We start from the raw sequence: 1,055,530 nt of genomic DNA on the forward strand, positions 1-1,055,530 counted from the left end.
TTTTGTAACCGAAGAAAAAATCATCTATAAATTTATTTATTTATTTTTACACATGCAAATCATCGTTGTGAAGTAAGTTGGTCAAGACGATGTACATATTCTTTTATATTCAAGTTGATCATGATTAATTAGAAAAAAACATGAAACTAAGAAAGGTTGTTGGAAAAACAATTATTAATGACTGATTAAAACAATTATATAAACAGAATTTATAACAATCTATAACACAGAATATAATATATAAACAATAAATAAAACTGACTTGAATTCGAGATAGAGGCTTGCAGATTTGATGCAATGTCCTAAAGATAATTTCACCCTTATCGGTGTTTGAAGTTTTACAGATGATCGCCTCCCGAATTCAACTATCTGTATTCTAAGTCCTAGCACTCGGACTTGGAATCTGCGAACGTTGTTTGTTTTCCTCTCAGACAATATGAAATGCTTGTAGAATGCTTTTTTCTTTTTATTGAACGTATGAGGCCTTGTTTGATTTAAATAAACTTCTGAAACCTTATCAGAATAGTCACAACTGTTAGAAAACAGTTAATAAAACTAATCCGAATTAATAAAAAATTATTAATTCGAAACCAAAAAATAATTTTAAATCTGAAAGTGCCCCATATATTTTTTTTATAACATTCAAAGCCCAAATCGTTTTTGAAGCTCAAATTGCTTCCACTTGGCCTACTTCCATTTACTAAGTGTGACACTTCCACACTTATAAGGACCTCACTCTTTCTACTTTCTACCAATGTGGGACAAAGGTTCTTGAATTTCATTCAAACTTCCAACAATACCCCACATTTGAATCGAAATTCTAGACCCCACATTTGAAATGTTATACTTTTACTGCTAAATGAATGTAATGCATTTGAGAGAAAACAGATGTTATATACATCAGGAAAAGTGTCTTTTGGACTTGAACTTACCCTAGTGAAAACATATCGGATTTACTTGATGACGCAGTGGATATAGTTGATCTTGAACTGTTCACCGTTATAGTAAACCTAGACAATATGTCTCACACATATAACATCTTAACAAACGTTAGTTCATACGTTTTTGTTCATTTTGGTCCTGAACATATCCCAAGTTTCATGAGAGCTTTAGAGAACTTAGCCTTTTATTTTCCGTTCTCATAAATGCGACCCCACATTTACTCCCATATAGGTGACACCAATTAAGAGTTTTCTGCCTAAACTCCTCTTAATAAGATATTAATGTCATTAAATGCAAAGCATAACCTTCACATCAATAGACAACACACTAATCATCATAGGAATGAGTTAAATTGTGTTTTCAACTTTTGAATCTTACCCAACCAGTTTGCCTATTGAACCTAGACCATGGGATCTCCAATCAACTAGGTTAGGTTTCCGTCAGGTTTGATTCATTGGATTGGCTTCAATCTCATTCCCCTCGATGTAAATTTGATTTGCTCTCTTGGTAGGCCTTTTGTCAAAGGATCTGCAATATTTTCCTTTGACTTTACATAGTCAATGGATATAATTCCATTTGAGAGCAATTGTCTAATTGTATTATGCCTACGCCTGATATGTCTTGACTTTCCATTGTATACAGCACTCTTGGCTCTTGCTTGTGCTGTCATACTATCACAATGTACACAAATTGCTGTCACAGGCTTAGGCCACATTGGAATGTCCTCTAGGAAGTTTCTCAGCCATTCTGCTTCTTCAGCAGCTTTATCTAAAGCTACAAACTCTGATTTCATTGTAGAGCATGCTATACATGTCTATTTAGAGGATTTCCAAGATATTGCAGCTCCACCTAATGTAAATACATATCCACTAGTTGATTTGGTTTCTGTACTGTCAGAAATCCAATTTGCATTACTATAGCTTTCTAGAACTGGTGGATATCTAATGTAGTGCAATTCATAGTCTTGGGTGTATTTCAAATATCTTAGCACCTTGATTAGTGCCTCCCAATGATCATGTCCAGGATTGCTTGTGTATCTACTAAGCCTGCTTACTGAATAAGCTAAGTCTGGCCTAGTAGAATTCATTAAATACATTAGGCTCCCAATTACTTAGGAATACTCCAATTGGGAAATTGCATCTCCACTATTTTTTTTTTTTAAACTTGCAATTTACATCAAAAGGAGTCACAGCAGGTTTGCAGTCAAATTGACCAAACTTTCTTAAAAAAAATTCTGCATAATTGGATTGAGTAAGAATATACCCATCATTATTTCCTTTGATTTGAATTCCCAGAATCACATCAGCTTGACCTAAGTCTTTCATGTCAAAACTTGAATTCAACATCTTCTTTGTAGAATTTATTGCATCCTTACTTGTTCCCATTATGAGCATGTCATCAACATATAAACATACAAGAACACAAGAATTCTTGTTGCTTTTTATGTAAACACACTTGTCACATTCATTGATCTTAAATCCGTGTAACATCATTGTATGATCAAACTTTTGATGCCATTGTTTTGGAGCTTGTTAAGTCCATATAAAGACTTAACAAGTTTACAGACTTTAGTTTCTTGACCTTTTACCACAAAACCTTCTAGTTGTTCCATGTATATTTCTTCATCTAATTCCCCATTTAAGAAAGTTGTTTTTACATCCATTTGATGTATGTCTATATTGTGTATTGCATCTATAGCAATAAACATCCTTATAGATGTAATTCTTGATACTGGAGAATAAGTGTCGAAATAATCCAACCCTTCCTTTTGCCGATACCTTTTAGCAACTAAACGTGCCTTGTATTTATCAATAGTACCATTCTTTTAAAAATCCATTTATATCCAATTGGTTTGTTACCATGTGGTAAATCAACCAATTCCCACGTATGATTCTGCATAATGGATTCTACTTCGCTATTAACAGCTTCCTTTCATAAAGGAGCCTCAGGTGAAGCCATAGCTTCCTTATAAGTTTGTGGTTCTTCTTCAGTTAGGAAACTTACAAAATCTGGTCCAAAACTTTTTGGTGTTTTAGTCCTCTTTCCTCTTCTAGGTTTCACTTCTTTTTCTTGGACACCTGAAGATGATGGTTCATCAGGATTTCCATCATGTACTTTCCTTTTGTTTGAACCGGACCTCTTTTCTTTGTAAGGAAAAATTTCATCAAAGAAATCAGCGTCAATATATTCTATAATTGTGTAAACATGTATATCAGAAATATCAAATGTAATAACTAAAAATCTATATGCAGCACTTGTATTAGCAAAACCTATGAAAACACAATCAATAGTTTTAGGTCCAAGTTTTACCATTTTTGGTAAGGGTACTTGTACTTTAGCTAGGCAACCCCACACTTTCAGTGTTTTGTATCTAGGAATCCGTCCTTTCCACATATCATAAGGAGATTGTTTACTCTTCTTATGCGGAATTCTGTTCAAGATGTGATTTGCAGTAAGTAAGGCTTCACCCCACAGATTGTGTGGAAGCCCAGAGCTATTCAACATGGAATTTATCATATCCTTCAAAGTTCTATTTTTCCTTTCTGCTACACCGTTTTGTTGCGGTGTATATGGTACAGTGGTTTGATATATAATTCCATGAGTTGCACAAAAATTAGAAAATGCAGTGGACTCATATTCTCCACCTCTATCTGATCTAAGTGCTTTCACTTTTCTATCAAGTTGATTCTAACTTCTACCTTGTATGTCTTAAACATCTGTAAGGCTTCATCCTTGCTATGTATTAAGTATACATAACAATACTTACTGCAATCATCTATAAATGTTATATAATAATTTTTCCCACCACGAGTTGGTGTAGATTTGAAGTCACAAAGGTCACTATGAATTAATCCAAGTAATTCATTTGACCTTCCTTGAACAGATTTAAAGGTTTGCCTAGAAAACTTGGATTCTGTACAAGTTTCACACTTATTATCAAAGTTAATATCAAATTTAGGTAATAAACCTAGATGCATCACTCTATGCATAGATCGATAATTTACATGACCTAATCTAGCATGCCAAATATTAGAAGACTCAGCAAAGTAAACGGAAACTTTATTTATATTATTATTAAAAGCATCATTGCCAGTTACATTGAGTTTAAACAAGCCATCAGCAAGGTAACCCTTTCCTACAAACAGCCCTCCTTTGGTTAGGATGAACTTGTCAGATTCAAATACAAGTTTGAAACCCTTCTTACTAAGACTAAGGTCAGACACTAAGTTCTTCCTAATTTCAGGAACATGCAGCACATCCAAAAGGATTAAAACCTTCCCAGAATTGAACTTTAGCAGCACATTGCCTTTGCCTTCAATGTAGATACAGAGGCATTTCCCATGTGCAGTTTCTCACCACCAAAATTCTGTTTGTAATCAGTGAACAGATTTCTGTCACCACAAATGTGCCTATTAGCACCTGTATCAACCCATCAGTCCTTAGTATCGAAATCAGATTGGTTTCGACACTACAGCCACAAAATGTTCATTGACTTCAGTCACGTTGGTTTGAGGATTGGTTGGATTTTGATCTCTTCGATGGCGGCAATCTTGTGCTTTATGCCCTATTTTTCCACATACCCAGCAAGCACCTTTGATTTTCTTGAAATCCTTGCCTTTTGGTGCATGAGTTTTGCCATAGTTCTTTGCAACTTTCTTGCCCTTGTTATTCAGGAATTTTGGCTTTGGCTTCCATGACAGGCACTTCACCCTTATCACTTTTCCTGTGATCCTCGTCAACTCGAAGCCTCAAAATCAGATCCTCCATAGACATCTCTCTGCGCTTGTGCTTCAAGTAAATTTTGAAGTCTTTCCATGATGGAGGCAGTTTCTCTATGATTGCTCAAACCTGGAAGTGTTCATTAATAGAACACCCCTTTGCACGCAAATCATAAATCAGAATTTGAAGTTCTTCAACCTGTTTAATAACAGTCTTCGAATCAACCATGGCATACTTGAGAAATTTGCCAATCACGAACTTTTTGGCACCAACATCTTCTGTTTTGTATTTTTTCTCAAGTAATTCCCAAACTTCCTTTGCAGAATTGTATGACGAATAAATGTCATACAGAGTATCATCAAGCCTGTTAAGGATGTAGTTTCTGCACAGGAAATCAGATTGTTTCCAAGCCTCAATGGTCATCATTGTTTCCTTAGACATTGAATTTTCTCCTGATTTGGGAGCTTCCTCTCTGACAACATGTGCAGATTCATGGTTGTGAGATAAAACAGCATCTTCTGTTGCCATCTCTTGAAGTCAATTCCCTTGAACTTCTCAGGCTTCTCGTCATGAGGATTCTTAGTCACCCCGTTCACAGTCATTGATGATTGTGAATCCATGACTTACTGTCTTTAGATTGTTGGAAAAACAATTATCAATGACTGATTAAAACAATTATATAAACAGAATTTATAACAATCTGTAACACATAATACAATGTATAAACAATAAATAAAATTGACTTGAATTCGAAATAGAGGCTTGCAGATTTGATGCAATGTCCTAAAGACAGTAATTTCACCCCTTATCGGTGCTTGAAGTTCTACAAGTGACTGCCTCCCAGGATTCAACTATCTGTATTCTAAGCCCTAGCACTCGGACTTAGAATCTGGCGAATGTTGTTTGTTTTCCTCTCAGACAATATGAAATGCTTGTAGAATGCTTTTTCTTTTTGTTGAGCGTATGAGGCCTTATTTGATTTAAATAAACTTCTAAAACCTTATCAGAAGAGTCACAACTGTTAGAAAATAGTTAATAAAACTAATCCGAATTAATAAAAAATTATTAATTCGAAACCAAAAAATAATTTTAAATCTAAAAGTATCCCAAGGCCCATCTTTATGATCATTAAATATTATATATTTTTTATATAATATTCAAAGCCCCAATCGTTTTTGAAGCCCAAATTGCTTCCACTGACTGCTTCCATTTACTAAGTGTGATACTTCCACACTTATAAGGACCTCACTCTTTCTATTTTCTACCAATGTGAGACAAAAGTTCTTGAATTTCATTCAAACTTCCAACAAAGATAGCCTAAAAGTCAAATGTAGCCTAAACATCATCATTATAAATTTTCTCACCTGACATTGAATCCAACCTTGCTAGAGAGTTTAGAAACCGTGATTCCCTTAAATAAAAAATAAATTTAAAAATAAATAAAAAAACTAATTATGATGGCTAATTAGAGAAATGGACTTGTCGTAGATGGCAAAAAAAGACAAAAGATGATTCAGTCAGATTATTTAGTAAAAGTTAAAAAGACAGAAATAAAATAATAAACAAGTTTAGAAATTGAAGCACGTGGGCTGTATTAAAATAATACTATTATTTGGATTTGATTAAACAGTATTAGACGTAATCGTATGTGTTAGGGTTGGAAGTAGCCTGGAAGCATGGTAATTCAAAACGTGCAGTGCAGCCTTTGAAAAATATTAAAGTAAATATTGCTGTGCAGTCCACAGTCTAAAGTCCACTTGTTTATACCCCCACATACGATGCTTCCTATCTTCATCCAGGAAACCCAAGTGAGGCCACACCTTCGCCTTAACCCCCAACTCCCCCAACTTCCCCAATTCTTCCAATCTTAATCTTCTCTTCCTCCTATACATACATATATATATATATATATACTCCATCCAAATCCACACACTACTCCATTCCACTCAACACTTCTCACTTTGAATTTCAATTTCCAACTCTCCTTGTCTAAGTTTTCTTTCTCTTTGTCTAAGATGGCAACAGAGCATGAAGAAACTTCAGCTTTAGAGCTGATCAGGCAACACCTCCTCAATGAATTCACCTCCATGGACAGCTTCATCTCTGGCCTCAACGTTTGCACCTCCCAAATCCCCCAACCCCAAAGTTCCCATTTACCATCCCAATCTAAGACAAACTCCACCCCCAGCTCTGATCAGTATTTCAGAATCTCTGATTTCTTGCTCCCAGAAATTGATCAAGACACCCAGTTCGAAACCAAGCCCCAGATTGCTCACCCAAAACCACCCAAACACTCGACTCTGAGCCACCGCAAGCCCGCCATAAACGTTGCCATACCCTCACCGCCGGTTCTGTCCGGTGATGAGCCTCAGAACCCATCAAGCTCTAACAACGTGGTGGTCGAAGCTTCTGAGACTGCAAGGCATTACAGGGGTGTGAGGAGAAGGCCATGGGGAAAGTATGCGGCTGAGATTCGGGACCCGAACAGAAGGGGTTCCCGGGTTTGGCTTGGAACCTTTGATACTGCCATCGAAGCTGCCAAAGCTTATGATCTTGCTGCTTTTAAGCTGCGTGGAAGCAAAGCCATTCTCAACTTCCCTCTGGAAGCTGGAAAAACAGCAGAAGCAGAGCAGCCTCTGCAGACAACTGTTGGTGGCAGCAGAAAGAGGAGGAGAGAGAGCAGCGAACAGAGCACAGAGAGTCAAGAGAGACAGAGCACAGATAGTCAAGAGAGACAGAGCAGCGAGGAGATTAGCAATAAAGAGATGAAGAAGGAAAATCAAGAGATGGTGTCTTCAAGTTCAAGTAACAGTGGAGTTTGTCCATTAACACCGTCGAGTTGGACGGCAGTTTGGGATATTAGCAAAGAAAATGAACAGGGGATTTTCAGTGTGCCTCCTCTGTCTCCCTTATCTCCGCACACTTCTTTCCTGGGATTTCCTCAGCTTATGGTTACATAAAATTGTTAATGATCCATGTACAAAACAGAAGAGTGATGGATGATTAGCTGGGTGGTTATTGTAAATAGTTTAGCTAAGCTAAGCTTAAGCTACCTCTGTTTCAGTTCAATTATATGATTGAAGAATTCATATTGTGTTTTATTGGATTTGTTTATTCCTTGATTTTCATATAATCAAATATATTTCTTTGCTTCAACAAATTTCGTATGGTCTTCTCTTCTGTCTTAATTTCTTGAATTTTACTCATTTTTTAAAGCAGGGTGTTGCGTATGCGCAACCTCCAATGTATATATATTGTTTCAAGTCATCGGAGACTGTTCATTGCTGTTGGTCTGTCCAAATTTCATGATATAAAATACTGCTTAGGATAATGATAATATATGTGGGGAGGCTCCACATTTGATGTGACATGTCAATCTCCATTAGGTTGCCATAAACATGTGTATTTAGCCAAAGGAATCCCTAATCAACATATTAATTAGTAACAAATATCAACATTTGTGACGACTATATATACACTAAATACAAACACAAGAATCTTACAAAACTGAAATACACTAATTACAAACACATGGATCTTATAAAACTGAATTTCCAAGTTTACTCTGTCCCTATTGAAGATTTATTGCCATCTTTGTTCGGTATATTATACATAAGATGCGAATTTCATCGTAAGCAATCGGTCCCTCATACGTTCTTATGAGCCGCATATATTATTGTGAGAGTCGGACGAAGCTGCGCATTTGGCACTGACAAGCATTGTCTTCTATGTCTATGTCGATTGGATTGAAATGTGGATTGAAATGAATTGGCACGGTTTAATTTATGTAGAAAGAGATGGGAGCTCCATGGTACAATTGTGGACCATCATTCATTTATGAACGGCTTTAAGTTAATAAGCAAGTAGTAGGGTTATACTTTTCTTGAGGTATATGTGGTGTGCATGCGGAACTGCCCCGTTTGGGAGTGCTTCTAGAATAGTTAAAAGTGCTTTCTGACAACCAAAAACGCTTCTGATAGCGTTTGTGAAATGTTTAGAAGCGCTTTTAGGCCATAAAAGCGCTTTCCGGAGAAGCACCTGTCATGTGCTTCTTCAGGAAGCACTCTCAAGTGCTTTTCCAAGAAGCACTTATGTTTCTTATGAAAATTTCAACGTCTTTATAATAAAAGTGCTTTTGGTAAAAACGCTTATAAGTAGAAGTGCTTCCTAGAGAAGCACTCCCAAACGAGGTGTTGCATGTGGAATTTGACTAAATAGTGTGTTTACTAATCAGGATTGTAATTCTCATCAGGAATTGAATTATACCTATGGAGAATTTCTGCGTTTACTTCACATCAATGAATTAAAAAAGTAAGTGGGGCCCACACAAAATTAGGAATTGAATTCATGATTTTGGAGAAATTCAATTTTTAGGTGGGAGGTGGTATTCTAATTCATAAAGAAGTAATCCATTAGAAATTCATCTTTTTTTACTCATTATATCATCACACAATTTTAAAAATTCCAAATTTGTCATCTACTTTAACCCAACAATGAGGATATTTTAGTAATAAATACAACTTATACATCGATTTGATTTAATAAACAATTTCAATAGAAATCAAGAATCTAACTCTCCTCAATCCATATGATTTATTAAACAACTTCAATAAGAATCTAGAATCTAATTATCCTCAATCGAACAACTCAATTCAATTCCTCTTGCGAATTAGTAAACATGCTAATGCATATGAATTCTGTTGATGTAATTAGCAAATTAAGTTGGAGGGATGGATAGAGGATGGAATTGACACATCATCAGTAATTGGTTAATAAATGCTATGGAGCTGTAAAATTGATCTTTGGTGTATTCATTTAATATGATATTGTACTACGTTTAGAGCAGAGAGGTCTTCTCTTTGTCTTTCAACTTATTAGAAGGAGACTAGGAGAGAGGTCAGCAGCCAGCCAACAAGTTGATGATGGGCCTGTCTGTCCTGTGGCTGTGGCTGTGGGGGATCTTTCCAACTTTTCTTCAACTTGGTGATATACAGCTTTCTGGGTTTCATTTTTTTAATTATAAATTTATAAATTTATAGCTTTGTATCTGGACACGAGACGAACGAGACATTATGAGTTCAGTTGCATCCGAGGGTCCCCTGTTTCACTGCTAGTTGCAAAACTTGTTGATGTCCTGCTGGCTGCCGCTCATGAACGGTGATGATGTCCTCCACGTGGCATTGTGCTATAAGCCATATGAATACAACCACAGCTTGCTGCTAAGTAATTAGTTTAGTTGGCTAGTTGCAAGTGGATCATCAGATAACTAACTACCTTCTCAGCTGGAAGCAGAACACAGTTTGCACTACTACTGTGGGCTGCTCTGCTCTCATTTCAATCTTAATTAAAGAAGGACTAATTGCCTTCATCTTTATAACAAATCATTAATTAGAAAAGAATGAATAAGACCGCAGGGATTTAAGAAAAAAAAGAAAAAAAAGAAGAGAGAAGAGAAAAGTTCTTTCCTATATAATATAATAAAGTTGCCACAATTTCTTCAACCCAAGTCCCAAAATGTGTATTCTAAACTAAGATAGCATAGCCAATGTCCAATATCCATATCCACTCCATCATGCATGCCAATCAACTCTCCTGCTCTCACTTCAAAATGGCAACACCAACACATGAAGAACAAGATGAATCAACTCTTGAACTCATTCGCCAGCATCTCTTAGGAGACTTCACCTTCACTGATGGCTTTTTTTCTCATCTCAATTTCCAAATCCCTGATGATGATTTCTCATATGATTTTCAACCACTTGTTGTGAAACCAGAGTGCTCCCTCTCTGAATCTGAGTCCACCTCCCCCATTTCAGATCCCCATTGCCACAACCCTCAACCCTGCAATTTTGAAACAAAACCCGAAACCATAATCTCGCCATCCATAAAGGTCGAACCTCTGAATATGAGCTCACCCACCAAGGGAAAAACAACAACTAGTGAGTGTACAACTCCCTGCTCGCCTGATGATAAGTTTCAGCAAGTGTCGGGTTCTGGTGAAGTGCTAAGGCATTATAGGGGAGTCCGGCGCAGGCCGTGGGGCAAGTATGCCGCTGAGATTCGAGACCCGGCCCGAAAAGGGACTCGGATTTGGCTAGGGACATTTGACACTGATGTGGATGCTGCCAAGGCCTATGATTGTGCTGCATTTAAGCTCAGGGGTAGGAAAGCAATACTGAATTTTCCACTGGAGGCTGGACAGTCGTCTCAACCGCCGGTGAACACGGCTCGGAAGAGGAGGAGATCAGTAAAGCAAGAGGAGGAGGAGCTGCCAGAAACTGAACTCTTGAAGCCTTGAACTCCAAGGAGCTCAACTGTCACCATTCAGGATCCTCCTCTGCTGACGTGGTGGAAAGTGATTGGATGGTGGATTTACTGATTTACTGTATGCATGCTCTATGTATTACTAGTACTAGAAGGGTCACTTATTCACTGTGTACAAATATTGAGAGTAATTAAAAATAATGCAAGGTGTAATTATTATACAGTCCCAAGCTGTTAAATTTGTTATTTTTTTTTTCAGAGAAGCTATTATTTTTATTATTAAAAGGGCATTGTTTTAATGGTAGAGATATATTTAACATTTCTTTTGGGGTTACTGACTTATAACCCCTAAAGAAATTCTTTATGTGAACTTCATACAAGACAATGTCCATACACACAGATAAAAAAAAGAAAAAGTCCATTTTGCATGTAAAACGAGGATAAATCTTCAATCCAACAGTCCAATAATAATTCTGAGCTGAATTAGACGCCTATTAAAGACCCCCTCATTATAGTAGTGCAGTTTCATACCTAGAACCGTTCTTAGTCAGAATGTTCATGTTCAGATTGTATGAAAGGTCAAACTGGTGTTGACAAATGAGATGAAAAAGATGATAAGAAAAGTCAACATTGCTATTTCGAGAAGAAAAAGAGAAAGAAAAGAAAGGAAAATCTGGTGTGGACACGTGTCGCACCTAACAAAAAGGTGAATTTGGTTCACATGATGGGCCTATTACGGGATTGCTGGGTGGGTCGGAGTTATCAACTTGGGTTTAAAAGGTGGGACCCTTGTTCGACCCAGCTGTGAAGTTGCAAACTTGTCTCCATGTTCCGTACACGTCTCCTAATTTGGCCCAGTACGCAACTCTCAGATAAACGACAGCCAGCCGAGCATGGATGCAACTTGATATTAAATTTTATTTATTTTTGGGGTCCATGATAGAAACAAACAACCTTGCAAGTTGAGAGACTAAAGATAAACAGGACAGGAGGACAAGAGATATTATGTGTCGACTTTTGTTGTTGCCGTCACCTTATCCACATGGTTTCAAATTCAATCCAAATTATGCTAAAAATAAACCAACTACATACCACAAAAAGAAAGAAATAACCACAAAGGAGGATTTTATTCTGCTTCACAAATATGAGGGTAGATGGTAATTTAGGCAGTGAAAAGATCACAAATTATTTCAAGAAGTGAAATGATGATGATGATGCCAAAGTTGAATCTATTAACAGCAAAACCAAAGTGACATTGTTTTACAAACAAATTATCATTTGTGTAACCAATATAACAAGAAATCTTTTGCAGCATAAAACCTAATCTTCCCAACGGATGATCGTCCATAAATTGATATGCAGAATACAAAGCCTAAGATATTTTCTGGGTTTTGTTTTACTGTCTAAGTTTTTATTCTAACTATTCTCCCCACCTCTTCATTTCCTCATTTCCTCACTTCTCTCATCTCTTTCTCATCCTCCATGTCCCATCTTTCTGTTTGCTTTTTTTTTTTTAAATTTCATTTTTCAAAGAGAAAAGTGTAATAAAAGCAAGCCCTAAGTCATGTCACCTTGGAAAGTGGTTGGTGTAAAACCTATTAAGAATGGTAAGACTCTGTTGGCATAATTCCAAGAAACAATGTTGTGGTGTCCACTTGAAAATAACTGCGACCTCGGCTCATAAATTTATATGGAAGTAGCTCTCATGTTGTGGTTGATCACATCAACATCCTCTTTATCAACTCTTTCATGCAGCGCATTGCCTTCCAAGAAACTAGGCTGGTTCGTCGATGCAAGAAGTCTAGCCCACATCCGATCTGTCAAGTTCACTGTGTTTTGCGTCTCTGTCACACGCTGCAATACCACATATGCCATTCATAACTATACAATTTCTATCTTATACCTCCAACTTTATCAATACAGAAAATCCACAACAATACACTAGCACACAGATTAAGAGCTAATAGCCTCAAGATTTATTAAGTTTCAACAGGCCTCAGAATTCAGATCCATTGGAGATGGGCTGTAGTCGTGTCCATGAATTTTATTTTATTTGTTTTTAACTTATAAGTTGTACCTTAAGCATTGTATAGGTTGACCTCAGTCCAAATAATCGTAGTCTGTCCGTTTCCATTTAAGAGTATCAGTTGGTTAGTTTATCTATGTACTTCTCTCCTTTCTATAGAAGGAAAAGTTTATGTCAAAAGTTTTTCTAGTTACTTTCATGATTGTTACTGTAAATTCAAGCTGGATCTAGTTCTTGTCTAAAGCTTCATCCCCTCTTAAAAGTTCCACTCAGAAATCAAATAAAGAAAATGAAAGGAATTTAGTAAAATATCCATAAATTAGAGCAAAAAACACCCAATAACAACAACAGGAGCAGGGAAAGTGCTTACAGAAATTGGAATATAAGCATGTCTACTGTTTACAGGCCCAACTGTGAAACCACTGAATCCTGCCATGGCCCCATGAACAGCACTCTGAGCAAGAAGAGTGCAGTATATATTGTCTGATGCATTACTTGGGATAGCACGAATCATATATGTTGGATCTGTTGGATAAAAAGATAAATCATTTATTTTATCAAGATGTAGCGCCCAGAAACTTTCTACAATAATCATTTGGGAATGATAAGATCTTGACTGCTTAGCACATCTACTTTAGACTTTATGCAAGCAAAGAAAAGAAACCTTAATAAAAATGTAAAAGAAGCAAAAAGGAGTGGATAAAAGTTACTTTGGATATTGAACCTTTCATTGCTTCTATAATGTTCTCTACAAAGAAGATTCAGTTACAGAAAGGGAGAAAAGTCCCCTCTGAACTTTGGCTAGAATATAAGTTTGGCTTGGCTCTTGAGGGTAACATTAGTAGAGACAAAACTCTCCATGATCAGCAACAAAATTGTATACACTATATCAAAATGTACCTATATATTTCATATTTATTGCCATCTTCTGAACTTTTGTAAAATGATCCTGTGACAGGAAAATATAAACAAAGAGCTGAATCAATATTATTTGGATAACAAAAGAAGAAACCATAGCAGAACCAAAACAAAACTTGCAGTCCATAAAATGAAAGGGAAGTGACTCAAAACTACTCAAAACATTATTGACAGTTTGGGCGACACCTTAATCTTTTCAGTCAGCCATAAGCCAACATCTAGGAGTAGCTTATTTCCTGATGCATCTTTCCCATCGACCACTTGCATTTCCTGTGCAACATATTCCTGCCCTGCTCCTTCTGCTAACACAATAACCACATGTCCATTTTCTTTAAGCCGCTCTTCAACAAATTCAAAAAGCCCACCCCGACCTTCCAAATAGAATGGAGATTCTGGAACCAAGCAACAATCCTGTTACATCCAAAAGCCTATTAAGAGATCTCACCGCAGTCAAGTTACTACTTTTTATTACTTTAGAGCAACATTTCACTTTATGGACGACAGAAGTTAAATATCATTGAAAGTGGTGCTAGTCCGAATCAAAACCAACGTGTTTCCAGATCACTGTATAGTCTCTAGACCAGGACAATGTGCACACCCCTGATTGCCAAATAGAACACAGGTTAGATGAACACGGCTTCAAATTCACTAATTTGAATTGCTGCATCATATGCAAATGCACATACAAAGTTATGATTTCCGAAACTAATTTATTTTTCAATCCTTTTCATAGTCCTTGTAATTATGCAAACCAATCTACTTATTGATTACAAAAAAATAATAATCTATTTAATTGGGGTATGAAAGTGGTTGAAAAGGTCATAAACTTTTCTGAATTCTAAGCATAGAACATATTCTTCTTTAGGAACTGCTAAAGCTTCTAAAATTTTTGGTTCTCTAGTTTCCTAAACAATCTCCAAGACACTTGAGTTGTACCATAGCATAAATCTCTATTTCTCATTCCCTAAAAGGAAGGCTGGCACGGGGGTTGAACTGATAAAGCTTCTAGAAATTTTCAGTTCTAAAGTTTTCTGAAAAGTCTTCAAGAAATATGAGTTATATCTCAGAAATATGAAAATTAGAAAATTTCTCTAATTTTTCCCTGAAAGAAAAGAAAGACGCTGAATTTCCACAGCCCAGTAATTCATTTCACCAATACCTTTATTACTATCAAATAGCAACATCAGGATATCTTTGATTGAACAACATTTTTATTTATTTAAAAAAGATGAAGATTTGAAGGAGAAGTGCGGACTTAAAAGCAAGGTCAGCCAAGCAGTTCAAAAAGAAAGGGTAGTAGAATCCGCATTCCATAAGACACATAACAGCTTCACATAAACATTACATATATTTTTCCGATAATCTCTAGAACATCCGCATACATGATATGTATGATATGATAATTTCAACTATCCTATGTTTTCTTCTGCAAATCATTAAGATCATAAGTAGTTTGACGTTCTAGGGAGAGGGGCTAAGATTCTTACCACATCTCGACTTGCCAAAGTTGCATATAAAGCAATGAAACCTACAGAAGAAAAACATATCAAGTACGGGAAGAAAGAGACCTTACAAATACATGTTCACCGTTCATCATTTGACATAAGATGATAAGCAAAAGGTGAAAAATGAAAGAGTGTTATCCATTCCATTATATGGTTCAACGCACATACCACTGTATCTGCCCATGAGTTTGACAATTCCAACTCCATTTTCCACACTTTCAACCTCCACATGTGCAGCGTTAATAGCTCTCTGAGCTTCCTCAACAGCAGTATCAAAACCAAAGGATTTGTCTATCACCTAAAGCCAAATTCCAAAAATAATACCAGTATGATTTTGGGGCAACTTTATGAATGTTGACTAACATTGAACAGCATGTCATAGACTAAATATAGCTCTTCAATATATGTGAGGAAGAAATATGTTGTCTGTTAAAATTTATAGTAGTCATATTGAGATCATGAACTTCCCAAATTCTTTAAAATGGCATCAAAATTTCATTGCATAATGCGGAAGTAACAGCATAGTAATACTAAATATTGCAAATCCATCAGGGATGATAGAACTTACAGCGATATCATTATCAATTGTCTTAGGGATCCCAGCAACTGCCACTTGAAGACCACGTTTCTCAACTTCCTTGACAAAATATGCTAATGTCACAACATGCTATGCCAAGGAAATGGATTCATCTTAGAGAGATAATGTTCACCTTGTAAATTAGAGCTGCTCCTTTTTGGGTGCCATCACCTCCAATTATGTACACCTAAAATTCATGTTAACGACTTCCTCTCATTAACTTCATTTTTTTCAGTTGGGTTTTCCATGGTGTATTAATAAGTTAAAGCAGCCCAAATATGTAGGAAACAAGAGCATATAATATTTCCACCTGATTTATTCCCCGGTCCTGTATGTTATCAACTATCTTGTTTGTATCATGACCCCCTCGTGAAGTTCGAAGAAAGGTCCCACCACGCTTGTGGATATCATTGACAACTTTTGGTGTCAACCTCAATGTATTTTTAGAATAAAAGCCTCTATATCCTCCCTGCAAGTTCTCAACAGCGGCAACGCAAGGGGATGCTTACATTTCTTGAGTTGGTCAGACAATATATGGTAAAGAATATGAGAATGAACTATTAATAGCCTTTGACTAAAAGAGTTTTACAGAGTTAGCAACAGTGTAAAATGTACTAACCTCAATTCCAAGTATATCTTCCACACCATACATGTAGTTCAAGCCACATACAATTTCTCGAATCACAGTATTGATCCCTGGGCATAAACCCCCACATGTCACTATGCAAGCACGCACTTCATCTGACTTGAAATAAACCTAACATTAGAAAAGATAATGTTATTAGAGTTTCGTTTTCACCAAGCATGTGATATATAGGTGGTGATTTAGACGAAAATGTACCTTTTCCCGAGGTCCTGCACGTCGAAAATGTACCCCTCTGGGATCATCCTTTTGAACAACAACCTAGAGCCATTGCATGATGCAGTTATTTAAAAGCAACAAAATAAAAAGTAAGACAAATTCAACAAATTCAAAGTTTGGCAGTTAACTTTCTTCTCTCTTTTTTGGAAGCGTGGAAAGGGATCACTCACTTTCTGTGCAACCACATCGTCAGTGCTTACAAAAGTTTGCCTAGCAACATAAACCCATTATTTACATATGACCCAAAAATAAAGCTTTCAAGAGAAAATTAACACGAATTTAGACAAACGTACTTGACAACAGCATAAGCTTGGCTCTGTTTCAATGGATTTGGATACGACTGAAAGAAAGGAGAAAACTTCGACTGTTAAAAAAAAAATAAACATAAATTGCGTAGGCTTTTTCTTGAGCGCACATTCAACAGGTGCTTAATTACTGTTTAGCTCACCGGTAAATTAGAGAGAAAATCAGTCAAGTGAGGAACGTCTTCGATGACAAAGCCGTCGTCCTTAGCTGGTTGTTGATTCGAACTTTGACATCGGATTGGCTGGGTTTGGCGCGAACGGAACGGAACTCCGAAGAAGCATCTGGATTTGAAGCTCGGATGCCGGAGGTTTTGAAGTGACGGGAAAGATTGAGATCTGGAGCCAAGCGATGAACGGTAAGGCGAAGGTAGCAAATGAGACGACGTGGAAAGCGGAGACGAAATGGCCGATTCCATTGGAATGTCAAAGCTTCTCGCAAATTTTGCAGAGGACGAGAGAGATGAGAAGGCAAATGAAATGTTGAAGAAAGCGTGCCAATGGCGAACTCTGGGAGGAGCTGCGTTTTGATTCTCCGTTGCGTGGTGGCGGTAACGGCCAAACGGTATTAATTGAGATGCTCGTTTAAGGGTGCAATTCGACTACAAACGGACACTTGTCAGGTCAAAGGAAGAGGTCAAGCAGCTCTTTTTGAACCCATTTTTCCTTTTGACCAATAATTAAATTTCTTTTCTCCTCTGGAAAATTATAATAAAATACCATTCCCTCCTCAGAACTCTCTGTAAATTTTGTGGTTTTTCCTAATTTTATTTACATGTCAACGTCGAGGTTTTTTCGAAAGCAGACAGTAACAGATTCCGAATGTGACGCTTGCATTTTATAATAATATACAGTGGAAACACATTTTACATTTTGTGCAAGGCATTTTCAATTATTGAGATTGAGATGAAAGATTGCCTTCAACTGCCTGAAGCAAACCCAGCAATAAAATTCAGATACATTTGCTTTTTGGCTGGTAATTTTTCAGATACAATTTAATGGTGTGCACAGATCGTGGAATTCTCAGCACTCAGCAGCAGCATTACTCATTGTAGCATCCATCACTGAAATAACCGCAGAGTCAGGCCCAGGTTGCATCGACAATTCATCTCGTGGTCATTAGGTTCTATTTGAGGAAACGATCAATCATATGACGTATGACATCTTCACCTTCTATATGTACACTTTGATCTTTGACCTGTAAAATGTTCAGTGTGTGAATTTGTTACTATAGTGCATTCAAGCATAAGGTCCGTGTGTGAGCGCTTGGACGTCAGCGTGTCTGTATGTAAGAGATAGAGAGAGAGCAAGAGAGAGATACCTGAATGACACTATGAGCAGCAAATCTATGTCTGCTGCAGTGGAAGCTAACATCTACTTTTTCCCAGCACACACGAGATAGGCCTGTCAATAGTTCCACTGCACAAAGAGTCCAATTATTATGTTGTAAAGTTGAGAAATCACTGAACTCCGGAGAAAACAAAGGTGTTCAGGCAGAAATAGTTTAGGGAGAAACAATAATATGCAAGTAACACACCACAACAATACAACAATACTCAAGTAAATGGTAACACGCAGATGCAAACGGATACAAGAGCAATGAAATGTAAACATAAGATGTAAGCAAACTTAGCAAAGTATAACCAACCAGAATAGCTACAAGCATAGACAACAAGTTCTATCTACATAGAACTCAAATGTCAAAAAATCACTACCAAAAGTTGAAAACAAATACAAAATGAAGTTGCAAACCTTCAAGCTTGTCAGAGCCATCATTTTCCACTGAAGTAGGCTCGCACTGCTCAGCATCATAGGCCTTACAATGTTCTTCATAAACAATATGTGGATATTTTTCATCAACAGTGTCCTCCCACTGATAAAGGAGAAAACTCATTACATTAAATGGCAACCAAAAGATTCCAAACTCAACCTACCATAACAAAACTATGCATATGGCAATAATACCTTTGGCAGTTCACTGTTACGTCTAATAGATGATGTTCTCCAGCCAACGATATCTTTGTAGTATTTGTTAGTGAAAACAAAAGGTTAATAAAGACTTCAAATTGGAAAATGTACAACAATAAGATCCATATTGATCACGGAAAATAGGATACGGTCATAGCCCACATTTGAATACACCACCCTACGTCTAAAACTACGCAACGCAGACCTGTCAAACAAAAAATTCTATAATTACATATTCAGATTAACTCAGAGAGGAAAGCTCATGAAACTTGAATCTCAAAGTTAAAATTGGAATTTTTATAACCTACATGAAGTAACATTCATCATAATCCTCTATCATGCGTTTAAGCAGCGGAGGCTTTCCATCGTCGTCGTCATTAAGAAAAAGATGCCTACCTGTTCTCCTAAATATCAAATGAATGACCGCACTAGCAACCTTTTCAAAGGCAGGCACACCAAAAAGAAATGGTACCTACAAAAGGTGAACTAATGCATTAAGTACAATACCAAATGCATATACCAACTAACCACTGAACAACGTAACATAAGATCAGCCTAACATTTTTTCACTCCTGCCTTAACAAAGTTTTCCATCACATAAGCAACAGAATCAGACATTTAGAAAAGCTTATCCCATGACCCCTATACAGTACACCAAAAATCATAAAACCAATGAAAGCCAAGAACTTGCTCAAGCTTGAGATGTTAAAGAACTTCTAGGAAGTCAAGTACATTCTGAATGAATAAGTGGAAAGGCAATTGTGTTACCTGCTTGTTACCTCTTGAACCAAGATGAGGTGTAGCAACAGTAATAAAGTTCATAGGCTCCAAGCCACATAGCATACTCCTTGGATCCTCTTCACTCCCATTAGGACATGAATGTTCCGAATTTTCACTTTTAGGGGGTCTATATAGCTTCCCAATTGCATATCTTGCCACTAGTCCTCCCACAGAATGTCCAATGAATGAGATCTTACGTAGATTTGGCTTTCTTTGAGTCAGTTCAACAACCTAAAATTAATAAATTTGGTTAACAAGTGATACAGAATAGGAAGTGGATGCGTTTTTTTTTTTTTTTTTTTGGATATGGAAATAGATTCAAACATTTCCACAATATATATAGGCAGCGAGCAACCTCCTCTGCCAATCGCTCCCCCATTACATCCACACCATCCAAAGTCAGCCTAGAACCATTCCGCTCACTACCTGCAGACAAATTTCAACCAACTTAATTAGACTGGACAAACTTATATTGTCCGCAAACAATATGAAATGCCATTGATCACATCAACATTTCTCTAATTCCACTTTAAAAATTTCTCTTCCAAATAAAAAGAACTAAATATATAGAAAGCAAGGGCACTAGAATCCAAAACTCAACTCCGGGAACTCAAATTAACTATAGACTAGAAAAGCCAAATATGCAAACATTGTCCAATCCTATAAGCAGCAGGATGATCATATGTATGGGCCACCTTTCTCCGGTTTAATGATTCTTTTCTTCAACCAATCTCCTCTTAAATGAGATTAGTAACATTAAGAAGAAATGAAATGAGTGACAGGTAAAAAATCAAGATAAAGTTCGGGCAAAAAAGGAACATTTTTGGCTCTTTAAACCAATAATTAAATTATACAAAAAATGGTAACCAAAAACAGAGGAAGAACTAAAAAGGATCGCAGGTATTAGAGAGCTCAACCCAACAAAGCCTTTTTCCTTAATAAGTAATCCAACAAAGCCTTATTCGAGTAAGTGTATCAGCATTAATTGAATGCATGATGCAAAAGAATGGTCCTTACAATGAACAAATATTTTGTCAGGAAGCATTTTAACAAATTGCTCCGCTCCAAACTTCCAATCTGCTGCACTGCACGAGCAAACAAAGAACAATATCGACATTCAACAAGAGTAAAACTTTCCAGCAGACGAGTTTCAAATACCCAAAATACAAAATGAAGTATTAATGGTCATGCTAAAAGATTCAATTTAACGTACACACAACCAAAGCAGACAAATTCCAATTTAAGAAAAGAAAGAAAGTTAAACAGAAAACCATATTTTTTGCCCAATATGACAAACATACATTTGTAAAGTAAGCATTTAATCAAAACGATGGACAAAAAACAAAGTTTTAGTAGATCTAGCATACATTTGGAACTTACAATTTTAACGGAACATCAAATTAATCATCAAAACCATGAAAAGGTAAACAATTTGTCGATAACATCATTTCAAATACAAAATTTTCTTTCAAAGAAAGTAAAGCCACCATTAAACCTTCTCAATCCTCCGATAATTGAAGAATTGGTCAATATCCAAAGCATAAAGAAATAAAATTTACCGTACAGAAATCAAATCTTGATGAAATCAAGTTTGTTCGAAGTAAATTAACAAACGATGAAATTGAAAAGGCCAGACCTGCCCATAATTCCATGGACCATGACAACGAGATGGTCAGCAGAAGAAGAATCGGACTCATTAGAACTCCAGACATCGTGACACCCATTCACCGACGCGGACGAGCAAACCCCGTTCTCTACGACGCCGTTTTGCATGGTTGCTGCTATCTTCTTCCCGGCTATGGGCATTGACTGAGAACACGCGATAGCCGAGTTGTAGAGAGACGATCGGCAAAGCTGTGGAAGTAAATGAAGGGAAAAAGAAGAGAGAAGATAGTTTTTATGTTCTCAGCTTCTTCCACTTCAGCTGGTTCGGTGGTTGAGGACTGTGAAATGAAACGAAAGGAAGAATCCTGACAGCGAAGGAAACTAATTTTCCTTCTAATGTTTTCCCTAAAAAGGATTTTTTTTAATAATGCATGAAAATGAATTTTTTTTTAAATTTTGTACCCGCTTTCTTAGATATAAATAAATAAATATAAAAGCAAATTCTTTTTCTTTTTGGTTGAAATTTTTTATCTTTTACACTAAAAAGAAAAAGATTATAACATCAGCAGCAGGGTAGTATTTATTTATTACAAATTACAACGCGTTCGTTAAGATTCGGAAACGCGTCGGCTTTTGCTTTGCGGGCATTAATGGTCGGGACTCGGGACAAGGGTCGGTTGTAATTTCCCCAGAAATATCCAAGACCATGGGATTTCTTCTTTTTCTTTACCGACAATTGGAAGAGATAAATTATAAAATTATATTTTAAATTATATAAATTATAAAAACAGGCATTTTCGTCTTTATCTCATATTATTACGCATGTAATTGTTTTTAATATTTAAAGTGTTTAGTAGCAATGTAGCATTCAATATTTTGATCAAAATAAATTGCATATGGTTAATTATATATATATTTTTTCGTCATTGAAGAGGGAATATTTTCACACACATTGCAATGTGGGATCGAACTAGACCGCTAAGTAATAGACACTTTCATTTATAGAACTTTATGTGGTTCAATAATATCATTAACTGGCAATGGGGTCATAGCTCAATGATAAAGTTATTGGCATGCAGGTTAAATAAATGTGCTGATTGTCGTTTAGAGAAGTGTGTTTTTGATTTTGTGTAACATGTAGATTAATTACACGCATGAAACGACAATTAATGTGATGATAACGGCGAACAAAAATCCTCTAGTTGATATATGATATTAAAATAGATGAGCTTTATGATTTTGCCTGATATTAGCAACTTAACCCTTATTAAAAAATTATATTTATTCATCAAATGTTTGGGTGATATAGGCTTCTAAGTCACTCCATATGTGAGAAATTCAGCCTTAAAGTTATTTAATAAGTTCAAATCACTCTTAAGGTACCTCAATTATCACTTAACATGTTCTAAATTAATTTTCCATTACGTAACATGTTCACGGATTGAGATTCCAGAAGAAGGCAAGCAAACTTGCCTCTAGCAAGCAGCAACAAGAGAGGAGAAGAGAAGAGAAGAGGAGAGGATAGAGGGGTGATGACAGGGCACCAATTTGGACATTGTTTGAAAAGTCAATTTGGTCCTCTATCTAGCATTGGATTTACAGAACTAAATTGGAAAACGACGTGGCTGCATCTTTGAGTGGTTGTGGTTGGTTCACCATTAAGCCCATAATTATTTGTTGCTGTATCTTTGAGTGGCAGTTGTATCATAATTATTAATCAACCACATGCGTTGGCACTAGTATATGGATTATCCATTATAAAGAATAAGGAGGCCCTACAATTTCAAGATCATTGAATTGAATTCATGTCTAGAAAACTCTCAGTTTGGTTTGGTCAACATTCTTGTTCCTTTTGTTTTGGGCCACTTTCCACTTTGGTTCTAATAATTTAAATTGTTTAATCACGTAGTTTTGTTTAATTAAGAGTATCTTCAATAATAGTAGCAAATTAAACGCTTCAAATGAAAATTTGTTGACTTATATGGCAATTTAAAAAGGTTACTTTGCTACTTGAATGATTTTTGCTCCAATAGATTCTTCAATTCAATTAATGCAATGTTATGAAAAAGAATGAAAACGTGTGAAAAATGTCTATGTGTCAAGTCTTTCAAGTTTAACTAACAATGTTAAGAAATTTTGCTGGAATTCTTTCTAACAATGTTAAGAAAATTTGCTGGAATTCTTTCGTTTTCGTATTGGGATGATTGCAACTGTTATTACGTCGAATTTCAGCTATTAATTCATCAAAATGTCAAAATCCAAAATAACATGGACCAAAGTGAAAAATGAGTCAAACTTCGATGACCAAAACGTAATTTAGCCTAAGAATAAAATTATCATCTCAAAAGCAGTAATTGTCACTTTATACAGTCCACTTCCATATTTTCTTTTTGGTGGTGGTGGGGGGGTGGGGGGGGGAGGGGGGCTACCAAATCGACCAAAGCACTTGCTGCAAATTGGTCATGCAGGCTTAGCAAGTCAAAGCCGGTCAATTTTCCAAGAGCAATAACGATGATCTAAATACAAATGGTAGAGAAAGGCCGCTATTGTAGCCAAAGCGTCTGATGTTCCAACTACAACAAATGGAACATCCCAACTACATACATATAATACACAAAGAGAGCAAGTTGAATTGCTTAGTTCTACAAGTTACTTTTCTCAATAAATATTGGTAAAGCAAGCTGCCTCAATCATCTGAGCTATATTCACTGGATTCTGGAAGTACAGCAACAGCAGCGCAGCAAAATGACTCTTTATCCTTCAGCAAAAGACAGCTTCCATCCGAATTCCATTTTAGATCAACTATGCTAAACTGCGGTAGTGGGATACTCACACAGTAAGCACCTGCAGGAGTCCACATGTACAAATGTGAGCTTCCCGTGCAAACAACGAGACGCGTGCACGTAGGGTCCCAAACTGCTGCTCGAATTGGATCTTTCTGCACCAAGATAGTGGCAAGCTCAAGATGGCGTATGTCCCAGATCCACAGAATACTTGGCATGCTATCATTCCTAGTGCAGATGTATTGGCTGTCATTGCTCCATGACATTAGACCTACAAACCTCATAGCTTTAGCGATATTTTCATATAATGAATCTCGAGCAAATTTTCAGTTAGCACTTAAGGATACATACGGCCAAAAATCAAAGAAAGTCTCAAACTAATATGCTGAAAGTGCATTTGAACTTTGAATTATTGCTTACACATATATTGATAACTCATAAGGTGAACAAGCCTTTGAATGAAGACGTCTGTCCTTACACAAAGTCAATGAATAAAAGCAGCTGACTCCACATAATGAGGTACTTAAAGTATTCAAGGTCATTGGGAAATATCCCATGCAAACATATTTGACTGCAATATCTATATCAAACTCCGATATAGGTCCAATTAGAATCAATAAACTTGACATCACAACTTGAAGTTCCTCAACTTGCAACATTTGTCCAAAAGTATGACTGGGCTCAACCATCATGGCCTCTCTCAAGGACATTGAATGTTATCTGATGGCTGGGCGGATGCATTTATGAACGCCTAAATTTCTAAGTGCATCTCCACTCTGCAAATGTAAATAGCTAGAACAAAGACCACTTTGATTGTTTTTCAGCAGATTAGGTTTAGCTTCATTTAAAGGCTATATATTGCAGGAGTGATTATAGGAGTAATTACACCAGATAATATCTTAAGACCTATCTTCATGTTTGAGCTATTGCATTGACTGGGGTCTACAAAATTTGTATTTATTTGCATAACAAAACAGTACAAAGGGAGAAAGGGCTTACCAATTCCTTGTTTGGGGTTAGGTTTGTCTGCAGGAGGCTTCTGGAAAGGCAAACTAATGGGCACTTCTGTAACCTCGTACTTAACTCTGAAATGTCCTTCAGAAGCATCTACTTGGAAAGAAAAATAAAAAAAATAAAAAAGGGGGAAAGAAGAAAAGTAAAGGGATCCAATCACAAGGCAGAAATGAAACCTGGCAAATACACACACACACACACACCAACAACAGGAAAAAAGGAACCTGATATAGAATACTAAAGTACTAAACAAGAATGTAGAAGGGTAGTGTATGCAGACAAATGATACAGCACACTACTTTCATAGTTTGCAAATGTTTTATAAGTTAAGAAAGAACAGCAATCCTCCTTTTGAGAAATGTACCAACAGTCATGCTTACCATCATTGCCTTGTGCAAAATCATCACTTATACATAACTCGGACATATCAAGCAGCAGTGGCTCATCCACTTCCTGGCGTTTTACAAATTAAGGGGGTGAGAAATCATCCAACAAACCTAAAGAACATGATATCTGGCTATCTAATATATTAACAAACAATCACCTTAAAAACAGCAGCACAACAGGGAGCACGGACAGTAGATAGATGCATAAATTCAGCAAAAGTCTTCCAAGTCAGGTGATTCAAAACCCGCAACATCTGGTCATAACTACCCACTGCTAGAAACTGGCCACAAGGAGACCATGAAACACTTTTTACGCCCAATCCACTTTCATATGCTTGATACTTATATAGGCACCTCCCATCTGGGGAGTATATTAGAACCTGTATCAAACCACACCATGATTTTTTTTATTTTTTTTCAAACTAAACTATTATTTAACAAACTTACTGCACATCATTTTGGTTTAACAAAGCCAAAAGAAACGAAGTTGCCACCTTATATTCAAGAGGCGAATCCCATATCACTATTGTACTGTCATCTGGCGACCATTCAGTATCAGACAAGTCCAATGTGTCCACAGCAAATACACCCATTATCTCCCATGTATGACAAGACAGAAGATTAATGTAGTCCTTGCAATCACGCCTTGTGCAAATTGCAGCAAATTTCCCATCCTTGGTAAAAGAAACGCCCTTGGAAGGATGCTTTGGCCATTGCACATGTACACATGCTGTGTTTAATAGTGACCAAACTGTTAAACGCAGTTGGAAGTCTGAAGTGGTAAGTATGTGACGGCTGTCTGGGCTCCATCTAGCATACGCAATACCAGCAGGACCTTCATCTATCTTGCATGTCCATTCAGGTTGGGCCAACGACCATGCCTGTATCATTGGTCTTTTATATAGACCACAAAGAATGTACTCAGAATCGAGGGCCCATTCGATATAGCTTATCTTGTCCAAGCATGAAAACAGCTGCACAACCTGCATTAGAAATTTAGAATTAATTATGTATACGATAAACTTAATTCAAGATGTACGCAATGGAGTTTAGCACATCAATTGTTAAGTCAGACAGAAGTTGTTGTACAACAGCAATGAGTGTGAGGTATGCAGAAACCAAATATAGGATGCAAAGAAAATAACTGTTTCGACCATTTAGTCATTATTGCTTATGTACAAACTTTTGAGGGTATATTTCTACCTCCAGAAAAGCCTAAACTTATAACTGCTCATGAACCCTACCATACAAACATCTCGCAATGGAGCATTATTCTTTGTACTAATGTACCTTTTATGACTCTTATGGTCTAATTGAATGGTTACGAAGAGTGCTCATATTAAGTAACAAAGAGAAACCTCAACATATTGAAATCTTCAGTCTATGTAAACACTTGTTTAAGAACAGTAAAATGCATGAACATATAGCGGCCAACATTCACTTTGAATCGCGTTAGATATCTACAAGGTGAAAAACTCTTATCATAACTAAATGTGATTAGATCCTTAAAATGGAGATCGATGTTTATAATAGTTTTTCTTCTAATTTCTCAGCAATCAAACAGATTACAGCTTATTGAAGTTACATTGGCTTTGTCAACAGCGAAATGCAAAGGGTGAGATCTACATAAATTTATCCAGCTACCATTTGGTATCCGTGCAAATGTAGAGAGGTATGAGAAACGAACAAGTTAAACATTTGCAGTTTCAATTTCCTTGCATTTTCTCGGCAACCAAACGGAGCATGAAATAAATTTATTAAGAAAAACTAAAAAACGAAAAAAAAATTGGGAAATACCTTGAAGGAAAGAGTGTCCCGAATAACGAGGCGATAATCGACGGCGACGGCAATGTAACGAGCATTGGGTGAGAAACAACAAGGACCCGTCTGCTTGTAAGCTTCTGTGAACTCCATTCACATTCAGATCAAATTTTCTGAGACGCAAGTTTCAAATTCGTTTGTTTAACAACGCCAGCTTACTGTTAAGCTGTCGGAGCACTTTTTGCTACTTATATTTCAAATTCAAACTGCAGCTATGAAATAAACGTATTGAAGTAGTGGTGGTTACTGTTGCTGGAGAGTGTTTTGGATTTGGAGTGAGATGAGATCTGTTAGAAGAGAAGAGACTGTAGGGAAGGTCTCGTTTAACTTCGCTTTGTAAAACTCGCGAACCCTTTCAACCGGCTAAATCAAATCAATTCGCTTTATTATTATTATTATTATTATTATTTTTTAATACAAACAATATTCTACTTTTTTTTTAATCTAATCTAAATTACTAGGAGAGGAATTCGAACCCAGCTTTAACCAACTTGACTAAACTTATGTCTGTAAAATTTGATTACTTGAGTTCAATTTTATACCCATAAAAGCCTCATTTTTCTCAATTTTTTTTCTTATGTCCATTCAAAATATGATTTGATGGCGGGAGTTTCACTAAAACACACAAAATAGGGGTTGAAATTATAAAAAAACTCAAATACTATTTAAACATATAAACACACCCAAAACCCATCATTACACACACTCAAAACCCATTTATAAATATACCCAAAAAGTTGACTTTGGAGTTGATTTTGGGTGTGTTTCTATGTTTAAATAGTGCTTGGATTTTTTTATAAATACATGTTTAGAATTGAGTTTATTTATAAATTTGTTCTAAAATGGATTTGAGCCTTCAAAACCCAAAATCCAAGTTACAACATGATTCGATAATATCACTTACTTTTGGAGTACATAAATACATGAGCTTAAGTCTTACATTGAAAAAGAAAAGAAAGTCTCTACTTCTTATAAGTGTGAGCCTTCCCACAAGTGCTACATGGAAGGGGGGGCTAGTGGACTCACTTTTGGAGTGGCCTTGAATTATGTATACATAATAATTAGTATTTAATAATCATAGACTAAGTGAACCTAACCTAGAACTGTCTCAACGAATTTAAAATTTATTTTGTAATGTTCAAACAACACCACTAATTTTGTATTATTATAAAAATTAGCCTTAAAATAAACGAAAGCCATTCATTTACTAAGCTTTTTAAACTTTTTGGATACCACCAACTTTTAATTTTTTTTTTTAAAGTCACCACTAGATATTGCCAAAATTTTAAATACTTTTAAAAAGTCAATAACTGAATGAGTCCTTCTATAGTGAGGGCCTTGTATATAGCCTTTATGTGATGTCATATCTCTTAACCGTTGAATTAAACTAACTAATTTGATATAACAATTAAGAGATAGAGTCTCACCTAAATGCCATATATAAGACTCCCACTACAGAATTCTTCACATACCACTAGATTTTTGTCTTTTTAAAAGTTTAAATTGAGTTACCAAAAGAAGTTTGAATTGGATAACAACCCCAACAAGGCCGACCCTAAAATCAGTCAGCCCAAATCCCCAGTATCGTACTTTGCTTCTTTGCGGGCATTGGCGCCTGGCGCCTGTGTATGCGTCGAACGACATGCCGTTTTTGACCGAGCCACCCCGGAAGGAAGAATAAAAAACAGGTTCAAATTTTTAGATGTCTATTCTGTAAAAAGAAAAAGAAAAAGAAAAAGAAAAAGAAAAAGAAGAACCCTAAACCCTCCAAAACGCCTCTGTGTCCCTCAACAAAAACCCTAAAACCTTCCGGAGCTGGTTCTCGTCTTCGTCTTCGTCTTCAAAGGAGAATTAGGGCTTAAGCTACAATAACAAGAACAACAACAGCAACAAAAGCACACACAGTTATATTCATTGTTTGAATAGTTACCAACTGCGGCAGAGAGAGAGAGAGACATGGCGACCTCGATTGCGTCTCAGTTAGAAGCCATAAAATCCGTGATACAAGCCGACACAGAGCCGTCGGTCAAGAGGCCCTTCACACGCCCTTCCATTCTCTTCGACGCTAAAGAGGCTGCTGATATCGATATCGATACCATTTTCTCTATTGCACTCCAAGGTCACTCTTCTCTTGCCATTTGTTTTTATGCAGAGAGAAACTTAGAGCTTAGTTTCTATTATTTTCTGCAAGGTATTAGAAAGGGATTAGTTGTTGAAATTGAATATATGTTTTTCTATTTTCAGGTCTGGATGTCCTTGTAAGCACCGATGAGCGATTTAGAATCTACAAGAATGACTTGTTCAGCCAAAAAAGCAGAGAATTGGATAGAGAGTTGATGGGCATAGAGGAAAATAATGGCATTAACGTTTCGATCAGTTCATACTTACGATTACTCTCAGGACACTTTGAACTCCCATCGTCAATCAAGACACTTGAGTACTTGATACGCCGATATAAGTAGGTGCTCATTTCATTTTTTGTAATTTTGTTTTATGTATATACTTTTGTTGGTTGTAATCTGGTGTATATTGGAATTTCAGGATTCATGTGTACAACTTCGAGGACTTAATTTTGTGTGCTTTGCCATACCATGACACCCACACATTTGTTCGAATAGTTCAATTAATTAGCTTGAGGTTAGTCAATTTGTAATTCTTGTATATTGTTTGTCATTTGGTGAAGTTAACATATACTGACTTGATAGTTCCTTGTGGTTTAGAAATAGTAAATGGAGATTTATGGATGGCGTAAAAGTTTCTGGTGCACCACCACCTAGAAAGGTTATTGTCCAGCAATGTATTCGTGATAAGGGGGTTTTGGAGATTTTATGCAACTATGTGAGTGTTTGCAACTCTAATTGGATGTTTGATTACTATATTGTCATGGTTCATTTTAATGACTGTTTTCCTATAGGCATCCCCGTCGAAGAAGTATAGGCCTTCAAGGCCTGTGATAAGGTTTTGCACGGCAGTTGTTATCGAGGTTTTGGGTTCCTCCACATCTGTTGACAGTGATGTTGTGCAGAGAATCCTATCACTTGTTGTTTCTGGACTTGAGGCTGGCACAAAAGGACAATCAGAAAACAAGGTGAGGTTCCACAAATTATTATTTTGGACATTTTAGCAGCTCCTCAAAGTATTTTGCATGCCTTAAACTGTACAAAGAAAAGAAGATTAAATATGCTTTTTAAGACACACATAAGGGATAGGAAAGCAGAAACTATTGAAGGATGAGTTAAATTTTGATTATTGCCTGGTTAATTTCTTCTTATCAATCTCTTGCATTGGGGTACCTCTATGGTTTTTCTCTTTTCAGCAATGAAGTGTAAAATATATGTTCTTTTTGTAGGCTGGTGCCATGATGATTGTTGGTTTGCTAGCGAGTAAAGTTACATTATCTCCCAAACTTGTCAAGAGTTTGATGAGGTCAATTGCTGAAATTGCTCGAGAGGAGGCAAAAGAGTCTGCTGATCTTCAGTTGTTTCGCTTATCGCTTATGACTTTGATCAACCTTGTTCAGGTACTGCTTTGTTCTTATATGCAGTAGGTTGTAGCATCATTCAATTATTCCTGAATTTTACTGCATCACTTCTAGTTTAATAGTGGATGATGTCTGTGTAATAGATTATCTTCTTAGTTGGGTGTTGCTCAATGTCTCTTAATCCAGCGGTATTTCTATAACCTCTACTTTAATGTATTTAAAGAAAAAAATTAACGTCCTTCATGTCAGAGTCATTTTATAATAGTTACCCAACTTCCTGAATTAATAATATTGCGTTCTGCATTTATATGTATATTTTCTTGACCTTCTTTTACTTAAAAGTTTCCATAAATTTTTCAGCTGCAAGCTGTTGATATTTTCCCAATCAAGACTTTGGAGATTTTGATGGACATTAGGTAGTTATTCACAGCATTAATTGTCTGAACAGTTTCATATCCTTCATGTGTTTGTCATTAATTTCATATTCTCTAAGGTTATTTTCCATTTCCATTTGAAGGGATTTTGCTGCTATACTTTTGGGACTGTTTAACGAGTTCAATATTGATAGATTTGTATGGGTACTTTTGGATTCTCTGGTTGACTACAGGTGAGAAACCAATTTTGGTATTCACTTATTCTGGTAGAAATATCTTAATTCCTTCTTATTTCATTCAACTTCTGATCATTTATTTGCAGTTCTTCTAATGAATCATGCCAGCTTGCTTTGATCTCAATATTAGAGACAATTCCTTCCAAGAATTTTGTTCAACATGCAGTTTCTAAGGTCCTATCATCCTGCTTGCAAAGTTCACAGAAAATAAAAAATTCAACATCATCTTTATCAGGTATTTTCGTTCTCAAAATTTTTATTTACAAATGTTATATTTTTCATATATATATAGACATTTTATTGCCACTCCCGTTGTTTGAACATTCTTGTTTAAATGGGTTGATTCTTATGACTGCAAGACTATCTTTAAGCTCTTTGTTTTGTATTTTTCATCATTCTTTTGGGTTGCCTTCTAGGAAGTTGGGCGAAGAAGATCTTAGTTGTTCTGAATGAGAAATATCAATCTGAACTACAGGGAGCGGTTCACAAATTTCTTGATGTATGTTTCCAGTCGATCTCTCTCTCTCTCTCTCTCTCTCTCTCTCTCTCTCTCTCTAATTATGTGTTCGGACCCACAGATGCCTTCCTTATTCTTGTTCAGGGTATTCTGATTGTTGATTTCTTGAACAGGAAAAGAATGTACAGTCTAAGAAAGGGGGCTCAGTACATGAAATTTTGGGTAAAATGTTGGATGGTAATTTGGACATGTCACTAGCTTTCTCAGAGTCAAAAATTTGGTTTGGGTTGCACCATCCAAAGGTATTATTTAGTGGCATTTTTTTTAAATATTTATATTTGTAAATGTGTATGCTTCAATAAGGTCTGGAATAATTTTCTATCAACATAATCTTTAGCTATCATGTTTTTGAATGTGGCTTAGGCTGATGTTCGCCGTCGCACACTGTCTGCATTAGGCACCTCGGGTGTTCTGGAAGCCAAGGCCACAAACCCACAGGTTTCTTTTGGTTACTTAATCTAGAGAAGATATGTATAAGAAATTCCATTTCTTTCAGTTTCAAATCATTCTGCTTACTTTTGTGATTTCATTTTCCTGTGAACCAGAGTCTTGTAAGCATCGAAGATGTTATACTGCGACAACTTCATGATGATGATCTTACTGTTGTTCGGGCAGCTTTGTCCTTAGACAGATTGTCCACTATAATAAGTTCTGCTGACCTTTTTGAAGCACTGGGTAATGTGCTTAAAAGATGTATTGGCATTCTGATGTCAAGTGAGTAGTTATGTTGTGGATGCTTTCCCCATTATTTTATTCTCTCATTTCCCCGGTTCAGACATGGAACTAATTATGGTTCCCTTACTCTGGCATACACATTTATCATCTTGCATTCTGTTTTTCTTGCAGGTTCATTGGAGAACACCAGTCTAGCATGTGATGTTTCTGTTTTGTGCCTGAAGAATGCTAGCTCTGGTATCGATGATAACATTGAATGTTGCAATATACTTGCTTCCATGATTTTTCCGTTACTCCTTGTTCTACCTAAGGTTCTTTTCTTTTCTGTCTGGATATTAAATTATATCAACTATACTGCAATTCTTGCACTAATTTGGTATCCAGTAAATTGTTTGTCCAGCAAGTCAAACTTTTTATTAATAGATCTATGTTTCACCGAGTACAGACACAGAGGTTAAATTTGAAAGCATTGGAATTAGCGAAGGAGGTAAAGTGGCCACTTTTTGAGAATCTTGCAGGTGCCTCCAACACAGCATTGGTAAGTTATCTCTTTGGTAGTTCCAGTATGCTCATCAATTCTTTTGTTCTTATTATCAAGAGTTGGGGAAAATGTTACTGTGAATAGACTATGGGCTCTATCTCTCTTTTGATTCTGCAGCTTTTAGTTTTTTAGTTATGCATCCTGGCATCTATATTTCATGTGCAATGAGTAACTCTGAAGTTGTGACTCTGAATTGTAGACATCGCAAGCAGGAAGCCTGTCCTCAATTAACATGGACACCATTGCAAGTTTGGCTGGCAGGTTCTCGTTGCACCCTGAAGAATTTATGCCTTGGCTTATTAAGAGTTCTAATGACTTTGAGTTGTCAAAGACACAGTTCTTCTTGGTGATGATGCAGACGCTTCTCATTCAAAAGAATAGTATGTTCTCTTTTTCATTTTGAACCAGGATTCAATCAATCAGTCATTCTCTCTCTCTCTCTCTCTCTCTCTCTCTCTCTCTCTCTTTTTCATTTTGGTGGACTTTTGAACCATCCTATTGAATTCTTTAATGACTTCTCTACTACTTTTTGTACTTCTATCCTGCTTGGCCTAATTACTGATTTGCGTTTCTTCTGTATCAATGTGTGTCTTTCTAACTTGCATGCGACTCCAGTTCTGGTGTTTCTTGTCTTCCTCTTGCTTTTTTTTTTTGGCACTTACTATAATTGATTCTTGTTCTCTTTTCTTTGTGTGTCAGAATCTGCTGGATTTTTGGCCCTTTTTGAAGTTGGTTTTCCTGCACTGAAGGCGGAATGGGAAGCATTTGAGTCAATGGGTGATAGCTCTATAGAGGAGGTATGAGAAAATTATTTGTAGATAAATGTAATTTTTTTATAAAAAGAAACCATATCCGAGATTGCTTATCTTTTAGCACTTTAGCTAGCCAGAAATTTCACTTTCGTAGTCTTACATTGATGCTGATGAGCTTTGTTGTTCCATTTTCCTTCTTGTTTCTGTAGTTCGATAAGGACGTGCTGAATTGGGATTGCAGAATATTCCTTGATAAGCTGGACTCCAATTTGAAGGCATTAAATGCAAATATTCTAATTTGCCTATTTTGGCGGTTAATGGAGGCATTTTTATCTGCGATGCCTGCTGATATCTCTATGGTTAGTAATTCCTTATGTGGTTTGTTTTATGAGAAACAATGGTCATGGATATCCTGTTATAAAACGATGGTCATGGATCTCGTAGCTGTATTTATTTGTGTTGTGTCTGTGCTAAATGTGATGTATGCTTTTTAATTGTTGCAGGATAATGATAAGAAGTGGGCTAGCTGGCTTAGGGACTTGTTTGTCTTTTTCTCAATCTCTAAGTTTAAGAAAGTCTTCAAAGAACACCGTCATTACCTTGTCACGAAGTGCAAAATCTCTGCTGTTCGCTTCCTGCCCAGGTTTTTCACAGAAGAAGGTACATGCTCCCCTTTGATATATCTCCTATAATTTTCTTTTGCTCCTGTTGGTCGCACTTTGTTTACGGAGTGTGTAGAATGGGAATTTTCCCTTTGATAACTGCATTGTATAATTTGCTTTATGAAGGTCATGTTGTACTGTATTGTACAACTTTTGATTCTTGGAAATTATCATTACTCTGTAAATCTGTTCTGGAAGATCATATTGTACTGTGCTGACTGGTGGATTACTTGTCCACCTTCTTGTACGGTTTTTATGAAATAAAACTTCTCTTTTTCAAAATAATATATTGTACTGTACTGACATGTTCGCTGTTCCACTTTACAGATGTTCCCCCTGCAGTCCAAGTTGAGAGTCTTAACTGTTTTGCATATCTCTCTCTTCAACCAGAAGTTAGATTGCCAATTCAACTTCTTGCAGAATTTCCGTCTTTTCTTGTTCCACTGGCTAGTTATAAACAGGTATCTTGGTAGTATTTTCTCTTTTTGTAATTGTCTTTGCCCATTGGCTGACTAGTTGAAATTATGTGTACTATTGTTATCTGTTTGTTTTCCTTCCAAGTGTTTTAAAATTTGTTCCGTGTTTTAGTTATGCTGTAAGTACATGAGTTAAATTGGTTTGGTGGGGATTTCTTTCAGGATATAAGACATGCTGCCATGAACTGTATTGAGGGGTTACACACACTTTGGGCTCATGTTGACTCTTCAAGCAAGAAAAATGGTATTACTTAGAATAAATATTTTTGGCCCCTTTTGGATATTGTTTTGATAATTGCATAATCTGAGCTTTTTAAATTCCAGGAAACCATGCAACTTGGATTCACCTTCTCGATAAGCTTTTGGACTTGATGGTTCAACAAAAAAGGCTCATCTTATCAGACAGAAACTTTCTTCCTTCCCTTTTGCCCTCTTTGCTCAGCCCATCCTGCCAGGGCTTCATAGCACCAAAGAATGTTGAGCTCAGGTGATCTAGTGTTGTTCTTATGGATCCTGTTTAACCACTGTTATCCTCATAATCATTTCATCTTACATTCATTTAGAATAAGTCTTGCTTTGTTACTTCTCTAGTTTCTACCTGCCCCCAAAGTTTTTTATCTTTTTGACTTCAAACCTTTTTTTTCCCTGTTTACATTTCTTAAGCTAAATATTTGCTTTGTTATGATGGTGTTGTGGTTAATTTAGTTTAGAGTTCACTGTTGAGCATGAAAAAACTACAATGGATTGTTAACTCTGTCCCGACATTTCTTTTAGGGTTGATCAATCTACAAGAAAGAAGATTCTTGCTTTCATTTTGAATTCTGCCCTGAAACTGCCTGATTATGCAAAGGTTTGTTTATTTGATCTGCTGTTACTTTCCAGAAACTGCTAGATGCTTCTGGTTATTCTTGTTACTCCTTTCATAATTAATCATCACCAACACTGTCACATACATAGGATTTCTTCAGAATTGTTAAGCAGACTTGATTGTTTCTGGCAGCTTGTGATTCTATCTTTGCTTAGAGGAATGGGCAATGCCATCATACATGATAGAGAGATGAAGTCATTTTTATCTCAGCTTTTGGGAAGACGCAGTCAAAATTACTGTGAACAGCATGTCTCCAGCCAGAATTTGTCAAAAATTGAAGTTCAGATACTATGCCTTCTACTGGAGGTAAGTCAATGATGTCCTCAATGCTTGTTGTACTTATGCATATTCCCATCTTACCTTTACTCTGTAATGAGAAATTTGGCTTCTGCCTGTCCTAGAGTTGTGCTATGCCTTCTTCACTGGATGAGCATGTTTTAGAGGATCATTTATTGGAGGCTTTGAAGGTAAGAAGCTATCTGCAACTAGATTGTTGTGCATTCTGTCTTCAATGTTCATTCTCTAACTTAATTATGTTGACATTATTTTTTGAATTATTTTCTATTCCAGTTGGATGGTTTGGCTCCAGAAGACCCTGCTGTTATACAGCCTTGTGTAACTGTTCTGCAGAAGCTTAACAGTCAAATATACAGTGGGCTGAAGACAGAAATACAGGTTAACTTTTATCTGTTTTCTAGAACTTTGTATGGTATGGTGCTTGAAAATCATATCAGTGAGGTTTTCTTGATAATAAGTTTATGTGGGCTTGCTGGCATGATGGAAAAGTAAACATTTGGGATGTATTATCAGCTAGCTATAATTTAGATGTACTAAGTAATAGCTTAGGCACTGCCTGAAAAGCTAAATGATACCGCCATTAATTTCTTTGGCATTTAATTTTGTTCTCTCTCTCTCTCTCTCTCTCTCTCTCTCTCTAAATTAAAGATGTTGACGAAGTGCATAAGGTGAAAACATGAATGGATATTTTGTTTCCTTTTTTAACTTATGTGTCAAAAGGCAAAAGGCTACGTGTGTGCAAATACTGTTGGAATAATTTAAAATGGAACAATCCAAAGTTTGCATGGTGTAATGGATGCCTTTTTATACCTTTTGGCTAATGCCTCAAGCATAAAGTGTTAATTACAAACATGTGGCACCTACTCCATATCTCATCATTACGTCTTATCTGCTGAGATAATCAACATATTTTAGACTGCTTACCTTTAAATAATCATACATTCGCACACATATTTACTGCATTTGTGCAGCTAATTAGAGGTCATATATTTTAATTGTTTTGTTTTGTATATAGAATATTGGATAAATTCCCCTGAACTTCCCTACTCTGTCGGAATACAGGCACTGAACATGGGCATCCTGTGAATTGATTTAACTGTTCTTATTTTTTACTTCACTGAAACTTATAGAATCGTCATAAACTTGGGAAGGCAGGTGGCCTAAATTTGGCATTGTTTGTGTTGTGCAGGAGCTTCTGTTTCAGGAACTTGTTTCTTTATTTCGGAATGCTAATGGTGATATACAAAAGGAGACTCGAGCGGCCTTGCTGCGGTTAAATGTTTGTTTCTCTCTCTCTCTCTCTATGATTTATAATTCGTGGTTGGATTAATTTTGTGCTTTCTATTATTGCTTTGTTTCATAACTTGTCAGACTGGTTAATTTTGTAGAATTCTTAAATAATGTGATATTTGCCAAAGATAATTATTATATATTTTTAAATCTTCATGGATTATGTTAGTGAGATTTGGTACTTTCTTTCATTAGTTGATTTCTGTTTAGTTAATTGAACCAATGTGCATACAACTCATTTGTACACCTTTGGATGTGTCAGATTACTTGCTCTACTATTGTTCAGACGCTTGATTGCATGGTAAACAACAGAAGTTGTGTAACTGATTCTGGGTATGGAAAGAAGAAAATGAAGTTAACGGGGCATCTGAAGTCAAATCTGTCCTGTGATTTGATATTTAAAGGAGAGAATGCGCTCTCTCCCCTTAGCTCCCTCTTGGATGTGTTGCTATTTAAGAAAGACATAGAGAACAGGTTGGTACTTTTTTATACTTGCCACTTTTGTGTAAAAAATGAGCCTTTGATACTTTTTTATACTAATTGTGTTAAATTTTTTGTTGTAGGGATTCTCTTTTGGGGCCATTATTTAAGCTTCTTTACAGAACATTTTCCAATGAATGGGTACATGGTGTTCTTGTCCAGGATGAAAAGCAGATTCAAGTTTCTTCTAGAAATTGTGACTCCATGTCAAGCGCAATAAGTTACATACAACAGACGCTGCTGATAATCCTGGAAGATATTAGTTCCTCTCTCACAAATTCTGTTCCACTGGCTGTATGTTCCAATATTTTGGAATTTAAATTTGTTGTTATTGGAGAAACTGACAGTTGGGTTGTTTTTTTGTTCAGCTTTTTTATCTGTGTTGCTTTAATTTTGTTCCCTTTATTTTGTGGCAGGATGACATAATAAATGAGATTGATGTCAAAATGTTGGTTGAGTGTGCCCATTCGGTGAAGGATGGAGTTACTCGCAACCATGTGTTTTCACTAATTTCTTCTATCACAAAGATTATTCCAGAAAAAGTTTTGGGGCATATACTGGATATTTTTACTCTTATAGGAGAATCAGCAGTCACACAGGTTTGTTAATATGCTTAACTTCTACTGATTTTTTCACTAGAAAAGATGTTGTGCCTTGAACTTTCAACTTCTGGCTTGAGTTCTACTCCCTCAATGTGTAAAATAGTAATTTGGTTTTTATTTTATTTTGCAGATTGACAGTCATTCGCAGCATGTGTTTGAGGATCTTATATCTACAGTTGTTCCATGTTGGTTGTCTGGGACAGGCAACAATGACAAGTTGCTCCAGGTAATTTATTCTTACTGTTTTTGGTGTTGAGTGCAGCACTGCAACTGGAGGTACATGTTTCTAACCATGTTGTGATTTCATTCTGCCCTTCAGATATTTATCAATGTATTGCCTGACATTGCTGAACATAGAAGGTTATCAATCGTTGTATACCTACTCAGGTAGTGGTGATTTAATATTTTTTTTAAAATTCTATCTTATTGCTCCTTGTGTCGGTTCTGCTTACTTTGACATGTTCATACGCAGGACTTTGGGAGAGTCAAATAGCTTGGCTTCATTACTTGTGCTTCTCTTCCGTTCATTGGTTTCACAAAAAGGATTATCGTGCTTTGATAACATGCATGCTTCAGATAGCTCCACAGCTTCATTACAGAGACAGTGGGAGTATGCCCTGGGGATCCACATATGTGAGCAATATTCATGCATGATATGGCTTCCCTCTCTGGTAATGATGCTTAAACAAATAGGAATGGGTATTCAGTCTCAAGAACTGTTTATTGAATTGTTAATTGCGATGCGGTTCACCTTACACAAATTGCAAGATCCAGAGTTTGCATTCAAGCTTGTATCAGGGGAAGATTCAGAAAAAGTTCAGGTACTGATTTTGCACAAATAAGAGTGCTTGTGGTCAAGCTTATATAAAGTTAGTTTGTCCTATTCCTTGATACTTATAAACAAATTTTTTTAGTAATTGGTATTAAGTATTGTGTTTAGTCATAACTCTTTTACCTTTTCTGGATAGGGATGGTGGCTAGTCTGAGTGTAATTTGGTTTTTAGGTCTTATGGGTTATTTTATTCATGGGAAAAAAAGAGTGCTGTCCATTATAATTCGAGATGATTAAACTGTGGCCTATTAGTTTTCCAATCCACATCTTTATACAGCTGAAAACGATAATGAAAACATGCAATGCATGGATTAAATAATAAGCAAATTGAGTTTTATGGAAAACATGTATCCCAAATTTTTATTTTTTTTACATCTTAATTGTATATTATAAAAAGAAATGATGAGATCTAGCTTATTGATAAACTATAATTGACCTTATTGTTATTGTAATTAGGAACAATTTTCCCTAGGAAATTAGTTAATATCTATGTTTTGTTATTTTGTTCTTTGATGATAATTATTCTTGCTGCTTAAATTTCCAGGCTACATTGGAAGAACTCATGGAACAGGTTGTCTCTCTCCAGCAATCTGTAGATGCAAGAAGGAAGAAAAAGGGTATCCATGTCTCTATTAGGAAAGAGTTGAAGGAGTGCATGCATGGTGTATTAAGGACTATTACTATAGCCATGATGCCTCCGACACACTTCAAAAGCATAACTAAGTTGCTTGGCCATAGAGATAGAAATGTTGCAAAGAAGGTACTTAGTGTATTCTTCTTCTATGACTTATATATGTATACTTACATGCATATGTATATTTATTAAGAACAGCTGAGTAGGATTTGTGGGTTGCTAACTATCAACTACTGTGGTTGTTTACATACCAAAATTGAAGTGTAAAATATCTTCCACAAATGAGTTAAAACGTAATACCATGAAACAACTGTTTCAGTAGCAAACCTTAACACAACAGGCAGAAAAGGAGGTTTTGTGATACTACACATGAAATACGCTGTTCTGTGTCAAGTGTAATCACATCATGATATAGATATACAGTCGACCAGTGGTTACATGGTCTATTAGTATAACCTTTTATTGCATGTGCATTGTAATAACCATTTGCATTATAATAGGTAATCCTTTTTCACATCAAGTTATATTTTTGTGCAGGCTCTTGGTCTCCTATGTGAAACAGTTAGGGATCATGACAGGGTCAGGACAAAGCATAAATATAACTCAAGTTCCAGTCATCAGTGGCAGCATCTAGACGAGAATTCTCTTGAATCATTTCACTATATGTGTTTGAAAATTGTTGATTTGGTTGATGATTCGTCAGATGATTCTGAAGCCTCCTTGAAGGTGGCAGCAGCTTTGGCTCTAGAAGTTCTGGCCCATAAGTTTCCTACTAATTATTCCATCTTCAATGAGTGTCTACCATCGGTTACAAAAAATATCAGTATGCATGACTTGGCAGTGTCCTCAAGCTGCCTTCAAGCAACTGGTGCTTTGATCAATGTGCTTGGGCCTAGGGCACTATCTGAGCTTCCTCACATAATGGAAAATTTGATTAGGATTTCTCGTGAAGCGTTTTTATCTTCAGATATAAAAACTACATCTGGGGTTGATGATGGCTTGCCTGTTGTGTTACAAATACCGAAGGAATCTCTTATTTTATCTATTCTAGTCACTTTAGAGGCTGTCGTGGTTAAGCTAGGGGGTTTCTTGAACCCATATCTAGAGGAAATTACAAGAATTATGGTGCTTCATCTTGATTATGTGTCAGGGTCTGATCAGAAGCTGACAATAAAAGCTGACTCAGTACGAAGACTCATCACTGAGAACATCCCTGTAAGAATCTTAACAATGTCTATAGTTGACTGTCAATTTGTTATTTTCCTTCATTGCTTATAGTAAAAGGTTTGTTTCCTTCATTGTTTCATTTCACTCTGTTAACTCTGGTTCTTGTTGTCCAGGTTCGACTTGCTCTACCACCCATGTTGAAAATATTCTCTAGTACGGTTGAGTCTGGTGATTCGAGTTTAACTGTTTATTTTGGAATGCTGGAAAACATGATTGGTAGAATGGATAGGTCATCTATTGGTGGTTACCATGCTAAGATTTTTGACTTGTGCTTGTTTGCTCTTGATCTACGTCGTCAACATCCTGCATCTGTTCAGAATATTGATGATGTAGAGAAAAATGTATACAATGCAATGGTTGCTCTTACTATGAAACTCACAGAGTCCATGTTCAAGCCTCTTTTCATTAGGAGTATTGATTGGGCGGAGTCAGATGTGGAAGATATTGCGTGTGCAGGAAATATACCTAGGGCAATATCTTTCTACGGCTTGGTAAATAAACTTGTGGAGAACCATCGGTGAGTCAGTTCTTCCTGTTTGTGCTTACAATTGCCAGTAGTTACCTATATTTCCATTTTCTTGAAGTGATTTGATTGCCCGTGTGTGTGTGTGTGTGTGTGTGTGTGTCTGTGTGTCTGTGTCTGTGTCTGTGTCTGTGTGGGGTATGGTATTGAGAATTAAACTACCAGTTGTTTCTCTGTGTGTGTCTGTTTTTCAAAGTGATTTATTTAGTGTGATTTCTTTATTATTGCGGGGACTGATATTTCGTGTGAATTCATGTTTATTATTATTTGTTAAATGCCATTATTTTAAACTGCAGGTCTCTTTTTGTTCCTTACTTCAAATACTTGCTCGAGGGTTGTGTACGTTACCTAACTGTTGCTGGAGATGCGAAGGCTTCCGGTTCAACACGAAAGAAGAAGGCTAAGATTCAGGAGGGGAAGGACAACAGCGTGTCGCTTGGAAACTGGCATCTCAGGGCTTTGATACTATCGTCATTACATAAATGTTTTCTCTATGATACTGGAAGCTTGAAGTTTCTTGACTCTTCAAATTTTCAGGTTAGTCCACCCTTTATATTGACTGTCCTCAGCGTTTGGCAGTACAAGTCAGGAGAGATAAGAGGAGAAAAGAAAAGGATTTCTAGTGGAGAGAACCTTTAATTGAAGATATTTTTGGAAATTAAAAATTTGAACCATTTCCCTTCTAATTTGTACACTTTGTTTAGAAAATAAGTGGGTCTTGATGTAACTTATTGATCAAAATCGTTTTATTTATTTTTCCTCGATTTCTCTCAACATAAGATAAGGGTCTCAACATTTTGACATGATGGGTGTATTTTGACAAAACTGTTTATAAAGTGATGCACAAGTGTAAACAGCCCTCCTAGTTTTGATGAGAAAACAGAAACTTGTATGTTTCTTCAGGGTTCTGTCTGCTACTATGTTAAATTTGTCTTACTAAATAAACTTCGAACTTACTCTGTATCTTCTGCCATAAGACATCTGAATGATTGGAAGCATCATTCTATACGTCTGTTTCTCCCTTCTGGACCTTTGAGTAAAATGTTGCCTTTAGAGTTAATTTTTCGGTCATTATTCATTATGTCTGTTATTTATATAAGCTGCACGTATTTTCAGGTTCTACTGAAACCCATTGTTTCACAGCTTGTCGTAGATCCACCATTGTCTCTAGAAGAGCATCCCTACATACCATCCGTGGAGGAAGTCGATAATTTATTGGTTGCTTGTATTGGCCAGATGGCTGTGACTGGAGGAAGTGACCTTTTATGGAAGCCATTGAATTACGAGGTGATATTTCTTTTCATAATACTTTATACTGATACTCACAAATATCCTCTTCAATCTTTGCCCCGGTGCACATTCATATGAAGTTGGCCTTCGCATATGTTTTTTGAACATAGTTGAATAGTTATTTGTTCTGCCTTATTTGTGCGACATTCCTGTTTTGAAGCTAATAGCATGTCTCCAAGATCTGCATATTTTCTTTTTCAGTACCCATTGCTCATATTTGGTTAACTGCATGCTAGTCTTTGTATTCTAACACTTGTATATTATGAATCTAGGTGCTGATGCAGACACGCAGTGACAAGGTTCGGTCCCGAATTTTGGGCCTGAGAGTTGTGAAATATTTGGTGGAGCATCTGAGAGAAGAATATCTGGTATTCCTGGCTGAAACCATTCCCTTCTTGGGTGAATTGCTTGAGGATGTGGAGCTCCCTGTTAAATCTCTTACACAGTCGATTCTCAAGGATATGGAGACCATGAGTGGTGAAAGCCTCAGCCAGTATCTGTGAACGTGATTCGTACGCTACTGCTGGCCCACGACGGTGTTCTTTGTATTTCGGTGAACTTGTCGCACTATCTACTAACAAAGACGGAGGATCTCTCAGCTGAAGAATGCTTGGATGCGTATTCCTAAGGGAACTATAAAAGTTTTGATCATTTTAATTGATAGAATGGTTGGACGGTAACCAAATGCCAACCTTATTTTTTGTTTGTAAAATTTGGGTCCTGGAATAATTCCATTATAGAGAGTGGCCTTGTATTTATATAGGCGCAGGCGCAGCTCGCAAGTTGGGCCTTTAATTTTGTAGTTCACCTTGCATATAATTTTGCGATTCTCTGCCACACGCAAGTGGTAAAATTTTAATGCAAAATCAGTTGGAAAACATGAATGCGCAATCAAAGTCTTATCTCTAAAATAATCATAAATCAAACAGCTATAAGTTATGTAAGTTATATAGTAAAGTGTGATTACGATTTATCAAATACATATAATTATTTTGCTGCAAAGGGATTGTGTGGTATTAAAAAAATGCAATACTTAGTCAAGTTGGATACAGTGAATATGCTGTGCACTCGAGTGAGTTCGAATTCTCCTCCTAATAATTTATATTAGATTAAAGTAGAATACATTCGAGTAAGTTTGAATTTTCCTCCTTATAATTTAGATTAGGTTAAAATAGAATAATGGTTGTATCAAGGACAAAAAATGCTATAATTTTTTTTGTCTCTTTTCCTGATAATAGAAGTGATAGTTAGGCCGTCATCTTATTTTTATTATTTTTATTTTTGATGAAGTAAGGGGTACAATAGGCCGTCATCTTATTGATGATTGGCCATTGGGCTTATTTCGTCAAATCTTTACTGGCTTTTATCAATATGGTCCTCTATATATTTCATATTCAAATAAAAAATATTCTGACGAAAAAGAAGAAAAGAAAAGAAAATACATGAGGTTTGGCATACTTCCACACCTACGTTGTCCCTGCCGTTAGATTTACCATGCACCGTCCATCATTTTCTGAAGTTTTTGCGCCATGAAGCCGTCCATTTTCTGAGCTGCGTTTGCTGGATTCACGAACGGGGTTCCTCAGTCCCGCGTTTACCACTCTACGAGAAGGTAAAGGCAAAGCATCCTCTCTCTCTCTGCGTTTTCTTCTTAATCTTTCGTTCCTGATTTTCTGTAGATTATATGACATGGGTTTTACCTGGGGTTTGATCATTTGATCCGATTCTCTTCCAGGTTAATTTCTTTCACATGAACTGTGTGTAATGCATGTGTTGTCACTATTTGCTGAAATGAATGTGCTAAGCTTTACGTGTGTAAAACACTTATACCTAAGCTCCAAATAAGGTTTTTCCTCAATATCGTAGGCAGGAAGGCTAGCTTTAGAGTTAGTGGTTTATGTTAATATTTGTGTTAAAGTATAAGCATAGCTTACCAATGGCAAACCCATTAAGGGTGAACGTCAGAAAATATCCACGAAAACTCAGATGTAGAACCTGTGGAAGATTGGTGGGCGACTCCAGATGCTCACCAACTATTCAACGAAATGCCCCAAGGAGCCTTTGAGCATCTCTGCGCCCAGGACTCCAACTTTCTTCTTGGATGCGTTTGTAAGTTGTGTGTTTCTCTCTGGCCCTCTCAATTTGCTTCGTAGATGGGGTTGATATATTGACGAAAGAGGGAGTAGAAGAACATGCATAGAGAGATATATGAGGATTTTTAATTTGGGGTCTGGCTTTATCTTTTTTTGTTTGTTTTTCCGGAGCAGGGCTGTGCAGTGCAGTGCATAGAGAGCAGCAAAGCACTATGACACTGCCCTAGCACAATCTACAACCCTCCAAACCCAGTATGGAGATATAAAAAGTTAAGGGTTTATGTTATTGTTATTCTATGCCACTAACCAAAAAAGAAAAAAGAAAAAAGTTAATGGCATTGTTATTTTATATTATGTATTTATGATGATACTGATATTGGAAACATCCAGTTGCATGGTGTATTTCATGCAATCATGTGGCAACTCATGCAACCTCTCTATAACACTGCCCATTTATAATTGTACACAACAATAAGACTAGGCTAGAGTACTATTATATAGCATCTCCCATTTCACAAGTTCCATATATAGGGCATTGGAACCTTGTTGCAATCCATTTCTCATAGTTTTGGTGTCAGTTAAATAGCTGAGTTGATTATCAATTAATCTTATCTCAGTAATTATGGTTAGTTATTTATGAAGTAGGTTACATATGTTTTTTCATGAAGTCTTGAGATAATTTTTTTTTGGGGAAGTTTGCACGTTGAACCCTCGGAATTAAAATCATGAATCCGCCACTTGTTCTTCATGAAGTAGGTGAGAGATGTTTTTTCCTATATTGATAATGAAGTCTTGAGGTAAAAATATTTTGGAAGTTTTATACATTTGCCCCTTGAGATTAAAATCATGGATCTGCCAAGCTTGCTCATCCCCTTTTTCTGATTTTGAGTATAACTTCTTGTATAATGAGTAGGGGTGGATGCGGTTCGAAAACCGCAATTTTTTTCCAACACCTACCTATTACCTTTCCAATTCTTTCACGTGTCCCTGCCTCCCTCCCACTTCTCAAGTTTTTTTTTCTTTATTAAACTTATCTTTTTTATCGGTGCAATATTTCTTGAAAATATGTTTTCAACTTTTGACAATTAGATTAGGGTCTTTCCACTCGAAACACAGAGAAGGTTCAGAAAGTGAGGTGGCGGTGAGAGCAGCAGAGAGGAGCATAGTGAGAGACTGAGAGCGAGAGCAGAGGGAGGTCGACGAGATTTCAGAGACAAGGAGAGGAGAGATAGCTTCGCGTTGAGAGTTCGAGATTGAAGTGAGAAAGCTCTACGCCGTCCCCTTTGTTTCATCTCTTTCTCGCTCGTCTTTGTTTAGGTACCATAAATGTTTATTTAAATAAATATTAAATATATTGCAGTTGGTGCGGTATCTCTCTTCTTCTTCTTCTTCATCTCTCTCTCCCAGTCCTATATTTTCTTCTTCTTCCTCCTCTCCTCTCATTTCTCTTTCCGAATCTTTCATTCCCCCTCTCTTTGGCTTCTGGCTTCAAGATTGACCAGAAACGTATCCGAAATGTTTGATACTTGTGTCAAGAACCTAGGATACGTGTATCGGTTGACTCCAATACGAATCCAACGCGTATCTGATACGGGCCTAAGTCATATTTCATTGTGAACTGATTCTCATACTCATTTGTATTTATATTCTCTTTGGTTGATGAGAAGATAATTGAAACTGAGAAAAGACACGATTCTGGATTTCTTGGTATTTGGTTCAAGCCTTTACTGTTAAGTTTGAAACTCTAATTTCCTTTTTCAAGGCATTCACTCAAATTGACAGGTTTGATCAACGTGCTTATGACAATTGTCTATATATTGATGTTGTATGATTCTCATGTATGAATTTTAAGAAATGTCTCTTTGAATTGAATAGGGAACTTAAAATGTTGCCAAGATGGAGCAGAGCTGTTACTCAGCTCTCAAGGCTGGGTTCACAGCATAACTTGAATCTCAGAAATGAATTTTATGTTATTTCTCGCCAAAGCTATGGCAGGGCTGCTGCAGCTGTGGCTCCAGATACAGCTATTACTGTAGAAAAACCTCTCCCTAGTGAGCCAGTGGTACGTTTTTTAGCTACCCATCTGCATTTATGTAAGGTACTCAGTTGTGTCTGTGTTTGGAAATCGAACTTGCTGATTTAGGTAATAGTTGGTTGTAGTTTAAATTAAGTTTGATGATTTACTTGTTAATGGGCATAGATTATCTGGAAATTAAATCATTAGCCATGAATCATTCTTGTGATCATGTATTTGTGTGTCTGTGTGTTGTTGGCCTTCGTCAAGTTGTAGCTTCTAGAATTATTTCATTGCTGAGACTTAGTGTACCAATGCTTAACAGGTAAATCTGGACAAACTGTTTTGGTCTAAGCCATGCTCATTGGCTTTGGCCCCGGACTCCCCATTAAGAATTGAAGAGCCACAATATGCGGGATTTAAACATGCAATCCTTAGGCTGATGCTGTTTTATAGCAAACAAAGCACGTCCATTCGAGGGGCAAATGTGGTATATAAGCGAATCATTTCACAAGTTGATAAACCTGCCATTTATGAAGGTCAAATTTTCTCTCTTCTTTCCTCTGTATTTTCTTTAATAATCTTGTGGATATGAGGATAATTGGCAATGTTTTTAAAGCAAGCTTAATGGCAAGCTAAACTTTTCTCACAAAATATGCAGTATTCAACTTGGAGAAAACCTTTAAGACAACATTCTCTCTACTTGTACTTCATATGTGGCTTTGCTTACGCCGGTTGAAAGAAGACGGAAAGGAAGGGGTTGAATTTGGGCAATACATATATGAGACTTACAATCACGATGTGGAACTTAGAGTATCTAAGGCTGGGGTATGTGATCAGTTCTCTTGTGTTAAGCTACATAATCCGCTTTGAACTTAATGCTTATTGACAGTTTAGTTGCTTCTTGTTAATGTTATTTTCAGATAACAAGTATAAATCAAATTGGAGGTCATCAACTGTTTTTAAAAAATAATTTTAAGTTATTTGTTTAGTATGGTTCAACAAACACAGGGAATTTTCCAGAATGAATCTGTTTCTTAGGTTTTAACTGTTGTGCTTTTGGTATAAGAGGTTATGAGAACATGGTTGCTATACTATTTGCTTGTAATTTTAGGGGGCTTACAATTAAGCATGAGGTTGCTTAGACTTTCCATGATTTATAGGACTGTTTCCGTATTATGAAGTTGGTCTATCGACATTTTGGTGCACATGATAATGCTATTGTTTCTTTCACCTTGTATATATGGGGTTTTTTTTTTCATGCACGCTAAAACCAAAATAGATGCTTTGCTTAGTCTGCTCAATTCCCAAAAACATTCGTGTATAGCTATGTCCAATTCCGTGTAACATCTTTCACGTTATGCATATTGAAGTTTCCTAATTACACAGCTCAGCCAACATATTAGGTTGTTTTTTATGCAGTATATTATAGCATAGGATTTACAGTTATGCATGCTAATTGATTTACCCTTGAAATCTCAGGTCAACTTATTACTGACTAAATGGATGAAGGATTTGGAGAAGATATTCTATGGGAATATTGTTGCTTATGATGCTGCCGTGCTTCCGGAGGCTAGGCAGGATGAGCTGCAAAATGTGATTTGGAGGTAATCTTTCCCAAGCTTGGTCTATAGTTCCCCCAACCTTAGTAATATTCTTTGTCATTGGATGGTGTTCCCATACGAGCCCCAACATAAATATGCTCAACCATTTGAACATGGAAATATTAGCCATCTGTACCTGCTTTGCAGGAATGTCTTTTCTGATGATGGTTCATCACAACCGAATGGTGATGCATCACGAGCAGTCCAGGCATGTTCTCATTCTTGATCTTGTGTTATCTAATTACATTTCACTTTGTTGTTGATACACTGGAGAATGTGTAGTTCTCCAGGTTTGGAATTACTAGAAGTGTTCTTTTCTCAGGGTTGCTAGAACTGTTGCTTTTGTAGCTAAGCCACGACACCTCCACCCTGACTTTATAAGTACTCTCTTCTACACCGAAGAAAAAGTGAATATATTAGCTGGTGATAAGTGAGAAAAATGTGTAATATTTGAGTTAGCCCATGGACACAAATGCCATATATGATACCCAGCTTCATGTCTGTAGATTAATTCTCTCTATAAGATGTTGCCTCATTTACCTGCCTTTTAAATCAAAATTCTCTCTGGTTTTTATTTTTCGAGGGAGGAGGGGTAGTAGTGCTTAACTTTCTTATGTCTTTTAAGTTTTTAGATCTATATGATGCGAACAATTGCAATGAACGTTTGTGTATATGCAGGCAATGGCAAGATATATTCGCCGGGAAGTTAGTTGCCTGTCCTTGACAGGTATTCATTGCTTGTTCTTTCTGTTTCCTGGTGGGAATTTGGTATTTATGATAATTTAATGAGTTCCTATCAAGTTAAAGATTGCACATAAACTTACAATCTCTTCACCAGATATAATATATGATGCCTACAAGTTCAGTCCGACAAAGTTGTGCAATTTGATTGTGCAGATAAAGCAGCTATGTTCTCTGGTAATTTCATGTTTACTTCATTGAAGGGCGAGAAACCAAAATCAGAGGCATCCATATAAGAATCCATGTAGTCATGTGCGAGTTTCCGTAGTTCGGAAGAAAATTAGAAAATTTTCATTCAACAACAAATCATAAAGGCTTGTAAAACACGACCACAAATAAAACTTTTGTATAATTATCAAAAGCAAGTCCGTTATTTTTTCAATTGCCAGTCTTGATGGTTTTAGCTTATGTAATTATGCGTTGGTTGTGAATGATTATCAAGATATTTGGTAGTTCGTTCCATTTAGATGGGGTATGTCGCTCTCTTTTTTCATTATCCTTGAAAATGCTTTTGCTTTGTTATGTTAGTTCTTGCACTCTGAATTTGTTCAGTATTCTTTCCGATCATATAAATTGCTTTCTTTTCCACATAGTACATGCATCAGAGATCAGATGAAGCAACTAAGCAAATTATCATATTTATATAGACTAAAAGAGAAAAGTGACAAAAAGGAAACGTTAGTTATCAGCTTCAAATGGATGCTATAATTCATTGTATGAGACATAAGTTTTGGATCAAAGGATTGCAAGCTTTTATTTAAAACAAATAGACCCATCAGATCATTGCAATGAGGAATTATATTGAGGGGGTCCTTAAATAGTCATCCGATCAATTGCAAAGGGGTTCTTAGGGCCAGTTTGACATTGTTGTGTTATGAAAATAATCGCTGTCAGATTTGTTGTGAGAAAAATCAGTTGTGAGAGAAATTAGTTTGGCGTTTGATAAAATTTTTGTTAAAAGTGTTGGTATTAATTTTACACATAATCAGAAAATGATTGCCCCATAATCATTAAACCCAGCGCCTCTTCGGATTCTGTATAATTAGAAAATGAAAACATCTCATTAGCTACTTTCCCTTATAGCTTTCTTTCACAGCAATTTTTAAGTGATTTTCTCTTAGTTTACCAAACGGGGGGATTCTCAAATTTTTTTTAAAATCAAATATCATTATAAATAAACAATGCCAAACTGGCACTGAACAACACGATTCCCTCAACACACTCAACCCCTCATTAAGAAGCTTCCCCTCACAGGACAAGGCGACTCGGCCTTGTTTGTATTGGGTTTGGGCTTAGTTACTTATGTCACAGGCTTGTGGACTTGGATCTTCTTGGGGCCTTATGGTGAGGAGGCGCGTCCAATTTTTATTCCTCCATTTCCTGCGTAGGTAAAGGGAATGTCAATATCCCAACAGCAATAGGAAGGAAGTTAACGAAAAAGAGTTGATTTGTCTATATTTGTAGACCGAGGGTGGGTCCTACACTCCCACAACATCTGAAGGTCGTCCTATAAGTATACATGCCGCCGTGCATCTTCCCTCCATCTCTCCAAGCAAGCTCTTCAACTGTACAACAACCTGTAAACCAACTTGCAAATCCTCTCTCTCTCTCTCTCTGTATTTACTTCACTCGCACGCCACTCTCTTCAAGTTCTCCTCTTTAAAACCCAAAACCCAAACACAGAGGTTACTGTTCATATATGGGTTTCTCATTCCCACACCAAGAAACGTATTTCCTTATTTGACCCCCCGTTTTGCTTTTCTTCAGATTTTACTTTTCCACAGATTCCCCTCCATAAATTCCCATTGTTTTTTCAGGTACCCACAAAATCTTCTTTATTCACGCCGTACCCAGAATTTGATTCCCCCAAATTCAGAGTCTTTCTTTCTTTCCCAACCACCATGACTTTCTTGAAGATTTTCCTTCTTTTTCCTTTACTTTCCCTCGCGTTTTCTCAGGAAACTTTCACTTCCCACCTCCTGCCGAGGCCTTTGATCATCGAATACCCCGAAAACACGGAGACAAATTTCAGAGAATTAGAGGAAGAGTTTAAATTGCACTGTACCAGCTGGAGATTTTCTGTGGAGGCTAACAACATCAACCCCTGGAAAACAATCCCACAGGAATGTGCAGAGTATGTGAAAGATTACGTGACTGGTCGGGCTTATGGGTTTGATCTCGAAAGGGTGTCTAAGGAGGCTGGAGTTTATGCCAAGGCTATTGAATTGAGTGGTGATGGGAAAGATGCGTGGATTTTTGACATTGATGACACTCTGCTTTCCAATCTTCCGTATTATGCTGACCATGGTTATGGGTATGATTCTTGAACTTCCTTTGAGAATTTTCTTTGGGTTTATGGAATAGTGTAGAGGAAAACAAAAATATAGTAATTTGGTAAAGATGCGTGAAATTTTGACATTGATTGACTAGAATGTTTTCTAAAATTAACATAAATAGAATCATGTTGGGAATTTTAGAGTGTTTCATTTGTTTGGAACTTGATAATACCAGAAAACCAATAAATTGAATGAGATTCTTGTTATGAAATTTTGAATTAAGAATTATAGAAACCTTGGAATATTGGAAGTAAATTGTTCATCTTTATGACCTTATGATATCTCGAAATTTATCAACTAGAACCTGCTACAACCAATTTGTTTAGTTAAGGCGAGGTTCTGTTGTAAAATGACCTCACCACAATTCTATTTTTCTATTTTTTCATTGAATCTTATCATGATTTATTGTGTGGTGTATTTTTTTTTCTTTTTCGTAACAATGTTCTGATGTGGATAATATGTGTGCTATTGTAGCTTGGAGGTTTTTGATCATCTGGAGTTTGAAAGATGGGTTGAGAAGGCCATGGCACCCGCTATAAAGTCCAGCTTGAAACTCTATGAAGAGGTCTTGGGTTTGGGAATTAAGGTATTCTTGCTCACTGGGCGCGGTGAAGGGAAAAGAAAGGCTACTATTGAGAATCTGATCAATGCAGGATTTCGAGATTGGCATAAGCTTATTTTAAGGTGAGTATGAATGCCGCTTATGAGTTCATGTAGAATATTATCTGACTAGTATAACTATTATTATCCATATTTTAATATCATTTGATTGTCCTAGTATGGTTTTTTCCTTTGCAAATTTAAATGGAAAGTTAGGTTATGTCTTATTGCTGTATTCTAGAGCCAAATTTAGGACGTGCTAAAATTAAGGGCAATGCATGCTTACGAGTGTTAGAGAATGGGAAATTTTTATAGCATTAGCATGAATATATCATTGCTCTTCAGGCTACTGTTCCCTGGGTGGAGTAGATTTGAGGAAGTGCCATTCCTAATATATATTCTTTTTCAGTCACATTATTAAGTTTACTTTTTCATGATATATATAACATTCTGTTGTCCTTCCTCCCATCCTTTTTCCTTGGGTGGGGTACTGATCTGTTACTTTCCTTCATATTTACTTAGTTAGAAATGATTGAAGTGGATCTATGTTGATTCAATCAGATGAAAAAGATAACTCAGTTTTTAGTTATGTCCTGCGCATACCTGCATACACATTATTCACACTGAGGACCCACCTCACGTATGGTCTGAAGGTGTTACCATGTTCTACCATATAGCTGAACTCAAGTAATGTAATTTTGTTAGCTATAGGACTTGCCCACCAGATATTGATCAAAACCTACTACATTTCCACTTGATTAATTTGGATTTGTTTTCATTGTGAATTTTACTTGATTTTATTAGATCAAAGAAGGTTCTCTTTTTGTGATCTTTCATAATTGCTTTGTTAGGGGTGTTGGTGCACTATATTGATGATTTTCTGTTTCTCCAATAGATGTTTGATTTCGTCTTCCTAAATAAATAAATATCATTTCATCAGGTGTTTTTCATCTCATCTCATTACTGGTCCTTGTCAGTTGGGAATACAAATTAATGACAATGTGAAGTTAGGTTTATTTCTAAAGAAAATAAGGATGAACATGAAAAGTAAAGCTTTCAATTGGATACCCAAGTTTATCATTTATAAGAAAAGCTTATGATTAACATTTTGACATCTTCTTCTCTTCTCTCTTGTTTTTTGTTTTTAAATCATTGATTACAGAACTTGAATTTGAAGCTATCATTTTAAGACAATGTTCATTACTTAAGCTATCAGGAAGCCCTTGACTTTAGGGCATTGTGCTTTTCGTCCTTGTACCAGCTTCATAATGTTTATTTGGAATTCTGAATCATGTGTTTCACATATTGTGCAGGGCCCCGGATGAGCAAGGGAAATTAGCAACAGTTTACAAGTCCGAAAAGAGGAATGAGATGGAGAAAGAGGGATACAGAATTCTTGGCAACTCTGGAGACCAGTGGAGTGACATATTAGGTACCTCAATGTCCATCCGCTCATTCAAGCTTCCGAATCCAATGTATTATATTCCATGATAGGGCAAGCATCATCATTCATTTCAAATAATCACGTTGCATTGTACAGGCAGCCATTGTTTGTTTCCACCATTAAAGGGAAATCAAGATGTCATATAATCGTTGTACTGATATAACTTATGATGATGCCATAGACACTCAGTACAGTACAATCAATTGTTAATATAAAACAGAACCATACCATACACTTTGTGGTCTCTACATGTAAAATGCAGATTCCTATACTTTATTATCAGATAGGATTGGAGGACCACTTTGAGTTGCACAAATTTTATCTCAGTACTTTGTCTCTTTCAGTTGAATTGGTCCCAAACTTCTTGTTGGTAAGGAGCAAAGTGCTGTGACCAATTGCTTTCTTTACAGCACCAGTCATTGTCTTACTGGATTAGAGGGGGGGTGGGGGTGTGGGGATCGTGGTGGTGTTTTTCATATGTAATGCAGTCTACATTTGACTTCAATTTCAGTTGGAGAATGTTATCTCTTCACTGGGAGGACCATCTTTTGGGTATTATATAGTAATTTAGGTCGAGTTGAGGGACTGTGTTGCCAAAACAACACTCATCATCAACAATCTCTCACGCGACTCTCACGTGTGAAATCATAAAAGTCAAAAATGGCCTTACTGTTTTTCAGTATAGTAGGGTAAAAATGGCACTATATATTTTACCTTTTCACGAATTCACCCCAAGGACCTGTTATCTTCTTGGAAACTATTCGCAAATTGCAAAGTGGTCCTTTTGCAGCTGAGGAAATATTTGGTTTAATTAAGCTTTTAGATGCTGCCGCGTGTACGGTCTGAGGGCCTGACACTTTGTTTGACAAAGCATCATGCCTCACGTGGTGGGGCGGTCCCACCCGTCTTATTTTGATCAATACTTTGATGGTGGGTGCCCTCAAACAACAACTCATCAATCCCCGCCGTTAATTAACATATTGTCTCAACCACCACTTAGCCTTCATAATCACAACTTGAGCTTCAAGTTTCTTTTATATAATTACAACTTAAGCAAAATCTCTATTTAAATATGTTTCATCATGTTAATTACAGGATTTTATTTTTTTTTCAAGTTGGAATATTAATCTGGACATCGTAGAAAATTTATATATAAAAAAAGTAGATATAATGACATATTGATCTGAAATTATGATCTTCAGTTTCTCATTCTCTCCAATTTTTTTAATCAAATGACAAAAACCTTCGCTTTTTTTTTTTCTCGTTAAATATGAACAAAATGTCAAAAATCGTTTCTAAAGTAAAGGAAGATAAAATAACGCGTATTTGTGACAACTTTGCATCTAAAATAATTGTCTAAAGTCATCTGCCCTCTTAAATTTATAATAGAAATGACAGTAACTCCATAGCTTGTAGTTGATGTGACATCTCTCCTTCCTTGACCCCTTTACTTTATTTATTACTTTTTATATATATATATATATTTTAAGGATATTTTTTTTATTGAGATGAACGATAATATACTAAATTCACACACACTACACAGAGATATTAGGATTTAAACTCAAGATCCTGCTTAAGGGAGTAATTACTCCAAACCACAACACCAATGAGTCATTTGCGACCCTTCTACTTTTTAAATGAACAAATCCAAAATCATTGCTTTTTAAAAAAAAATAATAATAAAAAGGAGAAGAAATACCATTTTATTATTATTATTATAACAACAATGTCTCCACCATCTTCTAAATCTCACTATTCTTTTGCATTAGCATATCAATCAGAAAATGACATGCTAAGGTGCATGCAAAAATGATATTGAGGAATATTTGGTGGCAAAAGGGAAATTTCACAGAGAGTCAAAAGCAGATGCAACATCACATTCACATGGCATAGATCTGTCTTACAAGTTTTGAGCCGAGTATATGTGCTCATCCTCTGATCTCTCTTCAACTCCATAACTTCTTTGTGCACAAGTCTCTCTCTGAGAGTCCATTTTCCTAGTAGATAAAAGGATTAATTTTGATCCCCTTAAAATTCCCAAAAATCTTGGGTTCCACACACACCCTCTCCTCCCAAAAGTACCATCCCATCTCAATCTTCTTGTCTTCTACTCCTGCTTGTATGGAAAGAAATCTGTTCTACATGAAAACTAGCCATATCTGCATTATGTTTAACACTTTCTCAATCCTTCACGTCAAAACCAGATCCTAATCTTTTGTTACTTCTCACTTTCGTAGTCCAAGTTTTCAATGTTTGATGTGAAGGAGTTGCATTTTTGACAGAATGAAGAACACCCACCTGCTTAATTTGATTCTTGTACTGACCTCAACTGGAGTTTTGGTATCTTTTGTATTTTTGATATACTTCTACTGCAAAAGAAGTGCAAAACATGAGCAACAAGATGTGGAAAACTCAGAGCAGAAGCATGAAGATGATGTGGAGGTAGAGGACTTGGTGACTTTCCAGGATGGCCAAGACCTCACAATTTGCGACATACTAGATGCTCCAGGGGAGGTGATTGGAAAGTCGAATTATGGAACACTGTACAAGGCTTTGTTGCAGAGTAGCAACTCAGTGAGGTTGCTGAGGTTTTTGAGGCCTGTGTGCACTGCAAAGGTTGAAGATTTGGGTGAAGTGGTTCAGTTGTTGGGGTGTATAAGGCATCCTAATTTGGTGCCTCTTCTGGGATTTTATGCAGGGCCAAGGGGTGAGAAGCTTTTGATTCATCCGTTTTATTGGCGTGGCAATCTGGCTCAGTTTGTAAGAGGTGATTCTCTTGCCTTCTTGATCTATCTTCTTTCTGTTTGTTTATGTTTGGTTGCCAAGAAAATGCATAGAATGAAAAAGAAAGATTGATCTCTTTTTCTTTTGTTTGGTACATGAGGATACTGAGTCTTCACTCAATTGGGCTTAAGAGGCTTACACAAAAGAATATCTGCTATCATCGTGTTTCAAAACAATCAAATTCATAACCTTTTTTTTGTTTTGGTAAGTGAATAATATATGACCAAAAAAGAGGCAAATTCAGAACTTTTGGATATTGGCTGCGAACAAAATTAAATGATCAGAGAGAAACCAGGGCTTCAAAAAAATTCTTTTCTTTTTTACCTGGGTTTGGATTGCTCATTCATTTCAAATTTGCAAACTTTGTGTTGTGGAACAGGAAGTTTAACTTCTGGCAGGTCTTTTATCACTACCACTTATAAAATTCTGTATTGTTCTAATTTCCAATTTCCCTGTTCTGCTTTTGACTTATCTGTTTTTGTCTGCATAGTTTTGATCTCTTTTTCTGCACGTTATACAACACTATTTGGATTCTTTCCTTCATAAATTATCTGTCACCTGTCAGCACCTAACATTGTCAGTTTCTCCTCCCATGTTCCCTTGAGATAAGGATGACTATGCCTTAGCAAAATTAAACATCTGTGTTTGTCATTACCAAATTTAGAGCTCTTCTCTGATTAAAATTCTTTATGTATGTATATTTTTAGCTCCCAACTTCCCATAACTTAGAATTGATAGATAAACTTTGCTTCCAATGACAGAAAGCAATCCTGACTCTCACAAATGGGCCATAATCTATAGAATCTCAGTTGGTATAGCAAAAGGTTTGGATCATCTTCACACTGGGTTGGAGAAGCCCATAATTCATGGCAATCTCAAGTTGAAAAACGTACTTTTGGATCGCCATTACCAACCATTCATCTCAGATTTCAGCCGACATCTTCTGTTGAATCCTACTGCTGGCCAAGAAATGCTTGAACTTTCAGCATCTCAAGGCTACAAAGCCCCTGAGCTGATCAAAATGAGGGATGCAAATGAAGAGACTGATATATACAGCCTTGGGGTTATCTTACTTGAATTACTCACAGGGAAGGAACCAATCAATCAAAACCCAACAACACCTGATGAGGATTATAGTTTGCCAGATTTTATGAGAAATGCAGTCCTTGGACATAGAATCCATGACTTGTTCCATCCAGATTTACTTCTCAATAGCAGCATTGACGACAAAGTCCCGGTTACTAAAGAACATATTCTCAAGTTCTTTCAGCTTGCTATGACATGCTGTTCTCCTTCTCCATCACTTAGACCAAACACCAAGCAAGTTCTATGGAAGCTTGAAGAGATTGGCAACTGAACACTCTACTTGAGCACTGTTTGGTAGGTCATAGTGCCTTGATTGAGAATATTTCTGTTTAACAAAATCAGCATGATTGATGGCCATGACAAAAACAATGACCATGATGACTTTGACATGTATAGTAAAAATATAGATGGTTATATATACTCTTTGAAGCCAAAAAGCTGAAAACTTCAGCTTATGGTTACACACTTTGAGCAAAAGTTTCAGATTTCAGCCATCCGACAAAGATCGAAAAGTAGGTGATTTAGTTTGTCAGATTGTAGATTTCTTTATTGCTAAGTATAAGCAGCTTGAGACTATGAATTCCACATGGTCCCAGCTAGCTTTCACAAAATCTTTAAGGGAAGGTATCACTCAGCAAAAAAGAAAAAGAAGGTACCTTTAATCAACAGTGAGCAATGAAATTATGCTTTTTTGTTCTAGACCCAAGGTTGTCTGCAACTTTGTAGTAAGAATTTAAGCTTCAAGTTCTCACAGCAGATTAAACACAATCTTGGTCAACTAGTTTCATATGAATTTGAAGACTAACAAGGCATAAAAGAACTTGGTTCCAAAATAATCTGTTTCATCTAAAATCCAAAATTCAATTGGATTGTCACTCTCTCTTAATGATCTCTAGCTGCCACATAAGAACATGGTGGGTGGTGGGTGGGTTTATGTTGGTCTGGGTCCAACCACCATGAGAGATCGCTATCTTAGCTTAGCTGCGGTGTGGAGGGATGACATTATTATGATTAAAAAGCACCATTGCACTACTTGATGAAACTTGTCACTTTTTTGGTCAAAATCTCCTTCTACACCTTTTTCTCAATCAAACAAATATATAATTTGTTTACGTACATGGCATGACACGTGGCATATTGGTATAAAATAAGAGAGGACCACATGCAATTATTCCAACACTCTTGCCTCAGTTTTGGTCTTCATGTTTTCTGAATAAATACTTTATTGGCCTTCAATTCTTGAATTTTTTTTTTTTACTTCTTTTGCACAACAGAGATTAGAAATCCTTTTCTTTACTCCTACAACAAAACCAGTGACAAATTCAACTCTAAAACGCTACCCTATGCCTCACTATGCTTTACAGCAAGAGCAAGGGGTCAAATAAACTAACCCATCATTGTTAACCTTAATAATAACAATCAACAAAAGTAGATGCTATTGTCCCCTGGACTTCCACTCCATAATGGCAGAAAGAAGAGTATAATTTGGGATTAGATTCTTATTTGGCAATGGCAAATTCGTCATTGGCGACTTATCGTTCTCTTGAATCCATGTCTCTATTGATTTGCGATCATAAGTGTAACCATCCGCAGCCACACAAGGTTCCTGCATTACATCCTGTGACAAAAGAAAATAGCAATTATATGGGATTTACAATGACATGAAGAATAATTGAAGCCACCAACATTTGGTCAAAATTATAAATTATACCACAACAACAATCCCTTAGAAATTTAGGAAATGTGGATAAAATACAATTGTCCGACTGCGACTGACTAATGTGAAGCTTTAAGGATATTGAGTAGGATCTCTCCTTAAGCTGTCATTGAGTTAAAACCCCATTCCAAATTCTAAGGCTTTCAGGTTAAACAATACTATAAATATAGGTACTAAAGATTATGTGTACCTTAAGAATTGGACAGAGGAAGTGGTTAGGAGGTAGGCGGCACTGAACTGTGGAAGCTGAATCTCTTGCTTTATCAGCAACCATTTTCAGTCTCTCCAGCAGAGGAACTACTTGCTCTTTCAAGTCAGGTCTGTCTCTGCGTCGAAGCTCTGCACAACTCAATCCCAATTCAGCCAACTGCCTCGTCTCTTCCATTGGCCAAACCCCAGCTTTAGGATCCAAAACATCCATTAAATTTCTATCACTAATAGCTGTTTCCACCAGATGGGTTAAAGCTCTTGCTGGTTTTGCAGTCAGCAACTGCAAGATCACCATTCCAAAAGCATAAACATCAGATTGTGGAGAGATTATCCCAGTCCTTTGATACTCCGGGTCTATGTAAGAGAGAGTCCCAACAGGCCCTGTGTCATTGTATATGCTGGACATAGAAGGGTCTAAGTTAAGCATTGTAGAAAGGCCAACGTCACCAATCTTGCTCACAAGGTTATGATCAAGCAAGATGTTTGCTGGTTTCAGATCACGATGGATGATTGGTTTTGGCTTTGAGCTGTGAAGAAAGATGAGAGTTGAGGCTACTTCCCAAGCAATTCGGAACCTCTCAAACCAAGGAATAGGAGGTGTACTGTTTTTCTGGAGCAACCTGTCCTCCAGGCTACCGTTCTCCATGTACTCATACACTAGGCAACTGTGTTCAGGACATGCACCAAGAAGGAGAAGCAAGTGGGGATGGCGGATTTTGCTCAGGATCTCAAGCTGCAAGCCAGTAGAAAATGTAAATCAGTGTTCAGTTGGGTATCACAGGTTCCCAATTTTACAGTTTCTTCTATGCGATGCGTAGTACCAACACAGCACAAGATGAGAATGGTTGCATGCATTATTAAAAGCAGAGACTCTAAAGAGCACATACTTATTTTCTTTTTTAGTTCGGACTAAAGAGCAGAGACTGGGAAACTTAACTACACCTAAATAGATAAATTACCTACTGAACTCCTAAGGAGCTCTTGATTATACAACAGGCGATTTCTTCAACAAATATTTTGATATGCCATTTTGTTTGGTTCAATACCACCTTTAGTTTCAATGTGAACAACACTAATGCAGGAAGGATAGTTCAACATCTATATGAGCTACCATCCAGATTTAGTCATGCATGTTACATACCTCTTGCTGGAATTGCTTAGTTTGGCGATTCTCTTTAGAGTGAAGAACTTTCACTGCTGCAGTTGTATGATGAAAACTACACTTATAGACAGTTCCGTACGCGCCCATTCCAATCCGAAGATCCTCAGAGAAAGATGAGGTGGCAGTAACAATCTCATCCCACATGAACTTCTGGTATTGCTGCACAGGACCTACAAGTACACTTTCAAGCTTTTCTTTCTCCTCGGCATCATGCATGGCTTTCATCTCTGCTTCTCTCCTTTGCGAAACTTCTCTTTCAACACATTCTCTCATATACTCAGCCTCTATCTTAGCAGCTTCATACTTCTCCTTCTCTTGTGTTGCAAATACTTTGGCTTTCTCCTCCATTGAATTTATCTCCTTGAGCCTTATTGCTTCCTCTGATCGGCGTTTATTTAAATTGTTTATCTGATTATCAAAGAGAAATATTTCTTACTATTCGAATCGAAGATCTTAAGAGATCTTGCTAACTATTACAGAAGCTAAACTGGATGGGGAATTAAAGAAACAAAAAGTATTTACTGCTGTCAACAAGGATAAGAATACCTACCTTCCTAGAAGCATCAATAGTCTCACTTTGAGCCATTGCATACATTCCTTTGACATGTCTGAGTTCAATTCTCAGCTTTTCTAGCTCCAAGTTGATATTTGCCTGCAAGAAGTGCAAATTGAACAACTCCATTACTTCTTTAATACATACAGCTCCCCTTATTGACCTGACCAAGGGACGTGTTTCCATATATGTAATAATTAAGAGTTTTAATTCAAAAAAAATGCGGTATGGGTTGAGAAAAGGTCTCCCACACTTTTCAATCATCTTCTCATAGACTTAACATGTTAAGATGGTTTAAGTATAAACTTTTCAGCAATTTGAAACACATGAGACCATGAATTCTGCAGGCAAGTACTTTCAACTGAATAAAAATAGCATAGGAAGGATGTTTAGAAATCAAAGAGCGCTACATACTATGTAATTCATAGACCACATCTCATGTATGCAATTCCTAATATGTATTTTTCTGCATAATTCATTGGAAAGCGCCATTTAACCATGTCAAAAGAAGTCAGAAAGTGCTACCTGGCTCTCAGATGAATAATCTGTAACCACGTCTGAGGTGGACGCTTGATCAGAAGTCCATGACCGATTATCTGTTAGGAAGCTTCCACTACTAGAGGGCTGACTCGGTGTATGCACAACATCTGAGTTGCTGGGACAAGAACTCATACCATCCTTCCCTTCCCCAAGATCCTGAGATTGGCATCTAGAATGAATGGTTTCATTGGAATTTGTCTTTGTACTAAGAAGGGTCTGGTTGATAGTTGTAAGAGCTTGAAATCGCTGCATTGGAAGGGAAGGAGAACGGAAATGGGAGTATGAACCAACCGAGCCACGATCTGTGCCTTGAAAACAGAAGAACTGAGTTAAATATTTCAGCTGCTTACATAGTTAGCATCATTGATATTGTACATTATCATTTATTGCTATGGTTGCAAGAGCCCCCATTCTCTAAAGAATGTATATGTTGCACATTACATGATATCAAGATGTCACTCAACCTCAGTCATGTGCATTACCTGTCTGTGAGCCGGACGCATAACTTGAAGAACTGTTGATAGAACATGTGTCACTATTGTCATCTCTAATGCTTGCAACTGATTCAGAATCAGATGCGCGTACTGATGACAATTTTCCTTTTGAAACAGCATATACGGTGCAAAATCTTGGGCTGCAAGCTGAGATTTTTGAGGACAGTCCCTTCTGTTTCCTAGGAGCATTAAATTGGTAACATGATCAACCACAAGGCAATTTTGAGAAATAATTTTTCACAAAATACGAGGATTACATGGATGGTTCTCTATGTTCTGTAGAAATATATTGATAAGACAAATGACAAAGGTTTCTTTCATTTCTCTTTCAACATGCACAAACTCTCTTTTGTGCTTGTTTGTGTGTGTGTGCAAGTGCACACATGCCTACGTGAATATTTTGTTCACCCTTTCTGTTCACCGGAAGCTCAATTTGAACCTATCTAGAACCTGTTAAATGATTTACCAGATGACAAGCAGGGATTCTGTATCCAAAATTATATCCTCTCGCAATTGGATTTTGTATGCAAATAATCAAAATACAAAAGGCTGCCAAACTCTGGAAATTTCCATCCCCTTTCCCCACACAAACCACAGTCATCAAAGTATCCATTTGAACAACTACATGCCAACAAAATACCTTCTAAACATGCCACGAGATGGGGCACCTAAAACAAGATTGCTTATAGCAGACTTAGCAATCTCCTCAGCTATTGCATTTGCCACGTCGTCTGATTCAATTACTACAACATCTACTTGCACCTACATTCAAAACAGTGAGGTTTACACTTTTGCTACCTTGGATTTTCTCAATATCAAACTTCAACAAATAAGAAAGTTGTACCTTCTTTTGAGCACACATTTTCTTGTATGGAAGAAGCAACTCACTTGCCTGCCACTCAATTTCCTTTCTATATGCAGCTACTACGTCTTCTCGTACTTGTGACAATGGAATCAGATTTCCCACTATACTCACAACAAAAACAAGAATTTGTAAACATAACAGTAATTTAAAAAAATAAATTTGAATACCAAATGAATGAATTCATGAGCTAAACCCAGTTTATGAATGTCTCAAATTTATACTCATGTTTATACTTACTTGGTGTTGGAACTCCAGTAATCCTTGGGCGCACATGTATCAACTTGAAGAAAACATTTCCCTCTGGAACAAACTTCTCCAGAGCCCATCTAACAATGTATTTGCTCTTTCTATTCCCATTGATAGCAATGGCAACAATTGAAAGAGGGGAAGGTGCCGCCTCCAATGCGACACTGCCATGTGCTTCAATAATTTCACTCCCATCCATTACTCTGCCACTCCTCTGTTACACTGAATGTTATACTGAATCCTCTGTAACATGTAACATGTAGAAGCAAAGCACAAGAGCACAATTACTACTCGCAACAGACCAGATAAATCAAATAAATCAGAATTTTATTATAAAAATGTTAAGGATTTAAAATAACAACTTCACGTAGGTATATCTTGAAGAGAATGAACCTTCTTCAATTCAAATTACACAGCAATACATAAATCTTACGACAAGCAGGCAGGAGAGAGAGAGAGAGAGAGATAAATTGGCAGACTCAGAAATGAATTATCATGAAATAAGCCTCAAACTACCAAAAAGAACCAAAATTTTGAATACACAAAGACATGCTCGCAAACACATATGCAAAGTGCCATTCAAAACCAAAAACAGGCTCACAAATTTCAAAAACCCAGAAAGTACACAGACGCCAACTTACAAGAAAAACCACACAACACAACAAGAAGATAAGAACGTACCAGTTTTTTAAGGGTCAAGACTCAAACTTTGAGCTCTTCTTCAAATCCTCTTGAGAAGAGAACAAAAATTCATAGATATCTCCCTCTGCAAAACCATTTTGAATATTCAACCACCATTTCCAGAGTTGGAATAGTATAGCTGCCACCAAAGCTTATTTTGCCTCTTAAAAATTAAGAGCCAACTTTTCCGTGAGGCATTGCCCTGTATCTGAAAGCTACGTCAGTTTTCTTTTTGGGTTCTTCTGGGGATTAAAATCAACAACTTGCAACTTGATTAACTATATTAAAGAGAACAATTTGTTCAGTCTCTGGTATGACTTTTCAATCTCTGTTCGTTTTCAACGAGACTGCAACTTGATTTTTTATCTACAGCTCAATCAGTTGCATTAATTTACAAATTTTAATTTAAATGAGGAGCATAGCATATTCAAAGAAGGTGTCAAATACCAACATCAAATTTAAATTTGATGGCTGATGTGGCAATTTGGTATCTTACACAGCTTTCTACACTCCACTCGATATGTCAAATTAAATTATTATTTTATTACATTTTAGTGTTGATTCGTTTTTAATTAAAAAGAAAATAAAATAAAAAAATAATACAATATTCATTTGACATCTTGCTTTTAGGATGTCAAAAATAACATTTCAACTTTCAATCTTCATTCCACATCAGCTTTGACATATTTAGTTGTTAAATATTTATGTGGCACGTTTAACACATCGGTTAATTTTTATTTTTTTACAGTTCTTTTGAACTCTAATTTATCTCAGCAAGAAACAAAGTTGCAATCTTTGATTATATATATATATATATATATATTTAATTTTGGGATTATGGTACTGGGTAAACTACCACGAATCTTCTCCTGATTTGGTTTGGGACATTGGTTGTTGGGCTATATAAAAAACACGAGGGAATTAGATAGGCAATGCCAAAATTGCAAAGAAGATTACTTCACTTCCTTATAGTTTGACTTGACTGATTGGCTGCCTGCCTCATAGAAACTTGACTTCATTTCCATATGTCCTATAGATTAATGTGGACGAGATTTCAAAGATACTTTGTAATCCCAGAGTGGTTATAGTTTTCAAGAAGATGACATAGTTTTTATATTTTCACTCCATGTTTTCAAGAAGATGACTTTTATCTCAAAGGTTCCTATGACAGGGGTTCACTTTGCTTCTTCTTTTTTTCTTTCTAGTTCTCTTAAAAGTATTAATAGTCAAACTTAAATCTACAATATCTTTTTTTTTAATTATGGAAGGTGATTCTTAAGTTTTGATAATTATTACAAATTTAAATAGAAAATACGTCCTCTTAACGTACGTCTTTGATATTATTTTCAAGACATATCTAAGTTACCATGAATCTAATTTGATAGCTGATGAGCTGTTAATATATATATAGGGCTGTCAATTTTCCTTTCTTGTTTTTCATAAAAAGGAAGGGTATTAATAATAAAACTGTCACAGAAATTAGAGCAAAATTATGTACAAATAAAATGTTAACAACCAAACACTAACACGAACATCTCATATGACCAAATAAAGAAAAACTTGAAACACATTGATGACGAGGACCTACAAGTACAATGGACTCTGCAATGCCTAAATCAAATAAACGCGTTCTTATTAAAGAAAAGGATTTCAACCTCACATCATATGATTCATAAAGTCGCGTATACAGTAGAGTTGAAAAAGGGACAACAACATTTATTAAGTCAATGTGGACAAGTTGACTTGGTAGCTCAACCTTTTCAATGCATGTCGTCGATTAGCTTAGCTGTGGCCAACATAGGAATAGTCATTTTCCATTTGTTTCATTTTTGTTGGTAGTTCTTGTCGTCGTGGGTCAACGCATTCGGATTTCACATGCCCCCAGTCTTTTGAACATAGCTTTGTTTGTAAATTGTAACCATGCATGTATACCGAATAGAAAAGGGTTCGTATGTGCAAAGGTACGTACACAACGTTGATTAGAAAATACATGATATATCATATGCGAGTAGGCGCTGGCTAGATGATTAGGTAATTAACGACCGTTGAGGCGCTGGCTTCTTCCACGGAATGCTACTCCACCAGCTGCTGCCTGCTGCTGATTATTAAAAGGTTCCTGAGTTGATTGTGGTGGAGTGGTTGTTCGACCATTGAGTCGGAAGCTTCTTCCCCGGAACGCAACTCCGGCGTGAGGATTGCGTTCCACCGGGGAATTGATTTGGATTCCCTCACCCCAGAAGGATACCAATTTGTGCCTGCAAATTATTCATCATTAAGGTCTACAATTATGCATATATATTTATTAATGTCCACTGAATCTTCATTACTAATGAAATCAAATATTGTTGATCCATAAAAGGATACACCCAGAGAGGAGTCTTGAGCATTAATTTTCCACCAGCAAGAGGATGAAGTACGGTTAGAAAGTAATAGAGATGTCCTGCAACCATCCCTAGAATGTCTGGCTTCAAAGGATCTCCAAAAATCAAATCCAGACCCAGCAGTGCCCAAGGCAGATAAAATCCCTGTATGTACCCCACAACATGTGTTATATGATTTCCAAAATGAGATTGCTAAACTTAAAATTGAAGAGAGAGAGAGAGAGAGAGAGAGAGAGAGAGAGAGAGAGAGCACCTTCAAGGACACAAGCCCATATATGTTGATACGTGCATTTGGGAACTCACGGGACCATACATACACGATCATGAAAACCACAGAAGGTCCCATAAACGGAGACAACAAATATGGAACAACAGCCATCACCTATAAATAATCCATGTATATATATACATGTGTCATTATTTTAATAATTTGCAACATGAATGTCTACGGAACCCAAAAATAAAAATAAAAATAGTAGTGCAGGCCGGCACAGCAAGGTTTGGGAATAAAATAGATATATAGAATGCTTTGGCAATGTTGGTCCAATTAGAATCAGAGAGAAACAAATAGTAAATTAAATAGTTTTGCTTACCAGAAGTGAAATGGCACCAAATACCAACATCCAAACATAGTCTGCCGTTCTCTTGTCAAACGGTCCTCTCTCCAATCCCACACCATATCTTGCTCTAGGCAAATTGGAAACAAATAGGGCATGGATAATGCGACAAGTTATTGTATCATTCAAATTAATGATGTTATCTTAATGCCATGGAAAAGTCATATACATATGTTTCTCACATTATTATAAGACGAAAAGCAAACGGGAATGAAAAGGGCCCCAGGAAGAAGAAACTGGTAATAAGCCTCCAAACCTTCATTAATCATCATTAGTAAAAGAAAAAGAAAAGCACAAAGCATGATCAGAAGCACAACAATTTGAATGAAGAAAGAAGAAATTCCGGCCTTGAATAATCAATAATTAGAGAAGATTTTTGAGATTTTAATTTTACCTGGAAACGTTTTATGACGAGGCCATAATCAAGCGCAATGTTCCATGGATTATAAAGTTGCAAGTACAAGGCAGCTGCAGTCATAAAGCAGGCAACTCCATAGGTCTTGCTCACTGGTGGGAGCGATCGATAGTATCTGTAAATTCATAGGCGCAGAGACGAGGTTCTTTAATTTCCATGGAAAATTAAAAAAAACTTACATGCATCCATGAAAGGATAAAAATGATTGTAATTTATGACATAATTTGGCAAAGTGAATTAGGAAAAGCATAATTTAGCATATTGTTTTATTTATTATTGACTGGGAGAATGTTGATCAAATCCTTAATTGATTGGTGTAGTGGTTTTTAATGCTTATTACAGTTGTATGATAAAGTAAATAAACAAGTTAATCAAAACTTTCAACCATGTTGTTCTTTGATTCCTATGATAAGATCATCCAAAACCAAATTGATTACAAAGATGATTTGAATTCTAAAAGAGAGAGAGAGAGAGAGAGAGAGAGAGAGAGGTTGCTTACTCCGCTGGTGTAGACATTGCAATGAAAGAAGAGGAGCTAGAAACTAAGTGAGCAACCAATTAATACAGCTTTATATGTAATATGTATTCTCTCGGTCATTTGTTTAGCCTTAAGGGGACGTATTGAAAACTCCAAAGAAGAGACTTTGGGGTCGTCTCAATAACCCAACGAAAGGGTCATGGAAGAAACTACATTGGTTTCAACCAAGTCTTTCTTCCACTACCACTCACCGTTGACCACGTATACAAGTTCTATTATTTATTTAATTGTTTTTCTTTGAGACCTCAACTACCCTAGTAGAAAACTTGTCTATGCATTTAATTGTTTTTGTTTGAGACCGCAACCAAGGCCGGTCCTGAGTTTTCAAAGGCCCAGGGCGAAAATCTAAAGTGTGCTCTACACACATTAATCATTAACACTAGTATACTCATTGTTTTATCAACTAAGCATTGGTTTTTTTTTTAGTAAGTATTTATTCCAAAATATTTTTAGACTTTGAGCAGTGGAATTCAAGAAGAGATTTTCTATTTAAATCCCACACTTCTCTTAGTTCACCCCATGTTCTAAGTTCACCTCAACTTTTAATTTAAATTTTCACAATTTCTAAGAAAACCCCACTATCTTCCCAACCTACCCTTAAATACACCCCACTCTCTTCATGCGTATTAATCATTGTCTCTATCACCTGTCACCAAAAAAAAAAAAAGTGTCATAAAAAATAAAATATAAAAGAAAGAAAGAAAACTACCTCTTGCATCAGCATATAATCTTGAGCTCTTGCACTATTTAGCTCTTCCATTTGGATGGACTTCTCCTTGAATCTTGAGCTATTACTGTTGGTTCTTCATATCTCTCTCTGCTATGTTATTTTCTTTCTACTTAATTCTTTTGTCTCGCATTTTTCTCTCATCTTCTACTTTCTCTCTCCCTATTGCTCTCCTCGGCTCTGTTCAATTATGTCATCTCTCGCTCGCTAGCAAATACATGTTAGTTCTTCATCTCTCTCTGCTACGTTTTTTTTTTTTTTGCTCAATTGTTCTATCTTACATTTCTCTCTGTGCTACGTTATTTTCTTTCTACTTAGTTCTTCTGTCTCACATTTTACTCTCTTCAGCTACTCTCTCTCTCTCTCTCTCTCTCCAGTGCTCTCCTAGATTATGAATATTAAGGAGCTCTTTATGTAACAACTCAAACCTAAAATTAATATTTAATTATTAATTTATTGGAGAAAAAGACTAAAATGCCCTTAGAATATTTTATTGAGGAAAAGGTTGACCTTTTGACCGAGAAAGAATTTGACCGTTTCACTTACACCGTTGCGTAGAGCGCGACGAAACGAATCTGTAGACACGTATTAGGCTCGAATCGGAATAATAACGAAGAAAATACGGTCAAAATATGCTCAAGGGCAAAATGGTAATTTTGGGAAATCAGGATTTTTTAAAAACCCTCAGCTTCTCTCTCTCCCGTCGCGATCTCCCCCCCTGTTTTAGTCCGATCCGTCCTTTCCTCCCAGCCACCGTCACAGGCGACCCCGACCCACCGGACCGGACCCAGAACCACCGGCGTCACTCGCCGACCTAGCGGTCATCTTCCGCCGCCTGCCGCCTCGAACCGTCGGAAAAACCATGGTTTCCGATCGGTTTTTGACAGAACTTTGGCCAGCGGTTTCTCCCTCCTCCGGCCACCAATCCGGTCGTGTGAGGTATGAATTTCTAGCTATTTTTCATGATCTAGCTGATGGTTGAGTAGGATTTGAGGAATTTCTAGCGTGAGAAGGTTAATTTCGAACCTAGGGTTCGGCCAGTTTTGAGATCACGGTTTCAGCCACTTCCGACCACTTTTTGGGGTAGGTCCCAGAACAAAAGTGGCTCCAAATAGGGTATTATACCTAAGATAGGAGTCTTGAGCCTAGTTGTTGAGTTTTTTTTTTGGGCGAGGCGTTATCGCTTAGGACACCCATGCCGACGCGTGTGGCGGCGCGTGGGCAGGCCGTAGACACATCACAAGGAAATTTAGAATATTCGAATTGAATTTCAAAGTGCCTGAGTGGGTCGAGAAAAAGACTTTAAGTGATGCTACTCTTTTTTTGGGAGATAACTCTTCAATATGCGTCTTGGCTTCAAAGTTGGGGTGTCTTTACTTCAATCATGATAATATTCTAATGGGATTTGAGTTCAAATTGTATGGACCTTATGATTATGGTGTGTACAACGTGGAAGACGAGAGCATTTTGAAACCTTACACCGAAGATGCGAAGATCTTACTAACGAAGAGCAGACTACCTTCAATTTGGGTTGTACCAACTTGTGTTATATAAAATACTTTTTACAAGATTTCTTGTTTTTCCTTGCTCACAATTTAATGTTTGGTATTTATGTTTTTGTAACTCTGTTTATGGGTCAACTTGCATTTTGGTTGGCCTCTTGGATTATTAGTTTGTTTTGTGATGAAATTTATGAGTACCATTCAAGAAATTTCAGGTTTCATTGTTTAAAAAAATTACCCTCATATCCAAAAGATTATTAAAGGTTTATCGACTTCCTTTCTTTAAAGCCCCCATATAATATTGTGGCTGGCTCCTCAATTCTTAATGCGGAGTGCGGGCCGAAGCCAATGAGAATGAGCATGGCTTAGATCAAAACGATTGTCCAGATTTACCTGTCGAGCATTGGTCACAAGAAAACAGATTAATTCACAACTAATTATTTAATTTCCAGATAATCTATGCCCATTAACAAGTAAATCATCAAACAAGTTCATGATCATGCACATCCATGTTATCCAACTTATTGATTTTGCATCAAAATTTTACCACTCACAAAGAAGAGAAACACTTGTGTATTTTGCTATTTCCGGTCAATCACAGCATCTCACATGTGATAAATTTTTCATATAGCAGTTTGTGATTGTTTGAGGATAGCAAAACAGTGATATATTCATTTCATATAAGTTTTTTTGGACAAAGAGAGCTCACCACCCCCACCCTGAAGTTATTTATACCCTTCAAAACAATTAAACCATGAATAGGTGCAGTTTGGCTATTGTTGTGAGTTTGAGGTGCATTTGAAATAGGTGTACATCCAAAAACAATTAAACCATGAATTTGAATAACCATTCTTAAACCGTGCTTATATTTTTGGAAATTTCATACCTACTGGGTTTTGTATATAGTTAAGTTGAAGACAATATTGGTATTGCTAGTAGTAGACTCATTCATCATTTGTTGAATTTTTATTTGTCAAATTTTTTATGTAGGACTTTATATTCTTCAACATGCCCCCTCACGTAGGACCATCACATAGTTGGTCACACGTGGAGTCAAGTCTATATCAGAGTCAAGCATTCAAGCCAAACACGTGAACACCACGAATTGAGTTAGGAGTAAGGGTAAGCGTTCAAGTGAACACCACATATTAGGTAAGGGATAAGAGTAAAAGGCCTAGTAAGTTAGCCCAATCAATCATCCCATCCTATGTCAGACATAGTGTATGAGAATTTTCATATATTTCTAGATATGTATTCTTTTCTAATATGGAATATGGAGGTATTTATAAATAAATAAAAGTACAAAGGAAACAAATCTCAATTACAATAGGACTATAAAAACGAATAATAAAAAAAATTCTAACTAAATAAGGACTTGCCAACTAAATAGATTTAGTTAGATCTTTCGAGATGGTTTTGCTAACTAATCAAGATGCTCATCCAGTCTAGAAAAAAGAACTTTTATTCAAAACCGTACTTGCAATGCATCATATTTTTGGGCTTTTCTTTTTTCTTTTTTCGCACGAGCTAATAAGGAAGAGAGATTAAAGAAGAACAATCTTTGTACTCCTGGAATGGAGGTGCCAGATGCCAGACCATAACTATATTAATTAATTAGTCCCCTTAATTATATCTTAATTTAATTTGTGACTCTTGAGATATTGTACTTAATGATTAAGTAACTAATTTTCTATTCTAATTTTTTTTACTGCCCCCGCCTCCATCTAGTACAGTATAATTATTTCTATAAATAAATAAATCAATCAATCAACCCATTGGCTTTAACCCTAATATTTGATCGAAACAAACAGCCGTCCTCTAAATTCATGCTAGCTAGTAGCTGCTTGCTGCCCCAATATATTAGATGGGTGGGGGCAGTTCCCGTTCCCGATGTTAGTAAACTGAGAATTATGTTTATCCTCTTAACTTTATCCTCATGTGCCTGCTACGTGCATTAACATTGCTGTTTTTTTCTCTAATTTATAGGATGCAAAGATGGCTTGTTTCTGCTTTATTTTCAACATATCTCAAGCAAAGGTTTATATTACAAATTTTTATCTTAATTACACAAGAAAAGCATGCATTCAATTATAATTAATGTTTGTCTTCTCTTGCCCAACAAGTAACTAAGATTTTTTTAGGATTTCAATTTGGACTTATTTTAATTTTTAGAAAATGATGAAATCTCATGAATGATGCTTGATCAAAAGTTTGAAGTACTACTATTTTCATTCACCTTTCCTGTTTTTCGGCCCCGATTTTGATATTTTGTAAGTTTAGAGTGCTACGATTTATTTATTTGGGGTTTCTTTTGGCAGTTAATGCGTTTGCAGCCCGATTGTGTTGGTCGAGATGGCTTTAAATCTGATCCGGATTGCGACGAGTATAATCAGTGGATAAGGACACTAAACAATGCTTGTGGCGTTCATGTGTTGGAAAAAGAAGGTTCGACTTCCCCTAGTTCGGCTCAACCTTGAAGATGGGGAAGAATTGGCTGGCTTGGCTTGGCATGAAGGTGTAGCATTTAGTAGACAATTCGATAATTAAGTATATAAATTATGTGGTAGACTATGAGTTCATTATTTTATGGACGTCGTAAAATGCCCTTAATTATAAAATTGGCGAGGTCTCTTCGGCCTGCATAATATCAATCAATGATGTTGATCTTGTGATTCTTGCTTCCTTCCTTTCCTTCCCTTGTAGTTTTTGCATAACCTTGACCTTCAAGTTTCTCTCTGTGTTTGTTGATTGGGCCGACTAGCTAGTTACTACTAGTTTGTTTCACACGATTTCATTTGGTTGGGTGGGGAGGGGAAATACGCTCAATTCACTAATTTGAGTTTGAAAAATGCAAATATTGGATTTATTCCTTCCAAATTAATATTAGGGTACAAAACTCGAACATGGAATAAATAAATAAACAAATGTTGTACACATTATAGGCATAGTGGAAAATTATCTGGAGTAGCATTAGTCTTGTATCAAACTTCTGGACCGGATGCAAACAAGCTGACAAGGCCTCGAAATACTTGTGCTGATAGTTGGTGTGCTTGAAAGAGCTCACCGTCCAAATTCCACACGCTCTCGTTGCCAGAAGAAGTAAATGTAAATGCAGTGGTCTGCAGTGCACCCAAGAGATATGAAACAATTAAAGGCAATATGAGTTTTGTCAAGACAAGAGTGATGAACACATGATGAGAAACACTTACCTTGTGATGTTCGACGAATTTGAAATCAAAGGGGTTTCCTCCTTTCCTTGCAAGCTGGGTAAGATGCCTGCGTGTATCAATTAATCATATGCATAAGCAACTTTTTATGGTCTTCATGGATAAAGCAGTGAAAAACTATCAACCTATGAAACTGGATGCCAATCAGCAATAAAATCTTCAGAACTTTGCATCAAAACCTCTCTTTAAGCAACTCACAACTCGTCAATATGACTTGAAGGCACAAGAAGTCAAGATAAATCCTTAAGCTGGCGAAGGGAGTTATAGAAGGGTAAATCCTTAGGAACTTGGCATCGAAAACCTCTATAAGAAACTCCTAACTCGTTGGCATTGCAAGCACAACAAACTCAAATTTTTCTATGTGCACTACATAGAAAAACACTTGAGAATTTTCAAAAGAAACAGATGATTCTGAACTACCATGTTACTTAGGATGTAAGCCTTTCAAACTTATCATAAAAAGTCCTTTTGCCATCAAGATCTTGGATAGGTCATCAAAAGATTGCTGCAGCATCAAATGTGCCCACCCTAACAGTTTATAGCCCAATTATTTTAAATTTAAATGTGGAAAACTATGTCAGGGGAGAAGACATGAAGGTGCGTTGAGATAAGGGCCAGATATTATTACCATAAATAGAGAGCATGAGAGCAGTCTTTGATTAATATGAGATGCATCAAACCATCTGAAAGGTGTGCATCAACCACCAAACCGTCAGGTGCTCTATCATTTCTACAAGCAATTACTGCAGCACCAATGCTAAGAAAACTTCCCTTGGACCTGGACCATTTTCTTTCTCCTGGATGTGAGCAAGGTGTGGTGGTGTTACAGACTTTGCAGTTAACACGGCATACCACCTTTTCAGATTTCTTTGGGTTCCAAAACGGTCGCTTGCGACCCCCAAAATTTCCTCTTTCAGGAATTGATTTTGCTTCTTCTGATTTGACTTCTAAATATGCTATTTCTGCCTGATATGACCTGAATGATGCAACATATATAAATTAGCTACTACAAAGTTGAGCACATCTGAAAAAGTGAAGTAAAGGATCATTATCTAGTCACAATTCATTGGTAGCTAATGAAAATAATCTGCATGCATGGTGAATGTATAACCAATAACGAATCACAGACATGTTTATGATTTGAGCCCCAACATTCATTACTTTAGCGACTTACTTGTGCTTCAAAAACACCCTCGTTCCTGCATAATCATATCGGTTAGGGCCCATCCAGCGGTATTTTTCACTCTCAGTAATGACATCTCCATAAAATCCATACCTACAAATATTGAACATATGAATTTTGGAGAAAATTGCTGATGAGAAAGTCAAAATGAGAACCAAATTAGATAATTTTTCATTTCATCACCAGTCATTTATTTAGACATTGTAATGAAAAATACCCGGCAAAAGACGCTGCATAGCGCACAAAAGGTTCAACCTTCGATGTAGATTTTATTTTCCACCTTACAACTTGGGCTACATCAAGGCACACCCTTTTTCCAAGGACAATGTGAAATGTAGATGTTATAGGATCTCGAGTCCCAGTTGTGCTGACAAAAATAGAAGTGAGCACCTTACATTAGGCCAAAGAGAACAATATATGAGTAGGGTATGGTAAAATGGTCAATTTCTGTTCAAGTTTAACGTCAACTTGGACAATATTTTTGGTAGCAGTAAAAATGCAGAGAAGTACCACATCACAATGGCATCAGTTGAGCCAGCAGGAATAATTCCAAATCTAAAATGCTCATTGGGGAGGGAAAACTCAGAATCTTGATCTGTTGTGTTTTGAAAAGAAGAAAAAAATTATTCAAGTAATAGGCATTGGTAAATATAAACACAATATACTATTATAAAGTAATATCATGGTTTGTTAAATACAAAATAAATCAGCAAACAGGAGAAGAAATATCTCAATTCCTGTGATTTTCTACCTCCAGTGATATGTATGAAAACAACCTGTTACAAATATAAATCAAATTTAAACCTGACTCGTATGGAAATAAATTATTACGGTACATACTGATATTTGGGACGCCAGAGCTATCATAACTTGTGCTTGGGAGGAAAGGAGACTGCTGCTCATTGTTCTCAGAAGAAGTTCCAATAACTGTTGCATTTGGATCACGAAAACAGAAATTGTCATCACATGTAGCAGACTGAAGAAAACCCGAAGGAGTTGGTGGGTATGGAGCTTTATGCCTTGATAAAAGAAATCCATTAAGAATTTCATTGAAAAAACCATCACCACCCTGGAACCGAATCAATTAGCAAGTAATCAGTAATCAGGAACAAGATGCAAAAAGTTCAAAAATCTTTAAAAGGGAAAATGTGATACGTTAACATGTATTAACATTTTATGTAATACAGTATAAAGCTCAATGAACAACCAATTCCCTAAATCTTTTTATGTTACAGAGATTAAAGTGAGTCAAGGGAAGTTATAACTTACAACAGCTATAACTCCGTCATATGAAATAAGCTCCTTGATGCCTATAGATGCCATCACATCAAATGCGTGTCCTGCCCTTTGGGTCACAATCACCTGATGAAGGGATGGAAAACAATATTTAAGAAGGATCAATTAGCGCATTAAATATAATTGCATGTGATCTAGTGGTATCACTTCAAGGGAATTTTATAATCAAGGATTAGAGCAATCTAGAACTCTACCTTTGTTTTCACTTTAGCCCGGGAGAATATAGAAGCCACAGAACCCCAAGTTTTGCAGCCATTTCCCTTCCCACTCCTTGGATGAACAAAAACCTAGTCAATCAGAAAAAAAAAAATTCTGGAAAAGAATTATAATACCACTTTATGTCAATTTTGATCAGCCAACTAAAGAATTCAAGATCCAAACATGATCAACGATATAGTGATTAAAAAAAACTACCAAACATACCAGAAGATTCTTTGGTCTCCCCTGTTCTAGGGCCAGAGAAGCATTAATTTGATTAACCCACATCTGACATGTTTGGAGATCCTGATGACCGAATGTATATGCAACCAGGACCCGAAGAGAAGGGAGAGTCTTTGACCTCTGGAAACCATGCACTGTAAAGCGGTAAATCTGCATGTATGTAAACACAAAAACACATCATTATCTTATGGGGGAGTGAAAGCACACAACCAAGAACAGGAATTGAACAAACCTCCGAGTCATGACCCGAAAGGCATTTTCTAGCATTTGAAATGTTTGATCCATGAATCAAGCCATAGTCGATCAACTCAATAGCATACACATCAGAAAATTTGATCTCGGTTGCAACCTTTGATTTGATGCCCAAACAAGTTGAGTCATCCTGATAAATTAGACAAAGAGAAAAAAATTCAAATGTTCATACTTCAACCTTATTACCAACTCATCATTTAACAATTATAAATGCTTTTTCGACCTATGATGCAGTATCCCAAATAAAGAAAATAACAAAAGTGATCATAAACTACTATTTCAATACAAAATGATCATAAACTACTATCAGACAAAAAAAAAAAAAAAATCCTAAACTTCTATCGGAAATAAACAAATAAATAAATAAATAATTCAATCTGATCTAATATACACAATTAAGAACATATTTCAATCTAGAGTTGATAAAGACGAACCTTAAGTATCAAAGAAATCATTTTTAAGATAAAAGAAGAGAAGAGAAAGTAAAATTACATTATCCAGTGGCTCAACCAATTTCCAAGACAACCCATCTGAGTTGAAGGTAAGAGCGACTTCCCCAACGTGGTCCAAGGAAAGGGTGTAGCTCAAAGACGATGCCTGGCCATCGAACTGTGCGGGTGGGAGAGATTGCTCTGTTTGCATACAATCATCTACATCTCGTTCCATTCACGAGGTTTGATAATAATTAAAGATGATATTCAAGGCCAAAAAACTGAAGATTTTTTCAGATGGAATTCAAAAAACCGGTGATCGGGTTATGGGCTTTGGAGGAAATGCGTGAAAGTCGCTTGTTTTTCTTCTTTTCAATCCGAATTCCCCCAGCGAGGTGGAATTCGCGCTTTTATTGACCAAAAGTAGCCAGAGATATTTTGAGTTTGACCCAAAAATAAAAGCAAGAGATTATCAAATTCTAACTTTTAATGACTTTTAATTAATTTAAAACTTTAAAGGTATTTAATTGTGACTTTTAAATAGTCTTTAAAAGTTTAGTTTTATTCAATTGTGAGTTTTAAAGAGTATTTAAAAATTTTGAGGTATTCAAAATGTTAATGACTTTTAAAAACTTAGTTAAATAGATGACTTTTCATCTATATATAATCTATATATAAAGCAAAATGCAGAGAATAATGAAACATTCAAAATACTAGAAAATGCCCTTGATTAATTCAAACATTAAGAATTGAAATTATTAATTAAATAAGGATAATGTGATAAATTCATTTTTTTATTTAAAAAATAAAAAATAAAAATAAAATCAGATAATATGTCCTACTTTTATGGAACATAACTATCGATGTTATTTTTTTTATATTCTAAAAATAAAATAAAAGAGAAAAAAGAAAACCAATTCGCATGTGCCAAGGGGCTAGTTACTTTTAAAGCTAATTCTTACTACCAAAAGTCTTGCTAATTTACACCAAACTTTATGAAAGTATTGGGAAGCTAAGAAGATAGAAACGAAACGTCACCAATTTTTTCTTCCCTCATTATATCAAGCAGAGAGATCTTTTTTTCTTCATGATTAGGGCTCCACTTTGGTATCCCATCTTGTCATCCACTTCCTTCAGGTTAGTAAAAAATCTTGAATGTTTTTCTTCTCTTCTCATCAACAATAATGAGCATTGGAATTTCAAAAGGAATTTGTATTATGGTTTATTCACCGTCATTGAAATGAATCATGGCTAAGCTCACTATAAAAATAAAGAATCATGGCTAGCTGAACTGCAATTATTTTCTTGTGGTACATTTTCAAATGTACTTTGTCATTTTTATCATTTTCTAATGTTAAGGAGAACTATTCTTTGCTTTTACGTAATTATATTCAATTGTTTTTTTTTCTTTCTAATTTTTTGTTCCATGTATGCCGACTAGTTAATTCAACATATTAAGATATATGCTATTCGTAAAATAAATATAAAAATAAGTATTTAAAAGTCTATAAAACTCAATGACAAAAGTGTATGAAAGTTTGTCACTTAACTTTATAAAGTATGTAAAAGTCATTAAGAATCTATCAACTTTAGGAAAGTCACTCACTTAAAAAATAGTCTTTAAAAGTTAGAATTGGATACACCCCCTAATGTATTTCTATTTTTTCTGGTTTTTTTTTTTTTTTTGGGTGGCCAATTTTCTTTATGGTTTGATGCCCAAAATCTAGTAATATAAAATAAAATTCATGAAAAGAAATCAAATAATAAAATATTTTAAAAATTGGAATTGCAAGTTGAACGGAAGGAGGTGAGGTCAATGAGATACTCAAATCGTTGACCTTCATAGAAACGACATGTCGTTATTTACAAGGAAAGGAGAGATTGTAGTCTGTTTAGGTATGTCCTGCTAAGACTCATTCAACAGAAAAACAGCCACAAAGTCCTCAGATATAAAAGTCTCCTCACAAGTTCAACAAAAGTTAATCAAAAGATGTTCTCATTTTGACGATAAGTTGAACCTCTCATCCAAGATTACACAGTTCAAAAAAAATATAATTCATTCACTACAAAAACTCTGTGGTGGAGAAAAGCATTGCAATGATGACAGACAGTTGCTTTGTCAGGGCACCACGGTGTAAACCTTTACATCATCCATTTCCGGGCCTCTTACTGAGTACTGAAACGTCCATCCATGGCAAGCACCAGCATGCACGCCCTTCTTATTGATGGCAAACACAGCTCCTACAAAATCAGGGAATTTTCTCGCAATTCGTGATATTGCATCCTTCGTGGCAAGATTAGGTTCCATCCCCAATCTCATACTCTCCACAACTTGATAACTGCAGTTCAATCATTTAAAGTACATAGCTCGATTCATTAAATGGAAGTGAAAGACTCAATAGAGGTGCATCTACATAAGTTTGACAAGGAATCTATTTCAATCATGGCCGCCAGCCAGAAAATTTAGGACTAAATGCACAAGGGAAAGTACAAAACAAAGCCTCCTTACACATACACAACATATTCATTATAGGTGAATGAACCTGCATAGGAACTACCCAAGTAGTTTTCAAACCAAGTAAACCAGAACTAAAAATGTGATGGTTCAGATTGGCTTGCTATGTTCGTAACTAAAGCCTCCGTGCCAGCTTACAATGCTTAACAAGCCTCCTACAGGTATGTTTTGTTCAAGAAGAGTATTTACTTTATGTTTAGGAAAAATTATAACACTGGATTGACTTCAACCTGTTCTGCAGATTAGAGTTTCACCCTGACCCCATAATGATTAATGCTATGAGAATATGCAAGTCATAGCCCATGATTCATCAAAATCTTAATGGAAAAATTCTGAACATAAATAATTGTTGATTTCATTAGGAGGAAAGCCTAATCATCTAAAATACTAGGATTTGCTGACCCAAATTGATATCCTTTAGCAATTTGCTCCATAAGAAAAGAACCCAACTAGGACCAAGACAAAAAATAACCAATAATTTAGTAAAATATATTTTTTCCATTACCATGGAAGGAAACGCATCATGATGTCACCATCTCCAGTTGCACCACAAGCACCAACTTCGTCATCAGCATATGCAGAAGATCCTGCAATTGGTCCATCACCCACCCTGCAGTCAAGAAAGCAATGCCTCTAGTAAATTGAAACTACAGATGGCATGATAAATTTCTCATTTCATCATTATTTGATTATTTTTTATGGGATTAATTCCTTCATAATTAATAGCAACAAATAGAGATGGATGAGAAGCTCACCCAATGTTGTCGAACAGCTTTATGACTTTGTTTGTACAGTATTTTACAAAAGCATAACCAATTTTCGCAAATAAGTACAAACGGTACTAGCATATAAATTTTTTATTAGAAAAGAACAGGGATTCAGCTAAGCAAAAACTTACCAATAAGACTAGAATAGTATCAACTAGTAGTATGCCTGAGTACAACTTACCTCCCTGGGATCTTAAATGTGGCTCCATTTGTTGAGGTACCAACAGCGATGTTCCCCATCTAGACCAAGAAAAGAAGGTAATTAGTGAAATCAAAGCATTTTAAGGAACCTTGCTAAGGTTATCAACTTACTTTATCAAAAACTGCCATTGATATGGTGTCATGGTTGTGACGACCAACATGAGATGATCTTGATTTAATATTTTCCATCAGAGTGGTTTTGGAACATGTCCCATTAGAAGAGCCCAGGAAGTCCTTTGCATGATAAGGGCCACACCTATCTACAGGTACAACATCTTTCCAAAAATTAGGCTGGCAGTGGTTTTCTTTCCATTTGGTCCACTTATCCATAGACTCCGATGAACTAAGGTTTGTTGGTCCTGGAAGACCCATAGAAATAGCAAAAGCTGCGGCTTGCTCTCCGACAAGCAAAGTGTGTTCAGTATATTGCATCACTAACCTAGCAGCTTTGATTCCATCCTTTATATACCTCATGGCAGCAACAGCTCCAACCTCCATTGTCACCTATGCATGTCCTTAGCAAACACATAATAGATAGTGATTTTTTGAGCAAGCAATAGAAAGTGGTGCAGTAACAAGAAAAATAATTGCGACAAAAGGAAAAATGCAAATACTACCTACCCCATCCATGACCAGAGCATCGATTGTAGTTTCTCCGTTCTCATCTGGACTCCCACCAGGGCCAACTGTCCCAATAATAGCACATATTATAATTTCTTAAAGTAATTATCAATCCCATCAACATGCTTAGCAGTATTCCATTTGAGAAATCACAAAATCAGTTACATAATTGAAGAGAAGATTTTAGTATGCTAAGAAAACAGAACTTACTTATGTTCGGTTATGATTTAATTTTTAAGAACTCACTCGATACTATAGACACATTCTAATATGATTTAAAGCTCCATTTTCATAAGAAGTGACATTGAAATAAGCTACATGATAGTATTGTTGTCAGCGAGATAATATTCATCCTGGTTTTCCAAGCACATCCAAGATAATAAAAATTAAACCGGGGTTTGTAGCTCATTAATTAGTAGCTAAAATGAACTTCACAATAAAGTAAAGACGCAACAAGTTCTCTGTCACCTTCATCTTCTATATCATGAGTTTTAGACAGACAAACAATTCTCTCCCTCCCTCCCTCCCTCCCTTCCTCTATAATGCTAATGCGCATAAATGATTAACCCAATGAAGCAGATAAAGTATCAAAAATCAGCATTTACAACTAAATACTGAAAATAATCAAATAATGCACCAATTCCTAATAACAGTTTTCTTCCATGAATAACTCAACCAAATCTAAGAATTCAGGCACCCACCTGTACCATCACATCTGAGTTCCTCGCAAGCTGAACAACCCTCAACAACGGCATCCACCGCAGAGAACCCATTATCAACAACCCTCCAAGCTGCTCTGACAGCCTCTAAGAATGGCCATGTGCTCACCACCACAGGGTATTGCCCGGAATTCGAAGCTTCGTGTCCCATGACCTATTAACCCATTCAAAATTTGATCTTCAATTAATAATTCTATCCAATCATATGTGTAATGAAAGAACCAAAATATAAGTGTTTGATTTCTGAGAAATTGCAATCTTGGACTTTTCCTCTGTTTTCTTAGCAATGAGATATGAAATAATCGAACAGGGTTAATAAGAAAAACTTAAAAGCAGATATCTTCGACTTTTCCTCTGTTTTCTTAGCAATCAAACAAGGAGAAATTGCAAAAGATAGTGTGATCAAATCAAATATGATTAAATTACCATGAAGAGTAATGCAAATGTAAGGAGAAAGATAGATGCGGAGTTCAGATTGGTGGCAGCCATCGAGTGGGGCAGCAAAGAGTGAAGGTCTTTCATCTTTCAAAAGCTCAGCTGCTGCTCTGTTATCTGTGCTGCTGGTCCTTCTCCAGGAAGAAGAACGAGTTTGACTTGCAGGTGATTCGGCTTGTCCACTTGAAGGTGGGTCAACTCAATTATGACTCGCTCAGTTAAATGTGCTTCGAGTGAGAATTACTTGGGCTTGGGCCATCTTTCAAACCCAAATAGATATTTTTGGGTCTTTTTAAACCCAAATAAATTTATTTTTTTGTGTAACCCATTCGAATAGGAAACCTCTACTTTCGATCTGTAGTCCAAGAGATCGGGACTGTCAGATTGTGATAGAAAGTTTGCTATTTCTTGAGTAGGTTTCCTAATTCTTCTTCTTCTTCTTTCTTTCTTATATTTTTTTCCTTGTGTTGAAAGGTTTCCTGATTCGAATGGGTTTGGGTTATATGAATGTTGTATACTTATATATAAAGGCCATCATAGGGTGTCTTCCATCCGTAGTGTGCAAAAAATTGTAAGGGAAATTAGTGAAGATAGAGAAAGAGAAGTACGGATATAGAGGCTATTGTTCTTCCATCTCTCGTGTTCATATGTGCGTGATTTTTATTAAAACAATCCATCTTCATCTGGTAACATAAATTTAACAAATACTTTGAACTCCTCACAGTTTTCCTTGTGCTGACAATTTGTAAATTTATTGCACGCATGCAGGTTTTTGAATATTAGCCATGGAAATTTCCGAAGATATACTTCAATATGTTTTCTCATGGTTACCAGCAAAACCTATTTATAGATTCAAAGCTGTCTGCAAATCTTCTTCTGAATTCTCAACAAACAAGTTATTTGCGTGGACCCAAGCACGTAACTTGCACGTCAAGGATGACTCAGGGTTCTTTATTCAACCTAGTATCTCCACCGGGTCCAAGCATCGTGACAAAGTAGAATATCACTCACTACCTGGTGAACAACTCTTCTCAGGTGTGCCCCAAAAATCTCTCCAGTTTCTCGAAAACACCAGATCAAAGGTCAATTGGCATCAAGTAATGGCTTGATACTTTGTCAAAACACCAAAACCTCAGATCATCATAACTTATTTCTTTGCAATCCCACAACACAAACTTGGCTAACCATTCCAACCCCACAAGGTTTAGGAGGAGTAAATTGGCCCAAAGGAGTTGTGCCTGATCATCAAGACTATATGCCACTAATCATTCAGCCACCAAGAGATTGGTTACCCCACTATGAGCGCAAAATTTACTCGCCAAAAGAGGGCAGATGGAAGGAAAAAAAAGTTCATGAATTCAGTCGTATAACACTTCGTCTTGATATGCCTGTTTATCACAATGGTGCTGTCCATTTTGTTTCAGATTGTGGAGATCCTTTGGTGCGCAGAGGAAGTGTATACTATAGGCCATATATTGTGGCATATGATATTAACAATGATACCACAAGAAAACTAAGACTGCCTAATGATGCAAGGAAGGGGTGGGATGATACTTTACACAATAGCAATTTGGGGATTTTCAAGTGGGGAAGTAGGAATAGTTCATCTGAGTCAATCTGTTTGGTAAGGCTGAAGAAGTATGTGTTCACTGCATGGGTTTTGAGAGACTACGACTCGGTTTCATGGATTCGGATTATGAAAAGTAGGGTTAGAGCAATGGGGTTGATGGAGCCTAACCCTAATTATATTGCAGGGTTTACAGTCATGAATGGGAAGACTTTGCTATTTGCAACTAGAAAGAAAGTCTATAGTTATAATATGATGGGTCGAAGTCAACAGATTGAACAAGTTTGTGAGCATCAGTGTCAATGTGATAATCATTGGCACGTTTGTTTCACCTCCTATTCTAACACCCTTCATCCACTTGGAATTGGTGCTGCAGCATTGCCCGACATCTAGAAAGCTTTCCCATGATTATTGTTTGTTTGTAGTGTTTTTTTAAGGATGGGGTTATGAGATTTTTTGTTTTCTTTGTGGAAGGGATATTCTATTGCTTTGATTTTATTTCTTGCTCAAATACAATATTGGTGATTGATGATATTATCAAAAGATATAACGGGGATAGAAACGTAATTTTATCGTCTATTTTGAGCAAAGAAGAAAAGGCGGGGTCGTGGGTGTTGCCACTAACCGTCCAAACTGCCACTTTCCCGATAGTGGCATAAAAGTTCCAGTGTTTCTCATTTACAATTAGAGGATCAATTAACAAGGAGATCATTAAATCAGGCTCCTCTAATTTCATCATCTTTGAGGCTTGACGGTCCCACTCAATCCTAATCCTAATAAATTGATCATCTAACGGCTGACCTTAATTCATTGGTAACACTAGCATCCATGAGATGAGCCATGCAAACCCAAGTATATATGCTACATATCAAAAACTCAAATTCAAAATATCCTTCTCAATAATTTCATTTTTGCAAGAAACCCAAATGAATTTTCGTAAGAAAATCGATGGAAAAGTATATGTTATGGAGAATTTGGAGTGAAGAAAATTACTGATCTCCAAAAAAAAAAAGACTTTGTTCAAAAATGGAGAGGCCAAATGCATACGTTAAGAAGGGGCCATGGACTGCTGAAGAAGATGAGGTACTGATAAGTCATGTGAAGAAATGTGGTCCAAGAGATTGGAGCTCCATTCGATCCAAGGGCCTTTTGCCACGAACTGGAAAATCATGTCGTCTCAGATGGGTTAACAAGCTTAGACCCAACTTGAAGACGTAAGCCCTCATAATTTATATTAGCAAACACTAATTTTTATTTATGTGTTTACATGCAACATGCAGTTTTGGTTTCTATTTTATTTTAGCATGTTTTCTTTGTTGGTTCTTGGTGGGTTTTGGACAATTTTTTTTGTTGTGTTTCTGTAACATTCCTGCTTAAGATTGATGCTAACGATACGAAAAATGTGAACTTTACTACGAAGTGGAAGCAAGTTTTCAGCAGAGGAAGAGAGGATGGTGATACAACTGCAAGCACAATTCGGGAACAAGTGGGCGAAAATCGCAACGTATTTGCCAGGGAGAACCGACAATGATGTAAAAAATTTCTGGAGCACGAGACGGAAGCGGTTCGAGAGGATTTTGCATAAATCAACATCACTACAGTCCCAGAACAACAAAGGAAAGAGCCCTCTTGTCCGTCATGAATTACCAGAGCTTAAGGTAGCAATTAATGTTGTCAAACTTTCTAGACAGAATGTTTATCGGGTGTGTTCCATTTACAATTTTTTGATTTTCAGGTTCCTTCTTATCCATGCAGTTCTGCTATTGAGGAGGGCACATCATGCTGCAACTATGAAACCCACAATTGCTTTTCAAATTCTCAAGAGTTCAGAATGGTGCCCCTGCCAGATTTGGTAAAACCAAACCTGCAAAATGTGGAAGCAGAGCAGCCAATATTTGAGGCCACGCCCCTTCATATGATCTCGCCGATTGATTCCCCACCACACTACTCTCTGTCTCAGCTCCCTCAGCCCCAACTGGACCTTCCATTTTTGTCAGAATGCAAGGAACTTGACCAAGACCCTATGGCTCCCGACCTGTTGGACATGTTTGGGCTTACTGAATGTGAAAGTGGCCAGAAGTTCTTTAAGGAGAATACTGCAAGTACCAAGCTAGGAGAAGTAAAAGACATTTCGATCCCCAACATTGTTTTCGATGATTTCCCACCGGAGATGCTTGATTATCTTGAAACACTTACAAGCTCGTCGGAGTTATAAGTTCTTGGGAGCTTGTCTTATGTAACTACTATTTGGTATGTTGGTGACTTTGCTTTAAGAAAGGGAACTATTGCTGATTTACGGGGACACAAATACCCAACAGACATGCAGATCCTTTTTCTTCAATAAATATATATATTTTTTAATTGTTGAATATCCGAAAAAGTTACTTCTTTGTACAATGCGCTAGTCGAATAAAGACCTAGTCTATACTGCCAGCTAAAACCACCGTAAACTCAGTATAAACTGATATTATTAATAAAGACCTAGTATAAACTGATGCACTAACACCTCCTAAAGTAAAAAATAATGCAAAAACCAATCACAAGTCCAATTTGTATTAAATCCAAGCTTTTAACAGCTGCACACTAAACACACAATAGCTTCTCCCCTAGCAAGCAATTCATGGTTGACGGTACTCCAAATAGAAATAACGTTTGAACCTTCTCACGGTTGGAAAAGATCCAAACATCTTCTACTTTGTAATCGTCATGTCAACCAGACCTGATTTCATTCTGGAAACATTAACAGTTGGACAGTCCAACTCAATTATCCCATGCTGTATGAGGAAATAAGCAATTTGTGTCATCTCCAAATTGTTTCGTTTGCATCTGTGAAAATGGCATTGTGATGTCCCATGAGGCACTGGACAACCTCAATAGCGCCGAAGTCAATGGGCACGCCATCATCCAAGGGAATGGAATCATCTACAGCATCATCTTCATCTGAATCCACAACAAAGATGTAAAGCAAAGGAACAAAGATGTAAAGCAAAGGAACAAAGAAAAAAAAACAGAATAACTTCTTTCAAAAAACCAACAATATAAAACCTATTTGTTTCCTATAATTTGTCTAACACAGGAATAATTTGCTAATGAAAAAACAAATAGTGCTACTTTCTTTCTTTCTACAATTCAGTTCTTCTTCAAACAATCAGCCGATGTATTTTGACCTACTGATATGATTTACACATTCATATGGTTAGAGGGAGTAATAGAAAACTTTATATGCTTTAGCTTTAGGCTTTTCGTTTTTCAATGAAACTTTGGCATTGTTAAACTTCAACTAAAAAGAACGAATAAATATGACTACTTTCACCAGTCAAATGTAGAAACAACAAAGATCTCACTGTTCTATTTCTTCGCCTTTTTTTCTCTCTCACATATAACATTTGAAAAAGTGTTGTTAAAAGACGTCAAAGGCATCCAATTCAGCATAAGTATATTGAGATTCATTCCAATCTCATTCTACAAGTGTTATAAGTATGCATTATGCATAAACTGCTCCTATTCGAAACAATATACATTGCAATATTTCTATCATCTCTGCATTTGAATAGAGTCCAATTGAATCTGGTATTTATGAGAATGAACCACTCACCAGAAAGCATGTCCCAAGCACTATAAGTTGGCTCTGGATCCAAGTTCTTCTTGGAAGGACCTTTTGATGGTTCAGTCCAATATTTCCTATATAGGTCTGGTGTCCTGCCCTTCTGCCAAATTAGAACAGGGGCCATCTCCATTGCAAGGCTTTGGGTGTCCATCTGTATAAAGTTATCAACTATTTAGCATGCTTATCAAATATCTGGCTATGAATAACCAATCCATGTCTATAACAGGGAGAGAGAGTGTGTGTGTCCTGCCTTGTTAAGAACCGACTTCTGGCTAACGCGGAGCAGTAGTGCAGTAATAAATTCTAGGGTTGTGTAGTTTACAGTTGGAAGCCTCCTCAGCATGTTTCTCATCGCATGTATGCTGGAACGAGCACCTTTGATCTCATTATAAAGCTCAAATGTGGTTAGTGGCTCGGGAAGGGTAGCTAGGTAACATTTGATTAGAGCTGCTATGTCAATTGGATTTATTCCCTCTGGTAATGATGCATTTGAATCTGACATATGCAATATTACAACATTAGATTAATGTCGTCCAAATTGAACAACTCAGAAAACTTTGTTCAAAAGACAGAAATAAAAAGAAAACACAAACACACAGATATGTCAGATACCTTGGTTGTACAGTGAAACCAATTGTTGAATGACTTTTTTATCTCCCTCCCCTTTAAATAGGTATGGTGTGTTTAGTCCTAGAAGCCACAAACAATCAAGAACAAGTTAATTGTGCCTGAAATAAACGTATACAGATCAGAGAAGTGTAGGTTCTTAGATTGCAGTACCTGATAATATGAGATAATCTGCACATTTGACCAAAATATGAGGAATGGGCCTGCTAGATTGCTGCCGTTGCACAGTAACTTCAATTGGAACTCCAAAAACTGAAAATAAACGTTTAAATTAGCGCAAATGAAAATTAAACTTGGGATCACTATCCATTCCAGGATTAAAAGCGACCACCATCCTAGTATACAGAGCTTGATCATTAACGCACAAACCAAACGGAGATGTAGAGGATCCACATTTTCACCATTCTTCAAACAATGGGAACTAATGAAGTTTATGATTATACAAAATCCACCTTACAGCTATGCATATGTACAAAGTCTAGAAGGAACCCCGTGTGACTTACCATCAGTGCTTGCAACACCCTGAAAATGAAAAAACAAGAATAAGAATTTTTAAATGTCTATAGGAAAAGAAGAAAAGAATGGTAACAATTTTCTCAAAATTACATACCTTCTGCCATCTTTCAATGTCACTCAAAATAGTTTTGCTCTTTTGGGCAGTCATCTTTGCCACCTGAAAGAAAAGTCACCATTTCAAGTGTTTCAGTTATCATCTCAACTTAAGAATCATGCCATTTTATGGATGATGCAAGCTCATATTGTCAAGCTCTAGACAAAATCCAAATCAGCATTTACAGAAGTAAGAATTTATTGTCAAAACCATTCAACGTTAGCATGAGAGCTTGTAGGTTTTAACTTTCATAATAACTGGAAATCTGTACAAGCCTTAAGTTGGATATAAATCACTTTCACCTATTAAAGTTCTAGCAAATCTACCTCTTCAACTTTTATCTTCCCAACAGAAACCTTGTCTTTTGTCTCTGATAAGCCCTTCCTAAACAATGTCCCGGTCGTAGCAGCAGCAGTTATAAGGCGTTCCTGCACAGCATGTCTTGTCGATGGTTGCTGAAGAAGCGCCCAACGACTTTTGAACATTGACCCTACACGTTCTGCCATATCAGTTACATTAACTTTTGCATCCTTAGTGACCTCTTCAACAAATGTTCCAGCAGATTGTCCAGCTTCTTTAAGCTTCACCCCTTCATTAAGACTTAGCTATAGTTAAACAACAATTTTAAAATAAAATAAAAAATAAAAGATAAAAAGAGTAAACAAGAGAAACTGTGTAATCAAAAAGTACCCGAGGTAGAAAAGAAACCACTAGCCTTCTCTTGCCACCGGGGTGACGTTGCAGAAGGCATTGAAGCAGTTGAACTAACCAGAATTAAATTAGCCTGTTTTAAAGGAAAAGCAGTATAAAAAATGTCAAAGAAGGCTGAAAACTACTAGTTTGTGGAGGTTCTGCTAATTTAAGGAAAAAAAAATTACAATAAGCTCAGCATGTTTTCTCACTTTGGTTACAAAAAAAAACTAAGAAAAGGAACCAGCTTTGGATGCTAAGGAAATGAAAGAAGATCAAATCCCCTCCCAAAAAAAAAAAACAATCAAGGTCTTTCTCTTCTTGTTACTAAAAAGTAAAAAATTTAAGCTCTACTAAGTCATTCAGCTTCAATCAATTATATTTCATTGTCACCGGATAAAGATTTAGGTCCTCTTTCTTTTGGTAAATAGATTTAATTCCTCTTTCAACAACAGTCCAATCCTCAAACCCTACTTCCTTTTGGGTACAAATACAAATAGCCCAAATCAATATCAATCGCAGCCTGATCAAACATAGAACTAGACAAAAAGAAACGAACAGTACTAATACCGTAATACTTGAAGATAAGTTAGTTTCCAATATTCAAAGACAAACGAAACCCTAATTTTAAACTAATAACGAATTCATAAAAAAAGATTACCTCTTTTGAGATAGCTGATCAAGGAAGCTGGAAGCGAAAGGCAAAACAAGCTGAAACATGAAAATTGAAATTGAAAAATAAAAATCCCTTTTTTAAAAAGAGATACAGACTACAGAGAGAGAGAGAGATAAAGAAAGTCATCCAATTTAGGAAATTCAAAATAAGGCGCTTCTCTGCGATTGGCTGGGCTGTCAGTCGGGTAAACCCGCCAATAGTGTCCCGCCACGTCGGCGCTCACTTGAAATAACGCGGACCAGGATTCTGGAGGGTACTTCAACTGAACATAACCGTTGTGTGCGTAGACTGAGATTAACATCTTTCTTTTGTTTATAGTAGACTGCAGTGTCCCTATCACTGTTTTATTTTTATTTTCATGAAACGGTTGCTGCTGTGCCTATTTTGAAGGTCCCACGTTTTGACATTTTGTGTTTTATTGGGTCTCCTACTTGCAAATATAAAATCAATGGAACCAAATCTATTAATATTATCAAGTCGTGATTGAATGTGTTATCTTATGGACGTGACATAAATTTACAAAATTCAACTCCGTGGTCAGCCAAAAAAAGGATAATATTACTATTTGTCAACTATATAATAGGCGCGAGGAACTTGATTAAGAGTATTCATTTCTTACACTTGAGGTTCTAAGGTTTTATTATTCTTTCACTTAATATCGCTTGTGTATAAATAAAAATAAACTATGTAATACATAATTTGCTCACTCTTTTTGTACTGGTTGTATTTTATTATTTATATTTTTTTTTCTTTTTTGTTTGTAAGAACCCTCCTCTAGAGCAGTGTTCTTTATGTGTAATCTTGTAATTGCCTTTCATATGAATGAATCTACCCTGTTCTATAATTTTAAAAAAAAACTATGTAATACGTAAATTTTTTATTTATTTAATTGGAGACTATGAATGTACTTTATTTACCTTGATGAATTATGATGAAAATGTTTTGGTATTATTATAGTTTGAAAATGTGTCATGTCTCAAAAGGTACGGGGCCAGAGCTAGCCCAATAGATCCAAATAGCTTAAACAGGAGCCCAACATCAAAATGACATTAGAACCTCAAAACGAAAACAGAAAGGGCCTTACTTCTTTTTTTTTTTTTTTTTTTTTGTGGTCAATAGAAGCTTTCATTCAAACCGAAAGAAAGACAACAAAGGGGAGAAAGAGACTAACCAAAGACAGAAAGAAAAGGAAACAACAGCAACAGCAGCGAAAAAACACGCAACAGCTAGAATAACAAAGGCTAGAGACCGGTAACTATGAAAGGGCCTTACTTCTATATCTATACATTTGAGTCATTACAATTTACAATACAACTGCATCAAGGCGCTTCTATCTTAGCGTCCTTGCTAAAATCCCCCACAATTCTCCTCCAAAACCAGTGCTCCACCCACACCATCTCCATCTTCTCAATAGGTACATTCTTCGTCTCCGGCAAAAACAAGTAGACGAACACGGTCATCACCGACACCCAACCCCCAAAAAAGAAGAAAATCCCTGACTTGAAGTGGCAAAGCATTGCTAGAAAAGTTTGAGCAACAATGAAAGTGAACAAAAAATTCACAACCACATTGATGCTTTGCCCGGCTGATCGAATTTCCAAAGGGAAAATCTCACTAGGCACCAGCCATCCAAGAGGCCCCCATGACCACCCAAATCCTGCTACATATATGCATATCAAAACCAGCACTAAATATGCATACCCTTTGCTCACTCCACCATGATCACCAAGCTGAGCTGCCATCACACCCCCAATCATAATTTGTGACACCAACATTTGAATTCCCCCTACCATGAACAAAGCTCTTCTCCCAAATTTGTCCACTATGAGCATAGATATGAAGGTTGAGATTGTACCAACTACGCCAGTCATGACAGCAGACAAAAGCGATGCGCTTTCTCCCAAACCAATTGTTCGAAAAAGAATTGGGGCATAAAAGGCTATGACATTGATCCCTGTCACTTGCTGGAAAAATGGTATGGCTATTGCCATGACAAGTTGAGGCCTATACTTTCTCTCTAAGATTTTCTTGAAAGGGTGTTCGATAGTTTTCGATACGTTGTTTGCTTTGATGAGATCTTCAAGCTCTGCTTCTACATCATTGACCCCTCTGATGCGCTGTAACATTTGCTTGGCCCTTTGGTGGTCTGTGCTGCGTTGAATGAGACTGTTTGGTGTTTCAGGAAGGAAAAATGCACCAAGTGTTAGCATTGAGGCAGGGACTGCCGCCATGGCTAGGGAGATTCGCCAACCCCAACCGGCTTTGATCTTTTCAGTGCCGTAGTTGATGAGGTTAGCTGACAGAGCACCAATGCCAACACTAAATTGGAAGCCATTGTTAATTGCTCCTCTGTGTTTTGCTGGTGCCATTTCCGAAAGATACAAAGGAACAGCCTGCACAAAACAAATAGATTATGCAACTAAGTAACAAGAAAAAACCTGCATTTGGTTTAGGGGCAAAAATACTACCTGATTAGCAAAACCAACGCCAACACCAAGCAAGATGCGACCGAGGATTAGCATGTAGATGTTCAAAGCTGCACCGTTTAAAGCCGAACCAGCAAGAAATGCAGCACCCCCAGCAAGGATTGAAGGCTTGCGGCCATAAGCTCTCGTGACCAAACTGGCAAAAAGGGAAGCTAAAAGGCCAGCTATGTAGAGTGAGGATGTGAAGGAGGTCAACAATTCGCTATCAAATTTGCAATAGTTGCTGATTTTCTTGTCGGATTTCATCCTGGTGTACACTTCTGGGAAGAACTTTTTGAGAAATGGCTCCATTGATGTCACTCCACCTTCACATATAGCAGTTTACTTGCATAAAGTTTGCCGACTTTAACATTATATAGTTCTGCAAATTTAAATGAACTTATTTGAGTATGAAATTTAGACCTGAAATTCCAATGTCATAGCCAAAAATAACTCCTCCTGTGGCTGCCACCATGCAAGAGAGGAGCACAAATGGTGTCATCTTGCCATTATATCGCCCTCCTGCACTTGATATTGCCAACCCAACTGCCATGGCTAGCTTCTTCCAAGCTCACCCACAAGAGAGCACAGAGAGAGGGGAAGAGAGAATTCAAAGATGTAACTTGTACAAAGAGAACTGCAAATGTAGAGCAGTCTTACTTGACTGGTTGAGATCAAACAAATCTTTTTGGACCGGTTGCAATCACAATCTCTATCAGACACGTCATGTTACAAAATTCAATATTCAAGCAGGACCATTCAACTTACCAATCTTTGGGACAGAAGAGTACTTCTACGCGACAATGTGAATTATTGGAATTATTGGAAGTTTGGAACAGAATCTTTTATTTTTCCACACAAATAAATTAAAATATTAGGGAAGGAAGAAAATACAATAAAAGAACTAAAAAAATAGCCATATCCATGCTTGACCAGCAATGTTTAGCTTAGAAGCTGCCAAAAACTGGTGCTTAAGAAAAACCTGAGCTTTCCTTGGTTTTGCCAAGTGTCCTTGATATGGGCAAATTACTAGTCATTTATCAGAATGCATGAATATTGGGCATTTAGCATAAACTAAGCCTGTTAGCTTAAATTAAGGTCTAATTCATTGGTTTAAGATATGATTTCTTTATATTCAGACACGCCGAGTAAGGGCAAACCGTCATCGGACTCTCTCATGTGATTTGTTTTTTTAGTAAACTTCTACATATGGTCCCAAATTACAGCACGCCAATAATCCAATTAACCTCTTAACCTTTTTGGTTAGATGGGTTAACAATAAATTTACCACATCATTAATTACAGCTTAATTAATTACTATCCTCCCTCACTTATCGCACAAATCTGTTCCAAAACCAATGCTCTCTCCACACCCTATCCATCTTCTCAATAGGAATATTTGCAGTCTCAGGCAACAAGAGGTACACAAAACCAGTCATCACCATAACCCAACCTCCAAAAAAGAAGAAAATACCAGACTTGAAGTGACAAAGCATGGACAGAAATGATTGAGCAATAACAAAAGTCGACACAAAGTTTACTGCCACTGTAACACTTTGCCCAGCTGATCTTATCTCCAGTGGGAAAATCTCACTTGGGATCAGCCACCCTAGTGGGCCCCATGACCAAGCAAACGCAGCTACATACACACACACAAAGATCAGCACCACATATGCATACCCTTTGTTCATTCCTCCAATGTCACCTAGCTCAGCTGCCATTATGCTCCCTACTATAACTTGTGACACAAACATTTGAATTCCCCCTATTGCAAACAGAGCTCTTCTGCCTAGTTTGTCCACCATAAGCATTGATATAAACGTCGCGCTGGTACCCGCAGCGCCCGTGCTCATCACAGCTGACAAGAGTGACATGCTTTCACTTAAACCAAGTGTTCTAAAAAGTATCGGGGCATAAAATGAGAAGACATTGATCCCAGTCACTTGTGTAAAAAATGGCATGGCAATTGCCATAACAAGTTGAGGCCTATATTTTCTTTGCATCAATTTCTTAAAAGGGTATTTGATGGTTTTTGAATTTTCACTTGCTTTGATGAGATCATCCAGTTCTGCTTGGACATCTTCGCATCCTCGTGTTCGTTGTAGCATTGACTTGGCTTTTTGGTGGTCGTTGGTGCTTTGGATAAAGCTGTTGGGTGTTTCTGGCAGGAAAAGAGCACCTAGAGTTAGTATTGAAGCTGGGACTGCTGCCAAGGATAGGGAGATTCGCCAGCCAGAGCTGCCCGTGATCTTTTCGGTGCCAAAGTTGATGAGGTTAGCTGATAATACCCCAATGCCAACACATAATTGGAAGCCAATGTTGAAAGCTCCTCTGTGTCTAGGTAGTGCCATTTCTGAGAGATAAAGTGGGACTGACTGCAAGGATATGTTTGATTGTGTGGAACCAAATGTTATAGCACATAATATTATTGAAATGTATATAAAATAAACTACGGAAAGTTTTGTCTGCCATGGCATCCGATGTTGCAAGAATTTTGTTTAAAAATAGCAAGTCATATTTATGGCAATAGTGTGAGAATGCGAAGGTGAAAATGTTTCACATTGGTAAGTTAGAAAACCTTGCAAGGACTTGTAAGGCTATTTCCCCCATTGCCAATTGGTTTTAAAGTGGAACCTCAACTTGGTTTGTCCACGTGTGGCCATTGAGCGTGTGAGAATGTGAAGGTGAAAATGCCCCACATTGGAAAATTAAAAAACCTTGCAAGACATTAAAAGGCGTTGTGCTACTTTTTCCATTGCCAATTGGTTTTTAGGTGGAATCTCAACTTCCTTCAAATACAACATTACCTTATAAACTAATCTTAAGTTAAAAAAGGGGAACCAAAAAAAGAGCAATCAAATATGGAGCATAATACCTGGTTTGCAAAGCCAACCCCAACACCAAGCAAGATGCGACCAGATATTAGCATGACGACATTAGTAGCTGCACCGCCCAGGGCCAAACCAGAAAGGAATAAGGCACCAGCTACAAGGATTGAAGGCTTTCGGCCGAATGCTCTGGTGACTGAAGAGGCAAAGAAGGAAGCTACAAGGCCAGCTATATAGAGTGAGGATGTAAATGTTGTCAAAAGTTGGCTATCAAATTTGCAGTAGTTGCTGGTTTTGGTGTCTTCTTTCATTTTTGTGTACACTTCTGGGAAGAATTTCTTGAGAAATGGCTCCATTGAAGTCACTCCACCTCCATGAATTAATCAGGATTAGTACTTGCATAATAAGTTAATGAATTGTTTATTTTTTATATTTATTTTTGGCAAGTATTACAAGAACTAATTCAATATATATGTGTTACTAGAGAAGCTGACTGACCTGAAATCCCAATATCATAGCCATAAATTATGCCTCCCATGGCAGCAACCATACAAGATATCACCACAAGCAGGGTGATCTTGCCATTATAATCCTCATCTTCGCTTGTTATAATTGCTAACTCAGCTGCCATGGCTTCTTTTCTTTCAAGCTAATGCACCAGACACAAAAAAATATAGATATTGGTAAGAAAAGAGTTTGTAAGCGTATAGATTAAGACTATGAACAGAAGTCTTCCTTGGCTGCCATACATCATCATTATCAGTAGGCCTCAGCGTGGAATGTTCAAACCGAAAAATCACTTAATTTTGGACTTCACTGGAGCATAAAAAATAGTCCAAGAATATTAAAAGCAACTTGACATTAAGAAAGAAAAAAAATAGTCCAAGAATTTTTAGGGGTTCTGTTGGGTGCAAGGGGATGGTTCGCCTAAAAGCAAGGCAAAAGATAAAGAAATGCAGAATTGGAAATAGGAAATGTATATTCTTCTCTACCTCACTACTATGAGGCCAGGTTCCTTTAATACATCAAGGATGGAAAAGTTGATAAGGTGGGAAAAAGTAAGAAGAGCCTAACAAAGGAGAAATACACATATTGGGCCAAAGCCATGAAAGACATTGTATTGGGAGTGTAGGGTGGTCTCATCAGGTTATAGACAGAAACCCTAGCCGCTTGAGTCCTAAAGGAAAATTCCATAGAGGGGGAGGAGGAAGAAGCGTCACTGCCCCTTCTCTCTTCTCGTCTTTTCCTTTTTTTAGGTTAGTGTATAAGTTGATGTAGAACAAATGGCGGAAGCAATTGAAGAGGAGCTGGAGCGCGCACACAAAGGCAAATCGGGTAAGCTGCAGATTTGGGCAAATTGGGTGAAATTATAATAATAACCAAAACGAAAAATTGCTTCGGATAAAAAAAATGAAAAATTGCTAAAAACTGCAATTATATAGACCACAAGTGTCGTGTTTTTTTTTTTTTTTGCAGCGCATATCAATACCCAACTGCCGTGGCTAGCTTCTTCCAAGCTCAACCGACAAGAGAGCACAGAGATAGAGCAGTCTTACTTGACTGGTTGAGATCAAACAAATCGTTTTGGACTGGTTGCAAATTGCAATCACAATCTCTATCAGACGCGACATGTTACAAAATTAATATTCAAGTAAGACCATTCAACTCACCAAAATTCAATATTCAAGCAGTACCATTCAACTTATCATAATGCATGATTATTAGGCATTTAGCATAAACTGAGTCTGTTAGCTCTAATTGATTGGTTTCAGGTGAGGTTTGGCTTCACACCTGTGAACCTCTAAAACAGAGCAAACCGCTATAGCTCTCTCTAATGTGATATGTTTTTCAGTAAACTTCTACAAATGGTCTCAAATTGCAAAAGGCCAATAACCCTAAAGTGGTACAATCCAATTAACCTCTAACCTTTCTGGTTAGATGGGTTAACAATCAATTTACCACATCATTAATTACAGCTTAATTAATCACTATCCTCCCTCACTTGTCCCACATATCTGTTCCAAAACCAATGCCCCATCCACACCCTATCCATCTTCTCAATAGGAATATTTGCAGTCTCAGGCAACAAGAGGTACACAAAACCAGTCATCACCATAACCCAACCTCCAAAAAAGAAGAAAATCCCAGACTTGAAGTGACAAAGCATGGAGAGAAATGATTGAGCAATACCAAAAGTCGACACAAAGTTTACTGCCACTGTAACACTTTGCCCAGCTGATCTTATCTCCATGGGAAAATCTCACTTGGGATCAGCCACCCTAGTGGGCCCCATGACCAAGCAAACCCAGCTACATACACAGACACAAAGATGATCAGCAAATATGCATACCCTTTGCTTATTCCACCAATGTCACCTAGCTCAGCAGCCATTATGCTCCCTACTATAACTTGTGACACAAACATTTGAATGCCCCCAATTGCAAACAGAGTTCTTCTGCCTAGTTTGTCCACCATAAGCATTGATACAAATGTTGCGCAGGTGCCAACCATGCCGGCGCTCATCACAGCTGACAAGAGTGACATACTTTCACTTAGACCAAGTGTTCTAAATAGTACTGGCGCATAAAATGAGATGACATTGATCCCAGTCACTTGTGTAAAGAATGGCATGGCAATTGCCATGACAAGTTGAGGCCTATACTTTCTTTGCATCAATTTCTTAAAAGGATGTTTGATGGTTTTTGAATTTTCACTTGCTTTGATGAGATCATTCAGTTCTGCTTGGACATCTTCGCATCCTCGTGTTCGTTGTAGCATTGACTCTGCTTTTTGGTGGTCGTTGGAGCGTTGGATTAAGCTGTTGGGTGTTTCTGGCAGTAAAAGAGCACCTAGAGTTAGTATTGAGGCTGGGACCGCTGCCAAGGATAGGGAGATTCGCCACCCCCAGCCGCCTGTGATCTTTTCGGCACCAAAGTTGATGAGGTTAGCTGATAATACTCCAATGGCAACACATAATTGGAAGCCAATGTTGAAAGCTCCTCTGTGTCTAGGTAGTGCCATTTCTGAGAGATAAAGTGGGACTGACTGCAAGGATGTTTGATTGTGTGGAACCAAATGTTATCACACATAACATTATTAAAATGTATATCAATGGAAAATTTTGTCTGCCAGGGCATCCTATGTTGCAAGAATTTTGTTTAACAAAATAACAAGTCGTGTATGATAGTAGAACATTACCCTATAGACTAATCTTAAGTAAAAAAAGGAAAAAAAAAAGTTCAAATATGGAGCATAATACCTGGTTTGCAAAGCCAACCCCAACACCAAGCAAGATACGACCAGATATTAGCATGTAGACATTAGTAGCTGCACCGCATAAGGCCGAACCAGCAAGGAATGAGGCACCAGCTACAAGGATTGAAGGCTTTCGGCCGAAGGTTCTGGTGACTGAAGAGGCAAAGAAGGAAGCTACAAGGCCAGCTATATAGAGTGAGGATGTAAATGCTGTTAAAAGTTGGCTATCAAATTTGCAGTAGTTGCTGGTTTTGGTATCTTCTTTCATCTTAGCGTGCACTTCTGGGAAAAATTTCTTGAGAAACGGCTCCATTGAAGTCACTCCACCTTCATGAATTAATCAGGATTAGTACTTGCATAGTAATGTTTGGCAAGTATTACAAGAACTAATTCAATATATATGTGTTACTAACTTACTAGAGAAGCTGACTGACCTGAAATCCCAATATCATAGCCATAAATAATGCCTCCCATGGCAGCAACCATACAAGATAGCACAACAAGCAGGGTCATCTTGCCATTGTAATGCTCATTTTTGCTTGTTAGTATTCCTAACTCAGCTGCTGCCATGGCTTTTCTCCTTTCAAGCTAATGCACCAGTGTGGAAAAAAGAGAGAGTAGATCTTGGTAAGATAGAGTTTGTAAGGATATAGATTGACAATATGAACAGCAGTCTTCCTTGACTGCTAGACATCATTATCAGTATGCCTCAGAGTGGAATGTTCAAACCAAAATTTCGCTTAATTTTGGACTTCATTGATTGAAGCATAAAGCAAAATACAATCCAAGAAGAATAAAAACAAAATAACATTAAGAAAAACAAAATAGTCCAAGACTAACAACTCACAAATCATTTAGCCTTTGTTGGTCTCCATTGGGCCGACTAGTTGATATTTTGGGATTTGTTTGAATTAAGGCCTGATATTCACAAATCATTGAGCATGGAATGGTTGCTATTTTTTTATTTTTTTATTTTTTTTAAAAAGGATAATCTAAATGAGAGCAAAATTGGAAAGTCCGGAAAATATTTTAGGATTTGGGTGTGGTGATAGATTTATGGGTGTCACCTTGACACGAACAGTGGAACTGGAAGCAAACTGACCTCTCCAACTAGCAACTAGTCGGCCCAATGGAGACCAACAAAGGCTAAAAGATAAATATAGCCCAACAGAAAGACTACAACACAAACCCCAAGCCCAATAAAACGCCGAAACAACCCAAGAGAAACAAAACAGAAACCACCAAACAAACGGAAATGACGGCCACAAACAAGCACGTATGAAACACAAAGGAAGCAGAAATCACAGTCAACACTATTTGTACTAGTAACCTGTTTGTGGATGAGTGTTCTTGGAGTAGTCCGTCTGGCCCTGAACCTACGTGCCTATGCCTTCGTTTTTTAGGAAATTCGTGCAGTGGAAGACCCTGAATTTGAGACTTTCTACACTAAAAATATTCTCTTAAACAAAGATATTCGTGTTTGGATCACGGGGGGATATTAACTTGGGGGACTTAACAAAATCAAAGGCTTCACTGACCCAACTAACTTGAATAAATATTTTTTTTTTTCAAAAAGTTTTAGCATGCAGAAGTTTATATAATAAAGTAGGACTATCTGTCTCCATGAAAAAAAAAATTCTACATAAAACCCAAATTGATAGATTCGGTAGTTGAGATTTCTTGCTCAATGGGATTTTAAAACAAGCATCCATCATTATATATTCACTAGGTTGTGTGCATAATTACAAAATTATTTCATCCATAAGCTAATCAATTACCGTTAAAATAATAATGTCCGCCACCATATAAAACCACACCCAATTATCATTATATAATAACGTCCATAATCTACAAATTAGTATATAATAGGTGGCCCTGATGCTGTTGAAATTATAGCCATTCGATCTTTATTTTTTTATTATTTTTGTTTTGAAAATGGCATCCCAGAAAATTGCAAGGGCCTGGAGATATATATATATATATATATATATATATATATATAATAACGACCGTTAACCGCCATCAACGGCTGAATCCATGGAAACCTTTTGTGCATGATGCAACACAAAATGTTAAAATCCAAGATCAAGGACGGCCCTACTCCACCGACAGACTTCTTTTCGTTTAGATTATTTAGGCTGAGCCATAATATTGTTATAATTAGCCATGCAAATTAGTCAAAAACCTACTGCTTGAGTTGATTGTCTCGTCTCGTCTTGAAATCCTCCCTTGAAGATTTGCAAGCAAAACCATGTTTTCATTGGCTTATCTGCAGAACTTGAGCCTGCAAATTCAAACTACATGTGTAGATTAGTCTGTGATTATTTTCCTGTCAATAAAAGATACGGTAATTCAAAAAAGTGTCCTCTAGTTTGTGTCAAATTAAGGCGACCTATAGAAAACGCCATGTTACTTCACTTCACTCCATTAATAATACCAATTTTAAAAAAATAATTGGACTTGGATTGATAGCAACAGGCACATGATATTTTCCTCTATAAAAACCAGTAGGCTTTTAACACTAAAAACCACACTCTAAACTAGTCATATCAACTTAAGTGCAGGGCACCTTAGCCATGGCCACTCTTAATAAGCTATCCTTGGCTGGTTTAAAACCCCTTTGGTACTTAATCACTGTATTTTGCTACTTTAAGCTGTGTTTTGCAGTTAATCGCAAGCACTTAAACTTGTCGACCGCTGCCACCAATTGGTACCCTGCCGGAGCTACTTGGTATGGCAGCCCTGACGGTGCGGGAAGTGACGGTAATTAATGCATGATTAATATGTGCACGTTTAATAATTTTGCTTAAGAAATAATGATGTTGTTTAGTTAACAAAATATTGTAAATGCAGGCGGGTCTTGTGGGTATGGAAATTTGGTGTCACAGCCTCCATTCTCTTCTATGGTTACTGGGATAGGCCCTTCTCTGTACAAATCAGGCAAGGAATGCGGAGCTTGTTATCAGGTATAAAGTATTTCCTCTCCTTTCTTATTTTTTCTAGGTGGTAATTACACGCACCCCTTATGATAAATTTCCCTTCTTTTTATATTTTTTTTTTATGGCATGTACAACCACCAATATATTTCCCTTCCTAATTGGCTTACGTCACTCTTCTATTCTTTATAATAGCTGACATTCACAAAACTTTAGTGTTTGGACGTATATATAATAATATATTACTTCTCTCCAAATATATATATATATATATTAATTTGTCCAATTTTAATTAACTTCAGGTAAAATGTACCAAACATGCATCTTGTTCCGGCAGACCAGTGAGGGTGGTCATCACGGACTTTTGCCCCGGAGGACCTTGTGCATCGGAGCCGGCACATTTCGACCTGAGTGGAACTGCGTTTGGTGCCATGGCAAGTCCTGGCCAACAAGAGAAACTACGCGATACCGGAGTGTTACAAGTTCAGTTTGCACGGTACATGAAACCCAATTTTACTTTTGCAAAATTTGGTAGATTATTTATTATACATTTTGGACTAGATTAATTTGTGTTTTTTTTTTCCATCGCCATTTGCCAGTGTGGCATGTGACTATTCAGGAAAAACCATTGCATTCCACGTAGACCAGGGCTCAAACCCAAACTATTTTGCTGCTGTGATTGAATTTGAGGAGGGAGATGGTGATCTTGCTGGTGTTGAGTTGAAGGAGGCTTCCTCATCGGACGGGGGTGATGAATGGCGTGCCATGCAACAATCATGGGGTGCAGTGTGGAAACTTGATGCAGGCTCAGAACTGCATCCTCCATTGTCAATAAGGTTGACATCTCAGTATTCAGCCCAAACTTTGCTGGCCAAAGATGTAATTCCAGTTGGGTGGAAACCTGGTGGTACCTATAGATCCTTGGTCAATTATCTATGACCAAGTCTCTACCCTATAATAATAATAATAGGATATATATGAGCCAGGAAATATGTATTAGTAGAATAAAACCAGGAAATTGTGACCAAATTCTGCAATTATAATTGAAAGTCCAGCTTGGTGCACATGGTAAATCTCCAATCGCCTACTTAATCGTAACATCCTGTAAAGAAAAACAAAACGTTACAAGAATTATCAAAAGGGCATCCGTCTTGGCATCAAGGAAAAGGGAGAGACTGTCAGAATCAATAGAAATGAATGGCATGGGAGAGAACTCCTATTATGTCACCTCCTCAATTTTCTTGAAGTAGATGAAGAGAAATTATTAGGAACACTCCCAGTCACTCATCTCCATTGGCCTCTGAGAAATTTTCCGAGTGTTAGGATTCACGGACTCACACTATGGAGAAAAGTGTGTGTATCATGAGTGTGCATTCACTTTGTCTTTGTCTTTCTCATCACATTATGTTAGTTATATGAGCACCCTTGCATGCTCTCCACGTTCTCTTTATCTCTCTCTCTCTCATATATGACATTATGTTTTCCATGTCAGTCTGATTATATGGACATCTTTTTGCATGCCTTCCTTCCACCTCCTAGAATTAGGTGACTCAATATCAAGAAAAACGTATGTATCATGAGTATAATGTGATGAGAGATATACAAAGTAGAATGTGTACATTACCTGAATTTTACTTCACAGTTAGGGAAAAGAATCTAAGATGTTGATGGCTGCAGTTGGAGACGTCCATTTCATTGGCATAGTATTTTCACACACAGACCACATAGCCTGTAAACGGTTAATGACATAGAACTGGCCTGATTTGGAGCAATTTGGTCTGGAATAGAGTCTCGGGCTGGTTGGGCTCATTTGCACATTTTACAGCCCAATATATTTTCCAACAATATTTCCAACATATTTCTTATAAGTTATAAGCAAGCACATTCAAAAAGGCAAATACTTGCGTCTGGTTATGTATGTCAACAACACTGGCACTGCAGTTGTTGAGCTAAGTCTGCTCATATAAATCAGCAACGTTTTATGTTCATGGAAATTAATTAGGGTATATTACATTGCCAATTCGGAACAAATTCTCTTTCTACTCTTTTAAGCCTTGATATCATTATCCTCCTTGTTATAATACACCACTTTCACTATTATACAAAGAAAAAGAAAATTTTTACTCGCAATATATTACAATAAATTCAAGATAAAACTTAGAAATCAGCAAGATGGAAAAAGTCCAGTTTTTCTTGTTTTTATTGCTAGCTTAACAAAGTCTCTTGATGACTGCAGTCTGAGACATCCACATCATTTGGCACAGCATCTATCCTGAACATGAAGGCAAACGTTCCTTATTCATTTTCACACACACCACATAGCCTTTAAAATGTACAGACCAAACTCATATTTGCCTTAGGGGATAAGCACAACAGATCCGGATGTTTTCCTATTCTCAAGGTCTTCGTGTGCCCGTGCTGCTTGAGACAATGGATAGGTGTGATTTACTCGAACCCGCAATACACCTGATTGAACATTACCAAATACCTCTCCTGCCATCTCTAGCAATTCGTCTCGAGTTACAGCGTAATGAAAGAGGCTAGGCCTAGTCAAGAACAGTGACTTCACTGCAATGGCCGACAATGGAACCGGATCTGGCGCACCTGATGACTGCCCAAAACTCACCATGTATCCACGAGTCTTCAAGCATGCCAGTGATCCCTGAATACAACAATAACTCCCAATTAAGGATTCTCAGTCCAAAACACAAATTAACAAAAGACTGCCTACCCATAACTCATTATCTACCAGATTATGTTGATCTGGGAGACCAGTTGGGCTTGCAACATTTGAATAAATCACGACACAACACACTTATTTGAGAGTGTCTTTTCTTCTTCTCTTTTAATTACTGATTACCAACCGTTTGCACTACCACAATCACAATGTAACTAACTTTAGGGTCTATTAGGGAAGAGTGATTTCAGGTCTAAGAATTTAGTAAATAAAATATAGCTAGATTGACGGATCCGACATAAAAGTTTTTTGTCAAAATCCAACTCCTAACTTTAAAACATTCCATCTAAATGAACCCCCTCATCTTTTAAAAAATTCATGAACCTGGCTCAAATTCAAAAACAAACTGGTTTCATAGGCCTGGTCTAGCAATGAAAAACTTCTGCACCATGTTAAGGGGAAGCCTACTCAAATGTACTCATGCAGAATTTCAACATGGTATGATCTCTCCCTAAACTCCCCTGATTGCATTTTTGTTCATTTGTAGAAGAAAGAAAGAAGAAAAGTATAGCTTACCTCAAAAGTATCCTTCCCTACAGAATCATAAACAACCTCGACCCCATTGTCAGATGTTATTTCTTTCACTCGAGCAACAAAGTCCTCTTCCTTATAGATTATGACATGGTGGCATCCATCCTCCTTGGCTTGAGCTGCCTTCTCTTTAGTAGATACAGTTCCAATGACAGTGGCACCAAGGGAATTAGCCCACTGGCATAAAAGGGATCCAACTCCCCCAGCTGCTGCATGGACAAGGACCGTGTGTCCAGGTTCAACCTGTATAACAACACTCAAGTCAGACCCAATAACAAAAGCAACATAAGTTTCAAATTTTTGAAACATATATAACATTAGGAAAGAGGATGGGCTATGTTAAGCACGCAATTGTAGAATGAACCCAAATTAAGATTGAAGCACTTAGTTGATTACACGTTGCTGGTTTACAATTAAGCTTGTTTTTTAGGGTGTACTATCTTGATGGTTTGGACGTTTTACTCATTGAATTCATATTTAGTTGTTATGTTTTTTTTTTCCCACAGATTGTCCGGTGGAACAGAATCAACAAGTGCGCCACAAATGAAAAAGTGAAAGAGAACAAGAATGGTAGTTTTATCTTACATCAGATAATGATAGGGCATGTTTTTAAAATTTATAGTCTCAAAAGAACAAATATAAATAGGGAGGGAGAGAGAGAGCTCCTCAACTCCCATGAGTGCTCATGATTAACAAATGAAAAAGACTAACTCAAACACAACTGAGCATACTTTGTCAAAACAGGGGCAATTCTGCCCAAAAAGTTTTACAATGACCACAAAAATATCAAAACAGTATTAACAGTAATGAATATTCTCCTTGACAGGAAAACTCATAGGTGCATGCTAATAGATCTATAAAAATGTTTTGCAATGCCACACGCATATTCAATGAATACTAAAACTAGCATGGCCTAAAATATCACAACCAGGATGTCGTTATCTTGTGTTTTGTAATTCAAACTATCTTCATTTACAGACTTAATGAGTGGATAATGACTTCCTGAAATTCCAGATGCTGCTGCATAAATATAAAGCTACCTTGAAACAGCTGCGTAGTAGAAACTGAGCTGTCATACCCTTGAGCAAGAGGGATGCAGCAACAGTAGGATCAATGGAAGGAGGAACAGGCACAACTCTGTTTGCAGGAAGGATCTGCTCTTCAGCATATGAGCCCATTGGCTGACCAGCATAGGCTACAAGATCTCCAACTTGCCTGCCTGTGAGTCCTGGTCCCACAGCTGTCACAACTCCACAAGCCTCAACACCTGAAATCAGTTTTGATTTGTAAATAAATTGTGTAAATCCATTATCAAAGCCCAACCAAGTTTTATATGTAAATATATACAACAAATCTAACAATGGAAATCGTTATCTGATGTCATGCTCTGCATTCTTGTATTAGGTTGTATTGGGTTCAAAAAATATACTCTCATGGTGAAGGTTTTTTCGAGAAAACTGTGAAGAAAAACCAAAGTATTTTAAAATAACATGAAGTCAAAAATTGGCTACAAATCAATCTTGGTTGAACTGTATCTTCATAATCTTAGAAACGCAGCAAAACCTGGGGTGTAGGGAACCGTAGCAGCCTTATAAACGCCTTTGCGGAAGTATACATCAATGAAATTAAGCCCAATGGCCTTGTTCTTCACACGAACCTCTCCCTCCTTTGGCTCTCCTACTTCCACATCTTCCCATTTCAAGACCTAATACCATCAAATGACAAAAATAAGTAAAATGACGATGAAAGTAAAGGAATAATGGCATTTAGCTGACAAAGATGGGAGGTCAAAGACAAATTACAACAAAGATAAATTTTCTTTAAGCAAACTAGACATAAACTGATACTGCCTTACCCACAAAAAAGTAATGGATACTGAATAATCAGTGTCAAAAACTATATATTGTTTACTGATCTACTGGCCGACTTATGTTAAGGATTATTTATGAAGACACTTGATACACTATATACAAACTGTGAATTGAATTCACCAATCTCAAAATACTTCAACACTAACAGAAATAAAGACAAGTAACCAGTAATTATACACAAGTGAGTTTTGATCATCTGATAAAAATAAAAAGCACAACCCAATAGCCGGCCAATTCAAACATAAAAGCATATGTATGGAAACTGAGAGAGAGAGAGAGAGAGAGAGAGAGACCTCAGGTCCACCAAGCTCATGGACTCGAATGGCTTTGACCATCTTTGCTGCTGGTGGTGATGCTGATTCAGTAGCAAGTGCTCTAACTACTGATTTATGGGTCCTAAGTGTAAAGGGTAAACACTTGCTCAAATTCTTATTGTTGCTCAAAATCTGTGAAAAATGTCTTGAATTTGGAATGCAGTGGTATGAAGCACACAGCAATTGTGTTGAACAATGGTTCTGGAATCTTAATCTGATTGGAAGTAAACCCATTTACCTCACTGATTTGATCCTTGATTTGTCCGACATTGGAATTGTACGAGGCTGGAAATGAGGCTAGGTGAAGAAAAAGAGACTCAAAGGCCCACATCACAGTAATAAAAGACTTCCTTAATCATATGGTCCTTTCTTGGGCCTATTGGGCTCATTTCATACATTTTGAAGCCCATAAATGATGATTTTGGGCCCAAATATAGCCCACATTGATGATATGCTTCAAATAACCCAAAAAAAATAAAATGTACCCAACACTAAAACTAACACAAATGTTTCTCTTTCGTCCCCAAAAAAAAAAACAAACACACAATTGGCTTACGTCACTCTTCTATTCTTTATAATAGCTGACATTCATAAAACTTTAGTGTTTGGACGTATGTATAATAATATATTACTTCTCTCTAAAAATATACATATTAATTTGTCCAATTTTAATTAACGTCAGGTAAAATGTATCAAACATGCATCTTGTTCCGGCAGACCAGTGAGGGTGGTCATCACGGACTTTTGCCCCTGGGGACCTTGTGCATCCAGTTTTTCTTGTTTTTATTGCTAGCTTAACAAAGTCTCTTGATGACTGTAGCCTGAGACATCCATTTCATTTGGCACAGCAGCTATCCTGAACATGAAGGCAAACGTTCCTTATTCATTTTCACACACACACCACGTAGCCTTTAAAATGAACAGACCAAACTCATATTTGCATTAGGGGATAAGCACAACAGATCCGGATGTTTTCCTATTCTCAAGGTCTTCGTGTGCCTGTGCTGCTTGAGACAATGGGTAGGTGTGATTTACTCGAACCCGCAATACACCGGATTGAACATTACCAAATACCTCTCCCGCCATCCCTAGCAATTCATCTCGAGTTACAGCGTAATTAAAGAGTCTAGGCCTAGTCAAGAACAGTGACTTCACTGCAATGGCTGACAATGGAACCGGATCTGGCGCACCTGATGACTGCCCAAAACTCACCATGTATCCACGAGTCTTCAAGCAAGCCAGTGATCCCTGAATACAACAATAACTCCCAATTAAGGATTCTTTGTCCAAAATACAAATTAGCAAAAGACTGCCTACCCAGAACTCATTTTCTACCAGATTATGTTGATCTGGGAGACCAGTTGGGCTTGCAACATTTGAATAAATCATGCCACAACACACTTATTTGAGGGTGTCTTTTCTTCTTCTCTTTTAATTACTGATTACCAACCATTTGCACTACCACAATCACAATGTAACTAACTTTAGGGTCTATTAAGGAAGAGTGATTTCAGGTCTAAGAATTTAGTAAATAAAATATAACTAGATTGACTGATCCGACATAAAAGCCTTTTGTCAAAATCCAACTCCTAACTTTAAAGCATTCCGTCTAAATGGAACCCCTCATCTGTTAAAAAATTCATAAACCTGGCTCAAATTCAAAAACAACTGGTTTCATAGGTCTGGTCTAGCATTGAGAAACTTCTGCACCATGTTAAGGGGAAGCCACTCATGCAGAATTTGAACAGTGTATGATCTCTCCCTAAACACCCTTCATTGTGTTTTTGTTCATTTGTAGAAAAAAGGGAGAAGAAAAGTATAGCTTACCTCAAAAGTATCCTTCCCTACAGAATCATAAACGACCTCGACCCCATTGTCAGATGTTATTTCTTTCACTCGAGCAACAAAGTCCTCTTCCTTATAGATTATGACATGGTGACATCCATCCTCCTTGGCTTGAGCTGCCTTCTCTTTAGTAGATACAGTTCCAATGACAGTGGCACCAAGGGCATTAGCCCACTGGCATAAAAGGGATCCAACTCCACCAGCTGCTGCATGGACAAGGACTGTGTGTCCAGGTTCAACCTGGATAACAACACTCAAAGTCAGACCTAAAAACAAAAGCAACATAAGTTTCAAATTTTTGAAACATATATAACATTAGGAAAGAGGATGGGCTATGTTAAGCATGCAATTGTAGAATGAACCGAAATTAAGATTGAAGCACTTAGTTGATTACACGTTGCTGGTTTACAATAGAGCTTGTTTTTTAAGGTGTACTATCTTGATGGTTCGGACATTTTACTCATTGAATTCATACTTGGTGGTTATGTTTTTTTTTCTTTCCACAGATTGTCCGGTGGAACGGAATCAAGAAGTGCACCACAAATGAAAAAGTGAAAGAGAACAGGAATGGTAGTTTTATCTTACATCAGATAATGATAGGACATGTTTTAAAATTTATAGTCTCAAAGGAACAAAAATAAATAGGGAGGGAGAGAGAGAGCTCCTCAACTCCCATGAGTGCTCATGATTAATAAATGATAAAGACTAACTCAAACACAACTGAGCATACTTTGTTAAAACAGGGGCAAATCTGCCCAAAAAGTTTTACAATGACAACAATAAAGATCAAAACAGTATTAACAGTAATGAAAATTCTCCTTGACAGGAAAAGTCATAGGTGCATGCTAATAGCTCTAAAAAAATGTTTTGCAATGCCACACGCATATTCAAGGAATATTAAAACTAGCATGGGCTAAAATATCACAACCAGGATGTGGTTATCTCGTGTTTTGTAATTCAAACTATCTTCATTTACAGACTTAATGTGTGGTTAATGACTTCCTGAAATTCCAGATGCTGCTGCATAAATATAAAGCTACCTTGAAACAACTGCGTAGTAGAAACTGAGCTGTCATACCCTTGAGCAAGAGGGATGCAGCAACAGTAGGATCAATGGAAGGAGGAACAGGCACAATTCTGTTTGCAGGAAGGATCTGCTCTTCCGCATATGATCCCATTGGCTGACCAGCATAGGCTACAAGATCTCCAACTTGCCTGCCTGTGAGTCCTGGTCCCACAGCTGTCACAACTCCACAAGCCTCAACACCTGAAATCAGTTTTGATTTGTAAATAAATTGTGTAAATCCATTATCAAAGCCCAAAAAAGTTTTATATGTAAATATATACAACAAATCTAACAATGGAAATCGTTATCTGATGTCATGCTCTGCATTCTTGTATTAGGTTGTATTAGGTTCACCCCAATCGTTCCTAACCATATTTCAAAAAATATACTCTCATGGTAAAGGTTTATTAGAAAAACCAAAGTTTTTAAAAAGAACATGAAGTCAAAAATTGAATAGAAGTCAATCTTGGTTGAACTGTATCTTCATAATCTTATATGGTAAAGGTGCTGTCTTAAGATAAGTTTACTTAAGTTGTGCTTTAGCTTCTAACGTATCTTTGGTTGGAGTAGTTTTAGATGAATCTTTCTGCTTATAATGAGCAGGTTCTCTCTTTGTTGTATAATCGAGGATAGCTTTTCCTCTTGATTATCAATACAAATGTTTCTATTCAAATAATAATAATAATAACAATCTTAGAAATGCAGCAAAACCTGGGGTGTAGGGGACCGTAGCAGCCTTATAAATGCCTTTCCGGAAGTATACATCAACGAAATTAAGCCCAATGGCCTTGTTCTTCACACGAACCTCTCCCTCCTTTGGCTCTCCTACTTCCACATCTTCCCATTTCAAGACCTAACACCATCACATGACAAAAATAAGTAAAATGACGATGAAAGTAAAGGAATAATGGCATTTAGCTGAAAAATATGGGAGGTCAAAGATAAATTTTCTTTAAGCAAAACTAGACATAAACTGATACTGCCTTACCCACAAAAAAGTAATGGATACTGAATAATCAGTGTCAAAAACTATATATTGTTTTCTGATCTACTGGCCAACTTATGTGAAGGATTATTTATGAAGACAGTTGATACACTATACACAAACTGCGAATTGAATTCAGCAATCTCAAATACTTTTAACACTGGTAGAAATAAAGACAAGTAACCAGTAATTATACACAAGTGAGTTTTGATAATCTGATAAAAATAAAAAGCACAATCCAATAGCCGGCCAATTCAAACATAAAAGCATATGTATGGAAACACAGAGAGAGAGAGAGAGAGAGAGAGAGAGAGAGAGACCTCAGGTCCACCAAGCTCATGGACTCGAATGGCTCTGACCATCTTTGCTACTGATGGTGATGCTGATTCAGTGGCAAGTGCTCTAAGTACTGGTCCTAAGTGTAAAGGGTAAACACTTGCTCAAATTCTTATTGTTGCTCAAAATCTGTGAAAAATGTCTTGCAGTGGTATGAAGCACACAGCAATTGTGTTGAATTTGGAGTGCAGTGGTTCTGGAATCTTATTCTGATTGGAAGTAAAGCCATTTACCGTACTGATTTGTCCGACATTGGAACTGTACGAGGCTGGAAATGAGGCTGGGTGAAGAAACAGAGACTCAAAGGCCCACATCACATGTAAAAAAAGACTTCCTTAATCATATGGTCCTGTCTTGGGCTCATTTCATACATTTTGAAGCCCATAAGTGATGATTTTTGGCCCAAATATAGCCCACATTGATCATATGCTTCAAATAACCCAAAAATAATAAAATGTACCTAACACCAAAAACTAACACAATTGTTTCTTAAGCTTTGTTACAAACAACATAGTAAATGTGACAACTTTTTACACATACATATTAGAAACAAAGTGTGGACATTTGGATATCATTATGAATTGCTCCTCAAATAGAATTTAAAAACCAAACACGACATAGTTGATAGCTACATCAATTAACCCACAAGATTACCAATAAATTCTAAAGCCAGTATGCATATAAAATGTTATGTTCGCCACCAAGTTATGTGACATATTGATCAATTGGGCAGCTCCTGCATTTTTATGTGCAACAGAAAGTTAATTTGCTGATAAAAACAAAACAAAATTAACCAACTCTCTCTCCTGCCTCTAGGGTGGGAGTAGAGTAGAGTAGGGGACCACTCCAATATGAAAAGGAGCACGTGACCTCCAAGTTATTTCCTTCCCACGCCACAATTTTCGCTCCATCTCTCTCTCTCTCTCTCTACACATTTTTCTAATTTCACTCTCAAAAAAAAGTAAAGCTTTTTAAAAAGACCAACTATTAAATGCTAGAATATTATTGTTCCCTACGCTCGACCAAAATGCGCGTCCGACCATGCAGAATCGGCATGTACCAGCTGAAGGGCAAAATGGTCCTGAGTAATTTTGTAATAAAAAATTTTAAAATGCGATTTTTTAAAAATGAACAAAAATGCGAGAAAACATATATATATTCCTATCCGGGCAAAATAATATTTTGTTATTTTCTGTTATGCCGTTTTGGTCTATATATAGTGCCTGCGGTGAATAGTGTGTGTTGTGTGTGTTTTGGTTGGAGAGAGGGAGGGAGAGGGTGATGACTGATGAGTGTACGTGGGTTTATATGTAAGTGGTGACTCTGGGTCTTTCTCATTTCTCAGAAGATGATGAAGTACTTGGAAAAGAAGCAAGAGCAAAATAAGGCACCAAGCCCTTGTTTGCCCAGACATGCTCTGCCCACAACTGCCACTCCATCGCCCATCTGTTTGCTACTAGGTACACCACCTTTTTTATCTTCTTCTTCTTCTTCCCTGCTTCTGATTCGTTTTTGGACCATTATCTGCAACTGTTTGATTCATTTTGTGCATTTTTATTGGTTTTGCAGAGGCTATAGATCACATTAAAGTGGGCTCTTACTATGAAATCGACCGCTCTAAGCTCCCTCCCAGAACCACCCCAGAACAGCTCAAGGCGGTTCGGGTCGTCATGGTACTCGCCTTCACCAAAACCCACAAATAGTTTCCACTATTCTTGTTTCTTTTTCAGATTTGATTTTGATTTCATATGGGTTTTGAGTTTTGGGTCCATTTGTGTATGCAGGTGAGTGAGAAGGGTGCGCTCAAAGTGGCTTTGAGGTTCCCAAGCATTCACTCTCTCCACACTCACATCACCGAAGGAGGCTACGCAAAACCATTGGCCAAGCAGATTCCAGCGCTTAACGAGAAGTACGTGATGCCAGCAGAAATGGCTTCAGAGGTGCTTTACCGGAGAATCCCACCTCAGGAAATTGCAGATCGGAGCAACATTTGGAGCTTCTGGGCTGCTACACCCTCTGCGACAAATTACCAGAGAATAAGCTCTTCACCGAGCCCAGCAGTCAGCGGTGAGGTCATGAACAGGAATGTGGTTTCCAAAAAGGGTCCATGCTGGTCGGAGCTAAAGTTCACTGGGATGGTGACGTGGGGTAAGCGCCGGCAGGTTCGGTACCTGCGCAGGCACGAGCCTTCACCGAGCTCTAGTACTGACGAAGAAGAAGAGAAGGGGAAGGAGCTAACAGAGCTAGAGGAAAATGGTGATGATTTCTATGTGGATGATGAGAAAGCAATAACTGTGATAGAGGAAGATGATGATATTGAAGAAGAAGAAGAAGATGTGAAAACAGAGGACGAGGCTCCTCCTGTTGTGCCCTGGAAGATGAACCTTAGGAGTAGGAAGAGGAAGCGCCAAGATCACCATAGAAGGCCCAAGAAAACCACAAAGAAATCAAAATCTATAACAAAAAGTCAAAAGCAGAATCAAGTTGTAGCAGTTCCCGATCGGAGTAACAAGAAATTGGTAAAACACACAGTGGCAAGATGGTCTGCAGGGAGGTGAGGACTCTGTTCTTAATTAGTTATATTAGTGATTATGATCTTTGTTTAAGAAGTCGGGTTTTGTTAATATGTGTTCATGCTTTGATTTGGGTTTAAGGTACAAGGCTGCAGAAGAAAACATGCTGAGGGTGATGAAGGCCAAGGGTGCTAAATTTGGGAGCCCAATACTGAGGCCAGCGCTGAGGTCTGAGGCAAGGAAGCTGATTGGGGATACGGGTTTGTTGGACCATTTGCTCAAACACATGGCGGGCAAGGTCGCGCCAGGTGGAGCCGAGAGGTTTAGGCGGCGCCACAATGCAGATGGAGCCATGGAGTATTGGCTGGAGAGTGCTGATCTGTTTGATATCAGAAAACAAGCTGGGGTTCAAGACCCTTATTGGACCCCACCACCTGGGTGGGAGCCTGGTCATGATCCCACTCGAGACCCCATTTGTGTAAAAGAGATTCATGAGCTTAAGGAAGAGATAACCAAGATAAAAAGGTGAACAATAAACCCAGTTAATGTTATTCATCTTTGATGTCCTCTGTGTTTAATGTATAATGTGTATGTGAGTCCCTTAATCTAGCTCTCTGCTTTTCTTCTTTTTCTTTTGGCAAATTAATCTAGCTCCTGTTTAAGTTGGTGGTTGTATGTGTTTGTGATATTTCTTGCTGTATATACAGGGTGGTTCATGTGTCCAAGAATAAAGAGGATAATCTAGCTTTGGTGACCACGTCAAATTCTTGTTTGACAAGTCTTGACTGGGAACATGATGGTTCATTGATCCACCAAAAGGTGAACCAACAAGTTTGGACATTTCAATTTAGTTTGTTCATGTTGATTATGGCTGCTTTAATTAACTGCTACTAATTGTTCGATGTGATTTTGCAGGAGTATGCAGTACTGCTAACAATGCAGCAAAATAAGATTAGAGAACAACTTATGGAAATGTCTCAATCTCTGTCTCGAATGGAGGTACACCAGATCATGATATTAATTAATTATCCCTTTATATCTCTAATCGCACACTTAATGTAATCTAAACATATAATTAATTACTTTCTTACTGCCTTCAGTATATTGGTCACTTTCAATTATTCATCAACTTTGGCTGCTTTAAATATAATATTATGTTCAAAAAGTTTGGACCTTTTAATTTTTATTAACTTGTTTCATGGTTCAACTTGATTATGGCTGCTTTAAATAATATTAAGTGCTACTAATTGTCGTTTGTTGGGATTTTGCAGGAGGAGCATACAGAGCAAATCCTTAAGAAAACTAAGATGGAAGAACAACTAATGGATGTTTCTCAATCTTTGTCTGAAATGAAGGTAGGATGATATAAATTGCCCCCCCTGGTTATCTTAACTTGATATGTCTTAAGTTCATTAAATGTGATATGAATATATAATTAATCACTTCTTACTGCCTTCCAGTATAATGATCAATTTTATTCATTTACACAATAAAATTGGTCTCTTTCATGTTAATTAAGTATGTAGTAGAAGCATGTATGCATATTATAGCATTTGATGGATATGGAGGTTAAAATATTAATGCAGGAACAAATTGGGATCCTGAAATCAAGCAGGGAAGAACCACTAAGTATCTCAGATGCAGCACGGCCATCAGACACTGATCAAAGAGCAGCGACAATATCAAAGGGTGGGGAGCAAGAAGAAGAAGAAGATAAGCTTGAAGGAGGAGACAATAATGCAGCAGCCACAGCAACTCACGAGGACAAGGCAGCCAAAATACAGAGACTGAGGAGTGGTTTCAGGATATGCAGGCCACAAGGGTCCTTTCTGTGGCCAAACATGGGCATCTCTACCCCACCCTCAGCCTCCTCATCCTCAGCCACCCACTTCATCCCTATGCCTCCTCAGCCCCAGTCTGGGTCTCCTGTCAAGCCTGTAGCTGAGAGGCGCCCAGTCAACACCGCCACTTTATGCAAAGTGAGCTATAAACCCTCTGCCTCTTCTCCTATTTTTCTTCCACCTGGGCCCCCCTCCAAGAGAAGTGTCACCGTCACCAACACCCTCCTCATCAACCTTAATGAGCTCCCCAACTCTAACCCTAATAACGTCCAAAACGCCTCTGAAACTAGCACTGCATTGTCTAGGACCCTCACCTACCAGAGAAGACACCATCATCATCAATATCCACGTGTGAGTACTAAGATGTCTCAGCCCTTGTTGTGAATTATTAATTTCCTCTGTTTTTTTTTCAATTTTTTATTTATATATAGTGCTAATGATTAAGAAGAAAATTAATTACCCCCTTTTCATTTAATGCGTGTGTCTACAAACAGACGTTGAAGGCTAAGACAGAGGACGGGGAAGATGGAAATGCAAACAATGAGTCTTCTAAGCAGCAGCAGCATGATGAGCCGACAAGGTGGTGCTCTTCTTCATCTCCTTCCACTACTGCCAGTGCCACGTGGATGGGACAGAAATGGTGGCTTGATATGGCAACTCCTAGCCCTTCTGTGGACAACTCTACCAAGGGTTGATTCAACTTGGTCGTTTCATTAATCTTCAGTGGAATGGAAGCTCTATATATATAGATATTATAATAATAGGAAAATATCATTAGGAACTTTACATCAATATTGGGGGGGTTTTTTTATTCACCAAATATATATATATATATATTCGGGGGGTTTACTGGCTTTTTGTCTAAAATAGCCATTTTTGTACTGGGGCACACACGTGTGGTTATTGTGAGAAAGAAAATATTAATATATCCTATTTTATATATAAGGAAATGATATATCATATGGACTTTAATTTGGTGAATTTTGGTCGTGCATGTTGGTGGTGTTGCATATGGTAATACGTTTATTTGATTGATATCATGCAGACATAACATGAAGTATAAAGACAAATAAATTGCGTCCATCCATATGTTAACATCCTTTTAAATTAATGACTAGTAGTGACCAAAAAGGCCCGGGGACCCCACTCTCTAAAAGTTTTGTCTTTTGGTCATATTCTCTCTAAAGTTTAGGAATTGAAAACTTGTTCCTCTCTCTCTAAAAGTTTTGCTCTTTGGCGAGTTTGATTTATAAAGGAAATAGGCTCAGGAAAGATTGAAAACTTGTTCTTTTCTTTATGAAACAACAAAAGTGTAGGACTTCAACATAAAAGAAAAAGACAGAAAAAACAGGTGTAAAGGAGCTTTATAAAGGCACAGCCGGCCCACATACATCCTAAACGATGTTCAATTCTTATTACAGTGTATGTGTTTTGGTAATCTCATTATCCGTACACTCATGAACTATGGAATCTAAAACAAATCAAATCCTAAAGCCTTGCATATCCACCATTTGAGCCGTCGATGCCAATTTCTTGGAAATTGACACAAAGGGAAAGTGCGGCTGTGAACCTCTGAATATCGTCTCTTGTGTGCGTTGCGCTCAATGTCACGCGTAGCCTATTTGAAAAGTATCAAGAAAAAGATGTAAAGTACTCAATGAAACAACAATAATTTCAACACATCCATTGTGGAGGGGAACTAATGTATAGACCCACATTTTTCCCAAGTGTAACAAGTAAGATTTCAATTTCCAAACTTTGTTACATGCATTTTGGACTTATTTTCACTACGACCAATCATTTTTTTATATAATAGGTCGTGTCAATTAACCTTTCGACCTCATGAATACAAGCTAGATGGTAGATTTAACTCAACAGGACTGAATCAGGTCAAATAGCAAAGCATCATAATACAAAATGAACAAGATGAGCACAACCCAAACTTGTAAATATACTGTAGCAGAAATGAAGACTTGTCACATACCTGCATGAGTTGGGTGGCACTGTTGGGGGTCTAATTGCAGTCACATGGAAACCAGATTTCAACAAACTCCTGTTCATTGATGATAAACAAAGTTAGATACAGTTGTAGAATGATCTCCAAATCACACAAACAGATAGAGAGGGAAACAAAACTGGCTTGCTTGCAGAGCCTTCTCTTCGCTCCCTACAATAAGAGATATTATGGGACTATTTATGGGGATTCCAGTGAGAGCACGAAAGTCTTGCACCCGATTCCAAATTTCCCTTCTACGCCATGTTTCCTTTCTTGCCACAATAAGAGCAGCTGCATAGTTACATTTGTATTGTTAACAAAGGGAATAACTTCAATAAAGATAAGAAAATAAATGCTATAATCATGGCATGTGAATACTGCAAGATAAATTACATTCACAGTAATGTAGAAGACTGCTCAATATTATGATATTGTTCCATTCCGTTATGTGAACAATCATACATGGGGCTTACAATACAAGCTTGAGGCAAGCTCGAGCCGGCTCCTGAACTTGGCTCATTCGAGTGATTATTATATATGTTGGCTCTAAAAACCCATACTTTGATATCACATTCAGAACTGGGCTTCTCTCCTAAACCATGAATTCATCTGATACTTACTACGAGATCTACACTCTTTCCTATTACCACTCAGCCAGACTGCCAGTCCTTGCATACCAACCATTTATAATAAATAAAGCACCGGAATCAATGTAAAAGAAGCTTCTGTATTAAAAAGTATCACATATTTAAAAGGGATTATATTCAACTAAAGCACCTGTAACAAACACAATTATATATTACCATGGGCAGCAGCAGCAATTGGTATCGGCGTAGCAGTTGAAAATATAAAAGACCGACCCCTTGATTGTATGAGTTGCTTCCACCTTTTGCTGTTTATATGGAAAGAACCCATTACAAAGAAAGAAATGGAACACAAAAGAACCCATTACTTCAACACCTAAAGTATTAAGTTTTAAAACCAACAGCCACAGTTTCCCTCCTTATTTAGCATAGTTCAGAGAAATTTAGTAATTCAGGAATAGTGCACAGCGTTTTCATTTCATATTTGCTACAACTACTATAAACTGAACATTTACAAATTACAATATCTGTTATCGTTACTAAGCAAAAAGATGGCATGAATACTTGCCTGCATGCTATGAATCCGCCATGGCAACCTGCAGCCTTACTCAAAGTCCCAACACATATGTCAACATCTCTTTCACAACTGTATTGCTCTGCCACTCCGCCACCATTTTTGCCACAAACAAATGTTCCATGAGCCTGAGTCAAAGAGAATATTTTCTTTTTATGACTAAAACCTTACGCCTACATCAAAAGAAAACGAAAAAAATAGACCAACTTTTTCCTGTACGATAGACATATTTAATCAACAAGGACAAGTTGATTTTTGTGTGTAACTGGAGAATTCATTCATAATATAATTAAGACAATCATTGATGCGTGTACAAGATTAACCTTAAAAAGGTTTCACAAGTTCTTACTGTGGAATAACCCAAGAGGACTTACATCATCAATAACTAACAGAAAGCCATGCTCTTTGCGTAGCTTCACAAGCTCAATCATTGGTGCAAAGTCTCCGTCCATGCTAAACAAGCTGTAGTGAAAGACAAAAACAATTCATAAGAAGTATAACAAATAAAATCAATAGGAACACTTTATATGAATGTGAATTTGATCCCAATTGAAATGATGGTACAGAAAGTAGCACTTGCCTATCAGTCACGACGACTTTCTTCCTCATTGTGCAACTTGATCTGCCACAACACAAAATGCATTTCTAAGCTATGGACAGAAGGAAGTACATATCCAATAAGAAGAGGCACACAAATTCAAAACAAAAGTTTAAGACCTACAACAATGCATTAAGGTGAGTCATGTCGCAATGTCTATAGATGAATATCTCTACAGATTTTTGTCGTTCAGCAAGACGAATACCATCGATTATTGACGCATGGTTCAGTGCATCAGAAAAAATGGCAATTTTTTCATTAGTTAAAGGAGTTTTTCCAGCAGCCAAGAGAGAGCCAACATTTCCCAAAGCTACCATCAAGGCCATATTGGCTGCAAATCCTGTGGGACAAAGAAGGCAATCCTAGGGGATAAATTTGAAACAAGATTGCATCAGTTTTCACTTTTGAGCTAAAAAGCCTAAAGAAGTATTTCAATAAACCAGACATAAAGTTAAAAACAACAGAATCAAAGGCTTTAGACCTCCAAAAAAAAACACAATTAAACTTCGTCTAGAAATGAAAAAGGAAATGATGTTCATTGACTGGGAAAGCATGTGTATGTTTCTGACAGTTAAAGCGAGCATAGTCTAAATACAAGTTTCTACCAAATGACCCTTGACACCATGGGCCATGGCCAGTAAACAGGAAGAAGAGAATGGATGACAAAGTTCACATAAAGAAGTTAAATCAGCACAGTATAATGTATAAACAGAGCAGCTCATACCTCTTTCTTCTTTAAGTCTGCAATGCATGACTCGAGTCGCCTATGGTAATCGGTATATCCGCATATTAAAGCAGAGCCCCTGGGGCCCATCCCATGTTCTAGGGCTGCCTGATTGAATAAAAATCCTTATTATTACATGGTAACTTAAAGATGCAATCTTTACAAAAGTTATGCAAAAAAGACAACCTTGGAAGCAGCTTTTCCAATGGTAGGATGTGAGCTCAGGCCCAAATAGTCATTCCCAGAGAATAGTAACAGCTTTCTGAACTTATGGGTACCTTCCTCATCTCCTATGAATTCCATAAACGTAATGTAAGTTCAAAACAGAGAAAATTCCACAAAAAGCAAATTGGAAAATAGTTGTTGAATTGAAACGTACCGGAACTGGGAATGTCGTGGAGCCATTTCTGGAACGTGGGTTCAGGAATGTGGACCTCCACAGAGGATCGGTCCCACGGCTGCATTTCATCGAACACATGGAATTCATCATCGACGGGGTTTTGGGCTTCTTGGGTTGGTCCATTTTGGAGGTAAATGGGTCTGAGAGAACGAAGGAGTTGAAGGTGTTCAAGTTTCTGAAGAGCCTCTTCAACCCCATTATCCCACGACCTCAACATCTCAATGCAGCTCAACTTCTGCAATTTGCATAGCAGAGAGAGAAGAAGCCGGCGGCGGGGGTAGTTGGACTGTTGGAGCGTAACGCCTTGAGCAGAGTTAAAAATTCGGAAGAAGCACGGTTAACCACGTATGTCCTCAACTGCAAAAGGACCAATTGGCCATTTTGGAATAGTTTCGAATGAGAAAAGACAAGACACATTGGGGTCAATTCGTGAATAAAGATAAATATGCAATGCCTTTTGTACCCTGCTAGATTACAAAACCATTAAGGCCATTATTGATTTTTCACATCTCGTTTGTGTTTTTTTTCCCTTTATTTTAATTTTTCATGTTTGCAATATATATATTTTTTTTTTCTTACAAATATTCATAAACGATCTGAAAATACAAATTTCACAGCAATCACCCTTAGACTCTACATATACAAATTTTATCACTCATTTGCATTGATATAATGATATATATATATATATATGCTTACAAAGGTTCATAAACAATATTTAAAGACTGATTTGACAACGATCACCCTAGGACAGAAAATAAATAAAATAATATTATATTTAGTTGATGTTTCTAGTATTATTATTCTTAATGGTCGTTTGATACTGCATAATGTTATGGATATGATTAAATCTTAGAACTGTCTTGGATTAGTTAGGATTGACTTAAGTTCGAATTAAGATCGACTTACGTTTGGTCTGACTAAGAAACTGGATTATAAAAATAATGAAGACCTATGTTTGGTGTTTAGTGCTGTGTCAGACTTTAAAAAAAATTTATATTTAAATTTAATTAAAAAATTTAACCTATAAATAAATAAAAAATTTTTTTTTTTTTGTCAATTCATCATTTCATTAAACCCACTGGAAAGAGGGGACTAAATTTTAATATTTAATTAGTGAAGCGTTTTCTTCTTCTTTTCTTTCTCTCCTCTCTCAATTCTTCATCTCTCTTCACCATCTCTTTTCTTTTCTTCCTCTCTCTTCGCCACACCTGAAAACCCCATAATCAAACTAATGTACACCAATAACTAACAGAAGAAGATTTGGCATTCCATGGATTTAGTATCACAAGACTTGATTTTGACGTGGCCCTTGCAATGGCAGATACAAATGTGCTACAATATATTGGGGCTGAGACTCAAAATTCAAATTTCATTTAGCTGATGGCTAGAACCAAATACTTACCCAAGAAACCTCCTTTCAATCTCTACGGCGATGGCAGAGCCTGAAGCGACCCAAAAGATATAGTTGTCGCTGAAAGGCCCTAACCCAATAATACATTTTGGTTCACCTCTTTCTCTATCTCTCTGCAACTGCAAGCCCTACCTCAATTGTAATGCAAAGGGAGAGACCAGAAAAACTTACCTGATTATAGCTTGGAAGAAGAGCAGGAGTCTATGTTGAACGAAACGAGAGAGAGGCGTTGAAGGTTGTCGGTGTCGGAGGACTCGCGTTTTCCAATTAGCGAACTCGCTATTTTGGGAAGCACGTTTCAGCCTCACTAAATTGGAAGAGCGAGTGAGGTTTTTTTTTTTTTACTGTTGGGACTCTATAATCTCATTTAAGTTAGTCATTTTTCTTATTAAACATGGTTTTCAAGTGTTATTTAACTTAGTCCAATCCAGTGAGCCCTACCAAACATACCCTTAGGATACATTAATTGAATCTTATTAGAGTTATCAACTTTTGGTATCCAAACCAATCAAATCCTAAAGCCTTGCACAACCATTTGAGCCATGGATGCGAATTTCTTGGAAATTCACACAACGAGATAGTGCAACAGTGATTCTCTCAATGTTGTCCCTTGTGTGCGTTGCGCGCTCAGTGTCACTCGTAGCCTACATGGCAAAAAAAATTACAAATAAAAATGTAAGAATGTACACAAACAAACAACATATTACTATATTGTATATGGACCTTCATTTTCCTAAGTTTAATGAGTTAGCTAGGTTTCATCTTCCTAAGTTTAATGAGTTAGGTTTCAATTTCTCAAGGTACAATCCAAACTTGTAAACAGAAAGGGGAATTGCGAGGAAAGATTGGAGACAAAAACCTGCATGAGTTGTGTGGCACTACAAGGGGTATGATACCAATTACATGGAAACCAGATTTCAACAAACTCCTGTTCATTGATGGTAAACAAAGTTAGATGCTGTTGTATAAATCATCTCCAAATCACACACAAACAAATAGAGAACGAAACCAAACTGAGTGGCTTGTTCAGCCTTCACTTCGCTGCCTACGATGAGAGATATTATGTGACTGTTTATGGGGATTCCGATGAGAGCACGAAAGTCTTGCACCCAATTCCAAATTGCCCTTCTACGCCATGTTTCCTTTCTTGCCACAATTAGAGCTGCTGCAAAGTTTATATTTGTATTGTGAACATCATGAACCATTCCAATAAAGAGAAAAAACAATCATACCCTGTGAGGGAATGTAGAATGGATGTTAATGTTCCATCAACCATAAGCACCCTAACCAAACAAAATTATACAAATTACCATGGGCAGCAGCAGCAATTGGTACGGCATAGCAGTTGAAAATATAAAAGAGCGACCTCTTGATTGTATGAGTTGCTTCCACTTTTTGCTGTTTACATGGCAAAAAGAAAACGCTCAACTTCCACATGCAAAGAGATCAACATGCGATAATTCAATATCTCAACACCTCAAGTGTTAAGCTTTAAGAGGACTGGTGCATATCATTTTCATTGTGTATATGTTACAACTATAAACTCAAAACTCAAAATAATTTAAAATTTATATTCTTGTTACAACGGGAAAAGAAAGCATGAATATTTGCCTGCAAGCAATGAATCCACCATGGCAACCTGCAGCTTTACTCAAGGTGCCAACACTTTTTCGCAATGGTATTCCTCAGCCACTCCGCCACCATTTTTCCCACAAACGAATGTCCCATGAGCCTGAATCAAATAGTAGACTTGTTTTGTATCACTAAAACTATACTTACGCCACACAAAAATTGAAAACAAGAGCCAAACCTTTCCTTTCATAGAGACAAATTCAATCAAACAGGACTAGTTGCTTTCCCATGGTAACTGGACAATCATTAGTTAGTAATTTAACGACAATCAGTAAGAAGAGGACTTACATCATCAATAACTTAACAGAAAGTCATGCTCCTTGCGTAGCTTCACCAGCTCAATCATTGGTGCAAAGTTTCCATCCATACTAAACAAGCTGTGGTGTGAAAGACAACAGATAAAATCAAAATAGAAACACTTCATACAAAGATGAAATTTATATAGACTGGAATGGCATTATAGGAACTAGTATTCCAAAACAGCATCGCTTACCTATCAGTCACAACGGCTTTCTTCCTCGTTGTGCAACTTGATCTGGCAAGCCACAAATGTAACGGTAAGCTATGGACACAATACTAATGAAGAACATCTCTAATAAGAAGAGGCACACAAAGATTGGACATACAATAACTCATTAAGGTGAGTCATGTCACAATGTCTATAGATAAAAATCTGTACAGATTTTTGTCGTTGGGGGTTCAGTGCGTCAGAACAAAATGGCAACCTTTTCATGAGTTAAAAGGTGTTTTGCCAGCAGCCAAAAGAGAGCCAACACTTCCCAAAGCTACCATCAAGGCCACGTTGGCTGCAAATCCCGTGGGACAAAGGAGGCAATCCTAGAGGGATAAATTTAAAACAAGCTTGCATCAGTTTTCAGTTAAAACACCTAAAAGTAGCTAAAGAAATCAGAAATAAAACTTAACTTCTGTAATCAAACAGAGCAGTTCATGCATACCTCCTTTCCTTATTCTTTAAGTCTGCCAGGCCTGACTCTAGTCGTCTATGGCAATCGGTATATCCACAGATTAAACCAGAACCCCTGGGGCCCATTCCATGCTCTAAGGCTGCCGGGTTGAATATAACTTCTTGTTATGCATGGTTTTATACACATGGTCAATTAAAGATCCAATCTTTAGAAAAGCAGAGTGATAAAGTGACAACCTTAGAAGCAGCTTTTCCAATAGTAGGATGTGAACCCAAACCCAAATAGTTATTTCCAGATAATAATAGCGGCCTTTTGAACTTCTTGGTTCCTTCCTCGTCTCCTGTAAATTCCATAAACGTAACTGTAAGTTCAAAACTGGGAAATTTCCAAAAATACAGTTGGAAATGGTTGTTAATCACCTAAAACGGGAATGCCATGGGGCCGTTCTAGGAACTTGGGTTCAGAATTGTGAACCTCCAGAGGACCGGTCCCACGGCTGCATTTCATCGAACACGTCGAGTTCATCTTCTATGGGTTTCTTCTGGGCTTCCTGGGTTGCTCCGTGATGGAGGTAAATGGGTCTCATGGACACGAGGAGCTGCAGATGCTCGAGTTGCTGAAGAGCCTCTTCGACCCAATGATCCCACTAACTCATCATCGTTTTCCTTCTCAAGCTCTGCAATTTGCAGAGCAGATAGAAGCAGGCGGGTACTTATAAAATCGGCAGTTGCCATTTGAATCAATGCACCAATGGGGCAGTTAGTTTCACCGTTGCACAATAATCATATGCCCCAATATGTTGACTTTTGTTGGCAATTTTCCAATAATTTCGATACGTTGGTGTCACTGGTCATTAAGTAGATAATGTCGTTTAGATTACTAAAAAGCAAGGGTAATATTGTCTTTTTACGTTTCAATGCCATTAATTATATAAAATAAAATAAAAATCCAGAACAAGCACAGCGCGCTCACGCCAAAAGTACTGGTACTAGGCGACGCCGTTTGAGGATATGAGGAAAGAAGCCAAGACAAACCAAGGAAAGAAAAGACACAAAAATATGGGTTTATTATGTAACAAAACAGAGGAGAAAGAGACAACACCACCAAAGAGGAACTTAATTACAAGTGTAAGAACAATTAGCCACACAGCTGAACTCAAGTTTTATTACATAATTTACCAATTCAGTACAAAAACATAAACATAAACATTGCTGTTAACTGTATCACAGCTTTTGCTATAACAGTACATTAACCTTAACAAGTTTGAATATACAAGAATGGAAGTTCATTGCTGGATGTTTTCTGATCTTCTCTCCAATTGGTAAGAAATTTATGGTCTCATTCACATGTGAGAAAACTTTCTGCCACTGAACAAGTGAGTGCACAACACATGATCCAAATTGTTCCGGCACGAATCTATGCAGAACGCAATCCACTTTTGTTTGTCTGAACCTGGTGAAAAATGGAAGTGTTAGAAAGTTTGTTCATTAATCTGACTTATAAGTCCACTGCAAAAAGATGAAAGATGAAGATGAACCTGGTGCCTGCAAATTAGACCATTATGACTTTACGATAGAAGGAACATGCTGGACTTTGTGAGAGTCTTCTCCTTGCAGCCTATCCAGGAAATTTCCTGGCATCTCTTTGAACACTAACTCACGGAGAGTAGTTACATACTTTATCTCTTCCGGGAGCATCTGTAATCGCCTGCAGCCGACAATTTGTAAACTCCTAATCTTTGGCATTGCACTTTCTTCAACTTCTAACGCTTCCAAAAATTCCAAAAATTCAAGCTCTAGAAACTCAAGTTGAGGAAAGCCATTGGCTGAAAATTTCAGTTTCTTTCCAAGGAAAGAAGAACTTTTTAGTCTGAGAACAAATAGATAAGGCAGCTTCTCAAGTATCTCCATAGGATTTTTGTCAAGACGGGAATGATACAAGGTTAACTGGTTGAGATTTGGTGGGAATTCATGTGGCTCAGGCAGCTTTATTATCCCACCGCTCAGATGCAACTTAATGACATAGCGAAGAGAAGAGAGTTGAGAGAGTGATGGAAACACAACATCAGCAGACTTCAACGACAAGGAGTGGAGGCTTACAAGCTTGGCTAAGGAATCGAAAATTCTTACTCTGTTTGCAGTGAAGCTTCCTTTCAATCCCAACTTTCGGAGACTGATTAAATTGGCGGGGCTGGTTTCATTCCAACTACCAATATGCATGTCTGATAGAGTCTGGAGATTTTGGAGGGTGTCAATTCGCAACTTGCCAGCAAGAAGCCGTGCACGCATGTAAAAGTGGCGTAGGCTTTTCATCTTCCATAACACATCAGGGATCGTCTGAAGACTGAAATTTTCGGCAATATCAAGAGTCTGCAGGTTAGACAAACAACCTATTTCTTCTGGAAGCTCCTCTATGGAGCTATGCTTCAATCCCAAGTACCTCAAATGGATCATTTCTCCAATTTGCCTTGGAATATAACTCACCCTCAATTCTTCTAATTCCAGGACTCTAAGGAGTTTAAAACGTGTACATATATCATAACTGGAAATTTGACATTTGATCTGATCAACTTTAAAGAAGAGGAGCGACCGGAGGTTGGGACTTGACTCTTCTAGGGAGAAAGAACCATTAGAGTAGATAGCATGGTGGCGGGCTCGAGAGAGAGCATGATAACTGGCTGGAGCTACTGTATCTAGATTCCCATGAATATATAGAAATTCCTCTGCCTTTGCCTTCGAAATGGAGAGATCTCGCATTAAGTCATGTAATTGGCAATGTTTCACTCTTTCATTTGCACTCCACCTTGCTACTTGAACCATATTTCTATCAATCAGCTCATTCAGATATTCCTCCGCAACGTCCTCCATCTTTCCGCCATGTTGTGGGATCAAGCCCTCTGCAATCCACATCCTAAAAAGTTTACGCGCAGAGAATAAGTAGTCCTCTGGAAATAACCCCAAGTAGAGAAAACAAAATTTAAGGTAATACGGCAAGTCATAATAGCTTAAAGCTAGTATTGCTGATACACCATTGGGATCACGGGCTAAGAGTAAGCGGATGGTGTGTAGAACCCTTTGCCACTCACTCAGCCTTCTTTTCCTTGAAAGCATCCCCCCCACCACAATGATGGCTAGTGGTAGACCAGAACATTTCGCCGCAATTTCCTGCCCAATTTCCTCCAGTTGTGGAGGACATACTCTATCAATACTTTCGGTGAATGCTTTTCTGCATAACAACTTCCAACTGTCCTCTTGGCTTCGAAATCGCAGTTCATGGGGAAGGCTTTGGGCATCTGCCTTCTGAGCAACATAGTTGTTGCGAGTTGTAAGCAATAATTTATTGCCACTGCCATCACTTGGGAAGGCCTTCGCAAGACTTTCAAAAGCGGTGGTGCTCCATATATCATCTAAAACAACCAAATAGCGTCTCCCTTGCAAAAGTTTATAGAGCATTTCCTCCAACTCTTCTTCTAACAACTTCGTCATGTCTTTTGTTCTTGTTGCAACTTGTTTTATAATGCTCTGCAGTATGTCTCTTGTTCTAAACTGTTGGGATACGTAAACCCAAGCACGGCAATCAAAAAAAGTTTGAACATCACCATGGTTATAGACTTCTTTAGCACAAGTGGTCTTACCGATACCACCCATGCCTACTATTGAAATTGCTCGCCATTGATCCTCCAGGACAAGGCGTGCCACCAGAGTAGCTATGTCTTCCTCCAGACCAACAATATCCTTATCCTGACCACGAGGAGTTGATCGCCGCAGCTTCAGTAGCCTTTCATTGGCAATGGCATGACTGGTTCCGTCTCCGATACTTCTTATGCCATATGCTTCATGGCTGATGGCAATGTCAGAGATTCTTGTGCGGATAGCTGCAAGGTCCTTCCCAATTTTGGTACGCGCTTTGAGAGTGGAAGCATATCTGTATAAAAAGTTCCGCTTCTTGTACTTGAAGGATTCAATTTTTAAGATATATGTGTCAATGAGGTCTTCAGCATCATAAGCAAGATTTCTGACGTCAGAAACCCAATTATGTACCTGTAAATCGCTTTCTTGCTTTGCATCCGCATCTTTTAAAAAACACTGCATCCGCTTCAGTTCATCTCTCAGCCGCTGCATTTCTGGACGGACATCCTTGGGAAAATGGATTTCAGCCAGTACATCAGCAACCCTTTCTAAAACAAAAATAACAGCAGCTTCTGCCATGTTGTGTTCGACAGAAAAACAAATAAGCTAATTAGACCTTGTTCGAAATTACAGAGGAACGGAATGGGGAAAAATGTGTTTGTTTGGTTTTGGCTCCTTGTTTAGTGCAGCGTATTTGAATGATTTGGCTGAGCCACTCCTAGACCTGGAGTGGCCCTGGCCCCCCTATATTTTTACCACTCTTCTATTATATTATATATAATATATAAAATTTGTAATAAACAACTTAGAATTTAAATTAAAATGTCTTCTAAAACAAATTAGATATGACTTAATTAGAAATATTTAGCTCTAAACATGTAAGTATTGAATATTTAAGTGTTTTATATACTTATATTTTCTATTTCGACCCCCTCAACTTTACAATTCTAGCTCCGCCCCTGGCTGCAACCCAGTTTCCTTGAAGTTGTTGGCATTGCAACTTCCCACTTCATTGTTTAGTATTTTTCCACGAAACTTAAGAGAAGCTCGGTACAGTGTATATTATTGTCAACTCGGTACTCCATTTCACAACGCGGACATGAAGACTTAATTGCTTGCACGAGCCTTCTTCTTTCCTTTGTCAACATCATAAGAAAAGCCAAGGAAATAACTTCAGCGGGTTCTTCATTCTAGTGGATGAGCAATGCGCGTGCAGCTACCGACAATCGGACTTGCTAGTCAAGATAGTAAAGACAGAAAAAACTGTTGCAAAAGTTTCAATGAAAACTGATAAAGAATTAACTCAAACAAGAGGAAAAAGAAAAGCAGTCCACTTAAATTTTATCTCTCTGCTCTGCATGATCTTATTGAGAACCGGCCAGAAAAAATACTCCGAAGATGTGAAAATTTGTTAAAAATTAAAATTAAATTACGCCCATGTTTTTCTTTAGAAAATAAAGACCTTTCGTCACAAATTCACAAAAGCAAATACCTGGACTAAATAAAGTAATTAAAAAAGAGAAATCAAGATTATGCTACTTAAAAGGTATAGCCGTGCGGCTAAACTCTTAAAATTATTCTATTTAAAGACTATAGCCGTACGGCTATACTTTTCTTTTTGAAGAGTATAGCCGCGCGGCTATAGGTTTAAAATATCAGGGAAGGGAAATGGATGGACATAGAACCATGTGCTGAAACTCTTGTCGTTAACATTGGGGACTTGATGCAAGCATGGAGCAATGGAAAGTTAAGGTCATCTGAGCACAGGGTTGTTTTAAAGCAATGCGTTGCATGAAGTGGTAAGAGAAGGGAATCTAAGGGTCTATAAGCCATTTATTTGTGCAGATTATTTGAAGTTCAGAGAAAGCAATGAGGAAGGCAAGTTTGAGAAAGTTGGCTTCACTGTAAAAGAGTTTGCTGGAAATACGTTTAAAATTAGTGTAGACGAATAAAACTGATGAAATTACTGTTAGATGAAATCATAGAGCCAGTGTGATTTATGCTTAGCACAACCAACAGTCAAACATTTAAAAAATCATGAACAGGATGCTGATGCTCTCTGTTGGTGCACGTTTGGGAGGCACCTAACGCCTGCACAAGTCAACACCTTTCTGTAAGCATCAAAGCACCTGCAACTTTATTTACATTTCAATTTTCAACCAAAATAAATATAGAAATATATAGATATCCTCTCCTCTCCTCTGTTTCGTTTATGCAAACATAACATTTATTAAAAAGAAAATAATAATAACTTGCGAGATCTTCCAAATTGGAGCCATTTAAAGCATAAGCGAAATCTAAGAAGTCAATAATACCCTCTCTCTTTTTAACCATAGTACCACTACTATACATACATACTTTCATATATATAGGTACACTTCCACTTCTTTGTTCTCAGTCTCACATCCTCAAGTTTATGCATCTAATTAAGAAGTTGGAGACAAAAATGTCGAGCCACCGCGTCACATTACCCCTGATCATGATCACTCTCTTCCTCTCTACAGCATCTGGTGATTCTCATGTGAGTATAATCAATTATCCCGCATATTCAGCTAATGGTTTTTGTTAACCCCTCTAATCTTCGGTAGAAACTCCTCCATATCTTAATTCTCAAACCACATCATTATTAATCATTTATGTATTATGGCATGTTTACTTACAAGTAATATGAATATATACGAACATATGTTATCACATTTTATGTTATTTTCGATTTGAATATGTTATATATAAGTATATATATATATATTTATATATATCAACAGCATATGATTTTTTATTGAATCTTGATATGCAGGACAAATGTGTGTACACCATTTACATAAAAACAGGGTCACTCATGAAGGCTGGTACAGACTCTAAGATAAGCCTGAGCCTTGGAGACTTCTCGGGCAGCTCAGTATGGGTGCCGGATCTTGAGTCATGGGGCCTAATGAGCCCATACTATGATTACTTTGAGCGTGGCAATCTAGACGTATTTAGTGTACGTGGTCCATGCATGGATGGACCCGTTTGCCGGCTCAGCCTCACATGCGATGGGTCCGGTGCTCACCCGGGCTGGTACTGCGACCACGTGGAGGTCGCCGCCACGGGACCTGACACTGGATGTTCGAAATCCATGTTTTATGTTCAACAATGGTTGTCTAGTGATGTTCCTCCGTTTGAGCTCACTGCTAGTGTTGATGCGTGTAATCCCTGGAATATTAATGCTGTTGCGGATGAGCAGGGGAAATATGGGAAGTTTGTTGCGGTCAATCCCTCAAGATATGAATAATTATATGACCATTTCAATGAGGAGAGAGGGAGGGAGGGTTGAGAAATATTTGGTGCTTTGTTTTGTTGGGAATTAATTCGATGTTATGGATCCGTTAATGTTTTTGTTCCTAACTTGTATTGCTGGGCTCTTTTGCTCCTAAGTTATTTCATGAAATTATGTTACCAATCACTAACAAGTTTTTGTTAGGACCAAGACATGAAATGAGAATAAAGAGCCTCAATCATATTTTTAGTGTAGCCATCAGATCAACAATTCATTTTTAGCATTATATCACTCACCAGATTAAGAACTAACTACTAATTACTTTGTAATTGTATTATAAACTTTTTAGTTTAATGTTTTTCTTGATCATACGTATAATTTAAGGTCTACTTGATGAGCTACTACAATAAGCTCGATACATTTGTTTCAATTATTTCGTTGATTGAATCATTGGCACAAAGTGAAATTTTGTACAATGTATTAGGGTATCCTATTACATCTACCACATGGCGCGAATTCAACGGATTTTGATACTATGCTAACGTATTTTATATGTAAATGCAAAACCAGGAAAAAAGGATTTTCTATTTATGGATATTTGGAAAAAATCTAACCGTCGTTTAAAGACAGAATATAAACTCGATGTCAAATTCTAATTGTCGTTTAAAGACGGAAAACTCGATCTTGCCTTTGCAGTTCTGTACTTATTGGGCCGGGCCTTGGTTGTTAGTTTTATTTCTCCCGTTTCACAATTGGATCTGTCCTTCTATAAATACTTGGATACGCGTCGTCCCGCTCTTGTTTACCAAACCAAAATTTTCGTCTTTTGAGCGCATTCACATCTGGACTCTCTCTGGCACTCGAAACTCGAAGCTTCTCCAATCTCAAGCCATGGAGACTCTCCAATCAAACCCTAACCCTCCTCCAATCGAAGCCCTAGATCCTCAACCCCCTACTTTCTCTAATCTGTCTTCTGAAACCGTACCCTCCTACGATCTCAAACCTCCTCCTCCTCCGGAAACCCTAGTCTCAGATTATAAGGACCCATCTCCACCCCCTCCCTCTGAAACCCTAGCTTCCAATGCTCAAAACCCCGGCCAAATTCCCCAGACTGGTACTGAGAATGGTAATTCAAACGACGGCAGCAAGACGCTTGCTCTCAGGCCCGATATCCAAAAGCCGCTGCTGTCGGAGAATGGATTGACCAACACCCATAGTGGCACCGGACAGAGATGGCTCCGGCGGGGAGGAGGAGACGACGAGCAGGCGTCGCCGCCGCAGCCGGTGGGACCCTCAGCCCGAGTCAGACAACCAGAGTGGTGGCGGCGAGTCGGGTAGCGGCCCGAGGAAGAGGAAGTCGCGGTGGGCGGATGAGGAGCCGAAGCCGGTGATTCAGCTACCAGATTTCATGGGAGGTATTGAGTTTGATCCAGAAATTCAAGCTTTGAATAGTAGGCTTCTTGAGATTAGTCGAATGCTGTCTTCGGGTTTGCCTTTGGATGATCGTCCCGAAGGTGCCCGGTCTCCTTCACCGGAACCTATATATGATAATATGGGAATTAGGATTAATACTAGAGAGTTCCGTGCCCGTGAGAGGTTGAACAAAGAGAGACAGGAAATTATTGCTCAGATTATTAAGAGGAACCCTGCGTTTAAGCCTCCAGCTGATTACAGGCCGCCTAAGCTTCAGAAGAAGCTTTACATACCAATGAAAGAATATCCGGGCTATAATTTTATTGGTCTTATCATTGGCCCGAGGGGTAATACCCAGAAGAGGATGGAGAAAGAAACTGGTGCAAAAATTGTCATTAGGGGTAAAGGGTCGGTGAAAGAGGGTCGGCTGCAACAGAAGAGAGATTTAAAACCTGACCCTTCTGAGAATGAGGACTTGCATGTTTTGGTTGAGGCGGATACGCAAGACGCACTTGATGCTGCGGCTGGGATGGTGGAGAAGCTCTTGCAGCCTGTGGATGAGGTGTTGAATGAGCATAAGAGGCAACAACTTAGGGAACTTGCGGCCTTGAATGGGACAATAAGGGATGAGGAGTATTGTAGGTTGTGTGGTGAACCGGGGCACCGTCAATATGCATGTCCATCACGGACTTCGACCTTTAAGAGTGATGTTCTTTGTAAGATATGTGGTGATGGTGGGCATCCAACCATTGATTGTCCAGTGAAGGGTACAACTGGGAAGAAAATGGACGATGAGTATCAGAACTTTTTGGCTGAGTTAGGTGGGACAGTTCCTGAATCTGCAACTAAGCAGACCAGTACATTGGCTCTTGGCCCAGGCAATAGTTCAGTAAGCAATCCTCCTTGGGTTAACAGTGCTGGGAGTGCTAGCAGTGCATCATCACATCCAGGCTTGGGATCAGTTGGAATCAAGCCTACCAAGGAATACGATGACACAAATTTGTACATCGGATACTTGCCACCCACTCTTGATGATGATGGTTTGATCCGATTGTTTTCACCTTTTGGTGATATTGTGATGGCCAAAGTTATTAGGGACCGGATTACTGGATTGAGTAAAGGTTATGGTTTTGTGAAGTATGCAGACGTTCAAATGGCTAATAATGCTATTGCAAGCATGAACGGTTTTCGCCTGGATCAGCGAACCATTGCTGTCAGAGTTGCTGGCAAGCCTCCACAGCCTGCTGTGCCTCCTGGACCTCCAGCATCGACAATGCCCACATACCCTGTCTCTCTCCAGCCTGTTGGTGCCTATCCATCCCAGCAATTTACCCCAGGTGGTCCTCTTGGGAATGCACCACCTACTAGTTATGCGGGTACTCCTGTTCCATGGGGACCCCCAGTTCCTCCTCCTTATGCTCCGTATGCTCCTCCTCCTCCTCCTCCCGGTTCAACCATGTATCCTCCTCCCATGCAGGGTGCTTACGGTGCACGATATCCTCCTCCCCCCGGAGCACCATCTCAACCGGTGACCTCTAGTGAATCACAACAGAATTATCCTCCTCCGGGAGTTCAATCTGAAAACAGTACCTCTATGCAATCTGTACCAACTAATATTTACGGGGGCTCAGCAATGCCACCAAATGGCCAACATTCTTATCCTCCATCTTCGTATGGTTACTCATCTTACTACAATGCAGTTCCACCACCTCCTCCTCCCCCTGCCCCTGTACCTGGTTCAACTGCAGACCAATCACAGAGCATTGGTAATGTGCCATGGGCCACAAATCCTCCGGTTCCTCCTCCAGCTTCTTCTACAGATAAGACAGCCTATGGTGCAGATGCAGAGTATGAGAAGTTCATGGCGGAAATGAAATGATGTGGTCCCTCGGTATTACTCCGAGTTGATAGGTATGCACTGCACATTTTTGTTTCACTATTGGTTATAGAAATTATTTTTGGTATCCTTTGGATGATTAATTTTTGCTTTGCCCATACGTTCATCCACTTGAACTAGTTGGGACATCCATTTCTACAAAAAATTGAACCGGTACAAAAAAAAGCCCCTCAACTATAGAGACTTTTATATCTGGGACTCAGAAGGAGTTTATTACTTCCTCAGTCTCTCCCTTGCTCCCTCCTGCTTATGTGAGTGGGTGGGTGAAGGAGGTGTATTGTCTTTTGATTTACTTTATAGTTTTTGATTTTTTTGATTTTTGTTTTACAACGGGACTTTCACTTGGTCTTTTCTATATATGAAGGTTGTTTACGGAAAACAGATGATCATGCCATCATTGTAAGTATGTGATTCCCCAGGATAGTTCTGGATATCTATCCCTGGCTCTTGCACAATTGTGGTTCTCATTTTGTTAAGTAATGTCACCGAATTTATTCTAATGTGTGACAGAAGCTAACATGCGCCCCCCTTCGCCTCCCCTCTGGCTGGAAAGGAAGAAATATTTGATAACGAATACGTTTCTTAGTGCTGTTTCTTTTTTGTTTTGTTGTATCACCCTAAAAGGCCTTGTTATGCAGGGATGTCTTAAAGACTCATGGATAGGATTACATTTATAGTTTCCATTCATATTCTGGGAGGAGTTACATATTTATATTTTATCTACTGTCAATTCGCACTTACATGAAGTCACTGCATAATTCATTTATATGTTGCTTTTACAGTACTTGACACTTCTCCATTGCCATTATGTAAAATTTTGACAGGACTGATGTTTCTTGGAGCTCTTGTGAACCTGATTTCTTACCTCTTGCCATGACTTTGTTGAAGTTTGGGACTCACATCTTTAACCTTGCTGTAATGTTATGACCTTTGCAGAGACTTGGGCTGGAACTTCGGTTGATCGGTTTCATGTTGGAAAAGTCATTTTTAAACAATATGATTCGTTTTATTTCAGGGAGCTTATGTTGCACGTATTTTTTTTTATTTTGCTGGTTTCTTACTAATGTCTCCATGTTTCCAAGTTCAGTCTGAACGCCCACTATTTGGCACTGATGGTTTATGATGTTATGTTGATTTTGTGGGTTGCATAACTAGTTTGCTGTTTGCCCTAACTGTTTTGTCTCTTTAGTTTTTATTGTAATTCAATTTTTACCTTGAGGACCCTAAGTTTTTCCAACTGCCATGGTGCTGAAGCTGCTCCAATGATGCAGTTATCATTCCATTTTAGAAGGTAATCATGCCTTACAACTTGACATTCTCGGTAGGTGGAAGATGTGCCGTCTTATGTTTTTCTTATATTAACTGCATTTCCATATGATACAATGGGATTTGATGTCCTTTTCCAGTTTTTCTTTCGCAGGTAAAAGAAACCATTCCTAATTGGTTATAGCTTATTTTTTAATGTCCAGAATTTTGGTGATGTCTATGGTTTGGCTTCATTAATTTTTACAATTATATTGGCATCTTAAAAAACCTAACTCCTGATTATAGCCTATATTGTGAAGCTTTGAGTGTTGCTATGTTTTGTTGAGGTAGAAGAGGTCCATGTCTGTGTGTTTGAAATAGTCCATATCGGTGTATTCGAAATGATCCATGTTGTTGCAATTAGAAGAGAGGCTTAGGCTACAATGGATTTTTGTTGGTTTTGGGATGAACAATGGCTGATGAAATAGTTTATTGCAGTAAATTTTTTCTGACAACAGTATTTGATATCCTGCAACTATGCTGATGAGGATTGGGGCAAGGAGTTGGGTTGTAGCATTTTGACAGACTAGTTGTTAGATTTAAGTTTCTGATTATAACAGTGCCCTGGGGCTGGAGATTTTAAGTAGAACATTTTCCAATTAAGGCTCTTGGACTCATATTAGCCTCTTTGCCATGCATCTAAGGTCCTTTTCTCTTTGTCCCAATAGTTTTGTAATCCAGTTGAGTGGGTGATTTGTGATTGATTGGTTACTGTTTTCAAGGGTTGGACAACAAAATAGCTGACTGGTTGGGATGGTGGGTTTAAGTTCCTTTTGTTTGCATTTTTGGTCAGCAGTTTAAAGCATGAGTCAAAACTCAGTGCTTGGCTTTGGTTGCTATTTTTTCTAATCTGGTTTCCTCCCTGATTTAAATGAAGAGAGGAGTTACATTTCAACTTTTCTCTTCTTTTTATTTTTCTTTTACTTTGTTATTCTTTTATGTTTCTTTTTACTCTCTTCTTGTCACTTAAATGGAAATTTATACTGTTCTACGTTCTCTTTGGCAATTGCTGTCTAAATGAATCCAGCTTAGGAAGTCAAAACCAGCAATGGACTGGTTTTTTCAAATCCTATGAGATGATTGTTTTTGTGAGGTTTTCTTACACCAATCATATGATCATCATGGTCCTTCCACTAATTAGCAACTATGAATACCTTTGCATCTATATCGATTAGTTTGACTTGTGATTTGTGTATGTGTACAGTAAGAGTGTGTTTGTATAGGAATTTACATCTTAATTGTGTCTTGAACATTTGAACAAACTGACGGCCTACAGAATTTTTGTTTTAATCCCTGACATGCGTGGCCTCCATCAATGGTGAAGTACTGACCCTGTCTGCAGATGAGAGCATTCACATGACTCGGACTTAGTTAATTTTTCAGGTTAAGTGATGTATCGAAGTTGAGTTGATCAACCACTGAATGTGATGTTCACAATGCTAATGCAAATGTGTATATATATACTAGGCAGTGAGCATTTACTTTTACAGGGTATTTCATTATCAAATTTATGCAAGGCGGATGCTGTTTCTAGCTTTGCGGATCCTCATGGATGAAGCCACTAGATAAGATACATCACCATTATAGTGCACTTTCGAGTTAAAATCACAGCCCAAAATGGCCTTCTTAGAATCATGTTTCTCTTCTTGCCAGGCTCAGGGCTGTCAATGGGCTGGCAAATTGTGAATCTTGTAGGCTGCTCTTGTACAATCACAGCAATATTAACCAGTTTTCTAAAAGTTCTGGCTTCATGCTCAGCATTTACTTGAACGTTCAAACCCTATTTTGTTATTTCAACTGGCCAGCCTTGTATTCGTAGGAAATGAAATGGTATGGCAGCCTATTCTGAGTTGTATTGCGTCTATCATGCGTGGTTTATAGTAGAATGAGAGTTTGGATCCTACCCTTAATTTGAATTGAACTTGGAATTTACCACCCTGAACTATTAAAAGGCTGGGGTGGAGTTGAAATGATGACACTTTCAAATAGGTAGAGATTCGCTATTGTTTCAACAGTTTCTATTGCTTTGTTAAATAATACAAGCGTGAAATAAGTCATCCGTAGTCAATCAAGCGTTTAACCCTGACGGGTTTTAACTTCACCACCTTTTCATTTCCATGCAGTTGTATTGCTATATAACTATGCAAGTTGAGGATGTTGCAGAGAATCGTAGCTGCACCATGGTAGATTTCTAGTGACAAGAAAGAGCTGCAAAACAAAAACAAAAACAGAACAAACAAAAAAGGGGCTCCACATGAATTCACTGATGGAGCTGCCAAGAAAATCATTTTCTAGTAGTGAACCCTAATTCTTTCACCATGAATATTTGAAACTACTAGAACGGCTTGTTATGGTGATGACTGAGGGCCTAGTGAAACCACTCGAGATGCTCACCTTCCTCGTTAATCTTTTGGGTGCCATTTAGTTCGCGAAAAAAATTTGATGAGAAATAAGAGTATTTTCATATATTTGCCATGGCAAAGGACAAAGCAAGACAAGGGATGTTATTATTCCTGTGAATAGTGGCAAAAAAACTGTTGTGTTTCCACCCATTGCACATAACAACTCAATGACAACCACTATTCACATGAAGATATGAGAAAATGAATTTGTATATAGTTAATAGTGTGAGAAGTGAAGAATATGGTTAGGTATTTATTTAAAAAAATTCTGAAAAATTTTGGTAATTTTTTTGTATTTTTTAACAAATTTGTTGCTAACTTCAGTAGCCCCCAAGCACGAACTTGGGCAAGGCTCGTTTTTCCTTGGGCTTGCCCAATACCTCCTCCTCGGGCTGCTGAAGCCCACTGGAAGCGCAACATGGGGCTTGAGCCCCCTCCTGCCCATGCCAAACTGCACCAGAGGAAGTGCCTAATATCCCATGTTTTTTTCCCCTTAAGCTTTTCTTTTCCCCAATCAAGTTACAATAGGAATTTTTTTTTTTTTTTCCCCCGAAAGGAATTTGGGAAGTTCGAGTACCTAGTTTGCCGAAAGGAATATGGGCTTCATTAATGTCAATTCATCTGTTGACACGTGGCGCCACTTGTTATTCAAGAAAATTCTCACGGTTAAATATTGAAATTTAAGGGCTTCTATCAAACAACAATTAACAGCGTCGTTGTAAAGTCTTTCGTTTCTCTCATCGCCAAGGTTCGAACCTCGCCGGTTTCCCCTTTTTTTTTTTTTCCTTCCCCATTTTCATTTTTCTCCTTCTTCTTCGTCCAGAAAAGCCATGGATAAGGATAACGACGGGTCATCTGGTCGTCCGAGAACGGTAACAACCAGCTCTCTCTATAATCAATTTTCTTCTTCAATTTCACTACAATTCCATCTTCGATCTGAATTCTTGCCCTGATTTTTTCTTGGTTCTTTTTATTTTCAGCATAAGTTTATACCGAAAGGTCGCAAAAAGACCAGAGCACCTGTGCCCGCACCGTATTTCTCAAAAACCCTTCCTTCAAATCCCATTTTATTTCATTTTTTGGAAATATTTAACATGAATTTTTCTTTTAACGTTTTGTGCTGTGAATCAATGCAGTGAGGTTGGTGATAATGACGATGGTGAAGAAGCCAGAAAGGCCGAGGCTCTGTTTCGTCAGTTCAATGTAAGCTTGTCTTTTCTTTCTTTAACTAAACATTTTCTGTCCGTAATGATTTTTGATGCTCAACAATTTCTTGGTGTGTGTTTTGATGGAGTTAACTTATTCATTTTTTATTTGATGTTTTTTTGGGGCTGTTTAATAAATAATGGTGATGTAAAATGTAAATTTTCCTTTTTGTCTTCTTTTTTAAATTATTATTTAATTTTTTTAATAAAAAAATTAGCTTTGGGATTGATTAAAATTAACTAAATACAAAAGGCTCTGTTTGGTTGCTCAGAAAGGGTTGGCGGTGTGAAATCTACAATTTGGGTCGTATGGTGTGTTTGGTTGCGTTATCAAGATAAGACAATATGGATATTTTCGGGTTGTTCTATATTTTCGGGATACTTTTGGATATCTAAACAGAAGAGAAGGAAAGAAAACAAAAGATTTTCCTTTAGGATTGGCAGAAAAGATAAAATGAAAAGACCAACTTGATGTTGGAGATGGAATGACAAATTTTCTTTTCTTCGTTCCTTGTTAAAAATGGAGGGCAATCTTGTTTGGTGAAAAATGCAAGTTTTGATTGATTGTCAAGGCTCTTGCAAGATGGGCTGTAACTCACTTCCAATAACCCATTTGTAGCATTTTGAAAGGAAAAAGAATTCACCTTCCATGCATGTTCACTTGTTCAATTGATCTCAGTAGATCAGTAGCCAGCCTCCTTCCCCAGTTTTGCCAATATGTGCAGCTGAATGTGATTGTGAACTTTATAACCTTGAGTTACTCTTACTTTTCATGATATCTATTTTGCATTGGAAATTGTCAGTAGAATGTGATATTGGATAATTCGGTTTTATCATCTTTCAGTAATGTATATATACTGAACAGATAATTGATTTTTATCCTTGCATTTACAGGAGAATTCCCAAAGACGGGGGCCTAAAGTCGAAAAGAAATGTAATTTCTCATTAACTCTGCTTTCATATTATAAACTTGACATATTATCTGTCGAGTTGCTTATAATTATTAGATTTTCTTTAATATTATAAGTAGTTGTTCTCTGCTTGTTAAATTTCATAGGAATAGGAAAGCATGTTCTTGATGGCTGAGTAGCTGAATAGAACGGATATTACCAATCCATATATCCAGATGGAGAGGAGTCTGAACTAGGTTAATTACTTCTTAAGATTATATTGTTTCTGGTTTCGATTGACGTTTGCTGTTCAAACTGCAGCTTCAGTGAGAGTTGCATTTGGTCCTGGAGCAGATACATCCTCAACATCTATTAGAACTTATGGAACTGCAAAGGATGGTTATACTGGCAAAAGCAGCAGCTCAGTACTCGAAGACTCTGATGATGATCAAAGTCTACCAACTTTGCCCGAAGTTGGAAAAGATGTGTCCATGGAAGATGCTACTGATGTAGCACCTCTTCAGACTGTGAAGCAAAGATATACAGAATTTTGGGTAAGAACACAAACCACCACCACCCCCACCACCAAAATGTAACCCTCTCTACATCTCTCTCTCTCTTTGTATCTTCTCTCTCTCACCAAGTCTGGTGCTTTTACAGGATTCTGAGACTACATACTATCCTACTACTCTCCCTCTCAGGAAGCCCAACTCTGGAGACCCAGGTGGTCTTTTTAGTGGCACTTTTAATCATCTTAATCTTGTCATTCATAGATCTTATGATTTTTGCATTAGCAAAAATGTAATGATGATTTTCATTCTCATTCCACTCTAAGTGTTTACCATTTGCTTGTTTTTCTTTTAGAAGTCCTTAATGTGAATGAATTTGGGGAGGATGCTGAAAAAGAGTATGATGAGAGCACTATAAACCATGCTGCAGAACTTGGGCTGCTGGTGGGTATTAGATTAGTAGTATTAATGATAAACATATCCTCTCTGATATCATAATGTTAACCCTTAACAGAGTGATTTATTTGATGGGTTGTTACTAAAATTTGTTGACAGGAGGAAAAAGTGGAAGCAAGGATGTTGTTTGTTCAACTTCCTACCATTTTGCCACTGACCAAGCGATCAGCTACTGCAAAGGGAAAAGAGAAAGTTGGAAGCTCAACATCACTGGAGAGCACAGGTGCTCCAAAGAAGGGGTGTAGTTTGGAGGAACTGCCTGGCGGATATATGGGTAAAATGCTAGTCTACAAGAGTGGAGCAATCAAGTTGAAGCTCGGAAATACCCTCTGTGATGTGAGTCATAGCCATTCGCCTTAAGCTAAAAGAAAACCATGATTATCAGTATAAATTTTTTTATCATCGTTTTTTTTAGTCATGTATATGTTCGTTACGAGCTACATTGGAGATGTTATGAAAATATTCTCTCGTTTGTGTTTATGGTATATGCAGGTTTCACCTGGTTCAGATTGTATATGTGATGAAGATGTTGCGGTAATCAACACTGAGGAGAAGACATGTTGTGTTCTTGGAGGGATCAGCCACCGAGCTGTAGTAACTCCTAATGTAGATTCCCTCCTAAATGTGATTAGTTTGGACTAAGTGCAGCGATTTTAGTTACCCGAATTCGAATTATGTGCAAATTGAGATGTAAAATGGGGGGAATTAAGCACATGAGAAACATGGTAATGGTAGATCTGTAAAGGGAAAAGCTTAGTCTGAACATATTGCTAGAATTGCTGACGGTTCTAACTGATTAAATGTGAACGGTTGTGGTAGGTGCAGCTAGTAGGTGATATTGGATCGATTTTAACCTTGACAAAATTTCTAGTAAAAAGACCAGGATATTATTCTCTTTCAATGATCTTCTCTTTTTCATTGTAAAATTCTAATTTTTACGAAAAGATCCAGGTGGTACATTTTACAGGTAAACCCTAATATGATCAGAGCGAGGATCCATTATTATGCATCCACCTAATCTATTGCAAACCATGGAGATCATAGTTAAAACTTTAGGACCACCACCCAATAACCCTGTTTTAAGGGCTTGAGAATGCAAGTAAAACCTACGACTCACTTTCTTGGCAATGAACAAAAAGTTAATGATCATTCATCAGCATATTCAACAAAACATAGCTAAATATCCCACAAATCCCCATATTGCAGGCAACCTGCTAACTCCCATATGCCAGCTCTGGACGTTCATAACAAAGCATTTGAAATATAAAATGCGTAACAGTGCAAAGGAGTGGAAAACTTCAACAGCAAGTCATCCATCCAATGGGGATATACTATCTGTGATGTCGTCGGATTAGGCTCAAGCCTTGTGGCTTCGAGTAACCACCACAACCAAGAGGACCACAACGGAGAGCATGAACGATGTTCTCAGCTTCTCCTCAAAGCGATTGCTAGCTCCTGCATTCACCTTCTTACTGGCTGGAGGATGAATTAAGTCACCCAGGACCTTCGTAATTTTCTCAATTACTTCCATGACTTTCACCATGGTGTTTTGGAAGATCCACTTCACAATGTTTGTTGCTTTATTTTTATCATCGGCGTCCTCATCGGGACTCTGGGAGCTATTGTCTTCAGCTGCATATATGCAAACCAGCATTAGTCATGTGTGCATTCATTGAACTTGTGAGCATTGAGAAGGTTTTCATCTCCCAGTTCCCAATTATTACATGATTTTCAGCTTAGTTAAATTAGAAGTCTAAAATTCATCAAACCCTCCCTATGTATTTTCAATGGAAGAATTGTCCCGGCAACGAGCAAAACCTGATTTCAAGTTTATTGCTCTAAGCTACAAAATTCATCTTAATCTCAACATGGAACATACATTAACAAGAAAAACAGGTAACTAAAGCCAGGAAAACAACACCTAAAAGAGGCATCAACATATAAGATATAACAGAAGCTTAAAGATAAAAAAACTATTATAGTCCTTAGTGAAATTCATATCATACCAACCTGCATAGAAAGATTCCCTGAGCTCCCGCACCACCTCATTGCTCATCACAGCATCCCAAACTGCTCTATCAGATGACAATGAGATCACCATTCTCTACACAAGAAAATCAAAATACCCTTATCATAATTGTGCAAAGTTCATATGATGAGATTAGACAACACAAAAACAGGATACAGTATATTTCACCCTCTGCAAGGCTGCAAGGCAGGAAGCCAAAAAACAGCAATCATCTTTTGGAGTGGTTTGCAAAACAAATAATTAATTCTACAGAGTCAATGGTCTAAATTGTTAAATTTATTTCTACTATGCAAACAACTATTCAGAAAATGAATAAATAAATAACTCTAATCTCATATAGTTTCTTTCTAGTAATATAAGGGTCAACAGAGATAGGGACCTGCACGGATGACTCAGTCTGCAATAAATGGAAAGCATCATAAACTCTCTCAGAAGCATGAGGCTGCAACATCTTTGGATTACATAGATACGCAGAAGGCTCCATCCAATCTAACTCTGACCCAACTGAGGACACTCTGTCCACCAAACCAGCTGAGGCACTTGTGATTTTATCAGCCACATCCCTCTCCAACTCAGAAGCATATTTATCCCTGACGAACTGGGCATGAGAAGAAGGACTGAAAACCCTACCAATTTCATGAAACAAGGCATTATTAGTAGTATAAAATAACAGAAAAACAAAAAACCAAAAAGGATTGTACATTGTATCAAAAACAAGGGTATGAGTTGTTTACTGTTGAAGGGCAGAGACAGCGTTTTGAACTTCATCCCTGGAAGGAACAGGCCCAAGAACAAAATCCTCAAGAAATCCATGTCTTCTCTCATCATCTTCTTCACTGCTCCCATTATCCACAGTCACCCAATCAATGTCATCAAAATGAGGAGAAGAAGGCCAGCTGGGTACGCCAGAATTGGCAGGCAGAGGAAGGTTGTATGAAGCAAAAGGTGAAGTGGGTGAAGAGAGAGAGAGGTTATTGGAGGAACTAGGTTTTTGGGTGTGCCTAGAAGTTGAAGTAGTTGCAGTAGTGGTGGTGTTAGTAGCAGAAGAATTAGAATTAGAAGACGAAAGGGGTTCTTGAATTGGTGGGCCACCAGCAACACTTCTTGTGACTGCTGCTCTGCTCACAGCCCTGAACATGCTTCCTCCTCCTCCTCCTCCTCCACCACCTCCCATGCTTTTTCCCCCAAACATCATCTTCAGAGTTTCTTTTCTTATCTTTTTTCTTCACATACCTTCTCTCAGACTCACCCTGGATCTCTTGTCTTCTTCCTTTTCTATGCAATTGTCATCTAATCTAGAGGCAGAGTTTGTGGGATCCCTTTATTTGTCTCTCTGACTCCTGCTTTGTTTGATATTCTCGAGGACATGAATGGATAGGTTTATTTTAAAATGGAATGGTACAAAAGTTCCATTGGCGTCACACTTCTTATTTCTTGAATTGAAACTGTTATATGAAAATAAGTAAGGTTCTCTCTGTCCGTCTGTCCAATTTTTGGTTCTGAGTGGAGGTGGCTCTCTCCTATGAGGTGGCTCTCTCCGATGTCTTCTTGATTATTATTTTGCTTGGATATACATGTCGTCTGTTGTTGTCATGTTCATAACTTTACTCTTAACAAAAATGCTTCCCAAAAAAAACAAAACAAAAAAATGCGTTGAAATATTTATTTTCTTTGCCAGGAAATGCGTCGAAATATTTAATATTAGCTTTATTATGCTGCGTGTAATTATGGTCCAATTTATTGTTGTTGGTTAATAGTTATGATGAGGCACCTTACTCCGATCCTCAATCAAGTTTAGCGTCTTAATTTGTCTCTCCATCGTTCGTTAAGTCGGTTACTAACTCCATAGAAATCGATATGACCTCTCTTTTTTTGTTCTTTTTTTTTGTTATGTAGGAGTCACAACATCGATTTTTACAAGTTTTTATGGCACTTGACGGTAAAGATAAAGTAAGACAGAAAATATAAGGAACATGCTTAACATGCTTTCAAGAGCACTACAATGATTTAATCCTTTATATTTTGTTGTAAATGCATCTAAAATAAAACCATTAATTTTTAAAATAAAATAATAAAAAAGTATTTTTTCCAAGGAAATTCCATTGTCCCCCAACCCAACCCAACCCAATACAAAAATTCTTACACAAGTTTACGGGCTGCAAAGTCTAGGCAGGCCCAACTTGGCCAACCCTAAATTAGCCCTAACAAAGTCCTCGCAGGGTACTTTGGTCATTTGAAAAACCAACACTTAAAATACTCTAAAACCCTGGACCCAGAACCTATATATAACAGAACCTCTGCTTCAATGTCGTAAACTGCAGGCGGAGGAAGAGAAAGCGGTGGCTGTATACTCTGTAGCAAAGCAATGGGTACGTTATTTTCTGCACACATCTTTTAATCCTTCTGTCTGTATCTTTTTCAATGCACGCAATCATAACTTGTTGCGTATTGCAGAGAGCCTCTCTGCATCAATTCAAAGATTAGTAACATCACTGAACAGTTTACCATGTACAAATAAAAAAAATAGCTAAGATTTATTGAAAGATGAAAACCAAATATAGGATTTGAGAAACTGACCCCCTTATTTTGGTTTGCAAAATGTTCATTTCATGAGTTCTTTTAGGCGTAAATTAACAATGGAGAAACCAACTTAAAGGAAATTTTGTACAATGTTGAATTATTCTTCACTATTATTGCACTCATGACTGCAATTTGGATGAGTTTTCAAATAAAAAATGTGAACATCTTTGAGCTGTTACGGGCTAGAAAGAGTACGAATTATGTATGATTTGGATTGAGATTAGGTTGGATCAAATATGAATATCTTGCAATTTAGAATGAAAAAGTAGAGTTTTTATTTTGCCGTTTGTTATCTCTTTTAATTTCTGTTTTCCTGGGATTATTGTTTTGAATGTGATGTACATTTTGTGGTTTTGATATTATTAGGATATTACAAGTACACCTCTGAGTTAGGGAGGAAGAAACAATCGGATGTTATGAGGGCTCTGCAGAGGTTGAGAGCCTTCGAGTACCGCCACCAACCTTCCATTGTGCGTGTCACTCATCCCACCTGCCCCGACAAGGCTCACCGCTTAGGTTACAAGGCCAAGCAGGTCACTACATCATGCTCTTCATCTCTGGCATTCATCCATTACAATAACTCTTCTACTTGCTGCTGGCACTTGTTATTTTTGTGACTAAAGTTGTCCTCTTTACAGGGCTATGTTGTTTATCGGGTGCGCGTGAAGCGTGGTGGGCGTAAGAGACCAGTTGCTAAGGGCATTGTCTATGGTAAACCCACCAACCAGGGTGTTTCCCAATTGAAATTCCAGCGTAGCAAGCGCTCTGTTGCTGAGGAGCGTGCTGGCCGCAAACTTGCTGGTCTCAAGGTTCTCAACTCTTACTGGGTTAATGAGGTACTATGCACAAGGTGCTTTTAGCTTGATTGTATTGTATTCTTACATTAATTATAGAAAACTAGAAATATTTAGTGATTTGAATTGCACATTGAAAATGTTATAATATATCTTTTGATTCTGTTTCTTGCAGGATTCGACATACAAATACTTTGAGGTGATCTTGGTTGATGCTGCTCACAATGCCATCCGCAATGACCCCAGGATCAATTGGATCTGCAACCCTGTCCACAAGCACAGGGAGCTTCGTGGGCTCACTTCTGCTGGAAAGAAGAACAGAGGTCTATGTGGCAAGGGACACTTGCACCACAAGGCACGACCCTCCAGGAGGGCAAACTGGAAGAGCAACAACACCCTTTCTCTTCCTCGCTATCGTTGATTGTTTCTGACTTCAAATTTGCTTGTGCTTTTTTTAATTGCCCTAGTTTCATCTTCTTCGGCTTTTAGGGATTGCAAGAGACCAATTTTCTTTTAAATTGAATTTATATGGTTGCGTTGAACATGGGTAATAATAATATGATGCTTGCGTTTAAGCTGTTAAGTTTCTTTCTTGTTAGACTGCTTCCAATTTTCTTTTCTTTCACCTATGGTTGCTCTCGCTATGTTATGAATTGTGAGTTGGTTTTCTTTGTTTGGGTATTGGCATGGGTTTTTAAACCAAATGGTTTGGGATTGGCCTTCGCTTGGGTTTTTTAACCAAATATGATAATGGGGCAAACCAAAGCTCAGACCAAAAGAAACAAGTAGTGTACGTACAAGTTGAACTGCTTTTATTTTTGTTTTGTTGTGTTTCTTGGTGGGTTGCTTTTGCTTTATTTTCTTTTAGATATAAGAATTCTGCAGGGAAAGAAATTGCATAGTTGGATTGGATCCACCATCTGCAAGGCAATCATTTCCTTGAGCTCCTCCACCACGTTGGCACTGCTACTTGGTGGGAAAGCATCAGCATAGTGGGTTTGCTTTCCCTCAAGTCTTCACCCTGTCTATCTTTTGAGTCTTCAACAGTACTAAAATGTCAAATACCAAAAGACTTTTTGCTGCATTTGGCATTTGAGAATTTGAGAAACAAAACAAACCCCTTGATGCAAAAACCAAAAGCTATTGAAGATCAATTCAATAAGCTAGGGCTGTGTCATGAGCAAAAAGGTTATCCTTACGCGTTTAACAATCATGAAATGTAACGACTTAAATAATGTTTTTTGGACACCATGTGAAGGCAAAGAAGCATGAAATTAATTGAAAAGCAAATATCTAGGTTGACGAGTGATGAGTTAGAGGAGCCTGCCTTGCCTTAGAGAGAGAGAGAGGGAGAGAGAGAAGCAAAGAAAGAAGAAATCAATTGTGATGATTCATAGGACATCCACGGGTATGTTGGTTGTCCTCCAATGTCTCTAGAAATGACCGGCAATGGTAATTATAAGCTTTGAAAGGCTTGGCCAGAAAAAGTAGAGTAAAAAAGAGAAAGATGAAACTTATGATTAAGATGTAGACTAGGGTTTTAGACAAGTATCCAACAAAAACACATGAATATATTAAAGTGAACTTCTCATCTTCCAAAAGGAAATGATGGCTATTTTTGAGTTTTTCCTCCTTAGGAGGTTGAATTTCTTGCCAGTTTTCATGGCGTTGAGTCTTTTCATTTGATTCAAAGGGCAGGAAAGCAAATATAAAATATAAAATACAATGCATTTTAAGGGGGAATATAAGAAACACTAGGATCATCACATTGTATTTTTGGCGCATGAATTATCTAAAACTTGGTGCAACACACATGGAATAAAAGGAAATGCTAGCTCTCACCTAGGCTAGACCGGAAAATGTTATCGAACTCGACATTTTACTTATATTTTTCTAGCTCTCTCACGCAGTGTGAGTTCTACATGGTTCCACTTCATCTTTCACAGTCGAAACAAAAAGACAAGAATTGGGTTTAAAAGCATTTTAAATTAAAATAGCCAATGCAATCGTTTGACAAACAAACCCCATAAGAATGTGACTGATGAATTAGAGAGAGAGAAAAAAAATATCCAAAAAGGAAAAGTTAATGCAGAAAGTATATATGCCCAGATGTTTCTTCTTCCGCTGAGCCTGAGGGGTCCCTGCCTAGCTGGCTGATTCTTGGTTTTCTGAGGGTTAATATCAAACTGAGTTGCCTTATGGCTGAATTAATATCTCTGCTAAACTCATGCTGATGTTCTTGAGTTGGACATATTCTAGTCCTTTAAGCAAAGTTTTGTTTATCGTGCATGAAAACGAAGTGGATAAACATCTGAAATCACAAATCTAAACACCAATTGGCAAAATATATGTATATGACTGTGAAGTTTGCTTTATCATCCTCTCTTTACCTAGAACTGAAATTGGGCAGCTTCCCAAAACCGTCCCCCCACCCACACAGAGTTTTCCTACCTTTTTTTTATCCCTTTGCTTTGGAAGGTCTAAATCATTTGCTTGTCTATTTCATTCCTACACATACTCTCAACCTCAAAACCTATCTTCATTTTAAAGCATCTTTTTTTTTTTTCAAAACCCTTCTAAGTTCTAACCACACCCCAAACGATAGAGCATGGCATGTACATGCAATGATAATATGGGACCCTTTTTCTTTGGAATGTTGTTCAAATTCACTTCGACCACAAAGATTCACCGCTATATGTAAAAAGGTTTTCAAATGGGTGATTATGATAAAAGCTCATCGATCACATGGATCCCTCTTAATTATCTTAACTTTCTAAACCAACCCCAAAAAAAAATATATCTGTTTTCAAGCCAAACGACAAAATTATGCTCCATGTTACAACTAGCTAACCCTTTTTACCCTTTTGTTAATTATATAACTTGCATTGTGATCAAAGTCAATTGACGACCTATATCAATTTCTCAACTTCTTATATCAAAAAGGTAACCATAGTTCTAATGAGACAACATAAGTCCCGTCCCCCACCCCAAAGGTAATATTTATTTACCCTCATCTTGACGGATGTGAGATTCTCGTTTGAGACTGCTTCTCTAGAAAGTACTTATGCTCATAAGCGTTTCTAACAAAAGCACTTTTGTTATAAAAATCTTGAATTTTTTCATTAAAAAATATCCAATTGATTCTTGGAAAAGTACTTGGAATGCTTCCTAAATAAACACATAACAGTTGCTTCTCCATGAACCGCTTCTATGACCCAGAAGCGCTTCTACAGTATTGTAAGCAAAGCAAACAAGCAACTTCTTGACGGAATTAACGTCGGTGGAGTTTTACCAATATATATCAAATCCTACAGCCAAAAGTGTGATGCTATTGCTACATAGAGAGGATTGGGAAAGTTAACAAGACATGGGATAAAAAAAGGCATGTGCCTTACTTACTATTTAGCACCAAGGGGATCTGCTCCTTAATGCATCTAAAAAGGCATAAAGGAAACTTAATAAGCGTTAAGTGGTCAAATTAGCCATCACAAAACGTCACTTAATTAGACACCAACGAGTAGAGAAGGGATAGATAAGGGTAATGGGTTTGAAGTAGTTGTTCTAGTCCTATTGTTTTCCCTCCTAAAAGATGAACCACTTTTGAGACGCATCATTTACAACTTAATGATATTTGGGATTGGTTGCGTATATATGTCTCATTCTTCAGAATTTGGGAAAGGTTTGGTAACAATATATATATATACTAATTAAGAAATTGAAATTAGAGTGCCCTCTAATTTTTGTTTAAGGGAATATTTTATACCAAATGTGTCCTTCTAATCAAGCATATACCTCTGTATTTACATCTTAATTGAGTGGTGAACCAAGTTATTGTATTTTGTACATGATTGATACGTGTCCTCCACTTTATAAATTGTATTAGTTATGGACTATATGTTGTTGAAAGAGATATATATTAGCCTTTAGGTCCAAATCTTTGACTTAGACACATGCTGATATCACACACTCACCTTCAAACCCTAATAATTCTGTTCTCCACTAATCAGAAAGTGTATGCTATTATAACTTATATGAAGAAAAAAAGGGCATACGAGAAAAGTTTATATTCACCAAGTTAGAAAATAAAAGAGAAGATATAAATTAGGCAGATTGGCCAGGATAATTTAGGCAGATTGGCAGGGACAATTTTTTCACCAAGTTAGCAAATAAAAGAGAAGATATAAATTAGGCAGATTAGCTGAGACAATTTTTTCCTTTTATTTGGTGAGTTTGATTATAACTAAAAATGATTAATTTAGAATAATATATTCACAAAATTACAAAGAGCAAGCAAATGACTAAAAATGAATAGAGAGGGGGAGGTGAGGTGACTGAATGAGTTGTAGGACTGCAAGATCTGTGTTTTTTGCCCCTGCAGAAAGAATGAAAGTGGGGTCATTGTTTTACTCTCATTTACTCTTTATTCTCGAGTATGTTTTCAATTTTTCAATCATTATGTCATTGGAGCCCACTCGGTAACAAAATTTAATCTAGACTCTCTCCCCTCTCCCCTAGTTAGACCGCTGTCTGCTTTGGTTTGGGCCATGCTGGCTTCTAGTATTTGTACATCGGCCACGGACGTTTCATTTTTGGGCCCTTTGCCATGTGCACAGACCTCACTATTTCTGTTGTTTCTTTATTTACATAAAGAAATTGAATGGAACTTTTCAAAGTTGACCATGCTACTATTGAATGTGGTCCTCCCAGTCCTAACCCTGCATCTGCCCAGTGCTTAGCCACACCCTACTTAGAGAGATTAGAATAAGGGGTTACAGTGAGGGGGTCTTTAATAACCGTTCGATTCGGTGCAGGGTTATCATTGAACTATTGGATTGTAATCCCTCAACACCACGTCTCATTATAGAAGCTCCCCACACTACCATATAAACCAAAGCAACACATGCATGAACTCATTAACAACAAAGTTTTTTGTGCTTACATTTAATTTAGGATAAAAGGGTTTTCTTTTTCTTCTTTTTTTTAAAAAAACAGAAAATGAATTCATGAAAAGCAACCCATTTAATCTGACAATACAAAAAAGCAAACTGAATCTTTGTTTGTTCTTTTGCATTTGTGTGGCAATTGCTGCATGGGGCTCTGGCATCGGCCTTAAAATTTGGCACTAAGGGCCAACAGAAAACGCCACTGCCAGATTCCAGATTACAACGTTTTGGTAGTTTGTTTATTTCGAAACTCGTTAAGCTTGCATGTTTGTACAACTCCCAGAATTCGATTCATCCAAAGTACAGCACACAACAGTCACGTTGAACTTGCATAAATTGACAAAACTCTGAAAACCACCTGTTGATGGTTACTGTTCAATTTCTCGAATACAACAAAACCCACCCTTCTTTTTTTTTCCCCTCCCGGTTAAAAATAAATACAAATTTTATTTCCCAAAAATATGAAAATAAAAAGTAAGGTCATGTCATGTATACATACTCACTCTGTTTGTTTTTGTTTGGGAAAAGATTTGGTAATATTCTTTGTTAGAGTTGGAGGAGAACGATAAATTATTGTATGATTACGTGATATAATTTATCTACAAGTTTTAATATAAGCGAACAACATAAAAATATTAGTCAATTGTAGCATTCTGTAAGTAACTAATGACTAATAGACATGTCATCAATTAACATTTGACCAAACGATCAACTTAACAAAATGCTTAAATTAGTCAGATTTGGAAATTATTGAAGTGTAAATTGATGAAATTGAAACTCCCCAAACTTTGAGAGAGTCTTTTGAGGTTAGACCTGTATTATAACACGTAGACAAATTATTTACTGGAGAAGGGGAATGGACAGAAGCGTCAGGAAAAAGAAAGTGGGGAGCAACCGTTAGGGCGGAAATTGAGATGAAATCACGCGCTGGCGTGGAGGCAAAGTGGACCTAGCTCATCATGCCTCATGCTTCTTATGCCGAAGTGGTAGGGCCACTCCCCTCACACGCCTCTCACCCAGGGCATGCTCTCGCACGTGCCTTTTTCCATATTAACCATCCATTTTCAATTGCTTAATTTTATTATCTTCTTTATACTAACTCCACGAAGAAAGACAAGGCTGTTCACTTACATAAACCCACTACGACGACTCCCTCCCTATGAGACAAGACGACAAGTGAAGGGTATGAAGGAGACAAAGTGATTCTGGGCCCCACTTTAGCACTCTCACACTCTCTCTTCCCTATTGGGCCCCACCTGGGCACCCCCACCGTTTCCATGGGCCCCATGGCCTGGCCTGCTCTTTTTTTCCTCTACGGGCCAAGGTTATACGTGTTTCTTCTAATTTTCTAAAGGGTGTAATAGTAAATTCGAGATTGAGAAGAAAAAACTAAATCCAATAATTAATGCATGGAAAGAATAAGAATAACATTCCATGTCCCTTTCAAATTTCTCCTCTTTTCTTTGACGTTGATCCGGTGAGGTAAATAATTTGTTGTTTACCTTTTTTATTTAACGGAAATGAAAAGAAAAGAAAAAAAAAACTTACTTGGGTCTGTGGCTCTCTTAGCACGCGCTGTTATAAAGGCATGCATGCATAAAGCAAGGTTGCGCTTAGAATTTGAATGTCCCAAACTACCCTCAAAGAAGGCGACTATACATATGTACGTTTTTCCTCCTAGCACACTTTATTTTATTTTATTTTCCTTTTACTTTATTTCTTTTATTTTTCTCTTTTGGGCAAACATTTCTGGTTGATTGTTTATTTGTTTCCCATTATTTAATATGCGTTCAGTTTGGAATTTGGAAAAGAGATCTTATTTCCTTCCATATTGGCTACAAAGAGAGGGGAATCAGCTTACGAAAGCTTAACTCGTAGTTCTTGAACTTCAAAACTCTGCGTATTCCTCTCACTTTAGGTAACTAAACTAAAATTATATTTTGATCTGAAAGAGAGAGGTAATTTGTTTTGTGTGATATGGACACGCATAGTTATTGGTTTTTTTTTTACGCATCGGCTTTTTCATGAGTCATTTGATCATATTTTACGTTAAAGATTAGATATGGAAGATTCTTCAACAAGTATTTTATGTTAAAAATCTCGAACATGTATGTATGATGCATATTAAATCAACCAACACATCTAATGAATGTAATCCAACAACTAAAATTAAAAATATGTAACTAACTAATGCTTAACTTCAATACTTATTGAAGAATCTCCCTAATAAACATTACCTATCCACAAAATGTTGTATTATAAAAGAAAAAGAATGTGCTTAAACTTGGACAATATTTTAACCTACTTTTTACCCCTTCCAAAGTTCCAATAATATCATCGATAATCGCGTAAGTAATCAAGAAAAAAGCTGTTTAGTGTAAGTATTAGCATAACCGGGATTTGAGAAGATGATTGTGTTTGAAGCTTTATTCTTATCGTAATATATACTTTAACAAGATTAATGATACAAAGTAAATAATTTGCCATCATCATGCCAAAACTTTATCCAAGTCAAAATGAGTAGAAAAGCAACCCAAGTAACCAGTATATGCGGTATAATATTTTAATGCACATTAATCTCAGAGATCTTGCTTCAATTTATTTAATTACCATCCTATAATTTATTCCTAGAAATCTTAGTGGATCGACCGTCTCTGCCAAAAAACAAAAAGGAAAAAGAAAAACCCAAGTGGGATTTTTGTGTGTGGACATTTTCTTGAATTTCAAACATCCGCGCCAACTTGTTTCATACTCGGTTATTTTGTAAAGCACAATCATAGAGTGACAGCAGCATGTCATGTAAATTATGACAACCCACTTATGATGTGCCATGTCCTGCATAGAACTCCTATTACAGGGAGCAATATTCACGCTCAAATTTACTCTCTTTTTTGGGTCAATACCATACTTTTGTATGAAGGTATAAAAAACATTATCATTGTAGCAATATCATCTCTACACAACATGTAATGCTTTATATCTTATAGAATTACAAAAATTTAATCCGAATATGTAACGTTACAATTTGTTTATGTTTGGAATCGCTTAAAACTTCGTTTATATTTAGCAATTAGAAACTTTGTAAGTTAATTATTTGAATCATGTGTACCATAAAATTTATCTCAATAGTATCTCCAATGGAACAAAGAAAACAATCTGAGTCATGAAAGTCTAGAAATATGGGTAAGGCTCTAAATTGAGTTAAAACTCAAACTCCTCTGTAATATTTGAACCTGAAATGAAAATGTTAGGAAGGGAAAAGAAAAAGGAAAGAAAAAAGAAAAGAGAAAAGGAATGAGAAATTGTTTAAAAAATGGTAGGAGAATATGGTGGGAAATTGGAATGACTTTCTTGGATCCTGTGAGAGACATTTGTCACTACTAAACATAACAATATTTGCCAATTTGTTAGACACAAAGATAAAGGAAACCAAGGAATGATGAAAAGTAGAAGCAAAAGAAAAGGAAAAAGAAATCCCAATAAAACCAAAAGTATAGGTGAATATCAGACAAGGGTAGAATACTACTGAGCTGAGAGAGAGAGAGAGAGAGAGAGCAACAGCCATTGAGAACCAAGATTATTAGCTTACATTGGTACTTTGTAGCAGTAGAAGTAGAACTAAAGAATAAGGAAGGAGAAGGAGTAGTTTTGCTTCTCTCTCTCTCTCTCTCTCTCTCTCATTCAAGTTTCAATCTTATTATTAGCCCACCAAGAAAACCCACTGAAGCAATCATCATCATGATGAAACACCCTCTGCACCCAGCAGCACTCCTGAAAAGCATTTCTCTCTGCCATCAAAACCTTTCTTCCCTTAAATTTACCAACACTCTCCCAGTCTCACCCAGCACACCCACACCCCCAAAACCATGAAAAAACTTTCTTCTTCTTCTCTCTCTCTCTTTCCCTTCATCACATTCTTCTTCTTCTTCTTTCTCCAAACCTCCACAGTCCTCTGTTCTCCTCCACCTCAGTCTTTCCAACTCAGTGCTCTGATTTCACTCAAATCCTCCCTCAAAGACCCTCTCTCCACCTTCCATGACTGGGTGGTTCCCAGTACTTCCCACCCAAACGACGCCGTTTGGTGTTCATGGTCTGGCGTCAAATGCCAACCCAACACCTCCCAAATCGTCACCCTTGACCTCTCTCAACGCAACCTCTCCGGCCTAATCCCACCACAAATTCGCTACTTGTCTTCCCTAATTCACCTCAATTTCAGCAGAAACAAGTTCAGCGGGCCTCTGCAACCCGCCATTTTCCAACTCAGCAACCTCAGAATCCTCGACATAAGCCACAACGACTTCAACTCAACTTTCCCACCTGGGATTTCAAAGCTCACCTTCTTGAGAATCTTCACTGCTTACAGCAACAGCTTCACCGGCCCCTTGCCCCCAGAGTTCATCAAACTCCGATTCTTGGAGCAGCTCAACCTCGGCGGAAGCTATTTCGACGGCGAAATCCCAGAAGGCTATGGAACTTTCCCGAGACTTCAGTTCCTCTACCTCGCCGGAAATGTTCTTAAGGGCCCAATTCCACCGCAACTGGGCCTTCTGTCGGAGCTGACCCGAATGGAGATCGGGTACAATCAGCTTTCAGGTGAAGTTCCTGTAGAATTGGTTCTGTTGTCGAATCTCACGTACTTGGACATCTCCAATAACTTTCTCTCCGGATCGCTCCCGCCGGAGCTCGGCAACTTAACCAGGCTCGACACATTGTTACTCTTCAAGAATCGATTTTCAGGCACAATCCCGCAAAGTCTCGGGCTTTTACAAAGTCTCAAGTCGCTCGATTTGTCCGATAATCAGCTCACCGGCTCAATCCCACCAGGAATTGCTACGTTGAAGGAGCTTACAATGATAAGTTTAATGGACAACCTTCTGGTTGGTGAAATCCCAGACAAAATCGGAGAGCTACCCAACTTGGAACACTTGCTTCTTTGGAACAATTCATTGACAGGCGTCCTTCCCCAGAGCTTAGGCTTCAGTGAGAAGCTTGTGAGGGTCGATGTCTCGTCCAACTCTCTCACCGGTCCAATCCCTCCAAATCTCTGCAGAGGCAACAAGCTCGTCAAGCTCCTACTCTTCTCAAACAGTTTCATCAACCCCCTCCCAAACACCTTAACCAACTGCACTTCCCTGTTACGCTTCCGAATCCAAAACAATCAAATCAACGGGTCGATTCCGACGGGTTTTGGGTTCTTGCCCAATTTGACTTATGTTGACCTCAGCAGCAACAACTTCACCGGTACCATCCCTGAAGATCTCGGCAATGCCGAAAACCTCGCGTATTTGAACATTTCCCAGAACCCACTTCACACAGTCCTTCCATCAAACATATGGAAAGCAAAAAACCTCCAGATCTTCTCCGCCAGCTCGAGCAAGCTCACAGGTAAAATCCCAGACTTCATTGGCTGCAGAAACTTCTATAGGATCGAGCTTCAACGTAACGATTTTAACGGCACAATTCCCTGGGACATTGGCCACTGCGAGAAGCTTCTCTACTTGAACCTGAGCCGTAATTCGCTGACCGGCATTATACCATGGGAAATCTCCGCTTTGCCCTCCATCACCGACCTCGATCTCTCGCATAATTTTCTCTCCGGTACGATCCCTTCCAACTTTGAGAACTGCAGTACGTTGGAGACTTTCAACGTTTCGTTTAATTTGTTAACCGGTCCGATACCCGCGTCCGGTTCGATTTTCCCGAATCTCCACCCGACGTCGTTTACGGGGAATGAGGGCCTATGCGGCGGCGTTTTGGCGAAGCCCTGTGCGGCTGACACGTTGTCGGCTGGAGCCGTGGAGGTTCGCGGTCACGAGCAGCCGAAGAAGACGGCTGGCGCGATAGTTTGGATCATGGCGGCCGCGTTTGGTATCGGGCTTTTTGTTCTCGTCGCTGGGACCCGCTGCTTTCACGCGAACTACAGCCGTCAGATGGACGAGAGTCAGCAGATCGGACCGTGGAAACTGACTGCTTTCCAGCGGTTGAATTTTACCGCGGATGATGTGCTGGAATGTTTGGAGATGAGCGATAAGATTATAGGGATGGGATCCACTGGGACGGTGTATAGAGCGGAGATGCCAGGTGGCGAGATCATAGCAGTGAAGAAGCTGTGGGGGAAGCAGAAGGAGAACAGCAGCATCCTGATTAGACGGAGGAGAGGGGTGTTGGCGGAGGTGGAGGTGTTGGGGAACGTGAGGCACAGGAACATAGTGAGATTGTTAGGGTGCTGCTGCAACAGGGACTGCACCATGCTGCTCTACGAGTACATGCCTAATGGGAACTTGGACGATTTGTTGCATGGGAAAAATAAGGCGCAAAATTTGGTGGCGGATTGGGTTACGAGGTACAAGATAGCGCTGGGTGTGGCTCAGGGGATTTGTTATCTTCACCACGACTGCGACCCGGTGATCGTGCACCGCGATCTAAAGCCGAGCAATATTTTGTTGGACGGTGAAATGGAGGCCAGAGTGGCGGATTTTGGGGTGGCCAAGCTGATCCAGAGCGATGAGTCCATGTCCGTCATCGCCGGCTCCTATGGCTACATTGCGCCAGGTGCGTTTATTGTTAATTATTTATTTATTTAATAATTTGTTGGATTAGATTATGGTATGTTGCTACTGTGCGCCGGGGGGGAAGGGGTTGACCTGTGGCGTACGTTTGTGAGGTAGTACTTGTTTTTGTTCGTTATTAGGTTTTGGATTTGTTTGGGTAAAGTTCATCTTGTAGGGTGACGAAATCTGAATTATCTAACGTGTTAGGTGGATGAGGGCAGGGAATTAACACATAAATCTTCTTCTTTATCTATATCTAAAAAGCACCGGTCACTTACCAAATTCCAAATTGTAATTAATACACAATCCAAATGGCAATATTGGTCGGTCGGTCGGTCCAATCTCCAATTGGTCAAAAGCGTAACATTTTTTGTTCTCTTTCGGTCCCCTGTATATATATATATTTATTTATTTAAAAAAATCACTATTACTTCCATTACAATACAAAGCAAAAAGTTAAAATAAAATTTAAAAAAAAAAGTAAAAAAGATAAGGGAGAGGTTGACATAGATGTCCACAAATCACTTTTGGGCCATGCAATTTCCATTTCAAATGTGGTTAATTAAATTAACATTGTTGTGTTTTGCTTTTGCAGAATATGCTTATACCCTACAAGTGGATGAAAAGAGTGATATATACAGCTATGGGGTGGTTTTGATGGAGATTTTAAGCGGCAAGAGATCAGTGGACGCAGAGTTTGGAGATGGAAACAGCATTGTGGATTGGGTTAGGTCCAAGATCAAGACCAAAGACGGGATCAATGACGTGCTCGACAAGAATGCCGGGGCGGGTTGTGCGCCCGTGAGGGAGGAGATGATGCAAATGCTCAGAATTGCGCTGCTTTGCACCAGCAGGAACCCGGCGGACCGGCCGTCGATGAGGGACGTGGTATTGATGCTGCTTGAAGCCAAGCCCAAGAGGAAGTTGCTGGCTAGTGTTGGTGGCCGTGATCATAATGGGGTTGGTGGGGGTGGAGCTGATGATATTCCTTTGCCACAAAAGCCATCGGCTGAATGTTAATAGGATTCACTTTTAAGCCTTGAGGGGTTTTAATTTCTTCTCTCTTTTTTTCTTCTTTCTTTTTTTTTGGGTTTTTCCTTATTTTTGTTAATTTTCAAATGGTGGGGGGATTGGTATAGGAGAAGCATTTTCTTGTTTTACTTTATTTCAATGGAATTTTCTCAAAGTGTTACGTACTGTTTTACTCTTATGGTTTTCGTTGTTGACGTACGTGTATAAATATAAGTGAGTATTTCCATGGTGGTAGAGTTTAAAGAAGAACTAAGCATGAAAAAATCACAAGTTTTAATTAGTATGTTAGATATAGTTAAAGTAGCGATTAAGTAAATGAGTTGGACAAAATGCTCGAAACAATTGTGAATTCAGATTGCATGTCAAACAGTTGTAGCCGTTAGATAAACGAGTTTGGATTCAATGAGTAGATGAACCAATCATCAAGAGCTTGCACATGTCCTCTGAACCTCGCTAAGACACAACTAAACAATAATGTTTGAAGGTAAAAGAAAATTATGCCGCGAAGAAGTTTACATTGGATTTGGAGTAAGTGAAGATGGCATTGTGTGATTTCTGTAAGTAAAATTAGTATTGTTTATTTGGATTTTATATGTCGATGGTATGTTGGCCTCAGCTCCATGACTCTCTAGTTGGATAAGATGTGCTCTTACACTTGACTCCTCCTCCTGTTCAGAAAAATAAGATCAATTTGAAAATTTTCAAAACATTATTCAACTGTCCAAAAGTGTAGTTAATTTTTATACGAGTGATATTCTACTCTAAACTATGAGAAGTGGGATTTGAACTTGGGTGCAGAAGCGCATATCTGCTCGAGCCAATTTAAGTTCATGTTTGAGAAGAAATTTTTTAAAATATCACTTGAGATTTTAATTCGAAACTTTAAATGGGCCTTGGTCTAGCCCATTCAAAATTAAGTTACCATTGTTTTACTCTCTGACCCAATAGAAAAAGCAAGCATGCATTAGACTTGGGCTTTCCTCAGTTTTGATAAATGTTTCAATTCGGGCTTTCTTGTGATGTAAACATTTTACCAAGAAACAAACACAATTTTGTCTTCGATCGACAAATTCAACCCCTTAACTAACTATTTATGTAAAGTTTATAAAATAAAATAAAAATAGCCCCTTGTGAAACCCTTTAATTTTCTACAATAACATATATTTGTTTTCTCTGGAAAAATGGCATGAGCTTGACGGCAATAAATTATGACTCACCACAAGTGCAGCAACCATAGTTATGTTCTCCTCCAAGTCTCTCTGTTGTTTCTGCGCAATTAGGAGCTCCGTCACCAGGTAAAGTACCTTTTCGAGCTGATCAAACCATCCAAAAATTATATTAATCAACTGTTAATTACTACTTAATACAATGATTAATAAGCTTAATTTTTTTTTTTCTGCGTTCAACAGTATAAATTGAGAGCTCTAATTAACCTGCGGGAGCAACTTAGTGACCATTGCTTCAAGCCCTTCCATGACAAGCATGGCCGTGGTCATGGCTTCGTATACAGAAGCCACGTCAGCCTGGGATCCACCAGAGGAAAATGAATTAGTACTTTGTGGAATTAAGCTACCCTTTTTTATATATGAAACAAAAATATGTGATGAATTGTATGTACCTTAGCATCATGGACCAAAGGGAGGGTGTTTGAAATTCCAGGCAATTTTCTGACCAACCTGCTCACAGATTCTTGATTTTTTCTATCCAATTTCCCCCATTCATTAAGTAGGAAAATTTGTGGGTTCAGAATCTGGTACACCTTTATCTCATGCTTGAGCTTTTGCATTTGCATTCGCTTCTCTAGGATGAAGTTTCTCACTTTCAATGTTCTAAGCCACACGCTAAATATTTTAGCCTGAAAACAATAAGACACAATTCATATACAAAACACACGTAATTAACTCACTAATTTGCTTAATTTGGTATATAAATACCTGTGAAACTCTCTTTGCGACGAGCAGGGAAGCCTCAGCTCTGGCGTTGGCAAATCTCCACTGAAGCAGCCTATTATGCAGAAGACGAAACCGGTGGAAGTCCTCCTCTTGTATAGGTGACACTTTCTTCTGCAGCCTAAAATACTTCAAAACCCCACTCACACCACTGCCGCTGCCGCCGCCACCGCCACTACCACAAGATTTAACCCTCGCTGCTTTTGTTGAAACAGCTGGTGACTCCGGTGCCACCTTGCACGGCGAATATCGTCCCGGAGATAATGCCCACGCGGACGGAGAACGTGGAGGTGGCACCGACAATATTCTAGGGCGGGGACTAGGACTAGTACTCCCACGAGGCAACAACTTACCAAAACTACTAGTAGTTACATTTAAATTAGTACCTTGTTGTCTAATAGCATTTTCTTGACCCTTGTTTTGCGTTAGAACTAAAACTCTCTCTTCCGCGTGATTCTTACTGGTGGTTCGTGATTTGGTGGTGGATTTTGAGCGGGGGGTGGTGAATCTTTGGCTCTTGTTTGGTGGCAATGCTATGGTCGGAATAATTGTTCCACTTCTGCTTCGTAGAAGGCGAGGACTAGATTGCTGCTTGCTGCCTGCGTGTGAGTGTGTTTTCCATACTTGTGGGCTTGAGCTCAATTAATTTGTTGGAGATAATGGCTTAATTTATATATGTAAGGGGCATGCATGTATAATATATGAGGTGTTTTGTTTGATGATAATTAATTAATATTAAAGAAAGCATAGACGTCGAGGGAAGTCGATAGCACGTTGGGATTGTGGAGCATGACGAAAACTAGGGTTGAATTCATCATGTCAGTCAGTATGTGTAATGTATGTACTCACCACCAACCCAACAACTAGTTTCTCTCTTTGTCAACGGCCCCCACGAAATATAAAACAAAAAACTATGTATATGGATCCAACTTCTTATCAATCTTGAATTTCTAATTACAATTTACAATTCATTAATTTAATGATACTTATCTTTTTAATGTTAGAAGAGAAGAGATCTAGAGTTTCAATCCTATATATGCCATTAATTAATAAAGATTACGATTTGCAAAGGGGGTATGATCCGGATCCTCTGCTTGGATTTTCTATTCCATGATCTGCTTGAGTTTTCTTCTATGCACGTCATCTCATTAAAATTCCATTTCAAGGACTCTATTAATGTTGACACATCATACACAAAACCTAAATGCCTCACAATTTTTGTTTTGAAAAAAATTTTACCAAACATAACGTGAGTGTTAGTGTGCAGTCGTTTTCTCTTCTTCTTTTTTTTCCTTTTCAATTTCTCTTTCTTCCAAAGACACATTATCTTTTTCATGCCTCTATCTTAGTCCTCTTCTACTCATAGAAACAAGCACAAGTCCAATGACTACAATTGCTTTTCACAAAATAAGAACCACAACACAAATATTCTCACCGAATGGGCTACCACCAAAGAAAGATGAGTCAAATGAGTCGTACGTGGCCACCATAGCCATATCAATCATGATTTTCAGACTTAACCTGTATCAAAATTGAACTGAATCAGAATATAAACCTACACTTCTTTCTCCCCCCCAAAAAAAAAACATAACTAGAATCAGAAAATCAAGAAATTCTGTGTAGAAAATTAAAATAATGGATCTATACATAAGTAAAGATTGCTCTAGGAAGGCCATTCGTTTTGCAGGAAAAAATAGATGCAGCCAATTATGCTCACTATTTGTTATTTTGGTTTAGATGTTTTGATTCATGTTTCATAATTGAGATATGGGGTTTAGGATATGAAAGTAGTGCCACAGTTGCATGATGAAATTTTGAGCATTTGGGTTTTTTGTGTGATGTGTCAACATTAGAGTCCTTTAGATGAAATTTAATGAGGTGAAGAGCAAAGAAGAAAAGTCAAGCATATCATAACAAAGAAAATCCAAACAGAGAATCCAGATCCTTGCTAATCAGCACCATTGCCGCACGCATCTCGCTATTATATCTGCATGCAATTAAGGGAATAAATCCACAGAGAGTTAATTAATCTCGTAATAAAGTCTTTCCAGTTAACCTACAAATGTACAACTTAACTGCAGCATGCAGTATGCAGTAATGCAAATTTACCAATTTACAAGAAGTTGAATAGGTTTTCATTCTACAATATTAAGTTTTAACTCATCTAATAGGCGTCAGGTAAAAAATAAAAGTCCCCATTATACGTAAGGCCACTATTAACCTTGATTAGTAAATTTAAAGTACAATTAGAAGTTAATTGGATGTGGCTAAACTCCTCTCTCTCTCTCTCTCTCTCTCTCTGTGGTTTGGTGCACTGAACATGTTGACTAGAGAGAATATTAAAATAGCCTGAAACAACCAATTCAGCAGAGCTTCTGTCTGTCAAGACTCAAGTTTCAACTAACCTCAGCAGCAGCAAACAGACCTCTCATGATTTGGTTGCCTTGCATTGGCATATTTCCAAAGAAACCCATTGTTACTAAGAAAACATAAACATGCATGAAGTTATAAATAAATAAAACTAAAATAAGCTTAGGTCAATATTTCATTTTTGACCCTTTGCTTCCTTGAATAGAAATGTTAATGACATTTCGCCTCCATCAACGTGCATATTGTGAAATTAAACTTATTTATTACGATATCTGATATGACACTTCAATTTTGGTTATTATTAACTTGACTTTCTTGCAAAATTGATAATTAATGGCTACTAGGACACCTCTCTACTCTTATCTTGAATTTTGGATCTCCGTATTGATAAGTTTTTCAAATAAAATAAAATAAATAAATAAATGTTGGATCCGCTATAAACACTCACAAAATACAATATACAAATATAATACTATAAAATTTAAAAAATGAAAAATGAAAAATTAAGGGCCCATTTGATAACCATTTCAATTTTAACTTTTTCATTTTCATTTTTCATTTTTTGTGCTAGAGTATAGAGGAAAATGAGATTGAGAGAGAGAGGATGAGATTGTGCTAAAATTAACTAACCTCTACAAATTTATATATATACAAATGAAATTGTTCAAGTGTGCCGACGTCTACACTATAAGAGAGAGACCAACAATATTTATTGCCGGTTGACAAGCTTCCAAATAATATCCGTGTGTTAGGTTAGTTGATAAAAATAATGTATTCGTCCGCTTCCACCTGAGTTGAATCACCTCCTACATATGGTTTAGCAATTGTTGAAAACGAATTTAACTTAGCAATTGAAGTAAAAGTACGCTATTGGCACCCTCCAATTATACTCTATCCATCCACTCTCTTGTAATTTTTAATCCATAAGCACCATGGATTTTAAGTTAAAGTTGTGTGTTAAAAACGTTTTGGTAATATTAACTGGACAACCAATAAAACCCTATGCGCATCAACAATATTAGCGACAAAACACGATTTTAAGACAAAAAGAAGGTGCGATCCGATCCCGAAGGAACTAAAACTCACCAGTTTGATTGTATCAGAAGAAGAAAAAAACAATATTAATCGTAAAAATAGCCAATTTTTCGAATTAAACGACTAGATAAATGCAGATTTTGGTTTAAATAAATGGGTTTATCCAAATTATGAATTCTGCCAAAATCAATCAAGCAGATATGCACTTATCCCCAGAAATTCAAAATCTAGTATCATGAGTTTATTAATTTGAAAGATTTTCTCTTTATTTCTTGGAAAACAGTTTTTTTCTTTTTCTTCTTCTTGGAAAAGAGTTTTGAAAGGATTGAACTTGAGGGAGGAAGAGTCCATTTGGGAAAACATGTGGGCTATGTATGGGTAGGTTGGAGGTCTTGGCTTGGCTGAAGACCATATTGGCATCACATATTAATTGCAAAAATGGTATTATGTGACTGGTTATGTCATGCTTGACTATGCATGGCTTCACCACACAGAGTTACGGCTACTGCTATAGTAGAGAGAAACCAGAAGATAAGGAGGAGAGCTGGCTGCTCTGCGGGGCTCTCTCTCTTGACTTCTTCACCAACTGTGCAAACTATAAAGGAGGAGATGACAGGCAGAAGCTAATCTTTATATCCGAACGAAAGAAAAAGACACAAAATACAAAAAAACTTGGTGAACTTTCTCTCTCCAAACCTGTATTTTGTCCTTGTATATTTCACTTTCTTTTCTTGTCAGGAAAATGAGGAAAACAGTTTTGATTAGCTAAAAACCACTGGATGGATGCAGGGAGCAAAAACAAGGGCAGCTTCATTGTAACTCATTAATTTATACATGACAGTGCAAACAAAGCAAATTAACCTTTTAAAGAAGATTAATTGAAGGTGAAGCAGAAAAGTTACTGCCTTATCTCCACTACCTAATCAGGCAGGGAAGAGGTCTGAGAAAGAAATTGTAAAGTCATGGAGTGAGATAATCCATTTCATGCAGCAGCACCAAGCAAAAAAAAAATCTATAAATTAAGCAAAAAGAAAACCTATTGAAATCTCCAACAGAAAATTCACTGTATACCATTCTCAGATGGGAAATGAGAAATTTCTAGTTCATCTGTATCTACAAAAAAAAAAACATGTTTGTAATGAAAACTTTTACCCCTAATTTCTAGTTCATCAATCAGAAACTGTTGAAAACTCAAGCTGGCTAAGCTCTCCATCTTCCTCCTCTGGTGCTGGGAGATTGAGATCTATCACCAAATTGTCTACAAAATTAGTAGAAGATGATGACACATTCCTAGCATTGTGAGTCAAATTGTTGTAATAGTGAACTTTCTTGTGCCCACCAAGTGCTTGACCAGAATCAAACTGTTTGAAACAAAATGAACACTCAAATGTTCTCTGCTGATCAACAACCAAATTACCACTATTGCCATTGTTACCAATGACATCATCATCATCATCTTCTTCTTCTTCAAAATCATCATCATCATCATCTTCAACATCAAACACTTGGGTCTTGATTATTTTCTTGTGACTTGCTCTGTGGCCCCCAAGTGCCTGATAAGATCGAAACGCCTTGTTACAAGTCTCACACTTGTACTTCCCCTGAGTCAGGGCTCCGGTTTGAGCCCGAAAGGCCGACTCGTCCTCGTCCTTGTCCTCATCCTCATCCTCATCTACAGATTCATCTACTTCTTTTTTTAGTTTAGCTTTTTCCCATTTTCCCCATTTATCCATTGAAAGCATTATGAGACACCTGGCAACATCTTCAGTTGAAAAAGCATCAGAAACAGAACTCACCTGCTCTGCCTCTAGGGCCGCCTCAGCCGCTTTCCCAATCACTTTACGGCGCCGTTTGGATCTTCTCCGAGTTGGGTTCCTCGGGTGTGACTCGGTGTCGCTATCGCCGTCATGGATGGCTGAATCCAGAGATGGAGAAGAATGCATGGCCCTGTTTGTTGATGAAAGTGGAGGAGATGACTCGGGCGAGTTGCTGAGTTGTTGTTGCTGTTGCTGCTGCTGCTGCTGCGGCGACTGCGGCTTTGCAGGGAGAGGAAGCTTGGCCAGATGAGATCTCATGTGACCACCCATGGCTTTGCCATTGGCGAATCTCTTGTTGCAGATCTTGCAGATTCTATGCTTTTCCATGGAGGAGGATGAAGAAGATCTCTATTTTTACTCTGTTTTCTCTTCTTCCTCTCTTGGTGTTTGGTTTTTGTGAAGAAGAGAAAGAGAGAGTACGAAACTTAATAGGTCACCAGAAATGAGTAGGTGACAAGCATTTCTATCGCAAAAAGAACAAAACCAGAAAGGTCAGAGTGGATATGGGAAATTTTAAGGTGTCCTTCGGAGGCTGTGGCCAAATGGTGCATGTTATATAGCTTTATATTTTCATATGATGCCATTATGATCATATCTGACTAATAAAGTATCAAATTCAAATGTACTCTAAAATAAATAACAATAAAAATCAAGTTTTTTTAATAAATATTTTTAAAATCATACTAATTTGCCACAAAATCCCTTCTTCAAATTCTCTCCATTATTACTAGTTCAAATCAATCAATAAATTAACCCTAAATATGAGTTTAGCTGACTGGTCACCACTCATAATTAAAATCAAAACAACATTCCCAAATAGGAGGATATACTTTATAGATTCATAACTCCACATCTTTTGTACTTAATACGTGGACATCTCTTAGTGCATCCAAGTTTTATGCATCAATCATAGCTCGCCTTGTGTATCCACGTCGACTATTACGCGACACGTCGTTTATATCGATCTTTTTCTTTTCATATGGTATTGCATCATTTAGCACAATTTATTTATATTTTTTAACATTGACATCACAAAAAATTTATGAAAAAAACTAAAGATGTCAGAAGTCATTCAAAAACGCACCCCCAACAATGTATATACTGCCCACTAGTTTGTGTGGAAAATTATGAATTTATAATGTGACTATAATACATATTTTATGTGTATAATTCTACAAGTATTAAAATTCGCAGAAAAAATTGTTGATTATAATATTGGAACCACTCTCGTAATAGAACAATCTTTAATTTATATGAATGGATAGATAACATTTCGAGAATTGAAGGTAGCTTGGACTCTTTAACATAAAAAAGAAAAGTTTTAAGTTGAATTGAATTGAGACTTGTATTGGGCTAGGCTGACTTGAGATGGGCCTATACTCATGGTCGGCCGCTTTTTAATTATCTTTGGCGGAAGATGAATTGAATTTCGAACCTTTTCTATTTATGAAAGAAAAATACCATTAAATTACAAGGTAGTTAATTGTTCTCCGTCAGTTTTACTTACTTTGTTGTTTGGCCGCATTGCTTAGTTAGTTACTATATTGAGCAACATGTTTTCTCATTTTGCCATTAAAATGTTACTTCTATAAATAAATGAAAGAAACAATACAATCCTACTCTAATTAGGCTCCTAAATAGCTAGATCCAACTCCATCTTTCCTCTGCCGATGTGCTACTTTACAATCTAAACCATTGACAATGCGCATTGTATGCACATATCGAGTTGTTATAGGTTGAATAAGTGACTATATAAAACTCCTATTCTTTTTATAATTCACGTATATTCAATTGTAAATGACTTTTAATAATCCATCAAGTGTCTTGAAAACAATTTATGTTAAATTATGAAAGGAAAAGCATACGAAGGAAAGTTGTTTTGGAGAAGAAAAAATACATAGATAAAAAGATAATTATACAAATGTTTATCCTTACTTTTTCTTAATTTAACTTTTAATTAAAAATATTCGTCAAATTTTTTTATTCGTTGGTTAAATTTATCGTCAAATTTTTGATACACACATATATTTTTTTGAATAAAAATGTAATATAAACTACAAAAGAGAGGGGTTTTTTGACAAACACTATCAAAGTGCCATAAAGATTTGAATATAAGACCATTAATATACAAATCAAAATTATTTTTTACCGAGCTAGAACCCAGTTGGCAATTTATCGTCAAATTTGACCTTACCATATAATATACTTTCCCATAATTTACCGTGCTATTGACTCTACTTCCAAAAATGCCCTTACTGCAATTAAAACCTTTATCGAGCAAACAAACGCCCCAGTCACACGCAGTAGTTGCCTCTTCCCGCCAAACGCACTCCCTCACTTACTCCCTCTCTCTACAGTCCCATAATCGATTCTTCGTCCTTCCCTAAATTCACTGTCAGTCTCGTATATTTAGGGCTTTCTTTGTGTCCTTTGCAAGAAAACCCTAGTTCTCAGACCCAACCATGGAAGACCCCATCTCTGGCTTCCGTCAGCGTTCCGGGTCAGGCATCGTCAAGAGAGTCCGATTGGAGAACTTCATGTGCCACAGTAGCTTGCAGATTGAGCTCGGCGACTGGGTCAATTTCATTACCGGCCAAAATGGAAGTAAGCCCTCTTCTTTCTCCCGCTATGTAGATGTGTGTGCTTCAATTGGGTTTGTAAAATTTATGCATAATGAATCGAATTCCCTTTCGTATGTGGATTATTTGGTCCATAAGTAGTGTTTTGTAAATTCGGTTTTTGAAATTTGTGTGAATATCAGCTGATTTTGGTTTTTTGGTTTTTGTAGGTGGTAAAAGTGCAATACTTACTGCTTTGTGTATTGCATTTGGTTGTCGAGCTAAAGGCACTCAAAGAGCGTCTACATTGAAGGATTTTATAAAAACTGGTTGCAGGTTAGTGGGGTTTGCCTTTTTCCAATTTTTTTAAATTTCCTTGCTACTGGTTTGCTTTGTGTTTGCGGTATGACAAAGCAACTCTTAGCTTCTCTGCTGGTTACCCTTGGATGTGAAATATTTGTTATAGTAGCGAACTGATTGCTTAACTAAACAAGTGCTAAATTTGCACCTTTCTTGCTGTGTTAAAGCTCTAAATGAGCGGTGTAAAATTCATCTGCTGCCAACTTTCTTCCAAAAATCACTCATGGAAATAGTAATATTTTGAGTGTTGTGCTCCACATTTTGAATTCTTCTATGTATTCTGTTCAAGGATGATGAAATTGTTGGTAGTTTGATGCCTTCAATTTCAAGTGGCTTAATGCATGTTAGGAACATCAGATAAGTGAACACCTTAAGTGGTGCCATTTGCCTTTGAGACACTTCAAAAATTTATCCAGTTTTGAAGTATCTGTCTTAAACTACACACACGCACACATATATTTTACTGTCTCATAGTGTTATCTGCTATTTTTCATTGCAGTTATGCTGTTGTCCACGTGGAGTTAAAAAATCAAGGGGAGGATGCTTTTAAGCCTGAAATATATGGTGATGTCATAGTTATAGAGCGCAGGATTTCTGGAACTGCAACCACCACTGTTTTGAAAGACCAACAAGGTTTAAACTTTACATTCTTTGCTTACATATTTTCTTTCTCTCGCTCTCGCTCTCTCTGTATCTCACCCTCCTCTCTCTCTCTCTCTCTCTCTCTCTCTCTCTCTCTCTCTCTGTATCCCTGCACATAATTTTCAAAACCTAACCACTTCATTAAACTGGTTTCCATTGTGTTCTTTGGTCCTGTCATGTGTTTTCGATTGAGAAACTCTTCATTGGACTCATATTAGCAATCATGTTCATAAATGGAAATCTCTGGTTGGACCTACTTATATTTTGGAAGATTTGGGATTTGGTTACTTAAACAAGGAGTGTATAGAATTTTACAGCATTAACTTTCAGATACTGGGTGGATAAATTTTTCAGAGTATTTGTTTGTTTGGATTTCTACCTGCACAAAAGTTTGGCTCAATGGCTTTCCATACTGACTTCAAATGGGATAATTTTTTTCATATTGTTTGTAACATTTTTTTTTTGGTGTCGATCAGCTAGAAATATTGTTGGTGTGGCATATTTGTTGGCCTTTTGGCAATTTGATTCTTTTGTGCTTTCATGTGAGGCATCTGGCACCACAAGCTTGTCTGTGTATTAAAAATTGTGAAGAAACATGATTGTTATTTTCTGTATCCATCTTCTTTTACTAAACATTTATAAATTTCTTTTAAAGAAAGTTCCTCTGACATAAGATAATATTTCATGTAGACATAATGAATGGACTTACATCCCTTGTTAACCTGATTCTCCATTATTGTTCCCCCATCTTGCTTAAACCATAGAAGTAATGATCAGCTAGAAATATTGTTGGTGTGGCATATTTGTTGGCCTTTTGGCAATTTGATTCTTTTGTGCTTTCATGTGAGGCATCTGGCACCACAAGCTTGTCTGTGTATTAAAAATTGTGAAGAAACATGATTGTTATTTTCTGTATCCATCTATCTTTTACTAAACATTTATAAATTTCTTTTAAAGAAAGTTCCTCTGACATAAGATAATGTTTCATGTAGACATAATGAATGGACTTACATCCCTTGTTAACCTGATTCTCCATTATTGTTCCCCCATCTTGCTTAAACCATAGAAGTAATGAGAGCCTTGTGGAAGCATTGTTTGTTTATTTTTCTTTTTCTGATGATATTATATGATATTGTTAAAAAACATAATATGTTGTGCTGTATTCTAGTGCCACAACATTGATTCATGAGGTTGTGGTTTTCATTTGACCTTGTTCTCCATCTGAGGTGTTTGGCAGGAAAAAAGGTTGCTAGTCGGAAAGAGGACCTTCGAGAACTAGTTGAACATTTTAATGTGAGTGTTCGTCATAGTACTTCTTGGTCACCTTTGCATCAGCTGTTTATTGATTGTTCATGTATATGGTTCTTATTAGGTATTGAAATCAGCATGTTCTCATTAAATTTAAGACACAGTCTGGTTCCTTTAAATTAGCATGATAGGCTGAGATTAACAAGGTTTGCTCTCTGTTATCGTTTTTTGTTTTGTTTCATGATGATGGAATGTCTAAATTGAATGATAAATCCATTATTCACACCATTTAGGAATTTTGTTTTAAAACAGAAAAATTACAGGTTTGCATTATTTGCATGTCAACCCTTCTCTTCTTGAAATTTTGTTACTTGCTTTCATGGCTTTGTGCTTTATGGCAGATTGATGTTGAGAATCCATGTGTAATAATGAGTCAAGACAAAAGCAGAGAGTTTTTGCATTCTGGCAATGACAAAGATAAATTTAAGGTGATGTTATGTGTTGCATGTTCTCTGAGCACAGAGTTCAATAGGTGTACTATACTGACATTTGATTGCTCAGTTCTTTTTCAAGGCCACACTTCTTCAGCAAGTTGAAGATCTGTTGCAAAACATTGAAAAACAGTTGGAGAAGGCAAATGTTGTTGTTGCTGAGTTAGAGGGCTCAATAAGACCCATAGAAAGGGAACTTAATGAGTTGCAAGAAAAAATTAAAAACATGGAGCACGTTGAAGAAATATCTCAACAAGCAAAGCAGTTAAAAAAGAAGCTCGCTTGGGCATGGGTATATGATGTAGACAAGCAGCTCGTGGAACAGAATGCAAGAATTGGAAAGCTGAAAGATCGCGTACCTCTATGTCAAGCTAAAATTGATCGACAAATAGTGAGTACAAACTGTTCGCATTGTCATAGATGTCTTTTTATATTTTCAACATGGACTGTTGTCTTTTAGGTTTAGAGGTATCACCTCATATTGTATTGTATTTATTCATCCCCATCTAATCTGTTGAAAGCAGTTATTCATGCAGAGTGCTTTAAGTTTAAGGCACAGCTAGAAATCTCTCTTTGGGGACAAGACATTTTTGTGTTTTTTCTTAAGAATGATTGTTGGATACTTTGCACAGGGATGAATAACTCTATCCAAATTCCCTACCACTATGAGTTGCCAAGTTCCAGAAAACATTTCTTGTTAAGAATGATTTTAATTCTGAAGAAATATTTTCTTCTGAACTATTATATTACCTATATGTGGCGTTTATTGTATTGCCAAATGTTTGACAAAATTGGTTAACTTATTTGTCAAACATTTGGCAATATAAATGGTGATTAAACTTATTTGTCAAACATCTGGCAAACATTTGTCAAACATTTGGCAAACATTTGTCAAACATTTGGCAAACATTTGTCAAATATCCTATGCTTTATCTGGACATTTAATATAAATAGTTCACTCATGATTTAGTTGAAAGTCATTGATAGAAATTGGGCAAGCAATATTATGGGGAATCAAGTCCCCAGCTTTGAAAGGAATTGATTGAACACACAGAAGAAAATGTTAGAAGGAAAACAGATGTCATTTATTTTGTTTTATCTGTTTTGCAGGGTCAAGTGGCGAAACTAAGAGAATGCTTTGCCTTGAAGAAATCTGAAATTGAACACATGATGAAAAAGACATCAGAGATTAGGAGAATGAAGGACGAATTGCAACAGACACTAGCATTGGTATGTTGAAAGTTTGTTCTTTTAAAAAAGCATCTGAGGTGTAGGATACATTTTTTTATTTCCCCCTTTTTCCCTCTTTTTCTCTCTCTTAAAGGTGAAAAAATAATAATTTAATGACACTTGAAGCCTAGAACTGCTTTGTTTCAGAGAAAATATGTTCTCTGAGATTTCTTTTCACTAGCAAGTCATCTAAAAAAGACATACAACTGCATTTTGGTTTAAATGAAATTGCTGAAAAACTTTATGATGTTGCAATTGTTGCAAGTATGCGTTATCTCTCTGAATGTCTTTTTGTGTTTGAGTTATTAGCTGTGTAATTCCTGTTCCCTTTCTATTGCTTCTATCTGGTGCCCTTTTATTGTTCATGTAAATATTATGTCCTTTCTAGTTTCTACATTTTATGGATCCCAAATTCTTTTCTCAGGCTACAAAAGAGAAACTTAAGCTAGAAGAAGAATATGGCCGCAAATTTAACCAAATCCAGAAGATGATGAACTATGTTAGGTCTCTTCAGCAACAGGTTCAAGATACCCAGGAGCAGCATGCCAAAAATACACAGGTTTTTCTGTTTGGTGTTTATTTTCCTTTTGATTTTTTCTGTTTGCGGGTGTGTGCCGCTTATTCATGGGGATTAACTGTTCAAGAGCAACTAACTGTATGGGAGTTTTTCCTCTCTTCATTCTGTTTTTCCTTGGCATAACTTACTATGTTATACCATTTTTTCTTGAAAATATGCCTCTATTGATGTGAATATTAGATGATTTTGCATGAAAATCTCTAGAATAGTGATTTGGTATGGTTTGAAACGATTTAGCTCAATTAGTAACCCTTGAAAAAATCAGGGTTTGTTAAATAGAAAATCTTGACACAAGATTAGTAATGAAAAATAGCAATGCAATAGAAAATCTAACACACAAATGCATTTGCCAATGGTTGAACCCCAAGACTCACCTTCTTAGCGACTCAAATTTTTTAAAGTATCCAGAAATTCATTTCCGTACCCAATTTGTAATGACTTTTTTTTTTAACGGTAATTATTCCCTATTCAAAATTATGACAAAATCCTTTAATTTCTGCATGACACTGTTGTAACCAGTTTGATATGCCAAGATAGAATGACATGCGGTGTTCATATACAAAAAACATAGCAGGCATGTGAATACATAGGTGACTGTTTCCAAGCATCTTTAAATTATCAGTTTTTAGATCACTGATTTTGACACTGTTGCAGGCAGAAGAATCTGAAATAGAGGAAAAACTTAAAGAACTCCAAAATGAGGTTGCTAGCATTGAATCAATGCTTGCAAGGTTTAAAGTCATTAATTTCATAAGTTTATATTTTGCATTGCTGTCAAGGGAGATTTAACCTAATCCCCATTGATCTTCTGATATGATATTTCAGGTTGAAGGAAGAAGAGAATGCCTTATCAGAATGCGTGCAACAGACAAATGGTGAAATCAAAGAGATAAATGAAATGGTGTGAAATGTTTGATTTGATTTAATGACTTGAAATTGTTTATCGCAACTTTTTCTCATCCTTTTATTTTGTTGATTAATAAGTTAAAATTGTGTTGTGCAACTTGTTGTCATCCTTTTTCTTGGGTCTCTCTCTTAGTTGCTCTGTTTTTTCCTCATTTATTTTGTCGGTTTTCTTCTCTGGAATCAATTTTTCACAATTTTATGTGGACAATGGTATTGGATATGGCGACTGGCCAAAATATATGATTGTGTCATAGCTATTTGCTGTTTGTTGCATATATACTATTCTGAAACTATTTTGAAAAACCCAAGGTGTCTTGCCATACATTCTTTTCAACCCTGAATCTCCTGGTTTTTTGTTTTTTTATTTTTTTGTTGTAAGTTAACTGCATTTAAGCACAAGCTCTACTTCTGTAAAAGCCTAAGTTATTTTAGATCCTTTGTCCCAACTCATCTATTTCGATAAGGGATATGTTAAGTGCTTGTAGGAATTTAGAAGAACCATAAATAATAATTTGGAAGGTATCTTAGGAATATGTTCCTTAACAGATTCCAAATAACTTTGGTTTTCTTTTTAATAGTAAAGGTGGCTACTTCTAGAAAGAGTCAAATAAGAGAATAACATTGGTAAATTTTGGTTTTAAATTGACGAGTTTTGGCGTGCATATTCACATAATGGGGATAAATGTCCTACTATTGTAGCTAAGTCCTATTTTAGATGGGAATGACGTTAAGCAAAACATATTGAGCTGTCATGATTCAGAAGTAGGAAGACACAACTGCTGATGCAGAGTGTACTCTCAGGAGTTTTATATGTTGCTTCATAAAAGGGACAGGGTTCTCTGTTTTGTCATGGTAGGTATATGTTTAAGTGGTTGAGAGAAAATTGGGATAATAGAAAGGGTTTAAAGAACCTGAAAGAAAAGAAAAAGCGAAGCTAAGTATAAGGCAGAAAAAAAAAAAAAAACAGTGCTTGGTAAGACCTTCATGTCTAGCCTTTTAATTTATAACCTAACTGTGTTGTCAATATAAGTTGCCTCCATTTATATATATATATATATATATATATATATATAATATTAACTATGTTATCGATATTACATAATTTGTTTGTCAGACTTAAATAGCTATGTTTGTTGAATGTATTTGTAATCACATGTTGGTCTTCTAGATTCAAAATTATGACAAGAAGCACCGGGAGATCTCAAATACCATCCGGGAGATTCAGCGAAATCAAACCAACAAGGTCTGGCACTAATGATCTTGTGGTCTTAGATTCTTGAGAAAACGGCGGACTCTGTACTGTGTCACTTATGCATATGTAGCCCATGTGTGTTATATCTCAGGCTGCCATTTTACCAAAAACACTATAGTGCTTAAGGAAAATGTTTTGTTTAAACAGGTTACAGCTTTTGGTGGAGATAGAGTGATAAGCCTTCTACGCACAATTGAGAGATATCATCAGAGATTCCAAAGCCCTCCAATTGGTCCAATTGGTGCTCATTTGGTAAGTGTGGAACATCTGCATTATATCTACAAGTTTAGTAAACTTCTACTGTGTAATGTTGTTTTGCACTTTTATATTTTACTGTTACCAAAGTAAATGGTTTTGAATGACCGGTGTTTATTACACGGTAAAGGAGAACAAACATGTCAGTGGGCTTCCATAAGTTCTGATGGCATGTTCTGTTCCTTAGCAGGCATATCGCTTCATGTTTTTCCCCTGTTTTACAATATCTATAAATTACATGATAATAATAAATAATTTTACTTTTTACTTGTTTCTAATTTACGCTTCTATCACTTATTGTTCTTTCTAGCAAGCTTCTATTTTTGTGGATAGGAGTCAATTTCATTGCTACTTGCAACTACATGCTAAGTGATCAATCTTAATACAATGATTGTTTCTGCAGACTTTGAATAATGGCGATGTCTGGGCTCTTGCTGTTGAACATGCCATTGGAAGGTTGCTCAATGCTTTCATTGTGACAAATCATAAAGACTCGCTTCTTCTGAGAACATGTGCAAGGGAAGCAAACTACAGTGACCTTCAGATTATTATATATGACTTTTCATTACCAAGGTAGATCTTTAGTTCTTCAGATTGCTGTCTCATTCAGTGCATGGTGATTCTTTCTGTGACTGAACAATCCATTGTACTTTCTGATGTAGGTTAAATATACCGCCTCACATGCTTCCACAAACAAGGCACCCAACTACTCTTTCTCTTCTTCATTCTGAAATTCATACTGTTTTAAACGTGTTGGTAGATATGGTAAGTTTACGGGCTTCTTCTGTTCGTGTCCGTGATTAATTGTTACCTCTATTAGTTATTGATCTTGCCTGACTTCACATTTATTTATTTTTGTGTGCTCAACTATGGTTAATTTTCCAGGGAAATGTTGAAAGGCAAGTTCTCGTGAGAGATTATGATGCGGGAAAAGCAATTGTATTTGACCAGAGGGTTTCAAATTTGAAGGAGGTTTACACCTTAGATGGCAGTAGGATGTAAGCTAGAGATCCATGCCTTGTTCCTTTATGCATTTAATTTTCACAAAGTTTGCTTTGCTTTAAATACCATAAATCTACGTACTGCAGTTTTGTCCAATCTTCTAATTTGATTTTCTATTACTTGTGAAATATAATTTTGACTGAGTGCTAGGATTTTATACTGTTGAACATGAGTTTGGACCCTGAGTATTGTCATTTATCATATTCATTTGGTTCAGACACATTTTGTGTTGCACAAATAAGTATTTATTTATTGCTTCTTTCTAGGTTTTCTCGTGGTTCTGTCCAGACAGTTCTTCCTCCCAATAAGCGACTTAGAACTGGTCGTCTCTGTAGTTCTTATGATGATCAAATTAATGAGCTTAAAAGACAAGTATTAAGTGTACAAGAAGAAGCTCAGCAGTGCAGAAGGAGGAAAAGGATGTAGAGGAAAAACTTCAGGATCTTCAAGAGAATCTCCGAAATGTGAAGGTAATGGATAGCTTACTTTTTCTTCTTTATTATGAGCCTATGCTTCTTAAAAGAAAATTTAATATAGTTGTCCAATTATAATTAAGTTTGACCTGGTTGTACTGTAAAGATTTTTCTTTTGCAATATTGTTTGTATGGTTGGTTTCCTGCCAAATGTCACTTGCATACTTTTTCGTGGGCTATTTAAATAACTAATGCTGTATGTTAATCAACTGTTACTTCTTTTATTTTGTGTAGAGGAGATGTGCAAATGTGGACCGTGATTTGACATCTAAGAGACTAGCAATTCAAGATTTTGACAATGCATATGCTGCTGAAGCTGGTACATCACCTGCATCAACTGTTGATGAGCTGTATCAAGAAATTTCGGTCTGTTCCATTAAACTTTATGTTACCATTGACTCTATTATGTATATTTTCAAAGAAAACACTATCCTATTTTGAGTGATTATCAGAAAGTCCAAGTGGAGATTCAAGAAAGGAAAATGTCACTGGAAATGTTTCAAGTCAGAATTGGTGAAGCTGGGGCAAAGACCAATGATCTTAAAGCATCATTTGAGAATCTATCTGGTATGGTAACGCTGTTCAACTTTCATATTAGGTTCCACAGCACATTCTTCCCATCTTTCTTGATCTTTGCGTCCAATAAACCAACAGAGTCAGCAAAAGGTGACATTGATGCCTTTGAGGAAGCGGAGAGAGAAATGATGGAGATTGAACAAAATCTATGTTCTGCAGAAGAGGTCCCTTCCGTTCCCGAAACTTACACGCACATGTTTTTAGTGCTTTTCTATGGCCGTAACTCTATTTGTTCTCTGTCTTTGATATCTAATAACTGCCTGTTTATCTCAGGAGAAAGCTCATTATGAAGGTGTAATGAAGAACAGGGTACTTAAGGATATCCATGATGCAGAAAAACACCATCAGGAGCTTGAGCATCTCCGCGAGGTATCATTTTTAGTCTATGGTTGCATTCTGCATTAAATCCTTGGAGGCAACAGCTTCATGAAGTTCTGCTTGTTGCTTGTTGCTCTTGCATTTCCTATACAACTGTAAATTTCCAGGCACCTTATTGTGCAGGATAATATACTTAAATCAGAACCCTGGTTTTGCTGCCCTTTCTTTTATGGTTTTATGGTGGTTTTTACACAAGTACAAACTTGTGCCTGAATTGTTATTGATTATTTTGGAATTTTATATATGAAGGATCTCGCTTTAGTATCTACTAGTTGCTGAAGTTATGCATTGGCTGAAATTGCAGGAGAGTTCTAGAAAGGCTTCTATCCTTTGTCCAGAGAGTGAAATTATAGCATTAGGTGATTGGGATGGTAGCACTCCTGAACAACTCAGTGCTCAAGTAACCAGGCTGAATCAGAGGTTTGAGCGAGAGAGTCAGAGGTATTCTCATGATCGTCTGTCTTCACTGCATTTTTGGGACAATAGCCAAGCTTCAGCATAAAGAAGATTTAAACTTTTTTTTTTTTTCCCGGTTGCAGATATACCGAATCAATTGATGAGCTCCGAATGTCATATGAGAAAAAGGAACGTAAGATTTTAAGCAAACAAAAAAGAAACAGAGCTTTTCGAGAAAAGTTAAATGTAAGTTCCAGCCCATATAATGCTTTTTTGGTGCTATAACTGTAATTTTTGGACAGTCATAGACCACACTTGTTATGAGCTTCTCCTTAATCTGGTTATGCAATCAACTTATTTCTTATTGGAACAATTTGTTGCTTCATAGCAAAAGATAGTTGAACGGAGAAATTTAGGGTGTGCATCTAGTTTCCCTTTGTGCCCCTTTTTTCTACGGAAATTGTATCTGCTATATAAATTTATAATTAGAGATTCAATTCCTTCGCTTGAATCTGGTATTTAATTTAGCACTTTTAATATGTGAAGTTTGTGGAAGTAGACTGTTGAAAAAAATACTTCCTGGTTCATGTTTTGCTTAAAGGAGCCTTTTTGCTTAGGCATTGCTCAAGAAAGGTTACTTCATAGCTGTGATTTCAGAAATACTCTGTGGGTAGTGTATATATTTCTGGGCTGTACAAGGCTCTTTCCGTATTAGATATGTCTACTGATACCCTACCTCCAATGTTTTTTATTTTCCAAGACCCAACCTCCAATGTTAACTCTGTACCTTTTGATTGAGCCCTTCCTGCCAAATGGATAATCTTGCTGCTCAGAGTTTCTCATGTATGTGTTTGTTTTCTCAATTATTAAATTGCAGTCATGCTGCAAAGCCCTTGATTTGCGACGGAGCAAGTTTCAAAGAAATGCAGATTATTTAAAGCGCCAGCTGACCTGGCAGTATGTCGTCTCTTCACAATAACTAGAGTCACATTCATCATAGTGTTTGCTTTTCTCCATATTTATTTTTTCAATACAAGGTACCTTTTTATTTTTGATCTGTTCTAAATTGATTATTAATTGCCATTAGATTCAATACCCATCTGAGAAAGAAAGGGATTAGCGGACAGATTAAAGTGAGTGACGAGGAGAAGACCCTATCTGTTGAGGTAAGCAAGTTCTTTGTTTTTTTATACTCATTTTATTCTTCCTTTAGTAGTTTAGAATATAGATGAGCTATGTATATCTTGCTTGTGGATGGCTGGACAGGTTAGTGTTTCTTTTGTAAGTCCCCTTTTCTCTTTCCAAGACTTGATGCTGTGTGCCCCTTTTTTAGGTAAAGATGCCCCAGGATGCAACAAGCAGCACTGTTCGTGACACTAGAGGGCTTTCAGGTTTACTTCTTGAATATTCTGATGAAATGTTTCTTTATTTGTGCTTTTGCAAAATTAATTCATCATAGATCAATGATTTCATTGTTTGGAGTTGGTTAATTTGACTGGTTGGGCTTTCGCTCAAGAGTAATACGGGACTTTTCATATTTTCATAATCAGGATTTAGAATATGGCATAAATAAGCATTTATGTACAATTTAATTGTTAATCAGGTGGGGAACGCTCTTTTTCAACATTGTGCTTTGCATTGGCTCTTCATGACATGACCGAAGCTCCATTTAGAGCAATGGATGAGTTCGATGTTTTTATGGTACAGATTTAAGCAAGTTCTTTGTTCCAGGATTGAAGATTGTGTTCGTACATGTCTAGGTTGTTTTGTTTAAGACACAAAAAATGGTTCTTATGAACAAATTTTATGCATTTAACTTATTCTTCAGGATGCTGTAAGTCGGAAAATCAGCTTAGACACTCTTGTTGATTTTGCATTGGCACAAGGATCCCAATGGATACTTATCACTCCTCATGATATCAGGTAATGTTGTAAGAAAGAATGTGGATGCGTTCTGTCCTCAGCTTTCTTTGAATGTCTGGTTTTTGCATGAAACCTTATTTCTTTTTCTTCCGCGGAAAGCAAACATAATAGAAAACAATGCACTTGAGAAATGACATGGTAAATTGAATTTGGTTCTTTGGATGCAGTATGGTGAAGAACGGGAATAGGATAAAGAAGCAGCAGATGGCGGCTCCTCGTTCTTGATTTGCCATGTATGATTGTGTCCTGTAGTCATGCCAATACCTGGTACTGCTTGAAGTTGAACAGATGATGATGTATTTATTTACTCATATGTAAATTACCATTGTAAGGCAAACCCTAGGGTCTAGAGACCTTCCCCATGGTTTCTTTTCGGAATTAATATGAACCTTTTTTGCTTTGAATTGTATCCCTTAAATCATATTATCTTACATATCCGGACGATTCTTATAAAGTAATACTGTATGAATGGCGACCGTTATTCATATTATATATATTATTATGTACGAAATTAGCCCAATGAATTTAGACTTTTTTTTTTATTTCTCCCTTCTACTTTACTCTTTCCTGTGTCGTAGATTATTCCCAGTTTTTTTAGATCCCAAATAACATATTAAATTAAAAGAAGGGAGATTCACTATTATACCTAATATAGTGGCCAAAATTATATATAAAAAAAACCTCTATGAAATGGACTTTAGAAATCCACTCAAGGTCTATTTACAACATAACAAAAAGGCTTTTAACTTCTTATAAATTACAAAATTGCCATTGATTTCTTAAAACAAACTTAACCCGAAAACCTTAATAAAAAAACTCAAAACACTCAATAGGGCATCAAAGTAATTTAATAATTAAAATTAAATTCAATAGGACAAGCTGTCATTTTTTGGGTTTGTTTATAGAAATTAAATGGTGTAGAATTTATCTATATTATTAGTATTAAAAATGAGTATATGACTAAATATCTCTTAAAAGAATGTGTGTTGCGTGAGTATGACATATCAAATTCATGTAAATGGAATGCCACTTGACCAAAAACACTCAAGGAATGCCAGAGGACAAATAAATCCATTTTCTATTGCTAAACCTTTACAATTAAATTTCATAGTTATATCAGAAAGTACAAAAGTGGAAAAACAAAATCCTTTTATCAGAAAATGATAAAGTAGTTACCAAAAAACACGAAAAAGGAAAATATAATCCAATCCACGTCTTTTATGCGCTGAATTATAAAACGATGGTCTATCATCTTTGTTTCCTTGGCCATGGTTTGGTTTCTGTCCCCACATTCGAAAACGAAATTTGAATTATAAACGGCTATCTAACGGTCATATTGATGGGACAGCCAAATGGGGTAAAATCCTTTTTGTAAACCTTTGGACCGGGGAAATTCTTTTACATAAACAAGTTTTACGGTGTCAAGCCCACAGAGAACTTGGGTTATAACCAAATGAATATTTTATTCAAAGGACTTGTAAGTCAGATGACTTGACTGTATATAAATAGGTGCTTCTGGAGATTTTAAAAAAAGAAGTTTAAATTTTTACAAATGACTTTTTCAAAGACTCGATAAAAGTCCTAGATTCAAAATCTTGGAAGTAAAAACAAAAAGCGCCACACACTCAGAACCTCCTCAAATCTCCTTCACCCGGAAAAGTGTATAGATGGAAACACAGACAAGTTTTAGAGAGAGAAAATCTAGCGGTTGTTAGTGACAAAATCTAGAGAGAGAGAGAGAAATGTGATCTAGAGAGAGAGAGAGAGAGAGAGAGAGAGCTGAACAGAGAAGACAAGATGGGATACAGAGAAGTTGCAGAGAAAGACCATCACGCTCGAACGATGTCGTTGGGGGCAGAGAAACCAAACACAAAGACCAGCCCTTTACCACCATCGAAGAAGAGGACGTCGAGCTGGTCAGACATCTGGCTTAAGAACACTACGCCCCTCAAGAACGTCATCTTCGCTATGCAACTTGCTTCGCCCAAAGACTCCAAATTCAAACCCACCCACAAAACCCTAATCCCCAATTGGGCAAACATTGACCGTACCTCCCTATTATCCGACGAAATCCTCCTCAAAATCCTCGCCAAGCTGCCCGAGTCGCAGCGCAAGCCTAACTCGCTCGTCTGCAAGCGCTGGCTCAACCTCCAAGGCCGCCTTGTACGGTCGCTCAAGGTCTTGGACTGGAGCTTTCTCCAATCGGGTCGGTTGATCTCGAGGTTCCCCAACCTGAATCAGGTTGATATGCTATATGGGTCGTTTATTTCGGACCAAAATTCGGGCATTTTGTTGAGTTATAGAATGTTTTCGTTCCATACCGGTTCCGAGTTCTCGCCGAAGCAGAGAGTTTCCGAGTCAAATTTCAAATTGCTTCCACCTGTGGTTGTTGACAGAGGGCTTGATGCGTTGGCGAGTGGGTGCCCCAACTTGCGGAAGCTTGTGGTGATTGGTGCGAGTGAAATGGGGTTGCTGAGTGTAGCAGAGGAGTGCCCTACACTCCAAGAATTGGAATTGCACAAGTGCAGTGACAATGTGCTGCGTGGGATTGCGGCATGTGAGAATTTGCAAGTGTTGAAATTGGTTGCATATGTAGAGGGACTTTATAGTTCAGTGGTTTCGGATATTGGGCTTACGATTTTAGCTCAAGGGTGCACGAGATTGGTAAAGCTTGAGCTTTGTGGATGTGAGGGAAGCTTTGATGGGATTAAGGCAATTGGGCAGTGTTGCCAAATGTTGGAGGAATTGACTTTCTGTGATCATAGGATGGATGGTGGGTGGTTGGCTGCACTTTCATATTGTGAAAATTTGAAGACTTTGAGGTTTCAGTCGTGTAAGAGGATTGAAACTATTCCGGGGCCCGAAGAGTATTTGGGTGCTTGCCCTGCTCTGGAGCGGTTGCATTTGCAGAAGTGTCAATTGAGGGATAAGAAGAGTGTGAGAGCTTTGTTTATGGTGTGTGGAGCGGCCAGGGAGATTGTTTTTCAGGACTGTTGGGGATTGGACAATGATATGTTCAGGCTAGCAAGTACTTGCAGGTAGTTGATTCTTTTTGCTATATTATGTCTTTAGTTGCCTGAGATTGATATTGGCATGTTAAGATTCTGAAGAAGATAATAATAGGGATGAAATTTTGGTATAAAACTAATGTATTTAAATGTATAGAATTCACCCTGTACTAAGATTAGTTATCTGGTATCAATTTACAAAAGTTATGAACTTTATGAGTAGATCTGCAGAAATATAAGCTAAAACCTTTTCTGCGATCGTTGTTGTAAGACTGGACAGTTGTAATATGATTATAGTTAACTGTTAGAGTTGCTGAGGTCCTAAAGCAAATTTGAAGGGGTGAAAACACTTCTGGTTTTAGATTTTTGGTCATTGAATTATCATTTGGAATATCCTTGCTTTGCTATTTTAATGGGATATAATGTTCTAACAGGAGGGTGAAGTTCCTATCTCTAGAAGGATGCTCAGTGTTAACAACAGAGGGTCTGGAGTCAGTAATTCTTCCCTGGAAGGAGCTTGAATGCCTTAGAGTAGTGTCGTGCAAGAATATAAGGGACAAGGAGATATCTCCTGCCCTCTCAACCTTATTTTCTACTCTCAAAGAGTTGCAATGGAGACCAGATACCAAATCTCTTCTTCCATCAAGCGTTTTCGGAACCAGCATAGGAAAGAAAGGCAGTAGATTCTTTCGGAAGACTCGAGATTTGAAGATGCTATTTGATGATCAGAATCTGCTCCTTGATTTTATACACAGATGATTCAGATTGAAGCTGTTTTTACTCTTGCTGTGAAGACTGTATCAGTATACTATAGTTACTGTACTCATGCTGTTGTCCCTTTTGGATGCTTAACACAGAAGTTGACAGAGGAAGAAGGTTGTTGTTAGTTTTATTCTTCCACAGTCAGGCAACAGCCAAGGATGTATAATTATAAGGGTAATATTTGCCCGACCCACTTCTCCCTTAGTGCATGTTGGGCAACCTTTTTCGCCGTAATATCTTAATTTTATGGTACAGATGGTTTAATTCGGCATTCTTGTTTGGTCTGTACTTCTGTTTCTACTACGCTTCTAATATCTTCAGCAAAACAAACATATAATAATCAGATTATTGAACAAACTCAAACTGCTATAGAGGAAAGAAATGTTAGTGCTTGGGATAATAAATGGATAATCAAATCTCAGTTAAACTAATCTAAAGCAAATACTAATGTTTTCAAAACGTGAGACACTACTAGAATTATCTCAATTCATTCACAGCAAACAATGACGTAAGAAAAAGACAGAGAGAAAGAATAGAATTGCAGAGGGAGAGATGAGAGAAACCAGCCACCACATACCCAGCTCAACCACCATCACCACCCAATCTAACCACCACAACCATTAATTAGTGGAACCGGAGAGATATGGGATTCATGAAAACAAAAGGAACGGGTCTGAAGAAAAGAGGAAGAATAGAGGAAAAAGAAATAAAAAGATAGTTTTATCTTTTAAAAAACAATCAAAATTATAGAGATAATTCAGTGGATTATATTTTTAATTAAAAATTTATAACTTTATTTATGTTTTAATTGCACGCAAATCAAAACTGGAAATTTCCCGTAATCACCCACACAAAAAAAAGGAGGGGGGGGGGGGAATTTCTTTGGATGGGTGTGCTGATCAATTGTTGGGTGTATTTATTTAGAAACTAAAAAAACCTCCACCTACTAGGCTACTACATCGACCAGGATGACGTGGCAAAAACCTAGAGGGGAGGGAAAAAGAAGAAAAAGAGCAGGAAATAAACGAGATGATGTTGACAGCGCTGACGCGTGAAAATTTGTCTGCTTGATTCTCCACTGAGATCATCACTCAACTCTTAAACTAAAACTCCAACTTCGAACTAATGGGTTTACAGACAGATAAAGAGACGATGAAGAAAGGCAAGGAAGTTGTGGTTTCAAGCCCTAACACCAACGACGATGACGACAACCTTAATATCAGCGAAGAAGACTTAGACGACGTCAATAATCATAACAGAGGAAGTGGCGTCTCTTTTACTTCCGTTAGATTCTCTTCTCGCAACACTTCCTCCAAATACGACTTTGTCAAGGTTCTTCATTTTATTGTTACCCAAAGAACAAAGGTTCTTAATTTCCTACTCTATTTCTGTTTGGTTTCGGAGAAATAAATCAGAATCGAATGTCTTTTTGTGCTGAAAAACAAACAGGTGAAGGTGTGGTTGGGCGATAATGCAGATCACTACTACGTGCTTTCCAGATTTTTGCTCAGCCGAATGTTAACTGTCACTAAGGTCTCAATTCCATTCAACCCAATTCAGTATTTTGATTCTTGTTATTAGTTTCCAATATCTGTGTATGTAAGTGTGTGTGTGTGTGTGTGTGTGTGTGTGTGTGCCTCAATTAAACTATTTGTTTCTTTTGGTAATTTCTAATCATCAGTTGTAGTGTGTGTGTGTGTGTGTGTGTGTGTGTGTGTGTTTGCCTCAATTAAACTATTTGTTTCTTTTGGTAATTTCTATTCATCAGTTGTATTGTTAATTTATTATGAATTTATGGAGGTGATTGCAGATCCCAAATTATGTAGCTATTAAAATTGCTTTGGAGCTCAAGAAGCTGCTAATAGACAACAGCCTTCTAGATGTGTATGCTGTGTCCTCACTCATTTATTCTTCATTTATTTTGCTTTTTCTTGTTTTCTGATAGGATTCTTATAAATGGTTTCACTTTGTGTTTCTGTGATGTGTTGCAGCTCGCAGTCTGATTTGGAAGCCAATTTGTTTAAGGTAATGTCATGTGTGTGTGCTTGTCCAACAAGTAGTGCGCTTTTTGAAATTTTGTAGGTGTTGAATTTAGTCAATCTCTGTATGCGCAGCTTATGGAACGAAGGGGTTATGGGGAGGAGTACATAAACCGGTACAAGATGATGACAAGGTCAGTCTAAAATCTATATTGCTTTTAGGAAATTCCTAGAAACTGAATAAGGGAAAGATGGTAAATTTGCTGAACTCTATGGTAATACCTTTTTTCTTGTTCTGTGTGGGGCCAAATTCTTTCAGATTTCACCATCAAAGAGTGCCATTAGTTATTCTTGTATGTGGAACTGCCTGTGTTGGAAAGTCCACCATTGCTACCCAACTTGCACAAAGGCTAAATTTGCCTAATGTCTTGCAGGTTTGTTTTTTTTTTTTTTTTTGGTATCTGTCATGTTCTCTCTCTCTCTCTCCCTCCCTCCCATGTACCGACTGTTTTGAGTTGCAAAGAGATGTCATTGACATTTATTTTGTCCTTTTACTGATTGTTACAGACAGATATGGTATATGAATTGCTGCGCACATCAACAGAGTATGTCCCTGTTTTATTTATTTCCTGACTTTTAAATTTTGAATGTCCGGTTCCTATGCTAAGCTGATTAATTAATGTTGCTTATGTTAAGCTTTTTGTTTTGATGAACAATATTAGAGTGTTTATTGTGTCATTTTTTTTCTAATTCAGTGCACCGTTGACATCTACTCCTGTATGGGCACGAGACTTCAGCTCCTCTGAGGAGTTAATTACTGAATTTTGTAGGGAATGCAGGATTGTTCGTAAAGGTAGTCTCTTTATTAATACATCTGCTGAGATGAGTCAGATGACTACTTTTGAACTTTAGACAACCAGAATGGTTTTATGTCTGAGAGCACGCCAGTAGTTTCTCTCTCTGTAATAACAACTTTTCTATGCCTTTATGCTAGTCTATTGATTAATAATCTCTGTTCTGGAACACGTGCTTCGCAGGATTGGCTGGTGATTTGAAGAAAGCTATGAAAGATGGAAAGCCAATAATAATAGAGGTGTGGTTAAATTCCAAGCCATGGTGGATGTAAATGACATCGTAATTCAATTTTGTCTTAATTTTTTTTCTCTCTTTCTATCTCTTCCTTTGTCTTTCTTTTTTCTTATGAAAAGATCTATGACCTGTGTCAAATATTTTGCCTGAAAAACCTCATATATGTCTAACGAATTCATCACTCAGTGCTCTATTTTGTGTTATAAAAGATTCTGCCCAAGTCTCAATTATCTTTTTGTTTGCCTGAACCTTTTCTTGAAGTGAAGATGAAAAAAATTGAGTATTTGTCTTAGATTGGTAAGTTACCTTTTCCTTGATCAATGGGGTGAATTCCTCACAGATGGTCTGTGCATGGTAGGGCTTAAATATTGACGAGCCTTGCTGAAATGCATGCTGCAGAAGGAACTTTCTTGTTTTCAAGAGAGAGTGCTAATCTTGCCACTGTGTTGAATTTTGTGATGCTGAACAATAGAGAGGGACTGTTATTAGGTCGTATATGCGAATTATTTGGCTAAGAAATTTACGATGGCAATATGATGAGCATTAGCAAGCTTCTTGTCTGCTTAGTTTTTCTCACTCTCAGCTTGGACAATTTTGTTTTCTGTTGATGGTAATTGCAGGGAATACATTTGGATCCAAGCATTTATTTAATGGAAGATGAAAATAAAACACAAGCTCATCTGCAAGAGAAAATTCAAGAGGCAGAGTCCCTTGCAGCAGATGGTTCCAAAACACACATGGAAAACGATTCTCCAAGTATAAATGGAAATCCTTCTGAAGTTAGCAACAGTACTGCGCATGTCAGCTCTGATGAAGGGACACTGGTTAACAAGGTGAACGAAGTCTCAGATTGCCTGGAAGCTTTTGACCTAGCGGGAAGTGTTTCTGAGAATAAAGGTTAACCCCCATTGTGGATATTGCTCAGAATGTTTATGTTCTGTTCAACCACTCATATTTTTGTTTAGAAACATACTTCATCAAAAGACATGCTGATGTCAGTTGCAACTGACATCTGCCAACAAGACACACAATATTTGTTGAAGTGAATAGTGGAGTTGAACCATTAAGATGTCGGTTCTCTAACTACTTTTGTAGTGCTGCAGGTGGAAGTCTTACTGGTCCAGAGATGGATAAAAGTACTTCTGTTAAGAAAGAGAAGGCTGGTCCCGAACCAGTAATTATACCTCTAGTTTTGAAGATGGCTGAATTTGATCATAAGGTGTTGTCACGTTCTCTTTCATGTGTATAGTTTTTGGTAGAAATTATCTTTTTCCCTGTCCTTCTTTTTGTGCAAATGCATTGTGTTAAAGGCTTTGTCCTTATTCCTTTTCGTAAGTAACTTGGCATTTTTGCCTACAAGTAGTTGTGACAGCTATAGTTGTGTATGCACATCAATTAGCGTAGTGCCAATTTAAATGCACAATGAATGGTGGTGGCAAAAATCGGCAATACTAGTGCTGTTCCTGCTCTCCTCTCTGCATCACAGGCCTCTAAATCCTGAATTAGTTTCGTTAAGACGCTTTATAAGACACGGTTTTGCGGGGAAAATAATGTATACGTTCTCATACTTTTCCCCTTGTGGCTTTGTAAAGAATTTCTTGAGTTTTTTCATGTTTTCGATTTAACTGCAAGATTATTGCTTTACGTTTACCGTTTATATGCTCAGATTTTCCCTCATCGTTTGTGTTATATTCTCAATCTTGACTTATTTTGTAATTTGTATACCTATACTCTCATTTGCAGGCATTACTAGAGGAGGGGATCTCGACTCGTACATTTAGTGATAAATGTATAGTCCAGGTATTCTGAGCTTCTTTCCTTCTCTTCTCATTTCCATAAGATCTTGAGAGTTTGTTACTTGATGAGGTTTTCAATTAGACTTGCTTTCTTCACTTCTTTTGTAATTAATTTACAAGTTACTTTTTTTCATTTCCAGGATAAAGATAAGCTAATAAGAAACTTAAAGACCATCCAGGACTATCTATGCTCATTCAATTCGCAGGTAAGTGCCTTCATGTCATTTGAATTTCATTTTATCTTTGAATTGGCTCATGGTTTATCATTGGTTAGTTATCTGTCATTTTTATTCCAACAGGGTTTGACAGTTGTCAATATATCAGCAACCACATTCCCACAAACATTGGATTGGCTGCATGGATATCTTCTTGAGGTACTTCTGATGGATTTTTTTTAGTTTGTGTTGTCCTGGCATCCTTACTGCTGGTTAAACCTAGAAAATTTTGATGTTTATGGCCCAACTGATGGGTCCCAAGTGATATTACTTTACTATGTATTTATTCCATAAAATCTAGTAGCCAGTGTGGCTGGAACAAGAGACAGCTCCCATGATCCTACGTCATGTTCGTAGTGGTTTTACTCACAGTTCCCTGTTGCATGACCCTCCCTTTATCCTACACTGTGTTCTTAGTGATCTTACTCACCAGCCCATATAGCTATTTTGTCTATTTCCCTGATAATGAAGTTCTTTATACAGTGCATTGAACGTGGCATTTCATCAGTATCCAATGAAAATAATAGGCGGCCTGTGGAAAAGTAGATTGCATTCAGATGCTAGATGAAGGAAGGTATGAGTTGGACTTCCATAATTTGATTTCTCTTTGACACATTATGGAACATAGATCACTCTTTATTATTTTTGGTTAATCTAAACATCACAAGGTAAAAGCACATGAAAGGTTTAGGTTGATTCAACTTTACATCATATCAATCATGTTTTGGACTGTTGCATCCTATTTTCAATCAATGCGATTCTCCAATTTGACTTGTGATATATGAATATCTTAAAGGGGGAAGATATGATAACATACGTAAAATAAAGAATCAAATTATTATGCTCAACACCAACTTTACATTCAATTTTTATTTCTCTGAAAAATACTTTACATTCATTTGGTTCGTGCTTGATTTCATTCTTTTTATGAAATTTTCTGCTGTTTTTCTGAGGTTTGGTTTTTAGATGAATAACCCTTTGTTATGGTTCTCATAGAGCTGAAGAAAAGAACCAGTTAGGGTTATGAAAGCAGCAACCGGCTTGATGTTAAGATCAGATGTGGGAAAACAAAATGGAGAACAAATACTTAGAAGAACCTTGCAGCAGCAGCAGCTTGTGAAACAAAGTTTTTACTTACATGGCATAATTTACAAAATTCGATCCCATTGGATTCCGCCGACTAATATCCGGCCTCATGTATTGCACCCAACACTTCTCCAAAATTCAGCCCTTCGATACGAGATACCAAATTATGGGGCACAGGAGAAACTTGCTGGCATGCAAACTCATTTAATAAATTGTTGTCTTCATAGTGTTCGTTTGTGTAACTTAAGAGAGCCCATCTAGGGTTTGTTCAAAATAAGATCATGATGTCCTTAACCACTTTTTGGATGTTCATCATAGAGTATAGGACCGCTTCAATTGTACGTGCACCTCCTTCATCTTTTCTGTATATATGAACAAGGGAGACGCAATAATATTTCTTGTCGATACTGTTGCTGCTGTTCATGAAATCCCACTAGAGTTCTCATCAAACTTTCTGTTGCTGCACTCAAAACATTTTTCCTCACGAATATTATTAATGATCGTGGTTATATTTTTTACCACATGTTGCCTCAGTAGAGGCCAAGCTCCGAAACCATAGCAGGCAAATAAAAATAAAAATCTAAACTAAAAACATTTATGTCTACATGTTCCAATGCCCACGTTCCTGCCACATCCCATTACAAATTAATGCCAACGAAATTTTGTACGGACATTCTGAATGGTTGGCATGAGTTTGTCATTTCAGGAATAATATATTAACAAGGCTGCATGGATCCTTGAAATCCTAGGTCATCAAGTTCTATATGTTTTTCCTCCGTTGAAATGCTCATCATTATCTTTTACGTAAAAGAGGTGGCCGATGCAAAGAGATGCTGATGGTAGATGTACATGCACTTAGCATTGAGTGATTGCAAGGAAATATGGGTCGTAGAATCATCAACGCTTCCTCCAAATACGACTTTGTCAAGGTTCTTCATTTTCTTCCCATTTCTCCTCTGTTTGGTTCCCGAGAAAATCAGACTCGTAAATTCTTTGTTCTGTAAACAGGTGAAGGTGTGGTTGGGTGATCATGCCGAGCACTACTACGTTTTTTCCCGGTTTTTGCTCAGCCGAATGTTAACCGTCACTAAGGTCTCAATCCCACACAAACAAATTCAGCATTTTGATTCTTCCTGTATTAAGTGTCTGCCTCAATTCAATCTGTATTTCCTAATTACGTCATCGTATAATAATTTTTTTTTTTTCAATTATGTTTTTCTTTATTTAATGAATTTTTGTGGTGGTGGTTCAGATCCCAAATCATGCAGCTGTCAAAATCGCTCTTGAGCTCAAGAAGTTGCTCGTAGACAACAGCCTTCTAGATGTGTATGCCGTCTCTTTTAGTCTAGCTACTTTTTTATTTTGGGATTTATTTTGTATATTGTTGTTTTTTGGGTTTCAGTTTCGTTTAGATTTTTATCAATGGTTTCACTTTGCATTGTTGTTGTGTTGCAGCTCGCAGTCTGATTTGGAAGCTAATATGTTTAAGGTAATGTCATGCTTCTGTCTGTACGTAGTTGTTGTTCTTGTACCACAAAAGAGGTGCACTTAGCAAACTTTCAAGATGCTGAAGAATTTATTTATTTTGTTACACATCTCTGTATTTGCAGCTTATGGAGCAAAGGGGTTATGGGGAAGAGTACGTAAATCATTACAAGATGATGACTAGGTCAGTCCAAATTCCTTGTAGGTAGTACCTAGAAATTGAATAGAATGAAGAACATGGTAACCTTTTTTGCTGCATTTTATGGTAATACCTTACTTTCATTTTTCCTTCACTTTTCTGTTGGGGGTTCCCTAATTTCTTTCAGATTTCACCATCAAAGAGTGCCACTAATTATTCTTTTATGTGGAACTGCCTGCGTCGGAAAGTCCACCATAGCTACCCAAATTTCACAAAGGCTGAATTTGCCTAATGTCATGCAGGTCCTTTTTCTTCAATATCTGTCATGAAAATGCTATCTGCTTCCCTCCCTCTCCATGAAGTTTTATTTTATACAATTTGTGTTCTTTTAATGACTGTTGCAGACAGATGTAGTATATGAATTGCTGCGCACATCCACAGAGTATGTCTCTCAATTTTATTTATTTCCTCAATTTTACATTTGAATATATGCTAAAAACATTGGTTCTTCTCTCCTTTTATCCAATTCAGTGCACCATTGGCATCTACTCCTGTGTGGGCACGAGACTTCAGCTCCTCCGAAGAGTTGATTACTGAATTTTGTAGGGAATGCAGGATTGTTCGTAAAGGTAGTCTCCTTCCTTGTTAATACATCTCTTCAGATGACAACTTTTGAAGATAACCGTTAGAGAATCAGAACATAGTTTTGAGGCCCGTGAGCATGTCCAGCAGTTTCTCTCTCTGCAAGAACAAAGTTTTGTCTGAATTTTTCCTGTTGATTTATGATCTCTGTCCTGTAACATGTGTTCCCCAGGATTGGCTGGTGACTTGAAGAAAGCACTCAAGGATGGAAAACCAATAATAATAGAGGTATTAGCAAGCATGTCATAGTTGAGTTATTTGGCTAAAAAATGTAGGTAGCATTAGCAAGCTCTCTGTGCACTCAGTTCTCACTGCCAACTAGGATGATTTCCAATATTGTCTTTTAATGATAATCACAGGGAATGCATTTGGATCCGAACATTTATTTAATGGATTATGAAAATAAATCATCATCTCCTGTGGAAGAGAAAACTCTGGAGGCAAATGAGTGTGCCTGCACGGAAGAAGGGACAACAGCTAACAAGGTTAACAAAGTTTCAGACTACCTGGAAGCCATTGGCCTAGCAGGAAGTGTTTCTGAGATTAAAAACGGTTAGCAGCTAAAGATATTTCTCAGAAAGTTTATTTTATGTTTAACCAATATCAAACACATGGCAGTTGTGCAACTACTTTTTATGGTGGTTCTAGTAAAATTCTTTAAGGTCCATACAACCACTGGCACATTCACATAATGTTTGTTGAAGTGAAAGAGTTGAACCTCTAAGATATCACTTCGCTAACTAATTTTGTGGCAATGCAGGTGCAAGTCCTAAAGGTCCAGAGGAGCTTAAAAGTACTTCTGTTGAGAAAGAGAAGTCTGGTCCTGGACCAATAATTATACCTCTAGTTCTGAAGATGGCTGAATTTGATCATAATGTGCGATCACGTCCTCTATCACTTATATAAATTTTTGTACAAATTCTATTTTTCCCTGTCCTTGTTTTGCATGTGTGAGTTCGTTGGCTTTGGTCTTGGTTGCTTTAGGTTCCTTTTTGTTCTGCATCGTAGGCTTCCAAATCATTAAGATACACTTGATAACATACAGTTTTCATGAAAACATGAATACAACTTCTCACACTTTTCCTCATGGCTCTTGGTAAAGCAATTCTCGAGTTTTCTGGTGTTGCTGATGCAACTGCAAGATGATTGCTTTACTTTTATGGTTCTTATGTTCAGCCTTTCCCTCATTGTTTGTGCTGTCTTCTCAATTTTGCATCACTTTGTCTAACTACACTTCTTGTCTACAGACGTTACTAGAGGAGTGGTTCTCAACTTATACATTTAGCGATAAACTTCTAGGCCAGGTATTTACGATTGTATATTCTCTTGACTTGGGTATAGGCTTATTTTTGCTTCTTCTTCTCATTTTAATAACATCCCAAGTGTTTGTTAACTGAGATAAGTTTTTAAAGTTAGAAACAATCCCCCCAACCTTCTTGTTTCCTTTTCTAGGACAGAGATAAGCTGATAAGCAACTTAAACACCATTCAGGACTATCTTTGCTCATTCAACTCCAAGGTATGCATGTGTCTTCATGTAATTTCCGGTTCCTTTTAATCTCTGAATTGGCCTTTGGTTTATCCTTGGTTATTTATTCTGCCATTTTCATTCCAACAGGGCTCGACAGTTCTCAATCTATCAGCAACTACATTCAACCCAACATTGGATTGGCTGCATGGCTATCTTCTTGAGGTACCTTTGATGAACATTTGAAAATTCATGCATTCCTTCCAAACTTTCTGCTTCTTAAACCTGGAAAACTTGGATGTTTATATGGTCAAATTAATCAGTCCCAAGCCAACCCAAACTGTGACAGCTACATAACTCAGTTCCAGGTTCCCTTGATCCTACAACATGTTCTTAGTGGTTTTATTCCACCGGCTCATATTGTTATCGTATCTCTTTCCAGCATATCGAGCAAGGCATTTCGCCGCTGTCCAATGACAATGTCAGGCGGCTTGTGGAAAATTAGACTGCATTCCATTCAGATGTTAGCCAGCTCAAAGCAGGCATGAGTATGATATCTTTTTTTTTTCTTCCTTGGTTTTTTCTTGTAACAATGTATGTAACATAGGATAGCTGTGTATGTAATTAAGTTTCATTAATCCAATAATTACACAGAAGTGGAGAAAAGAGCCAATTTTGAAGGTTTCTCATTCAAAGCAGCAAATCGGTTTGGAGTTGGACGATAAAGATCAAAATGTATGCCAGAAAACAAAATGGAGAAGAACAAATCTTCAAAGGCTATTTCATATCCAGCATCTTGTAATGCAACCAACACTTGTCCAAAATCCAGTTCTTCAATTATGCTTATGAGAAGACCAAATGGCAGGATTTGGATTTGGATTTGGAGAAACTGGGTGGCATTCAAAATCTGTAGGATAAATTGTGCTTAAAATCAGTCTTTGCATGCTTTGTATTTAAAATTTTATATGGATTTTCATTTTTGTATTTAAAGTGGGACACCCACAACCATTTTCTATCTTGTTATATTCTGCTCTTTATTTTGTTTATGGAAGACCAAATGGCAGGATCATGATTTGGAGAAAAGTAGCTGGCATTCAAAATCTACTGGATAAATTCTACTTAAAATTAGTCTTGGCACAATTTGTATTTAAAATTATAATATTTCATTGCAGATGAAACTTGATTGATTGCATACAATTATACAAGAATGTAATGTAAAATGAATGAACTAAATCTCATCATCCCATAAGTCTTCAAGTGTCCTGTATGGGCTCGTGGTTTCATTCACAAGAGACTCTCCCCTCATGATCTTCCTTTCTTCCAATCTGTCTATCTCCATGAGATCCCCGTCGTCCAATTTCAGATCAACGGCCAAAATGTTCTCCTTCATCCTTTCTGGATTAAAGCTTTTCACAATCACACTTGATCCCTTTGATAATCCCCATCTTAGGGCAACCTATAATATTAAGTAAAAAATCCAGTAAAAATTTGATTTGATTTTTTTTAATTTTACATTTTAAAAATAAATGTAAAAACAAAAAAACTTTGGGTTTGCTATTTGATTGGATTTTATACCTGGGCTGGGGTTGCTTTGCGCTGGAGGGCAATGGACTTGATGATTGGGCTGTTCACCACAAGTGTTGATCCCCATGAATTCCCGGGCCCACCGAGTGGTGAATAAGCACTTACATGGATATTGTGGTCCCCACATACCCTCGAAGTTTTGTTTGCCTCCACATTGGGTGCATTTCCACCTGTACATATTATGATTGATTGTGATGAGATGACTGATAAGGAGGACAATAATATCCACAGTTGCCTTTGAAGAAATGCATTAACATTGTTTCAATTGACTTTTCTTTTTTTTTTTTTTTCAATAACAATTCATTCATGCCCCAAAGTTATACAGAGGAAAAAAACAGAGATTACAAGAGTTGAAAAAGCCAAGATAAAAACAAAGAACAAGAAGCATATGAGAGTTCAAACTAAAAACTATTAGTCTATAGATATGTGAGTTGCAATCAAAACCCAACACGAAGAATAATAAAATAGTAAAGGAATGGCCCATTACCCATAGGGGGTTGGAAAAATTTTCATGCATTTTCAAACCTAACCTCATGAATTTGTAATTATTTTGACTAAAGCTGTTGGGATTGCAGAATCCCTGATAAATTTTACCTGATTGACTGCTGGAGGCACAGAAGCAAAATCCAAAAGCTGCTCAATCTTTCTGGAGGAGAAGTTGCTTACACCAATGCACCTACACAGCCCCAAATCCAGGCACTTCTCCATGCCAGCCCAGGTGGTTTCCAAGTCCAAATCTTCAAACTCATCTTCATTTGGAATGGGATTGCAAGCCCATGGCTTCAATTTCACTGGCCAGTGCACTAGGTACATGTCCAAGTGTTCCATGCCCATGCTCCTGCAACAATCAAATCAAATCAAATATTTTTATTATTCACACTTAGACTTACACTTAGATATTTGTTTATTTCTTCTACAAAAGATACAGTATTTATCCATCTATCAACTTGCATGGATTTATTCTCAAAATCCTAGGCCATGGATTTTGTCTTCATTTAAATCCTCATCATCATTATCTTATCTTTTAGCTAAAAGAGGTGAGATCTCATCAAGAGAAGGGAGAAGAGATCCTGCTGATGTAAGAAGATCAAACCAGATTGTATTCGAATTCACACGCACTTTGAGTGATTGAAGGACATATGATATGGTATGGGTCCAAATTGAGTTGAATGTAACAAATATAAGTATATTATATATACATATATAGTTAATAATGGCCGCAATGGTTGCTTTGCTTACTTGAGAGTCTGCTTCAGTCCTGAAACAGGGTCATGGTGATCACTTCCCCATAACTTTGATGTAACAAAAATGTCTTCTCTTTCGACTTTCCCATCGAGAATGGCCTCTGTCAAAGCTCTTCCTAAGGCTGGTTCAGAACCGTATATCTTTGCAGTGTCAAAATGCCTATAGCCCATCTGCATTACAAAATCATGCACTTTTAGAATATGCTCTCATTCATTTAGTACTTGATAAAAAGTTTGTAAAAGTTCTTTTTTTTTTAAAGAATTGTACGGAGTGTACCTTGAGGGCCATATGGACGGCTTGTTGTGTTGTTTTCCTGTCGTTTTGGAAGGAATATGTGCCCAACCCAATGACAGGCATTGTTATTCCACAATTCAAGCGAACCTGATTGCTCTTCATCTCTCTCTCTCTCTCTCTCTCTCTCTCTCTCTCTCTCTCTCTCTCTCTGTTTAGCCGCAATGCAATGTAATGCATATCAAAAATGGCACTCTGGTGCAGGTATATATATACAGAGAAGAACGTCCGTCACCAAAATGTCAACATTGTTAACTGTTTTCTTAAGACACTTCAACCCCATTCAATATTTAAAACAAAAATAAAGATTTAAAATTTATATAATTAACTTGTTTCTAATAAGTGATGATATGAAGACATTGAAATAGAATTATTGATTTGAAACAAACAAATCAAGTCATGGGATTTTCCATGTCTCTAGGGATTTCATGAAATGGCCCAATACCCAATAGACAAGTATCTTAGAGCATCATTTTGGAACAAGATTTAGCTGTACATATAAAATATAATTAGAAACAAATTATTTTTTGGAAGTATTTATACAAAAGTCAACTAGTCTCTGCCTCTGTGTCACCATCAAAGCAACCGTTGCTTCTCAGAACTACAGGTGTTACCTCCTCCTACCTTCTCTCTCGAGCAAGAATTGAAGACAGGCAAAATGCTTGAGCGTGCAAAATAATTATATTTTTTTTAAAGGGTTTGTTGACTCCTAAACAATAAATAATGAATTTAAGTAACTGGGTATTTGACATGCAAATTTGTCAACGGAAATTGAAATTTTAACTTATTTATTTATTTATATAAGCATTGTTCTTCCTTAGTCTCCCCTGCTCTTAGTTGACATAGCTCCAAAGTCAAATGGAGGCACATTTGGACGGCTTTATTTTATTTAGTTATCAGTTCGTTGTTTAATATTGTAGTTTATGCAGTCTAATCTTTAAGCAACGAACCTGAATATAATTTTCTTCGCTTTGACAATTTTTTCCTATTTCACTTTCTTCACCCTTCAACATCAACTCTATTTTTAGAATTTACTACTCGAAGTAGCAGTACCAACCAACTACCAAGTTGATTTATTATATAATATATTTCAAATCCTTTTTTCTGGGCAAATCAAAATCGTATGGAGCGAGGTGATTACAGGTATATTCAATCCCATCCTTCCCTTCCCAAGATATGCATTTTGTTATAATAACTTCAGATTCTGGAGACATTCACTACAAGACATGTTGCATATTTTTGGAGCACCGCACCGCCACAACAAAGACGCGTAAGGATCCTAAAAATCCTGTCATGTGAAGCTCGGATTTTCTCATGTTCCTCTGTGATCTTGTAAAAGCCGCAACTCATTTTGTTTGTTTTTCTACGAGCATATAAATATAATCACAAATTAGTATTTTACAAATCTAAAAAGTAGGCAGCAATTACATTTACACTTTTTACATACATGAAGGCTGGAAATTGTTTTTACATAATTAGCATTACAAAAACAGAAAAACAAGATGTTTTCCCCTGCACATTTTTCACATAAATAAGCTTCACCAGAAAGGTACATGTTGTAAACATCTGAAACAAAACAGAAAAGTTAGCAAGTTATGAGTCAAAGTACATAGAAAAGCCATAAGACTACCAAAACGCAACCTTACTTTTTTTATAGGAGCTACCAAAATAAAAATGAACATGAAAAAAGATGGTGGAAAGAATATATGGTAAGGAGGCTGGAGAGGTACCGAATTCGCATGATTCTCCAAAAATAACCAAAATCACTATTTCTGCTTAGTTGCAACAGTCCTCTGAACAGTTGAAACTCCATCCACAAATTTGGTCCGGAAAAGAACATTAGCATTGTTGAACATGCCTTCTTTCAGTGAAACCACAATAAACTGCAAAATGTGATGAGAACAAGGGAAGAGATGAAGACAGCTTGATTATAATTTATAAGACATCATTCATTCTTACTTAAACCCCATGCATAAAGCACCATTCTTATTTAAGCCCCATGTAGGAACTATGTTTCCCATAAAATGATTACAGCCAAAGTTTCCCTTTTAACGGTTCAAAATTCTTCAGAGGTTTCAATCAAAGTTTATCATGAAAAGAAACAAAAAATGCCTATGCAAATGAGAGAATCCACCAGACCTGGGAGTGTGGGAAATGAGTTTTGATCATTCTTCCAATATTCTGTGTGTGGCTTAGATCAAGAGCCGCATCAACCTGCAAATGAAGAGAATGTCATGCCGACAAAAATTACGTCTAAACAAATAGAGAGCAACATATGCCCTTAGAAACTCTATTGCAAGTACTATAAGCAGCCTACTACATTACTCCAAACGAAAAAGAACATAAAAGGAATTTAGTAATATGGAGTAGCTGGATTTATCATAAAGTAAGCACATCATAAAGTAAAAGTTAAGCGGACCTCATCCAGTATATAAAGCGGAGCTGGTTTGAAGAGAAGCAATGCCAAGATGAGAGAAAGTGCAAGGAGCGATCGTTGACCCCCACTCAGTTCTGACAAGGACTGTTTCCAAACACCACCAAATGCAACACGAACCTCAAGTCCATCTAGGAAGCTGCACCCTTCAGGAGGTTCAAGCTTTCCCATTGTGCCGGGCAAAAGTGTAGAAAAGATAGATCCAAAGTCACTGAAGGAAGAAAAATTTGGAAGTTGTGATGGAAGAAAGAACCAAGAGCATCATAAAAATAGAGAACTAAGTAGATGAATATAAAGTCAACTAAATTTCAAAGCAAGTGATGACATAAAAGAAGACTTACTTGTTAACTTTTACCCAAGTAACTTTCAGTGTTTCCTTCTTTTTCTCATCCAGCTCTTCTATCACCTTCTTGATCTTAGACTTATCATTCTAGGAAAGGCAAACCTAGGGTAAGAAAAAAAAGGCTAAAATGGTATTTGGACAGATCAAGGGTAACCAACCTCAATGATGTTCTTCTTAGACATGAGATCGTTGTACTCATCTTCTGCTTTCTCGAACATTGCCATAACTTTCTTATTCACTCTTTTCTCAAGACTACAAACGAAGGGGGAAAGTCATCTTTGCATCATGGAAGATACTAATAGCATAACTTTAAAAGTTTAGATAATCTCAAAGTGAAAATACTTCAGTCTTAGAAGCAGACGATTAAAAACAAAAAAGATGAAAAAGAAAATTCCAAGTCACAAACCCAGACTGTTGTGCCTGCAGTTTCTCAAGTTCTTCTCTTGCATTACGAGGATCTCGCAAGCCAAAATCATAATCAGTCCCAGTTTTACCAAATAGTTGTTTCTCGGATGCAATCCAGGCATGCTTCTCCATCAATTTGTCTACTTTCGTAGAGCAATCTTTCTGTTCCATTTCCATTCGTTTTACCTAGAAAAGAAAATCGAAAAGGAGGTTGGTTAGCATATAATGTTCTGGAGAACATATATAGAGGAAAATAGAAAATTACCTCATTTTCCATTTTCTTCCGTTCAAGATTTGTCTCGCTAAGTTTATGTTGGAGTTTTTGCTGCTCCTTAAGAATGCCACTAATTTGGGAATCACAGTCCTTCATCTTCATCCGAATCGAATTAAGCTCAGATTGTGCCTGATCATGCATATTTCTTGTGGAAGCTACCTGAAAACGAGATGCATGCACCATTGAAAATTGTACACAAGAGAACTAGTCAAATCAAATATCAGTCTTTACCTTTTCTCTCTGCTCTTCTACTTCTGAAGTTAGGTTGTCAATTTGCGTTCTCAAAGAAGCTAACTGAGTCTCCAAAGATGCAAGTTCTTTTATAATAGCTTCCTTTTCCAAAATAAGCTTCTCTTTTTCATTTTCATGCCCCTAGCAGTGAGTAAAACCATGCCAAACAAAAGTTAAAGAGCTACTGCGGAATCAGGCAGATATTTTTACAAACTCAGCAACTAAAATAATCTGAGCAGTTGTCTATAAAAATTAGCTACAAGATCACTTCTGAATAACATGAACATCCTACAGAACTCCCAGGCTTACATGACATTCCTCCTGTTTTTATGTGGTTTCAAGTTTTAACATTGACAGACCCTGCCTCTCAAGTTTATATAATGGAAAGAGAATGAAAGATAATGGTCATATCACGAAGTAAACTAAAAATAAACTACAATGAATTAGCTTGAAACCTCAAGGGAGGAGTAATATAGTTAGAAAACCTCGTGTGGACAATCCTTATATTACAAGTCAGCAATATCAAAATCTACCTTGAGATTCTTTGAAGCTGATTGCATTTGAGCTTTTGTTTCTTTAATCTTCTTTTCAAAATCTTTGAGCCTTCCCTCCCGGCTATTATCATTATCTTTGATTGATTTCTCAAGCACTAACACTTTATTCACACAATCTTCATAAAGAAGCTGCTTTTCTTTAGCTGCAGATTGCGCTTCCTGAAGCTCCTGCTCAATCCTTTTTACTAATTCACCAAGCTAGGTAGCACCAAAAAATAATTATACATCAAATGATTGCATGAACCAATAAAGGAAATTGCAGAATAAATATGTGCTCCGTATGCCCAGAAAAAGAGAGAACTGGAAACCTTATGATGCTCATTTTGCTCAGCCCTGCCCTGAAATAACGAAAGGTCATACGATTTAAGTTCTAACTGTGCTTTAAGGTCCATGAACTTCTTCTGAAGAGGCAGAAGCTCTGTAATCTGCAATTTAAGAATCGACAAAAATATAAATGAAATATGTAACAAGATCAACTCATGTACAAATGCTTCCAATTCCCAAGGAAATGCAGAAACAGCCACAAAAACACAGTATTAATGTATTGAGTTGCAATTAAGAAGGGCCTGACTATCACAAAAGTTCATCTATTCTTATGCAGAGAAAGAAAAAAAATATGTTCATGGTCAACCTTAGCTTCGATTTCAGTCAATCTTCTCTGGTGTACAGAAAGTTTTTGTTCAGTCTCAGCCAGCTCGTGAAGTTGCCTTAACAGATCACCCCCACCCCTGTGACAGTAAATTGTTGCTTTAAAAGGCTGACTAAATAGATATAGACATAATCACTTGAAAGCGTCTTTTAGTTTTTCTAAAAGAAATGTTAGCTTTTAGTTACTCAGTGGAGCATTAAAAATGATTAAGAAGACAATGATAAATTTGGAGCATTAGTCAGGAAAATGTTAACAATAGCAATGTTTTGAGAGAAAGAGGAATGAAGCATAAAATATATCCATGTATAGACCAATTTGAACTAAGGAGGAAAAACCAACACTGACTTACTTGCGGCTTCCACCAGTCAAAAGGCCACTAGGCTGAAAGATGTCACCTTCAAGAGTGACACTTGGGGTGCGAATTTCCCTGTTAAAAGCAACCTAGAAAACATTCAAGAAGATGCAGAATGTGTCATGCACCCTTCTAAATATAGATTTGAAGGGTTTAGAAGTACATATTATAGAATCAGACTACATCAAATCAAACTTCTGCATGCCAAAAGATTCAGCATAAACAGGCAAAACTTCAGAATAAGCCATCTTCAAAGCAGGCACAAAAGCCACAACTTGAATTGCTCTGTTCTAGAAATGTTACATGAACAAATTAGCAAAGTTGGTCCTACCTCCTTTGCGGCATCAATGGTTTTGCAAACAAAGGTTGAACCAAAAACGAATTCCATAGCACTCTGCAATAAACATTGAATTTAGTTAAAAAGTGCAATATAAATTCCAAAAGTCTGTTGCTTGTGTCTGCACAATATCCCAAAAGACAAAGAAAGAAGCCTACAACAAATTCCAAGCACCCACAATTGTCTAAGTACAGAGAAATCGGATGAAAGAACTCTACACTCCCTAATATATGTATTAAAAAATAAAATCAGGTTTAAATTTTATATGGGCCTGCTCGATGCATACTCTTAACTCCTCATCATAACCAACCAAAGAAAGTGCCAGTTCTGCATTCTCCTTGCCAACCTGAAATTGAAATCAAGGTTTTCAGCAAATGCTCTACACGGCACGGAAAAGAGGGTGGGGTGTATTGGTAGAGAAACTAACCAATTTAACAGCAGCATGTTGAACCCTAGGATGAACAGTATAAGGTTGTATTTTGTTCAAAGGTATAATTGTTACTCTTCTTCGAAGGTTTCCATTCTGAAGAAGTTGTTTTCCAGTACTCTCTGTGTCTACAACAACATTAAACAGCTTTCCACCAGCAGTAACCTGCAAATTGTATTAATGTAAGAGTTGATACATGACCTAATTCATGAAATGAAATTATGTGTAATAATTCACCCCTGACCTCTAAGGCAGTCATCGTGGAGCAATCCTTCACTTTGATAAGTCTTGCAACTACACCCTTGACCTTGGACCTATCAAAATTCTTCTCAGGATCCCGATATGTGAAGTCAACATTTGCTAATTGACCAGAAAGATTTCGCATTTCATCCTTCAACTTCTGCACCTGCTCCAACTCAGATGCACGATCCTGAAGAAATATACATTTACAGAAATAAGAGCCAAATTGAGATGACAAACTATTTAGGTGCAGAGCGAATGATCGAACAGAAACCATGCTAACCTTTTGTAATGCTTCCATCTGGCCCTCCTTATATGGAAGAGACTCCTGTGCCATTTTAACATTTACCAGATCTTCTTTTCTAGCAGTAAGCTCCCTCTCTACGGCAACAGCTTCTTCACGCTTTGACATTAGCTGATTATTTTTCTCTTTCAACTCCCTTTGACAGTGGCTTATTTTTGTTTTCAACTGTTTCAACTCTGTTTCAGCACTCCCAACAGCTATTTTGGCATCACACAATTGATCTTCAAGGCATTTCTCATCATTTCCACTACTCTTTCCAGCTAGTATGCCCTAAACATAGATTTCTTGAATTAATCACCCTAATCACAGTGACAAATACTTTGGTTTGCAGACAACTGTATTCATTAACATTGGCAATATTAAGTAGAAAACCAACATAGAATACAAATCTTACCTGGTACTCCTTTTCATACTCATTCAGACTCTGAGAAAGTTCCCCTGCTCTCTTTTTCAAATCAGCCGCACCTTCATCAGCTTTTTTTATCGCGAAGTCCGTCTCTTTTGCAGACTGCTTCATGTCTTCAATATTGCTGACAATCTGCCAACATCAAGATGCAAATGCTATAATCATTCAATTGTTAAGCCAAGGAATATACGAATAACCATATAGCAAACTTGAAGAGCTCAATAGAATAAGAAGAATGCAGTGAATCATAGAATATAACCATTTACCTTTTCAGCATTTTCCTTTTCAGTCCCCAGAGTGTCCTCTTTATTATTCAGTACAGACACTTCCCTCACAAGATTTTGAGAAAGCGCATCTACTTTGTCAGACAAAGTTTTTACTTCTCCACCCATTCTAGCCTCCTTTTCAGCTGTTAACTTAGACACTTGTGCTTCCATTTCTTGTATTTCTGCCTGCGTCTTTCTCGTATCATCGTCGACCTCAGAAATTCTGGCCTTCACCTGCTCCACCTCACACACTGCACTGTCTCTAATCCTCTCCGCTTGAACATATTCATATGCAATGCAAAACCTTTTAAGCCGATCCAAGTCAGCATTTCCATTAGCCCATTGCATGTACTGTGTCCTTTCTCTCCTCAACTTGTCCAAGGCAGGCAGTATCTCCTGGTCAAGAAGCTTATTGATCTCATCGACTTTGCTCTGTTTCTTCTCAAGTGTCTTCAAAGCCGCCTCTTTCTTGGTCTCATACATTCTTGTCCCAGCAGCCTCTTCAAGCATGGACAGAATCTCGGGGGGTTTCATATTTAAAACCTTGGTAATGCGCCCTTGCATTATAAGAAAATGCGGGTTGTTAACATTGAGCTGCACCGAATGAAAAAGGTTCTGGACCTGACTAGGCTGCGCAAGTTTGCCATTGATCAAGTACTTGTTCCTTCCACCAACCACAATCTATAAAGCAAAGCAATAGTTTCTTATCACATACTTAGCAATTAACTCCATTTTGAACCAAAAAATAAAAATTCGGATACAATTCGATAAATACAAAGGCCATTATAATCACTCGAGCAAATTATCTTAAATCCAACACTAATGACAGTCAAGGAAAGAAATTTTTACGCAAGAAAACCCAAAATTGAACACCAAAAAGAGACCCAATTACCGAAACCCGGCAAATGACTTACCTGACGGGTGACTGTGATTTCGGGATGGGCCTCGTAGCCCAGGGGACTGCGGGAGCGGTCGGAATTGTCGAAGACGATGGAGACGGTGGCCTTTGTAATGCCGGCCTGGCCTTGCTTGTAGACGAGCTCTTGGAGATTGGCAGCCCGGACTTGCTGCAAATTTGTGATGCCCAAGACGAAGCAGATGGAGTCGAGGATGTTGGATTTGCCCGACCCGTTGAGACCCGTTATGGCGTTGAAAAACGGGTCGAACCCGGGCACCACCGTCCTCGTCGCGTACGACTTGAACCCCTCTAAGCATACCTCCTTGATGTACATTGCTGAGCTTTTCCAATTTCAAAGGAGAGTGTACGTACAGTGAGAGAGATTGAAAACCCTAGAGGAGGAGCTTCTGCTTCTCTTCCTTTCCTCTCCTCTGAAACACTCTGAACTCGAAAGTTTCGAATTTCAACACGCGGCACGTGCAAGGCGGGAAAACTACTTCGGCTTCGATTCAAGAGAACTCAAAAGGATATTGGGCCTTTATTTTAGCTCTTGGGCTATACCAAAACGGCGTCGTCCCTGGAATTAGAAACTACAGAACATGGGCAAAAGCCCAACTGAGAAGTAAATTATTGATCCATTTTGTGATTGTTTTTTTTGGTCGAAATGTTTTTGTGCTCTATTATCACTTTACAGAACCAATCCTCGCATTTGTTGTCGTCATTTTCATTTTCACATTCTATATATGAAAATTTACCTTTGTTCAATTTTACAACAAAAATTGATTGCATATATATACATGTCAATTGTCATAGACATGAAAAATCACAAGCATCAAAAATGCCATTTTGGTCTTACTTCCTCTTCCTTCTCAGTCAACTCCCTATACTGATACCATTCTGCTCCAGACTTACCCACTGGCAATGGGGGCCTAACAAATATTTCGACTGGCTTCGGGACATGCACGGCTAAATGCAGTTCTCCTGCAGTTGCTTCCGTTCTGGAATCGGAACTTGTCAATGATTTGCAAAGGGGTTCAACAGTGATCCATCCTAAACCTGATATGGCCACGTCACAGGCTGGCCTGCGTGAACAGAGAAGAGAAGAAATTTTCATATTGGCTGACCAAAATAATCATGCGTGAATTCGGCATTTACATGGGACCAAAATCAAATAACAAATGTTGAAAGAGGTAATGTTAAGAGCATGAACAATGCACCTCTCCACATCTTCAATTTTTATTTGCAACTGACGCTCAGTTTCAAGTCCTCTCCATTCATCTGCTCTTTGTTTTCCAGTTGGAGGTGTTAACAGAACTCCAAGTTCTTTCTGCAACATGTCAAAAAAATCCCACGTCATTCATATAGAATGTATCATATATGTAAGAGAAAAATGCATACACTGTCCAAGAAGGTAGCTTTCAAAATATTTCGAATGCCTGCTTTACTTATAAAAATATTACAAAATATGATTAATCTCAAGTGAGACCATGGTTTACCTGGTAAAACTCATCTGCCTTGTCAGAAGGTACCACATGAATCTGAAGACTCTTTGGCCCATAAAATGTCAATCGTGTTTGAGGGAGAACCTGAAATTATCGACAGCTTGATCGGTCAGGAAAGACCATCCATAATGAGATTGATAAAGTCAATATATGTGAAACTACTCAAAACCTTCAAGACATCTACTCTGACAAGACCTCCCCAGAATATTGAATAGCCATTCAAACCATTGGAATTGTCATTCCCTGCTGTTACATTTCCAGAGGACACCTGAGAATTCTGGTTAAGAATAACCAAAAGTCACTAACTAGAAGATACCAACAGATAAACTACTAAAAGGAAACAAATACAGGGTAAGAATGACCCCCTAAGCTGACTAAACATACAGGAAAAGATTGACCCCTTAGCCGACTTTGAGGAGCAAGGGCAGGTAGATCTTCTGAATGAACCACTGCTGCTTGCCTATGGTGGAGATGAACTCCAGGTGTGTCATATAATTTCTGCATGAAATAGAAGATTATTATGCTAGATTTGAAAAGTTCTTGATAAATAAAGATACTGTGGCATACCCCTCCTCCTAGGAAAGCATTAATTTGAATTGGACCTAAGGTAGTTCCTGGAACTGCAGATTGTATTGGTTTGTACTTTTGCGCTGATGCAGCAACTGGATCGTTTTCTGCCATCATTTCTGGTATCACACAAATAATAAAAAGTCAAGTAAAAGGAAGAACAACTCGTTTAGTAAATGAAACACTGGTTAATTATCTTTCTGAAATAGAACTGTATCTAACTTTAATCTTGAATAAGCTACATTACACTGGTTAATTATCTTTCTGAAATAGAACTGTATCTAACTTTAATCTTGAATAAGCTACATGCCTACCAAAGGCAACAAACACAGAATGAATGTCATTAACTTACTCAGCAAAGCACTGATGAATGCTGATTTCCCTACATTTGCTGAGCCCTATAGAAAAAAGTGTAATGTGAACTATCAAATATGAAAAGATAAATATACATGCATATATTTCTCAAATACTGAAAAATATTATTTTTGATAAATTAGAGCAGAGTAAAAGAACAACAACTGTTTTCCCTCTTGTTACATGTATTATGTACACAATTGTTCAGGTTTCAAAATGCTTTAGAATCACTTGACAACAGCACATACTGAGTACTAGATGCATTAAGTAAACTTCTAGTTAAGAGACTAACCAGAACATAAACGTCCCGCCCCTGCACCAAAAAACAGCCAATGAATTCAGGTTGAAATAAATTTAAATGATACACATTTATATTTTGTTTCATAGAATAGCAAGTAAAAAATAGGTCATCCTATTTACTCAGCTAGCTTTAATTTCTTATATCAATTAGTCCGATTAATGAACTTCACACATGCACATGCACATGCGCACAAGCACAAAAAGAGAAGTAAAGAACCTTCTTCTCCTTTTGGATCTCTGATGCAACTCCAGTTACTCCAACCAAAGACTTCGAACTTGTAAGATGAATGCTTATAACACTGCAAATAATAGAGTCTTAGAAGTATAATTCAAGCTTCAATTTTAGCAACCACCATTTCAAATAACTCAAACTAAATAGAGCCCTAATCCCAACTAAACGAGACCAGTTTGCATGAATTCCTTTCTCATCAAGAATTCCAGGAAACTCTTTAGATTGATAATATTATCCATAAATAAAAGCATAGCCAAGGAAACCAATCTTACTTAAGCTTCTTCTTTGCAGTGGCCTCTACAACCCAATCACCAATACAATTAAAATCAGTCCCTTTGGGAAGTAAATCAACCTGATATTAGAAAGTATAATCAATAGAAAAGTCACTTATATCAATATCACATTAAATAAGCACCAACAGGCAGTTTAATACCTTAGTAATCACTAATATTATAGGATTTGCACCAGCCAAATCACGCACACGAGCCAAAAAGCTACCATTGAAATCCACAACATCAACCTATACATGAGTAACCGATTAAGACATAGATTTTAACATTCCTCAAGGCAACTCACTTACTTCATAGCAAGCAAAGTTAGAAAGTAGTTTACCAATTTAACTATCAATGCTCTCTCATGGCGCAGGTGTGCCAGCTTCTCCCGAAGCTGTTCAGCCATAATGAACTGTTTCCCGCCAGAATATCCCCCATTCCCACCAACAGCAGTTATCATGTGCCCATGAGACAGAAGCTTGCACCTTCCGCATATAACGGTTTTAAGCTGGTGGTGTTTCTTCTTCTGCGCATTTACATTTGGTAAACAAAAGCAAAATATGAGCATCTGGAACTCAAGTAAACATCAGTAAAAGCATTTTGGAATCGGAAGTGCTTTTCTTGCTTTGAAATGCAATAACTAAAATTTAACTTAAATACCAACAGCAAAATTACACCCCAATTCAGTAAAAGCACTTTGGACCTGGAAGTGCTTTTCTTTCTTTGAAATGCAATAACTAAACTTTAACTTAAAACACCGACAGCAAAATTACAACCCAATTCAGTAGCCAAAAAAATTAAAATCCCATTGTCAAAACAAATGAAATTAAAGTCCTACATGAATAATTTATACCAATGCGTAGGTCTCGGGGTCCGAATAACCCGGAGCATCAGGCTCCGAAGTCTGTAACGGAGCTCCACACCCATAACAACAAGCGACGTTCGTAGAAACCTTCACGGGCTTCTCTTTCTTCTTCTTCTTTTTCTCTTTGAGTAGGACCTTCGCAGCCTCAAAGGAACGGTGTCGTTCGAGGAACCGGTCGCCTGGGGTCGGTGCGGCCGCTCCGGTGCCGTCGGGTTCGGGTGGGGGATTCAATGATTGGGTCTCTGAAACGGTTGCTTTCTGATGAGTCTTTTGTGGCTGTGAAAATCTGCAGAGTATGAGAGTGGATTTCGAGTGAAGATTGAGAAGCTTGGTACTTGGGATCGTGAGGTGGTAGGGTAGAGTGAAAGGTGAGAGGAAAGATGAGAGGGTTTTAGGCGCCATTGCTGTGAATGTGGAATTGGACTTGTTTTGATAATATTTGTGTTTTTTGTACGTTTAGATTGCACATGAGAGCAATCGTCGCCGTTCATTTTCTAATTTCTGTTATTAGCCGTTAAATTATACATATGTAACAAAAATCAAATGAATTAATCGAAAAAGAGACAAGTTTCTTGTGAGATTAATCTAATAGGACTTTATTATTCTAATAAGATGTAGCTTATTTTGGACCGATTAATGGAAACTTTATTATGTTAATTTTGAAAATTGCAACGAGTTTGTAATTCAAGTAGTAAAACAAGGTGTTTTTATTTCTACATGCTCTAGATCACGTTTGTCGTTTGAAAAAGAAAAATTAAGATTTCCGAAAAAACTAATAAAAAATTTAAGTCTTGCATAACAAACAAACTACAAATGTCACAGAAGAAACAAGAATTAATGACTAATGCTAATAACAAGAGACATTATCATACTAGAATCTGCCCTAATGGTTTAATTTCAGAAGACCCCAACTCCCTCTGTAACTCCTGTAAGAGAATCTGGAACTTGGGCAGGGAACACCACATTGTCATACAGAAGTCCAGCAACTGCAGCACCAATCAAAGGTCCTACCCAGTACACAGCTTGGTTCTTGAAGCTACCGGCAACGACTGCAGACCCAAATGCACAAGCCGGGTTCATGGATCCACCAGAAAATGGCCCAGTTGCCAGGACATTGGCTCCTGCCATCAACCCAATTGCCAGGGGCCCAATGCCCCCAACCGCACCATTTCTAGGATCACTAGCAGCATAAACTGTGTAAACCAACCCAAATGTAAGCACACCTTCCAAAACTGATGCCCCAAAACCTGTTATTTCTTCTGTAATTGCATATGCTGGAACATGCTGCATAATCCCCACAACCCCAAAAAGGAAAATTGTTTAAGTTAAAACTTGTTAAGATCCTGCATTTATAAAAACCCAATAGACTAAAACATACTAGAATTGTAGCTATGTGAAAGAAAAAAAGTACCTGCCCAACGACAGTCACTTTCAATAAAAGGCAAGCCATGACAGAGGCCACCATTTGAGAAATCCAATAGCAGATGGCATTGGGGACACTAATGTGTCCCCCCACGGCCATGCCAAAGGTGACAGCCGGATTCACATGGCCGCCGGAGGCGTTGGCTGAGATGTACACAGCCGAGGCCAATGCAAAGGCATTGGCGATGGCAACCACCACCAGACTAGCTGGGTCTGATGCAGCATCTGGCATCAACTTTCCTGCCAGTGCCATACGACAAAAGCAAACATATTAATGGGTACAAATTAAAGTAACAACAACAGTAGCAACATTTCCCATCAAACTGTTAAAAATTAAGAGACTGGTACGTCCAAATTTCATGCTTCCATTAATGCTTCTAGTGTAACAGACCAAACAATATGATATATGCCTCAAGTTACAAGTTAGAACACAATAAATTGAAAATCCTCCGTTAAAAACTGACAGAACAAAACTCTTTAGAAAGAGAGAAAAGAGAATGACTCACTGGAGGACATCATAGAGCCCACAACAGCAAACACAAAGAAGAAGGTTGAGATAAACTCTGCAAGATAAGATCGAAGAGCATTGGGAGTAATTGCTTGCTGAAATCGAGCGGTTAGTGCAATCCTAGCCATTTTGCCAGAAAATCAGTCAAATCAAATGTTATAGAGAAACAATGGATTTCACTTTCAGGGTTGATTTTGAGTAAACGAAACTAAAAACAGAAATGAATGAAAGCAAGCAGTTAATGCAAATTTGCTCTGTGTAGGAGGAGTTATTTATATATTCCACCAAGAAATGCAACGTTTTGGTGAAGGGTTGTGTTGTGAAGGTTATACAATTCAAAAAGAAAAAAGGAAAAAAAGGGTTAACCGCCAAGCCACGTAGGTAGGTCATGTCTATGTGTGTGATTGGGAAGACATGGGTGAATTGCGGTTTATATCGTTGTACACTTTCGTAAAGGTCATTATCTGTTTTCTTTTCTTCTCTATTTTTTGGGTGGAAATTATCTTCTTAATTTGTTTATCTATACTGAGCTATTTACTTAATTTTGTTCGTTTGTTTTGCACAATTTATATACTAGCCTTTCCGTCACGCTTGCTTTTTAATAACGCTGTGCGACTTAAAATACTTTCATTTTTTTTGCAATTGCTAATAACCAAAATTTTAAAAGACATGAAAACATGAGTCTTATTGCACTTAAACTCGATCAACGACATTTACAAAGATAAAAAGAATCAAAATGAAGGCTCTCAAGATCTTAAAATCGAAAGCAGCACACAATCTTCAAGAACTCCAAACACTCAGCAAACGAGGCCTGCCTCTTAGGTCTCTTTCTGCTACACCTCAATTCCATTTCCCTCCTCGTGTACTGCTCTAGCACATCTTCTCTATACATAAATTCCTCCATGTCATATTTCCCGAAAAGGAAATCTCCCATCCCATTCTTCAGTGGCACTGCTGCGTCACTAGAAGAAGCAGGCACCACCAAAGACACAGAAGAAAGATGAGAAGGTGGTGGGTTTTCCATTATGGCTTGCTCTGTGCACCCATCACATAAAGAAACTTGCCTAGCCATAGAAGAAACAGATTGATTTGGAATGGTATAAATAGATTGATTTGCTTGTATGTAAAGGTAATTTGTATTTTAATTACCATAGGAGTCTGAAATTGCCAGCTAGAAGAGAGATCAATAAAACGCGGCGAAACCCGTTAATTAGTATTAATTTGTGATTATCCACTTTATGATGACATGGCGAGTTGCTTTTAGCAGAGATACGATACAATAATTACCACTAGGAAACAAGTGGGAAACTTCCGCGTAAATTATACCAAAGTAAAAACAAACAAGAAGAAGATGAATTAGAAGAGAACCCAAGAAACAGAGCCCTCTTTCAACTTTCTCACTGGATTGATTCATTTGTGGTTCTGCTATTGGGCGGGGTAGTACAGGGTAGTACGGCCCGTTTAGTTCACGGAATATATTTGAGGGGAAATCATTTCCATGTTATTTTTAAAGGTATGAGAAATGAAAATTCATTTCTCACGTTTGGTAATGTCGGGAAAATAACCGGAAGATTTCACTTTATTTCTTTTTTCATGTTTGTTTTTAGTATGAATTGAAAACTAATTTTCTAATAATTTTTCTATTTAAACCTCACACTTCTCTTTGTTCACATAAACTTTTAATTCAAATTTTTACAATTTCTAAGAAAACCTCACTATATTCCCAAACTACACTCAAATTAAGTATAATTTACACACACCCCACTTAACCCCCGGATTGATCCAATAATTTATTAAGTTCTCATTTCGTCAGTTTTCTAGTTTGCCTAATTCAATTGCAAAAGAACCCACTTTTACAAACCCCACAATTTCTGAGAAATTTGGAAAAAGGCGTTGGAATCCACTTCCCATACCCCACAGAACAATTCCGGAATCCAAAGGGTACAGCCAAGAAGGTAATAGCGAGATGGGCAGTAGGCTTTTTGAGGAGATGTCAAGGAATCAAGTAAATGCTAATATCGTGACTTATAATGCATTGATATTGGGACTCTGCAAGGAGGGTCGAACAAAGAAAGCTGCATATCTTGTTAAGGAACTTTATAGAAAGCGCTTTGTCCCATATGCCTCAACCTTTTCTGCCCTTATCGAGGGAGCAATGTGCGAAAAAGAACTCGAACCATGCATTTGTTAATTATTTTGATTTAACTCCCGTTCCCTTGAGCCGTGCACTTGAGCTTGTTCCTAGTGAAGTGTGTGGAGATGTATGTATAGATGTACTGGAGTTAAGTATTAAGTTGAATGACTTTTTTGTTTTTTTACATAATAATAAACTTAACAGCTTTATGATTTAAGTATTGAGGTGAACAAAGAGAAGTGTATAATTTAAATAGAAAAACTATTTTCCAATTATATCTATATTAAATCAAATAGAAAAAGAATGTATTTAATGATACACTGTAATTCTAAATTGTTCATGAAGAGAATAAAATGATCATGAAAAATATGCATTGAATGTTAACTCATTTTCCCAAACTTTCTCATGATGAGGGAAAACAAAACTCAAATTCAGAAGAGGGCTTTACTTACCCCTTTGCTTTCTCATGTGCTAAACAACTATTTCTCATGCCCGGATTTACCAAACATAAAAAAACAATTGATTTTCCATCCACAAACCTCGTTTTCCATTAACCTGAGACCTACATGTCATGGACATTTAAAAAAAGAAAAGAAAAAAAAACCTCATCGTGGGCTTCTTGTAGCTAGTGCATCATCTTCTGGAAATCAAAAACTTCGAAAAGGTCAAAAGGAGACGGCAAAAATATTTCATCAGCTGTATACTGAAGCAATAAGCTGTAAAACTGGAAAGGGAGAGCTTTTTAAAATTGCATGTCTCCAGTACGCGCTGCAATGAAACCGGGAGATCAAACTCTATATAGACTGAGGTTTATATAGTTTAATGACTTATCGTGTATGTGATTCAACCATTTTACAACAATGACGAGCTCACACACATAAAGCCCCTGGATGCTTAAATTTTACAATGCCTGCATTTCCATATTGGTATGCCCGTTGTTGTCAGCAGAGGACGGTGCAGCAGAGTCCTGGTCGTTGTCATCAGCAGGCTTCATTTGTTGAACAGGGGGAGGGTTGACGACGGTCATTGGCATCACAGCGTTGTCCGATAGGCGGCCCTTCCTCTCCCTGTGCTCCTGGCACAAGGCACACCAGTGTAAGCAGCAGTGGGTCAAGCACGGGTCACACGGCGAGTTCTGCAGTCAACAAGACAGCTTAGCATTGAGCATCATTCGGTTAAGAAACATATCTTCCATAGGACATCAATTAGAGAAATGGAGAAGAAATAAGATTACCTTCAGATGATATTTTTTCTGTAAGGATTGGCGAACAAGTCCTGTGTATACCCCACACATCCACCAAGAAAATAACAGACCCTCACAAATAAGAAACGAAGTCTTTGGGTCAACCCCATAGAAGATTGCAGTTCCTGCTGCCAGAGCCATGCCACCTTCAATAAAAATGGCATGACAAATGCATGGTCTCGTCCAAGGGATATCGTCTCTTAAGCTTTCAACATTATGCCCAAACAGAACACATGGACAAAAGAGCCCTGACAAGCCTGAAGATGTGAAGAAACACAAAATTATCAGTAGACTATTTTCGTGTTGCAGTAAAACCAATTATTGGAACCAGTCTTAATAAGGAGTAGTAAGAGCAAGGGAGTTCGTGCTTATCCATCACAAGGACATGGTCAATTAATTGAATGGGCATAAACATCCTACTTGATAAAATGTAATAAGAGAATGTGGAACGGTGCATTGCTAGAGTTATAGAGTAACATATTTCAAAGTTTAACAAATAAGTGAAAACCCCCTATTGTGTGGGCTTGCTTATGTTTCTAAGCCACGCTTGAGAGACACGAAATCCCTATAAAGAGAAGGTATCTAAAAATAATAAAAAATCAAAGATAAGCATAAGCTTCATGTACAAGAGATGAAAAGCAAGTTCCCATATCGACTTACAACTTTCTCTATCCTCGGCACAGCCAAAAATTCCAGTTGTCCAAGGTTCATCTGCAGGGGGCTGATAGCTTTCAGGTAAAGGTTGTCCACATTCGTTACACCTGTGAACATTCAACTGCCCCATAATACACCGGATTAGTTGGTGTTTACATCCTTATCCAAGACTAACCTCCAATGTAGAGAAAGTCACATGTAAAATTTAGAAACTCATTAGCATCTACCCCATAAATCTGCAATATAAATGTAATTTGTAACCATATTCAAGTTGTAGCCAGAACCATATAGTCGCCTTTTTATTTGGAAGTCACACGCATCCTCGATCTATATAGGCAAGCAGGTTAAAGAATGCAATATGATAAACTTATAAGTTAACAGAATTTCAGATCCGGCCAGTTATTTAACGTACCAAAGATTGACAATGATACAAAGGTTTTAACTATGATTTCAAAAATCTGATTTGCAAAGTTCCCCACAAAACGTAGAAAGGGCATTAGAAACATATCAGGTCACTGAAAAAATACGAAAATCCCAAAAATTATTTACTATAAGAAACAACACAAATCAGCTAATTTTTTCTTTAAATTTATAAGGCATATCCTAAGTTTTAACGAAAATGCAATTCATATATAGGAAAATAAATTCATATCAGTAACAGAGATTTCAGAGCAAACCTATATATATAATTAGCAAAAATTATGAAAAATCAGACAAGAGAAAGCGCGAGAAACCTGAGGAACTTCGATGGGCTGATTGAGCTCCCCAGGCTTAATGTCATCCACAGGCGCTTGATCTTTCGTCAGCTTCACATAACGCGAGTGCCCAGTTCCATCCGCCATCTGATCTGATCTCTGACACCGCTCTCTCTCTGTTTGGTTGCTGAGAAAATGCAAGGAAAGTGTGCTCGGAAGCGGGGAAAATTGGCTATATAAACTCTCCCTAGTTTATCATATTACGCGAGTCAACTTTATCTTTGAGTCTGTCTTGACGCTTTAAAGAACTTCTTTCTTACGTTAGTAATTTCCGCTTTAGACGGTTAATTTACACGTGGATCACCGCCATGTATATCAACGCTTTTCTCCGTCGTTTAGATAGTACGACTTGTCGTTTTCCACCGACAGCCTTGGTTACATACGACATGTCGTTTTTGTAGCCATCATATGAGACATGTAGCTTGAGAGTAATGCGCTCCATCGTTACTAGACCAATCCCAAACATTTCCTTATTATCTCAACGTAAAATCAAATTTGAGTCATGCAAAGCATCATTTAATAATGTTTCTTCATTACATTATAATTTAAATGAAGGGTTAGTGATGATCTTAGATAGAAAGTAGATGATATAAAAGGTCGATTTGGTTCAAGGTTTAGAAGTTTATAATGATATGAATCTAATTTACATAAAAGCAAATTCAAACTTGGTTGCAAGTGGACGAACTTATTACTATGACCAATTGGTAACCTTGTTTTACACATTCTCTCTCTTATAGGCAACTTCAACAAAACCAAAATCCAAACCCATGATATGGAAGTGCCATGTTTTTAGACAATTCCTTGGTAAATTTCTCCAAAGGCCAATAATATGGAAAGAGAAACAAACAATGCTAATCATATACCTTCAATAATGTTTCATAATCAGAGCAAACCGTAGGCATAGCAATTGTAATAGTCAGTCCTACTTTGATATATATTTGAACGACGGGGAGGCCCAAATGGACAAACTTGACTTGAATGAAAATTAGCCAGGGCATGAAGAAAGCTTTGTTGATAAATTGAAACATCTAAAACCATTCATAGACATAATTAAACTCGTGTAACTAGTAATGATGCACATAAGCACGTCTTAAGCCAATGAGATTTATTACTTCATCAACATGGGTTTTCTTGAAACCTCATGAGGGCCAGTTTCTGTACCAACCAGCCCAAGCAGAGACTAGCCCACTGATCCCAAGAGTCACAGTGTGGTTGCAGAAGGGGTTAGGCTCAATATCCGCCACTGCAATGAACAAGTCTGCAACATTAGCTGCAACTGCCATTAACCTCATCACTCTATCACTCCTAATCTTTCTCAAACTCTCAATCTTCTTGTCTCTGGACTTGTTATCCTCCAAAGCACCAAGCTTTCTCTCTGCCTCTAGCCCCTCCTTCAATGCAATGAAATCAGATATGATGAAGAAGATATATCCAAACGACTCACCAAAGGCTGATATAAAACTCATCTTCCTGGCCAAATTTGGGTTCAGGGTTCCAATTCTAGAGAGCCAAAGAAAGTGGTCAAAAAAGAAGTAGACCATTTCTCCTGCATTAGCAAGAACAGCAAGGAACCGAAGGGTAGGCGTGGAGCCAGGGCTTCTTCTCAATGCATTGAATCCTGTGAGAAACCGGCCGGTTCGAAAAGCCTTCCGGCTTAGGCCAGAGGCAACTTCCCACTGCTTTGCTCTTTGAGCAATTTCTGGGTTTTTAGCCTCAACATGCCAGTGGACAAGCTTAGAGACATATTGGAAGGTCTTAACAAGCTTGTCAATGCCATCTCGCTTTGCTAGGAAGATGACCAGTTTGTCCACTGTATCATTATTCATGATTGAAAATTGTGAGAAGAGAGGGTTTGGTTGTGGTTGATGAAGAAGTAAGAATTGTCGTTGGTTGATCAGAGAATTTGGGTTAGATTACTAGAACAAACAAAACCAAGGAGCACCACAAAATTAGTTGCAGGATTTTGGATAATAGCACATATATGCTTGTGGCTGGACCTTGCTATGCACCTTGCTGCCAGTAGTTTTTGTGTCATCTGTTCTGGTTTTTTTGTATAATTTTCCAACTCTAGGCCTTCTTGTCTTTAGCAGAGTCAACAGTCCAGTCCTTGTCACCTCAACACAAGACTCCAAGATTAGTCTCCACCTTTACATTTCCATAATTTTCTCTCCTCGTCTGATGCATCAGAATTGTGTACCCATAATTGTTCCTCAAGTCCCATACACTCTCCATGATTTTATGTCCCTCTGCAGAATTTTAGCAAAGGGGTTCTGATTTCTTAGTTGAATAATGTAATGAAAACATAACCCTAAATCTTGTTTTTAAAATTTGGCTCAAGTGATATGGGATGTGTAGCAACTAGCTTCACAACTTATAAATGTGTTGATATGTTTTTCAATTATTTATATCTTAATATAGGCTATTATTTCAGTGCAAGTATTAACTAAAATAAATGTGTTATAAGATGAATTAACTGTAACGGCCCATGTCACGGTCACAGTGAAGAACCAAGTTATTACCAGTAGTACCCTCCACATATACCACCACCACCACCTCCAAACTTACCCCTTTCTCCTCTCTCTCTCTCTCTCTGTCTTTCTCAGATTGTTCTAGTCCTTCCTTGGTGAGCAAAACCCTAGATGGCCTAAAAGCAATAGGACCAATTTCACTGCCCAGTCCTCACCACCCTCACTGATTCCTCTGGTGCAAACCCTTCTGAATTTATTCTCTCCAACCCAAACCAGTCTAATTCTTATCTTTCTTAATTTCAAATCACCACTTCGCCATAGTCATGGACGCACAGAGAGCTCTGCTAGATGAACTTATGGGCGCAGGTATTTCCTATAAACCCTAGTTAATCGTTGCTTTGCTACCAACCTATTTGTTTTTGTTTCCTCGGGCAATTGGATGTTATGATTTGGTAAATTTGGATTTGTTTGAAAAAGATAACTGTTCTAATGGGGTTTGATTATTTGATTTGATATTTTTTTTGTTAGTATTGCTTTAAATTAACTTTTATTGATTTTGAGTACTGGTTTCTGGTGAATTCCAGCTCGGAACTTGACGGAGGAAGAGAGAAAGGGGTACAAGGAAATTACTTGGGATGATAAGGAGGTCTGTGGAGCCTATATGGTTCGATTTTGTCCTCACGATCTGTTCATAAATACCCGAAGTGATCTAGGTGAGTTGCAATTAAAATTCTTGTTCAAATTGACTTGTTTTAAACTGTGTTTTTTTTTTTGCTGAGGAAGTACGGGAAAGAAAATAAGACCCAATGCTTAAATGATGATTAGAAATCTCAATTTCTTTTGAATCATATACTTCATTTGTGTTTGCACAGTGCATGGATTCACTTACTGTAATTTTTTGTTTTTGAATCAGGCCCCTGCCCTAAAATTCATGACCCAAAGTTGAAAGAAAGGTGATTAAGTGAACATTTAATACAGTGTATAATTTTTCATTCCGGAAATGTTATTGAGGTTTCACATTGTGCTTTCTACAGTGTTTTTGTGTGCATTCAGTTTTGATGCAATCAAAAGGGGGTCATTTGTGTTTGTTCGTTAAATGTTTTGTCATGATTTTATTGAAAGCTACACGTCATTTTGTAAAGTTGAGCATGCTTAACTCGCAATACTTACAACTGATGATCATTTTTCTGCTTCTGTTGTAAGATTGTTGCTTATCTTGTCTTCGTATGAATAAGTTAGCTGCTTTATATGTGTGATGTAGGGTGTAGGATGAAACTTTGATATGCCTTACATGGTATGCTAAGCGGTTGCTGGTTTTTTCTTTTTGAGGTAACTGATTTAAACATTTTGATAAGATCTTTCCGAGAAGGGAAGAGGAATCTATCAATTTCCAAGTCAGAAATTACTAAGTAGTAGGACAGGATATAGAGTGATATGTTTGATTAGTGATGATCTGCTGGATTAGATCATTCATATGCTTGGACCATTAGATCATTCATATATGCTTATTGCCATAATTATTGATTTTGGGAGACAATTATGACATGCTTGACAGTTCAGCTAAAAGCAGTCAGTGATGATCTACTTTTTTCCCCCCAAGGGGTTCTGTTCCTAGTGATTGGACCTTTTGTCAGCTGATTTCTTTCGTTTTTATTACCTCTATACTGTTGGCAAATAGATATTTTTGCATGAATTATCGGAGGAAAGGGTATATAATTGCTAACTTTACGAGTCTAAGAAGAATGTCTAGATGGTTTTGGCGAAACTCGAACTTCTATTTTCGACCTTAGGTGATGGTCAGGGGTCATTTAATGCATTCTCCCTTTTCTTTAGTTTAAGAACTTACTGCATTTCAGGTATATCATAATTTTAATATCAAAATTCAAGGCACCAGAAGACTACAGATTGTCCAGTTTTTTTTCACTCCTCTGATCATGTCCTCCAGCTCAAAACCTGTTGCTTTTTACTTTTGTTTACAACCTTTTCTTTTTTCTTTTCCCTCCCGCTTTCAGGATGTGACTATACATTCTATTTTAATTCTTCATGTCATTGATTTTAGTTTTGAGGAGTCCCCAAGGCATGATGCATATGTGCCCAAGTTTGAAGCTGAACTAGCTCAGTTTTGTGAGAAATTGGTATGTTACACATCTCCTGTTGGTCTTCATGATCTCAATTTTTTTTTTCACCTATATTTATTGGTCATATACTACTTGCATTGCAGGTGATGGATTTAGATAGAAGAGTAAAGCGTGGGCGAGAACGCCTTGCTCAGGAGGTTGAACCTGCACCGGCACCTCCACTGTCAGCGGAAAAGTCTGAACAGTTATCTGTTCTGGAGGAAAAGATAAAGAACTTGCTGGAACAAGTTGAGACCCTTGGTGAAGCTGGAAAGGTGGATGAAGCTGAAGCACTCATGAGAAAGGTGCTGCTATTATCCTGAGTTTTTCTAGTTTCCTATATTGCAAATGATTTTTCCAGAAAGTTTACACACTGCCCACAATGTTTATTATTGTGCATACCTTTTATTGGATTCTCTATCATACAATTACAGGTACATGAAAGTTGACTTTGATTTATTTAAAATTTCTTTTGACAGGTGGATATGCTTAATTCTGAGAAGACAGCCTTGGCTCAACACCCTCAGAATGATAAAGTGTTAATGCTTGCACAGGAGAAAAAAATGGCACTCTGCGAGATATGTGGTTCATTTCTTGTGGCCAATGATGCTTTAGAGAGGACTCAGTCTCATGTTACAGGGAAGCAGCATATTGGTTATGGCATGGTCCGAGATTTTATCGCTGAGTACAAGGTGAGTCTCCCTTTGAATGGTGAAATACCGAAGCTAAGGGAAAAAGTCATTTCTTTCTCAGAGATTTCAATACATGGACTTTATTTTCAGGAAACTAAGGAGAAGGCAAGAGAAGAAGAAAGGTTAGCAAGGGAGAAAGAAGCAGAAGAACGGAGGAAACAGAGGGAGAAGGAAAATGAGAGTAGAAGGAGAAGTAATTCAAGTGATAGGGACAGGTATCGTGATAGGGATCGTGACAGGGAGCGGGACAGATATCGAGAACGTGATTCAGATCGTGAAAGGTCTAGAGAGTGGAATGGCAGAGGTAGTCGGGATGGAGGGAGAGGGGCGGATTGGAGGTCCAGGAATGGAAGAGATGGGGGCAGGGATAGGTACCGTGATCGAAGCAGGTCACGTTCCCCTGTTAGACATAGTCACAGGAGGTCACCTAGAAGTCCAGTTCGCCCATATTAATGAATTGTGTAGATAGATGTCTGAGCTTTGAAATTTTTTGAGGTAGATTTTCATATCTCTAAGGTTTTATGAACATGTTCATTTGGAGTCTTAATTAAATTTTCATCATGGGAGAAACTCTTTTGCTATCTCACAGCTTTGTTGAGACTATACCATCAATATTATAAGCGGAGAAAAGGGTTGAGGTAGGTATTATTCTAATATTGTAACTCATTTTAAAATTCATTTTAGACTTGAATGAGGTAAATTTAATTTCTGTATGAAACTTTTCTGAGACAATTGTTTTCAGAGTCTCACATCCCCATTTGTTGGGAAGTCATTGTTGGCTACTTTCTGTGTTGTCACATATTTAAGACATCAGACCCGAAAATGAATGCATGATTGTTCCACCGCAGCTGGAGATGATGGTTTTTAATCATTTTTGAGGTAACATATTTATCATCTATATATCATCGCCAACCGATACAATATTTCCTCCCTTTCTTTCCTCCGTCTTCTATCTGGTTTTCAGTTTTAACCACTCTATTGCAAGTGGTGCTTGTTTGCTATGTGTTTAACTGGGGAGGGAGAAGATACCAATCATGAGATGTGGATAATGTGCTACATGTTGCTCTCGAGGTATTTTTTAGGGGACTCTCCATACTTACTAGAAAATGGTCTGATTTTTCACCCTTGTAATGGTTTCTAATTTTCAAAAGGCTCATTAGTTTTCCCTCATTTCACCCTTCCCCTTTTAGTTTAGCATATCGAAATTTAATATTAGAACTGGTGCAAGCATTACTTTTTAATAATTGGCAGTGAGAGCAAAACTGCCAATCATTTTTAAGTCGTGGTAAATCTGTAAATTACATTATCATGTGAAATAGGTAGCTTTGGAATCTACTACAGTGGACTGGGATGCAAGGTGTTCCCTTCTTTTGCAATATAAGATTGCAGTTAATCGGTCGATGGAGGTAACTGCCAATCATAATCCGCAGATTAGTGTATTTCTTTTTATAGTTTGCAGGAAGGAAAGGGGGCATATTAATTTGGTGAAGCATGACGCTTCGATATGCGGGCGGTCAATATTTTCTCATGGCAAGCAATGGTTTGTGCAGGGCAACCTTATATTCATCTTGCCGAACTACTTTAAGAGTGGACAAATTGAATTCCCTTCGCTGACGGGCATCTCATATGTTCTTTATCACCTTTGACTCGTTGTAATCTTTACGATATTATTTTAATGACAATCATCAAGGAGTAGTGTTTATGGTGCACATATGACATGCTTTTCTGATAATAAGATTATTATGGCGTGGTTTGACCTAAAATGAAAAGGTAGTTTCACTAAAACACCCAAAATGAGGGTCGAAATTATAAAAAAACTCAACATCCAAAACACTTTATAAACATACTCAAAACTCATCATTACACACACTCAAAATCCATTTATAAATACACCCAAAAATCCATTTATAAATACACCCAAAAAATATACAACTTGTTGATTTTGGGTGTGTTTCTATGTTTAAATAGTGTTTTGAGTTTTTTTATAAATACATATCTATGATTGTGTTTATTTATAAATTTGTAAAATGAAAAAGCCCTTTCAGTGATCAAGAAAATACTTGAAGAGATTTTGCAATGAAGAAAGAATTTTTTTATTCTGATTTCTCAACGTGAACGGACAGAATGTCGTTGTGTGAAAACAGGCTCTTTAATGGTACGCAAACTACAAAATATATACATATATATTGCAAAATGTTGAAAACCCAGAATGATGGATGCTTTAATTATCACTTCTGATGCTAAAAACATAAATTCAAATTATTTCTACTAGATAAGGTAAAATTTCCATGGCATGTGAAAGTATCCCACTTTTTTTTTCACCATGGCGTATAGTTTTTGTGAAGGACAAAGGAGTATAATAGGTACAAAATGAAAGAAATAAAAAAAAATTCCGAGACAAAGATGACTATTCTAGATTCAAACGCCGCATCTTACATACAAGGTTTGCAGTTGGAAGATCAAGCTGATTTCCTGAATCTGACTTGAGAAGATCTTTGAGCTGGTCTCTTGGGGTTGAAAGGCAGGTGTGAAATGTGGCAAGGACCGGAGGAATTGGCATTGACAAGGCAGAAAGAACATTACTTAGATACTCAATGTCAACAGATAACTGTTGCGATCCTCGATCCGTGATGTACTGAATCCCTCGCAGTTGCTCCATGTAAAGAGCAGTGGCACCTTCTGCGACCTTCATACAGAGAGAGCATTATTATAAATTAGAGCATGGGATTAAAACTTTGATAAAAGAATGCCACTAAGATTAAAATTTCCAAACATCTATGAACTTCTTGAGCACTTCTTTTAACCATAACAGAGGATCTCCAAGAGAAGGAAAACCTTATTGACTACCAGATCATTTCACAAATGGGATGCCCGAAACTCCGACAAATTCTATCTATTATTTGGATTTACTACAAAATATTGTAGATGGAGGTTGGTACCTTGAACATCCATTCTGTTGCAAAAAACTGGGCTTCATCATTGTTAGCATCACTGTTGGAGATACCCTCCGCAAGAGGCTCCAACTGCTGTGGTAAAGTAAGAAGATATTCACCAATGCTAGTTACATAGGCCTGAGGGTAAGCACTGAAGGTTGGGAGATGGTAAGCACTTTGTTCTTCAACTGAGGACCATATTGGCAACCGAGAAACATCACTGAGGCGTTGTCGTACTTTAGAGATAAGAACATCATATACAAGTTCATTAACTGTGTCAGCAAATGCGGCAACTCTCTGAGACGCAAGTGGAAGTGCATGAAACCGGGGATCTTTAGACTGCAACGAAAGGAAATGTCAATATTATTACAGACCCAAAAGAAACAATGCTCCATTTTCTTAAATTAAATGGCGAGGGAGAGAACAAGAAGACTGAAATGTTAAATCTAATCACACCTGATTTAAAAGGTTAAAGAGTTTTCGAGCCTTCTCAGGAACATCAATGAGCCGCACAGCTGCCACATCCAAGGCAGCCCTTCCACCCAAAGAAGGTTCCCCATTTCCGTCATCAGTAGGAACATGTGACAGGTTTTGGTCCACACTTGAACCAAAAACTGAAACAGAGAGAGTTGTGCTTAATCTAGCAAGAGTAGCTCTCAGTGAAGCTTCAAATACAGAGGATCTGCTAGTTAGACAATCTGCAACTGTGAGGATTTGCAGAGCACCTTGCACAATGGACCACTCCTCCTCATTTGAAATCGAATCAACTCTACGTGCACTTTGGCCATCCTTCTTATCCAATCCCACCTCCTTCTTTGAACCAAGACCATCACTACCATGATCCACTCCACAGACAACTCTTAATGATTTCAGGGTTTCTTGCAAGGTAGAAATATACTGTAACATTATATCATCAATTGCAAGAATGAGCTCATCTGCCTCAGAACCTCCAGTCAAGCTGATGCATCTCTCAACGGCTGCTTCAAGAAGTACAATTACTTGGGGAATGGATTCCTCCATTCTGCGAACTGTTTCACTAAGTTCAATTCCCTGAGCTCCCACACCACGAGTAACAGCACCCCTTAGATCCACCCCAGCAATCTCAGCAGAAAGTATAGCTCGCTCCATCTGTCCATACCTAAAATATATGTTTCATCATTGATCAACTAATAAGAAAAACCCACAATTTAAAATACAACAGCATATCCAGTATTTTGGAAAGACAGAAATCAAATGCTGATCCAAATTAAAACAAATGCAAGTAAGAAAGAAAACCAGCTTCTCTTGCTCCCAAGGCAACTCTAAACAAAAATGGGATGCCAGGCCTGAATGACCGCTTCAAATTTGGATCTTTCTTACCTCTGTTTAAATGATTCATATGGAAGATACACTGCCTTTAGTGTATCCATTAAAACACGGAGATCAGATTCTGAAAACAAGTGCTGAATATTCCTTGCAAAGGTCTGGGTCATGTTGTGTAATTCAATCAAAGCCGCCAGATGCTTTGTCTGGATCTTGATACCCTTTGGCATATCACCAGAGAGAATATCTAATATACCTGCCGATATAAAGTAAGGAATGTGAGATATGATAATCAAGAATTAATCCACACACAGAGAGAGAGAGAGAGAGAGAGAGAGAGAATGAGTACAAGTTTTGAGTGAAGAAAAGTTGGTAACGGAACAACATGGAAATGAAATTCCAAGTTACCCATTCTCATACACAACAAACAAATGGAATGATCAAGCAGAATAAGTCTCTGATCATATCATGTAAAACAACACATCTAATACTAACAAAAAATAAAGTCAAATGCAAACCTTTTGCTAATGATTTTGTTTCAGGAATAACATCTCCGGTCGCAAGGTTGATACGAGAAACAAAACTGGCCCCGACAGCTGCCATTGTCTCAACTAGCAGCTTTGGAACAAGAGATTTATAATCCTCAGGAAAGGCAACCGTGCACCTGTACACAGCAGTTAAAGCTACTTTTGTATTCCATGGCTGAAAAATAAAATTCTATAACATCATCATAAATCCATCCTCAATTTTCCTTTTTGTGCTTTACAAGGATACAAATATCAAACTTTTATTAACATACTGTAAAGGTCACAATAGGGAACATGAATATGCAGAAGCCTAGAAAATGTGCCTTGTCACCAATCATGTGACAGTTTGCACTGAGAATTATATATGAATTCAATTTCTCATCATAAAACATTAATAATTTTTTATTATGTAAGCACTTCCACAACAAACAGGATAACAAAACCATTTTTATTATAATGATCAGATGAAGTATCAAAACTTTAATTGGAACATATATCAGATGAAGTATCATCATCGAATTCATCAACTTGGGAAATATGAAGTTACTGTTTTTAACCCTGAACAAAAGACTCTCCGAATCTAAAGTCTGGGAATCAAAGAGTGAGAAGAGTACCACTTCCATTCTTGTTCAAGATAAAGTAGCAGCTCATCATAGAAATTTGGAAGCCAGCTGGAGAATAGAATTGCGGGAGCAGTTGATTGAGATTCACTAGTAGTGGATAGCCTTTCAACTTGAGATTTCTCAGTAGCAAGCTTATTAGGCGGTGGTTGTTTTGAGTCAAAATCTTCCCAGAGCTGCTTTATGGGCTTTAGGTGAACTTTTGTATAATGTAATTCCATGGACTTGAATCTCCCAATACGAATGAGAATTCCACGCAAATCTTGAGCAATGTCAACCTGCAAATACATGTACCAATTATCGTGTTCATCACGAGTCTAGATGAAAAAGGATATTTGTTGGGAAATAATAGAAAGCAAACAATTGATTCAGAAAAAGTTGTGAATTGTGACCTTGCGATTGGATATTGCATCTGTTAGACGTGGTTGCACCATTGAATCAAGCTTATCCTCTAAGACCTCAAGTTGCTTCCTTATGTTAGCAAATTCAGCAACCTAAAATCATGGGTTTTATTATTGAAATCTTTCAATTCCACCAAATCTATCAAATTTGCAAACCAAGGTGGTATTGAATTAACTATAAAAACCAAATCTTTCAAAACATAATAAGCATCACCTCCCCAACAGCAGATAAACAATGCCTCATGCTGGCTAAATGTTCGGCAGCGAGAGGAAGATCACCACTTGCAAACACGTCCTCCACGGTTGCACTCAGTTGAGTTAACCCAGCAGCATCCTGCAATGTCTTATATGCAGCTTCCATCCTCTGCTTCACTATATCAACTTTCGCAAGCGCTGCTATAGACTCAGCTGAGGATCCCTCTGCCTGCACAATGCACATGATTGATCATTCAATTTCCAAACCGCCGTCCAATTTTCCCACGTTTTTCAGCAACCAAACAGAACTGAACACAAAAGTGGTTGGTGTCTACCTTCTTGAGCTTGTCGAGGATGGAGGAGACGGCCGAGCGGAGTGTGACGGCGTCGTCCCGGAGGCGAACGACGTCACGTGTGGCACGTGGGACGCGGAGGAGGGAGGAGGCGCTCTGCTCCTCGAGCGAAGCTGCGATCTCCTCCGACACCATCTGGAGCTTCATCTCGAGATCCACCAGGTGCTTGTCGACTGAGTCCTGTGGGTGCCGACTTTGACACGCCGAGTTCACCCACTTCTTCGGGTCGAAGTTCGGGTCTGAGAACGGACCCAGATCCAGCATCATGCTTGCCCAGTTCACTGAATCGGGTCCGGATCGGACTGGTCGAATCGGTTTCAAGTCTCGGCTCCAAAATGCCAACTGCCAATTTCAAGCTCGGAAGTTACTTCATGCGATGTCTACTGATCGAATCCTAGAGCTGAAGAAGATGAACGAAGAAGAAAATCGGAACGAGACTAGCATTTTCGTCTTTGTGGCATTTAAGGACAAATTAGTATTTTCGTGGGCAGTGAGGAGGACAAGGGGTTGTGGCGGGTGAGGGCTATTCTTTTAATGTTTAGTTTTTATTTTTTTGGACACATGTCAAAAAATTATACAAGGAACACAGAGGGACATGGAAAATGGGGACAGCAGATCCCATCCCGTATCCTGATCCTGATGCAGAACTGAATCCTCGCAATCATCGGAATCGTATTGTTTTTGGGAGTAGAAAAGCTTGTGTATAAATAGGGGTAGGGGTGGTGTGAGCTCTCTTGTAATCAAATCAAAGCCCAACGAAACGAGCATCCAACTTGGATTTCTTCTGGTTTTTACTTATAAAACAAAAAACCAAAAGTGTTGTTGCGGATTCGGATCTATGAATTCAGGTATGTTGTGTCACTGAGAAATTATTGGATTTATGTATTCATATTTTTAGGGTTAAATTATTTCTCTAAACTGATTTGTTTGTGTACATTCCCAACACAGATTTTTCACTCCATTCTTCTCCTCTGCTACCAGCTCTCTCCATTATCAAGAATCAAGGTGTTTCTTTTATGCTCTCCGTGATTTACTTTTTCTATATGTACAAGTTATCATTTTCGAACTCTCATTTTTGTACGTATCTGATTTTGCTCTCTGTTATCAATTCTCTCCCATCTTCATCTATTCTTCATCTATGGTTGAAGTACTCTGTTTAGTTTCCTTGATCTATTTTCTCATTTTGTTGTAAAATGGTCCCGGTCTTTCGTTTTTCAACTTTTAAGGAACTCCTACTTGAGCACCTCAGCTAACTCTGGTTCTTTCGAAGACGACCTTGATTTGAAAATGTAAGACTTCCCCTTCCAGGGTGACCCCATTTGCCCGAGCCCTAATTGAGGAATGGCAATCTTGTTTCGGCCTGGCCTTGTCTATTCTCTCTGATTATCATTTTGTTTTTCTCTCTTTTTTCTGCAGCTTTCTTTTTAAGCTTTGTTTGATTTGATTTTTCTATATATTTCTTGATTATTCTTTTGATTTTGTTTTCTTGAGTGCTGTCTTCATATATAACTTCATTACTTAGTTTAGTTTATATTAAAATTTGGCAAAATAGTTCAACTCCAAATTGGGGGCAAAAGCTCAAGAATCAAGATGGGAAATTAAAAAAAAGAAGAGCACATCTTTTGTATAGCAGAAAACTAAAATGGTTGTCAGTTTTACATTAGATTAACATTTACTTGAATTAATACTTAATTATTGTGTCTGATTTTTGCTAATCAATTACCATTAGAGTGACTGACTGTTCATTTGTTTTTCACAGAGAAAATGAGCAACAAGAACAAGTGTGACACGTGTGGGGACTTGGAGAGCCTCTCTTTCGAGATTATAGAATTGGCCAAACACTTTTGACAAGTTCATAGGAAGTTCCTATGCAATATCTGCTGCACGGGATATGAGAACTATAAGGGGTTAAAATCCCATTATGGATCTTTTCATCTTTTAATCTTCCCGTGCAGCAGATATTACAAAGGAACTTCTAACCCATTATGGATCTTTTCATCTTTTAATCTTCCCGTGCAGCAGATATTGCATAGGAACTTCCTATGAACTTGTCGAAAGTGTTTGATCAGTTCTATAATCTCGAAATAGAGGCTCTCCGAGTCCCCACACGTGTCACACTTGTTCTTGTTACTCATTTTCTCTGTGAAAAACAAATGAACAGTCAATCACTCTAATGGTAATTGATTAGCAAAAATCAGACACAATAATTAAGTATTAATTCAAGTAAATGTTAATCTAATGTAAAACTGACAACCATTTTAGTTTTCTGCTATACAAAAGATGTGCTCTTCTTCTTTTAATCTTCCCCATCTTGATTCTTGAGCTTTTGCCCCCAATTTGGAGTTGAACTATTTTGCCAAATTTTAATATAAACTAAACTAAGTAATGAAGTTATATACGAAGACAGCACTCAAGAAAACAAAATCAAAAGAATAATCAAGAAATATATAGAAAAATCAAATCAAACAGAGCTTAATAAGAAAGCTGCAGAAAAAAGAGAGAAAAATAAAATGATAATCAGAGAGAATAAACAAGGCCAGGCCAAAACAAGATTGCCATTCCTCGATTAGGGCTCGGGCAAATGGGATCACCCTGGAAGGGGAAGTCTTACATTTTCAAATCAAGGTTGTCTTCGAAAGAACCAGAGTTAGTGAGGAGCTCGAGTAGGAGTTCCTTAAAAGTTGAAAAACGAAAGACCGGGGCCATTTTACAACAAAATGAGAAAATAGATCAAGGAAACTAAACAGAGTACTTCAACCATAGATGAAGAGGGGAGAGAATTGACAACAGAGAGCAAAATCAGATATGTACAAAAATGAGAGTTCGAAAATGATAACTTCTACATCTAGAAAAAGTAAATCATGGAGAGCATAAAAGAAACACCTTGATTCTTGATAATGGAGATGGAAGAGAACTGGTAGCAAAGGAGAAGAATGGAGTGAAAACTGCTAGCTATGCATAAATATACTTATTATTTTAATATTTGTGTTGGAATGTATACATATAACTTAGACCATGATTATTGAAAAAAACACCATAACTTGTTGATGTGAAAACTGATCACTTTGGGGGATTTGGTAGCTTAGCTTAATTCTGGTGGTTTAATTTCTTTTTTCTTTTGACTGCAACATTCAATTGCTCAGTATTTGATTACATGGTCAGAAATTATACTAAAATTAAAAAATAGATGGTGTTGTTCATTGTATTTGTAAACAATTTTTTCTTAATTTTTTTCTTTTGGGTGAAGAACATCTCCATTAGGTCAGTTTTTTTTCCTGGGTGGAGGCGAATCTCCTTGATCCTAGCAAACTAATTTCTAGTTGCAACCCCAACACCTTTCTTAGCAACTGTTTTTTGTTTTTTATTCAAGGAATGAAATTCTTCACTTGCGAAACACGTGAGTATTGGACTGCCCAGAATCCAGGCAAAGGCCCAAGGGCAAAGATGGAAACATAATAAAAAAATAAACAGGGGAAACCTTTTGATCAACTTCTCTTGCCTCCCACACTATTCCCGTTCACATCTTCCAATACAACCTCCAATCCGAATATGACACGTTAGTAGTCACACTCACACAAAAGCTCTTTCTCTCAGACCTCTAATTTCCTTCCTTGCTCTCCAAGCTAAACCTTCTAATCAACTTCCATGGCTTCCTCACTTGCCCTCTTCCGTCTCCTCTCCTAAAACCTCGTCCCCAAGTCCCTCTCCGTCTCCATCTTTCGCTCAATCACCTCAATAACCTCCTATGCTTCAGGCTCTTCAACACCAACACCCTTCGCCGTCTCATCTCCTAAGTAAAAAATTAAAAAACCAGCCGATGCAAAGGAGACCAAAATGTACTAGGACGAACACTCACATTAAAATGTTCAACTAGTTCTCGAAGGTCCTCTTTCCGACTAGCAATCTTTTTTCCTGCCAAACACCTGAGATGGAGAAGAAGGTCAAATGAAAACCACAATCTAATGAATCAATGTTGTGGCACTAGATCGTAGAGCATAACATATTATGCGGAAATTAACAACCATGTTAATTTCTTCACGATTTTTAATACATAGACAACCTTATGGTGCCAGATGCCTCACATGAAACCACAAAAGAATAATATTTCTAGCTGATCCGCACCCAGAAAATAAAGTTACAAAAAATATGTGTGCGTAGTTTAAGACAGATACTTCAAAACTGGATAACTTTTTTAAGGTGTTCGCTTCTCTGGTGTTCCTAACATGCATTAGGCCACTTTGAAAATCTTAGCTCAAATCGTTAAGTCCATTAATTTGCAATTTGAAAATTTGGATGCGACGTGGTAACGTATCATCTTGACATGAGATGCCCACATGTCAGATTTTCTCATATTGTATGAGTTTATTAGTTAGCCTTAAACTAAGATTAGCAAACTACAAGCTGAAATTGTAAAAACTAACACTATATGGAGAAAATGGAATTGGCTCAAATTAAAGGATTTAAAGTGATGCTTAACCAAATTGAGGCAAGCAGCTGAGGCATGTTCAGTTTAACGAGTTTCTTTGGATGTATGGCCAAATGACTTTGAACCTTAGATTTGTAACAACAACCTTGGAAAAATATTGTTCCAAAATTAAAGATGTACGTAACACTAAACCAATAAGTAACAATATTACCGGTCAAAATCTTGCAAGCAAAAAAGCACATAAAGATTTTTATTTTTTATTTTTTATTTTTATTTTTTGCAAAAGTGAAGAATATTTAAACACCAAAGCCATGTTCAAAACCGTATATAAGGTAAAACATAGGAATCCAACCAAAAACATTACAAAATATGTACATGATAGTGAAATTTGTCCAAAAACCTAGTCTTGTTGCGGATTCGGATCTATGAATTCAGGTATGTTGTCTCACTGAGAAACTATTGGATTTATGTATTCATCTTTTTAGGGTTCTTAATTATACATGCAAAATCAATTTTTAGGATTAAATTCTCTCTTAACTGGTTTGTTTGTGTTTTGAGATCTGCCAATTTGTTCCTTAATAACTGTTTAAGTTTTATATTCATAATTTACATATTTGTTAGTAAAAGCCAAAACCATGGTGGAGATTGAAGAATAGGGCTTCAGTTGACTTCTGTTTTTCTTCCTTCTTCTCAGATTGGGCAAATTTGCCTATGGAGCTTCTAGATTTAGTTCTAGAGAGATTGGAGTCACCATTAGGATTTAGCCTTGTTTGTAAGCCATGGCGTTGTGCTGCAAAGGATACACTAAGCCAATATGCTAAGATGATAGCTCCAATGCTCATGAATTGTGAACAAAAGAGAGATATATGGAATTTATACGATGTGGCGCACAACAAGCTTGTTAATTTTCAATTAAGATTGCCGAATAAGCGCTTTTGTGGATCTTCAAAAGGATGGTTAATAGTTGTGGATGAAAGTTTTAGGGTGAACTTAATAAATCCCTTCTATATGGTTAAAGGTAGAGAGATAGCAAATTCAACCATTCGTCTTCCTCCACTGCACCCTCCTAATATTAGGAGAGAAATATTTAGTAATCGTTGTGATTATTTTGTTTACAAGGCTACAATTTCAGCAGATCCAGTATTAAATGCTAACGATTGCGTTGTTGCGGTCATATACGAGGATTATTGTCAATTAGCATTTATCAGACTCAATAAGGACACAAAATGGACGTATGCTGATCAAAGTATTGACAAGCGTTGGCGCTTAATTCGTGAAGTTGCTTTCGTTGAAGATAAACTTTATTTTATTAATAATGAGAGTAGACTTTTTTCATTTGATATTACTACTCTGTCTTTCTCCAATCTGAGTTTGGTTCAACACCATTTTGGACCAAATAACCTATGTCTCAAGGGATATCTCGTGGATTCAAATAAGAAAGAATTATTACTGGTTCATAAGTACTTTACTAAAGAAGGTGGCAGACGCGTGACGAAGAAATTTAGAGTATTCGGATTCAGTTTCAATCAGTGTGATTGGATTGAGAAAACCAACTTAGGTGATGCTGCAATTTTTGTGGGTGATAACTCTTCATTATATGCGTTAGCGTCAAAGTCTTTTGGATGCAAGCCGAATTGTATATATTTCAACCATGATCAAGATCGTGTCAATGCCATTGGACGTGATGGAGTGTATGATTTGGGTGTGTATAACCTCGAAGATCATAGTATTTTACAACCTTACACCACAGATGTTAAGGCCCTATTAAGGAAGGCTAGACGACCATCAATGTGGGTTTCCCCAAGATTTCCGTTATAAAGAGTTTATCTTTTTTAGTTTTGGGGCTTAATAAGTGAGGTCTTTAGTTTATTTTATTTCCTTAAGAGTTGTATTTTGGATCTTTTCATTATGATTTTCTCTTTTAATCTTGTAAGTAGGATAACTCATTTAATATTGATATTTTTTTTTATATTATATAAATTTATGAAAGAGAGCTCACCCTGAACCCCCTGATTTATACACAAACACAAACACAAACACAAACAAACTTTTTGTTTTGTACGATCCCTAAATCAATAGGATTCCGAATCCTATGCATGCAGCTATGCTTACGATCGAGTTCTTTCAGACTTGGCCTAGGCCCAGGCCCACTACTCTCAGTCTGTTTTAGTTCACAATTCCTTCCTTTTAGAAGCATTATTATCCCAACTTAGCAACTCCAAAACTTGAAGTTGGCTATAATCAGTCTTACAACAACCATTGCATGTACCCACGCCCAAGCGAGCTTCTTTTTAACTGCTTTGCTTGTTGAGATATTTCTTCTACGTACGGTGCTCCATGTATTTGACTTTTCCCTGCAACTCATTATATGGGTCTTATGCTGAAAACACCTCAGATGATGGAGAAGAAGGTCAAATGAGAACCACAATCTCATGAATAAATGTTGTGACAGCTTGTGGTGCCAGATGCCTCACATGAAAGCACAAAAGGCTAGCAAACATGGCACACCAGCAATATATTCTAGCTGATCCACACCCAAAAAGCATGGAAAAGTATAATATTATCCCATTTGAAGTCGGTATGGAAAGCCACTGGCCCAAACTTTTGCGCAGGTCGAAATCCAAGAAACAAATACCATGAAAACTTTCGGGTTTCTGTCTAAATTTGGTAACTGGGTTTATAAGAAAACAGATTTATTTTTCTTTCTAATGTTGTGTATGTTACAATAGGTTCTAATAGCTTCAACCATCGTTTTTATTACCCAAAATCAACGGTTGTATTGTAGACAACAAAACAACTTACGAAACTTCCCAAAATGTAAAAAGATCGAACGGAATCAATTAATAATATGAGGCCCAAATAAATAAATAGTAACATCCAAAACAGCCCCGAAAACGTCGAATCGAAACAAAAAAACACGAAGTTTCTTCCTAATTTCTGTCTCCTTCAAGGTCGTACTGGATTGTCCTGATCCTGATGCAGACCTGCGTTCTACACAGGGCCAAGCATGATTTGCCACGAGTCGCCAAGAGAGTGCGTCATTTAAGTGCTTAAACGGCATCCACTGACCATCCGCCTCGCCACGTCATTGGCACGTGTTTTACTTACATGGCACTGTAGGCCTTGAATTTGGCGGGGGAAGGGGATAATTCCGTTTGGATATGCGGATAATTTCGTTTGGATATGCGGATATTCCTTTCCATGATCCGCCCCGCAGCATCTCTCCATTCGTAAGGTGGTGGGCCCGGTGGGATTGACGATTGCTGCCACCCGGATGGGTTAGTAGAATTACGAACTTGCCACGCTATTTGAGGTGGTGATTTTTTATTCATTTAACCAAATTGCCCTTTTTGAACTAAGATAAGATGTGCCTCGCTGCCTGTGTATGGGAAAGGTTGAACGACCAGTTTGACCAACACAAAACGGTGTCGTCTCATGCCCTGCTTCTCTTGACACCTGTAATTACATGTGTACATGTGTCGTTTGTTGTTGTTGTAAATTTAGGGGCTTTGGAACGCTGAATATCCAGAAAGCCAATTAAAAAGTCATCCTACTTTATGGCGTTGATTTCAATGGGCAATGCAGAATGCTTACTGCCGTTGTTTGGTAATAGTAACACTACCACCACCAGCTTGGATCTCACGAAAAACATTGCAAAAACGACACATCACTTCCCATAAGGGTATTTTCGTCCACTCAGATTCCGACGTCAGTTACCAAAGCTGAGAATCCGAATCCAGCGAAAGAGGACAAACCGGGGGCGATGTGGGGATTTCGCTATCATAAAATATAATTACCCTCCCGCATCGGAAGCTCACGTTGGTTTGTGCATTCTCTTTAAAGAGCTCCAACCAACGCAGTTGTTTGTTGAGCAACTTACATCGAAAATCCAGAGGATTTTGAGGCCAGAAACCTCGCGACTCGCGACAGAATATAGTAGAAAGCATTACACTCAAGCTCAGCTAAGCTAAATAGGTATATGTTCCTCACCCTGTATGTATAAATATCCTTGTAATTTTCAGCTGGATATGTTTCTTTTTTCAAACTTTTTGACCGTTTGTAGTTCTCTTTTGATTGTTTGTTTATTTGGATTTTTTTCAATTTGTTGTCTGTTTCAGAACGTTGCTTCTCTATAAGCAAGAAAGATTCTCGTGTTTCTCTTTTGATTGTTTCCAATTTGCTTGGGCAAACGATAATATTCTTGTATTTTCCTTTGATCGTTTTATTTATTTTTTGTTTGTGCCGACAACGTGGATGGTTTTTGTTTTTGTGTTTCTTTTTCCAGGAGATTTTTATAAATGGGTTTTTTTTGCCTCGAAGTTTCATGCTTTATTCTGGTTAGGTGAGTCACAGTTTCAGTTCTGATTGTTAAAAATGTTCCTTCTTCCTGTCTCAAGGCTTTTCCCCCTGTAATTCTGGGTAGTTTGAGATGCGGATGGCTTTAGTTCAGCTGCATGATCTTCAAGTTAGATTGATTTGGATTCTTTTGAAATTTATCAGGATTATAAATCTGGTTTCTTTTTCTGTTCCAATCTTTTGAATTTCTACTGGAATTATGGATAATGCTGAAAACTTCGATTGGGAATTTCCTAGTGAATTGACATTCAGGCTATTTACTTTCTCTTGAATACCTGAACCAGCCTCTTGACTTTGGCAAGAATGTTTGGAAGTTGGGAATCAGGGAATTGATAGTGAAGTATGTTTATATTTGATTAGTAGTTCTGAACTGGTATTAAAGAAGTCAAATTGAGCTTGTTCCCCCACTCAAGATAATTGAACTGTGAGATATTTAGTATGAAATTGTAGTTCAAAGAATATTAGGAATTGGTAGTTTCATTGGTTAATTCCATTCTTGTTGTTTGTGGGATTGCCATCTTGTATGTTACTGACTCACTCTTTCTTTGGCTTGAAGGTTTTGCTGGATAAGAGGAGGTAGAGCTTCTTCTTCCCCTTAATATTGGAGTGAAAATCAATACATGATTTCAATGTCAGAGCCAGCATCAGAGAGAAATTACAGCAAGCCCCCAGGGATTCGGTTATTAGAGTACATAAAGAAATCCCCACTTTCCTACAAAACCCACCAAGCCATTGTTCTGATTGTTACTTTTTTAGCATATGCTAGCTACCATGCCGCTCGAAAAACAACGAGCGTGGTCAAGAGTACCCTTGATCCCGAATCTTCAGATGTGAGCTTGAAGTTTTTCCCATGGAGGATGACTTACTTAAGTGAACCAGCTGAAGGCAGAAGGTTGTCTCGGATTCTTGGAGATGGTTGGGCCCCGTTTAATGGATCAGATGGCACAGCCTTGCTTGGTGAAGTTGACCTAGGTTTCTTGGCTGTATATGCTATAGGAATGTATTTCTCTGGACATTTGGGTGATAGAACGAACTTAAGGATCTTTCTAACCATCGGTATGGTGGGAGCCGGGGTCTTTACTTCATTATTTGGAATTGGATATTGGGCAAATATTCACACTTTCTATTACTTCCTTGGGGTTCAAATGCTTGCTGGTTTGTTCCAATCGACTGGATGGCCTTCAGTAGTCGCAGTTGTTGGTAATTGGTTTGGGAAGAAGAAAAGAGGGCTGATTATGGGTATATGGAATGCTCATACTTCTGTTGGGAACATTACAGGGTCTTTGGTTGCTTCCGCTCTATTGACATACGGGTGGGGTTGGTCCTTTGTAGTCCCTGGTCTCATAATTGCTACCGTTGGTGTGCTGGTTTTTCTATTCTTGCCTGTTAGTCCTGACTCTGTTGGAGCCGAAGAAGATGAATTGGACTCTCCCAAGAAATGTGGGGCAGCAGGAGTAACAGAACCATTATTGGAACCAGAGGTTAAGGTGAAGGAGAGTGCTGTGGGGTTCCTAGAAGCTTGGAAAATTCCTGGAGTTGCTCCTTTTGCTTTATGCCTTTTCTTTTCCAAGTTGGTGGCTTATACATTTCTCTATTGGCTTCCTTTCTACATTAGTCATACAGGTAATTCAACTTCCTTGCTGTTTCAAATTTGTAGTTATGTTAAGAGCATTTCTTGATGTGCTTTTTTATGGGGGCATGTTATTACTAAAAGATGATAAGGGCATTGCTAGAGAAGTTAAAGAAACTGAACTTTCACTGAAAATTTTCTCCCATTACATGTGTTGTGTCGGTGTCTAGTCTTTGGAGGGAGTCCTCTTTAACTGGCTAGTAGCATATTTCCGTTTGTCAACAATTCAAAATTCAGTCATTGTGAACATTTTAACACATTTTCTTGGCTCACATTACATTTTAACACGGCATACTCTTGTGATTGGCTTACTTACATTTTAACACGTGTTGCAGCTATTGATGGAAAGTACTTATCCAGTGAGGCATCTGGTAACTTATCCACATTGTTCGATGTTGGAGGGGTTCTTGGAGGAATCCTTGCTGGCCATATTTCTGATCGCTTAGATGCCAGAGCCATCACAGCTGCAAGTTTCATGTACTGTGCTATCCCTGCTCTCTTTTTCTACCGAAGCTATGGCCATGTATCCATGGCTGTGAACATTGCACTTATGTTCGTCACCGGCATGTTTGTCAATGGGCCATATGCTCTAATAACAACAGCTGTGTCCGCAGACCTGGGAACACATAGCTCATTGCGCGGGAATTCGAGGGCATTGGCAACGGTAACAGCAATTATAGATGGAACAGGCTCTGTTGGGGCTGCTATTGGTCCATTATTAACTGGCTATATTTCAGCCAAAAGCTGGAGTGGAGTTTTCACAATGTTAATGGTAGCAGCTCTAATTGCAGGGCTGCTTCTGACTAGGCTTGTCGTGGCCGAAGTGGGTGCAAAGATTGAAGAGTCGAGATCGCGGTCTGCATCAAGGTCTCAACCCACAGTAATTGATGTGTGATAATTAAGAGGATGTTCTTAGGGTTTTTACAACCTTTGTTATGAGTGGTATCATCGGGGGTGTCCACAAGCTCTGCTTCAGACTTGCTGCTTATTCAATGAAGAGGAGAAGGATCCTCTGTTATGGTCCTAGGAAGGAGAGGATTTTTTTTAAACTTTCTCCCTAGTATACGTAACACATTGAAGGGAAAGTTGAAGGGAAGAAAAGAAAAGGGATTGGAGTATATTGTAACTTTGTACTGTATCATATATGTGTGTACATTATTTTGTGCCGTTTAATGAAATTAATCACAGAAGGATGACAAATTCATCCTAAACTGCTATTTTGTGTTTGGAAAATCTGGTTGCCATCAACCAAACACTATGCAGGGTGACAAAAGAGAAAACCAGGAATTTGCTTCTTTTAGGTTTGAAGAGGATCCTCCTCTCATTTTCGTGGAAAAGTATTCAAAAAGTTGTCCACCACCATAACTAAAGTTGCCACAAATAGTTGCGTCTGTGATAAAGCGTGTTCAAATTTTGTTTTTTTGTCACTGTCGGGGTAACGATGACCAAACAAAATAGTACGGCAAAGAGCTTTTGATCCTCTCATCTAGCAAGGCTCTGTGACAAGAACAACTTGCCTCCCTTTTTGTTTGTGCGTTTTCGCAGCTGAGGACCACACAAAGCCTCTGTGTCTGTGTGGGACCAAAGGAGTGGAACTCGAGTTCAGTCTGGCCAAAACCTTTTGCATAGCTAAATCCTCTCCACAAAAAACGTTGAACCATTTTGAGCATCAAAGAAAGTGGTAGGCAGCTAATTCATGGCCACGCCACCGCATCTTCAAAGCAAGGAAGGTTTGGTGGGAAACTATTTATGGTTGTCTCACAAAAACGAGATAATTGGTGGCAGCAATGACAACGACTGTGAAGAAGAAGATGGAGCCTTTTATCATGAACTTTGGGTCAATGAAACATGGAAGCTTGAAGACCCCACCTATACATTTGTTTGAGGGTAAAGGTTCCTAAAGCCAATAATGGCCCTTTGAATATTAGAGTGGCTGGCTACTGTGAAGGCATTTAGTTTTCCATAATGCACAAAGCGTGTTTAAGGGTTTGATTAAGAAAGAAAGGTAAAAGGAGTTGTTGCCATTTCTTTTTATTTACTAAGGACATAATACTATGAAGGGAGTCATCCCAATAACAATATGATAACTACGGGTAAAACTTCTCGCGTGACTTAAGTTAGCCGAAAAGCTAAAATGATCTTGAGAGAATCACACTCGAGTCGACTCAACAGTAACTTTTAATTTGCCATTTTCTTTTTATAATTAGAAAGTTTGGTGCATTATTACATGGCAATAAAGAACAACATTGCTGGGGACAGAATCTAAAGCGATGGTGGCGTTTGTGGTTTTATAGCAATTGCAAGAATATTTAGTGTGGGATGGTGTCGTGTTTCGCTACGTTTTCTGTGGCATATTGCCTTCCCTTTATCCAATCAGCAAAAACGACTGAGATAAACAATTCCAATTCTTGTCCACCACAAATGAGATACTGCCTGCTCCGCATGATTCACTTAATAATTGAAGCACTGTGATTAAACTAATCACCTCTTTAAGTATTTGCTAATCAGATTCCAGCATATGAAAACCACAAATAATATACTGCTAACCGATTATTTTTATAAGAGTTTTTAACCTAACCTTGTCCGCCACATTAGACCTTTTTTCATTGTGACTCTTTCTCTATATGATATGACAGAGAGGTGAATGGTGCCTTCACCTGATGACCTTTGCCCATTATTTACACGTTTCCAGTAGTTTAGCAGCCAAACGAACTGTCTTTGCTGGGCTGGGCTAGGGTCATCTCTCACTCGCAAAGGCATGAACTTAGGTTCAGAACAACAGGTCTCAATATCTTATTTAAATGTTATCCAGCCCATTTAGAATATACAACACAATGAAGTGCTGTCTTTTTTTATTTTCTTTTTTCGGGTGTTGGGGTGGGGTGTTGTGGGGTGGGGTGGTGGGGAGAGGGAAGGAGGATAGAATAGGGGCTATCAAACTAAAACAAGCATAAAGAAAGACTCTAAACAAGCAGGGACCAACCAAACAAATTTGTACCAGCAGCAAGAAAAGACAGAAGCAGAAATGGAGGCAACCAAACTTTCATCAGATACCCCATTCCAGAGGAACATCTCTGCAAGGAGGAAATTAACATAAGAAACTCATCTGTTCCTGACTCCTGACTGTATTGATGAAAGAATTCAACAACATTTAAGAGAGGAAGGGGGAGAAGATTCATTCCCAAAGATTCTATTATCTCTCTCATTCCAAGTTGAGCCTACCAAGCAGACCTTCCTGACAGTAGTAGCCAGCTTCTTGCCCCTCAACTGTGTCAATCCACACATTGTGCCCACTCTACCGAAAGTTCTCCAACCCTCATATCCAAGGCTGATAGTCCCACTCTGCGCGTATTGATACTCTGTTTGGCCTCTTTGCCAATGGCCTTCCAGATTTCTATCCAAACTTTTGGACCTTGGACTCCTTAGCCTGCTTTGCAGGAATATTCCCCCTTTAAAAGTGCCAAATTCAGGGACCTATCTAATCGTCTCTACGCAAAATTTATCTACATTTCTTAGAGGGTTTGAGGTTTTCATGCATAATATCTAATATCATTCATTAATACTATATGTGTAATACATACACATATGTCTCTAAACCATTACCCACTAAAATAAGCTGCTAAAAGGGCTGAACTCTAAGAGCTGACTACTTTCACTCACTATGTGAACCTGCACACTCTCACTTGACACTCAAGAATAAGTGTGTACAATCAAGCAAAACTTTGATTCTCTACTAAAAAATCATCACGATCCATAAGGCATCTTCGCTCAACAGCTGACTACTTTCACTATGTGAAAGTGCACACTCTCACTTGACACTCGAGAATAAGTGTGTACAATCAAGCAAAACTTTGATTTTCCACTAAAAGCATCATGATCCATAAGGCATCTTTGCTCAACAGCTACTATTGACTCAAAAGCTTCATATGTAGATATGTTTACACAAATGCAGACACAGCAGCAATAAATTGTACAAAGTATAGAACTCCTTCACAACTTTTCAATAGCAATGAAAAAGAATATACATTTTTCATTTGAAGGTTAAAATTGAAGTCTGAAAGAAACAAGTTCATTACAAATAATCTATAACACTTTCTTCAGTAAATTTTTCCTCATCGTATACCGATCCCAAAAAAACAAGAACAAATATTTAAAAAAAGGAATTTCCCAAAACGATAACCTGGGTTCGAAACGGCGTCGCAGAACAACCAATGATCCTATTCGTCGTCTCGCTTCTTGGGCTTGCGGTACTTCTCCTCGTATTGCTTGGCAATGAAGACGGCAGTATCGGCGAGCTTCCTAATGTTAGGAACGGCGTAGTTTTGGGCGATGTAGACCCCTGCAACCGTGCCCATAATGAAGGAGAAGCTGCTCTTAATTATCCCCATCCCAATCGCCACAACAAAATCCCCTGCGATTTCTAGGGTTTTGGATTTGAATACGCGGGTTTTTATGGGGAAAAATTGGGCTCTCAAATTCTGGAATTCTCCGTTTTCGCCTTTTTTTTTTAATAGTTATACTTGTGCCCAGTCATCCATGTACAACTGTCAAATGCGCCAATTTTTCCAATTATTTTTTTCAGTCATTATCCGGGCTAGTTGTAAAGCCCAAGCACGACATGAACCCAAAAAAATTTGTTTCTTTACAAAGAATAAACAAATATATTTTTGCAACGAGGTAATACACACAACAATCTCACTATAACAAATATTATTAGTTATTATCGTAAATATTGTATAATGTATTGGAATTAATTTTTTTTTTCTATAGCATTTTAGGAATTTCGAATTTGAGACTTCTTTCAATATTTGAACGAAAAACAATTAGACCAAACGTAAATTAGTATAATTGAAAATCCTATATCCTTATATGATTGAATTCATCAATCTTATTTAGCTAATTATCCTGACTAAATTAACCGCGACAATAGAAAATATTATTGAATTAGGCAGTTCTAATAAGACCCATTTTTCATAAATGCATAGTAGGATCTACGCATATTTTGTGGGTTCAAAGTTCAAACTTATGTAAGAAGAAAAATCACTATATTGAGATTGAATTGTTCCATAAAAGATCCAAGAAAAAGTAGGGAGGAAAATCTTTTCGGTTCTAGGTATAGTAATTAGCAACACTTTCTCTTAATGGGAGAAGACTTAAATTTCTAATACAAAAATGTAATAATATTCAGCAAAACGTTTTTTTTTCTTTTTTCCTCCCAATAAAAAGTTTAAAAAACGAATTAAAAAAACCCAATAACAAGCGTCGTATGTCAGGGAAGGTGCCTATCGCTTTTGCTTTCCACTTCGCGCAAAAATTGACCCAGCGTATTCTCTTCAACAGTCAAAATATAAAATTAAAGAAAATAAAATCTCTCTCTTTCTCTCTCTCTCTTCTGCGAAAAAAATCTCGACGCGGGTGAAAATTGCAGAATCCCCCAACCAACGCTAGCAGAGCGTAAGCGTCGTCTCAGCTCGAATCAGGTCCGTGATTCGCTCGATCTTTGCTTATTTCTCGTTTAATTAATACCAAACGCGGAAGATTCATGCCTGATTTCGCCTAATCAGCTTTGATTTTAAAGTTTTTACGCATGTTTTCATGACTTTGGATTATAGCGCTTCGCAATCTTATGTTTTGGCAGTTCATAATAGCAATTAGAAGAAAATATTGATCCTCTGATTGAGTTTATATTTTTTTGGGTATATATGCAACTCGATCGTTTAGGGGACTTCAATTTCGTCACATTTTGTTGCCGATTCTGGTTTCGATTTCCACGAATGTAATTAATTAATTTATTTTTAAAGTGTTGTTAATTTTCTAGTTTTAAAAGCTAATTTTTTGTTTAATTAAATCTCTCATAGTTACACATTTTTTAGCATCCTAACAGCACGTTCTAGTTATTATTGTGGTCTCAATGTTATTTATTGTTTCATTCAAGAAAATGAACATTATTGTAGCTTTTGCTCAGCAGGTTATCTGGTAACCTTGGAATTTACCATGGTATGTTAACGTTAACGCTTGGTGGTGTGTGAAGCTAACTCAATGGCAATCTATGGTCAAAGTCAGCAAGGGATCATGCTGATTCGGTGGTGATGAAAATTTTGGAGTTGGTTATTAGTAAAGAGGTTGAATTTGTCACACATGGGTTTGCGGTATATAGCCATCTCTGCAGTATGTACGGCGATAAGCTTTGCGGGTCTCCAATTGTGGACAGAAACTTCTTTAGTTAAACTAAAATCAGATGGACTAATTGGAGATAATTTGATTCCTGCGGCCAATTTTGGACATGTAGTTGATCTGCTTTTGGGTTCTTACGCCACTGTTGGACTGCTGGCAAATTTTGTACTCAATGCATTTGTTTTACTCGTTCTATTTCTCAAGGTGATTTTCTACCTCGTTTTGAAACTTCTGTTGTGACACAATTGTTAGTTTGATGGATGCGTGAACTGAGGTGAATACTTAACTAGGGAATGAGCATTGAATATTTTGTGCAGTGGGTTTATTAGTTTATTGGTCCTAGTGCAAAGCTCTTTGTATGTGAGGTATTGTGTTGGTACAAGTTCTGGTGTTTGCCCATGTTATTGTATTTAATTTCTTTTCTTGTGTCACTTTGATGAAGGTAATGATAAGAAACAAGTTTTCTACATGGTGTCTTCTAGAGGTGGTCAGTTTGATTTAAGACACCAGATGCAATTAGGGTTGAAATGCAATATCCATGGTTACTATTCAAACAAGCAAAAAGAATGTTGGAGCTACTAAACTACTCCATTGCCTCCGTTTGCCTTGGATGAAATTGAAATTTTTATCTGCAAGGTTGGTTAGCTTATTCTGATTTCTGTTTCTGATTTGCAGACTATATTCTTTGTGGAGTTGTATCCTTCTGAAACTCGCAAATTGGTCGAACGCCTTATCAATTATGTTATTTACAAGGTAAGTGCTTTAACTTGTGGTCAGTTACTTATAAATGGGAGAAGGAAGCATGATTCCTTCTTATGAGGAGAGAATCACTGTTTCAACTTGATAAATTTTCAGTTTTAATTGTTTTATAATAATGTTTAATAACTCCTCCTTTATCCAATATGTATTGTTCAATAATATCTTTATGCACGTCAATAAATATCAAACAGGGCACGTTTCTACCACTGGTTATTCCTCCTACGATATATCATGCGGGCCTGTGGTCGGTCTGGTTGATTGTTCTTTGTTCTCTAAAGGTATATGACATGATACTTATGAAGAACATGGTGTTTATGGATTCAGTATATAACTGCACAACTTACTTCTAAGTCTAACCTATCTTTTGCATGTTGTACTTGTACAGATGTTTCAAGCTTTGGCTAGAGATCGACTTGAACGATTGAATGCATCTCCTTCTGCCACACCATTGTCATATTTTCGTGTGTATTCAGTGTTATTGTTGGTTCTCACTGTTGATGTTTTCTGGTATGTTTTACCCCCTTTGTTGTTGCATAAGTCCATATTACTTAGAATGTCCTTTGTTGTTGCATAAGTCCGTATTACTTAGAATGCCTCGTATTATCTTGTTCGGTGCTTGCAGGATAAGGCTGTGTGTGGTGATATATAAAACTCTGGGCTTATCCATGTTTCTCTTGTTATTATTTGAGCCTTTCAGTATTGCGTTTGAAACACTGCAGGTAATGTCATGGCAACTTTGTTGATGAATAGATTTTATAACTTCATCATTCTTTCTATGAAATTTTAGAACTCTAGTTGAGAGGGTTGGTTGACTTGTCACAATGTTTTTGTAGGCTATTTTGGTGCATGGATTTCAGTTACTTGATATATGGATCCATCATTCAGCATGGAACAGTGAAAATTGCGAGAGGTCCAAATTATTTGATACATCAGCTGCCGGTAGTTCTCCAAATTTACATTTCTTTTCTCACATTGCAAATGGGATTTTTGGGTGTTCTTATGTTATATAGTACAGTGTTCTTTCCCCTCCTGTTAATGGGGTAAAAGATTACTGGACCTGTAGGATGTAAATCGGGGTTATATGTGTTTAATAAAATAGTCACTGTTTTCGTGTCGCTGTCTGAACGCAGGTTTATTGTTGGAATGGAAAGGCAGTCTTACTCGGAATTTGGGCTTTGTCCTAGACATGGCAACATTGTTAATGGCACTTGGTCACTATGTGCATATTTGGTGGCTTCATGGCATGGCATTCCATCTAGTGGATGCAATCCTTTTTCTAAACATACGTGTAAATATTTGTGTAAATATTTCATTCTACTTTCTATTTGAACATTTATTTTCTTTTGTACTTGATGACCCAATATCATCTTCTTCCTAATTATGTATTCATTATTGGGCAGGCCTTGCTAAGTGCAATTGTAAAACGTATAAAAGGGTTCGTCAAACTAAGAAAAGCCTTAGGCGCTCTTCATGCAGCACTTCCAGATGCAACATCTGAAGAACTACGAACATATGATGATGAATGCGCAATTTGTAGGGTATGCTTTTTTTTCTCCTCTAATTGTTTACCATTCAGTTTTCTCTTGGTTCCCTGACTTTCTCGGAAAATATCAGGAACCTATGGCTAAGGCTAAAAAACTACACTGTAGTCACCTTTTTCATCTTGCGTGCTTGAGATCCTGGTATGGTTCGTGTTATTTATTAAACCCTGGCATTTCCTTTATTTTTATTTTAGAGCATGTGACGCCTTATAGAAAATAATGAAAATTATTAATAATTGCAGGTTGGACCAAGGTTTGAATGAGATATATTCATGTCCAACTTGTCGCAAGCCACTTTTTGTAGGCAGAACTGAAAATGAAGTACATCCCCGCAATGAAGAAACTTCAAGTGATGAGCAGCTTGCTCGTCAAATAAGTTCAGGGCTTGATCGACAAAATAGTTCTGGACATACAATACCTACTGGTGCGTTCCCCAATCAGGCTCAGAATCTTACAGAAGGTGGTCCATGGAGGTATGCTTCCTTACCTAGGATTACTGTAGTTTATGCTTAAAGAAAACTTCTGTTAACTTGTTACTGAGGCTAGAGATGGTGCTATAAATTATAATTTGTTGAAAGACAAAAACCCCAATTTGGGTTCCGACAGCCACCAACTGTACAATCAGACCAGCTATCATCTACATATTCAAGTTAGATTGGAAATTTTTTATTCAGGTTTGCATGCTGTTCTAAATTTCATTTGGTGACTAGATTCCAGCACATACAGAAAAAGGTACAATACTCTGGTTGGTTGCATAATCCTTGAAAGTTTATGTATAACCAGACCACTCCTCCTAGCTTCTCCCTTAAACTATTTGATTGGGAGTGATAGAAAGCGACCAATTTTTTCTGTTGCTGTTGTTCTTGAATCTGCTAGGTGCTGTACAAGAAAAGAAATATATGAGAGAATATATGCAGCATGTAAATTGGCTGTCATTTTCAGAAAGAAAAAAATTAAAATATTATACACAAAACATATCATGCTTTTCTTTGTGCCGCATAGGGGTGCAGGACTGGATTCAAATTGGTTGCATAATTGGCCAAGTGAGGGAGTTGATGGGGCAGGTCCTTCTACTGCTATCGGATCTGTTGGACTGGGGAGAGTTCAGATGATGATGAGGCATCTTGCATCTGTCGGAGAAACTTATGCCCAGACAGCCCTTGAAGATGGTACTTGGAGCCTATGGCCTGTGAGTCCCTCTCAGGTTGCTGCAACTGGTCCATCTAATCCTCCTGCTGATGATGGAAGATACCATGGAGGAGCACGGAGCTTGCATATTAGAACTCCCACACGTACTGTGAATGACAACCTAGCAAACATACTTGCTATGGCTGAGACAGTGAGGGAAGTTCTGCCTCATATGCCGGATGACCTAATTTTCCAGGTACAGTTTGTTTTTTAACGACACAATTGTGTCTTTTTATTATTTTAATAAGAGTATATTGCCAAATGTCAATCTATAAACATTGCATTTGAAGCCTTGTTCTTCTCCTTTGGGTTTCTACTCTCATTTTATGTTCTGTAATGTATTGAATTTTGCAGGATTTGCAGCGAACAAATTCTGTTACGGTTACTGTGAATAATCTTCTCCAAATGTGACAAGGCGTTGTATCTTCTTTTGTTGTAATGTGTTGAAAACTACTCAAGAAGTAGTTGAGGTTGTCTAAATACCTACAGATCTTTCTCTGTATCCCCCCCAGTGTACATAAAGGCAGCTCACCGAATCACTTTTACTAAGAGGAAGAAGGAATGAGGCACAAGTATAGATACTTTTTTTGTAATTCCCTGTGAAAAATAAATTTTCAGTGTTGATGTATGGTTACAGATGGATAGGTTGTTATTTTCCTATGTGGTTCTGAATTTACCATTCAGTTGGTTCGGCCGCACAAGTTTTAGTGCTTAGACAAAATCTCCTTTGTGCTCTCTTTCGATAATCAATTGTGTATTTGTTTTCTTCATCAACAAGTGTGGTGGTGTTTTACAGCGTTAGTAGTATAAAGTTGCTCTGTTGTGTAAAGATTATGAAGTAGAAGTTAACGACAGGACGTAAAAGTAGTCAAACGGCGAAACGCCGGCTAAACGACGTCGGCGCTGAGGCGACCAAGAATGTTGGGTTTGTAGAGGACAGGAGGTGGGTTGTTTCGTCAAAGCACAAAAGCCGAGGGTTGGTTTGTCTAAGCCGTGAACAAAACAACAAAAGGAGTAGTTCTTCAAAAAGTCAACGTCAATAAGCCATGGTCCGCGCTTGTCCAGCTCTGATTAAACCAACCCAATTTTTGATTTTCTTCTGATTTGACTTTTCTATCTATTAATATTCTCGAGAAACCAATATATCCTTGAAGTGCCAATTTTGAATCATGTGCAGGAGTCAGTGATGGCTTTATGTGCAATCGACTTTGGCTAACACCATATTAGTTTTGGTTAAAATCTATTAATTAAGAAAGAAAAAAATATCTACCCAAAGCAAATTCGTCTTGGTAGTCACATTTTCTCAAACCCTTGAATATCCAATGCAATGACATTTCATCAACATATTACTCTCACTCATCTGGATTAGGGTTGGTACAGTCTGGTTCGATTTTGAAACTGTATGACGTTTTTCTTAGTCAAAATTAAATTGAATTAGTCATTACGGTTTTGAATCGACGTGTTTAGTTGGTTCCGTTGGATTAATACACATCCTAATCTTGATTCCCAACTAATTAATCTATATTCTAACTTTGTCCTTTTGTGATCTCACTCTCACCTGAATTCTTTGATATGGTTTCCAATGACACTAACCTGATTGAGTGTCATTGTCAATGGGGTTGTTAACGCTGTCTATGTTGTTATTGACAATTGCAGCCATTTTTAGTGTGAGGAGGGCCTCCCATTCTATGTGGTTCTTCTTCATTTTACCAAATGTCCCTACGCCCCTGTTTTTCTACTCAAAACAGTGTCTTCTGTCTGTTCCATATGTGCAGGTAATTAAATAACACATTCAATTTCCATGAAGTTACAGTTTAGATGATTTAAATTTAACTAACCCTCTGTTTTTGTGCAGAGCAAGGTGGGCAAGAGAAGAGCAAATGCATGCAAGTTGCAACAGACACGGAGCGACAAGCATGAGAAATCTGACTGAAAGAATTGAGGAGGTTTTCGATTCAAACAAATCAACAGCTTCTCTCTCTAACTTCGTCATTCTACCTCCTATCCGACATCTCCTCCATGTGTACTTTCTTTTGTGCCTTTTGGTCTTTTCTATATTATAAACCCTACCGACAATGATGCTTCGAAGTTCGAATTTACAACGACATAGCTCCAAAACTTGTGTTATATATTTTACTGATCACATACTTTTACTCTGAGATTTTGAGATTGTTCGTTTCAGATCAGAGAACATTGCTGTCTAAAAGATTGTACTGATTAGTTGGGACCATAAAAACTTTTCCTTGACCGGAAAGCAACGTCTTAATTCGATGCGAATTGGAGTGAAGCATGAAGAGCACAAGATAGATATAGGGATAGGTGTTATATTTGTGTATAATAATGTTCTATAAATCATATAAAAATGCAAAAAATTACTATATTTATTTGATTAATGATATGGTCACAGTGCAAATTTTAAGTTCAGAACATAGGAATTGATTAATAGTAATATCCCAGCTGCAACAAACCTACTTTTCTCTGTTGGACACGAAGTACTATGTCGTACTGTTGATTGATTCATGAGAAGTTGGAAACATAAAGACTTTACAAATCATGTTCCGCAACTGAAGGAAGAATGCATGCGTCCTGTTTGATTATTTGTTTTATTTCTGTGTATGGTCATAATCCTGATTAAATTAACTCACTTTTGCTTAAACCGATTAATAAGTTGAGGCTTAATTTTCTCATATATGTCCGGCCCCTACAAACATATATATATGTTTCTCTCTCAAAGCATTTAAGTATCCAGCTACTCTGTGGGTGGTCTCTGTTTTGGTGGCCCCTGTTTTAATTTCTTGTAGTGGACAAGCTAAGTGATGCAAGCCTCTAAGACCTTCGTTTTTCTTTCTGCATAAGTCTCTTCACTCACTATCAGCGACATCTTCTCTTGGCAACCCTTGCTTGCTAGCTCCATACTTTTTTTTTAAAACAAAGCTTGAAACAGACTAGTTTCTTTCTAGCTGCTCCTTCTCAATCTTGAAATTTAGAATAATTTCAATCTCATAATCATCATCATGTCTTCTCTTTTCTTGATCTTTCTTCTGTGTCTGTCCATGCATGCATGTGAGGCTCGCTATATTGGGCTTGGCCATAAGGGTTTTGGTGCGTCACTCCAGCAGTCTGGCAAGGTTTGTTATTTTATATTCCAGGGTTTTCAAATTCACAACCTTCCTCCAGTTTCATCTGACAATTAGTTTCATGTATAAAATTAGTTCAAAAACTTATCCATACCTTTTCAATGTTAAACTTCAGGGTGTGTTGCTGGTTGTGGAAAAGTTTAGGCTTGGAATGGATTCAACAGAAGGCTCAGTTAAGAAGGAAGATGGTGCAGCTGAAAAGGGTCATGGTGCAATCATTCAAGACTCGATGACTAGAGCTACAAAGAGACTGAAGTTCACAAGCAGAGCACAAAAATCAGGTGTTCCTCCAGTTAATAAGCCTCTTGTTTCAGTTTCCTGGCCTGTGCCGAGCAAGATTAATCGCGACAAGAACCACGGTGACAAAACTACTAGTCCTGGGATTTACTCGGATTATTCAAGACCAAGAACACGTCCTCCATCCCATAACTGAACTTGATTCATTATTTTTCTGGTCTATCTATTTTCCTTCTCTTTCAAAATATGAGCCAGAGTAATGTCTCACGGCTTTTGTGAGTATATGCAGAAACTAAGAGCTTAAAATAGGCTTGGAATCTGATGTATCTCCCAGGACTCTCTGTGTATCTAAAAGTGCTACAACTTAACATATACTTGTTTGTTCCATGCTGATATACCCAGTTTTGTACACCTAGATGTTAATTTATCAACGTACTTATTTACGATCGAAAGATCTTCTTATGGTTGTGATTTGATTGAATAGGGATGGAAAAGGCCGGAGGTGATCAGATTGTAGAGTCTTCTGGTCATCACATGGGTTTGCTTAATGCAACAAGTACTACTACCACTAACAAGGTAAATCATTATGCAAGGCTTTTTGGAGGTACTTTAATTGGTTTGGACTAGCTTAGCTAGATGTGGTAGCAAGCACAGAGATTATGGGACCTCCTCATCAGGAACTATCTCTTTCATAATGTCTCTGGAGAGCGACAATAGGGTAATTTGCCTTCGTGCACGTTACAATTAAATAATTGCATTACAGGGACTGGTCATATCACACACACACACACACACACATATATATATATATATATAAGTATATATATGCATGAAATCCATGAGGGGAATCTGGCTGGTGCTGGATTTGGATGCCTGATGAGATCATATACCTCAAAAGCACAGATCTTATCAGGCATCATAGAAGTTAGCCATGAACACTTAAAATTAGAAAGAAAGAGAAGAATAAAAAAAAGGACATGTTAACATGTTTGGTATGCATATGTTTATGTTGTATGTAGGAAGAAGGAAGGAGGAGATCGGTGCTGCTATCTGTTAATAAAGAAGCCGTAGATTCCAAGAGTAATAACAAAGTAGAAAACAATGTGGTGTTTACAGATTATAACCCACCACATCAGACACCGCCCATTCACAACAAAAGAACTTAAAATTACATCTTCAGATCACATCATCATTTGGTCTTCAATTGGTTTGCTTCTCTTACTAAACTAGAAAGGAACATATATTATGTATAAATATTTGAAAGATATATACAGTACTAACTAGTAGCTTAGTACTGTTGCTGTTGTTGTGGAACTCAACGTCCTATATTGATCTATCCCCAAAATTCCCATAAGGCGTATGAGAGTCGAAGCGAATTGACCCCCTACAAAATCACATGCATTTTGCCACAATCTTCTCCACACATTCCAGATATGACTAATCCCCCATGAAAATCTGCATATACTTATTCTAATGACACCTTAATTAGCATACGACAACTCGAAAAACAAGTGTGTTAGCAAGCCTCTAACTATCTTACTTGTTAAATAATCCTAATCTATAAACGCTTATCAAATTAAATGCATAACTTCACAAGTTTTAAACAATCAATTCATTGAATTATTAAGTAACCTTGCATTGCGAGCACAACAAAAGAACCCAAAAACGTTATCGTTTTAAGTAATATCCAGGAGTACATGTACATATTGCATGTACTATTCAATAAACAGAAAGAAAAAGAAAAAGGAAAGTTAAGTAGGAATAAGAAAATTTCCATATTGGTGATCTCCTCCTCCACATGGAAAGAGGAAACCTGCAGAAGACAACATCACCAGTCCCATGGAAACCATCCCCAGCATCCACCCTGTCACCATTGCCCCGCACGTCATCCCAACCCCACTACTCCCTCTCTTCCTCTCTACTTCTTCTTCTGATATTCTATTTGATGATGATCTCTTCATCACCTCTACCACATCATCTCTCTCCTCATCTTCAGTCACCTTCTCCTTCATCTCCTCCTCACCTTCATCGTGTTCAAAAACAGAATTATTAAACACCACCATCGGCATTTCCTTGTTATTTTCTTCAACTTCAGAGCCTCCTTCTGCCGCCTCTTCGTCACGCTCCAACGGCGAGCCAATGAGGCTATCATTGGCCGATGTCTTGCAGTCGTCGTCGTCGAGGCAGGACTCGGTGCAAGAACATGTCGAACGGCCGTCATCGCCATCACCGTTACCATCATTATCCGCATGATACTGATCAAGTTCCGCGGAGGTCAACGTGAAACTGTTCCAGTCATGAAAGATTTTCTCGAGTTCCCCGAGTCTCCAAGCCATGTGCTTCAAGTGGTGGGGCTTCGACGGATGGGACGCCATCTCAGCGCACAGCAGAGTCTTCACGAAGGCGAGCCTCTGCTCCATGTCATAACGCTGAAGTTGGTGGCTGCATGGGGTCGTCGAAGGATCTTCTGGCGGAAGAGAGAGGACATGGTTGAGTTGGGCTTCCACTTCGTTCAGTTTCTTCTGCAAAATTAAGGATCTCTTCGCCATCGTTCGTGTGTCTGACTGAGTGAGAAAGATTATGGGAAGAGGGTAGCGGTTACTTTGAAGCGTTTTGATAGGCCTCTACTTTTATATTAGTGGGAAGTGGCGGTTGATGATTGGGTAGTGGGCCTAGTACTCCTATTCCCACCAAGGACACGTCGGTGTTTTTTTCCCTTAAAATGACAATTACACCCTTTCCTAATTTTATCAGAAAGGGCTTATGCATGCATGCTTACTTACCTGGAATTATTAGAGGGTTATTACTCGATTTCGTACCCTTTCCTTTCCTCCCATGCTGCTGACTTACTCGATTAGTCGATTCTTCGATTCGTTGCTTCTCCCATTCCAAGTAAATAAACATGTCATTAATATGACCTCTAATACTTTCCAATTTCTTTGAAATTGTTGTACATATTCAAACACGAGGTAACAAACTATTACTAGGTAACAACCACACAAATTTCAATAAAGACGAATTGTACAACTAAATGAAATTGCACAATTATTGGATATCTTAATCACTTGAGTTACAGTCTTCTCCGCATCATTGGGTGTTTTTTAAATTGTTGAAACAAATGTGAGTTTCGGCCTAATTCTAATTTAATTTGTACTTTGTGTTTAAATAACTTTAAATTTAAAATGGGAGCCCAAAGAAATCAGGTTTCCACAGTACAAGTAGATAAGGCCCAGCCAGCCCAGAGTTAGACCGAGTCCAGTGGACTAGGACTAACATAACATAAAGATGTTCGGCGCCGAAAGCCTCAAGTGGGGTCAGAAAAATCACAGACTCCACATGCCCACCACCATTATTCGCACACTACTGCGATCGCCCAGTCAGAGATTCTCATGTCGCTGTAAATTCGACATCCCCTTGGGGCCATTTCCGTCCATGCACCCACCTTAATTACGCGGCGAATCTCATCTTCGACGCCGATCCGAGTCATCAACCTACTACACCAGCTCCTTTCACAGGTCGAATTTCCAATTCTACCCTTGACATTATCCTCATCCTTTTCGACGCTCCTCGTACCTTTCACAAATTTGTCGCCTTTCTCTTTCGTAACTCGTTTTAACCTCAGCTTTCAACATCTTCAATAATCCCATCGATATCGCATCACAGAGAAGAAGGCCTACCCGCGTGACCAATCATTTTAACTCGTTCAGTTTGACTCACTGAGTTATCACCGTGTTCGCTCAGCTGCGCCATGAGCTGGCTCAGGAGGATCGAGCTCGTCGAGCCCTACTACAGCCCTCCCCTTCTTCTCCGAGAAACAACCTCCATTTTCGCTCCTAAAGCTCTACCTTTCCCTTCATTTTTCGAAGATGTTGAGGAGGATTACGAGCTCGGCTACGCTCTGGACTTCTTCAGTCCTCCCAGCCCCATCAAAACGCCGTCGCTTCTGTCGTACAAGCTGATTCAGCGAGTTGAGAGGCTCGGAAGTGAGATCTTGTTGCAGAGCCTGAGCGACCGAGTCAGTGAACTGGAGTCGCGGTTTGATCGGCTGGCCAAGGTCAAATCGGGTGGGGATCGGAAATACACTTGGACGGCGGAGATCAAGGGCCCAGAGAAGCACTGCCTTGAACGGAAGTACAAATGGACGACGGAGATCAAAGAGGGAAAGCATAAGAAAAAGGCGGAGAAGGAAGAGGCGACTGACAAGAAGTACAGATGGACGGCTGAGATTGATGGGAAGGGAGAGATCTCGCGCAAGTACACGTTCACAGCATCGAATGGTGATTATGCAAGTGACAACAGCGAAACGAAGGAGAAGGAGAAGGAGAAGAAAAAGAAGAAGGATAAGAGGGAAAAGAAGGAAGGGAGGGACACGCGTCTGGTGGAGATTGAAGAGCTTGTTGATCATGGGGCTGTCGTCCTAAGACAGGTAATGTGAGGTTACATTTTAAGCCTGTATTAGTTATTGAGCTGAATCTCATCTGACTTAAAATTGTTAGACTAGTGAGTTTAGCCAAAAAAGAATGTTGGTTTGATAGGATTTGATTCTTTCTTACTTATGTAAAAACAAAAAAACAAAATGTAATTATAAATTTGATTAGTTTATGTTGGGTCAGTGTGAACATTTCACTTTAGTAATATAGATTTTTGATGATGGAGTTAGGCTTTTGCAAAGAGAGCTGGAGCTACTGGAAAGGCTAAGGGTAAGAGGAAGGAGCTGTCTCCCCAAGATGCAGCAATGATGATACAGATGACTTTCAGAGCTTATCTGATCCGCAGATCGCAGGCTCTCCGGGCCCTTAGAGATCTGGCAGTTGCCAAGTCCAAGTTGAAGGAGATCAGAGCATTGTTCAATAACTTCTCCTACCGCCGCCGTGTAGCTCATGATGCAGCAGAGCGTCAGAGGTTCACTGAAAGAATCATTGTTCTGCTCCTCACTGTTGATGCCATTGAGGTAACTTGAGTGATATCTGTCATTGGCATTTAATTGGAGGACAATGTTGCTGTTTTAAACAATATATGTTGTTGTAGGATTCCCATAATTTGAATGTGCAGTTGCTAGGCAATGTGGATGTGTGTTCTGCTCAGACAAAATTCTCATCATTTTACATCATAAGATTAATCTGATTCCTTATTTAAATTAATGAAAACGACATCATCTCTGGTTACGATACTTGTTTGATGATTATTAGTACCACTTCTGTTAGAACCTTGTTGAATAATTGACGTCGTCTTTTTATTAATTTTTGTTTCTTCAGCATGTATTGAACTTTTATTTGGTCAAAAGATGTGTGAATTAGTGGTTGGTTCTTAATACTAAACGCTACCCTGTGAAAATCAAAGAAGACATTACCTAACATAAAACTGAATTCTGCAATATGTTCTTGAAAGTATGTCAACTGTTTACTCCAAATATGAGATCAAAGTGTTATCAACCAACCCTTGACTTTATATTGTTGACAACAATGTCTCATTCAAATATGCACGCTTGCGCACAATTTGGTATTTCTAAATATGCACGCTTGTGCACACTTGTTAGGTTCCTTGTTTCACACTGTTTTACTCCGTGTCAAAGCAATGATTAAGTTACTGAATGTAATGGGGTTTTGCCGTTTTGCGTTGGATATATTAGGGCGCTGATGTAATGGTGCGAGCTGCGAAGAGGTCGATGGTGGATGAGCTGGAAGCAATGCTCGATGCGGTTGACCCCCAGCCTGCCGGAAAATCACTCTCCATGAGGAGGAGGACCTTTGATATGCCAGATGGGGTCATTCAGAGGGAAATTGCTGAAGGTGTGGCGCAGGTTGTCCAAATGCTGGAGCGTGATGAGAACAGTTCCAATACCTTCGAGGCATGCTTGTAAGTGCACGGGAATGTGACCGATGACCTCCATTCGGAGGTGTCTCTTGTTGTAGCTGTTACTAGAGAGATGTAGCCTAGCTGAGGAATTTAAAACTAGATGTTGTTCTCCTACTAGCAAGATGTACCCCTGGTTTCCCTCGTTGTGCTTAAGACTTGTATGATCTTTGAAGTGCTGCGTTTATATATTTGGTTTTCTAAATCTAGCAAATCCTTTGTTGTGAACTACCTTGAATAACATGCGTCGCGGAGCTTTAGCATCCATGTCTCAAGTTGTTCATCTGCTCCACTTGTATTTGGGCTTCTCTTAGAGGGAGGCCCATCCAAATTATTGCATTTTTAACTTAATTTATTTGGCTCCTTAAGGGATGATCATAATAGCCGGTCAACTAGTGAGCCAGGCTCTTAGTCTTAGTTGGGTGGGGGACCTCTGGCCCCGACCTCATTTTATTTGTCTTCTGTATTTATTATTTTCGGTATGGAATTAAATTTGGGTTTGAATTATCTTGTGAGAGAAACGTGCGCTGTCCGCTGTTTTTGGTTCCGGTTGCCTCGTCCAAGTTTGAGCCTCTAGCTTTGAGCCAACACCGAAACTTTCAAATAATAATAAAACCTTGGAATTAATACTGGTAGCCCATCCTCGCATTTTGACCCACAAATCAATTTTATAGGTTACTTTATGCAACCCAAATAAATTACTTGCAAGTCAGTCAAAAAGCCCATACTTACATATTGTTTTCGAGTCAATTTTACACACGCACACGCACACGCACACGCACACATCACTGCGAAATGCAATATATTTCAAAATTATGCATTCAGCCAATCAGGGGAAATGAATGTAGACAGATTATTTTTCTAAATAAATCTATTTTTTCTAGCACTTTATTTTTGTGCAGTAAAAATAAAAGTAGTAGGTCACAAGTGGTGTCATTGACTCATTGCCCAACGGAAGGGATCATCTTTTAATATTCCTGCATATAGAACACATAAACAACTAGTCTTAGTCAACACAAAACGCTATTACTTGGGAATTAAGAAAACTTTGTGCCTTATAATTAATTATATTAAGTTAACCAATAAAAAACTATAAACACATACAGTTAAGATGGTAGTTGAGGAGGCTGCAACTTTTTCTGCGAACGGAACTTTTCATCGACCTTTCGTGTTATGCAATGCGCAATCGCACCGAACACTCTTCAATCATTTGACAACACAACACAAGAGAAAAAGCCTGGAGGATTCTATAATTCAATTAGGTCACGCCTTATGTTATATATTTAATGTGACTTTTATTGGACTTTATGGCTTTTTATTATTATTTACTATTAGGGTTTCCATTTTGTCAAAGTCGATGAGCACACGTTTTCATTGTTTCAACCAATTTCCAGGAAAACTCACAATCTTTTAATCTATTATTCATTGGCATAGACTTGTGAAAACAGCAACACAAATAGGAAAGGGAAATGTAGCAATAAAAGAAGCTACGAAATTGTTCTTCTTCTTATAATTATTTTTTGGTTTTGTAGTACAACAAAAAGTCGCCAAGTCTACTAGAACTCAATTTGTTTCTTTAAACTAATATGAGTAGTTTCTTTTTGGAATTCATGTCGATCGATTCACTATAAAAAAAAATAAAAATTTTAAAAAAAAAGTCAACAAAACTCAAATCTGAATCTTCTTCGCTATATTCTTAAGACCATATGTATATTCAAGCACGAAATAACAATTCATGGTCATTAAAAACACAGGATCCAATAAAAATTACATTAAGTTCATCGACTTATCATCATATTTTGAAAGTCCAAGTTAAATATATAACATAAGGCGAGACCTAATTGAATTATAGAATCTTCCAGGCTTTTTCTCTTGTGTTGTGTTGTCAAATGATTGAAGAGTGTTCGGTGCGATTGCGCATTGCATAACACGAAAGGTCGATGAGCACACGTTTTCATTGTTTCAACCAATTTCCAGGAAAACTCACAATCTTTTAATCTATTATTCATTGGCATAGACTTGTGAAAACAGCAACACAAATAGGAAAGGAAAATGTAGCAATAAAAGAAGCTACGAAATTGTTCTTCTTCTTATAATTATTTTTTGGTTTTGTAGTACAACAAAAAGTCGCCAAGTCTACTAGAACTCGATTTGTTTCTTTAAACTAATATGAGTAGTGTCTTTTTGGAATTTATGTTGATCGATTCACTATTTAAATTATATATTAAAAAAAAGTCAACAAAACTCAAATCTGAATCTTCTTCGCTATATTCTTAAGACCATATGTATATTCAAGCATGAAATAACAATTCATGGTCATTAAAAACACAGGATCCAATAAAAATTACATTAAGTTTTTCGACTTATCATTATATTTTGAAAGTCCAAGTTCTCAACCAAGTTAATAAAATAACGTAATTCTCTATCGCAAGCAGAAAAATAAATAAATAAAATTCACTAAATTTAACAATGTCTTTTGTTTCTAGCCGCGGCTAACAGACGTGCAAGGTTCATTGTAAAGTTTTAAAATAGCAAATTGAAGGGGGAAAAAATGGCTAAAAATAGTAACATCTAGAAAAATCCCGAGTCTTACTATTTAAACCGCATCTCACGGCGTTGAAAATGAGATTCCGTCGTCGCTTGTACGAGACCACCAAGTGCTAACTGCCACTTGGCCCCACCCCGCCCTTTTAATAAAATCAGTCATAAATTACCTACATAGAAAATAGTTAGTCAAACCTCTAGAAAGGGCAACATTCACTTCTTTTTAAAATACGATTATTAAAAAAGTTAAATTAAATTTCTAACAATCTTCCTCGTAGTTTCCATTTCCTGTTTTGGTTCTCTGCTGTCACTGTCTTTGACTGGTGAAAAAAAAGATGTGTCGCCAGCTCGGACGGGCCCCGCCCGATCCCACACGTGTGCCCAACCAAGTCATTCATGGTACAACTTGTCGCTTCCATTCCGAGTGGACATTAGAAATGAGACTAGACGAGTGTGGTCTTGTATCTTGTATTGTAAAACTATGGACTTAATGGTATTCTATTCGACAACTCAATTGATAAAAATTATTTTCCAACATGCATATCATGGTATTAGTAAAAATTGTGTTTACTATTGGTGCATTGATTGTATATGACGTATAATTCAATATTATCAGTTAGGATCGATGTGATATATAATATATGGTGCATGCATTAGAGCCTATGCTAAGGTTATCTTTTTTTTTTTTTTTTTACACGACTAATATTTAAGTTAATTTATAAGTTTATATTAATTTATTGGAATAATATGAAAAATAAAAAGCAAGCATAATAAAACGTAACAAATGAAAACCCATGAAGACAATACATCTTATTTGGGTAAATTCATGGACGAGGCTCCGAAAATTTCTTCATAGTTAATTAGATATTATGATAAGTAAATTGCATGGTTCATCAATTTGCTAATTGTGCTTTGAAAATGAGCTTTCGGTCAATCAAGTCAATTGAGGTAGATGAGAAGAGGTAAAACAAGTGCCCAAATCTTTGTTTGAAGCCAAAAAAAAAAAGAAAAAGAAAAAAAGGCCAGAGTTTCCCTCTGAAGCACTTGCAGATACACATCAAGCAATGTCGTTTTGCTATACATATCATCCACGTCTTTCTCGCTCACTGGTCCACAGATGCCACGCAATTCAATCGTGTGGCCAATGAAAGACGTGTAGGCCAGCCATCTCCCTCTCAGCGCCACGTGGGACCAACCTCTTTTGGGTATATTATTGTCAACAAGAGAGACAGACCCACCGCCACCGACGACCACCAACTTGCCCCCTGAAAGCGACGACACGTTCCATACACCTCCAGCACTTAAGTGGCGGGCCCCGCTCTACAACGTGGCCACGTCAACTCCGACTCGATCACAAGTGTCCTCACACGCTTTGCCACGAAACTCCCGCCGTACGTGTCCTCCTTGGATCCTCTGGCCCCCACTAACTCCCTCTCTTTTTTCTAGTATTTTATTTTTCCTTTTTCAGTTACAAACCGAAGCTATTATTTTATTAAACCCCGCCACCAAAATCCACTCTCCGCAAGCCTCAAGCCAAATCCCACGCGCGCCCTCCATAGCCGCGTCTGCTACACGAGCGGAGCTGCGACGGCGTCTCGGGTCTTTTTCGGGTTTGTGCCGGGTTGGATTGTGGAGCACGTTTCTCGTGGGTGACCCGAAACGCTATAAATACAAGACTCTAAATTTGAGGGCTTTCTTTCTTTTCTCTCTCTTTCTTGTCTCGCTCATTGCCTTTCCATTGATTTCTGGTTGTATACGTTTTTGCCCTTTTTATTAGTTTCTTTTCTAATTGGGCGCTTGATTCCCGATTCTCCACCAAAAAAAATTTCTATTATTTTCGATTTTCTGCGCAGCTCGTTGGTTGCGGATTAAGGTGAATGTTTACAATCGTTGTTGTTATTGTCATTTTCTTTTAAAGCGCCGACCTTTCTAAGGCACCTGTTTGGCCGCCGAGAAAATAATACCTTTTCTTATTTTTTTCAAAGCTGAGGCTGTGTCATTTGTTTTAAGGGGCTGCTGGTGAAGAATGCTTCTTTCTTTCTTGCTTTCCCCTTTCGTTTTCCTCTGTTTTCTTGGCTGCCAAACAGAGCATTTTGGATTTTTCCATCCGCCTCACCAGTTGTTATTATTGGCTCCTGCTTAATTTGATAATTTGGTTTTGAAGGTTTCTGCATCCGCCCCGGCATTTCGAAGACTGCCTAGCATTTCGGATAGAAATTCCTCAAACTGGGTACGTCGTCGTTTCCTCATCTTATTCTTCTCTTCTTTATGTTGAGCTTTCTCACGTAATGTTATTTGAAAATGAATTCAAAACTTTCAGCTCTTAAGAGTTTATTAGAAAGGCGGAACCTTTCAGCTCTTAAGAGCTCATTAGTTAATAAAGTTTTGATTTTTATCACTCATGAGAATTGGGTTCTCTTAATAATTCAGATTTACGAATATGAAACTAATATCCCAGTTCCCTGTGTTAGTTAATTCAGATTTTATTTCCTAGTTAAGTTTTTCTAACCGTCAAAACGGATTATGTCAACATTGTCTCCCATTGAGTTGTTTTCTGTCGAGCTGATGTGATATCGTTCTTTGTTTTCGTCTTTGATTTTTTTTACTCCAATTCCATTTTATTTTCTATTTTCTTTGCTTCTATGCAAATCATTGGTCAAATGTCGATTCATGTCGTAATCGCGTAAACTATTCTAAAGCGAGGGAAATTAAAAAAGAAAGAAAAGTCATAATCGTTGAAGTCGTAATGTTTTCTCGGGCAATCTCTACTCTTGGGTTTGGTCTTGGTGGTATTTTCAAGAATGCCCAGAAACAGAAAGTAACCATATAACCTCTACCCTTGTATGCTTGAAAAGTATATAATCTTTTCCTATTGGTGGTCCATTTTTCTGTCTATTTCAAAGCTTAAAGATTCCTTGTTTCATGTAGGCCCTTTTTTTTTTGTGGTTGTACATGATATGTTCCCCTCTCCCAACTATGTGGGACATGGGAGCTTCTTATAATATGCAGCTACCGATCACATATTTTTCTCTAACCAAATATCAGCTGTACCAAACACTTCTAAATATTCTGTGTCATATCCATTGCTGAAGAATCTGCAATATTTTTTTGTGTTCCTCTGTGTCTGCCTATAATAATGTAGGTGATTTATGCATTAACACAGTTGCTTCGTTCTACAATTTGATCAAGTTCAATCATACACTGATTGAAACCTCTGATCCATGTCATGCTGGACGTTTCTATGCTTTTTAATACAATAGCACTAGTACAAGTAGTTTGGAAAGCCTTCAAGTTCTAGTTTTTCCCCTTGAGCCAATTGATGAGTTCCCTATTTGTCTGGTTCGATATAGGAAACTGAGAAGAGAACTGAATCTGGATCCGATGGACCTGAAATCAAATCATGCTGCTCCTGTTCTCACTGATCCTACACCCTTGAGCAAGTCAAGACTTGGTGTACCTTCCAGCCTGTTACAATATTCACCTCCTGGAGCAGCTTTTTCTGCAGGTCTATTCCTAACAATCCCTAGGAGAAAGGCTGGATTACTTGATGATGTCCGCTCTAACTCTTGGCTTGATGCTATGAAATCTTCTTCGCCTCCTCACAGAAAGATAACAAAGGATGTTAACAACGAGCCTGTGGCAAATGAGGCTGATATTGCTTATCACACTTGGATGGTAATAATTTTTTTCTACCTGTGTGTTTCAACCCTGATCGGTTTTGACAAATTTCTTAGTTATTTATGCAGTACTCCACATCTTTCTGTCTAATCTTGCAGGTTAAGTATCCATCAGCACTTACATACTTTGAACAAATCACCAATTATGCCAAGGGCAAGAGAATAGCATTATTTCTGGATTATGATGGGACTCTTTCACCAATTGTAGATAACCCTGACTGTGCCTTTATGTCGGATGCTGTAAGAATATCTAAATAGTGTATAATTTTCGTCTAAAACTTAACCCTCGTTTTTTTTCTTCGCTGTACTTGCTCATCAAAGATGTATTAATCTTTGCAGATGCGCGCAGCTGTAAGAAGGGTTGCAAAACATTTCCCAACAGCAATTATTAGTGGAAGAAGCCATGACAAGGTGATTTTTAGGTTGTGTCTTAAATGATGTCATGACATATTCTTTGGCAATCATCTGTTTGTTTATCTTTCAACCATCTTTAAGGGTGCTTTCTGAATTTGACCACTCCATGTCCTATGCCTTATTCTTTCAGGTATATGAGTTTGTAGGACTAAAAGAACTCTATTATGCGGGTAGTCATGGGATGGACATAATGGGCCCTGTTAGACAATCTACCGCTGATGACCACAGAAATGGTTTTAGGACTACTGACAAACAGGTAATTGACTACAAGCTCTATCTCTCTCTCATGCTCTCTCACACACGCACACACAAAATATACATTTGGTTGTGTTTTTTTATTTTTCTGTCCTTTTTTCATTTTTGTTTGGTGAATGCAGGGTAAGGATGTTAATTTGTTCCAGCCTGCAGCTGAATTTTTACCTATGATTGGCGAGGTTAGTAAATTTCCTCTCTGCATTAGCGTGCATCCGTGCAATAACCTACAAGTTTCCTTTTCTTCTCTGTAGAAAATGACAAGATAGCGTTCTTGTTTTTATTCTTGACCAGGTTTATGAATCCCTTGTTGAAAGTACCAAAGACATTGAAGGGGCTAAAGTTGAGAATAATAAGTTCTGTGTCTCTGTACATTACCGCAATGTAGATGAGAAGGTAGTCTTTTTTAAGAGTAGTAACTTGATTAATTATGACTTTGAGGTTTTTCTTTTTTATATGAAAAATAAACTTAGCAGAGGGAGCCTTTTCTTTTGTTATTCATTTTATTTTCGTTTTATGTTTACTTATTTTTTACTTTCTCATCAGAGTTGGCCTGCAGTTGCACAGTGTGTCCATGACGTTCTTAAAGACTACCCACGTCTCCGTTTGACTCATGGGCGGAAGGTATTCTTTAAAGCCAAAATGCAAGCTGATCTATCTTAGTTTCGGCTTTCATATTAATCTGTTTATGCTATGGTAATTCTCATTCAATCTATTTTTGTTCTGTTTCTGTGTTTGTAGGTTTTAGAGGTACGACCTATAATAAACTGGGACAAAGGGAAGGCCGTCACATTTTTACTTGAATCTCTTGGTGAGTATTTCATTTCTTTTGGTATTTCATATCTCTTGCTCTTATTAAAGTATTACGCGGAGGAAATCATTGAACTCCATCTTATTCTGTGCTACAATGAAAATTTTGTATTAGGGTTAAGCGATTGCGAAGATGTGCTCCCAATATATATTGGAGATGACCGCACTGATGAAGATGCGTTCAAGGTAAAATCTGGATGTGTCATTAGGAGGTGTTTTGATGGACTTCTACCAAGTCAATTGAACTAACTTAATGGGACTGTAACAGGTCTTGAGGGAAGGAAACAGAGGTTATGGCATTTTAGTCTCTGCTGTGCCCAAGGAAAGCAATGCATTTTACTCTCTCAGGGAACCCTCAGAGGTATAGCTCCCTTATAGACAGAATTTCTGAGTAGTTTTGAAGTTAAAGTAAACACACAGCCCCAAACTTTGATTAATTTGTGTAATTTTATGCAGGTGATGGAGTTTCTCAAGTCACTGGTGATGTGGAGAAAGTCAAGTGCTCTATAAAATACTGCATAGATTTTACATAGAAGAGATAATCTTGACATGCTTATACGATGAAAGCAACCTACTTATTTTAAGTTGTCTAGAAAGAAAAAAAGTATACCAACAGGAGGTTTGGGGAGCAGGCTTTGCTTGGAAGAAGACCTCGCTTTAGCCTGCGTGCTCATAGCTTCTTGCCTTTTTTGGTTGTGAAAAGCTTTGTGCCTCAATTGTAAATTCCTCTTGCTTAATTTATCTTCTGGTTTTTACTGAGGGAGGTGCCTTCATTCTTTTCTTCTTTCTTTCTGAAATGTATTAATTATTCATTCCTTCTTTTTATTTTTATTTTTCTCCACTCTTGGATTTTGGTTAAAGTATACTATATCCCTCATGGGGTCATTACTTGTTGGACTTGTTGTAAAATGGGTTATTTGATTCTATGATGAGGCCCAACCAGAAAGTTTGTTTTTCTCCATAGAACTTGTGTCAGGGATGGATGAGGGTGAAGAAGCACTTGTAATCAGAAGCATGAATTGGATGGGTAGGTTTTAACGATAATGCATTATTAGGCATGAAGATGTTTCTTTAAGCACGTTGGGAATTCATACAAGATGTTTCTTTAACAACCATGATCAATCTCTAATTGCTGCTGTTGCCCTTGATCATGCTTTTTGCACCTAATTTTGTGGTTAAATGAAACCGAATCCGTCGACGCATCCCTCAAAAACCTTTTACACGACGAGAGGAATAGAGACGGGGGGCATTGCAAACAGGTACAGGGGTGGGAAAAGTCCTTCCCCTCATGCACACCGTCACAACTCTTGGAACTTCAAGGTAAAAACAAGTTGAGGATACTGCAGAGAATCGTAATAGCTGAGCTTGAGCTAGCGCCATATTCTTTTTGGACCTACCGTTCCTTCCTTCCTCATGCAATTTTCAACACTACCAGAAATCAAACAAACAACGACTCTGAATGTTAGCTAAAGGGTTTTGTGAGATCTGGAACAAAAAGGGTTGGTTAAACACATGATCAAGATCCGATGATTGATAGATGGATAGATATATACTGTTATATATTTACGTGAGATTTGGGGCAAATCAGACAGGTCCACATGTTCCCCATGCACATACCCAACATTAACTGCAATAATCCACTAGCTAATGTTTTTTGTGTGTATAATCTGTTTATTTGCTTCATCTAAAAATTTTGAGCTCACCGTCCATTTCCGCACTTTGAACTCCCACCGCGCATTACACATAATATTATATTTGCAATTTGTTCCGTTTCCTTTAATTTTTGTCTTTGGCCCTTTGAATTATTATCTGGGTTTTTTGGCCTTGTAATTGTTATCAAGTCATCCATCATAATTTATTGGTATGTAACATGTTCATCATCTATCCGGTATCCTAAACTGTGTGATGCTCTGGCAGCCACGTTTTTTGATGTGGACCCTTCGACAACCCTCTCGTGTATGACTGTTTCCACCTTTTCTTTATTTTTCATCAATTTCCTTTTTGTTTTTCTATTGCATTATTCTCTTTTATAAAATTGGAGCATGTTTTTTGAGTTCAAATTCCATAAAGTTTTGTTGACATCATTATCATCATCATGCTTAAGCTGAAACAAATCACTCACGTTTTTATTTTCTTAATTTTCTGGTCCGCATCACATTCTGGTTTGAACTTATAACCCAAATTAGATGGGCACCATGTCATGTGATTACATGACTTGGGCACCGTGTCATGTGATCTCCATGTGCACGTCTCTTTTATACAAAAAAGGATTGTCACAATTTGCTGTCGTATTTGTGAAATGTACGACACCAAGTCAAGACTCAAGACTCAATATATTATTACAATAATATTTTGCTTTACGAACAATTTTCATCTTCGAATATCTTGGCCATGTCATTATTATAGATCGAATGCATTATTTGTACTATTTTAAAAATAAATAAAAAGTCGATCGAATGTCTTTTCATGAGCAAAAAACAAAAGTAAAAAAAAACAAGTGCCCAACCAAATTACTATCTTCTTTTTTACCATGGCTAACCTAATGAAGGATTAACCAGCATACTGTGTGATGTGATCTCCAACATCTTAAATCTCCTGTTTAGCATGACTAACCTAACTAATTAGGAAGTTTGGGACGACACCTTTTTTGAAAGCCCAACTAATCGTTTTAATTTTCACATGCCCAACTAATTTGTCAAAGTCCACATCTTGAGGGGCAAACCGTCCCCGCTCTTGTAAAGAGGCTAAGAATGACGTGCCAAAATTGACTCCTCTTGCTATAGGGATTAAAAACAAGTTAATTTCGGTGACACAAGAATCATTAAACCCTTTTTTAGGTTAATTGAACAAATCTTACTAACTTGATTGTCAAAGGATTCTTGACCAACACCACATTGATACCTCGTTATTTTAAGGACTTGCTTTGTTTGAAATTTTGTTACTTCATTTGGTGTTTCCACGCAAATTATTTATAAGATAATAAAATTTCTTTATTTTCACTTTCAAAAAAAATGTTTCAAGTTTGAATCCTACTCAAAAAAAGGTTGGATGATTAGCGTATATATAAATGGAGAATACAACCCATTAACACTTGTATTGTACCTGCATTAATAAAGTACTCTCTCTCTCTCTCTCTCTCTCTCTCAATTGGACAACCACCAATCTCCATGCTTATATCTCAATACCAATAACCCATATACTACAAAGCCTACAAGCCTTTGCTGAGATCTACAACTTAGATGGGCTTCTGATTCTCCCTCATTCTCTATTTAAACCCCATTGAATTTAATTATCAACACACTCTTCTCTCTCAAACCCCACTTGCAGAGAGACCGCAATGGACACCAACACTACTTCCTACACTCCCTTGCCCTCCGGACCTCCGGCGACTCCCCGGAGACCCTTGAAGGGTTTTGCCGTGATATTTGCCTCCGTCATTTTTCTCATGTCCTTGGTCGCATTAATCATCAATCAAGGCCCACCCCAACAAGATGGTCACCACCATAAAAAACAGTCAGCTTCTACTGCTTCATCAGAGACGACGTCGTATTCAAGACTGCCTAGAGGAATAGCACAAGGAGTCTCAGCCAAATCTAACCCATCTTTTTCCGACGAAGCTTCTTATAATTGGACCAATGCTATGTTTTCTTGGCAAAGAACAGCCTTCCATTTTCAACCAGAACGTAATTGGATGAATGGTAGGTACACTCACAGCTTTTAATTTCTTTCTTATTTTTCTTTTTCTTTTTCTAGCACAAGGTCTCAATTAAGTACTAAGTTCAATGATTTATTTCATATTTTTTAATTTCTTTTGACTAATATAATCAATGGTAGGTTAGATATGTCTCCATGATTAACTTTCCGAATTTGACATCATTCCAAATATGCTTTTGGATTTGTTTCTTCTATGTTCCTTATTATTGTTTTATATGAGACTAATCAAATTTCTTTTCATCTTCCAACGTTGTTCTTTCTTTGGCTGCTGCTTTCTCCTACTTCAGATCCTGATGGTAAGTTCTTGTGAAAACTCATTATTTACTTCTTCTTCTTCTTTTTATATTTACAGCACTTGACTTTTGTGTTACTTTTTTTTGGCTTGGTAATTCTGAATTAAACCATCTTCTAAATTCGTTAACGAGACTTGCATATCAGAGTTCTCAAATTTGAACCCACATGACATTTTGGTTGTGTGTGTGAAAACCTCATCCCGTGTAGTTTGCTCCTTTTTATTCCTACTTTATATCAAAATATTAACTAATGCAAATTGCATGCCTCATGTGTTCTATTGCTGTCCATTAGGTTGCCCTTAGGTTGCCCTTTTTATTTATCTTTTCGCATTGCCAAAAATTTGTGATGCATACAGCTTATATATAATAAATTTCTTTTTGCATGACAAACTAAAAACTAAATATCATTTTCGTAAGAGGTAGAAGCTAGAAAAATTTACTATTATACCCAATATACGTGACACGCCAAAAAACAATCAGAGGTAAAAACTAAGCATTAATAATGGGAGAATGGTCACGCCGAAAACAATGGAATCCCATCCAAACACTGTTGCTTTATGAGTTGTGGCCATTGGACTTCACATTCAGGGGCCTACCTTTACCCACTTAATCCCCAATCAAACATCGCCACTTGGCACACATAAGGGCCACAATGATTTTAGACAGATGTGGCTCTTTTCTAGATGTGATTTAAAAAAAATACAAAACAGTTGGTCTTTTTTTCGGTTTTGATAGATGTGATTTGTCCAATAAATTTAGCAATCTGCCCCCGTCTAAGTGGAACATACGGTACACCAACCATTCAAAGCATGGATGATTGGAGTTTAGTGCTTGTTGTGGGTCCATATGTTTGCTGACATCATCTATCTTGTGCTCTTCCTTCAGTATTGATCTTATTATAATTTAATTACAATCAATTAATCATTTGTGTAGGTCCAATGTTTTACAAGGGATGGTATCACCTGTTCTACCAGTACAACCCGGACTCCGCTGTGTGGGGCAACATCACGTGGGGCCACGCCGTGTCAATAGACCTGATCCACTGGCTCTACCTCCCGATCGCGATGGTCCCCGATCGATGGTTCGATGCGAACGGCGTGTGGACCGGGTCTTCGACCATCCTGCCCGATGGCCAAATCGTAATGCTATACACTGGCAGCACCAATGAGTCTGTGCAAGTACAAAATCTTGCCTACCCTGCCAACCTATCTGATCCTCTCCTCCTCCATTGGGTCAAGTACTCGGGTAACCCGGTCCTAACTCCCCCACCCGGAATTGGATCTACGGATTTCCGTGACCCGACAACCGCGTGGATTGGGCCCGATGGCCTATGGCGAATTACCATCGGGTCAAAGGTCAATAAAACTGGCATTTCAATTGTCTACACCACCGCTAATTTTATAGACTACGAGCTATTGGAGGGGGTTTTGCATGCTGTCCCGGGTACGGGTATGTGGGAGTGCGTGGACTTTTACCCGGTTTCTATAAACGGGTCCAAGGGTTTGGAGACGTCCGTGAATGGCCCGGGAGTTAAGCACGTGCTGAAGGCCAGTTTGGATGATAAGAAAATGGATTACTACGCAATTGGGACTTACTTTGTGGAGAACAATACGTGGATACCTGATGACCCGAAAATAGATGTGGGTATCGGGTTGAAGTATGACTATGGGAGATACTATGCATCAAAGACATTTTATGACCAGAACAAGGAGAGAAGGATCCTGCTTGGTTGGATCAATGAAACTGATACTGAAACTGACGACTTGGAAAAAGGCTGGTCCTCCCTTCAGGTATATTACATGAACCATTCTCAAAACCAATATTCTTCTTGGGCCTCACATTAAAAAAATAAAAAAGAAGCAAAATTGAATCAAACCCACATTGATTACTTTGTTTGCAGACCATTCCAAGGTCTGTGCTGTTCGACAATGCAACTGGAACCCATTTGCTTCAATGGCCAGTGGAAGAGATTGAAGACTTGAGATTAAACAGTACAGAGTTTAGCGATGTCTTGGTTGAGCAGGGACGGTTGTGCCCTTGATATTGGAACAGCTACACAGGTTTGTCTAAGAATATGTAATCTTTGTTATATACATAATAATAATCATATTTTTTTTCCTAATTTCTAACGTATCTTTTTCTTGGTTGCAAATATGGACAGCTGGACATATTCGTCGTCTTTGAAATAGAAGAATTGGAAACAGAGAGTGTAAATGGCAGTGTAGGTTGCGGTGATGGGGCTACAGATAGGAGCACATTGGGACCATTTGGCATTTTGGTCCTTGCAGATGAGACTCTTTCTGAGCTAACCCCTGTTTATTTCCGAGTTTCCAACTCCACCGATGGGGATGTCACGACTTATTTCTGCGCCGACGAAACAAGGTTTGCATCTTTAATCAATGTTAAGATTGCCCATCAAATAATTTTCACTATGAAATTAATCTTACGAACAATAACATGTTGGCTTTTGATGCAGATCTTCTAAGGCTCCTGAAGTCTACAAAACAGTTTATGGAGGCCAAGTTCCTGTGTTGGATGGTGAAACATATTCTGCCAGAGTATTGGTAACAATTTCTCTGCTTACCAAGTTTGTATTTGTTGAAAATCAAAAGGGGTTGTTGAAATTGTGATCATGTTCTAAATTTTGGTGTTGAATGTTGCAGGTTGATCATTCAATTGTGGAAAGCTTTGCACAAGGAGGTAGGACGGTGATTGCGTCGCGGGTTTATCCAACGGAAGCAATCTATGGAGCAGCAAGGCTATTTTTGTTCAACAATGCAACTGGAGTGAATGTCAAGGCCACCCTCAAGATTTGGCAACTCAATTCAGCCTTCATTCATCCTTTCCCATTAGACCAGATTTGATCAGTGACATTAAATTAAGGAATTCTTGCTGCAGAGCAAAGCCAGTTGATTGATCAAATCTATTGCCGCAAATCTCCTTCGGTAGGATCATAAATTTTGTGGCAAGCAAATGCCAAGTGAGCGTCATTGTTATTTAAACCTTTTTCTTTTTCCTTGTTTGGGTTGTACCTTTCAGTTTGTATTTAGGCATGCCCTTCAGCCTTATCTTTTGATTCGAGTTCCAATAGTAACAAATTAATGAAGTGAAAATTTTGCTCATTGAACTGAAATTCCTCTTGATTTTCCATGTCTTGCAAAATTAGGATGGCCAGAGTCTGAATACGCATAAGGGCAAAAGAAATCATTCCAACTTGTTATCAATGTACATTATTTGTTCTTTCAAGTGTCCATAACAAGTACTTGTTACAGAAATACTGTGTCTGATTTCGAAGTGTGTAGATATATATTGTGAGTCCCATCTAGTAATGGTATTCAAATACATCAACGGCTATGAATGAATCACGTACCTAAGTCCTGACTGACCCTAGCATCTTCCGTCGTAATACTAACAAATTGTGGGCCATGATAGCCAGATTGGGCCAATGCCTGTTGTATTGGACTATAATCAATTTGGGTTTCGTTTTGGACTGAGGAACCATCCAAACAAACCACATGTGCTGGTGCTTAATTTAATTCAATTTTACTACTCCTACACATACATGACTAGCCATTCGACCGTTGGTCCTATTTTTTTTTTAAAGACTCCTAATGTATAGTTTTAAAATTGTGAAGCACATTTGACTTTTATTTCCAATGCTGCATCTTTTTGGCCGCATCAATGCAGCCAAATACTCATCCCTGAAAAAGAAAGATGCAGCAGTTTCTGCTTAATTTATGGATCATGGCTAATTCTAAAGTATCATTAATTAATCTTTTAGGTTTTTGAATGGAAGCCAGCCCCTATGTATAAATTTGTTAATATAATGCCCTGTCTTCTACGTTTGTCATTGCATTCTTATCCATAAGCTTTTATCTTTTTTTCTTATATAGTTTTGTATTGGTTCCATGTTCTTATTTTACCAAGAGTTTTGTTCCGGAGTAGAATTTCGATGTCCATATGGAAGATAGACATTTAATTAGGAATGTACTTTTGAACTACCACAAATTTGAATCAAGCAACCGGCTTCATATGCCAATAGAGTCTTAAAAGATTTCGTAGAATCTCGGAGTATAAAAGAAGATGTATAAAAAGTTTGTGAAGTTTACACAACTACAATGTAGTTTAACGATCGTAACTGTTTATATATATAATGCTTCAAGAATCTTTCTTTCAAGATATGCATCGTTTAAACTCGAAGTTGTTTAGTCATCGATTATGTGCAGAACACATATATGATATACTAATTCAATTGCAAAATTTTGTAGAGTCGTCTACTTGTAAAAGCTGAAAGACATGTCCCTTTTACTTGGTTAAATAAGACTAGGTCGTTTTTGATTGAAAGATTGAGCTCATCTTTATTATAGTTGTTATTTGTCCTTATAGCTTGTACTATCTTTTATTCAAAATGTCCCAGGACTTTGTGTTAATGTCATTTTATTCTCTGCGTGTATGCAGGCTTCTTTTGCTTTTCATTATTATTATTTTGTTGCAAGCCATGTGCAAGTTAGTTGCTTCCTGCCAACGCCCAGGATATAAAATTAAGCAAAGGACAAGTTTTCCTCTTCTTTATATTATCTTAGGCAATACATTCCATTTGTTTTTGTTTAATCGCAATTCAAATCGCTAATTTTTTATTTTTTATTTATAAAAAAATTTAATTCAAAAAAAGGAGAGAATTGAATTAGTATTGTCCCAGTTGCTTATTTTGTGTGTCCATGCACATGGTTTAGTAAGACTTTGATCACAAATTATTAGTGGCACACCAAACTCATCGACACTCTCATTCAATTGGACCAATTGACGGGCATATCACTTTCCCAACAACAACCTCATTATCGACTTAATTACATCACAACTTTGGCAAATTCTCATTAATCATTATTGTCTTCAGACCCATATTTGTCCACTTACGTTTGCCGCCACTTTCAGTTCCTCCTTCGTTGGTTGACGATAATTCATTTCTGAAATGAAAAATGAAAGAATTTTATAGTATAATCAAATTGTGTGACATTTTAAAGTCAAATAAAACAAATGCGCATGGAACAAGCGGCTCTCCATATCAATTTTGGATTCTATTGCCACATCCTCATGCTGCTGCCACAAAACCTTAACCCTCACGAAAACTCCACCAAACAAACCTCTATTTTTCAAAACATATAAATATTTAATATATGCAAATATAGACTTAGCCAAGTTGTATGATTAGAGCGGATATGCTCTTCACTCTGTACTCGAATTCGAATCTCCATCGTAATTTAGATTACATTAAAATATAATATCGTTTATATTAATAAAAAAATTAATATATACAAATACATTGTTTGAAATTTACTAATAAAGTATAGAATTTATATGAAACAAATGTGACTTGAAAATCAAGTTTAAGCATATGCACATTACTGCTCCATTTGAATATGTTAATAAACCCCTTAATTAATACATGCAATGTATCTTATATAAAAGGATTTGGATCATTTACTCTGATTTTATCTGTCATGATATGTTTGACTTTTATTATATATTTGTCACCTCAGTAAAATTTAATTTAAGGAATACAAAATGAACACAAAACATAACAAAAGGAAAATAGTACAATCAGGATTTTTGATTGAGGTCAGACTATTTTTCTCAAAAAAGAAGGAAGATTATAATTGTTGTAAATTAAAAAACATTGATGACCCCGTTAATGGCACGGAGAATAAATTGCCATATCAACCAGATCATGCCACCTCAGCAACGAGTGGACCATCCCAATAATGTTTTTGGCTTTTAAGAAAATCATTCAAATGAAGGAAAACAACGGTGGAATGGAATAGTAAACCGTGTAATCTGCGTGTTCTGCCTTCAGTGGGGACGTGGACAACCAATAACAATATACGAGAATCAAAAAGAAAAGATTATGAATAAAATAAAAGTTTCACAGTCAGCAAATTAGGGTGGGCCCTGAAGCCGTGCATGTTGTGGCTTTTTCAGAGATGAGAACGTTAGAAAATCTGAGCGAGCGCGAGACGCCGAAAATTGTGCCTTTGTGTTAGTGGGCCAGCTGCTCTGTGGACTCTCCTTCGCTGTCAACTATTTTGATTCGCCATCCCGCTTGTCACCGCCAACACCCGGTAAATCAGACAATATATTGTGTGTCTATATATATATATATATGTAAATTTTGTTTTTTATGCTTACACATTTTCTTCAAAATCAAATAATATTCGGTTGTGATTCTGTTTTCCCAAAGGAAAAAAAATCAAATCAATCTTAGGAATGAATTAGCCTTTTCTCATCATCATGTTAATTTTTTTTTTGTTAATTAAATATATTCTAAAGGAATGCCCTCGTGTCCCTTAAGGGCATTCAAATGATTTGGAGTTATATATATATATATACACACACATATATATCGAATACAAGCGATAGTCTAAATTATAAGAGAATTTAGATTCCAAGTCATGTGAAGAAGATCGCATTTTATAATCTAATAAAAAAATGATTGTTACATAACCTTTTGTTATATGCTAACTCTTGTATTTTATAACCAAAAAATGTCACTACCATGTCAAATTATTGGTTAAATTCAAAGGTTATGGTAAATCCAAAAATATTTTTATTTATGGTATATTTTAGCAGGAAAGATTTTGTTTTTATGGTCTGAAAAAAATAAAATTCAATTGATAAATAAATAGAAACTGAACCAGTTGAGGCAGTCACCTGTCACCGTCCTAAATATATGCGCGTTAGACCAAAATTTTCGATGAACGGAGTGGTTGTAGCATGATACAGTGCGTGACTCATAGCCTTCTCCATTCTTCTCTTACAGACTAAGAAGAAGAAAAAACTTCCTTCCGTTTTCACACTCAACCTTCGTTTTTCCTCACTCTATTTCTCTCTCCTGCTTTGATAATGTAAAAGAAGTTCTCCAAATCCCAGAAAAATCGTCTTTGATATCATAGAAGCTTACACTCATACATATAGTTTTCTGTTTCAGACGCTCATGGCTCTGTTTGGGCTCTCTCTGTTCACTCTGTTTTCTTTGACCCACATTGCTCTGCTTTCAACTCTCTGTTCCGCTGCAGACCCCACCGTCTCCTATGACTTCCGAGTCTCTTACATCACCGCCTCCCCGCTCGGCGTTCCTCAGCGGGTACGCTTCTCATAGCGCTCTCTTTTATTTCATTTGGGTTTACTTTGTTTTTACTGCTGTGTGAGAAAGCGGGCGATTATTGGTTTACATTTTGGCTTGGGATCTATTGGAAATGCCATTATAATTTTTTTTTTCTTTATGGGTTTTGTATTTTTATGTAATTTTTTTTTTCAGTAAATCCATGGTTTATGTTGTGTGTGGTATTCTATCAGAGTCGAGGGTTTATGTTGGGGTTTTTCATAAGGGTGCTTATAACTCATTTTCTATGTGGGGTTTGGGTTTTTCAACGATTTTGTGTTAATTTTCAGTACATTTTGAAGGATATATTTAGTCCTAATGAGGAAAATTGGTTGTTCCAAACCCTTCTACGCAAGGGTTTTCCACCCCATTTTGTAATCATTCATATATTTTTGGCTACGTTTGGACGAGTGATATAGTTTTTAGGCTTTGTCTTGTATCTTACATGATTAGGAGTTTTGAGTCTTTTGAAGTAGATCAAAATTTAACTTGCATTACTTGTTATTGTTGGAATTTTTGACTGCAGGTTATAGCAGTTAATGAGAAGTTTCCTGGTCCTCCTATCAATGCTACTACAAATAACAATGTTATTGTTAATGTACAGAATGAATTGGACGAAGATCTCCTCCTTACTTGGTAGGCTTCACCACAACATTCATTTTATTTCATGAAATGGAGCGTTTTTGAGATGCTTGAGATGATTGTCTATGACAGGTCTGGGATCCAAATGCGGCGCAATTCATGGCAGGATGGTGTTCTTGGCACAAATTGTCCAATCCCTCCTAAATGGAATTGGACTTATCAGTTTCAAGTTAAGGATCAGATCGGGAGCTTCTTCTACTTCCCATCTTTAAATTTTCAGAGAGCAGCAGGGGGTTTTGGTTCCTTTCATATTAATAACAGGGAAATTATTGCAATTCCTTTTAATAAGCCTGATGGGGATATCTTCATTACTATTGGTGACTGGTATACACGAAACCATACGGTCAGTATTTGTTGCTGTTTTGGTTTTTTCATGTGAACAATGAAGGTACAGAAATGACTCCCCCAACCCCCTTTGTCTTTTTCTAGGCACTGAGAACTGCTCTTGATGCTGGAAAAGACCTCGGGATGCCAGATGGAGTTCTTATCAATGGGAAGGGGCCTTATCAATATAACAATACCCTAGTACCTGATGGGATTCAGTTTGAAACCATCAACGTTGATCCAGGTATTTTTTTCAGCCTCCTTTTTAATATTCACTTTGTTTTCACAGGTTTTCTAGTTTCTGATTTGTATGATATCATTATAAGTATGATTATTTGTTAATAACTCCATTCTACTATCATGGAGCTTAATTATTTCACTTGATTTGGTTCAGAATGCCCCAAGTAATTTCAGTTTCCATAGCTGTGCCTATGAAGCAAATTTCTGCGCCTCTAAATAACACTAAATTCAAATTAGGATTGTGCCAGGACATCTCGTACCTGTGGTGCAATATTCTTATCTGTTATGTGTGTGGCATTTCTCTTGGAAAATTGTTTCACATGACATTCTACTTTGCAGGAAAGACTTATCGATTACGTGTGCACAATGTTGGTATTTCAACAAGTTTGAACTTCAGAATTCAGAGTCACAATCTGCTTCTAGCTGAAACAGAGGGTCATTATACAATGCAACAAAACTATACAAACTTTGATATTCATGTCGGACAGTCATATTCATTTCTTATTACCACGGATCAGAATGCCAGTAGTGACTACTACATTGTTGCAAGTGCAAGGTTTGTAAATGAGTCACTTTGGCAAAGGGTTACTGGTGTTGCTGTCTTACACTATTCCAACTCTAAAGGTCCAGCAAGTGGTGCTCTCCCTGACCCTCCCAATGATGTTTATGACAAGACATGGTCGATGAACCAGGCATTGAGTATCAGGTTTGTTTGTTTTTTTTTTTCTCAGATTATGCTCATTCAAGAGGTTGATTTATTGTAAGATTTCTTGTGGTATTGAGATGTTAACAGTTTGCTTATGAGGAGTCATCAGTTCTCTTATATAGAAAAGAATAGAACAGAGATATCGACTTAAACCATTTTCGTGCATGCATATATTGGATTTCCACTTTAAGCTTCCTCATCCTTTCCCCTATTTTGTTCAGCTTTAGGCGAATCTGAGAATATTTGTTACTAGTGCACTTCACTCGAGAGTATTTGTTACTAGTTCACTTCTCTCAAGTCTTTGGCTTTGTTATTGTCAGGCAAAATGGATCTGCAAGTGGAGCTCGCCCTAATCCTCAAGGATCATTTCACTACGGTTCAATTAATATCACCGATACATACGTGTTAAAGACAGTGCCACCACAGATAATCAATGGGAAACTGCGAGCTACACTAAATGGCATCTCATTTTCCAATCTTACTACACCAATCAGGCTTGCTGATCAGCATAAAGTTAGGGGAGCCTATAAGCTTGATTTCCCCAATAAGCCACTAAATAGATCCCTCCGAAATGATATATCTGTTATCAATGCTACATATAAGGGTTTTATTGAAATCATTTTCCAGAACAATGACACCACAGTGCAGAGTTTTCATTTGGATGGATATTCCTTTTTTTTGGTTGGGTAAGTTTTATTTTATTTTAAATTGCTTTATATCATTCACTTTAAAAACATGGGAGTTTAGAGAATCTGATTTGTTGTGTACAGGATGGATTATGGTGAGTGGACTGAAGACAGCAGAAATAGATACAATAAGTGGGACGGAATCTCTCGCTGCACTGCACAGGTTTGTCTTCTTATTGGAGCATCTGTTTTTCTTACCCCCAAAAGGGAAAAAAATTTCTGTGGAATAAGCCTATATGAATGTGATGTTGTGTTACAACTTACAATATGGATGCTTAGATGTTGATTGAGGTTGCTATTGTTTCTCTTGTGACAGTTTTAGATTGTGATTTTTTTGAAACAAATGGCCACATATCTATTGTCCTGGATCGTCTTATTGTTCATGCATTGGTGTTATGAAGTTATGAGGATGACTTGCAACGCTTGTTTTTTATATATCTTGCATTAAGTGCTTCTCTTTTGCGAATGTGTAGGTTTTCCCTGGTGCATGGACGGCAGTGCTCGTCTCACTTGACAACCCCGGGGCATGGAATCTTAGATCACAAAACCTTGATAGATGGTATCTGGGCCAAGAGACATATTTGAGAATTGTGAATCCAGAGGAGAATGGTGAAACAGAGTTTGGTGCGCCCGATAATGTTCTGTATTGTGGTGCCCTAGCCTACTTGCAGAAGTATGCTAACAATGCCATTAACTCATTCTCCCCCCCTCTCTCTAGATGAATGTTTTCATTCTAACATTTCCTTCTTTGGCATCTTCAGGGAACAGAAGCACTCTTCTGCAACATCAATTTCCGGAGGAAATATCAAGCTCTTCTCTCTGCTAATGGCATTCTTCACTTTGGTTTGTACTTTTAGATGATGAATTTATTGGTGGCTGTTGAGAGGTCCTATTGTTCCAAGCAGCGGCAGCATTTTCCTGCTGAGTTGCTGGGGGGTTCCAATACATATCTTAGAGTTTAGGTGTGCAAATCCAGTCAATCGTGGTACATTTTTTTTTTCGTGGTTTTAGTGACATTTGCTTCTTTTTTGGAATTTTGTGGAAGCAATACACATACAATACCGTGTAATTGGTCTTTTCCTGATCCAACATTCTTTTGTGCGTTTATGTGTAATCATGATGATGATTATTAACCCGTTCTCAATCAATCAATCCGATACCATTTGTCTTCCTTTAAACTCAACTTGGCATGCGTTTGATGTCGATTTCTTATCATTATTTTTAGGTATTTAGATAAGTGCAAGAATTCTATAGTGTGGGCCTTATATATGACCCTTAGGTGAGACCCTATCTCTTAACCGTTGGATCAAATTGGATAGTTGTTTGTTCAAATTCGTTATCCTGATCTAACGATTAAGAGATAGGACCTCACTTAAGAACATCTACAATCGTGTTCTCTATTTTCTAGTTAAAATTTAGCTAAAAACATATAAAAGTTATTTTAGGAGCTCCTTATAAAATTTAAACTTCAATTGTGCTCTCTAGTTTAGGGAGTCATAAATGCTATAACCTCTTTTTAATTTGTCAATTTGTATTTAAAATAATATAAAAAGTAGTTAGCATTAATTAAAAGTTTGAAATACTCATTAAATAAAGCAGAATTAAATTATGGGGAGCTATTAGGAGTTTTTTTTTCCTCTCCTTATATTAAGGAGCTCCTAGAGGTCTCCCTTATTTTAGGAGGTGGATAAGGAGCATGATTGGAGTTGTATTTTTCCAATTCCTCTTTAAAATTTGTCTAAGGATGTAGTTTAGAAGCCAATTGTGGATGCTATGAGGGCCATATATAAGGCCCTAACTATAGAATGAACTCTAGATAAGTGTTTCTTCAAATTTTGCAATGATTAGAGCGTCCCTAGAGTTTCATGAAGCTTTTAGGCCCGTTGGTGGCCCATATACAATCAAAATTTGCACCCTCAATAACAGGGGCTTATTCAGACCCAAAATTAAACAAGGGCTTACTAATGAGTCCTTAATACTCATCTAATCAATGAAAATGTTATTTGTAGACTGCTAGATTGAATCCCTCACTACTATAACTCCTCATTATAGAAGTTTGCCTCCACCTATGATCCATAAATTTGATGAGACGCAGATCAAATAAATTTTACAATATGATCAAGGACACCTGCAAAAGCATGTCTTGGGTGGGCACCGATTATAGAAAGGGTTGAATTTGTGGGTTTGATTGAAGAACATGATAGCACGAGTCACATGGTGTGCTTGTTTATTATTATGCGTACTTATGATTACATTGATATCTTCCTTCTTCCGCAAACAACAATTTGAGATAAATTAATGCATTAAACCTTAATTATCAATCATAATTACCTCTCTAAAATACCATTTTGTTCATGTCATGCCTATGGCAACATTCTATTCTCGGTCATAATTTTTTTTTTTCCATCTCTAGCCTCTACATATAGCTATCGTGCATTTACCTGCATTTCGCTACATCCAAACCATCCTAATAATCTAACATGCCACATCATCAAGCTTGAGTTTTTTTAAACTCACGTTTTATGCCTTCAGTTTTGAGGGTCTTGCTTGGTTTGGGTGTGTTTCTTCTGATTATTCATTGTATGACTTTCTCATTTCTTTGCACATATTTTTTTCTTCTTCTTTTGATTGAAAGACATCAACACAAGGTTTTGCTTATCAGTGGAGGAAGAAGGTAGCTAATTGAAGTTCAAACTCAAGGAATCATATAAACTTCCATTGGCATCGCTCTTTCTTCCCAAAGGCGAAGGAAAAAAAAACTAATTTTACTTGATTGGTTGGGAATTGAAATTTTTTGCAAACATGGGAGTTTTTCCATTGCATGACAAAGCAGGAACTCAACCCAAGTGAAGACGCTCAAGGCACGAAGGCAGAACAAAAAATATTTAGAGCATTAGCGTTAGTTCAACTTCAATTTAGAAAGGAAAAAAAACCTCAAAGCTTGATGATGTCGCATTTTTTAAGCATTTAGATTATTAGGATGATTTGAATGTAATGAAATGTGGGTAAATGCACAATAACTAAATGCAAAGTCTCGTCATCTTAATTAACTTCTCCCGAGTTTGCTGCTTTCTTGGACCATGAGCATGCCTAATGAATATGTCGCTGGCTCCATAACTTTAATTGATTGCTTGAAATGGAAAGGGACTTTGAATTAAGCTTGACTTGTCAACAAGCAAATCCACATATTCTATAATTTGTATTTATCCCACTTATTATATATAGCAAGTCAATGTTCTCAATTGAATTTCACTTCCAACCTTTTATTGGTTTCTCTCCAAAATTCAAAGTTGGTGCTGATTGCCTTCACCATATCCCTCACTGCAACTTCAACTGCAACATCTCCATCTTGGAAACTCGGAGCACGTTCATGTGTTTGGTAGTTACCATACCTTATATTCAGCTTCATCATGATTGAGTGCCGCCGCCATAGGTTAGTAATTATTCTATTTATTTTTTTCAACAAATTCAGCATGACATTCTGCTACTATCAATCTAGCTAGAGTTGGTGTCGGTAGCGTGTTTTTGGTTTTCAAGTTGGAAATAGATTTTTTTTTTTAACGCTTCATGGTGCCAATATATAACAGAAGGTGTATAAAAATATTGCTCAACTTTTCTTTGCTAATAGCTTTAGATTGAAACTTAGCCTATTTAAATGGTTGACAGTGAAATTGTCACTTGGTTTCCTCAACTATCTATATCATCAGGCCACGTCTTTACGTCGATCTGTCCTAATTTTTTTTTTCACTCTGACTGAGAACAAATCTAAGCATACTCTGCCAGCACATAAAACTTACTTTCTAGTTGGTGCCAAAAATATATGTATGGGACTCTTTGCTGATTGAAGTATACCATATACTTGCCTTCCACGCGTTGAAAAGATTAATGATATGCATAACTGCATTTGCCAAGCTTTGCAGCAAAGCAATATTCATGATGCTGATATAGGTCGGCTTAATCACATCATTCTCTCTTCTTTAGTTAGGAGATTAAAGAAGAAGAACCATTCTATATAGATAGGCAGAAACTGTGAAACATATTATTGAAAAGGATAAGATAAAACTATCGTAATCTTCTATGTAATGTAACATTTCAATCAGCTGACATACAAACATTTCTACAAATCGATATCCACCACCTGGTTGAGTTCTTTAATTAGCCGCCTACATGGCATGCAATAATCAATGCTTCAACTTCATTTCTTCCAGCAAACTCAGCTCCACAGTCCACCTGTTAATCCATCTTACAAGAAGCTGACTAGAGTGTTGGTGGACTTAACTTACTACATACTAGAACAGACAAGAAAGTTGAGGGCTTAATTAAGTTACAATCATGATGTCGTTTTATTATGTACAGGGAATTTTTGAGTTCAACAACCTCCTCCACCTTCCCTTTTAAATATGGACTTAAAACCTATGATCAGTATATACTACTAAAATAATTAATTTCAAGGTGTCACTTCCATACTTCGATTCGATTAGACAACTACTGGTTGTCGTTTACTTGTATCTGAATGTCATTATATATATAGACATTATCAATAGGGCATATATATAATCTCATGAGTAGCTATTTCCCTTATTAGAAGCATCATCCTGGCTGAGCTGTGAAGCTACAAACTTGTCAAGCATTCGCCAATCGGTCAGTTGATCTACGGCTTGCGAATGATCATCATTACTGTTATTACCGTAGACTGTTCCATGAAAGTTTTGATCTTGATCCGACGGCTGAAAAGTGCAAGCGTGGTTGATGTCAATACTATATGCATGAGCTGCCATGGAGTTGGAGCTGCTTACACCTGTGGCTGAAGATTGGAGTAGTTTTGGGCTCCCCAGAAGAGGGAGCTGGAATAAGTGCTCATGGGGAACCTGGAAAGCTGGCAAGTGATCCAGCTCTTTCTTGCAAGGGTAAGGAAGGTGGTGGTATGGTGCCATATTAATGTTGGAGTTTGAGTTTTGGTTTGGTGAGTCCAAGTCCGGCATGAAGGAGACTTGGTCATCATACCAACATGGTGACTCATGTTCACTCATTTTAATTCCCATGCTTGCAATTTTCTTCTTGAAAACCCTACACACAACCCAGCCTTCTTCCTGCTTCAATTGCAAAAGAAATCGAGTTTGAATGCAATGTAATAAGAAGAATCAAACTATTTGTTCTATCTCAACCGACACGCTCTATGATCAGTTGAAATGGTACAAATAACAGCCTCTACATAATGCAAGAAAGTCGTAATATCGGTTAATTAAGTTCTTACCTGTGGAGTTCCATTTTCATCGGTTTCAAGACGGTATTCGTGCATAATCCAATCTGACTTTTGCCCATTTGGGGCTCGCCCTTTATAGAATACTAAGGTCTTCCTCATGCCAATTAAGTCATGCTTTGAGTAAATGGCCTTGTCTCTACCTGTGGCTTTCCAGAAGCCTGCAGCGGTGGCTCTATTTGTTCGAGTTCCAGTGGGATACTTCTTGTCTTTATGGCTAAAAAAGTACCATTCGTTTTGCTCTTCTGTCCCTATTCTGCATAATTCTGTATGTCCAAATTCATGTAAGTCATATTAGTATGCATTCTTGTGAACTGACTCCAATATACTGGTTGTGAGATTATACATACCTTGAAGATCCCATGGCTCAATTTTATAGAGGTCTACATCTTTGATGACATCAAGGTCAATCCTTCTTGAACTAACCTTTTTCCTGAGGTAGTAATCAACAAGTTCTTCATCCGTCGGATGGAATCGGAAACCAGGAGGAACATGTGAAAAAGTGTTCATATTATCCAGCTTAGCTTCTTGTTCTTCAGTCCTGATTATATAGAGGAATGCGTGTAAGGGTTCACTCAAGTGGAATTGTTTAACACAACTCTTCATCAACATATGTAATCACCTCAATTTGATTTTAGTTAAGTTCAACTCTAACCAAATGTGAATGTCTGTCAAACCTCTCTCTAGCTTCAAAGTTCAATGTCATACAAGGAAAGAACTTACGTTCAGACTAATATGCACATTATATGATTGAACTTTTCTTATACACACCACAATTAAATCTTTCGCATTTGTAAAATTGGAAAAAGGTGAAGAAAAACGTTTTGACATTATACTAATCTGTACTTCATATTGCACTCAAAGGCCTTTATGTAATTGGAGAAGGAGCCTGTAAAGTTCAAAACTTTCATATTGCATGCACTACACAAATTTATTTTGCATGAGATGAGTAATTAATGAATGATGACTGATTCTGTCTGGTTTTATAAACAAAATGAGCTCTGATAACTGAGATTGTTTCATGTTCCTGAAACTTAATTCATTTTTTAAATTAATTAAAAGACTATTTGCCCTAATTAATGTGGGAAAATATCCATTGTGAAGGTGATAATGAAAAGTAGCATTTAATCATGAATATTCAATGAGTTGAACGAACTCGGGAAGAAAAAGGGGTTCTTTTTGGGGAGTTCTATACCACAGAACAAATTTCACAATACATAACATGTGGGAGAAAACTTTTCCTGGATGATGATTAATATTATTATGTTTGTGATATGATCAATCTTTCTACAGTCTCACGATGATATCAAAACCAGCATTCGATTACTACCATTAATACATGAAAATTACAAATTAATGATCTCCAATTATGATCAGATGCCACTTGTATACTTCTCATATGATTTTTTATCACTGGAATTATAGAACATCATTAAAAAGAAACCAAAAAGACAAGAGCTGATCTTTTCCCTTAAATTGTACGTTGATATCTTTGATAGGTTTACAAGGTCAATGAGAAGTCCTGATTATGTACAACGGAAAGTAAAATCTTTTGAGATGGTTGATGAAGAACATGCTCAACTTCAAGATCCATATAATATTGAAAAATATATATATCCCACAACAAGTATTCAACGGATGAACACATCGAAGAGCAACGAAGCAGAATTTCAGAAAGCGAAGAATATTAAGAGAGAGAGAGAGAGAGAGAGAGAGAGAGAGAGAGAGAGAGAGAGAGAGAGAGAGAGAGCTTACAGATAAGCAACAAAATCTCGAGCTTTGCAATCCCACACAGATCTGATCGGTTATATTTCAGGCAAGCTAACTTCACTTGTTTGCTATATGATGTGCTTCTCAAACCCTCACAACGCCAAAGTATGAGACAAGGAAACAAATTCAAACAGCAAGACAGAACTTGTAAACACAGTGACACATATATATAAGAATATGAGCACTGCAGCCCTCGGGAGTTGAACACCAACTTGTTCTCCAGTCCCCAAAAACTGCTGTGTCGAGTTGTCGGGACTGGATCCTAAGAAACGATGAAAGACAGGCCAAGACGGACGAAAAAGTTGAGGAATGGAAGAATAGAGGCCAAGTTGGTTTAAATAAGAAGCTGCAAAACCCTAGAAGTTATAAAAAAGAGAAAAAAATGACGAAGCAAAAGTTAAGTAGCGTCTTGAGAATGTCTTAAGCACTCTATGTCTTGTCACTCATTGTCGACATAAGCTAGATTGCTGGGAAAGATTATAGGCGGGAAAAAAGGGTAGCGCAAAATTGGCTCAAGGAGAGGCAGCAAAGCTCTCTCTGTCTCTACTGCCACCTCTACCCGCAACTGATAGTGATAGAGACCCACCCTATTCAAATATTCAATATTTCTCTTTCTGAGCTAGCCAGGTCTCTCTCTGCCACAGGCAAAGAGAACTAGTCTAAGAGAGAGAGAGAGATGAGGAAGATGAAGAAGAAGAAGAATAAAAATATCTGAGCTTTATTGGTTGGGATATATTGGTGACGTAATGGAACAGCCAACAGCCAAAAAGTTTCACAAATGTGGCATGGTGGCCCTAGCTTCAGCTTCAACTCTATTCCTAGTCCCTACCCCCATGGCCCCTTCCTTGTTCAACTCTCTTAACTGCAAGGACTATTGAGGATATCATATGTGATGATGTTTGCTGTGTTCCATGTGAGTCTGTCCTATGGTTTTCATGGATGTTCCATCAAATTCTCCCGGGGCAACGACGCGTGGAATTCTGATGGATGATCAGACATTGTACTAGGGGGTTATTGTGAATTTGTGATGGCAGTGTTTGTTTGCACACAATTTATAATTAGGTTAATATGTGCAGTAAGTAACATAAACAGGTGGGTTCAGTTGTATTAATAATTAGTCCCATAATTAAAGTAGAAATGAAATGGGTCTAAATTCAGTTTGCAACAATTATGCACGATTCAAGTGTTTTTGAAGAAAATACTAATTTGGTTCTCTCGCACAAACCCAATAACCATGATGTTTTTTGTGATTATTATCCAACATTAAGAACCCAACAAACATACATTATGCTTCTCTATTATTAACATGTACTCGTTGGCTGCTGATCAACTTAGTTTAACCAAAAGTTTAAGGAATTGGTGGTTAAATTAGCAAAAATTACAGCCCTAATGATCCTATAGGTATAAAATAATATTAATATTATATTTGAATGCGCTCAACTCAGCAGACTTGCTCGTGACAAATACGTTTCCATTGTCATCATGATACGCGGTTTTCAAAAATATATCTTCCTTCTTCTTCATCAGCTGAGTCGACCGTTACGGAGCTCAAGCCCCCGTTCTAACGGCTAACGGGTTTCCACGCCCCATCGTTTGAAAGGCCGTCACACGTGGCATCGTCCTAGTAATTAACGCTGTATCTATGGTCTTTATTATCCTTCGCCGCGAGTTAGTTAGCTTTGCGCGAGTGGTTCGCGCGAAAAGTGTGGGCCCAGTAACCGACGTTTAACGTCCCAAAAGAGACACCACTCCAAATTGGCTTGATTGACCGAGAGGCTTGAGCCCAGCCGCGTCTCAGCCGATCAGGGAGTGTTGAGGAAGATTTGTTCGGATCACTAAAGCACCGCAACCGCAAGTGTGGTGTGGTGGTGGAATGCGGGACCCACACGAGAGGCTATGATGGCCCGGACGGCTTGCGATGGATCCGGCGTGGGCTAGCGACTATCATTGAGCTCGCAAGTTTAGGAAGGAAGGGAGGGAGAGACGAGAGAGGGGAGGGTCTTTTGCTGGTTTGTATCTGTGGGTCCCCACCTGTGGTCCCTTGTTGGGCCCGCCAGAATGTCCCAAAACAGGGCCGACTAGGCCCTACAAGCAGGTTTTAGAATGAGCCCACTTCTTCTCACTCGGACTCAGCAGTCAGTATCTGCTCCCGTCGGCAGGCAGCCCAAAAGCATGGAATTTTTGACTGCAGGTTATAGCAGTTAATGAGAAGTTTCCTGGTCCTCCTATCTAATGCTACTACAAATAACAATGTTATTGTTAATGTACAGAATGAATTGGACGAAGATCTCCTCCTTACTTGGTAGGCTTCACCACAACATTCATTTTATTTCATGAAATGGAGCGTTTTTGAGATGCTTGAGATGATTGTCTATGACAGGTCTGGGATCCAAATGCGGCGCAATTCATGGCAGGATGGTGTTCTTGGCACAAATTGTCCAATCCCTCCTAAATGGAATTGGACTTATCAGTTTCAAGTTAAGGATCAGATCGGGAGCTTCTTCTACTTCCCATCTTTAAATTTTCAGAGAGCAGCAGGGGGTTTTGGTTCCTTTCATATTAATAACAGGGAAATTATTGCAATTCCTTTTAATAAGCCTGATGGGGATATCTTCATTACTATTGGTGACTGGTATACACGAAACCATACGGTCAGTATTTGTTGCTGTTTTGGTTTTTTCATGTGAACAATGAAGGTACAGAAATGACTCCCCCAACCCCCTTTCTCTTTTTCTAGGCACTGAGAACTGCTCTTGATGCTGGAAAAGACCTCGGGATGCCAGATGGAGTTCTTATCAATGGGAAGGGGCCTTATCAATATAACAATACCCTAGTACCTGATGGGATTCAGTTTGAAACCATCAACGTTGATCCATGGTATTTTTTTCAGCCTCCTTTTTAATATTCACTTTGTTTTCACAGGTTTTCTAGTTTCTGATCATTTGAGTAGATAAATGTTGATTCCTTTGTTGTTATAGCTTTGTTTCCTCTCTGTATGATATCATTATAAGTATGATTATTTGTTAATAACTCCATTCTACTATCATGGAGCTTAATTATTTCACTTGATTTGGTTCAGAATGCCCCAAGTAATTTCAGTTTCCATAGCTGTGCCTATGAAGCAAATTTCTGCGCCTCTAAATAACACTAAATTCAAATTAGGATTGTGCTAGGACATCTCATACCTGTGGTGCAATATTCTTATATCTGTTATGTGTGTGGCATTTCTCTTGGAAAATTGTTTCACATGACATTCTACTTTGCAGGAAAGACTTATCGATTACGTGTGCACAATGTTGGTATTTCAACAAGTTTGAACTTCAGAATTCAGAGTCACAATCTGCTTCTAGCTGAAACAGAGGGTCATTATACAATGCAACAAAACTATACAAACTTTGATATTCATGTAGGACAGTCATATTCATTTCTTATTACCACGGATCAGAATGCCAGTAGTGACTACTACATTGTTGCAAGTGCAAGGTTTGTAAATGAGTCAATTTGGCAAAGGGTTACTGGTGTTGCTGTCTTACACTATTCCAACTCTAAAGGTCCAGCAAGTGGTGCTCTCCCTGACCCTCCCAGGCTCCCAATGATGTTTATGACAAGACATGGTCGATGAACCAGGCATTGAGTATCAGGTTTGTTTTTTTTTTTCAGATTATGCTCATTCAAGAGGTTGACATTTACTTGTAACATTTCTTGTGGTAGTTGAGATGTTAACAGTTTGCTTATGAGGAGTCATCAGTTCTCTTTTATTGAAAAGAATAGAACAGAAATATCGACTTAAACCGTTTTCGTGCATGCATATATTGGATTTCCACTTTAAGCTTCCTCATCCTTTCCCCTATTTTGTTCAGCTTTAGGCGAATCTGAGAATATTTGTTACTAGTGCACTTCACTCGAGAGTATTTGTTACTAGTTCACTTCTCTCAAGTCTTTGGCTTTGTTATTGTCAGGCAAAATGGATCTGCAAGTGGAGCTCGCCCTAATCCTCAAGGATCATTTCACTACGGTTCAATTAATATCACCGATACATACGTGTTAAAGACAATGCCACCACAGATAATCAATGGGAAACTGCGAGCTACACTAAATGGCATCTCATTTTCCAATCTTACTACACCAATCAGGCTTGCTGATCAGCATAAAGTTAGAGGAGCCTATAAGCTTGATTTCCCCAATAAGCCACTAAATAGATCCCTCCGAAACGACATATCTGTTATCAATGCTACATATAAGGGTTTTATTGAAATCATTTTCCAGAACAATGACACCACAGTGCAGAGTTTTCATTTGGATGGATATTCCTTTTTTTTTTTTGATTGGGTAAGTTTTATTTTATTTTAAATTGCTTTATATCATTCACTTTAAAAACATGGGTGTTTAGAGAATCTGATTTGTTGTGTGCAGGATGGATTATGGTGAGTGGACTGAAGACAGCAGAAATAGATACAATAAGTGGGACGGAATCTCTCGCTGCACTGCACAGGTTTGTCTTCTTATTGGAGCATCTGTTTCTCTTACCCCAAAAAGGGAAAAAAAATTCTGTGGAATAAGCCTACATGAATGTGATGTTGTGTTACAACTTACAATATGGATGCTTAGATGTTGATTGAGGTTGCTATTGTTTCTCTTGTGACAGTTTTAGACTGTGATTTTTTGAAACGAATGGCCACATATCTATTATCCTGGATCGTCTTATTGTTCATGCATTGGTGTTATGAAGTTATGAGGATGACTTTGCAATGCTTGTTTTTTATATGTCTTGCATTAAGTGCTTCTCTTTTGCGAATGTGTAGTTTTTCCCGGTGCATGGACGGCAGTGCTTGTCTCGCTTGACAACCCTGGGGCATGGAATCTTAGATCACAAAACCTTGATAGATCGTATCTGGGCGAAGAGACATATTTGAGAATTGTGAATCCAGAGGAGAATGGTGAAACAGAGTTTGGTGTGCCCGATAATGTTCTGTATTGTGGTGCCCTAGCCTACTTGCAGAAGTATGCTAACAATGCCATTAACTCATTCTCCCCCCCTCTCTCTCTAGATGAATGTTTTCATTCTAACATTTCCTTCTTTGGCATCTTCAGGGAACAGAAGCACTCTTCTGCAACATCAATTTCCGGAGGAAATATCAAGCTCTTCTCCCTGCTAATGGCATTCTTCACTTTGGTTTTGTACTTTTAGATGATGAATTTATTGGTGGCTATGAGTTTTTCTCTCTCCTCATTTTAAGGAGCTTCTAGAGGTCTCCATATTTTAGGATGGATAAGCAGCATGGTTGGAGTTGTATTTTTCCAATTCCTTCTTAAAATTTGTCTGGAGGTAGTTTAAGCCTATTGTGGATCTCTAAGGGTCAGTATATAAGGCCCTTACTATAGAATGACTCTAGATAAGTGTTTCTTTAAATTTTGCTATGATTAGACCGGCCCTAGAGTTTCATGAAGCTTTTAGGCCCGTTGGTGGCCCATATATCATCAAAATTTGCACCCTCAATAACAGGGCTCATTCAGACCCAAAATTTAACAAGGGCTTACAAGAGAGTCCTTAATACTCATCTAATCAATGAAAATCATATTAGTAGACGGCTAGATTGAATCCCTCACTACTATAACTCCTCATTATAGAAGTTTGTCTCCACCTATGATCCATAAATTTGTTGAGACTCAGATCAAATAAAGTTTACAATATGATCAAGGACAGCTGCAAAAGCATGTCTAGGGTGGGCACCGAATATAGAAAGGGTTGGATTTGTGGGTTTGATTGAAGAACATAATAGCGCGAGTCACATGGTGTGCTTGTTTATTATTATGCACACTTATGATTACATTAATATCTTCCTTCTTCCGCAAACAACAATTTGAGATAAATTAATGCATTAAACCTTAATTATCAATCATAATTACCTCTCTAAAATACCATTTTGTTCATGTCATGGCAACATTCTCTTCTTGGTCATAAATTTTTTTTCCATCCCAAGCCTCTACATATAGCTATGGTGCGTTTACCTGCATTTCGCTACATCCAAACCATCCTAATAATCTAACTGCTTAAAACATGCCACATCATCAAGCTTGAGTTTTTTTTAAAAAAAAATAAAAAATTTAAACTCACATTTTATGCCTTGCCTGGTTTGAGTGTATTTCTTTTGATTGTTCATCGTACGACTTGCTCCTTTCTTTATAATTAAGTGAATTAATATTGCCCATTATTGGGAGAGTTTCATTTCCAATAAGGCAAAAGTAGTTTTTCTATTCTTTTTTCTTTTTTTCTTTGCACATATTTTTTTTACAAATTTATAAATAAATCCAATCCTAGACATGTATTTATAAAAAAACTCAAACACTATTTAAACATAGAAACACGCCCAAAATTAACCATAAAGTCAACAATTGTATATTTTTTGGGTGTGTTTATAAATGAGTTTTGAGTGTGTGTAATGATGGGTTTTGGGAGTGTTTATAAAGTGTTTTGGGAGTGTTTATAAAGTGTTTTGGGTGTTGGGTTTTTTTATAATTTCAGCTTCCATTTTGGGTGTTTTAGTGAAACGCCTATTTTTTTCCTTCCTCTTTTGATTGAATGATATCAACACAAGGTTTTGCTTATCAGTGGAGGAAGAAGAAGGTAGCTAATTGAAGTTCAAACTCAAGGAATCATATAAACTTCCATTGGCATCGCTCTTTCTTCCCAAAAGGCAAAGGAAAAAAATATGTGAACTGGAAGAAGAAAAAAAAAACAGAAAACTAATTTTACTTGATTGGTTGGGAATTAAATTTTTGCAAACATGGGAGTTTTTCCATTACATGACAGAGCAAGAACTCAACCCAGGTGAAGACGCTCAAGGCACGAAGGCAGAAAAAAAAAATTATTTAGAGCATTAACGTTAGTTCAACGTCAATTTAGAAAGAAAAAAAACTCAAAGCTTGATGGTGTGGCATCTATTAAGCATTTATTATTAGGATGACTTGAATGTAATGAAATGTGGGTAAATGCACAATAGCTAAATGCAAAGGCTCGACCTCAGAGTGTTGATGGACTCAACTCACTACATACTAGAACAGAAAAGAAAGTTGAGGGCTTAATTAAGTTACAATCATGATGTCGTTTTATTATGTACAGGGAATTTTTGAGTTCAACAACCTCCTCCACCTTCCCTTTTATATATGGACTTAAAACCTATGATCAGTATATACTACTAAAATAATTAATTTCAAGGTGTCACTTCCATACTTCGATTCGATTAGACAACTACTGGTTGTCGTTTACTTGTATCTGAATGTCATTATATATATATAGACACTATCAATAGGGCATATATATAATCTCATGAGTAGCTATTTCCCTTATTAGAAGCATCATCCTGGCTGAGCTGTGAAGCTACAAACTTGTCAAGCATTCGCCAATCTGTTAGTTGATCTACGGCTTGCGGATGATCATCATTACTGTTATTACCATAGACTGCTCCATGAAAGTTTTGATCTTGATCCGACGGCTGAAAAGTGCAAGCGTGGTTGATGTCAATACTATATGCATGAGCTGCCATGGAGTTGGAGCTGCTTACACCTGTGGCTGAAGATTGGAGTAGTTTTGGGCTCCCCAGAAAGGGGAGCTGGAAGAAGTGCTCATGGGGAAACTGGAAAGCTGGCAAGTGATCCAGCTCTTTCTTGCAAGGGTAAGGAAGGTGGTGGTATGGTGCCATATTAATGTTGGAGTTTGAGTTTTGGTTTGGTGAGTCCAAGTCCGGCATGAAGGAGACTTGGTCATCATACCAACATGGTGACTCATGTTCATTCATTTTAATTCTCAGGCTTGCAATTTTCTTCTTGAAAACCCTACACACAACCCAGCCTTCTTCCTGCTTCAATTGCAAAAGATATCGAGTTTGAATGCAATGTAATAAGAAGAATCAAATTATTTGTTCTATCTCAACCGACACGCTCTATGATCAGTTGAAATGGTACAAATAACAGCCTCTACATAATGCAAGAAAGTCGTAATATCAGTGAATTAATTTCTTACCTGTGGAGTTCCATTTTCATCGGTTTCAAGACGGTATTCGTGCATAATCCAATCTGACTTTTGCCCATTTGGGGCTCGCCCTTTATAGAATACTAAGGTCTTCCTCATGCCAATTAAGTCATGCTTTGAGTAAATGGCCTTGTCTCTACCTGTGGCTTTCCAGAAGCCTGCAGCGGTGGCTCTATTTGTTCGAGTTCCAGTGGGATACTTCTTGTCTTTATGGCTAAAAAAGTACCATTCGTTTTGCTCTTCTGTCCCTATTCTGCATAATTCTGTATGTCCAAATTCATGTAAGTCATATTAGTATGCATTCTTGTGAACTGACTCCAATATACTGGTTGTGAGAGTATACATACCTTGAAGATCCCATGGCTCAATTTTATAGAGGTCTACATCTTTGATGACATCAAGGTCAATCCTTCTTGAACTAACCTTTTTCCTGAGGTAGTAATCAACAAGTTCTTCATCCGTCGGATGGAATCGGAAACCAGGAGGAACATGTGAAAAAGTGTTCATATTATCCAGCTTAGCTTCTTTTTCTTCAGTCCTGATTATATAGAGGAATGCGTGTTAAGGGTTCAATCAAGTGGAATTGTTTAACACAACTCTTCATCAACATATGTAATCACGTCCATTTGATTATAGTTAAGTTCAACTCTAACCAAATGTGAATGTCTGTCAAACCTCTCTCTAGCTTCAAAGTTCAATGTCATACAAGGAAAGAACATACGTTCAGACTAATATGCACATTATATGATTGAACTTTTCTTATACACACCACAATTAAATCTTTCGCATTTGTAAAATTGGAAAAAGGTGAAGAAGAAAAACGTTTTGACATTATACTAATCTGTACTTCATATTGCACTCAAAGGCCTTTATGTAATTGGAGAAGAAGCCTGTAAAGTTCAAAACTTTCATATTTCATGCACTACGTACACAAATTTATTTTGCATGAGATGAGTAATTAATGAATGATGACTGATTCTGTCTGGTTTTATAAACAAAATGAGCTCTGATAACTGAGATTGTTTCATGTTCCTGAAACTTAATTCATTTTTTAAATTAATTAAAAGACTATTTGCCCTAATTACTGTGGGAAAATATCCATTGTGAAGGTGATAATGAAAAGTAGCATTTAATCATGAATATTCAATGAGTTGAACGAACTCGGGAAGAAAAAGGGGTTCTTTTTGGGTAGTTCTATACCACAGAACAAATTTCACAATACATAACATGTGGGAGAAAACTTTTCCTGAATGATGATTAATATTATTATGTTTGTGATATGATCAATCTTTCTACAGTCTCACGATGATATCAAAACCAGCATTCGATTACTACCATTAATACATGAAAATTACAAATTAATGATCTCCAATTATGATCAGATGCCACTTGTATACTTCTCATATGATTTTTATCACTGGAATTATAGAACATCATTAAAAGAAACCAAAAAGACAAGAGCTGATCTTTTCCCTTAAATTGTACGTTAGTGTTGATATCTTTGATAGGTTTACAAGGTCAATGAGAAGTCCAGATTATGTATAAGGGAAAGTAAAATCTTTTGAGATGGTTGATGAAGAACAAGCTCCTACGCTTAGCTAACCCACCCTCTAACTTCAAAATCGATATAATATTGAAAAGATATATCCCACAAAGTATTCAACCCATGAACACATCAAAATCGATATAATATTGAAAAGAATTTCATGAAGCGAAAAAAATTAAAAGAGGAGAGAGAGAGAGAGAGAGAGAGAGAGAGAGCTTACAGATAAGCAACAAAATCTTGCGCTTTGCAATCCCACACAGATCTGATCGGTTATATTTCAGGCAAGCTAACTTCACTTGTTTGCTATATGATGTGCTTCTCAAACCCTCACTACGCCAAAGCATGAGACAAGGAAACAAATTCAAACAGCAAGACAGAACATGTAAACACAGTGACACATATATATAAGAATATGAGCACTGCAGCCCTCGGGAGTTGAACACCTACTTGGTCTCCAGTCCCCAAAAACTGCTGTGTCGAGTTGTCGGGACTGGATCCTAAGAAATGATGAAAGACAGGCCAAGGCGGACGAAAAAGTTGAGGAATGGAAGAATAGAGGCCAAGTTGGTTTAAATAAGAAGCTGCAAAACCCTAGAAGTTATAAAAAAGGGAAAAAAATGACGAAGCAAAAGTTAAGTAGCGTCTTGAGAATGTCTTAAGCACTCGTTGTCTTGTCACTCATTGTCGACATAAGCTAGATTGCTGGGAAAGATTATAGGCGGGAAAAAAGGGTGGCGCAAAATTGGCTCAAGGAGAGGAAGCAAAGCTCTCTCTGTCTCTACTGCCACCTCTACCCGCAACTGATAGTGATAGAGACCCACCCTATTCAAATATTCAATAGTTCTCTTTCTGAGCCAGCCAGGTCTCTCTCTGCCACAGGCAAAGAGAACTAGTCTGAGAGAGAGAGAGAGAGAGAGAGAGAGAGAGAGATGAAGTAGAAGAATTAAATTAGCAAAAATTACAGCCCTAATGATCCCATAGGTATAAAATAATATTAATATTATATTTGAATGCGCTCAACTCAGCAGACTTGCTCGTGACAAATACGTTTCCATTGTCATCATGATACGCTGTTTTCAAATATATCTACCTTCTTCTTCATCAGCTGAGTCGACCGTTACGGGGCTCAAGCCCCCGTTCTAACGGCTAACGGGTTTCCACCCCCATCGTTTGAAAGGCCGCCACACGTGGCATCGTCCTAGTAATTAACGTTGTATCTATAGTCTTTATTATCCTTCGCTGCGAGTTAGTTAGCTTTGCACGAGTGGTTCGCGCGAAAAGTGTGGGCCCAGTAACCGACGTTTAGCATCCCAAAAGAGACACTCCTCCAAATTGGCTTGATTGACCACAGAGGCTTGAGCCCAGCCGCGTCTCAGCCGATCAGGGAGTGTTGAGGAAGATTTGTTCGGATCACTAAAGCACCGCAAGTGTGGTGTGGTGGTGGAATGCGGGACCCACACGAGAGGGAATGATTGCCCGGACGGCTTGCGATGGATCCGGCGTGGGCTAGCCACTATCATTGAGCTCGCATGTTGAGGAAGGAAGGGAGGGAGAGAGGGGAGGGGAGGTGTCTTTTGCTGGGCTGTGTCTGTGGGTCCCTCACCTGCGGTCCCTTGTTGGGCCCGCCAGAATGTCCCAAAACAGGGCCGACTAGGGCCTACAAGCAGGTTTTAGGAATGAGCCCACTTCTTCTCACACGGACTCAGCAGTCCGTATCTGCTCCCGTCGACAGGCAGCCCAAAAGCATGGGAAAATTAAGATCAACCACGTGCGTCCATTAGCTCTGCTCAGGTTAGCGTGTGAGAAATTATCGTATGATACTCTAATATTGTCCCAATTTTAGGATATAACTTCAATAAATATTCACTTGGATTATAATACGTATGCGAATTATACCACATCGTGGACCTTGCTCTAGTGACCTACTCGGGTGTAGTGACCTAGAAACTGGTGTACGATTTTGGTCTTTACGAAAAACAAAAGACAATGTGTAGGTGTTTAATTTATGCATGTACATATGTATTGTAGGTCCTATAATTTTCATGATGACGGATATGAAACATCATTGTTCCCGTCCGAACGTTTTGGGTGGGTGGACGGTAGGACTCCGTTGTTGCATTGACGTGTCGTCATTTGGGTGGATCCACTTTACCGCAACCAATAAGGATGCGGCTTCCCTAATACTCATTGGGCCCCACCCAAATGTCACTGTTCTTTATCTAATCATATATTTGGTGTCCCTACTTCTACGCACCTCTTCTAGGTCCACACCTCGTAATCGTATCATCTACAGATTTGGAGGATGATTTTTTTTTTTTTCTTTATCGTTTCTCTTGGGTCCATGGGGTGGTTCTGTTTCCTAAACTAATTTGTAAAGATAATATTGCCAAAAGACCTCTTTTTTCTCTAAATAAATAAAATAAAAAAACCATTCCAATGTCAACTAAATTAACTTCTTCATTAAGCGTTTAATCCTATTTTGCAAAGGACCCGTTAGTGTAGTGGTTGGAGCAATTACTTCTAGAAAAAGCCCTTCGAGCCTTAACATCCGTACCTATTTCACTTGACTTTTTAGTGCAAGGAAATGCCATTTAATTGTTTAAGACAATATCACATCCAAATTTCATGTAATTGTTGTGAGGTTACTTTCTCCGCAAAAATGCACATCATATTGGTATTTGGCTGCAACGTGCGGTCCATATATTTGATCCGATATGCTGTGTCTGTCAAAGTTTACTAAAATATCTGTAATCAATCCTAATTAAAACGCATTATGAGGCCCAAAAATCAGCAAGAAAAACGGAAGATGAGGGCAGAAAGTTGTCAAGGTGACGCACGGTTGACAATTTGTGCGCACGAAGACACAAAAGTACTTGACTATTAAGTGGTTTATGATTATAATAATTGTGTTTTTAGTGTTTAGTTGTCACTTCAAATGTAAAAATGCAATGCAAAAGTCTTACCTAAACTTGGATAATTACAAAACAGGAGAATGATTGCATTCTTCGGTTTATATGTCACCTCGAAAATTGTGATAACTATTATTACCATGATCATGGTGAATAAGATATCAGAACAAATAAAGCTGGAAATAGTGAAACCCTAAATAATTAGGAGACTATAATCACTTCCAGTCCCTTTTAATAATATTCACAATGACTAATAACGACGTCACGAATTTAAAGATTCGGGTGTCTTGACCAGATTTTAGGGTGCACCGTGCACCACACAATCCCCTTTATATCCAACAGTGGCTTTCAATGAGTCGGGTGTGTTGATCAGATTTTAGGTGCATCAACAATCCTCCTTAAATCTTAAAAGGGTTTTGGGCCTCTCGAATCCCCGTTTTTGGGTACTGAAATTCTCTCAACTACACCGTAATTTTGCAAGAATAAAAAGTCTTTATTTCCATTTAAAAGAATTTTCAATACAATAATGAAAGAACAAATTGAACAATTGTTTTCAAACAAGTTGACACATGATTGTATATAACAATGGCAGAATGCAATATATTAAAATGATCAGAGCCCAGCAGTAAATGGCACGTTTGTAGCAGGCAACCATGAGCTTCCAGCTATGAAATTACCCACAGTAAATTTCGATGCCTCTGACGAACTAGTTATCACATGATAGCCACCCCAATTAACCCGGCCTCTCGTAGATGAACCCGGTCCAGTGTTCTTGTACTCTCCATAGTACAAAGTCTTGAGGGCAAAATTGCCATCCCACTCAAGCCACCCAGCTGAGTCAACCAAAGTGTCCAGGTAACTTTGCAAAAAAACCGTGCGTGAATACTCCTTCCACGGTCTACCCAAGTATGTCTTGACCGAACTGAGGACCGGTTTGAGGTCCGACCCTGCCATGACACGGGAATCGTGGATCGAAATGCCTGTATTTTGATTCGGGTCGGTCCTGCCTTGTGCCGTGATTGTGTTCTTTTGACCGTTCATGGGCCTTCTTGCGTAGATCATGCAGTTTTGGAGGACGACAGCGGCGTTGCCAAAAATGAAGTCGACGGTGCCGTACACGTAGCACTCTTTGTAGAACTGTCGTTGAGAGTGGACGTAGAGGGTGTCTTGGTAGCCTTCGAAGCCACAACGGAAGAAAACTGAGAGGTCAGCGCCTGATCGGAGGGCTACGGCTTGATGGTTTTCTGGACCAGCTGTGTTGCGGAATGTGATGCCACGAGCAATGAAGCCATCTCCAGTTACCGCTGTAATTAATTAATTACACAAGTAGAAACAAAATTGAATAATTAATATTATGAAATTTTAATAAGGGGAACTATCGTGTCGTGTAGTAGTTAAACATTAAGTTGATATGTCATCAACTCATGATTTATTATTTTTCAACTCTTTGTATTATAATCTCAAAACTTACTTTTGAAAACCAACAATTCTCCCTCACTTTTTCTCTATCGAGACATTTTCAATATATATGGCACACACATTTTGACATTTCATACAGCACAAGTGACCTGTGTGAGAGAAAGATAAGAGAGAGAGACTTACCAACAGTTGCAGAATTGAAAGTTGTAGAACCACCTACAACACTACGGCTACCGGTGATAATAGTATACCTCAGACCGTCACCAAGCAGCATAATGTTCTTCAATGTAATCTCAAGGTTCTCCTTATAAACCCCACGCTTCACATGTATCACAAACCTCTTGCTCCCACTCCTCTTCGCCGCGGCAGCCAACGCCTCTTTGATCGTCTTGTAGTTACCTGACCCGTCTTGGGCAACAACTACGTCCGCAGCAGGCAACGACTGGAGCAGTTTCCTGTCTCCGGGAGAAACCCAAGTAGGGAAACCCTCCTTGTACCTATTTGTCACAGCCGGAACATTTGAGCCATTGCCAATGGACAAAGTGTTACTTATGAGCTTGGACACATTGTTGGACATAAGAGGCAGCACAAAGTCCGAGACCCCGAGCTCCACAAACCCCGCCCGGCACGTGTCGAGGTTGGTGAGAGCAGTGCTGAGCCAAGTCTGTGCGTCATAGTCGGTGCATTTGGTGGCAGGGTCTATGGTCTGGTTGAGAAGCATGATGGTGTCTTGGTAGAGGCTCAAGCAATCGGCCCATGCAGCCTTTTCAATCTTGTTTCTGCACTTGGGGCCTAGCCACTTGTTGTGGCTTTGGGCTTTGAGTGCCTGCTGCATTGTGACTTGCACCGCAAGTTTCTTGAAATCGGACATGCGTGTCGGGACAGAGTATTTTTGGGCATGGGTCAAGGTGTATTTGCAGGTTTCAGGGTAGGGGGTTTTGCTGCACCAAGAGTTGATGCCAGTGTTGAGTATGTTAGATAGGGCTGGCGAGAATAGTAAGGCGAAGGAGAAGCATAGAAGGAATGAACTCATTTTGGTCCCCATGGATAGGCTTCTTGTTGATTGGCTTGTGGTTTTGGGACTGTGAGGGTTTTGTGTTAGTGATCAGAAGTTCGCTTATATAGGGAAAAATTTGAGGGATGAGAAATGGGGTACGGTGGTGACAGCTGGTTCGGCTTATAGTTTGACCATGGAGGGGTGATGGAGGCAGTAAGATAATTATAAAAAAATGCAGAATAATTGCAGAGATTCTCAATCGATCCTTGTCTTATCATTCATTAGAATATATATATATATATATATATATATATATATATATATGTTAGTCTTTACGTAGCCAATGATGAAATGATGTAAAGCATGTACATCATATATTCCAAGGAGGTGGTGTACTATCTTGATCACAGAAGAACATGTCAAGCAATTGACTGCATGTCATATATATCATTAGAGAATTGCGGGCCTGCAATATTCTCTTCGCTTTGTTTTGATAACTCCGTGTGATATTCTCTTCAACCAAGCACACAGATTATTATAGAGAGTGAAAAGAAATTGGTATTGGCTAGCTCATGCCCTCTCTTCAACCAAACAAATTGAGTCAAACATGAATTATGGAATAAACTTAAACGCGTTACCCACGCCTACCACTTTTTGTTTTTGTTTTTGTTTTTTTTGGTGCTTGTTTGATGGTTTCAACGGTTTTGATTTGTTATACAAAAGGAATGAAGAAATTGAAGAAAAGCAAATAAAATTGCAGTGCACAGTGCACAGCCACCCACTATTACATTAGCTGGACAAAATAATTGAACAGTTGGGGTACCCTCACCAAGACATAGTTTTCATCCTCAACAAACAAATATGCTTTGCTTGCGACATTTTCTTAATCTGTATTTTGTCCAAATTCGTAAACAAAGACTTGCATATGTCAACTGATCTTATTCAATATATATAAACCTAATGATTATGGAAGGTTTCATGCCTCTGTACTATCCGGTGGATTTTAGAGTACTTGTATTGTATTGATTTTAGTCTTTCTTGTAGGTTTCATGCCTCTGCCTCTGGTATGGCTTATCTATTTTGGACAAAATGGACAATCCACCTTTTTATAGGACGACCACAAAGACTACGAGGGTGTCTTATTTCGAAACACTTGGAAAACATATTCAATTAGTTGAAAATTTTATAATAAGTATTTTATGTTAATAATTAGTTACGTATTTTTTATTTCGACTGTTGAATTGCATGTACGTTGCATGTTAAATACACATCTAATGAATGCAATCCAACAACCGAGATTATAACGGGATATTTACGCAACTTTATTCTTCTTCTTATTGTTTACAAGTTTATGAATAATTATTGGGTGTAGTTAGTTGTTGACTACGTCCGCTAGCGGTTTGGGTGGAGAAAATTGCCCTTTGCTACAACCCTCACCCTGCTTACAAATTAATTTAATCGGTATGACCATAAATCAAGCTATTTGTTCTTAATTAACTATCTTTTCTAGTCTACAATTTCGGCATGCAAATCAACTATGAATGAATAAATATATTAAGGTTCACATGAATTCGGTGGCCAAACATTCTGGCTTAATTGTAAGAGCTAATTATGAGGTTGGTCGAATACATAGTTATTAACATGTAATCCAAATTATATATGTAAAGTAAAGTGGAAAATTAAGTTCCCTTCTGCTCCTAAATTTGTCCTTAACTACATTATTAAGAAATAATTAATCATATTCATTCCTTGTGAAAAATGTACCATATATTGTCAGTATAATGTACACACACAAAATCCAACACCAACAACATCCACTAGGCGTAAATAAATAAATATTTTTTCTTCTCCCAAATAAACAAATAAAATACAATCAATTCACAATCATAACATACAGGTCCTGATCATAACCCCGAAGTGTATGGAACCCCGGTGGCTGGCAACCAGGACCGACCGGCGATAAGGCTGCTGACGGTGAACTTTGACGCCACATTTGCACTGGTGATGACATGAAAACCAGGCCACTTCACTCTGTACCTGGTAGACGAAGCAGGACCAAAATTCTTATACTCCGCATAATACAAAGTGCTAAGCGCAAAATTACTTCTTTGCCACTCCAACCAGCCCACTGGGTTGACCAAGCTGTCCAGATAACATTTCATGAAAACAACCCTAGAGTATTGCATCCAGGGCCGGCCCAAGTAGGTTTTGAAAGCAGTGACCACGGGCTTGAGATCTGCAGCGGCCCGAACTTGAGAATTATGGATTGAAATTGCAGTGTTTTGATATGGGTCGTTTCGGGCTTGGGCTGTGATGACGTTGACTTGGCCCTTCAAGGGCCTTCTCACATAAATAATGCAACTTTGGAAAACCGCAGCTGCGTTGCCAAAGATGAAGTCTATGGTGCCATATATGTAACATTCTCTGTAGAATTGGCGCTGAGAGTGCACCATGAGGGTGTCTTGGTAGCCTTGGAAAGCACACCGGTAGAAGACCGAGAGGTCTGAGGCCGACCGCAGAGCCACGGCTTGGCCCTTTAGTGGGCCGGCCGTGTTGCTAAATGTGATGCCACGAGCAATGAAGCCTGGACCGTCTATGCCTATAATAATCACATTTTGTAAGCAACCACAAAAGAAAACGTTAATTACTCAAGTTTTGAAATTAAATCAAATTAGGGAAACAATTAGAGATGGAGAGAGAAGTTATGTATATGTACCAGCAGTTGCGGAATTATAGGTTGTGGAACCTCCATTGACACTTCGGCTAGCTGTGATTATTGTATATCTCATGCTAGCACCAATCAGCATGATGTTATTATTAGTGTTGCTAACTTCAATGTTCTCTCTATAAACACCTTTCTTCACATAGATAATAAACCTACTAGTTATTTTCCTCTTAGCCGCTGCATCTATGGCCGCTTGAACCGTCCGAAAATGCCCCGATCCATCTTTGGCAACCACAAGATTTGCCTTGATTTTTGAAGCTTGCAACAGCCTCCGCTCGTGCTTCGAAACCCAATTCGGATACTCTTCATCTGCGTAATTTTCTTCCGTGCCTAAAAGTTGTGAACCAATTGCCAAACCGTTGCTAATTAGCTCAGACACATTGTTATTGGAGGTGTATATAGGGGCTATGAAATCCGAAACGTTCAGCTCCATAGACCCAACTTGGCACGTGTGAATGTTGGTGAGGGCAGCGCTGAGCCAAGTCTGTGCATCAAAGTTGGAGCAATTGCGTTTGGTGCCTAAGCCTTCAAGGGTAATGTTGAGCTGGTGGACGGTGTCCTCGAAAAGTTTCAAGCAATCGGCCCATGCGGCTTTTTGTTGATTGTTTTGACAGTTTTGGCCAAATTGGGAGGCGTATGATTTTGCATTGAGAGCCCTCTCCAAGGCCACTTGCACCATCATTTTTCGAAATTCGGAGGTGTGTTTCGGCACGAGACGGTGACGGCTATGTGACATGCAGTAGTTGCATGGCTCGGGGTGGGGGGTTTTCTGGCACCACGTGCGTATACGGTTAGAGTGGTGATGGCTTCTTGAGAGAGCTGTTTGGAAGATGAAAGAGAAAATGAGTATGGAGAGAAGTAGGCTTGGTTTCATGGGCATGTTTGATGAGCTTTGAAATGATTGTGTTTTGGGTTTTGAGGGTCATATCTTGAGGGATTATTTCTCTTTTATGCGGGTAGGAGAAGGAAGATGTGGGGGGTAGATAGATAGGCTGGCTTGTTTGACATATAAAAGATGGCAGGCAAGATGTGTGTAAATGCATGATGAGTAAGATTGCAACACAAGATATACCATGTTGGCTTTACGTAGAATTGTGTGCAAATGATAATATTATAATTTCTTTTAAATACTTCACGGATGATGCAACATGCATGTTAACTACATATTTCGAATCTTAGTATTGAGAGCTGAGGACGATATTGAATTATTGCGCTGAGTAAGTCTTACTGTTATTTTCCTTATTGTTTTGTTATCATAACATCTTCGTTTAGTGATATTTATCTTTTCAATATTGAAAGGGCTCTCAACGTCCGACCCAAATGAATAGTCGAACAACATATATTATGTACTGTGATATATTTGTGTGGACCAAAAACATACTCACTCTCTTTGTTGTGCTTGTGGTAATTAAAAAGAAATCGGCAGTCATGATTGATTGAATTTCTCAACAACTTATTAACGGTTTCGGACCAAGAAAATCAAATGTAGGTATATATGATTGTGAGATGAGATATATGCATGTGCCTCTCTGTCGACATGTAATTGGTCAATCCCTGTGACTTTATACAGGCTGCATTTAATTAAAGAAATGCCTAATTGAAAAACATATAACATGCTCCGTACTGCATGTTACAATGCAGTACGAAATTAATATAAGAATGGGAATTTGATCATGTACTTTGAAAGTAAGAGTTTCTTGAACGAAATGAGTGCTGTTCTTGTATTACTAGGCACTCAATGTCCATATCCTGCCCTAAAGTTTAGGGTTACCCCATGTGCCACTTGATTAGTTTGTAAGCTAAGCAAAACCATCTCCTCTTCTTTCTTCAAAATCAACGATGAATTAAGTAGAAAGAGGCTTACCCTAAAGACTAATTCAACTTTTGCCCAATTGATGATCTATATTCTATTGGATGAAATACACAAGTAAAGAAATGAGACTCTATATTCTCATGCAATTTGATCTATATTCTCATGCAATGGCTTGGGTTGGTGCCAAACAAAACAAAAGAGGTGCGTGTTTCCAAGCCCAATTTCAACTAACTCGTGGATGATTTTAAAAAGTTGGCCCATGCCCATGAGGACAGAAAATAAATTGTGCAGCAGAACCCACACCAAACTCACGTCGCATGTTGATTTCGAACGACACACAAATTTCAAGTTTTCAACTCCATCCATACCAGAACAGATGAAAAGAGTCTTCCTAAAACAATCACATTCTATTTTATCCAAATATGTCCTCCTCCATCCACCAGCCTTTGCACAAGTCTGGTTTTTCCTACAAGTAGAACAACTTGAGCCTTATTCAAAGTTCCCACTCTCATATTTGCAAACACCATGCCTTCAATTGAAAGTTAAAACAAAAGAAAGCTGGTATGATTGTAAATCAAAAGTGTCCACTTGACACGGGGTTGGGGTTGGGGTTGGCATGTTCTCAAATTCAAATTCAAATCCATGAAGGAGAAACAAAACACAAGCCTACAAACAAACCACTCTTGACTGGGTAAGTAAAGCTAAGCCAAAGACAGACAGCAGCTCAGCAGCTCAGCATCAGCAATTCAACTAAGAAACATCTGCTTCATTCATTTCATGCAACCTGCAAGAATAATATATAAGGAAGTTGGAACAACAACAATGCTTCATATTTGATAATTTGTCAATACCAACACACACAACACACAGAGACGAGACCGAAACAAAATACAATTAATTTCTTCTTAATAAGCATTCTTCTTTGCCTTAAAATTCAAACCCACAAAACAAAAACCAGAATCAGCTTTTTTACTTCTTAATCAATATGATAAGAAGATGTATTCTACTCCAATAATAGTTAGGTTGGCAAGGTAAATATGTTTGTTGTTTAAGCTGCCCCCTAATGTGGAAAAATATCATACGAAAACTACTAAGATGGAACAAAAATACAGGATTTATACTAACTAGAGTACAAATGATACTGAAACAAGCAAACACACCATACCATATCAGATAACATTTGTTTTCATCAAGGCCATTTGTTCAGACTAAATTTTCAAACCAGGCTGTTGTTTATTTACACAATCCCCTTTTATTTCATCCTAACATGTCCTCCATCCACCACCCTTGCAGAACAAGGCAACTCTGTTTTTCCTACAGGATGAAGAACTTGAGCCTTACTCAAAGTTCCCACTGTCTCTTATTTGCCACCTTCTTCTGTGCTCACATTACATAAATTGGGAATGTTTTCATCATCAATGGTCTTCAATTAAATGAAAAGAACGCTTGTATGATCGAAATTCAGAAGTCTACAATGGACAAGAGGTTTGTTGTCATGTTCTCAAATTCAAATAAATGAAGGCACGGACATTTGAAACATCAGAGGAATATCACAATGTTTTTACCATCCATCAGCAATTCAACTTACAAAAATCTGCTTCATGCAAGATTGATGACAGGAACAACAACAATACTTCATATTTGATCCTCTTGGCAACTTAAGTCAATACAACAAACACAAAACATACACGTGACAGAAACAAAACAAACAAAAGGACAGACAATAATATAACTGGTCCATCCCCATTACCAGAGTTTAGGCATCAAAATCCAAATTACCCGAGTTTAGGTACCGAAAACAGAGTTTCATTGTATGCAATCACGTTGTACACAGGTCCATCCCCATCATTAACGTTAAATGGGGTACTGCAAACCGGCTCCGCTTCTCTGCGGCATTCAATCCTTACCAACCTGTCCCTAAACCTCAACCTGAATACAACTGTACCACCTTCGGTAACGAAAATGGCTTCATAACCGTGCAAATTCCCACCCACCGCTTCAGATACATGATCCGTGTTAAATTTGAAGAGCATAGTCCAAGATTCACGCACCCCATATTCTCTCATAACCCAGAATTCCATGAAATTAACACCACCACGTCTCCTAGCAATCGAAACACAGAGGCATTCTCCTCCTCCTCTTGAAACTACTTGAACCCCCATGTAATGAACATCAACGTCATCGGCATCACCATCAAAAGTGGGGAATGGAACTTCCCTGAACTCCTCCTTTGCCAGATCAAAAGCAAGGATCGTTGGCTCCTCCTCACCGACTTTGCGGTAGAACCAATGCAGTGCTTCATTTAAAAGGGCCCCCATGCTAGAGGTGGTGGGGCTTCTGAAAGCGCACGGTGGGTCGTGCTCACGGACTTGAATGGGTTTCCAAGAGTTCAATCTGGATGAGTAAATCTCCATAAACGTCTGGAGAGGTTTAGAATAAACATCAGCATCTATGAAGATTTTGTAGTCGTCAGTGGATGACACATAACCCAGGCCAGAACGGCCAATATCAGATTCAGCGAAACGAGACACGTTTTTCACTGCACATGCAAAATCTGAGTCGGGCAATTTGCGTTTGAATCCGGTTGATGGGTTCCAGAGAGACAAGTCATGTTTTTCATAACCATCAACATCTACACATACCAAACCATTACAGCAGCCCACTAGGTTGCTAAAGTGGGCGAAGGTGAGATTATTGAGCGAAGAATTGTTGTCTGCGAACGACGGCGTTTCCGGGTCCAAGGATCGGATTTGATAGTCGGTGGAAATGAGGAGTCTCTGGGTGAGGGTTTTGCGATCGGAGGCTAGCTTGAAGTGGGATTGGGCAAACTGTGGGTCCTTAATTATGAGATAACGCCACCGTTTCGAAACGGAACTGAATCGAATCAGAGGTTTCATCGGCAACCGGCACAATATTTGGACTATAATTTCTTCAGGGAGGTAGCGGTTGTGGTGGAGCTTCTTCGTCGACATTGGAACCTTGGAAACGAATAGCCCACAGCCACAGCCAGTGGAAGGGTTTTGGGAAACTGATTTTCCGTTTTCAGAGCATTTCTCACAACACAACAAAGGCATGAGCTTGACCCCTTTTGACTTGAGATTTTCCTTCATTTTCTGTTTCCAAATTCATAAAATGACGACCGTACATATGCTCAAGACCGTAGATGCAGTGGTGCTGAACCTGTACGGAGAATCGCTGAGGCCAACACGTGGAATTAGATTTGGCGGGTCTTCATTGCCGATTGGAATAAAAAACAAGAAAAGAAAAGAAAAGGAATTTGCTTTGGGTGTCCAGAGACTAAAATTGAGTGTCCGTAGAATCAGGGAAAAGGAATTATTTTCTGTTTCTCAGTCACTGTCATTTGATTTAATATGCCTCATTCTTTTTGTCATGAAAATCAGAAGAGGAGACTTGAAGGATTAATTTTCTATTATTTATTATGTTTCCTTGTTTTCTGTTTATGATGATGTTAATTATTTTATGTTTCTGTGTTACTATTGCCACACCGCTTTCCACAGATGCATGGAGGTTAGTAGAAAGAAAGAAATAAAAAACAAGGGCGCTGTTAATTTAACACTAAAATGAACTGAGTACACTTATTACCAATTTACTATTTATAAGTATTTCTGTCAAGCTCTCCGTTAATCCATGATGTGGCAGTCAATGAGCTTGGAATTAATGACGTGGCATGACTTTGACCCACTGGATTTGCGCCACATGGACAAACAATTAAATAAATAATAATTTATTTTAACAAATATAAAATATAACTAAATTAAAAAACTGGTAAATCAAAGCTTCAATTCTTTCCTTTTCTTTTTGGCCAAGCAGTTGTTGATACATACGAGTTTGCTATTCACAATAAGCAACACAGAAATCAAACTCTCTCTCTAAAGCCATCCACGAGTTTGGAAATAGAGAAGCACGTGAATAGCAAATCTCATATATATGAATATTTGGGAAACATTGTTTGTGTCCTATTTCTTGAAGGTCAAGTATGTATTCAATAGGTTTCCTAATCATACATTGACTAGTCTACACACCCTATAAAATCCTAACTTCTGTGCCGTTTTGACAACACTATTTGCTTTCTTGCATTGTATTCTCGTTCAATCTTTCAATCTCTCAAGTGGACGAGCACAAAGAAGAAGAAGATCAAATGGGGTGGCATTCGAGCAGTGACAGCGACTTTGATGGCATGTTCAATCGCAAGTTGACTAATATGGGTTGGTTGCTTGAGATTGTTAGGTTTGATACTGAGAAATATATGCAGCAGAGAGAGAATTGTCCAGCAGCAGAGAGAGAATCTGAAATTGCTGAGGCCGCACACCCAGTTGCCCCATCCATGGTGTCGTCTAGGTCCAAGGGAGAACGTTTGATGAAGGAAAAGGCACTCAAGAAGCCTGCACTAATAGAGCCAAAGAAACAAAGATCATCTGATGGACCAAAGCTTATGCACTCTGCTATTGCTTCTGCGAGAAAGACTAATTCTTTGAAAAGAAAATTCCAGAGCAGAGATGATGATGATGATGATAGTACTAATTGGGCGCCTGTTGAATGCAAGAAGCAAAGGATGATGATGATGTTGAAGAAGAAAAATGCCAATAAAGGCACCAGCTCGATCAACAAGATCACTCCGAAGAGAGAAGAACTAAGTAGTCTTTCCTCATCAGCTCATCATGACTTGCCTGAAGCATTTAAGAGAAAAATTGACAGTTTGGGTGGGACTAAAGTGGCTTTGGTGATACAGAAAAAACTGAGGAAAACTGATCTAAGTAAAAGTGGTAACAGGATGTCAATGCCTCTGAACCAAATCTCGTCGACTGATTTCTTGGAAGACGATGAGAGAGGTAGGCTTGAGAAAGAGGAGACAATGAAGGTTCAACTGATAGAGCCTGGTCTTGTTCAAGGAGATATAAACTTGAGACGGTGGAACATGAAAAAGAAGAATGGAAAAAGCAGCAAAATGTATGTGTTGAGAACTCAGTGGAATGATGTTGCTAAGCGAAACCATCTGAAAGAAAAAGATCTTGTTCAAGTTTGGTCGTTTCGAGTTAACGGAGCTCTTTACTTGGCTCTTGTTTTGGTTAACGAGAGTTGTGGTGGTGGTCAAAAGGAGAGCGATGATGGTGCGTATAAGAGTAGTGTTGTTGATGGTGAAATTAGTAGTGGTGGTAGTCACGGTGGTGCAGAGGTAATTGAAGAAAGGAGAGATGGGAATAATATTGGGGAAAGTAGTGTGACCAATGGGTCTAATCATACAAGTCCAAGCCATAGTGAAAGTGGCAGCAAGCATAAACAAGCTGCACACATGGAAGATAGAAGATGAAAGGTTTTTTAAAGGCTCTAACTTTTTCTTTTTATCAGTTTAAAGGCTCTAACTTTAAATCTTCTTTTTGTTTGTAAATATCAATCTAATTGAGTTTTCATCAAGGTTTGATTTTTAATACCTAAGAGGTTGTTTTGCCTAAACTCAATGTTGAAAATCATAATATATATGTTAGTCAAAAAAACAAATGGTTGAAATTTAATTCAGTCCCAAAGAAAAACAGAAAATCTTTGAACTTTAATTACTATGAATGAATATATCTAAGGTTTTTATTATCACAAAATGTCCATCAAGTTCACGAAATTATCAAGTTGCGTCATTTATGGTTTTTTTGTGTCACTACCTGTCTCCTACCACAACAATCCGTTTGACACCCATTAAGAAACCTACGATCACCACCCCCAACCCAAAAACATTTATCATGACACCCATTCACCGCATCCGATCATGGGATGCATTGTCATTTTGATTTTCAGGTGGGGATCAGTTTCAAAGGTACCAATATTTGCCAAAGTGACAAGTTCGCAAAAGAAGGGCATCTCAAAGGCTTAGTATCAGTTTCAATTGCTGAGACTTGAAATTTGTAGATGAGATATGCTCTAGTGATGACACAAACAAATTAACTCTAACTACAATGAAATCACAGCATTTACAGACTTCCAAACAGAACTCCTTGGCTTGGGTGACTACAGTGGCTTTGGTGGCTAGGTTGGTGGGGTGTGGGAGGTGGCTGGGTAAGTCGGGGGAAGGGGGCTGGGAGGAGAGAGTAAGAAATCTTTTTTTCTTTTTTTAAATATTTAATTCTACTTGAAAAACAAAGATTTTTTTATTTTTTACTACTAATTTTTATTTTTCTGTCCACATGGGCACTGTGTTATTGGATATATAATCTCCACATCAGCAAACTAAGCTCATGGCAGGGACCCCTTGTGAGCACGAGTGTTAATCTTGACAACTGTTAGTGACAAAAAACACATAAAGAACACAACTTGATAATTTCGTGACGTGATAAAAAACCCTAAACGTAAAAAAATTCGGAGGGAGTGAGCATTTATGTCCAGTCCCAAGTAGTATGGTAAGTTCCTAAATGTGACTGGCAGTGAAGTGAAGTCTGCTGTTACCAAAGTGTTAGTTCCTATTATTTCTGACCTCAACAAAGCAAGAAGTAAGGATCACTCGTGCGTACATCTCATCTTTCCTTTATGATAATTTGTTGTCACCCTCCCTCCCATATAAACTAAACAAAAAGCAGAAAATGTAAAATTGAATGGCATAGACTTTAAAGAATAGCAGGATTAAAAACGTAAGTCATTAAAGGCAGCAATCAACAGCAAAGCAAATGTGGCTCATTTGATAGCAGCATGCTACCCCAGCATTAACATATCAGGAAAACTCTGCGCAGAGATTTCATGTGGATTTACTACTACTCTTTCTAGACCAGCTAGGAGGACTAAATTGAAAATGATTCATTTTGAGGGGCAGTTTGAGAGATCAGAAAGTAATGCTAGTTGTTGTGTGGTGCATTGATGCAGTACCAGTTCATCAAGCTCATCAGCTGCTGAGGAAGTTGGGTTTCTCAAATTCAAATCCAAATGAGAGGCGCATTCAATCTCCTTTGACTGCATGGGGTGAAATGAAATCATTAGAATTGGTCACAGACAGGCAGGCATGAAAAATTGATCTCACAGGTTCCTTTCCTGTTTGCTTAAGGTGCAAGGGTATGTCTTAACAAACATGCAGTGCGTATAATATTCATGGACTGAGAAATTTCATAACATAGAATATGAACAAGTTAATCTTGTGGTGAAGCATGCTGGACTGAGAAATGCTCAAGGCATATTCCATCATCAGTTCATCTAGTGTTGTGAAGCCAACATCTTTGTGAAGACGCCATTGCACTAGTGCAGGGACTACAAAGATTGCAATGGTAAAACAAGTGTTTTTTTTTTTTTTTTCAAATTCAAATCCAATTGACAAAGATGTCCAATTGCAATGGTATGATTGCAGATCAAAAGCTGGTAAAACAAAAGAAAGGAAACCTTGTATGACTGTAAATCAAAAGTGTCCATTTGAAACAATTTTTGCCCTGCATGTCTGGTGGGTGTCCGTGAGATGTTTGAATTAAGTGCAGAAGAACATTACAATGCTTTCAGCATCAGCAATTCAACTAAGAAATATCTGCCTCATGCAAGATTGATGACAGGAACAACAACAATACTTCATAGTTGATAATTTTTGGCAACTCCAACAGTCAATACCAACAAACACAAAACATAGAGTCGAGACAGAAACAAAATACAAGGACAATAATAAACTCTCCAAATCAAGCATCAAAATCCAAATTATACAATTTGAAGTCCATAACAGAAATAATCAAAGCAGTTGGTTTTTTATTTACTGGCCTGTGATTTGAGGCTATGGTGTTACTGCCCTCTTAATCTTTCCCAATCTGCCACCTCAAGTAAAGGTGTGTTTCTATAGGGTAACTTCACATTTATTCTTGGCATTAAAATAATTTCCAGGTTCATGCTTTTGGTTTTAGGGAAGAAGAAGAATCAATTAATTCCTTCTTAATCAGCATTCTTCTTGGTCTTTCCCTTAAAATTCAAACCCACAAAACAAAAACCTTAATAAGCTTTTATACTTCTTAATCAATATGATAATAACATGTGTTCTCTCTAAAAAAATATGTATTTGCATGCATGGCCTTAGTCAAGTCGGCTAGAGCGGATATGCTCCCCACTCTACATCCGAGTTCGAATCCCCATCCCCATAGTTTAGATTAGATTAAAGTTGAATATCGCTTGTATATAAAAAAAACATGTATTCACTCCAACAACATGTGTTCACATTGACTTTGTTATGACTATGAAAGAGGTTGCCATTCCTTTATTGCAAGCCTGTTTATAAGCCTAGTTTATAAGCCTAGTTCTTGGCTTCAAAATCATTTCCATGTTCATGCATTTGGTTTTTTGGGGAGAAGAATCAATTAATTTCTTCTTAATAAGTCTTATTCTTTCCCTATCAGACCCACCAAACAAAAACCAGAATCAGTTTTTCACTTCTTAATCTTGTTTTTGGGTCTGATTTTTTACTTATTAATCAATATGATAATAACAAGTATTGTACTCCAATAATAGTTGGGTTGGGTTGGGTTTCCTTAAAAAATTGATGTCTCACATTCATTTTGTTATCATTGAGGTTGCCATTCATATTGCAATTTCAACTTGGCCTGCTTCCGAGCAAAAGAGATGCCATTTTCATTCTCCTTTAAACTTCGGTTTCTGTTTTTGCTTTGGTTATTATAAGAGATATCTTCGGTTAAATTTATTTAAATCCTAGTGTGTGACCTTCTTTTATACTTCTAGGTTGGAACGTAATTAAATTACTCCAATAATAATTTGGTTTCCTTAAGCAAATTATGGATCACACTTATAATTGTTCTTGTTCCTAATGAAATTGTGATTCATATGTTTCTTTTTCTTTCTCAAACAGTTTGTACTTGACATAAGTTACAACACACTCTTCACCTCAACTAAAAATGTTCATTGTTTAAGCTGGCCCTAATGTAGAAAAAAAAATATCAAAACAAAACTACTAAGATGGAACAAAAATAAAGGATTTATACTAAGCAGAGTACATATGATACTGAAACAAGCAGACACACCATACTATATCAGATAACATTTGTTTTCATCAAGGCCATTTGTTCAGACTAAATTTTCAAACCAGGCTGTTGTTTATTAACACAATCACCTTCTATTTCATCCTAAAATGTCCTACATCCACCACCCTTGCAGAACAAGGCAACTCTGTTTTTTTCCTACAGGATGAAGAACTTGAGCCTTACACAAAGTTCCCACCCTCTCTTATTTGCCACCTTCTTCTGTGCTCACATAACATGAATTGGGAATATTTTCATCATCAATGGCCTTCAATTAAAAGAAAAGAAAGCTTGTATGATCAAAATTCAGAAATGTAAAATCGACAAGGGGTCTGTCGGCATGTTCTCAAATTCAAATACATGATGAAGGCAGGAACACCATTAGAAACATCACAGGAATATCACAATGCTTTTACCATCCATCAGCAATTCAACTAAGAAAAATCTGCTTCATGCAAGATTGATGACAGGAACAACAACAACACTTCATATTTGAACATTTTGGCAACTCAATACAAGCAAACACAGTGTATAGAGATGTGACAGAAACAAAACAAACATAAGGGCAGACAATAATAAGCTCTCCAAATTAAGCATCAAAATCCAAATTACCAGAGTCCTCTCCATGGTTAGTTAGGTACTGAAAGCAGAGTCTCATTGTATTTAATCACGTCATACACTGCCCCATCCCCATCATTGACGTTAAATGGGGTACTGCAAACCGGCTCCGCTTTTCCGTGGCATTCAATCCTCACCACTATGTCCCTATCCCACCTCAGTCTGAATATAACTGTACCACCTTCAGTAACGAAACAGGCTTCATAACCGTGCAAATTCCCACCCAACGATTTAGATATATCATTCGTGTTAAATTTAAAGAGCACATTCCAAGATTCACGAACCCCATATTCTCTCATAACCCAGAATTCCATCAAATTAACACCACCACGTATCCTAGTAAGCGAAACACAGAGGCATTCTCCTTCTCCTTCTCCTCCTCCTCCTCTTGAAACTACTTGAACCCCCATCTGATTAACATCAATGTCATCGGCATCACCATCAAAAGTGGGGAATGGAACTTCCCTGAATTCCTCCTTTGCCAGATCAAAAGCAAGGATCGTTGGCTCCTCCTCATCGACTTTGGGGTAGTAGAACCAATGCAGTGCTTCATTTGTAAGGGCCCCCAAGCTAGCGGTGGTGGGGCTTCTGAAAGAGCACGGTGGGTCGTGCCCACAGACTTGAATGCGTTTCTAAGAGTTCAATCTGGATGAGAAAATCTCCACAAACGTCTGGAAAGGTGAAGAATAAACATAAGCATCTATGAAGATTTTGTAGTCGTCAGTGGATGACACATAACCCAGGCCAGTACGGTTAAATTTTGATCTAACCTTTTCTGTATTCGCCACAGACACAAAATATGGGTCAGGCAATTCGCGTTGGAATCTGGTTGATGGGTTCCAGAGAGACAAGCTATGATTTTCATAACCATCAACATCTACAAATACCAAACCATTACAGGAGCCCAGTAGGTTGGTATAGGTGTGGAAGGTGATATTACTGAGCGAAGAATCGTTGTCTGCGAACGACGGCGTTTCCGGGTCCAAGGATCGGAGTTGATAGTTGGTGGAGATGAGGAGTCTCTGGGTGAGGGTTTGCGATCGGAGGCTAGCTTGAAGTGGGATTGGGCAAACTGTGGGTCCTCAATTATGAGAGATTGCCACCGTTCCGAAACGGAACTGAATCGAATCAGAGGTTTTATCGGCAACCGGCAAAAAATTTGGACTATAATTTCTTCAGGAAGGTGGCGGTTGTGGTGGAGCTTCTTCGTCGACATTGGAACCTTGGAAACGAATAGCCCACAGACACAGCCAGTGGAAGGGTTTTGGGAAGCTGATTTTCCGTTTTCAGAGCATTTCTCACAAGTTCACAACAAAGGCATGAGCTTGACCGCTTTTGACTTGAGCTTTTCGTTCATTTTCTTTTTCCAAATGCATAAAATGACGACTGTACATGTGGTCATGACCGTAGATGCAGTTGGTGCTGAACCTGTACGGAGAATCGCTGACGCAAACACGTGGAATTAGATTTGGCGGGTCCCAAGGGGTTGGTTTTGGGTTGGCCCCGCCTTATATGAAATCGGGGATCAATGCTGATTGAATTTGGGCTTTGAAAAACAAAATGGTTGGGTGTCCAGAGACTAAAACTGAGTGTCCACAGAATCACTAAACAGACAAGATATTCGTTGGCCTTTTCATTTTTTAAATTCAATAAACCGCATAAAATTTCAACTCCTATACATAAAAATTAAAAAAAAAAAATTTCTTTTGTGATTTCTACAAATTATTTGTGGATAGCAATCTTGGAGGCTATAGTGTAACTGCCCTCTTAATCTTTCCCAATCTGCCACCTCAAGTAAAGGTGTGTTTCTATATGGTGACTTCACCTTTATTTTTGGCTTCAAATTCATTTGCAGGTTCATGCTTTTGGCTTTTTGGGGAGAAGAATCAATTAACTCCCTCTTAATAAGCGTTATTCATATCTGTCGTGTTGCTAATTGAGATGACTCTCTCTGTATTTTTTTCAATTGATTTAATAAAGTATTATTGCTTTTTTGGTCAAAATAAGCGATTATTCTTTCCCTAAATTCAAACACACAGAAACAAAAACCCTAATCTGCTGTTTTACTTCTTAATCAATATGATAAGAACATATGTTTACTCCAATAATAATTGGGTTTCCTTAAACAATTTATGTCACACACTGGCTTTGCTATTAATTAATGAGGTTGCCATTCATACTTTTAAGGCGTTTGAGTGTGCTTGAAATGAAGTGAAAATGTATGAGAAACATTCCACATTATCCCCCACTTGGTTAGGGATAACATATAAAAAAACTATCAAAGAATTCAAAATAGTTGGTCAAAGAAGTTACAAGTATAATCCAATCCAAGTGGGTAGTTTTGCACACAAGAGCCGTCAATATGTAACCCAAACATGTATACAAGATTCATTCACCGCCTCACTCGGAGGCCCCGGAAATGCCTCCCTTCGTGAAGACTTGGTTTGTGTCAATTGTCAACAAACTCTCTCTCTCTCTCTTCCCTTTCATTTCTTGGTAAAGGCAACTCACGCTTCCATCCTTAAGTGATCAGCAGCCATCCGTACTATTACTCTTGCTTTTCTTCATTTCTCTTTTTTCACTATCAATAATATTTTTAGGCCCCTATACACACACACACACACAAATAGAGAGAGAGGGTCACAAGTTACAAGTTGTGTCAAATAGGTGGTGGGTTTTGAGAGAGACAGAGAGAGAATGTGCGCAGTTCAGAGGATAGTAGGTTTAGTGGTGGCGGTTATGGCGGCAATGGTGATGAGGGTGGTTTGTTCACAGTCACATGACTATGGAGATGCTTTGAGCAAGAGCATATTGTTCTTTGAAGGCCAGAGGTCGGGGAAGTTACCCTCTTCTCAGAGAATGACTTGGAGGAAGGATTCTGCACTTCGTGATGGCTATGAGATTGGTGTAAGTCTCTCTTTCTCTCTTGCTTATGTGGGTTCGTTCTTGAATTTTACAGATTCTTATTATTACACAAATCATTTGGGACGTTTTAGGATCTTCATTATCATCAACAAAAACCAAACATAAACTTTTCAAGTCGCTTTCAGATGGTGTCATTTGGGATGGGAAAGATTTTACATAAAAATCTCATAATTTAGATGTGACAACATTAGCTCATCGGATTTCTTTTTGCCTTTTCTTGGGTTAAAGAATGAAACTTTGGGCAAGATTTCAATCTATTCATTTCAGAAAAACACAGAGGAGGAGGAGCACTCTCAGATGAAAAAAAAACAGAGGAGCTCTCAATGTTATTTTATTTAGCAAAAAGTTGAAACCGCTACTTTGTTGCTTAGGATAGAGAAAGAGCATTCGATAAATGTGACTTACCTTTGCTTCTTTTATAAACGAGTTTATTTTTTCTTTCTTTTAAGTACTCGCAAAACATGTGAAGCCATTTGCATTGATTGTAATCAATGGGATTTTTAGTTAGTCATTAGTGGGATTCAATTGAGGGTTATGGACCAACCATCAATGTGTTTTTGTGTGACCAGGTTGATTTGGTAGGGGGCTACTACGACGCCGGCGACAACGTTAAGTTCAACTTTCCGATGGCATTCTCAACAACAATGCTGGCATGGAGCGTTTTAGAGTTTGGCAAAGGCATGAGCTCAGACTTGCAACATGCACTGGACGCCATCCGATGGGCCACTGACTACTTTTTCAAAGCCACAAGCATTCCTGGCTTTGTCTTTGTCCAAGTTGGCGACCCTTACGGCGACCACAATTGCTGGGAGAGGCCTGAGGACATGGACACCCCTAGGACACCCTTTGCCGTGAGCAAACAGTTCCCGGGCTCCGAAGTTTCAGCTGAGATAGCAGCAGCACTTGCAGCTTCTGCCATGGTGTTTAGACCAATTGATTTAAAATACTCTGCCAGGCTTCTCAAAAGAGCTAGAATGGTACTAATTAACTGACACATTAATGAGATTAAGTAATTATTTCAAACTATACATAGAGCTACATTATGCTCATTTCGTGCAATGGACTAGGTGTTTGATTTTGCAGATAAATACCAGGGATCCTATAATGACAGCCTTGGACCATGGGTTTGTCCATTTTATTGTGATTTCAGTGGCTATGAGGTAAAGTACACATAAAATGCTCATACTACCAATTTCTAAAACAAGATGTCTGATAGAATATGTAGTGTTTGTTATGTGACAATTTCTGCTATGCAGGACGAATTGGTTTGGGGAGCAGCCTGGTTATTTAAGGCAACTAAGCAACCTATCTACTGGAACTATGTGTTACAAAACATAAACAAGTTGGAAAGTTCTGCTACTGTGAAATATATAAACGGCGTCTCATATCTTGGTGGCAGCTTTGCAGAATTTGGATGGGATTCCAAGCATGCAGGCATCAACGTACTCGTTTCGAAGGTAAGTGTACTACTTACATTTCCTTAATTCTGATTAAGCACATTAATCTGCTTCTAAGTAATACAATCGATTCCATTTGCCTAATACGAAGATCGATTTGATCAGTTGGGTGTTTTTGTAACAGTTGATCATGTCAATGGCTGGTACTGGTTCTACCCCTTTCATTTCAAATGCAGACAAGTTCATATGCACCTTGTTGCCTGAATCTCCAACCGTATCAGTCTCTTATTCTCCAGGTAGCTACCTCTCTAATGACTGAATAATAATCACCATTAGTACGATGAGTGCGGTAATATAATGTTAATTAATTAAAATGAACAGGTGGGCTTTTATTTAAACCTGGAGGAAGCAATATGCAGCATGCAACAACTCTGTCATTTCTTCTAGTTGTTTATGCTCGTTATTTGAAACTATCCAGTAGAGTTGTCCATTGTGGCAATGTTGTTGCCAGTCCTGCTAGACTTGTAAAACTTGCAAAAGGCCAGGTAAGTTATACTTTTATAGCATGTTTACTTATCGGAAATGAATATCATAAAATTATGTGAATACTCATTAATTAATATAAATTTGGACCGACGGGTCGATGCAGGTAGATTACATTCTAGGAAGTAACCCACTGGGCATGTCGTATATGGTGGGATATGGTAAAAAATTTCCTCAGAGAATTCACCACCGTGGGTCATCTTTACCGTCAGTTGGTCAACATCCGAAACAGATTGACTGCAAAGGTGGAACCGATTATTATAACAGCAAGAACCCAAACCCAAATTTGCTAACTGGGGCTGTTGTTGGAGGACCAGATATCAAAGACTCGTATGCTGATTCTCGAGAGGATTTTGTGCAGTCTGAACCAACAACATACATCAATGCACCTTTAGTGGGGGTCTTGGCGTACTTCAATTCTCGTTCATCCTAGCTAGTTAGCTTGTTGATAAATTCTTCATCTCTCTTTCAATTTATCTTTTGTTTATAACTTGCAATTGCAAAGTAAAAAAAAAGGAAAAAAAAAAGGTAAAGGGTTGATTTATTTTATTTTATTTTTATAAAAGCGATATTATGAATGATAAATTAAACCTAAAACTTCAAATGTATATTACGTAAAAAGTCGGACAGGTGAGCACAATTGTAGGTATATTAAATCAATGTCAAAAAAAAATCTTCAAATTGAGGAAAGAAATTTTAGTCAACGTTATTAAGGTTAGTGGCAAATTTTTTAGTAGAAATATTAGGGATTAAAAAAATTTCTTAAACTAGAAACCACTTCCCCCATCTTGAGGAAAATTAGCCCGGCTTTGCCCCACCCCTCTGTAAGCCACCTCCAGAAAGAATTTACCCCTATAAGGAACCCTCGCCGGAGCATACAGGGAGATGTCAGAGACAAGTGTGTGACAGGTAAGGGGACTCTCTCCTATGAAGCACTGGAACCAGAGCAAACCCTAGAGAGAATAGATATATCGTCCTTTTAAGAATCAAACACTTTTAGGGCATGTTTACGTATCAATAATTGGTATGAGAGGAAATAGAATGATTTTCATTCCTGACTTTCTCTGCGTTTACTTGCAATCAGGAATGAAAAAAAAGTCGACTCCATCTCAAAATCCATAATCACATCCCCTCAAAACCAGGATTGGTTTAATGTAAATGATTGATTTAAGATTTTTCTAGTGCCACAGTTTTAACCCCGGAGCAAGCACAATTAAATTTGCCACTAACCTAATAGGAAATCCATGAAAACGAACAATCCACGGAAAAGGAAATAAACAAAATTAATTAATACCGGAAAAGGAAAGAAAACAAATCCCTATTTGTTCTTGGAATAAACTACCAGGCACAATGATATCTACCCCAAGTTTAGGCAATTCTGGAATGTCTTAAATGTGATTCATTCCTAATAAAGTTTTATTACGTTATTGCCATAATCTGAATATGCCGCCTATAGGAACCTAGAACACGGATTCTTAAGACGTTCTTTGGGCCTTTGTTTCCTTGTTACGGTTGAGCAAAAAATAACCCTAAGGGACATTGCATGACCACTATATATAAGTGGTGATCTTGGACACAAGACAAAAGCATGCATAATCCTGATTAAACATATTATAATTAGTATTATCTGTCTAATTAGCTAGAGAGAATGAGGAACATAATCATGTGTAGTATCAATATGTCCCTTTTGATATTAGCAGCAGCAGGGATTTCGGTAATGGCAACAGCCGGTACAACAGCTGCTTCTTCAAGTTTTGACTACGCCGATGCCTTGTCGAAGAGCATCTTGTTCTTTGAAGGGCAGAGATCTGGAAGATTACCACCTTCCCAACGTATGACTTGGAGGAAAAGTTCTGCCCTACGTGATGGCTTTGATGTTCATGTGAGTCACACACACACACACACTCTCTCTCTCTCTCTCATTAACATATAATTTGTCTTGGGATTTGACTTCTTCTTTTCATGATAACTCGTAATTTTAACTTCTTTCTACCGTGAAACTTTGTATCGCAATTTTGACTAAGTTCTCAAACATTTTTGTTTGAAATTGTAATGCCGTCACAGAGTGTTACTATCCTCATGTACAATCTAATAAATCAACCCTCCTTGTCCTAGACCGAACTTTTTCCTCCATTCTTGCCACATGGACTAAACCCTAAGACTTGCTTAATTTTACATTACTTTTCACTTGTAACGGCCCCATCATGCATAATAATGTACATATCTTTTTATATATACATAAAAGAGCGATAGTAAATAATGTCCATATCTTAAAACTGGATTTGCACCCTATAAGTGATAATTAATTAATAAGATTCATCAATTATACTAGTTTAATGTTCAAGCAAATACCATTATGAAAAACCAAATGTTACATAGACCACACTTTATAGACTGGATATTGTATAACATTGACAAGTATTTCTCCTCAGAGGGATCTGGTAGGGGGATATTATGACGCAGGTGACAATGTGAAGTTCAACTTTCCTATGGCCTTCACAACAACAATGCTGTCGTGGAGCGTTATCGAGTTCGGCCAATTAATGGGGCCGGAGCTTCAACATGCTCTGGAAGCCATAAGATGGGGGACTGATTATTTGCTTAAAGCCACCAGAGTTCCTGATTCTGTTGTTGGTGCAGTTGGTGACCCAAATGCCGATCACAGTTGTTGGCAAAGGCCTGAAGACATGGACACCCCTCGCACCTCTTATGTAGTCAGTAAACAAAAGCCCGGTTCAGAAGTTTCGGCCGAAATTGCAGCTGCACTTGCAGCTTCTTCCATGGTGTTTAGACACTCAGACAGGGCATACGCTGCTGTACTTCTAAGAAGAGCTATGCAGGTGTGTGTATATATATTTTATTTCTTTTCATATATTTAACTTTTGGGCTAATGGGTTTTTCTTTGTTGGATGTTGAGGTGTTTGAATTTGCAGATAAGTACAGGGGATCTTACAATGATAGTATTGCGGCAGGAGTCTGCCCTTTCTATTGTGATTTCAATGGATACATGGTATGTTATGTGTCGCATAAGTTGATATCGAAAAATTAAGATAAAAATTGGCTTTCTGGTAGCATCACTAACCTTAATTTCGGTTCCCGAGTTTAATATATATGTTTTTTTTTTTGGGTGTGTTTCAGGATGAATTGATTTGGGGAGCTTCATGGTTATACAAGGCAACTAAGGCCCCTAATTATTGGAACTACGTCAAAAACAACATAAACTATTTGGAGTCCAATAATATTGTTGTAAGAAATGTGAATGGGAACCCTGTTCCATCATCTCATGGTGGTAGCATCTCTGAATTTGGATGGGATGCAAAGCATGCCGGTATTAACATACTTGTTTCTCAAGTAAGCCTCTTTTTCTAATTAACATTCTTGTACTCAACCTCAATTATGCTCCACCTAATTAAATTAAGCTTTCAATTGTTTGCAGTGGGTAATGAAAGATCCCCACAATTCTAATCCCTTCATTCCCAAAGCCGATCAATTCATATGCTCCATTTTGCCCGAATCACCTGCCCCAAAATCTGTCTCGTACTCACGAGGTAGTTATTCTTTGAACATAATATTTAGACATACGATGAATCTAGATTGCATGTTTACACAAAAACTCTTTTTTTTTTTTTTCGGTTTTAATTATTAGGTGGGCTGTTGTTTAAACCTGGAGGAAGTAACTTGCAACATGCAACGTCCATATCATTTCTTCTTCTAGTTTATGGTCGGTACATGAAACTTGCCAACAAGGTTGTCGATTGTGGCAACAATGTTCATGTCACTCCAGCTAGGCTAGTGAGTTTCACCAGAGGACAGGTACATATATTCAAATATTAATTATACATTTTAATTAAATGGGTGGATTAAATTACAATGAAAACCGGTTGTTTAAATTTAATCAGTAATTAATGTAAATGCAGGTCGATTATATACTAGGAAGCAACCCATTGGGCATGTCATACATGGTGGGATTTGGGCGAAAGTTTCCTCAGAACGTACATCATCGTGGTTCCGTGTTGCCTAGCGTGGCTAAGCACCCACAGCACATCGACTGCCACGTGGGATACTCCTACTTCAACGGCCACGATCCTAACCAAAACGTGCTCACTGGCGCTATCGTGGGAGGGCCTGCTGAGGATGATACCTTCAAAGACTCTCGATTTGATGCTCCCCAATCAGAGCCGACCACGTACATCAATGCGCCTTTTGTTGGTGTATTGGCTTTCTTCAAAGCTCTACGTCACTAATTTTTTTGATAAAAAGAATTGTTCATGTATTTAATTTCAACCTTATTATTAGATCAAAGTGATTAGTATTTAGTTGAAGGATAAGCGATTTTAGTGGAAACTTCCAAAATTGCATTAAGTCCTGAATAATATCGGGAATGACTCCATAGCACGAAGGGATATGCCTCACTTAAAGATAAAACAAAATAAGCTAGTTTATAAACCACAACATTAACTTCACGAAACACAAAACAAATAAGTTTGTGGACAAATAACATTAGACCAGCATCAATCTGAACATCAAAATAAAGCAAATCATCAAAGTTCTATCACTTGTTGAATATTATTGAAATCTAAATAAAGTTGTATTACCCCTCTATTTACTTTTTTGTTGTTGTTGCTAAATTCCTTAATCAATGTTCCTTAAAACAACTTATGTGCTTTGAAAATAATCATTTGTACGAGTAAAGCAGTTTCATGTTTGGTAAATAATATTTTTAAAGTGATGTTAGTAGAAAAAGTAGTGTCAAAATAGTTTCGTAAATTTTAATATAAAATTATTGTAACTGTGGATAATGACTAAAATGAACATAATGTTGAAACTATCATGTGCTAATCATGTGGCGGTTGTGGTGATGATGAAGGTGGAGGTGGAGATGGAGGAGGATGAGGTGGTGGTGGTGGTGGTGGTTGTTGTGGAGATGGAGGTGGGGTAGAGATAGAGGTGAAGGTGGTGGTGGTGGAGATGAAGGGTGGTGTCAGTGGAAGTGGTGGTGGTGGAGGTATAGATGAAGGTGGAGGTGGTGGTAGGGGTAGAGGTGGAGATAAAAGTGGTGGTGGTGGTGATGATGATGGAGGCGGAGGTGATGGTGGTAGTGGTAGACAATATCATTTTTAAAAATTAATGATGATATTATGGGAATTGAAAAAATTCATTAAAGGCTCATCTAGCCTTTTTTTGAAAGCAACTTTGAAAAGCTTTTAAAAGCTGTTGTCAAAAGGCTATTGCTTTTAAAAGAATCAGGATATTTTATTTTTACCAAATACCTAAGTGAAACAAATTTTTGGCACCTTAAAAAAAAAAAGCAATCCCAAACCAGGTTGTAATTAGTGTAAAATTATTTATCCTCTAGCGAATGATGTTTTTCTTTTTTCTTTTTATTGAATAAAGGTAAATGTGGTATTTTTCCAATGAAAGCAAGACAATGATGAAAGATGTGTAAAGTCCTTATTATATATATATATATATATATATATTTATAAAAGTTTAAGCCATTTTATTAACCTAGTCTTATTCATATGCAAAGTTTTTATTCGCTTATTAATAATTGGAGAACTAGAAAAGAAAACATTGTCAATGAGTTTTGTTTCAATTTTGGTAAGGACAAACCCTCTCATAATTTCAAGAAGGTTTTATATCACAAAACATCTAGGTTCACGAAAATTATTAAATTGTGTCCTTATTTTGTTTTTTGTTTTTGGGTCATTTGTGATCCTCAAAGTTAATATATGTACTCAAAGTTAAATTGTGTCCCTGTTGTCAAAAATTTTGTTAGTTTGCCGATATGGCGTCTAAAAATAATTTAAAATTTAAAATTCATAAAAATTAAAAATTAAAAAACCAAAAGAAAAGTTGTATTTTAAAAATTAAATTATTTAAAATATATAATGTATGACACTATATTATTGGATATGTGGACTCCACATATATTCCACATCAACAAATTAACGAAGTTTTTGATGAAACTTGACGGTAAAGACTATTTGTGAGTAAGCATATCAACTTTGAGAACCACAAATGACAAAGAAAAAAAAAAAAAAAAAAAAGAAAAAGAAAGAAGAAAAAAGACGCAATTTGATAGTTTCGTAGATCTCATGAACTTTTGTGATAAAAAAACCTTTCAAGAATGAAAATTAGATGTAATTTAAAAAAAAATGAAAATTAGAAGTAACAAAAAGGATATTAGAAAAATAAGAGTGGGCCCTTCATCTTTCCAAAGGTTTTAACATCGAAATTTCAAAACCTCTCCATTTCAAGATCGAAGAAGAAGAAGATGCAGCAGAGAAGATCAGCGTCAGGGAGGCCTACTGGAACGGATGGCTCAGATTTCAACTACCGCATGGTTGTTGACTCTCGTAAGCTTCTATCATCTACACCTCTAAAATCAGATTATCTTCCCCTCTGTTTTCTTTTTTCCTTTTTTTTTACTTTTGGTTTCTATCATTTTCTCTGCAACCAAACAGATCTCTAGGTCCCTGAACTCCTTATACTGGGTATTTTAAAGTTTGTTTTGGGGTTATCGAATTTCAGGTTACCAGAAGGTAGCTAAAGGAAAATCCCGTTTCTCCGCGCTTATTCTCACTCAGGTACTCATTGTCTCTCTCAATTGAATCTGGCTCTGTAATTTCCGGATGTAAAGTTTGGATTTTTCTCACTGAATTTGCATTACTTTATCTAAATGGGATTTTGCATTTAACTGGGCTACCCCCATAGCGTAGGCTGGTAATAGTATTGTGCATGAATTTTTCAAGCAACTAATTATAGAACTTTTTTCTTTTGTGTAAAAAACCTAATTCGTTTATTGGGTCAAGTAGCCTCTTATTTGGATTGTGTTAGATAGGGAAAATCTGTATTTGGTGACTCACAACAGATACCTTGGAAAATTGGGTTGAATTCAAACCACACTCAAACCATTTTGAGTAAATTTTTTGTGAGTTACCTGGCAGGTGGATGGTTCAGTATGACTAAACTTGTCTTGGTGATCTAAGTTAACATTTACATTTAAAGCCAATTGGACGAATTCTGCATTGTTAAAGGTTTTGAACAAATTATATACGGCAGTAATAAGGGAACATATTTTTATGAGACGGTAGAGGTTGGCGCTATAGTATATTACAATCGAACTATCATATGTAGTTGTTGTTGACATATCAATTTATTCATGAAGTCTAATTTTCAATCCATCAGTTTCAAAAGGTTCCTCTTTTGATAGCATTTGCTCTCTTGCTCTGCAGGCTGTCATTCAGTTGATAGGAGTCCTACTCACATTTCTATTTATATCAAATGGGGAAGGTCCCAATGTGATTGCTATTTCATCTGTTGCTATTGGTTCTATTTCTTTGATCATTGGGGAGTTAGGTAAGCTGTTACGAATCTGCATTTTTCTTTCAAGTCACTTCAGTTTTTGCATCTGTAGTTATACAACTTTTTATTGTGCCAAAGGTCGAAGGCGCAGCAGAGTGAGTTTGTTGAAAGTTTACATTGTTGCATCATCTATTGGAATACTTCTCTCCATTGCTTGTGTTGCTACAGGAAATTTAACATTAGAGGTAAGATAGTTCTTTATTACAACTGTTGATTATCACTTAGAAATTTGAATCATTTGTCCTTTCTTGTTTTTGTCGGAATTTTCTGATTGTTGTCTTGTATGAAATTACTGAGTAGGTTTTCCATAATCCAAGTAACTGGGAAACAAAGAAGTTCGAACTTCTTGAGGCCACCCGCACTGCAGTTGGTGAGTATCTGTACTTTCTTGATGTGATGCTAGTACAACCAAAGTTGGTAAAGAGTCTAATATTTATGTTTCAAATTTCACAGCGTTCCTGGTACAAATATTTACCATCAGCACAACTACTTCTCTCATCAGTAACATGTCTCCTCCAAAAAGGGCCTCTTAGCTGCTTCCTCTAGCCACAATCATGTCAATGATCGAATAGAATTTTCGTTTTCAATTTCTTCCGGGGGTCCCAATTTTGTAATTCGAGGAAGATAGTTCGATTCCTCTCTAGTTTAAGGCCTATTTTGACAGGACACACACCCCTAGTGAACTTTTACATGTTTTAGAAACAAAACAGTGATGGTAGGCATGTAATTTGATCCATTAATACAAATTGGATGTTTGATGAAGTTGTTTCAGTGCTTGACCGTTGATGAACCAAGTTTCAGTGCTTGACCGTTGATGAACCAAGTTTCAGGCTGAACTTTAAAAGCAAACATCAGCCGCATGAACTTTGAAGAACATTAGACAAACCAAGTGAACCGCCATTACCCATCACTTTGGACCCTTGTCCTACACCATATTTAAATATACAAGAAACCAAAAATGTTACATTTAGGTTCTTCCTCTCTTTTAAAAAGTGAGTTTATTAAGATCAATCTCACGGCCAAAACCCCCATCTTGAATTTTGGGTATGTAGAGATTGTGAGATGAACGACATTTGATCTGACTACTGGCATCTCTAAAAAGGTTGCTAATTTGTTTTCTTAGTATGAAAATATTGGTATCTGAATACTCAAAACATCTTTTTTTTTTTAATATTCCCAATCAAAATAGTTGTGGTCTTTGCACCATGAGTAGCAAGCAGTGTATTTTTTTGTTAGGCAGTGTAGTGATTCGAAATGTATATTAAACAAAGAGTGTAAACTAGACGACATGTTTATTGTTCTGCTAAAGGAATACATATGATCCACCGAGGCGGAGTGATCCTTCTGCCTGTCCTGTTTCCATATAAATCTTGCAAGGTTTGTCTGGTTTTCTGTCATTTTCTTCCGTAATTTCCCCTTATACTGCTATGTCTTTCAATTAAAAAAAGTCCTCAAAAAATTAAACAAAAACAAAACCCCAAAAACAGGTATAGCCGTGCGGCTATCCTGTTTACATATATTTATATTTAAAGAGGTATAGCCGAGTTAAATTGAATATTTTTACAGTATAGTATAGCCGTGCGGCTATCTCTATAAATATTCTATTTAACTAGTATAGCCGCGCGAATGTACTCTTTAAATAGAATATGAAACGTATTTATGTTTTAATTATTATTTACTTAGTAAATAATAATTAGTATTTAAATATTTTATTAAATAAAATATAATTTATGAAGTTAATTAAAACATAGCAATACTAATTATTCACTAAAAAAATTATAATTAAAACATAATTACTAATTAAAGTAATTAAATAAGGCTAAGATATTATTTAATTAATAAAAAGAAACAATAGCTTTACTCATGAAAAAACAAAAACAAACCCAGTAAACCAGACCGGCTGTACAGTTTTTTTAAAAAAGAAAAAAAAAGCAGTATAGCCGACCGGCTATACTATTTATGAAGAAGAAAAAAAGCAGCCGCATAAACGGTATAGCCGGCTATACTTAAAGACCCCGTCCAGCGATTAGGCGACCACGTGTCAAAACAAGCATAGCCGCCAGGCCATACTATTTTTAAAAAATATAAAAACCGAGTATAGCCGGTCGGCTATACTGTTTAAAAAAAATTGAGGGTTCCCTAGCGATTAGGTGCCCATGTGTCAAAACGGTATAGCCAACCCGCTATACTACTTTTAAAAAAAAAAAATTTCGTAGTACAGCAAGTGTTTTATATGAAAAAAATTCCTAGTATCGGCTATACTACGAATTGATATAATGAGATGCAGTTAAACTGACTCTTTAGATAAGGCTGAAGAGTGGCCACAAACTGGGAAGCTGGTGCACAAAGTGTTGGATCCACAACACAGAATGCGTGCAAAGCCAGCATATATGAAACCGTCCGCCTCTCTCAACATCAGATTTAAATATCAACCAAATTGTTTTGGTAAGTCAAGAAGATGGGGGGAAAAATACCTGCAATATCCTTTCCAGTAAGCACTTGCACATTAACTCACAGCGCTTGCGTACAGATGCAAGTGAGACAGGGTTTATCCCAATCACCGTGTTTGTTCAGCATATTATTATTATTATATTCTACTTGTGTAGATGAAATTATGAGGAAATCCAGAATCCTTGCAACCATGTGAGAGCTGAGCTGCCTATTGGCCAAGTTGATGAACCCGACTTGTGAATTCTCCATTAAACTTGTCTGCAATCAACTAAATTGTCAAAATAGAGATGTTATTATATAATAAATCAGGGAGTAAATGAAAAGGCTTACTAACCAGAAGCAAATGAAGAATCTTATCCAACCCTCTGGAAAAAGAGTTTTTTTGTCCCAATGCTAAAGTAATCTTCTTGACTGAATCCCTTGTCAATAATGAAAAAACAGTCCCAGAATCCAGCACTACTTCTTTTGATTTCAGTCTAGCAAGATAGTACATGAACTTCTGCTGTGATTTTGGATCATCCTTGTACCACAACAAGAGATGAAACCTGTACAACATGCATAGATTTACGATGGAAACAATGGAACCACAAAGTTAAGAAGGGATGAGGTTCAATGCAGGAGATGGAACAAAATCAAGTGAAATGGCCTAAGATTACATGCACCCTATTAGTTAGTATTGCAGTACAAGATCATCAGCCTAAGAAGGTTGATTCACTAGTGACCTGCCACATGGCTCTGAAAACAGTGTAATCCTAATTCCACGCCAACCAAAAGCTCATTATCTTTCAATTTCGAACTAACTTAAGTCAGTTCCGGTACACCAAGAGGTACCCTTCCAGGATGTGGCATCCAGGGTTAGGCGCCAGGGAGCTAGGCGGCGTCTGGGCGCCCTCCTAGGCGGCTCTAGGCTGACCTAGGCGGCCCTAGGGGGCTCTAGGCGGCCTAGGCGGCTCTAGGAAGGTCTAGGCGGCTCTAGGAGGGCGTTTTGCCATTGAGGTGTGGACGAAGGGCGGTTGAAATGCGCAGGATCTGCTGCTTGTTAGGAAGAAAGAGGAGAGAGAGAGAGAGAGAGAGAGAGAGAGAGAGAGAGAGACAGAGAGAGGAAGGAGAAGGCGACGCTGGGAAGAAGAAGAAATCTGGCCTAATTCGTATATTTGAGAATTATAGCCGCTCGGCTATACCATTAATTTGAAGGAAAAAAAAGGGGAGTATAAAGGCCTGGCCATACTATTTACATTTGAACAGTATAGCCACCCGGCTATACTACTCATTGGAATAAAAAAAAATTAAAAAGGAAGCGGCGATACTATTAATTACAGGAAAAAAATAAAATAAAAATTGGAGTATAACCGCGCGGCTGTACTCTTTTAATATGAGCATCACCGCCCGGCTGTACCCAATCCAATTCATTCAGCCAATTAATATTGCAAAACAAAGGATACGTCATCCATATTCAAAAACAAACATTCCAAAAGAAGCTTCAAAACGTCAACTTGAAATGCTGCTTAAAGGAACACATTCGTCATAACTGCATTTGGCTGCAACGATACCTTTCAACAATTTCTTCCTCCCTCTCTTTCCTGATTATTCCCATTATTACTTTGACCATTTATCACTCCCCAAAACTGTTCCCATTGCTCTCTCCAGTCTCCATTACTACCTAATGAAATTTATACATAATAAGTAGTCCCCTCCAAATGCTCAGATGCTTAATACATTCTCTATACTGATAAACAATTTTTTTTTGTCCATAATTATTTTATCTCCCTAATGTTTCTGCCCAAATCTGGTGATAAATAGGAAAACATAGGGTCAGACAAACAGTGACTGAGATAACAAGACCATTATAAGATGAAATTTAAAACAATCAATACATTGCAAGGCAACTCAGTAACATCATTACTAGCATGGAGATTCTAAAGGCAGACCCAAAAAAAAAAAAAAATGTGAGATCACGCTTGACACAGAGAGAGAGAGAGAGAGAGTTCTAAAACCCAATAACAACCTTGAATTGCAGTCTGATCTGGTCCGACTGACGACATAACGACATCACTATCTTTTTTCTTGGCTTTTGGTTTTCTAGAAGATGGTGTAGATACGTCCTGCAATTTCATCTTCTAGATTAGGAAAAAAGGAAGGGGGAAAATGATTATCAACTGCCAAATAGATCCATACATACATTAGGAGGAATATCATTGTGCTGATTATGATTAGTTGCACCATACTATCTTTGATCATGTCTGGGTATAGCCATAGTGAGAAAGATGAATAAAAACTGCGTATAGCCGGGCGGCTGTACTATTTATTTCGATTAGGCACCAACGTGTCAAAACGGCTATACTATTTTAAAAAAATAAAAATAAAAAAAACCGAGTATAGCCAACGGCTACAGTTTTTATTAAATTTTTTTTTTTTTTTTAAAGTACAGCCGAAGGTGTATATTCCAAAAAAACTTTAAAAAATGACGTATAGCCGATCGGCTATACTATTTATGAAAATAAAAAAAAAGAGCCGCATAACGGCTAGTTGAATGTGTCAAAAGCGTATAGCCGTGCGGCTATACAATTTATTATTTTAAAAAAAGGAACGGTCTAGGGATTGCCCACGTGTCAAATAAGTATAGCCGCCGGCTATACTGTTTTATTTTTAAAAACCGAGTATAGCCGCTCGGCTGTCCTATTTTTTATAAAAAGGGAGGACTCCGTAGCGATTAGATGCCAACGTGTCAAAACCAGTGTAGCCGTGCCAGTATCGCCGTCCGGCTATACCTTTTAAATATATTATATTTAAAGGGTACAGCCGTGGGGGTATACAATATAAATATAATATTTAAATAGTATAGCCGTTAAAGAAGGCAGTTAGAGACCAGCATAATCCTCCTCCTTCTGTACACAGCAAAGTCCAAAACACATCATGTCAGGATTTGAAGAACACAGCAAACTAAAGACTCGTCAGGGAAAATAAAGGTCAACAATCCTGATTGGAATTAATATGGACCCAGCTATTCAAAATCCTTATTTGAAAACTCTATCTTCTTTTTTTTAATTTACTTAGGAAAGATGACATCAAGGAAAATATTTTGAAGCATTTTCAAATGGAACTTTTTCCATTTACCTCAACTCTTTTTATATAACTTGGTTTCGGTTTTGATGATTTGCTAGCAGTATTAGACGCTACCATCCAATCAAAATTCACTTCTAATTGGGGATTTTTAATGTAAATGGAGACATTAATAGACTTTTCAAGGGGCACCTACTGCAGCTGGCCCAAAATAATAGCAAATAAGGTCTGGTTCCATATAGCAAGTGATTCAGCAACTTCGAAGATAAAAAGTGCATAAGCAAAAGCATGTTTAAAAGCAAGAGATGGAACAAAATCAAGTGAAGGTTGCATGCACCCTGTTAGTTAGTATTTCAGTACAAGATCATCAGACTAGGAAGGTTGATTCACTAGTGACCTGCCACATGACTGAAAACAGTGTAATCCTAATTCCACACCAACCAGAAGCTCATTATCTTTCAATTTCGAACTAACTTAAGTAAGTTCCGGTACACCAAGAGGTACCCTTCCAGGATGTGGCATCCAGGGGTAGGTGACAGGGAGCTAGGAGGCGTCTGGGCGCCCGCCTAGGCGGCTCTAGGAAGGTCTAGGCGGGTCTAGGCGGCCCTAGGAGGGTCTGGGCGGGCGTTTTGCCGTTGAGTAGTGGACGAAGGGCAGTTGAAGTGCGCAGGATCCGCTGCTTGTTAGGAAGAAAGATGGAGAGAGAGGAAGGAGAAGGCGACGCTGGGAAGAAGAAGATATTTGACCTAGAGTACAGCCGCGCGGCTATATTTTTCATTTAAAGAAAAAAACCGGAGTATAAAGGCGAGGCCGTACTATTTATATATATATGTTAGTATAGCCGCGCGGCTGTACTATTCATGGGAATAAAAAATTTAAAAACGGATTATAGCCGACCGGCTATACTATTAATTTCAGGAAAAAAATATATATTAAAAAATGGAGTATAACCGATCGGCTGTACTCTTTTAATATGGATTATCGGAGATAGGGCGAATGCCATGGATATTGTGAAAAAAAAGCCATGTGTGTGGTGGTGGTGGTGGTAATTTCAACCCTCGGTAGTCGGTATAGATATGCAATTATGAAGATCAGCTTGTTGATTTTGATTGGTGTGGGTAGTTTTGGGTCTGTGTATAAAGGAGTTCTTGATTTTGATGGAGCTCAGCTTGTTGCCATCAAGGTGTTTAACATGTTAAATCATGGAGCATCTAAGAGTTTCTTGGCCGAATGTGTGGCGTTAAGAAATATCAGGCATCGAAATCTCGTCAAGATTATAACGGCATGTTCAACTGTTGATTATCAAGGTAATGATTTCAAGGCTCTCGTGTATGAGTTAATGGACAATGGGAGCTTAGAAGAGTGGTTGCATTCGACTATTGAAACGAATGAGGAAACAGATGCACCCCAGAATTTAAATCTTTTCAGAGGCTAAACATCACCATTGACATTGCTTGTGCACTTGATCATCTTCATAACGATTGCGAAACACCAATAGTCCATTGTGATCTCAAGCCAAGCAATGTTCTCTTGGGCGCAGAGTTGACTGGACATGTTTCTGACTTTGGACTTGCAAGATTCCTTGCAAAATTAGCCGATAAGGCTTCAGCAAATCAAGCAAGTTCCATTGGCATAAAGGGATCGGTTGGCTATGCTGCTCCAGGTAAATATTCCCATATGCTTCACTGTTGCCTTTCTTTATCTTTTAACTTGGTTCTAATTACAATTAATTGATCATTTGCATCGACAGTTCATGTTCCATGCCCTCATTTCCACTCACATAATCAGTTACTCTTACTTTGTTGCATAATTCAAGAGAGCCATTTTATTTAGAATTGTGGTGACAATATTTTCTGATACTTCAACTGCAGAGTTTGGTATGGGAAGTGAAGTGTCGAAAAGTGGAGATGTCTACAGCTTTGGCATTCTCTCGTTAGAGATGTTTACGGGAAGGAGACCCACTGACCACATGTCTAGTGATGGCTTGAACCTTCATAATTCTGTGAAGACGGCTTTTCCCGATCGAGTCACAGAGATTGCAGATTTACTTCTTCAAGAAGGCAGCATCGAATCTCCCGAACAATACAGCGTTAAGGCTCAAAGAGTGGAGGAGTGCTTGAGTTTGATATTTAAACTTGGAATTGCATGTTCTGTTGAATCCCCCGCGAACCGAAAGGATATCAGTGATGTTGCATCTGAATTACATTCCATCAGGGATATGCTTCTTGGTTAGAAACTTTTCCTACTTTCCTACTCTATATATCAAGGAAAGAATCATTGGCGCCGGCTGCTTAAGGTTTGGTCATCTTTTTTGTTTTTTCTTCTGTTTTTTTTGCTGTTTGTTCTTACAGTTTCTTGTGAGGGATTTCACTGTGTTTGTTCAGCATATTATTATTATTATATTCTACTTGTGTAGATGAAATTATGAGGAAATCCAGAATCCTTGCAACCATGTGAGAGCTGAGCTGCCTATTGGCCAAGTTGATGAACCCGGCTTGTGAATTCTCCGTTAAACTTGTCTGCAATCAACTAAATTGTCAAAATAGAGATTTTATTATATAATAAATCAGGGAGTAAATGAAAAGGCTTACTAACCAGAAGTAAATGAAGAATCTTATCCAACCCTCTGGAAAAAGAGTTTTTTTGTTTGTTGTCCCAATGCTAAAGTAATCTTCTTGACTGAATCCCTTGTCAATAATGAAAAAACAGTCCCAGATCCAGCACTACTTCTTTTGATTTCAGTCTAGCAAGATAGTACATGAACTTCTGCTGTGATTTTGGATCATCCTTGTACCACAACAAGAGATGAAACCTGTACAACATGCATAGCTTTACGATGGAAACAATGGAACCACAAAGTTAGGAAGGGATGAGGTTCAATGGAGGAGATGGAACAAAATCAAGTGAAATGGCCTAAGGTTGCATGCACCCTATTAGTTAGTATTTCAGTACAAGATCATCAGCCTAAGAAGGTTGATTCACTAGTGACCTGCCACATGACTGTGAAAACAGTGTAATCCTAATTCCACGCCAACCAAAAGCTCATTATCTTTCAATTTCGAACTAACTTATGTCAGTTGCGGTACACCAAGAGGTACCCTTCCAAGATGTGGCATCCAGGGGTAGGCGCCAGGGAGCTAGGCGGCGTCTGGGCACCCTCCTAGGAAGCTCTAGGCTGACCTAGGCGGCCCTAGCGGGCTCTAGGCGGCCTAGGCGGCTGTAGGAAGGTCTAGGCGGCTCTAGGCGGGTCTGGGAGGGCGTTTTGCCATTGAGGCGTGGACGAAGGGCGGTTGAAGTGCGCAGGATCTGCTGCTTGTTAGGAAGAAAGACGCAGAGAGAGAGAGAGAGAGAGAGAGAGAGAAGGAGAAGGCGACTCTGGGAAGAAGAAGATATCTGACCTAATTTGTATATTTGAAACGTATAGCCGCGCGGCTATACTATTAATTTCAAGGAAAAAAAGGGGAGTATAAAGGCCCGGCCATACTATTTATATTTGAACCGTATAGCCGCCCGGCTATACTACTCATTGGAATAAATAAAAATTAAGAAGGAAGCGGCGATACTATTAATTTCAGGAAAAAAATAAAATAAAAAATGGAGTATAACCGCTCGGCTGTACTATTTTAATATGAGTATAACCGCCCGGCTGTACCCAATCCAATTCATTCAGCCAATTAATATTGCAAAACAAAGGATACGTCATCCATATTCAAAAACAAACATTCCAAAAGAAGCTTCAAAACGTCAACTTGAAATGCTGCTTAAAGGAACACATTCGTCATAACTGCATTTGACTGCAACGCTACCTTTCAACAATTTCTTCCTCCCTCTCTTTCCTGATTATTCCCATTATTACTTTGACCATTTATCACTCCCCAAAACTGTTCCCATTGCTCTCTCCAGTCTCCATTACTACCTAATGAAATTTATACATAATAAGTAGTCCCCTCCAAATGCTCAGATGCTTAATACATTCTCTATACTGATAAACATTTTTTTTTTGTCCATAATTATTTTATCTCCCTAATGTTTCTGCCCAAATCTGGTGATAAATAGGAAAACATAGGGTCAGACAAACAGTGATTCAGATAACAAGACCATTATAAGATGAAATTTAAAACAATCAATACATTGCAAGGCAACTCAGTAACATCATTACTAGCATGGAGATTCTAAAGGCAGACCCCCAAAAAAAAAACAGGTGAGATCACGCTTGAGAGAGAGAGAGAGAGAGAGAGAGAGAGAGAGAAAGTTCTAAAACCCAATAACAACCTTGAATTGCAGTCTGATCTGGTCCGACTGATGACATAACGACATCACTATCTTTTTTCTTGGCTTTTGGTTTTCTAGAAGATGGTGTAGATACGTCCTGCAATTTCATCTTCTAGATTAGGAAAAAAGGAAGGGGGAAAATGATTATCAACTGCCAAATAGATCCATACATACATTAGGAGGAATATCATTGAGCTGATTATGGTTAGTTGCACCATAGTATCTTTGATCATGTCTGGGTATAGCCATGGTGAGAAACATGAATAAAACCCGCGTATAGCCGCGCGGCTGTACTATTTATTTAAATAGAAGTCTATCGATTAGGCACCAACGTGTCAAAACGGCTATACTATTTTTTATAAAATTTAAAAAACCAAGTATAGCCGACCGGCTACAGTTTTTTAAAACTTTTTTTAAAGTACAGCCGAAGGGATATATTCCAAAAAAACTTTAAAATGACGTATAGCCGATCGGCTATACTATTTATGAAAAGAAAAAAAGAAGAGCCGCATTCCAAGTGTCAAAAGAGTATAGCCGTGCGGCTATACTATTTATTATTTTTTAAAAGGAACCGTCTAGGGATTGCCCACGTGTCAAATAAGTATAGCCACCGGCTATACTGTTTTATTTTTAAAAACCGAGTGCAGTCATCCAGCTATACCTTTTAAATATATTATATTTAAAGGGTTCAGCCGTGGGGGTATACAATATAAATATAATATTTAAATAGTATAGCCGCCCGGCTATACGATTTATTAAAGAAAAAATCGCTGCCTGGCTCGCTTCACTGAATCACGCTTCCCATCAAAATCTTCAAGTTGAAGGCCAAAAAAGGGGTGGGAATTCCTTATTGGAGCTCTCATGGCGCCTCCCAAGATATCAAAGAAAATCAAGAAAGATAGGAAATTCAAGAAAAACTTAAGCTGAAGAGTGACCACAAACTGGGAAGGGTCAGAACTGAGTTTGTGAACCAGTAGGTTTCTCAAACCAGAACTCATAAAATGTCTTGCAAACAATATCCTATGGAAGAGGAAAAGAATAAAAACTGCGACCTAGCCAAGGACAAACAAATGTTTATACTTATATTTTACATGTCGTCAATCCTTAATCCAATTCCAACACATTCATTGCTTCAGAATTACCTTTATACTTGATTCATCGTCACCAATACGGGAGATGATAGCAATGCAAGCTTTTGTAAATTCGGAGAAGTTTGCATTTGAAACGCACACATCTCATATGATTTTGATAGATCGTTTTCGAACACTTACTCCGATTCTCTCAGCAACCTACTCAAAATACTAAAAGAAAATGTGGAGAAGATGAAGCAAAATGCGTTAATAGAGAATCTACAAAGAACTTAGTAGGTTTAGATATCAATTGAGCACACCTTCAAACCAACATCAGGATGAGAAGCAATATGCCTCCCTACAAGTTCCAGTGCTGCTTCTCTGACAGAAATTACGGAATCACAAAACCTTCCTTCAACAGCCGATTGAACGCGTTTGTCTCCTAGCATCTGCGGATCAGCTTCTACAATTATACTGACCTGCTCAACATGTTAAGATATTAAGACATTAAATTCTGCCAACATAGCCATAAAATGAATTCTCAATTTCCATTTCAAGGATTAAAAGTCCAAAAATATATTTTTTCGCTTACCGCTCGTAAAGCCTTGGCCCTAATTACAGGTGAATTCTCCATTAAACTTGCCTGCAATCAACTAAATTGTCAAAATAGAGATTTTATTATATAATAAATCAGGGAGTAAATGGAAAGGCTTACTATCCAGAAGCAAATGAAGAATCTTGTCAAACCCTCTGGAAAAAGAGTTTTTTTGGTCCCAATGCTAAAGTAATCTTCTTGACTGAATCCCTTGTCAATAAAGAAAAAAGACACAAAGAACCTGCAAATAAATCGACTTCAAAATGGGAGCTGAAGCGGGATATTCAGGTAAATTCAATGTTGTCAGCAGAACAGTAACAAGATTCTCCATCATTACTTTCAACTCCGAAGCTTCCTGAGTCTTCGCACTAGGAAACCGTTGAAGTACACGAGTCCAAAAGTGGCAAGGAGGCCTAGGCGGCTCTAGGAGGCCCTAGGCGGCTCTAGGCGGCTCTAGGAAGGTCTAGGCGGGTCTAGGCGGCCCTAGGAGGGTCTGGGCGGGCGTTTTGCCGTTGAGGCGTGGACGAAGGGCAGGATCCGCTGCTTGTTAGGAAGAAAGACGAGAGAGAGAGAGAGAGAGATCGAGACAGAGAGAGGAAGGAGAAGGCGACGCTGGGAAGAAGAGGATATCTGCCTAATTTTTATACTCGAAACGTATAGCCGCTCGGCTATACTATTTGAAGGAAAAAACAAGGAATATAAATGCCCATACTATTTTTATATATTATATGTATATCTGAACAGTATATCCGCCCGGCTATACTATTCATTGGAATACATTTTTTTAAAAGGGGATTATCGCCGACCGGCCATACTATTAATTTCAGGAAAAAAATAAAATAAAAAATGGAGTATAACCGCGCGGCTGTACTCTTTTAATATGGATTATCGGAGATAGGGTTCAGCCGACCGCTCAGCTATACCTTTTAAATATATTATATTTAAAGGGTTCAGCCGTGGGGGTATACAATATAAATATAATATTTAAATAGTATAGCCAATATAATATTTAAATAGTATAGCCGTGCGGCTATACAATTTATTAAAGAAAAAAGGGTCAAAAAAGGCTATACAAACTTTACATTTCCTTCACTGCCTGGCTCGCTTCACTCAATCACGCTTCCCATCAAAATCTTCAAGTTGAAGGCCAAAAAAGGGGTGGGAATTCCTTATTGGAGCTCTCATGGCGCCTCCCAAGATATCAAAGAAAAGCAAGAAAGATAGGAAATTCAAGAAAAACTTAAGCTTGGTTCCGGTCGAGCCTAAAGCCGCAGACTCTGACTGGTGGGATAGTTTCTTCAACCCAAGGTTTTTCTTTTCACTAAGCTCGAGTCTCCAATTACTCGCTTCCTTTTTAATGGAACGCATTCTGATTACTTGTAGTTTTAACTAAATTATCTTTATATTTTGTTTATTTTGGAAAATCTATGATGCATAGACATCTAGAACAGGTGGCGGATTTTGTTCTGTAATGTTAAATTCAGTAATGATGTTCATAATTAGAGCTCAAACCTTATAAACTGTGCTTTTGTTGGTTAAATAGTTGGAAAAATGGAAACTACGCGCTAGGCGACCTTTTTATTTTCTTTTTTTCTTGACTTTAGCTAAATTATGAACTCGCTTCAATTTTTTATGGCTGCTATAAGAAAACTGGCGTTTGATTATGTGTTTTGCATCCTGAAAACTCAAAGATGTGGTCGAAAAGTTATTGTTATAGAGAGCAATAGAGATTTTAGTCTACAAAAGTAGTATGTAATTTATAAAAGCTTTTTGTATTTTGTATTTTGGTTTTTACCTATAATGACAATTTTTTTTTAATTAATGCCTGAATTTTCTGGTGGTTATATATTGTCATATAGGAAAGCTGAAGAAGGGGCTTAATCCAATGTCCTTTGGAGACCTTGTGTTTGTGTCTCCTTATCTGACAACAACTTTCAAAACTGGAGTTTAGCTCTCGCTGTAAGTAATTAACATAATTCTTTAGTTACTAATGTTGTTTAGGCCAGTTGATCACGAGAAAGAACATGTTGTATTGCAAACTGTTCTTAATTATAACAATTATTGGATTGTGGGTTTTCCTAATTGCTATGTGCAGGAAGGAATAGCAGTAGGGAGAAGCTTTTCCATGTTCAAGAATTACCACATTGATGGGAACAAAGAAATGATTGCCATTGGGATGATGAACATTGCTGGTTCTTGCACTTCTTGCTACCTCACCACAGGTTAATCACTCATCGTACACATTTAATACTAATTAAATTAAGGGGTTTAATCTTAATTAGATTCATTTCATGTTGCTAATTAAGCGAAATTTTTCATCAATTTTCAGGGCCGTTTTCCAGATCAGCTTAACTACAATGCAGGGATGCAAGACGGCAACGTCAAACGTTGTCATGGCAATTGCGGTTATGTTCACATTGTTGTTCCTCACTCCTCTATTCCATTACACTGCCTTGATTGTGCTGTCTGCTAATATAATAGCCGCCATGCTCGGCCTCATAAACTATGAAGCCACAATTCACCTCTGGAAGGTTGACACGTTTGACTTTGTTGTTTGCATGAGTGCACAATATATCAGTGTCGTTTTGGCAGCGTTGAAATCGGCCTAGTCTTAGCGGTATGTACGACTATATGTCACACCAGTAAAAAATTATTGTGTGTGACAATAACACCATATCAACAACTTAACATCACTTCTTAGAACTAATATTTCTTTTTTCTTGCGTGTAGGTTGCAATATCTGTTACCTGACCACAGGTTAATCACTCATCGTACACATTAATACTAATTAAATTAAAGGGTTAATTAGATTCATTTCATGTTGCTAATTAAGCGAAAAAAAAAATCATCAATTTTAGGGCCGTTTTCCAGATCAGCAGTTAACTACAATGCAGGATGCAAGACAGCAATGTCAAACATTGTCATGGCAATTGCGGTTATGTTCACGTTGTTGTTCCTCACTCCTTTGTTCCATTACACTGCCCTGGTTGTGCTGTCTGCTATTATAATAGCCGCCTTGCTTGGCCTCATGGACTATGAAGTCGCAATTGACCTCTGGAAGGTTGACACATTTGACTTTGTTGTCTACATGAGTGCCTGTATTGGCGTCTTTTTTTGGCAGCATTGAAATCAGCCTAGTCTTAGCAGTACGTACAACTATATGTCACACCAATAAAAAATTATTGTGTGACAATAACACCATATCAACAACTTAACATTACTTATTAGAACTAATATTTCTTCTTTCTTGTGTGTAGGTTCCAATATCTGTGATCAGGGTACTTTTGTTTGTGGCAAGGCCAAGGACTTTTGTTCAAGGAAACCTGAATTCCATGGTTTACAGAAATGTTGAGCAGTATCCCAATGCAAGCAATGTTCCTGGAATTCTCATACTGGAGATTGATGCTCCCATTTACTTTGCAAATACCAACTACTTAAGAAAAAGGTACTAAATTTAAAAATAACAATTTGGAAGTTGACCCAAAGTCCTACTTGTTTTCAGGATTACAAGGTGGATAAATGATGAGGAAGATAGGATCAAATCTGCAGGGGAAAGTAGCTTACAATATGTGATATTGGATATGACTGGTGATTAAGGGAAACAAATAGTGCATATATATATAAAGAAAATTAATGTGACATTTTTTACCCTGAAATTAATTTGTTTTCTGGTTTAATTTGCAGCTGTTGGAAACATGGACACAAGTGGGATAAGCATGTTTGAAGAGGTCAAAAAGCTTGTTGACAGAAGGGGGCTCCAGGTTCAAAAATCTGCAACAGTCTCTTTCAATTTGTCAAGTTTAGCTTGTACTGGCAAACCCGGGAAGCGAGGTGATGAAGAAGATGAACAAGTCAGAGTTGATTGAGAAAACATGTCAAGAATGGATTTATCTCACAGTTGCAGAGGCTGTTGCAGCATGCAACTTCATGCTTCACTCCACCAAGCCCAACCCTGGAAAATATCAAGAACCAGCTGCATGGAACAGCGTTTGATGGCTTTGGCCGGCTACAATGTGAATTTATGTATCAGAAAGCAATATCCACATAATTATGAAGACTCATTTGAATTAGGGAGAAATGATTGTTTCGATGGCGGATGAGTTTTCTTCAACCTTCATCAGTACAAAATTGGCTTCCTTATTTGTTCTGGATCAACGATAAAGCTGAATGATTGTTGCGATGGCGGATGAGTTTTCTTGAGATATAATGAATGAAACCAATAGAATCAATGGACCAAAGTTTACATGATCCAAAGTAATAGAATAGAAATCCCAATCCACAAACCAAAATGAAACCCCAAAAGTTCAATGTCGCTAGAGGACCAAAGTTGAAAAGTTTGTGCGGTTTCTTTCCAAGGAAGACATTGGTAAGAGCGGTATTTGACTCCAACGATGCCTTCACCAACTTCAAACCCTACAAGAGAGAGACATACACGTAAGACATTTAGCACTCTAAATAGATCACCAAGCCACTGATAAAGGGAGAGAAATGTATAGGACATGAAACCTCTTGCATGCCAAGATCAACCTCCTTAACTTGAAGAGCATCAATCCCTTTCACATTGAACTTTTGAAGCACTGCAACACTTGATTCGGTGGTCATTGGCTTCACATCCAAATTATCCATTATCATGTAAATAACACCACCCTTGACATAGCCTGCCTTAATATTGCTGGAGGTTGCTCCAGTAGGAGCAGATGGAGAAACATAAGACACCGGGGTGGAAATGTTACATGATCTGCACTGTGGACAAGGGATTCCATGGGTCTCAGAAATACGGTTACTGCACCTCACACAAATGTAGAACAATTTAGAAAGATTCGAGTCATTGTTGGTTGGCAATGGCAATTGAAGGATATTGGCAGCAGAAATTGTTGTTTTGGGTTTGAGCAGGGTGTCCTTAAGCTTGAGTGGCAAGTATGAGTTGACACTAAGACTTTCGGCACTCTGGTAAAGGTTGCCTAAGCAACCAACCATGACATCAGTTGAGAGGAGCCTAGTAACAGTTGCAACATGCAAAGACAGAAAACTGAAAAGGAAATCAACAACTTCCTTGCTTGCTTCAGCAAACAGAACTTTGTGGCTTGTTGTGTCAATCAGAAGCTTCAAACTCACGCTAGTGCTGTTGGTGGTAGCCATTGAGGGGATATTAAGGACAGAGAAGAAGGAGCATGTGCTTAAGCCTTCAAAAAGACCTATTTATAAGCTTCACAAAAAAGTATGTATCCTAAATTCAAAATTATTCAAAATGGCAATGGTGAATGGATCAAGAAGGTGGAGGGTCACCTTGGAGTCTGCATCAACAGTCGACCACAAAGCAACTCTACATATACAAATCTGTCATTACCTATCCTATACATAGGGAATATAATCTACAGATGAGTGAATAAATATGTATTTATTTCCACTAGTTTGCATTCATTAACTAAACCAACAGCCAGATTTACAATTAGTTTTTTTTTTTTTTGTGTTTGCCTTTTCATATTAATTGTATTGTATCTTCAGACTTCACTAGTTTAGAGGCAAAAGACAGAGAAAAAGCCAACTAACAGGTCCATGCTCCCTTCAGCAAACAGAATTTTGTGGCTTTTTTACATGGACTAGGAGTTTCACCTTATTTTTGGTGATTGCCATTGATGACGTCAAGAAGACTGATCCATAATTACATGGACGAGTTTATTCTTTGGAATGGATGATGAACTTCATAGATCAAGTAAGAGGAGAGAAATGTGATAGATAAAGAGAGAGAAGATAGTAGATCACTAGAACATGTAATTTTGTCACACGTACGCGTGAGTATGGATTAATCTGGTGTGAAAAATAGGAGGAGCTGTAATGCAAGGCATCAAAAAGCTTTTATAAGCCTGCAAACTGCCACTTTAGAAACAGAACTACATTTGATGTGTTTAGAAATTGAAGTAAGAATTTGTGTGACATGACAAGGGTTTGAGTTGCAAGGTGTCCGTGTTAGTTAACCATAGGTTTCATGCAAATGTTAACCACCAATATGCAAAGACAGAAGAGTGAAAAGAAAATCAACAACTTATTTGCTTGCTTGTAACTCTTTGTGCAAAGAGGACAGAGAACTGCCCAAATGGAAAAAAAACAGAGAACTGTTATAAAAGTTGGTCTCCTGCCAACTGGTTTGAGATTTGATCATGCCGAAAAGAAACTAAGAAATGGAGGCACAAAACATAAAATCAACAGAAAAACCAAAAACAAAACAGTGCAAATGCCTTAGAGAATCAGTGCTTCATAAAGTCCACATTTATCCCTGCGGAGCAGTGTAGATGAGCAAGTTTACTTCAGCCGCACGATCGGTTCTCCTTGTTCATTTTTGTATCAACGACAGTGCAAAAGGATCATTGGGAAAGCAGATTGGTTTCCTTGGACTTGTTGGGTCGTTTTTACCATATCTTGCGGTATAATATTTGTTACCAATAAGATCAGAGGGCCAACGTTGAAATAATCCAATGTAAGCCAATACAGTCAATGTCAATCCACAAACTAAAATGAACCTCCAAAAGCTCAATTTCTTTAGAGGACCAAAGTTGAAACCTTCACACACTTTATTACCGAGGAAAACATTTGTAAGAGCGGTTTTTGACTCCAATGATGCCTTCACCAACTTCAAACCCTAAGAAGCAAAAGCAAAAACAAAATATGTAGTATCAATCAATAGACACAGATAGAGAACATTATTTATTGTAAACAAAAAAAATTTCACAAAAGATATCAAACCTCTTCAATGTCAAGATCAACCACCTTCTCTTCAAAAGCATCAACCGTCTTAAAGTTCAACGCTTTAAGCAATGTGATACTTGATACAGTAGACATAGGCTTCACTTCCAAATCATCCATTATCATGTACATAATGTAGCTCTTGACGTATCCGCTCTTAATATTGCCAGACATCACTCCAGTAGGTTCGGTGGAGGAGCAACATAAAACACTGGTGGATATTTTGAGTGAAATGCACGTTGGACAAGTTGTTACAGGACTATCGAAATATGGCGTTTGCAATTTGCAGAGGTAGAACCATTTAGGGGCATTCGAGTCATTGTTGGCTGGCAAATGAAGGATGTTAGCCCCAGAAATTGTTGTCTTGGGTTTGGTAGTCTTTGTTAAGATTGGGTTGCATGTATGTGTCACTGAGATTTTCGAGGCTCTCATAAAGTTTGCCTAAGCAACCAACCATGCCACCATTAGAGAGGAGGAGCCTAGTCACAGTTGCAACATGCAAGGACAGAAGAGCGAAGAGAAAATCCACAACTTCCTTGCTTGCTTCAGCAAACAGAACTTTGTTGCTTTTTGTGTCAATCAGGATAGCTTCAAACTCACAGTAGCGCTGTTGGTGGTAGCCATTCAGGCAATATTGAGGACAGAGAAGGGCAGCATATGCTTATTAAGCGTTTAAATAAAAGACCCATTTATAGGCTTGGATGGAATGGTGAATGGATCATGAAGTAGGAGGGTCACCTTGGACCCTGCATTAGTCGACCACAAAGCTGTTGGTTTTGGTATATTAAAAGCTTTATGCAGAAGAGAGAAGAAAAACCAGAGAGAATGAGAAAATGTTCTGTATTTTTCTATATACAGGTCTGAGCAAAAACCTGCTCTCATATACATGACATAAGATGCCAAAATCAGGATCCTATATTTTAGGATACAAGGACTCATCTTCTACCATTCATAATGATTGGAGGCTACGATTCTTACACCTAGGCTAGAGTCATAACATAGTACGGCTAAGAAACAGACAAAAAAACCAGTGTAGAAATTATCCCAAAATAGCTAGAGTAGCTACTGGCTACTTCCCAAAGGAAAGTTCTTCAATTCTTCATTCTTCTCAAGAACAATCTGCAGGATTGTCATCTGCATTTCTTATTAAGCTCGTTGAGTAGCTTAATTCTCAACAGCCTCTCCTAAGCTGCCTTCATGGCTTAACTCCAAGTTTCAACCTTAGTTGATTAAATCTGTCTTTAGGCAAAGATTGCCTTTGTAAAAATATCTGCAAGTTGTTCTTCACTACTGCAGAATTTCATGTCAATCACTTCCTCTTGTAGAGCCTTCCTTATGAAATGATACCTCCTGTTTATGTGTCTAGTCCTTTGATGAAAAACTGGATTCTTGGCCATAGAAATTGCTGACATATTGTCACAGAAAAGAGGTGTTGCCTCAGTTTGCATTTCACCAAAATCATCAAGGACAAACCTTAACCAAATAGCCTGTGCTATTGCCTCGATCTTGAGACATACTCAGCTTCAGCTGATAGTGCCACTGTATTTTGTTTCACAGAGGCCCAAGAGAATGCTCCACTTCCAAAGCTGAATGCATAGCCAGAAGTGCTCCTGCTATCATCCTCACTACCTGCCCAATCTGCATCACAGAATCCAATGAGAATTGCAGACTTATCCTTCACATACTCAATGCCATAGTTGAGAGTTCCTTGCACATATCTTAGGACCCTTCTTGCAACTCCCATATGCTTCTTTGTAGGACTAGTCATAAACCTTGACAGCAAACTGGCAGCATACATCAAATCTGGTCTAGTTGCTGTTAAGTATAGTAGACTTCCTACTATCTTTCCAGTAGAGTCCTTCATCAGCTAAGTCACTTCCATCCACTTTCTTGAGTCTCTCACCAGTAGGCAATGGAATGGATACTGGTTTGCAATCTTCAAGCCCAAACTTCACAAGCAAGGATTTGGCATACTTGCTTTGATGAATGAAAACCCCTTGATCAGTTTGTAGTATTCCCATGCCCAAGAAGTGATGAAGGAGTCCAAGGTCTGACATTTCATATCTCTGCATCATCTCCCTTTTAAACTCAGCAAGCATCCTCTCACTGTTTCCAGTATAAACAATGTCATCAACATAGATTGAGACAATGATTAAACCTCCTTCATTATCAGATCTAGTGTACAGAGTAGCTTCACTAATGCTTCTTTTGAACTTGCACATAGATAAATATGCATCAATCTCACTGTACCAGGCTCTAGGAGCCTGCTTAAGTCCATACAAGGCTTTTTTCAGCTTGTAAACCTTGTGACTTGCATTTTTCAGTTCAAAACCCTCAGGCTGCTCTACATATACTTCCTCATCAAGCACACCATTTAGGAATGCTGACTTGACATCTAACTGAAACAACTTCCATCCTTTTTGTGCTGCAAGAGCAATGAGAGTTCGAATTGTGTCTAACCTTGCAACTGGTGCAAAGGTTTCATTGTAGTCAATTCCAGGTTTCTGTGCATACCCTTTTGCTACAAGTCTGGCCTTATGTTTTTGAACTGTTCCATCCAAATTAAGCTTGGTTTTAAACACCCACTTCACACCTATAACAGGTTTATCTGCTGGTCTCTCAACCAATTCCCAGGTATTGTTCTTCTCTATCATTTCCAACTCAGCATTCATAGCTTCTTGCCAAGCTAAATCACCAGCTGCTTCTTGATAGTTCTCTGGTTCAATGATACACATGTGGCATCTTGCATATATGTCTTCCAGAGTTCTCAACTTCACTGGAGTAGAGCTAGGTGTAGAAGCTTGACTGTTATTTCCTAAAACACCAATTGTGTTTGAGTGAGAGCTGCCACCATTATCAAACTGAGTTGTTTCAGTTTGTTCTTCACCAAATTCAGTTTCTATTTCATTTCCTCCAAGGTTGAATGGTATTGAACAGATTCCTCTTGATCACTCTTCCAATTCCATGCCTTGTCCTCATTGAAAATTACACTCCTTGAGAGCACAATTTTTTTAGATTGCAAGTCATACACTCTATAACCATTTTCACAGCTTCCATATCCCATAAAAACTCCCTTTCTAGCCTTGTCATCAAACTTCTGCCTCAAGGGTGATGGAACATGAGTATAACAGATACAACCAAACACTTTCAGATGCTTGATTCCTGGCTTTCTTCCTGTGAATGCTTCAAATGGTGTTTTACTTAGCACAGATGTTGTAAAACATCATTTTGAAACACAACTTACAGCTTCTGCCCAAAAAATCACAGGGATTCCTTTCTCTGTCATCATGGATCTTGCCATCTCACATATTGTTCTATTTCTCCTCTCAGCAACTCCATTTTGCTGAGGAGAGTAGGCAATGGTTAATTGCCTCTCCATTCCCATGCTTGTACAGAATTCTTGAAACTCATGTGAGGTATATTCACCACCTCTATCACTCCTTAGTTTTTTCAAACTAAATCCACTTTGCAATTCAACAAAGGCTTTGAATTTCTTGAACACATTAAAGGTATCAGATTTGTTTCTGAGAAAGTATACCCAGCACATTCTTGAAAAATCATCAATGAATGTGATGAAGTACCTATTTCCACCAATTGACTCATTTTGCATTGGTCCACACAAGTCTGTGTGCACTAATTCCAGTGGACAACTTGCTCTCCATGCTCCCTCTTTGTCAAACTTCTCTCTGTGATGTTTTCCTGAAACACAACCTTCACACACATCCTTCATTTCGGTTAACACAGGTAGTCCAGCCACCATTTCCATCTGCTGCATTTTTTTCATGCTAACAAAATTCAAATGTCTAAGTCTTCTATGCCAGATCCAAGAATCTTCAATCACTGATGCTTTTCTAGCTGCAGCTGTCATAGATTCTAGTGAGAGAGGGAAGCATCTATTTCCTCCCATGACCACTTTAGCTACAACATTGTTGAGGCTGCCATCATCAAAAATAACAGCCATGTTACCCCCAAATAGGATATAGTAACCATGCTCCATCATTTGGCCTACACTCAATAGATTCTCATCCAAGCCCGGAACAAGCAACACTTCATGTATATACCTTCTCCCATGTTGAGTTTCAACTACTAGAGTGCCTTTCCAGATGCTTGTACAAGATCTCCAGTGCCCATTTTAACTTTGCAAGTCACAGTCCTGTCAATGTTTATTAACACAGACTCTTGAGAAGTCATGTGGTTGCTGCAGGCGCTGTCCACAAACCATACACTTCCATTTTTCACACTTGCAGAGTGGCAAGCATAGAACATGGTGCCTGTGATTACCTCTTCCTCCTTTGCACAGTTAGCCACCTGCTTGTTGCCTTCACAGTCTTTTGCAGTATGACCAAACCTATTACATTTTCCACATCTAGGTTTGCCTTTGTGCCTGCACACACCAAAATGATACTTTTGACAGACTTGGCATTGTGGTTTCACACTTCCTTGACTGCTGCTACCTTGCTTGTTCTGAGAATTAAAACTATTGTTCCAATTTCCTCCAGCATTGTTATTCCAGCTTGAGCCATTGTTATTTTGAGACCAATTTGATCCCTTTTTGTCTTGTCCCTGCCACTTTTGATTTGGTCTACTCTGTGAGCCCTTATTAGAGCCATGAACTTGGTTATTTCCAACCTTGAGACTACTAAAAGCTCTCTCAGTTCCAGCCACTTTATCTCTTTCATCATGCAGGTCTTCCCTTTTATCATAAACCTTGACAGATGCAATAACTTCTTCAACTCTAAGAACATCAAGATCTCGAGTTTCTTCAATGATAGACACAATGGACTTATATTTTCTACTTAGACTCATCAAAAGTTTTTGCACAATTCTTGTTTCAGTCACATCTTCACCAAGAGATTTCAGATTATTCACAGTTCCAAAAAATCTAGCCAAATAGCTATCTAAGCTTTCACCATCAGTCATTCTCATATACTCAAAATCTGCTCTAACAGCTTGAAGTTTTACAGCTCTTACCTTTTATCTCCTCTGAACTCTCTCCTCAAGACATCCCAAGCTCCTTTTGCAGTCTTTTCATTTCTGATGCGAGGGAAGAGCTCATCTTAAGGCTCCTTGAATGAGACTCTGTGCCTTGGCATTTTGATTCTGTCTTCTCTGGAGATAGTAGGTGCTTCACTGAATTTGCTCAGCTTCACTTCCTTCACCTCCAGAGTCTTCTTCCTCCTCAATAACTGGCTGAGGTTGTACTCCGACCTCAACTACATCCCATAGATCATGTGCTATGAGGATGGTCTCCATTTTGACAGCCCAAAAATCATAGTTTGCACCATCAAACTGTGGAGTTCGTAGATCTCCACCTGAAGAACCTGATCCCACCATTTTCCTAGTGAGTCTTAGTGAACCAAACAATAAAAGAGCAACCTTTATCCCTTTTGGGAATTTTTCAGAAAGCTCTCTCTCTCACAGCTCACGCCCCTCTCGATTCAGACCGAGCTCGATACCATGTTGGTTTTTGGTATATTAAAAACGTTTATGTAAGAGAGAAGAAAAACCAGAGAGAATGAGAAAATGTTCTGTATTTTTCTATATACAGGTCTGAGCAAAAACCTGCTCTCATATACATGACATAAGATGCCAAAATCAGGATCCTATATTTTAGGATACAAGGACTCATCTCCTACCATTCATAATGATTGGAGGCTACGATTCTTACACCTAGGCTAGAGTCTGTTAACATAGTACAGCTAAGAAACAGACAAAAAAACCAGCTGTAGAAATTATCCCAAAATAGCTAGAGTAGCTAACGGCTACTTCCCAAAAGGGAAAGTTCTTCAATTCTTCATTCTTCTCAGGAACAATCTGCAGGATTGTCATCTGCAGTTTCTTATTAAGCTCAGTGAGTAGCTTAATTCTCAACAAAAGCCAACTCTACAGGTACAAATCTGTCATTACCTATATATAGGGAATATAGTTTACAGATGGGTGAATAAATGTGTCTTTGTTACCAATATAACATTTCCATCAACTAGGCTACATTTCCAATTTCTTTTTGTCATCTCAAGGGTCGCCTTATAGTTCTGGTGAAGCAATATACATCTTGAGGGACTATAGTTCCTCTGCAGCGTGGACAAATAGCTTAGGGTTGTCTCGAGACATATCAGCAGGTCGCTGTAACTTCGGCGGGCCTTTGGATCATCGTTGGTCAAAATCAAGTACATTAGCTCCAGCAGAAAGTGTCGTAGGTTTCAGCAAGGCCTCGTCCTTGTTAGTAGCAGGTTGTAGTATGTGTCACTGAGATTTTCAATGCTCTATTGTAAAGTTTGACTAAGCTTCCACCCATGTCATCCACGAGTTTAGTGGCAATGCCTAGAGGCAAAAGACAAGACTAAAAGCAAATCCCCAAAGTGCTTTCCCCCTTCAGAAAGAGAACTTTGTGGCCTTTTACAAGTACTTAATTTTGACAATTGCCATTGATGCCGTCAAGAAGACTGATCAATAATTTTATTTGAAAAGCCTGAAGTGAGGTCATGAGTGCGGTTGATGGATAATATATTTACCCCACAACTAGGATTGTTGTTTTTATCTCATTAATTATCATCCTCTGGTTCAGGATTTATCTTCAATAATTACATGATTAATAGATCATTATAAGGCTGCTTTTGAAGATGAGAATTCCTTATTTCACAAATGATAATCCGTATAGACGAGAACAAATTGGCTTATAAGATTTATTTCATTCATATGACTGGGATTTTGATCTTGGACTGACTAAACATGGATCTTAATAGCTCAATTTAATTATAAATTGTATTGATCAAATCCATTCAAGCATCCAAAACCAGACAAAATTGATGAATCAAATATTCTCCCTGATTTTGATGAGAGTGCTCAATGCAATCAAATTGTTACAACTTACAACCATTTTCACTTATCATTCTTTTTAAGTTGGGAATGCTATTGAAATCTAAGCCCTCGTACATTGTGTGAGAGAGAGAGAGAGAGAGAGAGCGAGAAAAATCTGATTATGAGTTACCAGGTGTTACAAAGACTGTACAACCATTGATTAGCAACAAACAAGGCGTTAGAGACCAGCATCATCCTCCTCCTCCTACACAGCAAAGTCCAAAACACATTATGTCGGATTTGAAGAACACAGCAAACTAAAGACTCGTCAGGGAAAATAAAGGTCAACAATCCTGATTGGAATTAATATGGACCCACTATTCAAAATCCTTATTTGAAAACTCTATCTTTTTTTTTTTTTTAATTTACTTAGGAAAGATGACATCAAGGAAAATATTTTGAAGCATTTTCCAATGGAACTTTTTCCATTTACCTCAACTCTTTTTATATTACTTGGTTTCGGTTTTGATGATTTGCTAGCAGTATTAGACACTACCATCCAATCAAAATTCACTTCTAATTGGGGATTTTTAATATAAATGGAGACATTAATAGACTTTTCAAGGGGCACCTACTGCAGCTGGCCCAAAATAATAGCAAATAAGGTCTGGTTCTGTTGATGCTCAAAATGGTTAGGCCAAGATTGAGTCCAACTTAGTGATAAGGTGTGATGGATGATGGATGAAGGTGAGGACCTTAAGCATGTGTGTAAATACTTGGGCAAGCGATAAATGTAAAGAAGACAAGATATACGTGGTTCACCCTTAATGAATGGGCTACATCCACGGAGAAGTATTCTCATTATAATAGTGTATGATTACATTTGTATGTGGGGTTGAACCCGAATATAAAGATGACAAGTGAGATGCCCAAGCCAGGGATCTAGAAGAGAGTCCCCAGCCCTAGGGTCTAGCTCTAAGACCCGAATCCTCTTCTAAGTGGAGAGAGGAAGTCCCTTTTTCACATGGATACTACTCCCTATTTATAGGGAGGTGAAAGTGGGAGGTTTGTGTAAATTTCCAATGTGGGACTTTGTGTAAGTCGCTGTGGTGGTGACACGTGTCTTGTAGAGTAGGTTTGGCAATTTGGGAGCTTCGGCAATTGGGAGCTTGTCTTCCTTCGGCATGGAAGAAGGCGTGTGTGCCTTTGGTGCTAGTCGCTTTGAGGCTGGATATGCTCGGTTGATTATGGTGTAAACAGTAGTCCCCCAAGTTCGCGGTCAAGAAGTGACTTGGGTTGGGAACTTGTTAGGTTTTTGTGTAATCGTGACCGAGCATTCCAGTTGATGGGAGCTGTAGGGTAGTCCCTAGTCCCCCAAGTTGGCAAGCTAGAAGTTGCGTTAACACTTGAAAGGTATAATAAAAGCTGTGTGAGCCTTGGACCTGTTGGTAGTTGGGTACTGGACTTTTGGCAAGGAGGCGGATGAACCCTGTGGGGCGTCGAGAGGTCGTGGCCTTGAAGTTTTGGCAAGGGGGCCTTGGGAGCAAAATTTTGAAGAGCAAGGAGCTGGGCCATTGGAGTATACTTAGGTTCCTGGCAAAGACCTGGGATAAAAAAGGCTGGGCCTTAATAGAGATTTCGACAAAATTCCCCTTGGAGCTAGGCTTTGGCAAGGGACTCAAGTGGTTTGGGCTTAAACGATTTGCAAGGGCGAGGCCCTAGGTGGGTTTCACAAGGAGGCTAAGACATTCTCAACCCCACCCTTTTTTTTTTTTTTTTTTTTTTTAAGGCAAGGGATTGGGTAATTGAGGTTGGGCCATTGAGGTTTCTAAAATTAGGGTCTGCCATGGTAAAAGTGGCCCAAGGTGAGCTGGGGCTTCAAAAAAAAAAAGAAAAAGAAAAGGTAACAAGGGGCTGGGCCCGTGAGTTTAGTTGTGAGGTCTTGGCTATAGTAAGGTGCTAGGTTTAGATGAGGATTGGTGTGCCTCCTTTTTATTTGTTTTACAGAACCTGCGTTCGGCAAGTTCTTCAATTTGAGCACAACTTAGCCGCAAAGGGTCAAAATATAGGCCGGGTATATCGCTTAGCTCAGCAACCAGACAGACTTGATCCGTCACTTGGCGTTGCTCTGCATCCTCAAGCTCCAGCAAGGTCCTTGCCGTTCGGCAAGGACACGGGAAGGTTTTGGTTGTGAGCTTCCACTTCGCAGTTCGACTGCATTCGTTGAGTTTCATCCCCATTCTTCTTCCACCCACCCCTTTCTTGAACTGGAGGTTGCTGGACCCTCCAAATTTGGTGTTGTTGTGGTTGAAGCTTGGCAGGAGTGGGTGAAGCTTCGGCAGGAGTGGGTGAAGCTAGAACTTGGGTGGGTAGGCTGAGTTTGGGCTAGGAAGTTCTCGGTGGTTGAGCATTTGCAGCTTTTCCGCCTTTGACAGTCCTTTTATCTTGTTACGACCCTTGCGGTTCGGCAAGGGATTTGCGATTGGTGAGCTCGGAGCTGGGGCCTTGGCTGTCGAGAAGACGTGAGGTCTCACAAGCGTGGCAGATCCGGTTGATACGTGTTGAAACCGTGGTGAGCTTAGTCACCGAGCTACGTCTTCGGCCGAGAGCTGGGCTGTTTGGTTGGTGGGTGTCCTGGTCATTTTTGGTTGTGAACCAGGGTGTCTTGAGCATTTGGAGCTGGGTTCGTGTGATTTGTTCTTCAAGGGCGTGGCGCGCTCGGCAAGGGGTGAGAGCAGGGCACGGTCTTGAGACAAGCCGAGCCGAGTCCGTGGCATCGTCACCATTTGTTCGTGGAGGGTTTCCTTCAACCTCTGCACAACCCTTGCCGTTCGCAAGGGTGGGTTGGGATTTTTCTCGCAGTCTTGTGGGTTCGGTGGCTGTGAGCCTCCTTCATCCATTCGACGGCCCTTGCCGTTCGGCAGGGTGGATTGCTTGGGCATGGGCTGGTATCGGCAAGACTTGGGGGCTAAATGGTTTGCTCGAATGGAGCTAGGCCTTCGGCAAGTGCCTAGGTAGGTTCCTTTCGAATCCACCGCTTGATTTGCTCATGGTTTGAGTGTAATTTTGTAGTGGCCCTCATTTTTGTAAGTGGGTGCAAAGTTGCCGATGAGTTTGGCAAGGTGCGAAGGTATCTTGGAGCTCTAGACCGTGATGGGTGTCTTGAGCAAATATCTTGGTGTTTTGGCAGAGACTTGAGGGTGGCCACCGAGCCGAGGGTTAGTGTCGTGTTGCCGGGTCGTGTGAAATTTCATGGAGCTGGGCTCGGGAGGTTGGGTGCCTTGATCAAAATTTTTGGTGTGCTCGTAGAGGCAGGTTCGTGGGCCACCTTGGATTTTTCGGCAAGAAGTGAGAGCCTAGAGCGACCTTCGGTAGGTGTCTAAAAGGGTTTGGCAAACATTGGAGCTGGTCCCGTTTTGGCTAGGAGTTAGCTAGGATTTGGAGCTGGGCTCCGTGAGGTTTGGTTGTTTTTGACTTGGGACCGTGAGCTGGGCCTTGGATAATCGACAAGGGCATAAGCTTTTGGCAACCTCCGTAGCCGGGCTTGCCTTAGAGTTAGGCCTCCTTTTGCGGCAGCGTCGGTATGAGTGGGCTTTGTGAATTTTCACTAGCCGGGCCATTGTAGACTCGGGAGCTTTGAAGCTAGGCCCTTTGTTGTTGCAAGGGAGCTGGGCTTTGGGCTTGGGTGAGAACCGGGTGTGGGCAAGGGTCTCTCCAGAACGTGGGCCCCAATCTCCTTGGTGTTTCAGCTCGGGATGACTGAGAGCTAGGTTTGCGTTAGGGCGGGCCTGTTTGGAGCGGGCCTTCCGACTTGGTGATTTTGGCAAGGGACTGAGTCCTTGAGCTTTTGGTCAAACTTTGGAGCCGGCTCAGTCAATTTTTCTCAAGGGCTTGGGTTTGTCAAGGTTTGGAGTTGGGTCAGCAAAGCTTTGGGCAAGGTGAGACTGCTTTGTTGTATTCTGAGCATGGGGTGCTGTTTGGTTTTTCTCCAATATGATGTCGATATGGAAGCAGATTTGCAGTTGGTGATGTCTGAGTAGGTGCCAATATGGAATTGCCAAGGGTGTCTTGATGAGATCTTCGACAGCTCCTTGGGTGCTTTAGGGAATTTCTTAGCACCTCCAATTTGTGACTTATAGTTGCCACATGTAATCAAGAATGGTTGACAATAATTGAGAACAGTGCCTGGGAGGCAAATGGAATTTTTATTGACTTAATTGTTGCCAATAATCCAATAAAGAACTTAAATTAATAAAATAGAAAATATAAGGAGACTTATCCTTTTGAAAGTGACGACCGTGAGAGATGACTCTTGGATTGAATATTTTCCAACACCATATGGTGATATGCTTTTTCCCATCCTTTTCTTGCTCTAAACCATATGATATGGGTTCTGCATGTTATTACAGAAGCAAAGAGGAGTTGGTGGTGGGAGGCTTTCATTCGGTGTCCTGAGAAAGTTTCCAAGTGTCCTTGGGTTAGGACTTGGAGCCGTGATTTTGTTGAGCCTTGTGTGCACGGGTTGGACCTTTCCATGTTGGTAATGGTGAAGTTGCTGGGCCTTGGGCGTGAGCAATTGACTTTGGAAAAGTTTGTGGGCCTTATTGCTTATGACCCGGGTCCTGCCGTTCGGTAACCAAGTGATGGTTTTTAGGAAGGAGGGACTTGGGTCCAAAATTTGCGGCGGGCCCTGGCTTAGCTTGGAGGAGGAGAAGACCAAGGAGTTGGTATGGCCCTTGAAGTCCAGGGCTAATCATGAGAAGGTTTGTGAGGCTTTCAGCCTTTGTGCATTGTCGAAGGCACAGAGTTGCATGTCGCTGGGTGGTGTGGCTGGGCACAAGGGTGTCGACGGCGACACAAGATGTGGCTAGGCACGGGGGTGCCGGAGGTGACACAAAGCTTGCATGTCACCAGGCGATGTGGCTAGGCACGGGGGTGCCGAAGGCAACACAAAGCTAGCATGTCACAAGACGATGTGGCTAGGCACGGGGGTGCCGAAGGTAACACAAAGCTAGCATGTCGCAAGGCGATGTGGCTAGGCACGGGGGTGCCGAAGGCAACACAAAGCTAGCATGTCGCCAGGCGATGTGACTAGGCAAGGGGGGTGCTAAAGGCAACACAAAGCTCGCATGTCGCAAGACGATGTGGCTAGGCGCGGGGGTGCCGAAGGCAACACAAAGCTAGCATGTTGAAAGGCGATGCGACTAGGCACGAGGGTGCCGGAGGCAACACAAAGCTCGCATGTCACAAGGCAATGTGGCTAGGCACAAGGGTACCGAAGGCAACACAAAGCTAGCATGTTGCAAGGCGATGTGGCTAGGCACGAGGGTGCCGGAGGCAACACAAAGCTCGCATGTCACAAGGCGATGTGGCTAGGCACGAGGGTGCCGGAGGCAACACAAAGCTCACATGTTGCAAGGCGATGTGGCTAGGCACGAGGGTGCCGGAGGCAACACAAAGCTCGCATGTCACAAGGCAATGTGGCTAGGCACGAAGGTACCGAAGGCAACACAAAGCTAGCATGTTGTAAGGCGATGTGGCTAAGCTAGCATGTTGTAAGGCGATGTGGCTAGGCACGAGGGTGCCGGAGGCAACACAAAGCTCGCATGTTGCAAGGCGATGTGGCTAGGCACGAGGGTGCCGGAGGCAACACAAAGCTCGCATGTTGCAAGGCGATGTGGCTAGGCACGAGGGTGTCGGAGGCAACACAAAGCTCGCATATTGCAAGGCGATGTGGCTAGGCACGAGGGTGCGGAGGCAACACAAAGCTCGCATGTTGCAAGGCGATGTGGCTAGGCACGGGGGTGCGAAGGTAACACAAAGCTAGCATGTCGCAAGGCGATGTGGCTAGGCACGGGGGCGCCGGAGGCGACACAAAGCTAGCATGTCGCAAGGCGATGTGGCTAGGCATGAGCAGCATCGCCGGTTGATGGCTGGGTGCCTAAGGCATCGCTTGCGCCAGTTGATGGCTGGGTGCTGAAGGCATCGCACAAGTTATATGATGAAGATTATATGGGTGCCGAAGGGCACTGAGGAAGAGGAGAACGACATAAGCCTTTTGTATCAATTCCCACAGACGGCGCCAAACTGTTGATGCTCAAAATGGTTAGGCCAAGATTGAGTCCAACTTAGTGATAAGGTGTGATGGATGATGGATGAAGGTGAGGACCTTAAGCATGTGTGTAAATACTTGGGCAAGCGATAAATGTAAAGAAGACAAGATATACGTGGTTCACCCTTAATGAATGGGCTACATCCACGGAGAAGTATTCTCATTATAATAGTGTATGATTACATTTGTATGTGGGGTTGAACCCGAATATAAAGATGACAAGTGAGATGCCCAAGCCAGGGATCTAGAAGAGAGTCCTCAGCCCTAGGGTCTAGCTCTAAGACCCGAATCCTCTTCTAAGTGGAGAGAGGAAGTCCCTTTTTCACATGGATACTACTCCCTATTTATAGGGAGGTGAAAGTGGGAGGTTTGTGTAGATTTCCAATGTGGGACTTTGTGTAAGTCGCTGTGGTGGTGACACGTGTCTTGTAGAGTAGGTTTGGCAATTTGGGAGCTTCGGCAATTGGGAGCTTGTCTTCCTTCGGCATGGAAGAAGGCGTGTGTGCCTTTGGTGCTAGTCGCTTTGAGGCTGGATATGCTCGGTTGATTATGGTGTAAACAGGTTCCATATAGCAAGTGATTCAGCAACTTCGAAGATAAAAAGTGCATAAGCAAAAACATGTTTAAAAGCAGGAGATGGAACAAAATCAAGTGAAGGTTGCATGCACCCTATTAGTTAGTATTTCAGTACAAGATCATCAGACTAGGAAGGTTGATTCACTAGTGACCTGCCACATGACTGAAAACAGTGGGAGCTTAGAAGAGTGGTTGCATTCGACTATTGAAACGAATGAGGAAACAGATGCACCCCAGAATTTAAATCTTCTTCAGAGGCTAAACATCACCATTGACATTGCTTGTGCACTTGATCATCTTCATAACGATTGCGAAACACCAATAGTCCATTGTGATCTCAAGCCAAGCAATGTTCTCTTGGACGCAGAGTTGACTGGACATGTTTCTGACTTTGGACTTGCAAGATTCCTTGCAAAATTAGCCGATAAGGCTTCAGCAAATCAAGCAAGTTCCATTGGCATAAAGGGATCGGTTGGCTATGCTGCTCCAGGTAAATATTCCCATATGCTTCACTGTTGCCTTTCTTTATCTTTTAACTTGGTTCTAATTACAATTAATTGATCATTTGCATCGACAGTTCATGTTCCATGCCCTCATTTCCACTCACATAATCAGTTACTCTTACTTTGTTGCATAATTCAAGAGAGCCATTTTATTTAGAATTGTGGTGACAATATTTTCTGATACTTCAACTGCAGAGTATGGTATGGGAAGTGAAGTGTCGAAAAGTGGAGATGTCTACAGCTTTGGCATTCTCTCGTTAGAGATGTTTACGGGAAGGAGACCCACTGACCACATGTTTAGTGATGGCTTGAACCTTCATAATTCTGTGAAGACGGCTTTTCCCGATCGAGTCACAGAGATTGCAGATTTACTTCTTCAAGAAGGCAGCATCGAATCTCCCGAACAATACAGCATTAAGGCTCAAATAGTGGAGGAGTGCTTGAGTTTGATATTTAAACTTGGAATTGCATGTTCTGTTGAATCCCCGCGAACCGAAAGGATATGAGTGATGTTGCATCTGAATTACATTCCATCAGGGATATGCGTCTTGGTTAGAAACTTTTCCTACTTTCCTACTCTACATATCAAGGAAAGAATCATTGGCGCCGGCTGCTTAAGGTTTGGTCATCTTTTTTGGTTTTTCTTCTGTTTTTTTTGCTGTTTGTTCTTACAGTTTCTTGTGAGGGATTTCACTGTGTTTGTTCAGCATATTATTATTATTATATTCTACTTGTGTAGATGAAATTATGAGGAAATCCAGAATCCTTGCAACCATGTGAGAGCTGAGCTGCCTATTGGCCAAGTTGATGAACCCGGCTTGTGAATTCTCCGTTAAACTTGTCTGCAATCAACTAAATTGTCAAAATAGAGATTTTATTATATAATAAATCAGGGAGTAAATGAAAAGGCTTACTAACCAGAAGTAAATGAAGAATCTTATCCAACCCTCTGGAAAAAGAGTTTATTTGTGTTAGTTTTAGGGAGAAGAGAGGCTTAGGAAAATGGTTGATATTGTTTTCGACAATAGCTTGATAATGAATAGAAAACTTTCTTAAAAGAGTAACAAGATAAACTTATTTTATTGATTGAAATAAGAAGGGTACAAGGCTTTAGAGTTGATTGGATACAAGAGGTGACTGATGTGAGTTTAGAGTACAGCTGGTGGTTTTTCAGCTTTCTTAACTTGAATACATTAGTGGGCTGTTATAGCTATATATAGAGTTGCTGAACCGACTATCTAAGTTGGCTTTTTGCTTAGTTAAGTCGGTTTGCACAGTAACCGACTTTGTCTAAGTAATTTCAGCCATATATTGTAGTTTTCTACTAGAGCTTTCTACTAGCTTCATTAACTAGTGTTTAGGGAATACAACCACCGACTTTTCATTCTATATTATTCTAGAAAATTCTGCTGTCTTGTAGAAATCTCTCTCAAATGTGCATTAATGTTTAACACTCCTCCTTAATGCACATTTGTGTAATTCCGAGCATGTTACGTAGCATTTCGAATCTTGGTCTAGGGAGTGCCTTAGTAAAAATGTCTGCAATTTGCTCTTCTGTCTTGCAATACTTGAGTTCAACCTCTTTGTTTGCTGAGACTTCTTGTAAGAAGTGATGCTTGATGGCGATATGCTTTGTCCTGCTGTGGAATACAGGATTCTTCGCCATTGCTATAGCAGACTTGTTGTCGCAAAATATTTCAGTAGTTTCTGTTTGGCACTCTCCCATGTCTTCAAATATTCTTTTGAGCCAAATAGCTTGACATGCTGAACTTGCTGCTGCTACATACTCGGCTTCTGCTGATGATAGAGCCACAGTCTCTTGTTTCTTTGATGACCATGAAAATATTCCTGATCCAATTGTAAATGCATAGCCTGATGTGCTTTTCATGTCATCTACTGATCCAGCCCAATCACTGTCTGTGTAGCCAAATAGTCTTGGATTTGTAGTGGGCTTATACCATATGCCATAGTCAATTGTGCCTTGCAAGTATCTTAATATTCTCTTTGCTGCTCCATAGTGTATTTGACTTGGATTTTGCATAAATCTTGACAATAAGCTTGTCGAGTACATGATGTCAGGTCTTGTTGTTGTTAAGTATAGTAAGCTCCCAATAAGACTTCTATAAACTGATTCATTAGCTTTACTTGATCCATCTTCTTTTCTTAATTTCTCATTGGTAATAAGTGGAGTAGCTACAGTCTTGCACCTGTACATTTTGAACTTTTTCAAAAGATTCTCAGTGTACTTTTTCTGGCATATGAAGATTCCATCTTCTTCTTGGTTTATTTCAATGCCCAAAAAATAGTGCATCAACCCAAGGTCACTCATCTCAAATGTTTTCATCATATCTTTTTTGAACTCTTGAATTATATTTTCATTGTTTCCAGTGCAGATGAGGTCGTCCACATATAGAGAGACAATCAAGATATCAGACTTACCTTGAGTTTTAGTGTAGAGAGTAGGCTCGCATTTTCTCCTCCTGAAGCCTGCGTTGATGAAGTACTTGTCGATGCGGCTGTTCCATGCTCGTGGTGCTTGCTTAAGTCCGTATAAGGCTTTCTTTAGCTTGAGTGCTTTATTTTCTCCTCCTTGCTCAATAAATCCTTGTGGTTGCTCCACATATATTTCTTCTTCGAGCTCTCCATTTAGAAATGCAGACTTTACGTCTAGCTGATAAATTTTCCATTTCTTTTGAGCGGCTAATGCTACCAGTGCTCTTATAGTATCAAGTCTAGCAACTGGTGCAAAAGTCTCGTTGAAGTCTATGCCCGGCTGCTGCGAATAGCCTTTAGCTACTAGCCTTGCCTTATGCTTTTGTATTGATCCATCAGGATTAAATTTGGTCTTATAGACCCATTTAACCCCAATGATTTCTTTGTCTTTTGGGCAATCAACGAGTTCCCATGTTTTGTTTTTCTCAATTGTTTTAATTTCTTCTTCCATAGCTTTCCTCCAAATTTCTTCTTTTACTGCAACTTCAAAACTTTCTGGTTCTATAGTTATGAAGTTGCAAGTTTCATATATATCTTGGAGTGATCTAGTTCTTGGTTCTGGTTCTGGAGAGCCTTCATGTTGTATAGCTGGAGGAGTTGTAGGTTGAGGAATCGTACAGTTTCTTCATTTTCCTCTCTGCACGGTTGTGTTATAGTTACACTTTTCTTTTCAACTTTTTCTTCCTCCCAGTTCCATGAAGCCGATTCATCAAACTCAACATCTCGGCTTATCATGAACTTCTTAGTTTTGGGATTGTAGATTCGATAGCCTTTAGATTGAGAACTGTATCCCAGAAATATACCAACTTCAGATTTTTCTTCTAGCTTGTGTCTTTTCTCTTTAGGGATGTGCACATAGCAAATGCATCCAAATACTTTGAGATGCTTTGCTGATGGCTTTATATTGCTCCAAGCCTCAATAGGAGTCTTATTTTGTAAGGCTTTTGTTGGGCATCTATTTAGCAAGTATACTGCTGTATACACAGCTTCTGCCCAAAATGTGTTTGGCAAGCCTTTTTCAAATATCATGGATCTTGCCATCTCCATGATAGTTCTATTTTTTCTTTCTGAGACTCCATTTTGTTCAGGAGCATAGCCAACTGTTAGTTGATGCTCTACCCCTTCATCTTCACAAAATTTGTTGAATTCTTTAGAGGTATATTCTTTTCCTCTATCACTTCTTAGAGCTTTAATATAGTGGCCACTTTGTTTTTCAACATGGGTTTTGAATTTTTTAAAGATATTAAACACTTCTGATCTTTCTCGCAGAAAATAAACCCACGTCATTCTAGTATAATCATCTATGAACAGGATAAAGTACCTATTATTATCAAGAGATGGAATCCTCATGGGTCCACAAACGTCTGTGTGAACAAGCTCCAACAAGGCCTTAGCTCTCCAAGCCTTTCCAGATGGAAATGCTTGTCGATGTTGTTTGCCAAGTTGGCAACCTTCACAGACATCATGGATCTCTTTTATGTTTGGAAGGTCTCTTATCATATTCTTTTGATAAAGAGTTTTTAGTGCATAAAAATTAAAGTGGCCAAATCTTTTATGCCATAACCATGAATCTTCTACTTCTGCTTTCATGGCTGTGGCTTTTACAAGTTGCCATTGGATAGGAAAATTTCTATTTTCCATCTTTACTTTTGTTATTATATGATTTTTATTTCTTTTATCGAATATTGTGCAGGAGTCTCTAGAAAAGTGCAGAGAGTATCCATTTTCAATCATTTGTCCAACACTTAATAGATTATGCTCCAGGCTAGGTACCAGTAGAACATCTTTTATATATTTAGTTCCTTTATTAGTTTGGATGGAGATTGTACCTTTTCCTTTTGTCTCCACCAGTGTTCCATTTCCTAGTTTTACTTGTGATTTTACGGACTTATCTATGTTGGAAAAGATACTTTCATCTCCAGTCATGTGATTACTACAGCCGCTGTCAATATACCATTTTTTGTTGGTTCCTTCTGATGTGGCTTGATGAGCATAGAACACATGCTCATTCTTTTCACTTTTTTCTGAGTAATTGGCTTGATAGTTCTTGGATCGACAGTCTTTTTCTATGTGCCCAAATTTTTTACAATTTCGACATTTGGGCTTGCCACGGAACCAACAATCTTTTTCTAGGTGGTTTGTATTTTTACACACCCCGCAGGGAGGATAGTTTTTTCTTCCCTTTATTTCTTTTTTATTTCCCCAATTCTTATTGGATTTATAATTTTCTTTTCTAGAACTTTCTCCAATTTTCCTTTCCCCTTCTTTAGTTTTCTGAGACCTCAAATTTAGTTTTGACTGAAAGGCGCTTTCAACTGAATTTTCATTTCGCCTACTCAGCCTTTTCTCATAAGCTTCAAGAGAGCCAATTAGTTCACACAGACTAGTTAAATCTTTTGTCTGTTCAATGGCAGTAACAAGAGGATCATACTTATCAGGAAGACTAATAAGTATTTTTTCTACAATTCTTGAGTCATTAATATTTTCTCCATAGGCTCTCAATTGATTAATTATTATTTTTATTTTAGCATAATAGTCTTGTGTGGTCTCAGAATCCTTCATTTTAATATTTTCAAACTCTCTTCTCAAAGTTTGTAGTTTAACTGCACGTACCTTGGCATTGCCTTGAAATTCCTCCTTTAAGGTATTCCATGCTTCCCTTGCAGTTGTGGCTCCCATGATTCTTGGAAAAATCGTATCATGCAAGGCTTGTTGCAGGGCATATAAGGCCTTCGCATCTTTTTGTTGATCTTTCTTCAGTTGCCTCAACTGTTCTACAGTTGGGTTTTCTGGATTATTGAAGCCACTATCAACTATGTCCCATAAATCTTGAGACATAAAGTAGGTCTTCATTTTAATACTCCAGAAGTCGTAGTTTTCCCACACGAAAATAGGAAGAGGGTCAGAGTTTTGGCTAGTGGTAGACATGATGAAGGAGTAGTGAACCAACGCCCAAAGTTGATCGGAACAAGCTCTGATACCACTGTTAGTTTTAGGGAGAAGAGAGGCTTAGGAAAATGGTTGATATTGTTTTGGACAATAGCTTGATAATGAATAGAAAACTTTCTTAAAAGAGTAACAAGATAAACTTATTTTATTGATTGAAATAAGAAGGGTACAAGGCTTTAGAGTTGATTGGATACAAGAGGTGACTGATGTGAGTTTAGACAGCTGGTGGTTTTTCAGCTTTCTTAACTTGAATACATTAGTGGGCTGTTATAGCTATATATAGAGTTGCTGAACCGACTATCTAAGTTGGCTTTTTGCTTAGTTAAGTCGGTTTGCACAGTAACCGACTTTGTCTAAGTAATTTCAGCCATATATTGTAGTTTTCTACTAGAGCTTTCTACTAGCTTCATTAACTAGTGTTTAGGGAATACAACCACCGACTTTTCATTCTATATTATTCTAGAAAATTCTGCTGTCTTGTAGAAATCTCTCTCAAATGTGCATTAATGTTTTAACAATTTGTTTGTTGTCCCAATGCTAAAGTAATCTTCTTGACTGAATCCCTTGTCAATAATGAAAAAACAGTCCCAGAATCCAGCACTACTTCTTTTGATTTCAGTCTAGCAAGATAGTACATGAACTTCTGCTGTGATTTTGGATCATCCTTGTACCACAACAAGAGATGAAACCTGTACAACATGCATAGCTTTACGATGGAAACAATGGAACCACAAAGTTAGGAAGGGATGAGGTTCAATGGAGGAGATGGAACAAAATCAAGTGAAATGGCCTAAGGTTGCATGCACCCTATTAGTTAGTATTTCAGTACAAGATCATCAGCCTAAGAAGGTTGATTCACTAGTGACCTGCCACATGACTGTGAAAACAGTGTAATCCTAATTCCACGCCAACCAAAAGCTCATTATCTTTCAATTTCGAACTAACTTATGTCAGTTGCGGTACACCAAGAGGTACCCTTCCAGGATGTGGCATCCAGGGGTAGGCGCCAGGGAGCTAGGCGGCCTCTGGGCACCCTCCTAGGAAGCTCTAGGCTGACCTAGGCGGCCCTAGCGGGCTCTAGGCGGCCTAGGCGGCTGTAGGAAGGTCTAGGCGGCTCTAGGCGGGTCTGGGAGGGCGTTTTGCCATTGAGGCGTGGACGAAGGGCGGTTGAAGTGCGCAGGATCTGCTGCTTGTTAGGAAGAAAGACGCAGAGAGAGAGAGAGAGAGAGAGGAAGGAGAAGGCGACTCTGGGAAGAAGAAGATATCTGACCTAATTTGTATATTTGAAACGTATAGCCGCGCGGCTATACTATTAATTTCAAGGAAAAAAAGGGGAGTATAAAGGCCCGGCCATACTATTTATATTTGAACCGTATAGCCGCCCGGCTATACTACTCATTGGAAAAAAATAAAATAAAAAATGGAGTATAACCGTTCGGCTGTACTCTTTTAATATGAGTATAACCGCCCGGCTGTACCCAATCCAATTCATTCAGCCAATTAATATTGCAAAACAAAGGATACGTCATCCATATTCAAAAACAAACATTCCAAAAGAAGCTTCAAAATGTCAACTTGAAATGCTGCTCAAAGGAACACATTCGTCATAATGCATTTGATGTAACGATACCTTTCAACAATTTCAAACCCTAACAGGGAAATTAAACAAAAAAGCTCTTCATCTGGTCATGAGCCATTACTGCTAAAGCTGCATGAATGGACTCTAGTGCACAATTTATTGATGAAACCACATCTCAATTTGACTGACATATTGAAGATAAAGTAATAAATGAAAGTGATCATGAATACCTATTATAATAAAAACTCCACATATATATAAGAAGTTTATAAATTAAACTAGTGTTATAACCACTGCCAAATGAGTGAAACTATTTCTCTAAATTTCTTCCTCCCTCTCTTTCCTGATTATTCCCATTATTACTTCGACCATTTATCACTCCCCAAAACTGTTCCCATTGCTCTCTCCAGTCTCCATTACTACCTAATGAAATTTATACATAATAAGCAGTCTCCTCCAAATGCTCAGATGCTTAATACATTCTCTATACTTATAAACATTTTTTTTTTGTCCATAATTATTTTATCTCCCTAATGTTTCTGCCCAAATCTGGTGATAAATAGGAAAACATAGGGTCAGACAAACAGTGATTCAGATAACAAGACCTTTATAAGATGAAATTTAAAACAATCAATACATTGCAAGGCAACTCAGTAACATCATTACTAGCATGGAGATTCTAAAGGCAGACCCCAAAAAAAAAAAAGGTGAGATCACGCTTGAGAGAGAGAGAGAGAGAGAGAGTTCTAAAACCCAATAACAACCTTGAATTGCAGTCTGATCTGGTCCGACTGATGACATAACGACATCACTATCTTTTTTCTTGGCTTTTGGTTTTCTAGAAGATGGTGTAGATACGTCCTGCAATTTCATCTTCTAGATTAGGAAAAAAGGAAGGGGGAAAATGATTATCAACTGCCAAATAGATCCATACATACATTAGGAGGAATATCATTGAGCTGATTATGGTTAGTTGCACCATAGGATCTTTGATCATGTCTGGGTATAGCCATAGTGAGAAACATGAATAAAAACCAAGTATAGCCGCGCGGCTATACTATTTATTTAAATAAAAGGACTTGTCTAGCTCTTAGGTGCCCACGTGTCAAAATAGGTATAGCCGTCCGGCTATACTATTTTTTAAAAAACATTAAAAAACCGAGTATAGCCGGAAGGCTGCACAGTTTTTTTTTTTTAAAGTGAGGGCTCCCTAGCGTTTAGCCGCCTATGTGTGAAAACAAGTGTAGCCGTGCGACTGCAGTATTTATTTTTTTTAAATCGTACAGCCGTACGGTTATACTATATTCTCCAAAAAAACTTTTAAAATAGAGTATAGCCGAGCGGCTATACTAAAAGGGCAAAAAAGCCACATAGCACGTAGTTGCACGTGCCAAAAGCATATCGCCGCACGGCTATACTATTGTTAGATACATGAATAAAACCGAGTATAGCCGGCCGGCTATACGATTTATTTTTTGAAAAAAAGGAACCCGTCTAGCGATTGTGCACGTGTCAAATAAGTATAGCCGGCCGGCTATTCTATTTTTCCAAAAGAATATTAAAAAAAACCACGCATAGCAGCCCTGCTGCCCTATTTTTATTATTAAAAAAAAGGTAGGGCTCCATAGCGATTAGGTGCCAACGTGTCAAAACCAGTGTAGCCTTTTTTAAAAATTTTTAAAATGGAGTCTAGCCGCCCGGCTATACGATTTATGAAGAAATAAAAAAGCCACATAACTCCTGGGTGCCCACTCGTCAAAATAAGTATAGTCGCGCGGCTATACGCGTCTTTTTATTTAAAAAAAAATCGTAGTATAGCCCGTGATTAGGTGCCACACGTGTGAAAGTGCTTGAGTTTGATATTTAAACTTGGAATTGCAGTTTCTGTTGACGACTCCCTTGTGATTAGGTGCAACCATGTGAGAGCTGAGCTGCCCATTTCAATTCATGAAAATAACATTATGATTGGCAGCCAATAGTGGTTTTTTCATGTCGATCCTAATCTTTGTAAATTATTGGGATTTTGTTTTCTGGCAATCAAAGGTTTTTGATGATATCATCTTGGCACAGTTTAGGTATTCCTGTTCCCTATCTTTTCACCATGTTTGAAAATGTGCTCTTTCTAGCAAATATGACAACCGAGAGTTGGGGGCATTGACCACACCCATCCTCAATTTTTTATAAACAACTAAGTAGTAAGTAGCATGTCACCATCTCATAAAAGTTTTTGGTTTCACACCATCTTCTCTCCCTTTCACTCCTTAGTTACCAGTTACCTGTTGGGTTCTACAATGTAACTAGATTTTATTTCTTATAGCTTTAGGTGGTGATCAAAGTTTTGATAATATTAATATCACAAGTCAAGAAAGGGAGCGGGCCTAATGCGGTTTTGTTTAGAGGTATTTACTTTGACGTACGTTTCAGTGCACTGATTTAATTGGTACCAGCCTAGTGGGGCTGTTCTACTTCCACTCAGCTTCTGGTGAAGCACTCACTTCGCTGTCTTAGCTGCCCAGAAACTTCTCCTACCCACAACAGTTGTGACCAATTGGAAAACAAGTCCACTGTGATGATCATCATTTACTTGGGACTTTTTTCTCATATTTTACTAATTTTCCACAACCACTAGATGTGATGTAGCTTCTTCCATTCCTGTCCTAATAAATTAATTTGCCATGTCTCAAATGGAACTTAGCAATTTCACAACCCAATTCTTCTTCTTCTTCTTCTTCTTCTTCTTCTTCTTCTTCTCTCTCTCTCTCTCTCTCTCTCTCTCTCTTTGTTCATCACCCAAATCAAAATGGTTGTGAAATTGATCTTAGCACACTCACTATTTACTGCAATGTTCATTTGTTGTTGGAGCTCCATGCATTTGAACTATCCAATAACCACAAACCGGTACAGATTGGGACTCGGAGGAAATGAGACGGATAGGCTGGCACTGCTAGCCATCAAAGCTCAAATAAAGCAGGATCCTCATCAACTCCTGAGCTCCTGGAATGAATCCATCCACTTTTGTCTATGGCACGGTGTCACTTGCAGTCTTAGACAGCATCAGAGGGTCTCTATGCTAGACCTACAGTCCCAAAACTTTGCAGGGTCCATATCCCCACAAATAGGAAATCTGAGCTTCCTAAGGGAACTATACCTCCAAAACAATAGCTTTACTCATGAAATCCCTTCAGAAATTGGGCATTTGCATAGGTTAAAGATTTTACGTCTAGACCAAAACTTACTTAGTGGCCCTGTTCCTGCCAAAATATCCAATTGCATCAACCTCATCTTTATCCATTTTGGTGATAACAGGTTGGTGGGTAAGATTCCTTCAGAAATCAGCACCTTGTCAAAGCTTCAAAAACTTGTTTTACAATCCAATAATTTCACAGGAGAAATCCCTCCTTCCTTGGGGAACCTTTCGTCTCTCGAGACACTCGGTGCTACTTATAATAACTTGTTGGGAAGCATCCCTACCTCTCTAGGCCAGTTGAAAAAATTAACACGGTTTGCAATGGATTCAAATAACTTGTCAGGTACTATCCCTCCTTCCTTCTATAACCTCTCTTTTCTCGTTATTTTTGGCCCTAGCAATAAACCAATTTCAAGGGACTATTCCTTCGGACTTGGCTAAAACTCTTCCTAATCTTCAAACATTTGAATTTCACACGAACCATTTTACCGGATCAATTCCTTCATCAATATCCAATGCCACAAGTCTAGTGGCATTTGAAGTTTCAAATAATAAACTGACCGGACAGGTTCCAAATTTGGAAAGGCTTCATAACCTTGTGAATTTTAACATCCAATTTAATCATCTTGGAAGCGGTCAACAGGGTGACTTGAGATTTGTCTCAGACTTGTGCAATGCCACAAGGTTATGGAGGTTGATAATAAGCTCTAACAATTTTGGCGGGACATTACCCGCTTCAATAGCCAACCTCTCAACCACTCTTGAAGTTCTTATTGTTCAAAGAAACAAGCTACATGGAAGCATACCAGCTGGGATAGGGAATCTGGTCAACTTGGAATTGTTGGCTCTGGGGGAAAACTCCTTCACAGGTAGCATCCCCACAGATTTTGGGAAGCTTTCAATGGTTGAGGAAATAGATCTTCAAGTCAACCAGTTATCAGGAACCATTCCATCCTCTGTTGGAAACTTAACCAAGTTAACCGCACTGGGAATGCAAGGGAATAATCTTCAGGGAAGCATCCGGGTGCTAGGGGGATGCCTTGGACTGCAAGAATTGTATGCTTCTCAAAATAACTTTAGTGGCCCAATACCTCAACAACTTCTTGGCCTCCCTTCCTTATCAATCTATTTGGACTTGTCTAAAAACCACTTTACTGGTTCCCTTCCCATGGAGGTTGGGAAGTTGAACAATCTAGGTTCCTTGGATGTTTCTGATAACTTGTTATCAGGAGAACTTCCCAATAGCCTTGGTAGTTGTATACATCTAGAAGTCCTACACTTGCAGGGTAACTTCTTCAAGGGGCTCATTCCTTCATCTATGATTTCGGTTAAAGGGATTCAAGATTTAGACATTTCTCGTAACAATTTTTCGGGTGAAATTCCACGATTTTTAGAGAGCTTTACCTTGTTGAAGAATCTGAACCTATCTTTCAATCAGTTTTGGGGAGCAGTACCAACTGGAGGCGTTTTTAAAAATGCAAGTGCTACTTCAATTGTTGGAAACACCGGGCTCTGCGGCGGTGTTCCTAATCTCCAACTGGCCAAGTGCAAGTCTAAAGAGTCCAAGGGAGGCGGATTGTCTCGTGGCCTGAAAATACTTATCTCTATAGTTGTTGGGTTTGCTCTTCTAGGAATAGCTGTGGTGTTGTATTTTCTGTTTCTTCGATCGCCAAGAAAGGAAAACAGGGAAACTGCATTGAGCACTTCAATGAACTCTGTTTTGCAAGTGTCATATAGTACTCTTCTCAAAGCTACAAATCGGTTCTCTTCAGCTAATTTGATTGGTGTGGGTAGTTTTGGGTCTGTGTATAAAGGAGTTCTTGATTTTGATGGAGTTCATCTTGTTGCCATCAAGGTGTTTAACATGTTACATCATGGAGCATCTAAGAGTTTCTTGGCCGAATGTGAGGCGTTAAGAAATATCAGGCATCGAAATCTCGTCAAGATTATAACTGCATGTTCAACTGTTGATTATCAAGGTAATGATTTCAAGGCTCTCGTGTATGAGTTGATGGACAACGGGAGCTTAGAAGAGTGGTTGCATTCGACTATTGAAACGAAAGAGGAAACAGATGTACCCAAGAATTTAAATCTTCTTCAGAGGCTAAACATCACCATTGACATTGCTTGTGCACTTGATTATCTTCATAACGGTTGCGAAACACCAATAGTCCATTGTGATCTCAAGCCAAGCAATGTTCTCTTGGACGCAGAGTTGACTGGACATGTTTCTGACTTTGGACTTGCAAGATTCCTTGCAAAATTAGCCGATAAGGCTTCACCAAATCAAGCAAGTTCCATTGGCATAAAGGGATCGGTTGGTTATGCTGCTCCAGGTAAATATTCCCATATGCTTCACTGTTGCCTTTCTTTATCTTTTAACTTGGTTCTAATGACAATTAATTGATCATTTGCATAGACAGTTCATGTTCCATGCCCTCATTTCCACCCACATAATCAGTTACTCTTACTTTGTTGCATAATTCAAGAGAGCCATTTTATTTAGAATAGTGGTGACAGTATCTTCTGATACTTCAACTGCAGAGTATGGTATGGGAAGTGAAGTGTCGAAAAGTGGAGATGTCTACAGCTTTGGCATTCTCTTGTTAGAGATGTTTACGGGAAGGAGACCCACTGACCACATGTTTAGTGATGGCTTGAACCTTCATAATTTTGTGAAGACAGCTTTTCCCGATCGAGTCACAGGGATTGCAGATTTACTTCTTCAAGAAGGCAGCATCGAATCTCCCGAACAATACAGCATCAAGGCTCAAAGAGTGGAGGAGTGCTTGAGTTTGATATTTAAACTTGGAATTGCATGTTCTGTTGAATCCCCCGCTAACCGAAAGGATATCAGTGATGTTGCATCTGAATTACATTCCATCAGGGATATGCTTCTTGGTTAGAAACTTTTCCTACTTTCCTACTCTACATATCAAGGAAAGAATCAGTGGCGCCTGCTGCTTAAGGCTTGGTCTGTTTTTTATGCCGTTTGTTCAGCATATTATTATTATTATTATTATTATTATATTCTACTTGTGTAGATAAAATTATGAGAAAATCCAGAATCCTTGCAACCATGTGAGAGCTGAGCTGCATATTGGCCAAGTTGATGAACCCGACTTGTGTTAGTTTGGACCACATTTCAATTCATGAAAATAACATTATGATTGGCAGCCAATAGTGGTTTTTTCATGTCGATCCTAATCTTTGTAAATTATTGGGATTTTGTTTTCTTGCAATCAAAGGTTTTTGATGATATCATCTTGGCACAAATTAGATATTCTTGTTCCCTATATTTTCACCATGATGGAAAATGTGCTCTTTCTAGCAAATAAGACAACCGAGAGTTGGGGACCTTGACCATACACATTCTCTAAGTTTTTTCTTAGACAACTAGGCAGCATGTCACCATCTCATAAAAGTTTTTTGGTTTCACACCATCTTCTCTCCCTTTCACTCCTTAGTTACCAGTTACCTGTTGGGTTCAATCTATATCTTCCATTATAAGATACCGAGAAACTGTTACGTTATGTGTGACTAACAGTAGCATTTTTCGATTCGTGCATACAACATAAATATGCAAAGGCTAAAACCACCTAAAATGCAGGCAGATGGTTACAAGTTACTTTTTGGGTTTAATTTATATATTCGAGCTACCATACAACATATACAAAGGCCAACAAACACCATCTAAGTTTGAAAACCAATAGATTCGTAGATCAAGCATTTAAAATGTACAATTACAACAAGACCACCCTCACAACACTATATATATGTAATACAATCTGAGTATCTAAGAACCACACATCAAAATTATAAAACAATTGCAAGCATCTTCCTCGTAATTATCTTAACAGAGCAGAGTAAATCGATTTAACCATGAACAGAGGCGTATCGGTTGATCAAAGCCAAGGCATTGCTAGTCAATTGTGCTATATTTACAATCCGGCCTCTCACAGCAGTCTTCAAATTCCCATTCATCCCATTTCCACCAAACCCCTCAGAACATGTGTTCTCATCTGTCAAAGCAGCACTAACCCAAGTTTGGACATCACTTATCATGAGCTGAAAATCATAGCTTTTGAAGTTACCCATCTCAGCTATAGATCTCTGGAGCTCGTCCACCGAGTCACTTAACTCTTCGAGGCAGTCTCTCATGGCACCAACTTCTTTAGGCTTCAAGCCATGGCTTTGGGAGAGTTTTAGCATCGTGGCAGAGGTGGATTTGGCAGAGGAAAGTGTCACATTAAGGGCTGCACCAGCCATGAGCTTAGGACTTGTTTGGATTGTGCTTGCATGGCTTGAGAGAGAGGTGCGGCAGAGTTTAGGGTAGGTTGTTGCACGGCAAGATGTTTTGATGAATTCAGTGTTGGTTTTTGGTGCAAGGTCTCTGGCTGCTGAGGTTGAGGAGATTATGCAGAAACTAATGGAAAGTGCTGTGAGAAAACATGTGGCAAAATGTGTAGAAGATGAAGAAGATTCCATCTTGATATTTTTGTGTCTCTGAATATTGGAGGCAGTGGAGGGAGTGATGAGAGTAGGGAGGTAAGTGTGCCAATTTATAGAACCCGAGTTCGAAAAAAACAACAAAATCCCTAAAATAAAATAATATTGATGATAATAATAATAAAAAATTCTAGCAGCCTCAAAAGGAATATGGAAAAATCTTGTTTGGGGGGCCAAAAGCCGAGATACATCTACTCTTTAACATAAGTTGGTTTCTTTGGTTTCTCAACTTGCTGCAACAAGTTGGTCGATTTGGGTCCAAGTCTAAAAGCAAAAGCAATGTGAAACAAAAGAGCCTTGCTCTCGTACTCATCTAACCTTCATAATCAAATCAATCGCACCCAAAGTCGATGGGTGAGCCAGTCGACTGCTGTGTGTATTTGTATTTTAGGTTTTTTAGGTTTAGACATAAAAAAAATTTCACTTGGAAAAGCAAAGCTTTTCAAAAAGAAAAAAGCACTCAACTTTCAAATCAAAGGCAAATCGAAATCTAAAAATAAATAAATTTTGTCATTTTGCTTCTTTTAAAATTTTTCTCTCTCGCTTTTTCCAAAATATCCCTTGTATTTTTGCAACTTGAGCGTTTTTGGTCGACATGTATAACAATAAAAATCTCTCCCCTTAAAAGCACTCCAAAGGGATTTAATGCATGCAAGAGTCCAAAGGGCCAATCAAGATCAAGTGGAGATTGATTGGAGTGGAGTGGAAGGCTCCAAATGGGCAAATACTATTTTATATTTGAAAATATTTTTAGCCAGTCATTTTTAATACTTGACACGTGTTTATAGACACAACAATTGTTAACTTTTTACTTTGTATTTACAGGCACAACAATTGTTAACTTTTAACTTTGTATTTACTATGCTCATTCGCCTAATTATCAACAACAGCAAAGCAAGCCATGTGCAGACTGCAAACTAGAAAAGAAAATAACTTTAAAAAACAGCAATATTGCACAAGTCAAAAGATGGCATTTTGTAATTAAAATAATGAACGAATTAAACTATTGAGTTCCATTTTCTCAATAATTGAATGTTATCTACTGATTCACGACAAATCATGGTCATGTGAAGTGGGAATATTAAGAGGAGGATAAGTTTTTTTGGGGGGTTACATAACTTGTTATTGTTCTCGGAAAAAAAAAATACGAAGCACAATTTGTTTCATCAATAGTCTATCGTTCGGTATTTAATTATGTCTAGCTTTTTTGCATTAGTGTAAGTTTTCTGAATACAAGAGATAGTATAAACTAAAATAGAGAGAATGGTTTCTCACATAACACTACCACTAGGCTAGACCCCGTTGGTTGCAATAGTTAAATTTTTGTAACTGAATTGGCCTAAATATTTTGGGAAATTTGGATGAACCGTTACATTATTTTACTACACGTTTTCAAGAAATTAATGGGAAAACGTAGTCCCTGCTTTCTTCCATAAATTATGGGATTTGGAAGTTGGGTACGTAGTGTAGCCGTCTTGATCACTCGCACGTTGAGGTGTAAGATTCTTATTCAATTATTTTCCTTTAATTAGCAAATAATGCAACATACACGTGGCAAATGACACGTGGCCAGACGCCTGTGATTGTAGCAATGTTGGAGTTGGCAGAGTCGTAGAGGATCAAGACCGTAGGCAAGTCCACATCTCTCTCAACCGCAGAAACACCGCCTATCGTCCAGCAGCGTTTCACGCTACACTTACAATGCATGCGGACATGCGCTATGCCCGCACGTTCTTGTTCGGTTTTGACTTTTGAAACGTGCCCATGCTGCCGTATATCCTCACTTCCTGTAAACAAGCAAACGACTATATCCGTAATATTCAATACACTTTCTTTTCCGTATATCCTCACGTATTTCATCTTCTTTTTTCCTTGCAATTACATTAACCTCAAATGCTTCTGTGATAGCTTTTTTTTAATATAAGCGCTATTTTATTTTAATTTTATGAAAAAGGGGATTCGAACTCTGATACAGAGTGAGAATACATCCATTCTAGTCAATTCGGCTAAATTCATGTCTACACTTATTTGATAGTTAAATCAATTTTAAACATTAACAATATTAAAATTGAAGCAAAGTCTCGTCAAATGTATACCAATTAAGTATTCTAAGCCGGCAGAGTGAGAATGAATTTTTTTCTATTTTTGTCAATGATTTAATTTTGATTTCAAAAGTGCAAAGGTGGCTATTGTTGTGAGCCTTTGAATTAAGTATGTTTTGACAAGAATTACCAAATTAGCACCCGTTTATGCATATAGGTTATTTGGTCCTTTGGGATCATTCTCCAAGATATTCTTCCTTGTTTTTGTTCAAATGTTTTTATCTACATTATTAGCTCTTATAATTTAATTATTTTTTATCTGTCGGGTCTAGTGCAAGATCCAAAACGTACACTCAAGCTAGCAAATGAACATGCGCAATATAATCTATTGTTTATACTTTATTTATTTTATTTTATTTTATTTTTAAAAAAGGAGGGGTCATTATGATTATAATTTGGATTTATAAAATGGCTAGCTTCGACTTTATTTATCTTTATTTTTAATACGCTTTGAGTTTCAAAGTCACCTGAGAGTTGCCTATAAATTGGCAATTGGCATCCCATCATACACAAACACACCCATCAATTCAAGAAAATACAAAATGGGAGCTCAAACTTTCACAACCCCAACCTCAAATTCACACAATGCTCTCACATTTCTCCTCCCAATTCTCCTATTGATCTTCATGCCAAATATGCACACAACCTTGGCAACTTCTTCTTCTTCTCAGACCTACAAAAGCTACGTCAAAACTGCCTGCAACACAACCACATACCCACTCATTTGCTACAAATCTCTCTCCTCATACGCCTCCAAAGTCAAATCCGATCCTCATAAGCTTTGTACCTATGCCCTCTCCGTTACCCTAAAAGCAGCAAAAAACGCCTCTTCCGTAGTTTCAAAGCTTTATAAAAATACAGGATTAACCCCATCCGAGAAAGGGGTGGTCAAGGATTGTATAGACAATATTAAGGACTCCATCGATGAGCTCAAACAGTCAGTGAGTTCCATGAGCAATTTGGGGGTTTCGGGTTCCGACGTGCAATTACAATTGGATGATATAAAGACTTGGGTTAGCGCCGTCATCACGGATGACGCTACTTGCACGGATGGATTTGATGGGGTGAAGGTAAGCACCGCGGTTAAGACCGCCATCAAGAACAGCATTGTGAATGCTGCTAGGTTGGCTAGCAATGCTCTTTCTCTCATAGACAGCCTCATTTACTAGTTCAACCTATACCCTTTGTATTTCCTTGACGTTTTTATTTTATATTTTATTTTACTTTGGTTGATAGAAAGTTAATAGATTTTATAATTTATTATGTGTGTGTTTAATGTAATTAAAAGTTGTGTGAAATGGTTTTGTGACAGTTGGAAGAGTGGTTTGTATACTACTAGTACTACTACTATATGTAATGTTGTACAACAGAGGGAGTTTTGAGCAATTTTATAACAAATAAGCAAGCCCCTTAGCCCCCCCATGTTGATCAAAGATCCCATCTATAGTAATTGGCCATCGACAGAACTTCTATTCTATACTTGTCTTTTAATATTTTTGTTTCCGGTGTATAAGAGCTTCCTTTCCTATGCGTGTATTCTCAAAAACAATGAGAAAAAAACAAATGAAGATCTTCCCATTCCCATGTGAGTTCACATTGATGCATATATGAATGATTCCAAAACCCTGTTTATAATAATCCAACCCCGCATCTTTCAGTGTAAAATGCAAATGCTAAACTATTATTGCCTAATTTAATTATTTGCCAAACGTTCAGTGAAATTTAATCGTTTGTTGGGGAGGATTAGGCTAGACTAGACTAGTAAAGTGGCTATATTTCATGTGCAGTCAATACATAATATGGATATTGTTGTCTAACTTGGAGGATGAAATTGAATGATGACTAAAACTTATCCCTTATAATCTCATCATTTTCAAGGGGATTAGGGGGATAAGTTTGTAGTCATCAACCTCTTATAGATAGTCCTCATTCTTCCTTCAAGTTTGGCAATATATCCATATTATGCCTTGAATGCACATGAAATGTAGGCATTTTGCCAATCTAGTCCTCCCTATCACACAAGTGAACAATTTATTATTGGAAGCGATGCACGGTTTTAATTTTTTTTGTTTAATTAGATTATAATTATTTTAAATTAATGAGAGTTACACTTGAAGCATGTGCTGTCATAGAAGTAATAGTGAACTAAAGCAATGGTTAATCTTGCATAATTTAGTGTTTTTTCTTTTCGAAAAAAGCAGCTATATATATGCAAACGTAAGAAATGAAATGAACATGTTGTAACTGTAAGTACAGTAGTTTTATGCACAGTCGTTAGTTTTTCTTGTTGGCAAACAGTTTGTAATTGATAAAATTCCCACACGGCATCTCGGGTTTGTGATGTGTGTTTTCTCCAAGCGCAAGTGTTTACAAGTCAAATTTTAAATTGATATATTCTTGCATTAATTCAGGCATGGGAATGGGGATGATCACATGGAGAATACCTGATGATTCGATATCTTTTTCAGTCCTTTCGAACTTGTTCTCTTATTATTAATTGAAATTAGAATATCTAGAAATTTTAATTAAAATATGTGGCACTACCCAACCATCCATCACAATTACACAAACGTCCTTGGAAACCATGTGTTAAGGTTCAACTCACTACTACCAATATCGATACTATCTCTAATTTAACTATCATATAATGGCATGCATATGTGTAAGATTTTATGCAAAATGTCTCGTGAAACTTTATATTCTTCAACACCATAAAGAGCTAAATATCATGAATATCTTATATATCTTGAAATATTCAAATAATATATTGTGAAAGGAAAGGTAAGTCTAAGTCATCATAAGTGATGGATGGGTGCCCATGCCATTGCGATTTGCCTACCTACGTACATCATGAATTGAAAACTTTATTGTTCTTTTAGGTATAAACTAAATTCCAGAGCTGCGGCTGTGGATAAGACACGATTCTTAACTTATATTAATTGAAATATATCTAAACTTTTTGCACCACCCATTATTTACCAATTTCTGTGTTTTTAACATGAAGGGCATGAAAGGAACAAGATGATATGTCGTCTTGCTTTTTCATTTTTCTTTCTTTTTGGTTAAGAGAGAGAGAGAGAGAGATATATATATATATATATATATATAAATATCCTCTTGCTTTTTGATTCATATGCTAAAAGGAAAAGCTCAAGGACTGGATAAAGACGGAAACTTCGTTGCGGTGTCCCAAACCCAATTCCCAATCTTCAATCCCATCCATTTGATATTTGTTGGGCAAACCAAATGCATGGGAAGTCACCTTGTAGTACATAGATTGTTGAGTTTTGTTTTCACGTGGTCTCTTCATCTTCATCTTCAAAGCCTCACTCTCACGTGGTCATCGTCACTACGCAACTTCCCACAAACGTCTCTCTTTGTCCGCTCCCAACAGTTTCACCTTTCACGCTCTCCAATTTTCTTGTCACACTAGTTTAGTTATTGCTTTTCATCACTAGTATTAATTGTCTACACGCACAAACTATTCTAAATTATTGATGTGTAAAAATATGTAATTTTGAATCGTTGATGCATTAGAATTTCGTATAATTAAGAGTTATGATTGCGGATACAATGCATTAACGATTTACAATCGCACACGTACAACTAAGACTAACAATTGCACACACGATGCATCAACGTCTCACAGTTGTGCACAAGTCCTCGCGTGCGTTCTAGCATAATTTGAAAATAATTATAGCCAAAGTTCAACTGTTATTTTACCAAAAGAACAAGAAAGTAGTTGTACGGACATATGGTTCCTTATCACTTGAAATAGTCTTAAATTGATATTTTGCGCCTTCAATCAAGGATCTCATCATGAATATTTAAGCTCTAAAACAGTTCAAAAGTTCCAAAATCCAGATACCAAAACAAGCAGCCTTCATAGCTTCACACATACAGACAGAGGATTCAGAACATTTAAGCATATTTTACATCCCTTCTATATCACATACTGACTGAACTATACATATCAAAACCAAACCACATCAAAATAGTTCTTACATAAGAAAAAACAAAACAAAAACAAAAACTCAGATTCAGGATCTGCAGCTGTCATCAGTGCTTGGAGGCAAACCTGTTGCACAAGGCCAGAGCATTGCTAGTGCACTGTGCAACATTAAGCACCTGAGCTCTGATTGAGGCCTTGATTTTGCCATCCAAGGCCTTGCCAGAGAACCCATCAAGGCAAGTATTGTCATCAGTCAAAGCAGCACTAACCCAAGTCTCGACATTGCTCATGTGCCACACGAAATCCTGGCCCTTGGATTTGCCCATGTTCTTTAGCTCCTGGACTGATTTGCTGAGCCTGTCCACGGTATCACCCATCTCCTCCAAGCAGTCCTTGAGAGCTCCATACTCCCTAGCCTTCAGCCCCTTAAATTTGGCCAACTTGGTCACAAATGTCTTGGCCTTTTGAGCCCTGGTTAGGCTCACGGACAGGGCAGCCTGGGCCAGCTGCCGAGGGCTTTGCTGGATTGAAGTGGCGTAGGAAGAGAGGGATTGGATGCAGACTTGTGGGTAGGTGGTGGCGCTGCATGAGCTCTTTATGAAATTTGTATCACTTGTTGTGGCTGTAGAGTTGGCTGTGCCAACAAAGTAGAAAATGGGAAGAAGTAGGAAAAAAACAGAGGCTCTAGCCATTGAAGAAAAGCTTCAAACTTTGGACTGGGATTTGAGAGTGGGATTGGATTTGGGAAGGTTAAGATTTGAGAGTGAGAGAAGAGAGAGTGAGGAGATTGTATATTTATAGAGGGTTTTATGCTGAATTTATGTACACCGTGTACCAATCCGTGTATTGGGTTTAATTTTTCTTTCACTTTGTTTTAAAATTAAAAATCAAAATCAAAATCAAAATCTTCCTTTGCGTCTTCGAAAGCGGAAAGGGAGTATGATAGATAAAGGCTTTGGTAGAAATAAATAAATAAATAAAGAGCCACTAAAATCCTTGTCAACTAAATGAAAACTTTGGCACATGCCACTCTCTATTTTTCAACCTTAAGTTAGTAAATCAATTACCTAACTCTTTGCCACCGACGTGACTTTATTTACATTTTATGGGCAGAAAATTGAAATCAATGAGCTTTGCTAGTAATGTGGGATCCACGTATTGGGAGGCTATTGATTGGGGACAAAAAACTTGGCCTGGAAATTTATGTCCCCTCATGTGATGTGATGATGAAACAAATCTGAACACAAATCACGGATAATGGAAAAGATTATGTTAGAATTCCTTTAATTATGCAACAAGATTTAGGGAGGGAGTCTGTATAAAACATAAGCTGCCAAAGTGACACTGTCTCCTCAACCAGTGCCTGTTAACTTGCAAACAATTTGGGTTCAATTTGACCTAATTCAAAGTCCTCCATGGGAAAGCAATGTGAAGGGAGGGGTCAAAACAACTAGTTTTTTATACAAGCGATGTTGAGAAATGGGGAATCGACTCAACCAAAACGACAAAGTTTAGCTGAGGAGAAATGATGAAAGGTAGCAAAACCCTATAAGACACTAAAAAGGAGATGTGAAATCCATAATTTAAAAACTGTCCAAAGTAATGTGAAAGGAACATAAACTGCAAGGAATGCTTTCTGTTTTTGTTTCACCTTTGAATTAAATTTCATCAACCACCAAAGAGAAATAAAAGGTTACCAGCCAGTTCATACTCAACAAGGTCAGTTGAAGGAAGACAAAGTCCCATGCAGCTCTGCCCCACCCCTTCTCTCTATTATTTTTGGCCTCTGCTTCTGCTCTCAAATCCCTTGCCGACATGATATTTTTCAGTCACTGGATTATCAGAAGGCCAGAAACTAAGATTTACTTCATCTATTATGAACCCTATTTGTTAACATTAATATTACTACATAAAACTAGTGGTTTTGTTTCTACATGTCCATTCTGAAGCACTGCGGAGATTAAAATTAAAATAAAAAAGAGAAGAGAACGGGACTAAATAAGCGAACTCTGCTTTTGGTTGCTTCTGTCACTCCATAAGGACCCACCAAACTGCATTATTGGCATAATTAATTACTCATGCGACCAACATGAGATATGAACGTAGACATTTCAAGCCTCTTCACAGCACGAGATATGACAATTTGCAGCCGACATGTGCCTATTGAAGTTCTGGCCGGCTGAAAAACCTGGCATAGGTTTTAATTGTACGTACATATAAACGAATGATATATTTTTCGTTTTATAAGATATTTAAACTTATTTTTTAGATTTATTTTTTTGCTTGTCCTATTTCGAGGGTTAAAAAGAAACACAAAATTTGCAGCTAAATAGAAGATGTAATAAGCATATGTGTGTTAATGCGGACTTAAATCTGTAATAATAATCATTTGAGCTGAAACCTACAATGTCCCTATCAATAAAGCAAACTATTGTCTTGTAAAGGAACCAATAGTGTAGTGGTTTGGAGCAATTTCTGCTTCCCTATGTAAGGTCATGTGTTCGAATCCTAAAATTCGTGTAATGTATGTGAGTTTATTATGTTATCATCTCTCTCAATAGGAAATGTCCTCAAAAAGCAAGCTATTGCCATGTTTACGAACAATTTATTGGATTAACATTGTAATTCCAGCTTTAATTAGCATGGTTATGACAAAGAGAAGAGAATGTCTTTGATTGATCATGAACAACGAGGACCAATTGTTTGTTGGGATGTACGATTTGTTGTGAATCATTGGACTCAATAATGCAAGGTAATAATGAAGGTAGCTGAAAATAAATAAGGGAGTTTCACTAAAACACCCAAAATGGGGTTGAAATTATAAAAAAACTCAAACACTATTTAAACATATAAACACACCCAAAACTCATCATTACACACACTCAAAACCTATTTATAAACACACCCAAAAAGTTGACTTTGGGGTTGATTTTGGGTGTGTTTCTATATTTAAATAATGCTTGAGTTTTTTTTATAAATACATGTCTAGGATTGGGTTTATTTATAAATTTGTAAATAAATAATAGTGAAGCATCTTGTGGAAAAAGATACTCGAATGATACCTAAGGGGGTTTATGATATAAATTTACCAGGTAGATTTGAATCAGCACATGTGCAATTATAGTATATTATACAGCAAATGAATTGAAATATTATTGCATGGTAGCTGGGATTTTGGGTTAACATTAACCTAATTAATCATCTGTCCTTTTACATGCACTGCTGGCTGGAGCTTGTGGACCAATACCATGGTTTCTTCAGTTAAGAAAAATGAATGATTTTATTTTTTTCTTATGTTGGAAATTTACAAGTTATACACTTTATCTACTGAACAATAATCTTAATCACATTTCCTCTGAAGCCTTTTTGCAGATAAATTCATGTGTCTTCTCTGTCATAACGATGGCAAGAAACAGATGAACAGGTGAGGTGGGGTTTTGCAGCCACGAGCGGCCACATTCACTTGTCTGCAGGAAGGACCCAAGGCCATTTAGGATCCATGTTGAGCCAAGAAGGAAGGACCCAAGGCCAGCTAGAACTAGGGGCAAGCCAACCAGGATATTTTAATTTTGTGGAATTAAACCTCAACACTACAGAGATGGGACTATTAGTCCAATCCTCTCTCCGCCATCATCAATCTCACTCTCTCCACATCTTCCAATCTACCCACATTGCCATAAATCTTCATTAAAAGCTCAAAATTGTATTCATTATCGGGCTCCAGCTCAAAAAGCCTTTCAGCTGCAACCTCTCCAATATCTACATTGCCATGAAGGTAGCAAGCATACAGTAATGCACCCCACACAGTTGGACCAGCCTCGAACTCCATTCCATCCACTATGATACCATAAGCTTCTCTGATTCGACCTGCCCTTCCGTAAAGATTCACCATACAAGCATAATGTTCCATAATTGGGCTAATTCTATATCTATTTTTCATGACAGAATATAATCTCTCACCATCCTTCACCAAACCTAAATGGGCACAAGCCGATAATATTGACACGAATGTGATGCTGTCTGGCAAGGCACCAGAACTCTCCATCTGCTCAAAAAACAGCAAGGCTTCCGGGCTTTTAGAACGAGCTGAAATCATAGTATTCCATGTTATGACATCCCTCTCAGGCATATGACAAAACAACCACCTTGCTCGATTCAACTTGCGATGATTTGAATACGCTGCAATCAAGGCATTGGCAATAGACAAGTTCCACTCAACTCCTTGCCGAATTACCCATCCATGGATTTGAATTACAAGCTCCAATGATGATTCTGCAGCTGCGAGGATAGTGGATATGGCAACAGAGTCTGCCTGGTGCCCTTCATGAAGCATTTCATGAAAGATGTCCAAAGCCTGCAACAGAAGCCCATGACGCATATAACTCGTGAGCATGGTGTTCCAAGAGACGTGGTCTCGACTAGTAATCTTATCAAACACTTTCCGAGCCTTCACAATGTCACCACATTTGGCATACATGTCCACCAATGCATTCAGCACAAACCTATCATTCAATAAACCCAATCGCACTATATGGCGATGCACAGCCTCACCTATTTGAATGAACCCTATTCCCCCACAAGCTTTCAAAACACGAGGGAACGTAAACCGGTCCGGTTCAACTCCCTCTTCCTCCATTTGGAAGTATAGCGCCATAGCATCCTCATACAAACCCAGTTCTGCATACCCCGAGATAAGTGAATTCCAGGCGAAAGCAGACACGTCCCTCTTAGGCATTTCATCAAACACCTGGTGAGCCTCCTCGATATAGCCATGCGAAGCATAGAGCCGAAGAAGCTTCGACGAGATGCCTACATTTCTACGTAAAACACTTCTTGGGATAAGACGGTGAACTCGGAGACCGTAGTCCATGGCTTGAAATTGATAGCATGTTTCTAACAGGGAAGCAAAAGTTTCGGTATCGACGTTTATGCCTTTACCAATGGCTGCTTCAAGGTCATTGACGACGGCGTCGAGGGCTTGGAGCTTGGTCTGGGAATGGGGTTTATGGTAGATAATGAGGGGGTTTGGGATTGTTTTCGGGAAAGAGAGGGAATTATTGCTTTGATTTTGGTTAACTTGTTTTTGCTTCTTGTTTTTCTTGCTCTTGGAAGAGCAGATGCTCAGTTTTGCTGTGTGGAAACTTAGCGGTTGTAAAGTGGTCACCATTTGTGAAAGGATTGTTGGACCAACCAGATGATGGTCATGGAAAACAAACTAAAAACAAATTTTTATGAGTTGCTTGCTTGCTGGTAGTATGGGCCTTACGAAAACTAGCCCAATTGCATATATTGAACTAATAAAATGATGATCTTTTATCTTTCTTTCTTTTTTCTGTGGATGCCACAAAATATTTTTTTTTTTCTGTGCATAATTCAAGATCTATCCTACATTGAAATTAGCCCATTTAGGATTTAGCTTTCTCGTTACAACAAAGTGACAATATTTTTCAATACGCGATATATTTTACGTAATGAGATCTCAGTTTAAGATTAGTTTTGAAATTCTTCAACGAGAGATCCGTTCATCCTTTAAATATAAAATTAACTTTAGAATCAACAGTAATGAGAACAATAAAGCCCAAAGATATGTATCTTACATCATCATTACAATGTACAAAGCAGTCTCTGCATTCATCTCGGCTTATCATCTAATTAATCATATTCATACCCAAATCAGAACTCACGTAGCAATTGACCTATGCATTACACCATCAATCAAACCCAAACTCTATTCTGCATCAAAGAAAACGGTCCCAAAAATAAAAGAAGAAAAAAGAACTCAAAATTAAAGATGGTATATTGATCTCCTTTAAAATTGGATTGCATTTCGTGGTCAAAAGTGATGTTGCTTTGCTTTGCTTTGCTGCCCCAACACTCAAAGTTTATTATGACTAATACAAAACAGTTGATTGGTTATTAGCAGCAAACAACTCTACCAGACCAACCAACACCTTTGAAAACTTACAACGCACATTGAATTAACGGAGAAAAGTTGCAACTCCAATTTTGTTTTTGTTTTTTTTGTTTTTTTGTTTTTTCTTTTTGGCAGTTTAATTGATTATGATTGGTAATAGCTTAATGACGGCAGATAAACTCACGCATTACATCACTAATTTAGAAAATGATTTCGTAAGGTTTAGAATACAAAAACAAGTTATGGTTCCCTTTTCTAGGTTTTATTATTATTTTCTGTTTGGTGGGTCTTCACACTAAGGGTTTCAGATTTTCCAAAGCTGCAAAAAACAAGTGCGGATCGTTTGGTTGTAAGTAGTTATAAAACTGCACACATATTTCACTGTCAACATTGCATTTGTATACTAGCATGTGATTTACAAGGGAAAAATAAAAGAAAAAAAATGTTTTCTCACCTCTATCTATTCACAAGGCCTCGTACAGTGATTTGGCTTGAACATAATCGAAATTAAGTTCGAGCCAATTCTTATGAACTAATACTTAAAATTCACTAAATAACGATATGAATGTTAGTTAATTCAATTTAAATAAAATAATTCAGTAAGACGGAGCCGCTAGCCGTGAAAATTTAAAAAAATCCAACTTGTAAAATGAAAAAAAGCACACAAATAAGACGGGCAAAACCAGAAACACACACGAAATTTTCAGTGGTGTGTGGTGACGATATGGGTGATGAAATGCTTGAGTAAGAGTGAGACGAAGATAGAAGGAAAGGTGGAGAAATTGCAGTGCAATTTGAAAAAGGAAAGAGATGGAAAGGCAATTGGCCGATGCTTAGGTGTAGCTTTATGATTGGCTGCAGAATTTGCCAACTGAAATCCCCCACATGGATGAGGACAAGTTTGGAATATAATCAATCGATATCATGCGCTCCTATATTAATACTTGGCCTCACTCTTATATCAAGCGACTGCATTCACGCGTCTGTAAAATTAATTAACCCTAAATTATTTATTTCCTTTTATAATTTTATATTAGAATTCTTGGATAGGACTGAGGCAGGCATGTACTTGTTCAAAGTCATTTTCTGGTCATGAATTTATTATCACCACATCCACAATGCAACTGGAATGATACCCTTGGAAAGGACCTTTTGCTTGGGCTATGCATGCGCCATTGGGACCAAAATTGCACAAATCAAATAATTTCTTCACTAATTTCTTATGAGAATTTATTCATATAAGAGACAGCACCAAAGAGTTTTCTTTTCTTTTGACACTCTCAAAATTCTTATGTGGCGGTGCATGCTTATGAAAAGTTTGATAAAGGCACTCCCTTTTTGTGTAAACATTGCAAATTCCAAAAGGGTTTCTTTAGTTTCAACAACAAAAAAAAGGGGGGGTTATCTCTACTTCTTTTTTGGTTAAGGATGGCAAAAGGTAAAAAAGTAGGTTTGGTAAATGCAATATTTTTCTCAACCAAAAGCAAGGGAAGGAAGAGGAGGAACATGAAGTTATGGGCATGCCCAATGCCCCATGTGTGAGACGAAAAGTTTTGGTTGGTGGTGTAGAAGGATTAGAGCTTTGCCAAGTTGGTACCCAGGTCATAAAAAAAGAAGGCTAAATGCCATGTAAAGTGTCAATTTATATTTGGTCCAAAATTTAGTTGTGACATCCACGCATATAAGTCAAGAGCGTGAGACTTGGTGTACATTTTTTTTTTTTTCCTTCTTATTGATTTCCCCTGAAAGCAAGGCAGCCACTACTCACAGTTAGTATATAAAGGAAGGTGAGTGGGGCTTTGGCGTAGCAAGTACTACACACTACACTTAGCAGCACAAACAAAGTGATGGGAAGGCAACCTTGTTGTGACAAGCTTGGTGTGAAGAAAGGGCCATGGACTGCTGAGGAGGACAAGAAATTGGTGAATTTTCTCCTCGCACATGGCCAATGCTGTTGGCGTGCAGTCCCCAAGCTCGCTGGCCTCAGGCGCTGCGGCAAGAGCTGCCGCCTCCGGTGGACTAACTACCTCCGGCCTGACTTGAAAAGAGGCCTCCTTAATGAAGCTGAGGAGCAACTTGTCATTGACCTCCACTCCCGTCTTGGCAATAGGTTCGCTTTTGTTCTTTCTTTGCTATACTTTTCTACTGCTTTTGTCACCAACCATTCTCTAGTTTCTTCGGCTTTTAGGACCCATAAATCATATATAACATTATAATGATCAAACTTTTTTTGACATCACACTGATTAAAGAGCTTAAAGCTATAACAACTTGAGCTGTGCAAAACAGCACTTGCTATGCTTATTCTAGTACAAATATCACTTCTTTTAGGTAAGCTTTTTTGTTTTGTTTTACTTGACATGTAATTAGCATAATTTGAGCTGTGATTTTGCCTCCAGGTGGTCTAAAATTGCAGCAGGATTGCCTGGAAGAACTGACAATGAGATCAAGAACCACTGGAACACACACATAAAGAAGAAGCTTATCAAGATGGGCATTGATCCAATCACCCATGAACCTCTCCGCAAGCAAGTCACTCCACCAGAAATGCCTTGTAAACCAAACAATCCACCTGCAGATTTAGACATGAATCAGCAGAACGTGAATATCCCAGAACATGGAATCTCTTCTGCAGCTGAAAGTTCCTCAAGCAATGAATCCCAGCCATTGGAGCCTAACCTAAAGAGTGAAGATGACCCGTTGATGAGCTACATATTATCCGATACATTCCTGGAAGATTTGACATGGGATTTTTCAGCCTCATCAGAAGATAGCTCACCAGCTGATAATCCGGCGGAGGATAATAGCTTAGCATGGTTCTTGGACTGTAAGGATTTTGGAGTTGAAGATTTCGAGCTCGGGTGTATCAACTAGTGACTGACACACGGTCATATATTTTCAGTACCAGAAACCACAAAAAAGTTACCAACCAAAGCGCTCTCTCCCTCTCTCTCTCTCTCTCTCTCTCTCTCTCTCTCTCTCTCTCTCTCTATAAGAAGTACACAGCCAAACAAAGTAACCAATAAAAAAGAAAAAGGAAAAAAGAAGACGACTTTGTATGTTGGAGACTTAATCATTCTATCTGAAAAATGATGAGGCAAAGGAACGAAAAGACCAACAACTTGTTTAAGAGATCTGTTTATTCTCTTTAGCATTTTCATTGATTCCCACTAAACACTATTTAGTGGAATATCTGTAATTTAAAAATGTAGACAAGTTTATTAAACTAGTAGCCAGCCAGTGGCCAATGACATCAAAATATGGGTTGGTAGGTAGGGTGTCCTTTTGCAACAAAAACTACCACACACCAATTTGAAAAAGAATTAGATGTCATATAACTTTTAAATAGCTAAAAATAAGTACAACTCTGTGGATGGAAACCCTCAAATTCACGTAATTGCATATGAAGTTCTCTCTTTTGATGTCCTAAATCCAATGATTTTTCTGGAGAGTGATATTTCGTTCTCGTTTTCCTGTCTTTTTGGCTATAAATAAATAAGCATAGATCGTCAAACATTCTTTAGTTTTAACTATTCTGCGGATTGAATAGTGGGGTATTTTATTTTATTTGGCATTATATGATAAGTAAAGAAATGAAATGTGAAATGAGACACATCATCATCACGCACCAGAAGCTAGAGCACCATTGTTATTATGACAATTTCTTGCCTTCCAAACACGTACTTTTGGCTATTATAAACACCAAATTATTGTATATCTTCCAAAGGGAGAAGGTGTTTTAAGTGTGGACTCAAAAAGATGAAACCCTAATTTAAAATCCACATTCTTTTACATAAGATAAAAAAATCCAGCATCATTCCAATATCCACTATTAGATTTAGATGTGGCACTGCCGTTATATTGTCTGACATATGCATATCCACTATTAGGTTTATAGATTAAACTAGTTTGGCTACAATTTATAAGCAAACGGTTTCAGGCTTTCATCCCAGTCCTGTTTCTAGAAGAAAATTTCTTCAAAGCAAACACCGGATTCGCCGCTTATAACATAAATGGAGCTCACCATCCTTTAATTGCTGCCAAATCTCCTATATTTTGTAGAATTTTTTTACTTGTGCCTTCCTAATCCAAAGTGAAAAGAACAACATGATTATGTTTAATCTAACTTTCCAACTAGCCAGTTGCTCTTGAAGACAATAAGGTTACATTACATCCAACTATATCCAAGAGACCATGAATATATTACCTAAGTCTAATTTTTACCCCGCAGATTTTAAACAGCTCACTAAAATTATAAAGGGACCAAAATTTTCTACTGAAAATATATATACAAGAAACTCATCGCGTAATCAAGACCAAAAGATCTCAACAAGGCCTTTTGCAGTGATAATAATCCATTTTTAGAATGGAAAATTAGTGAAACAGTCGAGTGAGATTAACTAGACCAGCTTCAGTAGCAGCCTACCTTTGCCCTTCAGGAAGAACAACTGCTATCACTGAATTGATGAGGCACTTCCTGAACTATTCATGTTGATGACTTTTCTCCAACGAACTGCATTTAAAGGGATAGTAAGCTGGGAGCACTAGGTCTAGGTCAGAGCATAGATTTGTTAAAGGCTTAAAGCAGCAATCTCTACTGTCATGGAACGGATGACTTCAGGCATCTGGGGACTCCTTGGTGGCACTCTTCACGAGAAGATCATAATTGATAGAAGCTAGCTGCGACAAGTTCTGAGAACAGAAATAACACATGAATGATGCTAAATCCCTAGAGCAAGAACCACCACCATTCATTTTTCATCTAGCATCTAAAGTCCCTTCCAATGGAGAAAATATGTTCAGGTTCACAGGACTTACCTTAAATGAAAAATTACTAAATGAGTACTGCACATCAAGGGTTGGAGCACTAAATTCCGCCAAACTGCCAAATTCATCCCCCTGAATCACAGACATATAATGGTCAGGTGGCTCAAATAATAGTCCCACTAGAATGCACCAGGGTCAACAAATTTATGAATTCAAAGTATAATTGTTAACGGATTTCAAGCACACTTCGAAATCAGATCTTCAGTACATCCTTGTAGTCCATATACTTCCATATCAACTTGGATGCAGTAAGAGCTATGGTCTGGCCTTTAACAGCTCTATGTGCATAGAGACTGGAAAAAAAGAAAAAAGAAAAAAAGAGATCATATGTAGGAGGATGCATACATCTTCGTCTTGTATATTGCTACATGAACCGCTGCTGCATGTTTCAGTCATTTCATCAAAATCGCTGGCACCATTAACATGCTCATCTTCTGGATTCCATATGTACCGGCTCATGAAATAACTTGTATCATGTAGATCTGTTGATGGTATGAACATTGCCTGCAGCCAATATGGATACTCTTGACTATCACAGATATGCCAACAATCATGGTAAAACTTGAATAAATATAACTTGAAATGACCTTCTGCCTCGCAAGTGTATCCCAGTTAATATCCTTGAAGAAAATATGTTGCTTCACCTGCCAGAAAAGACACAAAACTTAATTCTATCTTCATTCCGACTTACAAATGAATTTTCATCGGTAGTCAATAAATTACCTCCCTGGAACCTGTTGCTCCAAGTCTTTGAACTGGGTTTTCAGTCATCAATCTGACAGGAGGGCAAAGGAAATGTAAGTAAGATGAAGGCATGCTGTCTTCAAATGAGAGGACTTTAGATATCTTAGTCTGACAGACCTCTCTTGAAAAATAGAGGCACATTAGAAATCTACATAAGCAGTCACAATAAAATTGTAATTAATACATCCAGAAACATATCTCTTGTAATCTTTCTTACTTGTCAATCAAATCGTATGCTTCGTAGCTCATCTCCTCAGGTACCTTAGGCCAGGGAATATCTCTGTTTATTATATTGTTGAAAATTTGCTGCAATAAGTAGGATCTATAAGTAACAATGTCAAATTTTTCACCCAAGACTCTCAAATGATCTGACATTAAAAGATGTTACAATTCCCGGTTATAAGGATCAGAAAAAATCATTCAGATGTTTAGGATGCTATAAAAGACTTGGAGCAATGTTAAGTAGAAATAAGAGCAATAGAGAAATACCATAGTGCAGAAAATATACAACGAAATGTAAAACCAGTAAATGATAAATTCAATAAAATTTTGGTGAAGAGTTGAACGAACAGGCTGTAAGAACCACCAGAAAAAGAACTTAATCCTTCATGAACAGTCCAAAAAGAACCACCAGAAAATTTTTAGGAACAAAATATTAGAAGAACAAACTGTTGTGCCAATGAAAATGAGGAGAAAGATTAATGCTCATAAGATATTCACGAGTTCACTAAAGAGTGTATATAGAATTTATGCATATATATACACAAAATCCTCTCTTAAGTTCCTTAAGTAAGGACCTGTTTTTTATAACAGAAGATGATTACATTCAATAAAGAGGGAAAAGAAGAAAACGAAAAGAAAAAAAAAATTACGCCCAGCAGTCCAAAAACAATTTAAATTAATGCCCACCATAGTTAGACTGCATACCTGTGGATGTTCTGCATTGAATGGTGGAAGACCAACAAGCAGCTCAAAAAGAATAGCGCCCACAGACCACCAATCAGCAGTTGCACTATGCCCCATGCCAAGAAGTATTTCAGGTGCCAAATAATCAGGGGTGCCAACAACTGAATGTTTCTGGCGCTGTGTCCTTTCTGATGAAGGCAGAGTTTTTGGTTCATCATCTCGAAGAAAACCAGTATCACTAACTGATGGACCTGATAAGTCATCAGTGCTACTGATTAGACCAACCTTGGAGAGCCCAAAATCTGTCAACTGTAACATAAGGGATTAGATATTTGTGAGAAGTGACAAGTAAACACTTTATGGCAGAACGTATGCAGATGATACCCAAAAAAAACAGATGCATGATATAATACCAGAATGCTTTTACTATGGCCAAACTTATCTCCAACTATATAAAAGAGGGGGGAATTATGTAAAAGAACTAAGACTGCAAAATATTGACCTTGATGTGACCATCTTGACCAATCAACAGGTTGTCTGGCTTCAAGTCTCTATGGACAACATTTAATGAATGCAAATACTCCAAAGCAAGAACCTTTAAAAAGAAAAGAGAAAACAAAAGATTACTTGTACTGTTATACCATCTATGAGAAAAAATTTAGAGAGATAGATATGAAAAGGTGAATCTGGAGAGGAAAATGGAACAAAAGATACTAGTATTCCCTTACAACTTCTGCAATATATACTTTGGCCATATCTTCATCTAAGCAGCCTAGATTTCGTAGTAAAGAGTACAGATCTCCACCATTTAAGTATTCCATGACCAGATACAGGTTTTCCCTGCATGTGAACGAATAGAAAAATCGGACCTGCTCATCATCAGAAGTACATATTAGAAATTATTTCCAAATGCAATGCATTCTTAAAGTGAACTGTACATTTTGGGGGCCCACTCACCACAAAAGGATTGCGAACCAATATAAGGATGTTACGCTCCTCCAAAATACTTTCAACGGCATTTTTACGAATCATATCAGCCTTCTTTAATACCTTCAGAAATGTACCACCAGAATCAGTTCTGAAACCAGACTTATCTTGAAACATTTACTTGCAATTAAAAGATGGAAGCATTTTCCATGGCTGAAAACACATAGAAATAAACAGACCTTTATAGCAAATGAGTCACCAGTCGCTCTTTTTCTGGCAAGAAAAACTCGCCCAAATGCACCCCTGCTTATTGGTTTTATTATTTCAAAATCTTCAATAGATGTTCGATCCTTTGAACACGGATTGATGGGGCTGGCACGCAGACTACGAACTGCTTCATCTTCAACTGAACTTTCTTCGTCAGCCATACCATTTGATGAATCCACTTTCTCATCTTCTATCTGCCCACAAAGATGTACATATTTTTCCCTGTAAATTTCAGAATTATCATTATAATCAGAGATGCTTTTACTGGACTTCAAATAATTAACCAATCATTTGAAGAAATATGAAAAATATAATGACGACAGAAGATAAAAATGAGACAATTTTGTTAATGCTTGAATCAATAAAATCTTTTGAGGGGATTCACAATTGTACAAACCACAAGAGACATGCAGTAATAGATTATGGCTTCCACTCACTGCAATAATTTTTCTATACGCCTTCCAAAAGTCTCCACAACAAGGGCATCGACCTTCCTATCCTGGATGGCATATTTTAGGTCTTCTAGTCGTTCAAGCATGTACTCCAATGCACTGTATTCACAATTGCTAACATTTGCGATGGAACGGGCGATATCCAGTAGCTTATGAATCTGTCAATCCATGCTCTAATCAAAATATGAACATGAAGGGAGCAGAGTGTCTATAGCAACCAAGATGAACCAAAAATGCATTCAACAAGACTTTCAGTTGCAGAGCAATAATACAAACTTAAAACATAGTATACTGACTTCATCTTTGAGAGAAAAATAAGTAACAGCAGAATTCTGGTCAGAAGGAAAATAGAAGTGGGTCACCTGCTGATAACTCTCAAGTTCTGGTATTGCTCTCCATCCACTCAACAGCATTTCAATCTGACTGGTTCTTGGTGTTAATAGTGGTGATCTTGGTGTCGAGCTTCCTGCCGACGAGGTTCTGGTGCCTTGTTCAGGTGTCAAAGAAGAACGCATGTCACATGGCATGTCAGGCAAAACATTCAGATCTTCCATGACAAAAGAATTGTCAGCATCAGGAACGCAATCAAGAATGCCTTCAGAGAAACGAGGAGACAAGTCATTTCGTTTTGGTGGTGACAACTCATCTAAATCTTCATGCATCCTTGTTGTATATTCTCCTGAAACATCAAAACTTCCTCGAGTATCAGTGCCTTTTAGTGTCCAAGATTCCATTATCCTTTCAAGAGCTTCAGCAACTCTTTCAAGTCGATCATTCACAGTTAAACCCTTCAAGTCACACCTGTCAGCAATCGTACATATTCGGGAGTGCTCCTCTACATGTACAGTTGGTATTTCAACCTCACATATGCGACAGATCATCAAATTCTCGTATGAAATATTCTGCTGGTCCATCCATAATCCCCAAGAGATTCTTTGTGCACTTGCAGACACCTCTGGGGGTTCAGGTCGGCATGATGGAGTATCAACATTGTCACTACTATAGTCCCCACAAGTTTTTGTGTCATCTTTGGCATGCAAACGGTCTGATTTGTCGTTTGGTGGTGTATCAGCAGCATCATGGCCTTTCTGATTCTTCTCAGCAGCAGATGGAAGTTTTTTCCAAGATGACATCCTATAGCTGCCTGTAGATTCAACGCTTTTGGCAGTGTCAACCTCCACATCATCAGCAGCACTAACTTTTTCCTGCTCATGGGACTTATTCATGTGCTTCTCATTTGCATCCTTACCACCCAGTTGGCCACTAAAGCTCTGCTGTGCAGCCTCCAAAATTTGTTCAGGGTAAACACCAAGATCACTGAGCTGGTGAAGACTGAGAATGTGCTCTTCCTCATAACCACTCTCTTTTTGGAACTGCACAAGCCGTGTGCACCGAGTGAGAATAAAAAGAAGACGGGTGTGGGCTTGTTTGAGGGCCCCCATTGGTAGCTCTTGACGCCGGTCATCCAATTTCTGAACAATGGCTTCGCACTTCACCCAAAATTCACCAGGCGGCATCTTTGCACACCGCCGGGCAACAACCAACAAATCCTCAAAATTCTCTTTCCATTCAGGGTGAGACTCCGAAGACTTTTCAAGTATTCCCACCAAATCACCAGCAAATGCACCTAAATCAAAGTCAACATCTTCCTTTAATCTCTCAAATCTTGCCCTGACCGCCACCATAATCTCCTAAACAATTTTACAACAGCGACACAGTTTAATGAGATCGGGCAAAGAATAAAATAAAATACTGTAAGGCATAAAAATTTATATGATATAAATATAAATTTACCTCCATATGTCCAAATGCGCGAGACTTCCACACGGGAAATGGTCGAACTCCTTTAGAGTTGAGCTCATGAGAGAAACTTTTAATGTCAGGTGTTCTCTTCTTTCGCCCACTCGTAACACGCAGTATTGCCTGAAAACGCGGCGACTGCATTTCCTTTGAAAAGGCTGCATGGTTACCCTACCAATATATACAATTACATACAAACCACATCATTGTCAAGCTCGTGAGCTACCTACATTTCTCCAACCAACTATATATATATATATACATAAGGCAATTCATTGGCAATTTCTTTACCTCCGAGACTGGATTGAGTAGTGAAGGATTTCTGAGCGATTTTGATTGATTCCAGTGCACAGGTTTCACTATAAAGAAATTGAAAATTAGAAATTAACAAAAAATAAATTAAACTCACAAATACCTGATGATCGAATTCATTATTAGACGGAAAAGAACGAATTATAATCCAATAAAATAAGAATATTAAAACGTTACCACATTAAAGTTACGTAAACACCTGGTTGTATGGGCGTAAATTTGGGTTTTGGCTTGACCGTGTACTTGACCTTATTCGACTCGTCACCGAAATTCGAAGGCGTGCAGACCGACGAAGAGAATCGAAGCGGCGACGGAGCCGATCGAGTCCGAATGTGATTGAGGCCGAGCGACGATGCCAACACGATAGGCGCATCATCTGTTTTACGTTCCGTACGAACCTGGTCCTCATACTCTTCGTCGTCGTCGTCATCGTCGTCGTCATCTTCTTCTTCGAATTCTTCAAATTCTTCGTCTTCGTGGATCGTGTGTCTGGGGCTTCGTCGAATCGGGATGGGGGGGATTTTGAGGAGTTTAGCTCTGGAGGGAGAGGGTTGAGTTGGAGAGGACACGGACGACGTCGTTGCGGAGTCTAATTTGCCGTCGGGGTCGGAAATCAGGGGTGGCTTTGAAGAAGGTGGAGGGGAGCTCGACATGGGGGAAAAAACAGTTCGGGTTTAGATTCGGATTCGGATTCGTCATGGGATTGAGAGAGAGAGAGAGAGAGAGAGGGGGGGGGTTGCTGGGGGAGATTATCTCGCGGGAAAAGAGAGCGTCAGAGAGTGACACGAATTTATGTGTTTTTTCGGTTGTGGGTTTGAAACGGGCTTCCCGCTAAGCATGTAATTGGCGCCGTTCCCCTGCAGACGGGACTACCGTAAGTTCAAACGAAAAGTCAATTGTACTTATTTAGCCTTATTCATCAACTGACCGAAATCACTTTTGTTTTGTGGGCCGTCGTTTTGTTTGACTATTTTCTTTTGGGCCTTGAATGTAAAAGACAAAACTCTTGCAATTCCTCCTATTCTTATTAGGAATTAGGAGGACTTGTATATAAATAAGGGGTTCTTTTCTTTCTATAGTCTATTGCTTTACATTCAAAGCCAGCAAAAAGATCTCGTCTGTGTTTTGAATCAATGGAATCAGGTATGTTTTCTTCAACAAAACTTACTTTGTAAATTTGTTTGTTTGCAAGTTGTTATCATGCTATATTTAGTATTGTAAATATGCGAGCCTTTTATATTGTATCTTGCTATTGCAAATATTTCTAGATAATTCATGTATCCTATCCTATAAATTTGATGAATATTTGGTAAAATAAAACAAAAAATTATATCCGAATTAAGGAAAATAAAGAAAAGGAGAAAAGCATGACTCTAATCTAATACTCAGTTTAGTTGAATTTTTGGCTAGACATGTTATAGAATCCTATCATACAATATTCGTGGGGAATCCTTCCGTGTTTGTCAACTAATGAATGACACGTTTTTTTTTTTTAAGGACCTTTCCTATTGAGAATGCTAATAATATATTAAACTTGTTACCTTACTTGAGGGAGCAATTACTCTAAATCACTGCACTAATGGGTCATTTGCATGACATCCCTTAAAAACCCTAAGCGGCCATCTTAATTAGTTTTTAGGATGTTGTTTATTTATATATATTGTTTTATATCACTGTGTGTGTAAGGTTACATCCCTCTAGATTTGTCTTTAGATTTTTTGTTCTCCGTTTGCTTCTGTAATTTGATTGTTTTTTAGTTATAACATTCCTATCTTCTAATAAAAGAAAAACAGGAATTAATGCACCTTTTAGTTTAAATTTTTTTTTTACTGGTTTTCTTTTTTTTAATTTATATCTTTGTATTGTTCCATCAATTTTTACTTTCTATGTTTCAAATCATACGGCTATTTTTATAAAGCTATGGCCAAGATTAATTACACATCTACTTCTTCTTCATTGCATCTCTAATTGATTTTTTTTTTTCTTTTTTCTTTCAGATTGGGAAAGTTTGCCTGAGGAGCTTTTAGATTTAGTTTTCAAGAGACTAGTCTTACATTTAGATTCTTTACGATTCGCTGCTGTTTGCAAGTCATGGTATTGGGTATCAAAGAATAAGCAAATCGACAGTGTTCCAATGCTCTTGATTCCTGATAGACAAAAAGATACATGGAATTTATGTGATGTGACAAATGATAAGGTCCTCAAAATGCAGTTAAGATGGATGAAGAAGCGATTTTGTGGGTCTTCAAAAGGATGGTTAATAGTTTGCGATGAAAATTTTGTGGTAACCTTAATAAATCCATCATTCATGGTTAAGGGGAGAAAAGAGAAAGAAAATTTTATCATTCGTCTGCCTCCACTAAATCCTCCAGGTCAATACCGCAGAAGTGCTCATGCTAAACATTGTGAATATTTTGTTTACAAGGCGACGATTTCAGCAGATCCAATATCAAATGCAAATGATTGCATTGTTGCGATAATATATGAGCCAAGGTGTGAATTGGCTTTTATTAGACTTGGAGACAATAAATGGACATACTTTGATCGAACTGGTTATGAAATATGGTCCCTTTATGAAGATATTGCTCAAATTGGAGACACAAGTTATGTTGTTTCATCTTCTAAGAGCCAGCTTATTACTTTTGAATATACTACTCAGCGCATCTTAAATATAAATCAGGTGGCACCTCGTTCTGAAACAGAAAGATATATGAAGGCATACCTTGTGGGTTCAAATGAAGAAGAGTTATTGTTGGTTCACCGCTATAGTACTTATACATATCATTGTCGTGTGACAAGTGGATTTAGAATTTTCAAACTGAATTATGATAAGCATGAGTGGATTGAGAAAAACGACTTAGGTGATTTTGCTTTGTTTGTGGGTGATAACTCTTCAATATCTGTCATGGCTTCAAAAATTCAAGGATGTGAGTCGAATTGCATATACTTCTACGCTGATTGTGATCGTGTGGTAAGATATTGTCCGTTTACAGATTTTGGGGTGTATAATGTCAAAAGTCAAAAGATTTTAAAGTCTGCACATGTTAAGACCCTGATGAAGAAGTTGAAGCAACCTCCAATTTGGTTTTTGCCATCAGTTTATCTATAAAAATTTGTCACATTTCTTCTTATTCCCAAACATTTTAAGATATTTTTTTAGGTTCTGTTTTAAAGATGTAGCTTCAGTATTAAATCTTTGATATTTGATACATTTTTTATTTATCGCAACTTGATTATGGATTTTTATTAGTGCACTAATTGAAAAACATAGAGAAAGATAACAAGGTCAATTACATTATTGAAATATGTTATCCGAGCAGATAATTTTTATTTTATTTTATTTTTCGGAAAGGAAATTATAATAGAATTACTAATCACCAACTTGATGCCTTTAAAATAAGGACTGAACGTATAATTTGATGTGTAAGTTTGTTGGTTGTTTTGATTGATGATATGATGGATAAGTAAGTGTTACATGACTTTTGAGTTGGGTATGATTTAATTAGATGATAATATTGATTAATCAATATGTGGAAATTATCTTAAAAGCATGTAACATTTCTTTTACTACAGTGAAAATTGTCAAAATATAAGTCTCTTTTATCGTTATTCTAAATTTGACATCCACGGCCCAACCAGTTGGATTTCTGGTCCGTCGAACACATACTGAACATAAAAAACCTCCGCAGACCTACCTCACTACGGCGCCACCGGAAAAACAATGCTCAGCCTCCTCCGCCGGTCTTTCCCAAAGCTCCGGTTCAAACCCGGTTATATATTCGGCTATCCAGGCCCTATTACGACCCGTCGCCAGTACGCCTTCTCCACCGCCACCGGTCTCTATGGCTTCGACCACTTAAAAACCCCCAAAGGCTTTCGACGTTTCGTCGACGATGCTATCGAAAGGTCCAAACTTTGAAAATCCCAATATTCATGGCATTTTGATTTCCATCAGTCTCCCCATGTTCATTCGTTTTGTTTTTGTTTTTAGGTCCGGAGAGCTGGTTGCATACATTTCAGGGAGGCCTCAGCGGAAATAATAAGAGCCATGGATGAGATTTCTAACACAGTAAGGTCTCACAGTTTGTCTAATTCTCTTTTTTTAAGAGTTGTTGGACTAATTCTTTGTTATACTCTCTAATTGCATAGGTCTGTTCTGTCATTGACTCCGCGGAGCTTTGTAGACAAACTCATCCTGACAGGTTATTATTCTCTGAATTTTTTGACTTTTTTTGTTGTTGTAGTTTTTGATGTTTCGGTATTTCATTGTCGATTTTCACTTGATTGTTTATTAGGGAATTTGTTGAGGAGGCGATCAAAGCTTCAATAAGAGTTAATGAATATCTACATGTGAGGTGACGGTGAATCGTCTTTGCAAGTGTTATTAACTTTTTACTCACGGTTTTGTTATGTATATAAATTGTATTTTAGTCATGAGCCATTGCCAGTATCTGATTTGAAAATTTTCATCATTGTCTTACAGTATCTAAATACAAATCATACTTTATATAATGCCGTGATTAAAGCTGAGCAGGAGGGCAACTTGCTCACCAACGAAGCTCATAGGGTCGCGCATTACCTCCACCTTGACTTTGAGAGGAGTGGAATTCATCTTTCTGCTGGTACTTGCTCTCTTCTTGTCATTTTATGCTGCTGTTACAGCAGGGATTTTGTTGCAGCTAAATAACTCCTCACTTTTGCTTTGCAGAGAATGTAGATAGAGTGAACCGGCTGAGTATAGAAATTTCCCAATTGTGCAGACAGTAAGTACACTAATTTATTTAAATTATATTCAAATTTGTTTTTAAGTGACACTCATTCTACTAATCTTATTGTTTTTTCTCTTTTCTTTTTTGGGCGTTCCTCTGTGCCAATTGTTAACTGCAAATTAGAACTTTTAGGCCTGCTACCAGGTTTAGGAAAATAAGTTATTTTCTACTGGTTTGTTTGACTAATGCTGCCACACAATTATTGTGCTTGTAAGATTTGAACCAGAGACACAGCTTAGGCCCACACTGCCCATTTTCCATTAGAGCCTAGGGCCAAAAGTATCTTATTCAAGTTTTGCAATGTTGTGGAGATATAATTTTAATACAAATTTATAAATAAACCCAATCCTAGACATGTATTTATAAAAAAACCCAAGCACTATTTAAACATAGAAACACACCCAAAATCAACCCCAAAGTCAACTTTTTGGGTGTGTTTATAAATGGGTTTTGAGTGTGTGTAATGATGGGTTTTGGGTGTGTTTATATGTTTAAATAGTGCTTGGGTTTTTTTATAATTTCAACCCCCATTTTGGGTGTTTTAGTGAAACTCCCTAATTTTAACTGCTTGCTGATGCTGTACCATGCTTTTCATTTTTGCTTTTAAATCAAGAGCTTGACTAATTGACTTTACTTTTGCTTCAAATGCATTTGTTTTTGGTTTAGGTTCAATCAAAATATCGTCAATGACCCGGGTACTGTGGACATTTTCCCAGCGTCACATATGCCTCGAAATTTGCACCATCTTCTTAAGCCCATCTATCGTTCAACATCTGTAGTTTCAAAGGACTCGTGGAGGCCCAGGGGTACCATGAACGAGAAGGGGTTTCGTATAACAACAGACCCGCACACTCTATCTTGTGTTCTGCAAGGGGCACCAGATGATGAGGTAACTTGATTGTTGTTTGGTGAAACTCGACTTTCTTGTTTTCTGAATCTTTTCTGGGGTAGGGAGTTAGGGCAGTAAGTTCTAGATGCCAGAATATGGAAACTAAGTTTGCACTATGGATGCACTTTTTTTATTTTTTCTCATTTGCTTTACTTTGCAAATGAAATTGGGCTTTGTTACATTGCATGTCACTTAAATTTCTTTCTCATTTGCATTTATTGTGTTTTATGCTTGTCTTTTTGTTAATTAACTAAAATTTAGTTTCAGGTCCGGAAAATGACATATATCAAAGGAAATTCTGTTCCTCATGCAAACCTTGGTGTTCTTGATCAACTTATAGCTTCCTGCCATGAGTTTGCTTAGGTTTCTCTATCTCTCTCTCTCTCTCTCTCTCTCTCTGTGTAGTATTATAAGATGTTGAGAAGGCTTTCCAAACCTGTGTGGAATCAGGTTAAAGTTACTGCTCACAAGAACATTTTCCCATCTAGACTTGTATGTCATTTGAGGAGTTACTTTAATGCAGATCTCTTGTGATCTTTTGTAGACATCTATAGTTTGTAGGAATTGTCTGATTTGAAACGTAGTGGATATGGATTGATGTAGGGTTTTTTTAAGCACAACTTATTATGGTGAATGGCGCAGAAGAATATCTTGGAATAACATTCCCACCACTGTTGATAAGAACAACATTTTTGGCCAAAGGCGAGCGACAATTGCAATAATATAACTTGGATGTAGAAAATAGTACTTATAAGATTGAAAATAGATACGTTCTTGTTTTTCAAAGATTGCCTCTGGAGAGTAACAGCATATTCTAATCTCTATACCTAAACTCCCAGCATATTCTAATCTCTTACTCCTCCTAGTTCTCCTTCCACCCTCCCATTCCCATACATAAATTGCACGATACTATTCTATACCTAAACTCCCAGCATATTCTAATCTCTTACTCCTCCTGGTTCTTTTTCTTTTTCTTTTTCTTCTTGATCTCATTCTTGCTGATCCTTGAAACCCCAGATGGGATACAAATATGTATCTCATGCTTAGGGTAGACGGGCTCATTGCAAAGTAATTTCTCACCACATAGCTTGTGAGTCTTGTCATGAATCGTATCAAAGTGCTCAGACAAGCTTTTCCTGTTGTCAAATGAGCTGTTACCTTTGCAATGAACCTTTTGATCAGAAATATCCATAGTAAACACTCAAAAATCCACAGGAGATAAGCCTACTTTTTCCTATATCTGCATATATCAGTGTAAAAGCATCTCTTAGTTGTTGCAAATTGCTCCAATGCTTTGCTAATTTATATATGCCCGCTATTATTGAAAGTTGAAGCCCCATATCAACTCTTCTCATAAACAATTTGAGCTTTTCTAGTGAGGCTTATCTTCTGTGGATTTTTGAGTGTTTTCTATGGATGTTTCTTATCAAAAGATTCATTGCAAAGGTAACAGCTCATTTGACAACAGGAAAAGCTTGTCTGAGCACTTTGATACGATTCATGACAAGACTCACAAGCTATGTGGTGAGAAATTACTTTGCAATGAGCCCGTCTACCCTAAACATGAGATACATATTTGTATCCCATTTGGGGTTTCAAGGATCAACAAGAATGAGCTCAAGAAGAAAGAGAAGAAGAAGAAGAACCAGGAGGAGTAAGAGATTAGAATATGTTGGGAGTTTAGGTATGGAATAGTATCGTGCAATTTATGTAAGGGAATGGGAGGGTGGAATGAGAACTAGGAGGAGTAAGAGATTAGAATATGCTGGGAGTTTAGGTATATAGATTAGAATATGTTGTTACTCTCCAGAGGCAATCTTTGAAAAACAAGAATGTATCTATTTTCAATCTTATAAGTACTATTTTATATATCCAAGTTATATTATTGCAATTGTTGCTCGTCTTTGGCCAAATATGTTGTTCTTATCAACAATGGTGGGAATGTTATTCCAAGATATTCTTCTGCGCCATTCACCATAGTAAGTTTGATTAAAACTGTGCAAGACCCCTTTCTTTCATATGTAAGACAGCCTCATATTATAGTTTTCTGTTTCAGGAGAGATTCTGGTGTTTCATGGCTAGGTGCTAAATTACTCAAGGACATAGTGAAGAATTGTTTTACTTAAGGTTTATTCGAATCAAATGGCTTCATTAATTATTCAGCGTATGCTACAAAATTCACATGGATGGGTAAGAATAACAGTATATCCATCAGAAAATGAATAAAAATTGCTACTCCACATTTGCCTCGCCAACTCCAGAATGAAATCTCTGCAGCTGTCAGCCCACGTTTGACATTTGCGTCCTACATTGCCTCCGACAAGAGCCGTGCCATAGTTTTGCCTCTTCGCTCACCTTCTTCTTTTCTTCAGACCCCTCCATTTCATTCCTTCCTTTGCTATTTAGTTGACTAGTTCTTGTTAACTCAAATGGAACACAACAATGTCTGTTCTCTATACCTTTTCCAACTTCATTTCATTACAAAGACAGGAAATATCAGGAACCATTCCTCCATTAAAATTCCTTAGGATCCCATCTCCTACAAGACCACTTAACAAATGGGAAGGTTCTTTAGCTCCCCCATGCTGTAAGAATTTTGTTCTTAGTGCAGTTCCCGTAGTTAATGATAGTGGATCCTCCTGGCACAGTTTCTGCCATATTGTTGCGGCAAAACATTTGGCATACAAGTAGCTATAATAACCTGCAAGACAAGTGCATTTTATCAGCCATGAAAACGAAATTGTACACAAAAGGGATATTATTAATAATAATGTTTCAAAATTTCACATTTGAGATACTTCTGAAGCTCAAAGAGGTTCAAGTTTGTGGATGAGGCTGATAATTTTGAAGTTACCTGCACCATAATTTAGGAGGTGATTGAATCGGGCCTCCCAGTGTGTGCCATCCACGTGCTTCCAACTAGTATATTGTCTTTTCAGATCTGCCACAATAGAACTTGTTGGTGGAGTTGGCTGTTCCCCAAAGAATGTTTGGTCAATAACAGCATAAAAAATCTGATAACAGGAAACAAGCAAGCAAACATTGGTCAGTATTCCTTCTTTGTGGTTTTCTCGTCTTCTCTTCTGAACACTTAAAGTGATCATTATTGTTTTATCCACGAAGGTCCTTGGACAATAACCTGACGTTGCAATTCAGTTGCAGCAAACATCTTTCTGGCACCCTGCATTGACTCTACCAGTTTCTCAGGGATGCTTTCACCAGTTGAATAATGTTTGGCAAATGTCTTCAAAACTCGGTAATCCCATGAATAGTACCTTGCCATATCAACAGAAAACATTTTCTCATCAATATCCCAAAAATAGACTCTGATAATTCTGACAGTTGCGACAATTAAGAAGTATCATGCCAAACATATTCATTCAACTACATTGTCTTTCATATATTTCTACAAAGATTTTCATCAGATGAAAGAATGATGGAATAATAATCATAGCATTCAACTCACTCAAAAAGGTTTGAAGGTGCTTCCGCTAAATCAAGAGCCACCCTGGTACCTGAAAAGTGTTGGTAAACCTACAAGAAAATATGAAAAATGTATTATGAATTTGTCGCAAGGAAGAGGAGGTGATATAGCTTGTCTTCCGAGTCATAAGGTATTTCTAGAATACCGTTCTTGAAAGCAAAGAATGAAGAGCATGTCCAAACTCATGAAACAGAGTTTCCAATTCCCAATGATTCAGCCTTGCAGTTGATGAATTATGTGAAGCAGAAAAATTGCAGACAAGAGCAACAACCTGCGCACCAAACCAGAAAGTCATTGAATGAGTATCTAACCTTTTGGTAATATAGTACCCAAGTCAAGACATTTTCTCACAAAGAAGATTCCGAAATACTATGTTCTGATATTTAATTAGAGAGTTTCTCCAACAAAAATGCAAACCCATCGGAGTGTCAAAGGTTTTTAGTGTCCAAAAGAAGTATTTGCAAGCCCTAATTCGCTTTTCGTTCCATTTTGAAGAATCCAACTAGCTAAGAATTATAAAGTATACTCTTTAAAAATGCGTAAATGTGCAACATAAAATTTGACAGGAGAAAAAATGTCTATTTACATACAGGAAGTTGATATTCTGTTTCAGAAACCATGCGGCCACCTTTAATTGCAAAATGAGCACAACCAGGATACTTGCCCTTCCTTGAGTACAAATCAAGGTAGAGATACCCCAAATCACCCTGTAACAAGTGCATAGATTCTAATCAATATACGTGAAAATCACAGAAGACAAAATCAGTACAATCATGCACGAATTTAATTACACATGTAATTGAAGCATTCCCAATGCTGCAAGGAATTCTCTTAGACTGTATAACACAGACTGAAGACATTCACACGTATTATCATCCATGTAAATACCTCTTCGGGGTGATGAAGTGACATTTTAAGCACATCTGGGTGCCATGATTCACCTGGTGCTAGGGGGATGCTATGAAACGTGGCACCAAACAATGACTCCACCAGCACTTTCAAACCCTTAATGCATTGAGGCAGAGGAAAATACGATGCTACAACCTGCATGAGAGAGACAGAGAGTCAAGAAAACTTCCCTTGCCATCAATATGATGCATTAACAAGTAAATCAAAGAGATGGTATTCCACAAGCATCGTAGTAAGTAAACATTGCAGTTATCAGTTCTTTACTTCAAAAGCAAACATGGGAGCATAGCATACCGAAGAGTCCAAGTCATGGGCAGAAGACTTCATCATTGCGGTGTAATATGCCTCATCCCATGGCTCTAAATCTCCATATTGCTGACCACATTTTTCTCTTTTAAAATCCCTAATTTTTTTAAACTCCTGAAGTAAAAGTAACATCATTAACAGATAAAACCTGCAGTGTGATCTATAGTCAAAATGAAAGAGTAGCAATACTTTTAAACACTACAAATAACATATTACCTCATCAGCGCTGGGTTTGACCATCTTGCTCATCTCTAGCAAAAAAGACATCACAACTTCTGGTGACGAAGCCATATTAGGCTTAACAGTGAATTCAGCATAAGATCTATAACCCATTATCTGCATTCAACAATAAGAACAAAGCATACCCATAAGTACAAATACAACAGAAAAAGACCCTACATCAAGCCATATCCACTACGTTTCAAATCAGACAATTCCTACAAACTATAGATGTCTACAAAAGATCACAAGAGATCTGCATTAAAGTAACTCCTCAAATGACATACAAGTCTAGAAGGGAAAATGTTCTTGTGAGCAGTAACTTTAACCTGATTCCACACAGGTTTGGAAAGCCTTCTCAACATCTTATAATACTACACACAGAGAGAGAGAGAGAGAGAGAGAGAGACCTGAGCAAGCTCATGGCGGGAAGCTATAAGTTGATCAAGAACACCAAGGTTTGCATGAGGAACAGAATTTCCTTTGATATATGCCATTTTCCGGACCTGAAACTAAATTTTAGTTAATTAACAAAAAGACAAGCATAAAACACAATAAATGCAAATGAGAAATAAATTTAAGTGACATGCAATATAACAAAGCCCAATTTCATTTGCAAAGTAAAGCAAATGAGAAAAAACAAAGAAAGTGCATCCATAGTGTAAACTTAGTTTCCATATTCTGGCATCTAGAACTTACTGCACTAACTCCCTACACCAGAAAAGATTCAGAAAACAGGAAAGTCGAGTTTCACCAAACAACAATCAAGTTACCTCATCATTTGGTGCCCCTTGCAGAACACAAGATAGAGTGTGCGGGTCTGTTGTTATACGAAACCCCTTCTCGTTCATGGTACCCCTGGGCCTCCACGAGTCCTTTGAAATTACAGATGTTGAACGATAGATGGGCTTAAGAAGATGGTGCAAATTTCGAGGCATATGTGACACTGGGAAAATATCCACCGTACCCGGGTCATTAACAATATTTTGATTGAACCTAAACCAAAAACAAATGCATTTGAAGCAAAAGTAAAGTCAATTAGTCAAGCTCTTGATTTAAAAGCAAAAATGAAAAGCATGGTACAGCATCAGCAAGCAGTTAAAATTATATCTCCACAACATTGCAAAACTTGAATAAGATACTTTTGGCCCTAGGCTCTAATGGAAAATGGGCAGTGTGGGCCTAAGCTCTGTCTTTGGTTCAAATCTTACAAGCACAATAATTGTGTGGCAGCATTAGTCAAACAAACCAGTAGAAAATAACTTATTTTCCTAAACCTGGTAGCAGGCCTAAAAGTTCTAACTTGCAGTTAACAATTGGCACAGAGGAACGCCCAAAAAAGAAAAGAAAAAAAACAATAAGATTAGTAGAATGAGTGTCACTTTAAAAAAAAAAAAAAATTTAAATAAATTAGTACTTACTGTCTGCACAATTGGGAAATTTCTATACTCAGCCGGTTCACTCTATCTACTTTCTCTGCAAAACAAAAGTGAGGAGTTATTTAGCTGCAACAAAATCCCTGCTGTAACAGCAGCATAAAATGACAAGAAGAGAGCAAGTACCAGCAGAAAGATGAATCCCACTCCTCTCAAAGTCAAGGCGGAGGTAATGCGCGACCCTATGAGCTTCGTCGGTGAGCAAGTTGCCCTCTTGCTCGGCTTTAATCACGGCATTATATAAAGTATGATTTGTATTTAGATACTGTAAGACAATGATGAAAATTTTCAAATCAGATACTGGCAATGGCTCATGACTACAATACAATTTATATACATAACAAAAACGTGAGCAAAAATTTAATAACACTTGCAAAGACGATTCACCGTCACCTCACATGTAGATATTCATTAACTCTTATTGAAGCTTTGATCGCCTCCTCAACAAATTCCCTAATGCACAATCAAGTGAAAATCGACAATGAAATACCGAAACATCAAAAACTACAACAACAAAAAAAGTCAAAAAATTCAGAGAATAATAACCTGTCAGGATGAGTTTGTCTACAAAGCTCCGCGGAGTCAATGACAGAACAGACCTATGCAATTAGAGAGTATAACAAAGAATTAGTCCAACAACTCTTAAAAAAAGAGAATTAGACAAACTGTGAGACCTTACTGTGTTAGAAATCTCATCCATGGCTCTTATTATTTCCGCTGAGGAAGGCATACCTGAAATGTATGCAACCAGCTCTCCGGACCTAAAAACAAAAACAAAAACAAAACGAATGAAAATGGGGAGACTGATGGAAATCAAAATGCCATGAATATTGGGATTTTCAAAGTTTGGACCTTTCGATAGCATCGTCGACGAAACGTCGAAAGCCTTTGGGGGTCTTTAAGTGGTCGAAGCCGTAGAGACCGGTGGCGGTGGAGAAGGCGGACTGGCGACCGGTCGTAATAGGGCCCGGATAGCCGAATATATAACCGGGTTTGAACCGGAGCTTTGGGCAAGACCGGCGGAGGAGGCTGAGCATTGTTTTTCCGGTGGCGCCGTAGTGAGGTAGGTCTGCGGAGGTTTTTGATGTTCGGTATGGGTACGACGGACCAGAAATCCAACTGGTTGGGCCGTGGATGTCAAATTTAGAATAACGGTAAAAGAGACTTATATTTTGACAGTTTTCACTGTAGTAAAACAACTGTTACTACATTGATTAATCAACATTATCATCTAATTAAATCATACCAACTCAAAAGTCACATAACACTCGCTTATCCATCATATCATCAATCAAAATAACCAACAAACTTACACACCAAATCATAACGTTGAGTCCTTATTGTAATTGTCCTTGTATCTTTCTCTACGGTTTTCAATTAGTGCACTAACAAAAATCCATGACCGAGATGCAATAAATAAAAAAATTATCAAATACCAAAGATTTAATACTGAATCTACATCTTTAAAACATAACCTAAAAAAATATCTTAAAATGTTTGGGGATAAGAAGAAATGTGACAAATTTTTATAGATAAATTGATGGCAAAAACGAAATTGGAGGTTGCTTCAACTTCTTCATCAGGATCTTAGCATGTGCAAGCTTTAAAATTCTTTGACTTTTGACATTTTACACCCCAAAATCTGTAAACGAACAATATCTTACTCTCCAATCACAATCAGCGTAGAAGTATATGCAATTCGACTCACATCCTTGAATTTTTGAAGCCATGACAGATATTGAAGAGTTATCACCCATAAACAAAGCAAAATAACCTAAGTCGTTTTTCTCAATCCACTCATGCTCATCATAATTCAGTTTGAAAATTCTAAATTCATTTGTCACACGACAATGATATGTATAAGTACTATAGCAGTGAACCAATAATAACTCTTCCTCATTTGAACCCACAAGGTACGCCTTCATATATCTTTCTGTTTTAGAATGAGGTTCTACCTGATTTATATTTAAGATGCGTTGAGTAGTATATTCAAAAGTAAGAAGTTGGCTCTTAGAGGATGTAAGAGCATCCACAATGGGCTCCCTAAACCATCTCCTTAGACAAATTTTAGGGAGGAATGGTAAAAATGCAACTCAAACCACGCTCCCTATCCACCTCATAAAATAGAGAGTTCTCTAGGAGCTCCTAAATCTGAGGAGAGATAAAGGACTCCTAGTGGCTCCCTATAATTTAATGTTGCTTTATTTAATGAGTATTTCAAACTTTTATTTAATGCTAACTATTTTTTATTTTATTTATTAATAGAGATGGGCCAATTAAAATAGAGTTATAGCATTTATGACTCTCCAAATTATGGAGTATGGTTGGAGTTGAAATTTTTTAGAGAGCTCCTAAAATAGCTTTCTTATATTCTTAGCCAAATTTTAACTAAAAAATAGAGAGCATCATTGTGGATGCTCTAACAACATAACTTTTATCTCCAATTTGAGCAATATCTTCATAAAGGGACCATATTTCATAACCAGTTCGATCAAAGTATGCCCATCTATTGTCTCCAAGTCTAATAAAAGCCAATTGACACCTTGGCTCATATATTATCACAACAATGCAATCATTTGCATTTGATATTGGATGTGCTGAAATCATTGCCTTGTAGACAAAATATTCACGATGTTTAGCATGAGCACTTCTGCGGTATTGACCTAGAGGATTTAGTGGAGACAAACGAATGATTGAATTTTCTTTCTCTTTTCTCCCATTAACCTTGAATGATGGATTTATTAAGGTTACCACAAAAAGATACATGGAGTTAAGATGATAATACGTGTGAATGGTCTGTGTTATACAGTCTAAGAGAATTCCTTGCAGCATTGGGAATGCTTCAATTACATGCGTAATTAAACTATTGTGCATAATTGTACTGATTTTGACTTATGTGATTTTCACGTATATTGATTAGAATCCATGCACTTGTTACAGGGTGATTTGGGGTATCTCTGCCTTGATTTGTACTCAAGGAAGGGCAAGTATCTTGGTTGTGCTCATTTTGCAATTAAAGGTGGCCGCATGGTTTCTGAAACAGAATATCAACTTCCTGTATGTAAATAGACATTTCTTCTCCTGTCAATAAATGGACATACTTTGATCGAATTGGTTATGAAATATGGTCCCTTTATGAAGATATTGCTCAAATGGAGATAAAAGTTATGTTGTTTCATTTTCTAAGAGCCAACTTCTTACTTTTGAATATACTACTCAGTGCATCTTCAATATAAATCAGATGGCACCTTGTTCTGAAACTAAAAGACATATGAAGGCATACCTTGTGGGTTCAAATGAGGAAGAGTTATTGTTGGTTCACCGCTATAGTACTTATACAAATCATTGTCGTGTGACAAATGGATTTAGAATTTTCAAACTGAATTATGATAAGCATGAGTGGATTGAGAAAAACGACTTAGGTGATTTTGCTTTGTTTGTGGGTGATAACTTTTCAATATCTTTCGTGGCTTCAAAAATTCAAGGATGTGAGTCGAATTGCATATACTTCTATGCTGATCGTGATCATGTGGCAATATATTGTCCGTTTACAGATTTTGAAGTGTATAATGTCAAAAGTCAAAGGATTTTAAAACCTACATATGCTAAGACCCTGATGAAGAAGTTGAAGCAACCTCCAATTTGGTTTTTGCCATAGGTATATCTGTAAAAAATTGTCACATTTCTTCCTATCCCCAAACATTTTAAGCTATTTTTTTGAGGTTCTATTTTAAAGATGTAGCTTCAGTATTGAATATTTGATATTTGATACATTTTATTCGCAACTTGGTCATGGATTTTTGTTAGTGCACTAATTGAAAACCGTAGAGAAAGATACAAGGACAATAACATTATTGAAATATGTTACCCGAGCAGACAATTTTTATTTTATTTTTTTATCGAAAGGAAATTATAACGGAATTACAAATCACCAATTTGATGACTTAAAAATAAGGACTCAACGTTATGATTTGGTGTGTAAGTTTGTTGGTTATTTTGATTGTAACGACCTGGTCCTAAATAAATTGGTGAATATTAATTTATTCAAATAAAAGGACCATTTTGCCCCTAGAATATTTTATTAGGTTTAAGGTTGACTTTTGACCGGGAAGGAAATTGGGAATTTTGATTGTACCGTTGCGTAGAGCACGGCGAGATGAGTCCGTAGACACGTAGTGGGCTCGAATCGGAGTTGTAACAAGAGAGTTAAGATCAAATGAAACTCTGTGGCACAATCGTAATTATTTCAAAAAAGGATTTTTCTCCCGCGAGCGCAGCCCTCTCCCCCGATCGGTTTTTGTGCAACCACTGGTTCCGGCCACCACAGGCCGCGGCATCGGTACCAAACTGACCGGCCGTGCCCCACCGTCAAACCCCGGCAAGTTTCATTGTCGCCACGCCAACCGCCGGAATCTGCAGAAAAACGAGCCGGTTTTCACAGATTTTTCAACCGCTCGTTCTCCCTCATTTCTTCTCCAAATTTGACGAGTGAGGTATGATTTTCTACCTATTTTTCATGCTCTAGCTGATGGTTGGGTAGAATTGCATCAATTTTGAGTGTGGGCAGCTTGATTTTCGAATTAGGGTTCGGCCGAATTTCGAGATGAGATTTCGGCCACTTCTGGTCAGTTTTTGGGGTATGCCCAAGAACAAAAGTGGCTCCAAATAGGGTGTTACACCTAGGGTAGGAGTCTTGAGCCAAGATTTTGAGATTTTTCGGACAAGCTTAATCGCTTTGGACACCCACGCGCTACCAACTCGTGTGGCGGCGCGTGAGCACTGTAGCTGAAGGGCATTTTTATCCCAATGCGATCCCCTTGATGTCACGAGCGCGTAGGTGTGCTCGGATTTGAATGTGGATACCGTTAGAGTCCCGAACGGATATCGCATTTTGCACGTTATCCAGGTTCGCTAGGTTTGGACCGTTGGATGGTCATGAGTTTAAATTATGTTGATCTAGGCATTCCTAGGATCATGTAGGATGTCACGGATCGTGGATCGAAGCCCCAGATGTTCCGATTTATAGTGTTTTAAGGATTATGTGAGTATAGTATATTCAATTGTTGAACTTGTCGTTTTATAATATTGTGATAAGGGTTACGAACTCCACCATCATACGTACCTTCCCTGGTTACTACACACACGTGCCGTGTATCGGGAGTGTGGGCTTTCTTGGTCACGGATCCTGGAACTATGGGATGCCGGAAAATTATGACATGGTTTCGATATGTTGGAACTCGGACGCCCTTGCAAGGGGTTCGTGGACCCTGAGGGGTGGTAGTCTGCGCGCGTAGGGTGGTTTTCAGCGCACGAGCTTTGAGGGTCTCGGCTACGTGCTGGTGAGAGTTAGTCCCCCAGTTGGCACAGCTCGTTCCCTAGCCACATGGTTGTTGAGGACTCCTCCATGTGGTCTAGTCAAACGATCTCTGAATTGGATTGTTTTCCCCTGGTACATGATGATGGTGAGAGGTGGGTGTGGTTATTTGTATATATTTATATATATATTTGGACACGTATATTACATAGGTATATGTGGATTTGTTTCCGGATTGAGATCTGTGAGGTTGTGCTTTGTGATTACCCTGCATTGGTATGAATGTCTGAGCCCCGGATTAGGGAGTGATGTTTGGCAACATACGCCTTGGATAGGGTATGGTTGCGCGGAAAGAATTGATAAAAGAAAGGAAATCATAAAGTGTTTAGGAGTTGCCTTGTTGAATTTGATATAATAAGGAGTCTAAAGTCCTTCATGAGTTTTAATTAAAGGAAAAAGATTAGATATTGTTGGAGTGTTGAATGTTGAATTTAGAACTACGTGTGGCTTGATCCCTCAGTATGAGTACGTAGGTAGCCTAGGGTCTTACCTAGGTGCAGCCGCAGACTAAATGTTACTTATGCTGTTTTATTAAGTTTGGTTCTGACCTTGTCGTTGGTCCTGAAACTCGATTGAAACCGAGGTATGATTAGTTAATTGTTCATACTCCCGGTTGTCTAAGAGAGGGTTGTGTAAATGTGTTATGGTCAAAACAGGGGTAAAACCCGTTTGGATTGCTGTATGATTTGGGCTGAGGCCTTAAACTACTTGCATTTGTGTTAGGATGTTAAACTTCACGTGTTGGAATTTGGGAGGTTATTTTATGTTGATTATAGTGGGCCTTCATAAAATTGTTTGAATCCATTATTTGTATTGCTTGATTTATTATTTGACTTAAGGGCTTTGTTAATGGTTTTGCTTGGGATTATTTGAAGGCCGGAGGCCGTTTATGTGAAGTGCATGTTATTACATTGTGCATGCTGCCGGTTGGGATATTAAATGTATTTTTATGCAGGTTGGAATTTTGGAGAAAGTCCGATTTACAGGGGAGAATATGCAGAATTTTCATTGAAAGTCTCGTGCCTTACTCCTTTTGAAAAAGGAGGCTATCTTTGTAGGGAGTGACCGGCATGGGTGTGATGCCGAGGTCTCCACAGGATTCGTCTCGGATTCCCGGAAATTCGAGGCGGGTCCTGTCATTGATTGATGATATGATGGATAAGCCAAGTGTTACGTGACTATTGAGTTTTGTATGATTTAATTAGATGATAATGTTGATTAATCAATATGTGGACCGGTTCGACATATAACATTTCTTTTACTACAGTGAAAACTGTCAAAATATAAGTCTCTTTTACCGTTATTCTAAATTTGACATCCACGGCCCAAATCTCAAGCGCGGGCTAACAGCTGCAGAGATTTCACTCTGGAGTTGGCGAGGCAAACGTGGAGTAGCAATTTTTATTCATTTTCTGACGGATATTAATAAGTTTCCTTGAACTGTTATAAAATCCTCCCCTTGTACTACTTAAAGCTGCCAACCGGAAGTTTGCTGCTCAGAGACACTATCCATTCACGAATAATAGAATTCACTTCAACAGGCAGTTCGTCGTGGGGGCAATGACCTGGATTTTAAAAAAACATTGAAAATAAGTAAACTTCCATGAAACTTTTGAGTCTAAATGGAGCAGGATTATGCAAGTATTTTACCCACCGGCATCCAATTCCTTGATTATGAACCCAGCGCAATGTTCTTTAAGCATAGCCACTTTTGACTTGGAATCAGATATTGGATCTCTCATTCCCTACATGACAGAACTTGATTAAGGGACCAAAAAAGAAGAAGAAGATGATCAAATGATGGAAGAGAGAGAGAGAGAGAGAGAGAGAGAGATTATATCTGCTTATTAAGATGTTACCTGTATAATCAAAACCCTGTTCTCGAATCCATCCAAGAGATAATTTAGAGGGACTGAGAGATTGAAGCTAAAAACGCTTTCTAGGACCACTGCCACCCCAGGATCATATGACTTTCAAGTTATGTTAAGGAGATAATTTCTGACAAATTACACATGTTCTGGTGGCTCCAAAGAAAAATCAGCAGTGACTACTAGTTCCTAGAGAAACAATAAATATACTTGACATGAAAGAGGATACTGCTCTTAGCATTTCATCAATAAGCCAATTGTCGACTCGCTCTGTTTTCTGCAGAGCAAAGGTAGTAAAAACACAAATCAATACTATGAACGTGAACCATATTCAAAATATAGAGCAATAGAGATACTTACAGCTGGATAACAATTCTTCACTATGTCCTTGAGAGTCAACCTTAAGTAAAACAAAAGGAATTTAGCACCTAGCCATGAAGCACCAGAAGTTCTTCTCTCCTGAAACAGAAAACTATAATATGAGGCTGTCTTACATATGAAAGATAGGGGTCTTGCACAGTTTTAATCAAACTTACTTTGGTGAATGGCGCAGAGGAATATCCTGGAATAACATTCCCACCACTGTTGATAAGAACAACAGATTTGGCCAAAGCAGGCCAAAGACGAGCGACAATTGCAATAATATAACCTGGATATAGAAAATAGTACTGATAAGATTGAAAATACATAAGTTTTTGTTTTTCAAAGATTGCCTCTGGAGAGTAACAGTTGAAAAATGAAGTAGATAAGCCACCTAGAGAAAAGAATGTAAGAGGTTGTTTAGGTAAGTTGCTCATCTCGTTTCTAGTTTAAAACATACCACCAATTGAGTTCCCAACAAGATGCACTGGTTCACCCACAACTTCAATAATGAAATCTCTAAGCATTTCAGCCCACACGAGTTCAGTGTATACAACATTTGGCTTTTCTGATTTGCCAAATCCTAAAATTGTTATGGCCCAAACTCTGTTTCCACCTTCAGCAATGCTACATATGTTGTCACGGTAATGCTCCAAGAAGGCTCCAAAACCATGAACAAGAAGAGTAGCAGGACCTTCATGACCAACAACTGTATACTGACAAAAGGATAATATCATAGGGAAAGAGTATATACGCAAATTTAAAACCTAACCCAGCTAAGTATTTCTTTCAGATTAGAAGCCATGGAAAGTCTTTGAACGAGCAGAAGATCAGTTTTGAACAGAATACCTGAATTAGATAGCCTTTCCATCTCCAAATACGAATATGATATCTTCTGTCATCATTTTTCTGACTTTTTAGAGCCACAAGCGAATACCACTGCCGCAAAAAACAACTCAGTTGCTTAACAAATATACTATGCAAAAATAATGATTTTAAAAAAGCTAGCAACCTCACAAGGTGAGTCTCCAAAGAACCACTTCAATCAGAACATAAATATAATTAGTGCATAACTGGTATAGAACCTCCATTGAGCACACTGAATCAACAGTTGTAGCAACCGTAGCGGATGAATATCCAAAAGAAGACAGAAATCCAGAATCTCGTTCTTTCTCATACTTGAGAGCTTCAAAATGTACTCTCCTTCTGGATAGGATGCCAAGAGAAAGGGCAGGACCAAAGAGTGTAGTAAATGAAGCCCCATTCCGACTTTCAGCATATGGCATCCTTTCATGTACCCTGCAACAAAATAATCCCAAAATACCCTCTCTTTGTTTGTTAATGCAGATACAAAGAGAAAGGAATACATGATTATTTAAGGTTTTTTTCTTTCTCTAAATAACATTATAAAATATGACTACATACTCCTTCCAGTAGTGATCCCGTTCTGTTCCCTCTAAATATCGCAAGTATGCAGCCAAAGCTTTCAATACGTTGCTTGTCCCCCCTCCCACAGAATGTCCTTTCACAAAGACAGAATTCTCGTGTCTCTTTGATTGGACCTGGACATGTCTAAAACTCGAATTGATTGTATTTCTTCCTCCGGGCTTCAAAATTTCCTTCATGAGAATTGTTTCAGTCAACATCTCCTTCGTTGAAGCCCAACTCTCTTCCACTTTGCATGTATTTGCCTCCACGAACGCCATCAAATCATCAAATGTGGGGATAGCACCTAAAATCACAGTACAGTTATCCTTGTCACTAGTACGCATATTAAAAGATAGAACTTTGCTAAATTTTAGTACCAAAACAAATCAAGTACAAGTATAAGCAGAAACATGAACAATCTTGGAACTTTACCCCAGTCCAATTCCATTTCACCACCAGTTAATGTTGCCGGAGGAAGTGGCAAAGTTATCGGTAATCGAAGCTTGGTAAAATCATTGTACGAATCAGGAATATCTTTCAAACTCTACACATTATACAAATTCATACAATAATTAAAATAACTACAACCACTCAATTATAAACTAACTTGATGAACAACCAGAATGCTCAAACATAAATCGAAAAACTAGTCAAGAAAAACAAAACTACCTTCACATCATAAAATGGAGTCCGCCACAGCACAAAGTTGGGCTCAGAAGGCATTGCTTCCAAGGTGCCCTTGACACTACCAGTCATCTGCCTAAATCCATACTCCACCTCCTCCTCAGCATAGACAGTGGTGACAAGCTGAACCTGTTCCAATCCTTCTGTGATGATGAGTAGTTCAACTAGTCTCTCATACACAGTAAGCAAAGCTAATATATTTATCTAACAACCTCTTTTACAAGCTCTTGTAGCGCACTCTCAGCACTTCCCAGCCTGATCATCAAGTTCGAACCTTTATCTCTCAACGAGCTTCTCAAATCTTGTAAAGCAAGCACAAGCATTTCTATCATTTTCTCGGAAAAACCTGCACATTTTAATCCCATCAGTTCATCTATGTGTATTATTGTACATCAGTGTATATATACGTCAGACTTACGGGAGATGATGCGATGATCGAAGATGTAGAGAGGAACTACAGCGTTGTGGTTAGAGGCGGCGAGGAGGGCTGGGTGATCGTCGATTCGAAGGTCGTGCTTTAACCAAACGACGGCTACGCCGGCCTTCTCTGAATCGGTGACCGCAATTTGAGCTTTGAAACGGCACCGTTTGGGTGAGAAGCGGAGAGTGTTTAGGGAGAAGGAAAGCGAGGGAAAGTGTAGGAAAGTGACGAGTGAGGCCATGTGGGAGAGGAAGAGTAGACTGTGGAATGTGGATGTGGATGTTCATGTCCATCTAAGGAAAGTAGAGAGCAAAGTTGTTATTGAGGATAAATCAGAGGACTTTGAGAGTTTGACATTGTTTGAAAATGCAGAAAACTATTTTTGTGGTGCAGAAAATTGAATCACCTGAAAATTGAAATTGGGATTTTGTGGAGGAGAAGAACCCAATGCACCACACTCTCTCTCCGTCGAGTCTCTCAGTGTTTCGTTAGAGGGGTAAACGACATGTCGTTCTCCTACAGGCCAAAAAACATAAAAAAGGAGCCGAAGAAGGAAATTTCTACTAACCAACTAAACTGAAAATGGCGCTACAAATCCACAGTCCCTCATCCTTCACCAGCAAACCCTATCATCATCTTCCTCACACTCCTCTGCTCCACTTTTCAGTCAGAACCCAATTCACAGTCAAGTCACAGACACCATCAGAGCCGTCCAAGCCCGAAGCTGAGACCACCCAGGCCCCACCCAAGAAACCCACCTCAGCTGGGCTCGGCTTTGGGTCATCTCCTTCTTCTCCAACCACGCAGAATGTGACTTCTGTCCCTAATAAGAAGAAAAGGGTAATTCGGAGGTCACCAGTGGAAAAGCCGCTACTTTATTCTGAAGAAGATGAGGCTAAGGCCAAAGAGATGGGCACAAATGAGAGCGCTTTTGTTCTTGCTTGGTTGGGGCTTGGCGGTGTCATTCTAGCTCAAGGACTTCTTCTCGCTGCATCGGGTATGATTACTCATCCCTCCATGAATTGTGATTGCACTGGTGTGAATCACAATACCCAATAAATGAAATTTTTATTGGGTATTGTCTAAAGAATAGATTTTTGTTCAGCATTTGGTTGAATTATAGGAGTTAATAGGTTTGAATCATTTGAATGTGACTGAGAGTTAAGTTAACCAGTATAGTTGTGGGATTGTTTGCTTTGACGGCTGTCAAATTGTGTTGTCAGTTATCTAATCTTGGCTTGCTAGATCTTATTGATGGAAGGAGAATTGTTTATCCAAAAATGTTTTGTGTTGCAGTAACAAACGCTTTGACAATAAAGAAAAGACCAAGCCCGTTGGCCCAAATCTGCCATTGAGACTGTTTTGGTCCAAAGAGAAATGAGGTTTAGTAAAGGGTTTTACTCATAGGTTACATCTTTGCTTATCTCAGTCCGGCATGTTAGCCAGTTAGGACTCAAAGTTCATCATTTAGAATCCAATTCAGTATCTTGTGCTCATCTGCGGTCATTCTTTTAGTCTAATCCATATAGAAAACCCTTGTTGGTCCCGAACATTCCTGTCCCTTTTTCGTGCCCAGACATATCTACCATGATACTGCACAAAATGGTTCAAGTTCTAGAACATTTGTCCAAACAAGCGGCTCAATTTGAACTGAATAATGTTCCACTCTCACTGACCGTCCTATGACTTAATTCGAAAAATCAACACAGAAACACCATTTTGATCTTCTTCCTGGAAGCGCAACACCAACTATCAAACATTGTTCACATTCAGCTCACAAACCATTCCATTTAAGAGCCTAACATATTCAGCTGACCCCCCTGATTATTGGAGTATTTCTTCACATATCTGAAAAGGCAGTACATTGTCCATAATGATTGATTACTTTAATGTAAAGAAAAAGTTTTATGCGATAAGTCATGGAAGTTATTTCTATAATCGATTTGATAAGTTACGCTTTACATTCTCTTCATGTTGCAGATGATTAGTTAATTTTCATTTCAGGCTTCCTTCCAGAAGAATGGGACAAGTTCTTTGTGAAGTATTTATATCCATCTTTTACACCAACAGTCGGCTTGTTTGTTGCTGGAAGTGTTGTGTACGGAGTTTTGAAGTATCTGCAGAATGAGGAACTTAAAGGTAAGAAATGATATTTATTTGTATAGATAGTACATGTGGAGCCAATTCAGTAGTTTTTCAAGCTGTACTTGTAGTGCTTTCATGCTTGATAGAAAGATGAATCAGCTGAGAAATTGCAAACCACCTCCATTGGATCCGTTAAGCACAATGTGCCATCCCTTGATTAATTTCTACAAGCTATACTGGAAGCCATTTTATTTTTAAAAGTCACATGGCAAAAGTTCAGTAACAGGCAGACCGTTGGATCTCACATGTCTCCCAGGCCCCATTGAGGAGAACCCTCATGTTCTAATGGTCTATCCTGTCACTGGACTATCCAGGTCAAGAGAGAATCCATACACAATTGTATGCTACACTGTTTTTGCCCTGTGCTCTTGGCCTTCATCCTTTTACTTATATTGCTTTATACCATAGTATTGCACCCATCAGTCATTGTTAGAATTAGAAAGGAGTAGATTATCTCGTGCAACATTCATCCTGTCATCCTTAATTGTTAGCGATGTACTATAACAAGCTTGTCATGATTGGATTACTTGTTTGTGTTCTGCTTTGAATTTTTTCTTTTCTATACTTCCATTTTTTCTTCTCTATTGCAGTCCAGTTGCTGTCACCTATCTCTTGCCCGCTTCTTAGATATTATTAAGTTGGTTCTGGCCTCGTGACTGAAAAGTGCACTTTTCTCACCATTGAACTGTTGTGCTTATTACGTCAACTTAATCCACCTCTCTCACCATGAGATCTGTGATCACATCAACTTATTTTATTTTATTTTATTAACCCTTGAACAGACACCCTACATTATTTTCTATTTCTAGGTTTGGAACCTGTGAAGGTGGTCTGCATCTTTTTTTACAAGTTATAACCAATCAGTCAATCACTTAAGGGAGAAACTTCATTAATTTCTTATTGCATCCCTATCCCGATGTAAGGTTAGATAAAGATAAGAAACCCTTAAAGATTCCACAATGTCCACTGCTGCATAAACGATTGAAAAGGATGAGAAAGTCTTGGCTTGGGTGAGGCGGTCAGACCACATCGCCTGTGCAGCCACCCTTACAAGCAAGCAAGGGGAACCCTTGTGTTGGGACCCTACCCAGCCCCACAATGGTCCTACCCCGAATGCAGGGGGTTCCACTTGCTTGTGAGTGTGATCGTAAGGATGACGTGGTCCGACTGCCTCATCCAAGATCTTCTCGAAAAGGAAAAGGAGAGGCATATTTGTACTGACTGAATTTAATTACAATGGTTGCTGGTATAATCTCTAGAAGGAGGAGGGCTTGCAGTCGTTGTTCTAACATTAAGTCCATCTTTCCTTCATTTATTTAACCATGAGTGCTACAGTTGGTGTATTTGGCCAGAGGATCCTAACAATTGGCACCAGAAACACTTATAACTTCTGATAAATCAATCAGAAGATCCTAACAGATGGCTTCTCTTGCAATTCACAAAACCCGACCCGTCCGGCCCGACTTGTTTAAAGTTGAAACCAGAAACCAAACAAACACTAAAGTTAAAATTTTGCGACATGCAACTTGTTATATGAGCTTTCAAATGAAGTACTTGTGCATTGGGACCCAGAAAGCTAGAATATTATTCATCTAGTAACCTCTTACGATACATGTCAAGGAAAACAAAACAAAAGCATACGTAAAAGTGTGACACCTATCCAATTTTATATACACAAAAACACTTGAAACTTTGTCAAAGTCCCGAGCTTCAGGCGCCGCTGCCACTTTTATAATTATGTTTTCAACACTGATTAGATTAAAATAATCAGAGTGCTAAACATTTGAGTGACACTCCTACTACTAGTACTAGCCATGTCATTCTTCCTCCATTTTCAGGTCAAAACTGATGTCCTAAATAGTTTGGATTTTCAATTTGCAAGTTGATGGAGTGAGAGCCAGCTGGGTTTTCCGCTTGAATGTGTAATGCATTTTGACCGCTAAAACTTGAAATTGTCTTTTAATACTTTCGATGGGGTAACCCAAATTGGGCCATACCATTGAACTAAACAACAAAATTCTTGAACATGAAGTCTTTCTATGGATCTGCATGATTATGAGTTTGTTATTTAGTCAATGAGCTCTTATTATTGTTACTTTTTCACACAAACAAACGATATTGAGAGGAGGGAGTCAAACCTGTGACCTTAAATTTAAGAGAAATAATATTGGAGAGGAGGAATTCAAACACGTGACCTTGAATTCAAGGGTAACTGCTCTTATTATTGTTGGTTCGTGTAAAGCAAGTCATTAAAACATACCCAACACAAGAGAAACAAATATATCGGAGCCCCCGGTGAACTTGGAGCCCCCTGTGCTGGCCAAGTTATTACTGTGGAAACACAAAAGACAGTAGGTTGTGCTTTTCGGCAGGGTTGTCAAACAGCAGGCAACTTGGTTGGTGCCTCTTTTCATAAAAAGTAAAACTGAAAAAGCATTCAAGATTTTATTTTTTTTAAAAGATAACACAAAATAAAATAAAAGTTGTAGTATCTCGGAAGCCTCACGGCCCAAATCCCGATAAAGTTAACCTAAGAAATTTGAGAGGAGAAAGGGAAATGAAAAAATGAAAAGAAAAAAAAAAGGAACAAGTGGGGCACAAGGTACCGAAGGAGATTTGATGAAATGCACACACAGGTCGTCTGAAATTGACACTTGATCCAGTGTGCTAATGGCATATAATAAAACATTATGATACAACCGAATTTTCATTTCATTTACCAAAAGAATCAATTGGAGTCTCGCGGTGGATGGCGATGAAATCTTACCAGTCAGTTTTGAAGGGACTCATCTTACAAGTACGTTTTGTTGGTATATGATATTAGGTGGAAACTTTCAATATTTGGCCAAACCCACACAACTGTGAGACTATGGTGAAAACTAATTGTTAGAGTTTAGGTGGCCAATCGGTATTGTCGAAAACTTAAATCATCATTGTAAACTTTATTGATGAACATGATATACGTGAGATCATTATATTTCGATTTATAATTTTTAGAGTGATTTGTCACAAGAATGAGCAGTGCTAAGTATAGACTTGAGGTTATCATGGACAAACAAATGTACCGCTCTAACTCTGTCATTGAGTACAAGGCGTGTCCATGATCGGACAACTAAAGCAAAGGAATAGTAAAGGTTTCTCTTTGTAAATGAATGTCTACATAGGAAAAATCATGAAGGTAGGACCTATAATCCCATCTTTTTCACGTTGTGAAATCACCAAGGCTATGATGATATGGGAAAACAAGTTTAACCTCTTTAATAATCAAAGTGGAATTAAAAGAGACATATGATTAAAAAAATAATAATTTGGAAGGAAAAAGAAAAAGAAAAAGAATGAGATGAACAATTTCTCCTATTCTAATCTTCTGTTGTGGACTAGTTAAATCACAATGACCTTCACGACAAGAGCCATTGAAATTGGAAGTAAAATCATGGACCACACAGAAAAGCAAACCCTAATAACAACAAGAATCAGATGCTTATCAATCTTTCGCCATTCGCCATATCAAATCAAATTATAATAAGATTGAATTTCGGAAACAAATCATAATAATATAAGGAACACGAGCACATTTTGTTCATGCTAGACTAGAGGAATTGATAAGGAACACGAGCACACTTGTAGCCAAGAGCAAAAGGTCGGTACAGTCCAGGTCCACCAAACGTAACAGTCTCGAGTAAATGAGCACTAAATTCTTCAAGCGCGTACAGATAGATAGCCATAGTGCCATTCCTTTATTCATCACTGCTGCACTCTATCATTGCTCGCCAAAGATACATATATCTAATTTAGGGTAATTTCTAATATTAAGATACATTATGAACATATTCTAAACACGGGAGGGGAGGGTGTTCGAAGTCGAGTGCAATGAAGCGGATACATGGACTTAACCAATTAGTCTGACCCGCATTTACAAATACATTAAATAGCTCCACCTGCTCCTAATCCTTGAGAACTCTCACACTACAAATAAGGCGGGAAAGACAGCTATTTGTATACAGAACCAGTATACAATAAACATATATCATTATTACAATAATTAACAAGCTTAACTACCTTAACTAATCATGCACTTAACAAACGGACAAGCTTCGCAACGGCCCAGACCCGAAGACCCAAAACCACCACACACCAAAAAAAAAGCCCGAAAACAGAAAAAGAAGAAGCAAAATAACCCAGAAATAGAGACAAAAGATAAAAGTAATAAACATCCGAAAATTTTACTGGTCAAGTGCATTCGGTCCGGTACAGTAATTTAAAATGTGGCTCCAAACCCACTGAACCAAGAACTTCCGTCGGATCCCATTCATATTGTACGTGGCACCATCGTGGTCGTCCAACAGCTGACCCGTGTACGACCCGCCGCCTCCGGTACCGTAGATGCCCTCGCATAGATCGGCAATCTCAACAGGGAAACTCGGGTCCTGACCCGCATACCAGGCGTTTACTAAAGGGTTGCTTGCCAGCTCAGCAATCTCGTGTGCGATAACGCTTATCATCCCCTCCACTCCTACGTCACCGTTCGGTGATTTTAACGGTTTCAACCCGGGCATATAATCGGGTACGGCGAATGGGTATGCGCACACACCCGGGCACAGTTTGGCTGAGTTGCCAATCCAAGCGTACGGCAACGTGTATCCGACGATGGACGGGAAAGTGAAGTAGTGGAACCCACAGACCTGTCTGCAGAAATCCTGAACGTACACGTCATCAGATGTGAGTAGGAGGTAGAGCCCATTCTGGGGGCTGATAGGCAACGGCCGTGTTCTGGCTGTGACGGCGCTTTTGATCACAGACTGTATGGATAACCGGGTCAGGGTTTTGCCGTGGGAGTAAAAGCGGTCGTTTTTCTCTGCACCGAGGCGCACCGTACGGGAAATGTTCGCGCCGGTCTGGTCAGTGTACAGCTGTACAGTTTTCCACCATCCGGCGACGGAGGGGCGTTTGGAACCGGCGGCGGAGATTGAGTTGATGAACTCGCGGATGATCTTCTTCTGGGCCGGCTGCCACGTGCCGTACCAGATTGTGTGGACGGTTATATTGGCCGTTAGGACCGGGCCCATATGGTATTTCAAGTGGACGAACTCAGATGAGCCCTCGAATTTTTTGTTGTCTCCGAGTTGGAGATCGGTGGCGTTGGATTTAAGGTGGGGCCAGGGGCGCCATCCAACCACTGGCGCGGTGGAGAGGAGCACGGTAAGTGCGATGAGGAGGAGGAGCACCGGAGCCGGTGGCTGAGAAAACCGACCGGTACAGCCCTGGCGCATTTTAAATTTTCTGGGAAGTGGGTGAGTAAGTGTGAAGTGGGAAGAAGTCACAAGTGTCTGATATTTTTCGCGATGAGGGGTATATATAGAATAAATAAATAATTAGTTAGTTTATTTTTCTTTAGTTTGGGAATCGAAAAAAAAGAAAAAAAAATGTTGGGAGGGGGAGGCATTGGTTTGCGGGTAATGGAGGACAGGTAGATTCTTAAAGCCAAGTGTTGTGAGGGACGGTGGTGGGGCCGCTAAGTCAGACGTGGCAGCAGCGTCATCATGATCATCATGGTCTAATGTCGTCATCTGATCAGATTTGATCTCAGCCCTTTATGTGTGCGTGTGTTCTTTTATTTATTTATTTTTTATTTTGCCGAGCGCGGGAAAATAGGCCTAAATGGAGAAGTACAAATAACAAATGTCAGGAGGTCACGCCCATTGTTTATCGCCTCTCTAATTGTATTTAATAAAGTTTATTTCTATTATTATTGGGATTTTTTTTTTAATTCGAAAAATAATACGTAAAATCTGAATTTTTAAATAATTTATATATATTTTCCATACATGTTTGAAGATATTTTTGGTGGAAATGAATTATTCTGAATTCGACAAGTTATGTTGAAAATATATAGGAAAATTAGAATGGATAAAAATGTGTACGGTTGTTCCGGACGTGCAAGGCAGACGTCAATGGTGGTCCTCGTACATATTGTTGTTGGTATATATTCTTTTTCTTTCTAAGTGTAAAAATAATAATAATACAACATTGGTTGGTCAGAAATAGTTCTGAACAAAGTAAAAGTCTTGCTTTGATAGTTTTTCCCAAACATCTCAACACGCGGGCTTATATAGTATATGAATGTGATAGTATTATTCAACCAACCCAGACTGCTTTTGGTAGATTTTGGTCCATACCCTTGTAACTTTCTTCCATGTCAAGTCCCTATCGACAGAAGCTACAGCTCTTCATGTTAGAGTTTCACTGTTTGAATTTTATTAATTCCTACTCAATATTCATCTGATAAGCCCATCAAATCCTCACAGGTGGATTAGGCCTGTTGTTCAAGTCGATGTGTCCGTCCCTTTGCATCTTCGAGTTTGAGACCCCCTTCATTTACCGTAGAGTAGCATCGTTTTGTTAAAAATAGAAGAAAAAAAATCATTGAATTCTTCCACAATCTGAAAAATATGAAACTATGAGCTATTAATCTGATATTCACGATCAGTGAGGACCACGGGACAAGAAGCAGCCATCAAATATGAAACAACGGCCATTATCCTTTACAAAATCTGTACTCAAACCACTCTGGCTTTTTACCAAAGGACAATCCTTTCGATTGGCTTTTTCATCTAAATTTACCACAATAACCTTTCTTGGCCTATTAATATACACTACTAAAGTCCGAGTCTCTGGACCCCCCCGCCCTTTCCTTGATTCTCTTCTTTTAGCAGCATGATATTTGTAACCAGGCCATTCTCGAATTCACTGGAGGCAAAGATAAATATCATTATCTTTTCATGCTCTGTTGAAATAATGACAAATCAAGCACACGAATAAACTTGTATATACATCTTATGATTACTGCATGGTGTTTGCATAATATATTTAGAATGTGGGACCTTTGGTATATAAACATATTTACCGTATCATCTAGCATAATTAAATTCTCACATTTTGAATGTCAATTATGGTAAGTTCATATTTATTTTAGCTTAACCTATGTTTATTTTTATGATAACGATGTTTCTTGTATATTGAGATATTGTTAGTTGGGTGGGCTAGTTTTGATATTCAATATATGTCGAACGCACAATAAATCGACATTCATTTCACATTACGTAAGTTCTTCATGTAATAATGCATGGTTAGCGATATATATTTAAAATTACTATAATGTATGGAGAGCGAGTTTGAATTCAAGTGTCAGAAAAGGACATAGTGACCCATATATTTTTTTTCTTTCTTCTTTCTAATAATTAAATAAAACAAAAACAAAATTGACCGATAATTTGAAGGTACTATGGTATATGTCTAGCATAAGTTTAAGAAACAACTCAAAAGTATACAATCACACACTACACAAGTTGGGTGTTGCAATTTGCAAATCACGGAGTAAATTGCGCGGCTTCCTAATGATGAGTCAGACTAAATTGTACAGCTGAGATTGAGAGCGATGGAAGGGTGGGGCCCAGGAGTAGGTGGGCCTCAGAGCTCTAATCACTAATCAATCAATCACACAAACTGTGAGGAAGGAGGGAGACGAGTGGGCCCCACCGTTGAATGTGATGTGACGCTCTGCTCAAGAGCCAAGCCGAGCAAACACCGAACCGAAGCAGCGCATGCACCGAGAGTGTGTGTCTCAGTTTCTCTCTGCGTTCCACCAGGCGCGTACTATGTACCGTCAAGACAGAGTTGCGGAAACTTTGGGGTATATGGCGGGAAGACTGGTAACAGTCTCAGTCTGCATGCAGAGTTTTACTTTCGTGTGCCCGCGTTTAGTGAACGCGCGTTTCTACTGGCGGAAAGGTTGGTTTTCGCCTTTCAAGGTGGATGTTGGTCCAATCCCATAGGGCCGATAGTATAGTAAACTGTATAGCACGCATTGATTGGACCTACTAATCCATTCCATCCCTTTCCCTCCATCTTTTTCACCAGCCTCTTTTGTATTTGCCACTTGTGAACATTCGACTCATCTCATTTTATTTTAACTTCGCTGCATATTTCTTTTTTGTTTTTGGGTATTTAAATAAAGTGTATTTCATGATAATGATATAAGGTAATTCTAGCTAATCCCACTTATAAGCTAAATCATATTGTGTTGTGCCGATGATTATGAACCGTTAATTGAATAGACTTAAGTATAATATGAAGCTCGTGTCATTAAATTAAGATTGTGAATATTATTCATAGGGCAATGATTTCCCAGCCTCTTTTGTATTTGCCACTTGTGAACGAAACGACAGTTTCTTTGTTACATTCATCTCATCTCATTTTATTTTAACTTCACTGCATATATATATATTTTTTGGGGGTATTGAGATAAAGTGTATTTCATGATAATGATATAAGGTAATTCTAGCTAATCCCACTTATAAGCAAAATCATATTGTGTTGTGCCGATGATTATGAACCATTAATTGAATAGACTTAAGTATAATATGAAGCTCGTGTCATTAAATTAAGATTGTGAATATTATTCTTATACAAGTCGAAAAAGTATAATCTTTCTTCCTTCAATAGATTACGTAATTGAACTTTAGTTATAATGGAATCCGTCCGATGTAGTAAATATATGCGTCTATGTATGTATGTATGTATCATGGAGGGGCCATGAAATTGAAGACATTTAACGTACAATAGACACTAGTAGTCTGTCACATCGTCGATGTATGATTGAGTACATGCACATCAAGTACGAAGCCAGGCCATAGACTGCAGAGAGCATGCATGCATGGCAATGCCATGTTTCAGGTATTAGCATATTCAAGTCCAAAGTTTATAGGTGAGAAAAATTATGAAGGGGAAAGGGAAGCTTTTATGCTGTCACCAAAAACGATGGGCTTGGCCTTGGCCTCTGAGAAGGACATGAGAGATGAGAATTGGTTTATAATTTGCCTAGGGTGGCATTCGCATGCTCTCATCAACTGCTTGATATGAAGAAGAGGTTTGGAAGTTTATGTGATTTTGATATATATTGGTTGGTTTTGGTTGTATAGCTTGTATTTTCTGCACCTCCTTCCCGACAACTTCTGGATAGACATTATACCTCTTTTTGTACCTTTCTTGGTAAAAGTAAGTAACTTATAAGTTACAGACTACAGTAGCATATTTTGCTTGCTCAATCCTCAATTTTCTTTTTTGGGTTAGGAATTTAGGAGAACCCAAAATACAGAATCATTGAAAAAATTCATTAGCTAGTTAATTACTTAACTATATGTGCTTGTTCTTGTTTTAAATTGTGCTTTTTTTCCTTCCCCGTAATCAAAGTGCATATGTAGTAGGTGAATAACTTATACTCAATGAATTTTAAACAGACTTTGGTTTTGGTCTTGATGCGGACATCGAGAGAGGAAATCAATTGAATTTGATTTTGAAACATCGAACACAAAATCAACTGAAAATGAATTAAGAGATTCGCGAGTCACGATACATGCGTACTGTAAATAAAAGGACTGAAGGAAGAGTGCTTCACTATACTTGCATTATTGGAAATTAAGATATGTACACACACATTCCTGGTGCATATATACGCATGCCTATAGCTAGCTAGCTAGGCTTTATCTTGGTGGTTGATAGATTGAATGAAATAGGCCAAAGGAAAACTAATGATGTGAAAGAAGAGAGGTGAGTGAAATGTAAATTCAGGAATTTAATATGTACCTTGCTCTGGTGGTTGAAGTCTCTTATTTATTTTGTCAAGTACTGAGAGAAGAAGAAGAACATGCAGCATGAGTTTCTCTCTTTTCACCTAACCAGATTGACAGTATATAATATTGCGCTTTCATGATCCATCCATGCATGTGTATGCAAATTAAATTGCTCTATCGCCACATTGCATATGAAAATTATTAAGGCCACCTTCCATGCCTTCCATGGTGGCTGGCTAGCTCGTTCAAGATATGTAAAATTGTAACAACAATGAGTCACGTCATAGTTCCATTAGGGGGAACAAGTTATGGAAAAGCTTAAATTGATTTTATGATATGATTTTACAAAAAGCTTGCGCCCCGCAGAAATGATGGTGGTGTGTGTGGGTGGGCACAGCAAATGACTAAAGTTTTTATGAATGAATAAAGATTCAAAGAACCGAAAGAAGCCACACAGGTGATGATGAAATGAAAATGGTGCTGGTGTTGCTGCGGGTAATAAAACAAAAGCATGCACAGAAATGAATGATTGCTAAAGATCAGAGTGTTGAAAAAAATGAGCAAAATATATGAAATCTATGTTCATATATGTATGTGATTGCAAATGATTTCAACTAATCAATGAATTTCAATGCATGTTTTTCGATGCTTAATGAGGTAAAGGAGCCGAAAGCTTACCAACAATATTCGTCTTTTTCGTTTTCGTTTTCGTTTTGGTTTTGGTTTTCTCTTTTTCAAAAGAAAAAATAGAAGTGACTGAAGAGACCGTGTAAGAAGGAGAGGCCTGTTAATATTAATTAACCATGATTGTATAGATTTGACAGAAGCAAGCAGCTTTTGTTTCTTGATTTGTTCGAAAAATTCCTCTAATCAGACATATCAGTGTTCAATGTTTAATGGGTGAATTTATACTTTGGTTAAAGTCAAGTGATATGACCTCCTCTTTGTCTCCTTTCCCCCATCCCATAATCAGCTCACCAAAAATATCTTCAACAGTTGGGAAATTGAGATTCAAGTCCACTGTGGTGCTCCTCGGTTGATTTATTTTTGGTCTGGTGCTCATTAGTTGATTGGGGAAGAGAGGGAAAAAGTGAATTACCGTATCTTCTGAAAATGAAAACGTTGGAAACGAAAACAATCCACCGAACGGGTATTTGTCGAAAAACAGGAAACAGAAAACAGAAACGGGCTGTAAAAACAATACCAAACAGGCCCTTATTTTTCTTTGCGGAAGATGTTTTCAGGCTTTAAGATTCATGTTACTCAGAACTGGGCTGGCTTTTCTGTTTGGGGAGTAGGAATATGAAAGAAAAGCCCAATATTCAGGGTCAGGGCCCATATGTGAAATAATAAGACGTATTTATTTGTGAAAGCAATCCCTTTCCTTTCAAAATTCTATTTGTTTAAACTCCTTTGCAAACTTTCAGACCAAAAAAAAAAAACTCCTTTGCAAACTTTGCTTCCCTCCCCTATCCAGTTTTCCTTCGTTCTCTCTCTCTCTCTCTCTCTCTCTCTGGTGCACACAAAAAAAAAAAAGATAACTACACCAACCTACAAGCAAATAGTAACCAAACAACACAGAAATTAAGTTACACTTGGACCATCAAGGGAGATGAGGACAAGCCCAATCCCTGTGTCACCCAAAAACCCAACTTTGATTTTTGACTTCAAAGTCTTCAATTCACATGCAAACTCCTTCACATCACAAACTTCATAAATCCCCATTAACACAAACTCTTCCCATTTAAAAACCAATGGCAAAAGATTAAAAGCCCAGAACAAAAAAAAAGCCGAAGAGAAATTTTCCCGGGAAAATTTCTTCAATGGACAAACCCATACACAATCATCGGTTTCGCTACCGCTGCTCCATAACCAAGCTCATCTTCTGCTGGTTCACCATCCTGCTCGCCTTCTTCTTCTTCTTCCTCCTCAAAACCCCATCTTCCAATGCCAACCGCCGAGTCCTCCCAAGCCTATCCACATGGGAAAACGTCGTCGTCCAATCCGCCAAGCCACGTGATAATTCCACCGGCCACTCGGTTCTCGTCACCGGCGCCGCCGGTTTCGTCGGAACCCACGTCTCGCTCGCGCTCAAAGAACGCGGAGACGGCGTCGTCGGAATAGACAACTTCAACAAGTACTACGACCCGTCGCTGAAACGCCGTCGTTCGGATCTGCTACAGCGCAATGGGGTCTTCGTACTGGAAGCAGACATCAACGACTCTGAGAAACTCGCCAAGCTTTTCCGGCTGGTGAAGTTTACCCATGTCGTCCACTTGGCTGCTCAGGCCGGCGTTCGCTACGCTCTGAAAAACCCAGCTTCTTATGTCCACAGCAACATCGCTGGGCTCGTCAATGTCTTCGAGGTCTGTAAATCAGCGAACCCACAACCTTCGATTGTTTGGGCTTCGTCTAGCTCTGTGTATGGTCTCAATTCTAAGGTACCCTTTTCGGAAGAAGACCGTGCGGACCAACCAGCAAGCTTGTACGCTGCAACGAAGAAAGCTGGGGAAGAAATAGCACACGCTTATAACCATATCCATGGGCTGTCCATTACTGGGTTGAGGTTTTTCACTGTGTATGGGCCTTGGGGCAGGCCTGATATGATGTACTTTTCCTTTACTAAGAACATGTTGAGAGGGAAGCCTATTGTGGTTTTTGAAGGCCCAGATCATGGCTCTGTTGCCAGGGACTTTACGTACATTGATGATGTTGTGAAGGGTTGCTTGGCTGCGTTGGACACGGCTGAGAAGAGCACCGGGAGTGGCGGCAGGGTTGAGGGGCCAGCGCAGTTGAGGGTTTTTAATCTCGGGAACACTTCGCCGGTGCCAGTGAGTGAGGTGGTGAGTATTATGGAGAGGTTGCTGAGGGTGAAGGCTAAGAAGGTTGTGGTGCCAATGCCGAGGAATGGGGATGTTTTGTTTACTCATGCTAACATAAGCTTGGCGCGGAGGGAGCTTGGTTATATGCCCACAACAGATTTGAAGACAGGGTTGAGGAAGTTTTTAAATTGGTATCTTGATTATTATTCGGAATCAAAAAGGGAGAGTGTTTGATAAATGAAATCATGTTTCTTTATGGTGTTCATAAATTATGTAGGTCAATCTTAATAGTGTTTAATTTCTTGTTTCAATTTGATGCGCGTATAGCATCTCAGTTTGGTGTTCATTGACAATTTTGTTCAGAACAGTGAATTTTTTTCTTAATCAACAGGACAATGTATCAAGAAGAGAGCTTATTTTTTTAAAGAAATTTGGCAGTGTTGTCAAGTTCATTAGCAGTATGCAATCAGCAGCTGAATTATTCCTAGGATCTAAAACATTCTACTTCAAAGAAAACATCGTAAACATTCATCGTGACCAAGAGGCATGCACATAAGAAACAAAAATTATGAAACAGGTTTAGGTTTTTTTGGGTTCAACGACAACAATCAGAAACTCAATCCAACCAGAATAACCAGAATAAAGTATAACAGGAGAACATTTCTCCGTTCCACAGTGAGCATCAATGGGAAGGAAACAACGCTAAAGTACTTCTATTTAACATCAAAACATGGGAGTGCATATTCATATCAAAACAACAGCTCAAGAAAATTGGAAACGACACTACCAAGTCTTTAAATTGAAGATTAGAACACAACAAACAAGCTCATTTTAAAGTAGGAAGGCTACACTGAAAACGGGTCCAGTTTAAGAGTCTGCGATTGTAACCTCCACTTCCACACCAGGTTCAATTGTAATGGAAGTAATTTGCTTGACGACATCAGGAGAACTGAAGAGGTCAATCACCCTCTTGTGGACACGCAACTCAAATCTGTCCCATGTGTTGGTACCTGTAAATCACAAACACAATTTTAAAGATACATACATAACCCTTTAAAATGCAAATGCGGAGACACTGTACTTCAATAACTGGTCAGTTATGAATAAACTACAGTAAGCAACAAATTTTACTTATGTAACTTGGCACAAACAAGGGAGCTCCAAACTCTGAGTAAATGGCCATAAAAGCCATAAGCCTTGTCCACAAGGCCATAAGTTCACAACAAGAACATTTCACAATGAAACATACCTTCACCACAAGGAGACTTCCTGGTGGTAATGTGCAGAACCTTGGTTGGCATTCTCACGGGTCCCTTAACCCGGAGCCTCTTGTCCTTTGCACCACGAACCAGATCAGTGCAAACTATCAATATAACAGATGTCAATCCAGCAGGCTAAAGAAATATTCAAACAAGAAAATTCTTAATTCTTAATAATCTAAACAAACTTTAAAACTTTACGTAGAGAAAGTGGTGGATATAACCCATTTTAACCACGTCACACAGCAATTAAGTAAAACTGAAATTGAACACAATGAAGCTCATAAAAACCAGAACAATCATGCAGATTAAGAAGACAATTCGGGTATAACAAACCAAATTTATTGAAAATTTCTTGCAGTGGTTTCATGTTATATGCACAAACATTTCTTCAAAGATCAATATACACTAACAGATATCCTCCAGCTATCAAATGGGTCTTAGTCTTTAGACAACTGAAAATTGGAACATGGTAAAACTACTACACAAACGCGTCCCTAGCTAAGAAAAAGTAATTTGTTCCAATTAAAAATAAATAAAAATAAATAAATGGGCAAAAATTAAATAAGACCGATGATAAGCAAAAGGAGAGACCTTTCTCGAGGTTCTTGACGTTCTTGGAGGAGAGAGTGATCCTGATCTTGTGGATCTGCTCCTGAGGCTCCTCCAGACCTGCCTTGCTTGGTTTCATCCCTGCATAAGCCATTTTCTTCAACCAAGCTACTCGTTCGCTTTCCTATACATCAACATAGCAATACAACGATTAATCACAGATATCATATCTAATCTATCATAAATAAGACAAAAGATTACTCTGTTTCACTCAGTTTTGCTAGAAATTATTAAAATAAGCATAATCTAAACTCTGAGAGAGACGAAGAAGAACACAGACCTGGGTGAGGGTTTAGAGCAAGGGATTTATCCAAATGAAGCAAAATATCTATTTTAACAACCAGTTGACCCGAAAAAACGAAAAAGAAAACCTAAGTGACATTGTGAAAGTTATGGACGGGTCGGGTCGAGTCGGGTTGTCACCATGTGTGCCAGGTGTGTGAAAGTTATGGACGTGTCGGGTTGAAGATTTTTTAAGTTGGGTTTAATTTATGAGTCTAGCCCAAATAATAATCGGGTTAGTTGGGCTTCTTCAGAGTTCAGACAAATTACACCGATATTGCCTTTTCTTTTACATATTTTATCTTTCGTCAAGCGGTGAGGCACACTGTCATGATCAATTGGCCTAACCCATATTTTCGAGTTTACTTTTAATTATTAATGATGATAATATAGTTCATTTTGTTGCCAAATTTACTTTTGGATTTGGAAAATGTTCTTATAAATTTTTGGTCGACATGCTTTTGAAATGAGGTTAGTTCCCACTTGTTTAATCGCCATTTACTACAAAAATTAAAGCCACATAATTACTTATTTATTTTTGGTGAAGTAGGGTTGAAGGGGTTGAACCACAAACAATGCTTAAGAACATACAATGACCTTGATAATTGGTGGTATTAGATTCTTTGGAGATGATGATTGGCAAGCATCGTAAATATCCATGGTTCACGTGACCAAGAGGCAAGATCATAAGAAACAACAAAATATGTTAGCTTGTATGGTTAACTTCGTGACCATTTTAGCTATAGGTTTAGGTTTGGGGGTGCAGGCACATCCCTGCTTAGGGAATGCAAATGTTTCACGAGGCAATCCAAGACAACGATCAAAAACTCAATTGACACTGAATGATGTAGAAGAACACGTAGAAGATTACCAGGAAGAAAACATTTGTACGCCCCACGGAGGCCATCAACACCAAAACTCAATTTAAGAATTTCAAATTGTCTTAATTATCTGTCACGATGTCCCTGACATATATAGGATATCATCAATGCAACGGAAACCAAGCTAAAGCATTTGGCAAAGCGTACTTCTATTCAATATCAAAATATGCACTGACGTACATATCCATATCAAAACATCAGGGTCAAGAAATTGCAAACGACACTACTCCATCTTTAAATTCAAAATTAGAACAGAAAAAACAAGCTCATTGTCCAACTAATTGGGAAGGCTATGCGGAAAACTGGTCCAGTTTAAGAGTCGGCAATTGTGACCTCCACTTCCACACCAGGTTCAATTGTAATGGATGTAATTTGCTTGACCACATCAGGAGAGCTAAAGAGGTCAATAACCCTCTTGTGGACGCGCAACTCAAATCTGTCCCATGTGTTGGTACCTGTAAATCACAAACAAAATTTTAAAGATACATACATAACCCTTTAAAATGCAAATGCAGACAATGCATTTCTGTAACTGGTCAGGTATGAACAGGCCACAGTAAGTTACAAAATTTACTTATGTAACCTAGCACAGACAAGGGTGACCCTAAACCAACTCTAAGAATGACCAAGAGCAAGGACATTTCACACAGAAACATACCTTCACCACAAGGAGCCTTCCTGGTGGTAATGTGCAGAACCTTGGTTGGCATTCTCACGGGTCCCTTAACCCTGAGCCTCTTGTCCTTTGCACCACGAACAAGATCAGTGCACACTATCAATAAAACAGATGTCAATCCAACAGGCTAAAGAATTATCCAAACAAGAAAACGTGAATTCTTGTAATCTAAACAAGGGTGGATAAACCAATTTGGACCACGTCACAAAGCAATTAAAGAAAAATAAGATTGAATAACAGTTAGACAATCAAGCTCATAAAAACCAGCAAAATCTAAGAGAATAAGAGGATAATTCAGGTATGACAAACCAATCTTATTGAAAAGGCATTGCACTGGTTTCATGTGATATGTACAAAATATTATACTGCAAGCACAAAGTTTTCTCCAAAGTTCAATTCGCACTAACAAATATGCAGCTACTGAACAGGTGTTACGACAATAGAAAATGGGAAGATGGAAAAACTATTAAACAAACGCGACCCTAAGAGATACTAATTACTAATACAAACGTCCATTTCAAATGAAAAATAAAGAATCAGGATGTATTACAAGCAATGCGAATCGGGCAAAACTAAAATAAATATAACAAGCAAAAGCAGAGACCTTTCTCGAGGTTCTTCACGTTCTTGGAAGAGAGAGTGATCCTGATCTTATGGATCTGCTCCTGAGGCTCCTCCAGCCCTGGCTTGTTTGTTTTCATCGCTGCGTAAGCCATTGTGTTCAAGCTACTTGTTCGCTTTCCTACATGTTGAGATCAAAACAAAACGATTAATCACATATATCATATTCAATCTATAAACAATCAGAAACGAAATGAACTTGGTTTCAGTCTGGGAAAATCACAGACCTGGGTGCGGGTGTGGAGGGGAGGAAGGAGGGCTGGAGCTGCGGCTTCTTCAATACCTCTTTTCTCAAAGCGATGTAAGGAGCAGCCAAGTCTTGTGAGTTTATATATCATGGGTTATTAGGGTTTTGCCACCATGTGCGCGAAAGTTAAGGCCGGGTCGGGTTGGCGATTTTTGAACGTGGGTGACTGTGGCCCAAATACTCTGGGTTGGTTGTGCTTCATCCAGATAAATTATATTTTTTTACTTTCTGTGTTTCCCAACTATTTGTTATTAATCATGATAAAGGGTTCTTTCGACCATAAAAAAAAGTGATAATAGGGTTCATTTGTTGCCAATTTTGGTTTTGGGGAATCTTCTTAGAAATTTTTGGTAAACATATTTATGGTTCCCATTTTGTTCCAAAAACAAAATTATAGACATAATTATTTATTTTTTGTCTGCCAGTGCCGCCCTCAAATTAACAGGACATCTAATGACCTTGATTATTGGTGGTATACAAACCCAAAACTAAAAGTAGTTTCGTACTCAGAACACTGAAAAGAGGCGTAGCATTCTGTAACACCATTCTCCTTTTTATGATATTTTCTTATTTTGTTAGAAAAACAGTGAACAACGCTCAAAATTCTTACCAAAAGAATCCTTCATCTTTCCATAAAAGATAGCAGTAAACCAATAAATCGAAAGAAAGGCCTAAAGGTACTCCTCACAAAGTTACCAATCCTTGTGTCCTGAGACTAATGACTAACGGACAATTTGTTCACATATACAGCAAGATCCAGAGCATAACAAGAAAGGGTCATGGGTTAAAACGCAACACTTGAAAGAGATGAAACATTGAAAGGAGAAAGAATTTCAATGGCGGCCACCATCATTCTCATGCTCCATTTCTTCAGCATCCTCAAAGCGTTGATCATTGATTTGAAGCTGCCAGGAAGATAAAAAAATGTGATCAATATCATATGCTGCTCTCAATTAAAGAAACAAAAAGCTCATACAAAGGCACCAACTCCATAGCAGCATTTAATGGATATTCACACCCTACCTCAAGCACGGTACGAGCTAGGTCATGATCCCCATTAGATTGACCAATTGAAGGATTTTCAGAAACATGCCACTCAGAATCTTCCCCTGAAAATACCGTCATATTCAAAACAAAGATATCAGACAACAATAGATTTTTTATCACACAAATTGACACAAAACTGGTACAAATTGTTACATGGTGCATCCCATACCTGTTGCGTCATCTTCCAACTGATCAGCACTAAAAATCCAATTATGCTCTTCTTCCGCTTCTAGAAAAAGATAAAAACAATTGTGTGATACTAGGATGCAACTCATGAAGCAAACATAACACATTAGCATTCAAAAAGAGAAAATAAGAAATAAAATAAACCCTGGCATTAAGAGAAAATCTACTAACCTTCAATCAGTTCAGGATTAAGCTCAGCACACTCGCAAAATACCTCAAACAGAGAATCCACTGCCACATAGAAATTAATATGCCAGTTACACTTCTCCAGGAAAATACTAAGAAAAATCAACACTTTTCCAGGAAAATACTAAGAAAAATCAAGACAGTATGACCTTATTATAGCCACAATTGAGAGAGAGAGAGAGAGAGAGAGAGAGAGAGAGTACATTGGTTAGGATCTGAAGGAACAAGCCTCATTTCTGTGATCTTGGACAAATCTAAGACACCATTGCATTCTGAATCTGAGCCATCAGACTCATGCTCGTCATCCCCAGTTTCAATCTATAAATATTAAAACATTAATCAGAAAAGCAACGCACAAAACTTGAAATTAGACATTGTAGTTAATGATCAGTCAGGAGACTCAGGACCAACAATCCTAAACCCAGCACAGCATACAGTAAAGACACAAACCTTGAATACAAAATAAGTAAACAAGTGATTCTTGTGTACAGTAGATAAATAGTAAAAAGATCTGAATTTCAATGAGATACAGTTCCACACACAGAAATATCTTATTCGCACAATGGGTCACTTTTCTCTTTAATGTTTGCAGAATTAATATAAGAACACGATTCTAAAGCTCACAAAAACAACAAAGACTTTTCAACTTATTAAGAGTTCATATAGCACAAGCAACAAGAACTGACAAAAAAAAAATTGAAAGAACGAAGAAAGGGGTTACAGATTCAGTGAATCAAATAAAATTGCCATACAACTTTGACACCAAACAATTGGAAGAACTGTTTTGAGACCAGGTATATTTCAGACAAGATAAAGATAAAATCCTATATTACTGCTGGAGTGCCTTGATGAATATGAAAGCAAATACCTGAGTGTATATACAAGGAGAGGTGTAGGCCTCTGGGTCCCTGGATACAGCATGCAGTGATATAGACAAGAAGTCCACAGCATAACCTTTCGCCCTGTCAACATCACTCAACCAGACCACTTTCCTGCAAAATCCCAGCTAACTGTTTGAATGGATGCCATTTTGGTAGAAGGAAAAAGAAAAAAAAAAGTTTTCCCATCCCTTCAGATATGTTTTCTTTACTCTATCCCCTTAATTTTCACCTAAACAAAAACATATAAAATCATGAGAGCTATAATGGCGTACTTGGTGGAGATGTGGAGAGTGCCAGGGGACTCAGGAGGGCGATTACCAAGGACGATAGAAACACAAGGCTGAACGTGCATCAGCTCCTCACCATTCTCTGCATCCAGAACTGGTTCGTCAACACCATTTCTTTCAACTCTTGCAGTGAACTCTCTAAGCCCTGCCACCATTTTGCTCGCTGACTCAGGCTTCTTCCTTTTCTTTGACAAAAGAAAAAAGGATAGTTACGGACGGTGGACAGCCCATGATCACTAGATTGCTCCAATGAACTTACTGAACAAACTAATTTGCAAACTATGAGTATATTTGAAGTTAACAAATAAAATGGGAGGGCCTAGCCTCAAATTTGATGAGGAAACAGCCCTAATAAAATTTGATATTTTTTTGTAAGTGATAGCCAGTGATGAGCACTCTCTCCCATTTTGATAAAGAAAGAAGGGCGATTAATAAACTATTTAAACAATACAACATTTTCTCAGAAAACAAACAGTCCTCTAAGCTGAAAAGAATCGATAACGTTATCAAAGCCCAACGGTTGAAGAATGATCAAATTTATCAAAACCATGAACTGGATAAAATGAACCAACAGCAATATATACCATTCAAAGAAAACAAATACAGACAAATTAATCCGGAAACACATTCAAAGAAAAAAAGAAAAAGAAATCGGCGTTTATGATTTCATACCTCGATTCTGATGTTGGAGCCAAGTATGCGATCGATACCACTCTTTCCTTTTCTTCTATCTATTGCAAAACATGCAAGAGCTAGGAAGAGCTCTCGTAGTCCACACAGAAGACACTGACTTTGATTTCTGTGGCTTTCTAGGGTTTTACCAATCCTTGCTTTTTGGGGTTTAAAGCGCCATTTTCCTTTTTCTCAGACCCCAAAAAAGAACCGCCAATTTGTTTTTTATTTTGCGACGTGGGCTTCTACGTTTAAGTTGGACAGTTAAGGGCTGGCTCAGTCAAAATAACCATGGCGGCCCAAATTATTTTTTAAATTATTTTTAGTACGGTCCAACTTTATTTAACAATTTAACAATAATAGTTGAGATTTGATTTGAATTTTTATTTTTAATATTAGCAAAATATTTTTTTGCCTGTGATAAGGTCTCAACTATCAAGATATAATATATATATATATAGAGCCACGGATTAAAATTTGGACTAGTGATAATTAATTTACAATAAGAATAGTTAATTGATAAGGCATCCATAAAAATGCTTGTTAAAAATAATCAAAATGACAATAAAATAGGTTTATAATTTCATAAGTGAACAAGCCTCTTTAGACCCAAAAAACACACAGCTGCTTTCAATCAATCCATTATTTTCAATAAATACCATGTTTTTTAGGGTCAAGTGGTGAGTTTCCAAAACATGGCATCGCAACGTTAATAATTCGAAATTTTAAACATCTGATTAATGCAAAAAGTTGATACAAAATCAGATTTCCTTAAGTAACATCCACAACAAGAAATACTTGAATTGCTGAAAGAAAACATCCAAGACACACAGTGAGTAGTACGATTAATGCAAAAGTTGATACAAAATCTGAAGACCACAAAAGCGAGCAACTATAATCTTTAGGTTCTCTTCTCTGTCCTTCCATGTAAATAATACCAAAACCTTCCACCTTGCTTTCCTAACCTAAGCAACCAGAGTGCTGGCAGTGGTTGACTCGCTGTAAAACAAAGCAGAATTCACAACATTATTAGACGGAAACAGAAAACAAATCTGTAAGGAATGAATCTAAACATTGGCGGCACACACACATAAATAAATGAGACTAAACATCTGCTTAATTAGATGCTCTACATCATTAAGATAAAGCCCTTTTTGAATTGCTGAACAAATATACAAACTGAGAAGATTCATATGCTTATGCTATTGTGTGATATATACAGATTTCAGCCCCACAAACAAATTAGAAAAGCATACAAATTCATATGCTTAAAATATTAAAACACAATGATTTTATTTATATGAGGGTAAAGGAGTAAAACAATAGTCAATTAAAATAATTTAAAAAAGAAATAAAAAAGTAGAAGAGTAATTAAGAAGAAAAGAGTAAGAACATCAGTTAAAATTATTTTTTTACAATCATTCTGGTTCCCATCTTCAAAGACATAATGTTCAAATTTCTCAATTTCATTTGGATCCATGGATTCTTTTTTTATCTGCGAATGCTTTATTTCTTATTAATGATTATAATGTATGATATAATGGAATGTTGTGTTTTCATGTAATTTCCTAAGTGATCGGTAGTACATGCATGAGGGCGGTGAGCACTCAAGTTCGAACTCACTTCTCCGTAAATTAGATGATTTTCCCCAGCTTTTCTTAATAACAAGATGATCTCGCGATTCAGCAATGATCATTCCCCTCAATGGTTCAATTTGGATCTTATTGGTTTATCAAATTTTAATTAAGAAAACATTGGATCGGGATAGAAATAATTGATGGCTCTGATATTTGTATGACTTGTCGTTGAGATGATGCATATTTATTACTCTCTCTCTCTCTTTTTTCCCCGTATATGCACCATTATGATATTGATGATAATGCTTAATCTCCTACAATCCTTTCCTTGTTTGTAAGATTTTGATGGATATGATTTAAGGCTTAATCTCCTACTATCCCTTTCCGACATCTGACTTTGGCAAAAAGTAAAATAAAATAAACTATCAAAATGGCTAAATTTAAAACACATGACAAATTACATCTAAGGAGTGATTAAAAAAAGTTATTTATTTTGCTTGTCTATTAAGAAAGGTTTTTGTTTTTGTTTTTTTAATTTATATCTATATATATAAAGCAAAAGGCAGAGTTTGTATAAAGGCAGAAGGCCTTAAAAGTGAAATTTTCAACAGTCCCGAAAATACCATTGGTGAAGTAAAATATTAAAACACAATGATTTTATGTATATGAGGGTAAAGCAGTAAAACAATAGTCAATTAAAATAATTTTAAAAAAAAGTATAAGAGTAATTAAGAAGAAGACGTGCTGAATAAGAACATCAATTAAAAAATTAAGAAAGGTAATTTTGCGGAATTCTTATAAAAGGATTCCTGTCTACCCCATTACCCATATATTTGAATCACCTATTCGAACCCTAGATCTATCATCTCCTTGTCGCCTCTTCCTCTTAACCCATTCCTATAATTCCCCCAACTTGCTGCAACGCAAATCTTAAACCTCTACACACCCAATAGTTGTGATGGCATTGGCAGCCCAGCGTAGGAACCTGCAGATTGAGAATGTTGTTTTGAACCTTCCTAGGACCATTTATTGCATCGAGTGTAGGAATACCATGGCCAAAGACACCAAGATTAATTCCCGCAAAGAAAGACCCTCCCGCAACTTGGTACGTACTTTGGTTGTTATTAATTCTTTAATCTTAATAATCTCGTTTGGGTTTTGAAGCTTTAATTGCCCAGTTCGTATCTCGTTTTTTCTTTCTCTTTCTTCTAGTTCTAGGGTTTGTTTATTTTTGTTGATGTTGGGTGCTCATATGCTCGCTCACTCTAGTTTTTGAAAGCTTTGATGTTGTCTATTTCTTTCTTATTTACAGGAGTTTTTGGGGTTTAAAAACATCAGATTTCACTTCAATTGTACCCAGTGCTCGGCTGGGATCGTCTTAAACACGAACCCACAATTGTCACGCGTTCTTTGTGAGGCCGGTGCTACGCAATTTTGTGATGATAGACATCCCAGGCGTATTCTGCATAGGCTTGAGGAGGTAAAAGAAAGGAACTAAATACATACATATACATATATATATATATATATATGTGCATATATCTATGCATGCATCATGTTTTTCTGTTTTTAGATTGCCTTTTACTGTTATCACATTGCTTAATTAATGATTACTCAGGAGTCAAACTGGCATGAGAACAGACACGAGATCTTCGCCCAACGGATTTCCATGGTAGATGCCTTACCTTAAATTTGCACTTTGTTATATATATCAGGTTTTAGATTCCCTTGTACTCAATTCATATATTTATACTTATATTTCCATTCCAGCTCCGGCAAGAAAAACATAACATGGATCAGAAGAGGAAGATGGAAGAAGTAGGGAATGCCATGAAATCTTTGGATTTGGAAAGAGAAATTTAGCAGTTTTCCCTGAAGGTATAGATTCCTGTCCGTGTATTTGTAATCATAAACTAAAGCATTTTGTTACATGTGTATTATATATTTATATATATCTAATTAAGATGATTTTGCAGATGAAGAGAGAAAGGGGACGCAGATTTTCACGGTTGTTTTGGTCGTTCAGCAGTAGAAAGATGAATTCAAAGGCAGAGATTTCTAAGGTGGTCGTGATTGCTCGGTTCAAAAGTTTACTTCTTTTATTTTTAGAGAGAGATAGACTTGGATAGTGGCTACTATATGTTATGTTCTATTTCTGTGTCAGAGGTTCTTTTTTGCCTCACGAACGTCAAAATTAAATAATTTCATCAACAAGTCATTGTTCTTCTTATCAGGGATTTGAGATTTAAATTGTCTAAATGATCTATTACTCTCATCATCGTATGATATGATTCACAATGCCTAATCTTCTTTATGTCCTCACTAATACATTTCTCTATGAAAATTTGACGATTCTCTCAATATTTGCCTCTTCGTCTTTATATCCTTTGCTTCTTTGAGGAAACTTGATGGCTAGGCTGAACGAGTCCTATTTTGTTCGTAGTAATATGCTTCTTCATGATCCTTTGCCGACTTTCAATCGTGCCTACTCCTTACTCTTACAAGATGAATGTGAACGTTCTCTTCACCTCGTAATTAATCACAACATCTCTTGATCAATCTGCCATGGCAGCCAATCGATCGCAGGCAAAACGATATGTTTTGCACATTAGCAAAATATCTTAATTATAAAAAATGAGGAAAAAAATTTGTTTTCAAGAATTCAACCAAACAAGTTTTCAAATTTTAAAGATTTAAAACAATTTTCAAGTTGCATACCAAACAACTTTTTGAATAAAAAAAGGGATTTGAGAACTCCTTATTTTTAAGAAAAATAACAGTTTTTGAATTCCCTACTTGGATAGGATACCAAACAAGCCCTTAGTTTTTGAATTCTCAGAAAACAAATAGTCTTCTGAGCTGAAAAGAATCGATAACGTTATCAAAGATTGAAGAATTGTCAAATTTATCAAAACCATGAACTGGATAAAACGAACCAACAGCAATATATACCATTTTTTTCATTACAAATACAGAAAAATTAATCCAATCAGAAGACACTGACTTTGATTTCTGTGGTTTTCTAGGGTTTTACCAATCTTGCTTTTTGGGGTTTAAAGCGCCATTTTCCTTTTCTCAGACCCCAAAAATGAACCGCCAATTTGGTTTTATTTAGCGACGTGGGCTTCTACGTTTAAGTTGGACAGTGAAGGGCTGGCTCAGGCAAAATAACCATCGCGGCCCAAATTTGTTTAAATTGTTTTTTGTACGGTCCAACTTTATTTAAAATAGTTGAGATTTGATTTGAATTTTTATTTTTAATATTAGCAAAATATTTTTTTGCCTGTGAATCTGTGATAAGGTCTCACCTATCAAGATATTAAAAATATATATAGAGCCACGGATTAAAATTTGGACTAGTGATAATTAATTAACAATAAAAATAGTTAATTTTTAAGGCACCTATCGAAGATGCTTGTTAAAAATAATCAAAATGACAATAAAATAGGTTTATAATTTCATAAGCGAACAAGCCTTTTAGACCCAAAATACACACAGCCTCTTTCAATCAATCCATTCTTTCCAAGAAATACCATGTTCATCTATCTTAGTTGCTAGGATGTATTTTTGTTCTTTTTTTCCGTCAAGTGGTGAGCTTCCAAAACATGGTATCGCAACATTAATAAATCGAAATTTTAAACATCTGATTAATGCAAAAAGTTGATACAATATCGGATTTCCTTGAGTAACATCCACAACAAAAATACTTGAATTGATGAAAGAAAACATCCAAGACACACAGAGTAGTACGATTAATGCAAAAGTTGATACAAAATCTGAAGACCACAAAAGCGAGCAACTATAATCTCTAGGCTTCTCTGTCCTTCCATACCAAAACCTTCCACCTTGCTTTCCTAACCTAAGCAACCAGAGTGCTGGCAGTGGTTGACTCGCTGTAATACAAAGCAGAATTCACAACATTATTATGCGGAAACACAGAACAAATCTGTAAGCAATGGATCTAAACATTGGCGGCACATAACACATAAGTAAATGAGACTAGTCATCTGCTTAATTAGATGCTCTACATCATTAAGATAAAGCCCTTTTTGAATTGCTGACCAAATATACAAACTGAGAAGATTCATATGCTTATGCTATTGTGTGATATACAGATTTCAACCCCACAAACAAATTAGAAAAGCATATTGCCCACCCATCAGATTAAGATACAACTCGGCAGTCGATAAGCAAAGAACCCTATTTGTTCTACTTCCTTACACATGCAAAGCAACAAGGCAAGCAACATGCCCCGAACAGCAATGCCAGAACCATAACAATGGTGAAGTTGATAAGCAAAGAACCCTATTTGTTCTACTTCCTTAAACATGCAAAGCAACAAGGCAAGCAACATGCCCCTAACAGCAATGCCAGAACCATAACAATGGTGAAGTTGGAAAAGAAATGATAAAGAATACTTACTATTTCCAGACAGGAGGAAGCTTCTTTGTTTTCTTGTAGTAACGAGAGAGCCTGTGGATCCTGCTCTCAACCAAAATCAACCGAAACTTTGAATCCTTATCCTTCCTATTCCTCTCCAAATGCTTCCTAATTGACACTGCCTTCTTGATAAGATGGTACAGATCCTCAGGAATTTCGGGAGCAAGACCTAGCCAACAACAAATGGAAATTATAAATTTTTTCCATACACTTTTTTAAGGAAAACAAAAACAAAAGGTAGGCTGTCATTTGGTTTGAAGGAAACTAAAAACGACAACGCCAGAGACTTGTTTGAGATCAAAACCAAACTCTTAATCTTCTTTACGTTTTCAGAGAAGAAGAAATGTACAAAATGAAGACATAATGGTCATCTTATCGAGCTAGCCTAATCATACAATCAATTAGTGCTTAAATATATTATCTTCACCTCAGTAATCGAGATCAATGGAGAAATGGGTTTCAATCCCACAAGTCCCACTGAACATCCAAACCTTCATAATTTTTATAGCAACTAAAAAGTGCAATAAAATTCATATAGAAAAATATTATTAAAAGAAAGGCATACCATGAGCTTTAAGAATACGCAAGATCTTGCTTCCAGTCACGCTCTTAACCTGAGCAATGCCATGCGAGTCACGAAGAATCACACCGATCTGAGATGGAGTCATACCCTTCTTTGCAAACTTGCAGATGTTCTCTTCAACCTTAATCAAAGATAAAGCCCACTCAAATTAACATCAACAATTACATACTTAAAAATAAATCTAGGGTTTTTCATTTACTTACATCTGGAGCAGTGACCTTCAACCAGCTAGGCGAACTTCTCTTGTATGGCAGAGCTGAGGCTGACATGCCCTTTCTAAAGGCCCCCAGATAAAATTAAAAAGATAAATAAATAAAAATCGAAAACTGGTGGTATGAACAGAAATACATAGAGAGAGAGAGAGAGAGAGAGAGAGAGAGAGAGAAGCAGTACCCATGGCTGTGCATACGACCCATGATGGGAGAGATGGAAGCGGAGGTTGTCCCTGTCCTTGGGTTCTCTGAGACGAGCCGCAAATGGTTTTCCTCTCCTTTCTTAGTTCAGGTTTTCTAACTAGGGTTTATATGTACAGGCCAATTTGGGTTTGAGAAGCCCATTTTGGTGGGTTGGATCAGAGTTCGGCTATTGCCCAGTAGGCAGGACCAAATGGTCATAACTAGCAATAACTTTGATTTTGGGTACAATGGGCCAAAGGCCCAATAAAATAAGACAATAGCCACGTTTTTTGTGGATTGGATGAAGCGGAGAGAGGGTACAATGGGCCAAAGGCCCAATAAAATAAGACAATAGGCACGTTTTTTGTGGATTGGATGAAGCGGGGAGAGAGAGAGAGAGAGAGAGAGAGTCATTTTTAAATGGCTTAAGAGCATGTCCACCGCTGCACTAAACCTGGGCAAAAGGCCCCCCTAGCAACCCATTCCTGCCTCCAGCGCGCAATAATGAGCCCGGGCAAGGCTTGGGTCCCACCAGCTTGGGCAAGCCCACATGCTAATTCTGCTTGGGTTGTTGCCCTCGGACTGCTGACGTCAGCAGCTGATTTTCATTTTTTGTAGACTGTTGAACCACCAGCCCACATTGCCCAATGGTTACAAGTCATGTGGCTTCTCCTGGAGCCTCTTATCAAAAAATCTTGCACAATCCAACGGTTGTCCAATGTTTGGCTTAAAAAAATTGAAAAAATATCAATAAAATTTTTTTAAAAAAATTCAAAAAATTCATGAAATTTTTTCTATACATACCTACCAATATTATTCACTTTCCACACCAATTTAATTTCAAAATTTTATTCGAAAATGTTATCTTGATTTTTAGGTGAGGATTTTACGATAAAATTTAACACTTGGGAATTGAAAATCTTATCAGAAAAACTTATCAAAATCAATGGTTTAAGTATAAAAAATAAAAAATAAATTTAAGTGAATAGTAATTGCTTTAGACTTGCCCCTCATGGGTGGAACCCCAAATGGCAAGGCTGACACTATTCACATGAATAGTGGCAGCCCTTGCTTGCCCTTACCCTAAACTTAGCCTTTGTGGGTGGAGATGCTCTAAAGGGAAAAATATGTGCCGACAAAATTTTTGTATCCCAACGAAGTTTGATGGGATAGATTTGTCCCTATGAATTTGTGCCACAATAGATCTTTCTCAATGAAATTTTATCGGGATTCTAACTTCAAATCACTTGTTAAAATCTACCTCAAGGCATAGTTAACTAACTAGGGTTATGTTTATGTCGTATGAATCGTATATTGAGATCGAAACTCTAATCGTAAAACCCTAGGTCGAGTTATGTGAGTATCCAAGCTTAATCGAGTCATAAGTGCCATAAAGTAGGCTTATGGTTAGGATTTGAGGCTTCATAAAGGTTTTGGAACAAGTTTAAAAACTAGACTTTTTGGTTCGAGACTTCTAGGTAGGGTTTGGAGGCTCAAATCTATTTTTGGAATACTAAAATAATTTTCTAAGATTTTTAAAATATATTTGGAAATTAAAAATAATTTTAAAGTCCACAAAATTATTTACGATAAGTAAATATAACTAATTAGTATTTATTAAGTAATTTAAGAAATTAATTAAAATACTTAAATACTAATTATTCCATAAATAAATAATAATTAAAAGATAATTACTATTTAATATAATTAAATAAAGCTAAGATATTACTTAATTGCAAATATTAAAGTTAACAAACTAAATGCATATATTCCTATCGCTTATCATAAATAAAAAATAAAAAAAGAGTAAAGAAACTAATTTTATATTTAAAATGTAAAAAATAAAAAGTAAAATCGGCCTAGGCGCTAGGCGCCCGCCTAGGCGGCCTGTTGTTTTTTTTCCCCGACTTTAAAGAAAACACGCTGCCTCCTCTGAGCCCGGTCCTCCTCTCTCTCACGACAGACCACAACCACCAGGCCTCCACCCGCGACGACCACCACAAGGCTGCGACCCTCGACCCCCGACCCTCGAACTCCGTAAAGAATTTGGGTTGTCCTCTTCGGCTGAAACAAGTGCATTTGCTGAAGACATCTTCGCAAGAGTGCCCCGTACATAGAATCTGGTTCGAATGTGAGTTGTTATTCCAAACTTAGGATTTTAGCCTCCAGTCTTATCTGTCACGTCGTGTCTTTCCTGCTTGTTACTCGTGTATATCAGCTATATCAGAAACAAGAGAGGGAAGCTGCGATGTTAGTGAAGAAGCAGAAGACATATTCTCTCTTGGATGCAGATGACGATGATGGAGATAGATCTTCTGCCCAGATCGTTTCTGAGTCCAGGAAAGCTGATTCCCATAAGAAACGATTCAGGAAGAAGGTCTTGAGTTAAGAAGATGAAGATGATGAGGTTAATTCTTTTTAACTTTTGAAAGGTAATATTCTGTATTTGTTTCTCATGGTTACTGTTGTTTTAACTGAGTGCAATGCTGCAGGTGATTGCACAAGAGGACGAAGAGAGACGAGTTAAAAGACGAATTCCCCAGATGACGATGATGGTTCAGAGGTTTTCTTCTTTTATTTTTATATATATTTTAAAATTTATCCTAGGTAGTGCTTCAATACTTGGCTAAGCTTTCACTTTGTGGTCGCATTGGTTAATTATCTTGTTATCTGATGATAGAATCTATATATGGTTCACTAATCATACCATTATGTTCATTATAGTTATTATTATTATTTTTTTGCTATGTCTCGTATATACATTGAAGAACATGTTTGCATTCATTTTCTGTTATACGTTTTGCTATGTCTCATATATGTTATAGGAAAGAGCGGATTCTCGTTGTACTGCTGCCAGTACCTGGAAAGGAATTCTGCAGAGGTAATTAGAAGGATTTCCAATAAGTGGATAAATATATTATACCACCTATTTCCTCTATGGGGGAGATATGACGTTGGATACCGCCCTAGAATGTCGATGTCAACAAAAACATATTCAAATGTTATGGGAATGATTACCTTTTTATTATCATACTTCTTCTGGATTGTTACTTTTTCCCGCTTGTATTATTTGTTTATTCTGAAAGTTCTTCTTCATAACAGTTTCTCTTAAGCATGCATCTACATGTGAGCAAGTTAGCTTATATTTGACGTCTAGTGTTTGTGTAGGAGGTGATTTATATTGCAGCTTGAGTTTGACTTTCAAGCACTTCCTCTTAAGTGGTAATTGAAATCGTACATAAACGAGTAGGTTGAAGAGGATGATATTGAAGAATTCTCAAGTAGCTTACAGGTAATTTCTAGTTTATTTAAATATATCTCTCTTCCACCGTTTTGGAGATGGATATATATAATTTGCAATTCCTTGAAGATGGCACAGATGGGTTGGTGCTTTGGGTGCTGATCACTGGAAATTGGCATGTAAAGCCAGATGATAATGATTTGTTTCAAGATGTCATTTCCAAGTTGAAACTGTGATTGATATATATTTGCTAGAGTAACGTATGTATGATCCTCCCATGCATGAGATACACCAATCATTGCATAATGCATGCAGTGCTCTAACAAAATACCATTTCCCTTACTTTCGTTATTTTTACTGGAAGTAAACCTTAATTGTTGCTCTTGGTAGCCGTTGATGGTGATGGCAAACATTCATATGGAAAAGGCTGAGTTTTTTAGTATATGCGTTGTGCAGGACACTGATCTTAGTGCTGAGGATTGGGCTGCTTGAGATGGTAACGACACAGAGCGCACAGAATTAGAGATGCACCCGTGTCAAGCAAAGTGATGTGATATTACTCCCCTGTGCAAGGCCCAAGGGATGATGATGATGATGAGAGTGTTGATGAGCTTGCTCGCTGCTTAGTGTTATAAGAAGAGCTCCTCAAAAATTGACACATTGCCGGCCTGCCGCACACTGTAATCTTCACTTTCGTATTATTGGCAGGCATATAGATTGTTTTCATGAATGTTTTAAGATGACATATCCGCCCTCTTGTTCCTCTTTCTTCGTTATTGATGTTTTTATCCGAAACTAAATAAATAGAGCATTTGACATCTTAAATTTTAATTTGGACAAGGTATAGCCATGGTGCTGACTGTTTGAGTTGAGATGCTACAAAGCCCTTGAGGCTTGAAATCTGGATGCGATTCAATTTAGTTTCTGAGTATATTTATAAGCTAATTATCTTCGTTTACTCGAATATATTTAAACAGTATAGCCGCGCAGCTATACTATTTGATGATAAGAATATTTATAAACCGTATAGCCGCGCAGCTATACTATTTAAATATTCATATATATATATCAGGGGTATCGCCGTGCGGCTATACTATTTGAATATCAGAATATATAAAGCGTATAGCCGGACGGCTATACTATTTAAATGCATCGAGTGTATACAAAGACTATCGCCGCACGGCTATATTTAAATATTCGAATATATGTATAGCCGCGCGGCTATACTATTAAAAATTCAAATATAAAAAAGAGTATAGCCACCCGGCTATACGATTTAAATATTCTATAAACAGTATAGCCGCTCGGCTATACAATTTTTTTTGGCCCCAAAAAAAATCAAGAGTGTCTCAATCCGATGCCACAAAACCCTACAAATCAATATCAAATGCGGCAATAGAAATGTTGCAATCAAATAATAGTCGAACGAATAGACAGAGAAAAAGAGAAAAATCTGGTGGAATCAAAATAGAATAAAGTTTTCCAAATTGGTGATCGTAATCTGCCAAAGTCATTAGGTAGTTGTCCTGCGTATAATCTCACAGTTTTCTACTACTAATTGTGTGGCTTTCACTAGAAGTGAAAAATGATTAAGTGGGCATAGGCATCAAAGATAAGCCCCGCCACTCAAACTGTATTTTCTAGACTCTGAACGCTCTCGTGCAAATAACCCAAGAGATGAAAATGATGCAGTTTGTTCTGTTATGCAGTAAAAAAGGCTCAGCATCTTCTTGGCATCTTGTTGGCCATTAATTATCAACAAAGCCAAAGGTATTGATATAAAACAACTCCAAAAGCAAAGCTAAAGGCCAATTATGGTGGGCGAAAAAGCCACCCACGAAACCAAACTTTTGGTGGAAATTTCTTGGAAAATTGCCATTTCGGTGATTCATGTTTTTCATGTTTTGTTGGGTTGGGACAAATGTGACCTATATGCCATAATCATTTACATTTAGGTTGTCTTGCATGGCATGAGTACAGAGACGACTAATGCAATGCAAAAGAAGAAGTTGTGCTGAAAACTCATTATTTTTGTGTCTCTTCTTGAACAAAGTGAATTATGAGTGATGAGTGGCTTGGTTTGATTAGCTTACAACTCAATCATCTTTCTGTATAGCCTTCATGGTCAAGGGGGTTTTCATTTTAATTATCTCTCAAACTTTAAATATATAGCTGGCTGGGCCATGGGCATCATACACAACTTTATACTCCAAAGGCAGCTTTTTAAAGCTTGACGGTGAGCTGGTCTTTAAGCTTTTGGCATGTCCTACAACAAAAAACAGATGCTCATGATTTTGATGTTGACCTTAACCATCTACAAGGAGCCTGATTTCTTTAAGTAACGTCCATACAAAGAAATACTTGAGTTGATGAAGAAAACATCCACGACACACAGACTGAACATCCAAGACAAATTAGATCTTGCAATGAATGCAAACACTCAAATTAAACAGATAGAGCTAAAATGGAATTTAAGAATAAATATTCAAGAAGAAGAAGAAGAAGAAGATGCTTGGGTTGGGTTGGGTGGACAAAAAACACACAACCCCATACTCTTTTGAGGGCAGTGAGGCTAGTGCCATCGTTTCTGAGAAAACTTGTCTCTTCCAGGTCAGACACACAAGATTGAATTTGCTTTCCGATAATTCAGTTTTCATATTTTCCATAAACCATTCATCTTTACAGAATTCATAACATGAATTTAATTTAGGCACATATAATTTAAGGAAGATGGCTAAGCTGCATGCAGCAAAATTGGAGAACTGCTACAAGTCAAAAACAAAAAGAGATGCCTTGTCCCTCTGCAAAGGAACTTGGAAAAGTTCATATGGATGAAGAATCTATCTTCAAAAACAGATATACATAAAAAAATCAATTCTTCCATTCATGCTTTCTATCCCTTTCACATGGTCAAGAAATCAATAAATTCCACGGCCCCAACACCACACCACTACACCAAGATTAATACCTCAAAAGCAGCACAGTAGAATATTAAAAATCTATATACTCTGTGACAAACCTTCCTTCCTTTTTTGGTGACCGTGGTGAGATTTTTTATCCAGTTGATCAAATGAAAGACGAAGTTAAACAGAGGCTTTTCTTAATTAACATAGATATATATATATATATATAATATGTTGTGGGTTTACAGCTACGTTAATTGTGCAGTTCTAGATATTCCAATCTCAAGAAGACCACTTTATTATTATATATGAAATGAAAGGTCCTGTTCCTGCTGCAACTCTTGTTAGATTATGTTGGGGCTTTCAACAGGGATTGGTTTGTATTAAGCTAGTGTGGTCCTGTTCTCGCCAACACCAAACTCATCAGTTGCTTTCATCAAATTACAAGCAAAAAATACAACAATATATACACATTACATAGTACATACATACCATCTTTCATTTCTGTCAGCTTATTCACAAGTTCAAAACATGACTTCTCTTCAGAGCCTGTTTGGTTTGGTGGGGTGTAGCTTTTCCACCGTTATTAGAATAGAAAAGTCTTTTTCTTCAGAGCAAAAGCATTTTTTTTATGCGTTTTTCCAAGCTGTATAAAAGAAAGTGCTTTTCGAATATTTGGCACAAGTTGAAAGACAACTTTTAACCAAGTTTCTTTTCTGTAAACTAAACTATCATCTATGCACTTCCGTTCAATGAATACCTACCGCCTGAACGAGCAGCAGCACAATACATATGATCCTTATTCCTCTCATTTTACTTGGCTTTTTTTTTTTTACCGAAAGGAGGCAGTCAAAGAGTAACAAGACTTGTACAAATTTTGAAATGCATGCCATCTTTTGCAATCAGAAATGGTCCAACTGCATGGGCTGGCAAATCCCTCAAGAATAGGGAGGAGAGAGAAAACAAAGAAACTACTATCACTCAATGAAGAGGGCAAATGATGTTATTCAATACCTCTCTCTCTACATTTGGGACCAATACCCCATCATATATTAGACCTTGGACCATCTTATTATCTCTCTATTATTTTCTCTGGTGAGTCAAAATTATAAAAATCTCAACTTTTGAATGTTATGAGTATTGGGTAGATCAAATGGAAACAAATAAGAAGAGACCAAATGAATAAAGAATAGAATAGTGAGAGAGAGCTAGGACAATGACTAATGGACAGTGAGGGCGGTGGTGGTGTCAGAGTTTCTGGCATGGCATTGGCAGGCACAAGCAAAGAGAGAGAGAGAGACAACGGTTGAAAAGAGAAGCACAAAGTACTCTTACCAAGAAACACTATCTCTCAACCAATCCAAAGCCAAGTTAGTAAATGTCCATTTTATTTGTTAGTGGATTTCTGGGGTTAGTATGAGATTGCATGCAGAGGATCCTTGCAATTTGAATTCGAACTGCGTATTTATGCGAGGGAATCTCCGTTTCGGGGAGGACAGTACCTCAACCCCACCGTAGCTCCCATCTGTGGTTGACCACGCGGCAAACGCAAGTCCACGAACATAGACCCACTTCTATAATAATTTCTTTCTGACTCGAAATAAATTTGAATTGATGCCATCGATTTTTAAGCAAGACCTTGTCAAGTGACTGTAAATCATGAATCATTTTCTAATTGAATAGTGGAGAAATGAGAATGAAATATATGATCTCGGATACATGAATATATACTTTTGGTCACTTAATTGGTTAAGTTAATCATGAATCTTTATTGCATAATCACTTTAAAATCATTAAAGTGCTTCTAAAAAAAGTTTTACTTTATCTCTATTTCAGCAAAAATGCTATGAAAGACGTCTTGAGTTGTATGAAAGTTGCTTTGAATGGAACATATTCAACATCTAGATTATTTTGTAGCTAGCTTCAAGGATATCAAAATAAACCAATGTTAATGGGAGCTAATCTACAAAACCCATTTTAACCAAAATAAAAATAAAAATGCTTTCCAGTAAGTTTTTGGATTCTTGTTCTCTAAAATCCATTGGCCTAAGTTAAAGCTTGGATTTTTCGTCATTTAGATACAAGAAGAAAAAGGCAGGAAAGCTTTGTTTATTCTTTGTTTGCAGTTACTGGTTTACGAACCAAAACAAGGAATGTGGAGTTACTGGGGTAGCTCAGTTTGCAATCACACTTCCTATGGCAAGAACTTCAAAATACTAACATGCAACTGCACCCACACCTGGTATTGTACTAGAATCTAGATCAATCAATAGTCAACCAATCCAACGGTCAAAACTCCAAAGCCCTTCTCTTTTTCTTTTCCTCTGTTTCTGATTACACTTCATAGCTGTGGTACACACGTCCACTGTAGAAAGTTAGGCACACCTTCTGTGACTTTGTCTCTTTCTTCTCACAGTCACCACCTTGTGTTTGCTCAAGAGAGAGAGAGTGAGAACTACCGTGGTTCTCTGCAGGGCTTAAAACAGGGAAGAAAATTCCAGTTACAAATATAACAGTCAGAGATTGAGTCTCAGAGAGAAAAAATTAACCAACTTCTACCATTTTGAGCACAAACCAAAACATGGGTGTCACATTTTTTATTTTCTCCTTCCTAATTTTCTTCACAAACCCGTTATGGGTTTGTGGAAATGCAGAGCTCAGAGCACTTTTGGACATGAGAGCCGTTTTAGACCCGGAAAGCTTGTACCTTTCTTCATGGACCGTCAATGGAGACCCATGTGACGGGTCGTTTGAAGGTATCGGGTGCAACGAAGCCGGTCAAGTTGCTAATATTTCGTTGCAAGGAAAGGGGCTCTCTGGGAAGCTCTCTCCCGCCATTGCAGGGCTCAAGCATTTGACTGGTCTTTACATGCATTATAACTCTCTGTACGGGGAGATACCCAGAGAAATTGCCAACTTGACTGAGCTCAGTGACTTGTATTTGAATGTAAATAATCTCTCTGGAGAAATTCCTCCTGAGATCGGAAGCATGGGCAGCTTACAAGGTCAGCTAAAGATTTTTGTTCTGTAGAACTTCTAGTCTCTTGATTCTTTATTTTATTTAAGTATATTATATAGATTGGTTTGCTTTCTTTCTGTAATATTGCTAGCTTTGGTTGTTGGTTCTATTCTCCCTCCGAATTCCTACTCCCTATTTGGATATGATGAACAGCTGGTTGAGCGAGTAGACTACCAAGTCTAGGAAGCCACTCACGGCTCTTAGCATGCTGTTTTCTTACTCGACTCGATAGTGGTGGGAATACAAAGACATCCTAAACCAGCTTCCCGGTAGACCCTATTTCCATTTCGTCGAGAAAGAACTATTCTATGACAGCTCAAGTGAAGAAGGTGTAGGAGCAGAAGTAGCTCGATCATAGGCCTCAAGTCAAGTGGTTATAGATCGGATTAGAAAGATGTGAACTTTGAGCACCTTGATTGGGAATGTGTGTGTGTCCGTTTGGGATTATTACTAGTTTGTTAAGTTTAGTGGTGGGTTTGTTGAAAGATTTGAACTTTCTTTGTGCATGTTTTGTTTCTAGATTTCCATACTCAACGATCAATAAGAAAAAGAAAACGATTTCCTTCACTCTCTGCCTTCCGCATGGGTTTTTATTTTCAACAATGAAAATCTCTATTTCATGTGTTTTGATTGATGTATGTAAACTTTCGGTTTTTGTTTCTCAGAAAACTAATCCATCATTCTCTATTTATGTAAGCATTTTCTTATTTCGTGTGGCTTGCACTGATTCCGCATGTGGTAGTTGCGAAATCTAGATGAAAAAGCACTTAAATTGTTGGCTGATTTATGCGTTTCTTGCCTTTTCCTAATTTGTGTCAAGGCTCCACTTATCTTGTTCTGTTTTGGCTTTTCAGTTTTGCAGCTTTGCTACAACCAGCTCACTGGAAGCATACCCACGCAGCTGGGGTCTTTGAAAAACCTTACAGTTCTTGCTCTGCAATCTAATCGCTTAACTGGCGCAATACCGGCAAGTTTAGGAGACTTAGAAATGTTAATGAGACTGGATTTGAGTGTCAATCATCTTTTCGGTTCTATTCCCACCAAACTAGCTGATGCGCCTGTGCTTGAAGTTCTAGACGTTCGGAATAATACTCTTTCCGGCAATGTACCTCTTGGTAAGAGTAGTCTTAACACCTAAATTTTATCTTTAAAATAAGAATTTGCATAAGTTATTACTCATGTTAAATTGTTGAAAAAAATATTTAAACCTCTGATTGATTTCATGTTTATTGATTTGGTGAAGCTTTGAAGAGGCTTAATGAAGGATTCTCTTATGAAAACAATCTGGGATTATGTGGGTCTGGATTTATGTCCTTAACAGCCTGCAGTGCTTCTGGTCATCTCAACGCAAGTAGACCCGAACCCTTTGGAGCTGCTGCACCAACAAGAGACATTCCCGAGACTGCAAATGTGCCTTTGCCCTGCAATCAAACTCATTGCTCAAATTTGTCAAAATCCCATCAAGCATCTGTTGCTGTTGTTGTTGGTGTCCTTGTAGTAACTATTGCATTATCAGCTATAGGAGTTCTATTCTTCATCCAACGCCGTCGCCGGAAACAGAAGCTTGGGAGCTCATTTGATATTTGTGATGGCCGTCTAAGTACTGATGAGGCCAAGGGCAAGGGAGTTTACAGGAAAAATGGATCTCCTCTCATCAGCCTTGAGTATTCAAACGGGTGGGACCCTTTAGCTGATGGGCGGAATTTAAGTTTGTTTGCTCAAGAAGTGTTCCATAGCTTTAGGTTCAACTTAGAAGAGGTGGAGACAGCTACTCAGTACTTCTCCGAGATGAATTTATTGGATAAGAGTAACTTCTCTGCAACTTATAAAGGAATATTACGAGATGGGTCTGTTGTGGCCGTTAAGAGCATTGGTAAATCATGCTGCAAGACAGAGGAAGCTGAGTTCTTGAAGGGATTGAACATGCTAACCTCATTGAGGCATGAGAATTTAGTGAGATTGAGAGGATTTTGTTGTTCAAAGGGCCGGGGAGAATGCTTTCTCATTTATGATTTTGTTCCAAATGGAAACTTGCTGCGGTATCTTGATGTCAAGGACGGTGACAGCCATGTTCTTGAATGGACAACTAGAGTTTCTATTGTGAAGGGCATTGCTAAAGGTCAGTATATGTTTCATGTCTTTATAATCTTGCATTAAACTTATTCCATTTCTAAGGACAAGGTTTGCTTGTTAAAGCTTATGTTACTAAAAATCCAATTGAAAACTGTTCTTGTTCAGTTCTGAATGCTTATGTCTTTGAGAGATGCATAACCAACCATCAATGTGTGAATTCAAGGGGAGTTAGTTTATGATTTATCTATACTGAGCTTTGTTCTTTTTAACCAGGTCTATCTTATTTGCACGGCTACAAGCCAAACAAACCTGCTCTTGTTCACCAAAACATCTCAGCTGAAAAGGTGCTGATTGACCAGAGATACAACCCCTTGCTCTCAGATTCTGGCCTGCACAAGCTTCTTACCAATGACGTTGTCTTCTCAGCACTCAAGGCCAGTGCAGCCATGGGCTACCTAGCGCCTGAATACACCACTACAGGACGGTTCACAGAGAAAAGTGACGTCTATGCATTCGGGGTGCTTGTTTTCCAAGTCCTATCAGGGAAGCGGAAAGTCACTAGTTCAATGTGTCTTGGTGCGGAGTCAGTCACATTCCAAGACTTTATTGACCAAAACCTCAACGGCAGGTTCTTCGAATACGAAGCATCCAAGCTTGCAAAGACTGCTTTGCTTTGCACCCGTGAGTCTCCAATTGAGAGACCATCCATGGAAGAAGTTGTTCAGGAGTTAAGTAATTGTAATAGTTGTGTCTGATGCCTAAGTGCTCGCTTTTTTCGCCAACAATCACCTAAAAACTACTCAAATAGGTGGATGGGCAAATGGTTAGACAATGACACTAACTGCTAACTTCGGATGTAATTCTAGGACTTTTTTATGTTGTAATTTTCTGTGTCCTTTTCCTGAGGACATATTTCTAGACTAATGTGTTAGGTGAATATTTGCTATCTCAAGGTGACTTTCCCTGGGTTGAATGACTCAGTGATTTATGTTGACCTTCAATGTTTATACCTCCTTTTACCTTTTTGCTTTCATACATTATCATTTTCTTTGCTCTGTTATATTTCATGTTCAAATAAATGGTTATCATTTTGAAAGATTCTGTCTCCTAATCATAGAGAAAGTTGGTAATGAATTTGGAAGAATTTAAGACTAATATTTCTTTTTACCTTCTACTTACCCACTTTCACATGCAAGAACCTAATCATACAGAGACATTATTATGTCAACAAATTAATCTAGCTACGAGGGTTGGCATTACTACTCTAGGTCACTAGGATTAGGCATGACCAAGTAGTTCATACTCTAAGCTTTGGATTCTCTTTCCTTAATTTTTGTTTTTGCCAAAGTTAGGAAGGGGAGGGGATTTTCACACACCGTCAAGATGCTATGGAGATTCGAATTTGAGACCACCACTCTGTAAGTCAAGGCTTCTTTTCACTGAGCCCCACTGTAGCATCTACACCTAGTTAATATTTCTATATTGTAGAAGTGGAAATGTTTAATAGGAATCAGACCCAATCAGAGTTGCTATCGACTCATTACGATACCATTTTGGGCCAGTAAGTAGGAAGGAGAATCGAAAAGTATTATTGAGCTTTCAGCATAAGAAGCCTCCTCCAAATTTATCAGCTTTAGGCCGAAGGTAGCTGCAGCCCAACTGAAAATCAAAGCTGAGAGAGAAATAGAGAAATAGTTATCAAAAAGGGCTTATGGAGCAGAGTGTTTCACAGAGTTTAAGTTTTTATCGTAGCCTGTGTGCTCTTATCTCAAAATAACTTGGAATAGAAGCTTGGACTGGATTCGTGATGTTGACCTTCTAACTGGCTTGCGAGCATATGCAGCAGATCCTGACCTTCAACAAGAATGGATGATGGTACTCTCTAGGCTTGATATTTGACAGCTGCTTAGGAACCAAAAATATATTATGCTTTTGGCTTCTTTTGTATTATTATTATTTAAATATACTGTATATATGCTCATTGTAGGTTAAGAAGATTAACAAAATGAGGGTCGCTGAGTACATTGAAGCGATGAGTGGTGTGAAGGTTTGGTCATAAGTTCTTAGGACTTCTATCATGTTCATCTTTTCTCCTTTGTCTAGAAGGTATGTCTAATAGATTACACTGAAATTTATCACTTTCAACTGCATGTTAGTTTAGATGCAATGTTTGATGTCCAGACAAAGATGAACAGGATAGAAGAAAGAAAGAAAGGATTCTGACTATTTCAAGATTTTAGATTGGTATATACTTTGTTTGTAGTTAAGCATAAAACCTAAGTTCTCTTAAGGTCAGGGAAAAAAAATTATTATAAAAAAAAAAGGGACCCAACCCGCCTAAGCAGTGAAGTATAAGTCAAATACATACAGTATCGCCGGGTGGCTATACTCATTTTTTCGAATATATTTAAATGGTATCGCTATACTAATTTTTTAAAATAGTATCGCCGCACGCTGTACTATTTAAAAAGTATAGAGCGAGGATATACTAAATTTTAAAAAAATAGTGTAGCCGGACGGCAGTACTATTTAAATATTTGAAAATATTTAATGCATATAGCCTCACGGCTATACTAATTTGTTCGAATATATTTAAAATAGTCTAGCCGAGCGGCTATACCAATTTTTCCGAATATATTTCGCAGATATGGCCGCCCGGCTGGACTATTTTAATATTCTAATATATTCAAACTGTATAGCCGAACAGCTATACTATTTTTTAATAGTATAGCCGCGCGGCGGTACGATTTAAATATTTGAATATATTTAAACGGTATACACGGCGGTATTAATTTTATTAATATATTCAAAAGGTATAGCCGCTCGGCGATATGAATTTTTCGGAATTTATTTAATTGGCAGCCGGATGGCTGTTTTATTTAAAACGTATAGCCGCCCGGCGATTCTATTTTTGGGAATATATTTAAAAGGTATAACGGAGAGGTTGGTATAGCCGTGCGGCTGTACGATTTAAATATTCGAATATATTAAAAGTATAGCGGCGCGGTGATACTATATATATATATGCGTGTAAAATTTTAATAGGATTCAGACCCGGAATAGTTGAATTATCGACCCATTTACGATTCCATTTTGGGGCCAATAAGTAGGAAGGAGAATCCAGAATTACTAAGAAGCCTCCTAGCCTTTGACAAGCGAAAGGTTTTCCTCTTCCCCAAACTTCATCTGCTTTTTAGGCTGAAGGTAGCTGCAGCCCAACTGAAAAGCAAAACGAGAGAAGAAAGAAATAGAGAAAAAGATCTCATGATCCACTACTTTTTTCTCTATCAGGGAATTTACTAATTTGAAAACATAAATTGAAGAAGCCAATAATGAAGAAGAAAAAAAGAAAGACGGCCAGAAATAGAGTTAGAAAATCAAAGTCTAAACTCTTATAATAAGAATTCAATGACGAGATATGGGTCCTGTGACCTGTTTTTGTCCTCAGAAACCCAACAGAAATATATGTAAGATCCGATCAAACACAACATCTATTCTATCATAACAAACAACTTTTTCTTTTCAATTTTCTCATAAATGTGATCGGATTCTAAGAAACTATAAGATAATAAGGGGAACGTGCGGGTGAGAAGGTGATGAGAAATGAGGTTCAAAGCAATCATAGATATATAATATTTTAGAGGGGACAGGGTCTGCATGGACCAACTGGTCTTCTCAAACTATGTATGATCTATGCATGTGTTTTCTTGTGCAATAGGAGGCGTATGCTGGTTGAGCAGAGAACTGATCTGCAGATTCTGCACGACCTTTTAAATCTTTTCATTCATCAAAAATTGCTCTTCAGCCCTGTTCTTCAAACAAACTAAGCCATTCATTATAAATAGACTTAATATAACTGTTACATGTACATCACTTGCTATATACATTTTCCCAAAAAGGAACTAATAATATCTATCTAATGCTAATGCTTCATTTTTCTTCTGAGAGAAGAAACACAAGGGAAAATTTAAGTCTTCTCTCTTAAAACAAAACCAATTGATATTTGGAGCAAGTAATTCAATTAAAGTTTAAGCTTAGGCTGCGATCCCCTTCCCTTGTGGAAATGATGATCTGACCCTAAACACATGCTCTTCACCTGTGCACTTATCTACCTTGACAACCCAATGGCTCTTCTTTCCACTACCATTGATCCCAACCATTTTGCTGCTTTCATTCTTTGGTGCTGCAATTCTTGTCACCAACAATCCACCTCCTATAGGCAGCAACTGAGTTCTCGATCCACCGGACCGCCACGACCCTTTGCCAAAAGCGTTATGCCCCGCAACAATAGCTCCATTTTGCTTCTTCCCCATCTGCACTGCTCTAAGAATGGCCTCATGGTTCTTAAGGTTGCAATCAATGAGCACAAAATCAGCCTCCTTGTAGTAGTTTAGAAGAAGATTTTGGGCCTCCCCAATCACAAATTCAATGTGACATACGTTGATGCCAAGGATTTTCTCAGATAACTGCATCTCTTCGTTCCCACGAAGGATGCAGACCACTCTGCCGCCTGTTTGCTGAGCAGCAGCAACAAGGGCTAGAATGGTGGAGTCAGCAGCGCCAGCACAAGCCACAACCATTTGCTGTGCATTGTTCCCGGCTGCTAGAGCTGAAATGAACTCAACCACATCTGGCTCGTTTGCCTTCTGGCCCTGAATTAAGATCACAATAAAAACCAAGTTAGAAATGATTGATAATTTGATATGGGAATTAGGAAAAAAGTGCAAAAAAATCCTTTGATGTTTTTGGAAAATAAAAGGAGACTCACCATTTTTAATGTTTTGAGGTAGGCTTTTGTGGCATTCTCAGCAGACCAGCAAGCCATTTGTGTGTTCTATGTGTTTTTAGCTAGCTCTCTCTTCTTCTTCTTTTTTCTCTTTTTTTTAGTTTCTCAAATCTCAATATGAAGCTTCAACTTTGGCTTTGGATAGAACCTAGAAGCACTCACATATATATAAGGGGCACTCGACCCGGTTGCTTTTAAATTCATAGACACTGCAATATCCAACTGGCCATGTTAGAAAATGAGATAAAGAAAACTAACAAGTACCAACTAGGATAAATAATTATGGTCCTTTAGTACTAGTTTGTCTGCCCAAATTATTGGCTCTAAATCATGGTAGTTAAAGAAATCCCGTGCGTGCATTCACTCATTCTATTATCAAATTGTAAATTAGCTATTTTTAAAGGCGATGGTTTATAGCTACAACTAAGCGCGCCTACTTTTACGTACAACAAGAGTTTGGTTCTCGCTTTTATCCATTAGCATAAAAAACACAAAAAACAAAAAAAAACCAACAAACCTCTTAATTATAAGGAAAAATAGGAAATTATGAATAAAGGAGTAGATAGGAAGGATCATAGGAATCGGATTCTTAATCTCACCCTTGACACAAATTAAAAGAACTAAAGAGATCATTAGCTTCCGGGAGGCAACTCATTAACATTTAATTAAATATTTTAATACATGATACAATATATAAGATTCTACTTGCACGACGCTAATTATTCGGCTCTTGAAATATTTTCCAAATCTCCATTGATTAGCTGTGATGTCCTATATGCAAAGACAGCATAAGGTGGATTATAAGCGCCCATGTTATCTGAGGCAAAAACCAGCAAACTTATATTTAAATAAAAACTCTATAGATCATCTCATGAGCAATACACACATGCAGTCCTCTTGTGTACGGGCTGTACGTACAAACCTCTTGACCAAAACTTGTCCAATTACTGAAAATATTTTTCCGTTAAAAAGAGGGTTAGTCTTAATATATGTTTATCGACCCTAAACCCTATTTATATATACAACAAATATGTGGGTTAAGTATAAATATATTGCAAGAGGGTCTCATCCTTGCCCCCAGAAAGGCCAACAGAGATCTTAGATCCGATCGAGTGGTTTCCCTAACAAAACCTATTCATAACAGAGCAACACAAAACATAAATTTTCATGTCTCATGGTCTATCTCTTGCAGTGTAAGATTCCCCATCCTCTGTCCAATCCTGCTAGAGAGATCAGATGACAGAGATGATGACTGAACGAATGCTTCTGTGTGGTCGAATCAAATTGACTTGATTTTTTTATTTTTTGTTGTCTGTATTTTCCAGAGTTTATTTTCCTTTCCATGATTGGCTTTCCAGGAAACTTTCTCGTGAAGAAGTTAAAGGAGCATGGAAGAAGCACTGAGACAGTGATGATAAATGGGGAGTGGGTTCTGCATTGTGTAGACAAACAAGTTGTGGGTCTGTAGGGTTCTTGGTTGGATGCTACGCATCCTTGGAAGGGGACATGGTATGTGTGGCGTGGTAACTTCAACATTGTACCATGTCTTCTTTGTCTCGCTTTCTAGTCTAAAAAGTTCGAATAAGAAAAATGACAAGAATCTATAATGTTTTGTGCATGCATGTATTCATAAGCGGCTAGAAAATGTGGAGTATGGAGTGGTTTTGTGCCCATATATTGTTCTCCTCTTTGATGAGAGTCGTTACACTTTCTTCCTTCCACACATCATGAACCACGTTGTAAACCATATCTTTATTATCAGTGAGATGCATATCGGGTGTCTATAAAGTACCCTTAGGTCTCGTTCGGTGGTTTGACTTGGACTAGATTGGAGTTAAGTTCAAACAAGTCGTTACGAGTTTCATTTATCTAGATTGTTGGTCGTTTTAATAAGTTCAGCCCAGTATACCAAACAACGGCCATAACACTCCTAGCAGTTAGAAGTTTTTTAGTAAAGTAGAAATTGTAGTCCAAAGGTTCCTCTTATATTTCTGAGAATTAAAGCCCACCAAGATTTTGGATAAGAAACCGGAAGCCCAAATTAAACTTGAAAGGTTGGGCTTAACTCCCAACTGAGCCCAATCTCAAGCTGGATAACATTTAGAATTGGGACTATAATTGTACTATTCACTTTGGACTACAATTGGATAACAGAATACTGTACTATTCATTTTGGACTACGATGACATAGGACTTTCTTATCAAAAAGCCCAATCGTGCAAAAGTCGGTCTATCTTCCCGTAGCGTATAAACTGTCGTCGTCGGTCGTGAACTTCTGTTAGCATTTCGTCTACAGTTTCCAAATTCTCAGCAAATACCTAACCAAAATCTAGTTCCAGATGGGCAATTCTTGCTTTGGCCTTTTTACCTGCATAGACCAAGCAAGCGTAGGCGTCTTGGAGAGGTGGGGTCGGTTCGAGAAGCTGGCCGAACCCGGTTTCCATCTCCTGAACCCGTGCGCTGGTCAATGGGTCGCCGGTGTCCTCTCCACCAGGATTTCCTCTCTCGATGTCCGCATCGAGACCAAAACCAAGGTCTGTTTCAAATTCATAAAGAAAATGCAAGAATTGGAGTAATTATATATATATATATATATGTATTTTATTGGTGTTTGAATGTTTGTACAATTTGGCAGGATAACGTGTTTGTGCAATTAGTGTGTTCCATTCAATACCGGGTGGTGAGACAGAATGCTGATGATGCTTTTTATGAGTTGCAAAACCCCAAAGAGCAGATTCAAGCTTATGTCTTTGATGGTAAGTCGTAATAACAATTTTGTTTTATTAGTTTTTAATTTTTATTTAGTTACATATGATGAGGAGGGATGGTGTGTTGGCTTGTTTTTTGTGTAGTGGTTAGAGCTCTGGTGCCGAGAATGACATTGGATGACCTCTTTGAACAGAAGGGTGAGGTTGCTAAAGCTGTCTTGGAGGAACTTGAGAAGGTAACCAGATTCTTGGATGTCTTTTGTATTTTTAGGGTTCTTAAAAATATTGGTTTCTCAGGCCTGTGCATTGGTTTATCATAACATATGACATTATGAGATGAAGTGATTACTGTATGATTATTACTATCTTATCATCGCAATGGTCAATGAGTTGTTCTTGAATTAGGTTAGGTTATTGTGGTTGCTTCTTACTCGTTTGTTTCAGACAAAATTTTGTTGATCTATTCTTTAGTTCCTTACGAATTTTTTCATTCTATATGGTTTATTAAATCTTATGCTGAAATTGCTGATCAGGTTATGAGAGAATATGGATACAGCATAGAGCACATACTGATGGTTGACATTATACCGGATGCCTCTGTGCGCAAGGCAATGAATGAGATTAATGCAGGTAATTTGTTTGTTTGTTTGTTTTTTTTTTTTTTTTGGTAATCTTACATGTGGACGTTGTTTCAATTTGTATCTGCAGTAGGAAGACACATTTGGGGACTCGTTATATTGTAGGACAAAAAGGTTTTTATTAGCCCCAAGTCTTGTAAACAAGCTTTTGGGAATGTGTTATAGATAGGCGAGATAACCTTTTAGAGAAATCAAGGGTTTGAATGACTGTTATAAAGTAATCGTCCTCACTTCCCAAAAGAAAAACAAAACTATGACAGCAACAATAGTACTAACTCCTGATTGCACATAATACTGAGAAATCTCTCACTCTACTTGAAGAAGTCTGTTAAGGAACGGCAACTAGCCACTAGGCCCTTGCATTTGCGATAAACAATTAGATTTTATCCTATGTGCTATGGTTTACTCAGTTATGTCTCGTCTGTTTTCCTATTTGTTATTAACAGTTATTTTGTCAATCCAGGAGTTTATATGTTCTTGACAAGTTATTCTTGATGACATCTAGCTCATAATGCTTAGTTTCTGTTGTTATGCTAAGCTATAAATCAACTTTGGGCTTGATTCATTATACTTCTGTATATGTTCAAGTGGCCAAACTATGTTTTATTATCTGATTGAATAAAAAATGTAAAGATATAACGTTGCTTCTCTTAACTTTGGACCATTATAAACCACGACTCAATGTCATCTTAAAAACTCTACCTATTTGTTATATATCTCCACTTATTTCCAAAAGTCAATGAATTGCTGCAGTCTTTATATTTGTTAAGGGCTGGTAATCAAAGGAGTCTAGCCTATATGCTTGTGTTTGTTACTGAAAAATCAAGCATCTGTACTGCAGCTCAAAGGCTCCAGCTTGCTAATGTATACAAAGGAGAGGCAGAGAAGGTGCTTCAGGTGAAAAGGGCAGAAGCTGAAGCTGAGGCCAAGTACCTTGGAGGAGTTGGTGTTGCCAGGCAGAGGCAGGCAATCACTGATGGGTTAAGAGAGAACATCTTGAATTTCTCAGGCAAGGTGGAAGGAACCTCAGCGAAGGAGGTGATGGATCTGATCATGATCACTCAGTACTTTGACACAATTAAAGACCTTGGCAACAACTCAAAGAACACTACTGTTTTTATACCCCATGGTCCTGGTCACGTCAGAGACATTGGTGATCAGATACGCAATGGACAACTGGAGGCAGCTAGTGCTCAAGTAAATGGCGAGTAAATATACCCCGTTGTTTATACGATCCTGATCTCAATACTTTTTTGTTGAATTCAAAATGACACGAACAGGTTAGGGTCTTTATATAGAACATAGTTATGCAATCCCGTTTTAGTGCATTTGTTTTTTTACATGTAGAGCATGGTGTGCTTACACCATGCACATGATGTATCGATGTAAAGAAATAGTAATGCAGCCCAATATACACAGGTCTGGTCTGAATAAAAGTTTTTACTATTGATCAAGGATGTTGTGTTTGAGTTATGAATTGTTTAAATTCTGGCCCATTAGAAAGCTTTGCCTCCCAGGGGTCCAATGGATATTATGGACTTGCCTGGGTCAGGGTTAGGGCACCCAAAGGCCCAAATTGGATATTGGTCGTATAGGCGAATAGAGCAATGTTGATGGGGTGCGTTGAGGGATTCAATCCAGCCATTCAATAATAGCTCTGCAATTAATCGAATGTCTTGGTCAATTAATTGGATGAAATTGTGTTGGAAAAACGGGTGGCATTTACCAATAGGACCGTCTATGACTAGTCTAGATTGTAGACTTTACTTAGTTAAAACCTAATAGTTTTGGATTCAAATGTTGTGCTCAATGTGGATGCTTACCCCTCCCTAGCCCACAAACAAAGAAAAAAGCAAACCTAACGGTTATAATCATTCAACCTACTGATTTTAGAAGCCTTGGCTTTAAACGTGGACCAATGTGAAAAACCTGTCTGCCCAAAAATAAAGTACAATAATACGTTTTTGGTGGCCAACTTTAAAGTCGTACAAAAATGTAATCATAAAATTGGAGGAGGAATATTGGAGGAGAGTGTATAAAGGGGGTTTTGGTAATGATCATAAATCATGACTATTTTATGAGATAATTGGAGATTTGATGGCTGCACTAATTTGTTTTCTTCGTTTGGGTGGTATTTACTGAATCACAAGAATTATAATGACTCTTACGGGTGAGGCTGGTCAGATGGATTATTCTAACTTTATGGCTGGATGAATCACAATCCAGTTCTATTTATTGGGAAGGCAAAAAACAAATCCGTCTTAATAAGATACAGAACCGGTGGTTTTAGTATGATTTTATTTTAAACAATATTGGCAAGCCGAATAGATTTTTTTTTTTTTTTTTTTTTTGGTTCGAGTTATTTTTTCTAATTCATGGGAGATGAGAGATTCGAATTTGAGTGAGATTTTGTCCATCATTGAAAAGAGAAATATCATGAGACGAAGCTTATCAATGGGTTATTTTAGGTTTTGCCTTTGATACAAATTTTTGTTGATATTTTGGTTTTCCAAACGACAAGAAAAAGTTTTCATTCTCTATGGGGGCCGCTTTCATGAGTTACCAATTTAGTCACGGATTGGGAGGAAAAAAACTACATCGATAGGCCTTTTGTTAAAAAAGTCATTTGAAAAGGGGCCAAAATGCACCCGAACAAACTAGAATACCATGTGAAAAAAATAGTAATACAATTCAAGGAGACTAGCTAGCAAGACAAGTCTAGGACTGCGTTCTGAAGCACATCCAAGCTGAGTAATGCTAGCATCAATTGCCCAAGCGCTATGTATAAATCACTCAAAGTTAGAGCCTAGCATTTCTCTTATCTTCTGGTACATGTCTTTGCAGGTCATGAATTACATGACCATAAATTTCACCTCAGGTCAATTTTAAGTATTGGATTATATGGGCAGCATAATTTTAGTCAGAGTCTATTCAATTGGTTAGACTTGTGATAAAGTGGATAGCTCAGTCATTATAATCAAAACTCAAGGACCACAACTTTTAGGTGCTTGCTGGCTCAGTGGTTAGAGATACTACAATTTGTGAATCAAAATTGATTAGAGTACTATCATTGTCATAATAACAAATCATATATATGGTTGAAGTTCATGTGGTTGAAATCATAGGGAGACACTGTATTTATATACCAAATAAAAAAAACACCAAGGCTGGTACATATAATCCTTCCCCTACCCCACCATCAATGGCCAATTTAACCTTTTACTTTCACCAAGCCATGTGCAAAACCCACAACATTTTTCAATTATCAACTACAAAAAAGACTACTTGGATTAAGAAATGATCTGTATCTCTGCACAAATCGAAATTCAATGATCAGTATTATATTATGATGACCAAGTTTCTCACTTTCCTGTGTGAGCTTTCTCAATTATTGATGAACAACAACAAAATGTAACACAAACAAAGAAAGAAAACTCTTCTTGTTTCCTGATGAAAGTAAGGTACCAAAAATACAATAAATACAAGGCAAAGAAGGGCCACAATCAATAAATACCTACCAAAATTCATATCAACTCACCTCACGTACACGGATTGGATCATATGGGGTTCAAAAATTCAAAAACAATCAAGAGCGGTATTAAGTGGAAAGATAAAAAGAGAGGGGAGATGAGATATAAAGAAAGCTAATTATGGAGGAGCATTGAAAGTGTGAAGATTCTTGTAGAAAAGAGTGTTGTCCTATACTAATCATTCTATCTACTTTACCTTTAACAAAAACATGAGTGGAGTGAACAATGAATCCCATACTATACAAGTGAAAAAAGTGCTTCCCTTTCCCTTCTAGTTGGTGAGCAGTCAGTATTGCCTGGCCTTGCCGACAGGATCCGCTAAATTGAGTAGCAAACCAAAATCAATGGTAAAATTAGCAGAAACTACTCCTCCACTAACTACACTCAACCATAAAGTGAAAACCCTGCTTCATTTACATACCAACTTGGTATTTTCCACATTTTTCTGCTCATTCAAACTACTTTTTGGAAAAAACTCAACTAAGTTTACAATTTGAAACTGCATCATCAAGTGTAATACTTCTCCAAAACTTGGAACACTTCTGTTTTTGTATATCTCCCATGTATCATTATTTCCTATAATTCACGAAAAGCATGAGTAATTAAATTTGAATGTATCACCTGCCAGAGCCAAGAACCAGGTTGCCTGTACCCACTTTGCAGAATTCTGCAAACAAATATATTAATGCGTATATGTATGTACATAGTGAATAGAATAGAATGTACATGTTCTCTCACTTTCAAGCTATTACGACAAGGCTAGGCTCTTTCTCACCAGTTCAACCACTAATAAAATACATGTGTATATACACACAGCTCATATCAGTTCCCTGCAGAAAGAAAGATCTTGTATTAGGTTAACAGCTAGAGTAAATCTTTCAGCAGAAACTCAAATATGATTTGTTTTTTAAAGTTGGCTGTTTTCATAAAATATGGGCCCTGGTGGAGCCATTGTTAAAAGGGGATGGGGATTAAGTGTACAAGTAACAAGTGAAATAATAATGTAAAATATAACATCACCACCAGTAGAACCACCAACCTATTTTTTGTAGTCAACATTACTAGCCGAGATTTACATGCAAATTCAGTTCAAGTTCGTTGCAATATCCCTTTCAGCCATCTTATGCACCTCCTCTTGGCGACAACCCTCCTTGCTTCCATTTTGCTCAAGACTTTTTAGCAATCATGGCAGGCCTAACTGATAACTGTGCAAAACTTAAATCTTCAACGTTGAGAAATGAAGTTTGTAAGGGCCCAGTTGGAGACTAAGAATTGGAATGTTTAAAAGTTTAAACTACAAGTTACCGAAGATGATGGGAAATAACTGAGTACAAAATTCAAAACATATCAATGAATGCACACAGAGAGAGAAAAACAAAGATAGAGACACACAGACATACAGCAAGAGAGAGAGAGAGAAATGATGGGAAATAAGGCCCCTTATACCTTACTTTTCGTTGACCATGACAACTAAAGCACTGAGATGGATTCCCACTTCTCATGGTGGGCTCTTCAATTTCAGAAACTGATATACCAGCAGATATGCCTAGTTTAATCCGTGAGAAGTGCGTCTTTGGCTACAAAGATTCGCTTTCATGTTCTTACAAGGTTGACCCATGTGATGACTCAAGCCTGGTTTGCCATCCACACAACCGGTTCAAGCAACCCCATTCTGCAGCAGAAAGGAAGTGTCAAAGATCTCAAACAAATGCCACTTTTGTGTCCTTTAGGAATATCTTTCTCAAGCAAACACAAGTTCTATACTAAACCAGGCATGTATGGTGGCACTCATCTCAAACATTAAGTTTTGCTACATAGTTCCACAGTTCTAGTATATAAGTATTATTCGGAAAACAACCTGAGTGCATACGATAGTTATACATTTCAGGGTTAAGGGAAAAACACAAACAGACTACCTTAAGCAGTTAAAAGATTGAAAACACTAGATTTGAGCTGAAGTCAGACTCTGAATATTTTTCTAAAAATGTTAGGATTGTCAAATCAAAACAACTAGAAGATGCACGTTGCCACTTTCTTAACAGTCACGCACAAGAGATTAAATCATGGCAAGACACTGAGGCCACAGCAGTGCTAATTTGGACAGGTTGTACAGCAACATACTTAATCTTGCTCATCAGAACCAATTCTATGTTATTAAGCACAGGCTTGCTATCTTATATGGGTGCTTGTCTATATGTGAAACTTATCTGATTCTGAGATCTTAGGACACCAGAAATGGAACTTCCTACGTATCAAATTGTCTTTATAATATAGTTTTCAGCATGGTACTTCACTTGTCTTCAAACGCATCTAGCATAGAAGCCAAAATTGGCATCTCTTTGTGAAAACTTAACTCTACCTCATCAGGAAGGCCAATTAAGTCAGAATTTGACTGCAAGTTCAGCACATACACAAGCCTTCCTTTTTCCTAAAAGCAGAGAAAACTAACAATTGTACATGAAAGTTTAATGATGGGCACTTCAACCAATGTTAGACTTTGGGTACTCATTGTTAAGTTGAACTTGTGTGACGAAAAATAACTAAAACAAACATTGAAAGTCGAAAAATTGAGGAACAGAAAGGGCTGGATGTAATGAGCCATCAAAAGGCCAAAAATTGGTTTGGCATTCATTTCTCACAGATTCATAACATTATTTATTATGGTAACTCTAATCCACATTATTACTGCAACATCTAGGCATCACTTCAACAATGGTGATCCCATCCCACGTCGATTTTCTACTATACTTTCATATACTTCTTTCATTTCCCCCATCTTCTGAGTCAGACAAACTAGCATGTATATATGTCCATTTCACTGTCAAATTTGTTTTGATGTAATTATGTTGGGCATCCTGCAACATTGTTTTAACACTAAAACCACTATAGACATCATTAATGCATAAACTGTCAAGAAGAGAAAAAGTAAATTTGCACCCTAGTCCATATACAGCCAAATATTTTTTTTCCGAAAACTCATCTAATTCTCTAAATATTAGATTAGGAGCTAAACTAGGAGCAATAAAATAGAAGGTGTTAAATAGGAGGACTAATTCAAATTTACAATCGAGCTTCTTACCAAAAGAAAATTACAATCAAGCCAACAAGGGAAACATCTCATACACAAGGAGGAGAACAACAACCAACAATTAATATTAACAATGGAAAAAGCTTTCCATTTTCTTTTTTTATGATTATAATGAAGAAAGTTTTGGATTTTGATGGACACCATATTAAACAAAGAGTGATATATATATATATATATCTCAAATCACTCTTAAAAGACGTTACAACATATATTCTTCAAAGATGTTACAACATATATTCAATCATTTTCCTGGACCACTTTTATGATTATAAAGATGAAAGGGCTTCTTCTTTACAAAGTACAAACCCAAGAAACCCACAATCATATTATGGCAAGAGATTGACTATTTCAGTAGAATCATGAAGATATGCCAGTTCCAGTAATACAATGTTCAAAATTCCTCCACATTATCCTTCCCACCCAGCAATATCGCTGAAATTTTTTTAACTAGACATGAAGTATAAAAAGACGAAAAAAGAAAGAGGAAAGAATTCAATAAATCCTACAATTACAGAATCCTAGAGGAGTCAAAAAGAAAAACATTACACTGTGGGTGCATCCGAAAAGACCTCAGTCAGCATGTCATCCTCAACGTCTGCAGTTGCAAACAGCTCTGCTTCTTTTTCTTCCTCATTAGAGAGATCCCTTGTTTCAAGTTTGGCATGAGCTGCAATGAATATCATCTTCTGTACCCTTTCCAGGCCTACCCTTGAGTGCCTATGTACACACATCCATTTCATGAAAGACCAATTGCACTTAAATCCACATGAGGTTGCATGGAGGAAGATAAGTCTCACTGCAACTCTCCCCAGTGTCTTTAACTCACTTAGACAAGTTTCCCACACAAGTCTACTGCTCTGCGGGTTTGCCATTTTCATCTTTCCAGTTACAGGATCTCGCTGTTTAACCTGAACAGCCTGAGCATAAAGCGGGTCCATTCCTTCTGTTCTCCATTTCATGAGCTCCATTAATGCAACATGAGCTTCTTCCCTGGAAACCAACCTGGTAATGAGCTTATCTACATCTTTCTCCTGCTCATGCGTCAAGAACTTGAATGGTGGAAGGTACTTTCCACTAGTGTCCCTCATCAAGTATTGTGGGTCAAGTATAAATGCAGCTGACCATGCTGGGTGGTAGTTCTTTCTGAATCGTTTTTCAACTACTTTCTCAATTGGTCCTTCAGCAATGCTGAACTTGGCACACCAATCCTTTACTTTTGTTCTCAACTCTTCCCAAAGGGGTAGGCATCGCCCAATTAATGGCCTCTCAGCCTCAATCTCCTGAGCCATCCCTCTGATTAGCTTAACTAGTGAATAAACTGCCTCTAATTCATTCCAAAATCCTTCACTTTGAATCATCCCTCCAACTTCCTTGGCAATTGGATCTTCCACACATATAACCTTATAGCAATCATCCAGGACGACCATTTGGAGTATGCGGGCACAGCTCAATATATCCTCCAGCATTGCATAAACAGGTGCAAAGTTCTTTGAAGTATCACATTTGGGTGAAGGAACTTGGAGCAACCCAGCATACTCAAGTTCCTGCATCTTGTACTTCTCAAAAGCATGCCTAACCTCAGAGGTGCTATTTACAAAATTCGCTACCTTTAAACAGTTTTCAGTGACAACCCTGAAGAGTGGAAGCTCTTTGTTAAAATCCTTAATCAAAGTAATGAACCCCTGAAGCTGACAGGATACGTTCACCATCCAATGATTCTGAATCTCCAAGTTCCTCAATGCCTTGGCCTTATACTTGTCTGCAACTATCCCTGCGCAACGCTGCACAGCATTCCCACACATACCAGTAACTGAGTCCCACAATACCTCCTCTGCATATTTTGACGAAACTGACCCACCAGTAAACACTGCCTTTTGGAAAACACTAATCCCATTGGGAAGATTAACCATGAACTTAACCATGTTTTCTTCCCCACAAGGATTCTTGCTTTTCCACCCATCAGAAGCAACTTGAAAAAACATTGCATCTCTGATCCTAGCTTCTGACTCAGCTTTGACCTCATCAAACTTTGCATCAAGCCTAGCACCCGAGAGCTCACGCTGTAACAGTGCAGGCAAGCCCACCTGGTTAAGGAAAGCCCTGAACTTGGGATGCTCGAGGCTCGAAAACGAAACCGACCCACATGACTCGTAGAACCACTCAGACAGTAATTCAAGTGCAGAATCAATCTGCTCCTTACTAAGCGTGGCACCAGGAGACGTTTTGGGGCTCTTAAGTTTCTTCACACTATTTTCTAGCATTGCCAAAGCACCCAAATCATGTTTCCCACCCGATAACCCCACATGCTGCTGATTTGGCCCCGTACTAGTAGCAATCCCAACTGGGTTTGGAGATTGTGAGTAATTATGTTCACCGCAATAGCGGGAAGACTCGATCATAGCTAAAGAATGAACCTGTATCGAAGTAGAACTGGTATGATGAGGAGCATGAGAAATAGGACAAGCAACAGTACCCATTTGAGAGCTTCGCTTTCTGTGATTGTGCGAAGACGGAGAAGGCAAGGAAGATATCGGAACCGGTGAAACCGATGAATTGGGTCTCAAAACAGAGGCGAAATTCGGACAAGTACCCCGTTTGAGATGCTCAGAGGCGGTTCTGGACGGGTTTGAAGCGGAGAAAACGGCGTCGCAGAGCGAGCACTTTAGCTTGACAGCCTTGGGGAGGTTGGTGTTGGGGTTGCGAATGAGAATGGGTTCCAAATGAGCCCAGTACCAAGCTCCTTTGCCCTTTATGGCCTTTGTTCGAACAGTGACCAGACTGTCGTAGCGCTTGTTGAGGGCCCTGGCGGCTATGTCGTCTTGGGAGAGAGATGGGTCTGTTGGGGTTGAGTTTGTGGAGGCCATTGACTCAAAAGAGTGGAAATTGGAGAGTGAGAGTGAGTGAGTGAGAGAGAGTGAAATGATGGGTTTTCAGTGAAAGAAGCAAGAGGGTGAAACTGAAGCAGTGTGGGGTTGGTGAGGTTGGCCTATCATGGTGGTGGGTTTGGGGCATTTAGCGGGAAAGTGAGGGCGAAGGTGAAATGGGTTTTGGGTTTGGATTGAAACAGAGTTCCATGGCGATCTTGGTGAGTGAAAAAATATGAGAGCTTGAAGTTTGAAATGGGTTCTGAAGGGTGTGATGTGAGGTTTGTGAAATTCTCTGCAACTCACCTGCACAACTGCTCAACTGCACGTTCAACACAGAACACACACAACAGAAATGAGGGAGTAACGGAGACATACATATAGTGCAGACTCTGCATACTCCACACAGAGAGAGAGAGAGAGAGAGAGAGGAATTTTATTCGACATAATCAAAATATGAGTTTTTTCCTATTTTATTCTTCTGACCAACAATTTTTCCTTTTTTGTTTTTTTTTTTTCCAATCCCTCCTCTCTATGATCATTTTTGTTCAAGTCTGTCAAATGTCAACAGTGTTCAGTATTTTCACCTCCAACTTTTTGTTGCCTAATTTTTCACCTTCTGTTCAACTTTCTCACATCTGTTAATCGGAGTGGTCTATTTTTTGGTCATCGTTTAAAGATTATCTCTATAAAAAATAAATCAAATTAAAAGTCGTTTAGTTATTTAAATGTTAATTACCACGTTATTAATCAAATGATTATGCAATTTGTAATTTGAATTTTTTTTTTGCATAAATAATCCTTGAACGATCTCGAAACTAAAATGTTCTAATCATCGTACCTTCTATAATGGAGAGAAGAAAGTATAATGCTTAAGAGGAATGTAGTTATAGCATTCATCTTCTTGGTGTTTGACAAAAATGGAACAAAACGTTTTTGCGGAATTACAAAAATTTGTATGACTGCAAATCTTTATCACATACATTTAATGCGTTTTGATTTGTGTTTTTTTAAAGTGAAATGGAGAATCTCTTGACTTTTTAATGTGATTCTTTTTTTAACTTCTAAAATATCGTTGTTAATTGAAACTTACAAGTTTAGTGGCACAACACTTATCTTCACATTTCTAATTCAACAATCTATCCTTTTCGACGACAAATATTATACAATAAATATGAGATTGAAATGGTTCAAATAAAGTATTTATCCTTGGTGTTGAATCGTATTTCTCTTATATTCATCAGCATAAAACAAAATAATCAAACGCAAGTCCTACATAATTAGGATGTTGTTTGCCTAATTGTGTCACAAATACAAAGTAGTGTTTGTATTTTTTGTTTTACATGTCAGATTGTAGATAAGTTTAAATTTCCCTCTCTTTTTTTTTTCTACCTTCAAATAATAAATTTGTTGCTCTAAAAAGCACGATTTTTTTAAGTATAATCAAACTAGGTAGTTTATGATTGCTCCAGTTCATTTTGAAGTATGAGCTCATTTCCATTTGTACGAAGATTCATGTACTAAATAGTATATATAGTATCTTTATAGACCAGATGCATAATATATATCTTGTATACAAATCGATAGGTGCAAATGTAGATTAGGTTAATTGACCAAGACAGTTTGCTCGTCTCCTTGCACCGAGTTTGAATCTCCTTCATGCAGTTTATAATAGTTTTGAATTTTTGTCAAATAGTACATAAATAAATATGTTGTTTAATGTGTCTTTTTTCTTCATTTTGTCATATTTTTTGTCTTCTACCTTTCATCAAATGTCATACTATAATTTTGTTTATACAGTGGACTACACGTCGTACATGATTTCAATAAGCTCTTGTCTTTAAGGTAGTTGAAAATCAAATCGTATCAATAATAAACATAATCTCACAGTATTCTGTATGTTTATTTTTATATATCCACATTAACCATTTAAATAATGCGATTGAAATTTACCGCTCGATTAGCTAAAAGAATCATCAGCTTTTTTTTTGTTTTAAACTCAAATACATTAAAAGTTAGATCTCCTATGAATCTTAAGACCATACAAATTAAAATAAACTCTATCGAGGGAAATGATTAAACCAAACACATGAGTTGTTATAACTGTGTCTTTTATTTTTCCTTTTCTTTTTTTATATGCCAACTAGTCCGCAACCATATTAGCCTCTCTGTAGATATGAGTAATAGTGATTTGGTTAAATTTCCCATGAAGCTGCCAAATATCTTTTGCAATTGGTCTTAACCCCCACTGTGAATTTGCTCGTTTCGTAATAATTTGTATAAATATTTTAAAATCGTCCTCAATTTTCATCTTCAACATCTTCAAACGATTGACCCATATAGAAATTTGTTTGATCATCATCTTTTGTTATGGTAATATGTAACAAAATTATTAGTTATCCGAACTTATGAAATTTGTAAAACTAATATATAAGGATCGATGCCGGAACCAAAATCCTTGTGTTTTTTATTTTTATTTTGTAATTAAGCTAGTTTTAACTGCATCAAAATCATACTCCAACCAAGTTAACTATTCGATGATCATGCTTAGGAGTTGGGTGGAGTGGTTACAAGTGTGACCCATAAGGTTTCGTTATTTTAGGTTTAATTTACATTTGATGTTTTCCAACAAAAGGAGAATGAATTGCAGAACAAGTAATTTATGTCCCAAAGATATTTAAAAAAAAAGAAGAGAAGTTGATGAAGAAAAAAAAGAGAGAGAAAAGATACAAGTATGACTGCAGATAGCAGGTATGTGGTGGATGTGTGGAAAAGTCAACAAAGTAGCCCTAATAGCATTTTCACCTAAAGCATATGGTGCTGTCCAACCTAAAGCTTTACACAATTTTAAGATCTAGGGTCTATTTCAAATTTCCAAAATAGAAAGGTTTTGGAAAATATAGAATTTGAAGCTTGGATTGGATCCATCATCCACCCATAGACCATTAAATCATTAAAAATATGAAATTTCCATTTTCAGCCACAGAATCTGAACCATTGAACCAAACCATATAAAAACCAAACAATCATCTCAATCCTGGTCTGGCTTGGCTTGGGCTAGCAGGCTGCTTTTCTTTTCAAGTGTTGCATTGCATTGCATGAATATTTTGGGCCAAAAAATAAATTGAAAAGATGCATATTATTATTATATCTATTGAGACGTATCATCCGCATAATAATTTTCCCACTGGCATTATTTTTGACTCATTATTTTGCACACGTGTTTCATATGTCATTAGTGGAACCCAACCGTATGGAATAATAATAAACTTTTAATAAGTGGAATACCTTTTACTCTACGTTATCGGCCTCGTTTATTTTCATTTTAACACAAAAAAATAAAGTGGATTATTATGTCTTCAAAATTCTGTTGGATCATTTGATAAACAATTGTTTTATTTATGGGCCACTTACAATAAAGTCCATGAATGGCTCAGAGGGAGCCCACTCAGAAAGCCTTTGGACCAACTGGCCCATTTTTCAACTCATTACACTGCTTCCTTTCATGGTCCACTTGCAAAATTTTACACCTCACGATTTTTATTTTATTTTTTGGTGTGTAAAAATCTCCCTAAAAATTAACAAGTCTAAATAACTTCTCCAATCTATCTAATATTGATTTAGAAATCAGATTGGTTTTCAATGTTTGCAAAAATAATAATAATTCCCTTGCAACCGGGCTTTTAGTTTCGATTCTCTCATCTTTCAATATCGCTTGACTTATCTAACCTGATCGGCGTCAGCGTTCAAATAAACATTTCGCGCGTCTAGTCTCCTTATGACACGTGTCTGAGCCAAAGGGGCATCAAACGGCCCGGGAAACATTAATAACGAGGCGCTACGTGCGCTTACATAACACGGTTGCATATAATGGCCGTGTTTCCGTGAGTGACCTAAACTCGAGGGGAGGATTAGGGTTTTAAGAGCCGAAGCGAGAACCCTTGTCCAGGGTTTTACACAAAGTTCCGAACATCGCTGTGCTGTGTGAGCCAACCATACAGTAGCAATGGGATTTTGGGGTCAGTCTTCTTTAATTTTGTTTCATTATTGAATTCTCATCATGTTTTTAATGTTAGCATGTTAATGTTCTATGAGTTTCTTAATATTTCTTGAAATCGTAAGAAAATAAAATGGAAATTCTTCGATTTCTCAGAAACTGAAAATTTTGATAATATGGGTAACTCTAGTCCCTGTTTGGCTTGTGAGAAATCGTAGGCAAAAAATTGAAAGGTAGAATCTGGGGTTCGGATAGAATGGGGGATGCGTGATACTAAGTTCTACTTGCATAAACTCTGTTCCTTTAGCTATCGAATGCAGCATCACATATGTATAATTTTTGGGTTGAATTTGAACTATAGGAATTGAAGTAAAACCGGGCGAACCATATGGTTATCAATCCGATGAATTTAAAGGAAGGCTTCACATTACTCAGGTACTTTGATTTTTTATTTATTTTTAAATTGCGAATTTTCAAACTTTTGGTTGTTGCGAGCACTCTAATAATTTTTGGAAATCATCGTGAATTGGGTGTGGTATAATGGTCAATTTGCTTGTTAACTCTGTGTTGATATATCAGGCGACTTTAGGCCTTGGTGAATCAAAGGAGAGGAGCATAGTTCAGTGCTCCATGGGATATAAGAGTCCAATCTTTTTGTGTTCCTTGTTACCAAATAAGAACGAATCATGTCCGTTGGATCTTGAATTTGAGGGTGTTGATGGTTTGATAGACTTCTCGGTGATTGGCAAGCGGAGTGTCCATCTCTCTGGTTACTTTGTGGATGATGACAGAGATGCCAGAGATGACTATGAATCGTATGTACTTACTTTTCTACCGATAAATTTTTCTATGTAGGGTTTTCCTCATTTTTAACGGTTATTTTTATCTCTCTTACAACATTTTCAGGGATTCTTTTGGGGAGGATATTGCTGAAACTGAGTCGGAGTCATCAGAATATGACAGTGACGATGCTTATGATGATGGATTTATTGACGATGAAGATCTGGACATTTACCCGCCTTCACCTGTTCCCAATAGCGGAGGTACATTGGCCTATTGGATTCCATTTTCTATTTCACTAGCATAGGATTCTAAGGTTCATTTTCTCCTTTTGTTTTCGTCACAGCTACGTCTGTCAGTTGGAAGTGCAGGCTCTTTTAAATATGTTTTGAATGACTTGGCATAGCTTTTTTTTATGACTTTCACCACTGGTTTGCATATTGGATCTGATATGAGAAATCATAAATAATAAAAAATTATTTGTCAAAAGTTTGATTATTCTCAATATGTTAAACTTAAGCTAGATCTTTCACTAGCATTTTTGTGTTTGATATTATTACCACACTATGTTATCCTTCAAAATCTGGTCTTTTTGTTTAAAAAGTAGTATTGCGCTGCTGGTATAGTGTGTATCTGTGCTTTATTCATGGTTGTCACTTATTCAGTGCACCAGACTGTTGGATCTGATGTCAGGTCAGTATGATGATGTAAGATAATGCTTGACTCGGGTTTTATTTTGCTTAAATTTTAGTTGTAATTGAGGAGATAGAGGATGATGAGAAACCTACGAATGGAAACAGCCAGTCCAAACGACTACTAAAAAAGAATAAATCAAGTTGCTTGGAGGACAAAAACTCTCAACATCAAATTGTTTCCAAGAGAAATGCTGGCGTCCCTGTTCTGGAGAGTGAAGATGAAGATGGCTTTCCAATATCCACCAAGCAGAAAAGCAACTTCCATATTGAGAAGCCTGAAGCAGCAACAGAACAGGAAGAAAACAAAATATCTGAGAAAAGGAAGAAAAAGAAAGTGAAAGATGGTGATGATACTGCTGGGTTAAAAAGGAAAGTTGAAGATGTTGACCAAGATGGTCAGCCAGAAAGGTGGGTAATTCAATTTATCCATTTCACGTGCTAGATGTTTGTTGGGGGTAAGCATGGAAGTCGACAATTAACAATGATTCAAGAACTTTGTTTTTGTTTTATTTTTCCTGAGGAGCTCACCAAATTCTCAGTTTTTTTAAAGTATTTCCTTAAATGATGTCAGGCGAACGAAAAATAAGAAGAAGAAGAAGCTGAGAGAGCAAGCTAAAGAGGGAAATGCAGATGAAGTCAATGCTTGCACTGACAATGAAAAGCAACCTGAGATCTACAAGAGCCAAGACATTAACCAGGCTTTGCCAGTTAAGAAGTGAGTTTTGCTACATCATCTTTTTTGGTTTCAAAGTTGCATTTATATTTTAATTTCATTGAGCCAGGAATTGAAATTACCCATCCCCTCTAATATATTGATTCTTTAGATTTGAATGTCAACTTGTTTAAGGAATGAGGCTTAGAACAATCAGACATTGGCTTTATGCTTCTTTTTCTATCCATAACTTGGGCTTTTATTAATTTTTATTTTTTCTTCTTTTTAATAATATCTTGAATGTCCAACTCACTATATCCTTTACTAAGAAGTCCAGTCAATTTCTACCAGAGAGATTGAATGCTTGGATAATACCCTTACTAATGGCTTAGAGTTGCTATCCACTATTATTTCTCTTGTGCATGCGCACATTTGCTTTCTTGTTCCTACATTGAACAATAAGTATATTGTCTGTTTGCATGGACAGGAGCTCTGACATCAACATGGATTCTTTTCCCAGTGAAAATCACACAGAGGAGAAAAAGAAGAAGAAAAAGAAGAAGAAAGCCCAGGAGAGTGGAACAAAAGTGGATCAAACTGTTGCTAACACAGAAGATCCAAATGAACCTACTTGGGAGAAAACCAATGGCAAGCCATCTAAAGTGAGAACCTTTGGAAATGGATTTGTTATCGAGGACCTATCTATGGGCCAACCAGATGGCAAAAGAGCTTCTCCAGGACAAAAGGTAAGTTTTAGCCCTTAGGCATGTTTACATGTACCTTTTAATGGATTTATGACACAAATATTTATTGGTTTACAGGTCAGTGTTCACTACATCGGCAAGCTAAAGAATGGAAAAATATTTGAGTCACGGGTGGGACGATCACCCGTCAAATTCCGTTTAGGTACCCTTAATTCCATTTGATAGATATCAAGAAAGAACTCGACTTCAGTATGTGTGTTACCTTATTGTTTTTTGGTTGTGCAGGTATAGGTCAAGTTATATCGGGCTGGGATGTTGGGGTTAATGGTAATTCTCTAAGATGTCAAAATCTTTACTTAAATCTGATTTTTGGTTTTAACTAAGCAGTTAATTGTTGCATCTTTTAATGCATATCTACCGCCCTCCAGGTATGCGTGTTGGGGACAAAAGAAGACTCACTATTCCACCAGAAATGGGGTATGTCATGATCATAATTTTGTCTGTTGAGCTTGTTGTCCACTTTTCCATTTCTGCCAAACTTATTTACATGTTTCTTTTTTATGCAGTTATGGACATAAACGTAATGGAAAAATACCACCAAACTCATGGCTTGTGTTTGATGTTGAGTTGGTTGCTGTTAATTGATTCAGCTGTGGAGATGTTCGTTCCCCATCCAATTTTGAATATCTTGTTGTCCTGCTGGGAAAACCGGTCTTGAAAACTACAATATACTCTGTTTCTTCCGTCTTAGAGAGTTGCATCTCTCTAGGCCTCGGTTTCCAACTTAGCCGTAGCATATTTAAGTATTTGTCGATTTTGGAATTGTTTATAAGAGCAGTTGATGCGGCTAAGAACATTTCATGATTTCCATGTTTATACTTTGCCCTTCTAGTTTTCCTCCATGGTTTTAATCATAAATTATTATTATTGGAAATGCTTTTAAAATATTTCGAAGGATGCCCAATTCAGCATTTTGACTTTAGCGGGCAAGGAAAGCTTTCCAAATCAGAAGTATTTGCTGGCAAGTTTTTATTTTATTTTTTCTCCCTTCATATTTTGACAAGAATAAAATTAATACGTCTTTGGTGACTATTCCTATTTTTATTTAAACGAAGGGGAGTCAATTCAATTGATACTGGCAAACTTCACTAGAATATGTTAGAAATATTTACATTTTTTTTTTGGTCAATAGAAATATTTACAGTTGGACTTACAAAAATATTTATGGTAACAAAATTCCCTCTTTAACTTAAAACGAAAATAAAAAAGAAACTATAAGAAGGAATCAGAAGAAATAAATTATCAAATTATCTTTTTGCTGGCCCAATAAGAGCATCTCCAACCGACATGTTAAACGTGCTATATAGACATTTAACATAAAAATGACATCTTACATCACTTCAACTGATATGTTAAAGCTGATGTGGAATGAAGGCTGGAGGTTGAGATGTTGTTTTTGACATCCCAAAAGCAATATGTCAAATGAATATTTTATTATTTTTTATATTATTTTTTTTAAATTAAAAATGAATCAACACTAAAATGTAATAAAATAATAATTTAATTTGACATATCGGGTGAAGTGTAAAACTGTGTAAGATGTCAAATCACTTCAGCCATCAAATTTAAATTTGATATTTGATATTTGACATCTCCCTTGGAGATGCTCGAAAATGACTTTTGTATGGTCTTTTGGGATGAACGCGAGAGAGAGAGAGTTGAGAAAGAGGATTGGATTGGATTGGATTCGACTGGACTGATGCTTCGGAAGAAAATAATCAAAGTGTATTCTTTAACAACATTTCAAGATTTTGTCTTAACCCATAAAGACTCGAGCAATATGGAGAAGACTCAACATTGCATCGCATCACCAAGAAAGCTGAAATAGAAACAAACCTAGATAACACATTCATTAATAGTTGCTGATTTCCTCACCAAGATCCTATAGTAACTAGCAGTAAGGACAACGGCTATTTAAAATTACATGCTTGGTTGGTAATACCAAAAACCAGAAAGGCTTATTTAACAAGTAGGGTTTTAAGATTCCAGCACTCCTATCAGTATGGTTCCACTGGTACTCTGAATTTCGATCCGGCATAGACTGCTGCAGATCCAAGCTCCTCTTCTATCCTAAGAAGCTGCAAAACACCCAACAAGAAAAGCAGAAAATAGTTAGAGAGAACTTAGAAGCAAGTTAACAAGAAGATGGGCGCACAAAGTTTTACCTGGTTGTATTTAGCAAGCCGCTCTGATCTGCAAGGAGCTCCAGTCTTAATTTGGCCCTGTTTGATCAAACAAGGATGCATAGGCCAAATCAGTTTAAGTAACAGCCTAGTCCAAAGCTTGGACGACAATATCCCAATACAATTCTAACACTAAATTATAAAGTACAAGGTCAGACTTATATAGCATCCAGGTAAGACCCTAGCACTTACCGTCGACAGCCCAACAGAAAGGTCAGCAATGAAAGTATCCTCAGTTTCACCACTGTAAAAGTAAACAGATAAACCAAATTAGCAGAAGATTATGTGTACCAAGAGATAAATGAAAATAACGAAAAATGGGATACCTTCGGTGACTTGCCATGACACCCCAGCCAGCACGTTTTGACATCTTCACGGCTTCAATACTTTCAGTTACTGAACCAATTTGATTCACCTACACAAACAAAAAATAAAGAGATGAGTGTCATCACTGGTCAATAGTCATCCACAGAAATCCATAAACTATTAATAACCTGGACAAAAGACGAAAGTACCAGCATTAGCCACCTATAAATCATGAAATATTGGATCCAAAATCAAGGAAAGAAAGGGGCCGAAATTACTACCTTCAAAAGAAGAGCATTGCAGGTCTTCTCCTTGATTGCTTTCTCCACTCGCTGCAGCAAGCACAATGAACAAAGAAATGTCAAGACCACCTTTTCTATGATTCATCACACATAATGTGATACATGTAGCGGTATAATAATAAAATCTACTTGCCTTTGGATTTGTGACAAGGAGATCATCGCCAACAATTTGCACTTGCTCACCAATTTCAGCAGTCATCTTTGCATAGTGTTCCCAATCATCCTGATCAAAGGGATCTTCAATCGACACAATTGGATATTCAGTAACAAATGACTTGTAAACATTCTTCAGACTGTCTCCTGATATTTTTTGTGATCCATCATTTTTCTGCAGCATAAAACTAAGTAGTTCAGCCAGCTAACCCAACATAAGAGATAATAAATCCATATAATTAGTATATAGAAAAGATAATGATCCATGTGTAGCCAAATATGTTGTAATTTAGTTACCTCTTCCTTGAAATTCAAGTCATAAGTCTTATCCTTGTTATCATAGAATTCTGAAGCAGCAACATCCATTCCAATGACAACCTTTCCAGTATATCCAGCTTTAGCTATGGCTGTCTTCAGCAGCTCAAGACCCTCTTTGTTTTCCTGTAAAGGGAAACATCAAAAGAATGAATTATTCCACTGTCCAGCCAAAATTCAATAAGGAAAAAAACAATTGTCATTTTCTACATAAGCAGAAGTTAATCTGTTATACGAAGACATGTACTCTGGAAACTTAGTAAATTAAATTACCACCATTCAAATAATTAAGCCAGTAAAGAACACAAAAACAAAAAGCCACTCTAAGTTGTCTTGTTTTGTTAATATTTTTACATACCTGAATATTAGGTGCAAAGCCGCCTTCATCCCCAACATTTGTGGCATCTTGTCCATACTTCTTCTTAATTACAGCCTGGAAGAGAAACCAAGTGGAAACTTGATGAGGCCTGCAAAGGAGGTAATTCTATTATGCAAAAGCTGCAAAATAAAATAGTAATACCTTCAGGTGATGATATACTTCTACACCCATCTTCATGGCTTCCTTGAAAGAAGATGCTCCAACAGGGAGAATCATGAATTCCTGTCACAGAAGAAATAATAAGAATAAAAATTGCAAGGGGCACTAATTTCTCATAACATAAGAGAAAATACTAACAGATTATTCAAGAACTAAAAGAGAAACACGAAATCAACATTAACCTGCATTGCTAGTTTATTGCCTGCATGAGAACCTCCATTAATGACATTAAATGCAGGTACAGGTAGCACCAAGGTCTTGTTTCCAGCAAGATTGGCAATGTGCTGCAATGTAAAAAGAAAAAGCACTATTAAGAGTGAACCTGAGACATGCCTTTAACTAAATGAAATGGCAGGGTACTACTCTCCCTGGAAACAAACCTTGTAAAGAGGGATCTTGTTCACAATGGCACCCGCTTTGCAGACAGCAAGAGACACTGCCAGTATAGCATTTGCTCCAAGCTAAAATAATAGAAGTGAGAAGAAACCAGAATTAGCATGCAACAAATTGGACCGAAGTGCGGCAATAAGAGAGGAAGAAGAAGCAAGAAGAAAAAAACATTAATATACCTTCTGTTTGCACCAACCCCATTCGTTAACAGTTCCATCAAGCTGTTGTACCATATAATTGTCAATTTTGGTCTGCTCTGTTGGGTCCTGTGATGCACACAACAAGCAAGAAGAAAATTAATAACCAATTGCCTTTCATTGGAATAGGAATAGAATACAATCTAAAAATCTCTATGGTACCTTTCCAATCAAAGCAGGTCCAATGATCGAATTCACATTCTCCACAGCCTAAACACAAGATTAAATTGCAATGATCAACTTTGCTCCATTTAAACGAAAAACGAAATCAAAATGATATAGAGTAACATTATACAGACATCGCAGAGTCAAAATCTAATACTGAACAATAACCACATACTTTAAGGACACCTTTCCCAAGATAATCCGATCCACCATCTCTCAACTCCAGGGCTTCATAGATACCTTTTCAATCATATAATATAACAATAAAATATTAGCGAGAAAGAACTACAACTAGAACCATGATCATAGGCACTCAAATAAGTTCAAACTAAACCTACTTTACAGCATAAATAGAAAAATGTAAAGAAATGAAGTGCAAACACCTCACTAATGAAGTGCGAAAACACAGACATAAAGGAATATATAAAGATATATAGTTCCTAAAACCTAACTCTCCAACATAACCAGCAAACTCAGGAACAATCAGAACATAAGACTAAAACAAATGAAGAGGAAGGGGAACACTCTATGGTTTTCACCTGTGGAAGCTCCACTTGGAACGGCTGCTCTTGCGTAGGTTCCATCGAAGAGTGTAACATCAACCTTAAATATACACACATTCAGTCATCATCAGTCTTACATTTGAATCCAAGGGAAAAAAGAAAAAGAAAAAAACATGTTTGGTTGCTCAGAAATCCAGCCTCTTACTAAAATTTAATTTTGTTTTCTCACATTTTCTCATAGACCAAACAGACAGTGCTGACCAAAAAAAAAAAGAGACAGTGAAGAGGGAAAAAAAAGAAAAAAGAAAACAGATAACTTAAAATGAGATGGAAAATAAGCAAATCGGATGGCGGAGAATGAAAGAAACTCACTTCGACGGTGGGATTTCCACGGCTGTCAAAGATTTGCCGGGCTTTAACAAGCTTGATCGTCGTGGCCATTGTAACTTCAACTTCAACTGCAACTGCAACTCTCTGTCTTTTTCACTCTTCGTATTTATCGAAGGCTTTCTAAAGAAAGTGATGAGATGTGGTAAATATAGAGGTGGGATCACGTGGGCGTTAAGTGCGGTCAATGAAATCGCTGCCGTTGATCGTTCAAAAAGTGCAAGCGATGTGGACGGTAGGTGATTTCTTTCTTGCGAATCACGGACTGCCTACTTAGTCTCTGTGGCCCCGGAGTGGCATATGAAAAGGAATATGCGGTTGCCCACAGCCCCTTGCCCAAGGTTTGATAAAAAAGAAGGGTAAATTTGGAATTTGAGGGTGGCTTTTTGTCAAAAGGTTTGATTTGGGCGCACCCAGATTTCATAAACCGGGGCCAGTTAGATGGGTTTTCCAAAATTTGGTTCCTCAAAGTTCCACATTAATCATTCTTAAAAAAAACATAAATAAAATAATAATAATAAATCCACATTAACACATGAGTAACAGAGGTGACCGTAAATTGGACTGTTTGGAAGTGTAAAATCACCACATATATGGCTCTCATGCACCAATTTTTTGAGTTAGTGACGAAATAAAGTCATTATTCTTAAACTGCAATAATTATTAAACTCCAACATTTCAATCGTGATAACTAAAACTACATGGACTAAAGTCGAACTTTGACCGAATTATAGACCAAAATCTTAATTTAGTTTTAGTTTTTGGTTAAGTGGAAGCCCTAAGCCCAAACACGTTAAGAAGATGAGGGCAAGGTACTAGCCCAAATGCTCAGTGTGGGTTAAGATACCACTAAGCCTGTGTGTCTTAATTTTTTCAATGGTTAAGCCCACCTAGTTTTAGCCCAAAGCTAAGCCCCTATAAGCCGAAGGTCCTGAAAACGCTTCTTTGTGTAGTTCACAGCTCGACGTAAACCCTAAACCAAAGCAATTGGAAATAGGGTTTTATCAAGGGTTCAGAGGCCACAGCAGAAAGGTAAGCATTTTTCATGGCCAGTCTCCTAAGTTTCAATGTTGAAGCAAACTGATTTAAGCTCTATACAACCGTAGTCTTTTAATTTAGGCGTAAGATGTAATTCTTCGTTTCTTCCTTTTTCCCTTTGCTGCTTGGCTGCCGAGAAAATTGATGTATAAGAGGATGGAAAGATATCGCATTTTCGTAATTTTTAAAATTTTTATGAAATCCCAACTGTAGTTTTTTGTGTGTATGAATCTGTTCATAGGCTGTGGTGTGTTATTCTGATATTTCAACTTTGATTGATTTGAGCTGGAAATAAAAGAAATATATTGGAATTTGTGAATGATTCTGTGTTTATTAAGATTAAGATATGTGATATTGTTAGGTAGGTTATAAATTTTAGTCGTGCAGCATAGATTTATTTCTATTTTGTTTCCTGAATGCATTAATCTGTTTTTGGTACAAATCTTTTCAAATGTGTGAACGGATATGAAGTGATTTATCCTGTTCATTAGTCTAAACAACTTGCTATTTTCCTAATAGATTTACTAAATGGGTGTATCCAATAAAGAGTCCAGACGGTTTAATGAGGATTCCATGGAAGAGGATGATTTGGAAGATGTGTCTGAGCCAGAATCCGAACCAGAATCAGAACCAGAATCTGAAGATGAGGAAGATGTGAAATTGACTGAACCATCAAAGAAAGCCATATTCAACAGAGATGGTCTCCTTGATAAACTCGGAGATATTAGCTGGCCGGAGAATGCTGGATGGGTGCACAAACTTTCTGTTGATATTGATCAAGAGCAACAGGTGGACGTGAATGATGACCTAACTCGGGAGCTCGCATTTTATACCCAGGCTCTAGAGGGAACAAGAAAGGCATTCGAGAAGCTTCAGTCAATGGGGCTTCCTTTTCTCAGGCCTGAGGACTACTATGCGGAAATGGTGAAGACAGATTCCCACATGGAGAGAGTGAAAAGCCGGCTTTTGGTAGAGAAGAAGAAGATTGAGGAAGCCGATGAGAGAAGGAAAGCTAGAGAGGCCAAGAAATTATCTAAAGAGATTCAGACTCAGAAGTTGAAAGAGAGAGCTAAGCAGAAGAAGGAGGACATAGAGTCTGTGAAGAAGTGGAGGAAGCAGAGGCAGCAGAGTGGGTTTGCTGGGGGTGACAAAGGCAGTGAGTTGGATTTGGCATTCGAAGATGGGAAACCATTTGAGAAGTCAAGTAATAAGAGGCCAGGTGTAGCTCCAGGAGATCGGTCGGGAGGGAAGGCAAGACAAGGTGTGAAGGTGGGAAAGAAACCGAAGAAGAGGGATATCAAGGATTCCAAGTTTGGATATGGAGGGAGGAAAGGTTCCAAGAAGCAAAATATGGCTGAAACAACCAATGATTTGAGAGGCTTCAATAAAGATTCTCTCTCAGGAAATAAGAAAAGGAAGAGGTGATACCATCTTAGGATTTTGTTTTTGTACTAGTCTTTCTTTCTGGTAAGGGCTTGCCTGTTTAGCCTATTAATTTTTGCTGGTGACTTTAATACATGTGAACTTTTAAGTGTGTTAATCCTTGCACCAACACTACTGACCTTGAAAGTGGTGGTTGTGCTTCTTGGTGGATGATCATAGTTTGAAGTAATATTTTTATTGATGCAAAGTTTTAGTTGGTCCTGATGAAGCCAAACACTACAACCAATTTGTAGCTTTCTTCATATGAAAAATTATGATTTACAAACAAATATCTTATATATGTCTACATCCATTCTATTTCATGAACTGTAGCTTCCAACTACAAAGAATTTTGTGGTGTTCATATGCTTCTGGTTTCACCTTGCTTTTAATAAATAAATGTGCAATCAGATCCATTCAAATGCATTTCAATATCCATCTGCTTCGCCTATAAACTGTCCCGGAAAGCCGATAACATTACGTTTTTAAAGCTACACTTGTTAATCAGTTCTGTGCTCTACCAATGCAAAGGCCCTTCAACATAGATGCCAGATTTATTTATTTATTGATAAAAAAGCGATATAATTTTATTAGATAGAAAAAGAGTATAAAGGATATCATTAGCAGGTCTTTTATATATATATATATATATATATATATATATATATTCCTGGTAACAAAGACATTGAAATTTTGATTGAAGACAGATTGGACTTTTCTTTGGTACAAAATAAAAAAGTCTGGGATTTGCTCAACAAATAGTCAAAAATAAAATTTGTGGTCCTATGATGTCAACTTTTGATGCCAAGAAACGAAGAAAGTTCCATGTGAGGTTCTTGGCAGGTACGTTTGGACTTTTTTGACTAAACAAAAGAGAGAAGACCCACTAAACAATGAGTCATTTGGGAAGTTTCATCTCAACTACAGTTGATTTATATCTCAATCATTAAACAAAATCACATAATTTATGTCATTTTCTATGTAGCTTTCACACCACACACCTCACCATCTACTCGTTAACATGATCTCCTTCAAAAAGCTTCTCGCCTACACTTCTTTCAATCCACTGTACCAGTAGTTATAAATAGCTTCTTCTCGTTCTTCTCCTAACACCCCAGCCCTACTCCTCCTTGCTTTTGTTCATCAAAATATATCCTATCCACTCCAATCCAATCCAATCTGCTCAACCATGTTGGCTTCTACAGTGGACTTGCTCACTCAGGCTGCTTCCAATTCTCTGCTTGTTTTCTGCTTCTGCAATTTGATTATTGTCATGATCGTCATGGGGTCGAAACCGGGCTCTTACTTTGATCAAGAAAGTGAAATTCCAGTCTCAATGGTCACCAGCAGCTACAAGTACAACAGAAACAACGCAAATTGTAAACAAGTTGATGATGCTAAATGTAAGCAGGAGGAGGGTACTACGGTCAATCCATCAGATACTGTTTTCAGCCAAGTTTCATCAAATGCCAAGAAAGAACTTGCCACTGCCGGTGATGAAAAGGACAGCATCATCAGCCATCACAATGACAGCAAGAAGTGCGACAATGATGATGAGCTGAGAAGAAGAGCGGAAGAGTTTATTGAAAAAATGAACAAAGGATGGAGGGCAGAGTTGTCGAGAACTTCACATTTAATCTAAAGGGCCTTGCATAATAAATTTGTATTAGCTTGGTTTTTGGTCATCATCAAGCTTAAAATTTTGCACATTAATTGAAACTCCGATGTGGTTTACTGAGGAAAATTTAATTTTAATCATTAGAAATAGAAATGTTCTTAGAATTGTCGGTCCCCGGAAATGAAGTCTGCAACTGCAAATCTTCTGTGAAATTCTTGATACTGTCCTGTATGTTTTGGAGGGTAACTTTGTTCAAACTTATAGATTAACAAAACGTAAGCAAAAGCCTCATATCATATGCCTTGATTCTGGTCTCACATGGATAAAGAGGGAAAGTGTTTGAAAAGTTACAAAAGGGCATGTTCATTTGGTAATGTAAGCTGCATGAACTTTTCTTATCTTCTTTTGTATTTTGGTCCATCGTTCAACTTTTTATCACTTCCCCTGCTTGAGAGAATAATTTATATATATATATATATATATATGGTTTTAATAATAAAGAACCTCATATCAGTTGCTGAAGGACAGTGATTGGTTTTCAATTATAAGCTATGCCACCAATTTCAGGAAAGCCAACGTTTTGCCTAACTCATACGTGTTGTGTTGGTCTGATGTCAATTTCGAAATAAGTTGGTGAGTCAAGATCTTTTAATATAAATAAACCCATTTTCAAATAATTTTCTTTAATTTAAGCTATCCTTAGTCTCCTTCGCATAATTACCTGACTAATAGTTTTCTAATATCTTGCAAGCAAACCAGTTTTAGTCAAATTTAATGAGATGATCAGGTGCATGTTCTGTTCTGTTTGCAAAAGAAAAAAAGAGACAAGAAACAAAGTACCATGAAAACGGGCTTGGTTAGTGGGTGATGTTTTTGTGATGACGCAGACGGAAGGAGAGGCTGAGAAGGAACCATGTGAGATTCTTGTTTGGTACAATGGCCTTTTAATTAAAAAAATGAAAAAGAGGCCCCATCATCCCCATAATTTTAGTTGGGAATAAGCTTTCCATTCCAATGCATGATAAATAAAAACTTTTTAAATTTTTTTTTTATGCCATTTATCATTAGCTTTCACAATACAGAACATCTTCTTCTCCTTAAAGCTTCCCATCCACTCTTTCCTTCATCCATTCAAGCTTTCAAGTGGGCTAACCTCTTTTCTCTCTCTCTCTCTCTCTCTCACACACACACACACACACATTTTGTTAACAAAGTTTACCCTTCCAATGTACACAACTATGCTTGATTCTACACTAGATTTAATCACTCAGGCTGCTTCCAACTCTCTATTCATCTTCTGTTTCTGCAACTTGATCATAGTCATTATCCTCGTGGGCTCGAAACCCATCTCCAACAACAATGAAGAAAGAGCAATTCACCTCACAATGCCCACCAGCAAGCATGTGGATGATGAACAAGGCACAAGGGCTAAACAAGTGTGCAAGAGGAACAATGCCTTGATGGAAGCCAGTCAAGTGTCAAATGCCCAGACTGCAATATCTGATAACAGTAAAGTCAGCAGTGCCAATAGTGACAATGGTGAACCTGAGGGTGATGATGAGCTGAGGACAAGAGCAGAAGAATTTATAGAAAGGTTAATAAAGCATGGAAAGCAGAATTACTAAGAAATTCACGTTTATTTTAGGCAGGCATGGTCTAAAAGCCAGCAATTTTTTGTTGCAGTGATGAGGCTTTGCTGTAGCTATGTTGATAACATCTTTAAAAGGAATGTGCTTAAATTGCCTTCTATTATTCCTTTTAACTTTATGACTTTTTTTCTCTCTGTTTTTGGAGTTGTGGACTTAAATGTTCTGTCATATGGATAAAGAGAACCGATTTGGGAGAATGAAAGATAGATATGCAATTTTGTGAACTTTTTAAACACTCATAAGTTCATAACCAAGAGAGCATTCACTCAAATTCCAACTTTCAGATACAAAGAAGTTTATGGGACAAATCACTAATCATGTTTCATACATCTAAAAATGCTACACCATAGAACACTAGAAATACATGAATACAACAGCCACACGATAAGCCTCGTGCTCGAGAGACCGACCTAAAACCTAATAAGAACGACTACAATCCTGGGTTAAAACCAACATGAGGTACGTTAAGCCTAGTTTGTCCTTCACAAAAGAGCCAATGAGTTTGCATATTGGTGTCAGACAAGGTTGAGTGAGCCTAGATGTCACTGATTCTGGAGAAAATAATTAAGATACAACCATCACACAGGGAGCAAACGTGATCAATAAGAAACTTCACAGTTTGGTTGACCAGGGCCTTTAGATTCCTCTTCCGACAACGATTTACTCTCGGGTGCTGAGTTCTTAAAGCTGTTCATGGGGTTTACAGAAGTTGAATTGTTTCCATGGAAGGAAGGAGAAGTCAGAATGGGCTTTACTCCACCACAGACCTTCATTTCTTCACCAGACACGGCATTGACAACAATAGGGACAATTGACGATGATACAGGCTCGAGTCTCTGTTTCTTGGGCTTCTGTTCCTGCTGGTGACCTGGTAGAAAACTCCCCACCACAACCTGATGTAGTTAAAACAGTTCAAAGGAAAACATTAACTGCATAACTCTTGATATATACAGGTGGAACATGCAAAAAAGAAGTATTCACTGTTATAAAGTAAGCTACAATACATTACAATAATGAACTTATAATATAATAACAAAATATTGGATTATTTGATAAAGAAATAGTAAAATTAACATTTTAAACGTGTCAGAAATTAATCAATTATATAATGACTGACTATTAATCTTCTTTTACTTCATCTTTTGTTCTCTCTTCCTAGGAAATGATGTTACCTGCACAGGGCCAGCAGCTATCAACATACCAGCAAGCCCTCCCCCAACCACTCTACCATCTGGACCTGCCAAAGCGACACTCATGCCACCAGATCTGCTCTTTGTTCCTGCGTTCTCAATTGCAATATATGATCCAGACAAGGAAAGTATCTCAAAACGGCCCTGTAAAATTTAAAAGAAAAAAAAAACACTGTCAAATTTTCTCCCGATCAACAACGTCAGGAAACTGGGTATGATAACAGTTTAACTACATCATGTCGGCCAAGTTACAAACTTGAAACTTTTTGGGTCAGCATAAAGATAAGAACTTATACAAGTCATTTACTAAAACAGTTATAGAGTTGATCAATCTTCCACATTAATGTTGTCTTCTGCAGGAACATATGGAGTCAATAATTGCTGTATTTTCTTTTGATTTAATGTGTTGTTCACTAGCTATAGTAGCAGAACAAATAACAAAAATACTGAAAGGTTATACTCTTAAATATAGAGCATTTAAAAATAAATAACATATGATATACACAACACCAAGTATGTAAATAGCTTGCAACTAAGAAGTTACATTGTATAGTAGTAACACACAATTTGAAAGGAGGACGAAAGGCCATACCTCATATGTTAAAGTACCCCCAGAAGAACTGGGCTGCCGAAGTGTAACATTTGAAATGGTACCATTTGCAGAAAGTATGCAAATAGCTCGAGACCCTTGTTGAGAGAATGACATGATCTTCATCGTAACATCCTACGACAACCAGAAGAAATATCAGAAATCAGGTCAAGAACAACATAGATCAAAGCACTAAGTCTTGGACATGCAAACTCATCCTTAACAAATCTTGAGATGAAAACTTCTATTATCGATTAGGAATAGTTGGCATGAGATTGCTGTAGTGACGTGAAAATTTGTTTCACATAATTTTTCAATGCATACCTCGCCAGCATGGACAGTGAGGACATGAGGTGTAAAGTTTGCACCAACAGAGTATGCAATTTTCTCACCTACAAAAGAATTAATAACCTTCAGCGAATCGAAAATAAAACAAACAAATAAATTCTCATCTAATGTATATAATACCCATAACCATGAAAATGACAATGCATGGAGATATTAGATCATTATTGATTAGAATAGATGGAAAAATGAACAAAGCCTGGAAATTGTTGCCTAGTTCACCACCAGAAAGAGGCAACCCTAGATAATTTGATGAACTTGAGAAGGAAATAAATAAAAAGGGAATGAATAACTACTAATGATTTAAAATTTGTAGAAACGAACCCCATTAATTTTATAATAAAGGTCATAGTTTATGCCTTAGGGCCGCTCAAAAACCATTCCGTGACTAGACTGCCCATAATCCTCAGGAGACAGTAGCTCTTGAACCAAATATGAGGTTTCTTTCTACAGTGGTTAAGGTCAAAACTTGCCCAGAAAATATTAATCATAACCCGAACCGTATAAACCCAGTGTTTGTGTGCATAATTCTCGTGCCCAGATGGAGTTTAAACTCTTGCAAGCCAACCCATAGCATTTTCTTCCACCACATTTTCTGCTTGTGCTGCCTTTATTTTTCTCTTTCTTCCTTATCTTGTGCAGCTTAGCCAGGTCTTTCCACAGAACCCCACCAGAGCCAGCAGGTTTTTAAGAGATAATCACGTAATTAGACAAAGTCCAATCCAGGCACGTCACCCCATTAGTGGACTCTACCTATTGAACAAGCTGGCACCTTCAATCATTCTCATCCTGTTTCCTCGTAAGCTTTAGCTATCTTCCCTCACAAAAAGGCAAAGGACTAGTATAATATAATTGTAGGCAGCCAGCAGAAAAACTCCACATCTTCACCACATATACCATTTGCTTCCAGATCTGACAGGGAATCTGATACAAAAAGGGTCCACTCCCACACCAAATCCAACAAACATTCCCTCAAAATCGTACTCTAAAAACGCAAATCCAATTTCAAAATTCAATCTTTTCACCGCCGGCACAAGCCGTCAACGATTTTGTACCAAAGTTTACTCACAGCAATAAACACAAGCCCTTCAAAGCTACCATAACAGATCATGATCATCCCAAATGTAACAGTAAAAACGGTAACCAACAATAACTGAAAGTCAAAATTTTCAAAGCTTATAAATTTTAAAAAGGTCTTAGATCCTAGAACACTACATATGAGAGTCGTTTTATTACCTGAGCTCTCAAAAACGTCATACTTGTGAGACTTCTTGACTGAGTCAACGGGCCGCCCTCTGCCCCTTTTCCAGGCCGAGAACTCTCCTGTGAGCGGAATCGAAGACGAAATCGGCATCGGCGACAATGCCGACGAGACGGTCTTGTCAGGTCCGTACTTCCTAGGCCTGCCCCTCTTCTTCTTCACTTCCGTACCGGTCAAGGCCAAGCTCATCGGCGAGGACGTTGGAGCCGCTGCCATTGTGGGACCCCCAGATGGGCTGGGGTTTTCATTTCTCGGGGCAATTCTGTAGGTATCTGGAGCTTCTTCACCGCTCACTGCTACCCCAGAAACCAAGTTGTCTTTCTCCTCCATATTTGTATGTAACTTTCAGACAACAAAACCCTAGTAAGCTTAAACCCTACAAACTCTTACAAATTTAGAACCTACCCATTAAAGCCCTCAACTTTAGGAAGCAAGAATACCTAGAAAATGTGATCTCTAAGGACAAAAAAAGTTGATTGAAATACAACACAAGAACCCAGAAGATTTTCTGTGAAACTGAGCTAGAAAAGTCCAACTTTTCAAGGAAAATTTGGAACTCTATAAACCAAAATTCGTCTTTAAATGCTGAAAGCTAGAGAACCCAGCGCTGCAACTCCTCCAGCTCTGAGGTTTGTCTCCACCATTGTAGAGAAAGCACAGAGCTTCAATGGCAAGAAACTGAATTTTAGTAAAAAAAAATTGTAAACAACTTCCCAGAATTACAAGGAACTAGAAGCACAAATTCTTCTTGTGATTTCAGAAATACTTCGAAGAAATGTAAATTTAGGGTTTTGCAGGAAAAGGAGGAGAAATAAATAAACTATTAAAATTGGAAAATTATAATTAAAAAATAAATTGTATATTTAAATATTAATGAATTTGATTAAAATTTAATATTCTAATTGCAAATTCAAAGTATAAATTTTAGTTAAGAAATTGGTTCGCGTCCGTCTCGGAAATTTAATAAAGGCGATTTAATAAATGGACAATGATACTGAATTTGAATATTTAAAAAAACAATCAAGTTTAGTTTGAGAAAAGAAAAGGGCTTTTCTATTTTATATTATCTTTTATTTATTTAAAGTTGTATAAAGAAATATATATCAAAGCTGTAAAGCTAACGTTAGAGCCATGCCAATTTTCCAACTACTGACAACTCCTTTGTCTTTTCAGAAAATTAAAGTTGACTAGAACATTTTAATTTGAACTAAACGCCCTTTTAGTTTCAGGTATCTACTGTTAATGCCACTGTAAAATAACATGCCCTTCAAAAAATTAAATATGAAAAAGGAAGGCTTATGAATTTGCTAGTGATAGATTACCAGAAAAATAATCCACCACTACAAGAAAGGAGATTGTTTACCCAGAAAAGGAAAAAACAAAACAAACACAAAACTTGTGCTTGCTGCTTGTATTGTTCAGCATTTTATGATTGGAAAGAGATCACGCTTCTAGCCAGAGAAATCTGTCTGAAGAAAGCTAACGGATCCAATATTTGGTTGATATGTAAACAATGCAGATGATCTCAGAGAAAGCTCATGAAATCTAAAGAGCATGGGCAAAGCAACAAGTAAACCTTGTTCACAGCAAACCACATCATGCAGACAGTCTTCTTCAACCAATCAATCAATTTCCATAGATAATGGAACAAAGGAGCACAGAAAACTTAATGATGATCACATTGATTAATCAAGAGGGAACAGGTTCGGACACCTTAGTCCACGTTCACTGGTCGTAGACTATGTACACCAGATCGGGGAAGCCAATTACAATTGACTTAAAAATCAGAAAACCAAAACACAAGAGGAAAAAAGAAATGCTAAAACAACACTTAATTCAAGTTCACCAGAAATTAACTAATCTATCAAACTTGTATCATGGACTTGATATGTGCTTTTGGGAGCACAAAACCAGCTCTTCTTTCCTCAAAAGAGTATTCAATCTCTTCAGGGATTTCTTCGACTACATTGGCAGCAAAAGGAATTGGTGGATGAGCCGGGGTCATAGCTGTCTGCATTGGTACTGACACCGTTGATGGCGTCGTTGGTGCAAAAATTGGCATCACCTTGGGAGTCTTATTCTCTTCATCTGCAAGATTGGTAGACTTCAAAGGAGTAGTCATTGCACCATTTTCAGTTGGAATAGAAATGGGTGAGAAGGGTTTCCGCATTGTGGGTGTCTCTACTTCAGAAGCATTTGTGGCACCAAAAGAGTGCTTTTTAACAGGAAGACCAGCAACATCCAAGCCTCTCCTGCCTGCATAAAAAGAGAAAAAGATAAAGATATATAATTTTATTGTTTAAAAAAGTTTTGTATTGTGTCTGGATGGCAATGTTCACTAGACAGCAACAGAGATGGTGTTCCAGTGTCATGCCTCATTTTTTGTTTAAAATGAAATCACTGTGTTTAAGTTTTGGGTACAGCAACAGATGCTTCTGGAACACCGACCAACGAAGAATAAAACAAACATGTTTCTAGGTACTACTAGCAGAGTCCTCCCCTGCAAGGAAATAGAGGGTGAATAACCTTCGAGATTTGTTCACCTGAGGACAAACACAAATGAGAACAATTGAAGTAAGAGATTTACCTGAGGACAAAGCTGAAAAGCCATCATCCAGATAATTACTTAATTGCTCATTCTGGTGGATTCGGTCAGCCTTCCTTGGGGTTGGACGTGAATGAGGAGTAGCTTTGATCGAGTGAAGTGGATCAGGTTTCGGAGCTTGCATAGAAAGTCTTCTATTGCTTGCACCTCCAGTTGACATTCTGGGAGCTTTCTTTACACTCTGAGGTTTGGAAGGACTTGGTTTTGACCCATAAAGTGCCTCTTGTTCAGCTATGAGCTGACCCTGAATTTTTTTCTGGTCCTGAAATGGAGATTTAATTGTTAAAAAGATTATCTTACTCGATCTTATTCAATAAGAAAGAACCACGATATGGATGCATGGTCAAACGAAGTCCATCTGTGAGTAAAATGAAGATGTTCAAGTGAAACTACAGAACCATACCCGCTGCCTTCGGCGTTCTTGCTCCTTCTCCTCGCGTAAAATAGTATACTCTTCAAGCATGGAAAGAAGACGGATCTGAACAGAAGTAGATAACAAGAAAAATTGTGAATTTGCATATATGAAAACAAACAAAATAAACTTAAGCTGGAATACCTCCTAGAGAATTCAGAAATACAAGGAAAGTAACTTACACCATCGTATGTGAAATCAATGCCTCTCTCCTTCTCCCATGCTATGGTTTTTGAAGCCAATGCATCCACCATTGCTGTATAAACACATATGGGAAGCAAACCATAAGGAGGAGGGGGGGATGAAGAAGAAGAACTTGTGAACAAAAACAGCAGAAAAAATAACTGAGACCAGCAGACATAAAAAAAAACTTCTACTACTGGAGAAACTCAAGCACTTCAAAAGGATCAGTTAAATTCCAACTAGCCAATGTAACTGAGACCAGCATGCATATAAATCAAAATTATATTCTTGAATTTTAAGGGGTTCTGTAGCAGTCAGCATTAACCAAGGGTGCCATTCTACAAAATGTGGTCTGTACCTGGAAGTTTATTAACCAGAGCACGTGCTTTCTCAGCACGTTTAAGAGTAAGATGAGCTCCTCTTCCAGCATTGTATCGGTTTTCGTCCTAAATGACCACAGAATAAGACAAGTAAGCAAAGGGATATGAATGTGATGGAATAATCAACATGTAAAATTATGGAAACAACTAACCCTGTTATACTCCTCGAGCCAGCACTCCTCATCACATGCAAACAACCATTTGTCAACTTTTTCAAGTATTTCTTTCCGGCTAAAAGCTTCCTCCTTAACCTTTGCAACCTGAAGCTCAATTTGATCGAGGACACAAGCAGGGTCCACATCTCCTGCAAACGTAAGAATGAGGCAGACATTCAAAGACAAATACGTAGGTATTTATTTTCTGTTACACTGTGATATGCTATTAAGAATTTAAAATGCACCTGAATCTATAGCTTCAATGACGTAATCAATTGCGCTATCTGCTTCTAGGACCATATGTGTCTTTCTACAGATTTCCTCTAGCTCAGACCTCTTCTTAAGAACAAGCTCTTTCATTTTACTTGATTTCAACTCTTCCAACCGAGATACTTCTGCCTCAACCTGCACAATACATTTAGTCTACGTGAGTCCTTGAGAAACATGCTGATCCAAAATTTGAAAAATACAGAATTATTGTCAAAGACTCACGTAATTGATGAAGTCCACAGAGAGTGTATTCGGTTCAGTTATCTCATGTTCTGAAGCAGCAATATTACAGGTTATATTCTGAAACATCTGTTGCTCGTCAATTGGCGTATCCATCAAGTTCCATAGCTCTAACATGGTAGATGCAAGATCTTGAAGCTGTCAAAGATTAGAAGTTCACTAAGATCATTAAGTTAAATGCATAAAACTTTGACTAGAAACTAAAAATTGACTGACAACATTCTTTACCCTCTGCATTCTCTGTAGTTTAACCTCCCGTAATTTTTGTATTGCAGCAGCCAGCCGCTCAATTGTATCATTACTTATATTCTTGCATCCTTCTGAATCATCTAAACTGGGATGAACCTCACTACTTGTCTGCTTGAAATCCATACCCAGAACTAAGCAAAGTGAGTTCAATGTACACAGGTGGTCCTGTATCTGCTTCAGCCGATCACTCTGCAAAAGAAGAAAGAACAGATAAATGAGGAAGGGCATCTAAGAATACGACATTAGATTATGATGACATGCAGACAGAGGAAAAAAAAAAAAACACTCAACCTTCTCAGTTTGGAGTGCATGCAGCTGTCTGTGCAATTCTTCAAGCCTTCTTAATGACAAATCAGTTTCATCAACAACCGTCTTAGAAGAACTATACTCTGTGCTCCCATTAATCTCACTTGAAATAATTTGTATCTCCTCTAGAACTTCCAGAAATTTATTTTTTCTGTCCAATTTTCTTTTCTTCATCTCCTCCAGCTGTGGAACTATTTTGCTGAGCTCTTCCTTCAAGCTTCCAGCATTTTGATCAGACTGGAATGACAAAGAAAATCGTAAATAATGCTGAGATTTGAATTAGATGTCTACTAAACAATCACACCTTTTTTATTTAAACATTGAAATTGTGCATATATCTCAGTTCAATTTAGGGTAACAACATTTAGTTATTCATCTTTTCAAAGGTCACCATTCAGTTCAAAGTTTTAACATCAAATTCTAATTCTATTGCACATTGTTTATTGCCATTTGGAAAGAAATCGATGCCACAATGGCCCCTGACCTGTCTAATATGTACTGGTCGCTCCCCCATTGCAGAACAGATTGCTGCTAGTTCTGCTTCAGAATCAGCAATTGCTTGCCTTAGCTGTGCCCTACACCTATTTGCCTGATCTACCTTTCTTCTGTATACTTCTAGACACTCCTGCTCAAGCTCAAGCAACATCTTATCCCTGTCTTTGTCAGACTCCCCAACTTCGTTCCAAATTATCTACATTGTTAGAAACAAGAAAGAAAATGAGTTTAGTAATTTTGTGTACTTCAACTTATCATATACAGGAAGCTAGACAAATTTCCTTTTATACTCACAGATTCGTGAGATACCTGAAGTTCATATAAAAGTGATCCACATGTTGTTTCCATTTGCAGAAGCTGCTCACTTTGGAGATTAGACATATTGAAGAAGTTATACCTGCCACAAACAATTTCCACATTTAAACCCTAATTATATGCATTGCGTAAATCGACCATCAAATACTAAAAGTTATCTTCCTGTTCTGTGATTTATCAAATAAAAATACAAAATTTTCTGTTCAAACCTTGTTACTCTCAGCTCTTTCTCATTCCCAATATGGTTTACCATCTAAGCCAATTAAATTCAACTCAAATACTCAGACATTTCAGGAAAATGAAATATGGAAAGCTCTAAATGGCAACTAAACCCTAGATTCCTCAAAGCCCAACCACAAATTTTAGAATTTCAGGTTTCTCACCAAAACTTTGGAGAAATTCCATATCCGGTCGGAATCACCCCAAATTCTGACTTCGAAAGGAAAATTATATTTTCAAAAAATATTTCCCATGCAATTTAGCTCAAAGAAATTGAATTGAAAACATCATTCAGATCACAAGCCGGAAATCAACTAGAAGCATTCTGTTAGGCAGTAAAGAAAGCTGATGAAAAAATTTCAACAATAAAATATTTTATCATTCAGAATATCGATACCCTCCCCAAGGAAATTTTTTTTTTTTTGTTGGTCCAAAAAGGAAACAGAAAATTCAAAAACTATAAACTTGGATGTTTCTGTTACTTCCGTGTTTCTTTCTTGAGAACCAGACGGGGGAATTGGGAAAAAAAAAAGGGAAGAAAATAATGAAAATGGGACGAAGAAGATCCAGAGGCAAACCTGAGAGAGCGAATTAACGAACGTTAATGATTTGCTGTACGGATTTTCTTGCTACAGCAGACGCTGGTGATTTTGAGATTTTCCTGAGAAAGAGAAAACGTGGGCTTCGCTTTTCTTTTCTCGGAAAGCTTAGGAAAAAAAGTAGGAATTGGGGTTTGAATTTTGATGGAGAAATATGGATGGATCCTGGAGATGTATTGTGTAACTGAAATGTGAAATCTTTAGAGAGAGAGAGAAGTAGTAGCCGTTTGAAGGAAAAAAGAGGACCGTTGAAGAGGGAGAGCGCTCGTAAAGGATTTGTTTTTTAATGATATCCAGGAAGCAGCAGGTACGCACCAACGGCATTTGAATTTCAAATCCTCACAAGATGAGTTGGATTTGCTGCAGTGGATTTATGGTTGCTCTCATCTATGCATCCAATAGTATTTCGCCATGTCAGCAGAAAAGTCAACTTCTGTGCCCACTTGTTTTCTAATTTGCAACGATTGCATGGAAATGAAATTTAATTTCTCACCAAAAAAGAAAAAGAAAAGTATAGTATTATTTGAGATCTATCAAGTTCTGAACTTCTGATATTTCCAAAATATTCTAAACTCTCCATCTTGTTACAAATTTGGAATTATTTTTATTTTAATGTTTATTGAATCAATGGAATAGATCAATATGCCAATAAATGTAGAATTAAATATTTGTATTACATATTTTATTTTAATTCCTCCATGAAAAAAAAATTATAGCTACATAATTAGGGCGCACAAATTTTTTTTTCCCATGATGAAAACCATATTTTGACAAATGTGAGTTAAACTAGTTGGCCGGGATGGTGACCACGAAATTGTTGGTGGAGAAGACAGAGCATAAATCTACATGATTCAAAGCTTAAACGCATAAAGAAACACATATATAGAGCTTATCAAAACTCTGCTCAGGTTGAGACTTAAAAGTTGCCAAAACCATCTTATGTTCCCACACAACAGTTGTATTTTACAACACAGATAAGGAATTTCTAAACGCATAAAGAAAAACATGTAGAGAGCTTATCAAAACTCTGCTCAGGTTGAGACTTAAAAGTTGCCAAAACCATCTTATGTTCCACACAACAGTTGTATTTTACAACACAAATAAGGAATTTCTAGAGTACATAACCATTTTCATAACTATACTAAAATTCTCTTAAAGTACATATTTAGCCGCTAATCCTCCCATTTGTTACAATAGATAACATCTACAAGCTATTTAAAAGAATAAAAAAAAATGTTATATGTAAGCTTGGCCCCAATCCGGACATAAGATAAATATCACTGACCATTTACCTTTCCACTTTGAGAACACAAGGCACATTATATATCTCATGTGGAAGAGTTGTTGCTGCCCTCATATTCTCTCCTTATGATTTCGAGCACAAATTCGTTCCATGTATCAACCGGACCTGGCATGCACCAGTGTAAGCAATCCTGCGGTGGAGGCCTTCCATCAGGGCTACGTTGTGTTTTCTTATTCGGGTCCGGGCTTCTGTAAGGGCCTGGATGCCCGTCATGGCGGTACTCAAAAGGTTTAGTGATATCCATCAATTTCAACTTCGATTTGTTTGTCACTCCTTTCTCAATTGCGCGGTTAAAACCCATAATCTGTTTTTGGTGCATTATATTTGTGAAGCCATTTTCCACTACTTCACCAATTGCAAGAGGCCTTACCTTCCCCGTGCATGATCCGCCTGTATTCCAAGCCCCACCCTCATAATGGTCAGGTGAATAGGAACGAACAATGGCAATCCCTGTATAGTTTGGATGTGTTGCAACAGCCCTGAGAATTGTCTCAACGGATATTCCAAATGCATCAATATTGTTGATCTTCATAGGCCTGGATTTGTCTGGCCACCACAACTGCCCTCCCACAATCTCATTGTTTAAGACATAGACAGACTGCTTGGCAAACCAATGGCCAGAAGAGAAAATAATCACATCAAACTGTGGGATGAGATCCATGAAGCGGTCATCAGGGGCATCAAGGTGGAGCTTCGCCACACCCTCTGGAGCAAAATCAAATGCCTCAGATGTTTGCTTGACAAGCCACGAGGACCAAATCCGGACTACAAACGTAGATGTCAACTTGAAGAAAAATCGTTGCATTCTCTTGTTGCCCCGATTTTTTGGAACTTCTACCTGAAAGCACCACACCAAGATGTAAGAACCACCATTAAGTTACGTAAAGATATATAATACTAGCAGGGTTAGCAATCATGAGTTGTGAACAAGTCAGCCAAGTCAAGGTCAGGCATGGACTAAGCTACTAAATTAGGGACATGCAAATACAAACATGAAAACAGTCTTACTATAAGAGAAGTCGAGCTGAAAAGCCTGTGTTTCAAAGCGCAAAGAAGAAGGGAAAAAAATTGAGAATTCCATTAAAACAAGAATAATGAGAACAGACTGAAATATTGGATCAACAAAGGAGAAGGACAAAATGATCAAGGCCACAAAATCTTGACCCTAAAAGGAAAGGAGCAAAAATTTCCAACAACCACTTGTTGGCAAAACCAAAGAAATACCTTGTCAATTATACTGACAAGTACAAGCGTTCTACAAGATGTTCAATCCCTAATCAGGACATGATTGGCCATAAAATTTAATTTGAGTTTGTAGTTTAATGAGAAAAAGGTGTAGATAATTGCCTGCCAGAGAATGCACAACAATGATTCCATATGGTTTCGAGCAACTGAATCACCAATGAAAGCTATTGTCTTCCCCCTCATCAACTCTAGAAATTTCCTGGCATCAAAACGTGGCAGGTCACACTCAAGGGGCTTCCATCGCCAATTCTCATACTCCTTGTCAGGTCTCCCATTTCCCTGGCAATTTTGCATCTGTGTCAGGACAGGGCATGTATTGTTCGTGTACAATGGTCCTGATGAATCATAAATCCAACTTCCACTGTATAGATCACAGCCTACATAATACCAACAAAATGTAAGTCAAAATCTTAGAAAGAAGTACTGAGAACAAAAATTCCACTTGAAATGGAATATATTAACTCAAGCCATGGAATTTGGCATTCGTTTTATAAATACAGGATCTGGAACTAACTAGAGTACTGGGACTTAAAAAAAAAAACGTTCTTTGAGATATTTCAAGCCAAAGTTTATAAAAAAAAATTCTATCACAACTGCAAACGGCTAAAAGATTAAAGGAACAAGTCAAATGTCAGCCAACATGAAAACATAATGAACGAACACGAAAGCTACCTGAATCAACCGAACCACCAGTTCTTGCATTGCTGGGCAGAGGAGAATAAGCTGGCATGCTTCCAGATTTGGAATCAGAAGGATCTGAAACAGAATCATTTGGCTCGATCTGTAAGAAGTTTGAGTTGTTGAAAAGAGCTACAGAAACAGGTTTTCCAGTTTCATCAATTTCTGTAACATTGGACGAACCAGAAACAACCTTGGCCCCATCTTCTTGCATTGAGCTATTAGACGGTCCAAGAGCAGGTTCTGCTATATCCTTTGTCTCCTTGGTTTCTGAAACTATTGATGGACCAACCGAACTTGAGGACAGCTGGGGATTGGACTCATAAGACAAATTCTTATCAGTTATTTTCATATTGTCATCAATTGAAGAGCCTGTTGAACCGGCAGGCACTGATGGACCAGCTGATTCTACTGATGCAACATTTTCGATAACTGATGGACCAGGTAAATTCGCCTGCAGAGCTGCTAGATCTTTGATATCTTTAGTTTCTGAAACAACCACTGAACCAAGGGAACTCGTGGGAACTTGTGAATTGGAATCAGAGGGTAAATCCTTATCAACCAGTTTTGTATGTGCACCATCTGAACTCTCGGGAACTTCTATATTAGACTCAGATTTCACATTCTTATTGAAATTATCTACATTGTTAGGAAGGGGAGAATCGTAAGAAGTTTGACTGCCCATAGAGCTCGAATAATCCAATTTCTGCAAACTATCAACACCATAGAAATACCAGCTAACCGTGGAACCAATTGGGTAAGTCACTAAAACCCAGGAAGCAAAAAGTAGGAACAAAGCCAATCCCACCACCGAAACTACAATCCATGAAAGAGCTTTCGGATAGTGAGTCATTGAAATGGAAGCTTTGGGCGAAGCCCAAGTCATGGCTTTCCAAATCAAGTAAGTCGTGTGGAAAAAAACTACCTAAACTAGATTAGCTACCAAGGCAACCCAAAATCATGCGTAGAAATGGCTAAAGGAACTACCCAAGTTTGAATTTTCTTTCCAAATTAAGACAAAAGCCAATAACCGAAGCTTGTCATAGCGGTTATTGGTGATCGAGCTCAGCCTCCTCCAGCAACCCTGAAAAATATATAAAACAAGAATTCAAGATTTGAAATGTAATTCAGGTACCATAATGGCAAAGATGGAACTTTATAATCTAAGTAATTTCCATTACTAACAAATAACAATGCAATTCTTGTTTCCAAAGGGGGTTTGAAGATCTAAAGAATATACCTTGATCGACACTCGAGCAACCCAAGATCTAGGAGCACCGAAAAGCACCGAAACTGATTGATTTCCAAGAAGGAAACAACAAAATGAAACCTGAAGGACTTGTTTTTCAGGTGAAATGAGATTCTGAAAGACGAATGCTTTTATGTACGGAACGTGGAAATGAAAGCAGTGCGTGAAGATCTAGGATCAGGGACTTGTAACTAAAGAATAATTATGAGAATATCAAAGAAAGAGGGATTGACATGGGAAATGTATCTTCTTTTATTTGAGTGATTTGCGGCAGATTAAGCGACTTTCCATTCTTCTTCTTCTTTTCTGGACTTGTTTATAGTTGGGAGAGAGAGTCATTAATGGAAGTCTGTAGTTACCATAATGCCCCTGGTTCGGCCATGAGGAATATTATGCCTTGAGGCCGACCTCATTGTTTTGGTGTGGCGTGGGTGTGGGTGGCTGAGGACGTGACAGCTTCACAGCGTTGGATGCATAAGAAGTACGATCCTCAATTTTCTCATTGATTATGAAATGTTAAACAAAATGAGAAACGATGATACGTACTGGTTTTGAATAAACTCAATCAAATTCGACAATTAATTGGGAAATGCCAACTCATTTTCGTATTACAATTTGATGGAACGCCCCATTAAATGAGATCGTTATGGCCAAATATAGAACTTGAAGGCTTATTACTTGAATTTTTTTAAAGGAAAGTCTTTATTAGTTTATATCACTGTAACTATGAAGTCCCAAGATGGCAACATGATAATTTTTATTAAGTTAGGGCCAAATCAATGTTTTCCTCTTTCACAAAATAAATAAATAAATCTTTATTTGGGTACTACAACTAAATTTCTAGGATTTTTATTAAAATATTTAATACTAATTATTCACTAAAGAAATAATAATTAAAACATAATTACTAATGAAAGTATCTAAATAAGGATAAGATAATATTTACTTAATAAAAAACAAAATTTAAAAAAGGATATTTTTAGCGTATAGCCGTTCGGCTATACTTTTCTGTTTAAAAGGTATAACCGCGCGGCTGTACACTGCCGGCCATGCTCTATAAATAGTATTTTTTTTAACGGTATCGCCGAACGGCTATACTCTTCAAATAGAATAAATGTATAGCCGGCCGGCTATACTCTACGAAAAGAATATTTTAAACGTACAGCCTCACGGCTATACCATTTAAATAGCATCATCTTATTTTTCTTTTTTAAATACTTTATTTAGTAGTTATGTTTTAATTACTATTTACATAGTGAATAATTAGTATAGCCGGACGGCTATACGCTTCAAATAGAATATTTTGAAGATATAGCCGCCCGGCTATACGCTATGAATAGAATATTTTAAAGGTACAGCCTCGCGGCTATACCCTTTAAATAGTATTATCTTGATTTCTCCTTTTTAATTACTTTATTTAGTAGTTATGTTTTAATTATTATTTACATAGTGAATAACTAGGCTCTCCGCATGTGCTTTCAGGCATATGAGACCTTTTTTCAATAAAAAATTAAATTTATTTTAGAATTAAAAAATAATAATAGATAGTTGTGCTCTATAAAAATAGGATCCATTATCTGATTTTTCTTTTTAATTAGTTTATTTTATTCGGGTACTATACTAAATTTCTAGGATTTTATAAAAAAATATTTAAGACTAATGATTCACTAAAGAAATAATAATTAAAACGTAATTACTAATGAAAGTATTTAAATAAGGATAAGATATTATTTACTTAATAAAAAAAGATATTTTAAGAGTACAGCCGCCCCAATGTACTGTTCTGTTTAAAAAGTATAGCCGCACGGCTATACACTATAAATAGAATATTTTAGAAGTATAGCCGCCCGGCTAGCAATCCAAACTGGCCCTCTCTTCTCTCAAACGTTTCACTTTATGGTCGTAAATCTTCATTTTTATTGGGATCCAACGTCCTCCCGCCAAACGCAGATTTATCCCAAAAAGTTTAAGCTCCCACTCTCAGGACACTCACTCCATGCCGCTCTAAAACCCTAAACCTCCCTCCAGAGCTCCTCATAGTCTTTCTCCTCTCTCGCTCTAGAATTCAAAACCTTAGGGTTCTCACACACCAGCCTTCTCCGAAAATGAGCTTCGCGGCATACAAGATGATGCACTGGCCGACGGGCATTGAGAACTGTGCATCAGGGTTCATCTCTCACTCACGCTCCGACTTCGTGCCTCGAATTCTTCCGATTCAGACGGAGGACCTCGAGTCTGAATGGCCCACCTCGCGCCGAGAAATCGGCCCCATTCCAGACCTCGTCGTCACCGCCGGGAATGTCCTTGAAGTGTACGTCGTCAGAGTTCAAGAGGAAGATGGCACCAGAGGCCCTAGGGCTTCAGGAGAACCCAAACGTGGTGGTCTCATGGACGGCGTCTCTGGGGCTTCGCTTGAGCTCGTTTGCCATTACAGGTCTGTTGCCCTAATTAAACCTCGCTTTACTGTTTCTTCCACTGTCTTGGCATTTTTCCTGGAACTTCTTAATTAGTTATTCGTAATACGTATTCAAATTAATTACACAATTCCATGTTTATTTGCATGTAATTGCATTGCAGATTGCACGGTAATGTGGTAACAATGGCGGTATTATCTAGTGGAGGTGGAGATGGTTCCAGAAGAAGAGATTCTATTATTTTAACCTTTGAAGATGCAAAAATTTCAGTTCTAGAGTTTGATGATTCAATTCATGGACTTCGTACTAGGTGCGTTGTTATTTTTTGTTTACTGTTCTTGGTATCTTGGTCAATGTTATGTCAATTATGCCTTAATTTAATTCCAAATTGGAACATACCCGACTGTTTTGTGAAGTATTATAATTGTTGAATATTTGTTAGTCGCGAAAATTAAACCCTGAATACCTCTGAGATTTAAATGAGTTTTATGAACTTGCAAACTGGATACTTGATCTCATCTAGCAGGCTTCTGTGCGGCAACTGCTTTAACTTGAATTTGGTTGTGTAATTTAGTGATTGAAGGGCGTTAAAGTCCGTAATATGTAGTATGTACCATGATTCACCAGTTGTACCCATTATTACTTTAGTTGTATTGGAATTTGGGTTTGTATTTGGCTGAAAATGATTTTTGAATGTATGAAAACACTCATGGTCTATGAAAATACTTCCAATACTTGCAATTATAAGAACAATATATTTTTCATCGTTTGTTTAACTGTGTTGCAAGGTGATACTTATTCATTGATGTTGACCTTCTTTCAGCTCTATGCACTGTTTTGAGGGCCCAGAGTGGCTTCATTTGAGAAGAGGTAGAGAGTCATTTGCAAGAGGCCCATTGGTTAAGGTTGATCCTCAAGGAAGGTGTGGAAGCATTCTTGTTTATGGTCTGCAAATGATAATACTTAAAGCTTCTCAGGTCTCTTCTCCTCCTAAAATTTGTATTTTAGTCATTGTGGTACTGGAACTCTCATGGCATCTTGTGTTGAAACGATATGATACAAAAAGTTAATTTTGAATCCTACTATATGTTCTATAGGATTTCGAGGGAAATATGTTGGCTTAGCAACAGTTTTAAGTATTGGCTTGTATGTCTCTATTAGGAGCATATTCAAGTTGGTCTAGGTCATTGTGTCAACAATGTATTGGCTCTCATAATCAACAAGGTATTGCTTGAAGTAATGGCTCTCGTGGCATCTTATGCCAAATAATATAATACAAGAAGTTAATTTAGATTCATGCTTTATGAATTGTAGGATTTGGAGGGAAAAAAAGGAAACCTTGTTGGCTTAGTAACAGGTCTAAGTATTGGCTTGTATGCAGTGTTAGCACATTCAAGTATTGGTCCTGGTCATTGCGCCTCAAGGTCCTAAAGTAGAGGTTTGCTTTAAAAAATGGGTCCTCCAATACAATTATACAATTTTAGATGACATCATGAACTCTCAAAAGCAAACACAATAGACTTTCTTTTACAAACATTTCAATTTTCCCTCTATGTTTTAATTTGAATTTTTTTGTTTCAGGGTGGCTCTGGTTTGGTTGGAGATGATGATAGTTTTGGTTCTGGAGGTGCAATTTCTGCTCGTATTGAGTCATCTTACATTGTTAATCTACGAGACATGGACATGAAGCATGTAAAGGATTTTACATTTTTACATGGTGAGTTTTAATGATTAGTGTAAATTACTTAACGAGACTTTAGAAATATTAAAGATTCTATGATAATTGTAATAGGCTGAATTTCAATTATGTAAGATAAATGCATTATTTTAAATTTTCTCCATAATAGTATTTAAACCTATTTTGTTTCGTATGACAAAATAGGTTCTTTCTAATAAATTTTGGTTTATACCTCTAAAGATTGACACAATATATATTGTATAGGTTATATCGAGCCTGTGATGGTTATCCTTCATGAGCAGGAGCTTACTTGGGCTGGGCGTGTCTCATGGAAGCACCACACTTGTATGATTTCTGCACTTAGTATCAGCACAACTTTGAAGCAGCATCCTCTCATATGGTCAGCTGTTGTAAGTTCTAGAACAAAATTGAAACTACCCACTGAAAAGTTCTGTGTTTTTCTCCAACTTTGTTATTTAGCATATGTAGTTTAGAATCATTGTGATCTAAGAAATTAATGTTTCAGCATTCAGCTGAATGTGAAAATATGAACAAATATTTCTTCAAGCTCTTGCATCCTTTTGCTATACTAGAGAATGCGTACACTCATACAATTCAGGTGACCCGAAAGATTAGCTCTCTTGCATTCACTGTATTTCTTCATCTATTCCTGCCAGAATCTCCCACATGATGCCTACAAGCTACTTGCTGTACCATCTCCAATTGGTGGTGTTCTTGTGATTAGTGCAAATTCTATTCATTACCATAGCCAGGTAATTTTATTTCTAGAGTCGAATTCTAATAGCTGGCTGAAGCAAAATTTTATAGGCTTTTTTCCTACTTCATGCAGTCAGCCTCATGTGCATTGGCATTGAACAGTTACGCTGTTTCTGCTGATAACAGGTCCCAACTCTCTCTCTCTCTCTCTCTCTCACACACACACACACACACACTCCTCACACCCCTGTCCTCCCTCCCTCTCATCGCATTGGCTGCTTTCTCTCGTCCAAACTTTGTGTTTAAATGACTATTGACTTCAGCTGGCATATCATCCCTTTCATCCCCATATTTTTCTTTCCATAACTTAATTTATTTTTCTGTTTCATTCAGTCAAGAGGTGCCAAGATCTAGTTTCCCCGTGGAGCTTGATGCTGCCAATGCAACTTGGTTATTGAACGATGTAGCCTTGCTGTCTACAAAAACTGGAGAGCTACTATTGCTTACCCTTGTTTATGACGGACGGTCAGTAATTGCAATTCAATTTATTCTATGTTTTTACTTATTTTGATTTTCTTTGAGCCTAGGATGATTCTCGAGCAGTTTATTTTTTCCTCTGCCCACATTTATAGGACATGCATATGCATTCGTCTGCTTAAAGTATTTTGCTAGGTAATAACATATTTTTACAATCTGCAGGGTTGTGCAGAGACTTGACCTTTCAAAGTCTAAAGCTTCAGTACTTACGTCGGTTAGTTAAATTTTGATTTTCTTTTGCTCTATTTTATTTTTAGATATTCATGTAACAGATCTTCAGTTCCATGCATGTAATTAATTGGCGTTTGTGAAAAATATGCTAAATTTTTCTGTAGGGTATTACGAAAGTTGGAAATTCGTTATTTTTTCTGGGCAGTCGGTTGGGGGACAGTTTGCTTGTGCAGTTCACTTGTGGTGTAGGGGGCTCAGTGTTGTCATCTGATATGAAGGATGAGGTTTGTGTTGGATGTCGTTAATTTTCCACTTAGTTGCACTTTGTGAAAAATTGATCTCTGTGTTTTTTTTTTGAAATGGTTATTCTCCTTTATAACTTTTTTCTTTAATGAGATTTTGAATTCAGCTCTCATATTTTGATGTTTACTCAATCTTAAGAGTCTTGTAATCTTTTTCAACATTATCTTGATAGTCCTGTTGCTTAAATTTTACAGGTAGGAGATATTGAAGGTGATGCCCCATCAGCAAAGCGATTGCGAATGTCATCTTCTGATGCATTGCAAGATATGGTTAGTGGTGAGGAGCTCTCTTTGTATGGGTCAGCTCCAAATAATGCAGAATCAGCTCAGGTTGGTTAACTATCTGGGAATGCATTTCTGTTTCCATTTTTAACCTGCTTAATTTGTTCAATATGTGGAGTGAGGGGATCCCTCCCCATAGTAGGAAGAGAAGTTGAAAACAGGGAAAAATAGTCTCAACCTTAATTTATGTCATTTTATCGGGTTATGCTTTAGGCTTTGTAATCACCGTAGTTACAACCTTGACTTTTCTAGTAGTTCCATAGTTTAATTACAGTGGTTTCCTTATTTTGTTTGTCTAGTTATTATAATGATTTGTGTGCTGATATTTGCTTGTGTAGTTGGTGGGAGAAATTGATTGTTCAATATTGCAAATGAGTTTACATCGTAAAATATCTGGATGTTTATTTGACTTATGAATTTTAACATTGTTTTCCTTGCTCATCATATTATTATTTTTCCTTTTATGCAATTTAATGACCTTTCTTTTCTTTCTTTGGGTGCATGCAGAAGTCTTTTTCATTTGCTGTAAGGGACTCTTTGATTAATGTTGGTCCTTTGAAGGACTTCTCCTATGGTTTAAGGATTAATGCGGATGCAAATGCTACTGGAATTGCTAAACAGAGTAATTACGAACTGGTTAGTCTGATGATTACTTTTTCTCCTTTCTATAGTATTCGTCCTCTTCTTTTTTTGCTTAATCATATTTTACTTTAGGATATTGTGGAATTTTTTTTGGTTATTTGAAAATCGGGGGATTTTATGTTATTACTGTTTTTATAAAATGATCTCTATATTCTCTCGGATAATTTTTAGGTGTGCTGTTCGGGTCATGGAAAGAATGGTGCTCTCTGTGTTCTTCGTCAATCAATTCGTCCAGAAATGATTACTGAGGTCGGTGGTAGTCTATTTTTCTGTTGAATGCTTTAGGTCCCCTAACTTCATATGTCCTGCTGCTGTTTTAATATCTTTTCACATAGTGTTACATACCTATACCCTTGGGGTTTTAAATTGATTTTTCTTGCTATAATGCATTGTCCTGTAGCCAAGATTAGTTAAAATGACCCAACTTCTCCCCCTCCTCCCATTTTTGACGTAGCAGGTTGAACTACCAGGCTGCAAGGGAATTTGGACTGTTTACCACAAGAATGCACGTGGTCATAATGCTGACTCTTCTAAAATTGCTGCTTCTGATGACGAGTATCATGCATATTTAATTATAAGTCTGGAGGCTCGTACAATGGTAAGTCGTCTACTTTCTCGTGTTAGATTATAGTTGGAAGTATCTTTCAAGACTTAATTATTTGTAAATTATTTTCTTGTTTATAGAGCTACTTGCTTTTCATAATGAAATCATTCCTTGCGACATGCAATGCTAGAAATGTGTGCAACGTTTTTTAAATCATACCAAAATTAGCTACTTGCAAAGCCAATTTACATTGTACAAAATCAGCCTGTGGTGGAGAGGGAATATGGTTTGAGCCTTCTAGCAGATGATTTGTGGCTTGTGGATTACTAATCAGTTGCCGCCTTTAATGATTCTCTCCTTCCCTTCTCTGTCTGCCAACCTCCTGAATCTCCTTCTTTGTCCCTCCGCTGGATACTGCATCTAGGATTTCTTTGTTCAAATGGTTCAATATCTTCTGCTGATCTGAGTGAGAATCGCTTCTTTCATAATCTTTAGTTTTCATGAGAGTCTGCATGTTACATTTTATATTAATTCAACGTGATTATCATTTGTCAGGTCATATGAGTGAGTGTCTATATGACTGCAAATGTGTCAAGTAGCTGGTTTTTGGGATAGATGCTGTCTCAGTCTGATAACTGTTCTGGAACTAAATATTTCAACATTAGGAAGATAAAAAAAGAAGCGACTTTCTGTTTTAATGTGTTGGCAATCCATATAAGCAAGTGTGTTGTCTTTTTATTTTGATATTTTCAATTGGTATCAGAATTTTTTTCCAATTATTTTGACCCCTCCTCAAAACCAAAATGATGGCTAGGTACTTGAAACAGCTGATCTTCTGAGTGAAGTCACAGAAAGTGTTGACTATTTCGTGCAAGGGAGAACAATTGCTGCAGGGAATTTGTTTGGAAGGTAAACTTGTATCTTTTATAGATTTATTTGTTTCTCCTTGCCCGGACTTGGCATATCTTCTTCATGGGTAGTTTAACTCTCTTTAAGATTCTCTCCTACCTTTGTTTTTTGTAAATAGCTTCATGTTTCTTCATCAATATGCATTTACAATTACATAGTTTGTTTTGAGTGTTCTGAATCTTTTCCATAATAATTTTTTTTTTGTTTTGAAGGCGTCGAGTTGTGCAGGTTTATGAACGTGGTGCTCGAATTCTAGATGGTTCTTTTATGACTCAGGATTTAAGCTTTGGTACTTCAAACTCTGAAATGGGTACTGGTTCAGAGAGCTCCACAGTGCTATCAGTTTCTATTGTTGATCCCTATGTTTTACTGAGAATGTCTGATGGTGGTATCCGGCTCCTTGTTGGAGGTATGTTTTGTCAGAAAAATGTTGTATGTATAATTCTTAAAAGATTTTGAGTGTACCGCTGATCTTCTTGACATGTCACTTATAGTTGTTTCTCTTGTCGGAATTTTCTGTTTCATTATGATAAACTTGGATCGGCTCATTATGATTTTGATTTGCAGATCCTTCTTTATGCACTGTTTCTATAAGCATTCCAGCTGCCTTTGAGAGCTCAACGAAATCGATATCTGCCTGCACACTGTATCATGATAAAGGACCTGAGCCGTGGCTCCGGAAGACAAGTACTGATGCTTGGCTTTCCACAGGAATTGACGAGGCCATTGATGGTGCTGATGGTGTCTCGCATGATCAGGGTGATGTATATTGTGTTGTTTGTTATGAAAGCGGTTCCCTTGAAATATTTGATGTGCCCAATTTCAATTGTGTTTTCTCTGTGGATAAGTTTGTATCGGGAAATGCACACCTCGTTGATGCATTAATGCGAGACCCACCAAAAGATCCCCAAAAACTGATCAACAAAAGTTCTGAAGAAGTGAGTGGCCAGGGCCGGAAAGAAAATATACAGAATATGAAAGTTGTAGAGCTGGCTATGCAGAGATGGTCGGGACAGCATAGCCGTCCTTTTCTTTTCGGGATATTGAATGATGGGATGATTCTTTGTTACCATGCTTACTTGTTTGAAGATCCAGAGACTGCCTCTAAAACTGAGGATTCAGCTTCTGCTCAGAATACTGCTGGTGTAAGCAATCTTAATGCTTCCAGGCTCAGAAATTTGAGATTTGTTCGTGTCCCCTTGGACACATATGCTAAAAAGGACACATCAAATGAGACATCGTGCCAAAGAATGACAATTTTTAAGAACATTGCTGGCTATCAGGGGTTGTTCCTTTCCGGGTCAAGACCAGCTTGGTTTATGGTGTTCAGGGAACGTCTACGCATTCATCCACAGGTGAGAAATCTGAGTATCTTTTTAAAATGAAGGAAACAATTGAGACAACCTAAATTTATATGCATTTTAGTAACCATATAACATAATTTTCCTGAAAGGATGACTTTAAAAGATATTTTCCCCCTCTTCTGTCATGTTATTCAAGAATCTGGCTTTTCAGAATGGAAGTTATTTTCTTTGAGATTGAATTGGATGGAGTTATTTTGTATGAGATTTGATCTTATCTTCCTCAGGGTTATTATTGCCCGTATGTGCAAATTCAAAGTTTTAATGGATGCTATCTACGCAGGTGGGCTACTTATTAATATTTTTTTTTTTTTGGGCAGCTTTGTGATGGTTCAGTTGTAGCCGTCACTGTTCTTCACAATGTTAACTGTAACCATGGGCTCATATACGTTACATCGCAGGTTTGAAAACAGTATGTTTCCATTCTCTGTGTAATTGTCTCCACAACTCACAATTTTATGGCTAATCCTTTCTACTTCTATCCCTAATTTCTAGGGTATTTTGAAGATTTGCCAACTGCCGCCTATCACAAGTTATGACAATTATTGGCCAGTACAAAAGGTGGGTACTTCTGTTTAAGTCAATGTATAAGTCCAACAGGTGTATCGTGCCATCTATAATCAAAGTTAAGTTTATGCATAGTTAAAAGTTTTGGCATTAATGTTTTTTATTTTTTATGATTTGATTAGATTCCGTTGAAAGGAACTCCTCATCAGGTCACTTACTTTGCTGAGAAGAATTTATACCCGCTTATAGTTTCAGTACCCGTGAGTATATATAAACCCTCAACAGTTTTTTGGCCTAAACAGTATTATCTATTTATTAAGCTTTTCGTTTTATAAGTTGGTCTAGTATGCGTGCATCCAGATCGGCACACGTTATATATCAATAGTGCGGTATACAACACACAAATATATGTCAAGAGACATTTGCCAATGTCTTACTCAGTATATGGTTATTCCATATGCACAAATCCTTTATAATCTGAGTTTTCTGTCAACTTTTGTTCAGCTCTGTTTCTAGAATTTGTTTTCTTTCTTGTCCATACACACTATGTACTCATTTTGAGTAATGTACATCAATTACTTCAGGTTCATAAGCCACTGAATCAAGTTCTTTCATCTCTGGTTGATCAAGAAGTTGGCCATCAGGTTGAAAATCATAACTTGAGTTCTGATGAACTACACCGAACTTATAGTGTTGATGAATTTGAGATTCGGATTATGGAGCCGGACAAATCTGGTGGCCCTTGGCAAACTAAAGCTACCATTCCAATGCAAACTTCTGAAAATGCTCTAACTGTTCGAGTGGTTACACTTTTTGTAAGTTTGCTGTTTTATTCATCTGCCTAATTTTGGGTGTTAGACTATGATTTCTGTATCCTTTTGTTCCACCTTTCCTCTCTGTATTTCTGAAAGGGGTGTTAGATGGAATAAAGTATGTATCATAGAAAGTACGCTGGTGTATGCATAATCTCATTGTCTTTTGTTTTTCAAAATGGTTGACATGGTATTTCATTGCAGAATACAACCACAAAAGAGAATGAAACACTTTTAGCAATTGGGACTGCTTATGTGCAAGGGGAGGATGTTGCTGGGAGAGGACGGGTTCTTTTATTTTCAGCTGGAAAAAGTGCTGACAACACCCAGACCTTGGTATTTTTCTGGATCATTTAAATCTTTACATTCTTAACTGTCTATTATAATTACCCACAATATCTGTTGCTGTACTAAGTTTATTGGTCACTTTCAGTTTCACCTTCTGGGATTCTTTAAAGTCCACTCTATGAGATAAAGTCAGTTATTTCTGTTTTCAGGTTTCAGAGGTTTACTCCAAAGAATTGAAGGGTGCCATATCTGCATTAGCCTCACTTCAAGGTCATCTGTTGATAGCTTCTGGCCCTAAAATTATTTTACACAAGTGGAATGGTACTGAACTGAATGGTGTGGCATTTTTTGATGTTCCACCATTATATGTTGTGAGCTTAAATATTGTACGTATACTTTCTTTATTCAGCAGTCTCTTTTAATTGATTATTTTCTTTGTATGCAAACCTGGATATCAGTACTTGAATATATGAATAAATGTTGTGATGTGAAATATGAGGGTGTCTTGAAATGTATCAGAAAAGAGGAATCATAAGTTTGTTAAGTCTGCCAAAATTTGTTTTGTTTATATAGTTGTGCATTCACATGTCTGTGTATAAAGTTTGTTATGCTGAATTTATTAAGATTTACATGTTTCTGAGCAATATGTGATCATTTTCGATGACTAAATTTGTTCTTGCAGGTCAAAAATTTTATCCTCCTCGGTGACATTCACAAAAGCATTTACTTTCTCAGTTGGAAGGAGCAGGGAGCTCAACTCAGTTTATTGGCCAAGGATTTTGGCAACCTTGATTGTTTTGCAACAGAGTTTTTGATTGATGGAAGTACACTGAGCCTTGTAGTTGCAGATGAGCAAAAGAACATTCAGGTTAGTGCATTGTAGTTTGGATGCACGTTAGTCCTCTTTCGGTCTCCCTTCTAACCTTGCCCCCACACACAAACATACTGGGGGTTCACCATCTTCTTCTCAATAAAATTTTCTTTTATTGTGAAGTTACAGTTCTCTTTTTGTCGTGTATTAACAATGTTGGACAGTGTTTACTTACTTCTGTTTAAATGAATACATTTGTTATGCCAAAACAGATCTTTTACTATGCACCAAAGATGTCTGAGAGTTGGAAAGGCCAGAAGCTTCTCTCAAGGGCTGAGTTTCATGTTGGTACCCATGTGACTAAGTTCCTGCGGTTGCAGATGCTCTCTACTTCATCTGACCGAACAGGGACCAATCCGGGCTCTGATAAAACCAATCGCTATGCTCTGTTATTTGGTACCCTGGATGGGAGCATTGGCTGTATTGCACCTCTTGATGAACTGACATTTCGTAGGTTGCAGTCATTACAGAAAAAGCTTGTGGATGCTGTTCCCCATGTTGCTGGTCTGAATCCAAGAGCTTTCCGCCAGTTTCGTTCAAATGGAAAGGCTCACCGGCCTGGCCCTGACACCATAGTTGACTGTGAGCTTCTAAGCCAGTAAGTTCTGTGCTCCTTCTAACGTACTTAGATGACAGTTTTTGATGTCTTTCAAGATGCAGAAGATCTTGTCCTGGTGCTGGATATTATTTGCTTTTCTTGTTTACATCATTAGAGGTATTAGTATGCTCATATTTCCTTAGCGGAGCCTTGTCTCAAGAGAGAAATTAGTATGCTAATATGGAATGATGCACCCTAGTTACAGACTACAGTATAAAGCTCTTATTGTTATGCAACGCATTTAACAGTATTTAATGCCAGGATAATTAATACTGGGCGCTAACAACTGTAATATAATTTCCATCCTTGCAGTTATGAGATGCTTCCATTGGGGGAACAGCTTGAAATTGCAAACCAGATAGGGACGACTCGTTCACAAATTTTCTCAAACTTAAATGACCTCTCCATAGGAACGAGCTTCTTGTGACTGAGTGCTTCACATTTGAAAATGAGCTTAGAGAGAGGGTGCACATCATTATATTTGGATTGCCGCATTCCTGGTAAGTTGGTATTACCTTGTTCATTCGTGATTGTTGGTGTGATCCGCAGAATTGAGAGAAAATTCGGCGAGGGGGTAGGAGAGAATTGGGAAATGTTGTAACTCCAATGTTGTATTTATTAATTTGTGCTAAACAAATGATGACTGGTCATTACTTTTAGGTGACAAGCATCAAGAGGTGCTAGCTAACCATACTGCTAGGGTTAGAACTTTGTTCAGTTTTGCCATGACGAGTATAACAGACTAGCAACCTAAAGACTCGTTACCTCTGAAGAGTGTATTTAGTTTTATTCACATGAAATAACATATTGATGAAATCACCATGAGTTTGCATCCGTCTCAAATTCTTTTTTTTTTTTTTAAATAATTTAAAAATCTTGTTTCGGAAGAGTGTAAATGACAAACCATCATTGGCATATAGGCCATGTTTGGTGACTGGGATTGGGTTGGATTATGAGGTAGAATTGGATTGCATTGAATTAAAAATTAAAACACTAATCCAATGATGTGTTTGGTAATACACATGATTATGGGGTTAGATTAATTGAAATGTGCTATTACATGGCTTAAAGCATTTCCACTGGGAGGCACTGGCCCGGGCAAGAGGGCCCCCAGGCCGAGAAATGCAGCTCCAGCTATACAAAACAACCCAGGCAAGGCGTGGGCTCCACCAAGTCATGGTAGGCCCGAAGGCAAGAAAAATTCGAGCTGTTGCTTGAGGGCTGTGATGTCATCAACAATTTGTTTTTTTTAAGTAAAAAAAAAACTGAAAAAATACCAAAATTTTTATAAATCTTTTTATTTTTTTATAAATCACTAGCTATATTCTTCACTTCCCACACCAAAATTATATATAAATTCATATCTTCATATCTCATGTGAATAATGATTGCTCTTGAATTGTTATGGCAATGGGTAGAAAACCAACAAAAAATTACTAGGGTAGGCACTATTTATGTGAATAGTAACCATTCATGCCTCCCTTTGCCTTTTGCCGTGACAAATGAGTGTAAAAGCTCTTAGTAGAATTAGGCATACTCCAATCCAACTTAATCCCAACATTTTGGTAGGATTCATAATCCTATTACATTTGGCTTTAGTATGATTGGATATAATCCAATCCATGTTGTTTTTAGGCAACCAAACATTTTATTGGGATTTTGAATCCTATCGAACTACATAATCCAATTCACTAAATGGAGAAATGATAACATTATTTTGCTATCTCGGCCAATAGCTACGACATATGTGATAACACTTCCACATGACATAACATTATTGGCTGGGAATAGCAAAATAATACTATCCCCGTTGCAACTAAGTTTTTCACAAGGCGAGCAACATGAGATATTGATGGGCATTTCTTTAGTAATTTGATGCAAAATGCAACTTTTGTATTAATTTAGATCAAGGACTAAAATATCAATAATATCGACGAAATATCGATGATATTATCATTTTTTTGGGTCTAGGATACTTTGGAACATATCCATATACATATCATATAAGTATTGATAATATTGACGTCGATAATTTCTCTCGCACTTCAGAAACATTTGGCTAAAATATCGTTATAATATCAATAATATCAATATGATGAAGACGATGAAAATTTTGAAGAGTTATTTACATTAACACCCCCCCTGAGGTTTCTTGTGTTTTCATAAAACCCCCTCATGTCTCAAAAATTACACAAACACTCTCTAAGGTTTCAGTTTGTTTTCACCAAACCCATTTTTGTTGATTATTTGTTCAAAAATTGATGATTTCATTAAAAAAAAAAAAAACTTAAGCAAATGACAAAATTAACCTCAATGAGGTATATGCAATCTAATCTCAAAGGTCAACTTTGTCATTTAGAGAATATTTTTTTTTGGTATAAGATCATTAATCTTCATACGAAAAATCAATGAAAATAAGTTTTGTGAAAACAATTTTAAACCTCAGATTGTGGTTTTATAATTTCTAAACCTCAAGGAGATTTGTGAAAAAGCCGAAAACCTTAGGGGGTGTTAGTGTAAATAACTCAAATTTAAACCTTATAGGGAACTCAAATTTCTACACTTTCAATATTTGTTAACTCGCTATAGTCAACTTAAATTAGTTAAACTCATCATGCATTACATTTCCTTCTAATTTTTTGTGATAAAGTAATAGATAATTAACTAAATAAATATCATCCAAAGTTTCAAAAAAAAATTCCAAGTTTTTCTTACAATTTTCATCGAAATTTCCATATTTTTGAACTACCGATATTTTCAGAACCATCGATATTTTAGTCATTGATTCATCCATACACTGGGAAGAAGTGATGGACCAAAACCTTTTTGTTTGTTTGTTTTTTAAAATCTCAATCTTGGGTGATTTTTCTATGAAGTAAAACCGCAATGCAAGGCCTCGTTTCGTTATGAAAACAATTGATTAATAGAGTTCAAGCTCTAGCCAGAAAGTGATTAAGAGGGAGGGATAGTTATGCCTCATGACTCAGACTCCTCTTTTGCTTTTGTGTTGGCTCAGCAGTAAATTACTGTTGGCAAACAGTCAATAAGACTACCGTGAATATATTTTACCACTTAGATTAGATGGCAAAATTCTAGTAAATTTGAGATGTAATCATTAATCCGAAACATTTCCACGAGCCTCCTGTATGACTTCAGCTGTCCTGTTGACAAAACTACGGGGTTTAAAAAAGGTTTAAATACATTTAGTCATTGAGTTTTACACAAAATTTCAATTTGGTCATTGAGAAAATAATTTAGCCAAATTGGTCACTGTATTATCTAAAATTTACAATTTATAGATTTGCGTTTCTGTTAAGTAGATGAATTTTTTTTTCTTATTTATTTATTTATAGAAGAAGCGATATTTAATTAAAAAAACTAAAAGGTATTACACTCTTGGATCAAACTATCCAAGAGCAAAGTTGGCGGCTATATCCTCCAAACAACCACTTGATTTAACCCCAGGGCTTGGATCAACGAAACCTCATGGAAGTGAGCCAATAGTTCTCTATAAACTTCACAAAGAACCCCAAATAAAGCCAAATATGAACCCCTTTGTTCATCGTCACAGTAGTGTTGAGGGAATCAGACTCAAATTGCACCAAAGATAGCCTGAAGTCCTCTGCAAACCTACCCTCTAACGAGGCAGTGCAAGAGCGTATCATTTGCATTGTTTTTGGCTAATTTTTTTTTTTTTTTTTCTGAGTGATCAAACTCAAATTTCATATAAAACACAGTAACTAAAAGGGTATTTAACCTAACAACTTAATCGAAACTAATGAAATGTCTATACATTGTAAATTTGGGGGAATAAAGTGACTAATTTGGCTAAATTTTTTTCTCAATGACCGAATTGAAATTTCATATAAAATCCAATGACCAAAAATGTATTTAACCCTTTAAAGAGTAAATCTGCATTTAAATGCGGTGAAACGTATCTTTACTGGCTTATTTCGAGCAGTATTGTCCAGTCCAGCCCCTAGTGCATAAACTCATACGATTCCGATGTGTTAATAATACTTTTCCAAACTCCAGCTAAAGTACTCCATGCAGGAATGTTACAATTTACTAACTTAAGAATTCGTGACTGTTTGGTTAAAAACAAACCTCCTTCCCCCACAAAGGAAAAGAAAAGAGTAGGGCTAATAAAGGAATATGAAAAGGGTAATTGCACGAGGTAAAGAAAAAGGCAAATACGAGTTAATGATTTTTACTTTTTTACTTTGACACAATGCCAAATGGAGACACAACATGACCAAAATAATGAAGTGGGGTGTCCAACAACACACACACATACACACTCTCTCCCTCCCTCCCTCTCCATGATGCATTCATTCATGTACATTAGAAATTTAGAATGATGACTCACGTGCACATAATTCTATCCATCTCTTTGGGCAAAGGGAATGAATGAAAAACAAACAAGAGAGAGAGAGAGAGAGAGAGAGAGAGAGAGAGAGAGATGAGAAGAAGAAAGAAGAGCATCTAATTAAGTGTGAGGGAGGGACGGAGGTTTCTAAAGTCTAAAGTGCATGTGGTGTTTATGCATGCATGGGACCATTGGCTTCAAAGAATGTCAAGCTAAAGCACAACACAAGCCCTTCTACTGCGATGAATGAGAGAGGCCATAGAGTGTCCCCTCTCATGCGCAATACATCCACCACTTTTTTTATCTCTTTCTGTATGTTTAAACTTAATTTTTTAATTTAATTTCTTCAATTTTTTGTCACTTAATTTTTCTAGAGGTGGTGGAATCTTACCAATGCACACTAATGACTAATGTTTTGAGGTCCCTATCATCAATTGAGCTCTCTCTCTCTCTCTCTCTCTCTCAACATTATAAGTGTGTACGTCTTGTGTTTGTGTGCTTTGACAATGACCAAAGGTGAGAGGTGAGGTGAGGTTTTGGCTTTCATTCTTTCTTTTTCAAAGAGGACTTTGAATTTCTGCTCTCTACATGTACATGGGGTCCAATTCCAAAGTCCAAAAGCCATGGTGCGCTACTCTTGGTCTCTTCCCAAATCAAAACTTGGCCACCCTATCCTCATTCACTGCTTCTTGCCACAAAGACAAAACCCAAATTAGCTTTTGATTTCCCCTTTTATCTTTACCTTTTTAATTATTTTGGCCTCCTCTCTTTTACTCTCCTTCACTGTCAAAACGACAGGTCCCCCCCCCCATTGATGACGGTGAACAAAACAGCAACGGAGGGGTGTTGTTTTTGGAACCACGGGGAACATTCAAAACAGCACGGGTCATGGCATTGAGAGGAAAATGAAACAATGGTTTTACGTTGTCGTTAGGTTCATTAGCATATCATCCCTTTCCTGCCCTCGTTTTGGGGCTAAACCACAATATAATGTCGTTTGGAGCTCAAGAAATCTAACCCTCAGCTCTCTAACTTTTTGCAAGCCAAAAAAACCCTTATCCGAAATTACCCAATTAAAGTAAAAATGGATTGCATATCATTATTCCGATCGAGTTTTAGATAGAATGAGACTTGCACTAAATATTCATTCAAATCCAATCACATACAAACATATATATATATATATATATTTACATGCGTGTAATATAAGTCAAACCAATGATGCTAATTTAGAAATTATATCTCACTTTGACTCAGACAAGTGTGGCTTAGATGCTTCCATCATGCGCCCTTCAACTGGAAGGACCTTTATACTTGACAAGTGGAAGAAACTATGTATGTTAGCCTTCGGTGGTATATATCATCACCCACCACTTAGAATTAGATGGATGATGGCATCAAAACCCATTATATGTAAATTAATTAAAATGCACCCACTTAGACTTATAAGCTGCTCTGACCGTATATCCATGATGTTCATGATTTCTTTCTTGAATGATGTTTGGGTGGTTTGCGTGGCAGCGTGCAAAGCAAAGCCAGCATGCTATCTCTAGCCACACTCCCCTTTGGGGGCCTTGGAAATCAGATTAAAACTCCGCATGATGCAACACACTTGATTATCATCAAATATTTTAATATTCTCTCTCTCTCTCTCTCTCTCTCTCTCTCTCTCTCTCTCATATAATAACTAGTGTACTTGCTATAGGCTATAGCTAGCATAATGAAGCTAATTGGACCCCTGCAACCCTAAACTGTTAATCATCTTGTATTATATTATATAGATTTCAATATTAAGTTGTCTCCCATGCAGATGTAGTGCTGCCTGTTTCGGATTAAAGACTTCAAATCTACATGTACATGTTGTTTGTTACTTTAATTTCAATTATGTTAGAAATAAAGCCGATAATCGAACATCAATTTCAAACAAACTTCCTCGACGCATTTGACTAGACAGCAGCAAGTGCATGCATGTTACTATAGATTGTACGTATTTGCATGTTCCCATCTTTTTCAGCTTAGTCGGCAGCAGATAGATAGAATCTATGATCTTCTTTGAGTTTTGCAGATTGGTTCATTGAATTCATAACAAAACGACATCTGCTGCATGTCAAAAACCTTCTTCTTAATTTATTGTAGTATTATATCTGATCAATCACAATCTTGGATATTTGCAACTTGGATCACTGCTTAATTGTTTGACCAATTAATTGTAATCATTTTAACTTATAAGAACACTATCAGATTTAGGGTTACGATGGAGCTGTTTAATCTGCTTGTTGACTGGATCTAGTTTTCAACAAATTAGCCATTCACATGTTGCCAAGTGTTGGTCCTTCCATGCATGACCAAGAATATGCTGGGCTGGGAGCTAGTACTTTGGGGGGCTTCCTTTTCCAACAATTCTTGAAAAGCTAGCTTTCCATCAAAACAAAACAAGCAGTGCGTATTGCTGAGTTTTTCTGATCTTATTCATCACTGCAAATCCCGTTGCCTCTGGATTTTAGCAACGAAACAGACAAAAAGACAAGAAAAAAGGTGTTTGCCTTTAACAAATGGTGCATATATATATATATATATATGGTTCCCTCAATTTCATATCATCTTAAAACCCCCGCAGTGCATACAATAAGAATGGATAGCTCTTCACCATTCCATTCTATATATAAACTATGAAATTTATATGTATGGATATTGTCAACCCTTCTACCCAATACCCTATGAGAAAAAAAGAAGAAAAAAAAATGCAGAATGAAATAGCACACAACTTGGCAGTTGGCAATGCCCCTTTTTGATCTGTGACAGGATGGAGATTATAATAGAACAACATGCACTTGTTGTATGTATGTGTTTAGAGAGAGAGAGAGAGAGAGAGAGAGAGAGAGAGAGAGAGAGAGGCACTTTATTCGAGACATGGGGATGTAGGAAGGGGTGATAGTTTTGCCTGTTCATTTTCCGACAAGTAAACAAAGGAAATCGTCTCTGCCGTTCCATTGGTAGGCAAAAGCTAAGCCAAAGTAAAAAAGAAACATCCTTTGAACATCATGTAATATTGCAAAACCCCCTCTCTCTCTCCTCCCCCAATTCTTTGAATTTTTTTAAGTAACCCCCAACTCCACCAACCCAACAAGCCAAGAACACCACTCTTGCCGCGCGCTAACCATGTGATAGAATGAGTAACCTTAGTGTGCCTTCTTTTTTCCCTTTTTTAATTCATAATATTCTCCATTTGCTGTACTCCCAAAAATTGCATTATCTTTTTGCTACCTATAACTTATAAGCTTAGATATATGGTGCAGCTAGCATCTCCTCCACCACAAGTGCCTCTCTTCCAAGTCAACCTCAACCCTGACCCTTGATCGACTTATAAATTAAGGGCCTGCTTTCGCTGAATTCTAACTACAATAACTTTTTTTAGGGTTAAAGGGTGCACTTAGAAATATCACTACTATTATTAGCTAGCTACAATCTAATCACACCTAAAAAACAGTGTGGTTTTATGGCCAAGTTATGGGTGAAAATCCAATTTTAAGCTATGTTCTCGGAGTGCAAATGTTATGTGTACAAGATATACCACGTGTGGTCATATTATCGTAGTATTCTTTCTCCTTTGTTAGAACAATGTTTCGTGCTTCATTGAGTTTTGGATCAACATTGAGTTTGGGAGATGCTGATTACCTTTTTAAAACTGTTTCTTTTCCTTGTTAAATTGGAACTTTAACATTGGGCACGTATCTTTCTTTCGTTCTTGTGTTAAAAGTTGCAGGATCAATTAATAATACACGCCAACACAAATCAATTGGTGAGAAAGTTTCTATTCTAATCCTCGCAACAATCAAAAGGAAAAAACCAATAATGGCATGGCCCTCCTCCATTTTACAAAAACAAACAGCATCTAAGAAAAAAGTATTTTCCGCATCCAAACACCCCCCATAAACATTTTCTCTTACCGACTGCCATCACAAAAATAAATAATTAATTATATTACCAAAAAACAAACAAAAGGCTGAATTTAATTAATAAAAACGCGCGTCTGAGGCTTCGACCGGAAAAGACAACCCAATGCTTTAGCTACGAAATGAAGCACGCGTTCTCGGTGCGTTTGGGCATGACATTTTATTTTGGTTATTTATTTATTTATCATATTTTCATAATTTTATTATTATAGCTATATGTAACACCCACAACACCCCCACGAGCTTAATTTACATTTACAAAGCTTAGCTGCTCAGCTGCACTTCTACTTCTTCTTCTTCTTCTTCTTCTTCTTCCACCATTATTCCCATTATCCTTGTCCTCTCTCTCTCTCTGTCTCTCTCTGCAACTCCCACGTTTCAATTATACCTTCTTCCTCTTCTTCTTTGAATTTGAACATTTTGTTTAATTCACATGGCACTTGAGACTTTGCTACTCAAGGTAAAGACAGCCATATCCCACAGCTTCGACGCTGTGCGGACCTCAACCCACCCGCACCCAAACAAACCCATACGCAAATCAAACGTCGGCGTTCTGGCCTTCGAGATCGCCGGCCTCATGTCCAAGCTCATCCACCTCTGGCAGGCCCTCTCCGACAAGAACATGATCCGCCTCCACAACGACTCCATCTCCCTCGAAGGTGTTCGCAAAATTGTCTCAAACGACGACGCTTTCCTCCTCTCCCTCTCCTGCGCCGAGCTCGTCGAGAATCTCCGCCTCCTCGCCACCGCCATCTCCAGACTAAGCACCAAATGCCAGGACCCCAACCTTCGAGCCTTCCACCGCCTCTTCCTCGACTTCGCCGACTCGGGTCGCGATCCGTACAATTGGGTAATCGGGTTTAAGGAAATGGATACTAAAAACGTCAAGAAACTCGAGAGGTACGTCACCGTGACGTCCACTCTGTACAGAGAGATGGACGAGCTTTCTGTGCTCGAAAGCGGGCTGAGCAAAGCTTGGAAATACAATGAGTGCGAGACCAATCAATCGTCGTCTTCGATGAGCAGCAAAGAGCAGAAGATCGTCGATCTCCAGCAGAAGATCGTGTGGCAGAGGCAAGAGGTGAAGTATTTAAAGGACAGATCTTTGTGGAGCCGAAGCTTCGATACGGTCACTTGGGTTCTTGCGAGGTCCATTTTCACTGTTCTTGCAAGGACAAAGCTTGTTTTCGGCATAGGACAATGCCCGCCTTCATCTTTGCCTCGCAGTCTTTCAGCTTCCGCTACCGTCTACCCATCTGATCAGACGACGTGTCGTTTCGTGTCCGGGCCATTGAAGCCCGCAAAATCTCATCATCAACAAGAGAATGTTATTGATAATCTCAAAGATTTGGAGAATATTGGGTTTTTCGAGTCCAACTCGAAGCTCCTAAAGCCTCCACCAAGTACTTTAGGCGCGGCGGCTTTGGCGCTTCACTACGCCAACTTGATCATAGTGATGGAGAAGATGATCAAGTTTCCACAAATGGTTGGTGTGGATGCGAGGGACGATTTGTATTCGATGCTACCGAGTAGTATCCGATCGTCGTTGAGGGCTCGATTGAGAGGGGTTGGGTTTTCGGCGAGTGATCCGGTGCTGGCCGCAGAATGGAGGGAGGCTCTGGGGAGAATCTTGGGGTGGTTGTCTCCATTGGCACATAATATGATAAAGTGGCAAAGTGAGAGGAGCTTTGAGCAACAAAACTTGGTGCCTAAAACAAACGTCATGCTTCTTCAAACTCTGTTTTTTGCAAACAAGGACAAGACTGAAGCTGCCATAACTGAGCTGCTCGTGGGATTGAATTATATTTGCAGGTTTGAGAGGGAGATGACCGCTAAGGCCCTGTTTGAATGCAACAATTCCATTAATGGGTTGCTCAATTCGCAGAGTTCGAGCTAGCTAGCAAATTATTAAGCAGAAAGTACACCAGCATACTCTTTTTTCCTTTTTTGGGTTTTACGTGTAGTTTCTATTTCGGATTTCAATTTTGGTTTCTGAAAGTTTTCATCATGGTTGATTTTGAATTGAGCTGGATCTTCGGGGTTTGTTTTGTATCCAACCCTCGTTTGTATATGTGAAATAAATAGATACATGTAAATGATTTGTTTCTCGAAGAAATTTGTCCGAAACAAAAGCAGGGACTTTTGAGTTATATATATTCTGATTATAGTTCATGCATCATATATTATAATGTGAAAACATACTTTGTACCAATATAATAAAAAAAATCTCGAAATATGTATTTTTCTTTTCTTTTTTGAAGATTTTTCCTATTGAGAAGAATAATACTATACTAAACTCACACATAACACGAATACTAGGACTCGAACTCAGAAACTTGGATGGAGAGCAAATATGCAAATACTCCAAATCTCCAAATGGTTTTAGATATTGAGTTGATTGGGTTCTTTCTCTTTTAATTAATTAGCACACGGGGAATCTTGTAACACTATTTTATCATCACTATCGGCCAAGACTACGTTTTTCTACTTAAATTCAAATCAAATTTATTCAAATGAATGCTAATGGGACACTTGGGATTGGGACTAGAGAGTTTATTATTAAAAAAAACCTCCACTTAAACTGATGAATTAATAATCTAGCCTTTTTAATCTTCGATTACAGAATAATCTAGCCTTTTTACTCTTATATATATTGGCATTGGGGCCCGGCAACAACCATTAATTTGAATTGATGCAAGCAATTGAATCATGTGAATCATCTAAATCTAATGGACAACAATATGCATGTGCTATGTGAGTCAAAGACTTTATCTTTGCCTTTCGGCCGGGCCTTAGACAGTATACAACTAAAAACCAAACACACAAATTCAAATGTGAGGGAATTTAAAAGATAAAGTCTTCTTTGATCCTCCAGCACTCAAATTATTGTTTTTTTTTTTAAATAAAAAAATTTAGTGGCCGTTAACTACTGGTGCTCGCTTGTAATAAGCTAATGGCATCTTGCTTATAATGGAATATATAGTGAAATTCATAATGCAAGGCCCCACACAATAAAATATATTATAGATTCTTCGTTGACAAGCCTATGAGGATAATTTATTGGTGTTAAGTGAGTATTTTAGTATTAAAAAAAATTATTACAATGATTAAAAAGAAGAAAAAGAAAACAGATTTGTATAAATAACAAACATGGTGGGCTACTGAGGGACGTGGCCTCAAGGCTATAGGCCACTTGTTATCTAAAAGCCCATTAACTTCAGGCCCAATTGTTATTTAAAAGCCCATTAACGTCAGGTCCAATATGTTTTTAGTATTAAATACTAATTCTTTTTTTACTAGTGCTAAAATCAGATTTTAGTATTTTCAATCATCCCATCCAATTAATTGGAACAAGTTTGTTTGTCTCAAATAAAATCAAAAGGAAAATAATTACATGACATGACCGGAGTTACTGAACTAATCCATGAGGGCATGAAAATGGAGAGGGAGGGAAGGGAGCAGGTGCGCCTAATCTATTAGAAGATGGTGCAGTTAGAATGAAAATGTTAGTTGCAAGTTTCTAACCCACCAACGTATCCATCAAACCTCAATATAAAGACACGGTGCAACCGCCGAAATGGTGGACAAGAAATTGATGGCGGCAAACGCCAACAAGAAGCATCCAAGGGAACCGCCGGCAGTTCCATTTCTATGGGAAGAAAGGCCGGGAATACCTAAAAAAGACTGGAAACCACCAGTGGTTTCTTCAAATAGTTCATTTCCAGCGACCCCCATCGTCAAGCTTGTTGCCTCGGTTCCATTCAAATGGGAAGAAAAGCCAGGAACACCACTACCATCTTTCTCAGAACCAACATTGGGATCAGCATGTCCCTCCTCCTTACCACTGCAGCTTATCACTTTTCCATCACCTCCAATTAGCTCCCACCAGTATGATTATGATGGTGAGAACGAAGATTATGGTGATGATATTAGTGGAAATGGTGATGGAGAAGATGGAGCACCAAGTATGTTTAATTTGGAGCTTGAAGCATTCGATTTCGAAACAGATGATTCATTTATCTCAGCTCCTGCTCTCCTAGCAAACTGTCTTGTTCCATCAATGGCAATTTCCACTGCTGTTCCAGCCGACAAAAGCACACCAACAGAAGATAAGAGTGCTTGGCCTGAGACACCTTCCTCACCGGCCTCAGAAGCAGGCAGCAGTACAAGCAGCTATGCAACTGGAGTTTCAAGCCCGGTTGGGGCTTCGTTTTTGGAATGCCTCTTTCCATTGATTCCTGCCAATTCCGGATTTCTTGAAAAAATTGGCCAATCAGGCAACAGCTCTCTTACTCCACCAGAACCAAAGAGTGCACATTTTTATCGTGAAAGCAACGGCAGTGCCATTGTACGGAGGCCAAAAACACTTGGAGAGCTGATAATGATGAGTCGTAAGGGTAGTTACAGGTGGAAAGCTGTTCAAATGAGAAAACACAATCTATCAAAGGTAAATCTCCATTCTTGCTCCTACTTTCATTTTGTTTCCCAAAATATTTCGGTTACCAAGCTACAACAGAACAAATGATTCTACCAAACATTAGTTTGATATAGACTGAACACAGGAAAGGGAAATATTATATATATATATGAACAAAGATTTCATAAACAACTGCTACTCTTGCCTGAATGCATGAATGACAGGAACTCGTGGAGAATAGAGCTTTTGGATGCTGCATCTTTGGAACTGGCATCAAGATGATAGAAGGATTGTACAGCAAGAGGAAGAACTTGCCAACGCTTAAACTGGTCTGAAGGAAAATTGTTGCTTAATGTTGAAACTCAACTTGCATTCAGTCCTCTCCATCTAGTCTGTCCTCCAGACGATTTTAGTTTTCACTTCGGGTTTGAGCACAACAACTATAGTCCAAAATGTACCAAATATCATATTATGCAAATACCTCAAGAGAGCTACACTTGAATGTATGTTTAACTTCAATATCTAATCTGTGATTATCCACAGCATACCCCTCTTCTCGAGTGCTATAACAGCTTCTTCTTATAGAGCAAAGCCTTACGCACCCAAAAAGCTATAATGCCACAAAATTTTGTAGTATTTGAACTAACTGGACGACTTAATTGTTTCAGTAACTTTTCGGATTCGGTCTATAACTACAGGAACATCCTCTGGAGTCAAAGTAGTAAAACAACATCTGAACCATCCTGGTTCTATGCAGTGGCAGGCTGACCCAGGAGTCACATTGATCTTGGCAATGTTCAACAGCTTATCCCATAACTCGAGTTCCCCTTTCTCACCATAAGAGCGAATTAATCCACTCATATCAGCCCAACAGTATAAGCCAGCGCTGCTCTTTGCACACTTGATTCCTAATTGTTGCAAACCAGCCACAAATAATTCATATATACTTTGTATCCTCCTTTTGTTGATCTCTAGGTATTCCTGAATGAATCTTGCATCCGAGAGCATCGAAATAATAAGCCGCTGGGTCAGAGAAGAAATGGGAGAAAATCTTGTTAACCTTTTAGCAGCAGTCAAAACACTCTCATTATATGAATATAAAACCCCAATCCTAAACCCTGGAATAGATAGGTCTTTTGATAGCCCATATATTATGTGAACCCTGTTCTTGTCAAAATCTTCGGTGTCAATAATTTCTGCCATGCTTACAAACTCCTCACTTCCATACATAGACCCAGCAAATATTTCATCAGAAATGATATGGATGTTCTTCTCTTGGGCAAAGTCTAAAAGACTGCACAGTGTTTCCCGTGAAAGTAAATTACCAACGGGATTCGAAGGGTTAGAAATGAGAACTCCCTGCACTTTTACTCCTCGTTTTCTAGCCTGATTGTATGCTTGTTCAAGAACAGTTATATTTAAAGCGAAGTTGTCAGTGCTGCGACAGTGAACGGGAATCAGCTCCACTCCTGCCCGCCATCTTATATCCCTGTCAAAACTGCAGATTGTTTTTCTAATTAACTACCACAGAAGATTTGTTAACATGATTATGACAGTAAAATTGATTTTTCTCCATTAATTAGAACAATTAGTTCTAGCAATATAAAGTTTCAACATGAGAATGACAAATATTACCCAGGATAATAAGGTGTAGGAACGAGAAATGCATTTCCATGGTCTGCTAAGCAGAAGCTTAATATCTCAACTGCAGGGGTTGCACCAGATGTTAGCACTATTTGTGATGGGTCAAATGACACTGATGTTCGCATAACCTGAGACATGAAACTTGCCATAGCCTGCAAAGTCGAAACAAAACAAAAAGAAAAACAAACATTAGAAACACTGCAATTCTTCAGAAATACAAGACACAATTACAATTGCAACACAGATTGTAAATTAACCAACTGAACTTAAATCGAAAGAGAGAATATAGCGTATTATGGTTTATCATAACTAAATCATCCAAAAATGTTATAGAGATTAGAAAAAGCCATACCACTTTGAGCTCAGTCATTCCATCGGACGGCTGGTACGCCGCAATCCCACTTATGTTCAAATCACCACCGTCGTCTTCGAAAATTGATTGCGTCAAATTCTCCGTAATCCATTTCTCAATCAAATCCAAACACAGCTACAACCACACACACATACAGAAACAAAAAAACAAAAACAAAAACAAAAAAGAAACAAAATTTACATAAAAAAACTCCATTCTGAAAGCATAAATTAGTATGACAACCAAGAACACACAAGCAACCAAAACTCTCACCCTGTTTTCGGACAACCCGAGCTGAATAACCCCATTCGGATTGTCCACCCCATCGTACGGGTCCTCCAAAACCCTATCCAACCCGATATAATACGGGGAGTCGTTTGGCTTCGCAATCCAACTCGCCCGGGAGGATACCCGTACCCGCCCCATGGATCCACGGTTGGACAAGTTGGACCGCGACGAGGTTCTCTGGAGCTCGGCGATGTTCGAGGAGGAGTGGGATGGGGAAGGAGGGCTGGATGGGGGTTTGGAGGGACGGTGTCGTTTTAGGTAGAGCTGGAGGAAGTAGAAGAGAGCACAGGGGATAAGAGAGCCGAGGATAAGGCCACCTCTGCCTTGGACGACGCCTTGGAGTGGCACTATCAGTCTCATTGCGGTGGCTCCGGCGGGCTTCTTTTGGGTCGGATCGGTGTCGGGTTCGCGGGGTTGGGTCATGGGCTATGGCGTTGGCCGTTGGTTGTTGTGGTTTGGTTACTTGGAGGGAGTAAGCTGCGGGGGAAGAAGTGTGTTTTGCTTCCAGAAACTTTGGTTCGTTTATCACTGCATTGGCACCTGGCAGGTGTGTGAGTTTTACTAGAATACCCTCGTCAATTAATGATATAAAGGAATTACACATTTCATTTTTTTAGGCATGTGCAAAATTCAATTCAAATTTGATTGAATTTCAGATTAGGATGATAGCTAATTTTAGTTTCTTTCTGGTGTATTTTTATTTAATTCATGTTATATGTTGGATTGAACCGATTCGGTCTAGTTATAATTGAATTGGATTTAATCGAATTAGATTATGAATTCTAATTGAATTGAATGCAGATCCTTTAAAATAGGTTAAATTGGAATCGATGCACACCCCTAATTTTTATAGTAGAGATGTAATTTTGTGTTACTACAAAACATTTAATTTCATTAAACTAAATTCATATATACAATGCCCTACATAGTTATTGTGTGATTAATTATTGAAGGGGGTGGAATAATTTTTCAATTGGTGTTCATGGCAGCCTACCACATAAAAATGGTGGTAGTTTGTTTGTTTGTTTTGAAAGGAAGGAGAGTTGGGTAGGTGTTCATGGAAAACCAGAGGCAAACTGTTGGCTTTCTTAAGGCTAAGTCTTATCCTAGTTGGTGAAAATGGTTGGCTGGTCTTATTCGTTGACAACAAGTCTAATGAATTAATTAGTCAATGGAATGGATGAGCCAAAACGCAGCCTTATCACACCACTTTCAGTAAGCATGTTCATTCTCAAATTGAACATTATGCTATTATTTCAACAAAGCCAAAAGACAAGGTCGAAATTTTATTGGGTTAAGACTTAAAGATAGCTGGTGCAAGCCAGAAAGTCGTCTGCAACCTAACAAAAAATATGCAAAGAGAACACTGTAAACTGTTCATATAAGCCTATATAGAGCACAAATAGTACAGATAGTTTGTGCATGTCTGGTTACAGAGCAAATTCAGTTGCCGTTGGTTTTGGCATGATTTGATACTGCCCAATAAGATATGGCAGAGTCAGTTGCATGCTTTGTCATCGAGAAACTAGTTTCACTACTCATCAGCACAGAAGCAAAACTTTCTAGAGACGTCATTCCTCAAGGATGCAGATGCTAAGGCCTCAGTAGAAGGAGAGATGGATGACAGTATCAAAACTTGGGTTAGACAAGTAAGGGAGGCAGCTTTTTGCGTATGTCTGAACGGCAAAAACTATATAATAGCATGAGTCTAGAGTTAGAAAGCAATACACATCTTACAAGCCTCATGAGAATCCTATCCCTTAGCTATCATCATCTACCATATTACCTCAAATCCTGTGTCTCATAGTTGTATAAGATCAATTCAGTTGTGGATGGCTGAAGGATTAGTAAAATCGAAGAAGGGAAAAACATTAGAAGAGGTTGGAGAGGAAAACCTGACTGAGCTAATCCACAGAAGCTTGGTTCCAAGTGTCAAGAGTTTACACTGATGGGAAAGCTAGAAGCTGTCGAGTTCATGATCTGTTGCGTGAAATCCTCCTTAGAAAGGGCATGAAGTCGAGTTTCTGTCACATGTTATCTGAACATGAGTCAAATTTCACATCAGTAACTCCACGTCTCTCCATAAACAGCAGTCCCTCTGATGCCTTGAGAAGCATTGAACAATTACATATTCGTTTGGTACTTACTTACAACCAAGAAGAATGGCATAATAGTAATGGATAATGCTCTAAACTACTCTTATCGTTAAACAAAAATTGGGGAAAAAAAAACTTAAAAGAAAAACAGGATAGTATATATATGAAGAGTATGCATTTTGTAACTCACGTATAGCCGCGCGGCTATACTATTTCGGCTATACTATTTTTTTAAACAAATAAAAGCCGAGTATAGCCGAGCGGCTATACTATTCATATATTTAAAAAGGACCAGACTTGCGATTAGAAGTCCACGTGTCAAAATAAGTATAGCCGAGCGGCTATACGATAAGAAACATTAATAAAACAGTGTATAGCCAAGCGGCTATAAAATAGAGTCTAGCCGGTCGGCTATACCCTTTTTAAAAAATTAGAAAAAACCGAATATAGCCGACCGGCGATACTATTTATATATATATATAAGATGACCTTCCTTGCGATTAGGCGCCACATGTCAAAATAAGATTTTTTTAAAAAATAAAAAACAACTGAGTATAGTCGCCCGAATATACTATTTATATAAATAAATAAATAAAAACCCGATTGCAGCAAAAGGGGTATGTGGTTGTTTTTGATGACATATGGAAAGTAGATTTTTGGGGAGCTCTAGAACATGCTTTACCAGATGATAAAGCTGGAAGAATAATGATCACTACTAGGATCCAAGATGTTGCTGACTTTTGCAACATCTTGGATCCTAGTAGTGATCAGAAGATTAATTAGTAGGATTGTTCAATTAGTTGCATAAGATTAATTCGGTTGTGGATAGCTGAAGGATTCGTAAAATCGAAGAAAGGAAAAACATTAGAAGAGGTTGGAGAGGAATACCTGACTGAGCTAATCCACAGAAGCTTGGTTCAAGTGTCAAGAGTTTACATTGATGGGAAAGCTAGAAGTTGTCGAGTTCATGATCTGTTGCGCGAAGTCCTCCTTAGAAAGGGCATGGAGTCGAGTTTCTGTCACATGTTATCGGAACATGAGTCAAATTTCACACCAGTAACTCGACGTTTCTCCATAGATAGCAGTCCCCCTGATGCCTTGAGAAGCATTGAACAATCACATATTCGTTCGGTACCTACTTTCAACCAAGAAGAATGGCCCAAGTCTTTTCTGAAAACATTGAGTGGAAACTTTAAACTTCTGAAAGTATCAGATTTTGCAGATGCTCCAAAATATCAACTTCTCAAAGATTTGTATCTTTTGAAGTACTTAAGCCTGAGGAATACAAAGGTGAAGTTGCTCCCAGATTCCATAGGAAATTTGCGAAACTTAGAGACCCTGGATCTAAAACAGTGTCTAGTATATGAAATACCTGCCAAGATCAATAAGCTTCTTAAGTTGAAACGTCTTTAGGCCTACTATTGTGATAAGAGCAGAGACTTTAGCATGACTTATTACGAACGAGGAGTGAAGATACATGACGGTATTGGATGCTTACAAGCATTGCAAAAGCTATACATGTGGAGGCAAATCATGGAGGGATTAACCTAATCAAAGCATTGGGAAAGTTAAGGCAGCTGAGGAAGTTGGGCCTAAAAAACTTGAAAAGTGAAGATGGAAGGGCTCTATGTGCTTCTGTGGAAAACATGAACCACCCTGAATCTCTAGAAGTAAGTACAATAAGTGAAGATGAGGTCCTTGATCTACAATCCATTTCAACTCCACCCCAATTTATGCGGCTTCTCTACTTGAAAGGGCATCTGGAGAAGTTGCCAAGCTGGATTTCACAGCTTCAGCACCTCGTCAAGCTACGGATTTTTTGGTCAAGGCTGAGAGATTCCCCATTGAAAGCCCTTCAAAACCTTCCTCATTTGTTGGAGCTTGGGTTCTCATACAAGGCATATGATGATGTGCAGCTGCATTTTGAGGGAGGCTTTGAGAAACTCAGGGTGTTAAAACTCAAGGACTTGAAGGGTTTAAGTTCATTGATTATAGACAATGGGGTTATGCCTCTTCTCCAAGAGCTACAAATAGGGCCTTCCCCACAACTGAAGGAGCTGCCTTCTGGCATCCACCATCTGAGAAATCTAACAACTCTTAGATTTGTTGACATGCCAAAAGAATTCCCAAGACGTATGGATCCAAATAATGGCCAACATTATTGGGTTGTTGAGTATATACAAGATGTTCTGCGTGATTCCAGCTTGTGAAAATGCAACCTAATCCCAGAATATCCCACACCTCAAAAGGCTCAAATACAATCATTCATGTCTTTGTTTACATTGTCTCTGTTATCCTTTATTATTATTAACTTTTATTGTCACTTTTTAAGTACGGTGACGAATAGCGTTTTTGTTGGCTTGTGTTTTGCTCATCACCAGTTTCACTCAACTAAGTCAAATTATATCCTAAGCATCTTCACCACAGAAACAAGCATTGTGCTCCTTATCTGTTGTATGTAAGAATTTTTCGGATGAAAGGCTTCATGGCAAGCCTATCACTGCTCAGGGGTGGTTGTTTGTCAGTTTTCAAAGGAGATTTGGGCGGATCTTCATGGAAAACCAGAGGAAACCCATTGGCCTTTTCAAGGAAATTAAGCAATGCAACAAGTCAATTCTAGTTTATGAAAATGATTGGTTGGTCCTGCTGGTTACATATGATTACAAAATAGCAACTTGCCAGTTGTTGTGAAAGTCTTATGCCCCTGAAGAAGAGAAGGTCAAAATTTCCTTGGTTCAAGATAAGACAGCACCAATCAGAAATTCGTCTGCAAACTCAACCAAAAAGCATACGAAGAAAAAATTACAAACTGTTCATCTATTAAGACTCTCCTTAACAACGGTTTTTTCCAAGCTCCAAGCAAAAGATCAACACAAGCATATTTAGACCACAATTACATATAGTGTGTGCATGCAGCATGTACACAGCAAAAGATGGCAGAAGAAATTGTATGCTTTGTGATTGATAAGTTAATCTCACTGATCATTACCACAGAAGCAAAACTTTCAAGAGATGTATGGCTTCATCAAGGATGAGCAAGAGAGAATCCGATCATTCCTCAAGGATGCAGATGCCAAAGCAGTTATGCAAGGGGAGATGGTTACAGTATCAGAACTTGGGTCAAACAAGTAAGGGAAGCAGCTTATTACATAGAAGATGTAACTGATGAATATTTGCTTCGCATCACCCGGCATCATCAAGACCTTGGATTCATTCGTTTTCTTCACAAATTTGTTTGGTTTCTGAAGAAAATGGGTATAGCCGAGCGTACTATTTATATATAAAAAAAGACCATCCTTGCAATTAGGCGTCACGTTTCAAAATCGTATAGCCGCGCGGCTATAATATATAGACCCTCCTTGCGATTCCCACGTGTCAAAATATGTATAGCCGGACGGCTATACGATCAATTAAAAAAATAAAAAACCAAGTATAGCCGAACGGCTATACTATATAAAAAAATAACCCTCTTGTTCTTAGGCTCCACGTGTCAAAATAAGTATAGCCGACCGGCTATACGATTTTTAAAAACAATTTAAAAATCGAGTATAGCCGAACGGCTATAAGATTTATATTTATAAAAAGAAAAAACCGAGTATAGCCGGTCGGCTATACTATATATACACACACACACACATAAAAAGACGACCCTCCTTGCGATAAGGCCACCTCTGCCTTGGACGACGCCTTGGAGTGGCACTATCAGTCTCATTGCTCCGGCGAGCTTCTTTTGGGTCGGGTCGGCGTCGGGTTAGCGGGGTTGGGTCATGGGCTATGGCGTTGGCCGTTGGTTGGTGTGGTTTGGTTACTTGGAGGGAGTAAGCTGCGGGGGAAGAAGTGTGTTTTGCTTCCAGAAACTTTGGTTTGTTTATCATTGCATTGGCACCTGGCAGGTGTGTGAGTTTTACTAGAATACCCTCGTCAATTAATGATAAAAAGGAATTACACATTTCATTTTTTTAGGCATGTGCAAAATTAAATTCAAATTTGATTGAATTTCAAATTAGGATGATAGCTAATTTTAGTTTCTTTCTGGTGTATTTTTATTTAATTCATGTTATATGTTGGATTGAACCGATAAGGTCTAATTATAATTGAATTGGATTGAATTGGACTTACATACTTAATTAGATCGAACTAGATTACGAATTCTAATTGAATTGAATGCAGATCCTCAAAAATAGGTTGGATTGGAATCGATGCACACCCCTAATTTTTATAGTAAGAGATGTAATTTTGTGTTACTACAGAACATTTAATTTCATTAAACTATAAATTCATATATACAATGTCCTACGTGGTTATTATGTGATCAATTATTGAAGCGGGTGGAATAATTTTTCAATTGGCAGGGGTTCATGGCAGCCTACCACATATAAATGGTGGTAGTTCGTTCGTTAGTTTTGAAAGGAGAGTTGGGTAGGTGTTCATGGAAAACCAGAGGCAACATGTTGGATTTCTTAAGGCCAAGTCTTACCCTGGTTGGTGAAAATGGTTGGCTGGTCTTACTCGTTGACAACAAGTCTCGTGAATTAATTAGTCAATGGAATGGATGAGTCAATTTCAACAAAGCCAAAAGACGAGGTTGACATTTTATTGGGTTACGACTTGAAGATAGCTGGTGCAAGCCAGAAAGTCGTCTGCAACCTAACAGATATGGCAGAGTCAGTTGTATGATTTGTGATCGAGAAACTAGTTTCACTACTCATCAGCACAGAAGCAAAACTTTCGAGAGACGTACGCAAAGAAGTTGGTTGCATAAGAGATGAGCTCGAGAGCATCCGATCATTCCTCAAGGATGCAGATGCCAAAGCAGCTGTGCAAGGGGAGATGGTGGATGCCAGTATCAGAACTTGGATCAAACAAGTAAGGGAAGCAGCTTATTGCATAGAAGATGCCATTGATGAATATTTGCTTTGCATCATACGGCACCATCAAGATCGTGGTTTCCTGCATAAAATTACTTGCTTGGTGAAGAAAATGAAACCACAGGATGAGATAGCCTCCAAAATTGAGGCTATGAAAACATTAGTTAGTGAAATCAAGTCTAGACATGAAAGATATGGCTTCAATTCCAGTGAACAAGGACAAAGCAGTGGAGAAATGACTGTTCCATGGCATGACCCTAGAGTGGCTTGCCTTTTCATTGGGGAAGCACAAGTTGTTGGTGTTGAATCTGCCAGAGATGAGCTGATCAATTGGTTGGTAGAAGGAGCATCAAAACATGAACGCCGTGTGGTGATTTCGGTGCTTGGTATGGGAGGACTTGGCAAGACCACTCTTGCCAAGAAAGTTTATGACAGCCAGATTGTGATGGCACACTTTGATTGCTATGCTTGGATTACAGTTTCTCAGTCATACAAGATGGGGGATCTTCTAAGGATGATGATCAGGCAGTTCTGCAAGTCAAGGAAGGAGAACACCCCTGAGGGGATTGACAAAATGGATCAAGAGTCCCTAATTAGCAAATCAAGAGAATATTTGCAGCAAAAGAGGTATGTGGTAGTGTTTGATGATGTGTGGAAAGTAAATTTCTGGGGGGCTATAGAACACGCTTTACCGGATAATAAAGGGGGAAGAATCATGATCACTACTAGGATTAGAAATGTTGCCAATTTTTGCAAAAAGTCTTGTTTAGTTCATGTTCATCACTTGCAGCCTCTGCCTCCAAACAAGGCATGGGAATTATTTTGTAGAAAGGCATTTCAGTTTGAAATGGAGGGCAATTGTCCTCCAGAGTTGGAAGAGTTGTCTCTTAACATTGTTAAAAAAATGCGAAGGTCTGCCTTTGGCAATTGTTTCCATTGGTGGTCTTCTGTCAACCAAGGTTAAAGGTCTGTCTGAATGGCAAAAACTATATAATAGCATGAGTTCAGAGTTAGAAAGCAATCCACATCTTACAAGCCTCATGAGAATCCTATCCCTTAGCTATCATCATCTACCATATTACCTCAAATCCTGTGTCTTATACTTTGGCATATTTCCTGAGGATTATTCTATTAGTTGCATAAGATTAATTCGGTTGTGGATAGCTGAAGGCTTTGTAAAACTGAAGACAGGCAAGACATTGGAAGAGGTTGGAGAGGAATACTTGACTGAGCTAATTCATAGAAGCCTGGTTCAAGTATCAAAATTTTACATTGATGGAAAAGCTAGAAGTTGTCGAGTTCATGATCTTTTGCGCGAAGTCCTTCTTAAAAAGGGTATGGATTCGAGTTTCTGTCATGTTTTATCAGAAGATGAGTCATCTTCTAAGCAAATAACTCGACGTCTCTCGATAGACAGCAGTAGCAGTCTCAGGATTGAACACTCACATATTCGTTCCGTATTTACTTTCAACCAAGAAGAATGGTCCGAGTCTTTTCTCAATACATTGAGTGGAAACTTTAAACTTTTGAAAGTATTGGATTTCACGGATGCTCCACTAAACCATCTTCCGAAATACGTTGGGGATTTGTATCTCTTGAAGTACTTAAGCCTAAGGAATACAAAGGTGAAGTTTCTTCCAGAGTCCATAGGTAATCTGCAAAACTTAGAAACCTTGGATCTAAAACAGTCTCTGGTGTATGAAATACCAGCCAAGATCAATAAGCTCGTTAAGTTGAGACATCTTTTGGCCTACTATTGTGACTACAACATAGAGTTTAGCATGACTTTCGAGCGGGGAGTGAAGATACATGACAGTATTGGATGTTTATGTGCATTGCAAAAGCTATACCATGTGGAGGCAAATCATGGAGGGATTAACCTAAGCAAAGCATTGGGAAAGTTAAGGCAGCTGAGGAAGTTGGGCATAAAAAACTTGAGAAGTGAAGATGGAAGGGCTCTATGTGCTTCTGTGGAAAACATGAACCACCTTGAATCTCTAGAAGTAAGTACAATAAGTGAAGATGAGGTCCTTGATCTACAATCCATTTCAACTCCACCCCAATTTATGCGGCTTCTCTACTTGAAAGGGCATCTAGAGAAGTTGCCAAGCTGGATTTCGCAGCTTCAGCACCTCATCAAGCTACGGATTTTTTGGTCAAGGCTGAGAGATTCCCCACTAAAAGCCCTTCAAAATCAACCTAATCTGTTGGAGCTTGGGATCTCATACAAGGCATATGATGGTGCTCAGCTGCATTTTGAAGGAGGATTTCAGAAACTCAAGGTCCTACAACTCAGGGACTTGGAGGGACTAAAATCTTTGATTATAGACAATGGGGTTATGCCTCTTCTCAAAGAGCTGCATATAGGGCCCTCCCCACAACTTAAGGAGGTGCCCTCCAGCATCCACCATCTGAGAAATCTAACAACTCTTAGATTTATTAACATGCCAAAAGAATTCCAGAGGGATGTGGATCCAAAAAATGGCCAACATTTTTGGATTGTTGAGCACATAAGAGATGTTATCTTTAGCTACAAGTCTGGGACAAAATGTGGCGTATATGAGAATTTCTTCATAATCCCAAATTGTTGACTACAGGCTCTCTGTTCTTCTTCATTATTGTTAATTGTTGTTAATAATAATTGTTCTTCTTTATGATTAAGTGTATGAGAATGAATCAAAATGTTGATATGTTTAAGCAAGAACAACTATCAACAAAGAAAAGAAAAGGACAGTGTTTGGCTCTTCATGCAGCTGCCATCATCAATTCAATTAATTGGGAAAAGTAATAAGACTTGCCACCACAACAGTTAAATATTATAAAATCTTACCATTTTTCATCACAGAAGAGCCAAGCATTGTTCTTGTTTGTTGGACTGTTGGACAAGACCTCTTTTGAACCATTGCACTTCAAGCTGTCTAACAGTGCGGCAAAAATCCAATCTCCTCAAGTTACTGTCTTTGAATTTTTATTATTATTTTTAAATGAGAAAGTAAATATGAATTTATTAAATTTTTTAAAAAAAAGTTAGGAACTTTGAGAGACTATTTTTTTCTCTTATCAATCCAGTGGGCCAAACTCTCCCCCTCCCCCCTCAAGTGCACCCAAGTTCGATTCACGTAAGAAACAATTTTGAGACAACCCGATACAATACTCCTTCCCCTTCCCCTCCCCCTCTCTCTCCCTCCCTAACGAATGACCACCCAAAAAAAATTATATATATATATATATATAAAATACTATAAAACTTCAAGATATTTTTTTTGGTACGGAAAAATTCAAGATATTTATCTGTTGAAATAAAAGTATAGTTACTATAAATAAATAAATAAAAAGAAATACATTTTAAAAAGATTATTGAAATTGGCTTACCAGTTAGTAGGAGGCAGGCACGAAGGTTGAGGTGGGGTCCCATGACAACCAAGTAGTGGGCCTGGGCCCACAAGTTCAAAATTTTGGACCGTAGCATGTCCCAAACTTCGGCGCTAAAAAAAGGTTCGTCCTCAACCTCCTTCTGTCATCGTCTCTTTCCTTTCCTGCTGCTGAGTTTGTTTTCTTAAACCAGCCCGAAATTTTCGCACCAAAACAAAAAAGTCAAGAAATTTAATTTCTTCCTTCACAAATCACAGCAGTCAATTTGTGTTTCAAATTTCATAATCAAACATTACATATATAACCCCACCTCTCTCTCTCTCTCTCTCTCTCTCTCTCTCTCTCTCTCTCTCAATTCTGATTTCCCGGGAAATTTTTCAACCCAAACATCACAAGTCCGCTGTCTAAGTTTCTGAGAAAGGGAGAATCAGCAAAAGGAGAATAAAAATTATATCTTTGTAATATCAAAGTAATTAAATTTTACGCATGGAATTCATTGGTTCAATTGCCTGAAACGAGATTTAGAGAGAGCGAAATGGACGAAGAAATGCAGAATTTTATGAGGGAAGCTTACAAGGGAGATGAAATTGATTTGGACTACGAGTTCGACGCGCCTAAGTTCTACGATTTCACTCAGCCCGATTCCGATTTGGAGGACACGGAAGCCGAAGACTGGTTCCGATTCGCCGGAAGTTATCCGCCTTCGCGTAAGCGATTTAGAGAAACATTTCTTTGTTATTTTGCTTCATCATATTCCCAAACAATGAATTTGGATCATCTTCAATCACGACCGTTTCAAGTGACGATCGTTTTCTGCAATTTGATTCAATATCTACGTGTTTAGTTAATTTTGCATCTTAATCAATATTAATTTTGTATTGTTTTCTTTGTAACAATTTTGGATGCAAGTAGATTAATTTCTTACTTGTATTCATTGAGTGCTTTACAAAAGGCTAACACTAACTCTCTGTTTTTCTTTCTTAATTTTTTGTTATTTTTTTTAGCTTTCATTATAAAATTGTTGATGAATTGGCAAAAAGACATTCCTGTGGAACCTGTAAAAGTCTCTGCTGAATCCAAAGATGTTCAAGGCATTAGAGACAGTGATTCAAATAATTGCATGGAAGCTGAGGTCTCTGCAACAGTAGATGAGAATAACAGAGGTACATTTTAATTTTAATTTTACTAAATATCAATTTTATTCTTCCTTATGATCTCATTTCTTATGATTAACAAGGCATGATATTGTTTCTTACTGTTCTTTTGTATGTTCATGTTTCCAAATTATTAGAATTTTCTAATCACATGGCTCGAGATACTCAAAACCCTAAAACAAGCTCCCCGGCCAAGTCACCGCCTCTATCAAGGGTTTCAACTTTGATGAAACCCACAGCAAGTCAGTTGGCCAAGCAAAATCATCGTCGAGAACCTCACTTGAACCGGTTATCGAGGAGGTGCTAATTTTTTTCTCCCTCTATTGTCATCTCCATTGGCAAAATTGCCTTGCCTTTTCTTTATTTATAAATCACATTTTGCAGTATTCAAAGGTGACACTGTATCATCATGTCCTACTAAAGATTGGTAAGACAAGATTGCCATTTACCAGGTTGTACATAAAGTTGGTGAATGATTTTTCGTTTCGTTTACTGGGGACACATACTTTTTCAAATTTGATGATGTTTCTTTTGTGGATGATCTCTTATTCTTATTGATTGGTGTTTTATTTCTCTATTTCTTCCATTTTCGACTCTTGATTACACAGGTGTGGGAAGAAGCTTGAGAAAGCTGATGTTAATTCACAGAAATCTCCTTCTAGTGATACCCATTGTACTAAAAGACAGAAGTTGGAGGCTGGCTATTTACGCAAGGTGCACCAACTCTTTTTTATTTGGTAGTTTGGCATCTTTGTTGAGGTCTGGAGAGAGTACATGTAGTCTTTTTCCTCAAATTGGTTCTTTATCTTCTGTATACCAGAGGCGTATATGCATGCAATTATGATACATATGAAGTTCAATAGTGATCAATCTTCTAAATGAATTTCTGAAGGGCCCTTATAATTTTGCGAAGCAGGTTGCTGAACATAAGCATCAACCTTTTTGGTTGCACAAGGTGCCAATAAAGGTAATATACATACATACTGCATTGAGGTGTTTGCTGTTCGTAATTAAAAAAACAAGAAAGCAGAAGATTTTGTGCTTGAGATACGAAGAGATTTTGTTTTCATACCAAATAAGAAAAAAATAGTTTTTCATGGTGCAATGCAGGTTGGAGGTGATGTTATCACAGTAAATGCTAGACCTAAAGTAACCATTCCTATAGAACCGAATTTGGAAACGGCACATAGAGCACAAAGACGTAGGTACATTCACTTCTTGCTTGATTTTCATAAAATATTTGGGTTTGATACATGAAGGTCTCCCTAATGAGCTGTTGGGCCATTTTATACACTACGATTTTCAGGTATAAGGTTAATGCCAAACCAGGAGAACAAGCAAAAGCAAGTTCCTATTCCTTTGAACTCCTATTGAATAGAAAAAATAAAAGTTTGCGCTTCAAGTGAATAGTATTTGAAAGAAAAATCAATACTCTTTTGTGATCTTTCATTTCTTTGATATTGGCCTCTGCAGATTCTCAAGGCTCCTCCATTGCCAACCCCTAAAAAGAGCACGGTACCAGCAACAGAATTTCAGGTTATCATAAAACATTTTACTAAGTGACTTGAGGTATCAAATTCCTTTCATAATATTCTTAACAGTTCTTTGTTTGATTGCTATCAGGTGTTTAACCTCAGGACATCGGCAAGAGCTTATGCAATGCAACAGACATTTAATAACGTAAGCCTCCAAAACTTGTTTCATTATTTGGATGTGAACTTTCTTTCTCCACTCTCTCATCATGACATAATAATCTTTTAATTGCAGGTGACAAATGCACCAAATTCTAATGAAAATACAGAGATTAAAGGGTAACTATCTTTGCTTTCAGAGCTTGTCAATTTTGAAGCTAAAACGTATAAACGAATGTATCATCTCTGTATATAGTTTTACCTTGCACTCGTAAATTTTTCCCACATTCAACATGATCCAAGAGTTTTATTTAGTTTAGTTTCGAACACGCGGTTAGGCATCAGTTTTACCACCTTGATGAATTGTAAATTCCATTGTTTATCATCTTCAAGCAGCTATCATTAGAAACTTCATAGAGTAATCTTAATTGAGATGTATTGTTGCTATCTTAATGTCGTTCTTACTCTTTTGCACAGGCCAACCTTTGGCTATGCCTTAACACAAGTGAAAAGTGGAACGGCTTTCAAATGCACAGCTTGCTCTATTAAAAAGAAGGTAATCTCAATCTGTGTATACATTTACATTACGAGCTTTGAATTAAGCTTCTCATTGCCAAGGTTAATGTACTGATAAAGTCTTTACGCATATCAGCAAAATTCAAAAATAAAAGATAAACCTTGTTTTGAACCAAGTTTTAAAAGCATGCTTTAACTGTTCCTTAGGAATTCAAGTTTGCAATTGACAAGAAGTTTCTAAAGGAGCCACCAACAGATTTATTTAGTAAGGTACGATCTGATCTAAATGTCTTTGGATATAATTGTATAAATGTAAAAATTGAGAAATCTATGTTTAACTCTGTCTCTTCACGGTCTATCTTGACATGATTGCCAGCTCTCCCTTGCATCTGAAGCCCAGAACAATGCAAAACCTCAGTCCAAAAGTGCCTTTGCCTGCTAAGGTTTTAATCTCTTCCAGAACGTCGTCTGTAAAACCAAAAAGAAAACAGACCAAGCTCCTTTCATCGACAACTCTGAGGTACAATATCAGCCTTTCACAATGTTCCTAATCGAGAATAGTTTCTGGCTCATTAAATTTTCTGAAGAAGCACAAGACTAGCCAAGTTTTAGATATATCAAAATCATATATCTGACTTAATTGAATGCTTCTTTCTACACACCGCTCATAGACCATCAAAGTGTTGATGGAGGCAAATGTGGTCACAGAAGCATCATTTTGACAATGATTTGAGGTTGGGTATTCTATTTTCTGCTGTTATGTTGTGAACGTTACGAGCATGTACCTACAGGTTAAATTTGTTATGCAAATATGAAAGAGAAAAAGGGAAAAAATATTGAACGTCTTAAATTCCCAGTTCATGAAAATATTTTATTTTTTTTTGGGTTCAATTTTTGGAAAGAAAGGGCCCCTCTTATCTTTTGGTTACGGTGCTGAAACCAAGAAATAGAGATTTCCCTGTTACATTGAAAAACCCCACTGTCTTGAGTAAAAATTAATTTGGATGCCCTTTTAAGCTCAAGACTGAATGCTCTGAACGACCATAAATTCTCGTGAACTCGTCTTCAGAAATCCAATGGCTTCAGACATTCAACCAAATCTTTGTGGATACTTTCATGACAGTGAAATAATTAACCAACCAGTGGGTACACCAGAACACTATGACATTAGGGTTTTTTTCTTTTCCTTTCCCTTGTCTGATAATGAGCATATCAACAAAGTCATTATAAAATTACAATTTTTCAATCTTATACGACATCGTTACAAAAGACCTATGCAACAGTGGCAACTTCCAAAAGCTGTCTCGTTAGGACATATATATTGAATTCATCTGCTAAAGCAAAAGGCACTTAAACCCATCTGAACCAAAATTGGGACTCCAAAGTGCGATGCAAAACAAAAGGGGCAAGAAACTTCAATGCGTGTTCTTAGATATAACTTCACCAAACCGTTCAAACCACTGAGCATCAGATGAATTACTCTCTTGCTGAACAGGATGCTGCTGCTGCTGCTGCTGCAGCATTTTGATTGCTGTTGTCCCTTGTCAACCGCAAATTTAGCATAGTCAATGCCCTTCGAAACAGAACAATGTTTTGTGGGAGGTGAAGGAAGGAGGGAGACTAAAACCCGTGCAACCTCATGCATGGTTGGTCTCTCAATAGGGTTTCGCTTGAGGCACAGCAGAGCAAGTTGGAAGGTCTTCCTGACATGAGATAAATCCATGCAAGTAACAGAGACCTCTTGGTCAACAGTCTCCATTACTGTATTTGTATCCGCCTTGGACAATATCTGAGTGACAAACATACCTCAATGTTAGTTCAGTAACAATGCCACCGAAATAGAACAAACATCAATCAGAGAGTAATACAGAAACGTACCAATTGATGCAAGTTGGATTCCTTGTCCACAGCCTTTTTCCCAGTTAGTAGCTCAAGAAGCACAACCCCAAAGCTATACACATCAGATTTTTCAGTCAGCCGAGAAGTTCGAGCATATTCAGGATCAATGTAGCCAATTGTTCCAAGAACATAAGTTGATGTGTGGGTCTTGGAAGCTGGGATGCTTTTTGCAATTCCAAAATCAGAGAGATGAGCCACAAAATTCTCATCCAGCAAGATGTTAGAAGATTTAACATCCCTGTGAATAATTCGGGGGTTACAATCATGGTGAAGATAAGCAAGTCCCTGTGCAGCTCCAACTGCTATTTTCAACCTTGTTTCCCAATCAAGTTTAACCTTCTTTGCTGGTCCTGTCACGAGCGTTGGCAAAAGAATCAGCAATTGACAATTAATCTCAGCATATTCTAGACTCAAATTGTGCTTCGAGATATCACATGACAATATAACCTTAAATAAACTTAAAAAGTATTCCTTCTGACAGAAATAAGCAACAAGGACAGCTAAGCAAGGCTAACCATGAAGCAGATCCCAGAGAGATCCGTTCTCCATATAGTCATAGAAGAGGAGATTTCCATGTGGTGACAGTGAATACCCATGCAAGCTAACAAGATTTCTATGCTTGATACTGCCAATGGTTGCAAGTTCAGTCTCAAACTCCCGCATGTTGTCTGGATACCGATTGTAAATTCGCTTAATTGCCATTGGTCGGGAATTCTTCAGTACACACTTGTACACTGTGCTAGAAGCACCATACCCTATAATATACTTCTCATTGAGATTCTCAGTAATTCTCATTATATCATCAAAGGTGTGTATGGCCATATCCATGTGAAGGATTACTAGTGTAGGAGGACCTGGAAAGAAAATCAAATGTTAGCTAGGTTGGAGAACAAAAATACAAATGGGAATGTTACTTTAAAAATACAAACGGTTTACATGCCTTGCCCACTCTTGCTAGATCCCATGACTAACTGCTTTGCTTGGTTGGATTTGTAAACCGCAACTATTACCATGGATAATACTGTGATGAAGCCCAATGTCATACAAACAACTGCTGTTCTGGAGAATATAGCTGAGAGTAGAAGTCAGAAGGATAATTTGTTAAATTTGGATGAAACCTAGATGATCGTGACATGCCTTAGATTCCATTTGCACAAAATAACAGGAAATAGTTAAAATTTACCCCTGGATTTTGCAGCACAAGGTCTGCATATTGATCCCAACCAGTCGCCACACAACAATGGGTTTCCAATAAAGCTGAAACACAAAACATTATTACCACAAGCAAATATTTAAAAAAGGAATTAACCACATCTTTTCCACCACGAACCTGTCTGGTGAAAAACGTGAAAAGTTCCTCATGGGAGGTATAACACCAGAAAAATTGTTGTATGAGAAATTCCTGAAATTGTGATGAAACAGCATTCAAGAAGGGTTTAGGAAATACAAGAATGAAAATGGGAAAGATTCAAGAAACAGTACTCACAAGGTGGCAAGACTGAAACAATTGGTTAGCTGATCAGGTATCCTTCCATGCAAGTTGTTGTTATTAAGTATCCTACCATAATATGGCACAAAATAGAATTAATATGACAAAATATGTGAAAATGAAAATTGGGACATGACATGATAAAGCGGGGAAAGAGCTTACAACGCCACAAGGTTCTGCAACTGACCCAATTCTGCTGGGATACTTCCAGAAAGATTGTTAAAAGACATATCACTGTAACACATTCATTAAGGTACGGACATATCAGGAGGGCAAAGATTTCACCTATAAAAGAAATAATTACAAAATAGTCCTAATAGAAACTTACATAATTTGAACACTCCTAAGGTTCCCAAATTCTGCTGGCAAAGAACCATCAAGATGATTATCACTCAAATTTCTGCAAGTAAACAAATCAAGGGTCAGGTGCCACAAACAATGAACCTATATAGCAAGTACTTAATGAAGTAAACTTACAAGGTGAGAAGGTGCTCAAGATCACCAACTGAAGCTGGAACAGGGCCTGAAAAATTATTCCTAGACAGATCCCTGGAAAAATGTGAATAGAGTCACTCAAATCAGCATTAAAAGCATGAGGCAACAAAACACGACAACTAGAAACTTACAGTGTGTCAAGATTGATGATGCGTCCCAACTCAATAGCTATTCTATCACTAAAATAGTTTGATGACAAATTCCTGCAGGTCCAATAAATTTAATGCTATCAATTTACAAGCACAATCAATTGAACCCCAAGAAAGTTCAAAACAGCAGAACTCACAGATAAGTTAAACTCTGCAGATTGCGAATGCCAGAGGTATAGACCCAGTCAAGTGGTTCCCATGTACATTGCTAAAATAAAATCAACAATCAATGAATAAGAAACTCAATCAATATGCATAACAACACAGAAGCTTGATTAAAGTCAGAAATCAGATATCGTACAATTGATTCAATGCCGTGCAGGAACTGATTTCATGTGGAATAGGACCTTCCAGTTCATTGTTGGCAAGATTCCTGACGCATAACATGCACGTCAGTAAAAGTAAAACTGGGATTACCAAGAGGAATGGTGACAATAAATACTCACAACTCAAACAACTGCTGCAGCTTCCCAAGCTCAGCAGGAATTGTACCGAGCAATTTGTTGTCATTCAATTGTCTGCAGATAAAAGTTGTAAATCAAATTCAATCAGAGAAATTTAACTATTACATCTATAGGTTTGTATCATATAAGGCTACTTACAAATAGCTAAGTTTAGACATATTGCCAAGCTCAGGAGGAATTGGCCCAGTCAACTTGTTGCCATGGAGATATCTGGAATAACAAACGTGTCAAGACAAAATACTGAAGCATTCAAGGTGACACTATCCCTCAAAGCAAGCCGAGCTTACAGTTTCCCAGTGTAGGATAAATTGCCAAGTATTGGTGGGATTGGCCCTACCAGTTCATTCTCACTCAAATCCCTGGAAGACAAATGGGAAATTAAAAAGCAAATTAACTCTCTACTAAGGAAAAAGAATACTGCTGCAAAAATCCTACTCGAATAAAATACTAAAAGTTCAATTAAGCTCACTTACAGAACAGCAAGGGCCTGCATTAGACCAATCACCTCAGGGATTTTTCCCGTCAATCTATTCCCTTGAAGCGACCTAACAAAAGTACCATAACCTTAATACCCAAACAAAAAAGGCTTTTTATAACCTTGTCATCAGATGAAGTCTACAACTGTCAAAAGCCATAAAACTTACAGCGTAGCTACTTGTAAAAATCCAATGTTATATGGGATTCCACCGGCTATCTGATTATATGATATATCCCTGTAGTTCCAAAACATAACCATTACAAAAATTTCAAACAAAAGATTCAGTTATTTTTTGTATGCGAGGGGGGACTAAAACCTTTTAAAGACAACATACAGGATCTCAAAGCTTGTACAGTTGCCAATGTTGTCAGGGATCGGGCCAGTCAAATTATTGCCTCTAACATCACTGTTGGACAAAACAATTTTTTTTAAGTTAATAACAGGAACAAAATAATAGAGAAGAAATGACCAAAAAAAAGTAGTTGAACTTAGGTTGTATGTCACTTACAAGTACCACAAGCCCGTCAACTGACACATATCTGGTGACAGTGATCCAGTCAAAGAGTTTCCACGCAATCCACTGTAAAGTCATTTTCAACCAAAAGAATCAGAAATGCTGAGGCTTCTGTAGCATATATACTACAGCCTTGCTACAAATTATCATATAATAACCACAACCAATAAATTTGAATCACTGTAAATTGAAATCTTGCTTGTAACAATGTTTCCGGCACTTACAGGTACTGCAGCACTTCATTCCAATATATTAGCCTAGGAATCTCACCAGTAAGCTGATTCCGAGCAAGATCACTTCAATTACCAAACCATCATAACCATAGAGAAAGAAATTATTAGTCCAAATGTCATGTGAAAACATATCTAAGAACAATTATTGTCGGGAATTGAATTTTACTACATAATATGACAAGCTTTTAATTTTAAACCATACTAGCATAAGGGAAAAGCAGAGAACCCACAGAGTTTTTAGGTTTGGAATTTGGGTTAGAGTTGTAGGGATAGGACCAGTCAACTGATTGTTCTTCAAATTCCTGCATAAATAGAACCAGATTAGTTTGTAGGAACTTTTATGAATCTTACTGCACTCCATGATTATATCACTTACAAAAGCTCCAGCTTCTTAAGCTTGGAAACGGAGAAAGGTATGTCTCCATACAGGAAATTATCAGATAAATCCCTGCAGTTTCAACACAAACTACTCAGCGAAACCAGAACAGAAACAAACTCCAAGGACGAATATAGAAAAGGTTAAACATCAAGGATAAATCTTACAAATGCATAAGAGAAGCACAGTTGCCAATCTCATCCGGTATTTGACCAGTAAGCTTATTCCCCTGCAAGTCTCTACCATTTATAAATACAGAAAAGTCAATCAAAAACCGTTCAATGCTATTGCACCAAAGAATAAAAGAATATACAAATGGTATCAAAGGAACTGAAACATACATGGATTGTAAGTTCCCCAAATCTCCAATGGCTGGTGAAATCTCTCCACCAAGGTTCAAATTGGACAGGTTCCTTCAGACAACAAACAAAAGAATATTAAACCCATCAAATATGCAAAACCAAATACTGCAGCAAACGATTGAAGGGTTCACAGAGAGAGAGAGAGAGAGACCCACAAGGAGGCCACAGAGAGGGTGACATTGTCACAGAAAACTCCTCGCCAAGAACAGAAATCTTCATCATGGGCATCGTTCCAGTCGAGTAACACGTTGGCTACATTACTGAATGAAGCCTTAATTGACATCAACGCCTTTCCTGTACACCCAAATAAAATATTCCAGGAAATTAATAAGACTATTTAATAATACCCAGCTATAGGATAAAAAATAAAATAATTTCAATTTAACTAGTATAATAATTCAGACGCTAGAGTTGAGGATTCCAAGTTCAACCCAAAACACAAAAATTGAAACTTAGAAACACTGAAAGGGTGTGGCTTGTTGGGTATAGCGTTCGCCTGCTGAGAAAATGTGGGAACAGAATGGCATAACTCAACGGACTAAAAATAGAGTGCAACGCTGACTAGAGTCCATTTTCCGAACAGCACAACGTTCAAAAAACATAAAAACAAAGTTTTTCATGTGTTCAGTTCTGGTTGTTTCCTCCGTTTTCTCGGCAACCAAACGAAATTCCAAGGAAAAGAGATAGACTTTTGACAATGAAAGCCGAAAAAGAAGCAGCAGGCGAGAGAGAGAGAGAGAGAGAGAGAGAGAGAGCTACCTTCGTCGTTGAGTGGGGAAGCAAAGGGAAAGAGAAGCGGAAGCAAAGCTAGTCCGACGCAGAAGACAACCCTTTCCTCCATCCTCCACAAACTATAGCTCCAATGGCAAAAACCCAGAAACGAGGAGACGTAAAAGAAATAAAAAGGAAAATGGGGACTGAACAGAAGAGCAAGATGAGCTAAGGTCTGGGTTCTTCAACCTCACACATAATACCAGTAACAGAAAGAGAGAGAAGCAGAGGGAGCAGACGTTTGGCGTGAAGTGTAAGCCAGACTGAGGGAGTGTTATGAAGAGAGAGAATTGAATTCTTCAGTCTCTCTCTCTATCTCTCTGTCTGCCTCACTCTGCGTGTTTTGAGAAAGGTGTGTGTATGTATGTAGTGTACAAACGGCGGTGAAGCGACGTTAGTGATGAGACTCAGAGACTGTAAAAAAGCAAACGGCAGCGGCCGTCATTCGTACCAAGCGTTTTCCAAAGCTCATGCATTTTTCGACACCTATTTCTATTAGCACTGTATATATTTATTACATTTGTAAATTGACCAACTTGCCCTCCTCCCTCTCCCTCTTCTTCCCACTCTCTGCCTATGGAGCGTGGGATGAAGGGCAGCGAAGACTGGGTCATATGGTTTGGTTTGGTTTTTGGTGTTTCTGGTTTGGTTTTTAGACGAGAGAGGAAGAGTCTTATTGCCACTCTGGTGTCTTTTATGCTTCCAAGGAATTTTGGCTTTTTGTCTTGTTTGTTGCTTGTCTCATAAAGAAAGAAATGACTTTGCTTCTTTTTTCTTGGTTTGAGTTTAATTGTTTTCTCTCTTCTTTTTTTTAGGTTTTGCTTTTGGGTCAAAACTTTGTAATTATTTAACTACATGTATACAATCAAATCAATGGCCAAGATGACAAAGGGAAAATCCTCTTTGGGTTTCTGGCTTTTTTCAGCCTTTTGTGCAACAAAACCAGCTTCAAACAATGACAGCTTCCTTTCCAAGAAATCCCAGTTTATATATATTTGGTCCACAGTCCACTTACCACTGCAATCTGCCCTTGACTTGGTTTGAAAAAAGAAATGCTATGCTATTTGTGCTTGAAAAAACTTATTTATAACGGAAATATTATTGTTTTACTATCAATTTTAGTATTATTGCGTTATTAACTTGGGATAACAAAAAGTCCAATCCAGTTCACCACCCAAAACCGAAACCTTCTTCTACTCAATAATGAAGCTATTATCATGGAAATTATTAGACGGATGATGATGGTATGTAGGGCACAAAAAGCTGACCTAGTTATTATGTTTTGTAAGATTAGCAAGAGAAATGATGAAAGTGGCGCGTGAACTCTTAAACTTGTAAATTTTATCATATGATGATAAATTAATATAAAGAATAACAGATGGATGGAACTTTACCAAGATTCTATTTTTAAAGGGTTTCTCAGATTTGCAAAGTTCGATATACTTAAAAACCATTATCAATAAATAAGCACACAAAAAGAGTTGTTGTTGGATAAGCGTTGGCAACAGCATCTGCAGCTTTGCAGCAGCATTCGCCCTATGAACAAACGAACAGGCTTCTCCTTCGTTTAAAGCTGGGAATTGGGACCGGTTGGTATTTTATGGTTTAAGATCCAAAACTTAATCTGTTAATGTTGGCTTCGAGAAACGGACCTGCCACTGTCCATTGGCTAATAAAAAACCCCAATAGATATATGTAGGTAGACTGTGTGTCCGCCCTAGATCGATTCCAAGTTTCGATTTATTATAAAAAATTCCAATACAAATTAGGGTTTATCCTATGGACAAAGACAACCCAGCCAAACCCATCAAAGCAAGCCACATTAACCACAGCAAACCCACAAGATGGAAGATCCTACATAAATGCAGTGGAGGCAAAGAGGCCTCTCCGCTCCTCATACATACATACACGTACACATGCCTTAGTCTGAGGTCTGGGGCTATAAGGCACCTACCCCTAAACAATAAAAACGAAGGGTTAAAAAAATATGAAAAGTGACAGCTAAGGTGGTACATTAGAGCCAGACAGACTGCGCTCTGAGACTGAGAGGCTAAAGCCAAAGACAAGACCGGCGTAGAAGCAGCCGGTGACCCGCCGTCAGCAATTGTACAACGGGCGTGACATTGATGAGTCCCACTTTTAAACCATTGGTTTGGTGGGGACTTTGGGAGCCCACCTCTTCATCACCACGCATTCAATTTCCATGTGTTCTTGTTACTATTATTTCACTTGGGTTTTCTTTTGGGGTCCTCCCTCTTCACTCCCCTCAAGTGGATTCAAATTTTTCTTGATTTACATTTATGCGGGTTTTCCATTGGGCAAATTCAACGGAACAAAACTAATTGTAATTTGGATTAATTCGATTTATTTTTTTTTTAATATACCAGCGATATTGAGAGATGAGTTATAATGAAATTCGAATACAAAAACTCAATGTAGAAGTGAACACAAAACATTAAATACACAAATAACTGCTCTTAACCGGTTGAGCTTTTGATTTTGTTCTGTTGAAAAACATCTATACTTAAACATATTTGATAAAGTATCATAAATATCCAAAAGTGGTGATTTCCCTACTCCTTTTTATCTTATTTTATCCACTTACACTTATTTTTTATAATTAAAAAAGGAGTATAAATGGATAAAATAGGAGTGGGGAAATCATTGTCTATGTCCAAATGGTTTTGAAATTTTGGAGTAGAAAGCAAAGAAGGGCTCAAACCCGCCATTAGAAAGCAACGGAACTAAATAAGAGCTTGTTGTGGACATGCAAAGAGGAAATGTGGGACCGTGGGATTTGGTTGGGGGTATAAAGAAGGGGGTACAGGGGGATTGATTATACCCATCATAAGACACGTGATAAGTTCCCCCTCCATAATTATAATTCTCATACCTTACACTTACTTTTCGTCCTCTTATTATTTCACGCCAAATTTTTGTTTCTTTAATCAATACTGTCACTACGATGCTCATGTTCATTTCTTTTTTTTTGTTTTGGTAACATGCTCATGTTTATTTCAATGCGTGCACAGTTTTAGAGTACACCAAAAATCTGAGTAAAATATGAAAATAGAACATTGAAACAGAATTTGTATTCATTCTAGATTGGGTTTTAATTGTTCTAAAAGCCCAACCATGATCCAATCTGAGAACTTCACAGGGGCAGGCCTAGCTCAGAAGACTCTAATTGCACATAAAAATTAACATCTGAACATGTAATGCCTTAACAAGTTCAACAAAAATACAGGAAATGACAAATTGACAACTATATATCTAAAGTTGATTAGAAACAGAAAAGCTCAATGTTCTTGGATGAGAGTTGACAGAAATGTATCAGTTGAATAAACAAAATGTAGGACCAAAAGAAGAGCAAAAACCACTTCATCCTTCTCCCTGTATCTGCTCTGTTTAAGATACTGGATCAGCATTGTGCCACCCCTTAGTGCATGGAGGGATGCTCATGAACTCATCAAATTCCTTTACATGAACGTCGCAGCACTTCCACTGCAATATTAGAAAGAAAAGAATCATTCTTACTTATACAGTTAAAGATATAAGGCATACTATACTATATAAAGGATTGAATTGACTATTGCAGGACACCCACCCCTCTCACTCGGTCGTGGAAAATAGCAGGGCCCGGATGGTAACTGCATGCAGCCTCATGGTTATCCTTCTCTTTAAAAGTTTTGCCACACCCTTTATTTTTGCAAATTTGGGGCTCGTTTATGCCAACAATCTTTTTAAATGGAGCAGAAGTGCCTTCAACATCTGTAATGCTTTCAGCAAGTGGAGTTGTGGCCACATTTACAGGCTTTGAATTCATTTCTTTGGCTTGTGAACCTAAAAAAAAATAAAAAATTCACTTGCTTCAACCTAAAATGCAAAACAAACAGCTAGAAAATGGATAAGTAAGGGAATATAGAGCTTTTTTTTCCGGTTACAATGTAAAGAGGGAAAAAATAATGACAAAGTGAGAGAATCAGCTTCCACAGAGGGCACTCCCCAGTCATTGAGAAGATACTAGAAGAGAATGAAAACAATTCATATAACTGGTCGTGTTTTACACCACCTCAGATTCCAAAACCTGAAGAAGGATAAGTTGTGTTCCCCAGTTAAATAACGAAGGATAAGTTTTCAGTGTATTCAAACTTAACAAATCACCTTATATCGCATCCTAACATTGTTATTTTCTTCAAATATCCAAACCACTGATATCTTTATCTGTTAACTTCAGAGATTGAATCACTACCACTTTTCACCAAAATAACAATGAGAAGGCAATATTAGAACCTCTCATAGTCATATCAAACTTACAATTTGTGTGCACATAGATTCTTCCACCTATTCTAAGCAACTAAATTATATCATTTCCATGAAAAAACCAACCAACCTCCTGTACACCAAGTATGAAAAACGGACATGTTCAAATGCTTAAAGCAAAAGGGATCCAAATGAAATTACCATGATCCGAACAGAAGAAACCCTGCCGACACCTAGAGCATGATTCTTTTGACGATGCATCAGTTGCAGGGGGAGCAGTAGGAGCAGAAACAGGAGTCTTAGGCTTCGCCTTTGGCAACACTGGTTTCTCTGTTGTGTGTTTACCTGTCTTGCAACTTCATTCACACACACACAAAAAAAAAAAAAAAAAGACTTATATTGACAAAAGTTTAAATGCATAATCAATTTAGGAGGACTAAAAGTTTTGTATTAACAATAAACTTTGTTTCAAGTTCTAGTGAGCGTTATAGGCAAATCTTAAATCCTAGTGAAAATTCAGCACTTACCCTTTAATTTCTAAAAATAAGCTGAAATCATGACTTCTTTTCTTGCAACAACTCCACTCTTTAATCCCATCATGAAATATAGGCTGGAAAAATAAAGATATTGAGCTTAAGTCATGGCATTGAACTAAAAGAGAAAATAAAGAGGAACATTTCAAAAACTCCAAAAGATAAATAAATAAAGGAACGCAATTTAACCACTAAATCAATAGGCATATACTTACTCCCTGAAAAAATTGAAGATGCCCACGCAATCAACCAAGCCGAACATGCAAAACAATAAGCTGAATTACTATTCAGTAACAAGATTTCACAAGGCACAATAAAAAGTTTCATCATTTATAATCAGAGCATGCACGCGAACGCCCTTTTAGACACAAAATGTGCAGCATTTGGGTCAAATAATTAAATTAAATTTGAATTGAGTCATATAACGAAATAATTTACACAAAGATAGATATACTGAACAATGCAGCAAATCGATACACAGTCCTCCTAACTTTCAATTGTAAAAGATTTTACAATAATTGATTGAACTTCCAAATACTCAATTAGCAGAATCTCGCAGTCGAAAATAAGCATTGAAGAAAAAATATAAATAAATAAAACAGAAGAATGAGGCAGCAGCTGCACTGCACTAATCTCAGTGGATATTTAATTTATGAAACTAAACTCGGGCAAAAGAGTAAGTAGATTTTATTGCGGAAACAACCAAAAAAAAAAAAGGAATACGAGAATTTTCTTAGCTTCTTTCACATCAAAACCAGTGCCTGGCAAGATAATTTTTCTTTGTTTTTTCTAAAACCGAAAAGAAAAAGGAAGGAGCTTGAAAGTTAAGAGAGAGAGAGTACCGAATCATGGTATTGGCAGGAACCTTCGGGATTGTCGTCCTCGGAAAACTTGGCGTTACAGCCAATTCGCTGGCATTTAAACAGAGCTGTCTGCTGATCCTCCATTCTCTCTCTTGGTTGGCCTAAGAAAAACCAGAAAGAGGAGAAGGGAAGCTAGAAGACGGAGGAGCAAGGAAGGAAGACCAAAAGAGAAAGACCGCAAGTCCAACAAAACTCAAAACATATTCGTACTCGAATTTTGGTTTGCCTTTAATATTCCACTTTCTCTTTTCTAGAAAGTGCGCCTCGGCGCCCTTCTTGGGCTTCACTTTCCCATCCGACTCCGGAGTCCGTTAGCCCAATTAATTCTGGGTACAGGCCGGCCAGTTGAGAAAGTTTTGGTCCAAAGCCTTTGCATTAAAAAAGTCGCTTAAATATGACCAAGGAGTGTGAGATAACGAGTTAGGATTCTGTTTCATTCGCCGTAACGAAAATAGTCCGATTTGACAAATTAATGGTTATATGGCATCTGCATTGATCTAGTATGTGCTAAAGCTCTATACCATAATGAAAGCAAAATTTTCAACATAAACGTAGCAAGGCCAAATATGTTTCAGTTAGTAGTATTTCACAAAAAAATGCTTCTGAAGTTAATTTTTGGGTACGATACAATTTCCTAAATCTGTAGTATTTGCAGTAAGCATGCACACTAGGAGAGGAGCCCTACATAGACTCCTATTTACAGAATACTCGAAATAATACAAAAAATATTTATATACATGATAGCTCCGAGCTGGAAATTGAATATCCGGAAATGTCGTCTGCAACCTCTACAATGGAATTGGCAGCGAAATCGAAACCTGATATTCACAAATCATACAACTGAATCTTCACTTGACAAGGGACTCGATAGACAAAGGTCACAATATTCTGTTGTGTTCTGCTTCAATCATCAAAGCTTTCTCCTGTAATGCGGAGGAAAAAAGAAATGAGCAAATACTTAAAACTCTGTATTGCTTTCAGAAGCAAATTATACTTTTCAAGTTTTGAATGCATATCCAGCCCTCTGCACACATATTCATTTTAAAAGAGAGATGAGAAGAGCCACGGGCAATATCCACTGCATGGTTCATTCAAACTTCAAAAGTATACCATGCTTGCAAGTGTGTCAGCATGCATGCATGTGCTTCAGAGAGGGGGAAAGAGAGAGACCTCGCTATATGGGGTGCCCTCGGAAGGAAACCAGTGCATAAGAACTCCTAAGTTCATTATGGCAGGAATCAACTTAAACAGGAGTGGAGTTGTAACCTGTAACATAATTTACCAGGGTAAGTATTGAGAGAGAGAGAGAGAGAGATAATTGAAGTCACTTTCAATGACAAGGAAAAATAATATAAAATTACCAGGCTTAGTGCTGTCGTTCCAAGAAGAAGCAGGTACATCTTCCCCTGTAAAAATAGTTTGAAAAGACGATGATAAGAAAACGAAGATGAAACCAAAGGATAATATGCAGATAGAAAATGAAGAAGTTCAATAGTTTAACCAATTCTACTTTTCTCAGCTGATTCCTATGTTTTTATTCAAAAAGAAAATTTAAAACTGCACAACTTGCGAATGCACGCATATAGTCCATTCCTAGATTACTATGACTAAACATAAAGAGAGATAAGTTACCTCAACAAGATTAAGATTCGACGCCCGACTTAAGAGGACAAAAGCAAATTCTCCAATTTGAGCAAGTGAGACTCCAACCTATAAAAAGTAATCAAGTTTTAAAAATTAGGAAGCAAATAATTTAGTTTATCTGCTGCAGATAAGATACGACTCAAATCTTATAAATCAACTTACCACAAATGATGTCCTAAAGCTATATCCAAAGGCCTTAGTAACAATAGAAGCAACAGCAGTCTTTACAACTATAACTAGAATAACAGATGCTAACAGTATGTCCACATGGCTCCACAAGAAATGTACATGTATGAGCATTCCAATACTTGAAAGGAAGAGAGCTGCAAAAAGGTTACGAATTGGTTCCACCTACAATGTACAAAAACATCGAATGCAATCATTAATGTTAACACTGTCTTATGAAAACAAAAAATGATTCATAAGCAATGTCCATGCATCTGCTTTTACTTTTCTGAGAAACAAAAAGAACATTAACACATGACCCTGACACTTGCAACATAAAAATGCATTTACAACAATGTAAGCTACTAAGTTTACGAACCACATAGTTAAAAGAAGCCCCAAAAATAAAGTCCAACAAGTTTATAACTTAAGAAGGGGGGAAAACAAAAGTAAACAAAGGAACATGACAACAATAAATTAGGTAACAAGTGGAAATCCAGAAGAGTACCTGGTCTAAAGTATGTTGTGCAAGGTCAGTGGTTGATATCATAACTCCAGCCACAAATGAACCCAACTCAAGGCTAAGGCCCAGCTTATCACTACACTGAAAAGGTTACAAGAGATTCAGTAGTATTAAAACAGTGTTGAGAATTACAAATATGTAGCAAGATCTGTGCATTAGAACCATATTGCTGTTATTCAGTGATCCACACACTGAAAAGGTAATTCACAATCTTAGCTTCAGGTAAGTTCATGAAGGGAAACTTATTACATAACGAAGGCTTATATTTCCTTCTTTTCTCAAGGTACTTTGAATATCCAATTTAAGTCAGGCATTTCAACTTCCAAAGTTTAAAGCACTCATCTTGCCATCCATCAATTCATTCCCATCCAACTGAGCAGATTCAAGTCCTATTTTAGAAATGTATCATAAAAACTGTATTCTCCAGAAATTCTGGAAAACCAAGTTGAGCAACAACTCAGTATCCTATACTCGGCCAACATTGGACCAATAATGAAGCATAGTGGTTATAATGTGTCAAAACCGGCTCAGCACTCAAAAGCATGCAGATGGAGCAGGAAATAGATATGCATAGATTTGAGGATGAACATGATGAGTAGTAATTAGCCTTGATATAAAATGAATACAAAATGTCCACTTACCCAAGCAGATAATAAGCAGAAAGCCACAACAGCAAGCTGATAAAGCTCATTCGTCTGATTCACCATAAAAATTATAGATGAGCCAAGTTAGTTATTAAAAGTCAATACAGAAAGGTAACTAGCTCATTCTACTAAGCAATCAAAACTTACTTGAGAGGACAAGTGCATCATCAATTTCAGAAAACGAGGAACAAATGACCAACACAATACAGAGGCAGCAGCAAGATATAGAGACAACACTAGCAGCCTGAAGACACAACAAATTACAAATTATAATTTGCAACAAGCTCTTTATTAGGATGTTGGACTGCAAAAGGACCACTTCAAAGAGAAAAAAAGGGTAAACTCGAGCATGGCAAAAAAAACATGATTAAAATGACTCTCAGTTTCATTATAACAAACGAAAATTTTGGAATAAAAACAAATAAAAAAAGGACGATACAACATGGGAAAAGAAAATAAAAATGCCATAAAAGAAGGCACAGAAGCAGAGACTTACAGCTTCCCCACTGATACCATTCCTTGGAAAAGGCCGCTATGACCACCCAAAACTGGGAGCAAAGCAAACAGTAAACCAACAGCACAATCCTGAAATAATCCACAGTGAATGAATGTAGCATCATAAACCAAGCTTATTGCATAAAATGCCATCTAGTTATCAGTAAGCATACCATCTGAGTTTTCAGAGTTCAAAACCTACCTGGAAAATGAGTGTTCCAATTGTTACTTGACCATGAAGAGCACTACTACTATTCCGTTCTCCAAGAAATTTTACCACCTGGTAAAAAGGAAATGAGAAAGGAATGTGCACTTAAATTTCAGAAGGAAACAATCAAGGAGGAAAAGTGACATCATATTATTAAGGCTTCAAAAACATACCACTGCTGTTGATGACATTGACAAGAAGGAACCAACAAAAACTCCCTCAGACAACTTTGCTCCGCAAAACTGCAAAATAAGCAAAACGGCAAGCTTATTGTTTATTTTGACAGGAATTAACTAGTTACTTGTAACAAAAAACTGGTTATCAAGATTGAATACAATACCACAGCAGTTATGGCACACAAGACCATAAATGTTAAGATTTGAAGAAGGCCTCCAAGAACAGCTACAGGGCCCACAACTTTTAACTGCACAAACAACAAGTTAAATGGCTTCCTTAAACAAAGGTGATTTTCATCCTCCCCCTCCCCCTCAGGATATGAATTATAAAAATTCATAATTTTACTGCATAACAGTCAGTAAACTAAAATTTCCCAAGTCTAACATACCTTAGCCAAAGAAAACTCCAAACCTAGAGCAAAAAGAAGAAATACAACACCAAATTGTGCAACAGTTTCAACCTGTAACAGAAGTAGCAGATTTGGCGATAAACTATAAAGAAAATAGAACTCTAAAATCAGCAAAAATAGAACTTTGAGCTGATCACAATTCACAACGTACCTGTACCATCTCACTGATGAACTCCAGACCCCCTGGTCCAATGAGAGAACCCGCAAGAAGGTAGCCCACAATAACCTATCACATGCATATAAATTAGAAAAGATAGCATAACAGCTGCATCATTTAAATCACTATATGTAGCTGAAAGTTTATAATGTTGGGTCATATAGACCATTAAATATAGTGGAAGATTAAGCTAGAGATAAGAAAAACTATGAACGGAAGCAAAAGGGTGGCTAAAATTGAAAGACAAACCGGTTGTCCCAAACAAGAAAACAAAATTCCACCGATGGCAGCAGAAACTATGATAACCACCAAATCAGAAATTAACCTGCCAAAATGTCAAGTGTTAACCATAAATCATACATGTATCAAGAAGTAAAATCAAAACTTAGAAACTGCAATAACTGTTCTTAAGGCAGGGGAATGCAGTGTCACAAGTTTGTTATAAAAAAGGAAGACCTCTGGGCCTATTTGAGGGATAACATACTGTTTTACAGGCATTAGATTATAAAATCCATAATCAATTAAAAACAACCAAAGACATAAAAGTTTATGCCACACGGAAATTCATTCTAAAAACATTTGAGAAAATGGGCCCTGAATTTATCCATGGATGATAGTCAGGGAAGGAATGCATAAAAATACCTCAAATCTACTTGAAGTACTGGATATTTGGATTTCTTGTTTGACATCACAAACACATTATCCTATCATTAAATAAGTAAAATAAGTTAATATGGTTAAAATGAAGCTAAAGACAATTATAACAACGCCTGGGAATCTCTGCCAACAACTTTCAAAGTACCTTTTTGTCAATCAAGGTTGTTGTTTCTTCAGAATCTTCATTCTCCAGGGAGAAAACACCTTGAAATTGAAATGATTTTGTGCCACTGAAGCAAAAACAAACACAAAATGGCATATAATACTACATAAAAGCAAAATCGCACATCTTATTCCACTACGAATTTAATATCTTTTCACAGAACAATGGTCTTAACATCGAAAGACCATTTAACATTCACACACTTTGCCTCTTGTGTATCATTTCTCTTCTCATGAGTGATTTTAGCCACAGTCTCCAGTACAGCCTGCAAAACACAATCGGTATTTGCCTTTAACATATTATAACATACATGACAAGAGGAAAGAAACAACGACAATCACACAATTACATATGCACACTCGAGCTACAAAGCAAAAGTTTGTAAGATGACATGAGACAATAAATAAAAGCAACTATTGATTTTGTATGTTAAGCTAAAGCAGTGAAAAGCTTTCGCCACAAAATTGTTTCGGCATTAAAATAAACCAAATTATTCCAATTTTTTCTTGTTGCGACCACATTATTGCATATTGGAGCAAGAAGATGAGAATAATAACAAAACCTACTTGTTGATCAGCCACACTGTTGTTGAAGCTGCTTCCGTCAGATCCTAGACAAAATGAAATGTTAACTAACTAGAATTAAGATGATAAACCAAACAATAACTACAAAATGCAAAATGCAAAATGTTAAGTTAAAACAAAATTCCAAATAATTAATTAATTAATTAACCTTCGGGCTGATCATTCTCAGAGAACTCTTTCTCGAGAACCCGATCGAACATTTTCGCAATGGTGCCGTCACCGGATTCCGGTGCGGACGAGTTCATCATATTCCCGTAGAACCTCTCCCTAATTTCTTTATCAGATCTCGCGGAAAACGAAACCCTCGCGTAAATCAAAATCGTCAGAAGACAATAACAAAACCCAAACACCACTCGTTTTCTCTTCGCCATCAAATGCGGAAAGCTGAACCAATCCAATCTCTCTCTCTCTATCTCTCTCCCTCTCAATTTTAGGAACGGAATTTGAATTTCAAAAGGAATAGAGCTTGAGAGGAATTGAATTGAATTCAAAGCGTGGGAGAAGAAAAGGAGACGTTTCTCAGATTACGAAAGAGAGAGAGAGAGAGAGAGAGAGACTTGTTTAAAGTCAGTGTCTTGTTTTCGTAATTTTTGGTCGTAATTGGGAATTTTTTTTAGTTGTCGAAGGCGGGATCGCACGCCTGAAAAATTATTTCGCGTTTTTTCTTTTTGTTTTTCCTCATGAAAACGTATGCGTTGGGGGTAATTTCGTCTTCTCAGCCTTACAGACGTAATTTTCCCGTGTGGTGTGGGCGTTACGACCTTTCACTGTCCGTGAACTTTCAGGGCCCATTTGGTGCCCAATTTATACTTTAGTGGGTGGTGGCGCTGCGATTTTCTCATCATTGTCATTCATGAAGCTCCCATCAGTAATTGGTAATTTGTCAAAACTTATACTCCAAAGCTGTTCGCATTGAACAAGTAATTATGAGTTTAACTATACTTATCTGATAGAATTCAAACCCTTCAAATCAAGTAATTTGGCAAACTCATACCCTATTACCTATTATTTATTCCTTACATCAGAGTTCGGTCTCCCTTCTTATATATTAGACTAGTTTAAAATATCTCTTTGTCAGACAATTAACTCAAATTTGTTTTTTCGTCTTTGATAAATTCCTTTTTCAGCAGCTATGTAACAAGCCCAACGGGATATTTCACTCGGCTCCGGCCCTAAAGGTAAAGGGCCTCAACCTGAACCTAAAAAAAAGCCCAAGTTACCAGACGACAGATGACGTGTCTCGCCCAGCGCCACCCACCCAACCCAACCATAGAAATAGACTGTGGAGTGTGCCATCCACAAGTCCCAAGACCGAAGCACCGCCAACCTTCCGCCTAACTAACCCATCAGTCGTTTCGTTTGAGAGCAAGAAATCTCCAGACCCATTACAATGGCGTCGATTGTAAGCACGGCCGGATTAGCTTCTTGCGGTCACAGAAAACCATCAATGGAGGGTTTGAAACTGAGTAGCAGAAAAGCTATCACCTTCGGGACCCAATTAGCCTACCCTGTTTCCTCTTCTTCTGGTTGTGGTTATAGCAGAAGGATGAAGCCCATAGTTGTGGTGAAAGCAGAGGCTCAACACATAAACCCTGAAATTAGGAAGAGCGAGGAAAAGGTTGTGGACTCTGTTGTCGTCACTGAACTCTCTAAGCCCCTCACAGTTTATTGCAGGTAAGTTCCAATTTCATGTTCCTACTGTTTGAACTTTTGATCGTATTAATTATGGAAATATCAAACCTTGAAGACTGATTGTATTGTGTAAACAATATTTGAAATTATATCTGCTGCTTATTGTTCTAGATTAGATGCTATGTTGCACGGGTATGGGATACAGTATAGTCTTGAAGTTCTGTTAATGGGGTTTTGTAAGATTCAGTTTATTATTAGACTGAAGCATTGTGTTTGAAAACTTTGGTGCTTTGGAGGAGAAATTATTGAACATTAGCCCTAAGTCGGTGCCAAGACTGACTGAGACATGTGAAATGTGTCATGATTGTCTGTTGCATATGCACTTGGTAAGTGCAGGGAGGGCTTAGTAATTTTGGTTGTTGTGGTTGTTTGGAAATAGGTGTTGGAGGTCAGGGACTTTCCCTCTGTGCGATGGAAGCCATGTAAAGCACAATAAAGCTACTGGTGACAATGTTGGACCATTGCTCCTCAAGAAGCAGTAAGCGGCATTTCGATGTTAGTAGAGGTATTTATTCGGATGGGTTAGATATCACTTCACTAGTGTTGTTTTGAAATGAAAATGACTGTGTTTATTTGAGATCTGAACGATATGTGTATTGTTAGAATTTCATGTAAGCAGTATAATCGTGACATTTCAAATAACGTACGAGTTGTACACTTTATTTCACTCCTAAACAGTATTGACAGATAGAAGCATCTGTTAGTATTAGATTTAGAATACTGGTGGTCAACCAGAGCTCATTGCTTTCAGACTGTGGATGTTGAATCTTGCACGCCTAATTGGTTTTGGATTCCCGACATAAGCTTTCTCGTGTTCTCCGTTCAAGTTATACCCCTAGTAACATATAGGTGACAGACAGCCTCCTCTTAAAGGGATTCAAAACCGAAGAATTTACACATACGCTATAAAAGCACAGGGATTCTCGGGCCAATCTTCCTTGTGTGCATGTTTTGGCATGTACCGGCTGTTACAGCAGGTATTGCCGTCTGTTTTTATCTGTTCAAGCCTAATGGTCCATAAGAGCTCGAGTTGGGGGACACAGCTGGAAACTTGTAAATTTAATGACGTTGCACAGAAGTGGCGCATTAATAATGCACTTTAAGCATACTTTCTTAGCAAAGAGGATTAAGAACAATCATTAAAGCAAGTGACCATGTTTTTATTTTTCTGCGAGAAAAGCAAATGACCATGTCAATCAAGAAAAATATGTGTAAGTTTATGACAATCTGTCAAAAGCGAAAGAAAAAGAGAGCAATTAATCATTTCTAATCATCCCATGATTCCAAAACCAGTGAGAATGGCCTTGGAAGTTTTCTAAGTGAATGGTCACGCTTAAAAACTGGTCAAATCAACCCCTGCAAGGCAAGTTGGAACTGAGTCACGTTGTTGAATTAAAGTAAATTTTTCAGAAATTGAAAAGGTTACGTTTGCGTGTAGGAAGGAATTTTAAGGGGAAAAAATAGGTTTTTTTTAAACTATACTTTTTCACTGCATATATTCTGCTTCAAAACTTAGTGTCATTCGGTGCAATTGAGTTATGAGAAAAAATATAATATTATTAAATTATTAGTTGTTAACTCTGTTGCATTAGTTAGATCTTGAAAACTGACAGCCAATGATAGGAAGACATGAAAGTTGTTCCACATGCAAACACTATTTTATACAACTAATTGGTGCCTTCGTGTCCTGCGCTCCAATCTTAAGCAATTAAATTTTAATTTATAATTGTAGTGTGTGAGAATTTAGTTTGTTATTGTCTCTCTTAATAGGGTAAAAGATTCACTAGTGTAGTGCAGTGGCGGTCCTACCTTTTAGAGATCTTAGGTGAACATCTTAAATAGGACCTTCTCTCTATATGTATATTTATGTGATTTTTTTTCTTCTGATAAGTGGAAAAAATATTATATGAACTCAAATTCACAATTGTAACATAATAAAAAAACACAATCAATATGTAATTTACACAACAACTTTATAAAAATGCATCAAAATATCACTCAAATATCACTTGTCTTGCATTTTTCGATCCAAAAGTATCAATTAACTTTACATAATCAAGTTTGTCTATAATGTTTGTTTTTTTCAATCTCCTAATTGATTCAACTAGGTTAATTGATTTAAGCTAAAATTTTTAAAAATAATTGGGTCTTTATTGAGTTTCCTCTTTTTCAATTTCTTAATTTGATATTTAAACAGTTTTACACTCCACCCGATATATCAAAATAAATAATAATTGTAACAGTCAAATCATTAAAGATAAAGAAGGAAAAAAAATAAAAAAGTTAAATTATAAATGAAAGTTACAGTCAGCTATCTTAAAAAATAATAAAATATTCATTTGACATCTTGCTTTTGGGATGTCAAAAATAACAGCTAAACCTCCAACATTCATTTCACATCAACTTTAACAATTCGGTTGAAGTGATGTGAAATGTTATTTATAGCCGTTAAATGTCTATGTGGCACTTTTGACATATCGGTTGGAGATACTCTTAGGCGACTGTCTTGCTTACTTGTGCCTAGGATCTCCCTTAATGTAGTAATTTGGACAATTCCTCAATATCCCTATATATAAAAATTCATAGATTAGTCATCAAATGACAATCACGGCTATACATAACTATAGGCGGTGACAAATTAAGATCATACTTCGGTTTTAATGTTAAAAAATGTGATGAGTTTGAAAGCGAGGCACCGTCATAACGTGTGCTGGTTCATCCATGTTTGTAGGCTTCCTCATTATGGAGCTTCACGCTTCACTGAAACCTTCACTCTCATAAGCATCCCACCCGTATGCTGTTCACTCACCACGAACGAATTTCGATAACTGGTTAATTAGTACTATTTATGCATTAACATGACCACATGGTGTGTATTTAGTAAATTCCATTTGAATAAAAATAAGATACAGTAACATAATATAACAGTAATCATATTATGTAGACATTAACAAATGCTATGTACTTCCTTCGTTGTGTTTAAAGAAAAATCAGATATAAATAGTATCATAATATAATCTAATGTGTATCAACATATTATGTGTGACATTATACGTTGAACTTTGTATGCACATATTATGTACAAGCTCACACTAAATTATGGATCCCTCTGCATAAAATTAAATACATTCAATCAAATTAACCACATGGGAATTGGTACCCACTTAGACCCCCTCTACCTTTGATAATTCGCCACGTTTGTAATCATTAGAAAATGTTTCAACATCCGGGGCCCTCAACGCAGCTGATAATTTTGTATTTGCATACGAGCCCTCAGCCGTGTATAAAAACTGTTTGTAAAAATGACCACCAGGACGACTGTTTTTGTCGGCAGTCAGCCCAATCAACAAGGGCCACATCTCTACATCGGTACAGCTGCTATGCCCAACAACACCCCGACGTCACCCAATCTCAACGCTCAAACCAACCGTATGATCATACCAATTGCATTTTGTATTCGTTTGAGAATACTTACTAAGTAAGAAGCACTTCTATTACTAAATGATTTTTTAAAGTCCCGAATATTGTCAAAAATGTTATTGAATATTTAAGTACTAATGCTAAACACAATTTTTAAGTTTTTACGCTAAGCATCTTTGTTGTTAGAAAGCAATTTTACGACCCAAACAGATCCTTAGTATTCTACATTTCTGCACACGTTAACTGTACAAATCTACAAGTACAACCAATTACGTGAAGCCAGAACCGACGGCGTACGCTGCCCTCTTCCCAGATATTAATCTAACAGGTGCTAAGATCTCCGTCTTAGGCGCGCATCTCACGCGCCACGTGCCGTCATTGCGTCACCAGTTAACTTCTAAAATATGTATTCAGGAGTCTCCTATACTTCCACCGTCTTCAACTAGGAAATACTTCAAATATACTGACTTCCACGTGCCGGTCTGCACTCTGTCGGTTCCCGTAGCAGCCGGTCATCACACCGCACACGTGTCCTTGCCTCACCTCCTTCTTCACACAGCTCTACACACCTCCACTCGAAACAAACAAAACAGCACCACTTTCCTCTCTCTCTCTCTCTCTAAAATCCACCATTTTTCCTGGTTAAACCCGCCGGAAAAGCCTATCAGCTCTGCCGTTCTCTTCCTCTTTCTCTGATGCTTTCGATTTCGGAGCATCCGTCTAAAGAGCCCCAACTCAAAAGGCCCAAAAGTCCGGACCCGCTCAACTCCTTCAACTCACTCCTCCAGCATATCCACCACCCTCGCACATGCCTACTCTTCGCCATACTCGCCCTCCAGGTCCTGCTCCTCTTCACTCTTCGCTCTCTCCCTTTCTCTCGCCAACATTTTTCTCCGCCGAACTCCCTTAAACCCGAACCCTTACCAGTACCTGAACCTGAAGACGGATGCGGGTCGGGCCGGGTCTTCGTCTACGACCTCCCCAAAACCCTCAACCAAGAGATTTTACAAAATTGCGACGACCTCAACCCGTGGGGCTCGCGCTGCAAAGCCTTGGCGAACGAGGGGCTCGGCCAGCAGGCGACGGGAATCGCCGGAGTCGTGCCAGAGAATCTCGCTCCGGCGTGGTACTGGACGGACCAGTTCGTTTCGGAGGTGATTTTCCACAATCGGATCCTGAACCATAAGTGCCGGGTCATGGAGCCAGAATCGGCCACGGCGTTCTACATCCCCTTCTACGCTGGACTCGCGGTGGGCAAGTACTTGTGGTCGAACTCCAGTACCGCACAGGACCGCGACCGCCACTGCGAGATGATGCTTAGGTGGGTCCAGGACCAGCCGTACTACAAAAGATCCGAGGGCTGGGATCATTTCATCACGATGGGGCGGATCACGTGGGACTTTCGACGGTCCAACGACCAAGATTGGGGGTCACGCTGCATTTACCTCCCCGGCATGAGAAACATCACGCGTCTCCTGATTGAGCGAAACCCGTGGGACTATTTCGACGTCGGTGTTCCCTACCCCACCGGATTCCACCCCAGGTCAGACTCCGACGTCGCCGAGTGGCAGAGCTTCGTCCGTACGCGCAACCGCACGAAGCTATTCTGCTTCGCCGGAGCGAAACGCGGCGCGATAAAGAACGACTTCAGAGGGCTTCTGCTGAGTCACTGCCAGAGCGAGTCGGAGTCGTGCCGAGTAGTGGACTGCTCGGGGACCAAGTGCTCGAACGGCACCTCAGCGATCCTCGAAACGTTTCTGGACTCGGATTTTTGTTTGCAGCCGAGAGGCGATAGCTTCACGCGGAGGTCGATTTTCGACTGCATGGTGGCCGGTTCGATCCCGGTCTTCTTCTGGAAGCGAACCGCTTACATACAGTACGAGTGGTTTTTACCGGGCGAACCGGAGAGTTACTCCGTTTACATAGACCGTAACGCCGTTACAAACGGGACGTCGATAAAGAACGTACTTCAGGGGTTCAGCAGAGAGGAGGTTGAAAAAATGAGAGGGAAAGTGATCGATTATATACCCAAGTTTTTGTATGCGAAACCTCAGGAGGGTTTGGAGAGTGTGAAAGATGCTTTCGATATTGCGCTGGAAGGGGTGTTGAGGAGGTTCAAGGAGCACGGTGAGTGGGGATTCAGATGGAAATGAAAGAAATGGCGGTAAATTTTTATTTATTTTTTGCACTTTTTTAAATATCTTATAATTTTATTTGGGTCACATAAATTGGATGGATAAGGATTTTCCCAGATTGTAGGGGAAAAGGGTTAATGGGCGTTGGGAAGTAGTTATTAGTTGTTACAGTTTGTATCTAATTCTTTTGCTACATTATAGTTTGTATACAGTTGAGTGATATATTTAGTCACTGCGAGTTCAATGTAGTGAGTAGCTGTAGCTGGTGAAGCCACACCCACACACACACTGGTGTGGTCCATATTGTTCCGTTGGAGGTGGACGGGAGCATGGCATGGATAGAGAGAGAGAATCAATATAAATGGCTTTTTTTTTTTAATTTTCGGGCCATATATAGCATGACATGAATGACAAATATCATTGATTTATTTTTTGGTAGACTTCATAATGATGAATTGCTAAATGAGAGCATATTAAAAACTCCAGTTTGATCACCAGTGGTTGGTGTGAGTGGTTCGGCACTCTCATTCTTTAAGAGAAAGTTAGGGGTTCGACCCTTGCTCTCGTATGGAGTCAATACTTTGACGAGCATTTTACTCTTACGGTCGACTTGGTGTGAGCGGGGATTAGTCTGAGTTGTAGTTAAGGATTAAAGGTGCCACTCATAATTGGGGTCCATCCAAGACCACCTAGTGGTTCATGCCAAAAAAAAAAAACTCCAGTTTGATAGACTTAATTTAGCAGTCCCGTTCTTCTGGAACCTATAGTTTAAGGATGTTATGATCAGCCACCGTAAGGTCATTATTGGTGAGAAGAGTAGGGTGGTGATGCTTTATTCTCCCCTTTTAGAGATGATAAAGGAAGGAACCCAAAATCATCTCTTTATTTTTTGAACCTTCCAACTCCAAGGAGTGGAAAATAAAAGATAAAAGCTCAAGGGGAATCTATCCATATTTTTGTCCATTTTCCTTGGGCGGAATTGCGGAACCGCACTACAAAGCTAACTCACCTTTCTCATACAGTTTCAATACAGGGACAAATCTTTTCTCATCTTTAAACATATATTAATTGCAAGATCCTTAATGCATCGGGATATTAGGTTTGATTTCTTCCTCCCCATATCGTTTTATAAAAAAAACGTGTATTAAATAAATTGGGCCGATAACTGCTCACAATTGCCTTCGGCCCGATAACTGCTTACAATTGCTTTTGGGCTGATAGCTATGTCGGCTTTGTTGGTCCTGAACATTTATTTGCTCACGGTAAAATGCACCCATAGGCCCATTGGCCGAAATGCAATGTATCCGGTTTAAACTAAACATATGTAATAAAGAAGACGTTTAGAGATCTTTTGAGGGAAAAAAGAGACATGAAAACTTATGGCCAATGGCAAGTTGCATAGAGCTTTCTCAGTTTTCCATTTTGCATATCAAATTAAGAGGTATATTTTCTGGTTTGCTTTGCTACCCATCTTTTGTGGTTGGGGACCCTACTAACGTGAGGGTAGGGGATGTGCTTCGTGCGACTATGTCACCACCACCATGCCTTACCTGAGAATGTTTTAATTAAACAACCAATCACTTTACCATATTTAGTGCCACGTGGCTTGGCTTAAGATAAATATTTTAACAATGAGAAGGGAGATACCACTAGAACAAGTTTCAGTTGGTAATTTGTCCATGTTAGAAAATAAAATGAAGAAAACATAGAAATTAATTTTAAAACGGATTTGCCCTTATTTGTCTTGATGGATATAAATGATCTACGCATTTTCGTGGAAGACGCTTTCTCCACAAAATTATCTTCTTCACAGGACGCTTGCTTTTCTTTGACGACTCCGCATTCCGCATGTCATTTTCTTTCTGAGAGGAGAAAACAATCAAACATGATCAAAGCGCTCTCTTTGCTGCTCCTCCAAGTTGCCTTCCTCTTCACGCTCTCAGAAGCCAAATCAAGCATCATACAGCCTGAACCGGCCAAAGACTTCAATATCAGCCAGATACAGGTAAATACAACAATCGGCAAATTAGCAAACTTTCGTTTAATTTGATATATTTTCAACTTCTGCTAACATTTTCATCTTCTTTTTTCATACAAAAGAATGCGGGGAAATGTTCTTATACGGCGATTATAACCACAAGCTGCTCCTCAACGAGATACACAAGGGACCAGATCAGTATCTCCTTTGGGGATGCTTATGGCAACCAGGTTCTCTCTCTCTCTCTCTACTTACTCTAATTTGCCTGTTAAATTTATCAGGAAAAGAGGGTTAATCGTATTATATGATAGGATTGTGTTTAGAAAACAAGCGTAAAGCATATGGGTATTTCAAAGAACAGAGCACAAATTGACCCTGAGTGGAATTTAAGACCAACCCATGTCTTGAAATTGAAACCCTTACCCATGTAATTGGTATTAACTTCTAATCAAAAGTTATTAGGATTGTTAAAAAGTATTATCTTGCGTAGTTCTAGTTTCTGGAACATGGAGAAACCAATGGAAGGAAGTTAGGTTCCAATTTTTTCCTGTAAATTTGGCAAGAAACAAGCAAAAATAAAGTATTTTCTTAGTCCCACCACCCCACAGGAATTGTATAATGCTGTTCTAGTAGTACAAGGTGCACTTTTGTTTATATTTTATTTTATTTTAGAGTTTGGGTTTAGCGTGTTGAATGTAAAACTAATGTATTAGCACTTAGATTTGGTTGCAGATACACCCAAGCTTTTTAGAATAAATCTGATGTGTTAAAATGGAAAACCAAATGCATTAGCATTAGATATGGTTGCATATACATCTTAACTTGTTAGAAAACTTAGAATCAAGTTAATGTATTAAATGCTAAACACCAATGTATTAGTATTTAGATTTGGCTCCATATGTAACTTAACAGGATCATTTTTTTCTGGGCAGATTTATGCACCGCGACTGGACGATCCGTCTTCAAAAACATTCGAACGGTGTTCTACAGACACATTCGAGATATATGGACCCTGTGCATACCAAATCTGTTATCTGTATGTCTACAGAACGGGACCGGATGGTTGGAAACCTGAGAATGTGAAAATCTATGGCCACAATTCCAGGGCTGTTACCTTTTCCTACAACACCTTCATTCCCAGTGATCTTTGGTACGGCTTTAACTTGTGCAACACTGCCTCCTCTTCTGCCCAGCCATCTGCTCAGAAATGGCTTATATATCTCATTGTTGGGCTTCTTGTTTTTCTTCAATTGTAATCTTAGTATTTTCCCTATGCTCCTAGCCTCTTACGTAGTTATACATTTATGTCAGTGTTTAGAAAAAAACAGAAGTTGTATTTTTCTTACGGATTGGGCTATATATGAATACCCTTCTTTATGCATTATCCTTGACATCCCAATGACAACATATAACAATGTCCAGCTGACAATTAATGTCCTAACTCTCAAGTCTGGGAATTGGGGAAGAACAATGATGCCCAAATTTAATCCGGGGCTTATTAGCGTAATTAGCCTCCCGAAAAAAATTGTTTGATCAATACTAGTTATTAGTTATTAGTCGTTTGAGCAATTCTCTTTTAAAAGCCAAAAAACAATATTGGGATGCCACGTTTTGTTTGTGTGCTGTGCATTGACCGGGCTACCTTCTTTTGCCGTACGCTAGATATTTTACAACTGACGAGCACATGGAAATCCAACGGTAGGAAACCAAAATTCGTAGCGGTACATGATCTAACGGCCCAAGAAGCCTTCACCGCTACAACCATAAAAGCCGCGAAACCCTAATTTGTTTTCTCCTCTCTCATTCTCCTGCTAACGCACCTCACTGCCACAACTTTCTGTAGCAGGAGAAACCCGAAACCCCTACAGCTCCGCCTCTTTCTCGTTTGTTATCTCCCTCTTTCTGTCTCTCTATTTACACAGACGTATACACACGTTTTCTCTCCTTAAAACGTCATGCCTTCGTTAGATATATCTGATTATCTACTCGCCGAGACCACTCCAAAGGAGAAAAAGGAGAAGAAGATGAAAAAGTCGAAAAGCGAAACCCTAGAAGCCGACTCTCCAACTACTGAGAAGAAGGCGAAGAAAGAGTCGAAGCTCAAAAAGCGTAAGGCTTTGGATGTCGAAGCCGACGAAGATAGGAGCGATACTAGCTCGGAGCTCGGCGAGGCCGTGAATGCCAAGTCCAAAAGCGAGGAGAAGACCAAGAAGAAGTCGAAGAAAGCCAAGGTGGAACAAGAGGAGCCCAAGATTGAGGAGAAAAAGGCTGAAGAGGATCCTAATGCGGTCTCGCGGTTTCGGATTTCCGAGCCGTTGAAGGCCAAATTGAAGGAGAAGGGGATTGAGTCCTTGTTTTCCATTCAGGCCATGACCTTCGATACCATTTTGGATGGTTCTGATTTGGTGGGTCGGGCGCGCACTGGCCAGGTAATTTAATTTACTAGTAAGGGCAGATTTTTTTTTCTTCCATTGTATTGTGGTTTGTTTATTTGGATTGAAATATATTTTCCGGTAGAATTGGATTGAAATACTTACCTTGTTAATGAGTTTAGTTTTCATTCAATTTCTAAATTGTATACTTATTGTTTTGCAATATTGCAGGGTAAAACTCTGGCTTTTGTGTTGCCCATTTTGGAGTCTTTAATAAATGGCCCTGCAAAAGCATTTAGAAAGACTGGGTATGGTAGAGCTCCAACTGTTATCGTACTTTTGCCCACTAGGGAACTAGCGAAACAGGTATTTTTAATTTACCCGGACCTAATGCTTGCAAGTTGCAATGTTGTTGCTTTGAGAGTATTCACTTTGACAATTTTTGGTTCATTCAGGTTTTTGCCGACTTTGAGTTTTATGGTGGTGCTATGGGGTTAGCAGCATGTTGTGTATACGGTGGATCTCCCTACCAGCCTCAAGAATATAAGTTGAAGAGAGGGGTTGATATTGTTATTGGAACACCCGGACGTATAAAGGTATTGGCTATTGTCCATCATAGTTGAGTTCTTGTGCTAGCTCTGGCACTTTGTGGTATGCTTGTAATTTTAAATTACTTTTTTGGAAATTTGTAGGATCATATAGAGAAGGGAAATATCGACTTAAGTACCTTGAAGTTCCGGGTCCTTGATGAGGCTGATGAAATGCTGAGGATGGGGTTTGTTGATGATGTTGAACTCATTCTAGGTATGTGTTTGCAGTAATGTCAACATCCGTTTTTGGTAGCATGTTTGATTATTTCTGTGACTGCTGCATATATTCCATTTAGTATTTTGTATCCATGTTTGTGGTTAGTGCAAATTATTTAAAATTGTATTTGTCCATTTGAAACATGGGATTATCTTATCTTTGTGTTTTGCAAAGACTTCTCTTGCTATTTGACTGCTGTCAAATCATGTTCTTTTGACATTAGACTGTCAAAGTTTCTTTCGTTGACGGGGGATAAATGGATTTTCAAAATTTTCTACGAGGTTACTTTTTCGTGCAAAATTTATTTGTCAAAGTCAAACTATGTTGCAGCTAAACATTTTCAAAATGCTATGATCTGTGTTCTGTGTCGCTACTCTTTAATTTGGTTGGTGGTAAGAATTTTAAATGGCAATTAATATCTCTTCGTTGGATTTGCAGGAAAGGTGGGGGATGTAAGTAAAGTTCAAACGCTTCTCTTCAGTGCAACTTTGCCGGATTGGGTGAAAGGCGTAAGTATCTTAACTGAGATCCTGAATTTGGATGTTCTGAATTCAGTTTGTATACCTGAAACTTGTTTTGGTTATAGCTGGATTTTGTTCTGACATTAGACCGTTCCTCCATCTTTGGCACATGAATGATACTTTACTTTTCTTGTTTTCAGATTTCTTCTAGGTTTCTTAAACCAAATAAGAAAACTGCTGATCTGGTTGGTAATGAAAAAATGAAGGCCAGTCATAATGTTAGGCATATTGTTCTTCCTTGCTCCAGTTCAGCAAGATCACAACTTATTCCTGATATCATTCGTTGTTATAGCAGGTTGGTTTTTTTTTCTTTTTCTAGGGAACAATAACATATGCTTTCTATTTTTAGTTTTGGGTAAATTGTTTGTAAATCTTTTTTCATGTACTGAAATGTATGTTTCTGACTCAGTGGAGGCCGCACAATCATTTTCACTGAGACTAAGGAAGCTGCTTCTGAACTTGCTGGGTTGCTGCCTGGAGCACGTGCTTTGCATGGGGACATACAGCAGGGTCAACGCGAGGTAAGTTGTTTAAGTACACGTTTTTTTTCCCCTTGTGTCTGTTCTATTTTACTGAATTATGTAATTTCAAGGTTCTTTCCTTTGACATTAACATTTCTTTTTCGAATAAAGCTAAATATTTTTGTTTTTCTAATCCGAGAATCTATTTTTTCCTTTCTGTGGTCTGGTACTTTCAGGTCACGCTTTCTGGTTTCAGGTCTGGCAAGTTTATGACATTAGTGGCCACAAATGTGGCAGCGCGTGGATTGGATATCAATGATGTTCAATTAATTATCCAGGTTTGTCTCTGTGCATATTGGTAAGCTTTGTAATATTTATCAATCTCAGATATTTACTTTTAATGTTTATTTTTCAGTGTGAACCTCCACGTGATGTAGAAGACTATATCCATCGATCTGGACGCACTGGCAGAGCAGGTAAATCTTGAAAATTTTGGTATTTCTTGTTTTCTTGTATTCTATTATTTAATGGCTGTACTTTTATGTGGTACTTAGCGGTGTGTCCATATTTTCAGGCAATAGTGGAGTTGCTGTAATGCTTTATGATCCCAGAAGGTCAAATGTTTCAAAAATCGAAAGAGAGTCGGGGGTGAAATTCGAACACATAACTGCTCCTAAGCCAGTTGATGTTGCCAAAGCAGTAGGTCAGGATGCAGCAGAAATGATAACCCGAATCTCTGATAGGTATAGTTGAGATTGCGATGCTTGTAACACTTTGATGTGATCAGGTTCATATTTTAATACTTTTTTAATTTCAGTGTAATACCCGCTTTCAAGTCTGTTGCCGAGGAGCTACTTAAGACCTCTGAACTATCTGCCGTAGAACTACTGGCAAAAGCACTTGCTAAGGCTGCTGTGAGCTTTTCTATTTCTTCCTTATTTGATGTGCTTTTTTATTTAAAAATAAAATGTCATTGTATTTCATGTTCTTTATTTATCAGCTTATAAGTTGTTTATTGTATTGTGTGCAGGGCTACACTGAGATAAAGAAGAGATCACTTCTATCCTCTATGGAGAACCATGTCACAGTACTCCTTGAGGCTGGAAAACCTATTTATTCACCGTCGTAAGCACTTTTCACTTTTTGTCTTGTGTTTTAATTTTATGTCTCATGCATAATTACTAAAAGAAGGATATGCACTCTCCGCTGTCCTGTTCTTCTGTTTTAGTTTCACATGTGGATACAAGTACTTGCTAATGTTGATTATCGGAATGGGAGTCACATTGTGATTTTTCATTCTACCATATCATGAATGGTTTAATATACAAGTATCTATAGTTATATCCTATGTTGCACCAATACGCCGGATTTTTGGGGTATGCTCGTATCCGATATGGCGCCGATATGATACGGCACCGATACGGCATCGATACGTATCCGATACGCCATGTGGCGTATCGTAGACTTTTCTAGGATGTTGACTTTACGATACGGCTCCGATACTCCATTGATACAGTCACGATACGCTAGCGATACTGTCCTGATACGTAAATGGGTGACTTTGACGGCAACTAAAAGAGAAGAAGAAGAAGAAGAAGGAAGGAGGAGGAAGAAGGAAGAATGAAGAAGAAAAGAACTTGCGCTTGCAGCTGCTGATAATCTGCAGTTGCAGACAGTTGCTGTGCGAAGAAGAGGCGGCTAACTAGTGAAGAAGATGATGTTGGGTGCCCTAATTACAATACGCACCGTTTTAGTTGCATGTGTGGTGGCCTTTGTTAAAAAAATTGTTTTATACTTTTTTAATTCTGATGCATTCATTTGGGCCGAGCCCAAGAACTGAAACAAGTCATATATGGCCTAGAAAAACATAAGGAACTAGAAAAAAGGCCCAAATGCTAATTTTACATATATATGTTTATATTTTTATTATTTTAATAGCCGTATCGGTGCCGTACCCGTATCCTACTTTTTAGAGATTTGCCGTATCGATGTATCGTATCGTATCGTATTGCCGTACCTGTATCCGTATCGGTGCAACATAGGTTATATCTTATATTGATTTAGTTTGTGCACTTTTAGTAAAATGGTTTTTTAAAGTACTTCAGATTGCCAGTTAGAGGGTTTTCTGGTTAACCCTTCCTTTTATCTTTTTTAGTGTTGGCGTGTTAATTTGTTGATCATGTTTGACTCCTGATTTGCACCAACCTTGTTACAGTTTTGCTTATGGGGTCTTGAGGAGGTTCTTGCCTGAGGAGAAGGTTGAGTCAGTGAAGGGTATGGCGCTAACAGCTGATGGAAAAGGTGCAGTGTTTGATGTAGCAGCTGAAGATTTGGATATGTTTCTTGCTGGTATTTTTCTTTCCACATCTCAATGTGATTATCATGGGTGTTCAAAATTGGCTCGTGCATACAAATGTACCATGAACTTGCCTTATTCAATTATTTCTTTTTAGACATGGGAATTCTCGTCATGACAGATTTGTCTTGTAGTTGGTTGGTTTTCTTGTCGTGCAAGTCTGATACTTCTAGTTGTATAATCTGTATTGCAGGTCAGGAAAATGCAGCTAGTGTGAGCATAGAGGTATTGGAATCACTGCCGAATTTACAAGAAAAAGAAGCAAGGGGAGGAAGATTTGGAGGCGGTGGTGGCTTCCGTGGTGGAAGGTTTGGCAGGGGTGGTGGTTCTGATAGAAGAAATGATAGGTTTTCAAACCGATCCGGTGGTGGGAGAGGTCGCAGCAACTATGGAAACAAATGGTGAAACCTTTTATCAACGTTCCTCAACACCTAATCTGTTGTGAGCAACATAAAACAATAAAGGTTGCATTTACAATGGTTTCAAGTGGAGGGGACGAGAAGCCAGTTGATCTGATGAGTTGGGGTAGAGCATATTTTGACAATGAAAATATTCAATAGAGGGCCTTGGTTTGGCTCATTAAGGGATCATTTTTTTGTTCGTTTTGCGTATAGCCTATTATTCTGTCAACCCCTTTCTCTATTTTATTCTACAATTTTGTTCTTGTTTATTAGGTCTTAGATTGTTTTTTTTTTTTTGGTCCTTGTTACCTTTTACTAGTCGATCAGACTTTCCTTATTTCCTTTCTGCTTCTCAAGTTCGTGGAATGTAAGAACGGTTTCTAATTTGTAACTTTTTCTATTTACCAGATATAAACAAAGATGAGTGCTATGTGTTTCGGTTGTTTTGTTCTTCTCATCTTATTTCCTTCCGAGACAATTTCTTAGAACTTGTGACCTCAGATGATGGTTAAATATTTCATATAACTCGCTTTCAACTCCAAATATAATTTTTCTAATTGGAATTTTAACTTGTCAACTGAGAAGAGTTGATTTGGCACTATCTTTCTAAGACTTGGACTAGTTGGATTAATTATTACAATTTGTTTATTCAAGCTCTACTTTCTCGTACTGGGGTCCGTTGGTCCCGATTAGACCACAAAAAATTTAAAAACAAAAAAATAAATAAAAATAAAACAGCTGTGCTTGGGGCTCACGACACGTCGTCGTATACGCACCCTGTCACCGAATTTCATTTCGTTCCCCCCGATTCTTCCAGCCCTTTGGCGATAGGCAGAGTTCTTTGCTTCTTCTTCAACTTCTTCGGTTCTCGCTCTTAAACCCAGAAGAGCCAGTGATCCAAACCATATTTACTCGCTGAAATTTCAAATCGGTGTTAGAAGTTTTTTCATTTTTTTAAACTTGAGACCTTGTTCGTCATGGGATGCTACAGAAGAGCAAAGGTTGCACTCGATGCCTTTCGCGGTTTCACAGCGAAGATTGTACCCAAAGTTGTAGCTAAAGAACCCATTTCGAGAGCTTTCTCAACCGAGTCTTCCACTTTGGCCTCCAACAAAGATAAGTTTTCTGGGTTTTCTTGGTATTCTTCTCTTTCACAAAAATCAATTCCACAACTTGGATTTACCAGAAGAACACAGTACACTAGTCCCTTTCTTGATTCTGCCAAGAGATATTACTATGTCGATCGGAACAGCGTGCACCATTTTAAACCGAGAGGCCCCCGTAAGTGGTTTCAGAGTCCTAGAAACGTGTTCATTGTGGTTCTGGTGGGTTCTGGGGTTTTCATCACTGTGTATTTTGGGAATTTGGAGACTATTCCCTACACGAAGCGAACCCATTTTGTGATTTTGTCGAAAGCCTTGGAGAAGAAGATGGGAGAGTCCCAGTTTGAGCAATTGAAAGCCAGTTTCAAAGGGAAAATTTTGCCTGCTATACACCCAGACAGCGTCCGCGTAAGGTTGATTTCCAAGGATATAATTGAGGCTTTGCAGAGAGGGTTAAGGCATGAGGTGGGATGGACTGACTTGGAGTATGCCTCTGATAGATTCGAGCCGGCACATGAAGGTAGTGGGCCTGACACTTTGATGGCACTGACGGACGTTGGAGAAGAGGTGAAGAAGTGGTCCCGTGAAGATGAGATTCTTGATGATGAATGGATTCAGAAGAGTAGGAAGGCGGGTCAGGAACGAGGTACTAAAACTGCTACTTCGCATTTGGATCATCTGAATTGGGAGGTTTTGGTGGTGGATGAACCTGTTGTCAATGCATTTTGCTTGCCTGGGGGGAAGATTGTCGTCTTCACGGGGTTGCTGAAACATTTTAGAAGTGATGCTGAGATAGCTACGATCATTGGTCATGAGGTATGAAGATTTCATTGTTTGGTTTTGTTTACTTCTGTTATATGATTTGATTGGTTAATTAGTTGAACAATTGTGTGAAGATAAGATGTTAAAGTTCTTTTTTGGGTGGTGATAGGTTGGGCATGCGGTTGCTCGACATTCTGCAGAGGGCATTACAAAGAACCTGTGGTTTGCAATCCTGCAACTGATACTTTATCAGTTTGTTATGCCTGATGTTGTCAACACAATGTCCAATCTTTTCTTAAGGCTTCCTTTTTCTCGAAGGTACAGTACAGTTCATCTACTTCCTACCTTTTCAGTAATAACATCATATGATTAATTCTTGTTAGTGTTGGCTCATTCTGATGGCATTCTTGGATTGGTTGCAAACGTAGATGGCGTCTTCTTTATTTATTTCTCACTAAAGGTTTTGGCTTAGTGTTCTAGGAATGGAGTTGTTTATGGGTTAGATAATGGTATGGGTCATATTTGTTCACTAAAGGTTCTGACCTGGTTCTATTAAGATGTTTGAACATGTCAAGTCTCCCAAAAATGGTTAAAGAGCCTTGGAAAATATTTTGACAGTTTGACTTAATGTGAAAAAAGCTTTTACTATTTCAAGTTGGAGCTTCATTGTTCCAAACAATGGATTAATGCTAGTCTGGAAATGCGTTCAACATGAAATGTTTGCTATATGGATATGTGTTTACTGGTTATTTAAATATTCTGTCACTTGCTATATATAACCAAATAAACAAGACAAAAACCCATAGGTTTCCAGCAAATGGAAAAAAGGGAATTGTATTGTTACAAAGACCCTTGACACTCCGGTCACTAATGCTTCCCCGGGAAAGATGAGAGAGACTTCTTCCACTGTTCTGGTTGACCTCCAATATTACCTTACTGAACGATCCATTAGATGCACTGTGAAATGTGATTCCGTTGGGATTTTTCTTGTTGATTCTTACTGAAAGATCCATTAGATTCATCGTTATATCATTAGTGGTGAATTCTTGTTTGTTCTTATACTCTTTTATGTTTTGCCTGTAAAACTCTTGTTTTTTTTTAATATTTATTTTTAACATCAGTATTCATTTCAGTGTTTTCACTTGCTAAATGTAATTTCATCTCTTGTTTCGACCATTAGGAACTTTGTTTGGTTTCTAAAAGGATTTTCAGTGTTTTTTGGGTAAAATGAACCTCATTGCTCCTATAATATTTCACACTATGTAATGGTTTGTTTATCTGGGATTTAATTTTGGAAAATATATATAACTAAATCTTGTGGACAGATGATGTTTTGTTGGTCTGTAATTGTATCCACTGTAATATTGAGCAAAAGAAGAATAAAAATGGTATTTTTACTTACTGCAGTGGTAACATTTTCATAATCTAATGTGTATGTCGTTTTGAATGTTGTAGGATAAGTGTTTCTGGACTTACCGAATAGCTTTTTACTACCAGATCAGAGTTGTTTGGATTCATGATTGGATGTTTATATAAATTTGCTCTTTATATTTTGTTTTTCTCATCATTATTATGTCATTGTGTTTGCGTAACAGCTGATAGCTTGACACAATTATGAGCAGCACAAACATATCGTTTTCCATGTTCTAGTGCTCATGCTCTTTGTCTTGATTAGGATGGAAATTGAAGCCGATCACATTGGGCTGCTGTTGGTTGCTTCTGCAGGATATGATCCTAGAGTGGCTCCAACGGTGTACGAGAAGTTGGGCAAAATTTCCGGTGAATCTGCACTGAGAGATTATCTTTCAACCCATCCATCCGGGAAAAAGAGAGCACAGTTGCTTGCTGAAGCTAAGATAATGGAAGAAGCACTTGCCATATACCGGGATGTAAGAGCTGGACGTGGGGTTGAAGGTTTTCTTTAGGACGGTCCCGGCATTTGATCACCATGTAACTCCTAACTCCTGCCTGCCACAGTTCCATTTTTTATTTTTAACTTTTGGAGAGGATCCCTGTATCTGCATGTTTCCGGCTGCAAGATCCTTTCCAATTGAGTTTTGTCTTTGGTTTTAACTTTCAATTTCAAGTGTAAATTGGAAATTTCGGCAGCCTTAAAAATATGCACATAAATTTATGCTAAAGAGATACAAAGAAATGTGAATTATGGTGTTCTCTTTTAAAAAGTAGTATTTCTTGAGTATGTGAAGTCTTGTTGTCGAGGAATTGAATCTGTTTGGTAAGATGAATAGGAAAAACATTATTATTTGGAATTCCATAATAACTGGGTTTGTTCAGGGTGGTTGGCCAAAGGAGGTCCAGGATTAGGAGGCTATTATTAGATGATGATCACATTGACCTAGGTGTAGGATTCGGTTATTTCCACCGAACTATTAAACTCAACGCAAGTGTAGTGTGGTATTGTATAGTAAACACGATTATAATATGGATGGTGGATAACATAAATCAGCTTATTTGTTCCTCACATATAGATGAATGATAAATAAATAAATATATATATATATATATGTGTGTGTGTGTGTTTCATTCTTCCATCCCATTGCTTGGATTTGTACATAATTTTGTCTTTGTAATAACGATGATCAGTAAGTTATGCTAATAACCAGCTCTTATATCACTTCTCATTCGGCATGCCACTATGTAAGGTCGCGATCAGAGCATTAAAATGGTTGGCCAAATGAATGAGTTTTCAAAGTTTGTTGAATACATCCTCGATTCGAAACAAACTTTGCAAACTATGGCATGGACAGGATGAAATTTCTATGGGGGTGATGTTGCTAATGAATGATATTTTTTTTCTTCTATATAATTGATTTTTTTAATATTTAAATCAAAAGAAATTACAATAAAAATCTGCGTTAGATTCCTAAAATCTGTAGATCATATAAAGCTTTACAAACAACATAAAAAGGAAAATTAGAGGACCAAATGGAAGGTTGCGTTTGATCATGGTCTAGCATTGCCAATGCATATCCTACAAAGTTTGCTTTCCGATAAACATGCTGAATCAAAGTTTGCTATTGGAAGATCACCCTTTGCCAAAAATTCTATAGTGAGGGTTTTATATATGATCCTTAGGTGATGCCCTGTCTCTTAACCGGTGAATCAAATTGATTAGTTTAATCAAACGGTTAAGAAATAGGATCTCATCTAAATATCATATATGAGGCCCTCACTATAGGATGACTCTACCCTTTACTTCCATTGGGCCCAATCTTACGATCCACGATCCCTCCACACGTATTGAATAAGGAAGCCCATGTCATTGTTTTGGGTTGGGTTGCCTTGGGCCCAACCTTGGTTGCAATACCGCCGAAGAGGCGAAGATGAAATCGATAACCGTTCTCAGTCACTGAAGCCGAGGCAGAGAAATGGTGAGAGTGAAGTTGTTCACGTTTCAGATAAACGGCTTCGATGGGCATGACCGAGTTCGTATTGTCGTGCCTGAACATCTGAACTGTAAGCCTCCTATTACGACATGTTTTTATTTCGAAGAAATTAATTGTTGCTAAATTTATCTGCAATTGTTTGCGGTTGGAGGATTCTTTTCAACTGAAACTTATGCTGAAGATATAAAAACAAATGTGAAATATGGGGTTCTCTTCTCTTTTACTTTAAATTTTAATCTTTGTTTTCTGTGCTTGCTTGCTGCTTTCGACGATGCTTAAGATTTAAAACATGGGCTTCCTTTAGAAAGTTGTGTAAAGAAATATGAAATCTCGCGTCCAAATTCTAATCCCTGTTTATTTCCTGAGTAGGATAAAATTTTAAGCACCATGTTGAAGATGGGCTTCAATGCATTTTGCTTGCCTGTCAGGAAGATTGTCGTCTCCACGGAGTTGCTGAAACATTTTAGAAGTGATGCTGAGATAGCTACGATCATTGGTCATGAGGTATGAAGATTTCATTGTTTGGTTTTGTTTACTTCTTTAGCGCTGTTATATGATTTGATTGGTTAATTAGTTGAACAATTGTGTGAAGATAAGATGATAAAGTTCTCTTTCTGGGTGGTGATAGGTTGGGCATGTAGTTGCTCGACATTCTGCAGAGGGCATTACAAAGAACCTGTGGTTTGCAATCATGCAACTGATACGTTATCAGTTTGTTATGCCTGATGTTGTCAACACAATGTCCAATCTTTTCTTAAGGCTTCCTTTTTCTCAAAGGTACAGTACAGTTCATCTACTTCCTACCTTTTCAGTAATAACATCATATAATTAATTATTGTTAGTGTTGGCTGCATTCCTGGTTTGGTTGCGAACATAGATGGTGTCTTCTTCATTTATTTCTCCCTAAAGGTTTTGGCTTAGTGTACTAATTGAATACTATAGACGGCATCTTCTTTTTGAACATGACCCGAATTTTATAAAATTTCTAAAAATCCTTATTGAATACTGATGTACACCCCTTAAGTATAGGGGTCCTATTACAAGCTTTCATTCATAGTATACAATTTTTTTTTTCAGACATAAAAAAAGGAGGGTTAATAAAACAAATCAGCGTATTTATTTCTTATATTCTTCCCCTCGTATTTTCTTGGAAATTTTCGATGTCTAATGCTGCCTCTGTTAAAGGTAACCCTTTAATTGGTAATGGTATCAAAATAGGACCTCCCTCCTCCACCTACGTACCCACTGCCGTCGCCGCCTCTATATCTGCATCCTACCTACGTTCCATCTCATCTCCATATGGATGCCACACTCATAGATCCATATCATCATCATTTTATAATAATAGCCCAATTCTAGGCCTTGAGCTCAGTGAATCAAATCACTTCAAATTGATTGTTTTAAGACAAATAATGTAACATAAGTGCATACATCCTATTTAGGGCTACCATATAATGTATTTCGACGATTGGACCCTTCTATATTTTAGGTTACCCTTAACAAAAAACATTAAGTTGTTTGGTCATATAAAATGTGCAAAAATACACAGTTGGTGAGGTAAAACGGAAACATTAAATGTGGATAATCCTTGAAAGAGAATCTAAAAACTCAACTGTGTCTGCATCTCAGAAATATGATATCTTTATTTTAAGAAAAATAAGGATACTCAACCTTAGTGTCATTGTGTGTGCATATATATATATATATATATATATATATATATATATATACAGTCCCCTTCTATCGGATACTCAACCTCAGTGTCATTGTGTGTGCAAAATCAATGAATACGGTGCTTCAAGAAAGTACTAAAATTTCAATAACTCAATTGAGTGGTCAAATGATATCGGATTCAAGTGATTTTTTGTAGAGATGATCTTTGAATGAGTATCTACAAAATAGACGGTTTGGATTAGTGAAATACAATCCGGAGTGAGGCCTACAAGGGGTGTCCCTCAAATAAGCTTATTTGAGGGATCCCTCAATGGAAGCTCTCTGTAAATATATATATATATATATATATATATATATGATAAAGGGTTTCTTTTTGTCATCATCCTCAGCCATGAGTTCTGTCATAGACTTTCTTTCTACTCCTTTACCTCCCATACCAATAAGCTTATCAGTAATTTTAGCTATACTTGTGATCATATCCCATGCTAGAAGATTGAGCACTGAGGACAAAAAGAGATACCATCCTGTTGTGACAACCTTCTTAAACGTCCTGATCAACTTCTCTAGGCTGCACGATTACATGACTGAGCTTGCATGCAAACACAAAACTTACAGTCCTCTCAGCACACCCAAACTCACTCCAAGACAAAGCTAAAGGACAGTCATGCAAAGGACCAACGGTCATCTCTCTTGTGCTAACGTGTATAGATGAGATAGAGTTATAGAATATACCTTTATACCTTTTTTGTGCCCTAGCTCTGTCTAGGGTTTTTCCTTTTCTGTATAAAAGCAATAGCTCAGGAATCGTAAAGGCACGCTGGGCCATTCTGAATATATGAAATACATCTGTATCTCAACTTTCCTCTTCTGTAAAACCTTCTAAAGAACTTTCATAAGTTATGCTAACAGTTGTTATCACTTCCCCTTCTGCAACCACGTGGTCAGAGCATAAATTGGCTGTATGTAAGTCGTCATAAAGAAAACATTATTTTTTTGGATTCCATTATAACCTTGTGGGTGGCCAACGAGGCCTTGGATTATGAATTTGATGTCAGTCCACTGGGAGATAAAGTGGTGCTGTAACATTATATATATATATATATATATATATATATATGTAACAAGTGTTTCTTTCGTTCATCATCGGATGAGTATCATGGATTTTCTTCCTATTTCCTTACCTCCCATTGCAATAAGTTTAGCAGTAATTTTAGCTATACTTATGATCAGAGTCCATTTGGGTACTGAGAAGAACAAAAAGAGATACCATCCTGTTGTGGCAACCTTCTTAAACGCCCTCATCAACTTCTCTAGGCTACACGATTACATGACTGAGTTAGCATGCAAACACAAAACTTATCGGGTGCTTAACTTGTTCACAAATTTTGTTTTCACCACAGATCCTGCAAATGTGGAATATATCCTCAAAACAAACTTTGCAAACTATGGCCGGGTATGTGTTCAATTGTTCTTAAGTAACTACTATATCAATGCAATTACATATCTTGTCTTTCCTTACTTTCATTCATCTAACATATTTTATATACTAAAACTATAGAAGCAAATTAACATGCCAAAGATTTCAAACATGATTAGCTCCAAATCCTGACCTGCTGCTGCAGGGGTTGTACCTCTACAACATTTTGTCAGATGGTTTGGGTAGTGGGATCTTCGCCGTGGATGGCGAAAAATGGGTACATCTAAGGAAGATAGCACGCAATGAATTATCAACCAAAGCAGTGAGAGACTTCAGCGGTGCTGTTTTCAAAAGCAATGGTGTAAAACTTGCTCGGATAATTTCTGAAGCTGCAACCTCCGACCAAGCAATAGACATCCAAGTAAGCTTGCATTGCATTGTTATTTGATTTCTTCTGTAGATATTTTAATCTTGACGTTTTGTTTGTTTTTGGGAAGGATTTGTTTATGAAAGCAGCCTTAGATTCAATCGTCAAGGTTCTCCTTGGTATCGAAGTAGACACCATGTATGGGACAAATGAAGAAGCTACCCGGTTTTCCAATGCGTTTGATGTAGTAAATGAGATGACCTTGTATCGTTGCGTTGATTTCTCCTGGAAGATTAAAAAGTTGTTGGACATTGGATCGGAAGCTATGCTAAGGAAGAATTTAAAAGTGGTAGATGAGTTTGTTTATAACTTAATCAAAAGCAAGACTGAAACAGTTCCTAATTCAGGAGATGATCCACACGTGAGTTATCTCTGGCTTCCAGTTCATATCTGTTTTGTTCTAGATTAGTTGAATTAAATTATTATTATTATTATTATTAATGCAACTGAATGAGTGGCAGTTGAAGAGAAGAGACATTGTTTCAAGGCTTTTGGAATCGAGGGAGACTGATCCAAAGTACTTGAGAGACATGATCTTCAGTCTGGTTGTTGCCGGAAAAGACACAACGGCTAGCACTCTTTCATGGTTTATTTATATGATCTGCAAGCATCCTCATATACAGGAAAAGATTGCACAGGAACTTAGAGAAGCAACAAATGTGAAGGATAATTCAAGCATTGATGAGCTTGCCGACAACCTTACTGAAGAAGCCCTTGACAAAATGCAATATCTGGTTGCAGCTTTGACTGAGACAACCAGGCTCTACCCTGCAGTTCCATTGGTAATTTTATCTTTTAGCATCTGAAATCTAATGCCTGAATTTGGATCTATCCTTTATTTTTTTACTTATCAATGAACAAAGTATCAAGTTTGTGTCATGGTGTCATAGAATGCGAAGATTTGTTCATGTGACGATACTTGGCCAGATGGATTTAGTGTAAAAAAAGGGGATTTGGTGGGATATCACGCTTATGGCATGGGGAGGATGAAATTTCTATGGGGTGATGATGCGGAAGAATTTCGGCCAGAGAGATGGCTCGACGAAAATGGGGTTTTCAAGCAAGAAAGCTCTTTCAAATTCACAGCCTTCAGTGTAAGGAAAGAATGTTGAGATATCATCACTGACACATATTACACATGTTTTCTTGTTTGCTGGTGAGAAATTATTTTAATTCTGAAGAAACTTAAATTATGATTTACACAGGCCGGTCCAAGGATTTGTCTAGGGAAGGACTTTGCTCATAGAGAGACGACGATGTTTTCTGCTGTACTTGTTGGCAGCTACATATTCAAGCTGAGGGATGAGAACAAAGTGGCCAACTACAAGACCAAGATCAGCCACCATATTGAGGGAGGCCTTTATGTGCAAGCGTCTCCAAGATTTGCGCATGCAATGCAAGACCTTAAATAGATATATGTATGCCTTAAACTTCCAGTACTTTTTCTATATATTTATTGTATTACTTCTTAATTATCATAACAAAAGAAGCAGCCTATAGTTCGTTCATTACGTATTTGATGACACAAATGCGTTCGGTTGTAAGCATTATTGTTTTGCATTGCATTGGACCAACCTCATCACTATATTATGAATAATTGCTCGATCTCCAATAAAATGAATTATCTTCCCTTATGTTGTAATGATATATTTCTTTCTTTCATCTCATTGAAATCAAATGTGATACGGTTGAAAATAGAACCTGGACAGTTTCCAACTATAAAGATAAAATACCACGAAATTAGAAGGTACTTGAGATAGCCAACTCACTTTTACAGTTTACTGCAAGTATTCAGCACGCACCCTAGTAACATCTCAGCCAGATATAGGCTCGCATGATCGCATCGGCCCTTGAAAATTCGGAAGACTGAGTGTCATTTACTTCCGGTCGTACCTGGGTTTTAATGAGACAACCAGGCTGTACCCTGCTGTTCCACTGGTAATTATAATTCAAACACAATTGCAAGGCTAAGCTGATATAAACAACATTGTCTGCTGACCTTTCTGAATTTGAATCTTTATAATTACTTTTAACAAGTTTTATTCGTATTAGCGTGTGGTCGTTCTGATTCAATTAAAAAAGATAAGCTGAAGATATACAAAGAAGATTAGAAAGGTGAAATATTAAGACTTGGGCTTCCTTCAAAAAGATATATAAATATCTCTGCCATTTAAATCTCCAGAGAATGAATGGTTGAAAATCCAAATGCCAAGTCCTAGGAGCACACTACTACACTTGCTCGAGGAGTTCAAGAACATTAGAGAGCTTAAGAAAATTCATACCCAAATCATAAAGTCTCCATTTTTATCCACAGATGACCAAGCTTTCCTCATTACCCGTCTCCTATTCTTCTCCGCCATTTCTGATTCTGATTCGGGTTCTCACAGATACGCTGCTCATGTCTTTCGGGCCATAAAGGATCCGAATCTCTACGTCTATAACGTCATGATCAGAGCATATGCGTGTACAAAAATCAGTAGTGAGGATGAAACTCTTTCTTCGTTTGGGTCCTTATTGCTGTATAAGCAAATGCTCTGCGATGGCATTTCCCCTAATTGTCTCACTTTTCCGTTCCTTGTAAAAGAATGCACGAATAGGCTTGATGGCGGCACAGGCCGGAGTTTCCATGCACAAGTCGTTAAGTATGGGCTCGACAATGATGTTTTTATTCAAAATTCGTTGATTGGTATGTACTCTGCATGTGGGTTTCTGAATAGTGCACGTACATTGTTTGATGAAATGTTGGAAAGGGATGTTGTTTCTTGGAACTCGATGATAAAGGGGTATTTGAGAAGTGGGAATCTTGATGAGGCATTGAATCTGTTTGGGAAGATGAACAAGAGAAACATTATTACTTGGAATTCCATGATTACTGGGTTTGTTCAAGGTGGTCAGCCAAAGGAGGCCTTGGAACTTTTCCATGAAATGCAGATCACTAGTGGTGATATGGTTAAACCGGATAAGATCACAATTGCCAGTGTCCTTGCAGCTTGTGCTCATCTTGGTGCAGTTGATCATGGGATATGGGTGCATGCGTACCTGAGGAGAAGTGGCCTGGAGAGTGATGTGGTTATTGGGACAGCTCTGGTTGACATGTACGGTAAGTGTGGATGTGTGGACAGAGCGTATGAGGTCTTTCGGGAAATGCCCAACAAGGATACTTTGGCATGGACAGCTATGATTTCAGTGTTGGCTCTCCATGGGTTTGGAAATGAGGCTTTTGATATTTTTAAACAGATGGAAACAACTGGGGTGAAGCCAAACCATGTGACATTTGTCGGGCTATTGTCAGCTTGTGCTCATTCTGGTTTACTAGAGACAGGTCGGTGGTGTTTTGATGCGATGAAGTGTGTTTACTTAATTGAACCGCAGCTCTATCACTATGCATGCATGGTTGATATTCTTAGTCGTGCCGGGCTGATTGAAGAGGCAGAACGGTTTATAAGAAGCATGCCAATGAAGCCAGATGCATTTGTTTGGGGTGCATTACTCGGAGGCTGTCAAATACATGGAAAGGTCGAGTTAGGAGAAAGGCTGGCGCAATATTTAATTGGTTTGGAACCTCTGAACCATGTTTTTTATGTTAACTTGTGTGATATATATGCCAAAGCTAATAGATTTGATGACGTAAAGAGAATCAAATCCTTAATGAAAGAAAGAGGGATAAAAAAGGAAGTCCCAGGCTCTAGCATGATTGAAATTGATGGGGTTGTTCTTGAATTCTCTGTGAGAGGATCACCAGATGTTGCAATGGAGGAAGTATTGTTGGTCTTGTATCAGTTGAAGAACGATATCTGATAGAAAGGCATGCGCTTTACAGAATCACTCTAATGAGAATCATGAAAAGTCAGTTGGGGTGCAGTTTTCATGAGGAAATGCAGGTGTCTATTTGTTTTCAATGAAATGTTTCATATGTAAGGGATGAGAACTATAATTTTGCGATCCGAGAAGTTAACAATCATCAAGCACCCTTATGGAATGAACTCACTTGCTGGAAGAAATTCCTCGAGGTACGCTCTAATATTCAGTCTCTGCTCGACATTTGTCTTCAGTTTTATCGTGAAATTATCTGATTAACCCCTTCAGACACTCTTCCTCCTCTGTATATGATAAATCCATTGGCCATATATGTTCTTCATCCTCATGAGTGTCATTGGGAAGAGAAGCAGGAAAAAAATTATATCTTGGGAATTCCATTATAACAGGGTTTGTTCAAGGTGGTGAGCCAAAGGAGGCCGGACTGTAAGTTTATGATTGAATAGCGGTTACTGGTAGCTTTCAAAATCTATCTAAATATTGTCTAGAGATCCGCACATATGAAAGAATAAATCAAAGAAGTGGGGTGCAACTAGAGGACTTCCGAGAAGGTCACCCTTCCTAGTAGGCTAGTACACTCTCGCCTAAAGGAATAGTTCCCTCTTGAAATTCTGATTATCAAATTGCTGTGCAAATGCTAATTTCAGAACTAGAGGAGGAGCACCCCTATTATAGTTTGGTGTCTAGCTGTCAGAAATCGCTACTGTATAAAGATTTTAGTATTACTGATGGATTGGCAGAGAAGGAAATTGCCTTGCTGATAGATTGGCAGCTCTAGGCTTGCAACTGGAGATGGTATGCAGAATTTGGGATAGTATGCCAGAAGGGCTTGGGCTTTTTCTCTTGGAGGATTTGAGCGGGGTTTCAAGCCTCACAAGGTTGCGGTTGTAGTTTGTTTTTTTCCGAACACCCCATAAATAAATAAATAAATATATATATATATATATATATATTATAGCTTCTGTTAAATCACACACACACCAATATATATATGAAACCAGGTGTTTCTTTTCTTCATCATCCCCATGGGCGTCATGGATTTTCTTTCCACTCCGATACCTCCCATAGCAATAAGTATAGCAGTAATTTTAGCTACACTTATGATCAGATCCCATGCTAGGAGATTGGGTGCTGAGAGCCAAAAGAGATACCATCCTGTTGTCACAAACTACATAAACACTCTAATGAACTTCTCTAAGCTGCACGATTACATTATTGAGTTTGCATACAAACACAAAACTTAAAGGCGCTTAACTTGTTCATAAATTATGTTATCACCACAGCTCCTGCAAACGTTGAGTACATCCTCAAAACAAACTCCGCAAACTAGTATTCCAGAAACATTGAAAACGACACTATCTCTTCCCAAGGCTGCATAGTGCTGTAGGCCATTGCATGAACCATCCTAAAAAGATTATTGCTCATTAGTAAGATAAACATGGAAAAGGCAAGAGTTAGGAATTATGCTCATGGAAATTTAAAGATGGAAGAACAATATAAAAATGAGTAACAGATCATGATCATGCATATATATATATATATATATATATATATATGGGTTTGAATATTAAATAAAAGAACAATCCTAAAAAGCTTGAATAAGTAATTTACCTGATGGCATGGATGGGCAAATGAGAAATGACAGTACGTATGTGGTGATGGGTTATTTAACGCTTCTAAGAGATTGATACAAGCAGCCAGGCACTGTGGAGGATCTTCAGCTGTTAACCACCAACGGTTTCCTTTAACAGGGTTTGTTGCTGAATCAAACATATCACCAACGCACGAATGCTAGTCGGCCCTCATATGAAAGCTTTTCAACACCGCCGGCATACAGGTTTGCTAAATAAATCTTCAGTCAACATAATCCAGACTTTTATATGGTCATCCTTCAGCAAATTCAGGGACTCCTCGACAGAGATAAGAACTCAAATGGTTCAAATGTGGGTGCGTTGGGTACGTTTGGCCTCGGAAATCAAGATTGTGGGGGATAATAAAAGCCGTCCTCATACGTTTAAACCGTATAGCCGACCGGCTATACTATTTAAATATATTATTTATGCCAGTATCACCCGGCGGCTATAGTATAGCCACGCGGCTGTACGATTTAAATCTAGGGAGTTTCACTAAAACACCCAAAATGGAGGTTGAAATTATAAAAAAACCCAACACCCAAAACACTTTATAAACACACCCAAAACCCATCATTACACACACTCAAAACTCATTTATAAACACACCCAAAAAGTTGACTTTAGGGTTAATTTTGGGTGTGTTTCTATGTTTAAATAGTGCTTGGGTTTTTTTATAAATACATGTCTAGGATTGGGTTTATTTATAAATTTGTATTAAATCTATTCTTTTAAACGTACAGCCGAGCGGCTATAATATTTAAATATATTATTTTACTATGCAAATGTATTATTTGCAAACGTATAGCCGGGCGGCTATACGGTTTAAATATATGATTTGTAATAGTATAGCCGTGCGGCGGTACGATTTAAATATATTATTGTTAAAAGTATAGCCGTTCGGCTATACTATTGAAATCTATTATTTTCAACTCTAAATATATTTTTTAAGTTAACCGTCCGGCTATACTATTTAAATATATTATTTGTAAAAGTATATCCGCGCGGTTGTACTATTTAAATATATTATTTTTAAAAGTATAGCCGGTAGGCTATACTGTTGAAATTGAAACTTATTATTTTAAACTTTAAATATATTATTTTTAAACAGTATAGCCGCACGGCTATACGATTTAAATATATTATTTTAAACAGTACATCAGACAAAATATATGCTTATGATATATATATATATATATTTTTTGTCAGACTTGTAAAATTTTTATTAAAACAAAAAACAAAAAGCCAATGCTGAGGATGAACCCTAAGGAATGGACGAGCAGGGTTGGTGGCTTCCGGGGCCCGAGCTTCAATGCGCAAGTAAATGTTGAAAGAATGTGCGAGAAGGCGATGGTTGATGTTTTTGTTCAGAATTCGTCGACGAGTATGCATTCTGCATGCGGGGTTTTGGGGAGTGCACGTAAATTGTTTGATGAAATGATTGATTGGGATGTTGTTTCTTGTTGGGTAATCTTGATGAGGCATTGAATCTGTTTGGGAAGATGAACAAGAGAAACATTATGACTTAGAATTCCGCTACTAGTCTCAGTATTCATTCATTTCTTACCAAACTTATTTTTGTAGAAAGCTCATGTTATTATGTTAATTATTCTTGGATAAGAGCATGTCCCACAGAAATTTGGTCAGCCATGTGATTTCTTTCGAATCTTCTGCACACACCATGCACCACAAAGCTTGCGGCCAACTTTAGATTATAGCCATTTTGTTTTTTGCAGACTTTATAAGATAAGGCAACCACTTGAACTATATGTCCTAATCCTTTAGTAGAACACTTGTTTGTTGTTCTACCCCTTCAAACACACTCTTCCTCCTGCTATACATTAATTCTTCATTATCCGCATGAGTGTTATGGATTTTCTTTCCACTTCCTTTTCTCCAATAGCAATAGGCTTAGCAGTAGTAAATTTTAACAGGTTGCTTGGCTTGAATATATCCTCAAAACAAACTTTGCAAACTAAGGCAAGGTAATGTGCCAGGCAAAAGGAAGAAATTAGTGCGAGTAGGAAATTTCAAAATACTTTTTTCTGCCACACATTTGAAGACAGAACAGTTTAATGAGTTTATAAATGCTCATTGAACTATCAATACTAGCGGTATGTTATATATAGTCATAGGTGTAATGTTATATATCTAATAACAGAAGTTCTAATTCCTTACCTGTGGACAGGGAAAGATGGCAGCATCAAAGGAAGGTAGCGAGCTATGAATTATCAACCAAAGTAATGAGAGACTTCAGCAGTGCAGTCTTCAAAACCAATGCAGTCAAACTTGCTCACATAATTTCTGAAGCTGCAACCTGCGACCAAGCAATAGAGATTCAAGTTTGTTTGCAATGTTTCAATAATTGCGTCAAGTTATTAATTCATTACTTCTGAAGAAAATATATTAATCTTGCTTGGTGCTTCTGGAAAGGGTTTGTTTATGAAAGCATCCTTAGATTCAGTCATCAAGATTTTCCTCGGTATTGAACTCAACACCATGCGTGGGACAAATGTAGAAGGTACCCGGTTTTCCAATGCTTTTGATGAAGCAAATGCAAATACCCCATATCGTTATGTTGATTTCTCCTGGAAGATCATACTGTTCTTAAACATTGGATCAGAAGGAGTGTTAAAGAATAATATCAAAGTGATGGATCAATTTGTTCATAAATTAATCAAAAGCAAGATTAAAACAGTCCATAATTCAGAAGATGAGCTACCTGTGAGTTACTTTTCTAACCATCTGTTTGTTCTAGGTTAGATTAATTTAGTATTATTATTACAATATAATGTGGATGACTGGCAGTTAAAGAAAGGAGACATTATTCCAAGGCTTTTGGAATTGAGAGAGTGATCCAAAGTACTTGAGAGACATGATCCTCAGTCTCATTGTTGCTGGCAAAGACACAACGGCTAGCACTCTTTCATGGTTTCTTTATATGCTCTGCAAGCATCTCATATATAAGAGAAGATTGCACAAGAAGTTAAAGAAGCAACAAATCTGAAAGATAATTCGAGCGTTGATGAGCTTGTAGCCAGCTTAGTGAAGAAGCGCTTAAAAAATGCAATATCTCCATGCAACTTTTGACTGAGACACTCGGGCTCAATCCTGCAGTTCCCCTGGTAATTTTCAGTCTTTAATCTAGTGCATGAATGCAATGTGCAAGCACAATTACAAGGTTAAGCTCATACACCTAACACTCTTTGGATTTTCTGAATTTGAATAATCTGTTACTTTGTGTAACAAGTTTGTGTGATGCTGTCTTAGGATGCAAAGGTTTGTTTATCTGATGATACCTGGCCAGATGGATTTAGTGTCAAAAAATGGAATATGGTTGGATACCATATTTATGGCATGGTGATGATGCAGAAGGTCAGAGAGATGGCTCTACGAAAATGGCCATTTCCAACAAGAAAGCCCTTTCAATTTCACAGCCTTCCAGGTAAGAAAAAAAATAAACTGACATCACTAACACATGCCAAATTTGTGGCCTGTTATCATTATAGGAATTCTGAAGAGATTTTTTCATCTACACAGGTGGTTCCAAGAATTTGTCGTCTAGGCAAGGAATTTGCTTATAGGAAGATGAAGATCTTCTGTGCTGTGCTTTTAGGCAGCCACAAATTTAAGCTGAGTGATGAGCACACAGTGGCCTATTACTGGACCAAGCTCACCCTCCATATTGATGGGGCCCTTCATGTGCTAGCCTCTCCAAGATTCGGGCATGCATGACCGCTACCTTAGATATTTTGTCTTAAACACGGCCCCTTGTACTGGTCTATATAATTGTACTGAGTGTATTCTTATTGTATTGGTTGTTATCGTTGTGAAAGAAGCCTAGCCCTTTACGTATATCCATATATAGCTTAGATAAATACACACACACACCCAGAGTAAACAGAGAACACATACACACCCACCAAAAAAAAAAAACAAGGTTTTCTCTTCTATATATACATGTAAGAAGTGTTTCTTTTCTTCATCATCCCCATGAGTTTTATGGATTTCCTTTCCACTCCGTTACCTCCCATGGCAATAAGTTTAGCAGTAATTTTAGCTATACTTATAATCTCCGTTACCTCCCATAGCAATAAGGTTTTCCAATGCTTTTGATGTAGTAAATGAGATGACCTTGCATCGTTGTGTTGATTTCTCCTGGAAGATTAAAAAGTTGTTAAACATTGGATCAGGAGCCACGCTAAGGAAGAATTTAAAAGTGGTAGATGAGTTTGTTTATAAGAGCATCCACAATTGGGGGGGTGTATATGGGGGTGTATGTTAAATATACACCCCTTGTCATTGGAATCATCTCCAATGAGAAGATGTACATGAATGTAAATATACATCACCACCATGGGAATATAAAATAAAATGTATATTTACATCCATTTTTACATCTCTTGTAGGCGGGACCCATACGAGAAAAGCGAAGAAAAATGAAGAAAAGTCAGCATAAAAGGCTGGGACCCACGGTTACAGTAATTGCTGGAAAAAAAAATCACATGTTGTTTGCTCATTTGTGGTTTTCATGTTTTTGGATGAAATAATATCTTCTCCGAATTTAAATATTTTTAGGTCTATTTGTTTGAAAAAATAAAATAAGCCTAATACAAAAAAAAATTAATTTTATAAAGTAAACACAAAATACAAATTTAACACAAAAACGAATTAAGACAAACAAAACAATTATACATCTTAGATTTACATCTTTTCCCATTGAAGCAAAAAACGTACACCTCCCAGAGGTGTAAAGGGGATGTAAAAGTGGCTTTACACCCCCCATTGGTGATGCTCTTAACTTAATCAAAAGCAAGACTGAAACAGTTCCAAATTCAGGAGATGATATTTTTTGGGGGGTGGGGGGAAGGATTTGTTTATGAAAAAAGCCTTAGATTCAATCATCAAGGTTCTCCTTGGTATCGAACTAGACACCATGTATGGGACATCAATATGTTAGCGAAATCCTAGCTTAATTAGGAGATTTATTTCCTAGTTTATTAGGATTATATGTCTTTCATTTCGTACAAATATTGTGTAATTATGATTTTATCTTGTTTCCTAGTTTGACCATATTAGGCAGTAGTTGTCCAAAAGGATGCCTTGCATTATGAATTTATGGTTAAAAAGTGGTCAGCTTTAAAAATCTATCCAAATAGTCGGTTGGAAATTTTGAAATGTAAAAAATTAGTTGGTCAGCTGAGCTTGTTTGTTGTCAGTCACTTCAGCTTGCTTGCTAAATAATTTTTATTTTTATTTTTAATAACGATCAAGTTATGTTAATAACCAGATCTTATTGAAAAATAAATAAATAAATTAGTAGGGATGATTCTAACATGGACAGTTTCCGATTTGGAAAAAAGCAATTCCACTAAATATAAGGGTTAGTTGGAATAACTATCTCATTTCCACCGTTGATTAGAAGAGCGAGCCTGTCCACATGTATCATGTCACTGTTGGGTGGCCTTAGGCCCGAGAAACACTTTCATGCAACTGCATATGAACTAATTTTTTCATGTGTCATTGTGTTACTATCCCCGTTATAAGAAAGTTTGTTTGCTCAAGTCCAACCACGACTGCAATACTGCTAAAGTGGCAAAGTCGCGCTTGACAGCTGAACTGTATGTGCGCCTTTTACTATCACATATTTTATTTCGAAGAAAAGAATTGTTGCTAATTTATCAAGGCCAAAGATCTGCAAAGAAAAGAGAAAGTCTTTTTTATTATTTAATTTTGTACAAACGATATTCTATTTGAAACTAATCTAAATTACGGAAAAAGAGGAATTCGAACTTGTAGAATAGGGAGCATATCCGTTCTAGCCAATTTAACTGTGTCATGCTTGCTAGAGAAATTCTTGTTTAATAAAAAAAATTAATGTTGATATGATCACTAACAAAACATGCCACATTTAATTAAAACATCCGACAATGGGGTTGAGCGGACTGAAGTTAAAAATGGAAAACAATGGAATAATAATGAAAGGCATCCGAAGACAAATATAAGAAAACAAATGTATTTGTTGCACAATTTGGAGGGGGGATAAACAGGGATCAGCTGATCCTTGTGGGCCTCACCGTACTATTATACAATGCATCGACCCCAAGGTGGTTAGCTTTCAAAAACTATCTAGATATTGGTTAGCTTTTATTAAATCACACATGTATATATACAAGCAGCCAGTACGTATGTGGTTGACGGATGGGCAAAATTCAGCTGTTAACCACCAACTGTTTCCTTTAGCGGGTTTGTTGCTGAATCAAATATATCATCAATCAATGGGATTATCTACGAATGCTAGTCGCCCCTCACATGAAAGCTTTTCAACACCGCCTGCATACACATTGGCGGATCCATGATTTTTTAAGAGGAGGTGCAATCTTTCAAAAGTTAACTATTTCCACACAACAACAAAATTTACTTTGAAAATTGTCAGTTATTTAGATAAAAATAACCTGTATAATTGAATTGATACTATTCATAATTCATGAAAAAAAAATAACATTTTCTTATTAATAAAAAAAAATTCACTGATTGCAAATTCATCACTTGCAATTTGGGGTGTATGTTAGTTCAAAACCAATACAATTTAGTCCATTCGCATCCGATTCAATTTAAATTTGATAATGGAAAAATTAAATAATAAAATAATAAACATTTATCCTTGGTTTAATATAATTAAACATATTAATAGACGTAAATGTAAGATATAAATAAAATACTATAATAAAAAAATTATTTTGAGTATATAATATATTAAACATAACTTGGTGTGCCTGGACAGCTGAACTGCAAGAATAAATATCGAAGAAATTAATTGCTGCTAATTTATCAAGAATACATATCTGCAAAGAAAAAAGAAACTATTTTTTTGCTTTCTGTGCTTGCTGCAAGGAAATTGGATGGTGTTAAAGTCAAATGACAAATCATGGATTTTTAATAATTAAGGTGATATTTCTCTTAAATTTTTCTTTAAGGTGACAAATTAAAACTGAGGTATAAGTTCATGACATGTCTACAAAAATCCCTTCTCATAATCGGTCATCTGATCCAATCATGTCAGCGTATCCAATCAAATCTGCCAAATCGTCAAAACTGATTGAAATTGAATTGGACTGTCAGCCGATTTAAACGGATTGAATTGGATCTTATACACCCCTAGTTGCAATACCGCCAAAGCAGCAAAGAAGCAATCTCTGCAGAGAGCCCATGCTGCCGATACAGCTGACGGCTTGAGTAGCCGACCGATTCTCAGTCACTGAAGCTGAGCTGCTGCAGAGTAAAATGCTGAGAGGGAAGCTGTTCACGCTACAAATAAACAGCTTCGATGGGCATGGCCCAGTTCGTATGGTCGTGCCTGGACAGCTAAACTGCAAGAATAAATATCGAAGAAATTAATTGTTGCTAATTTATCAAGAACACATATCTGCAAAGAAAAAAGAAACTATTATTTTGCTTTCTGTGCTTGCTGCTTTTAATGTTGGTTAAGATTTTACACATGGGTTTCCTTCAAAAAGTTGTATATGTAAATCGCAAATGCAAGCCTTAGGAAAACAATCTTACATATTTACACTGGCTCTGGCTCGAAGAATGCAAGAACCAGCCACTATATCTCCTATTCTTCTCTGCATGCCACTTCTCGTTTTGGGTTCTTACAGCTACGCTACCGACATATTTCGAATCATAAAGATTATGAACCACTATGTCGGTAGCTGTAAGGTCGTGTCAGAGAAGAAATTGACGATCGTCATAAAGAAAAACGTTTCTATTTGGAATTCCCATTGTAACAGGGTTTGTCCAAGTGGTTGAGCCAAAGGCCTTTCATTATGAATATCTGATTGCGGTCGGCTTTAAAACTCTATCCAAATATCTGTTGGAGATGTTGAAGTCTAAAATTTGTTGTCGGTCACATCAGACATGAATTTTGTACATAATGATTGATACTACAAGTGTTTCTTTTCTTCATCATCCCCAGGGCCATGAATTCTGCCTCGTGAGTGTGTATATATGATGATATAAGGTTTCTCTTTTTCATCAGTCCCAGCCATGAGTTCTGTCATGGATTTCCTTTCCACTCCCATAGCAATAAGTTTGACAGTAATTTTAGCTCTACTTGTGATCAGATCCCATACTAGAAGATTGGGTACTGAGAACAAAAAGAGATACCATCCTGTAGGCGCAACCGTCTTAAGCTGCTTGATCAACTTCTCTAGGCTACACGATTACATGACTGAGTTAGCATTCAAAAACAAAACTTATCGGCTGCTTAACTTGTTCCAAAATTATGTTTTCACCACAGATCCTGCAAATGTGGAATACTTCCTCAAAACCAACTTTGCAAACTATGGCAGGGTATGTATATATATATATATATATATATATATATATATATATCAGACTTTGGGGAGAAGTTCATGCTATTATAAAATTTCTAATTATTATTATTATTATTATCTTTTTATGCTTTCGTCACGCATTTGAAGAGAGGTCAACTACTTTGGGGAGACTTTAGAGTATCTATAAACTGTTCAGTAACTACTAGCCCAGGACATGCATATTTCCTACCCTATCCTCTTTATCTAAGATATATTTTATATACGTTCTATAAAAAAAGATATATTTTATATACTAAAACTAGTGAAATATATTGTTACGTTTCTATAGAAGCAAATCAACATGCCAATGATTTCAAATCCTGACCTGCTGCAGGGGTTGTACCTCTACACCATTATGTCAGATGGTCTGGGTGATGGGATCTTCGCCGTGGATGGCGAAAAATGGGTACATCAAAGGAAGGTAGCAAGCAATGAATTATTAACCAAATCAATGAAAGACTTCAGCGGTGCAGTTTTCAAAACCAGTGGTGTGAAACTTGCTCGGATAATTTCTGAAGCTGCAACCTCCGGCCAAGCGATAGAGATCCAAGTAAGCTTGCCTCAATTCTTCAATAATAACATATATAGCATTGTTATTTGATCTCTTTTTCAGATATTTTAATCTTGATGTTTTGTTTGTTTTTGGGAAGGATTTGTTTATGAAAGCAGCCTTAGATTCAATCGTCAAGGTTCTCCTTGGTATCGAAGTAGACACCATGTATGGGACAAATAAAGAAGCTATCCGGTTTTCCAATGCTTTTGATGTAGGAAATGAGATGACCTTGTATCGTTGCGTTGATTTCTCCTGGAAGATTAAAAAGTTGTTAAACATTGGATCAGAAGCCATGCTAAGGAAGAGTATAAAAGTGGTAGATGAGTTTGTTTATAACTTAATCAAAAGCAAGACTGAAACAGTGGCAAATTTAGGAGATGATCTACATGTGAGTTATCTTTGGCTTCCAGTCCATATCTGTTTTGTTCTAGATTAATTGAATGACTAATTATTATTATTATTAATGCAACTGAATGAGTGGCACTGGCAGGTGAAGAGAAGAGACATTCTTTCGAGGCTTTTGGAATCAGGACAGACTGATCCAAAGTACCTCAGAGATATTATCTTCAGCCTGATTGTTGCTGGAAAAGACACAGCGGCTAGCACTCTTACATGGTTTATTTATATGGTCTGCAAGCATCCTGATATACAAGAAAAGATTGCACAGGAAGTTAGAGAGGCAACAAATCTGAAAGATAATTCAAGCATTGATGAGCTTGCAGACAACCTTACTGAAGAAACCCTTAGCAAAATGCAATATCTGGTTGCAGCTTTGACTGAGACAAGCAGGCTCTACCCTGCAGTTCCATTGGTAATTTTAAGCATCTGAATGCAATTTTAATTGCAAGAGCTGGCTTAATTTTTTGCATTTGGATCCTTTATTTATTATTACTTATTAATGAATAAATTAAGTTTGTGTGATGTGATGGTGTCATAGAATGCGAAGGTCTGTTCATCTGATGATACTTGGCCAGATGGATTTAGTGTCAAAAAAGGGGATATTGTGGGATACCACGCTTATAGCATGGGCAGGATGAAATATATATGGGGTGATGATGCAGAAGAATTTCGGCCAGAGAGATGGCTCGACGAAAATGGCCTTGTCCAGCAAGAAAGCTCTTTCAAACTCATCGCCTTCAGTGTAAGGAAAAAATGTTACTGACACATACTACACAATTTTTATTTTTATTTTTTTGATTTGATGGAGCAAACAGAACACCGAAATCATTGTAATTCTGAAGAAATTTGATTTATGGTTTACACAGGCAGGTCCAAGGATTTGTGTGGGGAAGGAGTTTGCTTATAGACAGATGATGATCTTCTCTGCTGTGCTTCTAGGCAGCTACATATTGAAGCTTAGGGATGAGAACAAAGTGGCCAACTACAGGACCAAGTTTACCCACCATATTGATGGAGGCCTTTATGTGCAAGCCTCTCCAAGATTTGCCAATGCAAGCCCCTAAGTAACTTCCACTATTGCTCTTAATGATCGCACTAAAAGAAGCAGCGTTCTATTGTAATCCTTATTGTTTTCCGTTGGACCATTGCTTCACAACCTTATCACTATAGTATAGTATGAATAATTGGTCTTCAATAAAAATAATTATCTTTTCTTATGTTGTCAATCAATGATATATTTATTTCTTCTCTTCCATCCCAGTGATTTTATACGCTTCATTTTCACCCTTGATTGAGAGTTATCTTATTTGCTTAACGGTCCCTGCATCTTAATAACAGCTCGCCACAAGTAATGTCTAGCAACAACTTGAAAATTCGGAAGACCGAGTGTCATTCACTCCCAATCGTACCTTAGCTTAGGGTTTGTTCTATAGTGATAAGGCCCTTAGATGAGGCCCTATCTTTTAACCGTTGAATCAAATTAACCAATGTGATCCAACAATTAACCAATTTTGGTCGAACAACGGCTAACCAATTTGATCTAATGATTAATAAATAAGGCCTTAATTTTTATTTTATTTTTTGTCAATGATAAGGCCTCATCTAAGGACCTTAAGGCCCTCATTATAAAATTCTACTCTACTAAGCTTCGTGCTTGGAGGATCGCCATTTACGTGCCCTGGGCCCAATCTTGTGATCCACAAGCCATACACGTGTGTTGAATAGAGAAGCCTATGTCTCTATTTTGGGTTGGGTGGCCTTGGGCTAACCTGGGCCAACCGGGGCTGGAATACGATCTGTGATTTCTGCCTTGGGCCTTAAGATATTAAAATCTTTGCTTTATGTGATTGCTTCTTTCCATAGTTGTTAAGATTATACATCCCACTGAACACTCACCACCAACAATGGTCCATTGCTTCACTTTCCAATGTGAAATTGACATTGTTTCCTTTGTATTGTGAAAAGTGCCTTAAGTTTGTCCGTCATTGTCTTTCTAGAACAGAAAACAGAGTAAACAGAAAAACACATAGCATTGGCAGCTGGGCATGAACAAATTATTATTATTATTATTATTATTAAAGGCCAGGAAATCAAAGCTCATTCTCTTGTACAACATAGAAACAGCAGATGCAAGAACATCAACTTGAGTGACATGACCATTGAAGCATAATGAAGAGATTTTATGGGAGTGCAATGCAAGCATCTTTATATACAAGAAAATATTGCACAGTAAGTTAAAGAGCAACAAATCTGAAAAACAATTTAAGGGTTTATTGAAGAAGCACTTGACGAAACACAATATCTTCGTGCAGCTTTTCACTTTTTACATGACTTCATGACCAAGCCATAGTTTAGGGGTGAGCATCGGTTTGAAACCAATGGTTTTTTACTAATCCAATCCAATCCAATCTTTCATTGAATTACAAATATTACAATCCAATCCAATATGGTCGGATGTCAAGATCCAATCCAATTTGATCCAATATACATTGAATTGGATGATCGGTTTGTATGAAAAAATAATCATCACAAAAAAAACTTCATAATCTTTCATTACATGTAATACAAATTTCAATATGATCAAAGATATGACATTAATATATTAAATTTTAATATAAATTAAAATAATAATATATTTAATATGTTGTTTTAATTTTTTCGAGAGTAAGATTGGTTTAGATATTGAATGTATATTAATGTGTATATTGGATTGGTTCGGTTTAGATTGGATTTTCAATTTTTGATTCGCCATCTGAACTGAGCTAATTGAATTTCTATTTTTTCTGATCCAATTCAATCCACCAATGTTGTCAAAACCAATGAAAATTAGATTGGATTAAATTGAATTGGTTGGTTTTAGCAGATTGATTTGGATCTGCACAGCCCTACCATAGTTTTTCACTCTCCATTTCCGAAGTGGGTTTCTTTAGTGTTCCAAAAAGTGCTTTAGTTTTTGTCTGTCTTGTAGAGCAGAAAACGAGGTATTTCAAACAGAGCAGGGCACGGGCAAAGAGAGATAAATCAGTGCTGTTTTTATTGTCATTGTCTTTTTTCTGGGATAGAAAACGAGGTATTTCAAACAGAAAAAGCAGAGCATGGGCACCAAAAAAATGCTTTAACGAAAATATTAGTAGAGCACGAGATCAGTGCTCTCTTTAGTTTATTTCATCCCTTTTTATTGAGGTCGCTACCCATTTGGATTTGGGTGCCAAAAGGGATCAAAATGCAGACCAATGGAAGAAATTAAAGGCAATCCCTTTGATTCTTCAATTCTAATTTTTACAATTTTTCCATGGATCACTCCCTCTTCAAGTCTGTGAAGCCTCTTGTACCCCACTGTGGTTCCATTTGCTACTCTTTTACCATCCACATAAATGTCATGCCTTTTGATCCTCTGACCAAGCCCAATTGCCTCTTGAATCCTAATAACATTGAATCTCAGCCCTCCGTCTGTGCCTGTACCTCTGATTTCAATCCAATGGCCCTCTTTGTCATCATCCCTTGGAGCCCAGTAAGTCCACAAATGGTCACTGTCTAGCACATTTTCGGGTCCAAAGCCTCCTCCTTTGCCTCCTCTTTGGCTACTAACTTTGACAGAACACTTGTCTGCTAAATTGGTAGAAAATATTTTATCAATTGCCCTTCTAAATTCTCTCAGTCTTTGAACATCTACTTCTGATATAAGCCCGGTTGAGTTAGGAGGCACATTGAGTAGCAGCACACAATTTCGTCCCACTGAGTTGTAGTAAATTTCAAGTAGCTGGCTTAGCCTCTTAGGTGTTTGTGATTTATGCCAAAACCATCCTTGTCTGATCGAAACGTCGCACTCTGCCGGCAACCAATCTGTCCCTTTTGGATCGCCATTGTTGAGATAACTGCATTCAATTACAAGATATCGATTAGATGGTGGTTAAGATGTCATTTTCCTACATTAACATCAAGTCATCGACTAGTGCTCATGTTGCACATGTTAAGCTAAATCAGCCACAGCTGTCAATTAATCATTACCAAAATGACGGAAAATTAGCATGGTTTAATTAATTATATACAGAAAAAGTACCTTGAATTTGATTAACAAAGAGAAGAAAAATGAACTTGCTTGAACTAGAAAAACAAGAACTGAAGTTTGGCTTGCACACAGTACAAACCAGATATAGCAGATTCCACCTGAGGCACAGAAAAAATGAAAATGGTACTTACTCTTCAATGCTTGCATTTCCGATTGATAGAGAGGTCCGGTTAATGGTGGACCAACATGAACTCCCAGCAAAGCCTTTCTCATTTCCAACCCATCTAACATCCGGACCCTCATCAGAAAATATGTTAATGGAGCTCTGCAACTCCTTCACCATGGAGAACCAATCTGTAAAATAATAGGACATGTTTGGTGCATTCTTACCCTTACTTCCATCAAACCAAATTTCTCTCACACTCCCATATCTATCAAGAAAAAGAAAATTATCAATAAACACTCTCAACTTTAATTACTAAAGTTAATTACTTTGGCATTAACTTTTGATTGTCTCTGGCTCTTACCTGTTGAGTAGCTCTTGCAATTGAGCTAAGTAGTATTCGTTGTATGCAATCTCATGCCCATATCTCTGATCATGCCTGTCCCAAGGTGAGAGATAGAGCCCAACATCAACCCCAAGGGGCTTGGCTGCATTGACAAGCTCCTGCACAACATCCCCATGACCATTTTTCCATGGACTTTTTTCCACAGAGTGGTCAGTGTACTTAGAGGGCCACAAGCAAAACCCATCATGGTGTTTTGCAGTAAGTATGACTAATGATATGCCTGCATCTGCTGCTGTGCTCAGCCATTGGTTTGCATTGAGCCCAACTGGATTGAAGATTGCTGGGTTTTCATGGCCTGTGCCCCACTCAGAGTCAGTAAATGTGTTCACTCCAAAATGGAGGAACATGATGAGCTCCCTTTGTTGCCATTTCAGCTGGGCATATGAGGGAAGGGGCAGAATTGGCAATGGTGGTGTTGGCACCAGCTCAAGCCTGGAGAAGGTGAAAGTGCATAGTTGAAAGAATGTGATTGTGGACAAAAAGCACCATAGTTTAGGCATAATGCCCTTTGGTTCTTTTAGTTCTGTTCTTAGTTATGTATTAAATGCAAGAAATAGTACTAAATAGGAATGTGGAATTGCTGATGAGTCAGCGAGAAACAGTCATGTAAAGCTTAAGCATTTCTTTTATGGATTGCTGATGAGTCAGTGATTTGTTTAGGTAGTTTCAATTTCTTTTTTACAATACCATTGTGGCCCTAAGCTGATAAGTTTCACCTGGATTATGAATGACAACAGGATACTAAGGGTGTTTCAGTCTTTTGTGTTAGCAATTAATTGACTATATTAGGAGGTTAGTTAGTCTTTAGTTGGGATGTTGAATTGTATTGTGTTGGTTGGTTGAGTAATAAAGATACTTCTCTCCGTACATTTGGGTTAAGGTCGAACGGGGTTCTATCAATGTATGTTATCAAATTTCTGTTTTAAGTCATTAGTTTTAATCCAATTTCAACTGGACTGGATTGACAAGATCAAGATTCTCCACATGGGGCAATGCCTACATGATTTGATTTGGACTGGATTTTACACAGAATTCAGAAATTATTGAGGGATTTAGAGGTGGGACTGGGACCGAAGATGATGTAAAGAATATTCTCCGAGTCCAAATAGAGGAAGCCAAGCATGGAGGCAAAAACGACATGACATCCAATCAACCTTTTTACATCAAGTTTTGTTTGCTTCACTTTATTCGGTGCAATCCTTTGTTGTATATGATATTCACGGGTTGGTTTGCCTTTTCTTTCCCTGTGAGCCTCTGGGCAAAACAACCATTACGTGGCTTGTCTGAGTTTAACTTTCTAGATTTGGCCAGTTTAGTGACAGTTTCTTGAAGAAATTATTGGAGAAAGGAATATGGCCGGCTCAGTGCATAACATGCGCAACATACAAAATGTCACTTTAATTAGGGTTTCGCACTTTGATCTCGTTTAGGACTACTTTTTTAAGAAGTGCTTCTGCTCATAAACGTTTTTAGTAAAAGCTCTTTTACTATAATACAAATTTATAAATAAACACAATCCTAGACATATATTTATAAAAAAACTCAAGCACTATTTAAACATAGAAACACACCCACAATTAACCCCAAAATCAACAATTGTATATTTTTTGGGTGTGTTTATAAATGGGTTTTGAGTGTGTGTAATGATGGATTTTGAGTGTGTTTATAAAGTGTTTTAGGTGTTGGGTTTTTTTTATAATTTCAGCCCCTATTTTGGGTGTTTTAGTGAAACTCCCTTATTATAAAGATGTTGAAATTTTCATGCGAAATCAAATTGCTTCTCCAGAAAGCGCTTCTATAGTCATAAGCGCTTCTAAACTTTTCTCAAACGTTGTCAGAAAGACTTTTAGCTCTTCTAGTAGCACTTTTAAATGGGCTCATTAAAGCACTTTATATGCAAAGCAAATGATTGGGAAGACAAGAATTCCAAAACAAGCACGGCAATCTGGCCTGCTAAATTTAGCAGGCCAGCCCATAAATCCTGGGCATTAGCATGTCTTTTGTGGATCCTATCATGGGTTAAAGCACATAAGCTTCAGATAAGGGCCCAACTCACTGACCTGCTAATTCTGTCAACCAAAGAGAGGGCAAAGAAGCTTGATGCAACAAGGCCTAGCATATCCCAAGCAGCACACGCTGACCCACAATTTTGAAAATATATATTTAAAATAGTATCTGCGACAACTCCAATGTCCGAGAGCAAAAGGTGATGTGATAAGTCGAACTTCGGCCCTCACGAGAGCATCGTATAGATTATAAATGCCAAAAAGTGATGTACCACAAGTAGCAATGCCATGCCAGCTTACCTTTTATAATACATAATACAAGAAAGATAGCATCCATCGTTCATGTCATGTTTCAGCATTTTGCTGTCTCAAGCCCTCACCCCATTGACCGTTCAATTGTTTTAGTTTTAACAAATAATGACATATATGATATGAGGTAGCCATTCTTCTTCATAAAATCTTGAAATTAATTATGTTTGCATTTTCCTGACACATGGTGAAAGAACACTTTGACTAAACCACCACCAGCACCACCATAAAGGATGGTCATTGAAACTGTTTTCTGCAATACAATGAGACTCACCTGCCAACTGCAATTCGCTCTCGCTATCCAAGACCCTCATTACTTGCACTGTCCCTCCATTTATAAGCTTCTGCAGCTATAGACTCATTAACATCAACCTCGTCTCCACTACCAACCAAATCTCTCTCTCTCTCTCTCTCTCTCTCTCTCTCTCTCTCTCCCCATGGAACCTCCTTCTAAGCAATCCCATGATCCTCTGCTGCTCAATACCATTGAACCCGATATCCCCTCTACTCTTCTATCAAATAAGCAGCTTCATTCCGCTTTCTTGGAACTTCAAAGACTTTTGGTCCTCGTCCTAGTAGCATCAATTGAAGCCTTACTTGTCCTACAAAACAAGGAACCCATTTTCCATTTCATTTATATTTTTTGTCTTATCATTTTCTTCATCCTCAACCACTGCTTCTCCAATTCTGGTCAAGTCTATTTGGTAGACTTCTCCTGTTTGAAGCCACCAAGCTCATGCAAAGTCCCCTTCTCTACCTTTCTTGGGAATGCCTCCAAGATTGAATCTTTTGACGCTCAAAGTCTAGCTTTCATGGCCAAAGTCCTTACTTCTTCAGGACAAGGCCAAGAAACCTATCTCCCACCAGCCTTGCATCACATTCCACCAAAATCCCATCACCAAGAATCCATCAAAGAAGTTCATATGGTGCTCTTCCCCATCATGGATGACCTGTTGGCCAAAACTAAACTCTCTCCCCAAGAAATTGACATTCTGATAGTGAACTGTAGTGGTTTCTGTCCCTCTCCTTCTCTCTGCTCCATTCTCATCAACAAATACTCAATGAGAAGTGACATCAAGAGCTACAATCTCTCTGGCATGGGGTGTAGTGCAAGTGCTCTAGCCATTGATTTAGCTCAAAATCTTCTACAAGTTCACTACAAATCCTATGCCATTGTTCTTAGCACAGAAATTTTATCAACAGGTTGGTATGCAGGGCATGAGCAGCCCAAGTTGATCCTTAACTGCCTCTTCCGAATGGGCAGTGCAGCAATCTTGCTTACAAACAAAAAACAAGATATGAAGTCTTCAAAATATCAACTTTTCCGGACATTAAGAACCCAGAAAGCCTTTGATGACAGAGCTTATCTTTCAACCATACGTGAAGAGGACTCAAATGGAAAACTTGGCGTTACCATCAAGCGAGATATACTAGAGGCATGGTCTGAAATTTTGTTAATATTTCTTCAAATTTCAAAGCTCATGATATTTCCGTTAACGCATGGATATTTAATACTTTACTACAGGTGGCTGGGGAGATCCTCCGTTGGAACGTGACCGTTATCGGCTCCTCAATCTTGCCATTTTCGGAGAAATTTAGGCACGGGGTTTCAAAAATCCGTAAGAGGTTCATTGACAAGTCTGCTGAGATTTACGTGCCGAATTTCAAGAGTGCGATAGAGCATTTTTGTTTGCCGACGTCGGGGAGGCAGTTGGTTAAGGAATTGGGGAAAGGGTTGAAGCTTGGTGATGGGGAGATGGAGGCTGCTTTGATGACGTTGCACAGGTTTGGGAACCAGTCATCTTCTTCACTGTGGTATGAACTTGCATACTTGGAGGCCAAACAAAGACTGAAGAAAGGTGACAAGGTTTGGCAGCTTGGAATGGGGACTGGCCCAAAATGCACTAGCTTGGTCTGGAAATGTATAAGGCCCATAAATGATGATGAGGCCATGAAGGGCCCATGGGCCGACAGCATCCATCGGTATCCAATTGTAGCCGTTGATCAATGAATTTAAATGGTAACCGTTAATCATCATGATCAGAAAGCCATTGATGATGCCCCACCCAACCCAAAATGGTAAAGTTCGTGGATCTTTTTTCTTGTCGTGTTTTATGGAGCAAAGATGCGACGTATATAATACTAACATCTTTGCACGTGTTTTTATGCATGAAAAAGATTTTTTAAAAATATTTTATTTTATTTAAGAATTAAAAAAGATAATAGGTAGTTGTGTTTTATAAAAAGAGAATTCATTATCTGATTTTTCTTTTAATTTTAATTTTTTAATATAAAAATGTGTGAATTCATCATATTATTCTTATTTAATTAATAATTTTAATTTTTAATATTTATATTAACTAATAATATTTTTTAGTATTTTGAATGTTTCATCATTCCATACTAGTATTTTTCTTTTCCCCTCGAAAAACAAAAAAAATTGTTAGCCTTGAATGCTGGAAGAAGAGAGTTTAATGTAGACGTTGAGAGCAGTAAATATGGTGCAAATATTTTACATTTTTAGCAGGGTACACATACGTGACCTGTTAACCTTTTTTTCACCTCGTAAAAACCAAATATAGGTCGCCACTGAAACCTGCAATTTTACCGCTGCCACTGCAATACTGGCGGTGATAATAAGAAGAAATTAATGTCTTACACGGTTTAGGGTAATGAGTTTGGTAGGAGGAAGATGAAGCTATTAACCGCTGACCAAAATGGTCAATTATTATCAGCAATTATCAGTTTAGGCAGCTAAAACCAACGCTAGATATTATATTATACATCCTAAATCTAAACCTACTTAATTTTTGTAGCATTTACTGGTACCATAAACCATGCCATTGCCATGGCTGCCAAAACCACCACCACCGCCGCCATCTCTATAGTTAAGATCACCGTCCAAAACACCCAAGTGGGTGGGGGTGGCTGAGGTTGCCGTATGTGGTTTCCAAAATATCCTCTCCACTGTATTTAATTACGTACAAAAAAAATAATATAAAGGTGGGCATTTTTCTGACCCCTATGTGTGTATTTACTGTTCTCACATAAAGGAGAATTTAATGTCTCTTTTTTCATTTGATATGGACTTGTGAGCTGTCATACTTGCTCGCCATCCATCCTCATCTTCTATCCCAACCAACAATAATTGAATTTTATCTGCAACAAATAGATATACTCTCTTTTTTTCTCTTTTCTACTACTCTGATATCTACGCAATAACATGCACATTATATAGTTACATTATCACCAAACTAATCATATCATAGTTATACTGAGACTGATCAAATTAGATGTTAGTTCTGCTCAGCATAATTTGGTAAGATTCTGCAATGTCTTGGAAATTTGAGTTTGACAGGAAAGGAAAAGTTGAGAATAAAGCCGTGCCTTGTTTGAAAACAAAACCATGAATTTCTTTCATTTTCCCAAGTAGGATTGTAGGCAATAGCTTTGCGGAAAGGCAATAGTTTGACTTTATATCACCTACATTACCAGGCTTAACTAGCTTGCTTTGAAAAAAAAAATCATTCGCAGATGATATGCAGCATCAATATTGATCCAGAATTGGCCGTTTGTTTTTTTCACATACCAATTGCAGAGAAAACTCAGATCATGAGTCTACCAGCATCTTGTGACCGTTGTAGAACTGGATGGATGACCATATCTTAGTACACAAACAGCCCTACCACTATTAAAGGAGTTTCTGTACAACTCATTTCTCACTCTTACCTAGTGAAGCTGCCTCATAATATTCTAAGCCCTTTTGATCACCACCACTGGATGGCAGTGTAGCTTTTGCAGACTAAGACCCCTTTCATAAAATGAAGATCAGAGACTAAATTATAATGTTTTCTGGTATAATTTAGTGTTCATAAAAGAAATATATGATTTACATTGGTTTAATTATTAACTCTCTTTTTTTTTATTACGATCGAAATGAATTTGCCTTGTACCATGACAAGTGACAAGTTGACAACCACTAGCCAGCTCTTCAAAATCTACTCGCCCATTGTGCATTCATGAAACAACCAACCATCTTTATTGCCTGCACAAGATGCCACAACAGTAAAGGCCTCTCCCTTCTCTCTGATATTTCAAGCCTCCAAATTCCATTTTCATCATCCTCCTCACTCCCCACTCTACTGTTTCTTCCTTACTTCATTCTTCAAGGAAGAACAGTTCTTCTTCCTTGCCTGATGAAAATGGCTCATCAAAAACCAGTCAAATGGCTGGTTTTGATACTAACAAACTGCCTGTTCTTCAGCATTGCCTTCTCTGCCAAAACCCAATTTGCACACAAGACTTACATTGTCCAAATGGACAAGTCAGCCAAGCCAGAATCTTTCACCAATCATCTAGACTGGTACTCGTCTAAAGTAAACTCAATTGTCTTCAAACCAGAAAATGAAGAAGATGGAGGTCATAATCAAGAGAGGGTAATTTACGCTTACCAGAATGCTTTTCATGGAGTTGCTGCTCGGTTGAGCGAAGAAGAGGCTGAGCGGCTACAGGAGCAAGATGGAGTCTTGGCTATTTTCCCAGACACAAAGTACCAACTCCACACTACAAGGAGCCCTCTGTTCCTTGGGCTTGAACCACATGACAGCACCACCAATGTATGGTCTCAAAGAGTCACTGACCATGATGTCATAGTGGGTGTGCTTGACACAGGGGTCTGGCCTGAGAGCCAGAGCTTCAACGACACCGGCATGTCGCCGGTGCCGGCTCGCTGGAAAGGAGCTTGTGAAACTGGCCGAGGCTTCTCCAAACACAACTGCAACAAAAAAATTGTGGGAGCAAGAATCTTCTACCAAGGTTATGAAGCTGCCACAGGGAAGATCAATGAGCAAACGGAGTTTAAATCACCTAGAGATCAAGATGGGCATGGAACACACACTGCAGCTACTGTTGCTGGCTCTCCAGTTCGCGGTGCTAATCTTCTTGGCTATGCTCATGGGACAGCCAGAGGAATGGCACCTGGTGCGAGAATTGCAGCTTATAAAGTTTGTTGGGTTGGTGGTTGCTTCAGCTCTGATATTCTATCAGCAGTTGATAAAGCTGTGGCTGATGGGGTCAATGTGTTGTCTATTTCTTTGGGTGGTGGAGTGTCAGCTTATTACAGGGACAGTTTGTCCATAGCTGCTTTTGGGGCTATGGAGATGGGGGTTTTCGTGTCGTGCTCAGCTGGAAATGGAGGACCAGACCCTGTTAGCCTCACCAATGTGTCCCCTTGGATAACCACAGTTGGTGCTAGCACCATGGACAGAGATTTCCCATCTACTGTTAAGCTTGGAAATGGCAGAACTGTGACTGGGGTTTCACTCTACAAAGGCACAATGATGCTGTCAACAAATAAGCAATACCCTGTTGTGTACATGGGCAATAATTCAACAAGCCCTGATCCAAGCTCATTGTGTTTGGAGGGAACTTTGGATCGGCGTGTTGTTGCTGGGAAAATTGTGATTTGTGACCGAGGGATTAGCCCCAGAGTGCAGAAGGGACAGGTGGTGAAAGATGCAGGAGGAGTAGGCATGATTTTGGCAAACACAGCTGCAAATGGAGAGGAACTTGTTGCAGATTGTCACCTTGTTCCAGCAGTAGCTGTAGGAGAAACTGAAGCAAAAGCAATAAAGCATTATGCTTTAACAAGTCCAAGAGCCACTGCAACTCTGGCATTTCTTGGGACGAGAACTGGGGTTAGGCCATCTCCAGTTGTGGCAGCATTTTCATCCAGAGGACCCAACTTTGTGAGCCTTGAAATTCTCAAGCCGGATGTGGTGGCTCCAGGGGTCAACATTCTTGCTGCTTGGACTGGAGCATTAGGTCCTTCAAGCTTGCCAACAGATCACCGCAGAGTGAAGTTCAATATATTGTCCGGGACTTCAATGTCATGCCCTCATGTGAGCGGCATTGCTGCTTTGCTCAAGGCTAGGCACCCCGAATGGAGCCCCGCAGCAATAAAATCTGCCTTGATGACAACTGCATATGTTCATGACAACACGCATAAGCCTCTGCAAGATGCCTCAGCGGCTGAGGCTTCGACGCCATATGATCACGGCGCCGGGCACATAAACCCAAGGAAAGCTCTTGACCCAGGTTTGGTTTATGACATTGAGGCTCAGGATTATCTTGAATTTCTATGTACACAAAGGCTAACCCCAATGCAGCTCAAAGTTTTCACCAAGTATTCAAACAGAAGCTGCAAGCACTCTCTGGCCAGCCCAGGGGACTTGAACTATCCAGCAATCTCTGTTGTGTTCCCAGAGAGAACCAATGTTTCTCTTTTGACCCTTCACAGAACAGTCACTAATGTTGGCCCTCCGGTGTCGAATTACCATGCCATAGTTTCACCATTCAAAGGTGCTTATGTTAAAGTGGAGCCACGGACCCTGAAGTTCACCAGAGCCAATCAAAAGCTGTCTTATAAAATCACCTTCACTACAAAATCTCGGCAAGCAACTCCTGAGTTTGGAGGGTTGGTGTGGAAGGATGGAGTGCACAGAGTGAGAAGCCCAATTGTTATCGTGTGGCTGCCTCCACTGTGAATCTTTCACTGGATTTTTTTTTTTCCCGACATGAATGAATCTGAATGTTTTAGTGCTTTTGAATAAACAAATTTTGTGTAAAAGGGCCAAGAAGTTCACTCATCTGTTGCTCTTCTAGTGCAAGTGATCAAATTTAGAACACGAGCAGAACAATCATGTGTAATGCAATGTCGAATTCGTATGCAAATTCAATCGTTGTGGTTCAGAACTAGATTATAATATAAGTTCATAGTTGCTCAATTCGCATATAATTTGAGAATGCAGAGCACATGTTTTCTGCAGTTAGTAGAGTTCTAGTCATTTTGCAGCCACAATGAATAAATATCTTAGTTGCTCAATCTCTTAAAGTAGTTAATCTTTCTGGCTGCTCATGTCTTGAGAAGTTTCCAGAGATTTCAGTTATTATGGAGGAGCTACAAGCGCTTGATTTAGAAGTTTCCAAAGATCTGCCCTCGTCAATTAATAATCTTACGGGCTTGTTACTTCGAACCTAGAAAATTGCAGAAAACTTAAAGAGCCTTCCAAGCAGTATTCATTTGAAATCTCTTCAAATCTCAAAGGCTGCCAAAACCTGGAGTAGTTTCCAGATGTTTCAGAGATTATGGAGGAACTATTAGGCCTGTATTTAGATGGGACTGCAATTAAAGAAGTGTCCACGCCATAGAATTCTTGTTATGGATCCTCCTGTAACACTTTCGGCTAATCAATAATACACCCATTTTATATGGGCCATATACATTTCCAACTACACCAGCGCAGTTTGGCCCAGTCAAAGCTGCCTCTTCTTCACACTTTTCTTTTTATTTTTCACAGTAAAAAAAAATATTTAAGAAATTTAAGATTATCTATGTCACTCAGTGCCACAAAAGAATGACGTGGACATAACTGGTCACTGACATCGACGGTTGCAGCAAGAGCAAGAAGGCCCCACGTAGTGGCTTCATGGCTCATGCAGAGCATTCTCGTGTCGCTTCCCAACCTTGGTCTCCTTCCACGAGTCACCAACTTCCTCCTTACAGGACCTTCACCTTCACGTTTCTCTCGTCATTCCCCTCATCCCTATCTTTATATCTTCTCTCTGAGTCTCTCCAGTCCAGACCTCTCTCTCACACCATAATCAAGCAACTAGCTACTGGGTAGGTAGCTGGCTAGCAGTGATATGACAAGGCAGCGAGCTGAGCTTGTTTCGTCCAAGATAGTGCTGAGGAAGGAGTGGGAGTTTGACACACCGGAGCAATGCCGACAGCGCCGTCGCAGGAGAATCGAGATCAGGCGGGCACGGTGGTCCTACTCCGACCACTACTACCTCCCTGTACGCCATGATCAGAACAATTCAGACGACCATGAGCAGACTTGTCTGTTATCTGATTATGTACAACGGAGGCAAAATAATAATATCAATCTGAATTTTGAGGAGGAGGAGGATGGGACGGAGGCAGTGGAGACAACTGATGACCATCATGTGGTGGTGCTGCGGCCAGCTGTACTGGTTCCGCGCTATTGGCTTCATCATAATCCGATGCCGGAGTTTGGAACCATTTCGCTGACTAGGCGTCCAGATCAGATTCAGATCAGTACGGATGACTACGATACGGTGTTCTTCAAGGAGGACTTTTGTCGGCTCGATTTCGATGATGTTCCCGGCAGTGGTGGGCCTATGCATTTCTTCGCTGTCTACGATGGTCATGGACACCCTCATGTACGTCTTTTTATAAATAAAAAATCTCAAAAATAACCAATTTTCATTAATGTCATTTTATGATGTGATTAACTGTATTAATCATGTGCTGACTTTCAGGTCTCCGCGCTTTGCAAACAACAGATGCACGAATTCGTAGCAGAGGAGCTAAGGCGCGTGTTCTACGCGGCAGGGGGTGCCAATGGTGATGAAAACTTGAGCTTGGGTTCTTCGCAGGAGGAAGAGGCGAAGTGGCCTGTTCTGGTACGGACGGCCCTAGAGAGGAGCTTCGAGAGGATGCACCGCCTGGCCCAGGAGGCCTGCTCTTGTGGGAACATCGGGCACACGTGCGGGTGCAAGCCGAATATCAACGCGCTGCCCGTTGCGGGGTCCACTGCTGTCGTGGCCATTTTGACAGCCCAGCATATTGTGATTGCCAACTCTGGTTCCACACACGCCGTTCTTGGCCGCGGCGGGAGTCCTTTCCCACTGTCCCATGATCACAAGGTTCATTTTGTAACACAAATTGCCTCCAGTTAATTCACATCAACAAAATTTACATCTTACTTTAATTGGTCGCAGCGTGAAAGGTTATTCTATCACAATGGCGTGCGTGTATATGGAATTCTCAACATGTTTCATTATCCGAGTCCAGGTAAGTAAATCTTCCAATATTTGATAACTAGGATTGAATACTCACAGTATCGCGACCATTAGTTGATGCTAATTATTTGATTAATTGATTGGAAATTAATGAACAGGTGATGAGCGCCACATTTTGAAACCAGTGGTGACATTGGAACCTGAGATTTCCATCATAAAAAGAGCAGCAGAGCGAGACGAGTGCTTGATCTTGGCGAACGACGGTATTTGGGATGTGATGTCGGATGACATGGCTTGCAGGGTGGCTTGCAGGTGTCTTAGAGATGACGGCCATACTAGTCCTATTGCTGCTGTAGTTGATTCTCATATAAACGGCCCTGTGCTTGTATCTTCTAAAAGCCACCTAGCAGCTTCGCTGCTCTGCCGCCTCGCATTTGCTCGTGGAAGCCTTGACGATATGAGTGTCATGGTTGTCGATTTGAAAAGTGGCTAGTTGAAGAATAGAAGCAAAAGAATATGTGGGAATTTATAATTGTATTATTATTTTCATCATGAAGGGTTACATTAATTGGGAGAATAATTGTGGTTGTTCAATTGGACAAGCGATTTCTTTTTAAACCAAATGTTTACTGAAATGCTTGAATGTTCTCTAATATAACGGAAAATGTGATGGAAGGTTAAAATAGCAAAATAACATAGCCAGGAGGGAGCCTAAATTTTATAAGGTTTCAAGATTCGGGTATTTACATGAAATCTAACTTATAATTGACGTGAAATGTGACTCATAATTGATAGATAAAGTATGTTATTGGTCAATCGTTAGACATTACAATTTTACAATTTTTTACAGTTGATGCATGTAATGTAAAGTCGTTGATGCATGTAAAGTCTACGATGTATTTGAATGTTTGTAATTTTCAATTGTTGATTTTCTTATCCAAGTCCATATTTTTCCTTGTTTGGGCTGTAGTCCAAAAGAGCTGAGCCATCTAGCAAGAGAATTCCAACATGACTCCAGTTGGAGCCCAACTCATACCTGAAACGCACCGTTTGTCGCCAAATACACTCTCGTTTCTGACATTCTGACACGTAGCATTCTCCCAACTGGAAAGTCCAGCCGGGGGAGTGGACAAGTGCTCAACTGTCTTGGGTCTTCCCTCTGCACGCATCACGATGACCATCTCTACTCCAAACATCACGACCGTCCGAGCTTGACGACATTCAGTTGAATTCAATCCAATGTCCACGATCATTGGCATCCGCGACGCCGGGTCGACCGGTGCAATGGCGGCAGCCGACATCAACGGCGGAATCTACTCTCCGGCTAAGGAGAAAGCCGCCGCCAGAGGCGTCTACACCGGCCGCTCCCAGCTCATTCGGCGGCTCCGAAGCCTGGTCTGCGCGGCTAAGCTCAAGCTCGTTGTGTGCCTTGTCATCTTCTCCGTCGTCGTTTTGGTCACCTCCAGGCTTAGTTCTGTGATGGGTTGGGTGCCTCCCCACCCTAAACCCACCACCAGTTCTAGGTAACCAAAGCTAATTGCATTCGTAAATTCATAATTAAATTCGTAAAATTCTGAACTTATAACTAACCATAAGAGAAATAATTTTCAGAGGAGGTGGATATACGGTGCTTATGAACACATGGAAGCGAAGCGAAGCTTTGAAGCAATCAATTGGGCACTATGCGTCGTGTGGTGGCGTTGAAGCAATTCATGTGGTGTGGATGGACAGCGAACCACCCTCAGAATCTATGAAATCCCATCTCGAAAAGATGGCATTTTCAAAGTCACAAGCAGCGAAAAAACCCAACTTTAAGTTTAACATGAGCCAAGACGACGATTTGAACAATCGGTTTAAGCCAATTCAGGACCTTAGATCAGACGCCATATTCTCTGTTGATGATGATGTAATAGTCCCCTGTTCCACTTTGGATTTTGCTTTCACGGTCTGGCGATCTGCACCCAACACTATGGTTGGGTTTGTTCCTCGCATGCATTGGCTTGATAAGGAGGTTAGCATTTTTGCTCTTTTGGGTGCCTGAGTTTTTGGTTGAGCTTTGTGCTGATTGATTGTAATTTTGGTTAATCTTTGTGTTTGAATTCTAAACAGAAGAGTGGCGTAGAGAAATATACGTATGGGGGGTGGTGGTCGGTTTGGTGGATGGGCACATATAGTCTGCTTCTTCCCAAAGCTGCATTCTTTCATAGGAACTATTTGAATTTGTATACCAACAATATGCCCTCATCTATCCGTGATTATGTCACCAGGGAGAGGTATGTACATGTGTTGCCTATCTTTTCGTTTGGGTTTGGGGGCTTCATTTGTTTGTGTGCTGCTTATTATACTTAAGATTTTCTGTGCTCGATTGTGCAGAAACTGTGAAGATATTGCTATGTCATTGCTTGTAGCTAATGCCACCGGTGCTCCTCCAATTTGGGTGAAAGGTATTTTGGATTTTCTTTTCTTAACATGTATGTATGTGCAAACTACGTTGGATGAGCCTCAGGGTTTGTGTTAGTTTTCCAAATGACTATAACTAGTATAAGGTTTCACAATAGCTTGTCTTCTGCATAGTCAATACACCCTGCATCCATCAATAGCTTTGGTAGTTATTGACGGAGGCTCTTGTTGGATGTGCACTCTAGTTGACAACATTGTGCTTGGTTGAAAACAAGTTTGAGTACTCTGCTTGACAACCTTCCCCTTGTTTTCTTCCTCATTCATCAGTAAAAAAATTAAGCACCTTCACCTGTGAAGAAAGTTAGAGAGAAATGAAGTCCTTCTCAGTCAATAAGAATATGGATTTCAATACAATGAACAAAAGCTGATGCGGAGCCTTTTAAGTATTACAGAGCTTTGCATGATTGACATCCACCTCCTCTTGGCAAATAGAACAGTGAGGCTAACAACTCAGACTGTCAAAACTAACGCTAATTCACTAATTAAACCCTCCAAATAACATCCTGTATATCCGTCGGTCTGACCTGACAAGCGTGTGTCATAGAGTTTGGTTAAAGATTTATGTCATACCAATTTCTGCTTGCAGAGATCAGGACTGAAAGACCATTACCATATGTATATTAATACCTAAGTTTTTATACAATCTGTCATCAAATTAGCTGCAAAATTGGAGAGGAGGCCTATTGGTTTTAGACAAGAACCCACTAAGGTTTCTTTTTTTCTTTTTTCTTTTTTTACTCCAATAGAAAACTTTTTTTTCTAGAAGATCTTGATTCTTGAGTGCATTATAACAAGGTGCATCCTATGTATGAATTTCAGAGGCGTGTTTTGGACAAATTCCTTAATAAATGCTGTTTAGTTGTAAGTTGTAACTGCTTCTCTTTACATTTTTCCTCAATATATCTAAACTGATGATACTGATGTTAGTTTTTGGGTTCAAATGACATTTTCTGCTCAGCAAAAATGCTCAGATATTCGAATTTCAAATCCCTTTACTTAACGGCACCAACCCAACTATCGCATTTGTGTTTTTACACTATGATGGCCATCCGTTGTTGGTTCTCCTAAACTTTGTCGTTGTACTCTTTAGCTCTTGGTCGTCCTCAATCTAAGAAATTTTATCTTTAAGGCTTTTTGTTGGAAAATTTTCATGCTGAAGCGGGGGCCACGAACTGTGCAGGGAAGACATATGAGATTGGATCATCTGGAATGAGCAGCATGAAAAGGCACAGCAAGAGGAGGAACAAGTGCCTCAACGATTTCATCTCCCTATTCGGAAGAATGCCGCTTGTATCAACCAACGTTAAGGCTGTAGACACGAGGCTTGAATGGTTCTGGTAACTTGAGTTGTATGTATAATTTGCTTTCCCCGCCTGTAGTTTAGTGTCTGTATAGACTGTCGGGACATGGTACCTACAAGGACGTAATCTCTAACTCTGATATGGACATGACATTGCTCCACAACCAGAATCCACAATCCAGAATGTTTGTTTGATGAGCCAGCACTCTCTTTGTTGACCCTCCCATCAAAATGCTATACAGAACACAGAACACAGATTGGGGTAGAAGTTCAATTGTTTTTGCTTGTTCATCATTTATCTTCTATAGTGGATCAGTCAAATTTAGGTGTAAGAGGTTGGGCACGAGTGCATTTAATAAACAATTATTAGTGTAAATTAATGGGGTGGGGTGGTTGGAAACTTGGAGAGGAGGTCCATCAGTATTGTTAAGAGGTCGGCGCTAGGGCTACATTGCTTATGGAGGAGGCCCGGCTTTTATTAATGGGCTTGTAATTTTCTCAAGATATGCAAAGAGAAGTATACAAGCAAGCAAACCTCTCATGTGATGTGATCAAATTCTAAACGAGCTACACCCTATCTCATTCAATTCATCACAAGGACCAGGTTAAAGCCCATTCTTCTGATCATTATTGATTCTTTGCACGTGTGATCATCTCGTCAACAGTCAACATCGTTGACTGGGTGAAGACGATGCCCAGCTAGCCACGTGGATTATTTTGTGTGTGTGTGCGCGCGCTGGTTATCATGTGTGCTCTTTTGTTTTCAGGCAGTGACAGGTCGGTTGTTGTCGGCCACCACGTTGTATAATACTTTTCTTTTACATTTACTATTTAATATTTATTTTCTTGGATTTACCCTTACCGGCTTGTTTGTATTTTGTGAAACGAATTTCCTCTGCACCTGCTGTAGGACACTACGACAGAGCGAATAATACAAGTTGGAACTCTAAAATTCCACACGTGGAATCTCATAATTACGTTGGAAAAGTCTACATTATGTTTGACTTTGATACAATGTAACCAACTTTTTCTCGGCATATGATGTGACAGCCTATCACTTCATTTTTCATTCATTCTTTTTTTTTCTCTTTAAATTAAATATGATGGAAAATTCTTCAAATATGAAAATACAAATTCCCCCCTTATATCAATTTATCTTTCATTAAAAAATTTAAAAAAAAACCGTTTTATTGTTCATTTCTCTCTATTTATCCAATTGAAGAGCTTAGTGAATAAATGTGAAAAGAAAATAAAAAGGAATAAAAGGATTATGTTTAACTTAAGAAACCAAAAAACTTGCACGTGCAAACAGAAAATATAAATGAATGGATAGATTTGGGTGAGGTGAGGTGAGTAGCAATCCACGTTTATTTTCCTGGTTTTCCCATTTTTGACCTGAGAACAAAAAGTCTAGAAAAGGATTAATAAAGGAATAATAAAAGAATAAAAATTTATCAAGCTGAGCTCTCCTCCTGGCCCCTCGATATCGTATCATTAGGAAAAATAAAATAAAAATCCAAGTAAATTTAGCATCAACAAGGAAGGTGAAAGATAATTTTTATTATTTCTTCCCTTAATCTAAGTTAGTTTTCTTAATTTTAAAAAGTAAACTAAAATATTAGTTCATTTGCTAACCTTCATGAAATTTGGGTTAAATAGTATTTACTGAGTAATGAACAGAGATATTTAGGAGAATGTATTCAATTTAGATTTTAATAGATTGTAAAATTAAAAATGCTGAGTATTTAAGCAAGCATCATATGAGAAATGAGCTACAACGGCAGCCTGTAAGATGAAAAGTCAAACCTAACAAAAGAAAGAAACCAGAGACTTTGGCAGTGGGTTGTTTGGGCCGAGGTGTGCGTGACACAATCACACAATCACTAGGGTGTGATTTTTATTTTTTTATTGTTCGTTAATTAAAAATTCAATTGCCACACATCTTAAAAAAAGAAAAGAAAATGTTAATAGTAGGGCGTTTCCTAGAAGAAAACCAAAATAGGAAAATGACATGCTTCCATTTTATTTCTTTATTTATTTTTTCTTTTTCCGGGGCTTTTCAACGTCTATTTTTTTTTTTTGCGTTTCTTTCACGATAAAAACATGTTTACTGTAAAAGACCTAATAGTGTAGATAAAAGCATGCTTATAGCAAAAGACCTACTAGTGTAGTAATTTGGAGCAATTACTTTTTCAAACAATGTCCTAAGTTCGAGTCATAGCATGATTATCAAATGAGCCCAGCTATTAATCCTCCTCCTTTTTTAATACAAAAAATAGTCTGAACTACGAGAAAGTCGAACTTGGGTGCAGAGTGGGGAGCACATCCACTATAATCAATTTGATTAAGCCCATGAATGACAACATAATAACATCACTTGCTTCTTAAATTCTCTTATGTGATGATTCGAAATAAATCCTAATTATGCGTTCTTTTTTCTTCTTTTCTTTTTTGTAGAAAGTCTCAACCTTTTCCTTTTCCCATGCATGATGCATTATTGTTTGAGATGAAAGTAACCGCACTTGAATAACGATGATGAGGCATATAGGAAAAAAAAACATTAATCAACGTTCTAGGATGTGCATGTTAAAGTTGATTTTTCCAATACAATTTATCTGGTTTACACATTATGATAATCAGTCAACTATAAGATTCACTTCAGTCAATTTAAAGAATTAGATTCAAATACATAATCCATCATCTTCTAATTTGACATAATCTATATCTTCAATCTTCCTATAATATTTTATTTTAAACGGAATACACGAATCCATTATTTTATTTTTGCCAGAAGGAATCAATGATTCTCTCATCATAATTAGATATGGCATCGGCATTGCGAGTGTCTGTTAAAATTATTATTTTGCCACAAATTAGTAGGAAAACGCAAATTTACAGAAAAATAAAATGAGAAACACTATACAAGAGAAACTCAACGGTGCGCAGGCGCCAAATACGCAGCAAGGTAAAACGTAAAAAGTGACAAGTGACGACAGCGTAAGAAAAAAAGAACGGTAAAAGGAAAATAAATTTTATATATATATACACACACATATAAATAAAATAAAATAAAATAAAAAACGTATAAAAAAAAAAGCGAAATTGGCCAATACCCTAAAAAAACAAGGAAAGCGCCACCTAAACAAAACACACAAAAAATAGGAAAAAGGAAACACATCATCACAATCCAATCCAGTGATTCACGGCACAAATACAGAGACGAACAGCCCAACAACTCAAAAGACTAACACAAAACTCCCACTTTCTTCTTCTTCCTCCTCCCTCCCAACTGCCACTAAATTGTCTCAAGATTCACTGTTAGCAATTCAGAAAGTTTCAATCTTTACGTCGTTTTGGTGCTCAAGATGCGCCAAATCCCTCAATCCCCATCCCCCGCAGCTCCCCAACCCCAACCCCTCGGCACCAGTCACCTCCTTCAACCTTTCGCCGCCTCCTCGGCCGCCGCCTTTTCGCTTCTCCTCTTCCTTGTAGTTTGCTGTCGCAAGATCACCCGGAAGCGAACCGCCCCGGAATCCGACTCCAAGCCTCCCCACCGCCTCTCCTACTCCGTCCTCCGCCGCGCCACCGATTCTTTCTCCCCGGAGCGCCGCCTCGGCCAAGGCGGCTTCGGCTCCGTCTTCTTCGGTACTCTCCCCCACACCCGCCAAGATGTCGCTGTCAAGGTCATGGACTCTGGCTCGCTCCAGGGCGAGCGCGAGTTCCAGAACGAGCTCTTGTTGGCCTCCAAGCTCGACTCGCCGCTCGTCGTTTCCGTCCTCGGATTCTCCTCCGACCCCAAACGACGCCGTATGCTGCTGGTGTACGAGTTTATGAGTAACGGGAATTTGCAGGATGCTCTCTTGCATCGGAAGTGCCCTGAATTGATGGACTGGAGAAAAAGGTTCTCGATTGCTGTTGATATAGCCAAAGGGTTGAGGTATCTGCATGGGTTGGACCCGCCTGTTATTCATGGTGATGTGAAGCCCAGTAATGTTCTGCTGGACCGCAACTTCTCGGTCAAGATTGCCGATTTTGGGCTTGCCAGGTTGAAATCGGAGAGTCAGGTAGTGATTGATGTGTGCAAGATGAATAATGGGGTAGAGGGGAAGAAGGAGGAGCTGGAGACTAATGGTGGATGTGATTATGGGTCTGTGGTTGAGGAAACTGAGAGTGTGGCAACTACTGGGTTTGAGGAGTTCAATGTCGGTGTTGATCAGTCGCCGGAGAATCTAGCAAAGCTTCCAATTTCGCCGGAGACGTCGGTGACGCCACCGTCTCCGGTGTCCCCAGAAGGAGATTTTGATAAGGGTAGTTTGGATGACGGAGGGAAACAGAGAGTGAATAAAGATTGGTGGTGGAGACAGGACAGTGGGGGTGTCAAGGACTATGTGATGGAGTGGATTGGAAAAGAGATTGGGAATGATAGGCCCATTGGAACCACAGCTTCGTCCAGCAGTGAAATGGTTGAGAATTGCGAGAAGAAGAAGAAGAAGAAGAAGGGAGGATAGTAAGAGATTGGAGTGGTGGATATCAATGGACGAGGAAAAGATTGCAAAAAATTCGAACAAGGAGAAGAGAAGGCCTGCGAGGGAATGGTGGAAGGAGGAGTATTGTGATGAACTTGCAAAGAAGAAGAAGAAAAAGAAGGACAAGAAGCAACCAAAAGGAATGAGCTTTGATGAGAATGAGGATCACTATTGGCCGGACGACGAAGAATTGTTTGTGGAGAGTAAGAAGAAGAAGAAGAGTAGGAGCAAGAGTTGGGGCAGTATGAGTAGTATTGATTGGTGGTTGGATGGAATGAGACGAAATAATAGTCATGATTCTGGGGAAATTCCCAAGAGTGGTGGCATTAGTAGTACTCCGAGCATGAGAGGGACAGTGTGTTATGTTGCCCCTGAATATGGTTATGGTGGTGATCCTTCTGAGAAGTGTGATGTTTATAGTTTTGGGGTCTTATTATTGGTTGTTATAGCCGGAAGGCGGCCACTGCAGGTAACCAATTCGCCTCTATCCGAGTTCCAAAAGGCGAATTTGTTGTCGTGGGCTCGCCATCTTGCCCGTGCAGGGAAGCTTGTTGATCTTGTAGATAGGTCCATTCATTCTTTGGATCGAGAAGAAGCGATCCTTTGCATCACTGTGGCATTGGTTTGCTTGCAAAAGGTGCCTTCTCGCCGGCCCTCAATGAAAGAGGTTGTGGGGATGCTGACGGGTGAGTTGGAACCACCCAAACTACCGCCTGAATTAACCACTTCAGCTAAGTCACGCTTCCCATTTAAGTCCCATACAAAGGTCCGGTGAGTTTGTAATGTATGATATTGTTTTTTCATTAACAGTAGGTGGTATACTGCTACAGATCATTACTATGATGGATGATTTGGGTATTGAAAGGAAGGAAAAGGAATAGTTTTCATTTGTATTAACTGACTAATGAATTTAGATGATTGGAATTTCTTTCATTTGCTCATCTCTTTACTGGTATGGTATGGCCTACAAATCCGAAAGATTTTTCATCTTCGTATGTTTGTAATCATAATTGGAGGTAAAGATGAAAACATTGTCAGTTTGTCATATTCCTCTGGCACTGACTTTCAGGAATTCCACGTTTGCTTTTTTGGAGTGGTCCATTCTCTTAGCGATAAGGCAAGCTTACTCATTTGAATAAGTTTTGTAGAAGTTGAATCCGAGCAACTTGCATAATGAAGTTCTTTTAGTTGACCCCTCTTGCCTGAAAGAAAAAGAAAAGGGGAAAAAGAGAGCAACTTTCTTTTCATCATTTGAAAATTTTGGGCAGGGTAGTTGTTCATTCTTGTCTGTAGCTTCGTCGAAGTTGACTATGCCTTTTACTTTCTTTTTTCACTTTGGTAATGGTAGAGAGGGAAAAAAACACATTCATATAAACCAGGTTTGGAAAAGGGTGATACAAATTTAAACATGGACGACGTTTGCATATAAATTGTGCTGTGATGATGCCACCACTATGTAGTTTGGCCATGTTTATAAGATGATTCAGTAAATAGGTATTTTTCCTGGGCAGCTCGATCAGTTGTGCAGAAAAGGGCATGACACTGGTGCACTTTATTCCCAAATTCTTAATATGAACTTGGTAATCAACAAACAAGCTCATCCCACATTATCATTTATCTTATGTGAGCTTGGTCATACTTGCGAGATCTGGCTGCTGCAAGCGAAAGTGATAAACTCAGTTGTGCTAGTAATAACATAAGCTGGTATGATTGAGCTTTGTTGTTACCATGCGCACATGAAGACAAATCCTTGCAATATAATTTCTTAGTATTCTTCTCAAAAAGCCTTGGGAGAAAAATTGATGCTTGCATTTTACATTGCTGACTAGTTTCTGTCATTGTGGAAGAAAAGTAATGTTTTAGTGATCTAACTTATTTGTATTTTGCCAGTAACCTCGATTTTGTGGGTGATTTTTGAATTAGTGGTCAGATTAAGAGTTAAATGTGGGGGGAATAATATATATATATGATGCTGCTGCCATCGCCTCTGTTTTTTTATCCTCCAAAATAACGCAGCTGCTGCTATAATAGTTGGTAATGATTACGAGAGAACAAAAAAAAAAACAGAGTAGCCACGGCTTAGGCCCAAGGTTTGCAATGGCTCCTTTTAGTCTCCGAGCCCAGTCTGTACTTTTATTTTAAACATCTCACAGATCGCCTTTTGGCGTGGCTAAAAAGCACACACGACATGTCGCTGAAGCTGTCCACTATATGGCATATTCCTACTATAATTTATAATTAATTATAGGAGGGAGACGACGAAAGCATGATAATCCTGCACTGCACATGTGATGTGCGTGTGCCTTCAAGAAACAAGATGAGACGTAAACTGCTACTAACTATACCGATTGAAAAAGCAAAAATTTACCATTTGACATTAAAAAAAAAGACTCATAGAAAAAAGAAAAAGAAGAAGCAGAAATATTGGAACAAATGCATATCATTTACTATTTGTTTCGGATTGAAGCCTCAAGAGGCAGCACTTCCTCTGCTCTCAACTTGGTGTTAATATCTACAATAGAAACCATAACAGAATACACATTGACATCATGAACTATAATATGTACTTTTCAGGCGTACCAATGAGTATATAAATGATCAGACGAGAACCATATATATTTGATTAACGTTGGTCCATATAAGTCATATAAAAGTCTATATATATATATATGCTTCCCCGCATATAAATAAACGACATCATCTTCCTAAACTGCACAAAATTAATGCCAGTTCAATTCATGACTTCAACTGCACAAGGATCCCATGGAGGATGAAAAAAGAAGAAAAAGAAGAATCAATTTAACTGACCAACTCCTTTCTCAAAAACTATGGAAGGCACAACAGTTTATATCCTGCACGAAATTAAGCTCAATTAGAGAAGTTGTACATAAACTGAGAGATTTGGCATTCCCTCCTTTCCTTTATCTTACAGAAACATTTGGGAAGGCTTCACAAAATCAGCAAACACTTAACCTAATTTCACAAGGGAAATTGTAACTAAGAAGCCACTCTTGAGAGTCATTAAACCAAGTTCAATACTAGCTATAATAACAAGAAATAAGATCGAGGCAGCATACTCCACGCGAATGAATATACTAAAATTAATTTACTCGGATATACATCTGGATGAAAATGGAGACACTAGTTCGGCTAGTTTCTGCTCCAGGCCAGAAAGATCAATACTTTCAAGATCATTTACCTGAGAAGAAAATTTTGATTATATGCAGGAAAACCGATCAATGTTGGAAACTCCAAACATACATACACAAACCCTAAACCTAAACATATCAATAAATTATTAGGAGTTTAGAGGACGACGAACCTCGCACTGGATAGTATGAAGAAGTCTGTCATTTCCTTTGGAGGAAACACAGCTAACAACAGCAAGCCCTTGTTCAAGCAGCACTTCCAGAACCCTTGAGATAGAGAAGGATAAGGATAAGCCATCTTTTGTAGATCTGAAGCCCCTAGAACTGATCACGATTTGCACTCCACCACAACATGGGTGGACCGTCAAACAGCTTGGCGAACGCCCATCTGAGCTTCCAGTAGTAGCCCCATGGTCAGTGCCAGTGGTGCTAATTATATTGGAACATTTCATCAATTCAGCTCTCTTGGCATCTAATCTCTTGATCCTACTCTGAAGGTGTTTTATATAGTTCACAGCCTCGTTCATGTGGTCAGATATCGAACGCTTTCCCTGCTTAATTTCCCAACCAATACATAATTAACCCTAGTCATATTCTTGCAGCTAGCCATGAGAGAGATGCTAGAGGAATTGATGTCAAATCTCAAATGGTATTCATATAATTGTACGAAACCACGATGTTGGATGTAAAAAATTAAAGCAATTTTTACAAAGAATAAATTCCAAAAAGAAAAAAATCATATTGGTTCTGAAGGACCTTGGTACATATAGTCCACTCGCACAAAGATCATTAATACAGGAGATGGCAGGGTGCTTCACCTTGATAAATTCAAGAGGAAGTAGGGATCTGAGTGAGGCATGTAGGGTACCCATTTCTTGCCTTCTTTGTCTTTCGTTTTCCCTATGCATCATCATCTTCTTCTTCTTGTTGTGATCATTCGAATTGTGATCAATCATGTCATAGTTGAAAGCAGCTACTAATTTCCGCCGGCGGCTTTTCCCTGTGCTAATGGCATGTCCAAGAATCCGATCTTCTGAAATTGTGTGCTTTTGGGGAGGATTAGATGAAGTCTGGAAGACCAGCTTCTTGCCTTGGTGTAAAGGAAACATCATATATTGCACAAGTTGAGAATTATTGAACAGCTAGCTTCAGCCTTCTCTCTAAATTGGGTATGGAGGATTAATATAAAGAAGTAGATATGATCAATCTTTGATGGGCCTAAGATCCCAAAGATTCCTTCAAGTTTGACATCTCTCTTCAGATACAAGATGACTGATGACTGTACGGGGGAGAGAGAGAGAGAGAGAGAGAGAGAGAGAGAGAGAGAGTGAGTGACCTCACCGGCCACTTTAAAAGTTTTTTTTTTTTAATATGCCCGTTTCGTTTGCCCTGTTCCTATGTACGAATGTTAACAGCATTCGCATTAGGTGGTGGATTACATACCTAAATAAATTGTCCATTTAATAATTGTATGGAATCAGTATATATTGATGAGTGATGATTGTTTCTTGATTCTTTTAATTGATTAGAAGGACTTTGAACTAAGACATTCTTTCTGGAAAAGAAAATTAATTATATGTAGTAGGGCAAGGCCCAAGGGTGTCTGTGCAGTGCAGCAGGACCCTAAAAACAGGAAGCATATAACCACCAACAGTATCAAGAAGATCTCTTAGGAAATTGCCTGCGTGCTTTATGAGTTGGACAAGGAGTTGTTGATAATGTTGCATTTCTGAGACAAATATTTTGTAATGGTCGACGAAACAGCTAAGCTACTATTCCTAATTGTTTTTCCTGACAAAATCAAGTAGCGAATCTATTTTAATATTACTAGTGGTTGTGAAACCTATCTTATCAATATGTGATGGAATAATTAAGCTACTTCTTAGCTTACTTATGAAGGATTAGTATCAGATCAGACTGTGATCAATTTTTAATTACTTTGTTAATTCGTACTATGCATAGTGAATCCTACAGGGTGCCCTTTACCATTTGATTGAGCAGGACTTGAAAATCAATTTAAACCCATGTGATAGACATGCATGATGAAATTAATGGTCTCAACGGTTTAAGCTTTTAGAGAGTGTACATCTATCCATTAATTTAATTAGACCCAACTTGACTTTAATTATGGTACTCAATGTAATTAACATGGTCATCAATTGATAGTTGGTAAGGGCATACAAGTTGCATGGTGTTGATTATATAATATTTTGGATCGTTGGACTCGTGGGTTTTTACACACACATATATATATATATATTTATATAGTTAATAGTTCTACCATGTTTTACTTTCTTCCTCTTAAGATCATTAATTCAGACCTAACTGTCTTGCAGTCCCATATGATTGTCAACTCAATTGTACAATGAGGGATGAAATTATTTAATGATCCGAATCATCCACTTATAAGTTTTTATTCCAAGATTATATTTGTAATTATAAAAAAGACCAATTAGAAATCATTAAGACATGTACTTATAACGACCAAGGTGTTTCAAGAAAACACAAATATAATTGAGTGGTTAAACGGTTTGGATTTGAGTGATTTTGTGCGTTGATAATCTTTGAGGAAAGACATAAAAACTTATGATTCAGATTATTAAAATAAAATTTGAAGTGAGATCTACAAAGATGTCTTACTTGAGGGATTTCACAATTGAAACTCTGTTTATATACGCCAGCTTGGTAACATAAGAGAATTCACTTTTGGCAGCAGTACAAAAGCTTGTTACGTGTCCAATTATCCCATGTTTTATATTTTGGGCATAAACTTTTGGCCATTTTCTATGAAAAAAAAGGCTTCAATCATGCCATATATTGCAAAATAATAATTTCCAAAGGTAAAGAAAAAAAGAAGAAGTAAAAGAAACAAATGGCATGGGAAGCGTTGAGCACGGTGCAATATTTTAATACAGCTAGCGAGACCAGGGAAGAGACTTTTGGGAATCTTGAGATTTTAATTTGGTCCATATGCAAGATCTAAAACCCTAACTACTATTTTGCCTTCTTTGCCATTCTGAGAAAAAGAAAATAAAACTTGAAGATAGTTTTGACAGTATTCTAATATACAATGTTTCGTTTGCAGCAAAGAAATATAAGTTGGTCTTCTCCGTATTTCATCTATTTATTCCTTTATTCGAACAAAATAGAATCTCAGAAGATCTGATTTTGTCAAATGGATGTCGGCATGTTCAATAACATTAATACCGGAGGCCAGCAGAGAAAATCATCATTAGCATTGACTTTAGACAGTGCAGAAAATCAAGACAAGTCTAATGATGATGGAAAAAAGAAGATGATGCACAGAGAAATTGAAAAGAAGCGAAGGCAAGAAATGGCCGCCCTTTATGCATCACTTAGATCCGTACTCCCTCTCCAATATATTAAGGTAATTAAAGATCTTGTACTTTATATATTTCTTCCTACTTAGCTCATCTGCCTTGTGTATTCTCTGCAATTGATTTATAGGAAAAATGGTTTTATTATTGCTTTCTCAGTTATTATTATGTTGGATAATATATGAATGAACCCTTCTCTCTCCTCTTTCTAGATTTTTGATCTACATATCTGATTTGGATTATATTTTGTTTGTGGAATATTTTCAGGGAAAGCGTTCGTTGGCGGAACATATGAACGAAGCTGTAAATTATATCAAACACCTACAAACGAGGATCAAACTACTTGGCAGCCGAAGAGATGAGCTAATGATCGGGATGTCTTCGTTGCCCAGTTTGAGTGCTAGCTCATCAACTTCTTCAACAAGTCCTCGAGTTGCAGTGCACCCTTGCTTTGGTGGCGTTGAGATTGTGATAAGTAGGGTTGGCTCTGTGGAGCAAGGTTTGGTCCTATCAAGATTGCTAAAACTACTGCTTGGACAAGGGCTTACTGTAATCAGCTGTGCTACCACCCAAGTTAACGAAAGGCTTGTCTACACCATCCAATCTGAGGTAATTAATTACATTTGTCTCATCATCCCCTAAACCATCTAAATTAAGCTGTTTAATCAGTTTAGGTTTTTATGTGTCTGGTTATAGTCAGTGCATTGATTACTTCTTTTCCATGTACAACTTCACAGGTTAGCGATCCGGCGTGGGGAGACTTTTCTGGGTTGCAGCAGATTCTGACTGAATCATTGACTAGATTTTCTAATTAAGTAACAACACACATATGTTTAGTTAGCTGCTTTTCTGCTCATTCACAGAGCGAGATAAATGTTTGTAGGTTTTTGTCTATGAGCGACTTTTACTAGAATCGTAGTACTGATCAGCTGCATATTGCTTTGTTTAATGTATCTCTCAATCTTCTTCACCCATGCATATATATATATATATATATATCTGAAAAATTGAGCTCATTCTAGCTACTACCTAGTCTAATTTCTCATGGAAGATTTGCATCAATTGGGAGCTGTTGCTGTGTTGTAATGTTGCTCATGTCAATTTTTACCGTTACTGATTTCCTGCTGTGGTATTAATTTTGCATGTTGTCTTGGACAAGCAGACATGACCTCAAAATTCTGAGCTCTCAGCAGGTCACAAGCTGAAGATGGCTATTTAAACCAGGGGTTGGCAGACAGTGATAACAAATATTAAAGAGACTAACTTCACTTTCACTCTAACAACTTCAGAATCTCCTACCTTTACAAAGCAAATGTTTAATCTCCTAAACACCAAAAAGAGAAGAATTTTAATCTTCACTACATTACTTTTCGCTTCCTTTCTCTGTTATTCACTAAAGCGAATAAAGTCTTTAGGCTATAGTTATGTTATCTTTGAAGGAAAATCAAACAAATAAAGAATAATTTAGTGATAATATCAACTTGGATTCGTCGGTCTGTTGGATTTTTAAAACACCAACATTACAATTTTGCCAATATATATAGATCGTTGAATGGTTCGAACCGTTATAACCCAAAAAACATGTACCTTGCTGGCACCTACATTAGTGACTGATGATCAATTTTGCTTCAATAACCTTGCATGAAACTTTATAATACAAGGAGATACGTATGACAACCAAATGCGTCATTGATGATGTTGATACAATTATAAAAATAAAATTCTGTAAAAAAGGAGGAATGGTACAAACTAGACAGCGAAGCTGATCTTGGGTTCTGTATGCATATTGGTTTCATTCTGCTAACAACCATATTTGCATATTGCTTTAGAAGTAATTGTAAAGCAAGTTTTGGTTCAATTATGTATGGACTGGCCAGTGGCCACAATAAAATAGAGGAGGAAGTCTATCTGTCATATCTTTGCCTTGATACTGTTGGCATTGCGGCTCCCCCTAATCTTTGGTTATTATAATATGACCACCGTCCGTATAGGAACACATGGTCAAAGTTTTCAATAAAAAATGGTGGCCCAATAACTTGTATGCAATTTTCTAGTATTAAGTGCACCTCTTGTATTGTGCTTGTTACCACCAACTCTCGGATAAAGCGATAATTCACTATAATAAGTTCAGTCCCAGGAAGAAAGAGGATTAGGATGCTAGGGCAGTGGCCCTTCAATATATATTGTTTAGCTAGCCCTAGCTTTATCTGGATATATAATTGTTGCATTTGCGAAGTTAAATATTGTTTGGCACGCATTGGAGGCTCTCGATCAATTAATATGTATAGGTACTTCATATTGATTATGTTGTCGAAATTATTGTATGATACAAGAATGAAGTAACTACAAATACAATTCTTCCGTTAAAGAAATTAAATTAATAAACATATATGTGTGGAAAAATATCGAAAAATAAGGGGCAGTATAATTGATTTGCTTTTGGTTCTCGGACTACCGGATGTATTGAGGTTGGTCGCCCATGGTCTGAACCCATTTGATGCACCGACTGCCGACTTTCCGACAGATGGTGGTCCACCAAAATGTGTGAACGTAAATGGGCAGGCAGTAATTGGTTTAGTCCAAAAGTGAAAAGAATATTGGTTCACATGGAATATATAATGTATTACCCCTGACTTTATTATGCGGTCCAATATTAATGCCACGTTTGCAGCTCCTCGGCAAGCAATTAAGGAAAGAGATATCGGAGAATCTTAAGAACACTAATTAAGGCCCTTAAGTACAACCTTCACTCTTACTCTTAAAGAATCTTGGAGCTCGAATATTTGCATGTACATGTCTTTGTTCAATGTTTCCTAATTTTTATCATCCTAATGATCAAAGCAAGGATTTGGAATTTCAAATCTCTTCCAATGATCCCCACCAAGAAGATATGATGCAAATAGAAGATCTGGTGCCGGATCATGAGGTTTTGCCAGAGGGAAGCGATCCCTCCCATAATAATAAGAAAATGGGAAAAGGCAAGCAGCAACAGCAACATATGATATTATTTGCTCATCCGGACAATAATGAAGCAAATCCTAGTGATGTAAAGGTTGAAAGGAAGATCGTGCGTAGGGACAACGAGCGCCAAAGAAGACAACTTATGGCAGTTCTAAATGCATCTCTTCGATCCCTCCTCCCTCATGAATTGATCAAGGTCAAGAATCAAGATCAACCTCTCTTAATATATGTACATAACTTAATTTCTTAATTTTCTATTGGGGATTGAATTTGAATGTCTTGATTTAGATAATTAATGTTTCTAGGGTTTTTTTATTATGGGATTTTAGGGAAAGCGTTCAATCTCCGAGCACATGAACGAGGCGGTGAATTATATAATGCAAATGAAGAGGAAGATCCAAGAATTGAATGCTAAGAAAGAAAAGCTTAGAAGATTGTATGAATATGATTCTAGTGCACAAGAGTTTGGTCTAGAAAATGAAACTTTGGGTCATGATTTGGTTAACTCCGTGACCAATATCATGGTTGGGCCAACTTGTTTTGGGGGAGTGGAGGTTGTGATAAGTAGTAGCTGCAGCGAGGATGAAGGGTTGCCTCTTTCAAGAGTGCTGAAATTGTTGCTTGCTGAAGGCCTTTGTGTTGTTGAGTGTGCTTCCACCAGAGTAAACGAAAGGGTCTTCCACACTATTCAGTGCGAGGTATATATATGGTCGTTCCTGTCAATTTAGTTACTCATATTCTTGATATTAGGTTTTGTAGGAAGCTATCCACGAAAGTTTATTCACAGTTTTTGTTCAATCCACAGGTCGACGATTTGGAATGTGTGGATTTGTCTGAGTTGCAACTGAAACTAAATTTGCAAATCTGAGTGGCAGGCATATCGTTAATTGTTAGGAGGTATTCCCTTCCCTAGCTACGTGAATTAGTTGTCCTTTTTGATGTATCAAAACCCTAGATTTTTTGTTGTAATTGTGATTTGTCAAATGTTTGATGTTTCATTACTTGTAGTGCCTTGTTTTAAGAAAACTCATTTCTTGTACGTACGTTTTGACGCTGTGAACTCATTAGTTCATGTAACAACAGAAAGCAACAAATATTATTTGTGATGTTCATAAAATTTTAATATGGATCATGCAACCTTTTCGTTGCCTGTTGTTTAAGTACATGTGTATCCAGATTAAATGTCCAGTTATATAACTTTTAGACCATATTAATCTTAAACTCGCATGCTTAGATAATCTTATATATATTTTCATGGTGTGCTCTATAAGGCATATTGATGTATTCACAGTTGTTTAAGTTTGCTGCTGAGTGCTTCTCGTTACAATTGATATATCACTAGCCGGGTTAGAGGATTTTTCATTTTCCTTATGATTTTATATATTGCAAGCAAATCATAGTTGGATAGAGTTGTTGGCAAGAATCAAAACTCATGAATTTTTAAATAAAATTAATGCAGAGATTCTTCACCCCAAAAGAACACCAGGACTGAATAGATACTACACCTAGAGTTGTAGACCATGATCCTACCAACTCCAATTTATTGGTTTTCTATGTACATATGCATGCCTGAATGGATACTACAAGATATAATTCTATTTATGTTGACATGGATTACCACCTAACGGCCTAAACATATCTTGGAAATCTTGGAAATTAATATCAATCCCGAGTTCCATGGATGTATATATAGTTACAGGCTTACAGCTGTGGTATTCGTATACGTTCAAAAGGGTAATTGCTTTTGTTGGTGATATTGATTTCACGTATTCATAACTTAGCTTTGCTCCACCAGCATGAAGCCATTTCTGCAACCACACCATCAACTTTGGTGAATTCCAACTTTATGAACAAAATCGAAGGATTAATGTTAAGTCTTGAGTTAGTAGTTGTTCGCTTTTCAATTGTTGGAGCTATAGCTAGCTTCCTTTATCAACACTTGTTGCGAAGAATTTTCCTCTGGCTTTGAACAAGCCAACTATCAGATAATCATATGCAGAATTTTGTATTTAAATCATTAAAAGTGCTTTTACTAGAATCGCTTATCAACAGTATTGCTTTTAAAGAAGCAGCCACAAATGATCCCTTACACTAGTGGTTGGTTCTGACTTTTTAATGCAGAACCTTTGGTGTTTTCTTCGTTTTAGCTACTGCATGCGCATATTATTGGTGAATTTCACATCATCTTCTCTGTTTTCTACTATAGTAGAAAGCAAGCACCCCCTAACGGCTGACCCAAAAAAAGAAAAGAAAAAAAAAGCACCCCCCTATGCAAATCGATTTCATACTCGTTTAGAATAAGTGGAGCCCAGAGGCCCAAAAACAGTTAAGAAAGCACAAAACAAAACAGGCCACAAATACCCCAATGAGTCTTCGGACAAAAGAGAGATGGTACAACTAAGGCCCAATCTCCCTTAATTAGTACTAATTATCATTAACAATGTTCTTTCACGGCAGCTAAGCTAAGCTCTCTGCATGTAATTAAATCTAAGAACAAGATTAATTATATACAGGCTACAGCTAGAGCCTAGAAAATGCATTGTGCTGTAGCGAAGTCAGCCCAGAAGAACACTTTTTCCTAAGAAACTTCAACCCAGGATTTATATACATATGCTGAGTCACAAAGTCTAGGTTTGATGAGTACTTGGTCCCCTGCCCAAATTTGTAGCAAGTACATCTCTGAGTAGTGTCACTTGGCACAACCCAGACCTTTCCAATTTGAGATGCTAATTATGGGTGGGATTGGATTGGATTGCACTACAAGATGTTGCTTTTATATTTTATTTTGGGGTCAATAATGTTGGGTTATTCGATTTCTTTTTATTTGTTATTATTTTCAACAACAAAAAGGGATAAGCAGAAGCTAAAAGACTTTGTATAGGCTATTGTCAATTGGAAGACTTTTGTATAGTATACTATACAGCAATGGGAGGGCAGCCTTCGATGAAAGTGGAAAATTCTTCTTTCTTGTTGTACAGCGTCAATGAGCAGAGGCTTTGATTCATTGGAAGTTTTTGCGGCCAAGTGCTTAATTAATTTATCATTTCCGTTTGTATGTGCATACCTTCTTTTTCTTCTTCTTTATTTTGGTCTGAGATTAAGCACGTAGCTTGGTCAAAGTGTTCCTGCATCCGAATTCAAGCCTAAATTGTCTTCCTAAACAAAGGCCACTAAAAAAACTGTGTTATATGTAAAAGAGTTTAGACCATCGCTTGTATTAGTTGAGGCTTAACAAATGTATAACTCAAAGTACGATTTTTGTTTTATTTTTAATGGCGCAACGGTAATATTTTGTTGTTAAATAAATGAGAGTTGGTGAGATCCCATCTGTTTATTTAATAATGTAACAACTGAGATGCAAGTTCTCAATCTAATCCTAATTACAATGTTACTGATTAACAAGAATCGATTATATTATATATTTACCATCCATCAAGCAATAAAATTGCAATTCTCTGTTTCAAAGGTGAAAAGGGATTACTTTATTACAAATTTATAAATAAACCTAATCTTAGACATGTATTTATAAAAAAATCCAAGCACTATTTAAACATAGAACCACCCAAAATCAACTCCAAAGTCAACTTTTTGGGTGTGTTTAAAAAGTTTTAAGTGTGTGTAATGATGGGTTTTGGGTGTGTTTATATGTTTAAATAGTGCTTGAGTTTTTTTAATTTCAATCCTATTTTGGGTGTTTTAGTGAAACTCCCTTAATTAATCATTGACCAGTTAAAAAAACTTAACAATTAGGACTCAATTTCTTCCCTTTCTACCAACACCCATAATAAGTTTATTTGTAACAATTAGAATAGCTTCAGCGTACCCTTTCATTTTGTGCTCTTGGATCTAAAATAAAAGATGGGTACGTGCCATCAGGTTAAAGATCATTGGCATTAGAGAGTTAATAATGTATTCACTATTCAATTAAATATGTTAATTACAGCTAATTATTATAAATATAGGTGACTGTGTGCGACCTATTCTTAGCTGGTTTTAGCCCACAATTTTTTTTTAATCGCAAAATCAATAGTTAATTTGTGCTGCATCATAACTTTGAAAGGTCACAATTGATGGTTACATAGCCAACTTCATCGCGGGTGGTGGTGTCACTTTCAACTTTATAGAAAAAAGGGTAACACATATCATCAAAATTTATTATACTAAACCTTGGTTAGTATTTTATATCACGTATTATTAATAATAAAATAATTTTCTATGAAAGTCTAATTAATGAGAAAATAAAAAATGTGACATTTCCAATGAAAACAATAGCTTGGGCAAAAGCTAACAAGCACTAGAATACATGAGGTTGAAGGCTGCTTGTGAGTAGAGATAGAGAATAACATTTTGTTCTCACCATTGAACATCATGATTCCTTGACTTCCAAGGCTGGCTTTTGTCTTCACCATAAGACTACTTCCCTTTTGCTTCAAAATTTCCGAAATATTTGCCCTCTCATCTTCTTGCTTTGATCAACCTTTTGTACTCTTCTCCATCCTTCAGTCACACTCCATTTTATTATTAATCCACTGCCCCCCATATATACCTCAGTTATGAAGGCTTGTTCTTTCTTTCCAAGGACCAAAATGCCCTGGAACTCCTTTTGCTGTTGCTGTGTCTCTCGAGATCAAGAGGAACCAGCTGAGACCAGGTACACATAATTAAACTCAATTTTGATTAATTATCTTTAATTGTTACCAATTTTCATGTTAATTCTTGGGGTGGTTTGATGAAGTAGGGTGCACAAGAATAGGGATTACCCGTGGGATATATATTCCCTCAAGGAGCTTCTTCATGCCACAAACAGCTTCCACCATGACAACAAAATTGGAGAAGGAGGGTTTGGAAGTGTTTATTGGGGTCGAACAAGTAAAGGCGCCGAGGCAAGGCAATCATGTCCATCTTTTTCCTTAGAATAATTTCAGTTCCTTCTGATTATACAAACAATCAATATTTGGTTTCCTTCTTCTCTAGTTGAATTTTTTGTAACACTTAGGTAGCATGTGTATGTGCAGATAGCTGTGAAACGACTAAAGACGATGAGTGCAAAGGCAGAGATGGAGTTTGCAGTGGAAGTTGAAATACTCGGAAGGGTGAGGCATAGAAACTTGTTAGGCCTGCGGGGATTTTATGCCGGCGGTGAGGAAAGGCTCATAGTGTACGATTACATGTCTAATCATAGCTTGATCACCCATTTGCATGGCCAACTTGCAGCAGATTGCCTTCTTGATTGGCCAAGACGAATGAGCATCGCCATTGGATCAGCTGAAGGTCTATCGTAAGTATACATAAACTAATCGCCAATTTGCCTAACAAAAAATGTTATATAAAATATGAAAGTAAACCCTTGATTAGGTCACCTAAATTTGTATGTTGCTTCAATGCCAAAGTCATTCAGATGACTTCTGAAATTCAAAGGTCGTTCTTAACTGGAATATACTAAAGATGCTTCATGCATATCTAGCCTCTCATTCATTACCAGTAAAGATCTAGCTAGATAATGTTACTATTGGCTTCTTCAAAGTGCTATGATTAATTTCATTAGAAAATTAGATTGATCAGAAATCCTTTTATGTATACCAGATATCTAATTGTCACTAAACCTTAAGTTAAATTAGATTCTAATTTTGGTCCTTTAACTTTGGATACTTCTAAGTACAAAACAGTGAACATATGCGTACATTATGATTTCTAAACTCAATAAAATCCAAGTATTACTCTTAATTCATAGATTAAGTTTTAGTATTATCTAGCGCATTTTTTGATCTTCTTTTGTGTGTTTGATTGTTAAGGTACCTGCATCATGAGGCCAATCCTCATATAATTCACAGAGACATAAAGGCCAGCAACGTGCTTCTAGACACTGAATTTGAAGCAAAAGTCGCTGATTTTGGATTTGCAAAGCTGATCCCTGATGGTGTAAGTCATCTGACTACTAGGGTAAAGGGAACTCTTGGATATCTAGCTCCTGAATATGCCATGTGGGGTAAAGTTTCTGAGAGCTGTGATGTTTACAGCTTTGGGATTTTGCTTTTAGAAATAATTAGCGGGAAAAAGCCGATAGAGAAACTCCCCGGCGGAGTGAAACGAGACATTGTTCAATGGGTCACCCCTTATGTCCAAAAGGGTTTGTTTAATCAAATTGCAGATTCAAGGTTGAAGGGCAAGTTTGATCGAGAACAAGTTAAGTCGACGGTCCTGATTGCCATGAAATGCACTGATAACAGCCCTGATAATCGACCCACCATGGTAGAAGTGGTGGCTTGGCTTAAGGGTGGTATAAGAAGAAGGAAAAAAGAGATCACAAATCATGTGGAGGAGACTGAGGATGAAGAAGAAGTATACGACGAAACCGACACCGATCATGAAAATTATGGTATGGAACTATCTGATGCCAGAGAGAATGTTACAAGGGCTAGATCACAAAGGAGATGACTTCACCTTACGTTCTTTTGGAGCCATATAATTTTTTCGTTTGTGAAATCGAAATGTTAATGTATCTACCTGACCTTAGGTTCTTTTTGAGCCATATCATGAGTCATGTAAGTTGATGGAGAAACTAGAAAACATGACTTGGTCTTTAGAGCGTGTACAGGTTTAATAGAGTCATCACAGTTTATTTTGAAATACACTCAATATTGTACTACAAGTCTACAAGCATGATTCCTTTCTGGCTCATCTGTTTGTCTTAATTTATTTGGAAATTCTGTCCGGCGGTTCACGCATTCAGAAATACTACAAATACATAAGACATTATTAACTTTATAAATTTAAAAAAACACCTTAACTAGCTAAGCTTTACAGGGATGGGAATGTTATAATTTAGATTGATTTTAATTTAAAAAATAAATATGAAGATTATAAATATGTGTAAACAAATCAGCAATATACTGCTAGGAGATATTAAGATTCTTCCGAGTGTTAAGGAAACAGAGAATGGTGAGGCACACCTAAAGATTACGTTAAGCAAGCACTAATTAAGGTTTCATGCTTGAAATTATACAACTTTGGAATGATGAACTCTCTTGGACCAAAGTTTATTTATTTATTTATTTTGGTTTGGAAGTTTGCTATACTTTCGATCGACAAGCTCTAATGTGAAAGGGACAATTGAATACGTATAGTTTTTGTTATTATTTTTTCAAATTAAAATTTGAAAGCGTGAAAGCAACGGCATATTATTATTATAATTCATCTTCATCTTAAAATTAATAACATAAAAATATGTCTTTGCTTTGCATGTTGGCAAGCATGCCATTCATTATATTTGTTGTTCTACCGGACGCGTTGCTGTGTGTTTTCTAAGAAAACCACAAATGAATCCCTTCCAAATTGGAAATCAAAATCTCGAATAGTTCCAAACTTGATCAAGACAAAAAATGCATGTCACGCTTCAGCAAGAAAAAGAGGCCCAAAAGGCAGAGATTAGAGGAATCATTTTAGAGTTGGGGCCTTATATATCTCTTAGGTGAGGTCTTATATCTTAAATGTTGGATATGGCGAACCAATTTAATCTAACAATTTGATCCATCGATTAAGAGATCGGATCTCACCTAATGACCATATATAAGGCCCTCACTATAAAATTCTTGGAGATTAGAGAGCCCAACAATGACACAAAGTGTTATGTCGTTAGAGTCATTCTATCAAGAATTCTATAGTGATGGTCTTATTTTAAGATCATTAGATAAGATCTTATTTCTTAGTTGTTGGATCAAATTGGTTAACCGTTTGATCCAACCCTCACTATTCCATTTTTAGTCCATCATCTATACCGTCTTAAAAGATTAATCCTTGTTCAGAAAAGGGGTTAGCAAAATGGAATATTGCAAAATAGAGAATATAATTAATTTTTATCAAATTAAGGAATATATTTGCAAGCGAGCTATGCAAATTTTTGTGTTGCCCAGGACATCTGTGTCCACCCTTTTATGTTGGTTGCCAGCAATCACATTCAGTTTAAAAAAAAAGTCCAAGTAAAACACGTACATACACCCCATCAAGTCCAAGTAGGAGTAGCCCCACTATTCTATATGTAAAGTTTCCCTTCCTAGAGGCTTAGAGGTTAGATTAGAGGTAAGCTATCAATATTCCCAAAGTTGAATGTACCGTCCAGTTGAATAATATTTCTGGATCAGCGTTTAATAATGGTCTTGATTTGTATAATTTCTACATTGATCACAACAGTTAATATAGTCAATTCATTAATTCAATTATGTAATTAATTATCTGATAACAACAATTATATTTAGTTGAATTATTATGTGCTCAAACTTTGACGACAAAAAAGAGAGTGGACTTTGTGTTTGACTCTATAGAATCGGCTTTGTCTCCTTGTAAGTTACATAAACGATGATCCACATAAAATTATTAGACCAGAGGACACAAGCAATGCTTTGGGGTACTCACTCAAGATCATTGAGTTTGAGAGGAAGGAAGAAGAAGGCAGTGAAAATGGAAATGGGAACAGCTTTTAGCATCCCAAATCCCAACAAAACATGTTTTTGTAGTTTAAAGGAGCTGAAACCTAGTCAAGCTAGCTACATTGGTTGTTGTTGACACTAATACCATAGGAGTAGGACACATACATACAAATAAAGCTATGGTAGCTAATATATAGCCGTACTAGGACTGTGAACTTTGATCAAAGCATCTGTTAAAAGCACACACACTACATATAATGCTTGTGAACGCATTTGCTTTGTGTGTGTACCTTTTGAAAGGAACATTTAAATGAGCTGGAGCCTGAGCCTCTCAGCCGGCCTAGCTACAAGCAGAGAGGTATCAATATATATAGGGTGTGTGCATGGAGCATCGATAGGGCCTCCTCATATATATGCCATTTACGTGCTTGTCACTCTGTGCTTTTTATGGCTAACGGTTTGAGAAAATTTAAACAACACTGGCAATGCCTGCAGTGATGATATATGTGAACGACGAGAAAAAAACTTCCTTATTCTGGTTTTATTGCTATCATGTATCTTGAGAGAGAGAAATAAAGAGAGAGGATAATGAAACCGGAATATGGAAGCCTTGTACTCCGGTGACAAGGATAGAGAGACGATATTGCTATCTACTTAAGTACATTTATATACAGATAATGTTATTTATAGGGTGCGGTGGTGGTCCAAAACCACAACATATAGCATAGAGATAGAGATATATAGTAGCAATCACGAGAGGCAATGGCAATAGGGTCAAAAACCCCAAAATTCATGTTGATTTTGGCATGGTCAAGTAAAATTTCCAAACTTGAAAATTGTTCCTGGGTTCTCTTCAGTCTATTGGCTGTTCCAGCGGCAATTTCAAGAGCTTCACATGAGTTAATTATAATGACAATTATGCTGCAGCAGCAGCAGCCTCACAGGCTGGTAGTGCATCAATTGTGCACAGCTAGCTTATAGCTATATGCAGAGAGTGCAGCTATTGTTATTATTATTATTATTATTATTATTAAATATTAATCCAGAATGATCAATCACAATAACTTTACATAAAACGAAATTCTGGTATTTTCTTTCTTTGCGCGAGGGCTATGCATGTAGCCTATATCTACTATATATGCAATCCCTCTCATCAATGGTTCCACTTTTACCCAGGCATTTGCTGCATTTCCACAAAAGCCCAAGCAGCAAAGGAAAAACAAATTGAGTGCATGCCCTCTACAATTTACAAGCAATTCTTCTGGTATTTGCAAAAAATAAGGAAAAAGATTCCTCCTCTTTCTTTACTGTACCAATGTCCTCCTTGTTTGTATAAATAACTTCTGCTTGCATTTATTAGAAACTGAAAATCACTTTTAACAAATGCTTCTCAGTCTATTAGGACAATATAATTACATCCAACCGAAAATATATATATATATAATGTATGATTTCATTTGCTTAAAGTGAAAAAAATTAGTGTTTCTCCACCTTAATCTTTAAGTTGTCATATACATATATTATATTCGTAGGAACAATTAGAAGAAAAAGGAAAATAATGCGAAAGAAGAAAAGGGTAGGCATTGAAATACAAGGATATGGTGGCTGAGGGGAGTGATCAGTGAGTGTGTTTGTTACAGCTCTGCGCCGGCCGTTCTGCTGTATCATTACTATTTGTAACTTGCCAATGCCAGGCCTCCTTTTTCTGTATCTCCTTGGCAGTTGGCATTTTGAGGTAGAAAGAGACACATGGGTTCTTTAATTTAATAAAGGCAGATCTACACAGAAATTAAACCACAGCTTCACCATCATAATTGAACATCTACCGTGCACTCAAACAGTGGCTCTACTCTATATATGGTACTTACTTGACTTGCTTGCTTGTTTATATGAAAATCATAATATGTTAGACTTGTATATCTGCTTAACCAAAGGGATTTAATTTGGCCATAAACAAAACCAAAAAAAGAGAAGAAAGGGAAGGTTGGGGCCTAGGCTTTGAGGAATAAGGTTCAATCAATATAAGATCACAATTTTCATCTAATATGTATATACAAAGTTAAGTGTTTCATATATAATCGTAATTAGATTGTGCATACGCTTGCGAGGTATGTGTTTTCATTTGTTGCGTGTATAGTTCGGAGTGAACATGGCCCAAATTAAGTATTTTTCTTGACACTCCGTAATGTATTGATGAAACGATCGTAATTTACACACACGCAAAAAAAGACACACTGAATTTTTTTGGATGAATTAGTTAACCCCTCCCTAAAAATATAGGTCTCTAAGAATGAAAATCAATTTAGTTGCCTGAAAAAGAGCTAAATTTCTTCACAACTTCGCATATGCACATTGGATTGGAAACTAGTGGTTGATTGCTAGATAGATCATAGATCCATGGTGGTGGTCCTGTCAGAATATGTGATATCCATCGAAGGCGTAATCTGAGCACACTCGACATTTGAAATGGCATAAAGAAATTTGTGCTCCAGCCTCGGACGCACTTGCTCTGCATGACCCAAGAATACGTATTAACCAATAATTATTAATTGCAATCAAGCAAGCCAGAAGCACTTTCTTTTTGAATAATTCATACGTACAGAACTGTAATTTGAATTAAAGGCAAATGTTGGCTCCAATCTTCATCATAGTGGTAATGAGACTCATGACTTTCATAGATAGAGAGTGCTTAGGATTAGGAAGCAGCAGGCTTTTATCAACAAATAAAAGGCGCACACATACACAATTACCACTGCATGCATACGGATATTGAAAGAGGCTCAAAAAACGTGCTACCAATTAAAAGCTTTATGCAGTAAAAACCAATTAAGTTGAACCCAAAAGAATGAAAAGATTTTTATGATAAGAAAAAGTTGCCTGTATTGTATGATATGCTTTGAATTTATTTTGAGCTCCCTCCATTAACTAGTGTGTATCAAATTAGAAGGAAGCAAATGATTAAAAGAAGCAGAGAATCTGTACTGATAAGCTTGCTCAACAAGGGTAGATCTATATAAATATGAGTGAGAGGGAGAAAGAGAGAGAGAGAGTGGGACAGAAAAAAAAATAAGACAGTGTGAAAGAAAGAGTCATACGAGTCACTCACTGGAGCAGAGCCATCGATTCGTTCGGTCCCCATCGCTCTGCCGTACCTCTCCCACTCACTTTCTCCCTCACTCTGCGCGGGAACTCTCTCTCTCTCTCTCTAGACAATACAACAAACACATTAAAAGCGCTTTGCACAAAAGCAAAGTTAGAGCCGCGTTTTTCAGTCCCAGTACAATGATGACCCCTTCCCTAATCATGCACGTATAGTTGTCAAATGTGACAAATCAAGAATTATCATTTTGTGGTTGTCTTAATTAAGTGATTAAGGGACTGAAGGGTCATATTCGATGGCAGTTCCACAACCACGACTTTTTTGTTCTGCTTTTTCTCTGTTTTTTCTGCTTTTAACTGGGGCTATGATCCCTATACTTTCTTTTGTGACTTTCTTTCTTTCCCTGTTGTGGAGATATGGCTGCAACGTTACCTAAGTCCAAAAACGCCCCTTCCCTTTCCTTGTGATCAAGTTTCAAATTATTTTTTTTTTCAAGTTCAAAGCTGGAACAATAAAACCAAACTAGTTCTACTTCTACAGCCCTACACTAATGGTAGAGCTTTCTTCTTTCTTGTTCTAGTTCTTCTCTAAGTCTCAGGTTTCTCTTTACCCAAACTCATTTAAGTATTTTTAAAAAAATAAAAAAAAACCTTGGGCCCATTTGAGATGGGTGACAACAAAGGGGATACGAGCAAGAAGCAGCCGCAACAACAACAAACACAGCAACAGCAACAAATTTCACCTTCTCCAAACGACCCCCTTGAAGATCAGTTACTACCAACAGAAATTACAAGACCACGCCACCATCAACCGCAGCCTCCACCGGCTGCTGTCCCATTCAATATTCCTGCCCCTTTGTTTGTTCCAAGTGGTGCAGCAACTTCATCTTCGTCACCCTTTGATCAGCAACACTTTGAGGCAGCTGTGAACCCCAAGAGACCTAGATATACAACAGGGCAATGGAAGCTCCTACCTTCTCCTTCTTCCCAAACAAAACAAACCCAAATACCAATTCTCTCCAAAGAATCAACCCCATCCCCAAACCCAAAGAGTACCCAATTACCCCAACCTCATGTTACACCTACCGGAGCAGCTTCCTCCTCAGACACAGCCTCATCACCACCGGCACACTCTCCTCTGCCTTCATTATCAGCAACCTCAGGGCAGGACACAAACAAGACCGAGGGAGATCTTCAAAACCCAGTGCACAACCATCAATTCAGAAAGGGAAAGTATGTGAGCCCAGTTTGGAAACCAAATGAGATGTTGTGGTTGGCCAGGGGATGGAGGATTCAATATCAAGGTGGGCCAGCTGGTGGGTCTTCAGATCATGGGTCCGGCTCATCTTCGAGAACAGAGCAAATACCAACGGAGACAGGTACCCCTCACACCAGAAGCAAAACAAGAGCTGATAAGGATAGGGAAGTAGCTGAGTTTCTTCAAAAGCATGGAGTCAACAGAGACGCAAAAACAGCAGGTACCAAGTGGGATAATATGCTGGGAGAGTTTAGAAAAGTTTACGAGTGGGAGAGAGGGGCTGAAAGAGAACAAGTTGGGAAGAGTTATTTTAGACTTTCGCCCTACGAGAGAAAGCTGCATAGGTTGCCTGCCTCTTTTGATGAAGAGGTTTTTGAGGAACTTTCACAGTTCATGGGGTCTAGAATGAGAACACCTCAGAGCAGATTAGGCTCAGTTGGGGACGATAGTCGATCGGCTTTTGTTGTGACAAGAAGTCTAACCCAACCGCCTTCTTTCAAAGAAGACGAGTTCCCACCCTCAGGTATATATATCATCCTATAGTATATTATGTACATTGTCCACAAACATATATATTTTTAATAGTTCCATCATCCTTAAACAATGGAGTAGATAATAGTTCTCTTATCATTTTTATTTTTACTTTTGGTTTTGTTTTTGTTTTTATTTTTTCTTCTTTTTAAACAATGGGTTGATATAATAGTTCTCTCATCATATATATGCAGGTAGCAAGAAGCAGCTAATGATCATGAGCGGTGGAGGGGAACCGTTTTACCATGGAGGAAGAGGGACCTTGCTAGGGTTTCATCATCATGATCAGTCTTCCCTAGACTTCACTGCAGGCCTCTCTTCGTCTTCTGCTTCCAAGGAGCTTCGTCGAATTGGAAAGATTCGAATGACATGGGAAGAATTAGTGAGTTTGTGGGCTGAAGAAGGTGAGCACCACCGCGGGAGAGTGAGGGTCCAAGGCTCGAGCTTCTTGAATGCCGACGAGCTCACTTTCTTTGATGATTCCATGGTTGCTTGCACCATGGAAGCCTTTGAAGATGGACCTCTTAGAGGCTTTTCCGTTGATCGGTTTGTGTCTGGACAACAAGTCAAAGTCTTTGGCAGAAGAAAGCCTTCGTCATCTACTTCTGGTAAAATTGACAGCATCTCTTAATTTGATATTCCCATATCAAAAAAATCTTTGCTTAATTCCACATATAACACTTCATTTTTATTTAATGCCAATTAGGCTTCAATGAAAAAGTCCAGCTTTCCTTACCAGAATCCTCTTCAAGATGTAAGTCCTAAAACCAAATTGAATTAGTTTGATCATATATTTTATTTGATGTTCAACTTTTATATTGCACATTGGTTTGGTTAATGTTACTATTATTATCACCATGCCATATATGCATGTGCTTTGTTGCAGCTATTCCTTCAACCGAATTTCAAGACCCAACTGAGTACTACGTGGGATGTCTTGGAGCCCCGCCACCATCGCTTCCGAGCTTACCCGAGCTCCAATGGTACTTACAAGAGCCGCCGCCGGAGGAACTCCGCTTCCCACTCCGAAAAGACGTCTACCGCGACCTACCACAAGGAAAAGAAATCTTCTTCACCACCTCAACCGAATTGCTAGACTGTAGATCCATCACGTATGACATCGTTAGCCCCATCATCCGAACAAACCCCAGTCTCAGTGCATCCACTGCCACAAGTAGAGACTCTTTCATTCCCATTTGGGACGACTGCATCAATAGGCTCGTCTCCAAATTTTGTTCACTCGAAATGGTCTTCATCCGCAGGCCCAACGCTTCATCACCAACCGAACCCTTACTAGATCAATGGCCGAACGTGACGGGGTTTGTTCGAAATTTTTGTTTATTTAGAGGAGAAGAAACCGATCAACTAAGAGACAGCCATGACATGAACCCATCTAGCTCAATCGTTGAGAAAATCTTATGGACCTACATGGACCTTCCTTACATATTCGGCTACTATGCAATTGGTTATGTGGTGACATTTTGTGCATTAAGCCGATCTCAAGATCGAATAAATCGTACTGATTTAGCCACCATTGATCTGTCCTCACCCTCAGAGAGACTCAAAGCCCTAGTCCCATGTTATCGAATTGCCGGCTTATTGCCATTGCTGGCCGATCGGTGCTTCAACAACACCAATTGCAACAAATTGCTTCCCCATAGTGATTTCGAGAGACTTGACTTGGGCAATGGAAGAAACATAGTCGAAATGACACCAACTACGGTGACTCGGTTTTTCTGCAACGTTCGAAAATGGACCGCGGTCAAAGAAATCTACGATTTTCTCGACCACAGAATACCCCATGCAGAATTTATCCACAGGTCGTTGGAAAAAGATTTGGGTTTGGTGTTCAAGCCAAGAGGGTACAAGTGCAAGCCTACAAACTGTGAGCAACTTGTGGAGGCGCTCAAGTACGTGACCAAAGCTTTAGTGGCACTGCACGACTTGTCATTCATGCACAGGGACATAAGCTGGGAGAAAGTGATGAGGAGAACGGAAAGGGAGAACGAGTGGTTTGTTTGCGGGTTTGAGGAGGCGGTGGGGGCTCCGCAGATATATCCTCGACGAGCGGTGGCGGCGGGGGAGTTGGCGGCGCGTGTGAGGCACGCACCGGAGATGGAGAGAGGGTTGCATGGGGTGAAAGTGGACGTGTGGGGAGTGGGGTATTTGGTGAGGAGCTGTGGGTTGACAGGCGTGCCGAAGATGCTGAGGGAGCTTCAAAATCGGTGTTTGGATCAAAACCCCGAGCAGAGGCCGACCGCAGCCGATTGTTACCACCACCTGCTGCAGCTGCAGTCTTCTCTGCAGTCAGCCACAGCTGGTGGGGCTCTGATGTGACCCTCTCTCTCTCTCTCTAACACATTATTGTTATTATGTATTTATTATTATGATTAATGAATTGGGGTTTGTTAAAGTTCTTATACTTTTGTATGTGGAGGGTTTTTGGTTGGTTTTTAAATTTGATGCCTTAAAATGAAGAAAATGGTTTTGGGTTTTTCGGGTGTGTGTTGGGGAGGTGAAATGGCGGCTGTTGCACCTGCTCTGCTGGGTGCAGAGGCAGCTCCTACGGTTAGTTCCATCAAATCAAAGGTGAGGAAACGCAGTTGGGTAGACTGAAAACTGATGGGTATCATTGCAGACAGTGTTGATTGGTACGTAGGTCTGGGAAGTGGGCTTGGTATTGGTATAGGATTTTATATAGGATAAGGCATTGTTTTGTTTGGACATGGCATGCACAATATATATCCTCTTATCTTAAAATCTTGAACCTAGAACATTGCAGAATCTCTTCTCTATTTTTTTTAATTTGTATTTAATTTCGCATAAACACATCAATAATTCTCAGAAAGTCTCCCGCCAAGATTTCCAAGTTTAGATTATGAATAGGGACACAAGCCTAACCCTTTTACCTTTGGGAAAAACAAAAAAAAGCCTAGCATCTTTAAGGTTGATAAGTAATGGAACGCATGAAAGTTAGCGTTGTTGTTGTGTATCATTTCTAAGCTACTTGTTTACCAAATGATCCAAACCCTAGCTATCATCCAAACACAACAACAGTATAAATATCTGGCTACAGAATGAGTGCATTTCCGCAAATGCAAAACCTAGTTGCTCTGCCCTGTGGGGCCAATGTGTCTCCATTTTCGCTTCATTGCCCCAATATAAACACAACTATTGCAAACTTTCCAATCAACATTTCACCATATACTTCCTGTGGTTTCTGACCTTTTTGCAACTTAATTTTATCCGCCATTTACGCCCTTTTTGAGTCGCATAAACCGTACACAGCTCCAAGATTGTGTCTGACAATGACATGCAGCTTTAAATAATATTGATTTAAACAGAAGCCTCCATCTAATAATTACGGCTTGTTCAAAGTGTAAGAAACCATCTGTAAGCCCAGACCCAACAAACCTCACCTATAAATAACCAGGCCCACATAAGCACTTTCGCCCCCGGATTATACGAAGCACTATTAACAAAGGGACTTGAGCTCAGTCTGCTCCCTCCATTAACAAAAATTACAATGGCCGATCAAATGGCAGCGTCCGATTCCAATCCCACCGTTGATCCTTACCATCACCTCCAGATTGCACCCAATCCGGACGGCACCATCACACGCTTGGCGGAATATCCAAACAGTCCACCCACTTGTGATTCCAACCTTCCCACCCCAGTCCTCTCTAAAGACATCCCCATCAACCAATCAAACAACACCTGGGTTCGATTGTTCCTACCCCGCCATGTACTGGATCAATCCCCCTCGCCCACAGCCACACCCACTACCAAGCTACCTCTCGTGGTATTTTACCATGGTGGAGGCTTCATAATGCTCAGTGCAGGCTCAACCATCTTCCATGATTTTTGTGTGAATCTTGCTATTGACGTGCCCGTGGTCATTGCATCCGTCGAGTATAGGCTGGCTCCGGACCATCGGCTCCCGGCGGCTTATGACGATGCAATGGAAGCGTTGCACTGGATCAAAACCGCGCAAGACGACTGGTTGACAGACTATGCTGATCTGTCAAATTGTTTCCTCATGGGATCCAGCGCTGGAGGTAACATAGCCTACCACGCAGGACTCCGTGCAGTTGTGGGCGTTCACCATCTCAACCCCTTAAAGATCTGAGGGCTAATGTTGCAGCAACCATTCTTTGGTGGGACCCACAGAAGTGGCTCCGAGTTAAGGATGGCCAACGACCCCGTTTTGCCGCTAAGTTGTTGTGACCTGATGTGGGACTTGTCATTGCCTCGTGGGTTTGACCGTGATCATGAGTATTGCAATCCAACGGTGGGTGGCGGTTCCAAGCACTTGGATGAAATAAAGGCGCTTGGATGGAGAGTTTTGGTAACTGGATGTGATGGGGACCCACTGATGGACCGTCAGATTGAGTTGGTGAAGATGCTAGAGGAAAAGGGTGTGCAAGTGGTGGGTCGTTTTATCCAAGGAGGTTGTCATGGAGTTGAGGATGTTGACCTCTCCAAGGCACATGAATTGTTTGCGGTTTTTAAAAGTTTTATATTCCAGCTCTAATAAATAATTATCTTTCGTTCAGGACTTCAAGTTGTAACGTGATGTTTAGATTTACTTCTTATTTTTATGAAAAATGAGAAGAGTATGTCCATTAAAATATTTTACAACGCTTACGAAAATTGAGCCAACCCAGAAGATTTGGGGTCATTTTTTAAATCAGTCACGGAGTTTTTTTGCCAATTTACGCAATAACATTTTAAAGTTTAATCAATTTACACATTCAGTTAATTCGATGACTTAATTTTCTGTTAAGTAATAACGTGGCAAATGTGGATCCACTTTGGTCCAGGTCCATCTGTAAGCCCAGACCCAACAAACCTCAACTATAAATAGCGAGGCCCACATAAGCTCTTTCGCGCCAAAGGAAGTTGCCTAAATTTCAGTTTCTCAAAGACTTTTAACCAATTTTATATTAAATTCATATACATGTGGTAGGCGCAGGATAACATAAAAATAGATGTGAACTTACTGAATTACCCTTGACATTTATATTAATTAGTTGTAGAGTACCGACATGACAATGGTAGGAAATTGACGTTTGTATAAATTATGTGGTAGACAGTCGTCATTGTATATTGTGGATTTGTTTGGACCTGACAAGTAATTTCCGAAACTTAATTTTCAAGGATACATCATCATCTATATATATAAACCAAAAAACAGAGAATGATGAAACATTCAAAATACCAAAAAATACCCTTGATTAATACAATTATTAAGAATTAAAATTATTAATTAATTGAGGATAATATGGTAAATTTTTTTTCTTCATATTTTTTTTAAAAATCAAATAATTGATCCTATTTTTATGAAACACAACTACCCATTATTATTTTTAATTCTAAAATAAATTTAATTTATTTTTTAAAAAAAGCCTCTCTTACAAGCGCGAAAACGCGTGCAGAGAGGCTAGTCTCAATAAATAATATTAGGATCCAATTAATTTAAATGAAACAAAAGAATTAAAAAAAGTACCCATGTTGTTGGGTGACTCCTATAAGAATAAGAAGAAGAAACCCAAACTACCAAGTAAAAGATTATATGTTGAACCATGTCCAAGTTGATTCCCAACCCAGACGGCACATACACCCGTCTCATTACACTTCCAATTGTACCGGCCCAGCCCGACCCATCCTCTCCAACCACTCGGGTCCTCTCCAAAGACATCTCGGTAAATCCGAAAACCGAAACCATGGTACGACTATTCCTCCCCCGTGAGGTCCTCGATTTACCCGGCCCCAGAATCCCTCTCATTTTTTACTACCACGGTGGCGCCTTTATTTTCTTCAGTGCCACGTCATCCATCTTCCACGAATTCTGTTCTACCATGGCTCTCCAACTCCAAGTCCTCATCGTCTCCCTAGAGTACCGCCTCGCACCCGAACATCGTCTACCTGCGGCTTATGACGACGCCGTGGATGCGTTGCACTGGATTAAAACCACCAAAGAAGAGTGGATCGTAAAATTCGCTGATCTTTCCAATTGTTTCTTAATGGGTACGAGTGCCGGTGGGAACCTGGCTTACCATGCTGGGCTTCGCGCTTGTGAAGTGAGTGATCATCTTGACCCTCTGAAAATCAAAGGGCTGATATTGCACCATCCGTTCTTTGGTGGGTCCGAGAGGACCGGGTCGGAGATGGTGATGGAGGATGATCCAATTTTGCCACCTCGCGTCTGTGATGCCGCGTGGAAATGGGTGTTGCCTCTGGGCGCAGACCGTGACCATGAGTATTGCAATCCGGCCGGTAGTAAAGAATTCGAGCGTTGCGTTGCGATTCGGGTAATGGGTTGTCGGGTGTTGGTTGCGGGTTGTTTCGGGGACCCGTTGATTGACCGTCAGATGGGGTTGGGGAAGATGTTAGAGGGGAAAGGTGTACGGACAATGACCCATTTTGGCAATGGTTTTCATGGTTTGGAGGTATCTGACCCGTCCAAAGCCCCAGCCTTGTTTATCGTCTTGAAAAACTTCATATATGAATTATAATTACCTTTATACAAATTTATAAATAAACACAATCTTAGACATGTATTTATAAAAAAACTCAAGCACTATTTAAATATAGAAACACACTCAAAATCAACCCCAAAGTCAACTTTTTGGGTGTGTTTATAAATGGATTTTGAGTGTGTGTAATGATGGGTTTTGGGTGTGTTTATAAAGTGTTTTGAGTGTTGGGTTTTTTTATAATTTCAACCTTCATTTTGGGTGTTTTAGTGAAACTCCCTTATCGTTAATGATTAGAAAATTTATTCGGAAATTTTATCCGATTATGAATAGTATTGAAACGTAGGGACCCGGAAATCTTATCTGAAAATATTATCCAAATTAATTATTGAGTAAAAAAATTTATGAAAAAACAAAAAAATAAATAGTAATCGCTTAGTCATGAACGGTGGAAACACAAAATACTATTTGCAAGGCAACCACTATTCACATGAATAGTGGCAATCCTAACTCCCTCTTGCCATGGCTAAAGGCAAATGAGTGGAGTTGCTCTTAGAGCGATTCCACGAGGCCCCCTTGCCTCGGGCCAGGGAGATTTTTGCAAAATTGGTTTCCAACGGTGAGTCAAAGCACAGTGGAGTGGGTCCCATGCAACTGGCCGCCCAAAGGCGATTCACCGAGGTCCAAAACACAAGCTAGTCTTGTCGAGCGTCACCCACTCATTGGATTTTTTGATTGCCACTTAGCATCGTCTGGGCTCTCCGATCGATTTTTCCTCCAATCCAACGGCAACTAGTTTTTTTGCAATAAAATACTGGAAAAAATTCTGAATTTTTTTTTAAAAAATACCCAAAAATTAATGAATTTTTTTCTATAAATACCAGCCATTTTTTTTTTAATTTATCTTAAATTTGAAATTAAAAATTTTATCCGATTATGAGATATGAATAGTATTGACACGTAGAAAACTGAAAATCTTATCTAAAAATATTATCCAAATTAATTATTAAGATAAAAAAAATTGTGAAAAAAATAAAAAAAATGAATTGTAATTGCCCTTTACCATGACAACAGGTGGAAACAGAAAAATACTATTTGCATAACAACTATTCACGTGAATGGTGACTGCCCTAACTCTCTTTTGTCATGGCTAAGGGTAAATGAGTGGAATTGCTCTTAACCTTAGCCTTTTGGGGTGGACATGCTCTGAGTCAAAGGTTTGGTAGCCACTATATAGTTTAATCACTACCGCATCGTTACCCGTCCATATTAATCATCTTCTCTGATAATTAACAAAACTAAACAATGTCAGGTGCAGGCGAAGGTCAAGCAGAAGACATCTCCACCGTTGATAACTATCAGCGCCTCCAGATTGCACCCAACCCTGACGGCACCATCACCCGCTTGGCCAAATTCCCAGAAAGCCCACCCACGTCCGATCCCAAGCTTCCCACCCCAGTTCTCTCCAAAGACATCCCCATCAACGAATCAAAAAACACCTGGGTTCGAATCTATTTGCCCCGCCACGAACTGGATCATTCCTCCTCCTCCAAGTTACCTCTCGTCGTTTTTTACCATGGTGGAGGCTTCATTTTATTAAGTGCAGCCTCAACCATATTCCACGATTACTGCGTCGGCTTTGCCACTGATGTTCCCGTCATCATCGCATCCGTCGAGTACAGGTTCGCTCCAGAGCATCGCCTACCAGCGGCCTATGAGGATGCAACGGAAGCGCTGCACTGGATCAAAACCACCCCAGATGATTGGTTGAGAGACCATGCTGACCTTTCAAATACTTTCCTCATGGGCATCAGCGCGGGGGGTAACATAGCCTACCACGCAGCACTTCATGCCGACGTTGACCGTCTCCATCCGTTGAAGATCCATGGGCTGATATTGCAGCAACCCTTTTTCAGTGGGACCCAGAGGAGTGGCTCCGAGTTGAGGTTAGCGAACAACCCCGCGTTCCCACTGAGCTGTTCGGATCTGATGTGGGACTTGTCGTTGCCTATTGGGGCTAGTCGTGACCACGAGTATTGCAATCCGACGGTAGGGGACGGTTGTAAGAAGTTGGATCGAAAGGCGGTTGGGTGGAGAGTTTTGGTGACTGGCTGGGATGGGGACCCATTGATCGACCGTCAGATTGAGGTGGCGAAGATGTTGGAGGAAAATGGTGTACACGTGGTGTGCCATTTTGCTGAAGGAGGTTACCATGGGATTGATATTATTGACGCCTCCAAGGCCAAGGCACTGTTTGTGGTTGTTAAGAATTTCATATTTTCTCAATCGGCTAGGTAGAAATGCTTTTTACTTCTGAATGTTGCAAAATAAACCATCAAAATATCTTTTTAATGATGTAAGAACTTGTAAGAATGCCATCTATAACGTATGCCAATAAAATGAACCTGAATGTTATCGATATATGTTTGATGCACATTCATATCTCAGATACATGGATAAATATTCTTAATCACTTATCGAAGTTACATGTCCTTGCTAAACTAAGGGTTCAAATTTTCAATAAACTTGTACCATAAATATTTCATGAGAATGTTACCATGCAAGTCTGAAAACGTTGGGCTACTCAAGCAATCCATAATTTAGAAAAGTTTTAGATATGTGATCGGCCTTCCATGAGAATCTTAGTTGGGTTGGCCCAGCTTTAAGAATCCTTGAAAAGGTGAAGAATAGCACTAGAAATTTCAGTTTGTTCGAGTCCAGTACCTCCACAATTTGTACCTGCGAACATTTAAGATGGCTCCTTTGTAGACTGTCCATTTGTATGTGAAGCTCAGATATTCAGTGGACGGGAAAATCATATAAAAGTGATACAACAAAAGATAAATGAAAAGCACTTGTAGACTTTCTGTGTTCTCGTCCGTAAGTACTCTCTCGAGTTCAATTTATTTTCTCTATAATTTAGATTGTCGATTATATTTAAAAAAAATGTATTTATTCATATGAATAGATGTTCGAAACTCCAGACATTCAATGAATATTAAAAAAAATATATCCATTCACATGAATAGATGTTCGAAACTCAAGACATCCAATGAATATTTGTGTGTTATATAGTTTTCAAATTTCCAAATATTCCAAAAAAAGGGTTACCACTCATTCCCAATTCCCAAAGTAACTCGAAACCACACAAATTGAAACCAACAGAGGCTACATCTGATGGGCTTTAAACGCTTGGTTGTTAAGTAGCCAAATATACTGAAAATCTAATTCATTGTGGTCATTGGTCAACCATATTCGAAGAGAGAACAAAACGTAATATTATCACGCACGATACGAGTGGGGCACCAGAATCATGCTCTAGAGATTTGGGGGGCAACTTCCACTGGTCACATGTCATAAACCCAACAGTTTTTTTGCTGTTGGCCATAACCCCACAACACCAATCCTTTTAGTATCGGGCCTCAAGACTGGACTGGCTAGTTATTCAACGCATAATCCAAAAGGAATAAGTATAAATTTTTAATAATTAGCAATATATATTCTAACAAACGTGGGTTATGTCGTTTGGTCAGGAAAGTGTATTCGTTTTGGGTTCGAATCTCACTTTCTTAGATTATATTATGATAATTTAGATGATCACATTATAAGAAGAAGAAAAAAAACATATAACACACTCGAAAATAGAAATTTGTTAACTGAAATGTATAATAAGAAACATTGTACGTACTAAATGGAATAATTAAGTTGTGGATATTATATATGAATAAAATTGAGAAGAAATTGTTTGACTTGTCGTTTAGTTGGTATTGTGGGAGAGGGGCCAGAGGTATAGATGGCGTGAAGATAAAGCCGGCAGGCAAGCAAATGGAGAGGGGTTTTCGAAATTTTGGCTGGGAGAAAGGGGGGCAAGGCCGCCGTTTACCCACGCCGCCACTGGGCATACATGTAACAAATGGTGGACCAATATATATATATATTTAATGGCCACGCTTCATCTGAAAAAAAGAGGCTAATAATCTAGGAAATTAATGAAAGGAAGCCCAAAATTAAACTTAACTTAATGAACTATTTAAATTGAATTAAGGGATGTTGATTATGTTGTTAATAAAGAAAGAGGAAAAAGAAAAGACCAAAGACAACAAAAAAATTAAGGAATGGGATATGCGACATTAAGAGTCTAGAGTTTATAGACAGCCTAAAGATGCAGACAAAACCTATTCAAATGATGACAACTGGATGTAATAATATAATCCACATGTCATTGTAACATGACAAGGTACGTAGCATTGTGGCATAATATACTAATTGTAAAAGTACAAAAGTTGTTGAAAACAAAATAATGACGTGAGTCGAGTCCGAGTTCCAACCACATATGATAAGTTAATAAAGAGCTGAAAGCTTCGTTTTCTTATATGACGGTATCTGTATTCTGTACATGTATCGACGTGTAGATATGGACTTGAGTCGTTCTTATGCACTCAAATCCTATCATGTGACAAGAAATACAAACAAATTAAAAAAACAAACAAAACTGGATCACGTAACAAAATCACCAAACCCTAATTTGAGATAGGTACGTGGCGAAATCTCCTCCTTCCATTTACACACCAAAACCAACTATTATATAATTTCGCATTTTTTCAGAAACATATGTAATTGTTGTGTAAGCTAGGACGTCATTATTAGTTTAGTTTAATAAAAGAGGAAAAAGAAAAATACAAAAGAGCAATGGCTGGTCCTCGTGTATATATATATACGTACAAGGTACATGTATAACATATGCATGCATGTGCAAGTGCCGTATATGTTAATGTAATCACTTTCAGCATGTACATGTAGAAAAGAGAAGATAAGAAATCTGAGGGGTGCGTTGCGTATGTATGAGGCTTGGGCTTCGTCGTCTTCCCATATATATATATAATCCCAATCGATATCAGATATCAGATATGAGACATCATCAGATATCAGATATCAGACATCAGATATCAGACATCGATCACTGCATGCATTGCTCTTTTCATTGTAATTTGTGTATATCACACAATCGCAGTATATATTGCTGGAGGAAAAGACAAAGACGTGGAAGAAAAAGGATTGTGTGTGATTGATTAAAGCGTTGTCTTTGTTGGACATCCTGGCACGTAATTGTGAATATCGTCATGGAAAATATCAGTTGATCTGATAGATCATGCTCTTTGTCGCCATGTGGGTTCATTCTCAAAACTGAAAAGCAAATTTAGTCGAACAAGATTAAGATTAGGTTAGGAAGGAACTTGGGAGCGAGCGAGCTCGTCTGGCAATCTGATATTCAATATTATCATCTTGTGATTGTGATCAATTAATCAAGTGAGCTTCCTGTTCCTGTTGCTGTTCCTATTCCTATTCCTATTCGTCTATATATAAAAATAAATTGTTATTTTTACTTAGGGAGTTAAAATGATTAAATGTTCCTTGTCGTACATGAAGAAAATGACACAAGACAGATTTATAAAAAAATGAGCCGGGCAGACCTAAAGCTCTGTTAGATAGAGACGGAGGAGCTAAACATATATCATGATTAAACCTCCACGAGCCATTTCGATTTGATTTATATATAAAAAGTAAGCTTTGTTTTCTTGTGTTGTTTCTCTTCCTTTTCCGTCATGGGACGGTTTTTTTAATTATGTGTGCCACCTCAAATTTCTCTTTTGTGATTTACTTGTTGAAATTTGTAGTAAAAACAAGAATGTTTCCCTTTCCAATTTGAAAAAAGAGAAAAGAGAAAACATGATTCACGTTCCCTAATTATAATTAATGCACTCATATAATTGTAATGTCAAATGCATTCGAGTGAGTGAGTGAGTGAGTGAGTGAGTGAACGATGCTCATTATTTCTCCAAGTCAGGGTCATGGTGTCGGGGAGCTTCTTCTCTCATTCAGGGGCCAGAGCAGCAGGGGTCTGCATGAAACGTATTGGCTTCCTTCTGCGACTCGTCGTTTGAGTCCATATTTTATTCGAGTAATTAGCTGAAGACAGACAGAGTGCGTTTAAGGAGCAATTAAGAAAGGGATTAGGGGGTTAAGTGAGAAAGAGGAACAAGACAAAGAAAGGTACAGATAGATAGGGGAGAAAGGGGCCCAAGGGCAGGTGGGTATCCATGAGAGAGATCCGAAGAGTTGTCGTTTAATGGATCAGAGAATAGTTGTGTGTTGTGCACAAAATGTTTGTGTTGGAGAGTTGGATTAGAAATTCAGAAAGAAAATGGAAGAGAGAGAGAGAGAGAGAGAGAGAGAGAGAAAAGTGTAGTGTGGTGCCAGAACAAACTACAGATGGTTTCCACGTGATGCGGGCCTTTTGGAAGCGAGTACGGGAATGGGACTGTCATTGTCCTTACCTGTGGCGGCTGTGCCTCTTGCCTTTCCTCCCTTTCATTTCATTTTCATTTTCATTTTCATTTTCATTTTCATTCGTTATCAATTCCTTCTCATATAACCTTAGCTACTTGTTCCTTGTCACGTACTATAATATCGGCCCCGCTCCGCTAAGGCAATTAGTTGGGGTTACAAGTTAGAACCTTTGTTACTTTGACTAGGCATGGTATTTTTCAACCTTGTTAGTAACAAAACTTGTCTTAAACAATAATTATGTGATGAACGCGAGCTTCATGTCATGTGGGGACAGACGTATGCCACCCCTATCTCTCATGTTCAAAATTAATGTTGTAATATCATCCGAAGAATGTTGCAGCATTTAAAGACGAACACCAAGACAATTTTAGCTAGTATTCCTTTGCTTTCTTTTATATATATACATTGCCACACAAGCCTCCAAATCTCAGGTATTAAAAAAAATAACGAATAAATCCAAGAAAAAATGCATTTAATTAAAGTTTTTTGCGCAGATGAATACACTACAAAGAAAGCTCTGTCAATCCTCCATGGATTCTAGCATCCTATTACTCTGAATCATCCATTAGGGTGGGCCATCTTTTCCATTGGATTTTTCTCTACCTTTTAACCCAACCCATGTATTGCTTATTGGTTATAGTGCGACCCACTGGCCATTGGATTTAGTGATGGACGGTCATGATCAAATCAATCGTCTGCAAACTCATTAATTATTATGTAATTATTGTTCTTAACCACTTGAGTCACAATTTAATTAATTAAATTGTTAATTCACAGTTGATAACTGATTATGATTAACTAAATAAATTAAGCTGCTTAATTAATGATGGCACCATGTACATTGTAGTTGTAGCTAGTAGCTAGTAAGCTAGAGTAGAGAGAGAGAGAGAGAGAGAGAGAGAGAGAGAGTGAAAGGTAAAGCTACATATATATATATATATATAAGTTATAACCTTTCTTCTACATTATAAAAGTAAAAGAGTACAAAAAAAACTGGAGTGAAACCAGCTCTTAGTTTATTGGTTCCTCATGTCACTTTTTTTTGTCTGGCTTTTTGTTGGTCACCAAGAAAAACTAGCTAGCTAATTACAAGACCCAACGGAAACAGTAGGAAAAAAAAAAAAAAAAAAACTGGCTTTTCCTCTAACTTTGCCTTTGTCCTAACTCGTTTCAAGTTTTCAACTCTTAGCAAAACTCTCAGGCCTACCGCCTCTGTTCATCTCCTTCAATGATGTCATTTTCTCATAGTTTCGGCAGGAAGAAGACCCCATACCCCATACCCTTTTTGTAAAAATTCAGCTGCTTTTCTGTTGAAGCCAGTTTGAGAAGACTTGGAGAGTCTTCATGTCTGCTCTGTAATGCTTTTGTGTGAACTCCAGCAGCATAGGCCATGTGAAATCTGGATATATTCTTGCGCACGAAGTATCATCAACCAGCCCATTTGGTGGCTTCACCACCTTATCATCTCTGGGACACAAGAAGAATGCAAGAGACTTCCTTGGTGTTTGGCTGTTCACCACTGCCCTGTGCAAGCAGCTCTTGTACCTCCCGTTTGAAAGAGCCTATAAATTAAGCAGCAACAAAATTAATCAGCAACAATTTTTTTAATAAAGTCGCCGAAAAAAGAAGAACGATTTCAAATGCTGCTGATGCTCACCATGAAAGTGTCACCAATGTTAACAACAAAGGCATTTAAATTTGGGCTAATGGAATGCCATTTATCATCCACAAACACCTCAAGCCCTCCAACTTGGTCTTGGTGGAGAATAGTTAAAGATGTTGGATCGCAATGAGGACCGGTGCCTAAAGTTTGATCAGGTTTCTGGCACGGTGGGTAGTAATTCAGCCTCATTATCGAATCATTGTCTTCGAAAAATTCCTTGAAATGTGCTCTGTCAACTCCAAGGCTCAATCCCAGAAGCTCCATGATCCCAATAGAAAGAGTGCTCATAGCCTCACTGTAATCTTGGTACACCCTCCTGAACAAAACCAGAAGAACATCATATTATGGTAAGAACCAATTAAGGAAATGAATCAATTAATGGGAAATTAAAGTAACATTGCGCCTACCCGAATTCCTTGAATTCTTCTCCCATTTTACTGCAGAGATAATCTTGGACGATACTGGATGAGCTTTTGTCTGCAGAGTAGCGAAAAGAAAGAGTCTCCTTCCATGGAAGTTTTGACGAGAATCTACCAGTGAAGCTGCTGGCATAGCCACAGTGCTCCCCTACTAGCCTCTGCGCTCTCTGTTTTTCAGACAGAGGCAACCCGAAAAAATCATCCATGTAGCGATGAGCATCGGCTATGAGTTGATTATCAACACCATGATTCACAACAAGGAAAAAGCCATGCTTTTGGCAGGCCTCGCCTACAATTGTGGAGGCCTTCGTTGCAGCTTGTTTGTTGCCAGAGAGAAAACCACCCAAGTCTATAAGAGGGACTTGGAGCTCAGGGGTGTTGGCGCAGGGCTTTTCCTCATCAGGCCATATGAACTGTTCTGGTATTTCGGTCTGGTACCTGAGCACTGAGGCATCAAAAACTAATGGTTTTTGGTCATCTTGTTTGTGCTCTGTTTTTAGGGAGGGGGGTTGAGCCATGGATTGCGTGCTTCTTCTTGTTGTGATCATGCACTCAATTGCCATTGCATTAACTTAACAGATAGAGAGAATGGGATGAATTGGTTCTGAGGCTGACTGATATACAGGGAGAAGGAGGGAGTGAAATAAGTTTGAGAAGTGTGATGAGAGAAAAGCCAAGGCCGGTTATTGGGTGGATGAGTGAACAAAAATTGGAATCTTATAGCTAAGCCCTCTCTTCCTTCGCATTATATTGTTTGCAGGAAAGGACTTTTAAAAGGGGAAAATTGCAGGGTGAGGGGCCTGACAATAGGCAAAATTGGGAATTGGAACCCTCTTCAAGAAAGTTTATTGTCTTTATTGTTGTTTCCAGAAAGCGTTTCCCAATGGTTTTGGCATTTCCTTCTGTGGAGGCAAAATGCTAATGTCACCCACTAAATCGTACAAAGGTTTTAGTGCCATTACTAGACCAGCAAATAATACCGTGTGCACTATTTTCAATCAGAAAGAATACTTTTCTAAATGATTTGTGAGTGTATGCTATATATAGTAAATTATGTTTCGATGTGTTAAGTTACATAATTGGACCAACCATTTTCAGTGCCTAGGAGAGAGCTATCAAAATTGAGTAACCAATTCCCCAAGTTTAGCTTGGTCACTTCAAATTTGATTAATAGTAAAGTTATTCTGACACAAAAATTTGAAGGTCATGCAGAGGTTTTGCAATCAGCAGGGGCTATAATAACGGCCTTGGCTGCAAATCCGACGTTAGGATTTAGGAAATGGCAAACAAATGCAGAGGAGGAAATGACAAACAAATGCAGAGGAAGAAATGACAGACACAGAGGCTAAGGAATTAGGGGCTAGCATTGCATGTCACTTGGAAATTGCTTGGGTTGCATGCCATTGCGACCTGGCAAGCCATAGTGATTTGCATGCCGCTAGAACTTGCCAGACAGATGGAACAACATGCAGAGGCAAAGTACCTAGGTCGCTTGCATGTCACTAGAATTTGCCAGATGAACAACACACAGAGACTAATTAAGGTAAGAGGTGAAACATGCATGTCACAAGGATTTGCCTAATGTACAACATGCAGAGACTTGTCATGGAAATAGCTGACCAAAGGGTGGCCTTAATTAACAGTCACCATCTGTAGTACTCTGTCTGTAGGGTCTAATTTGGTGACAGATGTATCACCGCATGCTGTCAACTCAGTAAGATGGTTTTGAAGATATTATTTTTGAAGGGCATGCAAGGAGAGGAATATTTTTTATAATGAACACGAAGTGGGAAAATAAATGCTATGACCATCGCGTGTGTGTTTTGTTGATAGAAGGAGTCGACCAAGACAAGATTTTACAGTAGAGAATATATATGGTGTCCTTGGAATAGATTTTAATGGACAAGAACAAGTTGAACAGTGCCTTCTACATACTTTAGACTTAATTACTGATGAACAAGCAAAGCATCACAAAGAGAGAAATTGTATTGATTCATGAGCATTTGCTCTACAATAATGCAGGATCAACAAGCATAATAAAAAATCTCAATTTACCCCCTGCAAATTTTCTTGGTAAACATATACACCATGTAGTTTTAAAATCTCAATTGGTAGATGAATTCTCTCCACTTCTCCTCTTCTCCTCTTGAATGTGGGAAAAAGTAGAACTTGACCCGTTTGTGAGTGAGTGGTTGTGGTTGTGGGGGAGACAATACTTTGATTGTTTAATAAAAAATTGAAAACAAATTCATTAATTAAGAAGTTAAGGGGGTTTACCTCTTGATTAATTAATAGCTTGCCACGATTCTAATAATGTGTTTATTTAAATCTTCCATTAGGTGGGTAGTACAGTAAAGGAGGTGGCAATCAAGGTCAAGTGATTAAAGGCAACTCGACAGCATGATACTGGTGGTGAGGTGGTGGGTTTGAAACACACTGTCGTGCGTGTGCGTATATATATATATGAATATGAGCAGCAGCCTATTAGTTTTGCGCCAAAAACCACCAGTCCCTCAGAAACTTGATTGCTTTCAACAACTTGAAGTAGAAAAGTGACTGTGAGTGCCATATGATATATATCGTCGGCAACGGACTTGAGCTATAGCCTTCCTCCATTTTCCACTAAAAGATTGGTTTTTTTTCGCCCCATATATGCCGTCTCATCAGACATCTCCTGGTGGACCTTTTAGGATTCTGGTTTCTAAGAAAATTGGGGGGGTGCATTGACAAAATCCCAATTGATATTATAGGTCAAGAATTAATATTCCAGAGTGCATTGACAAAATGGCCTCCAAAGGACATCATTTTGCAGCAAAAATGTCAAACTTGAACTGGTCTCAGTCACAAGTATCGTGATTTCTTTCTGCTGTCTATGCTTAGGGGAAAAAACAAACCCAAAATTATATATATATATATATATTTTGGTGTTGGGTGTATTTGTGTGTATATATTTATATTTTGTTAGAAAATAAAAGTGGTGAACTGCGTTTGTCACACTTGCAACAAGAAGGAGAAGTAGAAGCTCCAACGAATCATACAAAAGAAGGGACAAAGAGTTATGTGGCAATAGAAATAAAATCTTTTTCGTTTCTATGCAATCTTTATTCTCCTTTTTTTTACCTTTGTAAAATGTGACAAAAGAAAGTATAGCCACAAACATGCGTCTTTGTCTTTCTAAGTGATATCCTCTTCATGAGTCGACTAGCTACTTGTGGTTGCCATTTCCACAGACACCAAAAAGCTAGCAACTGCAGAATATATGCATACAAGTATTGCTGTTCCAACACAGTTCAGTACTATATATCTAAGCAAATCTAACTGTGAAATGCTATCGATAGTCGTTCACACACTACTATTGATTGATGATCAATCAAATAGATGACAGTCACTTTTGCGTCGGCAACTCTTAATATATAACATAATCAGATATTATAATATAATCAAATGGACACTCCAAGAAATAATGAGCCAGTAATTGACCAAAGTTGTGGAAATGCAATATAAAATTGATGCTTTTTCACATAATTTATGTGTTCTGTGACTCTGTCCCTTGATTGAGTGTGACAGAAAGAGTTGAAAACAAGAAATGCCGGTAGCTAAGTTTTCACATCATTTGCATGTATAACCAGTGACCACTATTATTCCTTTGGGGGGGGTGGTGTGGGGAAGTATAACCACTAATTCAATGGTACAAAAATGATTGAACAAGTAGCTTGTTGTATAGCCATTTTGGTCCTATGTAAAGCTAAATATACTCAAATCATTCAAATCGATTAAAGTTGGATTGAATTGAATTGAATCGAAGCATATTATATTGGATTTTAAATAGTTCTATTATATGTATTATACACTAATTTAAAAATGTACGTGCACTTAAAAAAGTTTACGTGGTTTAGAGGGTCCAGTGATTGCTTATTTTCGGCAATTGGCACAATTATCAGTTTTCCAGGGCCCTTTGTTGTAAGTTGTAAGTGCAAAGTCATATCACTTAAGTGTTGAATGCATCTATGTCATAAAACATCCACCACATCAAGCTCTCTTCTCCTTTGGCCTTTTCTCTATGCAACAATAAATAAATAATGTAAATTTGGGTACACAGACAAACATAAGCACATGTACAAAAACTGCCTAAATCGAACACGACAGGTTGAGATATTGCCCTTGCTAATCTTTCCGTAAATAACAAATTTTATTTCATCAGAATTTCAGAAACAGCCCAAATCTGGCTGTAAATCTATAGGGTAGCAGCAGCCACACAACATGCATGCATGTACTTGTCTATTGCCTACAGCTACATTCTTCATACACCAAGCTGGTGGGTTTGAGTCCCAAACGCACCTTCACAGGTCCACCAACACCACGCATGCCGGTATTGGGCCCGATTTAGCCAGGTACAAAACGAGAATTAAGTTTTACTAAGGCATCACGTCATTAGTGTAATTGTTTATATGCCAATTGATTACTCCTTACAAAGTCAATGTCGGATCTCTAAATTTGAAAACCACATTTAAATAAGAAAGATAGGATTATGGCAATAAAAATGGAATCGGCATTGTTAATCGTTGCAAAACAGGGGATGCAAGTGTAGATTAAACACACCACGTTCCTTTTGAAATATGTGAAGTACTCATAAATCATTCAATATATATATTTAGATTTTCTCCAATGTGGATGAGAGAAGAAATTTATGTGTAATTCTAGATCTCCAAATTGGCGTAACATGCAAATTTATCTTAAACAGGGGTTTTTTTTCTTCTTTCTCCTGGAGAAGTGAATGGAGTGTGTGTTGGAAGCACTGAGATCGAATCACACCTTCAAGTAACAAAAATAGTAGTGTATAACTTGGTTGTCTAGTTGACTTGCATGAAGTCTCTGCCTTTTCTCCCATTGTTTCATGGATTATTTGATAAGTGGGAAGGCAGGGCGGATCAAATATGTACGGATTAGCTAATTATGTTGGAGCATAAGAAAATATCTGAAATGCATATATACAAGTGTGTAAAGTGGTTTGAAGAGTTTGGACAAAACAAACAAGGGAATGGTTGTTAGTGGAAGTGGAAATTTTACTATTTTCTTTCCTTCGTTTTGTTTTTGGTTTGACGTTTCAAATCACGTGACATTCTTCAAGAAGGTAACAACATGTTAAAAACCAAAACTTGAGAAATAACTGTCGACTGAGTCTTTATTTTCATCATTTAGCATCTCTTTTTTATTAGATGACCACTATTAGCACAAGTGGTGTTCCTTAATTCATTGTCTGTGTAATGGGGGATCAAATATTTGACTCTTTAAATATCTTTCAAGTGTGGTCTTCAGTGGCCATATTCAGCAAAGCTTAACAGTCATTATCAGTAATTATACTCATAATCATCAGTGTGTTCTTATTATAGTAAAATTCACAGTTTTCTCAAAACAGGTCAAACATATTAGGTTTTGCTTTCAAATAGTGTTTCTATTCATTCATCTCATCTAATTGAGACCAACAAAATTATTCAGATATCTAATTAAGACCAACAAATAATATCGGATTCAAGTGTTTTTTTTTTTTTTTGTAAAGATGATTTTTGAATGAATATCTACAAAATAGATAGTTTGGATTAGTGAAATACAGTGATGAGTGGGCTCTACAAGGATGTTCCTCCCTCAATGAAAGCTCTCTGTGTATATATATATATATATATATATATATATATAATTGGAAGCACCAGAACTTATAATTTGTCCCAACAGTTTCAAATACTTCCTATACATCCCAAAACCCTCACTAGAGGACAGGAGACAGTAGGTGCAAGAGAGAGAGAGAGAGAGAGAGAGAGGGTTGGGGACATGAGTGAGGCAAATAACATGATGGTGGAGTTGTCACAATGTCATGCAGATAAAAAGTAGGGCAAATGAGTTTCTCTTTCAAGTTGAAGAGCAAGATCCCATGAAACTGATAGACCCAACAAGGTAGGATCTATTTACAACTATACTTTCGTATGTCACAACTAGGACAAACACAGTTCCATCCTCTTACTATATCCCACTAAAAGGTTTGCTTGCTTTTCTCATTGTCTGTACCATTATTTTTGCTGGTGGGTCTGGAGGGACATTTAGATCATATTGGAAATGGGGGGCAAAGACAATCTGGTGCTGATTTTGGTTTGGACTTTTGAAAGAGAGAAAAGCCGGCTCGATCTATTTTATGCTCACTTTGCTTGAGAAAATGCTATTGATCGATGGATACGGTTTAGCTCTCGTGTCATCTTCAAAAATCTAGAATAGAACATTGAACTAAAGTTGGAACTGTTCCTCCTATAGCAGTTTTGTCCTGAGATCCAATAGCACAACTAGAATAACAACAAAGGGGGCCCAATTCCTCTCATTCTTGGTTCCTGCTATTACCACCCAAATGCACAACTTTGCATATGTGAAATGGATTGTATCAGTGGGAAAAAAAAACCATAAGTGAGCCATATGGAAGAAATCTTGAAACCAACCATGAGATCAGTTGATGTGATAAGAAACACCCAGCAAAATGTAGAAGACACCAGAAGACTGTCACATCCCTATAAAGTGAAGATTGAGTTTTGATGTGGTGGTTGATATATCATATACTAGAAGATGGATGGATAGTTGAGTAGAAGAAGCAAAGAAAGCAAAGAATATCCCATTTCCCATGTAGAGTGCGTACGTGCTGTGCCATTATGCCACTTTGAGACAGATTACTCTGGTCTAGGAGGTATAAGTCTAAGTCTTGCTTGTCTAAGCTGTACAGTCAGCCCCCATATAGGAGGGTCGGGAACCTGCTATTGGATGTTTCATATTATGGACATCCGATCAGCTTCAGATGAACCCATAGGATCCATCCATCCCACAGTAGCTCTTGTTTCTTGGTCGTCAGACTCAGATCAGAAGAATATAATCAAATCTCCCACCTGATCATGCATCCAAAAGGGACGACCGTGATGACATGTTGGCATAGCTGTGCACCAATGGCTACTAGGGTTGCACATTGCGTTTCTGAGAGAGACGTGGGATTACGGCTAATCGGTAGAGGCACTGAGGCAGTGCCTGGTTTCCTAGTTTCTTTTCATTAAAAGGGTGAAGAATTCTCTTCGAAATGGATCATTACCCTTATTATGGTACAACTTTGCTTTTCTATGCTAATCTTAATCGTGTCGTAACGGAGGATTAAAGGGGAATTCACTTCAGATGATATTGTGTTTTAAGCACTAGGTAAAACATGTCTTCCATAGGTCCCCTGTTTTCCCCCGTTTTGGCATGGCATTGTATAGCTTGGAAAATTTATTGAGAGGCTGTGTTTGCTCTGTGTACAGTTTACGAGTTGAGTGCTATTCAATTCAGGTGCTTTGTAAAAGCAATAACGAGAAGAAAAGGGCATCACCTCTTGAACAAGGAATCGATATCTTTATTCTCACATTCTTATATATAACCATATTATACAAGAATTAGGCCTTATTTTTCCAGAAATCTGGAACTACCCGCCGCAGACCAAAATTGAACATGTGGAATATGTTCCCCAAACTCACTGCCTCGGGCATAGCTTAGGGTAACACTTTGGCAGATGAAACCAGTCATGGTGTTATTGGTGCTTATGTGATGACTGTGGGCTTCTCCCTTCCAGTGAAGTCCTTCAGCTTCGATACGGTCAATGCCAAATCTAAAGCACAACCCAGAAAATGAATAAGTAACAGTCTATGTAAGCCTTTGTTACAGAACAGCAGTAAACTAACCTATTAAAGGCTTCAGAGCCGTTTGGGCATCCGCATCATGTTTAGAGGCATCTGGCTCATATTGTTCGATGTAAATTCGAACAGTTGCTCCTGCTGAACCAGTTCCCTATATGTATGAAATTAAAAGTTACTTCCACTAAATAGAAAATAAGGTCTCGAAATTAAAGGATAAATAAGTCACAATCAAAAGAAAAATAAAGGAAGGAAGGTTATTACTGATAAGCGATATATGATCCTTGATCCATCTGTAAAAACAAACCGAACACCTTGCTTTGACACCACACTTCCATCAACCTGCAAGATTGTATGACACTAGATTTAAACATGTTGATCTAGAAAACTGGAATTCAGTTGCTTGAAGTCACATTTGAAGGAAGACGGAAAACATGTAATGGAGCTTACAGGATCAGTGTACGTAAAGTCATCGGCAAATTGGAGAACATAATTTCCTGTGGGATGATAACTTTCAGCATCCAAAGGTCATGGTAGTATCAAGAGAAGTAGAAGTACAAACTTACCATACTTGTCACCGGGCTTGCTGCTAGAGATCAATTCTCTAAGATAATCTACCATTTTGTTGGCGCCTGCAGACTCGCATTCCTGGATAAAGGGTCACTTATTAAAAAAAATTTGCACTTATCCCAATAAAATACAAATTGATCTGGTTTGTAGTACAGACTGTGATTGTGCATTATGATTTAAAAATGCAGTTGCGATGATTACTTCATAGTCATATCGAGAAAAGAAATTTCTTCCATAGGTTGCCCAGTGTTCCTTCACGACGTCTGAGACAGAGACCAACTTCTCCCCAGGCTTTTTGTCTTTGTTTCTATATGCAATGATTGAAAGCCAAGCTAAAACAGCCCTGTCATTTGTGAATACATGAGTCATTTCACACAAGAAGTAACAATTGATTGCGATAGGATGGTGAAAAATATATGCCCATGAACCAGAAAAACTTGTCACATTATAAAATGTTGAAGGATCAGGTGTGTCATTACCAAATTAACAGTACTGAAACAGATAGTATAATGATTATCTAGAACTAGAAACAGAGCAAGATATAAAGTATGCCAAGAACTTTTTGATCAAAGAAACTAAAATTACTAAATTAAAAGAGGGCCTATATCTGGGCAGAACTGTAATAATACTATACACTATGCAAATATGACGGGGCTGTTTCACTGAAGAAAAAGGTGGGAAATCACATAAGGCAAAAGTGAGAAATCCCATGATGGATAAAAAGATTCAAGAAGCTAAACTTAAGCAGAGAATTTGCTCATAAGCACCCCAGATAGTAAAAATCTTATTTAATGTAGACAAACTGTGTGACTGCCCTAAAATATAGATTTAGACATACCATATGCCATCCTTCTCACGGATATGATCAGAACCTGTTCCAAAACTCTCTTCCCCACAAATAGATAACTTCCCAGCATCCATAAGATTCCCAAAGAACTTCCAGCCAGTGGGAACCTGAGCCCAAGAAGGTACATCATATGTTACTAGAGGAGTATCTCATAGGAATAAACCACTGCACGAAATACATTATGATTCTACGCTTTTATCAATACAATAGTCAAAGAGAGCCAAACCTCAAAGAAAGGAAGATTCAATTTTTCAGCAACACGATCAAGTGCACCACTTGTTGGCATGGATCGAGCTAATCCCTAAATAGTTTTAAAGGGAAGAAACAGAGTCATTTATGGTTGCTCTGAAACAAAAATTCACAGCGGACAAATAAAGCTGGAAACATAGGTGCCTGACCTTGGGGCCACTCCAGAAGTAGGGAATAGCTTCTTGTGCATTGGCTGCAATAATTGCAACAGAGTCTGAAGGAGTAACGAAAAAGCCTCTACCAAGAATCATGTTTCTATCACCATCCCCTAATCAAAAATGAAATTTGTATGTTATTCAAAAAAATGATATGTCCATTGAAACTTCTAAAACAATTGTTAAAAAAATTGTATAATCTATGAATTCAGCATTTCCATGCTTTCTTGGTTTCTCTTGTTATATCAGCACAAATAAGTTTAGAACATCAACAGGATATACTAAATAAAACTATATGCTTCTTTAGTCATGAAGCCATTAACACAAATTCTACCTCCTTAGTCGGTTAACATACCATCACTAGCTGCCCCAAAGTCAGGTCCATTTTCACTATACAGAATGTTCACCAAATCCTTGGCATATCTATTTGACAACACAAGTCAAAATTAGCAATGCCCAGCCATAATAGCAAAGTAGCATCAATTTAATTTTTAAACTCTTACGTAAGATTAGGATCTGGATGACCGTGACCAAAATCCTCCAGAGGCACCCCATTTGAAATTGAATCCTATACATGACATGCCAGACATCTCTCATCAGGAATACAGTTATTAGATAATATACAGAGTACAACCACTTTTGTGTTCTCTTATTTGTCTAACATACCGGACTGGCTCCCAGCTTATCCACAAAGATGGGTTTTGCATAAGCACCAGTAACAGCATGCATTGCGTCAAATAGAAACCTGAAAAGTTCCAGTCATTAAGAAATAACGAAAATTCATGAAATTGCCCTCTACTACCCTATTCAAAATTTTACACTCAAGCATGGCATGAATGAATAGGAAGTGATTCCCAGTAACTAACAAATTACTGGTTATAAACCTATATCCAGACTGAAAGCAAACTCAAATACCATAAAAATCCTTGGTACAGGGCAGATGAATATACCTAAATTCTAATTGTAGAAGACTTTTGATAAGCTGGAAATCAAACACGTTCTGCACAAAATCCCATACAATTAGTGGTATTCAAACTGGATTAATTGTCATAAAAAAAATTATAAAGATGCATGATTTTTGTTTCCCACCTCCAATAGTTCCAAATAGTCAGAAACAGGATCTACAACTTCAACACTGAAGTTTCCATACTTTATAACTCCAAGAGTAGATAGGTCAACATCAGCAATATCTGCTATCTTTATTTCAGAGATCTGCATTGCACTTATATGATTCAAACTCAAATCAAACAGAGAACTGTATGGCAAGAGCACATGAAAGTTGATGCATAGTTATAAGTTTTGGAACTTATGCTTCAAGAATATATAACTAGAGGTCAACTTCTCCTACTGGAGATTGTTATCTGTCAACTAGCTGTTTTTCAAATTGTTAATTTTGATAGTAGAGCTTTTGCTGCACTGAACTCCAGATGAAGACATGAAAGCAGGAAAAAAATAAACTAACAGCATTTAACAAGTACGAGTAGCAGAATGTAAAATGTAGCAAATATGCACATAAAACCAGATACTTACAGAAAGGGTGTTTCCATAAATCTTATCGGTTATGGACTCAGGTGCAGGTTGACCACTACTGTAATTAAACTGGAAAGTGAACATGAGTTTATCAGGAAGTAGTGGATTTGGAGAAATTGAAAAGCATACACACAAAACTGAAACATATTCAGGGACAAAAAAAAATAATTGAAACATGGAAACTTTGAAGACTAGGTCCTATCAGATTATATATTGCAACATCCATTCTTTATATTATGTATGCATAAGAACTCACCTTAATACCCCAATCATAATCAGGTCCACCAGGATTGTGGCTTGCACTCATTATAAAGCCCCCATTGGCCTATAAAATGTATTGATTAATTAGAAAGAAGAGAAAGGGCAAATGAGTTCAATAATACATGATGTTCCAGGATGCTAAAATAAATAAAGTATATTGCGGCTTGCCTTCCTCTTTCGGATTACAGCAGAAACTGCAGGCGTTGACAAAATTCCTTCCCTGCATTAACAAAAGTTCATCATTAGCTCATATATTTGAAGCCTAAAGTATTACTTGAGAAGGGAATCAAAAGAATCACAAGATGTAAACAAACATATAAAGGCACCACCACTGGAAATATCTTCCAAACAAGACACTTACTTGCCAACCAAAATTTTCCCAACACCATTCCCTGCGGCAATTTTGATAATAATCTGCATTACAAATCCCCAAAGACTTATAAACACGGCAAGTAGGATTTCTTTTTAAATGAACGGAGACTGAAAGTAAAAAGCAAACAGCATAATTTAATGCAGCATTCAGAGTTCAAGAAAATAAAGGATGAAACATTGAAAAAGCACCTGTGCAGCTTCACGATTGAAGTAACGACCATCACCTCCCAAAACCAATAGCCCATTCTTGTAATCCTCGGGAGGCAATGAATTAAATAACGCCTACAGAGCAGAAAATTCTAAATCACGTTCAAAACCTCAATGCACTAAAGAACAAGAGATGAATTCGACACCATAAAGAAGTGCAAGTATTCAAACCTGGATCCAATTTGCAAGATAATTGTCTTGCTGAAAAACTTTCACCTATAAACCAAACATTGTGCAGGAAGAGAATCAGGCCTCATTCAGTTGCCAAAGTGCTCTTTTGTTTCATTGCAAAGACAATGTAGGAAGAAAAGTATTCAATTTTGATTTCCTTTTGATGATATTAAGTCCATTCAAATAAACAAAAGAGAACAACGAAAAGATTAAAGAACTAACCTTCTTTCGGAGACCACTGGTTCCAGTCTTCTGGCCTTCGATTGGTTTAGTGGGAACCAGATTAATCTGAAACAAAAAAGAAAACCCATTTGTTAAATCAAGCCAAAATTCAAAACGAATAAGATTCACAGAGAAAAACACATTCATGTATGCATGACACAACAAACACACAGTTTATAGACTATACAATATATAATAGACTGAGAGACCTTGATGCCCTGTTGATCAGCAACCGTTGTTGGAGAAGAAGGGGAGGAGGAGGAGGTGGCTTTAATGGTGAGGGAGTGTGAGGTTCTGAGAGGCAGGTGTGGGAGAGGAGAGAAGAGGAGAGAGAGAGATGGGTTTGGAGGAGAGAGCGAGGCATTTGAAACTGATGCTGGTTTGGGTCTGAAGGTGGGTGAGAGAAGGTTGTGCAATCTAAGAGAAAGCGCCATTCTTGATCTTTTTTGTTTGCAGAGCAGGGAGGCAGAGAGAGAGAGAGAGAGAGAGAGAGAGAGAGAGAAGTTGGGGAAGATCTTAGGCCTGAATGCTGACAGATTCATACAAGTTTGGAAAATCAAAGGCTGCCACATGTACGTTGGGTATCATCACTTATCTTAAGTTTTATGTCATCATGTGAATTGCTTTTCTTTCCCTCCCCTGTTTGTTTTCCATACTTTCTCGAGAAAATCTTATTTATTTGTTTAATCACTTTCCCAGTCATATAGGCTAAGGGTATAAATTATGCATTTGTTGATTACTTTCCCGGGTTTAGATTGTGACAGCTACGTGGTATATGCTATTGAGAGTCAATCATTTGATTAAAAAGATACCAGGCCCAGTTTTTATTTAATTCAGTAACCCTAGGAGGCCTAGAGGCACACAAAAAATCTTCCAAAAGCAAGGGCCCAGTATGGTCTGGGTTTGTGGGGGTTTGTACCCAACACCCGGCAACTCAAATCAAGGCCCAACCCATACCATATTGGGTGTACCCTACACCCTTCAACCCCGCAACTGCCAACTCAACGTAATCCTTTACAACTAGGGTTTAATTTTGTAGGTTTAGTTTCGATTGGGTTTCTAGTAGAGGACTGTAGGTTGTTGCTAATTTAGTGGTTCATAGGTTAGCTAGACATTACTCTTTCGGAAGTTTATTCGCCATATCGGGAGCCTCTCACTACCATCCAAGATACTTTGGTGGAAGACCTTATGTAATATTTTACTTTTAAAATCATCGCCTTTTCATAAATGAATAAAAAGGATTTAATTTTTAAAGATGAATATAGCAACTAAGGGTGGGCATCGAGATCGGAAAATCGGAACACTGAGCCACACCAAATAGAAAAAACAGGGAAAAAAATCGTGTTGACTAAAAAGTTAACAAACCAGCACTGAATCGGACCAGACTGGTTCAAACCGATTTTGGTGTCGGTTTCAAACCTTACAAAACTCGACCGGATTGATTGCATATTTTTTAAATATATTTATTTTAAAATTATTTCAATCCAATGCTTAATTTCTAATCCCATAACTAGTATTTCCTCAAGCCCAACTTTAAAGCATCTTTCTTTTTTAGGCTCAATCATCTCTCTTTGCATAAAATTGGATTATTTGTGAATTTTAAAGCCCAAAAATAAAATTTTAGTTAGAATTTGTAAAAATAAATAAATAAAATTCAGTTGGAAAAAAAAAAAATTTCACACCGAAACCAATTTAAATTGGACCAGCTAGTTTCATAATTTTTTTTCACCAAAATTGGACTAAACCGCACTGATTAAATAATGCCAATATCAATTCCGATGCGAGGTAAAAATCAGACCGAACTAAGCCGCGCCCATCCCTAATAGCAACTGATGTTATTAAGGAAGAAACAAAATTACCACTTGACAAAAAAAAAACTATTAATTATGAAGCTAATGACCAATTGGAAAAGGAAAACGATGGACTTTTAAGAAAACCAACTAGTTATATCGTACAAGGTGAGCTCAATGTTTCAGGAGCTTCGGATACGTGTCGAGATACTATTGGCAGACTGGTTAGCAATGATAAAGTCTAGACCTTAGGACTAAACTGACTGGTTGTAGCTGTAGGGCTCTTTTTATAATGTTATCAGTGAAAAGAAGCACTATCCGATGCCCGTTAGTCGACACGTGTTTCTGTCACTTCCTCCCCAACTCTCAGCCTCTCTCTCTCACAAAATGACGTAGATAGATAGTGCCAAAAAATCAAATGAAGTTAAAATTTCCTTGTTTGTTTTTTGTGGTGCAATTACAATTGCAGTATAATGCACATACGTTTATAATATTAGAGTGAGAAAGAAAGGAAGGAAGAAAGAAACAAGGAAAAGAAAATCTCTCTATCATCAATGGGGAGACGGAAAGTGGTGTTGGAGAGAATAGAAAACAAGATCAACCGTCAAGTGACCTTCTCAAAACGAAGAAATGGTCTGCTCAAGAAAGCCTACGAGCTCTCTGTGCTCTGCGATGCCCAAGTTGCCCTCATCATCTCCTCCAGCCGTGGCAAGCTCTATGAGTTTGGCAGCACTGAGTATATATATATACATATTTCTCTGTTTTTTTATATAATTATTGATTCCCTTGTTCTTGATTTATTGAACAAGTTCTGTTTCATTTGATTCTTAAAACATCATAAATAAGTTTGTGTGTATATAAGAATTCTTAGTTTACATATGATTATTTGGTGAACCTAATTGCTTGTTTTCGGTTACAATAAATTTTGTTTCCTCCGATGGGGGGAGACTTTGTATTGAGAGCCTATGCTACTCCGATGGGTCTTGACTGGAGGTACTGAAGGTCGTCATCCTAGCTAGGGTTTCTTTCTCCTCTCAGTTTATTCTTTTGGGATTTTATATATCTAGGGTTTCTTTCTTTTTATCTACCTCAGTACCTGCTTTGATTATGTCTGGGCTGAGAGAGAGAGAGAGAGAGAGAGAGAATTCAAGAGTCGAGATTTATTGGTTTTTGCCAAGGAGGTAGAATGCATGACCTGTCGGTTGTGGCTCGACCCATCACATCATTTTTTTCTGATATGGAAAATTTAGGTACAGTTCTGTTACTTATTAGAAATAAGTTATTACTAGCTAAGCTTTCATTTTGCGGACCGCAGCACGCACTTAGGTAGTTTAAATATTCTTCATTTTTGCTTTTCTTTTGGTCTTAAGTAGCTTTGTGGATCCTGTTTTTTAATAATAATAAAAAGAGTATCTTTATAAGCTCCTCTTCATCTTTCCTTCTTCAATTAAGTTTTTGCGGTTGCGGGAGTAATCAAAAGCTCTTCCTATTCTGCTCATATATATAATACATATAGATTGATTACTGTATCTCAAAGTATATTCATTCTCATGGTTGTTCTCAATGTCAATTAATTTCTTCAACAAAAAAAGCCAAGAAAGTTAGCATATCCAGTCATGTTTTTACCAATGCTTTTCATGTATTACTGTTATATATGCAACTCTCTCAGTTATAACTCAGTTCATTCTTTGATTAGCGTGAACAAAATTCTTGAGCGGTACCGTCAATGTTGCTACTCCTTACAAGGCAATGTTGCTGAGAATGAAACACAGGTGCTATTTCATAATTACCTTGTGTTAATATCACATTGGAATGAGAGGGCCTTCTTTCTCGGTCTCATTTCTATATTTTCTTCACCTTTTATTGTCTTATGCAGAACTTATACCAAGAGGTCTCAAAATTAAAGGTCAAATACGGGTCTCTTCAACTTTCACAGAGGTATGTAATACCATAATTCAAATCTATTGCTTTTTTTTTCATCATTCTTTCAGACATGCAATGAATTCTTAGCCTCGCATATTTAGGCATTTGCTTGGAGAAGATCTTGAAAAGCTTCGCCTGAAAGAACTGGTGAATCTTGAGAATCAACTTGACAAAACTCTCTCAAAAGCTAGACAACGAAAGGTACTAGTAATATGTGTTATGTAGTCTCACATGTTATCTTGTCAAATACTTAAGGGTCCCTAATTATGACGTCTTAGTTACCACGATCAAAGGAAGATATATCAGTCATGGCTGATCAGATGACGAGTAGAGGATAGAAAGGAGGATATTTTCTAAATTCTTTTGAAGGATATAGTACACTTCTAGATTTTTATAAACGAAGAAAAAAAAGGTACGGATAGCTGAATTCGAGCGTGCATAAGGATCATTAGCAAAAACTATCCAATTTTCCCCTAAAATAAGAAACAATAAGTATGATAGAGCCAAAATGAAGTGCCACCTATATAAATTCACAACCATAATATGTTTCACATATTGATTCTGTTCTATCTTGGATTAAGCTATAAATATTAATCACAACGTTGCCATGATTATTGATTCGTATAATATTCATTCTTGCTGTCGTATAATACATGCAGACGGAGATGATGTATGATCGATTAGAAGAACTGCGCCAAAAGGTATGAATATCGCCATCCTGAACCAAATGAAGTTGAAGCTACATTCAATTAAGATACATATTTTCATCTCATTCTGATCTGTTTTTGGAATTTGGCCATAACTTTGTACATGTGATTCCTTAAAGAGTACTAGATAGATATGCTCGAGGGTATACAATGTGTTTGATTTCCCTAATGTTTAGAAGGGCGTTTCGATGGAATTTTACGCTTCATTTATTGCCCTTCTAAGTTGACATCATATAATAATTTCTGTGTGAATTGACAGGAGAACGATCTTGGAGAGGAAAATAAGCAGCTCAAATCCGAGGTACTTTTAACAATATTAGTATTGAATTCCCAGAGCCCCACCATGCGATGATTTTCAATGTTCCACGTTTCTATTTTGGAATTTCAGCTTGAGTTAGAAGAGCATGCTCAAGCAACACTGCAAGGTCCGGGAGAGCTTCCACTTACAAAACACAATCGCATTGAATCAGAGCATCCCAGCTTACGCTTACAGATATGGTAAACATTCGATCATATATCCTTTTCCTCTCATATATATATATGCTCTCACCAACAATAATATTTGACAAATGTGGTTGTGGATATAAAATTTCAATTCATAAAACAGGGATCACCAACCAGCCCCCCAAGAAAAAGCAGCTGATGATGATCAAGGGAGGGCCATGGTGGGTGGGAGCAAGAGTAACTGCAACCAGCGGGGTTGGCTTCTTTAAAAGTTCATCACATTTTATATATATGTATGTATAAATTGTTCAAGCGAAGCAAGCGATTGATTTGCCTGCATAACTAGTACTTTCAAGACATGTTTAATGAAGACATAAGTTAGCTGCATGTTCTTTTGATGCATAAAATGAAACATTCTTCCACTTTAGTTAATTGTTTTCCTTTTGTTTTGTTATCCCCCAAAAAATTATCTTTTTATTACCCAACTTCCCTAAGAAATCATCGTATATGTACTCGACATGCGCTTAACTAGCCATGAACTTTCGTTTTCGAAACATGGACCATATCAACCAGTCGCCCGGGGTACATCAATTGAAAGGAGAAGCATGGTGGTGTAGTGTGGGGTGGGAGCAGCTGCAAATTTAATGTCATATTAATTTGTTCTTTCCGTAATATTAGCGGATTTTGTGTGGCTTGAAAACACCAAGGTGAACTTATTACACACATAGCTATTGGATGAGAAATTAATACTACGGTAGTTCGATCATATGATACATCTTGTATATGTTTTATAATATTGGTGGATAACATAGTTTATTTTCCCCCTTTTTAGGAAATAGTATCTATAAATATTTACTTATATTATAACACGTGTACAAGATGTACCATGTGACCGTACTACCATAGTATTCTATAATCTCTCAGAAGGAATATATGTTGCTTGCTTACTCCATTTTTGGCTCCCAAATAACTTGAATGATTTAGCAATCAAAAGATTTGTCCATTGCTATTTTAGGAGAAAGACTTTCATGAAACAGGAGATAGCACTATTTTGCTATCTCCGACCAATAACACTATGACATGCATGATAACACTTTCACGTGATATAGCATTATTAGCCAAAAATAATAAAACAGTGCTATCCCCATTACAACTAAGTTTTTCTCTTATTTTAGAAAGCCAAACAATAATATATATATATATATAATGAAGGATATGTTCTGTTCTGCTGCTTGATTTAATCTCTCAAATGGCTGATCGTGCATTGTTTTATTCCAATGAATGCATAATTAAGTTCCAAAATCTTTTTCTAAGGATTCCCATTTTGAGGCTATGAGCTATAATGTTTTCAAAAGGATAATTAGGGAGGCGGCATTTGCTTTTTTCCCAAGTTCCGTATTGGCTTTCGACCCCACGGCATGCATGCTGCCACGAGGATTGTGCTTTGGATTTTCATTGGCCGGTTGTCGGTCTCACCACCGCCGATATCGACATCCATCCACAAACAAAATTCCTTCCTACCTGTCTATATCTATTTACATTCTATTTTTCGGTTTCATTTCTTTTGACATCACAAATATTCAGGAGAGCAGTGCATATATAACTATTCTTAACCACTTAAGTTACAAACTTCTTTATTTAGAATCTCTTTATTTTAAGGGTCCGTTTCATAACGTTTACATTTTTACAATTTTTTTTTTCTTCTGTTGGAACATTTTTACAACATTAAAAAACCATCAAACAGCATAAAACTGGTCATATGCGCATAATATAATGAGATGCAGATAATAGCTGATAAGGAGAAAACAAAAAATTTGATGGTGTTTTAATTAATCTGTTTTGGTAATTAACGTCTGGTCAATGTGCAGTTCCATTGATAGGATGGGAGCCCTGAGCATGTTACGATATGATGGGCTGAGCATGGTGTTTTATACGATATATAAAAAGCCAACAGTGTTGTGTGTTTATTTTGATATTATTGCCAATTGCTGGGATTGTGTATGCGTGTAGCTTTCATGGAAAGGAAAAAAAAACAAAAGCTTGTTCCCCAAGCTGACTGTATTTGGGATTTGGATTCTTTCTGTAATTATTATTTTAAGCATGTAAATTAAAGTTTTGACGTTAATATTGGCCTCAAATTTTAATCCAATTATTATTATTGATCTGAAAGGTGGTCCCCACAACCAATTATAAACTAATTAAGGGATTTTCTTTTTAATCAATAAAAGTACCCAAACACTCCAAATTTAAGATGCTGCATAGTCCAGTAGTCACACTCATAAGGATGCTGGCCAAAAATGTCCAACGGCTGCGCTCGGCATGCTGCTTCTAACCATTTTTTTAAAATAATTTTACAAACAAGAAATTCAATTTGTCTCCTTTTCATTAATAAATAATTTTTGTTTAGCAGAAACAATTTACTTTAAAATGTGTGGACAATCGACCACCTGGTTGTTCGTAGCTGTTGTAAATAAAGATGCAAAGTTTTCTAGGAAAAACAGTTCCTACACTCGGACCATTCAAGACAAAGGTGACCCAAGGACAAATACATATTAAAATATTATAATTTTTTTTAGAGATATTTAGTCATATACTCATTCTCAGCGTTAATAATATAGATAAATCTTACACCATTGAATTTTTATAAACAAACCCAAAAGATGACAGGTGATCCTATTGAATTTAAGTTTGATTATTAAATTACTTTGATACCCTATTGAGTATTTTTGGTTTTTTAATGAGGTTTTGGGGTTGGGCTTGTTTTAAGAAATTCATGGCAGTTTTGTAATTTATAAGAAGTTAAAAGTTTCTTTGTTTTGTTGTAAATAAAATTTGAGTGTATTTCTAAAGTCCATTTCATATATGGTATTTTTATAATTTAGGTCTCTATATTGAGTATAATAGTGAATCTTTTTTTTTTTTTTTTACACAAGCAATATTGAAAGAGATGATTATCCAACATATGACTTTATTGCAAGGGTACATATTCTTACCAATTACGCTACAAATCTCTTGTGCTTGTATCAAAATAGTGGAGCTAATTTTTTCCTAATATAAAAACAAAAATTCTATAGTTTTTATATAACATATAAATTACATTAAAGTATTAAGAAGAATGATAAATCTACCTCTTAAGTTGAAGTGGTGCGAAAATCATTTATTTACAACGAAATGGCATACTGAATATAAAATATTATGGCTACACAAACCGGCAAAAATGCTCCCAATATAAAATGCTTTACACGTAGACCTGACGACTTAAAATTATAAATAAATAAATAAGGAAAAAGGAAAAGGGAATATAATTTTTATTTATTTTATGGGTCAGAAAAGACAGGCAAGATTTAGGCTAAGACAGGTAAGAATAGGCTGAGGATCTGGGTTATAAAATTGCGAGATTGCCATGGCTGCATATGTGTTTGTTTTTCTTTTTATAACAGCTTCGACAATCTCAGACGACTTCAAGATCGCAAATTGACCCTCCTATTAAGCCTCTACTTCCTTTATTTTGGCTTCCTTCTCCTTATTAACACCACCAACTACACTTCACCAAGCCACCAACACCAAACCTTCTCTCTCTCTCTCTCTCTCTCTCTCTCTCCCTCCCCATTTTTTGTTGCATACTCTGCTCTCTGGTTAAAGTTCAGTCTCTTGAATTCCATTCCTACAATGGCTAATAATCTCACATCTGGTTAGTTTACCACTTATTTCCCTGTTTTTCACATGTACACTGCTTTTTGATTATATGCCTCCTAATTAAAGTTGGGATTTTGATTCCATTTAGTATCTCATTTGGAACTTTCATAATCTGGGTTCGAGCTAGTTTTGTTAGTTGAAGATTGCTTATTTGCAAGAAAAGATTTCTGATTTCTTTCTTCTTGGGCTTTTCTTTGTACTGGGTTTCTGTTTTGTTCAATTTCCTTTCGCAGTAATGAATCTTTTTCTCCTAATGTTTGATTGCATCTCTGTTACAAAGTTCACTGCACCGAATTTTGAGACACCTTTAATCGTAAATTCTTTTCTTTCAAGTGAAAAATCATGTCACAGGTATATCTGCTTCCTAGCAGTTGATCCAGAATCTTAATATATTTGAAAAAAAAATTCTTGCTTTTATATGGATTCATTATATGTTACGCTTTATACGGAACATGAATTTGGTTGTTGATCTGTGAACTGTCTTGAAGCTGTTTGAAAAATTACAGAATGAACAGTAGAAGGTTAGTTGGGAAACAGTTGTTCTGTAAAGACGAACCTTTTTAGTTTACTAAACATGCCGAATCACATCATCTGTATTTTCTTGGTGCAACTGTGTGATTTTGATTTTGATTTTGAACCAGTTGGCTTGCAGTTTATAGCTTTATCTTGTAGCTGCTAATTCTTTTCCCCAATATATGTCTCGAAATTAAGAAATTTTGGGTATTAATTAACCTTAAGCATATATCCAAACCAGGACAGCTAAATATGCAACATGGTGGCCGATAAATAGTATGTTGAAAGACAATTTTTTTTCCTTTTTGTTGTTTGATTAGTAATTCTCAAATTATGTGACTGCAGCCCTTGATAAAAAATTGGTTCTGGGTGAAGATTCTAAAGATCCTTCCTCAGATGCAAAAGGAGGGTCGAAAGATGACAAGTCCCTGGTTGTTTGCTTTGGGGAAATGCTGATTGACTTTGTGCCCACAGTCGGTGGAGTTTCACTTGCTGAAGCACCTGCGTTTAAAAAAGCTCCTGGTGGTGCTCCTGCTAATGTGGCTGTTGGCGTCTCAAGACTGGGTGGTTCATCAGGTTTTATAGGCAAGGTGCATTAGAGTATTTCTCTCCTCTGTAATTCGCTTCTGTCTGAGTTAGTTTTATCACGTTTTCCTTTAGCTTTTACCTTTTCTCCTGGGATCTCTGTTATGGAGAAAGATTTATAGTCACCTTTTGTTGTAAATGTAAGAACTATGACAAATAGAATGTCACTTTCGTCCTGTTTACTGAATCTCCCTCTACACCCTTTGTTAACTGTATATTGAGTCTTTTTGAGTATTAGATGGTTCAAAGTATGCATCTTTCTCAACTCTTTGTATATACCCCATTTCACAATCTCTAGAAGTGTAATTCAAACGATGTTTTCTCACAGTTTCAGGGGACCACCTTTAGATTTGACATCTTTGCACTCAGAATTTTTTTTTCTTTAATATATATGTTATCCTACTAGCCTTTTCTCCAGTATAATAAGGACCCTATCTTCTTACGGAACCTAGTGGTTTTTAGTGGCTCCATCCATTGCATAATCTTAAAACTGCCTGAGTTTTTTCTGTATGATATTTTGACCTTGTTTTAACCTAATACATACTTGCATTACAGGTAGGTGATGATGAATTTGGCTACATGTTGGCTGACATTTTAAAGCAAAACAATGTTAACAATTCTGGGTTGCGATTTGATCCCAGTGCAAGAACTGCATTGGCATTTGTTACGCTCAGGGCTGATGGAGAGCGTGAATTCCTGTTTTTCCGTAATCCAAGTGCTGATATGCTTCTACGTGAATCAGAACTCGACATAAATCTCATTCAACAGGTGTGCCTTTCTTTTTCATTTGAATTAGGAAACTGTGCATAAAATATATGAAGGTTACCCATTTTTCAGAAGTTTACTGATCCAGATGATATTGACTGCAGGCAAGAATCTTCCATTATGGTTCAATTAGTTTGATTGACGAACCATGCAGGTCAACCCATCTTGCTGCGATGAGGATTGCCAAGAAGTCTGGTTGCATCCTTTCTTATGATCCAAATTTAAGATTGCCATTGTGGCCATCAGAAGAGGCTGCACGGAAGGGCATAATGAGTATATGGGATCAAGCAGATATAATCAAGGTATAATACCTGAAGATACAAAATTCATGTATAGCTGTTGCATAGGTGCAAATCTTCTGTTTGTATCTGTAGCCTTGGTGTTCATCAGGTTTTTTCTTATATACAAACTTGCAGATAAGTGAGGATGAAATCACTTTCCTGACTGGCGGTGATGATCCTTATGATGATAATGTTGTGTTAACCAAGCTTTTTCATCCCAACCTTAAACTGTTGGTAGTAACTGAAGGATCAGAGGGTTGCAGATATTACACTCAGGTAAGTTTGTGAAATCTATTTTATTTTTCTATGTTCATTGTCTTTCTCCCCTCTTGGATAAAAGCTCACTAAACTTTGTTACTTCTGACTTCAGTGAGTTATTTCGAGAACAATCATGCCATTTTGTTCTTTCCACACCGTATAAGATAGGAAATGTAAAAGTTTTTCATCACATTGTTCTTTGTTGGAAAAACAATTGTTGGCATAACTTGGCCCCTTTACAAAGTCAGTGGCCTCAACACCATGATATGGCTCATCTGGTAGTGAAGAGGCATTCATATTTTTGTTATAAGAAAAAATTGTGGAACAATAGGAATGGGGTTCACCTTTTTTCCACTTTACTCTCTGTATCACATTGATTGGTTATAAGAAAATTGACACCAACCAATATTCCTCAGAAATTTCGGGGCCGGGTTGCTGGTGTTAAAGTTAAACCTGTTGATACAACTGGTGCCGGTGATGCATTTGTCAGCGGGGTACTGAACAACATAGCTTCTGACTTGAGTCTTTTTCAGGTACATAAAGTTCTTGCAACGGATTGAGAAAATCATCCCCCCATTGAATACTTTCATATATTTCCTGCATCTGAAACTCACCCATAAAATTTCACTTGCAGAATGAGCAGGGGCTACGAGAAGCTCTACTCTTTGCTAATGCATGTGGTGCACTCACAGTAACAGAAAGAGGAGCCATTCCTGCAATGCCAACAAGAGAAGCTGTGCTTCGGTGCTTAGCTCAGGTTGCTGATAAAAAGTAGAGACGACAGTCAGTCAGTCAGTCAGTGTATTCATGTATCTTCCATCAACCTTGGTGTAATTTGAGTTTCATTTCACCCTGCTGAGATACCTTTGAGCTTTTTGCTCCTGGAGGACCTCCCTACTATAAAGTTTCGTTTTAGCCTCACCCTGGCTTGTTTTATTACACTTGAGCACTCAGGGGGTGTCTCTCTGCTTTGAAAGTGTACACTGATGTAGTGGTTTTATCAATATAAACCACTGCCAGCCAATAAATTTTCAAGTCCAAAATGTTAGCATAATTGCATTTGTGAATGAAACTTTAAAAAAAAAAAACAAGTTGTTTACTTTTTATAATTTTTTAGATTTTTCTTCATGCGTAATTTTCTAGATCCCAACCTATTGAAAATAGATACTTATGCACCCGAAGTCTTGTGCTAGAAAATGTATTTATTTTATAAAACTAAAAGAGTATAATGACTGACAACGGTGGTTTTACACAATTCGTTGGAGTTTTGGCACCAAAATACGTAACAGTTGGACTTTTACCGCGAAGTTTGCATGTGCGATCGGCACAGCCCATGATAGCCCACAAGATCCAATAATCCGTGCATGATGAGGGGGATCCAGTTCACAAGGGCAGTTTAGTCATTATAAATAATCTCGCGGTAACTGACCTGCACGTCGAAACGGACCGAAACCCGATTAAAGTCCACCAAATTAAATCCATTAGACTTTATAATCATTTTCAAATAACTAATTTCAAGAAAAGTTTATTATTGTAACAAAAAAAAAATAGTCTCCATCAAAATACATGTTTTTCCTAAATTTAAGAAAAGGATAATCACGTTTCTTTTGAGCGGAAAGAGAAACGAGAGAGGGGAGGAAGACGACGTATTCACTAATCGAATATATAGGGAAGAAAAGAAAATGGGTTGGGTTTTTGTATGTTCGAGAGTTTGAATCAGAAGCCGTTGCCATCTGGTTCAAATTCGAATAAGAAACATAATGGCTTCGAATTCGAATCCTTCTCTGCTGCCTGAGATCGGAGCCGATGGCCTTGCTCGAGAGGCTTCTGTCATTACATACACTGAGAAGGTCTCTCTCTATATCAGTTTCTCTATTTCGTCTTTCTTCTTCTACTTCTTTTTGTTTTCTTTCTGTTTTTCGTGATTTGTTGAATGTGTTTTTGTTTCGGTTTTGTGGCAGGTCATCGAGGAAGAACAGAATCAATTAAGGAAGTAAGTAGGCTTCGTTTGAACACGCATTTCTATTCACTCTACTATGCGCTAATATTTATATGTATCATTTTAGGGAATTTTAATTGCTTGAATAGTGTGTCGAAGCATTAATGCAGTAATTACACTTGAATGATTGCTCCAATCTATGACAGAAATGAATCAGATGGTCATTGCATTCTGCATTTAGTGATTCGCTGATGCTGTGATTGGTTCCTTTGAAATGAAATTTGCTTGAGAATTAGGGATCCGGGAAAACAAGAAGTTTAGGGTTAAACCGGAACTGAAGGGAGATTCTTTAGCTTAGTTCAATAGTTGGAAATAATGGCAATGGAAAAACTGTTTTGTGATCGGTTCGAGGATGTGAACAATTGTGGTCAAGAGCTGTGGGAAGTCAACATACTTTTAAAATTGGAAGCTTTCTCTGGTTTTGGTTCTCCTGTGTTCGAGTCATGAATTATGTAATGCTTTAATTTAGAATACGGGATCATCAGTTCAGTTGTTGGTTCTATCTTTTTTGGTCCTTAAATGTCTTTTTGTTTCTTGGATTTGTTTCAACGGGCATTGCTGTATTAGTGTATTGTAATTACCCATATTCAGGAAGATTAATTATTTATGATTTGAAACTGATGAATGGCTTCAGATACATTCAAGAAAATTATACTAAAATTCGTGATGTCGAGCGAGAGTTGGCAAATCTTTCAATGGAGATGAAGCTCACGGCTGGGCCAAAAAAATCAGGTTGTTTCCTTATCGTTGTTAGTTACTCATATTCTGCAGTTTGATGAGTTTTCTTCTCTTGATGTATATTAAAAGTTGATTAATCGTATTTTTCCTTTTACTTTCGGTGTATGGTGCATCTTCTTAAGCTCTTGAACATTTGAGGAAGAAAATAGAGATGTCAACAGAGAGAATTCATGCTGCCAAGCTGAAGGAAGAACAAGCACGAAAGGTTCGTTCCTTTTAATTATAGAAAAGAGTTGCCTTCATCCTTACATAGTAATGCTCTGGTTGACATTCATCAAATATTGAACAAAACTCTCCTGCATGTTTCCCAAATGCTCATGAAAATTTATACATTTGATTCAACTTGAGCAAGATGACCTAGTATAGTTAAAGATCAAAGTTTTTGAATAAAATTGGTATGCTTTTGTCTAATTATAATAAAGCAAGATTGAATTGGGTGATGTGGTGGAGTTAAAGTTGAAAAGCTAAGAGTTACACCAGCCATACACATTTTATCAGGGATGGATGAAGACACATGAATGCAGATTCATCACAAAACTCATAGCTGCAACGAATGGATAGAGATTTGATGATTGTATACACTCAGCTGAGTGTGGTTATGCGTCAAATCATTTCCAATAGTGCATGAATTTTATTGTCTATGCAGTCTGATTTGTTTTGATGTATTTCAGGCGTGGGAAGCAGCAGTACAGCTTGTAAAGGACGAGGAAGCTATCAAGCAGAATCTGTGTGAAGACTTAAACCAACTGGTACGTATCTTTGTTAAATGCATCCTTTAGGTTACAGTCTTGAAAAATTGGTTCTGACACTGTTGGTTTAACAGGTACAAGAAAGCAGCAGTTCTCAGTTTACAAGACTAGAGGAGTTAAAAAGACGACTTGAAGCTTTGAATCCAAGCAGATCATCGGCCTCTGTTTTTTATGTATGTTATCTTTTCATATTTGAGGATCATATTTATAACGTCATGGATGGGCTAGATGGCATGGTCATCATGGTTATTGATTGGAGTGAATTTCATGTTGTCTGAGAATCAGTAATAGTAATGAAGTTTAGTCATAGTATGTGTGTGTGTGTGTGTGTGTAATTCATAAGTATGCAATGTTGTACTGCATCAGGCGTGTTTATCAGATGAAGGAAAGGTTATGTTTCAGTGTAGTTTGGATATTGTAAATTTTTGTTCTCATTATCTTCCAAGAAATTGTTTTTGCTTCATGTTGGTGTCAGACAGATTGCATTTCCTGTATGCACTATGCAGTGCAGGAGTTAGTTGAAAGATACCATATAGGAATCTAGGATATTTCATTGTAAGTTTGAGTCCCAGGGGTATGCCTACCTTAGGGGCCAAATCAAGTTGCTTCTTTTCCTTAACAATTACGTGCCTCGGGAACATTCATAGTTATCTTATACTTGGCACCAATTTGGGTCACTCAAATGCTTATATATGTATTTATATAATCATTTGTACAGAAATGCTAATAGCTTGAACTTGGAACTGTGTTTAGGATAGGAAATCAATGGGAGTTGCTCAAAGTGGCACGGGACCAGATGCTTCTACAGTTCCCCAATCAACAGAATCAGGCAGAGTCACTGAAAACACCCCTAATCCAGGAAACGGCAGAAATATTTCGGTCACAAATGGGCACAATCAGCAGCCTTCTGCTGAGGGAGAAGGAAGACTAAAGAAGAAAAGTCAATTCCAAGGAAAAGGGAGGGGAATTGGAGCTGTGCCCAAGGGCAGGGGATCTCCCGCGCCTGGCTGGACTGGTGCTGGGTTTGATGCTTAGGAGCACTATTCTGGGTTCTCTCTGTGCTGGAAGCTCATGGATGATAAGTAGCAGCATTACTTCTGCTCAATCACGGAATATATGATTTCGTCCATTTTTCTTCCCCTGTATTCTTTAATTGTATTTAGCATTTCGTATGAGAAATGCAAGCCGACCTTTCTGACTTCTGATTGCTTCTTCCCACCCACCCGTGTATTTTACCAATATAATCTTACTAAGCAAAAATCAAGCAAGAAGTTAATTGTTCATCATCATTATCAAATTATATAACATGATTATGATCATGTTCATGTAGAAGCAATTAGGTTATGTGTCTAATTTCAATGGGGTATAGGGTTGGTGGAATTGTCTAACATTCCTAAAGTATGTTATTTTTTTAGCCCATTACTCGGAAGGTACACCAAAATATTAACTAACATGGCAGGTAATTTTGTTGCTACTTGCTAGTGGTGGTACACAGTGCTACGCTTGCCACTCCACACACACACTGCAGATCTTCTTTATCTAACCAGCCAACCTGAGCGCTCAGAATTGTACATACAGAGAGAGAGAGAGAGAGAGTTATTACGGAAAATCGTAACAGTACATGTACAGCGGAACTTTATGAATAAATATGATACGAAAGAGTTGTGATTTGAAAAATTTATTGCCAGAGCCCATTTTCACATAACAAAAGTGAAGTAGGTGCAAGTCTTTTTAGTGCCATCACGTCTTATCTTGTCTCTGCATTATTTGATCCTTTTGGCAAAAATAAAGGCCGTTTATGGACCCCGGGCTTTTTGTTGGGGCAGATGAGTGAAAAAACAAACACCTACTCCCCACATGTTGTGGTCATTAATTAATACAATAATTTCTAATTTACTGTAAATAAATAAGGTTGAGAGTAAACTCATATAGAAACAAATGAAACATTATCGGATAAGTTGCCAACGGGTCTAGTTGTGTGAAAACGGGTATTGACTTGCACACTAGCGATCAAGTTCAAGCCCTCATTGCATTTGGGTAGTGTGTGTGAAAAACCTTTCTCCTCTTATAGTTTAAATCATTACTTATATTTAAACATTTGTTCAATAAGTTGGTGCACCTCCTTAAAATGTCTCAAGCTTTAATTAAAAGAAGCGGGTAAACAAATCCAAGATTAAACTTTATATTGATTGAGAATAATAAGCTGATTTAACAACAAAACCAACAAGGACCACTTGGCTGTTTGTGGGCTAGCCCCTTGGTCCTACTAACCTACCTGCTAATGCTAAGGCTACTACTCTACTAGTCTCATGGGCTCTGATATATATGCAATTATAATCATGACATTGATTGAGTAGAGTAACTTTCATGAAGATGCTCTGTGAGTGGAGTAATTCAGGACAGTAGTTGGTCAAGCCCTGTGCTCCTGTCCATTTATTTATTTAATTTCTGCATTAAGATGTTGGGGAAAGTTAGGCAACTCTTTAAATTTTGAACCTGCAAACCTAACTCAAAAGTTTCCATCATTTTCACTGGCCACCGCTCTCTTCTCTTTCACTAACTTGTCACGTCTGAGGGAAATGCACATGGATCGATTTCATCTCTCTCTATATAAGCCCATTTGAGTGAAAGCAAGCAAAATCCCTCTGCCTCTCTCATCTCTCTCTCTGGTGGTATATATAAATGAGTAAATACTTACACAACAAAAACATACGTTATGGTGGCATGAATGAAACAAGTACTGCATTTTGTGGATCAAGCCATTAACCCTCTCTCTCTCTCTCTCTCTCTCTCTCGCGCCAGCCTCATGAATTTCATATACCCTTTAAGTTAAAGTTAATGTTGAGAGGTGCCAAACTCATATATCACACATCTCAAGGAAGGGAGGGAAGCTTAGAAAAATACAGATACATAAGCTCTAGGTAGCTTCAGCTCTTACCCCAAACGCCTCAATCATCATTAATTGGATGCAGTCAACCCTCAGATCTCCACCCTGCTATTTCTCTGCAGTCATCAGCACCAATAATTAAACCCCACCCTCCCCTCCATTATGCACCAACCCACATGCATATATATTATTATGTCATTTGCAATATGGCATTCGATTTGAATTTCCCGCTCAGTTTCTTTCTATATCTGTAGCGTTTTATTAGCTCACTAGTCAGTCACTGCTGCCACTCTTTTTTGCTCTTTGCAAGATTATTATTGGAAACATTAAATGGCAACTAAAACGCTTTTTTTTTTTTAACTTCCTCTATAGATTGTTTGACCTAACTGTCCCTAGCTAGTATATATAACGTGAGGCTTAAAATACAAAGAGAAGACGATAAGAGCAGAGATGATGTATGCTTTGCATTATTATCAAATTGATCCTCCTCCTCCTCCTCCTCTTTAATACAGTCTTCCGCTACCCGAGAGAGAGAGAGAGAGAGAGAGAGAGAGAGAGAGAGAGAGAGAGAGAGAGAGAGAGAGAGAGTGGTTCCTCCTTGTTTAAACGTTTCCAATCATATATGCATCATGCATGCGTACGCATATATGCATAAAAGTTTGATTGCATGCACAACTTTTAGGTTGGCTTTTTTCAGAATTTACCTTTTTGTGTATTAGCTTTTTCTTTTGAGGAAATCAGAAGCCACGTTCATTCATGTACTGCCACTGGCTGTGCAAATTAACCATCTTTTTAGTTAGGAAAACCCACCTAATTTGGAGCACAGCAAAAAGCTCAGACCCCCATGACAATATATTTATTTATTTACGAGAACGAAATCCTTTAGGATTCTCCATGGCATATACCTCTTCGCAATCCCAAATGGTAACAAATTGGCATTGATTATTGTGTTATAAAAAATGAAATGGTGGAGGGTACCTGCAACTGCAACTATAACGGATACAACAGTGGGTGGTAGTGGTAGACCATATTATCCATATGTATATATGTATATATATATATATATATAGGTTACATGATAAATTAGACATCCGTACCAGAACAAAACAAGATGTACTTACTTACATATATAACGTTGAACTTTTATAATAAACAAAGAATAATACAAATAATTTTGAAAAAAGAGAGAGCAAAAATTTACAAATTACAAAAGGCTGGAGAGAAGGCAATGGATTCCATCCTCTGAGCTCCCTGAGGGTCCTCTGTCACTGCTGTCGGGGCTGTCAAGCCCGTACGTGTCACCCACCCCACTTTTTTACAGCTCCCAATCTGCCACGTCACCCCCACCCCCCCGGACCAATAGCATCTCATCACGTGAACCACCCATGTGACCCCAGTCCACTCTCTGACCCATTTCTGCATGCACCCTACGGCGCCGTTTTGGCACGCAATTGATCAAAAAAATTCAAAACCATAGGACCCTAGCCGTTTCATGTATGAGTGTGTCCAATATGTCCTTCTCTACCTCCCTAACGATCCCTTCTCCTTCTTCCTCAAACGCCATCTCACTTTGCACCTTCGACTCTGCAGGCATGTCCTTGTCAATTAAATCGTCAATGTCTTCAAGAACCTGACAGTCGGCACACGGAAACCTCTGGATTTTGTGGCACAAAATGTTAACCAGTTCTGACCCATTCATATTATTCCACATGCCAATATAATTTGAGCTAGTTGCAACCCATGGCTTCATGTTGATATATGGCCTCAAAATTTCCACCAAAATTTCATCCACCACACGGAACGTTAACTTCCTGTTGCACCTTTGACCAAGTTGACCAGTAACATCAACAACGTTAGAATTTTCAAGGTGGTGAAAAATGGAAGGGTCTAGTGGATGGAACGGAGAGAACCAGTTGGTGAAGGAAACTTGGGTGTCTTTATCAATGCCAGTACGGCTTAATATTCTTGTGACGTACTGGAACAGCTCTGCCTCTGCTGCTGCTCCACCAGCAGAGCCGGCAGCGGTGGCTGAACTGGTGGCGCCACCGTTAGGCATGTTGATGATGTCTCGGGTGGCGAGCTCATGGGGGGTCCTCCGGCTTAGTTGCTGCTGCTCTTGTTGTTGTTTGTACGTTTGGCTCGTGGAACTAGATAACTGTGACCACCTACGTTTCGATTGTTGGGCGTCAGATTCAGATACTTGTTGTTGTGCCTGCTTTATTTTGCATAACGCATTGCAACAAAACAATAATTATAATAAGTTTGAGTTGAGAGAATAATATAAACGGTCAAAGTACTACGAACTCTAGCTTGCTAGCTACCAAGAATAATTTTGCGACATTGGAATATTTGATCTTTGATTAAATTTCAACCCAGTTAAGATTAATAAAAATTTGACAAACGTACCTGTTTTTGGGGGATTTTGGTAGCTGGAGGTGAAGGATCTTTCTTGATTGGAAGAAGGGTAGGGACATTGTTGCTTGACAATAATTGGGTTTTCTTGCATTTCTTGTCAGCTGGAATATGGATGGCTCTTGTAGCTGTTGATGGACTAACAAATGCTTCCTCCTGTTGCTTATGAGCAGATTTTCTACGCTTTTGAATTGATGTCTGGCTTTTCTGCTGCTGCTGCTGTTTTTCTTCTTTCAGTGGCTGCTGCACAGGCTTTGGCTTGGGAGGTAAAGATGAGAGAGGTGATTTGGGTTTTGGAGGAAGTAGTTGAATTTGATCCTTGGCTGTCAATGATGCAGGCGTTGTAGTAGTAGTCTTGGGCTCCAAGAATCTGAGCCTGGGAGAGAAAGAAGCTGAACTGTCTTCCTTGCTGATTAAACTCTTGGAAGCAGCATTACCATTCTTGGATTTAAGCCGGTGAAGGAGCTCATCTTTGTCGTGCTTGTCTCTGTTAACTGGTCTGGTGGTGTTTGTGATGTCCAAACCAACTTTCCTGCTAACACTTTCTCTCACCTGCTTCACAATTTGCCTAGCATAGTGGCTTGGGCTTTTAACATTCTCATGATCTCCAAAATTAATCAGCTTTAGGTCCCTCCTTTTGTAAGATGAAGACCTGCAAAAATCCAGTTCCTCACCACCCCCCACCCCAACATTCTCTTTGTTGATTTGAAGCGAAAGGCGGTGATGAAGATCAACGTCTGATCTTCTGGCTGATGAGATTCTTGGAGTCTCAGGCAGTGAACGAGTACCAACTGCTGCAGTATTAGTAGCGTCGCTCATATCCACGACATGTCGTCTTGGTCTACTTTGGAGGGCTTTCCGAGTCCGAACTTTTGACTTTGAAGTTGCATGAGTGGCGGTGCTACTACATGATGAAGTGGAAGAGGGTGATTGGATTTGATCAGGAAGAAGGTCAAGACCCATTAACCTTGCTACCAAATTTGGGGTCTTTGTTCCTGGTGAGCTAATATCTGATGAAAAATCAGCTGAAGATGTTCTGCCTCCTCCTCCTCCACTTGTTTTGATCTGCATACCCATCTGGAATTTCAAAATCTGCACAACACAAAAGGGTCCCAGTTCCATCATTATTATATCATCATTACTTACTTTTTAAAAACACCAAAAAGGGGAAACAAATTAAAGATAATATATATATATATATATCAGCATTGGTACTAGTAGTAATGAAACTTACTGGACTATTTAAATTTTCTTCTTCTTTTGTGGTAGATGATAGTGAAGTCCCTTCTGATGAATCCAAGCTGTTCCTAGGTGCTTCAACACCTGATGAATTCCACAAAACTACGTTGTTAATTACTCAAAAATATATATTCTTAAAAGAAAACATTGAGAGAGAGAGAGAGAGAGAGAGAGAGAGAGAGAGAGGACCTTTGGGGACAGTGAGATCTTCTTGGTGGAAAGTGTTGAAAGAGGGTTGCTGTGGGTGGTGTAAGTTGGCAAGCTGAAGTTGATGGAAGTCAAAGAGCTGAAAGACAGCACACATGCAACCAGAAGAGGTGGTCATGTCTTTCTCAGCTGGTCCTCCTCCTCCACCTCTACCTCTCTTTGAGGATCTTCCAGAACCCCAATACCACTCCCTCATGCCCATAACTAGAAAATCAAAAGATGAAAAAGGAAAAAAAAACTCTCTTTGCTTTTTCAACAAGAACCAAAAAGATTGATGGTGGCTCTGGATGAAAAGCTTGCTTCTCCAACAATGGGAAAACAGGAATTGAATGTGAAAAGGACAGAAGGTAGCAAGCAGCCAGTAGTGTTAAGTAAGACTTTAGAGCAGCTGCAGAGAGAGAAATAGACTAGGACTGGTCATGGTTTGTGAGAGTTTGGAACGGAAGAAAAGCAGAAAAGCTTGTGGGGACTGGGGAGGATGCTGTGATCTCATGAAGAAGCGTTAAAAGCGGATCCATGAAGCATAAACACAGAGAGAGAGAGAGAGAGAGAGAGAGAGAGAGAGAGAGAGAGAGAGAGAGCTACAATATGATTTGAGGAAATCAATAAGTATATAGCAAAAACTGCAAAGGGGTCAGTGTGAGTTTTCGGGTATCTCTGTCTCTCTCTCCCACACTGCCTCCTTTTATCTCTTTTTATCTTGGTGTTGTTTTTTTGAACACTCACTCCCAAGCTTTTACCAGACCAAAACCAAGAAAACAACTACTTGTGCCCTCTCTCTCTCTCTCTGGGAAATGCAACTTATATGCAAAGAAATGAAAAAGATGACGATATGAGCACGCACCTCTTTAGCACTCTCTTTCGCTATATATATATAAAATATATTTGAGTGTAGATGCAGTGTCAAAGTGATTCCCACACAGCACAGCCCCTGATGGGTTTTTGATATACGAGGACGAGGAGGTGTATATTGGGGATCTGCGAGCATCTAATATTTATTTAAAGATGACATTTTTCAGTTTCATCAGTTACTATATAGTTTGATTCTCTCTCTGATGCTAGCCTAGCCATAGCCAACTAACCATGGTTATAGGCTTAACTTAACCCAAGCCTCAAGGACAGTACAAATGTGTATCATAAGCATAATGGGTCAAACTCAAATGTGTCATTGATATTTCAATAATTGATGACTGAGTACCATACCATTCCTCCTCCTCCTCCTCCTCCTCCTCCTCCTCCCTTCACAAGTAGTAATAATTATAACAATTTTTTTGAAATTTTCATAACCTATATACCTCTCTTGGATCAAACCACAATATTAACAAAATGTAGTACGTGTAATATTCTTATCACAAAATATAAATATTATAAGCTCCACTTGAATTCAGGAGAGGTTCACATCAATATTTTCAGGAATATATATGTACGGCTCCTGTGACAGAAAATTCTTGTATAACATAACATATGTTAAACATTAAACCATTATGGATCAGAAGACTATTTACACAATCCTAAACAGTGCTCTTCTCTGTCACAGGAGGGGTAAATAGTCATGAACACTAATTTCCATAAGTTTGAAGCTATACATAATTATGAATACTGCAACGATTGTCAGTATATTACATTTACATATAAAGCATCCCAATTTTGTTTATTTACTTTTCTCACACACAGGGATTGAGATTTACAAACATCCATTTAAGATTTTGATTTCCCTTCCTAATTTGCATGTATGAAATTCATAATTAACAGACTAATTAATGATATGAAGGTTGTTGGCCAGTCTTTACTTTTTTTTCTTCTTTTTTTATACGTACGATTGCTAAGTTTGGTTTGTTTGTATACACAACAAGTACGCAGCAGAGCCTATATATATATTGTAAAACGACCCAAATTTGAAATTAAAATCATGCACTGTGATACTGTTGTTGCCATAGCCACTCAGCCACTCAGTCACTGCGTGAACAGAGAAATCTCACCCGACATGGGAAGGGCAGTGGAGGACAATTGGACAGATGAAACCAAACCATATGGCAATGGCTGCCATCATGCCATGCATATGGACCCCAAAAACTGTGCATAGAAATCCCACTTGACTCAGATTTTTCGGTGACTGGCCAGAGCGCTTTCTGAGATGTATTTTGGGGACCACAAGCATGGCTTAAACCTAAAATGCTTCTATTCTTTCCTTGACATGACACCTGGCTTTTTTACGTACTGAAATTATTCAAGTTAATTTTATGTTTCAAGAGAAAAATAAAAATAAATCATATATATATATATATATATATATATATATTGGTCCTACCCAATTATCAGAATTCTACAAAGATTTACAATGTTATCATCAAAGTTAAAAATGAAGTTAATTCATGCGGTTCCTAAAATCGCAGGAAATACTTACATAAGTTTATTTAAAGCATCGCTCCAATGTATTTGAGCTCTCTATATAAGGGTAGTGATTTATATTGACTTTTTTTTTTTTTTTGGTTATGGTGTTTAACAATAATAAAATTACACTAGTATCAATGACAATTGTGTTTAAGAAATGGGTTTCGACCAATTTCAGGCTCACATGCTGATGGTAACATGATTAGCACAATGATATAGTATATTTAGTAGGTAGTGGGAAAAGTAATTTTTTTAATAAAGATTATGGATATTACCTTATCCTATCTAAATTTTGTAAGAGTATCTGATAAAGGGGTGAGGTCATCTGATTCAGATTTTGCTCAAAACTTGGTAGATTCCTCTCCTACATCATATTCCTGACGACTTACATTTGCTCTAAATTCTAAATTGAATCCATCAGAGAGAGAGAGAGAGAGAGAGAGAGAGCTATTTCAAATTCAAAGTGGTCCTCTTCCCGGGAATCCACAAATATAATAAAACAACTCAGTCCCTGCCTGTCACATTTAACTCATAAAAAAGAGGAAAAACCAAATTCAGTGCCTAGCTAGCTAGGCCATATGATTATCAACTATGTCTATATGGTTAGACAGAGAGGAGCGACTGGTGAATGATGAACTGGTGATGGTGGGCTTAGAGCTGGACAGGGTAGCTGGAAAGAGTAGTAGGGACTTTTCTATAGGGTTGTTTGGACATATTCCATATAGACGGACAAAACAAAAAAAGAAGCAGCTAATTATTGAAGATGGGAAAACAAGGAGAAACCTACTGTGACAGTGACTTAGAAAGAGGTCCCATTCCTTTTTTTTATTTTTGTGCATGCCTGAATCTGTTGCAGCAGGCAATCATTATTAAGACGGAGAGAGAGATACCCAAATTTCCTCTACGAAACTCGACCTATGTAATGTAAGATATGAAATTAGAAAAAAGAAATAAAAAAATTCATCTAAGCCCAGAAAAAAAGTTATTTTCCGTTGTGGTTTGGATGGATCTGTAAATATTAAACAGAGAACCTCAGTGCAATTCCAATCATGTATGAAGCCCAATTTGAATGAATTTTTACAACTAGCTTTTGGGCCAGCCCAATTTATACAACCCAACCAATCCTCTTTCTTTTTAGGGGGTAGGCAAATCATTGTCAAGAAGTTGAATACAGTTATATATGCATACAGGGTGAAAAAAGGAGTCGGAGGAAATCAATTCCTAGATCTGTTATTGTTTGACCTTATTATTTGAGTGCACGTCCTATCAAAGATACGTGATCCATATTACATTATTTTCTTGTTTATTTGTAATTTTATTATATCTGATGTTGACTTTAGAAGACTATTGGGCAGCTGTGATCTCTCAACAGCGCGTTACCGGCGGTCCGATGAACAATTCAGTCTCCACCTCAGAACTCAGGCTACTTTGACTCCAGTAGCTCACAGCTCCTTTTTCTTCAACTGAAAGCTGCTGCTGCCGCAGCAACAGCCTCGGCTGTGCACCAAACTATCATAATAATATGCAGAAAAATATAAGACAAAAACCAGAAAACTCAAAAGGCACCATGGTGGTGATGGTAGCTGTAATGTAAAGGCTCACCTCTTCACTTAACTTTGCATTCTCTTCTAAGAGGAGCCTCTCCTGATTTCAGAGAGATAAATATATTGGTGTTAATTAGAACCAGTGAACAAGAATTTGAGCGCTATACGTACAAATTACTATTACTAGTCTGTTGCACTTGAAATAAATACCTTTGCCCTTAATTGCTCCATCTGCTCCGCAAATAAATGAGCCTGGAATGGAAATCACTTCAAGTTAACTTAACCTCTCCTCTCCCATTGAACCGATAAAAATGGCAGGAAATAAGTGAACAGGTGAAATATATATACCTTTCTCTCTCTTATCTTGCGTACACTTCGCTCCAGCTGGCCAGTGATCTCTTGGAGCTCCTCGACAGAGCAAGAGTCCAAGCCATGTCCCAAAAGCTTCCTGAGATATACAAAATTCAGGGTTTAGGAAGACCTGTCTAGTGAAATGTTAGATGAGTAAAAAAGTACAGGAGAAGAATCAAACTAAGCAATAAACCGTTGAGAAGCTTCTAGGTTCTCTATCTTCTTGGCCATAGCAGTCGATTCATGCTTCAATTGCTGCATGCAAATAGGTTTAACTTGTCAACTGTAAACGAATAAAATGTCATGAGCGACGTGCTTAACATGTAATAGGACTTTCCAAAAGTTAACCTAGTTCAACAACTTGAAGCCCCCCTTCTTCCCTCCCCGACTTCTCTTCTTTTACCCTATTTGATTTGATGATCATTTATGTACCAAGTGCCATTGTTGATAAATAAACATGAAGCTTAATTACATGTAAGAAGACGGACGCGTAGGTGCAGCTGAACTTATGAAATCCAAGAAATTATATTTCACGAAGCAACAAGTGTCCATATTTGTACATAAACAAATGTGTCTGCAAGTTTTTAACACTACATATGTCTGGACTAATAACTAGGTATCAGAACCAAGTAGGAAGTAGGAAGAAAAGGCAAGAACAACCCCAGAAACTCATTGACATAGCCTCTTTCATGCTTACCTGTGGCAATACATGATTCCCAGAGCCAAAATACTTGCAACTTGATCAATCGTGTGCCTAATTTTAACAGATTTCGACATTTAGCATCTTGTTCATGTACTCAACCGGAGCATCTTGTTCATATACTCCTCCGTTACTTTTGGAAACACTACTTGGTCGCATTGAGTGGAATGCTCTAAGTTTCAGTCTTTAACTCATGTATACATTATATATTCTTCTTTACACCATGCTTTGACACACCATTTACAACCCTTTTCTCTATCTATCAAAGGATTCCAAATTAATTTTTGTGAATCTAAAAGGCCGACTAGGATCCCTTCATCATAAATAGGTGTAGAACTCTAAACTTTATGTCTGTAATTATAAGCTTCTAGCCTGAAATAAATCATTTCCGCTAAAAGAGGTCATTGTCATGAAAAATAAGTTGTAAAGTTACATACTCGTTTCTATTTAATAATGTTACTCATCTGAAAAAGCTAAAAAATTGTAGAAGTTTTGTTTTTACCCCTAATATCAATATGACTAAATTTGTCTTTACATCATACTTGTTTCTATCTAAGTTACTAAGGGCCTGTTTGGTATTCAACTTAAATCCAACTTTTTAAACTTAAAAACAGAATTTGAGTCAAAAAGAAAGAAAACTTGTTTGGTAGCCCTATTTTTAAAAACTCAAACTCAAGAACAACTAAAAACACCCCAATTATTAAAAACAAAAAATATCTGTTTTTTTCAATTTTTTTTTAACAATCCACAAGTTCTCAAATTTTTAAGATTTGAAAACAATTTTCAAGTTGCATACCAAACAAGTTTTTCAATCTTAAAAATAGATTTAAGAACTCCTTGTTTTTAAGAAAAATAAAAGATTTTGAGTTCCCTATTTGAATAGGATATCAAACGCCCTCATTTGGTGACTTGGATTATGTAGTTGGATAGGATTCGTAATCCTAATCAAAATGTTTGGCAGCCTAAAAACAACATGGATTGTGTTATGTCTAAAGAGAATTGTAAAAACTGAAATTCTCATTATGCAATAATCATTGCAAGGAGGCTTTCATATAGCCAATGAGTGAAGCTTACATTAATAACTAAAAGGACTCTCTTCTAACTAAACTAACAGCTTAATCCTAATCAGTTAAACAATCACATGTGTATTAACAATCAGACTGGTCATGTGTATGTTGATTGAGCCTATGATCCAAAGGTAACGATTGCTCTAGAGATGTAGCAGTGGAGGGCTGTAGGGCTTTAATGTCTAATCCTACTAGAGCCAAAAGGTTGAGATTAAGTTAGATTGGAATATGTCTAATACTAAGCCATGTAATAGCACATTTCAATTAATCCAACCCCTTAATCATGTGAAGTATCCAACACATCATTGGATTAGCGTTATCATTTCCAATCCAATAGAATCTAATTCTACCTCCTAATCCAATCCCAATCCCAATCATCAAACATGGTCAAAGATTATTCATGCATCTGTTTTATAACAACTTCTCAAAGATGGATTAATCCAAATTCCAAGATAGAGTTTCTAACCTCCACATATTCTTCCACTTCAATCTTGTTGGTTTGCCCAGCCTTTGCATGTTTGTGGTATCGTTTTATAGTTTCTTGCATGCTGTATCATAATACAAAAAAAGGTCAAAATCAATCAATGAACATTAATGAAATTAAATATAGTACTGCAATCACAAAATCTCTAACATGATATTTTCAAAAAATTAAACCTTGTTTTTTTTTTTTTTCACCATCAATGATGGTGTTCTGTGATTATTCAGGTTTCCCATATAACAAGACGATCAATTGTGTTATGCTCAATGCCAGAAGATAGAGTATATAAACTACTAGGCACGTGTACTATGAGTGTATGATCTTAACAGTACTGGGGGGCGGAAAGAAAGAACTAATAAGAACAATAATTTTGTTTTGGACTGAGAATTAGCTAGCTAAGAAACCCCATTACACTTTATACATCAAAGAGGGATTAGATGTTGGGACTCAAGATTCCACATTGAAAAATTAACATATCCTAGAGTGGTTTAAGACCTCTTGGGCACCCTTCTCTTACAAGCCGGTTTTTAGGGGCAAGTTCTACCTATGTGCTTTTAACAACTGATATCATAGCCTAGTTTAACCGCCCAACATGGCCTAAATCCACATGAGCTCTTAAACCACTCTAAGGATACACTATTTTCCAATGCCCGCCAAACAAAGAAAGATGATCATATCAAGTATAACCAAATATGAACTTAAAATTTTTATTCACGCCACATAGAACCTCAAGAAAGATTTGTATTGCAAATAGAAATGAACGAAATATACCCCCCCCAATTTGAAGCTGCAGATAAGAACGATTATACATAATGATGTAAACATGCTCCCCATTTCAAAATATAGCTCATTCTGACGAAATAAATATGGTTTAAACCATGACAACCATGTTCTTTACCCCAATGAATAGATATATGGTCCTTGCTATGTGTGCAAGACTTGACTTCTTCACCATAGGGGCTTAAGATTTTTGGGTTGAATTCATCTTCTACTCCTTTATTTAACAAAACTTAAAATGCATAATTAAGTGAAGAACTTGCACATGAATACCTACAAATCTGAAGAAGTTTTAGAATTAATTGTAGCTGTTTTGTCAGTTGTTATGTCATGAACTACCGATGAGAGCTTTTTGCCGTGATAAATCCCCATATTGGGAAATTGACAAAATAAAATACAATACATAAGCGAGTGGTTCTGTACTAATAGCACCAAGCCCTAGTATGATAAAATCTCACACACATGTTGAGTTACACAAGTGATAAAGTTGAAGAAAATATCGGTGTTGGACCAATTAGTAGTGAATATTGATTCATCCCTCTAAAATTTTAACAACATATATAATGTAAGCCTAGGTTCAATTGCTACAGTTCTTGATCTGGCAAAAGCAAATGAACATGGGTTGAAGTTTGAGGTTTGAGCTTAAGGGTTGCATGCACAGACAAGTACTCCATGAAATGATGAAATATTGGACAAAATCATTAGTTAGTAGAATGAGAAGTTGAATTGCCAGAAGTTAAGCACAAAGGCATTAAAACAAAGAAGCACTAGTTTCAATAATTTATTTAGGGAGAAACGCTAAGTTGAAACTTGAAAAGACCCATGAAATCTCATTCAATGCTAATGCACTAATAAATAAAGCGTACATAAATTGTTAGAAAAGACATAATATTAATCCCAGCAAGAAAGAAACCTCAATTTGATTAGATTATAAACGAGCAGATGTGTAACTTGTAAGATGCGGATGGTACAAATAAAACATAAAATAGAAAGTCAAGTTTTGATTCAAGACCAGAGTGGGTAGAAAGCTAGAAATCTATATTATATATATGTATCATCGTACACACTGGCCTTAAAACCAGTACAACAACCCATACCTGCTCATCAACACCATAAAAAGTAAATGATGTTTCCATCTTTAAGAAACAAAGCATATAGACAAATAAAAAAATGGGGCTTCAAACTTATATATATGAGGTATACATAAAAAATACAGAAACATACTCAGAGCTGGAGAACTCATATAGCCTGCCTTTCTGAGAGAAGATGATGACGGAAACTTGAGCATCGCAGAGAACTGAAAGCTCAAAGGCTTTCTTCAACAACCCATTTCGACGTTTGGAGAAGGTCACTTGCCGGCTTGTAGCATTTTCAATTCTTTTCATCTCAATCTTCCCCCTCACCATGTCCTAGCCTAGATCATCGCCATCATTAATTACAAGATCATCGTGAGATGATAATAATAAAAGTAATAATACCATGAAAATTGGTAAAGATGCGCTATACATGTATATAGCTCAAGAAATAAGCTAGTAGAGAAGAGTTACACCTGGAAACCCCCTCGAAGATTTGAAGTGCTCGAACACTAGCTAGTAGAGAAAAATGTAGAAATTTGTGAAGGACCTTTGACAACCAAGCAAACCCAGGAGAGGTTTAGTTTAGAAAATCCAAACAAAGTATCAGACTTTGGCTCTGAAGAAGCAATTAGCAGATGAAACCCCAGGAGGATTCATAAAAGAAAGCCCCCAAAAAAGATATGTTAAATTAGATTTCTAAAAATAGAACCCAGAGACGCCACCCATAGACATGAATTACCCAAAAAGAGCAACAAAGGACACAACACGAGGGTATAGGAGTATGATAGAATACAAATATGGAAAATAGATCAGAAACCCTAGAAATAGTCCACAGTGCAGTGCAGAAGGGAAGAACTTTCTTTTTATCTGATTGTGGATGTTCCGATTTCTTTATCCTCAGGCCACCAGACCCCTTTTTTCCATATTGATCGATAACTCACTGCCATTATTCTCTATGCCTTCTTTTGTCTTTAAAATTCTACCCCACTAAAAAAGAAAGGGATAAGAATTAGAGGAAAGAAAACGCAGTGAAAATATTAGATAAAACACTACTTAAATGCTCATGGCTTCTCTTTTTTGGCAAAATTAAGAAACAAAGAAGTAAAAGAGGGAATATTTTTTTTTATTCATCTTTTTCGGAAACCGCATTGGGAATAAAAAAATGGCTTTCGTTTTTATTCATCTCTCATTGTCTTGAGATGCAGCAATGTCAAGATCATCGTACGATCACTTTGTGTGACGGGCTAATGAGAACGGGACAGCACATCGGCTTTTGTCAGCAACCCCTCGTCATATTTTCCAACGGGAGACTACTGTGTCACGTGGCTAACCTTGAGTGGCGAGTCTAACTTTTTTTATTTTTCTTTATCATTTAAATTTGTTTAGTTTTTGGGTGCTTATTAGTTAATGAAGCAAGCAGGCTTATAAGGTTGGAAATAAAATAAGTGGGAAAGAGAGTAGTAGCAGCGAGACGAGGACGTGTTTGCGACAGAGGATTAGCATTGACTAATCAACCGAAAAATAACTGGTTGTGAAACATGGAATCTCCCCTCGCTGCCAAGCAAGGGCAAACACCTCTCTTGTCTGAAAAAAGAAAACAGAATACTCATTCTAGTTAATTATCTTAATTTTATCATAGTTTCTTGTCACGCAGATTAGCTCTTTTTATTAGAGCATCTTCACCCATAAGGGTCAACTTTAGGATAAGGACAAGTAAGGACTGCCACTATTTATGTAAATAGTGTCACCTTATTAAGTCTAAGGCAAATACTATTCATTGTACTTTATTTCTTATTTTTTTATACTTTAAACCATTAATTTTGATAATCTTTTGTAATTAAATTTTCGAATAAGATTTTTGGTTGTCACGTATCCATTATTTTTCATAAAAGATTTTCGGATGAGAATCTCGGTTGCCACTTGTCTTATTCCAAATAAATTTTTTGGATATTCATTAAAAAAAATTATAATATCATATTTCAAATAAGATTTTCACCCTCTAAAATCGTGTCACGTGTCCCATGTCAGATAAGATTTTCAAATATTTTTAAAAAATTATAATATTAGATTTCAGATAAAATTTTCACCCTCTAAAATTGTGTCACGTGTCATCTCTATCTTCTGAAAATTTGGTGTGGAAAGTAAAAAATAGGAAAGTGAATAATGTGAGTGGAGAGTAAAAAATATTGGATTGAGAAGAAATTGTATGAAGATTTGGTGTGGAAAGTAAATAAAATGGTTAGGTATTTATAGGGAAAAAAAACCATCAGATTTCTAAAAAAAAATTTGATCGGAGCGTCTCGGTTGCGACACGTGGCACATGCACTTTTGGATTATGTCGTTGATGACATCACGCTAACGTCCGAGCAGAAGTCAAATGTTTTACCGTTAGCGTGTGAAACTCACGCGCCAAAGGTTAAAAAATTGAATTACCGTGCGACGCCACACTTGGGTTGAAGCCCAGACGAAACCCGCCTTGGCTTGCCTAGTGGGACCAGCTCTTGCCTGGTGGTGGGACCACTCTTGCCCGAGCTTGGTCTCTCGACCGAAGGTGTTTGGACTCGCCAGGGGCCTTTTCCCCAAGTTTGTGCAGTGGAGCCGCTCTTAGGTGTTGTTAAATGAATCCTAATTTTTTTAATTAGGTGTATTCAGTTAATTTTAGAGTTCGTTTAACAGTACCCTTTTATTATGTACTAGCCTTTTCACGCGTGAGAACAAATCTTATTCGTTTTACTTTCCTATTGCCTTTTTATAAAATATATATATATATTTATATTTGACTAGACTATTGTGTTACATATTTGTCTTTTGAAAATGAAGTCGTTACGTTTGAAATTTTTTTCTAAGAGGAAATCTTGCCGTTTTGATATAGAACAAAATGTGTATCATTAAGTTCCAAACTTTTGAGTGTTTGATGATCAATTCCTAATCTTAATATTGATTTTATTTATTTTTTTTGTTTACACACAAAACCCTAATCGTTAATAGAGAGAAAGCTTCAGATCCGAACCTCTGAATCTCGTCGGATCTTCGATGTTCTTCGGCTTTGGTGGACCTATGTTGATTTCCTCTTATTTTGGCATATCTATTATATCAGATCTTGGTCGGCTTTGGTTATACCTCATCTTGCAAGGTTGCGGTGAGGGCATGGAGTAACTATGTGGCGATCTTTATGTCATGTCTTGAATGACGATTAGTGGCGGTTAGTTTTCCTTTTGCCTAGCTTCTTTTGCATGACTTAGCTTTTTTATTTTGGTTTAGTTTGTTCAATAAATTCTAGAAACTCTATGAGTTTTTTGTATTTTTCTCTCATGATTTCAGAAACATAGTTTAGTTTGCTGGATGTGTCACATCCCGGGATGGGCTCTGCCGTAACACGATATTGTCCGCTTTGGGCCCTCTTCTCTACCCTCACAGCTTTGTTTCGGGAACTCACGAGCAACTTCTCGTGGGTCACCCATCCCGAGATTGCTCTAGCCCCAACTCGCTTAACTTCGAGTTCCTATGACTCGGCCAGTGAACTCCCAAAAGGCCTCGTGCTAGATGGATGCGGGTGTGCACATATAAGACACATCAACCCCTCTCCGTTGGTCAATGTGGGATCTTACAGAATGTTTTTAGTCTCTTTAGGAAAGTCATGCTAGTTGGCAGTTAGTTTTTGTCATTGATGTCATTTGACTAGATTTGGAAAAATTATGGTGGTTGGAAGGGATTATGAAAAAGTTATTTTCAATAGTGATTCTTTCAAATCGTTTCAGCTTTTTAGTTGGCTCATGTCACTGGGGAAGTTTTACCCATGTATGTCATATGGTTATTAGGATTTAGGTTTTGATGAATAAAAGAGAAAGGGTATAGGAAGATTTCCTAGCTATTTTAGTGGCAAAAGAAAAATAGAGAAACACTAGGCTGTGATACGGGATTTGATGATTGTGGTGCTGGTGGTGATCGATGCTAGGTTTCAATCAAGTCGCTTCAATTTACGGCATCTAAATTGCGCAAATAATCATTGTTTTTATTTTTTATTTGTCATTTTTTTAAATATAAAATCCTTCTAATTATATTTGCTACAGGCAATGCAATATTTTACGGATTAATATTTACTTAGTTGGGCTGAAATATACTAACCTTGAAAATTAACTCCTTTTGGCAAAAATTACAAAATTAAAAATTGACTCATGGGGTTTCTATGCTTTAGCTATAATCAATGTTGTTTTATATTCTTCCGCAGTTGGTAAGAATCGTTCTCTTTGCTGTTCATACTTAAGTTCGAGTCCTGTTGTAAACAATATCTCTTTGCGTAATTGGTAAAAACCCCCAAAAAAGCTAAGAACCCCCTCTATAAGTCCTCAAAGAGGCTTGAGTTAGTATGCCCTGACATGGAATGGGATAGCATCCTCTCCCATTTTCCCCTTAAACTTTTCTTCATTAAAAAAAAAAGGTTTTAAATTCTTCTAAAAAAATGTTTTATATTTAGTAAATCACTTAGATAAATATGAACAAAATTAAAGCGAAGGATCCAGTTCCAGTTCCATTGCATGGTGATGGTGGTGTGCTTATTTTTTTTATTTTTTGGTTACATTGGGAGGAAAGAAACCCCTTGGGGTTTCGAACCTGTGTCAAAGCAGGGGGAAGGGGAGGCCACCACTGTGGTACCTGCTCTCGACTGTGCTTTTTTTTTTTTTCACTTTCGGTCGACAATGCATATATGCATGGTGGTGTAAAAAGAAGGGAGTTTCACTAAAACACCCAAAATGAGGGTTGAAATTATAAAAAAACCCAAGCACTATTTAAACATATAAACACACCCAAAACTCATCATTACACACACTCAAAACCCATTTATAAACACACCCAAAAAATTGACTTTGGGGTTGATTTTGGGTGCGTTTCTATGTTTAAATAGTGTTTGTTTTTTTATAAATACATGTCTAGGATTGGGTTTATTTATAAATTTGTATAAAAAGAATAGCAATGGACCAAATGGTTCAATGGACGGTAAAAGTAAGCTGCAGGCTCAGCCCAATTACACCAAAGCCTTGACAGGCCACAACTCGAGAAAATGGGCCTCGACAAACCCATAAAACAGAGTAGGCGAGAAAAAAAGAAGGGCGTGCCATACTCGTATCGTATGGCTGAAACACGAACAAACAAGAGGAAAATGGGAGACAGAAGAGAAGCTGATTCCAGCAAAACAGCGTCAAAGTGGCCAACCATCAAAACAAAACCAAATCTTCAGATAACTTGCCTTAAAGATACTCATCTCTTTACTGTAAGAACTGCAAAAAGATTGCATCTTTTTTGAAATTCAGTTTTTCTTCTGGTATTTTGGCATATGGGTTCTTCTTAGATGGATATATTTTCTCTAACCATTGAACATTTACGCGTCTGCAAGATATTAATTGAGTCATGGTTGTTAATAGTTAGGCAATGTATTCAGGTGCAGAATTTCCTCATATCTGCAGAATCAAAGGCTTTCGTTAAAGCGGCAGAATCTATTGGGTTTGTTCACCAAGGGAGTCTTGGCCCAACAAAAGGCGAAGCTTATAGAGACAATGATAGAATCTCTGTGAATGATCCTGTTCTTGCGGACACAATTTGGGAGTCTGGTCTTGACAAATTATTTTCTGATATCAAAATTCGAGGGAAGGCTGCTGTTGGCTTAAACCCAAATATCAGATTCTATAGGTTGGTAATCACATTCTGTGAACACGATCGAACCAATTCAAAAGCTATTTCTAACTTTGAGCTGGTCCATTATCTGATTTCATTCATTAAGGGACGTGGATTTTACTTCTTTGAGAAATTCTTCTCTGATTACAAACAAAAATAGAAAGATTGAATTTTGTTGGCTTGTGCACCTTGAAACTTAATTATTTTGGTTGCCATGTGTTTTCAGGTACAAGGTTGGGCAGCGCTTTGGAAGACATATTGATGAAAGTAATGATCTTGGAGACGGAAAACGCACCCATTATACTTTGTTAATATACTTGAGTGGCGGTTTCAAACCAAAAGCTACAAATGATAAGAGCAGTCCTAAGGATTCTTCCTCAGAGCCTCTGGTTGGAGGAGAAACTGTCTTCTACGGTTCGAGGAATACTGTTGTGGCAGAGGTGGGTTCTGTTTTTGGTCATACCATATTGCTTTTATTCTCTATTATTCCCTTTCATTTTTATCTTCAACTTTGTTCATGAATTAAAATCTTCTCTCTTTCTTGAATTAGTTTTATCGGAGCGTTTTATGGAATATGCAGCGCCTGTTAATCTTACTTAAAAATTCTGTAGGTGCCTCCCACTGAAGGAATGGCTCTTCTACACATTCATGGAGACAAATGTTTGTTGCATGAAGCTCGAAACGTTACTAAGGGTATCAAGTATGTTTTTCGTTCCGATGTAGTATTTGCTTGATGTGCTAAGTGCTTGATCGTTATCTGATATAAGCATGTAAAAGCTGAAAGCCTTCTTTAGGTTTCTCCATAACTGAAAAATGTAGTAGCAGAAATGTGTATTCTCTTCACAAACACTGCTTCATTTTTTATCTGGAATTTCTTTGTTCTTAAGATATTACATGCTTCCAAAGAAATTCACTTGGAATTCCAAGAAGCAAAAAGAAATAGAAAAAAAATGTAAAAGATAGGATATATCTATCGGAATACCATTTGTCTTCTGGCTAATAGACCAGAAAGAGAAGTAAATGTAAGTACATTCTTCACTATAGAAGAAAATGTTATTTCTGTTTTCTTACTACATTAAGAGATGATAGAACCAGAGTACCAGATCCTCCGCACCTCCTCTGGGCGATATAGGCTTATTTTTCTTTTCTTTGACAATTCTTATTTTAGTGAGGTAGGAAAGAACTTCTCTTGCCTGGTGATATATGTGTCTGATGGGTGGATAATCTCTGTGTGCGATATAGCGGATTGGTAAGGAATACAATGGAAGCACATTGTAAATTACCAATGGGGATTTCACCACATGGTTTCCATTTTTCCATGTGATAGAACCTGATATGATTGGAACCTGAGTTATGTGTGGTCCATTGACATCCACACGGAACGATTTCTTCTCTTCAACATCAGTGAATGAAAGTACAGATGGTTCCACATTAACCTTTATAGAATCAGGCATGACAATGCTGACATTGTAGGTTGAGTTGGGTTCACCAACATTTGTAACAGTCCTATGGAAATTGCCCTTGATCTCATGGCCATCTTCTACAGCTAGAGAGAAGGAGGGGTAGTTGAGGTCCCATGCCCTAGCAGGTTTGATGCCCCGGCAAACACTTTTGTCACCTGTAAGTTTTCTTACTGTGGTGGTGTTGTAGCTTTGTTTGCAAAGAAAGTCAACATAAAATTTCTCAGATGCATCAAAAACTAGCCCAGGATCAACTGCCTTGGTTGGGTTGAGGAGACCCGACCCGTAAGCAAATTCTCTTTCATTTTCGTGCTTTTTTGGGTCCACAACATATGCTGTATTGGGAAAACATTAAGGTGTGTAAAGAATTTAGGAAATCAAAGAGTAGATTGTTTGACATACCTGTGGTTGAGTGCAGATTTCATTGCTGTAGGAGACCAGCGTGGGTAAGCAGCCTTCACAATGGCTGCTGCTCCGGTTACGTGTGGGCAAGACATTGTGGTTCCAGAGTCTACATAGTATTTGACACTCCTTGTGTCCTCACTGTAAACTGAAGCACTTCCAACCGGTGACCAAGCTGCAAGGATATTTACACCCAGAGCAATCAGATCAGGCTATTAATTTGATTCCAGAGATCAAATTGTGAGAGTAGATATAAATTGAAAGTAGTTTATAGGGCAAAACAAAGCAATACTTTACCTTCAGAATATCAGGCACCATTAGGTTAGGTCATCTGGATGAAAAAGAGGGCACATATGGTGCGTATATATCCTTCCATGTTTCACTAACTAGAATAGTTGCCTCTGGATTCCTGAGGTTTTAGTGGTACAAAATAAGAACGAGTACCGAGTTATATATGTTTATAAAACTTTCCATAGGTTGATCGGTAGTTACAGAGAACAATTTTCCCCTTTATTTTCTGTGAATAATCCAAATCTCCAGCATTGCAGTATTTTGATGTTTCGGAGTTTGCATTGACTGGATGGTTTGAAGCATCTCCTCCCCAAATCAAGGGGAACATGTCTCCCTTAAGATCAAAGTTATTGATAGCACTCCCCTTTGTATCATCAAGAAATCAGGGGCTTGTTAGCTTGAGAAAAAAGTTTTAGAGATGAAAGTTTCTTGGACGACAAAAGTTAGAGTAGGGTAGATAAGAATTGCTCACCATGAAGGTTTTTCCATTTCCAAGAGCCAATTGAGTCACAAACTTCCTGTCAATAGTGCTAGCCCCCACAGTAAGTAGCCACGGTGAGACATTACTGATAGGAGCACACAGAGGTCCATAGTTCCCTGCAGCAGTTATGGTCAAAATCCCTTTCTTTAATGCATGAAAGTATCCAATTGCAACTGGGTCGTCTGTGAAGGTGTAAGCTGCAGACATCCCAAAAGAAGCTGATATGATGTCAACTCCATCAGCAATTGCATCATCAAAAGCAGCCAAGATATCTGCAATGCTACATCCCATCGCCCAGCAAACTTTGTACACAGCAATTCTTGCATTAGAAATTCCACCCCCTGCAATTCCTTGAGCCAAGCCAAAGACACTTGCTCCTGCCACTTCTCTACCTGCTTCAATGGAGGCTGTGTGAGTCCCATGTCTGACTGAGTCCCTCAGAGGTATGATGTCGGTAGTATCGTAAAAGTTTTGGCTATTATAGTATCGCGCTCCGATGATTTTGCTGTCAAAATGTTGTACATTAGATTAGTTTCAAACACAAGGACAATTAGTAAGAAGGCCAAACTGGAAAAAGGGTTTGTTTCTCACTTGTTGCATGTGAAAGTTTTATTAGTATTGCACGTTCCTTTCCAATTTATTGGTGGAGGGCCAAATCCTTTGTCACTGAAACTCTCTGATTCTGGCCAAATTCCTGAAAATTAACTCTAAGCTTTGGAATTTGTGATTAACAAACACCGAAAAACTGAGCCTGAAAATGATTATTGGGTGTCAAGAGTTTTGTTTGATGTTGGTGATCATCACCTGAATCCATCATTCCAACGATTTCAACTCCCTCTTTTATATGCTTGACATGGGACGGAGATAATCCCGGGAAGTCCCATGATCTTGTTGTATGAAGCTGCAGCAGTGCATTACTGAGAGACAACGTCTTCCATCTCTGTAAATGAATGTGATTTTATCAGAACTCAAAATAATATTCACAAATAGTGACGCTTTTAATTGTTTATGTTTACTTCACCTCCTAGTATTGTAGCTTCTTCATCTAAAAATTTAGCTACAAATCCATTAAAACTCTTGCTATAGCTGTATATCAGCGATTCCCTTGCAGCTAGAGTACTGCACGATGAAACAAGTACGTCATAAGTCTTAATATATATAAATTATAGATAAATAAATAAGTGGTATTTTTTTTATAAGAAAATATACTCCATTAAAAAACAATGAAACAGTACAGTGCATGTTAACATGTGGTTTGAATTGAATAATCTTCCAAGAGCAGTTTCTAGCACGGAACGATGGGCAGATTGTTGCTCTGTCTGAAGCCTCATAGGCACTTGGGTTTCTCCAATGTATACAACATAGACCTGCATTGATTTGCCACAACTCAACTTCAGCTCATTAGAATGGCAACCACTAAACAAAGGAACTGAAGAGAAGAAGATCATTTTTTGATCTATCCATTTCTTTCCTCAGAATCACAATTGATTATTAGGAGGAGAGCTGCAAATGAAGGGTAGAGAAAAGTGATAAGAAGCGGCTTGGCCATTTTTAGCTATGAATGAATGCTTGATTCAAAGCGGCTTGGCCATGTAAAAAATAAAAATGGCCAAGCCGCTTCTTATCACTCCCTTGTGCATGCTTCAGCTGCTTAAAATATTCCTTCCTAGTCCACCTTAATCTGGTTTTTATTACTGCTCTTGAAGAGTTGAAGATGATGAACACCGTTTCTCCAAATCCTTAAGGTGACTTTATTTAATTTGGTGTCGTTTTCCAAATTAAATGAGTATATTTCTTGGCAGAGGAGAGCGTGCATCTGTGGCTTGGCTTGGCCATGCTTATAATTTGGGTTTTTCTGCCTCACTGGATTTCAAGTTTATTTATAGTTGGCAATTTTGAGATGAACTATTAGACAGAAAGTTTCCTCAAATGGCTTTTTTCTGCTGCGTATCACTAATCACACATTGCCATTTTGTTGTTTTCGGCTATAAAAAATTATTTACTCTTCTTCTCTTACATATAAAAAATGTGTACGAACTATGTGAATTAAAGTGATCGCCCTCAGTGTTCGACCAAACAAAAAGAAAAATAAAAAACTGTGATCGCTCAGGGGAACCTACCTAATCTTTTTTTTTTATTTTTTATTATCATTAATTACAAAGTGAATTCGTGATTATTTCTTTAATAACAAAATTTGATACTTAAAAAACAAAAACAAAAAAACATTGGCCTTTTAAAATGTGAAAACTTTGGATCTATACATGAACAAATAGCAAATCAAACTTGATGGAATTTTAATTAATTAAAAATTAAAGGATCGCAATTTAGAATAGTTTAGACTGTAGATTATATAAAAAAGAAATAAAGGACAGTACCGAATGGTCACCTTCTTTTTCTCTCTCTACATTCAAGATTATATCAAAGGCTTACCCATATAGTATAAGGTAAATAAATAACATCCTTGAAGAGAGTTTCGTGTCACTAACCATTGTTGGGTTACTAGCATTTTCCTTTTATTTTATTTTTTAAAACAAGAAATCAAAGTTACATCATTGGTTATCAAATTGGGAACAATATAGTAAGAGAAAAATCTTTGGTTTATTACTCACTCACTCTCTCTCTCGTTCTCTCTCTCTGATCAGTTCACCACTCGGCAATTCAGTCTCACTTCACCATCCTCAATCACGCCAACCTTTCCAAGTTTCACCATAGAAGCTGCAAACTCCTTAAAGAACAAACTTTGATCCTCAGCAAATGATTCAACAATCCATCTAGTCCTGTAATCACTAAACAACGCTTGATCCGATCCAAACACGCCCTTTCCAGCCACTACATGCTTGTAATAATCATTATCAAAAGTTGAGGAAGTTGAGTCCAACAACTCTCCGGCAGTGCGATCCCTGTTTGGTTTTGGGCATTTTTTTCTTAGCTTTTGAGCAAATTCATTGTTCATGCTTGGATCAATATCATGCAATGAAGTAAAATTTCGAAGCCGGGATTCAAAAGAAGAACAATGTGAGAACCCAAGAGTGTGGCCGCCAGATAGGGCAACCAATTCTTTAACACCCAAGCCTCTCTTAGCAAAGCTTTGGATCAATTGGGATACGTTGAAAGTTGGAGCTGGTAAGTTGATGGTCTCGTTAGCTCTTGAAACCCTACCATCTTTCCTCCCTTTTAGCACATTCCAGTAAGGACCTCCGGACTATCAAGAAATAAATAATGTACATATTATTCTTGTATACATAAACATTTGTCAGCCAACACATAAATATAGTAACATAAACGTACGGGACGTACCATGGTAACTACGTCTCTTGCGGCAATGCCAATGATATCAGCACAAGAAACAGTGCGTGGACATGCCATTTCTAGCGTAGCTTTGGCATCGTCGATCACGTAGAATGATCGGACTGAGATATTGGGAGGACCATCTTTTTCTGCTTGGTTCCCTGGGGTTGAATCTAGCAGCAACGATGCATCACATCCCTAAGTAACCAATATTAATATTAATATTGACCCTACATTAATAAGCTAATTAACCCTATATTAACATTAATATTAATATTAATATGGAGAGAGAGAGAGAGAGAGAGAGAGAGAGAGAGAGAGAGAGAGAGAGAGAGATTATACCCTTATGAAACAATCATGAAAGAACATCCTTAAGATACGAGCTGGGATTTTAGAGTCATGCATGGAAGCGTTATATACCGTCTGTAATATGATTTTCTCAGCTTGTGGACACGTTTGATGATAATAGTTGGAATTGAGCGATGTTTTTGATTGTGAAGCCATAGTTAACAGAAGACAGATTAATGTGTGGAACAAGATTGTTTTTGGTGCATACATTGCCATTTTGCTAGGACAAAGATACAAAATTCACAAAACCAAGATATGTTAATTCGAGTGTGCTGAGAAATTCAATGGAACCAGTATATATAGTGATTTAATAACAAGTATATACACATTTCAGGAATATTTTGTGTACATTATATATTGATCGTACTTTCAAGTTACTCAATGGAGGAACAACCTCAACCTGTATGTACTACAAAATTGACCTAGAGCTTTTGGCCTGTGATCCACCTAATTATTTGGGCTACCTAAGCTATTTTTCTAGTAGGATCAACGTCTAGTTGATTGATTCAAATTGAAGTATTCCAACTTATGAATGTAAGAGAAGAAAGATGCAAAACTCTCATTGTTACCATTAAAGTGACTGTTGGCTTATATCTATCAAGTTTGGTTATGCGTGGGGTTGGTGAGAGAGAGTACAACATTTTGGTACTGCAAATTACATTATATACTAGACTATTCTTTTTTTCTCTTTTTTCTTTCCTGATGGGAATTGGGCAGCTTCTTATTAATTTCTTGAGACTCACATACCTATATCCTAATTCAAATGCAAACAAGTTTAACAAGAAAATAAGGTATTGAAGAGGGTGAAGTTGGACTTGAGATTCATTTTTTCATATCAAGGACAAAGCCTGTTTTAGGAGCCTCAAGACAAAAAAATTGTTTGTATATATCATGACTTGTCAAATTCCATATCTACAAAAAAAAAAAAAAAAAACTTTTCTCAAGCAAATTTCTTGTGTGTTAATTGCTACATTAAAAATCAGGAAATTTAAAAGAAAAATAAGGAAATGAAATTCTTGGAAAAACATGAAACAGTATGTGACCAAATCTGATATCATTCAAAAATACGACAATTGCTCACGAACGTGTGTGTGAATGACTGTCAATCGTTAATGTAAGTAGATTCCACCACATCGGTTACTTTCTTTAAAGAATCTTATGCGTGGGATGTGTGGGGCCCACAAGTGGATAAGGATGACTTTTGAGGGTTCTTGATGATGATTAGGTGGCAGGACATGATTAGTAATACTCATCATCAAATGGACCGCGTTGCAGGCGATCACCTCTATGTAAGGCCCAATCCGGAGGTTCCGAACCCACAAAATCACACCGAGAGAGCAAATCACACTAAGTTTTAAAAAACGTACCTTCTTAAACAAAATAGGACCCATCACGTGTCACCATCTCCATGGCCCATGATGTGTGTGAAGATTCTCGAACCGTTGATAGGACCCCCATCAGCTATAAATAAATAAATAAAGCGCTTGAGGGTCCCCCTTGGTGTTGGTAGGGCTCGCTCGCAAAGAGAAAAGAGGATAAGTGGGGCTCTTCTGATTCTCTAGGGTTTGTTTCTCTCTCTCCTTTCTCTGTTCCTTGATTTCATAATTGTTTTACATTACCAACCATTTTTGTTTTTGTTTTTGTTTTTTTTAACTTTCTATTTGTTCAATTAGTCCCCTTAGTATGAACAGAGATTCAAAACCCAGTCAAAGTATCATGCCCTGTTCTTGCTCTGCTTCTGCAGCTAACCCAGATTTACTGATTTTAAATTCGTGAAATTTCCTCGTTCTTTTAGCTTGTTTTCGTGTGATTTTCTCTGGGTTTTCTTCTGCTTTCCAAAAATTTCTGAGTGTCGCTGCGATTCTTGAAATCCAACAGATTTTTTCTCTGAGACTTTCGTTGAAGATGGAACCGAATCAAAGGCAGAGCCTTGAAGAAAGCAACGAGCTTGAACAGCAGAGCAATAGCAGTAGCAACGACAACACCGCCTCAGCATCCGACCCATCAGTGGCGGACCCTCCGGAGAAAATATTTCCCTTGACGGCACCGACGATGAAAGAAGAGCTGACGGACACAGTGCAAGAACTGGACGAAGGATCTCTGCCTATGGGTCTTATTCAGGTGCCGGTTCCTACGTCGTCGGAGAAACAAGTGGTGGCGGCAAAGAGGTCGTCGAAGGACCGCCACACGAAGGTGGAGGGCCGGGGCCGGAGGATCCGAATGCCCGCCACGTGTGCGGCCAGGATTTTTCAACTGACCCGAGAACTTGGCCACAAGTCCGACGGCGAAACCATAAGGTGGCTGCTCGAGCAGGCCGAGCCTGCTATTATGCAGGCCACGGGCACAGGCACAGTCCCCGCCATTGCCGTCTCCGTCGGTGGCACTCTAAAGATACCCACAACGTCACCGGCGAGACCCAACGGTGAGATTACTGAAATACCCAGAAAGCGACGGAAGAGAGGGTCGAACAGTGAGTTCGTTGATGTGCATGAGCAGAGCTCTGTGTCTAGTGGGTTGGCCCCAATGAGCTATGGCGGCGGTGGCGGTGGGGGTGGGGCACATGGGTTGGTGCCCATGTGGCAAGTTGGGGCAACTGGTGCAGCTGGGCCTTTCTTCATGTTCCCAAACAACGGGGCTGTGAACCCAAACCAGCCCCAGCTTTGGGCTGTTCCAGCTGCGGATGCTGCAACCCCGATTTTCAATTTCCAAGCAAGACCCATCTCCAATTTCTTGTCGGCTTTTCAACCAGGTGTTCACGTTGTTGGTGGGGATGTGCAGTTGCAGGCCTCTTCGGGTTCGATTTCGAGCGGTGCAACTTCGGGTTCGGGGGGGAGCTGTTCGTCTAGTTTGGGACCCAGTTTGGGCTCCGCCTCAGGAACCAGAGCTAATAAGAACACCATTTCTACTGGTAGTGGGACTGGTGCTAGTGCTGCTGCTGCTGCTGCTAGTGCCACAACAACTCAGATGTTGAGGGATTTTTCTTTGGAGATTTATGATAAGAGAGAGCTTCAGTTCATGGGTGCAAATTCACAAACACCATACTCTAAGCCTTAGATTGAGCTTGTTAGTTAACAAATTTCTAGTGTTAGTTTAGGGTTAGGGGTGTTTTTAGCGTTTTAGGCCTTTTTGTAATGCACAAAAAAACAACTCATCCTGTTTGGTTTTGTTTAATCTGGGTTTTACTAATGCAAGGCCCCTTTTCATTGCTTCTGTTTTGCTAGCAAGCAAGTTGCATTACTATTCAATTTTTTATTTAAACTTTAATCTTTCGCAATTGGAAATACTCCCCAATCTTAGTAAATTTAGGTTTTAGCAACAAAAAAAAATTTCGCTTTTAGAAAAAGTTAAAGTTTTTTCAAAAAAGACAGAAAAACCTCTAAACTTTCAAATCAAAGACATGCAAATGTAAAGAATTTCTTAAGAAATCCAAAAATAAATAAGCAATTTTGGCCATTTTGACTTCTTTTACAAATTTTCTCTCTTCTTTGTGTTTTTCCAAAGTCTCCCAATAATCTTTAGGCTTAGCTTTTGCGAGCTCCTGGTCACGTGAAGTTGTGTTGCACGTGTGAGGTGAGACCCGTTTCGGGATATAGGAAGCGAAGAAGTCCACTTGAGGTTGGGTTGCGCACGTGCAAGGTGGTGCTCTGGTGGGTTCCACAATAGTAGAGAAAGTTTTGGCGGGGCGTGGACCAAGCCGAGTGGCTTAGTGTGGGCCATGAAGTGCGGTCATGTCCATGCGATGAAGGCACGTGTCCTTTGGTATGCGGGTCCAGCTGGTTCTATTTTTACGCTGACCCCTCGTGGTGGTCCCCGCCCATCCTTTTAGGTCATACTTTTTAGAATTCCAGGCTGGCCCTCGTTACACGCGTCTCATGTGTAGCTGTTCTTTTGATTGTAATTTTGTGGATATCCTAGCCCAATTTATTAGACGTCTTAAAGGGCTCCTAAACGTAATCCAGTCCAATTCTAACACAAGACAGCATGGACCCTACTATGTCCCAGAACATGTTTCTTTGTGGGTTTACAAATAAGACCAAAACATGTGTGATGAAGCGTGTGTTGAGAAGCCCAAACAAAAATTAACGTAAAGCGCGACGTCGTTTGGATGACAATCCGATCCGAGGATGTTCGATGTTGCTCGTGCTCAAATTCAAAGCAATGGAAGGGTCTGACTGACCACAATTCTGGCGTTTGGAACGCACTCGAAACTCGAAACTGCAATTGAATTGGATACTTCGGCAAAGTTTATGTTCCTCTGCAAATGCCCAGTTCACATCTCTCTTCTTTTTCTATTTTTTTTCTTTCCAGTTCTGAAGTCTCTCTCAAGTCGAAACTACAATTGAGTTGGATGCATCAATGAATGCTTTCTCTTTATGAGCACGCTTGTGGTTAACAATGGAATTTTCTATGTTATGCCTTTCAATTTGGGTCACAATAGTAAAGAAAGAGGTTATCTTTTCCTATCATTTATATGGATGGGAGCTTTGGTAATGGGGAATTCAGAATGCTGTTTCTCGAAATGGACATTGTGTAGCTGATATGATGAGTAGTAATATGCATTCTCTTAAATGGGTTCTCTTGGATTTGATTGATAGGTGCAGCGGCTTCAGCTGTTTCAAGCAAATCCATGCACAAATAGTAACTTCTGGCCTAGCTTGCAATGACTTGGTTGCTAACAATGTTGTTGGTTTTCTCGGAAAAAATGTTAATTCTGTTGATTACGCTTGTGACTTTTTGAAACAAGTTGATTGGCGCGTCAGCTCTTTTCCATTTAACACGCTGATCTCTGGCTATGCCAATGGTGACAAGCCAGGGGCGGCGGTTTTGGTCTATAGAAGGATAGTGAGAGATGGGTTTGTGCCTGACATGTATACTGTTCCGGCGGTTTTGAAATCCTGTGTTAAGTTTTTGGGGAAGGGAGAGGGAAGACAGGTTCATGGGGTGGTTGTTAAGATGGGTTTTCAGTGTGATGTCTATGCTCAGAACTCGCTTGTGCATTTCTATAGCGTTTGTGGTGATTGTGGTGGTGCCATCCGAGTGTTTGATGAGATGCCTGTGAAAGATGTGGTCTCTTGGACTGGTTTGATATCTGGCCATGTTAAAGCAGGATTGTTTGACGAGGCTATATCTTTGTTTTTTAGGATGGATGTGAAGCCGAATGTGGCAACTTTTGTTAGTGTACTTGTGGCTTGTGGGCGAATGGGATATTTGAGGGTGGGGAAGGGGATTCACGGATTAATCTTCAAGCGTTCATTGGGTACAAATTTGGTGGTAGGCAATGCTATTGTGGATATGTATGTTAAGTGTGAGAGTTTATGTGATGCAAAGAAAATATTTGATGAGCTCCCTGAAAGGGACATTTTATCTTGGACTAGCATGATAAGTGGATTGGTGCAATGTAAACGTCCAAGGGAGTCACTGGAATTATTCTGCAACATGCAAACCTTAGGCATCGAGCCTGATAAAATTATACTTGCTAGTGTGCTTTCAGCGTGTGCCAGTCTTGGGGCTCTTGATTATGGTAGATGGGTCCACGAGTATATTGATCGTAGAGGAATCAAATGGGATATCCATATTGGAACATCTCTGATTGATATGTATGCGAAGTGTGGTTGTATAAAGATGGCATTGCAGACTTTCAATGAATTGCCTTGTGGGAATGTCTCTACATGGAATGCGTTACTGGGTGGTTTAGCAATGCATGGAAATGGGCATGAGGCACTCCAAAATTTTGAAGAAATGACTAAGGCTGGCACCAGGCCAAATGCAGTGACATTTCTAGCTATTTTGACAGCTTGCTGCCATTCTGGTTTGGTTGATGAAGGCCGTGGGTACTTTTATCAGATGATAAGTCAACCTTACAATCTTTCTCCGAGGTTAGAACACTATGGATGCATGGTTGATCTGCTATGTAGGGCTGGACTCGTGGATGAAGCTCGGGAATTGATAAACACTATGCCCATGCAACCTGATGTGCTGATATGGGGAGCTCTTCTAAGTGCTTACAAGGCCAAAGGTGATGTTGAGCTCTCTCAAGAAATACTAGACTGTCTCCTGCAACTCAAGTTGCACGATAGTGGGGTTTATGTGCTCCTATCAAACATATATGCCACTAATGAAAGATGGGCTGATGTAACAAGGGTAAGGAGGTTGATGAAGAAGAAAGGTATTCAAAAGTCCCCCGGGTCTAGTGTTATAGAGGTGGATGGTAAGGCGCATGAATTTTTAGTTGGGGATACTAGCCACCATCAACATGAAGATATCCATGTACTATTGAACATCCTTGCTAATCAAGTCTATCTTGAAGGGATATTCCCCATCCATTCCTGATAAGATAAGTATATACCTTCATGTTTTTCTCAGTTGAGGTCATTTCATACTTTTTTGCATATTACTCTTTAAATCAGGACAAGTAACACTCCTGACATTATTAGTATCCTAATTTAAAGACCCGTGCATCATTTTTACAAGAAGTAGATTTGGATTTCCCCTCTATCTGAGCCTATGAGGATAATTTAATTCATTCCAACTCATAGCTGTAATAAACTTAAATTTGTGCAAGGATAAGATTTAGGTAACCAAATATAAGATTGCATAACAAGCTAATGAAATCTTTTGAAAGGATCTGAAACTCTTATCTCTGAAAGAATGAATGAAACTGTACTACATTTTTGTTTTCCTCTTACAGTTTAAATTCCATATGTACAGAATCTTGTCTGCGAGGATGCTTAATTTTCTATACTTGGGGATCAATTAGATAATAAACAAATATATAAATATATGTTACTTAAACTTCAATGGTTTTCTGATTAAGAGCTGTATATCTCCATCTCTCCTTCTCCACAAAGTCTGCATCCAGGAACTGTGCAACAAAAGCCCAAAGCCTGTATGTGTCTTCAAAACTGGCTAGGAATCCAAGTGCAGCTGTAACCACGGATATTCCTAGATCAGATTTGGCCTTCAACTTGTTTGCATCCATTCCTTTCACTCCACCTTCTCTTCTCTCTAGGATTCTCCCTTTCTCGTCTGCATACTTATCCGAGAACCAGATATGATGTAAGAATCCATAGCTAAGAGAAATATTGTTTCTATCAGCAAGTTTCTGTACAAGGACAGGCTCAACCTTTTCTCCTTTCCAATCAAATACATTGAATGCCAGAGCTGGTCCCCTGTCAAATTTGATCTTTGGCCCATATATTTTGACCAAAGGAAATCCCTCTGTGTTAGGATGTTTAAGCTTTCTCAGTGAGCTCACCAGCCAATTGATGAGGTACCTTGCCCTGTTAGTGATCATCATTAGCCCCAGTGAATCCACTTGATCCAAGCCCCTGCATACAACCTCTAGGCTGTCCCCATTTCTGCTGCTTCTGGAATTTTTATCCTTTATTAAATTGGCATGTGTCTCTGATTCCCATATCTCTGAAGTTTCTAGTCCTGTCCGGTTTGCACCTTCTTCTGCACTCTCATAGCCTTCTCGTTCCAATCTTCTTGTCTGTGTTGTGTGATTGGATATCAGACCAGAGAAAGAACTTGCTGTGCCCAATGCATCTAGTTGCAAGCCAAGTCTAGATATCTGTTCAAGCTCTGTGTCGGTACCAGAAGAATCCCCTGCTATCTGAAGCAATTTCTTTGCTGGGACAAGATTTACAATTCCTGTACATGTAGAAGATTCTAGATATGAAATAGCAGATTTCTTGACAAAGAGACATGCAAAGCCAGATGGGTTTTCCCCATAAATCTTGTAGAAAGAAGAAATGAGGAAATCTGGTTGAAAGAGAGAGAGGCCAAAGCTATCCATATCCTTTGGCCCCAATGCACAAGCATCAACTAAGACATGCCACCCATTTTCCTGAGCCATGGTCATCCAGACATAAGGATATCTGGAACCAGTTATCCTAGAATGCACTGGAAAGACAAAAAGACCCCTTTTCTTTTTCTTCTTCCTCTTACTCACAGCCATCTTCCTCAACTTCGCCGACTGAATCCTCAGCCTCGGCCATGAAAACTCTGCTGACATGACTTTGGCTCCTCTCTTTTCTGAGCTATTAATCAATCCTGCTACTGCCTCACTCTCGTAGTCATAAACTGTCAGAAGCTTTCTACTAGTCTTGTACGGGTAAGATTCTGCCACAAGTTTAAAAGCTGATGTTCTGTTGGCGGTGAAAACCATGCTGTAATCATTTGCAGAAATATTAAGAAAATCCATGATTCTATTTCTCATTGCAGATTCCAGTTCTGATTCTTGGCCGCCATGAAGTAGCTGTGTCTTCAGATTCCCCGTCTTGTAGGATATACTAAAGAAGGGGAAATCTGAATTCAGTTGGGAAGAAGATTCCTGTTTGTGCAGCTGGGAAGAGGAGAAGAGGCCGATGCCAATATAATCAAGGCAGGTGTGGTTTGACTGTGAGAGATGGTAGTATTCTTGAGCTCTTATTTGGTCCACTTGGGCAGTCTCCTGGTATCGAGGATAAACTTTGGTGAAGTCAGAGAAAGACTCTTGCAATGACGGGAGAGACTCATGGTTGGTGAACTGGGTGTTTGGGAAGATGGATGATGAAGTCGTGGCTGCAAAGTCACGGCGGCAAGCTGCAGAAGTGCTTCTGGACTTGGACATGGCATCGTGATGCGCCGACAACTTAAACAAGGGGGCGGGGCAGCAGCTGCTAAGGCAGACTTCTGAGACCTCTTTCAAACAAGGTGACTGCATCTCTCTGTTTTCTGTGGTATTTTTGTGGTTTTGGTTCAATCATGAAGCAATGGTTTATATTTATAACGACTGTTCTTCTTGTTAGAAACACTAAAATGCAGAAGTTTTACTTTGTCTTACATGTATGTTTTGGGCCGGGTTGGTTTATGGACATGGTATGATTAGTTTGAACAGGTCAGATCAGTCTAAAATACGATGCTTAAGAAGATGGCTTAGTTGACATTTTCTATCATTAATTGCATGCTTAACCACGCATTAAGCAGCAGCATGGTTTACATTGCAAACTTGTCATGGGGGGTCAATTGTTCTGGACTAGTCACTCAGTCAACAAGGTGTGAATTGAAGCACTAATTCCAGAGAGTCTGGGAGGGAAAGGTCATGATGAACATGTGACACTGGTAAGTAATTATGTAAAATGGATTGATTATAAGGAGCTTTCCAATTTAAATTAGAATTATGCGGTGTTTGTTTAACTTTAATGTAAAAACCAGAAGCACTAAAATTCTAATTGGTGTATGTCTTTTGTGAAAAGCAGAGGGTGGAAGAGAAAGCAACAGGCAAAAGTAGACGACAAAAAGGGCTTTTTGCATTGTGGCCGGCATTATTGGTGCTTGCCAACTTGCTTCGGGCTTAAGTTTGAAGTTTTCTTTAAAGCTCCATTGATTGTGCCGCTATCGAAATTATGCATGCCAATTGTACTAGCCAGTTTTATCTTTTATTTTATTAAATATACCAACTGTCTTTGCCTTCTTATTATTGTGTAAATCTGAGGCCAGAAATACATTAGCTCTCCAGTATAATTTAGGCTAAATTTTGAATATAACAGCTTATTATGTGTAGGATTTTATTTTTTTAGGATCTTTTTAATGGAGAGAGGCGATAATACCTAAACTTACACACAACACATGAATGCTAAAACTCGAATCTATAACCTTGTATGAATGAACAATTACTCCAAACTACTATACTAATAGGTCATTTGCATATGCAGGGTTTTAATGTCCAAGCAACACCAATAACTTAATACAGTGTGACGAAAATGATGTAAATGTAACTTAGAACATTCGATAAAACAAAATTTTGACATTGGGTTAATAATATCGGTGTCGGCAATCAGCATCATTGTCTCAAGATCTCAACCAAACAAGGGTTTAATCTTTATCTACAATTTCTAACGAGAGGTCCAGATTGAATGGAAACATAAAGAATAATTATAAAACATAATTTTCGAGCCAAAATGATTAGAGGCACGATGACAGTGAACATTACTTGAACACTCTAATGTTACAACTTACATCCGCAAGTCGTTCTACAAGAAACGACATCTACAGCTAACTTCTTCGCTCTTTTTTTCTTTCTTTTTTATAGAAACTTATTTAAAATTTAGAATATTTAAGATAAACTGCTGAATAATTGTTGTTTTAAATTTAAATCATGTGCCAAAAAAACGTGGAGCGTAGGAGCCATTCTTTACATAGTGAGGGAGAAAAGCTCAAACTGGAAAAAGAGAAAGCCAGCAGTTGGAGTGTCCTTGATGTTTTGGAATGAGGATAAAAGCAAAAGAGAAAAAGATAAAGATAAAGAAACAAGGAAACAAGAGGCTGATCACACCTCATCTAAAATCTTTGATGGGAAAGAGTCGTACAAAGATTTTGTTATATCTCGCATATTGAGTACTGACGGTAATGTACCCAAAAGAAAATTTGTCATATAATTGACTTTGGGCTCTCCAAGTTCAAAGATCACAATTTGAAAGCAGGAAATATGTGCTTGGAGTTTGAGGATTAAGAGAAGCATTGAATTGATCAACTAATTAAATCACCCTTCGAGAAATTGTTGAGTGATACAGTATTACTGCATCAGCCGGTGATATTTTCACCTAAAATTTGTTACGTACATAAAATTTTGACAATTATCTCATACGTCGATATGTTTTAGTACAAAGAAAAATTGTCATGAATTCTTTGGTAATTTCCAGTTGAAACTGCCTCAACTTGAAACGTCTCCTATGATAAACTAGCACCGATTTACCCCTTCTGATGTTCCAAATGATATGTATGGCAAGTACAAAATTTATGAATTTGATGGCAGCAGCAACATGTGTGGTGGTACTAGTCTTCAACTTGTGGAAAGAGGCAACTTATTATTATTGGGGGGGCATTGTCTCACATCACATTCAAACTAATTATAATAGGCTTGTAATTTTCAGGGCTGCCTCGTGATTTATGGAGACAGGGACAAGTAGTCTACCAAATAAGAAGAGTGTGAATCACCTAAAATAAATAAAAATGGACGAATGTGATTGCGTGTGAAATTAATTGCAAAGCAAACGACGCGAATGAAATGTATGGCTGCTTTGCTTACCATTGGGTTGGGCCACAAGGCATATAAGTATAGTCTAATATTTCATTGCTTCTATGCATATAAAATTAAACAACATTTATATATAAAAATATTATGTATAATATATAAAGAAAATCTTAGTTCAAAGTTTCAAACTGATGAAGAATATAAACCTTAATTATGGTTTACCAGTCAATATTCACAATTTCTTAAATAAATGAAATAACGTTCACGAATCACGCTGTTGGAATTATATCAGCCTGTATGTATCAGGTTCAGGCTGCGGTTGAGATGTGGTTGTCTCTTTGACTAGACTCTCCATCTAATTCTAATTTCTAACACGAGTTTGGGTTCTTGATACCTCTGCCTGCCTTCAAATTAAAATTCATTCATGAATCTTTGCAATCCAAGCCCATTTGTAAGTCAAAGTTTTATAGTGAAAAGAAAACCCACTTGAAATTTATAGACTTGGGATGTTTTGAAAACCCATCATCTTTTAGTCCTTTGATCTTGGCAAGGTCAAGGCCCATAAAACAACCCCATACGTGGTTTTAAAAGGACCCTATCAATGAAAGGGGATTTGGTTGAATGAGGGCTTCAATCCAATCATTCAATTACTAAACAAAGTTCTGAGTTCAATATTTTCTCCTTCTTATTGGATAATGGGATTGAACCCTTTCCACAACTCCTTATTATTGTATTTCTGATGAATAAATGATGAAGGAAAAAGATTTTCAAAGATGGGCCGTAAAGTCTTGGAGAAGAACATTTCGAGAAACAAGAGCCCTAAAAACACTTTTCAGACCAGGAATGGGGGATTTCTGACTATGATCACAATTATGCGGAAATGCTATAATGAGGGCTTAAAGTGAGGAGGTTATTTGAGGAGGTCAAATCTCACCATCAACAAATGTAAAGAAATCATGGGACTTAAATATTTTAAATGTTTTGATGGTCGGATCGGTCTCCTCACTTTAACTCCTCATTGTAGACGCTGTGTATCCCAAACCAAATTGTATTTTGCTTCTTTGCTTTATCCAAAAAGAAGTCCATTACTTTGAAAAAGTGGCTTCATGGATCGGCTAGACTTCCCTTCGGTGTCAAAAATAGCTGTAGAAAAGAAACTTACCGGTCTTTTATACAGAATTGTTTTATTTTGATATGCAATGTATAAGCACATAGCAAGAACATCCTCTCAGACAAAGTTATATATGCCCACAAATGACAAAAGGGAGCAGGGACATTAGTAATTGCTTGTATATACGGCTTCCACCTTCCATTCCACCTATATAAATCACACTATTTCCCAGCATTATGCAAACTCACTTTGCCTGCTTGCTTAGTCACAAAGTAGAACAACTTTGTATAACAAAAATAACTTCAGTATTATAGCTCTACCTCTACCATTATTTTCAAATATGACAAAACCTACGTATATCCTTGGCTAGCCTAGCCTAATATTATACCTTGCCGTATATGTTTTGCATGACAGGGCTCTACTGCATGATCAGATAGGCTGCAAATTTCATTAAGCCAAAGCAATCGTAGGGCAACTCTTCTTTGGCAGGTCAATGAAAGTGATTGTACATTTGTAGCTGCCTCAGTCACCAGTGCCTGCCAAGAAAGAGGAGCCCTATGACTGCTTTGCTTATTTGACAAGTATACTTCTTCTAGTATGTATAGCTGCTTCTGCTTGTGTTTCAATGATGGCCCGGCACAAGTTATATAAGGGCTCAAAGATTCCAAGAGATGGAATAAACCAATAAGAACAAATGGCATATCCTGAGGATTATGCTGTGAACATCCATCAGGGGCTGCTTTTCAGGGATTTTGTTGGGGCCAGGGCTCATTCTGCTGCTAGATTTTTCTCCTCCTTATCCGAGCCTTGAAAGCGCTCTTTCCTAGCATACGAGATTCTTCCACTCTCTGTGTCCATGTAAATGTGCAATGAAGTTGAAAGCAGGAAAAAAAGTAGATGGAAGGAGATGCCTCCCCATATTATTATAAGGGGCTGCGAAAGAAGGGCTAACAGTATATCCTAATCTTATTCGTCTTCTTTTCTTTTTTGCCTACGTCTGTATATTAGTAATTTCTGTCTTGAATACAGAAGAGTCTCACTTTTATAGTGAGCCATCATTATAGGATCACCAAATTAGTTTTGACTTTAGTTAATCTGCTGCAGTTTCAGTCCTTCTGTGGGTATCTCTTTCTAACCATGCCATGATTGTGCGCAATGCCTCATTCATTTATTTGGTAATCATTTTTCAAATATTTCTTTATCGAACGGTGTACCCAAAAAAAATCATCACAAGTAAGAAAATAAAATAAAGCCTATAGCTGAAGGACTTCATGAAGTTAGAGCAGCCCATGTGATAAAAAGTTCTAAAAGTGCTTGCAGTTGTGTTGTGTCATCCTCACCTCCTTACTAATTTCCTTCCTAATTACGCTCTTAACAAATAAACAAAAACTAACTAATCATTTTTTAAAACTAATTCAGTTTTAATAGTAAGGCATATATTTAATCACAGGAAGGCTAATCTAGTCAAGCAGAGTGTAGACAGTTTTGCTTGAACCATACCTGATCTGATCAATTGACATCAACTATATAGATTTCAAAATTTTAGGTTCCAATATCTACAATATTAATCAAATCTCTAAGAGACATATATTCCAATAATCACTAATTGACTTTATGTTTGGGAAACATAAGTGACCAGATCAATTTTTCTTTTTTGATCCGTGGACTATTCTGTCATGCAGAATCCTTTGCCCCATGTACCTGCACCACATGCACAACAAACAAAACCAAAATGAAGGTTTAATCAGCAATTAGTATAAGATTTTCGAGAAAACTATGTATATATGATGTGTTTTCCAAGCATACTTGCCTTCCAAGCATCATGACAGTAGCTTGGGGATTAGCACCCGGGGTGTGATAAAACGTTGAACCATCAATAACCCTCAGAGAATCAATACCAAGAACTCTATATCCTTTATCAACAACCCTCCCAACTTGACACCCTCCATGATAGTGCCATATGGTCATCACAGTGTCTATGCAAAATTGTTCCAGTAAAACGTGGCATTCGCGTGCTTTCGCCTCCTGTTCACCGGCAGAGTCAACATCAGGTCAATGAGAGCTTCCACTGGCATGTTTTTATAACGGAACTTTGAGTAGGCTTTTGAGTTCACAACATCTATAATGGTCCTCATGCCCTCAATGCACTTCCTTAGGTCCTCTGGTTCTTTGAAGTAGTTAAATGTGACAAAGGGATTGTCATCAGGGTTTGTGTTCCTCAAAGCAAGATGACCTGTGGAGAGTGGACCCATGATTTTTTCAAGTATGACTCCGGCTCTGATTGTTCTGTTCGCAATTCCATGTACCATCTCAGCAGCTCTGGCTATGGCTTCGTAAAACTCTGAAAGGCGGGTGCTCAGTCTGCAAATGTAAAAATCAAACCCTTATTGATTAATTAGTTCCCTTTTTGCATATCTGTGCACATAAAATAACCCACATGGTTAATTAGGTTTAGGATCATGAAATTCATATGTGACCGACCACATAGTTAACAACTAATACATGTGTGATGTGCCAAAAATGCATATGGTGGCAGAGAATGAGAGAAGTAAGAAATAGGAACCTGGCTCAAGAAGCGCTTGAAGTTATTGGAAAGCCTATGAGCCAAAGAAGTAGAAAGGCTCAGTCCGCTAGCTCCTTCAATGTAGCTATTGAACTTTGTGATGCCCACAACTTGAACCAGGGAGACCTCAACTGGGGTTGGCGAGGGAATAAGCAGAACATTCATCGGATTATCAGCCATCCCCTGGCCCACCATGGGGTGATCCACCACCACCTTGATACCGTGGGCCCGGAGATGGTAAGCGGGCCCCACACCACTTAGCATCAACAGCTGTGGGCTCCCAATAGCACCAGCTGATAAGATTATCTCATTCTTATTGGAGTTCCTCTTTAGGTATGCTTGGTGCCTTACCTCATATGCATCTTTATATATCACACCATAAGCTTGCGGACTTGCTCTTCCTGCATCAAAAATAGATGCACATATATAACAAGTCCCACCATAATTAAGCTCATAAATATTAAACCCAACAAAAATTCAAAACCAATGGTAGCTAGCTTCTAAACATATATCTACTTTCTTCTCAATTAAAAATGTGATTTTTCTAGAGTAAAAATTCGCTTACCAGGAATATATCTAAACAAGATTTTCTGCACAGTTGCATGCAAATAGACAGTGATCTTTCTTGGGTCTGCATACTGAAGCAAATCTGCAGCAGTGTGTCTATGACCCTCTGCATCAAAAATAGTCCCTCCAACTTTAGTCCCGTACAAATGATCGTAGGTAAACTCATTGTTGGGCAACACTCCCACTTCAAGCAAACCATCTCTCAAGGCATTCTCCCACTGCAGAATCTCTGGTTTGAAGGCCACCACTTTCTCAACCCATTCATAAGACTGGTTGACCAAATTATGGTTCCAACCCACCTCCTTGACGTAACGTGTGCTGGCACGGGTGTAGAACCCGGCGTTCACTGCTGAGCCACCGCCTAGCACGCGTGCCCTGATGTTGTAAACTCCGTCCTCGGAGGTGAACTGCTGGGCTGGGGACGTGGGAGAGGTGTCCAAAAGAGTGGGGCCGAAGTTGGCAATGTTGGTTATGTTTGGATTGCCATAAGGCGAGCCGCCTCGTTCAAGGACTAAAATGGTTGCACCATGAGACAGAGTTGCGGCCAATGGACAACCGGCGGTGCCACCACCAATGATTATGTAGTCATAGTAAACCACTGCCGGAGCTGATGTTGCTTCTTTGACAAATGTGTAGTCTGGAGCTGCATAAATGAATCAAACTGGTGATAATTAATTAACAGTCTCTAATTAAACATTTGATCTGCACAACACAAATATGATCCTGTTTACCTTTATCTGAATAAGAAATGGGAAGAAAGAAGAGAAACCCAGAAAGAAAAGCTCCAAAGAATGTGATCATGCATGATCCCAAACCCATTGTGTGTGTTTCCAATTTAACCACCTTCCCCAAAGACAATAAAATTTATTTTTGCAATATATTTGTGATCTGGGGTCTTGTTCGAATTAATTATCCAAAACCACACCAGCTACCCTCCTTTAAATAACCCTAAACCCTAAGGCCTAGTGGCCTAACGTTCTTTGTGCACACAAAAAGACCTAATTAAAGAGGTCATGCATTTATAGTTCAACAACATTAATTTTTTCACCTACTCATGTAAAGATACAACATCCTTCATGAAGTTTGATAATACGAACACAACACACCATTTCCATTCGTGCTCACTAACTTGGGATTAGCTAGCTAATCGTATTCTATACATCTTGATGAAGCCTTATTCAACAGTTAAATTTTTGGTACCGGCCCAGTGCCTATTTTTGCATGCCTTGACATTCAAAGGTTTATTGCTAGCTACTAGTGGCAGTGGCTGATACTTTTTTTTCAAGTTGCTCAACTGCCCATACAAGTATTGGTTGAATCCAATTAATTCAAAGAAACATAAATGGAGGTCTTTCTGCATGCTCAATTGCCTGGCTTGCCTTGATTCCAATGGAGGTCTTTCTACTTCCGGGAAAAACAGAAGAGAAGCCTTCCTTTTCCAGCTCAATTGCGTGCTCGATTGCCCGGCTCGAAAACTTTGTTGGATAATTGAATGATTTGAGAATTAATCAACATTATGACACTCAACAGTAACATATAGGCACATTCATTACATGACTTGACGACACAAATCAAAATGATCCAATAACATTGATATTCAAAATTCATGATTAGGTTGCTTATGATTTAGTGTCAAATGATACTATTCTTTTGGTTCGGAAGGAAGCATAAGTATTAAGTTAGTTGGCATCTCATCTCACGAATCTAGTTAATATTACTTCTCTCAGTAGGTTAGGTGACATTTGCATCTGGTCGTTGAGTGGAACATCCAAGGCTTTCCTTTCCTATATGAGAGAATTCAACTCTTGTAAGTTGTATCTATCAGTATTAGGTATTAGGACACTGAAGAAAATGGCACATCGGAGAACCCGGACATGTCTTGTTTCAGCGATAAGCGCCTAAGATCTTGAGTTCCCGTTCTCATCGCTCTGCAAAACACATACAATTTAGGAAATTCTTGCAAAGAATCTAGATGGGAATTCTGAATTTCCACAACAATCATACATTTGGTGCAAATACACTAGCGGGTAAACTGCCGAATTGTCCTCTGAATTTGTACATAAATATCAATTTACACCTGGACCCTTTTTTTTTAATGTTACTCTTGTCCTCTAAATCATCAACATTTCATCTAATTTGCAATTAAATATGAAGGCAAATGCATCATTTCACATGTTAAAAAATAATTAAATATTTTAAAATAAAATAAAATGACATAAAAAAAATTATAAACAAAGTAGTGGGACCCACCCACCCTGCCCCCTTCACCTCCGCCTCTCCCCTTCTGCCCTCTCTCTTTCTCTACGATCCAACACCCAAAATCCCCAACTGGGTTTCACAAGTTAAGATTATTAGTGCACACCCAATTCTTAATAATTGTTACTTCTTTGCCGATTTGATTGGAGGACCCAGAAGCCTTTGTTTGTTTGGAGGGTACCAATGTGGATCTATGTTGGGCAAAATCTATTGGCTTAAAATGGAGCACATGCCCAAATGACAGGGGCACCAGTCCTTAACCAAACCCATCTCTTTTTACCTTCCAAAACTCCACTAGGATGCCCAGAAACGAGTTCAAGGTCGAAGAAGCAAGAAAGCTTGTCACTGTTGAGGAGATGCGGGGTGTGGGTTTTTGCTAAAGTTTTCTCCTTTCTTGGATAGAGCCTAACGGTATGTGAAAGGGTTTGGAAGTCATAGCAGAACTTGGCTGCGATTCGAAGATCTCGGAGCCGCCATGGAAGTCTGATCCTGCTCTTCAATTTGTTGGTGGGGCTGTGATGGGTTCGTCTCTTTTTCTTTGATTACATTGTGAAGCTTCCGAATTTTTGACATGAGAGGAAACTGAGGGCAGTTGAGCACCGAAAATCAAAGGCAATCGAACTGATCCTTCAGAGATTCGCAGCGATGGTGGGGACGGGGATGAGCTTGGGTTTTGAAAGCGGAGGCGGCGACGGCTGTGTGGAGTGGAGGGGCTCTTTTTCTTTAATTTTTTTTTCCAAAAAAAAAAGAAAAAGAAATATATTTTTAATGAGGTAACAGAAAATTTAATGAAATATCGAGAAATTATATGTCAAAGGGGAAATTGAGAATAATATATAGTTAGTGTCCTTAATTTTGTTAAAAAAAAAGGTTGGAGGTTAAATTGATAATTATGTACAAGTTCATGAGGCACACACATAAACTATTAGATAGGGAATAGAAAGCAAAATCTTCAAAACAAAAATAAAAAAGGAATATTGGGCGGGAATCACAAACAACAATTCCAACACTGTTTAAAACTCGCACAAACTATTTTAGTTGTTCTCAAATGATTCATAACTCCAATTAACAAGCACAAAATGACATACATGAATCACAAACAACGATTGCGAAAAACATTCTGCCGCACGCCTAGTCGCCGCCTAGCTTGATTTTTCCAACACTGTTTAAAACTTCCACAAACTATTTCAATTGTTCTCAAATGATCGACAACTCTACTTAACAAGCACAAAATGACATATATATATATACATATATATATGCATAGTTCGAGTATGAAATTACCAAAATGGCATCGATGTCATTCTCAGGTGAGAGCTTCTAGTCTCTCTACGAGCTCTCTTTTTCTTAGCTTTCACTACTTTCTCTTTGCCTTTTTATGGCTTATTCGTCTTCTTCCCCATGTTTGGAAACACAACCAAGGAAGCTCAAGGCAGACTCGATGCGAGGAAGAAGAGAGAGCTATCTGGACGATGCTAATAATGACTGTGTTGCTTTCAGTGCGACGTAGTTTATTTGAGGTAGTAAATCCGTTGACAGTTGGTCCACGCACGCACGTTGTTGTTTTTTAAAACTGAAGCCGGACATAAGGCCCAACATTTAAAATATGTCGGACAGGATTTATCCGGCCCAAAATAGATACGGGTTTGACCCATGTCCAAGTTTGTGGTGTATGCCTTGTTTATTTGACTAATGGGCCATACCAATTTTTCCTCTCTGTTTTTTTTTTCGAGGGGCTGCGGCAGCGGGGTCAATGGTCAATTTATCCTTCTATGGTAGTATAATTTTGTTGATTATATATGAAACATTTTCCCGGTACAAAAAGATTCCGAAATGAAAAAATTATTGTGTGACTGCTTTACTAATATGTGGTGTGTCGAAATAATCTTATCAAAGGCTAAAGATAGAGGGAAAGCCCAATCGATGGCAAAGCTCGTCTAGAAGCACATCAAAGTTAGCTAATCGGTGGAGTGACGGTGCGATAACGCCTGTGGCATGAGGTGCTAGGTTTGGTTTCATTTTTTTGTTTTGTTAATTTTATTGTAAGGGTATAATTGGACTTTCAGCGTGTTAAACCAAAACAAAACTTATGGTAATAGCTTCTAGTTTTCCCATCATATAATGGAAGAAGAGATTGTACTACATAGTACGCTTGACTTGTTCCATCGAAACTTTTCTCATCATGCTTTTCTTGTAATGTGACACTTTCCTTTAAACAATGAACATTTTCTCTTTTTTCTCTTTCTCCCCGTCACGTTTCTCTCATTCCTTTTTTTTTTCTAGTCATCCTCTTCATGATTCTCTCTTCTTTCTTGGATGCGTCTCTCTTGTAGAATTTGGGTTTGTCATGATAAATTGAATTTATGGCTTGTCGAATTAGGATTTCTTAATTGAATTGGGGCTTGTGAAATAAGAGCTTTAAATTGTGAATTAGGTTCCTCAATGTTGGAGAAATTATCTGATATGTTCTTTTAAGGCCAAAAAGAATGGTTTATTTATTTATTTTGGTTAGAATGGTTTATTGGGGTTCAAATGAATGTGTGCTATTTTTTAAAGCCCAAAAGTGATTTTCCTTGTCATAATGGTTTTAGTGTTTAGTGTATTTACAGAGTGGGCCACAATTTAGGGTTTGGGTTTGGGCTTTAGAAAACTTTAATTGGCTTTGCTCATGCGTGTCATTGAGTTTAATGTGTAAGTTTCGCCCAGTTAATTATCAAATCATGAATCCGCTGTGATCCCTACCCAAGTCATAGGTTGTTGATAGCTTTCCCTCTATGTGTTCCCTTTTTATATTTATACTTATTTTTGCTTGCTTGCTTGGTTGAGCCAGTCAACTTTATCCCTAGTGTACGTGGAAGTTTGAAGCACATAGCACGTCGTTGGTTTTTGTTCGGATTCATCCATCAAACATGTAACATGTTCGCCTACCTAAGCTGGATAAGAGAGAAAACAAAATCATCCCCAACATCCCACATACTCCATCCAAATTTAAATGAATTATTGGGTATTTATAATGTATGCCATATATATATATTTTCTTCTCTTTTTTTTCTAATAGCTTTTAGATTATTATGCGTGTAAATGTAAGTTTTACAAAAAGATTGTCAACCATGCTAATAAATTATAAATGTTGATGTGTCCATTCTTATGACCCAATTTGAAGGTTTTCCTGGATCATCATCCATCGTTTTGATTCATAAGTACGTAATTAAAAGAAATTTGAAAGAAACATTTTGCATAATGAAAATATAGTCCAATCAATTTTGATGAACATGTGAAGTCATGGTTATTAGGCGATATGGTCGGCTGAGTCGATGGCTGCTTAACTTTAAAAACAAAAAGCATACGGCAAACGTGTAATTACAAACAACGTAAAACGAAAATTTGTAAAAGTATTAGAAGTGAATTATTATTTTCAATTTCTTCAAAGAGGTTGAATTCTTTCTTGGTTTAGACAAAGTTGATGGCTGCTCTGAGCCTACTGTCGTCTTCCCAACTGCATGCCATACCCTTTTCGTTGCTACTTACTTTACTTACCTAATTTCAAACTGTTTTTTTAGTTGTGTATATTATTTTCTTACTCACGAATTTGGTTATTTCTTCTCCGAAGGATGACTCAAAAACCTGTCCCCAGTCACAGAGAACCAAAGACAAAGGAATTAACAGGAAGGAAACAAAAAATGTCGTTAATTAATGCATAATATTAATGCAAATTTCCATATCCAATTAAATTCAAGTTTTGACATGAGATTTTCCTTCTCCTCTGAGTAAAGCCATGGAAAAGCCAAAATATATGTGAAGCATGGATAAGGATAACAATAAAAGCAAATACAAAGAGCTTTAATTTTCTGTCGATTTCATTCATTTCATACAGATGATATAAATATATTACACAAGCCAGCTGGGCTCATAGGGGACCCCTCTGAGTAAAAGGTCTGAGCCTCTAACATTAAGCCGTGAAGGGAAAAACCGAAAAGAAAGAAAAAAAAAACAGTACCTGTTCATTTGAAAAATTAAGAAGAAGAAGAAGAAGAAAAACTGGCAGCAAATTTGACTTTCTATCCATGAAATGAAATTCATGATTGATCTCTGTATGTGTTACAACTTACAAGTTGCTAGCTACTGCTATAGAAGAAGAGCTCAAAATATATACTAGTGCCTGAGGAAATTGATCAAGGTCTGGACGGAGCGATCTTGATGACGAGGCCAGGGAAAACATCATCCGGGTCATGGATATGCGGGTTGCGCTCCACGATAAAGGGGTCGCTGCACTTGTCACTGATGGTGTGGAGGGTCTCGCCTTCTCCGACCACATAAATTTCATCACAGGGCCGGTTGATCACAAAGTGTTTAGCCCCTCGAACCGGGTCGTTGTCCGGCATAGAATCGTTCTCTCTGATGGAAGCAAACAAGATCAAGGCCAATAGGATTGTGGCGCAGTACCAAGAGGCTGCATCAGCCATAGGCTTTGATGCCATAAGATGAAGAAAAAAAAAAAGAGAGAGCTGATGAGGTTATGGGGTTTTGTTGATGAAACATAAAGAAGGCTCCGTCTTTATATATATAGGTACATGTGTGTAGCAAAGATATGTTTGCAGTTATGTGAAGAAAGAAAGAGAGGTTTTTGGTTGTTTGCGTAGGGAGGGGAGTTGGGTTCAACGTGGACTTGGCTTATACAGACACTGCTACTATATTGAATTACTGAAAAGGACAGGTTTAGTTTCTAAGGTTTTATTATGAATTTTATAGTTTAATTTCATGCATGGTGTTTCTTTTTTAATGGTAGAAAGAAGCTCTGTTTTAATTATTACGACAATCAATCAGTAAATATTTTTCAATTATGGCAGGTGGGAGTTGTCTATTAGTCAGAGATGCTGCAACTTAGGCGTTGAACATGAACAACTTTATATTATGCTACAGTGCTACAGCTACTAGAAGATGTATATATATATACTCAGATACCAAAACTTTATATCAATATAGAATTTGTGTATGTTCTAGGGGAATATCAATTTGGACATGAAGGTAATTATTAGAAATATTATGCTGATCATGGGTTTTGATAACTGAAAAGAACCAAAAAGATCGAGAAGAGAAAGATAGGTAGTGGCGGAAAATGTGGTGTGGCAAATTCTGTGCTGGGGAAAGTGGCAAATTGCGTGAGGAAATAGAGGCGGGCATTCCGCCCCCACTCACCACCTAGAACAGGAAAAAAAACCTGTAACTATCGTGTAAAGACTAACGCAAGCGACTAAAGAAGTTCAAAATTTGTGCTTGCCATTGCCTAGAGCCTTTGGGCCAATTTGGTTCATAGGAAAGAAGGCTTGGGTATGGGAATTCAATTGTTTTTTCATATTTGGTAAGTCCAAATATGAAAAATAGTTTTCTGGCACATGGAAAAGTAAGGGGGAAAGTGAATCTCTCCTCTTAACTTGGGTTTTGTTTTCCCTCTTCATGAAAAAATTTGGGAAAATGAGCCAACATTCAATACACAATTTTCATGACTATTTTGTCCCTATGAACAATTTATAATTACAACGTATCATTAAATGTATTCTTTTTTTGTTTGATTTAATATAGGTACAATTGAAAAATTATACAAACTTTGTTTTCTATTCCTACTCAAAACAAACATGGGAAAGAAAACAAAGTGAATTCTCCCGGTTACTTTCCCGATATTACCAAACGTTCCTTTCCCATTCATTGAAAAATGATATGAGAAATGATTTCCCCTCAAATCTATTCCGTGAACCAAATAGGGCTTTGACATGTTCTTTTGCCAAATGGGTCTTGAGATCTTTTTGGACTTTTGCCTCATGCCGTGCTCCAGATGCTTTGGCTTTATGAACCAGCTGACCAAGTCATCAGCCAACCGTATACGTTGGTAATATAGATGGACCAAATTTTTAGCTTTTTTATTATTTTCTTTTGTGTTTGGTGTAGGGGTGGACCAAACCATCGTTCCCAATTTCCCAACGCACAACCAAGAGATGAGAGGTTGACATATTGGAGGGTTTGGAACTTTATTGGGGATGCTAGCCACACAAGTCGGGAATTTTTCATCGGAATGCATTTAATCAGTCGGCGGACAGTGTCCAGGTCGGTAAAGAGTTGAGATGTATGATTGAAAGAAGATAGTCACAGCCAATGGGAGTAGTGGCTTCCCCTCTCCCTCATGGCACCCCAGTTCGAACCCACCCCAATTAAAAAAGAAAAAAGAAAAAGAAGATAAGTCACGAAAATAATATAATTATTATTATTATGCAAGTAGCCTATTAAATCAATAATTCATTTTTGTCTAAGGCGCATTAATATTCTCAATAATGCCTTACTTTGGATGTTAGCTTATGTGATATTGTATCCTTTATTTTCATGTATTTGCTAATATACACATATAATCCTTATCAGCAATGGTCCCACACTCCATGCTTTCAATGTTTGGCACATATATACTGTTTGGCATATGATTGTTGTCATATAAGTATAACATCCAAAGATTGATGTATATAATATACTGTTTGGCATATGATTGTTGTCATATGGGTACAAGTTTAGACAGATGCCTCTACCATAACTCAGGTAGGCGGCTTGTAAGTTGTTGTGTAATATGTTCATGAATGGTTTAAATTTGTTTGGTAGGAGTGGCACTGGCAATGCCTAATTGCCCATCCTGTTTCAATTTGATCAATTTTTGTTCAATATTGGTGAAACATTAGTTTGGTTTTCGCGTTTTCTCTTTTCTTCATCTAGCATCCTACCCATAATACTAGGACATATTAATAAATGTTCAATCTAGGGCCATCTCTAGGGTTCGGTTATTTTGTGTGTATGCATATAAATATGAACTAATTTCATAGAAAACTAGTATACTCTATATGCAAAATATGACAGCTTTTACAAAGAGAGTCATCTCGATTAGCAATATGACGGACATGAGTAAAGCTTTCTCAATAATCAAAATCAGCTCTATAACAAAACTCCTATATAAAGGCAAGTCAGACTACAAACTACCAACTACATAACTACCAAATGTTAATTTATGATATCTTTTGTGCAGATACGATTCATAATAAGGTGCTTCTGACTAAACCTCTGCCATTAATTAGGCAAAACCCTATAATTGGCGTCACCATCCACCCTTTTTCAGAGAAAACGTCTCAAACAAGGTCATCCAATTGAATTGAATTAAGTGATGGGAAACACAATTAGGATTCATTTATTTTAATTGGTGGACATAGTGGTAAAGTCAATTATCTTGAAACATATTTCAACCACATTAGAGCACTAAACCCTTTGGAAGGGACATCACGGTAATAGACTTATCACTCCTATCCTATTCTCCACGAAATTTCCCATTAGCGCATAATCACCACCATCCCTCTGTGCTGTGGAAGACCTAAAAGAAAGAAAGAAATTGTGAAAGCACAAGCCACAATGCCTTCCTTCCATGAATAAACATTTGTACGTGCTTCCTGGAAGATGGAACTTTGGATTAAGTTGGTGGCATAGCACCAGAGAGGCCCATCCCATCAAGCAAGTCTATGCCAAGCTTGGACTCAAACCAAAACTAGGGTTTTTGCACTGGGACAAGCAAAGGGATCTGATTGACCCAAAAGAAAAGGCCCATATTGAAATGCTCAACACAGCACAAAGCCAACAAACAGGCACAAGTTAGGCCAGTGGCGGGAAAGTCGATGTGCATTTTGATCTTTCACCTCTGGTGACCTGAGAACTTCACTTTCTGCCCCAAATCCAATTCAAAATTTAACCAAAACCAACGCCGCTCGTCATGAAACTCGCAAGACCCATTAGGCGCCACTTCAGCACCTCCACAGCCAGCCAAAAATCAGAGCGTGTGGCCAACAACAGACCAATCTCCTCGACTCAAATCAAAGAGCTTCACGCACACCTTATCAGAACCCAGCTCCACAAAGACCCGTCTTCGGTCTCAGAGGTTATTAGATATTACGCACTATCTCCTCTGTTTTTGGAGAAAGCCCTTTTAGTCTTCAATCAAATTGAGCAACCCACATTGTTGATTTGGAACCATATGATCCGTGGACTATCACAGAGTGGCCAATTCAGTGAAGCAATTCACGTGTATAATCGTATGTACCGCCAAGGATTGGCTGGGAATCATTTGACCTTTATATTCATTTTCAAGGCTTGTGCTCGAGCTCCTGATATTGCACATGGCCAAACGGTCCATGCCCATGCACTGAAACTTGGCTTTGAACCGTATCTTTTTGTTTCGAATGCCTTAATTCACATGTATGCATCTTGTGGTTATTTGGGTTTTGCTCAGAAAGTGTTTGATGGAATGCGGGAAAGAGATTTGGTTTCTTGGAATTCTTTGATATGTGGATATAGTCAGTGCAACAGGTTTGAGAATGTGTTGGGTCTTTTTAACGCAATGCAGGCAGCGAATGTGAGGGCTGATGCGGTCACAATGATGAAAGTTATTTTCGCGTGTAATTACTTGGGTGAATGGGAAATTGCAGACTCTATGGTTAACTATGTTGAAGAAAATCATGTTGACATTGATGTTTACTTGGGAAACACTATGATAGATATGTATGGACGTCGTGGTTTGGCGAATTTGGCTCGGGAAGTATTTGATCGGATGCATGAAAGAAACATAGTTTCATGGAATTCCATGATCAAGGGATATGCAAAAGCGGGAAACTTTTTCAATGCAAGAAAGCTTTTCAATGAGATGCCGAAGAGAAATGTGGTCTCTTGGACTTCCATGATCACTGGTTACTCTCAAGCTAACCAACATGCTGAGGCGGTGAGCCTTTTTGAAGAAATGATGGGAGCTAATGTGAGAGCAGATGAAATAACGGTGGCTAGTGTGCTTTCTGCTTGTGCGCATGTGGGTTCGCTTGATGTGGGAGAGGCTGTCCACCGCTACATAAGGAAGCATGGTGTGAAAGCAGATATCTATGTGGGAAATGCTTTGATAGATATGTATTGCAAATGTGGGGTGGCTGAGAAGGCATTGGAGGTGTTTCAGTGGATGGAAGAGAAAGATTCTGTGTCATGGACTTCGGTAATTTCAGGCCTTGCTGTGAATGGTTTTGCAGATTCTGCAATTGAACTCTTCTCGTGGATGTTGAGAGAAGGTATTCAACCAACTCATGGAACGTTCGCCGGGATTTTATTAGCTTGCGCTCATGCTGGATTGGTAGAAAAAGGATTGGAATATTTTGAAAGCATGGAAAAGATTCATGGACTAATGCCAGAAATGAAACACTACGGATGTGTTGTGGATCTGTTGAGCCGCTCTGGAGAGGTAGACAAGGCCTACGAGTTCATACAAAATATGCCTATTGTTCCCGACGTTGTAGTGTGGAGGATATTGCTGAGTGCTTGTAAGGTTCATGGAAATGTGGCCCTAGCTGAAGTTGTCACAAGCAAGCTTCTTGAACTGGATCCTTCTAACAGTGGGAATTATGTTCTCTCTTCAAATACTTATGCAGCTTCAGATAGATGGGAAGATGTTATAAGAATAAGAGAACTGATGGATGAGAGCAATGTGCAGAAGCCATTTGGCCGTAGTTCCATTGAAATAAATGGCAAATTGTCAAATAACTCTCAGGAGCCAGGACTCACTTATAAGAAGAATCGATGAATCTATCTCAAATTGATCTTAGCAGACCAATTCTTTTAGTGGATGGGCTTATAAAATTGAACGGATATGAACAGTAAGAATTGCTTATCTGACCCAGCTGGTCTTGGAACAGAGAGGACAAGTTGTGGTGCATTGGAAGCTATCATCATCTCAGATGAAAAATGGGCAGCTTCTAGAATTGGGGTAAACTTTAAAACCTTCTGATGAGATGCAAGCTTTGCTGATGTACATATCACCATTATATACCTCTGTAACCTAGTAAAATACACTGAAAAGATTCACGACAAGAGGAGATTCGAATTTGGGATCTTTTCAATTCTGAAAATAAATAAATAAATAAATAAAATATCACTAAACGAAGAGTTAGTCGAGTGTACACAAAATAATACTGGTTCATAATTCTCTCAAATTGAGAGGCCTTCAAAAATAATATATATATATCTTAAATTGTCATTATATGTCTCTGTTAACCAATTGAAAAGTGTGTAAAGCTTACGGTAAGAGTAGCATATTCCACTACCTATGAATCTCATCATTGTCATTTGAGCAAAAACAAAAAGAATCTCATCATTGTATGGGCTAATATTTTGGCTTAAATTTCGCCAACAACGCCTTTCACGAACACAAATAGATGTTGGCAAAAATCATTAAGAAAACACTTTTTTCACGAGAATAATATTTCTTTAACAAAAGGGACAGTTGTTGCCTACGCGAATCTGAGTGTACCTGACGTGGAAACTAGTCAGGGATTTGTGGCGTGCCAGAATAAAGGTTGGCAACAGAGCCCATCTAATTTCTAAAGCCGACAACGTGGAGCCCATCTCATCTAATTCATATTTGATTTTGAGTTCAAATCCGGATATATATATATATATGAGGCCTCCTTCAAATAAAATTAATGAGGAATCCCTCGATAAAATGAGACTATATATATATATATATATAAAGTTTCTTAAAATTAGTGCAAGAATTAGTGAATCGTTGAATTTACATCTAACGGTGAGCGATTACAAATCTATTAAATCCTGTAGTCCAAGATATCAGGACCGTATATATATATATTTATATGATTAAATGTTCGATTATCATGTTTTTACTAAATTAACCCTATACCATAACTGCATTAGATCAAATGTCTGATTTATCACTCAATTACTTAACTATATCTACATCAGATCAAATGTCTGATTTATCTATGAGTAACATAACTATACATATATCAGATCAAATCAATTATCTCATTCATCACTTACCTAAAAATGTATCATATCAAAGTCTGATTTTATCACTCACCTAAAAACAGTACCTAATTATGTCCCCCGATATGATCTCAAATAGCAAAACAGGTAAATAATCTACTTGGATCCAGAAACAAAAGTATCAGGTAAACTATCCTTTTCTCTTTTTCTTTTCCTTTTTTTTTTGGGGGTCAAAGTTAACTAACATAAAATGTCATGGGGATTTGAACTCATGACCACTTTGAAGTATACCAAAAGTTTGGGCCAATCCAACTAACAACCCAGGTAAATTGCAAATACCCACTAGTGTAGTGGTTTGAAGTATTTATTCTCTTAGGCAAGGTCATGGGTTCGAATCTTAGCATCCGTGTTTTGTGTGTGAGTTTAGTATGCTATCGTCCCTTTCAATAGGAAAGGTCTCAAAAAATAAAAAAAAAACAACCCAGGTAAATTATCTTCAAAACTACTATATGATCTAGTCAAAAGTAAATTAACTTAACTAATGTAGGCCATTTATGCAAACTAGACAAGGCATATAAGTTGCTACAAAATAAAATATGCTTGTGAGGTTCATGTTGCTCTGGTGAGAAACACTTGTGTCAAACAGGTGTTTTGCAATTCCCAACTAAGGAATGCCAAGAGAAAAAATTATCACACATGACATACCGTGAATAGCTGAGAATAGCACAAACAAGTTTTTCTGATAGCTGAGACTGTAACAAGCAATAGCTTCTGGAGTTGGATCCATCAAATACTTCGGCGGGTCAGATGAAATGATGGGATGCAATGATGTTTATAAAAATGAGAGCAGAGCAACGTGCAGAAACCATTTGGTCGTACTTCCATTGAAATATAATAAGTGGCGGATTATCAAATAACTCTCAATTGCAAGAAGAATTGATGAATCTATCTAAAATTGATCTCACCAGACCGGACCAGACCAGAACAGAACAGAACAGAACAGACCAGCACAAATGTTTCAGTGCATGTGCATGACCATATAATAAAATCGAATGCGGAGAGATATATGAGCAGTAGCAGGAAGTGCTTATCTGAACCTCAACATCATCAGCTGGTCTTTCAACAGAAGAGAGGTCTTTCAACTGAGGTGCATCAAAAATGTTGCCAGCAAAGATTTTGCATTTTCAGAATCCGCTGAGTGGACAAGTTGTGACGATTTCAGCTCAGATGAAAAGGGGCAGGTTCTACAGTTTTGGGAAGCTGCTGATGGAGATGCAAGTCAGCTTGGTGACTATTCTATGCCTTATATAAGCGAGAAAAATAGACCGAGTCAAAAATAAAATAAAAATCAACCCAAAAAAGTCATTGAAAAAAAAAAACTAACAATAACGGCATAACCCCATATCTTATCTTAAACATAGTCAGCATTGTTGATTTTTGTGCTTCTACTTGAATTTTCAGTTTGATTTTTGTGCTGAATTTGACAAATTTATTCAATATAGGTGAGTTAGACTAATTAATCGGAATAGCTTATCAGAATAGTTGATCGGGACAGTGACTCCAACCCCTTCCATCCAACCCCCGATCCTGTTAGAGAAAGTTGCATTTCCACTTGAAGAGTCTCATCATTCTTGGTTAACTCTTCTCATAAACAGTTTTCACTCAAGACAAGTTACAACATAGATATTTGTGGGAAAAAGTATAAGTTGATGAGAAATGTCCCAAAATTTCATCAAAGTGACTGGTCCCAGGAGAATATACTTGTTTTATTTTATCTAAGAGACAGTTGTCTCCTACGCGAAGCTGACTGTATATGTCGTGGCGTTCAATTATTATCCTCTATATTGGGATCCAATTATAATCCGTACCACGACTCTCTCTCCTCCGTCCCTCATTTTTTTCACACAAACATACAACTGCACTTTAAAAACTTTAAACTGCATCATCTGTATCTGTATGCGACATTTCTTCCAGCCAACGTCCCAAATTCATCCCACCATTCGTCTGACGTGGAAATTAGTCAGTGCCAGATACCCAGGGCTGGCAACAGAGAACCCGCCTAACTTCTAAGGCTGGCAACAGAGAGAGCCCATCTAAATGACATTTCAGCTTTATTTTATTGGATGATTAGGGGGGTAATTATGTTACTAATTAAATTATTCTTCTTCTCTTTTTAGAAACATTAATTTGTGGATTTGATAAATCACACGCGTGATATCATTTTGATACAGTTAAAAAGGGTTGATTGGTGAATTATTTTATTCAGTAAATAGTTAATGGAGAAAATTAACAACAACTAACGTTCTCTTTTATACTTTCCTATTCTACCTTCTGATTCCCACCTTCTAACTCGGTGCACTTATCCAAATTAATTATCTATCTTTTAGGCTATCCATCCAACGTCATCTCTAAAGAAAAACCAACCAAATAAGGGAATATTTAGTCATTTAATTTTTATGAAATAAAAAAATCAATGTTTCGATTAAACCCTAACTTCACGGGAAAGATTTTATGTTAAAGATTGGTTAAGAATTTTAAAAAATTAAAAATAAATTAATGTTCCGATTAAACCCTAACCTAACGCTAACGGGAATGATTTTGTGTTAGGAACTGGATAAAGACTTTATTATTTTTTTCGTTGAGAGGATAAAGACTTTAATCTCAACTAATGAATCCCTGTAAGGTACATATTTAAAAAAATAACAATTTAATGCACTAACATGTAATTCCTTACCTAGTCCTTAACACAAATATCTCCATTAGAGAAGCTCCCAACTCTAACATAAGATATTGTTTATAAATGGCAAAACAACGGCAACTTAGTTGACATTTTTGTACGACTCGTTGTTTTGATTGTATGTAACATTGAAGAATTGAAAGATAAAACCGAAAAGAATAAAGTAAAAGAAGAAGATACAAAGAGAACGTAGCTGGCGTTCCCCATATTTGATAATCAAATAACCATGCGTTCCCCTTTGTTTGATAATGAAATAGATAACATTCTCGATATTTGATATTCAACTTTAGATGAATAAGATAATTACATAGTGATTACGATCTAAAATAAGAAATTAGGTAATAATCTCAACTTGCTCTAGACTCATTATTCTAGTACTTATTAGTCAGCATTAAATGTGGACCATAGACAGGATAATGCGGACGGTCTGTCTACGTGAATCTGACTGTGCATGTCGTGGCATCCATTCACCAATTCATAATGGCCGTTGACGGTTCCCAATTTTTAGGCATACTTTTATTCGGATACTTCCAAGTCCGAAATTCTATCCCGAAATTTGTGTAATGTAGAAAACTTAGTTACTGGTGTTTGAGGCGTGAGAAATTAAGCTAAGAATATACCCAGCCATTGCAAGCCAAACCTAAAAACCCAAAAGAAACAAAAAAAAACAAAGCAAAAGCGAAAAAAAAGAAAAAGGAAAAAAAAGAAGAAGATATTCAAAAGTGTGATTGTAACAGATGGGTGATTACAAGCAGGGTAGGCAACACCGTGCATGAGATGAGAACAAATCACCCACGTACAAAATTCCGAATTAGATAAATACTTCATTTCTGGATTTTTCCTGGATATAAAATAAATAAATAAATAAATAAAAAAATATTAAAAAAAATGTGCTCAGATATCATTCGCTGTGACCGCAACCAACTTGACCAAATCATAGTATTTTTCTCCATCGACATCTCTTGTTCCTCTCCTCACCCTTTTCCAAAAACTAATATAAATACCACATCGTAGACACACTCTGCTCATTCAGAAAGTACTCATCGTTTGTCTTTCTTACCTTCAGGCCTTCATACACCCGTTCTCTCTCTCTCTTTGTTTTTCAAGTTCTTCTCTTTCCTTCTTCTCTTTCCTTCAATTTCTTGCCTTTCAAACGCCCAGATTCTCTCGTTTCTCTTCTCTTTTCTTTCAACCACAAAACAGAGCAAGCAAAAAATGGGTAAGGGAGGGATGTCTTCTCAGGGAGGGGTTCTAGAAGCCCATGTTGAACAAGAAAACATGGCTGCTTGGCTTGTGGGTGTGAACACCCTCAAGATTCAACCTTTCAAGATCCCCACTGTTGGTATGATTTTGATCTCTGTTTATGTTATCAAAACCTTGTACATGTATGACATTCTTTCACAAATTCTTCTCAATGATGCTCCTGCCTAACGTTCTGTTTCCTTTTTTTTTCTTGGGATTTCTAAATTTTTAGGTCCCAATGATGTCAGAGTCAAGATAAAGGCTGTTGGGATATGCGGAAGTGATGTCCACTACCTTAAGGTTCGCCTCCCTCTCCTGTCTTTTTTCCCCTGGTTCTGAATCTGATGCATATTCATTGTTCCGTTTTGGTTTGGTTTTGAAAACCCATATGGTTTTGAACCAAAATTTGGTTTTATCCAACAGATCAGTACTTGTTCTCCTGTTTTAATTCTTTTCTTTTTTTTGGCCATTTTTCAGACCATGAAATGTGCAGACTTTGTTGTTCAAGAGCCAATGGTAATTGGGCATGAATGTGCTGGGATCGTTGACGAAGTTGGTAGCATGGTGAAGAATCTGGTGCCCGGAGATCGCGTGGCTCTAGAGCCCGGCATCAGCTGCTGGAGATGCGAGCAGTGCAAGGGCGGGCGATACAATCTATGCCCAGACATGAAGTTCTTCGCCACCCCACCAGTCCACGGCTCATTGGCAAATCAGGTAACAAAAACCGACCCAGAAAGTTTTCATCTTTCTATGATCTCTGTACCAAACTGGAGCCAGTTATTGATGGGCATTTTTTTCTTTTTCGGTTTTGGGTTCAGATTGTGCACCCTGCAGATCTGTGCTTCAAGCTCCCGGAGAATGTGAGTTTGGAGGAAGGCGCCATGTGCGAGCCTCTGAGTGTTGGTGTTCATGCCTGTCGGCGAGCCAACATCGGCCCAGAAACAAACGTCCTGGTGATCGGAGCGGGGCCAATCGGGCTTGTGTCGGTGCTCTCTGCTCGTGCTTTTGGGGCAGCTAGAATTGTCATTGTGGATGTGGATGATGAGCGCTTATCCCTTGCAAAGTCTCTCGGCGCGGATGACGCCGTCAAAGTCACAACAAACCCTCAGGTTTCTATCTTTGCCACCGTCCAAGTTTATTTGAAAATTCATAGATTTGATTTTGAAAACCATTTATTTAATTCTTAATTTAAATTTATCTCAACAGGATTTAGAAGATGAAGTTTCTAAGATAAGTAAGGCCATGAAAGGTGGAGTAGATGTGAGCTTTGACTGCGTGGGTTTTAATAAAACTATGTCAACGGCCCTCAGCGCCACCCGTCCGGGCGGCAAAGTCTGCCTCGTGGGCATGGGTCACGGCGTCATGACTGTCCCCCTCACCCCTGCCGCTGCGAGGTAATTAATTAATAGTAAATGACTTTTGTTTAATCCCTCCTAATAACGACAAGTAAACTAGTTTATTAGGCCTAGTGGATGGTGAGGGTGTCGTGTCTGATAAATGTGTTTTCTCTGACACAGGGAAGTTGATGTGGTTGGAATATTCCGGTACAAGAACACATGGCCGCTGTGCCTCGAGTTTTTGAGAACCGGCAAGATCGATGTGAAGCCCCTCATAACGCACCGTTTCGGATTCTCCCAGAAGGAGATTGAAGAAGCCTTCGAAACGAGCGCGCGTGGAGGAAATGCCATAAAAGTCATGTTTAATTTGTAAAGTTGAGAGAGCTACTACAAGTTTTTACCTTATCCAATTTCTTATTAGAAAGGTCGGCGAGAACATTATCCGTTAACAAGGCATTGTTGAATAAGTGCCATTGTATGAATTAAACCATAATAAATATTAATAGTATTTTTTTTATTATTATTTGTAACCTCTGTGGACTTGTGGTTGTGTTGGTTGACTTTGGATGCGTGGCGCTAATCTTTTTCTTGGGTATACACGGAGAAAAGAAGAAATTTCTTCCAGATATAGTTGGATGTCGTGATCATTAACTACCCAATATCTTTTTAATTAGGGTAACATAAACACTCATCTCGCCCAATATCCATGGATGAGTGTTATCCAATCAACTTGATAAATATCACAAATTGCAACAACCCGAGTCAAAGTCTGCCCATTTGCCTCCTAAATACCTACACACCGTCGAAGATGAGCAAAGATAGAAACCCGCACACCGTCGAAGGTGTCGAAGGTGAGCAAAGATAGAAACCTGAGGGTTCAATTCAAAGTCCCCATATGCAATGACGTATTGATACATGCCAGAGCTTTTAAATTACTACCCAAAGGGATATTCAATTCAAATGTAAAAGGACGGTTGGATATAATATATATACCTAAGGAGGGAAAAAAGAAAAAATAAATAAATTTCGTGTAGTCGTAGTTGCATCTCGTCATCATCAACTACCCAATAAATTTGGACATTACTTTTCTCACCACTCTTAATTAGGGATGGCCCATTGATGAGTGTAACTTAATCCACTTAATAAATATCACAAATCAAATCGTAACATTTTGAGTCAAACTCTATACATCTTAGTCTTATTTCTTAAAAATAGGTTAGGTTTAGAGCCCTCCTTTTAAACAACGTGATATTTTAAACTATTCAAGGGGGGACAAATTTAAGGTGCAAGATGTGAACACACACCGACTAAACCAACTGGCATATCCTTTTCTTTTATTTATTTTATAGAAACGATAAGAATATAGTTATAAAAGACTTTTATAACGGGCCAATAAATACACAACAAAGCTATGTATGAATTAGGTATCAAGCTAATCACAAATATATATATCATCATCGTTATCCAAACAACGATAGAGAAAGACCAAAGGCTAGTTAATGACATGGGCCATTTCAAAGTGGATTCAAATTTTTTTGGTTACAAAGTGGATTCAAATTTAAATAACCAAGGACGGATGTATTATTTGGTAAAGAAAGCATGGCGAAGAGAGTTGGTACCACCATACAAAAATGAGTCATGCTCCCACGTGGACTTGGATTCTACAATTTTTATTTATTTATGAAGAGACTTGGATTCTACTTGATACTTGAAGAAATAGCAAGAAAAAAATAAACCCTAAATGCTTGGGGTCCCCTTATCCTATAAATTTTTGGGCTCAAACTCTTACCTACTCACTGAATGCAACCTTCTCTCACCTACTCGTTAGAGCTGACTTTTAGTAGGTATTAAGGATGCCATTGGCTGAGGTTGACTCGGATTCTGGGGTGGGCACCGTGTGGGTGGGAATTATGCAACAATATAAACATGAAGTTAGGCACGTGTCTACAAGTGCAACAGAACAACTTGGCCCATGATTTCTCCCTAGACAAGGTAAGAAGGCTGCACATGCACATGCACATGTGGTTGCCGACCTTTGATTTCAACCTTTGGCCCACAAACAAAAAACAAATTAAAGGAAATACATGTATAGTCCTCTGCGTTTACAGAATATACGAATATGCTTTTAGTCCAAATAAAAAGTAACAGTACACAAAATATATACCATGACCAAAAAAATAAAAATTACATTATCTTTTAGAGCCCACAAACTCATCGAAGTAAAATGGACTTGTCAATGTGCTAACTTTTATTTATTTATTTTTAAAAGACGACCAGAGAAAATTTGTCCTGCTTTTACACTCCAAAGTCTAAAACATTAACGCATACAGATGATCCATAAAGCTCGCTCTCTAAGGAGATTTCTCCCGCAGTCAGTCGCAACTTTGCATGGGCCAAGATGCTTTCTTTACGTCCATGGCACACAGTAAAGGGCGGACTGCGAACAGTGCTGCTGCTGATGCGACTAACTCCTACCTCTATAAATCCAAAAGCTCCCCAACCCATCATATCAGTCTTGACCCCAAAAAAGAAAATAAAAAAGAAGCATAATCTCTTCCTCGGACCTACACTTACAAATGAACCCCAGAAAAATGAAAATCAAGAAAGAAAAAAATTAATAATACATTGTGGCCCGTATAAATAATCTCCCTCCTTAGGCAGTTGAAGCCAGGTCGGCCACCCATTTCCATACTTTCACTTGACCGGTTCCATCACCCGTGAAAAACAAGCCACCAGGGCCTACCTGGATTGATCTTATCTCCTCTTTTGAAAAAATTTTACCCCTCTCGGAAAACCTAGACCATATAATAGAACCAAAGAAAACAATTAGAGCAAAGTAAGATGCTTGAAAAATATGTTACCTAAAAATGAAAAGCAAAAGAACTAGGGCAGAGAGAGAGTGTTGAAATCTCACGCTGGCAAATCATAGACTCGGACAGTGTTGTCATTGCAAGCGCACAGCAAGACGGGCTTGGCTTCTGAATCATGCATCCCGCACAGTGTAATCAAACCCTACAGCAAGGTCACAAGCATTAAAGACTTGATATTTCATGTCGGGAATTGAAATTCATAGATAACCTATAATGATAACAGGTCCAGGAAACTGAAAATTAGGTACTAGGTGAAAGACTTTATAGTGGGGAATAGAACTTATGATAACAGGTCCAGGAAACTGAAAATTAAGCACTAGGTGAAAGACTTTATAGTGGGGAATAAAACTTATGACTACGGATTTCAAATCAAACTACCCGCATAACACAGTAACAAAGATGACTACATAATTCTAAATAAACATAATTTGCTAAACAAACAAAACTTGCATTAGAGCTTCTAAATGGTAGGCCATGGAGTTTCAGCCTTCAATATTCCTCCGGGGAAACTTAAAAATGCCTATCTTGTTCTTAATCAATGCAGGAATAGCAATATAACCGAATAATGAAGACATATATTGAAACATAAACAACATACGTGTTCTTCCTTGTGAGTATATGTTACTTCCAAGTTTCCACTTTGAGTCGCAACCCAGACCTTCACAAACCAAACAATTGGAACTAAATAAGTTTACAGTCCTAGCGCAATACACAGTTACACATACACAGCCACAAAAATCCTTATAAATCATAGAAGTGAGACAAACCTTTAATTGTTGATCCAAAGAACATGATAAAAGAAACTGATCCCAGCAAAGAACAGACATCACAACTGAAGTATGCTCTGTTAGCGTTTGTATACACTGCAATGTTTCCAGGCTCCAAACCTAAAAGAATACCACATGAGCATGACATGACTGAACTACACTTGTGGAGCAATTAAAGGTCTTCACGAGTCTTCCACCAGCAAGCGTTTATGCTTATTGCAGAATACGTATGATACTAAATCCAACTTACCCTTATAGAATGGTCCATTGAACCAGAGTAAAGCCTATTTGCTCCAACTACTAATGAAACAACTGCAAGAGTGTGACCTTTCAACGATGCAGCTGGTTCGAAGCAATTAGTAACAGCATTAAATTTCCATGCCAATATAGAACCATCCTGCATCAAAAGAAAATTTTGGCTAAATTTTAATATATGAAAAATGCTGATTCCACACATGCATGCACAAAGGAAAATGGAGAGGAAGCAATGGAGGAAGTAGTAGATGCAAGCGCCTTCCACAATGGGATGCAATCTGCTTTTTTCAAGATTTAAATATTATTATAAAAATAAATAAAAACCAGCGTGCTCCCTCAATATGGTCTATAATTGGATGGTTCACACAATGATGCTGCTGTGAGCACAGAAATACTCACAGCTGAAAGCCCTAACGAGGAGAGGAACCAAACATAAAATTAAACCATAAAAGTGGTCAAGGAATTACCTGCGTACCAGCAAAGAGCAGGTCATTACCCACAACCAGGGCATAAACTTGTCCTACAGGCCCACTCAGACTCAGTTCAGAGTTAGTTTGGGTGTTCCATGCCTACAAAACCATATCCACAACCGAATGAGGCAAAATATCATTAAAGTCTGCTGATATAAGCTTAATTTTTAGGAGATTCGTCCTGCCTACCTTTACAACATCTGGTATACCAACAAATACCCAAGGACCTTCACTGATCATACAACCTACTTCACCGCCAAGATTAATTACTCCCAGGCACTGCAAAATAAACAAATACAAGCACATGAATTATTTTCCTACCCCTCTGGATTGACAATGAGACATGTGAAAAATATTATCCAACTATCTAAACTGAGAACAATGAACTGGTGATTAAGAAAACAAAAGGCCAATAATTGAGACATGAGAAAAAAATAATTCTAGAAAGCTCTCCAGTTCTCCCCATAAAATCTCTCAAGACCCTTCTAGACATCCCATAATAAAAGCCATGTTTCCCTTCTGCAGTTTTTATCATTGCCACTCATAAGTCCACACACTTTACTCGCTGAAGTAATCTCTCCAATAATTTGACTACAATTTGACAAGTACTGTGGTCAGCTGCATTTTAGTGTTGTTGATTAATTTCTACTTTCGTTACAGAGATACTACCTGGCATTACAATTTTCACATTCCTATCAGGGGATGACATCCTTAAAATCATGATTGGTAGGAAATTCCCGTGTCCAGTGCTTACAAATCAACTAAACTAAGCCCTCATCTAAAGTTTATAAATGGGATAAGCTACAGGAGTTCTTTTGCCCATTCCAATTAAAGATTGAACTTTCAGCTACCAAATAGAAAGGGAACAGAACTATATCTTACTTAACTATAAATTCTTAGGAACCAAACATAGAATTGAAAATTGGTGTTGCCCAAAAGTGAATGACTACCTGACCAGATTGGCAATCCCAAACCCTCACAGTCTGATCCTTACTCCCAGTATAAAGCTTATCAGAGCCAGACGGCAGTGCAATCCCACTAACGACCTGTTCACGAAAAACACATGAAACCACATCAGTTGACAAAACATAAAGACCAATTAAAGGCCAAAAGTACGAAAGAGTAACCCCATAAAAACAATGACAACCCGAGTTATATAATCTAATCACCTTCTGATGCCCATCAAGCTGTGTCAATAAGCTGAAGCTATCCCCCATACTCCAACAATGCAAGAACTTACACTTATCCCCATAGCTACAATTCCCCTGAACCCAATAATTACAGACTTTCTCCATCTTCCTAACAAAGACTCTAGTCCCTCCAGTGCGGCCCCACGTCGAAGAAGCCCCGCCATTGAAGTTATTTGGACCCCGGTTCCGAGCCGATGGACCGTCGGTGGTGGCAGAAAAGGCGTGATGGCGCTTAGACGACGCCGTTCCGTTGAGACCTTGTTGTGACGGTGGTGGCTGTAGCTCTCTGTGGAGGAAAGGGCAAGGGTGGCGATTGCACTTGCCTGCCCTCCAATGGTAGCATACCTTCTGGTTCTTGGATGGGTCGGATTGGGGGCCGCCTAATCTGTGGAAGACCCGTTTGTTGCCCCCTCCATCTACATCCATTAGCTACGAATTTGAATCTCCCTGTAGCTAGACTTGAACTCAAAGCTTCGATTTTCCCCCTTTTTGTGTGTGTGTGTGTGTTGTTTAAAGATTTTCAATATTGATTGGATGGATTGGTCGATTGGAATCTGATAATGGAGTTGGAGAGAATCGGAAACCCAAAATTCCTCTCTCTCTCTCTCTCTCTCTGGGTGAGGGATTAGGAGATTTGAATTTCACAAACCCTAATTTAATTATCGTAATTTGGAGGAGGGGTTTTGATTTGCGAGACTCTCTTCTGTCTCTCAGTCTCTTCAGTCTCTCTCCCTCTCGGTAGGGAGGGAGGCGATGTACAAAACTGGAATTGCGTCATGTGTACGAGAACGTCGAATTACTTAAATGCCCTGTCATAATAGGGTTTTCTTCGTCTTTTTAGACACCCGACCCGAGCAATTTTGAGGATATCATTCTCATCCTCTAAGAAATTTGCCAAAAAATAAAATAAAAAGATATCAGGCCCTTATGCCAAAAGAATTAGTGAAAATATAAAAATGACTTGGGCATCGCGTTTCATACTTTCTGTTTTCTTCGTTATAGTAAATTTAGGTTTTAGATAAAGTAAGTAAATTTAGGTTTTCTTCGTTATGTTCCAAATCTTATATATAGCAAAATTAGATAAGTAAACTAACTAAAAAAATGTGAATTCATAAACGCATGTATTTGCCATATTGTTTCCAAACAATCCACATCAAATCACTCATGAATTTTTAGGGCCTTTGCCCTCTCCCTCTACCAACTCATTAATTCTTTAATTTAAACTTTGAATATGTGGATTAAATTGTCGATTATACTTAACTTATAGTGTTTTTTTTATATATATAATATCTACAAACGATAGTCTATTTTAATTTAATTTAAATTACGGTGATGAGAATTTTAACTTGAGTTCATAGTGAGGAGAACATCCGATCTAACCAACTTCGCTAAGCCCATATCTGTAAAGTATCACACTATTTGAGATATGTGGTCACATGTCATACAATATAGTAAGATAAAACATTAATATTGCTAGTTAGTATATTCTTTAGAACTAGTCCATATAATATTATACATCAAAAGTTCACCTCATCAAAGCCATGCACTTTCCATTTTGGTCTCAAAAGTTCACCTCATCAAAGGCTAAAGGGGTCATATTCCTAAGATGAAGACAAATGAAGGTAGATTTCGTTTGCATTTGGCGGATAAGAACAGAAAAAACATTGACTGTCTCAACTTCTAAAAGCCCAAGTAGTTTGATACACCGTATCATAGGTTTGTCATTTGGGTTTTTACCAAATTAAGGAAAAGTCCATAAAAACTTATATTATGTATTTTCATCATTTGTCAATTCTATCTCTCTTAACAAGTTGTCGTTTTCAGCTTCTAGAAGAGAAACATTTCTACATATGTGTTCCCAACAACCTCTTTATTTTTCTCTCATCGAAAATAACAGAAAACAGAAACAAGAAGAAAAAAGAAGAAGAAGAAGAAGAAGAAGAAGAAGAAGGTTTCAGAGTTGATGACGTCCATACAAGAAGATAATGAAGTAGGCATGAAGTCAAAACTTGCATGCACGTTGTTTCTTGTTGCCAAGATAATTTCTCACCAACTGTTTAGTTATTCTCGACATTAAAATCTGCTATTAAAATGATTTGGTTATAAGTTAACCTCATATCAGAACTTAGTTTTATTTTTACTTTGTATTTTCCTCGGTACAATTGGATTGAAGTGTGTGTATATGTTCAAATTGTCACAAGTTTCTCGGAAAGGAAAGTTAGTTTTGTTTCCTCTTTTGATGTGGTAAAGAAAAAAGGAAAGTCGTTAGGAAAAGCGAGTACGCGGTATTTTAATTAAGCCAGCGAGTAGAGAGACCCGTATTTGAAAAAAAATTATATAAAAGAAGAAGATAAAAAAAACAAGGCAAATTGCCAATATTGATGAGACAGTAGAGTAGAAGTAAATAAACAAGGGGGAGAGCCAAACATCGTAGGCAATAAGAGTTTAAAGCGCACTCGGAGGAAGCCAAAGCCAAGGAGAGAGAGCTCAGCCCACAGGACAGGACAGTTCTGTCTTGCGGAGCTCAACTCAACGACTGCTCCAACGGACTCCTTCGTCTTTGCCTTTTCTTTTTGGTTTCTCTCTCTTTAAACAGGTACGTTTCCATCTCTCTTTCTCTTTCTCTCTGTGTCTCTCTGTATCTGTTTGAGTGTGTGTAAAGTTGGGGTTGTGGGTTCGCTTGTAACTACTTAAAAATATGGATCTGGGTCGATTTGTTTTCAACTGAAATTGGAGGGCTTGAGTTGAATTTGGGTTTTGTTCGTGAAAGTTGGGGACTTTTTAGGGTGATGGGTTTGGGTGCTTCTGCTTTTGCGAGGTGGATAAGGAAAATTGTGCTTGTTTGCAGATGACTAGAGCTTGTTACTGGAGATTCTTGATTGATCTGTTCATAAGCGTGGCGATACTTTTTTTTGTTTTTGTTTCTATTTTTGGGTGGTGTGTTAAAAGTGGGAGATTTGTGTCTAAATTGAATTTGCATTCTGCTTTGTCCTTGATTTTGAAAGTTGACAAGGCCCAAACGAAAGAAAATGTTAGTAGAAAGCAAAGAGATAGTTTTTCCGCTAAATAGAATTTGCTCCAATGGGTATTGTTTATAATTGCTTTTAGTTTTGAATTTAATGCGTGAGACTGAATTTTCTTAATTCTTACAGTTTGATTTCCACCCAGATCCACGTGATCCAGTCACGTTGAAAAGGAGTTCCCCGTTGAAAGTTTGAGCTTTTGTTGTTCTGATGGTTTAAGTTCTAGAAGCATCGTTGGCAACCTTAATTACTACTTTGGAAGAAGCTTCTCTTCTGATTCTGAATCCAGGGAATACCTGTGCAAGCAAAAGAATCGAGATATTGACTTCAAACTTCAAATTTTTCTTCTGTTGGAATAAAAAGTTTTGAAATAAGCCACACAAAGCCGTGAAAATAGAAACTTGTGGACCAAGCTTGTGAATAATATTCTGGGTGGTTGGGGGAGCAGAATACTGGTATGGCTGTTGCCAAGAGCAACAGCAGCAGTGCACCATCAACACGCCCATGCAATTGTTACGAAGTCCAAAGCTTGACTTCCTCCGTTTTGGATGCAAACCAGACCGCAAATCTAAAAGATCGGTACATTCTTGGAGAGCAATTAGGTTGGGGGCAGTTTGGTGTTATTAGGGCCTGCACAGATAAGTTGACCGGAGAGGTGTTGGCATGCAAATCAATTGCTAAAGATCGATTAGTGACCTCAGATGATGTGCGAAGCATCAAGCTTGAGATTGAAATTATGACCAGGTTATCTGGACACCCAAATGTTGTAGATCTCAAGGCGGTGTATGAGGAGGAAGAGTATGTTCATTTGGTGATGGAGCTTTGTGCAGGAGGGGAGCTTTTCCACCAGTTAGAGAAGCATGGAAGATTCTCTGAGTCTGATGCCAGGGTTCTCTTTAGGCATCTGATTCAGGTAGTTTTATATTGTCATGAAAATGGGGTTGTTCATAGAGATTTGAAGCCAGAGAACATCCTATTGGCCACAAAAGCCTCCTCATCTCCAATTAAATTGGCAGATTTTGGTCTTGCAACGTACATCAAGCCTGGTACTTCCATACTTCTTTACTTTTTGATGATTTGCTTTTTTTGTTTTGTATTTAAATTTTCTGCAAACTTTGAGTTCAGTCAGATGTTTGACAATATTTTGGTTGAAGCAGGGGAAAGTTTGCATGGGTTAGTAGGCAGTCCATTTTATATAGCTCCTGAGGTACTTGCAGGGAGCTATAACCAGGCTGCGGATGTTTGGAGTGCGGGGGTTATTCTTTACATTCTTCTAAGTGGAATGCCACCATTTTGGGGAAAGACAAAATCACGGATATTTGATGCTGTTAGGACAGCTGATCTGAGGTTCCCATCTGATCGCTGGGATTGCATTACTGAATCAGCTAAGGATCTGATTAGAGGAATGCTCTGTACAGATGCTTCACGAAGGCTCACTGCTCAGCAGGTTTTAGGTAGGTCAAATGCGACCACGTGCACACACACAAGGTTTACTGAAATGCTGTAACTGTCAAATTCGGACGTCCCATTTTTGTATTCTGGTTGGCATATTTGGAATGTGGAAGGTAATAATTGGATGATTGTTAATATATTATCAAATTCTCTAAGATGATCTTTATTAGAAGAACCAAATGAATTACCCATTTATATTGACTGTAACATTAACAAAAGATGGTTGGTAGAGGGATTGGAACTTTGGAGAAGGCCTACTCTTAGGTTAATGCTTATATAAAGATACTTGTCATTTTTTGTGGTGATTCATGAATACATGCAAAAATATAGTGGTTATAAATTGATACAAGATTGGAGTCAAATAGACCTTTGATCCTTGCTATTTATCTACACACTGTAGTTCTTCTGAGAAAGCAACATAATATTATTATGGACAGATTTTGCATCAATGACTTTTCTTAACTCTGCACTCTGTGTTTGACTGGCGAAGTAATGCAGTTTATCTGTGTTCTTGACTAATCTAGTAGGCTTCAAGTCCAAGAGATGCAACCCTTATGTTTCTTGTTTCTTGTTTTAACTCATTATATAATTACTCTGTTTTTTTAAAAAATAACTCATTATCTAATTACTCTGTGGTCTTTGTGAACTTTCCTATTGTAGATCATCCTTGGATGAGTAGTCAACTGAGTCAATGTGAAAGTGTAGGCTGTGACAATGGTAGCTCATTCTCTACCTCATTTATGTCCAGGAGTCGGGACATCAGCTTTGGGACTGGATCACCTAGTATATGTGATGCCCAGTCACCTGCATTTACTTGCAGGTCATCTTTTTCTTCTTTCATGGCAGAATCATTTACTCCATGCAAAGCATCCAGTGGGTTTTCATTCTGCGGCAATGGTGATTCTAATGGTTTGGAATTCTCCTCGCCTGTTCCCTCAATGCCAAGCTTTGCGTTCTTCAGCCCTGGCTCTTTGGTTGAGGAAAGTAATTGTGCGTTAGAGTTCTCAGCCAGCATTTCCAGAGTAGACGCAATTCATGGAGGTATTTTGAGTTACTTTTTCCTGCTCCCTGCACCAGTATCATAGAAATCCCATCTCAATCGTATCAATGTATTGTGATGCAGAGACAATCGCAGGGAAGCTGCTCTTATTGCCAAATTCCCTTTCATTTGGACTTGAAGCTAGAGAAATGGTTAACAAACCAGTGGAAGCTAAAAGGACAGGTGGAACAATTGGATCCAGGACGTCAGCTATTCACAGCAAGAGGAACCGTACAATCGGACTTGGTGAGCGTGAACAACTAGATTTCATGGTGACCGAATCAATCATTCGTTGGTCGTCATGCACACATCTTCCTACTTCTCTTAGATCTTCTCTTGTCTGTTAATTGTGTGGACCTGAAACAGTAAAAGATAAGGTGGAGGGGGTCGTGATGAAATATTATGGTTTGCAGAAATCAAGGCGCTCATGTAAAGTTTTTGAGCCTCTATATGGTATCAAGTCCACATGCCTCCATTCAGCTGATTCCTAATGCTTAGTGCCAATTTTCATGTCAGTTTCAAGTTGCTGGGGGGGTATTAGGTGTCTTCCTGATACGGAGAGTGAATTTTGGATTTTACTGGTAGTTAGGAAGAGTAACAGATAAGGTGGAGGCTTCTGGTGAAGTATTAATATTATGGTGTGCAGAAATTAAGAGGCTCGTGTGAAGTTTATGAGCTAATGTGTTGTATCATCTCTATGTGTTCCCATTCAGCTGATTCCTGATGTTTAGTGCCACTTTTCATATTGGTTGCAAGTAGGTGGTATGATGAGATTGATGTTTTCCTGATATGGTGAGTTGATTTTGTTTTTCAGCGGTAGGTAGGAAGAGTGCTGAGTTGTGGCTAAGGAGCTTCGCCCTTTTGTATAAAGTAATTGTTTACAGAATGCTTTCCGAGTCTTGTGATATATATATCTATTGAGGGCATTTTTGTTCTTTTCTTCTTTCTTCCTATATATCAGTTTCATCTGTGAATAGTAAATTATTGATCCCAATGGTTGTAGATTTCTGTTTTTTTGGCTCCTCTCTTGGCTATGAATAACGATTTTCATGTTTGGGTTATTATTCTTCGGGATAAATTAAAGCCAAGTGATTTGGAGTGTGAGTGCTAGAATGAATGGGTCTGGGTCTGGCAAATTAAAGGGCTTTCAAGAAGATATCTGCATTATCACCTGTCTTATAGAGAGGAACACAACACTCAATTCACTAATTTAGCAAAGAAACACCATCTCATATTATTTATGCTCTGCTACCCCTACTTTAGGAGACAGCAGTCTACCATTATCATTTATTGGCTTGCCCCATAGAAAATATGATTATTTTATCATAACCAAAAACTATTAAAATTAAGTATCAATAAAAGCTTGATTTGACTTTTAATCTTTCTATATCCCAAATAAACTTGAAGGTATTTGCATAACGGATATAATAAGTTGACCAGGGCCATGAGCATCCATCCATTACCAAATTTGTTATTTATTTATTTATTCTTTCTTTTCTTTGGGCGGTCAGTCACCAAAATTGGTGTTGTGTTTCTAGAGCAAATCTCCAACAGATGACGCTTGTCCATGCATGTGTCAATTGCACAACCAGTCATCATAAAGGATAAGGTTTAGACTCAAAACCAGCCTCAAGTTTTGCAATACATAAAAAAGTGGGGCAGAAAAAAAACTATTAAAAAGAAAAGGGACTAGCTTTCAGTTAATTCTACCTTCACAAGACACGAGAAGTACCCGCCAAATGGGGTGCAGGATAAACAACTCAAATCCTCCTCCAGTTCTTCGGAAATTCTCAACACAAAGGCAAAGGCCTATAAAAAAAACCATCTCCTTCTCTTCCCCTTCCAACAGTCAAAACCAACAAGAACTTGCTCCCATCACTGCAGCCACTCAAACCCAACACCCAAAATCGAAACTTTATTCTGTTAAGTTCAGGACCTTGAGTGCCTGCAAGCTTGGCATATCCATATATCCAGACTTTGAATACAATGCTGAAGGTGGGAAAGGAACTGGGTCTGGTGCAAAGGTCGCAGAAAGCAACTTGAGCGATGAAGTTTCGGTGTCATTTGATCTCGAAACACTCTACATCCCACCATTGAAGAGTGCAACAACAAGGTTCTTGGGATTGCCATTGCCACCATTTTTGAAGATTGACATTGTCCCCGAGCTCTTCAGTGGGAGCATCAATCAAGAATCTGGCCAGGTAAAAAAACGAACAAAAACAAAAAGCTTCAACAAAAACCATTGTGGCATCCTTCAAATTCAGCTATATATTCATTTCATGACCAATTTATTTGGTATTGTTGTGTTTGTAGGTTGATCTTGAATTCAAGGCAAAGTTCTGGTTTTCTGTAGGGAGTATCTATAAGGCTCCTCCGCTGCTGGTGAAAACGGTCTTGACATCTGAAGAATCAAAAGGATCAATAAAAAGTGGAAAAGGGGAGAGGTTGGATGAACAAGGAAAGTGCAGATTGGTTGGGGTGGCAACTGTTGATCCTATTGATGACTTTCTGATTAACTCCTTCCTTGGCCTACCCACTGAATGCCTTGCCGACCTCAATGCTATCATTTCCTTGTCTTAGTTCTTAGTGGTTTCAAGAGAGACAATCATTCCTTTTTCTGTAGTAATTTTGTATAATCAAAGCCAAAGGAAATATATATAGAGATCGAATCAACACTGAAAATCACGTTTTTTCTCTAAATTTCGAAAAAATTACCCAAAAAAATTACCCACTATATGGGTTGGGTTGCATACAGAATCTATACTGATTCCTCTAATGATGATCATTAAAATTTATATATGTGAGTATTACATAGCCTTACACTAAAATGTAGCTGAATTTGACTGTTTAACAAGTGATGATAACAAAAATTATAGCTATTTTATGATGTTCTTTTTTCTATTTCCTGTGTTGTTATCGTTCTCTTTCTGCAACTATATAAACATCATTTGCTTTAAGAAATGGTTCCGTGACTTCTGTCCCCTGCATGATGAAATGAAAACTCAGCATCGAAGTAAATATGCTGCCAGAACAGAGAAGCAGCGATACTATGTATAGTGTCTAGTTGTACAACTCACTTGTATGCTCCGTCATTGGGGAAATGTCTAAGCATTTTTCAAATCATTCAAATGCCAGCCTTTGAGTGCCAACCAATGAAGCATATTGACCTTTCTTAGCTAATAATTCGGAGTGTGTACCAAGTTCTGCTATCCTCCCATCAGAACACAGTGCAATTTGATGGGCATTCTGAACCGTGCTTAATCGGTGAGCAATCACCAATGTTGTCCTTCGCTTCATCAGATGGTTCAGTGCACCCTGGACTAGGCGCTCACTAATCGCATCCAATGCACTGGTGGCCTGTGGAAAATAACTTCAACAAATGAAGCCTAAATCGGGGTTTGGGCTTAGAAAATTCTAATGCTAAAAATAAGAGCTTTCAAAACAACAAGGAAGCACAATGACGAGAGTTCGATGTATTCAGATTCATTTGTTACCAATATCAGGATCGGAATCAAGTTTGTTGTTTGGAACTAGAGTATAGAAGCAATAAAAGCAAACAATGCTTTACCTCGTCAAGTATCAGGATTGGGGCATTCTTAAGCAGAGCTCTTGCAATAGCGACTCTCTGCAGATTGAAGAAAAGAACAGAAAACTATCAAGTTTCGCCACCTCCTCCCCAACTTTCTCCCTCTCTCTCAACTGATTTTTCATACCTGCCTCTGGCCACCACTAAGTAGGCCTCCACGTTCACCAACTAGTGTATCATAACCCTTCAAAATCAAAATAAGCATTTCGTTAAAATAAAAAAAAAAACCCAGGACAATCACAGTAAACACAACATATTTGAAAGACGACCAACCTGTGGAAGTGAAATAATAAATTCATGTGCATTTGCTGCTTTTGCGGCCTTGATCACGTCATCCTTGGATACATGATCATCTGGAAGCCCATAAGCAATATTTTCTCCAACAGACACCGAAAAGAGAACAGGTTCCTGTATCATTTATAAATGAAGAAAATGGTTCCAAAGAATAATCAATATTCAGTATCTCTTAGCTCATATTCATATTCGTTTTGGGTTTGGATAGGTTTGACAACAATACCCAACTGAACCAAGAGCAAGCATTTCACTAGACTTACCCAACCAAACATTAAGTCTTCGTCCTACCACCAAACCACCCCAAGCTCAAGCATCAAATGTAGTTGAGCTATGTTTGGACCCGGAAAAGGAAGGCTACCAAGTTTGGACATAAGAAAATAAAAGTTCATAGAATGCTTTAGGGAAACTATCATTGATCTAAATAGATGCACATTCCTCATAAAAGAATCTCAATATGCAGTCATAAAGTAAAGGTATGCAAAACGTAGGTTAGTTCCTTGATTGGGTAGTATAATGACCAAAATCAGTCAAGAACACACCACAAGTTGTCACCCCACAACTAATGAAAGACAAAAGGAACCTGAAACTACCAATCCAAGGAAACTTGGATGGTTACATGTGGTCTACAATCTGCAGCACAAGTATTTTCACCACTAGAATTGGATGCTCAGGTAATCAAGTATGAGAAGAACCAAGGGTAAGAAAATATAACGTGAGAATTATCCACAGCGTAAAGTGTTATATCAGATGTATGGGGATTTGAGAAATTACTTGATTCACTAAAGAGACAATCTGTGCCCATTCACTCTTGTCAAATGTTCGGACATCCTCTCCTGCAACTGTTATACGACCACTATTTGGCTGCAGAAGTCAGACATTTAGCTTATTTATAGGTTTCATCCGCTCAAGACAAATAAAACAAAATTGATGCCTCAAACATATAAAGAGAAGAAAAGCAAACCTCATAGAAACGTGCCAATAGCTGCACAATAGTACTTTTTCCTGCACCACTTGGGCCCACTAGAGCAGTTACAGTTCCACATTTTAGCGTTAGATTTAGACCATTTAAAATTTCAGCATCAGGTCTCAAGGGATAAGAGAAATGCACATCTGCATAACAAAATCAGGTTACTCATTAGCACATTGGAACACTATGTATACAAAATCATACAGAGATAATTCCTCCCTAACGATAAAAATCATCATGACAACTTAATTTACAACGCAATTGGTATTAGAACCCATGAAAAGCAAGCAGATCATGCTAATAACTACATGGGCTTATTAGATGGTATATATTATAACCAAAACCACAGTGAGGAATAAACAAAAAAAGAAAAGTTGGTAATCACTGTACTTTAAAGACAATGCATCCATACCTTCAAGACAAACATCACCAGACCAAGCTAAGCGACTAATGTTACTAGCTGACTTCAGAGCTGACATGTAATGTGTATTTACTGACTGATTTTTCTCACTTGAACCATCAATGAGGAACAATCTGTAATTTTCATCAAGTAATTTCTTTTGTTGCATCTCCCTTTCTAAACCATAAGCAAGGGATTCATCAATTTCTACCCCAGACAAAACAGAGTTAATCCTCTCCACAGCAGCAAAAGTTCCACGAAGATCTCCAAAAGTATTAACCAGGCCTTGAACCTAGTTAGCTCAGACACTTAGAAAAAGCATTGAGAGGATGGAAATAGTACTAAGGTATACATACAAAAGAAACTGACTCACAGCGAAAGTTAATGTGAACGTGTAACCAATGAATGAAGCCACAGTTCCAACAGAGAGTTCACCCTGCAAGCAGGAAAAAATTAGCAAAATATGAATTTAGATCAATCATAGCTGAAACCATGAAATGTTCTGCCCAATTGGTTGTTGACAAGATGAGGTAGTGCGAACACGGATGAATAAATGATGGGAGATGAGGGACTGAATCTGAATTAAGCTTTAGAAGGGTCACAAGTGCTTACCGCTTTCACTTTGCTTCCTCCAAGACAATATAAGGCCATTAGAGATATATAAACAACAACTCTAGTCAAAGATTCATTAAGGGATTTAAAAGTCCCGAGCTTTATTCCACTGCTCTGGTAAGCTAGCACCTGCCAAGCTCATGAAGAAGATGCTAAGTGCATTGAATGGCTTTCCTCTAAAAGAAAAAATTCACTAGCTTGTATTACTTTACCTGTCTGCCAAACATTAACATCTGGCGCTTTTCCCCACCGAAGGATCTTACCTGCAACAGCATGTCGTTACCAATATAATGATCAAGTGCACACGCTCTTAAACCACACTCAATTCTGAATGACAAAGATTGACTTCTGTGGCTGATAAAGAAATTATCGTGTAGCCAAGATTTTCAAAAAACTTACAGTGCGTATGGCAGAAAATGTTTCTGTCACACAATCAGATATGGATGCTTGAGCTAATCCATAAGCCTTGAAAACAGGCACAGTTGATCTTTTGTATACAGCTTCAGAAAATTGATAATAGTCATAATCAGGGAAAAGAAAATGTTTCAACAACACACCTACAGGCTACAATGAACATTAGGCAACCATCAAAAGGACGAATACTGGCAGTATTGGAAGATGTGAAGAACCTAATCCGATACAATTGGCAATTTCAGATACTAATATAAACAACTACTATTTGTGAAATATCACAAATTAGGAGCTGGTTATGATGTATAAAGTATTCCAAATCTTAGAACAGAAAGTCAATAATCCGACTTGTATTTCTGGTATCTTTTACCCCACTTCCAAAGGAAGCTTAAAACATGACAAAAATGATGATAATTCAACCGTGGTGCTTGTTACTTCTACTGTAACCTATGCAAGACTCAATTTTAAAACAATCATGAAAGTAATTATAAAGCTCCATAGTTCCGTGAGATTTTCTACAATGAAAGCAAACGAAGAGATCCACAACCATCCTCATGTGAGGAAAAGCATACAATATCAATTTCAAAACAGTCTTGAAGATAAGATAAATACCAACTAAAATAGACACGGTGAGCATCAGCACAGCCAGGATTGGTGCAAGTTGGGGAGCCAAAGCAAATAGTATGCATATTGTCCCGATAACCTATAAGGCACAAAGAGTGATAAATGGAGATGTATACTTGAGAACATGAGTGATAAATGGAAAACGAATCCGCCAATAAGATTCTGCTGCATAGGGTTACTTCTTAATTTCCATTTTGTAATACAACAATTTGATTCATATAATTGTAACAAACACATTTGGAAGCAATCACATGATGTCAGTAAAGTAAATCTGAAAATCAATAAACCTTTTAGTGCTCTGGTGGTGAAAACTGAGTGAATTTCATGATAATCAAAACCAGGTATCTCATGCATAAATGGAGGCAACATAAAGCTCACTTGTACTTGGTGTAGAGTTGCTTGCCTCAGTAAATGCCCTGAATCCACGGTCCCTGGAAATGTTTTCGCTCACAACACTTTTAATAGAACCCAAATCGGATGTTAACAACCCCGTCAGTTCACCAACCTACATGGAGCAAATCCAACTCAATCAAAAGGTAGAAAATAGATGGTATCATATACAATCCTCAAATAAAAACGTGACCTGAACACACATAATTTAAAATTAAAATAATAACATTAAAGGTCAACATACATACCTTGTAACGATCAAAAAACTCGACCTGCAAGGATGAACAAAAGAACAAACCAGTATCACAAATTAAGGAGAGAGAGTTCAAGTTTGTATTAATTAACACTACTGCAAATGAAATAACTGAAGTTTACCTTTTGAATCAAAACCCTTCCGAAAATCTGAGCTCTGAGTGTGGACATAACCTTTTCCCAAATAGTATTCAGGTTAACAACGAAAATTACTGTTAAAATTGGCTCCAAAGCATACAAAACACCAACTTTACTCAGCAGTTTCCACAATGGCTCTGGCCTCCTCCCAATGAGTACTTCGAAAAACCGCCCTAAACAAAAAACAAGTCAAATACATCGATTTCTTTCCGTTCTTTATATTCATTTTTTCTCGCCAACCAAACAAAACATATAGAAAATATGAAAATTTGAAGTGAAATTCTCTCTCTCTCTCTCTCTCTCTCTCTCTCTCTCTCTCTCGTTCTGTTAGTACCTGAAAATATGGGCATTGAGAGAGTGCAAGCGCTGCAGCCAATGAGGGCGAAAGCCGAGATGGCGAGCCTGAGTTTGTGCTTGAGCAGAAGGCTCAACAAGAGCCCCCAGCTAATCACGCTCGGCGACTGGCCCTTGGAGTCCGGCTCATCGATTTTCGGGTCGGGCTCGCTGACAATCGGGTCAGAGGCGGGCCCAGACACGTAGGCGAAGGAGGCGGCGGTGATGGTCTTTGGCGGCGGCGGCTGCGGCTTCGGCTTCGGGAGACGATAGTGTGAGAAGCGTGGGAAGGGATGTGATTGGCGGAGAGAGGACAGCGCGAGTTGCGGTTTGACTGTACGGGCGGGCGTTGAGATGAGAGTCGGGGGAAGAGGGAGTGTTAGAGAGGTCATGGCTGTTGCTCTGTTCCTGCTGCTCTCTACTCGAGAGATTGTGTAAAGAATATTTTGGTTGTGTATCGATCAATGGATACAATAGGAAAGCTCGGGCGGGTACAACAAGTAACAAGATATGAGGCTGATTGAAGGAAGATGTAGAAGATTCATGCGCGATTTGGAGCGCCAACAGATTGCTTCTTGGCAAAATGGGAATGCGAGATAACGGTAAAAAAAAATTTGGGAACAATCTCTTTCATCCCCACGCGCGAAACTACCAAAGTATCTCTATCTGTAACAGGCTGGCAGAGCTAGCTCCAAAACCCTTTTTTTTTTTCCCTTCTATTTTAAGAAATGTGAAATTAAACAAACTCAATTTCGTATTAGGAAAAAAAAATCTTGGCTTTAGGTCATACAATAATTCAATATAAATAAATTGATCGATTTTTTACCATATACAGTCTCATGTTTCAGCTCTTCACGAGCAAAACAGAGACTAGAAAAAGAAAAGGAAAATAAAAAAGAAAGCTGTGGAGAGAGAGAGAGAGAGATAATAGAATAGAGGGAGAGACAGCATCAGCACGTCCAGTGTCACCCACGTGTCTCCTCGAGAATCGCCAAGAGTTGAGACCCTCACGAGATTCTGGTCTCCGCCCCATCGCCTCGATTCACCACCCCAACCAAGCCCAACAAAACCACTACAACAAAACTCAACTCAACTCGCTCACTAACTCAGTCCGTCCTCAGTGAAGCTCTCTCCTTCTCTCTCTCTCTCTCTCTCTCTCTCTCTGAGAACTGCTCTGCGAGTCCGTGGGAGGCAACCAGTCGCATCTCCACACGAACATTCCTCGCCGGCTCTAGAACCCTCTAGAAGACCCCCTTCTCTGTTGACTTTCTGCTTCCCAGAATCAGATGGCTCCGCTTCGTTGCATTCTCTTCCTCGCTGCACTCTGTTCTCTGATTCCTGCTCTTCACGCTAGCGCTGGCGATGCTGATCCGATTTACAAGTATGCCTTTTTCTCACATGTTTCTGTTTAATTTTAAAACTAATTTACTGATTGGAATTTCCCTTTCGTTGTCTTTGAGTCTTCCCGAGTTCGTATCAGTAGTATTTGATTTCTTTATCCTATAATAATCGAACTCACTGAGTTAAGTATTTGAGTTCGATAGAATGCTCTCGCTGTTTGACGGATAAGCTAGGTTTTAGTTATAATCCGATAAAGTCTTCATCTTTTAGAGGTCGAAAACTCCAAAATCTGGAAAAGGTTTCGTATTTCCGTACAACGATTGGTGTCTTTGTACATGTGATGTTTTTGTTACTTTATGACGATAATGATGAAAATTCTACAATCATTTAATGCTAGGAAAAAAATTTAATTTTTTTAATGAAGATTAGTGACCTATTATTATCAGTAATTGGCATGCTCTGGTATTTATTCGAAGGAAAAAAGATAAAAGTGTTGTGTCAGGAATTATATGCCAGGAACATAGAGTAAATTTGTTCTGCTATTTGATGTGATTTCATGAGTACAAAATTTATATCTACAGGATTTCGTTTGTCCTGTTCTCTTTCTCGTGGCTGTTAGAATAATATTCATTATGATTTTGATGGGGCTTTCAGGTCTTGTGTGGTGCAGTGTGAAAAATCTGGATGTGTAGGAGAGAAATGCTTTCAACACTGTAAATTTTCATCTGATGGAAAACCTATTGATGGTCCATGGTACATGCAAGAACCGCTTTATTTGCGCTGGAAACAATGGGACTGCCGCAGTGACTGCAGGTACCACTGCATGCTTGCTAGGGAGGAAGAGAGAGAGAAACTTGGTGATAAGCCTGTCAAGTATCATGGAAAATGGCCATTTCAGCGTGTTTATGGCATCCAGGTTTTTCTCTCGTTATTCATCTGATTTAGCTATTTTTACTTGTGTATATGATGGTCTAATCATTTTGAATGAACTTGCTCATGTTTTCATGTTCATAGGAACCTGTTGCTGTTGCTCTTTCTGCTCTCAATCTTGCCATGCAGTTTCATGGTTGGATATCTTTTTTCATCCTTGTATACTACAAATTGCCTTTGAATCCAAATAAGAGGACTTACTACGAATATACGGGCGTGTGGCACATCTATGGGATCTTATCAATGAACTCTAGGTTTTGGAGTGGTGTATTTCACAGCCGGTAAGTGGTTTTGAATTCCTTTACATCAAGAATGATTTCAACTTTTGGCCAAAAGAATATTGGTAGACCTTCTGTTTTCTGTCTTGACTTGATACATTGCAACAGAAAAACTATGTTATAACTTATAGTACTGATACACGATTAATGCAGTGATTGTGCCTAGTGGGAGGAAGAACACAATTTTGATATGTTCATGTTAAACGTAATGTTAATTATTTTCAGACAGTTTTTAACCTTTTTTTTATGTACAATGTAGAGATGTGGAGTTAACAGAGAAGCTAGATATTTCTTCTGCTGTAGCACTACTTGGATTCTCACTCATTCTAGCATTACTTCGAGCTTTTAATGTGAGAGATGAGGCTGCCAGGGTCATGGTTTCTGCTCCGCTGATTGCATTCGTGACCACACACATACTATACCTGAACTTCTATAAACTTGATTATGGTAATACATTTGCCAAAAACCTCCATTCATTGAATGACAAACCATAGTTTTTGTTGCTTTTAGTTCACTACTTGCTGTGGCATAGTAGTGGACTCAATCCTTGGACAATGAGCTTATACAAGTTTTGCAGGTTTGAACATGAAAGTGTGCATGGCCATGGGCATTGCTCAGCTTCTTACATGGGCAGTTTGGGCTGGTGTTACTCGACATCCGTCACGCTGGAAGTTGTGGGTGGTGGTGGCAGGAGGAGGCCTTGCCATGGTCTTCGAGATATATGACTTCCCACCTTACCGGGGTTATATAGATGCGCTAGCTCTCTGGAATGCAATCAACATACCTCTTACATACCTTTGGTGGAGTTTTGTCAGGGATGATGCTGAGTTTATGACATCGGCCCTCCTGAAGAAAGCAAAGTAGCAGTTCTGGACCTAAAGCATGAGTGATCAAATGGTGCAATATATCAAAGTACATGACGTGCGCACCGCTGTTAATTTATGAAGGTTCTCTTTTTTCTCATGTGTAATGCGTTTCTTCTTCGAAATGCTTACCATGATGTGGTTCCCTTCGTTTTTTGCATTTCATTGGTAATCCAATTGTTTCCACTGTATATGTGGGATGGGATCCAGATTTCCAGGTCTGTGTTGGTGCTTTTTTTTTTTCCCTGGAAAATCTCAGTTCGCATATGTAAGAATCAAATAACCAAGTTACTGTATTTTGCTGTAAATCTTTTGTGGAATACCATTTAGCATGTTGTCTTTATATGTAGTTGTGGCATATAAGTTTTTATGCAGAAAGGGTCACAATGATGGGGTTTATTCTGCCAAAACATTACATGCAATTCGGATATTAATCTTTGTAATATTAAATGCAATGGCCGAAAGTCTAACCAAAAAGGTAACATGGGGAAAATTCAATTTTTGTAATATCGTTTTTTTCAATCAAGCAAATTCAATGTCGATGAATTATTTATTTTATGGTGTCCAATATTCATATTCATTTTTCTTTCTTTTTTAACCTCGTGGTGTAGCCTGTAGGGTATGATGGCCATAACTGACGTTTCATAGACTCGGTGTATATTTTAAACTGGACGGGTTTCGGTAGGCATTCCGTTCCAAAACACATACTCGAAAATTTCCCGAAATTCGATGGCATGCTCAATTTTTATCTTTCATACTTGAGTCATTAAAGACAAAATTCTAAAAATCTTTGACACTTAATTTGCCTTTTTTTTTATACATCAATTAAACAGTAATGGCATGTTTAGTCATCTGTAATCATATTAGGAGAAATTGAATTGAGATGAGTTGGATTGAGGAGTGTTAGATTTTAAATTTTTATTGAAGTTGTTTATTAAGGCCCCGTTTGGGATTGTTTTTTTCTCCAAAACCGGCTTCACTTAAAAGTTAAGCAATTTAAGGTGTTTGGTAAAAATAAAATATCTCGATTATTTTAAAAGAATGTTTTGTGTTGCTTTTCAAAGCTGCTTTCAAAAAAAATATAAATAACCCTTTAATGACTTTTTTTAATTCCCAAAATACCATCATTCATTTAAAAAAATAACACCACCTCCATCTCCACATCCAAATCTACCACCTCTACCACCACCGTTGCAGCCACCACCACCTCCTCATCCTCTTCCACCTCTACCACCAACACGACCTCCACCTCCACAACCGCCATCCCCACCACCACTCCTCTTTCAACTATCTTCACCTCCATATCTTTCACCACCTCCATTACCACCACATAATTAGCGCATAACACTTCAACATCATATCGATTTGAGTTATTATTCACAGTTACAACAGTTTTTAGATTACAATTTATCAAACAATTTTGGCACTGTTTTTTGTATTAACAACACTTTAAAATAATTATTTACCAAATATGGAGCTACTTTACTTCGTTTTTTTTTTATAGTAAATACCATGAGATGTCCCCACACCTGAAGGGTGAGATTAATCCCCTTTAGGGGTCGGCTTGCCCATGGCCACAAAATGCTTCCAACACAACGGGTTTCGAACCCCCTGCTATTGAGGCACTAGGTAGCTCGCGAGTTGGAGGTGACAGTTTGCCAACTGCTATGTTGCACGGACACTCCGAAATGCTGGAGTGTCGGAGTGTCGGACACGCCGACACGCCGACACGGCTCCGACACGCCTCCGACACGCCTTTGACACGATCAACGGCTCCGACACGGTCAAGACACGGCTCCGACACGGCAGGGACCAGATTGAAATTTTGAAAATAAAAGTAAGGGTCTAAACGTGATTTTTGAAACTTTAGTGGACTGATTTGAAATAGTTTTAAAAAAAGTGGAAAAATAAATTTTAAAATCTAAATGAATCTCACAAAAGTATCAGCCAACCTCTTCACTTCATTTCTTCCTTTGCAGCAGCTCCTCCTTTTCTCCAACTTTTGCAAAGGCGAGTCTTTTTGCAAATATTTTTCATTTGTTTTCAAATGCTTTTATTTATTTTTTCTATTTTCTTTTCTTATGTCCCTCCATAACAGTAGAAGAGTTGGACTTGGTGGTGAGGTGAAGATTCTTTTCTTCTGTTTTTTTGAAAAGAAACGCAACAATGACGATTCTTTTTTATGGTGTATTAATTATTATTTATGGATGATGAACAATGAGTTATTTGTTTTGTTTTATGGAATTATGTAACATTAAAGTATTGAGAATTAATTAAGCAAAAAAAAAAAAAGTATTGATAATTAATTATTATTTTAATTGCCGTGTCCTAGCTGTGTCCGTGTCCTAATTTTTTAAGAATTTCCGTGTCGCCGTGTCGCGTTCTCGTGTCCCCGTACCCGTGTCCGTGCAACATAGGCCAACTGCACCACACATTGTGGTTACAACTAATTATTTTCAAAGCATAGCACAACAACCCCAAATTGGCCCTTAACCATATGGAATTGGGGTATGAGCGATACTAAATTACTAATTATGACAATGTCCTCGTTGTTTGGTTAAAGTAGATGACAAATTTGAAATTTGAAATTGCATGATGATATAATGGGTACAAAAAAATGAATTCATAATGGATTAGTTATCATGTAATTAGAATATTACCTCCACCTAAGAATTGAATTCCTTCAAAATCAGAAATTCAATTCCAATTTTGCGTGGACCTCACTTACTTTTTAATTTTTATGTGAAAATAAGAAGGGAGATTAACTATTATACCCAATATAGGAGTCCAAATTATAAAAATACCATATATGAAATGGACTTTAGAAACACATCAAAAACTTATTTACAACATAACAAAGAGACTTTTAAATTCTTATAAATTACAAAGCTGCAATCAATTTTTTAAAATAAGCCCAACCCAAAAACCTCATAAAAAATCCAAAAATACTCAATAGGGTATCAAAGTAATTTAATAATAAAAAATAAATTCAATATAACCAGCTGTCATTTTTTGGGTTTGTTTATAGAAATTAAATGATGTAGGATTTATCTATATTATTAGTGCTAGGAATTAGTATATAACTAAATATCTCAAATAGAAATCCTTTCTAATTGGAATTCAATTCCTAATTTCAATTTTAATTCCTGGTCGGTAAACACACTGAAAAAGTAAAATTAAAATTAAATTAAAAAGGCCTTTAAAACAGGGTCCCAAACTGGTTATTTTTGGCCCAAATTGACAATTAAATTCCTTCAAAAGTGTTCTACTGTGACGTCTGGTAGAGGTGCTCGGGGCATTGTTGCATCAAATTTAAAGAAGACAGTGGCAGACAATTGCCAAACGCACATATATGCTTGGAACCCGCTTTAGGGTTTTAGCGAAGCCGCAATCCGTTTACCACCTCATCAGCAACCCGATCAAACTTGCAGCGCCAAGCCTCTTCCGTCATTTTCACATTAAGACTCCTCTTCAATCTTCTCCGGCCAACAAAGCTGCGGTATGTAAACGCTCCATCAAACCCCACAGTTCAAGCGTTCCTCGCTTCCTCATTTTGTACTCTATGTGTGTATATGAATGGATAGTTGACAGTGTTTGAAACAAGGAATGGCTTACGATTGTTCAATTGTATTTCTTGAATGCCACAGATGGACGGTGGACATGAAGACCCAGAGAAGAAAAAGAAGAAGGAAGAAAAGGTTCTCTTATGAAAGATTGCTTCTTGTAAATTTGGGCTGAGATTTCTATGTTTCGTGAACTATTTGTTTGCCGAAGAAAATTAATTTTATTGTTTTGTTCTTTTGGCAGGCAAGAGAGAAAGAATTGAAAAAGCAAAAAGCATTAGAGAAAGCTGCCAAGCTTCAGGTAATGATGGTTAATGTATTTTGGTTTAATTTTAGATTAAATTTCTGTTTTCTCAATCACAGTTTTTTGTGCTGTGTGATGTGTGCTGTCGCAACGTTGTAGACTGTCATTGCCTCAGATAATGCTATGATGTTACTTATTTTTATTTTAAAAAAAATTATTTGGTTTTAGGCGCAACAAGCATCCAGTTCTTCTAAGAAGAGTGAAAAGAAGAAGGTAAAGCGTTCCAATGAGGAAGAGGATAATCCAGAGGACTTCATCGACCCAGAGACTCCAATGGGCGAGAAGAAACGGATGTCTAGTCAAATGGCGAAAGGGTACAGCCCAAGTGCTGTAGAGAAGTCGTGAGTGTGATGTTTGCTTTTCATCATTACTCTCATCAATTTCACTTCTATTTTCTCCATAATGTATATGCTTTCTGATTTAGGTGGTATGAATGGTGGGAGAAAACGGGGTTCTTTGTGGCAGATGCTAACAGCTCCAAACCTCCATTTGTCATTGTGAGTGTCACATTTGCTCCATCAAACTTGTTCTTGGGTTTGCATTGATTTGGTTGCCAAAAAAAAAAAACCGGTTTTCACATATATGACAGGTTTTGCCACCTCCCAATGTGACTGGTGCCCTTCATATTGGACATGCTCTTACTGCTGCTATTGAGGTAACATCCTTACATATATTCCTGAAATTGTGTTATTCATTGGTGGCTTCCTAAGTTTGTTTTAAAAAAATTAATCAAAGTTTTATTTTATGTGATATTGTTATATGCAGGACACTATAATTCGTTGGCGGAGAATGTCTGGATACAATACCTTGTGGGTGCCTGGAATGGACCATGCCGGGATAGCAACACAGGTTGTGTTCTTTTTCTTTTAACAATTGTTGAATATTAACTGTAGTTACCCTCATCATCTCCACCATACATATGCACGTATATACATTGAGTCTAGATTATTTTAATTTCATATGTTGACGTATATACATTGAGTCTAGATTATGTTCATTTCATATGTTGTTTGTTTTCAGGCTATAACATTATGTGCTATTTATAGGTTGTTGTAGAAAAGATGCTAATGCGCGAAAGCCAGTTAACCAGGCATGATATTGGCAGAGAGAAATTTGTGTCTGAAGTGAGTTTGAACTGAAACTTGCTAGAATTAGGTCCATGAATAAATATGATGTTCTAAAGTTAACGATCCATTCATACTTATTCACACTGTTGGCTGGCTATCTTGGTTGTGAAAGGTTTGGAATTGGAAAAATAAGTATGGTGGCACCATTTTACAGCAGCTCCGCCGTCTCGGGGCTTCTTTGGATTGGTCCCGTGAGGTAAGGGTTTGAGTTTCCTGGAGCTTGGTTTGGAGCAAAATGTTGTCTTGTTAAATTGCATCTTCTGTTTATTAGACCTAGTCATGAAGATCTCTCTCTTTCTTACATGTATATATTAATTATTTCTTTCATTTTGCCTATTTTTTTTCTTCTTCTTAATTTTAGTGCTTTACAATGGATGAGAAAAGATCAAAGGCTGTGACTGAGGCTTTTGTAAGGCTTCATGGGCAAGGGCTTATCTACAGGTATGCGTTTATCCCAATATTGAACTGCTTCTTTGATTATTTTGAGTTTTTGAGCTCAGAGCACTATGGTATAAACTTATAAGCTTCCTTGCTAAATACGATTTATGTGATAGGTTTGAGAAAAAGTTAATTTGCTAAGTTCAGTAGGAGAAGATACAACTGTGCTGTTCTAGGTTTAACATTATATGATGGTGGAATCTAGCTTTATTTTTCTGTTTCTTGTTTGATTTCATACCTATACATATTATTTATTTATTTCGTCAGCTGGTATAAGGATTGGGTGATAATAGTAACCAGCAATCTACCTCATCAGTCATCCGCACCCATAATTTCCCCCTCTTGTCTATGTTCCTTTTATTCACCTTAGTTAGGACACTTTCCGGATTTTTCTTTACAGGGATAATCGCCTAGTGAATTGGGATTGTGTCTTGCGGACAGCAATATCTGAAATTGAGGTTAGCCTTCTCCTTTCAGTGTAATACTAATTAATATTTTCAGCATTTATTGAATTTCTTTGGTGTGTGTAGGTGGACTATATTGATATAAAAGAAAGGACATTTCTAAAGGTCCCTGGGTACGAGAACCCTATTGAATTTGGGGTTCTAACTTCATTTGCCTACCCTCTGGAAGAAGATTTGGGTGAGATTATTGTGGCCACAACTAGAGTGGAAACTATGCTTGGTGATACAGCTATTGCTGTACATCCTGGTGATGAAAGGTATCAGCATCTTCATGGAAAGCATGCCATTCATCCTTTCAATGGAAGAAGGATTCGTATAATATGTGATGCGATTCTCGTTGACCCAGAGTTCGGGACTGGTGCTGTAAAGGTAAAGTTTAATGGATAAGTTGTGTGCTCACATTAAAGTTTATTTTTCTGGTTTATGTTTCAGGTTAAAAATATCTTTGATCTCTCTCTCTCTTTTGCCTCCTGCAGATTACCCCGGCTCATGATCCGAATGATTTTGATGTTGGAAAGCGCCATAATCTTGAGTTTATCAACATCTTTACTGATGATGGAAAAATAAACCAGGATGGTGGAGAATTTGCAGGGATGCCACGTTTCAAAGCCCGAGAGGCGGTGACTGAAGCACTAAAGAAGAAGGTATCTATGTACAGTACTACATATATGTGTAACTTATATATCAACACTGATTAAGAAAGACACTTATGTTCATTAACGTACCATGTCATTGAATCTATGCGGCTGTTAAATGCTCATGCAAGAGACAGTATATTTGTTGTTGGTGGTGACCTCCTGAGCTGACTCCCAATGCTATTCAAGTAGCACCTCTAACACTATCACTGACTCTCTCCTCCCACACTTCTTTAATATTCTTTTCAACTTAATGCTCATTCAAACAATGAATTTCAAAATGGAATTTTTTGCATTCCCTTCATTCCAAACACTCAATACAATTTGACATAATCGCTTGTAATTGTGTAACTTGTCAACATCACCAGTTTTGCATTGCATGTGCATCAACCTTCCTTGTGTTGGAGGTACTGTCTATTTGTATCCATTTCTCTGTGGTTTATGGATGTTTCAGTGACCTTATTCTCTGTGCATTTAGGGCCTCTTTAAAGAAGCTAAGGCCAATGAGATGCGCCTTGGAATTTGCTCTAGAAGCCAAGATGTTGTGGAGCCCATGATTAAACCCCAATGGTATGTGAAATGCACTGGTATGGGAAAAGAAGCCCTTGATGCTGCTATAGATGAAAAAAAGAAGCTTGAGATCATCCCGACACAGTATACTGCTAATTGGAAGAGGTGCTCTTTTTTCATTCTTTACCTTCATGTTTGAAATTTCTAGCGTATGCATTGTAAGTAATAATAAGATCATAATTCCAGGAGGTAAGTTCTATTTTCGAGCATTTCCAAGAACAGAAGTTCAGGTTTTGAACAAGATTTTAGTGGATGGGAAATCTAGTGGTTATCCTTGTATCTTGGCAATTTACTTAACCGGCTCTCCATTGTATGAAAAGTCTGTTGCCATGTACTGCTACCAGTTTGTAAAAAGTGCATCAATTTTATTTACGGAAACGGGAAAGTACATGAAAATTCTTTTCGGGATTTTTCTAGCTCTGGTTTTAATCTGCTTGTTTGGCAAACTATTCTTCTACATGACTTCACTTTTCTTCTTTCAAACTTTATTTTGTTTATCTAGTATTTATTACTGCTAAATGTATTCAAACTACTTGTTTGGAATTTTTTTTGTTTTGCGTGTTGCCTGGTTCTTTTGATCTTTGATTATCAACCTTTTATCGATCCCCTTCCCTTGTTTGACTGCTTTTAGGTAACATAGATAGCTGGTTCACTTTGTCTGTATTAGTTCCTTCTCTTTATATATACTCTTATCAGTTTATACGAACGAAAAGGTTGAAAGTTGTACTTAGTTCTTGTCTCAATTATCACAGATGGCTTGAGAACATTCGTGATTGGTGCGTCTCAAGGCAACTCTGGTGGGGCCACCGTGTTCCTGCATGGTACATAGTATGTGAGGGTGATAATCCGGACAATTTTGGTGCATCATATGAGCGGTGGGTGGTTTCAAGAAACGAGGACGAGGCCCAAGCACAGGCTAGTAAAAAATATGACGGGAAGTTTCAATTAATTCAGGATCCTGATGTGCTGGATACATGGTTTTCTTCTGGTCTCTTCCCCCTGTCTGTGTTGGGCTGGCCGGATGATACAGAAGATCTGAAGGCATTTTATCCTACTTCAGTTCTTGAAACTGGGCATGACATTCTCTTTTTCTGGGTTGCTCGCATGGTGATGCTTGGAATTACATTGGGTGGTGACGTACCTTTTACAAAGGTGGGTAAGAATTTTACATTATAGATTTACATTGGGTGGCAACGTACCTTTTGCCGAAAGTATAATTTACCAGTTGCCTGACTTTTAAATGTAATAGCATATTTTACTTCAGGACACAGAGTGTTTTTCTGGTAAAAGTTTGAAGGAAATGAAATTTTGTGGAATCTTACTGCATTGTTATTTTGAGATTCCAAATGTTACATGTCCATATTATATTAGCTTGTTAGGATGTCCAGTGGGTGTTTGTTAGAGACACGTGACTTTAATCTACCATTTTAATGTTTGCAAGATGGTTGTGAACACACAATTGAAGGATGTATGCACGTTCTGCTATGTATATCTTCCTGTGATGATTTGTATATTATAGTTTTGAGTACTGAAGTGACGGGTGGAATTTGGTTTTTCTTCAGGTATATTTGCACCCAATGGTTCGTGATGCACATGGGCGTAAAATGTCAAAATCCTTGGGGAATGTCATTGATCCACTTGAAGTAATAAATGGTATTTCCCTTGAAGACCTACACAAGAGGCTTTTGGAGGGGAATTTGGACCCCAAGGAATTAGCTGTTGCCAAAGAAGGGCAAGTAAAGGACTTTCCTAAGGGTATTGAAGAATGTGGAGCAGATGCTCTACGTTTTGCTCTTGTCTCTTACACTGCTCAGGTTTAGGCTTCTATCTGTTTTTTTTTTGCAGGTAACGGTTTTCTTCCATGGATCTTAGTAATATATCTGATTTTCTCGTCTTGTCTTTTCAGTCTGATAAGATAAATCTGGACATCCAAAGGGTCGTGGGTTATCGTCAATGGTGTAATAAATTGTGGAATGCAGTGCGATTTGCCATGAGCAGGCTTGGAGATGATTATGTTCCGCCCTCGGATGTAAATCCAGATGTGCTTCCTTTTAGTTGCCAGTGGATTCTCTCAGTACTAAATAAAGTCATATCCAAAACTGTTTTGTCACTGGAATTGTACGAGTTCTCAGATGCAGCCACTTCAGTGTATGCTTGGTGGCAGTACCAGTTGTGCGATGTTTTTATTGAAGCTATCAAGCCTTACTTCTCTGGTAACGATCCAAAGTTTGAGTCTGAAAGGGGTTTTGCACAAGCCACACTATGGTTATGTCTTGACAATGGGCTGCGGTTGCTTCATCCATTTATGCCATTCGTCACAGAAGAACTGTGGCAGCGGCTTCCATCACCAAGGGATCACAAGAGGCCAACATCAATTGTGATATCCGAATATCCATCCACTGTAGAGGTTAGTTTGGTCCTATAATAAAAGAGAAAGCCACTCCTGGATAAACCATTAGGTAAATAGCTAGTTTCTGTCAGTAGGTGGATACAGAGTGTGTCTGGTTACTTAATGGGGTTCTTGTTAGCAAAACACAGTTATGTTATCCTGAATCCCTGATGATATCAGATAACAGTGGACAGAAATCATTGGTTGATTTTACAGAGCCCATTATTCATGACCCTGCATGTCTTGTCCCTCATTCATACTTATCATGTTTTTCTTTAAGTTCTTGCCCTTATCGGTTTTTTACCGTATGTCGTAGTTTAATAATTGGGAATTGCTTAAGTACTTTGTCTTCAAAATGAAATATGGTGATGGTGATCAGCCTAAAAATAGAGGCAATTGCTCTTCTTAGGTCATAAAGGATTACTCAGAGGAATGGTGGTTTTCATGCATTACCTTGTACCTTTGAAATAAGTTGCTGGAACAATTGTTTGGCTGTTGACCCTAACCTAGTATGCGTGTCTTTCTATCTTCTTATTCTTCCAGCGCTGGACAAATGAAAGGGTGGAATCAGAGATGAACCTTGTAGATTCTGTTGTGAAATCTCTCCGTTCACTTGCAAAAGAAAGTCGTGAAAGGTATATCTTGCTCGTGCAGTGTGATGTCTTTTGATTTCTAATGTAGTGAATTGATTTAGCTATAGTTTCTCATCCAATATGTATTGTTTCTTTTAGGCGGCCAGCTTTTGTGCTTTGTCGGACACCGTTAGATAGGGAAATACTATGCAGCCGTCAACTGGAGATTGAAACCCTGGCCAATCTGTCATCTTTGACAGTAAGTGCTTTGCTTATGAAAATCCGCCCTAGCATCATTCCTTTTTCTTTTGGTACTGAACAAATGAGGGCCTTAGTTGTTATGTGAATTTTGATCAATTTGTTCTGGGTACGGGAACCAAAAAAATTATCATAAGAAGGAAAGTGATTTCCTTTTGACTGCTTGTTATGATGTTTAGCTAAAGTTGTGTTTCACATAAATTTAGTAGACGTGTGGAACTTGGATGATTGTATTTTACGCATGATGTTCCCTATTACATCAAATTAAACTTGGCGTTCCAGTAGTTCATTAGATGTTTGGATGTGATCAAAATTCTTGCCCCTACAGGTAATCAATGAGAACGATGCTGCTCCAACTGGATGTGTGGTGTCTGTTGTAAATGAAAACCTTTCTGTCTATCTCAAGCTCCAAGGAAGTCGTTCTATAGAAGAAGACCTTGAAAAGATCCGGAAAAAGATGGAAGACATTACATTGTAAGCTCATCATCTAAATTAAATTACATGGGGACTGAAAGCTGAGATTACCAGTAATATAGTATCTGTAATGTATAATTTGATTCAGGTGAAACGCCTGCATGTTTTTGAGTTCTGACAGCTGATATTTATACCTAACAGGCAGCAGGAGAAGCTATCTAAGGCGATGAATGTAGCTGGTTACAAAGAAAAGGTCCCTGAGAAGATTCAAAAAGCCAATGCTGAAAAGCTCGACTCGCTTGAGAAGGAAAAATTGTCGCTGGAAGAAGCAAGCCAACACATGGAAGCACAGATATCTTCTGAGCAATGAACACGAGTGATTTTCAATTTTGTCCAGTGACTTCACTTACATGCAGAGACACCTTCAAGGAGAGAAAAGGAAACCCCAAAAGGACGAAATTTCGCGTTGCATTGTTGTTATATGTAATACATTTGGAGAATTAGACTACAAATTCTTATACAATAACACTGCAGAGATTTAATAACTTAAAAAATAGTGCCTTTTCTTCTCAATTATTTCATTACATCTTCCTGGTATACAATATGTTTGTCCCCGTACTAGTCAAAAAGTTACAGGTACGGACCAAAAGGGAGTACAAAATTTAACAATTTCTCACAATACTTCTTTTTACGTTGTAGACTGAAACTAAACTATTAAGTAAATTAAATGGAATAACTCCACAGTGGCACGTCAGCATAAAATTCCACGTCATCATCATCCTCGGTGTAAAGAGGTGGAGACAACAGCATCCCTTCGGCCATATTTGCGAGGAGTCCTGGCATCCCAAAAACAGCCTCCTCATCCATATAAAACACTTGTTCCGATGCTGACGCGCATTCTGACGGGGCCACCGCCGAAGCTCCAGAAACCTCATCCGACCCCTCCGCAGGTGGCCGAAACGCCTCAGCAGCCTCGGAAGCTGTGGTTTGAATATCCTTGGCGTTGGCTGAAGCCGGTACAGGCAGCCGCCACGCGGAGTCGGCAAAGTTCAAGCAAGCAGACCGACCTCTGAGCGCGATGGCCGCCACGTCATGAGCGCGCGCTGCCATTTCGGCGGTGGGGAAAGTCCCTAGCCAAATCCTGGTCTTCTTGTTGGGCTCCCGCACCTCGCTAACCCACTTCCCGGAGTTCCTTCTCCTGACACCACGGTACACGGGGTGCCGAGTCTCCTTGAACTTCTTCCGACCGGCCCGCTTCTTGGGATAAGTGGACGCCAGAAGGACCTCGTCGTCCGAAAAGTTCATGGATAGAGGGCGAGCACTGCTGTTATCGGAAGCGGACGAAGATTCCGGTACCTCGGAGGAGGCGCCGCAAGGTTGTGGGTCGACGTACTAGTATTAGTAGAGAGCTTTCTGAAAAGTCGCAGAGATGTTGAAATGGAAATTATGGAAAGGTGGATTTTGTAGTTAGAAACTTAGTACTGAAAAAGCAGTGTGATTGATTGTTGGTTTGGTTGTGTACTTTTTTTATGGTTGATTCGGTATAGATAGATAGATAGATATATATATTTGGAAGGGTTATGTGCAGTATAGGTGACTTGGCATATCAAAAACGCGAACACGGAGTTAGGTGGTGATAAGGAGCCAGGCTGGGTTTAGTATAACAAACAGCTGTGGTTTTGTCCCCCCTCAACTTGTGTTGTGCTTGTTTTATTTGTGTGTGCCAAGTGTGTGGGTTTTCAGTTTTGAACTTTTGACTGATATATTATATTCAATATAAGTGAATCAATGAATCTTGGGCTCCTCTGCTACTGTGCTGTCAGTCAGAGTCAAAGGGTCGGTCTCACTCCTCTTTTATCCGTTTCTATTCATACCTGTTGCACTTGAGGGAGACAGATTACTCGCCGATTATTTCTAATTATATTTCCTACACTATTTTTGTGGTTTAGAATTCAATCTCTTTATTTTTTGGTTGCCAATAACATAAGTTTGTTTGTTTTATTTAAATTTGACGAGCCTTTGAATTTATTCTAGTTAATTGTAACTCCTCTTTTTTTTTTTCAATAAAATTCTATTGTCTTTCTTATTACAAAAATATATATATATATGTATGTACAAAGGGAAATAAATAATTAAATAGACCAAAATAAGAATCTGTCTCTAAATAAGAAGTCCAATCCAAGCAAGCAGAGAGGGGTGGTTCCCAGGAAGCTGCTAGCTAGTGGGGGAAGGGGAAGGCGGTGGTGACGTGGCCAGAAGTACAAGCAAGATACCTTTAGATATGAAGGTTAACTGAAGTTTGCTTTTCGTTGGATTTCATGATCACACAAGGAATCCAGTGGATTTCCCGCGTAAACGCGTGGACCACGTGGGCTATTAGTAAATGAACATCTGGGCCGCCCCCAGATTTTCTTAAACTAAAATGTGGATGAAGCATAACCTTATCCTTGGGCCCCCCCCTCTCCTCCTTCGAGTTGGTTTCAAATTGAATGAGTCAGTCTGGCTCCGGAAGCAGGAAGCAGGAAGCAGGAGAGAGGAAAGTGAAGGTGTCAATGTCTTGGGGTCTCTGGAAAGTGCCACGAGCCCAATTATTTAGGCTTCTCCATTCAAATTGGACTTGGTAAACTATTATTATTATTACAGTAATAATAATAATAATAATATATAATTGTTCCTTCATCTATAAGATATGGCTTCTTGGGGCAACGAACAGTATGGCGTCTTGTTGTTGTTGTTGTTGTTGTTGTTCGATAAGGACATGAAACACGATTGGGCCGTTCAAGTTTCTAGATATATATGGATAAAGAGGACCTACGTACCTACATAGTCAAAGGGTTGGCTGGACTTGCACTTGGACTTGGAATTGGAAGTTTCATGCATGCTTGGTGGTTTTGTAGATTACTAGAAACTTGACCAAGGAATTAGCATAGGGTCTGGATAAAATTAGTTACCTACTGAGTCCTACGCTTTAGCTAAGTTGAAATGCATTGTTGACCATTTTACCCCAAGTTACCTAATATGAGATACTTTATTGACTAGCATTTAGTCTAGTGACATTTTTCTTTAATTTTAGTTGGAAGATGTCACAAGTTCAACTCACATTGATCACGATGATCATATATATTTGTGATGAGTTCGATACTTAATTGTGCTTCCCATTGTGGTGGCGTAGCTTTGTTTTGTGGCGGTTTTGTATATTGAAAGAACACGCCCAACTCCCAGCGCCGTTTCATCCCTTTTGGGGGAGGAGGCCTTGTCCCCTCCACCTTCCCTACCATCCCTGATTTGCTTCTCTCTCTCTTTCGAGGTTCCTCTAAATGTATATGGGTACCCCCATTTTGCTGAGTCTGAATCTCTCTCCTTGTGAGGAGATGGTGATATGCTCGAGCTTTAATGCTCGTTTCTGGGGCTTTATGCCTCCTTTCTGGTTTACTTCCCCAGATCTCCCCCACTCCAATCCTTTCGCCATTGTTCATTGGCTGCCCTCCGATCGGTTCATTCTTTCCTCCTCTAGGTGTACAAGTGTTTATGGCTCTAGTGGAGTTGGAGATTCTCATGCTGACCATTACTCATACCCCCTCTCTCCCCGCTCGATTTGGTTTCATCTATTGGCTACTGCAGCAATCCCGCAAAGCGAGAAATCTCGTACATCGTGGAATTTGTGTAGAGCTACGGCATCGCTACGGCTCGGATGCTTGCACCACCTCTTTCCATTCTCATGGTCCTGTTTCCCTTGCCTTGGGGTTGCTATTATAGTGGTTGGCTTATGATGGCTGATTTGTGGTGGATTAGTCTTTCATTTGAGTTTGATGTTGTTTTGCTTACTGGGTTCTTTTGCCCCTTTTAATCCAGTTTGCTTTGTCTTTTTTAAGTTTTTTTATCTGATGATATCATTATTTGGGACAATCTGTTTGTTCATGTTTATATGACATTGCAGATTAATTAGTTTCTCTAACTTCTTTACTGGGTTGCTCTATTTGTTGTTATAGTGCCCTCCCTGTTTTGGGTGAGGCTTTGAAATGAAGTTCATCTTCCGACCAAAAAAAAGATTTTTGTTATGTGTATATTGTAGTTGTAAAAGTAGTTTGCAAATACCCCACGGTTTGTCAAGAAAAACATGACATGGTAAATAAAATTAAGAAATTACAAGTTTATAACTCAAAGTCCCCATTCTCATCACTTTATCACATGCCATGTTAAATTGCAGGAGGGCAAGGATTAAAGAACCTGTATATACCTGTCTGTACATTGTTAGTTTTGCGGTCAAGCTTCTCCAAACCTACGTACAAAGCTTGTACAGGGATGACGAACTACATATCCCCAAGATGTAATTAAGTGGTGGTGGGATCAGGATCAGCCAAGCATCCATTGGAGGGCCAACAACACCACTAGAGCTATCTAGTGCTCTCTTCCTCCGAGCCAGCCGACATGGGAGACTCCATATCGAATCAACATCCATTTGTGTGCTCCTCCTCCTTCTTTCCTCAAATTAGAAATCTAAGGGGTGATGATCTTGTCTCTATAAAGTTAAAGGTCAAATGGTCAATGTAGTCATCTTGTATTATATTGTTTCCTTGCATGTTCAAAAAGGTTATCATGCACTCTTTACAGTAAAATTTATGCTTTGTATATATTTTAACAATAGGATAGCTCAACAAGTGTTTTTTTTTTAAATGCCAATAATAGTTTCATATCTTTAGTATTATTATTCTTTTAATACTGGTACATTTTGTTTTTACCTTACCCTTATATATATATATATATCTTATTATAGAAAAGGTAAAGCTAATCCCGCAAGCTTTCTGTTCTTTGGTTTTTGATATAATTTAGCCGCTTTAGGAACAGTCGTCCACCTGATGCATTGAATCTTTCCACTTCCATTATACGATCCGACAGCATTCGCAACTTTTTAAAGCAGATCTAGTCGCTCGCACCACCGCTTTTTCATACCTCTATTTGTACTAATAATTTCAACCTAACCTTAGTGTGTCTTGAGGACCGCCACTTTTCCATACCCTAATTTTCAACAAGTTGATCTACATTCTCGCTGTTTCGAGAAATAGGAAAAGCCAATCTGTTGCCTGCTTGAAACAAACTTTAATCATTCGTGCCATCCCTTTTCACTGTTGTTTTGAATGCAAAGCTGAAATGCTAGCATAACTAAGGCTGCAAATAATGCATTTCATGTGTGATGTGATCACAGAAACTTGTGTCTTAACTGCTTGCCGATTCTCATCATTCGATTAAGATATGTCATATTTAGCATCAAATTAAGGAATTCAAAAACTCTCTCTCTCTCTCTCTCTCTGACTTTCAAATACCAAGGCAAGTTCGGCAAGAGGGTTAAAACCGTGCGCTCAACCCTAGATGCTGCTTTGGTTTAAATAGCAACCAGAATGGACTCAGAGTCAGATCGAGTCAGATGGAGAGGAAGAGTTTCATTATTAAAAAGCAAATGCAAGCATCATGGTGGATGCATTTAAACCAACGGGCAACGGCAATAAGTTTTCTGTAAGTAGAAATTGATCGCATCTTTTATTTTGTCAGAGAGAGAGAGTTAAAAAGATCATGAGAGAGAGAGAGAGATTCCAGGAGAAATACTATTGCCATTTTTTGTCACACGCATTCTTGTCTTTTTTTGTTGTTGATAAATTACGCTATTGACAGCAGGGGCTAGTGGTACATTTAGGGTAATTTGTGCATGAATTTTATGTCAAAATAGCTCTCGCTACCTGCGGGCATGTGACGCTTATTGACATGCATTTATACATATTTCTTGTAATTATTACTTTTAGTCCTCCTGTTTTAATTTTCTTAATTTTGCTCACATTCTTTAATCCCTTTATCAACTTTGGTTAAATATTGAATTTCATCCATTTGAATATCTTAGGGTCAACATGTAATATTTTCTTGTCCAATTTCTCTAACTCAATTGGAATGTCACCAATTTCGCTCTAAGTAAACCTAAAAATCTTGGGTTGCATATATCTCTAAGTTTTCCCCAAAGCCGCATTCTAACACTTAATCTAGCTCTTCCAATATTGCATACAAAGTAATACGTTATCCGCGCACCTGACCACCAAATTATAAAAAAATGAAGAAATAAATTGAACATTTGTCTAAAATTGATAAAGAAAGTAAATCATAAAGGTAAAATTAACCAAATAATGCATAAAGTGACAATTACGATAAACCAGAAAGATCATTTTGTGACTTTTAGTATCTTAGAATTAACCGTGAAAAAGAAGATGAATATATACATTTATATAATTAGTTTAAAAAATAATGTAAAAAGTTCATTTGCTTGTTTCACTACACGCCAAGAAGAGTATAAATCAATAATAATAATAGAATGTGTTTATGAAAGAAAAATTATATCTTATAAACCATTTGCAAAAGTTATTATTGAAATCCCAAACTCAAATGCTCTAATCCCCATTGATGAAAACAAAAATTCCAAAATTGCATGTTTTGTCTTAATTTGTTGGCATTGAAACTTCATTTATGCACCTAACCTAGGAGTAGTGTCGACTGGAACCCTAGAAATCTTTTATGATGTATATGTGGAGTAGTGTCTTAATTCCATCGATTGCTTGCTTATATTCCAAACTAAGATCGATATTTCCCCTAGTTCCTTATGAGCTCTTGCTAGGTATATGTGGAGAAGATATAAACCAGCTCAAACTAAAGTCCAATACATTTGTTAAGCTCATCTATGTTGAATTTTGAGACTGATTCCATCGATTGCTTACTCATATTCCAAACTAAGACCGATATTTCCCCCATTCTTGAGTATAGAATTGATATTTTCCCTAACTTCTTATAAGCTCTTGTTTGGTTTCTCAACTTTCCAATGTGAGACTCTTTACATTCACATTCTCACATATACAACATATATAACAGATATGATGTTTGATTCCAAGAGAAAGAATCTTTGTACAAATCTTTCCATTTTTGGATGGATATGCGAGACAAGGACAAGGCCACGCTGATTGTTAGTTGACAGGGGCCGCCCCGCCACATAGAGCGTTGCCTTACACATGTAATTGCTTCTTCTTCGACCTAAGCCACTAGTCTCTCTCTCTCTCTCTCTCTCTCTCTCTCTCTCTCTATATATATATATATATATATATATATATAACACTAGTATTGAATTGTGTGCTTACCTAATACGTACGTACGTAAGGCGAGGAGTATACTAGCTATATACCTACACATGGGATTAATCAATTGCCATTGCCTGCTCATATCTCCTTTCTCCTTCATATTTACTAATTCTCATCTGAAAACCAAACCCAATTATTATATTCTCCCCACTGTCTAGATATATGTATAGCTAGGTGCGAGCCTCTAGTGTGTCTGTAACTGAATCTATGGAACTCAGACTGCAACATATAATAACATGAATTCTGCAGACTTTCAGTCAGTCAGTGAATAGTTCTTTCAAAGGTTTCGATCAGCAAGTCCAATCATGATCAAGAATTATAGTTAAATTTGTTTTGGTTCGGGTGATAAAGTATATATGATCAGCACAGCATGCCCTAAAAGTTGAGTTGAGGTACTAATCACAAATAGAAACAAGGAAATAAGAAAATTGAGGAGTAGATTTTGGAAGATTTTATACCATCCACCCATCAACATGTAGACTAGTTACAGCAAGCAGCAAATTTTATTCTTTCTTATACGGCAAATTAATATATACAACTAATTATTAATAATTATTATAGCATAGTAAGAAAATCGACCTCCTAACCATTAATTCCAAGAGCTAGTAACACAAATCAGCTGCAGTAGAGATGAAGCTAGCATCTAAATGCATATATCGTTGTACAAAAATTATTCCACAAAAATACACACACACACAGAAGAGAATCATACCCTTAATTTTCGTCCGAATTAAGCTCAAACCACTGATGATATCCACCAACAAATTTGCTTATTGATTCCTGAATAATAATCCAAAAAGCATTCAAAGAAAACTAATCAATTAATAGCTCCAGAGATTTTCTCCTCCATCGGAATTTCCAGGCGAGTCCTCGGAAGAGATTCTCGGGGGGCTCACCAGCATTCCCTCCGCCATGTCCACCAGCAAATTCGGCATATTCAAAAGCGCTTCCTCATCCATAAACTCCTCCTCCTCCTCCTCCTGCCCAACCCTACCCTCCTCATTTTTTACCCCACCCGGCTCCGATCTCCCTCCGCTCTCGCCGGCAGATATCATCTCTGCCCTCGACTGAGCTGCCCTAGCCGCCGCAGCGCGTATGTCACTCGCAGCAGAGGAAGCCGGTATCGGATACGTAAGAATCGAGTTGGGGAAGTTCAGCGCCGTATCGGGTCCTTTCAGAGCGATCGCCGCCACGTCGTAGGCAGCCGCAGCCATCTCCGGCTTGGCGTACGTCCCAAGCCATATGCGCGTCGTCTTACGCGGCTCCCGAATCTCGGACACCCATTTCCCGCTCCGGGACCGGATTCCCCTGTACACCGGGTGGCCCCTGGGCGATGAGGATGTGGAGGCGCCCGAGGGCCCGGGTCTGGGCGACGAGGAGCAGTCTCGATCGTGTGCTGCTGGCGGAGTAGGATCAGGAGGAGCGGGAGGAGGAAGTAGTATAAAGGCAGGGTTGGAAGAATTGGAGGTTGGAGTTGGTTGGTCACTTTTGGGCACGTTACGATACGGATCGGCCATAAATAATATATCAACTAGACATACAAGTTGTGCATGTATGATGTATATATCATATATATATTTATGAATTCGTGACCATGGTCCCGTCATGAGAATGCATATATAAACGGGGTTTTGTTTTTGTAAGAAGCGTGGGGGAATCGCGGAGATAACCTAATTGCCGTTTTTGTTTTATTTTATTTTTTTTCTGACTTTTTCTATGTATGGGGGGTAATGGTATGGTGGTGTGACAAAAGAGTGTTAATAATTAGTACTTTTTATTAACGAGTGACATGGTGGTGATGTGAGGTGAGGTGAGGCCACACAGCGCACACGTATTAATTAAGAGTAAAGTTCGCTAGCGATTAGCTGGTGGTACCGATCTGGTCCGGTCAGTCAGACTCACGTATCAAACTCGTTCTTCATCTCCCTCTTTCTTTTCATAATTAATTCATTGATTTGCTTTTGTGTTGTGCTGTGGGCTTGTTGGGATGATATTTATAATTTAATTGCATCATGCTCAGCACTCACTCAGCAGTCAGCAGTCAGCAGTCAGCAGTCAGCAGCACAACACCACCCTCTCCATCCATCTCGTGTTTGGTGTTGACTGTGCGGATCTCCTCCTTTATTTTTCTTCTTTTTCCCCGATGGAGATACGGATCCTTTTTCTTTTAGGGATTTTTAAGATTTCCTTTTAACACATTTAGGTCATGCACAATCCAAACCAGAGTTTTTGTGAACCAAAAACTGGAAAACAAAGTGTTGTCATGTTTCATTAAAAATAAAAATAAAAATAAAAGTTTTCGGGTACTTTTTCTACCCTAGCAAGCCAAGTCATTATCCACAGTACTTTACATTGAATAGAAAGAAAGAAAAAAGACCCATTAAGACCCACATCCCTTTTTTATGGGCACAAAAGTCCCACATTTACTCTATACATTAATAAATAAAATAAAATAAAATAAATAAAGCATATTTTCTCTGTTTCTCAGTCTGACCGTTAAATCTTAGTTTCCTTATCTAGAACTGTAGAAACTCTGAGCAAACAGCGCACGGTTGTCTCAGATCATCCATGGAGACCATTCGATCAACCTTCCCAGTTTTCCAAACCAACCCAGTTTTCCTCACTCCCAAGCCTCTTAAACCCTTCAAGGTTTCCATCAAACCTCCACCACCAGACTTCAATTTCAGGTCAGAAATTTCAGACCACTCAAAAGCCACAATAGCCAAAACTCACCCTGAGTTGCTTGATTTGGCTGAAAATGGGACCTTGTTCTTCATCGACAAGAGCCGGTTTGGTCCAGTTCCGGCCTGGAGGACCGAGTTCGTCGAACCGGAGGCCATCTGGTTAGTTGGCACCACTCATATTTCTCAAGACTCTGCTCTGGAGGTTGAGCGCGTTGTCCGGGCAGTGAAGCCAGACAATGTGGTGGTTGAGCTCTGCAGAAGCAGGCAAGTTACTTGGAAATTAACGTTAAAGCGTCACATAATTATAAGATTAGTAGTTCTTTTTTCTTTTTTTGGATGATCTTAACTTAAATTGTTGCAGAGCCCAATTTCAGAGCTGGGATTATGTATGCTAATGCCTCCATGGATGGTGAGGCAGGCCAACAATTAAGGTCAAATGTGTTCTCTTTGACTGGAACTGGGTTTTTTGGCGCCGTTGGTCGGAGCATAAACTTAGGTAACAAAACAAGTTCGATCCCCTCTCCTCTCCGTACCTTAGAATAACGCTTCGTAAAAATAAAAAATAAAAAACTTATTTCTTGTACATCAATCTATTTGACATGCAATCAAGTTACTTTGCATTGAATTTTACGTGACAGGGGGTCAAACTGCTCTGGCATTACGAGTACTTTTGGCGGTTTTCTCATCAAAGATCTCGTCAGATACCAATCGTCCTTTTGGTGATGAGGTAGTTGAATGCAATTAAATTTATTAAAGATGTATAATGTACTGCTGAAAATGAATGGCATTGTGATATTAATTTGATTAATTGCAGTTCCGTGCTGCTCGAAAGGTCTCTGAAGAAGTTGGTGCTCAAATAGTTCTGGGGGACCGGCCGATTGAAATAACTGTACTATGCTCAAATTTAAACCCTGCCGCAACAGATGACTGTATTTGACCCGTACATTTCTTCATTTCGTTGAAAAATGTTTAACTCGTGTTTGCAGCTTGAAAGGGCTTGGAATTCTCTGAATTGGACAGAGAAACTGAGCTTGGTGGCCTCAGTTGTTCGCGGGATAACCTCACCATCTGATATGTCCCAAAACAATCTCAAGGTTTTCTTTGCTAATGCCTTATGACATCTCTGAAATTATAACAGGATTAATGGAACTTAAATAATGTAAAAGTATTCAATAACTTCTAGATCATCATAAGTTTATTGATTCATTCAAACAGAACATTTGCAGTGTCCTGAAATTTTCTTTCTTGTTACATTTTTGCTGTAGGAATCAAGTGCAAGTGATGATGGCACATTTCAGCTTTATGAGCAGCTAAGTTCTTCATATCCTTCACTCCTCCAGCCTCTGATACATGAACGAGACACTGTAAGTAATACGTATCGTAATTTCAACCATGATATGATTTTAAGCCTTATTTAATTAGTTTACTGTCTATATATATAATCTTGAGTGACTTGAACTGTGCATGATGATTGTCTAAAGTAGCTAGTAAAAATAAAAGTAGCTAGTAAAAATAAAGGCCCCAACGACCTAGTGATATTGTGGTTGTTGCTGTTGTTTTCAGTATCTTGCATGGTCTCTAAAGAGGAGCAAAGCTGTGAATAAGAGTAAGAGAGTGGTAGGGGTTATTGGAAAGGGACACATGAATGGTGTAATATATGCATTGCTAGCTGACCTGGGAGATCTGCGGTTTAGGGACCTTGTAGGACAGAGGCCTTCAAGTCAAGGTACTGATGCTAGTTCTGATGGCAGATGGGTTGTCAAATTGGTCCAGGACTTGGTCAGAGACACTGTCATTGGCACCCTTCTGTGGGCATTATATGAGCAGATAAAAGGTGGATTATAGAGTAGAGTAGATTTGAAATCTCAATTGGCTGAAAATACAATCTTTTTTTTTGTATACAAATTTGCTCAGTTGCTCAGAGGCACCTCAAAAAAATTACAACTGGTACTTCACTTTGTTGTTAAGATTTTTACTGCTTGGATAAGGATGTCAAACCAGCTTGATTTATATGGTAAACAAACTCAGGATTGTGTTCAAATTAAACATGCCATTGCCAGCCCTTTTGTAATTAATTAAGTGATAAGGATGTCATTAAACGAAATCCACGACAATTTAGCTAATCATATCTAAAGGAGGTGAAATTTTTGGAATGTAATAAATAGTCCTGGATTTTGATTTTCTTCCTTTAGTGGAAACCAGCCACTGAAAATGTTTCACCTGTGTGCGCTAGCTGTTGCAGGTGCATGGCAGGGTGTGTGCTTGATGCATGAACACCACGCTAAATACAGAGGCAATATTGTCATTTACATGACTTAATTGCTTGTAAAAAAATGGACTCAACTCAACCAAGGGAATTAGTGGTTTCAGAAACGAGGAGCCAATCGCCTAATCCTGGTTTTGGTTCTGAGATTCTGTATTGATGACAGCAATTATAATATGAACAAATTAACTTTAGTTTTAATGGTAACTAAAGCCAGCCCTATTAGGCCACCAATTGGCAGAGTTTCTCAGGTTCCAGCCAAGATTGGTCTGACTTACATAAAAATCCCTTTCCCTCGAATTGAAATAAAAAAACCTGAGGCTGTAAAGTGCAACAGTACAAAATCCAGCAACATTTACCAGCATTTATATTCAAATCTGGAAACTACTCAAAAACAAGTGAAATTTGTCCACGTTTCTCCCGACGAATGCTGCTGTAACTGACGTCATTTTCAACTTTTCATTTTTGATCAATAATATTCTTACGACGAAGAGTTTTTTAGTTTTCATTTTAGAGATCTTACATGAAGTAGTTCTGAGTGAAACTAAAGAGACCTAACCCTTTACTTATATTTTCCTTCCTTTTGTCAAGCAATCAACAGAGTAACACTTGAAGGAATTCTTTTTCCAAAATAAAATGCATTTGGTAGTTCTTGAACAGTTTCGGTTTCCATCAACACGTGGTGACTGATGCTAGCACATTTGTATCAAACAAATGATTGGCCGTTAATCGTTAGGTTAACAAGCAGTTATTCGTTTGATCAGTTAATCGTTAGGTTAAAAAACCGTTATTCGTTAGGGCGTTAATAGTCAGTTTAATAAACAGTTTCTGGTTAAGTTGTTAGAGTTTGTTGAGCAGTTGTTTTAAGACATTCTATATTTCATTATGTGATCGAAATAATTCTTCAATTAAACTTCAACTAGTAAATCTTCAATACGAACCCCTAAAGCCTAGCCACTCTACATTCTTAAACACAAGCTAGAGATGAGAAAAAAAAGTTAACTTAAGGAGAAGCTATCTAGTTTGATATAAATTGGCTAGCCACTAGAAATGCAATAGAACATATACACATATTAATTCAATATGTGACAAGTAACTTGTGTGACTATAAATTGGAGCATTCAAATGTTGTAGAAGTTGAAACTAACAAACATATATGCTAACTGCATAAGTGTATGAAGCATCTTAAATTGACTAAACGAATTAAATACTCTCTCGAACACTAGCCAATTTTTTAAAATTTGAATTGCAAATAAAATGATATTCATCCCGTTTGAAAACTCCAAATTATAGTCCAAAATTGGAAGACAAACTTCCGTGGCATGCTATTAAATTGAGAGATTGTGAAATCTTCTTCACTAAGAACTCCATGTAATTAGAACCTCCCATGTTTGGTAAAACAAAATAAATGTCTATTTCACTCTAGATATTTCCATTAATTAGTGTGAAATAAGGGGGCGATGCATGTATGTCATCTTTGTAACTCACATTTCTGCACTGCATGCAATTGTCTGAGAAATAGAGAGAGAGAGGGAATTTGGATAAAGACAAGCTCCCTTTCTCTTTAGATTATAAGCCGTTTTCTTACACATATTGCATCTTCATTTGATGTCACTGCTGATTTAACCCAGAAGCATCTGGTATTATATATACCCCCTCTCAGTGTGCTTCAAGACACTTCATTCATTCCTAGCCATGGATGCGGCTACAGAGAGGTCTGAGTTTAGGCAATCTTCTGCAAATACCAAACCCTCTTTCGTAGATATGATCAATATCTTGGTTGTGGACGACGATGCAACCACTCTAGCTATAGTTTCAGCAATGCTTAAAACATGGAGTTACCAAGGTATATAGATTCGTGCATGTCCTTTTTAGATCTCGTGTGTATGGTTGGGATTATGACAAGACTTTCTATGCATTCATGTTTGTTGATCAATTCCACGACAAGTTTCATTTTTATTAGTCAATTTCTTTACATTACAAGAGTCATGGAGTTTTTTCTAAGACTTTTTGCATGTCTTTTTCACTATAAGTGAGAATTTAAGTTGCGCTTGTTTTCTTAATTCCTTACATAAATTGAAGTCTCAGTTATGTTTTTTAAATCCAACCTTTTCCCTTTGACTAGATCTAGATCTCATCCTGTACTAGGTAAATTAGATCAGGTTTTCTTTTGTTTCGATGGATCCAAGAGAATTCTTTGGACTTTTTTCTGCAGCTTTTTTCTGTAAGAATGTTTGATAAGAAAACTAAATATATGTGATATGCGATTAGGGTTTTTGTGTGTGTAATTTTCCCGACTCAAACAAAAGGGGATGAATGTGCATCCAATTAGACAATTTTATTATATCTTGTATATGGTGATGATTATTGATTTCCTTGGCAAATAAGCGTAGCTTTATTTCTTTATTTCTTTATTTCTTTTATAATAAGAAAAGGCCCTTATAAGTCACAATTTTACTCTTTTGTTGGGTATATTGGTTTCCCTATTTGAAATCAAAGGGTAGCAATTTTTATTTTATTTTTTTATAATTTAAAAAAAAAAAAAAGCCTTTGGAGATCCACTCCTTCATCAGGTATATATACAAGGTCTCAGAGTAAATCCTTGATTCATGCATGTATGTGTGTGTGTTTGTGAGGGTCCAAATGTGATTTCATTAATCCATGCTATATGTGTTCCAAGATTTAATTAATTCCTTTATTCAACTATATATATATATATATACTACGCTAACATTTGGTTGTTGATTTTCAGTTGTCTCGGTTAGAAACCCTATCGATGCTTTGGCTACCCTTCGAGCGAGGAAAGGCATATTTGATCTAGTTGTTACAGATCTTCATATGCCTCAGATGAATGGGTTTGAATTGCAAAAGCATGTCCATGAAGAATTTAAGCTACCTGTTATTAGTGAGTGTTAATTTTGAGTAGTAATTAAATAAACTAATCTCACACATATCCTTAATAAAACTAACTTCGTTTAATTTTCTCAACGCAGTGATGTCCGCAGACGACAAAGAGAGTGTGATACTAAAGAGTTTAGAGGGTGGAGTTGTGTACTATATAGTAAAGCCTGTGAGCAAAGATGACATTAAGAATGTGTGGCAGTATGCTGTTGCAGCTAAAAAGGGTAAATCGGTTATCATAGAGGAAATAGAAAGTGCTCCAGGAGAAGCACCTGGTGAGGTCGAGGATGGAAGTTCTGAGACATCTTCTGATACCGACGAAGAAAAACAGGAGAAAAAAGCTGAGGCCAAGGTCAAAAAGGAACGTAAGAGGCACAGGGAAGACGATAATGAAGAACGTATGGTTGCCCCAAAGAAGCCAAAAGTGGTGTGGACAAATTCACTTCACAATCAGTTTCTGCTGGCCATCAGACACATTGGCTTGGACAGTATGCAACTTTGCTTATCACCAATTATCTCATCTTTTATTTCCTTTCGAATTATATGTGTTTATACGTATAGCTTGCATTGTATTAATTAAATCTGATAACATTTGTATGCCTTTTTTCTCCTTTTCCTTTTGGGTTCATGCAGAGGCTGTGCCAAAGAGGATTCTCGAGTTCATGAATGTGCCAGGCTTAACTAGAGAAAATGTAGCCAGCCATTTGCAGGTTTGTTATTATTCAATTAGTTTATTAGAATTAATCAATTATATTAATTAAAATTTTATGTGATTTCCTTTTCGATTGGGAATATTTAATTTTTTTTTTAAAAGTTCTTTCACTTCACACTCCATGCAAAGAAAGAAACGTTATTTTATATGAAGACACGCACTTGTAGCTAAATATATTAATGATCATTCTAGTGTTTATTGAAAAATTCCTCTTTTTATTTTATTTTATATATGCATGTATTAAAAACATTTTTTTTAACCTTCAAGATCTCACTTTGTTAACGATGGTTTGAACATGTATATGAATTTGCAGAAGTATCGTATCTTCTTGAAACGAGTTGCGGAGAAAGCCAGGCTATCCAAGTGCTTGTCTGAGAGGGTGTTCAGGTCAAGCTTTGCACTTGGCCATCCAGCACTAGTCTTCAACAATGTCCAACGAGACCAATATTATTCACAACTCCTCAACCCACAGCAAATGGGAACATCAATTGCCTCTACATTTCAACCATCAGCTGGAAATGGAAACACCCTAGCTCTCACTGCTGCTGCTTCCAATAACCTTGGCTCCATCCAATTCCCCAATTACCATCAATCTTCAAGCAGCAACAGCAGCAGATCCTTCCCTCAACTAATCGGTTCAGGCCAGTCGCGTCTATTGAGCAATAATCAAGCTAACATTCTCTGCCAGCAACCAATGCTTGGTAATGGTAATGGGGATCAGCTGCTTTGCCAAGCAAACTGCCGCACGGCAGCTTTTGGGGTGCAACAATTGATGAACACTTTTGGCAATGGAGGTATGTCTTTTGGCCTAATGAACAACAATATTGGACTTACCAACAATAATATTGGTACAAACAGTTTGATGCAAGTACACCCACAACAAAGTCAGCCAAGGCAGAATGGAGTTTTCACTTTCACCAATAACCCATTCAGCTACAACTTTGCTACATCAGGAAACCAGATCAGTTCAAGTTATACTCCATTGTCTTCAAGCTTCGAGAACATGGGGTCTAATGTTAACAATGTGAACCAGCAGGTGCCAAACTCCAGTCACCAGCTGGTTAGTAACTTTGCCGGATCCCAAATTATGAGCAGCAGTGGCAGAGAGCTAGTAGGATTAATGGGTAGTCAACCAGCTGGGATGCTCAATAATATTACTAACAATATTAATATTGGTGGTGGATATCCAAATGTGAGTCTCACTGGTGCACCAATTGGGAACAATAATGGGATTTTTAATTCTGGTTACATGGCTCAATTGGGAGCTTCTTCATCGTCGATGTCTTCTTCTGCCGGGTTTGAGATTAGTGCTAGTTCTGCATACCAATTTCCACCAAGTTTGCTTAAGAACAATGGTGATGATCAGCAACAAAATGTTCCAGTGCTGCCACCGCCCGCAGGGAATGTTAATGACCAATGTGGTCTGGCAAATATGAATGTTGGACGAGGAAATGTTGAAATTTCCGTTAGTGGTGTCATGGATAATACTATTATTACAGATGCTCCTCCTACCTTGATCAACAACAACAATATTTCTCATGAACAAGAATTGGTCGTTGACATTGATGACTTGATGCTCAGTAATCTGTTTATGGATCAGCAGAACAACTACGAACCTTCTCCTCCTCCTTTTCAGGTGCCTATAATAAACCATAAATTAATGATTTTTCTTTCATCCTAGTTAATATATATTATTTCAGCTATAAATGTTGGTCTCTCTCTCTCTCTCTCTCTCTCTCTCTCTCTCTCTCTCTCTCTGTGTGTTTCACCACAGAATTGTTTATATCAATGTGTGCAGCAACAAGATGGAGATCAAGATCAACTTCCTCCCGACTTTGCTAGTTTCTTACATCAAGTTGAAGTGCCGGACCCTTCTGCGGACCAAGTTCCAAACCTTGACTCTTACCATGTCGAAGATAATGCAGCTAATGAACAATCTTGGAACCAGGCATGCCTACTGATTGCATACTCTCTCTCTCACAGACATTATATTATCATAATACTAATTACTGGCAAATGTGTGACTGTTCAGCAGCAGCAGCAGGAGGGTGGTGATCAACAAGTCGTCAACCCCGAATTCGATGGCAACGTCTTTGACTCAGAGGACTACAGCATATTATTTGATCCAGAGCACCCTTTTCAGGTAACTCAACAATTCGATTTATAGTCATTTGTAGCAACCACGCACTTATATGATATATGAAATGGCTCTTTGATGATTTTCGCTAATGAAATACTCATTTTGTTTTACTTAAATTCTTGCAGGATTGTGACGATGATTTCTTAAATGCCATATTGGATGCTGATATGTAATTTGTATTGAAAGCAGTCAAAAGCCGAGCAAGGATCGATCCGAATCCAGTCCTTTGAAAAGTTTCTTAAATTAGTGTGATTGGATTTAGATTTAGATAGATGACTTATTATAGCTAGCTATACAGTAGAGACTAATATTGGTACATAATTTTGGCTATCTTGCTAGTTTGTGTTTTGCAAATTTAAGACTTTTTTATATGGTGACATGTACATGTTTGCTCGCTCTCTCTCTCTCTCTCTCTCTCTCTCTCATTAATTTAGGCCTGGGCAGGGCCTGCACCAAACAGCATTGTTGAGTAAGGCCCTTGCATCAGTTCTTCAGAACAATTAAAACAAATCAGATTTAGTCAACTCTTGCACCGTTAGCTTCCCAAAAATGTATAATGGGAATGTTCAATACCAAAGCTTTCGAATGGAAATCTTTTTGATAAGCAAAAAAATCTAAAATGAGAAACCAAACGCTAATTAAAAGTCTACCATTCTATTACCATCCCAATCAAATTTCCTCAATCTTCTTCAATTTGACAATAAAAAACTAGCCGTTGGAGAAAATCCTTTCCAAAGCTAAACAAATGGCCCCGATACAAATAGATTTCTTCTTCCAAAAAGATTTAGACACCACAAATCAAATCTTTTCTAAGATTTCTTCTTCCAAAACGATTGAGAAAATCTATTTTGGTGAGATTTTGGATCATGATTTCTGGTCGTTGTGCAGCTTGCAAGTATCTGAGAAGGAGATGTCCTTCAGATTGCATATTCTTTCCCTATTTTCCTCCCAATAATCCTGAAAGATTTGCCTCTGTTCATAGAATCTATGGTGCCAGCAATGTTGCCAAAATGCTCCAGGTAATAATCCTACAAATTAAAGGTTCAAATGATTTTTTCAGGACACTTTTCGATTCGTGAAGATTGAGTGTTACTAGACAAAATCTTTATCATATGTAACTATATCGTGTATTAGATCGATACATCTTTTCTTCCTTAATTACCAACTTGTGAGAAATTTATTTTGTATTTATATCATCTCTAACTATGATTTCTTTCCTACTTATGACTCTTCTTCAGCAACTACCACACCATTTGAGAGGTGAAGCAGCCGATACTTTGTGTTATGAAGCTGAATGTAGAACACAAGATTGTGTGTATGGTTGTGTTAAGACTATTTCACAATTACATCAAGAAATAAACAAGGCAGAATGCCAATTAGCTAAAACACGAGCTGAGATTGCCTTCATTAGCTCTAGTGGTGGACAAGGAAGGACTACAACAACCTCAACCTCATTACCAATTACAAGTTCAACCCAACTTTAATTTCTTGCCGGACCAAATCAATGTTGGGGACACCCAATTTGGTTCTTCCTCTGAAGCTCCTTGGTTTACTTGATTTGATTTTTGTATGGAAAAAAAATTGTTGTTAGAGAGTTTATTTGTGTATGATGTTGCTGGAGTAATACATGAGACAAGTAAAAGTCAATTATCTGTACAAACACTCGAACAATGTTGGGAGAGGGAGAAGAATCGAACCTAGGGCCTCAGGTAAAACCACTCGAACAACAAACTCCTTGCACATATTTTTAGGGGTTATGCCGTATAATTTCTGATTTTTTTAAATACTTTCCAAATTATGAAGCGAAGGGCCCAGAAACTCAATCAACCCAAACTAGTGGGCCAATAGTAATGAACCCAAGATCCCTAGTCCAAACTGGGCCGTCATGTTCAGCTTAGATTTGTAACCGGCAAAGATATTTTTGGCAAACCGACACCGCGCACGTGGTGGGTTCAGATGATAAAAATATCTTATTTTCCCCCTATTTTTATTATTTATCAAAGTGACTCGATCAATCAGAAAGGACCATTTGTATAAATATACTAAAATATAGGGTCCTTTTCAACAATATCCAAAACGTTGTTTTCTTGTACTATTTATTACACTCACGAGGGCTTCGGTTCGGTCAAATCAAAGAAATATCACCCACTTCCCTCAAATCGCTAGGGTTCGAGGCTCCGTTGCTTTTATATCGTCGTCTGTAAAAGAGAAGGTAAGAAACATTCTGAAACCTGATCATCGTTTTCCTATCTAAAAGCTTCATAGGTTTCCGCTTGGTTCCCTAGAAAATTCGAAAGAAACGAAAATTGTGATCTGGTTACTTCTTGCGTTGCTGTTTGCCAATTTTTTTATTAGCTACCGTTTCTCGGCAACCGAATGGGGATCTGACATTTAGGGTTTCTATAGCGGTAGATCTGACTGCTCTGCGACTCTGGTCTTTGTTTTCTGGTTTCTTTTCCTTTATTAATTTTATTAATTTATTAATTTGTTGTCTATTTAGCGGTATTTCACCGATTGGAAATTCTTTTGGTTATCAATTTTATTTTTGTATATTCTTTTTTTGCTAAATTTGAATTGGAGCTCTTGTTTTCGTGAAATGCATAGCCCTTTTTTTTTCCGTTGGCTAAATTAGGTCCAAACTTCTGGTTTTAGTGAAATGCATAGCTGAATTGCACCTTTTGTTTCTTCAGTAATAGTTGATATTTCTTGTGATTTCTAGGTCTTAGTTTCTGGTTGAATGTAATGATTTGAGATTAATGCCCCTTGTATGACAAAAGACCCGAGCTTTTTGTGAGTTTTGCCTATGAACGTAACATAGTTACCTTGAATTTAAGCGCCTCGTTGTTTTTGCTTCTGAAGAATGTTTGGTGAGAATTTGGTGATGTTGGATTGTTAGTTGGTACTTGTTGCATTTTTAACATATTCGTTCTATTGTTCTTATTTGGACAGTGTGAAAGATTATTTTGCATGTTTACTAATAGCTTATTCTCACTTGTCTCAGAAAATGAGGCCTATTTTTTGTGGAAATTTTGAATATGATGCTCGACAAAATGAATTGGAGCGGCTTTTCGGTAGATATGGGAAAGTTGACAGAGTGGATATGAAGTCTGGTGAGTTATTTGCTCACCTCGTGTTGATTGCATTTCTATTGTTGTATCTGCATGAAGCTTATTATTGCGTTAACCTTCCTCATCTCTATGTTGTGCTTGTTTCCCCAATGACACTAGTTATCCATCTCTTCTGCCCAAATATCTACAAACATACTCTCAATCAAATAGCCATTGCAGCACATCTACCCAATGCCACCCCCATCTTACTCCCTCCAAAAAACTTCTCATAGGGTAAAGCATGACAAACCTGGAAGAGACCAACTCAAATGTTGTATTAGAATTCATCCTCTAATTTTGATCCCAAAAGAGTTATAAATAATTTCTTTTGCAGAACCAATTATGTGGGAATACAAAATTGTGACTGAATTCACTAAATTACTTAAACACCTGAAAACTGACTACACAGTTCACAGCTTGTGTGTGGTAATATTTGGTGTTAAAGTGATTTTAGTGCATTTAGTCATCATTTTGTATTTCATTGCATTTGCTTTGGTAAAATAAATGATTTATAGTTCTTTGTTTCTTGAACTAACAGAAATTATTATAAACTTGAACTAGCTGCCGCAATCTAGCATTCCTTTCTCACGCAATTTTGAGTTTGCTACCTTGAAGGAACTTAGTGTAGAGTTCAAATTATTATTTTAATAATCTGTCCGGGGAGTCTGTTCATGACCAGAACAGGAGATTAAAATTTGTGCATATGTGCATGTAATTTGCATTGATTTTAAATTTGTAATAACAATCACATAAAAATTATTATACCCTGTGAGAATGCACTGGGCCTTACAGCAGAAAAGGCAATTCAACTACGGCACGTCTGCATCTGTAGTGGTGGCATTTCCTATACGTTGTTTCATCGGCAGTCACATTGAAGAATCATCCAGAAATCTCAGTGACAGCAGTCTTCCTTTGTTGAGTTCCTTTGGGGGTTCCGGATACGTTTAAGAAAAAAAGCATATATATTTTGACGCATAAACCCCCATACTCAACATTTTCTTTGACGCAGGATTATCTTGGGATATCCATTCTCTCCCAGGCTAGTGGATGGGCTCTTCAGAATTCCTTGTCTTGCCTGTGACGAGCTTCCTCTTCTTGTTATCAAGAAGAGTCACTCTGATCTGCCATTGCACTACCGCCATCCCACATTTTCCACAGTCACAATTGCCTTTCATTCTTCATGAATTTCGCCCAGCCCTCAATTTCAGACATGTTTCAAGATTGAAACACTGCCCAATCCCATGGCAGAGGCAGCAGATTAGATGGAGAAGGCACTATCTTTACATTGACCCACCATGAGACATCCACTTTTGGATTGTTGTCCCTTGACATCACTTAGTTCATAATACAAGGTCTGTTACTAATTTTACTGGTCACTTAGTTTGTAGATTTCCCGGAGGTTGCCAAACTGTTTAATTAGGATAGAATTTTAGGTGGTTTGTACATTGCTGAACGGAGGAATGCCGCCTCTTATTGAAGAATCCTTATGCAGGGAATGCTTACCTTTGTTTGGTAAAAAAAACACATGGAATTTGTTTTCAATCTATTCAGAATATTTACTTCGCGTTTTTTACAGGGTTTGCTTTTATCTATATGGAAGATGAGAGAGATGCTGAGTATGCTATTCGGGGACTGGATCGGAAAGAATTTGGTAGAAAAGGACGCAGGCTTCGTGTTGAATGGACGAAGGTAGCAAATGTAGGCAATTTCTATCCTCATTTTGCTTTGTTGCTGTTTGTCAGGGTTTTTTTTCCAGAGTGTACAGGTTTTAGCACTTCTGTGTTTGTATTGCAGCATGAACGTGGTACTAGAAGACCGGGTGCTTCAAGAAGATCTTCGACTAATACAAGACCTTCAAAGACCTTGTTTGTTATAAATTTTGATCCGTATCACACTAGGACCAAGGATTTGGAGAGGCACTTTGATCCATATGGGAAAATTGTGAGTGTTAGGATCAGAAGAAATTTCGCATTTGTTCAGTATGAGTCACAAGAAGATGCTACTAGGGCATTGGAAGCCACGAACATGAGGTGGATCCCTCTCTCTCTCTCTCTCTCTCCCCCCGAGCAAGCATTGTATTAGATTTTTTAAATTTCATGTGTCATTTTGTTATTGGCTGATAATGTGTTTTTGCAGCAAGCTGATGGATCGAGTTATATCAGTGGAGTATGCAGTTCGTGATGATGATGAAAGAAGAGACGGCTTTAGTCCTGATAGGAGAAGTCGTGATAGATCACTAGACAGAGGCCGTGATAGAAGAAGATCCCCAAGTCCCTACAAAAGAGAGAGGGGTAGCCCTGATTATGGCCGTGGCCCTAGCCCTGGTCCCTACCGGAGAGAGAGGGGTAGTCCTGATTATGGCCGTGGCCCAAGTCCTTATCGAAGGGAGAGAGTAAGTCCAGACTATGGGCGAGGCCACAGCCCAAGTCCCTATCGAAGGGAGAGATCTGATCATGGCCGGATCACTAGTCGTAGTCCCCGGAAAGAGAGGGTGAGTGCAGACCGTATCCGTGATCGTACCCGTAGCCGTAGTCCTTATGGAAGAGAGAGGCCTGGTGCTGACAATGGCCATGCTCCCATCCATAGTCCATATAAGAGAGATAGGGACAGTCCTGAAAATGGTGCCATCGAGAGTCCATATAAGAGAGATAGGGGCAGTCCTGAAAATGGCGCCATCCAGAGTCCATATAAGAGAGATAGGAGTAGTCCTGAAAATGGTCGGGGCCCCAGCAGCAGTCCTTATGAAAGAGAGAGGGTCAGCCCTGAACATGGTCGCGGTCCAAGCCCCAATTCTGTGCCTGAAGCTAGGGGGGACAGCCCTAACTATGGTGGGCCTGAAAGCCCCATGCAGGAGAGATATAGCAGGTTTGAATTTCGATCTGACTCTCCTGGATTATTATTAATTGTGTTATTCATACTTGTAAATAAATGTAGTCTTGTCTTTTGTTGTAACACATCTATTTTTGTTGTTAACTGCAGCCGTTCACCACAAGCTGAGGAATGATGATGATCTTGATCAGTGGTTTGGATCTGTCTGGTTGTGAGATGCTGCAGTTTGTGGTTCCCTTGAAAACTCCCTCTGTAGAGTCGAATCATAATACAGCTTATGTAGTTTCTTGTAGCCTTATTTCTGAGTTGTAGCTTTTAGAGATACTTGTCTGCAGTTGTTTCTGCCCAAAACTTCATGGAACTTATTATTGCTATTGAACAAGCAACTTGATACAGAATTTGGCCCTCCAAGTGGTTGTTTACAATTTCAATTTCAATTTCTTGATTGTTCCGTTCGTAAGGCAGGTTATTTTGTGTTTGGAAATTCCTCAATTGGACTTTGATTCATGTCTAAATTTCTTGGCCGGCCTTGATTTCCGTCTGCTTACAGCTGTGTGGCATTTTTGTTTCCTGTGTTATTGATTTGTTAAAGTGCTCGATGCCCTTGTCCTGACAAATGAACCGTGCCCGTGTTTGTTTTGTTCCTTTTTATCGGTTTTTATCAAGGGAAGAGAGATATGTTATTTGTATAATAATAAAAAATATATATAAAAAGAGCGAAAAGAGAAACGTCATTTGAGCTTGTAGGTTGAAGCTGTTGTTAGTATTATTATTTTTTTTAATTAACAAAAAAAGTTAATTTAAGAAGAAAAAATAAATAACAATAAGCTACTGGTTACCGAAGAGAAAGAGCCCCATGATTGACGATGGAGTTTCACAGAAAATGACTTGAGCCATGTGTTGTGATGATGAATCAATTCGATGATTATATTTGACAATAACGAATCCATATACATAAATTAGGTCTTTCGGCATAAACACCGTAAAGTCCAATTCAATGGCTTTGATTGAGCGCAGTTTTTCTGAGACCAAAATTTGGGTTTTCTGAAATGCTTAGTGCCTAATATTTTCCCGACCGTTCAAAAGCAACACACAAGTGGTAAGATGGGGTCAGTTATCCTATCTTTTCTTGGGCAAACTTGATGATCCAGGTGGAATTGGAATCTCAGTTAACTGTCGTCTTTTTTTTGGTCTCGTGCGAAATTCCATATCATTCTGGTTACTACACTGTCCATGTATCAGCCGATCAGTATGTGAATATGACAAAGCAAAAGACCATTTTTGACGCGTAAAACATTCGGATAACTTAGAATATGACGTGTATGGAGGGCTGACACGTGTAAATTGTTTTCCACACTTGAATATACACGTGTGAACATGAAGCTAATTAATCCCTCACTAATCTCTAATTCAAAGTTGAAACCCTGTTTCTGTCTCTTCCCACACTACCAACCAAATGGGAATGGCTTTCGGCGAAGTAGACAATATGCAACAAGGTGACATCAACAATGGCTTTTAGGGAGAAGACGAAGTCAAAAAAAGGAATTTTAATATGCTTCTCTCAAAAGTGCTTTCTTAGTAAAGAAGAGCTAGCACCCATCGAGTTTAGTTTTGAACTGATCTATGGGTTGGGACTGAAACTTTTAAGAAGTTGATCTTAGATAATATCCCTAATTCATTGACCAATCAATGTTCAACATATAATTACATCCTAATCAAAATCTTCTTGACTACAACAAAGACTCATTGAATTTGGATCCTTAATTCGTTTTTTGGGTTGGGATTAGAATGTGAACGGATGGATTATATATGGTAATAATGACTCATGACCCCCCATTAAGCTTATCATCTCATTAAGATATATATATTTACATGTAACTTTTTCGACATTTTAGATGGAAGGACAAGACTCGGACATTATCGTTAAAGGAAGCAGCGGTTTGTACAAGAGCTTTTTTGTTTTCAAACTATTGGTCTAAATACGTACAGCTTTGTAAAGCCAAATTAACTAGGTTTCCTTAACTTTTGCCTCCTTTTGTTTTGTACCTGTTTTCTTTTCAAAGAAAAAGAAAGCCAAGATTACAGCTGATTACAAAGGACTGAGTTCACTATTGCAGATTTCTCTAGATTTTGTTGAGATCAGCAAAGAACCAAGTATGAAACTTGGTCATTAGTATCAACGTCTGAACTTTCTGTAACTTGTTAGTTTTATGTTGTTTTCATCTTTTACTTATACAGTAAGGATTCCTTCTCTTGTGGTATATACTGTCTTAGAATTGTTTGATTGTGATTGATAATTTGGCTACGTGAACCAACTAGTCAAAAGTAAAAGAAATACAACTAGTCATCATCTACATATATGTATGCATGTGTATATGCATGTGCTTAATTGGTATATATAAACAATAAAGTTGCAAAAAAGTCTCTTCATTGTCAACAGAGATTATGAAGGAGGGAGGGGGGGGGGGGGAAGTTTGAGTTCTAAGTTGCACCTACAACATAGTCCAAATGCTTTTATTGCATGCCGAAGAATTTTGTGGCATGCATGTTAATTGTCGGCAAAGATTCATCATGTTCTGTAGAACTTTGTATCTCATTTTCAGCCCACATTAGAGATTTAGTCGGTGCTGGATCTTAGCCTTAATTATCGACATAGAATTGCTTTATTAGGATTTCATTGAGTTTCGTAATGAAAAATTTCATATCGTGATGAGCTTGATCAGTTAAGACTAAAGCAGTTTTTAAATAGTGTAGTTCAAGTGGTTAAGAACACTTAATCATGCACTCAAAGTCATAGGTTCAAATTCACCTCTTTCATATCGCTTGTATCAACAAAGAAGAAAGAAAAATAGAACTTCTTATTGGAAGAGATTGTTTTTCTCCCAATTGTTAAGAGTACAAAGTTAACATGGCATTCGCTTCTTCTTTAGGCATAAATTCACACGGTTGGGTTGATTGCGACTCTTTTGCAACATCTAAATAGTATCTAGTCGGCAGTTCTTTTTCTTTCTTTTCTTTTCTCCCAACTTTGGCTTTTGCATACTTTTTTTTTTTTTCTTTCTAAATATTTGTTTTTATATGTCTCATTTTAATTTGATCTATGTAACGTCTTTTCTTGTGAACCTTCACACACTCACTTCGAAGGTTCCACCGAAAGTTGGACTCATAAAAATGACAAAAAAAGGTTCTCCTAAATCCTAATAGCTACAAATGAGATTGGATGGGCAATTTGCTCAAGTTATAATCGAATAGTACAAAAGGCAGGAAGGAGAAGTCGAATTGTTGGGTCAAAGCACAGTTGTGAGCCACAGTATCAAAGCATGCAGACTTCTTTTTTGTGTAGAATTTTCTACACGTTTTTATGACTAATTCGTTGTCTTTGTCTAAATAATTTGACTCAAAATGAGTCTTTGCACCTTACTATGGGCTTACTAATGGGTTATGACCTTTTGATGCGGGTGGGAAGAGAGCTAAAAACTGTATGGAGACCAACCCACTCATCCGTGTGGGAGTGTTTGAACCATGGCTGCCATCCACTTGGCAACGTTTCTCTCAAATGAGCTGTGACTTGAAGCAACAGAACTTTCAACGACTTACTAGAATAATAATATTTATTTTTAAGGGGCACATTCAAAGGAAAAATCCCAACAGAAAGTTGACCTTTTCCTTTCCAAATTGATTTACAAGTGAGAGTTTACATCATCCGGAGAAGAAACACTTCAATGCAACGGGTCCTTTGTTAATAACGTAATGATATATGGAATAACTTTTTCAGATGTAATAGTATTATTGATCGGAAATAGCACATTGCAAGTAAGTTTTTCTCATCCGGAGAGCTTCCCTATTGGGCAATGGCCTATGGAGTTTGAACCAAATGGTGCCCTTGGAGTTGAGAGAGTTGAACCCAAAAGACTTGTCTCCTACTCTCAAGATATGATGCCCAAAATTGGCAAGTTTTGAATGGAAAAGGTTCCGTAGGAGACCCAAGTACTTGTGGCGCCTGCCCTTGAAACATCTGCCTTCTACAGTTGAAACATGGTTGAATTTAAATTGATTGAAAGCAAATTGCAATGCATGCGATCATGAACAAGAAGAACGATTTAATGACGGCTTCTTTTCTTTTCTTTGGACATATCCATAAGCCACAAACTGTTGAAATAAACAAAAAATTAAAAGCTTTAAGCCGTTTGTGTAATATCCATGAAGCAAACAAGTTGTTTTAGGCTGGCATTTGCAAAGGTTATCTCATATTTTAAATTAATCTCTCTCTTCTCTTCTCTGCTCTGTCCGGCTCTAAGTTAAATGTTATTGAAAATTTCCTTGTATCAAAGACACTGTCACACAGCATAGGTGGGGTGGGCCCAAATGGATGGGCTTTTGGATGGATTGAAAAAGTTGAGTCTATGTATAACTGGCCTAGACACTCCAAACAGCAAATTTTGTCCTAGCCTCTGTCTATTATGGCCTCTTAACCGAAAACGTTATGAACTTTGACTGCCTTTATTATATTAATCCGGTTGTTAATCTGTATATCCGTCTTCTCTTCTGTCTCGGGGCTTTCTTTAATTTAAGGTTTGGGGATAAATTTAGAAGAAGAAACAAAATTAAACCAAATCTTAGTTCTTGAGAATTGAAAGTGGATTTTACACCCGTCTCTCACTAGGTTTTGCTGGCCGGTCATCACAAAGACTCCATAGTCCCTCCAAAAAAAGTTTCCACTAAATTCTAAGCCCCACATAAACCCCCTATAAAAACCCCTCCACTACCCCCCCTTAAGACCCCAACAATCTCAACTCTCAACTCTCTCTCTCTCTCTCTCTCTCCCTCTCTCCCTCCCTCCCTCCCTGTACAAATTAACTTACAGTTGATTGATCCTTATTAAGCGCATATAATAATGTGCAAGCTGACATCTCCTTCTCCCTGCTGCAATGGCAATTCAGACCACCCTTACCTTGTCTCCATTAAAGACTCAGAAGAGCCCAAAACGCTCACTACCCCATTGATCTCCAAAAGCACAACATCCCAACCAGAACAAATACAGAAGAAGCTACAACTAAACGCACACCACCAAACACACAAACCATACCAAAAATCCCATTTCTCCTTGGCTCTAAAAGAAGCCAATTCCATAGCCAGCATAGCTTTTCCCATGATACTCACTGGCCTTTTACTTTACTCCAGGTCAATGATCTCCATGCTCTTCCTCGGTCGCCTCGGCGAGCTCGCTTTAGCAGGCGGGTCCCTCGCCGTCGGCTTTGCTAACATCACCGGTTACTCGATTCTCTCTGGGCTCGCCATGGGAATGGAACCCATTTGTGGTCAAGCTTTTGGTGCCAAAAGGCATACTCTGCTTGGCCTCTCTTTGCAGAGAACAGTACTTCTTCTAATATTTACATCCTTACCCATTTCTCTTCTCTGGCTAAACATGAAGAAACTCCTCCTCCTTTGTGGCCAAGATGAAACAATTGCCTCTGAAGCTCAACTTTACCTCCTCTGTTCTCTCCCTGACCTTCTTGCTCAGTCTTTACTGCACCCTTTGAGAATTTACCTCAGAACTCAATCCATTACCCTGCCTTTAACATTTTGTGCAACTCTAGCAATCATCCTTCATATTCCCATCAATTACTTTCTTGTCTCGTACCTCAATTTAGGCATCAGAGGTGTGGCTCTAAGTGGGGTTTGGTCTAACTTCAATCTCGTAGCTTCTTTAATCATCTACATCATTATCTCTGGGGTCCACAAGAAAACCTGGGGAGGGATTTCAATGGACTGCTTCAGAGAATGGAGGACTCTTCTCAATTTGGCAGTGCCAAGCTGCATTTCTGTGTGCCTAGAATGGTGGTGGTATGAGATCATGATTTTGCTCTGTGGTTTGCTGTTAAACCCAAGAGCCACTGTTGCTTCAATGGGCATTTTGATCCAAACCACTTCTCTGATCTACATATTCCCCTCGTCCCTAAGCTTCAGTGTGTCCACAAGAGTCGGCAACGAAATAGGCGCAAACCAACCGAAAAAAGCAAAGATTGCAGCCATTGTAGGCCTGTGTTGCAGCTTCATACTAGGCCTTGCAGCTCTGATCTTTGCAGTCATGGTGAGGAACATTTGGGCAAGCATGTTCACACAGGACAAGGAGATAATGAAATTAACATCGATGGTTTTGCCTATAATTGGTCTCTGCGAGCTTGGAAATTGCCCACAAACAACAGGGTGTGGAGTTCTGAGAGGCACAGCGAGGCCTAAAGTTGGAGCAAACATAAACTTGGGGTGCTTTTACCTCGTGGGAATGCCAGTGGCTGTGGGGTTGGGTTTCGTTCTTGAGTTGGATTTTCAGGGGCTGTGGCTAGGCCTGTTGGCTGCACAGGGATGCTGTGCTCTGACCATGCTGGTGGTTTTAGGTGTTACAGATTGGGAGTTTGAAGCTCAGAAAGCCAAACAGCTGACCGGGGCTGAGGAGGTGGTTGATGACAGCGAAGAGGTTGAGGAAGACAAGCCAAGCAAAGCTAAAATCAAGGAAGATTGTTTAGATTACGCTAATAATAATAATAATAATAACTCACATGTTTAGTTTAGTTTTTAATCACCTTTTTTTTGTCTTTGATTTTTTTGTTTCTTTGGGTTTTGTCCTAAACTGTACAGTAGTGGGTGGGTGCAATGTGCATGTAGACGAAGAAGAGTTAGTTTTGTTCTTTTTTGGATTTGGGAGGATATTTCTATTGGCAGGACTGTCTTTCCAGGAGTTTTTTTTTTATACTTCCACTGAAATTCAACCGCAAAATCTGTTGTACGATGCTGACTTCCACGGGAAGTAGCAAAATTACAACATGGTCAGGAACAGACGATCCCAACCCTTTCTCTGTATTTTGTACTCGGATACAAAGATAAATTGAAACAAGATTTATTAACCACAGACCCAAAAATTTCCTTAAATTTGTTTTTTCATGATTTGCTAATTAACTATTGTTTTAAAGATCCATGTTAAGGTTACCAAACCCAGCAAAAAGGAAAAAAAAAGAAACTAAAATCATTTTAAAAGGGTGAGTCTAATTCACATTATCATGATATTCAATAATACTCAACTGAAATTTGAGTGAGTTCATTGATTGGCCGGACCAAAGTAGCTACGACGACTGGCTGGCCGGTGCAAAAGGCCGGCTGCAACTGCAAGTTCAAGACTTGGTCTTATATATGCACGTTTTTGGGCAACATGGTGATGTGTTAGTCATCAGTTAATTAGCGATTAGTGAGTTGATTATGAATGATCACATGCAATGCAATTAAATGAGTATAAAGTAAGGAGAGTCCTGCTGCTGAAATTGGGAATCTTACTAATACTGTTGAATTGAAACAAAAAGACTAATTCTAATTAAAGAGCATATACTCACACCACATAAAAACTGCAACTTGTACCTCAACTTGCATAAAATGATCCCTAAACCACCAGCCAATTTCACTCCTTTTATGCAGTCAGTTTCAAGACTCTGAGCCTGACATGACCTAATAATTCCCTTAATTTCCAAGCGCTCTCTCTCTCTCTCTCTCTCTCTCTCTCTCTCTATATATATATATATATATATATATATCATCTGCTGCATTTCTTTGTTACAAGAGTTTTCAGAAATCAGAATTGGAAATTGGAAACTGCAGGGAATCATATCCCATTATTCCTTTATTAGCTTAATTCATCATCATGATGAGCACATTATCACATGTCAAGGTCTGAGTAACAAGTAAAGGTTAATATTTTAAATTAATTACCTCCAAAATATTCCCATCATACTCATAGAAAAGGTTATCATCATAGATTTGGTTTTTTTTTCCTTTAATTTCTTTAGGTTCATATTCCACTTATTATTCTATATGTTTGCTCGTACCCATAAAAATTATTTAAAAGAAAGTTATTCTATATGGAGCTGAGCAGCTAATAACGACAACTGAGTTTGACTTTCCTTTGGGTTACAAAAAATATAATGAGGCTTGTTTTGACTTTTGGTTTCGGCTCTTTGCTTGCCATTGACTTTTAACATCCGCTTAACTATTAATTAACTATAAGTAAAGCATATATTTTGTTGCAACAGATCAACATCAAAATGAAACTCATCAGATTTTGGAGGGGAATAAGGTCAAAATAATCTAGGAATAAAAACAGTTGTTATTAAAATAAGAGTTCGTTTGGACTGCTTTTTAGAAAGCATTTTTGTTCATAAAGTGCTTATGTAAAAGCGTTTTATTATAAAGATATTGAAATTTTCATAAGAAATCTAAGTGCTTCCTGAAAGCACTTGGGAGTGCTTCCTAAAGTGCTTCACAATAAAGCATCTCTATGACCCATAAATATTTCTAAAGTTTTTCTTCCAAATGTTGTCAGAAATGCCTTTAGTTGTTAGGAAGCGCTTTTAGCCCTTTTAGAAGCACTCCCAATAACATGCCCTAAATTGGTTGAAAACGCATATAAATTTGTGACTTGAGTTTCTTTAAAAAAATTTGGAATTAGGATGCATGCATCAAACTAAAAAGATGAATATATTTGAAGCCCTTAACTTAATTACAAGTTTTTGCATATGCAATGCTTAATCGATAATAAGCCGGCAGGGGCAGTCTGTCAAACCTCGTAACTAGCCACCTAACTAGCTAGATACAAATGTATATACGTATATAATTAGTGCTTAATTATAAACAAATTATTCATTTAGGAGTTTGAATTGCTGGAGTGGCCTTTACTCCTGGAAAATTAATTAAAATGACCCAAGGACACAAGTGCTTGAATTACGTAGTTAGTTGACTCAAGCGTTGAAGTCTTGAATTAAGTGGCAATATTTTAGTTGTCTTGTTGGTTGGTCAAATGAATCATAGAGATGATCCCCATGCAGATAAATGTGCCAGGATGCCACCAAATACATAAGACACTACTTGTAGATGCACAGCTGGAGGGAGGGAGGCCCTGCCCTGCATCAAGAAGATGATGGTTGACCTTATTTTTCTTATTCTACAGTATTGCCAAACTTGTCTATATAGAGAATATACACATTATATATATATATATACACACACACACATACCATACTTGATATTTTTATAAGAGAAAATCTTTCATACATTGATATTGCGACATGTGTATTCATTTCAAGATTGCTTTAGTCTACATCCATGGCCCTGGGTCTCTACTGATGAAGGAATTTTGTCTAAGGAAGCTACTAAACTTGAAGAAGAACCCTTTACACACTATTTGTATGCATAACTTCAATTAACTTGTGGGACCATCTTTGGCCATGAGGGACACACATGCAGCTCTTAAAAGCCACGAAGGTGTGAAGGGCATTGTCTATGGCGTAAGGGTAGAGATTGCATGAAAGACAACTAGTGCAGCTCTGCGCAGGCGTGGGAAATGCGACAAGTACCCTATAATTTAACATTACTGATTGCATGCATGATCTGCATGCTGTGGTGGCTAAGGCCTTTGGAATATCAAATTTAATATATATTTGCATGGCTTATGGGACTTATTAGTCAATTAATTATATCTTATCTTATGAACAATTTAATTAGGCCGGCACAATTTATATCTTATATTTGCATGGCCTAAAATAATTCTACTTGAGAGTCAAAAGAATCTTATTTTAAAATAATGGCATTTTTATTACTAGGCGTGGCTGAAGCTTAGTGACTGCATGCACATCTTTTAAAGATAATTCTGAATATTCATTCATTAATTACTTGAAACTATATTATTATTAAGAGAATAGAAAATGACCAAACGAATATATGGCTGCCGAAATGTTAATTAAGAGTTTACTGGCTGCTGTGCCTGCCGCCCTGATTGTTAATTAAGAGTAATGACAATTAATTAACAATCGAAAAATCTAATGTGCTCATTCTGATTGTGATTACTTAGCTCCTTTAACCTCATCCGGTTAAAAATCTCCTTAATTTTAAGCTTAAGGAAGATCAAGTCAAGTACATAATCATAAATAATTAATTGAGAAGCCTTGTACATGAATCTAAGACTGACGTCGATCCTGACATCATTTGGGTTGTCCTAATTAACAGATGATAGTTGTTCAATAATAATGCAATCATAAAGTACGGGCAATGAACTTATTTTTCCATGACAATAATAAATTAATTATAAATTCATGAGAATTAGGCAATTGTCACATGTCATGATTCATGGAACGGAGTAGAACATGAGCATGCAAGCATGTGCTAATTAGTAAGGCAGATTTTCAGAAAAATATAAAACGAAGAATAATTATATATATATATATGCTGACAAGCTGGCCCAAGCTCAATCCAAACAATCTATTGGTGATGCTGTTTATAATCACCATGCATCTTGCTTGCTACAACATTACATGCAGAAATATTCGTACTCAATTATATATGAATGTACGTACAAGTATTAATTTCAATATAACAAGACTCGATTCGAAAACGCTAATTTCAGGATTATAGAGAAAGTAGAATCAGTTAGCCACTTCCCAGGTAAATCCTAAATATATGCATTGTTTTATACTAAAATAAATTAAACAGAATAATTGAGTTAGCAAAACCATAATCAATAAATCAAGCACGAAAAAAAAGAGAGAGTGCTATCTCTATCTCTATCTCTATCTCGAGTGCGATCAGATATGTCATATGTGTGTGTGACTCATCAGAAGCTTATAATTAAATTTCAGAATGGAATTTACAGCCTTGGAAACTTTTGCCTGGTTGAAGTCCATGTCATTCTCCATTAATTCGTGATTCAAATTATGAGACAAGTCTGTAAGTAATATTTGAAAAGCTAACATTGTGCATTCGTACTCATCAACCTACGTACATTGGCGGAGTTTGAGTAATCAAGAAAAGAAATAAAATTTTAAAATAGAAAAAACCAAATGAACTGAACTTACCCCAGTTGTGATATTTGTCATCGGAATTTTAAATTTCAAGAAAAAGTAAAAGCTGACGTTTATGAAAGTAACATTTGATTTCCTTAGGAAAATTATTATATCTGGCTAGGTACATTACATATTTGCTTTTGCTTCTGGGGTCAATATCATATCAATATGTCATGCCGCCCCACACATCCAAAGTATATGCAGTTTTACTGACCGGAGGGTGAACCATTTTTGAAGGAACACATGCACATTTCTAAGGAAACTCTCTCTCTCTCTCTCTCTCTCTCTCTCTCTCTCTCTCTCATATATTTGAGGCTGATAGGTAAATTGAATTATTCAGAGAATTGCTGGTGGAATCCTTGACTTAATACAACCAAACCAACCACTTTGTAGTTGCATGTGCTATATCCCATCCCCGTGAACATTTTAACTAGATTAGATTGTTTAATTAGCTGGCTCCATTGTCGTTAATCAATCACTAATTAATAATACTCCATCGTGTGCGATGGTAGTGGATGTATATGTGATGTCCATCATGAAGGTATATAAATGAACCAATTAAGCCCCAAGATTATGTCATCATATGTTAATTCAACTTTTACGATAATACAAAATCAAAACTTAAAATAGACCCCCGCCCCTGTGATGCGGCGAAGGGGGAGGGTAAGGTTTGGAGTTGGCTTGATAGCATTTTTTTAATTTTATTATAATAAAAGAGAGTATTTTTTCTCACTACTTTAACAAAGGTGTATCCTCATCACACTTCTCAACACTTGACACGTATCTATTCATATAATCATGATTCCATAAATTCAAAGTAAAGAGTTAATTATGATTATACTAATGAACACGTGTCAAATGTTGAAAATGATAATAAGGGTTTTGAGCACTTACCTCTAGACATAGGAGTTTCCTCTAATTATGGGTTTTAACATTACTTATCTACCTACACTTAATATTACTTAGAGATGACGTAAACACAGTCAATGGCATGAGCTTCATTTTCAAATATTAATGTAATATATAATTTATATGGTTGTAAAAATATATTTTATCTTTGAAGATAATAATGGACCACTCACACGAGGCATGCATTCCACATATTTTTGTATCCCTTATTTACTAAATACTTTACTTTAATTGACGCTCATTGATTAACTCGATCAATCGTATCGCATCGCATAGACAGGTCTTCACTTTGAGTAGTGAAAGTCTCTATCAGTCTTTAATCAGCTGAGAAGATGGTGGATTCCTTGGGAGGAGACAAGACGGCGCACAGCTCGACCATGTAGGATTTGGGGGATCGATCGTCTTGCCCAGGGTTCAGGAATGGGCTGCCTGCCTGAAACAGTATACAACTTAATTAGTTTAACATCATCTAATCTTTATGTTTAATTAGTTTATTAATTAATTTGGATTACATTGGTACTTCTTCATAAATCTGAATGGCCACAGTTCCGTGTCAACTTCAAGTTGGACCTCTTGGAGGCCATGAAAAGGCAAATTTAAGGCCACTTTCTCTATCTCTCTCTCTCCCCCCCACTTCCCCCTTTTAAGCTTCTTTAGACTAATTTCATATTCCTTTCCCTTTATAGAGGATGCGATAGGGATCGGCAGCAGTGTTTGAATACTTATAATATTTATGGTGTTGTGTTGGTTTCAAAATTGATATGAAGGAGATAGACCAACGATCCCATCCCATTACACGTTGTGCATCATCGAATATTAAACTCTATTTTCAATCCTCGAATTTGCAATTGTTGTAGCTCTATTATTATTATTATTGTATTACATGTATACATTGTTGTTGTCAATGTTTCATTCATGTCTTAAAAATATAGGTTTTTTTTTTAAAAATTACAAATGGTCCTTGAGGTTTATGAAATTATGAAATTTCGTTCTAACATTTTTTGTGACACTAATTGTCCTTAAGGTTAGCTTCCATACATCAAAATGATCCCTGTCATTATCTTCCATCAAATTTTCTGTTATATTTGTTTCTTTTTATCACAAATGATTCACGAGGTTTGTGGAATTATCACCTTTCGTCCCTAATATATTTTTGTGACACTAATTGTCTGTTAGCCTCAACATAAAAATGGTCATGTTTAATGTCTTTTTCTGTTAAATTGATAACTAATTGTGTGGAGCCCACACATCCAATAGGACTGGTTTTAAATATAATATAATATTTTTTTTATGGATTTTGGAGGGAAAGGGAAAAATAACATGAAGAGGGAGATAATATATATATATAAAAGATTTAAGTTGCTTTTAATTTTTACTATGGATTTTAAGTTTTAAAAATATTAAATATTATATTTAAAGTCACATTGCCAGGGGTGGGCATCTTAGCAAATGTTTGAATTCAAACATAAAAATATACAAAGCAGCAGCAGCTGAAGCAGCATGATGATGAAAGAAAGCCCCATGTATATGACTGACGACTCACAAATCAGTCACTGACTGAGTCTGATTCAACTCACCCTGACATATGTCTATATATGTGTACATATATGCAAACATGCAGAGACACGGAACCCACAAGAAAACACAGTGATGAAGCGCGCGCCGACGAAGACCCTTAATTAAGTGTACTTTGTTAGGACTATGAATCAAACTCTCCAAAGCAAATGTTTGAAAAACATAAAAATATACAAAGGGGTGGGTGGGAAAGAAAGCCCCATTGTATATGACAGTGCGTGCGCTCACCCTGATCAATACAGTCATGGTGGCTGCTGCTATATAGGTAGCTAAGCATGAAGGTCGTCGTTGCTGCTCAGCATGACTGGACTTTGATGAACCAAACCCCAAAAGTCTAGTGCACGCTTACTTATTGATTATTATTTCTCCATAAAATAATTGAGTTGATAGATTGATTTAAAAAGATTATGGGAGTCAAGTTAATACATCAAACGTACGTGCAAAGTCATGTTTTACACGTTAGCAACACTCAAATACTGTTTAGAATATATATATATATATATATATGTGTGTGTGTGTGTGAATTTGAATTTGAATTTGCCTAGCTAGCTCCATAGATTATACTATCACTACCTACTCGCATTCTATAATACTGTTTAGACCTAAACAGTGGAAGCCAGAATTTTATGTGTCTGGAAGGCCTCTCACAAAATATAAATAATAAAAACTTCGAACTCACAAGACATCAAGACATCAAAAATCATATTGTCTATATTGTCTATATTGTCTATTCATTACAATCATAATTGTTCTCGACGAGTTTTCATATTTTGAAATCGTTGCATAACAATCTCGTCATCTATACTATTAAAAATGTCTTTCTCAATATATGCAACCAAGCAATTATTCATCCACAAATCCCCATTTGATTGCGTAACCGATTCTTCACAATATTCATAGCAAAGAATACTCGCTCTGCACTTGCGGTCGCAATAGGTAGGATTAGTGCTAGTGCCAGAAGCAAGTACACTAAAGGGTAGATCTGGTCTTTTTTTGTCTAAATCATCTTTTGCGAAAGATCATTAATCCCTTTCAATTCTGTAAATTCATTGTTAGAGTTCATATCCCAAATGTAATTCTCAAGTTGTTCTTCAAGTAATTTGAGGTCGTGCTCAGAAAAATCACTTGGATAAAATTGGGCAAGTCGCATCAACTTTGCTTTATCAAAAGCAGAGAATGAATTACTTGGACTCAAGCATGCCATACAAATAAGTAATTTGGTATTTTTCTCATTGAACCAATCATTTAACTCTTGGAGCTAAATATCAATGACATCAACGAATAAATCAACATGATAATGATGTAAGTTTGTGATGGGCTGAGCTTTATGTTTTGATCTCCCTCCACTGGAAAAAATATCATCCATTTTTGGAATTTCAATATGATATTTGCCACAAAAGAAAGAAACTTGATCAAGTAAAGAATCTCAACCATTATCTCGCATACTTTGCAATCTTCCTTTACATATTTTGACCAAGTCTATGGCATTCACAATATAGTGATCTTTCTTTTGTAATGCCTGAGACAAGTCGTTTGTGATTCTCAAAATTCTTTTCATCAAGTGTAGACCAAAAATGAAGTTGAATGATTGCATAAAAGTCAATTGAGCCTTTGCTTAAAATTTTTGTTCGTAACCTGATCCATCTGTTCTTACAATCTTAAGCACATTTATCATAGATGGGAACATGTTTTCCAAACTGATTAAACAATTATAATGAGAGCTCCATCGTGTATCACTAGACCGCTTAAGATTAGTTTCTTGATTCAGGCATTACCCACTTAAGAGCTCATTATTATTGAGTGCTTCAAAAATTACATCAGCATGCTTTTCTCTCAGCATATCACGGCGCTTAGCGGATGCACCCACAACATTCACCACACTAGAAACCATAGTAAATAAATATGCAATTTCTAAATGTTTCTTTGCCACAACTACCAAAGCTAGCTGAAGTTGATGAACAAAATAATGAACATAAAAAGCTGAGTCATTCTCATTTAGAATGAGTGTTTTATGATCACTAAACTCACCTCTCATTGCCTCTGCCCTGGACCTAGAGGTCATCAAATTTAGTTATATTTATGTTTATTGCAATTAGAGTTTTTAAATCCTTCTTCTCCTCCTCCGATGAGTAACATAAGATGAGATAGAGATAATGAGACAATAAAACAAGAATAAGGAAGTTTTTGCACGTTTTGAACACAATGATAATTAATCCACTTAAGCACCACAAATGCGGTTACAGTTATTATTGAGAACAATCGAGACAACTAACTAGCCAATCAAACTAAAGCACAAATTACATGTAATTTATGAACCATCTGTCACATGAGACATAAATTAAAAATGGGAATTTGGGAAATTAAACTAGCAATAGCTTTCCGTTATATATTATGGTTATCAGTTTTCTTTCGGTTGGCATCAAATCTAGGAATCTGTCACATGACTTGCCTCCACTCAGGAGAACAACTTAATGAGCCGAAATTCTCTCTCTCATGAGATGAGACACATAATCAGATTAACCCAAACAATCTTTATCTTTTATCTTTTATCTTTTTTTCTTTTATCTTTATCTGATTGATCTGATAATCACGGAATTAATGCGTATATATCTTTTCGATTACAAGTCTTGTATAATATACGAGAGGAAAGTTTGAGTGATGATTTGTAAAGCAGAAACAGGATTGCTCGGAGAAAAGGGAGGCGATAGAAAATCAAAGGATAAGGGTCACTCTCAGAGACGACGTCACGTCACAGAGTGGACCAAATTAAAAGGACCCAACACAAGATAAAGAATAATATATAATTAATTAGCGGGCATAATTACGGGGATAATGGCAACAACAGAGGTCGTGGCACCCTCCACGGAGACAATTCAAGGACACCGTACGGAACGAGCGCAGAGGCTCGGCATCCGAAGCAACCCGATCCCGAGGCTCCGAGATCCAGGCTGAGGCTCGATCGTCATTCCCTCGCAACTTGCATTGCGTTGCATTAGACCTCATCTCTCCTCATAGAATATAACAAATTAATACTTAATTACAAACTTGGATCAAAGATAATTGGGAGGTGTTTTTTGTTGTTGTGGAAAATAAGTGATAAATTGATGCAAAAACGAGATTACATAACATTCAGAACATTTTTATTGATATCAGACGCTCCTCATACTAAAAAGATGTTTATAATACATATAAAGAAAATCGAGCTAATTTACGCGCCACAAGATTGGCATCACGACCTTAGCCTACATGAAAAATAGTATGTAGTACTAGTCAGCTAAGCCTGAAGCGTTTTAGTTCAACAAGTTGATGATAGTAGCTTGTTGCTGATCCATCTTAGATAGCCAAAAACTAAGTTAATTTATTCAAATTTTATTTAATTATTTTATGGCTGAGTAGTATGTTTGAACCAGATTTGTCAAGAGTCATACAAATACAAATTTGAAGTGCTGTACAGAGAGATCGAGGGAGAAACTGGATTTGCAGAGAGATTTGGAGACATACAGACAATTTGTCAAGATATGTTTGCGTTCAATGAGAACTCAATCACTTTCCGTTAAGTTTTACTGGCTTCATTTGACAGACACACACATATATACATATCTTGTAAGACTGATTTATATATGTCTGATATTATCGTTACCTTCTACCATGATCATAGGTTGCGCACTAGTATATTATATTCGCGAGGTTGATTTTGAAATCTTCAATAAAGTATAAATTTGACTGCAAATTAAAGCCAGCTAGCTTCTTCTTCATGCATGCTTAAAAGTCCAAAAATGGACACCCACCCACCATGAACCTCTCTCTCTCTAACATGCTCTCTTTTGAAATTATATCATGTATGTTTACTGACTTTGGTGTTTGTGCATTTTCACCGTCTTTCTTTTTCGTTTTAATGTTTTTATAGAAGCCAAAGCCAACCTAAACGAAAAAAAGCAGAGCTTACCTTTACCTACTACAGCAATACTGTTTGTTTACATCCCAAAAGCAGTCAATAACTGGAACTAAAATGTGACTGACTCTCCAACCCAAAAGCTTACCTATGAGGAATTGAACTATGACTTTGATACCATGAAACAAGTTTTTGATTTAAAATCAACTCCACACATCTAATTACTTACTAGAAGAAAACTAGGACTTGGAAAAGAAGAAGAAGTTGGGAGCCGGCACGGCAGCATTAGAAGAAGAAGCCCATTTTAGTTGGGCCCTACTGCTTCCTCTTTCTTTCTTTCTTCAACTATTTATTTTTAGTTGGGCCCTACCCATGATCACTTTCCTCCTCAAGTTCTAGAATTATGTTAGTGGGAGCAGTTTGATTGAAAACAAAATAACTAGAAGAATGTTCATCCAAGGAACATCTTTTTCTCTGAAGAAATATGTGTGCCCATTAAACACCTTCGCACGATTTGGGCTTTTTTCTTTCCTTCCTTTTTGTTGAGATCGCTGGGCTTATTTTGCTCAACAGATTTAAGAAAAACCCACTATTAATAAGATTTTTATTATTATCATGGGTATTGGATATTGGCAGCGGACCACTCAGCCCAGCCCATCCCATTTTCTTTGTGATTCTATCAATCTTTTTGGCCTCGTTGCTAGCTCAAAATTGTTCTTAGCTTGTGACCAGTAATTACGAGTTGTTCTATGGTGAGGGTGTTATATATGGATTATAGATGTGAACCTTCATATTAGCCAGATAATTCATTTGAATAGCTACTTCACTTAAGTTTAATGGAATGATTATGTGGTTAATATGAAGGTCCACGTGAGAAGTCCATATGACACCCTCACTATAGATTTTCGCTTTCTTTGTGAGGAGTTATAATGAGATGGTCCTTAATAGCCTTTTGATCAAATGCAAAGTTATTATTGGACTGTTGGATTGAACTCTCTCATTTTAACCCTCAACAGAGCCCCTCATTGTAGAAGCTCCTTTCTATTCTTTTGTGGGAGCGGATCCGCAGTCCCCAAATTGGTATCCACTCTCTAATTTGCCAATACATGTCAACTAACATAACAGGAGTTAACTCTGTTAACTTTTTTATTTGACAATTTTAAAAATTAAAAAAATGCCCAAATATCCTAGCGAGCCAGCAAGCGTCTTCTCCTCTTCTCCAATTGTAGCATCAATTCCTTCCTTGCAAAATCCAGCCATACCCACTCTCCTCCCTCATTATCTCTGCATCTTCTCCACCATCAACTCTCAAATGCTTGCAATACCCAGTTCTCCTCCCTCCTAATCTCTGTTAGGAAATTTCAGAGAAGAAAACCAATCCCAGCCATAGGAATCAATCCCTATCTCGATTAAGTTAATTGTTATAGTAATCAATCCCAGCCATAGGAATCAACCTTTTGATTTCATAGGAATTAAACCCAGCCATACTAAACAATCCATGTCTCGATTAAATTAATTGTTATAGTAATCAATCCCAGCCATACGAATCAACCTTTTGATTTCAGTGAAAATGACTCAAAAATATTAAGGCTAAAAAATATAATACATTGTCTCCTTCTTTCCTCCTTTCTCTCTCGCTGCCCCTTTTCTGAATTTGGTCCCATATTGTACTGAGAAGTGGCTGCTCTTGGTATATTTTTTGTTCTAGTAATCGTTGTTGCCGATCTGATAAAACCCAATTAGAATTGAATGGAATTTGGACTAGTTTATTTTAAGAAACACTATTCCCAGTACCCACAACGAGAAAGAAAAGGAAAAGAGGACTAAATTCAGGGGAAGAAGGCAGTGAAAGAGAGAAATAAGGGGAGAGAGAGAGACAAAGAAGAGAGGATGCTGCAGCTTCGCTGGTGGTGAAGTGAGGAGGCTTAGGGGCCAATGGGGAGGTGTGGGTGGTAGTTTTTAGGATTTGATTAACTTAACAATGTTAAGTTGGAGTTAAGTAAGTAGACACTTGTCAAGAAATTAGTGGGGGGACATAAAGGGACATAGAAAATGGGGACAACAGATCCCCTCCCATCTTTTTGTGGCCTGCTAAGAATTGTTCTTCTTAGCTTGTGAGCAGTAACTTACTTTCGGAGATGCCAATGCCCGCTCCTCCTCGAATACAACCTTTTATACCCTACCTAGTTCTTCCATTTTGATAATTCTAATATATAAGTTATAGGAGGAAATTTTTGAGCCTCTTTTCCTTTTGTACCTCTTGCAACTAATTGCCCTGCTTTAAGGGAACCGACAGGAAAAATAGAAAAAAGAGAATCATCAGCACAACAGGGAAGTGATTTAGATATATTGACTTGGTTTTCATTCTAGTTTGCAGGAGTTTGTGTAGCTTACATGCAATGCCTTTGTTTGCAAGCAATCAACAATCATAAGCTGTCCAAACCAAGCTTCATCATTGGCCTATTTATTCTTATTATAATAGCACTATTATATTTTCTTACTATATCTTATTTGTGTAGTAGGTATGAATATGATAGCCTCCAAGTTAAATTGGATTTGAGGTCAAAAGAGGAGGGATTCCTAAATTGGAAAAGGTCAAGTTTGTAAAATAATCATAACAGAGGGAGGAACAAATCTTCTCTTAACTAATATTATCATTAGTATAAGGAATTCACCCAAATCATGACATATCTCCCAATTTATCCGCACGTTCTTTTATCATCGGAGGGGTTGGTTAGTTCATTACAGATTAGAATAGCCTTTCATCACTGCTCAGCTTGTAGCCTCTGCTGGAAGCAAGGTATAAATTCATCAACTACCCACATTTTCATATATAAAATTCAAAGCCCCCCCCCACCACCCCCAACCCAAAAAAAGAGTGTGATTGAACTGCTTTACCCTATTGGAGGGAGGGAGACAGAAGCTATGGCAGCACAAATTTAAATCACTGGATTTCGAGACAGAGATCTACATCTCAAAGTTTGGACACTAATCATTCCTCTAGTAACAAATATACAGATAGATAGCCAATTTTATAGTATAAAAGAACAGAACCACAGAAATAGAAAATGAATTCAAAGGACAACAGAACTCAAGAAGGAACATATTGATAATAAATCCCTATTGTAGTAAACCCCATTTATTTCTGGTGAACTGAATGGCAGATTAAAAGGGGTTGGAAACATTTTCATCTAAGTACAGAAAAGAATGTAGAAGAGATAGCAAGCACATTGGCGACACAATATCAAAACACATCCACACACACACACACACACACAAACAATACGTGGCGGCCGGCTTACTCGAACGATTCCCAATTAAACTTAGGATAGCCAGAATGATTGGTGGCTGAGGCCGATTTGGATGTCGAAGAGGTTGGGATCAATGCCGGGGCAGAATCGAATGTCTCCCACTGTGTGGTGACAACTACTGGCCCTGAAGCTGAATGCCTTGATGGTTGTTGTTGTTGTTGTTGTTGCCCTTGCTGATGTAAAGGTGAATATCCAACTGAATGCCTTGGTTGATGCTCTTGAATTGGTGTTAGCAAATTCTCATTTCCATTGTAATGACTTTGAGGCTGTTGATGGATTGCTCCATGTCTATGCCCATTAGAATGCTTCTGCTGAACTTGCTTTGGAGTCTGACCTCCATTGCTGCTAGGCGTGGAGTTTTTAGCTTTCAATATATCCAAAGTTTCAACACACTTCTGCACTCTCCTCACCTTTAAAACAAATTTATAATCGCATTATAAATTACCATTGCAGTGCATGTAATTACTAACATGAGACCATAGTAATTGAAATTACCTGCATTTTCCTCTGCAATTTCACATCTCCATCGCCCATGATTCCGTCTAGTTTAAGCAATTGGTTCATCAGTTGCTCAATCAGAGTAAGCACATCTTGTTCTGCAACTTTTTTACCTTTGGTGATTATTGATTCAAGAGCCGACACCTACAATTACCAACGCCAAAACATTCAGTTTTATGAAACACGAATTCTAAATTACGAAGAGAAATCTCTGCATACACTTCTGATATAGTACTTGCAAAGACCAAAAGGCAATAAAATACCTGGCCAGCGAGCCTATCTACTTCCAAGCTGATTTCAGAGATGGACTTTGAAGCCTTCTCCATCTTCGCATTTCGTCGCATCTCGAGATATCGCTTTTCTTGGCTAATTGGGTCCTCAACTAACACCATCTTCGATCGGTCCTTCACCCCTGACATGTCAAGAAAAGCCTTTGAGTCCCTCTCCTTGTCTTTGAATATCAGCTTCTGATCTTGATGATGCAAACCCGTCGGTCCAGCCAACATTTTCTTCAAGTCCCCTGCACAACCAACAGTACATAATGTAATTTGCTCATACTAAAATAGACAAATTTAGAAACATAATAAAGTTACGAAATTGAGAAGTACAAATTACCAAAGGAAGATTGAGCGCTAATATTGATTTCATGGTAAATGGACCCATATTTGACCCTAACTCTAATTGTCGGTGGAGGGGCCATGTTCCGATCAGAGTCTGGATTTCGCTTCTGAACCAACATTCCTCCTGGTCTAAGCTCCCACTCGGCCGGCCCCGACTCATTTCCGCCACTGCCAGAACTTCCATTCAACTCTGACAGTGCCACCCCTGTTGTCTTCGTCTTCATTCTCATCATCTTTTTCTCTGTAATTATTGGAGAGATCTCTCAGATTTTTTCTTCCTGTCGATCTGCGTCAAAAATTATAGATACCCAATTGAGAGAAAAGCTTGCTAGACCAGACCCTGCTTTAGAACTCTCTGATTCTGACCCCAGCGTCACATCAACCGCGACGCGTAAACAGAGCATGTGGAGAGAAAAACCATAACTTTGTTTTGCTTTACACAAGAATCAATGGCGTCTGGCAGAAGAAACAGACCCAACCCATTCACCTGTAAAGTTAAAGCCTTGTACTTGAAGAAAAAAGTACAAAAATCACTGAAACGGCTGCAACACAGAAAACACAGACGACAGAACCTACCAGGCCTCAGATTATAGATCTCTTCAGCCAAATGCGGTACTCAAGTCAAAGAGAGCTGACAGAAATTTTCTAGGAAAAATACTGCCAAAAAAACAAAAACCCAACAAGCTCAGGCCTGAGATCTTCCCAAAGTGGGTACCGGAAAAATCAATGTGAAATCAGAATCAAAGGAGTTACAAGTCCCCTCTCTCTCTCTCTCTCTCTCTCTTCTCTGGTTCAGGAGAACTCGAGGAAGAAGAGAAGGAAGAGGAAAAAAAAAAAAAAGGAAGAGTATAAAAATCAAGTGGCCAGAGCCAGCTAGCTAACCGAGCTGTTGGCACCTCATTATTATATATGTGAATGAATGATTAAATATAGGTACATAATAATTACCAAAAAAAAAAATATGGGTACATAATTATGCATAAATAATTATTTCTATAAGAATTTGTAAGAAATAAAAATGAAAAAGAAAGCGAAGAAAGGGAAAGAAAGAAACTACGAAAGCCGCCAAAGCTGTCTTAAAGGTTAAAATAACACGGAAACGAAACTTTGGGTCATACCAAACCAGGGTTAGTTCCGGTACTTGCAGAAGTGGTATAGAAAAGTTTCGTACCTTCTTTGGTATCTCGACACGCGTCCAACCGGGGGTAGTTTGGGAACTAAAAAGCGACGTAATCATTGTCCTGCTAATTAGGGAGGTTTACGTCACACACGTGGGAGATTAACGTGGAGGGTCGGCGCTAACTTTGTGGTTTAACGGTGGTGGCAGTAAGTAAGCCCCGTCGCACACGTGTTTCATTTTTACTTTTATTTTTTAAAATATTTTTGGTGACCCTAAAATAAATTTCTTTTTTTTTTTTCTTTCCGGAAAAGTCGTTCTCTCTTCACTTTAATATTATTTTATAATTATTTTCCGCCATTATAATCATGTATTGTTTATTTAAATTAACTTATTTATAGGAATAATCAAATCATTGCGCTATGATCATGTTAGGGTGCCTTCTTTCTGATTTTCACATTGGTCCGTAAGACTTTATTGATGAAGTAAATTTCGGATTGATTTGCTGTGTCTTGTTTCATTCATATATGTTAAATAATTATTTTAAAAAAACCCTTTTCATCTCCAAATTTCTTACTTTTCCAATAAATAAATATATATGATACATTTTCATAAAATAAAGTAAAAATATATGGGTACATAAAATTAAAAAAAAAACAAAGGGGAATGTTGGAGCAAATTGGTGAAGCTAAGCATATCTAGGAGTATCAAAAGAAAATAATACACTTTGGAGCATTGCAAAATTTTATATGTAGCTTCGATTATTTGCTATTCTTATTGACAACAACTTGGCAAGACAAGAATAAAACTTTATTTGCTTTGATGCTCTTGGTTTTTTTGTTTTGGCCACCTTAATTTTCTACTTATTAAAAGGTTTTGGCCATTGAAATAACAAAAAGGATAAAAGCCAAGAAGAATTAAACAATTATCTGTATGCTTACGTCACAGGAGAAATTGTCCCCAGAAAAACTGACTTATTTACAAGCTGACGCCACCACCGTCGCACCGACACTCCCATACGTGTAACCAAACACGGGCGAACTTTGTGACACGTGGCGAATTGTGAACCATAGAGAAAGAGAGTCGCCGCCAAGTATGAACCGTGTGATTTGTTTAAAGTTGGGACTGTGTCTGTGTGCAGGCGTGGATGGATGGAGACGGTGCAACCTACTATAGATTATGGAGAGGGGCGGTTGTTGCCTTTGTCTAACCAGGAGGGAGGATTATCTTAATCTTTTTCTCGTTAACAAATGTGTCTGCCCCAAATCCAAGCAATTAATAATTAATTTGGATTATTTGTAATTTTCTTATTGTTTTTTATTTTATTTTTTTTGAAATATGTCTTGTCTTTGATTGGGGACATGATACCGACCATTTGGTCTATAGAATTGGTCATCGGGTGAATGGCTTATTTTCCCCCTCTTATTTTTTCGGCAAGGGGGTATTGGATTTTTTATTTTTTTTGGCAAGGTGGGTAGGGTATTGGCTTGGCTTACATCGCAGTGGTTTTATAGAATTTCTGTGGGAGACTTGGAATTATGAAGCACGTGACAAACATACACAATTGTTCTTTTTGTGTATTTGTTTTTAAAGAAGATGAAGAATTATATTTTTCTTAATACTTACCAAAATATATAATTAAAAACACAAAGGAAAAAGAACCAAAACCTACCCCTAACTCATAGTGGTAAAGTTAAAAGTATAGAATATGCATGTAGTTACAGCAAACACACATTGTGTAGACATTTAAACGTTATTATTATGTAGACACCATATTTTTTGTCGAATAAAAATAATGATAGTCGGTTGCATTTGGAATTTTCGTTGAGGATACATTTTATCATCCTTCTTGTTCATCACAAAAGTATCAAACTATTGAAGCATGAATGCATGCTGCTAGCCTGGGGCCTTGGTGACTTGTTTTGGCAAACATGGAAAGGGAGGGGCTATAAGTTTCGACCCGTATTTGGCAAGTCTTGGATCACTAGCAAAATAATCATACAAGATAAATGGCCCAGTTTTATGGGTCCCACACCACACCACAGGCAACTCTAAACCCTAAGGTTGGTGGTGTTCCAAATTAGATGGAGGCACGTGGAAAGTGCATGTGCCTAAAGTCTAAACTCCTAATCATTTTTGCTAATTCCAATGATTTGGGTCTTCATAAAATTCTGCTAATTAATTAATACAAGAAGTTATATTAAATCTTGCGATTTAAGTGCAGTTCCAGTTGTTGGCTGAGTATAATAAGCAGTTAGTATTTGTTGGTTCTACCAAAACGTTCCATTTGGTTACACTAATTGTATTTGAATATAAAGAAGAGATTTGATTGCCAACGGGTTATAACTATGTGAAAAATAGTCTTGACTTGTGGGTCAGTCTCAAGTTTGAACCTCATTTTCTTTGTAGGTTAGACTATTACTTATAATTTTTTTATAAAAAAATTTGATTATAGGAATCAAAAGGCGGTGGAAGGTCTCTTTAATGGTTAGTTATGTTTTAATTTGAAAACGAAAATCCAACTGCCCAGAATTAAACAATTCAAAGGCAAAGTTTGTTGTATCTTTAATTTACATTGAGGAAAGTTTTTGTTTTTGTGTTGGAAAATGATGGGGCACTGGATTTGGACCTCACTCGCAGTCACAGGCAAGCAGGCAGGCAGGCAGGCAGGCAAGGCTGGCATGCCCAAAAACGCTTGCTAAAGAGGCAATCTCCATTCATGCGTGACATCCTCAACAAGCAATATGGGTTTTGAAAATTCTGACTGATTTTCTTCGCAATATTTGCCTGATTTTGACGTTGCGCGAGAATTGTGGTGTGCTATCAAATTCTGTCACCTCAAAAATCAATTCATATTTTTCCAATTTTTTGGGTTTCTTTTCAAAGATTAATGGTAAATAAATAGAGAGGTTGGTATAGTATAATGTGATATGTTGGAAGCAACATCATCGTTGAAGAACGAAAGGTATATGGTTGGTCATTTGGGCTTGGTGTCTCTCATTACACATTACCAAGTCAGAGGTTCATAATCATTTGCTTACCTTGTTTAATTGCGTTAGATTAATATTATAATTATTTTGATCCACATTACCCAAATCAATTCTACTTGTTAATTCTCTGATAAAATAGTTAAATAATAATTACTTGTCATTATCTTAGTGGGTTCCTTCTTATGGTAAGTTAATTTGAGCTGTATCATAGGGTAACCCAAATGAGCCAATTGTTTAATCTTTTACAGGAGGTCACAAGAATTTCTTATTTTTACATACAAATTTTAAGAACAAGTCTTCGTCAACATTATTAAAAATAAAAACCAGCTTAATTCTTGTATTGAGGAAAAATCAAACTCCATTAATCCAATCTAGAAATTCATAATTACGTTACTTTAAAAAAAAAATCATAATTACGTGAGTGTTGACCGTGACACCTTGACTTTTTGGTTTGCATTATTTGTTTATGACAGGTCAGCAGTCAGCATCCAATCATCATTAGCTAGCGGGAGAAATTGGGAATTCACCACAAAAATAGTAATAGGTGGAAATCCAAATAATTTGACAAAAGGAATGGAAGCATGTGATAACCACAAAAAAAAGAAAAAAAAAAAAAGAATTAGAATGTGTTGCTTGGTTCCCAGGGACACATGGGCAACATGGACCAAAAGAAAAGCTCCAAGAGAAACATGCATTCCTGTCTATGTGTCCATTTGTCACAGATTTCCCTCCAAACAAAACCAACCAACAAAACAAAAACCTTATCTTAGAGACCATGAAAACGGTAAAGCTTATCTTTTGGGCATAGACATTGCTGGGCTGAGAAAAAGCCATGGCAGTAGGCCTGAGCTGCCAATTTCACTCTCTGGCCTGCAAGACTTATCAACATCCCAATGCCAAATCAAGACCTTCCATGTTTTGCTCAATGCAACCTCCTCAGAACAACATCAAGGTAATTATAAATGGAGCAGCAAAGGAAATAGGAAGGGCAGCTGTAATTGCAGTGACTAGAGCCAGAGGGATGGAGGTGGCTGGTGCAGTGGATTCTTATCTAGTAGGAGAAGATATTGGCAAGGTATATTTATCTCTTTTCTACATTGTAATACATTGTATATTTGAAGTAACAACACAGTAATATAACGGGGATGTTTTGATCCTTCCTTCAAACAAAGTAGGTGTGTGACATGGAAGAGCCTCTGGAAATACCAATAACCAATGATCTCACAATGGTCTTAGGCTCCATTTCTCAGGTAACAAATCACAATCAAAATCAAAATGACCTCCTTTTCTATGTGTTTGTGATCATTCTGTCAATGTTAATTTCTCTCAATCTTGCCATTTGTGTTAATTGGCAGTCCAAAGCATTGGGGGTAGTTGTTGATTTCACTGAGCCTTCCAAAGTCTATGACAATGTAAAACAGGTAAAAAGCCACATTAATTCATGTAAGTTTTTGCTTCTCAGTTTCCATGCATAGTATGAAACATTAATTAAAACTTTCTTTGTTACTAGGCAACAGCATTTGGGATGCGAAGTGTGGTTTATGTGCCTCAGATTAAGTTAGAAACAGTATCAGCATTGTCTGCTTTCTGTGAGAAAGCCAGCATGGTGAGCACAGAGTGAGATGTCATGCAATAAGTTTTCACAAGTTTATGTGCTTTTCTTTTTCACTTCCTTGTAACATTGAGTTTCTCACTGATAATGGAGCTGCTACTTTGTTCAGGGTTGTCTTGTTGCACCAACTCTATCCATTGGATCTATACTTCTACAACAAGCTGCAATTTCAGCTTCCTTCCACTACAACAATGTAGAAATCGTCGAATCAAGGGCAACTGCAACGGTAAACTCCGTTACTCTTTAAATAAATTTGCAAACTCGGTCATGAAGATATGCTAAAGCTGTGTTTGGGAAACAGGATTTTCCATCATCAGATGCAACCCAAATTGCCAACAACTTGTCTAACCTTGGCCAGATTTACAACAGAGAGGATATTTCAACAGATGTTCAAGTAAGCCCAAGTACAGAACTTGCTTTTATAGTTGATGCCTTGGATTGGAATGGAACTCATTATTATTAATCTTATGACACAAGGCAAGGGGCCAAGTTCTGGGAGAAGATGGAGTTCGTGTGCACAGCTTAGTCCTTCCAGGGCTTCCTGCCAGCACAACGGTTTACTTTTCTCGTGTAGGAGAGGTATGTTTCTGGGCGTACTCATTTCTTCTCATTTGAGTAAGTATTGGCTTGAACAACTTTGCTTTCCACAGGTTTACTCTCTGAAACATGACATCACAGATGTGCAATGTCTCATGCCAGGCCTTCTCCTAGCAATTAGAAAGATTGTGCGCATTAAGGTAACCATCTCTTAAATTTTTCAAGCATCATGCTTGAATCGATATTCGATACTGATTATCATGTCTTCTTATTGCAGAACCTGGTGTATGGGTTGGAGAAATTTTTATAAACATCCATGTTTAATTTCTTCAATCTCATTGATGTTAAACCTCAACCGCATATAGAGAGTTCCTGTCATCCTCTAAATGCAAATTCAAAAGAATATGGTTTTAATTTGAAAGGAAACAGCAGAAGAGAAAGAAGGAAGATTTTTGTAGGGGCTTGTACCTCTACCGCTCCCTCCATTTGGACTCCCTTGTAACTAAAAAAGATAAGAATTAATGAAAATTTTGTTAACTAACATTATAGTTGAACTGGCAATGTGAGTTTATATGCAGAGCATGAATCTAATCTAAGGCAAACAATTTTAAAGGCCCTTAATGCATATATCAAACGCGTGGCAGGCACACACCACCCCTCTTTTTAATTTTGATTAAATTTGATATTACAGTTTTCAGATAGTTGCCTTTGATTGACAGAAATACCCTCAATGGGACCATGAAAAATACCTACGATTAGGTTTGTTCTCAGTTCTCTTCTTTTTATACCCTTTCCATTGGACTGGGCTTTACATGTGTTATCTTACCATAAATTAAGGAACAAAAAAATAAAATAAAAATAATGTCGGCCCAAATTTACAAAGCCCGATTTGATTTCTTTCAATGTAATATAATATGATGAGTTTTTGCCTTTATTTCTTTTTTGAGTATCAGTTTCCTCCTTTTTGGATGGTGGGAATTTTAAATTACTTTTAGAAAATATGAATAGTGCAAACAAATAATCTAGTCAAAAAAGTACCAGGGCAACTTCCATTTGAACCACCGCGTGTTCAATTAAACATTGAGAAGCAAAAGCTAGTTTATGGTTTCTTTTTTGCTTTAGAAAATTAACTCAGAGTATGATAAAATAATATTTTAAATTAATTTAATACACGAGAAGGGAGACTCTAACTTAGAGGAAGGGGGACTCAAACAATAATAAAAACGACCAACTCATTGCCTTGACCGACTGATTTAGCTTATGCTGAAGAATACACGAGTCCCACATCGGAAACTTAACAAAATAGAAAGTCTCATATAATAGATGGTTCTACTCCTAATAATATCGAGGCATTTTGTATAAAACCTCACATCTGCTAAATAGGTGATTAAGTTGAGGACAATATCAATGTTGCCAATGGTAGTTAAGGGTCCATCCCTCTAAAATCTTAACCACTTGTGCAAGACAAAAACAACTATTGAAACAAGTTAATTAAGCAGTTTCTACTTTCTACTGTTTGCTTGCTGAAGCCACACGAGGCGTTGTTCTATTGTGCGTGTCAGTCACACGTGTCAATCCGAAGGTCTCTCTCTATCCTTTAACGACACTATACGGTGTTCTAAAATCTCAATCCCAAACCCAAACTCGGTCATTATAAAGGGATATGAGACACCCAATACAGTAGGCCCACCTGTACGCTTTTTCTTCAAAGTACTATAATACCCTTGCAAAATGTCATATTTATCCTCGTTTTGGGTACCGAGAAGGGTAAGACTCTAGACCAACTCGCATAGAACTGGATGCACCCAATCGATTCTCTTACAGGCTAATCCAGGTATTATCCTCACTGCCCATCATAGGTAACCTAGAGATGAACAAATAACATCGCGCCACGTTGTCCTAGCCCTCGGGTCGCCATCGCGCGATCTATCACCGACTTCTTTCTTCTACCTAAAACAGGACACGTGCCGGTGATATAGGGCAGAGGGGTACCGATGCAGCCGGTCACTCCTCCTCCAATTCCCGCTAGGTATATAACCAGAGTCCTTCGACTCTTTACTTCTCTCCGTCTCTCTCTCTTTCTCTCTCTATTGCTCTCTGCAAATTTCGGTTTTCCAAATTAAGCGAGAAAAGGAAACGTTTCGCTTTTTACAGCTCCCGATTTCTGAGGTCAGTAGCGGCCGTACATTTATCTAATTCTGTTTCTTTTAAAATGTTTGCTCCAATTTTTTTCCCACCAGTTAATTAATCGTGTTGGTTAATTATATTATGCTCTGATCGATCTCTGGACTGCAAAAAGCTCACTCTTTTTCTTTGTTAGCTATCTTTCAAATTTCATTGCTGCGTTTCGATCTTCTTCTTCTTCTGCTTAATTAAGACTTCTACTAGTGTTATTTTGTTTGCGGATTGTTATAGTTATAGTTTCTTCTTCAAATCGAGCTACTTTGGGTTCGATCTTTGTCTATGATTCTCAGTCTCTTTGATAAAAATTAAGCTAAACCCGTCTCCCTTCCTTTATTTTTTTTTAATTTCAAAATTGTCGGTTCAGTTGAACTGAGTTGCGTTTAGATCCTCTATAAATGATGGCTTCACGGCTCATAAGCTTATGACATTGTCTAATGGGTAGCTCGGTTAAAAATTAGGGTTTTGTGGGGCTAACTAAAAGATTAACACTTTCGAACCCCAGGGCTTGGGTTTGGGTCTATTTCTTTGATAGTTGTTAGTCTTTACTTTACTTATCTGGTTAATATTAGTTTGGAATTTAGTTTAGTTTCTGTTTTTAATTTTCTCGTTCTACTGCTGATAGTGTTGTTTCCTCTTGTTTATCTTAGATCCCCATGAGAAATTGTTGAAAGCTCATACAGAATATAAATATTGTGCACCAATTTGGTCGCATATTTATCGAATAATTGGGGATATTAGTGACACAGTGAGGTGGGGATACTGAAATTGTCTGTATTTGTACTGGTGACACCGCCCGTAATATATTTGTGAGCTTTTGTTTCTTTTAGAAGAATACTTATTTGTTCTGTTTTTGATTGAGTGGGTTGAGCATATTAATTATTGTAAAAATACTAAGTCAGGCCTGGCTCTGGAGAGCTACTTAGACTCTGGCCACCAAAGGGCGGTGCCTCCTATGGTGCCTTCTCGGGTGGCTGGAGGATTAGCGCAATCTTCATCAAGTTCTGGAATTTTCTTCCAAGGGGATGGGCAGTCTCAGCTTGTAGTTAACTCTCACTTGAGCTCATCTTTCGGGAACTCTTCTAATTCCATTCCTGGAACTGGGCGTTCAAATCTGGGTCCGGTTTCTGGGGACATGAATAATGCAGTTTTGAGCGGTGTGGCAAACTCAGGTCCAAGTGTTGGGGCAAGTTCTTTGGTCACAGATGCGAACTCTGTACTTTCAGGCGGTCCCCATTTGCAGAGAAGTGCAAGCATCAATACAGAGTCATACTTACGCTTACCAGCCTCACCCATGTCGTTCTCATCCAACAACATTAGCATGTCAGGGTCATCAATTATGGATGGGTCTTCCGTAGTGCAACAAAATTCTCAGCATGATCACAACTCTCAACAAATCCAGCAGAATCAGCAGCACCAGCACCCGCGGCAGCAAGGGGCTTCTAGTGCTACTTCATTAGCCACGTCTCAAACTGGCCAGGTTTCCCTTCCCATGGGGGCGCGAGTACCTGGAGCTTTTATTCAGGATCCAAATAATTTGGCCCACGTCCAAAAAAAACCCCGGTTGGATATCAAGCAGGAGGATATGTTGCAGCAGCAGGTGTTACAGCAGCTACTGCAAAGGCAAGATCCCATGCAGTTCCAAGGCCGAAATCCACAAATACAAGCCTTGCTTCAGCAGCAGAGATTGCGGCAACAGCATCAGATTTTGCAGTCTATGCCTCAACTGCAGAGAGCCCAGTTGCAGCAGCAGCAGCAGCAGCAACAACAACAACAACAACAACAACATCAGTTGCAGTTGAGACAACTTCAACAACAATCTTTGCAGCCAGTATCTTCCGTTAAGCGCCCCTATGATGGTGGCGTTTGTGCTCGTAGACTGATGCAATATCTATATCATCAGCGGCAACGGCCTTCTGTGAGTTTCTTGTTTGTTTCATTTCATTTGGCAATTTTTTTTACCGGTTCCCTTTCAGATGTTTTTTTTCCTTCATATATGCATTCCCTTTCCTAATAATATCTTATTCACACATTCTTGTTCTTAGTGTATCTAAAATTCCAAATTGCAATGTTTACTTTTCTGTTCACTTGAGGTAATTCCATGAGTAACGTTTATCAAATTATGTGTGAATTTAAATTTTTTACAGGACAATAGTATTGCCTATTGGAGGAAGTTTGTGACAGAGTATTACTCGCCTCGTGCTAAGAAAAGATGGTGTTTGTCATTATATGATAATGTTGGGCATCATGCACTTGGCGTTTTCCCTCAGGCTGCTATGGTTAGTTTATGTGTTGGTTAATTCTTCCATTATAATTGAATCTTCGTACGTTGAATTTCCTATTTAATTTGTCTTTTTGTTATCTGCCCTTCTTGAATATGCGTTTGTGGTTCTCACATGTGAATCTTTTCTTCCTTTTTTGGCCAGGATGCGTGGCAATGCGACATTTGCGGTTCTAAATCTGGAAGGGGTTTTGGTAAGAAAGGGTTTTTGCCCCTTATTTTTCTTATGGTGCTTCTTGCACCAGTCTTGTGCTTTTTGCTTGGATGGATACATCAAAGTCAAAGAGTACACTCATTTTATTTATTTAAGCTTCTACTATCTAGTCCTCTTTACAATCTGTATTATTTTACTCTCTTTTTTCCTCATGGTTTAACTTTTGTTCTAGTAAGTTAGATATGCTTAAGGATATCATATGGCATTACCTCTTCAAAATGGTTGAAATATTTATATTTATGATGTTGATTCTAACTAATTAGTTTCATGGACATGGTTACAGAGGCAACCTTTGAAGTGCTCCCTAGACTTAATGAGATCAAATTTGGTAGTGGAGTCATCGATGAACTTTTGTTTTTGGACTTGCCACGTGAATGTAGATTTCCTTCTGGTGTAATGATGTTGGAGTATGGGAAAGCAGTTCAAGAGAGTGTATACGAGCAACTTCGTGTTGTTCGGGAGGGTCAGCTTCGTATAATTTTTACGCAAGATTTAAAGGTAGGTAAAAATTCTTCATTTGGTTGTTGGTGTTTATTTCTTGGTATGCTTCTAACTTTCTACTTTATGCGTTTTCAGATATTGTCTTGGGAATTCTGCGCACGACGCCATGAAGAACTTCTTCCTCGTAGGTTGGTTGCGCCGCAGGTACTGTTTTGTGTCTCTTGTTAAGTTTTGCTTTTATTTGGTTGACCCATGCATTTTACTGGATGTATGTATAAGCAAATAGCACAATGCCCTTTCTTATCATTAATTTTGATTTGTACCGTTTTGTTTTGAGTTTTGGTAATTGTGGAATACAGTGACTGAACGATATTCAGTGATTTAGCTCATTTGTTATGTGAAATGTGCAATTCTAGAATCTAGGAAAAAATTTGCTAACACTCAAGAGAGTAATAAATCTGGCTTTTTTCTGTCAAAAGCTTTCATGGGAATGTCATAAGCCACTCTAAAATGGTAATACCGGTGTAATTTCTTGGTATGTTTGTTTTCCACTGAGCTTGATTATACTTGTACGGCTGAGAACCTTTTCTAATAGCTTTATGTTTTGGTCAGTGGTTCAAATATAATGAAATAGATCAAATTGTTAGCAGAAAATAAAAATAGATAAGATTGGGTACAGACTTTATAACTCCAACTTATGAAGCTTTCTTTTCTCTAGGTGAATCAGTTGGTTCAAGTTGCTCAGAAATGCCAAAGCACAATTGCTGAAAGTGGATCTGATGGGATATCTCAGCAGGATCTACAGACAAACAGCAATATGTGAGTTTATGAAGGGATCAGTGAACTGCTTTTGTTGAGCAGTTGGGTATTTGACTTTAAATCCTCTTCAAAGTAGGGTTGCACTGATGTTTATTGCTTTCTTCAGGGTACTGACAGCTGGGCGGCAGCTTGCAAAGAGTTTGGAGTTGCAGTCATTGAATGATTTGGGTTTTTCTAAAAGATATGTGAGGTGTTTGCAGGTATATGCTATTGAATTTATGGACATGTGTTTGAATTTAAGAAGTATACTTCAGTTAAATTTTTTTATTCCGAGTTTTATTTTAGTTGCTGACTGCCAACTTTTAACAGATCTCAGAGGTTGTCAATAGCATGAAAGACTTGATTGACTTCTGCAGGGAGAACAAAGTTGGGCCTATCGGTAATTTCCTGTTTTTCCATTCTTGTCATTTTGTAACTCTGCTGCTGCTTTGCATGGATGGTCAATCATGTTCTTGGTACTGTTTTCTGGGATTAATTCTGTGCCAGTGCTATCTTAGACAACTTCTTAACCAAACCGTGGCATGATTATACAACTGATACGTACTTGCTAGTGTTTGAGCTTTATTGAGTCATTCCTTGGGTTAAGCATCATCTCGTGGAATGAAGATGTCCTTCAATTTCCAGCTAAACCTGTATGATTCTTGAGGTTTATGTTAATTAAATTAATAGAGATTTGAAGCAAGTCTTGAGGATATAGATTTTGACTTAATGGAGATTTGAAGTAAGTCTTGAGGATATAGTAGATTTGACCTTTGACTTCGTCCCTTGTCACCGCAGCTGTCCTATCCCTTCCTGTAGGAAGTAGTTTCTCCATTGTTTCTTTGTTTCAGTTTGGCCTTTATATTTCATTAAAGTCAACAAATTTAATGCAATGAAGAATTTGGTACTGCTGACCCCATTTATAGGGGTTTATTGTTGTGGTATTTATTTTTTGTGGAGTTTAGTATGTCTGTTCGTTGATTGGTTGAGTTGCATATTAAATGATCTGGCTAGAAAGAACTATTATGACTGTTGTATTCATAATGATTTGTTTACTTTGATCTTATGTTGACAATTGCAGAGGGCTTGAAGGTCTATCCTCGGCACGCCACTGCAGCCAAGCTCCAGATGCAAAAGATGCAGGAAATGGAGCAGTTAGCAAGTGCTCAGGGTATGCCCACTGACAGGAACACTCTCAATAAGCTAATGGCATTGCATCCTGGGATGAATAACCAAATCAATAATAACCATCACATGGTCAATCGTGGAGCTATGAGTGGTTCAGCACAAGCTGCTTTGCAACTGACTACTTACCAGAATCTGCTCTTGAGGCAGAACTCAATGAATTCAAATGCAAACTCTCTTCAACAGGAGGCATCTTCTTCCTTCAATAATTCCAACCATAGCCCATCGTCAACATTCCAAGGTGCTTCTGCTTTAATCCCTGGATCCATGCAGAACTTACCCGGTAGTGGTTTGTCAAGTCCCCATTTACCCTCGCGACAGCCGCACCAGATGCAGCAGCGCTCACTTAGTTCTAATAGCTTGCTACCACAAAACCATTCACCTAGCTCCCAAGGAAACCAGGCCTTGCAGCAACAGGTGATCCAGCAACTGCTACAGGAGATGTCCAATAACAGTGGGGGAGGTGGACAACAATCTCTTTCTGGTCCAAATGCAAATGGGAGTGTGGGAAGGAGTGGATTGAGTTTTGGAGGCAACAATCCAGCGGCAACTCCAGCCACCTCCAATGTCTCCGGAGGTCATGGCCCTGCGCCAAGCAGGAGTAATAGCTTCAAAGCTGCTGCAAACAGTGACTCTTCGGCAGGTGGAGGTAACAATGCATACAACCAGAGAGCATCTGATTTACCCTCAAACCTTCACTTGCAGGAGGATATGGTACCGGACATCGCCCATGAATTCACAGAAAACGGTTTTTTTAACAGCGATCTAGACGATAATATGGGCTATGGCTGGAAGGCGTGACTAACATAATTTGGCCTAATTGGCTCCCATTGGGTATGTGGCCAGCATATATCTTTGTACAGGACAATTTAAAATAGCTGTTTTACTCCCTTCTATTTTTTCTCTTTTGTCTCAGTATGGAATTTGTTGTGACATTGCGCATTTGTACTTGAGTAGTTCAGTTCGGTAGGAGTTTAGTGTTTTTTTTTTTTCCTGAGGGTTTTCTGTCTCCATGTCTTGCAAGTGTAATCTACTGGATAAAAAACTCTTGAGAACAGCTTTTGTTTCCCCGTAATATGATATTCACATATTTCACTCCCGTGTTTCTGCATATCTATTGCATTTAGTTTAGCTGGACGAACAAGATGATTTCAACCCGGTAACCCCGTCTTGGAATCACCAATTTGATCTCTGTAACCCGTGTTTAGAATATAATTGGATTGATTAGAATACAAATGTTTATCCCGTAGTCCCCATTGCAAAGATGGGTTCTTAACGGCATCTCCCATTAGAATTGAGTTCTTAACGGCAATCAAACTTTATTCTCTCGTGTTGTTTTGAAGAACCCCATTCGCATTGAAAGACAAACGAACATGGAAAAGACATGCACATGACATTACTTTGCTTCAAATGTAAACATACATCTGATTCTGACCCACCCACCACTCACTATTTTAAGATTCCAAACCCAGCAAATTGCAAGCTTTCGGTTAGAGCTGCCGCCTCCTCCTCCTCCTCAGTCCTCTCTTCATTTCAAGTGCTTATATTATTTACACATGTTACCCTACCCTAGCGATCTACATAGACCATCCATCTACCTACATATTAACATTTCCCTAAACTTGCTTGGGTATATTAACACAGAGTCTAAGCTGAGACCGCCTTTGGTGTGTGTACAATCAATCTGGACCATTGAAAATTTGATCTTCATAGGCTTGTGGTTGTCGATGACAACAAAATCACCCACGTGGTAATGAACCCAACTGCCTTGTTGATGCAAATAACATTCTGATAAAGCGTGCTGGCCGTCTGATGTTGATAACTGGAAGCGGACGGGCTTGATGTGCCAGCCATGGACTTGATCGACGTTGCATACTCGTCGGCCAAATCTTTTTGGACAGGTTTTGCCTAGCTGAAGCCGGAAGTATAGGCTATAGCTCCCTTGGGAAAACTCAAATTCTAGTTCACCTAGAGCTTCAACCCACCAAATCTGTTGAAGATATGCAACTGTGTGGAATCTATATATTACGCATATCAGAAAACAAAAACCCGTGTTACTTAATATTAATTACACATATAATTAAGGTTCATTTCATATATAGTCATTATTTTTAGGTGTTTATGCTAAGTCTTACAGAATCTAGGAGTTGAATTAATCTCTGTGGTCCAATTGAAACTGTGATGAGTAGCTAGCTAGGTACCTTGTTTCCTCAGTTGGAATATGACTCCAATATCTTCGATCATCTATTCCTGTTATTCGCAATGCCTTGGACGAAATGGACAAGAAAACTTGTCCACAACTCTTGTCCAGCCAAACTTCCTGTAAGGAAAACAAACCAGCAATGTTATTACATAAATTACATACATCAACAAGTTCAAAAATAAAAGTAAAATGGCTTTTGGGGGTACCTTGGTGCTACCATCAAAACGATTGGGCTGGCACAACCTAGCATAAATCTCTTTCTTGGGCAAATTTTCATGATCAAGAACTTTGTCGACAAGAAACTTATAGTTTGATGGCAGCTTTGACTCCCAAACAAAATCAGCCAAAGAAGCAGCACGGAAAGGCCTGTTCATCTGTGCCAATTTACAAATCTCCGGCGGATCCAAGTACATAAAGATGGATGAGATACAACTCTCTGGTAAGTCTCCAAGACCAGGTTTTGCTGGAGGAGAAGAAGAACCTAATAATCCAGTACTGGTTTCCCTCAGAAAGAAAGAGAAACCGGTCCCCATATACAACCAAATTTATGAGTATGGTATATAGAGTAGTTTGATTCAAAGGTAGAGGAGGAGGTGATAGAGGATATATTGCTGACGAGAAGGAGGAAGGGGAGGAGATGAGATTGCTGATTTTGGAGCAGTCCCTACCATTTTCTTCATGTATAAGGAGGAGGGAAAGTCATTGGCATGGGCATTAGGCAACCTGTGAGTTTTCAGCAAAAGTATGAGATAGAGTGCATGGAATTAATAGGAATATAAATCTTTTTTGTCACAAATTGGGAATTATTATATGTTATATTCTAGTATATATATATTTATAGGGGGCATGTATAGAAACATAGCCTAGTGCATGATAGTGGAGCATCAGATTCATTCATATAGATGAGAGACTTCGACAGCACCAAATACTAATACACCAAGGAAAAACAAAGTACGAGTTAAAAATGATTTTTAGAACCGAAGTCCAAGTGTTGTTGAGAATATATGTGACAAAACTGTAGTGGGACTATCTGGATATAATGGAAATATTTGGGATTAATATTGATTGGCTTGGGTAACCTTTGTATTATTATTATAAATTAGAATCCACAAAATGCCCTAATGAGATTTAGTTGTTAAGAAGTTTGCAGCAAAAACTGCTTAGCAATCAGGGTTGCACATGGCCAAAATTAAATTAAAGTAAGTCTCATGTTTTATCTGCCCTACTTTCTCCCTCGTGTGGCCCAGTGTGGTTTTCACGTACCATTAACAAAATGATTAAACTCCATTGATTCCTTTTATTAATTTGATTTATTAATCGGAGCTAAGCATGGCTAATCTGCACGTTATGTGATAATTAATTTTTGGACACCTAGAGAGAGAGAGAGAGAGAGAGAGAGAGAGTAGCAAATGTTTTCCACATGGGTAAAGATTTTTATGCTTTTCGACCTTTGAATGATTGTGCTTGATTAATTTGCATTTATGTACCGACCGTGAAGACTTGTGTTTTGGCCCTTGTGCTATGAAAATAAAATTGGTAAAATGTGTGAATTTAAATCAAATCCAACCACATGCTTTGAAGAAATTATGTTCGTATAATAATGTTAGGTTAAGGAGATCCAAAGTCAAAGGAAAGCCCCGGGCCCCCTTCTTTTAAATGAATCGTTGAGTTAGGAAACTTTATTAATATTTCTAGTAGTGTGCTAAACACATGAATTAATATAAATTTGTTTCCTAAAGGTAGGGACTGCTTGGTCCCTCCCTCATGCTCTGTCAAATTAATTGTGTTTCAAGGCTCTGCAGATAAAGAAATCATAAAGCATGCATTACAGAAATAAACTAGCTATAACTATAAGAGACATTAATATAATTAATAAAAAAGAAAAAGAAAAAGAGAGTTTAATATAGCAAGTGAGGACATCATCCACTTGTTCACATGAATCATGTCTATATGAGTAGTAAGCAGTCTCACCTAGCTAGGTACGATTTGGCGCTGAGTCAGCATCAGGACAAAATACAGACCATCCATTCATTCATATGGGATCCTAATCCTAATTTCTAAAAATGATTTGGATAGAGAGAGCAAGAAAGAAAGAAATTAGGTCTTGAAAATCAGTTGAAAAGAGAGAATTATAAGAAAGTCTTTGCCGCCTAATTTATAATGTCCCCCTATATATATATATATATATATATATATATATATGATATGAGGATTGATATTTGACATCACGCACATGATTCTCAAGGGTGGAGTTAGAATTTCAAATTTGGAGAGCCAAAATATAATACGTACAAGCTTTAGTTGGATTGATTTTTACTCTAGGTTTAACAAATTTCACATACCATATATATATTTGAAGAGGTCACTCATGTAAATATGAGAGTTTTCTTGCATTATGTATATGCAATGGCATGTTATTATACATGTGTTTGAAGCTTTGGGGAGACAGGGCCACTGCTGATCCATGAGTGGCTCCGCTCATCTCATCATGATTCCAATTCTATTTCACTAGGCGTGTGTATGTACGCTTTTTTATTTATCGAAATATAAAAACTTTTATTGATATGATGAGTACATATATATAATGGATTTAATCTAAAGTTCAGAGCACAAAAAAATTATATAAAAAAAGTTGAAAAATAAATGTTTTTGGAGCGGGCAGCGACTGTAATTTCCTCCATGCAAGGCAAGCATCCATGGGTCTAGTCAAGGCTTACCTCCCTTTTGCAGATGCAGCAAGCCTTTAAAAGAGAGAATATTAGTTATATAACAAAGGACAGACAGAAGAAGCATGAAATTAAAGAGATTGGAAAAAGAAAAACACCTTCTCGTTTGCCAACCATGTTTTGATGCATTTCTCATGATACTGATGCAAGCAGGGCAAAGGGGTGAGCAGGTCTCCCTTTTTATACTCCATCAGACATATTGCGCAGCTTTATGTAATATATTCATTATTCAACCAACACAAACACCATCTATTATTATTTTTGTATGTATTTCTGCATATACATTAAAACACATGACATGAATTAGAAACTCTTACTCTGTATTTTCATCTGTAGATTTTCCCTTTTTCTTTGGTGGTGGCTTGTACTTATGAGATGGTAACCGGGAAATAACGTCTTTTGGTAGCCCTTTGCTTACACTGCCACTAGATTCTTCTAATCTCCGCAATTCCTGCCAGTGACACATATATATTATAACGTTAACACTGCATATATATATAGATTTTCATAAGGAGGCCGGCCCTGTTCGCTGGTGGAGGACCTACCTCATAACTCATCCCATCTGGATCCACATTATCTTGGTTTCCAGCCTGCATTTTTAGCACAGGAAAAAAGAAAAAAGAAAACCAATTATTATTATCTATAGAAAAGAAGAGCATCCTAATTAAGAGAAAATAAAGTGATTAATATTACCCAACGGGGTGCTTCTTCCACGGACAAATTCTGAAAGTCATCCCCCATTTCCTCCAAATGCAGGGCTATAGCCAGAGCTTCATCGTTCTGAAAAGCAACAATTGGTACCTCCTGTATATCGTATACATATATATAATCAGCAGCAGCAGCATATACCGATAATCTTTTTCATCTCTATTTTAATTTTATTTTGATGAAGTACCTGATTTGGAGGAGGAGGCCATATGGCCATGGGAGTGTTGTGTTCACCATAAACGTACGTGTTAAACACTTGGTCTTCATCTGAATAGGCAGTTTGCATATTATTTCCCATCACCACCGTTTCATGCAGAATTTATTTACAGAGGAAAATACTCCGTTTCTCCCAGCTGCAAAGCACTTGCTGCCCATTCAAAGTGAAATTGGTTTACATTAGTCAAATACCAGTCAGTAAAAACTGAAAACATAAACATAAATATATATATCATGATGACTAACCAAATCCTTCAAAATTCAGATGTCAGGTTACTCCCATCTCCATGGACTTATATATTTGACTGGCTCTCGCTCTCATAATAAGCTGCACGAGTGGATCTAGCCATAAATGCAAAAGATTTTGTCGTGAAAAAACACTAATTACATTTTGATTTATCACAAAGACCATGGACAACTGATTTATTTATTTATTTAGTGAGATACAAAGGGAATGAATTGTTAATTCGCTAATTTCGCGGACAAAAGCTAGATGGAGATGAGGAAAGGAAAAAGAAACAAGAGTGGCGCAGATGACATTTGACATAAAATTCACACGCAGATAAAATTTGAATTGTTTGGTATTTCCACATCTTTAGGGGCTGATGTTGCATTGATTTATGCTTAATTCCTAGACAAAACTAGTTTTGAATGTTGATCTATAATCCTTCTCCATTAAGGAGTTACCAATACCACGACTCCACGAGGATAACGAAATTAAGTAATTTGTTTCCTTCTCATACGCTTTGAGCCAGAAAAATAATCACCAAAATAACAAAATCTTCTGCAACATGCAATCTTCATCTTCCCGTCTTTCTCACCAAGATAACAAAATCTTATCGTCACGTTTTTGAAAGTATGGCTTTAGTATGTTTTCTTTAAAACAAACTATTCTGTTCATCTCAGTTTTTGGTATTATGATATCTTAATTATGCACATCAAATTACGTACATCTCTGTTCAAACTTGATCTTTATTTTGCATACTTCACTTAGATGCATGACATGATATCCCGATTCATTATGTATCGTACAAAGCATTACGTGGTGTTACAATTTGTCCATTATATAATATGTATTTTACATAAATATGATCTCTCTAATTGAATTTCTTTTTCATCTTCTCAGATTGGGCAAATATGCCTAATGACCTTTTGTACTCAATTTTAAAGAGATTAGTGTTACCATCAAACTATATCAGTTTAGTGTTATTTGTATTTCATGGTATTGTGTAGCAAAAGTTAATCAAAGATATCCTTTTCTCATGCTTTTGATTCACACTGCCAAAAAAGGTACATGGAATTTATACAACATGATGGATGACAATTTCCTTGATTTGCAATTAAAATTGCAGGAAAAACGATTTTTCAGAAGATGCTATGACCCTAATGAAGTTGACTAATTGACCCCCAATTTGGATTGTGCCAAAATTTTCAATTTCCGTTGTGAAAGCTTGTTGTCGTCTCTCTTTTTTTTTCCCTTAATTTTTCAGTCAGTGGTTCTTAAGTAATTTGCTTATTTTCTGAACTTGTAACTGCACTTTTAGATATTTGGTGTTTTTATATTTTCCGCAACTATACAAGTAAAATCGATATAATTTGATTAAAGACATATACAAAACCATTGTGGAAATATAATCCGTATACAAATGACTAGATTATGCATACAAAAATCTGGCAGTGATTCAAGTTTCATAAAAGTGCAATGCATCAATAAGTGCAAAATGGAGGATTTCAGAGTGTGGAAATCATGGAAGTGGTTTGGGATTTGATGAAGTGTCCAGTTTTGACCCAAATCTGTACGATATTATTTCTCTCATGCATAAGGAATATGGATGAACTGAATATGTAAATACGTGAACAAGTGTAAGCTAAGATTTTTACTGTGGAAATAATGGTATCAAATTTCACTGAAACTATGTGAGAAATGATGAGGATGGAAGATGTAGAATTAATATGGTCCTAACCTAACCTTGAACATTCGTGGTCACTTCACTCATCACTGATTCACTGGTGCTCTTTAGCTTCAAACTCTTGTTCTTGTTTGCTTCTTGTTGCTCTAGAATAGGTCTTTTTCAATAACTTCCTTATTAAAGAAAAAAAAGTAAACAATTTAAAGCATCATCCCTTTAATACAGAGCAGAGCAGTCAATGGTGCTATCGTATTTTCGGCTTTGGAGCAGAGCAGTTTAATGTTTAATTAAGACAGACGAAGAAGAAGGCTGATATTAATTGTAGAGCAACAAGAGCACCATCCCTTCACCTTTCGCTCTGCGAGGGACTCCATGCCTCGGAAGCTCGATCAGATTATTCTTTTTCTTTGCCTTTCTGGTTGTTGATTCTTTTGGTTTGTAATTTTCTAGTGTGTGTGACAGTGTGAGTTCAAAAATCGAACATGGGTGGTATGCTTGAATTTTTAATTCAAGCGTTTTAAGTAATGGATATATTATAGATCAAAAGAAGTAAACTAGAAACAAATTGTCCAGTTTCAATTCGATACATGCACGCACACAGACACAAACACAAACACAAACAGATAACCATAAATATTATGTTTCAGTTCTGATAAATTCGGTCATGCTGAACCATTTACTTGGAGAGCAGTATTTAAGCTCCCATGAACAAACAATACAATCAATGTTAACACATCCCAACCATTTATACTACTTTACTTCAACCACTAGAACACCACCCCAACCACCCAACCACACCCTCTCTGCCATTATCTTATATCCACCACACTAAACTATCAAACCTAAGACAAACTTAGACGACGAATACATACCCATCTCATGCCAGCCGGCTAACATTTGTGCTGATTCTTGTCATTTTGTTGAAGAAGATTTTTTGCAGCTTTTGCACCCTCTCTTTTCATTTCATTTTGACCCAAAAAACACTGAAACATCTCTGTTTTTCAGATGGAGTCCTCTAAGCAGATATGTTACCTTTGTAAGAGCAGGTTCTATTTTATGAATGGCCTGCTGGAGCATGGGAAAGCCATTCATCGTGAAATATATGAGAGGAAATTTGAGTGCAAAAGCCCATTCATTATTTCACGATGAACAGTTTTCCCATGCTCCAACAGCCCATTCATTAAATGGAAAGTGTTCTTACAAATGTAACATATCTGCTTAGAGGACTCCATATCTGTGAACAAGCAAAACAAAGAGATGTTTCAGTGTTTTTTTGGTCAAAATGAAATGAAAAGAGAGTTCCTAAGAAACAAAATATATATATGTTCTTCACCTCTTTCTCAGCCTTTGCCTCTCTCTCTCTCTCTCTCTCCCTCAATTAGTCTCACTATGCATATGTTTATAGGCAAGAGATATGAAACATCTAATGTGATATAGAGAGAGACCTGCTGAGAGTCATAACTAAGCATTAAATGGATGTGCAACTCACAGCCTCTTTTCAAACGAAAAATGGAAAAGAAAAAAAAGCCACATGGTCCACTCAATAAAAACTACATACTATTCCAGGAAATTAGGTGCAGCAATTTTCCAGAAAAAAGCATCCAAAAAAAAAATTATTGTGAAAAATCAGAAATTAGGACAATTAAATGCATAAGTATAAATGCACTTCAATATGCCTTCATCAAAACCTACCAAACTTGTGTCATGATTTGATATTCAATTTTTACTCAACTAAATTGGTAATTAATAATTTTACTCCAGTTTCCTAGTTTCTATCCCTAGTTTCAATTTGTGTTGTGTGTATTGGACAGTGATCTGGAAAAGATCATAGCTAACCAAATGTCTACAAATCCAATGTCATGATATTCCAGTCTCCATGGACTTATATATTGGAATGCCTCTTTGTCGTGAAAAAATGTTAATTACATTATGATCAATCGAACATAAAAACTTATCACAATTGAGAGGAAGATCAATTTCAATTTCGACTCAGAATTTGATTGGGTTACTCATTTATGCGTTTTCTTTTGGGCCTTCAATGTCAGACCAATGCAAAGGAGAAAGGGCTAAGAAACACGAACTTACCCATTCGTACTGCCAAAAAAAAAAACGAAACAAATAAAACTTACCCATTCGTAGTAGGGTTTGAAAATTGGGTTATTGTAAGAAAGAAGGAATTGTGTATAAAACTGACGGGTGAGGTTGTTTTTTTATTAGTCAATTTTACCAGCAACCTTGAGTCTTCTTCTTCTGGGCGGCTTTGTCACCAAAACAACAATAGCATCTTGTTTTGGGGTTGAAAGTATGGCTTCAGGTATGTTTTCATAGAAGGCAAACAAACTATTGTGGTCATGTCAAATCTTTGGCAGCTTTTGTTACTTTGCATAAGTCAAGTGGTGTACATGTCTTTGAGATCAACTGTTCAAACTTGATCTCGATTTTGCATAATTCATTTAGATTCATGACATCTCATGCTATTATTTGCTCAAATTATCTTTAATTTTACATAACTTGTATATATTAATATTGCCATCAAATCCGTAACTCCTATGCATCTTGAAGAAAATTACTGGAAATAAAAACGTGTATTAGAAAAAGCAAAAGAAAGTAAAAAAATTCTTTATTATACAACTGAATCTAGGCCAAGTTTTTGGTATACACAAATTATATACAAACACGGAAAAGGTCCTTTTTTTGCCTTTCGGTCAAATATGCTGCAAAATAGGTACCCTCTATGTTGTGAATAACACGACTGAAAAAATTAATTTCTTATTATTATTTATACATGGATTTTTTGAATTGTTTATTTCATAAACATGTGGTCAAGAATAAGTTTATCATAATACTATGCTCTAATTGAACTTGTTTTCTCTTTTGTCTTTTCAGATTGGGCAAATTTACCCCATAATCTTTTAGATTCAATTTTAGAGAGATTAACGTTACTATCAGACTATTTGCGATTCAACATTGTTTGTGCATCATGGCATTCTGTAGCAAAGCATAATAAAAGTCGACGTGCTAAGATGACAGCCCCAATGCTTTTGCTTCAGACCAGAAAAAGAGGTACATGGAGTTTGTACAACGTCGAGGAAGACAAGGTCCTAAATTTGCAACTAAAAATCCCGAATAAGCGATTTTGTGGTTCTTCAAAAGAGTGGTTAATATTTGTGGATAAGGATCTTGTAGTAACCCTAGTAAATCCATTCTTTAGGGTTAAAGGGAGGATAAAGAAGGAAAATTCGATCATTTGCCTTCCTCCACTAAACCCTCAACCTGTGAGTCGATATTGGTTTTCAAAAACCAACTATTTCGTTTTCAAAGCTACAATTTCAGCAGACCCAATATTAAATGCAAATGATTACATTGTTGTGGTCATATATGAGGAGTATTGCCGGTTGGCTTTTATTAGACCTGGCAAAGACACGGCATGGACTTATGTTGATCAAAGGTGGAGCTTAATTGAAGAAGTTGTTCCAATTAGAGATAAATTTTATGCTGTTGATAGGTGGGGAAATCTCTTATCTTTTGACGCTGTTGATCAATTCAAATGCAATGTGGAGTCGAAGGTTTACAATACGGAACAAACGTCTGAGAAGAAATATCTCATGGCTTTAAATGAGAAAGACTTTCTAATGGTTGAGAGGTATACTACATGGGACGATGACTCTAAACGCGAGACAATGTTATTCAAAGTTTTCGAATTCAGTTTCGTGAAGTGTGACTGGATTGAGACAAATAATTTGGGTGATGTTACTATTTTTGTGGGTGATAATTCCTCAATACATGTGGTGGCTTCAAACAATTATGGATGTCAACCGAATTGCATATACTTCACGCATGATCATTATCGTATAAGAATGGATTTCAAGCCTTGGGGACCTAATGATATCGGTGTATACAACATCAAAACTCGGAGCATTTCACAACCTTTCACGGAAGATGCTATGATCATGATGAAGTTGACGAATCAACCCCCAATTTGGATTGCGCCAACTTTTTAATTTCGGTTGTGAGAGCTTGTTCTCCTCTCTCTCTTTTTTCCTTAAATTTTCACTCAATGGTTCTTTAAGTAATTTGTTTATTTTCTAAACTTGTAACTGCACTATTAGATATTTGGTGAATTTTTTTTCTTCATTTGACACTGGGTGGTATGAGAAATTGATTGGGTTTGAGTTTGACCGACTCTGGCACAGCCGCACATATGATATGATGTAATGTTGTGGCTTTGCATTGGGCCTCCCTTTGGACTTGGAATTCCCTTTCTGAAATGAGAGAATCTTTTGTTTGATATCAACTTGATTATATTTTGTGATATGTCTCAACATAATTTAGTTTTAGTTCATATATTTATAATTTGTGCTTGTTTGCTTAAATTCAATTCGAGAGTAGAGGTATCTCAAATCAGCCATGCAAACTATGAAAACTTATTCTTCTGCTCAATTAATAACAAACAAGACGCTCAGTAATACTCGTGGACTTGTACTAGATTTGTTAAAACATCCCAACGACTAGACTTGTACTAGTTTACTTAAACCACTAGACACCACCCCAACCACATCCTACAACACTGTCACCTCTGTGTGACTCAACAACAAACAACTGATTCTCAGTGTTAGTCAAACGCTATCTTTCTGTAAACAAAGATTTTTCATTTTAAGGAGCCTTTGCTTTGCTGGTGGAGGACCAATTCTCTAGATTGACATTATCTTGGTTTCCTCCTAGCTTGCATTTTTAGCACAGGAAAAAAGAAAAAAAGAAAATCAATTATTATTATCTATAGTTGATTAGGATACCAAAAGCCACCTCAATTTCTATCCATAATTTCATCTTTGAAAATCGTATTCATAATTTTCAATTGCCTATATAAGGGCTACCTTTCCAAACATTATTTTAATTTCATACTACATACACTACTCAAAAGACGTAAAAAATTCATCAAGTCTCTATTTGAGTTTTTAATTATGGGTTCAAATGAAAAACAGAGTATACAAATTTCAATACTTGGGGATCCATGTGTACAACATCAAAACTCAAAGCATTTCATAAAGATGCTTTTTGACCATGATGAAGTTAACGAATCGACCTCTAATTTGGATTATGCCAACTTTTTAATTTTCGTTGTGAAAGCTTGTTCTCTTTTTTCTTAATTTTTCACTCGGTGGTTCTTAAGTAATTTGTATATTTTCTGACCTTGTAACTGCACTATGAGATTTTGGTGTTTTTTCACTTAACTTTTCACTCGGTGGTATAAGAAATTGACCCACCCCGCACATATGAATATGGCGAAATTCTATTATGTTGTAGCTTTCGTTGGGCCTCCCTTTGGACTTGGAATTCCATGCATATTTCTAGCCCAATGCCCGATGGACAAGGTAGGAATTAAAAATGTTAATGAATTATAATTATTGGGTACTCTTAGTGCCCTTTTTACACTGAATGCCATTTAGGATCCACCTAGATTACGGACATGGTAATTGAAGCGTTGTCCTCAAGCAAGAGGAAGAACCTGCCCCCCGAAACAGACAGCAGATCCCTTTTCTTTCTTTTATATAGAAAAACAAACAATCAAATTAACCTTCACTGGCTGATCCATTAATTTCCATACAAAAAACCTCATCGCCCACATGACATCACCAACTTGCATTGCAACCCTATTTCTCTAACCCTTCCTCCCTCCCACTTCTCTCAACCCTTTTAAATTCCAAACAACAAATCATCAAACACTTAACGAGCATAATCCATGGCTTCCAACTACGACCGTCCATACCACCCAACCTCCAAGCCCTCCAAGCCCTCTCTCTTTCCCTGGAAAAAACCCAACGTCTACACCTTACCCGTCCTCCTCTTCCTCTGCATCTGCTCCTACTTCTTCGGCCTCTGGCAACACGGCGGCACCTCCACGCCCGCCTTCAAACTCCCATGCAAATCCTCCAATCAAATCACCACCGCATCAACCACACAATCTCCAACACTAGATTTCTCCTCCCACCACACCCCCAACCTCACCGCCGCCACGTCATCGCAAGCCGTCAAACCCAAAGCTTACCCTCCCTGCGACTTCAAGTTCAGCGAGTACACGCCGTGCGAGGATGCGAAGAGGTCTTTGAAATTCGATCGTGACAGGCTCATATACAGAGAGAGGCATTGTCCCGAGAAGAACGAGCTGCTCAAATGCCGCGTGCCGGCGCCGCACGGCTACAAGACGGTGTTCTCGTGGCCGATGAGCCGGGATCTGGCGTGGTACGCCAATGTGCCACACAAGGAGCTGACGGTGGAGAAGGCGGTTCAGAATTGGATCATTTACGAAGGCGACCGGAACCGGCTCAGATTCCCTGGCGGCGGCACCATGTTTCCTAATGGTGCGGACGCGTACATTGACGATATCGGGAAATTGATCAACCTCAAAGACGGTTCTATTCGGACCGCCATTGATACAGGCTGTGGGGTAAGCACAACACAATTGGCTGCATCTTCGATATTTGTTTATTTTATTAATTAATTTAGATTCTGTCTTTCCTAAAAAAAATAATTAGTGATTAATACTCTTGGTTGACCCCATCGTGCATTCAGTGATTACTTATTTTGGTCTGATTTATTATTATTCGGGTATTTTAAACATTTTGGACAATCTTGATTTAATATTGTTTTAGATGGAGATTAGTTGGTGATTGATGGATACAATACAACTAAACTACTTTTATGTCTTTTTCTTTTCACTAAATTGAGAAGAAAAATATATCCTAAATGACAATTCTACCCCCTATTTAGTCAAACTATCAAGTCGACGTATTTTATATGGTTAGTGTAGTGTGGTCAACTGTGAAGGGTAAAGTTGGAAGTAGGATGGCGCCACATTATTTGAAATAAAATATCTTTTTGTTTTGGCAAGAAATTTCACAAAATCTGAGATTTATGACAATTGCAATTTTTAAGGGGGCATGGCGTGAGATGAGATCAGTCTAAAAACTTTGATCTGATTGGATATGATGGAATCGTGCTTGCCCCTCTTTGAGCAAAGTCATCATAGTTGACTTTGACACGTGGCGGCCATGTGATATTTTTCCTTATTTTCATGTCGTGCAGGTTGCCAGTTGGGGAGCTTACCTGTTGTCCCGAAACATCCTCACCATGTCATTCGCACCAAGAGACACACACGTATCACAAGTCCAGTTTGCTCTGGAGCGAGGTGTACCAGCACTCATCGGAGTCATTGCGTCGAAAAGACTACCTTACCCTTCTAGGGCCTTTGATATGGCCCATTGCTCTCGCTGCCTCATTCCTTGGGGCCAACATGGTATCCACTATGACTTCCAAACTTAATCTGGACACCCAATAACTGTTAATTTCTCATGCAATTTTGGTTTGATGGTGCAGATGGGGTTTACTTGACTGAGGTTGATAGAGTTCTGCGCCCTGGCGGGTACTGGATTCTGTCAGGCCCACCAATCCGCTGGCAAAAGTACTGGAAGGGCTGGGAAAGAACTAAAGAGGATTTGAATGCCGAGCAGACTTCCATAGAGGATGTAGCCAAAAGCCTTTGCTGGAAAAAGTTGGTGGAGAAGGATGACATTGCAATTTGGCAAAAACCCACCAACCATTTAACTTGCCAAAACAATCGCAAGCTCGGAAAGAGCCGCAACTTCTGCCCTGCTAATGATCCTGATAAGGCCTGGTTTGTGCTCTGACTTCATATATATTTCTATCATCATGCATGCTTGCTTTATAATTGAGCTGCTATTGATTTGCTTAATTACATTTATTTTCCTTAAACTGTTTCCAGGTACACAAAGTTGGATACTTGTTTGACCCCATTGCCAGAAGTTTCAGACAATGAACAAATTGCAGGTGGGAAATTGGCAAAATGGCCACAGAGACTTAATGCAATCCCACCAAGAATTAATAAGGGAACCGTGAAAGGAGTGACGGCAGAAGTTTTCAAACAAGATTCAGAGCTATGGAAGAAGAGAGTTTCGTATTACAAATCGGTGAACAATCAGCTTGGGAACCCTGGAAGGTACAGAAACCTTTTGGATATGAATGCATACTTGGGTGGATTTGCTGCTGCCCTGGTTGATCTGCCTGTGTGGGTCATGAATGTGGTTCCTGTCGACGTCAAGGCCAACACACTTGGAGTCATCTACGAACGGGGATTGATTGGAACATATCAGAATTGGTAAATTCAGTAACACTCTTGGCATATATTTGGTGTGACTGATACATGAGCCTTTGTGGTTCACATAAATTGACTTTCTTTTTAATTTCCCAGGTGTGAGGCAATGTCTACATATCCAAGAACTTATGACCTCATTCATGCAGATTCAGTGTTTACCCTCTACGAGGATAGGTAAACCATAGTCTAATACAGACTGTTATGACTAGCTAGCGCATTTGATGTGACTGATAATATTAACATGTATCAAAATGTTTGTCCAAATTGTGTTGCAGATGCGAAATGGATGACATTTTGCTGGAGATGGACAGAATTCTTAGGCCGGAGGGTAGCGTGATCATTCGAGACGATGTCGATATGTTGGTGAAGATCAAGAGCATCATTGATGAAATGGAGTGGGATAGTCAAATTGTGGACCATGAAGACGGTCCTCATGAGAGGGAAAAACTGCTATTTGCCGTGAAAAGTACTGGACAGCTCCTGCTGCACCTGAAGATGAAGAGGCATCTTCCTAGCAATAGCTATTTGTTTTGGTCTGCTTTGTACTTAACATTCATGATTCTTTTCGCCATGTATTTGATGTTCCAGCTGAAGCAGCTGTTTTAACACATAATGGAAGGGCTTTATCCAAATCTGAATTTGTCTCACTAGATTCACTTGCACGAAATATTGGGAAAACATAGTTGGGTCGTGCTTTTCATTTAGCAGTGGGATTTTATATCCCAGAACTTTTCAATTTATAATGGTTTTTGCACCAAAAAAAGTTAGCCATGAAGTTCAAAAAAAAAGGTAAGAAAAAAAATGGGGCATGAAATCTACATGATTTTGATCCCCATGAAAATTGTCTCGTCTAACCTAATAGTAATTGGGTGGTTCATACATGGAGCCACCTCTTGTCACCAAATTCCTCACTATAAATGGACTTTCCATATCCTACAATATATTATCCACACTCAAATCAGAAAACAGAAAACATATAATTAGTATTAGCTATTAATTTACAGAAAGGGAAGAGTAGCAGTAGCCATGGGAGCCTTCAAGTCTGCTATCAACTCTTTGAGCTGCTTCCAAGCTGCACTTGTGCTTGTGCTGTTGATTGCCACAGCAGAGACCCAGAGGGCTGAGGCACAGAGCAGCAGCAGCTGCTCAACTGAGCTGAGCAGCCTCAATGTGTGTGCACCATTTGTGGTGCCTGGCTCAACCAACACCAACCCAAGCTCTGACTGCTGTGGTGCTCTCCAAGCCGTCCATCCTGACTGCCTCTGCAACACTCTCAGGGTCGCCGCTCGCCTTCCCGCTCAGTGCAACCTCTCCCCCATCACTTGTGGTTAGTCTATCAGTTTCTTGCTCCATGAAGTAATGTTTAATTCAATTTCATACATTACAAGAACTAAGTCATTGGTTTTTTGGTTTTTGTTTCGTTTTTTCACTTACAGATACCAACTGATGTGCAACTACAAATGCTGCCGCGAGAATAATGTTGAAGTTTTACCATTTGGCTTATGTTGTGTTTTGTGTTTGTTTTTCCTTCCTCAAATGTGTGCTCTGATCCGTAACGAAACAATGTTGTGGGGATCAGAGAGAAAGGTTGATGTGATTGAATAAAATGGGAAAATGTTTTTACAAATTTATAAATAAACTCAATCCTAGACATGTATTTATAAAAAAACCCAAGCACTATTTAAACATAGAAACACACTCAAAATCAACCTCAAAGTCAACTTTTTGGGTATGTTTATAAATGAGTTTTGAGTGTGTGTAATGATGGGTTTTAGGTGTGTTTATATATTTAAATAGTGCTTAAGTTTTTTTATAATTTCAATCCCAATTTTGGGTGTTTTAGTGAAACTCCCAAATGTTTTCTGCTTGTGGAAAACTAGAGGTTTCTGATTTTCAGATAATAAAATAGCATCGATCTATCAAGTTATCAACAACACACGAGCATATATGCCTATTCCTCTAATATATGAGTATAGGTGCAAAAAACCGAGGGGCATCGATTGCTTAGACATTTATTAAGAAATTACATCTAAATTGTTATAAAACACTGAAATTAAAAGAGAGAATTGACGCAAAATGGGTCTAGACAAGTGCACCGCCTATAGTGATTTCACTACCCCAAAAAAAATAATAATGTAACATCTAGTTCATAACATAATGTTCTTAGCCCCTTAAAAAAATATTAATAATGTCCTTAGCCAAAGTAAATAAATTCAATATTCGGATTGGAAAAATAATTTATTTTTTTTAAATCTACTAGCTTAATCTACAATGTGATGCAAATAACCAAGTAACCAATATACAAGTCACAAGTTTTTGGTAAATAAACTAAACTCCATAAACTTTCTGATAACTATACTTAACACTCTCCATGTCTTTCTAAAATTACACCAATTTCTATTTTCCAAAAAAACCTTTAAACTAACTATGTTATCTCCAAATAAAAAAATAATTTATACAAATTTATAAATAAACTCAACCTAGACATTATTTATAAAAAAACTCAAGCACTATTTAAACTAGAAACACACCCAAAATCAACCCCAAAGTAACTTTTTGGATGTGTTTAAAATGGGTTTTGAGTGTGTGTAATGATGGGTTTTGGGTGTGTTTATAAAGTGTTTTGGGTGTTGGGTTTTTTTATAATTTCGTCCATTTTGTGTTTTAGTGAAACTCCAAATAATTTATTCAACGTTTCTTCTTTAGGAAAACAGTGATCTAGGAAAACGTTCAAATTGGGTCATAAGAATGGAGACCTCGATATTTATTAGCATGGTTGACAATCTTTTGTGTAAAAGAAGAAAAAAAAAGGGGGAGCTTGGTTATACCCCGATAATTGTAAAACTACCCAATAAAAGCCAGTGAGTGAACTACAAAACAATAAAGAATAATAAGGAGGGATATTCATTGAAATGTCACATGAACTTATACATTAGTTTCAATTTGTCACTTGAAAAAAAAAAATTAAGTGAAACGTCACATTAATTTTTCAAAATCCATGATTTGTCACCTCACTTTAACATCATCCAATTTTCCAACTATTTTCAAGGGTATTTTAGTATTTTTATTTTCAAGAGTATTTTAAAAATGGACAAATTATGAAAAGACCCTTGAAAATTATAAAAATTTATATATCTTTTCACATTTAATCCCCAGCCATTTTTACATTTAAGCTTTATTTTTTTAATAATAATTTTTTCCATTTTTGAAATATCCTTGAAAATGAAAAGACTAAAATACCCTTGAAAATAGATGGAAAATCAGATGATGTTAAACTCAGGTGACAAATCATGGATTTTGAAAAATTCAAGTGACATTTCACTTAAATTATTTTTTCAGGTGACAAATTTAAACTAAAGTATAAATTCAAGTGACATTTCAACAAATATCCCTAATAAGAAATATAACTTCTTTTTATTGTTTACAATTGAAAGACTTATAGAATACAAAAGGGGATTTAAATAAGTGATGGGCTAGGTAAAGAATAATAACAAATATAACTTCTTTTTTAATTGTTTACAATTGAAAGGTTGGCACAACCCAATATGGAGGTTTCTTGGTCGTCTTCATAAGAGCCGTAATATTTGGAGAGTAAATCTTCATAAGAGCCGTAATATTTGGGGCGCAAGGCTGTAAAAAGCTTTGACTTTTAACATTATACACGCCAAAATCATGATGCAAACAACCTGTGACATAACCATAATAACGATCATGATCATGGTTGAAGTAAATGCAATTCAGGCCGACATCCTAAAAAATTCAAAGCCAAAACAGAAATTGAAAAGTTATCGCCTAAAAAAAGAGCGACATCACCCAAGGTTTCTTTCTCAACCCACTCATGCTTATCAAAATCCAATTCGTATATTCTAACTTTTTTCGTCACACGAGCCACATCTCCAAGAGCCAAAAACCTTCGAACTATCCATAATTCTTTATCATTTAAAACCACAAGATATACCTTCTCCAAATCATGTCGCATGCCCTCTGCAACCAGTTGCTTGGATTGAGTAATAATATCAACAGAAAAAAGTTGACCCCCTCCTTTAACAGCATGTTGTGTCTTTATTGAGTCTAATGAAAGCTAATTTACATGATCCCTCATAAATGACAACAACAACACAATTGTTGGCATCCAATATTGGATCGGCTGATATTGTAGCCTTGACGACAAATTCGGCAAGTGTTCCTTCATCGCAAAGATTAACTTAGTCTAGTGGAGGAAGATTGATGAAGGATTCGTTTCTCTTTTTTCTCCCATTGACCATAGAGGACAGATTTATTAGGGTCACTACCAAATTGAAATTCATACCTATTAACCATCCTTTTACATAACCACAAAATCGCATCTTCGGCAATTTAAATTCCAAATTAAGAACATTATCAAACATGACGTTGTACAAATTCTATGTATCTTTTTTGGGCATATAAATCAAAATCTTTGGAGAAGGATGCCTTTTAATATCTTTTGCTACACAATACCATGACATACAAACACGACTAAACTGAATATAGTCTGATTGTAACACTAATCTCAAAATTGAATCCAAAAGATCCTCAGGCAAATTTGCCCAATCTGAGCAGATTTAAAATAAATAAAAAATAAAAAATCAATTAGAGAGGCTATAGTTACGTAAAATACATATATAAATTACAGATACAAAATTAATAAGGAGTTTTTATGCACTGAACAAATCAAATAAAAGCTATTGAATGCATACTTTTTTTGGGTCAATAACTGGAATTCATTAAACCAGAGCGCAAATAAACACGCCAAAAAGGTATTCAACATAAGAGGACTACCAGCAAACAACAAATATATAACAACCCACACTCCATCAAAAAATGTAGATCCCATCCCTTGTTTATTTTCGTCGTTCATTAGTCAAAAGATAGGAAAGCATACAATTCAAAAACAGTCTAATTAAGGATAAGCATGTAAGCAAAATAACGCATGATTAATTCTGAATGATTTCTATTCCAACAAAACAAATGAATTCCACTTCCCAATGATTAATTATAATTAAGCAGGGGCTTCTCACGAATCTCACTTGCCTTTTTTACACTCCATCCCATTACCAAATTAACATTCAAGGGAAAAACAAAAAACCAAAAACGTATAGAAACCTCTCAGCACAGATAAGAAACCAGTTGGTAGCCAAAGCCAACTATAGGGGAGCTACATTGTGGGGGGTGCAGTGCAGCTTTTGTTTTGGTCTGCTATGTACTTAACATTCATGATTCTTTTCGCAATGTATTTGATGTTCCAGCTGAAGCAGCTGTTTTAACACATAATGGAAGGGCTAGGGCTTTATCCAAATCTGAATTTGTCTCACTAGATTCACTTGCACGAAATGTTGGGAAAACATAGTTGGCAAAATTTTTAAAGGTACTTTTGAATTACTTCGAAATCGAAATGTAATTACCAGAACTGCCTAACATATAAGTTCAGTTTCAGAATTCATAATCTCCTATCAACTAAACAAACTGAAGCCTTGAGTACAAGTAAGACATACTACGTAGCGGAAAATTTGTACTCATAACAACATTTTGTAGCATGAGCAATGAGAAATTCAGAAACAAAAAACCAAAAAAGATTTATAAATTTTCTGAGTTCTTAAATAATACTGTCAGAAACTAAAATCAATCAATTTATTAGCACTTGAATGATCATTCTCGTATACTCTGTTTTTCATTAGAAGAACCTATAAGCGTGACAATCCTATAATTGAAAGCTTCATCCACAGGCTGCAGGCAATTTCAAAATTAACAACATTATGAACAATCATCAAACCTCCGAAAGCTACAGCTCATGGCTTCCGGAACCGAAACTTCTAGAAGCCGGAGACGAATCGAAGATCTCGAAGTCTGCAGCATCGAGAGAAGAACTTGGAGAGAGCGGTTTCGATCGGTAACTGTTCGATTTGGAGCGAAACTTTGAGGAATTAGAGGAGATGGAGAGGTTAGAGTGAGCGAGGTGAAGGAAGGTTAGGGTTTCTAGGGCTTGGATTGGAGTGACGGTGAAGTAGTCGATGTTGAGGTAGCGAGTTCGCATTTCCGGTTTAAAAATTTGAGAGCGAGAGAGAGAGAGAGAGACAACGGACTAATTTTCGTTTTGGAAGAATTCAAATTGGCTCTTTAAATTTCGGCCTCTTATATTAATACGAGTGGCGCGGTTTGTTTGTACTAATATGCGCACTATGCGTATCCTGCATTCTTGAATTGACTTGACTATAGATTATGTACCAAGATCTCCACCAGAAAAAAAAAATTCTTCACATTTTTTATTTTTGTTTTTCACTTTTCATATTTGGTGACTAATTTTTCACTCTACGACTTCACATTTTTACTAAAAAGTGATGTGTATTGAAATAAGATAAACAAATGATAAATGTTAAGCTTGAGGAGTTTGCTTAGAGTATCTCGAACTGATATGTCAAAAGTGTTATATATACATTTAACGGTTAGAAATAACATCTCACATCACTCCAACCAATCAAAGTGATGTGGAATGAAGGCTAGAGTTCATTGTTATTTTTGACATCCCAAAAGCAATATGACAAATGAATATTTTTTATTTTTTAAAGACAACTGATTGTAACTTTCATTTATTATTTTCCTTTTTTATTTTTTTTTCTTATTTATCTTAAATGATTTGGCTGTTACAATAATTATTTATTTGACATAGGGTGGAGTAAAAAACTGTGTAAATGTCAAATTGCCACATCATCCATCAAATTTAAATTTGATGTTTGATATTTGACATCTCCCTTAGATGCTCTCATAGCATCTTCAACCGATATATCAAAAGTGCCACATAGACATTTAACGGCTAGAAATAACATTTCACATTACTCCAACCAATGTGTCAAAGCTGATGTGGAATGAAGGATGAAGGTTGAGATGTTATTTTTGACATCCCAAAAGCAAGATGTCAAATGAATATTTTATTAATTTTTATTTTCTTTTTTTTTAAATTAAAAATAAATCAACACTAAAATATAATAAAATAATAATTTAATTTGATATATCGGGTGAGTGTAAAGCTGTGTAAGATGTCAAATTACCACATCACCACAACCATCAAATTTAAATTTAATATTTGATATTTGACATCTCCCTTGAAGATGCTCTTATGAGATTTGGATTAGTTGAACTTTTTCACCTCTATTCATGTGGGTAGAAGTTCGAAACTCTTATATACCTTATGAATATTTGTGTAAACTCAATTGCTTGTACTAAAAAAAATTTACATTCTCTGAATTTTTAAATTAATTATCTTATGGATTTTTAAGCGCACTAACGCACAACACAACATGTAAAGATAAACTATTAATGGGGCAGGGCATATGAACTTCACAATGGGCCTGCCCCACTAAAGCATGGTCTTTTTGTTTTTGTTAGCTTCATTAAGGCATGTTCTTAAATAAAAAAACTTGCAAGTTCACAATAGATGGGCATTCGACTCGACTATTGATTTATTTATTTATCAAAGACTCAATAATTCTCTCTCTGTTCTTGTACGAAAAAAAAAAAGCGCTCCTTCTTTGTTCCTCAGGAACAGAAAGAAGCAGCTTCATGACTACAAGCTGAGCTCAAATCTCACCGAATTGCATAGTTCGTCTTAAAATTCGAAATTGGAATCGGAGAATTAGGGCTACTGCTTCAAGCTTCAGGCTGAAAGTGGACTTCGGGTAAGTAAATTTGGTACTGACCTTCAGCTACATCTCTAAGAGCATTTTGGACTTTGAATTTCTAAACCCTTAGTCTCTTACAGATGTGATATCGGGGCAGCGTGGATTGGGCATTGGACATTTGGATGGGTCACTGTCAAAATCTGAGCTTGTTGCTCCTTCGATATGTAAATGCTATTTCTGTGAACTGAAGGCAATTGGGTGTGGTCAGTTGAAGTTCACCAGAAAGCACTATTGTACAAGGTAATATTTCAATTTATCCAATGTAGTTTTACTCTCATGAAGTCCCCTGTTTTAAAGAAATTTAACGACTTTCTTCATGCATTATCCGGAGAACAAAGTATGAATACTTTCTGAAGTATAATTATCCAATGGAGAAATAATTTGAACCAATTTGATACTTATGGAGGCAGCTCAATTTTTCATGGTCAAAGTTTACATTTTTGTATCTGCTTGATTTGCTTGTCTTACAAACAAAATTATGCAGTAAGGCTAAAGCCATACCAGAAGCAATATATCATTGTGAAAATGGACCAATCCAATCCATATTTAGTTGTCAGGAAACAAAGAGGTTAATCAACTATATTTGCCAGTTTCTGTTGGACATAGAGTAAATTAATATTTTTCTTCTTTTTACTTTTATTTTTTTTGTTTTTGCAATGTTCAATGTTTAATCCATGTAACAATGCAGGCCCATGGAAAGGGAGGATGATGATTTTGGTAGTCTTCATGAGGATAGCATGGATGTCGGACTCCAAGCAACAAATAGGTTGGACTTGAATGTAGAGCAGGACTCCCGCAGCCCAAAAGTTGTCTATGTCAACGGCACTCAGTCTAATCCTCCCTCCATAGGCGCAGACAGTAAAGATTCAGTATTAGAAGTTGGTACAGAGTTCGAGTCTGATGAACATGCCTACAAGTCTTACAATAAATATGCCAGGTTGGTGGGTTTTAATGTTAGGAAAGACTGGGTAAATAAGAGTAAGGTACATGGTCAGGTGGTATCTAGGAAGTTCACTTGTTCTAAAGAGGGGTATCGGCGGAAAGACAAAAGAGATGTTAATGTAAAGAAACATCGAAAGGAAACAAGAACTGGTTGCTTGGCGCATATGATCATCACCCGTCAACCTGATGGTAAATATCGGGTTACACAATTTGAAGAACAACACAATCATGGCAATGTAAATTCAAGTATTGCTCAAGCATTACCAGAACAACACAATCATGACAATGTAAATCTAAGTATTGCTCAAGCATTACCACTACAAAGAGAATGTACTGTTCCTGAAGCTGCTGATGCTGACTCGGTAAAAGAGTTAGGATCATTGTCAAAATCGGCACTGGACTTGATGAATAGAGGGTATAGGGTAAGGGAATCTGTTGATAGTTTTGCCTTAGATTTTGAAAATTATCTTCAATCTGAAAGGACTCGAGATATGAAGGAAGGAGCGGTGGGACGTTTGCTGCATTACTTTCAAAGGCAGCACTTTGAAAACCCATCGTTCTTTTACGCAATACAGGTTGATACTGATGATAAAGTGAGTAACATACTTTGGGCTGATGATAATATGGTATCAGATTATGACCATTTTGGGGATGTGGTTTGTCTAGACACGGTTTGCAGAGCAGACAAGAATTGCCTGCCATTTGTACAGTTTGTAGGAGTAAATAATCATAAACAGGTAGTTATCTTTTCTGCTGCACTGTTGTATGATGACACTGTTCAATCTTATAAGTGGCTATTTCAAACTTTTTTGGAGTCGATGTCTGGGAAGAAACCAAAGGCCATTCTTACCGATCAAGATGCAGCAATTGTTGAGGCAATCAATTCAGTTTTACCTGAAACAGACCATCGGATATGCACATGGCAAATGTGCCAGAATGCTCTCAAGCACCTTAACCACATAGTAAAAGATACCGAATCTTTTGCCAATGATTTCAAGAGCTGTATATATGACCAAAAAGATGAGGATGGTTTTGTGTATGATTGGGGGAATATGCTGGATAATTATGGTCTTCAGCAGAATGACTGGTTAAGATGGATGTTTAGGGAACGAGAGAAATGGGCTGTGGTATACGGCAGGAATACTTTTTTTGTTGACAGAAAAGGCTCACATCTGGTTGAAAGTTTGTTTCATGATTTGAGAAATTACCTATACTCTGACGTAGATGTGCTTGATTTTGTTAAGTATTTTGAAAGGGTGGTAGATGAGCAACGTTACAAAGAAATAGAAGCCAATGATGAAATGAACCGCTGCATGCCAAGACTAATGGGGAATGTGATTTTACTAAAGCATGCAAGTGATGTTTACACTCCAAGGGCATTTGAAGTGTTCCAGCGAGGATATGAGAAGTGTTTGAATATTGTTGTTAACCAATGCAGTGAGAATGGGCCGTTGTTTGAGTACAAAACCAACATATTTGGTAAAAGTAGAGAACACACTGTTACATTCAACTCTTCTGATGATGCAGTTATTTGCAGCTGTAAGAAATTTGACTCTGTTGGGTTTCTATGTAGCCATGCTCTTAAAGTACTTGATCACATGAATATAAAGGTTGTCCCCTCCAAATATATCTTGAAGAGATGGACAAAAGATGCAAGGTTAGGGAGTGCAAGAGAGAATGATGTGCCCTCCATCAGGGATAACCCTAAGCTTGTTGTGGCAAGCCGTTACAAAAATATGTGCGGCCGAATTATTATGTTATCAGCCAAGGCTTCTGAATCCGAGGAAGCATTTCAATTTGCTGTTGGACAACTTGATGAAGTGATGGAAGGTGTGGAGAAAATCTTGACATTAAAACCTCAGGATGCTCAAGCTTTCACCTCAAGTAGCACCGCAAATGCTTCTGATAGTGAACATGCAGTGATTTTTCCAGATGGAAATGCAATTGAAGATCAGGATGACAATGTAGTAAAAGAAGCAAAGGAAAAAGAGACGGCTATTTTTGACAAAGGTCAATTAACAAATGTGAATGGTGAATTCTCTAGTACAAAAAGAATTCAGAATGTAGATGCATCCCTACAAAACACTGATTCCTGCATTTCAAGTCCGTCATTGTATGTTTCACCTGAAGGGACAACAGCAAATCCCATTATGCAGGTGAGTCTCGGCTTGCATGTTGTTGCAATTTGCAATTATGGCATGGTATAGATGCCATGACATGCAACTGTTGTGTTTGCTTTGCTTTGCTCTGATATTAAATATGTAAAGTTTTGATTCTTTCAGTTCTTTTCTTTGTGGCCGGTTTTGATCGTTCCATGTTCATAACACAGGGTTTATACAATTTTGAAGCGAATCAGGTGGTTCAGTGTATGTACCAACAAGATAATCTGGTGATGGAAGAGCAAACCAATCCTAACATGTATCAACCACTGAACTTCTTTTCTAACCAACACGATTCACCTGGCCATTCTCAACTACTGCAGGTACAACCCTCAATTGTTCATCTTATTCTGAGCTGTTGTTGTATGTGAGTTGTATACTCATTGACATGCAGGAACCTCTGATCAATGGCACATACCAAGAGCCCGTATCAAGCACCCCTGAATTGAGGCAGGTAATTAGAAGTAAAAGTCAAAGACTCGAATAAATTGATTCGTAAGTTTGTTGTTTAAATCATAACAAGTATATGGATGGTAATTATTTTGCTTCATGGTTTCCTGTAGGCAATGGATCTCGATGTCCAACATGCACATTCATCTTCATTCTTGCTTTTGGATCGTGGATAGAGAACTTCTGACAGTCCATTTCTTGTGCTCAAGTAAAGGTGAACGACCATTGAAACTCTCTCTCTCTCTCAAAGAATGTATGTTAAATGTATACTGTACAGTCTCAAAAGCCTATTGTTTTTTCATTTGAAATGCAATACTGGAGTGTGAAGAGGCACTCTTGATGTCATATAAAAATGCATTTGATATTGCACCACCTGGTCAACTCCCATTTTTACAACACAAAATGAAGTTTATAACCTGAACTTGATATACGGAAAACCCAAGTTGTATTATGAACTTGGCAGGGCTTCAATGGAGGCAACCTTTGGTCCTTGAAGGAGAAGCTTGAAAAGCATCCATATGCTCAGGGACCTCAAAAGTCAAGACAACCTTGCTCCATTTTGTAACAAATGGAGGAGAACCACAACCACAGTAGGTTTGCTGCACTTGATCTGTTGATCCAGGATAAACCGAACATTGTCAATTGTTAACCACAGTAAATTCTGCAATTACAATTATGGCTGTGACCACTCCCCCGAACAAGGAATATGGGAAAGCATTTCAATGCGCGGGTCCTACTCGTCAACCACACAACTGTGCGACAAAGCTCATCTTTGTCATCTTTGTCTCTTTAAAATTAAAAATTCCCCAAACTTTAACTCACTCACTACATAATAAATCTTACTTTCATCTCTGTCACTCACTCACTTGTCACCACAACAAACACACACTCGCTGGCACTGCCTGCCTAGTGCCTTCTCTATCTCTCTCTCTCTCTCTCTCTCTCACAAAGTCCCCAACTTTGCTTTCTGTCTGTTTCTTCTACTTAGAACGGCCCATTCCCCAGCAATGAGACATGGGCTTTTTCCGGCGACTCTTCGGCCCTAAAAGATCCAAAAGCACCACTTCGCCGACGGCCAACCACAACAAGGAAAATAGGACTACTTCTGCCTCTAACAAACAAAAGCTCACCACCGCCTCCACATCATCAGCTGCTCAAGAATGGGTAGGATTGGACGCCAACAAGCACGCCATAGCTGTAGCCGCTGCTACGGCTGCTGTAGCTGAGGCCGCTCTCGCGGCGGCTCATGCGGCGGCTGAGGTCGTTCGCCTCACTAATGGAGCTGGACCCGGCACTTCCGAGCACGTTAGCTTACCCGTGGCGGCGTCGGCTAGCGTCAGCCGCCATCTGGCAGCCGTAAAGATACAGTCTGCTTTCCGGAGATACCTGGTTAGCGGTTTGTTTTGAATTTTTTACCGTTTCTGCCCCTGGATTTCAGCTGAAATTACGTTTCGTGATGCTTTGTTAATTGGTTCGGAAGTACAAAAAAGTTTCGAACTTTAACGCATGATTATGTTTGGTTTCACTTTTTATTTTAAAATTTTGAATTTCTTTCCCTATAAAATTCTGTTTGCTCGCAAATTACAAGGAAGGGGAAATTTAAATTAATTTGGGATTTCAAATTCTACCTTCCTCTTCTTCTCTTTCTCTATCGAAAAAGTTTCTCGGGAAACAAACATGGGCTTAAAAGAAAGGCTGGATTTGAAGCTTCATAAAAAGTACTGTTCATAAACATAGTTTTTCACAAAATAAAACAAGGAATTAAAAATAAAAATTAGAAGACCGACACTGGTACCAGTTGATGTGTCAACTCGCTGAGTCAGTGTCAGCGTCTGGGAGAGGTGATTCTCTGTGTTATCAACAGCATGTTTACCGTACTTTGACAAACAGTGGTTTCGTACGTGTAATCCGTACTTGACGACTTCTGGGGGCTTCTTCCTTCGTATATGGCTTACATAGAGGTTATTTTCGTATTTTCGTACCGATAGACTCGAATTTGTGTGATGACGTGGGTGCAACTCATTTGGTAGAAATTTGACCTCTGTGTCTCTGACTACAAGCAAGCACAACCCACTGGTTTCCAGCTTGGCTGTTGGGGCCTCTTGCCTCTCCTGGTGATATGATTGGGTTCTACTTGCAGAGAACTGCTCCTGCTCTCCTACTTTCTTTCTTTGCTTTCCCTTTTTCACTTCCAAGTTCAAATTCAAATTAGTGCAGCTTGTTTTGTGGTTGGTTGTCTATAATGAGTAGTTGTTCTGTTTGAGCTGTGATTGCCTTTGACAGTCTTTGATTAATTAAATAACTGGATGAAATGGCAATTGGGATGCTGTTCAATTAATTTTTGAAATTATTTTATGCCGGAAACGAGTTTTTATATCCTTGTTCTTTCTTTTATTTGTTTATTCAGTAGGGATGCATGTGTGAGTGAGATCATGATTTCATCCACAAGCCTCTCCCTTTTCTAAAAGTTTTGTGCCAGTCTGTTCCCTCTAATTTTAAATTCCTGGGCTCTGGTTGCATTTCACAGGAAATATTGTCATAGTTAAGAAAACTGTAATTGTTATGCACACTTGTTTCATCCATTTGATTTGTACTGAATTATATTGGTTAGTATTCTGAGATGTCGATGACCTGATTCTCTGAACTTTGGCGAACTATGACAGGCAAGGAGGGCCTTAAGGGCACTTAAAGCACTGGTGAAGCTTCAAGCTTTGGTGAGAGGCCACATGGTGAGAAAACAATCGGCAGACATGCTCAGGCGTATGCAGACACTGGTCCGAGTACAAGCCCGAGCACGTGCAAGTCGAACACTCATGTCAGACTCACTACATTCTGGCAGAAAATCCTCCCTATCTCACCACCCTGTAAGCAGACCTTTCCTTTTAAATCAGGCTTACTATTTTCCATTTTCTAGTCAAATACGAGGGGTAAAAACACTCTTTGTGCCAGGTTGGATTTGTATGCCATACCATACTCTTAGTATTAATAATTCTCAACTTTTTACCTGGTTAGCTAAATTTTATCGGGACAAATTTGTTTCACTATTTTATTTTGTTGAGTCCAACTTTGCTTACTTTTACATAATTGGTATTCATTTTCTATGATGTCTACTTGCAGCTTCCCAGAAAGTCCTAACAAAATTGGATACCAACCCCGTGCTTGTAGCAGCAAATTTGATGGACCCTCAATACTGAAGGTATTTACTTCAATGGCTGTGTAGAATTTGATTAACCCCTCCTACTGCATATGATGCTTTACTTGTGGATGATATTCTGTAGCAAGTTTGAAACCGGGTCACAAAATTTTTTAATGGAAGCTAGAGAATGTTACTGTCAAAATTTGATCCCGGGACATTGTTGAACCTGTATTCTGGAATACTGATCTTTATTTTATTCATAAAAACCAATTGATATTAATCAAATTCCTCTGTTCCATCAAACTCAGAGATGCGGTTCAAATTCAGAATGTAAGGGATGTCGTAAATCTAGACAGAAGACGGCTGGCGTCAGGTTGGTTAGACCGGTGGATGGAAGAAAGTGCACGGAACAACCGCCGAGATGCTTCACTGAGATATGAGCAAGCAGATGACATAAGGGGTGACAAGATACTTGAAGTAGATACTTGGAAGCCTAACTTGGGCTCCCAACGTAGACCCCAAACCTTTCAAACGGCACATCATGTTCTGACTTCGGATCGTTACAACCCAACATTCATGACATTTGACTCTCCATCCAAACATTCGATGAAAGATCCAAACCTGATTCCAAACCAAGCTTCTATGGACGTCTTATCACTGAGCTCTCTGAAATATGCTATAGCAACAGATGAAGCAGCATTTAGGAATAATGAGAACAGCCCACAAGCATTTTCTGCCTCCTCTAGACCTGGAAGTAGCAGGTAGAAGAGGACATCACTTCACGCCAGCAAGGAGTGAATGCTCGTGGGGTTTCATTAATGGGTATGCAGGTTACCCCAACTACATGGCTAACACGGAATCATCCAGAGCTAAGGTCAGGTCACAGAGTGCCCCAAGGCAAAGGCTTGAGTTTGAGAAATATGGTTTGACCAAAAAGTCTGTTCAGGAGTTTTGGGATGCAGGAACTTGTTCAGATACTAGTTTTGCTCAAGATTCCGACTGTCGGAATAAATCAGTTTTCAGCTCTAGCCGCTTGAACAGACTTGGGAGTGCCAGTCCACGGTGATGTTCCATGTTCTATGTATTTATTTCTGTGTATGGCAGGCGATGTTTTGAGTTTTAATTACTTGACCCTGAATCCTTGATGTACAAAGCTGTTGGAAATCAAAGTTTGGCACCGTGGGTGTCAAAAGTTGAACATAGTTTCAAAAGTGCGAGTGTCCCTTCATGGATTCGAACTCAGTAAAAATGTAATTTCGATTGTGCTTTGTTTACGTATCAAACTTTGGTTCTAGTATTCTTTGTACATTTTTTATGAGTCGCTAGAGTTTGCAATTGCAATCACATCCCACCAAGTCATTTTCAACAACATTCTTTTTCCAAAGCTCATTCACGGGATAAGATCTTTTCACTTAATTGGCGGTGGCTTTTGTGGATTTGGACAAAACCAGGAGAAGGCACTCTTGATGCACACATTTACCGCCAAAATCAAATCAACTGCAAACTGCATGCATTGGATCCCAACCACGGGTCATTATTGAAACTGGTTGTGAAATTGATTTTGGATTATGTAGCAAAGCCTCTCTTTTTGGGTCATCATGTACCCAATTTTGGCTGCTAGCACTTTTACATGGCAAGCAAAAGCATTAAAACTTTTTGATGCAGTAATCAAATCTTTATAGGGCAACTTTAAATGACCTAAAGTAGGATCGCTATAATCATTTCAGTTAGCAATCATGTTACCATATTTGAATTATTAACTATTTTACCTTAAAAGCAACAGTTTAACTAGCTAGCTATCGTCTAACATAATAATTTCCATAATTTGTACAATCAGATCTTCAATTATTTAGATTTTCTTCAACCCAAAACTCGAACCTCCCTTCCTCTGCCCTGCAGCTGAACACATGAGATTGTTTATTTCGTCTTCCATTTCGCTAATTTTCTGGAACCTACTCCTGTTAAAGTTGCATACCCAAACTCATAGGATTCTGCACCATCACAAACCAAAACCATAAACATTGGTCGGAAAAAGACAATGAGGCTGTAATGAGAGGTCATAGTGAGGGGTCCTTCACAACTATTTCATCAACAAATTTCTCAATTTTGGACGGTTAGATTGAACCCCTCGAACATAACCTCATCACTGTATAAGCTCCCGAAAAACAAAAACCAAAACCATAAACAACAATTGGGCTATGAGAGTCCATTCAAGATCATAACTAGGCCCAATTTGTTAATTGTCAAACCTTGAACCCAAAACATGTGGGAGAGAAAGAAAGAGGTACAAACTTACAAGTTGCAATCAGTGTTAGGATCGATGTTGAACCCCAAAGAAACTTGACAAAAGTCGGGCAAAGTAGCAATCGCATAAGCATTTGGGTTGTATGTGGAAATGAGGCCCAATAAGCATCTACATGCAAATCTCCGATTCTCAATTGTGTCAGCAATAACCTTGAGATTGGCCATGGCATTGCAACATGGAGACCCCGGGAAGGGGTCTGGTGAGCCATACGTGATGAAGGTGTAGCAAGTGGAGACCAGTGCCGTCACGGCGGAGCATTCTATCGTGCTAGACACCAATATCGCTGTTGATAACAACGCCATTATTGTTACTCCGATCATCAACTTCCGGCTTCCCATTTCCCAAAATTACATCAACTTACACCTTACTAATTGTAACTTGTTCAGGTTTACGCAACAGCAACGCTTATTTTTTATAGTGACGGTATAGTTGGGTTGGTGTAAAATAAATAACGTGTGGTCTTCTTCATGAAGGTTGAATGACCCATACAACTGTTGACCAAAAAAAAAATTGAAGTCTGACAACTAAACTGAGCCCGCATCTACTATCTAATTAGAAGAAATGAGGCCTGCTGCTTGTATGGGCTAACCCATACCTAGTTTTTATTGTTTGTATAAATTTAACTGAGGAACCACAATGTCAACTTGGTTTCGTGGTGTAGTTGGTTATCACGTCAGTCTAACACACTGAAGGTCTCCGGTTCGAACCCGGGCGAAGCCATTCATTTCAATTTTTTTGGCATTTACACAAATTTCTTTTTCCCTATTTCGTATTGGGTTTACAAGCAAGAAAACGATTTAGTATTGCACTCAACATTGACAGACAAACCAATCGAATGAAGAATGATTGCAATTACATATAGCAACATATCAAACATGCAAAAATTTGAGCATTCCAAAACCCACCAACAATAATACAGCAATTGCCTATACAATAACAGGTAGAGCAAACCAGTTTCTAAAACAACTAAACATTAACATAGTAGAAAAAGAACATATCCCTTTTTTTTTTTTTCTTTTTTGAAGTGTCTGTTTTGAGTGTTAATTTTCTTCACAATGCCATCTAGATGAAGGGACACAGCTGAGGTAGTGACACCAATGACAATGGTCATTCCCATTCTCTCTGCGGAAGAGCATCACCAATGCAACTGTAAACCTGCATATGATCAAAATAACAAGCTCTTAAAATAACTGCAACCAGTTTGATTTGAATAGAAACAAACAACCACTCAGAACGATTAGGGTAAATAACTTACCCAACAATCAGCAGAACAAGAGAAAGAAGCCATAGCATATATTGGTAAGCCTTGTATTTGGACTTGACATTGACACGAGCAGGAATATTTGGTTGCTCCAACCACCCAAACCGAGGACGGGGCATCAAGACAAAGCCGATGAGGAAACCAGTAAGAAACCCACCAATGTGGGCAAAATTATCAACATGTGGCAAAATTCCAATGCCAAGGTTAATTGCAATAATGACCAAAAGGGTGAGGAGGGCTGCAACCTATGGAGGCAATCAAATAAAGAGTGAATTAGTAAACATTATTTATTCATTACTGGGGGCAGTATCTTCTTGCTGCTAAGATTGAAATGTATAGCCTCATAACAGATAGCAAACAGCAGCAAATATTTAATCTGGTTCTACCATAATGGTTAACAGTATCAGCATTTTTCTTTTCTTGAAAGCACTGCTTACCTTGTTGGTATAAATAGTCCAATTGGTAATTAGTTCTGAAAGCATTGCTCCAAGAAGCCCAAAAAGAGCACCAGAGGCACCAACAGAGATGTTCCTTCGAATGAAAAGCGACGAAAGTATGCTCCCACCAAATCCAGACAACAAGTATATAATTCCAACTCGCACTGCCAATTGTAACAGCTCTTGAGTCTACTTGGATATAATGAGATTTTCTCTCCCAAATAGACATTTAAAACTAAGATTATGTGTGATGGTTAGTAACCAAATTCAAATAATAATTAATAACATCAGATTGTACACACAAAAGGTACAAGAAAATATATTCATAGTCAAAGTAATACACTGTGCTCCGGCATCATTTAGAAACAGGAAGAGAAACATACCAAAACCAAATTGCTGTTCTATACGAATTCCAATGAACACCAGGCTCAGCATGTTAGCAACCAGGTGGATTACGCCAGCATGCAACCAAATACAAGTGAAAAGCCTCCATCCCTGATGCTTATGCACAACTTTGGCCCAATCCAAAGCTCCCATCTTCTCTAATCTTCAAAATCATGAAAAGGTTATGAATTGTTCAAATTGCAATAGGTTTTGAAGGAGGGGGAGGATAAAAAAACACAAACAGTAAGAGAAAGGGCAATCTGTGATAATAAGGTGGGTCAATGAAAAAGACACACTTTCAGCATAGTTGAAGTAATTGGTGCACAAACATTTAAACATGTTACAAGAATAAGAAAGCCCGAGACTTTGGATGTTTGAAAGCTTTTCCGTTAGCTTGCACAAGCACTATGTTTAGTATCCAGTGGCTATTCTTTCGAGGCAAAAAAGCTTTCAGCTCATACAGTCTGCTAGAACTTGTTACGACCCTTCAAGGATTGTACTTGTTTTCTTAGGGGATTCTCAGCATTGATACTAACTATCTCAAGATGCAATCTGCCTAACAGAACCCACCAAACAAAAGCGACCTAAGAGCTTCCTCTTCTTATATGCAGAGTAACCGGAATTCGTAGTGTCTCAGAAACTCAATCTAAATCATAATTATCAGGATATGCAATGAAACACAAGCTCTAGCTATAAAGGAACTAAATTTGCACTAATCTAATACCATTAATATATCCTTGTTATCAAAATTAGACATTCAATAGATCCTAGTTTCACTATCAAGCTAATGCAGTAACTACAATTCAACTCATTTTCTACGTGAAACAAAGAAGTAAGAATTTGAAGGCTGAAAAATCTGTAAAGTAGCAATAAAGTAATCAAATCACAAGTGCCCAGAAAACTTAACCACCAACATATATCAAGTGCTTCAAAAGGAGCAACACCGAGATTTTAAGCACCAAAACAGAAACACCAACAAAACAAAAAACCGAAAATTGGGAAATGGGTATGAAAGAAAACCAAAGATTTTTCAATTACGTGGAAGAAGAAGGGCCGAAGAGAGGGTTCTCCTTCAAAGGTTGAAACGAGAACCTCCCAAGAAACCTTGCCTCACACTTGCCCTCAATCCGAGAATTGTGCTTTGGACAATTGTTCACAAACATGACCAAAAGGAACACACCAACGTTAGCCACAACAACCATGGGGACCAACCAAGAAGTCCATTGGGTCTCTGAGTCCTCTATCACATAAGACGACGACGAGTAGCTCTGCCTTGCTCTGTCTTTCACTCCTCTGTTTTCCACATCTTCAACTTCACCAGGCATTTTGTTCCTTCTTTGTTTTGTATGTTTATGGTGCTCTCTCTCTCTCTCTCTCTCTCTCTCTCTCGGAATTGGGTTTGTGGCAGAGCAGAGCCTGTGCAATTGTTTAGATGAAGTTGGTGGAAAGGTTTAATGGAATGGAGAGTGGCACAAACAAAGTGAGGTCAGCATTTTCAGGTTTCTAACTGCAACAGTCCCCATCATGGTGTTACATAAGTTAAGTCTTAGTTTTGAACCAATGGTTCTCTTCCACGTCAACAGGCGCGTGCCATGTCACGTGAGTTTCCATCTGGCCAATTGGCCAGAGTGGTGTCGTGGCTTGGAATGATTGGGTAATGTGGTTTTTGGAGTGTGAGCTATGAACCACTGGACTCTTGCTAAACATGCGCAGATTCTCTGTTTTCCGTTGTTTTCCACCAAGTCACTAACTAGAAGTTACAGTTTCGTTTTTTTTTTGGGTAAAGAAACAGACACTCTGCCTTTTAAATGTGATCGGTTGCTTGCTTCAACGCGTTTTTAACTTTATAAACATTAGAATGAAGGAAAGGAAGGGAACCAACCAAATAATAAAGCTGGATTTCTATTCCTGGGGTCCAAGCAAAAGCTTTATGAAGTTCAAACTGCAAAGAATAATATTTGCAAAAAGACTCAATTATTTTCTTGACTTTTTTGCTCAACCCCAAATCCAAATGAGACCATGATCTAGGCTCATTTCGAAAGTGAGCAGGATTCATACCACAAAAGGAGGAGAGACATATGAAGAATGAGGTGATGCAACGGGGTAGATAAGTTTTTCTCATAAAAAAGAGCCGGAAAAGAAGAAGTTGAGTTCCATACATCTTTCAACTAAACATCATCTTTGATTTTCCCTTGGCACCTAATGTACTAAAGCAAAACCCGTAATCGTATTTGATTCTTGTTTTTTGTTTCATAATTATTCGTACCATATAAATTCTCTCGCTTGCAAAATGGTCTCATCAAACCATTACCCAATTCTAAAGTTGTTAACTATAGAGAGTGGTACATGATTCTTCTTTTCATTTAGTGACAGCTAATAGTTAACTATTACAAATTATGGTAGAGAGAGGAAATGACAAAGAAGTGATGAAGCTTGTAGAAGGACAAAGAGGCGTCGAAAGAAAGAAAGAACAGGATGGATTGGCTTCTTCATAATTAGATACGTACGTGTGGAAGGTGAGACAGGTAAATCAATCATACTCTTTGTCAGAATGCATTAGTAAAGTTTGTTGGTTGGTCTAAGTGTCAGACAATCGAGTTCAGGTTATCCTGTATTGCTTATACCCTACTACATACCATCATGACAGTTTGTACACTTTCTATGGCTCACGTCTGTTTCCTTTCTTTCTTCATCATTCTTCTAAAGACATTTTGTTTGTGTCTGTCTGTTTCTTCTAAAAGGGTTCAGAAACAAGAAACCTAAAGCTGAGGAAGCTAGAAGATTAATCATTCACAAATTTGTTTTCCTTTTTACCCATTGTAATCATTGTAAAGTAGATTTTACTTTAAATCTTTTCAATCAGTTTATGATGAACAAATCCTAAAGCAGAGAGACCTCACTCACAATCATGTGTTAGTATCTTACATTACATGCACTCATAATATGCAAGTTTGTGACTCGTGGGGTGGGGAGGTAAAAGTAACACACAATACTAAATTTGTCACTCCTCCTTTTCGAGCTGCAAAAGTAATCAGAATTTCATGAAAGAAGAAAAGAATTGCTGAACAGAGCAAACCAAATTGAAGACAGACAATTATCAACATCAACCCAGTCACAAAAACGAAAAAGAATCCCACCAGCCTTGGGGCCCTTGGGTGCAGGCAGCACCCTGTGGCAAGTTGACTCTTTTCTTCTGTGACTTGGCCATTACTTCTGCCTTGTTTTCATCCTTAGTTTTCTTAATCTTCTCTTAATTTCACTGCACAATGCAAAGAACATACCGAAGAGCAGCCTCTCTTGCAGCATCTCGAACCTCAGGTTTCTCATCACTTATTCTCTTCTTAACAGTTTCTGCAGCAATGTCCTTGTATTATTAATGCTGATGCTGATGTTCATTTTCTACATCAAAAAATGATGCATCAGCACCAGAATGTCGATCAAATTCATTACAATACCGAAATATCCAACAAATATTAATCAGAAATTGGAACAACCGACAACATACTCAAAATTAATATGTTCTTGGAAAATCAATACACTCGACTCGACAGAGCCAACTAACCAACCAAAGTAATCAATAAAACAACACATGCAACGTGGATTGGCATCTACCCACCATAATGAATTGAATTCACAGAACGAACACATCATTATGATCAGCTACGTGCGCATTCATCATATAACCACGAAAACCCACGTGCAAATTTTACTCTGTTTTAAGTAATAACAGGACAGAGTTTATACATACAAATAAATAAAATTTTATTTAAACAGACAGGGCAGAGTAAGAGTACCATCTACCATGGCATGGCGGCAGTTTGTCACCCTGTTTCTGAGATATACAAATGGTAAGTACATAAAATTATCTTATTGTATATGGCGGAAGGTTTGACTTTTGATTTTTGACTTTTTGACCCAAAAACAAAACAGAATATATCGCGGAGGGTGGGCCATACTTGGACCGAAGAGGCCCACGTAAGCTAACAACTTTATGGGCCCACGAACTCTAATTTTTTTTAAAAGCAGCAACATCTGACAGACGGTGCCAACTTTGAAACAGTGGGCTGGGCTTAGGGTTGCAAATAACAAAATGTGAACGAAAATCATTTTTAGTTAGAACTAGTTGATAATAATTATTCTTAGTTTTTCAGATTATTAAAATGGAGTTTTATATTTATTATTAAAATGGATAAGAATATAAGGGTATATTCGATATTTCCTATACAGATCCTCGCGAAGGTTTTGCTAGATTATGGATAGAAATGGATTCAATTTATCTAATCTTAATGAAGAAGCAAACTGATTGAGTGGCCAAATATGGTAATTTGTATACAACATTTTCTGTTTAATTTCCTTCCAAATAGGGAAAAGTATATTAAATTACCAAGCATGGTATTATGGGTGTTTCATTGATTTGTTCAATGAATTATGTAAGCCGATCTTTCAAGTTTTTAACATGACAATTTAAATCCAATTATGCGCCAATGCTGTATTTCTAAACTTTTTTTTTTTTTATTTTATAAGAAGACTAATCTTTGGATATATAACCAAGAGAACAAAAATGTGATACCTTTGCTACACATTTGCTTTGAGAGCAGCATCATAATACACTCCTTCCTTTTAGGATCTTTCCTATTGAGATGACGATAATGTATTAAGTTCACACACACTACACGAATATTAAGACTCTCCAAACCACTACACTAGTAAGTCATTTACCATAATACACTTTACATTAGACGTTACAATCAATAGTAATATTGCCTTAAAATAGGAGGCAAATCTTGTTCTTACATTAAATCATAATAACTATTATTTGAATACGAAATTATATAATAAGAGGAACATGATTCCGTTCATTAAAACCATGAATCAAATAGATAGATTCAGGTCTTATTTCCAAAGCTTAAATGTGTTGGATTTGATATGTATTTCAGCCAAGGCCATAGATTCACATTCAGTTACAAATTAACTGAAACACAGGAGAAAAAGTTTATATATTTCTTTACCAGTATAATTATTTAATTCAGAGCTTTAACCACAATAGTGATCAGCACAATTATAAATAATTTATGACACCCATGAAATCAAATGTGCAAAAAGTAGAGACTATGCACTAGAAGGCACATGCCATTATAACATTACTATAATGACAATTTAAACATTGCTAATATATTTCTGAACCAATTACCCATAAGTCTCGATGACACATGAAACTTTAATATATATTTTGTATACTTGTTTTTTTGGGTATGTAATGAATTTGAAAGTGTAAATAATTTTAAAAAATTCTAAATGGCTCTATAAATTGTAATAATATTTCACCAACTGTCATGCCACATAGAAGGTTATGTGCTCATTGTGGTAGATATATACATACTACAACTTTATACAATTTCCCAATGACAATGCACGTGCCTCGCATGTGCAATGCGATGAGATTTAAAAGTAGAAAATGAGAAAATGAAGTACATAAAATGAGCACGCGCAATTGATTGTAAGACAAAAAATGGAAACCGATTAAAAGGCAAAACAATAGTGATTTTATACCATATTTGGGGAACGGCCTCTTAATGACATTACTAGTATTACTTTGTGTACATCCAATTTATATCTAGGAAAACAAGTAGGTCAGTTATTAATTAATTAGTAGAAAAGTATTTTGTGTGGTTTTTATTTATTTAAATATTGTTCTTAAAGAGGGAATTGGACATGAGTGGATATTGTAAAATTTGAAAGATGAAGGGTATATTGAAATAACAAGAATACTAGTGGGAGCCATATCCAGTAATAAAAGGAGTGATGTCATACAAACAGGCTATATAGAGCAACCAAAGTACCAAACCCTGCAGTATAGGTGGGCCCACCATATTACCCTTCGAAAAGGCACCACCTCATTGGTCCAAAATACAGTCAATGCACCGACAGTGATGATGTGTACACACGGAATCAAAACTCCAGTGAGGCAAGTACACAAAATGAGAACACCCGCACGCGCGTGAAAGTAGATTTGGGCGGATTTCACGAACCTAGTGGGTCCCGCCCCACGCTCTTTTCTTTATTTGTCTCTCCTTCTCTATATATAATATGCGTTTATTATGTCTTTCTCTGATTTTCTTCTCGTAATATGAAAGAAAGAAAGAGAGTGGATGAGAAGTAGAATTGGTTTGCATGGAGGAGGAGGAAGAAGGCATTTTTACCATTTGGGTCTGAAAATTGATTCAATCAAGGCATAACTTAGAGAGAGGTTTGCGCCAAGAAAAAGACAGAGAAAAATTATTAACAAAAAAAGCCTCATTGACTCTTTGAATTTCCTGTCTGAGAGAGTCATTGTAAGTCAGCTGCAAAACCTTCCTCAAGTCCCTTTGTTTATTATCATTTATTGTTTTTTTTATTTATATTTAATAGATTAACAGTACAAAGTTTTACTTGTCAACAAAGATATATCTTTTGTCTGTCTTTTTATCTTCCACAGATCCCATAAGAGAGAGAGAGAGAGGGTTCTGAAAATCTTATTAACTTTGGTTGGCTTGGCTGTGTGACATAGACAGAGGCTGCTTCCTTGGCCTCACTGTCAAAATTAAAAGGTAACCTATTCCCCGTACTTGGGTTGGTTTGCATGCCATTGCCATCTATCTATCTATATCTGTAACATTAGAGAGAGAGAGAGAGAGAGGTCCACTGAGTCTTTTTGTTTGGATTTGGTATTATGTATTCTAAAAGTCATGAGTGGAATAGTGTGAATATGAGGTAAGCTTTTTCCCTTCACCTTTTTGTGTTTTGTCTGTTTTCCCTCTGCCATATTTTTCTGAGACCGCTTTTGCGTACTTTCTATCTTTTCTTTTCCTTTTAAATCTTGGGTCTTTTTCAATCCTGCCAAACAATTAGTCAAGCACATCAGAAAGGGATGGAGATTTAGGGTTTTCGTAACCGCTCACGGTATGTAAGGATGTGGTTATGTGGTTTTATATATTCAGAGATTTGTTCTCATAGTTTTATCAGAGGAAGAGATAGGAGGGAGGGGGTTGTGGTTGACCAAAAAAAAAGACGGGAGGGGGTTGTGTGAACTGTGGATCATAAAAAAAGGACTTTTCTTGTCTTCTCGTTCTTTTTCTTCATTTATCTAGAGAGATAAAAGAGTTTTCTAGAGAGAGGGGGCCTTGAGTCATGCATGGGCGTTGACAAGGAAACAGCTTTTTCTTCTGTTTCTACTTAGAATGCATTCCCACTTTCTCAGTCTTTAGCTCAATCTGGCAATCGCTGGGTAAGGTCAAACATTTAGAATAAAATAAAAAACAAGTCATAAACATACCCCTGTGAAAGTGAGAGTCTCTATCTTTCTATAAAAACCTGCAGAGACACAGAGTCAAATAGTCAAAAAAATCAGAGAGAAAGGAAGGAGAGAAAAAGAGCGTCTAGACTCTAGAGGGGTTTCAAATTTCAATCTTGCCATTGTTTTTCCTCATTTCTTTTGATGAGTTTTGGAGGTTTGATCAGCGGTGGTAGTGGTAATAGTGGAGGTGGGGGTGCAAGAGTTGTGGCTGATATTGCTCCACATACCCCCTACATGCCCAGTGGTGCCATTGCTCAACCACACTTTCTCACTTCCCCTGTTCCCAATTCAATGCGGAGTTCCTCTGCCCTCTCTCTTTCAATAGTATGCCTCTCTCCCTTGAGCTTTCCCCTGATTCATGGCTTAAAACTTAAATCCTCACTTCTTGTTGTTTTTTTTTCTTCTAAAATATCTATTGATGATCTTTTAATTTGAGTCCATGTTGTTGTTGTTGTTGTTTGTTGTTATTGATCTTCCACTTGATATGTGTTTGTGCAGAAGAACATGGATGGTCACAGTGAACTGGGCCTGATTGCTGAGAATTTTGATCCTGGGATTATTGGGAGGATGAGGGATGATGAGTATGAGAGCAGGTCAGGGAGTGATAATTTTGAAGGCGCATCAGGTGATGATCAAGACGCCGGGGACGAGCAACGCCCCAGGAAAAAGAAGTATCATAGGCATACCCCAAGCCAAATCCAAGAACTTGAAAAGTATGATCAATTTCTCAATTATATCTCAGCTATTTTACTGTTCTATTTGAGATTGGGGGACTTGGTAACATGGGGTTTGTTTTTCTCTTCTTGTTGTGGTGCAGTTTCTTCAAAGAATGTCCTCATCCTGATGAAAAGCAGAGGCTTGAACTGAGCCGGAGACTTAGCTTAGAAACAAAGCAAGTGAAGTTTTGGTTTCAAAATAGAAGGACCCAGATGAAGGTCAGTGTCACATTACTTCTCTCCTTTTGTTCATTCAGTGTTTGTGAGATTTGGTTTTTAATTCTGTGATTAATGGAAATGTAAATACGAAATTTTTGAATCAGACACAACTGGAACGCCATGAGAATATAATTCTTAGGCAAGAGAATGACAAGCTCCGTGCTGAGAATGGTGTGATGAAGGATGCTATGGCAAACCCAGTTTGCAATAGTTGTGGTGGGCCTGCCATTCCTGGTCAAATATCATTTGAGGAACACCAACTTAGGATTGAGAATGCTCGACTGAAAGATGAACTAAACCGGATATGCACTTTGGCAAACAAGTTCTTGGGCAGGCCAATCTCTTCCTTGGCCAGTCCCATCTCTCTTCCAAATTCAACCTCCGGTTTGGAACTTGGGGTAGGAAGAAATGGGATTGGTGGTTTGAGTGCTGGAGGCAGTGGGTTGCCAATGGGACTTAATTTAGGAGATGGAGTTTCGAGCTCTTCGCCAATGATGCCTCTAATTAAGAGTTCTACAGGCATGCTGGGCAATGAAGTGCCATATGAAAGATCCATGTACATAGATCTTGCAATGGCAGCTATGGATGAATTGGTTAAGATGGCTCAGGCAGATAGCCCCTTGTGGATCAAAACTTCAGATGGTGGAACAGAAATATTGAACCATGAGGAGTACCGGGCATTTTCTTGTATTGGTACGAAACCCAGCAACTTTGTAACTGAAGGCACAAGGGACACTTGTATGGTGATAATAAACAGCTTGGCTCTTGTAGAGACATTGATGGATGCGGTATGCCATCCTACTCTTTTAATAATTGTATCAGGATTCTATTACTCTATCTTAGTTTTTGCTTGTGTTTCATTCTATCTATTTTAATGTATAACATTGGATCTTGAGTGTTTATAGATTAAGATGATATATTTAGTCGCTTGATTGATAGAATAATGCTTGAAGCTATGTATTTGGAACTTAATAATTTGTTTTTCCTTGAGCAGAATCGATGGGCAGAAATGTTTTCTTGTTTGGTTGCTAGAGCCTCCGTCATTGATGTGATATCCAGTGGCATGGGTGGGACCAGAAATGGTGCTCTTCAAGTGGTGTGTCTCTTTGCTTCTGTCTTTTCTGTCTTATCCACCTTTCCTCTTCCTCTCCTGCTGCAAATTTGGAACTCATGAGGATCTTATTTTGTAGATGCATGCTGAGCTTCAAGTGCTCTCCCCGTTGGTCCCTGTCCGCCCGCTGAAGTTCCTCCGTTTCTGCAAGCAACATCAGGAGGGTGTTTGGGCTGTGGTCGATGTTTCCATTGACATCAATCAAGAAGGTTCCAATACAAATGCATTTTTGAACTGCCGGAGGTTTCCTTCTGGATGTATTGTGCAAGATATGCCTAATAATTGCTCCAAGGTTATAGCTGATTCTTTACTGCTTGTGTTTTATCTTCCATGCAATGTTATGCTTCTTTATGATTGTTGAGTTAGTCTTGTTGGTGTAGTTTTCATTCTACCTTGTTAATGAGGTTGTTGAGCTGAATAATTTGAGTTTGTTGAGAACACAAGAAGGTATGGGCAGTTATATTCCCAGACCTAGCCTTAGCCTGACTTGTGCTTCCAAAGAATTTACTTTCTTATTATCACCCATCAAAATTGCTTTCTGGTTGATGGGATTGCTCCTATTGTAATGTAGTAGGACTTCACCTAGAAATATGTACACTTTATTGTTATTTTACTGAAGAAGATGCTTCCTCATTTTGCTTATTATATAATCTTCAAATTTCGAAGCCAGGGTTTCTCATTTCTGTGTTTAATTAGTTTACTGCTTCTCTTAAGAGATGAGAAAATCAAGGATAGTCACAGTTTAATATTAGCGTAAACCATCGTATCTGTTTCTGCATCTAAAATATAAGATTATTCATAATCTTTATGTGCAGGTGAAAGTAAAACCCTTGGAAATTTCAATCTCTATTGCATTAACTATGTATTTGATGCTTCTATTCCTATATCTCCTTCTGTATTAATGTTTTCTTTATTGTCCACGAGACTGAATGACCTGGATCCAGTCTTATATTGTTGTATACTGAATTCCATATAGTGTGATTTTCTGCACACTATTTTATTATATTGTTAGTTTCTCCACAAGCCTGAATTTTGACTTTTCATCTTTATCTTTTCCACAAACTTGTTTGGTGCACTCTTAATTTATGATTGTCTTCAGTTCATGTCAACTCATGTCTAGGTTATACTCTCTCTCTCTCTCTCTCTCTCTCCCCCATACACATGGCATTCTTTTTTGGCTTTTGATAAATTGTTTGTATGCAATGATTTTTTTTCTGAGTGAAAACTGAGAAGGGTCACTTTGGTAAATTCATAATGTAGGTCAGCAGGCTGCATGGCCTGAACGACCAATAAGGGAACAACTAAAACTTGGTTCTGGGCGTACCTTTTGCCTTTTCTTAGGAAATGCCTTCTTCTATATATGAAGTAAATTTCTGGACAAAAAAAGAGATACAAATTAAATTTTGGGTGTGAAAAAAACCATCAGGATATAGTCTACAGGTAGCTTTTAAGGGTTTTTTGATGTTGCCTTTTTTTATTTGAAAGAGGTAACTAGTGGAACTCAATAGTAGTTCATGAGTTTGGAATAGATGCTATGTGGGTGCCGCCAATTAATGGATAGTACTTTGCAGGTGACTTGGATAGAACACTCCGAATACGATGAGAATACCGTGCACCACCTCTTCTGGCAATTACTACGTTCGGGTATGGGCTTTGGTGCACAGAGGTGGCTTTCCACTCTGCAAAGGCAATGTGAGTGCCTGGCATTCCTCATCTCCTCTACCAACTCAATTGAAGATCATACAGGTCAGTCTACTTGCCTTCTTTTACATTTTCTGACAAATATGTGAAGTTTTATGTTCTGACAAATACCTATATTCGACAGGGTTAGGTACCAATGGTAAAAAAAGCATGTTAAAGCTGGCACAACGTATGATTGATAACTTCTGTGCTGGGGTTTCTGCCTCATCTGTGCGCAACTGGGACAAACTGTGTGTTAATAATGTTAGGTGAAGATTTGAGGGTTATGGCCCGGAAGAGTGTGGATGACCCAGGTGAGCCTTCTGGGATCGTGTTGAGTGGCTCGACATCTGTTTGGCTACCAGTATCAAGGCATAGGCTGTTTGATTTTTTGCGAGATGAACAGTTAAGGGATCAATGGGATGTTTTGTCCAAAACTCATAAAATGCAACTCATGCTTCGCATTGCCAAGTCCCAAGGAGGTGGCAACTGTGTTTCTCTCCTTCGTGCCAATGTGAGTGGTTGCTAAGTTTCTACTCTTTTCTCCTCCCCTATGCACCAGTTGTTTCATTGTGTGTATGTTACTTTGCCAATTTCAGGTGGTAGATGCCAATGAGAATACCATGCTGATGTTACAAGAGTCGTGGAGCGACGCTTCAGGCTCACTTGTAGTGTATGCACCGGTTGACCCAGCATCAATGAGTGCCGTGATGCGGGTGGAGATTCTGCCTATGTTGCTCTCCTACCATCAGGATTTGCAATCCTCCCTGGTGGTCCACCTGGCTATGGTATGGTCAAAACTGAAGGCAATGGCTGCGACGATGGTGGATGTTTTCTGACTGTTGGATTCCAAATTTTGGGGAGTAACTATCCTGCAGCCAAGCTCAATGTGCAGTCGATTAATACAGTTAACACCCTCGTCTCGCACACAATTGAGAAGATAAAATCGGCTCTTCAAGTACCATAATGTTAGTGCTTGACAACCATGCTTTTATTTTGTTACCTTCTTTTTGCTTTTGATGGTTTGGGAAAAGAAAAAGGGATATATGGGGAAACATAGAAGATTAGAATGGGATAGTAAGGAGCTTGAGATGAAATGTTTCGCACACGGGTTTCGAGTCAAGAACGAACCGCATGTGGAGAATTATTATGTGGTAAACTGCTTAATCTGGTCTGGTTTTGAATTTAAAACAAGAGTTGAAGAGTGGTGGTTCGGGTATTGACTCAGTGGACCTACGGGGTAGGCTCAGCTCTGCCTTTTGTGTTTTGTTAAATTATCGATACCGTACAGAGTTGTGACATTGAAAACAACCTTTTTGGCTAATGGTTTTATTTTGAACTTGGATGTTGAAATGGCTGGGTCTCTCTCTTTAATACCCTCTCAACTCTTTCTTTATGCTTGTTTTAATTTCGGTGCCTCTCTCTACCTATCCTTTATTTTTTTGTTGGGGATTAAAGAATTTTTTGCTAAATTACTTCTCTCTTTTCTATCAAAAATTTCCAAGATTTACTTAACCTTGGTGCATTTTTCTCACGCACAATTGAACCAATCTAGAAATTATTTCTTGTTTGGGCTTTTCCTATCTCATCACCATGGCCCAAAGATAAGCTCTGGCCCAAACTGTACCATACCATTACCATTTGCCGGAAAGGCTATAATGAGGGTTTAAAGTGAGGAGGTTATTTGAGAGGTCAAATCTCACCATCAACAAATGTAAAGAAATCATGGGACTTAAATATTTTAAATGTTTTGACGGTCGGATCGGTCTCTTCAAATAACTTCCTCACTTTAACTTCTCATTGTAGACCATTTGCAGGCCACGCCTGCAGCAGATCGTTTTGTTTTTTACGAATTTGAAGCCCACAAAATCCATTTTAGGATCTAATTTTGATAAGTAGCCCAGTGGAAATGTAGTTTTACACTTGCGCCTTATAAATTCTGGTAATTCCATTTTTCCCTGAACATCTTGATCTTTCTTCAATTTACACCCGCACTGGTCCCACTTAATGCTTTTCTCTGCTCCTCCTCCTCAGCAACAAGCACACACTTGTTAACTTCTGTTGCAAACTGACCATCTCCAACGCCAAAACCCTGCGCAAAACCCTAAGCCCCCAGTAGAGTAAAATGCACATGTTCTTAGCTTATTCATCCAATTTCTTCAAAACCAAATCCAAAACTCTGAAACCCATCACATTCATCCTCTTGAATCTCACTTCCGCAAGACCCATGTCCCAGTCCACCTCCATACCCAAGAAGCAAGAAAGAGTCCGAGACCATGGCTACGACAATTACATGGAGGTTGAGAAGAAGACCCGCAAGGTCCTCAAATTCCAGGACCTCATTCTCTCCCAGCCTAACCAAGTCATCCAAATCTCCCGCCTCGACCTCCTCGCTCGCCGCCTCGGTTTCAAACAGAACGAAGCTGGCGCTTTCGTCCTCAAATTCCCTCATGTCTTTGAGATTTACGAGCACCCAGTTCAGAGAATCCTTTATTGTCGCTTAACCCGAAAAGCCCACCTCCAGATTGAGCAGGAAAAGAAGGCTCTCATCGAACAAATCCCTGACGCCGTGACCTGTCTCAGAAAGCTTTTGATGATGTCTAACACCGGCCGGCTCCGCCTCGAGCATGTTCGGATTGCAAGGGCTGAATTTGGGCTGCCTGATGATTTCGAATACTCGGTAATTATCAAGCACCCTCAGTATTTTAGACTGTTTGATGCGCAGGAAACTAGGAATAAGTACATTGAGGTTGTTGAGAAAGACCCGAGTTTATCTCTGTGTGCTATTGAGAAGCTTAGGGAGATAGAGTATAGGGAAAAAGGAATTGATGCTGAGGATATAAGGTTCTCATTCATTGTGAATTTTCCACCCGGGTTTAAGATAGGAAAGTATTATAGGATTGCAGTGTGGAAATGGCAGAGAGTTCCTTATTGGTCACCGTATGAGGATGTTTCTGGTTATGACTTGAGGTCACTTGAGGCTCAGAAGAGAATGGAGAAGAGAGCAGTTGCTGTGATTCATGAGTTGTTGTCGTTAACGGTGGAGAAGAAGATTACATTGGAGAGGATTGCCCATTTTAGGATGGCTATGAATTTGCCAAATAAGTTGAAAGAATTTCTTCTTCAGCATCAGGGTATTTTCTATATTTCAACTAGAGGAAATCATGGGAAGCTTCATACAGTGTTTCTTAGGGAGGCTTATAAGAAGGGTGAGTTGATAGAGCCGAATGATTTGTATTTGGCGAGAAGAAAATTGGCTGAGTTGGTTTTAATAAGCCCGAGGAAGGCAAAAGTGGATAGGGAATTGGTTAGTTACCACAGAGATTGGGAAGATGATGAGAGAGGGCATATTAGAAGAGACCATGTTGAGAATTCTTTTGAAGATTTTGGAGGTGGGAGCACCGTTGGGCAGGAGGATAGGGGCGTGGATGATGATATGAACTCAGATATGGGTGGTGATTATGACTCCGATTGATGAGGTTGATCATTGTTATAAAACTATGGATGCAAAGGATGTCCATGTGAGACGGAATTGGTATTTGCTACCTGAGTCATTGCAGTCATGGAAATTGCAGTGAGTAGGTGGAGAATCAACAATGACATCATCTAACCTTGAGTGTATTTGAAACACGGTGATTGAGGGTATCATTTATGGCAAGCAGGATTTCTTATTCATGGACAACACCTCAGATGGAGTTGGATTCTTGAAAATTCATGGGCAAAGTTTTGATGCCAGATAGCCTTGTCGTCATCTTCAGAACTCGAAGAGATCCGAGAAAGTTTGAGGTGAGTTACAAATTTTGAAAGTGGCCATTTGGTCACTACCATGCTGTTCTACCTTATCAATCTGAACGAAACAATTTGGAAGCATATAAAGAAAATGAAGTTAAGCACGAGTCTTTAAGAATTGGAAGAGATTTGCTTTAGGAGATTGCTCGTGCAACTTTATGAATTTAACTTAAACCATTGCCACTAATACTTTGTCTAATGTTGTGTTGTAGAAGTTATACTGATTATAAACTGCAATAGAATGGATTCTTCTGCAACCCCTTGATCCAGAAGTTAAGAAATAATGAACGTGGACTGATGGAGTCTTCTATTTGTGTAATTGCATTCAAATGGTTCTGAAATCTCAGGTGAATGTTAGGTGAACAGAATCTGAGTTGAAATTATTCAATATTGTGCCATGCATTGCATTGCCGCTGGAGGGTTTCGGTTTGTGAATCATTTCTCCAAATTTGTAGAATATCTGTTCTTTGACTTGAAACACTTGTTTGTTCATGACTAAGAAACACTGAGATGAATGAACGGGAAACACTGAACCACTATATTACCAATTCATGTTAGGGAAGTGAAGAAGAATACACTGCCAATGGAGAGGATTTGTGATTTTCAGCGGAACCGGTTGGGCTTGGAGGCATGCAGGTCAATGGGTACCCAGGTACTTTTGCAAAATTGAAATGGGGGTTTCCATTTGAGGTCAACTTTTACAAAGTTTATAGGACTTGGACCAGGAGTATATACGTCTCAAGTGTTTGGACTTAAATTACATGTCATTAATTGGGGAGAGCATTTTTGTTCACCACATTAATCTAAGGTGTGTTCTCATCACTCTTCTCAACACTTGATACGTGTTCATATACATAACTATGATTTCATAAATATAAAGTAAAAAATTAATCATGAGTAAAAAGGCGGAGGATATACATTGAGTTAAAGTGGTGAATAAATATATTTCCTTAATTGAACCAAGTGAGTTTTATTTTTGTTCAATCGTACTCATGTGAATATCTCCCAAAGTACAATGGCCAATGGGGTCTTTTAACAAATGAAACAACATCAATCCATATGCATTGAAGAGATGAAGCAAAATAAAAAATATAGTGAAGATCGTTATTGTGATAATTAAGCAAACATGATTTTGTTTTGTTAAAATAAAAAAAAAAAAATTGTACTTATGTTAGTAAATGTGCATATAAATGCATGAAAGGAGAAATAGCCGCTAACATGATCTAGTCAAGTGAAAATAGAACTTGACTTGCAAATTAATCGTCCCATCTAGGTTGCTCTTCCTGTTCTTGCCACCGGTGCCTTTTTTTGTCACGTTGATTGCTCCATCCACCCAAGGGCCCTAGCTAGCTAGGTTTTCCCATTTCTTAAGGCTCGCTCTTTCATGCTATGTTTTTATTATTATTTTAATTACACACAAGTTGTTTCATTTGGGCCACAGCCCCAGCCACGCAGCCTCCTATTTGGGCCCTAAACGGGGTTTAGGCTATTAGTCCAAATATGAGAGTTCGGTCCTGAAGGGTTTAGCCCATTGGTCCAGCCGCATCAACTGAGTTACCACAAGGGCAGGTAGAAGGCCAGCTGACTCATATATTTTATCATTTTGTTGCTTAGTATGTTTCCCTTTTCACTTTATTTTGTGTTACAGGAGAAGGAACTGCGATTGAAGCAACAATATGTCTTTGTCTCAGCATCCATACAAGACATAATTTGGAGATTTAAATCTAGGTTGATTGGTTGATTGAAGAAAAGGGAAGGAAAGAAAGGATTTTGAGGAAATGGAGAGAGGAAGAAAGAGAGGAAATTCTCTAAAAAGGAAGAAACAAAGGATTCTGACTATTTCAAGACTTTAGATTGGTATATCCTTGTTTGTAGTTAGGCATAAAACCTAGGTTTTCTTTAAAGTCTGGGGAAAAAAACGTATATCCGGACGGCTATATGATTTACATATTTGAAAATATTTTCACGGCTGTACTATTTCAAGTCTGGAGAAAAAACTGTATAGCCGAGCGGCTATACGATTTTTATTTTTTGAAAAAAACGTATGAAAATAAGTATAGCAGCGCGGCTATACTATTTTTATATCACAAGTCCGGATTTTCACTGCCACTGCAACCCAGATATCAAAAAAAAGTTTCTTTCTTTAAAAAATATCAAAATAAGAAGAAAAAGAGCTTATAAAATCCGAGATACGGGAAAGAGCATACTCAGGGAGGAGACGAAAGGCGGTGAGGGTGTCCTGGAAGATGAGCGATTGAAGATTCTTGGGAATTTTCTTGTAAGCGCAATTAACTCAGCTCTTTACAGGCTAACGGGTACCTGTGAATTCTTGGTAAAGACTCTTTCAAGCCAAATTTTTGGTATCTCTCTAATGGTTTTGACATGCTTTCTGTGATTCAAAGGCACAGGGGAGAGAGAGAAGAGAGTTCCTTCAGATATTCCAAATTTACAACAATTCTGATGCGCTGAGAAGCATAATTGGGCTGTTTAGTCCTTATGGGCTGCTGATTCGATTGGCCTACTCATTTTTCTTAAATAGCCTCTAGGGCTCCACTTTTGACCACCTCTCACATTCCTTTTGTCTCCTTCTTCCTCTTCCCCTTCTGATCCTATTTGGGTATCAGAGCTTGGTTCTGAGAACATGGGCAAAAACCCTCTTTCTCCACAAGAAATGGGTTCCCTAGAGTTGGAGCTACAAATCCACAAAGAAAAACTCAGGCTTCGCTTCAGGAGCTACAGAACTCCATAAACTCCATGGCCTCCGCACAAGCTCACTTCCAGCAAACGCTTCTGGAAGATATCCGCCAACTTAGAGTTGGGTTTGAACAATCAAGAACAAAGGATGGGTCCTCCTCAATGCCATGAACAATCAACCTGAACTTCCCTGTGTTTCACGGAGGAAACGACAACCCAGTAGATTGGCTCTGCCTCGCGGAGCTTTACTTCAAGTACCGTAACACTCCCGAGGAGAAGAAAGTGGAGATTGCGTCCCTTCACTTACAGGGGCATGCGATTCCATGCGTGTCAGGCTTGTACGAGCCCTACCACAGCTTGGATTCAAGGTCGCAGTTTGTGGTGAGATTTTTGAAGTTCTTTGGGCCTGGAGAGTGCATCGATATAGATATTGCGCTGAGCAACCGGGATCCGTGGAAGAGTACACAACAGAGCTCCTGAAGCTTTGCTCTCCGAAAAAAATTAAAATCAAAATCAAAATCAAAAAGGTATAGCCGTTCGGCTGTATGGACTGAGTATAGCCGGTCGGCCATACGGTGCATAAATAAAGGTTAAGCCGCGCGGCTATAATAATTTAGAAACATTAATAAACATTATAGCCGGTCGGCTATACTATTGACAAAAAAAGGGACCACATACGGAATAGGCGCCACGTGTCAAAATAAGTACGGCCGGTCGGCTATACTATTTTTAAAAAAACGAGTTTTTGTGCAAGAAATGGGTCCTCCTCAATGCCATGGACAATGAACCTGAACTTCCCTGTGTTTCACGGAGTAAACGACAACCCAGTAGACTGGCTCTCCCTCGCGGAGCTTTACTTCAAATACCTCAAGGCTCTCGAGGAGAAGAAATTGGAGATTGCGTCCCTTCACTTACTGGGGGATGCGATTCCATGGATGTCAGGCTTGTACGAGCCCTACCACAGCTTGGATTCATGGTCGCAGTTTGTGGTGAAATTTTTGAAGTTCTTTAGGCCTGTAGAGTGCATCGATATAGAGATTGCGGTGAGCAACCATAAGTGAACGGGTTCAGTGAAAGAGTACACAACAGAGTTCCTGAGGCTCTACAGAAAAAAAAAAAAAGGTATAGCCGTGCGGCTATAATATTTATTATTATTATTTCAAAACCGTACAGCCGACCGGCTATACTATTCTGATATAAAAATCGTACAGCCGAACGGCTATACCGTTTAAAGTCTGGAAAAAAAAAATAAAAAGGTATAGCCGGTCGGCGATACTAGTCGGATATTAAAATAGTACAGCCGTGCGGCTATACGGTTTTAAGTATTAAAAAATAAAACGGTATAGCCGGCTATACGATTTATTATTATTATTTTAAATAGTATATCCGCCCGGCTATATGATTTAAATATTCGAATATATTTTTAAAGTATAGCCGCGCGGCCATAACCAAGTACAGCCGAACGGCTATACGATCCTTATTAACTTTTTAGAACAATATAGCCGAGCGGCTAGACTATTTTTAATTTTTAAAAAAATAGTACAGCCGTACGGTTTCAGGTTTGCTTGTTTCTTCTTAATGCAGTTATTTATGTGCTTACTTATAATATATTTTGAATATGTATTGTATTGTAATCAGGCCTTAATTACAAACTTCAGGATTTTGGAGTATAATAATCATGCCTTATTTCATTTTAGCTGTATTATCTTCTCCCCCACTTGAGAATATCCCAGTATATTATTTATTTATCAGTCACCAAATATAACTTAATACTAAGTTAATGTTAATCTTCAAGTTGTTGTAGCTGTATGTGGGGCGTCTTCCACAAAACGATCCCTGTTTTTGCGGATTTTGCATTAACAAATAGTTGACTAACAGACAACTTGGCTTCTCATGTTGTGTCATTTTGCCTTCAATATTATCCCAGGGCAGTTGAAGATTGACGGTGTAATAAGATACCCAAGTCCGATGGGATATCAATTAAATCAATATTTTATTACACCAACAGATGAGTTTTATGTGAAATTTTATTTGTTAATTTGGTTGATTATCAGTAATTAAAGGTTATCACTACTTTGTACATGGCCATGTCCATTTAAATATAAATATATTTGAGTAGATTACCCATTGATGTACGTTTCTATTCATGTAGTTTTCAGCTTGGTTTGACTTAAAATTTATACTCACGATGAGTCATGCCATCTTTCATTATCCTATTTATTTGTTCAACAGTTGATATGAAAAGGCTTGACATCATATTCAAAGCACACCATGTGTCTGTTGTTTCGATTAGAAAAGTACAATTTGGTAATTACCTCGAAAGGAAAGAGAGCTCATGGCTTGTGTTTATATAAGGCTGTGCATTACAAAGTGCTAGAAGAGAACATCATATAGTTGAACTGTTCTCCATCATATGTGTTTCTGCTCCAAAGTTTTATGATGGAAAACAGCAAAAATCTGGATTCTGTAAAGCTGAATTCCCCTGAACTTCCATCTCTCATCAGATATATATCCTCAAATGAAGTGGCTGGCTTTGATAATGTTGAGGAAAATAGATTTCTCAATGGCAGCTGTCAACCAAGTCACCTTCAACCTATCAGTCCATCAGCTAAAGTAAGTTCATCTTAAACTTTCATGCCTGCTAAATACAAAAGAGGCAGTAGCACAGTTCACATGCTATAATTGCTTTCACAAATTTATTTCATTCTGCCAAACAAGGAGAAGAAAAAATAAAGTTTATAATGGTTATGCATATAGTAACTTGTTTTATGCATTTTTACACCAGGGAATTGAGGCGGCAGCTTTAGAATGCGCATTTGATGGATCTGAACCCCCGATTCATCAAAGGGTCCATTCTGTTTCTATTAGCATGCCATCATCACCAACCGGAATTCATTTACACAACAGCAAAAATATGATCTTCAGTGAAATTCCAAATTCTTCTGCCGCAACTGAAACTGCTGGCAGCAAACTGCCCAAAGCCGTCAAATTTCACTCTCAACCAATGCCAAAAAGCTCTGCACTTGAGGAGGCAATTAGCACTGGACATTTTTCTTACCATCCAAGTATCGAAAGGTTGAAAGATAAGAGGTTTGATAGTTTCAAAACATGGTCTGGGAAACTGGAAAGGCAGATAACACTACTCCGCGGAAAGACTCCAAGGGAGGCTGAACCAGAGAATGCTAATCTGCAAAATGCAGAAGTTGAACGTTTACCTGCAGACCGATACTTTGATGCATTGGAAGGGCCAGAGTTAGAAACCCTTAGGGTAATGTGTTATGTTCTTCTTCAATATTTACAAATTTTATCTATATAAAAAAGAATAGCACTTACAAATGTTTATGTATAAAAAAAAGCATTTACAAATGTTTGATATTGTTTTGTTCCTCAAATTTAATGTGATGAAACAGGATTCAGAGGAAATACTCCTTCCAGAAGACAAACAATGGCCATTTCTTCTCCGGTATCCTGTTTCTTCATTTAGCATCTGCCTCGGTGTTAGCAGCCAAGCTATTTTGTGGAAGACCCTTCCTACCTCTGCCTCCACGAAATTCCTCCATTTAAGCTTAGTACCAAATCTAGTTCTGTGGTGCATTTCAGTTGCTCTTGTAGCCATTGTTGCTTGTATCTACCTTCTAAAAGTGATCCTTTACTTTGAAGCAGTTCGCCGTGAGTACTACCACCCTGTTCGTGTCAACTTCTTCTTTTCCCCATGGATAGCCCTCTTGTTCTTAGCTCTTGGAGTGCCACCTTCATTTGCTAACAACCTGCATCCAGCTCTTTGGTACATCCTCATGACCCCAATCTTATGCCTTGAGCTTAAAATCTATGGACAGTGGATGTCAGGAGGCCAACGTAGGCTTTCAAAGGTAGCCAATCCTGTTAACCATCTCGCAATTGTTGGGAATTTTGTGGGGGCATTGCTAGGTGCGTCAATGGGACTAAAAGAAGGACCAATATTCTTCTTTGCTGTGGGGTTGGCTCACTACATGGTATTATTTGTAACTCTCTACCAGAGGCTTCCAACAAACGAGACTGTTATCCCAAAGGACCTCCATCCTGTATTCTTTCTGTTTGTTGCAGCACCAAGTGTAGCTTCCATGGCATGGGGAAGAATCCAAGGCTCTTTCAATTACGGTTCACGAATTTTTTACTTCATTTCCTTGTTCCTTTATCTCTCACTGGCAAGTATAACCTGAATCAAGTCCCAATACTCTAGGACTACCCAAGATAATATAGATTATTGATTCATTTATTTTATTAAGACTAGTATTCTTAACTTTTTCTAATCCTTCTTCACTGCTTGTACAGGCAGTTCGGGTTAACTTTTTCAGAGGATTTAAGTAAGATATCACATCCATTAATTTCTCTACATAACCTGAAAATAATATTGCACATTTATACTTCAGATGCCTAACATTCACTTTCATCTGGATCTATAGGTTTTCTTTGACATGGTGGGCATATACATTCCCAATGACTGGTGCTGCCATTGCAACCATCAGGTACTCAAATGAGGTCACAAATGCGGTAACACAAACTCTGGCTGTCATACTCTCTCTCACCGCCACGATCATAGTCACCATTCTTCTCATAACAACCATCTTGCACTGTTTTGTGATCCAAGACCTCTTCCCCAATGACATTGCAATTGCCATCAGTGACAGAAAGTTAAAGCCAAACAGGACATGGTTCCAACTTAGACACGGAAGCTCGGACTCAAAGGACATCGAAAAACTTTTGAAGTCAGCAACAAGTTCAGAAACCAAAGATTTAGAGGCCACCTAGCTCTGAGATTTTGAGTAACATGTATATGATGTTATGCCACTACATGGGAGGAACATAGATTTAAACTTTCATAGTTCCAGTGAGCATGTGTAGAGTGAAACATCATATCTTGTGTAGTAGATTAAGAGTGCATTGTGACAGAAGGGTGCTGGTAATATTGTGTGTTATACTAGTTAGATTTCCGGAACCGCTTGAAGAAATAAACCGATCCATGATCTTGCTTAATTAATTGCCTTCTTGGCTCTTGATAATGGTAATAAGTACTCAGCTTCCTCTATATGCACTTTCATCACAATATGCAGAGTGTTGACACAAATTCCAATTGTCTGGACCCTCGTATAACTTTGGGATTAAAATTTGGGTTTAGTTATTCATGCACTCAATAGCAAAGCAAACAATGTGATGAGCCGAAACAAAACTATAACGATGCAAGGGATGAAAGCTATAGGAGGACACTGTTCATGGGCCGTTGACAAAAAGAGCTGCATCCCAAAACAGGCCAAGGCTCTCTATTCCTGCATATGCTGACATCCATGATCTCCGGTGCTGCAATGGCTACATGCATTCCTTCATCTACTCAAACAATAAAAAACAAACGGGCATGTTTGTTTTCAATTTATTGCTTGCACTGTTTCTTTTTTTTCTTTTTTGCGGAATTTGCATTACATGTTTGACCTACGTATGTGGTTATGATGTTTTGTCATTTGTTACTTGTGCAATGGTACATTGATTTTGTTGATTACCAATAATTTTGGTTAAGGTTATGAATACCTACCTATTACCTAGTTTATGTCCATTTAATTATGTTAAGTAGATTACCAATGTACCTCCCTCCTCCATTAAAGGATGTATATCCAATCTAAATTGCTCCACCACCAAAAAGCTTTTAAAAATATCTTGACAATTTACACTAATGTAGTTCTCAGTGGTTTTCTGTCACCAGTCATAAAACTTCAAGAAAGTCTCAAACCCGTTTTCTTCAATAAAGGACCAACCCAATTGGGAATTAACAACAAAGAGAAAGAAAGGAGATTCTCAACCACCATTTGTTTAATTTAAGGTTGACGAAATGATAATGCACGCTAGTACTAGTAATTGTGATTCGTGAATCATATATTTATTTATTTCACAGACAACTGTTTTGTAATTGTGTTTACGTAAGGCAAGTTAACCTTATTATTTTTCTTATTTTTCAAAGCCGTGTTACGGTAAGACTCGATATCATCAATGACATCAAAATTTGTAATCATATATTTGTTCAATAGGCTTTTGGGGTTTCGTATTAAAAATAAATACGATTTTAGGATGATCCCACCAACCATTGTTGTTTTCGTATTATCAATGACATCAGCCTTAATGCATGTTGTTGAATTTATTTGAGGCAGATGATTTTAACGGGTCTAACTTAGTAAAAACGGACATTAATTTGTAAACCAATAGTCCTATATTCGAATTCTATGATACTTTGACAGTTTATGTGAAAAGGCCTCTCCCTTCCTAACGTTAGAACTTAGAAGAACAAAAATAATGTAACGGTTAGCTTACGAATAAGTAGCCCACATACATAGGCCCACAGCCCCACCGAACCTTCACCTAATTCCTTGCGTACAGCCCCAAGTTATTGATGAGAGAAAGCTTACCTCTGACACTTTTATCACTCGAAAGCTATACCACCGTATCATTATTTCTCAATCAATGCCTCCTCAGTCGTCCGATTCGAGTGAACTTCATCATCGACAACCTAGTATCACCCACGTGTCCGTTTTCGACAAAGGCATCAAAGTTGTCGTGATTTTTTTCTTCTTATGTGACTTGGCACGATGTGCTTATGCTCTCTTTTTGGTCGGCCTCTGCACTGCACGCATGATTATAGTGATCTGCGGACCACCTGATCTCTTTTGCCTCTTGTTTCCCTTAGATCCGTTGGATCTCTGATCCGAACGCGCAAGAGAACCTGAATGGGATAAATTTTCAGTAGGGAATTATTTGTTTGGAAGGGTATGAATATAATTTTCCTTTTATTTTAGAAACCATATGAATTGGACAACTAGCAAATTAAGGAAATGTTTTTCTTACCAAGGAAAATGAAATTAAGCAAATACCAAATAAGAAAATATTTGAACACAAATGTTTTTACTTTTTCTGACAAAATCCCATATCTAAATCCTCCATTGTCCAAATCACATTGCCATTGTTGTGGGCTCACTGACTCTGGTATGATATTATTTATATATTTATAGCTCTGATTTTGGTAACTGAGTAATGTTCCACGACGGTTGACCTAAATTATCCTCCTTTTTTGTCATTTCCATATTTACACATATATTTAGAGAGAGAGAGAGAGAGAGAGACAGAGGGTGGTGAGAGGGGAAAATGGGCAATTCATTTGGGTGCTCTGCCTCCGGAGAACGACTAGTTTCGGCTGCGAGAGATGGAGATTTAATAGAGGCAAAGATGCTTTTAGATTGCAATCCTTGCCTTGCCAAATACTCCACCTTTGGTGGCCTCAACTCCCCTCTCCATTTCGCCGCCGCTAAAGGCCATAACGAGGTCCTTTTCCTTTTTCTCTTCTGGGTTGGTTTTTGTTTTAATTTATTGTAGCTTGTGATTGTTCGTTTTTGATCCGCTATCCAATTTTTAGATTTGCTTTTTCTTTTTTTGGGTTTGATTTAGATTGTTTCTTTGCTGCTCGAGAATGGAGCTGATGTCAATTCCAGAAATTACTGTGGGCAGGTGCGACAATTGGTGCTTTTCTCGTTAAATTTTTCTCTGTGTATCAGATAACATTTAAATTTGCGACTTTGAATCTCCATTAGAGAGAATTTTGGGATATGGGTATCGATTTGGTTAGAAAGATTGGTGATTGGTATGCTTTATTGCGTAAATTGAACCTTAGAATTGCAAATGGAAGCTCATGAGGGGCTTGAATTGTCGTTCTGAGTTTGATACTAAATGCTGATTAAGTTATTTGATTTCTGTGTTTAAAGACAGCATTGATGCAAGCATGCCGATATGGACATTGGGAAGTTGTACAAACCCTCCTGCTCTTCAGATGTAATGTGAGTTACCAAGTTCTAATTTGCTTGTGCAATTTCTAGACCATATCCAGACGGGCCTTGTAAAGCTGCAAAGCCTTTTAACTTGATTCTAATATTTGAGTCATGAATCTTTTCTAGTGAAGCCGGATATAGCAGTTCTGTTTTGACATATTCTAGTCCTTTTTCACTAAGAAAAAGAACTGATTCTGCATCCAATTTTGAATCATATATTCTTCCTGATACTAGGTTACTAGAGCAGACTATCTTACCGGCCGGACAGCTCTTCATTTTGCTGCTGTAAATGGGCATGTAAGATGTATAAGACTTGTTGTGGCTGACTTTGTTCCAAGTGCTTCTTACGAATCTCTGAATACTCAGATAGATAGTGACAGAAGTGATGGTGTAAATGTCATGAGCAAAAATGAGCAAAGGTATGTGTGTAGCTTCTTTCTTTTTTAAGGAGACTTATTGTAAATTTAAATTCTTCCACGAGTGGAACATAAATGGAAAAGAGTAATGAAATGGGATTACTTTCCAAATTCTTGATGGAGGGAATTTTGCTTAGATATTTATAGTTTAGTTAAGTTTCAAAGAAACCAGCATCAGATATATTATGTTTACAGGGGTGCCTTTAGATACACATTTCTTTCTTGTTATTTATTCATTCTATTCCAGTGCAGTGCTCTGTCCAAGTTTGTAAATAAGGCAGCAGATTGTGGTATCACTGCTCTTCATATGGCTGCATTGAATGGATATTTTGATTGCGTACAACTCCTACTTGATCTTCATGCGAATGTATCAGCTGTGACATTTCATTACGGAACTTCTATGGATTTGATAGGTTCGCTTGTTGTTTAGTAACTAGTTCTTTAACTGAAGGAATGTTCCTTTCTGATCCTGCTTCAAACTGAAGTGAAATTTTATTTTTGTAGGAGCTGGAAGTTCTCCATTGCACTATGCTGCTTGTGGGGGTAACTTAAAATGCTGTCAGGCAAGAATTATATCAATTTTGATGGTGTCTAAACAAAATAGTTGCTCTCTTTTGAATTTAAACTGATGGTGTCTGTATATTGCAGATCCTCCTTGCAAGAGGTGCCAGTAAGACGACTTTGAATTGCAATGGGTATGGTTCTTCTGGTTTTCACTGTTGGTAAAGAAATACTATTGACATGAGCCATGACTAATCTGAAGAATATTCTTTCAGGTGGCTTCCTGCTGATGTTGCCAGAATGTGGGGGCGCCACTGGCTTGAACCACTGCTAGCACCCAATTCTGACTCAACAATACCATCATTTTCCCTTTCTAATTACCTGTCCTTGCCTCTGATGAGCATACTGAACATAGCAAGGTAAAGCTTCAACTAATTACATCTGTGGACACTAATACGATTAAGTTTCTGCATGCCTTATGGCTTTTGGAAAGATAAAACCCCTCTCTACAGAAGTTTTTACTTGAGAAAGTTTAACAAGTATATCAATGTCACCACATAAACTCAAGTCCTTGGAATTTACTGCAGGGATTGTGGATTTAAGTCCGTGACATCCTCAACAGATGACACAGATATCTGTGCTGTGTGCTTGGAAAGAGCATGTTCTGTAGCTGCAGAAGGTTTGTCCCATAGTGGTGTTTTCATGTCTCAGTCATGTGTTTGTATCTTCCTGATATTTTACCAAATTACCTTTTTTTCCATAGTATAGTTGAATATTCGTATTATGGGCTAGTCTTATAACCATTGTAGTTCCTTACTGATAATCCTTTACTGAGATTCTCAGTAGTCTCAAGAGGACTTCCGATGTTACCATGATAACGTATTCTGATATAGGATGTAAATCTGATTGTATGTTTGATTCATTAGGCCTGTTTATTTCTTTCTAACACTGTCCAAAGATTTTTGAGAGGAGTAAGTTAATCAAGGAAGTTATCACAGAGGAGTCTTAAAATTACAGAGGATCCAATCATTTCTATTAATATATGCATAAATATGAATAAGGCATTCCAGGCATATCGTTAAAACAACAAATGTAGGAGAAAGTCGTGTATTTATAATTGTGATTGATTGCTTACTTAATGGGTGAGCTTGATCTCTCATAAATTTATCCTTAATGGTACAAGTCTTTCTTTCTTTTTGTTCTTCATTGATTATGTTTTTGGGAGGATTTGAAGGCAAGACTAGGGTATTTTCCAATTTCTGTTGGATTGATATTGAAACGTTATTAGTTGTTCCATTATCACAGTTCATATACCAAGTGTCTAGACTATAGAAATTCAGTTATTTTCCTTACTAGATTATATTCATCCTCTAGTTACTTGTACTTTCAGGGTGTGGGCATGAGCTTTGCGTAAGGTGCGCACTCTATCTTTGCTCAGCAAGCAACATACCTTCAGAAATGGCAGGCCCACCCGGGTCCATTCCATGCCCTTTTTGTAGACACGGAATCATCTCCTTTGTCAAATTGCCTGGCTCCCCAGCAAAGGAAAATAAATTACAGATGTCACTTGGCCTTTGTACCCCATGTATTCTTCACCCTCGTGATCCAGACCATCTATCTCCAGCTTGTGCACCAGAGATCCGAAAGAACCGTGTGGCTTCAGTTTCTTCAGATATGCTCTGCCCAGTCACCTGTAGTCCGTTTCCATCTGTCACCATTCCTTTGTGCACGTGCAATGATGGTCCGTGCCCGCCATTTGAATCCCGGGAGGCTGGAACTCAAGATGAATTGCCCAGACGACTGCAAGCAACATCAGTAGACCAGGATAAAATGGAAGGGCCGAGACTCGAGAAAACAAGCTGTTCAAGCATGTTTTGGAGCAGGAGGAGCTGCAGTAGGGAGCATCAGTGCAATGCAGAAATAAATGCTTAACTTAGCTTGGTGATATGATGCTTAGTTACCTTGTCATGTTCCAGTCAAGGAATTTTTAATCGACAACAAACAGTGTCTGTGTTGGGCGCTGTATGTTTCATCATCCCTTGTGGGACAGAACACAAGTGTGAAATTATGCATACCGTGTTTGCTTCCGGTTTTTGTTCGGGCGGCTACATGGATGATTTGGGTGGTGGCATCATATCATATGGCATTTACGATGGCTGTAAAATTTGTATGTTTGGCATTATACATTGGTTGTAATTGAATGTGAAGAAAGCAAAAGAAAATTCTTTTCACTACATGTTTTCCTTTTGATTTTCATCTCATGTGTTGGATTGTGTTTTTATTTTTTACTTATTTTCAAATTCCGGGGGCAAGAAAGACCACTTGGTTTCGGTTCATTGTCATTCCTTTCCCTGGCTGAGACTTTAAGCTCTTCTCTTCGTAGTCGTAATTTTCTGTAGTGCTTTCCTGTATGTTCAAGATCCCACGCCATCCCTACAAATTACATCCACCTTGTCTTACTTATTCCATCACAGCAATTCCTTTCCCACAATTAAGGTTTGAGGTTTCTTGGGATGAACACGCACTGTGTACTACTTAAAAATGCTAGGAAACTTGTCCAGCTAGTCTATCTGCTTTTACTCTTAAAAAATTTGTTGCAACAGTATGAGCATGGTATCCAAATAAATAAAACCAGTTACATTGTTTTTATTTCTTTTGATTTAAATTTAAGACCGATCGACTCTTAATCTAATAATATTTCTCTTTTCAATTTTAAAAGAAGAAAGTTTGAATCTTGACCCTATTTATTCCATTTCTCGGTAGGAACTAGGATGAAAAATATGATCATCTGTCTTGTGTGATCGTGGAGGCACGTATTTTTCAACAATCAGCAAAACAATGCAAATGGAATTAGTATGATCGTGGAGGTACATGTTTTTCAACACTAAAATGATGAAGAAAAAGAAAAAAGCAAATGAGAATAAGAATAATAATAACAATAACAATAATAGCGGTCGATCAGCCCCCATCACATTAAAAGACAATTGCGTACGTAACTTTTGAATATAGAACAAGGTGACACGTAGCTATGATGCTACATGAATCGTATCACCAAAACACCAATCAGCAGAGCAGAAATTAAAAAGTTGACTTACGGGACCAACCCAACACAACACAACACTGTCCCTAAACCTAGGTACAACAACATAAACAGTGACCTACTACATGACCGTACGATCATAGAAATACAACAGCTTTCTCCTTCCCTCCCTCCAGGCTTCATGGAAGACCAGGAGATCAATCTCCCTGGCATTCATTAATCTAATTTTATTGCTGGTTTATTTGGTATTATTTAACTAATTAATAATTGATCATCTTCTTCTAGCTGCAGTTTCTCTTTGTGCGTTGAAATAGACAGCGGCCACAGGCAGGCCAAGACCATTCTCTTGTGAAAATGTCCTTGTGTTGAAATTGTCCCTGCAAGCTGGACCTCTCACTGTTTCTCTTCCCCTCATCTGCTTGAACAACAGGAACACGTATCTGTGGATACCCACAACCGGCCTTGGACCTTCATACTCCATATTTTCCTTTCCTGTTAATTATTTCCACATATAATTAAACCAAATTAGTTTTGTATATTAGGAACAGATTTTAATTATATATATATCTTTAATGCGCAACCCTATTTCTTGTCCTATATCACATTGTCTATTAAACTTACCAAAGGATGCATCAGTTGTACCAGGAATGTCTGTGACCATCCTGAAACATAAATGTATACTTTAGTGCTAGTTGAATTGAAACAAAATCTAAACCATGAATTTACTAAAATTAATGTACAAACCAATGGAGATGTTCTCTCAAGTAAGGATCACTGGGGCTTGGAAAATCTGGGTCCGTCATTATCTTCACACGTTGACAACCAAAGTTAAAAATAGTCTCTTAATAAAAATATAGCACGCACAAGAGCTTATTCGAGGGATCACTTCAACTGAAACTTTCTGTTTTTGTGTACATATATATAAATTGGTGAAGCTGAAACTTACTAACGTATAAGCAGCCCTCATGTCGTCACCACCGATCTCAACGCGAGGTTTAGCAGAAATGACAGAAGGCATGAGCTCATGTCCATTGGCAACTTGTCTGTTGGGATTGTAAACTACTTTCAGTTTCACACTTGGGGTGAAGCTGTCCACAACCTCTCCTATCACTCTACCAAGAGTCAATGGCTCCACCATCCTTGACATACTACGTACAATTAAGTAGAAGATGGAGTCAAAGAAAGAGAGTAGAAGGATGAATGTTTTGTGCTACTAGCTAGTGTTGGTTGGAACTTGGTGCAGTATATTTGAAAGTGAGATCAATGTATATATATATAGGCACAACCAGAGGCCTAGGAAGCTTCACAGTTAATATTCACGAGCTTGGCTTACAAATTAATTAAGTAAGAGATTGCGGGTGGTCTATTTGGGGAAAGAACATGTGTAAGAAGAACCCACTAGAGAGATGAGTTTACTTTAATTTGTTGAGTTGTGATGCTAAGAGAAGTGATCCCCTTTAAAGCATAAAGGTGTTTATTTAATTGTAGAATCTAATGTCATTGCCTTATTGGGTAAATGAGAATGAAGAATATAAACCTTTTTCCTACTTAATAACAATATCTTGGGCAAATGGGAATTCAGCTTTTAAAGTGCTAAGTAATTCTCTGCATGCACATGCTTTCTAACATTAGGCAGGGAAAAAAATTAGAGTGCTGCTATTTCCACCCACATGTCCTATTTTATCACATATCTTATCTCTAAATTTTTAAAGACAAATTTAACTCTATTTTAAAATGACTTTAAAGGACTTAAGGAAAATTACTCGCATACAACAATTCATATATATTACAAGGTCTACTATTATAACTAGAGAAACAATTGCATCTGATGATGATTGAACTTGGTCTTTTAACAAATTCAAGGGTGAGACATGTGAATTGGGCGAGTACTGTTGTTTTTCCCTATCTGTTTGGCTTTGTACACTTTGACATTCCCATGTGTTAAGAATGGGTGTTTTATATTTTTTTATTGCGAAGTTCAATAGATTTCTGGTCCATGGATAACCGTGGAGAAAAAGTTTATTTACAATAGTAGAAAGCTAAGAGCATAAATATGATTATATTCATAGAATCCATATTTACAAAAACAAAAACAAAACAAAAAAAAAACAGCAAAAAACAGTTTTAGTTTGTATAATAAACATGAGAGACAGAGAGAGATGGAGTGTGAGAGATGGAAAATAAGATAGAGCAAAAATGAGAGAGAGATGTGTGGGCCGTGAGAGAGAGAGAGAGAGAGAGAGAGAGAGAAGACATGAGTAGAGAGAATAAAGGAGAGAGGAAATGAGGTAATAATTAAAAGGGTATTTTAGGAATATTGGTGAGTGAAAAAATAGGATTGTGTTTTTTAAAATTGATATGGTGGGTGGAAAGATAAAGTGAGTGTGAAAATAGCAGCACTCAAAAATTATCTTATCAACAAGCTCGGAAAAAGTGTTTTAATTTAATTTAATGGAGACACACAACGTTATGTCCTATATGACCAACACAAAAAATAAGAAGAAATTTGGATAGCTTGAGCTAGGATTTAGATTTTATTATTAGTTGAGGTTCACTAGCTTTCAAATTTTTGAATGATGCAATTATAAAATAAAATGATGGGATTTGAATTTGGGTTAGGGGTCGAGGGAGAAATATCGAAGATAACATGTTATTGTTGATTGCGGCATACAATTGCAAATAGAAAAAGTATCTCTTTGGAAGGAGAAAGTCTTCCATATGAAATGGAAATAACACTATTTTGCTATCTCTGATCAATAATACTATGACACGCATGATAACACTTCCTCGTGATATACAAACATGATGATCAGTTAGCAAGCATGCCATATATTCGCCAGTTAATCAAGATTTTCAAAATATGAAGTGAATTAAACATTGCTATTATTCTAAATTCAAACCTTTTGTTTGATGTGTGTGTATATATATATATATATATATGTTTTTTAATGTAAAGCAGGTGAGAATGATATTACAAGTATTTTATGTCGCTAAACAGTTTTTGTAAGAGAACATTTTCCCTCATCCTAAATAACCCATTTAATGTTGTAGTTTGGTCTACGAGAGAAACATGTTCATTGGTATATAATACATTTCTGTTCTCCCACAAAGAATATACTTATATACATAGATACATACATAAATTGAATTGTGAATTTGCAACTAAAATAAGCAGCCTGTTATTCTGTGAATATATATATATATATATATATCAACATGGAAAGAAAAGAAAAGAAAAAGAAGCGGCTACATGAGTTAAGAATCTGCAGCAACCAAGCAACAGTATGGAAGGAAGGGCCAGGTCTCCTGCATCATCCTCATCTCGAACAGTTTGAGTGAGTTGCTCAGCAGGTATTAAGGGTCCATTTCTAAGACTTATTATTAGACCTATATATAAAATTAATAATAAAACAAATACTAATGGAGAATAGATGAGAGAGCACGATTCAATTACTATTTACTATACATGTGGCTGCTGCCCGGTGGCCATGAGTATTTGATTGCCAGGTTTTAAGCACAAACTACTTTATTTGAATGCCAAACAAAATGCCCCAAAGACAAAAACCAAAGGAATCTTGGAAGATGCAAACCACTTTACCCCATGGATTATGATGCATGAATGGGAATTAACCACTCCAAGCCTGACACCTCACTCATTTGTCTGATCATGAATTTCATGTTTTTCATTTCATAACATTGACGACTCCTTGTCATATTCACTCACTCACTCACTCACTCGCTTCTCCAATGATCAGCATAAATTATGGCCGATCTCTGTGTGTTCTTTTCTTCGACATTCGACACGTTTCATAACTTTTGGGCACCCTTTACTTTCTTTTTGTCAAATTGGCCCCCAAGTGTCCTTTTCTTGGCTGTTAATTGAATGGTTGAGCATCTCCGAAGGAAGAGGCAAAAGGGTAGGCAAACTTCATTTATCTTGTCACATCAAAATTTTCACACTTCAAGGTAATATTTCATACTTCGAAGTGAATAGGTATATTAAGTCCAACATATTTTTATTATTAAAAATACTTTTTTATTTTTTGGTGATAGGTGAAATGAGGTAAAGGTAAAATATGAAAATAAATAATATTATATTATATTATATTACCTAGTTCATTTATCTAGTGAGTCCATTGGAATAAGCAGTTTTTCCAAGAGGAAACTAAATAGGCAACATGCCACATCAAGCCATATAATACACTTTTGCCTATTTTGTTTGTCTATACCCTTGTGAGATGCTCAGGGAATAACTTATTTTATTCTCCTACTTCTACTCTACTATAGAGATAGAGAATATATTATACAATAATAGAACAAAGGGAATCTCAGCCTTTTCTTGTTGGTTCTCTTTTGCTCCTTGCCTTGCAATATTTTCATTTCATGGGTAAATTTAGACCTAATAGTATAATGTGCTTAAACTAAAGTATGCTTCCCTCTTCAATTAACCCATAATTATCTAAAGTAAATTTACTGCTAGAATTGTTTGTGGGGTTGAGAAGGGATATTGACTCACAAATCAGTGATCTCAAGGTTTGAACTCCTGTGACACTTTAGTAGTATGTGGGAGTGAGAAACTTCATTCTCTTGTAGTTTAGACTATTACTTGTCTTTTTAAAAAAAAATTGTTGAAATCAAGATGCAAATATGGACTTAACCCAACAAAGCCCAATTTCAACAGGGTAAGGCTCAAATTTATTGACCATTGGATTTAAATTCTGTGGTCAAATTGGTCCATTGACATTTGGATTTTGTAGAAGTTTACATGGGCTTGACATAGCCCAGTTACTCGTCATACTATCTTGGGCTATTTGTAGTGATTCCAAACAATCAAAGGACAAAGAGCCCAAGTGAAGGCCTGTGGAGTATGTTGTTTCGATGGAAGGCCTTGTTTGAGGCTCAAGAACAATGGTCCAACAAAGTGTGTGATAATAGATGTGTGATCCAAAACACAAAAAGAGGGAGAGGGAGAGGGAGAGGGAGAGTGAGAGAGAGAAATCAAGGCCTATTATCATCAATGTACAATGTATAACCCACGCCACACAGAGCAGAGGAGAGCAGAAGAAGCAGAAGAGAGCAGAAGAGAGCAGATCAGATCAGAGCAGAGCAGTGCAGAGAAAAAGAGGGAATCTGTATATGGTAATGGTTATCTTCTTCTCTCACAGTCGTCACCCACAGAGACATATACGTATGAGTTTTGATGATTTGAGTTTAGGAACTGGCACTCGGAAGCTTTGCACTTAAAATGAGGCCCCGATGCCAAATTGCAATGCTTGCAGTCAGTGATGAGTAAATTTTGATCCACTTACTTGCTTTGGTCACGCAAAGTCACTTTACAAATCTTTCTCAATCTTCAATTTTTGGAATTCCTTCACAGATTCCAACACCACACCATCATAAAAAGCTTTCCATATTTAATCGCAGACTCTTAAATTTTTCCCATAAATCTTCTTTTAAATTGTTTCCATATTATTATGTTATGTAAGCATAAACACTCAACAACACATGTGCCCCCCGCCAGACATCCCTTCCCAAAACTTACCTTCACTATTCATCTGTCATGCAGTTATTAATGCCTTGTTTACTTTGTTAAGAAACCTATCTGTTTATGTCTATCTATAACTGCAGGAACAGGAAATTTTTCAGATTTTCATGCAGCTCAGGCAGTGTGCCTCTCTCAGCTGCTAATATTTAATCACTGTTGTTTGCTGTTTACGCAGTTACTCTACTCAACAAAAAAGTTTAGAGGACGTACCAAAACAAAACCAAAAAAGTTCAAATGTCAAAGAAAAATCAAAACCTTGCACAGCTTACAAATTTTGAAACATAACAAGTCTTGTGTGTTGTGTTGTGTTGTGTTGGGAAATCTTATGGTTCTGAAGAGAAGAGATGATCATCAAAATGTAAATGTTTGATGCTTTTGGTGCATAAGATCTGCCTGCCATGTGATATATGCAATGAACATGATCTTTGAAGTTCTTTGCCTCTCATACAACTTACGGTACTACGCTGACAGAGACAAAACCATACAGTTCGTTCAATTATTTTCATGGAGAAAAAACATGCTTCAATAAGACAAGGCAGACGTACCTCCCTATCTAGCGTGTAAAAGCTTTCTGCCAATATCAGCTTTTCTGAGAGGACAAAAAAAACAAAATAGTATCAGCATTCTTTCGTAATATCCATATATACTTTTGCATTTTTCAAATAAAAGAAGCAGTGGACTAGCAAATTATTATTACAATGTTGAGAATTGATATGATAAAGAAAGATTACAGATGAAATGAAATGGTGTCAATCAGGGCAAGGCTGCATCAAAACAGAGGAAATTCCTGTTTTGAGTTTTTGCTTCCTATGAAGGGACAGCTCAGCCCCCACTATACCTCCCTCGCTTCCTTTCCTACTCTCATGTCTCATCATATATCACTATCCCAAGTGCAAATTAACTGCCATGTTTTATAAAGTAATCAGAAAAAATCGAAGATTGTTATTAATATATATCACAATGACAAAAATAGCCATAATCCCATGTCAAAATGTCTGTCCTGAACCACGGAGCAGATGAATTGCAGAGCTGATATTAAATGCCCCCAAAGTCCCCCACTCTCGACTCACGAGTGCTTTTTTGTCAGTTCACTTAAGATTCCAGGCCCATATAAGGTTGCCCGATTGTGTTATATTATATTTTTTGTTGTTTATCGAATACGATCGAGAGTCTAAATTAACAATTAGTTTAAACTTAATATCTCGTTAAGCGGTAGTATAAACATGTGTTTAGAAAATTGCATAATTCTTGTTCAATTGCAAACCCAATATGGAGACTGATATAAATGTTAAACTTGTATCACTTGGTGTTTTCCGATGTAATTTTGTTTTAGCACTCTCTCTTTAATATAGCATTTGCTGGGCTTTCCAATATTGGCACTGAGAAAACTTATTTATTGCTGTTGGTTGGTTGTTTGGATTCAAAGAAGAGGTTTTTGTTTTCGCGAACCATACAGATTATTTTTCAAAAACCATACAAAAAAGTACATGGGGTCACATTTTATCCACTGTAACTTCTACTTTCATCCTCAGCTTTTTGGCGTTGGGTAGCATCGAAAGCACCTTTCTTTGTCATTTTGTAAGAAGCTTCACACAACTCACGTTTCCAGCTCACTCCTCTATTTCAGTTATTTATACTTTTAACCCAAATCATGTGGACCCCCATACTGTAAGATAGCACGTCAAAGGTACAAGTATTTGTGAATTTGCCCCTATCAATTCGATTGGATGAACAAATATAAAGGTGTACTTCTTCCACACTTTGACCAAGATATAGAGTAGCATCAAAAGAAATAACCCCAATTCAAATTTTTTTTTAATACAAGCAACTTTGAGTTGAAGGAGAGGAGATTCGAACACAATAATTCGAGTGAATAAATAACTACTAAAATTTCAAATCCTTTCACATCACATTGAAGTAAACAAACTAAATAAACAGCATGAAAGGAAGATAGTATAATCAGTCTAATAATAATACCACTATGAAAGTAAGGATCCAACTACAAAAGGTCAGACGATACTTATTCTCATAAGCAATGTAATTATATCCATACATAGTGCTAAAGCTGCAAAACCCACCAAGCCCACAGCTACAAAAACAAATCTTATACATATTCAATCACGAGAGAGAGAGAGAGAGAGAGAGAGAGACATGCACGAGAAACAGAGCCCCTAATTTCCGAAGCAGAAGAGCACACTTGAGAATTGAAAACGAAAAGAAAAAGAGACAAAAGCCGGATTCTCTGAAGTAGGGCGAAGTAGGGCACTAGGGTGAAGTTTGGAATACGAAGAGTATTTGGGTTGAAAGTATAAATTCGTGAAAGATATATTTTGGGTCAAAGTAGGGGCGTTTTTGCAAATGAAACAGAATTGGCTTTATGAACTTATTAGAGAGTACAAGTCACGTGAGCTGCGTGCTGCTCTCTGACCGATTTAATAACATCTTGTTTTGATGTTTATGGGGCCTTCTTGGCAAACACTCAACTCTCTCTGGCTACTCGCTCGAATGCAGCAGCTGCAATGAGCCCTTAGCTTTCTTCTACCTTCATTTCTTTGCAACACAGCTTTGGCGCTCTGTTTTTTCTTTTGTTCAATATCTCTCTGTGTTTCATGGCGTCGAAAAAGCCTCTGTTTTTCGTACTCTTAGCTTTTCAGTGTTTCTTCCTACTCACCAATGCCATTGTTGACCAAAATGAGCAGAGCCCAGAAAGAGAAGCCCTGCTTTCTTTCAAGACCGCACTTGAAAACCCTGAAGTTCTCTCTTCATGGAGGCAATCCATCCCACACTGCAACTGGGTCGGCGTCTCTTGCCATCTCGGCCGAGTCACTTCACTCGCCCTTCCAACTCTGTCACTCAGAGGCACACTCCCTCCCTCGCTTTTCTCTCTCCCTAACCTCACCGTCCTTGACCTCTCCTCGAACCTCCTCCGCGGCCAAATCCCACCTCAGATTTCAAAGCTTCCATCTTTAGTTTCCTTGGACATATCCAACAACTCTCTCTCTGGTACTCTTCCACCTGAAATTGGTAGCTTGAAGAATCTGACCGACCTCTACATTGGCGCTAACCATTTTTCGGGTCCATTGCCTCGTGAAATCGGTGACCTTTCACGGCTAGAGAATCTTGATTCTCCTTCATGTTCCATAACCGGTCCATTGCCTGAAGAGTTATCCAAGTTGGAATCACTGAGTAAACTTGACCTCTCATACAACCCATTGAGATGTTCCATACCGAAAGCCATCGGGAAGTTGCAGAAGTTGAGTATTCTGAATTTAGTATTTGCTGAACTTTATGGCTCTGTCCCTGCTGAGCTGGGAAACTGTAGGAATTTGAAGACTTTAATGCTTTCCTTCAATTCGCTTTCTGGGTCGCTACCAGAGGAGTTTTCTGAGCTTCACGTTTTGACGTTTTCTGCTGAGAAGAACAATCTTTCCGGACCATTGCCTCCTTGGCTCGGAAACTGGCATCAGGTTGAATCAATTTTGCTTTCGAGCAATTCGTTTTCTGGGAAAATCCCACCTGAGATTGGGAATTGTTCTACGCTTAGGTCCCTTAGTTTGAGCAGCAACAGGTTGTCGGGTCCAATTCCAGAAGAGCTCTGTAATGCGGTCTCGCTCGTAGAGATTGATTTGGATAGTAATTTCCTCTCAGGAACGATTGAGAACACGTTTGTGAAGTGTAGGAACCTTACTCAGTTGGTTTTGGTCAATAATCAGATTGCTGGGCCAATCCCTGGTTACCTTTCAGAGCTTCCACTGATGGTGCTCGACCTTGATTCAAACAATTTCACGGGTACAATACCTACAAGTTTTTGGAGCTCGGTCAATTTGATGGAATTTTCAGCTTCTAATAACCAGTTGAGGGGTTCTCTATCAAAGGAAATTGGTAGGGCAGCTGCATTGGAAAGGCTTGTTCTTAGTAACAATCAGTTGACAGGCACTATACCTAAGGAGATTGGAAATCTCAGTACCCTTTCTGTTCTTAACTTGAATTCAAATCTTCTTGAAGGAAACATTCCGGCTGAGATTGGCCGGTGCACAGGACTTACGACATTGGAACTGGGAAACAACCAACTCAGTGGCTCTATTCCGGTGGAGATTGAGGACTTGGCTCAATTGCAATGCCTGGTACTTTCTCATAATAAGCTGTCTGGATCAATTCCTTCAAAGCCATCCTCGTATTTTCGGCAAGTTACTATCCCTGATTTGAGCTTTGTTCAACATGTTGGAGTGCTTGATTTGTCCTACAATAGACTGTCTGGCACAATACCTGAAGATTTGGGTAACTGTGTTGTTCTGGTGGATCTGTTGATCAGCAACAACATGCTGTCTGGGGGAATTACAAAATCCCTCTCTCGCTTAACAAATCTTACAACCTTGGATTTGTCCGGCAACATGCTCAGTGGTTCCATTCCTCCAGAATTTGGTGAATCCCCCAAGCTTCAAGGCTTGTATCTTGGAAATAACCAGCTTACAAGCACCATGCCTGGAAGCTTAGGTCGTTTGGGAAGTTTGGTAAAGCTTAATCTGACTGGCAATAAGTTATCTGGTGCTGTGCCTATAAGCTTTGGGAACTTGAAAGGGCTAACCCACTTAGATTTAAGCTTTAACAAGCTGGATGGTGAGCTCCCTTCATCTCTTTCAAGCATGCAGAATCTTGTGGGGTTGTATGTTCAGCAGAACAGGCTTTCTGGTCGTGTTGATGGGCTCTTCTCAAATTCCATGGCTTGGAGGATTGAAAATATGAACTTGAGCAATAATTTCTTTAATGGGGAGCTGCCCCTTTCTTTGGGAAATCTGTCCTACTTGACATATTTGGATCTTCATTCAAATTTGTTTAGAGGAGAGATTCCTCCAGACCTGGGGAATCTGATGCAACTGGAGTATTTCGATGTTTCAAGTAACAAGCTCTCTGGGCAGATTCCAGAGAAAGTATGCAGCCTCAACAATCTGTTTTACTTGAACTTTGCAGAGAATAGGTTGGAAGGGCCGATTCCGAAGACTGGTATTTGCCAGAATCTGTCGAAAATATCACTTGCTGGTAATAAAAGGTTGTGTGGGAGAATCATGAATTTGGATTGCCAAGTCAAAAGTTTTGATAAGTCAGCTTTGTTGAATGCTGGGGGAGTTGCAGCTATTGTGGTTGGAAGTGCTCTGACAATTGTTGTCGTAGCTTTAGCTTTAATAAGATGGGTTACCAGAAGCAGTCGTCATGATCCTGAAGAAACTGAAGAAAGCAAGTTAAGCAGTTTCTTAGATCATAATCTCTATTTCCTCAGTAGCAGCAGATCAAAGGAACCTCTGAGCATCAATGTGGCCATGTTTCAGCAGCCACTTCTGAAGCTAACTTTAGCTGATATACTTGAAGCCACCAACAATTTCTGCAAGACAAACATAATTGGAGATGGAGGCTTTGGAACTGTGTACAAGGCCACTTTGTCCAATGGGAAAACAGTTGCAGTTAAGAAGCTAAGCGAGTATAAAACCCAGGGACATCGAGAATTCATTGCTGAAATGGAAACCTTGGGTAAGGTAAACCACCAAAATCTCGTTCCATTGCTTGGGTACTGCTCTCTTGGTGAGGAGAAGCTCCTTGTTTATGAGTATATGGTGAATGGGAGCCTAGACATTTGGCTGAGGAATCGAACTGGAGAACTTGAAGTCCTGGATTGGGACAGACGTTTTAAAATTGCTTTGGGTGCAGCCCGTGGCCTGGCGTTTCTTCATCATGGTTTTATTCCCCACATCATTCACAGGGATATTAAAGCCAGCAACATCTTGCTCAATGAAGACTTTGAGCCAAAGGTTGCAGACTTTGGACTTGCAAGATTGATCAGTGCTTGTGAGACTCACATTTCAACTGACATTGCAGGAACATTTGGCTACATCCCACCAGAGTATGGACAAAGTGGGAGATCTACCACAAAGGGAGATGTCTATAGCTTTGGTGTGATAATGCTTGAATTGGTGACAGGGAAGGAGCCCACTGGACCTGACTTCAAAGAGATGGAAGGCGGGAACTTGGTTGGTTGGGTTTTTCAAAAGATGAAAAAGGGGCAAGCTGCCGATGTTCTAGATCCAATCGTACTCAATGCGGATTCGAAGAGCAAGATGCTTCAAGTGCTGGACATTGCCCGTGTTTGCCTTTCTGATAACCCTGCCAGCAGGCCAACCATGCTTCAAGTGTTTAGTTCCTTGAAGGGATCAAAGACGAGTAAAATGTAGACTTGTCTATGTGGTGGAGAGTGTAATAGGTTTGTTGTTGTTATGACAACAATGATGGTAATGTAAAGTAGTTAGCAACAAGCGGTAGGACTTCTAAGTTGTAATGCTAATGCTATATTAGTCTGCTAACCTAATCACAAGCCAGAATTTCAATACTCCTGCACCTGGTGACCATGTTTGGTTCGTACTTTACCGCTTCATTTCTTCTTTCACATTACGCTCATGAAGGTTATCAGAGTAGCATTCATAGCTTCGTTTCTTCTTTCACATTAAGCTCATAAAGATGATCATAGTATTCATAGTAACAAACAATGTATATGTTGATGAACAAAGTTATCTGCAAATTCTTTCCATGCAAAGCAAAATTGAAGTTTGAACAGCTTCAAGTCCATCTCAGCCTCACCCCAATTTGGAGAAACACTTCAAAATTCATAAGGTCAGGATGAAAATGGTAAAGCAGTCAAAGAGAGGCAGCCCTCTTATCTGTGGAATTTAGGGACGGCGGCAAAAGAAGAAGAGTGCAAAACACTTTTCCAAGAGGACGGCCGCATAAATGCTCTTTAAAACAAAGACTTGGGAAACGAATAACCATCCGTCCTAAGAAGATACCATGAACCTATGATCAAACCTAGTCTTACTGGAAATTAACTAATAGCCACACAATTCCATACCTTCTTTTTTTCTTTTTCTTTTTCTTTTTTGGGTCTGTTAATTGACCATTCCCTTGCTTGGTGGGAAGTGGGAAATATTTGATCAGATTACATGCGCTTTAGCATGCAAAGCACCATATGCAATAGCAAAAGAAACCATTAAAAAAAGGTTTAGAAAGTCTTAAGAAATTTCTTGAAATGGGTCCCTAAAGGTTGACGACGCACGTGAACCCATTTTTAACACTTGCCTCAATATCCTTGTAAGTAACGGGGTTTCAACTTCCACCCCATACAGTTCCAGTACCATTCCATCTAACATCTAACGTAAATGCTAACTAATCAATAATCAATTAATTACACACCCTCTGATTAGCCATGTGGCGCTGATTCAGCCACGGCGTTTCCTGACGATCCACGTCTAACGGCTCTGATTTAACGTCGCCACCACCACTCGGTTGCTGCAGTCGTAAGCCGGTCTCATCCTCCTCTACACCGTCGCCGACGGTCTCTCTTGCTCGCTTGGCTCCAATCGCCACACCGAAAAGCTTCGGGCTCGCCTCCTCTTCTTCCTTCTCGCCGTCGCCGGAGAACCGCTTCTCAGGCATCAAATCCAGCGGTTTCACATATGGGAAACCGCTTTCCGATTGTGCGTACGCGTAATTCGAGACCATGCTGAAGATGTTGTTGCAGAGAGACTTGACATCAGCCAGTTCCTTGGTGAGCTGCATGTTCTCCTTCCTCAGCTTTTCGTTCTCGTCCATGAGCTCGGACGGAGCTCTGATCGGCGACGAGCTCGACGAAATCACCTGCTCCTCGCCGGAGTTCGACGGAGATATCATAGGTTTCGCATTCGGAACCACCGCTGCCGTCGCCATCGGCGAAACGGCCACCGACGGCGCCGGAGGCATGATTCTTCGGCGCTGTATCTCGCAGAGAAGCCGCTTTTCGCCTCTTCGAAAGCAATCATTCGAGAATTCCCAACGGTCTGGTATAACCTTTCTAAATCCCTAAAAATCCAAAAATAATCAAATAAATAACTGAAATATTATTATTTTTATAAATTCAATCGGAAATTGAAGAAGACAAATAGAGGACTTACGTAGGTGTTGAGCTGCCTGACGAAGCTAGAGAAGTTGTTGTGCTTGAAATACTTGGGGAGCAAATCTCTGGCGAAGACGGTGGGGTTCCACACGACAAAGCTAGATCCGTCGTCGTTCCAGGAGATGACGTCGTCGATTGTGGGATCATCGACCAGCTGATACGTCTTGGTCAGAAATGGTGTCGGTAAAGCTCTATGGGATGACTCGCTGGATGTGGACTCACCGCCGTTCGGCTCCACCGACGTCGGAGCCATATCGAAAGTCACGCCTCTACCAAACTAATTAAAACAGAATCTAATTAACTATAAAAAGATGAAAAATAGAATCGAAATCAAAATTTTAGAAGATGAAAGATGAAGGCTTTGAAGGCGATGGAGCAAAACAGAGAGGGATAGAGTTGGAGGAATGAAGGCGAGGGTTGGTTTCGTAGTTCTAGAAGGTTCTTTCAGGAATTCAAAGGATTTATACGATCGATCGTATGGAAGAGAGTGTGTGAAAAAATAGAGGAAACCGCACGAAACTCTTTATAATTTTCGAGAAACTTCCGGGGTCAGATTTTCTCGGTTGTGTATACGTGGCAACATATAAGAGGCCGGTAGTATTGCAAGTTTTTGTATGTATTCAAGGCAACAGTTATATTTTAATTTTATTTCATGAGTAATGCTATATTTACCGCATTTTTATTTCATATTTTTATACTACATGATGTGATATATCCATATCATATATCATATCAATTAAATGAATGAAGTATATTTTAATAAATAAAATTAGAAAAACATAAATTAATATTTTACATAATGTGATATGTACACATCAGCTGCCATATCATGTGATAGAAAATGTGGTATAAAAAATATGGTAAGACTAGTATTATTCTTATTTCCTTTCACAAAAAGGTTATTCTAATGAGTTTGAGGTTTAACTCTCAAATTAATTAGTGTGTTTTGAACTCATATATAGAAATTGTAAATTAATTTAATTTATGAGTTTTAATTAATGAATATGGTATTTTGAACTTAGGCAGGAGAGAACACAGATAGACATTACTAGCGAAGTGGCCTAAAATAACTAGCTTTGCAGATGAAGACGTGGGTTTGACCAGTTGCCATGGCAGTTAATCCCCTTTTGTATTCAAGTTCAAATGTCACTTTCTGTAAAGATTAATTTAGAATAATTTAGACTATCATTTTTACTTTTCTAATAAATAAAAAACTATAACTCTTTATTATAAGAGCATATCCAATCGATATGTCAAAAGTGCCATATAGACATTTAACGAATTGATACGGAATGAATATTGGAAGTTGAGATGTTATTTTTGATATCTCAAAGACAAGATGTCAAATGAATATTTTATTAATTTTTAAAGACAGCTTTTTTTTAATTTATTATTTTCTTTAATTTTTTTCTTCTTTATCTTAAATGATTTAATTGTTACAATAATTATTTATTTGACATATCGAAATGCAGTGTAAAATTATGTAAATATCAAATTGCTATATCAGTCATCAAATTTAAATTTGATATTTGGTATTTGACATCTCTAAAACGTAAAGTATTGAATTACTAGTTGGCAAAAGGTCAAAGATGCGGACAGTGTCGTCACATGGTCTGGTTTCATTCTCACGCGTGGGGCAAAAACCAAGGAAAAAAATAGATAAAAGCGGGTAAAGAAGCAAACAAGATTGACATTGGCATTAAAGTAGTGTGAAATACTCTCTACCTATTTAGTCCAATCTCGCTAATAATTGATGCCACACCCACACCCACAACTATAAGATAAATTATAATTTTCCGTGGAACACATCCTGCATAAAACAGAAACAAAGTTTACTGTTTACCGACTACGACATAGGATTGGTGTATGTATGCAGATGTGATGGAAGAGACAAACAAACATCTTGTGTAAATTTGACCCTTGTTTTGCACCGTTCAAGTACAAGTAAATAAGGTTAGCTGCCTAGTTTTATTGACGCTGTTGCTTTGAACAATTTACCTTTTGCTATGCATGTATGACCATGAACTTCCAAGTCGATTTCAAAATAGAAAAGACAACATAGTCCAATTTCAGCACGACATTCTTAACAACATTCTTAAAATATGGTTCTCTACTAATAAGTACAAGCCTAACATGTTTCATAGGATTCTTCACAAACATACCATCAAAAAACCAAATCATCAAACACACGAAAGGCTCCCAAAGAAAGGGTTTAAAGGCAGAGCAAACAAGAAGGGACTAAAGAGAGAAATATAAAGCTTTAGTTTCCTTAATGTCCCTTCTTTTTTGCCAAGTTTCATGTAAACTGCAGTGGAGTCCCAGTTATATGTAGAAATAGAATTTAATCTGTCATGCCTATGACTTCGGTAGAAGAGAATACAGTCATAGAACTCTAACATGCATTCCCTTTTTGCTCCTGATATGTTAGATGCAAATTGAACTACTGCATACATTCTATGAGTGTGAAATTTATATAACGACAAAATAAACAGAGGAGGTCAAGGATATACCCGATAATGTTTTCGATTCTCTCTTCCCCCTTCCTCGGGATGTAGAATTGCACAGGTTAAGTAATGAAAATTCCGTCACACGCACAACTACACTCTCACTCAAAATTCGTCAAAGGTCCAACTCAAGGATCAATCTTGAAGGTTGAGACAACAAATCAAAGTCATCAAGACATATACAAAACGCAGCGACGATATAGAAGAATGGTTGCTGAACTATAAATCGCCCAAACAAACATAACCCACCAAGCCATAAAGAGAGCCACTTCTTTCACAAAGGCAGAGCAAGGCGCTAGACTACAAATGTATTTGTAATTTTCCGAGATACCATCAATCTGAGATAGTCCAAGAAAAAGGAGTAACACAATTGGTGGTGCAAGAAACTGCACAACTACAAGGCATAAGTAGTGATTGTGCAAAAACACCTTAGCCCTACTGAAATCCAAGTCTGGAACCCTGCTAGCATGCAATCTTTGGTACCAAGATAACAGTGCCTCATTCAAATACATTTGTATGTTGGGGCGTAGAGCAACAATTTGCAGAAAACTCGAAAGCAGTAAGCAGCAAAGCCTAAATTTAGCAAAATCTGAAGGCGAAAATCCGACATTGCCAATCAACATCTCAGCATTTCCAACTTTTCCATTTATGTTCTTGTTCACGAGCATTCCAGCTAAGGGATTAATCCACAAAAGAACTGTGAATACAATCATCATATAATTTGCATACAGAACCACTCTACCAAACCAATCACATGATAGCATTACCAAATCAGACCTAATCTGATCAGTTCCAAGCCAAAAGCACCTCGCACTCTTCACCGCGGGCATAAACAAGAAACCCGAAAAGCATCCCATTAAAACAGCAACAAAGATCCTCCCAGACCCATCAACTGAGTTCAAAATTGAAATCTAAAACCGAAGGACTAAATGTGAAGCAAACCATATATCCTAAAACCAACCCCACAACGCCGCAAAGCACACTCAGTTGCTTCTCTGACCGCCGCGACGCAGATTTCTCATACGAAACTTTGCCAAGCAACATCAACAACTTAGAAACACCCGCAAAGCCTAACAGAACCGGAACGAAAATCCCATTAACCAAAAGCCCAGAATTGTTTGCTTCGCTATTCAAGTACAATAACTGAAGCAAAAGACAAGATAGAGCTACAAATGAGAATGTGAAAGCATTGCAATACTCATTGAAATAGAGCCTGGTTTGAAGATGGGCCTCGTCGAGCTTTAGGCGAAAGATCTGAGCATTGTTTTCATCGAACTCGGGCTTGTCCTTTGACTTGGACCTCTTCCTGAGCTCGGAATTGGATTTTGAAGGTAACCCAGAAGCCGAATCGGAGGCATCGGGCCTCCGAATGGCGGCTCGGACTCCACTTTGGACGTTGTCAGGGTGGATGTAGGTGTGGAGGCCACGGAGGAAGAAGATGGGGATTTTGAGGAAGGTGAGGAGGAGTGTGAGTGTGAGAGAGAGTGAGAGTTGAAGTATAAGATTCTTGTAGGTGATGAAGAATTGGAGCATGGTTCTCTTCTCTTATCTTAGCTTCTTCAATTCTTTTTGGGTATTTCAAAGACCAGAGAGCGTGGAGTTGTTGGGGACAGACAATGCTTAGAAGTTAGAGAGAGACAATGTGGGGTTTGAGATCTTAAGGTTGGCTTGGCTTCTGATAAAGGTTGTTTGCTCTTTGTGTTCTCGAAATTGTGTTTTGTGGGCCTGTGGGCCTGTGGACATGTGGACCTCTGTGTATGTGGGCCTGTGAGCCTGTAGCCCTGTGGGTACTCTTTAACCTTCAAAAGGCAAGCAAGCAATTGAGGTTACATGTCATGCTCCGATTTGAATAGTCATGGAAGATTTTTCTGGGTCAAGTATGATATACTGAAGTACACGAATACCACACATTAATAACGCGAGTGTAGTATATGTGGGTGAAGCCAATTGATCAAAGAAGTGTATCCGCTCTTCTTTGCACCCGAGTTTAATCTCTCTTATTATATTAGAATAGTTACCGTTTTGTCTAAAATAAAATAAAAAAATTACCCCACATGAGTGAAGAGATTTTATTCATTGATACATGGAACAAAAGGAAATACAAAACTTTGAGAACTAAATATTCATGAACAGATTAATTCCAACAAATACACAAAGGATTGAATCATGCAATGCTCTTCCTTGTGTTCATCAACCTAGAAAAACATCAATGATAAAACTCTCTCCCCCAGGTCAATATTCACCCCCAACTAAGCCACAAACTCTATCCTATCCAAAAAGATAAGATTGCTGCCGGAAGGATCAAGATTGAGTACTATTTATTGATCGATTCTTTTGTCTACTTTCTTCCTTGAAGGGTACCCAACCCAACCCAACTCATCACAGGGTCACTTCGGTGATTTGATCATGGATCGTTCTCAGGCAACAAATCAATGCCAATATTGCCTCCTAAAAATCAACTACACCATCACAATCATTTTCCACAAAGTCACAACTGCTGCATTTACTACAACGACTGAAATAAATTATAAACGAAAAACCCTACAATTAACATTACACAATTCTTGGATCATGTCAATGGGTCATAGCTGATGAGGTACATTTAGGTGGTCTCTCTCATCTTTATCACCAACCGCTCTCATCTCAAACTGCGGGACCACCTGTGGGGATACAAAATTAATTACATTATTATTAACTCTAAATCAACCCACTTCTCTTCTCTGAAATTTAAAAAAAAGAAGAGATAGGCAAAAGATAGCAAAATATCAATCCAGTCTGTCACATATTATTCGATTAATAATCATAATCGGATGGTGGTTACCAATTCATTCCTCATTGTCGTGTGAATTACCAACCTGATCTTGTGATGCATTGAACGGTTGAGATGAAAACCTCCTTAATCTTTTGTCTGCTCCGCCGTTAATTCTGCCGCCTGGACAGAACATCATTAACAATATAAGCTTATAGTTTTAGAGAAAATTACCCTTCTAATTTGAATAAGGTAAGAGCACAGAAATATCTCAAGGCATATTAGATCGGCATTTAAATTATAGATTGTTGTGTGTGAACGAGGAGCTGGAGCCAAATTAAACGCACATTTTTCACGTTAAGCACAAGATTAAACTATTAAATACATTTATATATCAATAAAACTTAAATAAAAAAACATATAATTACCTTGTTTTTTGGTTTTGAGATCTAGGGTTGAGTCTGAGGTGTCAGGCAAGTAACGGTCGAGACGAAGAAGGCGATGATCCTTCTTCTCAAACATGGCGCGCACAAACGATGCCTCCATGCTGTTCAAGAACTGCACGTGCTTCTCGTCCGTCCACGACCTCTTTTTACCGCTCTGCACGTGCGACTCCATCCTGATTTCTTAGTTTCAATATCTACTCGCCGGACGGAGTTTAGAGTTTAGAGTTTAGAGTTTAGAGCTTGGGAGAACAACCAGGCCGGAGCTAGCCAGCGGCTGTTTGAAAATCTGAAGGGATTGCTTGGTATGTTTAATGCATTCGGTTTCTAATGATAACATTATATGCAGCATATGCTATATATGCAGCTTTTATTATAGGTAGGGTGACATTTTTTTGTTTGTTGGAGCCTTTTTGACGTAGTTAGGAAGAGAGAGTATTCAGAAGTACCTACTCGCTGTCTTTAGCCGACATGTGTTTGGCTCACCATAACATGTCACTTTCCAAATATCCCGACTCGATCAACTCCAATATAATAATCTTAACCAAATTTAGATTTTTCTTATCTCTACAATATCAGTTTGTTGTGGGATATTATTCTGTGGTTGATAAAAAATGAAGATATTTTTCTTTGGCAAGATGGTTGAAATATCAATGAGTAAGACTGTCGATTCAATTTATACATTTATAAAAAAAGAAAAAACAATGAGTCACGAATTGATGAAATAATATAAAATTTCAATCAACTAATTAATATGATAAATTTATCCGAGTTTACTTATATAGTTGTATGTGTGCTTTTTAATACGAGTGAATAGTCTAAATTATTGTGATTTATAAAGAAGACGAATCGAACCTGATGCAAAATTTAGAACACTATCTCGACAAACTAGCATTAATTAATGTTATGTGGGTGTCCTTAATGCTTGAAGAGTGGCTCACCTTTAGCCTAGCTAGCTTAGGCGCCTAACAATTAGATTATCAAAAACAAAAGTGTTCTAACAAGATTTTTTTTTAAAGAGAAGGAAAAGATAGGCTATACCGTGAGTAGAAGGCGAGTATGGAAGTTTTTGTGCAGGCGAGGAGGTATAGAAATTGGGGCATGAGGGATAAAATATCTAAAGAACTCCTTTTCGTAAAACAAATATCTTAGAACTTTATACGATTTTTTTTTTCCTTTCTCCGGTCAAATGAACTTTATGCGATTAGCCTATAAGCTCTGAGAGATATTTTGGGACGAACGAAGAATCTTCGAGACGCTCAGATATGTATGTATAATATACAAAGAGTAGGAGGACTAAATACGAAAATATCTGCGCGAGTCTTCTAAGATATTAAGATGCTGACTGTACTTCCTGTTAGGGGTCCCTTGTAGGGTATTTATTTCTTGGGCATCATAATCATAATTAATTAATATTTTACCCAATTTTATTTTATGAATAGACTATTTAATAATGATTCGGCATCATTTTATATTTTCATAGTTTGAAAATCAAAAGCCTTAATTCTGACAAAAAATTAAAAAAATAAAAAGCCTTAAAGCTGAAATTAACTTGTGCTTTATTTATATTATTCTTGGTTACAAAGTGAGCCATGGGCTTATTTTGTTTTGGGCCGAGAGCCGTAGGCCCAAATAACATACAGCCCTTGGTGGGTCCAATCTCATTCATTCATTCGAGATTGGTGTGGCGAGCTCGTATGGCCTCAGGGGAGGTCTGACCTAAGGCCTCACCCAACTTATACACCACCATCTCAAACAACACGAACAAGGCCCCTTCGTACACGCTCCCCATAGGAAGCGACGGCAGAGATTCCATCACTTCACCAGCATCCGCATCATTTGCCATGGTCTGCGCTGGCACGTAACCCACCACGCTAGCGTGCTTCACACAGGATCCCGTCTCCGGCTGGGCAGTTAGCAGCAGGACTCTAGCACCGTGCGATCTTGCCACGGAGCAAATGGCTTCGACTGTGGAGAATCCACCTGGGCCCGCAGAGGCGATGAGTAGATCGGTGGTGGAGATTGGGGGAGTCGTCATGTCGAAGACCATGTGAGCCGAGAGGCCGAGGTGGGCCAGCCGCATGCACAGAGCCTTCAGCATTAGGCCCTCTCGGCCCACTCCGTAAAGGAAGACGCCGCCGTTTCTGGCCGCTGCAGAAGATAGCTCGTTGACCAAAAGGTCTAAGACTGGCGGGTGTGGGTGGGTTGGTTTAGTGAAGATGGAGGCTATGTGATTGCAAATTTGGGAGGCAAGAGAGGCCATTGAAGAGCTCTGGGACTGCGAATCCATTGCTCTCAGGCCTCAAGCGTCAAGGATAAGAGGGTTGTGATAAATTTAAGTGGTATATGTGAGGTGAGGTTCTTGCCAATCAGTGACACGTCAGCATTAGGCAAAAATTTGAGCCTCATATTTCCTTCCCATTTGTTTCTGGACTTTTTATGATTTTGTCTGGCTGTGAATGTATGTATGTATCATACCATGAAGCAGTGATGAAATAAACTCAAAACAGAAAAAATTGTTTATGGAAGGGGATATGAAATGGTTTGCGTAACGACGTTACAGTGAAGGGAAATAAAGTGAACTATTTACAAACAAAAAGCATATTGAAAGAATAGCAGTTATATGAGCATTCTGTATCAACCACCAAAAACTGTAATCCAATGTCAGTGAAATCATCAATGGAAGTCTTAGCTTGGCTTTGATCTAAGCTCCATTAGCTGGAGGTCCAGAAGATTTTTTAGTCGAAGATGCAGTACCATCTTCGTCGATATCTATTTCCTTCACACCAGCAGTTAATGAGGAACCGGATCTCTTCTCCTTATCCATCTCAGCATCCTCATCCTCATCTTCATCGTCGAGAAAGGAGCCTTTCCGCCTGAGTTCTTTTACTTTCTGGAATTCATCATAATGAGCTCTTCTGTGCTCCCTAAAACTCCTACCATTTTTATCTGTCTCAGAATCTGCAAAGTCCCAGCAGAAAATGGCGGAACAGACAGTCAGATGAAAATAGAATAAATGTAAGTGAGGGGCAGAACAATTTGAATATATCCCAGTCTTTTTTTAACTGGGCAAAGGGGGCGCGAGAACTAGAAGAGGATTAAACAACGAAGTTCTAAGCATTAACAGAACATAATGAGGGAAAGTTTAGACGCAATAATAACCCATGACTGTGTTCATTGGGACCCAATCTCATGTGTCTTACACGAAGTAACAGCGTGAGATGATGCAACTTCAACATACCCCTCTACCAATTCATAGTATTTCATTGGTAGCACAAAACATGACATCTACTCTCTTTATATACCTTCCATACAGAGGATAATATATGTAACAGAACTTAACACTAAATTTAAATTGGGGGGAAAAGCTTACTAAAGTTGAATAGTTTAAAAAAATAAGGTGACAAGTTTATATTTAATCAGCCAACTGCAAGGAAATATAGTGAATAGTTGTAAAAAAATCTGATTGAAAGGGTTAGCTTTGGGAAGAAAAAGAAAAGAGAATGAAAGAAGACCTTCATCATCTTGTTCCATAGCATCTGCCTCATCCTCAGATGATGTCCAGCCAGTAGATCTTGGGGTGTTCTTTCTACTTGATGATGCTACATCGGTCAAAGCAGTTCGTATTGCTTCTGCATGAACTGCATCACCAACACAATCATTGAAGCTACCCCGTATAGGAGACAGAGATCCTGCCAAGATTAAAGTTGCCACACAAAATGATAAGTTTCCACATTTAAGATACATATATATATATATATATATATATTTTCTTTCAGAAAACGAGTATAGAAAACCAACAAATCAAACATTAGCATATGAAAAGAAACAATCATTGAAACTCAAGACCACTTTATATTATACGTATCACCAGTGACACTTTGTTTTTAAGGAAAAGAAGACAAACACATTAACGTTCATACATATACAACTGACAGGCCTCCATAGAACGGAAAATATGATAGAAACCAGCATACCATCCTCATCATCGGTCATCATAGGGTGGTATGGCGTCTTCGGCTCAGTAATTTTCTGCCTTACAGGTTTATTTGCTTCGATTTCTCCCAGATTAGCCTCATCCCATCTAACTCGGCCCCTGCCACTCAATCAGCAAAATCTAAAATCAGTATATCTATCAACTTCAAACATATGCTAAGAAACAAAAAGTATACAAGATTTTACAAATCAGAAAAACCATCCAACTCCTAAATGCAATGCCTTAATAAACATTTCATTCTTAATATCCATTGTTAAGACAAGAAGAATTTAACATTAAGAAGACAGATTGAATTACTTCATTTTGCAAAACAGCTGATCTCCACAAAAGCAGCACAAGCAACTGCTCAATTGAATTGAATTCTCTGAAACAAATTGAAAAACTTATTAAATTCTCAAAATTAAGCAGAATAAACCCAAAACAATTGCATTCTAGGTCCTCAAGCTCAACCCCTTATTAACGACAATGAATTATATTTACACAATAACCTAAGAACCTAAGAAAGAAAGGAAATTTCAATTCCATTTCTCCGAAATATATCCAAAGCTCAAAGATGGGCCATAATATACTAATCAAAGACGCAGAATAAGAAAACAATCCAATAGAGCCACAGATCAATAACGCATTAAAACCCTAACGAACCTAATCTTCAAAAACGCAGAAGGTGCCCAAGAAAATATACGGATCACCTTGCTTATGCCTCGTTTGGTTGCTGAGAATATTCGAGAAAGAGAAGAAAATGAACCTCTGGAACCATAGAAATGATCAATTAAACAGCGAGTTTGTTTACGGATCGAAACTTTCAATTTCTTTCATTTTCCTGCCGTTTCCGGGATTTCATGGCCAATTTTGAGCGTAAAAAATGAAATTTATAAGTAGAGAAAACAAGAAACAGAAAATTGGATTTGGTACCTCACTTCCTCTGGGAGAAAATAGGCGTGCGAATCAATCGAAGTGCTGAATCCAATTTTTCTTTTTTCCTTCTTATGTTGTCCTGTTTTACTAAATTACCCTACTGAATAAGATGTAATAGCAATTGAAGCCACCGAAGGATGTTCCCTGCAGTGTGAAGATCTTGGACCGTAGATCCAAATTACATCCCTATGATCTAAACACGTCAGCAGCGAGAAGGATTTTCAAAGAGTATAGCCGGCTATACTCCTGAATAAATTCTATTAATTAAATAGTATAGCCGCCCGGCTAGACGCCTTACATATAATAAATTCCAGTATTTAAATAGTATAGCCGCGCGGCTATACACATCAAACATGATTAAAATAGTATAGCCGAGCGGCTATACTATACATTCGAATATTTAAATATTATCGCCGCAACTACGGCTATACTATAAATTCGAATATTTAAATATTATAGCCGTATGGCTATACCGGTTGAATATGATAAATTCGAGTATTTAAAGAGTATAGCCGACCGGCTATACTGTTATATTAATCTTAAAATTTTGTCGAGTTAACTTTACTGAAAAACAAAGGAAAAAGAAATTGCACCATGTAGGTCCCAGCCTATAGACCCGAAAACTTGGCCAAGGGTAATTTGTCAATTACAAATAACAAATTAATATGGAAAAAAATTTGGGAAGGGAAAAATAGAAAGAGAGTTTTGTAGCTTAAGACTGTTCTTGGCCCCAAAAAAAAAGAGAAGCAGCTGTTCTTGGGGGCCGAATAGCTACACGGAGTAGCAGGAGTTCTTGATAACAGTGAAGACATCGCCAGCATCCCACAAGAGTAAGAATTTGAGTTTTTGCAATCAAATATATATATATGTATATCAATATACTATGGATCCAACTTTGTTTTTCTCCGTCAATATCTGATTATCATGCGTGAAAATTCTTTGTTGATCTGGGTCTCTTACGGTTTCTTTGTTCTATCTGAATTTTAGTGCTGAAAGGAAAATGGGTTATGTTAATTTTCATTTTTGTTTTTAGATCTAATGGTAATATTGTAACTTGATGATTGAGCTACTAAAGAAGGCTTGATGTAGTTTGCTGAAAATGAAAAGGGTGGTTTATGATTATAATTACTTCAAAAAGAGTTGGGATTTTACAATTGACGAAAAGTTGAAGACTTAGAACCTCAATTGGTGAGGGCAATCAGAAGTTGAGCCAAATGTATTGAGTGTATGCGAATTCTGTTGAGATTGCCAAATGGATCCAAGTCTTTCAAATTTGCAGCAACATTGATCCTTTTTGTTCTGTTTCAGGTGGTAAAATTCACAAGGTTGAGGAAGATCAAGTTTGATAATGAAATTCTTTCGGTAGGGATAAAATAGTAAAGAGATCAAGGGCAGAGATGTTTTCGTTGTTTTATGGGCTCTGGAAATATATGTTCAGTAAGACAGAGTTTCATGTACTCATTCTTGGAATCGACAAGGCTGGGAAAACGGTAATGCACCTGTGAAATCTTCTTTTACTTATTGGGCTTTATTTTGTGATTTTGAGCTGCTTTTATTTTTTGTGGAATTGTCTTCTTTTAACACATCTTCAGATACATTAGCTTTAATTCTTATTCTGATATCAATTTGTAGACTTTGCTCGAGAAGTTGAAATCACTTTACTCAAACTTGGAAGGTCTCCCTCCTGATCGAATTGTTCCAACTGTGGGACTTAATATTGGTCGTATTGAAGCATCAAATACCAAACTTGTGTTCTGGGATCTGGGAGGTCAGGTATGTGAAATTCATCCGTGCCATTCATATTCTTTCATCTTTCTTATTCTTTATTTTAACATAGATTTGTTCTCCTTTTACTTGACTCTGGTTTCAAGTATTGTTCCACAAAATGTAGGATTGGGGAATACTACACGCTACTAGCATCATATTGAATTTTACATTTTCCAGAGAACATTATTGTTGTTAATATTACTATCATTAGCTGGTTATCACATATCAGGATTGTTGTAGTCTCCAGCTGTTGCAAATCCATCCTTTCTGTAGTATCACATATCAGGATTGTCATAATTATTGATGCAAGAGTTGTTTGTTTTTGCTGTCAGCCTGGTCTTCGCTCAATCTGGGAAAAATATTATGAAGAAGCACATGCCGTGGTCTATGTAATTGATGCCACTTGTCCATCACGTTTTGAAGATTCAAAATCTGCATTGGGTAGGTGATATTAAATTGCTAAATCTTGTGAACGTATTGTATTGGGTTTGTAACTATGATTTCCTATGATCGTATAGCTATTAAAGTTGAGGAATAACAAAAATACTTGAGATGCTGATACTATTACTTTTAACTTTTCAAAACCAGAAAAAGTTCTTCGGCATGAGGATTTGCAAGGAGCTCCTCTATTGATTTTGGCCAACAAGCAGGTGAGAGGCGAATTATGCATCCTTTCGAACCAAAAGAATAGTATCATTTCCCCCAAATTCATAAGCAACCTAATCATGAATTTTCATAAATTTGGGCTTCCATATGTCTGAAGTTATGGAACCACAGTTTTCACGTTTTGGTATTTTCTTCAAATTGCGCACACCCTGAAATCTATGTGCATAGTTCTCCTTAGGTTACATATCTTCTATAGAAGGGTTGTAATTTGTTGTGCATCCTCCTTGTTTCTTTAACGAATGGAATTACTTCCTTCTATGTTTGATATGACGATCTGCTATTCCTCTGTCATCTCTTGTTTTCTATTGTAGCTACCTTCCATTACCAAATTCTTTCTTTGAAGTCTTGTTGTACTCTGAAGTCTAGTTTTTGTGTGCCTGTGAGGAACCTTGGGTGCTGGCAGAAGCATTGGCATGCATTGTGTTGTGTTAACCTGGTTCTTCATTAAGAGAGAAAATAAATAGCTCAATAAATCTCTGTGTCTTCACTCTATTGAAATTTGTTGGCAATGTCAGGATCTTGCTGATAGTGTATCAGCTGAGGAACTTGCTCGATATCTAGATCTTAAAAAGTTGGATGAAAGGGTTTATATGTTTGAAGCCGTTTCAGCATATGATGGGTAAGTGGATCTTTTCTAAGCTCCATTGCTTCGCCAAATATTTAAATTTTAATTGCTCTGATACATTAGCGATATGGAAAGAAATTTTGGCACCTGATGAACTACTACATAGTGGTTGAACCAGAGATCCGCAGTACGCATTTCTCTGCACGGAGATGTGGTAGATTTACAAAATGCAGTAGCTCTTACAGTTTGATATTGGATTGCAGGATGGGGATTAAAGAAAGTGTGGAGTGGTTGGTGGAGGTAATGGAGAGAAGCAAGAGAACTGAAATGTTAAGAGCCCGTGCAGGAGCAACAGGCCCTGCTTCTAACTAGAATGGCATGTATCAACAGCCGATATGGCGGTTGGGTTGCCCTGCTTCTTTCAGTAACAGTTGTGTAAATAAATCAGGCTTTTTGAATTCATTCTGATTATTTATTACATGATTCTAAGTCAAAGATCGAAGTTTTCACGTCTTCTTCAGGCTAGTGCTTCTAATTGTTCCTACTTTTTTAGCTGGAAATTCAGAATGTAAGATAGAACTTATTATGTGAATCTTGTATTTTAAATTGCTGTTTCCTACATACGAATCCAGTTGAAGCCTAGGAATTTTATGCATCAACATGGCCCTTGTTGCAATTGTCTCGTACTCGATAAGAATCAGAAGCAAGATTCCAGGGACTTGAATGAATAATGATAATAATAACACATAAATAATAGGGACATTGGATCATTTGAATACATTTGTTTCCCTTCTTTGACATCCTTTGCAAGGAATACATTTGAAGAAGCTGCTTCAGTTTTTCAAGGCACGGAGTTGAACTGAGCTGCTATTTGCCCGCTGCCCTTATTCTTCTTCACTGCTGGTTGTGGTTCTTTGCAAATCAAAAGGAAAAAAGGCAATGTGTCATGTTCAATAATTCTAGTACACCAAAAATCCAATTTTTTTTTTTTTTTATCTTCCAAAAGTAATGTAAGAAAAGAGTGAAATACTTACTGGAAATGAGGGCCATAGGTCTGGTCTTGAACAGAATCCGGTGGCGAATAATTCCGATGACTTCCAATTCTACCCCTGCGTCTCGGGAGGGCTTGAGTTTCCTTAAGACCAAGAGTGGCTTCTTCAAGGGCTGTTTGGTCCCTGTCAATTCGTGATACCCAATAGTAAATGTGTAGGTTTGGTCCTGGGAGGAGGCGGAAGGGCGGCAGAGGAGGCCGATGTGGAGGTTGTGGAGGCGATCTTGAAATTGGGACTGAACCTCCACCATCCCTTGCAATTCCACCACCGCCCATTCTGGGCAGTTGCTCTCTCCGCAACTGCACTTCACCCGAATCTGCATTCTCTCTCTCTCTCTCTCTTCTTCTTCTTCACTTTCTTCTTTTCCCTCACTTTTCAATTTAACCCTTTTTTTGAGCGGCCAACAACTCCCGCCTCTCCAAACAGAGTCCTCACTATAGAATTCCACCTGAATATGAAACAGCAAAGGAAATTTGTTTTGGGCCTGAGTGCTTAGAGCCCATTACCTACAATAAAAAGGGCATGGATAGGGCCCAACCCTGAACTCATCCATCCATCAGTGAAGGCCCAACAATAAGAATAAATACAAATTCAATAATAATAATAATAATAAAAGGATTATAACGGCTTAGCTTTAATGGATTGTAATAGAAATCAATTCAAAATGTGTAACCTTTAACATGAATATTACAGGAGCATACACTGTTAATAAGAAAATACACTAAAGTTAAACATACACAGAGAAAACTTCGCCGAGGCAATCTCTTTCTAAAAGGGATTGTCCTTATGGCTGCGTTGTGATAAACTAACACAAGAAAAAAGAAAAAAAAAGGGTTAAGGGCGTGGAACTAGGTTGGTGGTACAAAGAAAGTGTTGTATAAGCTGTACAAGGATTGAAGTCAGTGCAATTGTGCAGGTGCATTGCCCATGTTTCACATTGATTGCCTATCCATGCCCTATTGGTTTGTATCTGATCCACCAGAACTATGTAAACTTGCATTCCTGGTGTGTGCAGGCTCTGAAAATTGCTGGCACAAAACATCAGTTTGGCACAAGTTATCTAGACCAACATTTTTCAAGGTCAAGTCACTGTTTCCTTGGGTTCTTGATGAGCTTAGTTGCTGCCGAAAATACTCCTCAATATGAGGATCATAGTCCAGTGGGATTGCACCTGTGAGAGTTTTTATAGCAAATTCAATGCATGGGTCTGGCCATAAACCCCCGAAAGGCAACTCCACTGGGGATCCTGACTTCTGTTCAGCCTTATCATCCTTTCCAACTTTTCCCCCATGTTGTTCTGGTATAAAAAGGTTGCCATGAGCCAAAACAACATCGCTCCTCTTATTGTCTTCTTCTTTGTTTCCAGAACGATCTTTGGGAGTAGCCAAGTCACCTGAAGATTGCTCACTATTGCTCCTGGAATTGTCAAAAGCTATTCCAGTGAGAGTCTCTATTGCAAATGCAATGCATGGATCTGTCAAGAAATCCCCCAGCGGCAATTCTGGTTGAAGTCCTGGCTTCTCTTCTGCCTTATCAGTGGTTTCAAGTTTTCCTGCATGTTCTTCTGGGAAAACAGAAGCACACGTTTGCTTCTCGTCACCACTAATCACTGTTTCCACATTTTGAACATGCTTTTCTGGCTCAACCTCAGGATAACCAGGCTGTCGGAATACAGAACCAGTAGAATTACCTGAGGATGAACCTTCAGTTGTACCATGTACTCCTTCCCCTGATTGTTTAATTGTAACTCGACGTGCTCGAGTACTTGTTTTCAGTTCTGGCACTGGATCAACTTCAACTCCAGCTAGTCGCTTTGAAGCACGACGAGGCAAGTTCAGCTCTTTCTTCTTCTTGGACTTGCCCAGGCTAAGTTGGGTCTTTTTACTTTCATGTTTAAAGAGCCCACTTTCCAGGCATTGCTTATCTGCCAGGCCAAAACCTGCTGGAACTGAAATAAATTCACTTTTGTAAGAATCACCATCCTGTTCTTTCTGCTCTGAACCTTTGGATTCTGTTGGATTTAAGCTGCCTGATTCAGTGTCCACCTCAGCTGCAGTCAGTTGTGTGATTTCAAATTAGATAAAAGCTTATTATATAGTAAAGTAGAATAAGGGTTGGCCCTTCGAAATCAATCTAACTTCCTAAATCATCACCCCTGAAAAAAGACTTATTTTAAGAGCCTCAAATCTTATTTCCACATAAAAGAAACAGCGTAAACAAGAGATGAAAGTTGCACATTACTCTGATAAGAAGTTTGTGCAGGAAAGGTCGGGCTTTCTCCCTTACATGCTAGATTAAGTATCTGTCCATCCTTCATGATCTCATTCAAGTGCGAGCTCTGATTGAAGTTACAGACAATGTAATTTTGCCTAACAATCAAAGTTAATGATGTGCATAATAAAGTACAAACCCAAACAATCCCTTTTTCAGTATAAAACTTACAGAGGCTTTTTCATCTTCCAATTCCTTATGACTACCATGACTTGGCTCTAGAATTAGCCTTCTTGGCTTCTCATTTTCAAGATAGCGATTCACATCCTTCATTGAGCGGAATAATTTTTCACTTACAGGATCAATATAGTACTGCATACATTGAATATCGGGTCAAAGAATGTACTGATATTTCAGTGGCCAAATTGGAATTCAAATATCATGCAAATCATCCTCTGCAATGCAGCCAAGCAAATCAAGAAATAGTGAATTTTTTTTAGAGATTACCGAGTCTCTCCTGATCTTATGATCCTTTTTTGTCATCCGAATTTCTTTGATCCATCCTTGAGGTAGTCCTCCTGCTATAGTCTTCTCAACCACAACCTAATTGCTTGAATAATTGAAGTTTTTATATCCAAATTAATAAAATATGATAAAATCAAACATCTAAATGTAAATAATAAAGAGCAGTTTGTGTCAACGAACATCATTTGCTGATCGCTTCAAAGTCTCTTCAACTTTCTGCTTGACTTCATCGCTGATTTGAGAGGTGTTGAGATAGCGAGATACCTCTGCCTTGGAATTGAATTTATGTCCACTCGCGCTATCGTAATAATACTGCAATAAGCGCAAATTATATACATCTGAACTAAAGTATGTTGAGACACATCACAAAATATAATCAAGTTGATATTCTCCCCATATACAACTGTTTCAAATTTTAGCTTAAAATTAACACTTATCCCCAAATCCTCGCAGTCATTTTCTTATGTTTGCAATATGCCTTAAAGAAACAACAGAAAATCCAAGGAAATTTCGGGTACTGAGGCCCCATCTCGTTTCAGATTCTATATCCTACAATGTTCTCAAAAGACATCTTTCCTTTTTGGCAAGACTTGAAAATTGAAATGCTACCTTCTAGAACATACAAATTATGAGATAAACATCACTAATCAACATAACAATCACAATCGAATGAACCCTCTAACTTTAAAAAACATATAAATTTTCAAGTTTACATCTTTGATCACAAGGCACAAGACCACATTTCTACCCTATTGACTTCCAAAATCCACCCAAACCCACTGAAAGTTTAGAAAACTTATTAATCAGCTGCGTGGATTACCATGTAATGCAATCCACTTAACATTAAAACTAACTTTCCAAACTTTGACAAACAAAGAAAACAAGTTCAGGAACATAAACCTAAACAAGCTATAACTTTAACATGGAAAATTACTCGAGGATCTCGCTCTCGCAGTCGTGACGATAGAAAGAACTCAAAGAAATAGCAATTTTTTACCTTGTCTCTTTTACCGTTATTTCTAACTTTGACCTCAACGGTCCAACCAGTTGGGAGCCAGTCCTCGGATTTTTGGTCCGTCATCTCGTCGGAATACGACTTCACATTCACTCTCTCTCTCGCTCTCCGTGAGTCAAAAGCTTGGGAATTTAGAGTGCTCTCGGACAAAAGGTCTTCTCAGACCCACGTGTTGCCCACACTCTCTTGCGATGCGAGGGAGGCCTAGGGGGAGAGAACGTGTATATCTCCGTAGAACGTGATTGTTTAATCATCTGCTCTGCTATGCTTAAGTACTGCTCAGTAATGCGCTTAATCAAGTTGTACCTTTGGGATGAAAGTACCCTCTTATTTTTCCCCAAATGACTCATTTAGCCCAACGTACAATGTTTAGAATCGAAAAGTTTGAAGAAGCTTCTGAACTGGGGCTGCATAGGATTGAGTTTCATCAAGTGGAATGTGCACTTCTGTTAACGGAGATTCCACTATTGTAGTAGCCAGTGTACCATCAGTTAACCTAACACCTTCACTTAGAAATTGACACGTGACTCAGTGGATTTCTTATAGTTGTTGCTTGGCTGTTCACTTTGCTCTTTAGCTTTGTTTTGTTTGGAGTGGAGGTGACATGGGAGTAACTGGCTCCAGAACCACTGGATCGTTGCTTTGTGAATCTCTGACACTTTAAAATTTGGGATTTTTCTAAGGTACCCCTGAACAGTGTGAAATTTAGCTGTACCCCATTTTTTGCCACACAGAATGAGAATTGGCAGCACTGTTTGTATTCTTTCATTTGTCTTATGAATCTGATCTTTCAAATTTTCTTTCCTTACAAGAAAAGCAAACAAGAGTAAAGACATAGAAAAGGAAACAAACTTCTGTCAATGGAAAAGTTGGAAAACTTCCTTTCCATTGTTATTGCATGTTCCCAAAGGATAAGGAAAAACTTGTGCCAGCCAACATAGAATAAGTTAAGCATACATATAATTGAGTTTGGTAATGAAAGGAAACTTGGAAATCTCCACAAGCATGTATTATAATAATTATACATCTACAAATTACAAAGAAACAGAAAGTTTTATGTATCATACAATATCCAAACTAGTATGTATCTTCTGTATCAATTGACAGCAGATTTATTGTACTAACTAAGCTAATTGTGAAGCTGATTGGGTCCTTCATAGACAACATGATGCGAAACTGCGTGGATTGCGTTGATCTTGTTCTTCCTCATGGACTCGATGGAGCTTCGAAACATTGGAGCATACCTTCTGCTGTGTATTAACCTTTGTTCTGTATCTCCATTAGAAGCTTGATTAGTACTAATAATACTAATAGATCGACCACAACTGCAACTTTGAATTATTCCCAAGAAGATAATGAAAATAAGAATTGGGATTATGCCCTTTTGAGCTTGCATGATTTGTGTGATGAGATTCTTATGAGCTATAAAATAAGGATTGTATGTATAGAAGAAGAGCAGAGGAAGTGGTATGTGCTTGGAACTTTGTGGTGTTGGCGTTTGTCAACGAGTGCTTGAAAACTGCTCTATTAATAAAGGAGCTGGCTGGCTTTTGCCTGCAGGCTGCCTGCAGTGGCCAAAATATTCCTGAACTCATAATTAAAAATGCTACCACCAAGTCAGAATTCTTAATGAGATCGGTACTGTGTTACATGCATGTATTTTCCCACGTTTATCCAAAATGACAAAAGTTGACTTTTAAAGAAAGTCGCTTTCTGCACTATCTAAGCTGGCCGCCTGGCCCCCATGTGTAGCTCTAGCTCGAATGTTAATTTGCACAGTTGACTTATCCTCATAGAGAGCTTTGTTTTTTTAAAATGCATAATCTAATCCATGTCTTGCTGGAATGGCTGGCAGGCATTGCTATGGCATGAATGATGAAGTTGTCCTTCTCTTTCCTCTCAAAGAATGCATTATTTATGCAACTGGTGTGAAATATCTGAGTAGCCATCAATACTTTAATCTTTTTATTTTTCAGAGATTTGAACATTGGTATAGCGACTTCTACAGTCTACTTTGTTTCTGGGCGAAATTTATGCGAAAATTATGTTAGAACTTTCAAGCCATTTGGACTTTTTGTTGTTGTGATTGCATTGTTTAAAGTATTAAATTCCAAAACTCCCATATGATAGCAGAAGAATTTCTAGAATCTACTGTTTCCTCGCATGAAGACAACATTCAGGCAAGACTTCTAGCATTCATGCACTGCACCATAAAACAGATAAATCTAAAAGGCTCACTGTAACTTGGCAATTTTATCGAAATTATTTGATTTTAATACAGCCAAATTCATGTTGTCAGCAAGCAGGCTACAACAGTAAACTAACATTATAAATTACACTAACATTATAAATGGCACTAAAATTAATCCGGAAAAACAAAGTCAATTGCCATTTCTTTTTGCATATGTATGAGATTTGACCTGTTTCACATTTAAAACTTTTTGTACTTTCTTATTTCATCATCTGCAGTTGACTAAATAGAGTCTGGTATTATTCATGTTATGTAAGAGAGTTCTGAAATTATGAGTAAGAAAATTGCATGGATTGACCAATAAAATAAATATAGATAAGAGTGAGTAAGATAATTGATCAAGTTAAGTTGTTTAGTGGTGCAAGTATGTCTGTCAATAATATAGTCTTGAAAGGTTTGGTTTTGCCAACTAAGCAGTTTAGATGACATGACAGACATTGCTCGATAGCCCCATTTTCATCCCAGACAAGTCTTCCGACGATCCGATAGGCTAATTTTCTTTGATTTTCTATAGCAATGACCTTTTTCGATCGAAAACTGTCATGCAAATAACATCCAATTAATGTAAGTTGGATTGGATGATGGCTAGCTGCAGGGAAGACAGAGTACTTGGAAATCTGGGAGCTTCCGCTTTTGATATTCATTTTTTTTCTGAGTCTCTCCCAGCACATAATCAAATGCTTATCCAAAGATTGAGCATTACAGTGATTCAGCAGAGTGGCTCCGCTTTTAGTAGCTGTGAAGATCATGTTGCGTACATATTTACATAACAGAGAATCTTAATTACCATATTCCAGGTAAAACCCAACCAACACCTTGAGATGTACTGGTTTAATTTTTCTGAGTTTGATGTAAACAAAATTATCAGACATTCGAAAAAGGTATGATATTTTACATCTCTGATTTACAAAACTATGACATGATTATGTGACAAACTAAACCACTAATTGGTTCATCAACCGAACCAACTGCATAATTTGGACCTTTTCCTTCATATTCTTTCCAAGAACCAACTGTGTCTCTCAGCCTCGAGAGTTGAGAAGGAAGTAGAATATATGTTTCATTGAAACATATTGGTGTCTGGAAAATCCAACTCAGTTGTGAAGTGGATTTGGTCCACTAGGGACAGCTTGATGAGCAACAGCATTTATTTGGTTGATCTTCTTAAATCCAAATCCTGCGGAAGAATGAGAGCCAGAAATAAGGCGCCGGGCAAACAGAGAAGAAAACTTTGCTGTTAGTCTTGACGCCGAATCTTCACTTCTAGGACAACGCGGGCTGATGCACCGGCAACTTGAAACATGAACCAGTGCTAGAATAACAACAAAGCACAGAAACACAGGAGAGAGTTTATGAATTCTCATGACTGAAAACTTGGGTACAAGTGCATTCAGGGGGAGTTTTTATAGCAAAGAAATGAGGGAGGTTCTTTTAAGTTGTTTGTATGTGTTGGCAAGCAGGTTTCAACTAAAAGGTTTATTTATAGGGAAGGATCATCAGGCACACCCTTCTGCATATTTTTTTCTCTTTTTTCCAAGGATAGGATCAAGGCAACCACTGCAAAGAAAGATCCAAAATTAACAATCAATCAATCATATCACACGACTGAACACTCATTTTCTAATCATTGATAGGCTTAAATGAAAGAAAAATATACAAGTGAAATAACAGATAATCCATTCAAAAGGACAACACATTAGAAAAAAGGAGCTCAGCACATCTGATAGAAACTGATTGAGGATGTTAAAGCACACATGATGGCATGATGCTGAGACATCAAAGCCATTTGGTATATGGCATTGGCAGCTCCTAATTATCTCCCAACTATGATGCATAGCTTTCTGATGCTACATGGCTCATAACAAGTTGAAATTCTAGGCTTTTAGTTGGCCAGGCATGCATATTTATTAAGTACTTATGAGAAAAGTTGAACCGTGTTAGAAAGGCAAGTCAAAAACACTGTAGTGGCCAAGGGACCAAGGCATTTAATCAATCGTACACATTGTTGTAAAACAGTGCACTGAAAAGATATCTCAATGCCCCAACTTCAACTGCCAGCAGGAGACAGCGAATGGTGCAGCTATAGAACCTGTCCTTTGTGATGCAATTATAAAGGACGCCAATCTTGCATTGCCAATATTTGTAGGGGAACTTCTATAATGAGGGGCTATGGTGAGGGGTTACAATAAACCTTTCTTAATTAGAACTGATCAAATAGTTACTAAGGACCCCCTTACTAGAGTCTTTCTGTATTTGTAGGGATACTGAATTTGTCTTCTCAAAATTTCCAAGTGTCTAATAGGTGCCCTTGATTTTCAAGATATGTATCACAATCTGATGAAGTAGCTTATGCTTTCTCCAAAGGGGACATTGATTTTCAAGTGACATGGAGGGTAGAAAACTTGGAACATGTTTCTCCTATCTTTTAAACATCCAAATCTCTATAAGGACGTGATTTGATTCTGTGTTCCAAAGCGATGGGAAAGAAAGGACTTCGAGAAAAAGATAGCATGCTTCTGTTTTTATATGGCATGTTCTGTAGAATGTGACAATTAACAATCTTGATCGAATCACTGATCATTAAAATTAATAAAAACGACTTCAATTTTGATGGGATTTTTCTTCATTTCTCCCTTACCTATGTCGTTTCCCACATCAAACAACCCAGCATGCGATCTTATATTACCAACAATTTGGCCATAATCATTTTTTTCTGCTGGATCACTTCCCTTGCAGCCTTCAGTTCCATCATTCTACAAATTAAATGATTGAACCAGAAAAACAGGCGTACCATCTCTGGCAACATTATAAGAACAGAATTACAAAATTTGCAGTCTATGGGACGGGAAAAGAAAATTTGATGGATCCAAAAAGCTGTTTCGCATGTACGAATCATCATCTATATATAATTCCTTAACCGCATAAAGTACTCAAAGAAGTCTGACGATGCTCATTTATTACATCACAAATTAAACATCCACGAAAATCTGATTATAACGGGAGTATCCTAGGCTATGAATGCAGTAAATTTATGAGTGCACAAGATTCATCAACTATGCGCAGCCAAACCCCAACCTTGCAACTACCCTCCAGAGAAATGGTTTACCCAACGTTTTACTCTTGCTTAGCTTCAGCACTAGTTGAGGTTTCCTCAGATTTAACAGCTGAGCTTTCAGATGGAATATCTTCAGCAGCTTTAGTGGTTTCACCAGTGGCTTCTCCATCAGTTTCTGCCTTCTTAATAGTTCCAACCGTGACATACTTGCTCATGAACTTGTATTCCCAATCCTGTAAGGCGTCAAGTTCAAATGGACCAAGACCAGAGATATCACCAGTCAGATCTTTGTCTTCAAAAGACATTTTTGCAAGAGCTCTGCTAGCATCTTTTCCTGCGAACAGTGCGTAAGGCCCACCAGGTCCATAAAACATCCTGCAACCATGGGTCAGAAGTAAACAAACTAAGATCCAAAAGCAAGAAAACTATTTAAGACAGCATAGGCAAAGTACTAGTAGCTATCAAACTATTAGTTGCACATAACCCATAATGACATGGATGGTTAAGCAACAATGACAAAAGTGTATTTTTTACTAATATTCAACCAATCTGATGTCCATCAAAAAGTATTTTTAGGCCAAAACATTATTTTTACCCGAAACCGATAATCAAAATCCTAAAATGCACATATAACAAACAAAAGCGAGTAAGAAAAGAAGCAGTAAACTGGCTTGGTATGTTCCCATTCCCCACTTGGTGAGGTTGAAAGAGGTGAAACTTGTTCATAGATTTAAAAACTACGAATACAACTCTTCAAAAACCAACTTGAATTGAAAAACCGTGGATAGACAAACACATTGCTAAACAAAATCATGTAGAAGATGTGTTGGGACAAAGTAAAGACGCTGTGTAAGAAACAATTCCAAACACTTCTATTTTGCACAGACAGACATCATTACCCTTCACCCCTCTCCCCCTCTCAAGCCAATGCTCCTTAAAAACAAACAACAAAGTAATTGAGAAAATCGCATCTTTAATCATTTGATAAGATTGAACATCAACATTGGTAGCATGTGAATATGATCGATTTACTTAAATTCAAACTCCAATGAAATGCATCTCATAGATAGTAACTACTAGACCACATAGAACTGCAATCCCCTAATTATGTAATTTCCTGCTCTAATTCTACAGGAATTTCATGATCTCAGAATAACTAGAACACACAAGTCTAGAATTCCAAGGTTTTATGTGAGCCATTTGTCCACAAATTACAAATCCACAAAACATCGAAGATCAAGGCCACCAAACACGCAGAACATACCAGAAATCACAAAGGCATCCAACAATTTCACATCCCCAAAAACTAAAGTACCCTTTACCCGAGCTAATCCATAAACTGTTGGTTTGATGAAGATCCAAAAATCACCAGATAACCAGTAGCCGATAAGAAGAAACATGCAAACCAGGAGCTAAGGGAAGCTAAAACACCCGTTGACCACACCAAAAAAAAAAAAATACAATATCACCTGCAAAGATAAGCATAAATATTGAAAACTCAGAAGCCAAAAACTAAAACCCAAAATACGAATTAGAATAATAAAAAAACAGAGAATACCCCCAAATATGGTACCTGCTTTGAGACACGTCATAGATCTGACCCTTGATAGCCATGAGCAAAGGCTTCGTGGAATCGGTGCCGTCGTATTGCTTCAACTCGTCTTCAGTGATCTCGCCCAACTGGACAGGAGGGGCGAGAGGCTGCATCTCCTCCATGTTCCTGGGCGTATGATGGTTATCAGACGACCCAAAGAGGCCCGAGATGACATGGTATATGGCAACCAGCAGAGCTAACAGTGTGAAGAAGGTCGCAGGAGAGAGCCCTGTGTATGCTACGATTGCCTCTTTCAGTGTTTCCCACAGTTGCAGAGCCATTTTTGGTTTCACTGGAGAGCCAGAGAGAGAGAGAGAGACTGAGAAGGAGAGGGCAAAGGAGAGAGAGGAGATTGAAGAACCGGAGAAATTTTATCGACTCCCAGTCCGAGTCATAGCGGGGTAAGTAATGTTTCGTTTGGTTTCGTCCCTAATTCGCACTGGTCCCACCATCACCCACCAACTCTTTTATATTTTAATTAGGAAAAAAAATCCCTCTATTTTTATGTTTTTTCTTTATTTATTTTTAGTTTACTTCCTTTTATGAAATTAATTTCATTTTAATTTCCTCAGACTAGACTAATAAACAACAATATTTTTTTCAATGAGCAGCTTCAGTGAAATACATTATAAGGATTAATGATCAAAATGATCTCATAATTATTGCTCCACATTTTGATTCAACTAAATTTTTCATTTCAATGGTACTTTGATTTTTTATTTGGCATCAAATCAGTCATTTCATAATATTTTTCTTTAGATGGGATCATATGGACGGCAAATGCTCCAAATATAGGGGTAAATTGGACTTTTTACCAAAAAACAAAAACCCCAGTTCTCTCATCACCCCCCTATCTGTCCCACCCTCATTAACAGCCCTCACAAAAAACCCCAGCCGCCACACACGCCGATTTGCCTAACCTGCAGCCGCACCTCTCTCTCTCTCTCTCTCTCTCTCTCTCATGTATGTAGAATGGAAACAAGATGAAGGGTAGGATAAGTAATGGCAGCCCACAAATTGCACAGCACTTGAGGTGAATAAAATTTGAAGGCTAATTAGCATTACCTTTTGCAAATACATTAACTCTCCATCAATAAATAAATAACGAAAACAAATGTAAGCTTGCCACTGCATTGTGCCAAATTCCAGCACAATAAATTCGAAGAGCAGCAAAGCAAGACAATGGTTGCAGAGGCTCAGAATCAAAAGCCACCAGAGCACCAGGAAACAGAAACGCAACAAACACGACAACATACTGCATTTGTACTCACTCACTGCTTTCAATCAAGCCTACGTTTTGCTTCACAATAATCATGCTATGAGAATTTGGAAGTGGGTTCTGCCGAAATGGAAGAAGGATTGGTTGAAAGCCCAGAACCTGAAATCGCAGTAGCAGCAAGAGATGGTGGTAGAGAGACGAGGAGGCGAATATGGGTTTGATTTGAGTGGGAGTGAATGGGTAGATGACTGTGATGGGTTTGAGTCAGATTTTTTTGTGGAAGCCATGGAAGCCACTGTTCCTGCTTGCTGAGGAGGGGAAAGTCAGATTTTTAAAAGAAGCAAAAATGGACGAAAATGTCCTTATTTATTTTTAGATTTCCTAAGGAATCCAATACATTTGCATGTCTTTGATTTGAAAGTTGAGTGGTTTTTGTCTTTTTGAAAAAGCTTTGGTTTTTCCAAAAGTGAAATTTTTTGGGAGTTTACTAAAACACCCAAAATGGGGTTAAAATTATAAAAAACCCAAGACTATTTAAACATATAAACACACTCAAAACCCATCATTATACACACTCAAAACCTATTTATAAACACACCCAAAAAGTTGACTTTGGGGTTAATTTTGGGTGTGTTTCTATGTTTAAATAGTGTTTGGGTTTTTTTATAAATACATGTCTAGAATTGGGTTTTTTTATAAATTTGTAAATTTTTTTTATGTCTAAAACCTAAAAAACCTTTTTTATTTTTTTGGGTTTTAGATGTTTGGGCATTTCAGTTTTTAATTTTTTAAATATTATTTTACTTTTTTGCCCCCTCAGTTTAACAAAATATTTGACAAACTTTGACAGTAAGACCGTTTTGATATCAAATGAAGAGTTGAAGGACCATTGAAATGAAAATTTTAGTTGGTGAACCAAAATGATACTGGAGCAATAGTTTGGAAACCATTTCGGTCATTAATCCTACATTATAATAAACACACAGACGGAAAGTTTTATTAATTAAGGGTTAGAGGCTGGTAAAACATTCTTTACAATTAATTAACCCTTTATTTATTTATTTATCAAAGAGCAAGGGAAGCCACTTCATCTGCTTTCCACATCCCTTCTTCATATCTATGCCACCTGATGATCCCCTCGTCGTTTCTGGTCCTTTGGCACATGCTGCACGAGTCTTCCCGCACAAGCATGGCCGTAGGCATACGCATGCACGTTATAAATCTCTTTAACCTTGAAGCCTTGTCAACAATGGATGCATCAAGTTCCTCAACAATTCTAAAAGGTTGATGAGGCTGATGGGTTTCATCCAATACAACGCAATGCGATATGTTGAGAACTTCCAAGTTGGGTAGGCTCTCCAATATCACCATCAAAGCGTCCTTCGACAACATCGAGCACCGGAGGCTTAAAACCTCCAGTTTTGGAAGATATCTAACCATTGCCGAGGCAAAGGAATTTGTATCACAAGTACCTATCAATTTGAGTTCCCTGAAGTTCTTGCAGTTGTCGTAAATCACCTGCAAGAGAGTGAGGTATTGATATTTTTCTATGTTCCCTATTGTCAGCGATTCAAGATGTTTCCAACACCCAATGGCCTTGCTGATGCCATCAATCTTTATTTTGTTCCAAGATGGCATAACTAATCGTCTCAGCTTCGGGCACCTGTGATCGATAATTAAGAAGAGAAACAATTAGTTATGTAATTATGTAAATCACCATCGTTTTGAAAGAGCATTTACCTACGCATACCTTTCAGCGGTGTAAGTGAGGAGGTCGTCGGGAACATATAACTGGAGATTGAAAATCAAGGTGGTTATGTTTTGGTGGCTGAGACTCAGAGAAACCTTCAAAACACGACTCAATGTCAAATCGGACTGGCTGCAAACATAAACATACGGCTCATCTTTGGTTTTGATGAAATTATGTTTAATCATTGACAAATCAAGTGTATGCCAAAGGTGGGGATCGCAGAGAACCGAACGCCATGCACTGCAAACGGCACTGCAATGGACCTTCTCAACGGCGGAAGATAAATCAGAGACGTCGTTGAAGGACTCAAAAATCTTCCACAATATGTCAGTGCTGAGGTCTTCCCATCTCCCCAAAGTCTTCCCATCTTCCCATTCCATTGTTTCAGAAGCCAAGCAAATCGTATAAATTCTTAAATAAAGAAATTGGTTAAATGGTTAGTGTATATAGTAACCACAAGGGAGCGGAAAAGTTCTTAATATTGAGTTTTCTACGGTCAACTGGGTGGGCGTTAGATGTATATATAGAATATTGAACAGAAACCAAGTCCTATTTGGATAGGGATGAGAGACCAATAAAACAATATTAACAAAACCCAAACTCCAAGCCCAAGCCCCAAAAACCTAGTTGGTTTAGAGCACGATGCTCAAGCAGCACAGGCATAGAACTTTCAAAAAAGGCAGAGACATAAGAAAGACAAGTAATTACATAATGTACAGTACTGAAACATATGTTATTTAGAAACACCTCTCTTCATCAGGCAGTTTTATTTATGTTTTAACGAAGAAGAGGAGATGGAGCTTTGAGACTACATAAGCGAGCTATATTAGCTTCTAACCCACAAATACAATTAGAGTCTCATTCCCTTGCTCTCATCATCAATAAGCAAGGGACCGCACCTCATCTTCTAGCCATAGCCCTTTTTCATACTTATACCACCTCATGAGTCCCTCGTCGTTTTTGGTCCTTTGGCACATGATGCACGAGTCTTGCATGCAAGTTAAGAACATCCGTAAACGAGACGCCTTCTTGAGAATAACTGGATCGAGTTCTTTAAGAAGTCTCCTGGGTGCACGAGGTGGAGCGGTATCGATTACAAGGCAATGTGAGATATTGAGAACTTCTAGGTGTTGTAGGCCATCCAAGATAATGATTAACGCGTCCTTTAAGAGCATTGAGCACCGGAGGCTTAAAACCTTCAGTTTTGGAAGATACGCAACTAGAGTCGAAGCAAAGAAGATGTCGCAAGGCCCCATGATCTTTAGTTCATTGAAATTTTTGCAGTTCTTGGCAATCTCCTCCATAAGGTATGGGGGATTCGCTATGCTAGGCATTGTCAGAGATTCAAGGTCTTTCCAGCATCGAATGGCCTTGCAGATTCCAGTTTTTTTAATTCTGTTCCAAGCTGGCATCACTAGTCTCTTCAGCCGTGGACACCTGTTTTGACAAAGAGAAACAACCTCATATCATACATCTAAATCTCAGATTAACTTTAACCCCAGGACATTCTGTACAGAGCAGGACTAAACTTTAATGTGTAAAGAAACATTATAATTCCATAACAATTGACAAGTGAACACATCTACCATGTAACTGAGTATCTAATTCGGCGGATGTCAGATTTTCGCATTCCTCCTTGTATTAATAATCAAATGCCTAGTTCTTTTTTCTTTTCTTTTTCAAATTAAAAACAAAAACAAAAAAACAAGAATGCAGTCAAAACAACCAGCAGAAATTGCATCCACACCTCCAACATTTATAATTATGGTAGCACATTAACATTAGCACATGCATCACTCACACATAAATTACAGATTAGTATAAAATTATTACCTAGCCTGGACTATAAAGTACATAATCTACACACAAAAACAGACTCCAACGTTCAAAAATTAATTATTGGTGTTAATTATAAAAAATTTGTAACCAATGCATATGAGTGAACTGAATTGGAAGTAAGTTAGAGTTGAGGAGAAGAAACCAATAATATGAGAGAGAGAGAGAGAGAGAGAGAGAGAGAGAGAGAGAGAGAGTTTGCTAGCATACTTTTTTCTTTAATAGTCAAGACATTATAAGAGCGCTTAAGAGAAATATAAACTTGTTAATTAAAGGATGCAGTTTTATTTCAAAAAATTTGTTTATGTGGAGCGAGGGATTCAATAAACATGTCTAAATTACATAGTATAGTAAATACATAATTACTTAAGTCTTATACAACATTTAAAACGATAAGCTAAATGTACCAGTTGAATGATTTACCATTTTTATATACGGGCCAATATAACTTTTATAGTAATGGAATGTAAAAGGGTATAGGCAGATGCCAGAGGGAGGTGGGATTGAAGTAAAATCATAATTGGAAAAAAAACAAACATGGAGATAGGGTAGACACGTGTAAATGAGAGTTTAAGAGTTACCTTTCAGCAGTATAAGTCAACAGATCATCACTCACATACAAGTTGAAATGGAAAATCAAAGTCATCAAGTTTCCCCGGCTGAGATTCAAGGAAGTCTTCAAAACATGAGTCAATTTCTTATCAGACCGTCCATCCACATAAACATAAGGTTCTAATGGGATTTTGATGTAGTTAGATTTCATCATTGACAAATCAAGCGTTTTCCAAAGCAGAGGATCACAGCAAGCCAAGCGCCATGCACTACAGACGTGCGCAATGCCCGAAGTTAACTGATAGATGTCAAAAGACTGAAAGATCTTCACCAATATGTCAGTATCTAGGTCCTCCCATCTTCTCACAAGGGACTCACTGTCCTCCATTTCACCAGCTTTCCAAACTTCTCCAAACAACCTTACCCCGTCACAATGTCTACATAAACAAATAAAAAGAATCAATACTCTAATGGTATGCAGGAGAAATTGAATTGACGATGAATTGAAATGAGGAGGAATTGGATTGAGGAGAGTTAGATTCTAGATTCCTATTGAAGTTATTTACTAAACCATATGGAATTGGAGTAGGAGTGGTACTAATTTCTTATAAGCTGTTTACTAAATTCACATGAATTGGTATAGAAACCAAATTGATTACTAAAATGTCCTCATTGTTGGGTAAAAGTAGATGGCAAATTTGGAAATTTTAAAATTGTGTGAGGAATTAGAATACCACCTCCCACCCAAGAGTCCAATTCCTCCAAAATCAGGAGTTGAATTCCTGATTTTGTGTGGATCCTACTTGCATTTTGATTCCTCCATGTGAAGTAAACATAGGAGTATCCATAATAGGAATTCAACTACTTATTTTGATTCCGATTACGATTAGTAAACATGTCATAATATTCAAGTCGCTAAAACAAGCTGCTGTACAACATTTATAAGTCCTTCACAACGCCCCTCAATATTGGGTTGTCTATAATCAAATGGATGGGTTGACCAAAAAAAAAAATAATAATAATCAAATGGATGGGCTGGGCTGGGCTGGCTTTAAGAGTTTAAAATTCAAGGCCAACGAGTTCTAAACAAAATAAGGGTTGAGTTAAATAATCACCTTGAGGAATTGTAAGGAGTCTCACAGAGGTAAATTTAGACAAAGAGATAAAGGGTCGAAATGAAAGAATAGATAAAGAGCACACATTATTCACAGCAACTTGCATAGTGATCTTAAGAGCACATTTTTTTTGGCTAAGTGTGAAATAATCAGAGCAACTAGGTTTGGATTGATTTAACAATCCTCTTTGTTTGGGAAAATAAAAAATTGACAATAAGGATAAAGCTTAATATCAGTCCTATGTAAGAGACAAGCAAATTCTATGTATTAAAAACCACAGAAATGCTAATTTACTTCGCTCATTATCCAATTTCCACCTCACACAAAAATTCAATGCCTAAAACCAAATTTTCATGACTAAAGTGAAGAGATCAACCTTGGTAGCACTGGTAGATCTTGAAATCTCCAAATCCAATTCTAAGTTGGAATAATTCAAGTGCATGGCCGCTAAAAGCTCAAATTTTGACCACGATTTTGGTGTGTAATCGTATCAGTCAGATCTATCAATCTATCTATCTTATATTCATTTCACTTCCGCAGTTCACTGAGAAACACACAGAAACATGCAACACACAAGCAGCAAACACATGCATAGAAGAGAAAGAGAGAGAGAGAGAGAGAGACAGATTACTTTTGTGCTCTGGTTCTTGAGGAGGGTTTATCAGTCATCTGCAGTTTGTTGGGTCGTCACCTGCAGTAATGTAAAGAAATATTTTGGCTTCTCCCCTAAACAAGTAACTGAGACAGAAAAGAGAAGGAAGGAAGCGGATTCTTAGGTGTCGAAATTACTAAAAAGGGCCTCTTTCCTTTTTTGTTACATCTAGCTAGCTAACCTCCTCCCACCCTCCAAAGTCTGACTGAGCCAGTTAGTTTTCTGCCCTTGTGCGTAGCTACTAGAACACCTGTCTTCTTGGGCCACGTGCTCAAATCACGTGAAGAACTTGTCTGTCTCTCAGCAACCATAACCTGCGGCTTTAAACTGTTGTCTTGTACTCGGCCTCGTTTTCACGACATTATTTAGATTCTTTTTTCCTTTTTTCGGTTTCTTATCATTTATTGCAGACTGTAACATTTGGATCAGATTTTTTATTTTATTTTTTTGGGTCTGATTTGGATTGCATTCAAGTTGCTAATCTGATCCGTACATCCAAGTTTAATGCAATTGAATTTAAAAAAATACTTTAAAACGCTGCAAGAAAAATGTTGTCACCCTTTTTTTTTTTAGAATTTCACTAAAACACCCAAAATAAAGGCTGAAATTTTAAAAAAACCCAACACCCAAAACTCATTATTACACACTCAAAATCCATTTATAAACACATCCAAAAAATATACAATTGCTGATTTTGGAATTGATTTTGGGTGTTTTTCTATGTTTAAATAGTGTTTGGATTTTTTTATAAATTCATATCTAGAATTGAGTTTATTTATAAATTTGTATTTTTTTTTCTCTATTGCCATATCATAATAATTCGTAGTCTCCTATTTAAGTTATGTTCTTTCTTTCTTCAGAAGCATGCAGGATATGCGTATGGTTAATTACAAAAAGATGAAGATGGAGACCTCAAGAAATACAAAATTCTTCAGGCAAAATACTATCTATAAAATTGATGAAATTCGACGTTTCGAATCGGCCTCCGTCACTTGCTGCTGCTGTATCCACTGCGGCACGCATGCCGAATCACTTTCTGGAATGACTGCTTATCTGAGAAATGCACAATAATGCAGTTTATGTTTACGATTCAATGTTATAAATATAAACTACCATATACTAGTGTACCAAAACCAATGAAAACTAATAAATTTCATATTTACCTGCTTATTAACTCTCTTGCAATGCTTCTTGCGTGATTCAAATACTGAAAGCTTTTTACAGGGTCGTCAACATCAATTATTGCAGCTTTCAAATTAATAAAGAATTTCTGATATGCACCACCATTTGTCTCCTCTAAAACCGGACTCCATCCTACACACACTCGGGAGATTCCAGCATTTCATCTTGTGCTTCTTTCTTTTGATCTGTTACCAGTGATTTTAGCAACCAATTTTTTCCATGTCTGTTTCTTGCTCGGCTGTTTACTACTGCCTCCAACCTAGCAGCCATGACAGTCGCTTGTCTTATGCACGAGGAAGGTAGCTGCAAAAACATAGAGTGCCTGGCTTAAATTACCTGAGCCATGAGAGAGAGAGAGAGAGAGAGAGAGAGAGAGAGAGAGAGGAATACCTGTGCAAGCTCCGCAACCTTAAATCCAAAGCTCCTCTCTGAAACACCAGGCACAAGCTTATATAAGTAAGTGACATCTTCATTTTCAGATTGCATGCCTACTGTATCCATATCTCTATTTGAAGTCAGATAAGAAACATGGTATGCCTCCACTGAGCCTGGGAATTCAGTTCTAATATAAGCAATTTTTGGATAGTGCGTGACAAAGAGGACCATGCATTTTTTCTGCTGTAGCAGATTATGTAATGTAGCATAAGCAATAGCCACGCCATCATGTGTACTCGTGCCTCTCCCAAGCTCATCAATGATAACCAATGAGCGTGCTGTGCAATTGTGGAGTATATGTGAAGCCTCGCTCAGTTCTTCAAGAAAGGTGCTTCTCCCTTGGTGGATACTGTCAGAAGCACCCATTCGAGTGAAAATGCCATCCAGCACATGCAGCTTTGCCGATGATGCTGGTACAAAGGAACCAACCTAAAAGAATCAGAACACACTTTTATAAAGCAACTGCTGTAAAAAATTCATTTATCAAGCAGCAAAAGGAAAGGTTTGGAACATTATGAGAATTATATAGCCATCAACTATAGATTAGTAAAATTAAAACAGTTCTATCACTTGAAGAACATAATGCACATATATGCATATTTATACAAAGAAGAAGAGGACCAGCTATGGTTACCATTATTTGATTTACTTTTTTAGCATACATACCTCCAATATGTCACTTTAAAAAAAACTCTAGTGCCATGTGAAAACGATAAATCATTGAGAGCTCTGATTTTACCTGAGCCATGATAGCAATGAGAGCAACTTGGCGAATGTAGCAACTCTTTCCACCCATGTTAGGTCCAGTAATAATCTGACAATACTCTCTGTCTGCATGCAAATCTGTGTCATTTGGAACAAAATTGTCTTGTAATGTAGTCTCTAAAACCTGGTAAGACATTGCAACCATTAAGGAGAAGCCCCCAATGACACAAGAAATATATCCCTTTATTAATAGAGCAGCAACGGACAATCTGAAATGAGCAATAATATTGCGTGCATGCAACATTTTTATTGAAAATGCAGGACTGTTCAATTTTAATAAGGATGTAATTTGATTTCTTCAGAACTTAGGCAAACGCAATGTCTCAGCTAAAATCAGCAGAAGAAAGTGGAAGTGCCAATAGAGAGTTGAGACCTAATGTTTTTTGGCATGAGTAGTATATGAGCTGTATAGTTAACTTCAAGATTTAGGAAAGTTTCTAATTAATTGTAATTATTCCTGTATTCGCATACTTTCCTTTTCTCACATACCCTGTACAGTTATAAATGCCTCCGATGGGATGGGAGAATAAATCATTAGCAAACTCTACCCTATGCTCTATTTTTAGCATGTTTGTTAATTTCAATCAAATATTAAGATCGTTTACATTTGATATCAGATGATAGAGAAGAGATCTCAACTCGACATGCAATTTTGAAGCAACCAGTAATACCACTTCAAGCATTCATAACAACTAGTCCTTAGTGTTCTTAAACCCAATAAGCATTATATATGTACCGGATGACGGCCAGATGATATATGTATCTGGACAGGTTCATCATCATATACGATCACTGGACGAACATAGTTCTGCAACACATAAGTTCATAGGATTATACTTGTAGACATAAGTTCATAGGATTATACTTGTAGACATAAGTTCACAGGATTATACTTGTAATAATTTGATGACAAAATAAGTTGTGTATTGAAGCAAGATATTCTAATTAAACCTTCAGCAGATACCTTATTTCTTGAAAGAACAGCAAGTGAATGAAGACAATCTAAACTCGCTAGTGCTTGAACAGCAGCTTGGAACTCAGCATAATATTTACCAAAACCACTTAGAAAGTTATCCCAAGCAGCACGACAGGCGATAGTGAGTTTCTCATTTGCAAGGGCTAGATGGTCTAAAGCAGTCAAAACATCAGGTGGGTGATACCGGACAGTCTTTTTGGTACTATTGATCTTAACCCAATTTGAAGGCACCTTTACATCTAAGGGCAACTGCAGGTAATGCAACATAAAATTAGATATGATATGTAACTTGCAACAGGTGTGTCCATTTTGAGAAGAATATTCCCAGAATGAAGTTAACTAACTACCTCTATCAAGTGTGTCGTTCCAGATACACTAATGAATTCCAACTTGCGCATTCCAAGCAGTTTGCGATACAAACTGATGAGAGAATCCAATTTTTCCTTTGCCAATTGAACCTCCATCCGTGCTTCAGCAACCTAAACAAATAAATTTGACAAACAAGATAGAAGGAGGGCAAACAATTAGGTAGCAACAAGTAGCCAAAAAAAAAACATGAAATTCAGAGTATTAAGCTCATAGTACAAACCTCAGGAAATTGGCCATCAGAGATTATTAAGTTTGCTAGATCCTGTTTATCAGCAGCTTCTTTGTTAAGGGTAGACAACAGTCTTGCAGCATTTCCAATTACAGTGGATGACGAAGCAGTACATATCAACTTCCTCAGCAGGCCAGAGTGTACTTTCTTTCCTCTCAAATTTTCTTTGCTTCCCTCTTCTTCAATTTTAAGTTGCTGAAGTTGTTTTCCAGCATATAAAATAGCTTGAATCACTGCAATGAACTGAACATACCCCTTATTCAGAAACTGAAGTTACTGAACCAGCTAGGTGAGGCAAACTACTTAGTTGAGGGTACCAAGCCCAATATGCAAAAGCCAGCCTGTGAGCACACATCACTAGATTTATTTTTTTTTGGGGGGCAAAAGGAATGTCATTACATCTTGATTTATAGGTATTCTTTCTTTACAATAATTTATTTATATATCTATCCATCCTTCTCCAAAACTACGTCATTAAATTTTATCTCAATTTTCCTTTAAAAGAAAAAAGATACAACAAAACTTGACTCTGATGGTAACAAATTAACAATCTACAAACATATGGCCAGTCAAACTAGCTGGGTAGAGGAGAAGCCGTGTGTCACCTCAGATGGAGTGCCAGTCCGATGAAAGATTCTTGTTATCCCACGTTGAATATCAGTTGACCGTCCCAAAGTTATCAGAACTGAAGAAAGTATATAATTTAACTCCGGTTTCAAATTTGTTACAAAAGAATCTTCTGCATCAAGCTGTTCAATATTCTGAGGAGCTTTAGAAGACCCCATGGATTCTGCAATCTCAGAAACAGCATCAAGACGAGCACAAATCATGTTTCTATCACATAAAGGGTGAGTTACCTGTACCATTCAAAGGAACTATCAACTACTAGAAAAAATGAAAATTTTAAATCCCAAGAGAAATTACAAAAGATTTGTAGGCAGCTCATACCCAGTGTCTAAGAAGCCTTGAACCAAATATGGTAAGAGTTTGATTCATAGACTGCAGCAAAGAGCCAGACTCAGACCCATCAGCATTGTTCTTCAATACCTGAAGGCATTTGGAATGTTTACCTAAAGTCAGAGCTAGGTAAAAACCAGAAAGTTTAAAAAAGGATAACTGTTGTTGCTTTCAATATACTGGGCAAGCAGAATTTCTATCATGATTACACAGGGAATTTTCTCACTCTGCAACCAAGTATGCAGCATTTAATACTTTCCCTGCAATACTTAGTCATCATGGTAAAAGCTATCTTCATGCTTTTGCACAAATCCTGATCAATAAATTCCAAATTAACACCTAATCATAGATATAACTATTGAATACTGATGAAAAATAAATACATGACACAGAATCACCAGTGCCAACGGATCCATGTTGGTAATGGCAACAGATTAGTAAACCTGAACCAACTATCTATAGCAAGGAATAAGTATTGAAGTAAATTACATCACCCTTTGAGAAAACGCACTCTTGTTGGCTATCCTAATTCAACCTTAGAGTTAGGTGGAAGAAAAAAGAGTCATACATTTATACCCATTGGCATTTCAAACTCTTTTACTGGAAATCCAAAGCAAACCTCTTTGCAGCATAACACAAGAATAGAGTTAGATACCTCCAATTGCTGAAGTGCATTGGCCGAGAGAGTCATCTCCGTGCTGCTTGAGAGGGGCCTAAAAGAAGCTCCTAGGTGCAGGATCCTTTCTAAACCAAATTGTCTCAGATGACGAACAGTTAAGGCCAGTGCTTGGACTGCCAAATTTGGCATGTTCATTATTCCCTATAAAACAAAAGGAAAAATGAAATAGAGTAACGCAAATTGCAGATGAGAAGATGTAAACAGGAAAATAAGGTCAAACCAGAAAATGATGATAATCTAACAAAAGGAGAAGAGTGCCAAAGGTATGGTAAACTATTGAAAGACACTAGCATGGGGCAAACCTAGCAGCTAAGGGTAAAATGCAGAACCAAAGAAATGACAGATAAAATATCACAAATATCATACCTCAGTTCCCAAGCGAATAGTACTTTGTTCTTTCACATCGGTATTTATCTTTGGATGATCTGTTAAATCATCTCCATCCATATTTTCATATAGGGACATTACTTCAGCAAAAGCACCACCTTCGTTGAAGTGGTCCCGTGAGACGTGCTCCACACGGACATTTGAAGCAGATCCAGAAAAGGCAAGTAACATCTAATGACAATAATCAAACCAAAAGACGAATCAAACTTGGTAATGCAACAATGACATTATGCAAGCTGAAAACCTTCTTCTGATGCTTGGATTGCCATTTATAAACAAAATTATGATAAGCATGCTTCCAAGTTCCAAACTTCCAATCGTTATTGAGTAACAAAGTAGCTGAGGTTAATGGAAAGCCCTCAATTTTAAACTAAGCAATGAAACAGATACAAACACTGATTAACATTTCTAAGACTAAACCCTGGAATTCACTCAATTCTCTAACTAAACCAGTGAAACTTTCCAGTATAAAATACCAAATACCTTCTCTGTTTGTTTGGAGAGTGGGTCCCCAATAAGCAATTCAGCGGGAGACAAGCTCAAAACCGCAGCTTCAAGCCCACTCCTCATACAATTATCATTGAACTCTCCGTAAACAACGTCTCCAGTCGATACCTCCACCGCAACAATCCCAATTTTCACTTTAATCCCACTGTCAACTCCGCCATCCACATTTTCTAACGCAACGCTCTTGTCCACAACACAAGCCAAATAATTACTATCCCCACCACACCCCTCTTCTTTACCCCCGACATCCTCAGCTGCCTCCAGCGTCGCCTTGGTGTACAATGCCGACAATCCCCGGCCAAATGGGCCAGACCGGTTCGACCCGTGGGCCTTAATGGCCGCGGTTTCGGTCTGCTTCACCACGCCGACCTTGTACCCAGCGCTCACCAGCCTCCTAACGTGGACATTCAACCGGAAAGTGGGCACACTAGCGGTCAAGAAATTGTGATCCATATGGGCATAAATCCCCAAAACCCTCGCAGCAATTTCGGCGTCTTGGCCGAAGAACCGGTACTTGTAACCGACTTCCACCATCAAAAGGACATCTGGGTACCTCTTCTTGAGGTCCACCACTTGCTGCTCCAAAGGCGTGAACTTGGCAGGTGGGTTGGAAGAAGGAGAAGGTTCTGGAACGTCGGATGATGGTTCTAGAAGCTTCTGGAGGAACTTTTGGTGGAGGGAGGGATTGGGTGCGGTGGGTATAGGGTTGTGGGTGTGGGGAGAGAGTTTGGGTAGTTTGGATGGTTTGGGAGATGAGGAGGTGAGGTGGGAGGAGAGGAGAGTGCGCTTGGAGGGTGAGAAATTGACAGTGGCTGTGATTTTGGGAGGTGGGGTTGGCGGGTGATGAGGGTTTGCAGATGATGATGAGGAGGGAGGAAATGATGATGAAGAAGAAGATGAAGGGTCTTGTGGTTTTGGGTTTGGGAGCAAAGAAGCGCGATATCACTTGCTGCTTTTGCTTTCCCATGGTGGTGGTGGTGACGAACTGAACTGAATCGCTGAGGAGGACTAAAAGAAGGGGGGTGTTTTATGATTTGGCGCGCTCATAAAAAGGAAAAAAGGAACGCCAATTCATATAAATTTTTAATGAATATTCCACCCACACATATTTGATATTTGATATTTGATATTTTGGTTGACGTCACATGACATGAGCCATCAATTAGAAATTTGACATTTATCATTTGAAAATTCCATTGACGATGTTATATTAGAGCATTTTCAAAGGAGATGTCAAATATCAAACATCAAATTTAAATTTGATAGTTGATGTGGCAATTTGACATCTTACATAGCTTTACATTTCATCCGATATATCAAATTAAATTATTACTTTATTACATTTTAGTGTTGATTTATTTTTAATTAATAAGAAAATAAAATAATAAAATAATAAAATATTCATTTAACATCTTGCTTTTGGGATGTCAAAAATAACATCTCAACCTCCAGCCTTCATTCCACATCAGCTTTGACATATCGGTTGGAGTGATGTGAGATGTTATTTTTAACTGTTAAATGTCTATGTGGCACGTTTAACACATCGGTTTGAGATGCTCTTAGGGTTTAACAAAATAATACATTATTTTATAGCGTTCATTAGTTCTATTATTTTTTTTTTTTTTATATTTTTGGTTCCATGCTCATTATTCATTTGGATCCATTTTCTTATGATGTTCTTTCTAGTTTGTATTTTCTTGGTGTAATATGTAATATTGCACTATGCATACCTTTTGTTTTTGTTGGAACACTATGCATACCTTATTAAAATGTCCACTCATTGCATAGACTAGAATATGATCATGGGAGAGAACTAATGTAAATGTAAATATTTAATTCACGTGATGTATGGATTAACGTGTCAATCAATACAAAAAGAAAACTTTTGATAGAATTGCAAGGCATGAATCACATAGATGTGTGAATTGTTGCAAAAGATGAGACATACCGCTAAAATAAACAAAAATTAACATAATAGCTCAAAACCTTACATTTGTTTCACACGATGCACTTTTCTCTCCAACCCTAGTCCCCCTCTCTAAAAAAAGTCCTTCATCCCCTCTCCTTTCTTTCTTTCCTTCTACTATTTTTCCTCCCATGTATGCTAATCATCTATCCCTCTCCTATTTGAGAGTTTAATTTTCTTGTTCATGTTTGTTTGTGGATGTCCAACCCTTATTTTTTCCCAATCGCAATCCTATCGTCACATCCATACCTTTGTCCCTCCCCTCGCTACTGAGTGCTCCACCAACTTCTCCACCCTCTTGCTTGTCCCCCTTCTCATTATAGATAATGTTTGTGAAATGGTCTTTTTAAATCCATTTGTTTGACCATATGAGTATGTATTGGTTTCGCCCACATTCTAGATGGTCAGTCTCTTCGGGTGTCTTTACGAGCCTTTATTCTGGTGGTTTTCACGGTGGTGCTAATCTTGGCGGCAGCAATGACAACAGTTGATGGTTAAAGATGACCTTATTTGACAGGGTTAGGGTTTGTAGTAATTTTAGACTTTGTTTGTGTTTGGTTCAATTTGTTTTATTTTTCTTGAGTTTGTGATGTATTTTGAGCTAATTAAGGCGCTTTTCCTTTCTGTCTAATAGGTGTCATCACTTTATTAGTGTTTCAAAGTCCTAGCAACTCCATACAACCAAATTTTTACACGAACAAGATTTCAGACGTTTTGTCTCTCAAGGCTGCAACTGTATAATTATTATGTTACCCCTAAAATCAATCTTGGATGCATCTGTCATTATTTGTCTTTGAAACAAAAAGAAACATAGTACATTAATAAATACAAAAGTTATGCTCTTGAGACCTCTATGCAATTGTTAAACTGGTTGCTAATATTTTCCTACATCTTCTTCTTGGGAACCAAACTAGCACATAACTGCATCTATATGTGTCTCTGAACTTCTTTTTTTTGCGTATCTTTCTTCTGTGTGATTGGCTATTGCACTTGGACAGGTAGCAGATAAGGAGGTGGGTTGTACATCTCAAAATAAATCCGATAATAATCCGATCCGATCTGAATCCGATGTGTAACAGATATGGATTGATAGGTGCAATTTGATAGTCCAAATACGATGATATGATTATAAATGAATTAGAATTTGGATTGAGGTGTATTCGACCCGTTTACAAGTCTAGTGGTGAGGTGAACATGTCATTTGGGAGAGAGTAGAGAGATACGAGAATAAGGCTAGAGAGGGAAAGAGACTAAAAAGTAAATAAATTTAAAACGTATAGTTGTGCGCTATATGTTTTAAATATTTGAATATTTAAAATAGCCGCACGGCTATACATCTTAAATATATTTCAATATTTAAACAGTATAGCCGCTACGCTTTTTAGTATTTGACTATTTGAATAGTATAGCCGCGCGGCTATACCTTTTTTATATATGTTTTTTCCTGACTTTATAAAGGGATATTTAAATAATATAGTCTGGCTATACTGTTTTTTATATAGTTGTTTTTCATGTCTTTATAAATGGATATTCGAATATATTTAAATAGTATAGCCCTATGTCTTTTTTTTTCTTTTCTGAATATGTAAATAGTATAGCTCTAAGTCTCTTTCCTCTCCCGCCTTTTTCTCTTTTTTCTCCACTCTGTCCTAAATGATATATATGTTCACCTCACCACTAGGCTTGTAAACGAGTCGAATTCGGATCAGATATACCTCAATCCAAATCTAAATCCATTTATAATCCTTTCTTAGGGCTATACTGTTTAAAAAGTATAGATATATTCTAATATTTAAATGGTATAGCCGATATACCTTTTTTTTAATAAAAAAATTCCTAACTTTAAAGAAAACCTAGGTTTTATACCTAACTACAAACAAGTATATACCAATCAGAATCCTTTCTTTCTTGCTCTAGAGAATTTCATCTCTTTCTTCCTATCTCCATTTCCTTGGAATTCTTTCTTTCCTTCCCTTTTCTTCAATCAACCAATCAAACAAGGTCTAGTGGTGAGGTGAACATGTCGTTTGAGAAAGAGCGAAAATAGAAGAAAATAAGGTGGGAAAGGGAAAAAGACTTAGGGCTATATTGTTTAAATATATTCAAATATTTAAATAATATAGCCCCACTGTTATACTGTTTTGAAAATATATTTATATACAAAATATAGTCGTGTGGCTATACCTTGCGAGATAGTATGTCACTACTAGTGACGAGACTAGCTAGATAGTATGTCTATTTTATAGTTGTAATTAATTGGGGATTTACTGAATCACTGGCAATGTCGTCTCTGCATACATACTCTGGTCTCACATGTTTGCTATTTCAAGGAATAATGATATCATTACAACTATTGTTACTTATGGACAGTACTTAAAACTAAGAGGTCGTTTGGTACTGCAGACTGTCGTCATGAACTGGACTAAATTATGAGACTGTCTTGGATTAGCTTGAATTGGGCAAAGCTAGATTAAGTAATAACCTACATTTGATGATGTGTCGGACTAAGAAGCTGGATTGTAAAAATAGTGAAGACCTATGTTTGGTGCTGTGTGTCGGACTAAAAAATCATTCTTATAATATTTAAATTTAATTGGGGTTCTTGACTTAAAAATTAAATAAAGGCTACAAAGAAACCCAGTTCAAATATTTATAACAATATATGGCACCAAAAAAAAAAAGATTTAAAACAATAATAAAAAGAAAACAAATAAAATTCTATTTTTTTATGAAGGATAAAATTATGATATTTACTTTTTGGCTTCTCAAGATTAATCTCAGTTGGTCGAAACATTGTTAAAGGAGCTAAGCTCACTCTCTATAATTCTATGTTTTTCAAGGACCAAGTAAAACAATAATTATATATATATATTTGACTTTAGACTTCAAACTGAAAAATATAATTTAACAAGGTAAAAATTGCTTGCGATAAAGAAAGCATCACATCATGAATTATTAAACTTGTTTCAATATCAAAAAAATATCAAACACTTGTAAACTATTATATTTTGATTTTCCAAAAGCAATATCAAAATAATTATTGTAATAATTAAATTTAATTAAGGATTTTTATCTCAAACTAAATAAATGCTCCACACAAAAAAACATTCAAAGATCTAAAACAATAATTAAAAGAAAACAAATAAAATTATGATAATTTTTAAAGAGAGATGTCTGACTCACGTGTTCTATTTAGCGAGTACTATTTAACAAACTACTTTTCAGGCTCACTATATTTTTGTAAATGTGCAAGTTGGTCTACGAAAATATTTACAAACAAAGAAAATATACAACCACACTGTTTGATTCTGACAGCTGCTTAAAAATGACCCTACTCGATCGGCTACCTCTATCCAAAATTAATTTACTTTATTTGCATTTATTATTTTAGAGATAAAGGGGCTTCAATTTTCAAAAACTAGTTTTGATATGAAAAAGTCATTTAGATCTCATCTCTCCTTCATATATGCTTCTTATTTGAGATATATTATTATATAAAAGGCTTTGCTTAGACCACGTCATGCATAGAGGGACCAGAGCCTGTGTGTCCACACCATCCCCCTACACAAAATGAGGCACAAAAACAACCAACGCTCCCCTCTTCCTCTCTTTCTCCCCCTTCGCCACGAATATTAATTATATACATTTCACTCACTCATCGTGCAATAAATACAATCCCTCCTACTCTCTTATTACAATCTATCAAAATTCGGATTCCTTATGAAATACCACAAAAGCCCATTCCATTTAATTACCTATATACATATGTAATTTACAAGCATTTTATAACTCGAGTAGTTGAGAGCAGTTATCCTTATATTCAACGTGTCATGTGTTCAAATCCCCCTATTACTTGTATAAAATATATTTAAAAAAGCACAATTGTATTGTAATTAATCCGGAGTTGATTAAAGTTACTTGATTAAGCACATCACGCATGGTACTTTACAATCAATTAAACCTCCCTTCCCTTCCTAGAGTAACGTATGACATACGTGTATTTGATTTCAAGTACTATAACTAGCAGATTATCTTCAACTTCTTCTAAGCAATTTGGCAAATAAAACCACTAGCTAACTAATTCTATGAAAAAATGAGTTGGTGGTGGACGACTACAATGGCATTATAGTAATTTGAAGAATTGATTCTATGAAGAAGGAAAGAAAGAAAGTTGATAACAAAAAAGACAGATGGAGAAAAATGAAATGATTTGACAATAGGTAGCTAGCAAAGCGACCCTATCTACTTTCGCTCGTTATGAATTATCCACATCTCCATGGAAGTCCCCTTTACACTTAGGCACTAGCACAGTTATGGGAGAAGAGAACACAGCGCCTTTGGATCGATGCATGCTAGCTCGTTATGAATCAAACATCTCTCCACCACTATAATTGATATATGAATGGGAAATGAAAAACGTCTCCTCACAATTCAATTTCCCAACCCAAGAAGCAAACGAAAAAGAAAGATCATCATCTGGAACTTGTGAATGGGATTTCAATCTCTCAACAATTGTGTCTTCAAGAGGCGGCTCCACCGGAGGAGCCGTATCAAACACCATCGGCGTGATCGAGTTCGACCCATCAAACGCCGTCGTAGCCACCGGCGGAATCGCAAGAAAAATCAGAGTTTACAGCTTCAACTCTCTGCTACCCAGTGATCGATTTTGCCAAGCCAATTTGTTAGACCACGTCACTGCGTGCGCCTACACTCTGTGCACCCCAGCCAAGCTCAGCAGCCTCCGTTGGCGACCCGGATCCGACGGCCGGGTCCTCTGCTCTGGAGACTACGACGGCGTCGTCACGGAGTACGATCTCGAAACGCGCCTCCCCGTCTTCGAGCGCGACGAGCACGGTGGGCGCCGGGTCTGGAGTGTCGACTACTCCCATTCGGATCCGGTTCTTGGAGCATCCGGCTCCGACGACGGGACGCTCCAGATGTGGGACCCGCGCTGCGACGGCGGGGAATGCGTGGCTAGTGTGCAGCCCAGCGAGGCGCGTAATCCGGTCTGCTGCGTGGAGTTCGATCCTTTCGGTGGGGCCTTGGTGGCCGTCGGATGTGCGGACCGGAGGGCGTACGGGTACGATATGCGGAAAATGGTGGACCCGGTTTTGGTCTTCGACGGGCATAGGAAGACCGTGACTTATGTCCGGTTTATCGACGGGTGTTCGGTGGTGACAGCTGGCACGGACGGGTGTTTGAAGCTGTGGGATACGGAGGATTCGCGGGAGATTCGGACGTACAAGGGGCACACAAATAATCGGAGCTTTGTCGGGTTATCGGTATGGAGGAATGGGGAGCTAATCGGGTGCGGGTCGGAGGATAATAGGGTGTATGTGTACGATAAGAGGTGGGGCGAGCCCATTTGGTTGCATGGGTTTGGAGCGGTGGGTGAGGGTAGTAGTGGTGGGTGCGATGAGGAGCTTGGGTTTGTGAGCAGCGTTTGCTGGAGACAAGTTGGTGAGGAGCAATGCACACTTATCGCTGGCGGGTCGGATGGGGATTTGCAGGTTTTTTCGGGCAGAAGAAAGCCATTAATGTTGGATTATTAGCATTTTAACAGCTTTCATCTCCCATTATCCTACTCCAAATATTCATTTTGCTGAAAGTTCAATTAATTGTTGCATATGGAGAGAAGTACTACTACGTTTAGCAGAAATTAATAGAAAAACTAGACGCCATTTTGGTTTTGTTCAAGTTATTTGCAATTAATTTTCTGACTTGCATATCCATGCAGCCAATATTTCCTCTCTTTTTTTTTTTTTTTTTTTTGGGAATTATGCAGTTTTTGTTTTTGTTTTTTTAAAACGAGCAATAATCTAAACTATAGGAAGGAAGATTTTCTTACACACACACCACCAAAGTGTCATGATAATTTGAATATAAGACCACTCGTTTACAAGTCAAAGCTTTTTTTTTCATTAAGCTAGACGCGTTGGCTTTTGTATATGTTATCTCATAAACATGTAACGTCCTTATTGCATGGCATTACTGAAAAATGATAACAGCTGGCATTTTGTGAAGAAAAAAAATACTGGCATTTTGTGACTGTAATAAATAAAGTTTATGTCTGTAGGGAGCAGGAGATGGCTCACATGTTCGTTTGGATAACATGGTGGTTGCATCGAGAGAGTTTGGCAAGTTTTTATTCGATGTCAATATTTTCATTAGGGTTTTGATCATTAAGTACTTCTTTGTGAAGTTAAACAGTTTACTGGATTTGATAACCTTCTTCTAAGAAACAAAAGGAATAATCTTAATTTTCTTGAATTGTTATTTTCTCTTTATTGTGCATAAAATAAATTCACTAAATATAACTCAATAGTTTTTTCTTTTTTGGGCGGTGAAGAGGCCAGTTTATTAGCCGAAAGAGATGGTGGTTTCAGGGAAAATCCCCTGGAACCAAAGGAAATTGCAGACGGTTGGTGGAGTGGTTCCTTGAGTCGAGAGAGAAGATGAGTATTCATGACAGTTCTTTTTGCTAAAGATTTACTGGATTTCTACTTTTTTAGTAAGTAATATAACTCAATTGATGCTTATTTTATCGCATTTGTAGTTTGAACTTTGAGGAGACTATGTTCAAATGTCGCAAATGAAAATAATTGCTCGTCTAAATTGGAAACAAGCTCGTACTGATAAATTATTCTATATGACAATCATATCATCACGTGACTGTATAACCTATGCATTGGCGGCTCTGAGATTTTAGGAGCGTTGTGCCAAAACAACAAGAGGGCCTCCTAAAATAAAATCTTCAACAAAAAATTATAAAAAAGAATCAAACTATATAATCAAAATCTTGTGATCATCAAAATACTAATTATCAATAACCAAGAAAAAAACAATAATCTACAAAATTTAGGAAAAACAAAACTTGAGAGAGAGTTGAGTGATTGAAGGCTGAAGCTTGAAAAAATAAATAAAAAATTGCAAGCAGCTGGAAAAAAAAAAGTGCATACAAAGTTGTATGTTGGATGTCTCTTATATTGGGCAACACGAAAATAGGAGTAGGAAAATCAGTATTAATATTATCCTATTAATACAAGAGAAGTCAAAGCAATCGATACCAATATAATAAGGATTCAGATCTTTTTCTCTGATTTTCTCTGCAATGATATGCTTTACTTTTGTTTTCCGTACATCACCTCATTAAAATTTAATCTAAGAGATTTAAAAGTTGACACATCATCCTAAAACAAAAATCCAATTTACTTTTAATTCAAAAAGGAAAAAAAAAAAAAAAAAAAAAAAAACCTAATACCAAACTAAAGGGATATTTAACATCTAAAGCTGTTTTTTTTTTTTTTTTTCTTTTTTCTCCTTCTTCTTCTTTGTGTTCTGTCCTGTTGAAAGACAAATCTTTTTTCTTCTTCTTTTTGTTCTTCATCAACCAAACAACGAACATACACTTAATAATTATTTGATTTCTCAAACTTTTGGACAACAACTAGTTCCACCTTTGATCGAATTTGACATAATTCTTGGTCTTCTACATCTATCATCTGCTTTACCCCTGGTGAAAGTAAATATATAGAAAAAAAATTAGTTGGAACATACGAATAATATCAAAATATTAATTAATCAATTAAAAGTTTAAAACTAAAACATGAAAAGAAAACAAAAACTCTCATTTCTCTCATATTGACCCGGATGCAGGCGCACCCACCCAACCACTCTCTTTCTCTATCTCACCACGACCATAACCTTGCTTCAATTTGATTGGAGAAACGATGTTTATTGCCTTTTGTGTCAAAAGTATATAAAATATATGTTATTTATTTCTAAAATACACTTGCTATATTCTCTACATTTGGATTGTTTTTTAAAGATGTACCAGCATTACAGGATCCGGATCCATATAATAAACTCACATCAATAAAATAATTTTTATTATGGGGGCAAGCATTCCTTATTTTGTAATGAAAGACAAATAAAAAGTGAATATTAATTAAATAAATATCGTTACTATGCTACAACAACATATTAATGTAAATTAATATTTAATATGGGCCCCTTCAAAGTGGGGCCTTGTTTGTTCACTCACTTTGTCAGTACTACATGTCATGTACGGTATGTGAATTAAAAGTAATGCTAGAGATGCTAAAATTGTACACCAAATTTGAGTTTCAAATGATATGGCACATGCCACACCGTAAATGTTTAATTAACCAATTCCAACTTAATTATGATTTAGTTAATGTATTTTAGGACAAAATAATAATTTAAACTTACTTAATCAAAAGGCCTACAACCAACCCTAAAGACTCCAACTTTGTGGCCAACTATTATTTGTTGGGTTTTTTTTATATAGAAATTAAATGGTGTATGGTTTATTTATAGTTTTAGCGCTAAAAATGGGTATATGACTAAATATCTCTTCTTTCAAACTCTCTTAGTGTAAGATCCGATCCGATGTGCATATACAGACAAGCTAATGGAGTCAAAACTGAATATATACATAGGCTAATTCAACATCAATATATATAGAGAAATTCAGATGCCATATAGAATTAGCTTATGTATATATGTGCACGAGTCTTCTCTTTCATTCAATCGCTTTATGTGGTTTAACTCATCAACCTTCTCTTCCCATCATTAATTCCCAATATCCTAAATTATCTTCATGGAGTCACAATGGAACCGAATTTTCATGCTAAAGTCTTAAATTTAGATCCTTGTTTTCAAGATGAAGATGATGATAATGGTAAAAGTCTCAAATTTTGATCCTTATTTCCAAAATGAGGACGATTAGAGTCAATAATGGAACAATGACAAACTAAATTGTTTAGGGTTGCAGAGTTTTCCTTTTTTTAATTTTCATTTTAGAGTAAACCAACTAAATTATAATCTAATTTGTAATTATTATTTAAATATTTATGATGTAGCATATACCATCTCTTTCTCCCTCATTTGAGACTCAAATTTAATGTAAAAATTTATTGTCTCTAGCATTACCCTTGAATTAATAATGATGTGTTAATGTGACCATCACACATTTTTCCTGCCCATAAGAGTCAAAAGTCAAAACCAACATCGATCACCGTTGGATTGGAATCAATGGTGGTAGACTTTATATGAGATTCGACGGGGGAAGATGAGTCGTTCATTTTGGAAGTTCACAGATTTAGAGTGTTAAAATGAGGGCGCCAGGGTAGAAGTAAACTGTAGAATCCTCCTTGTCGTTATCGTTTCCAATTAAACTAAACCCTGCCTTTGATTTGGGTTTTGGGTAGCTCCATTTCTTCCGAGCAGCCTAGAAACTGAAAGGAGGGTTGGGATTTTCAGAGAGAGAGAGAGAGAGAGAGAAAAAAATGGTGACGTCGGCGGTGGTGAACACGTACCCACTGTCGAGCTACACGTTCGGGACCAAAGAGCCCAAGATGGAGAAGGATACCTCCGTCGCTGATCGCCTCGCTCGAATGAAAATCAAGTATGCCTCATTTTTGAAAATTTATTTACTCTTTTCAATTTGTTCCAATAGTTTTTAGATTTTGAAAGTTGTTTAGGCTCTAAACCCTAGTTTTTTCATTTTGGTGTGTGAATCGGCAGCTATATGAAAGAGGGAATGAGGACCAGCGTCGAAGCGATTTTACTGGTATGTGATTTGACTCAACAACCACCCTCTTCTCGTAATTTCCTTTATTTATTTATTTGTTATAAATAGGAAAAAAACTTGTTGCATTTCATTTTATTATTTCTTGTTCAATTGCACATTATAAGGACTCTTGAGGTCATGCCTTCCTTGCTATACATGGATTTTTGAGCTAAATAACTCGTGCATCATTCATTGAATGAGGAATTAATGTTTCACACATGGCACCAGCTCGATAGGAATTTTCTTTTATCAATGCAGCACAGCAAGGAAGGAGAGTAGGATTTGTTTGTTTCATGGTTTCTGATAAAAGGATATAAAAGTACTTACCAATGGGTATTAGGTATCATTTTAGCTTTTTAGTTCTTGTTATGTTTTCACGTCCCACGTTCTCGTAATTGTAGATGTTATCGCTTGGATGGATAGAAATTAGACATGAACTTGATTTAACATTTTCATTCTTTCCCTGGCCTCAACGTATGTCTACACTGTGCAGGTACAGGAACATAATCATCCCCACATACTTCTCCTGCAGATTGGGAACACGTTCTGCAAACTTCCTGGTGGACGACTCAAGCCAGGAGAGAATGGTATGACCTTACCCTGTATTCCATCCTTTTCATGGTGCATTCATTTTCCTAGTTCATATTTTTGAAGACTGACGCCTGTTCTCTTTTGGTTTCTTTGTGTTGATGGGTATCTTTATGTTGCAGAAATTGAGGGGCTGAAAAGAAAGCTGACTAGCAAGCTTGGCGCTAATTCACCTGCCCTTGTGCCAGACTGGCAGGTACTACTCTCTGATTTATTATCAATTTGAGTATAGATGTGAGAAAGATTTTAGAAGCATTTAGGGCTAGAGGAAAACACATGACATGAGAAGTATTACTTGGAAGTGAGTTCACTTTAAGTGTGAAAAGGTAACGACAAATGAATGGAAGTTCCAACGCAACCAAAAATGCAATATAGCTAGACATTTAGCCTTTTCTATGTGCTTGTTCAGTGATCTGTTTCATCAAAGTGAACTTGGTTTATGAGAAGTTGCAGCATGTCAATTTTACAGTGCCACTAATTCTGTTTGAAAACCTGGAACTTGGAAATTATGGTCATTGCTCGTTACTTACCTTGTCCCTTTGGTGCAGATCGGAGAGTGTGTGGCTATCTGGTGGAGGCCAAACTTTGAAACCATAATGTATCCATATTGCCCTCCTCACATAACAAAACCCAAGGTAAATGACTATCAAAAAGATAAATCTTGGGCTATTGTTTCTGTTGACAGCATCGTTGGGCTGCATATGATAATCTCCTTCCCTCTCCTTTCCACGCACTGATTTTTTACCGACACAAAACTTTTTTATTTACCCAGTTTTGGTAATGCAGGAGTGTAAGAAGCTTTTTCTTGTTCACTTATCTGAGAGAGAGTACTTTGCAGTCCCAAAAAACCTGAAACTTCTTGCAGTTCCATTGTTCGAACTCTATGATAATGTTCAGGTAGTGTAATCATATCACAACCTTTTGCTTTCCTACTTCATATTGGAATTTGAATTTGACTTGTTTTCGTTGTGAATTCTAAGTCTTTTAAAAAAAATAGGTTTGCTGCATCAGAAACTGTTCAGAATTATGATTCATAAGCTTTATATAATTACTTCTTACGATCGGCCTTGCCCTGATCCCCTTTTTTTTGTAGCCTAAGATAACAACCATAAATGTTTTCTTCCTCTTACTAAATCTTAATTTTTGCCTCTATTTTCTCATGGTATTCTTCTCTTAATTGCAGAGATATGGGCCTGTCATATCTACAATTCCCCAGCAGCTTTCAAGATTCCAATTCAACATGATCAGTTCATGAAGCGAGGAATTTTGAAATTACCCTGAAATCCATCATACTGAAGATCATATCTTGATATCATCACATGGATGACTAAAACTCAAGACCTGGATGTTATTTTGTTACTGAACTTAAGTTGGTTAGTATGAGATCCTTCAGTTTATCCAGATGACTTATCTTAGGATATTGACCGTCCATCTATGTTTGGCCATTAATCGTATTTGCTAATGCATTTTGCATTGCACTTGGAACTTTGTTGAAACCGTGTTTGTATTGTTCAAGTTCTTGTAGTAGCTAGTGGTAAAAATCGAGATATTCTTATTTCTCAGAAAGAAGATATGTTAGTTTCTTAAGACCGGGGAGCAATACAATTAGTTGCCTCAGCTCAGTGCTGTGTTGAGATTATTTTAATATAAGATTTCGTAGCTGCATTGGTGTAATGATGGGTAGGAGGAGATGTATGTTTTTAGAGTGTACTGACAGCTTCTTAACTTTGTGTATTGATGGGTAGCATGCAGATGCGTTCACAGCATTCTTATCAGCTTCATTTTGTTGAAGCCCTCATGTAATCATCTTTGTAGAATTCGCCTTGCATCAGTAAAATTCTTTCTATTGTCAAGGAGTTTTTCTTAAAAGATGTGGTTTGATGAATGCTGCCTGGTGCTTTTTGTTCTCCTGGTTCAGTTTATTTCTCATTCATGCTAAATATATGTGCCCAAGGAATGCCACCTTGACGATGAGGGAAGATACAGACCATAGCTGGAAGTGATGAAAATTAAACATAAGATTTTGGACTAAATCAATGAATTAGTATTTTTCCAATTTGAAAGTTTCCTTCGTATTTTCTCCTCTCCATTGTAATCTAAATAGCTTCTGCTCCTGGGTTCCAAGGTTCCATTAGAAGCATAAACATGACTGCACCCTGTTTTCTTCCAAATTTTCTTCTCATCCATTTTCTCTCTTGCGCTTTGAGCCTCTGGCCATTGCCCTGCTGAGGCATGCGTATTCGACAAGAGCACATAAACCCCAGATTCATTTGTCTCCAACCCAGTAGCCCTCTCTATCACTTCCTCTGCCAACTTAAAGTGACTTCTTAGTCTGCAACCCCCAAGCAAGGCTCCCCAAATAGCAATGTCAGGCTTATATGGCATTTCCTTTACTATACGTAGTGCTTCCTCCACCTGACCATTTCGGCTCAGTAAATCAATAAGGCAGCCAAAATGTTCGAGCTTTGGTACAACACCAAATTCTCTCTCCATAGCATAGAAGATTCTTTCACCTTCTTCTACCAAGCCTCCATGGCTGCAAGCAAAGAGAGCAGCGGTGAAAGTGAAGTCATTCGGCTTCAATCCTTCCTTTTGCAGCAATGAGTATACCTTCATGGCATCTTCTGTCCTTCCATGAATAGCTACTGATCGAATCATAACATTCCAGCAAAATACATCCCTCTTTCCCATCTTGACAAAAAGCGTAAAAGCTCTATTTATGTCCCCGCACTTTGCATACATATCTATAAGGGCAGTTCCTAAAATGATTCCAAAATGAGACCAATCTTCTATCAAGTAGTGTGTCCACTTTCCAAACTCTAGAGCACCCAAGCGGGAACAAGCCGACAGAACAGAAACGAATGTTTGTGCATCTGGAACTACATCTTTCAATTGCATTTGGACAAAAAGATCCAATGCTTCTTCATACTGTACATGTTGGGTGTAGCTTGATATCATAGAGTTCCAAGAAACCACATTCTTGCATGGCATTGTCTCAAAAAACTTTCTTGCTGTTATAAGGTCACCTGCATTGGCATACACTCCGATCATCAACGTCCAAGAGACGACATCCTTCTCTGGCATCCACTCAAACAAATCTCTCGCATTACCTACATCCCTTACTTCAGCATAACCAGAAATCATAGAATTCCATGAAACAACGTCCCTTTCAGGCATTACATCAAACAGCTTTCTTGCACTCTGAACATTACAAACGCTGACATAACGTGAAATCATGCGGTTCCAAACTTCTACAGGTTTCACACGCATATCATCAAAAACCCTACGGGCATCATTCGTAGTCCAATGATTGACAACAGCCGGGTCACAAGAATCCAACTTTTTAACATACATATTGAAAAGCGCATTAGCAACTGCTAGATTTGACCCGAACCCATGCTTTACTATATGGCAATGCACTTGTTTCCCTTTTCTGTACCAACCCATTTTAGTGCACGAGTTTAAGACATATGGGTAGGTGAAATTATGAGGTTTGAGTCCTCTAAGAGGCATTTCATCAAACAGTGAGACGCATTTCTCGAAGAGACCATTTGTATCATACCCTCTAATCATGGCATTCTGAATCATAATGTCGTTACTGAGTTCAGGACCCAATTGGGAAAATATGAGATTGGGATACTCCATAGTTCCAAACTCGGTGCTCCGCCGAAGAAATTTTGAGAAAATTTGGATGTTTTGGTTGAGAAAGGTTGTGACAATGAGGGCATGTATTTGCTTTAGCTGTCTGAATGTGCATTGTGGCAATACTTTTGAGAGGTTGAGCTCTAAGGAACAAGCCATGCCTTGCATATTGGGAGCACACTAATCCAGTAGCTCTTTTGCTTCTGTCTGTTTTTCTTTTAATTACTTCTTTTCCTTTTTGGGTTAAAAGGGAAAAGATAAAAAAACAAACAATAGCAACCAACTTAGAGAGTATAGAATCCACACAGCTTTCTTATTCATTGAGAATGATCCTTTTCTTTGTTTGATCGCATTTGGTTTTGTCAACAACAAGGAATCCTGGCAAATCTAACTTGAAGTTTGGTGTAACATGATCAAGTGTAGTATCAATAATTTTGGAAAAGATTAATAAGGCAGACGTGCAAACCCTGTTTCATTTTCTTAAGATAAGATGTTGGAAGTGTATAGGCAGGCAGCTCGTGAAACAGCAGCCTAAGCCCCCCAAGCCAAAGGCATCATTTCCATGTGCCATAAAACAAAATTGAAGAGTTGGTCAATGAGATTACTTAAGGATACTGTAATATTTTTTGTGTCATATCCTCTTGTCCTATACTGTGTTGGCTTTTCAAGAGTCAGTTGTGTAAACGACCTACAACTTATTTAATATGGTTTTCCCAGAAACAAAACTTATTTAATTTGGATAGCAGAAGAGTAAGCAACCCTGGAACCAATTGCTTTGTAACAGTTGACACCATCCACTTAAGCAGACAGCTTTTTCAGAGAATACTTAAAAGTAGATCAACGCTGTCTTAATCTCTGTCCTTTTTTTCATTATACTAAAACAAATAAGAGAAATATTATTAAGGAGAAGTTGGGTTTTGTATCTTATGTTCTATGTTAGGTTGCCAGGTTCAATCCCTAAATTTTTTTATTTGCAACCTATTTTTTTCTGATATGAAAGAAGCAGGAAAAGATGGACAGCTTGGTGTTTGTCCAAGTCCCACCAACACATAAGTCTTCGAATTCATTCATGGAATCAAATCAATTTTCTGAGATTAGATTCTTCTTTACTTAATTTCATACATATTTGTCATAATTTAGTTATCGCTTAACATTTGTAAAACTTCCATGACAACCAAAAAAAGAAGTTCTATAACAAAGTCAGAGTCATGGAAGTCAAATTTTGGCTTGATGACAGATGATTATCGACTTTGGAGGAATAAGCTTGTATTGCAGCAAACAGAATATGAGATCAATCGTTGATATAAAATAAAGGTATTAAAGTTGGAGATAGAAAGTGTGCACAAGTTGTAGAATAAAACAGAATATGAGACAAAATGAAGACTGGTTTGCAGTTGAAGTTACAATAGAATTTCAGAAAAGAAAATCATGCCATATAAATTTTCTTTCCAGTGAATAAAATCAAAACAGCACATGGTAATTTCAACAGTGACACAACACAACTGGTTTTAATAAAAAGGAAAGGATCATTACTGTCTAACCAACCACCATATCAAGGATAACTTTCTGATGCTGATAGTATCTTTTGCAGGTACGAAGTTAATTCCTGAGGTCAAGGGTCGTGGGTTTTGGGGACATAATTGGTGTTGTGTAAAGCTGCTGTTATTATTATTATTACAACTTGGTGATTAGTTAATGGTGAGGCAGTTGTAGCGTGCGATTGCTTTTGCTGTCTTATCTCTTTGTTTAAGATGGCCAATGAGTTTAATGTTATGAATTAATGAATGTTCTTATTTGCTTGCGGTAAACTGGTTTTGTTTGCATCGAGTCTTCGAAAGAAAACACATGGTTTACGACCAACTTAAAATAAACCATCACTATCGTTAATGTGTCACACTCTCCTGTCCTGATTCCATTATAATGATGCAACCAAGGTTCAAGGTTTCAAAACCAAGAGCTACCAAGGGGAAGAAGACAATCTTCTTAAAACATACAGAGTACCAAATGATCCATATTAAACTATCAAAATCTGTGATTGGTGCAGATATGATGAGTGTTTTGGGAAACAGAGTGCAGCTGGGATAGAAACTAATGAAGCAAAAGGGACTCTGTCTGCTTTGTCAAGGTAGAAAGCTTACTTTTTTACAAAAATGAACCTTGTTTTTCATATAAATGGTGCAGTTTAAATTTAATTGAACATATGGAGACTTTTAATGAAGTCAATATTCGACAGGGAAGGAATGAGTCATAACGACAATTTTTCTTCATTTTGATACTACAGTGTGTGTATATATATATATTTCTTGTAACTTAAGCAATGACTTTGACTAACAGGAAACGACAAAAAGTTAAACACATTTTAAGAATATGCTAATTAGTTCTTTCAACTTGATGATCCACTTGGAAATCACAATTATACAAACTTAAACAGGTTTTTATTAAAAGTAATTAAATGGTTCACAATTAAAATTAAGAACATAAATATTGCAGAGTGTTTAGTTGGCAAATGGAAAGATGCTGATGTGAGAGACACCGACACAATTTAATTACTGTATGCCATTCCCATTGTTCATTGTGTAATGTAGGGCAAGCTTGGCATACATTTTTAAATTCTTGCTAGACAAATGGGGGATCTGGGTTGACAAAACGATAATATTTTCATTTGGGTATCTCCAAAGAAATAGAGCCATGCGCAATACATATATATTTTTTTCCTTTTTAAATATAATCAAAACGATATTATTCCTCATTTAAAATGGAAAAAAACAATCTGTCAAAGTATTTAAATACAAAACTTAATAAACGAGTGAATTGATTGGTCATTCTCAATTAAACCAATGATTGTTTGAATAATTGCTTCTTGTCCATCGATTCATGGGTTCATGATGAGATTTGGGTTGGGGACAAGGGATATTTTCGAATAATCCAACAGATGAAATACTGTCTGCCTTTGGATCTTTGTATCCGTTGTCCATTTGTACCTTTTGTATTTCTTTATATTAAAATGCCTATCCAACAAGGTTTTTCAATATTTCAAAGGAATCGATTTCCCATTACTTAAAGTCCAATCAAGCTAAACTCCCTTCTAACAAATTTCCATTTCAATGGAAAAAATTTGTCGGTAGGTTAGAGAGAGAGCAGAAAAGTGATTAAAATAATAAACCATGATGGCATGATATTGATTTAATGTATGTCACCTAGTTCCCCCAAGAGCATCATCATAAAAAGCAAATTTTTTTTTTTTACTACAAGCGATTGGGGAGGGGAGTTTACACAAATATTCTTTGGGTGCTTGGGAATTTTAAACCTTTGCCCACATGAGTGGAGGTGGAGTAGACCTTCATACTTTTATCAAACCTTACCCTTTTGAAAACTTTGTTGGTGAAATCAATGCATTAGATTCTTCTACGAAAGTCTTCTCTCTAATTATTTCGTTTATTTTCTTCATTAATGGAGAAATGTTTCGGCAAGCACTTTTATGTAGAAGCTGCTTTTTAACTAGAGTCAACTCTCATCCCCAAGTGACATTTTGGATGAGTGCATATTCTTTATCTTTATAGCTTGATTTGCGTGGTTCTGAGGATTATATGACATCAGAGGCATGTTGGTCGTTTTCTTGTGTGTTTTCTTTTACATCGACACAAGTCTCATAAAATCATGATGTAATTGTTGTAAGAAATGGATATGAACCTACACATCCATCCAAGGACAAAGTTCCAACTTCAATCAAAACCAAAACCAACTTGAATCAATCTCTGCAACTCTAAAAGAAGAGAAGAGGGTCTCAATAATTTATAAATGGAGCTTAAAAACAGAGGTGGTTTAAATTGTATAGGTTAACCTGTATAACGTACTATAAATTAACCCACATGGGTCCACAGTAGATCACAACTTCTCCCAAGTTAAAACCTTTAAATTAGTTTATTTAGAAGTCAAATTAGTTACATATGGGCAGGTTTGCATTCCTGGGCAACGGTGACTTTCTTAAACCTTGCAGCTTTATCTTACCTCATGATCGAATATGAAAATCCAGTAACAGCATAAAATATATATATGTTTCATGCTTGTTTGGCATAAAAAATGAAAAGTTTCGTGCTTTGTTAATTCTTTTAAAGAGCAGACTTCAACTAATCATTGCTTTAAGTACCAGAGCCCAATTGAGGTCAGCTGTTCATTGCTCTACAGCCTAGTTTCCTCTCTCTCTCTCTCTCTCTCTCTCTCTCTCTCATAATTCACAACATATATATACAACAAGTTGCAACTTGCAAGTTTTGTTGGTGGAAAAATGGGCTGCAAGTCATCAGATAAGGCAAAGCCAAAGCACAGAAAGGGATTGTGGTCACCTGAAGAAGACCAAAGGCTTCGAAACTACATCCTCAAGCATGGCCATGGCTGCTGGAGCTCTGTTCCGATAAACGCCGGTGAGTTTTCCATTTTTCTTCTGTTCTTTTGCTACAACCCTAAATCAACTCTGCCTGGTTCTAATTAAGGAATGCATCATAACTGTTTTATTTTAGTATTGGCACATTGGCCTATATTTAACATTGCTGGAAAAAAGATTGACAGAGGAATCTAAGATGGTTTTGATGATCAAGAATTTCAAGCTTTTGGTAATTATATAAAATGGCCAATCTGCAATCTATTGTTAATGCAAATTCTGTGGCAAGATTAACGAGTGTTAAAAGAATGACCCCATTTTGTCATTTAATCTCTTGGAGTTGGTAAAGATGGCTCTGTGAGCCAACAACAATAGAGCTTGTGGTAAACTCTGAGGTATCTAAGCAAAAGAGATTGATGGTGACTTTTCTATATAATTGGCTTAAACATCCCCCTCAATTTGACTTTAATGCCATATGTAATTATTATTCATAAGATTATAATATACATGCAGGTTTGCAGAGGAATGGAAAGAGCTGCAGATTAAGGTGGATTAATTACTTGAGGCCGGGGTTAAAGCGAGGGACATTTAGCAAACAAGAGGAGGAGACAATCCTGACCCTTCATCATATGTTAGGGAACAAGTAAGCAATCAAGCAAGATAACCATCTTTTGTTTTTCTTGTTTACTTGTTTATTACTTTTCATAATTTAGGGTGATTTCTGGGTCAATGATGGATGTTGATGTATAATGATATTAATATAGAAGTAATTATTAAAACCAGGTGGTCTCAAATTGCACAGCATTTGCCAGGAAGAACAGATAATGAGATAAAAAATTACTGGCATTCTTATTTGAAGAAGAAAGTGGCCAAAGCTGAAGAAATCATGGAAGGCCAAAGCAAATCTCAATATACAAGCACTACTTCAAGCTCAGACAACTTAGAGTGTTCACCATCTCCCCACAAGCCCACAACCTCTATTAATCCAAGTTATGAGTCAGTGGAAAAATCACCAACATTAATTCCCCAGACTGGTGATCAAACTCACAGAAGCCCTTTACCAAAGATTTTGTTTGCTGAGTGGCTTTCCTTAGACCATGTTCATGGTGGAAGCTATGCAAATAATATCGGTGAGGCTGGGGTTTCCAGGGAAGGCTTTGATCACAGTTCTAATAATCTTCAAGCAGATCATGCTCTAGGACATGATTTTTTATTGAACAATGAAGGAACATTTGAGAATGGTTCTAATTATGGGCTAAGCCATCATGGAGCGGCTACTGAGATGATCAATTCATCACAACTTAAGTTTGAGGATCAGATTTCAGGACCTGGGTTTGTTGATTTTATATCAGGGGGTGATATGTGTAGTGATTTCAACTTGCACAACGATGTAATGTATTTTTATAAATAAGGGGAAAAAATTAAGTTCCAAGGCAACAGTGAAAGAATAACCTCTAACTATGCTAATGCTTCTTAGTAACAATATTAGCGGTTATTCTTTCATATTTGCTTCAACATATGGAATTACTTGAAAAACAAGTACAGACTTTGAATTGATCTCATTCTTAATACTCATTGACCAAGACAACTTGAGTTTCAAGAGCTTAGAGTGTAATTTCATTTATCTTTCTTCTTCTGTCTATGCTGGTGTAGTAGTATATGCAAATCATACAGCTTGGCAACCAAAGCATTAATTCTTAAACCATAATAACCTTCATGAACGAGATGATCAAACAAACAAATCTGTGTAAGTAACTCAACGCGATCAATAGGAGGTTTCTTAACCCAATTCCCCACTTAGTTTAAAATTATGAAATTGTCGTCTGCATGGATTATGGTGGCCCAAAGAACAACAGTGACAACAAAAATAGTGACTGTGATAGGCGTCCATTTCATTGCGATCACCTGTGTATATAGAAATATAACTTGAATAAAAGAAATTATCTTAATTACCATTATGTCTGAGTTTTGAGTAAAATGTACCTCAAGGCGTGGCGAACACCAAATAGGTGAAACAGCTTGTGAAGTACTAGTCGACGGTCTTTCCAATATTTCTGTACATTTAAGTGGAGAAGTTTTAGAACAAAAAGAGGAAGCTTTTCAAGTGTTCATAGCATTGACTTGACAAGGAAAGTAAAAGTAGCTATAAATATGAAAAAGAAAGCCTACCTGAATATCTCCATCTCTCTATGATTTCAGAAAGATTTTCAGTAGCAATGTCTAAATCTTGTTTCCGGTTAGCATTAAGCTTTGACAGATTAGCTTGTGTTCTTGTATCAATGTATTGCTTTCTAATATTCCCAATCACACCATCTGCCAAACAAAGTTGTGACATGCATGGTTGTGCAAAACATTCGCAACTAAATTAAAACTTACATTTTTGGGGTGGGATATAAATCGTAAAGACTTAATTTGTAATTATCTACCTTCTAATTTGACATCTAGTGCTAAGCCTTATGCTAAGAGCCAAATCGATGTCAAATGGTACTATTAGCTGAAGAAAATTACCGAATTTGACAAAGCAGTATGGTCTTGTGACTTTCTTAATGAGGCTACTATCAAAGTTTTCAAATTCCTTTTGCAAATCTTGTAGATAATGGAAAGCTAGTTTTCTTGGATATGAAGAGTCGCAGAGTGTGATGAAGGCAATTCCATTCTCGACCATGTAGCTTCATTTTAAAAGGATTAGGTTATATAAAAAAAAACCACATGTAAATACCGTCCCCTGTTTTATGATGGTTTAGATTTCTTTGAGCATTTTCAATTTTTGTTACCTTGATTTTGGGATAAAATTAAAAGAAAAAGGAAAAACAGAGAGAGAAAAAAGAGGATACTTAAAGCAGTGATGATCGGCACGAATGGTCATCTTGGAAGGAGGCAAGGCTCCTCTTGAGATTTCTCCGAGTATGAACTCCCCCTGTCTCTTGTAAAATGAGAAGTTTTCATGTTCTTCATTCAAAGAAGAAGGTCCTTTTGCAAGACACAGACCATCACTTAACCTTCCAACAATTGTAAGCTTTACCATATCTACTACATATATGAACGAGTTTAAGAAGATGTTGTATTTATAGAGATGAAAGGGGAAAGAAGCTAAATGAAGGTAACTTGGAGATGAAGTTATTCCTTAGGTCACGGGTGTGCAAAGGAAGCCATGGATTTCTGTGGAAACAAGCTAAATATTAACTCCACAAACAAAGGCAAGCAATGTCTTCTTCTTCCTCCTTTTCATTCCAAGGAAAATATAATGGTCATAAAGATTTCGCATTTAAATAAAATAAATTTGTTTACACACACGTATCATTTACATTACTAGCAATCATCATGATCGTCTAATTAATGAAATATTAATCTAAAAGAGGGAAAAAGAAAAAGTTTGTGATAAATAAGTTGAGTTGATTTTTTCTGCAAATCAAGTGTATGTAGTAGTACACACACATACTTTATCAAGACACACACAATAACTAACATTGGCCAATGCCCCATTTCAACAAGAAGAAATAAACACATCTAAATCAACAAAATGTACCTCCAAGCCAACAGAATATACAAATAATTCAAATGTTGTCGACAGGACCTGAATTTATTTTAGCCTGAAAAACAAGCAAGTAGTTTCTTAGGAGCATTTCCTGTGGCACGGTATTTTGCAGCTGTTTCCTCCGCCTTAAGAAGATCTTCCCCGCGTTTAGCTTCGATCGCTGCCCTCTTTTCTTCTGCAGCCTTGTGGATTAAAGCTACCTTGTTTTTCATCTGTTCCACATACTCTGCCTTTTTCTTCTCCAATTTTTCCTGCTCATGCACAAATTGCTCTCTTTCTTATTGGAATTCAAGTACTGGATTTGATGTTATCTCACTCACAAAACTTAATAAGATCATAGAGGAAATGAATGAATTGTTACCTCAATCTTTTTCAACTCAGCCTCCACAGTTGCCTTCTTGGTGTTCTCCCATGAACCAACGGCAGATAGCTTCTTATGAGCTCTGTTTTCCAACACAAAATACATTCACTTCAGTATATCAAATTATATCAAACGGACTTGGTGGAAATGGAAAATCTAATCGTTTCGTTAGAATGAGATGATTCCATTGGTATACAGATAGCAATGCCAGAGCTTCCATAAACTTTTGCATAATATGATGCTCGCTGAATTAAACTCAATATACAGGAAAAGTCCTTACTTATTCTCTGCCTTTGATTTTTCACTTTCTTCCCATGCTCTGATAAGTGACAGCCTTTTCTCTGTTGCAACTCTTGCAAGCACAGCATCTGAAGAAGATAGGAGAAACTTAAACCTACATCAACAAGCAGGATTGAAATTAAGAAGCTCGGGATGAAACAACACTCACCTCGATTGACTGAACCCTCCTTACTTTTCTCTTCGGCAGCAGGTTCACAAGGCTCTATGGGAGGAGAAAAAAAAAAGCTTCTTTCAAATTTGGGATGCCAAGGATATTATATAGCAAGCAAAAGCAATGGTAATTTGGTCCATCTAATGGAAGAACTTTCGGAGTTCAAATTCTGAAGTGTCTAACAGAACTTAACTCGATCAAATCCTGACACTGAAATATAATTTTCTAACAAAAAGAAGAAGACTATGAAATATAATTTGATACAGAAAACATTATTTACTACAAAAATACAGGGAAAAGGAAACGAAATTCAAAACAATTAGAGAAAGCAAGCGGGTAGAAGGAAATAATTATTGGTAAAATAACTATGGGCAAAATAACATTAAAAGACCAATTTTTTTAATTTTTTTTTAATTTTTTACAAGAACTAGAAACAGAACATATATGCCAGACAAGACAAGCAATCCCAAGTCATCAAAGAATAAGAAAATCAGATTCATGATGGGGTGAAAATAAAAGAAGTGATCAGAGCGAGATTTGCTTTTCTCACCAACCAAGCAGATAAAGTAATAAACTTTAACAATAAAGAAAATATAATAAAGTGAAGGTGAATTTGGAGAAATATACTCTCAACAATAGCAAGAACTTTGGAGTGATCAGCCTCAGCTTTGTGTTCAGGGGCAGGGAGTGGTGGAGTTTCAGATTTGTCCTTAGTTGGCTGAGGATCTTTTGGAGCTTCCACAACCGGCTTCTCTTCCTCTGCCGGGGCCGGAGCAGGAGCAGGAGCCGGAGCAGGAGCGAGTGGAGGATCCGAGAGTGACTCGGATTCTAACTTATTGGGTTCCTCTGTCTCTGCCATATTATTGTTTTGTTACTAAAAGGGTTTTTTTTTGGTTGGTTGCAAATGGAAGAAACTCGAAGCTTTCAAAAGCAAGTTCACTGTGTATATACTAAGAAAGAAGATTATACAAGCAACAGAGATAGATATGGTTGAGATTGTATAGGTGGTATAGTTGGAGGAAGGCAACTGTTACTTAAAAAAACCTAATTAGCTCATGAGCTGGATGGTAGGTACATGTGGCCTCTGATGAATTGTCAATACTTTCTGAGTAAGAAACACAGAGTGTGACAATTTTAATCAAAGTGATTAATTAAAAGAAGAAGAAAAAACACATTAAATTTTGTTATTATAATAAGAAAATGTTATTATCAAGGAGAGCTCCATTGTTGTTCAGTCTTGCACTAGCATTGTTAATGTCCTCCTGCGGTTCTCTCTATGCACCAGCGTGTAATTGTTTAACAAGGTAGTGTCTTTCATCGCCAAAATCAAAGTTGTTATTTCTAAAAGTGCGTACTATTGTTCTAAACGTTAGAATAGATTCTAAATTCGAATACTATATATCGTACGTCTCTATTAATTGATAACAGTAAACGGTTTCACATATTCATGTGAAAGTAAGCACATTTGTTTTTCTCTTTTATAAAGTAACCTAATTGCTTTTGATTACCAAAAGAAGAAATTGCATATTATCTTTGACTTTTAGTGACTCTTAATCGAGTAAATTAATATTCTTGATACAGTATATGAGGGAATATTTTTTGCCTTTTGAATTGGACAGTTTATGAGTTTCCATATTTTCATAAACGCCAAATCAAGAGAGAGAGAGAGAGAGAGAGAGAGAGAGAGAGAGAGAGAGAGAGTTGGCTTTGTGTTAGTAATTAGGTGGTGAGTTGATGTTTTCATTTTAGAAAAGGTAAACGAATGCTTTGGCTCCATATAAGAGACAAATTAACAACATTGTATGTAGTTAACAATTAGAATGATGAAAGAATTATTCGGAATTTCTTTTGGACTGAAGTGATCTGTATTTATTTATTTCCAAAAATAGATATTTTGTACGATCAAGAGTAACAGAGCAGGAGCTCATCAGCTCTCGTCAAGATTCTATGATTTTCGCATTGGCGATGGAATCTTTGTAGGCCACACTGTAAAGTGACCTGCCACCCTTCTCTATCAATCTACTTTTCCATCCACCCCCTCAAAACGCCAAACATTGTAACTGCCTCTCTCTCTCTCTCTCTCTCTCCGTGTAATTAGAAAGAGAAAGAAAATCTTTTTGTTCCCACTTCAGCTCTGTGAGGATTGAATTGATCAAATACGGTCCTCACGTTATTGGATGCAGTTTATTTGGGAAGGCCAAAAGGAGCTTGGCCCAGGCCACATGCATGGCTATATATACAGTTGTATTGAAAATGATAAAGAATTTAAACCCACCTGTACCATCATTTGATTAGCCCTTTTTGTTTGGGTAATTTATTCTGATTTGCTTTGAGGCTTGACATATGTGTTTGTGTCTGTATTATTAGCCCTCGCAAAAATTTTGCAACCACAAAATAAAAGATCCTTCAGAGGAAGACAAACTTATTGAGATTTGTGTAAAGAATTATAGCTGAAGTGATTGCTCATGTATGTATTATAGATCATGATTATAGTTAGAATTGTAAAATTTAGAAGAGTCTCGTAAGAGAAAATTCAAGTATATCAAATACATAATTATTCAAAAGTTCATGTGTATTTTAGAGAAGCAGAGGAGAGATTCCTTCGCTACCTGAAATCTTGTATTCGAATTATCCTTCACACCAACATCTTTTGTATGAAAAATTTGTTTGAGACTGTTCGAGAGTTTTTGAAGGTGGCTTAGGTTAGGCTTACCTCCGAAATTTGGAGTTCCAAATACTACTGGACAAACAAGAAAGCAAATGTTGTCGGCAGTTGGAAAACGTTAAAGCACCAACTGCCACAGTGCCACGTTGTGGACCCCTTTGCTGCGCAACTGCGGACGTGTCTATGTACATATTGAACACGTGTCCCAGCTCAGACAAAATGTACATATGACTACATGTCGTAGTCGTGTGCTGTCTCTCTTTTGTTTTTGGTCGAATGTGTGTGCTGTCTCGTATTCAGTTTCTGGATAAAACGATTGAAAAGATAAAATCCACCTAGGTCATTTATATCATTAAAAAAAAAGGGTACAATTAGTCGTGTATAATGTCACAGTTAATTACTTTATTAGCTAATTTTATTATAATTATGATAATATTGATTTATTAATTACACGAAAATTTGATTGCGTCTAGTCTAGTGTGGTGTGGTGTGGGGGGATTTTCACTCGTCTACACACACACCAAAACACTTGGTTGGCAAAGAATTGCTGCCACGAAATTTTTCAGCCTTCTTCTCAACTTTCTGAAGTCCATGGGTGCGTTTTGCTTCAATTTTGACCTTGGTGTCTTCTATGACCTTGATCGAGTGAGCTTCTTTGTTCTTCATCTTTTCCAGTTCCTTGTGTCTTAGCTTCTCAACTTTTGTCTGCTCCATCATGCATATATAAATTAATTATAAATTTTAGTATTAGATTATTAATTTGATAAACAAATAAAAGTGCAGCCATGCAACGACCTCAATCTTCTTCCCCAAGGCCTCCAGGTCTATTTCACTTGCGTTCTTTTTCTCCTCGTTGATGGCTTTCATTTTGTCAGCTCTGTTCATCAATACATAATTTTATCATGATTAGTATAATTCATTTCCAAAGGCTTTTTCCAAAATTGCTATGCTTCTGCTTACTTGTTATCAACTTTTGCTTTTTGTTTGGTCTCCCATGTATTTACACGAGACTGAATGACTTCCTTCTGTATCTCTGCAAGCTCTGACAGAGGAAGGAATAAACCATGCATTTTGAATCAGTCTATATAGCGCTAGCGTAGAATCTTAGAACATGAAACAAACTTAAGGAAAATTACCTTGAGCCATTTGGATTCCCTTGATTGATAACACACAAGTGGTTACGATTCGACGTACGTACTCTACCAAATCACTTGAGCAATTTGCAGTTGTCTTCTTGCTCGAGTGTCTGAGTGGCGAGCAATCTTGCAATGACACCAATATATAATCGTTGGTCTCCCAAAATCACAACCAACAAATTAAAACCTGTTGCTCTCATTTACACCACAACATAATTACGTTGTATCATGCGCATGTTCTTATCAAACATTAAAATTGAACATGCAATTTTTATGATTCTCAAAATCTTATAATCTCTTTCACACATGCACGTACGTAAGAGCATGGTAAGAAAAATAAGTAAGATGGGCATGCTAATAATTATGAATAAGTGGTCACAAATGTTTTATCATGTTCATGTATAGGCTACACGTAAATCATAAATAATAGGTACCCATGCTTCAGTCCTTCAACTTACAGCCAAGTACACTATTTAACAATATTGTTATATAATCATATAGATGAATAGCTGTGGTCATCTTCAATGGGAGCAGGAGCTTCAGAAAGAACTGAAATTACAACGAAGACTCCAAATAATATTGTGATGAGAGCAGTGAAGTTGACAAGAAAGGCCTCAGAGCCAAATTTGGCCACTCCTGAGCTCTCAAGGAATGTGAGCTTCTCTAAGAACCCTAGTGAAGCATTGGCCACAGCCAAAACGTACACAAGGAGCCCAAATACCACATGCCATGGCATACACTCACTCCTTAGGGTAGGACTTCCTCCAGGGTAGAAGAAAATCAAGAACCCATATATCCACTGCCCATAAAAATTATACAAATAATTAGGTTCAGGAAAAATTTGAACGACAATTGTCTTGTCTGATCGACTGTGTGGGTGGTTGTCAACTATTGACATATATGTGTACGCTTCACTATGATCCACATATATGAACGGTTAACAACCACCATGTTGGAAAATGAGTGTCGAGTTTTTAGTGGTTAGGTTATGCAAAGTGGGATTAAGGATTTATACCTGAATGCCATAGAGAACAATGACTCCAATCCCAATCCAGGAGTGCAAGCTGTAGAGGTTGGCAATCCCACTCTCATTATGGTTCTTGAATGCAGCATAAATACCAATGATACCCAGGGCTAACGCGAGAGCATGAAGAACCAGGTGTATCAGTTTCTTCACCTGTTTCTTCAAAGGAAGCGATTTGTAACTAATAATGGCTGCAATATTTGGTTTTGGGATCAACATCAGACCAAGTGCAAAACTCAGTAATTAAAATTGCAAAAGGGATGAAACTTTTTAATTACCTTCTCCTCCCAAGAAAATTAAACCAAGTAGCATGAGCAAAGGATGGAGCTGCACAAACACGTTTAACAAACAAATGATTATCGGACAAGGAATTATAAATTAAGATAAAAAAAATATTATAACTGGGCCATGATATTGGGCCATTGTTTTTTGTTTCTCTTCGTGGGTGGGCCATTGTTTTCACATTTTATTTATTTATTTCGCATAGATTAAGGCCACTCAAACTCAACGGACCCACCATCAACGCTGTTAATTTCGTTATGGGCCACTTGGACTTTTTGAGACCCAAGAGAAATAAAAATATTTAGGAAAAGTAAATAAAAGTCCAGAAGAAAACGACAGTCATTGAATAAATTGAGCTAGGAAAGGAATCGAAGGCGGGCCAGGGTGAATGATTTGAATACTCGAGTGTTGCCAGGCTGCCAAGTGCCAGCTATATTATCTAGAGAGGATAAACTCAATCGTGTACTAATCCAATCCAATCCAATCCAAGAGACGAAGGCGCTAGAAAGAAACGATGAGACAATTGATTTAAGAATATTTATTATCTTTTGTTGGTAATTTGTTTAAGAATATTATCATCTGCTGATGTGGATAAATGATGATCGTTCACTTAGCATCACAAGAGACGAAGGTGTCCAAGTAGGCAGACACGTGACTACTCAACATTCAGCGTTGTTTCCAACTTTGGATATGTGAATGTGCTACTCTCCACTCCAGGCACCCATGCATCATATGGTTCTGGTTATGGTAGCGAGCTGCCATACGTGTTCCACTTATTTACGCTTAAACCCCAAACTAATAAAATAAATGATGATATTCAAATTACAGGGGTAGGTGTGTTGGACTTGGAATGGTTGGTGAAGTTGTGATAGCCATGCATCATCGCCTTCACCTACCATCAAAACGACTACTTTTCTTGCTCTTCAACTTGATTAAGTGATTTATTATCAGTTAGTGTTTCTTAATCTCAACTCTAGTTAATAATCTACATACACTCACCCAAAAGAAGAAATAGAAAATAGAAAATGGAAAAACTAACGGTCGTCAGAAAACAAGAAAAAGAAAAGCCACCATTTGCTTGCTTAAAAGTCTCCGTGACCAGCGCCAATAACGGTCGTCAGAAAACAAAATTAAAAAAAAGAGTGGTATCCAACACCATATCATCAAGAAGAAGAATCAAAGGCCAAAACAAAATTTACATCGATCGATCAATCAAGAACAAACAAACATCTAATTCATATGCACTACTATGCAAAAATGAAAAGAAACGTTATGCATAATAAACCTAGAAGAAAGAACCCAGAAGAAAGAGAGAGAGAGAGAGAAAGACTTACGTTGAAGATGAGGTTCTTGTTTGCAGCTTCCCATGCGAAACCACCTCTGAAGTGTATGTTCCAAACCAAAACCAGAACCAAAGCTGCGATTCCAAGCGTGTGTGCAACAAACGTGAATGGAATTGCTGGTACCCTTAACGCCATCTCTTTCCTTTTCTTCTTCCCCTTCTCTTCTTCGTAATTATTTCTTTCCTGAAAACGAGTCAATTATATACATATGGAAAACCCCTTTTTTTATTTATGATTTTATCTCTTTTTTTCTTGGTATTGTCTTCTCAAAACTTTCCACCAGTTTATGTCGAGCCATTTGGACCGTCAGATTGAGATCTTGAAACAATCTGCGATGGATGCCACGTTGGCTCTTGTCTATAGGAGGCTTTTTTGACTAGGTGTACCCAACTTTGTGTCGTTTTCTTCCCTTGTTGGTCTTTCTCTCTGGCTCTTCAGGGTGGTAACGTTACGTAAGTGTTCCATGCGATTCTCATGACAAGTAAGGTATTCTAGGGCAAATTTCCATCCGACGTCCTTCTGCGGTTGAAGTCATTGGTGACATCATACCCTGATTAAGAAGGGACCCATCATCTCCAATGAAATTCCTGATTCTGTCCAGCTTCATACTTCAATGATCCTTCTCAGGCTCAAAGCCACTCCCGTCATTTTAACGCGGCGTTAAAAGCCCAAATTCAGCCCACATTCTAGGCCCAAGTTGAACTCAAGCATTTCATTGTCAAGAACAGACCCAAAAATTGAAAAAGCAAACAGAAAACAAGTGACATCTTTAATCATTTCCCCTCTACTCTACGTTCCTTGTATCGTATTCATTCAATAATACTCGCACTTAAATAAATAAAATCAATAAAAGCCCACCCCCAACTATTCATAGTTGAACTAGTTTTCTAGTTAATCGTCTGCCATCCTTAATTGGCTGACTATAATACGAGGAGAAGTAGCATGGCTATGCTATGCTACGTTGTTTTTGAGGTCAAATCCTAAGTAATTTATTGGTGAAGTAGTGATTCGGGAACAGACAGAGACATCTGATTCACAAATTGGACCCCAGAAAGCATTGAGAAGGAGCAATGCACCTAAAAACCTAGCAGCATTGCCATTCATATGCCCAGCCAGAATGTCATTTAAATGTTTATGACTAAAATTGTCTGCTCCTGTCCTGTTTTCTATACCCAAAAAATCAACTAGGAAGCTGTTACTCCGCAAAAATAACAAATTTCATGTTCCAAATTTATAAGAAAATAGGGGAAAGAAGATAAATACGATCACGTGGAGCACAGAGCAGGGCACGTGTTGACGTTGAACCAAGGCTCCAACCAACGCCATGTGCCTCCTCAATTATTATCTTATTAATTGAGGAATTTGGCTTAGTCTTGGACAACCGACAAGGCAGGCAGGCACTCACATAAATGTAGCAACTTCTATTAATCTTTTCAGACTGGCCGGGCCCTATGATGATGAGATTGTTTTTCTCATGGCAGGACCATTTTCTTAATCAATACTTCCAAGGTGACCTATCAAACTCTGGTTGTCCTCATGTCACTTTTCGAGTGGCCTATTAGACCTTCATACTCTGGTCAAGTAAAGTTTTCACTATCATGTGGTTTTAACTTTTGACAATAACGATATTTTATATTAGTTTAACAATCTATGGGGACGATGTTTGAATTCAAGTGAAATACTGTCTTAATCAACTGACCTAATCCGCATAGGATTCGCAGCCCGTAAAGAAGGCCATCTTTCGGGTAATGAAGATCTAAAATTAAAGAGCAGGGCCGTTTTACTTACCAAAAGGAGGAGGCGTAATTTCCGTCATTTAAACTCTACGAACGACGCATTATTAACCTTTTTAAAAGCGGAAAGTAAACTGTAATGCGATTCAGATATCTTTCTTGAAACATATAACGATTGCATTAAATCCATTACAGCGAAGCTTCTTCTTTTGTTTCTGCAATAACATTTTTTATTTGTATCTTTTGCTGCCCTGAGTCTTCTTCTTCAAAGTCTACGAAGTATCTACTACTTACAGCTAGATGTGAGGTTTAACAGCTAGACGGGCATTTCAGAATATTCATGTGTTATTTTCAAAGAAAAATACCTTACTTGGACTTCTAACCATATCAGCCTAATTCTTTCGGTGAATAAGCTCAGAATGGCAGGCATTGTTTGCTAAAGTCTTAGACGAAGACAGTGACTTGGATTTCTGAGATCTGAAAACTCAACAAGACTCAAGAAGACTGAAAAACATGTTCAAGTCATGGAGCAAGAAGAAGAAGATAAAAGCTATATTCCAACTGCAGTTTCAGGCAACGCAGGTATGATTTTCGACGCGCATAAACTAAACCATCTTCTTTCCTGCTACTACTTACTCTCAATGGGTTGGAAGTTTCAATTTTTTGTATTCAAACGAGTTCATCTGAAATGTGATCTACAGAGACGAGATTTATCATACCTGGTTTCTTCCTGACCATTTTCATCTCAGGTGCCGAAATTGAAAAAGCCTGCTTTGATGTTGTCTTTGGTGCCGGACGACGTCGGAAAGCCGACGGTGAAACTAGGAAAAGCTGCAGTTCAGGATGGAACCTGTATTTGGGAGAATCCAGTTTATGAATCAGTGAAACTCATTGAGGAATCAAAAACGGGAAAACTGAAAGAGAAGATTTATCACTTCATTGTTTCAACTGTATGGAAGAATATATTGTTTTGAGAGTTTTTCTTTTTCTCACTTTGCCTTTTTGTTTCTGGGCTTCTTTTGGTATGTTCTAATTCTAATGGGTTATTGCAGGGCTCGTCAAAAGCTGGTTATCTTGGAGAAGCTTCAATTGATTTTGCAGATATTGTGGCAGAAACTGAACCCCTAACAGTCATTCTGCCTCTTAAATTTGCAAACTCTGGTGTAGTTTTACATGTCAGTCCTCTCTATTTCTCTCACTCTGAAACACACACGCACTCGAGAAATTCTCATGATTTAACACAACTAGTTCTGTCTGTTCTCAGAACAAAACAAAACTTCAATGTCATTGACTTCAAAAAAAAAAATCCTAATACTTACGAAAATTATTGAGACAGGTAACAATTCACAGGATTCAGGAAGATGGTGATCAAAGGTGACAATCAACACTGACGCGTCATTCTTTCCTTCTCTAACTTTTATGTATTTTAATTTTCTTTTGCTTTCCCCTTCTGCTAGTTAATAATAAAATTTATCTAATCTCAGGGAAATTGAAGAAGCTGATGATCCGACTCTTTCACGCCATAGCAGCATGGACATCCAAAACAGCAATTGGGATACAGATGGAAGCAACCACCTCAGTTTTACGGAAGTACGGTATTTTCTAGCATTTTCTTTTAACGCAGTTCAGACGGGATGAAATTATTAAAATGAACTTAACACAGATGTATTTCATGCTGTCGAACAGAATGGAGCCTGCGACAAAACCACTAATGGCCATCAGGATGCTGCCAGTTCCCTGTCACCCCTTGAACAAAACTCCATGCCTCAAAACGGAAACAACGGTGCCACCGCAATAAAAAACCATATGCGTCAAAAATCAAGCTTGGATTGGTCATCAGATGGAAGTTTATTTGATTCACCAAATAGTGTTGAAGACAAGCTTCCAACCGAAAGGGTGCAAGCAGGTTCAGATGATTCCATTGAGAAACTCAGAAATGAAATTGCTGTTCTTATGAGGCAGGCAGACCTATCAGAACTGGAGTTACAGTCTCTTCGGAAACAGATGGCCAAAGAGAGTAAACAAGGACAGAATCTCTCAAGACAAGTTATTAGCCTTAAAGAGGAGAGAGATGCACTCAGAATAGAATGCGAACAACTTAAGTCCTCGCAGGGACGTAGCGATGGGGAACAGGCTTTCAAAAAGTTGCAGCCCGAGACCAAGGATACAAGAGTTCAGTTAGAAGCAATCAAGCAAGAGCTTAATTTTGAAAAGAAAGTTAGAACCAATCTTCACTTGCAACTGCAGAGGACACAAGATTCAAATTCTGAGTTAGTCCTAGTGGTGAAGGATCTTGAAGACGCGTTGGAGAAGGAAAAAAGGGAAGTAGCTGATCTTTCAAGCAAGTTAGAAACTGAAAAGAATTCCAAAGTGATGGGTAAAATGTTTGAGGATGAAATCCAAAAATCTGCAGGGAAACTGACTAAGAAACACAGTGATGTCCAGGAAGTAGAATCCTTGAAGCTTAAGATCAGAGAACTTCTTAGTGAAATAGACACCCACGAGAAGAAGAGGGAAGAGCAAGATGCGCATATAAAACAGCTCACCTTGGACTATGACCTTTTAAAGCAGGACAACTGTGGCATCTCTTTGAAGTTAGATCGTAACCAAGAAAGACTACGAACAGAGATGGAAAATGAGCGGGCAGGCTATATAGCTACTATAAAAGAGCTTGAATCTCAGTTAGAGAGATCAGAAGAAACAATCGAGAAGCAAGCACATGAATTTGCAGAATGTTTGATCTCCATTCAGGAACTTGAAAGTGAGGTTAAGTCTTTGGAGATAGAACTGGAGACGCAGGCCAAGGGATTTGAAGAGAAACTGGAGGCCGTGACATGTGCCAAGGTTGAGCAAGAACAGAGGGCCATCCAAGCAGAGGAAGCATTGAAAAAGACAAGGTGGAATAATTCTGTTACAGCTGAGCGTCTTCAAGAGGAGTTTAGAAGGCTTTCTGTGGAAATGACATCTAAGGTTGATGAAAATGAGAAGCAGGCCACAAAAGCACTGGCAGAAGCTAATGAACTGCGTCAGCAGAACAGAATTCTGGAAGAGATGCTCCAGGAAGCCAATGAAAAGTTAGAGCTGATTAAGGACCAGAATGAAGTAAGATTGCAAGATCTTGTCAACCAGATTGATGTGAAAGCAAAACATATAAAGCAGATATCATTGGAACTAGACAATAAATCCAAGCTCCTTGAACATGCAAAAAAGCATGAGGAGGAAGAACATGAAGCTCTCTCAATGAAAATGCAAATGCTCAAAGCTGAGATAGAAAGGCTCACAGAAGAGAATTCTAACTCCACAAAACAGGAGGAAGAGAAATTGAGAGGAGATTTGAAACAAATGAACAAACTAATTGCTGAAAATGAGATGCGGATCCAGTGTTTGAATGTTGAAAAGGATAATTTGGAGAAAAGATTTGCTTCAGCAAAGCAGGAAGCAGAGAAAACACATGAAGAACTTACCAATATGAGATCTTTAAAAGAAGAGAAGGAAACGACAATCACTTATCTGAAGTCAGAAGTGGAAAACCTGAGGACCCAGCACAAGGAGTTTAAGGATACCTTGTATAAGGAAGCATTGGCAAAAGAAAGCTTGAGGAAACAAATATCTCAGTTACAGGGTCAAAGGTACAAGCATTCAATCAATCAAACTTTGACTTCATCTCTGCTTATCCCAACTAATTATCCAATTATACCATTCCATCTACATACCAGCTGTTTATTGTTTTTATTTTTGAGTTTTGATCAAAGTATGCATGTAGATGTGAGCAAAAAGAACTACTGTCACCAGTAAAGAAGTAGAGTGCAACTTTACAGAATAGCCATTGATTAACTTTTCATTGTATTTCACAGGAAAACAGAAGATTGCTCAGAGAAAAAGTTGAAAGCCTCCACTTTCCATACCAGTGATGAGAATAATTTTACAGACTTGCTGACTGAATTGACATTACTGAAGGAAAGAAACAAATCTATGGAAAAAGAACTAAAGGATATGCAAGAAAGATATTCAGAGATAAGTCTCAGATTTGCAGAGGTTGAAGGTGAACGGCAACAACTTGTAATGACTGTGCGTAACCTCAGAAGCAGTAAGAAGAACTAGCATCCTCTGAGATGTTGAGCCTTGGGAACTGTACAGATTACGGAATTGCAGCTGGGGACCTCATACTTCACAACCAGCTTGGGAATTGGAAGCTTTCTTAGTAGTTTTCTTCTCTCAACAGTTTCAAACATCACCAAGCAACATGGCAGGGATTGGATTTTGGTCAACCTAAAGATCTCTCATTTCGACTACTACTGTTTGTTCTTGGCTGTCTTGAGCTCTCTCAACCTGCTCTTCTTCCTCCTCGTGGCGAAGTAATTTGTTTACAATGCAGACACGAGAGAACCGAAAGGAGACTTTGCCAAACAAACCTCCGGCTCAAGCTCAAACCGAAGCCTCAAATGCTTTACTTGTAAGTGGATAAAAAATTTATTGTGTTTGTACAAAGGAAAACACAAAGCTGTATGAAGATATAATAAACTTGAAGGCAAGTTTTCAAACCTAAATAGGTTGCAGTGTCCTTTAATTAATTGGGCCACAAGCCACTCGATTAGGCCACTTGCATAGCCCAATTCAAACTATCCTATTGCTAAAAGTAAGTCTTATAAAGACCTTCACGGAACTCTAGTTTTCCAACGTGAGACTAATTTTGACTTAGGCTTCATTCTTGTGAGTCAAGCATTTGCCAAACTTCCAACGGATGCAGCCTTCCAATGTATATACTTATGAACTCTCAGTTCTTATCCAATTTGAGATTTTTGTTTCCCTCCTCTAGCGCTATTTCACTCTCCATTGACCCTCCATTATTTCCAAAATACCCCTACCTCGACTCCTTCCTTTCTCCTCACCCAACCTAGCCCTCATATTTTTTTCACCAAAACAAAAAAAAACAACTACAATTGCAGAACCTGTCAAGTTCTTGATTGAATCACGCATCACACGCATATTTTTCATTAATTAAAATATAACTACTAATTAAAGTAATTAAAAAAGAGAAATCCAAATTATGCCATTAAAAAGGTATAGTTATTTAAAAAACATAACTACTATTCGAAGGTATAGCTATTGTCCCCTTTTGATTTTTTACTTTTTCAGAGTTATTATCCGTATAAAGAATTTAGCATTTTCTCATTTAATACTCGTATTATACACATACATACGTATTTGTCAATAATACTTTCATTTTCCGTATACGTCTTAAAGACTTGGTATAATGCGCGTTTTTTTAAATATATAAAAGCAAACTATACACATATTGTACACATACGCATTTATTTTAATTATTATTTACTATATACTAAGTAATTTAAAAAATCAGTAAAAAATTTAAATATTCACTAAAGAAATAATAATTAAAACATACTTACTAATTAAAGTAATTAAAAAAAGGCTAAGGTATTTCTTAATTATATATATTAAATTAAAGAAGTTGGCCAAAAAAAAAGTAAAGAAACTAATTTTATATTTTTATATATTTAAAGAAAAAGAAAAAAAAAAGGGCAAAGCACAGGTCTATGCCTTTCCGACGAAAATAACTATCTTGTGAAATTTCGGAGAGATCTAATCCGCAAATCTTTCTTGGCATATACTGTGTGAAAATTTCGTTGGGAGAGGTTTTTTAAAAATAAATATAAACTCAGTATCTTTAGGTCAATAATTTTTTTAAAAAAAGTTTTTAAAATATTTAAATTTGATAAAATTCTTAAATACTAATTATTTACTAAGTAAACAATAATTAAAACATAAGTAATAATTAAATTAATTAAAAAAGAGAAATTCAGGTTACGGTATTTATAAAGTATAGCAGCACGGCTATACTTTTAAAATATTCTATTTCTACAGTATAGCGGCAATACTTTTAAAATAGTCTATTCTGCTATACGCTTTAAAATAAATAAATAAATAAATAGTATAGCCGCGCGGCTATAATGGTTTCTTTATAATAAAAAAAATTTCTCCCTAATTTGCATTTATCGATAAAACTAGTCTAAAGCATTATCCATTACTATTAGCCTATTACCCGAGCATTATCAAGACATAGACTCTGCTGCAATAGACATTACTTTCTCATGACTCTGTTCATCGCTCTCCAATTAGAACCCATCTGGGACTCTGGGAGTACGAAGGATGAAGATCTAGGATTCATAAGTGAGTTCAGTTTTCATGAATATTGTACCATGTTCATTATAGTTAACATAATTTTTTTTGTATCAGCATTACTCATTCATTCATGATATTCGTCTAGAGAATTTAATATACAACTTTTTTCAATGTGCAAATTTGGTTAATGAAAACAGAGATGTCTATCATAAAATTGGGACACTGAAGTAGTTCGAGTTCAGTTAATTGTCAGTAGTGATCAATATGACGTGGGTAGCCACTAACACGAGAGAGAGAGAGAGAGAGAGAGAAATGCGTGCAAAGTTTCTTCGCAAATTAAGACATGGACGGGGCAAAAAAGCACATTAGAGAATACAAGAAGTTGTGACATGAGTTTTTAGTTACTAGCTGTTCAATATTTTTGGCCACACGTCTAGCATGGCCATTGGCCACTAATTTATTTTAAAATGTTATGCTCAAGCATACTGATAAGAGGCCAATTATATTCCAACGATTTTGTCATATCAATACTAATTACAGCAACTGGCAGAAAAGTATCCATTCAGAAACCGACATGCAACATATATCATTTTAATGTTCCATCCAGGAAAATATAAAAGGAAACATCTGCACCAACATACCTAGCCCTGTCGTGTTTGAATCTAAAACTTTTTCCTCAGGCCATGACTTCCATCACTCCAGACCAGCTTTGTTTGGCTTCCGCTATCATTCATTGCAAAAGATAGTGTCTGCAGTTGATCAAGTGAATAAATTAATTTTGATAATCAGTATGAAACCATGAAAGACAGGAATGCCGTCTATGCAAGTGAATTATAATAAAACAAAATTCATACTATCAAAATGCCAAAAGGGATACTAGACAACCTGTCTCGCTCTCTTATCAGCAGGTGTCCATGCTGTAAGAGGAGATGCTGAACCTTTTTCTTTCTTGGATGAGCTTGATGATTGTAAAGGTCGCTTCTGCCTCTTTGTTTCTGGTAATTTTCTCGGAGTGTTACCACCTTGGTACTTGAAAAACTCAATAATTGATGGACTTCTTCTCTTGGTAACTTTCGATACATTCCCTAAATAACCCAAACTAGGTCCAGATAAGTCACGTGGAAGGGACTGTTGACGCAACCTGCTCTTTTCCTTGATTCTGTTCAGAAACTCTATTGTCCAGGGAGTATTTTGTTGTGAATTGGCCGAACGGAGAGCATTTTTGAGTGGTGTTCCTCCATAATGTGATATATCATTCTCGTGGAGATGTAGCCCTTGGGTTTTTCCACCGGACCTCTGCATAAAACCCTCCTCTAAGGGCTTGTTACGGTGTCTCAATGAGAAAACATCGTGTTCAAGATCCATATCTGAGTTATTGTTGGCTCCAACTTGCGAACTTTTTCTTGGGTCTTTTACAGAATGCCAAACAGTTGAACTTGAGTTTATTTCAGCAGCTGTTGGGAATGTACGGTGACTGCTTGAATCAAATGACAATTTTCTCGCAGCTTTAGACTTCCTTGTGGAATCTATTTCCAACTCAGGCATCAAAGATGAGAATTTCATGGAGTTGGCAATGGAAGAAAAGTCCTCATCTAATACAGGACTATCTGTTAGGTCAATGACTTCCCCTCTTAGGTCCTCAAGCAGAATCTCAGAGTTCTTCATGGTATTCAAATCAAATTTGTTCATGATAGGCATATTTGATCGGTGTTTCTGGCCTGATAGCTTACCCTCCGAAGATAAACAAGACCTTTTTATCTCGTTTAATGACTGAGGCCCTTTGGCGATCTGAGAATCATATGTCTCAAGAACCCTAAAAGGACTCATCATCATATCCATATCCAAACCCTGTTCTTGATCAAGCAAATCATTCTGAGAGAACCTAGGCCTTCTGAACTCATCATGTCTTTTGGGGCTTTTTGACATACATGAATCAGGTAGCTTGGAGATTGTAGAAGGATCCAAGATGCCATCAGTGAATCGGTTTAACTGCTCCACATGCAATAAGCCATTCATTTGTATCTCATATTTGTCAGGGCTACCATTGTATTTTCGTCTCTTTCTGAATCTTCCTGAATCCGGACCTGAAGACACTGAAGAGGAGCAGTCTGTCATAATTGATTTAGAATCTTCCAGTTCACCATATTTGCATAAAGCACTGAATAGTGTGATACTTTCATCAGGAACTTGATATTTTTGAATTGCACAGATCCTGGTTTCATAGGACCATTCAAGAAACTCTTTGAGCAAGCCTCCTGAAGACAGTATTGCATGAGCTGTCAAGGAATTTACCGAAGGGAACTTGGTAAGGAATGATTCTGCAAGAGTTTCCGATTCAGGCATTCGAGGATATATCCACCTAGTCAACTTCGTGGCATATCCCATGCAGCTCAATATAATTTCATCAGTCAACTCAGATGAGTACGAGTTGAAAAGCTGCAAATCAATTCCCAGGCTCGCTGCGGCAGCATAAAGTCCATCTGAGGATTCCATTACAGTGGATAGGAAGCTCTGTTCTCCCTCAAACACCTGTTAAAAGATAAAACACAGGAAAAAAAAGAATTTATATCACTTCAGTGCGGAAAAGTAAATCAACTAGAATCTAGAATCTAAGGATGCTAAAGTTGACTCATTTGCCTTATGAGCTAAGCAAGAAATAAAGATTTAGCAAAGCAAATAAAAAAGAGTAAAAACTGCAAAACATTGTAAAGGTAACTACCATAATGCAGCCACTGAAAGTGAAACTCAGCAACGTCAAAACATTTGTGGCAATGTCCTCAATGCACAAAGGTAAGCATGAAGAAGCTTCATCAAGAGCAGTTGCTTTCTTTCCTATGTTTCTGCAATCATACCACACTAAACAAATTGCAGAACTGATTATAATATCCACAGGTAAATCTGAATCACGTTCTACAACTTGTGCCCCTTCTTTCTCCTTTGCAAGAATTTTTTGGTAGGTACTTCTTCTGGATACTATCATTTCCTTTTCAAGATTTTGAGTGTTTACAATAATGACCATCTCAGGGAAAGACATCATGTTCTGTTGAGTATGCTCAGTGTCCATTGCAGATGGCATAGAAGGGTTGGGTAGGGGCATACTCCTAGCTTCTACTTCATTTGCTGCTTCTTTAGATCTCATATCATTATTTTCCTCACCAGGAAAAATGTTCAAGAGTTCCCTTGACTTCTGATCATTTATATTCCCAACTGGAGCAGATGTAGAATGAGACTGTTCTCCCTGTGCAAACAGCTTGCGTTATTTGTAGAGTGGTAAGTTTGAATTAATAAGCTATCCATATATGAAACAACAGATAAACAATAAGATAAACAAGAGAGACAAATTCACATAAATAACGAGTAATTGCAGGGAAAAACCTCAGTAAATGTAGCAGTGTTATCAACTTTGGTAACTGCACAATTGCTATTTTCACCTGTAGAGGCCTTCCGAGGATTCAAGAAAAAGTCAAAATCATTGAATTGGGACATAGACTCGAAAAACGATGAAGCCCTCTCAGCACTTCTTTTATCTATATCCTCTCCGTTTTTTGGCTGTGGAAAATTGTCGTCTGATAGTTTGGCTGAACCATCTCCAAGATGACCAGCAAGCATGGGAATGCCATCAGAAAGCAACTCCTGTATTTCTTTGTTTTCTTCTGTGTTTAACCCATTTACAGAATCATCGGAGAAAGCATTTTCGGAGAAAGCAAAGTCATACACCAACTTTCCTTCATCATAGGAATCCCAATCAAAACAGGTGCTGAGTGAACTCATGTCCTCCAACACTTTCTGATGGGAGGAATAAGTCTGAAAATTGCATTTATCTTTCTCGAGAAGATGCCAATCCAAGTAAATCCTATCTGAAGCAGATAGGGGCTGCGGTTTTAAGTCATTTAGTGTTTCCTCAATAACAACATATAATGAACTTATCTTTTCATGATCAGAGAGAACAGGTACAGGCAATGATTTGAATGTTTCATCAACCAGGGCTAGCTCATGACTGACAATTAAAGTACTGAAGTTCACGTCTCTGTTAAACATCCAGTGACACGTTTCTGGTTCATTTGCTGTTTGTGCAGTAAAGAGGACTTCAAAATTCTGAGATGTGTCCAAATCAAGAATCTGAAATTCCTGAAAAACAACCGGGCCCATAGATTGAAAACAAGCACCTAAGGACACTCCTTGATATGCAATGTGTCCCTGAATCTGTGACATTTCCACCATGCTTAATAAGTCCATCTCAGGAGTAATGTCAAGGGACCCAACATCAGATCTAAGACACTGTTCTAATATCCCGTATTCCTTGGTACCCAAAAGCTCCTTGCCATTCAGGTTATCCTTTTGAGCCCAATGTTGGGGCTCAATATTTTCGTAAACAGAAGAAAGTTCATCCTCAACTGACAAACCTGTCAAAGTTTGCAGAGTTATCTCATTTGCTTCTAATAGAGGGAAAGTCTGATAAAAGTGCATTTGGTCCTTATAAGAACCATCATCTTCGAACAAATAAGCCTTTTGATCCATGCGATACTCTGAATGAAAGTCTTCAACTGTATGAACTGATTCATGAACTTCCCAAGGATACTCTATTGTAAGATTGATCGTTTCCTGGAAGAAAAAGTCTACTTCATTAGCATCCCCCTCATAATATACAGTTAGGGATCAGAAACACATACCCTCAGACAAATTTAATATCAATACTTGTTAGCAATCAAGCTGACTAAGGAGAATACAACCTATAATTATTTCTAGATCCATCCCTTCCCTATCAAAGGGAAATTCCAAAAAATAAAATAAGTTTAAAAAACCTTAGAATTGCACTACCTAATATGACAATTATGAAAATAATTATGGTTATAATCATTACAACTGGCAAATATCATGTTTCACCATTAAAAATTTAATCACACATAAGACAGACAAGTCACTCTTAAGGTTGGGAAGTGCCAGTGCTATTTATCCTGCATCAACTGAATGGAAAGACTGAAGCTTAGTACAATAGCAACTTATAACTGAATCATGAATTTTCAAGAGACATTTACTAGGTTAATTTGAGTCTCTTGAACTTCTGAAATAATCTGGATCTCCTCTTTCTCATAAATGTAAGCATTTTCCTGCACATAACAGACGAAAATATTATGTAAACATAGTAATTCTCATGTGGATGTGGAACCAAATTGTACATTACCAGATAGACATTCATTTTACCAAGAATACATCCAGCTCTTGTGTTTCAAATTGGAGTACGTTATACTTGATCGCATCTTTCTCTTCATCTCTTCTGCCATTATCCTTCTACAGTAACATAAGTTTGACTGTTCAGACCACAACAAACATGATAACAGCTGTGAAATCTGAAAATGCCATTGTCATACTTTCCGAATTTCAATCTCCAGAGGACCGGAAGCAAAAGTAAGCTGATTCTCTAATTCCTTCTCCCTTTTGAGGACCTCGGCTTTCTGCAGAAGGTCACCACCAGAAACCAAAATATTATACGAATACCACTCAGCAGAATTTTTACAGGTACCTTTTTGAATCGCTTCAAAATGTAATTACCAGAACTGCCTAAAATATAAGTTCAGTTTCAGAATTCATAATCTTCTATCAACTTTGACATCAAAGTAAGAGCTTCCCTATGAAGTTGTCAACTAGACAAACTGAAACCTTGAGAAGAAAATATATACTTCGTGCAGGTAGCCTTCTTTTTAGATTTCCATACATCAAAAGTAAGACTAAAAATGATAAAAACAAAATATCTACGTAGCTTCTCATTGTCCCGTGGTATCCACACACTACATAGCGGAAAAATTGTACTCATATCAACATTTTGTAGCATAAGCAATGAGAAATTGAGAAACAAAAAAACGATTTAAAATTTTCTTAGTTCTTAAATAATATTGTCAGCAACTAAAATCAATCAATCAGCAGTCGCTTCTTTAGTAATTTTCCTCTTTCTTTAAACGTTATTAGCAATTGCCATAATTAAATTTCAGAAAAATAGGAAAACAATTCAAGAGAATTATAGATTGAATTTTCCTGTGTCCTCTTCTTCTAATACACAATACGCATAGCGGCCAAACAGAACCTATAAGTTAGATTGAATAATCATTCTCGTAACTCTTTTTTTCATTTGAAGAAGAAGAAGCATGACAATCCTATAATTGAAAGCTTCATCCACAGGCAATTTCAAAATTAACTACATTGTGAATACTCATCAAATTCCTAATCAGTTACCTCTGAAAACTGTAGCCCATGGCTTCCGGATCCGAAACTTCTAGAAGTTGGAGACGAACCGACGATCTCAAAGTCTGAAGCATCGAGATCGATACTCTGAGGAAGAACGTCGGAGAAGAACTTGGAGAGAGCGGTTTCGATCGGTAACTGTTCGATTTGGAGCGAAAATTCGAGGACCGCGTCGAAGTGGAGGAAATGGAGGCCATTGAAGGTTGAGAGATGAGAGTGAGCGAGGTGAGGGATTGGGAGGTGAAGGAAGGTTAGGGTTTCTAGGGCTTGGATTGGAGTGACGGTGAAGTAGTCGATGTTGAGGTAGCGAGTTCGCATTTCAGCTTTCAAAATTTGAGAGCGAGAGAAACAACGGACTGGTTTTGGTTTTGGAATAATTAAATTTCGCGCTTTAAATTTCGGCCTCTAAAATTAATTTACAAATTTATAAATAAACTCAATCTTATATATATATTTATAAAAAAATCAAACACTATTTAAACATAGAAACACACTTAAAATTAACCTCAAAGTCAACAATTGTATATTTTTTGGGTGTGTTTATAAATGAGTTTTGAGTGTGTGTAATGATGGGTTTTGGGTGTGTATATAAAGTGTTTTGGGTGTTAAATTTTTTTATAATTTCAGCTTCCATTTTTTGTGTTTTAGTGAAACTCCCAAATTAATTAGGGTGGCGCGGTTTGTACTAACGTGCGCACTCCGCGGTTATATACTGGTCAATGGTCATCACATCCAACGTCATGTATTTGTTCATGAGTAAAAGCATCCGCAATTAGCACCCTCAATCATCTATTTATACAAATTTTATGGAAGAATTAGAAAAATTTAACTCCAACCATACTCCTATCCACCTCCTAAAATATAAAGATCTCTAAGAACTTCTAAATTTGAGAAGAGAGAAAACACTCATAGTAGTTCCCTATAATTTAAAACTAAACTAGGGAGTATGATTGGATTTCAAATGTGATAGAGCGCTCCTAAAATAGATTGTGTGTATTTTTAGCTAAATTTTAATTGCCCGTATTCTCCTCTTAGTAAAAAAAAAACCCTAGCCCTTCATACCATTCAGTTCAGTGCACGAAGGGGATGTGGTCTCTGCCCCTCTCCCTCTACCCCTCATCTCCCATATTTTTTTACCCTCATTTCTTCTTCCTCTTTCTTTTCTCTCAACCCCTCTTATTTCTCTTTCCCTTCTTCCCTTCCCTTTCCTTCTTCATTTCCTCATCCACGTGTATCTTGGTTTTGTTTTGTTTTGTTTTTGTTTTTATGTTTTTGGTTGCAGAGAGACAATGTGCTAACGCTGTGGGATAGCACCGGTTGCTATACTAGTTTATAGCTATTGTTGAAGCAGTCACCGTAAAACACCATTGTCCCCAAGATTTAGTTGTCGCTTTTGGTCCACATACACAATTTGGCACTAGTTCAGAGTTTGGAGTTACAATCATGGAAGTTTCTAGTTTGTGTGGGTTGGGGTTAGCTGGTGCACCACTAAGGGTTTAGTCGGTATGGCGTTATGAGTCTTTTAGGTTATCAAAGAGGATGTGAAACAATGATCATGTTTCTTTGTTTGTTTTAGTCTATTACTCTTTAGGAGTTTTCAATATTTTATTTTAGTTCTCATGAACTTTTTAGCTGCGATACGGATCTGTCGTTTTTGCTATTGCACGGTGCATTTGTATTGTTAGTATGAGTTCAAGCGCTTTGGGCTGCTAGGCTTAATTCTCTCCATATTAAATCAATATGTTGTTGTATTTGGTCACTAGAGATATTGTACTCATTTCGGTACATTTGTGGCTTTGTACTTATTCTGTTTCATCAATAAATACTATCGTTTTTTATATATATAAAAAAGAAAGAGAATATGATTGTAAATGCTCTAAAGGGAGATAAAAATCGTTTTGCTATTTTATAAATATTTGATATGTTCACACTTTCTTAGCAGCCAACATATAAATCATCTTTCTAGAATGATATTATATGCCTTTTCTGTTTCCACACGCACAATTACTCGATCATTTTAATTTATGTTAATTATTCTTAAATGTGAATGCCATTTATGTCTGTTGTTTGATCATGAAATGTTAAAGAGACAAAAAACACAGAGACACAAAAAATAAATTGTGAGTTGTGCCTTTAAACATTTTCCAGCAACGCTTCCTCGCTGAAGTACAAGCAGCTAGTCCATCTGGTTGTTGCATCCGAGAGATACATGTGCTATTTGTGCACCCGAGAGTTCGACTTCAAGTCTTGCTTCATTGAACACGCCAAGACCACGCACAGGAAGAATTTTGAAGTGGAATGTAAATGTCATTCTTGTCGCCGTGTTCTTCAGCGGCGCAAACAAGGGGCAAAGCGATGATTATGAACTTTTTCGGGCTTCTTTCAAAAATAGGTCCAAGTGATCATACAAGCTTACCCAATCAAAGACCTTTTCAGGCTTATTTCAAGAGCTAAACTCCCAAAAATGCCAAGCTTGGCCCGACCCATTTTATTTTGGGCTTGAAGGCAAATGACTCGTCTTTTTCTTCGGCTCTCGTTAATATAAAACAGAAATCGAAATCGATCCAAACTAGTCAGGTTTGGCTTTTGAACCTAAGTTTGACATATTTTAGTTAATTTAACTTTCCATTATATGTATAAGCCCAAATGATTGGTTGATTTATAGGTGACTAAGCGTAAATTGTGGTGGTAAGATAGATGACTAAGCATAAATTGTGACGAAGTTCATAGAACTTTTGCTTTCTTTTTCGTACGTGCTTTTCTCTTAAGTTTGCACGATTCCGGACGTGGTTGTGACAAAGCTAAACATGATTATGACCAAGTATTATAGATCTCTATTAAAAATTATTTAAATAGAATAAATTTAAATATTTAAAGAGTATAGCTATGCAGTTATACTCCTTAAATAGCATAAATTCGTATATATATACTCCTTAAATATAATAAATTTAATTATTTAAATAGTATAGTCGCGCGGCTACACCGTTTAAATATAATAAATTTGAATATTTAAAGAGTATAGCCAATGTATAGCCTTTTAAAATATAATAAATTTGAATATTTAAATACATTGTATTTAAACATATAGCCGCACGGCTATACTATTTTTATAAAAAAAAATTCAAAAATGGAATATAGCCGGCGGCTATACTATTTATTTTAAAAAACAGAATAGCCGCACAGCGCAACGTGTAAAACCAGTATAGCCGATCGGCTATACTATTTTTAAGAAACATTAATAACACTAAGTCTAGCCGGGCGGCTATACGTTTTTTAAAAATGACTCTTTGCCGCGTGTCAAAATAAGTATAGCCGCATGGCTATACTATTAAAATAATAATAAAAAAAAACACCAAGTGTAGATGAGTAACTGTACTACTTTTTTATAAAAAAAATAAAAAAAAGACCCTTTAGCGATTAGGCGCCACGTGTCAAAATAAGTATCGCCGCATGGATATACTATTTACATACATTAGATTTAAAAGATATAGCCGCGCAGCTGTATAATTTAATTAAAAAACACTAATACAAAAGCACACTTCTAGTTGCATTAGTTTATACAATATAGAATATTAATTTGTTAATTTCAACATATCTCAAGTAGATATTAATCAGCCATTATATAATTTTTTAATATATATTATTTTTATTCGATAATATATGAGAATTATTTGTTTAATACATGAATTTTGTGTATTGAAAAATTTATACAACATACGTGTATTGAATATGAAAAATATATACATACATGTACAAATACGAGTATTATATTTTTGTTTTTTTTAAAATGTGAATTTTATCGATTTTTTAAGACGTCTACGAATATTTAAAGAGTATAACACGACTATATTCTGTAAATATAATGATTTAAATAGTATAACTGCCGACTATCCTTCTTAAATATAATAAATAATAAAGAAATTTTGCATAAGTCCTCAAAATTTCAGGACCGACCTGTTTGTTCATGTCGGTAACTATCCACAATTTAAATGCCATAACCCAGTCCCAGTGTAATGTAATAAATCACTCATGGGATGTCGGCTGGCTGGCAACTGTATAAGATCGTCCATCTGGCTGGCAGCTGTATAAGATTGTCCATTACACAAAAGCAGTTCATGTGGCCCTAAAGCCACGTATAGCGCATTACCAGCTACGTGGCAGAAAACTAGACATGGTTGGTTATTTGGGACGTGTCTCGCTCAGAAAGCGCCAGAGTGTTGCATTGCAAAGGCGGCAGAACCCTCCGTTAAGGCACCCTCTATAAACCTTTGGTTTCCCTCATTTGTTTTTGCAACTCTGTTCTGCAACTTACTTGCAAAAGCACAACACAGAATCAATTTTTTACTTGCGATTAATTCTAATATTTTCACAGATTTGAACAATGGATTCTCATAATCAGGAGCACAACAGGGACCCCCGACATCTTGGTAAAAACCTCATTATCCTAGAAATGTTTGTCTTTTGATTTTCTTTAATTTTTTCAAATGTCGGTTTGGTTTTCTATCTGTTAATGTGAGTATCTTTGTGCGGTTGGTTGAAGGCGAAGATGAGGATCACCATGAGAAGAAGTCGGTTTTGAAGAAGATGAAGGAGAAGGCAAAGAAGATAAAGAACACACTCACAAAGCAGGGCCATGACCATGATCATCAGGAAGGTCATATCCCTGATGATCATGATCTGGATGAGGAAGATGATGAAAAAGACGAAGATGCAGAAAAGCATAGTGCAACATGTAAGTTGCTTTGCGCTTGATTTCATTTCGACATATTAATGAATGATCAAGATTAAATGACCAAGTTAGTCATATTATGTGCAGCAATTAGGAGCGGTGTTCCTGAGCAAGGAGACATTTTGAAGGTGCCTCTGGTCAAATTTGGAGACACCAAAGCCATGCATGATGATCCTGTAGGGTCAAATTTGGAGAAGACCGACGTCAAAATTAGTGATCCCAAGAGGGATTATGTGCATCCAGAACCAGGGGTGATGCTAATGCATGAGGATGTTCTTGAGCCAATGGATTACAGTGGCTCAACAATGGGATCTGTTCTTGGTGGGCATGAAGAAATTTCAGGGCAACCCAATGCTAACTTTGGAAGAACATCAGAAATTGGGGGAGGACTTCATGCCCCACAAAATACCCCTGTTTCTTCCTTGGGAGAGTACAAGTCCAAGGTCACTGATGGGAAGGAAGGGCATTTAGGTCAATCCGCGGTGGACACCACCCCTGTTTCTTCTTTGGGAGAGCATAAGTCCAAGGTCACTGACCCAAGTCAAACTTTTGCTCATGGTAAGGAAGGGCATCAATCCGGGGTGGACACTACCCCTGTTTCTTCTTTGGGAGAGCATAAGTCCAAGGTCACAGACCCAAGTCAAACTTTTGCTCAGGGGGAGGAAGGGCATTTAGGTCAATCCAGGGTGGACACCGCCCCTGTTTCTTCTTTCGGAGGGGACAAGTCCAAGGTCACTGAACCAAGTCAAACTTCTGCTCATGGGAAGGAAGGGCATTTAGGTCAATCCAGGGTGGACACCACACCTGTTTCTTCTTTGGGAGAGTATAAGTCCAAGGTCACGGACCCAAGTCAAACTTTTGCTTCTGGGAACGAAGGGCATTTAGGGCAATCCAGGGTCAATTTGGACCGACCAAGAGGATTGGAAGAGGATCCTAATCCACAGGCTTATACTCCCTCAAATTATCAAAACAAAGTCACTGATCCAACTAATGCAGGTAATTGTGGAATATTATATATTCTCTCTTTATCTTTTATACAAAATAATTTGTGATTCCATAACATGTGACAGGTGGTGAAGAATTAGGAATTACACCAATTATTCACTCCCTTGATAAGATGAATATCCATGCTGGAACTGAGCAGAGCAGCTACACTTCTGCCACATCTGCTATTGCCGACAAGGCAATCTCTGCAGAAAATGTTGCTGCTTCAAAGCTGGGATATGGGGGGAACAATGATCAACATGGAGATATTAAGCCTCAGGCTTGTACTGCTTCAAGTAATGCAGGTAAGTTCTATAGGACTAATAATGGCCCTTGTGGTCATGGGCTTAATCTGTTTTAGACTAAACAAAACATGTTTATGTTTTTGTTACTGCAAATCAATTTCCTATTTCCTGACATGGGCCTTCTGATTATGGCCTATTTGTTTTTAGACCAAGGACTTATTTCCTAACATGTGACAGGTGGTGGTGATGAACAAAAACCACACCAAAATCTGAGCACTGGAAGCCATGACCAGTTTTGTGCTGAGAGTCCATCAAACCAGAGCAGCACCTATGCTGAGAAAATTTCATCTGCCACATCTGCTATAGCCGACACGGCAATATCTGCTAAGAACGTCGTCGCTTCCAAACTCGGGTATGGAGGGAACAATGATGATGATGATCATCAGGAGGTTACAGCAAAGCCTGGTGGATCAACGTCGCCTGAGCAGCAAGGCAAAGGAGTTTCACAAGGCAAAGCCGGCCAAGGCAAAGGAGTTGCTGTGAAGGACTATTTTGCTGAGAAGTTGAAGCCTGGCGAGGAGGACAGGGCTCTTTCTGCGGTGATATCAGAAGCTCTGCATAAGCCCAAGGAAGAGGACTCTGCTCGGCCTGTGGGGAAGGTGACCGAGTCGGAGGAGGTGACGAAGCGCTTGGGTCCAGATTGTGGAATTGAGAGGGTTGAGCAATCTAGCTATGGGAAGATTGTTTCTGATACGGTTAAAGGCGCTGTTAGTTCATTGTTTGGGAAAGCTGATGAAAACCCTCCTCCTCAGCAGTCCACTGGTTCTTCAACCGGTAACAACTTGCGACATTTGTTCAAATTTAATCAGAAAATAATTAAGTTTGGTTAGTTTGATAACAATATTTCGGTTCCATTTTGGTTGTTTTGTTGGCAGGTGGTACAGATGGTTTCTCTAGTTCTGGAAGTGGGGCAGCAGAGCACCCAAGTCATCAGGGGTCGGGCAACTGAATGGAAGTTTGTGTTGGTGAATAAATTAATCCGAGACTAGAGAGATGGGATTGTTTGAAGTTCGTTTTTGTATGGGGTGTTATAATAGTGTTTGACAACCGACAAGGATGGTGTGTTCATTGTGAATTCCAACGTTTCAAAATGTTTGCCGTGTGTATAATATGTATGATGAAAACAGGGGACAATCTGTTTCAGTTTCAACGTAGAGTTGTTCCAGAATATGATTTGTGCAGGTCGTCAAATATTTGGGTCACTCTGTTTTCTTTTTTGCAATAAAATGACAAAATTCCCTCCTTTTCTGAGCAGCCAAACACTCAAAAACACCAATATCCCCAAAAAACGAAGCTAGCTACAACGCCTACACACAAAATTTCTTCAAACAGAATACATAAATCGAAGTGTCACCTAAACGTAATCAATAAGGAAAGATGAAAATTAAACTACGTGACACAAAGCCAAATGGCCAAACAAATCAAAGCCGTTGTGTGAGTATAAATTCGTCACATAAGCAAAAAGTTTATATGAAATATGTGCTTAACTTATTTGACAGGATGAATGTTTGTGTGAAAGTAAAGTGGTCTACTATCGAGGAAATGATCAATGTAGACTATAGATTATCTACTAGGGTATATTACAACTGATAAATGTCACCTAAACCGACATGATATTAATCCTAAATAAATAATGAGCGTATCATCGTTACGATCTAATTTTCTACATTTTTTTTTTTTTTTTGACACAAGCAATATTGGGAAGGAGGGAATTGAACCTAGGACCTTGGATGCATGATAAATACTTTTAATTATTTAAAGTAAATTTAAGTTTTAACCAAAATTCCTTACATTTTACAATTTTTTTTTTCACAATGAGAAAATGCAGAAGTAAAATTTAGCATAGTATTTAGTTTAAACTAGCCTCTTCGCACGCGATTCTGCGCATGTGAGAGGCTTTTTTTATTATAAAAAAATAAATTTATTTTAGAATTAAAAAAAATAATGGGTAGTTATGTTTCATTAGAATAGGATTTATGGTTTGATTTTTTATTTATTTATAAATATCAAAAAATGTGAATTTATTATATTATTCTCATTTAATTAATAAATTTAATTCTTAATATTTGGATTAATAAGGACATTTTATGATATTTTAAATGTTTCACAATTATCTGTCTTTTACTTTATATATATATATATATATATATATTAAAAAATATAAAAAATAAAAATAAAGGTAAAACTAGTCGTGTTTAATAAAAAAACAAAAAACCAACCCTCTCTTTCCAAGCGTGTCGTATGGTAAGTGGAGCTTCACAGGGTGACTCTACTATCGGAACAGAGAATCCGTTTCCTCTCCCCCTCGCTCAAAGGGGGTTTTCTCTCCTCCAGCTTCAATAGTTGAATTCCTCACTTGCGACAGCTAAAACCCTGGCGGGACTTCAGAGCCAAGCTTCAAGAGACTGATATCGCCTTTATCAGATTGCTTAATTCCAGGTAACTCAAAGTCCTCATTCGTCTTCTTTCACACTTTGGAGATAGGCAGCTCAATGAACTGCCTCTGCTCGATTCACTACTGTTTGCGCAATTTGATCCCTCCAGTTTAATGGGCATCCATCAATTTGAGAATTCACAGCTTTTAAAGTTCTGCGTCCTTTTAATTATCGTTTTATTCGTGTGTTTCTTGGATTTATTAAGTACTGTAAAGTTGCAGAGATAATGGGTACCAATCATGAACTGTATATCTCTGTTTGGTCCAAGGGTTATTCAAAAGATTTCGTGTTATTTTGTCGTAGCACGAAAATTAAGTGATGGATGCTTTGGTGGGAATAAGGGGGATAATGGGCATGAGTTTATAGAGGAACCCTTGAAGAGAATATGGAGAAGTTCGGATTTTGATTCAGTTTTAGATGAGAAACAGAATGTTCATGAGTATGAGAACCGTCCCCGGGAGTATTTCTCTCTGAGACGGAGTTTTTTTGAGAATGCGAAGATTCATACCAGGAGGGTTCTTGAAGTTCTTCAACAAGATGGCCCTGGGTTTGATACAAAAGCGGCTTTGGATGAGTTACATATAGAGGTTTCAGGGCTTCTTGTGAGGGAAGTTCTGTTCAACATTTTGAAACAAGTAAATTATGCGAGTAAAATGCGGTGTGCAAAGTTGGGGTATAAGTTTTTTGTGTGGTCTGGCCAGCTTGAAAATTACAGGCACACAGCAAACACATATCATTTAATGATGAAGATATTTGCAGATTGTGAGGAGTTTAAAGCAATGTGGAGGCTAGTTGATGAGATGATTGAGAAAGGGTATCCAACTACAGCACAAACGTTCAGCATTTTGATACGCACTTGTGGCGAGGCAGGCTTAGCTAAGAAAGTTGTGGAAAGATTCATCAAATCGAAGACATTTAACTATAGGCCATTTAAACACTCATACAATGCAATTTTGCACTCCCTTGTTGTGGTGAAGCAGTACAAGTTGATTGAGTGGGTATATCAACAGATGTTGGCAGACGGTCACTGCACAGATATTCTAACTTACAATGTTATGATGTATGCAAAATATAGATTGGGGAAGCTGGATCAATTTCACAGACTCCTTGAAGAAATGGGCAGGAGTGGATTTGCTCCAGATTTTCATACTTACAATATTCTTCTTCATGTCCTTGGTAAGGGAGACAAGCCACTTGCTGCGCTTAATCTTTTGAACCACATGAAGGAAGTCGGTTTCGATCCAAGTGTTCTTCACTTCACAACATTGATAGATGGACTAAGCAGGGCTGGAAATTTGGATGCCTGCAAGTATTTTTTTGATGAGATGATAAAGCATGAGTGCTTTCCTGATGTTGTTTGTTATACTGTAATGATATCGGGGTATATTGTGGCTGGGGAGCTTGAGAAGGCTCAAGGGGTGTTTGATGAGATGATCCCTAATGGGCAGCTTCCAAATGTATTTACATACAATGCTATGATTCGTGGGCTTTGTATGGCAGGAAAGTTTGAGGAAGCATGCTCCATGCTTAAGGATATGGAATCCAGAGGCTGCAATCCGAATTTCACCGTATACAGCACCCTAGTAAGTTATTTGCGAAATGCTGGGAAGCGTGCCAAAGCTCATGAAGTAATAACACATATGGTGGAGAAGGGGCAGTATACCCATCTACTTTCAAAGTTCAAGGGATATAGGAGATGTTGAAGCCATAGATTCTGGTATTCGCAGTGTTTACTTGCAATCTCATAGGAAGAAACTAATTGATCCAGCTCAGTTAACATTATGTGGCTCCTGGCTATCGCAGTTTGACCTTGTACCTACAGATAAAGAAACTCATTCCTCCAGGGACCAGGTAACATTATGCATCTCCTGGCTATCTCAGTTACACGATGTACCCACAACTTGTTTCTATTGTCTCTGAAGGACAAAAGTAAAATATGCACAAGTTATTTTTTCATTGTATTTTTGTAGCGCGAACAGTTTGTCCATGTGTTCTTCCCCCGCCTACATAAATGTCACTACTGTTTTTATGGTCTTGTGAAGTCAAAAGAACTAAATAGAGTACCAGACTGGTTTCACTTAGTCTAATGAAACATACATTATAGGTGCACATATGCATAGCTACATGCACTTGTGTTTTTAGTCATATGAAGCAATAAATGGACAGTCCGTTATGCGTTTATGATCATACGAGTAAATTGGGTTTTGGTGCTTTCTCACAGGTATGATATGAGATATGACCTCTGCATTTAGCCAAGAACATATTCTATTTCCTGCAATCGTCACAGTTATATAATACAAAAACTGAAATAATCACCTCTTTTTGGTCTACTTTTTATATTTTAATTTGGTTTCAAATGGGTTTTGCTGGACAATACGTTTCCGATTCAAACGTGCGAGTTGATATTTTATGTTGAAAAAGCAAGAATCACAAGCATTTGGCCTAACAAGGACAAATGAATACAAGCCTATAACAGTTGTTGATCCCCTTTTCATTTCCCACTAATTTTCTCTCCTTAATATATAATTAAATTGCAAATGCTGCAGGCTTAGGCGCAAGATTGTAAGTCCTCTTTCACCTGCCCTCGTGGATATAACCAAATACTCAAATCAAATGCGCATCAAGAATTAATCGAATGTTTTTTGGGTGTGTCAAATTCCAATCAAACACGGCAAACAGACCACAAAGGAAAGGGACACGATTCAGCACACCCATCTTTCAACAATTAAAAATTATATTGCAAAAAAAGAAAAACAATCAATCAGATTCATGCCAGTCACTCTCTGAAATTCTGAATGGAACGATTATTTTTTTATTTATGTAATTCCTTTTTCAAGTGAGTGCATTGCATGAGGCATGTCTAATCTTGGCTTTAGTAGGCGCCACAAAATATGATGCCATTGCCATCCAACAACAATATATTATTTACTCTCTGCACTTTTTTCTTCATTTCAAAGATGACAAAATTGCCGATCTTATCATCTCCTCTCCTCACCACCACCAAAGCCAATTTGCTTCTCAATCTCTCAACACTTACAAATTACATCCATTTGCACTTTTTTCTTTTCTTCTTAATTACTTCGCCAATACATTTAAATAAACTCATACATTGCCCAAACATCATAGAAAACTTACTGCTTTCCTTCTTGTAAGTAGGAGAAAATTTACCATGAGAGATTAAAAAAAAAACTTGGCTTTTTCATTTTTTCTCCTCCTTCTTCTCCTCCTTTTTCTCTTCTTTCTTTTCCTCTTTTTTCTCCTCTTTCTTTTCTTCTTTTTTCTCTTCCTTGGCTGGGCCAACTGATATTATGTCCACTTTCCCTACCTTCTTTAACTTCTTCACCAGTGCCACTGGATCCATCATCCCAACCACTGTCAGCTTTTGGTCCTTTAGATCTGCTGCTATTGAATCAATCCCTGTTCATCAAATCACCAAAAGATTTCAAGCAAAGAAAACAGAGACAGTGGCTAAAACGATGATCTATTTCACATGCAACAGCTGGGACAAGAAGTTCTTTTTGGATATTGAAGATGTTAACAAGACTCTGGCAAGGAACAAAGGAAAGAAAGAAAGAAATACCAAATATATCAGCGGCAGCTTCAATGGCTTTCTGCTTTGTTTTGTCATCAGTCATAGTCATGACCTTGAGAACCACCTTCTGCTACAAAGTTCACACAAAAAATTAAACAAGGGTTATAGTATATGTTCTATGGTACATAGATTTTACAACACTGTAAGCATGAAAGATTTAAACTAAATTATTGAATTGAAAAGGGCATGTTAGAATTGGAAAAGCACCTGAGCCATATTTTTCTAAGAGCAAGAACACAAATAAAAAGGCGAGAGAGAGAGAGAGAGAGAGAGATGAAACCACGAGAAATATTGTTGGTTTTGGGGCCTTTATAAAGGGTGAAAAATTGTGAGGTGCAACTGGGCTTGAACTTGGGTTTGGGTTTGGGTGGGTCCTGACTCTTGAATTTACTACTTTTGATGAATGTTTAGGAGGAGGAATAATTTTCTTTCACCTGGGTTAAGTAAATCTTTTACTTACGGAATGTTTGGTCTATAATTGCCAACAATGAATGAACATGCAAATGCCAATTGATGTGAAGAATTAGTTACGTAGGCTCTTGGAGCACATTTTCCAAATTCTAAGATTTCCTCCCCCGCCCGCGCGTGAGGTGTGAGGTGTCAAGAAGATGAAATGTCATATCAAATTCCATTTTTAGGCTTCACCTGTTTAATTAGGGTTGATATCACAGAACAATGGTTGCTGCTTTGGTTGGGGCCAGTTGCCTGGCCTGGCTGGGCTACCTATCCTATAGGAAAGGGCCATTCCTTTTTCAAGACCCTACTCAATTCGAAAAAGATGTAACGCACAACTTTCTTCACATTTGAAAACTGCAGCATACACTAAAAAAGCAGGCCACATGTGTGTGACTTTAATTGAATGTTTGATCTCTGAGCAAAAAGAAGAAGGCCATAATTGAATGTACTTTCAAAGGAGATGAAGATATTTTGAAAGCAAAGGCAGGTGAGTGGTGATGAAATGATGATGGCAGGAGGAAGAATTCAATTTTTAATCCAACTATTTCCTACTTTTGAATCCTCATTTTTTTTTCGTGGAAATTTCTTGAATATGTTTTTCTAAACAATGACCTTAATTAATTTAGTGAGCCAAATTCTTCCCCTCCTCGCTGAAGTCCATGACTTCTTCACGAAGATATGACATCCCCATATTGAATTCTGAATTTTCCAAAAAAAGGTGTTAAATGGTTCAATTTCCAAACCCTAAACTTTTCAGATGCACTTAGTCAACCAATTAGTTTTCTTCTATTGACCACTTTTTGTATCCAAAAAATAAAATAAAATAGGCTACTATTTTACGAATAGAACCAAACCAATTCGTATTTCCTCACAATAATTCAATCTTTCCGAAATACAAAACTTGCTCATGCTTCTTAAACTACGTTCTTGTAGAAAATGAACAACTCAAACATATCAAAGCACGAGACTAACGATGCGAAGCAACAAAAAGGAGCTCAAAAACAGGTAAAAAATTACAAAATAACAAATTAAAGATTAACAATAAGAACCACTCAAAATTGAAACTATTAATCACATGATGGAGCAGGCATGTGGATTGTCGTCGCTAAAAAGCGAAGCGATGGCCTCATCGGATGCCACGGCTACCGAATAAACTGATGGAGTGTGGAAGAAGGTGTGTACGCCGGTGGTGGTTTCATTTTTGTACGTGTCGTAATAATGGTTGACAATGTAGGTAGGGTACTTGTAAAATGAGGCAAAATGAGAGTATCCAGGAAACGGCCATGGCTCTGCTGCTTTTCCAGCTCGCTTAATAGCCTTCACCACTTTCTTTTCCTCCAACCCATACCCTCTCACAATTATCTTCTGGATCTCCATTTCTATTTCCACCTCCTCCACACCTATTAAAAATGAAAATTACATTTGTCAAAAGTAATTAAAAAATCCTGCTTGGGGTTGAACTTTGGGCTCCTTAGTCATATCTCCTGAGAGGCTGAATCAGCTTGCTTCAAGCCCAAAAGTGTTGGGTCCATTGTTGTAGGCTAGAACTCAGTATGACTGGGCCCATCCACAACCCAAACAAACTGGGGTTGACAATGCGCAGCAGCATGAACTCATAATTTTCTTTCCTTAATGTCCAGTTCAATTGCATTTTGCAAAATGCAGTGAAATGAGTTATATGCCAACTCAAAATAAGTCATTCCTTCTGTAGTTAATTTGTTCCAGAAATATATATACACACATAAATAAGGATGTATTGTAAGTACCTTTGAGTTTGAAGAGAGCTTTCTTTACCTTGGAAGCACATCCTTCACAATCAAGGTTTGGAACTCTCACCTCCACAATCTGCAAAATCTCCACATTGTCAATATATTTTCTTATATTCCACAGTGAGTGCTTTGTGTGTTTGTGCAAGAGAAGAGAGGGAAAGAGAAACTTACAGACATGCTTCTGGTAGCTTCAAGATGAATACAAATACAATGAAGGTAGCAAGAGACCTATAGAGAGGAGAGGGCTTCTGACTTATATATGTATATTGGGTTTTGAGAATAATGTTGGAGAGGTAGCATGAGAAAGAGGGTTCACGCGTGGAATGGGAAGGCGTGATTTTGTGCTAGCTAGCTCAAACCCCGAAGCTAATCCTCTTGCTCCTGCTCTCTTTCTCTCTCTTCTGTGTCACTTTAATAACACAGACACGGTCCAGTCCACTGTGCATTTTCAATTTCTTTCCTGCCAAAACTACACGCTCCACAGGAAGGAATGATGGAGGACACTAATCAAAACCATCATTTTATCCCCCATTTGTATATGGCATTGGCATGGCATGTAGGACCTCACACACTTAATCAAAACCACCAAGTGGTCCATAATTTCCAATGCTTTGCATTTGATGGGCATCAACATAATAATAACATGCATGTCTCTGTTTTACTTGATTGGTGTTTTTATTTTAACAAAGAGAAAGGTATTTATTTATGAATTATACACATCAAGGTCAAGTCCATGTCTAAAATAAGCTCTGAAGCTCATCAGTAGCTTTTGTTGTTCTGTCTAGCTTCAAGGTTTGTACATAACATAACAGAACTCTGCATCAGCTTTAACACTTTGAAAAGAATTTCAGAACAGAACAGAATCTGCAGCTTTAAAGTTTTAGCTTGGAAAAAATAACATTAAACATGAACTACTTCCTAGAACAATATGCTGGTGAATTCATGAGGTAAAGAACAATACTCCGTAGGTTATGTTGGAATTGCAAGATTTCTGATGATGATGATGATGACAAATATTCTCTTCTTTTGGAGCATAATGATCGGCGAACATAGCAAAGATGGTAATTAGGTGCCTTTACTTCCTTTTGCCAAACTTTTGGTTACAAGGGGCCCAAGTTACCAACAAATATAAACATAACTCCCCAAAGGAATATGAATTAATGTACATATGCGGATCGATCCAAGTCCAATCAAGGGAAGCTACGCACTTTCCACTTTAAAGACTTTTCGGAAGCAACCAAAAGGCCCATAACGTCTACTGTACCAAGTCCGTTTTCATTTATGCAATAAATAAAGGATCATAAATAAATTCCAAAACCAGCAGCAAATCCATGATGAAACAAATGCTAAATGGTCACTCGCACTTTTGTTTGGATTTGAAAATTTGCAATTATCTTTTCAACTTTTCACGCAAATCAGCTTTGTCGTGTAGCCATCCTCTCTATACTAAAAAAAATTAAGAAGTTAACATTCTCACGAGACGAGATTCCACCTTCGAAAAAGCCTCTATTTTGTAAACTCTATTGACCATTCATTGCTCCCAATTCCCCACCTCTTGGCTCCCTTCTCTCATCTATCTCTGTCTTTCTTTGTCCCTTCCATTTCCTTTCCGATCCAACCAACTTTTTTTTTTAAACCTCATATTCTTTTCATCACAGTCTCCATCTCCGATCCATTATTAGTCCTTACCAGATTTATTACTTACCTAAACAATCCTTTTCATCAGCTCATTTTATTAGGCAACAAGCTCTGTCCACGATCTATATCTCAGATCCTAGATTCTTAGTCTATAGCTTCACCTACTACTACTATTACTACTACTACTACTTCTTCTTCTTCTTCTTCTTCTTCTTGTATTAATTCAAATTTCAAACTGAATTAACCAAGAAAGCCTCAACCTTTTCATCAGCTTCAGAGTAAATGCGCCAACTTGTTCTGCTTCATAGAGCCTCAACCAGCCAAACTGAAGCCAACCCATTTGAGGAAACAAGAACCACTACTTACCCAGTTGATCAAATCCATGGAATTTGGTTTCTAACAGTGAAATCAGAACCATTGTTGTCTGAGAGGAAGGGGGCAAAAAGTAGTTAATACAAGAAGAGACATAAGATGAGAGAGAACGAGAATATATATATGCAGAGGCTCCAGAGCCAGAGGTGCTACTTGTATGGTCCTTTCGCAGACACCATCTTAATGTTGCGGCCATTTATGAAGTCACCTGCCCGATTTTCTGCCGTCTTCGTCCTCCTCTTCCTCCTCTTCGGTGCTTTCGTCTGCACGCGCCTTCTCAACTCCCCTGTAAGTCTCTTGCCCACCAGTCTCGTTGACAGGACACCCCTGTTTCCAATATTCCAAATTTTTTTATTTTAAAAAAAGATATATGTTTTTTTTCTTTTCTTGTCTTTTAAGTTTTAATTATTTTTTGAAATGGTGGGGAATGTCTAGAACTAGAAGGAAGGTACACGGCAAATGACGTTCGTCAAAACGGCATGAATCCATGTCGTTTCCATGAGAGTATAATAATATTCTCAGGGGTAACATTTGCCGTGACTGTCGGTTAACCTTTTTCCCGTAGGGCATCATTAATGAGCCACATGTAGTGTTGACTACGTAGCACGTAGAGCTTGCTTTCTCTTGACGAAAAGAGGAATTTGAATTTGGATGCAAGGCTACGGATTTGTTTTTCCTAACCGACTGACCTAAACTAGTTTCTCTTTTTCAAATGATGATAAATGTGCAATGAAATTTATGAAAATGTACTGAATATAGAATTTCGTATCGTATATAATGTTGGGCCATTAATATTGACACATTGTTTTTTTTTAAAACTCTGTGCTTCGTGTCACAAACCCAGATTCTAGTGGATACTTCAGCCGAAGAACCAATAATTACCACCAAAACATCCCGAAAACACCCTCGTGAGATCCCACTCAACTGCACTGCTTACGACCTCACACGAACCTGCCCGTCAAACTACCCTACTGCCACCTCCCAGCCGGAGCAAGATTCTGACCGTCCATTACCACCCACGTGTCCGGAATACTTCCGCTGGATACACGAGGACCTCAGGCCATGGGCCCATACGGGGATCACGAGAGACATGGTACAGCGAGCCAAGCGTACGGCCAATTTCAAGTTGGTGATTGTAAATGGGAAAGCTTACGTGGAGAAGTATCAGAAGTCATTTCAGACCAGAGACGTTTTTACAATGTGGGGGATTCTACAGCTGTTACGGAGGTATCCAGGACAGGTGCCTGATTTGGAGCTCATGTTTGACTGCGTTGACTGGCCGGTTATTTCATCGAACGATTATAGTGGTCCCAATGCCACGGCCCCACCACCGTTGTTCCGCTACTGTGGGGATGACAACTCACTCGATATTGTCTTCCCTGATTGGTCCTTTTGGGGATGGTAAGATTACTGACCTTTATTTTTATTTATTTTTTTGCCATTTTCGTTGAAATAATAATTCATGACATTAAATCAATAATGTTTTGATTGAACGAAGCCATGGTTGATGGTCCAAAAAATGAATTTGACGTTGTTAAATGTGCATGTAAATTTGTGAGGTTTTTAAGAAATTGCATGTAACTTGGCTTCTTCCTTGGGCAGGGCTGAGATCAATATAAAGCCATGGGAGGTTTTGTTAAAGGACCTAGAGGATGGCAACAAGAGGAAGAGGTGGATAGACAGAGCACCTTATGCTTATTGGAAGGGAAATCCATCTGTTGCTGCAACCAGGCAAGATCTCCTCAAATGTAATGTTTCTGACCAACAGGACTGGAACGCTCGCGTTTACGCTCAGGTACCGTGCCATTACCCTTTATGCATTCCAATTGCAAGTCCAATATATGTAGTAAAAATGCAGAATCTGATAATGTCATTGAAAACCACTTGCAGGATTGGTTACGAGAATCAAGCGAAGGGTACAAGCAATCGGATTTGGCAAGCCAATGCGTTGATAGGTAGAAACATCTTCCCACTATCCCCAGTGTTCTTGGTTTAATCATTTTTAATGTGTCCCTAATGTCCTGACTTGGGTTATTCCATGAACAATCATTGCAGGTATAAGATCTACATAGAAGGGTCTGCTTGGTCTGTCAGTGATAAGTACATTCTTGCATGTGATTCTGTCACCTTAATTGTTAAACCCCGCTACTACGATTTCTTCACGAGAAGTTTGATGCCAGTGCACCACTACTGGCCCATAAAGGATGATGACAAGTGCAGATCCATTAAGTTTGCTGTTGATTGGGGCAACAGCCACAAGCAAAAGGTAATATGATTTGTTAGGCTTCCGTCACTAATTTTTTTATGTGTCTTAGACCTTTAGCTAAAACATTCTTTAACTTGTCATTTTCACCTAATTTTGACTGTTTTTTAAGTGTGGCGTTCATGCTGTTATTTCCAGAAATCATCGTAGGGGGATTATTTTGGACAATGGACTTGAAAACTTTATCATTCCTCATATGAAGTTTTTGTCTAGAGTTCATTGGAATTTCATCTGTCCAGTCATCGGATCATCTCAGTTTATCTTTAGCTTTTGATAACCGTGCTGGCAATTTACCGTACTTTCACTACTACTTACGATTGAATTTTCACATGAAAAAGGACAGAAGCTGATCAGGAAATAATGGAGTAACTAATCTCACTTTTCTATGTTCATTTTTTTCTAATTGCATTGCTTTTTCATCGATTGCATTAGGCACAAGCCATTGGAAAGGCAGCAAGTAAATTAATTCAAGAGGAGTTGAAGATGGACTATGTCTATGACTACATGTTTTATCTTCTGAATGAATACGCAAAGCTCTTACAATTCAAGCCAACCATACCTCGAAAAGCTATTGAGCTCTGCTCAGAGGCGATGGCTTGCCAAGCGCAAGGAACAGAAAAGAAATTTATGATGGAATCTATGGTGAAGGGTCCTGCAGTCAGTAATCCATGCACTATGCCTCCTCCTTACGGTCCAGCATCTCTTTTTGCAGTGCTTAGGAGAAATGCAAATTCAATTAAACAAGTAGAAACATGGGAGAAGAAATACTGGGAGATTCAGAGTAAGCAATCGTAAGTAGGGTAATGTATATGATATATCGATGTATACAGATGAATTAGTGTTGAGCACTTACAGCTCTGAGTATTATTATTAGCAGAAAGATTTCCACTAAACAAGTATGTCACAATTAAATAATCAATATTGGTTGAAGTTTTTGAGTTGTGCTTTTTCCCCGCTTGAAATTATAAATTTTTTCATTCTCTCATCACACATTTGATGTATCAGGAACCTATCATATCAAATCACAACGTAGAAAATCAGGTTTCATGCAGAGCATTAGCGCCTAAAATAATGAAGGAAATATTCTCCAAAAAAATATATAATGAAGGAAGGTGTTAAATGAATTCAAAGTTCAAACTGAATAAACATTTGATGTATCTCAAGAGCTTGAAGGAAAATGCAGGAACTTGTTCTGGGCCATAGAGCCTCAACCAGTCAAAACTGAAACAAACCCATTTCGAGAAATAAGTACCACCACTTACCCAGCCAGCTCATGAGATCCGTGGAATTTGGTTTCCAAATGTTAAATCATAAAACATGGTTGTCAGACAACTACAAGGAGGAAAATAATGGTTAAAAAAGAATACTGTTACGGAGACACACGAGGAGAAGGAGAAATACAGAGGCGATCCAGAGCCAGAGTTGCACCAGCACTACTTGTGGTACGGGTCGGGTATTGACACCCCCGCCATCTTAATCTCGCGGCCATTTATGGAGTCCGCTGCAAGATTTTCTGCTATCTTCGTCGTCCTCTTCGTTCTCGTTGGCGCCCTTATTTGCACGCGGCTGCTTAACTACAATGTAAGTCATGCATGATCATAACATTCTCCGACACCATTGTTTCCAATAATTTTTTATTTATTTATTTTTCCAGTATTTTATTTCAGTGGTGATGTCTAGAACTGGGAGGTACAACGGCATTGTAATCGATGTCGTACATCCGAAAATATTATTCACATAAAAACGTGCAGGATATAACATGCTTGTATTACAATAACAATTTCTCACTTATTATGTCATGTCCATGTTTTGGGTAAGCTTTCCATAAATAATTATTGATTTTTGACATTTGATTATTTGCTATATAATAATTAGTAAGCATAGATAAAAAGTATTAAAATGTGCTAAAAATAGTCATATATATATATATATATATAGAGTGATTGTCAACTGTGAATACATGATGAAACCCGGGCCATTCATTAGTAGTTAACAGGTCATTATTGAGATGATCTTTGTTTACGTGGTGATCTATGTCACAGACAGAGACTCTATTTGGAGCTACTCCCAAAACATCCCAATCGTACCCTCACAAAACCGGTGAAATTCCCAAGAAGCCCCCAGGTAAATTGGAAATTCCACTCAACTGCCCTGCTTACGACCTCAGAGGAACCTGCCCCTCAAACTATCCTACTACATTCCACCCGGAGCAAAATCCTGAGCGTCCATCACCATCCACGTGTCCGGAATACTTCCGTTGGATACATGAAGACCTGAGGCCATGGGCCCGCACGGGGATCACAAGGGAAATGGTAGAGAGGGCCAATCGTACGGCCAACTTTAAGTTGGTGATCGTGAATGGCAAGGCTTACGTGGAGCAATATGAGAAGGCGTTTCAGACCAGAGACGTTTTTACGGTGTGGGGGTTCCTACAGTTGTTACGGAGGTATCCAGGACAGGTGCCTGATTTAGAGCTGATGTTTGACTGCGTTGACTGGCCAGTCATTCCATCCCACGAATATAGCGGGCCCAACGCCACGGCCCCACCACCGTTGTTTCGCTATTGTGCGGATGACAACACACTCGATATTGTCTTCCCCGATTGGTCCTTTTGGGGTTGGTAAGACTTCTTGACATTTTTTAGTACAGTGCTATTTCTTTTTTCAGTGTTAAAAAAAATTATAAGTTGAATTCCCTATTCCCAAACAATGTTGACGGTCCAAAAATAAAGGAATATACCCATTGTTTAATGTGAGTGAGTGTGAATTTGCTAGGTTCTGTCACAAATGACATGTAGATTGCTCTGTTCCTTGTGTAGGGCTGAAATAAATATAAGGCCATGGGAGGTTTTGTTCGAGGAACTAAAGGAAGGCAACAATAGGAAGACCTGGCTAGAAAGAGAACCTTATGCTTATTGGAAGGGAAATCCAGCTATTGCTGAAACCAGGCAAGACCTCATCAAATGTAATGTTTCTAAGGAACATGACTGGAACGCTCGCCTTTATGCTCAGGTTTGCAACATTACCTAGCTATCTCCATTTGCTCCTCTACTTTACATTACAATTGTAGTTAAGTAAAATATAGGTTAGCTCATATGTAGAACAGAGAGAGAAAAAAAAAAGAGAGAGAGAATCTGACACTGTTGTCGAAAAATCGATTGCAGGACTGGGATCGAGAATCGAAGGCAGGGTACAATAAATCAGATTTGGCAAGCCAATGCATTCATAGGTTCCAAGATCCCACAATTGCACAGTGTTTATTTGCCTAACTATTTACAAGTGCGCATCTTAATTATTTTCATTGCAGATATAAGATCTACATTGAAGGGTCTGCTTGGTCTGTCAGTGAAAAATACATCCTTGCCTGTGATTCTGTTACCTTGATAGTAAAACCCCGTTACTACGATTTCTTCACAAGACGTTTGATGCCAGTAGAACACTATTGGCCGATCAAGGACGACGACAAGTGCAGGTCTATTAAGTTCTCTGTTGATTGGGGCAACACTCACAGGCGAAAGGTAACATAACTCCTTTAAGGCTTTTTCAATGTTCATATTTCTTTTTGCATTATTGCTTTTTCATTGGTTTCTTCAGGCACAAGCAATTGGAAAGGCATCAAGTAATTTAATTCAAGAGGAGCTGAAGATGGACTATGTGTATGACTACATGTTTCATCTTTTGAATGAGTATGCAAAGCTCTTACAATTCAAGCCCACCGTACCTAAAAAAGCCGTTGAGCTCTGCTCGGAGGCAATGGCTTGCCAAGCAGAAGGAACAGAGAAGAAGTTTATGCTGCAATCTCTGGTGAAGGGCCCTGCAGTCAGTGAGCCATGCACAATGCCTCCGCCTTATGATCCTTCATCTCTTTTTGCAGTGCTTAGGAGAAAAGCAAATTCCATTAAACAAGTTGAAACATGGGAGAGGAATTACTGGGAGAGTCAGAGTAAGAAATCATAGGGAGGGTTTAGTTTATGTATACAAGTTAATTAGTTTTGAGTACTTACAGCTCAACTAAGTTTTTATGTATTATTCATTCCTTTCTGGATATTATTAGCGGAAAGATTTCCCACTAAGAAAATCTATCAGTATTTTCTGTTTGTTTTTTTCTCTTTCTTTCTATTGATCTTGATTTCAGTTGTGCTTTGTGACCACTTTGAAATTATTATATGGATCATAATTTTAATGGTGCTTCAAATCAATACTCAATTATTCTGTATTTGAGCTGGCTTCAAGAATTAAACTGTTGACTTGGATATTTCTGAAGTTGAAAACAGAGATGATATATCTCTTGTATTGACTAAATTGAAGAAAATGTTGTAAAAAGTTTGGAATTGATAAAAGAATTCATAATATTACATTAAACTACATGGTTGGTATGCAACCCCATACAACAGAGAAGAAAAGAAGAAAAGAAAAAGAAGAAGAAGAAGAAGAAGAAGATGGGATTTTGAACAGAAAAATGTTAAATGTAAATGTTTAGGGGAGGTGGATGAGTTTGGTTGCTTAAAGAGCTCGGCTTTTTATAATGTCAAGGCTGATTTCGCTAGGATCAGTTGCCTGCAACTCAACTTGAGTGCCATCCAATTCCCTCTTGAATCTATCTTTGGAGCTTGCATACACCATCTTCATTCTCACCTTTGATGTATCAGGGGACCTATCAAAGTTTCATGCATAATATTAGCACCTAAGACAATGAGCATTAAATCAAATAACCAAAGTTTTAAACTAATTATTTAATTACCATGCAATGAAGAAAATCTTGCTTTTCTGGCAGTTCTCGACAGTGGTGAAATCAAAATCGAAGACAGCATAGCGGCACTCATCGGCAGGCAGGGATGCCGCGAAGTCGTCATATGTTTCTTCTTTGGTACCAACCTTCTCTACCACCACTTGTTGAATCTCAATCTTGAATATGATGTATCGATGGTTTCTCTTCGCTTTTAGCTCCAAGAACTTGAGTTTGCATTCATCACTCACAGCCATGCCAGACGCCGCCTGCCTCAACCCAACATTCATTTTAGTTTTTAAGCAACAACTTACAATAATATAACAAGGCAGCAACAACATTCTTACCTAGCCAAAGAAAAGCAGAATTTCCACGAAATTATACAAGTATAGAACAAGAAAATTTTATCCTTTTTTTTTTTCCGTGCAATTTTCAAACGATTTGCCATGCAAGGTAGGGTACTGATCAAAAAACCATTCAGATCATGCCCCAAGAAAAGAAAAGAAGAGAAAAACAGAAGTTTAAATCAGTATGTGTAATCAAAATTGTTACATGCTTGCATCTGAACCATTCTCATTCATTAGTTATAAGTGTTTCAAATTTTCTGCTCAGCTTCACAGAAACATTGGAGATGAGAATTACATGAGAGAGAGAGAGAGAGAGAGAGAGAGAGAGATACCATTTTGTTGTCCAAAAAGTGAGGCAGTGTGTAGTGCGAAATGAAGAAGAAGAAGAAAGAGGAAAAGAAAGAGAGAGATGCAGGGTATACCAGAGGGATAGATCCTTATTTTTGGGGAGCAATGAGAAGGAGCTCAGAAAATTGCGGGGGAATAAGAGAATTTTAAGGGACAAAACAAAGGTTGAGAATTCTCTGAAGCTTCTACGGCTTATCATATACACAACTAATCATCTCCTTACGTTTTATATTAATGTATGATTGCTTGCATGCGCAACAACAATATACTCTTCTTTTGTTTTTTTACCTTGTTTAAAATGATGACAGAGAATTGGAGGATGAGTTGATTGAGATAAAATGTAAACAGTAAAAATAGAAAACCCATTTTAAGTTTAAAGGCTATCTTGATATAATGATAGTATGAGTGTACACTTGGTTTTTAGCATACAATACAAATGAAACTCAAAACAAATTATGCTAATATATGTTATGAAGTCAAGGTTATACATTTAGAACTACGAAAATAATTTCTGAAGACCACTGAGAATATTTTGGACTATGGCAAAATCGTGGATGGTGCCAAAGCAACGCAGCTGCGCCGTGCCATACAAAGGAAAGACTGAAAATTCACATGAATTTCTTCATTCGTGAGCCATCTTTATCCAACAAAATTCACTACTTTGGGTCCCTGTTTCTTCTTTGATTTTACAGGACTTTCTTGCGCATGAGAAGCAGAACCAACCATATCAACTGACTCGTCTGTTGCACCACCACGTTTCTTATCCACGAAACTGAAATCATCATCAAGATCGTCTCCACTCACAAGTTTGGTAACCTTTCCTCTTGGCCTTTGATTTTCATTCCCTGAAAAAGAAAGGGGCACTAAATTAAGTACAATGCCAATTAAATCAATTGATGCAAGCACACTTGACAACATATTTGAAATGGAGGAAAGAGAATACTTCATAATATATCTGAAAACACCACGGCTTTCATACTTGAAATTATGAGAAGGTGGGGGTAGGAACAGAACTCAGTTTTGTGAAAGTAGCCTAATTCCTTCAAAAGGCTATCTAAAACCAGCCCTTGAATTAAAACAGCCAACTTCAAAAACAAGATTGATACCATCTAATTTGACAGCAGAATTCAGTTCATCTTCAGAAACATGATAAAGGTCATTGTAGTATTCTGCTAAGAGAATGAAATCAGGGTTGCAATGGAAAGGTGGTTATTTCTTTCAACGCCTCTGGGATTATAATCAAAACACTTAAAACATATACCTCAATTTGAGCAAGCATGTCAAAGTAATCTACTACTAATTTCTTGGTGAGAAGATTAAAAGTCTAAACAAAGTAAATTGAAGCTCCAAACAAATTCAGGAGTTCCAAGGGAAAAACTTACATGAGTGAAAAGCTCCGCCAACAGCCATTGAATCTCTGTTGCCTTTGTTGGGACAATCTCTAGCCAAATGTGTTACGCCTCCACAGATCTTACAACTACCACCCTAATAAATGAAATTCACAATGGGAAGTTTCAGAGTTTATTAATGGAGGATATTAGCTAGGATAGCTCAAGCATGAATGAATAACATCAATATCCTGAAAACTTTGATTTCTCTGTTAAGAATATAGGCAGTCATGTTGTGGAAAATTCAAAACCACAGATGAAAACTAATTCACCTTTGGATAAATCCCATGAGTATTTTTAGAGCAGTCCTTGCTTAAGTGACCAGTCTCGTTACAGATGAAGCACTTGGCAAATTTAGTTCCTCCTGCATTACCAGATAAATAAAATGAATAACAATGCAATGACATAACTATAGAGTAAAAAAGATATCATCACCAGATTGACTCATAAGGCTATAGACCTCTGCATTCTTCATGTAAACTTCAAATGCATGTGTGTTACTCCAGTACACAAACACACTCAAGCATAGCCAATTAAAAAGTTTCTGCACGCATCATCCGAATATTAAACAAACTTGATGTAACTTAAAGGATGAGAAAGATTACCTTCTTGAAGAGGTAGGGGGCAGGTAGATAGTGAATGCCCAGTTTCCCCACAATTATAACATAACTTCACAGCCACGGTGTCATCATTCTTGTTAAGGCAATCCTTGATGCTATGCCCACGTTGTCGACAATACAAACATATCTGCAAGCATCAAATAATCGCAAAACACATGAACATCGGTCGGATCCAGTCCACACCATGAATAACCAATTTCAAATAAAAATTCTATTCTATTAACTTTTGCAAAGGACCAAACAAAGACCAAATTTGATTCAAGCTCTCACCAGATTTTCCATTACTAATAGCTAATAAAAAAAAAACTTACGAAGAAATGTGCATTTGTAATCCATTTTTTTTCAGGCATTAACTTCTGAAATATTCAGAAGTCATAATGTACATGATTGGTTCACCATTTTCGTACAGAACCCACGTAAAATTCGATAACATAATCAAAGTTCCATCATTTGAAAAATTACCCAGATAAAGAAACTCAAACTAAATCAGAATCAGTACTACCCAACAAAAAACAAAACAAAACCAAAACAAAGTTCACACCTTGTGCTTGTCCCACCCAGCTCGCTCAGGGCAAAGCTTGGCGATATGGTTGGTGGCTTTACAAATGAAACAGCTCTCCCCAGGCCTCATACCAGGGACTCTAAGTGGGTGTTTGCTATGAGAAGTTTTGGTGGGTTTGTCTGGACCATTGGGTGCTTTCTTGCGCTTGAACGTGCTCTTCTTTCCCTTCTTCTTGCTTGGGTCCTTAGGCGGCGTCGGCTGTTTAACCAGTTCAGGGTTTTCTGCTCTGAATCTCTTGCGAGCATCTCTCTGTCTTTTGCTCACCATATTGTCTGCGAAGCCGAAAACGAGAGCTTGGGAGTTTCGGAGGGGTTTGGGGGCACACAACAAAGGGTTCAACAATAAGGATAATCCCCTGCAGTCAGTACCGTTGTATGTTTCTTACGTGTCAAGTCATGATTCGGTTAACTGAAAAGTCAAGGGAATTCCTAGATTGAGTAATTGACCATGCCGGTGGGCTCAGGGGCCTCTCGGGCATGTTGGCCCAGTTAGCCTGACCCAAGTCAGGTGTTGAATGATCCCTAAATAGCGACGAGACTATAATGCGGAGATTTTGTGCAGAGGTTATTTACGGGAGCTACTCACTGGCCCGTTAAATTGATCAAATAGCTAACATTAGTATCCTCTTTATGTTACAACCGGGTTTAAATTACCCATTACAAAAACTACAACCCGAAACTTCTCTCTCATCTCTTCCCTTTTGCAAGGTCAACACTGATGGTTGTACGAGTAGAAATACTGGAATTATTGGTGTTGGTGCTTGGCTTAAGGGATTTTCTGTGAAAACCCAACAGTCACCACCCATCCCCCCTCCTCTTCTTGCGAAAACCCAACAGTCACAACCATCACACTCAAACCCAACCCACCACAACCTACTACATATCCAAATTTTTGAGAGAGAGAGAGAGAGAGAGAGTTCATGTTTTCCCTTGGTTTAATGTCATAGTTAGCATTTAGATTTTGATTTGGGGGTTTTCTGTTTCTGTGTTCATAAAAATTTTGTGCAGTGGAGCTCTATTTGTTATAGAACTCTGGTTGCTCTATCAAATTTTGTAGAAAAGCTAGGTTCTTGAGAACATTCTGTGGTGTGTATATATATATATATATATAGAGAGAGAGAGAGAGAGAGAGAGAGAGAGAGAATGGTTGGGCTGGGGTTCGATGGGGTGGGTTCGTTGCTTTCTTTTTTTGGGTTGGCTAGCGTTGGAGCTGAAAAACTGGAGAGAGAGCCGTGCGGCTATATTATTTATTTAAAAGAATTCGAAAAAATGACACAGGTATAGCCGAGCGGCTATACAATTTATTAAGCAAAATTTAAATAAGACACAAGTACAGCCGTGCGCCTATACTTATAATTAAAAAAACAAAAAAGAGCTCCTGGTATGGCCGGCGGCTATACTATTTATTTTAAAAAACATTTTATAAGTGGCCAGATATAGCCGCCCGGCTATACTATTTATTTAAAAAAAAATTAAAAAAATGACCCAAGTATAGCCGTGCGGCAATACTATTTATTAAAAAAATTAAAAGCATACCCAGGTATAGCCGCGCGGCTATACAGTTTATTAAAATTCAAAAAAGACCCAAGTATAGCCGCTCAGCTATACGGATGGAAAAAATAAACGTAACTCTCATGTTCTTCACTACCCAGTTGCAGTGCTCCATTGCTCTCACTGTATGCAACAATGCGTACATGTCCAATTCTAAAATCATTGCTAGCACAAGACCCAACTTGCATCTCATTCTATGCACCAATTTTTCTATTATTGACTGGCCAGAACTTGTTGAAACTAGGCCAACAAGTCCATGCTCAGATGGCTCTGCGTGGGCTCCGACCTAATGCGTTCCTTGGGGCCAAGATGGTTGCAATGTATGCAAGCTCAGATGATACATTGCAACCAGAGATCTATAACAAATAGAGCCCCATTGCACAAAATTTTTATGAACACAAAAACAGAGCACACCCAAATTAAAATCAAAATGCTAACTATGACATTAAACCAAGAAAAACATGAAATCTCTCTCTCTCTCTCTCTCTCTCTCCAAAATTTGGATATGGAGTAGGTTCTGGTGGGTTGGGTTTGAGTGCGATGGTTGTGACTGTTGGGTTTTCACAGAAAATCCCTTATGCCAAGTAGCAGCTGCATAACAAACCACCAGCACCAATAATTCCAGTATTTCTACTCCGACAACCATCAGTGTTGACCTTGCAAAAGGGGAGAGATGAGAGAAAAGTTTTTTTTTTTTTTTTTTTTGAGGTTCTGAATGAGAGAGAAGTTCCGGTTGTAGTTTTTGTGATGGGTAATTTTAACCCGGTTGTAACAAAACTACAATTTTAAAACTAAATTGTTCATTTTAATTAGACGGTTGTTTACATCCTGCAAATAAGCCCCGCATATTAACCTCCCCATTCTAGGAGGTACCCCTAAATAGGCCTCCATTTTAAATTTCAACACATTTTGAGTTGGCCCTTGGCCCTGATAGGACTTAGGCTATGTCATAGGCATGAAGATCTATCCTTATAAAAAAATAAATTATAAATTTGATTCTTTCATCGTTAAACTCTAATTAACCGCCAACTAATCTACCGGATTACCACCCCATCATATCATATTATCTATGCATTAATGACACTACTTAAGCATCTCATAAGTACTATCCCATGATATACAAGTTTTTCTCTTCAATCGTTTACATTGTTCAGTGCACATCTCAAATTACGTGCTTTGAACTCTTCTAGTCGGTTAAAGATATGCTTTGATAAAAATAAAAAAAGTAACTACTCCAATATCAACCTTCTAAGCAACTTCATAGAATTTCACATTTGCAAAGACACTTAAGTGCCAAAACTAGAAGGCTCCTCCCTAACCTTATATCCACATATGAGATTCCAATTTTGGTCAATACTTTAGTGTATTTACACAAATTTCATTTCACTAAAAATTTCCTCTTAATTTTGCCAATAAATTTGCTTGGTTGTCTCCTTTACTCGATTTCAATCCATGCAAATAAGTGTATCATGAACTTCGAAGGTGTGGTGCAAAGAACCTTAGCCACCCCCGTCGTTGGTGGCACGTGGAGCCCTCCACCACCAATGGGGCAATGGCATTGCTCAAATCAACACGATGGGTTTGCTTGGAATGGCCTCAAACTGAAGCGTAAGCACTGAACGCATGTCAGAGCGTTTAGACTCTTTGCCACTGCCCTCTTGCTAAAAGCCGATGATCCCCTCTCTCAAAATATTATTATTCCTTTATTGGAGGGTAGGGTTGGCATATCTTAGTTGCTTACCTATAAAAATGATGGGTTTCTTAGCTTTGTGACCAAGGGTAGAGTGATGGCTACACTTGATCTCAATTCATGTCATTTTTGTAATGATGATGATGATGATGATAATTACAATGCTTCGCTCTCTTTTGGGTTTGTTCATCTAGTTATATGGGGCCACTTCTCTAAAGTTATAGATTGAGTGAAAGCTAAGGTTGGTATATATATATCTCATGCTTTATTTTAGTTTCCAAATATATAACCTTGAAATGTGACAACTGAACTTCTATTCCATAATTCTATCATACAAATATTTTATATATATAAATTTTTCACCTTCCAAACATCTCGAATGATAATTTAAACAATCAAGATAAATATTCAAATTTGATTACAAAAGAACGAGCTCACTGTTCTGGCCAGTTATCTAACCCGCCAGTGCTGCTTTTGAATCATTTTAACTGATAAAACCAAGCACATAAATGTATTGGAAAATGGAAAAAGGGGGAAACACACAAACTACAAATATATAAGAAAACCCTCACCAATTTTTGTAGTTAAACAAATTACCTACCAAATTCGTTTTAAGTGCTCATTGTCAACAAATATTTGTTTGATTTGATGTAGCAAAATAAAAAGTTGTGTGAAGTACTACTCACATGACCCTATCCAGTCACGTGTTACCGGTGTGAACCTCATGTGCAGTCTGCAGACTCTCACTGCCTCATCCAAACCATCCAATATACGTTACCCCACTGTGCCGCTGGCGCGTAACCGTCAGCCACTGCACAACGCGTGAAATCCAGTCCTCCAATCGTTTCCCAAACGTTTTTTTTTTTGGACAAATCCCAAACGTTAAACACCACATCCACTGCAACCCCCCCAAGCCATCCGGTACTCCCTCACATCGACACGTCAATCCAAATTGACCTCCACGCAGCCAACCCGATCAACGTCTCATATTCCCTCCGGTCCCTGCAATTTACATACCAGATCAGCCCCTGCGACACTCAAAATTACAGGTTCGCTCTTCAAAATTTAAATTCCCACTCAAAACAAACGGCGCCGTCAAGTTCATCCGTTATCTCTCCCGCTATAAAACACCCCACGTCACTCCCTCACTCTCCAAAACCCTTCATCTTCTTCCCGATCATTTCTCTCTTCTGGAACCTTCTTCTCCTCAGTCTAAATTCCTCTGTCTCGTCAAACACAGTCACTCTCTTTCAAACGCGCTTCAAAATGCGTGAGATTCTCCACATCCAGGGAGGTCAATGCGGCAACCAGATCGGCGCCAAGTTCTGGGAGGTCGTCTGCGCCGAGCACGGCATCGACTCCACCGGTCGTTACCAAGGCGACAACGAGCTCCAGCTCGAGCGCGTCAATGTCTACTACAACGAAGCCAGTTGCGGGAGGTTCGTCCCACGCGCCGTCCTCATGGATCTGGAGCCAGGCACCATGGACAGCGTCAGATCTGGACCGTACGGCCAGATATTCCGGCCCGATAACTTCGTGTTCGGGCAGTCCGGTGCCGGCAACAACTGGGCTAAGGGTCATTACACCGAAGGCGCCGAGTTGATTGACTCTGTTCTCGATGTCGTTCGGAAGGAGGCTGAGAACTGCGACTGCTTGCAAGGTATTCTTCGAGTTCGATTTTAGTTGCTAGATCAGTAGATCCATGTCCATTTTCTGAGGTTTCGAGTGTTTGGATACAAGATATAATTATTATCGTAGAATTTTGGTTATGAATCCAAATTGACTCTGGTTGGATACACTTTATATGGTTTCGAGTGTGCTAATTGTTACCTAATGTACTTGTTTGGCAACAGGTTTTCAGGTTTGCCACTCTCTCGGAGGAGGTACTGGTTCTGGAATGGGAACGCTTCTCATTTCCAAGATACGAGAGGAATACCCGGACCGAATGATGCTCACCTTCTCTGTGTTTCCGTCGCCAAAGGTGTCAGACACCGTCGTTGAGCCGTACAATGCAACTCTCTCGGTTCACCAGCTTGTTGAAAATGCAGATGAGTGTATGGTTTTGGACAACGAGGCTCTCTATGACATTTGCTTCCGAACACTCAAGCTCACCACTCCCAGCTGTGAGTTCCTTCTTCTTTGGGTTCTCTGCCCTGTTGAATTGTAAATATGGATTTCATAGTTCAATTTAGAAAAATCTATGTTATTTTCTTATCGGTTCAGCATATATATATTGAAATTTTGACTTGGGGAGTGAATTGTTTATATTATCCCTTTAGTTTGTAGTGAAAGAGCAGATTATTCAAATTCTATATACGATTTCACCATATCAGTTATGCGCCTTGGGCTTATAATTATTGTGTGCTTTTCTGCATTAACTGTTGTTGTCCTTGGTTTTTGGCTACAATTATAGAAATTATACAATTGGTCTATCCGTTCTTAGTTAAACATGCAGACACTTGTAGCCTTGTGCTTAGTGGTAGGAAACTATTTGTTTGGCACAATTGCAATTTTAGTTTCACCTGTGCACACTAGCTTCTTAGGGATTTCACTATTTGTTGCTCCATTTTTCCTAAAATTGTATTTGAGATTGTGTACTTAGTATATGCAAATGGTTCTCTTGTTTGAATTGCAACTCATCAAACTGTGCACTACAAGGATAATATTGTAGTCCTTATTACTAATTTGCTGACAATATGAAACATGACATAATCTGAACAATGGTTTCTACTTGATTGATTCAGTTGGGGACCTCAATCACCTGATTTCTGCTACCATGAGTGGTGTAACTTGTTGCCTTCGTTTCCCTGGTCAACTCAACTCGGATCTCCGCAAGCTTGCTGTCAATCTGATTCCATTCCCGCGGTTGCACTTCTTCATGGTTGGGTTTGCTCCACTTACATCCCGTGGATCCCAGCAGTACAGGGCCCTTACTGTTCCAGAGCTCACTCAACAGATGTGGGATGCAAAGAACATGATGTGTGCTGCTGATCCGCGTCATGGACGGTATTTGACTGCTTCAGCTATGTTCCGTGGCAAGATGAGCACCAAGGAAGTTGACGAACAGATGATCAATGTGCAGAATAAGAACTCATCCTACTTTGTTGAGTGGATCCCAAACAATGTCAAGTCTACTGTTTGTGATATCCCACCTACTGGTCTGAAAATGGCTTCGACCTTCATCGGCAACTCCACTTCCATCCAGGAAATGTTCAGGAGGGTGAGTGAGCAGTTCACTGCCATGTTCCGCAGAAAGGCTTTCCTGCATTGGTACACAGGAGAGGGAATGGACGAGATGGAGTTCACCGAGGCGGAGAGCAACATGAACGATCTGGTTTCCGAGTACCAGCAGTACCAAGACGCTACAGCAGATGAGGAAGGTTATGACTATGAAGATGAAGAGGAAGTTCAGGAGGAGGCTTGATCTTGAATTCTCGGTCTGTTCTCCTTTTGCTGCAGTTATGTTGTGGATTTATTAATCTGGTTTTGTTCGTTAGTAGCTTATTTGGGGTTTGGATTGCTGTATTCTGGTCAATTCCTTGGCCATTACTGCATGTTTGGTTTTAATTTTGTTTTTTGGTTCTCCTTAGTTTTTAGATGGTATTAGTGGTCTGAAAATATGTGAAATTACTAAAAAATGTTAATTGATGTCTATGATACATGAGGATGGTGTTAAGTAAAGATTGCGATGATTGAATGCCTTTTGTTTGATGGTGGATGGATTATATATACATGACCTCTGGTTTCTGGGTGTTGATCTTTGTTTTCACTTCATTTTTGCATTTAAAGTCGAAAAGAAATAGATTGAATTGAAGCCATGTGAAAATCTGACAATGAATCAATTTCTTTCTGGTATTGTTTGCATGTGCCCACTGTCGCAAGCAGGTGCTGCCACTCGAAAGGCTGCAAGATGCATGTGTTGTGGTCCTTGAATGCTGCTGCAAGCTTCCTTCTCTTCCTCATCCATATTTAATTATTGCTTCTCTATTCTCTCTTGTACAATATTTGCGCAATAAATCTGTCAGTGGAATAAAGCCGTGCATTATATTTATATTTATATTTTTCATAATAAATTCAAGGAGGTGGAAAATAGAAATTTTGCTTAATTAAAATTGAAACCACCAAACTAATGCCTAAAAATAAAAAAGGGAGATTTTGGAAAAACACAAAAGAGAAAAATTTTATAAAAGAAGCCAAAATGGACAAAATTGCCCTTATTTATTTTTGGATTTCCTAAGGAATCCTTTACATTTGCATGTCTTTGATTTGAAAGTTAAGAGGTTTTTCTGTCTTTTTGGATAAAGTTTTGGCTTTTTCTAAAAGTGAAAGTTTTTTTGTGGCTAAAACCTAAATTTACTAATAAAATAAATACGAGTAATTGTCAGTTCAATCTCGCAAGCCCAACCAAGCCCATCAAAGCCCAACCTTTCAAATGAATGTGGTGCCAATGTACCACTTAAGTTAGTTTAGAAATTAGATTAGATCCATGCAAAGAATCAATTAGTGTAATGATTTCGAACAATTGCTCTTTTAAGAAAGGTTCTTAGTTGGAATCCTAACATTCGTATAATGATTTCGAGCAATTGCTCTTTTAAGAAAGGTTCTTAGTTGGAGTCCTAACATTCGTATCATCTGTGTAAATTTAGTTAATAGAAAATTTCCTCAAAAAAGAAAAAGAAAAAAAAGATTAGACCCATGACCTAGAATAACAGTTCTATGCCCCCACTTGCACAGCTAAACACACACTTATAATTTAACTTAATCCACAATCCACTTACCTAATTTTTGTTAACCTTTTAGTTTTTGGCACCATACTACATATTAAGGTATGGTCACTTGTTGGCCAAAACATTAATGATGGGTTAACTTTCTTCTCAACTCTTGATGGAGAAAGGAGAAAGAGTATTCTTCTCCTCGACTTTGGCCTTCTTTTCTAAGTATGGGCTTATATACTTCATTTTTTGAGATTGGTTTGACTAAACTCGATACAATAATGTTGCGAAACACATATACAGTATACTGTTCACATTTGCGTCACAAGTTTTTTATTTATTTAATTAATTTTTTTTAATTTTTTTATAATAAAAAGGAAAAAAAATCCTCCAACAATCATGCAAAATCCAACAAGCTCAACTTTTATGAGCGAAAAAAAGATATAGGATTTTAAAATCCATTATTAAAGCATACAAAGCTAGATAACTATTTCTAGAACACAATTACCTTAATTGTAGCACACAATAAATCTACGTAGTATTTCTGAGTTTACAATATACTTATAGTATAAATTTAAATAAAACACATTGATATTTTGGTGTAACATGAAAGCCTGGAAGGCTGGAAAACTCAGCCCCATGAAACCTCATGTATGGAATGATAGTGCACTTAGTTATAGTAAGGAGGCTGTGCTGGAGCAACCTCTGTTGGTGTGGATGCTACTAAATTGGCTGAGTTAATTGGTCCGGGTGCTACCAACTTTGCAGGGTGGATTGGTCCTGGTGCAACAAATCCAGAGCTACGGATCTCCGACATCTGTCGACGAGCATTTGCTCCTTGTGCTTCACACAATTTTGGTAGAAATACCCCTACAAGCAAAACACCATATAATTAACCAACGTTAAATACTATATAAATAAATGTGTAGTTTGGATTGAATTCACAGTGTGACAATATAAATATAAATATGTACCTTCACCAGCGGCAAGATTGAAGTAAAGGTCAACAATGTTGGGGCAGGTGTCGTAGCACTGAGGGGAGCAAAGCTTTTGGGTGAAGCGAGACTCCAGGAGAGAGTCTGAGCAGATGCCATAGGATTTGCGGTCAAGCCCACAAGACTTGATGCACTGCTCACTCTCCACCCAGTCCTTCAATTTATCTGCCTCAATCTCTGATGTGCGGCACGTGTATGCTTCCTCTCCGCTCCTCCGCACATGCTTTTCAAGCACACAGCGTTTGCTGGACGACGACACAGCGAATGCGCATGTGTCTTGGTCTAGATCCTCGCATGAAATTGCTCCTGCATGCAAATGAAACTCATTAGAAAATTGGTTGGTAATGAAATAAGAAAGTTGGTAATTAATTAAGTAACCATAAACCAAAACAAACCTAAGGTGGCTTGCACACAGACGGCAAGGGCAAGAGCCAGCACAGCAAGGGTCTTCAAGCTCATGTTAGAAGCCATGTATTTGTAATGAAAAAAGATAAGAGGATGTGGCTAATTGAAGGAAGCTAGGAGAACGAGGAGGAGGAACGTGTTCGTTTTGTTGTGGAGATGCATTGGTGGGGAGGGCTATTTTATAGCCGTTTGACGGAGGACTGTAGAATATAGAAATTGTGACAGGTGGATTTAATTATGATTCTGACGAAGAGATGGTGGACTTTGATTGGAAAAAAATGGGCACGAAGCCTAGTTTAGATCCTAGTGAACAGACAGGACCCCACGAAGGAGGGCCGTGTTCGAGAAATTTCTCTATCAATGACCTAAATGCAAATTTGACATACTGGTCAACTAAAGTGGCAACTTGTGCCCGCTATCAATGGCGTAGATGCATGGTTGTGTTGTGTATATATGCGTAGTACATATACCAAGTAATATACCAGATGCCACATCGACGTCATATATATACCTTCATGCAGGGGTCGGTCTTGATTTTGAGAGCCCGGTGCGGACCTCAAACTGGGGCCTCACATAAGTTAATACAAACTTACGCAATTACGTAATGTCATACAATAAATGTTTTTTTTTTTCTTAAAGTGACCAAAGTACCCTTACTTTCAAGAGCAAAATTGAAACTTCACAAAAGAATTAAATTGAATTAAATCAATTAAATTGGATCAGGAATGTTACATTTTTTGAATAATTACCATGATTGTGATGATGAGTCTTTGTTGTAATAGATCATATTCATATATTAAATATTTTTTAACACCTAATTTATTTTGTTTCAATATTCCAAGTACATCATTAATTGGATGCACTTTTTTTGGTTGAGTTAGTTGGATGCATTATTTTTGCAAAATTAAATATCTAAGCATATATAAAAACAATCGTGTACCACTTTACTAACCACATTTTTAATCGAGGTAAGCCCTATATATGGAAGTCTTATCTCTATGGGCACTTGAAAAAAAATCTACATGAGTAATTGAAGAGCTAGCATCAAGTCAATGGTGGGGACGTACGCACGTGACAAGCAATGTCTGCACATAAGAACATAGATATTATAGGGGCAATTAGAATATTCTTGATGAAGAATATATATATAGTGTCGTGGATCGTGGATGCAGTTGAGAGATTCAATGTCATCATTTAAGGAATGAGGTGCTTAGTGGTGTATCTATTTCAATGAAATCATGTGGTTGAGATTGATTTAACTGTTTAAACTTGTTTGTGTCTAATGACTTGCCAAAAACCCACATGTACGTACACTTTACTGCGTAGTAAGGCTGCTGAAATTCGTTCACGTGTTATAATATGGATGGGTGATATGGTTAATATTTCCCAATTTTATGATATAATATTAATAAAGATCCACTTATATAGTCTAACAAATGAGTTATACTATGTGACATACTATCATACTACGTACACTATAATTACTCTCCCTTAAAGCATCCACAATGGGGTCCCTAAACCACCTCCTTAAATAAATAAGGAAAAAATAGAACTTTAATCATGCTCTCTATTCACCTCCTAAAATAGAGAGACATTTAGGAACTCCTAAATCTGAGGAGAGATAAAGGATTCTTAGTGGCCCCTTATAATTTAATTATGTTTCATTTTATGCATAGTTTAAACTTTTAATTAATACAATTTTATTTATTTATTTATAGAGATGATAACCAATCATATTGAATTAAAAAAATAACTATAGTATTTATAGAATTCTTAAAATAACTTTTGTGTGTTTTTAGCTAAATTTTAACTAAAGAATACAGAGTATGACCTTTGCCTACATAATTACTGACTAATTCCTATTATTTCAGTATGTGGTTGTGAAAGTAACTGGGATATTGAATCTTGGTGTTGACATCGAACAAGCTGTTGTAAAAGTGGTTGCAACATTATGTGATTGACAGACAGCAAATCATTTTTCATCTTTCAACGAAAACAATAAGTTTCAAAAAAACAAACCAAAATTTTAATTTGACTCTTATTGTCATTATGGTGGTTTTGCTGCTAGTTAGGTCGCATTTGCATATGACTATGTTCTTTAAAGAAATTTTACTGGTCTTGTATGTAATAAATTTTCAACTTAATTTTTATAATACTTTTTGCAATTTGATCTTTTTTATTTTATTTTTGTCATTCGATAGGAAGAGAAATGGAAGAGTATTATATTGGGTTGCCTCAAAATTGTCTTTTACATGAATTAAACTCGGGTGCACAGTACAGTACATGCATGTGAAAACTAGCTCTAGATACTTGATTTTCCTTTTAATATTGCCGGTATTAATTTTTAGACTCCGTTATTTGAAAGTTTATAAATTCCTAGCGGATTATGATATGCTCCCTTTAGTTTGGTTGCTTGCACGCCAATATAGAATATACTAATTGATGAGATTATTGCACGGCAAAATGATATGATGAAATGTATATAATAATTATATTTTGCTAACCGTATTTGTCATGCATTGAAAAAACTCAATGATCCATTTGACACTCATTTTCTTTGAAGTTGGGTTCAAAACCATAATAAGTTATCAATACTTAATCAACCCGATTTTCTACCCGAAAAAGAAAAACCCACCTCATATATATTAGATCCTTACTCTAATTTAGTCAACTATATTCATGATTGTATTCATTGAAGTCAACTGAATTAACGGTAAAAAAGTGCATAAAGATAAACTATATGTAAAACCAATGGATACTTTTCTTTTGTCTTGAACGATATGGTATACCAATTGATAACTAAGTTGGATCTAGGCTGCCTAACTTTGAGTTGTAACTTGTATTGTACGTATATGGTATGTATGTATGTATGTCACTCTCCTCCAGTATCCTTGCGAGTGGCATTTTGCTTTACATTATTCACGTTGCCTAGTTAAGGTTCTACGTACGCTATTAGCTCCTAAATTTAGGCGAAAACAAAATGAACAGACAAATTAGCACGGAACTGCATTTTATACGACAGTCCACGCCAGACATTTGCCACGTAGCACGTATACCTGGCACAACCATTATGATATTGTTGTTGTTGGTGTTGTTGATTTCAGATGGTTCATATTTCGTCTACAAAATCCTGTCCTTTTTTGGACTGATCTGAAAGCCGGTCTAGGCATGTCTGCATGCTAATATGTTAAAAACACTTGAAACACAAGCAAATAGAACTACTCGACAAGACTTGTATTGTGGAAGTCTGGAAGACCAAAGCAAACGTCTTTGAAGAAAAGACCTACAACTTACAAATTACAAATTACAATCACAATGTAATGTTTTTCTTTTACACGAAATGATTGTTAATTTATTTAGTTTCATTAATTTCAACCCGAGATGATTATGTTTATGAGGTAGAAAGAAGAATGATTTGCATAATATAATATAATATGGTCTGCTCTCCTCCGTGGTTTGCGGAGTCAAAGCTTGAATTTGTAGGTAAACATCTTTTGAGATTTTTTTAATTTATTTTTTGTTCTTGTTAGGGCTTTCCATTACTCCATAGACTCCGGCGCAGAGGGAGTTTGTTATATCAACCGACAAAGACATCAGTTTGGACTTTTACTCCGAATTTTACGAGTTTAGTCGCATCCCTATATATAACTACTATTTCATGAGTCATTGTGGTGGGGGCGGAGGAGCCATGCTCTCCACAGTTCTTTGAATTTTTGTTATCGTCGAAATTTACTGTAAAAAGATGGAAGAACTCAACTCAACAACTTTATATCTTGTTCACCTAGAACTAGAAGCTTCTATTTTATTTAGAATGCAATAAGGTAGGTCGTCAAGTGGAAAATGATATTGACTTGTAAATTAGAGGTCTCACGTTTAAATCCTCATGATATTTTGGTTGTATGCGCATGAGAAATCCTCATCTCCTATAGACATCAACTTCTCCTCTTGCTAGCAACAATTATTCTTCTCATTCTCTCATTTTTAAATATCTTATTCATCTTTTATTTGAAATTGAGTATTTTAGGGTTTAATTAGGAATGAATTAAAATTTGGGGGTTTTGTTGAAATCAATTAGGGCTTTGATTTTAGGAATTTTGTTGAGATATTTGATTTGTTGTTGGTATTGTTGAGATGTTTGATTTGTGTTGGTATGTTTAATTAAATGCATTGATGCTATTATGAGAATTGGTTTATTTTTGTTGAGATGTTTGATTTCTCTTCTTGGTAAAATCTTTATGAATCTCTCATTGTTGAGCCTCAAGTTGAAAATCAAAGAGTTGATGATGATCAAGATTTTAATATCAATTATCTTGAGCGTAATCCAGGATTATGTTGTCTAGTTTTATTTTTTGTATTTGTTAAACTTTTATTTATTGATAGAGATGCATTTGAAAGTAAGACTCATTACGTCCTTCTGACAATGTGTATCTTTATATGTTTATTGACAAAATCCATTCGTACTGTCGAGTTTAATATGTAAGTTTTGTTCAGTGCTTTGAATCCTGGAACCACTACTGCGGACATGCCACCACTGTCTTTGATTCGTGTGTTGGTCTCGAATGGCCTACCTTGTCCTCTAATTGGGCTAGGCAGAACTAATCGGGGTTTGACATGGGTTTAGGCCAATTTTTTAAACTTTGCTTAGTTTAGCTAATTCTCTTTTGTTTTACTGTTTTTGCTTCATGAGCCAAGGGCTCTATGTCTTTTGTATCTCCTTTGCATCCCTTGAGTTGTTAGAGCACTTCCAGCAGTTTGCCCTTTGCCATGACAAATAGAACTACTATTCATGTAACAATGGCTGCCCTTAAAAAACAATGTGTGTTTCCACCAGTTGTCATGGCAAAGGGCAAATACTATTCATTTTTTTTTGTTTCACATTTTTTTTTACCTAAAGAATTAATTTGGATAATATTTTCAGATTAGATTTTTGGGTTTGTACGTGGCAATATTTATTATAAAATTCATATCTCATAATCAGAAAAAAATTTCGAATAAGATTTCGGACAAATAAAACTTGAAAGTGAAAAAAATATTGAGTAGAAAGTGAATAATAGTTGAAGGAGAAAAAAAATGTATGAGGATTTGGTGTTAAAAGTTAAAGAGTATTGGTTTGTATTTATTGAAAAAAATTCATTAATTTTTGGGTTTTTTAAAATTTTTTTTGAATTTTTTCATTATTTTATTGCACAAAAATTCACTACCGTTGGATTGGAGGAAAAAATCCGATCGGAGAGCCCAAACGATGCCACGTGGCTGCGAGCTGTTGGCGGCAGTGTAACGTGACGTCATCCCCAAAATTCGGGCTCCAAGTCAGGCTCACCTCCCCCTCGGGCCAGCTCAGTCTGCTGGGGTCCACCTCCTGCCTGGGCCAGCCTTTGTTGCTGGAAACACTTTTTTGGCCCTAACCCCCCCCCACCAGCCCGAGCCCAGCCTCCACTGCTGGACTTGCTCTTAGTGAAGGTGATTTAGACAAAAACTGTGAGTGTGGGCTTCTGCTATTGGGCTCTCGTGGGACTGGTTTGGGCTTCGACTTTTCTCTCTCTAGCGAAAAGCCTTCTCTCCAACTCCAATGCGATCCTATTACATTTTGTTTTTTCAAATTATGTTCTCTATTCCTTCAATCTTTACGCATTCATGTAATAACAAAAATATGAGGTCAAATGCGCATATATCTATACTTGAGCAATCTTTATACACAACATGAATAGCTAGCAAGGTGTGTGAAGGTGACAAAATTCTAAATTTAATGTTTCAAGAAGGAGAAGATGGATTTTTAGCAACAATCATAAATATCAGAGAACACGATGGCCGACATGTCAATTCTCATTCGAACATAATATCTAATATATATGTATATAATTCAGACAATCTATTTGTTATATATATATCCAGGTATATAGGTAGTCTTCCCTGACAAAAACAACTGGGCGCTTAACAGACAAAGAAAAATAGTACGATTCATGTTACTGATGCTTTGTTGTTCTTTATTGATTATTATTCGTTCATGAATCATGTGGGTTCCTTCTCACCTGCCATGTCTATCTATGAACATCATGTACATACACGTGTATATATATATATTTGGGAAAGACAAAAACAATCAAGCAATTGTATCATCAGACATCAGACAGAGTAGTTCAACAATCATGCATATATATAGTCCACTCGGCAGGCCCATGGGGCATGAAAATATCCGACAATAATGACTGTTTGTAGTACTGGATTTGTCTTCGATGAGACATATTCATGTTGGTTTTTTGCGTCCGTCAGATCAAATCTAATTCAAGATTTCTTGGGTAAGATTTTTTATAACTTGTTTCAGTGAATTTAAAACACAAACAGTTTCTTGTCATGAATGAATGACAACATAATATGGTCATAAATGGATCACGAGATGCTCCATCTTTGGCCCATGGGTCATCCGTTTCAGTACAGGCTACAGCATGCATGTTGAATCAATTATATCAATCTGTACGGAATTCTCAAGATAATGGAAACTGATCATCAGATGGGAAGTTTATGAAACAATTTTAAATTGGAAAACTAATTTTAACAAGCATAAATTTCGTGGGTTTCGTCTTGATTTTGATCTTCAAATCTTGACAACCAAATTAAGAAAATAGCACAAGAACAACAACAATCAATCACCACCACGAGGAAACAAAAGCATCAAGTTATTATAAAGATTTGTAATATATGTCTTATTACTACTCATCAGAATGATGATGAGCCATGTATTCATCAAGTTGTGCTTATATATAATTTGTTTGCATGAACTTTCCATATATATTATTTGCACAGGCTCTTTTGCGTAATTCAGACAAAGAGCAAAATTTAATTACCATATATCGTGAAATTATGCACTGAAAAAATTGATTACACTTCACTCAGAAAGAAGGGTTTTCTTCTTACCTGGATGAACGAACCACATGCACATGATGATTTAGAGTTGAAGATGGAAACTTCCCAAGGGATCGCATCGATCCAATATCAAATATTTAAACTCACCATGTTGATTTGGTTGATTAGATCAATGCGATCCCTTTGGAAGCCTCCACCTGCGCTCGTTTATAAGATATGCATACTCCAAAACTCTCTCAAGAAACAGCCCTCTCATATATCTGCTTGCGATTCAAAAACCCACCTTTTGTTTGGAGGAAACATGACATATACTGACGTGCATATAGATATATATACACACACACACATATGGTACCTTAGCTAGTGGTCCTGGTTTTTGAGTTATTTTATAAGAAGGGTAAAGGTTTGGCTGCTCCTGGCTTCTTTTATAGATGCACAAATCTGTTATGTTCTGTTCATGCATTTGGTGTGATGAGAAAGTTTGCTAGCTTGCGTACGTGTGAGAGACTATTATTAGTTGAGTCAAGAGATGCTTCTTTCTCTACCAAGCTCTGCTTTTATAAGCCCTAAGAGACCGTAGATCCCACTCATGCCTTCATTAGAAATTCTTCAGTGTAATGGTTACACCGCCACATAGTGTTACTAATATTGTATTTATATTGTAATATGTGTATTTATTTATTAATACTATATTCTATGTCAATAACATCAATTATATCATTCACACATACTATAATTACGTACGTAACAGTGACGATATAATGATGAGACCTAAATAGTTTATACCTAGATTATTTGGGAAATTAGTGATTACATGGAGCCTACGGCATTGAATCCGTTCAAATGTTGTCAATCGCAAAACGGGGTATGTTAGGGGTAAGGGGGACCGACAAGATAACACGGGCATGGGCACTTGCATTG

The 1,055,530-nt window shown here is 37.8% G+C and overlaps 197 protein-coding genes, 7 long non-coding RNA genes, 1 other non-coding gene and 21 pseudogenes across 334 annotated transcripts; 121 read left to right on the forward strand and 105 right to left on the reverse strand.

Annotated features, from left to right (window-relative positions):
• Nucleotides 1-4,608: 4,608 nt before the first annotated feature.
• On the reverse strand, nucleotides 4,609-5,282 carry LOC148917490 (uncharacterized; annotated as a pseudogene).
• A 1,168-nt stretch (nucleotides 5,283-6,450) lies between these two features.
• LOC103333393 (Integrase-type DNA-binding superfamily protein) lies at nucleotides 6,451-7,822 on the forward strand. Its single transcript, XM_008236223.3, has one exon. The coding sequence runs from the start codon at nucleotides 6,678-6,680 to the stop codon at nucleotides 7,620-7,622; it is 945 nt and encodes a 314-aa protein (XP_008234445.1). The 5' UTR covers nucleotides 6,451-6,677; the 3' UTR covers nucleotides 7,623-7,822.
• Nucleotides 7,823-10,006: 2,184 nt separating this feature from the next.
• Nucleotides 10,007-11,211, forward strand: LOC103333392 (ethylene-responsive transcription factor ERF106). Its single transcript, XM_008236222.3, has one exon. It carries the CDS (start codon nucleotides 10,208-10,210, stop codon nucleotides 10,958-10,960), a length of 753 nt encoding a protein of 250 aa, XP_008234444.2. The 5' UTR covers nucleotides 10,007-10,207; the 3' UTR covers nucleotides 10,961-11,211.
• Nucleotides 11,212-12,138: 927 nt separating this feature from the next.
• Nucleotides 12,139-17,739, reverse strand: PFK4 (phosphofructokinase 4). 2 transcript variants are annotated; one of them, XM_089051603.1, is made up of 14 exons: nucleotides 17,263-17,739; nucleotides 17,108-17,154; nucleotides 16,943-17,024; nucleotides 16,794-16,856; nucleotides 16,572-16,709; nucleotides 16,263-16,421; nucleotides 16,086-16,139; nucleotides 15,944-16,012; nucleotides 15,544-15,673; nucleotides 15,358-15,398; nucleotides 14,057-14,281; nucleotides 13,853-13,901; nucleotides 13,323-13,477; nucleotides 12,139-12,780 (listed from the first exon to the last, which is right to left on the reverse strand). In XM_089051603.1, exons 1-14 carry the CDS (start codon nucleotides 17,533-17,535, stop codon nucleotides 12,613-12,615), a joined length of 1,653 nt encoding a protein of 550 aa, XP_088907729.1. In that variant the 5' UTR covers nucleotides 17,536-17,739; the 3' UTR covers nucleotides 12,139-12,612. The 2 variants fall into 2 exon arrangements, with proteins under 2 accessions (XP_088907729.1, XP_008234443.1); XM_008236221.3 differs by having other exon boundaries at nucleotides 16,985-17,024; nucleotides 17,263-17,735.
• Nucleotides 17,740-17,930: 191 nt separating this feature from the next.
• LOC103333390 (alpha/beta-Hydrolases superfamily protein) lies at nucleotides 17,931-21,870 on the reverse strand. 2 transcript variants are annotated; one of them, XR_016126653.1, is made up of 10 exons: nucleotides 21,501-21,870; nucleotides 20,882-20,949; nucleotides 20,220-20,290; nucleotides 19,853-20,095; nucleotides 19,393-19,556; nucleotides 19,234-19,306; nucleotides 19,082-19,134; nucleotides 18,869-18,989; nucleotides 18,438-18,535; nucleotides 17,931-18,314 (listed from the first exon to the last, which is right to left on the reverse strand). XR_016126653.1 is itself a non-coding variant. In XM_008236220.3 (10 exons), the coding sequence occupies exons 1-10, from the start codon at nucleotides 21,668-21,670 to the stop codon at nucleotides 18,243-18,245; spliced, it is 1,116 nt and encodes a 371-aa protein (XP_008234442.2). In that variant the 5' UTR covers nucleotides 21,671-21,865; the 3' UTR covers nucleotides 17,931-18,242. The 2 variants fall into 2 exon arrangements, 1 of the variants encoding a protein (XP_008234442.2); XM_008236220.3 differs by having other exon boundaries at nucleotides 19,234-19,289; nucleotides 21,501-21,865.
• Nucleotides 21,871-23,871: 2,001 nt separating this feature from the next.
• LOC103333389 (Transducin/WD40 repeat-like superfamily protein) lies at nucleotides 23,872-27,830 on the reverse strand. The gene is made up of 6 exons (XM_089052953.1): nucleotides 27,450-27,830; nucleotides 26,147-26,635; nucleotides 25,811-26,032; nucleotides 25,647-25,719; nucleotides 25,252-25,359; nucleotides 23,872-24,523 (listed from the first exon to the last, which is right to left on the reverse strand). Exons 1-6 carry the CDS (start codon nucleotides 27,564-27,566, stop codon nucleotides 24,156-24,158), a joined length of 1,377 nt encoding a protein of 458 aa, XP_088909079.1. The 5' UTR covers nucleotides 27,567-27,830; the 3' UTR covers nucleotides 23,872-24,155.
• Nucleotides 27,831-29,242: 1,412 nt separating this feature from the next.
• LOC103333388 (ARM repeat superfamily protein) lies at nucleotides 29,243-44,108 on the forward strand. Its single transcript, XM_008236218.3, has 39 exons — nucleotides 29,243-29,592; nucleotides 29,718-29,931; nucleotides 30,015-30,110; nucleotides 30,194-30,311; nucleotides 30,388-30,561; nucleotides 30,823-30,993; nucleotides 31,315-31,370; nucleotides 31,472-31,561; nucleotides 31,651-31,799; nucleotides 31,981-32,063; nucleotides 32,195-32,323; nucleotides 32,445-32,519; nucleotides 32,627-32,795; nucleotides 32,928-33,067; nucleotides 33,202-33,294; nucleotides 33,497-33,677; nucleotides 33,997-34,094; nucleotides 34,259-34,408; nucleotides 34,553-34,709; nucleotides 35,039-35,172; nucleotides 35,350-35,431; nucleotides 35,512-35,674; nucleotides 35,962-36,037; nucleotides 36,188-36,361; nucleotides 36,457-36,522; nucleotides 36,626-36,730; nucleotides 37,542-37,631; nucleotides 37,905-38,116; nucleotides 38,206-38,416; nucleotides 38,539-38,721; nucleotides 38,855-38,950; nucleotides 39,044-39,111; nucleotides 39,197-39,545; nucleotides 40,101-40,316; nucleotides 40,728-41,405; nucleotides 41,531-41,934; nucleotides 42,237-42,477; nucleotides 43,057-43,227; nucleotides 43,503-44,108. Exons 1-39 carry the CDS (start codon nucleotides 29,430-29,432, stop codon nucleotides 43,731-43,733), a joined length of 6,456 nt encoding a protein of 2,151 aa, XP_008234440.2. The 5' UTR covers nucleotides 29,243-29,429; the 3' UTR covers nucleotides 43,734-44,108.
• A 531-nt stretch (nucleotides 44,109-44,639) lies between these two features.
• LOC103333387 (ubiquinol-cytochrome C chaperone family protein) lies at nucleotides 44,640-50,175 on the forward strand. 7 transcript variants are annotated; one of them, XM_089053147.1, is made up of 9 exons: nucleotides 44,640-44,842; nucleotides 44,910-44,965; nucleotides 47,199-47,385; nucleotides 47,663-47,876; nucleotides 47,999-48,165; nucleotides 48,820-48,944; nucleotides 49,089-49,149; nucleotides 49,620-49,668; nucleotides 49,780-50,175. In XM_089053147.1, the coding sequence occupies exons 3-9, from the start codon at nucleotides 47,209-47,211 to the stop codon at nucleotides 49,881-49,883; spliced, it is 897 nt and encodes a 298-aa protein (XP_088909273.1). In that variant the 5' UTR covers nucleotides 44,640-44,842; nucleotides 44,910-44,965; nucleotides 47,199-47,208; the 3' UTR covers nucleotides 49,884-50,175. The 7 variants fall into 7 exon arrangements, with proteins under 7 accessions (XP_088909273.1, XP_088909272.1, XP_088909275.1 ...); XM_089053146.1 differs by lacking the exon at nucleotides 44,910-44,965 and adding an exon at nucleotides 46,413-46,640; XM_089053150.1 differs by lacking the exon at nucleotides 44,910-44,965 and adding an exon at nucleotides 46,413-46,640 and having other exon boundaries at nucleotides 44,644-44,842; nucleotides 49,839-50,175.
• A 1,049-nt stretch (nucleotides 50,176-51,224) lies between these two features.
• Nucleotides 51,225-54,372, forward strand: LOC103333386 (HAD superfamily, subfamily IIIB acid phosphatase). The gene is made up of 3 exons (XM_008236215.2): nucleotides 51,225-51,996; nucleotides 52,493-52,702; nucleotides 53,932-54,372. The coding sequence occupies exons 1-3, from the start codon at nucleotides 51,584-51,586 to the stop codon at nucleotides 54,107-54,109; spliced, it is 801 nt and encodes a 266-aa protein (XP_008234437.2). The 5' UTR covers nucleotides 51,225-51,583; the 3' UTR covers nucleotides 54,110-54,372.
• Nucleotides 54,373-55,969: 1,597 nt separating this feature from the next.
• LOC103333385 (putative kinase-like protein TMKL1) lies at nucleotides 55,970-58,634 on the forward strand. The gene is made up of 2 exons (XM_008236214.2): nucleotides 55,970-56,832; nucleotides 57,611-58,634. The coding sequence occupies exons 1-2, from the start codon at nucleotides 56,349-56,351 to the stop codon at nucleotides 58,204-58,206; spliced, it is 1,080 nt and encodes a 359-aa protein (XP_008234436.2). The 5' UTR covers nucleotides 55,970-56,348; the 3' UTR covers nucleotides 58,207-58,634.
• Nucleotides 58,635-59,140: 506 nt separating this feature from the next.
• On the reverse strand, nucleotides 59,141-64,679 carry LOC103333384 (U-box domain-containing protein 35-like). 3 transcript variants are annotated; one of them, XM_008236212.3, is made up of 10 exons: nucleotides 64,404-64,679; nucleotides 63,714-63,965; nucleotides 63,456-63,577; nucleotides 63,252-63,373; nucleotides 62,600-62,790; nucleotides 62,103-62,425; nucleotides 61,575-61,676; nucleotides 61,004-61,432; nucleotides 59,843-60,595; nucleotides 59,141-59,553 (listed from the first exon to the last, which is right to left on the reverse strand). In XM_008236212.3, exons 2-10 carry the CDS (start codon nucleotides 63,919-63,921, stop codon nucleotides 59,371-59,373), a joined length of 2,433 nt encoding a protein of 810 aa, XP_008234434.2. In that variant the 5' UTR covers nucleotides 63,922-63,965; nucleotides 64,404-64,679; the 3' UTR covers nucleotides 59,141-59,370. The 3 variants fall into 3 exon arrangements, with proteins under 3 accessions (XP_008234434.2, XP_088908735.1, XP_008234435.2); XM_089052609.1 differs by having other exon boundaries at nucleotides 63,714-63,936; nucleotides 64,404-64,545; XM_008236213.3 differs by having other exon boundaries at nucleotides 62,103-62,419; nucleotides 64,404-64,545.
• A 1,265-nt stretch (nucleotides 64,680-65,944) lies between these two features.
• LOC103333383 (derlin-1.1-like) lies at nucleotides 65,945-68,472 on the reverse strand. The gene is made up of 7 exons (XM_008236211.3): nucleotides 68,316-68,472; nucleotides 67,796-67,931; nucleotides 67,584-67,657; nucleotides 67,378-67,471; nucleotides 67,038-67,166; nucleotides 66,768-66,928; nucleotides 65,945-66,658 (listed from the first exon to the last, which is right to left on the reverse strand). Exons 1-7 carry the CDS (start codon nucleotides 68,330-68,332, stop codon nucleotides 66,439-66,441), a joined length of 831 nt encoding a protein of 276 aa, XP_008234433.2. The 5' UTR covers nucleotides 68,333-68,472; the 3' UTR covers nucleotides 65,945-66,438.
• Nucleotides 68,473-72,370: 3,898 nt separating this feature from the next.
• LOC148917491 (uncharacterized) lies at nucleotides 72,371-73,284 on the forward strand. Its single transcript, XR_016127179.1, has 3 exons — nucleotides 72,371-72,475; nucleotides 72,570-72,620; nucleotides 72,902-73,284. It is a non-coding gene; the product is annotated as an uncharacterized LOC148917491 (long non-coding RNA).
• A 139-nt stretch (nucleotides 73,285-73,423) lies between these two features.
• ACD5 (Diacylglycerol kinase family protein) lies at nucleotides 73,424-77,844 on the reverse strand. Of its 3 annotated transcripts, none has more exons than XM_089052881.1 (12): nucleotides 77,475-77,844; nucleotides 76,963-77,112; nucleotides 76,713-76,880; nucleotides 76,484-76,576; nucleotides 76,263-76,355; nucleotides 75,825-76,062; nucleotides 75,504-75,588; nucleotides 75,211-75,360; nucleotides 74,985-75,086; nucleotides 74,439-74,786; nucleotides 73,793-73,859; nucleotides 73,424-73,702 (listed from the first exon to the last, which is right to left on the reverse strand). In XM_089052881.1, the coding sequence occupies exons 1-12, from the start codon at nucleotides 77,646-77,648 to the stop codon at nucleotides 73,565-73,567; spliced, it is 1,806 nt and encodes a 601-aa protein (XP_088909007.1). In that variant the 5' UTR covers nucleotides 77,649-77,844; the 3' UTR covers nucleotides 73,424-73,564. The 3 variants fall into 3 exon arrangements, with proteins under 3 accessions (XP_088909007.1, XP_088909008.1, XP_088909009.1); XM_089052882.1 differs by having other exon boundaries at nucleotides 75,834-76,062; nucleotides 77,475-77,842; XM_089052883.1 differs by lacking the exon at nucleotides 76,963-77,112.
• Nucleotides 77,845-79,329: 1,485 nt separating this feature from the next.
• LOC103333382 (N-terminal nucleophile aminohydrolases (Ntn hydrolases) superfamily protein) lies at nucleotides 79,330-82,858 on the reverse strand. Of its 3 annotated transcripts, XM_008236208.2 has the most exons (7): nucleotides 82,663-82,858; nucleotides 82,219-82,390; nucleotides 81,518-81,582; nucleotides 81,008-81,400; nucleotides 80,877-80,935; nucleotides 80,434-80,538; nucleotides 79,330-79,752 (listed from the first exon to the last, which is right to left on the reverse strand). In XM_008236208.2, the coding sequence occupies exons 1-7, from the start codon at nucleotides 82,756-82,758 to the stop codon at nucleotides 79,533-79,535; spliced, it is 1,110 nt and encodes a 369-aa protein (XP_008234430.2). In that variant the 5' UTR covers nucleotides 82,759-82,858; the 3' UTR covers nucleotides 79,330-79,532. The 3 variants fall into 3 exon arrangements, with proteins under 3 accessions (XP_008234430.2, XP_008234431.2, XP_088908899.1); XM_008236209.3 differs by lacking the exon at nucleotides 82,663-82,858 and having other exon boundaries at nucleotides 81,008-81,411; nucleotides 82,219-82,294; XM_089052773.1 differs by lacking the exon at nucleotides 82,663-82,858 and having other exon boundaries at nucleotides 81,008-81,411; nucleotides 81,514-81,582; nucleotides 82,219-82,264.
• Nucleotides 82,859-83,456: 598 nt separating this feature from the next.
• LOC148917492 (uncharacterized) lies at nucleotides 83,457-84,631 on the forward strand. The gene is made up of 2 exons (XM_089052455.1): nucleotides 83,457-83,706; nucleotides 84,096-84,631. The coding sequence occupies exons 1-2, from the start codon at nucleotides 83,457-83,459 to the stop codon at nucleotides 84,629-84,631; spliced, it is 786 nt and encodes a 261-aa protein (XP_088908581.1).
• A 533-nt stretch (nucleotides 84,632-85,164) lies between these two features.
• Nucleotides 85,165-86,556, forward strand: LOC103333454 (transcription factor DUO1-like). The gene is made up of 3 exons (XM_089051936.1): nucleotides 85,165-85,452; nucleotides 85,659-85,896; nucleotides 85,974-86,556. The coding sequence occupies exons 1-3, from the start codon at nucleotides 85,265-85,267 to the stop codon at nucleotides 86,451-86,453; spliced, it is 906 nt and encodes a 301-aa protein (XP_088908062.1). The 5' UTR covers nucleotides 85,165-85,264; the 3' UTR covers nucleotides 86,454-86,556.
• A 12-nt stretch (nucleotides 86,557-86,568) lies between these two features.
• On the reverse strand, nucleotides 86,569-90,633 carry LOC103333381 (small G protein family protein / RhoGAP family protein). 2 transcript variants are annotated; one of them, XM_008236207.2, is made up of 10 exons: nucleotides 90,434-90,633; nucleotides 89,773-89,866; nucleotides 89,409-89,671; nucleotides 89,083-89,145; nucleotides 88,976-88,994; nucleotides 88,626-88,724; nucleotides 88,458-88,535; nucleotides 88,096-88,340; nucleotides 87,834-87,996; nucleotides 86,569-87,178 (listed from the first exon to the last, which is right to left on the reverse strand). In XM_008236207.2, the coding sequence occupies exons 2-10, from the start codon at nucleotides 89,831-89,833 to the stop codon at nucleotides 87,039-87,041; spliced, it is 1,131 nt and encodes a 376-aa protein (XP_008234429.2). In that variant the 5' UTR covers nucleotides 89,834-89,866; nucleotides 90,434-90,633; the 3' UTR covers nucleotides 86,569-87,038. The 2 variants fall into 2 exon arrangements, with proteins under 2 accessions (XP_008234429.2, XP_088908061.1); XM_089051935.1 differs by lacking the exon at nucleotides 89,773-89,866 and having other exon boundaries at nucleotides 90,434-90,625.
• A 1,042-nt stretch (nucleotides 90,634-91,675) lies between these two features.
• Nucleotides 91,676-93,561, reverse strand: LOC103333380 (hexose carrier protein HEX6-like). The gene is made up of 3 exons (XM_008236206.3): nucleotides 93,337-93,561; nucleotides 92,917-93,239; nucleotides 91,676-92,841 (listed from the first exon to the last, which is right to left on the reverse strand). Exons 1-3 carry the CDS (start codon nucleotides 93,464-93,466, stop codon nucleotides 91,768-91,770), a joined length of 1,527 nt encoding a protein of 508 aa, XP_008234428.2. The 5' UTR covers nucleotides 93,467-93,561; the 3' UTR covers nucleotides 91,676-91,767.
• A 501-nt stretch (nucleotides 93,562-94,062) lies between these two features.
• On the reverse strand, nucleotides 94,063-97,081 carry LOC148917493 (hexose carrier protein HEX6-like). The gene is made up of 4 exons (XM_089051933.1): nucleotides 96,491-97,081; nucleotides 96,240-96,390; nucleotides 95,789-96,111; nucleotides 94,063-95,288 (listed from the first exon to the last, which is right to left on the reverse strand). Exons 2-4 carry the CDS (start codon nucleotides 96,370-96,372, stop codon nucleotides 94,245-94,247), a joined length of 1,500 nt encoding a protein of 499 aa, XP_088908059.1. The 5' UTR covers nucleotides 96,373-96,390; nucleotides 96,491-97,081; the 3' UTR covers nucleotides 94,063-94,244.
• A 504-nt stretch (nucleotides 97,082-97,585) lies between these two features.
• LOC103333378 (hexose carrier protein HEX6-like) lies at nucleotides 97,586-99,655 on the reverse strand (annotated as a pseudogene). Its single transcript, XR_016126852.1, has 3 exons — nucleotides 99,431-99,655; nucleotides 99,001-99,323; nucleotides 97,586-98,786 (listed from the first exon to the last, which is right to left on the reverse strand). The product of XR_016126852.1 is annotated as a hexose carrier protein HEX6-like (transcript).
• Nucleotides 99,656-101,547: 1,892 nt separating this feature from the next.
• On the forward strand, nucleotides 101,548-102,996 carry LOC103333377 (expansin-B15-like). The gene is made up of 4 exons (XM_008236203.2): nucleotides 101,548-101,759; nucleotides 101,850-101,962; nucleotides 102,235-102,428; nucleotides 102,532-102,996. Exons 1-4 carry the CDS (start codon nucleotides 101,573-101,575, stop codon nucleotides 102,869-102,871), a joined length of 834 nt encoding a protein of 277 aa, XP_008234425.1. The 5' UTR covers nucleotides 101,548-101,572; the 3' UTR covers nucleotides 102,872-102,996.
• A 1,109-nt stretch (nucleotides 102,997-104,105) lies between these two features.
• Nucleotides 104,106-107,712, reverse strand: LOC148917494 (uncharacterized). Its single transcript, XM_089052601.1, has 5 exons — nucleotides 107,365-107,712; nucleotides 106,764-106,905; nucleotides 106,241-106,467; nucleotides 105,186-105,443; nucleotides 104,106-104,594 (listed from the first exon to the last, which is right to left on the reverse strand). Exons 1-5 carry the CDS (start codon nucleotides 107,617-107,619, stop codon nucleotides 104,289-104,291), a joined length of 1,188 nt encoding a protein of 395 aa, XP_088908727.1. The 5' UTR covers nucleotides 107,620-107,712; the 3' UTR covers nucleotides 104,106-104,288.
• Nucleotides 107,713-107,883: 171 nt separating this feature from the next.
• Nucleotides 107,884-111,912, reverse strand: LOC103333376 (uncharacterized). Its single transcript, XM_008236201.2, has 5 exons — nucleotides 111,602-111,912; nucleotides 111,008-111,149; nucleotides 110,271-110,497; nucleotides 109,213-109,470; nucleotides 107,884-108,633 (listed from the first exon to the last, which is right to left on the reverse strand). Exons 1-5 carry the CDS (start codon nucleotides 111,641-111,643, stop codon nucleotides 108,328-108,330), a joined length of 975 nt encoding a protein of 324 aa, XP_008234423.1. The 5' UTR covers nucleotides 111,644-111,912; the 3' UTR covers nucleotides 107,884-108,327.
• Nucleotides 111,913-112,913: 1,001 nt separating this feature from the next.
• Nucleotides 112,914-116,875, forward strand: SWI1 (SWITCH1). Its single transcript, XM_008236277.2, has 9 exons — nucleotides 112,914-113,077; nucleotides 113,187-113,290; nucleotides 113,402-114,171; nucleotides 114,272-114,655; nucleotides 114,838-114,949; nucleotides 115,046-115,129; nucleotides 115,402-115,485; nucleotides 115,717-116,322; nucleotides 116,466-116,875. Exons 1-9 carry the CDS (start codon nucleotides 112,966-112,968, stop codon nucleotides 116,664-116,666), a joined length of 2,457 nt encoding a protein of 818 aa, XP_008234499.2. The 5' UTR covers nucleotides 112,914-112,965; the 3' UTR covers nucleotides 116,667-116,875.
• A 437-nt stretch (nucleotides 116,876-117,312) lies between these two features.
• LOC103333375 (8-amino-7-oxononanoate synthase-like) lies at nucleotides 117,313-122,631 on the reverse strand. Of its 3 annotated transcripts, XM_089052826.1 has the most exons (13): nucleotides 122,433-122,631; nucleotides 122,253-122,331; nucleotides 120,827-121,204; nucleotides 120,634-120,737; nucleotides 120,448-120,555; nucleotides 119,847-120,085; nucleotides 119,706-119,747; nucleotides 119,500-119,587; nucleotides 119,120-119,253; nucleotides 118,771-118,859; nucleotides 118,108-118,258; nucleotides 117,956-118,024; nucleotides 117,313-117,589 (listed from the first exon to the last, which is right to left on the reverse strand). In XM_089052826.1, the coding sequence occupies exons 3-13, from the start codon at nucleotides 121,062-121,064 to the stop codon at nucleotides 117,460-117,462; spliced, it is 1,392 nt and encodes a 463-aa protein (XP_088908952.1). In that variant the 5' UTR covers nucleotides 121,065-121,204; nucleotides 122,253-122,331; nucleotides 122,433-122,631; the 3' UTR covers nucleotides 117,313-117,459. The 3 variants fall into 3 exon arrangements, with proteins under 3 accessions (XP_088908952.1, XP_088908953.1, XP_008234422.2); XM_089052827.1 differs by lacking the exon at nucleotides 122,253-122,331; XM_008236200.3 differs by having other exon boundaries at nucleotides 122,253-122,551.
• Nucleotides 122,632-122,719: 88 nt separating this feature from the next.
• Nucleotides 122,720-125,633, reverse strand: LOC103333374 (8-amino-7-oxononanoate synthase-like; annotated as a pseudogene). The gene is made up of 11 exons (XR_016127161.1): nucleotides 125,239-125,633; nucleotides 125,057-125,159; nucleotides 124,846-124,963; nucleotides 124,520-124,730; nucleotides 124,387-124,428; nucleotides 124,194-124,270; nucleotides 123,873-124,010; nucleotides 123,572-123,659; nucleotides 123,276-123,426; nucleotides 123,121-123,189; nucleotides 122,720-122,905 (listed from the first exon to the last, which is right to left on the reverse strand). The product of XR_016127161.1 is annotated as an 8-amino-7-oxononanoate synthase-like (transcript).
• Nucleotides 125,634-125,947: 314 nt separating this feature from the next.
• Nucleotides 125,948-129,201, reverse strand: LOC103333373 (putative disease resistance RPP13-like protein 3). Its single transcript, XM_008236199.3, has 2 exons — nucleotides 126,357-129,201; nucleotides 125,948-126,271 (listed from the first exon to the last, which is right to left on the reverse strand). The coding sequence occupies exon 1, from the start codon at nucleotides 129,025-129,027 to the stop codon at nucleotides 126,379-126,381; it is 2,649 nt and encodes an 882-aa protein (XP_008234421.2). The 5' UTR covers nucleotides 129,028-129,201; the 3' UTR covers nucleotides 125,948-126,271; nucleotides 126,357-126,378.
• A 1,597-nt stretch (nucleotides 129,202-130,798) lies between these two features.
• LOC103333449 (PLAT domain-containing protein 3-like) lies at nucleotides 130,799-131,931 on the forward strand. The gene is made up of 2 exons (XM_008236276.3): nucleotides 130,799-130,969; nucleotides 131,246-131,931. Exons 1-2 carry the CDS (start codon nucleotides 130,865-130,867, stop codon nucleotides 131,720-131,722), a joined length of 582 nt encoding a protein of 193 aa, XP_008234498.2. The 5' UTR covers nucleotides 130,799-130,864; the 3' UTR covers nucleotides 131,723-131,931.
• A 565-nt stretch (nucleotides 131,932-132,496) lies between these two features.
• On the forward strand, nucleotides 132,497-136,244 carry LOC103333372 (splicing factor-like protein). The gene is given in 3 exon segments (XM_008236198.3): nucleotides 132,497-132,930; nucleotides 132,932-135,031; nucleotides 135,842-136,244. Coding segments are annotated over 2 exon segments (2,400 nt in total). The 5' UTR covers nucleotides 132,497-132,598; the 3' UTR covers nucleotides 135,000-135,031; nucleotides 135,842-136,244.
• Nucleotides 136,245-139,450: 3,206 nt separating this feature from the next.
• Nucleotides 139,451-142,685, forward strand: LOC103333371 (uncharacterized). 2 transcript variants are annotated; one of them, XM_089053017.1, is made up of 10 exons: nucleotides 139,451-139,472; nucleotides 139,548-139,596; nucleotides 139,705-139,757; nucleotides 139,861-139,927; nucleotides 140,824-140,863; nucleotides 141,141-141,373; nucleotides 141,480-141,543; nucleotides 141,684-141,772; nucleotides 141,884-142,120; nucleotides 142,277-142,685. In XM_089053017.1, exons 2-10 carry the CDS (start codon nucleotides 139,555-139,557, stop codon nucleotides 142,424-142,426), a joined length of 975 nt encoding a protein of 324 aa, XP_088909143.1. In that variant the 5' UTR covers nucleotides 139,451-139,472; nucleotides 139,548-139,554; the 3' UTR covers nucleotides 142,427-142,685. The 2 variants fall into 2 exon arrangements, with proteins under 2 accessions (XP_088909143.1, XP_088909144.1); XM_089053018.1 differs by lacking the exons at nucleotides 139,451-139,472; nucleotides 139,548-139,596; nucleotides 139,705-139,757; nucleotides 139,861-139,927 and adding an exon at nucleotides 140,459-140,666.
• Nucleotides 142,686-142,878: 193 nt separating this feature from the next.
• LOC103333370 (uncharacterized) lies at nucleotides 142,879-145,215 on the reverse strand. Its single transcript, XM_008236195.2, has 4 exons — nucleotides 144,548-145,215; nucleotides 144,193-144,439; nucleotides 143,795-143,888; nucleotides 142,879-143,416 (listed from the first exon to the last, which is right to left on the reverse strand). The coding sequence occupies exons 1-4, from the start codon at nucleotides 145,006-145,008 to the stop codon at nucleotides 143,142-143,144; spliced, it is 1,077 nt and encodes a 358-aa protein (XP_008234417.2). The 5' UTR covers nucleotides 145,009-145,215; the 3' UTR covers nucleotides 142,879-143,141.
• An 850-nt stretch (nucleotides 145,216-146,065) lies between these two features.
• LOC103333369 (large ribosomal subunit protein eL15-like) lies at nucleotides 146,066-147,770 on the forward strand. The gene is made up of 4 exons (XM_008236194.3): nucleotides 146,066-146,182; nucleotides 146,760-146,926; nucleotides 147,032-147,229; nucleotides 147,363-147,770. Exons 1-4 carry the CDS (start codon nucleotides 146,179-146,181, stop codon nucleotides 147,606-147,608), a joined length of 615 nt encoding a protein of 204 aa, XP_008234416.1. The 5' UTR covers nucleotides 146,066-146,178; the 3' UTR covers nucleotides 147,609-147,770.
• Nucleotides 147,771-155,721: 7,951 nt separating this feature from the next.
• On the forward strand, nucleotides 155,722-159,877 carry PXY (Leucine-rich repeat protein kinase family protein). Its single transcript, XM_008236275.2, has 2 exons — nucleotides 155,722-158,682; nucleotides 159,277-159,877. The coding sequence occupies exons 1-2, from the start codon at nucleotides 155,997-155,999 to the stop codon at nucleotides 159,699-159,701; spliced, it is 3,111 nt and encodes a 1,036-aa protein (XP_008234497.2). The 5' UTR covers nucleotides 155,722-155,996; the 3' UTR covers nucleotides 159,702-159,877.
• A 198-nt stretch (nucleotides 159,878-160,075) lies between these two features.
• QWRF7 (QWRF motif protein (DUF566)) lies at nucleotides 160,076-164,136 on the reverse strand. The gene is made up of 9 exons (XM_008236274.2): nucleotides 164,068-164,136; nucleotides 163,867-163,883; nucleotides 163,593-163,649; nucleotides 163,098-163,183; nucleotides 161,648-162,261; nucleotides 161,332-161,568; nucleotides 161,147-161,236; nucleotides 160,931-161,026; nucleotides 160,076-160,381 (listed from the first exon to the last, which is right to left on the reverse strand). The coding sequence occupies exons 1-9, from the start codon at nucleotides 164,134-164,136 to the stop codon at nucleotides 160,226-160,228; spliced, it is 1,422 nt and encodes a 473-aa protein (XP_008234496.2). The 3' UTR covers nucleotides 160,076-160,225.
• Nucleotides 164,137-166,106: 1,970 nt separating this feature from the next.
• Nucleotides 166,107-167,405, reverse strand: LOC103333368 (zinc finger protein ZAT9). The gene has a single exon (XM_008236193.2). It carries the CDS (start codon nucleotides 167,209-167,211, stop codon nucleotides 166,237-166,239), a length of 975 nt encoding a protein of 324 aa, XP_008234415.2. The 5' UTR covers nucleotides 167,212-167,405; the 3' UTR covers nucleotides 166,107-166,236.
• Nucleotides 167,406-169,176: 1,771 nt separating this feature from the next.
• On the forward strand, nucleotides 169,177-181,662 carry MIM (P-loop containing nucleoside triphosphate hydrolases superfamily protein). The gene is given in 29 exon segments (XM_008236192.2): nucleotides 169,177-169,488; nucleotides 169,673-169,778; nucleotides 170,302-170,435; nucleotides 171,682-171,737; nucleotides 172,094-172,180; nucleotides 172,254-172,574; nucleotides 173,294-173,413; nucleotides 173,838-173,972; nucleotides 174,645-174,721; nucleotides 174,816-174,891; nucleotides 176,065-176,139; nucleotides 176,296-176,400; nucleotides 176,807-176,976; nucleotides 177,066-177,168; nucleotides 177,289-177,401; nucleotides 177,672-177,820; nucleotides 177,823-177,875; nucleotides 178,113-178,244; nucleotides 178,331-178,445; nucleotides 178,533-178,618; nucleotides 178,728-178,823; nucleotides 179,137-179,273; nucleotides 179,372-179,474; nucleotides 180,106-180,185; nucleotides 180,316-180,394; nucleotides 180,562-180,619; nucleotides 180,832-180,929; nucleotides 181,057-181,151; nucleotides 181,319-181,662. Coding segments are annotated over 29 exon segments (3,159 nt in total). The 5' UTR covers nucleotides 169,177-169,346; the 3' UTR covers nucleotides 181,377-181,662.
• Nucleotides 181,663-182,692: 1,030 nt separating this feature from the next.
• On the forward strand, nucleotides 182,693-185,192 carry LOC103333366 (F-box protein At5g51380-like). Its single transcript, XM_008236191.2, has 2 exons — nucleotides 182,693-184,189; nucleotides 184,594-185,192. The coding sequence occupies exons 1-2, from the start codon at nucleotides 182,949-182,951 to the stop codon at nucleotides 184,916-184,918; spliced, it is 1,566 nt and encodes a 521-aa protein (XP_008234413.2). The 5' UTR covers nucleotides 182,693-182,948; the 3' UTR covers nucleotides 184,919-185,192.
• A 754-nt stretch (nucleotides 185,193-185,946) lies between these two features.
• LOC103333365 (uncharacterized) lies at nucleotides 185,947-191,514 on the forward strand. 2 transcript variants are annotated; one of them, XM_089052071.1, is made up of 16 exons: nucleotides 185,947-186,286; nucleotides 186,371-186,454; nucleotides 186,732-186,805; nucleotides 186,913-186,946; nucleotides 187,036-187,094; nucleotides 187,220-187,334; nucleotides 187,468-187,505; nucleotides 187,656-187,753; nucleotides 187,938-187,993; nucleotides 188,610-188,886; nucleotides 189,093-189,208; nucleotides 189,733-189,789; nucleotides 189,926-189,991; nucleotides 190,085-190,159; nucleotides 190,484-190,574; nucleotides 190,997-191,514. In XM_089052071.1, exons 1-15 carry the CDS (start codon nucleotides 186,047-186,049, stop codon nucleotides 190,544-190,546), a joined length of 1,452 nt encoding a protein of 483 aa, XP_088908197.1. In that variant the 5' UTR covers nucleotides 185,947-186,046; the 3' UTR covers nucleotides 190,547-190,574; nucleotides 190,997-191,514. The 2 variants fall into 2 exon arrangements, with proteins under 2 accessions (XP_088908197.1, XP_008234412.2); XM_008236190.2 differs by having other exon boundaries at nucleotides 185,954-186,253.
• Nucleotides 191,515-191,743: 229 nt separating this feature from the next.
• LOC103333446 (uncharacterized) lies at nucleotides 191,744-195,834 on the forward strand. 4 transcript variants are annotated; one of them, XM_089052072.1, is made up of 16 exons: nucleotides 191,744-192,015; nucleotides 192,095-192,178; nucleotides 192,339-192,412; nucleotides 192,542-192,575; nucleotides 192,697-192,755; nucleotides 192,898-193,012; nucleotides 193,115-193,152; nucleotides 193,242-193,339; nucleotides 193,525-193,580; nucleotides 193,712-193,904; nucleotides 194,113-194,228; nucleotides 194,600-194,656; nucleotides 194,805-194,870; nucleotides 194,970-195,044; nucleotides 195,143-195,367; nucleotides 195,474-195,834. In XM_089052072.1, exons 1-15 carry the CDS (start codon nucleotides 191,968-191,970, stop codon nucleotides 195,365-195,367), a joined length of 1,338 nt encoding a protein of 445 aa, XP_088908198.1. In that variant the 5' UTR covers nucleotides 191,744-191,967; the 3' UTR covers nucleotides 195,474-195,834. The 4 variants fall into 4 exon arrangements, 3 of the variants coding, with proteins under 3 accessions (XP_088908198.1, XP_008234495.1, XP_016649954.1); XM_008236273.3 differs by having other exon boundaries at nucleotides 191,759-192,015; nucleotides 195,262-195,367; XM_016794468.2 differs by having other exon boundaries at nucleotides 191,759-192,015; nucleotides 195,262-195,361.
• A 125-nt stretch (nucleotides 195,835-195,959) lies between these two features.
• LOC103333364 ((1S)-1,7-diacetoxy-luvungin A aldo-keto reductase) lies at nucleotides 195,960-198,005 on the reverse strand. The gene is given in 6 exon segments (XM_008236189.2): nucleotides 195,960-196,275; nucleotides 196,395-196,534; nucleotides 196,537-196,573; nucleotides 196,998-197,241; nucleotides 197,643-197,818; nucleotides 197,925-198,005. Coding segments are annotated over 6 exon segments (906 nt in total). The 3' UTR covers nucleotides 195,960-196,047.
• Nucleotides 198,006-199,100: 1,095 nt separating this feature from the next.
• Nucleotides 199,101-206,680, reverse strand: ATSMC2 (Structural maintenance of chromosomes (SMC) family protein). Of its 3 annotated transcripts, none has more exons than XM_089052236.1 (21): nucleotides 206,076-206,680; nucleotides 205,162-205,842; nucleotides 204,884-205,027; nucleotides 204,469-204,759; nucleotides 204,190-204,375; nucleotides 203,946-204,110; nucleotides 203,805-203,864; nucleotides 203,513-203,575; nucleotides 203,179-203,270; nucleotides 202,812-202,908; nucleotides 202,489-202,605; nucleotides 202,160-202,378; nucleotides 201,627-201,767; nucleotides 201,387-201,554; nucleotides 201,123-201,307; nucleotides 200,875-200,968; nucleotides 200,715-200,803; nucleotides 200,359-200,584; nucleotides 200,079-200,153; nucleotides 199,670-199,822; nucleotides 199,101-199,302 (listed from the first exon to the last, which is right to left on the reverse strand). In XM_089052236.1, exons 1-20 carry the CDS (start codon nucleotides 206,391-206,393, stop codon nucleotides 199,706-199,708), a joined length of 3,528 nt encoding a protein of 1,175 aa, XP_088908362.1. In that variant the 5' UTR covers nucleotides 206,394-206,680; the 3' UTR covers nucleotides 199,101-199,302; nucleotides 199,670-199,705. The 3 variants fall into 3 exon arrangements, with proteins under 3 accessions (XP_088908362.1, XP_008234410.2, XP_088908363.1); XM_008236188.2 differs by lacking the exon at nucleotides 199,101-199,302 and adding an exon at nucleotides 199,320-199,505; XM_089052237.1 differs by lacking the exons at nucleotides 199,101-199,302; nucleotides 199,670-199,822; nucleotides 200,079-200,153; nucleotides 200,359-200,584; nucleotides 200,715-200,803 and having other exon boundaries at nucleotides 200,875-201,011.
• A 144-nt stretch (nucleotides 206,681-206,824) lies between these two features.
• Nucleotides 206,825-210,564, reverse strand: NOA1 (P-loop containing nucleoside triphosphate hydrolases superfamily protein). The gene is made up of 13 exons (XM_089052238.1): nucleotides 210,140-210,564; nucleotides 209,627-209,812; nucleotides 209,448-209,534; nucleotides 209,287-209,366; nucleotides 209,000-209,081; nucleotides 208,775-208,795; nucleotides 208,481-208,526; nucleotides 208,129-208,247; nucleotides 207,946-208,059; nucleotides 207,731-207,838; nucleotides 207,556-207,645; nucleotides 207,277-207,386; nucleotides 206,825-207,141 (listed from the first exon to the last, which is right to left on the reverse strand). The coding sequence occupies exons 1-13, from the start codon at nucleotides 210,551-210,553 to the stop codon at nucleotides 206,892-206,894; spliced, it is 1,707 nt and encodes a 568-aa protein (XP_088908364.1). The 5' UTR covers nucleotides 210,554-210,564; the 3' UTR covers nucleotides 206,825-206,891.
• Nucleotides 210,565-210,876: 312 nt separating this feature from the next.
• On the reverse strand, nucleotides 210,877-212,358 carry TIP5;1 (tonoplast intrinsic protein 5;1). The gene is made up of 3 exons (XM_016794507.2): nucleotides 212,080-212,358; nucleotides 211,563-211,813; nucleotides 210,877-211,435 (listed from the first exon to the last, which is right to left on the reverse strand). The coding sequence occupies exons 1-3, from the start codon at nucleotides 212,207-212,209 to the stop codon at nucleotides 211,049-211,051; spliced, it is 768 nt and encodes a 255-aa protein (XP_016649993.2). The 5' UTR covers nucleotides 212,210-212,358; the 3' UTR covers nucleotides 210,877-211,048.
• A 2,576-nt stretch (nucleotides 212,359-214,934) lies between these two features.
• Nucleotides 214,935-217,105, reverse strand: LOC103333362 (PLAC8 family protein). The gene is made up of 4 exons (XM_008236187.2): nucleotides 216,847-217,105; nucleotides 216,119-216,233; nucleotides 215,450-215,715; nucleotides 214,935-215,350 (listed from the first exon to the last, which is right to left on the reverse strand). The coding sequence occupies exons 1-4, from the start codon at nucleotides 216,952-216,954 to the stop codon at nucleotides 215,117-215,119; spliced, it is 723 nt and encodes a 240-aa protein (XP_008234409.2). The 5' UTR covers nucleotides 216,955-217,105; the 3' UTR covers nucleotides 214,935-215,116.
• A 759-nt stretch (nucleotides 217,106-217,864) lies between these two features.
• On the reverse strand, nucleotides 217,865-218,879 carry PEX11B (peroxin 11B). Its single transcript, XM_008236186.3, has one exon. It carries the CDS (start codon nucleotides 218,691-218,693, stop codon nucleotides 218,007-218,009), a length of 687 nt encoding a protein of 228 aa, XP_008234408.2. The 5' UTR covers nucleotides 218,694-218,879; the 3' UTR covers nucleotides 217,865-218,006.
• A 532-nt stretch (nucleotides 218,880-219,411) lies between these two features.
• Nucleotides 219,412-223,855, forward strand: LOC103333359 (LUC7 N terminus domain-containing protein). Of its 3 annotated transcripts, XR_001677951.2 has the most exons (10): nucleotides 219,412-219,701; nucleotides 219,920-220,048; nucleotides 220,249-220,288; nucleotides 221,395-221,470; nucleotides 221,557-221,757; nucleotides 221,932-222,144; nucleotides 222,235-222,782; nucleotides 222,887-223,215; nucleotides 223,464-223,550; nucleotides 223,695-223,855. XR_001677951.2 is itself a non-coding variant. In XM_008236185.2 (7 exons), exons 1-7 carry the CDS (start codon nucleotides 219,659-219,661, stop codon nucleotides 222,595-222,597), a joined length of 1,065 nt encoding a protein of 354 aa, XP_008234407.2. In that variant the 5' UTR covers nucleotides 219,412-219,658; the 3' UTR covers nucleotides 222,598-222,893. The 3 variants fall into 3 exon arrangements, 1 of the variants encoding a protein (XP_008234407.2); XR_016127246.1 differs by having other exon boundaries at nucleotides 222,887-223,550; XM_008236185.2 differs by lacking the exons at nucleotides 223,464-223,550; nucleotides 223,695-223,855 and having other exon boundaries at nucleotides 222,235-222,893.
• Nucleotides 223,856-224,340: 485 nt separating this feature from the next.
• On the reverse strand, nucleotides 224,341-228,971 carry EYE (conserved oligomeric Golgi complex component-related / COG complex component-like protein). The gene is made up of 9 exons (XM_008236184.3): nucleotides 228,458-228,971; nucleotides 228,142-228,351; nucleotides 227,919-228,020; nucleotides 227,521-227,804; nucleotides 226,898-227,043; nucleotides 226,437-226,635; nucleotides 225,534-226,215; nucleotides 225,084-225,416; nucleotides 224,341-224,830 (listed from the first exon to the last, which is right to left on the reverse strand). The coding sequence occupies exons 1-9, from the start codon at nucleotides 228,740-228,742 to the stop codon at nucleotides 224,552-224,554; spliced, it is 2,520 nt and encodes an 839-aa protein (XP_008234406.1). The 5' UTR covers nucleotides 228,743-228,971; the 3' UTR covers nucleotides 224,341-224,551.
• A 105-nt stretch (nucleotides 228,972-229,076) lies between these two features.
• LOC148917495 (putative F-box protein At1g44080) lies at nucleotides 229,077-234,834 on the forward strand. 3 transcript variants are annotated; one of them, XR_016126795.1, is made up of 3 exons: nucleotides 229,106-229,323; nucleotides 229,424-229,480; nucleotides 231,205-231,566. XR_016126795.1 is itself a non-coding variant. In XM_089051859.1 (2 exons), the coding sequence occupies exons 1-2, from the start codon at nucleotides 229,314-229,316 to the stop codon at nucleotides 234,717-234,719; spliced, it is 1,134 nt and encodes a 377-aa protein (XP_088907985.1). In that variant the 5' UTR covers nucleotides 229,106-229,313; the 3' UTR covers nucleotides 234,720-234,834. The 3 variants fall into 3 exon arrangements, 1 of the variants encoding a protein (XP_088907985.1); XR_016126794.1 differs by lacking the exon at nucleotides 231,205-231,566 and having other exon boundaries at nucleotides 229,077-229,323; XM_089051859.1 differs by lacking the exons at nucleotides 229,424-229,480; nucleotides 231,205-231,566 and adding an exon at nucleotides 233,596-234,834.
• Nucleotides 234,835-236,717: 1,883 nt separating this feature from the next.
• On the forward strand, nucleotides 236,718-240,098 carry G3PP1 (putative glycerol-3-phosphate transporter 1). 2 transcript variants are annotated; one of them, XM_008236182.3, is made up of 3 exons: nucleotides 236,718-236,876; nucleotides 237,814-238,880; nucleotides 239,223-240,098. In XM_008236182.3, exons 2-3 carry the CDS (start codon nucleotides 237,878-237,880, stop codon nucleotides 239,780-239,782), a joined length of 1,563 nt encoding a protein of 520 aa, XP_008234404.2. In that variant the 5' UTR covers nucleotides 236,718-236,876; nucleotides 237,814-237,877; the 3' UTR covers nucleotides 239,783-240,098. The 2 variants fall into 2 exon arrangements, with proteins under 2 accessions (XP_008234404.2, XP_008234405.2); XM_008236183.2 differs by lacking the exon at nucleotides 236,718-236,876 and adding an exon at nucleotides 236,930-237,243.
• Nucleotides 240,099-242,884: 2,786 nt separating this feature from the next.
• LOC103333356 (uncharacterized) lies at nucleotides 242,885-243,384 on the reverse strand. Its single transcript, XM_008236181.3, has one exon. The coding sequence runs from the start codon at nucleotides 243,273-243,275 to the stop codon at nucleotides 243,105-243,107; it is 171 nt and encodes a 56-aa protein (XP_008234403.1). The 5' UTR covers nucleotides 243,276-243,384; the 3' UTR covers nucleotides 242,885-243,104.
• Nucleotides 243,385-244,180: 796 nt separating this feature from the next.
• Nucleotides 244,181-249,326, forward strand: RIN3 (RPM1 interacting protein 3). Of its 2 annotated transcripts, none has more exons than XM_008236179.2 (13): nucleotides 244,181-244,367; nucleotides 244,856-245,265; nucleotides 245,737-245,814; nucleotides 246,012-246,098; nucleotides 246,206-246,327; nucleotides 246,443-246,539; nucleotides 246,654-246,759; nucleotides 246,951-247,120; nucleotides 247,221-247,358; nucleotides 247,435-247,502; nucleotides 247,604-247,834; nucleotides 248,364-248,745; nucleotides 248,904-249,326. In XM_008236179.2, exons 2-13 carry the CDS (start codon nucleotides 245,026-245,028, stop codon nucleotides 248,958-248,960), a joined length of 1,776 nt encoding a protein of 591 aa, XP_008234401.1. In that variant the 5' UTR covers nucleotides 244,181-244,367; nucleotides 244,856-245,025; the 3' UTR covers nucleotides 248,961-249,326. The 2 variants fall into 2 exon arrangements, with proteins under 2 accessions (XP_008234401.1, XP_008234402.1); XM_008236180.2 differs by having other exon boundaries at nucleotides 246,951-247,108.
• A 2,033-nt stretch (nucleotides 249,327-251,359) lies between these two features.
• On the forward strand, nucleotides 251,360-253,277 carry LOC148917496 (uncharacterized). The gene is made up of 4 exons (XM_089053008.1): nucleotides 251,360-251,677; nucleotides 251,802-251,967; nucleotides 252,408-252,499; nucleotides 252,943-253,277. The coding sequence occupies exons 1-4, from the start codon at nucleotides 251,564-251,566 to the stop codon at nucleotides 253,087-253,089; spliced, it is 519 nt and encodes a 172-aa protein (XP_088909134.1). The 5' UTR covers nucleotides 251,360-251,563; the 3' UTR covers nucleotides 253,090-253,277.
• A 2,266-nt stretch (nucleotides 253,278-255,543) lies between these two features.
• Nucleotides 255,544-257,990, forward strand: BAG7 (BCL-2-associated athanogene 7). Its single transcript, XM_008236177.3, has 3 exons — nucleotides 255,544-256,349; nucleotides 256,584-256,874; nucleotides 257,553-257,990. The coding sequence occupies exons 1-3, from the start codon at nucleotides 255,672-255,674 to the stop codon at nucleotides 257,781-257,783; spliced, it is 1,200 nt and encodes a 399-aa protein (XP_008234399.2). The 5' UTR covers nucleotides 255,544-255,671; the 3' UTR covers nucleotides 257,784-257,990.
• A 3,806-nt stretch (nucleotides 257,991-261,796) lies between these two features.
• On the forward strand, nucleotides 261,797-266,366 carry ATTPPA (Haloacid dehalogenase-like hydrolase (HAD) superfamily protein). 2 transcript variants are annotated; one of them, XM_008236176.3, is made up of 13 exons: nucleotides 261,797-262,193; nucleotides 262,485-262,550; nucleotides 263,671-263,995; nucleotides 264,097-264,237; nucleotides 264,337-264,408; nucleotides 264,542-264,667; nucleotides 264,789-264,845; nucleotides 264,958-265,059; nucleotides 265,210-265,287; nucleotides 265,405-265,474; nucleotides 265,589-265,659; nucleotides 265,742-265,834; nucleotides 265,930-266,366. In XM_008236176.3, the coding sequence occupies exons 3-13, from the start codon at nucleotides 263,702-263,704 to the stop codon at nucleotides 265,981-265,983; spliced, it is 1,158 nt and encodes a 385-aa protein (XP_008234398.1). In that variant the 5' UTR covers nucleotides 261,797-262,193; nucleotides 262,485-262,550; nucleotides 263,671-263,701; the 3' UTR covers nucleotides 265,984-266,366. The 2 variants fall into 2 exon arrangements, with proteins under 2 accessions (XP_008234398.1, XP_088907986.1); XM_089051860.1 differs by lacking the exons at nucleotides 261,797-262,193; nucleotides 262,485-262,550 and adding an exon at nucleotides 263,330-263,458.
• A 2,231-nt stretch (nucleotides 266,367-268,597) lies between these two features.
• LOC103333352 (acid beta-fructofuranosidase 1, vacuolar-like) lies at nucleotides 268,598-272,613 on the forward strand. Its single transcript, XM_008236175.2, is given in 8 exon segments — nucleotides 268,598-269,171; nucleotides 269,475-269,483; nucleotides 270,414-271,270; nucleotides 271,381-271,517; nucleotides 271,519-271,540; nucleotides 271,642-271,862; nucleotides 271,957-272,044; nucleotides 272,144-272,613. Coding segments are annotated over 8 exon segments (1,896 nt in total). The 5' UTR covers nucleotides 268,598-268,810; the 3' UTR covers nucleotides 272,345-272,613.
• A 3,614-nt stretch (nucleotides 272,614-276,227) lies between these two features.
• Nucleotides 276,228-280,412, forward strand: LOC103333350 (monocopper oxidase-like protein SKS1). The gene is made up of 9 exons (XM_089051861.1): nucleotides 276,228-276,618; nucleotides 277,163-277,272; nucleotides 277,351-277,621; nucleotides 277,708-277,846; nucleotides 278,182-278,548; nucleotides 278,869-279,234; nucleotides 279,319-279,397; nucleotides 279,708-279,907; nucleotides 279,996-280,412. The coding sequence occupies exons 1-9, from the start codon at nucleotides 276,469-276,471 to the stop codon at nucleotides 280,093-280,095; spliced, it is 1,782 nt and encodes a 593-aa protein (XP_088907987.1). The 5' UTR covers nucleotides 276,228-276,468; the 3' UTR covers nucleotides 280,096-280,412.
• A 2,889-nt stretch (nucleotides 280,413-283,301) lies between these two features.
• Nucleotides 283,302-286,880, reverse strand: LOC103333349 (NAC domain-containing protein 7-like). Of its 2 annotated transcripts, none has more exons than XM_008236173.2 (4): nucleotides 286,250-286,880; nucleotides 284,845-285,035; nucleotides 284,489-284,760; nucleotides 283,302-284,324 (listed from the first exon to the last, which is right to left on the reverse strand). In XM_008236173.2, the coding sequence occupies exons 2-4, from the start codon at nucleotides 285,002-285,004 to the stop codon at nucleotides 283,794-283,796; spliced, it is 963 nt and encodes a 320-aa protein (XP_008234395.2). In that variant the 5' UTR covers nucleotides 285,005-285,035; nucleotides 286,250-286,880; the 3' UTR covers nucleotides 283,302-283,793. The 2 variants fall into 2 exon arrangements, with proteins under 2 accessions (XP_008234395.2, XP_008234394.2); XM_008236172.2 differs by having other exon boundaries at nucleotides 283,554-284,327; nucleotides 286,250-286,389.
• A 1,487-nt stretch (nucleotides 286,881-288,367) lies between these two features.
• On the forward strand, nucleotides 288,368-291,497 carry LOC103333443 (monocopper oxidase-like protein SKS1; annotated as a pseudogene). The gene is made up of 9 exons (XR_016127010.1): nucleotides 288,368-288,403; nucleotides 288,456-288,566; nucleotides 288,645-288,915; nucleotides 289,002-289,137; nucleotides 289,528-289,905; nucleotides 290,224-290,593; nucleotides 290,678-290,756; nucleotides 291,067-291,265; nucleotides 291,356-291,497. The product of XR_016127010.1 is annotated as a monocopper oxidase-like protein SKS1 (transcript).
• Nucleotides 291,498-293,347: 1,850 nt separating this feature from the next.
• LOC103333348 (NAC domain-containing protein 7-like) lies at nucleotides 293,348-296,690 on the reverse strand. Of its 3 annotated transcripts, XM_089051862.1 has the most exons (5): nucleotides 296,287-296,412; nucleotides 296,060-296,169; nucleotides 294,641-294,831; nucleotides 294,285-294,556; nucleotides 293,348-294,123 (listed from the first exon to the last, which is right to left on the reverse strand). In XM_089051862.1, exons 3-5 carry the CDS (start codon nucleotides 294,798-294,800, stop codon nucleotides 293,590-293,592), a joined length of 966 nt encoding a protein of 321 aa, XP_088907988.1. In that variant the 5' UTR covers nucleotides 294,801-294,831; nucleotides 296,060-296,169; nucleotides 296,287-296,412; the 3' UTR covers nucleotides 293,348-293,589. The 3 variants fall into 3 exon arrangements, with proteins under 3 accessions (XP_088907988.1, XP_008234393.1, XP_008234392.1); XM_008236171.2 differs by having other exon boundaries at nucleotides 293,348-294,120; nucleotides 296,060-296,690; XM_008236170.2 differs by lacking the exon at nucleotides 296,287-296,412 and having other exon boundaries at nucleotides 296,060-296,196.
• Nucleotides 296,691-299,231: 2,541 nt separating this feature from the next.
• On the reverse strand, nucleotides 299,232-301,270 carry LOC103333347 (pectinesterase 2-like). The gene is made up of 2 exons (XM_008236169.2): nucleotides 300,351-301,270; nucleotides 299,232-300,052 (listed from the first exon to the last, which is right to left on the reverse strand). The coding sequence occupies exons 1-2, from the start codon at nucleotides 301,210-301,212 to the stop codon at nucleotides 299,361-299,363; spliced, it is 1,554 nt and encodes a 517-aa protein (XP_008234391.2). The 5' UTR covers nucleotides 301,213-301,270; the 3' UTR covers nucleotides 299,232-299,360.
• Nucleotides 301,271-302,885: 1,615 nt separating this feature from the next.
• Nucleotides 302,886-304,855, reverse strand: LOC103333346 (putative pectinesterase/pectinesterase inhibitor 60). The gene is made up of 2 exons (XM_008236168.2): nucleotides 303,881-304,855; nucleotides 302,886-303,763 (listed from the first exon to the last, which is right to left on the reverse strand). Exons 1-2 carry the CDS (start codon nucleotides 304,767-304,769, stop codon nucleotides 303,069-303,071), a joined length of 1,584 nt encoding a protein of 527 aa, XP_008234390.2. The 5' UTR covers nucleotides 304,770-304,855; the 3' UTR covers nucleotides 302,886-303,068.
• Nucleotides 304,856-306,044: 1,189 nt separating this feature from the next.
• Nucleotides 306,045-309,031, reverse strand: LOC103333345 (F-box/kelch-repeat protein At3g23880-like). 2 transcript variants are annotated; one of them, XM_089051585.1, is made up of 2 exons: nucleotides 307,453-309,031; nucleotides 306,045-306,486 (listed from the first exon to the last, which is right to left on the reverse strand). In XM_089051585.1, exon 1 carries the CDS (start codon nucleotides 308,810-308,812, stop codon nucleotides 307,478-307,480), a length of 1,335 nt encoding a protein of 444 aa, XP_088907711.1. In that variant the 5' UTR covers nucleotides 308,813-309,031; the 3' UTR covers nucleotides 306,045-306,486; nucleotides 307,453-307,477. The 2 variants fall into 2 exon arrangements, with proteins under 2 accessions (XP_088907711.1, XP_008234388.2); XM_008236166.3 differs by having other exon boundaries at nucleotides 307,482-309,028.
• Nucleotides 309,032-312,287: 3,256 nt separating this feature from the next.
• LOC103333343 (F-box/kelch-repeat protein At3g23880-like) lies at nucleotides 312,288-316,695 on the reverse strand (annotated as a pseudogene). Its single transcript, XR_016126646.1, has 2 exons — nucleotides 315,308-316,695; nucleotides 312,288-312,650 (listed from the first exon to the last, which is right to left on the reverse strand). The product of XR_016126646.1 is annotated as an F-box/kelch-repeat protein At3g23880-like (transcript).
• A 1,082-nt stretch (nucleotides 316,696-317,777) lies between these two features.
• On the forward strand, nucleotides 317,778-320,762 carry LOC103333344 (endoglucanase 8-like). Its single transcript, XM_008236165.3, has 7 exons — nucleotides 317,778-318,220; nucleotides 318,808-319,215; nucleotides 319,306-319,398; nucleotides 319,495-319,695; nucleotides 319,820-319,931; nucleotides 320,017-320,180; nucleotides 320,285-320,762. The coding sequence occupies exons 1-7, from the start codon at nucleotides 318,011-318,013 to the stop codon at nucleotides 320,609-320,611; spliced, it is 1,515 nt and encodes a 504-aa protein (XP_008234387.3). The 5' UTR covers nucleotides 317,778-318,010; the 3' UTR covers nucleotides 320,612-320,762.
• Nucleotides 320,763-321,841: 1,079 nt separating this feature from the next.
• LOC103333441 (endoglucanase 8-like) lies at nucleotides 321,842-324,422 on the forward strand. 2 transcript variants are annotated; one of them, XM_089051583.1, is made up of 7 exons: nucleotides 321,842-322,060; nucleotides 322,611-323,018; nucleotides 323,096-323,188; nucleotides 323,317-323,529; nucleotides 323,615-323,726; nucleotides 323,825-323,991; nucleotides 324,096-324,422. In XM_089051583.1, the coding sequence occupies exons 1-7, from the start codon at nucleotides 321,842-321,844 to the stop codon at nucleotides 324,420-324,422; spliced, it is 1,539 nt and encodes a 512-aa protein (XP_088907709.1). The 2 variants fall into 2 exon arrangements, with proteins under 2 accessions (XP_088907709.1, XP_088907710.1); XM_089051584.1 differs by having other exon boundaries at nucleotides 321,857-322,060; nucleotides 323,317-323,533; nucleotides 323,598-323,726.
• A 1,961-nt stretch (nucleotides 324,423-326,383) lies between these two features.
• LOC103333342 (jagunal-like protein) lies at nucleotides 326,384-328,308 on the forward strand. Its single transcript, XM_008236163.3, has 6 exons — nucleotides 326,384-326,537; nucleotides 326,713-326,768; nucleotides 327,417-327,540; nucleotides 327,625-327,731; nucleotides 327,847-327,916; nucleotides 328,000-328,308. Exons 1-6 carry the CDS (start codon nucleotides 326,456-326,458, stop codon nucleotides 328,077-328,079), a joined length of 519 nt encoding a protein of 172 aa, XP_008234385.1. The 5' UTR covers nucleotides 326,384-326,455; the 3' UTR covers nucleotides 328,080-328,308.
• Nucleotides 328,309-334,363: 6,055 nt separating this feature from the next.
• On the forward strand, nucleotides 334,364-335,460 carry LOC148917497 (putative LRR receptor-like serine/threonine-protein kinase At3g47570; annotated as a pseudogene).
• A 2,748-nt stretch (nucleotides 335,461-338,208) lies between these two features.
• On the reverse strand, nucleotides 338,209-339,592 carry LOC103333341 (uncharacterized). Of its 2 annotated transcripts, XR_016126648.1 has the most exons (5): nucleotides 339,332-339,592; nucleotides 339,115-339,235; nucleotides 338,992-339,042; nucleotides 338,720-338,878; nucleotides 338,209-338,630 (listed from the first exon to the last, which is right to left on the reverse strand). It is a non-coding gene; the product is annotated as an uncharacterized LOC103333341 (long non-coding RNA). The 2 variants fall into 2 exon arrangements; XR_016126647.1 differs by having other exon boundaries at nucleotides 339,115-339,592.
• A 585-nt stretch (nucleotides 339,593-340,177) lies between these two features.
• Nucleotides 340,178-343,166, forward strand: LOC148917498 (sulfate transporter 3.1-like; annotated as a pseudogene).
• On the reverse strand, nucleotides 343,132-344,133 carry LOC148917499 (uncharacterized). The gene is made up of 2 exons (XM_089052456.1): nucleotides 343,501-344,133; nucleotides 343,132-343,407 (listed from the first exon to the last, which is right to left on the reverse strand). Exons 1-2 carry the CDS (start codon nucleotides 344,131-344,133, stop codon nucleotides 343,132-343,134), a joined length of 909 nt encoding a protein of 302 aa, XP_088908582.1.
• Nucleotides 344,134-345,325: 1,192 nt separating this feature from the next.
• Nucleotides 345,326-346,315, reverse strand: LOC148917500 (uncharacterized). Its single transcript, XM_089052458.1, has 2 exons — nucleotides 345,736-346,315; nucleotides 345,326-345,631 (listed from the first exon to the last, which is right to left on the reverse strand). Exons 1-2 carry the CDS (start codon nucleotides 346,165-346,167, stop codon nucleotides 345,326-345,328), a joined length of 738 nt encoding a protein of 245 aa, XP_088908584.1. The 5' UTR covers nucleotides 346,168-346,315.
• A 3,506-nt stretch (nucleotides 346,316-349,821) lies between these two features.
• Nucleotides 349,822-351,069, reverse strand: LOC148917501 (uncharacterized). Its single transcript, XM_089052459.1, has 2 exons — nucleotides 350,895-351,069; nucleotides 349,822-350,672 (listed from the first exon to the last, which is right to left on the reverse strand). Exons 1-2 carry the CDS (start codon nucleotides 351,067-351,069, stop codon nucleotides 349,822-349,824), a joined length of 1,026 nt encoding a protein of 341 aa, XP_088908585.1.
• Nucleotides 351,070-359,281: 8,212 nt separating this feature from the next.
• LOC107881178 (putative LRR receptor-like serine/threonine-protein kinase At3g47570 pseudogene) lies at nucleotides 359,282-360,325 on the forward strand (annotated as a pseudogene). Its single transcript, XR_016127011.1, has 2 exons — nucleotides 359,282-359,711; nucleotides 359,920-360,325. The product of XR_016127011.1 is annotated as a putative LRR receptor-like serine/threonine-protein kinase At3g47570 pseudogene (transcript).
• Nucleotides 360,326-369,545: 9,220 nt separating this feature from the next.
• LOC148917502 (uncharacterized) lies at nucleotides 369,546-370,373 on the forward strand. The gene has a single exon (XM_089051586.1). It carries the CDS (start codon nucleotides 369,546-369,548, stop codon nucleotides 370,371-370,373), a length of 828 nt encoding a protein of 275 aa, XP_088907712.1.
• Nucleotides 370,374-370,507: 134 nt separating this feature from the next.
• LOC103333440 (putative LRR receptor-like serine/threonine-protein kinase At3g47570) lies at nucleotides 370,508-373,211 on the forward strand. The gene is made up of 2 exons (XM_008236267.3): nucleotides 370,508-372,268; nucleotides 372,477-373,211. Exons 1-2 carry the CDS (start codon nucleotides 370,834-370,836, stop codon nucleotides 372,836-372,838), a joined length of 1,797 nt encoding a protein of 598 aa, XP_008234489.3. The 5' UTR covers nucleotides 370,508-370,833; the 3' UTR covers nucleotides 372,839-373,211.
• Nucleotides 373,212-373,626: 415 nt separating this feature from the next.
• LOC103333340 (Plant invertase/pectin methylesterase inhibitor superfamily protein) lies at nucleotides 373,627-374,589 on the reverse strand. The gene has a single exon (XM_008236162.3). The coding sequence runs from the start codon at nucleotides 374,418-374,420 to the stop codon at nucleotides 373,809-373,811; it is 612 nt and encodes a 203-aa protein (XP_008234384.2). The 5' UTR covers nucleotides 374,421-374,589; the 3' UTR covers nucleotides 373,627-373,808.
• Nucleotides 374,590-377,034: 2,445 nt separating this feature from the next.
• On the forward strand, nucleotides 377,035-378,020 carry LOC103333339 (pectinesterase inhibitor 4-like). Its single transcript, XM_008236161.3, has one exon. The coding sequence runs from the start codon at nucleotides 377,086-377,088 to the stop codon at nucleotides 377,710-377,712; it is 627 nt and encodes a 208-aa protein (XP_008234383.1). The 5' UTR covers nucleotides 377,035-377,085; the 3' UTR covers nucleotides 377,713-378,020.
• A 2,388-nt stretch (nucleotides 378,021-380,408) lies between these two features.
• Nucleotides 380,409-381,392, reverse strand: LOC103333338 (21 kDa protein). The gene has a single exon (XM_008236160.2). The coding sequence runs from the start codon at nucleotides 381,185-381,187 to the stop codon at nucleotides 380,603-380,605; it is 585 nt and encodes a 194-aa protein (XP_008234382.1). The 5' UTR covers nucleotides 381,188-381,392; the 3' UTR covers nucleotides 380,409-380,602.
• A 2,364-nt stretch (nucleotides 381,393-383,756) lies between these two features.
• On the reverse strand, nucleotides 383,757-385,777 carry OTP70 (Tetratricopeptide repeat (TPR)-like superfamily protein). The gene has a single exon (XM_008236159.3). It carries the CDS (start codon nucleotides 385,660-385,662, stop codon nucleotides 384,103-384,105), a length of 1,560 nt encoding a protein of 519 aa, XP_008234381.2. The 5' UTR covers nucleotides 385,663-385,777; the 3' UTR covers nucleotides 383,757-384,102.
• Nucleotides 385,778-388,214: 2,437 nt separating this feature from the next.
• Nucleotides 388,215-389,667, forward strand: LOC103333336 (MYB-like transcription factor ODO1). The gene is made up of 2 exons (XM_008236158.2): nucleotides 388,215-388,519; nucleotides 388,808-389,667. The coding sequence occupies exons 1-2, from the start codon at nucleotides 388,257-388,259 to the stop codon at nucleotides 389,280-389,282; spliced, it is 738 nt and encodes a 245-aa protein (XP_008234380.2). The 5' UTR covers nucleotides 388,215-388,256; the 3' UTR covers nucleotides 389,283-389,667.
• An 852-nt stretch (nucleotides 389,668-390,519) lies between these two features.
• IRE (AGC (cAMP-dependent, cGMP-dependent and protein kinase C) kinase family protein) lies at nucleotides 390,520-397,371 on the reverse strand. Of its 3 annotated transcripts, XM_008236156.3 has the most exons (16): nucleotides 396,843-397,371; nucleotides 396,623-396,690; nucleotides 396,326-396,502; nucleotides 394,894-396,222; nucleotides 394,517-394,689; nucleotides 394,052-394,301; nucleotides 393,843-393,935; nucleotides 393,614-393,754; nucleotides 393,388-393,480; nucleotides 392,907-393,194; nucleotides 392,197-392,285; nucleotides 391,959-392,010; nucleotides 391,823-391,879; nucleotides 391,581-391,739; nucleotides 391,227-391,307; nucleotides 390,520-391,100 (listed from the first exon to the last, which is right to left on the reverse strand). In XM_008236156.3, the coding sequence occupies exons 1-16, from the start codon at nucleotides 397,294-397,296 to the stop codon at nucleotides 391,026-391,028; spliced, it is 3,579 nt and encodes a 1,192-aa protein (XP_008234378.3). In that variant the 5' UTR covers nucleotides 397,297-397,371; the 3' UTR covers nucleotides 390,520-391,025. The 3 variants fall into 3 exon arrangements, 1 of the variants encoding a protein (XP_008234378.3); XR_016126851.1 differs by lacking the exon at nucleotides 390,520-391,100 and having other exon boundaries at nucleotides 391,581-391,717; XR_001677969.2 differs by lacking the exons at nucleotides 390,520-391,100; nucleotides 391,227-391,307; nucleotides 391,581-391,739 and having other exon boundaries at nucleotides 392,907-393,136.
• Nucleotides 397,372-397,776: 405 nt separating this feature from the next.
• Nucleotides 397,777-399,752, forward strand: LOC103333438 (putative F-box protein At3g25750). Its single transcript, XM_008236265.2, has 2 exons — nucleotides 397,777-397,786; nucleotides 398,641-399,752. Exons 1-2 carry the CDS (start codon nucleotides 397,777-397,779, stop codon nucleotides 399,750-399,752), a joined length of 1,122 nt encoding a protein of 373 aa, XP_008234487.2.
• A 473-nt stretch (nucleotides 399,753-400,225) lies between these two features.
• On the forward strand, nucleotides 400,226-402,848 carry LOC103333437 (mitochondrial intermediate peptidase, mitochondrial-like). 3 transcript variants are annotated; one of them, XM_089052525.1, is made up of 9 exons: nucleotides 400,226-400,378; nucleotides 400,462-400,549; nucleotides 400,635-400,712; nucleotides 400,793-400,845; nucleotides 400,939-400,993; nucleotides 401,127-401,265; nucleotides 401,352-401,406; nucleotides 402,079-402,301; nucleotides 402,563-402,848. In XM_089052525.1, the coding sequence occupies exons 1-9, from the start codon at nucleotides 400,365-400,367 to the stop codon at nucleotides 402,662-402,664; spliced, it is 807 nt and encodes a 268-aa protein (XP_088908651.1). In that variant the 5' UTR covers nucleotides 400,226-400,364; the 3' UTR covers nucleotides 402,665-402,848. The 3 variants fall into 3 exon arrangements, with proteins under 3 accessions (XP_088908651.1, XP_088908652.1, XP_088908653.1); XM_089052526.1 differs by having other exon boundaries at nucleotides 400,229-400,378; nucleotides 402,569-402,848; XM_089052527.1 differs by having other exon boundaries at nucleotides 400,289-400,378; nucleotides 400,487-400,549.
• Nucleotides 402,849-404,404: 1,556 nt separating this feature from the next.
• Nucleotides 404,405-409,805, reverse strand: LOC103333334 (Zincin-like metalloproteases family protein). 3 transcript variants are annotated; one of them, XM_008236155.3, is made up of 17 exons: nucleotides 409,508-409,805; nucleotides 409,335-409,416; nucleotides 409,202-409,254; nucleotides 409,054-409,108; nucleotides 408,782-408,920; nucleotides 408,641-408,695; nucleotides 407,993-408,215; nucleotides 407,630-407,725; nucleotides 407,217-407,336; nucleotides 406,989-407,114; nucleotides 406,674-406,829; nucleotides 406,376-406,492; nucleotides 405,931-406,056; nucleotides 405,768-405,835; nucleotides 405,441-405,576; nucleotides 405,156-405,315; nucleotides 404,405-405,002 (listed from the first exon to the last, which is right to left on the reverse strand). In XM_008236155.3, the coding sequence occupies exons 1-17, from the start codon at nucleotides 409,690-409,692 to the stop codon at nucleotides 404,755-404,757; spliced, it is 2,145 nt and encodes a 714-aa protein (XP_008234377.2). In that variant the 5' UTR covers nucleotides 409,693-409,805; the 3' UTR covers nucleotides 404,405-404,754. The 3 variants fall into 3 exon arrangements, with proteins under 3 accessions (XP_008234377.2, XP_088908650.1, XP_016650301.2); XM_089052524.1 differs by having other exon boundaries at nucleotides 407,630-407,731; nucleotides 409,508-409,804; XM_016794815.2 differs by having other exon boundaries at nucleotides 407,630-407,731; nucleotides 409,388-409,416; nucleotides 409,508-409,668.
• Nucleotides 409,806-411,446: 1,641 nt separating this feature from the next.
• Nucleotides 411,447-412,313, forward strand: LOC148917503 (putative F-box protein At2g16290). The gene is made up of 3 exons (XM_089052460.1): nucleotides 411,447-411,509; nucleotides 411,596-411,712; nucleotides 411,897-412,313. The coding sequence occupies exons 1-3, from the start codon at nucleotides 411,447-411,449 to the stop codon at nucleotides 412,311-412,313; spliced, it is 597 nt and encodes a 198-aa protein (XP_088908586.1).
• A 2,912-nt stretch (nucleotides 412,314-415,225) lies between these two features.
• LOC103333333 (DNA photolyase) lies at nucleotides 415,226-419,198 on the reverse strand. Of its 2 annotated transcripts, none has more exons than XM_008236154.2 (14): nucleotides 418,788-419,198; nucleotides 418,582-418,715; nucleotides 418,355-418,498; nucleotides 418,118-418,229; nucleotides 417,683-417,989; nucleotides 417,343-417,556; nucleotides 417,107-417,196; nucleotides 416,718-416,973; nucleotides 416,434-416,546; nucleotides 416,258-416,356; nucleotides 416,127-416,174; nucleotides 415,889-415,999; nucleotides 415,684-415,774; nucleotides 415,226-415,594 (listed from the first exon to the last, which is right to left on the reverse strand). In XM_008236154.2, exons 1-14 carry the CDS (start codon nucleotides 419,029-419,031, stop codon nucleotides 415,494-415,496), a joined length of 2,064 nt encoding a protein of 687 aa, XP_008234376.2. In that variant the 5' UTR covers nucleotides 419,032-419,198; the 3' UTR covers nucleotides 415,226-415,493. The 2 variants fall into 2 exon arrangements, with proteins under 2 accessions (XP_008234376.2, XP_016649873.2); XM_016794387.2 differs by having other exon boundaries at nucleotides 417,343-417,586; nucleotides 418,788-419,196.
• A 138-nt stretch (nucleotides 419,199-419,336) lies between these two features.
• Nucleotides 419,337-421,895, forward strand: LPA2 (low psii accumulation2). 3 transcript variants are annotated; one of them, XM_089051932.1, is made up of 3 exons: nucleotides 419,337-419,787; nucleotides 420,795-420,929; nucleotides 421,745-421,895. In XM_089051932.1, exons 1-3 carry the CDS (start codon nucleotides 419,373-419,375, stop codon nucleotides 421,789-421,791), a joined length of 597 nt encoding a protein of 198 aa, XP_088908058.1. In that variant the 5' UTR covers nucleotides 419,337-419,372; the 3' UTR covers nucleotides 421,792-421,895. The 3 variants fall into 3 exon arrangements, with proteins under 3 accessions (XP_088908058.1, XP_008234374.2, XP_008234375.2); XM_008236152.3 differs by lacking the exon at nucleotides 421,745-421,895 and adding an exon at nucleotides 421,526-421,737 and having other exon boundaries at nucleotides 419,338-419,787; XM_008236153.2 differs by lacking the exon at nucleotides 421,745-421,895 and having other exon boundaries at nucleotides 419,338-419,787; nucleotides 420,795-421,121.
• Nucleotides 421,896-424,947: 3,052 nt separating this feature from the next.
• On the reverse strand, nucleotides 424,948-426,272 carry EXL3 (EXORDIUM like 3). The gene has a single exon (XM_008236151.2). It carries the CDS (start codon nucleotides 426,203-426,205, stop codon nucleotides 425,159-425,161), a length of 1,047 nt encoding a protein of 348 aa, XP_008234373.1. The 5' UTR covers nucleotides 426,206-426,272; the 3' UTR covers nucleotides 424,948-425,158.
• A 5,969-nt stretch (nucleotides 426,273-432,241) lies between these two features.
• Nucleotides 432,242-433,697, forward strand: LOC103333329 (UDP-glucuronate 4-epimerase 3 pseudogene; annotated as a pseudogene).
• A 377-nt stretch (nucleotides 433,698-434,074) lies between these two features.
• Nucleotides 434,075-435,678, reverse strand: LOC103333328 (small ribosomal subunit protein uS10y). The gene is made up of 4 exons (XM_008236149.3): nucleotides 435,538-435,678; nucleotides 435,240-435,381; nucleotides 434,636-434,749; nucleotides 434,075-434,396 (listed from the first exon to the last, which is right to left on the reverse strand). Exons 2-4 carry the CDS (start codon nucleotides 435,349-435,351, stop codon nucleotides 434,254-434,256), a joined length of 369 nt encoding a protein of 122 aa, XP_008234371.1. The 5' UTR covers nucleotides 435,352-435,381; nucleotides 435,538-435,678; the 3' UTR covers nucleotides 434,075-434,253.
• Nucleotides 435,679-436,552: 874 nt separating this feature from the next.
• LOC103333327 (small ribosomal subunit protein uS10y-like) lies at nucleotides 436,553-438,084 on the reverse strand. The gene is made up of 4 exons (XM_008236148.3): nucleotides 437,945-438,084; nucleotides 437,701-437,838; nucleotides 437,079-437,192; nucleotides 436,553-436,875 (listed from the first exon to the last, which is right to left on the reverse strand). Exons 2-4 carry the CDS (start codon nucleotides 437,810-437,812, stop codon nucleotides 436,733-436,735), a joined length of 369 nt encoding a protein of 122 aa, XP_008234370.1. The 5' UTR covers nucleotides 437,813-437,838; nucleotides 437,945-438,084; the 3' UTR covers nucleotides 436,553-436,732.
• Nucleotides 438,085-438,567: 483 nt separating this feature from the next.
• On the reverse strand, nucleotides 438,568-441,424 carry LOC103333326 (nucleotide-sensitive chloride conductance regulator (ICln) family protein). 3 transcript variants are annotated; one of them, XM_008236146.2, is made up of 8 exons: nucleotides 441,224-441,424; nucleotides 440,537-440,736; nucleotides 440,252-440,375; nucleotides 439,587-439,701; nucleotides 439,369-439,428; nucleotides 439,181-439,240; nucleotides 438,988-439,073; nucleotides 438,568-438,869 (listed from the first exon to the last, which is right to left on the reverse strand). In XM_008236146.2, exons 2-8 carry the CDS (start codon nucleotides 440,704-440,706, stop codon nucleotides 438,798-438,800), a joined length of 687 nt encoding a protein of 228 aa, XP_008234368.2. In that variant the 5' UTR covers nucleotides 440,707-440,736; nucleotides 441,224-441,424; the 3' UTR covers nucleotides 438,568-438,797. The 3 variants fall into 3 exon arrangements, with proteins under 3 accessions (XP_008234368.2, XP_088908094.1, XP_008234369.2); XM_089051968.1 differs by having other exon boundaries at nucleotides 440,537-440,809; nucleotides 441,224-441,364; XM_008236147.2 differs by having other exon boundaries at nucleotides 440,537-440,731; nucleotides 441,224-441,363.
• Nucleotides 441,425-443,612: 2,188 nt separating this feature from the next.
• LOC103333325 (splicing factor YJU2-like) lies at nucleotides 443,613-445,030 on the forward strand. The gene is made up of 5 exons (XM_008236144.3): nucleotides 443,613-443,905; nucleotides 444,113-444,280; nucleotides 444,419-444,472; nucleotides 444,571-444,678; nucleotides 444,777-445,030. Exons 1-4 carry the CDS (start codon nucleotides 443,759-443,761, stop codon nucleotides 444,661-444,663), a joined length of 462 nt encoding a protein of 153 aa, XP_008234366.2. The 5' UTR covers nucleotides 443,613-443,758; the 3' UTR covers nucleotides 444,664-444,678; nucleotides 444,777-445,030.
• Nucleotides 445,031-446,423: 1,393 nt separating this feature from the next.
• LOC103333324 (small ribosomal subunit protein uS15y-like) lies at nucleotides 446,424-448,366 on the reverse strand. Its single transcript, XM_008236143.2, has 5 exons — nucleotides 448,217-448,366; nucleotides 448,027-448,099; nucleotides 447,806-447,944; nucleotides 447,223-447,409; nucleotides 446,424-446,693 (listed from the first exon to the last, which is right to left on the reverse strand). Exons 1-5 carry the CDS (start codon nucleotides 448,237-448,239, stop codon nucleotides 446,660-446,662), a joined length of 456 nt encoding a protein of 151 aa, XP_008234365.1. The 5' UTR covers nucleotides 448,240-448,366; the 3' UTR covers nucleotides 446,424-446,659.
• A 1,673-nt stretch (nucleotides 448,367-450,039) lies between these two features.
• Nucleotides 450,040-452,277, forward strand: LOC103333323 (uncharacterized). Its single transcript, XR_514209.3, has 4 exons — nucleotides 450,040-450,625; nucleotides 450,711-450,781; nucleotides 451,387-451,510; nucleotides 451,916-452,277. It is a non-coding gene; the product is annotated as an uncharacterized LOC103333323 (long non-coding RNA).
• A 4,428-nt stretch (nucleotides 452,278-456,705) lies between these two features.
• On the forward strand, nucleotides 456,706-460,475 carry LOC103333321 (Leucine-rich repeat protein kinase family protein). The gene is made up of 4 exons (XM_008236142.2): nucleotides 456,706-457,367; nucleotides 458,236-458,496; nucleotides 458,625-459,500; nucleotides 459,728-460,475. Exons 1-4 carry the CDS (start codon nucleotides 456,944-456,946, stop codon nucleotides 460,207-460,209), a joined length of 2,043 nt encoding a protein of 680 aa, XP_008234364.2. The 5' UTR covers nucleotides 456,706-456,943; the 3' UTR covers nucleotides 460,210-460,475.
• A 2,714-nt stretch (nucleotides 460,476-463,189) lies between these two features.
• On the reverse strand, nucleotides 463,190-464,386 carry LOC103333436 (DUF1442 family protein (DUF1442)). Its single transcript, XM_008236263.2, has 2 exons — nucleotides 464,223-464,386; nucleotides 463,190-464,106 (listed from the first exon to the last, which is right to left on the reverse strand). The coding sequence occupies exons 1-2, from the start codon at nucleotides 464,277-464,279 to the stop codon at nucleotides 463,489-463,491; spliced, it is 675 nt and encodes a 224-aa protein (XP_008234485.1). The 5' UTR covers nucleotides 464,280-464,386; the 3' UTR covers nucleotides 463,190-463,488.
• Nucleotides 464,387-466,506: 2,120 nt separating this feature from the next.
• LOC103333320 (SPFH/Band 7/PHB domain-containing membrane-associated protein family) lies at nucleotides 466,507-469,040 on the forward strand. The gene is made up of 5 exons (XM_008236141.2): nucleotides 466,507-466,774; nucleotides 466,876-466,996; nucleotides 467,093-467,184; nucleotides 467,482-467,578; nucleotides 468,428-469,040. The coding sequence occupies exons 1-5, from the start codon at nucleotides 466,580-466,582 to the stop codon at nucleotides 468,796-468,798; spliced, it is 876 nt and encodes a 291-aa protein (XP_008234363.2). The 5' UTR covers nucleotides 466,507-466,579; the 3' UTR covers nucleotides 468,799-469,040.
• Nucleotides 469,041-470,908: 1,868 nt separating this feature from the next.
• Nucleotides 470,909-477,528, reverse strand: LOC103333319 (uncharacterized). 4 transcript variants are annotated; one of them, XM_089052557.1, is made up of 6 exons: nucleotides 474,751-477,528; nucleotides 472,563-472,788; nucleotides 472,156-472,338; nucleotides 471,892-471,946; nucleotides 471,738-471,783; nucleotides 470,909-471,434 (listed from the first exon to the last, which is right to left on the reverse strand). In XM_089052557.1, the coding sequence occupies exons 1-2, from the start codon at nucleotides 477,066-477,068 to the stop codon at nucleotides 472,743-472,745; spliced, it is 2,364 nt and encodes a 787-aa protein (XP_088908683.1). In that variant the 5' UTR covers nucleotides 477,069-477,528; the 3' UTR covers nucleotides 470,909-471,434; nucleotides 471,738-471,783; nucleotides 471,892-471,946; nucleotides 472,156-472,338; nucleotides 472,563-472,742. The 4 variants fall into 4 exon arrangements, with proteins under 4 accessions (XP_088908683.1, XP_088908682.1, XP_008234362.1 ...); XM_089052556.1 differs by having other exon boundaries at nucleotides 470,909-471,783; XM_008236140.2 differs by lacking the exon at nucleotides 470,909-471,434 and having other exon boundaries at nucleotides 471,766-471,946; nucleotides 472,156-472,321.
• A 3,400-nt stretch (nucleotides 477,529-480,928) lies between these two features.
• Nucleotides 480,929-484,830, forward strand: FKBP53 (FK506 BINDING PROTEIN 53). Of its 2 annotated transcripts, none has more exons than XM_008236136.2 (11): nucleotides 480,929-481,087; nucleotides 481,427-481,500; nucleotides 481,645-481,880; nucleotides 481,972-482,108; nucleotides 482,597-482,948; nucleotides 483,112-483,255; nucleotides 483,680-483,938; nucleotides 484,014-484,098; nucleotides 484,182-484,223; nucleotides 484,325-484,373; nucleotides 484,463-484,830. In XM_008236136.2, the coding sequence occupies exons 1-11, from the start codon at nucleotides 481,075-481,077 to the stop codon at nucleotides 484,539-484,541; spliced, it is 1,470 nt and encodes a 489-aa protein (XP_008234358.2). In that variant the 5' UTR covers nucleotides 480,929-481,074; the 3' UTR covers nucleotides 484,542-484,830. The 2 variants fall into 2 exon arrangements, with proteins under 2 accessions (XP_008234358.2, XP_008234359.2); XM_008236137.3 differs by having other exon boundaries at nucleotides 483,713-483,938.
• Nucleotides 484,831-485,659: 829 nt separating this feature from the next.
• On the reverse strand, nucleotides 485,660-489,711 carry LOC103333317 (enolase). The gene is made up of 16 exons (XM_008236135.2): nucleotides 489,381-489,711; nucleotides 489,045-489,108; nucleotides 488,681-488,745; nucleotides 488,503-488,550; nucleotides 488,323-488,409; nucleotides 488,134-488,214; nucleotides 487,936-488,037; nucleotides 487,736-487,816; nucleotides 487,574-487,648; nucleotides 487,198-487,341; nucleotides 486,881-487,075; nucleotides 486,727-486,777; nucleotides 486,466-486,554; nucleotides 486,332-486,383; nucleotides 486,122-486,178; nucleotides 485,660-486,034 (listed from the first exon to the last, which is right to left on the reverse strand). The coding sequence occupies exons 1-16, from the start codon at nucleotides 489,447-489,449 to the stop codon at nucleotides 485,954-485,956; spliced, it is 1,341 nt and encodes a 446-aa protein (XP_008234357.1). The 5' UTR covers nucleotides 489,450-489,711; the 3' UTR covers nucleotides 485,660-485,953.
• Nucleotides 489,712-490,286: 575 nt separating this feature from the next.
• Nucleotides 490,287-492,063, forward strand: LOC103333316 (rRNA processing protein-like protein). Of its 2 annotated transcripts, none has more exons than XM_008236134.2 (2): nucleotides 490,287-490,427; nucleotides 490,953-492,063. In XM_008236134.2, exon 2 carries the CDS (start codon nucleotides 490,962-490,964, stop codon nucleotides 491,856-491,858), a length of 897 nt encoding a protein of 298 aa, XP_008234356.1. In that variant the 5' UTR covers nucleotides 490,287-490,427; nucleotides 490,953-490,961; the 3' UTR covers nucleotides 491,859-492,063. The 2 variants fall into 2 exon arrangements, with proteins under 2 accessions (XP_008234356.1, XP_088908731.1); XM_089052605.1 differs by lacking the exon at nucleotides 490,287-490,427 and adding an exon at nucleotides 490,499-490,523.
• Nucleotides 492,064-492,915: 852 nt separating this feature from the next.
• Nucleotides 492,916-493,599, forward strand: LOC103333315 (uncharacterized). Its single transcript, XM_008236132.3, has one exon. The coding sequence runs from the start codon at nucleotides 493,045-493,047 to the stop codon at nucleotides 493,495-493,497; it is 453 nt and encodes a 150-aa protein (XP_008234354.1). The 5' UTR covers nucleotides 492,916-493,044; the 3' UTR covers nucleotides 493,498-493,599.
• Nucleotides 493,600-494,559: 960 nt separating this feature from the next.
• LOC148917504 (uncharacterized) lies at nucleotides 494,560-495,256 on the forward strand (annotated as a pseudogene).
• A 91-nt stretch (nucleotides 495,257-495,347) lies between these two features.
• LOC103333314 (AT hook motif DNA-binding family protein) lies at nucleotides 495,348-499,274 on the reverse strand. The gene is made up of 5 exons (XM_008236131.3): nucleotides 498,483-499,274; nucleotides 497,226-497,293; nucleotides 496,905-497,036; nucleotides 496,295-496,456; nucleotides 495,348-496,015 (listed from the first exon to the last, which is right to left on the reverse strand). Exons 1-5 carry the CDS (start codon nucleotides 498,835-498,837, stop codon nucleotides 495,722-495,724), a joined length of 1,011 nt encoding a protein of 336 aa, XP_008234353.2. The 5' UTR covers nucleotides 498,838-499,274; the 3' UTR covers nucleotides 495,348-495,721.
• Nucleotides 499,275-500,167: 893 nt separating this feature from the next.
• Nucleotides 500,168-505,278, reverse strand: PLE (Microtubule associated protein (MAP65/ASE1) family protein). Of its 3 annotated transcripts, XR_016127056.1 has the most exons (14): nucleotides 504,915-505,053; nucleotides 504,097-504,199; nucleotides 503,792-503,998; nucleotides 503,293-503,544; nucleotides 502,981-503,190; nucleotides 502,735-502,890; nucleotides 502,488-502,647; nucleotides 502,240-502,391; nucleotides 502,066-502,153; nucleotides 501,707-501,780; nucleotides 501,516-501,590; nucleotides 501,095-501,374; nucleotides 500,882-501,007; nucleotides 500,625-500,763 (listed from the first exon to the last, which is right to left on the reverse strand). XR_016127056.1 is itself a non-coding variant. In XM_008236130.3 (13 exons), exons 2-13 carry the CDS (start codon nucleotides 504,181-504,183, stop codon nucleotides 500,372-500,374), a joined length of 2,118 nt encoding a protein of 705 aa, XP_008234352.2. In that variant the 5' UTR covers nucleotides 504,184-504,199; nucleotides 504,915-505,278; the 3' UTR covers nucleotides 500,168-500,371. The 3 variants fall into 3 exon arrangements, 2 of the variants coding, with proteins under 2 accessions (XP_008234352.2, XP_088908729.1); XM_008236130.3 differs by lacking the exon at nucleotides 500,882-501,007 and having other exon boundaries at nucleotides 500,168-500,763; nucleotides 504,112-504,199; nucleotides 504,915-505,278; XM_089052603.1 differs by lacking the exon at nucleotides 500,882-501,007 and having other exon boundaries at nucleotides 500,168-500,763; nucleotides 504,915-505,226.
• Nucleotides 505,279-505,985: 707 nt separating this feature from the next.
• YLS7 (trichome birefringence-like protein (DUF828)) lies at nucleotides 505,986-509,718 on the reverse strand. The gene is made up of 4 exons (XM_008236129.2): nucleotides 509,402-509,718; nucleotides 508,156-509,245; nucleotides 507,586-507,860; nucleotides 505,986-507,076 (listed from the first exon to the last, which is right to left on the reverse strand). The coding sequence occupies exons 2-4, from the start codon at nucleotides 509,045-509,047 to the stop codon at nucleotides 506,264-506,266; spliced, it is 1,980 nt and encodes a 659-aa protein (XP_008234351.2). The 5' UTR covers nucleotides 509,048-509,245; nucleotides 509,402-509,718; the 3' UTR covers nucleotides 505,986-506,263.
• A 1,638-nt stretch (nucleotides 509,719-511,356) lies between these two features.
• On the forward strand, nucleotides 511,357-522,877 carry CPSF160 (cleavage and polyadenylation specificity factor 160). Of its 3 annotated transcripts, none has more exons than XR_016127021.1 (26): nucleotides 511,357-511,844; nucleotides 511,988-512,134; nucleotides 512,648-512,801; nucleotides 513,406-513,541; nucleotides 513,767-513,912; nucleotides 514,180-514,275; nucleotides 514,353-514,405; nucleotides 514,613-514,744; nucleotides 514,919-514,970; nucleotides 515,092-515,211; nucleotides 515,425-515,559; nucleotides 516,019-516,147; nucleotides 516,325-516,402; nucleotides 516,611-516,751; nucleotides 517,512-517,606; nucleotides 517,819-518,015; nucleotides 518,174-518,961; nucleotides 519,288-519,368; nucleotides 519,463-519,528; nucleotides 519,657-519,734; nucleotides 520,059-520,289; nucleotides 520,491-520,622; nucleotides 520,784-520,895; nucleotides 521,257-521,442; nucleotides 521,658-522,043; nucleotides 522,356-522,877. XR_016127021.1 is itself a non-coding variant. In XM_008236128.2 (26 exons), exons 1-26 carry the CDS (start codon nucleotides 511,516-511,518, stop codon nucleotides 522,468-522,470), a joined length of 4,380 nt encoding a protein of 1,459 aa, XP_008234350.2. In that variant the 5' UTR covers nucleotides 511,357-511,515; the 3' UTR covers nucleotides 522,471-522,877. The 3 variants fall into 3 exon arrangements, 2 of the variants coding, with proteins under 2 accessions (XP_008234350.2, XP_088908611.1); XM_008236128.2 differs by having other exon boundaries at nucleotides 520,784-520,960; XM_089052485.1 differs by lacking the exon at nucleotides 519,657-519,734 and having other exon boundaries at nucleotides 520,784-520,960.
• A 7,732-nt stretch (nucleotides 522,878-530,609) lies between these two features.
• LOC103333309 (protein PSK SIMULATOR 3) lies at nucleotides 530,610-532,515 on the forward strand. Its single transcript, XM_008236127.3, has one exon. It carries the CDS (start codon nucleotides 530,799-530,801, stop codon nucleotides 532,260-532,262), a length of 1,464 nt encoding a protein of 487 aa, XP_008234349.1. The 5' UTR covers nucleotides 530,610-530,798; the 3' UTR covers nucleotides 532,263-532,515.
• A 1,163-nt stretch (nucleotides 532,516-533,678) lies between these two features.
• ACS12 (1-amino-cyclopropane-1-carboxylate synthase 12) lies at nucleotides 533,679-537,575 on the reverse strand. Of its 3 annotated transcripts, none has more exons than XR_016127315.1 (5): nucleotides 537,052-537,575; nucleotides 536,779-536,913; nucleotides 536,418-536,578; nucleotides 534,988-536,280; nucleotides 533,679-534,780 (listed from the first exon to the last, which is right to left on the reverse strand). XR_016127315.1 is itself a non-coding variant. In XM_016794816.2 (4 exons), the coding sequence occupies exons 1-4, from the start codon at nucleotides 537,487-537,489 to the stop codon at nucleotides 535,425-535,427; spliced, it is 1,590 nt and encodes a 529-aa protein (XP_016650302.2). In that variant the 5' UTR covers nucleotides 537,490-537,575; the 3' UTR covers nucleotides 533,679-535,424. The 3 variants fall into 3 exon arrangements, 1 of the variants encoding a protein (XP_016650302.2); XR_016127316.1 differs by having other exon boundaries at nucleotides 533,679-534,872; XM_016794816.2 differs by having other exon boundaries at nucleotides 533,679-536,280.
• On the forward strand, nucleotides 533,943-535,329 carry LOC103333307 (hydroxyproline-rich glycoprotein family protein). The gene is made up of 2 exons (XM_008236124.3): nucleotides 533,943-534,812; nucleotides 535,007-535,329. Exons 1-2 carry the CDS (start codon nucleotides 533,943-533,945, stop codon nucleotides 535,115-535,117), a joined length of 981 nt encoding a protein of 326 aa, XP_008234346.1. The 3' UTR covers nucleotides 535,118-535,329.
• Nucleotides 537,576-538,327: 752 nt separating the features above from the next.
• Nucleotides 538,328-539,287, reverse strand: LOC148917505 (uncharacterized). Its single transcript, XR_016127317.1, has 2 exons — nucleotides 538,962-539,287; nucleotides 538,328-538,756 (listed from the first exon to the last, which is right to left on the reverse strand). It is a non-coding gene; the product is annotated as an uncharacterized LOC148917505 (long non-coding RNA).
• Nucleotides 539,288-539,867: 580 nt separating this feature from the next.
• On the forward strand, nucleotides 539,868-541,485 carry LOC107881081 (disease resistance protein RPM1-like; annotated as a pseudogene).
• Nucleotides 541,486-542,851: 1,366 nt separating this feature from the next.
• LOC103333435 (disease resistance protein RPM1-like) lies at nucleotides 542,852-546,684 on the forward strand (annotated as a pseudogene). The gene is made up of 2 exons (XR_016127507.1): nucleotides 542,852-543,055; nucleotides 543,515-546,684. The product of XR_016127507.1 is annotated as a disease resistance protein RPM1-like (transcript).
• A 907-nt stretch (nucleotides 546,685-547,591) lies between these two features.
• LOC103333434 (Cell cycle regulated microtubule associated protein) lies at nucleotides 547,592-551,768 on the forward strand. Of its 2 annotated transcripts, XR_001677856.2 has the most exons (14): nucleotides 547,592-548,109; nucleotides 548,407-548,565; nucleotides 548,694-548,856; nucleotides 549,165-549,270; nucleotides 549,473-549,523; nucleotides 549,667-549,761; nucleotides 549,863-549,899; nucleotides 550,030-550,092; nucleotides 550,180-550,236; nucleotides 550,324-550,367; nucleotides 550,665-550,743; nucleotides 550,911-550,973; nucleotides 551,080-551,223; nucleotides 551,375-551,768. XR_001677856.2 is itself a non-coding variant. In XM_016794454.2 (13 exons), the coding sequence occupies exons 1-13, from the start codon at nucleotides 547,938-547,940 to the stop codon at nucleotides 551,143-551,145; spliced, it is 1,155 nt and encodes a 384-aa protein (XP_016649940.2). In that variant the 5' UTR covers nucleotides 547,592-547,937; the 3' UTR covers nucleotides 551,146-551,768. The 2 variants fall into 2 exon arrangements, 1 of the variants encoding a protein (XP_016649940.2); XM_016794454.2 differs by having other exon boundaries at nucleotides 551,080-551,768.
• An 82-nt stretch (nucleotides 551,769-551,850) lies between these two features.
• Nucleotides 551,851-558,285, reverse strand: ERL1 (ERECTA-like 1). Its single transcript, XM_008236122.2, is given in 29 exon segments — nucleotides 551,851-552,225; nucleotides 552,228-552,492; nucleotides 552,582-552,952; nucleotides 553,118-553,456; nucleotides 553,543-553,674; nucleotides 553,786-553,859; nucleotides 553,933-554,004; nucleotides 554,089-554,160; nucleotides 554,254-554,325; nucleotides 554,420-554,491; nucleotides 554,569-554,640; nucleotides 554,718-554,789; nucleotides 554,873-554,900; nucleotides 554,903-554,943; nucleotides 555,037-555,108; nucleotides 555,182-555,253; nucleotides 555,338-555,409; nucleotides 555,487-555,558; nucleotides 555,673-555,744; nucleotides 555,844-555,912; nucleotides 556,012-556,083; nucleotides 556,186-556,257; nucleotides 556,416-556,487; nucleotides 556,655-556,726; nucleotides 556,801-556,872; nucleotides 556,968-557,039; nucleotides 557,142-557,213; nucleotides 557,318-557,456; nucleotides 557,922-558,285. Coding segments are annotated over 29 exon segments (2,943 nt in total). The 5' UTR covers nucleotides 558,004-558,285; the 3' UTR covers nucleotides 551,851-552,118.
• Nucleotides 558,286-561,010: 2,725 nt separating this feature from the next.
• PBS2 (cysteine and histidine-rich domain-containing protein RAR1) lies at nucleotides 561,011-563,799 on the reverse strand. The gene is made up of 5 exons (XM_089051712.1): nucleotides 563,572-563,799; nucleotides 562,724-562,806; nucleotides 562,398-562,552; nucleotides 561,541-561,776; nucleotides 561,011-561,437 (listed from the first exon to the last, which is right to left on the reverse strand). The coding sequence occupies exons 1-5, from the start codon at nucleotides 563,674-563,676 to the stop codon at nucleotides 561,342-561,344; spliced, it is 675 nt and encodes a 224-aa protein (XP_088907838.1). The 5' UTR covers nucleotides 563,677-563,799; the 3' UTR covers nucleotides 561,011-561,341.
• A 330-nt stretch (nucleotides 563,800-564,129) lies between these two features.
• Nucleotides 564,130-570,033, reverse strand: KEA5 (K+ efflux antiporter 5). Of its 2 annotated transcripts, none has more exons than XM_008236121.3 (20): nucleotides 569,567-570,033; nucleotides 569,401-569,444; nucleotides 569,038-569,099; nucleotides 568,817-568,901; nucleotides 568,657-568,718; nucleotides 568,264-568,339; nucleotides 568,009-568,083; nucleotides 567,837-567,908; nucleotides 567,612-567,695; nucleotides 567,445-567,513; nucleotides 567,266-567,343; nucleotides 567,065-567,153; nucleotides 566,716-566,812; nucleotides 566,566-566,619; nucleotides 565,910-566,005; nucleotides 565,399-565,587; nucleotides 565,225-565,302; nucleotides 564,954-564,998; nucleotides 564,703-564,858; nucleotides 564,130-564,515 (listed from the first exon to the last, which is right to left on the reverse strand). In XM_008236121.3, the coding sequence occupies exons 1-19, from the start codon at nucleotides 569,787-569,789 to the stop codon at nucleotides 564,739-564,741; spliced, it is 1,698 nt and encodes a 565-aa protein (XP_008234343.1). In that variant the 5' UTR covers nucleotides 569,790-570,033; the 3' UTR covers nucleotides 564,130-564,515; nucleotides 564,703-564,738. The 2 variants fall into 2 exon arrangements, with proteins under 2 accessions (XP_008234343.1, XP_008234342.1); XM_008236120.2 differs by having other exon boundaries at nucleotides 564,763-564,858; nucleotides 569,567-570,030.
• A 679-nt stretch (nucleotides 570,034-570,712) lies between these two features.
• On the forward strand, nucleotides 570,713-571,777 carry NEET (2 iron, 2 sulfur cluster binding protein). The gene is made up of 2 exons (XM_008236119.3): nucleotides 570,713-571,092; nucleotides 571,490-571,777. Exons 1-2 carry the CDS (start codon nucleotides 570,809-570,811, stop codon nucleotides 571,590-571,592), a joined length of 387 nt encoding a protein of 128 aa, XP_008234341.2. The 5' UTR covers nucleotides 570,713-570,808; the 3' UTR covers nucleotides 571,593-571,777.
• A 3,321-nt stretch (nucleotides 571,778-575,098) lies between these two features.
• On the forward strand, nucleotides 575,099-577,044 carry GT18 (glycosyltransferase 18). Its single transcript, XM_008236116.2, has one exon. The coding sequence runs from the start codon at nucleotides 575,226-575,228 to the stop codon at nucleotides 576,681-576,683; it is 1,458 nt and encodes a 485-aa protein (XP_008234338.2). The 5' UTR covers nucleotides 575,099-575,225; the 3' UTR covers nucleotides 576,684-577,044.
• Nucleotides 577,045-578,443: 1,399 nt separating this feature from the next.
• On the forward strand, nucleotides 578,444-580,027 carry LOC103333300 (Embryo-specific protein 3, (ATS3)). Its single transcript, XM_008236117.2, has 3 exons — nucleotides 578,444-578,670; nucleotides 578,766-578,873; nucleotides 579,576-580,027. Exons 1-3 carry the CDS (start codon nucleotides 578,551-578,553, stop codon nucleotides 579,897-579,899), a joined length of 552 nt encoding a protein of 183 aa, XP_008234339.2. The 5' UTR covers nucleotides 578,444-578,550; the 3' UTR covers nucleotides 579,900-580,027.
• A 407-nt stretch (nucleotides 580,028-580,434) lies between these two features.
• PRH75 (DEAD box RNA helicase (PRH75)) lies at nucleotides 580,435-586,003 on the forward strand. Its single transcript, XM_008236118.3, has 14 exons — nucleotides 580,435-581,072; nucleotides 581,247-581,381; nucleotides 581,471-581,611; nucleotides 581,708-581,819; nucleotides 582,261-582,331; nucleotides 582,484-582,638; nucleotides 582,753-582,864; nucleotides 583,041-583,142; nucleotides 583,220-583,280; nucleotides 583,379-583,547; nucleotides 583,622-583,718; nucleotides 583,835-583,929; nucleotides 585,020-585,153; nucleotides 585,354-586,003. Exons 1-14 carry the CDS (start codon nucleotides 580,599-580,601, stop codon nucleotides 585,563-585,565), a joined length of 2,070 nt encoding a protein of 689 aa, XP_008234340.2. The 5' UTR covers nucleotides 580,435-580,598; the 3' UTR covers nucleotides 585,566-586,003.
• A 345-nt stretch (nucleotides 586,004-586,348) lies between these two features.
• Nucleotides 586,349-589,626, forward strand: LOC103333298 (Peptidase family M48 family protein). Its single transcript, XM_008236115.3, has 3 exons — nucleotides 586,349-587,480; nucleotides 587,596-587,744; nucleotides 589,102-589,626. The coding sequence occupies exons 1-3, from the start codon at nucleotides 586,539-586,541 to the stop codon at nucleotides 589,349-589,351; spliced, it is 1,341 nt and encodes a 446-aa protein (XP_008234337.2). The 5' UTR covers nucleotides 586,349-586,538; the 3' UTR covers nucleotides 589,352-589,626.
• A 1,125-nt stretch (nucleotides 589,627-590,751) lies between these two features.
• On the forward strand, nucleotides 590,752-595,985 carry LOC103333296 (cytochrome P450 704C1-like). Of its 5 annotated transcripts, none has more exons than XM_016794392.2 (9): nucleotides 590,752-590,903; nucleotides 591,203-591,337; nucleotides 591,462-591,610; nucleotides 593,908-593,960; nucleotides 594,158-594,345; nucleotides 594,422-594,712; nucleotides 594,813-595,133; nucleotides 595,242-595,445; nucleotides 595,557-595,985. In XM_016794392.2, the coding sequence occupies exons 2-9, from the start codon at nucleotides 591,221-591,223 to the stop codon at nucleotides 595,761-595,763; spliced, it is 1,530 nt and encodes a 509-aa protein (XP_016649878.2). In that variant the 5' UTR covers nucleotides 590,752-590,903; nucleotides 591,203-591,220; the 3' UTR covers nucleotides 595,764-595,985. The 5 variants fall into 5 exon arrangements, with proteins under 5 accessions (XP_016649878.2, XP_088909717.1, XP_088909716.1 ...); XM_089053591.1 differs by having other exon boundaries at nucleotides 590,889-590,903; nucleotides 591,262-591,337; XM_089053590.1 differs by lacking the exons at nucleotides 590,752-590,903; nucleotides 591,203-591,337; nucleotides 591,462-591,610 and adding an exon at nucleotides 593,392-593,470 and having other exon boundaries at nucleotides 594,130-594,345.
• A 347-nt stretch (nucleotides 595,986-596,332) lies between these two features.
• Nucleotides 596,333-599,117, forward strand: LOC103333297 (pentatricopeptide repeat-containing protein At5g66520 pseudogene; annotated as a pseudogene). Its single transcript, XR_016127471.1, has one exon. The product of XR_016127471.1 is annotated as a pentatricopeptide repeat-containing protein At5g66520 pseudogene (transcript).
• Nucleotides 599,118-599,186: 69 nt separating this feature from the next.
• On the forward strand, nucleotides 599,187-603,655 carry LOC103333433 (cytochrome P450 704C1-like; annotated as a pseudogene). The gene is made up of 6 exons (XR_016127472.1): nucleotides 599,187-599,550; nucleotides 601,960-602,140; nucleotides 602,232-602,522; nucleotides 602,607-602,923; nucleotides 603,069-603,243; nucleotides 603,339-603,655. The product of XR_016127472.1 is annotated as a cytochrome P450 704C1-like (transcript).
• Nucleotides 603,656-606,731: 3,076 nt separating this feature from the next.
• On the reverse strand, nucleotides 606,732-607,682 carry LOC148917506 (uncharacterized). The gene is made up of 2 exons (XR_016127473.1): nucleotides 607,362-607,682; nucleotides 606,732-607,168 (listed from the first exon to the last, which is right to left on the reverse strand). It is a non-coding gene; the product is annotated as an uncharacterized LOC148917506 (long non-coding RNA).
• A 2-nt stretch (nucleotides 607,683-607,684) lies between these two features.
• LOC103333295 (cytochrome P450 704C1-like) lies at nucleotides 607,685-610,380 on the forward strand. Of its 2 annotated transcripts, none has more exons than XM_008236112.3 (6): nucleotides 607,685-608,150; nucleotides 608,508-608,723; nucleotides 608,824-609,114; nucleotides 609,217-609,537; nucleotides 609,664-609,867; nucleotides 609,992-610,380. In XM_008236112.3, the coding sequence occupies exons 1-6, from the start codon at nucleotides 607,845-607,847 to the stop codon at nucleotides 610,187-610,189; spliced, it is 1,536 nt and encodes a 511-aa protein (XP_008234334.2). In that variant the 5' UTR covers nucleotides 607,685-607,844; the 3' UTR covers nucleotides 610,190-610,380. The 2 variants fall into 2 exon arrangements, with proteins under 2 accessions (XP_008234334.2, XP_088909719.1); XM_089053593.1 differs by having other exon boundaries at nucleotides 607,756-608,150; nucleotides 609,996-610,380.
• Nucleotides 610,381-612,137: 1,757 nt separating this feature from the next.
• LOC103333294 (alpha-L-fucosidase 1-like) lies at nucleotides 612,138-614,294 on the reverse strand. Its single transcript, XM_008236111.2, has 3 exons — nucleotides 613,662-614,294; nucleotides 613,326-613,565; nucleotides 612,138-613,000 (listed from the first exon to the last, which is right to left on the reverse strand). The coding sequence occupies exons 1-3, from the start codon at nucleotides 614,201-614,203 to the stop codon at nucleotides 612,313-612,315; spliced, it is 1,470 nt and encodes a 489-aa protein (XP_008234333.2). The 5' UTR covers nucleotides 614,204-614,294; the 3' UTR covers nucleotides 612,138-612,312.
• Nucleotides 614,295-616,192: 1,898 nt separating this feature from the next.
• LOC103333292 (3-ketoacyl-CoA synthase 5-like) lies at nucleotides 616,193-618,095 on the forward strand. Its single transcript, XM_089052611.1, has 2 exons — nucleotides 616,193-617,454; nucleotides 617,544-618,095. The coding sequence occupies exons 1-2, from the start codon at nucleotides 616,456-616,458 to the stop codon at nucleotides 618,027-618,029; spliced, it is 1,485 nt and encodes a 494-aa protein (XP_088908737.1). The 5' UTR covers nucleotides 616,193-616,455; the 3' UTR covers nucleotides 618,030-618,095.
• A 1,770-nt stretch (nucleotides 618,096-619,865) lies between these two features.
• Nucleotides 619,866-622,768, forward strand: SBT1.3 (subtilase 1.3). Its single transcript, XM_008236109.2, has one exon. The coding sequence runs from the start codon at nucleotides 620,038-620,040 to the stop codon at nucleotides 622,561-622,563; it is 2,526 nt and encodes an 841-aa protein (XP_008234331.1). The 5' UTR covers nucleotides 619,866-620,037; the 3' UTR covers nucleotides 622,564-622,768.
• An 889-nt stretch (nucleotides 622,769-623,657) lies between these two features.
• On the forward strand, nucleotides 623,658-625,411 carry AHG1 (Protein phosphatase 2C family protein). The gene is made up of 4 exons (XM_008236108.2): nucleotides 623,658-624,262; nucleotides 624,362-624,748; nucleotides 624,824-624,896; nucleotides 625,003-625,411. Exons 1-4 carry the CDS (start codon nucleotides 623,723-623,725, stop codon nucleotides 625,335-625,337), a joined length of 1,335 nt encoding a protein of 444 aa, XP_008234330.2. The 5' UTR covers nucleotides 623,658-623,722; the 3' UTR covers nucleotides 625,338-625,411.
• A 530-nt stretch (nucleotides 625,412-625,941) lies between these two features.
• On the forward strand, nucleotides 625,942-629,465 carry LOC103333289 (glycosylinositol phosphorylceramide mannosyl transferase 1-like). 4 transcript variants are annotated; one of them, XM_089053583.1, is made up of 5 exons: nucleotides 625,942-626,367; nucleotides 626,456-626,855; nucleotides 626,954-627,117; nucleotides 627,218-627,288; nucleotides 628,434-629,465. In XM_089053583.1, exons 1-5 carry the CDS (start codon nucleotides 626,084-626,086, stop codon nucleotides 628,643-628,645), a joined length of 1,131 nt encoding a protein of 376 aa, XP_088909709.1. In that variant the 5' UTR covers nucleotides 625,942-626,083; the 3' UTR covers nucleotides 628,646-629,465. The 4 variants fall into 4 exon arrangements, with proteins under 4 accessions (XP_088909709.1, XP_088909711.1, XP_088909710.1 ...); XM_089053585.1 differs by lacking the exon at nucleotides 628,434-629,465 and adding an exon at nucleotides 628,342-628,425 and having other exon boundaries at nucleotides 625,943-626,367; XM_089053584.1 differs by lacking the exon at nucleotides 628,434-629,465 and adding an exon at nucleotides 628,124-628,321 and having other exon boundaries at nucleotides 625,943-626,367.
• A 2,284-nt stretch (nucleotides 629,466-631,749) lies between these two features.
• LOC103333288 (Protein kinase superfamily protein) lies at nucleotides 631,750-634,071 on the forward strand. The gene is given in 2 exon segments (XM_008236106.2): nucleotides 631,750-633,103; nucleotides 633,105-634,071. Coding segments are annotated over 2 exon segments (1,935 nt in total). The 5' UTR covers nucleotides 631,750-631,969; the 3' UTR covers nucleotides 633,906-634,071.
• A 1,836-nt stretch (nucleotides 634,072-635,907) lies between these two features.
• Nucleotides 635,908-637,582, reverse strand: LOC103333287 (transcription factor bHLH36-like). Of its 2 annotated transcripts, none has more exons than XM_008236105.2 (3): nucleotides 637,098-637,582; nucleotides 636,453-636,830; nucleotides 635,908-636,329 (listed from the first exon to the last, which is right to left on the reverse strand). In XM_008236105.2, exons 1-3 carry the CDS (start codon nucleotides 637,389-637,391, stop codon nucleotides 636,237-636,239), a joined length of 765 nt encoding a protein of 254 aa, XP_008234327.2. In that variant the 5' UTR covers nucleotides 637,392-637,582; the 3' UTR covers nucleotides 635,908-636,236. The 2 variants fall into 2 exon arrangements, with proteins under 2 accessions (XP_008234327.2, XP_008234326.2); XM_008236104.2 differs by having other exon boundaries at nucleotides 636,453-636,833.
• Nucleotides 637,583-639,295: 1,713 nt separating this feature from the next.
• Nucleotides 639,296-640,675, forward strand: LOC103333283 (transcription factor bHLH118-like). Its single transcript, XM_008236101.2, has 3 exons — nucleotides 639,296-639,667; nucleotides 639,885-640,226; nucleotides 640,355-640,675. Exons 1-3 carry the CDS (start codon nucleotides 639,455-639,457, stop codon nucleotides 640,430-640,432), a joined length of 633 nt encoding a protein of 210 aa, XP_008234323.2. The 5' UTR covers nucleotides 639,296-639,454; the 3' UTR covers nucleotides 640,433-640,675.
• Nucleotides 640,676-642,338: 1,663 nt separating this feature from the next.
• LOC103333284 (transcription factor bHLH36-like) lies at nucleotides 642,339-643,617 on the forward strand. The gene is made up of 3 exons (XM_008236103.2): nucleotides 642,339-642,774; nucleotides 642,908-643,276; nucleotides 643,384-643,617. Exons 1-3 carry the CDS (start codon nucleotides 642,424-642,426, stop codon nucleotides 643,444-643,446), a joined length of 783 nt encoding a protein of 260 aa, XP_008234325.2. The 5' UTR covers nucleotides 642,339-642,423; the 3' UTR covers nucleotides 643,447-643,617.
• A 3,307-nt stretch (nucleotides 643,618-646,924) lies between these two features.
• LOC103333429 (PTI1-like tyrosine-protein kinase At3g15890) lies at nucleotides 646,925-649,311 on the forward strand. Of its 2 annotated transcripts, none has more exons than XM_008236258.3 (4): nucleotides 646,925-647,229; nucleotides 647,314-647,461; nucleotides 647,594-647,856; nucleotides 648,371-649,311. In XM_008236258.3, exons 1-4 carry the CDS (start codon nucleotides 647,132-647,134, stop codon nucleotides 649,011-649,013), a joined length of 1,152 nt encoding a protein of 383 aa, XP_008234480.3. In that variant the 5' UTR covers nucleotides 646,925-647,131; the 3' UTR covers nucleotides 649,014-649,311. The 2 variants fall into 2 exon arrangements, with proteins under 2 accessions (XP_008234480.3, XP_088908996.1); XM_089052870.1 differs by having other exon boundaries at nucleotides 647,317-647,461.
• Nucleotides 649,312-654,767: 5,456 nt separating this feature from the next.
• On the forward strand, nucleotides 654,768-658,543 carry LOC103333428 (Protein kinase superfamily protein). Its single transcript, XM_016794320.2, has 4 exons — nucleotides 654,768-655,881; nucleotides 656,084-656,497; nucleotides 656,596-656,643; nucleotides 656,776-658,543. Exons 1-4 carry the CDS (start codon nucleotides 654,768-654,770, stop codon nucleotides 658,224-658,226), a joined length of 3,027 nt encoding a protein of 1,008 aa, XP_016649806.2. The 3' UTR covers nucleotides 658,227-658,543.
• Nucleotides 658,544-659,325: 782 nt separating this feature from the next.
• On the forward strand, nucleotides 659,326-660,522 carry LOC103333282 (carboxylesterase 1-like; annotated as a pseudogene).
• A 902-nt stretch (nucleotides 660,523-661,424) lies between these two features.
• Nucleotides 661,425-662,452, forward strand: LOC103333281 (carboxylesterase 1). Its single transcript, XM_008236099.3, has one exon. It carries the CDS (start codon nucleotides 661,475-661,477, stop codon nucleotides 662,405-662,407), a length of 933 nt encoding a protein of 310 aa, XP_008234321.2. The 5' UTR covers nucleotides 661,425-661,474; the 3' UTR covers nucleotides 662,408-662,452.
• A 1,068-nt stretch (nucleotides 662,453-663,520) lies between these two features.
• LOC107880089 (carboxylesterase 20 pseudogene) lies at nucleotides 663,521-664,789 on the forward strand (annotated as a pseudogene). Its single transcript, XR_016126610.1, has one exon. The product of XR_016126610.1 is annotated as a carboxylesterase 20 pseudogene (transcript).
• A 4,872-nt stretch (nucleotides 664,790-669,661) lies between these two features.
• GA20OX2 (gibberellin 20 oxidase 2) lies at nucleotides 669,662-671,492 on the reverse strand. Its single transcript, XM_008236098.2, has 3 exons — nucleotides 670,787-671,492; nucleotides 670,374-670,695; nucleotides 669,662-670,278 (listed from the first exon to the last, which is right to left on the reverse strand). Exons 1-3 carry the CDS (start codon nucleotides 671,359-671,361, stop codon nucleotides 670,012-670,014), a joined length of 1,164 nt encoding a protein of 387 aa, XP_008234320.2. The 5' UTR covers nucleotides 671,362-671,492; the 3' UTR covers nucleotides 669,662-670,011.
• Nucleotides 671,493-678,167: 6,675 nt separating this feature from the next.
• On the reverse strand, nucleotides 678,168-683,541 carry PGM (phosphoglucomutase). Its single transcript, XM_089051834.1, has 22 exons — nucleotides 683,280-683,541; nucleotides 683,071-683,136; nucleotides 682,849-682,893; nucleotides 682,660-682,752; nucleotides 682,460-682,512; nucleotides 682,267-682,318; nucleotides 682,094-682,162; nucleotides 681,838-681,906; nucleotides 681,397-681,519; nucleotides 681,258-681,307; nucleotides 680,974-681,052; nucleotides 680,811-680,875; nucleotides 680,663-680,730; nucleotides 680,302-680,420; nucleotides 680,130-680,204; nucleotides 679,895-680,010; nucleotides 679,258-679,399; nucleotides 679,053-679,134; nucleotides 678,937-678,983; nucleotides 678,751-678,828; nucleotides 678,535-678,640; nucleotides 678,168-678,461 (listed from the first exon to the last, which is right to left on the reverse strand). Exons 1-22 carry the CDS (start codon nucleotides 683,502-683,504, stop codon nucleotides 678,394-678,396), a joined length of 1,890 nt encoding a protein of 629 aa, XP_088907960.1. The 5' UTR covers nucleotides 683,505-683,541; the 3' UTR covers nucleotides 678,168-678,393.
• Nucleotides 683,542-685,316: 1,775 nt separating this feature from the next.
• Nucleotides 685,317-688,361, forward strand: LOC103333426 (agamous-like MADS-box protein MADS3). The gene is made up of 8 exons (XM_008236255.3): nucleotides 685,317-685,596; nucleotides 686,557-686,632; nucleotides 686,737-686,798; nucleotides 686,885-686,984; nucleotides 687,443-687,484; nucleotides 687,750-687,791; nucleotides 687,879-687,988; nucleotides 688,098-688,361. The coding sequence occupies exons 1-8, from the start codon at nucleotides 685,415-685,417 to the stop codon at nucleotides 688,201-688,203; spliced, it is 720 nt and encodes a 239-aa protein (XP_008234477.2). The 5' UTR covers nucleotides 685,317-685,414; the 3' UTR covers nucleotides 688,204-688,361.
• A 2,913-nt stretch (nucleotides 688,362-691,274) lies between these two features.
• Nucleotides 691,275-695,123, forward strand: LOC103333278 (pfkB-like carbohydrate kinase family protein). The gene is made up of 7 exons (XM_008236097.3): nucleotides 691,275-691,625; nucleotides 692,489-692,733; nucleotides 693,284-693,496; nucleotides 693,598-693,795; nucleotides 693,910-694,050; nucleotides 694,449-694,565; nucleotides 694,667-695,123. Exons 1-7 carry the CDS (start codon nucleotides 691,604-691,606, stop codon nucleotides 694,805-694,807), a joined length of 1,077 nt encoding a protein of 358 aa, XP_008234319.2. The 5' UTR covers nucleotides 691,275-691,603; the 3' UTR covers nucleotides 694,808-695,123.
• Nucleotides 695,124-695,567: 444 nt separating this feature from the next.
• On the forward strand, nucleotides 695,568-698,801 carry LOC103333277 (junctophilin-like protein). The gene is made up of 7 exons (XM_008236096.3): nucleotides 695,568-695,882; nucleotides 695,994-696,025; nucleotides 696,666-696,763; nucleotides 696,892-696,974; nucleotides 697,441-697,518; nucleotides 697,593-697,691; nucleotides 698,272-698,801. The coding sequence occupies exons 1-7, from the start codon at nucleotides 695,793-695,795 to the stop codon at nucleotides 698,551-698,553; spliced, it is 762 nt and encodes a 253-aa protein (XP_008234318.2). The 5' UTR covers nucleotides 695,568-695,792; the 3' UTR covers nucleotides 698,554-698,801.
• A 2,701-nt stretch (nucleotides 698,802-701,502) lies between these two features.
• LOC103333276 (uncharacterized) lies at nucleotides 701,503-704,848 on the reverse strand. 2 transcript variants are annotated; one of them, XM_008236095.2, is made up of 4 exons: nucleotides 704,246-704,848; nucleotides 704,052-704,140; nucleotides 702,812-703,909; nucleotides 701,503-702,617 (listed from the first exon to the last, which is right to left on the reverse strand). In XM_008236095.2, the coding sequence occupies exons 1-4, from the start codon at nucleotides 704,463-704,465 to the stop codon at nucleotides 701,871-701,873; spliced, it is 2,154 nt and encodes a 717-aa protein (XP_008234317.2). In that variant the 5' UTR covers nucleotides 704,466-704,848; the 3' UTR covers nucleotides 701,503-701,870. The 2 variants fall into 2 exon arrangements, with proteins under 2 accessions (XP_008234317.2, XP_008234316.2); XM_008236094.2 differs by having other exon boundaries at nucleotides 701,503-702,620; nucleotides 704,246-704,828.
• Nucleotides 704,849-707,708: 2,860 nt separating this feature from the next.
• Nucleotides 707,709-713,597, reverse strand: LOC103333275 (MADS-box protein SOC1-like). Of its 2 annotated transcripts, XM_089051448.1 has the most exons (8): nucleotides 713,124-713,597; nucleotides 712,799-712,988; nucleotides 710,783-710,864; nucleotides 708,743-708,804; nucleotides 708,547-708,646; nucleotides 708,409-708,450; nucleotides 708,257-708,298; nucleotides 707,709-708,163 (listed from the first exon to the last, which is right to left on the reverse strand). In XM_089051448.1, exons 2-8 carry the CDS (start codon nucleotides 712,978-712,980, stop codon nucleotides 708,020-708,022), a joined length of 654 nt encoding a protein of 217 aa, XP_088907574.1. In that variant the 5' UTR covers nucleotides 712,981-712,988; nucleotides 713,124-713,597; the 3' UTR covers nucleotides 707,709-708,019.
• Nucleotides 709,178-792,045, forward strand: LOC103333259 (valine--tRNA ligase, mitochondrial 1-like). Of its 2 annotated transcripts, XM_008236076.2 has the most exons (21): nucleotides 783,966-784,237; nucleotides 784,386-784,436; nucleotides 784,546-784,602; nucleotides 784,774-784,946; nucleotides 785,030-785,102; nucleotides 785,195-785,260; nucleotides 785,371-785,454; nucleotides 785,652-785,729; nucleotides 785,845-785,928; nucleotides 786,094-786,173; nucleotides 786,571-786,628; nucleotides 786,701-787,003; nucleotides 787,111-787,278; nucleotides 787,748-787,944; nucleotides 788,592-788,991; nucleotides 789,402-789,653; nucleotides 789,746-790,246; nucleotides 790,772-790,863; nucleotides 790,960-791,059; nucleotides 791,387-791,532; nucleotides 791,674-792,045. In XM_008236076.2, exons 1-21 carry the CDS (start codon nucleotides 784,091-784,093, stop codon nucleotides 791,840-791,842), a joined length of 3,279 nt encoding a protein of 1,092 aa, XP_008234298.2. In that variant the 5' UTR covers nucleotides 783,966-784,090; the 3' UTR covers nucleotides 791,843-792,045. The 2 variants fall into 2 exon arrangements, with proteins under 2 accessions (XP_088909492.1, XP_008234298.2); XM_089053366.1 differs by lacking the exons at nucleotides 783,966-784,237; nucleotides 784,386-784,436 and adding an exon at nucleotides 709,178-709,198.
• LOC103333274 (2-oxoglutarate (2OG) and Fe(II)-dependent oxygenase superfamily protein) lies at nucleotides 717,757-719,393 on the forward strand. Of its 3 annotated transcripts, none has more exons than XM_089053400.1 (4): nucleotides 717,757-717,919; nucleotides 718,088-718,335; nucleotides 718,547-718,760; nucleotides 718,871-719,393. In XM_089053400.1, the coding sequence occupies exons 1-4, from the start codon at nucleotides 717,779-717,781 to the stop codon at nucleotides 718,943-718,945; spliced, it is 678 nt and encodes a 225-aa protein (XP_088909526.1). In that variant the 5' UTR covers nucleotides 717,757-717,778; the 3' UTR covers nucleotides 718,946-719,393. The 3 variants fall into 3 exon arrangements, with proteins under 3 accessions (XP_088909526.1, XP_008234312.1, XP_088909525.1); XM_008236090.2 differs by having other exon boundaries at nucleotides 718,932-719,393; XM_089053399.1 differs by having other exon boundaries at nucleotides 718,094-718,335; nucleotides 718,932-719,393.
• LOC103333425 (subtilisin-like protease SBT4.3) lies at nucleotides 719,391-721,892 on the reverse strand (annotated as a pseudogene).
• On the reverse strand, nucleotides 723,236-724,842 carry LOC103333273 (Peroxidase superfamily protein). The gene is made up of 3 exons (XM_008236089.2): nucleotides 724,585-724,842; nucleotides 724,252-724,440; nucleotides 723,236-724,156 (listed from the first exon to the last, which is right to left on the reverse strand). Exons 1-3 carry the CDS (start codon nucleotides 724,804-724,806, stop codon nucleotides 723,593-723,595), a joined length of 975 nt encoding a protein of 324 aa, XP_008234311.2. The 5' UTR covers nucleotides 724,807-724,842; the 3' UTR covers nucleotides 723,236-723,592.
• On the forward strand, nucleotides 726,163-727,800 carry LOC103333272 (TCP family transcription factor). The gene has a single exon (XM_008236088.2). It carries the CDS (start codon nucleotides 726,496-726,498, stop codon nucleotides 727,642-727,644), a length of 1,149 nt encoding a protein of 382 aa, XP_008234310.2. The 5' UTR covers nucleotides 726,163-726,495; the 3' UTR covers nucleotides 727,645-727,800.
• On the forward strand, nucleotides 728,563-734,136 carry LOC103333424 (Pentatricopeptide repeat (PPR-like) superfamily protein). Of its 5 annotated transcripts, none has more exons than XM_089052569.1 (5): nucleotides 728,563-730,928; nucleotides 731,439-732,706; nucleotides 732,817-733,287; nucleotides 733,463-733,695; nucleotides 733,833-734,136. In XM_089052569.1, the coding sequence occupies exon 1, from the start codon at nucleotides 729,130-729,132 to the stop codon at nucleotides 730,918-730,920; it is 1,791 nt and encodes a 596-aa protein (XP_088908695.1). In that variant the 5' UTR covers nucleotides 728,563-729,129; the 3' UTR covers nucleotides 730,921-730,928; nucleotides 731,439-732,706; nucleotides 732,817-733,287; nucleotides 733,463-733,695; nucleotides 733,833-734,136. The 5 variants fall into 5 exon arrangements, with proteins under 5 accessions (XP_088908695.1, XP_088908696.1, XP_088908697.1 ...); XM_089052570.1 differs by having other exon boundaries at nucleotides 733,472-733,695; XM_089052571.1 differs by having other exon boundaries at nucleotides 733,561-733,695.
• LOC103333270 (Pyridoxal phosphate (PLP)-dependent transferases superfamily protein) lies at nucleotides 731,176-733,297 on the reverse strand. The gene has a single exon (XM_008236087.3). The coding sequence runs from the start codon at nucleotides 733,295-733,297 to the stop codon at nucleotides 731,378-731,380; it is 1,920 nt and encodes a 639-aa protein (XP_008234309.1). The 3' UTR covers nucleotides 731,176-731,377.
• On the reverse strand, nucleotides 737,993-740,759 carry LOC103333269 (protein HOTHEAD-like; annotated as a pseudogene). The gene is made up of 5 exons (XR_016126585.1): nucleotides 740,580-740,759; nucleotides 739,847-740,491; nucleotides 739,282-739,682; nucleotides 738,529-739,079; nucleotides 737,993-738,419 (listed from the first exon to the last, which is right to left on the reverse strand). The product of XR_016126585.1 is annotated as a protein HOTHEAD-like (transcript).
• On the reverse strand, nucleotides 746,277-746,567 carry LOC148917507 (peptidoglycan-binding LysM domain-containing protein). The gene has a single exon (XM_089052461.1). The coding sequence runs from the start codon at nucleotides 746,565-746,567 to the stop codon at nucleotides 746,277-746,279; it is 291 nt and encodes a 96-aa protein (XP_088908587.1).
• LOC103333267 (pentatricopeptide repeat-containing protein At2g22410, mitochondrial pseudogene) lies at nucleotides 749,744-752,098 on the forward strand (annotated as a pseudogene). Its single transcript, XR_016127360.1, has one exon. The product of XR_016127360.1 is annotated as a pentatricopeptide repeat-containing protein At2g22410, mitochondrial pseudogene (transcript).
• On the forward strand, nucleotides 756,668-758,783 carry LOC103333266 (GroES-like zinc-binding alcohol dehydrogenase family protein). The gene is made up of 6 exons (XM_008236083.2): nucleotides 756,668-757,016; nucleotides 757,149-757,216; nucleotides 757,394-757,630; nucleotides 757,735-758,025; nucleotides 758,123-758,310; nucleotides 758,434-758,783. Exons 1-6 carry the CDS (start codon nucleotides 756,890-756,892, stop codon nucleotides 758,624-758,626), a joined length of 1,104 nt encoding a protein of 367 aa, XP_008234305.2. The 5' UTR covers nucleotides 756,668-756,889; the 3' UTR covers nucleotides 758,627-758,783.
• LOC103333265 (Transducin/WD40 repeat-like superfamily protein) lies at nucleotides 760,484-764,589 on the reverse strand. The gene is made up of 9 exons (XM_008236082.2): nucleotides 763,785-764,589; nucleotides 763,566-763,661; nucleotides 762,805-762,894; nucleotides 762,613-762,714; nucleotides 762,141-762,287; nucleotides 761,891-762,010; nucleotides 761,722-761,781; nucleotides 761,168-761,265; nucleotides 760,484-761,048 (listed from the first exon to the last, which is right to left on the reverse strand). The coding sequence occupies exons 1-9, from the start codon at nucleotides 764,229-764,231 to the stop codon at nucleotides 760,907-760,909; spliced, it is 1,302 nt and encodes a 433-aa protein (XP_008234304.1). The 5' UTR covers nucleotides 764,232-764,589; the 3' UTR covers nucleotides 760,484-760,906.
• Nucleotides 766,172-770,255, forward strand: LOC103333264 (calcium-dependent protein kinase 26-like). Of its 4 annotated transcripts, none has more exons than XM_008236080.3 (5): nucleotides 766,172-766,401; nucleotides 766,958-767,874; nucleotides 767,986-768,282; nucleotides 768,941-769,321; nucleotides 769,404-770,255. In XM_008236080.3, the coding sequence occupies exons 2-5, from the start codon at nucleotides 767,286-767,288 to the stop codon at nucleotides 769,664-769,666; spliced, it is 1,530 nt and encodes a 509-aa protein (XP_008234302.1). In that variant the 5' UTR covers nucleotides 766,172-766,401; nucleotides 766,958-767,285; the 3' UTR covers nucleotides 769,667-770,255. The 4 variants fall into 4 exon arrangements, with proteins under 4 accessions (XP_008234302.1, XP_088908834.1, XP_008234303.1 ...); XM_089052708.1 differs by having other exon boundaries at nucleotides 766,178-766,401; nucleotides 767,983-768,282; XM_008236081.3 differs by having other exon boundaries at nucleotides 766,233-766,401; nucleotides 766,974-767,874.
• LOC103333262 (ATP-dependent Clp protease ATP-binding subunit) lies at nucleotides 770,985-772,001 on the forward strand. Its single transcript, XM_008236078.3, has 2 exons — nucleotides 770,985-771,520; nucleotides 771,633-772,001. The coding sequence occupies exons 1-2, from the start codon at nucleotides 771,059-771,061 to the stop codon at nucleotides 771,897-771,899; spliced, it is 729 nt and encodes a 242-aa protein (XP_008234300.2). The 5' UTR covers nucleotides 770,985-771,058; the 3' UTR covers nucleotides 771,900-772,001.
• On the reverse strand, nucleotides 771,991-777,952 carry ABCB28 (non-intrinsic ABC protein 8). The gene is made up of 17 exons (XM_008236079.3): nucleotides 777,328-777,952; nucleotides 776,979-777,166; nucleotides 776,852-776,875; nucleotides 776,617-776,718; nucleotides 776,202-776,292; nucleotides 775,578-775,678; nucleotides 775,391-775,441; nucleotides 775,179-775,307; nucleotides 774,940-775,002; nucleotides 774,579-774,858; nucleotides 774,161-774,309; nucleotides 773,971-774,060; nucleotides 773,179-773,313; nucleotides 773,033-773,089; nucleotides 772,888-772,944; nucleotides 772,397-772,676; nucleotides 771,991-772,301 (listed from the first exon to the last, which is right to left on the reverse strand). Exons 1-16 carry the CDS (start codon nucleotides 777,716-777,718, stop codon nucleotides 772,440-772,442), a joined length of 2,145 nt encoding a protein of 714 aa, XP_008234301.2. The 5' UTR covers nucleotides 777,719-777,952; the 3' UTR covers nucleotides 771,991-772,301; nucleotides 772,397-772,439.
• On the forward strand, nucleotides 778,232-781,081 carry LOC103333261 (uncharacterized). Its single transcript, XM_008236077.2, has 5 exons — nucleotides 778,232-778,707; nucleotides 779,322-779,583; nucleotides 779,682-779,878; nucleotides 780,135-780,322; nucleotides 780,453-781,081. Exons 1-5 carry the CDS (start codon nucleotides 778,613-778,615, stop codon nucleotides 780,737-780,739), a joined length of 1,029 nt encoding a protein of 342 aa, XP_008234299.1. The 5' UTR covers nucleotides 778,232-778,612; the 3' UTR covers nucleotides 780,740-781,081.
• On the reverse strand, nucleotides 792,010-793,001 carry LOC103333423 (dehydration-responsive element-binding protein 1B). The gene has a single exon (XM_008236252.2). It carries the CDS (start codon nucleotides 792,775-792,777, stop codon nucleotides 792,196-792,198), a length of 582 nt encoding a protein of 193 aa, XP_008234474.2. The 5' UTR covers nucleotides 792,778-793,001; the 3' UTR covers nucleotides 792,010-792,195.
• Nucleotides 793,002-799,201: 6,200 nt separating this feature from the next.
• Nucleotides 799,202-800,249, reverse strand: LOC103333258 (ethylene-responsive transcription factor ERF027). The gene has a single exon (XM_008236075.3). The coding sequence runs from the start codon at nucleotides 800,243-800,245 to the stop codon at nucleotides 799,460-799,462; it is 786 nt and encodes a 261-aa protein (XP_008234297.1). The 5' UTR covers nucleotides 800,246-800,249; the 3' UTR covers nucleotides 799,202-799,459.
• An 819-nt stretch (nucleotides 800,250-801,068) lies between these two features.
• Nucleotides 801,069-803,309, forward strand: LOC103333257 (TraB family protein). Its single transcript, XM_016794459.2, has 7 exons — nucleotides 801,069-801,586; nucleotides 801,697-801,818; nucleotides 801,961-802,049; nucleotides 802,137-802,211; nucleotides 802,309-802,416; nucleotides 802,588-802,686; nucleotides 802,886-803,309. The coding sequence occupies exons 1-7, from the start codon at nucleotides 801,207-801,209 to the stop codon at nucleotides 803,165-803,167; spliced, it is 1,155 nt and encodes a 384-aa protein (XP_016649945.2). The 5' UTR covers nucleotides 801,069-801,206; the 3' UTR covers nucleotides 803,168-803,309.
• A 1,971-nt stretch (nucleotides 803,310-805,280) lies between these two features.
• On the forward strand, nucleotides 805,281-809,705 carry LOC103333421 (uncharacterized). Its single transcript, XM_089052462.1, has 7 exons — nucleotides 805,281-805,431; nucleotides 806,338-806,490; nucleotides 806,579-806,974; nucleotides 807,120-807,196; nucleotides 807,512-808,834; nucleotides 808,997-809,341; nucleotides 809,464-809,705. The coding sequence occupies exons 1-7, from the start codon at nucleotides 805,281-805,283 to the stop codon at nucleotides 809,509-809,511; spliced, it is 2,493 nt and encodes an 830-aa protein (XP_088908588.1). The 3' UTR covers nucleotides 809,512-809,705.
• Nucleotides 809,706-810,201: 496 nt separating this feature from the next.
• LOC148917508 (LOB domain-containing protein 23 pseudogene) lies at nucleotides 810,202-810,895 on the forward strand (annotated as a pseudogene).
• A 516-nt stretch (nucleotides 810,896-811,411) lies between these two features.
• On the forward strand, nucleotides 811,412-815,715 carry RS41 (RNA-binding (RRM/RBD/RNP motifs) family protein). Of its 6 annotated transcripts, none has more exons than XM_089053368.1 (7): nucleotides 811,451-811,550; nucleotides 812,340-812,448; nucleotides 813,455-813,797; nucleotides 814,022-814,143; nucleotides 814,240-814,475; nucleotides 814,582-815,310; nucleotides 815,425-815,715. In XM_089053368.1, the coding sequence occupies exons 4-7, from the start codon at nucleotides 814,039-814,041 to the stop codon at nucleotides 815,447-815,449; spliced, it is 1,095 nt and encodes a 364-aa protein (XP_088909494.1). In that variant the 5' UTR covers nucleotides 811,451-811,550; nucleotides 812,340-812,448; nucleotides 813,455-813,797; nucleotides 814,022-814,038; the 3' UTR covers nucleotides 815,450-815,715. The 6 variants fall into 6 exon arrangements, with proteins under 6 accessions (XP_008234291.2, XP_008234292.2, XP_088909494.1 ...); XM_089053367.1 differs by having other exon boundaries at nucleotides 811,457-811,550; nucleotides 813,879-814,143; XM_089053369.1 differs by having other exon boundaries at nucleotides 811,495-811,550; nucleotides 814,022-814,134.
• A 4,339-nt stretch (nucleotides 815,716-820,054) lies between these two features.
• LOC103333254 (MATE efflux family protein) lies at nucleotides 820,055-822,010 on the forward strand. Its single transcript, XM_008236067.3, has one exon. It carries the CDS (start codon nucleotides 820,169-820,171, stop codon nucleotides 821,837-821,839), a length of 1,671 nt encoding a protein of 556 aa, XP_008234289.2. The 5' UTR covers nucleotides 820,055-820,168; the 3' UTR covers nucleotides 821,840-822,010.
• A 13,485-nt stretch (nucleotides 822,011-835,495) lies between these two features.
• Nucleotides 835,496-838,082, reverse strand: BAG1 (BCL-2-associated athanogene 1). The gene is made up of 4 exons (XM_008236066.2): nucleotides 836,952-838,082; nucleotides 836,600-836,856; nucleotides 836,334-836,480; nucleotides 835,496-836,248 (listed from the first exon to the last, which is right to left on the reverse strand). Exons 1-4 carry the CDS (start codon nucleotides 837,187-837,189, stop codon nucleotides 835,826-835,828), a joined length of 1,065 nt encoding a protein of 354 aa, XP_008234288.1. The 5' UTR covers nucleotides 837,190-838,082; the 3' UTR covers nucleotides 835,496-835,825.
• Nucleotides 838,083-841,779: 3,697 nt separating this feature from the next.
• CRR1 (Dihydrodipicolinate reductase, bacterial/plant) lies at nucleotides 841,780-843,753 on the forward strand. Its single transcript, XM_008236065.2, has 9 exons — nucleotides 841,780-842,138; nucleotides 842,239-842,313; nucleotides 842,419-842,484; nucleotides 842,574-842,669; nucleotides 842,785-842,901; nucleotides 842,977-843,069; nucleotides 843,153-843,254; nucleotides 843,326-843,412; nucleotides 843,490-843,753. Exons 1-9 carry the CDS (start codon nucleotides 841,896-841,898, stop codon nucleotides 843,520-843,522), a joined length of 912 nt encoding a protein of 303 aa, XP_008234287.1. The 5' UTR covers nucleotides 841,780-841,895; the 3' UTR covers nucleotides 843,523-843,753.
• Nucleotides 843,754-845,248: 1,495 nt separating this feature from the next.
• On the forward strand, nucleotides 845,249-851,411 carry SLK2 (SEUSS-like 2). 2 transcript variants are annotated; one of them, XM_008236062.2, is made up of 10 exons: nucleotides 845,249-845,381; nucleotides 846,044-847,311; nucleotides 847,541-847,672; nucleotides 847,820-847,868; nucleotides 848,172-848,386; nucleotides 848,465-848,533; nucleotides 849,048-849,148; nucleotides 849,255-849,348; nucleotides 849,458-849,527; nucleotides 850,209-851,411. In XM_008236062.2, the coding sequence occupies exons 2-10, from the start codon at nucleotides 846,349-846,351 to the stop codon at nucleotides 851,111-851,113; spliced, it is 2,598 nt and encodes an 865-aa protein (XP_008234284.2). In that variant the 5' UTR covers nucleotides 845,249-845,381; nucleotides 846,044-846,348; the 3' UTR covers nucleotides 851,114-851,411. The 2 variants fall into 2 exon arrangements, with proteins under 2 accessions (XP_008234284.2, XP_008234285.2); XM_008236063.2 differs by having other exon boundaries at nucleotides 845,273-845,381; nucleotides 846,296-847,311.
• Nucleotides 851,412-851,686: 275 nt separating this feature from the next.
• Nucleotides 851,687-853,197, reverse strand: LOC103333249 (F-box protein PP2-A13). The gene is made up of 3 exons (XM_008236061.3): nucleotides 852,722-853,197; nucleotides 852,514-852,632; nucleotides 851,687-852,330 (listed from the first exon to the last, which is right to left on the reverse strand). Exons 1-3 carry the CDS (start codon nucleotides 853,046-853,048, stop codon nucleotides 851,907-851,909), a joined length of 870 nt encoding a protein of 289 aa, XP_008234283.2. The 5' UTR covers nucleotides 853,049-853,197; the 3' UTR covers nucleotides 851,687-851,906.
• Nucleotides 853,198-854,774: 1,577 nt separating this feature from the next.
• Nucleotides 854,775-855,687, reverse strand: LOC148917509 (uncharacterized). The gene is made up of 3 exons (XR_016127487.1): nucleotides 855,559-855,687; nucleotides 855,340-855,448; nucleotides 854,775-855,256 (listed from the first exon to the last, which is right to left on the reverse strand). It is a non-coding gene; the product is annotated as an uncharacterized LOC148917509 (long non-coding RNA).
• Nucleotides 855,688-860,957: 5,270 nt separating this feature from the next.
• Nucleotides 860,958-862,076, forward strand: LOC148917510 (F-box protein SKIP23-like; the record flags this gene model as incomplete). Its single annotated transcript, XM_089052463.1, has 1 exon — nucleotides 860,958-862,076. A coding segment is annotated over one exon (1,119 nt), but the record flags the coding sequence as incomplete, so codon positions are not given.
• Nucleotides 862,077-863,571: 1,495 nt separating this feature from the next.
• LOC103333419 (putative methyltransferase PMT16) lies at nucleotides 863,572-866,877 on the forward strand. The gene is given in 7 exon segments (XM_089053534.1): nucleotides 863,572-864,520; nucleotides 865,159-865,369; nucleotides 865,450-865,747; nucleotides 865,856-866,248; nucleotides 866,342-866,419; nucleotides 866,521-866,708; nucleotides 866,711-866,877. Coding segments are annotated over 7 exon segments (1,923 nt in total). The 5' UTR covers nucleotides 863,572-863,815; the 3' UTR covers nucleotides 866,761-866,877.
• A 301-nt stretch (nucleotides 866,878-867,178) lies between these two features.
• LOC103333418 (protein MEN-8-like) lies at nucleotides 867,179-868,121 on the forward strand. Its single transcript, XM_008236248.3, has 2 exons — nucleotides 867,179-867,572; nucleotides 867,682-868,121. The coding sequence occupies exons 1-2, from the start codon at nucleotides 867,272-867,274 to the stop codon at nucleotides 867,690-867,692; spliced, it is 312 nt and encodes a 103-aa protein (XP_008234470.2). The 5' UTR covers nucleotides 867,179-867,271; the 3' UTR covers nucleotides 867,693-868,121.
• A 1,814-nt stretch (nucleotides 868,122-869,935) lies between these two features.
• On the reverse strand, nucleotides 869,936-870,822 carry LOC148917511 (uncharacterized; annotated as a pseudogene).
• Nucleotides 870,823-873,685: 2,863 nt separating this feature from the next.
• On the forward strand, nucleotides 873,686-878,618 carry LOC103333247 (protein FAR1-RELATED SEQUENCE 5-like). 3 transcript variants are annotated; one of them, XM_089053371.1, is made up of 7 exons: nucleotides 873,687-873,936; nucleotides 874,020-874,179; nucleotides 874,628-877,037; nucleotides 877,211-877,363; nucleotides 877,435-877,490; nucleotides 877,604-877,704; nucleotides 878,479-878,618. In XM_089053371.1, exons 3-7 carry the CDS (start codon nucleotides 874,632-874,634, stop codon nucleotides 878,499-878,501), a joined length of 2,739 nt encoding a protein of 912 aa, XP_088909497.1. In that variant the 5' UTR covers nucleotides 873,687-873,936; nucleotides 874,020-874,179; nucleotides 874,628-874,631; the 3' UTR covers nucleotides 878,502-878,618. The 3 variants fall into 3 exon arrangements, with proteins under 3 accessions (XP_088909496.1, XP_088909497.1, XP_008234282.2); XM_008236060.3 differs by having other exon boundaries at nucleotides 873,688-873,936; nucleotides 877,435-877,494; XM_089053370.1 differs by lacking the exon at nucleotides 878,479-878,618 and having other exon boundaries at nucleotides 873,686-873,936; nucleotides 877,604-877,862.
• Nucleotides 878,505-881,920, forward strand: LOC103333248 (protein IQ-DOMAIN 23-like). The gene is given in 6 exon segments (XM_089053372.1): nucleotides 878,505-878,879; nucleotides 880,154-880,355; nucleotides 880,610-880,686; nucleotides 880,935-880,955; nucleotides 880,957-881,385; nucleotides 881,387-881,920. Coding segments are annotated over 6 exon segments (1,410 nt in total). The 3' UTR covers nucleotides 881,693-881,920.
• A 253-nt stretch (nucleotides 881,921-882,173) lies between these two features.
• LOC103333417 (Bifunctional inhibitor/lipid-transfer protein/seed storage 2S albumin superfamily protein) lies at nucleotides 882,174-883,309 on the reverse strand. Its single transcript, XM_008236247.2, has 2 exons — nucleotides 882,923-883,309; nucleotides 882,174-882,617 (listed from the first exon to the last, which is right to left on the reverse strand). Exons 1-2 carry the CDS (start codon nucleotides 883,267-883,269, stop codon nucleotides 882,608-882,610), a joined length of 357 nt encoding a protein of 118 aa, XP_008234469.2. The 5' UTR covers nucleotides 883,270-883,309; the 3' UTR covers nucleotides 882,174-882,607.
• Nucleotides 883,310-883,577: 268 nt separating this feature from the next.
• Nucleotides 883,578-883,651, forward strand: TRNAV-AAC (transfer RNA valine (anticodon AAC)). The gene has a single exon. It is a non-coding gene; the product is annotated as a tRNA-Val (tRNA).
• A 116-nt stretch (nucleotides 883,652-883,767) lies between these two features.
• On the reverse strand, nucleotides 883,768-886,482 carry LOC103333246 (RHOMBOID-like protein 2). Its single transcript, XM_008236058.3, has 5 exons — nucleotides 886,052-886,482; nucleotides 885,013-885,176; nucleotides 884,630-884,793; nucleotides 884,187-884,437; nucleotides 883,768-884,086 (listed from the first exon to the last, which is right to left on the reverse strand). The coding sequence occupies exons 1-5, from the start codon at nucleotides 886,336-886,338 to the stop codon at nucleotides 883,972-883,974; spliced, it is 981 nt and encodes a 326-aa protein (XP_008234280.2). The 5' UTR covers nucleotides 886,339-886,482; the 3' UTR covers nucleotides 883,768-883,971.
• A 5,204-nt stretch (nucleotides 886,483-891,686) lies between these two features.
• On the forward strand, nucleotides 891,687-897,425 carry LOC103333245 (homeobox-leucine zipper protein HDG7). Its single transcript, XM_008236056.2, is given in 11 exon segments — nucleotides 891,687-892,670; nucleotides 892,845-893,059; nucleotides 893,164-893,281; nucleotides 893,386-894,069; nucleotides 894,276-894,377; nucleotides 894,472-894,684; nucleotides 895,964-896,138; nucleotides 896,218-896,339; nucleotides 896,341-896,586; nucleotides 896,672-896,774; nucleotides 896,777-897,425. Coding segments are annotated over 11 exon segments (2,424 nt in total). The 5' UTR covers nucleotides 891,687-892,487; the 3' UTR covers nucleotides 897,040-897,425.
• Nucleotides 897,426-897,895: 470 nt separating this feature from the next.
• Nucleotides 897,896-900,683, forward strand: RPD1 (Ubiquitin carboxyl-terminal hydrolase family protein). 7 transcript variants are annotated; one of them, XM_089051776.1, is made up of 3 exons: nucleotides 897,896-899,858; nucleotides 900,074-900,287; nucleotides 900,420-900,683. In XM_089051776.1, exon 1 carries the CDS (start codon nucleotides 898,198-898,200, stop codon nucleotides 899,545-899,547), a length of 1,350 nt encoding a protein of 449 aa, XP_088907902.1. In that variant the 5' UTR covers nucleotides 897,896-898,197; the 3' UTR covers nucleotides 899,548-899,858; nucleotides 900,074-900,287; nucleotides 900,420-900,683. The 7 variants fall into 7 exon arrangements, with proteins under 7 accessions (XP_088907902.1, XP_088907901.1, XP_088907904.1 ...); XM_089051775.1 differs by having other exon boundaries at nucleotides 900,074-900,208; XM_089051778.1 differs by having other exon boundaries at nucleotides 900,209-900,287.
• A 4,267-nt stretch (nucleotides 900,684-904,950) lies between these two features.
• On the forward strand, nucleotides 904,951-907,620 carry LOC103333243 (S-type anion channel SLAH2-like). Of its 2 annotated transcripts, XM_016794517.2 has the most exons (5): nucleotides 904,951-905,168; nucleotides 905,341-905,823; nucleotides 905,966-906,743; nucleotides 906,871-906,898; nucleotides 906,998-907,620. In XM_016794517.2, exons 1-5 carry the CDS (start codon nucleotides 904,992-904,994, stop codon nucleotides 907,341-907,343), a joined length of 1,812 nt encoding a protein of 603 aa, XP_016650003.2. In that variant the 5' UTR covers nucleotides 904,951-904,991; the 3' UTR covers nucleotides 907,344-907,620. The 2 variants fall into 2 exon arrangements, with proteins under 2 accessions (XP_016650003.2, XP_088908938.1); XM_089052812.1 differs by lacking the exon at nucleotides 906,998-907,620 and having other exon boundaries at nucleotides 906,871-906,902.
• A 1,912-nt stretch (nucleotides 907,621-909,532) lies between these two features.
• LOC103333241 (E3 ubiquitin-protein ligase XBAT33) lies at nucleotides 909,533-913,544 on the forward strand. Of its 3 annotated transcripts, none has more exons than XM_089052580.1 (10): nucleotides 909,533-909,893; nucleotides 910,017-910,076; nucleotides 910,335-910,402; nucleotides 910,628-910,812; nucleotides 911,062-911,222; nucleotides 911,314-911,372; nucleotides 911,458-911,504; nucleotides 911,586-911,729; nucleotides 911,898-911,989; nucleotides 912,701-913,544. In XM_089052580.1, the coding sequence occupies exons 3-10, from the start codon at nucleotides 910,340-910,342 to the stop codon at nucleotides 913,240-913,242; spliced, it is 1,293 nt and encodes a 430-aa protein (XP_088908706.1). In that variant the 5' UTR covers nucleotides 909,533-909,893; nucleotides 910,017-910,076; nucleotides 910,335-910,339; the 3' UTR covers nucleotides 913,243-913,544. The 3 variants fall into 3 exon arrangements, with proteins under 3 accessions (XP_088908706.1, XP_008234275.2, XP_088908705.1); XM_008236053.3 differs by having other exon boundaries at nucleotides 909,534-909,893; nucleotides 910,331-910,402; XM_089052579.1 differs by lacking the exon at nucleotides 910,017-910,076 and having other exon boundaries at nucleotides 909,598-909,893; nucleotides 910,331-910,402.
• A 693-nt stretch (nucleotides 913,545-914,237) lies between these two features.
• On the reverse strand, nucleotides 914,238-915,632 carry LOC103333240 (CEN-like protein 1). The gene is made up of 4 exons (XM_008236052.3): nucleotides 915,297-915,632; nucleotides 915,095-915,156; nucleotides 914,972-915,012; nucleotides 914,238-914,842 (listed from the first exon to the last, which is right to left on the reverse strand). The coding sequence occupies exons 1-4, from the start codon at nucleotides 915,495-915,497 to the stop codon at nucleotides 914,622-914,624; spliced, it is 525 nt and encodes a 174-aa protein (XP_008234274.1). The 5' UTR covers nucleotides 915,498-915,632; the 3' UTR covers nucleotides 914,238-914,621.
• Nucleotides 915,633-919,415: 3,783 nt separating this feature from the next.
• Nucleotides 919,416-920,329, forward strand: LOC148917512 (uncharacterized). Its single transcript, XR_016127354.1, has 2 exons — nucleotides 919,416-919,489; nucleotides 920,071-920,329. It is a non-coding gene; the product is annotated as an uncharacterized LOC148917512 (long non-coding RNA).
• A 2,002-nt stretch (nucleotides 920,330-922,331) lies between these two features.
• EMS1 (Leucine-rich repeat transmembrane protein kinase) lies at nucleotides 922,332-926,271 on the forward strand. The gene has a single exon (XM_008236051.2). It carries the CDS (start codon nucleotides 922,505-922,507, stop codon nucleotides 926,114-926,116), a length of 3,612 nt encoding a protein of 1,203 aa, XP_008234273.2. The 5' UTR covers nucleotides 922,332-922,504; the 3' UTR covers nucleotides 926,117-926,271.
• A 654-nt stretch (nucleotides 926,272-926,925) lies between these two features.
• Nucleotides 926,926-931,905, reverse strand: HSFB2A (heat shock transcription factor B2A). Of its 2 annotated transcripts, XM_089051779.1 has the most exons (4): nucleotides 930,378-931,905; nucleotides 929,593-929,677; nucleotides 927,866-928,144; nucleotides 926,926-927,773 (listed from the first exon to the last, which is right to left on the reverse strand). In XM_089051779.1, exons 3-4 carry the CDS (start codon nucleotides 928,118-928,120, stop codon nucleotides 927,117-927,119), a joined length of 912 nt encoding a protein of 303 aa, XP_088907905.1. In that variant the 5' UTR covers nucleotides 928,121-928,144; nucleotides 929,593-929,677; nucleotides 930,378-931,905; the 3' UTR covers nucleotides 926,926-927,116. The 2 variants fall into 2 exon arrangements, with proteins under 2 accessions (XP_088907905.1, XP_088907906.1); XM_089051780.1 differs by lacking the exon at nucleotides 929,593-929,677.
• LOC103333237 (transmembrane protein 161AB protein) lies at nucleotides 930,483-931,904 on the reverse strand. Its single transcript, XM_008236049.2, is given in 2 exon segments — nucleotides 930,483-931,267; nucleotides 931,269-931,904. Coding segments are annotated over 2 exon segments (1,362 nt in total). The 3' UTR covers nucleotides 930,483-930,541.
• Nucleotides 931,906-932,426: 521 nt separating the features above from the next.
• LOC103333236 (uncharacterized) lies at nucleotides 932,427-933,905 on the reverse strand. Its single transcript, XM_008236048.2, has 3 exons — nucleotides 933,549-933,905; nucleotides 933,227-933,303; nucleotides 932,427-933,031 (listed from the first exon to the last, which is right to left on the reverse strand). The coding sequence occupies exons 1-3, from the start codon at nucleotides 933,736-933,738 to the stop codon at nucleotides 932,954-932,956; spliced, it is 345 nt and encodes a 114-aa protein (XP_008234270.1). The 5' UTR covers nucleotides 933,739-933,905; the 3' UTR covers nucleotides 932,427-932,953.
• A 1,193-nt stretch (nucleotides 933,906-935,098) lies between these two features.
• LOC103333235 (Sugar isomerase (SIS) family protein) lies at nucleotides 935,099-935,853 on the reverse strand. The gene has a single exon (XM_008236047.3). It carries the CDS (start codon nucleotides 935,851-935,853, stop codon nucleotides 935,233-935,235), a length of 621 nt encoding a protein of 206 aa, XP_008234269.1. The 3' UTR covers nucleotides 935,099-935,232.
• On the reverse strand, nucleotides 935,099-938,564 carry I-2 (phosphoprotein phosphatase inhibitor). 6 transcript variants are annotated; one of them, XM_089052879.1, is made up of 6 exons: nucleotides 938,473-938,514; nucleotides 938,203-938,272; nucleotides 937,858-937,924; nucleotides 937,541-937,659; nucleotides 937,079-937,255; nucleotides 935,099-936,524 (listed from the first exon to the last, which is right to left on the reverse strand). In XM_089052879.1, exons 3-6 carry the CDS (start codon nucleotides 937,860-937,862, stop codon nucleotides 936,268-936,270), a joined length of 558 nt encoding a protein of 185 aa, XP_088909005.1. In that variant the 5' UTR covers nucleotides 937,863-937,924; nucleotides 938,203-938,272; nucleotides 938,473-938,514; the 3' UTR covers nucleotides 935,099-936,267. The 6 variants fall into 6 exon arrangements, with proteins under 6 accessions (XP_088909005.1, XP_088909001.1, XP_088909004.1 ...); XM_089052875.1 differs by having other exon boundaries at nucleotides 937,541-937,665; XM_089052878.1 differs by lacking the exon at nucleotides 938,203-938,272 and having other exon boundaries at nucleotides 938,473-938,564.
• A 600-nt stretch (nucleotides 938,565-939,164) lies between these two features.
• Nucleotides 939,165-942,132, forward strand: GB1 (GTP-binding protein 1). The gene is made up of 7 exons (XM_008236042.2): nucleotides 939,165-939,305; nucleotides 939,784-939,965; nucleotides 940,108-940,248; nucleotides 940,575-940,683; nucleotides 940,831-940,892; nucleotides 941,424-941,527; nucleotides 941,737-942,132. The coding sequence occupies exons 2-7, from the start codon at nucleotides 939,873-939,875 to the stop codon at nucleotides 941,843-941,845; spliced, it is 618 nt and encodes a 205-aa protein (XP_008234264.1). The 5' UTR covers nucleotides 939,165-939,305; nucleotides 939,784-939,872; the 3' UTR covers nucleotides 941,846-942,132.
• A 60-nt stretch (nucleotides 942,133-942,192) lies between these two features.
• Nucleotides 942,193-942,955, reverse strand: LOC103333231 (chromosome transmission fidelity-like protein). The gene is made up of 2 exons (XM_008236041.2): nucleotides 942,508-942,955; nucleotides 942,193-942,385 (listed from the first exon to the last, which is right to left on the reverse strand). The coding sequence occupies exons 1-2, from the start codon at nucleotides 942,845-942,847 to the stop codon at nucleotides 942,315-942,317; spliced, it is 411 nt and encodes a 136-aa protein (XP_008234263.1). The 5' UTR covers nucleotides 942,848-942,955; the 3' UTR covers nucleotides 942,193-942,314.
• Nucleotides 942,956-943,175: 220 nt separating this feature from the next.
• On the reverse strand, nucleotides 943,176-946,718 carry MBD13 (methyl-CPG-binding domain protein 13). Of its 5 annotated transcripts, none has more exons than XM_008235906.3 (6): nucleotides 946,259-946,718; nucleotides 945,442-945,573; nucleotides 945,244-945,339; nucleotides 944,968-945,108; nucleotides 944,767-944,863; nucleotides 943,176-944,575 (listed from the first exon to the last, which is right to left on the reverse strand). In XM_008235906.3, exons 1-6 carry the CDS (start codon nucleotides 946,340-946,342, stop codon nucleotides 943,482-943,484), a joined length of 1,644 nt encoding a protein of 547 aa, XP_008234128.2. In that variant the 5' UTR covers nucleotides 946,343-946,718; the 3' UTR covers nucleotides 943,176-943,481. The 5 variants fall into 5 exon arrangements, with proteins under 5 accessions (XP_008234128.2, XP_088909500.1, XP_088909499.1 ...); XM_089053374.1 differs by having other exon boundaries at nucleotides 944,812-944,863; nucleotides 946,196-946,478; XM_089053373.1 differs by having other exon boundaries at nucleotides 946,196-946,478.
• A 4,693-nt stretch (nucleotides 946,719-951,411) lies between these two features.
• MSBP1 (membrane steroid binding protein 1) lies at nucleotides 951,412-953,566 on the reverse strand. The gene is made up of 2 exons (XM_089052959.1): nucleotides 953,156-953,566; nucleotides 951,412-951,957 (listed from the first exon to the last, which is right to left on the reverse strand). Exons 1-2 carry the CDS (start codon nucleotides 953,455-953,457, stop codon nucleotides 951,642-951,644), a joined length of 618 nt encoding a protein of 205 aa, XP_088909085.1. The 5' UTR covers nucleotides 953,458-953,566; the 3' UTR covers nucleotides 951,412-951,641.
• A 1,807-nt stretch (nucleotides 953,567-955,373) lies between these two features.
• LOC103333416 (F-box/LRR-repeat protein At3g48880-like) lies at nucleotides 955,374-956,681 on the reverse strand. The gene is made up of 2 exons (XM_008236246.3): nucleotides 956,146-956,681; nucleotides 955,374-956,058 (listed from the first exon to the last, which is right to left on the reverse strand). The coding sequence occupies exons 1-2, from the start codon at nucleotides 956,523-956,525 to the stop codon at nucleotides 955,461-955,463; spliced, it is 978 nt and encodes a 325-aa protein (XP_008234468.2). The 5' UTR covers nucleotides 956,526-956,681; the 3' UTR covers nucleotides 955,374-955,460.
• Nucleotides 956,682-956,833: 152 nt separating this feature from the next.
• LOC103333229 (F-box/LRR-repeat protein At3g48880-like) lies at nucleotides 956,834-960,492 on the reverse strand. 3 transcript variants are annotated; one of them, XM_008236039.3, is made up of 3 exons: nucleotides 960,280-960,492; nucleotides 958,563-958,970; nucleotides 956,834-957,582 (listed from the first exon to the last, which is right to left on the reverse strand). In XM_008236039.3, the coding sequence occupies exons 1-3, from the start codon at nucleotides 960,315-960,317 to the stop codon at nucleotides 957,024-957,026; spliced, it is 1,005 nt and encodes a 334-aa protein (XP_008234261.2). In that variant the 5' UTR covers nucleotides 960,318-960,492; the 3' UTR covers nucleotides 956,834-957,023. The 3 variants fall into 3 exon arrangements, with proteins under 3 accessions (XP_008234261.2, XP_088909054.1, XP_016649846.2); XM_089052928.1 differs by having other exon boundaries at nucleotides 960,273-960,478; XM_016794360.2 differs by having other exon boundaries at nucleotides 960,025-960,341.
• Nucleotides 960,493-961,459: 967 nt separating this feature from the next.
• MSH3 (homolog of DNA mismatch repair protein MSH3) lies at nucleotides 961,460-967,784 on the reverse strand. Its single transcript, XM_008236038.3, is given in 14 exon segments — nucleotides 961,460-961,620; nucleotides 961,623-961,785; nucleotides 961,873-962,346; nucleotides 962,657-962,806; nucleotides 963,419-963,490; nucleotides 963,647-963,907; nucleotides 964,006-964,137; nucleotides 964,248-964,499; nucleotides 964,862-965,113; nucleotides 965,205-965,303; nucleotides 965,869-966,033; nucleotides 966,259-966,450; nucleotides 966,763-967,695; nucleotides 967,697-967,784. Coding segments are annotated over 14 exon segments (3,363 nt in total). The 5' UTR covers nucleotides 967,754-967,784.
• A 5,107-nt stretch (nucleotides 967,785-972,891) lies between these two features.
• RUP1 (Transducin/WD40 repeat-like superfamily protein) lies at nucleotides 972,892-974,491 on the forward strand. The gene has a single exon (XM_008236037.3). It carries the CDS (start codon nucleotides 973,162-973,164, stop codon nucleotides 974,302-974,304), a length of 1,143 nt encoding a protein of 380 aa, XP_008234259.1. The 5' UTR covers nucleotides 972,892-973,161; the 3' UTR covers nucleotides 974,305-974,491.
• Nucleotides 974,492-977,857: 3,366 nt separating this feature from the next.
• On the forward strand, nucleotides 977,858-980,788 carry LOC103333226 (Cleavage/polyadenylation specificity factor, 25kDa subunit). The gene is made up of 7 exons (XM_008236036.3): nucleotides 977,858-978,182; nucleotides 978,302-978,347; nucleotides 978,841-978,934; nucleotides 979,058-979,131; nucleotides 979,484-979,570; nucleotides 979,722-979,832; nucleotides 980,119-980,788. The coding sequence occupies exons 1-7, from the start codon at nucleotides 978,064-978,066 to the stop codon at nucleotides 980,188-980,190; spliced, it is 603 nt and encodes a 200-aa protein (XP_008234258.1). The 5' UTR covers nucleotides 977,858-978,063; the 3' UTR covers nucleotides 980,191-980,788.
• Nucleotides 980,789-980,931: 143 nt separating this feature from the next.
• Nucleotides 980,932-982,875, reverse strand: LOC103333415 (pentatricopeptide repeat-containing protein At3g29230-like). Its single transcript, XM_008236245.3, has one exon. It carries the CDS (start codon nucleotides 982,743-982,745, stop codon nucleotides 980,964-980,966), a length of 1,782 nt encoding a protein of 593 aa, XP_008234467.3. The 5' UTR covers nucleotides 982,746-982,875; the 3' UTR covers nucleotides 980,932-980,963.
• A 3,854-nt stretch (nucleotides 982,876-986,729) lies between these two features.
• LOC103333225 (transcription factor LAF1-like) lies at nucleotides 986,730-988,486 on the forward strand. The gene is made up of 3 exons (XM_008236034.2): nucleotides 986,730-986,998; nucleotides 987,469-987,598; nucleotides 987,739-988,486. The coding sequence occupies exons 1-3, from the start codon at nucleotides 986,863-986,865 to the stop codon at nucleotides 988,364-988,366; spliced, it is 894 nt and encodes a 297-aa protein (XP_008234256.1). The 5' UTR covers nucleotides 986,730-986,862; the 3' UTR covers nucleotides 988,367-988,486.
• Nucleotides 988,487-988,491: 5 nt separating this feature from the next.
• Nucleotides 988,492-990,168, reverse strand: LOC103333414 (SNARE-like superfamily protein). 2 transcript variants are annotated; one of them, XM_008236243.2, is made up of 5 exons: nucleotides 989,790-990,168; nucleotides 989,464-989,624; nucleotides 989,125-989,268; nucleotides 988,939-989,009; nucleotides 988,492-988,860 (listed from the first exon to the last, which is right to left on the reverse strand). In XM_008236243.2, the coding sequence occupies exons 1-5, from the start codon at nucleotides 989,978-989,980 to the stop codon at nucleotides 988,753-988,755; spliced, it is 675 nt and encodes a 224-aa protein (XP_008234465.2). In that variant the 5' UTR covers nucleotides 989,981-990,168; the 3' UTR covers nucleotides 988,492-988,752. The 2 variants fall into 2 exon arrangements, with proteins under 2 accessions (XP_008234465.2, XP_088909559.1); XM_089053433.1 differs by having other exon boundaries at nucleotides 988,492-989,009.
• A 137-nt stretch (nucleotides 990,169-990,305) lies between these two features.
• LOC103333224 (remorin-like) lies at nucleotides 990,306-992,288 on the reverse strand. The gene is made up of 5 exons (XM_008236033.3): nucleotides 991,930-992,288; nucleotides 991,300-991,353; nucleotides 991,132-991,219; nucleotides 990,852-990,933; nucleotides 990,306-990,741 (listed from the first exon to the last, which is right to left on the reverse strand). Exons 1-5 carry the CDS (start codon nucleotides 992,159-992,161, stop codon nucleotides 990,541-990,543), a joined length of 657 nt encoding a protein of 218 aa, XP_008234255.2. The 5' UTR covers nucleotides 992,162-992,288; the 3' UTR covers nucleotides 990,306-990,540.
• A 1,995-nt stretch (nucleotides 992,289-994,283) lies between these two features.
• LOC103333223 (uncharacterized) lies at nucleotides 994,284-995,229 on the reverse strand. Its single transcript, XM_008236032.3, has 4 exons — nucleotides 995,104-995,229; nucleotides 994,928-995,009; nucleotides 994,763-994,844; nucleotides 994,284-994,672 (listed from the first exon to the last, which is right to left on the reverse strand). The coding sequence occupies exons 1-4, from the start codon at nucleotides 995,111-995,113 to the stop codon at nucleotides 994,469-994,471; spliced, it is 378 nt and encodes a 125-aa protein (XP_008234254.2). The 5' UTR covers nucleotides 995,114-995,229; the 3' UTR covers nucleotides 994,284-994,468.
• A 202-nt stretch (nucleotides 995,230-995,431) lies between these two features.
• On the reverse strand, nucleotides 995,432-998,061 carry ACYB-2 (Cytochrome b561/ferric reductase transmembrane protein family). The gene is made up of 4 exons (XM_008236031.3): nucleotides 997,744-998,061; nucleotides 996,406-996,454; nucleotides 996,119-996,318; nucleotides 995,432-995,902 (listed from the first exon to the last, which is right to left on the reverse strand). The coding sequence occupies exons 1-4, from the start codon at nucleotides 997,885-997,887 to the stop codon at nucleotides 995,597-995,599; spliced, it is 699 nt and encodes a 232-aa protein (XP_008234253.2). The 5' UTR covers nucleotides 997,888-998,061; the 3' UTR covers nucleotides 995,432-995,596.
• A 1,865-nt stretch (nucleotides 998,062-999,926) lies between these two features.
• LOC103333220 (Myosin heavy chain-related protein) lies at nucleotides 999,927-1,004,032 on the forward strand. Its single transcript, XM_008236030.3, has 7 exons — nucleotides 999,927-1,000,067; nucleotides 1,000,235-1,000,435; nucleotides 1,000,538-1,000,660; nucleotides 1,000,822-1,000,859; nucleotides 1,000,970-1,001,075; nucleotides 1,001,172-1,003,114; nucleotides 1,003,340-1,004,032. Exons 1-7 carry the CDS (start codon nucleotides 999,999-1,000,001, stop codon nucleotides 1,003,584-1,003,586), a joined length of 2,727 nt encoding a protein of 908 aa, XP_008234252.2. The 5' UTR covers nucleotides 999,927-999,998; the 3' UTR covers nucleotides 1,003,587-1,004,032.
• On the reverse strand, nucleotides 1,000,199-1,012,243 carry SHOC1 (shortage in chiasmata 1). Of its 2 annotated transcripts, none has more exons than XM_089052008.1 (9): nucleotides 1,011,855-1,012,243; nucleotides 1,010,996-1,011,079; nucleotides 1,010,829-1,010,915; nucleotides 1,010,663-1,010,734; nucleotides 1,009,002-1,010,228; nucleotides 1,008,346-1,008,864; nucleotides 1,006,512-1,008,155; nucleotides 1,006,268-1,006,375; nucleotides 1,000,199-1,000,335 (listed from the first exon to the last, which is right to left on the reverse strand). In XM_089052008.1, the coding sequence occupies exons 1-8, from the start codon at nucleotides 1,012,179-1,012,181 to the stop codon at nucleotides 1,006,289-1,006,291; spliced, it is 4,047 nt and encodes a 1,348-aa protein (XP_088908134.1). In that variant the 5' UTR covers nucleotides 1,012,182-1,012,243; the 3' UTR covers nucleotides 1,000,199-1,000,335; nucleotides 1,006,268-1,006,288. The 2 variants fall into 2 exon arrangements, with proteins under 2 accessions (XP_088908134.1, XP_088908133.1); XM_089052007.1 differs by having other exon boundaries at nucleotides 1,010,657-1,010,734.
• A 3,887-nt stretch (nucleotides 1,012,244-1,016,130) lies between these two features.
• LOC103333219 (uncharacterized) lies at nucleotides 1,016,131-1,019,031 on the forward strand. The gene is made up of 6 exons (XM_008236029.2): nucleotides 1,016,131-1,016,290; nucleotides 1,016,404-1,016,595; nucleotides 1,016,680-1,017,588; nucleotides 1,017,663-1,017,881; nucleotides 1,018,059-1,018,655; nucleotides 1,018,757-1,019,031. Exons 1-6 carry the CDS (start codon nucleotides 1,016,245-1,016,247, stop codon nucleotides 1,018,828-1,018,830), a joined length of 2,037 nt encoding a protein of 678 aa, XP_008234251.2. The 5' UTR covers nucleotides 1,016,131-1,016,244; the 3' UTR covers nucleotides 1,018,831-1,019,031.
• Nucleotides 1,019,032-1,020,093: 1,062 nt separating this feature from the next.
• On the forward strand, nucleotides 1,020,094-1,022,357 carry LOC103333218 (pentatricopeptide repeat-containing protein At1g55630-like). The gene has a single exon (XM_008236028.2). It carries the CDS (start codon nucleotides 1,020,556-1,020,558, stop codon nucleotides 1,022,017-1,022,019), a length of 1,464 nt encoding a protein of 487 aa, XP_008234250.1. The 5' UTR covers nucleotides 1,020,094-1,020,555; the 3' UTR covers nucleotides 1,022,020-1,022,357.
• Nucleotides 1,022,358-1,023,216: 859 nt separating this feature from the next.
• Nucleotides 1,023,217-1,024,231, reverse strand: LOC103333217 (Copper transport protein family). Of its 2 annotated transcripts, none has more exons than XM_089052559.1 (3): nucleotides 1,024,116-1,024,231; nucleotides 1,023,897-1,023,975; nucleotides 1,023,217-1,023,733 (listed from the first exon to the last, which is right to left on the reverse strand). In XM_089052559.1, the coding sequence occupies exons 1-3, from the start codon at nucleotides 1,024,122-1,024,124 to the stop codon at nucleotides 1,023,516-1,023,518; spliced, it is 306 nt and encodes a 101-aa protein (XP_088908685.1). In that variant the 5' UTR covers nucleotides 1,024,125-1,024,231; the 3' UTR covers nucleotides 1,023,217-1,023,515. The 2 variants fall into 2 exon arrangements, with proteins under 2 accessions (XP_088908685.1, XP_008234248.2); XM_008236026.3 differs by having other exon boundaries at nucleotides 1,023,897-1,023,978; nucleotides 1,024,116-1,024,181.
• An 896-nt stretch (nucleotides 1,024,232-1,025,127) lies between these two features.
• Nucleotides 1,025,128-1,026,607, reverse strand: LOC103333216 (Heavy metal transport/detoxification superfamily protein). Of its 2 annotated transcripts, none has more exons than XM_089052558.1 (3): nucleotides 1,026,305-1,026,607; nucleotides 1,026,131-1,026,218; nucleotides 1,025,128-1,025,764 (listed from the first exon to the last, which is right to left on the reverse strand). In XM_089052558.1, exons 1-3 carry the CDS (start codon nucleotides 1,026,308-1,026,310, stop codon nucleotides 1,025,436-1,025,438), a joined length of 423 nt encoding a protein of 140 aa, XP_088908684.1. In that variant the 5' UTR covers nucleotides 1,026,311-1,026,607; the 3' UTR covers nucleotides 1,025,128-1,025,435. The 2 variants fall into 2 exon arrangements, with proteins under 2 accessions (XP_088908684.1, XP_008234247.1); XM_008236025.3 differs by having other exon boundaries at nucleotides 1,026,131-1,026,209; nucleotides 1,026,305-1,026,604.
• A 909-nt stretch (nucleotides 1,026,608-1,027,516) lies between these two features.
• On the forward strand, nucleotides 1,027,517-1,031,341 carry LOC103333215 (uncharacterized). The gene is made up of 6 exons (XM_008236024.3): nucleotides 1,027,517-1,028,431; nucleotides 1,028,988-1,029,544; nucleotides 1,029,746-1,029,938; nucleotides 1,030,034-1,030,098; nucleotides 1,030,199-1,030,409; nucleotides 1,030,839-1,031,341. Exons 1-6 carry the CDS (start codon nucleotides 1,028,243-1,028,245, stop codon nucleotides 1,031,199-1,031,201), a joined length of 1,578 nt encoding a protein of 525 aa, XP_008234246.2. The 5' UTR covers nucleotides 1,027,517-1,028,242; the 3' UTR covers nucleotides 1,031,202-1,031,341.
• Nucleotides 1,031,342-1,031,777: 436 nt separating this feature from the next.
• Nucleotides 1,031,778-1,034,592, forward strand: LOC103333412 (uncharacterized). The gene is made up of 6 exons (XM_008236241.3): nucleotides 1,031,778-1,031,987; nucleotides 1,032,449-1,033,026; nucleotides 1,033,225-1,033,417; nucleotides 1,033,570-1,033,634; nucleotides 1,033,713-1,033,923; nucleotides 1,034,000-1,034,592. The coding sequence occupies exons 1-6, from the start codon at nucleotides 1,031,898-1,031,900 to the stop codon at nucleotides 1,034,360-1,034,362; spliced, it is 1,500 nt and encodes a 499-aa protein (XP_008234463.2). The 5' UTR covers nucleotides 1,031,778-1,031,897; the 3' UTR covers nucleotides 1,034,363-1,034,592.
• A 127-nt stretch (nucleotides 1,034,593-1,034,719) lies between these two features.
• Nucleotides 1,034,720-1,035,983, reverse strand: LOC148917513 (actin-depolymerizing factor 7). 3 transcript variants are annotated; one of them, XM_089051975.1, is made up of 3 exons: nucleotides 1,035,811-1,035,983; nucleotides 1,035,147-1,035,400; nucleotides 1,034,720-1,035,059 (listed from the first exon to the last, which is right to left on the reverse strand). In XM_089051975.1, the coding sequence occupies exons 1-3, from the start codon at nucleotides 1,035,811-1,035,813 to the stop codon at nucleotides 1,034,909-1,034,911; spliced, it is 408 nt and encodes a 135-aa protein (XP_088908101.1). In that variant the 5' UTR covers nucleotides 1,035,814-1,035,983; the 3' UTR covers nucleotides 1,034,720-1,034,908. The 3 variants fall into 3 exon arrangements, with proteins under 3 accessions (XP_088908101.1, XP_088908102.1, XP_088908100.1); XM_089051976.1 differs by lacking the exon at nucleotides 1,035,811-1,035,983 and adding an exon at nucleotides 1,035,479-1,035,739; XM_089051974.1 differs by lacking the exon at nucleotides 1,035,811-1,035,983 and having other exon boundaries at nucleotides 1,035,147-1,035,421.
• A 208-nt stretch (nucleotides 1,035,984-1,036,191) lies between these two features.
• On the reverse strand, nucleotides 1,036,192-1,038,724 carry LOC103333411 (VASCULAR-RELATED NAC-DOMAIN 6). The gene is made up of 5 exons (XM_089051973.1): nucleotides 1,038,376-1,038,724; nucleotides 1,037,820-1,037,961; nucleotides 1,037,487-1,037,578; nucleotides 1,037,209-1,037,311; nucleotides 1,036,192-1,036,671 (listed from the first exon to the last, which is right to left on the reverse strand). Exons 1-5 carry the CDS (start codon nucleotides 1,038,661-1,038,663, stop codon nucleotides 1,036,466-1,036,468), a joined length of 831 nt encoding a protein of 276 aa, XP_088908099.1. The 5' UTR covers nucleotides 1,038,664-1,038,724; the 3' UTR covers nucleotides 1,036,192-1,036,465.
• Nucleotides 1,038,725-1,042,277: 3,553 nt separating this feature from the next.
• LOC103333214 (tubulin beta-1 chain) lies at nucleotides 1,042,278-1,045,391 on the forward strand. The gene is made up of 3 exons (XM_008236021.2): nucleotides 1,042,278-1,043,296; nucleotides 1,043,490-1,043,759; nucleotides 1,044,381-1,045,391. Exons 1-3 carry the CDS (start codon nucleotides 1,042,903-1,042,905, stop codon nucleotides 1,045,058-1,045,060), a joined length of 1,344 nt encoding a protein of 447 aa, XP_008234243.1. The 5' UTR covers nucleotides 1,042,278-1,042,902; the 3' UTR covers nucleotides 1,045,061-1,045,391.
• A 1,379-nt stretch (nucleotides 1,045,392-1,046,770) lies between these two features.
• LOC103333213 (PAR1 protein) lies at nucleotides 1,046,771-1,047,987 on the reverse strand. Its single transcript, XM_008236020.2, has 3 exons — nucleotides 1,047,739-1,047,987; nucleotides 1,047,323-1,047,649; nucleotides 1,046,771-1,047,218 (listed from the first exon to the last, which is right to left on the reverse strand). Exons 1-3 carry the CDS (start codon nucleotides 1,047,812-1,047,814, stop codon nucleotides 1,047,019-1,047,021), a joined length of 603 nt encoding a protein of 200 aa, XP_008234242.1. The 5' UTR covers nucleotides 1,047,815-1,047,987; the 3' UTR covers nucleotides 1,046,771-1,047,018.
• Nucleotides 1,047,988-1,055,530: the final 7,543 nt, after the last annotated feature.

Source organism: Prunus mume, linkage group LG5 (genome assembly GCF_029339155.1).
Source record: "Prunus mume cultivar Tortuosa linkage group LG5, ASM2933915v1, whole genome shotgun sequence".
Classification (NCBI taxonomy): domain Eukaryota; kingdom Viridiplantae; phylum Streptophyta; class Magnoliopsida; order Rosales; family Rosaceae; genus Prunus; species Prunus mume.

Excerpts from the sequence above, each read along its gene's own strand:
- LOC103333393 (XM_008236223.3), top strand. The coding sequence starts at position 6,678 with ATGGCAACAGAGCATGAAGAAACTTCAGCTTTAGAGCTGATCAGGCAA.
- LOC103333392 (XM_008236222.3), top strand. The coding sequence starts at position 10,208 with ATGTCCAATATCCATATCCACTCCATCATGCATGCCAATCAACTCTCC.
- PFK4 (XM_089051603.1), bottom strand. The coding sequence starts at position 17,535 with ATGGAATCGGCCATTTCGTCTCCGCTTTCCACGTCGTCTCATTTGCTA. Across the intron at positions 15,399-15,543 it reads ACTCATGGGCAGATACAGTG|GTTTCATTGCTTTATATGCA; the intron begins GTATGTGCGTTG and ends TTTCTTCTGTAG. Across the intron at positions 13,902-14,056 it reads GGCTGACTGAAAAGATTAAG|GATCATTTTACAAAAGTTCA; the intron begins GTGTCGCCCAAA and ends TTCCTGTCACAG.
- LOC103333390 (XM_008236220.3), bottom strand. The coding sequence starts at position 21,670 with ATGCCCATAGCCGGGAAGAAGATAGCAGCAACCATGCAAAACGGCGTC. Across the intron at positions 20,096-20,219 it reads GGGAGCGATTGGCAGAGGAG|GTTGTTGAACTGACTCAAAG; the intron begins GTTGCTCGCTGC and ends TATTAATTTTAG. Across the intron at positions 19,135-19,233 it reads TTCAAATGTGGGCTATGACC|ATATCGTTGGCTGGAGAACA; the intron begins GTATCCTATTTT and ends AATACTACAAAG.
- LOC103333389 (XM_089052953.1), bottom strand. The coding sequence starts at position 27,566 with ATGGAGTTCACAGAAGCTTACAAGCAGACGGGTCCTTGTTGTTTCTCA. Across the intron at positions 26,636-27,449 it reads GGGACACTCTTTCCTTCAAG|GTTGTGCAGCTGTTTTCATG; the intron begins GTATTTCCCAAT and ends TTTCTAATGCAG. Across the intron at positions 26,033-26,146 it reads ATTCGCCTCTTGAATATAAG|GTTCTAATATACTCCCCAGA; the intron begins GTGGCAACTTCG and ends GGTTTGATACAG.
- LOC103333388 (XM_008236218.3), top strand. The coding sequence starts at position 29,430 with ATGGCGACCTCGATTGCGTCTCAGTTAGAAGCCATAAAATCCGTGATA. Across the intron at positions 34,095-34,258 it reads GTGATAGCTCTATAGAGGAG|TTCGATAAGGACGTGCTGAA; the intron begins GTATGAGAAAAT and ends TTGTTTCTGTAG. Across the intron at positions 38,722-38,854 it reads GAGAATCAGCAGTCACACAG|ATTGACAGTCATTCGCAGCA; the intron begins GTTTGTTAATAT and ends TTTATTTTGCAG.
- LOC103333387 (XM_089053149.1), top strand. The coding sequence starts at position 47,209 with ATGTTGCCAAGATGGAGCAGAGCTGTTACTCAGCTCTCAAGGCTGGGT. Across the intron at positions 47,386-47,662 it reads CTCTCCCTAGTGAGCCAGTG|GTAAATCTGGACAAACTGTT; the intron begins GTACGTTTTTTA and ends AATGCTTAACAG. Across the intron at positions 47,877-47,998 it reads TAAACCTGCCATTTATGAAG|TATTCAACTTGGAGAAAACC; the intron begins GTCAAATTTTCT and ends CAAAATATGCAG.
- LOC103333386 (XM_008236215.2), top strand. The coding sequence starts at position 51,584 with ATGACTTTCTTGAAGATTTTCCTTCTTTTTCCTTTACTTTCCCTCGCG. Across the intron at positions 51,997-52,492 it reads TATGCTGACCATGGTTATGG|CTTGGAGGTTTTTGATCATC; the intron begins GTATGATTCTTG and ends GTGCTATTGTAG. Across the intron at positions 52,703-53,931 it reads TGGCATAAGCTTATTTTAAG|GGCCCCGGATGAGCAAGGGA; the intron begins GTGAGTATGAAT and ends CATATTGTGCAG.
- LOC103333385 (XM_008236214.2), top strand. The coding sequence starts at position 56,349 with ATGAAGAACACCCACCTGCTTAATTTGATTCTTGTACTGACCTCAACT. Across the intron at positions 56,833-57,610 it reads TCTGGCTCAGTTTGTAAGAG|AAAGCAATCCTGACTCTCAC; the intron begins GTGATTCTCTTG and ends TTCCAATGACAG.
- LOC103333384 (XM_008236212.3), bottom strand. The coding sequence starts at position 63,921 with ATGGATGGGAGTGAAATTATTGAAGCACATGGCAGTGTCGCATTGGAG. Across the intron at positions 62,426-62,599 it reads TGCGTCCGGCTCACAGACAG|GCACAGATCGTGGCTCGGTT; the intron begins GTAATGCACATG and ends TCTGTTTTCAAG. Across the intron at positions 60,596-61,003 it reads CTAAGCAATTCCAGCAAGAG|CTTGAGATCCTGAGCAAAAT; the intron begins GTATGTAACATG and ends ACTGGCTTGCAG.
- LOC103333383 (XM_008236211.3), bottom strand. Across the intron at positions 67,472-67,583 it reads GCTTTTCGTCTTATAATAAT|AGCAAGATATGGTGTGGGAT; the intron begins GTGAGAAACATA and ends CAATTTGCCTAG. Across the intron at positions 67,167-67,377 it reads TTGGTGCCATTTCACTTCTG|GTGATGGCTGTTGTTCCATA; the intron begins GTAAGCAAAACT and ends GATTATTTATAG.
- ACD5 (XM_089052881.1), bottom strand. The coding sequence starts at position 77,648 with ATGGAACGAGATGTAGATGATTGTATGCAAACAGAGCAATCTCTCCCA. Across the intron at positions 76,063-76,262 it reads ATGACGGAGTTATAGCTGTT|GGTGGTGATGGTTTTTTCAA; the intron begins GTAAGTTATAAC and ends ATTCGGTTCCAG. Across the intron at positions 73,703-73,792 it reads AATTCGTCGAACATCACAAG|ACCACTGCATTTACATTTAC; the intron begins GTAAGTGTTTCT and ends GGTGCACTGCAG.
- LOC103333382 (XM_008236208.2), bottom strand. The coding sequence starts at position 82,758 with ATGAAAGACCTTCACTCTTTGCTGCCCCACTCGATGGCTGCCACCAAT. Across the intron at positions 81,583-82,218 it reads ACTCAGATGTGATGGTACAG|TTGGCCCTGGTGGGAGTCCA; the intron begins GTGGGTGCCTGA and ends TTATTGGGACAG. Across the intron at positions 80,539-80,876 it reads ACATTTAAGATCCCAGGGAG|GGTGGGTGATGGACCAATTG; the intron begins GTAAGTTGTACT and ends TCTTGACTGCAG.
- LOC148917492 (XM_089052455.1), top strand. The coding sequence starts at position 83,457 with ATGGAAATTTCCGAAGATATACTTCAATATGTTTTCTCATGGTTACCA. Across the intron at positions 83,707-84,095 it reads TGGTGAACAACTCTTCTCAG|ATTGTGGAGATCCTTTGGTG; the intron begins GTGTGCCCCAAA and ends ATTTTGTTTCAG.
- LOC103333454 (XM_089051936.1), top strand. The coding sequence starts at position 85,265 with ATGGAGAGGCCAAATGCATACGTTAAGAAGGGGCCATGGACTGCTGAA. Across the intron at positions 85,453-85,658 it reads CTTAGACCCAACTTGAAGAC|TGGAAGCAAGTTTTCAGCAG; the intron begins GTAAGCCCTCAT and ends TTTACTACGAAG. Across the intron at positions 85,897-85,973 it reads ATGAATTACCAGAGCTTAAG|GTTCCTTCTTATCCATGCAG; the intron begins GTAGCAATTAAT and ends TTTGATTTTCAG.
- LOC103333381 (XM_008236207.2), bottom strand. The coding sequence starts at position 89,833 with ATGCCTTCTGCAACGTCACCCCGGTGGCAAGAGAAGGCTAGTGGTTTC. Across the intron at positions 89,672-89,772 it reads TGGTTTCTTTTCTACCTCGG|GGGTGAAGCTTAAAGAAGCT; the intron begins GTACTTTTTGAT and ends GTCTTAATGAAG. Across the intron at positions 88,341-88,457 it reads GGTTTCACTGTACAACCAAG|ATTCAAATGCATCATTACCA; the intron begins GTATCTGACATA and ends TGCATATGTCAG.
- LOC103333380 (XM_008236206.3), bottom strand. The coding sequence starts at position 93,466 with ATGGCAGTTGGGTTGGCAATATCAAGTGCAGGAGGGCGATATAATGGC. Across the intron at positions 93,240-93,336 it reads CTATGACATTGGAATTTCAG|GTGGAGTGACATCAATGGAG; the intron begins GTCTAAATTTCA and ends CTATATGTGAAG. Across the intron at positions 92,842-92,916 it reads GCGTTGGTTTTGCTAATCAG|GCTGTTCCTTTGTATCTTTC; the intron begins GTAGTATTTTTG and ends TGTTTTGTGCAG.
- LOC148917493 (XM_089051933.1), bottom strand. The coding sequence starts at position 96,372 with ATGGCAGCTGAGTTAGCAATTATAACAAGCGAAGATGAGGATTATAAT. Across the intron at positions 96,112-96,239 it reads CTATGATATTGGGATTTCAG|GTGGAGTGACTTCAATGGAG; the intron begins GTCAGTCAGCTT and ends TAATTCATGGAG. Across the intron at positions 95,289-95,788 it reads GGGTTGGCTTTGCAAACCAG|TCAGTCCCACTTTATCTCTC; the intron begins GTATTATGCTCC and ends ATATCCTTGCAG.
- LOC103333377 (XM_008236203.2), top strand. The coding sequence starts at position 101,573 with ATGGCCACTCTTAATAAGCTATCCTTGGCTGGTTTAAAACCCCTTTGG. Across the intron at positions 101,760-101,849 it reads TGACGGTGCGGGAAGTGACG|GCGGGTCTTGTGGGTATGGA; the intron begins GTAATTAATGCA and ends TTGTAAATGCAG. Across the intron at positions 102,429-102,531 it reads TTACAAGTTCAGTTTGCACG|TGTGGCATGTGACTATTCAG; the intron begins GTACATGAAACC and ends GCCATTTGCCAG.
- LOC148917494 (XM_089052601.1), bottom strand. The coding sequence starts at position 107,619 with ATGGGTTTACTTCCAATCAGATTAAGATTCCAGAACCATTGTTCAACA. Across the intron at positions 106,468-106,763 it reads TACGGTTCCCTACACCCCAG|GTGTTGAGGCTTGTGGAGTT; the intron begins GTTTTGCTGCGT and ends AACTGATTTCAG. Across the intron at positions 104,595-105,185 it reads TAGGGAAGGATACTTTTGAG|GGATCACTGGCATGCTTGAA; the intron begins GTAAGCTATACT and ends TGTTGTATTCAG.
- LOC103333376 (XM_008236201.2), bottom strand. The coding sequence starts at position 111,643 with ATGGTCAGAGCCATTCGAGTCCATGAGCTTGGTGGACCTGAG. Across the intron at positions 109,471-110,270 it reads TACTACGCAGTTGTTTCAAG|GTTGAACCTGGACACACAGT; the intron begins GTAGCTTTATAT and ends GTTGTTATCCAG. Across the intron at positions 108,634-109,212 it reads TAGGGAAGGATACTTTTGAG|GGATCACTGGCTTGCTTGAA; the intron begins GTAAGCTATACT and ends TGTTGTATTCAG.
- SWI1 (XM_008236277.2), top strand. The coding sequence starts at position 112,966 with ATGATGAAGTACTTGGAAAAGAAGCAAGAGCAAAATAAGGCACCAAGC. Across the intron at positions 114,950-115,045 it reads GTTCATTGATCCACCAAAAG|GAGTATGCAGTACTGCTAAC; the intron begins GTGAACCAACAA and ends GTGATTTTGCAG. Across the intron at positions 116,323-116,465 it reads ATCATCATCAATATCCACGT|ACGTTGAAGGCTAAGACAGA; the intron begins GTGAGTACTAAG and ends GTCTACAAACAG.
- LOC103333375 (XM_089052827.1), bottom strand. The coding sequence starts at position 121,064 with ATGTTGAGGTCGTGGGATAATGGGGTTGAAGAGGCTCTTCAGAAACTT. Across the intron at positions 119,588-119,705 it reads AAAGTCGTCGTGACTGATAG|CTTGTTTAGCATGGACGGAG; the intron begins GCAAGTGCTACT and ends CTTTCACTACAG. Across the intron at positions 118,860-119,119 it reads GGCGGATTCATAGCATGCAG|CAAAAGGTGGAAGCAACTCA; the intron begins GCAAGTATTCAT and ends CCATATAAACAG.
- LOC103333373 (XM_008236199.3), bottom strand. The coding sequence starts at position 129,027 with ATGGCAGAAGCTGCTGTTATTTTTGTTTTAGAAAGGGTTGCTGATGTA.
- LOC103333449 (XM_008236276.3), top strand. The coding sequence starts at position 130,865 with ATGCATCTAATTAAGAAGTTGGAGACAAAAATGTCGAGCCACCGCGTC. Across the intron at positions 130,970-131,245 it reads CAGCATCTGGTGATTCTCAT|GACAAATGTGTGTACACCAT; the intron begins GTGAGTATAATC and ends CTTGATATGCAG.
- LOC103333371 (XM_089053017.1), top strand. The coding sequence starts at position 139,555 with ATGGATAAGGATAACGACGGGTCATCTGGTCGTCCGAGAACG. Across the intron at positions 139,597-139,704 it reads CATCTGGTCGTCCGAGAACG|CATAAGTTTATACCGAAAGG; the intron begins GTAACAACCAGC and ends TTTTATTTTCAG. Across the intron at positions 141,374-141,479 it reads AAAGATATACAGAATTTTGG|GATTCTGAGACTACATACTA; the intron begins GTAAGAACACAA and ends GTGCTTTTACAG.
- LOC103333370 (XM_008236195.2), bottom strand. The coding sequence starts at position 145,008 with ATGATGTTTGGGGGAAAAAGCATGGGAGGTGGTGGAGGAGGAGGAGGA. Across the intron at positions 143,889-144,192 it reads AGACTGAGTCATCCGTGCAG|AGAATGGTGATCTCATTGTC; the intron begins GTCCCTATCTCT and ends TTTCTTGTGTAG. Across the intron at positions 143,417-143,794 it reads CAGGGAATCTTTCTATGCAG|CTGAAGACAATAGCTCCCAG; the intron begins GTTGGTATGATA and ends GCATATATGCAG.
- LOC103333369 (XM_008236194.3), top strand. Across the intron at positions 146,927-147,031 it reads TAGGTTACAAGGCCAAGCAG|GGCTATGTTGTTTATCGGGT; the intron begins GTCACTACATCA and ends TCCTCTTTACAG. Across the intron at positions 147,230-147,362 it reads ACTCTTACTGGGTTAATGAG|GATTCGACATACAAATACTT; the intron begins GTACTATGCACA and ends TGTTTCTTGCAG.
- PXY (XM_008236275.2), top strand. The coding sequence starts at position 155,997 with ATGAAAAAACTTTCTTCTTCTTCTCTCTCTCTCTTTCCCTTCATCACA. Across the intron at positions 158,683-159,276 it reads CTATGGCTACATTGCGCCAG|AATATGCTTATACCCTACAA; the intron begins GTGCGTTTATTG and ends TTGCTTTTGCAG.
- QWRF7 (XM_008236274.2), bottom strand. The coding sequence starts at position 164,136 with ATGGGTTTCTTTGGAAATATGCCAATGCAAGGCAACCAAATCATGAGA. Across the intron at positions 161,237-161,331 it reads CTTTGGTCCATGATGCTAAG|GCTGACGTGGCTTCTGTATA; the intron begins GTACATACAATT and ends GGTGGATCCCAG. Across the intron at positions 160,382-160,930 it reads CTATGGTTGCTGCACTTGTG|GAGGAGGAGTCAAGTGTAAG; the intron begins GTGAGTCATAAT and ends TTTTCTGAACAG.
- LOC103333368 (XM_008236193.2), bottom strand. The coding sequence starts at position 167,211 with ATGGAAAAGCATAGAATCTGCAAGATCTGCAACAAGAGATTCGCCAAT.
- LOC103333366 (XM_008236191.2), top strand. The coding sequence starts at position 182,949 with ATGGGATACAGAGAAGTTGCAGAGAAAGACCATCACGCTCGAACGATG. Across the intron at positions 184,190-184,593 it reads AGGCTAGCAAGTACTTGCAG|GAGGGTGAAGTTCCTATCTC; the intron begins GTAGTTGATTCT and ends ATGTTCTAACAG.
- LOC103333365 (XM_089052071.1), top strand. The coding sequence starts at position 186,047 with ATGGGTTTACAGACAGATAAAGAGACGATGAAGAAAGGCAAGGAAGTT. Across the intron at positions 186,455-186,731 it reads GAATGTTAACTGTCACTAAG|ATCCCAAATTATGTAGCTAT; the intron begins GTCTCAATTCCA and ends AGGTGATTGCAG. Across the intron at positions 189,790-189,925 it reads GTGATAAATGTATAGTCCAG|GATAAAGATAAGCTAATAAG; the intron begins GTATTCTGAGCT and ends TTTCATTTCCAG.
- LOC103333446 (XM_089052072.1), top strand. The coding sequence starts at position 191,968 with ATGGGTCGTAGAATCATCAACGCTTCCTCCAAATACGACTTTGTCAAG. Across the intron at positions 193,581-193,711 it reads GAAAACCAATAATAATAGAG|GGAATGCATTTGGATCCGAA; the intron begins GTATTAGCAAGC and ends TGATAATCACAG. Across the intron at positions 194,871-194,969 it reads TTTGCTCATTCAACTCCAAG|GGCTCGACAGTTCTCAATCT; the intron begins GTATGCATGTGT and ends TCATTCCAACAG.
- ATSMC2 (XM_089052236.1), bottom strand. The coding sequence starts at position 206,393 with ATGTACATCAAGGAGGTATGCTTAGAGGGGTTCAAGTCGTACGCGACG. Across the intron at positions 202,606-202,811 it reads TGACTGAAATCGAAGCTAAG|ATTACAGAGCTTCTGCCTCT; the intron begins GTTGACCATGAA and ends CTTAAATTGCAG. Across the intron at positions 201,768-202,159 it reads CAGCTTCAAAGAATCTCAAG|GGGCATGAAAATGAAAAAGA; the intron begins GTAGATTTTGAT and ends ACTCACTGCTAG.
- NOA1 (XM_089052238.1), bottom strand. The coding sequence starts at position 210,553 with ATGGCGCCTAAAACCCTCTCATCTTTCCTCTCACCTTTCACTCTACCC. Across the intron at positions 208,248-208,480 it reads ATTCATCAGTGCTTTGCTGA|AAATGATGGCAGAAAACGAT; the intron begins GTAAGTTAATGA and ends GTGTGATACCAG. Across the intron at positions 207,142-207,276 it reads AAAATTGAAGATGTGGAGAG|GCCAGCCTGTGACGTGGCCA; the intron begins GTGCATTGTTCA and ends CTGTTCACGCAG.
- LOC103333362 (XM_008236187.2), bottom strand. The coding sequence starts at position 216,954 with ATGGCGGATGGAACTGGGCACTCGCGTTATGTGAAGCTGACGAAAGAT. Across the intron at positions 216,234-216,846 it reads AGCCCATCGAAGTTCCTCAG|TTGAATGTTCACAGGTGTAA; the intron begins GTTTCTCGCGCT and ends ATTATGGGGCAG. Across the intron at positions 215,716-216,118 it reads TGCCGAGGATAGAGAAAGTT|GCTTGTCAGGGCTCTTTTGT; the intron begins GTAAGTCGATAT and ends TCACATCTTCAG.
- PEX11B (XM_008236186.3), bottom strand. The coding sequence starts at position 218,693 with ATGAATAATGATACAGTGGACAAACTGGTCATCTTCCTAGCAAAGCGA.
- LOC103333359 (XM_008236185.2), top strand. The coding sequence starts at position 219,659 with ATGGACGCACAGAGAGCTCTGCTAGATGAACTTATGGGCGCAG. Across the intron at positions 219,702-219,919 it reads AGATGAACTTATGGGCGCAG|CTCGGAACTTGACGGAGGAA; the intron begins GTATTTCCTATA and ends GGTGAATTCCAG. Across the intron at positions 221,471-221,556 it reads CTCAGTTTTGTGAGAAATTG|GTGATGGATTTAGATAGAAG; the intron begins GTATGTTACACA and ends CTTGCATTGCAG.
- EYE (XM_008236184.3), bottom strand. The coding sequence starts at position 228,742 with ATGATGCTGGATCTGGGTCCGTTCTCAGACCCGAACTTCGACCCGAAG. Across the intron at positions 228,352-228,457 it reads TCCTCGACAAGCTCAAGAAG|GCAGAGGGATCCTCAGCTGA; the intron begins GTAGACACCAAC and ends TGCATTGTGCAG. Across the intron at positions 227,805-227,918 it reads ATGCAATATCCAATCGCAAG|GTTGACATTGCTCAAGATTT; the intron begins GTCACAATTCAC and ends ATGTATTTGCAG.
- G3PP1 (XM_008236182.3), top strand. The coding sequence starts at position 237,878 with ATGATTTCAATGTCAGAGCCAGCATCAGAGAGAAATTACAGCAAGCCC. Across the intron at positions 238,881-239,222 it reads TTTCTACATTAGTCATACAG|CTATTGATGGAAAGTACTTA; the intron begins GTAATTCAACTT and ends CACGTGTTGCAG.
- LOC103333356 (XM_008236181.3), bottom strand. The coding sequence starts at position 243,275 with ATGGGGATAATTAAGAGCAGCTTCTCCTTCATTATGGGCACGGTTGCA.
- RIN3 (XM_008236179.2), top strand. The coding sequence starts at position 245,026 with ATGGGTTTGCGGTATATAGCCATCTCTGCAGTATGTACGGCGATAAGC. Across the intron at positions 246,099-246,205 it reads TTGTTCTTTGTTCTCTAAAG|ATGTTTCAAGCTTTGGCTAG; the intron begins GTATATGACATG and ends GTACTTGTACAG. Across the intron at positions 247,503-247,603 it reads CTTGCGTGCTTGAGATCCTG|GTTGGACCAAGGTTTGAATG; the intron begins GTATGGTTCGTG and ends TAATAATTGCAG.
- LOC148917496 (XM_089053008.1), top strand. The coding sequence starts at position 251,564 with ATGTCTTCTCTTTTCTTGATCTTTCTTCTGTGTCTGTCCATGCATGCA. Across the intron at positions 251,968-252,407 it reads AAGCAGAGCACAAAAATCAG|GGATGGAAAAGGCCGGAGGT; the intron begins GTGTTCCTCCAG and ends TTGATTGAATAG. Across the intron at positions 252,500-252,942 it reads GTACTACTACCACTAACAAG|GAAGAAGGAAGGAGGAGATC; the intron begins GTAAATCATTAT and ends TGTTGTATGTAG.
- BAG7 (XM_008236177.3), top strand. The coding sequence starts at position 255,672 with ATGAGCTGGCTCAGGAGGATCGAGCTCGTCGAGCCCTACTACAGCCCT. Across the intron at positions 256,350-256,583 it reads GGGCTGTCGTCCTAAGACAG|GCTTTTGCAAAGAGAGCTGG; the intron begins GTAATGTGAGGT and ends TGATGGAGTTAG. Across the intron at positions 256,875-257,552 it reads TCACTGTTGATGCCATTGAG|GGCGCTGATGTAATGGTGCG; the intron begins GTAACTTGAGTG and ends TGGATATATTAG.
- ATTPPA (XM_089051860.1), top strand. Across the intron at positions 264,238-264,336 it reads GTGCCTTTATGTCGGATGCT|ATGCGCGCAGCTGTAAGAAG; the intron begins GTAAGAATATCT and ends TAATCTTTGCAG. Across the intron at positions 265,660-265,741 it reads CTGATGAAGATGCGTTCAAG|GTCTTGAGGGAAGGAAACAG; the intron begins GTAAAATCTGGA and ends GGACTGTAACAG.
- LOC103333350 (XM_089051861.1), top strand. The coding sequence starts at position 276,469 with ATGGCTCTGTTTGGGCTCTCTCTGTTCACTCTGTTTTCTTTGACCCAC. Across the intron at positions 277,273-277,350 it reads GAAGATCTCCTCCTTACTTG|GTCTGGGATCCAAATGCGGC; the intron begins GTAGGCTTCACC and ends TGTCTATGACAG. Across the intron at positions 279,908-279,995 it reads GCCCTAGCCTACTTGCAGAA|GGAACAGAAGCACTCTTCTG; the intron begins GTATGCTAACAA and ends TGGCATCTTCAG.
- LOC103333349 (XM_008236172.2), bottom strand. The coding sequence starts at position 285,004 with ATGAACACTTTTTCACATGTTCCTCCTGGTTTCCGATTCCATCCGACG. Across the intron at positions 284,761-284,844 it reads TGAGCCATGGGATCTTCAAG|AATTATGCAGAATAGGGACA; the intron begins GTATGTATAATC and ends TTGGACATACAG. Across the intron at positions 284,328-284,488 it reads ATGAAAATGGAACTCCACAG|CAGGAAGAAGGCTGGGTTGT; the intron begins GTAAGAACTTAA and ends TTGCAATTGAAG.
- LOC103333348 (XM_089051862.1), bottom strand. The coding sequence starts at position 294,800 with ATGAACACTTTTTCACATGTTCCTCCTGGTTTCCGATTCCATCCGACG. Across the intron at positions 294,557-294,640 it reads TGAGCCATGGGATCTTCAAG|AATTATGCAGAATAGGGACA; the intron begins GTATGTATACTC and ends TTGGACATACAG. Across the intron at positions 294,124-294,284 it reads ATGAAAATGGAACTCCACAG|CAGGAAGAAGGCTGGGTTGT; the intron begins GTAAGAAATTAA and ends TTGCAATTGAAG.
- LOC103333347 (XM_008236169.2), bottom strand. The coding sequence starts at position 301,212 with ATGGGGACCAAAATGAGTTCATTCCTTCTATGCTTCTCCTTCGCCTTA. Across the intron at positions 300,053-300,350 it reads TTTCAATTCTGCAACTGTTG|CGGTAACTGGAGATGGCTTC; the intron begins GTAAGTCTCTCT and ends AATTAATTACAG.
- LOC103333346 (XM_008236168.2), bottom strand. The coding sequence starts at position 304,769 with ATGCCCATGAAACCAAGCCTACTTCTCTCCATACTCATTTTCTCTTTC. Across the intron at positions 303,764-303,880 it reads CTATAATTCCGCAACTGCTG|GCATAGACGGTCCAGGCTTC; the intron begins GTACATATACAT and ends TGATTATTATAG.
- LOC103333345 (XM_008236166.3), bottom strand. The coding sequence starts at position 308,812 with ATGAAGGAAAATCTCAAGTCAAAAGGGGTCAAGCTCATGCCTTTGTTG. Across the intron at positions 306,487-307,481 it reads TTTTCGGTACCTAAACTCGG|GTTGCATGAAATGAATGAAG; the intron begins GTAATTTGGATT and ends TTATTCTTGCAG.
- LOC103333344 (XM_008236165.3), top strand. The coding sequence starts at position 318,011 with ATGTGCGCAGTTCAGAGGATAGTAGGTTTAGTGGTGGCGGTTATGGCG. Across the intron at positions 319,399-319,494 it reads GTGATTTCAGTGGCTATGAG|GACGAATTGGTTTGGGGAGC; the intron begins GTAAAGTACACA and ends TCTGCTATGCAG. Across the intron at positions 319,932-320,016 it reads ATCAGTCTCTTATTCTCCAG|GTGGGCTTTTATTTAAACCT; the intron begins GTAGCTACCTCT and ends TAAAATGAACAG.
- LOC103333441 (XM_089051584.1), top strand. The coding sequence starts at position 321,857 with ATGTCCCTTTTGATATTAGCAGCAGCAGGGATTTCGGTAATGGCAACA. Across the intron at positions 323,189-323,316 it reads GTGATTTCAATGGATACATG|GATGAATTGATTTGGGGAGC; the intron begins GTATGTTATGTG and ends GGTGTGTTTCAG. Across the intron at positions 323,992-324,095 it reads TGAGTTTCACCAGAGGACAG|GTCGATTATATACTAGGAAG; the intron begins GTACATATATTC and ends ATGTAAATGCAG.
- LOC103333342 (XM_008236163.3), top strand. The coding sequence starts at position 326,456 with ATGCAGCAGAGAAGATCAGCGTCAGGGAGGCCTACTGGAACGGATGGC. Across the intron at positions 326,538-326,712 it reads CCGCATGGTTGTTGACTCTC|GTTACCAGAAGGTAGCTAAA; the intron begins GTAAGCTTCTAT and ends ATCGAATTTCAG. Across the intron at positions 327,917-327,999 it reads GGCCACCCGCACTGCAGTTG|CGTTCCTGGTACAAATATTT; the intron begins GTGAGTATCTGT and ends CAAATTTCACAG.
- LOC148917499 (XM_089052456.1), bottom strand. The coding sequence starts at position 344,133 with ATGGCTACCACCAACAGCACTAGCGTGAGTTTGAAGCTTCTGATTGAC. Across the intron at positions 343,408-343,500 it reads TTGATCTTGGCATGCAAGAG|GGTTTGAAGTTGGTGAAGGC; the intron begins GTTTCATGTCCT and ends TCTCTCTTGTAG.
- LOC148917500 (XM_089052458.1), bottom strand. The coding sequence starts at position 346,167 with ATGAGAGCCTCGAAAATCTCAGTGACACATACATGCAACCCAATCTTA. Across the intron at positions 345,632-345,735 it reads TTGATCTTGACATTGAAGAG|GGTTTGAAGTTGGTGAAGGC; the intron begins GTTTGATATCTT and ends TTTGCTTCTTAG.
- LOC148917501 (XM_089052459.1), bottom strand. The coding sequence starts at position 351,069 with ATGGTGGGATCAGGTTCTTCAGGTGGAGATCTACGAACTCCACAGTTT. Across the intron at positions 350,673-350,894 it reads GGAGGAAGAAGACTCTGGAG|ATTTTGAGTATATGAGAATG; the intron begins GTGAAGGAAGTG and ends CTGTTAGAGCAG.
- LOC148917502 (XM_089051586.1), top strand. The coding sequence starts at position 369,546 with ATGGTTGTGAAATTGATCTTAGCACACTCACTATTTACTGCAATGTTC.
- LOC103333440 (XM_008236267.3), top strand. The coding sequence starts at position 370,834 with ATGGTTGAGGAAATAGATCTTCAAGTCAACCAGTTATCAGGAACCATT. Across the intron at positions 372,269-372,476 it reads GGTTGGTTATGCTGCTCCAG|AGTATGGTATGGGAAGTGAA; the intron begins GTAAATATTCCC and ends CTTCAACTGCAG.
- LOC103333340 (XM_008236162.3), bottom strand. The coding sequence starts at position 374,420 with ATGGAATCTTCTTCATCTTCTACACATTTTGCCACATGTTTTCTCACA.
- LOC103333339 (XM_008236161.3), top strand. The coding sequence starts at position 377,086 with ATGGGAGCTCAAACTTTCACAACCCCAACCTCAAATTCACACAATGCT.
- LOC103333338 (XM_008236160.2), bottom strand. The coding sequence starts at position 381,187 with ATGGCTAGAGCCTCTGTTTTTTTCCTACTTCTTCCCATTTTCTACTTT.
- OTP70 (XM_008236159.3), bottom strand. The coding sequence starts at position 385,662 with ATGGTGACCACTTTACAACCGCTAAGTTTCCACACAGCAAAACTGAGC.
- LOC103333336 (XM_008236158.2), top strand. The coding sequence starts at position 388,257 with ATGGGAAGGCAACCTTGTTGTGACAAGCTTGGTGTGAAGAAAGGGCCA. Across the intron at positions 388,520-388,807 it reads CACTCCCGTCTTGGCAATAG|GTGGTCTAAAATTGCAGCAG; the intron begins GTTCGCTTTTGT and ends TTTTGCCTCCAG.
- IRE (XM_008236156.3), bottom strand. The coding sequence starts at position 397,296 with ATGTCGAGCTCCCCTCCACCTTCTTCAAAGCCACCCCTGATTTCCGAC. Across the intron at positions 393,195-393,387 it reads GTCAAGATGGTCACATCAAG|TTGACAGATTTTGGGCTCTC; the intron begins GTCAATATTTTG and ends CTTATGTTACAG. Across the intron at positions 392,286-392,906 it reads TCAATGCAGAACATCCACAG|CAAATTTTCAACAATATAAT; the intron begins GTATGCAGTCTA and ends TACTTATTGCAG.
- LOC103333437 (XM_089052525.1), top strand. Across the intron at positions 400,994-401,126 it reads GAGTTAATGAATATCTACAT|TATCTAAATACAAATCATAC; the intron begins GTGAGGTGACGG and ends ATTGTCTTACAG. Across the intron at positions 401,407-402,078 it reads ATTTCCCAATTGTGCAGACA|GTTCAATCAAAATATCGTCA; the intron begins GTAAGTACACTA and ends TTTTTGGTTTAG.
- LOC103333334 (XM_089052524.1), bottom strand. The coding sequence starts at position 409,692 with ATGCTCAGCCTCCTCCGCCGGTCTTGCCCAAAGCTCCGGTTCAAACCC. Across the intron at positions 408,921-409,053 it reads GAGTTAATGAATATCTACAT|TATCTAAATACAAATCATAC; the intron begins GTGAGGTGACGG and ends ATTGTCTTACAG. Across the intron at positions 408,216-408,640 it reads ATTTCCCAATTGTGCAGACA|GTTCAATCAAAATATTGTTA; the intron begins GTAAGTACTAAT and ends TTTTTGGTTTAG.
- LOC148917503 (XM_089052460.1), top strand. The coding sequence starts at position 411,447 with ATGGTCTGTGTTATACAGTCTAAGAGAATTCCTTGCAGCATTGGGAAT. Across the intron at positions 411,510-411,595 it reads GGAATGCTTCAATTACATGC|GGTGATTTGGGGTATCTCTG; the intron begins GTAATTAAACTA and ends CACTTGTTACAG. Across the intron at positions 411,713-411,896 it reads AAACAGAATATCAACTTCCT|ATGGCACCTTGTTCTGAAAC; the intron begins GTATGTAAATAG and ends AATATAAATCAG.
- LOC103333333 (XM_016794387.2), bottom strand. The coding sequence starts at position 419,031 with ATGGCCTCACTCGTCACTTTCCTACACTTTCCCTCGCTTTCCTTCTCC. Across the intron at positions 417,990-418,117 it reads TGAAATGGAATTGGACTGGG|GTGCTATCCCCACATTTGAT; the intron begins GTAAAGTTCCAA and ends CTGTGATTTTAG. Across the intron at positions 417,587-417,682 it reads CGGGATCACTACTGGAAGGA|AGAGGGTATTTTGGGATTAT; the intron begins GTATGTAGTCAT and ends TAACAAACAAAG.
- LPA2 (XM_089051932.1), top strand. The coding sequence starts at position 419,373 with ATGGCGCTACAAATCCACAGTCCCTCATCCTTCACCAGCAAACCCTAT. Across the intron at positions 419,788-420,794 it reads ACTTCTTCTCGCTGCATCGG|GCTTCCTTCCAGAAGAATGG; the intron begins GTATGATTACTC and ends TTTTCATTTCAG. Across the intron at positions 420,930-421,744 it reads GCAGAATGAGGAACTTAAAG|GTTTGGAACCTGTGAAGGTG; the intron begins GTAAGAAATGAT and ends TTCTATTTCTAG.
- EXL3 (XM_008236151.2), bottom strand. The coding sequence starts at position 426,205 with ATGCGCCAGGGCTGTACCGGTCGGTTTTCTCAGCCACCGGCTCCGGTG.
- LOC103333328 (XM_008236149.3), bottom strand. The coding sequence starts at position 435,351 with ATGGCTTATGCAGGGATGAAACCAAGCAAGGCAGGTCTGGAGGAGCCT. Across the intron at positions 434,750-435,239 it reads CGTCAAGAACCTCGAGAAAG|TTTGCACTGATCTGGTTCGT; the intron begins GTCTCTCCTTTT and ends TTATATTGATAG. Across the intron at positions 434,397-434,635 it reads GAAGTCTCCTTGTGGTGAAG|GTACCAACACATGGGACAGA; the intron begins GTATGTTTCATT and ends TGTGATTTACAG.
- LOC103333327 (XM_008236148.3), bottom strand. The coding sequence starts at position 437,812 with ATGGCTTACGCAGCGATGAAAACAAACAAGCCAGGGCTGGAGGAGCCT. Across the intron at positions 437,193-437,700 it reads CGTGAAGAACCTCGAGAAAG|TGTGCACTGATCTTGTTCGT; the intron begins GTCTCTGCTTTT and ends TTTTATTGATAG. Across the intron at positions 436,876-437,078 it reads GAAGGCTCCTTGTGGTGAAG|GTACCAACACATGGGACAGA; the intron begins GTATGTTTCTGT and ends TGTGATTTACAG.
- LOC103333326 (XM_008236146.2), bottom strand. The coding sequence starts at position 440,706 with ATGGTGGCAGGGCTTAGAGAGTTCACTGCAAGAGTTGAAAGAAATGGT. Across the intron at positions 439,241-439,368 it reads TAATCCTGAACTGATTGAAG|AAGCGGAAGAAGAGCATAAT; the intron begins GTTAGTAGATTT and ends ATCTTTTTCTAG. Across the intron at positions 438,870-438,987 it reads TAGCTCGTACCGTGCTTGAG|CTTCAAATCAATGATCAACG; the intron begins GTAGGGTGTGAA and ends TCTTCCTGGCAG.
- LOC103333325 (XM_008236144.3), top strand. The coding sequence starts at position 443,759 with ATGGCATTGGCAGCCCAGCGTAGGAACCTGCAGATTGAGAATGTTGTT. Across the intron at positions 444,281-444,418 it reads TTCTGCATAGGCTTGAGGAG|GAGTCAAACTGGCATGAGAA; the intron begins GTAAAAGAAAGG and ends ATGATTACTCAG. Across the intron at positions 444,473-444,570 it reads TCGCCCAACGGATTTCCATG|CTCCGGCAAGAAAAACATAA; the intron begins GTAGATGCCTTA and ends TTTCCATTCCAG.
- LOC103333324 (XM_008236143.2), bottom strand. The coding sequence starts at position 448,239 with ATGGGTCGTATGCACAGCCATGG. Across the intron at positions 448,100-448,216 it reads GGTCGTATGCACAGCCATGG|AAAGGGCATGTCAGCCTCAG; the intron begins GTACTGCTTCTC and ends GGGGGCCTTTAG. Across the intron at positions 447,410-447,805 it reads GCGTATTCTTAAAGCTCATG|GTCTTGCTCCCGAAATTCCT; the intron begins GTATGCCTTTCT and ends GTTGTTGGCTAG.
- LOC103333321 (XM_008236142.2), top strand. The coding sequence starts at position 456,944 with ATGGGTGTCACATTTTTTATTTTCTCCTTCCTAATTTTCTTCACAAAC. Across the intron at positions 458,497-458,624 it reads TTCCGGCAATGTACCTCTTG|CTTTGAAGAGGCTTAATGAA; the intron begins GTAAGAGTAGTC and ends GATTTGGTGAAG. Across the intron at positions 459,501-459,727 it reads TGTGAAGGGCATTGCTAAAG|GTCTATCTTATTTGCACGGC; the intron begins GTCAGTATATGT and ends CTTTTTAACCAG.
- LOC103333436 (XM_008236263.2), bottom strand. The coding sequence starts at position 464,279 with ATGGCTTGCTGGTCTGCTGAGAATGCCACAAAAGCCTACCTCAAAACA. Across the intron at positions 464,107-464,222 it reads ACCTCAAAACATTAAAAATG|GGCCAGAAGGCAAACGAGCC; the intron begins GTGAGTCTCCTT and ends ATCTTAATTCAG.
- LOC103333320 (XM_008236141.2), top strand. The coding sequence starts at position 466,580 with ATGGGCAATTCTTGCTTTGGCCTTTTTACCTGCATAGACCAAGCAAGC. Across the intron at positions 466,997-467,092 it reads TCAAGCTTATGTCTTTGATG|TGGTTAGAGCTCTGGTGCCG; the intron begins GTAAGTCGTAAT and ends TTTTTTGTGTAG. Across the intron at positions 467,579-468,427 it reads AATGAATGAGATTAATGCAG|CTCAAAGGCTCCAGCTTGCT; the intron begins GTAATTTGTTTG and ends TCTGTACTGCAG.
- LOC103333319 (XM_089052557.1), bottom strand. The coding sequence starts at position 477,068 with ATGGCCTCCACAAACTCAACCCCAACAGACCCATCTCTCTCCCAAGAC. Across the intron at positions 472,789-474,750 it reads TTTTCGGATGCACCCACAGT|AATGGGGTTGCTTGAACCGG; the intron begins GTAATGTTTTTC and ends TTTCTGCTGCAG.
- FKBP53 (XM_008236136.2), top strand. Across the intron at positions 483,256-483,679 it reads CAGGCTTTGCCAGTTAAGAA|GAGCTCTGACATCAACATGG; the intron begins GTGAGTTTTGCT and ends TTGCATGGACAG. Across the intron at positions 484,099-484,181 it reads ACCCGTCAAATTCCGTTTAG|GTATAGGTCAAGTTATATCG; the intron begins GTACCCTTAATT and ends TTGGTTGTGCAG.
- LOC103333317 (XM_008236135.2), bottom strand. The coding sequence starts at position 489,449 with ATGGCCACGACGATCAAGCTTGTTAAAGCCCGGCAAATCTTTGACAGC. Across the intron at positions 488,410-488,502 it reads GACCTGCTTTGATTGGAAAG|GACCCAACAGAGCAGACCAA; the intron begins GTACCATAGAGA and ends TGTGCATCACAG. Across the intron at positions 488,215-488,322 it reads GGGGTTGGTGCAAACAGAAG|CTTGGAGCAAATGCTATACT; the intron begins GTATATTAATGT and ends CTATTATTTTAG.
- LOC103333316 (XM_008236134.2), top strand. The coding sequence starts at position 490,962 with ATGGGTGTATCCAATAAAGAGTCCAGACGGTTTAATGAGGATTCCATG.
- LOC103333315 (XM_008236132.3), top strand. The coding sequence starts at position 493,045 with ATGTTGGCTTCTACAGTGGACTTGCTCACTCAGGCTGCTTCCAATTCT.
- LOC103333314 (XM_008236131.3), bottom strand. The coding sequence starts at position 498,837 with ATGGAGGAGAAAGACAACTTGGTTTCTGGGGTAGCAGTGAGCGGTGAA. Across the intron at positions 497,294-498,482 it reads TGACGTTTTTGAGAGCTCAG|GTGAGAAAATTGCATACTCT; the intron begins GTAATAAAACGA and ends ATTCTTTTGTAG. Across the intron at positions 496,016-496,294 it reads TAGCTGCTGGCCCTGTGCAG|GTTGTGGTGGGGAGTTTTCT; the intron begins GTAACATCATTT and ends TAACTACATCAG.
- PLE (XM_089052603.1), bottom strand. The coding sequence starts at position 504,183 with ATGTCTAATCTCCAAAGTGAGCAGCTTCTGCAAATGGAAACAACATGT. Across the intron at positions 502,154-502,239 it reads GGCTCGAGGAGTATAACAGG|GACGAAAACCGATACAATGC; the intron begins GTTAGTTGTTTC and ends GTGGTCATTTAG. Across the intron at positions 501,781-502,065 it reads TCTGGTTAATAAACTTCCAG|CAATGGTGGATGCATTGGCT; the intron begins GTACAGACCACA and ends GTGTTTATACAG.
- YLS7 (XM_008236129.2), bottom strand. The coding sequence starts at position 509,047 with ATGACTTGGGCTTCGCCCAAAGCTTCCATTTCAATGACTCACTATCCG. Across the intron at positions 507,861-508,155 it reads TGGTGGTTCGGTTGATTCAG|GCTGTGATCTATACAGTGGA; the intron begins GTAGCTTTCGTG and ends GGTATTATGTAG. Across the intron at positions 507,077-507,585 it reads TGTTGTGCATTCTCTGGCAG|GTAGAAGTTCCAAAAAATCG; the intron begins GCAATTATCTAC and ends TGGTGCTTTCAG.
- CPSF160 (XM_008236128.2), top strand. The coding sequence starts at position 511,516 with ATGAGCTTCGCGGCATACAAGATGATGCACTGGCCGACGGGCATTGAG. Across the intron at positions 512,802-513,405 it reads TAATACTTAAAGCTTCTCAG|GGTGGCTCTGGTTTGGTTGG; the intron begins GTCTCTTCTCCT and ends TTTTTGTTTCAG. Across the intron at positions 515,560-516,018 it reads ATAATGCAGAATCAGCTCAG|AAGTCTTTTTCATTTGCTGT; the intron begins GTTGGTTAACTA and ends GGGTGCATGCAG.
- LOC103333309 (XM_008236127.3), top strand. The coding sequence starts at position 530,799 with ATGGCACTTGAGACTTTGCTACTCAAGGTAAAGACAGCCATATCCCAC.
- LOC103333307 (XM_008236124.3), top strand. The coding sequence starts at position 533,943 with ATGGTGGACAAGAAATTGATGGCGGCAAACGCCAACAAGAAGCATCCA. Across the intron at positions 534,813-535,006 it reads GAAAACACAATCTATCAAAG|GAACTCGTGGAGAATAGAGC; the intron begins GTAAATCTCCAT and ends CATGAATGACAG.
- ACS12 (XM_016794816.2), bottom strand. The coding sequence starts at position 537,489 with ATGACCCAACCCCGCGAACCCGACACCGATCCGACCCAAAAGAAGCCC. Across the intron at positions 536,914-537,051 it reads TCGGGTTGTCCGAAAACAGG|CTGTGTTTGGATTTGATTGA; the intron begins GTGAGAGTTTTG and ends GTGTGGTTGTAG. Across the intron at positions 536,579-536,778 it reads GAATGACTGAGCTCAAAGTG|GCTATGGCAAGTTTCATGTC; the intron begins GTATGGCTTTTT and ends TCGACTTTGCAG.
- LOC103333434 (XM_016794454.2), top strand. The coding sequence starts at position 547,938 with ATGGACGAAGAAATGCAGAATTTTATGAGGGAAGCTTACAAGGGAGAT. Across the intron at positions 548,110-548,406 it reads CGGAAGTTATCCGCCTTCGC|CTTTCATTATAAAATTGTTG; the intron begins GTAAGCGATTTA and ends TATTTTTTTTAG. Across the intron at positions 550,744-550,910 it reads CTTGCTCTATTAAAAAGAAG|GAATTCAAGTTTGCAATTGA; the intron begins GTAATCTCAATC and ends ACTGTTCCTTAG.
- PBS2 (XM_089051712.1), bottom strand. The coding sequence starts at position 563,676 with ATGGAGGATCAGCAGACAGCTCTGTTTAAATGCCAGCGAATTGGCTGT. Across the intron at positions 561,777-562,397 it reads TTTCTTCTGTTCGGATCATG|GTTCACAAGCCAAAGAAATG; the intron begins GTAATTTCATTT and ends ATTTTTTTTTAG. Across the intron at positions 561,438-561,540 it reads TCCACGACCGAGTGAGAGGG|TGGAAGTGCTGCGACGTTCA; the intron begins GTGGGTGTCCTG and ends CTAATATTGCAG.
- KEA5 (XM_008236120.2), bottom strand. The coding sequence starts at position 569,789 with ATGGCGAAGAGAAAACGAGTGGTGTTTGGGTTTTGTTATTGTCTTCTG. Across the intron at positions 569,445-569,566 it reads TGAGAATGATCAGCCCGAAG|GATCTGACGGAAGCAGCTTC; the intron begins GTTAATTAATTA and ends CATTTTGTCTAG. Across the intron at positions 564,999-565,224 it reads CGAATCTTAATCTTGTTGAG|GGGAAGATGTACCTGCTTCT; the intron begins GTAACTTATCTC and ends CTATTTTTACAG.
- NEET (XM_008236119.3), top strand. The coding sequence starts at position 570,809 with ATGGCGTCGATTGTAAGCACGGCCGGATTAGCTTCTTGCGGTCACAGA. Across the intron at positions 571,093-571,489 it reads CCCCTCACAGTTTATTGCAG|GTGTTGGAGGTCAGGGACTT; the intron begins GTAAGTTCCAAT and ends GTTTGGAAATAG.
- GT18 (XM_008236116.2), top strand. The coding sequence starts at position 575,226 with ATGCTTTCGATTTCGGAGCATCCGTCTAAAGAGCCCCAACTCAAAAGG.
- LOC103333300 (XM_008236117.2), top strand. The coding sequence starts at position 578,551 with ATGATCAAAGCGCTCTCTTTGCTGCTCCTCCAAGTTGCCTTCCTCTTC. Across the intron at positions 578,671-578,765 it reads TCAATATCAGCCAGATACAG|AATGCGGGGAAATGTTCTTA; the intron begins GTAAATACAACA and ends TTCATACAAAAG. Across the intron at positions 578,874-579,575 it reads GGGATGCTTATGGCAACCAG|ATTTATGCACCGCGACTGGA; the intron begins GTTCTCTCTCTC and ends TTTTCTGGGCAG.
- PRH75 (XM_008236118.3), top strand. The coding sequence starts at position 580,599 with ATGCCTTCGTTAGATATATCTGATTATCTACTCGCCGAGACCACTCCA. Across the intron at positions 581,382-581,470 it reads CTAGGGAACTAGCGAAACAG|GTTTTTGCCGACTTTGAGTT; the intron begins GTATTTTTAATT and ends TGGTTCATTCAG. Across the intron at positions 583,143-583,219 it reads ATGTTCAATTAATTATCCAG|TGTGAACCTCCACGTGATGT; the intron begins GTTTGTCTCTGT and ends TTTATTTTTCAG.
- LOC103333298 (XM_008236115.3), top strand. The coding sequence starts at position 586,539 with ATGGGATGCTACAGAAGAGCAAAGGTTGCACTCGATGCCTTTCGCGGT. Across the intron at positions 587,481-587,595 it reads CTACGATCATTGGTCATGAG|GTTGGGCATGCGGTTGCTCG; the intron begins GTATGAAGATTT and ends GGGTGGTGATAG. Across the intron at positions 587,745-589,101 it reads AGGCTTCCTTTTTCTCGAAG|GATGGAAATTGAAGCCGATC; the intron begins GTACAGTACAGT and ends TGTCTTGATTAG.
- LOC103333296 (XM_008236113.2), top strand. The coding sequence starts at position 593,655 with ATGAGTATCATGGATTTTCTTCCTATTTCCTTACCTCCCATTGCAATA. Across the intron at positions 593,961-594,129 it reads ACTTTGCAAACTATGGCCGG|GGGTTGTACCTCTACAACAT; the intron begins GTATGTGTTCAA and ends CTGCTGCTGCAG. Across the intron at positions 595,134-595,241 it reads TCTACCCTGCAGTTCCATTG|AATGCGAAGATTTGTTCATG; the intron begins GTAATTTTATCT and ends ATGGTGTCATAG.
- LOC103333295 (XM_008236112.3), top strand. The coding sequence starts at position 607,845 with ATGAGTTCTGTCATGGATTTCCTTTCCACTCCCATAGCAATAAGTTTG. Across the intron at positions 609,115-609,216 it reads ATTTAGGAGATGATCTACAT|GTGAAGAGAAGAGACATTCT; the intron begins GTGAGTTATCTT and ends TGGCACTGGCAG. Across the intron at positions 609,538-609,663 it reads TCTACCCTGCAGTTCCATTG|AATGCGAAGGTCTGTTCATC; the intron begins GTAATTTTAAGC and ends ATGGTGTCATAG.
- LOC103333294 (XM_008236111.2), bottom strand. The coding sequence starts at position 614,203 with ATGCCTAAACTATGGTGCTTTTTGTCCACAATCACATTCTTTCAACTA. Across the intron at positions 613,566-613,661 it reads TTGCAAGAGCTACTCAACAG|ATATGGGAGTGTGAGAGAAA; the intron begins GTAAGAGCCAGA and ends TTTTCTTGATAG. Across the intron at positions 613,001-613,325 it reads GGAAATGCAAGCATTGAAGA|TTATCTCAACAATGGCGATC; the intron begins GTAAGTACCATT and ends AATTGAATGCAG.
- LOC103333292 (XM_089052611.1), top strand. The coding sequence starts at position 616,456 with ATGGAACCTCCTTCTAAGCAATCCCATGATCCTCTGCTGCTCAATACC. Across the intron at positions 617,455-617,543 it reads TCAAGCGAGATATACTAGAG|GTGGCTGGGGAGATCCTCCG; the intron begins GCATGGTCTGAA and ends ACTTTACTACAG.
- SBT1.3 (XM_008236109.2), top strand. The coding sequence starts at position 620,038 with ATGAAACAACCAACCATCTTTATTGCCTGCACAAGATGCCACAACAGT.
- AHG1 (XM_008236108.2), top strand. The coding sequence starts at position 623,723 with ATGACAAGGCAGCGAGCTGAGCTTGTTTCGTCCAAGATAGTGCTGAGG. Across the intron at positions 624,263-624,361 it reads ATGGTCATGGACACCCTCAT|GTCTCCGCGCTTTGCAAACA; the intron begins GTACGTCTTTTT and ends GCTGACTTTCAG. Across the intron at positions 624,749-624,823 it reads CACTGTCCCATGATCACAAG|CGTGAAAGGTTATTCTATCA; the intron begins GTTCATTTTGTA and ends AATTGGTCGCAG.
- LOC103333289 (XM_089053583.1), top strand. The coding sequence starts at position 626,084 with ATGTCCACGATCATTGGCATCCGCGACGCCGGGTCGACCGGTGCAATG. Across the intron at positions 627,118-627,217 it reads GATTATGTCACCAGGGAGAG|AAACTGTGAAGATATTGCTA; the intron begins GTATGTACATGT and ends TCGATTGTGCAG. Across the intron at positions 627,289-628,433 it reads TCCTCCAATTTGGGTGAAAG|GCTTTTTGTTGGAAAATTTT; the intron begins GTATTTTGGATT and ends TTTATCTTTAAG.
- LOC103333287 (XM_008236104.2), bottom strand. The coding sequence starts at position 637,391 with ATGATGTTTCCTTTACACCAAGGCAAGAAGCTGGTCTTCCAGACTTCA. Across the intron at positions 636,834-637,097 it reads TTCCTCTTGAATTTATCAAG|CAGGGAAAGCGTTCGATATC; the intron begins GTGAAGCACCCT and ends TGGGAAATTAAG. Across the intron at positions 636,330-636,452 it reads TTCATACTATCCAGTGCGAG|GTAAATGATCTTGAAAGTAT; the intron begins GTTCGTCGTCCT and ends TTTTCTTCTCAG.
- LOC103333283 (XM_008236101.2), top strand. The coding sequence starts at position 639,455 with ATGGATGTCGGCATGTTCAATAACATTAATACCGGAGGCCAGCAGAGA. Across the intron at positions 639,668-639,884 it reads TCCCTCTCCAATATATTAAG|GGAAAGCGTTCGTTGGCGGA; the intron begins GTAATTAAAGAT and ends GAATATTTTCAG. Across the intron at positions 640,227-640,354 it reads TCTACACCATCCAATCTGAG|GTTAGCGATCCGGCGTGGGG; the intron begins GTAATTAATTAC and ends ACAACTTCACAG.
- LOC103333284 (XM_008236103.2), top strand. The coding sequence starts at position 642,424 with ATGTTTCCTAATTTTTATCATCCTAATGATCAAAGCAAGGATTTGGAA. Across the intron at positions 642,775-642,907 it reads TCCCTCATGAATTGATCAAG|GGAAAGCGTTCAATCTCCGA; the intron begins GTCAAGAATCAA and ends ATGGGATTTTAG. Across the intron at positions 643,277-643,383 it reads TCCACACTATTCAGTGCGAG|GTCGACGATTTGGAATGTGT; the intron begins GTATATATATGG and ends TTCAATCCACAG.
- LOC103333429 (XM_008236258.3), top strand. The coding sequence starts at position 647,132 with ATGAAGGCTTGTTCTTTCTTTCCAAGGACCAAAATGCCCTGGAACTCC. Across the intron at positions 647,462-647,593 it reads GAACAAGTAAAGGCGCCGAG|ATAGCTGTGAAACGACTAAA; the intron begins GCAAGGCAATCA and ends GTGTATGTGCAG. Across the intron at positions 647,857-648,370 it reads GGATCAGCTGAAGGTCTATC|GTACCTGCATCATGAGGCCA; the intron begins GTAAGTATACAT and ends TTGATTGTTAAG.
- LOC103333428 (XM_016794320.2), top strand. The coding sequence starts at position 654,768 with ATGGGTGACAACAAAGGGGATACGAGCAAGAAGCAGCCGCAACAACAA. Across the intron at positions 656,498-656,595 it reads GCCTTCGTCATCTACTTCTG|GCTTCAATGAAAAAGTCCAG; the intron begins GTAAAATTGACA and ends AATGCCAATTAG. Across the intron at positions 656,644-656,775 it reads ACCAGAATCCTCTTCAAGAT|CTATTCCTTCAACCGAATTT; the intron begins GTAAGTCCTAAA and ends GCTTTGTTGCAG.
- LOC103333281 (XM_008236099.3), top strand. The coding sequence starts at position 661,475 with ATGTCCAAGTTGATTCCCAACCCAGACGGCACATACACCCGTCTCATT.
- GA20OX2 (XM_008236098.2), bottom strand. The coding sequence starts at position 671,361 with ATGGCAATTGAGTGCATGATCACAACAAGAAGAAGCACGCAATCCATG. Across the intron at positions 670,696-670,786 it reads GAAGAATTCAAGGAATTCGG|GAGGGTGTACCAAGATTACA; the intron begins GTAGGCGCAATG and ends GGTTTTGTTCAG. Across the intron at positions 670,279-670,373 it reads ACATTGGTGACACTTTCATG|GCTCTTTCAAACGGGAGGTA; the intron begins GTGAGCATCAGC and ends CTTAATTTATAG.
- PGM (XM_089051834.1), bottom strand. The coding sequence starts at position 683,504 with ATGGCGCTTTCTCTTAGATTGCACAACCTTCTCTCACCCACCTTCAGA. Across the intron at positions 680,205-680,301 it reads ACTTCTGGAGTGGCCCCAAG|GGATTAGCTCGATCCATGCC; the intron begins GTCAGGCACCTA and ends AAAACTATTTAG. Across the intron at positions 679,135-679,257 it reads TTTCTCGATATGACTATGAA|GAATGCGAGTCTGCAGGCGC; the intron begins GTAATCATCGCA and ends CCCTTTATCCAG.
- LOC103333426 (XM_008236255.3), top strand. The coding sequence starts at position 685,415 with ATGGGGAGACGGAAAGTGGTGTTGGAGAGAATAGAAAACAAGATCAAC. Across the intron at positions 686,985-687,442 it reads CAAAAGCTAGACAACGAAAG|ACGGAGATGATGTATGATCG; the intron begins GTACTAGTAATA and ends TAATACATGCAG. Across the intron at positions 687,485-687,749 it reads TAGAAGAACTGCGCCAAAAG|GAGAACGATCTTGGAGAGGA; the intron begins GTATGAATATCG and ends GTGAATTGACAG.
- LOC103333278 (XM_008236097.3), top strand. The coding sequence starts at position 691,604 with ATGGCTAATAATCTCACATCTG. Across the intron at positions 693,796-693,909 it reads ATCAAGCAGATATAATCAAG|ATAAGTGAGGATGAAATCAC; the intron begins GTATAATACCTG and ends ACAAACTTGCAG. Across the intron at positions 694,566-694,666 it reads CTGACTTGAGTCTTTTTCAG|AATGAGCAGGGGCTACGAGA; the intron begins GTACATAAAGTT and ends TTTCACTTGCAG.
- LOC103333277 (XM_008236096.3), top strand. The coding sequence starts at position 695,793 with ATGGCTTCGAATTCGAATCCTTCTCTGCTGCCTGAGATCGGAGCCGAT. Across the intron at positions 696,026-696,665 it reads GAACAGAATCAATTAAGGAA|ATACATTCAAGAAAATTATA; the intron begins GTAAGTAGGCTT and ends GAATGGCTTCAG. Across the intron at positions 696,975-697,440 it reads AGGAAGAACAAGCACGAAAG|GCGTGGGAAGCAGCAGTACA; the intron begins GTTCGTTCCTTT and ends GATGTATTTCAG.
- LOC103333276 (XM_008236094.2), bottom strand. The coding sequence starts at position 704,465 with ATGGGCATGAGGGAGTGGTATTGGGGTTCTGGAAGATCCTCAAAGAGA. Across the intron at positions 704,141-704,245 it reads AGATCTCACTGTCCCCAAAG|GTGTTGAAGCACCTAGGAAC; the intron begins GTCCTCTCTCTC and ends GGAATTCATCAG. Across the intron at positions 702,621-702,811 it reads CCAAAATCCCCCAAAAACAG|CAGGCACAACAACAAGTATC; the intron begins GTACGTTTGTCA and ends TGCAAAATAAAG.
- LOC103333275 (XM_089051448.1), bottom strand. The coding sequence starts at position 712,980 with ATGGTGAGGGGGAAGATTGAGATGAAAAGAATTGAAAATGCTACAAGC. Across the intron at positions 708,647-708,742 it reads AACCTAGAAGCTTCTCAACG|GAAGCTTTTGGGACATGGCT; the intron begins GTTTATTGCTTA and ends TGTATATCTCAG. Across the intron at positions 708,451-708,546 it reads GCAAGATAAGAGAGAGAAAG|GCTCATTTATTTGCGGAGCA; the intron begins GTATATATATTT and ends TTTCCATTCCAG.
- LOC103333274 (XM_008236090.2), top strand. The coding sequence starts at position 717,779 with ATGGCTGAAACACGAACAAACAAGAGGAAAATGGGAGACAGAAGAGAA. Across the intron at positions 717,920-718,087 it reads AAGATACTCATCTCTTTACT|GTGCAGAATTTCCTCATATC; the intron begins GTAAGAACTGCA and ends CAATGTATTCAG. Across the intron at positions 718,336-718,546 it reads CCAAATATCAGATTCTATAG|GTACAAGGTTGGGCAGCGCT; the intron begins GTTGGTAATCAC and ends ATGTGTTTTCAG.
- LOC103333273 (XM_008236089.2), bottom strand. The coding sequence starts at position 724,806 with ATGGCAATGTATGCACCAAAAACAATCTTGTTCCACACATTAATCTGT. Across the intron at positions 724,441-724,584 it reads TTCATGATTGTTTCATAAGG|GGATGTGATGCATCGTTGCT; the intron begins GTATAATCTCTC and ends TTGGTTACTTAG. Across the intron at positions 724,157-724,251 it reads CAAGAGACGTAGTTACCATG|TCCGGAGGTCCTTACTGGAA; the intron begins GTACGTCCCGTA and ends ATTTCTTGATAG.
- LOC103333272 (XM_008236088.2), top strand. The coding sequence starts at position 726,496 with ATGGAACCGAATCAAAGGCAGAGCCTTGAAGAAAGCAACGAGCTTGAA.
- LOC103333424 (XM_008236253.3), top strand. The coding sequence starts at position 729,130 with ATGATGAGTAGTAATATGCATTCTCTTAAATGGGTTCTCTTGGATTTG.
- LOC103333270 (XM_008236087.3), bottom strand. The coding sequence starts at position 733,297 with ATGCAGTCACCTTGTTTGAAAGAGGTCTCAGAAGTCTGCCTTAGCAGC.
- LOC148917507 (XM_089052461.1), bottom strand. The coding sequence starts at position 746,567 with ATGGCTGATGCAGCCTCTTGGTACTGCGCCACAATCCTATTGGCCTTG.
- LOC103333266 (XM_008236083.2), top strand. The coding sequence starts at position 756,890 with ATGGGTAAGGGAGGGATGTCTTCTCAGGGAGGGGTTCTAGAAGCCCAT. Across the intron at positions 757,017-757,148 it reads TTTCAAGATCCCCACTGTTG|GTCCCAATGATGTCAGAGTC; the intron begins GTATGATTTTGA and ends CTAAATTTTTAG. Across the intron at positions 757,217-757,393 it reads GTGATGTCCACTACCTTAAG|ACCATGAAATGTGCAGACTT; the intron begins GTTCGCCTCCCT and ends GCCATTTTTCAG.
- LOC103333265 (XM_008236082.2), bottom strand. The coding sequence starts at position 764,231 with ATGGATGTAGATGGAGGGGGCAACAAACGGGTCTTCCACAGATTAGGC. Across the intron at positions 761,266-761,721 it reads ATACTCACAAGGAAGAACAC|GGTTTGATTACACTGTGCGG; the intron begins GTATGTTGTTTA and ends ACCTTGCTGTAG. Across the intron at positions 761,049-761,167 it reads CGAGTCTATGATTTGCCAGC|GTTTTCCGAGAGGGGTAAAA; the intron begins GTGAGATTTCAA and ends TATATGGTCTAG.
- LOC103333264 (XM_089052708.1), top strand. The coding sequence starts at position 767,286 with ATGGCTGTTGCCAAGAGCAACAGCAGCAGTGCACCATCAACACGCCCA. Across the intron at positions 768,283-768,940 it reads CACTGCTCAGCAGGTTTTAG|ATCATCCTTGGATGAGTAGT; the intron begins GTAGGTCAAATG and ends TTCCTATTGTAG. Across the intron at positions 769,322-769,403 it reads AGTAGACGCAATTCATGGAG|AGACAATCGCAGGGAAGCTG; the intron begins GTATTTTGAGTT and ends ATTGTGATGCAG.
- LOC103333262 (XM_008236078.3), top strand. The coding sequence starts at position 771,059 with ATGGGGTGCAGGATAAACAACTCAAATCCTCCTCCAGTTCTTCGGAAA. Across the intron at positions 771,521-771,632 it reads TCAATCAAGAATCTGGCCAG|GTTGATCTTGAATTCAAGGC; the intron begins GTAAAAAAACGA and ends TTGTGTTTGTAG.
- ABCB28 (XM_008236079.3), bottom strand. The coding sequence starts at position 777,718 with ATGACCTCTCTAACACTCCCTCTTCCCCCGACTCTCATCTCAACGCCC. Across the intron at positions 773,314-773,970 it reads TTGTCTCTTTAGTGAATCAA|GAACCTGTTCTCTTTTCGGT; the intron begins GTAATTTCTCAA and ends TAAATGATACAG. Across the intron at positions 772,677-772,887 it reads CAATCCTGATACTTGACGAG|GCCACCAGTGCATTGGATGC; the intron begins GTAAAGCATTGT and ends TATTTTCCACAG.
- LOC103333261 (XM_008236077.2), top strand. The coding sequence starts at position 778,613 with ATGGCTCCGCTTCGTTGCATTCTCTTCCTCGCTGCACTCTGTTCTCTG. Across the intron at positions 779,584-779,681 it reads AGCGTGTTTATGGCATCCAG|GAACCTGTTGCTGTTGCTCT; the intron begins GTTTTTCTCTCG and ends TCATGTTCATAG. Across the intron at positions 779,879-780,134 it reads AGTGGTGTATTTCACAGCCG|AGATGTGGAGTTAACAGAGA; the intron begins GTAAGTGGTTTT and ends TGTACAATGTAG.
- LOC103333259 (XM_008236076.2), top strand. The coding sequence starts at position 784,091 with ATGCTTGGAACCCGCTTTAGGGTTTTAGCGAAGCCGCAATCCGTTTAC. Across the intron at positions 785,730-785,844 it reads GAGAGAAATTTGTGTCTGAA|GTTTGGAATTGGAAAAATAA; the intron begins GTGAGTTTGAAC and ends TGGTTGTGAAAG. Across the intron at positions 786,174-786,570 it reads GGGCAAGGGCTTATCTACAG|GGATAATCGCCTAGTGAATT; the intron begins GTATGCGTTTAT and ends TTTTCTTTACAG.
- LOC103333423 (XM_008236252.2), bottom strand. The coding sequence starts at position 792,777 with ATGAACTTTTCGGACGACGAGGTCCTTCTGGCGTCCACTTATCCCAAG.
- LOC103333258 (XM_008236075.3), bottom strand. The coding sequence starts at position 800,245 with ATGACGGGACCATGGTCACGAATTCATAAATATATATATGATATATAC.
- LOC103333257 (XM_016794459.2), top strand. The coding sequence starts at position 801,207 with ATGGAGACCATTCGATCAACCTTCCCAGTTTTCCAAACCAACCCAGTT. Across the intron at positions 801,819-801,960 it reads TGGTCGGAGCATAAACTTAG|GGGGTCAAACTGCTCTGGCA; the intron begins GTAACAAAACAA and ends TTTACGTGACAG. Across the intron at positions 802,687-802,885 it reads TGATACATGAACGAGACACT|TATCTTGCATGGTCTCTAAA; the intron begins GTAAGTAATACG and ends TGTTGTTTTCAG.
- LOC103333421 (XM_089052462.1), top strand. The coding sequence starts at position 805,281 with ATGGATGCGGCTACAGAGAGGTCTGAGTTTAGGCAATCTTCTGCAAAT. Across the intron at positions 805,432-806,337 it reads TAAAACATGGAGTTACCAAG|TTGTCTCGGTTAGAAACCCT; the intron begins GTATATAGATTC and ends GTTGATTTTCAG. Across the intron at positions 806,975-807,119 it reads CAGACACATTGGCTTGGACA|AGGCTGTGCCAAAGAGGATT; the intron begins GTATGCAACTTT and ends GGGTTCATGCAG.
- RS41 (XM_008236069.3), top strand. The coding sequence starts at position 812,343 with ATGAGGCCTATTTTTTGTGGAAATTTTGAATATGATGCTCGACAAAAT. Across the intron at positions 812,449-814,021 it reads CAGAGTGGATATGAAGTCTG|GGTTTGCTTTTATCTATATG; the intron begins GTGAGTTATTTG and ends CGTTTTTTACAG. Across the intron at positions 815,311-815,424 it reads ATGCAGGAGAGATATAGCAG|CCGTTCACCACAAGCTGAGG; the intron begins GTTTGAATTTCG and ends TGTTAACTGCAG.
- LOC103333254 (XM_008236067.3), top strand. The coding sequence starts at position 820,169 with ATGTGCAAGCTGACATCTCCTTCTCCCTGCTGCAATGGCAATTCAGAC.
- BAG1 (XM_008236066.2), bottom strand. The coding sequence starts at position 837,189 with ATGATGAGAATGAAGACGAAGACAACAGGGGTGGCACTGTCAGAGTTG. Across the intron at positions 836,857-836,951 it reads TAGCGCTCAATCTTCCTTTG|GGGACTTGAAGAAAATGTTG; the intron begins GTAATTTGTACT and ends TTGGTTGTGCAG. Across the intron at positions 836,481-836,599 it reads TAGATAGGCTCGCTGGCCAG|GTGTCGGCTCTTGAATCAAT; the intron begins GTATTTTATTGC and ends TGGTAATTGTAG.
- CRR1 (XM_008236065.2), top strand. The coding sequence starts at position 841,896 with ATGGCAGTAGGCCTGAGCTGCCAATTTCACTCTCTGGCCTGCAAGACT. Across the intron at positions 843,070-843,152 it reads ATATTTCAACAGATGTTCAA|GCAAGGGGCCAAGTTCTGGG; the intron begins GTAAGCCCAAGT and ends TTATGACACAAG. Across the intron at positions 843,413-843,489 it reads GAAAGATTGTGCGCATTAAG|AACCTGGTGTATGGGTTGGA; the intron begins GTAACCATCTCT and ends TTCTTATTGCAG.
- SLK2 (XM_008236062.2), top strand. The coding sequence starts at position 846,349 with ATGGTGCCTTCTCGGGTGGCTGGAGGATTAGCGCAATCTTCATCAAGT. Across the intron at positions 848,387-848,464 it reads TTTTTACGCAAGATTTAAAG|ATATTGTCTTGGGAATTCTG; the intron begins GTAGGTAAAAAT and ends ATGCGTTTTCAG. Across the intron at positions 849,528-850,208 it reads GAACAAAGTTGGGCCTATCG|AGGGCTTGAAGGTCTATCCT; the intron begins GTAATTTCCTGT and ends TGACAATTGCAG.
- LOC103333249 (XM_008236061.3), bottom strand. The coding sequence starts at position 853,048 with ATGGGGACCGGTTTCTCTTTCTTTCTGAGGGAAACCAGTACTGGATTA. Across the intron at positions 852,633-852,721 it reads GTTTTGATGGTAGCACCAAG|GAAGTTTGGCTGGACAAGAG; the intron begins GTACCCCCAAAA and ends TTTTCCTTACAG. Across the intron at positions 852,331-852,513 it reads ATTCCAACTGAGGAAACAAG|ATTCCACACAGTTGCATATC; the intron begins GTACCTAGCTAG and ends CGTAATATATAG.
- LOC103333418 (XM_008236248.3), top strand. The coding sequence starts at position 867,272 with ATGGGAGCCTTCAAGTCTGCTATCAACTCTTTGAGCTGCTTCCAAGCT.
- LOC103333247 (XM_089053370.1), top strand. The coding sequence starts at position 874,632 with ATGGAAAGGGAGGATGATGATTTTGGTAGTCTTCATGAGGATAGCATG. Across the intron at positions 877,038-877,210 it reads CAGCAAATCCCATTATGCAG|GGTTTATACAATTTTGAAGC; the intron begins GTGAGTCTCGGC and ends TTCATAACACAG. Across the intron at positions 877,364-877,434 it reads GCCATTCTCAACTACTGCAG|GAACCTCTGATCAATGGCAC; the intron begins GTACAACCCTCA and ends ATTGACATGCAG.
- LOC103333417 (XM_008236247.2), bottom strand. The coding sequence starts at position 883,269 with ATGGGAAGCCGGAAGTTGATGATCGGAGTAACAATAATGGCGTTGTTA.
- LOC103333246 (XM_008236058.3), bottom strand. The coding sequence starts at position 886,338 with ATGCCTGGTGAAGTTGAAGATGTGGAAAACAGAGGAGTGAAAGACAGA. Across the intron at positions 884,794-885,012 it reads AGAACAGCAATTTGGTTTTG|TGCGAGTTGGAATTATATAC; the intron begins GTATGTTTCTCT and ends TACAATTGGCAG. Across the intron at positions 884,438-884,629 it reads GGACTATTTATACCAACAAG|GTTGCAGCCCTCCTCACCCT; the intron begins GTAAGCAGTGCT and ends TTGCCTCCATAG.
- RPD1 (XM_089051773.1), top strand. The coding sequence starts at position 898,198 with ATGCACATGTTCTTAGCTTATTCATCCAATTTCTTCAAAACCAAATCC.
- LOC103333243 (XM_016794517.2), top strand. The coding sequence starts at position 904,992 with ATGATGGAAAACAGCAAAAATCTGGATTCTGTAAAGCTGAATTCCCCT. Across the intron at positions 905,169-905,340 it reads CTATCAGTCCATCAGCTAAA|GGAATTGAGGCGGCAGCTTT; the intron begins GTAAGTTCATCT and ends TTTTTACACCAG. Across the intron at positions 906,744-906,870 it reads CCTTTATCTCTCACTGGCAA|TTCGGGTTAACTTTTTCAGA; the intron begins GTATAACCTGAA and ends TTGTACAGGCAG.
- LOC103333241 (XM_008236053.3), top strand. The coding sequence starts at position 909,717 with ATGGGCAATTCATTTGGGTGCTCTGCCTCCGGAGAACGACTAGTTTCG. Across the intron at positions 911,505-911,585 it reads ACGACTTTGAATTGCAATGG|GTGGCTTCCTGCTGATGTTG; the intron begins GTATGGTTCTTC and ends ATATTCTTTCAG. Across the intron at positions 911,990-912,700 it reads ATGTTCTGTAGCTGCAGAAG|GGTGTGGGCATGAGCTTTGC; the intron begins GTTTGTCCCATA and ends TTGTACTTTCAG.
- LOC103333240 (XM_008236052.3), bottom strand. The coding sequence starts at position 915,497 with ATGTCAAGGATGGTGGAGCCATTGACTCTTGGTAGAGTGATAGGAGAG. Across the intron at positions 915,013-915,094 it reads TTGAGAGAACATCTCCATTG|GATGGTCACAGACATTCCTG; the intron begins GTTTGTACATTA and ends TTTATGTTTCAG. Across the intron at positions 914,843-914,971 it reads TACAACTGATGCATCCTTTG|GAAAGGAAAATATGGAGTAT; the intron begins GTAAGTTTAATA and ends AATAATTAACAG.
- EMS1 (XM_008236051.2), top strand. The coding sequence starts at position 922,505 with ATGGCGTCGAAAAAGCCTCTGTTTTTCGTACTCTTAGCTTTTCAGTGT.
- HSFB2A (XM_089051780.1), bottom strand. The coding sequence starts at position 928,120 with ATGGCTCCGACGTCGGTGGAGCCGAACGGCGGTGAGTCCACATCCAGC. Across the intron at positions 927,774-927,865 it reads TCAGGCAGCTCAACACCTAC|GGATTTAGAAAGGTTATACC; the intron begins GTAAGTCCTCTA and ends TTGGATTTTTAG.
- LOC103333236 (XM_008236048.2), bottom strand. The coding sequence starts at position 933,738 with ATGGAGTCGCACGTGCAGAGCGGTAAAAAGAGGTCGTGGACGGACGAG. Across the intron at positions 933,304-933,548 it reads TCTCAAAACCAAAAAACAAG|GCGGCAGAATTAACGGCGGA; the intron begins GTAATTATATGT and ends TGTTCTGTCCAG. Across the intron at positions 933,032-933,226 it reads TCAATGCATCACAAGATCAG|GTGGTCCCGCAGTTTGAGAT; the intron begins GTTGGTAATTCA and ends GTATCCCCACAG.
- LOC103333235 (XM_008236047.3), bottom strand. The coding sequence starts at position 935,853 with ATGGATTCGCAGTCCCAGAGCTCTTCAATGGCCTCTCTTGCCTCCCAA.
- I-2 (XM_089052876.1), bottom strand. Across the intron at positions 937,256-937,540 it reads GATGACCGATGATGAGGATG|GATCTCTGTCTCCTATACGG; the intron begins GTATGCTGGTTT and ends TAATCTTGGCAG. Across the intron at positions 936,525-937,078 it reads TATGGAACAAGATGATGAAG|ATTCTGAGACAGATAAAAAT; the intron begins GTCTTCTTTCAT and ends GGGACTTTGCAG.
- GB1 (XM_008236042.2), top strand. The coding sequence starts at position 939,873 with ATGTTTTCGTTGTTTTATGGGCTCTGGAAATATATGTTCAGTAAGACA. Across the intron at positions 939,966-940,107 it reads TCGACAAGGCTGGGAAAACG|ACTTTGCTCGAGAAGTTGAA; the intron begins GTAATGCACCTG and ends ATCAATTTGTAG. Across the intron at positions 940,684-940,830 it reads AGATTCAAAATCTGCATTGG|AAAAAGTTCTTCGGCATGAG; the intron begins GTAGGTGATATT and ends TTTCAAAACCAG.
- LOC103333231 (XM_008236041.2), bottom strand. The coding sequence starts at position 942,847 with ATGCAGATTCGGGTGAAGTGCAGTTGCGGAGAGAGCAACTGCCCAGAA. Across the intron at positions 942,386-942,507 it reads ACCTATGGCCCTCATTTCCA|AACCACAACCAGCAGTGAAG; the intron begins GTAAGTATTTCA and ends TGATTTGCAAAG.
- MBD13 (XM_089053373.1), bottom strand. The coding sequence starts at position 946,342 with ATGACGGACCAAAAATCCGAGGACTGGCTCCCAACTGGTTGGACCGTT. Across the intron at positions 945,574-946,195 it reads TGCGAGAGCGAGATCCTCGA|TATTATTACGATAGCGCGAG; the intron begins GTAATTTTCCAT and ends CGCTTATTGCAG. Across the intron at positions 944,576-944,766 it reads TGCACAAACTTCTTATCAGA|CTGAGGTGGACACTGAATCA; the intron begins GTAATGTGCAAC and ends AACTGACTGCAG.
- MSBP1 (XM_089052959.1), bottom strand. The coding sequence starts at position 953,457 with ATGGCTCTGCAACTGTGGGAAACACTGAAAGAGGCAATCGTAGCATAC. Across the intron at positions 951,958-953,155 it reads TATGACGTGTCTCAAAGCAG|GATGTTTTATGGACCTGGTG; the intron begins GTACCATATTTG and ends CCATGGTTGCAG.
- LOC103333416 (XM_008236246.3), bottom strand. The coding sequence starts at position 956,525 with ATGGAATGGGAAGATGGGAAGACTTTGGGGAGATGGGAAGACCTCAGC. Across the intron at positions 956,059-956,145 it reads CTCACTTACACCGCTGAAAG|GTGCCCGAAGCTGAGACGAT; the intron begins GTATGCGTAGGT and ends TATCGATCACAG.
- LOC103333229 (XM_008236039.3), bottom strand. The coding sequence starts at position 960,317 with ATGACTGATAAACCCTCCTCAAGAACCAGAGCACAAAA. Across the intron at positions 958,971-960,279 it reads TCAAGAACCAGAGCACAAAA|ACATTGTGACGGGGTAAGGT; the intron begins GTAATCTGTCTC and ends TTGTTTATGTAG. Across the intron at positions 957,583-958,562 it reads TTGACTTATACTGCTGAAAG|GTGTCCACGGCTGAAGAGAC; the intron begins GTAACTCTTAAA and ends TTGTCAAAACAG.
- RUP1 (XM_008236037.3), top strand. The coding sequence starts at position 973,162 with ATGAAAAACGTCTCCTCACAATTCAATTTCCCAACCCAAGAAGCAAAC.
- LOC103333226 (XM_008236036.3), top strand. The coding sequence starts at position 978,064 with ATGGTGACGTCGGCGGTGGTGAACACGTACCCACTGTCGAGCTACACG. Across the intron at positions 978,183-978,301 it reads CTCGCTCGAATGAAAATCAA|CTATATGAAAGAGGGAATGA; the intron begins GTATGCCTCATT and ends GTGAATCGGCAG. Across the intron at positions 978,935-979,057 it reads ACTCAAGCCAGGAGAGAATG|AAATTGAGGGGCTGAAAAGA; the intron begins GTATGACCTTAC and ends TTTATGTTGCAG.
- LOC103333415 (XM_008236245.3), bottom strand. The coding sequence starts at position 982,745 with ATGCAAGGCATGGCTTGTTCCTTAGAGCTCAACCTCTCAAAAGTATTG.
- LOC103333225 (XM_008236034.2), top strand. The coding sequence starts at position 986,863 with ATGGGCTGCAAGTCATCAGATAAGGCAAAGCCAAAGCACAGAAAGGGA. Across the intron at positions 986,999-987,468 it reads CTCTGTTCCGATAAACGCCG|GTTTGCAGAGGAATGGAAAG; the intron begins GTGAGTTTTCCA and ends ATATACATGCAG. Across the intron at positions 987,599-987,738 it reads CATCATATGTTAGGGAACAA|GTGGTCTCAAATTGCACAGC; the intron begins GTAAGCAATCAA and ends TATTAAAACCAG.
- LOC103333414 (XM_089053433.1), bottom strand. The coding sequence starts at position 989,980 with ATGGTAAAGCTTACAATTGTTGGAAGGTTAAGTGATGGTCTGTGTCTT. Across the intron at positions 989,625-989,789 it reads GCCGATCATCACTGCTTTAA|CTACATGGTCGAGAATGGAA; the intron begins GTATCCTCTTTT and ends TTTAAAATGAAG. Across the intron at positions 989,010-989,124 it reads AGAGAGATGGAGATATTCAG|AAATATTGGAAAGACCGTCG; the intron begins GTAGGCTTTCTT and ends TTAAATGTACAG.
- LOC103333224 (XM_008236033.3), bottom strand. The coding sequence starts at position 992,161 with ATGGCAGAGACAGAGGAACCCAATAAGTTAGAATCCGAGTCACTCTCG. Across the intron at positions 990,934-991,131 it reads AAATCAAAGGCAGAGAATAA|AGCTCATAAGAAGCTATCTG; the intron begins GTAAGGACTTTT and ends GTTGGAAAACAG. Across the intron at positions 990,742-990,851 it reads CTGAGTTGAAAAAGATTGAG|GAAAAATTGGAGAAGAAAAA; the intron begins GTAACAATTCAT and ends GTGCATGAGCAG.
- LOC103333223 (XM_008236032.3), bottom strand. Across the intron at positions 994,845-994,927 it reads AAAGCAAAAGTTGATAACAA|AGCTGACAAAATGAAAGCCA; the intron begins GTAAGCAGAAGC and ends ATTGATGAACAG. Across the intron at positions 994,673-994,762 it reads CCTTGGGGAAGAAGATTGAG|ACAAAAGTTGAGAAGCTAAG; the intron begins GTCGTTGCATGG and ends ATGATGGAGCAG.
- ACYB-2 (XM_008236031.3), bottom strand. The coding sequence starts at position 997,887 with ATGGCGTTAAGGGTACCAGCAATTCCATTCACGTTTGTTGCACACACG. Across the intron at positions 996,455-997,743 it reads ACAAGAACCTCATCTTCAAC|CTCCATCCTTTGCTCATGCT; the intron begins GTAAGTCTTTCT and ends GTGTTTGTGCAG. Across the intron at positions 996,319-996,405 it reads AATTTTCTTGGGAGGAGAAG|CCATTATTAGTTACAAATCG; the intron begins GTAATTAAAAAG and ends CAAATATTGCAG.
- LOC103333220 (XM_008236030.3), top strand. The coding sequence starts at position 999,999 with ATGTTCAAGTCATGGAGCAAGAAGAAGAAGATAAAAGCTATATTCCAA. Across the intron at positions 1,000,436-1,000,537 it reads ATCACTTCATTGTTTCAACT|GGCTCGTCAAAAGCTGGTTA; the intron begins GTATGGAAGAAT and ends GGGTTATTGCAG. Across the intron at positions 1,000,661-1,000,821 it reads ACTCTGGTGTAGTTTTACAT|GTAACAATTCACAGGATTCA; the intron begins GTCAGTCCTCTC and ends TTATTGAGACAG.
- SHOC1 (XM_089052007.1), bottom strand. The coding sequence starts at position 1,012,181 with ATGCGAACTCGCTACCTCAACATCGACTACTTCACCGTCACTCCAATC. Across the intron at positions 1,010,916-1,010,995 it reads TGGAGATTGAAATTCGGAAA|AAGGATAATGGCAGAAGAGA; the intron begins GTATGACAATGG and ends ATGTTACTGTAG. Across the intron at positions 1,010,735-1,010,828 it reads AAGAGCTGGATGTATTCTTG|GAAAATGCTTACATTTATGA; the intron begins GTAAAATGAATG and ends TGTTATGTGCAG.
- LOC103333219 (XM_008236029.2), top strand. The coding sequence starts at position 1,016,245 with ATGGATTCTCATAATCAGGAGCACAACAGGGACCCCCGACATCTTG. Across the intron at positions 1,016,291-1,016,403 it reads CAGGGACCCCCGACATCTTG|GCGAAGATGAGGATCACCAT; the intron begins GTAAAAACCTCA and ends GGTTGGTTGAAG. Across the intron at positions 1,018,656-1,018,756 it reads GTCCACTGGTTCTTCAACCG|GTGGTACAGATGGTTTCTCT; the intron begins GTAACAACTTGC and ends TTTTGTTGGCAG.
- LOC103333218 (XM_008236028.2), top strand. The coding sequence starts at position 1,020,556 with ATGAACTGTATATCTCTGTTTGGTCCAAGGGTTATTCAAAAGATTTCG.
- LOC103333217 (XM_008236026.3), bottom strand. Across the intron at positions 1,023,734-1,023,896 it reads AGCTGCCGCTGATATATTTG|GGATTGATTCAATAGCAGCA; the intron begins GTATTTCTTTCT and ends TTTGATGAACAG.
- LOC103333216 (XM_089052558.1), bottom strand. Across the intron at positions 1,025,765-1,026,130 it reads AGCTCTCTTCAAACTCAAAG|GTGTGGAGGAGGTGGAAATA; the intron begins GTACTTACAATA and ends CATTTTTAATAG.
- LOC103333215 (XM_008236024.3), top strand. The coding sequence starts at position 1,028,243 with ATGAGAGAGAACGAGAATATATATATGCAGAGGCTCCAGAGCCAGAGG. Across the intron at positions 1,028,432-1,028,987 it reads CGCGCCTTCTCAACTCCCCT|ATTCTAGTGGATACTTCAGC; the intron begins GTAAGTCTCTTG and ends TCACAAACCCAG. Across the intron at positions 1,030,099-1,030,198 it reads GCAAGCCAATGCGTTGATAG|GTATAAGATCTACATAGAAG; the intron begins GTAGAAACATCT and ends CAATCATTGCAG.
- LOC103333412 (XM_008236241.3), top strand. The coding sequence starts at position 1,031,898 with ATGGAGTCCGCTGCAAGATTTTCTGCTATCTTCGTCGTCCTCTTCGTT. Across the intron at positions 1,031,988-1,032,448 it reads CGCGGCTGCTTAACTACAAT|ACAGAGACTCTATTTGGAGC; the intron begins GTAAGTCATGCA and ends TCTATGTCACAG. Across the intron at positions 1,033,924-1,033,999 it reads GCAACACTCACAGGCGAAAG|GCACAAGCAATTGGAAAGGC; the intron begins GTAACATAACTC and ends TGGTTTCTTCAG.
- LOC148917513 (XM_089051974.1), bottom strand. The coding sequence starts at position 1,035,421 with ATGAATGTTGGGTTGAGGCAGGCGGCGTCTGGCATGGCTGTGAGTGAT. Across the intron at positions 1,035,060-1,035,146 it reads AAGATTTTCTTCATTGCATG|GTCCCCTGATACATCAAAGG; the intron begins GTAATTAAATAA and ends AAACTTTGATAG.
- LOC103333411 (XM_089051973.1), bottom strand. The coding sequence starts at position 1,038,663 with ATGGTGAGCAAAAGACAGAGAGATGCTCGCAAGAGATTCAGAGCAGAA. Across the intron at positions 1,037,962-1,038,375 it reads CTGGGTGGGACAAGCACAAG|ATATGTTTGTATTGTCGACA; the intron begins GTGTGAACTTTG and ends TGATGCTTGCAG. Across the intron at positions 1,036,672-1,037,208 it reads TGGCGGAGCTTTTCACTCAT|GGAATGAAAATCAAAGGCCA; the intron begins GTAAGTTTTTCC and ends TTTCTTTTTCAG.
- LOC103333214 (XM_008236021.2), top strand. The coding sequence starts at position 1,042,903 with ATGCGTGAGATTCTCCACATCCAGGGAGGTCAATGCGGCAACCAGATC. Across the intron at positions 1,043,297-1,043,489 it reads GAACTGCGACTGCTTGCAAG|GTTTTCAGGTTTGCCACTCT; the intron begins GTATTCTTCGAG and ends GTTTGGCAACAG. Across the intron at positions 1,043,760-1,044,380 it reads CAAGCTCACCACTCCCAGCT|TTGGGGACCTCAATCACCTG; the intron begins GTGAGTTCCTTC and ends TGATTGATTCAG.
- LOC103333213 (XM_008236020.2), bottom strand. The coding sequence starts at position 1,047,814 with ATGGCTTCTAACATGAGCTTGAAGACCCTTGCTGTGCTGGCTCTTGCC. Across the intron at positions 1,047,650-1,047,738 it reads CTGTGTGCAAGCCACCTTAG|GAGCAATTTCATGCGAGGAT; the intron begins GTTTGTTTTGGT and ends ATTTGCATGCAG. Across the intron at positions 1,047,219-1,047,322 it reads CAATCTTGCCGCTGGTGAAG|GGGTATTTCTACCAAAATTG; the intron begins GTACATATTTAT and ends TTTTGCTTGTAG.